General features: G+C 53.9%; 328 protein-coding genes across 328 annotated transcripts in view; 158 read left to right on the plus strand and 170 right to left on the minus strand.

The window, feature by feature from the left end:
* Positions 1 to 7057: 7057 nt before the first annotated feature.
* J7T55_006382 (nitrilase and fragile histidine triad fusion protein hit) lies at positions 7058 to 8528 on the minus strand (the record flags this gene model as incomplete). Its single annotated transcript, XM_053143688.1, has 4 exons — positions 7058 to 7079; positions 7275 to 8110; positions 8362 to 8454; positions 8517 to 8528. The coding sequence occupies 4 exons, from the start codon at positions 8526 to 8528 to the stop codon at positions 7058 to 7060; spliced, it is 963 nt and encodes a 320-aa protein (XP_053001147.1).
* A 1174-nt stretch (positions 8529 to 9702) lies between these two features.
* On the minus strand, positions 9703 to 11729 carry J7T55_006383 (tpa inducible protein; the record flags this gene model as incomplete). Its single annotated transcript, XM_053143699.1, has 2 exons — positions 9703 to 10331; positions 10391 to 11729. 2 exons carry the CDS (start codon positions 11727 to 11729, stop codon positions 9703 to 9705), a joined length of 1968 nt encoding a protein of 655 aa, XP_053001148.1.
* An 816-nt stretch (positions 11730 to 12545) lies between these two features.
* Positions 12546 to 15499, plus strand: J7T55_006384 (endoribonuclease ysh1; the record flags this gene model as incomplete). Its single annotated transcript, XM_053143710.1, has 4 exons — positions 12546 to 12698; positions 12762 to 12859; positions 13189 to 14317; positions 14372 to 15499. The coding sequence occupies 4 exons, from the start codon at positions 12546 to 12548 to the stop codon at positions 15497 to 15499; spliced, it is 2508 nt and encodes an 835-aa protein (XP_053001149.1).
* A 491-nt stretch (positions 15500 to 15990) lies between these two features.
* Positions 15991 to 16875, minus strand: J7T55_006385 (signal recognition particle sec65 subunit; the record flags this gene model as incomplete). Its single annotated transcript, XM_053143721.1, has 1 exon — positions 15991 to 16875. The coding sequence occupies one exon, from the start codon at positions 16873 to 16875 to the stop codon at positions 15991 to 15993; it is 885 nt and encodes a 294-aa protein (XP_053001150.1).
* A 709-nt stretch (positions 16876 to 17584) lies between these two features.
* Positions 17585 to 19597, minus strand: J7T55_006386 (uncharacterized protein; the record flags this gene model as incomplete). Its single annotated transcript, XM_053143732.1, has 5 exons — positions 17585 to 17698; positions 17788 to 18565; positions 18664 to 18851; positions 19005 to 19193; positions 19499 to 19597. The coding sequence occupies 5 exons, from the start codon at positions 19595 to 19597 to the stop codon at positions 17585 to 17587; spliced, it is 1368 nt and encodes a 455-aa protein (XP_053001151.1).
* Positions 19598 to 21094: 1497 nt separating this feature from the next.
* On the minus strand, positions 21095 to 23740 carry J7T55_006387 (fungal specific transcription factor domain-containing protein; the record flags this gene model as incomplete). Its single annotated transcript, XM_053143743.1, has 6 exons — positions 21095 to 21839; positions 21914 to 22027; positions 22118 to 22594; positions 22767 to 22830; positions 22921 to 23122; positions 23174 to 23740. 6 exons carry the CDS (start codon positions 23738 to 23740, stop codon positions 21095 to 21097), a joined length of 2169 nt encoding a protein of 722 aa, XP_053001152.1.
* Positions 23741 to 24076: 336 nt separating this feature from the next.
* On the minus strand, positions 24077 to 26791 carry J7T55_006388 (vacuolar atp synthase 98 kda subunit; the record flags this gene model as incomplete). Its single annotated transcript, XM_053143754.1, has 3 exons — positions 24077 to 24429; positions 24486 to 26583; positions 26663 to 26791. The coding sequence occupies 3 exons, from the start codon at positions 26789 to 26791 to the stop codon at positions 24077 to 24079; spliced, it is 2580 nt and encodes an 859-aa protein (XP_053001153.1).
* A 2385-nt stretch (positions 26792 to 29176) lies between these two features.
* Positions 29177 to 30265, plus strand: J7T55_006389 (uncharacterized protein; the record flags this gene model as incomplete). The annotated part of the gene is made up of 1 exon (XM_053143765.1): positions 29177 to 30265. The coding sequence occupies one exon, from the start codon at positions 29177 to 29179 to the stop codon at positions 30263 to 30265; it is 1089 nt and encodes a 362-aa protein (XP_053001154.1).
* A 465-nt stretch (positions 30266 to 30730) lies between these two features.
* On the plus strand, positions 30731 to 32319 carry J7T55_006390 (tbp-interacting protein; the record flags this gene model as incomplete). The annotated part of the gene is made up of 4 exons (XM_053143776.1): positions 30731 to 30874; positions 30947 to 31714; positions 31792 to 32123; positions 32187 to 32319. 4 exons carry the CDS (start codon positions 30731 to 30733, stop codon positions 32317 to 32319), a joined length of 1377 nt encoding a protein of 458 aa, XP_053001155.1.
* A 1120-nt stretch (positions 32320 to 33439) lies between these two features.
* On the plus strand, positions 33440 to 35954 carry J7T55_006391 (HMG box protein; the record flags this gene model as incomplete). Its single annotated transcript, XM_053143787.1, has 2 exons — positions 33440 to 33743; positions 33961 to 35954. The coding sequence occupies 2 exons, from the start codon at positions 33440 to 33442 to the stop codon at positions 35952 to 35954; spliced, it is 2298 nt and encodes a 765-aa protein (XP_053001156.1).
* Positions 35955 to 36569: 615 nt separating this feature from the next.
* On the plus strand, positions 36570 to 40623 carry J7T55_006392 (dynactin; the record flags this gene model as incomplete). Its single annotated transcript, XM_053143799.1, has 2 exons — positions 36570 to 36989; positions 37057 to 40623. The coding sequence occupies 2 exons, from the start codon at positions 36570 to 36572 to the stop codon at positions 40621 to 40623; spliced, it is 3987 nt and encodes a 1328-aa protein (XP_053001157.1).
* Positions 40624 to 41537: 914 nt separating this feature from the next.
* On the minus strand, positions 41538 to 42958 carry J7T55_006393 (iron permease FTR1 family protein; the record flags this gene model as incomplete). Its single annotated transcript, XM_053143810.1, has 5 exons — positions 41538 to 41831; positions 41892 to 41976; positions 42120 to 42233; positions 42290 to 42735; positions 42803 to 42958. 5 exons carry the CDS (start codon positions 42956 to 42958, stop codon positions 41538 to 41540), a joined length of 1095 nt encoding a protein of 364 aa, XP_053001158.1.
* Positions 42959 to 45056: 2098 nt separating this feature from the next.
* On the plus strand, positions 45057 to 47129 carry J7T55_006394 (multicopper like protein; the record flags this gene model as incomplete). Its single annotated transcript, XM_053143821.1, has 4 exons — positions 45057 to 45322; positions 45396 to 45975; positions 46036 to 46256; positions 46307 to 47129. 4 exons carry the CDS (start codon positions 45057 to 45059, stop codon positions 47127 to 47129), a joined length of 1890 nt encoding a protein of 629 aa, XP_053001159.1.
* Positions 47130 to 47618: 489 nt separating this feature from the next.
* On the minus strand, positions 47619 to 48286 carry J7T55_006395 (uncharacterized protein; the record flags this gene model as incomplete). The annotated part of the gene is made up of 2 exons (XM_053143832.1): positions 47619 to 47906; positions 48005 to 48286. The coding sequence occupies 2 exons, from the start codon at positions 48284 to 48286 to the stop codon at positions 47619 to 47621; spliced, it is 570 nt and encodes a 189-aa protein (XP_053001160.1).
* Positions 48287 to 49711: 1425 nt separating this feature from the next.
* J7T55_006396 (cdp-diacylglycerol-inositol 3-phosphatidyltransferase pis) lies at positions 49712 to 50840 on the minus strand (the record flags this gene model as incomplete). The annotated part of the gene is made up of 3 exons (XM_053143843.1): positions 49712 to 50095; positions 50152 to 50585; positions 50642 to 50840. The coding sequence occupies 3 exons, from the start codon at positions 50838 to 50840 to the stop codon at positions 49712 to 49714; spliced, it is 1017 nt and encodes a 338-aa protein (XP_053001161.1).
* Positions 50841 to 51922: 1082 nt separating this feature from the next.
* Positions 51923 to 52380, plus strand: J7T55_006397 (uncharacterized protein; the record flags this gene model as incomplete). Its single annotated transcript, XM_053143854.1, has 2 exons — positions 51923 to 51925; positions 52012 to 52380. 2 exons carry the CDS (start codon positions 51923 to 51925, stop codon positions 52378 to 52380), a joined length of 372 nt encoding a protein of 123 aa, XP_053001162.1.
* A 2864-nt stretch (positions 52381 to 55244) lies between these two features.
* Positions 55245 to 56429, plus strand: J7T55_006398 (orotidine 5phosphate decarboxylase; the record flags this gene model as incomplete). Its single annotated transcript, XM_053143865.1, has 1 exon — positions 55245 to 56429. One exon carries the CDS (start codon positions 55245 to 55247, stop codon positions 56427 to 56429), a length of 1185 nt encoding a protein of 394 aa, XP_053001163.1.
* A 683-nt stretch (positions 56430 to 57112) lies between these two features.
* Positions 57113 to 58792, minus strand: J7T55_006399 (hydroxyproline-rich glycoprotein; the record flags this gene model as incomplete). The annotated part of the gene is made up of 2 exons (XM_053143876.1): positions 57113 to 57798; positions 57913 to 58792. 2 exons carry the CDS (start codon positions 58790 to 58792, stop codon positions 57113 to 57115), a joined length of 1566 nt encoding a protein of 521 aa, XP_053001164.1.
* Positions 58793 to 59643: 851 nt separating this feature from the next.
* On the plus strand, positions 59644 to 61626 carry J7T55_006400 (protein phosphatase 2c; the record flags this gene model as incomplete). Its single annotated transcript, XM_053143886.1, has 1 exon — positions 59644 to 61626. The coding sequence occupies one exon, from the start codon at positions 59644 to 59646 to the stop codon at positions 61624 to 61626; it is 1983 nt and encodes a 660-aa protein (XP_053001165.1).
* Positions 61627 to 62431: 805 nt separating this feature from the next.
* Positions 62432 to 65591, minus strand: J7T55_006401 (uncharacterized protein; the record flags this gene model as incomplete). Its single annotated transcript, XM_053143897.1, has 4 exons — positions 62432 to 63278; positions 63336 to 64508; positions 64563 to 64833; positions 65540 to 65591. 4 exons carry the CDS (start codon positions 65589 to 65591, stop codon positions 62432 to 62434), a joined length of 2343 nt encoding a protein of 780 aa, XP_053001166.1.
* A 1182-nt stretch (positions 65592 to 66773) lies between these two features.
* Positions 66774 to 67993, plus strand: J7T55_006402 (inositolphosphorylceramide-b c-26 hydroxylase; the record flags this gene model as incomplete). The annotated part of the gene is made up of 2 exons (XM_053143909.1): positions 66774 to 67534; positions 67597 to 67993. The coding sequence occupies 2 exons, from the start codon at positions 66774 to 66776 to the stop codon at positions 67991 to 67993; spliced, it is 1158 nt and encodes a 385-aa protein (XP_053001167.1).
* A 537-nt stretch (positions 67994 to 68530) lies between these two features.
* On the plus strand, positions 68531 to 70468 carry J7T55_006403 (rna splicing factor pad-1; the record flags this gene model as incomplete). The annotated part of the gene is made up of 4 exons (XM_053143920.1): positions 68531 to 69246; positions 69322 to 69630; positions 69684 to 70148; positions 70207 to 70468. 4 exons carry the CDS (start codon positions 68531 to 68533, stop codon positions 70466 to 70468), a joined length of 1752 nt encoding a protein of 583 aa, XP_053001168.1.
* Positions 70469 to 73983: 3515 nt separating this feature from the next.
* J7T55_006404 (uncharacterized protein) lies at positions 73984 to 74479 on the plus strand (the record flags this gene model as incomplete). The annotated part of the gene is made up of 2 exons (XM_053143931.1): positions 73984 to 74102; positions 74167 to 74479. The coding sequence occupies 2 exons, from the start codon at positions 73984 to 73986 to the stop codon at positions 74477 to 74479; spliced, it is 432 nt and encodes a 143-aa protein (XP_053001169.1).
* Positions 74480 to 75243: 764 nt separating this feature from the next.
* On the plus strand, positions 75244 to 77416 carry J7T55_006405 (uncharacterized protein; the record flags this gene model as incomplete). The annotated part of the gene is made up of 3 exons (XM_053143942.1): positions 75244 to 75435; positions 75504 to 75944; positions 76007 to 77416. The coding sequence occupies 3 exons, from the start codon at positions 75244 to 75246 to the stop codon at positions 77414 to 77416; spliced, it is 2043 nt and encodes a 680-aa protein (XP_053001170.1).
* Positions 77417 to 78741: 1325 nt separating this feature from the next.
* On the minus strand, positions 78742 to 80329 carry J7T55_006406 (von willebrand factor; the record flags this gene model as incomplete). Its single annotated transcript, XM_053143953.1, has 3 exons — positions 78742 to 79119; positions 79198 to 80033; positions 80101 to 80329. 3 exons carry the CDS (start codon positions 80327 to 80329, stop codon positions 78742 to 78744), a joined length of 1443 nt encoding a protein of 480 aa, XP_053001171.1.
* A 1175-nt stretch (positions 80330 to 81504) lies between these two features.
* Positions 81505 to 81957, plus strand: J7T55_006407 (uncharacterized protein; the record flags this gene model as incomplete). Its single annotated transcript, XM_053143964.1, has 1 exon — positions 81505 to 81957. The coding sequence occupies one exon, from the start codon at positions 81505 to 81507 to the stop codon at positions 81955 to 81957; it is 453 nt and encodes a 150-aa protein (XP_053001172.1).
* Positions 81958 to 83183: 1226 nt separating this feature from the next.
* J7T55_006408 (minotransferase class i and ii) lies at positions 83184 to 85100 on the plus strand (the record flags this gene model as incomplete). Its single annotated transcript, XM_053143975.1, has 6 exons — positions 83184 to 83301; positions 83462 to 83504; positions 83586 to 83760; positions 83807 to 84103; positions 84179 to 84641; positions 84748 to 85100. 6 exons carry the CDS (start codon positions 83184 to 83186, stop codon positions 85098 to 85100), a joined length of 1449 nt encoding a protein of 482 aa, XP_053001173.1.
* A 1353-nt stretch (positions 85101 to 86453) lies between these two features.
* J7T55_006409 (uncharacterized protein) lies at positions 86454 to 87254 on the plus strand (the record flags this gene model as incomplete). Its single annotated transcript, XM_053143986.1, has 1 exon — positions 86454 to 87254. The coding sequence occupies one exon, from the start codon at positions 86454 to 86456 to the stop codon at positions 87252 to 87254; it is 801 nt and encodes a 266-aa protein (XP_053001174.1).
* Positions 87255 to 87561: 307 nt separating this feature from the next.
* Positions 87562 to 89226, minus strand: J7T55_006410 (basic region leucine zipper; the record flags this gene model as incomplete). The annotated part of the gene is made up of 2 exons (XM_053143997.1): positions 87562 to 88124; positions 88959 to 89226. 2 exons carry the CDS (start codon positions 89224 to 89226, stop codon positions 87562 to 87564), a joined length of 831 nt encoding a protein of 276 aa, XP_053001175.1.
* Positions 89227 to 91657: 2431 nt separating this feature from the next.
* J7T55_006411 (trfa protein) lies at positions 91658 to 93208 on the plus strand (the record flags this gene model as incomplete). Its single annotated transcript, XM_053144008.1, has 1 exon — positions 91658 to 93208. The coding sequence occupies one exon, from the start codon at positions 91658 to 91660 to the stop codon at positions 93206 to 93208; it is 1551 nt and encodes a 516-aa protein (XP_053001176.1).
* A 149-nt stretch (positions 93209 to 93357) lies between these two features.
* J7T55_006412 (family hydrolase) lies at positions 93358 to 94740 on the minus strand (the record flags this gene model as incomplete). Its single annotated transcript, XM_053144020.1, has 1 exon — positions 93358 to 94740. One exon carries the CDS (start codon positions 94738 to 94740, stop codon positions 93358 to 93360), a length of 1383 nt encoding a protein of 460 aa, XP_053001177.1.
* Positions 94741 to 95635: 895 nt separating this feature from the next.
* J7T55_006413 (ribonucleoside-diphosphate reductase large chain) lies at positions 95636 to 98563 on the plus strand (the record flags this gene model as incomplete). The annotated part of the gene is made up of 4 exons (XM_053144030.1): positions 95636 to 95654; positions 95711 to 95868; positions 95939 to 98465; positions 98520 to 98563. 4 exons carry the CDS (start codon positions 95636 to 95638, stop codon positions 98561 to 98563), a joined length of 2748 nt encoding a protein of 915 aa, XP_053001178.1.
* Positions 98564 to 103790: 5227 nt separating this feature from the next.
* J7T55_006414 (cfem domain-containing protein) lies at positions 103791 to 104861 on the plus strand (the record flags this gene model as incomplete). Its single annotated transcript, XM_053144041.1, has 5 exons — positions 103791 to 103871; positions 103933 to 104122; positions 104211 to 104242; positions 104297 to 104674; positions 104790 to 104861. The coding sequence occupies 5 exons, from the start codon at positions 103791 to 103793 to the stop codon at positions 104859 to 104861; spliced, it is 753 nt and encodes a 250-aa protein (XP_053001179.1).
* Positions 104862 to 105678: 817 nt separating this feature from the next.
* J7T55_006415 (glycosyltransferase family 4 protein) lies at positions 105679 to 107303 on the plus strand (the record flags this gene model as incomplete). The annotated part of the gene is made up of 3 exons (XM_053144051.1): positions 105679 to 105862; positions 105969 to 106577; positions 106684 to 107303. 3 exons carry the CDS (start codon positions 105679 to 105681, stop codon positions 107301 to 107303), a joined length of 1413 nt encoding a protein of 470 aa, XP_053001180.1.
* Positions 107304 to 109129: 1826 nt separating this feature from the next.
* J7T55_006416 (uncharacterized protein) lies at positions 109130 to 113064 on the minus strand (the record flags this gene model as incomplete). The annotated part of the gene is made up of 2 exons (XM_053144061.1): positions 109130 to 112607; positions 112823 to 113064. The coding sequence occupies 2 exons, from the start codon at positions 113062 to 113064 to the stop codon at positions 109130 to 109132; spliced, it is 3720 nt and encodes a 1239-aa protein (XP_053001181.1).
* A 5698-nt stretch (positions 113065 to 118762) lies between these two features.
* J7T55_006417 (uncharacterized protein) lies at positions 118763 to 119206 on the plus strand (the record flags this gene model as incomplete). The annotated part of the gene is made up of 1 exon (XM_053144072.1): positions 118763 to 119206. The coding sequence occupies one exon, from the start codon at positions 118763 to 118765 to the stop codon at positions 119204 to 119206; it is 444 nt and encodes a 147-aa protein (XP_053001182.1).
* A 2409-nt stretch (positions 119207 to 121615) lies between these two features.
* Positions 121616 to 127108, minus strand: J7T55_006418 (uncharacterized protein; the record flags this gene model as incomplete). The annotated part of the gene is made up of 1 exon (XM_053144083.1): positions 121616 to 127108. The coding sequence occupies one exon, from the start codon at positions 127106 to 127108 to the stop codon at positions 121616 to 121618; it is 5493 nt and encodes a 1830-aa protein (XP_053001183.1).
* Positions 127109 to 128251: 1143 nt separating this feature from the next.
* J7T55_006419 (protamine P1) lies at positions 128252 to 132097 on the plus strand (the record flags this gene model as incomplete). The annotated part of the gene is made up of 1 exon (XM_053144093.1): positions 128252 to 132097. The coding sequence occupies one exon, from the start codon at positions 128252 to 128254 to the stop codon at positions 132095 to 132097; it is 3846 nt and encodes a 1281-aa protein (XP_053001184.1).
* A 4990-nt stretch (positions 132098 to 137087) lies between these two features.
* Positions 137088 to 140581, plus strand: J7T55_006420 (inositol polyphosphate kinase; the record flags this gene model as incomplete). Its single annotated transcript, XM_053144104.1, has 2 exons — positions 137088 to 138595; positions 138652 to 140581. 2 exons carry the CDS (start codon positions 137088 to 137090, stop codon positions 140579 to 140581), a joined length of 3438 nt encoding a protein of 1145 aa, XP_053001185.1.
* Positions 140582 to 141323: 742 nt separating this feature from the next.
* On the minus strand, positions 141324 to 142166 carry J7T55_006421 (enoylhydratase isomerase family protein; the record flags this gene model as incomplete). Its single annotated transcript, XM_053144115.1, has 1 exon — positions 141324 to 142166. One exon carries the CDS (start codon positions 142164 to 142166, stop codon positions 141324 to 141326), a length of 843 nt encoding a protein of 280 aa, XP_053001186.1.
* A 693-nt stretch (positions 142167 to 142859) lies between these two features.
* On the minus strand, positions 142860 to 144077 carry J7T55_006422 (uncharacterized protein; the record flags this gene model as incomplete). Its single annotated transcript, XM_053144127.1, has 3 exons — positions 142860 to 143055; positions 143136 to 143703; positions 143789 to 144077. 3 exons carry the CDS (start codon positions 144075 to 144077, stop codon positions 142860 to 142862), a joined length of 1053 nt encoding a protein of 350 aa, XP_053001187.1.
* Positions 144078 to 145156: 1079 nt separating this feature from the next.
* On the minus strand, positions 145157 to 148207 carry J7T55_006423 (uncharacterized protein; the record flags this gene model as incomplete). Its single annotated transcript, XM_053144138.1, has 1 exon — positions 145157 to 148207. One exon carries the CDS (start codon positions 148205 to 148207, stop codon positions 145157 to 145159), a length of 3051 nt encoding a protein of 1016 aa, XP_053001188.1.
* A 942-nt stretch (positions 148208 to 149149) lies between these two features.
* Positions 149150 to 150519, minus strand: J7T55_006424 (uncharacterized protein; the record flags this gene model as incomplete). The annotated part of the gene is made up of 3 exons (XM_053144149.1): positions 149150 to 149558; positions 149624 to 149817; positions 149878 to 150519. 3 exons carry the CDS (start codon positions 150517 to 150519, stop codon positions 149150 to 149152), a joined length of 1245 nt encoding a protein of 414 aa, XP_053001189.1.
* A 552-nt stretch (positions 150520 to 151071) lies between these two features.
* Positions 151072 to 152774, plus strand: J7T55_006425 (uncharacterized protein; the record flags this gene model as incomplete). The annotated part of the gene is made up of 2 exons (XM_053144160.1): positions 151072 to 151252; positions 151306 to 152774. 2 exons carry the CDS (start codon positions 151072 to 151074, stop codon positions 152772 to 152774), a joined length of 1650 nt encoding a protein of 549 aa, XP_053001190.1.
* Positions 152775 to 158276: 5502 nt separating this feature from the next.
* On the plus strand, positions 158277 to 160900 carry J7T55_006426 (uncharacterized protein; the record flags this gene model as incomplete). Its single annotated transcript, XM_053144171.1, has 5 exons — positions 158277 to 158315; positions 158575 to 158679; positions 159025 to 159122; positions 159706 to 160542; positions 160603 to 160900. The coding sequence occupies 5 exons, from the start codon at positions 158277 to 158279 to the stop codon at positions 160898 to 160900; spliced, it is 1377 nt and encodes a 458-aa protein (XP_053001191.1).
* A 3617-nt stretch (positions 160901 to 164517) lies between these two features.
* J7T55_006427 (hormone-sensitive lipase) lies at positions 164518 to 166779 on the minus strand (the record flags this gene model as incomplete). The annotated part of the gene is made up of 2 exons (XM_053144182.1): positions 164518 to 166633; positions 166688 to 166779. 2 exons carry the CDS (start codon positions 166777 to 166779, stop codon positions 164518 to 164520), a joined length of 2208 nt encoding a protein of 735 aa, XP_053001192.1.
* A 1648-nt stretch (positions 166780 to 168427) lies between these two features.
* On the plus strand, positions 168428 to 169928 carry J7T55_006428 (acetylornithine aminotransferase; the record flags this gene model as incomplete). Its single annotated transcript, XM_053144193.1, has 2 exons — positions 168428 to 168595; positions 168660 to 169928. The coding sequence occupies 2 exons, from the start codon at positions 168428 to 168430 to the stop codon at positions 169926 to 169928; spliced, it is 1437 nt and encodes a 478-aa protein (XP_053001193.1).
* A 968-nt stretch (positions 169929 to 170896) lies between these two features.
* J7T55_006429 (uncharacterized protein) lies at positions 170897 to 173409 on the plus strand (the record flags this gene model as incomplete). Its single annotated transcript, XM_053144204.1, has 2 exons — positions 170897 to 171089; positions 171164 to 173409. 2 exons carry the CDS (start codon positions 170897 to 170899, stop codon positions 173407 to 173409), a joined length of 2439 nt encoding a protein of 812 aa, XP_053001194.1.
* A 1487-nt stretch (positions 173410 to 174896) lies between these two features.
* Positions 174897 to 176123, minus strand: J7T55_006430 (uncharacterized protein; the record flags this gene model as incomplete). The annotated part of the gene is made up of 1 exon (XM_053144215.1): positions 174897 to 176123. The coding sequence occupies one exon, from the start codon at positions 176121 to 176123 to the stop codon at positions 174897 to 174899; it is 1227 nt and encodes a 408-aa protein (XP_053001195.1).
* A 4635-nt stretch (positions 176124 to 180758) lies between these two features.
* J7T55_006431 (c6 transcription factor) lies at positions 180759 to 182761 on the plus strand (the record flags this gene model as incomplete). The annotated part of the gene is made up of 6 exons (XM_053144226.1): positions 180759 to 181031; positions 181254 to 181412; positions 181489 to 181711; positions 181915 to 182205; positions 182271 to 182381; positions 182487 to 182761. 6 exons carry the CDS (start codon positions 180759 to 180761, stop codon positions 182759 to 182761), a joined length of 1332 nt encoding a protein of 443 aa, XP_053001196.1.
* Positions 182762 to 184581: 1820 nt separating this feature from the next.
* On the minus strand, positions 184582 to 186983 carry J7T55_006432 (6-phosphofructo-2-kinase; the record flags this gene model as incomplete). The annotated part of the gene is made up of 4 exons (XM_053144238.1): positions 184582 to 185601; positions 185656 to 186379; positions 186483 to 186813; positions 186932 to 186983. 4 exons carry the CDS (start codon positions 186981 to 186983, stop codon positions 184582 to 184584), a joined length of 2127 nt encoding a protein of 708 aa, XP_053001197.1.
* A 3711-nt stretch (positions 186984 to 190694) lies between these two features.
* Positions 190695 to 192002, plus strand: J7T55_006433 (uncharacterized protein; the record flags this gene model as incomplete). The annotated part of the gene is made up of 2 exons (XM_053144249.1): positions 190695 to 190867; positions 190937 to 192002. The coding sequence occupies 2 exons, from the start codon at positions 190695 to 190697 to the stop codon at positions 192000 to 192002; spliced, it is 1239 nt and encodes a 412-aa protein (XP_053001198.1).
* Positions 192003 to 193518: 1516 nt separating this feature from the next.
* J7T55_006434 (ribonuclease h) lies at positions 193519 to 194746 on the plus strand (the record flags this gene model as incomplete). Its single annotated transcript, XM_053144260.1, has 3 exons — positions 193519 to 193726; positions 193835 to 194306; positions 194371 to 194746. 3 exons carry the CDS (start codon positions 193519 to 193521, stop codon positions 194744 to 194746), a joined length of 1056 nt encoding a protein of 351 aa, XP_053001199.1.
* Positions 194747 to 195883: 1137 nt separating this feature from the next.
* Positions 195884 to 198198, plus strand: J7T55_006435 (na(+) h(+) antiporter; the record flags this gene model as incomplete). Its single annotated transcript, XM_053144271.1, has 6 exons — positions 195884 to 196001; positions 196112 to 196181; positions 196237 to 196775; positions 196830 to 196932; positions 196994 to 197388; positions 197924 to 198198. 6 exons carry the CDS (start codon positions 195884 to 195886, stop codon positions 198196 to 198198), a joined length of 1500 nt encoding a protein of 499 aa, XP_053001200.1.
* A 3274-nt stretch (positions 198199 to 201472) lies between these two features.
* J7T55_006436 (uncharacterized protein) lies at positions 201473 to 205720 on the plus strand (the record flags this gene model as incomplete). Its single annotated transcript, XM_053144282.1, has 2 exons — positions 201473 to 202132; positions 202190 to 205720. The coding sequence occupies 2 exons, from the start codon at positions 201473 to 201475 to the stop codon at positions 205718 to 205720; spliced, it is 4191 nt and encodes a 1396-aa protein (XP_053001201.1).
* Positions 205721 to 206966: 1246 nt separating this feature from the next.
* On the minus strand, positions 206967 to 209234 carry J7T55_006437 (uncharacterized protein; the record flags this gene model as incomplete). The annotated part of the gene is made up of 1 exon (XM_053144293.1): positions 206967 to 209234. One exon carries the CDS (start codon positions 209232 to 209234, stop codon positions 206967 to 206969), a length of 2268 nt encoding a protein of 755 aa, XP_053001202.1.
* A 1031-nt stretch (positions 209235 to 210265) lies between these two features.
* J7T55_006438 (uncharacterized protein) lies at positions 210266 to 212010 on the minus strand (the record flags this gene model as incomplete). The annotated part of the gene is made up of 2 exons (XM_053144304.1): positions 210266 to 211788; positions 211857 to 212010. 2 exons carry the CDS (start codon positions 212008 to 212010, stop codon positions 210266 to 210268), a joined length of 1677 nt encoding a protein of 558 aa, XP_053001203.1.
* Positions 212011 to 218329: 6319 nt separating this feature from the next.
* J7T55_006439 (mfs peptide transporter) lies at positions 218330 to 220291 on the minus strand (the record flags this gene model as incomplete). The annotated part of the gene is made up of 3 exons (XM_053144315.1): positions 218330 to 218738; positions 218810 to 220205; positions 220288 to 220291. 3 exons carry the CDS (start codon positions 220289 to 220291, stop codon positions 218330 to 218332), a joined length of 1809 nt encoding a protein of 602 aa, XP_053001204.1.
* A 2500-nt stretch (positions 220292 to 222791) lies between these two features.
* Positions 222792 to 224029, minus strand: J7T55_006440 (uncharacterized protein; the record flags this gene model as incomplete). The annotated part of the gene is made up of 4 exons (XM_053144326.1): positions 222792 to 223066; positions 223222 to 223461; positions 223605 to 223854; positions 223913 to 224029. The coding sequence occupies 4 exons, from the start codon at positions 224027 to 224029 to the stop codon at positions 222792 to 222794; spliced, it is 882 nt and encodes a 293-aa protein (XP_053001205.1).
* A 2406-nt stretch (positions 224030 to 226435) lies between these two features.
* Positions 226436 to 229642, minus strand: J7T55_006441 (armadillo repeat protein; the record flags this gene model as incomplete). The annotated part of the gene is made up of 3 exons (XM_053144336.1): positions 226436 to 227443; positions 227498 to 229284; positions 229360 to 229642. The coding sequence occupies 3 exons, from the start codon at positions 229640 to 229642 to the stop codon at positions 226436 to 226438; spliced, it is 3078 nt and encodes a 1025-aa protein (XP_053001206.1).
* A 2733-nt stretch (positions 229643 to 232375) lies between these two features.
* On the plus strand, positions 232376 to 233570 carry J7T55_006442 (nuc-1 negative regulatory protein preg; the record flags this gene model as incomplete). Its single annotated transcript, XM_053144348.1, has 2 exons — positions 232376 to 232989; positions 233057 to 233570. 2 exons carry the CDS (start codon positions 232376 to 232378, stop codon positions 233568 to 233570), a joined length of 1128 nt encoding a protein of 375 aa, XP_053001207.1.
* Positions 233571 to 234081: 511 nt separating this feature from the next.
* Positions 234082 to 234763, plus strand: J7T55_006443 (uncharacterized protein; the record flags this gene model as incomplete). The annotated part of the gene is made up of 2 exons (XM_053144359.1): positions 234082 to 234608; positions 234697 to 234763. 2 exons carry the CDS (start codon positions 234082 to 234084, stop codon positions 234761 to 234763), a joined length of 594 nt encoding a protein of 197 aa, XP_053001208.1.
* Positions 234764 to 235364: 601 nt separating this feature from the next.
* Positions 235365 to 235880, plus strand: J7T55_006444 (uncharacterized protein; the record flags this gene model as incomplete). Its single annotated transcript, XM_053144369.1, has 3 exons — positions 235365 to 235541; positions 235613 to 235625; positions 235693 to 235880. 3 exons carry the CDS (start codon positions 235365 to 235367, stop codon positions 235878 to 235880), a joined length of 378 nt encoding a protein of 125 aa, XP_053001209.1.
* An 864-nt stretch (positions 235881 to 236744) lies between these two features.
* Positions 236745 to 237730, plus strand: J7T55_006445 (er-golgi snare complex subunit; the record flags this gene model as incomplete). Its single annotated transcript, XM_053144380.1, has 3 exons — positions 236745 to 236755; positions 237044 to 237356; positions 237524 to 237730. The coding sequence occupies 3 exons, from the start codon at positions 236745 to 236747 to the stop codon at positions 237728 to 237730; spliced, it is 531 nt and encodes a 176-aa protein (XP_053001210.1).
* A 489-nt stretch (positions 237731 to 238219) lies between these two features.
* J7T55_006446 (uncharacterized protein) lies at positions 238220 to 239419 on the minus strand (the record flags this gene model as incomplete). Its single annotated transcript, XM_053144391.1, has 2 exons — positions 238220 to 239317; positions 239378 to 239419. The coding sequence occupies 2 exons, from the start codon at positions 239417 to 239419 to the stop codon at positions 238220 to 238222; spliced, it is 1140 nt and encodes a 379-aa protein (XP_053001211.1).
* Positions 239420 to 244505: 5086 nt separating this feature from the next.
* Positions 244506 to 251221, plus strand: J7T55_006447 (enhancer-2 of am; the record flags this gene model as incomplete). The annotated part of the gene is made up of 7 exons (XM_053144402.1): positions 244506 to 244630; positions 244685 to 244738; positions 244787 to 244827; positions 244887 to 245558; positions 245609 to 248305; positions 248399 to 251012; positions 251074 to 251221. 7 exons carry the CDS (start codon positions 244506 to 244508, stop codon positions 251219 to 251221), a joined length of 6351 nt encoding a protein of 2116 aa, XP_053001212.1.
* Positions 251222 to 252228: 1007 nt separating this feature from the next.
* J7T55_006448 (vtc domain-containing protein) lies at positions 252229 to 254729 on the plus strand (the record flags this gene model as incomplete). The annotated part of the gene is made up of 3 exons (XM_053144413.1): positions 252229 to 252868; positions 252934 to 254528; positions 254631 to 254729. 3 exons carry the CDS (start codon positions 252229 to 252231, stop codon positions 254727 to 254729), a joined length of 2334 nt encoding a protein of 777 aa, XP_053001213.1.
* A 1580-nt stretch (positions 254730 to 256309) lies between these two features.
* J7T55_006449 (NUDIX domain-containing protein) lies at positions 256310 to 256780 on the minus strand (the record flags this gene model as incomplete). Its single annotated transcript, XM_053144424.1, has 1 exon — positions 256310 to 256780. One exon carries the CDS (start codon positions 256778 to 256780, stop codon positions 256310 to 256312), a length of 471 nt encoding a protein of 156 aa, XP_053001214.1.
* Positions 256781 to 261706: 4926 nt separating this feature from the next.
* Positions 261707 to 262852, plus strand: J7T55_006450 (arginine-tRNA-protein transferase 1; the record flags this gene model as incomplete). Its single annotated transcript, XM_053144435.1, has 1 exon — positions 261707 to 262852. The coding sequence occupies one exon, from the start codon at positions 261707 to 261709 to the stop codon at positions 262850 to 262852; it is 1146 nt and encodes a 381-aa protein (XP_053001215.1).
* A 1259-nt stretch (positions 262853 to 264111) lies between these two features.
* Positions 264112 to 265552, minus strand: J7T55_006451 (short-chain dehydrogenase reductase family protein; the record flags this gene model as incomplete). Its single annotated transcript, XM_053144446.1, has 4 exons — positions 264112 to 264270; positions 264372 to 264555; positions 264630 to 264941; positions 264999 to 265552. 4 exons carry the CDS (start codon positions 265550 to 265552, stop codon positions 264112 to 264114), a joined length of 1209 nt encoding a protein of 402 aa, XP_053001216.1.
* Positions 265553 to 266278: 726 nt separating this feature from the next.
* J7T55_006452 (rrna processing protein) lies at positions 266279 to 267475 on the plus strand (the record flags this gene model as incomplete). The annotated part of the gene is made up of 2 exons (XM_053144458.1): positions 266279 to 266779; positions 266849 to 267475. The coding sequence occupies 2 exons, from the start codon at positions 266279 to 266281 to the stop codon at positions 267473 to 267475; spliced, it is 1128 nt and encodes a 375-aa protein (XP_053001217.1).
* A 227-nt stretch (positions 267476 to 267702) lies between these two features.
* On the minus strand, positions 267703 to 268484 carry J7T55_006453 (uncharacterized protein; the record flags this gene model as incomplete). The annotated part of the gene is made up of 2 exons (XM_053144469.1): positions 267703 to 268041; positions 268110 to 268484. The coding sequence occupies 2 exons, from the start codon at positions 268482 to 268484 to the stop codon at positions 267703 to 267705; spliced, it is 714 nt and encodes a 237-aa protein (XP_053001218.1).
* A 771-nt stretch (positions 268485 to 269255) lies between these two features.
* On the plus strand, positions 269256 to 270163 carry J7T55_006454 (cytochrome c; the record flags this gene model as incomplete). Its single annotated transcript, XM_053144480.1, has 4 exons — positions 269256 to 269271; positions 269694 to 269884; positions 269964 to 270058; positions 270139 to 270163. 4 exons carry the CDS (start codon positions 269256 to 269258, stop codon positions 270161 to 270163), a joined length of 327 nt encoding a protein of 108 aa, XP_053001219.1.
* A 400-nt stretch (positions 270164 to 270563) lies between these two features.
* J7T55_006455 (nuclear vcp-like protein) lies at positions 270564 to 272882 on the minus strand (the record flags this gene model as incomplete). The annotated part of the gene is made up of 1 exon (XM_053144491.1): positions 270564 to 272882. One exon carries the CDS (start codon positions 272880 to 272882, stop codon positions 270564 to 270566), a length of 2319 nt encoding a protein of 772 aa, XP_053001220.1.
* Positions 272883 to 273450: 568 nt separating this feature from the next.
* J7T55_006456 (uncharacterized protein) lies at positions 273451 to 275806 on the minus strand (the record flags this gene model as incomplete). Its single annotated transcript, XM_053144502.1, has 2 exons — positions 273451 to 275696; positions 275794 to 275806. 2 exons carry the CDS (start codon positions 275804 to 275806, stop codon positions 273451 to 273453), a joined length of 2259 nt encoding a protein of 752 aa, XP_053001221.1.
* A 1197-nt stretch (positions 275807 to 277003) lies between these two features.
* J7T55_006457 (uncharacterized protein) lies at positions 277004 to 277804 on the plus strand (the record flags this gene model as incomplete). The annotated part of the gene is made up of 1 exon (XM_053144513.1): positions 277004 to 277804. One exon carries the CDS (start codon positions 277004 to 277006, stop codon positions 277802 to 277804), a length of 801 nt encoding a protein of 266 aa, XP_053001222.1.
* A 488-nt stretch (positions 277805 to 278292) lies between these two features.
* On the minus strand, positions 278293 to 280784 carry J7T55_006458 (dolichyl-phosphate-mannose-protein mannosyltransferase 2; the record flags this gene model as incomplete). The annotated part of the gene is made up of 5 exons (XM_053144524.1): positions 278293 to 278784; positions 278867 to 280276; positions 280331 to 280385; positions 280447 to 280577; positions 280641 to 280784. 5 exons carry the CDS (start codon positions 280782 to 280784, stop codon positions 278293 to 278295), a joined length of 2232 nt encoding a protein of 743 aa, XP_053001223.1.
* Positions 280785 to 282732: 1948 nt separating this feature from the next.
* J7T55_006459 (uncharacterized protein) lies at positions 282733 to 284761 on the plus strand (the record flags this gene model as incomplete). Its single annotated transcript, XM_053144535.1, has 2 exons — positions 282733 to 283890; positions 283946 to 284761. 2 exons carry the CDS (start codon positions 282733 to 282735, stop codon positions 284759 to 284761), a joined length of 1974 nt encoding a protein of 657 aa, XP_053001224.1.
* A 429-nt stretch (positions 284762 to 285190) lies between these two features.
* Positions 285191 to 286901, minus strand: J7T55_006460 (kinetochore protein spc25; the record flags this gene model as incomplete). The annotated part of the gene is made up of 5 exons (XM_053144546.1): positions 285191 to 285274; positions 285351 to 285428; positions 285512 to 285603; positions 286196 to 286621; positions 286685 to 286901. 5 exons carry the CDS (start codon positions 286899 to 286901, stop codon positions 285191 to 285193), a joined length of 897 nt encoding a protein of 298 aa, XP_053001225.1.
* Positions 286902 to 287362: 461 nt separating this feature from the next.
* J7T55_006461 (uncharacterized protein) lies at positions 287363 to 290618 on the plus strand (the record flags this gene model as incomplete). Its single annotated transcript, XM_053144557.1, has 2 exons — positions 287363 to 287555; positions 287614 to 290618. The coding sequence occupies 2 exons, from the start codon at positions 287363 to 287365 to the stop codon at positions 290616 to 290618; spliced, it is 3198 nt and encodes a 1065-aa protein (XP_053001226.1).
* A 394-nt stretch (positions 290619 to 291012) lies between these two features.
* On the plus strand, positions 291013 to 291960 carry J7T55_006462 (uncharacterized protein; the record flags this gene model as incomplete). Its single annotated transcript, XM_053144570.1, has 3 exons — positions 291013 to 291260; positions 291346 to 291673; positions 291865 to 291960. 3 exons carry the CDS (start codon positions 291013 to 291015, stop codon positions 291958 to 291960), a joined length of 672 nt encoding a protein of 223 aa, XP_053001227.1.
* Positions 291961 to 292115: 155 nt separating this feature from the next.
* J7T55_006463 (coiled-coil domain-containing protein 25) lies at positions 292116 to 293141 on the minus strand (the record flags this gene model as incomplete). The annotated part of the gene is made up of 6 exons (XM_053144581.1): positions 292116 to 292262; positions 292323 to 292472; positions 292531 to 292634; positions 292696 to 292799; positions 292956 to 292995; positions 293069 to 293141. 6 exons carry the CDS (start codon positions 293139 to 293141, stop codon positions 292116 to 292118), a joined length of 618 nt encoding a protein of 205 aa, XP_053001228.1.
* Positions 293142 to 293457: 316 nt separating this feature from the next.
* J7T55_006464 (mitochondrial 54s ribosomal protein 9) lies at positions 293458 to 294582 on the plus strand (the record flags this gene model as incomplete). The annotated part of the gene is made up of 1 exon (XM_053144592.1): positions 293458 to 294582. One exon carries the CDS (start codon positions 293458 to 293460, stop codon positions 294580 to 294582), a length of 1125 nt encoding a protein of 374 aa, XP_053001229.1.
* Positions 294583 to 295309: 727 nt separating this feature from the next.
* On the minus strand, positions 295310 to 295996 carry J7T55_006465 (uncharacterized protein; the record flags this gene model as incomplete). Its single annotated transcript, XM_053144603.1, has 2 exons — positions 295310 to 295770; positions 295843 to 295996. The coding sequence occupies 2 exons, from the start codon at positions 295994 to 295996 to the stop codon at positions 295310 to 295312; spliced, it is 615 nt and encodes a 204-aa protein (XP_053001230.1).
* Positions 295997 to 296353: 357 nt separating this feature from the next.
* Positions 296354 to 297195, plus strand: J7T55_006466 (uncharacterized protein; the record flags this gene model as incomplete). Its single annotated transcript, XM_053144614.1, has 2 exons — positions 296354 to 296453; positions 296546 to 297195. 2 exons carry the CDS (start codon positions 296354 to 296356, stop codon positions 297193 to 297195), a joined length of 750 nt encoding a protein of 249 aa, XP_053001231.1.
* Positions 297196 to 297829: 634 nt separating this feature from the next.
* J7T55_006467 (ankyrin repeat protein nuc-2) lies at positions 297830 to 302244 on the minus strand (the record flags this gene model as incomplete). Its single annotated transcript, XM_053144625.1, has 9 exons — positions 297830 to 298006; positions 298077 to 299923; positions 300017 to 300782; positions 300843 to 300902; positions 300957 to 301079; positions 301295 to 301379; positions 301490 to 301530; positions 301802 to 301887; positions 302235 to 302244. The coding sequence occupies 9 exons, from the start codon at positions 302242 to 302244 to the stop codon at positions 297830 to 297832; spliced, it is 3195 nt and encodes a 1064-aa protein (XP_053001232.1).
* A 2572-nt stretch (positions 302245 to 304816) lies between these two features.
* On the minus strand, positions 304817 to 306322 carry J7T55_006468 (CUE domain-containing protein; the record flags this gene model as incomplete). The annotated part of the gene is made up of 3 exons (XM_053144636.1): positions 304817 to 305238; positions 305296 to 306184; positions 306317 to 306322. 3 exons carry the CDS (start codon positions 306320 to 306322, stop codon positions 304817 to 304819), a joined length of 1317 nt encoding a protein of 438 aa, XP_053001233.1.
* A 1544-nt stretch (positions 306323 to 307866) lies between these two features.
* On the minus strand, positions 307867 to 308266 carry J7T55_006469 (uncharacterized protein; the record flags this gene model as incomplete). The annotated part of the gene is made up of 2 exons (XM_053144647.1): positions 307867 to 307956; positions 308048 to 308266. 2 exons carry the CDS (start codon positions 308264 to 308266, stop codon positions 307867 to 307869), a joined length of 309 nt encoding a protein of 102 aa, XP_053001234.1.
* Positions 308267 to 311207: 2941 nt separating this feature from the next.
* Positions 311208 to 312046, plus strand: J7T55_006470 (charged multivesicular body protein 6; the record flags this gene model as incomplete). Its single annotated transcript, XM_053144658.1, has 3 exons — positions 311208 to 311245; positions 311372 to 311735; positions 311834 to 312046. The coding sequence occupies 3 exons, from the start codon at positions 311208 to 311210 to the stop codon at positions 312044 to 312046; spliced, it is 615 nt and encodes a 204-aa protein (XP_053001235.1).
* A 681-nt stretch (positions 312047 to 312727) lies between these two features.
* J7T55_006471 (uncharacterized protein) lies at positions 312728 to 315390 on the minus strand (the record flags this gene model as incomplete). The annotated part of the gene is made up of 6 exons (XM_053144669.1): positions 312728 to 312781; positions 312939 to 313468; positions 313565 to 314492; positions 314668 to 314928; positions 315000 to 315119; positions 315175 to 315390. The coding sequence occupies 6 exons, from the start codon at positions 315388 to 315390 to the stop codon at positions 312728 to 312730; spliced, it is 2109 nt and encodes a 702-aa protein (XP_053001236.1).
* Positions 315391 to 316305: 915 nt separating this feature from the next.
* On the plus strand, positions 316306 to 319033 carry J7T55_006472 (uncharacterized protein; the record flags this gene model as incomplete). Its single annotated transcript, XM_053144681.1, has 3 exons — positions 316306 to 316527; positions 316581 to 318306; positions 318678 to 319033. 3 exons carry the CDS (start codon positions 316306 to 316308, stop codon positions 319031 to 319033), a joined length of 2304 nt encoding a protein of 767 aa, XP_053001237.1.
* A 1178-nt stretch (positions 319034 to 320211) lies between these two features.
* Positions 320212 to 322542, plus strand: J7T55_006473 (uncharacterized protein; the record flags this gene model as incomplete). The annotated part of the gene is made up of 3 exons (XM_053144692.1): positions 320212 to 320429; positions 320487 to 322220; positions 322278 to 322542. 3 exons carry the CDS (start codon positions 320212 to 320214, stop codon positions 322540 to 322542), a joined length of 2217 nt encoding a protein of 738 aa, XP_053001238.1.
* Positions 322543 to 327058: 4516 nt separating this feature from the next.
* J7T55_006474 (transmembrane alpha-helix domain-containing protein) lies at positions 327059 to 328393 on the plus strand (the record flags this gene model as incomplete). Its single annotated transcript, XM_053144703.1, has 1 exon — positions 327059 to 328393. One exon carries the CDS (start codon positions 327059 to 327061, stop codon positions 328391 to 328393), a length of 1335 nt encoding a protein of 444 aa, XP_053001239.1.
* A 1147-nt stretch (positions 328394 to 329540) lies between these two features.
* Positions 329541 to 332150, minus strand: J7T55_006475 (carboxylesterase 3; the record flags this gene model as incomplete). Its single annotated transcript, XM_053144714.1, has 3 exons — positions 329541 to 330077; positions 330240 to 330944; positions 331095 to 332150. The coding sequence occupies 3 exons, from the start codon at positions 332148 to 332150 to the stop codon at positions 329541 to 329543; spliced, it is 2298 nt and encodes a 765-aa protein (XP_053001240.1).
* A 757-nt stretch (positions 332151 to 332907) lies between these two features.
* J7T55_006476 (uncharacterized protein) lies at positions 332908 to 335296 on the minus strand (the record flags this gene model as incomplete). The annotated part of the gene is made up of 2 exons (XM_053144725.1): positions 332908 to 334814; positions 334876 to 335296. 2 exons carry the CDS (start codon positions 335294 to 335296, stop codon positions 332908 to 332910), a joined length of 2328 nt encoding a protein of 775 aa, XP_053001241.1.
* Positions 335297 to 336500: 1204 nt separating this feature from the next.
* On the minus strand, positions 336501 to 337057 carry J7T55_006477 (uncharacterized protein; the record flags this gene model as incomplete). Its single annotated transcript, XM_053144736.1, has 3 exons — positions 336501 to 336631; positions 336709 to 336768; positions 336838 to 337057. The coding sequence occupies 3 exons, from the start codon at positions 337055 to 337057 to the stop codon at positions 336501 to 336503; spliced, it is 411 nt and encodes a 136-aa protein (XP_053001242.1).
* Positions 337058 to 337523: 466 nt separating this feature from the next.
* J7T55_006478 (uncharacterized protein) lies at positions 337524 to 339737 on the plus strand (the record flags this gene model as incomplete). Its single annotated transcript, XM_053144747.1, has 3 exons — positions 337524 to 337548; positions 337616 to 338072; positions 338132 to 339737. 3 exons carry the CDS (start codon positions 337524 to 337526, stop codon positions 339735 to 339737), a joined length of 2088 nt encoding a protein of 695 aa, XP_053001243.1.
* Positions 339738 to 340110: 373 nt separating this feature from the next.
* J7T55_006479 (vacuolar protein sorting-associated protein 29) lies at positions 340111 to 340941 on the minus strand (the record flags this gene model as incomplete). Its single annotated transcript, XM_053144758.1, has 3 exons — positions 340111 to 340233; positions 340351 to 340770; positions 340873 to 340941. The coding sequence occupies 3 exons, from the start codon at positions 340939 to 340941 to the stop codon at positions 340111 to 340113; spliced, it is 612 nt and encodes a 203-aa protein (XP_053001244.1).
* A 1078-nt stretch (positions 340942 to 342019) lies between these two features.
* J7T55_006480 (lanine-glyoxylate aminotransferase) lies at positions 342020 to 343494 on the plus strand (the record flags this gene model as incomplete). The annotated part of the gene is made up of 3 exons (XM_053144769.1): positions 342020 to 342108; positions 342364 to 342989; positions 343049 to 343494. The coding sequence occupies 3 exons, from the start codon at positions 342020 to 342022 to the stop codon at positions 343492 to 343494; spliced, it is 1161 nt and encodes a 386-aa protein (XP_053001245.1).
* Positions 343495 to 344307: 813 nt separating this feature from the next.
* J7T55_006481 (uncharacterized protein) lies at positions 344308 to 347886 on the plus strand (the record flags this gene model as incomplete). Its single annotated transcript, XM_053144779.1, has 7 exons — positions 344308 to 344340; positions 344442 to 344471; positions 344533 to 344605; positions 344662 to 344733; positions 344796 to 346274; positions 346324 to 347593; positions 347643 to 347886. 7 exons carry the CDS (start codon positions 344308 to 344310, stop codon positions 347884 to 347886), a joined length of 3201 nt encoding a protein of 1066 aa, XP_053001246.1.
* A 1477-nt stretch (positions 347887 to 349363) lies between these two features.
* J7T55_006482 (uncharacterized protein) lies at positions 349364 to 351970 on the plus strand (the record flags this gene model as incomplete). Its single annotated transcript, XM_053144791.1, has 7 exons — positions 349364 to 349592; positions 349709 to 349793; positions 350210 to 350229; positions 350370 to 350849; positions 350929 to 351005; positions 351156 to 351614; positions 351770 to 351970. 7 exons carry the CDS (start codon positions 349364 to 349366, stop codon positions 351968 to 351970), a joined length of 1551 nt encoding a protein of 516 aa, XP_053001247.1.
* Positions 351971 to 362486: 10516 nt separating this feature from the next.
* J7T55_006483 (uncharacterized protein) lies at positions 362487 to 362930 on the plus strand (the record flags this gene model as incomplete). Its single annotated transcript, XM_053144802.1, has 1 exon — positions 362487 to 362930. One exon carries the CDS (start codon positions 362487 to 362489, stop codon positions 362928 to 362930), a length of 444 nt encoding a protein of 147 aa, XP_053001248.1.
* Positions 362931 to 369577: 6647 nt separating this feature from the next.
* Positions 369578 to 370595, minus strand: J7T55_006484 (L-fuculose-phosphate aldolase; the record flags this gene model as incomplete). The annotated part of the gene is made up of 2 exons (XM_053144813.1): positions 369578 to 370401; positions 370466 to 370595. The coding sequence occupies 2 exons, from the start codon at positions 370593 to 370595 to the stop codon at positions 369578 to 369580; spliced, it is 954 nt and encodes a 317-aa protein (XP_053001249.1).
* Positions 370596 to 372010: 1415 nt separating this feature from the next.
* J7T55_006485 (T-complex protein 1 subunit gamma) lies at positions 372011 to 374008 on the plus strand (the record flags this gene model as incomplete). Its single annotated transcript, XM_053144824.1, has 6 exons — positions 372011 to 372035; positions 372119 to 372185; positions 372260 to 372468; positions 372531 to 373121; positions 373184 to 373821; positions 373922 to 374008. 6 exons carry the CDS (start codon positions 372011 to 372013, stop codon positions 374006 to 374008), a joined length of 1617 nt encoding a protein of 538 aa, XP_053001250.1.
* A 244-nt stretch (positions 374009 to 374252) lies between these two features.
* J7T55_006486 (uncharacterized protein) lies at positions 374253 to 374921 on the minus strand (the record flags this gene model as incomplete). The annotated part of the gene is made up of 1 exon (XM_053144835.1): positions 374253 to 374921. The coding sequence occupies one exon, from the start codon at positions 374919 to 374921 to the stop codon at positions 374253 to 374255; it is 669 nt and encodes a 222-aa protein (XP_053001251.1).
* A 2484-nt stretch (positions 374922 to 377405) lies between these two features.
* On the plus strand, positions 377406 to 379266 carry J7T55_006487 (phosphoglycerate mutase family domain-containing protein; the record flags this gene model as incomplete). The annotated part of the gene is made up of 3 exons (XM_053144846.1): positions 377406 to 377460; positions 377555 to 378010; positions 378086 to 379266. 3 exons carry the CDS (start codon positions 377406 to 377408, stop codon positions 379264 to 379266), a joined length of 1692 nt encoding a protein of 563 aa, XP_053001252.1.
* A 1469-nt stretch (positions 379267 to 380735) lies between these two features.
* On the minus strand, positions 380736 to 386867 carry J7T55_006488 (uncharacterized protein; the record flags this gene model as incomplete). Its single annotated transcript, XM_053144857.1, has 2 exons — positions 380736 to 380954; positions 381006 to 386867. 2 exons carry the CDS (start codon positions 386865 to 386867, stop codon positions 380736 to 380738), a joined length of 6081 nt encoding a protein of 2026 aa, XP_053001253.1.
* Positions 386868 to 392788: 5921 nt separating this feature from the next.
* Positions 392789 to 393786, minus strand: J7T55_006489 (cytochrome b561; the record flags this gene model as incomplete). Its single annotated transcript, XM_053144868.1, has 3 exons — positions 392789 to 393141; positions 393302 to 393571; positions 393651 to 393786. 3 exons carry the CDS (start codon positions 393784 to 393786, stop codon positions 392789 to 392791), a joined length of 759 nt encoding a protein of 252 aa, XP_053001254.1.
* A 1113-nt stretch (positions 393787 to 394899) lies between these two features.
* Positions 394900 to 396061, plus strand: J7T55_006490 (llantoicase; the record flags this gene model as incomplete). The annotated part of the gene is made up of 2 exons (XM_053144879.1): positions 394900 to 394993; positions 395088 to 396061. 2 exons carry the CDS (start codon positions 394900 to 394902, stop codon positions 396059 to 396061), a joined length of 1068 nt encoding a protein of 355 aa, XP_053001255.1.
* Positions 396062 to 399994: 3933 nt separating this feature from the next.
* Positions 399995 to 402002, minus strand: J7T55_006491 (uncharacterized protein; the record flags this gene model as incomplete). The annotated part of the gene is made up of 6 exons (XM_053144890.1): positions 399995 to 400054; positions 400385 to 400682; positions 400920 to 401162; positions 401571 to 401606; positions 401729 to 401801; positions 401894 to 402002. 6 exons carry the CDS (start codon positions 402000 to 402002, stop codon positions 399995 to 399997), a joined length of 819 nt encoding a protein of 272 aa, XP_053001256.1.
* A 2597-nt stretch (positions 402003 to 404599) lies between these two features.
* Positions 404600 to 406100, plus strand: J7T55_006492 (uncharacterized protein; the record flags this gene model as incomplete). The annotated part of the gene is made up of 3 exons (XM_053144902.1): positions 404600 to 405659; positions 405737 to 405751; positions 405895 to 406100. The coding sequence occupies 3 exons, from the start codon at positions 404600 to 404602 to the stop codon at positions 406098 to 406100; spliced, it is 1281 nt and encodes a 426-aa protein (XP_053001257.1).
* Positions 406101 to 410038: 3938 nt separating this feature from the next.
* On the minus strand, positions 410039 to 413381 carry J7T55_006493 (GTPase activating protein; the record flags this gene model as incomplete). Its single annotated transcript, XM_053144913.1, has 3 exons — positions 410039 to 410404; positions 410461 to 411673; positions 411748 to 413381. 3 exons carry the CDS (start codon positions 413379 to 413381, stop codon positions 410039 to 410041), a joined length of 3213 nt encoding a protein of 1070 aa, XP_053001258.1.
* Positions 413382 to 416255: 2874 nt separating this feature from the next.
* On the minus strand, positions 416256 to 419941 carry J7T55_006494 (dil and ankyrin domain-containing protein; the record flags this gene model as incomplete). The annotated part of the gene is made up of 5 exons (XM_053144924.1): positions 416256 to 417794; positions 417850 to 418254; positions 418311 to 418687; positions 418758 to 419007; positions 419813 to 419941. 5 exons carry the CDS (start codon positions 419939 to 419941, stop codon positions 416256 to 416258), a joined length of 2700 nt encoding a protein of 899 aa, XP_053001259.1.
* An 889-nt stretch (positions 419942 to 420830) lies between these two features.
* Positions 420831 to 428848, plus strand: J7T55_006495 (uncharacterized protein; the record flags this gene model as incomplete). Its single annotated transcript, XM_053144934.1, has 9 exons — positions 420831 to 420970; positions 421049 to 423000; positions 423070 to 423541; positions 423764 to 423855; positions 424009 to 424266; positions 424332 to 424417; positions 424601 to 425084; positions 425364 to 428380; positions 428441 to 428848. 9 exons carry the CDS (start codon positions 420831 to 420833, stop codon positions 428846 to 428848), a joined length of 6909 nt encoding a protein of 2302 aa, XP_053001260.1.
* A 1281-nt stretch (positions 428849 to 430129) lies between these two features.
* J7T55_006496 (UDP-galactopyranose mutase) lies at positions 430130 to 431985 on the minus strand (the record flags this gene model as incomplete). Its single annotated transcript, XM_053144945.1, has 6 exons — positions 430130 to 430711; positions 430765 to 431190; positions 431256 to 431606; positions 431667 to 431747; positions 431817 to 431886; positions 431975 to 431985. 6 exons carry the CDS (start codon positions 431983 to 431985, stop codon positions 430130 to 430132), a joined length of 1521 nt encoding a protein of 506 aa, XP_053001261.1.
* A 3932-nt stretch (positions 431986 to 435917) lies between these two features.
* J7T55_006497 (uncharacterized protein) lies at positions 435918 to 437335 on the plus strand (the record flags this gene model as incomplete). Its single annotated transcript, XM_053144956.1, has 4 exons — positions 435918 to 436054; positions 436119 to 436186; positions 436256 to 436887; positions 436946 to 437335. 4 exons carry the CDS (start codon positions 435918 to 435920, stop codon positions 437333 to 437335), a joined length of 1227 nt encoding a protein of 408 aa, XP_053001262.1.
* A 1147-nt stretch (positions 437336 to 438482) lies between these two features.
* Positions 438483 to 441074, minus strand: J7T55_006498 (uncharacterized protein; the record flags this gene model as incomplete). Its single annotated transcript, XM_053144967.1, has 6 exons — positions 438483 to 438490; positions 438627 to 439053; positions 439165 to 439312; positions 439692 to 439871; positions 440238 to 440969; positions 441034 to 441074. 6 exons carry the CDS (start codon positions 441072 to 441074, stop codon positions 438483 to 438485), a joined length of 1536 nt encoding a protein of 511 aa, XP_053001263.1.
* A 953-nt stretch (positions 441075 to 442027) lies between these two features.
* Positions 442028 to 443302, plus strand: J7T55_006499 (4-hydroxyphenylpyruvate dioxygenase; the record flags this gene model as incomplete). Its single annotated transcript, XM_053144978.1, has 1 exon — positions 442028 to 443302. The coding sequence occupies one exon, from the start codon at positions 442028 to 442030 to the stop codon at positions 443300 to 443302; it is 1275 nt and encodes a 424-aa protein (XP_053001264.1).
* A 343-nt stretch (positions 443303 to 443645) lies between these two features.
* J7T55_006500 (transcription initiation factor TFIIH subunit 2) lies at positions 443646 to 445263 on the minus strand (the record flags this gene model as incomplete). The annotated part of the gene is made up of 2 exons (XM_053144989.1): positions 443646 to 444576; positions 444641 to 445263. The coding sequence occupies 2 exons, from the start codon at positions 445261 to 445263 to the stop codon at positions 443646 to 443648; spliced, it is 1554 nt and encodes a 517-aa protein (XP_053001265.1).
* Positions 445264 to 446327: 1064 nt separating this feature from the next.
* J7T55_006501 (chitin synthase export chaperone) lies at positions 446328 to 447384 on the minus strand (the record flags this gene model as incomplete). The annotated part of the gene is made up of 2 exons (XM_053145000.1): positions 446328 to 446967; positions 447137 to 447384. The coding sequence occupies 2 exons, from the start codon at positions 447382 to 447384 to the stop codon at positions 446328 to 446330; spliced, it is 888 nt and encodes a 295-aa protein (XP_053001266.1).
* Positions 447385 to 451961: 4577 nt separating this feature from the next.
* Positions 451962 to 454423, plus strand: J7T55_006502 (hexose transporter; the record flags this gene model as incomplete). Its single annotated transcript, XM_053145012.1, has 5 exons — positions 451962 to 452494; positions 452574 to 452651; positions 452718 to 453071; positions 453251 to 453963; positions 454026 to 454423. The coding sequence occupies 5 exons, from the start codon at positions 451962 to 451964 to the stop codon at positions 454421 to 454423; spliced, it is 2076 nt and encodes a 691-aa protein (XP_053001267.1).
* A 1047-nt stretch (positions 454424 to 455470) lies between these two features.
* Positions 455471 to 456343, minus strand: J7T55_006503 (uncharacterized protein; the record flags this gene model as incomplete). The annotated part of the gene is made up of 1 exon (XM_053145023.1): positions 455471 to 456343. One exon carries the CDS (start codon positions 456341 to 456343, stop codon positions 455471 to 455473), a length of 873 nt encoding a protein of 290 aa, XP_053001268.1.
* Positions 456344 to 457583: 1240 nt separating this feature from the next.
* J7T55_006504 (uncharacterized protein) lies at positions 457584 to 458054 on the plus strand (the record flags this gene model as incomplete). The annotated part of the gene is made up of 3 exons (XM_053145034.1): positions 457584 to 457598; positions 457659 to 457888; positions 457964 to 458054. 3 exons carry the CDS (start codon positions 457584 to 457586, stop codon positions 458052 to 458054), a joined length of 336 nt encoding a protein of 111 aa, XP_053001269.1.
* A 1420-nt stretch (positions 458055 to 459474) lies between these two features.
* J7T55_006505 (integral membrane ornithine transporter of mitochondria) lies at positions 459475 to 460862 on the plus strand (the record flags this gene model as incomplete). The annotated part of the gene is made up of 5 exons (XM_053145045.1): positions 459475 to 459829; positions 459910 to 460128; positions 460193 to 460381; positions 460435 to 460587; positions 460648 to 460862. 5 exons carry the CDS (start codon positions 459475 to 459477, stop codon positions 460860 to 460862), a joined length of 1131 nt encoding a protein of 376 aa, XP_053001270.1.
* Positions 460863 to 461796: 934 nt separating this feature from the next.
* Positions 461797 to 463056, minus strand: J7T55_006506 (uncharacterized protein; the record flags this gene model as incomplete). The annotated part of the gene is made up of 1 exon (XM_053145056.1): positions 461797 to 463056. One exon carries the CDS (start codon positions 463054 to 463056, stop codon positions 461797 to 461799), a length of 1260 nt encoding a protein of 419 aa, XP_053001271.1.
* A 348-nt stretch (positions 463057 to 463404) lies between these two features.
* On the plus strand, positions 463405 to 463749 carry J7T55_006507 (dash complex subunit dad3; the record flags this gene model as incomplete). Its single annotated transcript, XM_053145067.1, has 2 exons — positions 463405 to 463512; positions 463582 to 463749. The coding sequence occupies 2 exons, from the start codon at positions 463405 to 463407 to the stop codon at positions 463747 to 463749; spliced, it is 276 nt and encodes a 91-aa protein (XP_053001272.1).
* A 237-nt stretch (positions 463750 to 463986) lies between these two features.
* J7T55_006508 (37s ribosomal protein s5) lies at positions 463987 to 465526 on the minus strand (the record flags this gene model as incomplete). Its single annotated transcript, XM_053145078.1, has 2 exons — positions 463987 to 464207; positions 464281 to 465526. The coding sequence occupies 2 exons, from the start codon at positions 465524 to 465526 to the stop codon at positions 463987 to 463989; spliced, it is 1467 nt and encodes a 488-aa protein (XP_053001273.1).
* Positions 465527 to 466387: 861 nt separating this feature from the next.
* On the plus strand, positions 466388 to 466600 carry J7T55_006509 (uncharacterized protein; the record flags this gene model as incomplete). The annotated part of the gene is made up of 1 exon (XM_053145089.1): positions 466388 to 466600. The coding sequence occupies one exon, from the start codon at positions 466388 to 466390 to the stop codon at positions 466598 to 466600; it is 213 nt and encodes a 70-aa protein (XP_053001274.1).
* Positions 466601 to 467415: 815 nt separating this feature from the next.
* J7T55_006510 (uncharacterized protein) lies at positions 467416 to 469117 on the minus strand (the record flags this gene model as incomplete). Its single annotated transcript, XM_053145100.1, has 7 exons — positions 467416 to 467689; positions 467749 to 467881; positions 467955 to 468256; positions 468323 to 468472; positions 468524 to 468531; positions 468591 to 468760; positions 468829 to 469117. 7 exons carry the CDS (start codon positions 469115 to 469117, stop codon positions 467416 to 467418), a joined length of 1326 nt encoding a protein of 441 aa, XP_053001275.1.
* Positions 469118 to 470492: 1375 nt separating this feature from the next.
* On the plus strand, positions 470493 to 472632 carry J7T55_006511 (uncharacterized protein; the record flags this gene model as incomplete). The annotated part of the gene is made up of 3 exons (XM_053145111.1): positions 470493 to 470786; positions 470948 to 471325; positions 471376 to 472632. The coding sequence occupies 3 exons, from the start codon at positions 470493 to 470495 to the stop codon at positions 472630 to 472632; spliced, it is 1929 nt and encodes a 642-aa protein (XP_053001276.1).
* A 1943-nt stretch (positions 472633 to 474575) lies between these two features.
* On the plus strand, positions 474576 to 477270 carry J7T55_006512 (RasGEF domain-containing protein; the record flags this gene model as incomplete). The annotated part of the gene is made up of 4 exons (XM_053145123.1): positions 474576 to 474885; positions 474951 to 475154; positions 475307 to 477090; positions 477166 to 477270. 4 exons carry the CDS (start codon positions 474576 to 474578, stop codon positions 477268 to 477270), a joined length of 2403 nt encoding a protein of 800 aa, XP_053001277.1.
* Positions 477271 to 477858: 588 nt separating this feature from the next.
* On the minus strand, positions 477859 to 479260 carry J7T55_006513 (uncharacterized protein; the record flags this gene model as incomplete). The annotated part of the gene is made up of 2 exons (XM_053145134.1): positions 477859 to 478785; positions 478964 to 479260. The coding sequence occupies 2 exons, from the start codon at positions 479258 to 479260 to the stop codon at positions 477859 to 477861; spliced, it is 1224 nt and encodes a 407-aa protein (XP_053001278.1).
* A 1692-nt stretch (positions 479261 to 480952) lies between these two features.
* Positions 480953 to 483628, plus strand: J7T55_006514 (uncharacterized protein; the record flags this gene model as incomplete). The annotated part of the gene is made up of 4 exons (XM_053145145.1): positions 480953 to 481325; positions 481388 to 481408; positions 481562 to 482415; positions 483392 to 483628. The coding sequence occupies 4 exons, from the start codon at positions 480953 to 480955 to the stop codon at positions 483626 to 483628; spliced, it is 1485 nt and encodes a 494-aa protein (XP_053001279.1).
* A 1643-nt stretch (positions 483629 to 485271) lies between these two features.
* J7T55_006515 (uncharacterized protein) lies at positions 485272 to 486048 on the plus strand (the record flags this gene model as incomplete). The annotated part of the gene is made up of 1 exon (XM_053145156.1): positions 485272 to 486048. The coding sequence occupies one exon, from the start codon at positions 485272 to 485274 to the stop codon at positions 486046 to 486048; it is 777 nt and encodes a 258-aa protein (XP_053001280.1).
* Positions 486049 to 487554: 1506 nt separating this feature from the next.
* On the plus strand, positions 487555 to 488583 carry J7T55_006517 (HIRA-interacting protein 5; the record flags this gene model as incomplete). Its single annotated transcript, XM_053145176.1, has 2 exons — positions 487555 to 488358; positions 488431 to 488583. 2 exons carry the CDS (start codon positions 487555 to 487557, stop codon positions 488581 to 488583), a joined length of 957 nt encoding a protein of 318 aa, XP_053001281.1.
* A 5602-nt stretch (positions 488584 to 494185) lies between these two features.
* J7T55_006518 (PSP1 domain-containing protein) lies at positions 494186 to 496927 on the plus strand (the record flags this gene model as incomplete). The annotated part of the gene is made up of 3 exons (XM_053145187.1): positions 494186 to 495563; positions 495620 to 496295; positions 496348 to 496927. 3 exons carry the CDS (start codon positions 494186 to 494188, stop codon positions 496925 to 496927), a joined length of 2634 nt encoding a protein of 877 aa, XP_053001282.1.
* A 1207-nt stretch (positions 496928 to 498134) lies between these two features.
* J7T55_006519 (3 exoribonuclease family protein) lies at positions 498135 to 499149 on the plus strand (the record flags this gene model as incomplete). Its single annotated transcript, XM_053145198.1, has 4 exons — positions 498135 to 498168; positions 498238 to 498358; positions 498429 to 498575; positions 498636 to 499149. The coding sequence occupies 4 exons, from the start codon at positions 498135 to 498137 to the stop codon at positions 499147 to 499149; spliced, it is 816 nt and encodes a 271-aa protein (XP_053001283.1).
* Positions 499150 to 499891: 742 nt separating this feature from the next.
* On the plus strand, positions 499892 to 500831 carry J7T55_006520 (60S ribosomal protein L15; the record flags this gene model as incomplete). The annotated part of the gene is made up of 4 exons (XM_053145209.1): positions 499892 to 499907; positions 499988 to 500058; positions 500227 to 500383; positions 500464 to 500831. The coding sequence occupies 4 exons, from the start codon at positions 499892 to 499894 to the stop codon at positions 500829 to 500831; spliced, it is 612 nt and encodes a 203-aa protein (XP_053001284.1).
* A 2526-nt stretch (positions 500832 to 503357) lies between these two features.
* J7T55_006521 (pumilio domain-containing protein) lies at positions 503358 to 508458 on the minus strand (the record flags this gene model as incomplete). The annotated part of the gene is made up of 7 exons (XM_053145220.1): positions 503358 to 504715; positions 504766 to 505690; positions 506141 to 506321; positions 507168 to 507595; positions 507730 to 507750; positions 507930 to 508176; positions 508241 to 508458. 7 exons carry the CDS (start codon positions 508456 to 508458, stop codon positions 503358 to 503360), a joined length of 3378 nt encoding a protein of 1125 aa, XP_053001285.1.
* Positions 508459 to 511677: 3219 nt separating this feature from the next.
* Positions 511678 to 515213, plus strand: J7T55_006522 (dna-directed rna polymerase iii; the record flags this gene model as incomplete). Its single annotated transcript, XM_053145231.1, has 2 exons — positions 511678 to 511807; positions 511870 to 515213. 2 exons carry the CDS (start codon positions 511678 to 511680, stop codon positions 515211 to 515213), a joined length of 3474 nt encoding a protein of 1157 aa, XP_053001286.1.
* A 719-nt stretch (positions 515214 to 515932) lies between these two features.
* On the plus strand, positions 515933 to 517447 carry J7T55_006523 (DNA repair protein RAD57; the record flags this gene model as incomplete). Its single annotated transcript, XM_053145242.1, has 1 exon — positions 515933 to 517447. One exon carries the CDS (start codon positions 515933 to 515935, stop codon positions 517445 to 517447), a length of 1515 nt encoding a protein of 504 aa, XP_053001287.1.
* A 2502-nt stretch (positions 517448 to 519949) lies between these two features.
* Positions 519950 to 522009, plus strand: J7T55_006524 (hsp70-like protein; the record flags this gene model as incomplete). Its single annotated transcript, XM_053145253.1, has 2 exons — positions 519950 to 520026; positions 520140 to 522009. The coding sequence occupies 2 exons, from the start codon at positions 519950 to 519952 to the stop codon at positions 522007 to 522009; spliced, it is 1947 nt and encodes a 648-aa protein (XP_053001288.1).
* Positions 522010 to 522360: 351 nt separating this feature from the next.
* On the minus strand, positions 522361 to 523188 carry J7T55_006525 (uncharacterized protein; the record flags this gene model as incomplete). The annotated part of the gene is made up of 1 exon (XM_053145263.1): positions 522361 to 523188. The coding sequence occupies one exon, from the start codon at positions 523186 to 523188 to the stop codon at positions 522361 to 522363; it is 828 nt and encodes a 275-aa protein (XP_053001289.1).
* Positions 523189 to 523759: 571 nt separating this feature from the next.
* On the plus strand, positions 523760 to 526831 carry J7T55_006526 (uncharacterized protein; the record flags this gene model as incomplete). Its single annotated transcript, XM_053145274.1, has 4 exons — positions 523760 to 524221; positions 524307 to 524378; positions 524608 to 526554; positions 526667 to 526831. The coding sequence occupies 4 exons, from the start codon at positions 523760 to 523762 to the stop codon at positions 526829 to 526831; spliced, it is 2646 nt and encodes an 881-aa protein (XP_053001290.1).
* A 458-nt stretch (positions 526832 to 527289) lies between these two features.
* J7T55_006527 (cupin domain-containing protein) lies at positions 527290 to 529415 on the minus strand (the record flags this gene model as incomplete). Its single annotated transcript, XM_053145285.1, has 4 exons — positions 527290 to 527399; positions 527456 to 529027; positions 529112 to 529275; positions 529339 to 529415. The coding sequence occupies 4 exons, from the start codon at positions 529413 to 529415 to the stop codon at positions 527290 to 527292; spliced, it is 1923 nt and encodes a 640-aa protein (XP_053001291.1).
* A 512-nt stretch (positions 529416 to 529927) lies between these two features.
* J7T55_006528 (ribonuclease h2 subunit a) lies at positions 529928 to 530983 on the plus strand (the record flags this gene model as incomplete). Its single annotated transcript, XM_053145296.1, has 1 exon — positions 529928 to 530983. The coding sequence occupies one exon, from the start codon at positions 529928 to 529930 to the stop codon at positions 530981 to 530983; it is 1056 nt and encodes a 351-aa protein (XP_053001292.1).
* Positions 530984 to 531147: 164 nt separating this feature from the next.
* On the minus strand, positions 531148 to 533835 carry J7T55_006529 (guanylate-binding protein; the record flags this gene model as incomplete). The annotated part of the gene is made up of 3 exons (XM_053145306.1): positions 531148 to 531434; positions 531493 to 533675; positions 533744 to 533835. 3 exons carry the CDS (start codon positions 533833 to 533835, stop codon positions 531148 to 531150), a joined length of 2562 nt encoding a protein of 853 aa, XP_053001293.1.
* Positions 533836 to 535338: 1503 nt separating this feature from the next.
* J7T55_006530 (phosphotransferase enzyme family protein) lies at positions 535339 to 536364 on the minus strand (the record flags this gene model as incomplete). The annotated part of the gene is made up of 2 exons (XM_053145317.1): positions 535339 to 535432; positions 535493 to 536364. The coding sequence occupies 2 exons, from the start codon at positions 536362 to 536364 to the stop codon at positions 535339 to 535341; spliced, it is 966 nt and encodes a 321-aa protein (XP_053001294.1).
* Positions 536365 to 537177: 813 nt separating this feature from the next.
* On the minus strand, positions 537178 to 537534 carry J7T55_006531 (uncharacterized protein; the record flags this gene model as incomplete). The annotated part of the gene is made up of 1 exon (XM_053145328.1): positions 537178 to 537534. One exon carries the CDS (start codon positions 537532 to 537534, stop codon positions 537178 to 537180), a length of 357 nt encoding a protein of 118 aa, XP_053001295.1.
* A 512-nt stretch (positions 537535 to 538046) lies between these two features.
* Positions 538047 to 539054, minus strand: J7T55_006532 (ldehyde reductase 1; the record flags this gene model as incomplete). The annotated part of the gene is made up of 2 exons (XM_053145340.1): positions 538047 to 538889; positions 538947 to 539054. The coding sequence occupies 2 exons, from the start codon at positions 539052 to 539054 to the stop codon at positions 538047 to 538049; spliced, it is 951 nt and encodes a 316-aa protein (XP_053001296.1).
* A 1010-nt stretch (positions 539055 to 540064) lies between these two features.
* On the plus strand, positions 540065 to 542943 carry J7T55_006533 (uncharacterized protein; the record flags this gene model as incomplete). Its single annotated transcript, XM_053145351.1, has 2 exons — positions 540065 to 541647; positions 541773 to 542943. 2 exons carry the CDS (start codon positions 540065 to 540067, stop codon positions 542941 to 542943), a joined length of 2754 nt encoding a protein of 917 aa, XP_053001297.1.
* A 694-nt stretch (positions 542944 to 543637) lies between these two features.
* Positions 543638 to 545809, plus strand: J7T55_006534 (uncharacterized protein; the record flags this gene model as incomplete). Its single annotated transcript, XM_053145362.1, has 1 exon — positions 543638 to 545809. The coding sequence occupies one exon, from the start codon at positions 543638 to 543640 to the stop codon at positions 545807 to 545809; it is 2172 nt and encodes a 723-aa protein (XP_053001298.1).
* Positions 545810 to 546092: 283 nt separating this feature from the next.
* On the minus strand, positions 546093 to 549692 carry J7T55_006535 (glycoside hydrolase family 63; the record flags this gene model as incomplete). Its single annotated transcript, XM_053145372.1, has 7 exons — positions 546093 to 546465; positions 546523 to 548227; positions 548278 to 548905; positions 549029 to 549125; positions 549182 to 549299; positions 549431 to 549469; positions 549569 to 549692. 7 exons carry the CDS (start codon positions 549690 to 549692, stop codon positions 546093 to 546095), a joined length of 3084 nt encoding a protein of 1027 aa, XP_053001299.1.
* A 1649-nt stretch (positions 549693 to 551341) lies between these two features.
* Positions 551342 to 553296, minus strand: J7T55_006536 (phosphatase; the record flags this gene model as incomplete). The annotated part of the gene is made up of 3 exons (XM_053145383.1): positions 551342 to 551465; positions 551528 to 552535; positions 552593 to 553296. The coding sequence occupies 3 exons, from the start codon at positions 553294 to 553296 to the stop codon at positions 551342 to 551344; spliced, it is 1836 nt and encodes a 611-aa protein (XP_053001300.1).
* Positions 553297 to 554174: 878 nt separating this feature from the next.
* Positions 554175 to 555178, plus strand: J7T55_006537 (uncharacterized protein; the record flags this gene model as incomplete). The annotated part of the gene is made up of 3 exons (XM_053145394.1): positions 554175 to 554285; positions 554355 to 554945; positions 555014 to 555178. The coding sequence occupies 3 exons, from the start codon at positions 554175 to 554177 to the stop codon at positions 555176 to 555178; spliced, it is 867 nt and encodes a 288-aa protein (XP_053001301.1).
* A 376-nt stretch (positions 555179 to 555554) lies between these two features.
* On the minus strand, positions 555555 to 558088 carry J7T55_006538 (NADH dehydrogenase; the record flags this gene model as incomplete). The annotated part of the gene is made up of 7 exons (XM_053145405.1): positions 555555 to 555672; positions 555729 to 557547; positions 557608 to 557633; positions 557711 to 557725; positions 557784 to 557835; positions 557889 to 557912; positions 557971 to 558088. The coding sequence occupies 7 exons, from the start codon at positions 558086 to 558088 to the stop codon at positions 555555 to 555557; spliced, it is 2172 nt and encodes a 723-aa protein (XP_053001302.1).
* Positions 558089 to 558945: 857 nt separating this feature from the next.
* J7T55_006539 (uncharacterized protein) lies at positions 558946 to 559590 on the minus strand (the record flags this gene model as incomplete). The annotated part of the gene is made up of 1 exon (XM_053145416.1): positions 558946 to 559590. The coding sequence occupies one exon, from the start codon at positions 559588 to 559590 to the stop codon at positions 558946 to 558948; it is 645 nt and encodes a 214-aa protein (XP_053001303.1).
* A 1012-nt stretch (positions 559591 to 560602) lies between these two features.
* J7T55_006540 (uncharacterized protein) lies at positions 560603 to 561616 on the minus strand (the record flags this gene model as incomplete). Its single annotated transcript, XM_053145427.1, has 3 exons — positions 560603 to 561164; positions 561236 to 561533; positions 561601 to 561616. 3 exons carry the CDS (start codon positions 561614 to 561616, stop codon positions 560603 to 560605), a joined length of 876 nt encoding a protein of 291 aa, XP_053001304.1.
* A 759-nt stretch (positions 561617 to 562375) lies between these two features.
* J7T55_006541 (ribonuclease 3) lies at positions 562376 to 563596 on the minus strand (the record flags this gene model as incomplete). The annotated part of the gene is made up of 1 exon (XM_053145438.1): positions 562376 to 563596. One exon carries the CDS (start codon positions 563594 to 563596, stop codon positions 562376 to 562378), a length of 1221 nt encoding a protein of 406 aa, XP_053001305.1.
* Positions 563597 to 564037: 441 nt separating this feature from the next.
* Positions 564038 to 564517, plus strand: J7T55_006542 (uncharacterized protein; the record flags this gene model as incomplete). Its single annotated transcript, XM_053145450.1, has 4 exons — positions 564038 to 564076; positions 564132 to 564337; positions 564388 to 564437; positions 564495 to 564517. The coding sequence occupies 4 exons, from the start codon at positions 564038 to 564040 to the stop codon at positions 564515 to 564517; spliced, it is 318 nt and encodes a 105-aa protein (XP_053001306.1).
* Positions 564518 to 565823: 1306 nt separating this feature from the next.
* Positions 565824 to 568279, plus strand: J7T55_006543 (pumilio-family rna binding repeat protein; the record flags this gene model as incomplete). Its single annotated transcript, XM_053145461.1, has 4 exons — positions 565824 to 565937; positions 565994 to 566986; positions 567066 to 567692; positions 567752 to 568279. The coding sequence occupies 4 exons, from the start codon at positions 565824 to 565826 to the stop codon at positions 568277 to 568279; spliced, it is 2262 nt and encodes a 753-aa protein (XP_053001307.1).
* A 1395-nt stretch (positions 568280 to 569674) lies between these two features.
* On the plus strand, positions 569675 to 571414 carry J7T55_006544 (uncharacterized protein; the record flags this gene model as incomplete). The annotated part of the gene is made up of 2 exons (XM_053145472.1): positions 569675 to 570836; positions 570912 to 571414. 2 exons carry the CDS (start codon positions 569675 to 569677, stop codon positions 571412 to 571414), a joined length of 1665 nt encoding a protein of 554 aa, XP_053001308.1.
* Positions 571415 to 572040: 626 nt separating this feature from the next.
* On the minus strand, positions 572041 to 573665 carry J7T55_006545 (S-adenosyl-L-methionine-dependent methyltransferase; the record flags this gene model as incomplete). The annotated part of the gene is made up of 5 exons (XM_053145483.1): positions 572041 to 572504; positions 572573 to 572672; positions 572739 to 573254; positions 573321 to 573498; positions 573604 to 573665. 5 exons carry the CDS (start codon positions 573663 to 573665, stop codon positions 572041 to 572043), a joined length of 1320 nt encoding a protein of 439 aa, XP_053001309.1.
* Positions 573666 to 574740: 1075 nt separating this feature from the next.
* On the plus strand, positions 574741 to 575467 carry J7T55_006546 (uncharacterized protein; the record flags this gene model as incomplete). The annotated part of the gene is made up of 4 exons (XM_053145494.1): positions 574741 to 574819; positions 574915 to 574964; positions 575068 to 575193; positions 575267 to 575467. The coding sequence occupies 4 exons, from the start codon at positions 574741 to 574743 to the stop codon at positions 575465 to 575467; spliced, it is 456 nt and encodes a 151-aa protein (XP_053001310.1).
* Positions 575468 to 578959: 3492 nt separating this feature from the next.
* J7T55_006547 (metal tolerance protein 3) lies at positions 578960 to 579454 on the plus strand (the record flags this gene model as incomplete). The annotated part of the gene is made up of 1 exon (XM_053145505.1): positions 578960 to 579454. The coding sequence occupies one exon, from the start codon at positions 578960 to 578962 to the stop codon at positions 579452 to 579454; it is 495 nt and encodes a 164-aa protein (XP_053001311.1).
* Positions 579455 to 580781: 1327 nt separating this feature from the next.
* On the minus strand, positions 580782 to 583490 carry J7T55_006548 (cell surface spherulin 4-like protein; the record flags this gene model as incomplete). Its single annotated transcript, XM_053145516.1, has 3 exons — positions 580782 to 580947; positions 581800 to 582800; positions 583452 to 583490. The coding sequence occupies 3 exons, from the start codon at positions 583488 to 583490 to the stop codon at positions 580782 to 580784; spliced, it is 1206 nt and encodes a 401-aa protein (XP_053001312.1).
* Positions 583491 to 584014: 524 nt separating this feature from the next.
* J7T55_006549 (Spherulin-4) lies at positions 584015 to 584485 on the minus strand (the record flags this gene model as incomplete). Its single annotated transcript, XM_053145526.1, has 1 exon — positions 584015 to 584485. One exon carries the CDS (start codon positions 584483 to 584485, stop codon positions 584015 to 584017), a length of 471 nt encoding a protein of 156 aa, XP_053001313.1.
* A 1817-nt stretch (positions 584486 to 586302) lies between these two features.
* J7T55_006550 (cid phosphatase) lies at positions 586303 to 587627 on the minus strand (the record flags this gene model as incomplete). Its single annotated transcript, XM_053145537.1, has 3 exons — positions 586303 to 586797; positions 586874 to 587388; positions 587459 to 587627. The coding sequence occupies 3 exons, from the start codon at positions 587625 to 587627 to the stop codon at positions 586303 to 586305; spliced, it is 1179 nt and encodes a 392-aa protein (XP_053001314.1).
* Positions 587628 to 589379: 1752 nt separating this feature from the next.
* Positions 589380 to 591237, minus strand: J7T55_006551 (lternative sulfate transporter; the record flags this gene model as incomplete). Its single annotated transcript, XM_053145548.1, has 5 exons — positions 589380 to 589710; positions 589784 to 589999; positions 590072 to 590268; positions 590335 to 591049; positions 591113 to 591237. 5 exons carry the CDS (start codon positions 591235 to 591237, stop codon positions 589380 to 589382), a joined length of 1584 nt encoding a protein of 527 aa, XP_053001315.1.
* Positions 591238 to 593584: 2347 nt separating this feature from the next.
* On the minus strand, positions 593585 to 595324 carry J7T55_006552 (thymus-specific serine protease; the record flags this gene model as incomplete). Its single annotated transcript, XM_053145560.1, has 1 exon — positions 593585 to 595324. One exon carries the CDS (start codon positions 595322 to 595324, stop codon positions 593585 to 593587), a length of 1740 nt encoding a protein of 579 aa, XP_053001316.1.
* A 787-nt stretch (positions 595325 to 596111) lies between these two features.
* On the plus strand, positions 596112 to 597415 carry J7T55_006553 (replication factor C; the record flags this gene model as incomplete). Its single annotated transcript, XM_053145570.1, has 3 exons — positions 596112 to 596248; positions 596321 to 596906; positions 596981 to 597415. The coding sequence occupies 3 exons, from the start codon at positions 596112 to 596114 to the stop codon at positions 597413 to 597415; spliced, it is 1158 nt and encodes a 385-aa protein (XP_053001317.1).
* A 189-nt stretch (positions 597416 to 597604) lies between these two features.
* J7T55_006554 (uncharacterized protein) lies at positions 597605 to 598285 on the minus strand (the record flags this gene model as incomplete). Its single annotated transcript, XM_053145581.1, has 1 exon — positions 597605 to 598285. One exon carries the CDS (start codon positions 598283 to 598285, stop codon positions 597605 to 597607), a length of 681 nt encoding a protein of 226 aa, XP_053001318.1.
* A 737-nt stretch (positions 598286 to 599022) lies between these two features.
* Positions 599023 to 600073, minus strand: J7T55_006555 (uncharacterized protein; the record flags this gene model as incomplete). The annotated part of the gene is made up of 3 exons (XM_053145592.1): positions 599023 to 599492; positions 599547 to 599613; positions 599675 to 600073. 3 exons carry the CDS (start codon positions 600071 to 600073, stop codon positions 599023 to 599025), a joined length of 936 nt encoding a protein of 311 aa, XP_053001319.1.
* A 693-nt stretch (positions 600074 to 600766) lies between these two features.
* Positions 600767 to 602791, minus strand: J7T55_006556 (uncharacterized protein; the record flags this gene model as incomplete). Its single annotated transcript, XM_053145603.1, has 1 exon — positions 600767 to 602791. One exon carries the CDS (start codon positions 602789 to 602791, stop codon positions 600767 to 600769), a length of 2025 nt encoding a protein of 674 aa, XP_053001320.1.
* Positions 602792 to 603280: 489 nt separating this feature from the next.
* On the minus strand, positions 603281 to 604429 carry J7T55_006557 (uncharacterized protein; the record flags this gene model as incomplete). Its single annotated transcript, XM_053145614.1, has 1 exon — positions 603281 to 604429. The coding sequence occupies one exon, from the start codon at positions 604427 to 604429 to the stop codon at positions 603281 to 603283; it is 1149 nt and encodes a 382-aa protein (XP_053001321.1).
* Positions 604430 to 605827: 1398 nt separating this feature from the next.
* On the plus strand, positions 605828 to 607492 carry J7T55_006558 (uncharacterized protein; the record flags this gene model as incomplete). The annotated part of the gene is made up of 1 exon (XM_053145625.1): positions 605828 to 607492. One exon carries the CDS (start codon positions 605828 to 605830, stop codon positions 607490 to 607492), a length of 1665 nt encoding a protein of 554 aa, XP_053001322.1.
* A 345-nt stretch (positions 607493 to 607837) lies between these two features.
* Positions 607838 to 608759, minus strand: J7T55_006559 (uncharacterized protein; the record flags this gene model as incomplete). Its single annotated transcript, XM_053145636.1, has 2 exons — positions 607838 to 608451; positions 608660 to 608759. 2 exons carry the CDS (start codon positions 608757 to 608759, stop codon positions 607838 to 607840), a joined length of 714 nt encoding a protein of 237 aa, XP_053001323.1.
* Positions 608760 to 611284: 2525 nt separating this feature from the next.
* J7T55_006560 (Galactose/lactose metabolism regulatory protein GAL80) lies at positions 611285 to 612512 on the minus strand (the record flags this gene model as incomplete). The annotated part of the gene is made up of 2 exons (XM_053145647.1): positions 611285 to 611853; positions 611915 to 612512. 2 exons carry the CDS (start codon positions 612510 to 612512, stop codon positions 611285 to 611287), a joined length of 1167 nt encoding a protein of 388 aa, XP_053001324.1.
* A 4183-nt stretch (positions 612513 to 616695) lies between these two features.
* On the plus strand, positions 616696 to 618297 carry J7T55_006561 (uncharacterized protein; the record flags this gene model as incomplete). The annotated part of the gene is made up of 6 exons (XM_053145658.1): positions 616696 to 616915; positions 616987 to 617043; positions 617111 to 617373; positions 617582 to 617736; positions 617791 to 617858; positions 617936 to 618297. The coding sequence occupies 6 exons, from the start codon at positions 616696 to 616698 to the stop codon at positions 618295 to 618297; spliced, it is 1125 nt and encodes a 374-aa protein (XP_053001325.1).
* Positions 618298 to 619244: 947 nt separating this feature from the next.
* On the plus strand, positions 619245 to 619939 carry J7T55_006562 (uncharacterized protein; the record flags this gene model as incomplete). Its single annotated transcript, XM_053130037.1, has 3 exons — positions 619245 to 619519; positions 619598 to 619740; positions 619797 to 619939. 3 exons carry the CDS (start codon positions 619245 to 619247, stop codon positions 619937 to 619939), a joined length of 561 nt encoding a protein of 186 aa, XP_053001326.1.
* Positions 619940 to 620107: 168 nt separating this feature from the next.
* J7T55_006563 (glycoside hydrolase family 5 protein) lies at positions 620108 to 621553 on the minus strand (the record flags this gene model as incomplete). The annotated part of the gene is made up of 5 exons (XM_053130047.1): positions 620108 to 620662; positions 620758 to 621059; positions 621110 to 621164; positions 621227 to 621307; positions 621362 to 621553. The coding sequence occupies 5 exons, from the start codon at positions 621551 to 621553 to the stop codon at positions 620108 to 620110; spliced, it is 1185 nt and encodes a 394-aa protein (XP_053001327.1).
* An 886-nt stretch (positions 621554 to 622439) lies between these two features.
* Positions 622440 to 623450, minus strand: J7T55_006564 (rnase z; the record flags this gene model as incomplete). The annotated part of the gene is made up of 1 exon (XM_053130058.1): positions 622440 to 623450. The coding sequence occupies one exon, from the start codon at positions 623448 to 623450 to the stop codon at positions 622440 to 622442; it is 1011 nt and encodes a 336-aa protein (XP_053001328.1).
* A 706-nt stretch (positions 623451 to 624156) lies between these two features.
* J7T55_006565 (uncharacterized protein) lies at positions 624157 to 628718 on the plus strand (the record flags this gene model as incomplete). Its single annotated transcript, XM_053130069.1, has 8 exons — positions 624157 to 625189; positions 625242 to 625811; positions 625883 to 626570; positions 626718 to 627030; positions 627143 to 627619; positions 627915 to 628030; positions 628126 to 628259; positions 628417 to 628718. 8 exons carry the CDS (start codon positions 624157 to 624159, stop codon positions 628716 to 628718), a joined length of 3633 nt encoding a protein of 1210 aa, XP_053001329.1.
* A 412-nt stretch (positions 628719 to 629130) lies between these two features.
* On the minus strand, positions 629131 to 630258 carry J7T55_006566 (uncharacterized protein; the record flags this gene model as incomplete). The annotated part of the gene is made up of 1 exon (XM_053130080.1): positions 629131 to 630258. The coding sequence occupies one exon, from the start codon at positions 630256 to 630258 to the stop codon at positions 629131 to 629133; it is 1128 nt and encodes a 375-aa protein (XP_053001330.1).
* A 530-nt stretch (positions 630259 to 630788) lies between these two features.
* Positions 630789 to 631594, plus strand: J7T55_006567 (guanylate kinase; the record flags this gene model as incomplete). The annotated part of the gene is made up of 3 exons (XM_053130091.1): positions 630789 to 631261; positions 631342 to 631387; positions 631523 to 631594. The coding sequence occupies 3 exons, from the start codon at positions 630789 to 630791 to the stop codon at positions 631592 to 631594; spliced, it is 591 nt and encodes a 196-aa protein (XP_053001331.1).
* A 486-nt stretch (positions 631595 to 632080) lies between these two features.
* Positions 632081 to 633240, minus strand: J7T55_006568 (cell division control protein 10; the record flags this gene model as incomplete). Its single annotated transcript, XM_053130102.1, has 3 exons — positions 632081 to 632413; positions 632472 to 633034; positions 633120 to 633240. 3 exons carry the CDS (start codon positions 633238 to 633240, stop codon positions 632081 to 632083), a joined length of 1017 nt encoding a protein of 338 aa, XP_053001332.1.
* Positions 633241 to 635068: 1828 nt separating this feature from the next.
* Positions 635069 to 636245, plus strand: J7T55_006569 (uncharacterized protein; the record flags this gene model as incomplete). Its single annotated transcript, XM_053130113.1, has 4 exons — positions 635069 to 635071; positions 635134 to 635170; positions 635245 to 635805; positions 635860 to 636245. 4 exons carry the CDS (start codon positions 635069 to 635071, stop codon positions 636243 to 636245), a joined length of 987 nt encoding a protein of 328 aa, XP_053001333.1.
* Positions 636246 to 637056: 811 nt separating this feature from the next.
* J7T55_006570 (dna polymerase delta) lies at positions 637057 to 637656 on the plus strand (the record flags this gene model as incomplete). Its single annotated transcript, XM_053130124.1, has 1 exon — positions 637057 to 637656. The coding sequence occupies one exon, from the start codon at positions 637057 to 637059 to the stop codon at positions 637654 to 637656; it is 600 nt and encodes a 199-aa protein (XP_053001334.1).
* A 318-nt stretch (positions 637657 to 637974) lies between these two features.
* On the minus strand, positions 637975 to 639441 carry J7T55_006571 (uncharacterized protein; the record flags this gene model as incomplete). Its single annotated transcript, XM_053130135.1, has 4 exons — positions 637975 to 638090; positions 638205 to 638565; positions 638810 to 638964; positions 639030 to 639441. The coding sequence occupies 4 exons, from the start codon at positions 639439 to 639441 to the stop codon at positions 637975 to 637977; spliced, it is 1044 nt and encodes a 347-aa protein (XP_053001335.1).
* Positions 639442 to 640351: 910 nt separating this feature from the next.
* Positions 640352 to 642833, plus strand: J7T55_006572 (uncharacterized protein; the record flags this gene model as incomplete). Its single annotated transcript, XM_053130147.1, has 5 exons — positions 640352 to 640615; positions 640846 to 642021; positions 642078 to 642348; positions 642402 to 642486; positions 642542 to 642833. 5 exons carry the CDS (start codon positions 640352 to 640354, stop codon positions 642831 to 642833), a joined length of 2088 nt encoding a protein of 695 aa, XP_053001336.1.
* A 40-nt stretch (positions 642834 to 642873) lies between these two features.
* Positions 642874 to 644041, minus strand: J7T55_006573 (3-oxoacyl-acyl carrier protein reductase; the record flags this gene model as incomplete). The annotated part of the gene is made up of 3 exons (XM_053130158.1): positions 642874 to 643052; positions 643304 to 643396; positions 643528 to 644041. The coding sequence occupies 3 exons, from the start codon at positions 644039 to 644041 to the stop codon at positions 642874 to 642876; spliced, it is 786 nt and encodes a 261-aa protein (XP_053001337.1).
* Positions 644042 to 644863: 822 nt separating this feature from the next.
* Positions 644864 to 646919, plus strand: J7T55_006574 (sphingosine-1-phosphate phosphohydrolase; the record flags this gene model as incomplete). Its single annotated transcript, XM_053130169.1, has 3 exons — positions 644864 to 645014; positions 645230 to 646759; positions 646837 to 646919. The coding sequence occupies 3 exons, from the start codon at positions 644864 to 644866 to the stop codon at positions 646917 to 646919; spliced, it is 1764 nt and encodes a 587-aa protein (XP_053001338.1).
* A 912-nt stretch (positions 646920 to 647831) lies between these two features.
* On the minus strand, positions 647832 to 648923 carry J7T55_006575 (uncharacterized protein; the record flags this gene model as incomplete). The annotated part of the gene is made up of 1 exon (XM_053130180.1): positions 647832 to 648923. The coding sequence occupies one exon, from the start codon at positions 648921 to 648923 to the stop codon at positions 647832 to 647834; it is 1092 nt and encodes a 363-aa protein (XP_053001339.1).
* Positions 648924 to 649965: 1042 nt separating this feature from the next.
* On the minus strand, positions 649966 to 650778 carry J7T55_006576 (integral membrane; the record flags this gene model as incomplete). Its single annotated transcript, XM_053130191.1, has 1 exon — positions 649966 to 650778. The coding sequence occupies one exon, from the start codon at positions 650776 to 650778 to the stop codon at positions 649966 to 649968; it is 813 nt and encodes a 270-aa protein (XP_053001340.1).
* A 5753-nt stretch (positions 650779 to 656531) lies between these two features.
* Positions 656532 to 658288, plus strand: J7T55_006577 (mfs monosaccharide; the record flags this gene model as incomplete). Its single annotated transcript, XM_053130202.1, has 2 exons — positions 656532 to 657800; positions 657866 to 658288. The coding sequence occupies 2 exons, from the start codon at positions 656532 to 656534 to the stop codon at positions 658286 to 658288; spliced, it is 1692 nt and encodes a 563-aa protein (XP_053001341.1).
* Positions 658289 to 660943: 2655 nt separating this feature from the next.
* On the plus strand, positions 660944 to 662225 carry J7T55_006578 (NAD(P)-binding protein-8; the record flags this gene model as incomplete). Its single annotated transcript, XM_053130213.1, has 3 exons — positions 660944 to 661151; positions 661329 to 662034; positions 662102 to 662225. The coding sequence occupies 3 exons, from the start codon at positions 660944 to 660946 to the stop codon at positions 662223 to 662225; spliced, it is 1038 nt and encodes a 345-aa protein (XP_053001342.1).
* Positions 662226 to 662510: 285 nt separating this feature from the next.
* On the minus strand, positions 662511 to 663155 carry J7T55_006579 (guanylate kinase; the record flags this gene model as incomplete). Its single annotated transcript, XM_053130224.1, has 1 exon — positions 662511 to 663155. The coding sequence occupies one exon, from the start codon at positions 663153 to 663155 to the stop codon at positions 662511 to 662513; it is 645 nt and encodes a 214-aa protein (XP_053001343.1).
* Positions 663156 to 665743: 2588 nt separating this feature from the next.
* J7T55_006580 (thioester reductase domain-containing protein) lies at positions 665744 to 669004 on the plus strand (the record flags this gene model as incomplete). The annotated part of the gene is made up of 2 exons (XM_053130235.1): positions 665744 to 667729; positions 667784 to 669004. The coding sequence occupies 2 exons, from the start codon at positions 665744 to 665746 to the stop codon at positions 669002 to 669004; spliced, it is 3207 nt and encodes a 1068-aa protein (XP_053001344.1).
* Positions 669005 to 669519: 515 nt separating this feature from the next.
* J7T55_006581 (uncharacterized protein) lies at positions 669520 to 672590 on the minus strand (the record flags this gene model as incomplete). Its single annotated transcript, XM_053130246.1, has 3 exons — positions 669520 to 670895; positions 671062 to 671778; positions 671879 to 672590. The coding sequence occupies 3 exons, from the start codon at positions 672588 to 672590 to the stop codon at positions 669520 to 669522; spliced, it is 2805 nt and encodes a 934-aa protein (XP_053001345.1).
* A 675-nt stretch (positions 672591 to 673265) lies between these two features.
* Positions 673266 to 673861, minus strand: J7T55_006582 (uncharacterized protein; the record flags this gene model as incomplete). The annotated part of the gene is made up of 2 exons (XM_053130257.1): positions 673266 to 673422; positions 673485 to 673861. The coding sequence occupies 2 exons, from the start codon at positions 673859 to 673861 to the stop codon at positions 673266 to 673268; spliced, it is 534 nt and encodes a 177-aa protein (XP_053001346.1).
* Positions 673862 to 674778: 917 nt separating this feature from the next.
* Positions 674779 to 677618, minus strand: J7T55_006583 (Sexual differentiation process protein isp4; the record flags this gene model as incomplete). Its single annotated transcript, XM_053130268.1, has 6 exons — positions 674779 to 674847; positions 674909 to 674968; positions 675121 to 675535; positions 675606 to 676597; positions 676668 to 676807; positions 676901 to 677618. The coding sequence occupies 6 exons, from the start codon at positions 677616 to 677618 to the stop codon at positions 674779 to 674781; spliced, it is 2394 nt and encodes a 797-aa protein (XP_053001347.1).
* Positions 677619 to 679949: 2331 nt separating this feature from the next.
* Positions 679950 to 682861, minus strand: J7T55_006584 (uncharacterized protein; the record flags this gene model as incomplete). The annotated part of the gene is made up of 6 exons (XM_053130279.1): positions 679950 to 679985; positions 680053 to 680799; positions 680897 to 681043; positions 681097 to 681934; positions 682384 to 682496; positions 682763 to 682861. 6 exons carry the CDS (start codon positions 682859 to 682861, stop codon positions 679950 to 679952), a joined length of 1980 nt encoding a protein of 659 aa, XP_053001348.1.
* A 2032-nt stretch (positions 682862 to 684893) lies between these two features.
* J7T55_006585 (uncharacterized protein) lies at positions 684894 to 686717 on the plus strand (the record flags this gene model as incomplete). The annotated part of the gene is made up of 2 exons (XM_053130290.1): positions 684894 to 685672; positions 685736 to 686717. The coding sequence occupies 2 exons, from the start codon at positions 684894 to 684896 to the stop codon at positions 686715 to 686717; spliced, it is 1761 nt and encodes a 586-aa protein (XP_053001349.1).
* Positions 686718 to 688200: 1483 nt separating this feature from the next.
* Positions 688201 to 689341, minus strand: J7T55_006586 (aldehyde reductase 1; the record flags this gene model as incomplete). Its single annotated transcript, XM_053130301.1, has 2 exons — positions 688201 to 688941; positions 689165 to 689341. 2 exons carry the CDS (start codon positions 689339 to 689341, stop codon positions 688201 to 688203), a joined length of 918 nt encoding a protein of 305 aa, XP_053001350.1.
* Positions 689342 to 690035: 694 nt separating this feature from the next.
* On the minus strand, positions 690036 to 691652 carry J7T55_006587 (glycosyltransferase family 31 protein; the record flags this gene model as incomplete). Its single annotated transcript, XM_053130312.1, has 2 exons — positions 690036 to 690611; positions 690705 to 691652. The coding sequence occupies 2 exons, from the start codon at positions 691650 to 691652 to the stop codon at positions 690036 to 690038; spliced, it is 1524 nt and encodes a 507-aa protein (XP_053001351.1).
* A 1505-nt stretch (positions 691653 to 693157) lies between these two features.
* On the minus strand, positions 693158 to 694039 carry J7T55_006588 (toxa protein; the record flags this gene model as incomplete). Its single annotated transcript, XM_053130323.1, has 2 exons — positions 693158 to 693873; positions 693991 to 694039. The coding sequence occupies 2 exons, from the start codon at positions 694037 to 694039 to the stop codon at positions 693158 to 693160; spliced, it is 765 nt and encodes a 254-aa protein (XP_053001352.1).
* A 1484-nt stretch (positions 694040 to 695523) lies between these two features.
* J7T55_006589 (uncharacterized protein) lies at positions 695524 to 697638 on the minus strand (the record flags this gene model as incomplete). Its single annotated transcript, XM_053130334.1, has 1 exon — positions 695524 to 697638. The coding sequence occupies one exon, from the start codon at positions 697636 to 697638 to the stop codon at positions 695524 to 695526; it is 2115 nt and encodes a 704-aa protein (XP_053001353.1).
* Positions 697639 to 698499: 861 nt separating this feature from the next.
* Positions 698500 to 699458, minus strand: J7T55_006590 (uncharacterized protein; the record flags this gene model as incomplete). The annotated part of the gene is made up of 2 exons (XM_053130345.1): positions 698500 to 699111; positions 699171 to 699458. 2 exons carry the CDS (start codon positions 699456 to 699458, stop codon positions 698500 to 698502), a joined length of 900 nt encoding a protein of 299 aa, XP_053001354.1.
* Positions 699459 to 700903: 1445 nt separating this feature from the next.
* On the plus strand, positions 700904 to 701986 carry J7T55_006591 (uncharacterized protein; the record flags this gene model as incomplete). The annotated part of the gene is made up of 1 exon (XM_053130356.1): positions 700904 to 701986. The coding sequence occupies one exon, from the start codon at positions 700904 to 700906 to the stop codon at positions 701984 to 701986; it is 1083 nt and encodes a 360-aa protein (XP_053001355.1).
* A 1079-nt stretch (positions 701987 to 703065) lies between these two features.
* J7T55_006592 (glycosyl hydrolase family 61) lies at positions 703066 to 704055 on the minus strand (the record flags this gene model as incomplete). The annotated part of the gene is made up of 1 exon (XM_053130368.1): positions 703066 to 704055. The coding sequence occupies one exon, from the start codon at positions 704053 to 704055 to the stop codon at positions 703066 to 703068; it is 990 nt and encodes a 329-aa protein (XP_053001356.1).
* A 1885-nt stretch (positions 704056 to 705940) lies between these two features.
* Positions 705941 to 707344, minus strand: J7T55_006593 (uncharacterized protein; the record flags this gene model as incomplete). Its single annotated transcript, XM_053130379.1, has 2 exons — positions 705941 to 706442; positions 706509 to 707344. 2 exons carry the CDS (start codon positions 707342 to 707344, stop codon positions 705941 to 705943), a joined length of 1338 nt encoding a protein of 445 aa, XP_053001357.1.
* A 1859-nt stretch (positions 707345 to 709203) lies between these two features.
* J7T55_006594 (uncharacterized protein) lies at positions 709204 to 711460 on the plus strand (the record flags this gene model as incomplete). The annotated part of the gene is made up of 5 exons (XM_053130389.1): positions 709204 to 709316; positions 709537 to 709675; positions 709740 to 710054; positions 710110 to 710458; positions 710523 to 711460. 5 exons carry the CDS (start codon positions 709204 to 709206, stop codon positions 711458 to 711460), a joined length of 1854 nt encoding a protein of 617 aa, XP_053001358.1.
* Positions 711461 to 714014: 2554 nt separating this feature from the next.
* Positions 714015 to 714668, plus strand: J7T55_006595 (uncharacterized protein; the record flags this gene model as incomplete). Its single annotated transcript, XM_053130400.1, has 1 exon — positions 714015 to 714668. One exon carries the CDS (start codon positions 714015 to 714017, stop codon positions 714666 to 714668), a length of 654 nt encoding a protein of 217 aa, XP_053001359.1.
* A 627-nt stretch (positions 714669 to 715295) lies between these two features.
* Positions 715296 to 717912, minus strand: J7T55_006596 (potassium transporter 1; the record flags this gene model as incomplete). Its single annotated transcript, XM_053130411.1, has 3 exons — positions 715296 to 716087; positions 716273 to 716397; positions 716484 to 717912. The coding sequence occupies 3 exons, from the start codon at positions 717910 to 717912 to the stop codon at positions 715296 to 715298; spliced, it is 2346 nt and encodes a 781-aa protein (XP_053001360.1).
* A 2562-nt stretch (positions 717913 to 720474) lies between these two features.
* On the plus strand, positions 720475 to 722773 carry J7T55_006597 (aa family; the record flags this gene model as incomplete). The annotated part of the gene is made up of 4 exons (XM_053130422.1): positions 720475 to 721145; positions 721197 to 721514; positions 721580 to 722648; positions 722738 to 722773. 4 exons carry the CDS (start codon positions 720475 to 720477, stop codon positions 722771 to 722773), a joined length of 2094 nt encoding a protein of 697 aa, XP_053001361.1.
* A 537-nt stretch (positions 722774 to 723310) lies between these two features.
* On the minus strand, positions 723311 to 724456 carry J7T55_006598 (uncharacterized protein; the record flags this gene model as incomplete). The annotated part of the gene is made up of 4 exons (XM_053130433.1): positions 723311 to 723451; positions 723545 to 723691; positions 723788 to 724146; positions 724210 to 724456. The coding sequence occupies 4 exons, from the start codon at positions 724454 to 724456 to the stop codon at positions 723311 to 723313; spliced, it is 894 nt and encodes a 297-aa protein (XP_053001362.1).
* Positions 724457 to 726275: 1819 nt separating this feature from the next.
* J7T55_006599 (secretory aspartyl proteinase sap2p) lies at positions 726276 to 727535 on the plus strand (the record flags this gene model as incomplete). The annotated part of the gene is made up of 1 exon (XM_053130444.1): positions 726276 to 727535. One exon carries the CDS (start codon positions 726276 to 726278, stop codon positions 727533 to 727535), a length of 1260 nt encoding a protein of 419 aa, XP_053001363.1.
* A 294-nt stretch (positions 727536 to 727829) lies between these two features.
* Positions 727830 to 731660, plus strand: J7T55_006600 (uncharacterized protein; the record flags this gene model as incomplete). Its single annotated transcript, XM_053130455.1, has 5 exons — positions 727830 to 727870; positions 728194 to 729092; positions 730401 to 730956; positions 731040 to 731322; positions 731412 to 731660. 5 exons carry the CDS (start codon positions 727830 to 727832, stop codon positions 731658 to 731660), a joined length of 2028 nt encoding a protein of 675 aa, XP_053001364.1.
* Positions 731661 to 732077: 417 nt separating this feature from the next.
* On the minus strand, positions 732078 to 733102 carry J7T55_006601 (5 3nucleotidase; the record flags this gene model as incomplete). Its single annotated transcript, XM_053130466.1, has 2 exons — positions 732078 to 732832; positions 732916 to 733102. 2 exons carry the CDS (start codon positions 733100 to 733102, stop codon positions 732078 to 732080), a joined length of 942 nt encoding a protein of 313 aa, XP_053001365.1.
* Positions 733103 to 734232: 1130 nt separating this feature from the next.
* Positions 734233 to 739070, minus strand: J7T55_006602 (uncharacterized protein; the record flags this gene model as incomplete). The annotated part of the gene is made up of 4 exons (XM_053130478.1): positions 734233 to 735247; positions 735302 to 736333; positions 736388 to 738534; positions 738621 to 739070. 4 exons carry the CDS (start codon positions 739068 to 739070, stop codon positions 734233 to 734235), a joined length of 4644 nt encoding a protein of 1547 aa, XP_053001366.1.
* Positions 739071 to 741422: 2352 nt separating this feature from the next.
* On the minus strand, positions 741423 to 744496 carry J7T55_006603 (multicopper like protein; the record flags this gene model as incomplete). The annotated part of the gene is made up of 8 exons (XM_053130489.1): positions 741423 to 741571; positions 741656 to 741877; positions 741951 to 742040; positions 742108 to 742972; positions 743033 to 743394; positions 743447 to 743795; positions 744064 to 744175; positions 744384 to 744496. 8 exons carry the CDS (start codon positions 744494 to 744496, stop codon positions 741423 to 741425), a joined length of 2262 nt encoding a protein of 753 aa, XP_053001367.1.
* A 1391-nt stretch (positions 744497 to 745887) lies between these two features.
* On the minus strand, positions 745888 to 749390 carry J7T55_006604 (uncharacterized protein; the record flags this gene model as incomplete). The annotated part of the gene is made up of 5 exons (XM_053130499.1): positions 745888 to 747542; positions 747767 to 747825; positions 748284 to 748308; positions 748397 to 748582; positions 748778 to 749390. The coding sequence occupies 5 exons, from the start codon at positions 749388 to 749390 to the stop codon at positions 745888 to 745890; spliced, it is 2538 nt and encodes an 845-aa protein (XP_053001368.1).
* A 1817-nt stretch (positions 749391 to 751207) lies between these two features.
* J7T55_006605 (uncharacterized protein) lies at positions 751208 to 753793 on the plus strand (the record flags this gene model as incomplete). Its single annotated transcript, XM_053130510.1, has 1 exon — positions 751208 to 753793. One exon carries the CDS (start codon positions 751208 to 751210, stop codon positions 753791 to 753793), a length of 2586 nt encoding a protein of 861 aa, XP_053001369.1.
* A 793-nt stretch (positions 753794 to 754586) lies between these two features.
* Positions 754587 to 755923, plus strand: J7T55_006606 (acid phosphatase PHOa; the record flags this gene model as incomplete). The annotated part of the gene is made up of 3 exons (XM_053130521.1): positions 754587 to 754724; positions 754800 to 755113; positions 755185 to 755923. 3 exons carry the CDS (start codon positions 754587 to 754589, stop codon positions 755921 to 755923), a joined length of 1191 nt encoding a protein of 396 aa, XP_053001370.1.
* A 1176-nt stretch (positions 755924 to 757099) lies between these two features.
* J7T55_006607 (uncharacterized protein) lies at positions 757100 to 758832 on the plus strand (the record flags this gene model as incomplete). Its single annotated transcript, XM_053130532.1, has 4 exons — positions 757100 to 757210; positions 757277 to 757412; positions 757486 to 757769; positions 757837 to 758832. The coding sequence occupies 4 exons, from the start codon at positions 757100 to 757102 to the stop codon at positions 758830 to 758832; spliced, it is 1527 nt and encodes a 508-aa protein (XP_053001371.1).
* A 278-nt stretch (positions 758833 to 759110) lies between these two features.
* On the minus strand, positions 759111 to 760143 carry J7T55_006608 (uncharacterized protein; the record flags this gene model as incomplete). Its single annotated transcript, XM_053130543.1, has 3 exons — positions 759111 to 759540; positions 759607 to 760049; positions 760102 to 760143. 3 exons carry the CDS (start codon positions 760141 to 760143, stop codon positions 759111 to 759113), a joined length of 915 nt encoding a protein of 304 aa, XP_053001372.1.
* Positions 760144 to 761901: 1758 nt separating this feature from the next.
* On the minus strand, positions 761902 to 762484 carry J7T55_006609 (uncharacterized protein; the record flags this gene model as incomplete). The annotated part of the gene is made up of 3 exons (XM_053130554.1): positions 761902 to 762044; positions 762108 to 762238; positions 762297 to 762484. 3 exons carry the CDS (start codon positions 762482 to 762484, stop codon positions 761902 to 761904), a joined length of 462 nt encoding a protein of 153 aa, XP_053001373.1.
* A 3193-nt stretch (positions 762485 to 765677) lies between these two features.
* On the minus strand, positions 765678 to 766967 carry J7T55_006610 (uncharacterized protein; the record flags this gene model as incomplete). The annotated part of the gene is made up of 4 exons (XM_053130565.1): positions 765678 to 766095; positions 766164 to 766236; positions 766454 to 766568; positions 766626 to 766967. 4 exons carry the CDS (start codon positions 766965 to 766967, stop codon positions 765678 to 765680), a joined length of 948 nt encoding a protein of 315 aa, XP_053001374.1.
* An 858-nt stretch (positions 766968 to 767825) lies between these two features.
* On the plus strand, positions 767826 to 768508 carry J7T55_006611 (uncharacterized protein; the record flags this gene model as incomplete). The annotated part of the gene is made up of 3 exons (XM_053130576.1): positions 767826 to 767858; positions 767941 to 768055; positions 768357 to 768508. 3 exons carry the CDS (start codon positions 767826 to 767828, stop codon positions 768506 to 768508), a joined length of 300 nt encoding a protein of 99 aa, XP_053001375.1.
* A 147-nt stretch (positions 768509 to 768655) lies between these two features.
* J7T55_006612 (uncharacterized protein) lies at positions 768656 to 769736 on the minus strand (the record flags this gene model as incomplete). The annotated part of the gene is made up of 6 exons (XM_053130588.1): positions 768656 to 768711; positions 768784 to 768808; positions 768867 to 768961; positions 769024 to 769289; positions 769393 to 769511; positions 769686 to 769736. 6 exons carry the CDS (start codon positions 769734 to 769736, stop codon positions 768656 to 768658), a joined length of 612 nt encoding a protein of 203 aa, XP_053001376.1.
* Positions 769737 to 770729: 993 nt separating this feature from the next.
* On the minus strand, positions 770730 to 772203 carry J7T55_006613 (serine protease; the record flags this gene model as incomplete). Its single annotated transcript, XM_053130599.1, has 6 exons — positions 770730 to 770918; positions 771002 to 771237; positions 771331 to 771441; positions 771514 to 771604; positions 771664 to 771861; positions 771934 to 772203. The coding sequence occupies 6 exons, from the start codon at positions 772201 to 772203 to the stop codon at positions 770730 to 770732; spliced, it is 1095 nt and encodes a 364-aa protein (XP_053001377.1).
* Positions 772204 to 772940: 737 nt separating this feature from the next.
* Positions 772941 to 773594, minus strand: J7T55_006614 (uncharacterized protein; the record flags this gene model as incomplete). The annotated part of the gene is made up of 2 exons (XM_053130610.1): positions 772941 to 773106; positions 773170 to 773594. 2 exons carry the CDS (start codon positions 773592 to 773594, stop codon positions 772941 to 772943), a joined length of 591 nt encoding a protein of 196 aa, XP_053001378.1.
* A 1172-nt stretch (positions 773595 to 774766) lies between these two features.
* On the minus strand, positions 774767 to 775838 carry J7T55_006615 (uncharacterized protein; the record flags this gene model as incomplete). The annotated part of the gene is made up of 2 exons (XM_053130621.1): positions 774767 to 775234; positions 775284 to 775838. 2 exons carry the CDS (start codon positions 775836 to 775838, stop codon positions 774767 to 774769), a joined length of 1023 nt encoding a protein of 340 aa, XP_053001379.1.
* Positions 775839 to 778134: 2296 nt separating this feature from the next.
* Positions 778135 to 780513, plus strand: J7T55_006616 (uncharacterized protein; the record flags this gene model as incomplete). Its single annotated transcript, XM_053130632.1, has 4 exons — positions 778135 to 778237; positions 778330 to 778901; positions 778982 to 779618; positions 779672 to 780513. The coding sequence occupies 4 exons, from the start codon at positions 778135 to 778137 to the stop codon at positions 780511 to 780513; spliced, it is 2154 nt and encodes a 717-aa protein (XP_053001380.1).
* An 876-nt stretch (positions 780514 to 781389) lies between these two features.
* J7T55_006617 (sterol esterase precursor) lies at positions 781390 to 783175 on the minus strand (the record flags this gene model as incomplete). The annotated part of the gene is made up of 2 exons (XM_053130643.1): positions 781390 to 782637; positions 782693 to 783175. 2 exons carry the CDS (start codon positions 783173 to 783175, stop codon positions 781390 to 781392), a joined length of 1731 nt encoding a protein of 576 aa, XP_053001381.1.
* A 2933-nt stretch (positions 783176 to 786108) lies between these two features.
* On the minus strand, positions 786109 to 786481 carry J7T55_006618 (uncharacterized protein; the record flags this gene model as incomplete). Its single annotated transcript, XM_053130654.1, has 2 exons — positions 786109 to 786187; positions 786249 to 786481. 2 exons carry the CDS (start codon positions 786479 to 786481, stop codon positions 786109 to 786111), a joined length of 312 nt encoding a protein of 103 aa, XP_053001382.1.
* Positions 786482 to 788705: 2224 nt separating this feature from the next.
* On the minus strand, positions 788706 to 789591 carry J7T55_006619 (uncharacterized protein; the record flags this gene model as incomplete). Its single annotated transcript, XM_053130665.1, has 3 exons — positions 788706 to 788720; positions 789065 to 789259; positions 789340 to 789591. 3 exons carry the CDS (start codon positions 789589 to 789591, stop codon positions 788706 to 788708), a joined length of 462 nt encoding a protein of 153 aa, XP_053001383.1.
* A 1144-nt stretch (positions 789592 to 790735) lies between these two features.
* Positions 790736 to 791897, plus strand: J7T55_006620 (mino acid transporter; the record flags this gene model as incomplete). Its single annotated transcript, XM_053130676.1, has 3 exons — positions 790736 to 790860; positions 790916 to 791492; positions 791577 to 791897. The coding sequence occupies 3 exons, from the start codon at positions 790736 to 790738 to the stop codon at positions 791895 to 791897; spliced, it is 1023 nt and encodes a 340-aa protein (XP_053001384.1).
* A 2713-nt stretch (positions 791898 to 794610) lies between these two features.
* J7T55_006621 (fad binding domain protein) lies at positions 794611 to 795252 on the plus strand (the record flags this gene model as incomplete). The annotated part of the gene is made up of 1 exon (XM_053130687.1): positions 794611 to 795252. The coding sequence occupies one exon, from the start codon at positions 794611 to 794613 to the stop codon at positions 795250 to 795252; it is 642 nt and encodes a 213-aa protein (XP_053001385.1).
* Positions 795253 to 797604: 2352 nt separating this feature from the next.
* On the minus strand, positions 797605 to 799101 carry J7T55_006622 (peroxysomal citrate synthase; the record flags this gene model as incomplete). Its single annotated transcript, XM_053130699.1, has 1 exon — positions 797605 to 799101. The coding sequence occupies one exon, from the start codon at positions 799099 to 799101 to the stop codon at positions 797605 to 797607; it is 1497 nt and encodes a 498-aa protein (XP_053001386.1).
* A 547-nt stretch (positions 799102 to 799648) lies between these two features.
* On the minus strand, positions 799649 to 800489 carry J7T55_006623 (oxidoreductase; the record flags this gene model as incomplete). Its single annotated transcript, XM_053130710.1, has 2 exons — positions 799649 to 800222; positions 800281 to 800489. 2 exons carry the CDS (start codon positions 800487 to 800489, stop codon positions 799649 to 799651), a joined length of 783 nt encoding a protein of 260 aa, XP_053001387.1.
* A 442-nt stretch (positions 800490 to 800931) lies between these two features.
* On the plus strand, positions 800932 to 802294 carry J7T55_006624 (protein disulfide-isomerase; the record flags this gene model as incomplete). The annotated part of the gene is made up of 5 exons (XM_053130721.1): positions 800932 to 801058; positions 801121 to 801128; positions 801192 to 801199; positions 801254 to 801866; positions 801944 to 802294. The coding sequence occupies 5 exons, from the start codon at positions 800932 to 800934 to the stop codon at positions 802292 to 802294; spliced, it is 1107 nt and encodes a 368-aa protein (XP_053001388.1).
* A 1719-nt stretch (positions 802295 to 804013) lies between these two features.
* On the minus strand, positions 804014 to 804730 carry J7T55_006625 (uncharacterized protein; the record flags this gene model as incomplete). Its single annotated transcript, XM_053130732.1, has 1 exon — positions 804014 to 804730. The coding sequence occupies one exon, from the start codon at positions 804728 to 804730 to the stop codon at positions 804014 to 804016; it is 717 nt and encodes a 238-aa protein (XP_053001389.1).
* A 6246-nt stretch (positions 804731 to 810976) lies between these two features.
* J7T55_006626 (peroxiredoxin tsa1) lies at positions 810977 to 813238 on the minus strand (the record flags this gene model as incomplete). Its single annotated transcript, XM_053130742.1, has 5 exons — positions 810977 to 811343; positions 811593 to 811822; positions 811876 to 811925; positions 812497 to 812984; positions 813132 to 813238. The coding sequence occupies 5 exons, from the start codon at positions 813236 to 813238 to the stop codon at positions 810977 to 810979; spliced, it is 1242 nt and encodes a 413-aa protein (XP_053001390.1).
* Positions 813239 to 814820: 1582 nt separating this feature from the next.
* On the minus strand, positions 814821 to 817406 carry J7T55_006627 (Phomopsene synthase; the record flags this gene model as incomplete). Its single annotated transcript, XM_053130752.1, has 7 exons — positions 814821 to 815141; positions 815197 to 815342; positions 815402 to 815503; positions 815577 to 815895; positions 815959 to 816685; positions 816773 to 817023; positions 817095 to 817406. 7 exons carry the CDS (start codon positions 817404 to 817406, stop codon positions 814821 to 814823), a joined length of 2178 nt encoding a protein of 725 aa, XP_053001391.1.
* A 1836-nt stretch (positions 817407 to 819242) lies between these two features.
* On the plus strand, positions 819243 to 821162 carry J7T55_006628 (uncharacterized protein; the record flags this gene model as incomplete). The annotated part of the gene is made up of 9 exons (XM_053130763.1): positions 819243 to 819336; positions 819399 to 819524; positions 819768 to 819883; positions 819966 to 819983; positions 820051 to 820116; positions 820177 to 820532; positions 820602 to 820683; positions 820749 to 820909; positions 820997 to 821162. 9 exons carry the CDS (start codon positions 819243 to 819245, stop codon positions 821160 to 821162), a joined length of 1185 nt encoding a protein of 394 aa, XP_053001392.1.
* Positions 821163 to 822303: 1141 nt separating this feature from the next.
* J7T55_006629 (uncharacterized protein) lies at positions 822304 to 823146 on the plus strand (the record flags this gene model as incomplete). The annotated part of the gene is made up of 1 exon (XM_053130774.1): positions 822304 to 823146. The coding sequence occupies one exon, from the start codon at positions 822304 to 822306 to the stop codon at positions 823144 to 823146; it is 843 nt and encodes a 280-aa protein (XP_053001393.1).
* A 154-nt stretch (positions 823147 to 823300) lies between these two features.
* J7T55_006630 (uncharacterized protein) lies at positions 823301 to 825741 on the minus strand (the record flags this gene model as incomplete). Its single annotated transcript, XM_053130785.1, has 9 exons — positions 823301 to 823466; positions 823549 to 823803; positions 823890 to 824248; positions 824319 to 824394; positions 824459 to 824524; positions 824590 to 824889; positions 824949 to 825088; positions 825157 to 825468; positions 825682 to 825741. The coding sequence occupies 9 exons, from the start codon at positions 825739 to 825741 to the stop codon at positions 823301 to 823303; spliced, it is 1734 nt and encodes a 577-aa protein (XP_053001394.1).
* Positions 825742 to 826236: 495 nt separating this feature from the next.
* J7T55_006631 (Tetracenomycin polyketide synthesis O-methyltransferase TcmP) lies at positions 826237 to 827515 on the plus strand (the record flags this gene model as incomplete). The annotated part of the gene is made up of 4 exons (XM_053130796.1): positions 826237 to 826530; positions 826680 to 826839; positions 826903 to 827166; positions 827496 to 827515. 4 exons carry the CDS (start codon positions 826237 to 826239, stop codon positions 827513 to 827515), a joined length of 738 nt encoding a protein of 245 aa, XP_053001395.1.
* A 584-nt stretch (positions 827516 to 828099) lies between these two features.
* J7T55_006632 (uncharacterized protein) lies at positions 828100 to 828759 on the minus strand (the record flags this gene model as incomplete). Its single annotated transcript, XM_053130808.1, has 1 exon — positions 828100 to 828759. One exon carries the CDS (start codon positions 828757 to 828759, stop codon positions 828100 to 828102), a length of 660 nt encoding a protein of 219 aa, XP_053001396.1.
* A 2025-nt stretch (positions 828760 to 830784) lies between these two features.
* Positions 830785 to 832674, plus strand: J7T55_006633 (mino acid permease family; the record flags this gene model as incomplete). The annotated part of the gene is made up of 3 exons (XM_053130819.1): positions 830785 to 830979; positions 831100 to 831663; positions 831757 to 832674. 3 exons carry the CDS (start codon positions 830785 to 830787, stop codon positions 832672 to 832674), a joined length of 1677 nt encoding a protein of 558 aa, XP_053001397.1.
* Positions 832675 to 833264: 590 nt separating this feature from the next.
* On the plus strand, positions 833265 to 834196 carry J7T55_006634 (methyltransferase domain-containing protein; the record flags this gene model as incomplete). The annotated part of the gene is made up of 2 exons (XM_053130830.1): positions 833265 to 833429; positions 833513 to 834196. The coding sequence occupies 2 exons, from the start codon at positions 833265 to 833267 to the stop codon at positions 834194 to 834196; spliced, it is 849 nt and encodes a 282-aa protein (XP_053001398.1).
* A 721-nt stretch (positions 834197 to 834917) lies between these two features.
* Positions 834918 to 836447, minus strand: J7T55_006635 (uncharacterized protein; the record flags this gene model as incomplete). The annotated part of the gene is made up of 1 exon (XM_053130841.1): positions 834918 to 836447. The coding sequence occupies one exon, from the start codon at positions 836445 to 836447 to the stop codon at positions 834918 to 834920; it is 1530 nt and encodes a 509-aa protein (XP_053001399.1).
* Positions 836448 to 836532: 85 nt separating this feature from the next.
* On the plus strand, positions 836533 to 838803 carry J7T55_006636 (ARP2/3 complex ARPC3 subunit; the record flags this gene model as incomplete). Its single annotated transcript, XM_053130852.1, has 8 exons — positions 836533 to 836631; positions 836742 to 836818; positions 837372 to 837409; positions 837511 to 837571; positions 837687 to 837758; positions 837861 to 837954; positions 838116 to 838511; positions 838627 to 838803. 8 exons carry the CDS (start codon positions 836533 to 836535, stop codon positions 838801 to 838803), a joined length of 1014 nt encoding a protein of 337 aa, XP_053001400.1.
* Positions 838804 to 839198: 395 nt separating this feature from the next.
* J7T55_006637 (trna (adenine-n)-methyltransferase non-catalytic subunit trm6) lies at positions 839199 to 841242 on the minus strand (the record flags this gene model as incomplete). The annotated part of the gene is made up of 2 exons (XM_053130863.1): positions 839199 to 841065; positions 841151 to 841242. The coding sequence occupies 2 exons, from the start codon at positions 841240 to 841242 to the stop codon at positions 839199 to 839201; spliced, it is 1959 nt and encodes a 652-aa protein (XP_053001401.1).
* A 309-nt stretch (positions 841243 to 841551) lies between these two features.
* On the plus strand, positions 841552 to 842019 carry J7T55_006638 (uncharacterized protein; the record flags this gene model as incomplete). The annotated part of the gene is made up of 1 exon (XM_053130874.1): positions 841552 to 842019. One exon carries the CDS (start codon positions 841552 to 841554, stop codon positions 842017 to 842019), a length of 468 nt encoding a protein of 155 aa, XP_053001402.1.
* A 263-nt stretch (positions 842020 to 842282) lies between these two features.
* On the minus strand, positions 842283 to 842622 carry J7T55_006639 (uncharacterized protein; the record flags this gene model as incomplete). The annotated part of the gene is made up of 3 exons (XM_053130885.1): positions 842283 to 842403; positions 842453 to 842465; positions 842520 to 842622. 3 exons carry the CDS (start codon positions 842620 to 842622, stop codon positions 842283 to 842285), a joined length of 237 nt encoding a protein of 78 aa, XP_053001403.1.
* A 1105-nt stretch (positions 842623 to 843727) lies between these two features.
* Positions 843728 to 844651, minus strand: J7T55_006640 (uncharacterized protein; the record flags this gene model as incomplete). The annotated part of the gene is made up of 2 exons (XM_053130896.1): positions 843728 to 843901; positions 843965 to 844651. The coding sequence occupies 2 exons, from the start codon at positions 844649 to 844651 to the stop codon at positions 843728 to 843730; spliced, it is 861 nt and encodes a 286-aa protein (XP_053001404.1).
* A 1929-nt stretch (positions 844652 to 846580) lies between these two features.
* Positions 846581 to 847280, plus strand: J7T55_006641 (uncharacterized protein; the record flags this gene model as incomplete). Its single annotated transcript, XM_053130907.1, has 2 exons — positions 846581 to 846865; positions 846924 to 847280. The coding sequence occupies 2 exons, from the start codon at positions 846581 to 846583 to the stop codon at positions 847278 to 847280; spliced, it is 642 nt and encodes a 213-aa protein (XP_053001405.1).
* Positions 847281 to 847658: 378 nt separating this feature from the next.
* Positions 847659 to 848861, minus strand: J7T55_006642 (small nucleolar ribonucleoprotein complex component; the record flags this gene model as incomplete). Its single annotated transcript, XM_053130919.1, has 1 exon — positions 847659 to 848861. One exon carries the CDS (start codon positions 848859 to 848861, stop codon positions 847659 to 847661), a length of 1203 nt encoding a protein of 400 aa, XP_053001406.1.
* A 2386-nt stretch (positions 848862 to 851247) lies between these two features.
* Positions 851248 to 854467, plus strand: J7T55_006643 (transcription regulator; the record flags this gene model as incomplete). The annotated part of the gene is made up of 3 exons (XM_053130930.1): positions 851248 to 851360; positions 851577 to 854037; positions 854105 to 854467. 3 exons carry the CDS (start codon positions 851248 to 851250, stop codon positions 854465 to 854467), a joined length of 2937 nt encoding a protein of 978 aa, XP_053001407.1.
* Positions 854468 to 857306: 2839 nt separating this feature from the next.
* Positions 857307 to 857802, plus strand: J7T55_006644 (uncharacterized protein; the record flags this gene model as incomplete). The annotated part of the gene is made up of 2 exons (XM_053130941.1): positions 857307 to 857419; positions 857514 to 857802. The coding sequence occupies 2 exons, from the start codon at positions 857307 to 857309 to the stop codon at positions 857800 to 857802; spliced, it is 402 nt and encodes a 133-aa protein (XP_053001408.1).
* A 1921-nt stretch (positions 857803 to 859723) lies between these two features.
* Positions 859724 to 861703, plus strand: J7T55_006645 (uncharacterized protein; the record flags this gene model as incomplete). Its single annotated transcript, XM_053130951.1, has 3 exons — positions 859724 to 860089; positions 860163 to 861620; positions 861689 to 861703. 3 exons carry the CDS (start codon positions 859724 to 859726, stop codon positions 861701 to 861703), a joined length of 1839 nt encoding a protein of 612 aa, XP_053001409.1.
* A 711-nt stretch (positions 861704 to 862414) lies between these two features.
* On the plus strand, positions 862415 to 863859 carry J7T55_006646 (protein btn-1; the record flags this gene model as incomplete). The annotated part of the gene is made up of 2 exons (XM_053130962.1): positions 862415 to 862538; positions 862631 to 863859. The coding sequence occupies 2 exons, from the start codon at positions 862415 to 862417 to the stop codon at positions 863857 to 863859; spliced, it is 1353 nt and encodes a 450-aa protein (XP_053001410.1).
* Positions 863860 to 864123: 264 nt separating this feature from the next.
* On the minus strand, positions 864124 to 865028 carry J7T55_006647 (uncharacterized protein; the record flags this gene model as incomplete). The annotated part of the gene is made up of 2 exons (XM_053130973.1): positions 864124 to 864476; positions 864536 to 865028. 2 exons carry the CDS (start codon positions 865026 to 865028, stop codon positions 864124 to 864126), a joined length of 846 nt encoding a protein of 281 aa, XP_053001411.1.
* Positions 865029 to 866714: 1686 nt separating this feature from the next.
* On the plus strand, positions 866715 to 867263 carry J7T55_006648 (DUF1674 domain-containing protein; the record flags this gene model as incomplete). The annotated part of the gene is made up of 1 exon (XM_053130984.1): positions 866715 to 867263. The coding sequence occupies one exon, from the start codon at positions 866715 to 866717 to the stop codon at positions 867261 to 867263; it is 549 nt and encodes a 182-aa protein (XP_053001412.1).
* A 694-nt stretch (positions 867264 to 867957) lies between these two features.
* Positions 867958 to 871608, minus strand: J7T55_006649 (uncharacterized protein; the record flags this gene model as incomplete). The annotated part of the gene is made up of 6 exons (XM_053130995.1): positions 867958 to 869203; positions 869414 to 869872; positions 869923 to 870251; positions 870512 to 870636; positions 870713 to 870841; positions 871209 to 871608. The coding sequence occupies 6 exons, from the start codon at positions 871606 to 871608 to the stop codon at positions 867958 to 867960; spliced, it is 2688 nt and encodes an 895-aa protein (XP_053001413.1).
* Positions 871609 to 876909: 5301 nt separating this feature from the next.
* J7T55_006650 (glycoside hydrolase family 61 protein) lies at positions 876910 to 878125 on the minus strand (the record flags this gene model as incomplete). Its single annotated transcript, XM_053131006.1, has 3 exons — positions 876910 to 877502; positions 877589 to 877958; positions 878042 to 878125. The coding sequence occupies 3 exons, from the start codon at positions 878123 to 878125 to the stop codon at positions 876910 to 876912; spliced, it is 1047 nt and encodes a 348-aa protein (XP_053001414.1).
* A 3520-nt stretch (positions 878126 to 881645) lies between these two features.
* On the plus strand, positions 881646 to 883374 carry J7T55_006651 (glycosyl hydrolase family 10; the record flags this gene model as incomplete). Its single annotated transcript, XM_053131017.1, has 4 exons — positions 881646 to 882209; positions 882306 to 882662; positions 882858 to 882947; positions 883015 to 883374. 4 exons carry the CDS (start codon positions 881646 to 881648, stop codon positions 883372 to 883374), a joined length of 1371 nt encoding a protein of 456 aa, XP_053001415.1.
* A 1774-nt stretch (positions 883375 to 885148) lies between these two features.
* On the plus strand, positions 885149 to 886972 carry J7T55_006652 (mitochondrial chaperone bcs1; the record flags this gene model as incomplete). The annotated part of the gene is made up of 1 exon (XM_053131029.1): positions 885149 to 886972. One exon carries the CDS (start codon positions 885149 to 885151, stop codon positions 886970 to 886972), a length of 1824 nt encoding a protein of 607 aa, XP_053001416.1.
* A 537-nt stretch (positions 886973 to 887509) lies between these two features.
* Positions 887510 to 889242, minus strand: J7T55_006653 (tartrate transporter; the record flags this gene model as incomplete). The annotated part of the gene is made up of 4 exons (XM_053131040.1): positions 887510 to 887873; positions 887939 to 888183; positions 888242 to 888484; positions 888541 to 889242. The coding sequence occupies 4 exons, from the start codon at positions 889240 to 889242 to the stop codon at positions 887510 to 887512; spliced, it is 1554 nt and encodes a 517-aa protein (XP_053001417.1).
* A 2366-nt stretch (positions 889243 to 891608) lies between these two features.
* Positions 891609 to 892727, minus strand: J7T55_006654 (uncharacterized protein; the record flags this gene model as incomplete). Its single annotated transcript, XM_053131051.1, has 1 exon — positions 891609 to 892727. One exon carries the CDS (start codon positions 892725 to 892727, stop codon positions 891609 to 891611), a length of 1119 nt encoding a protein of 372 aa, XP_053001418.1.
* Positions 892728 to 896145: 3418 nt separating this feature from the next.
* On the plus strand, positions 896146 to 898161 carry J7T55_006655 (uncharacterized protein; the record flags this gene model as incomplete). The annotated part of the gene is made up of 4 exons (XM_053131062.1): positions 896146 to 896159; positions 896569 to 896736; positions 896861 to 897080; positions 897142 to 898161. The coding sequence occupies 4 exons, from the start codon at positions 896146 to 896148 to the stop codon at positions 898159 to 898161; spliced, it is 1422 nt and encodes a 473-aa protein (XP_053001419.1).
* Positions 898162 to 899209: 1048 nt separating this feature from the next.
* Positions 899210 to 903896, minus strand: J7T55_006656 (uncharacterized protein; the record flags this gene model as incomplete). Its single annotated transcript, XM_053131073.1, has 10 exons — positions 899210 to 899278; positions 899336 to 899479; positions 899661 to 900057; positions 900126 to 900949; positions 901005 to 901089; positions 901159 to 901195; positions 901332 to 901553; positions 902127 to 902194; positions 902388 to 902981; positions 903043 to 903896. The coding sequence occupies 10 exons, from the start codon at positions 903894 to 903896 to the stop codon at positions 899210 to 899212; spliced, it is 3294 nt and encodes a 1097-aa protein (XP_053001420.1).
* A 1380-nt stretch (positions 903897 to 905276) lies between these two features.
* J7T55_006657 (c2 domain-containing protein) lies at positions 905277 to 906902 on the plus strand (the record flags this gene model as incomplete). The annotated part of the gene is made up of 4 exons (XM_053131084.1): positions 905277 to 905328; positions 905399 to 905673; positions 905741 to 905812; positions 905868 to 906902. The coding sequence occupies 4 exons, from the start codon at positions 905277 to 905279 to the stop codon at positions 906900 to 906902; spliced, it is 1434 nt and encodes a 477-aa protein (XP_053001421.1).
* A 1015-nt stretch (positions 906903 to 907917) lies between these two features.
* Positions 907918 to 910262, plus strand: J7T55_006658 (uncharacterized protein; the record flags this gene model as incomplete). Its single annotated transcript, XM_053131095.1, has 3 exons — positions 907918 to 907971; positions 908355 to 909902; positions 909963 to 910262. The coding sequence occupies 3 exons, from the start codon at positions 907918 to 907920 to the stop codon at positions 910260 to 910262; spliced, it is 1902 nt and encodes a 633-aa protein (XP_053001422.1).
* Positions 910263 to 911130: 868 nt separating this feature from the next.
* On the plus strand, positions 911131 to 912051 carry J7T55_006659 (uncharacterized protein; the record flags this gene model as incomplete). The annotated part of the gene is made up of 2 exons (XM_053131106.1): positions 911131 to 911849; positions 911916 to 912051. The coding sequence occupies 2 exons, from the start codon at positions 911131 to 911133 to the stop codon at positions 912049 to 912051; spliced, it is 855 nt and encodes a 284-aa protein (XP_053001423.1).
* Positions 912052 to 912444: 393 nt separating this feature from the next.
* J7T55_006660 (uncharacterized protein) lies at positions 912445 to 912939 on the minus strand (the record flags this gene model as incomplete). The annotated part of the gene is made up of 1 exon (XM_053131117.1): positions 912445 to 912939. The coding sequence occupies one exon, from the start codon at positions 912937 to 912939 to the stop codon at positions 912445 to 912447; it is 495 nt and encodes a 164-aa protein (XP_053001424.1).
* Positions 912940 to 916020: 3081 nt separating this feature from the next.
* J7T55_006662 (minopeptidase 2) lies at positions 916021 to 918829 on the minus strand (the record flags this gene model as incomplete). Its single annotated transcript, XM_053131140.1, has 3 exons — positions 916021 to 916645; positions 916707 to 918644; positions 918726 to 918829. 3 exons carry the CDS (start codon positions 918827 to 918829, stop codon positions 916021 to 916023), a joined length of 2667 nt encoding a protein of 888 aa, XP_053001425.1.
* A 1261-nt stretch (positions 918830 to 920090) lies between these two features.
* J7T55_006663 (uncharacterized protein) lies at positions 920091 to 921190 on the minus strand (the record flags this gene model as incomplete). The annotated part of the gene is made up of 3 exons (XM_053131150.1): positions 920091 to 920298; positions 920731 to 920882; positions 921038 to 921190. 3 exons carry the CDS (start codon positions 921188 to 921190, stop codon positions 920091 to 920093), a joined length of 513 nt encoding a protein of 170 aa, XP_053001426.1.
* A 1098-nt stretch (positions 921191 to 922288) lies between these two features.
* Positions 922289 to 925453, plus strand: J7T55_006664 (iq calmodulin-binding motif domain-containing protein; the record flags this gene model as incomplete). Its single annotated transcript, XM_053131161.1, has 1 exon — positions 922289 to 925453. One exon carries the CDS (start codon positions 922289 to 922291, stop codon positions 925451 to 925453), a length of 3165 nt encoding a protein of 1054 aa, XP_053001427.1.
* Positions 925454 to 926955: 1502 nt separating this feature from the next.
* J7T55_006665 (uncharacterized protein) lies at positions 926956 to 928223 on the plus strand (the record flags this gene model as incomplete). The annotated part of the gene is made up of 3 exons (XM_053131172.1): positions 926956 to 927871; positions 927930 to 928120; positions 928182 to 928223. The coding sequence occupies 3 exons, from the start codon at positions 926956 to 926958 to the stop codon at positions 928221 to 928223; spliced, it is 1149 nt and encodes a 382-aa protein (XP_053001428.1).
* A 618-nt stretch (positions 928224 to 928841) lies between these two features.
* On the minus strand, positions 928842 to 930150 carry J7T55_006666 (uncharacterized protein; the record flags this gene model as incomplete). Its single annotated transcript, XM_053131183.1, has 2 exons — positions 928842 to 929900; positions 929989 to 930150. 2 exons carry the CDS (start codon positions 930148 to 930150, stop codon positions 928842 to 928844), a joined length of 1221 nt encoding a protein of 406 aa, XP_053001429.1.
* Positions 930151 to 931672: 1522 nt separating this feature from the next.
* J7T55_006667 (d-xylose-proton symporter) lies at positions 931673 to 933552 on the plus strand (the record flags this gene model as incomplete). The annotated part of the gene is made up of 4 exons (XM_053131193.1): positions 931673 to 931771; positions 931833 to 932118; positions 932175 to 932285; positions 932336 to 933552. 4 exons carry the CDS (start codon positions 931673 to 931675, stop codon positions 933550 to 933552), a joined length of 1713 nt encoding a protein of 570 aa, XP_053001430.1.
* Positions 933553 to 935962: 2410 nt separating this feature from the next.
* J7T55_006668 (swi snf complex protein) lies at positions 935963 to 937877 on the minus strand (the record flags this gene model as incomplete). Its single annotated transcript, XM_053131204.1, has 3 exons — positions 935963 to 936469; positions 936531 to 937456; positions 937796 to 937877. 3 exons carry the CDS (start codon positions 937875 to 937877, stop codon positions 935963 to 935965), a joined length of 1515 nt encoding a protein of 504 aa, XP_053001431.1.
* Positions 937878 to 939391: 1514 nt separating this feature from the next.
* Positions 939392 to 942038, minus strand: J7T55_006669 (serine/threonine-protein kinase ksg1; the record flags this gene model as incomplete). Its single annotated transcript, XM_053131214.1, has 2 exons — positions 939392 to 939742; positions 939810 to 942038. 2 exons carry the CDS (start codon positions 942036 to 942038, stop codon positions 939392 to 939394), a joined length of 2580 nt encoding a protein of 859 aa, XP_053001432.1.
* Positions 942039 to 943861: 1823 nt separating this feature from the next.
* On the plus strand, positions 943862 to 945339 carry J7T55_006670 (uncharacterized protein; the record flags this gene model as incomplete). The annotated part of the gene is made up of 3 exons (XM_053131224.1): positions 943862 to 944578; positions 944646 to 944786; positions 944851 to 945339. 3 exons carry the CDS (start codon positions 943862 to 943864, stop codon positions 945337 to 945339), a joined length of 1347 nt encoding a protein of 448 aa, XP_053001433.1.
* A 2276-nt stretch (positions 945340 to 947615) lies between these two features.
* On the plus strand, positions 947616 to 948569 carry J7T55_006671 (uncharacterized protein; the record flags this gene model as incomplete). Its single annotated transcript, XM_053131235.1, has 1 exon — positions 947616 to 948569. One exon carries the CDS (start codon positions 947616 to 947618, stop codon positions 948567 to 948569), a length of 954 nt encoding a protein of 317 aa, XP_053001434.1.
* Positions 948570 to 950878: 2309 nt separating this feature from the next.
* On the plus strand, positions 950879 to 952654 carry J7T55_006672 (uncharacterized protein; the record flags this gene model as incomplete). The annotated part of the gene is made up of 1 exon (XM_053131247.1): positions 950879 to 952654. One exon carries the CDS (start codon positions 950879 to 950881, stop codon positions 952652 to 952654), a length of 1776 nt encoding a protein of 591 aa, XP_053001435.1.
* A 665-nt stretch (positions 952655 to 953319) lies between these two features.
* On the minus strand, positions 953320 to 956084 carry J7T55_006673 (flap structure-specific endonuclease; the record flags this gene model as incomplete). Its single annotated transcript, XM_053131258.1, has 2 exons — positions 953320 to 955993; positions 956071 to 956084. 2 exons carry the CDS (start codon positions 956082 to 956084, stop codon positions 953320 to 953322), a joined length of 2688 nt encoding a protein of 895 aa, XP_053001436.1.
* A 367-nt stretch (positions 956085 to 956451) lies between these two features.
* J7T55_006674 (uncharacterized protein) lies at positions 956452 to 958269 on the plus strand (the record flags this gene model as incomplete). The annotated part of the gene is made up of 2 exons (XM_053131269.1): positions 956452 to 956914; positions 957029 to 958269. 2 exons carry the CDS (start codon positions 956452 to 956454, stop codon positions 958267 to 958269), a joined length of 1704 nt encoding a protein of 567 aa, XP_053001437.1.
* A 1068-nt stretch (positions 958270 to 959337) lies between these two features.
* On the plus strand, positions 959338 to 962770 carry J7T55_006675 (uncharacterized protein; the record flags this gene model as incomplete). The annotated part of the gene is made up of 3 exons (XM_053131280.1): positions 959338 to 959887; positions 959953 to 962392; positions 962446 to 962770. The coding sequence occupies 3 exons, from the start codon at positions 959338 to 959340 to the stop codon at positions 962768 to 962770; spliced, it is 3315 nt and encodes a 1104-aa protein (XP_053001438.1).
* A 1940-nt stretch (positions 962771 to 964710) lies between these two features.
* J7T55_006676 (60S ribosomal protein L26) lies at positions 964711 to 965265 on the minus strand (the record flags this gene model as incomplete). The annotated part of the gene is made up of 3 exons (XM_053131291.1): positions 964711 to 964992; positions 965061 to 965173; positions 965247 to 965265. The coding sequence occupies 3 exons, from the start codon at positions 965263 to 965265 to the stop codon at positions 964711 to 964713; spliced, it is 414 nt and encodes a 137-aa protein (XP_053001439.1).
* A 4198-nt stretch (positions 965266 to 969463) lies between these two features.
* On the minus strand, positions 969464 to 969832 carry J7T55_006677 (uncharacterized protein; the record flags this gene model as incomplete). The annotated part of the gene is made up of 1 exon (XM_053131302.1): positions 969464 to 969832. The coding sequence occupies one exon, from the start codon at positions 969830 to 969832 to the stop codon at positions 969464 to 969466; it is 369 nt and encodes a 122-aa protein (XP_053001440.1).
* A 1569-nt stretch (positions 969833 to 971401) lies between these two features.
* On the minus strand, positions 971402 to 971782 carry J7T55_006678 (uncharacterized protein; the record flags this gene model as incomplete). Its single annotated transcript, XM_053131313.1, has 1 exon — positions 971402 to 971782. One exon carries the CDS (start codon positions 971780 to 971782, stop codon positions 971402 to 971404), a length of 381 nt encoding a protein of 126 aa, XP_053001441.1.
* Positions 971783 to 973719: 1937 nt separating this feature from the next.
* J7T55_006679 (major facilitator superfamily transporter) lies at positions 973720 to 975676 on the minus strand (the record flags this gene model as incomplete). The annotated part of the gene is made up of 5 exons (XM_053131324.1): positions 973720 to 974233; positions 974318 to 974826; positions 974888 to 975010; positions 975073 to 975288; positions 975347 to 975676. The coding sequence occupies 5 exons, from the start codon at positions 975674 to 975676 to the stop codon at positions 973720 to 973722; spliced, it is 1692 nt and encodes a 563-aa protein (XP_053001442.1).
* A 2647-nt stretch (positions 975677 to 978323) lies between these two features.
* J7T55_006680 (uncharacterized protein) lies at positions 978324 to 978822 on the minus strand (the record flags this gene model as incomplete). The annotated part of the gene is made up of 2 exons (XM_053131335.1): positions 978324 to 978758; positions 978817 to 978822. The coding sequence occupies 2 exons, from the start codon at positions 978820 to 978822 to the stop codon at positions 978324 to 978326; spliced, it is 441 nt and encodes a 146-aa protein (XP_053001443.1).
* Positions 978823 to 982753: 3931 nt separating this feature from the next.
* Positions 982754 to 984691, plus strand: J7T55_006681 (leucine rich repeat domain-containing protein; the record flags this gene model as incomplete). Its single annotated transcript, XM_053131346.1, has 1 exon — positions 982754 to 984691. One exon carries the CDS (start codon positions 982754 to 982756, stop codon positions 984689 to 984691), a length of 1938 nt encoding a protein of 645 aa, XP_053001444.1.
* A 1365-nt stretch (positions 984692 to 986056) lies between these two features.
* J7T55_006682 (uncharacterized protein) lies at positions 986057 to 988357 on the minus strand (the record flags this gene model as incomplete). The annotated part of the gene is made up of 3 exons (XM_053131358.1): positions 986057 to 986124; positions 986210 to 987069; positions 987129 to 988357. 3 exons carry the CDS (start codon positions 988355 to 988357, stop codon positions 986057 to 986059), a joined length of 2157 nt encoding a protein of 718 aa, XP_053001445.1.
* Positions 988358 to 989057: 700 nt separating this feature from the next.
* Positions 989058 to 990241, minus strand: J7T55_006683 (dehydrodolichyl diphosphate synthase; the record flags this gene model as incomplete). The annotated part of the gene is made up of 3 exons (XM_053131369.1): positions 989058 to 989649; positions 989707 to 989966; positions 990020 to 990241. The coding sequence occupies 3 exons, from the start codon at positions 990239 to 990241 to the stop codon at positions 989058 to 989060; spliced, it is 1074 nt and encodes a 357-aa protein (XP_053001446.1).
* Positions 990242 to 990852: 611 nt separating this feature from the next.
* Positions 990853 to 991762, plus strand: J7T55_006684 (uba domain-containing protein ucp14; the record flags this gene model as incomplete). The annotated part of the gene is made up of 2 exons (XM_053131380.1): positions 990853 to 991107; positions 991190 to 991762. The coding sequence occupies 2 exons, from the start codon at positions 990853 to 990855 to the stop codon at positions 991760 to 991762; spliced, it is 828 nt and encodes a 275-aa protein (XP_053001447.1).
* Positions 991763 to 992030: 268 nt separating this feature from the next.
* J7T55_006685 (uncharacterized protein) lies at positions 992031 to 992915 on the minus strand (the record flags this gene model as incomplete). The annotated part of the gene is made up of 1 exon (XM_053131391.1): positions 992031 to 992915. The coding sequence occupies one exon, from the start codon at positions 992913 to 992915 to the stop codon at positions 992031 to 992033; it is 885 nt and encodes a 294-aa protein (XP_053001448.1).
* Positions 992916 to 993436: 521 nt separating this feature from the next.
* On the plus strand, positions 993437 to 995472 carry J7T55_006686 (kh domain-containing protein; the record flags this gene model as incomplete). The annotated part of the gene is made up of 7 exons (XM_053131402.1): positions 993437 to 993644; positions 993718 to 993950; positions 994119 to 994140; positions 994219 to 994271; positions 994329 to 994493; positions 994546 to 995391; positions 995449 to 995472. 7 exons carry the CDS (start codon positions 993437 to 993439, stop codon positions 995470 to 995472), a joined length of 1551 nt encoding a protein of 516 aa, XP_053001449.1.
* Positions 995473 to 996134: 662 nt separating this feature from the next.
* J7T55_006687 (glucan 4-alpha-glucosidase) lies at positions 996135 to 997700 on the minus strand (the record flags this gene model as incomplete). Its single annotated transcript, XM_053131413.1, has 1 exon — positions 996135 to 997700. The coding sequence occupies one exon, from the start codon at positions 997698 to 997700 to the stop codon at positions 996135 to 996137; it is 1566 nt and encodes a 521-aa protein (XP_053001450.1).
* Positions 997701 to 1000288: 2588 nt separating this feature from the next.
* Positions 1000289 to 1001312, plus strand: J7T55_006688 (uncharacterized protein; the record flags this gene model as incomplete). Its single annotated transcript, XM_053131424.1, has 3 exons — positions 1000289 to 1000498; positions 1000575 to 1001121; positions 1001200 to 1001312. 3 exons carry the CDS (start codon positions 1000289 to 1000291, stop codon positions 1001310 to 1001312), a joined length of 870 nt encoding a protein of 289 aa, XP_053001451.1.
* Positions 1001313 to 1002297: 985 nt separating this feature from the next.
* On the plus strand, positions 1002298 to 1004136 carry J7T55_006689 (impB/mucB/samB family protein; the record flags this gene model as incomplete). The annotated part of the gene is made up of 2 exons (XM_053131435.1): positions 1002298 to 1002360; positions 1002418 to 1004136. 2 exons carry the CDS (start codon positions 1002298 to 1002300, stop codon positions 1004134 to 1004136), a joined length of 1782 nt encoding a protein of 593 aa, XP_053001452.1.
* Positions 1004137 to 1004634: 498 nt separating this feature from the next.
* J7T55_006690 (phosphatidylserine decarboxylase) lies at positions 1004635 to 1005330 on the minus strand (the record flags this gene model as incomplete). The annotated part of the gene is made up of 2 exons (XM_053131446.1): positions 1004635 to 1005118; positions 1005185 to 1005330. 2 exons carry the CDS (start codon positions 1005328 to 1005330, stop codon positions 1004635 to 1004637), a joined length of 630 nt encoding a protein of 209 aa, XP_053001453.1.
* Positions 1005331 to 1007553: 2223 nt separating this feature from the next.
* J7T55_006691 (uncharacterized protein) lies at positions 1007554 to 1012682 on the plus strand (the record flags this gene model as incomplete). Its single annotated transcript, XM_053131457.1, has 8 exons — positions 1007554 to 1007709; positions 1007794 to 1007819; positions 1008036 to 1009034; positions 1009329 to 1009643; positions 1009707 to 1009894; positions 1010060 to 1010467; positions 1011071 to 1012471; positions 1012570 to 1012682. 8 exons carry the CDS (start codon positions 1007554 to 1007556, stop codon positions 1012680 to 1012682), a joined length of 3606 nt encoding a protein of 1201 aa, XP_053001454.1.
* A 1267-nt stretch (positions 1012683 to 1013949) lies between these two features.
* J7T55_006692 (uncharacterized protein) lies at positions 1013950 to 1014832 on the minus strand (the record flags this gene model as incomplete). Its single annotated transcript, XM_053131469.1, has 3 exons — positions 1013950 to 1014019; positions 1014107 to 1014657; positions 1014728 to 1014832. 3 exons carry the CDS (start codon positions 1014830 to 1014832, stop codon positions 1013950 to 1013952), a joined length of 726 nt encoding a protein of 241 aa, XP_053001455.1.
* A 67-nt stretch (positions 1014833 to 1014899) lies between these two features.
* Positions 1014900 to 1020792, minus strand: J7T55_006693 (uncharacterized protein; the record flags this gene model as incomplete). The annotated part of the gene is made up of 14 exons (XM_053131480.1): positions 1014900 to 1015003; positions 1015141 to 1015299; positions 1015360 to 1015708; positions 1015784 to 1015824; positions 1015881 to 1016056; positions 1016116 to 1016456; positions 1016520 to 1017077; positions 1017778 to 1017957; positions 1018751 to 1018897; positions 1018952 to 1019167; positions 1019229 to 1020124; positions 1020206 to 1020318; positions 1020444 to 1020540; positions 1020597 to 1020792. The coding sequence occupies 14 exons, from the start codon at positions 1020790 to 1020792 to the stop codon at positions 1014900 to 1014902; spliced, it is 3573 nt and encodes a 1190-aa protein (XP_053001456.1).
* Positions 1020793 to 1021631: 839 nt separating this feature from the next.
* J7T55_006694 (uncharacterized protein) lies at positions 1021632 to 1022275 on the plus strand (the record flags this gene model as incomplete). The annotated part of the gene is made up of 2 exons (XM_053131491.1): positions 1021632 to 1021684; positions 1021933 to 1022275. 2 exons carry the CDS (start codon positions 1021632 to 1021634, stop codon positions 1022273 to 1022275), a joined length of 396 nt encoding a protein of 131 aa, XP_053001457.1.
* Positions 1022276 to 1022783: 508 nt separating this feature from the next.
* J7T55_006695 (uncharacterized protein) lies at positions 1022784 to 1024014 on the plus strand (the record flags this gene model as incomplete). The annotated part of the gene is made up of 2 exons (XM_053131502.1): positions 1022784 to 1022854; positions 1022916 to 1024014. The coding sequence occupies 2 exons, from the start codon at positions 1022784 to 1022786 to the stop codon at positions 1024012 to 1024014; spliced, it is 1170 nt and encodes a 389-aa protein (XP_053001458.1).
* Positions 1024015 to 1024596: 582 nt separating this feature from the next.
* J7T55_006696 (uncharacterized protein) lies at positions 1024597 to 1028159 on the minus strand (the record flags this gene model as incomplete). The annotated part of the gene is made up of 3 exons (XM_053131513.1): positions 1024597 to 1025015; positions 1025077 to 1027377; positions 1027445 to 1028159. 3 exons carry the CDS (start codon positions 1028157 to 1028159, stop codon positions 1024597 to 1024599), a joined length of 3435 nt encoding a protein of 1144 aa, XP_053001459.1.
* A 5494-nt stretch (positions 1028160 to 1033653) lies between these two features.
* On the minus strand, positions 1033654 to 1034244 carry J7T55_006697 (phosphatase inhibitor; the record flags this gene model as incomplete). Its single annotated transcript, XM_053131524.1, has 2 exons — positions 1033654 to 1033949; positions 1034010 to 1034244. The coding sequence occupies 2 exons, from the start codon at positions 1034242 to 1034244 to the stop codon at positions 1033654 to 1033656; spliced, it is 531 nt and encodes a 176-aa protein (XP_053001460.1).
* A 687-nt stretch (positions 1034245 to 1034931) lies between these two features.
* J7T55_006698 (uncharacterized protein) lies at positions 1034932 to 1036871 on the minus strand (the record flags this gene model as incomplete). The annotated part of the gene is made up of 2 exons (XM_053131535.1): positions 1034932 to 1036773; positions 1036863 to 1036871. The coding sequence occupies 2 exons, from the start codon at positions 1036869 to 1036871 to the stop codon at positions 1034932 to 1034934; spliced, it is 1851 nt and encodes a 616-aa protein (XP_053001461.1).
* Positions 1036872 to 1037448: 577 nt separating this feature from the next.
* Positions 1037449 to 1038258, plus strand: J7T55_006699 (50s ribosomal protein mrp49; the record flags this gene model as incomplete). The annotated part of the gene is made up of 2 exons (XM_053131546.1): positions 1037449 to 1037487; positions 1037635 to 1038258. The coding sequence occupies 2 exons, from the start codon at positions 1037449 to 1037451 to the stop codon at positions 1038256 to 1038258; spliced, it is 663 nt and encodes a 220-aa protein (XP_053001462.1).
* An 809-nt stretch (positions 1038259 to 1039067) lies between these two features.
* On the minus strand, positions 1039068 to 1042791 carry J7T55_006700 (HECT-domain-containing protein; the record flags this gene model as incomplete). Its single annotated transcript, XM_053131557.1, has 3 exons — positions 1039068 to 1039996; positions 1040053 to 1042089; positions 1042146 to 1042791. 3 exons carry the CDS (start codon positions 1042789 to 1042791, stop codon positions 1039068 to 1039070), a joined length of 3612 nt encoding a protein of 1203 aa, XP_053001463.1.
* Positions 1042792 to 1044536: 1745 nt separating this feature from the next.
* On the plus strand, positions 1044537 to 1045604 carry J7T55_006701 (uncharacterized protein; the record flags this gene model as incomplete). Its single annotated transcript, XM_053131568.1, has 3 exons — positions 1044537 to 1044556; positions 1044636 to 1044917; positions 1045286 to 1045604. The coding sequence occupies 3 exons, from the start codon at positions 1044537 to 1044539 to the stop codon at positions 1045602 to 1045604; spliced, it is 621 nt and encodes a 206-aa protein (XP_053001464.1).
* Positions 1045605 to 1045910: 306 nt separating this feature from the next.
* Positions 1045911 to 1046778, minus strand: J7T55_006702 (uncharacterized protein; the record flags this gene model as incomplete). Its single annotated transcript, XM_053131580.1, has 2 exons — positions 1045911 to 1046598; positions 1046699 to 1046778. 2 exons carry the CDS (start codon positions 1046776 to 1046778, stop codon positions 1045911 to 1045913), a joined length of 768 nt encoding a protein of 255 aa, XP_053001465.1.
* A 1007-nt stretch (positions 1046779 to 1047785) lies between these two features.
* Positions 1047786 to 1049209, minus strand: J7T55_006703 (l-threonine 3-dehydrogenase; the record flags this gene model as incomplete). The annotated part of the gene is made up of 5 exons (XM_053131591.1): positions 1047786 to 1048496; positions 1048557 to 1048661; positions 1048724 to 1048807; positions 1048919 to 1049027; positions 1049175 to 1049209. The coding sequence occupies 5 exons, from the start codon at positions 1049207 to 1049209 to the stop codon at positions 1047786 to 1047788; spliced, it is 1044 nt and encodes a 347-aa protein (XP_053001466.1).
* A 1756-nt stretch (positions 1049210 to 1050965) lies between these two features.
* On the minus strand, positions 1050966 to 1051829 carry J7T55_006704 (40s ribosomal protein s10-a; the record flags this gene model as incomplete). The annotated part of the gene is made up of 4 exons (XM_053131601.1): positions 1050966 to 1051011; positions 1051077 to 1051338; positions 1051433 to 1051583; positions 1051791 to 1051829. The coding sequence occupies 4 exons, from the start codon at positions 1051827 to 1051829 to the stop codon at positions 1050966 to 1050968; spliced, it is 498 nt and encodes a 165-aa protein (XP_053001467.1).
* A 790-nt stretch (positions 1051830 to 1052619) lies between these two features.
* On the plus strand, positions 1052620 to 1053519 carry J7T55_006705 (uncharacterized protein; the record flags this gene model as incomplete). The annotated part of the gene is made up of 1 exon (XM_053131612.1): positions 1052620 to 1053519. One exon carries the CDS (start codon positions 1052620 to 1052622, stop codon positions 1053517 to 1053519), a length of 900 nt encoding a protein of 299 aa, XP_053001468.1.
* Positions 1053520 to 1054505: 986 nt separating this feature from the next.
* Positions 1054506 to 1054996, minus strand: J7T55_006706 (cytochrome c oxidase subunit VIb; the record flags this gene model as incomplete). Its single annotated transcript, XM_053131623.1, has 3 exons — positions 1054506 to 1054537; positions 1054593 to 1054769; positions 1054951 to 1054996. The coding sequence occupies 3 exons, from the start codon at positions 1054994 to 1054996 to the stop codon at positions 1054506 to 1054508; spliced, it is 255 nt and encodes an 84-aa protein (XP_053001469.1).
* Positions 1054997 to 1055378: 382 nt separating this feature from the next.
* J7T55_006707 (uncharacterized protein) lies at positions 1055379 to 1055886 on the plus strand (the record flags this gene model as incomplete). Its single annotated transcript, XM_053131634.1, has 4 exons — positions 1055379 to 1055444; positions 1055514 to 1055529; positions 1055635 to 1055697; positions 1055753 to 1055886. 4 exons carry the CDS (start codon positions 1055379 to 1055381, stop codon positions 1055884 to 1055886), a joined length of 279 nt encoding a protein of 92 aa, XP_053001470.1.
* A 235-nt stretch (positions 1055887 to 1056121) lies between these two features.
* J7T55_006708 (peptidyl-prolyl cis-trans isomerase e) lies at positions 1056122 to 1056654 on the minus strand (the record flags this gene model as incomplete). Its single annotated transcript, XM_053131645.1, has 2 exons — positions 1056122 to 1056262; positions 1056328 to 1056654. The coding sequence occupies 2 exons, from the start codon at positions 1056652 to 1056654 to the stop codon at positions 1056122 to 1056124; spliced, it is 468 nt and encodes a 155-aa protein (XP_053001471.1).
* A 687-nt stretch (positions 1056655 to 1057341) lies between these two features.
* Positions 1057342 to 1061244, plus strand: J7T55_006709 (uncharacterized protein; the record flags this gene model as incomplete). Its single annotated transcript, XM_053131656.1, has 3 exons — positions 1057342 to 1057550; positions 1057605 to 1061142; positions 1061200 to 1061244. 3 exons carry the CDS (start codon positions 1057342 to 1057344, stop codon positions 1061242 to 1061244), a joined length of 3792 nt encoding a protein of 1263 aa, XP_053001472.1.
* Positions 1061245 to 1061702: 458 nt separating this feature from the next.
* J7T55_006710 (uncharacterized protein) lies at positions 1061703 to 1062805 on the plus strand (the record flags this gene model as incomplete). The annotated part of the gene is made up of 2 exons (XM_053131667.1): positions 1061703 to 1061862; positions 1061952 to 1062805. 2 exons carry the CDS (start codon positions 1061703 to 1061705, stop codon positions 1062803 to 1062805), a joined length of 1014 nt encoding a protein of 337 aa, XP_053001473.1.
* A 2569-nt stretch (positions 1062806 to 1065374) lies between these two features.
* J7T55_006711 (uncharacterized protein) overlaps positions 1065375 to 1066993 on the minus strand; it is a gene marked incomplete at both ends in the record, with an annotated part of 1710 nt that continues 91 nt past the window's right edge. The window contains one exon of the mRNA XM_053131678.1: positions 1065375 to 1066993. This exon is cut by the window's right edge and continues 91 nt beyond it. Within this exon, the coding sequence (XP_053001474.1) occupies positions 1065375 to 1066993 (1619 nt within the window).

Consider the following 1066993-nt stretch of genomic DNA (forward strand, 5'->3'; position numbering starts at 1 on the left):
AAATCTGACGAGGACCACCACAGCAGGCCCTCTGAACCGACACCACCCTCCCACCCAAAGTGGTAATGAAAGTCGCGTGCGAGCAGGAAGTTATCTAGTCCACTTCTGGGGTTGGCCGCTGGTTCGTTTGAAGCAGATAGGGTGTCCCCTGGCACCCCGGCTGGCGCCCAAGCCCCTGCGAAGTGCAAGTACCAGTCTCCACCCCTGGGAAAAATTCTGGAAGATTACCCAAAGCTCGTATGTAAGCGAGAGCATTACGAAATGAACAAGACAATCATTCTCATCATACCCGACAACTGGACAGGACCAGGCCAGACAGAACAGACAGACAGACAATGACGGCGAGCTCACATCCACCCGTTCCTCATGCTGCCTGTGCCTGACGGGTGCGAGGTTCCACGGGCTAGGAAAAACGGGACGGGAACTGAAGTTGCCATCAGCGATGGTGCATTCTTGTACACGGGCACAGGCACCATCAACCACACCTAGCCTGTCTAGGTACAGACCTTTCACAGCACGTTGTAGTGATTGTCCCGGTGAGGTGCCACTCCTAGGTACACCGGTATTTGTGTGAGCGTGTGTGTGCGTGTACAATGCAGTAGCAGTAGCTCGATCAGCCTGACGTTTCACGGGGGGCACGTACCGAGTTGCGAATGATGTGCACGCCTGCAACGCAAAACGGCGCCCGGACTGAGCGGATCCCCACCGTGTTCAGGCCAGGACAGGAGTGCAGTGCAGTGCAGTGCAGCGCAGCGCAGTACTATAGTACGGTGTTGTAGAGGGACTGGGGGGGGGGTAGTGCGTACTGCCATGTACGCGGTACGGCAGCATGTACACTGTCAGACCCACGCGGTACCTCAGTGACGTTGCGGGACCCATGCAGGTACATGGGCATGGTGCATGGGGACCTGACTCTGATACATGACGACTGTTGCTTTCTCGCCTAAGGTGTGCTTTGTCTTCGGGTACCTGGAACATGGCTCCGAAATTATCTCTCGACGCCAACCCAACCCAATACTTGCCAGAATTCCCCGTTGCACCCTCCCTTGCTAGCCTAATCGGGCCCTGTCCCTCCTGTCCCGGCTGGGCCTTGAGTGGCCTGCTGGCCCTGCTGGCCCTGCTGGCCCTGCTCTGGTGAGAGCGAGAGCGGGTGTGTGTGTGAGTGTGTGTGCTGTTTGGTGTGTGAGAGTGCGAGTGTGAGGTGAGAGACACGCGTAGTAAAGTTCCTACACACCTTAATTGAGCCCACTCTTTTCCATGTCAATCGCATCCATTCCATCCCATCCATCCATCCCTTCCCCTGGCTCCCCGTCCGCCGCTCCCCTGTATTGGGCTGGGCCCCTGGCGTTGCCTTGCCTTGCCTCGCCTTGCCCTCTCACCTGTGTTCCCAGCACTGACAGGCACAGCACAGCACGGCACAGCTCAGCACAGCACTGCACAGCTCCAGCCAGCCAGCCAGGAAGGAAAAGGAAGGGGGGAGACAGGGACTGGGAGGCAAGGGCCGAAAAGGAAGGGGACAAAAAAAAAAGTGATGTACCTCCTGTCCGGAGTATCAGTCACTCTCACCTTCGCACAGGGCTTGCACTCTGGGCTTTGCTTTGGCACAGCGCGCTCAGCTTGAAAGTCTATTATAAGACGCGGACGGCCCCCTTCCCACACTCGAAACGCCCTCCCTTCTTAACTTCCCCCCGACCCAAGTTATTAATCGTCTCTCTTGTCCTGTACAATAACAGAGCGCTTCTTCCCTCTTGTCCATTTTCTATTTCTTAAGCTGCAGCGTTCCCATCTTGAAACGCATACCATCTGCCTGCCTATCCACCTGTCTGCCCATCTACCAGTCCTTGTCGCCGACTGCTGCAACCTGACCTGTGCCTGCACACATCTGCACCTTACCTGCACCTGCACCTGCACCTGCAACCAGCTCCAACTCGCTTCTCCAAAGTCCACACGTTTCCGAAACAGAGAGCGCCACTACCGCTGCTGCTGCTCTAGCGATCCACTGAGCCTGCGACTGGACCATCCTTGGACAGAATCCTGCCCTACGATCTGCAGCGTACCTGACATCAAGGTGGTCAAACCTGACAAAGGCCGTCGACAACATTCTCGCGGTCCCCAACAGATCCAGAAACGCCCTGATCCGTCCGGCTGCATACCGACGACAACAGAAAGAAGAAAAAAAGAACAACGCATCCCTTGCGCATTCTAGAACCACAGGACCCATACTTCCCGGGCTTAATACACTGTGGCTGCTGTCTCACCACACCATCACCACCACCACCAACATCAGCGTGCATAAGTCTGGCCCATAAATAACCAAGCGTCATCATCACGCTTTCGGTGCCGTCTCCAGCCCTCTCAGGTCCCACGCTTTGCACCCGCATTCCATACGAGACTTGACCACTGGCGACACCTCTGCTGGGCTCTCCTACGATTCGGCAGAACACCCGGCGCCCCTGCAACCTCGACCTCGCCCCGTCACCCTTCACCAATCCCGCGCCGCGCCGCACCTCCTGCGACAGCTCCAGAGCTTCTGAAAACCACCAGAAGCCTTACTCTTCGCAGCCCGGAATTCCGCTACACAATGTGAGTCACCATCTTTTTGCTCCTACTGGCTTCATCTCGGCGCTTTTTGCGCTTCGTCTTGAAGTTGCTGCCTTGCATGCAACCCAACCCGTCTCCCGTCCTTGCCCCTTACTTTAAACCCCTGCAACAATTTCATTTCATGATGCACCAGCAAAATACAACATGACATTCCTTCCCGGACTTTTGGCTAATAATGGATTCTTCACAGCACTGTCAACCTCGTTGCATCTTTCCCAAAAGTCAAAATGGTTGCCAGAGAGACTCCAGTGTTCGCCAACCAAGGCCGTGGAGCCTATGATACAACTGGTGTTCCCAAGCCACCACCGCAGCCCAAGCCTCGATAAATTTTGTCGTTGTGCTATCCCTTGGTTCAGCGCCATCCCTCGAAACAATGGCCGCCATCGCACGCTAGCCTCCCTCCCGCGAGAAGAGCAACCCACGGCAGACCAAAATCGTGGCGCTGGACTATTCGCTCGGTCGGCTTCCTGGTCGCGACTCGGAGCACAGCCCTTCTCGAGGGGCACGGCCAGACCTCCTGCCTCTCGGACCCCCCTGCACGCTTTCGCAAATACGGCGAATCTAATCACTGCGCCGCCACCGCGCGCATCTATCGTGTAACAACAGTCTTCTTTTTCAATTCTCGACTACAGCGACCGGATGGATCTCCATCCCCCCACCAGTGTATTGGGATCGATCGATTGCATTCCGACACCGTACATCGTTTAATAATACGCATTCCTCCGAAAGAGACGACACAATGTTTTCCTGGCTCGCTGCCACTTGGTTTCCCAGTACGAAAAAGGTCACGGGCGAATCGTTTTATTTTTCACAAAAGGAAGAGGGTTTCACACAGGGCGAGAATCTCGTCCTGGGGCTGCACACGGCGTTCAACTAGATCGGATCGGGTTTTAGATTTGGGGCAAGTCAGCTTGCTTCTGTCTGTCAGACGTCAACATTTTGACTTCTTTTTCTTATGCACCGCACATCACGAGCGCGCAAGCCTCCGGCGAAGACGGCGTGAAGAAACAGTCTAGCGATTCCTACGTCTCTTCTCGACCATACGACATCAGCATTCATGTGTGGACGAAAAAGCCGTCTCGCCTCGGCCGCATTGTTTGATTTTTTTTTCTTATTCTATCTTAGTTCTGGGCATGATTGGGGTTGGGTTACAGAAAAAAGGATATGACTAGTGGGCTGCAGTTTGTGTCTACTTCTTTTTTTTGGTTTATTTGCAGGTGCTATGGAAAGAGATGGGACGGATCACAAAAAAAAGGGTTGAGAGGAATGGGAAAAAGAAAACTGGCCGGGATGCATATAGACCTGTTTTTTTTTTGGCTTCACTGCCGTTTCTATCCTCCTCCCTTTCCACTTTCGTTATTTTTTCCCCTTCACTTCAGAGCTATGTTTTTTCCACACCACCAAAACATCTTTGTTGTGTTTCATATCTGTACACATACTGTCGAAGGGTCTGGACGAACTTCGATAATGGAAGGAGAGATTGTGTCTGGCCAGCTGGGCCCCCGGGCTGGCACCAGGAGAAGAAAGATACCCCCCCGGATTTAGAAGTTGTTTGTACAGAATAGTAAGAAGCACCAGCTAGCTACACAGCGTTTTTGCTTTTAACAACGATATTTCTCGAACCAATTGTCCACAAGAGTAAGATTGACGTTGTTCATGTCGGTGTGATAACAGCTGCAAGACATGAAGATCGAGGCAAAAGAAACTACGAGGCCAATCAACTGGCGCAGCATGCAGGTCTCAGCGGGCAGAGATAGGCGAGGTGATCCCGCGGGGCGATGGCGGATGGCGCCGTATGTAAGGGCAATCATCAAAAAGCAGAGGTGCATCGTACGTCTCTCGGCAGCATGCAAGGCGAATCATACCTGATGGCTCAAATAATGGGCGATCAGTAACGAGGTAGGCCCGATGAACGGCGCATCTGATACGATCATCACATCGCGTTGGCGATGAGAGATACACAGCATGAGTGTAAAACATGACAGCCTTTTTTTCCGAGGTTGAGCTTCATTTTTTTCTTCTCCCCGACTCCTTGCTGCCTCCACTGTAATCTCTTTCTTTGACCGGCGAAACCAGAGTCCAGATAGAGACTGTCGATTTTGCTTGGGGAAAGAAAAAAAAAAAAGAAAAAACCACAATCCCCAATCTCAATGGTACATCCAGGAAGCCCCCTTCCTCCTTCTCAGCCTCGTCCGCGAGGCGACACGCAACACCACAGACAGCACCATAGATTTGGAGAAGTGTCACTCAAAAGAAATGGATACCGTTCCCGTTGCTGCGGGCAAGGGTCCCGCCACTAGACACTTACTGTTCACTGACAAAGAGTGTTCCTGAACATGGTACCCTCAACCCGGCCGGGCTGCCGGGCTAATGCGAGCGAAAGAGGGATCCGCCGTCCTGGGTCGGCGAATGGGAGGGTGGGGAATTGGAAGAGTTGGACGGGTGTGGCTCTCTGTCGCGCCTCTGCAGCAGTGTCGGCCTGAGCCGTCGTGACGAGTGGGTTTTTCTCTCATCTCTCGCGCTCTCTTTCTCTGTTCCCTGTCCCTCGCTTGACCGGTGAGGTGTTGCCCGGCTCCCCTTCTCGCTGTCTGGACTAATGCCTACCTACCTAGTCAGGGGCCCAGTTCCGGGACGATGCATGGTGCATATGTACTACTGCAGCGTCAGGCAAGGTACATCTGTCAGGTCCCGTCCCCCGGCCCTGCGTTTATGTACGGGGAACGCTTGGCTTTCTGCTAGCAGTTGGGGGCCCACCTGCTCCACTGCTTCTGGAAGAACAAAGCCGGGCCCCGTTTGTCGCTGGCGCTGGCGTTGGGTCTGGCGCCGGTGATCTACCCGCTTGTTGGTTTAGCAAGCAGCAGCCAACAAACATCGCCGAGAGCGAGGGAATGCGGCACCTTGACTTTTTTTTTTTGTTGTGCAGAGAGATCCATCCAATCAATCTACCAACGCCGCATACCCGACAGATTCCCCCGTGTTTCAAGGCTGCAAAACAGTGCTACTGTGTTGGGCATTGGATGAGGGCGCCAGTGACGGGCCTCCAACGCACCCACGCAGGCTCGCAGGCTGACCTGGCGCCGAGTGTTTTGTTTCCTCCCTTGAATGTGACCCATATCTGGCCTTGTTGGGCAGGAATTGGATGCACAGGATCCCCGGAGCTGGTAACATTTAGGCTGTTCAGCATCTCACCCATGGAAAAACTACTATGGAATAACTGATCAGCAACCAAGAACCAACCCCCCCCCCCCCCCAATTCTCTCTCACTCGGGGCTGATCTCGTCGGCCCTTCTCAAGCCCCCCCCCCTTCCCCGATCCTCCTTCCGCGGTGAGCCTCCCCCAAATCTTCCACCTCCAGACCGGTACATCCTCCAAATCTCCGTGGGGGTCCCCTTCTTGGGGATGGGCCCGCCAATCCTTCCGCCGCCTTCCAGAAGGGGCAAGGTCAAGCCAGAGATCGGAGCCACATCGTCCAGAACATTTCCCCTTTGGACGGACGTTGGCACCGAAACTCAAACCGTCCTCCCAATCCTTCAGCGTCGTCCCGCGTCGTCCCCTGACCGGTCACCCAAGCAGCAGAAACAGGGAAAAGAGGGAAAGAGACACAGACGGAGATAGAGTGGGAGTGCAACTCTCGGCCAGCCCAGCGGTTGGCGTCAAAATTTCCTGAGCCACTCACTCTACTTGGGATCCCAGGTCCTCCGGCCCTCTCTGTGGTCATCTTTCTGAGACGTGCGGTACTTTCGGGGATATGTACCAAAATAGAAGAAACCGACGAGCCCGATAACATTACGACGCACGTATTTTGTTACATACAACAAGCACACAGCCCAAAAAGCCGGAACGACCTCCCGTCCACCCTGCCCCGACGGCGACTCGGTCAGTAAAGTAATTGGCCTCGGTTTTTGTTTGACCGGTGGCCGGGTGGTGCCCGCCACTTGGGAGAAGGGGAGGCCCCAGCAGGATGGCCGACGGGGGGCAGTGATGCGCGCGCCATTGGGCTGAAGAACTTTTCTTCCATTTGCACATATAGTAGCCGTAATAATTTTAACTCTCCTGGGAGCGTCTTGTATAGGGCAGGATACTTGGTCGAGCAAGACTGGGTCAACCGCAATCCCTGCAACAACGTGCATGGCCAACAACGTGAGAGCATCTGACATGCAGCGCGTATCTGCCAGACCAAAATACCCTGCAGCACACATGTCTGCGCCTCTTTTGCCCTTTCGAATCCTACCATTCTTGACAGGCGAAAAGAATGGCCCCCTTTTCGCATAAGAGCACGTTTCATGAACATGCCCAACTGGCTGCCAGAAGTGCTCATTGCCGGGTTACGTCACTGCACATACGCACATCACAATCAAATCCTCCCAGTGAGTGTGCGAGTTGTGTTGGTCAACAAGGCCATACCACCGCTTGCCTCGCATGATAGGCGAGTCATCTTGCCTATTCTGTAGCAAAGTCATATCTCGGGATAGACGTCCCTGGCACGTGTCAGCAGCACTCCTCTGACAGCGCAAATAACAGCCAAGCAAAACATGCTGGCCATTATGTTTGGAACCGGCCTCTGGATGTCGTAAATGGACATGTGGAGGTCGGCTTATATCCCGAGGACAGGAGAGCATCCACCCGAGAGGCACAGAGGAGAAGGGGATGGGAGAGGGGCTTGACAAACTCACGTTCTCCTCACCAGTGGCATCCTCTCCCGAACGCTCTCCCACTGCGTCAGATCAATATCTACCAGACCCAACGCCCCCACCGCGCCGTCCGGCACAGACATTTCCCCATCCCGGTCCTCCACCGCGGGCAGGGCACACCTCACCCGCCCCCAGGGGTCCACCACCATGCTCCCGCCGTAGCTGACCCTGCCCGCGCCGGCCGTGCCCGAGTGCCACCCGACCTGCGCGGCGGCGACGACCCAGCACTGGGCCTCGATGGCCCGGGCCCTGAGGAGCGGCTCCCAGTGCGCGCCGCCCGTCGGCACCGTGAACGCCGACGGGTACGTCAGCACCTGCGCCGGCCGCCAGCCGCTCGACGCCCGCGGGTGCGCGAGCGCCGCCGCCGCCTCGGGGAAGCGCAGGTCGAAGCAGATCAGGCTGCCGACGCGGCCCACGGGGGTCTCGAAGGGCGCCGCGAGCGCGGCCCCGGCCTGCGTGTGCGCCGACTCGCGCAGGCTGCCGTAGTCGAAGAGGTGCAGCTTGTCGTAGCTCCTCGAGGCGTCGACCTGCCCCGTCGGGAGGACCCAGATGGTGCGGTTGAGGAGCTTGGTGGTGGCGGTCGCCGCGCCCTGGGCCCCCGGTGCTGGCTCCGTGGCTGTGGTGGCGCCTGAAGGCGAAGAGGCCGACGGCTTGACGGGGACGGGGACGTGGATTCCTGCGTTGATGTGGATGTTGTGCTCCTTTGCTGCTGCTTGGAGGCCCAGCACGAAGGGTGACTCCGTCTCTGGCCTGGCCAGGGACAACGACTCCTGAGGTGAGGAGGCTATATAGTCTGACGCTTCGGGAAAGAAGATCGCCTAGAGACGGGTTCTTGTGAGCCTTTGTCCGGACAGAGCATTGGCCCAATATTCCCTCGACATTCTTTTCCGACAGGGAGCTATCGAAGCTGTGGGCACAAGTAGTGCCCGTCCTCTTCGACTTTGAAGTATCCTCATGTTCACATCCATGAGTTGAGGTGCCATGCATATAGACTTGCCAACTCTCACTTGAAAGCTGGTAAATCTTTCGCAGTCACCCAAGATCGACATGAATGGAGAGCGTAGCCCACCTTTGCTCCAGCTTGGGCAGCCTCCTTCACCAATTTGAGGCACTGCTCCAGGTTGTCTGCTATGTTCGACGTCGAGCAGATCTGCCCAACCGCCTGTTCACGTCATCAGCACACTACTGACCCGCAAGTACAGGACAGGAAGGACACCGTCTCACAGCGATCGCCATTTTTGAAGAAGCGGCTGAGAATGGCTGTCCCTTCGGCAAGAAGCGAGGCGGCCCGACGGCGGCAGAGTATGCTGTGCGGCAAGTTGCCCGAGTGGAGCTCGACAGATATGGCTGTACAAGCCTGCGTAACATTGGGAGTAAATCGCAAAACGGGCTTATGACATGCTCTTTGACTGTGTGCATGCATGTACTTTTAGAGGCAGAGAGCTATTTGTGCTGGGGTTGCATTGCTCCGGGGGAGAAACCAGTCTTCTCGGATCTGGAGCAATGCCGTCATTTGTCAACATGCCCATTTCTGGCCTTATCTCCGAAGAGCTCTCTAGCCCTGCTCATCCTGCCTGTGCAGGACGGTATTACCGACTGGGCGCAGCCAAGACATATTCAACGCGTTATCAATGGGTATTTTCTGTCCGTATGAGTGCAGCTGCAGCACTAATAATCTGACATTCCTAGGAATTCCAGCCTGCCTCGTTGATCATTCTGGACCCGCCCGTCCGGGCGCAGTTGGGGCGCCCATCAGATAGATCAGCCTTGCTCTTCTACTTGATATCGCTGGAAGGCCAAGAGTGTAGAATATAAATGAACCCCCTACCCTTTTTTTGTGTGATCACCAAGCGTATCAATGCGTGCCTTCCCTCCATACCGATGCCCTCTCGTAGAACGCCAGGCTGAAGTCATAAATCAATACAATGCGAGGTATTAAACTCATAGACGAGATCCTTCTGATCTGCTGCTACCGCGCACTTTCAACCCCTCCTCATTCATTATTTGCCTTTTTTTTTCTTCTTCTGGCGCACGATCAGCACTCTCTTGGCTGCTTCTTGCTATCCAGAACAGAGGACGAGTCGTAAAGTCCCGACACTGAGATCGTGTTACGCAGCCATGGTGCCTTGCTTCTCAATGGAGCCGGCAGGTCGGCAGGAGCCGTCCGCTGCTCTGCTTTTCTTGTTGCGAAGATTGCCGTACCCCCGGAGATCTACCACGTGGTTCTGTAGTTCCAGATCTGACGTGCACTCTTTTGGGCAACTCGTACAAGTTGTCTGACGGTCGTAAGCGTTTCTGTATCTGAAGCAGTCTTGTCACCTTCATGTAAGTGGCGATCCCAGCACTCTTCCTGCATGTCGCATGAGACGTTTTGAGATGGAATTATGTCCCATTTGACGGCCGTAATGCTCTACCGTGGCTCAGACCCGTCAAGCTTCACATATGCAAGCTGCAAGGCCAGCTTCTCTCGGCCATCACGCTCCAGGACAGTGATCCAGTCCCTCAGCTGGATATCTTTACCCTTCTCGCTGTACTCCCGCCAACTGCCAAGCTTGTACCGCCCCTCTTGGGTGAGAGACTTGCTCTCGGGCGCCTTTGACGCCGAGGCTGAAGCAGAAGCCGACGCAGGCGTACCTGCAGCGCTAGCCGTTGGCTTGTTAGGCGTGCTCGGGGTGTTTGCTCCCATCGACATCCACGAATACTTCTTCTTGCCACCGCCCAAAAATTTCATCGTTGTCTTGTTGACATTGTCAGCTGAGGCATCGTGCTTTTGCGCGGCGATCTTCTTCTGCTCTTTCTTGGTTGGTGCCTTCTCGGGCTCGGGGGCTGTAGAGCCTGGGGTCCCTGGCGCTACTGAGCCTGAACGGGACACATTCGCTGCACTATCTCCAAGCAGCCTCTTCTGCCGCTTCTTGAGACGTAGCTCTTCTGCTTCTCGCTCAGCCCTGCCCATCTCTCGCAGAGCCTGCGCCAAATGATTCGTCGCCGGAATGCTCGGCCTTCCGCCCAGACCTCCGACATTGCTCGCATCAAGGGAGCCTGTATAAGAGCGTTAACAGATTGCCAAGTCGGCCTCTTCAAGAGGTCTGTCAACTTACGCTTGCGTGGATTGCTGCCGTTTGCACCGTTCTCAATAGCTTTCGACGCCGCCTCGCCGTCATTGACAGGAAGACCGGTGCTATCCAAAGGCACGGCAGAGTCAATCCAATCTGATGGTATCACACCATGGGACGTCTGCTGTCGTGTGGTCGCTATCTGGTCCGCATCTTCAAGTAGATCTCGGACCCGATGCTTGGTGGCAATGGACAGAAGGGCAAGCTGGTCAATCAAGTAGCTATCTTGTGGCAGCACTGAACCATAAACAGAGACCATCGCACCATCAGGACCTTCTCTGGTTGTGACGTTGACCTTCGGTGCGACGGGATAATCGGCTGGATTCCTGGATTTCTGAACAGGCTGCGTCTTGGTGTCAAGATTCAAGTCCAAGTTGTATTGCCGAGCGATTTTCTCCGCGCGCGCGTGCAGATTTGCCAGTTGTAAGAACGGGTTATTATGCTCTACAGCTCGGGTAGATGATAGACGAGCTGCCGATTCATTCCACCTCTGCTCTGCCAGTGCCGTCTCGAACTCCTTCTGACCAGTCGTCGCGGGCGTACCCGGTTGGTTGGCTGGGCCCGCGCCATAGAATGACCCTCGATTGCCAGGCGCATTAGCGGGGAAGCCTGTCCTGGAGTCCTGACCGAAAGACCCAGCGTAGTACTCAGCGAGCGCGTTTTCCTCTTCACGAATGTCAACTCCTGTGCCTAAAAGACTGTCTGTAACTTCGTATTCGTAAGTTCGTTGCGGTCGATCTTTCGCTGGAGGAGGCCCCATCGCGCCGGTGGCAGGCTGCTGGTTCCCAGTCGGTGCGAAGCCCGCGTTGACGTACGGTGAAGCCCCAGGAGTGCCAGGAGTGCCCGGGACTGGTGTCGGAGGGCCACTCATGGTTGGAGTAGGCGGGTGGTTCAGGTGAGAATGTGCGAAAGGAGGGAGTGAAGGCGTATTTCCATTCGTGTAAGCTGCTCGACTGTACTGTGGTGCTTGTTGAACTGGCGCGGGCGCGGGCGACGGCGCTGTCGCAGGGGTGGTGGGAGGAGCGGGGGAAGCAGACGGTGCGGGTTGTATGGGAGGATAGGAAGGCGAGGTCGCTGATGTAGGTGTGCTGACGTTCGGACTTGCGGGATACGACTGTTGTTGGCCATACGGGGAAGGCGGGTTGGACTGTGGACCTGGTGAAAAGGGCATTTGCGGTCTCTTGTTCATGTTTTGGCTCGAAGATGGGAGGGCAAAACCAGGCTGCTGCGGCGCAGGCGACGGTGGGTGTTGGCCAGGAGAGTAGTTCCTATTGGGCACCTGCTGAGACATTTGCTGAGGCATCTGCTGAGTTGGTTGAGCCATGGCCACCGTCCTGGATCGGGTATCGTCCGACTGCAAACGAGAGACCAAGACTTGGGATGGAAACAGCGACTGAGGTCTTGCGGAAGCTGCCTTCGGAACGCGTCAAGGGGTCGCGCGCCCTCGGTGATATGATCGCGGTGGTGCAGACTGAGGCAGATAGCCTGCCTAGCCTGTCAAAGTTTCGTGACCGCCGCCCATCCGAAGTGTTTGACCGCCTCGAATAAATCTATATGATGCTTTCCGGTCCCGTGGATGGATCGATGGAGTGCGCGATGGACGCGATGGACGGTATGGCGGTGCTAAGGCGATGAGTTGGATCACTCCATCAGGATGGTGATGGGTTGAAGTTGCGCGCCTCCGCTTTGGATAGCTCCTCGACATCGGCAGATGTGATCACGTGGCGCGCGGCGCGTGTATGTACCTACGTACCGGCCCAGTCTCCAATGGATTGCAGCCTGTACTGTCCTGGTCCGTGCATCACCTTGCATTGTTGCTACTACTTGCTGACTGCCACTACAAACAGACAACCATCACTTCCACATCTCTACATTGACCTGTTGCCTTTACATACTGCCGTGCTCTCCCCCCCCTTTTCCCGTCGCAAAATTACCAGTAGAGCTTGCCAGAGCCTTGTGGGTCAAAGTCACAGGCCATCAGAACAAAGTGGCACAGGAAAGAAACGAGGAAGATATGATCCCAGATTCAATCGTCCAAACATCTTGATCGGCCAACATCGATGCCAGCCAAGAGTGGATTGCTGCTGGCCCGTTGCCCACTCCTCTGAAATCCGGGCCCTTTTAGACAAGACTAATCATTATGGCGTCCAAACGCAAGGCCTCGGCAATGGCCAATGCAGTCAGCGAGGAGCCTGTCGACCCAGCCGATGAGCTGAAGTTTCTCTGCCTTGGCGGCGGTAATGAAGTTGGTCGGTCCTGCCATATCATACAATACAAGGGCAAGACTGTCATGGTGAGCACCTTCATCGCGTCGCTTCTCAAGGCCACGGCCCGCAAATACTAAATCACGCCCCAGCTTGACGCAGGTCAGCACCCCGCGTATGATGGGCTGTCAGCGCTCCCATTCTTTGATATTTTCGATCTCAGCACTATCGATGTACTACTCATCAGCCAGTAAGTTCTCTTGACCCTCCTGGAAGCGGGCGGACTCGCGTTTCGGGGGATTCCCTTGGGTGTGGGCTGGATTCATCGCGCGCTGTTTCGTGAGCTTGTCACTTGCAAACCCAGTTTTTCATGGCTATCATGGTATCGCCACTTTCTTCATCCGCCTTCATCAGTGTATCCAGAGATCAATACAATCTACAACAATTTGCCAACCCTTGCCACCTTTGTATTGAGCTCTCAGCGTCGTGATCCACGCCCGTCCCTCCCCCTGGTGGCAGTTAGACGGCACACCGTGCCAGCTTGCCCGATAGGTCAGACAATGTACTGACTACGTCTAGTTTTCACATAGACCATGCCGCCTCATTGCCATATGTCCTGGCCAAGACCAACTTCAAGGGACGGGTTTTTATGACACATCCCACCAAAGCCATTTACAGATGGCTTATCCAGGACAGCGTGCGCGTCGGTAACACCTCCAACGAATCATCGCAGCCTGTGTATACAGAGCAGGACCATGCCAGCACCTTTCCGATGATCGAGGCCATCGACTATTACACTACACACACTATCTCTTCTATCCGAATCACACCTTACCCGGCAGGCCACGTTCTAGGCGCTGCCATGTTCCTTATTGAAATCGCAGGGCTCAACATCTTTTTCACTGGCGACTATTCCCGAGAGCATGACCGTCATCTTGTCTCGGCAGAAGTTCCGCGGGGCGTTAAGATTGATGTCTTAATTACCGAGTCCACATACGGGGTGGCCTCACATGTGCCGCGCATCGAGAGGGAGCAAGCCTTGATGAAGTCGATCACCGGCATTCTGAACCGCGGTGGGCGCGCCTTGCTGCCCGTGTTCGCACTTGGTCGGGCCCAAGAACTGCTCTTGATCCTTGACGAGTACTGGGCCAAACACCCCGAGTATCAGAAGATACCGATTTACTACGCAAGCAACCTGGCCCGGAAGTGCATGGTGGTGTATCAAACATATATAGGAGCTATGAATGATAACATCAAGCGCCTCTTCCGGGAACGCATGGCCGAGGCTGAGGTTACTGGGGACGGTGCGGGTAAAGGTGGTCCATGGGATTTCAAGTACATCCGGTCTCTGAAGAGCCTTGACAGGTTCGAGGACGTTGGAAGCTGTATCATGCTCGCCAGCCCTGGTATGCTTCAAAGCGGCGTGAGCAGAGAGCTCCTTGAGAGATGGGCACCCAGCGACAAGAATGGTGTCATTATTACCGGTTATAGTGTTGAGGGCACCATGGCCAGACAAATAATGCAGGAGCCCGAGCAGATTCAGGCTGTCATGACTAGGAATGCGGCCAGTGCTCGCAGGGCCCCTGGCGGTGACGCAGAGAAGGTGATGATTCCTCGGAGATGCAGTGTCCAGGAATACTCCTTCGCGGCTCACGTCGACGGAAACGAGAACAGAGAGTTCATCGAGGAGGTTGCCGCACCAGTGGTGGTAGGTTGAATCATGCCCTGTTCGTCTTTATCTGTTTCATCTAACAGGCTCCAGATTCTTGTGCATGGAGAACAGCACAACATGATGCGGTTGAAATCCAAGCTTCTCTCTCTCAACAGCAACAAATCCGTCAAGGTCAAGGTCTACAGCCCAAAGAATATGGATGTACTTCGTATCCCGTTCAAGCAGGACAAGATTGCAAAGGTTGTTGGCAAGCTCGCGTCAATTCCTCCACCCACTCATCTCCCAACCCCAGAGGATGACACCCAGTTGGTCACTGGTGTCCTGGTCCAGAATGACTTCAAGCTATCATTGATGGCCCCAGAGGATCTACGGGAGTATGCAGGTCTCACCACAACGACCATGACTTGCAAGGAGCGCATCCGGCTCAGTGCCGCGGGCATCGACCTCATCAAGTGGGGCCTCGAGGGCACCTTTGGCAAGATTGAGGAGCTACCAGAGATGAAAAACGACCTGGAGAGCAGCAACGGCGTTTCTGCCAACGGCGAGATCGAGCCCGCTGACGGGGAGACCAAGAAACTCGTCGCCGCCTACCGTGTGATGGGTTGCGTGGTTGTTCGATACCACAACAACGGCGAAGTTGAGCTTGAGTGGGAAGGCAACCTGCTAAACGATGGCATCGCCGACTCCGTCCTCAGCGTGCTGCTCTCAGTCGAGAGCAGCCCGGCAGCCGTCAAGCGGTCCGCTCAGAAGCACTCCCACTCGCACGACCACAGCCACACCGACCTCCCGCCGCGCAACCCACACGCGAGCCTCACGCCAGAGGAGCGCCTCGAGAGGCTATTCATGTTCCTGGAGGCCCAGTTCGGCGCAGACAATGTCGCGCCCATCGCGGAGCCAAAGCTCCCTCCCGTGCCCAAGGACATTCCCAAGAAGAAGGAAATCACCGACGGCGAGGGCGGAGACGCCTCCATGGAGGACGCCCCAGAGGACGAGGGGCAGGAGGAGGAGAAGGAGCTCGAGGCGCGCAAGAGGGCGGAGCTGGAGCGGCTACACCGACTTGGCATTCCCGTCCCCGGCGTGGCGATCAAGGTCGACAAGATGGCGGCCAAGGTCTGGCTGGAGGACTTGGAAGTCGAGTGTGGTCACAAAGCCTTCGCGGACCGCGTGCGCAGTGTGGTGGATCGGGCTGTTGAGGTCACCGCGCCGCTGTGGGCCTAGCGAGAGATGATTGGAACCAAGTCACAGCCGTCGCAAGGCTGGCATCGCCCGGAATTTCAGGTACTAACACGGGGCAGATGGCTCAAGAAGCCGTCCAAAAGAAGATGGATTCGGGACTGTTCTGGCCGGAGTTAGAGTAGGCATCAGATTACTATTTTGCAGGTAGAGTGCAGCACAGTCGAATTGACTCTATTAGATTTCACATAAGATCTACCTCCCAGGAAGCAACATTGGATCAGCAATAATTCTTTTTGGCAAATATCTTGCCTGCCCAAGTACCCCAGCTGGTACACTTCGCACCGCCGCATTTTCGCAGCCGCGACATAGATTGCCCGCGATGAATGCTGCCCCTGTCTGCGGAGAGCATGAGCCTTAGCATGTTCCTGGTCGAAACCAAGGCGCACACGCTCATCGACTCAAGTCCCTAAGAGGTATAACGGCCTCCTTAAGCTCGAGGCACCAAGACGAGATCAGACGTGCCTGGGCAGACCTCACGCCTTGCCCTTGCCCTTCTTGTCCTTCTTCTTCTTGCCGCCGCCGTCCTCGCTCGCGTTCCCGCTCCCGCCGCCGCCCGCACCAGCCCCGGCCAGCAGGCTCGCCATGTCGCCGCCGCCCTGCATCTCCTTCATCATGTCCTTGAACAGGTTCTCGCTGACGCCGCCGCCGGTCATGGCGGGGCTGTAGTAGGGCAGGAACTCGCCCATCTTCCAGCCGCGCGGCACGGCGGGCCGCGGGTAGGGCTTGCCCCTGTCCGGGGCTGGGGCGCCGGGGACGCGCTCCCACAGGGCCTGGCTCTTGTCCGAGGTCGGGTTGTTGCGCAGGTGCTGGGCGATGAGGATGTACAGCTGGTGCTTGTTGCGCACGCCCGAGCTGGGCGGCTGCACCGTCCGGCCGTCGCGCACCACCGGCTTCAGCTGCACCTTGATGCGGCCCGGGTTCGCCCAGTCCTTGGGGTGCATCTTCTCGGGCTCGAACAGCGTCTGCAGCCGCAGGTCCCGGCAGGCGTTGATGATCTCGCGCGCGAGCGGGTTGGGCACCGCCAGGTCCTTGGATATGCGGCGGCCCTCGGCGCGCGTGCGGTTCGCGTCGAAGTAGAGGGGGTAGAGGCACTGGAAGCCGGCGTAGGCTTTGGGGTTGGCGGTGGTCTGGATGTCGTCGCCTTGGCCGGGCCCGCTTGAGAGCGACGGTATTTGCGACGGGTTGATGAGGTGGGATGTGGCCGCCGCCGCGGGTTGTTGCTGCTGCGTGGGCGTTTGCTTCTTATCGGTGCGCGAACGAATGATGTCGGACTCGACAAAGTCATCGATGTCGTCTTCTGAGGGGTCGGACATGTCGACGTCGCTGTCCTCAACCTCCTCTATTCTCGGGTGCGACATGCTGGGCTGGGCGACTGGTGAAATGAGTGTACAGATCGCGGGTGGTCGGTGTTGGAGGCTCGAGGGTGTTGGAATTCAGCTTGTAGGTCGAACAAACCGAACCGATGGTCAACGTGGAGGATCTATGGTGGGGCTTCGTCTTCCCGACAATTCGTTTTACAGCACAGCACTTAGACTTCGACTGGTTGGGCGGAGGTGGTGTGCCCACCTGGGCAGAACCTAGCTACCCCTGTCACCCCAACTGTACCAAAGTGGGCAAGCAACCCACAGTCGAAGGCCTAGTCCCGGATGTGGGGTGTCTGGGTTGGGGGCCAGGGCACCCATGAATCGACATTTCATGACCATAGATAGTATAGCATTGATACAATGTCACAGGCGATATTTTGCGACTATAGCTCGTACTCGCTTCTCTTTCTAGAACACGCTGTCTGCAGAAATCCCGTCTTATTAACATGGGTATCAATAATCTCACATGATCGATAGGCTGAGCGTCACCAATCTCGTCCAAACTCGTCATGCATAAATCACTGCACCGAGGTGTCGGGACGGCAGCCATTCGAAGAAGACTGCTCAACTGATGGTATGCATTGACAGAAGAGCAGATGCCCAAATTAAATAGCCCATAGAAGTGGGCGATAGCGAATACTAATGTTGCAGCTGATACTATGTTAAGAAACCCGTCAAGTGTCTTCAAACCCTTGCGTGGGCTCTACTCATCATCGAGCCATTGATATGTCTGCCTGAACTTTGTCCCGGGTGGATGCTCGAACACCTTGAACTTGCAGTACGGATGCGTGCACATTCCGTCGCGGGTGCTAGGGCACTGCAAAGACTGTCAGTTTAAATCGCAGCAAGACTTGGACAAACCATCTGGACCCAAGCACCATGCATGTAGAAAGAGATGGGGCTTACATGGTGGCCATAAATACAATCATCGACTTCGCAGTCCTGCCCGTTAGTACAAGGATTCAGGCGAGCCAGAAAGGCTATGGCGGTCTTCTCTGCTTCATTTGGTCGATATTTATGTTCAAAACAACACGAGTCGCCCTTGGCGCAAGGGCCCCTCAAGTAATGGTTATTGCAAAGTTTGTTGTTGTCCTTTCGTTTCTTGATGTTGTCCAAAGCTGCCTGGTTAACCTCCAACGGCGGATCCAAGCCCCTGACTCCCGGGTTCCAAACAGGAAGCTTCTCGCGCCGCACCACTGGTGTTTTGACCAGTTTTGGTTGAAACGGGAGAGTCACTTGCGGGGGCGGACTGGCGCTCTTGATGGCGGTAGCATAAGAGGACGCCGCGGCGGCCGCCGCCGCACTCACTGGAGTAACTGAAGGAGGTGGTAAAGGCGACATACCCGCCACGACAGCGACAGGAGAGGACATGGCTGATGGGGGTGTCGGGTTGCGGAGCGTCTTGTCGACAAGTTTTCCAGCGCGCAACAATTCGTTATTGAGGTTCAGCGTGTTCAGGTTCGCAGAAGCCAGGTCCCTGGTCGAGGGGGTACCCTCAAGAATTGTGATGCGCCGTCGGCTTGCCTCGTCGCGAAGAATTTCGTCCAAAAATGGGGCATAACCAGCGTCATGAGAGACACCAAGCACAAGTTGTTTGCAATTATGATTGCGAAGGTTCCACCTTATCGCCTCTGCGCGGCTGTCAGCATCTCGCCCGGTGCCGGTCCTTTTTCGCTTGACTTGCCTTTTATTTTGGTATCGGTTCTCTCTTTTCCGTAGCCAACATCAATAAAATCAAATGATGCCATTCCCTGGCTGAATCCTAGTGTAAAGTCCTTCAACCTGGACTCGTGATCTAAAGAGCCGTCATTTCTCATCGCCTTTGCAAGACCCGAGAGGTTGGCAACAACTCTAGCTATAACTTCGACCTCGCCGGCAAGGCTGTGGCATTCCTTCAAAATGGCAGTGCGAAGAGCATATGCGGCCTGTTTTCCGCCGTCAATGCCCTTGTTGACAAATTCTGGTTTGAACTGGCCGGGAAAGTCAGTCAAGCGTACCGCGGCTGGCCGAGACATGAAGGATAACTTGCATGGCAGCCGTCGCCATCGATGAGGATGACAACGTAAGGGTTGTAATTCTGGACGTCTTCAGCCTACGTCCACCAATCCGACGCGGGCATCTACCTTTAAATGATCAACGTCCATGGTCATGAAACCTATTTGATGCTCCAGCTCTTTTACACGTTGCTGTAACTCGCGCCTAGACTTAGTCGCATCTGCAAGATCGAGGTTTGCATCGCTAATCTGTGAGTGGAGAATCTGGTTCTCCTGCCGCAAACCGGACTCGACACGTTCGCAATAGATCAGAAGGTCCTGGGCGGTAGAAGAGAATTAGCAGAACACGACACATAATTGGAAGCCCGGGCGGCATGAACCACAGAAGACTCTTCAGTTGGTTTGGGAAGTTGGTTTCGAGTTGTTCTGTCTATCGAGCGGTCCTACGAGCAGTCGAGCAGGAGGCGGGCCCACGTGCGAGTACGCTCAGTGCAGAACATCCAGGAGGAGTTTGCGCCGAAAGAACATACACGGGGGCGAGGTCAACTCGGCGACGGGGAGGGAGCTCGTAGAGGACCAGATGAGACCATCCCAAGAGGATGGGCGCTGGAAAAGCAGCTTACCTTAATCAATTCGTCGCTTGTGTCGCGCTGGAGCTGAAGCTGCTGGAACCTCTGGACAAAGTCCAGCAGGTTGCCGCCGTCCATGGTCTTGCGGTTCATGAGATGACCGGGCAATAAAGAGTCGAATTATTATTGTGTTAGGGGAGGGACGACAGGCCCGGGTCGAAAGACCAAAAAATAGAATGAAAGCCAGACAGTGGGTGAATCCCACAGGCGGAGTGCGACGGTCGGTCGATCGGTCGGTCGGTCAGAGGCAGGTTGGGTAGGTATGGGTGTGATAATGTGCCGTTCCCGAAGTCCTTCTTCCCCAGTGTAGGACGGCGTCTCGCGGCGGTCCAAGTAGAAAAACTCCACGGTTGTACTCTCCCGGGGTGAGGAGGAAGACCAAGACTTTTTGTGTCTCTCAAGGCTGGGAGAGAAATTGAGGGCTGGCTGCAACGCGACAGCTGCACATGCAATGCAGATGGGCGCGAGTACAGTACTTATGAAAACCTGACCTTGTAGGTATGTATGTACGTATGGAGGTGCGCTGCGCAGTGCGCATGGAGAGAAGATTACATAGTAGATGGGAACCGAAGCGACGCCTCCACGGTTCATAAATTTTGTGGGGAGCTTCAGGGAACCGGGGTCCAAATGCGACGGTGATGGGCAGGATGGGGGACCTCCAGCTGGAAGCTGTCCAGCATGCTGAGGTCGATCACTGTGGGTCGCCCGGCCAGGCGCAAGCCACCCAACGGCCCAGACCGGGGGGCGGAGGGCATGCAAGTGAAGTGGAAGTGAGCAGAGTGTGTGCTGGCCCGTCTTGCACTGCAGGCTGACTACATGCATAAGTACGGAATTGATAGATTACCTACCGTATCCTTCACCACAGCGTTCGTCGATTTTTCTGGGAAGCTGAGCACACGCACAACGCTGAAGATCAATTCTTAGCTGTCTCAAGAGAGTAGCTCTATTTGTTCTGTTCTGCTCTAGTACCTATCAAGGCCACTCTCTGATAGCCCGCCCCACAGCTCATCAAGCCACATGCTATCACTCATATCCATGCACCAATGTCAATACCAATGTCGTGCCATGTCTATGCCATATTGGGCGAGAAAAAAGTCCGTCATCATTGCTCACTCAAAGAGTCCTCAGTCCTCAGTCCACCGTGCTCTCCCATCCACCCTCCGCCCTCTGCGCCACAACTCCCACACATACATGAAGGCATTTCCCTAGTGGAAGGTCGTGCGACCCAAGATGTGCTCCTATGGCTTGAGGGCCAGCCAATAGGACGCATCTCGCTCCCTCAATCGTGAGGGGTTCAAGCTTTGACGGCTGAGTCCTTCGCGGGCGGCTAATAAGTATCGACAACTCCTGCTAGGTACCCATGCATGGCAGTCTGACATTGACTTGGCAGCCATGCTTTTTCCAATTACGCTCTTCACTGCCGAGAGTGTGTACGATTTCTGACGGTACAGGCAGAACATACTGTATGTATTGCACAAAGCGAAGCGGTTCGTGCTAGTTGACCTTCGGCTGCAAATGCCTTTCTCCTCTTCCCTCTTCCTGCTACCTTCCCACACCCTTTTTCAGATTCCCCCCACGCAGTGCTCAACCTTAGAAAGGAGATGGGTATTGGTTCAATAGACTCCAAACGCTGTCATTCCCAAAGTCACCTCCGAAAAGCCAAGGCTGAGACTCCCCTCCACCGCTACCACCACCACCAGGAACATCATTCAGCAGCGGTGTCCCCCCGGCCCAATTCGGCAACGAAGACGTCGATTCCCCAGAATTGCTGCTGCTAATCCCCATGAGGTCATTGTAAGCGACATCGGCCATCGCATACACGGGCTGGATTGAGCTCCAGTGGAATCCTTCAGGCAATGTCCAGTCGCTGGCCGCCATTCCTGACAGTCCAGGATCGATGGGCGGAGCACCTGACGGGCCTGATACTGAGCCTGGCCCGAATGGGTCGCCCGAGCTGGCAGAAGTCGTAGAACCAGCCGGCGTGAGGAGACTGGTCCCGTTGTTGTCGCCGCCTGCTGCCATCGTAGAGAACGGCGTTAGAGCTTCACCGTTCGCGGCCGAGTGTGCCGACTCTTGAGTGGCTTGGTCGAGGCTGTCCGCTCCCGGCTTCTGTGTTCCCTTGAGAGCGCTCTTGAGCCGCATGTATACAGCTTTGAGCACATTTCGCGCCGCAGCGGCCAGCTTGTTCCTCTCAGACATGGTTTCAAATCGCTCCATGGCCCATTGGAAATGCTGTAGCGCCGTGGACACATACTCGACGTTCTCCTTGGGGAAAAGTATGAATATACTCGCCATGAGCACAATGGCATCGAATGTGCCGAAGAATAATGTGAATCTGTTGTGAGGAGACGGTGAGACGAGAGTGACAATAGTATGCACTAACGTGACCTGATTTGGGCAATCACTTACGCTTTGTACTGCTTCGGCCCTATGGTCGCAAAATGATCCCTCTGAGCCTCCAGCATCTTGATACTCGCCTTGAGTGCTTCTTTCCGGCTGTACGGCCTCGTAAACACGTACGGTCTATGGAGAGCCATTTTGTTGAACGATAAAAGGAGGGGCACAGTACCCCGAACCAAGGGCACCCAGAAGCAATCTGGCAGGTCGTCATACCTCGTATCCGGGTTCTCGACTCGGAAGAAAGCCGGCGTTTGACCTTCGAGCTCTTCGAGACTCTGGTGGACTTTGTCCACTTTGCTGAAGTCCTTTGGACAAGGTCCGTCTTTCTCCAGCTCGATGATGTCTCTGAGCGCCATCGTGGTTCGGTACACCCACAATGTTCGTGTCAAGGGTGATGGAGGGTCATTTTCTGACCGCAAAGTCACGGGCACTTTACTTGGGTCGCTCGGCAGAGGCGCGTCGAGTGGCAGTGGGTACGTGAAACTCGTGTCAATACTTGTCGGGCGGCCTAGGACGATAGCTGTATGCACATCCCAGCTCATGAGGATGATCCAGGTCTTACGCCGCCGTTGTATCTCCCATTGGTTTTCAAGAACGTCTTCCAGCTTGTCGCTCTTCGGCTTAGGGTCAAGGCTGGTACGATGCAATCCACATTCTTGTCCATCTCTTATCGCGGCCCCTATCGCATGCCTATTGAGTTGTCAGTAAATTGTAAAGAGATAGACCTGTCATCACAAATTCCAACCGCTGGTAAAGGCCATGGGCATAAGATGCTCAATAATACAAGTATTAAGAGCGTCCTGTGGTCTGAGCACTCATCGTACAAGCAGGGAGGGTGATGAGGGCCTGAAAAGCTACTGACCATGCCTCGGTGACGAGTCCGGAATACTTTAAAAAGGCAGCCCTGACAAAACTAGCAACGACTGCTGTATGGGAAACCTGTCTTTTGCCCAACACTGATATGATTGCCACACCCGATTCAGAGTAGTCAAGAGCTAGATCCTCGAAAGTCATACTTCCAGCATATTTCAGTGAATCAAAGGTCGGATCTGGGCCCGGAGGAAGATTGAGCAGGGCCGTGGCGATCATCTGAAAGACAAGAGCTGGGAAGGCCCTGAGATCAGGCGGGAGCGCTTGCGGGCCTTCTGTGTTCAGCACGCTGAAGGGTAGGCTGAACCACTCAGCCATCTGCTTGTTAAAGACCCACTGGTCAACTGCCTACTTTGGCTCAGCATGCCGCATATGTCAGATTGGACTCGAATAACTCACATTGTACTGCCAATTAAAGTCCTTGAAGTAAATATCCACCAGCTTCTCAGTGTATGACCTTGCTGGTAACTGGCGGATAAGGCTTTTGTACCTCTCCCTCATTCCAAATTGCTCGCCACTACTCTCGCGACCCATTGCCATTCTTGAAAGTGAGGACTCCTCGGCATTTGTGCCGTCGATCTTGCTCAAGAATCCCAGAGTCGACGAGGCTCCCGTGGACGAATACCCAAAGTTGGTCAGCTTGGCTGAGATGCCCGCCCCCGTCCCGCTGTCGTGGTTGCCACTGCTAGCAAGGCCCTCGCCATGCTGTGCGCTCTGCACGGCCTTTGCAGAAGGTGGCCCAGATTCATAGCGGCACGAGTCTTGCTTATTTCGTGACACACAATTGGCACATGGCAAGCTCCTGTCGCACTTCTGCTTCCTGCGGTGGCATTCCGTGCAGGAAATTATAAGACGCCTTCTCTTCCTGGGAGGAGGTCTCGCGGTGGCGCCAGTGTCAACCTCATGCTGCTCAGGACCCCCGGACGAGGGAGTCGATGCTGGAGATGCTTCATCCTCCACTGCCATCCTATCACGATCAAATCACTGAAGAATAATACAATTCGAACACGAACTGAGTTGAAGGGCCGAGTCCAAAAGAGGATGGAGGGTGAGAGATAGGAAGGAGGCCAGTGTGAGAGGTTGTGAGTTTAGTCAGCCTAGCTTCGGGGCTTAACTCCAGTAACTCCGGCGCGGAGGAATGGAGACTCGGACTCGACTGGCATCTGATTCGACTCCACTGCTCCCTATCCGACCAGTAGCGCTTTGGGAGTTTTACACAAGACCTTTCTGGTTCTTGAGATTGTTAGATGCTACGCTAAAGGGTACAATCTATGATACATTGAGACATATACGATCAATCACTCAACCCAGATATTCCTTCAGCTCCTCCGATTCTTCCAGCATGTTCTTGAAGGAGAAGGGCACGAACGCCCATCCGTTGAATTCCGCAAACTTAGAGAAAGACTCAACCCAGGCCAACCTGAGCGAGTGAAGCATGGCGGACACACCCTCCATGATGATCAGAATGATGACGCTGAGAAGAAGGAACGCAGCAAAGAAGATGACGATGGCAATCACGCCTACAACACCAGACATGCCCAGAGCTGGCCCGAGGGTCATCGACCAGAGCACGGCACTGAGCTGCTGATGAGCCAGCGACAAGGCCCAAAGACGAAGGTACGAGGCTGTGTGAGAAACGCAGTTCAGGCAAAATTCTGCGTTGTGTTAGCAATTACTCAGTATATATTGCGAGTGTGAAAGATTGTCTTACCAATCGTGTGAATGACCTGGTGGATCATGACTTCACTGAACTCAAACTCTTCGTGCTCTTCCTCGTCAATATTCTGTGTGATCATGGCGACGCCTTCGTCATCACTGTTGATGCTCGGCCTTCCGTTGATCGCATGGCCGTTGTCGTCCTCGTCATCGCCGTCCAAAGCACTGACTCGTTGAGTCTCTCCAAGACCGCGGTAGCCGTGCGCTCGAGCCTTGTTGTGCTCCCAGCGGAGGTAGAATGGCTTGAAGAAGAGAAGGATAGGAACCTGTACGAGCGCAATAAGTAGCAGTAAGACCTGCACCGTGCTCTGTCCAGGATACAGTTGCTCGTCGAGTGTACCAGGCTGCAAAAACATGTAGATCAACATGTTCAGCAGACCCGGAGGCTGCTGTCCAATGGCGAACCAATCTACGGTCCACTTGTAGATGATGCAGATAACCAGGTAGCCAAAAATGGACTGGAAGAAAATCATCCCGGGGATGAAGTTTCCTAAGATGTCAACGGGCTTCTTGAAATGCTTCGCGTTGATATACGAGAAGCAAAGCGAGTATGTCATGTGAGCCCAACCAAGGATGATACTCATCTTCATCTTGTAACTGTTCGAGAAGAGAAGATCGTTGTCGGTTCCGTGCCACATCCAATCCAAACCGAAAGGATAGCGGTAGTCGCCCTTGAGCTTGGCACTGATCTGCTGGCCTTCAACGTAGTTGTCGGGAGCGTCCCACTCCCACTGGCTGGGGAAGAGGGTCATTGACTTCGAGAAGACGTCGTTGTAGATCAAACCCGTGAACACAGAGAAGACAGCCATGACAAGGGCAATATATCGGCCATAATAGACCATGGCGAACAGTTCAAACGTGACCTTTTTGAGTGGCTTCTCCCAGTAAATCATAGCCAGAGCAGCGGACAGCATGATGCAGGCGTGGCCGAAATCACCAAACATGACGGCAAAGAGGAAGGGGAACGTGACGATGACAGGAATGGCCGGGTTGACCTCCTGGTAAGTTGCCGTACCGTAGGCGTTCACGATGGTCTGGAATGCCTCGGTGAACTTGTTTGTCTTCAAGTAGGTCGGCGGGGTCTTGTTGGTGTGGATGACGTTGATGATGGATGGGACGGACAAACCCGCTCGGTTGTTCACATCCTGAAGTGTAGACCTGATGAGCGGCAGATCATGTGTAGGAGACCAGCCCTCCGCAATGAGGGTGCGCCGTGCTCTGTCATACGAGAACAGATTGAGTGTGTTGTAGACGGATTTCTCCTTGTTGACCAACACCATCCAAGCAGACAAAGACCGCGAGATCTGGGTGAGCTCGGCGTTGAGAGTCTGCTGGGTGTTCTGCAGGACGTTCTGCACGTCGTTGAGCCGAGCGTTGACCTCATGGATCTGATCCCTCCGGAGGTCGCTGTTTTCATCAACGTTGTAAACCTCGGCACCCATGGACTCGGAGATCTTCCTGATCTTGGCCAGGATCTCCTTTCCGTGCGCGAATATGACGAAGACGTTCTTGTTGACCGGCTCATTGTTGCTGGGGTCGATCAGAGGCTCAGGAATCTCGGACTGATTCATGTACAAGTTGCCACGCAGAGTACGCCACAGGATACGCTCAAAAGCCGCAACCCGATCCCTGGAGATCACACCGGCAACAAAGCCGATGTTCAATCCAGAAAAGGAGCGTTCGACGTCAAGACCGGAGTTGTTCTGCTCGACGTCTTGTAGTAGAGGGGCATCGTCCTCATCGGTTGAGGCTCGTATCTCTTCGACATTGCCATGGGCCCGATCGAAGAAGCCACCGGCCTCACGTAGGACCCATCGCCATTCAGTCAGCTCGACCTCCCGTTTCTTGAGAGTCTCATAACTGTCGTTGAGCTGGAAGATGCGGTTCTCCAGGCCCTGGCTTCGCTCAGCAAGCTCGTCGATCTCGGTCGTGGTAGGGGCGGCAAGGGTTTCCAAGTCAAGGTCCAGCTTTCTCAAGGGGATTCCAGTCTTCTCCATCTGGGCATAGAAGTATCGGAGTTGACGTTCAACGTTATCGAGTCGCCGAATCTCTTGGGTGAATGCTCGTTGGAAGGCACTCAGCTCGCCATTCAACTGCATACCAAGCCAGGTTAGTTGCGGGTGCCACCGATGGATTGCGGTGGCCAAGTTGCAGAGGCAGGACTGGACTCACGTCTCGGAACTGGACCAGGCCAAGCTCGCCCAGGGCGTTGACGACCTCTCTTCCGATTTCATTCGAAATGTACAGCTGCACCATGCTCATTTCCGCAGAGCGGAACGGAGTATCGCGCGTCGGAGCCATGGTGATGGTGTTGGTGTAGCTCACGACGAGCTCTCTCTTGGTTGTCGTCAGCGATTTAGGTGTACGGATGGAGCTTCCAACATCGTCAGCCACTTGCTAAAATTGGCTCTGCCGGGGAGCAGAAATGGCGCTAAAATCATGACTAAGCAACACAACCCATCCTCTGCGTCACTTCGATGGACTGCTTTGAGTATACAATTCCCATTTCAACATTCCAAGGCCGAAACATTGTGGTTCTTTCTCTCTTTTTCCTTTCTCCAGTTGTGAACTGGGCTTACTAACGGTTTGAATGCGGACCCCCAGGACAGCCAACCTTGGGGAGCAACTCATGCCCACGCTACAATGTCGATATCCAGACACTCCATTCTTTTTGGGACATCCCGCCGGCTGAAATATAAGATACTAGACTGGAATACACTACAGCTCCACGGCATCATACTCGTGCCGATTTAGACTGGTTCAAGTGCTCCAAGACAGCCGGCTACACCGGTCATACAAATGTTGCCCGCGTCGTCCCCAGCGCATTCCTGCAGATGCTCCGCACACTGGATGTTGAAACCCCTATAAAATAGCACTGCAAGCCATTTATACAGTATACTTCTTACGATGTATCCCAAAAATCATAAAGCCTTTCACCTCGGACGTCTATCCTTAGTAAAAGAGTTCTTCCAGTACACTTAGATATCCTGCGACTGAGCTGAATTCGGCAGATATCGAACGCCATTCATTCGTGGTTGTCGTCGACGCCGACAACGCAATTTTAGAAGGCCACCCAACAACGAAGAAGTACATGAAAAGCCGTGAGATCGCATAGGTGGCAGTCATATCTCAAATGTTGTCACAACGTCTCTTATTGTCCACTAACCATAGGTATGAAGTAAGAGGATTTGTAGACCTGTGGTACTATGGTCCCTGATGCATATCCTGAACTGGGGGCCAAAATATGAGGCGTCCACCGTTGCATCAACTCTGATCTCTCGGCAAAATCGATACTTAAACAAATTCTTAGACCCGGATATGGACAGTAGCCAGGCCCGTTCTTGCCGCTGTAAGGACCATCCTGCCATATGCTATTCGACCAAACATCGCCGTCGCGAGCGGGTCTCAGAACATCCAGCAGCTGAGGCCTGGTCATGCCAACGTCTCCTTTGTAGCCATTCTAACGTAAATGTCTAGTACCCTGCAGCCCATATTGATTCATTAACCTGCCATCTTCACGAGCAATTCGTTTAGATTCGGCAGCGGCTACATTCAGTGCCGATCGGCCGGGAGCCTCCCGATTTCGGTCTGCTAAGGCGGCTCGGCCACACCAACCGGCAAGGCATTCCTTGAAGGGCGCACGGAGCCGGGAACCGTACCGCCAACCTGCCGTGCTCAAGTCAGTCCTGCCCTTGGCCTGCAGTAGTTCGTCAATTCAGAACTGCCGACTGGCTCGACGCCTCGGGTTGGTGCAGGTTGGTGCAGGCCAGCGCACTTGTGGGAGTTCCGGTTGAGGAATGTAATCTACGGCTCATCATGTGATTGCTCAAGACAGGCTGGGAGGAGTTGGTGAGTACCCACATATCTACGAGGATAGAATCGATCGAAGTCGGATGAGAGGCATATGCCTGTCTCTGTGGGTGTGATGACATGAATTATTGGAAATATGAGTGCTCAACTACGCTGAAGCGGTCCTATAGTCTCTCACTCGGCCCTTGGGATTAGCGTCGATTCCGGCACACAGTCAACCGCGGGGCCATTGGTCATGTCATCCACTCTGTTATGGTATAAGTCGGCATAAGCCACCCTCATCTATGACTCTGGTCGGGCTCCGTGATCTTTTACGATGTTGATGTCTCTTACTCCAACTTCGAAGCCCTTCTCTAAAATGATAACGACTTACTTAGACTAGCAGAAGCTGCCCAAACCCTCCTTGAATCACTTCGTCGGTTTTCAAAGCATCACTTTGCTTTCTTCGCCTGAATCTAACAAACTTATCTGATGATGGGTTCCTTTGCCGAGAATGCTGAACCCAGCTGTAGCCTTCTCACCCAAGAAGGCACGGAAGGCTCTTCATCCCGGGACCTATTCGTACGGGAGCAACGTCAACAGGAAAACACGCCTCTCGGTCCCAATGGCTTTCACCAATCTCCCAAAGTTGTAGGAGCACTCGCTCCCCAAATAGCCGACCTAGATAAACGAATCGAAATAAGAAGTCAAGACTCGCCTCAGCTCTTCAAGCCCACCAATCCGTGGCAAAACTCAATTCCACCTCATCTGGGGGACGCACATCCGGCTCCATATCTTGGAGCAACGATTAAAACTGCATGCTCGAGAATAAGACGATTTTGGGAGACGAACCGCAGTTGTATGCTAGTGGTGACATCGTCCTTGTTTAGCTCGGCCATGGCTCTCTTTACCAAGCTTCTGGAGCTCGGTGACGATGGCATGGATGCATTCCAAATTCTTTTCATACGAATGGCGGTAACGACTGTCTGGTGTACAGCAATATTGTGCTGGGAAGGGAAACCCAACTCTCTGTTGGGGCCTAAGGAAGTGAGAGGGCTGTTGCTGTTGAGGGGAATCTCAGGTTTCTTTGGCATCGTCGGCATATGGTCCGCCATCAAGTTCCTCAGCCTCGCAGACGCATCTGTGGTTACTTTCCTCACACCCTCGATTGTGGGTTTCTATTCCGCCATCTTTCTCCGCCAGCCTTACACTCGCAAGGAACAACTGGCATCCCTAATAGCTTTGGCGGGTGTCGTTTTCATTGCTCGGCCTTCCTTCTTGTTCGGCAATTTATCGCACAACGATCCTTCAACGCCGCCCACGGTCATCATATCGCCAGTTTCAGACGTAGTAGGTGGCGAGCACACGACTGCACCACAATCTGCAGAGGAAAATGCAAACGCAGCTAATCGTTTGACGGGGATATTGCTTGCACTTTTGAGCGCTTTTGGCGGTGCTGGCGCATTTATAGCCATCAGAGCCATTGGTGACAGATGCCAGGTGCTTACGACGACGAACTTCTTTGCTGCCTGCTGTACTTTTATCAGCGCAACAGCTCTTGCCGTCGCTCCTGTGATCGGATACGACCAGCCTCATATACGCTTCGGACTTCCGCATGACGCGAGGCAGTGGATTCTGGTGTCGATGATCACAGTGTGCGGCTTCCTGGCCCAGTGGTTCCTTACAGCAGGCCTGGGCAGCGAGCAAAGGTCAAACAAAGCGCCGGCCATGGTGTACACAGGAATGCTATGGACTACGGGTTTCGACCGCTTCATTCTTGGACAAAATATGCACCTGTCAAGTCTTCTTGGATGTGCTCTGATAGTGGGAAGTGCTGTATGGGTTGTCGCGATGCCCAAGCCTGAGACCAAGCAGAGGGAAGTTAGTGATGTAGAGAGCTATGCAGGCACAAGGCCGCGCGTGGCCGAGGAGATAGAGGAAGAACAGGTGCAGGACGAGTCAGTCCAGATGCGAATTCTTCGGTAACTACTGGGGAGCAAGGAGATAGAGTACTAAATGAAGTAGACATAGAATGGCAGGTGAGTATGTATGGTAGAACAGCTGTGAGCATCCAATGTAGTCTCCACCGCAGTCCATCATGAGTTGGAGTGAGTGAGCCAGGATACACAATGATGTGGGTAGGAGCTCGTGTCTCTGAGTGGTCCGTGCTCACGCGCGAAGATCCGCCCAAAATTTGGGTAGGCTGAAGTTGTCTGCAAGCTCCCAGCTCTTACTGCCCCGATGCGCAACAGACATCCACCCCCAGATTCCCACCTTGCCAGCCTCGCGAGCCTTCCGCAATTCCGACGCAACAAACGAGTTCCTCCCGCTTCTAATCTCTTCCTCTGTCTTTCCCTCTACTGGATCCTGGGTGTCTCTGCATCTTCCCCCTTCTTCACCTTTTTATCCGCCACCCCTACCATAATCTATTCCTAAGATCTCGCAAGCAAGATGGTTCAAATAAGCGAAGTCAAAAACCAAGGTCGCGACAATCGCACCTCAGCGCACACCCATATCAAAGGCCTGGGTCTGACGCTTTCGGGCACTGCCGACAAACAGGCTGCAGGATTCGTTGGTCAACAGACTGCTCGCGAGGTAAGACGTGCGAAAATGCGACACGCCGTGCCATCTGGACCAGATCAACTGACCTTGCAACGCGACTTCTAGGCATGCGGTGTCGTAGTCGATCTCATCAAAGCTCACAAGATGGCCGGTCGAGGTGTGTTGCTTGCTGGTGGCCCTGGTACAGGCAAGACTGCGCTTGCGCTCGCAATTAGCCAAGAGCTAGGAACCAAGATACCGTTTTGTCCCATTGTTGGAAGCGAAATCTACTCGTCGGAAGTCAAGAAGACAGAGGTGCTCATGGAGAACTTCCGGAGAGCCATTGGTCTCAAGGTTCGGGAAACAAAGGAGGTTTACGAGGGCGAGGTCACAGAGCTCACACCAGAAGAGGCCGAGAACCCATTGGGCGGCTACGGCAAGACCATCAGTACGCTTCTGATCGGCCTCAAGAGCGCGAAGGGTCAAAAGAAACTGCGATTGGACCCAAGCATCTACGAGGCGATACAGAAGGAGCGTGTCACGGTTGGCGATGTCGTCTACATTGAGGCCAACACTGGAGCCTGCAAACGCGTCGGTCGATCTGATGCCTACGCGACCGAATTTGACTTGGAGGCTGAGGAGTACGTCCCAATCCCCAAGGGCGAGGTGCATAAGAAGAAAGAAATCGTACAAGACGTGACGCTGCATGATCTCGACGTGGCCAATGCGAGGCCACAGGGTGGCCAGGACATCATGTCAATGATGGGCCAGCTGATGAAGCCGAAAATGACTGAGATTACCGACAAGCTGAGAGGGGAGATCAACAAGGTCGTCAGCAAATATATTGACCAGGGTGTTGCGGAATTGGTTTCCGGCGTCTTGTTCATTGATGAGGTGAGTGTCGACTTGATCTGGCCCCGTTTGACCGCGTGACTACAATACGAGCGGGCACTGATCCTAATCAAAATTAGGCGCACATGCTCGATGTCGAGTGTTTCACATACCTCAACAAGGCTCTGGAGTCGCCAATCTCACCAATCGTTGTGCTCGCGTCAAATCGGGGCATGGCTACGATTCGTGGTACCGACGATATTGTCGCGGCTCACGGGATCCCTCCCGACTTTTTGGCCCGTCTCCTCATCATCCCCACCACACCCTACGACGCAGAAGAGATAAAACGGATTGTACGGATCCGAAGCTCCACTGAGGGCGTGTCAATTACCGATGCAGCCATTGACAAAATTGCGGAACACGGGGTGCGGATCAGCTTGCGGTACTGCCTGCAGCTTCTGACGCCCGCAAGGTGAGCGGCCAATGCCAGACCCCAGACCTGCAGGGGACACTTCTTCAGCTAACAACAACAAAGCATCCTCGCACGAGTGAACGGTCGCAGTCAAATTGACGTCCAGGATGTTGCCGAATGCGAGGACCTGTTCCTCGACGCTCGGCGCAGCGCAGCCCTGCTCAGCAGTGAGACAGGCAAGGGATTTCTGCCTTGAGAGCATTGATGTATCCGGTCCACGGACCTTGCTGTACTCCTTGTGCGCAGACTCGTCATATTTCTAATTTCTCCAAGAACCGGTGTTCAGCGATGATACAAATGGGATGGTCATGAGGGAAAAGGCTGGTTGGGAGTCTGAGTGTGTGTTGATTTGGTTCAGACAAGGTGTCTGGTTGGTCGCTCGTTTGCCGTCTAAGACAGCGAACCCTCTCACTCGGATCCACATTGCTCGTCGAGATAAACTAAATGTAAGATCACGTGGATAGAGAATGGAAAAGCGTGCGGATTGCCGTATTTCGGCTGACATAGTCTTTATTACCAGCTTCACATTCCAGAGGCGGCCCATAACTGCCGTACTGACTGCTGCGCATTCCGGTGGCCGTTGTCGTGGTTGCAAAGCATATAATCTGATTTCTTGTCCTGGGTAATCTGTCACTTCGGCCTGAAGGCCTGGGAGGGTCACTGCGAACGGAAATCGCAAACGCTGAACAAAGAACTCGCAGTTGGCGCGGTTTCGCTCTCAGTAGTCTCCCGCTCCTCTCCCGAGACAAAGACTTCCCCATTGCGCCCAGCCGATTGCCCCATCATCACCACCACCCTGATAATGGCAGCCAGCAAGCTCAGCCATAAGGCTATTGAGAGGAAAGAGAGCTAGCCTGCTCATTGTCAGGTCGCCAGTAAATTGGTGAGGGGGGGAGTATCTCACAAAGCGGACAATCCAACAAGACCTTGGTCGCCATTTGCCCCTAACATGAAGTTGTGGAAGTCCACTTTCTTCTTGGACCCCAGGTTTCTTCCATTCGCTTCACTCATTGCTGAAATTCGACCGGCGGGAATCGCGCACCTCATGGGCAGCAACCACTGACCGACTCTGGACCTTGACCGACAGGACTCACCGAACAATCCCATTTCCCCCTGAACCTGGGACTTGTCCAGTCGGTCTGACTTGTCTCCTGCTTCCTTCCAGCTGTTCGAATTTCCAGCCCGTTTGCCCCAGCCGACATTTTCTTTCCAAAATGACAGACGTAGCCACCAATCCTGCCTCTTCCTCTGCCCCTTCACCTTCTCACCCACTCACTCCTCCTCATGCTCTCACGTCACCGACCAGCACTCATGCCATGTCTACAAGATCCAACGGCAGTCTTGCGAGACAGCAGCCATCCTCTCAACAGCAGCAACTGCAGCAACAGTTCATTCAGCCCAACTCACCCCCAGGGGAAGCCCACGGGCTCCCTTCAGTTCCCGGCCGTCTCACCAGGAAGCGAGCCCAGTCCATCAACGTTGAGGAGGCAAACCACCCCAGGGTCGAAGGGCTGACCATCCACTCCCCAGCGTTGGTGAGCACACCCCCGCCTTCAGCTACCACGACGGATCTTATATGCATCTGTCCAGCGCCACCAAAAGTTCCGAGACCTCGCAACGGTATGTTCTATCATTAGTCTATAATTCTGTGCCCAGTCTTGCACGGTGAAGTCTGTTGTTGTTTTCCTGACATTGCTGATATCCCTTCCCCTCTCGTCTGTCCCTGAGACGCAACTCGGACCTCAACTTCTTTGTTCTTCTGAGTCACAAGCTGTTGTGACAACCCAAGAATCATCGTTGGCTGATGTGTAGCAATTTCTGGTTTTCTTGTGAGCAGCCTTCATCCTTTACCGCCAACATCACCAAGCCGGTGTGGTTCTCAAGTATCCCGGCCTGGCAAATCCGGAGATTTCCAAAATCATTGGTGAGCTGTGGCGTGAAGAGACTGAGGAGGTCAAGAACTATTGGAAGCGTCTTGCAGAGGAAGAAAAGGCCCGGCACCAGCGTCAGTATCCGCAGTACAAATACCAGCCTCGCCGCGGCGGAAAAGGTGGTCCATCTGCTAGACCTGCTTCTGCCTTGGGAGAGGATCCGGGACGGTGTCCAAAGTGCCAGGGACGGTATATCGCGACGCCTAGGACGCCTTCCACGCCCTTCATGCCGGGTGGCCACCATGGGCACCCGTTGGGGTCGTCTGCAATGCAGCCATTCCTTGCCAACAACCCGAGGGTGGTTGAGCAAGTACAGCAGCACCATAGGCCCTTGATGGATATGGGACCTCCACAACTGGGAGGAGACCCTCGCCGCGTGCAGTACTACCCACAACATCAAGAGCAGCTTCGGACAATTGAGGAAAACTATGATGGAATGCCTCCTCACATGTCAAAGAGACGGGCCGCACATGACGACTATGATATGATGTCGCCAGCGGACGCAAAGCGACGGCGCGTTGCCGACCGTGGTCGCTCACCTGATCCCTCAGTGCCTCCTTCGCAGCATCCGCAGCACCACCAACAATCTATCTCGTCCCCTGTAAACTACGCTGCGCACAACTCGGGAGTCCGGCGAACCTCCTCTATGAGCAGCAGTGTCTACGCTGGAACGCCTGGAAGCGGCACATTTGGTCCGGGCCCTATGGCTCCTCTTCCGCGTCCACGCATGCCCACAGGCCCAAGTGGCTTGCAGCAGGACAATACAATGATGGCTCCGCCTCCTCGCCCGCCTCGACAATTCAGCACCGGTGCACCACCGCCGTCATCAAGCCATACATCGCGCTCCAACTCGGCGTACGACGAGTCTTTAACACTGGCGCCCTTGCAAATCCCCACATCGCCCACGCAAACCTCTGATACTAGTGGCGCCCGAACACTCTCGGGCGGCGGGGTTACCGGACTGGGAATCATGAACCAGCAACAGGGGCAGTCGAGGGACAGCCAAGCGAGAGGAATCGAGGCCATGGTCATGAGCATTCCATACATGAACAAGCTGGATGTCCTGCGCAAAATTAGCCCTCCCTTAGGGCCACCTGCACCAGGCAGCCCCTTTGTCGAGACGAGGGGGCCGGTAATAGCCATCGAGGGTGCAAACATGGCATTGATGCGGGAGGTGATGCCTGTTATCGAGAGGGCGTTGAGGCAGTCTGGGGAGTGTGAGACCAAGATCTGGACGGACTCGTCCCCAGCGAAACAGGTTGGCGTATCCGATGCCCATAGCCCTGGAAGAAAGGGCGATGGGGAGGATGCGGCAATGAGCGGTACACAGGACAAGGATAGCGCCAGCACGGAAAGCCGAAGCGGCAGCCTGGGAAGTGGTATCACCAACCCAGATGCCAGTGGCACTGGTAATTCGAGCTCACACGCGATGGGGACATTCAACTACCTGCAAACCATCATGGAGTGGCACTCCAAATCCGCAGAGATTATCAAGCACATCACGACTCAGCAACCCGCCCCTGCTCCGTCATCCAAGCCGCTCCTTCCCGTTGCCCTGATACCTGATGGGTTCAGTCTTACACTCTCTGACAAGTTCGCATCCACGGTGGCTATCACGGACCCGTACTCGCCCGTGGATCATTGGCAGTGGATGGCAACACTGTGGCGGGGCATCGTGGGCCCGGACCTGGTGGTATACGTTCGAGCATCGACATCAGAAGAATTAGCGAGGAGCGGCTCCAGCGCGGTCGAATACCGGTCTCCGGGTATAATGATCGTGAGGGTCGATGCTGAGAAGGGGGCTGTGGACGAGAAGACGGAGAGGAGGCTGGCTTTTGAGGTGATGGAATGGGTTAGGGCGGGCAGTTTCAGGGACGGATATGCATTTGGAAACGACTGAGTGAAATCAGACATAAGCAGCATGAACAGTAACACAACATGACAAGAGACAGAGAGGAGGGCGGCGGTGGTGGTTAGGTGAGGGAGCACGCAGGACTGGTAGTGACGATGAACGATGATGGTGGTGATGACAGGCGGTTTTCTGTCATCCCACTCACGTGAACAAGCTATGAATGTACTTAGCCTCGCTTTCCTTTCTGTAGCTATTGCAACCTCAGAAATAATATTGTTCAATATCTGGAGCATTACGATTCAGGTTGCCGATTTCTCGAATGAGTGGCCGTGGAATGTTGCTAGGTCGCGAGTTGGGTAGCTTGTGTTAGTGCGGCTGGGGATTTCACCCCATACATAACCGCCACCAACGGCAAGGCACTAACAGAGTAGCTCCCGGAGCTAGGATGCTGTCCCTGCATTGTTCTGGCGCTTCTAAGTGAGCAGCCATAAGCCAAGATCCGCGTCGGTTCTGTCAGGGGACGCGACACAAGTAAACAGCCCTATGTCAGCGCCACGACGACAGCATCAACGACGGAATCGACAACTACAGCGACAACACCCAATCCGCGAAATGCTCATCCGACCATAAACACCGCACGACGAGCATCGCCCTCCTGTCAAAATGACAGCAGATCTGGCAGCAGGGCAGGTTATCCGCCTCGCCGACGGCCGCAATGCCATCATTCGCTTCGTCGGCGAGACGGCCTTCGCGCCCGGCGTCTGGGTCGGCGTCGAGCTGGACGATGGCACAGGCAAGAACGATGGCAGCGTCCAGGGCGAGCGATACTTTGACTGTGACATGGGCAATGGCATGTTCGTACGGCCCGCCGCAGTAGCTGTTATTGCGCAGCCTCCGCCAAAACCAAAGCCTGCCCCAATAGCCACAAGGAAGACAAGCACCTCGAGACCAAATAGCATGTTCACCACGGGGTCAAGGACTGCGAGCACATCACTTGATACCGGCGTGGGGAGGAGGAAGAGCTTGAACGCCCCCAGCCCTAGCCCGGGCCCGAGGACGTCACGTCCTTCCAGCATCGCAAGAGTAAGGACCCAGTGTTCAGCCTCGTGTACTCCATTGCCCGCCTATCTAACATGGAACTCAATTCTAGTCTCCTACGAAGTCTCCTACGAAACAGCTCGGAACTGCCTCGTCAAGCGCGGCCACCTCCCGAACCGGCACCCCGGCGAATGCTCGAGGGACTTCGACCACCAAAGCCCGAGCCGCTTCAGCTACGACAAGGTCATCTATGGGCCCTCCTGCTGTTCCCGCTTCCCGAACAGGCCGTCAAGCGTCAGTCTCATCTACAGGGCCTTCCCGGCCTACCACAACACGGGCTGCAGGCGGTCGACTATCTATGACCGGAGGCAAAGCACGGCCCGAGGCCTCCAAACGCGGCTCTCCAGGATCACAATCCGGCGCGGAAAAGAGGGCGTCGATCGACAAAGGTGCCACGTCACAGAGGGCAAGTAGCGACGAAGAATCCCCAGTGCAGCCTAGGAACACTGTGCTGGAGAATCTCAGTGGGACGGCTGAATCCGATCCTGCGAGGAAAGTGTCGAGGCCCACGACACAGGCTCTCCAGGCCTCAAACCGGGAGATCGAAGATCTGAAGGCGAAGTTGAGGGTCATGGAGAGGAAACGCATGGAGGATCGAGACAAAATCAAGCTTTTGGACAAGGTCCAGGGCGAGCGAGACAAGTTTGAAGGCATCATACAGAAGCTTCAGGCCAAGTATGCGCCGCAACAGCAAGAGAATACGGAGTTGCGCAAGATGCTCAAAGAAGCAGAAGAAAGGCTGAATTCTGTCGAGGCGATGCAGGCAGAGCATGAAACGACGCTAGAGCTGGCGACTTTGGATCGTGAGATGGCCGAGGAGACCGCCGAGGTGTTGAAGGTCGAAGTTGAGGCATTGAAAGAGAAGACTGAGGAGCTCGAGCTTGAACTTGAGATCCTGAGAGAGGAAAATTCCGAGTACACCAAAGGCATGTCTCCGGAAGAGAAGGCTAGCACGAACTGGATACAGATGGAAAGGAACAATGAGCGATTACGCGATGCTCTCATTCGTCTGCGGGACATCACGCAGCAGCAGGAAGAGGAATTCCGGGATCAAATAAAGAGCCTGGAAGAGGACGTGACAGAACTCGCGGCCGTCAAGGAGCAGCACGAGGCCGCCAAGGGCAAGCTCGCCCAGGCAGAGGCGATGGTCGAGGATCTCAGACAACAACTTGACACAGCCCTAGGCGCTGAAGATATGATTGAGGATCTTACAGAACGAAACATGAGTCAGGCCGAGCAGCTCGAAGAACTCAAGGCCATCATCGATGACCTCGAAAACCTAAAGGAAGTTAACGACGAACTTGAGATCAACCACGTCCAAAATGAAAAGGAACTACAAGAGGAGATCGACTTTAAAGATAGCGTCATCGCAGAGCAGGCAAGACGGGCCGCGGAACAGGAAACCATGATGGAGGACATGGAATACACCCTGTCTAGGTTCCGTGAGCTCGTGACCAATCTGCAAAGCGATCTGCAGGACATGAAGGCATCGCAAGCTGTATCAGAAACGGAGTCGGAGAAGCTAAACAGCCGGTCGAGAGCTATGGAGGACCTGACAATGAGGCTGCAAATCTCTGCGGAGAAGGCACAAGCCAAGACAATTGACCTCGAGCTGCGTCGCCTGGAAGCCCAAGAAGCAGAGCAGCATCTGGAAATCGTCAAGATGTTCCTGCCGGACAGCTATCAGAGCGATCGAGACTCTGTCCTGGCTCTCTTGCGGTTCAGGAGGCTGGCCTTCAAGGCGAATCTGCTGCACCAATTCATTCAAGAGAGAGTCAAGGGCCATGCGCACCCTGGTCACGAGGACGATGTCCTTTCCGGCTGCGATGCGATGGACAAACTCACGTGGGTGTCTTCAATGTGCGAGAGATTCGTCAACTCTATCAGCCACTGCTCGCTTGATCAGTTCTCCAAGTATGAGGGTGCGCTGTACGAGCTCGAGCCCGTGGAGCGAGCCTTGAATCAGTGGATTGAGGGCTTGAAGAAGGATGAGCTGAAGGAAAAGCAATGTGCAAGCGAGCTACAGCGTACCATTGCCCTCATGACGCATCTTGGCGAAGTTCACATTTCGAGTGACCTCGAGAGCTTCGCAGATGATGTCTACATGAAGACAGTGATGATGCAGAGCCACCTCGAATCCGCTGCTACTACATTTACTACGCTGCAAACCATGGTGCAGCGTATCATCCCTCCAGCGAGTGAGGAAGATGAGCTTGCACAGTACTTCATAAGGAAGGCAGATGCTGTCATTACGCAGACGCGCAGCTCCAAGGTCATCTCAGGTAGGACTGTCAAGGCGCTTGAAGACTTGCGACTGCGCTCTCTAGCGCTGCCGCAAGAGACCCAGGAGGTCTTCCAGCGATGCGAAGAGCTGTCACAACAACTCGCAGAACTTGCTCGCAGCATTGGATTAGATCTTCACCAACTGCTACACGAGGAGGGCCGAACGGAGCCATATACATACCTCGAGGTGCAGGACCGCGTGCGAAAGACCGTCTTCGCGGTGGCAAGCTCGGACGAGTCTGACCTCTTCGCGACATACCTTAATAAGCTTCGCGCTCTTACCAGCGAGATCAGCGACCTCTCTCAGCTAGCATCCGACTTCACGCAGACCCAGGAATTCGAGCGCAGCCCGGCACCCTGGATCCTACGCTCTCAGGAACTCAGAGCCGTCAAGACCGTCCCTGTTGACGCCGAGGAGGAGCTTCGTCACCTCAAAGAGGAATACAGTGAGGCCCGCCGCGCTATCGCACAGCGCGAGGAGAATCTCAGCACGGCGATGCTCAAGATCGAGACACTGGAATCGCGCATGCGTGACGCGACTGCCAAGGCAAACAGAATCACGGACTTGGAGCTGCAGATCGAGAAGTCAGGTGGCAACGTCGCATCTCTCAAGGAGGATATTGAGAAGCAGGACCGCGAGCTGAAGACGCTCGAGGCGGACAGGGATAAGTGGAAGAAGATCGCGGGCGACTCGCGGGCCTTCAGCGAGGCGGCCGCGGGCACCAAGGCGGGCAAGGAGATGGCGGTCGCGACGGCGCGCGAGATGGACACGCTCAAGGAGGAAATCACCAGCCTGCAGTCGGCGGTGAGGTACCTCAGGGAGGACAACAGGCGGGCGAGGCTTACCGAGCAGAGCGGGCACGATTGGCTGTCCGAGCCGGTGAAGAAGCCGGTACCGGTGCAGGAACAGCGCAGGAAGCTGGTGGTCGCCGAGGGCAGGGACGTGCTGGGCGAGCTGGTCCGCATGGCCACCGAGGCGAAGATGTACGACCTGAGCTCGCTGCCGGAGGACAAGCTGGCGTGGAAGAGCGCCAAGAGCACGCCGCAGTACCACGCCGCCAGGCAGATGGAAGACCTCGCCGCCTGGCAGGGCTGGCATGATAGCGTGGCTCGCAAGGGCCAGATCCTGTCGGGGCAGCAGCAGCACTCGCAGCAGCGTCGGGACAAGGACGGTTTATCTGTGAGGAAGGCGAGGAATGCTGCCGCGGCGAGGTTGCACATCCGGTTGCCGGATGGGCAGGGGAAGATGATGCCCGGGAATGGTAGGGTCCATGACGTACACATCGTGGGCTCGAGGGAGTGGGATGGCCTGCAGGGTCGGTTGGCTGCGATCTAGAGTGATTGATCTATCTGCGGCACTAGCAGAGTAGATGATATAGAGAGATACCACTGTCACATGTATTTGTTTTCTCTTCTCACCTTCCGGCTAGGCCTTGCCTTCGTGATGCGATATGGACCGGTGAGATCAAATTTAGCCATTTCATGCTGCCGGTGGAATGAAGAAAATGGGAGGAGATAGGGGTACGACGCAAGCTGTGACTTAGGCCAACAAGTATGGATCTGTCCGGTGCTTGGAAATTCCCGTATGTTTTAAGAGGATACAAGTGTCGAGTCCTGTGGCTCATCGACTACATTTGGGAAATCCCTATCACCAGTGCGATATCTATGTTCAGTTGACCTCGAATCAATTATCATCTCAGCTGAAGAAAATTCTCCATAATCTGTTGTCAATCAGCGACAGCGCAACAGATACCCTCAGGTCGCCTGTTCCAGATAATTAAGAAAAGTAATAGGTTCATGAATCAAGGGAAATGAGTACAATTAACGATGTCATACACACGAAAGGCAAGCTTTCCCATGATAGATTCGAGTTGTGCTCTTGATTAGGACATGCACTCTGCTCCGCTACGTTTACTATTTTCGCCGGGACATACACATTAGGCCTCACTATATCCAAGAAGCCGGAGTCATTTGCGCTTTGCGGCCCGTTCCCAGCGCTTCAATTTACCTAAGCGTGAATATAGGCTAGCTTTTTATACGGTCAAAGACGCAAGATTTCCAAACTTCATCTATGCCCTTTGCGTTAGTTGAACCTAGTATAGGTAGTCGAGCCCTGTTGACATGTGCATTTGTAATATTATCGCCCAATTGATGTCTCAAGGCATTCAAAGTCGAATCAACTGCCCAAGCCATCCCCATCGGTCACCTATCCTACATTGTAGAACCATCTCACTTAGCCTATTGACAAGTCTATGACGCTGCCACAGACTTCTCCTCAGCCTCGGCTCTCTTCTGTCCCTGACCGTTGGTCGCTCCTGCGTTCACGCCCGACTCACTGCTCGTCTCAGAAGACACCTTCTTTGCCTTCATGAAGGGCCAGTGACCCTTGGTTTCCTTGTACCTCATCACAACGAAGCTGGTAATTACGAAGATCCAGTAAACATTGTATGCGATGATCGAGCCATATGTACCAGTGTTGTTCCAACCTAGGATGGCGTTGAAAATACCCCAGCCGCCGCCGCCGTTGAATTCAGGGCTGCAACACTGCAATTTTGGTCAGAGGACAGAACAATCGAGATGATACGAATGGTAATGGGGACGTACGTTAACATGCCACACGGCCGCGTCGACGTCGTAAGAACCAGGGCCGACTCCTAGTTCAGCCGCATCGCCTCCAACGATATTATTCCTGCGATATTATCAGTAAAGAGACTCCAATTGTAAGAACATCATGCAGGCCTGAACAGGAAGCCGGATAACTATGACTCCTTGCCACGCCAACCAATAGCCCTCGGTACTACTTGAACCAAAGTGTGTATGTGAAGCACTTACCACTTCTGCTGCTCGAAGTAACCGACAGCTCGGGAGAACAGCCCAGCTGCAACAAGATAGAGAAGGCATGTGGAGACAACGAGGAATAGTTGCATTTTAGCCGACGATCCGGACCTGTGAAGAGACTGTCAGTTGAAGCGGGTCTCAGGAGGAGACGGACTCCTACGTACTTGTACAGAATGTACCCAACAATGATGCCTACTAGCAATCCCACGACGGCAGGCAACGGGAAGGCGGAAGCTGGTGCTGAGAACGACACACCGGCCACGAAGATGATGGCCTCGATGCCCTCACGCAGGACCGTGACGAACGGGAGGATGAACAGGGCGTATTTCTCAGAGAAGTTCTTCAGCCAGCCAAAGCGGGTGCCCGTCTTGATCACGGGCCCCTCGAGGGCGGCGGCCAGCTTGACGCGCCACTTCTCCTGCATCTTGGAGATGCGCAGGAGGGCAGCACCGACGACGGTGATGATGATGGCGGCGAACAGGGCAAAGGCACCCTCGTAGTAAAGCTCGCTGGTCTCCCAGTTGTTGACGCCCACAGTGTAGAACGTCCCAATGACGGCGGCTGCTACTACCAGGCAGATGAAGAAGCCGAGGCCGGTGCCTGCCCAGACCTGTTGAGAGAGAGGAGTTAGAGCCGTTTGGCTGAGGAGGGTGCTGTGTTGTCAAGATAGGACTCACCTGGCGCCGGAGCTTCTTGTAAACCTTGACATCTCGCTCAGGGCCATCGAGGGTCTGCTTGAGCCATGCGAGAAGCACAGAGACGATGATGACTGTCTCGAGAGTCTCACGGAAGACGACGAGGAAGACAGGGACGGCGAAGACTTGAGGCGCCATCGTGGCTATTGCTGCACAGATGTTGGAGGTGAGATGGGAGGACGCGAGGAAGCATCAGTAGGAAACAGGATGCCGGGCGAGATACAATTAGACGGACACAGTCGGATTGAGACGGGACACTAGGACGGGTCCAGCTTGGGCAGCAGAGGAACTTGATGAGCCAGTGTGACACCCCTGGTCCATGGCTGACAAGATCTGATAAATCTTATCAGATAATCGTTATGTGAGACAGACGGGTTGGTGGGGGGAGGGTGGTAGGCATGCTTTTCCACACTAGATGCAGACGGTCCAGGAAATCAAATTCGAAGAAGCGAGCAGATGCATGCTTGCTTGACCAGGCAGCCCGGTCGGCGACTCGCTGGCGATCTGTGCCCTGCATGTTTGTGACAATGGGCGAATCAGGGTGTGCACACCAACTACCGACTCACGCTGTGGGCTGACAAGCTCGCTTTCGCTGAGATCGTCGACCGAATTGGGAACTGCGTTCCGTGTGAGTGGGAATGGCCGACAAAGAGAAGGCAGGAAGTGGCAGGACTACCACCTCAGATGATTGAGCAAGCCCCTGATGCCCTGCAGCTTTGAATACGCGGGTGCTGTTCACATTGCACATCCAGTACTACATCCAGTACTAAATGTGTGGCTCTGGCCCGGCTTCGACGTTTGACCAATGGCGTGTAAGAGGAGCTCCAAGGCGGGCCCACATAGACCCCTGTTCCCCACCACCTGAGGACATTAGTCGGTAAGTTAAGCCGTCAAAAGCTTAATTCTCGGGTCGACATGCATTAAACTCAGAAAGGGTGGAACTCAAGGGTATGTGTCTATATACTCTATGCTCTCTGTGTATGTCTAAGACCTGAGCAATGTGGGAATAATGTCCGCAACAGAATAACAAAGAGTCATTGACAGTAGCATCCAAATCTACCTCCTTCCGAAATGAAACAGTCGTACGATGCGAACCAGAGCTTCTCTCACCATGATCGTCCCTCGCCTAAAACATCTCTAGTGGCTACTGTTACACCTGTTTTTAGTCCCTTGCACGTACACGCACACACACACACATGCGCAGGGACCTCCATCATTCTTATCTGATCAGATTGAAAATTCCTCCCTGCCCAATCTTATCTGATCCGCACCCCTCCCAGCCGCCCACTGCATCGTCCCATTTCCATTCGTCCTGCACCCAGCTAGCCGGCATTCCTCAAGCCACCGTTGCGATTAGTTTCACGCCTCATTTGGATCCAGCTGATTCCCCAGCACCAATCCAGGTGTGCGTGCCGACTTCCGCATCAAATCCAGAGGCTTGTGGCGACACCAGACCAGACCAGACCGAGCCGGCAGCCTGGGCAAGCAGCCACTTTGTCTCCAGAAAACAGAGCTGAGGCCACAGAAGTATCCACACAGCAGAGTTGGCTAAATCGAACAAGCTCATGACATGGGCAACAAGCTTCACTCCCATGTAACAATTTCTGCAAACTCAAGCCTGTTCTGGCAGGCCCCAAAGCCCCCACCCGGTGGATCACCGTCGCATCGGGGCCCCCATGCGCTTAAACCTTCCCTCGCTGCCCGGGACAAGGTCCAAACATGCCCGCTAGTATCACCACCCTCAGGCATCTTGTCTGTTCGTTCGCTCGTTTTCCTGGTCCGCCCTTCGGACCCTCTGCGTGAGCTTCATCTGGCTGAGCGGCCATCGGCTGGTGGCATCCTGGCATCCTGGCAACCTTGAGACTTAGGTCCTGCTGTGTTCTTCATCACAACACCACATCGCTCCACACCATCACTACTCCATGGCCTGTCCATGACTGTTTCTGATTTTGATTGATAAGATAATCTCAGCTCATTGAGTCCAACTGCAGGGTCCCCTGTTCCATCTGTCTCCCGCCTCCTCCCGTCCTCGTACCCGATCCCCCTCGGGCTTCTGCGAACTGACTTTCGCTCCTTTGCCCTCGTCTATTCTCTTGGGCCGCGGCTGGGCGCGCTTTTGTACAATACCAGTAATCTCAAAGCTGCCTCATTCCGATCTCAGCTTCTCCCCTTCCTGATATGCTCCGCGCTCTACAGATCCTGACCTAGGGCTTTCACTTCTGTATATGCCAGCAACATGGCTTTCTCGAGCCCTTCGCGCGTGCTTCTACTGGCAGTCTTCTCCCTCTTCGCGGTAGTACAGACAGCCACTGTTACATATGACTTCGAAATCGGATGGGTCACTGCGAATCCAGATGGTGCATTCGCCCGTCCCACGATTGGCATCAATGGACAATGGCCAATTCCCCAGATCACGGCAAACGTTGGTGATCAGGTCGTTGTTAATGTCTTGAACTCGCTGGGAAACCAGTCAACCTCGCTGCATTTCCATGGACTTTACATGTAAGACAATTCCACGACCTAGAGGAATCTAGACATCGCCCGAGTTCCGTACTGACCACGGTTCCTCGCACAGGAATGGCACAACGCACATGGATGGTCCTGCAGGTGTGACACAATGCGCAATCCAACCAGGCTCCCGGTTCACCTACAACTTCACAATCAACCAGCCGGGAACATACTGGTACCACTCTCATATAAGAGGCCAGTATCCTGACGGTCTTCGTGGGCCGTTGATCATCCATGACCCAGACTCTCCATTCAATGGGCAGTATGACGAGGAACTCGTCTTGACCGTTTCCGACTGGTATCACGATGAGATGCCCGGGCTGATCAAGGGCTTCATCAGCAAGGACAACCCCACTGGTGCGGAGCCAGTCCCGAAGAATGCTCTCTTCAACGAGACACAAAACCTCACTGTTTCTGTTGAGCCCGGGAAGACGTACCTGTTCCGCATGATCAACATCGGGGCCTTCGCGGGGCAATATGTCTGGTTCGAAGGCCACAACATATCGATCGTGGAAGTCGACGGGATCTACACGCAGCCTGCGGTAGCAGACAGGATCTATCTCTCTGCTGCTCAGAGATGCAGCTTCCTGCTCACGACGAGGAATGACACTTCCGCGAACTTCCCCTTCGTGGCAAGCATGGATACTGTGAGTCGATCAGTCCTCTGCCTGCATGCATAATACACATGTAACTGATACTTATCCCAGGACCTCTTCGACACTCTTCCTGATGACTTGAATTGGAACGTCACCGGCTGGTTGTCGTACGATAGTTCGAAACCACTGCCCGACCCAGCATTGGTGGATGAGTTCAACGAGTTTGACGACTTCACTCTGGTTCCCTACGATAACCAGACAATCCTCGGCGCGCCAGACCATCAGATCGAGCTGGAAGTCATCATGGACAATCTCGGAGACGGAGCCAACTAGTAAGTCTACGTGAAGGAGCTGTGAATCATCAGGACTAACGAGATCACAGCGCCTTCTTCAACAACATAACATACAAGGCCCCGAAAGTCCCAACACTGTACACGGCGCTCTCGGCCGGCGAGACCGCGAACAACGCCCTAGTCTACGGGAGCCACACCCACAGCTTCGTGCTGCAAAAGGGCGAGATCGTCCAGATAGTGGTGGACAACGACGACACCGGCAAGCACCCCTTCCACCTGCACGGGCACAACTTCCAGGCCGTGTACCGGTCCGAGGAGAACGCGGGCTTCTTCGCGGACTCGAACGTCACCGAGGCGGACTTCTCGCAGGTCCCGATGCGCCGGGACACGTTCGTGCTGAAGCCGCAGGGCAACATCGTGCTGCGGTTCCGCGCCGACAACCCGGGCGTGTGGCTGTTCCACTGCCACATCGAGTGGCACGTCGAGTCGGGCCTCATCGCGACCATGGTCGAGGCCCCGCTCGACCTCCAGCAGACCCTCACCATCCCGCAGAACCACTACGACGCCTGCGCCGCCGCGTCGCCCGCCATGCCTACCGTCGGCAACGCGGCCGGCAACACGGTCGACCTCTTGGACCTCAGCGGCGAGCCGTCGCCGCCCGCGAGGCTCCCGGATGGGTTCACCGCGAGGGGCATCGTGGCCCTGGTTTTCAGCTGCATCAGTGGCATCCTCGGTGTCGCTGTCGTGGCGTGGTATGGTCTCTCTGACGACCCTGCTGCGGCGAAGACTGCGGGTACCTCTGGCGTTTTGCAGCAAGGTACCCAGCATGACACTGTTGCAAACGGAAACGGGACTCGCGTTGAGGAGGTCACTACTGTATCTGGTGGCGGTGCAGGGGCAGGGAAGAGCTGATGAGACGTTGTTGATTGTGTCTGAGCTTGCAACCCTTGACGAATAAGAGCGTGCTGCTTGCAGTTCAATACTTTCTTTGTAGTGAGAGCGTCCAATAATCTCTTTGAATTGGGGCCATGGCGACACTCTTTAGGATGTAGAGCAAGTTATACATCAAATAATACCCGGCTACTATCACTCCCTTTTCCCAGTACCACTATCGAATGATTGAAAACCACACAAAACGAGCTACCCCCTGTATATAGAGTTGTACATGATGACTACCGGCCGCAATACAACAGCAACGCTCGTGCATACTGGCGATTTCAACAATAACCACACAGCCACCAACCGGAGAGTAGGCCAGACATTAGTAGATTCGTTGGCTAGAATTGCATGTACTAAGTGAAGAAACTCAAACCCACTTCCCAACATATACTGCCGACCAGAGGAAAGGCTCACACAAAACAACAACAGAAAACAAGAAGCCCAGAGGGAGACAGAGGCCCTTCACAGCACGTCGCAGCCGTCGTACTCCGGGCTGAGGACGCCACCATCGCACACCCCGTTGACGCCCCAGCCCAGCTCGTCGGCGGGCCGGACGTTGGCATCGTGGCCGCAGTTGCCGTACGCGACCACGATGTTGAAGCTGGCGCCCGCGCCGCGGTAGAATTTCTGCCCAGACTGGCCCTTGGAGAAGTTGTTATTGACGGTGCTGACCGTGCAGCAGTTGTCCGTGATGCACTTGACGCCCTTGGCCACCATGTGGCCCGCGACCCTCATCTCCTTCGAGTTGTCCTGCGCCGGTGCACATGTGTTAGCGGTCTCCGGAACTCCTTTTTCGGTCACGATTGTTTTCAGGGGGGAGGGAGGAGGGGGGATGTTGTTATGCATACATTGCAGACGTAGATGCCACTCGTGTCGTAGCAGTGCACCCTGTGGCACGAATTGGGGCCTATAGTCCACACCTTGTCGGCGATCTTGCCGCCTGGAAGCAGGTCGTTCAAGAGGTTTGGTACGGTCTGCTTGGACGCTGAGCCGAAGGTACCACAAGTCAGGGTCCCGTCTTTGGAAACTTGTGGGTTGCGAGATACCAATCTGGTGTCGCTGGTACCAGCGAGGCCAGCCGCAGCGTGGCCAAGGAGGCAGACGAGGAGGAGGGATGTGTATAGAACCATGCTGATGATTATGGTGGTTATATTGTGGAACGGAGATTTTTGAAATGAATTGACTAGGTTCGTGTGTGATTGATTTTGAAATCACGGAAGATCGTTGTTGTGATCTCTTGCACAGTATTGCTGTGCAGGGCAGGCCATCAGGAGCCATGTCGGGCGAGGGGTGCCGCCCACTCCCATATATACGCCCTTAGCAACTGCGGCAGCATCATTCAAAGAACCCTCATGGCAGTGGAAAGACTTAAAGCCAGCGTCTTGCCAACCTGGTCCATTTTCCGCCCATGTGATCCCTCCAAGCGGCTGTTTGTACGCTTCTAAACTGTGACGAAGACCTCAGCGTTCCGACCCTTTCGGCAGACACTCAATGAGACGAGTCGGTATTCGGCGTCATTAATGTTTTGTTGCGTTGGAGCGGAGCCGCGGGAGGTTGACGAGACTGCGTTGTTGCGGGACGCACAATATCAAGAGCAAGGCTGACAATAGCAAGACAGCCGAAGGCATGTCTTGTGTACCTCCTGGTGATGCTGGTATAACACGGCCACAAGAACCCTCCAACACAAAGGTGCGGTTCGGTCGAGGCTGGAGGTATACTAGACCTGCGGCGAAATCGAGTCGAAAGGTTCCCCTTTTCTTTTTCAACGCGAGCAACTTGGATATGAGTAATAGCGCGAACCGACTTGCACGAATAGGTGTCACCGAGAACAGTATACCAACTATGCCAGAAGCGCGCTTTGATTATCTTGATGCCCTCCTCTTCTCGAAAATCCCTTTCCAGCGCAGACACTGGCTCAGACCCAAGAATCCCTAGCGAGGAGCCGAATCACCTGTGAGGCCCAACAACGTGTAATGCAGAGCAACGTCCGAGAGACTGCCAAGATGTAGATATCACAGCTGGTCCGACTGCTGTTGGAACGTCACTTGATCCGGTTCACGATCGCTCGTCGAAAATGAACCCCGTATGACCAGCTTCAGTCTTCTAAAATAGCCATTGCCCCTGCCCAAACTCCTTTGCTGTGCTGCGAACCTCCTTGCGGCACAGTTCAAGATGACCGTCGCCTGAATAGTCTTGAACGTTTTGTACAAAGCAAAATACAGCTCTGCGAAGCATACTTAACCAGACCTGGTACTTCGGATCTTTCTGATCGCCCAGCCCTCGCCCAAATTCTCCATTTAATGATTTTCGTGCCCTACACTCCCTGCCTCGACTTCAATCGCACGAGGCCATGAAATGCAGCACTGTCTCCCATCCTCGCAGGCACACAGCCTGCCGGTGTTCCTGTGCCCGTGGAACGTGACCCGGCCAGCCACCGTATGCATTACACTGGCCTCCGTCTCTCAGGACAACTATTGCCTGAGCCTGCCCCGCCTGGCACAATCCAAATGGCATCGCTTTCTGCGAGACCGATTTGCAATCAGCAAGTAAATGGTTCAAGCAGTCTTGCCCTTCTTCCTGGGCAGGCCCTGCTCTTGCCTCATGGCAACGTCCCCTTCGGCCAGCCACTTGCTGGCCTTGACCAGCTGGATCACATTCATGAACTGCTTGTATGCCATGACGGGGAAGCTGATACCGGCGAGGATCCAGGGCACCGTACTGTCCATCTTGTTGGCGCGGGCAAGCTCGAGGGCTGCCGCGCTGTAGGGGCTGGTGAAGACCTTCTCCAGCACGGAGCTGTTCACCTGGGCTCCCGCCTGGAGGTTATCCGCAACCGGGGTCGACAGGAGCGCGGGCGAGAGGATGGGGGAGGAGAAGGACAGCAGGTACAAGGCGATGAAGAACAGCTCGTTCAAGGCGCATGCAACGAACAAAACCACCTAGAGCTCCTTGTCAGTTTTGAAGAAGTTGTGAGTGCCACACGGTGGGCGCGCACCTTGTTGGTGTAGTAGAGGTTCAGAAGCCAGCTCCTGCTCTTGTCCACTGACTTGTGGCTCTGGTTCGAGCCACCCATCACAAGAGTCGTGTACATGTGCATGTAGTGGCTAGCGAAGTCGAGCGAGATCAAGCTCTGGAAGATGATAGCCCATCGAGGGAACGCGGACGAGAGGAACACCAGTAGGCAGGAGGTCGTGCACCGATCCGTCACCATGTCGAGGACGGCGCCGAAGCGCGTGCTCTGCTCGTAGTACCGGGCGGCATATCCGTCGAGGGCGTCGAGGAGGCAGGAGATGCTGTAGAGGAGTGAACAGGTTCGGGGGTGGAGTGGCATATAGTACAGGGACGAGATGGCGAGGACGATGCGGACGTAGCCTTCGGGATGAGCTGTCAGCTTGCTGCGCGGGTCGATGAGAGCCTTGAGACCTCCGGCTGGGGTTCACCGTGGGGGCCGCAGCGTGGCCCTCGAGACCGGGGACTCTGCGTACCAATTAGGTTGGGTATGAAGAAGAAGATATTCTCCTTGGACTGGGCGACTTTGGCGACACTCTCGCCGGCTACATGGGCTGAGCCATTGCCATTAACGACAACGTGCTGTTCTTGTGGAGGCTCAGGCTTTGTCTTGATGGGAGTCTCGTCGGCCGCGGCGGCCAAAGCTGCCTGTCTTCGGGTTCTAGCTCCAGACATGACAATTGCTGCTCAATGAATCGCAGATGGGGTGTTCGACAGGGCGAAACACAAGGGGGTACGGCGTCTTGGTGTCGATCGTGGCTTGCCGAGGTTTGATGTCCTTGAATAAGTCTGTCTCTATGTTTCCGGGCAGGCCGGCGTAAAAGACTGGATATCAAGACCGGGTGGGAGACGGGTGGAGCTGGTTATACGTGGCGTGGGCGTGGCGTGGCGTGAGAAGCCGGTGGGGAGTTTTACTTCATGTAAAGTGAGATTTTGTTTGCTGCACAGATGCAAACTCGATGGTCACAGCTGTGCCAGAGGTGAAAAGGGACAAGAAGGCAAGTTCACAAGCGAGATGGGCAGAGAGAATCCAAATGTAAGCGTCGCGAGACCGAAGTGACTTATTAGGAAACTTGTCTGTCCGGGCGACACAGCTTCCAAGATTGATAAGCCCGTCGATAAGACTTCCCACGCACCTGGCAGCCTGAGCCTGGGCAGGGGTCGTCTTCCGGCCGTTCCTAGCGCCGTCGCCTCATCTGCCAGCCTGCCAGCCTGCCAGCCTGCCATCCCGCCTTGGAGAACAGCAATTTGCCAGTGTCGACAGTAGAGAGCAAGCAAGACCAGAGGATGTTCGAAAATTCTGGCAAAGGAGAAGAGCAATCAGATGCATAGCTCAATAACTAGTGGCCGCGCTGAACGTGGTTCTCAGACCTAAAACGGTACAAAAGACTCGTCCGAATAGGCTTCAACAGCTTGTGAGTCTGACATGGTCGCCTGCTTTTTCTCTTCTTTTTGGCGAGGCGCAAAGCAATATGAAGCTCACGGCATACGCAGACGCTAGCGGGTCGCATTCCGGCCGCATGAACCGGGCCTGCGTACAGCAGGGAGACTACTGGTCAGTGAACGCACTCCGATGCATCCGTCGCTTTCTGCAAAGGACACCATGATGACATCTGGGTGTTGCCCACGGGTCCCTTGACTTTTGAATTATGTCCTGTTGCTCACATTGCGTGCGGTGGATGCCTGCCTTCTGTGACAGTCGAATACAGGAGAATTATATTCGGTCCCTCTTGCTGAGATGAGGCCAATTGAGAGCCATGGTTCGTGCCTCCAAGTCTTTTGAGCGTTGCACATCTAGGTGAAATCCATGGTGCAATAATGGGCTGTGCTGTGCTGGGCTGATCAGGGGTTCTTGAACTCTGGATATCGTATGTGGACGGACGGCACGACGGCAGATATTCATGATACCGGCAGCGCCGGTCAGGTGGATGGGATCACCAGCGATAAACTCTCGGTAAACCCTAGGGATCCCCATGAGGCCGGGAGTACCGAGCTCAGGGAGTGGGCAGCGTCAGACCCCGTCAGCCCCGTCAGCCCCGTTCAACGTCCCGCAAATCTCCAAATCCCCATGACAGACGCAGGCTGTCGGACGAGAACGGTCGTTTTCTTATGCAAAAGCCAGCCCTCGCCCTACCACAGTATTGGCACTGGCGGAGTTGCATTCGAGCCCTTGACTCGCCGCCTGTTGCAGCTTGCAAGCAAGGACCACTCGTGACCGTGTACAGCCTGTGTAGTGCAGTCTAGATATGTGTTTGTCTGTGTTCCTGAGAACTGGCACGTCTCGTCCTTTGCTCTCTACCCGCGTGTTTGTTGGAGCCCTTCGTTGCATGTCCCTATGTGAGTATAGACATTGAAAAAGAAAATCGATATGACATGACATGACATGACAGCTGTCTCCTGTACACGCCTACGTCATCTGACAGTCGCAGGTATAGGCGGCGGCGGCGGGGTCTCAGATGGGGGCGGTTTTACTATGGCACCAGCAACGCCGGTTGGTGGCTGGGAAGCAGAAGGGAGAGGGATCATCACCATGGCACTGCATGGGTTGGAGCTCATCTCGGATATACATAGCACACCGTAGACACAACTGCTTCTTCTATCCTGGGGGAAGCCCCCAGGGGGAGCTGTGCTGGTGCTGCCAGCTTGCCAAGCCATCTTGACACAGAGTGGTTTCCGTGGCTCTGGGATAGTCAATCACGACTCACGACCTAGGATCGGCGACGGCAGACAGCATCTGGTCCAACAGCCCACCGGCCAGACAATCACCTGCCCGAATGGTCCCATCCAAACCCCTCTGTCCGGCTCGTAGGGCCATTGACTAAGAAGATGGGAATGACCAGTGTTATCAGAGCCGAGTGCTACGTCCGCTGAGAGACTAGGTCGAGGACGAGTCTGTCATTTGTGTGGTACGACCTGAACATAAAAATGATGCATCCCAGGTGATGAGGGAAGGGATGGGTGATAGACAGACAGCTAGCCGGCCTGGGTTCTGAGGTCCGTTTCCTCCCCTTGCTCGCGCCACACGTCACAGCTAACAGAGTTGCCAGGGGCGTCTATGTGCAATCCCACAGTAGCATTGGGGCATGTACTGTGCTCGTGCGTTGTGTGGGTGGTGCTGTGAGGTATGCTGTGCAGTTGCTGTGCGTGGTAGATCAGGGCGATGGCCTGCACACAAGGGTCCCAGGGCTCCAGGGTCAGTCGACTGGCAGCAGGCCCAGCATGGGCAACATGAGCATGGGGCAAGTCTGGACAACCCACCTGGGGGCGCATGGGGCCCTCACGGCCCTCAGGGCTTGAGAGAGAGAGAGAGAGAAGCTGGAGTCTGGGCCCTGGAGCTGGCAACCCTGCACGCCCGGCCCTGACTGGCCTGGGCGGCCTGGCAGCCCTTGGAGCTCGACACCGCCCACCCCGCCCTCATCTGCCCGCAGACAGGCCTTTGCTTGCCCTTCTCGCCCTGCCCTGCCTGCTTGCACATACTGTACATAGGCCGTACCTGGAACTACCTGGACTATATCGTAGACGAGACGGAGCTGCGGGTCAACAAAAAGGAAGAAAAAATAATACCCAAAAAAACACAGACTCGATAGGCACGCCGCAAGAAGCAGGGCAGCGATCGATAAATTCTTTCCTCCTGCCTCTCCCTCTCCCTCTATCTCTGTGCCTCTCTACCTCTATCTCTGTCTCTGTCTCTGCTCATCCTTCGTCTCCCGACTTGTCTCGATAGAACGATCCTTTCGGCGGAGTCAATTGTCACCCTCCTGCTTCCTTCCACTGACACCATCCCAATCTTATCCCTCTTACTTCTCGGCTTGGCTTGCGACCCGTGACCGTGACACAACAGCCACCTCCAGACGTCGACGTCACTCGGGACCACCTGCATATCTATCTCCCCCCCGAACCACCAACTACCAGCTGTCTACCCCCTACACTCGGCACGGGGCTCTCGCTCACCAGCAAACAATCCCTCTCCCACGGCCGCCTGGAGGCTCGCGACGTTACATCGATCGTCGTGTTTGCGTCTACTCCACTGCCTACTCTGCTCTGCATCATACCCCAAGCGGTAAACACATCCTGCCCTGCACCACCTGGGTATCGCCGCATTACGCCGTGCCGCACCGCACCGCACCACTCGGCAGCGCACTACACCACTAAGACGAGCCATCGTCCTGTCCTTCCCGCTCACCAGACCAACTTCCCCCAAACGAACGGGCAGAGTAGTGCTTTTACTTGGCAAGATACAATTCCGGAACCCAATCCCCGGTCCTGATCAAGCTACCAAGTCCCAGACCCTGTCACATCACACCGTCTCCTTCGTCGCAGCGGTGCGTGCTTCAGGTTTGGAACTTTGTGTCGTCGGAAAAGGCCTGCCAGATCTTCTGTGCGACTTGTCTGCAATTGGATTCGGACGCCTCATTTACAACCCTGGGACCCCCGGACTGCCTTTGGTTGTCGTCCCGGCTTTTCTGTCCCGATACACGACTGACCGATCATCGCCAGCTGGCCCCACTCCTCACTGTTGGTGTCTCTGCCGCACAACAACTTCTCAACGAACGTCAGCGGTACCACCCACCGCTTGCCTGCTTCAAGGAGCCTAGCCCTTGAAAGCTGAAGCCGGACCCGTCTCCAACGGTGTCCTCCTGACCTCACGCTTTCCACCCCCTTTTTCAACATCAATCAGCCTTGGCGAGCTCTATTGCGCGACTGAAGTCAACATCAGCCTAGGCTGCCTTAGGCCCAACCAGCGAAACGGGCCGTCTAGGAACAAGACTTTGCTCGCAGTCCCACCAGTCTGTGCGGCGAGACTTGAGCGGAACTGTTCAATCTCAGACACTCTACTCTAGTCAATTCCGCCAACTAATTTTCACCCCTGCTTCTGTGCCGGTTGCTCGTCTTGCGGCGTCGTTTGCCCCACAGAAGAAACAGGACCGTCACAGTTGCAGTGATCCTGCATCTGACTGCGCTGGTGAGGAACCACCATTCTGTCCCCTGTTGTTGGACTGTCTCTTCTAAGACCTGCCGTCGAACAGCCTTGAACCAGACGCAATCCATCCAGACTTCAAAATCCTTCCAGTACTCAAGATGGCAGCACCAAGGCATCCCAGTCTGACGAGTAGCTATGGCGACCGGGCAGCGAGCGCGACACACCCGCTGACGACCTATCTCCTCCGTTTAATGGAACTCAAGCAGTCGAACTTGTGCGTGTCCGCCGATGTACACAGCGCGCGAGAACTTCTATCTTTGGCCGACAAGGTTGGTCCCTCCATTGTCGTCCTGAAAACGCACTACGACCTTGTCTTGGGGTGGGACTTTAACCCACAAACGGGCACTGGTGCGTACCTCGCGGCTCTCGCTAGGAAACACGGCTTCCTCATCTTTGAGGATCGCAAATACTGCGACATTGGCAGCACGGTGCAGCAGCAGTATGTCGGTGGTACTGCGCGGGTCATAGACTGGGCACACATCGTCAATGCGAACATCTCGGCGGGCAAGCCAATGGTTGGAGCAATGGCCGAAGCAGCGGCCAAATGGCGGGAGAGGATCAACTACGAGGTGCGGACGAGCGTCACAGTTGGTACGCCTATAAGCGATGGATTCGAGAGTGACATCGAGGAGATGGACGAGGAAGAAGACGAGACTGCTACGGCGCGCGCCGGGAACGGTCAGAGGAAGGCCTCTGCACTAGAGACGAGGGACATCAACATGATGGCACCACCGCCACCGCCCCGAGACGCCGATGGACGTAAGGGCAGTATCGTGAGCATCACGACAGTAACACAGTCTTACGAACCCGCCGATTCCCCCCGCTTGTCCAAAAGCCTATCCGACGTCGATGACATCGTCTTTGCTGGCATTGAGGAAGCACCACTCGAAAGGGGTCTGCTGCTGCTGGCACAAATGTCCAGCAGCGGTAACCTCATGGACGCCCGCTACACAAACGCATGCATCGAGGCAGCAAGGGAGAACAAGGACTTTGTGATGGGATACGTCGCGCAGGAGAGCCTGAACTCGAAGCCCGATGACAACTTCATCCACATGACTCCAGGCTGCAAGCTGCCGCCCGAGGGCGAGGAGGAGAATGGCGAAGATATCGAGGGCGATGGAATGGGTCAACAGTACAACACACCGTCGAAGCTGATCGGCATAAAGGGCACGGACATTGTCATCGTGGGAAGGGGTATCATCAAGGCGGGAGACCCGCAGGGTGAGGCAGAGAGATACCGAGTGAGGGCGTGGAAGGCTTACACGGCAAGGCTGAGGAATTAAGGCCAGAGTATGACAAAATGCCCCATGGTGGAGAGAAAATGAGAGGTTTGGATTTGGATACCCAGTCGGATGTTTCGAGAAGAATCGCGGCCCACCATTGCTTGCGTCGGAAATTCATTGAACTTTCGGCGTCACTGGAAAGCGAAAATGGGGGGGGGGGGGACTGAGTCAGCCCGGCCACGATGGTCTAGACGGCAGGTGCCTCTTTTTGAGGTTGTTATGTACATACGGAGCCCCCTGTGCGGGTCATGGAAGAAACACAGGCCTAGTAGCACAGACGACACACACTTTCTCCATCCCGTGCCTTGTCTGAAACATAGTGTGCTGTCATCCACATTCCTGGTCCACGTTGTGCCCGTTCCTGCGTGGGTTACCGGTGCCACGCAAGGGTCCACTCAGGCTAGGGAGAGCTTCGTAAGCCGGGCGTTCGACACTGTTGGAGCTAGTGGTCTTCCTGTTCGACTTTTCGATGTTATCGTGTATTTGTGCTATAGATGCCATCTGTTGTTGCCAAGCCTGGTTGTGAGGAATGACCCCCCAACACGTGAACGGGCCCAAGTCTATCTACCATGGTGAGAAAGAGACAAAAGCAAAAATGCAAGGGGAAAGAAAAAGCCCCTCGAGCGGCATCTACGCTCCCTGGTCTATCTTAACGCCCCTTCAAACGGCACGCTCGCTTAAAATCACTTTAGCCACTTCGTCGTCGCGAACTCCCTGCCCCCGGAGCCAAGGTCATCCTCTGGCGTCCAGTCCCAGTCCTCGGCCATGAAAAGTTCCAGGGCCATCCTGTCGGCCGCCATGGCGCCATCGTACTTGAGCCGCTGGTCCTGGGCGAGGGACCTCGTGAAGCGGAAGACCTTGCTCCTCCCCTCGCCGCTGGGCCCCACGACAAAGTCCTTCTTCCGGACAGGCTTGCCCTTGTCGCTGTCACTGCCCGACGCCGCGATCCAGGTCGCGGCCTTGGGCTCCTTCTTCCACGCCTGCAGGTTCACGCCGACGACGTTGGAGCTCAGCATCACCTGGACGTACTCGAGGATCGGGGTGATCTTGGACCTGAGCCCGCAGTTGGTGTGGTTCTTGTCTATCTGGTAGTGAGGGCTCTGCCGCAGCGCCGCCAGGATGGAGCTCACGTCCACGGCGGCGAAGTCCTTGATGTTGTCCAGCGAGGAAGGGGAGAAATTTACGAGGAAGAGGAGGTTCTTGGCCGCGAAGAACTTGACCATCTCGCCCAGCTGGAACGAGTCGCAGGCCGCGCTCGAGTCGTACCCGAGCTTGCACTGCCGTACGCGGGAGGAGTAGAGGCGCAGAAAGTGCCCTACGATAGAGGCCAGGGTTCTGAGGATAAGTGTCCGGCGGTAGTGGAGCTCCTCTTGACGAATTTCAGCATGACGGACTTCACGGAAAGGTGCTCAGATCAATTCAGGGGAGGCGATGGGCGGGTAGAGTGTGAAAGAGTGCATGCAAATAGGTGGAGGGCACTTACCCTCCAATTCACTTGGTAGAAACCACCATAGGGCGTCTCGACGAGATGACTCAGCTTGCTTGAGAGGGTCGGAAGCCGCGCCCTCGTCTTCCTCATCGTGAATCGCAGACCAGCCGTGGGAGCCGTAGATGACCAGCTCCCTCGTGGCCGCCTGGAACTTGAGAGGGTGGTCAAGCAACCACGATACCAGTACCTTCTGGCGCAGCACCTCCTCCCCTGCGAGGCTGAGACTCGTCATGCCGTCCACCTCCGCACTCGGCTTGGGCTGGGGCGTCGCAGGCCACTTGAACTTGAGCCCCGTGGCTAGGTAGCGCGAGACGGTGGGTGTGCAGGCGAAACGATCCGCCATGACGGCCATGGTCGCCACATAAAGCATGGTCACAGGCCTGGTGGTGATGCCGCCGCCGTGCAGAATCCGGAGCAGGTCCCGGAAGACGTCCTCACGCCCTGCAGAGCGTGTGGCCTCGTCATCGTCGATGATGACGACGCGGGGCAGCTGGTCGGACTCGGCGTCTGCCGGCTTCTCATTGCGCAGGGAGAGGTCACGAAACCTGGACTCGATGGCGCGGGCTTCTTGGAAGCGCGTGTCGGTCAGCAGGTTGGTGAAGTACCTGGAGTGCTTCTTGAGCGTGGAGAGATCCACACGGTAGGCGAGGTGAACCCGGGGCTTCAACAGCGGCTGAGGGGCGGGTGGGTCGCGCTGTCCTGGGCGAGGCTTGGGCAGGGCGGCGCGGGCTGCCTTGAGAGTCGATTTTGACGTTTCAAATGTCACATCTAGGAGGATGTCGCCCTTCGGCGCAACGGTGATGACCTTGGGCAGGTCAGTGGGTGATGCCGGGACTCCATCTTCTTGGGCAGTCTCGGATGCTGCTTCGTCCATGGGATAACTTGGGAAGCCCAGTTGTCGGCGCAGATCATAATAGGTGGAACAATGTCTGCGGAATGAACTAAGTATGTACGTGGGGTTTAATGTGAAGGTAACGGTGAATGGGATCAGATTCAACAGCCTCGCCTGATCAGTGACGTCGTGGTGCACGTTTGGAGATGGCGACCCCTGACAGGCGAGCCGGCGACCCCTCGGCGCCCGTGGGGATCCCGGATTGCTAATAATACTGCCTAGACTACCACCAGTGCCACCTATAGGCACGGTCCTGTCCACTGCCTGTGCCTGCCGGGGGATGCCCAGGCATGGGGAGGAATGGTGGGACCTCAACAACGGCTCCTCAATGGTTGCCGAAAGGGAAATAACCTACGATGATGGCATCTGGACTCCGGAGTATCCTGTTTACAATACCTTGGTACGGAGCTTGCCAGGGACGGCAACTCTTCTACTTCCAAGGCTCCCATTGTCCGACTTCTTGGTCAATGACCTACCTCTGTCTCTTCTTCCTTATCCTATCCTCTTGTCAGCATTGAGTTTGACGATCCACCCCTGTTCACCCAACAACGTCAACAACCACAGCTCTTCCTCCACAGATCGAATTGCCCAGGTATGCCTACGGCATTCGACGAGCGGGCCCCACGATACGTCAGCTTGCGCCTTGGCAATTCCGATCCTGCATGGTGCATGGTGCATGGTACACTGATGGACCTTCGATTCCCCGTTTTGTGCCACTCAACCAGCTCCTCCGCCTCTCTCCTCTCCAATTGCTCCTCTCGTGGCGGTGGCGTCTTCTGCGTTCTTGGGAGGAGCATAATTCCAAGCATCGCCCTTGAGGAACTGCCATAATCATGGCTCGTCCAGTATCCTCGCTCGTGCCTCGGGCGCGGCCCTCAGCAGGCAAGCCCGAGGACACAGCCGTGCTTCTCGAAGAGTTCATGGGTTTCGTGGCAACCTTCTTTCATGATGCGAGCCCAGCAGCGTCGCAAAGAGCACATGCTTCTACGCGAGGCCGCACTCCAAGCAGACGATGGTTCCATGCTCAGCGTCATCTTGCCATGGAGCGGGCCACACCTGTCTCGTCGCCATCTCACAGCAATCAGCCACAGCAGACGCCCCAAGCCCATTCCAATCGGGCTCGTGGATTTCACAACTACTTCGTCACACACCTCCCTTCGTCCTCGCTACATCCCGACTCGAGAGTCGTGAGCGGTCCGCACCACAAGCTTCCTCGCGCCGCCTCGACCCCGCATACCCCCGGCCCCGGGTCCTCGACTCCAGCCTCGCCTCCCAACATGCTATCCCGCGACCTGACTGTAGTGCGTATACCACTGCGCAGTGCAAAGCACCACTTTGGTGCCTTCAGCGGTCGGGGCAGCCGCCCCTACAACGAGGACACAGACCAAGCTGGCACAATCGACATACCAGCTTTCGCCAAGCGGGCGCCCATGAGTCTGGTCAGGAGTGAGAGGAGGAACAATGCTGGCGAGGCCACGACCGCCGACAGCTCGTTCGGGGACCCTCAGATATTCTATTTTGGCGTTTTCGACGGTCACGGCGGCTCTCAGTGCGCTGAGTTCCTCAGGGACGAGTTGCACGGCTACGTTGAGGAGGCTGCCAACGCGTTCGAGCTGAAGAGTAGTCTGAGAAAGAGGAACAAAGGGCCAAAGGGGCCATCAGATCAGGCCAGCAGCACGGAACCGCTGACATCCGTGGATGAGTCAAAAGAAGAGGCTTTGGAGGGCATAGACATGAAAAGTGCGGACGAGGTCAAGGCTCAGGTGCAGGGCACGCCTGCAGAAAATGGCAAATTGCCAACCGCCGCAGGCCAGAAACCTCTCCCGGTCAAAGCGGATATTCCCAAGGCCATCAAATTAGAGCAGGAGCTTCTCGATGAGTACAAAAGGACTATAGGTGGCTATTTTAGGCGATTCAGACCAGCACTCTTCGATCCGGGAAACTCTTCAGCCATCACCAACACCGGGGACAGAGCAAAATCAGCCACCCCGAAGGTTTCGATAGAGTCGGTATTGACCTACGCCTTCCTCCGCGCTGACCTTGACTTCGTCACCGCCCAAGCCCGCAAGCCCGACCCAGACGATCCCTACGTCAGCGACAACCAACCACTCAACCAAGACGAGGTGCTGGGATCTTCGCCGCACGCCGCTCCGTCGGGCCACATGATCGGCGGCCCCACGCGCTTCAAGGGTGGCAGCACCGCATCCATCGCCCTGATCTCGACACCCACGCCGGCACCCTACTGGCACCCCGCGACGCACAGCACTGTCGTAGTCGCACACGTCGGTGACACGCGCATCCTACTGTGCGAGACGGCCACGGGTCTGGCGGTGCCGTTGACTAGCGATCACCACCCGTCCAGCCCGACAGAGAGCCGTAGGCTAGCGCGGTTCGCCGAGTCTGTTACGGACAGCTTCGGCGAGGAGCGCATCGGGGGGCTGGCCAACAGCAGGTCGTTCGGCGACATGCAGTCCAAGCGGATCGGGGTCAGCGCCGAGCCGGAGCTGACGCGCCTCGACCTGGGCCCCGCGCAGTACTCGTTCCTGGTGCTGATGAGCGACGGCGTCAGCGGCACGCTGAGCGACCAGGAGATCGTGGACGTGATCAAGGAGGCCAAGACGCCCGAGCAGGGGGCCAAGAGCGTCGTGGAGTACGCTAACGAAGTGAGCCACAACGGTGACAACGCCACCTGCCTCGTGGTGCGGCTCGGGGGCTGGGAGAGGAGGAGCGAGGGCGGACTAGGCAGTCTGGGCACGAAAGAGATGCGCGATGCGAGGAGGGCGGAGGCGCTTGATCCCAGGAGGGGGAGGAGGTGAGGAAGCATGCTGGCTCGCGCGAGGTTTTGGCATCATGAGACAGACGTGATAGACGCTGCGTGACTGATTAAATCATGAGATACCCAACAGCGAGGGAAGGGCAGTACAACTGGCTGAGCACATGTCGTTCATAAAAGCATACATACACAGGCGTTGGAATACAGCTCGCTTAGATATTACACATGCATGGATAGCTGTGCCTGACCAGCATACTCCCTCTGGAAATATCACAATGTGTAATAGCTTCTATACTGCAAAATGATATGGTAAGTCTTGTGACCGAGATAAGTCTTTTTCGAATATTCTCTAGAACTCTTGCGTAATGAGGCCGCCTTGTCCCAGACGGCGATGATTGATGCTTGTTCTCGTAGTTTCAAGTTGTGTGTGCCCCAAACTTGTCAAGACAACCTGACGCAACCGAGGGCGCCACCGTCAACCTCACAGTCCTGCGAGCGACACTTTCGGGAAGGTTATTCATCTGAATATATACTCAAACAACACATACAGAGTAGCGTAAACCATTAGCCTTGCCAAAAGGCACAGATCCACCATCTCAGTCTTCTGTCAGCGATGCAACAAGACGAGCCACAGGGGATAACAACAAGGGGAATAACATTGATATGACACTAGGCGTCTTTCAAGGCATCATCATCGCACGTTTCATTTTATCTTCCCGCCTAGCGTGTCCTGAACCGCCAGAAACGCCTAGCCTTTGCGGCCTTTCCCGAATCCTCTCTAGTTCATGGCTTTCATTTGCACCGATACACTGGCCAGCCACAATTCATCTCAACGGACGCAGTGTAATTCAGTACCGTGGCGGATAGCCACCCCATCCGCCCTGGCCAGGTGGGGGCTGTCCGTAGGGCCCTGGCGGGTATTGTTGTCCACCAGGGCCGTGTCCAGCACCAGGATATCCGCCCTGTTGCGGCGGTGGCGCACCGCCGCCCCAGTACCCTCCCGGCGGTCCAGGCGGTGGAGGGCCTTGACCGTACTGCGATTGCGCAGGATATCCGTATGGGCCAGGAGGTCCCGGCGGCTGCTGTCCATATGGCCCAGGACCGGGGGGTCCTCCGCTATAATACTGGCTTGGAGGTGGAGGCGTGTGTCCGTAGTATTGTCCCTGGTTCTGCGGAGGCTGAGATGGGCGCAGGTACTCGTCGGCAGCTCCTCCAGTAGGAGGCTGGTCGGATTGGCCATACCCATAAGATCCATACGGCCGGCTTGACTGTTGCGGCGCGGGGCTCTGGCTCATGTACTGATCCTGTGGTCGGCCGTCGCGGCCTTCCATGGCGTCAAGGTCTCGCGTCTGGACTTGGGACCACAGAGAACCGGCGACTTTTCCGTGGCCGACTTCGCCGAAGGCATTAGTCCAAGCGGACCAGTCGTTCGCGCCATGGCTATGTCCCCCGCCGGACTTCTGATCCGGGCGGATGATATGGTTCTTTCCATTCTTGACGGACTCGGAGCCTAACGTGCTGTTGAGGTTGTGATTTCGAGAGTACTCGTTGGCCCATTGCCTCACTGTCTCAAACATGTCCTTTTGGATCTGGATGTGCTCGTCACGGATAGCTGGGTGATGGAATGCTCGGAGGACGTCGTTGACGACCTCATCGACAGGCACACCAGTGTTCTCCCAGGCATACAGTACGCGGCTGCCCAGAGCCCGTCAGCACAATGACATCTAAAGCTGCGATATGGGTGATACTTACGGCACTGTGTACTGCAAGATAGTGGATGCAACTCTGCCTGCGCAGGGGTTCAAGATATTGGTGAAATGGTCCTTGGACAGCATCGAGTGTGTGGGATCAGTGCAGGAGGGATTCTTCCAAGGTTCCAACTGATTGTTGGCGCTCGCACTGATAACCCCTGAGCTCCCGTCCTTGAGCGCCTTCGACACCTGGTTGATGATGGGTCGCACAAACGGAGCGAGCAGGCCAAGCACGAACGCCGTGAGTGTCTCACTGATGTGCTCCAGCAACTTCTCCAAGCCAGGAACCTTGCTGATGAGGTTCGACAGCGACTTGACGATCTTGTCTCGGAACTCCAGAATTGGGTAGATACGCTTTGCTGTTTGCACGGGGTCGAAGTCCGGCGACATGCCTGGAACCTGATTCACATTCGCTCGGGTGCTCTGGTTCTGCCGTTCCTGGTCGGCGGAGGCCTGTTGGAGCTTGCGAGCCTCGGCAGCGAAGCCGAACCCTACGCCGGGCAGCTCCGAGATACTCGAAATGAAATCCTTTCCAACGTTGCTGCTACCGCCGCCAAAGCTGAGGCCGAACAAACTACGGTCACCGGTCGGACCATCACGGCTGATACCGCCTCCAGATGCACCCTTCTCGGCATTTTTCAGCGCAATGTCAACCTCGTCGACCTCGGACTGAGTGAAGTGATCAGTAGCCTCTCCAAGAACCGAATGAAGGAAATCCACGCCTCCAAAGGTGCCCGTCACGATAGGATAGACACGCTTCCCGCGCAAATTGATCTCAGAGGAAGTTCCACAGTGTGGGAAAACGCTGTGGTACCCCAGTTCTCGCAAAGCCAACTCGCAGTAGTTGCTGTGCGCACTGAAGTCTTCCATGCAGTGTAGGGCCTGACCAAGGCACCTCAGAGCCTCGCAGAGGTCGGCCTCCTTGCCACTTCGGCCGCTCCCTCCGCTGGTGTAGAGCCTGCCAAAGTGAATGCTCCTCGCGAAGGAGAAGCGTAAGTACCCAGCGCTGGTAGCCCAGCTACCAGACTCATTGGCAATGTAGTTCTTCATGCCGGTTCGCATGTCGATTTCCGTCTCTATCGGGTCGACGGGGCCCCTGAGCCTCTGGTCAAATTTGCGAGCATCCATGCCGTCTGCATAGCCAAGCGGGTTGTCTATGTGCTCTTCAGGCCGACTTCTGCGTGTCAGCTCCAATTCACAGGGCCTCAATTGACGGTCTCGTACGTACTACACACCAAGGCGTTCTTCGGTTACCTCGAACTCTTCAGTGGCGTAACCAAAGCTCATGAACGACAGTACCCAGACCAGAATGCGGATTGTCGGCGCGTTAACGCCCTTCAGTGAGCCAACGTCTACCGCTTGGGAGTAGTCACGCAGCCAGTTGCCAAAGTACGTCCGCTTTACCAGCATGCTGGTCCATTTCTTGCCGTGCAAGAAGGCAACGGTCTTGAGCATGTCCTCGATGTCGCCATGACGCCAGTTTGTGCCTTCAACTTGGGCTGTGGTACCAAATGATTAGAATTCGGACCAGTGATATGCAAAATCAATGCGCTAGAACAACTTGCCAATGGATGGGATGTTTCCTGCTCCGAAGGCGTGTGCTTTGCCGGGCATGAAAACCAGGATGACGCAGAAGACGAGGAGTATCGAGGTAGCGGGGCCCCACCTCATGCTGGAAGAAGCCATGATGAGGTTGGCTTGGCGCAAAGAGGGAAGTACAAGAGGGCGGGCACTGCCAGATGAGAAGAATTGAAAGACAGGATGGAGCTGTTCGGAGGTTGATGGCAGAGGTGTGTTGTGCTAAAGTAAGGGAAGGTAAGAATTAAAAGGTCTACCAGAGGTCAGAGTGTTTGTGAGGAAAGCAGAGGCTGACATTCCAAGTTCCAAGGTTTTGCTTGGTTCCGTTTGCTAAGTATGAGTTCACCATGAAGGCGGGGCAATATTACTACTGTCAGAAGGACTACCTACAGTCCAGCTAGCTACCCTGGGTATCCTTCCATGCGCTCTGGCTCTTGGGAAACCGACGTTGACTGTTTCTGTTCGTCTCTGCCCTCGCCCTCCCGTGGCTGCGCCACTCGTCCTGCTGGAATGTCACTTGTGATAGGCTGCTTCGGACGTTCTCCAGCTTCAGTGCGTCAACAAAGCCACACAACTATGCCGCTATGCCGACTTTACCTGCAGTGTGCGGTAGTTGCATCAACTAACCGTTGGTCCCACGGCTTGGCTCCTCTCTAGGAGGAGGTCGTTGGGAGCGCATTATGGACAAACAACACGGGCCAAATTGCGACCGATGCTCCCAAGTCACGTTGGCCCCGCCCTGGGAGAACGAGGGGAGGGAGACAGTCAATAGACTCTACAGCAGTGACGAACTCCCATGCTGCCATGACAAGCTGCTTTTTGAGATGGGCTTCCTGAGCTGGGCTTGGCTGGGCTGGGCTGAGCTGAGCTGAGCTGAGCTGGGCTGGTATGGCTGGGCTGGTTGGTGGATGGTCACTGATCTGCCAGACACTGACTCCTCCTCCTCTTGCTTACATGTGACGGGGAACTCATAGGCAAGGGTTCCGTGTCAAATTTCAAGTTAGATCCGTTGGTTCCGGACCCTGAAGTCTTGGGGGAGACGAGCCGACTTGACTGATGGTTTCGATAAGCCAGGCCACTGTCATGCCTGACAGGCACCCACGATAATGTAGGCACAGTAGGTTGTAAGCCGTTGAATAAAACCAGCTTCCCAGCTGCCTCCTATTGATGACAGATGGGATCGGAGGATCCGCCCAGCGCCAGCGCACCGCAAGATTGGGAATGCCGCTTCTCTGGGGGACCACAATCATGCCATTGTTCGGCCACGTCGAGTTCCCGGTAGCGCCACTCAGTGGGGTGATCATCTATGGCGGCCACCCGTACTGCCCATCGAACCTCACAAAAAGTCTTCCCCAAGGATCCCGCAGGCGCTGCAAGGGACGGCACCTTGGGGGGGAGTTAACCATCCTAGCCGGTCAGGCCACCCCAGCTGATTGACACGGTAATACATGAACTCGAGCCCAGATTTGGTCTTGGGAAGACACGAAACCCATCTTACTCGCCCCTGGTCCCTGGTCCCTGAGCCAGTCGAGGTATAATTCATTTCCTGCCCTATCCTTCCAACTTCATTTCATCTCCTACGTCCTCGATTCTCGCGATTTAGGTGATTGTGCTGGCGATTGCACCCTCTGCTTCTCTTCTGTTCTCTGTCCGTCCATTCCGCCTCGACGAGCTGCGACCGGACCAATTGACCCGTGCACCCGTCACCTCGCCTTTTTTCCGCACCGGACCGCGACTCGGCGACGTCTGTCCAGCACTTGTGGTCCATCACTCCACTCCTCTCCCTTTCTGGCCTTTGCCACTTCAAAAGAACTCCTAGGTTCACCGCACCATCTGACCGGTCGCTGATCTGCACGACACAATGCCGTCGCGTACGCTCCCAACCTTCACGCGCGCCGACGTCGAGACGCACAGCTCGGCCAAGTCCTGCTATGTCACTGTTGGCGACAACGTCTACGATGTGACAGATTTCCTCGATGCTCACCCGGGCGGCTCTGATCTCGTCCTCGACTGGGCCGGCAAGGACATCACACAAATCCTCAAGGACCCAGACTCCCACGATCACTCAGAGGCTGCCTATGAGGTCCTCGAAGACTCCATTGTTGGCTTCGTAGTTGGAGAAAAATCAGGGTCGGACGCGAACTTTACAAATGGCGTCAACGGTGATGCTCACTTGAATGGCAACGGCAACGGCAACGGCACTACAAATGGCGAATGGGTCCACCCGAGGACGGGCATGTCAAACGAGGAAGACTTGAGTAAGGAGACGGACTTCACGGAAGACTACAAGAAGCACAAATTCCTCGATCTCAGCAAACCGCTCTTCCCTCAGGTATGGTTTGGAGGCTTCAGCAAGGAGTTCTATCTCGACCAGGTCCACCGCCCTCGGCACTACAAGGGCGGCCAGTCCGCGCCTTTCTTTGGTAACTTTCTGGAGCCCCTCAGCAAGACGCCCTGGTGGGTTGTTCCGGTGGCTTGGTGGCCTTGCGTGTCCTTCGGCGTCTATTCGGCCGCCCAGGGTTTCGAGCATATCTACAACTTGCCCATCTTCTTCGTCTTGGGTTTCTTCATCTGGTCGCTCATTGAATACCTGCTTCATCGTTTCTTGTTCCACCTCGACTAGTAAGTTTATGCCTTGTCATGCCAGCTTTTGATCATTGCGTGGCTTACCTTTGATGTGTTAGCTACCTCCCGGACAACCGAGTCGGTATTACCCTGCACTTCACCCTGCACGGTGTCCACCACTATTTGCCGATGGACAAGTATCGGCTCGTCATGCCACCCGCGCTCTTCTTGGTGCTGGTGGCGCCATTCTGGAAACTCGCACACGCCATCTTCTTCTGGAACTGGTATGTTGCCGTGGCTGTATTCTCGGGCGGCATGTTCGGTTACACGTGTTACGACATGACACACTACTTCCTGCATCACCAGAATCTGCCGCTCTGGTACAAGCAGCTCAAGAAATACCACCTCGAGCATCACTTCCTCGACTACGAGAACGGCTTTGGAGTCACCAGCAAATTCTGGGACACCGTCTTCGGCACAGAGATCAGGCAGGCACCGGTCATGAAGACCAAATAGGGACACAGAGTGCTTGGATTCGTCGTCACTACATTTCAGTGTACATGTATATCTTAAGACATATTGAACGGCATTTCGCAGCAAGGACCGAGATGGTGAAATGGGTTTGGATCGGCAACGGTCTACATACATATATGCCCACCCGCGCAAGAAGGCCGTAACCTGGTATTGGAGACATCTATCGGATCGGGGCAAAGGGAATTGTTTGCCCACCAGTCGCTCCAGCGTAGAAGCGCTCGATAATAAGTAATAATGAAACAAGCCGCTCCCAATGAAACTTGATAGACCTAGGCACTTGTTTGCGTCCATGTCCTCGACCGCCGATCCCTGTGCAGTAAGCAGGCCATGGGCACGGGCCACATGACTAGAAATTTGCGCAATCAAAATGCCGGCCCCCACCCTTTCCTGTCTCCTGATAAAACACTACTTCACACTGCCTGCACGCCGCCGAACCCTTGCTAACAGCAGTCCCTGAGGCTTCAACACTTTCGACTCTCTGTTGCTGCTAGGTACACAAACTCATCCACACACTTCAAGATGGCCTCATACGATGTGGAGGCACTCCTCGAGGAGACTGCGAAGCAAGATGTGAATATGGAGGATGCGCCATCCGTTCAGGCAGCAGCCGACGGCACAAGTGACGACAAGCCAAACGGCGAATCAGGCCACCGAAGCCGCGACAAGAGCCGCGACCGCGAGCGTGAGAGGGATAGAGATCGTGACCGGGATCGTAGCCGCGACAGAAAGCGACGTGATCGCGATCGCAGCCGCGATCGTTATAGCAGCCGCCGTGGCACTCCAGATGCCGAGAGGACACCACGTAGCGATGCTGGCAGCCATAGGAGCAGCAGGCGCCGGAGCAAGAGCAGGGACCGTGACGATCGATCTTCACGCCGCCATAGAGACGGAGACTATTACCGCGGCGGCCGCCATGGACGGTCGCGCTCTCGATCCCCGGGCGGCCGTTTCTACCGTCCTCGCGAGCGCGATGATCGACGAGATTATAGGGAACGTCGAGAGAGGCGAGAAGACGATCGCGACCGCCGTGGCGGCCGGACTCCTCGCCCGGACAAGGACACCAGCGACCCTACTCCGCCGCAGCTCACCGAGGACGAGAGGGACCGCAGAACCGTATTCGTCCAGCAGCTTGCCGCAAGGTTGAGGACAAAAGAGCTCAAGGAGTTCTTTGAAAAGGTTGGCCCCGTATCTGAAGCTCAAATTGTGAAGGACCGCGTGAGCAACCGATCCAAGGGGTATGTATCAGAGAATCACCCATCACAAATCCATCTCAGAGTGCGGTGCATCAGATGCTAATTCCTCTTTACCAGTGTCGGCTATGTTGAATTCAAGAACGAGGAATCCGTGCAGGCTGCCTTACAGCTCACTGGACAAAAGCTCCTAGGTATTCCAGTTATAGTCCAGCTTACCGAAGCTGAGAAGAATCGACAAGTCCGCGAGACTGGCGGCTCCGGCGGCCACCCCAACTCGATCCCTTTCCACCGTCTGTACGTTGGCAATATTCACTTCAGCATCACTGAGCAGGATCTTCAGAATGTCTTCGAGCCATTCGGCGAACTCGAGTTCGTCCAGCTTCAGAAAGACGACACAGGACGCAGCCGTGGCTATGGATTTGTGCAGTAAGTAAATCTATCAAAGTCTATGACCAAGACCCATATTGACTCCATCGTAGATTCCGAGACGCCGGCCAAGCACGTGAGGCCTTGGAGAAGATGAACGGATTCGATCTTGCCGGTCGACCGATCCGCGTCGGACTTGGAAACGATAAGTTCACCCCTGAATCCACTGCCAATCTCCTGCAGAGATTCCAGGGCCAAAACCAACAGTATCAAGGGTCTGCTTTCTCAGGTGCTGGTGGCCGTGGTGCACCGACATCCAACTTCGATCGTGCCGGTGCCCGCGATAACGACAAGGGGACTGGCGCGAGCGCTTTGGACGACACTGACGTCGCTGGCGTCAATTTTAACAACTACAGCCGGGATGCTCTAATGAGGAAACTTGCGAGAACTGATGAGCCCCCGAGCGCAAACACTGAGCGACAGATTCTCAAACCGAAGACGGAGCCAAAGCCGCTGCCTGTCAGCGTGAGCCAGGCCAGCCGCTGCGTTGTTCTTCACAACATGTTCGACCCCGATGAGTAAGTCCCAAGTCCGTTTGCTCGACATCAAGGTCATCGTTTGCTAACCCGATTACAGGGAAGAGGGTGAGAGCTGGGTCAAGGAACTGGAGGAGGATGTTCGTGAGGAGGCAGAGAACAAATACGGCCATGTCGTCCACATCTCCGTCGAGCCCAACTCTAAGGGAGACATTTATCTGAAGTTTGACAAGGTGCAGGGAGGCGAGAACGCAATCAAGGGCCTTAACGGTCGCTACTTCGGCGGCAGGATGATCACTGCTGCGCCAGTGGTAGATGCCGTCTACGCCAGTCTCTTCCGAGCAAACTCCAAGGCTTTTTAAGTCGCTAATTCGGATCCACAAATGCTTTGCTCTAGGCTTTCTCCCGATCGGTAAGAGAAAGCACGGACGACATGCAAATTTCAGTGGTACTGATGACTGCAAGATTACTCTCCGACTGCATTCCCTCGTGGAAATTATCAAATACGCCGTCAAGCGCGATCGACCTTTTGTTAACCACAATTCCTGCAACCGCCGCCAATTAGTCGTCCCCTTTGGAAGTCCTCGGCACGCGCGATTTCATCTACGAACAACAGGCTGGTTTGATCCCGCACCTGGAACGCGACCACTGACGGGTTACGAGTTACAGGTTCCCACTGGACTGGTAACACAGTGCACAACAACTCGGCCTATCTTTTCACTGATTCTCATAGTACCCGGCGTTTGAGTCTCCGGTTCTATCATTCGTACAGGCATACGTTTTGAAGAACATTTCGTCTAGGAGTCAGGGTTAATTAACAAGATACTGATGATTGTACATAGGAGGATCAACAACTTGACGTTATCTTCCCGCCGTCCTTAGCAGGCGGCCTGCCATCGCTCGTTACCGAGCGATTAATGGACTAAGTTAGATTGCTTACAATAGAATTCTCTTCCTGAGGGGTGATGTCTTTGAAACCATGCTTTTTACCCAAGTACCACCGGAAGTGCTCACGGTTTCGGATCGGTGGGATACAGTGGAATCTCACGGCGATAGTTCGTCGGAGAAAACTCGGTCTAATTTTCGTTATTCAATCTCCTGTCCGGTCCTTTGTGTTCTTCGTCTCTGACTCGCCCTGTTAAGTGTCTGTTCTTTGGACAAGAGGCTGTGACTGATCACTCTTGGTCTGGTCTCTTCTTATGGTCTGCCGCCATTAAGATCTGGCACGTTTTGTAAGCCTGCGCGCTGACTTTCATAAGGCATGAGTTGAAGCCCTCATCTCCCTGATTTTGTTGCTGTTGCTCCGCTGTCATTCCTCTCGTCCACTCTCAGCACGAATACCATTTATTTAACTCACACTTCTGAAATTGTCACCGTCCAGTTGTTCAGCAGCTGAGGGCTTCGACGGTTATCTGAGTGTTGGAGGAGCAAATATGCATCTAGACGTTGACTTGACCACCTTATTCTGGAGCCCAGACCGAATCGCATGTATCATGAATAACCGGGATGGATATGGGTTGATGTTTATTATTCTATCTTGCCACCTTGGGCGACTCCGTCGTAAGCGTCGGGTTCATTCAGCAGTGACTCGCAGGCTTGACTCCTCCATATTGGTATAGTGCTCTCTCTTCTCTTCTCAGTCACCTCTTTTCTCCCTTCGTGTCAGCGGCAACTCTTTCTCGTCTTATAGCATCCCGTTGCCTGCCAAAGCAGGAAATGGCCCCCTGCTCCCAGAGGGAAGGAAGGTATGGGCCCAGAAAAGCCCTCTCACGGGTGTTGCAATTTTTAAGCCAAGTCATCCTTTCCCAACCAGCCAACTCATCGTACGTGCCCATTTCCGTCCCCTACCGCAGCTTTCGGGAACATGAAGGCATCTCTTGCTTCCACTGCGGTATATGGAGCTGATTCGTTCACTTTCGAAGATTACAACTCCCCGGTCTTGCTCTGTCGGGTGTGCCCTAAGTGCGTTACTGCTCTCGGAGTTGTGAGTTTACGGCCCTTGTCCTAATTCCGCGTCTAAGGCAGAGCTCGTCCACCGTATACCAAGTACTGTTCTTTCCTCCTATGGCTTTCCACCGTACCTGGTTTCATCACTTATTCCCTGGCAACACTCGACCACATTACACCTGCTCCCTTCCTTCGTCTCGAACCGAGTCTTTCAATCGCACGATCTAGATGACCACCACCCTGAATCACGAGATCGGGGTAAAATGGGCCGAAGCATAATGGCCTCCGAGCTGGAATAGGACCATGCCCCTTACTTTCTGGCCCTTTGTATACATCGTCATGCCCATTGCGAATGTCGAGGAAGTCCTGACCAAGTGGCACTCAGCCGAACAAGTGTTGTACGTTCGTACTTCCCTATCTGAAGCTACTTTGGGCTTCTGTGCGGCGATCCGAGCTGCCTTATGGGAGATGTTGCGAGGTCTCTCTCTGGAGAGTGCTGGTTTTCATGCGAGCCACATATTGACCGTCAAAGGTACAGACCATTGAAATGCTCAGTGTGGATCTCAACCTGATAGGCAGTCATGGTCAGAAATCCGTCAGGAAGAGGAAACTTTCGGTCTGGGTACCAGAACCTGGAGGGAAGCCGTCCATGTCAGCTACTCACAAATTCGGGGTCGAACTCAATATTGCGGATGTCGAATTTGGCACCAAAGCCCTAAGGTTTCATGGGGGTTTCAATGTTCATGGCTTTGCTCCAGCAACTTCTTTGCTGTTCCTTTCTGTCAACTCGCTTCACCGGACCTTAGGGACGCTCCTTTGGTCTCAGGGGCTTCAGTGTCATTGTTGGGTCTTCCGAATGGGGACAATGGCCCAGGAGTGGTATCAGGGCGAGGGTTGTGTGGCTTGGTGGGCAACACGACCTTGGGTCCATCTGGCACAGACAACAGACAGCTTGGTCTTGCTACAGGTCTGCGTCGGATATGGCCCCGAGTGATAACCGGGACGTCGGGTCTGCTGGGAGATTTTATGATTTCCTGCGGGAGATCCCCTTGCATTTTCTCTGTCGGGCACGGTCGAGGACATTCTCCCCTTCTTGCTTCCGGAAGACAGTCTTGGAAGGTCCCCATGGACTGTATCACACCGCTGTCCAGCCTTATTTCCTCCTGCAGAAAGACGCAAGGAGCCTTGAATCAGGTGGGTAGCTCGGCATCTGTCACGATACCTTGTTTGCTTCTGGCCAGAAAATTCCGCCGGTCCCCCCAGACCCTTTTGAGCAGCAGACTACCCTTCTTTCCTGGTAGCACCGCTGCCTGCTGGGCCTGTTAAGTTGTTGCACCATCTGCCACGCCTTGGTTTCTTTCTGATCATCTTTCCCCAACAACTTTTCCCCTCCTGATCCGCCACACATCAGCAACCTCAACTGCAGCAGCATCAACACTCCTCGGAGGAGGAACCCGGGCTGCTGCAGCATCAATACTCCTCAGAGGAGGAGCTCCAGCTGCATCAGCATCAACATTCCTCGGAGGAGGAAACCTAGCTGCTGCTTCATCAACACTCCTCAAAGGAGGAGCCCCAGTTGCTGCGGCATCACCACTCCTCAGAGAAGGAGCAGAGAACGACAGCAACAAGCTTCTTCTTGTCCGGTATCAGTCGATCAAGCCTGCCTTGACATCAACTCACGTAAGTTCACCACTGAAGCCAAACCATCCTGTGGAAGACACGTCCCAAACAAAGAAAGCATCCACACAACACCACATCTCGGCATCTCAGCAGCACAAGGTTTGACCCTCCCAACAGCTCCCCTCGGCAACAATCATCCAGTCCAGCTCGAACTTGGGGCTTTCGGAGTTCACAGTCTGTCTCATCATTTGAATGGGACATCAATGTGCGTGTTGACGTACACATCGATTCACTGCCTCCTCCCGACACCATGAGTTCCTCCAAACCCGGCAGCAACCTGCCTCAGCAGGGACCTGGGTCCGGCTCGGGTAATGGCGGCAAAGACTTACTCTCAGGACATGAGAGCTCCAAGGTGTCATCTACCATGCTGTGCGTTGTCTCCTGCCTCCATACTACCAAATGTATTGATCCGTTGCTGACGTTCTTTTTGCAGGTCGCCTGGCTCGCGGAACACCACGGATGTGGACGCTCAGTCCGCGAAGCTGATCCAGATACTGACAGATATGACAAAGGATGTGGTATGTGACAGCGTGTCTTGCATGTTTCTGCACATACGAGGCGAAGAAGCCCCTGATTTTACCGCGGTTTTCTGTTTTGCCTCAACCACCATGGTCTTGTCCCTAGCGACACTCATCATGAAGGGACTCTGTCTTCTCAAGCATGGGCCCAGTGGCTGCAGTCTCATGGACTTCGGCATGGCTCTTAATGAACCATGGTTGGCTGGGCACCTCCAGCCCTGGGGTTGAAGATGGAAGGGCTGAGGCTACCAGAGCTTCAGGTCATGATGATCTCCTCCTGGCTGTCCATGAAGTCAGCATTGGCTGGCATATTACCTTGGAGGAGAACGCATACCTTCTGTCAATGTGGTCCTGGTGTTGCTGCTGCCATCAGGGACATCAGGCATGCAGCCACAGAGTGAGCTGCACCCACCTGTCTGCACTAGCATTGTGCTGCACAGCCTGGAGAGGCTGGCTGCCTTTGCGCTATTCAACTTCACCCTCGTCTGAAGTGGCCACGCTGTCAGTCGTCCTATCTTCGTTTGCCTTCGAAGCGGTCTTACCTTCAGGCATGCGTTTCTGCAGCGGCAGACTGCCTACCTTTTCTACACAGCAAGCCATCCACCTCCCAACCACACCACTTGCAAATTCTCTGGACACCCTCCACACCCCACAGCAACCTTGACGATTCAACGCGCATCGCACATTGTCAAAGAAGCTCCCTTCCTTTCCTCTTGGTCTTCGCTGCTGCCATTCATTCTTCACAGCGTTGCCTCACTTCACATCACTTGACCCCTACGTGTTTGCCTTTGACCCAGAGGGCACCCTGTTCTGCAATCGCGTGCTGGCTGTCCTCAAACACAGCCGTTCGTCATAGCTCAACAAGCTGCGCTCGTCGCCATCGCCTTGATCTGGAGAAGCCTGGGAAAGCCTGGGAATCAATCTGGTCATTACGTCTCTTGCATCTTGCGTCTTTGTTTTTCCCCATTTCGCGCTAGCACTCAGCACCCACAATGAGCTCTAAGGCCTCTGGATTCGATGGAGCTTCGCTCTACTCGCCAAATCAGTCAACGGTGATAACCACAGATCCAGCTAACACCACCCGTCAGACTCCTTCAACGGACAACTCGTACCGTCCAGGCGGACCTTCGGGACTCGCAATCACTGCCAATCGACAGGAGCCCCTTCCCTTGAGCGTCGTTAATGTGAGTAAATCAATGACTCCGGTAAATTACATCACTACGCAATTGGTGGTCTAACCTTGAAAACGCAGGATATGCGCACTGGGCTCAATGGCGCGCAGTCTCGATTGCAGAGCTTGAGCCAGGCCGTTGGCCGCCAGCCTGGCATGCCGCCAGGTATCCCAGCTCTGGTGAACAATGACCTACGAGGCATTGGACATCAACTGATCACCATCAGTCACCTGTGCAACACGTTGCAGAACAAACTCGAGGAACAAGACCAGGCACACTTCAACGACCAACTTGCGCAGCGAGCCGCGTATGAGTCTTCTCTGAATGCAATTCATGGTCAACTAATCAAGGCCAATGGCACAATTGATGATCTCACTGAGCAGCTTCAACAGTCGAAGAAGCTCCTCGCTAAGCACGAGAAGAACCCCAAGGGTGGTGACCTGGAGATCAAGGCACAGAAGTTGACAGAGAAGGTCACCAATCAGAAGCGTCGTATCAATGAGCAGCAGGCGCAGATTGAGGTATGCTTTCCAATCGATGTCTAGAGAATTAGTTGTATGTACACAGCTAATTATTCACTCAGACCCTAAAGAGGAAGTTGAGCAACGGCAGCAAGCTCAGCAAGCTGGCCATTACTGACAAGAGGGACGACAAAACGTCTCCCAAGTTGGCACTCCCTCACTCCGCTACTTCTGAGCTCAAATACCCGCGCCGTAGGAGTCCTCCCGTCCCGCAGCCGAACATGTCCTCATCCATCAGCCATGAGGACCAGGAGTTTCTCGTCAGTCACCTCAAGAACATGAACATGGATAGTGGTCACGGATTCCCTCCGCATCATGGACCCACACGAATGCAGAGGGATAACCACTTCGGATACCGACCTGCTCCTGTTGCTCCCTCGTTCGGCCACTTTGGCCATCAGATGACGGCTGCTGTCGGTCCCACCAACCCCATGAGTGGTGCTATGGGCTCCCACGGTGCCTACCCCCCTCCTGCGACGTACGGTCATTATGCTGGCAATCCAATTCACGGACCACCCGTGTCACACCACACCTACGGCATGCCTAGCTTACAGCCTTCTGCTTCTCTCCCTGAGGCCCGAGGTGGCCCGTCTGGTTACAACAACTACTATAATCATAGCAATGCTCTTGTCCTCCGACGAAATGACGACCGTGAGTCCGACCCCCAGGTGGCACAGTGGAAAGTGTTATTCAAGAGACTATTCGACACCGTGACGGGCTGGCCAGTGGAAAATGGCAGAGTATTCCTACCCGGCGTTGTTGAGGAGGCTACCAGGAACAATCCCGATCTATGGGAGTACATCCTAAGTGCCGCCAGGTGCCACAAGGACCGGCAGGGCGCCGCCAACCACGCGCTCTTCATGTTGAGATCGCCCGTCTTCCGTGCGCCATTCATCACCCGCTTGTTCCTCCAGTACATCCAACAGGAGATCCTGCGTCCTAGGTCCTGGCTGGGTTTTGACGAGGAGTCGGACTCACTCTTGAAGAACTCAATTCTTCCTGTCCTGGAGAGTTCTGACGGCCCGTTTGACCAGCGCCGCACCGCACACCAGCAACTGCGGGGCGTGGTCGACGGAATTGTCAACCACGACAAGTACGAGGAATTCCGCGGCTTCCGGATGGCCGAGCACGCCCGGGCCTTGACGAGCATTGCGGGTCCTTTCTTGCGGGATGAGGCTGAGTCCCGAGACGCCATCTTGGGCCTACACTCCATCGCCAAGCTCGCAATGGAGTGCAGCGCCAAGATGATGTCGAGCTGCAAGTCATTCACATTCATCTGGGACCTGTGCGGCGTCAAGTTCTCCCACGACTCCCACGTCGCGCTCAACGAGAACCTCCACGGCATCGCTATACAGCAGAAGCACATGCGCGTCGCGCTCGTCGTCACGCCCAACGTCAGCTTCCGCAACGACAACGGCACCAGCATCGTGGCCCGCAGCATCTGCAAGGCCAATGTCTTCACCATGCATTGAACGAGGCACGCATTGTCTCCTCTTCGGTGTTCCTTGTCAACTGGACGGCTATTTCGACCATTTGGCTCTTTTCGTGCTGCTCGCGTCTTGAATTGACGGAGTTGAGCAACACACAGTGACGATTTCTGCTTTTCGACTTTGATCCTCAGCTTTGGCCCTTCCCAGCGCCGCCCAAAGATGGCTTGGCACCCGCCAAAATATGCTGAAGGCTCTCATGTCTTCATGGAAAGTCCGTCGCCAAGTGTCACAGGCGACCTGATATTCGGATAGGCTTGAGCAGTCTGTCTGTGGTTCCTCAAACAGCCTTCACCTGGTTTACGACTCTTTTCTCTCAGGACATTGAAGTCCTTGTACAAATTCACTTTTGGTTTTTCTTTTCTTTTCTCGGCATCTCGGCCTCGTCTACGGCTGATACGCATCATAATTTGGCGGTCCTCGGACTTGGAGGCTGGCCCGGATGGACCAGTGGACAGACTTCGCTGTCGGTAACCCTCCTATCAATCGGGTCACGTGCCGCGGATGCTTTTCTTTTCAGTAATGAGGAATGAGTGAGATGACGATCTTTGGTCTTCGCGGGACAGAGGTTTTACGACATGCAGTAGCCAGGAGTTTCTGGCATTTCTCTCTACGGACGACGATGGACTTGGGTACTTTCGCGACTCGGACGCATCCCACTGGGGGATGTGACATCGGCACCATGGTGGAAGCCTTGGAGACTGCTAGGATTCGGAAAGTCTCTTACTCCTGCAATTCATGAAATTCGACAAATTCAACGTATTCTTAGGTAGAAAAAAATGGTGGACCCCAAACTGATGGTCTCGTGCTTCGTGTGATGCTACAACGTGAAATGCAGTAGACACAGCGCTGCCAGCGCTGGTAGGACCGACCGGCTTAATTTTTCTGTGCTTTTCTCCTAGTCGACGTCTGCAGTCTTGTTGACTGGCAAAGTCTGCCCCCAGATTTGAATTTCTTAGAAAATGTTGCCCAGAAATTCATCTCGAAATTCATGTCACCTTGTGGCAACTGGCCTTCTGTGGGCAGGTTTTTGTTGGATGTCATCGTTACTACCGTGGCCATAGCCAAATACGTCACGTTGTCAAAACGAGCGACTTCAAAGCTATGAAACTTGAATTATAATTCTTTGAGAGGAGGTGTCTGCCCCCATGGGGTATCAAACTAACCAAATGGTTCCTAGGTAAGACGAGGTTTCACAACAGGAACTACGCACCAACGCCACGAGACCCGACTTGACCATCAAATGGGATCGTCTGCCGCCCCGCCCTTTTGTCTAACAGAACTCCAGAGTCGAATGAGAATGCAGAAATCTATGGGCTCCAGTGTAGACCACTCCCAGACGGAGGACCAAAGCCTTGCGCCCGCTGCTGTTCCTCTTGATCATACAGATTTTGGTGGAGGGCTTGCTCTTGCTGCTGTTGCCACACCTGCGAGGGGCCTGTGCTCGGACGGGTATGAGGAGGAGGAAGAGCTGGTGAGACACTACCGTATGAGGGCTGCCCCCACAGCTGTGAGGATTGCTCGTTGTAAGTCTGGCCATAGGAAGGCTGCTGCTGCCCCTGGCCATATTCTTGGACTGTACCGTAAGCGTAATGCTGCTGGTACTGCTGCTCTTGACCACCTTGTGACCCTCTGTGGTCCCCGAACTGCTGCTGTTGAGGCTGCAGGAACTGTTCGTGTCCGGCTTCCTAGGGACGCAGCATGCCGCTTCTCTGACTCCTCCGCTCAGCGTCCATGATCCTAGCACGATCGAGTCTCTTGACTACAGCGCCAAGCACCACCTTCAGGATACCGTCTCCGCTCAGGGTCGGCGTGTTGCCAGAGCCCCCGCCGCCGCGGGAATTAAAGGTCACGGTATCGACCATGTCCCGCACACCACCACCCAGCTCGGCCAGATCGTCGTCCAAGGTCCGAAGGGCCTCGGCGGCACCGGGCTCGTTGCCAACCTGGAAGAACTGCACGCCAACCTGGTGTGGCGGGGCCTCAAGTCGGTCGAGCTTCTGAGCGACGGACAGCAGGACGGATTCAGGGTCATCGGAGGGCACACCGTCAGTGATCATGATGACGTTGATGGGCTTGACGTCTGTAGCATCCGGGTCGCCGCCGGCTCGCTCAACGGCCGCCTCGTAGTGTCGCAGGTAGGCCTTCAGGATGTGATTGAGTCGCGTGCCCGTGGGCGTCATGCCTCCAGGACGGACAGAGGTGAAAATGCGCTCCACAGCGGATGCGTCTGTCACGTTGGAGTATCCGCCTGAAGCCTTGCCTTGAGACTGGCTAGCGGGGTAGGGCGAGCGGTGGTTCAGGAAATAGATGTCGACGCCGTCGGCATCGTGGGCAGTGCAGATGGGCGTGATGGACGAGAGAGCTGACTGGACTTCCCGCCAGGACCGGCCCACCATGCTGCCGCTGTCATCAATCAGGAAGATGGTGTCGAAGGAGGTCAGGAAGGCGTAGGGATCCTCTGGAGTGGTGGCTGTGATGGCAGAGAGTCTAGAGGGCGTAGGGCTTGGATCCCGCACGGCGTAGGCCGGGGACGGTGCCGATGGGTAGGCGCTGGCTCCACCGGTGGGCACACTACTATATGCCGGAGGAGGCTCATTGCCTGCAGGACGGCTGTCAGCACTCACTTTTCATGATGGGTTTGTTACACCGGCAGAGATGGGACTTACTTGGTACATGTGTGGAAGTAGAGGCGGTAGAGAAGGGGTTGGAGAAAGGATTGGCACTGATGCCCTGGCCTGAGGTAGCACCTGCTGAGAGCCTCACGGGCTGTGCCTGAGGCTGAGGCTGATGGCGAGGCTGTCTGGTAGGGCCCTGAGATGCGTTGCTGGGGGATCTGGAGAGCTTGTCCTTAATGGAGCCCTTGATAGAGCCGAAGAAGCTGCTCCTGCTGTCCATGTCGAATTGGACAGGTTTAACTAGGCGACGAGATGCTGATGAGTGACGACTTGAGCGACTGCGTCGAGAACTGCTTGTAGACGGGTGGATAAGTAGGTCGGACATTTGTGAAGACGGAGGTCTGGAAATTGTTTCCAGGCGAGTTTGCTGTCTTGCTGGAAGGAAGGGATGCAGACGGGAGGAGCTCTTAATTTAGAAAAGAAGTGATGAAGGGACACAAGCAATCAGTGGTTGGCCCTGCTTCTGTGACTCGCACTTGCTCTTGCTTGCTCTGACACTTGCACTTGCACTTGGCCGGTCAGTTGGTAGGCCTAAGACGATGTTTTATGGTTGATGAGACGGTGGAGTTGACTGTTCATAGCAGCTATCCGAGCACATCTCAACGACGAAGACGACTTCTTATCACATCCTCACAAGTCATGACAGGAGGGCAGACTGTGTGCCTTGCGTTTGCCTGCCATGGGCGCAGCATCGATGGCTCACATTGAGGGCCACCTATTTGGGATGCTAAAACGCTTTGTTGATTAAGTACGGGAGCCGGCCCAGGCAGAGAGCGGACAGACAGACTTGAGGGACGCAGAACCAACATACCAGTCGTTTTACTACACAAAGGACTTGAATGATGAAGCAGAGGAAGGCCGCGACCGCATCCAGAAGGATGGGTGAGACCCGCCAGCATCAGGTGGGCATTGTGCTAGTCGTCTGTCGGCTGACACAGCCTCTCGCGCCGCTTCGAGAGGAGGCACAGCACTGCCACTGCGCTCGTTCAGTGGTCAGAGGTTGCACAACATGCATATGCATACATGTGTACTTGGCGGGCATGCAGTGCAGCTTACACGTCTGCCGGCCGGTCAGCCTAACTAACAATCTGATGACTGTACTGCAGTCGCCCAGTGGCTGCGCCTATGCACATGCTTTACAGATCCTGAGCCTGATTGTCGGTGATGGGTGGTGGTGGTGGTGGTGGTGTTGGGTGTTGGTACCAATACTGAACCGCATAGCACCGTGTTGGCGGGGCTGAGGCTGAGGCTGAGGCTGTGGCCTTTCTCGCCCCTCGCCCATCCACATCCCACATGGCTCAAGATATGAGATGGGCCACTGAGAAACATGCACAAAGGTACCTGCATAAGCGAGGCCTTTTTGCAAGGGGTCCTCAACTACACGGACTGTTTAGAATGCTTAGTAGCAATCGCCTTGTTGCCTTCTCGGGATGCAGACTTCAGACCTCGGGCGCACCACGGGCTTCTGCATCTGCTGTCTGCCATCAGAGTCACAAGTCGAAGTCATTTTACTGCCCGCTGTATGGTGAAGCAGACAGACGTGAGGCCTTCAACGGCGCTGCCGAAGGCGGCAGGGTGTCCAACGCCACCTCGCTGCCCACCATCACGAGGGTGCCGGTGCGGACATCAGGCACGATATGGGCGGAGGAGACGAGTGCTAGTCGGCCAAAGACCTCCAGGCTCCCTTCGGCCCGGGGTCAGGGGGTCTTCCGGCTCCATCATCTCGGCTTCGCAGCATCGCCAAGACTGTCGGCTCCGGTCTCTGGGGTCCCGGCCAAGGACATCCTGAATCTGAATCCTACCTGCAGGTCCGCACGAGCGGCCTTAGCCCAGGCACTCGGGATTTAGCTCTGTGGGATAAACGGGATCATGTCTGTGGTGGCCTGGAGTCTGTCTGTCACATCTCTCTTCTTTCCCTTCACCTCTCCCGGTCTATCATGACCCACTTGTAGATCAGCGCTGCACATGAGGGACCAGTGGCCGGAACGGGCTGAATAGGCAAGGCCATGATCACGAAGACATCTTGATGTGGAATAAGCTTATGGTATGTTTAGCTCGCGCGAGACTCACACGACAAGCTCTCGTATATGTGCCCATTCACGCACCTGTACGAGCTTGTCAGAGGGAGCCACATGATGGGCTCGATCGGACCGGCCGTCGGAAGAGCTCGCCTCTACGAAACAGATGTTTGGCCTGTCGTGCTTTTACCTACATCTGGGCTTGCTATCTCTTTGACCTGATGCGAATATTTGGCGACTGGTCTTGTTCGACAAATATGAAGTGGACAGCATAGAATCGTCACCGCCTTCTCGCCTCTCGATGCTGCATACATATTACCCCGCTGTTACATTCTCGTCTGGTGGGGTTGATTCACGATCCAGGAGATTCAAGTGGGGAGCATCGGCACTGGACCGCCCTAGATACTGTGTCTCTACAATGCACTGAATCAGTCCTCCCCCGGGGCAGCTCTGGGGTACAAGACCGGTCTCCATCAAGCTGAATCCCCAGATGCTGCACTGGATCGTGGACGGGCCTAGTGCCTTGCATTCTCGTGTCGCTATTCAAGACGTGTGTGTGCACCGTTCTGTGTCAGGTAGGCAACAGGAGCGTATTGCAAAGTGTGCAACATGTAGGAAATAGGGATGGTGGTCCAGCATAAACCAGCGTGGGCAGCCCCGTTCACCTGGGTCGACCTGAAGAAAACCAATCAGCCGCTCCATGTGGGAATGCCTCGTGTCTCTCAGCCCAACGGGCAACCTATTAGAAGCCCCGGGTGTCTGAGCAAGCATGGCGACGGTGAGCTGCCCGGCGGCCCATTTGTTGGCACATGGTCTAGTGAATACCACGCACAGTATTTAGCTGTTCGTCTCAGCTATCCTTTCCAGGGCGGGGTCAGCAGCAGTGGCTTTTCTGTTTGCCTCTTTGTCTCAAGCAAACAGAGTCGTCGACAAATCGCTCCCCTTAGCCTATCTCGTTGGGCGGGCGACGTCTATATTTTCTTACTTGACGACGACCTGAATCGCCAAAATCTTTGCCAAACACATACCCGCGTAACACAACACTAACCGCCCAGCATGTCTAACGCAATGGCTTCGGTGGTCGGGGCTTTTGCCAACCGCAAATTCTCAATCAACCGCAACACTGGTGTACCCCGGGAGCGTCGATTCTCTATCGGTGAACCTAGTGCCACTGGTGAGTTCGGACGTCTGCTGGATGTCTTGTCTTGGCTGTCTTGGCCATCTCGATGTGCAGTAGATGCAACCCCCCTGCAACCCAAAACATTCCAGCTTCGAGTTGGGCCCTCTCAGAGCGTAGATTGTCTTGCTAACGGTATTCTATTTGTGACATCCAGAGCACAGCTCCAAGATCCACCGGCAGTTTCGAGCTGCTCACGAGTAAGCCCGTCGACGAGACGAGACCTACAACGATCGACCCAGTCCGCGAGAGCACACGCTTACATATATCTATGTCTATAGGGGTCACTTGCCCCACGCTGGTCTAGATCCCTCGAGGTCCTCTACCGGTGTCGTCTGGTGCACAGAACGAGCAAGTGAATTCGGCTACCTCGAAGAGCCAGAGAGATGGGCAAACTTGGGCCAGGGTGCCCCCGAGGTGGGTTTCCGCAGCAGCAATATCGGCGAGGCCAACAAGGTGCAGGGTGGCAGGACAAAATACTAAGCGCTCTCGGTGTGCATAGGTCGAGGATGACATCGAAGGTTGCTTCCAGCGACCTACCCATATCGACGTCACCGTCGCCAGCAGAGAATATGCCCCGACCGCTGGCATCAAGCCGCTTCGCGAGGCCGTTGCCAAGATGTACAACGAGCATCATCGCCAGGGCAAGGCCAGCCAGTACACCTGGGAGAACGTTGCCATTGTTCCTGGAGGCCGTGCTGGTCTGATTAGAATCGCTGCGGTTCTTAACCAGGCCTACCTGGGTTTCTTCATCCCAGATTATACTGCTTACAATGAGATGTTGTCGTTGTTCAGGAATGTGAGTCCGACTGGTCCAGCTTTGCTGCGCTTTAAGCGATAGGCAAGGGATCTCACACTAAACTCATCTTTCTAGTTTGCTGCTATCCCTGTGCCTTTGGACGAGGAGGATGGATACCACATCCACCCGGACAAGATCGCCGAGGAAATCAGGCGAGGAACAGGTGTGATCCTGACCTCCAACCCTCGCAACCCGACCGGCCGTGTCGTCCAGAACCCGGAGCTTGCCGAGATCCAGGACATCTGCCGTGGCCGAGCCACCTTTATCAGCGACGAGTTCTACTCGGGCTACAACTACACCTCCAACTGCGACGGTTCGACCATCTCCGCCGCCGAGAATGTTATCGACGTCGACGAGGACGACGTCCTCATCATTGACGGCCTGACCAAGCGCTTCCGCCTGCCCGGCTGGCGTGTCGCCTGGATTCTCGGGCCCAAGGAGTTCATCAAGGCCATCGGCTCCTGCGGCTCCTACCTCGACGGCGGCACCAACGCGCCCTTCCAGGAGGCCGCCGTGCCCATGCTCGAGCCCACGCTCGGTATGTTCAAGCTCTTGTTTTGCCATCACGACCTCCAAATTCCCTCACCTTCAGAATGTCCCAGAAACAAGCAAGGGTCCAGTAACAGGTAACTGACGTCTAATAGTGAGGACCGAGATGCAAGCGCTGCAGACCCACTTCCGGGAGAAGCGTGACTACGTCGTCAAGAGGCTGCGCACCATGGGCTTCGTCATCAAGTACGTGCCCGACTCGACCTTCTACCTGTGGCTCAACCTGGAGGGCCTCCCCGGCCCGATCAGCGACGGCCTGAACTTCTTCCAGGCCTGCCTGGAGGAGAAGGTCATTGTCGTCCCGGGCATCTTCTTCGATTTGAACCCGGCGAGGCGTCGTGACCTCTTCGACTCGCCCTGCCACCACTTCGTGCGTTTCTCGTACGGGCCCAAGATGGAGACGCTCCAGCTGGGATGTGACGGCATCGAGAGGGTTGTCAACAAGTAAGTGATTACCTAGACGCTCCTGAGTACGCAGGTTACTAATTTCTTGTGTAGATTCAAGAAATTTTCCGACAATTAAGTTGGCTCACCAAGAATGGGCGATAGAGTATAAATATATATGTTTTAGGCCCTGATTACGGAAAAAGAGGCCCAAATTATACAAGCGTCATTCCCATGGCATTATATTTACATCTGTCCGATTTCAATTGCAGTGCCGTATTTGCGTGATGAAATGTAGTGTATTGTAGGATAACCTCCTGTGTTCCTGTGGGATAACCTGCAGGGAAACCCCCTTAAATGAACATATGGGAACACAATGCCAGCCCAAACTCTGGTTGGCAGAGTGACAACCAACCGTCCGAATCGGGCAGGAGCTTGGTAAGAGTCGTCTTGCTCTCGATTTGGGACACTGTCCACACGAAAGTATTTCGTGGATGAACTTTCTGTCATCCATTTTCTATTCTGGGTTGTTAGATGACCCATACTACGTACATGAGTTAATCATGAAAGCCACACCAACATTCGACATCACCTGGAAGCTACATAATCATTGCCGCCCGAAATTCAACCTATCTCAATACGAGTCCGAGTTTGCATATTCGACCGAGTGTAACAAGCAATGGACTGGTGATCAGAAGTCTTGTTAGCAGGGCAGGGCAGGGCTTCGGCCAGGATACTCCCGTTTAATCCTTCCCAGGTGGATCAATCGTAGCCCACAGCATATTTCTACTAGATCAGGGAGGTAGTATCAGGTTGAGCTGACCTGACTTAGGCTTGACTGACATGTCAGAGTGGCGGCTTACGGCACGAGGGTGACAAGTCTACGCTCCAGTCATACCTCACCTTGGTCAACTGAGATCTTGTCATGACCCGTCACCTTGGGGCTCCTCTTTCCTCGGAATCGTCATCGACCACATGTCACACAAGGCTCCCTCGCATGTAGTCCCTCGGTTGTGTGTCGCATGCCTCCGCGGATATGCTTCTCTCCTTGATGTGATAGCGAAGTAATAAAGATTCTGCTTCGGAATAATTCCGTAACGGGCTATGGACACCCAAGAAAATACGAACCCCGAATTCTGACCAATATTTTCTGTGTAGCTCGAAATAGTGACCCATGAAGGAAATAGCATGGAGAAAGCCGCGCTGAACGGCGAGGGATATTTGGCCGAGCTTGGGCCAGCCGGGCAAAGCACCCCAATTATGGACTCCCAGGGAAGGTCTGTTCTAGAACCCACCCGAAAGTCATGGTCCAGCAATCGCCGATGAGCCTCAAAAACAGGAACAAGCCTCGGTCACGCGCTACAAATACCGGTCTTTCTCGACAACACGTCCTGTACAGGCCTGACTCGAGCCGGCAATGAGGAGCTGGGCAAAGCACACGAGACTCGTGGGACCTCACCGCAGCTCACCGACGCACACCACCACCATTACCTCAACGGGGCGCCACCTGCAACAGCACCCAGCACCAGGAGGAGTCCACGCCCGCGCCCAGCCTCGACGGCGGCCTTCCCTCCCCATCGTCAGCCGCGTCTACCCACAGCTGCTACCACACCATTACTACCACCACAACCGCCAGCAGCGAGCCCCCACGCCCGCGGTGGTAGGGAGCACCCCGGCCGCAGCCCGCGGCATAATGACAGTGACAGGAAGCCCCGCAGGAGGCGCGAGCACGTCAGCCGCGCCCGGGAGCACACAAGATGGGCCCTCGCCCGCGGCGGCCAATCACGCCGCGCGCCCGGCCCCAGGCGCGCCAGATCCGTCTGGGGCCGCAGCAGGGCACGCCGCAGATCACGGCGAGAATGCAGGCGAGCGTGAGGCGGCAGGGGGAGGAGCAGGAGAAGCAGCAGCAGCAGCAGCAGCAGCAGGGGTTGTGGATGGAGAAGGAGGTGGGAGTGGCGGCGGCGACGTGAAGACCCTCCCGGCGCCAACAGAGGGCGGGAACGTGCAGACCCTCGAGGTCGACGGGAAACCTATCAGCTTGGACCACATGGGCCCTATGGTTGTTCACAAGGACGGCACGCTGTCAAGGATCAACAACTGGGGGGAGATGACTGAAATTGAGCGTCAGAACACGCTGCGGATACTGGTGAAGAGGAACCAGGTCAGATTGGGTGCCTTGAGGCAAGGTTTGCAGACAGAGGATAATGAGACCAAGTAGTGAATCAGTACTGTTACTGAGCATTCATTGTGCTGAGGTTCATCCGAGACAGAACGAGAACCAGAATTACATTTCCCACGTAAACATAAACATGAAGTCAATGAAGTCCCCCACCGTCCCCCATGTTCCAGGGGAACTATGCTCCTTGACCAATTTCCCTGCCCGTGCCGCAAGGAGGAGAACCATAGTGTTGGCCGAGCCCAACCCGAAAACGCCTGCCAATGTGTGTGCATCTAGGAAACGGCTTTGGTGAACCTAGTTGGTAGCGGGTATATACTCGAGATCAAACCACCCGGTTACTCAGGCGTTATGAGGATGCTTCGGTCTTGGCCCTTTTCGAGACCGGAGCCTCGTCCGTCTTGGCAATGATTTCAGCCTCAGCTTTGTCCTCATCCTTCGACTCAGCGGCTTTTGAAGCTGCCGCCTTGCTAGGGGCGCTGCCTTCGTTCTTCTCGATGACCAGCTTCTTCAACCATTGGTTTTCCGTCTCGAGCTGTGTGATCTTCTGCTCGAGCGCAGCGACCTTCTCAGACATTTCCTTGGCGCTCTTCTCGAGAGCCTGCTCCCTCTGCTTCTTCTTGACGCGGAATCGAGCGCTGGCAGCAGTGTTTCTCCGGCGCTTGTCCTCCTCGGCCGCCACTCTCGAGACCTCCTCCATGTTCATGGCGCGGCTGGGAATCTGGGGTTCGGTGCCCCGGCGCTTTTCACCCGTCTTGGGCTGAGCGCCGGCATGGTTTGCGTAGGCGTGCTGGGCAGGATAAACAGCCTGTGGATTTGGCTGAATAGGCTGCAGGCTTCCGAGGCTCTCGGGAAAGTTGTTTAATGTGGGAGACGCGTATGTGTTGTTGAAATCGCCGAAATTGAACTCCCCTGTACGAGGCATAGTGCCATGATCAGCAAGTGTGCTTCACGAGAATTTGATTCATCCAGGTCGTGTGGACGGTAGTGAAACACGCAGCAAAGAGAAGCACGGATTGAGGAGGAAAGTCTGATGAACAAGCTTCACAGCCCCCGGGATGTTGACCATGTCAGACATATCAAGAAATGGACACCGCGGAACCATGGGGGGGTATAGTCTGGGGATGGGTGCAGGTGAGGCATGGGTTCTGTCGGTTCTGGGTGATGGAGAGTGACACTGTGAAGTCACGGGAAATGGCGCCATCGATGGCCATTATGGCGGATGCATATCTGGCGCTACCCCAGAGGCTACCCTCGCAGAAAGCAGCCGGGATTGACATGTCCTCGCATCTGAAGGCACCCAGGGCCAATCAGATGGGCAGCTGATGGCGCAAGCTTGGTGCAGGTCGCAGATGCAGGGTGGGGAAGGCAAGGCTGTTTCTCTCCGTGCGCGATAGCAGAGTGCCATTGGCTTCGTGTGCAGTCTCGGACGGAAGATCTGAGCTTTTCGGAACCGGTCAGAGGCTCAGAAGGCACTTGCCTCATCGCCAGGTCTCTCGGCATTCACCGTCCCCTGCCGAGAACCCGGCCCCTCTCAGCCGGAAGACCGCTTTGCTCTCCAAGAGACTCAACCTCTGGTGATGACGATGATGGCCCGTGGTGCCCCATGGCCTGGACCCAGGAAGGATTGCCAGTCGCACAGACGGAGCAGGGCAGGGCCAGCAGAGGATACCAAGCAAAGCATGGCTGCATTGCACGCTTTGAAGAGCAAGCATCAGACGCAAATAGAAACCCAAAAAGACCTACCACTATTCATATTGAACTCCATGCTCCCAAATTCGCCTGGAATCGTCGACGTAGCTGATGACGGTTCGGGTTTCGACGCCGGGCTCTCGGCAGTAGGCTTAAAGTCGGTCTGTGTCTGGGTATCAAAGTCGAAGAATTGCGTGTTCGCAAACAAATCCAAACTGTCGATGTTGCTGAAATCCTCCTCGGGTTCGGTGGTTGGCACCGTGTTCAGTTGTTCCCTCATGAACTGGGCCAAGTTGGACCCTTGCCGCCTGAAGTTGGCCATGTCGTCGTCTTGTGTTGTTGCTCGAACCACGTAGTCGGTCTCGCAAGCTCGGAGTAGTGACTTCGAAAACGGGAGTCGACAATCACAACCGTAGTCGTCGTAAACGCGATCTCGTCGCCGGCGGTGGTGTCGGATACGTGTGCGTAAGTTGCCCGATAAAATTGATCCGTGAGTGATGATCGGTGCTCTTAATTGCAGCAGGTGCCGATGAGGATGATTTGTGGCCTTGGTTGGGCGGAGTGTCACGAGTCGAGGTTTTTGTGTGGTTGAGTCAGTTCGCTGGCGCGGGTGGTCCAGGAGGTAAAGTATGAGAGTGGTGCCAGTCGAATTCGCCGGTGATCGGGGGGTCGGTTTATTAAGGGCGATCCAGGTCACGGCCAAACGGTGGTAATCAGAATGCAGCAAGGCCGAGCGTCATCCGGACCCTGCACGCAGCGACGACGAAAGCGACCCGGGAGAGTCGATGATGGGTTATTTACCTGTTTGACAGGTTGGGGAGGAGCCAAGATATGAATGAGTCTTGAACCACACACAGGTCAGACGAGATGTTGAGAAGGGGATTGGACTGAGCGGAGTGTGTTGCGAAGCACTCTTTGATCTGGGGGAGAGGGGGCAGGTGAAAGAAAAAATATGGACAACGTAAGAGACTGGGGTCGGAACAAGGGCGCTGCGGGGCTTTCACGAGAGTTGGATGTGAATGAGCGAGCAAGCGACCTGACGGCTTGAGGTCAGGCAGTCAGTCAGGTTCAAGAGACCCAGTCCAGCCAGTCCAGCCAGTCAGCCCAGTCCAGTCCAGGGCAAGCGGGTCGGCGCTAACTGCGTGCTGCACAGGAACTGGTAACAGCTTGCGGTCGGAAGGGCGCCTGGCCGCGTGCGGAAACCCTGTGTAGGGACCTTTCCCGCTGTTAGAGGAAAATCTCTGATCCCGCCCTAAACCACACCATCCTTCATCATTTCATCAAGAGTACATGCGTCCCATCATCCCACGCGGGGACAGTTCCCAAGATCGGAAATGTGGTGCCCCACCCTCTGAGGCGAGGCCACGCCGCCTCTCCTGGTCAGAGCCTGGTCAGGCCGCCCGGCTCTCCCCTTTCATCCCCTACAATCCCCTACGACCCCCATTGTCACCCAGTCCGCCGGTTAAATTAAGAGTGGGTGAAGAGCCGACAGCGTCACCACCCACGGCAGGCCATCCCACATGGCGAGGGATTGAATTATCTAATGAGTGGTGGGGACCCTGGCCAGCTACCTCCGGCGCAGTGTGCCCATCCCGCACAGCAAGCCACAGGATGCGACCAAAACCTATCCCGGATTCCAGAACGACGGCCTCGACTCGTCGCTCGTCTGCGCAGTATCCACGCACACGGGACACTCAATAGCTGGATACCACAGTAGGCAGCTGCACGCGAGCTGCACTACGTTGCCTCATCCGTCCTGCACGACACAAGCCACCAGTGACGCGGAGGCATTCATTCATATTGCTGCCCTTCAATACAACATCGACTGAACTGACAGGCCATGGGCCACAACCCACAGGCCACGGCACACAGCACACAACAACAAGCCTCGGAGAATAGGCCTTTGCTGTCGAAGACATCGATCTTCAAGAGGGCCCACGGGCCCCCAGCCGACGACGAGGCAGATGGTTTCAACTAGCGAAAATGGGCCCGATCGTTGCCGAATCGCCGGAGATGCACCGCCAGCCAAGCTCCCCTGCGCCGCACCAACCACTCACCACGAGCTGACGACTCGACGATGGACGCAGCAGGTGGACCCTAGATTTTCTCGTCTCCAAAATACTAATCAAGATTAATCAGCCTGACGACCCGACGCCCTTCACTATGCGCTCAGTTACCGCTATTCTATTAGCATACAGCCCGACGTAGCACATGGCAGTCCCAGCTTGCCATCCCTTTGCTTCGACGGTGCTCCAATCCGGATGCAGTGTAATATTGCGTTGGTTATTTGACAGTATATAAGTAACCTGGATGCGCAATTGTGTTCTATCTATGTAGTACCCTGATAGCTTTGCGGACAAGTCGGGAAACGTACAGCCTGCCCCGCTGCTGCTGATAAATCAAGACTGCTGCTCCCTATCTCTTGTGTCTGATGACAGGTAACAAATGCAAATGCCAAGCCTACCTTCTTATCAAGGTTTAGGTCCTACGGTCGCTTAGATAAGCCCTGCAAGCTTCTGCTTGACCCAGAGTAGTAAGCGATGGGACCTGCAGACTTGCAGACTGCCAGTGCCGGATAGAACCGTGGGCTTGGCACCCAGGGTTCGCGTCACCCAGAGGCCCCGACGCGTCTCTTCTGCAGAGCGTCCATCAGCAATCGCATCACCGTATGACGTGGGTCGGTCGCATCAGCTATCCTCACCAGCAGCAGCCTCTGCGATGATGCTCCCTGTGGGCTTTGTTGACGACGAGACATGGCGCGTATTTCTGTCCCCACCACTGCCCGCCTCCCTTCGACCCTGCGCATCGACTCCTCCAGCTCTACTGTCCTCAAGCATCTCAACCGTCTGACCCGCCCGTCCCTTCTTGCACTCGTGCTCGACTGGCTCGACGACAACAATGCCTCCATCTGTGCGCCCTATCTCCGCGACCCCGAGGCCGACAATGACGATGATGACCCTGCCGACCTCTATCCGCCGCTGTCCACCGTCGAGGAGCTCCGCGAGCTTTACTCAGACATGCAGGCCCGCAAAGGTTCTAAGCGCGAAGTCGTCGATCGCATAGTAGAAGGGGACTGGCGCCACGGCCTGACTCTCTATCAAATCTCAATGGCGGACTTGCAACATCTTTACCAAAATCCAACCTCCCAGAAATGGAGCGCATACCACATCATGCCCCTCAAGATACCCACGCCGCAACAGGCTGCAGAGGACGACGAGCCCCTCAAGATCGACTCCTCGTCCTTGGAAGTACCGCGCTTCCACCCTTCTACGTTCCTGCAGAACCTCCAGGCCCAGGTTCTACCCGACGTAAAGGCGCATTACAGTTTTGACCGCCCTAAGGACATGGCCTTGCTGCTGTTGCGCATTCTCATCCTCGACTCCCCATACAACACCAAGCTCGCAACATCAGCAGCCGATGGTGACGCCAGCCGCACTATCTACGTGGCCTTCCCCGACGGGAGCCCATACGTTTACATCAGCAAACCACAGACTATCGGTCCGGCTGCTAGTGGTGATACAAAGAGTCTATACGCCCTCGTCATCGAGGGCGTACCCAAGGCCTTGTCACGACCAAGGCAGAGATATACACTGAAGCCCACTGCATTGAACACGAGACACATCCAAGAGCTGTTGCACAGACGGGGAGCAGGCAGGACGAACTCAACTGGTGGTGGTTGGAGTATCTATGCGGATGAAAAGAAGAAAGAGTCGCCCTTGGGAACAGTGCTCCCCTCGCCACCGCTCAGTGAGGCGGACGACAGTCGCTCCACGAATAACTCTGGCCAGGAGAAACCGTCCAGAAAACGAGCGGTCTCGCCCGATACGGCACGGGATGAGCGCAGGTTGAAACGCGCGAGGCTGGTTGCTCAAGCCAGGTTTGGTGATTCGGCAAGAATCGACGACGGCAAAGGCGTAGAAAGGGTCGACATTGTGATCGACGATCCGTTCCATACGAGAATGGACCCTATGCACGATGATGGGGAGGCCCCTGAAAGAGCGCCGGATTCTCCACAAAACCGGCCTGTCCGCAGGAGTATCATGGACACGGCGTTTGATCGGGCTCGTGAGCCGGACGATGAAGGCGGAGGCGGAGGCGACCATGTAGATGATGACGAAGCGTGGCGTCCAAGTGTCAAGCTGACTTTTCACGGACCACACGTGTTCGCTGGTATACGACAGCTGGTCGAGGCTGGCATCATCGACGGGGAAAGGATGCCGGGCTGGCTGACGGGAGAAGAGGGCGTGACCATTGGTGCCGTACGGCATGGCAGGATCAGAGGCTACAAAGGCTCTGGGATTTGATGGTTATGATAATACAATATGTCGATATGACCGCAGCCCATTATAACGAGGCTTATCCATGATTCTAGTCTAGTGACTCCTGACGCTGGAAAATCATTCGTGTCTGCATCCTTCAGCCATCCTCAAGACTCGCTCGTGTATCTTCTTGTCTATGTTTCGTCTATTCCGAATACCTTGGCTGTATTTTGCCATGCAGCCTCGCATACCTCCTCGATCGAGACACCCTTGATACCTGCCACGATCTTGGCCACCCTTTCTATCATGCAGGGCTCGTTGCGGCCCTTAATCATCGCGCCCTCTACCCATTTTTCCTTTTTGACCGTCTTAAACCTCTCAATGACCTCTGACTCCTTTTTCTGTGGCTTCTTGATTGATTGCTGCTTCTTGGGCGGCTGCTTTGCTGCTGGGGGCGAAACCGTGTCTCCATTAACTTGGTTCGCCTGGTCGCGAAGGGCAGCCTCTGACGCCTCAGCCGCGGCCTTCTCCTTCTTGTCTATCTCGACGAGGTACTTCCACCCCTCGTGGGTCGGGCGCACCTCACACCACGGCCCGTCCGTCTCGATCATCAGCCTGTCCAGCCGGACGGCCCGGACGACCTCGCAGTTCTCCGCGGTCTTGAAGCTGCACCCGTTCAGGCCGATGTAGAGGCCCAGGTCCATGAGCTCCCTCATCTCCTCTATCGTGCCCGTGAAGCTGTGCACCACGCCCCCCTTCTCCAGCCCCTCGAGCCGCTCGCCGAAGGCGGCCTTCAGGCACGCGACGAAGTCGCCGTGCGCCGCGCGGCTGTGCAGGAACAGGGGCAGCTGCGGGCTCAGCGAGGCCGCGAGCGAGAGCTGGGCCCGGAACGAGTGCAGCTGCAGCGACCGGGGGCAGTAGTGCAGCCGGTCGTAGTCCAGGCCGAACTCGCCGAAGGCGACGAGCTGCCGCTGTTGCTGCTGCTGCTGCTGCGGCCCCGGGCCCCGGGCGTCCTCGACCAGGCGGCGGAGGTCCGAGATGATCGTCTCGGTCTTCTCCGGGTCGATGGCCTTGGCATCGTCCGGGATGGGCTTGTCCGGGTCCGGCCCGCAGGCCGGCGTGTGCTCGCCGTCGCCGTCCTCCTCGTGGGAGTGGGGGTGGGCCGGGTCGAATATTGAGGAGGAGCATGGGTGGATGCCTGCGGTGGTGAAGACGGTGCCTGGGTACTCCTTGGCGATTGCGAGGGCTTCCCTCGAGGTCTTGAAGCTGGACCCCGTGACGATGAGTTTGGTGCAGCCGACCTGCCTGGCGCGGTCTACCAGACCGCTGAGGTCATCATCGTGTCTTTGCTTGCCGTGGTAGACGCCCCGGAATATGGGATCTGCGAGGTTGATTCCGATCTGGGGCCGGTCAGGATCTTCCACGCGCATGCAGTGCAGAAATGCAGTAGAGAGGGTCAAGGGGAAACGTACATCTATGTATCTTGGCCTGTATGCTGGGGCTGAGGTGACGTCTGCAGCTCCGTTCTCGGGGGCTATTGACGGAGCTGGAGGCGGAGATTGCGAATGGGACGCCATCCTGGAGGATGCACACACGGAGAAGTGTGCTGCAGCAGTTCTGTTTGTGATTGTGATCTTGGTGAGAGTGCTAGTTCGTACTGAGAAAAGCCTGGCTCGTGTAGGCAAGGACGAGAGTATATTCACGGTCATTCCTCAGCATTCGCAGTCCGTCCGTGATCAACTTCAAATAAATACTGTAGCTACAGGCAACAGGCAGCAAACCCAGAATTGACTCACACTCGTCCAAGCCACGTCCGTGCCGCTGGGTTGCTGGGCTGCTGGGTTGCTGGATGGATGGGTCGTGATGTGTGAGTGATCTACTGCTTATGTGGGCACTACCATTAAAACACGTTACGACCGCGGGTGAGCTGCTAAGCGCGTAAAGTGGCCCCCAGCCTGTCAGACTGGCTGGCCCCTGCACTTATCAGATCTTGCTGCATACACAGTACAGCGGACTGATCCTGGAGCACTGCTCATATGCAGGCCATGTCTGCTGTGATGCACAGTACCCCAGGCACTTGGGAAGTGGTGCATGGGGTGACAGGGGCAGCACGAGCCTCTGCGCGTCCTCTTCCTGCCCGCCCACAACAAGACGCGTTTTTGCTGGGCTTGCTAGTAACACGCGCTCTCCAGAGCACGACTACTTAAAACTTTCCCGTAACCGTGGTGCATTATTCCCCTCTTCCATCTTCACTTCACAACATCCACTTACTGTCCCTTTACTTGTTCCCTCTCTAAGACTTCTCCGGGGCAAGAACCATACGCAATTGCCTTTGCTTCACAAGCAAACTAACTTTCCCGGTGCCCTCCGTATCTTGTCCCGCATCGCCGGACCTGTAGGTCGCCACCGCGGAAAACCTGCCCCTCCTTCTTGTCGTACCCTCTCAAACGCCCTCACAACACTTTCGACGCGATGTTTGTACGAAAGCGAGGTAAGACTTCCCAAGCCCCTCACTTTGACTTACATCGGAAACTAATACGCGGCCAGATGGGCGCCAGGAGCGCGTCCAGTTCGACAAGATCACGGCGCGTGTCTCGCGATTGTGCTATGGTCTGGACATGAACCACGTCGACCCCGTCCAGATCACGCAGAAGGTCATCAGCGGTGTCTACGGAGGTGTCACAACCATCCAGCTGGATGATCTCGTCAGTAACCTTGCTACCTCTCTGCTTGCCCCCCTTCGACGTCTAGGTGCTGATTGCTCTTCGTGTCCAGGCTGCTGAGACTGCCGCGTACATGACCGTCACCCACCCCGACTATGCCATCCTCGCTGCGCGTATCGCAGTCTCCAACCTGCACAAGCAGACCAAGAAGCAATGGTCTTCTGTGGTCAGCGACCTCTACCACTATGTCAACCCCAAGAACCGCAAACCGTCGCCCATGATCTCTCAAGAGACATACGACTGTGTCATGCGCCACAAGGAGGAGTTTGACTCTGCCATTGTCTATGACCGCGACTTTGGCTACCAATACTTCGGCTTCAAGACTCTCGAGCGCTCGTACCTCCTCAAGCTCGATGGTAAAGTTGTCGAGCGGCCACAGCACATGATCATGCGTGTCGCCGTTGGCATCTGGGGAGACGATGTCGAGAGAGTCATCGAGACCTACAACCTGATGTCCAACAAGTTCTTCACGCACGCCTCGCCCACGCTGTTCAATGCTGGCACTCCCCAGCCCCAGCTGTCATCATGCTTCCTCGTCGACATGAAGGAGGATAGCATTGAGGGCATCTACGATACTCTCAAGACTTGTGCTATGATCTCTAAGATGGCGGGAGGAATCGGTCTGAACGTCCACCGTATCCGTGCCACCGGCTCCTATATCGCTGGCACTAACGGTACCTCTAATGGCATCACCCCCATGCTGCGGGTCTTCAACAACACTGCCCGCTACGTCGACCAGGGTGGCAACAAGCGTCCCGGCGCCTTCGCTATTTACCTTGAGCCATGGCACGCTGATGTCTTCGAGTTCCTCGATCTGCGGAAGAACCATGGCAAGGAGGAGATCCGAGCCCGTGATCTCTTCCTTGCTCTTTGGATCCCCGATCTTTTCATGAAGCGTGTCGAGAAGAACGGTGACTGGACCCTCATGTGCCCCAACGAGTGCCCCGGCCTCGCCGACTGCTACGGTGAGGAGTTTGAAGCCCTCTACGAGCAGTACGAGAAGGAAGGCCGCGGTCGCAAGACCATGAAGGCCCAGAAGCTTTGGTACGCCATCCTCGAGGCTCAAACCGAGACTGGCAACCCCTTCATGCTGTACAAAGATCACTGCAACCGAAAGAGCAACCAAAAGAATCTGGGTACCATCCGCAGCTCCAACCTCTGCACTGAGATCATCGAGTACTCTGCTCCGGATGAGGTCGCCGTTTGCAACCTGGCCTCTATTGCTCTGCCAGCATACGTTGACTACGACAACAACTGCTACAACTTCCAGCAGTTGCATGAGGTTACGCAAGTTGTCGTTCGCAACCTGAACAAGATCATCGATGTCAACCACTACCCGGTCAAGGAAGCGTACAACAGCAACATGCGACACCGACCTATTGGCGTCGGTGTCCAAGGTCTTGCTGATGCGTTCTTGGCCCTTCGTATGCCTTTCGACTCCCCTGAGGCTCGTGAGTTGAACAAGCAGATCTTCGAGACCATCTACCACGCTGCTCTCACAGCATCAAGCGATATTGCCAAGGTGGAAGGCCCGTACAAGACATACGAGGGCAGCCCGGTCTCCCAGGGTATCCTCCAATTCGACATGTGGAATGTCAAGCCTTCCGACCTTTGGGACTGGGAGGCCCTGAAGGACAAGATCAAGGAGACTGGTGTCCGCAACAGCTTGTTGCTGGCGCCAATGCCCACTGCATCCACCTCCCAGATTCTGGGCAACAACGAGTGTTTCGAGCCATACACGTCCAACATCTACCAGCGACGTGTGCTTGCTGGCGAGTTCCAGGTCGTCAACCCTTGGCTTCTCAGGGACCTGACAGAGCTTGGCTTGTGGTCTGAGGCCATGAAGAACCGCATCATCGCCGAGGATGGTTCCATTCAGAACATCCCCAGCATTCCTGCTGATATCAAGGCCCTGTACAAGACCGTATGGGAGATTTCACAGAGGACCATTGTGCAGATGGCCGCTGACCGTGGTGCCTTTATCGACCAGTCTCAGTCACTCAACATCCACATGCGAGAGCCGTCTATGGGCAAGATCACCAGCATGCACTTCGCCGGCTGGAAGCTCGGTCTCAAGACTGGCATGTACTACCTTCGCACTCAGGCAGCTGCGGCACCCATCCAGTTCACTGTCGACCAGGAGGCACTCAAGATCCAGGAGCAGACCGGTGCTAAGCACAGTGGGCTGGGCAAGCGTGCTCCTCCAGCCGGCATGTGGCAGCCCTCAGCTAGCAGCTTTGTGCGCCCCATGTATGCGAAGAAGGAGTCTGTGAGCGGCCCTAACACTGTGAGGTCTAACGGAATCCCCACACCAAGTATCACGCCGCCTCCTTCGACTCCATCTGTCGACCAAGAGGCTGCGGCACGTATCTTGTCATCTCCCTCCAAGCCCAGGACCGTCCCGTTCAAGGCCGACCAAGAGGAAGGCGAGAGCCCCAAGGCCCTGCCCATCGAGCCGGCCGAGAAGCCGGTGGAGGAGGAGCTCCTCGATGGAAAGAAGCCTGACGGTCAGTCTGAGGATAAGGATGGTGACAGCGCTGACCGGGAGATGGACATCTACTCACAAGCTGTCCTGCAATGTAAGCCATCATGTACTCTTTTGCTTTGAATTTACGTTACTAACAACTTAACAGGTAGCATTGACAACCCCGAGTCCTGTGTGATGTGCAGTGGTTAGAGCACTCCATCGGCATCGGGTGTAAGAAATGAGTACGAGTTGATGTTGACGACAGCAAGTCATGAGAATGGGCGTCGTTTTTTTCTGTTTTCTTTTGGGCAGGGGTTCTCTCATTCAACGGTGCAAGGGGCGGTGTCATACATAAATCGCTTGCAAGACATTGGGTAATACTACGAGGCTGCGTCTCATTGCACAGCAGCAGCGACGACATACATGGTACGAGGCGAGGACGGAGGGATGCAGTCATGGTGAGGCGTGTGAGAGCCCATCTCTTCACGGAGGTGCTACACGCCTCCTTTTCTTTTACTTGTCTTGTTATACCACTCTCTATTTGGAAGTTGGGTTAAGGATGGTCATAGTCTTCTGTTATCTGTGAATATAGTTCTGATCACGCCTTCGTTGTCATGCTTGGCCGATTGAAACCGCTTGACATGTCCATACTGCCGCAGGTCAAAAGCTTGCTTCACTGCTGATTAGGGTTATCTTTCACCCCTTTCATTGTAAGTTATTCTGCTCATTCCACTGTGAGTGTCCACGATGTTCCCGCGGAGATCAGCAACTCATTAGAACAGCGTAGCGCAGAGAACTTCATCGGGAAGACACCGTTTCGTGGTTAGACCCGAGGGGATACAGTATGAGTTCGGGTTTCAGCGTGACTCAAGACATGACCTCGTCCGAGGCTCTTCGGGATCATTTTCTATCTGCACAAGGCTTAATTAACCCCCATGGCGGCGTTGTTGACCGAAAGTCGTCGCTGATACTACGGTAGAAGGCGAATCCACCTCGCGCCGGAGCAGGATGCCTGTCTGCCATAGAGAGCCCCGCGTGAAATGTGCAAGAAAAACGTGCTCGGGGTTCCGAGTGGTTGGAACGCCCAATTTTGCCATCCGAACATATTCCTCGTGGGAGATCGCATGGGGTGGATTGGACGTGACCTACCGTAGGGACCCCCCAGGCCACACATCCTAGGCCGAGGACTGCTGTGGTGAGCGCGATTGATAGGCCCGCCTCTACGCCTGAGCAGGCCAGCCCACGTCTCGACTGCGCCGGGGAGGCCAGCAATTCCCTACAGTATGGTCATGGTTGGCCCACGACACTCATCGTTTCTTAGCTCATCACTCGCATGGTAGATCTAGAACATCGCTGGGTCGAAGACCGAAGTTCTAATCCGGCTTTCTTTGTCCAAGGTTCAATCAGAGGCAAGTCAAATCATCGGTCTTGCCGGCCGATCTGGACTTTGGTGCGCTGGCTTGTAAATTGATGATGACCCTACTATGCGCTTGATGCCGCAGACGAACTCGGGCTGGCGCACATCGATTCGCGGGACGTGGCGCGAACGCTAATTCGACATGCCCCTTTCTCGCTGTACTAGGCGCATGACAATGACCGAGTAGAGATACACTGGTAACGTGCTCTAGCCCATCGGAGGGAGCACAATGCTTTGCAGGTTCTCGAGGGCTTTGAGGACGCCGCAACCATACGTTATTCTCGATGAGCTACTCAGCCAACTCTTGCAAAAGCAAAATCCGCCAGCGCGTCTCCCGGCCGAGCTCTGTCTCATGACAATCACTTACAAAGGTATTTGATATAATGGTTTGATGAGCGTAACTGCACCAACGGTCCTGGCCCGGCTGAAATGAAGGCGGTTGAACTAGTTTGACCTTCCGGAAATGACTGCCGACAGTGGACAATGCAAGCAGCTGCAAGCGCTCAAGAGCTCAGCTTGCCTTGTCCGCCGCGTTTGAGGCCTCATTTGGACAATGGCCCAATGGGAGAAGTGGCTGACCATTCTGGCGCCACAACACGGCCAAGTCTGTAGGCTCGTAGATCCAGGTGTGGTTACACTCAATGCTGATAAGCTACTAAAGGCCAGGGGCAGCAGTACAGGAGGCCTTTCAAGGACGTTGGCGGGCCGCCAGCCAGGAAGTTCCAGACCTCGGTGCCGACTGTGGATGGCTATCGGCGGCATGCTGTATTGGGCTAGTGGCCTGCAAGTGATGGACTACCAGGGCTATAGAGTTCTGACTACGATCTGTGCTCAGCATGTTTTCCTCTCGCGCTGATAATGCGACAGGCCGTGGACGGTGGCCAAACAAGAGGCCAGAGAGCTGGTGGCTGGGGACTGGGGACTGAGCGCATCCCACTGTTGCTTCCTCCTCATCATAGAAAGCCTAAAATATTGCCTGGCCGACACCGGCTCACCCCTCAGTCGCTTTGATATGTGGGTGATTGAGGAAGTGGTGAAAGGCGGAATGACTGTCAAGATAAAGGGCAATGAAGGAGACGAACTCGTCTCGTGGCCTGGCACAGTCGAAAGTGTACATCTTAAATTGGTCGAGCTAATCCACACTCGGCATACGCACGGTGGTCACGCCGACAAGATGAAAGAGTTGGGCAGGTAGCTGATAATTATAATGTCGCCGAGACACAGCACAGACGAAACATTGTCTTCTGTGCGTGCTGAGTGGTCCGTTGGACTCTTAGGTGGTAGTGATGAGATGACACCTGCACGACGGAAAAGGCAAGGTCGTGAGATGGGTTGGAGGCGACAGGTGCCCGCAAATTAAGGACGTTACACAAGTATCAAGGCCGCGGCCGGGTGTTTCTGGTGGTGGGAAGTTGGGGAAGAAAACGCCCCCAGATGTTCAGAGCCCCAATCGAGCAAAGTGGAGCCGCCGGTGGGTGGCTTCTCGCACGGATTCGCGTGCGTGCGTGCGTACATTACAGTACGGAATAATCTGCATCTCTGTGCCTGGGTACTGTCATGTTAGTGTTGCTGGGTTTCTCGATCCTATGACATCATCTGGGACACCGCTTTGAGTTCGTGGGTCCCGACGAAGAGGCCATCCATCAGTGCTTCGCAAGACCCAAGTGTCCTCATTTCCAAGTCGAAATGTAGAAGGAGTCGGTTCTCTGCCCACATCATGCCCAAAATACGTCAGTCAGGCTCGGGCTTTCTCCAGATGTGGCGCGTGTTCTTTCTCCGGGTGGCCTCCCCTCAATGATGCTGGCGCACTGATGCGTGTCTTTGCCCCTGCCGGTGCAATGCAACGTCAAGACCGGGTAGTCCTTGCTCCCCAAAGGCCCGGCCCAGGTCTGCCATTGTCCAATGGGTGGCAGCCAACGCCCGGGACCAGCCACCCAGGCCCGCCAACAAACACTCAAAATTGACCTCATCTGGTCTTGGAGAGCTTGTTTTCCCTGCTTTCAGCACACGCTAGAGCTGCCGGGTCGCCGTATGCTCTGATTCTTCGCGATGGCCAGCACCTTGGCTACCAAGCGCCGGGGGCCTCCAGACACAAAAAGAATACCAGATTTTGCGCGACCTAAAAGTTGCTGGAGGAGCGGGCCCTTTGGTCGATTCGGCCAGTGCATCTATACTGTACCGATCAATCGGTGAGGGCCCTGTCGGAGTCAGGCCAGTCCACAGCGCATCCACGTAGGACCACGGCTGTTAAGCGGACGGGCCAGTAGCAGGCGAGGGACGGACGGACTGACGGGGTAGAATTGGCGGTAATGGCACACCTCCTTGGTTGCCCACACCGAAAAGCCTGGTTGAGGGCACGCGTGCTGGAGCCCAGCATGCCTCGCGGCTGGGCCCTGAGTCCTTGGGTCCTGACCGCTCCCGTGTTGCGTACATGTAGCCTTCCAGGTTTCAAGGTCGCCGCCGTGTGTGCTTGTACCCGGGCCTGTGAGACGGATCGCGGTCCCGCCATGCGAGTGACACCGTCATTGCAAACACCGCTCCTGATTTGCTTCCGACCCCATTCTTTGGTCGACCCGCCAGGGATGGCATTGTGCATTGTACGGTATCGCCTCCAGGGCATCACACCGAGAATGGGGAGCTCCAGGCCCACACCTGACAGATCCGATGACAGCAGCAGTCCGCCAAGGGGACAGTGTAATGCGTGCGTCCAAAGAGGCTGACTGAAATACGGTAGTGCGAGCACCAAGGCACGGCAGATTGGGAGAGTTTAAGACCTGCGCGTAGCCGTGGCCCGTCACGGTGCTGCCAGATACATCCATACAGGTATATGCAAGTTTGCGTAGGGAGCTGCAGCAACGGAAAAAACGGAGCAACGGCATAGTCCACAACGTCGATCGTCGGAGGCTTCCAGGCAGGGCAGGGCAGGGCAGGTCAGCTCGAAAAATTCTGGAAAACACAGCTGGAATGAATGGGCATGTCCCAGTGTGCCATATGGACGTGGCCCACCTGGGTGGTGTGGATGGACGGAGATGCATCATAAGCGGGGATCGACAAGATCAGGGCCAGAGCTGCAGCTCCTGCAGCTTCCCAGCAAGAACAATGGCACCTAGCGACCAAGGCAGGGATGTCCAGGTCGGCTGGGGGAGGCCAAGATTGACCAGGGCAGGTACCGCACCAGCCAAGCTACGCGACGCCAATTTGGCGGCTATGTCCTTTCATCACCAGGTACCCGGACGTGTACCTGGGGGGCCCTTGCCCAGGTTGCAGGTGCAGCTGGGGCGGAAACTGGGCTGCTGTAGCGTGGTATGGGAAAAGCAGTGACTGTGGTGGCATAGTGACGACCGACCATCAGCCAAACAAGGAGGAGAGGCCCATTGCCCTGCCTCATTTCACCTCACCTCCCGCATACAGTAGTAGCACCAAGCTACCTAGACCAAGGTACCACAGTAGAACAACCGCCCACCGGTACCTGCGCGCACCTTCAGTCAGGTCAACATGTACGTGCCTTGCCTGCCTTCCTTCAGTCCTTGTCCATCATCCCCATCTCATCTCGACCTTACACCCTGGCAAGCCTCGTCCGTCGATCCAGTAAGTGCAGGCCCCTCTCCAAGATTGCATACTGTCGTACCTTGCCTACCTTGCCCACCTTGTCTATCCATCTGCCCATCTGCTGCCCATCTGCCCCCAGTCCTGACCTTGGCCTCTTTGTGAACCGCTGCACCGACAAATCGCACCTTCCCCCAGCCAGCCACCTCACTTCGTCCGCATCTGTGACCCCGTCCGTCTTTTAAGTTCGACCGCGCCCGCTTCTTCACTTCCCCCAAACGTTCATCGCCTTCCTCCCTCTTGTTTACCTTCACCACTTACCCAACCGCGCATCTTCCCACGTGTTGACCCAAGTTTTCATCCCAAACAGCCTTTCACCACTTTGAGTATTACTGCCACACATCGACAGTCGTCAATCTTCTCTCGCAGCCACTATCAACACACCAACAACCAAACCCAAACCCAACAATCAAGATGAAGACCGCCGCCATTCTCATCAGCGCCCTCCTTGGTGCCGTGTCCGCCCAGGACATCAACTCCGTCCCTGAGTGTGGCGTAAGTCTCTCTGTTTGTCTTCTCTGCTTGTCGCTCATCATGTGCTGACAATCTCCTCAAGCGAACCTGCATCACGAACATGCTGCAGGAGCAGGCCAACCTGGGCTGCCCTCCCGTCAATGGCCAGCCCGACCCCTCATGTCTTTGCAAGAACGCCGACTTCAGCTACGGTCTGCGCGATTGCGCCAACCAGGCTTGCGGCGCTGATGTCGAGGCCGCTGTCGTTTCGTACGGTGTGAGCTACTGCTCTTGTAAGTGACGTGCTGCCCTGGCCCATCCAGGCACACCCGTTCTCCATGCTGGGCTGAAAACTGACGTTTGTGTCTTCGCGACAAACAGCCGCTGGTGTATCCGTCCCCACCACTGTCGTCGTAAGTTCCCCTCCTTCGGTCAACCCACCGCACTTGAAGCTGACATATGCACAGACTGGCTCTCCTTCTGCCACCGGCTCTGCCACCGAGAGCGGTTCTGCGAGCGGTTCTTCTACCGAGAGCGGCTCTGCCACTGAGTCCTCGAGCGCCATTACCACGTCGTCTTTCGCCACCACCATCACCAGCGGTGACTCGACCATCACCACCTCCGCTGCCACCACCATCTTCGGAGTCGGTGGTGCAGGCTCGTCCGCCTCCAGCGTCGCTTCAGAGGCTTCCTCGTCTGCGTCCAGCGTTGCCGAGTCTGCTTCCAGCGCCGCCTCGGGCGCCGCCAGCTCTGCCTCCGGTGCTGCCAGCTCCGCCTCCGGTGCCGCTGGCTCTGCCGCTTCCAGCGCTGCGGGCGAGGCAACCAGCTCTACCGCTGGTGGCTTTGTAAGCTAACCCCCCCCCCCCTTTTTTTTCCTTCCAAAAAAACTCCCAAATGGGTGACTGGATTACTTGTTTGCCCGTGCTTGCGCCTTCTCGTGCTAACTTTATCGACTCGTAGGCGCCTAAGATGACAGCTGCCCCAGCTGCCGGCTTCTTGGCTGCCGCCGGTGTCGCCGCCATGTTCCTCTAAGTCACTGGAGAGGAAAGCTATCGACACTCAACCTTTGTTTTCGGTTTTTTCTTCGCATTTCTGACGTCGACCCGTCACGAATTAATTCTCAACTTTCTCGACACTCGCTCTCTTCACATTTCACCCCACAGTCCATCCGGTCATCGGCTTCAGCGTCCACAAAGGGTTTGGTAGATGGCGTACAAAGGCAACGGAATTAGAGCAGTGGATGGGGGGATTCGATTGAAATGACATGAAGGACATATTGGAGTTTGCTGGCGGGAAAAAAGAACATGATGACGAAATATGCTGATTTCCTCTGCCAGACGGCATGACGGATGTACGATTGGAATGGTCTGGTGGCAATTTGCCGGGACGTAATGCGGAGGGCAACAAGACCTGCGGACTCGCGCGGGCGGTAATGAGGCCTCACGATGAGGCTTCCACGAATGGTACTTGAGATACCCCTCCCTGAGAGCTTTGGACCAGGGTGGTTTTTGAAGCTTTAGGTTCTTCTCGCTCTCTTTAATTGAAAATATTCATAGAAAAAGGGTCCCATGGTCACTGCTGCTGCTGCTGCTGCCACCGCCGTGGTGTTTCGTTAACTTTGGATTCGGGAGTGAGATTACTACGTGGTCAAACATGCGTCGCCCAAAGTGAAGTTGAGGTGCGAATCAGTGGCTTAGTCATCTCGGGGCTACCATGACATATGTCCTAGCTGGGGACTGTCGCAAGCCCACGTCTGCACCGTACTCAGAGTAATGCACTTACATGTCCTCTCCACAACGTGTGGCTCAGAATACACAGGAATGCAAGACTGAACCAGCTCCTCGGCAGGATGGCAGAGACGACAGCGACGGGAAAGAAGAAGACAATTGTCTTCTTCCATCCAGATCTTGGCATTGGTGGTGCTGAGAGATTGGTGGTCGATGCCGCTGTGGGACTGCAGAACAGGGGCCACAAGGTTATCGTCTTCACAAGCCATTGTGATCCTAAACACTGCTTTGACGAGGCCAGAGACGGTACATAGGTCCCTCCCGCCTTCCCGCACGCCGCACTACCCCCATCCCAGCCCGTTACGGCACACCTCTTCTCTTCATGATCATCTGTTGACTTCATCTTTAAAAGGGACCCTCGAGGTTCGCGTGCGCGGGAACACCATCTTCCCACCCTCGATCTTCTCCAAGCTCAGCATCTTGTGCGCCATCGCGCGGCAACTCCACCTCCTCGTCCAGATCCGCCTCAACGGCGAGCTCGCCTCCCTGCGGCCGGATGCCTTCTTCGTCGACCAGCTCAGCGCCGGGCTGCCACTCCTGCAGTTCCTGCAGCCAAAGGCGCCCATCCTGTTCTACTGCCACTTTCCCGACCTCCACCTCGTCCAGGGGCGGGACAGATGGCTGAAGAAGCTGTACCGCCTGCCGTTTGACACGCTAGAGAGGTGCAGCATGGGCTTTGCGGACGCGATCGCTGTCAATAGCAAGTTCACAAGGGGGGTGGTCTCGCGCACTTGGCCGAGCCTGGCGAGGAGTAGGGACCTGAAGGTCGTCTACCCTTGCATAGACATACGACCCCCGGGCAAAGGGGGCGAGGGCAAAGATGGAGGGCTGATATGGGAGCACGGCGACATCATCCTAAGTATCAATCGCTATGAGCGAAAGAAGGACATCGCCCTGGCTATAAAGGCGTACGCTGGGCTGCCCAAGCACAAGAGGAATGGCGTCAAGCTCGTTATTGCCGGTATGAGGCCCAACCCTATTTATCTGCCCGCTCTATCCCCACCCTTCGTCAAAATGACCTGTATATTATACGTCACATTTGTGAGACTAACAGACGTACGTTCTAGGTGGATACGACTCTCGCGTGTCCGAAAATGTGTCCTACCATAAGGAGCTCGTCGAGCTTGCCCAGTCCCTCAAACTTACCGAGGCGACCGTACATTCAGCACAGACTGCCCTGGCCGTGCCGGCCGAGATCGACGTCATATTCCTGCTGTCGGTCACGAACGCGCTCAAGCAGCAGCTCCTCAGGTCGGCGAGGCTGCTCGTCTACACCCCCTCGAACGAGCACTTCGGCATCGTGCCCCTCGAGGCCATGCTAGCCCGCGCCCCCGTGCTGGCAGCCAACACCGGCGGGCCCACGGAGACGGTCGTCGAGGGCGAGACGGGCTGGCTGAGGGACCCTGAGGACGTCGCGGCCTGGACCAAGGTGATGGGCAAGGTCCTGGGCGAGATGAGCCAGCAGCAGCTGGAGGAGATGGGTCGCAAGGGCGACGAGAGGGTCCGCACCCAGTTCGCTGACACCCAAATGGCCGAGAGACTCGACAAGATCCTGAGGAGTATCGAGAACCCCCAGCGTGAAGGCAGCCTGGTTGCGCTGCTGGGCTTTTTGGGCTCGGGTGCTCTTGTGTTCTTCGTTTTGGCTGCCCTGGGCGTGCTAGCAGCCATGGCACTGACCCAAAAATGAACATACACCGATGAAATTGCTAGACACCTTGTCTATGACCTTGTTCAGCCTGAAGATGGGACAGGGTTCCAAACCGGGTCATGAGACGAACCTGCAGCTAAAGACAGGCCAGTCTCAAGAACGAGCGTCGGGTCCAAGGCGAGGACGCCTTGGTAGAAGGTGAGACGCCGAAGAGCTTTTGAAATCTGGCTGCATTCGCTTCAAGGGTTCAGTGATGAAGTCGGGCTTCGACCGAGCCCTTGGAGAAAGTAAAGGTATGGGAGGTGGCGGATGAACACGCAAGTCGAGCAAGGCTGGATGTGCTCTCAATGCCAGAGATCACGGCCACAGAAAGGCGTCGCTTGACAGGAATGGTACCGTTAGGAGATAGATACCCCCTGAAATACCACGATGTACAACACTGCGACCTTCTCTCTCCTCTCCTCCCCTCAGCGTCCCTCTTGCGCTATTGCCTCACGAGCACAAGGAACTCTGCATGCATTTTTTCTCTTTCCTATCCTTGCAAGAAAGGAAAAGTTTGGACAACATGTGCTCACAGAGTAGCTTTGTAGGAACCTACGATTTCGGGTGGACATCAATCACATGAAGAAACCTATCAAGCGTTTACTTCACTAGGGAAGGAGGGTGCGAGTCTACAAGGCATGTGCTTATGCGTATCACGTCAAACGCGAGAGTTAGGAAGGTTTTTGTCCCGTCTTGCTTTCATTTAGACTTCTATGACCTAGGCCAAATTGATTAGATTCTTATCATACTCTCCCATCCCATGCGGTCTTATTGCCCGCTCGTCTGCTGCACAATTTATGATGATATGATCCTTGTGCCAGTTTCGGCGTTGTTGACTCCGTCCAGATCTCGCCTCTCGCCCAAGGCCCACTCGCCAGCCCTTCATCGATCATGGTCATGAATGAATACCACGTATATATACTGAGCCCATCCGTCCTGACACTCCGGCGGGCGCCGAATTGTGTAGGAGGACAGGACTGAGGGGATGGGAAATCTTTGGGTGTTTCGTAAAGACGATAACCGACCTCCCTCCCGCGCCTTGCTATTGACCGTCAAGCGAGCCTTCCTAACTCTCCCAATGCAGAATCCCTCAAACCACTGGAACACCGGGTGCCTGGTCTCGCGTCTTCCGCTCCTTATGCATGCCTGTTGAGGTCTTGCCCACTTGAACCCATTCCAAAAGACGACAAAAATTATACATATGTGAAACACTACTCATCAGAGTCCGCCAACGGCCGTAGTGAACGGTGCGATGAGGAATGCTGCATGAAGTGCCATGTCTGCATGCTGAGCTCCGCTCTACCCGTCAATTCTCGCATTGGCTAGCCCAGGCATCTGTCAAACAAAAGCTGGGTGGCCAGCGCGTTTGAATGCGGCATGAAAACGGCTCAGACTATGCTTCAGATAAAAAAAATAATAAAAAAATAAACAGTGACCCAACCGGAAAGGTATTGAGAACGCCACAAACCAGGCCGCCCGTTCCCGGAATATCGGGCTGAGGTGGCGCTATGCAAGTAATAAGAGATGCGATCTTGAAGCCGCCGGTGTAAACGGGAAAGTGTGTATGTGCTGGTGGTAACAATAATAAGCAGATGGCCGGCCGATGCAGTTTTTTGTGACGTATCGTAATCTTTGGTACTCGACATCCGGGCGTGATTCTTGAGATGGAAGGTTTTGTCAATTATAAAGTTCATGTACGGAGTGATTTGGGTCGTTGCCGCGGATCAAGACTGTTGTAAGCCGTTTCCGAATGCCTTAGAGGGTCTCGTTGAGTGGTGTGATTGCATATCGAGCTTCTTGTGTAGTCGTACAAGGGGTAGTTCTCACTCCCCTGGGGTAAAAACCTTCTTGGCTGTGTCAGTGCTGCCCACGGACGCATTGGTGTTGCGCCTCTTGGACCCGAAGACAAGTTTGCCCATGGAGTTGGGAGAGCCTTTGGTTGCAGTGGACTTCTTAGATCGGTGACCCATCATGAGGATCCCGTCATCACTGTCGCTGTCGTCATCTTCAAGGTGGCGTGCGGGCGGGGTAGGCGTTGAATTTCCGAGAGATTCAGGTTCGTGATCATCAACAAGGACAGCGCCGCTGGGCTCATCGAGCTCCGCTGCCTCTAGAGGAAATCCAGTGACGGGCTCCTTTGCTAATGCTGGCGGTGTGACCGAGTCGGTTGTTTCGAGGACAGCACGCCGGCTCACAACACTGACACTGCCTGGGTTGCCCAGAAAGTCTCCTTCCGGGTCTGCTGACACAGATGATGCCCCACTGAGAAGGGCAGGTAAGGATGGATCGGACTGGAAGGCCAGAATTTGATCCGCATCTGATTCCCTTAGGTCCTTCTGCGACGTCGACGTGGTGTAGCTCACTGGACTTGTTACCACGCTAGGGCTAGTCCACGGTGTAGCGATGGCCTCGCGTGAATTGGACTTGGTCGAAAACGTCGTACTAAACGTCTCCCCGCGGGAAGGTGCTCCGTTGCTAGCAGAGTCGTCGTCGTCCGGAGAAGGGGGACAAGGGACATGGACTGCGTCAAGCTCAGCAGCTGGTTGCAGTGCCTCTTGTCGCCGTACATCGTCCTCGTGCGCGATCCTTTCACGCCGACGCAAAGTCTCCTGAGCTCGAGCAAACGACTCGGGGGTCGATGAGTTATACTGCCTCGGAGGTGGAGTCTTGCCCTCGGGTATGTCCTGGACGCGGTGGGCCGTCATCGGCCGGTCTTCAATCTTGACCACAGTTCGAAACTTGTCGAGCATTGGATCCGACTTGTGTTGGCCATGCTGATACGAAGAAATAGTATGAGGGGAGAAGAACTGAGGAGATGGCAGTGGGCTTTCTCCAAAAGCCCAACCAAGATCCAAAGACCGCATCTGCGAAAGCTTCTTGGGCTGCTCAAGGCTTCCGGGTGCAACGAAAGAGCTGACACCGACTCGTGCCTCAGCTCGCTTATCGGGGTTGGAAAATACCAGAGCCCTGTCGACCGATTGAGATCTGGTCGAATCTTCGGATGATTTCGTGTCTCTACCCTTCCTGCGCAGACCGCTCAAGGGATCTGAATGGATATCAATCGCAGGAGTGGTTGGTGCAGTGCGAGCCTCTGCAAGATCATTGTGCAGACTAATCACCGCATTCGAGATGGATCTCGAATGCCTGTGGCGCGGGAACTCCATCTGAGCTGATGTCGGTGTCTGGTGGTCTGCGATGTCTTGTCTGCCATTAAAATTCGTGGCGATCTCAGGAAGTTGATGTGATGGGTGGCCGCCTACCGCTCCCGGTTGTTGCGAGGATGCTTCCGTCTCCGACGGTGACTCTTCTGGACTGGCCGTTACGCTGTAGGTCAAAGGATGCTCGCTGTGTGTATGCGAATGTTCTCTCACAGTCGCAAAGTAGTCGCCGTCTCCACGTATGCTCTTTCTGCGTGCGTCGCGAATATGATTTGTGATCGGCGTGTGCGCTGGGCTGTCGCCGGCCGAGCTGGCAGCACTGCTGGTGGCTCTCCGCCGAGAAATACCCTCGGTGCGTTCCACTGACCGGCTCGTCAACTTGGTAAGCGTCTTCTTCAGAGTAGATCTCGCCCGCTCCAGAAGTGTCAGGGGCACAACGGCGTCGTCCACCTCTTTCTCGTTGACTTTGATCCTTGTGCCTTGAGTCTGCCTCTGAGGGTCCGTGTCGTCGATCCAGCCCATAATGTTGGTCAGGTTGGAGAGTACCCATGGGTGATACTTCACTCCTCTTAGTGTGATCCGCTGCCTTGGGTCCTTCACGAGCATCTGTCCCAGGAGATGTTGAAGGCTTTCGTCAACATCTTCGTAAAGAAGCTGGTGGTCGTCACGATATGGAGCACTGTTGACTCGCTTGTAAAGCGAAGACGTGTCCGGGGATGTGGATGGATCCACCGGTCTCAGCCGCCTCGTAGGAATGTAGACCTTTTCTGTTGCGATTTTGCGGAACATCTGGAACTCATCCTCCGCCAGGAACGGAATTCGAGCAAATATCATACAGTAAAGCGTTACTCCAAGGGACCAGACGTCGATTTGTTCGGTGACCTTGGGCGGGGGGATGTTGTCGATATCGGTGTAGCACAACTCGGGAGCGAAGAAAGCAGGCGTACCGACGGTCTTGGATAATTCGTACTCGTCATCAAAGTCTTGTGCTTCTGATTCGGAGACGGTGTCATCAGGTTCGCCGTCTCGCATCGGCCTGCCAAAATAAGACACACCGAAATCCGAAATCTTGACACGATGATCCCGAGTCCATAGCAAATTCGCCGGTTTAATGTCACGGTGGACAATCCCTTGGTAGTGCAAGTATTCAAGACCAAGGACGACATCCCGGAAGGCATTCCGTGCCTCTTCGATGGTGAAGCAGGGCACATATGAAAAGTCGTCGGCGAACGGATCATGGGGTTGCGGGTTGAAATCGATCGAAGACATGTGTGATATGATGGAGTCGGCCATGCTGGGAGATCGTTCTCTAAATCCCAAATCGTCATAAGCCCCATACATCGTTCCGGCAAGCGCACTAGACGAGCCCGGGTTCGAGTGTAGGGGTCCTGGAGTCTCCATATCATCTTCGTTCGAAGTGGGTGGGCCTTCGGACGCGACAGCGGACATTGATCGTACAGACTGCGTTCTCGACGGAGCCTGTGAGGATGGTGCGGACCCTCGAGAAGCTGGCGAGTGCGATCGTATCGAACCAACACCGTGCTGGGTGAGATCTGCCTCGGAAGGCCCCGATGTGAGTTCGGAATCGTCTTGACCGAGTTCCAAGCTCCAAGGGTCGGCGTGGGTACCGGTCTTCTCTGCGAGATGAGCGCGTTTCATCTCCTTGACGTTGAACCTGCGTTCCAAATCGAGAAGGTGCTGCTCTTCCTCATCGGTCAGCGTCTCGCCCCTCATCTCTCTTTCGATCCGCCGGCGCTCGAAAGCACAGATGTTCGGAAGGCCCTTCTTCCTCCAGATGACCTCGCCACACTCGACATGCTCGAGACAAAGGTAGATTTTCCTGTAGTCTGGATCGTCGATGACTTCCAGTAATGCTACCACGTTCGGATGTCTAATTTTCTTGAGAATGGCGATCTCCCTCTTGGACTTCTCGAAAGGGGATACGTTCTGGGTAATCCTGCCGAGCCGACGTTTCCTGGAGAAGCGGGGGACGATTTTGATGGCGACATTCTGGCCGTTGTCGAGGTCGCGGGCCAATTTCACCTTGCCATGAACACCGCGGCCAATCTCCTCGATGACCTCGTAATGATTGATGATCTTGCGGCCGGTGGTGAAGTCTCTGTCAATATTGGCGACGTGTGTCCTACAGTATTTCTGGTCAGCAAATCGTTCCTCATTCGATTACTCGTGCCGGAACCCTCAACGCTGGCATGGTTGGCGCCGTCAGGACAGCCCTTAGCGCGGTCACCAAGGCCGCGCCGGCCAGGATGGTTTCGGGTCGCTCGACGTTGGCCGCCGCGTGTAGCAAGGAGAGAAGATGTTGCAGGGGTTGTCTGGCTTGGTAGGCAGAAGACATACTCTCTAACTCTGTGGTTTTGAAGGGGATGTAGAAAGGGACTGTTGAGTGCAGCAGGCGTTGTACCCTCGGAGACCGACTGCGAGGGCGGCAGAGACATGGTGGTGCGGGGATTCGACGGACTGAAGAGCCCCGGGGACGAGACGGGAGTGCTGCTGGCAGTGAGCGAGGGGTTTTGAGGAAGTGCAGGCGTGTGAGTTGTGAGTTGAGGTTGAGCAGGCGGGTTAGGCGCCTGGTGCTCCATTTTGCGGACGTGGTCGAACACGGAGTCGGAGTCGAAGTCGTCGTGGGCTCGAATGCTGGTCAAGAGTGAGGGCACGGCAACTCGACATAGTGAGCTGGGGGTGTTGGCTCTGGAGCCGGCCAAGCCTCAGTCGGAGCGAAGCAGTCGAATGAAAGAAGAATTGTCGTCTAAGCAGCCATGGCGATTGAGCAGCTCAAAAGGGTGTAAGAGGTGGGTTGTGGAAAGGAGAGGATCGTGGTCGGTGGTCGGTGGCAGTCTCGGTGCAGAGGAGGAAAAGGCCGGCCGGTTTCGAATGAAGGTGAGCGTGTGTGTGCAGTTGTACTCTGGCTTTGGGCTTTTGGGGGAGAGAGGGAGGGGGGGCTGCAGGACAGGGCAGGAGTGGACTGGACAGACCAGGACAGGACAGGGTGGGTGTGTGAGTGGATTGGGGTGGGTGGGAAAGGTCGTCAGTTTTTGGGACGCTGGGCTGCGGACCGGGTGGGCTGCAAGGGGGATACGGAGGTACAAGAGGGGCCAAGCCGGGCATCCATTGACGAAGTGAGCAGAAAGGAAAAAAAAAAAGGTGCAGAGCTAATAATGGCCGCAGCTGCGCTGCATGTGCGCGGACCCGGGCTAAGGCATGAGTTTTCCAATTCCCTCTATCTTTGTACTGTACCTGGTACAGTCGTTGACGAGCGAAGAGAAAAAAAGAAATAAATTAATAAACAATAAGAATGTGAAAGAGCGAGAGAGCGCGAGCTGCATCAATGTGCCATGATTCCAGGCTGCCCATGCCCTCACCTTCGTTCACTTCAGTCGATGGTGGGCGGATGGTGCGGTGATTGTGTGCACACCCAGCCAACTACGTAGTCTACCAGATAAAACCATCCAGCCCTAGATAGACTGGAATCCGCCTCTTACCACCACACATTGCTTTCTCAGCTGGCTTTCAACTGCACCCTGCCCTTGCCTGGATTGAAGGCTGGCGAGCTGAACCTCAACCTGAACCCGAACCGGGCGGAACGATGCGGTGCCGCCAACGGACGAGAGTGAACCTCGACCACGCCCGTTGAAGACGACTTAGACACGATTAGCTCTACAATAGCGCCCCTCGCTCCTCCGACTCCCGTTTCTCCACTGCCTAACAGGCCGCCACATAGAAGCGTGAGGGATCGAGTTAGTGCGTGGCTGCCGTCGGGGACACTGACGGCTACTGCTGGCAGAGAATCGGCCGGGCGCAAATGCCAACAATGAGATGGTCAGTCCATGAGTTGGGCAAGTCATGGAGCAGTCCGTCCACGTACAGGAGGTAGACCGGTATCATGTTTCCCATCACTTTGTTAGATCCCCTGCGCGCATCAGCGCCAGTGGCCAATTCCTCAACCGTCACGTCGTCGGCCCGCCGAGCCATTTCCAAGCAAGGCTCGTGAGCCTGACGAGGTACCTCACCGTAACGGTACAGGACTTATAGGACTCGTCCTCACAACAAGAACCTCAAGCGGCTGGGCCGAGCTCGGTCTGTGTTCGGATTGGGCTGCAGAAAAAGCGTGCGTCAAATAAACCCAAACCCAAACCCGCGTCGGCGAGGGCTTGATAGGACGGAAGCCTCATCAGATACTGCACTGATTGAGTTTGCCCAACAATTGAGGTCGAGCCTCCCCTGCTCCTTGCTGCTGGCTGCTGGCTGCTGGCTGCTGGCTCCTTGCTGCTTGCTGCTTGCTGCTTTGCTCCCACACAGACACAGGCTTTCCCAGAGGGCAAGGGCAACGGGAGTTAAATTGCCCTCCCAGATGCAGCAGGGTCCAGGATCCAGGGCCCAGTAGGCTTGGCGTGCGATAAGGGTGGTCCCATCCTGGCCACGCTGATTGGCCGACAATAGGAACATGGGTTGACCGTAACTCTTCGTCGACGCATGTGAAGTGGGCTTAAGCTGAGCGATCACTCCAGTCACCACCTGGGTACGTACATACATAGTCTACGTACATACTTACATTGTCCAGTGCAGCTAGCTAGCGACAGGTACGTACCTGGAGGTGCTCATCACTGCCCGATTGCCACTCCCACTAAGTTTCCGCCATCGTTTGGCCCAGATGCAGGTGAACAGAACGAGACATTTCTCTCGGCTCTCTGCTCGCCAACAGGAAAAATCTACGAGACAGCAAGGGTTCGTACTCGTTCACCCAGGCTCGGCTGCTGACTGATCCCAAACGTATTGATCGAAATCATTCCACGCGACCAACGGATGCGAGCCTGGCACGACCACTGCAGGACCGGGCGCTTCAAAAGGCCTGATGGTTTGAATGGTCCGTCTGTCTGTCGGCGAGTTTCTACCCCAGTGGTACTATGTAATGTACTTCACATGCAGGCCATGATGTGACAGCGAGTCAGGCCCGTCTCCACGCTGATGGTGAGGCCGCGATCCCGCCCCGATCTTCATAACCGTGTCGGCTGGGAACGTCTCCCTCCGAGACCTGTTTTTACCTCAGCCTTCAGGCGGCAACAGCATCGACCCTGCGGTCGAGTACCAGGGGAATTGCCCGACTGGTGGTGGTGGATATCTTTGGGTTTCGCTGTGCATACTCATCAGGCCAGAAACCACCGATCTTTACTGCGTTTGTTGACACTGATCAAGATCTAATCAGAGGCAGAATGAGCCGGAAAGCTTGGGGGCCACTTGGGAGGTGTGGTTGTCCAAGCGCCTGTTCCGGGGTTTCAAGACGACAACGGGAGACGGGATGATCTGGGAGCGATCACTACGGCCAAAACACGATCTAATCTTTGTTGCCCCCGGTGGCTAACTGCAGTTAGTCCCTGGTACTGCCCGTGAATGGTTACCGCGTATGTCGGCGCCCCATATTTGCCCGAACATACTCGAGATTGACATGTTGCACCCAGAAATCGTTACATGATGACGGAGGGCGTGAGACCACCAGGTGGCCCTTGTGCCCTTCATTTCACCAACTTCGTTCTGGATGGACGGATGGAACAGAATGGAGCCGCTCTTGAGGGTCCATTGAATGTGGACCCCCGGTGGGAATGTCCAACGTTGTCCCAGAACGGGCATGAGACGCTTGTGAAGGTGGGGCGCAACTTGTTCCCTGAACTTCTTGTCTGGTCTTGCCTTGTCTTAAGTTGTCTTTGTCGACGTCCACGATTCACGACCCCCCAAATCCCTCCGTTGCCCAGCTGCTGCAAAACGTGAGTTGTGCTCACGCTGACAGGTCCGTGCTTTTCTCGATGCAAGGCAGGCCATGCTGTCATACATCGTCGTCCAGAGAAGAAACAGAGGGCTTCTCGGCACCCTAATTGACTTTGGCGACAAATGAAGAAACCGACTCCAGACTGCTGGGGGGCACGTTATTAGGCGGACGCTAGTGACGTTACCATCTCCTGGTCCCGTTCGGGGGGGTGCGCAGCCCTCCTCGAGTATGCTTGAGCATTAGCAGAGGTGATATCCATCGGCAGCAGGCTAGCCGTGCTTGGGCCCTCCTGGCCCCTCGTTTTGAGGGTTTGAGGAAGAGATGCTCCGCTCTCTGGCTACGAACAACACTATGCTATGTGCTACGACATATGCTCATTGTGCTGTGCACAATTCACTAAGCCTCCATTGGCTTTTTCCTCCACGACTATGGATGGGCGACCGTGGGTCTGCCATCCCGAATCTCAGCCTCATGTCAAGACGCCCGAGCGCCATGGCCGTTCGCATCGTGGCCCTTCATTCGGAGGATTGAGCCATCATCGTTCGGGATCCCGTCCCGAACCCAAAGCGCCTGCAACGCATAGCGCACAGGTATCGGGGTCGGCCTGGCCAGTGGCCAGGGCCTGAGTGCTGGTCCACACAAGACCAGGCATCCGTGCGGACCTCAGGCCGCCAGAAAGGGCTGGCGCGACGAGCTAGCGGATTGCCAGACGGCGGCGCATCGTGGCAAGACGAGAGGGCATCGTGAGGTTCGCCCCCAAGCCTGGGGTGAAATGCATGGGGCGTGCGGCATAAGGGGAGGGGCCGGGCGGTGACTGACACCTTGGCGAGCTGGCCAGGCCGGCCTTTTTCCTTTTCTGGTTCCACAAAGACTCACGATGCATGCTTCTGGCTTCACTTGCATCATGCCCTGACCAGCACGACCGGGTCGGCAGCGCCGTGAAGTTCTTTGTGACCTCTGCTTGCACCGCTCCAGCGCACCGCCCCGCCCTTGTCACGCCCCTGCTCTGCTGCTTCTGGACGTGCTCCGAGTTACCTATGGTCGTCCACGTGATGCGAGCATGCCTTTGGGTCCAATCGGCTGCCATGCAGGCAAATAAAGGTGCGCGCATGAGCCACGACGGCCCAGCGCATTGGTGGTCCTACCCGAGGAGACACCGTCTTGCCCATCCCCAAAAGGTTGCACCAAAAGGTGTTCGCGCTTGTTATCCCATGTTTGCCTGTAGGTGAAGCTATCGTGACTGCTATTGTGCGACCCTCCCTCTTTGCCAGGCCGGGCCGAGTCCCTTTATATTCAAAGTACGTGTACGGACATACACAGCCTGTCACTCCCGTCCAGTCCCAGTGGATCACCACCCCGGATTATGTCTCCAATACTCTCTACGCATCAAGCCCAGATCGACTCATCACTTGCATGTCGTTCCGACTCGGGCTGTTGTAATTTTATTTGCCAAAGGACCGACCTCCCGTTCCTATGCACGCAAGAAACTGGCTCCTTCATCCTGCTGCTTCTGCTGCAATACGGGGCTGTCCCAACTTCCCTCACTCGGTAGCTCTTGAGCTTGCCACACTCACAGTGACTGACTCTGTACGCCGCCTCGCGTTTAGTTGCCCCCCAAAACAACATTATCTTGTTATGATTCGCCTGTGGCACTTTTAGCATTGGACGGGCCTTGCCAGCAGCCGAATGATCAGACTTTGTGCTGGTTGGAAGACTAGCAACTCGACAGCTCACTTTTCCTCCCCAGGTCGTCAGCTCCGCCGGCGCTGGCGCAGGATTATCTGGCTGTTGAGATGGCATACCCAATACCCAACATAGCAATCCGCGTCGATGATAGGCTTGCAGCACACTTGAGCACTCACCCGTGTGTGTCTTGCTACTCGTCACAAAGTGAGATACGCCAAGATAATGCAGCCACCCACCCAACTATTCCCTGCCATCTTGGATCCGGGCCTCAGCCTGGCATGTGCTACGGGCTGTCTCAGAGGCCATAGAGAGAGGCCCAGGGAGGTCTGAGGCGGGTCTGACAAGTCACATATCATACGGAAGCGCGAAAGCTCTCCCGTAATAGCTTCGGCATGTACCAGCTGTGAGAGTGTGGAGGGGCCGCCTGTAGCTTGGTGGTCGTGGTGTCCCGATATCAGAGGTCGGTCTCTTGTAGCCCTGTGTCACCACCACCATAATTTCCATCCACATTCGCTTGGGCCGCCACAAACCGTCAAAACACGAATGAGTGCCGTTGGTGATAGCATAGATCCAGGCTGACGCATGGCATGTCGTTGGAATATGGCGGAGATCGCGATGGGGATCTACAAGCACTTGGATTCTGACTAGGAGGTTTGGAGTGAGACTGAGTACCTCGGTACCCCATTTGCTGTATAAACTAGATACTTTGTAACATTACATGCTTAGTGTACGTGGAGTCTGGGGCCCCGGAATTTGTTGAACCCACAGCATTACGGCGAAGGACTAGACTAGCAGAGCTGCGACGGGAATATCACCGATTTGACGCTGGCAACTTGCTTCTTTCCCAAGGGCCCAGGCACCTGGGCGCTGATGACTGCGACTGCAACCACATCCAAACCCCGACTCTCATCAGGAGGCAGGTTTACCCATCCCCAACTCTCGTCAAGAAAGAGGCCGGCCGGCCCATTCCCGAAGCAGAACAACCTGCATACGACCCACTAGGGGACCCGATGCGGGCGTCAAATCAGTCCCTCCGCCCTCCCTCCATCACGAGCCCTGGACCCATCTCCACATGCATGCACGACCGTGATGGCAAGGCCGGCCATGATGAGATGAACAAGGTGGCCGGCGGGCTCAAGGGCTCGCATGGCTCTGGTCGAGGAGGCAATCGAGATTGGTCATGGAGGTCCAACAGTGGCCTCCCGGGGTGGGCCAATCATCATGATGATGAGAAAGCATTGTCATTTGCGAGTGACGGCGGCAGGCTGAAGTGCTGAGAAGTACACGGGTGAGATGCGGACTCAAGACGCACTTCGTCGGCGCCTGGTCAATGCGAGAAAATCGAGGAGTTGCTGCGCATCATCCCTGAGCGCCGACATACAGCAACGGCACACATGTCTGTTTCTGAAACGTATGCCAGCTCTTCAGCATTTGCCCGTGTGTCACCGACATCCCCAGAAGTGACTGCCGTGGATATCTCCGTGTTACTTGGTCTACCTGGGCGATAGGAGCTCACGTCTGCATCTCCGTGCTAAAGGCAGCATCAACGCCATAGCAGACGGTTCGTATTTAGTGTCTTCCTTCACAGTCGCAGTGTACTTATCGACTGTGGGCCGCGACAGCCGCCCAGCTCTGTATACTACGCAAGTCGGGATGTAATGTGGTAGTCTATGTCTTATGTTCCCAAGGGGAGCATCCAACGTGCGAAATGACGCCGGGAATGCGAGCGAGACCGACCAGAGTTAAATCAGTCTGGGCCACCAGGATCTCCCTCGTAGCTCTTACTTGCAGCGGACGACAACCCCGGTGTTCCGACCTATCCTTCACTACACGTATGATCGGGAGGCACATATTGCTTGCATTCAGGGTAGAGTTTGGCCCGATCTTCGTTGGGGCTTATTGAGCCTCCCAAGGGCTTACAAAGGCGCAAAGTGGCAACCGGCGAGGAAAACTAAATCCCTCCTTCGCGTCGACCATCGACCACATGCCTGGTCACGCCTGGCCCTGCTTAGTATCCGGTTAAGTGTCGTAAAATTTACGAAAGCGATGCTTCATCAGACGCACATGTGCCCTCCGCACTGCCTGTTACTCCACACACAAGATCCCCGGCCACCACACTCGAGCTCTACTTTACGACCAACGACTCCGTAATGGCCCGGGGGGCGCATGGAGGGAGGGAGGCAATGACCAGCCACACCCTCTCCTGCCTCTGGATCTCAATTTCCTGTCCTCTGCTTCGACCACAGTCCACTCCCTGATCTATGGTCATGCAGGGTCCGAGATCAACAAGTAGGCCCGACATGCATATGCAAGAAAGGTGTTCGCAGGCCGACCACCCTGTCGTGACTTGAACCTACCCATCTATCTCTCTCGCCTCTGCAACCCACCCCCTCTCTATCTGCCTCTCGCTTCGACCGGAGCAAAACAAGACATCTAGCCCACCATCACATCACCTCAGCAAGGAGCTGCGCCTGACGCGGCCTGCTCGTGATTGTGGCCCCAGGCTCCCCCAGCTAGCACGCCCCCCGTATACGCGGGGCTTGGGACCATCGCCTGCCTGGGTTCCCGCACTGCTGCTGGGCGGCTCGTCGCGTCCCTACACCATCACTGCCCTTGTCGAACCTGGGGAAGGGGGAAAGTCAAGTGCAGCAGTAGCAGCAGTTTACTCCACCCAAAGTGTGGCTTGGACCGGCGAGCAAGGCTCAACTCTAGACTCTACATGGCCGCCATCGTGACGTTGCGCGACCCCTATCGCAACCCTCCCCCAGCTGCTGCACATCGTAATGGTGCAGCAAAGTCTCCAAGATCTTGCCTTCGCCCATACCCCCTCCTTTCCCTATTTCTAAGACACGCTGCCTCCTGCCCCCTCCTTTCCTCCAATCTCGCCTCCCGGGGTCTAGCAATCGGCCGAGTCCACGGGTTTTGATTGTTGATCAGTCGCCTCCTGGGGGCGCTTTAATGACGACAGAATGCTTCCCACGTTTTTAACCAAAGGGGAAAGGTGCGGGTTTGTCGTAGTTGCTGTGATGTGATGTCTTCGAGGTGACGCGGTGACTGGTCTCGAGATCGTAGACTGCCGAACGGGCCGAAGGGGGACGTCGTAACTGGACACTGTGAGAATTTGATTTGCCTTGCCTGTGTTTGAGGCCTGGCGTGTTGCTCTATCTGGGCACTCTGATGGTTCCCCTATGCACTCGACAGAAAACAACCCCAGACTGGACGTCGGGTATATGCACTACTCGAGCATATCAGCTGTCTAGGTCTGGCAGAGAAACGAGGGTCTCTGTAGGTTGTCCGGTAGTATCTCTTGGACGGTGCGATCCATAAGCCTGTGAACGTAATGCAGTAGTGACAAGCATAATGTACCTATTATGCCCAAAGAGATGGGCGGCTTCAAGCATGCATGAACAGAAAATCGGGTCTGGAGCCCATTATACTCATTATCATCATGATGACTTCCCGTCGCGGTTACCCAAGCACCGACGCCCGTGGAATTACCCGTAAATATACATGTCCTTATGCTTGCAAACCTGAGGGGCGTCCTATCGCCCAACAAACACACAGAGTAGCCTGCTGCCTCCACCAAAAATCGAAATGACATGCTCTCTTGCAATACCAAACGCCCGTTCTCCGTGATATGAAGCCGCCCGCGGTGATGAGAGGTAGTAGCACTCATGCTAGGCGCGTCAACCCGCAAAGCTATCCTCGATGCCCCAGCGCGCACTCTCATCGACGCTCTTGCTCTTTCTCTTCTCCTCATCCCCATCTTCATCACTGACATATGAAGTAGGATCCTCTTCCTTCTCCAGTTCGTACTGAGACAAGTCGAACGGCATCCCGTCCGGCCTGAGCAGCATGCCTCGCAGGACCATGTTCTTCCATACCACATCTCTTATATGCCGTACCTTCCTATTCGCTGGCAGGCCGTCCAGCTTCTGCAATTGCTTACAGTATCGCACACATTTGCGCTCGTATATCCGCCGTTGTATTCGGGTGTCCATGTCTAGGCGGCCACAGTACCTGGCGTCACGTTCAAGGTCCGCGTCGGGGAGCTTGAAAATGTCGGTAGTTTGTAGTTCGCCATCTCGAAGGACCATGTGTATGGGAGGGTAAAAGCCTTGTGTGATAGCATTGTCACGCAGGTCGACCTCGGTCAGCCATGGGAATTCGCTTAGGACACTGAGCAGCGATTTCGTGTCGGCCAACCGATTGCCTGCAAGCAACAGGCGTTTGAGTCGCGGAATACTCGTGAGGCCGCTGACGTCTGACAGACCGTTGAAGCTGAGGTTGGCCACACGCAAGTTGGGCATCAATTGTCCCAGGTTGTCAGGCAGACGCTGCAGGCCGCAGTTCGCTAGGTCCAAGAGCTGCAGGTTCAGAAAGTCGCGTGGTGGATCGAAAAACCCAAGATGATTTCCCGAAAGGAACAATTTCCGAACCTCATATGCGGTCTTCAAAAAGGACAAGTCGAAAGGCTTTGATCCGCCCTGCTCCCTAAGCGATAGACTGTCCAGATGAGGAACTCGAGGCAGACCATCGACTGTCGTGAGCTTGTTGCGATCGGCATACAACAGGTGAAGTCGAGCCATCGAAGTCACATCGAGTTTCCTCAGTTTGTTGTCGCTGATGATCAGGTGCTTCAGCGCGAGTGGCTCAACAGAGCTGAACTTGACCAGCTCATTCCCTTTCAGATTGAGATACGTCAAGGAAGAAAGTTCATGTAGACTCTCAATTTCCCGTATCTTGTTGCCCTCCAGATCAAGACTGGTCATCCTCTGCAGATTAGTACCCTCAAAGCTGAGTTTCTCAATGCAGTTGTCCCTGGCCCTCAAGGTCAAGAGCGAGTCGTGGAACTTGATGCCGTCCAAGTTGGCTAGTCCACAATTGTCTGCAACTAAGCCGCGCAGATGAACCAGACCATTGAAAGCTGAGAGACTCTTGATGTCGTTGTTCGAGACATTCACGTACTGCAAGTTTCCCAAGCGATCCCAAGCAGTTAGCTCACTAAGCATGTTGTGGGTTATGGTCAACTCGCGAATAGACGACGGGATGCCGTCCAGGGCCCTTATCGTGTTGCGCGAGACATCGATTTTGACAAGGCTTCCGCAAAACCGGTCCAGCATATGCAGACTGTCCAGTTGTTTTTCACGGAGTGCCATTTCCTTCAAATCCTCCCAATATGGCTCGAACGGTTCTACTTCCGCAAGCTTGCTGACTAGGTGGCGAACCGTCTGCGACATACGCTGTCGTGAACCGTCGCCCGTCACAAGATTCTGATCGTCGAGTAGGTAGCTTACTTCGAAGGCTAATGAGCGATCCTGGTGTGCAGTGAAGTCAGATATAGGACTCAGCGACAAATTGCCGATGTGGCGGCTGAGCGTTTCTGCATTGTCTGGTCGGAGACTTGATTTGGGGCGACCAGGTGTTTTAAACATGATGCTCAGACTTGCTTGGCGACGCTGAGATGGTTTCTCTTCCGTGAGACTCTGGTCGCCGGCCTTGGTAACTTCTGTCCTATCCACAAAGCTCTTCTCGTCACTCTCCTCCTCAATCACTGATACTGGACGAGGTACAAATGATGCGCCTTTGACCGACATATGGCGTGATGGCGCACTGGAGGAGCTTCGTGGTCGCGGCCCGCTGTGGCCATTCAATGACTGAATGGAGACTGTGCGGCGACCGTGCCTCCCGGATGACTGGAGCATGTCCGTGACAGACTGCTCGAACATACTGGTGTTGCTTTCTTCTTGGCCGCTCCCGCCAACCACATCTTGTATAATAGAAGCTATGGGAGACGAGAAGCTGATGGTCATTCGTCGGCGAGGCGACGAGTCTTCCAGGCGATCTTCGTGTATTGTGATCTCGTGCTCGACATCCTCGTTGTCAGCTTCGGCAAACTTCCTCATCAGTTTACTCGTAGATCTCATCGACCCATTCTTGCTTGTTTTGGCGGCAAAATCCTTTACGAGAATGGATTTGAGGGACTGTCCACGGACTGACTGGGGTGGACTTCCCATGAACTTATCAGGACCGAAGAAATGCATGCCTGATTGATTCTGCCGACTCTGCTTATCTCTCAGATTTTGCAGCTCCCTTGTCGCGTCCACGGTCAAGTCAGGGATATCAGCAAACGGATCATCCTCGCTGTTCTCGGAGACGAGAGTATTGCTTCTCTTCGTGCGTGTTGCATGCACCTGGTTGCTCTTGACCCAAACATTGCGCTGTCTGTCCAGAACCATGTTGCCGACCTGATCAGGGATGAGATGGGATACACTCTGGGGTGCGATCGTTCTCCTGGTATCTGACCCTCTGGAGGATCCCGTTCGTATGGATTGTCCTGTGGAAGCACCAGATTCGGAGCCGGAGCTGTGAGAGGGAAACCGATCTCGAAACTGCTGAGCCTGTTCTGCTGAAGTAGTGTTCTCATAACGGTGAGGGTTCTCAGAGATCCGAATGTTGGGTGGGTCGCTAACTATTTCATCATGTCGCAAGACACTATTCTCAGAAGCCTCCGACATCGAGCTGTGGGAATGGTACTCCAGGGCTTGCACCGCCTGAATGTCTTCTTTAGATACACCGAGCGAGCGCAGAGAGGAGGCGATGATATCACCCATATCACTGTGCTCCTCGTACTTTTTCAAATGGTCTACCAGCTCGGGGTTTTCTTGCCTGTTGATGGCCCTCGGAATAGGCTTCCCGTCACGGCTTGGCGGTCTTGAAAATGGTTCTCGAGTCGACTCCTGAAATGATGAGTCTGGCAAAGCAGGCTCCCGGGTGGGTTGCTTAATGTTTTCCGATTCCGATTCTTCAACGCTTGCAAGACCGCTCCGTGTGCCATTCTTGCCTCTGATAGCTGCCATAATGCGGTGTGCTTCATTGATGAAGTCTTCTGTTCTGATCGAAGGCTTCCTGCCACCACCGACCGGAAAGCTGGGTTGGTGCTGAGCTTTGTGAGGGGCCTTTCGTGCGCGCTTCGCGCCTTCATGCCCAGATCCCTGAGACTGGTCGTACGGGTGTTGTTCCTTTTGAACTGACGACCTCTGACTTGGAGTGGGACTTCGAAGGCGGTGGACCTTTCGAGAAGCTAAAACTTCGGCATTAGCTGTTTGTTGCATTTCGCCAGCGCGAGCGTCCTTACGCTTCCTCCCAATGACCACTTGCATGTGCTGGTGGGACGTTTGAGTTGATTCTAGCATACCGTCATCCCCAGAAGCGCCGAATGAGATGTCAGACTCGTGTAAAGTTCTCCTGCGCTTCGGTGTCGGGTCTTTGGTTGGTGATGTTCGAGGCCTCTTGTACTCATGATCTTGGATCTGGTGTTTCGGGGTGGCTGCGAGCACAGCTGCCGACGCAGCTCGTGAAGCAGCTCCCGAGAGAGTCCTGAAGTGTAGCGCAGAGATGTTGTCTGGTTTTTGACGCCGTTTTGAAATGGAAATGTTACCACCTCCCGAAGGCGAAGAGTTCGCTGTAGCATTGAACGCGACCGACCGATGCAGAACAGACTCGTCGTCAGACTCCATGGAAAGACGTGAAAAATCCTCGTCAAATTCGAATCCATCGAGCTCTCCTGCCCCGAATTGGCTGACCGACCTAGATTGCCTTTGTTGAGGGCCCGAATTCTGCTCTGGACTATCCAAATTCGAGTGTGCTCTGAAATCCGCATCTGTAGCGTCTATTGACGGATTTCCCGACGAATTTCGCTTGCCCAAGTTTGGGGGTCTTTCTGATGTAGGTGAAGTATTCGGATCTTCAAACTGACTGATTCTTCTCAGCAGAGTTTGGTTCGTGAAAGTATCATACGGTCCAAAGAGCTTCAGCGGGCTGCCACCACCGCCCTGGGCACGAAGTTGCTTCTTGTCCGGGCTCGGATATGGCGCAGCAGGCACGGGCGGGGTCCCAGACAACGTGCCTCGAGAGTCTGATTTCTGACCGCGCAGGCTCGGAAACTGTTTCGGGGTGCTTGCTTGGAGAGACTCTTCCGGAAGCATGTCTGAAGTGTTCCCCAGCGCTGGTGTCAACACACGATGCTGAAAGGAGTCGTCAACCGACTGACCTCCCCTACGAAGGTTGACAAAGCTGCCGAGCCGTTGCACGCCCCCCGTGGCTACTGTTCCTTGGGATCTGCCTTCCGAGAGGTCATGTTCGGAGCCATTTGCACGCATGCGATCCTTTTGTACCCTCTCAAGACGCTCGTACAGAACGGAGGGTGACAGATCCAGAGCAGAAAAATCATTCTTGCCATCTTCACCGCCACGCCTAGCGATAAAGATGGGGCTGAAGTCCTCATGGCGAGCCGCACTTTGACTGCTGGTCTTTCGCGACCCGCCACCGGCAGTGGCTGGAGCTAGGAATTGTGCTGCGGACCGGCTACTGTCTGCTTGTGCTCCTTCCAGTGGCACCTTTCGTCGAACAGACATGTCGCTGAATTCACTCGTGTCGGACCCTCCCTCATCGGCCAACTTGTACCGGACCGAGCGGCCATTGGATTGGGTCGCCCCAACGTGCTCTGGCAGTTCCTGTTCTGTGTACCGATCGGAAAAGACGTCGTAGTTGGAGTAGTTCCCCGCGATTTCTGGTGGACTGGAAGGGAATGTTGTGTTATTCCTCTGTAGATCACTGCGGTCCTCGTCCAGATGTTCGAGAGGGGCCTTTGCCTGGACCGGTGGCTTGAACATGCCCTCGAGACCGGTGCCAGCGGAAGTGAACAAGTCGCGTTGCTCCCCATAAGCCAGTTGGCCGTAGATCAGTCTTCGTTTCCATTCTGGGGTATCAAACTTTTTCTTCTCGGGCGATGAGCTGAGCGACTGGCGGTGCACGGTATTATGAACGACTGATCCTGCTGGAGAGCCTGAAATAGATCGGCTTGCGGTGCGGCCGCGATGAAGATGAGACCTGACCTCCTGGGAGAGCTTTGAGGGAGTTCGCTTGGAAAGCTGTGCGGGAATGTTAATGTCGCTAGGGCTTCGCTCGTTGAGAGCGATGCTACCGTTCCCGTTGGGCGTCCCCGACAACCTTCTGTTGGCGCTGGGGCTGCTGGTAGGCCGCGGAATCTTAGTCCCGCTGGCCCTGATGCTGGATCGTGTTGTGCCGTTTCTTGTCGGGGGTTTGGAGTCAGTCGGCGAATTCGGCTCTGAAGGCCAGTCCTCCGACAAGGAGTCAAGCCAGGCATGCGACGACATGATGTCGGCCGGATACCGCAGATGGACTGGTTGTCGCGTCGAGACTAGCTTGCATCCATGAAGGTCGTATGGCTGTCGCGATCAGAAGCAAGGCCGGCTGGCGGCGGAGGGACGAGGCCAATGTGTTGGTTTATGTGTTGCTGTTTGCGCAATTGAAGAGGTGCGCAGCGCAGTGACGCGATGATCCAGCCTCGGGCTGCGGATGGATACCCTGCTGAGGATCCAGTCTGCAATCGAGCGGGTCATGCAATTGCCTGCAGGTGGATTGGCACAGCACCGGTGGAGTCGCGACGCTTGACAGGGTAAACCGGCGATGCGCCTCTGGCAATTGATACAGTACTGTAATGGAAGCTGTCCTCTCGAATAAATACAGTGTTGGTGCGTCTGCTTTTTGAATTAGCAGGCGATTCTAAAATTCTGTCAGATGGACAACGCGTTGTCGGCCAAAAGTGGGGAGAGTGGTGGTCCAGCTCTGTCTCTCTCTCTCTCTCTTCCCGTCATGAGCACTTTGGGTTGCAACCTGCTGTTGCTGGTGCAAAACATAACCATTGGAGACGTGATTGGGCTGCTGGACGGCTGTTGTCACGGCAACCAGCTCCTCGGGATCTCCTTGTGAGTGAGAAGCTTGGTCTCGAACGAATCTTGCCATCACCAGACGTGCTTCCAGCTGAGGATCCTACGAGAGAGGCCATGTCCAGGTTTTCTGGGTCTCATGCCCAAGGGCAACTTGAAGAGTGATGGCGGGGCGTTGTATCTCTTTGACAAAGAACGCCTCCCTGGAAAGGTACCTCCAGCAGGTGTTCTATGGGGACGACAGGGGTCTACAGTACTTGCATGACCAGAGCGTGGTCCGTGCGCCAGAGCGTGTACTTTTCGCGTAAAGTGGACTAAGAAAGGCGCGTGTTGCTCTCTGCAACCGCGCCTGTCTCCATTTGACCCTCATGGGGCCTAAGCTTTCCGCCTCTGCCTGCTCGGTGCCGTGACAGAAGTGGCCCGGCCCCCTCTTGTCTGCCAAACTCAACATCACCTCAACATCGCAGCGCCTCTCACTCTTCTCTCCGCCATCCACGCACGAGACCGCACAGATGCTATCGTGGATTGATCCTCGCCGCAGCCGGACAACTGGGGTCTTCCTTCGCCACCATGCCACCAATACCCTTCCAACAGCTCAGCGATGAGCCCCTTTATTGTGAGGCGGTGCACAACCATGACGACACCGACTTTTACTCGGGCTCGGAGGACGACCACTACGAGGGCCCTCTGCATCGACGGCTGCATATCGAGAAGAAGGCTATTGACTTCCTGTCTGGCAATGTGCCCATCTTGCTGTCCGCAACGCTCCGCGGACCTTTCGACAGGAAGCTATGGAATAACCCATGGCGGTCAACCCGAGCCGAATCACATGCTGAGCCGCCCAAGGCTCAGCCTACCCGATCGAGACAGACTGTTTGCCCCGATGACAACCTTCCGGACACTCAGGGGACAAGTTTATATCCCCTCCCCAGCCCCGAGATCACAAATCCACCATCGGCAAGGAAGAACCCGTACATGGGCGAACAAGACTACAGTCGTGTCAAGGCTTGGAGAGAAGCGGTAAAGAGTACATCTGTATCGAAAGACCCGTTCTGGCAGTCACAACAGAGTGACAATCACGATAAACCTCGCACGAGAAAGAGATCTGCAGATTCAGCTTGGCTTCATAAGCGTGACGGGAAGAAGCGAAGGTCTGTCAACCCCAGGAATTCCACTCCGGATGACTCGCCGAGTCGCAGTGCAGCCCGAACCAAAGGCAACCAGGCGCGACAAATTTCTGCTTCTCAAGTGGTCACACAACCTTCGAGAGTTCCCTCTCTGCGTGAAGATGAGCTTGCAACGAACGGTTGTACTGGGCTTTCCGGTCTCAATGCATCCCAGATGGCGAATAGGAGCATGGGGTCGTTCGGCTTGCTGCGGCCAGGACAGACTTCGCCTCGCAAGACACGACGATATCAATGCGGCGATACCTCTGAAGATGAATTGTCTATGCCGGCCACTACGCCTACTTCCAATGTTAAGCGCTATTCTACCATGATTTCAACGTCTCCGACAGGGAGCCGGTCGCCCAGCCGACGAGGAAAAGCCACCAAGAGCAATTCCCGATCAGTTCGTGACCGCGAGAATTTGTCCCTGGGGCGAGGCAAAGTTGAAAAGCCACAACTCTCCCGATCACCGGCGAGCCAACACTTGGGTCCTGGTGGGTCCATCGCAGATGCTCAAAGGGCAGCACAGATGGCGGAAGCTGCACTTAAGTGCATGGATGAAAGCCCTCAAGAATCATTCACGATGCAGTCCGAGCCACTCGGGAACGGACTTGATCCAAACGGTGCTATTGTGGCAAAACCACTGGCCTTCCCCCAAGTCGTGGGTGCACTACCTTCAACTCAACAAGACAACAGCTTCTGCTTCCACAAGAGAGCCAGAAGTCCTGCAGAGAAGGCAGAGTTCGTATCTACAGAAGCCGATCTCATGGACGGGGCGATTCCGAGTCCGTCATCGCTACAGCTCCCTGTAGCTACGACAGAAGAGCAAGGACGCCATTCTGCCGTCGATGACGGCCTGGCTGCTGCCTCCGTTAGATCTGATCCAGCGGCTTTGGTGAGGAATAGCTCTCAAAACGTTGAAGGTCCCCCAAATGAAACCGAAAAAGAGTCCGGAGATCCAGTCTCCGCCCTCGCTGCTGTTGGAGTATGTCCATCCGGTAACGATCCAGCAGATCATCAGGCCCACAGCACGGACTGGACAAAGACAAATGGTGGAACGAAGAATGCAAATGAATTGCCAACCAAGGTTGAGCCTGTTGCTGCGGATGAGTCCGCAGATTCTGTTCAGCTTCGGAGTACGGACAAGCATGACGCGCTTGAAGACCCTCGAGCTATTTTGCAGATGGACGGCTGTGCTCAGTCGGACTCAGAGTGGTCGACTTACCTTGACTCGCAGGACCCGACACCTACTTCTGCCTGGGAAAAGGAGAACACCGAAAATGCAAACGACATTCCAGTCGTGGAATATGGCGTCGACGGCTTGTCCGATCCGGATTGGTCAACTTTCGTTGACACACAAGACATCATGCCTGTCATTTCCAGCCCGAAAGCATCCGTCAAACGGGAAGAAGTCATCGCAAATGTCGTCCACCAAGGCTCAGATATCCACGTCAACTCCGACGAGATAATACCTGTCAACGTGCAAAATCTGCCAAGCTCCCCTCCCAAAGAATCAACAGCGACTCACGACTTTGCCGGTGCCGCATACGACGCGTCATCGCCAGTTCATGCTGGTTCAGCAGGCAATAATTGTCAACTGCCCACACCAGCGAAAGTCTCTCACGACGCCGACCACTCCCAAGCTAGTGTGGGATCCATCATTGATGCATACGCCGAGATCAGCGTTATGTCAACGAATCTCCATCTTGACACCGAGATCACTACGACTGAGACAAGCACGACAGAGATTCTCGAAGCTGAGCGTAGGGAAGTAGGAGCAGATGCGCCCTCCTTGTCAAAGCAGATTGCGACGGTCTCGGTGGATGAGTCTGACGTGCCCAACGAGAGTACTGCTAGTGTGAAGCTACAGCAGCTTCAAGCAACTCTGCAGATGCCGACCGCCCCAGAATCTCAGTTGAGTCCGACTTGCGATCCAGGCAGGCCCGATGAAATTATGGTCGATGTTGAGATACGAGACATCGAAGACGTATCCGGTAACGACTCGCAAATTCCAAGAGCACCTGGAAACGCCGCAGATTATAGTGTTGGTGCTAGCTTCTTTGACGAGACGACTATCAGTACCGAATTACCACAGTTCCAAAGCCCATGGGCCAAAGAAGAAGGCACCCTTTTGCAGACGCCACCCCAGGCTCCAAACAATGACATAATATTTAGCATAGATTCTAATGTCCCCGAAGAGGCAGCAATGCAAGTTCAAAGCCCATGGAATAAAAAAGCTGCCATTGCCACGCACTTGTTTGTTCCGCAGGCAATCTGTGCCAGCCCGACCGGAAGCACACCTAACCTGAGCCTCCTTGCTGGCAAAGCAGTGGCGGTGTCTCAACCAGCACAGAGCCCTTGGGGGGAGCGGACTCCGTCAGTCTCAAATCTTCCGACACCGAACTTCGAGATGTCTATCAGAGCATTCTCGGACTTTATGACACCGTCGCCAATAAAGAAGCGAGTGTCCTCGAACGGAAGCATCCTCAAATGCTCAAGCACAAGATCTGGCATCCTCTTCAAGACGTCTGAGCCCCAGAAGCCAGCTCGTCGAGTGCACTTTGCGCCTCTTCCCGGCAAGGAAGAGGCATTCATCACTGAACCTGAAACGGATGACACGGACGGTATCTATGATGAAGAGGACATCTCCTACTTCGATCCATCAGGCCAGAAGACTGGCACCGTACGTTTGCCTAAGCCAACCACGAGGGTGGCTTCTCCGCCCCCTACAGAGATGAGCTCTGTGGAGGCTGGCGTGCTCCCCGATCACGACCAGAAATTTGCCAAGCACTTTGAGGCGATGTCGAAACGCAAGAAGCCGACGCGGAAGTCTCTGAGACTGTTGCCATCGGAGTCTCAGCAAGGGACCTCTCCAAGACAGGAAGTCGGCGCTATGGCAGAGGCTTTCATCCAAGCCTCACAGACCAGGCGGAAAGGATTGGAGCTCGCAGTGGAGAAGAAGGCAGAGGCAGAACGCGAATACGGCCACGTTGAGAAGGCATTCACCCCTGTAGCGATGGAGGTTTTCGAGGATCAGGAGAATGTGGAGCCGGTAGACGATGTCAGCGCAGTCCTCGATAATCTGGACGATTTCCTCGACAACACTTGGGGTATTGACATGGGTGTCAACGACCGCCCCGCAGACGAGGCGCACAGTAATCAGGAGAAGAAACCTGCTTCCATCCAGAGTGCGCAACAAGAGGTTGGAGACCCAATGCTTTCTTTGGAGGCCAACGTCTGGGCCGACTGAAGAGTCACTCACTCTTCAGATTAGGTCGTCTTGGAAGGAATTGTCACAGGATCAATGGGTCGACAGACTGGCGTAGAGGATCTCAAAAGGAGCGAGCTTCGTGGTGTGCGTGCATATTCATCACTGTACACTCTTGTTTGCTATTGACTGGAACGGATGGGCCGATGCTCGGAGAGCATCGTGAGGTTATTGGAGTTTTTTTGAAGGTTCAATTGCATTGGTAGGCGCGCTGAGTTGCTTTTTCAGAGATATCCTATTGTGCTCTGAGCACATCGTCGTCGCTTGTCCCACGGCAGAAATTCAGAAAAGAAAGGAACTTCTTGTCAGTCGAAGGGGTGCCTCAGCCTGGTTGGAACTGATACTCAATCACACGTCCAAACACACAAGACTAAGGCTAGAAATTAAGAAGCTAAATCCCCTTGACCAGGCCCCTTTCCATCAAGCCCATACCAAGTGAAAGGTAATCCCCTCGAAACATTTGACAGACGTAGGAAGCCCGCATTTTCATGATGTATCCTACAACAATATTCTCGCCGCCCGTCTTACAGCGCGTAGCAACCGTGTCTTGTGTGGAATACATCGGTTGGCTCGCACAGAATCTGGTCCTGGCGACTTCGCTTTGCTGCCAATTCTCAGCCTCGACCATTCTGATGCTAGGCATGCAAAGGACAATGGACGCGGAGTGGCACTTGTGTGCTTCTGCAGTGGTTTTCTCAACGGCTGACTGTGAACAGAGAAACGGGACTTCCCAACACAACAGATGTCATGGTTTTGGTATTTTGAGTTACTGATCCCATCAGAGACACGCATACGCAAGATAGGTCACAAGGAGCTTCATGGCGGTGTGTGAGAGAGAGGACGCATGAGAGAATGGACAGAGGGATCAACGATTTGCTCTCTACATGAAGACATCAAGCTAGTGAGCTCTAGATTTTACACGCATGCAACCCAAATCAGGGGATTGATGGTGTAGCATTGTATGCAGGAGGCGGCAAAGCAGCTAGCCAACTACGTCCCCGTGCTGTGTCACTACTTGAAGTGAGGTGGCAGCTTCACATGCTCGGCCACGGCGGCCGTTTTCCCTCACAGCTGCTGATACGATATGTGATATCGATGACAGGCTCTTATGTCAACGAGCTCGCGTTAGTCGGGAGACCTGCCTTGCTCTGAGACAGTGCAGTGTAAGCGCTTCTGAGTCTGAGACTTTGTCCTATTCTGTTGCGGAGCGACAGCCGCATCATCAGCTGACGTGGTCAGAACAGTTTGTTGGCACCTTGAGCTCAAGTTCAGCATGTAGAGTATAGATAACGAGGACTTTGGGAGATGTGACTAACGAGTGATGACGCTCGAGTCTGGCCGAGGAAGGGCATGCGAGCCACGCAAATCAACAGACCCGAGACACGGGAGCAAGCCTGGAAAAGCTGTTCTTTCTCATCATTACACAGTGTCTCGACTCCACGTGGCGATGCTTTGCTTTTTCCAACCTATCCTACTCTCAACATCACAACTGTCCTCGCAAAGTGAATTGTGATGTGTAATGATTGCGGGATGTCGTTCCAGGCGGCGACGAGAAGGACAGGGCAGCCAATTGGGTTGTCAAGAGAAATGAACATGCACATGTGAAGTGTGCAATCCAAGCTCACGGTCCATCAGAAGCAGGTACCTTTAAAACAGAGCTGCAGGAAACAACGGGCCAATATCAAACTCTCTCCGTGACAGAAAGGTGACGCGAACGGCACGGATGCTGAAAGATCACGGGGAGGATCCACGCTGTGAAGCAGCAGGGCTTCCTGTTCCCATTATCATAACCCTAAGGAAAGGCAATATGGAACTCGGGGCGCGTCCCGCGATGGCCCTACCCTTGAAGAGACTGATACACCTTTCCACCGTTCGCTTGGACTACTGTAGACCTGACAGCGACTCGACCGCCGGCAAGAGGGAACACAGCCCCGGAAAGGATACGCCCTTGCCTGGGCGTGCTTCTCGTAATCGGAGTGAGAAGAAAAGGGGCGGTGACCGCGGACAGACGCAGAGGCCACACCTCGACCGTTCACCGAAAAGAAAGATGTGCCTGATAGGCTGAAACAGACAGGAATACCTGGGCGGGAGTATTGACCAGCTTGATCAGAATCCGGGTGTTGGAGGTGAAACTAAAGGGAGGAAGCTTCGGAAAGTGGCATTGACTCGAGTTGCTAATGACACTATCTGGGGGAATAGGAGGCGTTTTCGAGAGCACGTTGTCGGATGATTGGTGAGAGTGCTGTCTCGGGCTCTTCAGAGCATGGACTCTCTTCATTGGGCCAACCACACTTGGCAAAAAGTCAACATCAGCCTCTCAGCTCAGCATATCACAGTCTGTATAACTGTAAATGAATTCACCATTGGAGTTGCAGGGAAAACAGCAAACAGACGAACGCAAGCGACAAAGCACAAGTGACAGATCAAAAAGACTAAGTGTGTCTATGATGTGCGCGATATTTTCTGACTCGGCCGGCTGTGGGTGTACATGATAAGAAACCGCGCCGACCCGTTGGAATGGAACGGTCGAAGGAGTTGCTGACGGCAAGGGGAAAGTGACAGATGGATGGACGAATAGATGGGTAAGGTGGGCTAGTCCCCCTCCATACCGCAGACAAGGTACCTGGTAAAGTCTGGGGATCAAGGGCCGACTCGTCCTCACCGGTCGGGCCAGGGTGCCAGCCCGAACGGGCATGAACGCAAGGCATGCGCCGAGGAGGGGGAAGAAGGATATTGAACTGACAAAGCCAAGTTGCAACCCGGTGCCATTCGAAGCATCAGGGAGGGCAGTGAGTAGTCCGAGTCCTTGCTCGCGTTATGCGAAACCCAACCAACGCTGTGCGACTCCAGCCTGTCAAAGGCAGAGGTCGCGCAACGTGATTTATGGCCAAGCGGGATGAGGACGAGCATGATGATGACGGGGCTGCCGTCTGTGGTGGTTTTGCGTAACCAGGCGGGAGCCAATGCTGCAGAACCTTACGAAACCCACGGTCGGCAATACAGGCGATTGTACGACGTAATGACATAGACTGTGGCCCACGAGCAAGCGATACGGTCCTGGGGTGGAGTGTTGAGTTTCCTCGGCTCGGTTCCCCGTGGGCACTGCGATTACCCACACATAGTAGTCTATACGTGCCCAGATGGATGGGGCAGAGAGGAGGGAGTTCCAATTCCCAAGCTCACCCCCGTCCCGGGATTATTGAGAATAAGGCTGACGAGTTTCCCATGGAACCCACCAGTGATGCCCACGTGGTACGTAGTTTTGGATGATTAGCGGGCATTGAGCCGTGCGCTCCAAGGTTGTTCTACTTGACACCTTGGTGGCCCGTACCAGGACAAAAGGGGGCTGGAGAACAATGCAGGTACTTGGCCCCGTCGTTGCTGCCCAGGACGAGCCTCTGGCTGGAGCAGGTGAGCAGATGCGTTGGTCTGACTGGGCGGCGAGAGCACAGACTGGTTGGGAGTTTGATTGACGATCCGATTGACCGAGCTGGCTTACTTTTTACAATGGCAGACTGCAGAGTACATGTCGCTCGAGATGGGGGATTGAAGATGTCATCTCCACAGCCTGCCCGCAAGGTACGTGGACGAACTGCGCGGTTGACATGCACATGACAAGGGAAGTACCCTACCCAGCAGTGGTCGACGCATATAGTCTGTACACTACGTAGGTTATATTCTGTGCTGTGTGTGGGAGAGGGGGAAAGGTGGTGCAGTGCGCCTGTCATCGGGGGGCTAGCGCCAGGTACTTGGTTGTCGGTGCCCGATCGTCGGCCAGGCAAGTACATGTACCTAGGTACCCATGTTTGGCCCGCCAGGGCCAGGGGGGTGGCTTTCTTGCGTGAACGTGTGCTCCACTCTGGGAAGGCGGCCAGGCCTTATCTCGTGGACTGCTTAGCGAAACACCACCTTCGCCCCCCTCCATTTCTTTCCCACACACCGACTCTCTCAAGACGACAATTCTGCCACAAATCACGCCTCCCATCCAATTGCTTGCCCGCCACGGCACACAGGCCGAAGCCAGCGAAGCAGAGCATATGGTTTGTTCCGCCGCGCAGCGCCAGGACAGTAGCACCAGGGACGGGCAGCGCAGGGTTTGCCGTCCTTCTCATTCCTCCTCCTCCCTCTCCCTGACCCTGACCGGCTGGGGCTCGCGCCGTCTTGCTTCTTCCACCACCACCCGCGCAACGGCCACCTATCAACCCTCCCACACACACACCTCTCCCCGTCTACAGCCAATGTTTACCACATGTCGCCGTCTACTTCGTCTGGAGCTGTACCGGTGAGCCCCCACAGTGGTGAACCCGCACCTGCACCTGCACCCGTACCCGTACCCGTACATGTACCTCTGCCCGTGCCTGTGCCCGTGCCCGTGCCTGAGTCCGTACCGGTACAGCCACTCCTCCTCTCCCAGAAACAACAAGAACAAGAACAAGAACAAGAAGATCAAGGGCAGGGACAGGACCTCCTGCGCGGCGATCGGCCTGCCAGCGCCCCTTCCATACCCGCCCCTTTCCAAGCCCCTGGCACTTCGAGCGCTCCGGCAGCTGGGGGGAATGGCCAAGCAGGAACGGCGACATCCCAGAATACCCGTGTACCTAGTTTCGAGAACAAAGCTGTTGCACCAGATCTGATAGATAAAAGGCCTAGGGGACCTACATCTGCCTCTGCCTCTGACTCTGCCACTGTTGTTCCCAAACGGCCTCACGGGCCTTCCCTGCTGACACAGCAACTCGCAGAAGCTCGTGGTATTTCTCTTGCTGTCGGTAGCCAGTCCCTCGATGCACCTTGTCCCAGCCCTCGTTTGCAAGACCATCCGTACGACCCTGCCACCGGTAGTCACCCGAAACCAAACCTCACCTCGGACAGCCAACATCCTGCTGCACAATCCCATCACGACAGCCCGGAAACATGCTATGACAGCGATGGAGGTTCCCTGACGCCCAGAGCCTCACCAAGGGCACTCGCCGCAATGGCTCCTACTGCAGCTGTCGAAACACTTACTCTGCCTCCCCGGGCCAACGAATCTTTCCTACCTCGCACCTTCGATTCCTCGGAAGCCAGGAGTGTGGACTCAAGGCCCCGGAGCCACAGGGACCTTCTTAGACCCAGCGGCAGGGGCACTTCGTTAGAGAGGACAGAAAGGGAGAAGAGATTGAAGGACGTCGCGTTCTCTAGTCGCACGTACTCTGATACATCAGCGTCACCATCTTTCGCTGCAACCCCGAGCCGGGAACTCGAGCTCTCTAACGGGAGACTGGACCCGAGTGCCGCACCAAGCCAGCGGTCCCCGACGAGACCTCGCAAACCCGATCATCGGCTATCAATGGGACCTGAGAAGGCGTGGTCGATTGGTTCGGACGATCTGAACAATGGTCAAGATGGCCAGGTCGAAAAGTCCATCGCGGAGGTACTTGCAGGGGTAGAACCGAACGCTCGAAGTCGCAAAGCAAGCCACAGCCTGCGTTTCTTCAAGGAGGGGTTGCCAGAGGAGACTATCAAAAGGAGAGATTCGCGACTGGGTCCAAGCCCAAGAGAGAAGTTGACGCCGTCGGCAAATGATGCCGAGTTTGAAAGGCATCGAGGGGTTGCACGTGGTGAAGATCATTTCAAGAGCCTGCAATCTTCCCCTGGCCCATCAGAGGAGGTTCCAGGCCGTCTGGCGCGCACCAAAACATTTCCGCTCTCAATAACTACACAGAAGTATAGCGAAGAGCCTCAGGATTACTTTCGCGTGCGTCGCGAGCAAAAAGGCCATGCTGATCCGCAGAACCCTCTGGATGGGGAGGATTTGCACGAGGAACAGGAATTACCCAAAGTCTCTGGAGGTCTTCCGGTGGATCGAGAAGTGCAAGCAGGCTCAGGTGATACAGCTGACGCTGTAGAGGACGGTGAAATCTCGGGAGAGGAGAAAATATCGTCAGCCGTTTTCCTGCCGCACAAGGGCCCCCATGCTGCCCCCGATAGTCCATGTGATGTTGAGGAAGATCTCGATGCGACAAGTGATCCTGGCATAACACATCAGCGGAACGCCGATGGTTCAGCTTGGCTGGTAAAGGCTGACGAACCTGAGGTTGACGAGCCGAAGTCGCCTGAAGGTCCAACTGAAGAAATCACGCGGGATGCCGCTCCCAATCGACTCCTTGATTCCGGACCACTCTCCCCTGGCATCCAGCCGCCCGTGCAAGCAGTAACTGCGGCATCACCTTTCGCAGAGCATGAACGTACGCAACAAGACCTGTCTTTGCCTCCTCAACAGGGCTCGCAGGACTACGAAGATCATGTCCATGACCATCAACTAGGCACCCATCAACCACTTGATGCTATAGAGCTCGTTCCTTATTCCCATCAGGTTGGTGGGCATACAACTCTCTGGAAATTTTCGAAGCGGGCGGTCTGCAAGCAGCTCAATAATCGAGAAAATGAGTTCTACGAAGATATCGAAAGGTACCACAGAGACCTTTTGCCTTTCCTACCGAGGTATGTATCAGCCCGCAGCGGATTTCGATGCTTGGACAGGGCTAACGTCAGTGCAGGTATATCGGTGTGCTCAATGTGACATACTCAAAGCAGCCTCGGCGGAAGTCTACTGTGAAAAGAGAAGAAATTGCTGTTCCCGAACGCAAGAAAATTGAGCAGAGGGAACAGAGCACGGATGTGCAGGCTAATGGCCTTTCGACTCACGATGCTGAAGAAAAGCCAACTCAAGCCGGTCAACAGGCGAGCACGCATACTAGAGTGATCAGCCAATCTTTGCAATCAAGCTCGATCCCAATCCCAACGGTTACTTTTATGGACAACCAGCATATCCTACCTCGGAGCCTCCTCCATCCAGCGGCTAATGCGGCCCTTTATTCAGACCGTGCCCGTAGCTCGTCAATTTCTGTTCCAGCATCACACTACACCTCCAATGAATCTACGCCTGGCGGGCTGTTGCAAAGACCCTCCTTGGAAGACCGTCATGCTAATAGCTGGGGAACCACTGTGGTCAACAAGAAGCTTCGCCACGAGGTCTTCAACGACGCCTTCCGGAACCAGCCCATCAACATTCAAAGGCACAAGAAAGCTCATCAGCGAGTACTTCCGAAGAAGACCCTGGACCGTTTGCTTCGGCCGCAAAGTTCAGACTCAAGTCTCATAAGATCCAATGGCGTGGATATGCATCTACATGCTGTGACCGACCAGGAATCTAATCAACCTGTATCATCACGCATACACCAGAAATCTCAGAGTGATTGCGGTCCTTCCAGCGAGCCTTGCTCAGAAACCAATGGAGATTCAAAAGATGTCACTGGGACTAGTGCTCCCGAGCTAGACATTCTGAACGAAAACATGACACCTCAACGCAAGAAACGCCGGCATTCTGGCAGTGCTCTGCGGAGGAGGCCCAAAGATGTTTCGGACTCACGAGGCGATTTGCACTACTGGGAGGAGCCTGATGAGGCAGGCTACAAGGGCGACAACGAAGGCCTTGGAGGCGCAGGTCCCAAGTCAGACGCGCACACAGTAACGCCCACTCAGGGTCTTAATGGTGCAGCTGAGACACAAGGCAAGGCATCGTCTACGACGTCGTCGGCTTGTGAGTCCGCAGAGGTCTCAGGAGCGACGAGCCCCACAAGCGAGTTCAAGAGGATGCCGAGGCCAATGAATCCTAAAGAGGCCCAAACCCAGCGTGGATCTCGAGTCTCTTATTTTCTTCTCTTAGAGGATCTGACTGCCAGCATGAAGCGACCTTGCATTATGGATCTGAAGATGGGCACACGCCAGTATGGCGTTGACGCCAACCCTAAAAAGCAGAAGTCTCAACAGCGCAAATGTGCCGAGACAACTTCACGAGAACTGGGTGTGCGAGTCTGTGGTCTTCAAGTGTGGGATGCACAGATCGAAAAGTACGTGTTTCAAGACAAATATTATGGCCGCAACCTCAAAGCCGGTGACGAATTTCAGGAAGCGCTCACACGCTTCCTGTACGATGGGAAGGATCTTCAGAGCATTCTCAGGCATATCCCCAACATCCTGCACAAATTAAGCCAGTTGGAGGTCATCGTGCGTCGGCTGCGAGGCTACCGATTTTATGCTGCCAGTCTGCTCATGACATATGACGGCGACCAATCCGGTAGAGATAATTACGACACCGCGATCGACGACTCGACAACAGACTTCGCGACCGATACGGAGGATGCGAGTCGCGTTCGCAAGCGGAAGAACAAGGGCGAGATCGATTTCAAAATCGCTGATTTTGCCAACAGCCTCACTGCTGGGGACATGATCAAAGACAAGCCATGCCCACCACGTCATCCTCAAGATCCAGACCGTGGCTTTCTCAAAGGTCTGCGGAGTCTGCGCAGGTATTTCCTCAAAATCCAACACGACACTCGTACCGAACTGGGGTTGCCCGCAGCGCAGCGCAACCTGGTCTATGATCCTCAAATGGACGTCTCGGAGGACGAGTCAGTGAGCGAGTAACAAATGCTGCCGCAACCCTTTGTCAAACACTCGCTCTATTTAATGCCACCTCTTAGCTACACCCTCTATCGTCCTCTCCCAGACAGTGCATGACAGCGACTTCGTCTCGCGATTGTGTACTAATGGAAAGCTTTTTATCTTTATTTCCCCCATTTTTTTGCACTGGGGCGAGGTCACTAGTGCGTTCGGCGTCTTTAAAGAGTGTTTGGAATTTCCTTTTATTTCTTTTGCGGAGGGGGTTTGTGCTACCGTTTCGTCCGAGTACATTGAGACTCGGCTTTATGTGGAGTTGAATGGGCCCAAAAATACATCAAAAATGATACCAATGATACCAAAAAGTCAACCACAACATCAACTAAGCCACAAGGAAACAATACCGGAATTCTCGGGGACAAGGAGGGGCACCAAGGAAGCCAAGCCGGGTTTCGGCTCTGGATGTACTATTGTATGAGACTTGGCGGGGCAAAGCTTCACTGCGGATTGATGGATCACTGAAAGGGAGGCTGGGCCAAGGCCAAGGGCCACCGTACATAGAATGGACGGAAAGGGGGAGTTGGTGGGTCTGAACGGTCAAGGCGTACTGTATCGGTAGGGCATTTTAGAGGCTGTAGATGGATGGCATACAAAAAATTCTCACGACCCATAGCATTGAATCGACTGCCTTGACTGTGATCAAATCTTTTGACTGTGAATTCGCCGTCAAGACTTCTTTAATATCTTCCGCTAAGTATGTGCGTTTGTGTCACAACTTCGCCTTCTGATATGCCTTGACCAAGTCCGCCACCTGCTTCTCTCCCTTCTGCTTCCTCTCGTCCTCCGCCTTGAACCAAGCATCATCTTTGGCCTCCTCACGCTCGTGATTCTCCAGCAGGTCCAGGCACTCGCGGTACATTTCCATCTTCAACAGCCCATACACCCCTGACTTGCCCTTGTCGGTCAGCTTCCTCTCCCCGACCAGCGCCAGCACCTCGTCCCACCCGCCCGCGGCGTCCACGATGCCCCTGGCGGCGGCCTCCCTGCCGCCGAAGCGCCGCGCCTCGAGGACCATCTCGCGGTAGGTCCGGGGGTCCGGGACCTTGACGCGGAAGATGGCGGACATGGGCGGCTTGAGCGGGGCGCCGAACTCGAGCTCGTTGAGGCAGCAGAAGCCGCGCTCGGCGTTCATGACGCGGTAGTCGTGGTGCATGGCCAGCATCAGCCCGCCCGCGAACGCGTGCCCGTTGAGCAGCGCCACCGTCGGCATCGGGTACGTCAGGAGCCGCCGGTACAGCGCCCACAGGCTGCCGACCCAGAAGGGCGCGCCCACCGCCACGGCGTGGGTGAGGTCCAGCCCGTTGGAGAAGAACTTGGGCAGCGCCGACGTCGTCACCACGCAGCCCCGCGGCAGCGAGAACTCGACGATGTCGAGGGCCTGCAGCAGGGCCTGGCATAGCGCTGTGGTGAGCCGGTTGTCTGGCGGGGAGGATATTGTCAGGAGGTAGACGCGGGATGCTGGCTCGGTGATGGTGATCGACCCGCCAGGGTGCTGATCACATGCTGGGACAGGCACGCTGAAGAGCGGTTTGGACGAGTCGGGAGAGGCCATGATGGGTCTTATTCACGGGCCGTCCTCGAATGTGACGAGGTCCAGCAAATATGTGAGAAAGAAGAACCTATTGAAATGATATGCTCGAACTGACGGGTTTATTATCCTCTAGTGGAATATCTTTAGGGGGGGAGTGTTGACGTTGGACCCTTCATAAGCAAGCCCCGAGTTTACCTCGGCTCCTGCTCAGCCCCCTGGTCGTGAGCAGGGCACGGCCATTAATTGACAACCGACTCCGACGCGCAGAAGTCTCAGCTCCGGTAGCTGGGTAGGCACAGCCTATCTATACTTGGTATTTGCTATGATATCAGTAGCTCCTGCGTTGACCCCAACGTTGAGCGGATCTGTTGTCTGCTTAAATGCAGCCAGTCTCTTGACCAGGAGGCGAGAGATGGTCTGCCAGCAGTGCAGAGAGACCCAAGTTGTGTCAACCGGTCCCGTGATCGAGTGTCTGATTTCCACCCGCAAAAGTGATTTAGGTCGGTCTTTGGAGCCGAACAATCTCATACTTTACGCCCTATGTCGCCAGGCCAAACGCCGGTCTTTCCTGCTACTGCTGTCTGTCTTGGTGCGCAAATGAGTCCAACGCCACGAAGACAACTCCCTCGCCTGGCCATGCCGAATCTTTGAACCAGCAAAAATAGAAAGAACAAAGAGCTAACCCTATCTCTGTATAGTGATCTTCGTAGGCCTTCAGACTGCCGAGTAGCCCCCTCTGGAACCGGTGCCCTGTACGGTGTTGAGGACCCTCCTGGTCCAGTCTTTCAGAAGGTATGGGATATCTCGGATGGTGTCACCGTGCGGTAACAGATCCCACCCCCGGGCGCCGTAGCGGTTGTAGTTCAACCAGGAGCCAAAGATCAGGTAAGATGCAGTAGCAAGGAATACACTGCAATATATGTGTCAGTAATGGAACAAGACCCATGGCTGGGAAAGGGGCTGGGAGTGTGTAAGTAGATGATGGCTTACAGGATGACAAGCCATGTGAAGAAGCCCCAGTGCTCGTTGCTCGGATACTCGTCGGCCGGCAGGCCCTCGCATGCATATTTCGTGTGCCAAGTCAACCTCAGCACATCGACTTTCGCATCCTCACTCCGGGGCCCGTAGCTGTCAAAGATCAGGGCCGAGTCCGGCTTGCGCAGCTGATGCTCCGACTTCTCATTCTGCCCTTCGTCGCCATCCGCTCTCTTCCGCTCCCGAGCAGATGAGCTTCCTTCCTCCTCGGTCTCCTCCTGGCCCGGCTCATATTTGTCGTCTTTCGGGTCCCACTCGCCCTCCTTGCCGGTTTTGTCCTTGTCGCACACCATTTCGATGATGGCTTGCTGTGTCCGATCCTGTCCGCTAATGGACGATTTTCCGCCGTTGAGCACGATCCGAACCCCCTCCTTCTTTGCATCATCACCCGATTCGGACGTCTTGAGTCGTGTTGTCTTGGGCTCTAAGCTGCCCATGCCGTGGTTGGCCAGCTCGCCTGCGATCGGAATGACTGCCTGCACTTGGTCTTGATCGTCTTTGATGCCGCGCACGATGCCGCAAACTGGATACATCCTAATTTAGCACGACAAATTCGCTCACGAGGTGGGAGTTGGGAGAAGCGCTCGCTGGCGTTGGGAGTCACTCACCCCTTGCGCCGTTCGGACAGCTCTCGCTGGCCGGGCCGTCCTTCTTCAGCGGTGCACAGAGGTCCACTGTGTACGTTGTGTTGCGGTACTGGAATGGTTCCCATTCCTCCAGCTGCTGTGTCGTGACCACCGAGTGGGGGCCCTTGAGGTCTTTGAAGTTGAACTTTTGGCCTTGTGCCACGATTGCATCGCAGTGGAGCATCGCAGTGGCCGGTGTCGCTAGGAGGAGGAGGGACAGCATGCCAGCGGCCGACGATGCGGCTGGCGATGTTGTGGATGGCCAACGCATGGTGATAGTAGGCTCGTGGCCAGTGTGGTGGATGGATGGAGGGTTCGCGGAGGTAGGTGAACTGGACGCGACGTGATGGAAGTGGATTTGGAGTTGGAGATAGATATGATGGCCGATCTTACGGACTAATCAATTTTGGGCAAAGGAGCACTTGCGAAGAGGTCTTTGAGGATGGTCTATCAGATGGACGGAACTAGAGTCGGATTTGTCATGGAAAGATGTTCTACGGAGCAGAGGGATCCTCGGAAGAGAGGTTGCAGCTTGAAGTATTGCACGTATCATGCTGGCTGGTTATGTCATGGGAAGCAATGCAACCTCTCCCGGCGTCACGTGCTAGCCAGTGGGCAATGGGAGACGACGTTTGGATACATGCTGCTAGAGTCCCAAACCTCTGTGCATCTACACACAATAGTCACCAGAACCACAAGACCCATTTTGATGTAAGAATTCATTTACGATGTGCTTTGCAGGTTATCCTTCGGGATTCAGGATGTTATCCGAGGGGAAGGGTGTACTAATAGTCACTTGAAGTGGCCGCAGCTCAATCGTGCGATGCTCTCCACAGGGCTTCAAAGGTGCCATCTTCACGAGTGGCAGAGCATAAGTGTTCAGCGAATTTCAATGATTTGAAGAATTCATATATTTCAACTGTGCAAGCGCCTTAAACCCCCACCCCCTGGCTATGCCGTCAGATATCATACCAGGCTCGAGACCATGTACGCCAATTAAACTGAATCTCGGCTCCTACGAACGTCATGAGGTTCAGTCTGATCTCAGTTGCATAAAAGGCTAGCATCAATCACTATTGCGTAGCAGGAGCAGCGAATATTAAAAATCGATGAATCGCTCAGGGCCGCCCGGGGTATAAAAGACTTTGCTCAGAGCCGAAATGAGTAGCCTGGCTTCGATGATATCGTGTATCATTTCCCTGTCCCTTTTCCTTCCAACGCCGAGGTTCGCTCTTGCTGCCGTGGACCTAAAACGAGTAAATATAATTATAGTCATTGGGAATTTTGAAGGCCGGCCATCTCGAGGTCAAGCCGCAGAATCGCATCCAGTCTTGCCCTCGCTAGTACGCCCTACATGCCCTGGGGCATCATCCCCTGTTGCTGCATAGCCTGTTGCTGCTGCATAGCCAACGCCTGTTGCTGTTGTTGCTGCTGCTGGTGCTGCCTCAATTGCATGACCTTCTGCCTTGCCGAGTTTAAGCATTGCACCTTAAACTTCTGCAGTACCTCGGGTGGGCATGTTTCTTGCGTAAGCCCTTGCTGCTGTAACCACGCGGGCAGGTTCTCTTGAAACAGCTTCGTGCTCAACATCGAGACCTGCTGTTGCGTTTGCATAGCTATCCGCTGCTGCAGTTGAGCCTGTTGTCCTGCTGCCCCCATCATGTGGTTCTGCTGCATCTGCTGGGGGTGGCCCTGCTGTTGCTGTTGCATCTGTTGCATCTGCTGTTGGAGTTGCAGTTGTTGCATCTGCTGCATTGACTGTGGGAACATTTGGCCTCCCATGTTGACCATGTTCTGGCCTGGACGCATCTGCGCTCCGCCCGGCATTCCCATGTTATTGGCCTGCATCATCCTCTGCTGGTTCATTTGCATGCCGGGCTGCTGGCCATTCTGCATCTTTTGCCTCATCATGTTTTGCTGCTGTTGGATAAACCTCGCCTGCATTAGTTGTTGCGCATTCTGTGGGCCACCACCGTTCATCATGCTGTTCTGCATCATTGCTGCGTTCATATTTTGTGCTTGCTGGAACTGGCGTTGCTGTTGAGCCAACAATTGAGCCTGTGCCATTGGGTTCGCATTCTGCTGCATGTTGCCCATTCCAGGGCTGTTCATCATCATCGACTGGTTGAGGTGAGGCGCCATCATGCCAGGAGGCGGGCTGGACTGGGACATGCGCGGAGTTTGGGCCATCTGTTGAGCCCGGCTGATCGGGGTTGCGTGAGCCATGTTAGGGGTCGCGGTGTGCATACGCGGTGTACCAGAAGGATGACTTTGCTGGCTTCCGCGAGCAGACATGCTGACTGCCATGGGTGTGGACATCGGAGGCTGATTCTGAACCACGGATGACGGCCTTGCGGGGCTGCCTCCCATGTTAGATCCAGATGTCTGCATGGCAACGCCACCAACCATGGGTGACGACATGTTTTGAGGCGTATTTTGCTGGACGACTGGGGAGGACACCTGGGGCTGTGAGACTTGGCCATGGAAGCGTGCCTGCGCCATTGGCATGCCGTTCGGCGCTGACACCGAGACTCCATTGGACATCTGACCGTTTTGAACAGGATGTCCATGTGAATTCTGGTGCATCGCTCCTCCGCCTTGACTTTGCTGCGCCTGAGCCTGGGCCTGGGCCTGGACCTGAGCTTGTGCTTGTGCCCGAGCCTGTGCTTGTGCCTGGGCCTGAGCCTGAGCTTGCGCCTGCGCCTGGGCCTGGGCCTGGGCCCTCTCCCGCGCTTGTTGCGCTTGCTGCATTTTCCTTCGCATCTCCTCTTGTTGAGCCCTTTGAGCGGCGGCAGCCTGCTCCTGACGGAGTCTTTCCTGTTCTGCTGCTTGCTGCTGCTGCTGCTGTGCCTGCGCCTGCACCTTCTGCTCCTGAAGCCGGCGCTCATTCTCTTCCCGTTTGAGTTTCTCTTGCTTGGCCCTTTCGGCGTGTTCCTTCTTAATGTCTTCGATCTTCTTAAAGCGGTCAAAAGTAGAGTTGAAGGGCGCGACCTGTTGCTGCCCATCACCGCCTGGGACAGAGCTGCTGCCTTGCGTGATCTTCTCATCCAATGCCAAAAGGAACCTCTCATTCTCGGCAGCTTGAGCCTCATCTGCGGCCATTTCGGCGACGGTCCGTTTCCGTGTCTTCGGCTTCGGAGGTGATTGAAAGCGGTGCGCGTGAAGCCTCGACTGATTCTCTAGTTTGAGAATGGTGCTCTCCACATCTTTGGTCGGCTCTAGATCTAGCGGTGGCATGGTGGCAAGTAGCATTGCGCCTTCGGCTGCGTAAATGTTGCTGCTGTCAAGCTCCATCCGCTCGCGCTTGCTCTTCTTGGCTGGTGGTGGCATATTTGATCCTGTTGGTGTGGGCGGAACGAGTGCTGAAGGGGTCGGAGGGGCCATTCCATTGCCTGCTATGTCTTGCCGACCATCGATGGAGCCACGAGGATTACACGCTTTAATCGCAAGGTCTGCTTGCCGGCTCTGTTGCGTCGGGAAAAGGACGAGAGTGTTTACTTTTCGTTTCGGAGGAACCTTGCTCTTTTGGCTCTGCGGCGAACTGGACGGCTGTCGCGTTCCTTGATCCGCAGACCCTGCTGGTTTCCCTTTCGAATCGACCTCTGGACTTTTCGCTTGGCCGTTGATGGCAGTCAAAGGATCCCTCTGATATGGCTTATTCGGCGACGGCGTGATGTAAGGATTGTACTTGTGTACTGAGGTAGGAACGTCAGGTTTCTTTGCAGATTCATTCTTTGCGGCATCTTCCTTCTCAGCTGCGATGGTCCTATGATCATGGATCTCCACGATTAGACAACCCTCGTAGAAAGGAACTCCCGCTTCGGTCAAGTCAGCGACCATATCATGTGGAATAGTTCGGGTTTTGACGTGATCGAGGAAGGCTTTCATTGGTGACGAGTAGAGGAAATAGTCATCCTGGGCATCGAATTTGAAATGATTCGGGTGGAGATGGACAATGAGCGACGGAGGATTGCCGTAGTACTTCTTCAGTATATATTGGCGCGATGGAGCTGAGGTTATGTCAGTCTGGGGCACGATATATGCGCGACAGTGGGACTCACGCTGCTGCACGGCGACCGGTATCATGACTGGATCCGCCGCACCGGCCGAGGCTGGCTGAGCGGCGCCATTTGTGCTTGACCGGACGGCGCCATTCGGTTGAGCAGTGATCTCTTGCCGTATGCGATTTGGTGGCCGCGCGACAGTGACGGTGCCGCCATTTGTCGAGGCAGAGTTTGGGGCTTGTTTGGCGCTGTTGGGCGGCTTCTTTGCCGACATGGAAGGTGAAGGAGAGGAGGAAGACAGGGCGCCATTTGTCTGTATGCCGGCAGGAATCGGGCGCTTCGTCTTTGGATGGGGAGGAATTACGGGGGGAGGTATAGGAGTCGTGCTGGGAGCCATGGCGACCGGTGCGCTACTTCAACAGACTGCGCAGCGCGCTGCCGGTGAGGCCCCGCGGCCAGGTGCTGGTGCTGGAGCTGGTACTCGTGCTCGTGCTCGTGCGCTAGGCTTGGCTTGGCCCGTCTCCGAGGTTATTGCAACACGGTGTGAGGGGCGTGGTTCGATCGCATTTGGCCAGATGGAATTGCGCTCTGCTGGGCTCGTGTGGACGTGTAAGCAGGCGCCGGAGATGGGGGGTTGCCGGGGTGAGATGGAGTCGCTGACGATTGGGCTGTGGGCTGCTGGACTGACGCGCACTCAAAGGATCTCGTGGGTCTCCTTGTCCCGTGCAGCGATCGGAGACAATGAGGCCGGCAAGTCGCCTGCCAGTGATTAAATACGACGCCGAGATGGCGACAGCAATGACGACGTGATTGATGTTAGTGGGCTCGGATGGATTCGAGATGGTAGTGATGCTGTTGGCGGAAGTCGACCGTGATGTGATGCAGTGTAATGCAATGATGTGCGCGTGGGGAGGAGAGAGGTCGGTGGTCGGAGCCTGGGTAGTCGGTCGGGTGGATCGAATTGGCGCTTGTCGCTGGGCTGCGACCCAGGGTGGCCCCACTCGTCGTCTCTCCCCAGGTCAGGCAGGTCTGCCGTCCCACCGCATCCCCTGGTCGATCGACTTGAGCCTCATAATCGCGTGGTCTGGTCAAAGAGGGCATATTTATTTAATTATTCGCGTATTTCCGATGCTTATTTCCATCCGATCACTAGCCTAACAACGGCCGTATCTACTGTGCGTGTTCAATATGGTTGCATATCGGCAACATCATACTACTAATCATCGTGCTCCCGTTATCGAGCCAGATTGTATACCTGGCTCGGCCCTTTGGACTGGAGCTGGGCCTGGGGCGTTATCTCGTATAGCTCATCATCTCCCTTTCTGCCATGTCGTCAAATTCATTGCTCGTTCCCCTGGACGCGACGCGCCCAGTCATCATTAACTCTCATCCCATCCACCACGATCACTCCCCGGCCACGTCCTACGCGATCCTCCTTCTGCCACCACTTCTGTGCCTCCCCGGGCCTCTCGGCCTCAGATTCGCTGTCTGCTAGACCTCCATGGCCACTCTCAGCACCGACGACCAGAATAATGTCGTATCTGAGCCAGGACTGGAGCTTCTGCACGTGAAGCCCGTTTTCTCCCGCAAGTGATTCCTGCAGGTAGACAACTTCCGGTTTGAGGTGGTGGAGAATGTGCGTATAGCCAGCCGGCGTCGTGAATGGAAGAACACTGGTTTCTTTCTCAACTAAGCCGATAGCCTGAGAGTAGACCGCATTGAAGCTCGGGTTGCTAGACGAGGCCAGCCTGACGGTCAAGGTTAGCTTCATTGAACGAAAAGCAATTAGCCACGTTAAGAACACAGCACTCACAGTGGGCTCTTCATTTCGTCCCCGGGTGTTAAGGCCTGCTCAGGGCCAACCACAGAGAATGATGAACTGAGTGAGGCCGGGGCCCGGGTACTAGCTGTTTCCGTAACCGTGTCCTTCAGCCCTGGCGCATATATCAAGATGAACAGCTTGACCTTTGAAAAGTCGGTGTGCTTTGGGATATGCGACAGTATTGACTGCAGTCCTATATCAGCATTTCAATGCGAAATTGAAGGGGCATTATCAGGGGACCATACGGCGTGTTCATGATACCCATCCCCGTCGAAGTCCAGTTGCGTATCAGCAGAAACGACAATAGCTACTGTCTTTCTTCTCTTGCTGCCGTACTCGCGTGCTTGTGCAGCCGGACTCTTCTCGTTCTTTGCATCTGCTTCCTCGGACCACGTCTCGTGGTCGGCGAACGCAGCCTTGTCTTCCTCCCGGATAGCAGCCAGGGCGCTCCCCACAGCCGTTCCCGCCGCCGCAACACCTGCGGCGACTGTCTTGCCAGCGCGATCAAGGATGTTTTGCGGGCTGGGCGTGCGGCGCAACGCGCCAGACATGCGCGCTCCCCAGCCTGGTCCGGTAGCATCGGCGTGTGTGACCCCATAACCGACCTCCTCGGGCCTCAAGTCGCTCCTGAAAGATGGCGGAGCTCTGACGCTGACATTGTCGCCAGTAGCACCGTAAGGTGGGTTGTCCCCGTAATCAGCATGCTCGTAGTCAAGATGCTGTGTAATGGCGTCCTCTTCCTCTTCCTCGTCATTGCTGCGCTGGCTCCATATCCAGGCCGCAACACCAACAGTGGCAACAGTCACAGTCACTGCCAGTGGGACCCAGTGGCTCCAAACACCATGTCGGCGGCGCGACGAGCCGCGATTATCATAGGGTGAAGACATCACAGAGAGGCGATCATCGCATTAGAATGTCGGATGAGCACATGTGCTGCGCGGCGTAGAGTTGATGTCTTCACAGTAATTTGAACTGTGGAGTTGCAAGAAGATCGGAACGTATGGCATGTGCAAGTGAGTCGCATATACCATAAACACGGAAAAGATGTGGCGGGATTGTCACCTGGATCCTGGGATGTGCGCACCTCACTTGGCGTTGGAGGTGGCTGGCGACTAACCCGGAGTTTTGGGCGCTGCAGTCTTGTTATTGTCGCGGCTGCTTACTTAAGCAAACAGGGGTCCCTTGGCCAGCGGGGCCAAACATTCAATGTGGAAGCTGCTGCCACTAAAGATTGAGCTTCATGAGTGTGAGTCAGCCAAGCCAGCGTTTGTGAGAGTGAAAGCAGTCACCTTTTTCTGCTCACTACACAATCTCCCTCGGTATCAAATTGGGGCAAGTAGACCTACCAATCAGTCTCTCAGACACGCACATACAAACATTCATACCCTTCTTATCTCTCAAACGGTGCTCGAACACGACGCAGCTCAGTGATTCTCATAATGCCCCACGCCGTTTCCTCGGCCTCGCCTGGCCTTCAGGCCCTCATTCTCTGCGGGCCGGGGTCGTCGTTGCCCACGTTTACGGCGAACCCTGATGACCATCCCAAGGCTCTTCTTCCCATCGCCAATAGGCCCATGGTCTGGTATCCCCTCGAGTTCTGCTACAGGGCAGGAATTACAGGTAAGCACCTGTGACGACCAAGACGGGCCAGCATGGACTGACGGCTTTCCAAGACATCACACTCATTTGCCCTCCCTCGGCCGAGAAGGCGATAGCTTCGACTCTGAGCCTGAATCCAGCCTTGACCAGCCTTCCATTACCACGGCCTGATTTGCTGGCACCAAAGGACCTGGATCACAACACTGGCACAGCAGAGATCCTACGACTTCCTGAAGTCAGATCAGCCGTCACTGGAGACTTTGTGGTCCTTCCGTGTGACCTAGTTTGCGAACTTGGTGGCGACCAACTTCTCCAGGCATGGATGGTGAACTGCGAGACTTTGAGGGATCTGGTGGGGAACAGATCCGGTCTGATTTCCGAAGACCAGGGCCCGCATAGTGGCGGCATGGGAGTCTGGTACCAGACCAAAACAGAGACACCCGTCAAAGGAGAAGAAACTGATTTCATCGCCACCACCCCCTTGGCAGCAGCTCCAGCTGCATCCTCCAAAGATACTCTGACCTCGCATATGTCGAATTTGGTCTACTCAATGCCTACAGACTCGCTGAACGACTTGATGGAGGAGAGAAAGGGCTATCCGCTGCGGCATGGACTCATTCGAAGACATCCTCGGATACAAATGCGGACCACGTTCCGAGACGCGCACATTTACATCTTCCCTCAGTGGGTTTTAGACTTCATTCGCGAGAACGATCGCCTCGACAGCATTGGAGAAGATGTGATTGGCTGGTGGGCCAAGGCAGGTTGGCAAACGGGACTCGCCCAGAAACTTGGATTCGACAAATTATTCGCCCAAGACACGAAAAAGGCAGACACGGACTCATTGCACGATGACAGTATGTCTTCCGAGCACGCAGATTCTGATGGGATCTCTGGTGATATGGTAGACGGAGCTACAAAGCCCCATAAATCATCTGCTGCACAGGATTCCTCCAGTTCTACCGACGATGTCGTACCTCCTATTCTTGCCTACATACACCCTTCTAAATCGACGGCATCTATCGTCCGGAGGGTGGATACTGCTCAGCTGCTGCTAAACGTTTCGCTTCAACTCGCAAAACTTCCTTCCGTTGAAGAGGCCGAAGCTCGCGGCGAGACGCCATCACCTTTCGCACACCCCAAGAAAGTCATGTATCCTGAGGGTGTCAAGGGCCGAACCACGATCACGCGCCCAGACAGCCTTGTTGGTGAGAACGTGATGGTCGACGAGAAAGTGGCCATCAAGGAGTCAGTTGTCGGCGCCAATTGTCAGATCAAGGAGGGAGCCAAGCTGTCCCAGTGCTTGCTCATGGACGGCGTCGTGATCGGCAAGGGATGTAAGCTGACTCGATGCATCTTGGGCAAGCGGAGCGAAATTGGAGATAACTGTACCCTGACGGACTGTGAGGTGCAAGAGAACCTGCTCATTGAGCCCAGGACGGAGGATAAGAACGCCAAGCTGATGAGCAGTTCCGGCTTGGAGGCTACGGAGGAAGAGATACAAGAGGTGTATCAAGAGTTTGAGGCCGGCGATGCCGCTTGAGGGGGTAACACAGCAGTGACTTGAAGAGACAACGCCAGTCTCTGAAAAGGACGGTGAAGATGCCCGGTCACGTTGGCGACGACTCAAGACCCAGGGTATAGTTGCCCTATGTCGGTCATCCCGAGCCGATCGTCTACCGCAATGCGCCAACCGGGAGCTTCGTCTCGGTTCTCAGGCCGTTGTACTGGATGTGACACTCACTATCGCATGCATGCAATGTAAAGCTCCATTGGACTTGGCCGGAGGCTCCGAATATCCACAAAGGCTTTTCATCCCTGTCCTAGAAGGCTGCTGTCAGATACGACAGCTGAAGAAAGCCAGAGCCAGGCGTTGAAAGAGATCTGATAGACCACATCCCAGGTAGCTCGAGGCAGAACTCACGAGAAATGGACGTTGCTCAACTGCAAGTTTCAGGTTCCCATGAGATGCAACCAATATATGCGTGGCACGTCGGACAACTGTCGGGCAACATCATCCGACAGAAGGGTCCAGACCAACAGCCTGCCCAGAACCAACCCGGCGCGGCCTCGTCGCCTGTTCAGCTGCTGAGGAGGTACAGCATATGTTGCTGTTCTGCAATGGGCATCCACCGCAACAAAGCAATGAATTCTCATCGGGCGGCGGAGATTCCCGAATCTGTCCCCGGGTAATGCACCTCATGCAGCCTCCCGAAAGAAACCCTGTTCATCCATTCTGCCACCTCGTTCGGTGGCAAAACCTCCCAGCCGGGCAGCCGGGTAGCTGTCAGACTTTGTGTTCACCAATGCGTGTGTGAGACCTCCTGCGTGTGGCTAGGCGTGGATGCGGCGGGGGAGGGTGGCTTGAACCACCTCGCATCGAGGCTGGCCTCTGGCTTCCCGTCTCGCGGCCTGTTCTGCCTGCTGTCTGTGCACGTGTCAAAATGCTCTCATTTATCATGCGAGATTGCTTACTCGGGATGTCGATCCGGAAGAATGGTCCGAGGTGGGTTGGTGTCCCATCAGGCCGTTCACCTAGGTAAGCTGCGTGCGCAGGTTGAAGACCTATGAGTGGTCGGAGGCAGCCTGTTGCCACTAAAGCGGGTACTGCTTGTGTACTACAGTACGTAGCCTGAGGTTCGACAGGAGGTCTCTTGGCATCTCGACGCATTGTGTTGGTTTTTCGATTGATGAAGAACTTCATGTATGCACCACATCTGTCTATGCCTTTCGAATCATGCCACTCAGCACCATGCCGCCTGTGATAAGTCTGCCTCCATATTGTTATTGACGTCGGTATGAAGGGTTTATGAGGATTTTATGAGATTTTTATGAGGATTTTATGAAGATGCTGTCCCTCCACACACAACTATGCTGGCGAATATGGATTGCGCTATCCTCTTGGCCTGTGACTGCAGCTCCAGTAGAGGCTTTTGATCATCGTTATCCATGCCATTGAACCAGTGATTTCTCCACCTTGCCCTCGAGTGTCGATTCAAAGTGGGCTCGCCATTTTGGCCCAAGGTCTAGGACTGGAAAGTGCTGCCGAGCCTCCTAGAAAATCGTCAGTGATTTCTTTCCAGCATAGTGAGTCGACATTGGCATATGCCCTTACACTGATCGTGGGGATTGTCAATCCCATGTTTAGGACATGGGGAATGGTGTAATATCTCTTGAAGGAGCATACCTCCCGCCTCGCCTGCTCGGGCTATATCGGATTGGCCGCATTCGCGCCCGGCGAGGTGAGCCTGACAAGGCACTACGACCTGCTCCACACAACCTCCTCTGCATGTATAGCAGTATCTTTTCAGGGTACACATGACGGATGATGATGCGGGCTGTTTTCCAAGGTGTGGTGTTGTTGAGACGACTGTGTCTGTCTGACGATATCGAGCTGATCTGACAACAAAGCCAACGTACAAACAGGCAAAACCCAGGGGGGCATACTCGACAGCTTATATTGACAACTCGATTCTATAGAAGTCATATTCCCACGGAAAATACCGTCCTAGCGTACTCAGGAAAATAATTTCGCAGTAACCTCGGCGGAAGGGCAGCCATAGAAGCACGGAGTCACCGCTAGGCGCTTTTCCTCCTCGTAACTGATGAAAGGCAGCATCCACATCCTGCAGAGTAACTCTTACGGCCATGAATTCTCCCAGTGGAGACATACCAGCGTCGGCCTGCTTCGATCTAGCTGGTCTGGGCCCCTCGTACCGATGCAGCTGGTAACTATACGGGAGCGAACATTGCCGCTCTCGCAACGGAGAGCTCAAAATGGATATACCCCAGCCGGTGGTGGCAGGCACAGGATGCAAAGGCTCCTTTGTTGCCCGGGATAAGCTTCAGCTCCAGGGTGTTAGATAGCCAGTCTGCCGGTTGGGGGAGGGGGTGATGCTCTCTGCCACTCACTATTTTGCGAAGCATAAATATTGGTAATTGGTGTGATAGGTACTTACAGCCCCACAGGGCTGGCCGGTTGCACATTGATGAGTTGTATGGACTACTGGTCGAAACGCTATTAACCGAAGCGAGAGGAGCGATGTACCATCGACTATGCAACTCGTCAGCCACCCATGATCAAACGTTTGTGGCAGTGGCCGTTGGGTGCGTCTGGCCGGATCCGAGGCGCAGATGTTGCATAAAGGGTCCAAAATAAGGTGTGGTGACGGTGTATAAGCAACGCGCAGAGATGTTCGTTGCCGCACACAATATTCTTTCGCGAGTCTTTGGTGAGTGGACCGCTTCAAACGATTATCTACCGTCAGTTGGAGTACTCGTTAACAACAAAATCGTACATGTTAAATGGGGTGTGGGCCTCGTGGTAGTATTGGTAACGTCCTGGATGGACTCAAACAACATGCCTCACGATTTGGACACCAACACCCGCGGTTGGCTTCCAAAAGGTTTGCCCTGGCAGCATCGGGCAGCAATGCAATACGGGAAAATCGGTGGTCACTAATATCCGAGTTTGCGTATCCGCGGATACCATACACCTCGAGCGAGAGCCTCACTAGAACGCCCTGCCTGCTGCCAAACGGGGGAACCGGTCTGGAGCTTCATCGAGACGCCGTGGGATCATAGCCGGTTAAGGTGACATTGGCAACAAGAGCGGAAAGTACCGTCTGACGAAAACTTGTGAGAGGCCGACGTGGCTCGTCCCCTCACCACGGCGCGGAGCAGAGCCGGACCAGATCCCTGGACCACGATATCAAGTGCTATATCGCTTTCGATACCTGAAAGTGGACTATCGTCGATCATGGAGGATGGAGTCGGCTTGTGGCTAGGCCATTTTGGTCAAACCCTGCATTCGACTCTTGATCCGGAAACGCAAGGCGCGATGGCTTGGTGCTCTTGAGAGCTTGTGATATGAACACAACTGCTTGAGGTGGAAGAAACCGGTTTGCCCTCGGCCCCCAAGGGCAGATGGAGTACAGGGGAAACTCATGGAAAGCACAGAGCAACCAGAGTGGTGGTTGAGGACTAAAGGCTGAAGACTCAGTGAGCCGAAGTAAAGTGTCTGTGCCCTGGAGACTGGGAATCTTGTGCGGATTACTAAACAAGAAAAGACAGTGGCATATTTTTCAATTGTCATCCGGATTTAAATTCCGAAAACGATGCTAAGGAAGTGTAAAGATAGGAGACTTTTGGTACCGGGAAGCGGCAGGAAGACCGGGAAACCGTTTACTATGCGGTTGAATGTGCGCACTTCAACACGCGGGCGGAAAACAGCCCGACGCATGATTGCAAAAGGCAGAAAAGGCTAAATCGTGGCGTGAAGATCACCTGCAACATGCAACAAAAAGAGAAAAGGGCCCCAGTGAGCGCTGGACTGAGCCAGGGTCAAATGGAGGCGTGCTGCCGCAGGTCTTGGTTGGTCCCACGAAAGGCCTCAGGTACTCGGTTTCCGCTGCCTCTGAGACAAAATTTGGATGCCTCGGATTAATGCTCCGGCGGTCGAATGGCATGCTGAGGGGGGGTTTGCTTGAAGGGAAGCAAACCACGTTCAAGGAGCTGGGACATCGTGGCTTCTTGATCGTGACGGCGGAAAAGCCGAGGTACCTCAGGGGTACCCAAGACTGACGAAGACCGCAACCCGGGGTCGTGAGAGGTTTGATGTTGGTGGGTCGTGACGAACAATGACGAATTGTACAGGCGACAAGACATGCTGTACGGAGTGCACTCCGTACACATGCGGAGCCTTCAACTCGCTACAGCGCCGTAGGCCACGGGAAGACAAGCCTCACCCCCGGAACCGCACCAGGGGGAATAGCTGCCAGCTGCAACAGGAACTTGATGGGAGAGATACGGCAAACCAACGCAACAGCGTTGCCGAGTGCTGAAAGGCAGCACAGGTGGGCCATGGGCAAAGAGCGCCGCTTTCAAATGGTTTTGTCTGCATGACTTGGAGGCAGTAATTACAGTCGCAAGGAACCGAGCTTTGTGCAGACACTCGAGAGTATATAGAAAGGGATCCAGCAAGACCTACTCTTGAGCCCGAGTCTGCCCTCGCATGTCTCACAGATCACCCTACAAGTGACCCCGTGGGAGATTATCCTACTGAAGGGATATATTAATCATGCATGTTGTGTGCTGGCTTTTCAAATCAAAGCCCTGCAAGTTGAAGTGTATGGCAAAGTCGGGGTAGAGTCGTGTTCGTATTTGTAGGGTTGTAAAAGTACACGAGGGCCATCGATCCAAGGCCGAGAAGCCGAAAAAGGAAAGAGACGAGGTTGTGACGGATGACGGATGGCAGGATGACGGGATCGCGGTTGGTGGTTGACAGGTGACAAGTTTTGGGGCTGTCACAAAAGTGACAGATGACAGACAGGGGTGAGCGAGTGTTGGATCCAACGTTGGAAGATCGGGTTGCCGTCTTGAGCTTGGGGGGTTCTCCTCGCCTGCTCACTCGGCACGGAGATTTGTGATCTTCACAAGGGCCTCGAACGGGTGTCTGTGCTCGCTCGATCCCACACAACCCAATTTCAACTTCTCCGGACCATCTAGTCTACACAGTATCTATCTATCCGTCTGATATTTCGACTAGATGGAGTTGTCTCCTGGCCCAAGAGACAAGACAAGACACTCCTGGGCAGGCAGGCAGGCAGGCAGGCCACCATCATCCAGGGTCATGAGAGTGTCTGCCATGTACTGCCAGTCGAGACGACAATGCTTCCATGGCTTTGATCCTACTCGTGGCCTCGTCATGCCCATGTATGTTCCGGAGCCTGACATCCCAAAAGGCAGTCTGACGGCCCACACCGATAGCCATTCTGGCAGGTGTGCAAGCAGTTTCCGTCAAGGTGGACGCCACAAACTGACTGCATCCGTCCTACTGTTCAACAGGCCTGGACAATGCGGAAACGAGGATCAATAGGGTTTCTCAGGTCCACTTGGCAGAGGAGCTTGTTTGAATAGGTGATTGCGTGGGTGCGACAATCGACATGACCTGTCACCCGCCTGCAAGAGGAGCGCCTCTTTTCACTAAGGCAGGCCGGAACAGAGTCAAGCAGCAGTCCAGGAAGATCATTCTGCAAGGTCCCAGATGCAGGGAGACAAGGTTCCCCAGGAACGGCAGACTCAAGTGAGTCTGACCTCCGGCCCTCACAGCGTGTCTGTCGAGCGCATAACGGCGACTAGCACACACACCATTACCACCACCATTGTTCAAACGCCTCAAACGGTTCATGGTCCATGGTCGAGCTCAGGTCTTTGTCCCTTGTTACGGATTTGATCCGTTCAGAGGTCGGCATGAGGCTCTGCCAACAAAGACTCACCCACGGCACAGTCACGGCGTCGCAAACAGGAGAGATTGAGACTCGACTGACTGCACATCTCGCCAGGCCTCGGGGGCCAGCATCGGGATCGAGCACGACAAGCTGATCATCCGAGCCTCAACCAGTTCATCCAAGTGCGGCTTGCGGCACAGTAGCTCCAATTACGTCGGAGTATGTTTGCTTTTCCACGGTGGCCCCCCAGTTCAACTTCTTTCGACCTGCATGGTACTTCGCGCGGCCTCGCTGGCGTCATGGGCGGCCTGGAGGCTTCACCAATCTTCCAATGGCGAGCTGCCTGCTCTCGCACTGTCTGCCTGCCACAACCGTGGCCAGATGCCGAGATTGTCCCTGAAGACCGCGGAAGGCACTTGATGATAGGATCCAGCCCGTCACGCTTGGCTGTCTACTGCAGTGTCTCAAATCCGATGGCCGCCAGGCCTGCTCTGGAAGGCGCCATTACCGTATAGGCGAATTTCATTCCAGTTTCCCACCATCACGATACTCACTGTGGGGCAGATCTACCAGTTCATGCACCTTGTTTCTTCTCCAGGCGCGACTCTACTTCTCCGTGTCGGCTGGGGTATCTCTGTCTCTGGCTACCAGCCCGTACTTTGGTTAGAAGGCAGGGTACTGTGAAGTGGCTAGGTCGCCCAGAGGTACTGATCTTGCTGCAAAGATCCACCGATCTATCGATAGCTTTTGCCCACGGCCTGCCCATCTGCTCGCCAGGGGCACTACAAGTCCCGACTAAAACAGATGCTTCATGCAAGCAATAGGCTGGTGTAGGGATGTTTCGCTCCAACGTCTTGACAGCCCAACCTCGATTCTGTACTGGGCTGGCCAGGTCTGCCGCGTCTTTTCTGGGTGTGCCACCCCTACGTATTGAGCAACCACCAAGTGGCTCAGGGTCTCCATTCCAATGAGCCGCTCACCTCTCTGCGCGTTCTTATATTGAACCGACGACCTCCCTGTCCAACAAGCCGACGCCTCAGTGAAGCTCGACAATCCCTTCAGTCTTGTGTGGCCTCGACATATCTAGAGTATATCACTGTGGTTCTCCTTCACCACATCCCTTCTCGACACCATCGGGCCGTGATTCAGTGTACTCGCCTCCATCCTTCCGATACTTGGAATGACAATCAGGGGACAGTCCAATAAGGAAGTTCTCGGTTCAGGCAGTTATTCTTCCAGTAACAGCCAGAACATTCAACTGCTCAGTCTGAACATGGACGCAGGCGACAGCTTCGATTTCGGCTTCAACGGTCAATCTCTACCATACTCTTCTTCCTGCCCGTCCTCGTCTGGCAGTTTCTCGTCAGCCTCTTCGCTCTACGATGCCCTGACACCACCCCCAAGAAACTCGACTCCGCAGCACTCCATGGACTTCGATATCTCCTTCGGCAATGACACCATGATGTTCGACGAGTTCACACCCTCCCCAACATCGACATCTGGCTGCTTCCCTTTAGACATGAAATCAACCGTGGCTCCCAACATGCTGTGCCATGGTATGCCGATGACACCGTCCCGGAGTGGCAGCTCGGCGGCGGCATTCCAGAACAACGTGGACTTCACTCCAACACAGAGCATGGATGCCTACAATTTCATGGATTCTCTCATGATGCCAACTCCCTCCCCGCTTTTCAGTAACCATATACAAAACTGCGACATGACAGCAATCTGGCAGCACCATGCGGATGGGAGTCCCATCACTTTTGAGCGGACATCGTCACCGGCCATGGCCATGACAACCCCAACTCCCGGTCCCCTGGGCAGTTCCCACGGCAACATCAGGCGGAGGATCGTCATGGACGGGCCTCAGCAAAAGTCGGCATTGTTGCAGCAGAGTCTTCCGAAGACAAACTCCAGCAAGAGCCGCGCATCCAAGGCGAAGTCAGCGGTGGGGAAGCTTCCTCCACTTCAAGAAGGCTTCAAGGTCTCCAAGGCCCCTGCGAACAGACACAGATGCGAATACCCCGAGTGTAACGGGAAAAGCTACTCAAGGCAGGAGCACTTGAAGAGGCACTACAATGAGTAAGTGATATTCACCATTAACGACAGAGTCTACACCCAATCACTGACACACAACTACAGAGCACACTCAGACAATCCGGAGACATGGCGCTGTGAATTTTGCGAGACTCCCAAAACATTCGGCAGGTGCGACAATTTCCGTGATCACCTCAAACGGCACATCGAAAAGTCTGCTGGCAGCAGGACACGGCACGAGATCGGCGCTGCTATCCTGCTTGCCGAGATGCAAAGCAAGATGAAGAACAAGAAGAAATCCACCACGAGATCAACGTCGCCAAGCACAGATGATGGTATCAAGCCAGACAGCAGCCCTTTATCAAAGTCTGCGCGAAGTCTGGTCAAAGCCGAACCCTCTTAGCGAGAGGCTGACAGGCTGATTCTACAAGGAAGCAGCATTGGCTTGGATCCACAACCACAGAGCTGGAGGACAGGCTCTCGTGCGAACTATGTTAAACTCATACGTTGGGAATAATCGCATCAGATTCTTATCCCCCTCCCTCCTGTTGGGACACACACTTATAACCCTTTACGATGTTTTTGAATCACGCGAAATATGTCACTGTTCCGAGAAACGCACCATTCGCGGCATGGGCATCTATCCGGCGCATATCTTATCCAGGTGTTACGGGGCTGGTACTCAATATGTTCACAGTAATTCTGTATCAAGTATATTCTACCACTTTAGGACTATGCTGTCTGCCACTATTTCTAAAAAAGGGAAAGATGATTCCGGAGCCGGAAAACGGTGGGACGGAAAGGAGCTCAAACAGAAACGAGCAAATCATGTTGGCAGGCGTTGAAAAGATCCATGTGCAAAAAAAACCCTTGGGAGGGTCGGAAAGGAGTCCGAGGTTGTACATGTCCTGGTTTTGTCAGATACCACTTTTCCTTCCACAGCTTTCGCTACAGATCAAATTAGATGAACACTTTCTGCTGCTTGCGCCGTATCTTCTCTGCCCCAACATTCACGCATAACCCGGATCTATCTTCTTGATGACAGCTCTCATTCTCAGCATTCAAGCCATGCCGCGGATTGCGTCTCAGTCCTTTGTTCAGTCAGCCAGCCCTCCTCCCCGTTCAGCATTCCTCAGCTCACCTGGGCCGCGGACGAGCAAGAGACCACTTCGACTCATGAAAAATCTGGCCTGCTGGGAAGCCCGGTCTCCTGCTGCTCGCTGCCGTTTCCCCTCTCCGAAACAGTGCGTCCAGCCACACTCTTCGCCTTCCTTTTCACACTGGGTTGACACCTCTTCGGATCGGTCCCGGGTGAGACATGGTGGGCACTGTGCGACTGGTGTGTTGCACGGGTATGCACCGGAGATCTGAACTGACAAGAGGCTACCCGAGACTGGCAGCTGGCAGGGGAAGAGCGAAGAGATCAGGTGTCTGGGAATGTCCGCCACACTGTTCACACTGGCGAGGCACATCGATGCCTCTTTTCCCACGCCTTTATCAAACCACCTCATCGCCCGATGCGCTGAACTATGTCGCAGGTGCTCTCCCCTCTCACTACTAGCCCGAGACAACTTAGCTCCCGTCACAAGATTTCGCAAACGCGTGCTCTCGCCATGAACGCGAACTGAGACTTGGAGGACGCGTCCAGGAAGCTAGACAGACTGAGACCCCTCAACCTTGTGCGACCGCTCCATTCCACTTAAGCCTCTTAGCCCGCCTCAGGAGAGCACAAGAGTCTTGTCGAGCCAGCCCTGCCGGCATTAAGTCATATCTAATGGAGGCGTGAGCGGCACTGCCCCCCCTCTTCCCCCCTTCCCCCCACACCCGGTTGAAATTTCCCATCTTCCGCACTGACTGGCGATAGTTCCAAAACCCACGCGTCTGGATGGCTCCCGTCGGCACGCGTTGCGCGTCCTCTCGCTGGAATGAATGTCTTTGCCGCTTCGATTGCCGCCGATCGCACGGAATATGGGCTGTTGCCGGCTGGGTGGGATATCATACGGCAGTGTGAGCCGGACGGTATCTCAACGAGATAGATGTCGTTAAGGACGCAGCAAGAGCTGCCGAGCCCTAGGCGCCCAGATGTTGGGGGCTGCAGTCTGCAGCCTGCAAATGCCGGTGGGCGCAAGAGACTGGCTGGTGCCTTGCAGGAGCGTCGTTGACGTGCAGCTATGCCGGCCTTCTCCTGGAGGCCACCCAGCCCAACCCTCTTCCCTCCACCACCACTTCCCGACAACGCCGTCGGCAAGAAGCCCCCGTCGGGAATTTCAAATTTCCACTAAATCTTACGGGTCCATGGCGGTTTTCCTTAGCTGCAGTGCCGACGAGGGCCGGGGCCGCCGATGGACAAAAACACCTGGGTAAGGTCAATTTCGGTCGACATGACGCTTCTGCAGGCACTTGTACGATTCTGCAACCACCTGCAGCAGTTGGTGCGAGCCGGTGCGCATCTATGGGCCCACGCCTGCATATGATCAGAGCAAATGTCTCATTACTTGCAGGAGGCTACCCTCAGACATCGCCTTGGCCTGCTTGGCCGATCGGTGGGTTCGAGGCCACCGGAGAGAAAAAGAAAAAAGCAATCATCGGATGTGAGGTATTCAGCGCGAAATTCTCCTGGCCTACTCCTCAGACCTATGCTGATGACATAGAGCTGGACCATCTAGACCATTTCATCCCTGGTTCTAAAGTGGTGATGTTGGCATTAACGTCGAAAGGGGCCGAGATTGGGGAGGTCGGGTCTGGGTCTGATTTGCGTGCGCTCGTCATTTCCGCAGTCTTGCCAGCCCTTTCCATCCCCATCCGAGACATTATATGATTACGACATCACTCTTTGGTCAGCCGCCGCTCCTAACCCGGTGTTTTGATCACGGCCCACCTCTGCAGAGGGCCATTTCCATTGCGGCCCGAGGCAGACTGCCGACGGCGTCCCATGTAAGCAATCACGAGGCGCGAACAAGTCCGCCTTGTTCGTGCGAAGAAGGCCACAAGGCACAGTACGAGAATCGAGTTGCAGCACATGTGTACCGTGTTTGGCCGACGGATCCGGATACATGACATTGTGAAGAAGCGGGTAGATAACAATGAGTATGATGGACAGGGTCTGTTGTTTGTGGCGCCAGATTCCTACGCACAGAAGCACAGCTGAAGCCAAAAGCCTCTCCTGAGCAGACGCGGACAATAACAAAGGGGCAGCTGGCTGAGGTGGCTGATGCAAAATAGGAGCACTTGCCCAAGCAACGTCATTCTGTGGGCAAGAGGCGCGCATGCATGTACACAGCCGCTTAGCATGCTTTTCTCGTTGCACCGAAATAGCCTCTGTGAAGCCTTTGTGTCGACTCGTGCCAACGCACAAAAGACAGCGCGCCTGCTCGGCGACAGCCGTCGCAGCTGGCCGCACCCTCTCAATTTGCCACTCCTCGCTGAACCCGGCGGTCGAGGCGCCTGTGCTAATCAAGGACATGGTTGTTCCCATGGAAGAAGACTCATCCGGGCTCGACGCAAAGCATGATGGCAAGGGAAAGGGCGTCGGGACGACAAGTTGAAGGGCGATGGCTCCGCGTCTTGTCCTGCGTCTTGTTCAGCAAAGGGGCTTTTCGGTGTTGAGATTCCGGTTGGATCTCGCCAGACGACAGGACCGGAATTGTGTATGATCTCTCGAAACAGCCTTCCCTATTCGTCGAGGCTCTTTTGCAGCGTCTTTATACTATAGGCCAGAATTTGACGAGGAGAACGCCAGATCCTGAAGAAAGGTCATGCTCCTAGCTTCCCGCCGAGAGAATGAAGGCCTTAGATGAATTTTCCACTGCTTTATGATTTCTGTCAACGTGTCAATATGTTTTTTGTAGATTCTACTAGTCAACTCAAGCTTGATTGAACGAGTGGCTCAAAGATATACGGGTCATGTGCTGGTTCGGAGGATCGTTTGGCGCAGTTCAAGCGCGATATTCTGGTATTCGCCTTGCGGCGAGCTTTGATGATGTATCCTTCATTCAATATCTGTACCGGAGGTCATCTTACTCAATCCTCCTCCGCCAGACCCGTCAAGCCACCAGCGAGGCCGTGCATTCTCCGGCCCAGGAGGTCGTCCGAGCTCGCCAGCCTATTTAGCGCCTCTCTCTTTGTGCGGCCATTCGTCCTCCTCTTCGTCTTCCTGTCCTGGTTCTCGCCGTCTGCATCGCCGTTGTTCGCGTTCTGGGTCTCGATGGCCGCAGCGTCCTTGCCGTTGGCGTTGACCCCGTTGGACGTCGACTTGCCCCTCGCCCTGGTCATCCCGATCTCCAGCAGCCCCTCGTCGCCGCTCGACTCCGTCCGCGTGTGGTGTCTTCCAGACCTCTCGGTCGCCTTCTTCACGAGGCGCCGTCGGTTCTCGCGCTCGCGCTTCTCGCTCGACGCGAAGGCCTCCTCGATCCATCCAGCGGAGCGGTCGATGAGTTTCCACGCCGGCGGATAGATTGTCGGAAATTGTAGGAATCCGTGTGATGTACCCGGTATGAGGTTCACTTCCGCAACATCTTTGTCGTTGAAGCCCTCAGCCAAGGCGTCCGACTCCATGTAATCGGTCCTTTGCCCTCCTGAGGCATACATCGCGGCCTTGACCCGGCGGAGGCGGCCGGCGAAGATGACGGTATCATCTACCAAGGGGTCGCGCTCACCGGTCAGGAAGTATGTCTTCGGAAAACGAGCAAGAAGCATATCAGGGGCAAGTATAGGTGATAATAAATAATCTTGGCTGAAGTCAGGCCGGTTGTGTGGGCCTATATATAATATGATCATGGCGCGCATCATTTCGGGGGCGAGGACCCGATCGTTGAAGTAGGATAGCATGGATGACATTGCGAGTCTCGTCTGAAGCGGCTCGGAGTGATATGAAGTGCTGCCGGCTCGCTTACTGACGGCAGACGAATCTGGTTGCGATGACCGACGTGTTTTACTCCATTTAGTTGGAGTCGCGTGGGCGTATTCGGGCTGGGGCGTGCGAGTGCCTTCCGAATTTGCCAGCTGCTTGTTGTCATTTCCCTCATCCTCTGGCGGGTGGACCAGATACTTCGGTGCTTCATCTTCGTCGTCAGAGTGATGTGGTGTTCCGACAAGGTTATTGTATTGCATGCTCTTGCGGCGCGCAATTGCCTTGTTGGTTGATCGCATTCTTCGGTCTTGGATCAAGGCCATCTGCTCGTCAGACATCCAATTTCCAATGTTCATATCGAGCCCCGGATAAAAGAGAACCAAGCCGTCCGGTAGTGGTAGACCAGCCTGTCCCTGGAAATGGCTCGAGGGGAAGAGCCCACCCTCAATGATCATCAAAGTCATGGCGGTGGCCAGATTACCCCCAGCACTGTCGCCGGTGACGACGACCTTGGGCGTCTCCTGGCCAGACATGCCGATACAGCGCCCACGAGTCTTCATCAGAGTGGCATAGACGTCATAGCATTCGTTCAAGGCGTAGGGAAACGGATACTCGGGCGCTTTCCTGTAATCTATGCTGAGAACAGGGAGCCCCGTCTTGGACGACCATGAGAGTAACTTGTCGTCATTACAGCGTGGATCCATGGCGACAAAACCACCTCCTGGTAAGTCCAGCACAACCCTGTTCTGGTGCTCAAGCTCTGAAAGTGGCCCGTCGAAATATAGCCAGGCCGAAACAGGTTCCTTGTAGTCGCTCGTGGACGGCCGCGGGATGCGAATAGCCCGCGGAGGCCAACGAGAATATCGAGGCCGCATCAGTCTCTGGAAGAAATCGATATATGGGCTGATGCCTTTATTCCAGCTAATCCTTAGGTGTTCGACAGTCAGATTTGATCGGACCTTGCGGACCTTCTCATCGGCCTTTTCCGCGGCAAATAAATAGAAGATTGAGAAAACAACGCTTGACAAGTCCCTCAGCCATTTGGACTTGATCTTCATGGCGGTCCAAAACCCTGCGTCAAGTGCGGTCAAGATCCATGTGGCTCGGAAGTAGTGCGCATCGTACATGTTGGATAGCGGCTCCGGGCTGGCCAGGCCGACCAAAGTACTGAAATTGCGGCCGGCATAGAGGAATGTCATGGTGACGACGACGATTTGCCATGCTGTCAACTTCTTGGAGCAAAGCTTGGAGTAGAGACGAACAAGTGGAGGACCGTGTTTGTGGCCTCTGCCTTATGTTAGATGGGGACTAGCCAAATCAACTGGAGACATGAGAACATACTTGAAGAGGTAGGCGGACCAAAATGCAAGCACAGCTAGGACCTGTAGTCGTCGCGACTTGGCAGACGGCCGCCCCAACACATGGTCTATCATGATGCGTGAAGATTATATGCTGAATCTAAATCCATGCGACTGTGAACACTTATTAGAAAGTGTGAGCCTAGATCCCTCCCCCCGGCTCTTCGGGAGTTGCAAGGATTATATCGTCGCAATGAACACAAGTTCGGTTACGTCGAGCCAATAGCCAAACGAGAGGTGTCGAGAGGGATTCAGTCACGGCGTAAGCCAGCACGCACAGCCATGCCTGACCAGATGAGAGTTCTAGGTGCGAATGCGCTGGTGAGTGTTGTCGATGACGGAGACAAAGTGGACGGGTCAAGAGACGGCACGCGGTGTAGCTGGTTGGTGTATTGGTGAGCACAGGTAGTCTATAGGGACAAAGAAGAGACGATTTCCAAGGAAAGAAACAAATGAAATAACAATAATAAAGATGTCGAGGTGGTCAGGTGAGGTGAGGAAACCGATGGCTTCGGCCCAAGGGACTTGGACGTCAGACGGACACCGAAGCTGGGCTGGACTGGGGACTGGGATGGGGGACTGGAGTTTTGCATGTGACTGTCGCAGGAAGGGAGCGAGTCCCATTTTGGGCTGATTGGATCTACCCTAGGTAGACGTAGACCACACCGCACCTACACAGGGTTTGTTATAACGCCCCGATCGGGATTCGGGTTCGTGTTTCCGCCCTCTGTGTTCCCACGGCCCACTGTGGGAAACGTGGTTGCTGAGCTTGGTCACGATTCTCAATCAGCCACGTATGAGTGGTGAGAAGTGACAGACCAGAGCGGATCATCAGTTGTTGGCACCTAGGCTATCAGGCTACCTAGGCACCCCACGTTTTACCTCTCTTCTAGAAATGGTAACGATCAATGTTGATTGGTCTGGGCCCCGCGGCCTGCCACGAGGAAGGGCGAGCATAGGCTGGTAGGGTGGATATGACATGGTGTTTTGGGATCGTCGGATTCTCCTGGCCTCTCTGGGCGTTGGCATGTGAAGATGACAACCTTGAAAGCTCCCAAGCTTCAGCGTGTCAGGTACAGACCCACCGAGTCAGGTGCACGTTGTCGCCGTTGCGGGGATAGTTGACCAAGTCAACGGTCTGGTCTCAGCCGAAGCTGCCGAGTCTGGGGAACACATTCCCATCTGGACTGTCTAGTCTATATAGACTAGATTATTTAGCCTCTGATGGGTGGGTGTTGCCGCACCCGCGATGGAACTGATCGCAACACGACAAGTTACCCAAGGCGGCGGGACTCATCATGCAGGAAGGTTGTGCAGGCCTGTCTCCACCCCCACCGACCTCGGGAGCGTCATCTGGGCCTGCTCAATCGCGCAGGTGGTGGATCCTGGGGTTCTGAGCCTTGGACACTGGGTCTTGGACAGAGAGCGCCCCAGCCTGGGGGGACCCTGACTCCTCGAAAATTTCACCAGGGACCGCTATCGGGGGGCTCAATTGCAGATAACCACTCGCCCGCTCAACCGTCTACGAGTGATGCGCCGACAACCTTCAAATCGCATCGCCTGCGACATTTCCTCTGAGTCAATTTGAGTCAATTCGGTATTGACTCATTCTTCTTTCCAGTAACCAGCTTCGAAGCCATTGGACATCACAAAAGCCACCTTCCCTCCTCATCCTCGTCCTCCTCCTGGCCCTCACCTTTCACCCATCGCGGAGGATTCGACAATGGCTTTCCGAGCTCGAATTCACAGGGCTGCGGCCGGGCTGGCTGCTCGCCCTTGCCGCCCTGCCTCTTCCTCCAGCTGCTCAATCCCAGCCAGGCTGCGCTCCTACTCCCAAGCCACGTCTGTTCCAACTAGCAACCTGAACTCGCATGTCCAGCAGAACATAGCCGTGAGCCTATGCCACGTTCCGGGGTCTCGACTGGAACAACGCTGACATTAAATCAACCCCACAGAGAGATGCCAGCCTCCCGAACCCAGATCCCGCCGCCGATTCTCCCAGTGCCGCCATGGTGGACAGTCATGCCCCCTTCATGGTCGCTACCTACGCCCGCCCCCCGCCAGTATTCGTCCAGGGCGAAGGCTCCTACCTGTGGGACGTTGAGAACAGGCGCTACCTCGACTTCACATCCGGCATTGCTGTCAATGCCCTGGGACACTGCGATCCGGAGTTCTCCAGGATAATAGCAGATCAGGCCAAGACCCTTGTCCACGCCTCCAACCTCTATTACAACCCCTGGACCGGTGCTCTCTCAAAGCTTCTGGTTGAGAAGACGCTCGAGTCTGGCTCCATGCATAACGCTGCCTCCGTCTTCATCTGCAACTCCGGCTCCGAGGCGAATGAGGCCGGCATCAAATTCGCCCGGAAGGTTGGCAAGGTTCTCGACCCTTCCGGCGCCAAGCACGAGTTTGTTTCCTTCAACAACTCCTTCCACGGGCGGACCATGGGCAGTCTCTCAGCGACACCCAACCCCAAGTATCAGCAGCCTTTCTCTCCGATGGTGCCGGGCTTCAAGTACGGGAACTACAATGACATCTCTGCCATCAACGATCTCGTTACGGAGAAGACGTGCGGTGTCATAATCGAGCCCATTCAGGGCGAAGGTGGTGTTCAGGTGGCGAGTGATGATTTCCTGGTTGCCCTGGCCAGGCGGTGTAAGGCCGTTGGCGCTGTCTTGCATTACGACGAGATCCAGTGTGGTCTGTCGCGGACTGGCACATTCTGGGCCCATACCAGGCTGCCCAAGGAGGCCCACCCGGACATCTTGACCACGGCCAAAGCCCTTGGAAACGGATTTCCCATTGGCGCTGTCCTCGTGAGCAAGGACGTGGGTGAGAAGATCAAGGTGGGCGATCACGGTACCACCTTCGGTGGCAATCCCCTCGCTTGTCGCCTGGCACATTACATTGTCAACAGACTCGCAGATCCTTCTCTGCAACAAGACGTAGTGGCCAAGGGCGCCGTCTTTGCCAGTGGTTTCAAGCAGTTGCAGGCCAAGTTCCCCGACTTGATCACTGAAATACGGGGCCGTGGCCTGATCCTTGGTCTCCAGCTCACCCAGGACCCAACGCCCATTGTAAAGGCTGCCCGCGAAAGGGGACTCCTCGTGATCACGGCGGGAACCAACACACTTCGGTTTGTGCCTCCATTGACTATCTCGGAGGCGGAGATTCAGGAGGGTCTGAGCATCCTCGAGCAAGCAATTGCTGCTACCCGGTCTTGAACAGCTTTGGACGATTAACGAGATACCTTACGTATATCTCAACCCGGCAAACTGACCTATGCCGTTAAATCTGTATATATTTGCTTCTGGGAAGCGGAGTCAGGGCTCTAAAAATGGCCGGTGTTATGGCACCCCTTATTGCATTTGTTTTGCTACAATGCCCCCTTTGTCCCCTACTTACCGCAAGTACTTGATACCCAGTCGCCACCTCTCACCGGCAAGACAACATGCATGACAAAATTTACTTCCGCTTGGTGGAATCAGGAGCAGATGCTCATGAATACGCAAGAGGATGGCACCATTTTCTCATACTCTCACTCCTCGTCCTCTCTTTTGGTTGCCCCTTGTTCTGGCTGTGGATGTGGCTCGGTCAAAGAAGCACTCTAGCGGCTGCAGCCAATCAGTGCGATTCGGCCTTGCCAGTATCAAGTGATCACTAAGCCCCAATGGTCAAGAGAGAGAGATGACGACCAAGCTGGCTACACTTCCTTGAGCCGCATACCAATTATTACCGGCTGTCTTCACAGCAATCATCGCCGAGCAGATTCTGACTTGTCTGCTGCTGAGATAGATAATCAAAAAAGAACACTGCATTCATTCAAATGTGGAATCTCCCACTAAAGGCCTCGCGCAAGTGCACATCTCCCATCCGGCCAAGGCCCCCCACCGCATCAACCATCTCATCCAGCCTCCGATCTCTCCTTCATGTTCACCTGCGTGTTCAAAAACATATCCCATTACCAATTCTTTCGAGGCACACGGGGTGATGTTGACCTCGGCACTTGGACGTGGTATTCCATGAACAGTCTGCTTTCTTGATTCCTCTATGCGGACCATCTCGACAGCTTGTCTTGGGTTTGAACCGGCCAAGTTTTCTTCATTCCGATGACTGCAGGCCACCACTTTGCAACCAACTCTCGGGACGGCTGTATCTCCTCGAGCTGGACCCAACCTCGACATTCTTCATGATGGAGCAACTACCTTCCTATCAGGACGCTGCTGGCAAGAAGCAGTGGCTGGAGCTTGTGGCGCCCTACGTCGATCCCTCAGACTACAACAGCCTATGCTGCGTGTCCCGGCATTTTCGCCGTCATTTCGCCCCACGAGTTTGGAAGGATCCTCTCGCGGTTGTGCGCACATCGAATCGTGACACCGCTTATGGTGAGTGCCCTGCCTAGTTGTTGCTTCTGGCGGGCTGTATCCCAGTGGCAGAGCGGCTGACACATTCTATCAAGACTATCAGTGGTACTCAAAATTCCTCGCCCACATCAGAGAGATGGACGCGTCCACCGCATCAATGGTGGCTGTCATGGATTTTCGTGGCTTCGCTCCCGCATCTGGACTGGACGAGCACCAGGAGGCTTACAACAACAGCTTCCGCGAATTGGCAACTCGCCTCCCCAATCTGCGCTGCTTATTGCTTGATGAACACCCCCAACTGAATCTCTCTATGCTGTCCAGACATGCATTTCGATCGAGTACAGCCGTCTCTTTGGAAAACATCCACCTCATCAGCATTGCCAATTGTGGAATATCGCTCCCGGCAAGGTTCTTTGGTGGCCAATGGCTCAAAGGCTTAGTCTATCTTGACATGTCCAACACCCCTGGGACTCTTGGAAACCAGGGAGCGCTCATCCCCGAGGATCTGCCATTCCTCCGCATATTAAAGCTCAGAAGAAAGAATTTGATTGACCTCACGGCTGGTGCAATCGTGCGCGAATTCCGTACGCAACTATTCAGTCTTGACGTATCCAAGAATGGTCTGACCGACGACTTTCTCCGAACGCTATTAGAATACGGCCTCCCTGTTTACTCGAACACTAAGTTACGGACGAATGATCATTTCAGAGTTGAAGGACAGGTCAGACCCATCTCTAATGATGACCATCCTCGTCCTAACAGTCGGCTCTTTTTCGTGGACGAGTCTGAGTGGAGTGCAACGTTTTCCTCTCCTGACCGATATCTTGCCGATCCCCCTATCTACAATACCATTAATGACGACTTCATCAGTGAGGAAGGTCAAACGGTGCGTGGTCGATCTAAGGGACGAGAACGCATCCGAGGCGACTCGGCACATGACGCCGTCAAGGTGCTGGCCGGTGGTCCAGGGGAAGAGATACCAGATGCTTTACACCCACAGCACCAACGATTTCACTGGCCCCATCTTCATGCAGGTACTACGCATTTGCATCTCAATGAGCTTATGCTAAGTGCCTCTGCCGTGAAGAGTTTTATTCGCGAGTCTCCTGGTTACATAGAACACTTCGAATGCGATAGAACATATCTGCCGCCTCATCACGCCTCAGCCTGGCAGAGCAAAGCATCGTACCTCTCCAAAGCCGCCACCTTGTATGCCCTCCCAGGAGCCGCGTATCTCTTTCGTCCCGTCATATCGTCGAACCTGCGCGTACTCAAGGCTCATCACTCCTTGGTCACTAACACACCAACGCTCGAGTCTCGCAGTACTGGCGAGTTGACCAATTTGTGGCTGGCAGAGACGCATATGCGCGAGAGACTTGACCTCGCATACCCGCAGACATTCGTACCGGACATGAATCCGCGCCTTGATTCACTCACCATCTCCATGATCCCGCGGTACTCGACCGGAATGGTTACTAAGCGACTACTCAGCTTCTTGCGTCTTGCCGCTCATCAGGAGCAAGCAATTGAGAGTACAAGAGCGTTGCTGCCCTTCCGAGGTCCGCCCATGTTAAAGGGCCTGCGCCATATCCGACTAGAGTTTGAACCAGACGCCAAGGACGAGCTCGGTTCCCTCGACAACGAGACCGATGAGTTGGACTCAGGAGCACTGGTGGAACAGGGCACAGAGGCGTTCTCGTTCTTCAGCGAGAGTGCGTGGGGACCATCATCTTCACCAGTTAAGTCCAAGGTGAAGCAGCAGGTGGTCGTGGAGACGACCTCAGCGGCGGAGGCAGAAGACGCAGTCCTCAAAGGCAAGGGACCGTCCATGATGGAAGAGAAAATCGATGACTACCCCTTCAACAGGGCCAAGGGCGAGCACGTCAGCTTCACCATCAGCCCGGGTGGTGACAGTAGCCAGCCACTCAAGCTCGTCGTCTCAGTCTGGATCGGATCGGGCCTCATCAGCCCAGACAACCCGCCCGCCATCAACGAGTACATGAGGAACGTCTGCGACCCAGCCAATCGCGAGGGCGCCAGCCCGGCGACGCCCTGCCACGTAGCCGCCGGCGTACCGGCGGGCTCCTTCATCTTCGAGCGCGCGTGGGACTCGATCATGCTGCCGGCCGCCGCCGCGGAGGTCAAGCTGCCCACCAAGGCAGAGCTGCGGGCCATGGAGGACGTGGTGGCGCGCATCAAGGCCTTCCGGCTGGAGTCGCGGCGAGAGTACGCCGCGCTCGACGCGGAGCGCCGGAACCTCGGCGGCCACGAGTACTGGCGGGGCAGGCTCGAGATTGTGCTGCCCCAGGGAAGGGCACATTCGTCAGACTACTGGAGATAGAAAGAATAAAGATTGTTGGCTCTGAGAGTCAAGAAATTCACGAGTGTTTTTGTGCCCGTTGTGTGATGTATCAGCTTGAATTGATTCTTTTCTCTGATTGTTCACTAGCCTTCGACAACCACCACAATCAACAGATACATTGTGAGAGTAATCACAATTGACAACTGACTTCGCGTCTCTCAAATTGTCTGAAGTAGGGAAATTCGCGACTCGGTCCCTCACCTACAGTCATGCTGCGCCAGATCGAAGTGTGGTGAATTTCACCCTGTTTCCATTCAATAGTGAAGAAGTCTTCTCAAGTTCACAGTCAAGTCTTGAGGGCCACCAGGCAAACACGCGATTCTGAAAGGAGAAATGTTCAAGCTTGGACGGACGCGTAATCGGCTTACGCCTCCGGAACCCGCCCAGCGGGAACTTCCACATAGGCGAGATTCCTTTCGCGCCACCAAGTCGTCCGGTGAAGCTATCCAAAAAGTTGCCAAGGCCAAAGTGTGTGTTTACAAAACAATTGCCATTGTTTTCTGCACCGCCCAACTTACAAGTCCGATCAAGTGAGTCAATCACTCGAAGGGAAATTTCCCTTTCAACCCCGCCTTGAATCCCTAATTCCCCCTTTTAGAAAGCGGCCACCGCAGCACCCTCGCAGCGCGGTCCCCACACACCGCTGGCCGCGGCGAAGCCGGGTGTTGTCGACTCATTGAGCTCACACCCTTGCCTTGCACCATACGTGCTTCCTTCGCAAGTGTCCTTCGCGGGTGGATTGGTGGGCGGTGCCGCTGCGCCCTGCTTGCCTGGCTCGAGCGCGGAGGGTGTGGATATCACCAGTGCGCGCAGTGGTTTGCTGGCCCGCTTGATGACTCCATGTGCGACATGTTATTGTCAGTAGTAGCAGTAAGGGAAGATGGCGGGCATGATACATTGCTAAGGGAGGTGATGCTGTGTGCCGTCGTTGCCGTCGCTCCCTGGATGCGGGAAAGGGCCATGCCAGACCAGAAGGAGCTACAGAAGTGGCATGTGATCGCTGCCGTACGTCGATTCTCGACATGATGAAGTCACGCAGATATTTCTCAGATCAAGTTCATGTGTGTGTAACACTGTGTGATTTTTCATTGCTGGCATGAATTCATCGTGGATCTAACCTCGGGCTAGATCAATCGACTTCGTTTTCCGGGTGCCCGGTATCTTATTCTGATGTACAGGCTTGGCCACCCAGCTTTGATTTTCGTGAGAGCCTCGTGCTCACTTTGTTTAAGTATCCTTCCTCGGTCCGTGACGAACCCAAGTTGAATCGAAGATAAAAAGTTTTTGGTTATGTACAAGAAATGAAGTAGCCTTTTTAAACCCCTGACTTCCGGGTCTAGGTATCTCCAGATATCCCACCATGATCACCGCAAAACAACCCTGAGTCTAGGAGCTCATAGAACGCCAATGGACCCTTTCCAAAACAACAAAATTCAAGAGACGCTGATAAGACAACGATTGGTTGATCAGGAGCCGTAGGCAAAGGTGTTGCCGTAGGTGCTGGCCGAGGTGCCAGTGATCAATGAACCATCAGCGACGTAGAAGTAAGAGTACCTCTCGACGAAGCTGTAGGTCGAGTTGTTGTCGAGGGCGTCCTGGACCTCCTCGAGGAACGAGGAGATGGTGGCGTCATCAGCTCCGGTGGGTGCGAACTCAGTGATCCAGACGGTCTTGTCGGTGCCGCAGGCCTCGTGGACCTGGGTGACGAAGCTGAGGAAGTCGGAGCTGCTGGCAGGGGAGTACCAGTGGGCGGCGCAGAAGCTGAACTTGCACTGTCCGTTGCAGGCGCTGACCCACTCACTCAGCCAGCTCACGCCCTCTCCGTCGCTTCCGCTGTTGGTGATGGCGGGCGAGCCAAGACGGACAGAGTCGGCGTAAGGGGTCAGGTACTCAATGTAGGCGGATGCAGCAGTGGCAGCATCCATGTTGGCCTGGCCCGCGTTGTCGGGCTCGTTGAAGCCGAGGAAGTTCTTGGCGCCATTGCTGATGGCGGACTTGGCGTTGGAGTCCCAGGTAGAGATGAAGTCCGCTCTGTTGCTCCACAGCATGGGAACGTACTCCAGGGAACTGTCAACATCAGACAGTCCATCGCTGACCTGGCCCCAGTTGTACGCCCAGCTGATCTTGCTGCCGGTGCCGGTGAGGGCGGAAACCAGGCTGGCGAGGTTGTAAGCGGCGCCTCGCTTGTTGCCGGAGGTCGTGGCCACAGAGGCTGTCGTAGCCGCGGCCGCAGACGAAGACGTCGAAGGTGTCGTGGCAACAGCGGCAACCTCGGGAGCCTCAAAGACCTGAGAGGTGGTAGAGGTGGTGGAAGGCGATGGCGACGCAACACTAGTGGCGAAAGTAGTAGGGGCGGCACTTGGTGTAGGAGTGGGAGTCGCAACAACGATCGACGACGACGACGACGAAGAAGCAGGAGCCACGGGCTGGGCGACGCTGGGCACAACCGAGGGGGTGGCCTCTACAGTAGTCGAGCTGGTGGAGGGGGTGGCCTCAACAGCAGGAGCTGAGGTGGCAGGCTCGTTGGGATCGACGGTGACAGTGACCCAGTCAATATCAGTGACGGTCTCGGTGGTCTCGTAGATGAGAGCACGCTTCTGCTCATGGCCATGGCGGTGGCGGTGACCCAGGGCAAGGGCACCATTGCTGGCGAGCGCAGCCGAGGCGAGCGCGAAGCAAGTCTTGGTGAGCATTTTGACGGTTGATATTGGGGATATCGATGTGGTTATGGTTGGGCAGTGAGTTGCCTATTCGGGCTAAAGAAGGAAGCCACGAAAGTTCCTGGGATCGAGAATGAAAGACAAGAGATTGCTTTGTCCAGTGTCGAACTTGGAATGACCGAATTGGGACAGAGAAAGGATTGCCTCGTGCCGATAGATGGTCAAAGGAAGGCGAGTGAATGCTTAAGAGCAGTCGAGAGGTGAGGCTGATGATCCGCGCGAGGCAAGTGCAAATGAGTGCTGTCTGTCAAAGACGCAAAAAGGAATGCTTGCGCGTTCTCGGGACGTCGTGGACGGAGGCGGAGAAAGGTGAGCTTCAAGGGGACGCACGCGTCAGGGTCGAGGCTGGCGACCGTTTTGTTGAAGTATTTTGCAGTGTGGGCCCTCGGGGCGGATAGACAGATGGGGGAGAAAGAACGTGGGAGAGACGGTAGTATCTCGGGGACAGGGCACAAGCAAGGCAAGGCACAGGCTGGGCAAACGAACGACCGACCAGGTTGCGGGCGTGGAACCGGAAGTGAAGGACAGTGAGTGGTGAGGAAGAAAGTGGGCTCTTGTGGGAGGAGAGAAGGAGAAACGACGACAGATACGGGCTTGTATGGCGCGGGTTACGTGGGTGGGAGGGGCAGGCGTGGAAAAGAAATACTGGGGCCGCCCTGGGAAGTGGATCTGTTTTGTCGGCGATGCGCCCTGTCTGGCAGGCCTGGGCCAGCCGGGCTGCTGGATGTGATCACCCAGGTGGGTTCTTTGCGCCCGGCACCTACATGATGTGCATGTTGGCGCCAGGGGCAAGACGGCGACGAGGGCGACGACGACTTGGACGGACCCGAGAGACAGGGACAGGGGAAGCTTAGCCTGAACTAGGACCAGGGGGCTAGGGTGGACCCGTTGGCGCTACTACTTCACAGCACCACCTCCCTCCTAGGTACCTAGGTAGATTATCTCTGCGTGTACTGTAATCAGGTATGTACCCAGAAACACTGCATTTAGCAGACACGGCAGAGTCAGTATGAGGCCAGCTGTCAGACGTTAGGTTCATTCTACATGTGTGGACCATCTCAAACACCCCGTCTGCTGTGCACGGAACTGTGGTAAACGAACTGTAAACACATCAAGCTGTTTGGGCCCGAGATAGACTACTCAGCGCACAGATAAATGAGAAACAAATGTGGTGACCCACGTTTCGGCACTTGGAGCAACTCGCTGCTGCTGCTGCTTCTCTGCTCCCGCTCTTGGCAATCATCCCATCAATCAGTGCTGAATTAACGATAATTAAAACCTCAAGTTGGTGTGTCTTCCCGCGTGTGGGATCCCGGGCTGGCTATGCATCAGCCGATTGTTATTGGTGGCGAGGTATGCTTTTCCGACCCCTTGATACAGTACGATTATTACAGTACAGGGTGGTAAATGGCGCTACTCTGCACAGCACACACATGTTATCGCTGGCCTGCAGGGGACATACCAGGTGCTGGGTCGTCGTGGTGGGCCCGAAATGCAGGAACCAGGCACAGGTTTGCCCCCCGCGGCCAATCGACGCTGTCCTGGGCATGTCAAGCTCCAGGACTGCCCTGCCAAGCCGCGGGAATCCTGTCGGGTGCATTTGCGAGCCGGCCAGTCAGTCAACCTGGAAGCTTCGATTGACTTTTTCTTCCCATCAGGCTCACGCCTCGGCTGGTGAGCCTAACTGGCCTAAGCGACGGAGACGAGCAACTCTGGAATAGAAACATCCACCCGCCAAGGCCATCTTGCTGACGACAGCTGCCACCGTCAACAGGCCACCGCCATACCTGTGCTCAGTGGCTGCGTACTGGGGACTGCGTATTTTCAGCTGCCCTTCGGCTGGCCCACCGCCTGCGCCGTCCCACCGTCGACGGTGACGAGGCCGGCTACTGACAGCAGACAACCCCGAATCAGGTTCAGGCTTATTTGCCCCTTGCTACACCCCCTGCCCGCCTCAGCCAGTCCTCACCTTTCGACGCCGTCGTTGGACATTCAGACATTCACCCCTGGTTGGGACCACGAGACGCAGACACAGATGAACACCGCACTGGCCACCGCACCCGCCCATCATCCGAGGGCAGCTTTCCATCAGCGGGCCTGGATCTACGATTGGACGGGTGCACCCAGGCGTCTCCCAGCGTGTGCCCGGATCTCCGCAGGGGGAGTGCGTGCACGCGAAACCTAACCGAGATTGCGCACCACCCTCCCTCCCTCTGGCCCGTTAGTCTGTCAGTCCACGCAAGTCGTCTCTCTCCATACTGAGCCTCCCTGGCGCCACCCGCCCGTGTTGCCATGTTACTGCCCGCCGCCCGCAGACAGGACACTCGTTGCTGGCTGTTTCACCATGTTTTGGTCTCTTGTCGCGTGCTGCTCTGCCGTGTGCTGGCGGCCGCCTCCTGGCAGACACTTGGCGCCCAATGTTCGGATGCAGGTGAGACGCACACCCAGAACGTTATTTGGAGGGACCGGGACCCGGGTCAGAGCAAATCGCTGATGGGACGAACTGTTCCCCAGAAGCTAATCTGAGTGCCAAGCTTTACCTCCCAAAATCCTCCGCGCATTCAATTAGGGATCTGCAACGGAGAGGTAAAAAAAGAGCTTTGGGCAGGTCGGCAGTCATTCTCGCCAACTCCATCAAGGTCTGACATAATCTTGGGATACTCTATCTCCTTCCACTCCCTCCCCCTTCATCTTATCCTTTTTAAATGTAATATGTTATTCTCTTTTATTCTCAGCCGGACTGCAGACTCATTAAAATAGATTCTAGCAGAGTGAGACTCTTGGCAGCAGGTCATTCGCACTGCAGCTCGTGACCGCCTGAGTGAAGAACAATTGTGGTGCAAAGCATCCTCGGAACACTCAAGCCACGGCGTTCATCTACCGCATCCTGTGACATTGCCTTCGGGTAGCCACTGTCCGGCCCGCCGGGTCTGCTGAACTTCCACCTGTCATTCACGATGAACCGGTTGTACGTGGTCGCACATGCACGTCGGTGGCCTCGATCTGCCCCTTCTGTCTCGCGCAGTAACAAATAGCCCTCCCAAAGCTTCTCTGCCGATCCTGATATACAGTACTCTATTGACCTCGCTGCATCTTGTGCTTCACTGCATCTCAATGTCTGGGCTCTCACGGCCTTCGGTGGCCTCTCGTGCAGTGTCGGGATTGACAGATCGGTGATCGACGTCGGCACTACGCGAGTGACCGCTTGCCTCGACGACACGATTCGTCTCGATCGCGGAGCAGATTATTTGCATTCGGCCGGCTTAATGATGAGAATATGTGCTGTCTTTCGTGTCCAGATGATGCAAGCCGTGAGACATGCATTCTTGAGATACGGAGAAATCCCCTATCAGCACTTGACACTGGCACACTGGATCTAAGAGGAAGACTGGAAAACATGAGCGATCCCAACGTGCAACGTCGCACAACGTCGATACGACTCCACAGCTTGTCTGATGAAATAAATATGATGCATTACTGAAGTCAATGATTTGCCCATATTTTCTACTTTCTAAGGTTGGGCGGTGCAGTGCATCATTAACGAATTCATTGTCATTCTCGCCTCCAATGTCAAGATACATTGGGGAGCCACGAGGAGTTCGTTCGTGGAGACGAGCTGCTCTTTAGCGTATTTCTTGAATGGATCGACTCTGTGCTCGAAATCCGAAGCCTGCGAGAGAGAGAGTCCTCCTCAGGAAGTTGAGCATTCATTTTTCTTGGCCTCGACCGGGCATGACCAAGGCGGTGCTGCGACACTTCTTATAAGGCAATGTGTAAGTGGGCAACAGCTCAATGCATTTGGCTGCCTCTTCGAGTGCGCAGTGAAGTCATGTGAGCAAGCATTCGATGAACCTCAAAGCCTTCGTCGAACCTTATGGGACAGCTGTGTTGCACTGGGGAGAGCCTCGTCACACACCTGCCGGGCAATCGCCGGTGTTTGAGGTTGAATCGGCCGGCCCGGCCCACGCAGAACCCGGCCGAGTCGCCGTAAGCGGGGCCGGACTTCGACTCGTGCCATCCTCTGCTCCCTCAAGGGAAATTCACGACAGCTTCGTCTTCCTGAAACATGCGGTCAATAATCAAGTTCATGGCTGGAGCTCTCTCAGATTCTCACACACTGTCTGCAACCGATGGTGTTCAACATCATCGAGTTTCCATCGAGCGGTACCGCCCAACCGCCGCTTTCACCACCAGAACTTCCTTTCCATGTAGTGACCGAGGGCTTTCGAAGTCTCTGCGTTATCATTAGATGCCATCTCTTCACCACATAAAACCTGAATGAATTGATGGTCGAATTCAAAGGCCGGCAGAACGGAGAACAGCCTGACAGGATGCCTTGCCCTTGCCCCCATGTCCGGAGGATGCACTTGCGACCCGCCGGCTTAGCTTGGCATCTCAGCCTCACGGATCGGAGCTGACATCACCACGCGGTTTCATACGGCTAATCACGCCTTTTTGTCTTTGCGACGAACCTGACCTCGATTTATTAACACAAGATACTTCAACCGCTGCAGCACAGATCCGCTGCGGCGCAAGGAGACTCCCCCAAGCTCGAGCCATCTCAGCCAAGGGGAGACGACTACCATGAGCCTCGGCCCTCAAGAAGAAATGGACTTCACTGCCCTCTCAAGAGGCGGTCAGTCCAGCGAGTCCTCCTCAGATCTCTATCCCCAGTACCTCAGCGCCGACAACTCGGGCGGGGAGTCTTCGTCGTCAGCGACGAAGTCAAATTCTCCGCTGCAGGCCATCGTTCCGCGCGGGCCCTTGCCAATAGCCCGGTTGGATGCGCTCACCCGGGCTCCTGCGAAGAAGAAGGCCGAGAGGAGAGGGCACTTCAAGTCACGCAATGGTTGTTTTAATTGCAAGAAGAGACGCATCAAGGTGATCAGGGGGCCTTCTTTCCCATTTGGTTCTGAGCTTGCGTGAACTGATCAAACCCCCAAGTGTCAAGAGACTCGGCCTGCCTGTGAGCACTGCGTGAAGGGGCAGTTGAAGTGCGAATATCCAGCTACACCACAGATTGTGCACCAGGTCAGCGCATCTCACTTTAACACGGTGCCAAAAAGTGTAATAGTCAAAGCTGACTGACTAGTTGCTACTCAGCCGACACACCAGATACCCCTTTTCAGCATGCAGGACATGCGCTTCTTCCAGCACTTCCTCATCCACTCGTTCCCGCACCATCCACTCGGGAACGACAAGATCTGGACCCACGAGGTCCCATGCTTATCCTATAACGTGCGAATCCCTCCCTGCCTGCGCGTCATGTCATGCAAATGGGAACAGTCGGAAGTCCAACACGTATGTCGCTGCCCTTGCGCTGACCTTGCTCGCTTAGTACGAGTTCCTGATGCACAGTATCCTGGGCCTCGCGGCCTCCGAGCTCATCGCAAGCGACGCCTCGCTTGCTGAGGCAGCCATGGCCCACCGCCTCAAGTCCATACAGGCCATCAAGCGGAAGCTGGCCTCCAGTGACCAGGGGATCACGTACGCCGAGGGAAACGCGTTGATCGCAACCTGCTTTGCTCTTACCTTCCAGAGCGTCATTTTGGAGGACGGAAGTAAGCAGTTCCCCGAGACTATTTAATATCCAATTACTATCGAAATCATGTCCCTACTGTTTATTGCGATCGCGCCAGTCTCTTGGTGCTCGTGGGGTATTCATTTCCCTGGTCAGGCCGTGCTTGGACCTGGATTTGGCTCACCCTCGGCTTGGGAAGACGCATTCAATATTACTAGCTAATCACCGGGTTACGTGCTGTAGTGGCCGAGTACATGGCGTTCATCAGAGGCGTTATCCTCATAGTAATACAGATGTGGAAGGCCGGCGTGGACTTCATGTTCCAGCATCTGATCAAGGGAGAGCAGGGCGATCTCCTGAAGCCTCACATAGATAAGGTGATCCTGCCAGACGGCATGTGGGAGTGGAAGTCTGGAGCCTTGGCGTCATTGGAGGGGATAAAGCACTTCTGCCTTGGAGACGAGCTGAAGATGAAATACCACCAGATGACGGAGGACATGGCCAATGGGCTCGATGAGGAATCGCCTTACAAGGGTTCGTAGCCATGGCAACCTCCAACCTCTCTTCTCTACGTGCTAACTTTCTTTTCACGTGCGAAGCGTACAAAGCTATGAGCGATCACTACGGCTGGTGGATATTACTCCCGCACGAGCAGTTCTCCAGGATCGTCGACCCCAGCGATCAGGTCTTCATCCTGCTGGCCGCGAACTGTACGTCTACACTCAGCTTTGACCTTTTTCAACCTCGAGCTATGATTTTCTCCATCCATTCCGTGATTCGCATTCAAGGCAGGGCCACTAACATTCCCTTCGCAGGGATTTCCATTAAACAGATCATGGCCGTGATCACAGAGGTCGAAAAGGCCTGGTCGCCCCAGAAGCAGAACGCGAAGGACAACATCGATGAGGGTTTGGGCCGGTGGCTGAGGTGGCTGAACAGGCAGGTCGAGCCGGGCCTCGTCAGATATAATCAGTGGCCCATGTGGGTGCAGGAGCAGCTGGAGAGGGACCCGGGCTTCTTCGGCAAGGCGGTTAGGGGCGGGAAGCCGATAGAGCGCTCGTGCGTGGGGTATGCTAAGCTGATAACGTGAGACCTTTCAAGTCGGGTCGCCGTCGTTCGGTTTTCGTCCTCAAAATGTTACCTGGAATCTTCTCAGGCGATGTTGAGCTGGCTGATCACTGTGTGTATAGTGGTCTGAGGCAGGGCGGATGCTTACATGATCCAGTGGTAACAAGTAGACTTCATCTGATAGCTTAATCCGTCCACTCAATTTCTGAGATAACGACTATGGGTTTTCAAAGGTCGACGTGCCACAAGATCAGGCTCCAATGCGAGAAATCTTGAGCACAAATAACACATGAATGGGAGCCTTCCTAAGTAGGATTCGTTCCTTAGTCGAAGTTGATTCCAGGGTGCTTCAAGAGGAAAAACACACCCTACCGACGTGAACTCGAGAGTTCTGCAAGACTATGGCAAATAGTGTAGATCAGACTGAGTAACAGAGCTTGGACGGTGAGCGTAATGATGCCAAAGTCAACACAAGTCAAATCCATTATAATTGATGAAATAAGGCACCTTGAAAGGGTCAGGGCTTTCAGTGTGGATTTTTCGGTACTCATCAATTTACCTTGACTATGTCTTATCGGCGGTTTCAGCACATGTGAGTATAGGGCCTTTCAAGACCTATAGCGAAGGAGGAAACCTCCATTAGCTTCCGACAATCTTGTCAGCTGTACTGAGCGACGAGCAGTCAGCCCTTCATTTCCGCAGTAAAATAATAGAGTCTTTGCCGAACCATAGACAACTCATTAACTGGTGCCAGCTAGTTGTCTATCTAAGGCACAGAACATGGCTTATTCCCTTGATAATAGTGGGTGGTTTTGGCGTGTACAGCCTGACCGTGAAGACACAGGCCGCCCCTCCCCTCCCAACAGAGTGGCGAGAACAATCTAAAGTGAGCTCCTGATAATCACCCATAATAGCAACTATACACAGGATCCTCAAGTCTAGTAATGCTTGAAGCTCTGCACCGGCAATAGCACCCCACATACAGGAAAACCCAGGGCGCATTTAGAATCATTTGTGGCTCAAAATGTCCAACACACCCACCCCCATTGGTTTCCGGGGTTGCATAGATCGCGAAGCCCATAAATGATCGGCGCAGGGTCCTTCCTGAAAAAGTTAAGCTTACAGTAGCAGGCCCGCAGCGGCGGTGCGGTAGGGCTGAGGAAGCGAATGCAACCCCCGAATCGGGGTCCGGCTGACCGCAGGCGAGTGCGGGCCTCCCAGTTTGGACGAAAAAGATGTGATGGTTTGCTGCCAGGCACACTGCGCGTGTCACGTCGCCGGTTGTGCACGTCCGCAGAGTATATTCCGTGCTTCAAAATTTCTCCTGCCTCAAAGCCGGCTGTCGCCACTTCGCTTTCCATTTCTCCCGCTCGTCGCCACTGGTTTACCGATTTTTCAAAGGCGCTCTGTTCGCCCGTCTCCGTTTTGTCGGTGCGCGAGAGGTGTCCGGCCAGTTTTGTCCGTGGCATGGAGTTGTTGAACAACGTTGCTCATCTCTAGACCTTTTGAAAACCAAGGTAACATAATGGAAATCCATGCGAGATGCCATATGCCAAGAATCTGCTCTGGTCAGAGTAGAATCCACGAAATCCCCAATTGCGCAGCCGATGGTTGTGATCATTCCGCACCATGAAGGTGGTCGGTGAATTAATTCTAGAAGACCTGTAGCATTGAGCACTTGAGGTGTCGTCTATGGTCTATCTATCAACCATTGCCAGTTGTAAAGCCCCGTGACGTAAGGCCGACCTGTCCCCGCCGTCCTGAAAACGCCTGACCATCATCACCCCTTTTTAAAAGTACATGCTAGTGTATCAAAAAGTCATCGCGAACCATCATAACGTCTCAGTTGTTTCTATCAGTCGCCTTTTGTGGTTTGTAATCCGGTAGCTCATCGAACCACCCTGCTGGCTCGTTGTACTTGTACGCATGGAATTCGTACCCGTACGGTTTCGGTTCAATGCAGAAAAGCATTCCTAGTGGCACGTCGAGGTTGGCGATGCCATCCCGTGATAGATCCATGAAGTACGCCATCAGCACACGGCACACCGACCGGTGGCTGATGACCAGAACGTGGTCCGTAACCCGCTCCATCTCCCGTACCATGTCGCGCAGTCGGGAGATGACCGCGAGGTATCCCTCCCCGCCGACGCCGGGGTAAATGTAGTTGAGCTTGTCCGCAGTGCGTTTCTGGTATTCGTTTGGATACTTGACGGCAATCTCATCGTAGGTCATGCCTTCAAATGTCCCTGCGTTGAGTTCATTCAGCATCTCCCAGTTCTTGACGTCGTAATCATCATCGTTGTCAAAGTATTGAGCCGTCTCAATGGTCCGATGAAGCATCGATGTCCATACGCAAAAGTTCTTCTGCTGAAGCTCGTGGTACATCTCGGGGTACGGAGGGGTGTCGTCCCCGGCTTTGGGAGGGAATGATGACTGAGCAAGTCTGTCTTGCTGATCGACGAGCCACTCCTGGCGTTTCTTGGTGATGAAGTTGTAAAGTGCTGCTCCATAACACTGGCCTCGGTCTGTGAGGTGAGAGTTGCCGCCTATCTTTTGGAGTTTGTTGTCCTCGCTTTGACCATGTCGGGTGATCCAAATCTGTCTTGGTGCTAGATTGAATGTCGTCAAGTACGAGGCAATGCTCCCACTCAGGAATCCCTTGAGCCTGTGATGTATCACCTTCCGGCCCACATCTATCATCTGGATGTACTGTAGATCTCGCTCCTCTTCGTATTGGCCAAGCGGCACGTATGCGCTCTCGTATGCTTGTACCCTAGCCTTGAAATCCTCCAATGACTTGGTTGGATCCTTGTCTTTGTAGTCAGGACCGGAGAGCTTGAGGCGCATGTTTGCTTCCAGAAGCTATCAACGATGTCAGTCTTGAATCGGCCCTGAACCAAAACCTGAAGGACTTACATTTCTGTCTTGGCAGATACTCTCGATGAAGAGGATGCCTAGTTTCGGTTCCCGCTCCCGTATCTTCTTGACGAGAACCTCCCTCCTAGCTATCGTGCTGTTTGTCGCATCAAGAATTCCGACGGCACCGGAGCTGTTGATGAGGTAATCGAGGAGTTCATCCAGAGTATCCATGGCCACTTTCTCGCGGAGCTGGGCAGCTGTTGCATTTGTGGGATCAAAGAACTTCGCAGACTGGTCGAAATTGTTAACATCTTGGCCTTCGCTGAGATTCCCGGTGGTGGGTTCATTTTGCAAGTGTACCGTTTTCTCGTCATTTGTGTCGTTCAAGTCCAAGGCGGTCGGCTCGTCCACGTCTGGTTGTGTGACGCCGTTCAGCAAGACAGTGGCCGCCTGGAGCCGGCCATCCACGCTCTTGGTGTCATCAGAGGCGGTGGGGGCCTTTGGGGGCTTCTGACCCGCAGCAATTCGTCTCCTATTGCCAACGTTGAAAATCCTCGTATCGTGCTGCTGCCATGACAAGTACCGCTGGATCTTCTTTGTAATGTAAGATTTTCCACGTGCGGGCAATCCGACCATGATTATCACAAGTTTGGCAGCAACATCCCTCTCTGCAATCTTGCCATCGGGTGAAACTCTCGACCTTGTCATGCCCGGGATGCTCAGGGTGGTGGCGTGGGGCCGCACCCGAGGTGTCTGGCTTCCGGAGTTCTGGCGCACAGGACTAGAGAGACACCAGTCATTACGATGTTCAAAGGCAGTGGGATCCAAAGCGGCATAAAATACTATTGGCTCCCGAGTAATAAATTGGAGGAATGGATACTCACATTCGTGGCGAGCCCGGCGCGGTCGAGTTGGCTGAGCGCGCATAAGGTGAGTCAAAGGAATGTTCGCGGGGCTTCTCACGCAGAGTCACAAGAGGGTCCGGTGCACCGCTCATGCTCTTGAGTGCGCTCACCAGCGATGGTGGAGCTGATGGAGGCGGCAGAAGCCCTGGATCGAGGCTGACGTGCCCATTGGGGGCAGGCTGTTGCCGTGCATCTTCTTTGGGCTGGTGTGGTGAGTTTTGCGACGCGGAAGTATGGTGGGCTGCGGCGGCTTGGGAGCGCATGACCTGTTTGAAGAGGGAAGATGACGGATGTTCCCAGTAGGCGTTGTCTGATTGCGGAGATGGTCAGCAGGGCGGGTTTTGGGTGGTTTGTGGGCGAAGAATACGGCAAAGGTTGTAGGGAAGAAATTGGAAGGGGAGGATATCTGATGCAGGAGGGAGACGAACCTCTGGTATGGGTATTTGGATGGGATACTCCGAAGATCGCAGCGGAAGCCATGATTTTTCTGGGGTGGGCGTCGCGGCTGCCAGGATTTGGAGGCACAGACGACCGGGTGACGGTGCGGCTGCGGGTAGCCTGCTGCTAGGTGCTGTGAGATCGAGTTTACGTATGCGCTAGCCAATCAGTGGCTTGCTTGGCGCTCGCTGGCAGCACCTGGGCAGGGGCGCGCTGCAGCAGGTGGTGCAGGCGCAGGTGCAGGCGCAGGTGAGCAGTGGGGAACAGGGCCCACGGCACCTGGGGGCGAGGCAAAACAGGCAGGTCAGTGGGGAGATGAGGCGAGCCGAGGCGTGATTGGGGGTGCGAGGATCAGGACCAGAATTTGTCAGGGTCCAACACAGCCAGTCAAGTCCACTGCCTACTAAGCGGGCAGGATTGCAGGCTTGCAGGCCAGCAGGACTTTGGGGTGTATTTGGTCCAGATAGGATATGTCGAGGTCGGACTGTAAGCAACTGGACGGTCCGGACGGTCCTGACGGCTCAGCTCCTAAGTAGACTTTTCCGGTGGTTTTGTTTTTTGACAAGCAGCCAGTCACAGCACGGTACTGCTGGCTAAGAAGGCTTGGTTGGAACTCGAGGAATCTCTCAACAAACTCTATGAATGGGGGCTAGGCTGGTCGCATACAGTTGGCCTGGTGAAGCTCCAGGCTTAATATTGCAAAGCGCAAAGATCTGCCAAGCCGGATCAGAGCGTTCGGGAGCGGCAAGCATTGACTTCGACAAGATTGGACGGCTTCTAAATTGGACGTGGGGTGACTGCCTCCTCGTCTGAGGCCTGGATGTTTGGAGTTTGGCAGAGGGCCGTTACGGATATGATGGACGTCTAAATCGGGAGGCAGCGGCAGGCCTGGAACTGTTTTGGGGAACGAGGTGGGCTGGGCCTCGCTCCCAAGGTGTTCCAAGAGATCTATTGTATCTAAGCCCTGGGTGAAGGTGCACTGGATCAAGTCCGACTGGGCTTCCAAGCCCGCCCAGCCGGCTCAGACGCACCTGCTGCAAATACCGATTGGACCCCCCCAGGTCCGGGAAACAGAACATGACGGCCAGCCACAGGACGTGTCTCCGAAATCCGTCTCACCTTGTCGCCGGCATGTGCTTGCCTCTGACATGCCCAACGTACACGTAGTACAGACACATGTGTGCCCATAATAAGTGATTGGCTAGGGATCGCCAGGGAGGAGGGTTCCAGGAATGGAGGCACGTTCGCAGTAGATGATGACTTGGGGTTGATCATGACTCTGATCTTCTTGGCACTCTGTCCATCTTAGACTCGGACTGTCAGAGTATGCTTGGAGTATCTGGAGTACGTGGAGTACGTCCGCCATGGAACTGTACATGCGCCATGGTCCGCCCCTCTGTCTGTACTCCCCGAAGACTTTGCTGATCTATGATCCCTCGGTCCCCCACGCGATAAGGCCCTTTGGCTTGCCTAAGTCTTGTTTCTCGGAGGGAAACGCATTTCCCGAGGTCCAGCCCTACAGGCAGACAGGCCAGACAGCTGTGATTGCTACTATTTTTCTTACATCACGCCAGGGTCCACTCTCTAGTCTAAGCAGTCCCCAATTTTTGGCTCCGCTGTCGTCAGAGCGCGTCTGACGACCCAGACTTCGGCTGAATCTCTGCTGACCTACATCCGATCTGCTCTCAACTGACGCAAACCTTCGTGCTAAACATGTCTGGACCGCCCAAGCTGTTGCGGTCACCGCAGAAATGACCGGATGGCCCGCCCCTGTTGTGGCTTGCCAACCTGAGCAGGCTCAGAGGTTATTCCATTCGGGGCATATCCGCGCAGCGCCGAGCTGGGCTGATAAGTCTGAAGTTGACGGGTTGTTGTGGGCCTCTTCCCCTACCAAACCTACCGTATTCATGAGTCCTTTCATGAAACCCTCCGCAATAGGCAGTGGGAACCATGAGTCTTGAAACGGACTGCTTCTCAAGACGCGAGGTTATGAGACACTCACCTCGCTACCCTCTTCTTTATTCGGTGAACGGTGATACACCGACAGAGTCTGTGAGCCAAGCCGTTGGCAGTTTGGGATCTACATCCGTGCCTGTCGGTGTCGCATACCCGACACCCGCCTCAAGGGAAGACCTTGGGCTCTCAACCTCAACGGCTTGCTTCCCAGCCATGCCCCCCACTGTTTCATTACGCGGGAAGATATAGCGAACGCCTAGTTCTCGCGGTTAGGCCCCCGGTAGCAGCTTACGACTCCCCGCGAAGAGAACCAACCATACGTACACGGTGGCCGAGCAAGAAACCCGAGTGGAGGACTCTGGCGTTGGGAATTGTGTGTGTCTGTGTGTGTGTGTGTGCGTGCGCACGCATCACACGGAAGACGCCGAGCTGTCATGGCAAAGCCTTGGAGCCGAGTCTGATGCGATGTCAAGCAGCGAAACGATCCCCGAGCAGTATCGAAACGAATGCCTCGTGGGGCCGGCCAGGGGCGTCAACACAGCAATTCCCTGCAGCCTCTACCCCCACGCCACGACGCTTTGCGAGATTTGAATCTCTTGGGAGCTGTGTGCTATGGTAGATGGCTGAGGGTTGCCTCACATGTGATATCGTCCTTGCCTGTAACTCTATGATACTGAGCCTGCCACAAGGGTAACTTCCGGTTGCCGCAAATGCAACACATGGAAAACGCAGGCAATTTGCCAGCTCCAATTGCTTGCTAATATGACCTAGGGATTGTTTGTCTTCGAATCCGAATTATCTGTAAGCTCAACCAGCTACCAATCCAGGACAGACAGCTTCCTAAAGTGTGAGACTGTTGGTTAGTAGTAGAGTGGGCTTTCTATGACTAAGCTTGACTGCTAGGAGGGGTACTTTTGGGGGGGGGGGCAGGACTCACCCATTATTGTCCTCGTCGACAAGGCCACCGAGTCGTCCATCAGATATGTTTCGAGGCTTTTCAATGGTCCAGAATTTGCATCTTCTAAGGCGGAATACACATGGTCGCCAACTTGAGATCCCAAGATGTCTCAGGGTTGATGCTGTTCCCCAAGGTCAGCTAGCCGTTCGGTAGCTCTCCCGCGCGGGCCATCAAGGTGCCTGTCAATTGGAGGACCCCTGAACCCGCAGCATTAGGGTCACTGCAATTGGGTCGCTAAGGGGTACCTGGGTACTCAGGGAGCTGTCTACCCCACGTAATGCAACCTGCTGATAAGATCTGCCGCATTTTCGTGATTGCCCTCAAAGATTCACGTCGCCCATCGCGTCTGCAACTACGACTGCAACTGCCTTCGAATTTGCGAGACCATACAGTTCGATCTTTCCCGTCCTTCACGAGTTACTACCAATAAAGTGTACTACTACTCAACACTTCTCCTCCCTCCTGGCCGTAGCCCACACATATCACGACGGTTTTCGCATTGGACGCCCTTACAAATGCTCTTTCCCTCCTCCAAATCTTCTCAGGCCGCCACCAACTCGAATCCAAGCAAACTACATCGCGAAGCACCATGCGCACCTGCCAAGATTAGGAGATCTCGACAAAAGCATTCTTCGACGAGCTGGTCCTGAGCTCGATCCAACTTCCTCTGATCGCTCGCTTACGACCACCGTGAGATTACCGACCGTGTGTGGTTCTCGGCCAATTTTGGAGCTTTAAGCATCACCAGATCTTCAGCGACGACCATCAACACGATACCATAAACAAGGTGTGCATCAGCTAGAACAATGGCCGCCGTGGCGACCCGTGCTGCCGAAAACATGGACGAGATCATAGCGGCCCAGCAGCAGGTGGTTAAAGACATCTTGCCAGTCGGTGTCACGCAAGGTGTCTTGATCCCTTTAAAGACCACGCTGGAGCTTCGTGACGATCACCGCTGTGTCAATGTGGTCATCACTCGAGTTCCTGTCAAGAGCGCCAATGCCGTCATTACGTGAGCTTCCTTGTGACCCTTTGTCTTCCCAAGCCCAAGATCGTGTGGACTGATTTTCTTTTTCCGCAGTCTACTTCGCAACCTCCTGCCTGAGGCTATTGCTAAAGGCATGCCTCATTTGCGTCGATGTGCGAAGCCCGTAGATCTACCTGCCCACCTGAAGTTGCAGTTCATGCATGACGACGCTAGCAGCCGACAAATACATACCGGAAAATCACAGTGGATCTACATTATTGTCGGGCCTGCAGCTAACTTGTCCAAACAAGAACTGCTCAATGGCCTGTGTTCGGTCGAAGGCCTTGTTGATGCCAACGGGTCGGCCCGTGGTCCATGGCTTTCAACTATCCCAGTTCCCTCGCTGGCCCCAATCTCCCAGATCCAGGCTGCGATGTGGTCTGAACAATACTGGCCTTGTGTCTACCGCAAGAACAACCCACTTGGTCCCCACCCTAGCATGGTGACCCGGTATACAGATGAGATCAAACCAGACGCGTCCATCTGGGTGAGCCTTGCACACCAAATCGCCGAGAAGGGCAAGGAGGCCGGTTATGGCGAGCCCATGGGCGCTTGCATCGTCCACCGTGGTCCAGATGGCTGCCGTATCGTGGCGTTGGCAGCTGACGCTCGGTGGCACAACCAAGCTAAGACATGCAGTACCGGCAACCCAATGGCTCATTGCGTTATGCGGGCTATCAGCATGGTTGCTCAGAAGCTGGTGCGGGCAGAGCAAAGGGAAGGAGGACTCCCGGAAACGGTTCTGGAATTTGAGGCATTCCAGGACAAACCTCTCCTGGACGAGGAGCAAAAGGTCTTTGAGGAGGATCACCCCACCCCTGACGGATACCTCTGCCACGACCTCGAGCTCTACGTGACTCACGAGCCATGCGTGATGTGCTCCATGGCAATTCTGCACTCGCGCATGGGCAAAGTTGTGTTCAGCGAGCGAATGACTCTGACTGGCGGCATGACGGCAGAGGTCCGCGGACACAATCAGCCACACTTGGCAGACTTTGGTGGAGGTCATGGTCTCGGACTCTTTTGGCGCAGAGAGTTGAACTGGAGCTTGGTCGCATGGGAGTGGGAGGGCAACAAGTGCGTCCAACATCATGATGTTGACCCCATGGTCCATGCTTGATCTGCACTCAGTTACAAGAAGAGCTCCAGCATCCAGAACAAGTCGTGGTTGAAGAGAAACACATGCATAATGCTCGCCATCGCTCTCACTCGGCTTGAAATTCGTCGAGGCAAGAACCTACGGCTATGAGCATAGCTTGCGAGTGTTGTTGAACTTTGGTGAAAGTAACCCAACCAGAGGGTTCAGTCGTATTTTACGCAGAACTTCTCTTGAATTGGTACTACAGGAAGCTGCAAATCCCACGACCGGGAAGGGAAACAAGTCCTGCAATTGTTGCTCCACCAAGGCGAAATCGTTTGTATGAGAGCCACTCCAAAATTAATCATCTCCAGGAAGAAGTCATGGCTGGAGGTTGACGGCATTACAAACAACTCGACCCGTGGGCTAGGCGACTGGCCACCTTATTGTCCGGGCACTTTACAAACGTTAGACGTGCCTCGTCAGGAGTCTGGCAGGGAATTAGGATCATCCTTTTTACAGCTGAGGTGCACATAGTGATAATTAGGTAGTTGGTCATGGTTGGTGAGTCAATGAATGGAGACCAAAAGCAGCATCAAATGCGTGCCAGTCTTGCAGTTTGGTAATGGTTTCCAAGAGGTTCCAAGTGAAATGCCTCAAGATCTGTACTCGTAGTCTAGTGTGTTCAGAATTAACCCCCAACAAAATTTTGTTATTTTCAGTCAGGTCCCGGGGAAGTGAATGAGTATATTCTTTTTCCACACTCGCTGGAGTGGAAAGCAGATAGGTGCGTCAGTAGGCAGGGTGAGCGATACTCAGGTGGGAAAACATCAGAAAGGTGGAGGATTTATATCACCGAATCTATGCGATTTTTTTTTAAAGAGATGTCTGATAGGAATTGAAAAGATCCCTAAACATACAGATGCTCTGTCTGTCCCGCAGTTCTGTTCTGTTTTCTACTACTAACATTCATTTGCTTGCCCCTAGCACTACCTAAACTCGTTGATCAGCCGTCTTGTTAGGCTATTTCTCTAGTCCCCTAGCTTGTCCTCTCTCTGTATATAACAATTATTCAAGCTGCTTGAAACCACCAACACATTTTTGTCGAAGGCATTCGGTGGTCGATCTCTGCAATAGGTAGCCAGCATCTCAGCAGGAGCTGGGCGCTTCCTGTTTGGTCGGGACGACAAATTCCTGTGTACATATTTTGCGGGGGCCCCTCCCCCCCTCCAAACTGTTTGGACGTCGACCCAACACAGCACAGACACCTATGCTGAGGAGGCAACAACTTGTCTGGAGCATTTGTGAACACTGCTCGCGACAGACGCGACCCGCCACGCGTGTATCTGCGGGCTTTCCCACCAGTTTCAACAAAGGCCCAGCTCAGATATTCCGACTTCATTCTCCCCCGCCCGGCCCTCCGCCCCGGAGTACCCTCCCCAGCATTCGTTCGCCAACGACCACTTTCTGGATCGAGACATACGAGACGGCCGAACTGACCCAAACGCAACTACATTCACTTCGCCGAGCAAACCGTCTTGCGACCCACGCGACCGTCATGCCCGCAGCAAGAACCAAGAAGGGCGACGCGCCTAGCACCTCGGCGATAGCGAACGATGCCAGCAAGATGAACCCTGCTTCCGTCAAGCGCAAGCGCAGACCAGGCGAGCAGAGATACTACGCAGTGCGCGCGGGCAAGATTCCTGGTGTTTACTTGTCCTGGGCCGAGTGCCAGGCCATGACCAATGGTTTTGCTGGTGCCAACTGTGAGCTACTCACCGACCCTCCGACCTCCGACCCCTCTCAAGCCCACATCTTCTATGCAGCCCCTTAAACTGTCACTGTCTCGCCACTGACATGGCGGGTTTGAACAGACAAGTCCTTCAGTACGCGTGAGGAGGCCCAGCTCTACGCGGCCGGCAAGAACCCCAACCCCGGCATCGCACCCACTCGATTCTATGCAGTCGCAATCGGCAACAAGCCAGGTGTATATACGGAATGGAGTGACGCGCAGGCAGCATATGTGGGCGTCAAGGCGCCTAAGTACAAGAAGTTCGAGACGCGGGAGGCCGCTGAAGAGTGGATCCAGAGCATCCAGCTGAGTGTTGGCCCGGCGCCCGAAGAGAGGTTCGACTTTGATGACGAGGATGAGGACGAAGAAGACGAGGCAGGAGTGGCCCCTGCGGCAAAGAGGACCAAGATGTCGAGTGATGAGATCGCAGTGGCTATCTCAGGCGAGACCGTCGAGGATCTGCTCGAAATCTACACGGACGGCAGTACCCTTTCGAACGGGCAGACTGGGGCTGTGGCAGGTGTTGGTGTATTTTTCGGCGATGGCGACCCAAGGTACGTAACAGCATCTAGAACCAAGTGCTTATTCCTTACGTGAAACATCTCTGACCCTGCGCAGGAACATCTCAGAGCGTCTATCAGGAACGCCCCAGACCAACCAGCGCGCGGAGCTGACCGCGATCCTGCGGGCACTCGAGACGGTTCCCGTGGACCAAGGCGTTATGATCTGGTCCGACTCAATGTATGCAATCAACTGCGTGACGGAATGGTTCGTGAAGTGGGAGAAGAATGGTTGGAAGACGCACAAGGGACAGGTCCAGAATCGCGACCTCGTCGAGGCGGTCCTTGTCAAGATACGGGAGCGCGAGAGACACGGTACGACGACACTGATCAAGTGGATCAAGGGCCACGAGTCGAGCGCAGGAAACATCTCGGCGGACAAGCTCGCCGTCGGTGGCGCCAATTTGGCCAAGTCGAGCAGGGGACGCCGCTGAGGGAGGGCTGCTTCTCTGGCGATATTTCCGACACTTCCGCTCGAACCTGGAACGGAAAACAAGGACAGCATCTTCTACGATACACGGAGCCGCATTTTGTTCGGTCTGGACACTCCCATGCTATGGGGCTTGGAGCTTCGCAGTGCCATAACGATGGAGGTGCCTAGTATGATATCGTAGAACTGGTGGGGATGAATTCTTGGAAGCACGGCACGGCCTGCACTTGCTCATGGGCTTGCAGAGAAACTAATCTCTTCGTGGCTGAACAACTCCGGCGATCTGGAAGGGCCAGGTCTTCACACCAATTTTTAAGGCGCGGCGTTGTAGGTTGCGTTTCCCGATATTATGGCCTCAAGCCACGTATTAGACACGGGTTAACTGTACACAATTACTATTGCTCAGGCACATAAGAATGAGCTTTTCAACGGGGAGCCTTCTTTAAGAAAATTGTCTCTGGATCACCTATATGGTCTGCTGTGCGATGTGATGTGTTTTGTCCAATCTGTGCAATTTGGCTGGCCCGAGGATAACGACAATATATTTGGGAGATAATAGCTAACCCCATTGACTGTAGACGGCCATCCAAATCGGTCTAAGTGTCGGCCATATCGGCGCCATTTCTGGCGGTCCGGGCGGTGTGGGAGCCGTCCGGCCGATTCATGCTGAGCGGGATGCTGGGCCGAGAAATGATTCATTTGTTGATGAACTATATCTCTGGCTCCCCAGATCTACACTTTCAGGTAACTTCATGATCTGATCTCTGTTATCAGTCTGCAACACCAAGGCATTCTTTCTTTTTCCGCTCGTCGTACAACAAGCAAGAAGGCCTGGGGTAACAGCAACTGCTATCGGGTAGCCACTGCATTCGAATCAGGTTTAACTGAACGGGTGGAGGAAAGGCAAAGTTGACGACGCACAACATTTCTCTACTAACAGCCCGCTTCTTAGAACCAACTGATAGGTCAACTCTACGATCCAATGATTCGCTATTCTGTCTCATACACCCAGGTATACCTATACCTACCATTTCTGCGAGACGGCAAGGGAAGTTCCGGTGCGACGCAGACGAGCTCAACTTCAAACCGCTCAAAACCTGCTTCGTGACAGGTCGCCGACTAGGCGAGTGCAGAGCTCAAGATGCCGACCCTGGCGGTGAACAACTTCAACATCGGCCTATCTGTCCTAGGGGGATGGGTCTCGTTGTTTGGACTGGTCTCGTTCCTGTGCAAGGAGCATTTCTACCTGTCCGAAGCATGTGAGTGTATCTTGGAGCGACACAGCAGCTGCAAGGCCCTGCGTTTCGCTTTCGTTACTGCGTCTCGGAGAATTGAGAGAAACCTCGGGCTGACGCAACTGCATATCCAGTAATATCGCTTTTGGCCGGCGCGGCTTTCTCCCCCCATGCCTCCAACCTCATCAGACCTCTGGAATACACGTGAGTGGCCCCGAGTTTGTATGTCGAGGATGGAGCTGATTGGTTGGCCTCCCAGCGGATCTCAGGAGGCTTTAGACTCGGCTACCCTCTATTTTTCTCGCCTTGTGCTCGGCATCCAGCTAGTCATTGCTGGAATACAGCTCCCGGGCCGGTATCTCAGAAAGGAATGGAGGCCACTGGCTCTCCTGCTCGGTCCGATCATGACGGCCATGTGGCTCACCACGAGCCTCCTTATTTGGGCCTTGGTCCCTAACCTGCCCTTCCTGCACGCGCTGGTCATAGGGTCATGTGTAACTCCCACCGACCCAGTCTTATCCAATGTCATCGTCAAGGGAAAGTTCGCCGACCGGAACGTGCCGAAGGAACTCCAGGATATCATCACTGCCGAGTCCGGTGCGAACGATGGTTTGGGGTACCCCTTCCTGTTCCTGGCCCTATACATCATCAAGTACACGGGCAACGGAGCAGGATCAGCGCCAGGAGGAGCGGGTATGGCGATGGGCATGTGGTTCGGTGAGAACCTGGGCTATACGATCATCTTATCGGCAATCTATGGCGCTGTTGTGGGATGGGGGGCGAAGGAGCTCCTGCACTGTGAGCGATGGATCACCCACATGCCTTGAGCGCGCATCACTGACCGAGATCCAGGGGCTGAGAAGCGCAAGTTTGTTGACCGCGAGAGCTTCCTCGTCTTCGCCTTCTCGCTTGCCCTTTTTATCGTCGGCACATGTGGTATGATCGGAAGCGATGAGTATGTATCCTGCATGTCCTGCTCCCCGCCTCTGAATACGAACGCTCACCGCGGCCGACAGCGTCCTCGCATGCTTCATTGCAGGGAACACCTTCACTTGGGACGACTGGTTCCGCCTGGAGACCTTGGACGACTCCCTCCAGCCCGCCATTGATATGCTTCTGAATATCGGTATCTTTATATGGTACGGTGCGGTCGCCCCTTGGCATCAATTCCTCGCCAACGACGTGATACCGCTCTACCGACTCGTGCCACTGGGCATCCTCATCTTGCTCTTCCGGAGATTGCCTTGGGTGTACGCCATCCACAAGAAGATCCCCCAGATCGAACACGCCCGCCAAGCCATATTCGTCGGATTCTTTGGTCCGGTCGGAGTGTCTGCTATCTTCTACCTGTACATCACCCTGGAGTTTTTGGAGACACTGAGAGGTGACAATGGGGAGCTAAGGCCAGATGGTAAGTCATACCCACGGTCAATGTTTTTACCTCTTCAAAGCACTACTACCTCTTTTGTGATGTACCACGCGATGTCGTGCTTCGTTACAAAAGTCCTTGGAGGGCACAGAGCCCAGAGACTGTGCTACAATGCTCTCAATCTATGCTTCCTTCTAAGAACGGAAAGAATTAATTTGAGATCTTGCAGTAAAACAATTGCCGGAGGCCGTGCTAGTTGTTGTCTGGTTCATATGCATATGCAGTGTGGTAAGTCTAGGCCATCCCTATACTGTTGGTACACAGCCTGGTCCTAATAGCGAGCACAAACAGGTCGTCCATGGCCTTAGTATACCTCTAGGCAAACTTGGATATCATTTGCCAAGGACTATTTCTCGAAGCCTTAGTGAGGACAACGACAACGCCGCCTTGAACTTCAGGAGCCGAATTAGTCTTCGCTTGCCGACTTTCTCCACCTCGCGACGCACTTCTTTGAGTCGCGACCGAACGAGCTCATCCAGACCGGTCAGCCCGGGCCCCTCTCGTGTCAATCCCTTAGGAGGCGTTTGGGCCGCCGTTGGGACAGCTCCTTCAGCGGAACCCCTTCCGGCACAGGAAGATCAGCAGATACAATCTCCTCCAGAACGCCCTGGGCCACCGGTCTCCTCGTGTGACCGCCCGAGGGGCGAAATAGGGACGAGCAGGTCGCATGTGCTTGGGCAAGAGGTCGACAGTGCTCCTTCGCCTCCGCAGCTCGCTTCTCGGGCCGCCTCAGGCCTGGCAAGCCGTACCATCCGGTTTCCTGATGAGGCGCGTGGTGGTGGTGATTCTTGAAGGGTGGGGAATGGCGTGTCGCTTTGCCGAACTGTATGGATACTCTTTATACAGTACATATTATCGAACCGTCAAGTCAGGGCAGGGGAGATGGCACTTGTGGGTCGCGTTTACCGCTGGCTGGCTTCTGACAGCCGACGGTCGAAATGACGTTGGAAGACAAGGAGTCATCTTGGCCTGCAACGAACACAGCATGAAGATGCTTTGCAGCCTCGGTCCCGTGCCAAAGTGAGAAGGCGCCGGCGGACCTTTGACGCAATGGAGATCAGTACATAGGACAGTGAAAGCTCGCTGCAACATCGATCAGCTACAGGGCGGCAAGGGTTGCCCGTACGGTAGTATCATGTACAACCAGGAGCCACGATGATTCCCAAGCTGCAGATCCGATCATGGTCGATTATGCACGCGCGAGCTCCACAACCAAAGCTCCTATTATCAAGCTCCTAATACTTTTCGTCGTCGTCAAAGTAGTGGGAAGCAGCCCCATGGGGCCTGGACCCGAATTAGGCCGGCTAGCAGCATGCCCCAGAGCTAATATTGTGCCATTCGCGTCAACGCCCATGCAGGTCATAACACCTGCCAGTTCTCTCTGCTGGGATGCCCCTGGATGGGGAACACACTGCATGTGTCCTCAACACCTCACTGCGAAGTGGCGACCACTCCGCTGTGGTGGGTATGGTACTGTGTAAGAGAATTAGTCACCGGACACGCCGTCGTCGTCATGGGCTGGGCAGCACACACGCACTGCTAGGCAGCCTCTGGGTCGAATGGGGGCTAGGGCACAACCATTTTGGGACGTGCTGTCATGGCCGTTGACTGTTCGCAAAACAATGCCCAGTTCCATCGACTGACCGCGATCAGGGTTGGTGAGGGCGGGAGTTTGGTCGTAGAATTAAAGCCCCGGATGCTTTGTTAGTGCCAGACCGGAATGCACGGCCGCCCTGCAAGGTCACCACTCCTGCAGGGCCTGCATGGCAGGCGGGGAGCATCACGTCTGAACACAGCAGAGGCTTTGTGCGAGAGTTGGACCGGCGAATGGATGGGCGGGCACTGGGTGGGAGGAGCAGGATGCATAGGGGGGCCGATGACAAGGAAAATAGCTGCAGCGGGCGAGTGAGGGGGATACGAGCCTCCTCCTCTTCCTGCTCGTCCTGCCTTGAACTGCTTGGGCGAGAGAGAGAGAGAGAGAGAGAGAGAGAGCCCACAGCCACAGCCACAGCTGCAGCTACTGCAGGAGCAGCAGCAGCGATGTCGGTCTGTCTGATAATGCACACAAGGCTGCTGTGTGACAGGCTACGAGTATCTATTACCATGTCCGGAAGCAACGGTGACATCAAATCTCCTCGGCCTGCAATATGTAGGCCCAGCCTATGTGGCCGCACAAGTTGACCAGCCCCAACGGCCCGGGCAGGCAGAGGATGGACTGACTACACTGGCAGACCGTTTGGCAAGGGACTGTGAATAGTTGCACTGCATATGTGGGCTGCACTTGCTTTTTGCCTCTGGCTTTCTGGCGTGATGGGACGACAGCGAGGACGAGGCCAAGGGAAGCCCCCCGGGCGAAATACCAGGATACACAAATATATACTGTATGAGCAGGCAGGGGGCTTACACACATGATGGGCAGGCAATGTACCTACGCAGGCAGGAAGGTTTGTTGGCGTGCGTTGCAATATATCACAGTACCTGCATGTAGATATGTAATCACTGATAATGGAACGCGAGGGCGACAATGTGTCCAACAAGTAGACCCTGGGGCTGAGAAAGAAAATGGAAGAGAGGAAAGGAAAAAAGGTTGAAGCAAAAGGCAGCCCTACAGACGACGATAGTGAGAAGGGAGACACGACGGGCACGGAAGATGCCATTTTGGCCGTCCCCATGGGGAATGTAGATATAAGAATCAAAGATATCCATCGACAAAAGGGTCTCAGAGCACGGCGTCGAGGCCTGGCCAGGGGTCCAGGCTTCAATCTGTCGGGTATCTCAATGACTGTGTGGACTACGCAATAGACCAGCAGGACCAGACGGCTCAGACGGCCAACCTGAGTGTTGGGAGTTGCTGCGAGGGTGGGGGCGCTGTCCAGTCATCGCGGAGACGGGGATCGCAGTAGCCTTTTCCCTGGCGACGCTAACAGTTTGCCAACTCCACTTTTGACTTGTCCATCCTGACATCCAAGACCTGTGTGTCTCTCGTCTTGCCTGTCTCCTCTCTATCTGGCCCTGGCCGTGCCATCCCATCCCATCCTATCCCATCTCATCATTTCTCATCTTCGCGGGCACTCTCGCTAACTCACCCTCGGTAGCCAAAGCCAGATAGAATAGTTGGACAGGCTGCACACTCCCTTATCCCCCTCCCCCTTCTTGTTACTATTCCGAGGAGTTATTTGGAACACTCGACTTGCTTGTTCTGGCCTGCTATCGAATTGAGCACAAAACCCACCCGCAACTCAGACAAGAGCCATTGTCAATCCCCCACCTCTAGACACGCATACTAGGACATTCAACGAAGAAGTGATAGGTTACAATTTGTGTGCTCTCTGCTCGAGACCGCCAGAGTGAGTAACTGCCCGTCCAGTATCTCCATACAGGACAGTACACTCGATCAGGTATTCCCTCCATACCTGGCGGCGCTGCCTGCATATCACTGCATAGTACCGCAAAGTACCTCCTCGCGACCCGCGCTAAACGAAACCTGGATTGGTAGCATTACAGCCACGCTCCTGCTGCGTACGACACCTGCCTGCCAGGCGGGCTGCCAGGCTCGCAAGGGTCCACGGCCCAGAGCCCACCTGAGCCAGATCCAAGGTCCCTCTGTCCCCAGTTATTTACCGCCTCCCGAGCATTCCCAACCTGCCAACCCTCCATCCAGCGCTGCGTGCCCCGAGTCTCCACTAGCTTGCGTGCTGTTCGTGCTGTTTGGTGCTGGCGCTCGCCGTGTGGCCCTCCAACACAGGAAATCTCCTCCGCTTCACCCTGCCCTGTCGTCCATTCTTATTCCCAAAAACGCCACTTGACTCTCTCCCACATCACTACACACACCCACACCCCATCATTCTGCCCACGGCTGCTTCCTACCCACGACACCGATGACAAAAGCAGCGACGGCAGCGACGGCACCCAACTTGATGTCCAATTGATACATCCAAAAGTCGCGCCACCGCCTATCCGCCAAACCCTGTCTCCGAATCTCATCTCACATCTCGCAAGGCGCTGTCGGGAACAAAGTCGGACACCGTCCGACTGACGACGCCCTGCACCGCACTCCTCGCTGGTCATGCCGCCCACCAGTCCCAACGACGGTGTCTCCATGTCCGAGCTAAGCTTCATCAACTACGACGCCTACTCCGAACTCGATCCCGACCTCAGCCTCGACGGGTCGGCTGGATTCCTCGACCTGATCCAATCCAACCCCGATCTCTCCCAGTCCAAGGCCCAAGGCGTCCTCCAGTCCGCACCCGGCCACATCCCCTCCGCCCCCTCACCCACCGCCTCCGACCAAGATTCTGCCTCCGATTCATCCACAACACACAGGACCGATAGCTCCACACTGTCAGCGGCAGCCATGAACGGCGGCGATGTGGACATGGCCGGCATGTGGGACCAACTCGATTCGCAACCTAGGTTGGACTGGGAGGAGCAGGGCGACTTTGTAGACATCGACCATATGCCTTCTATATTCGACAACGGCAACGGCACCATCAATCCTGCAGCTCTGGATCAGTCTCCATATGGCGAGCATATCGATCTTGGCGACACACAGTTCGCTCCTAGGCACGATTCCTCCAGTCCGTCAGATAGCAGTCAGAGCCCCATGGCTGCCAACGCCTCTGACGAGTCTCCCCCAGAAGACAGCGAGAACCACAACGTCTTCTCCTTCAAGGGGTCTCCGCCAACTGCTCAGTCTCCTTACTCTTACCGCAACAAACGTCACTCCGTAAGTTCAGCAGCCTTGCCCTTTTCTTTCGGCTCACATTCTCAACGTTTGAAGCAGAACTACTCTCTGAGCAAGTCCATGAACGGTCTGCGCACCGGTGGCTCCCGTGAGGTCTCGCCAACCTCACACATGGTATTCAGCCAAGGCTCATCACCGTCTGCGATACCCAACTTCGCTTCCGTCGAAAGTGAAATGACCGACCTCAATGGTATGCCGTCGGGCAGCACGTGGTTCAGTGCCAACTCACTATCACCAAACAATGCCGCCACCGGTCCGATGGATTTCACCACGCCCACCCAAACCACCGGTAACGTGGGCTTTCCAATTCTGCAGCAGCCTTCTTTTGCACCGCAGAGGCCCCAGTTGACCATTCACTCGATCCCTCCTAAATCTCGCGTGGAGACACAGATACCAATCAAGATGACTCTGTACCCGGTGCCAGCAGGCGTGAAGAAGATACATCTGCCGCCGCATACCATATCGAAGCCCAAACTACTTGCGAAACCCAGGCCAGCTCCTGCACCAGACACGCTGGAGCTATTCACTCAGCTCGTTTGTACCAGCGCCATGGCCAAACCTGGGCTGAAGGAGAAGGCATTGGCCCGTGCTGCGGTTTCCGGACATCCTGTAGAGCTGAGGTCAGAGCCAGAGGGTGATGACAAGCCCGAAAATGGCGGTGAGGTCCACATCTGCCCAGGTTGTGTCACGCGAGAGCACAAGCGTGCCAACCGCAAGAAGGTCAAGAAGCCAGAGGAGGAGGAGAATTGGAAGAAGGACGAGACGAAGAGGGTAATTGTCTTCAACACCCAAGAGGTCAAGGAATGGCAACAGCCTCCGCCGGAAGAGATAAGGCCCTCCGGGACCCTGCAGATCGAGGCGCCGATGCGAATTGCTTGCTACTGTCGCCATCACCACGAGAAACTCGGATTCCAGGTCATTTTCACCCTCAAGGATCACCTCGGTCAGGTTGTCACGCAGGGCCTGTCTCCATCAATCATGATCACAGACGATCACAAGACACAGCCGCCCCCGAACCCGATCAGCTCGACCGTCGCTAGTGATGCCACGGATCCGTCGGTCGCCGCAGGAGCTCCCATTGCATCAAACGGCATTAATGACATGAACGCTATTCAGCCCGGACACCCATTCCGGCAATCGCAGTCAACGTCCGACATACAGGCTTTAAAACGCAGTGCTAATGCTCTGCAACCCCCGCCGATCCATTCTGGCTCCTCGTCTCAACGCACTTCTGCTGTGCCGACCCCTCGAGTTCTTTCAAGGCCGCCTTCACCTAGTACAGCAGGCCCGTCCGCGAAGAAGAGAAAATCAAGCGCCTCCAAGCTGCCTACGACGTTGCACATGACCCGTCTCGAAACGGCTGGTTTTGCTCCGCAGCCGTCAAACGGCCTGCCAAACGGCCAGCCAGGACCCTCGTCCTCGACGTCTCCTTTCACGCCGCCAAGCACAATCTCGTTCCCGGATGGTGATGGTAGCTTCATTCCGAGCGGTTCAGCTCCGAATCCGCCTTTCTCTGTGGGGCCGCCCACGCCGAATAGCAGCGAGCAGGTCATCTTCTCAGATGCCAATGGCTCCGCTACTGACAGCATGTCGGCCACGCCAATGTTCTCCGCTCCTCCTTCGGCACATACCAGCAGACCACCGAGTCCAAATGGGTTGAGGAATGGTGCGCTGCAGCAGCCGCAACTCAGTCAAGTTGGTCAAATGCTGGCTCACGGCATTCCTGTTCCTGCTCCATTCCCGAACACCAATCAGCTTCGGCAGCCGATGCCCATGTCCGTCATCCACAAGGTGATCCCCAACGAAGGTCCGACAACTGGTGGAATCGAGGTTACCATCTTAGGCTCTGGTTTCTACCAAGGGCTGGACGTCATTTTTGGAGACACGAAGGCCACCACCACTACGTTCTGGGGCGAGCAGGCCCTCCATTGTCTCTTGCCTCCCTACCACGTGGCCGGAACAGTCCCTGTTACTCTCAGGGGCCCCAACGGGCAGCCCCAGCTCCTACCATCCTTGCAGAACAGGCCACAGGCCACCTTCACCTACAAGGACGACAGTGAAAACCATTTGCTTCGCCTTGCGTTGAATGTGCTTTCAAACAAATTGACAGGGAACACCAACGAACTGCGGGGCTTCGTCAACCGGATCATCGACACCTCAAACTCGTCTTCTTTGAACGGCAACAGCAACAACTTCAATGGTGGTCCTTCGGGTTACAACATGAACCTGGAAACAAAACTGCTCCAGGTGCTCGATCTCTTGGACATGGATGACAGCACTAACAAGGCTCGTCTCAATCTCCGTCGGAAGACTGGGCACACGATGCTACACCTGTCATGTGTCCTTGGTCTCCATCGATTCACCGCAGGTTTACTGGTGAGAGGCGCGAACCCCAACATCCAGGATGCTGGAGGTTATACCCCATTACACTACGCCGCGATGCACAACCATCCCGAGCTAGTCAGGCGGCTCATTCAACACAAGGCGGACCCTGCTCTGAAGACACGCCAGAATCTGCTTGCCTCGGATGTTGCAACGACACGGGACGTTATCCGCGCCATCAAGCGTGCAGGGAGAAGAGGCAGCACGCTCCACAGCCGTGCCAACAGCGCCACATCCTTGCGCTCATTCTGGGAGCCACCTCGGGCATACCCTCCATCTGACGAGTTCTCGAGCAGCGAGTTATCTGAATCAGAGGACGCTGCGGAATTCAGCTCGGATGAAGACTACGAGGACACATGGTTGCAAATGAAGCGGAGATCCTCGCGGGGCAATTTGGGCCTGAGTACCAGGCCGCCAATTATCGATATTCCGAATGCTCCAGAGCAAGGTGGCTTGGCATCGCCGGCGGTTGCCATGGCGGCTTTCAGGGACCAACTGCAACAGCTCCAACAGTCCATGACGACGCACTTCCACAACCTCCCACATCTACCACAGATGCCTAACATGATGGCAATGCCGGACTATCAAGCGTACAGGCAGCGAATGTCGGCACTACTGCCGAATATTGTAGGCCCACGTGTCGTTGCTCCAGGCGAGGAAAACCGGTGGTGGGACTTGTCTTCTCTAATGCCGTCATCGGTACTTCCACCTGCGTATGACGAAATCTTCCCCGGTGGACAGCAAGACAGGAAAGTCTCTCAAGACGAGCTGGACAGCAAACAAGAGTCTGCTGCGCGAGCCGCGGCCGACTATGATGCGGATAGGAAGTGTGCAGCGCTGTACGATCAGTCAGGAGCAACGAAAACGCAGCAACAGGTGGACGAGCATCACGTGGAAGAGATGCAGGTGGCAAGACAGCTACCGAAACTGTTACAGATCGGCCGCAAGAACAACATTACTAAGGAACAACAAGACAATCTTCGTCAGGCACATGCGCAAAACATGAAGAAGCTGAGCAGAGATCGGAACCTGTTCTTTGTTTGGATCCCACTGCTGGTGGTGATATCCTGTGCGATGCTGTACAGTCACTTCCCCGGCCTCTTCACGGCCGCGTGGAGCTTTGTGTCCTCAGCTCCGAAGCCACAATCCGTACCAAGGGTTCCTGGTGCCATTCTAGGGGAGGTGTAACGAAAGTTCCAGACGGAGGAGAGCGGGTGTGCGAGCTGAGCTGAGCAGTGCCTGGCGAGAGGGGCTTCGAGGTCCATTCTTTTTCACGACATCGAGCGGATTGGTGCGTTCCATATGGTCGGATAATTGGGATTGACATACGGGTTTGGAATTGGGAACGTGGATTCGGGCAACTTTGGTTCGGGCTGGGTCGGTTCTGGTTTTTTGAAATATGGGTTGCAGTCTCCGGAGCATTGCACACATCTTGGACTGCCTACCAAGTCTCTGCCTGCCTTCCTTTTTATTTTGGAGCCCACAAGCGTGTGCGTGGTTTATAGATGATCTAATGGATCGAAGTACCTTGTTGCGACCGTTTCGCACGAGATCTAATCGCATCGCTGCGTTGGATGTATATTAGTCTGTTCCGAGATAGCCTGTAGATAATCAACCGTATCAACTTACAGGCCAAATAGCAGTGCATACCAGCCTATATCGCCATTGCATTGTCTCGGTCTTTTGGGCCCGGCAAGCTCCATCACCTCATCCTGAATCACCCATAGCATAGTATTTGCGACCCGAGACCATTTAGAGCGGGTGTATATACATCATATTTAGTCTTACCACCGAATAACCCAATCCAACCTCTATGCTCACCATTGCTTCACTCGATGACTTGTCTTGTAGTGGAGTATCAAGGCCAAGCAGGGACCGACGAAGACTCTCAGCCTCCCCCGTCTTTGTTCTTCGCCGCTGCCTGCCAGCCAGCCACAGTGGATCGCAATCACAGTTAATCATCACAGCTCATAGCACCGGGGAGACTTTTATGGGGGCTTTGATGTGATTTATTCGCACAAGTCATATCTCTACATCATCATAATCATCGATATCGTCATGAGAAAAAACAAAAGACAAGAAAAGAAGCTCGGAACCCGCGCACCAGACCAATCCTCCGGTGACGACCCGAACGACCCTCTCTAAAGAAGTTTCGGTCTGCAGCCCCCGTTCTTGATTATCCCACATCTAACTCAACACCTGTACCCAGACTGAATAAGACAAGGGTCAGGTGGGGAATCTTTTCTTCTCCTCGAGTCGGAAAGAGACGTTATATCCTCTTCGCCGCCGGGATCCCCGAAAAACACGTTGCAGAGGCATAACGCCGAGCCAGCAGGTCTATCCAAGCGCACAAAACTCCAGCCTCAGTTCGCCAGGATGCACGCAACCGTACCGTGAGCGGATCATTCCTTCCTAGAGCACTGCCAGACCTCTCTCAGAACACGGCCTGCGCGCTGGGCCACGCACTGCCACCCGCCTGGGCCGCACCATCACCGCCGTTGTCGTCGTCGTTGTCGCCCTCGTTCTCGCACCTCTCCCTCGCGACGATCTTAACGTCCCTGAACTCGCCCGGGATGTTGGGCACGCTGGGGATGCCCCGGTTCGCGTCGGGGATCACGGTCAGCGGGTTGCCGCCCGGGCGGACGCGGTTGGGGAAGTGGAACGACGGGACGACGAACTCGACGGGCTCGACGCCGCCCATGACACTGTCGTCTGCTGACGGTGCCGCCGTCACCACCTCCGCGCTGCGCCGCGGCTCGAGGTACGACGCCGCCGTGCTCGTGGCGAAGCTGTACGAGCTGTCCGTGCTGTGCGCGGTGCCCGGCCGCGACTGCGACTGCGACTGAGAGGTGGGCTGGGACTGCATCATCATCGACAGCTCCGACCGCCTCGGCCGGCTCCGGCTGCGGCTCTTGGTCCGGTCCGAGCCCCGCGTGCTCTGCCAGTCCGTCATCACTGAATCACCGTCGCTTGGTGGGGAGAGGAAGGGGAATTGGCTATGGTGGAGGGCAGGAGAGGAAGTTGGCTTGTTGTTAGCTTCCTGCCGTCTTAGGCGGCGGCCGCGGATGTCCCTCTTCTTGAGCTTGTTCCGCTCTGGGCTCTCGGGGGCATCCATGATCACAGACAAGGATGGCGGTATGAAACGCTCGCTCTTAAAAGAGGGCACGGCTGTTTCTTCGGCAGCGTTGTCGGTCCTGTCATCGTTGCTGGAAATATCTCTGCGCTTGTTGTCATCCTTGGTCTCCTGGGCTGACCGTCCCAGGCGCCAGCTGAAAGACCGCCGGATGGAGGATGACATGGAGTGCCGAGGAGCTGAGGGTGGGTCGGCGATGTGGACATCACCGTTGTCGGCTTCAAAATTCGAAGAGGCTGGCCGTGAGATGGACTTCCCCAGGTCCATTGAAATCCGACTGGCAGACTTGCGCAGCTTCTTAACCAGTTTCCGCGCGCCGCTCTCGTGGCCACCATCCTCTAGGGCGGTCACCATCGAACCACTGCCATCGCCGTTGATCATGTCGTACGACGGCCTATCAAGAGACATTTCGGAGTCATTCGTCGATACGAAAGGACGCTTGATGCCTCTATTCGAGTCATTGCCCAGCTTGAAATCAAAACTCCTCCGTCCAGAATCTAACGAGAACCTAGCAAGTGACACTGGCGGAGGTCGAAACGGGCGAGAGACAGAAGGCTCATTGGCGGGACGCGTTGAGGTGTACGGGACCGAAGAAAAAGACAGAGATGGCTTGTGGCCTGGTTTTCTCTGCTTCGGCGGTGAAGGAGGTGGCGGCATGTCCCTTGATGCTTGTTGCTGCTCCAAGGAGCCCGGCTGTAACATGAAGGCCGGGCTAAATGGTGAACCAGCAGACGAGGATGACGATGTTGTGTCTATCGACTCGACAGGAGGCGGAGGTGGTGGCGGTGCTGTCCGACTGGGTGGTGGTGGTGGAGGTTGCCGTTCCGGAGGAGGGACCATGGGCGCGTCTTGATGCTGCTCTTGTTGCTCATTCTCCGCCATGCGCTGTGCAAAGGAGTCTCCAGAGGGCATGCTCGATCGGTTCTGCATACCGCCGGGCGCTGAGAACCTCGTGGACTGGATGGCACGGTTTCCAAAGAAGCCACTAGCTAACAAGCTTTGGTAGTTTGCTGCAATTTCGTCGCGGGTTGGCCGGTTGGTGGGATCGAAAGCGGCGGACCCGGGCATACCGGCGTTGGGAATGGCGGCAGCGCTCGGGAACTTCTTCAGCTTGGCACCGTCGCCGCTGGAAGCGAACGAGTCTGGGTCGGCAGTGCGTGAGTGCCTGGTGACATTGATGCTCTCGGACCTCTGGTGCTTGAAGGTGGGTGATATGATGTGGCCGTGGCAGCTGCTGTCGTCGTCGCGGTCGTGTACATTGTTGGAAGACTTGGAGCGGTTCAGGCTGAGCCTCTCCTTGACACCGCCCCACAGCGGTTTGAGAAAGGAGGAGCCGTTTTGTTTGTGGGATGTCGTGGCCGAGGACACGGCCGAGCTGATGCTCATGAGGCTGGTACGAGTGCCGTGGTGGTTGAGGCCGAGGTCAGGCGGCTTCCAGTCCAGCGCAAACTGCCGCTCATACTCGGCCGTGTTGTCGGCGTCGAAGCCGAGGAAATCGGGTGGCGGGGCATTGCTGGCACGATCGTTCATGGAGCCCTCGAGGAAGCGGCTCTGCGGTGTGGGAGCCATGTTGATGGCCGCGTTGGAATTGAGGCGTCCGGGACTGGCGTCGTGAGTGGCATGGACGAAGACCTGGGAAGAAGAAGGCGGTGGCTAGGCGGTGGCTGGGCCGTGGTCGTGTTTGTTTACTTGGGGCTTGTTGACGATGAAATGAGCCTCCAATGTGCTTTGATGCCGCGCCGGTGGCCAGCGCGATAGGGGAGCGCTAGCAAGAGCACCTGCAGACTCGGGAGACTATCTTGCCAGGCGTCTGAACACAGGTCCAGGCTATAAGAGAGAGTCGACCTCGACTGCCGGCTGACATCTGGGAGCAGAAAGTCACAGAGGTCTTGGGGGTGCAATGGAGCTCCCAGAGACCAATCAATACAGTATCTCCAGGCTGCAGTCCAGACCTAGGTACAGAAGCGGCAAGCTGTGGGGACTTGTTGACTGGGCAGCAGCGCGTCCAGCCAATCACATGGCGACCCCTGCGCCTGGGCCAGGGTCCCATAAAACACGTACAGTACAGAGTACAGCCAGGTGGAACAAAACACTGGGCAAGAAGAATACATAGATAGGCGATAGACCGTCACCTGGTGATACATGTAGATGACATATGACCATACCAAACAAATTGATCTGGATGCTGTTATTCTGAATTTCATACTTTTGCCTGTCTATATAGGAATCTAGACTTGGACCAGCCTTGATCCACTAAGATTCCCATACTAGTAGAATGTCTCGTAGAAGCAATACAAAAAGCCCCGTCCAAGGGAGTTACGCCGCTGCCGTGCGCGAGTATACCATGTCCCAAAATGAAGAAAAGGATCAAGGCACAGAGAAGAACGCCCAGTCCCAGCATGATTCGGATATCATCCCCAGATTCCGAGACGCCTAGAGTCAAGCACAGCCCATCTGACAAAAGAAATACGCAGGGACCACCTGCCTGATAGGTCATTGTCTCCAAAAGCACACACCATACAAAGAATACATTAAGGGCTCCATGCCATCATGAGCAACTTCGCAGCTATTAGACTGCCACGTTCGGAACAGCCACGAGATCAGTTCTTCACTGGATCGAAAGCGACCGGGATGCGCGATCCTGATGCCCGGTGATATTCGGGCTCACTGAAGTTATACTCGCGTACTCCGTTCTCCCATCGGCCGTGCTGGACCCGCCCGTAGTCTGCGTTCGAGAAAGCCTCCTCATGCCGTCGCTTGTTACGCGGCATCGAGGGCTCCAAGACCGGCGGTCCGCTGTATGGGCCTGAAGGCGCTGGGGGCGGTGACACGTAATCCAGCTTGTGGTATGAGGGCCGGCGTTGCTCCATCTTGTATGGGGCGGCCATGTGGTGTTCCATCCTCGAAGGCGAGGCCAAGTCCTTGTGGGGTTGGTACTGCTGAGCGCGAGGCGGCATCGGGGCGATGGGAAGTGGGGTGTACGACGACTTGCGCTGTGGCGCCACTCCGTTGGCAAACTCCGATATGGGCGGGAGAACCATGCTCTGTGTTCTTTGTGGCTCCACATCCGGCTCTAGTCTCGGGGCGAGTGCAGGTGGCGCTGTAGGTGCGACCGGGTGTGGTCGCTGGTACATGTCTCGAGGAGACGGTCCAGCCTGAGGAGTATAGACCTGAGTCGGTGATGGCTCCGGCTTGTAAGGGTACGAAGGCCTGTGGGTGTAGTGCGCTCCTGGTGGTGGGTACGATGGCGAGGTGGGCACTGAGTTCGGGTGAGGGTACGCCATAGGTTGTCCACCAAAGGTCAGATGCCTGTTTGCCGATGGCTCAGATGCAGCAAAGGACGGCCTTGGAGGAGCGAATTCCATCCCCGATGGACGTCGGTGCAGTTCCGGAGGGTATGGGGCGCGCTCAAGGCTGGTGTTGCTGGACGACCGACCGCGGATAGTCGGGGTCCTCTCTGGAGGTGGCGGGGCGGCAGCGGCAGCGGCAGCGGCAGCAGCGGCGCGGGTGTACTCGTCGTCCCGAGCGCTGGCGTCCTTGTTTCCCTTGCCCTTTTCACGGCGTCTCATCCTGACATCACGACGGATCCGCACACGACACCCTTGCTCGGCGACAGTACGGCTGAGTTGGGTGCTCTCCTGCAGGCCTGGAAACTTCTTGGCACTGTACACGTCGAAGTCGTCTGTCTGGACGGTCGTCCGGAAGTTCCAGCAGCGAATCTCCTGGCCTGGACCCATGTCGGGACCGACAATCTCATCGGTGCCAGACATTGGCTCGTCGACGTCCTTGTCCCTGTCCTCCTTGACTTCCTCCATCAGGGAGAAGGTGAGGAAGTACTTGCCCTCGTGGCGCACAGACAGATCAGAAAAGATGAAATAGCCGGCCTCAGTCGGGCGGTCAAGCAGGATCATGCTCGACACGGGCATACCAGTGAGCACAGGAGGCGTGCTGGGTGGAGCGACGCGGCCGCTGCCCAGGTCGTGGGCGTGGTGCAGGTTGGCGTAGAGGAAGAAATCGGCGTTGTAGGCGAAGGTGATGTCCTTGGCGTTCTCCCTGGTGGGGCCCTCGAATATCTTCATTTGCACGACGGGTGGTGGATCAACCGGTCGGCGATCGGCAGAAGCTGTGATTTCCAGTCAGTCGGGGTTGCACGCGCGCTGCGACGCGGATAGAGATATTGCTTTGTCTCACACTTTGGGCCAGAACCGCAGGCACGGGCCCGCTCCGGCTGCTGCAGAACCTGAAGGTCATAGTGAAGGCGCCTGCCGTCGCGGGTGACTCTCGAGATGGTCATGACCTCGCCCTCTCTAGTCGGCGGTGCCGGAGGACCGAGAACAGACACCATGTTTGCTGTGGTGGTGCGTGCAGTGCACGCGAGTAAAAGTAATGGTGATACAGAAGAGAGCAGTACAATACAATTGAGTACAGTTTGAGACCCTGCACTCGAAGAATAAGTTGCACAGCGAGTTGGGGCTGGGACACGCGGTGGTCAATAGCCCGGCTGGCAGTAAGACTGTTAGCAAGCTGTTGGGTGTGTGGTTGATTGATTGATTACAAGATGGATAGGGCTATCATCCGCAGTGGGAGTGACAATGGGCGTGCGATCGGGCTTGTGTGGGTTGGGGGATTTGTGGGAACAGAGAGAAAGGAGACGACAATGAAAGTTGGGAGGCCGGGGACGGCCGGCGGGAGCAATAAGCTTACCCTGGCTGTGTTCTGGCGTTCCTGGACCGGTCTGGTGGTTGACCTGGCGGGCAAAGCAAAGCAAAATGAAGCAGAGCAAATGCCAGGCGAAAGATTAATCAGGATAGAAAGAAAAGATGCCAGGATTGTGGCGAGTGGAATTGAGTTCGGTTCGGTCAAAGCGATGAAAATGAAGGCCGACAGCTGGCTGCGCACAGGGCCAGTCGAGCGTTTCAAAGCCGAAGCGACCACTCTCTGGTCGCAATACTGTAGTGGATCGATCCTCGCTGGACAATCGGGGCGTCGGCAGGGTCGAGGGCGAAGGAGAGGAAGATCGTGAGGAGGGAGGAGAGGGTGGAGGAAGATGAGAGTGTCAGAGAGAGAGAAAGAGAAGGTGAGAGTGAGGGTGACGGTGAGGTCGAGTAGCAGGAGTGGCAGAAGGACGCAAGATTGGCGGAGGACGAGGGTGGTAGTGGGTTCAAGAGCGGCGGCGGCAGGAAATCTGGCTGGGATCAGCCCAGGTGCGCCCAGGTGGAAGGTGGGTGGGTACCTAGCTAAACTAGGATGGCGACTGGCAGGTTGGGCAGGGGACCAGTAGGGATCAAGAGGGGACCAGTGGGGCCCAGCCCAAGGAGCAAGACGGGAGGAAACACAGGCCTGGGACGGCGGGCCTCTGAAGCACCGACTGGCACCGACTGACTGTGCGTGCTGTGGTAATGAGCCTATCGGCTGAGGGCTTGTGAGCGTGGGCATGGGCATGGGCTGGGGCTGGGCTGTGTGTGGGCTGCCAGCTGCGTGGGTAGGCAGGTGGGCATGGCATGGTGGACAGGGTGGGCAGGCCCTGTCTGGGACACTGGGCACATTGGGGAATTGGGACATTGGGACATTGGGGACCTCTCAGCTGGGCCAGTCCCAAGGTTGCGGAACCAATGGAGATCTCGACGGGCCAGCACCAAGAACCCTGGAAGCGTGCTTCCATTCCCCGGTAGCATGTGGTCATAGCGCGGCTGGGTTTGGGTGTGGGCACGCCTGCCTTGATGCCTGCCTTGGCGGTGGGAGGTATCTCGTGCCCGAGGCACTGGTGCTGAGGTACACGTCGGGGAACATGGGGCTGGGCAGGGGGGGTGGCCTGCAGCAGCCTGCCCGACTTGGGTAAGCTTCTGCAGGCTGAACGGGATTTGAACCTTCCAAACCTTGGATCTGGGCCCCACACCGCATACCGTACCGTCTGTCTCGTCTGTCTCGTCTGTCTGTCTGTCTGTCTACGGTACTGTGTGTACCAAGAGCACTGTACGTACTCAAGTACCTGACCATCTCGGATCGTCCTGTCTGTGTGGCGCCCTTTTCTCTGCCTGACAGCGAGCCAGCACTCGACCGGTCGACCGGTCCAGCCCGCGCTATGAAGTCTAATCAACCACCAGGACATGATAATGGCCACCGGAATAACAACCTAAATCACAGCGACAACAACCAGAGAGGTGGCATCCAAGCTTTGCCGGGTCGCCTTTGATTTGGCCGAAAGTTAAACTGCCATCTTCCAAAAGCCGGACTGCTGGCAACGATTGGATGACCCCTTGTGCTGCAGGTCAGAACGGCAATAGACCGTGCCATGCAATGCGTCGCACGGCCACGGTTCACCTCTGCCACAAGCAATGCCCGTCACCAGTTTCAGGCGAGCCACCACATCCCCCGACCCGCGCCGCTCACTTGCCTGCTTACCTGCTTGCTGGCCTGCTTTGCCCACCGCATTTGGGACGGCACACGGGCATGAATGGGGTCCTAAAACCAGCGCTTCGGTAACCAACACAAACACCAGCACCGCCCTTCCTCGTCCCTGGAACAAACCTTGAATCCTTGGGGACCACCCAAGGCATCGAATCAAAGCTTCCTTCCCCTCGGTTCAGCTGTCAGATGCAGGCCATGTCCGCGTGTCGTCACCGACTGCTGACACACGCACCGTGGCCATGCGTCTCCCAGTTGTGTAGCCACCCGGACGAAAAGACACCAAAAGCGACTGTGTTCAGTGGCCCTTGGCCTAGCAACCCCAGGTACCGTGCCTGCGTGCCTGCACATGCTGGGGGGTGGCTGCTGGCCTAGCCCAGCCGAGAGAACGAGAACGGAGCAGGACTTTACGAAGCCTCGAGCCGCCGAAGTTTATTTGTGACTGGGCAACCTTGGAGGGCTTGCCAAGGCGCTGGGAGGCTGGGCGCTTCGCTTCGCTCCCCATCGCATCGCATAGCATCGCATCGCGCATCTCGTCACAGTGCGGGCGTGGTGGGAGGCTAGGCGGTGCTATGGGCACGTGTACTGTACAAGTACGTAGATACATACATGAGACCGATTCCCGACATGATGGGCGACGCAGCCTGACGTGCTGAGCACGGCACCGTCGATCACAGCACGTCCAGCCTGCCCTATCAGCAAGCCTTGATCCAGCCCGCAAGCCAGCCCGCGAGCACAGCACAGCATGCACATATCCACGAGCGACACAGATCGCCATTTGTTCGTCTTGTCGGACGGTCTCAGCGCGCTGGCAGGTGAGACGAGAGTATGTGGAGATGCTTTGCGGGAGGATGGGGCCTCTGGGATCTGTAGACACCGGCCCAGCCCGCCTTAGGTTGTTGATCGCCGTCATTCCCACATCCCTGGATCGCCCATGGCGAGTCGCTCTACCTTTACAGCAGTGCTGCGTACTGTGTGGTGGGCACACTGTAGCACTGAGGCTTGGTCATTTCGGGGAATCATGGAATCACTCTTGTTAGCAGTCCCGGGCCCAGCTGCTGCGCACACATGCTAACAGTAAGTGGCACACACCACCGTCTCAAGGCTGGTTGGAATGTAGGCCGCAGGTGCAGGTGCAGGGGCAGGGGCAGGCCGCCAATAATTTGCGAAGAGTCTTAACGGACTGAACTGACTGACTGACAGCTGATCCATGCAGCACTATGACTATTAGTGGCTTGTGGCCCCCAGTCAGCCAGTGCGGTCCCGCGGTCCCGTGTGATGGGTCAGGGTGGTGAGTGGAGCAGCCAACTGGGCGCTCATCACATTAACACTCATTCACTCACTGACCAAGCACAGATTACACAGTGATTGACTTGATACTGTATCCTGGTACTCTCCTCTCCTCTTCACCTGTTCGAGTGCTGACTGCATATGCCCAGCACAGCCAGGCTGCTGTCTCATCAGCCACTTCAAAGAAGAGAAGAAGAAGGAAGAAAACTTCGCAACGTCTGGAACGTCATGGCAAATTCGTGTCAATGTTTCGTGGCGATCCGGCATGGTGGGATTGGGTGCCGCTGGCCCTCCCAAATCAGGACACCATCTCCGCCCGCGGAAGATATCCATGCTTGACCCCCCTAATAGCACTTATTGGCATCTATATCCCATTTCACTCCGCTCACCATTCTGTCGGCCGAACGCGTTGCCCAAACCGGCTCCAGTCTGATTCATGGAACCTCATTCCAAGCCATCTGCTGACTTGCCGCGCTGTCTCGAGCCGGACGGAAACACCCACAGCAGTAGCCCACGTCTGTCACGATGCCGAACGTCTGAGCACCACCCATAACTTGCCGAAATCCCGGCCTGTATTGTGTGAGACAAGCCCTCAGCCAAGCCCAAGCCCAAAATCTGCCTACTGCCATCGGCAAGGTGCTCGGACTGGCCACCTCTTCGCGGTCCGTCCGCGCATCGGTCCGTACTGCACAGGCATCGTCAAAGCTCGGGCGTCAACCAACACGTCTCGAAAGCACCCTCTCACCAATCGTGCCCCGCCCCGAGACACTTAACCAGCTGTCCGGTAATTTCCAATGCCACGGCTCCGGATGCAAGACGGTGCTGGTGACTCTTGGATCTGCAACGGCAACGAGCCGTCCTCAAGCTGAGCGATAGCTAAATCAAGACGCGAGGGGGGGAACAAGGACAAAGACCTCTTCGTGTTCATGCCCTTTGGCTCACAATCATGAGGATTGTGACACCCCTCTCTGCGGATCCGGATTCGCTAGCCTGCAGTCCGTCAAGGAGAAAGGTTGCCTCGCACTGTCCAAGCTTCAGCGATGTGCGACATGTGTCTCATTCTGGCATCATCCACCCGTGCCACCAAAGTTTTTTTGAGGACAGGAGGGTAGAATGGTGTGTCTGGGCCGGACAAATTCCACGGCCTGCAAGCCCTCATCCCCCCGCCGAGGCCGCAGGGCCGTTGGCCGGTAGGGTCGCACTGCATCATGTGTGATATCAAATTACAACGTCGGGGTCACGCCGGCTACCTGGCTCTGGGACACCCTTTCTCACCCGAATCGGATGATCGGACCATTACAGACCCCTCACAGCACACCAGTTCAGCCAGTGGCTGCTAACTTGTGCCTCAGTCAGACTCGTCCGATCGGCAGCCCATTGGCCACCACGGGGCCCCCAAGTACCGTGCCGATGGCTCGGAATCTTCGCGTAGCAACCAGGCGACTAATAGAGCAGCCCGGGGCCCGGCTGACCTGCATGAACACAGTCAGCCATCTGCGCGGGAGCTGCGAGCTGACAGGTCGGTTGGCCAGTAATGAGAGCTGGCTGAAGAAGCAAGCAGGGTGGGAAGATGGCCCTCCTCTTTCTCGTCTCCCCAGTCTGCCAGTCTCCCCAACACTTCGCGTCGTCATACCTCATTTTGCCGTCTAGTTACGATCGACGGCTACTTTGGCGCTGCTGTGCGACTCATCCGATGAGGGCGAGCAAGCGCCCGACGTAGCAAAATCGGCCGGGCGACGATCTCGAGACCGTTGAGCCCTCCACTATGGGACGGTCGTTGAATGATCTCACGTCCCAATCATTCCGCTGCCCTGGACGTTCGTCCGGCCGGTAAGCGGTTCATGTTCACATTGCTCGGCGTCAGCAACTAGGCGCACCGTGACGAAACCGTGACATTTAAGGTCTTCCCCCTCGATCCAGGACAGGAAGAGCGAGTCAGGGAGGCTTACACAAGCTGTAGTTCTCCCACACACCACTTTCTCCCGTCCGTCAGATGTGGTGCTGACGAGTTTTGGTTCGCTCGGCTCCCACCAGCTTGTGAGCCCCTCGCTGCCACCCAGACGGCACCGGCCGGCAGGTGGCGTCTCGTACTTCCAGCCGAAGCAGGAGGGCGCCAGGCTGTCCTGATCAAGAAGCGGTAGGCGAGACAGGCGCCCTCTCAGGCCCACTGGTAGCCACGAAGCCCCTGACAAGGTCAATGCCGGTGCGAGTTCGGTCTCTTTTGGATGAACGACGACACAGGTCACGGATTACCTTCTTTACCAGTGGTCATTTCGAGGTATGGACTCCCTGTCGGTGCATACTTGCGTCGTTGATGGCTGCTTGCTGGCGTAATATGCGTCGGTGGCCGGTGGGTAATGTCGAACGTTCCACTGCGTATGTGCTCCGCCCGAGCACGACGTCCGGCTCTCTCCCACTATCAAATGTGCTTCTCTGGGGCTTTAGGCAACACCTCTCGCCGCATTCTTTTGGCGCGCGGAGTTGCAGGCAACCACATGTTCTCTTTGTGATGCAACATCGATACGCACCCATACAATGAAACAAGACCAGTCAAATTCTTCTCTCGGATGCAGCGAAGTCGAAAGTTGGGACTGGCTGTGCTGCTCATGATATCCAATCGGTGCAATCCTGTGTCCCCCCATCAATGCGGGAAGCCGCTCGAGCAACCTGCAAACCACACCCATGGATGATCGGTCCGAGACACAAACGTTGAGGCATACTGTAGAAAGATGGAGGCATTCCGTGGCAGCTATCAAGTAACGTTTAACGTGTGAGATCCTCACAGGTTTCAACAATACCGCTCTCGTCGGTTCTCGAAGCCACTTAGGCTCTTCATCCGCTGTGCGAAAGGCTACGAGCGGCTGGATACATGTTGGGAACGTGGGCCTTTTCCACCACAACAAGAGTGCCACATGCGAGACCTGGCCATCCCGTCATCTGCTCCAAACTAAGACTTCCCCTCAAGACACTCACACCTTGATCTCCTTCTCACCTTCCACAGCCTGCTTGTTCTCAGGGGTCTTGGGCTGGTAGTCTTCCTCATAGGTCATGAAGACATCATCGTTGACCTTACGGTGCCTCCACCAGAAAATGACAGTCTGCACCGCAAGCGCGATCGCAGGCGCGGCCCAGGCCCATATCAGTGTGGGGTCCGCGATGGCCGGGACCAGAATCTGGCCCAGGGCGCTGCTCAGGGACGTCATGAAGAGGAAGAGCGCCACGACCGTGGCCCGCATGTGCTCCGGGGCGCGGGCGTAGGCCAGCTCGTACGCCGTGACGTTGATGAAGACCTCGGACATGGCGCCGAGGGCGACGTTGGGGATCTGCAGCCAGATGGACAGGGGGGCCACCTCATCACAGCTGCTGGCGTAGTAGCCGCTGTTTCAGGGGCAGTCACGTCAGTGGACGGTCCAAGAAGCAAGTTTTGTTCAATCGGTCAGATCACTTACCATGGGCTAGTCGCGTATACGCGGTACTGCACAATAGCTCCGATGACGCCCGAGATAGTGGCCAGGACAAACCCAAATGTCATCCGGCTGATGCGCCCAAACTTGATCTTCTTGCGCTCCAGAAGGGGGTACACGAAGTGGGCCATGAAAGGGGAGAAGACAATGATCACCAGGGGGTTAAAGTGACCCAACAAATCATTCGGCGCGCCGTCAGAAATCATACTCGCGCCCTGGTTGCTCTGCACAGCACCGACACCACCATCGTTCAGGTTCCAGATAGGTATGTACAGGAAGATCTGGACTGCCTGCCAGGTGCGGGCGGTGTCGTCGACGTCCTTCTCTGAGTAGCCGACGTGTATGTTTCTCTCAGCCAGCGTCGAGGGCTTCACGTTGTACCAGAGATCCTTGGAGAAGATGTTCCCCTTGCTTGCCTTCAACGCCGAGGTCGTGATCTTGATAAAGCGGGTGAGGTCGGAGCCCTGCGGTGCCTTCCTAACCGTACGCTTGTACATAGCTGCCAACAGCACTGGTAGGAGGAAGTATACTACTCCCGGCACCAGGTAGGCGAGCCAGAAGCTGTGGTACTTCTCGATGTACACCACAGCAATAGAGAAGAAGGCGCCTACGTTAATGAAGGCGTAGAAAACCAGCATGATGTGGCTTATAGTCGTCTCCGGGTCGACGAGGACCTTCTCCCCAGACTTGAGCACCTTGGTGTACTCCCGTTGATGCTGATACTGATCGATAATCAAAGGGGCGACGTTTGGCTTGAAGATGCCGGCCCCGATAGCGAGGAGGATGAAGCTGACGAGGAAGGGCGCGACGCCCTTCCCGGCCTGCAGGAGGGCCGGTGCAGCTCCTCCGATCATGATCACGTGTGCGACTCCGCCAATTATCACACCCCATACAATCGCTTGGTAACGACCGATCTTGGTGTCGGCGATCCAAGCGCCAAAGATAGGGAGGACATAGGCCAGAAAGGTAAACAGGAGACCCAAGGCCGAGGCGGCCTGGATGCCGAGGTTGAGCGCGCCGGCGTGGGAGTTGGGCTTGCTGGGGTCGATGGCGCCGGTGCCGGGCCCGCCCTCCGGGAGGGGGAACTGCATGTAGTTGTTGAAGGCGGCCTTGACGCCGTAGTAGGAGGCGCGCTCGGCCATCTCCACCATGCAGAGGGACCAGGAGGCGATGGGGATGGTGTCGTAGACCTTGCGCAGCGTCCGGCGCTCCTCCTCGGACGGCGGCGGGTACGCCTCGTCGTCGAGGAGAGCATGGCCGTGCCCTTCCGTCGACGCCCGCGAGTCTGACGTCTGGACCTCGTGCGTCTTTTCGGGGTGGACGCCCTGGTCCGCGTCCGGCTCGACGACCTTCTGGACGTTTAGACCGACGACGTTCTCAGCTGCGGTAATACTGGTCAGTTCATGGACAACTACCAGCCAATACGAAGGGCAGAAATGTGTACTGCACATCAGAACACTTACCCATGTTGATAACCTTATCTTTCCCGTGGATGGGTGATAAAGATAGGTCTCCTGGACTGTCGGCAGATTTGCAGGTCTTCGATTGTTCTCTCAGACACAACGCACGTAGAGGGGCGTCCTCGCTCTTTATCGGGCAATGCGCATATCCATTTCGTTTACATAGATTACCTACACTACACCGCGTGGGCACGTTACAGTGCTCCGTCCATCAAACGCCACTTGATTCCTGACAGCCGTTGCCCAGAAGGGAAGCTTGACCCGTGCTAAGCCGGTAACGAGCTTGGCCATGCTTGTTGCGCCATTGCGACGCTGGGAAAAAAGGGTATCTATCTGCATGCAGGGAAGGGTGGGAGAAGCGTCGTAAGTGGTTGCGGTCGAGTTGATTGCGTGATTGGGAGGAGATATGGCACCCATGATAACCACTGAGTCGAAGTCTATATGCCAAGAGTTCTAGGTAGAGGGAAAGCTTTCTAGCAAGGCTAAAAAGGGAGATTATAACAGCGATGTGGGGTTAGTTCGCTCCGGGACCCATCTTGGCGACTTGATATGCCTAGGTCAGGTATTTTAAAAAGACAGACTTTCGGCATGTTCCTCAGATGTCGATATGCTTTGGAACCAGCTGTCGCCAGCTGCCGTCAACGTCGCCTTCATCGGTCACCGTTAATTCATGAGATGTAGAGAGTCTGCACGAGAGCGATCGCCTCTCTTAGATAGATATTCATCAGAGACACTGCCTCGATTTCCTCCTGGCTTGGAAGATTCCGATACTCTCGACCACGTCTGGGAAGAAAGTAAGGGGCAGATCGACGGCCGGAGTGATCACTTTTCGAACTGCATTACTCGTCCGAAAGGTTGTCGGGCTACCCGCTGGAGAATAAATCGCTCTTGGCCCATTGTTACTTAGTATAGATCTTGGCTGCAGTCCTCAGAACTGGATATCCAGAATTCAATATACTGGCATTGGGCTGAGAGGGGCGTATGCATGTAAAATAAGTAGCCTTCGCTGAGCACACGACAATCCAATATCCAGACGGCTGGTCGACTTGGGTACCTTCTATACTAATGGTTGAGCTCCAAGTCCAACGTCAGGTTGCGAAGTCTCGTGGTCGACTTTGCCTACGCCGCAATACTCACTGCATATCTAGCGTCCAATCCTACTCTGCTTGTCATCTCAATTGTTCCAATCGCAGTGTTGAATTCCAAATAGGTGCGAGATTTGGGTTACAATAGCAGTAGGCGATGGCGTAGATCACTTCCTGGCCAAGAATTCAATACTTCTGAGTCGCCGCTGACCACACTTCTTTCACCTATGTAGAGTCTTGCAGCTTGGAACTGTATCTAAAATTAGATCTCCAGGTGGCTTTTTGAGGGAATATTGAGCGAAAATCCTGAGGGCTTGTCATTGACGTCTAGGCAATCCACCGTAGACACCCACTCTCGCGAATACTCCGGCCTGGCCTTCCGCAGAACGCCTTATTTCTCTTGTAGCAGACATTAAAAACTTCGACCGGTCTGTCCCATGAGTTTTTGGTACGTGTTCGACTTCCAGCATGGCACTCTCAACTTGAATTTGCAAATTGATCTATTTATACGAAGAATGTTCACTGCTCGGGGCTAATGTAGAAGATTTGTCACTTCGGCGCCTATTTGTCAAAAATGAGTCTCTTTTTAAATGGGATCGTCTGATGCCCATGGCTTTGCAAATGTGATCACTTGAACTGACTTATGCAGACAAAGGTCCTGCGATATATTGTGCGGCGGCGTGTTCCAAAGTCTTAGCCACTTCTTGCTCGAGCCAAGGGCTGGAAATTGAGAAAGAGAAAGTCTTACCGGGCTAGGGCACAACGAGATGGACGTGTGATCCGGCAGCGTGAGGTCTCGCGGATCACAACTTCATTATAGAGGAATACCTGCCTCAAACTCAGGACGTCTTCGTTTCAATTGGCAAACTGTGCAGGTATAGCGACTAGCTACGGATAGGAAGAGACATTTGGAATCTCAAATTCTCACGAGACTCGCGACGAGTCTTTTGTCAGCGACTGTCTTGAGTGAATAGTATGATGAATTACAATCTCATACACTTCCGCCAATTTATTATTTTTGAGTATCAGATATCGATCACCCCTCCTATTTCTTGTTGATTCAAACATAATCCGACACTAAACAAAATCCACAATGCCAAGGATCCCTTGATATCTGTGACATGGAGAGAACGAGAGACTATAGGGTGACTTCAGGGTGCAATACAAATTAAAATTATTGGAAGAATGGTATCATGGTATCCAAGCAAATGACAGTTTCCTTTTCAAAACTCAACTTTCCCCCAATGGCAGTCAGCCGGTCACTTCCATATTGTAAAGATCTTGCGCACTCTTAGGACAAGTCCTCATTGGACAAACCTTCATAGAATATCCAATATATCAACCACGTTGTGAGCAACGGGCGCGAAGCAAGCGTTGCATATAATTGTCAATCTTTTCACGTGGTTGACATTTTTTATCCCTCTACACGGCAGCGGGCGCTGGCTCACTGGCCACAGGGCCACCGGCAGGGCCAGTGGCAGTGGTGCTCTTCTCAGGGTAAGTCCCCTCGGAGGCTCTCACTCGACCGTACTGTGTGAAAGCGATGTTCATGCTGCCGTAGTCCCATTTACGGGCCAGGAACAAGAATGCGACGGCCAGAACTGGCACCATGAGCAAGTCGAGGATGCCAAAGTAGATAAAACTAGGTGTGACACCGATCTTGTTACCTCCATCCGAGATACCAAAGGCAATTGGGTCTAGAGAGATATGGAAGTTAGCAAACACCAGTTGTGAGGGCTCAAGGAGTCACCCGAACGAATTGAGTTTAAAGAGTATGCTTGTTGCTGGTTTGTAGGTCACATCCCTGAACCGTGAGAGGGGGCGTGGTAGATTATTATCAAGCTTCACTTACAATTTAACCAGAGAAGATTAGTCCAGGCGGCAAGGATTGTGTGATGATTGCGAGCTGGACCGAAGTCGCGCGTAATCAGAGACCGCCGGCCCTCGAACAATGTGCTGTAGGCCAGCAGAAGATATGCCGCAGTCCCGAAAGCATAGAAGCCCCATTTATACGTCGAGGCTGTGTAGGCCGTGAATAAGTAGGACAGTACCCAGGTCCAGGAGAGGGTAACGTTATAGAGTATGCTTGCCCCTGGATGTTGTCAGAAATTTAGTCTCACAATTTCTCAACACAAGCAGTGGGACTTCAGAATACAGTCTCTGTTGTTATTGCACACAAGCATCGCTGTCACGATAGTCCACAAGACAGAAAAGGTTACGCATTAATGCACTTACAGGAGACACCGCTGACGAGACCAAGAGCGACGGTCACAACAGGGAAGGACACGACCCAGTAGACATACTTGGCAAAGAAGATCTGACGGCTGCCGTTCTGGGTCTGATTTACTTGGTTGATTACATCCCAAGCTAGGTCTGAAGCCATGGTGTAGTATGCGATGGAGCCGACAAGGAGAGTAATGGTAAATAGGTAGTGGAAGATCCTCTCCCTCGAGCGGGCCACAAAGGTCAGGCCGAAGAAGGCGAGCTGCGATGCCTGTTAGCCTCAAGCTTCCTTCATAGCTGCCCAAACAAAATAGACCCACGAATTCTAAGACAAAGACGGCCGTTACAGCCCATAGCCAGTCGGAACCACCGACACTGAGAGCCTGGTTACCCGCAGGCGGGTTAATATTCAACGTATCTGATCTCGGTAGGATCATTGTGTTGACGTTGTACTGGGCTGGTCCTGGATGAGGCTCAAGAGACTTGTTCGGTACAGATATGAAGACACCGAGAGTATCTTTGAGGTGAGGCTGTGTAAAACCTTCTCAGATATATCCTTGAAGACAATATGAAGAGAACATGTGGGATCGAGACGGGAGGCGCCCGTGCTCACTTATACCGCTGCGTGCATACACGTGAAGCCCACCACCATCCATGACAAGATCGCACTGCATCTCAGACTTGCTTATTGGCGAATGCCGAGCAGCCCGGAGCCAAACTAGCAGACCGAGTGGTGAGATACATGGGGCAAGCCGAAGTTTCCAGACGACTTCGCCTTGGGGCCGACCAACGGAAGCTCGCGGTTTTGACGCAGCTCAACTATGTCGCCCACCACAAGACATGGCCGAGCGTCGAGCCCGCCCGCTCCCTACCACAATTTACGCTTGCGTTCCGTCTAGGCTGACGATCATGCATGCGGATCACCTTTGCCTGAGTGCGCACACCAGTCCGAGAGGACTGACAGGACACTGGCAGCCCATCCACCTGCCCATCTCATCGCCGATGCAGATCTGAAGATGCAGGCGGCACGCAAGTATGGTGTGGAAAACCAAGCCAGGAAATTATTTGAAATCTGACAGCTCAGCTGCTCGATGGCAAAAAGCTGGCCCCCGCTGATCTCGAGGGTCGCTGGCGAGGCTGGCGCCGGAGGCCGAGCGGACACCGGAGCGGAAGAGCCGGGATCCAGGACCGCATCGAAACCTGGAAAACAGGAACTCGGTCGAAGCAAACCACCACTAGGGGTTGGACGGATTGTTCGTTAGGTGCAGGTGACTCGAATGATTGTCTCCAGGCGTCACGTTGTGATGACTTCATCCGCGCGAGCCGTGGAAGTTCGAAGGGCAAGCTCTGCTGCAGACGCTCCGGTTGCTCCGGAGCATCCCTGCCGGACCCGAGAACAAGAAGCCCGGGGGAGGCACGTTCGACTTCCCATTCGACCAACACGTCCCAGCCCATGGGACATCGAGATCCCCAGCTCGAATGGGTAGCAACGAGATGTGATTGCTTGCAACTAGAGGACGGGACAAGACGCAAGAGGAAATTATAATGTGTCCTCCGCGACCCCCTCAGTGGCCGACCCTGTGCGCTCCTCGCTCTCGCGCTGATGCTGTGAGACGTCGAAGTTACGTCGTCGGGTGCGTGCATTCGTGCATATGAATGCCGTGCCCAGGTGGCGAGATGCCCGCTGCCCGCAGCTTGAGATGATTGATCACCTGCAGCTTGACTGCAGACCAGCTCATTCGTTGGCCCGCCTCAACGCACACACGGGTGGAGGAGCTCAACATTTCCCATCACATTGGTCCATGCCATTCTTCGCCAACCTTGAATACAGTCCTGTGTCTGGACTCTGGCTTTACCCCATTACCTGCCAAAATTGTTCAAAGATCTACTTCTTGCTTGCCCCTAGACATTTGAGATCATACATATCATTCACACCAGCTCTGGGATCATCTCCTGAGGGGGGGGTAACGCTTGTACACTCCAGCTTGCTAATGCAGCCTCTCCTAACCTCCAGACCCAAGTATCAAGTAACGATATGTCAAACTTCTAGATCCTTGAATCTGATAGCAAGTTCTCTACGAAGTCCCGTGGAGGACAAAAAAGCACGCTGTCCTGGCATGAACGAGGAAACTTGGATTTCCGTGCCGCTCATGTCAGCATCAAAAGAAAGCGTTTGAACAAGCCACAGTTGGGGGACGATGCTCCGGGTCTGTAGCAGAATGTACCTTGATTCCTCCTCTTTCTGAAAACACTCGCTGCTGCATCAGAGGGAAGGAACCTAAGTTCAAGAAGTCGAGAAAATCGTGGCTATGTGAATCGAGATCGTCCTGGACGGGGAAATGAGCGGAGGTGATCTGCCCATGTGTGACTCTGTAGAATGCCTGTGATGCCTGTGTAGACCAACGCCAAGGGATTTTGTAGAAAGGACTTTCAGGGCAGCCGGTCGCCATATATGTACGTATGTATCCATAGACCGGTGTCGTACGGGCCCCTGAGACCTTGACTGTGTGGATATCCATCTACATGACGTCTATAGCGACTTGGGAGCGGAGACCAGGCAAGTAAAAAGCCAAGAGTAAAAAGAATAAATCCCGGGTATATTCACTCTCCTTGTCGCTGTAGTATCTTACAGCCGACCGCTGTTCTAGTCACAAGTGTACAAGTACCCACGCCCTACTACACTACCTCTCATTACTAGTTCGCAACCTTGCGTTCCCGGGGTCGAATAACCAGAATCGAGGTTCACCTGCATTGTAATCCTAATCCCCCAAGTCAATGCTTCATAAAGGGTGTTCCTAGCGCCACTTAAATGCCTTTAATAACAGAAACAACAAGGGACCAGGCTAGAATCCTCTTGGCTGGCTGATTTGCCAGATCGCCGCCTTCGCCCTCTCTCTCACGTCCAGCTCTCCGTCATCGCTCTCGAGGGTCTCCAGCTTGGTAAGCAGGCCAAGCTTCTTCAACTCCCCTGCTCGTTGACGGCTGCTATCCTCGTCATCAGGGTCGTCGCGCCACGTCAGGTTGGTCATGAGGTGGCAGAGCGCCACGCGAACATCTTTGTCCTTGCTGTGAAACTGCTTGCCCAGGTCCGTGAGTAGCTTGGTCTGCGAAATAAGCACCTGTCGATGTCGGGGCACGCTGGCTGCCATGTGCACGAGGATGTACACAACGGCCGAGACGATACGGGCCTGGGGATAGAGGACGCGGGATTCACGGCTAGTGGAGTACCGCCGGTCGAAGGGGTGCAGGACTTTAAGCTGTAGCTTCGAGTGTAAGAGCTCGAAGAAGCGGTCCTGGCCGAGAATGTTGAAGAGATAGTCGATCATGTCTGCATGGTCTCGAGCTGAGTCGGTTGCTGACGTCGCAGGCCCAATGAGGTTCCGTACGAAGTTGAGTCCCTGCTCTTGCACTGCAAGATCATCGTCGCGGACTTTACGCATTAGGCTCAACTCTGATTCGCGGAGGGCGGCAATCTTCCGCTCTGTTTGCCGCAACCTTGGCGTGCGACCTTGTTCATCGCCCACCGGTGATGTGGATGTGTTGAGCATGGCTGAGCTGGACGTTCCGCTTTCTTCTCCAGCTTGGGCCATTTCGACATCATCATCCATATCGTTTGCCGCCTGCTTTTTAGACTTTGTTGTCCGCTCGTATAGAGCGTCGTCCTCAGTATCATCGCAGATCAAGCGAACCAGCCAGCCTGCAGAAAGCTCTTCGACACATTCTTTCTTCGCCTCCATGCTTACGCCGTTGATCCAATTCTTGAGAGCCCACAGCGCGTTGAGACGCAACGCTGGATTTTGAGATCGCGTCTGCTCGCAGAGGATCCTCATCACGCCGACATCGTTGAGATGCTTCGCTGCATTAGTTGACTTGCTCCAGCTGCGGGTGATACATGTATTACTTACTTCTCTCATTGGTGCGACGTCAGTGACAAGATTGCACATCAGGGCTGACGCCGCGATTTGGATATCGACATCCGGGTGACGTAGAAGGCGGAATGCCGGAGTAGCGACCGCGTTATCTTCCAGGGTCGTCCGAAGTATACTCACACTCCTTGCAAGCATGCGCAAGGCGTGACATGCTGCGACGATGACGGTGATAGGATTGACCCCGTATGCTGCATCAAACCCACCATCATCCAGCGGAGCTCGCTTGGGTGACTTGGGACGCTCCTTGTTCTTGGGGTTGGACGGGTTCGGCGAGAGCGACTCCACGATGAAGGGTACCAAGTCTTGTTCCACGAGGGCCTTCCGGTAGTCGTCCTTGCTCGCTGCCAGCCCAGCCACTGCTTTCAGAGCGCTCTCTCTCACACGTGCGCGATGAACTTGAAGAGGCAGCTGGCCGCCAGTCCCTAGGCGACTCGTTGGTAGCCCGATTTCGCGCTCGCCTGTATTCTCACGCCTGTTGTTTGGGCTCCATGCTTTTGACGACTTGCTGGCAAGGGGTTCATATGCGCTCTTTAAGTATACGCTGACGATTTTGACACCATCGCAGTCGAATGCACATTTCTGAAGAAACTCGCTGTCAACAATCAACCTCGCCAGGATCGCCAGAGTACGTTCGACTATGGACCAGTTGGTAACAGTCTTGGTATCAACGAAGGTTGCTTCAGCAGCAGCACCGCATGTGATACCAATGTCCTCGAGGGTCTGAAGAAGTATTGGAACGATTAAATGGCCCATATAGGCCTCCCTGGACTTGTTGGCGAGGCCGGTCCTGTGAAGTGATGTGAGCACGGATGCAGCCATGATCCTCTCCATGCCCTGCGCCGACCGTACTGTGTGAATTAACCATGGTATTAACGGGCTCTCCGTCTCTTCAACGATCGCTTCTGTGTTTGGGCCAGCCGTATCGGCCTGGGCTGTGTCCCAGTTCAAAGATGAGGCAATCCATTTGATAGATGGTGCTTTTGACGAAGCAAGGTAGTCTCTCGGTGGAGGAGAGCCTAGTGGTGGGAACGACGATATTGCTGTGCCCTTTACTTGATACTCCGGAACCACAGGAAGGAAGCAGTCTAGGGCTCCTAGGTCTTTCGACGCTATATTGCTCAACCCGGCCAGCTCGAATGAGTTGACGCATGCTTTCATGCCCTTCGACCGCCGCGGTGAACCAGGATGCGGGAAGACAGCTACCAGCGATGGGGCATAGACGAGCACAGAGGCCCTCCAGCGCGAGTCCCCTATTATGGCAGATGATGCCTCCAGTATGGCTGTGACGTCCGTACATGAAGCAGCGGGCTCAGGAATCAAGTCCAATACCCCCTCGCTCTGGGCGACATTCTCGGCGCCAGGAACCACATATCCTCGGGCTACGACGACGGCTGCCAAGTTTGTCGCTAATGCTTCCAGAATCCCCTGGTTCGTAAGATCAACTCGTGTGCGCTCTTCCCTGCATAGTAGACTGATGAGCCTCGCCACCAGGTTTATTTGGGTCTGCCCAGTGTGGTTTGTTGCGGAGTTCGTTAAAATGTCGCGGAAGGCATCGAGAAGCGCGGGCACAAAGACAACGTCAGCCAGGTTAGCGATGTCTGGAACGGACGTGGGAGGAGCCAGAGTCGAGGCTTCAGCGATATTTACAGCAGCCCTCAAGGCTGCAACGACGACCTGAGGAGGATTGTCGGCTGGGGGTATGTTCGATAATATGGCGGACAAGGCGCCAGCAGCGAGTATGGGAGCCAGAAAAGCGAAGCCACCTGCAAGTCAAGGTCAGCCGCAGGAAGAGAGAGAGAGAGAGAGGGTCCTTGGTGTAAAGTCAGATCGTGTCATACCATTTGCAAGGCTGGCCAGAATCTGGAGTGCTTGTAATCGCACTGATTCCTCGCCTGTCAGGGATCTCGACGGTGGTATGCGACTTCGACTGTCCTTGCCGTTTGTGCTTGGCGAAGACCTGCTGGAGTCCAAGACCTTGACAACAGGCTCGATGACCCCATTCTCAATCCACTTCTCTTTCTTCTGGTCATGACCAACGATTTCGTTCTTGAGTGTTCGTAGAGCGGACAGTTGTTCATCCTGGTCGTGTGATAGCAGAGCTGTGATGGGAACGCGCGCCATGGCGTGCGATGTCGCGCAGGATAGCCAGGAGAGCAGGCCTTGTAGTTGTCAATGACTTATAATAGTGTACAGTGAAGTCGACGCGAAAATAGACTGGTGGTGGTTGGAAAGGAGCTTCGCTTGTGCTCGGCTCGGGCGAGAGGTGGGATAAGCTAGAGCAGACTACTTGTCAACCCCCAGCAGAATGGTGGATTTGCCGGGCCGGCGCGGCGCGCAGACAGAGTCAGACGAAGGTTTGCCAGTCTTCCATCGACGGGTCGTGATGGTCGGCGAGGTTGTGAGAACCAAGGAGTTCGTCCAGCTGTAAGTCTCGTGGGAGGTTTGGGGCGATGGCGGAAGCGAAAGATTATCGGAGTGAACACATTCAGATCAACCGTACAGGGCCGGGTTCTGGGGCTGGGCCATGGCGCATGGCGTCATGAAATGGGGATGAGAGATGGAGACAGACAGCGTGCTCTCCGGGTACAAGGGCCCCTGTCGCTGTCAGTATTCCCGTCGCAGCTAAGGCTAATGCGGCGGCCCTCTGCCCGTTGCCTCCTGCTTTGCGTGGAGAAGGGTTGGGGTGTTCTTGCACGGGCCAAAACCGAGACCATCGGCCTGTGATCATCAGTCCGTCTGCTAGAGAAGATCTGCTGTGTCAGCCAGGGCTCACTACTTGTTGCCGTGTATCCTGGCACGCCTGGTCACTGAAGACCAAGGATACGTAGGTGCTATAGTCGACTGTACTGCTATTTGATCTGGTGATGAATGGTGGAATAGTTGGGAAGGCTTGCTTCCAGCTCCCCGTCGAAAAGAAAGTAGATTAATTCCTACCATTGTATCCTTGGCGCTGCTCACATCGTATCTCTCCAGAACTCATTGATACAGTCCACAAGCAATGACAGTACTATGTATAGTTGACTACTGTTGTTTCTGCAGTCTACCTCCGTGCCGTCCGCAAGTCTGCCTGGGCATCCAGGTCGAAATCTAGATCCCAATCTACTACATCGCAGTCTATTAGCATCCACGAGGATGTATCTATTTGGCGTAGATGATGCAGGTAATCGATTAATGTGAAGCGTGAGGTGTGAAACGTGCTTGGATCTGCTGTACCCGGCCTTTGTGCGTCTGACTTTTCTGACATTGATGGGCAATATTAGAATATGCTTATCGTGACCCCCGTAGTGTATGTTGTGGTCATCTCTGCTTTGCCCCATTTGGAACCTCCTGAGAGTCCCCCTTCCCTGTAGGCCGTCAGTGTGGATGAGGTTGATTGAGACTTGTGCTGGGCTTGCAGGCAGCCAAGCTATTTGGCCAAGATCCGCAGAACACCCACTTTTTACTGCGTGGTGCATTGTTCGAGACTTCCCAGCACGAGTAACGAAATTTTTACATGGCTCGCTGGGAAAGACCTTGCGCCGTGAGCGACTGGGTGACTGAATCAGTGCCCCCTCGCTCGTCTGTCGGGCACACCCACACCAAGCGATGGGTTCGTCCTGCGATGCCGGAACCACCTCGCTGGGACGATATGCCACTGCCAGTGCCACTGCCAGTCCGGATCCAGCCAGCCAGCAGCACCGAGCACGGGTACAGGCAGAGGCAGCTACCCGCCTGGGCGGTCCGTTGTGCGTCGCCAGCCAGTGTCGGCGCTGACCGTCGACAAGGCTTCCCAGAGCCTCGGTGTGCAACTCAGTTTAGCCCAAGCTCCCAAACTGCCACTTTCTCGTCATCGCCGTATCACCGGTTCCTGTCTGCCCGCTGCCCGCCCACCCCTCCGCGCTGCTAGTCCGACAAAAGAGAGAACCGGCGCAAACTACCCTCCTTGGCCTGCTTGCTCGCTCAGGCGCGCTAGACTCAGGACGGGGGGCATCTTTCAGCCTTTGGACACACGAGCCCATCGGTCCATCCAGCTCTCTGGGCTGAGCTCTGGTCGATTCCAATAGCCTGGGCAGTGTATCCTCCCTGGCCCATGATCAGCCGCCCAGGGTGCAACAAAATCTGCGATCAAGAGTCGGGACTGGTCCGACTTCCCCTCCTTGACGACGACACACGGCTGTCTCTTTGTATGATATCTAGGTAATGACAGAAATCCATAGCCCACCCGAGGGCCTGCTGTCTCAGGTTCGGCTCTGGCATTGCGCAAAAGTGGGGCTGCCATATCTTGGGTTTTCCAAGCTTGACGAGATCTCCAGTCCGGCAGCCTGAGCCTCAACACGTGGGCTGTTCTGGCCATTCAACTCGGGTGACAATCTCTACCTACCTACCTCCACATACCACTCCTTCGACACGGCCCTTGACTAAAGGCCCCAGAACGTCCGACGCCTTATCACATACGACATCTATCTACCTATCTACCTACCTACCTGGTTAGCCACCTGCAAGCTGCCTGCTTGGGCCGGATCTCGAAGCCCCAGATCTGCTCCTACTAGCGGCGCTTAATCGTTTGTCCAGCCCTCGATTCTCCGTTCTTGGACCTCGATCGCGGCTCCGCAACTCTCGACGGCTCTCCCCACGCTCGTGGGACTCGGGTAGCATACCCATCCCGACGCTTTCGCATCTCGAGCACGAGTCCCAGACGATGCTGCGGAGACCATGTTGACTCGTTCCCCCGTGCCTGCAAGGTCTCCCAGTGCCTCACCTAGCTCCTTCCACACCAGTTTCCACTATGCGCCCGCCTCCCCGCAATCTCGCTCGCCAAAGGTGCCGACCGCTGTTTCGCGGCGGCCGTCGACAACATCGCCATTGGGCGCCAACATGACGTCGCCGTCACAGTCTTCAAAACCACAGTCGAAGCCTCCGCCGAAGTCGCAAGCGCAACCCGAGCGCACAGCCAAGTACGTCGGCGTCGATGCCGCCACACAGTACTCTCCCATGGAGCCACACAACTACTTTGCGCCGCGCAAACCCCCCGCACAACAATCGCCATTGAGGAACACTCCGTCGGTGCCTGGCGCCTACCCGTCACAAGCCCAGTCCGAGCAGGCCTCTCAGGGCGATTCGGCCTCTACGGTGCCTACCGAACAGTCGACAACTGTGGTCGACTCCCAGTCTGTGGCTACTACCGAGACTCTTCTGGATGAGGAGCCGCCGATGCTGAAGGCGCCGCACCCTCTGTCGCCCGTGAAGCGACGCAACTCCCAAGGGCCCGGCGCATCAACCGGGGAATCATCGGCAGGTGGGCAGCACTCGGGGGCGTTGCCGAAGCGCGTTAAGCCCGACACGGCACCCCCGAAAGTACTACCCGTGCGGTACGAATTGTGTGCGATTGAGGATATCGTGGTCCTCATAGCGAACATGCTGGCTGAACTAATAGAGACCAACGACGCCCTGGCCATGAGGTCAGGGCACCTCACAAGATTCCACAGCCGGTATGTGCCGAGCCTGAACGAGCCCACCAGATAAATACGCATCAACCTTGCTAACATGTCGAAACAGGACAGCGCCGGGAATATCTGTGTTGGATTATTTGCATCGTCTTGCTAAGCACGCGACGCTGCCTCCGCCACTACTCCTCTCCATGGTTTACTACATTGACCGATTGTGTGCATTATACCCGGACTTTACGATCAACACTTTAACAGTTCACCGATTCCTTATCACGGCGGCCACAGTCGCCGCGAAGGGACTGTCGGATTCATTTTGGAACAACTCCACGTACGCGAGAGTGGGTGGCGTAAGGGTAGCCGAGCTGAAACTGCTAGAGCTAGAGTTCTTACACAGGGTGGACTGGAAAATCGTTCCAGATCCGGAGGTCCTTGTGGCCTATTACAGGGGGCTGGTGCAGAGGTCGCCTGCTTATGTGCTTGAAGACGAGGTGGACCAGGACGATGAGGACGAGTCGACCGAGATATCTGATGAGGCGGACGAAGATGTCGAAGAGGTAGAGAACGCTAGCGAGAGCGAGATCCCCCCTCAAACTGAACCACCAGACACCTCATCTCAAGCGTAGCCTTGAAATTGGCTTGTAAAATTGACCGGAGAGAAATCAGTCGCTAGCAAATGTTGAGAGGTGTGGCATACATTGATGGTGGAAACAATGGTGAAGGTTACAAGGGAGTTCTTATGATATCCTGCATTGATGCATTTCTGGAGAAAGGTTAGGAGCCCGGTTAGAAGCATGAGATGAATTAATGCGTCACGAGACAACATTGTCTGTATTTTCTGGTAACCCACCATTTGACACCCGTGGAAGTCAAGAAGTCCCTGGAAGGATGGTATGAATTGCTGCGAGTATTAGAAACGAGCTGCTATATCGAGTTCCCATGTTAATTTGACTTGGCCGCCATTTAAGTTGTGGCCCGTGCGCACGTCTCGTCCAAAGCCGCTCTCAGGCTCGAGCTGTCCGCCCGCCTGGATTATCTAGCTGTATCCCTCCAGCGTGCAGCACCACACACCCGTCTACCCTCGCACGACTGCGCTGCTGCCCAACACCAAAGCTTCGGAACAAGTCTACAGGAAGGATGCGTGTCATTGCTCTCGCATCCGCATTGCTGGGCGCGGCGTCTGTCGTCCGCGCCAAGGCAAGAACAGCAAATATCTACATCCAGCCCTTCGGCTCGAGTTCGTCCCCGGTCCTGCTCGCCGGGCTCACCTACGACAGCAGCGCGCCAGACACCGCCAGCGGCGCGTCAGTGACATCCTACGAAGCCCCTGAGCTGCCAGAATCCACCGACCTTGTCCGGATCGGCATCTACGACGCAAATCAGAAGAAATGGGCGGGCTCGACCAGCGTGGCAAGCGCGGAGAACTTCGGGAAGGGGTACTCGCCGCACTTTGTGCTGTCGGTTGACGGCACGTCGGGCGAGGAGGTTGTCCTGGGGGCGAGTGTGAGGGGCGTGAGGATAGATGCCGGGCAGACGCGGGACTTTGGACCTCAGGCCAGCTTGCTTTTGACGAGCAGGGGCAAGCAGCCGGACCTGAACAAGCCCATCGTGTTGAGTCCGGAGGGGAAGAAGGTCGAGAAGGAGGAAAAGACTTTCCTGCAGAAGTTCGTACCAGCTCCCAACCCCTTTTTGAAAGCCACACGTCTGGTGTCGGTGTTGCACTGGAGTAGTCAAGCTAACTATACGGTCAAGATACTGGTGGATGATTGCCATCGCGTTGCTAATAGCTATGGGCGGTGGTGGCGGCGAGGGCAAATAGACATGCAAATGGCTCAACACGATTCCGACGATACATTTCTCAGCTGCTCCTTGGCCATGGCGGACTTCGTGCAATGGGCGCCGTGATGAATTGCGACTGACCACCAGAGAGCCAGCCTTGTCGACATCAGTTTGGGGCACAGGCGTGCGGAAGAAAGCGCGTGGAGGAGTCTCGATTCTACCCAGGCATTCGCAGCAAGTTGCTGCAATCCTTTGTGTCTTCACTTTTCTTCTTTCAAGGCTTCAAAACGTCCTGTGTGGCCCTGTTTCTCTTCCTGTCGCCGTGCTCCTTGGCGATACCTGTTTTGCTTTACGTGCAGGTCGAAAGGGAGGAGATCTAAGCGCATCCCTGCTCCCCTGGAGCTGAAGCTTCCTCCCCGCCAACCAGTGTTGATTGGACCCACAAAATTTCCAAGGGCACATTGAAACCGTCCGCAGGCAGTCTAGCAGCTTTCGCCTTCTCTCTTCTCCCTCCTCCACCATCTTTCCTTTCCCTGCTCTCGCGATCGCAAACAGTAAAGACCGCTCCCACCCCTACGCTTTGTTAATTGTCAATCGACCTCGCCTTTCCCTCTTCACTACAACTGCAAGCAACAGTCACAATGGCCACCGAGAACGATCACGTCACCGAGAACACCGCGGGCGCGACCACCGCTGCCCAGGAGACGCCCACCACCGATGCGAAGGGCAAAGGAAAGGCTGTCGCGACTGCTGAGGATGTTCCCGCCGACGTCGCCATGGACGATGATGACGACGATGAGGACGATGACGAGGATGAGGTCAGTTCGCAATTCCCACTATGCGTCCCCGCCCAGCTGCGATGAAGTCCCACTAACTGATTGCCTTCCAGGCCGCTGAGGATGGTTTGTTTACCCGCGCATTGCGACCCCTCCGTCCGAGTGCCCCGCATTACTAACTGACATGACACAGCCGAGGAGGATGACGAGACTGGCAACCCTGAGGAGGCCATCTCCCTAGACAACGTCGTGGGCCGTCGCACGCGCGGAAAGGTCATCGATTTCGCCAAGGCCGCCGAGGAGAACCCTGCCGATGAGGATGAGGATGAGGACGACGATGATGACTTCGAGGAGGAGGACGACAAGATGGACGAGGACTAGATGCTGTCCGCTGCTGCCTGGTCTCGATGGTCTTGCGCTCAATGTCAACGAGCAACGTCGACCGAATCGATGACTGACGACGATGGGATTACGAAGATTACGAAAATAATAAATACCACGGTAGCTTGTCCGTGGACCATGTGAAAACTGGATTGAACCAGAAGGCTTCAAGATGGATGGCCAGAGGCACAAGCATCTAGTGTGGATGTGGCAGCCACCTAAATCGTCATTTGGCAGTGCTGTTTTGCATGCCAAGATCTGAGAGGTCAAATGGAAACAGAGATACCAGCCCAACAATCATCAGATTATGTGCTACGCACAAAGGAATGGTGTGCATTGTAATGCAAAGTGATGCATCCATCCCTCGTGACCTCTTGCATCATACAGTAAGAAATACCGTACGTGGCTTAATCGGGATGCCACGTATTATACGTGCACTTCTACCCCATGGCTCACTTTGCTGTACAAGAGCGAGGCAGCATCGCAGTACACGTAGGTTGAAGTCAACAATTATCACAGGTGGTGGGGAATACGACGGCTCATTGTAGGTACGTACCCCGCCAGTGATAGATGGTACCTCACAGGCAAGACAGGGGCCCTAATGAATGGACAAATCGATTGAATAGAAAAAGCTCCGGCTCTTCCTGAAAGCGAACCAGACAAAGTACGCTTCGATACGGCCTGGCCACTCGCATCTAGACGAATGTGAAGAACTTGGGCGTCTCCATTTCCTAATCTTCCAGATCCCTGGCTCTGCAGGAGCACCCCTATTTTGTTACCTAACAATCCCGATTCCTCCTGCATCCACTTCCTTTCCTCTCAACAACGCACACGCCTCGCATGTGAAAGAGGGCGCCGTCCACGATGGCATCTAGGTGAGTTTCAACGCCCGACGCCTTTGATCCGTTGGCTCTCTGCGGCACCCGCGATGGCCAAGATAGTTGCAGCCTCACTATTTTGAGTTTCACTTGTGCCGGCCGCGGAAGAAAGAAGCCACGATTTTCTTCTGCAAACGCTCTTCTTCTGCGACGCTCGCACGAGAGACAACGGATAGAAGAGTGCACCCAGCACCATCCCCGACGCCTCCGCTGGCCCGCACGTGCCGCATGGCACACTGAAAGCCCATCCTCTCTGCTGACACGCCCGGCGCTGCGCCGCTCCAGGTTCAACTCGTCCCTCCACCAGCGCGACTCGCGCTCCGCGCTGTTCGAGGGCTACACGGGCTCCGGCGCCGACAACAGGAGGGGCATCACGCCGAGCCCGAGCCGGGGCTATGGCTACGGCTACCCAGGCGGGGCCTCGCCGAACGGGAACGGGACGCACCTGGGCGTCGACAGCGGCAGCAGGCCCGGCGGCTTCCGGCCCGCGACGCCCAACAGGAGGGGCCAGTACAGCGACGCGGTGCTCAACGAGCTCGAGAGCCAGAACGACGCGCAGATCGACGGCATCATGGGCAAGGTGCGGGTTCTGAAAGATGTACGTTCATTCCCCAGCCAGTTTCCATGGGCCGCCGAGCTCTCATTTGGGAGCTGGCGGGAGGCGCAGGGCAGTGGGAAATGCTGCTCTTTCCACCACGGACACCTTGCAAGAGGTTGTATTCACAGACCAGGCAAGCTGACATGATCCTTTTCCCGGGCATTTAGATGACAGTAGCGATCGGCGACGAGATCCGCGACTCCTCCGCCCTCGCGGAGAAAATGAACGATCAATTCGACAACATGCGACTGCGAGTGCGCGGCACCATGAACAGGATGCTGGTGATGGCCGAGCGGACGGGCGTCGGCTGGAGGGTCTGGCTGGGCTTCTTCGCCGCGGTGATCCTCCTCTTCATGTACGTGTGGCTGTTCTGATGTATATACGCCTCACACAAGCGAGAGAGAGAGAGCCTCAACACAGACTTGGAAGCGGTATGCACGCCCCGAGCGAGCCGGCCCTCCGACTACGTGCCACGCTGTGCCCGGAGGCCGGAGGGGCGGTTCTTCGGGACTGAGTGTGGCGCAACTGAAATGGCTGGCCATGACGGGGCGAGTGATGCGGATCAGTCAACGACCCGGCGTTGCGGCACGCTTTTGACGAGGCATGGAATGGGTACACGAATGTTTAAGAGAGACTGGGTCATACATATACCGTTTGGGCTGTGGCACAATCATGGGCGAAAACCAAGTCCATCCATAATGCATGTTGTAATGCGTGTTCTGCACAAATATTTACTTCGGTCTATAACCATGAGAAAGAATCGCGCCGAAGTGATTCAGCCGACTCGCGCCGGCTCACGATGCGTGCTATATTACTACTGCTCGTGTTGGGTATCATTGTGTTGTCGCCCCTTTGACTTCGGCCTAGCCCCTCCGCCTCATCTGCGGACTGCTCGCCAAATAGCTGCTCTCGTTCGTCGACAGGAGGCCGCTGAAGTCGATCTCGCTCTGCGCCAGGCTGCCCCTCTGGCTGCCCCGGACGCTGCTCCTAGGCAGGCTCCTCCTGAACCGCGAGGCCTGCGGCGCGCGGCCGCCGCTAACAAAGGATATCTCCCGCGTCTCGTCGTCGCTGATCTCTGCCTCGGAGTCCGTGTGCTCATAGCGCCCGTCGGCCTCGGGGATGTCATCGTCCAGGTCGGCGTCCATGTCCATGTCCATGCTAAGGTCTCCCGGACGCGCGTCCTCGCCGCCGTCGCCGTGTTGGTGGTAGTCGTGTATCAGATCGTCCTCCTCGAGCATTTGCGCCCGGTCCTCATCGTCGACGGCGTCGTCGTCGATCGTGAGGCTGCCGCCCTCTTGACCCTGGGCCATCACCTCGCGCACCCGGTCTTCCGTGGCCTGCATGTCCCGCCGCTCGGCCGGGCTGACCAGCACCGGCCCCGCGTTGTTTGTCGTCTCGTTCCCGTCCCCGTCCGTCTCGTCGTCGTCATCCTCTTCCTCCGGCTCGCTCTCTTCCTCGTCGCTATCGCCACCGTCGAATCCGAACCCTTCAGCCTCGGGGATTTCGTCATCCAGGTCCGGCTCCTCGCCCCCACCTTCCTCCATGTGTTCGTCGTCGAGATCGTCGGCGCCCTCCGCCTCGGCCTCTGCCTCGGCCAGCTGCGCGGCGAGCTCCTGTTCGCGCCGCATGGCCTCGGCGTGCTCCTCGGCCTCGCGCCGCTCCTCGCGCATCTGGAAGAGCGTCTTGGGCACGCCCGGCGGCTTCAGCCACGCACTGCCGAAGTTGGTAACGTTCTGCCGGCGCCGCTCCATGATCTGCTCGTCCAGGCGGAGGCGCGCGAGCGGGGTGCGCTCCACCAACGCGCGCCGGTGGTCGCGCCCATGGCCGGAAGGGTGCTGGCCGTGGCGGCCCGCGTGGTTGTTGTTATTGTTGTGGTCTTCGGAAGGTGATGCATCGTGGCCGTTGAGCTGGTGCAGTAGGGAGGAGTGCGTGTGGCGAGAGGTGTACCAGAGACTGTGGGACTGCAGGACCTTGTCAGCATATACAGCATTGGGTGCGTGGTCATTTGCTGAGAGACTCACATCGCGAGGCGTCAGATCCGGTAGCATTGGCGCGTAATCCATGGTTCCCAGGTGTGCCCGCCTAGCAAGGCGCGCTGGAGAGAGGCAGCACCTCGGTCATGCGATGCCTGCGAGACTTTGACAGCGAGAGCAGGCGGTGAAGAGTATATGAGTTGGGAAGGAGGCTGAGAGGCTGGCTTTCGGCGTTGTGTCGCGCGTGTTCGCTTGGTGACGTGCTGCTGCTGATCGTGGTTGCCGAGCTTCGTCTCCAGACGTACCCCAGCGCATTGAAATCCGACCCCACCTGCATGAGCACCTAGGAGGGTACAATTCCCCAAGTACCTGCGGCTAAGTATGCCTGGCATGAGAGCCGCGCGGTTGGGTGGCCCCCTACCCGTGCGCCAGATCTGGTGATGTGGAGCTGATCCTTGTCCAGATCTGGCGTTGACGTTTCACCAGCAAAACGACATGGAAAAACCCGGGTAAAAGACCCTGGCCGTGAAATTCTTTCATCAGGCTGCGTGAAGGCTCATTGCACACGGCAAAGCCGCCGCCGTGGTGGTGGCCAGCTGTTTGTTTGCTCACACCGCTTGGGATGAACAAAAGAGTTGGTCACATGGTCTTCAATTTGCCAGTCAGCCCCAGTCAGACAGCCAGGCAAACAGCCGCATTCCCTGCTCTTACGCGAATTTACTCGCTACAGAGGTGGGCTGTTTCTAGCGGAAGACGGTCTTCGGTCCGGATCAACAGGAACAGGGAGGAAACGGCCAAGGGCCTGAGTTTTGATCAGGTAACTGCAATTGCTTTGAATGGTGGCTATTTGGACACAGGGCAGATTGTGGGGCTGGCCCTCGCTTACGACAGTCTGCAGTCGACAGGCCATCCCCAAGAGAGACCGGAAGCTTGTTTCGCAAACCGCGGAAAATAATATTGAAGTAAGTGGCCAGATGGCTCGGCGACTCGTCAGTCCCTGGACTTGGTTTGTGACTGTGTGCTGCAGAGAGATGACCCGCGGAAATTACTAGCAGCCAACTCGATGGATCATGCTCGGGAAAACCCGGAACAGGCCTCAAATGATGCCTCGCCGATGGTGCGGCGTCCTCGGGAACAGGCCAGGGCTGCGTGGGCATGCGGTGCTTCAGGACATCTTCAGAGCACATTAACAGCCGACTTCGGCCTCTCGGAGATCGCAACGTTGGAACCGAACACACTGCCTGATACTGGCTTGTGTAAGCAGGATGGGACCCCGCAGACAGAAGGATATTTACGCAGTATAGCCTGGGGATTTGCGCCGTCGCTCAGAGGATGCGTGGTGGACAGCCGGACAGCGCAGCCAACTCTCTGTGACTGGACGACAAGGCGCTGATCACGATGGGAAAAAGACTACTTGAATCATCAATGGGACTTGAGGGTCGTGGTACTGGGTGTCCAGACAATCCCAGCCCCGTTGATCTGATGGGCAGATGGGCAGCGCGGGGTAAGGCGATCTGTTCGTCCTCTCCCATTGCCCATGTGGTAGTAGAGACGAGGCTAGAGCCTCGGATGCCTGTTGTTGGCCCAAGATAAGAGCTCTTCCGACATGATCGGCTTTGATTGGCTGTGTGCTGTGTGAGGCAAATGTTGATGACGATTCTTTGACAGCAAGCTATCAGAAAGCTGGTTGGGGTCGACCATGAGAACACCAAGTTTCGCCCGAGACGCCTACCGTGCCCTGGCATGTCCCTTTTTGCGCTATGGCGTGCCATGGTGCGTCGACTCAATTGATGCCACCCATTGGTGCGCAAGGCTAAGTAAGAGTGCCGCTTTGGTAAAAGTCAGGGAAACACACAGGAAAAAAAAATGAGGCGGGCGAGGCCAGACCATGCCTATCCGTCAAGCTCTGCTTCTCTAGGAGCTACTCCCGAGACATTTCCCACTCTACTCTTTACTTTTACACCTACGGAAATGTTTTCAGCCATCTCCAATTTGCGTCGGTCTGGCGTGATGCGAGCCTTTGCACGTCCATGCAGCGTGGCAGGCGGCGGATATGGGGCTTATGGCTCCGCGGGTTGGTCAGGCTCGGCAGAATATATTTGAATTTGTGATGAGCAATACAATTGCAAATGCATAAGTACCCAGGTAGCTCCGAGCTGTGGGCCTGCTGCGAGATCGGCCGACACCTGGTGTTGCTAAAGGCGATGCGCTGATAGGTGACGAGTGGCTGCCTTTTTTTTTCTTGCAGGGGTCACCTGAGCTTGCATGCGGGACCCTGAGCTAGCTGGGCCCCCCCTGGCTAGCGCCGTTGGTCTGTGTGGGGGAGCTTGGGGTGAACAAAGGAATTCTCAACCGCCTTGTTATTGCTGGGTTGTACAAGGCTTGGGGAGTGCCGGGCAACTCACCTTGCTTCGCTTCACATGCCACGCTGGCAGATTGGCTGCGAGTTTGCGACATGCTGTTGTCAATAGTTTACACATATATAACTGACCAGGCAACATGACAATTTGCTCTGCGAAAGACTGAATCAACAATCGACACCAGCAAAAGGACGAGGACGAGGACGAGGACATGTCCCGTTCCTCTACCCTCATTTGCCCAGGACGGCTGGGCACTAATTGTGTTGCACGGGGAAAAGTCAATGAATGTCCAAGAACCTTGTCCCCGTCGTCACCACCACACAACCCCAGACGCAATGCATGAAACGTGCAGCTCTCATGTGGAATGCGCCAGCCATGATTGGTCTCCTTGGATGGACAAGACCCAGGAGGCTACATCACTTACCACAGCTCTGGTTCTGGCCGGAAACGACAAAATCTTCTGCCCATCTGCCTCATCACAGGTCGGTGGGGCAATGCGCGAGAGGACCAGCTGGCACGCCCAATGTGCTACGTAGGCAGTGCGCATCCAAGCAGAATGCGGCCAAACCAAGGCAATTGCAACCGCAACCGCACCGCCGATCCTCCTGCTGTACTAACAGCGCTGCACGTGGAGTCTTGCTTGCTGCCCTCCCAACCTCTCCCTATTCCCCCCCCCCCCCTTCCAAAAAAACACACTGCTCTAGGAAGGTCGCCTAGGGTCATTGCAGCTTTCACATACGCAACGCAACGCAAGGCGCATCGCATCGCATCGCAACAGCATGGTTGCTCCTCTGCGAATGGAAGGTACATTACAGTAACACAGACAGCGATGGAGATGGGGGCTCGGGGGTTTGGCATGATCGAGAAGGCCAGACCCTTGATGGCCACATCGGGGGCAGAATAAGGATGGGGTGTCACGCAGCAGACTACCTGAACTACCCAGGGACCCCAAGGGTCATATACCCAAGCGAGGTCGGCCTGTGACAATAGTGTAAATAATCCGGGCTGGTGGGCTCTGGTGTTTGCCTCTGACGCCTCCCACGGTCCCACCTCCGTCACTTACCTGCACAGCCCACGTTTCTGTTCTGCGGGCCCCACCTGTTTATTATAAACCCTTGCAATCTCTATGGCTAGTACAGATAGTACATAGTACAGTACTACTGCCATCATAGCAGAGAACTCCTTGCCCCTCTATTTTCCAGCACATTAGACGCACTGGGGAGACACGGCACTGCTTGCCTGAGATTGTCCTAGAACGGAGTCTTGGCGACCCCCAGCCTGCCAGTCCATACTAGGTCTCCCACGCCTCCCCATCCATAAAGTCTAGTCCCCCATCTTTGCCCAAACTTTTTCCTGCCTCTCCCCCTTCTCTTCACCACCACAAACATAGTGCCTACGCTCTCTCATACAGACTTTGGCGCTACCTCAGAGACACAATCCCGCTGCACGCGTCCACGTCCTTGCTGAAAAGCATAGAACTCCTCCAAGTAAGTAGTTGAGATTCAGTCACATGCTAGCCTGCGCCGTGAAGAGATGGGGAGCCAGCCCAGATAGATGCCCACTGCCAGCCCCGCCCCGCCCTGCCTATCTGTCAAGGGTACGATATCTCGTGCCGCGCAAGATACGGCAACACAAAGCCGCCTTTGCCAGCCCCTCTGGTCGGATCGACACTACTCGGCAGCAATTCGGGCCCCGAAGGTCTACCTGCCAGAGACTGTCAGCAGGACACCAGTTGTCTCGCGCGGGCAGACGCCCCGATCGCCCGTTGGCCTCGATTCTGGCGAATTCTCATAGACGGCCTATCCGCGACCATTCGCTCATTGCGTCTACGCGACTATCGCTGTGCGGAGAAGTTGGGCGAGAGAACAAAATATGCCACCCTTCTTATCAAAGGCCGTGGTATAGTCGCACGAGAAGCTCTGCGCCGCGGCAACCTTATTGGCCGGTGTCACACCTCGCATTGCACGCGCCAAACTTCTCGACTCGGTTCGAGGGGACGAATTGGATGAGTTCTCCGCATGCTACGACCACCAGAAAAATTGCGGTCCATGAAGACTTGCCACTCTTCAGAAATTGTATCGCCAACAGCAAACAAATCATTCCTCCAGTTACAAGGCCATCCAGGCGTAGGACTGCGCCAAGTTGCCTTTGTTGCCAACCTAAAAAGAACATCGTCACCGAGGCAGGCGATCCTCAATCTATATCGGCACAGCTTTGTCACACGATTCAGCAAGAGCCCGATTTGCAGGATGTGGTCACACGAGACGATACACCACACAGAGAGTCAGCCGCTTGGGATCTATGTCATGGGATCACGTACTACAAGCCAGTCCAGCTCTAGCAGCGGGGTGTCCTGTGAGGGTCTTGGAGCTGTGTATGGCTGACCCCGCCGAGAGCTCGGGCCTGCTCTCGAGTATACATGTATCTGCGTCATTGCTCCGCAGGGTCAGCCAGAGCCAATTTGCACCTGTCGCTCGTCTGATTAGCATTGCGACTTTTTGTGTTGCAGCATGCGATGCTCCTCAAGAAAACCAGTGGCCTGGGGTCCATCCGAACTTCCATTACCGCCGTGGGCTGCCGCTGGATGGCTGATCTTAATCTGGCGAACATCTCTTCCGGCTCTGCATCGCTTTTGATTTGCACTGGGTCAGATCAAAGGATTTGCTAACAGTTCGCTTCTGCAGAATCACCCACAAGAGCAGCGCTGCTGCTCTCAAAACTAAACAGCAGGCTCCTCTCGCCTATCGCCAGAGACGAGTCTCCAGTCCTCCAGTGACTTTTTGACCCACCCAGAAATTTAGGAGTGGTGGCCTAGCATGGGCGTGGTTACTGAGTTCGACGACAGAGACCAACATTTACTGGCTGAAAAAGAGGCGTACCATCCCTATGAATATCAGGAAGAGGGCAACGGCTCGTGGGCCGGAGCCCTGCCCGTGAAGCAGTAAGCGCCCTTGGCTATCATGACATTCGCAAATTGCTAATCGGTAACAATTAGGGGACTGTACGACCCTGATCTCGAGAAAGATGCGTGCGGTGTCGGTTTTGCCTGGTATATAGGTCTATCTATCTGGTTGATGCTCTAGCTAACGGCGTGTAGCCACATCAAGGGCAAGGCAAGCCACAAGATCGTCAGCGATGGTGAGTAGAAGCAACAGCCCAAATCCGAGCTGTGATCACCTCGAACTAATCTTGTACAGCTCGCAACCTTCTTTGCAACATGACCCATCGAGGTGCGGTGGGATCTGATGCTCGAGACGGTGACGGAGCCGGTGTCATGACTTCGATTCCCTACAAGTTCTTCATCAAGAACTTTGAGCGCGATGTCGGCATCAAGCTTCCGCCTGCCGGACAGTATGCCGTTGGCAACCTGTTTTTCAACCCTGAACCTGAGAAGCTGCAGGAGCAGCAACGGCAATTGGAAGACATTGCCGAGTCCTTGGGCTTGCGTATCTTGGGATGGCGAGAGCCTCCTACTGATTCCACTCTGCTCGGGCCTGCTGCTCTCAGTCGCCAGCCTGTGATTCTGCAGCCTTTCGTAGTCCTTGCATCTCACTACGGCTCCGGGAACGCGCCAGAAATGACCGACCCCGAGAAGTTTGACTTCAGACACTTTGAAATCCAGCTATTCGTGCTGCGAAAGCGTGCCACGCACACCATCGGCCTCCACAACTGGTTTTACATTTGCTCGCTTTCCAACAGGAACATCGTCTACAAGGGCCAGCTTGCTCCTGTTCAGGTCTACCAGTACTACCATGATCTGGTGAACGCCGACTACGAGGCACACTTCGCCCTGGTACACTCTCGGTTCTCCACCAACACATTCCCTTCATGGGACCGTGCACAGCCTCTGCGGTGGGCTGCCCACAACGGTAGGCCACACTCCTCAGCCGGCTGTTCTAAGGTGCTAACTAGATTATAGGTGAAATCAACACCTTGCGTGGCAACAAGAACTGGATGAGGGCTCGCGAGGGTGTAATGCAGTCGGACGTGTTTGCGGAAGAGTTGGAGATGCTGTATCCTATTGTCGAAGATGGTGGCTCGGATTCTGCTGCTTTTGACAATGTCCTCGAGTTGCTCACCATCAACGGTGTGCTTTCATTGCCGGAGGCTGTTATGCTGATGGTTCCTGAAGCGTGGCAGGATAATGCCCACATGGATCCCAAGAAGGCCGCTTTCTACGAGTGGGCCGCGTGCCAAATGGAGCCATGGGATGGTCCTGCTCTTTTCACCTTTGCCGATGGTCGCTTCTGCGGTGCTAACCTCGACCGAAATGGTCTGCGACCTTGCCGATTCTATGTCATGGACGACGACCGCATCATCTGCGCTTCTGAGGTTGGTACCATCAGCGTAGAGCCCGAGCGCGTCGTGCAAAAGGGTCGTCTACAGCCTGGACGTATGCTGCTGGTTGACACCCAGGAAGGGCGCATCATCGATGACCGCGAGCTGAAGGAGAGGGTTTCCCAGCGACAAGACTTTCGCTCTTGGCTCGACAGTGAGCTCCTAAAGCTGGACAATGTCCTCAAACAGTCTGAGGCTGACAAGTCCCTGGAATTGGCTGCGAAACCTGATTCCCATGCTGTTCAGGAAGATCCTCTCCTGCAAGCCTTTGGATATACCTTCGAGCAGGTTACCTTGATCCTTGCTCCCATGGCGGCCGACGAGAAGGAGGCTCTGGGCTCTATGGGTAACGATGCTCCTCTTGCTTGTCTGTCCAAAGAGCCGCAGCTGCTTGCGAATTACTTCAGACAGCTGTTTGCCCAAGTGACCAATCCTCCTATTGACCCTATCAGGGAGTCGATTGTCATGTCTTTGGAGTGCTATGTCGGCCCCCAAGGAAATCTCCTGGAAATTGCTCCCGAGCAATGCGGTCGGCTGCTCCTCAAGAGCCCTATCCTCTCAATCCCGGAACTCAACACACTCAAGACTATGTCCAAGCTGTACCCTGACTGGACCGTCAAGGTCATCGACATCACGTTCCCCAAGAAGGACGGGATTCAAGGCTATATTAAGCACTTGGACTACATCCGCGACCAGGCCACTGATGCCATCGAGAAACGCAACCGTATCATCATCCTGTCTGACCGCAAGACATCGGCCGACCGCATTTCGGTCTCAACTCTCCTGGCCTCCGGTATGATTCACCACCACTTGGTCAACAACAAATGGCGATCAATGGCTGCCATCGTTGTCGAGACAGCGGAAGCTCGTGAGGTTCAACACATGTGTGTCCTGCTTGCCTACGGCGCCGATGGCATCAACCCGTACCTGGCCATGGAGTGCATCTTGAAGCTGAACCGGGAGAAACTCATTCGCAAGAACATGACGGACGAGGACCTCATCAAGAACTACAAGCACTCTTGCGATGGCGGAATTCTCAAGGTGATGAGCAAGATGGGTATTTCAACACTGGCTAGTTACAAGGGCGCCCAGATTTTCGAGGCACTCGGAGTTCACAATTCCGTTGTGGAATTGAGCTTCAGAGGAACTGCCTCCCGAATTGGAGGTGTCACTCTCGAACACATCGCGGAAGATGCCTTCAGATTCCATGAGCGAGGTTTCCCTTCACGATACACGGTCGGTGTGCCCGGTCTCACAGAGTCGGGTGAGTACCACTGGCGAGATGGTGGCGAGCCTCACATCAACGACCCTGTGTCCATCGCCAACATCCAAGACGCGGTTCGCAACAAGAACGACAAGTCCTACGAGGCATACTCAAAGTCCGAGTATGAGCAGATCAAGGCCTGTACTCTGCGAGGCATGCTGGACTTCGAGTTCGACGAGTCCAAATCCATCCCTATTGACCAAGTTGAGCCCTGGACCGAGATCGTCCGCCGCTTCTGCACCGGCGCCATGTCCTACGGTTCCATCTCTATGGAGTCGCATGCCACGCTCGCTGTCGCCATGAACCGCCTGGGTGGCAAGTCCAACACTGGTGAGGGTGGTGAGGATCCTGAGCGGTCCCATATCGACGAAAATGGTGACACTCGGCGGTCGGCTATCAAGCAGGTTGCCAGCGGCCGCTTCGGTGTCACGTCTGCATACCTTGCCGACTCGGACGAGCTTCAGATCAAGATGGCCCAGGGCGCGAAGCCGGGAGAGGGCGGAGAATTGCCAGGACACAAGGTCAGCAAGAGCATTGCAAGGACTCGTCACTCGACCCCGGGTGTCGGTCTGATCTCGCCACCGCCCCACCACGATATCTACTCTATCGAGGATCTGAAGCAGCTCATCTACGATCTCAAGTGCTCCAGCCCCCGCTCGCGAGTTTCCGTCAAGCTTGTCTCGGAGACTGGTGTTGGTATCGTGGCGGCTGGTGTTGCCAAGGCCAAGGCTGACCACATCCTGATCTCTGGCCACGACGGTGGCACAGGCGCTTCCCGATGGACTGGTATCAAGCATGCCGGTCTTCCCTGGGAGCTCGGTCTGGCTGAGACCCACCAGACCCTTGTCCTGAACGACCTTCGTGGTCGTGTTGTTGTCCAAACCGATGGCCAGCTTCGAACGGGGCGAGATGTCGCCATGGCCTGCTTGCTCGGTGCCGAAGAGTGGGGCTTCGCTACCACTCCTCTCATCGCAATGGGTTGCATAATGATGAGGAAGTGCCATTTGAACACCTGTAAGTGCTGAGATTCTTTAGAATTCTCTAGTTCTCCTAGTTCTCTAGCTAGTCAGGCAGATCGTGGAACATCTAACGTCTAATGATAAACAGGTCCCGTCGGAATCGCTACGCAAGACCCGAAGCTTCGCGAGAAGTTCAAGGGAACCCCCGAGCACGTCATCAACTTCTTCTACTACGTGGCCAACGAGCTGCGAGCCATCATGGCCCAGCTTGGTTTCAGGACCATCAATGAGATGGTTGGCCATGTCGAGTGCTTGAAGGTTCGGGATGACCTACGGACCAGGAAGACCGAGAATCTTGACCTCGATCTGTTGCTCACCCCAGCGCACTCCCTGCGCAGCGGTGTCGCCACATTTAATGTCAGGAAGCAGGACCACCGTCTCTACGTCCGTTTGGACAACAAGCTCATCTCCGAGGCTGAGCTTACACTGGACAAGGGTCTTCCAAGTCGTATCGAGTGTGATATTGTCAACACAGATCGTGCCATGGGTACTTCGCTCTCTTACCAAATCTCCAAGCGTTATGGAGAAGCTGGTCTGCCAGTCGACACGGTCCATGTTTCCATCAAGGGATCCGCTGGACAGTCATTTGGTGCTTTCTTGGCCCCTGGTGTGACTCTCGAGCTGGAGGGTGATTCCAACGACTACGTTGGTAAGGGTCTCTCAGGTGGCCGTCTTGTTATTTACCCACCTCGTTCCGCCGTATTCAAAGCTGAAGAGAACGTTTTGGTTGGCAACGTCTGTTTGTACGGTGCCACTGCCGGTCACTGTTACTTCCGTGGTGTTGCTGCGGAGCGTTTCGCCGTGCGTAACTCTGGCGCCCACGCCGTTGTTGAGGGTGTCGGTGATCACGGTTGCGAGTACATGACCGGAGGCCGCATTGTTGTTCTGGGCAGCACTGGCCGAAACTTCGCAGCTGGTATGTCAGGTGGTATTGCGTACGTCCTGGATAAGGGCCACGACTTCCTGTCGAAGCTCAACACAGAGATGGTGGAAGCTTCTGGCGTCGATGACCCCACTGAGATCGCCTTCCTACGGGGTATGATCGAGGACCACCATCACTACACGGGTTCCGAGCTCGCCGCTCGTATCCTGGTTGACTTCAACCGAGTCCTTCCCAGGTTCATCAAGGTTCTTCCAGTTGACTACAAGCGAGTTCTCTTGGAAGAGGCCGCGAAAGCTGCTGAGGCTAAGAAGGCTGAGCACAACCTTCCCGTCATCCCTGGTAAAAAGGAAGAGAAGCACAAGTCTGCCCCTCTCCAGGATATGGAGGAAGCCATGGGAGACAAAAAGGCCGAGTCCAGGCGCGCACTTGTCCTCGACAAGACTAAGGGATTCATGAAGTACCATCGTCGGGCGGAGAAGTACCGTGATGTCAAGACCCGCACTAAGGACTGGGCTGAGCTTTCTTCTCGACTCGACGAGGACGAGCTCAAGTATCAGTCCGCGCGCTGCATGGACTGTGGTGTTCCTTTCTGCCAGTCAGACACCGGTTGCCCTATCTCGAACATCATCCCTAAGTGGAACGAGCTCGTGTTCCAGAACCAGTGGCAAGACGCTCTTAACCGCCTTCTCATGACCAACAACTTCCCCGAGTTCACCGGCCGTGTCTGTCCTGCGCCCTGCGAAGGTGCTTGTGTCCTCGGCATCAACGAAGACCCAGTCGGCATCAAGTCAATTGAATGTGCCATCATTGACCGCGGTTTCGAGATGGGCTGGATGGTGCCTCGCCCGCCTCAGGTCCGCACTGGCAAGAAGATCGCCGTCATTGGCTCTGGCCCAGCCGGTCTTGCCGCTGCCGATCAGCTCAACAGGGCCGGTCACTTGGTCACCGTTTACGAACGTGCTGACAGGCTTGGTGGTCTGCTGATGTACGGCATTCCCAACATGAAGCTTGACAAGCGCATTGTCAAGCGAAGGACCGACTTCATGGCTGCTGAAGGTGTCCAATTCAAGACCGGCGTCAGCATTGGTGATGATATCACGCTGAAGGACCTCCGGGCCCAGAACAACGCCGTCGTCATCGCCACCGGCGCGACTGTCGGTCGTGATCTGCCAATTGAAGGACGTAACGTCAACGGCGTTCACTTTGCCATGGAGTTCTTGCACAAGAACACCAAGTCCCTGCTCGACTCTGAGCTCGCGGATGGCGGCTACATCTCGGCCAAGGACAAACATGTTGTCGTCATCGGCGGTGGTGATACGGGCAATGACTGTATCGGCACTTCGGTCCGTCACGGCGCCAAGTCCGTCGTCAACTTTGAGCTCCTGCCCCAGCCACCTGAGACTCGTGCGCGGGACAACCCTTGGCCGCAGTGGCCTCGCATCTACCGCGTCGACTATGGTCACAGCGAGGTGCGACAGCACACTGGCAAGGACCCGCGTGAGTATTGTATCAAGTCGTCCAAGTTTGTCAGCGATGGCAACGGAAACGTCAAGGGCATCGAGACGGTGCGCGTTGAGTGGACCAAGGACGACGCCGGAAAGTGGGTCTTGAAGGATGTGGAAGGCAGCGAGCAGTTCTTCCCTGCCGACCTTGTGCTCCTGGCCATGGGCTTCCTGGGCCCTGAGCAGCGTGCCATTGGAGATGAGATCGAGAAGGATCCTCGGACCAACGTCAAGACGCCGGCGGGCAAGTACTCGACAAATATCGAAGGCGTGTTCGCGGCTGGTGATTGCCGACGTGGACAATCGCTCATTGTCTGGTAAGTTATCCGCACACATTGAAACATTTTGACTATGTCTCGACGCTAACATTTCTCCCAGGGGTATCAACGAGGGCCGCCAGGCAGCTCGCGAGGTCGACTTGTATTTGGAGCACTCCACCAACCTCCCTGTCACTGGTGGTATCGTAAAGCGCTCAGCAAACGAGGTGCTCGACATGGTCAAGATCACCCCTCCCGTTGCCGCCTAGACACTTCTGCTCACCACCACGCTCTCTCACGATTGTACGAAAGACCTCTTATGTATCAGTATTCACGACATCTACATACGCACACGAATGAGGTTACGGTTGGGCAGGGGAAAAAAGCAAGCAGCAGTCAAAGCGGGGAAAAAAGTGTACCGGACAGGACAGGAGCAAGCATTCATTACATGAAGGGACATGAGCGAATGTTTTCCCACCCTTCGTCTTGCTATTTGATACCACCTGGTGCGACATGAAATTATCATTTTGGATGTAATTGAAATTCGGACATTTCATCATTCGCTTTCACTGTTGATATCTGTTTCTTCGTATCTGTTTGTACGTAACTTTGCTTCCAGCTATCTTTTCAATAAAAATGAGTACATCCAGTACGATACTTGTCTGGAGATAGGGTGAGGCAGGTCTCCCTCTGCTTCTATGTGTCAAGACTCAATGTGTAGACTCACTTGGAAGAAAAAACCTACACGGTCCGTCCTCCTCACCAGACGGCAGCAACGGCAATAGTACGGGAATGAGGGCACGCGACGTGAAAACGGGCTGCATTGCTATCCTGGTAATAGCAGCAACATGTGGGAGCGTTTGGGCTCTTGATAGGTCAATTGCACGCCGGCTAGCGCTGTAGAAGTACAGCCAAAAGCCCGGCCTCTTGCGTTGCCGCGACGTGGGGGCCCTCGGTACGGTGGCGCAGAGGAGCTTCTTAGCTAATGTCCTCCAGCGCAATGCGACCTCATCAAGCTGACTCTGCACCACTTATGCTTCGATTCCTCCTCGTAGTTGCCCCGAGTCCTGATATACATATTGTGGAATCCCGACCAAGGCATACTCGATTTGAGCAGCGGCGATCAGGATCCATCTAGTGTGCCTGGGCGGCTTCAACCACATTCGTTATCAGCTGCCTCCCCCTCCCGGAAACCTCTCTCTTTAGGCGCTGGATCACGAACCCAGATCTACATCCTTTCACAATAACTGCAAGGCCGAAATAACCATACGTTAAAATGCGCTTCGGCAAGACACTCCAGTCGTCCTTCCACCAGCCATGGCAGGACAAATACCTCGACTACCCCAAACTGAAGAGCATGCTTCGTGAGGACGAATACGAGGAGGACGAGTCTTGGACCGAAAACGATGAGACCAGGTTCAGCGACGAGATCTTCAACGTACAGCTTGAGAAGGTCACCAGCTTTCACGAGGAGAAGTTCAAGGAACTCAAGGACCGCGTCGACTCCGCCTTCGAGAAGCTCAAGGAGCTGCCCACCCCCGAGAATGACCAGCCCCGGAGCGACATCGCCACCCAGCGGCTCAAGGAGCTCGAGGCCGAGCTGGACGCCATCACAAACGAGGTCAACGAGCTCAAGAGGTACAGCAACATAAACTACACCGGCTTCTTGAAGATAGTCAAGAAGCACGACCGCAAGAGGGGGCTGCGCTACAAGATCCGGCCGATGATGATGCAGCAGCTGTCGGACCGGCCCTTCAACTCGGAGCAGGCATACTCCCCCTTGATCCACAGGCTGTCGCTGGCATACTTCACGGTTAAGCAGCAGCTGGAGGAGGGCGTCAGCGATGGGGTCATGGCAGAGCTGCAGGATGGTGTGCAGGAGACGCGTAACGGCGAGACATATTCAGCGCACAAGTGTAAGTGAACCCGTGCCACCAAGATACATCATAGCTCTCTGATAGCTGACCGGCCGTTCGAATAGTCTGGGTTCATGCCGATAACTTGCTCGAGGTCAAGACCTTCATCATGCGACGCTTGCCAAACTTGGTGTACAGCGAGGTCTCAGCAAAGGAGGTAGACGGAAACGAGGACCCCAGCTTGACTTCTCTGTACTTCGACAACTCCAAGTTCGACCTTTACAAGCGAAAGGTTGAGCGCGAGACCGAGGCGTCGTCTTTGCGGTTACGCTGGTATGGGCAGTTGAGTGCCTCACCCGAGATTTTCTTGGAGCAGAAGATTGTCCGTGAGGGCGGCAGCAGCGAAGAACGCAAGTTCACCATCAAGGGCAAGTACGTCAAGCCTTTCATCGATGGCGAATACAAGATGGAAAAGACCATTGCCAAGATGGAGCGGCAGGGCCAGAGCGAAGACGAGATCGCCAAATTCAAATCGACAGTAAACGGCATTCAGGAGTTCATCAAGGAGCGCAAGCTACAGCCCGTGGTGCGGGCAAATTACAAGCGCACGGCATTCCAGAAGCCAACCGATGACCGCATCCGCATCTCCATCGACACTGATCTGGCATTTGTCCGTGAGGATACCTTGGACTCCAGGCGGCCCTGTCGCGACCCTAACGAGTGGCATCGACTTGATATCGACAATAGGAATATTGGATATCCTTTCAAGGATATCAACCAGAGCGAGGTCTCAAGGTTCCCCCACGCATTACTGGAAATCAAGCTGAAGGAGGATGGCAAACGCAAGCGACCGGAGTGGATCGAGGACCTGATCTCATCCCACATGGTCTACCCTGCAGCTCGCTTCTCCAAATTTGCGCACGGTGTTGCCGTTCTTTTCGACGACTATGTCAACACCCTGCCCTTCTGGCTGAGTGACCTGGACAAGGACATCCGCAAGGACCCTCAGGCGGCGTTTGAGGAGGAGGAGCAGAAGAAGGCCCGGCGCGCCGCTGATGAGCAGGTCGTAGGCAGCTTGCTCGGCAACAAGATGGGCTCATTCCAGCCTTCCAAGAGCTCGCCTGTCAGTAAGTCGTACTTGGCGGAGCGAATCGCCAGCGAAAGCGGTGCTGGGCCTGCTGGTTCGCCCGCGTCGACGGCAGTGGCTGGCCGAGGACCCCGGGAGAATGGCGAGTCCGCTGGACAACAGAACGAGCAGGGACAGCAGCAACAGCAGCGGGGCTACGGCACCATCATGCCCTCCTTCTCGATAATCACGCGCTACGCCAAGTCGCGGCAGCGCAAGCGCGACAAGGTGCAGCTGCCCGAGGGCGTCACCGAGCCCGAGACGTGGATCAAGAACGAGGGCCCGCTCAAGGTCGAGCCCAAGGTGTGGCTGGCCAACGAGCGGACCTTCATGAAGTGGCAGCACATCTGCGTCCTGCTGGGCGGCCTGGCCGTCGCGCTGTACACGGCCGCGGGCCGGGACATGCTGGCCCTGGCCTTCGGGATCGTCTATCTCGCCATCGCCGCCTTCGCTGGCGGCTGGGGCTGGCTCATGCACCGCACGCGCAGGCAGATGATCGTCGACCGCAGCGGGAGGGACTTTGACAACCTGGTCGGCCCCATGGTGGTCAGCTTCGCGCTAGTGGTTGCCCTGGTGTTGAACTTTGTGTTCCAGGTAACAAACCTCCCCCCCCCCCTTTCCTTCCCAATACGGGCCTATCCGAGCCTGCCTCTCTTGCGCGGTGTCGATCTTGCTAACACATGGTCTCCACTTTAGTATCGCGCCGCTGTTCACCGGATGGATGCGGCTGCATCACTTGAGGGTCTAAACTCGACCGTGGCACAGTTACCGGTCGTCGATGAGCTCCTACGATGAGCAGCGTCCTGGGCCTGAGGGCGGGGCTTTACGGGCGCAATTATAGGACAGGGGGCGATAATACGACGCGGTCGCTTGTCGTTGCCGCGACCAGGCGAATGTGGGCACGGTAACGGAGTCTAAAATGTATTGGGGCCAATGGCGCATCGATAGGGCGGCAGATATATTTCAACTTGTAGCGGATAATTCATTGCATAACCAGACACTGCTATGTTCCGTGTGGTGTCGCTTCCAATCGAACCCGGCCCATCAAGTTGCGGACGATGGTGATCAACAGAGGGGACCGCCGGGCCTGCAAAAGTTCTCATGGCTACACAGTTGGGCACTGGCTGCCCCGGCCGGGGTGTCGCTTGAGGGTCGCTCGACCAAGACGCCTTCTTCTCTTTGATGCTCGACCTGCGATCTGTACCACTCAACCCCTCTCAGAGATGCTCATTGCTGATCTGCACCGTGTGAGGTACTGCACCTTTATGAGGTACTTGGCCACGTTTCAGAGCGCTCGTGTTCTACTCGTTAATTTCTCGAGTGTGACTGCGGAACAGCACACTCGAGTGTTGCATTGGCTCGCCTTCACCCTGTGATCCGCGGCCCCATTTTGCACCCTCTACCTAGTCAGGACGAATTGCCGTCGACGTCCTATATTAGACGTCGGCCAATGACTGGTCTTGATGTAGCTGATTGGGCGAGGCGTCCCAAACAGGGAACTTCACTCAGAAACCTTGGGGGAGGGAAATAGGCGCGAGGACCAGATAGTCTGATATAATTAGGCAGTCCATCGCAACAGTTGGAAACATAGTGTTCTCAGTAAGGACTTTTTATTCATCTCTATATCGTCTTCGGACTACGTGCTTCCTTAAGTTAGTATTCTATGCCGCTCTGTGGTCTGCTTCTCAAAACACATCATCTGCGGTTTCCACTCATGCTTGCGGACTCGTAGTGTCATGGTGACATCCAACGCGCTCCCAGAAGTAGGCGTCGGATAAGACGCAGGTGCGCCTAGGAAGCAGTTCCTGCTCCCGAATATGTCTCAGCTCCGGGCTTTTGATTTTTTTTTTGTGTCGCGCAAACTTCCTTTTTGGTCTTTTGCGTCCCCTCTACACGCCCAGCCCTGAACTCCGATTCGCGTTGACCGCATGCAAAAACAACGTTGTTCCCGTGGGTGGACCCAGATGTCAAAATTAGGTGTGGCAACCTTGAGCCTCCAGATGCTCTGCTTTTTTAAAGGGACAGCTCTGAATCATCCAACTGTGGAGGTATAGCAGCCCGAGGTGGATGGACAAATGACAAAACAGCGACCATGAACGATCTAGTGAAACTGTGAAAGAGAATTAGAAGAGCTGAGAATGACCATAGCGCGGCCAGTGCTGTGACGATATAGGACGAAATGGAGGCGAGGCGAGCCAAGCGCGTAGCTCTCCTTCAGAGACCATCAACATCGTAGGGATTGTTGTGGAATGCAAAAGCTTCTTTTGCAGGCGGTACAGCGGTGGTAGGTGAAGTGTCAAAACCAAATGGTCGGGTACGGAGTGGCAGGATCCGGGATCCTGCTGGCGAGCCTCATGAGTCCAGAGTCGGCGTGGCTACCGCTTCATTGTCGACCGGTCTAGAGCCTCCCGTAGCTCGGGTCGATCCTTGAGGGCCTCCTTCGCCTCAAGGTATGTCATCCACTTGCGCTCGCGCTTCTCCACCTCGGGCCAGTCCCGCTCCTCCTTGACGACTGTAACCTCGTAGAAGCGGTAGAGGGACTTGTGCTTGGTGCTCTTGAGGGATCTCGTCTCAACAATGTCGCCCAAATCATAGTCGATGCGAACCAGGATTCCAGCCTCCTCCCAAGCTTCGCGCTCCGCCGCTTGTGTGCACTCCTCGTCTGTCTCCCAGCCGCCTTTTGGTAGGACCCATCCCTTCCGCTTGGTCGACTGTATCATCATGACATATCTCTTGTCCGCGGTCAGTGGGACGACGCCAGCAACCAGACGTTCGCCCTTGGAGTTGTATCCTGGAGCAGATGAGTTGGTCAGTCCGCCTGGAGGGAAGCGGAGAGGCTTCGGCATGTCATGGGCAGTTCAGAATAAAAACTTACGTTGCTTGGCCCGCCCAGTCCGGGACTCCATAGACCGACTACTTGAGCTGCCCCCTGACATGTTGGCTTGATCCGGAGCCGTGTGTGGGTGTGTGAGTTTGTGATTGTATGTGTTATGGGATGGGGCGATCCAGGCGCGAATCAGAACTTTTGGTTGTTTGGGGATGGTGAGAGAGAACGGAACAGCCCACAGAGAGAAGCCGGAAGCGATTCCAGCACTCGAAGAACCCGGGCTTGTACGGGGTCGCGATTCGAGTTGAATCTGGGAAGACCTGGCGTCTTTCAATTGTTTTTAAGCAGCATGGTGGAAGTTGTTACAGTGAGAGGCTGGTTTATCAGACAGTTCTAAGGTCGCCTCAACGGCTCGCGCCGAATGTGAATCTGATTCCTGGAGAGGAGCAGGACCTTCCGGCAGGTTCCTTGTTGAATCCTCAGGCGCGCTCAGGTGGCGTGATGGAGTGACAGCAAGCGACAGACAACACGGGCAAATTGAGAGGGGGTCGCCTGGGGATGCTGTCAGTTGGCGCACTGAGCCCAAGTGCTGGCGATCGTCTCCTCGGTGGAGCGCAAGGGGCGATGATGTGCTGTGAGATGCAGAGTGAATGCAGCGGTCGTGCTACATTGGCCCCTTGGGGGAGGGGGGGTAAAACGCCTCAAGCGCACAGGTTGCGCGCCGACCTTGGGATCGATTAGGCTCGTGACTGGCTCGAGGCTGTCAAGGTGCACAGAGGACCTTTTGAGCCTGTAAAGCAGGCAGCAGCGGCAGCGACAGTGACAGATTGAGGCGGACCTGGAAATTGGACCAGCGCCGGGGCGGCGTGGTTTGGTAAGGGTGAGGTAGCTTAGCCGTGAAGGTGGGCGGAGGGCGAGGGTCAGGGAGGCAGTGGTGGGCAAGGTTTGGTGAGGTGCTGGGAGAAAATGTGACGAGGCAGGATCATGAGAGAGTGCGTCGGGGAGTCTGACAGATAATCGGACAAGGAGCAGAGCTCTACTGGCGTGGGCCGCCGAGAGAGCACCAACTTGTCGTGTGCCATAGCAGGAGGGATGGAGGGGCGGACGAGAAAAAAAATAAGTCTGCTTCGCTTTATATACGGAGTAGTCCATCTAGTCTGCGCGCAAACGTGAGGTACCGGGACCCCTGGCGTGTCACTCATGTCCACTCATGTCACTTGCGCAGATCGGACCACCTTTCCTGACATTTCAGTCCATTAGACCAGGAGACTCTATGCGACTGGCGACCGGGGAATGGGGACTCGCGAACGGAGACTGGGGAGCTCAGTCAGAGCTCAGAGCTGGGCCCCATCCGAGAGAGGACCAACACGACAGCACAGGACAGCAACAGGACAGGATGGCAAGGGGCAAGGGGCATGGAAATGGAAATGGATAATGAATGAATGGAGCGGGAATCAATCAGCTAACAAGTCGAGCCGTCCAGGGCGAAGAAGGGGGCGGCCAAGGTTGCGTTAGCCCTCCCCCAAGGCCCGAGATTGAGGTTTGACATGATGCTGCACCAAGGAACGAAGGCACAAAGCTACGACAGCTAGGATGAAGCCGTCGAAGGGGTACCTGCGCGGTACATGGCCTGTCCCCTTTGTCCATGTACCGTCTGTTACTGTGACGCGAGGCAGGCCCAGCCAGGCCGGCAGGGTCGGTCATTGCACCTTTTCCTAGTGCCTGGCTCTGTCTGGCTTGAGTCCTGGACAAGTCGGGAAGGGGGCCAGTCGCCAGTCGGTCTTTTTTCGTCACCTCAGCACGGAGACGGGGAGGAAGAGATTTGCTGGCTGGTCTGGCCCGGCAGAGGAGCAAGGTGGCAGGTGGCAGGTGCAGGCGCAACTGACTGTCTGACTGAACTGTCTGAGCGTGGAGCCGCCTCAAGTCGCAATGCAATAATGCAAGGAGCCCTGGGATTGGAATGGTGCACCTCGAAAACGAACCTTCTTGTACCCGCTACTTTCCAAGGCTGCAGACGATCTGCTGACTCGTTGTACCTTCACCCCGCGCCCCTAACAGCTAGTTGGCGCCGTCCACTGAACAGGAACCGAACTGGAACTGGAATTGGTGCTGCCCGTTTGGGCATCTGGTCGGTGGACTTCCGTATCAGTCCTTTCTCCTTTTTTGCTCGTAGGTCTTATCGACTCCGTTTTGTTCTTATCGACCGCCCGTTCCCACATGGACGTTGAATGAGGATGGCTCCATGGCTCCATGCCTCACACGGTTTGGTTGCCCGATCCAGCGCAGATGGCAGCGGCACAATGCCTGGTACCGATCCTGCTATATCTATGGAGCTCTGACGGAAGGATGGCCCGCTGGCTGGGCACAGCATGGCATCGCATGGGCCGGAAGCCACGCAGTTTCCGCGACCCCTTCTGCGGCAGGTTTTGTAACTCGATCCTGCACCAACTGGCCGTCCCGACTCGTGCCCACGCGAGATGCTGCCGTTAGACGTGTCCTCCTCGGTGGTCAGGGCTGTGACATGTCGTCTGGACCCTGGACCTTGCTGTCCGTCGAGCTCTGTTGTTGTACTGTTGTGGGAGCGCATCGTGACGCGGCGTGCACTTCGTAGACCCTGGACTGCCCTCGGCACGGGCATAACGTAGACTGCAGGCCCAGGGGAGCTGGGATCAAGCAGTACAAGCTGGAGCTGGAACTGGAACTGGAACGGTGTGCTCGTGGGGGAGCGGCGTGCGTGAACAGGGAAAGGCGAACCGCCCAAAGGCCCGCCTTCCACCGTCTTCGTCTATGCCATATGCCAAAACCAGAGCCAGTTTGTGAAACCATCCCAAGCTTCCTCCTATGGTCTGGTAACGAATGGGCGAAACCCATCAACATCAAGGCTGCCTGCTGGGTTCGTGACACCCTCTATACAAACCAGATCTACAACCCGTCCGATAGAGCCTCCAGCCCTCGAACCCCAGCCGCCACGCAGCCTATCAGAGCCTGTCCCGAACCATCCCTGGGCACTCTCAGCTTGACCTCAGCACTCGAGGCCAACCCGCCTAGGCATTGGCGGCAGAGGGCCAGCATTGGCCGCCAGTCACGATCACTGCATGTCGGGCGGTTGACACTGCATCGACTTTGTCCCGATCCAACTCTCTTCAGGCGAGCGTCTATCGCCCACACTTGCCGTCAACACACCCATCGCACCCGGCTTGTTGCAACGCTTGTCTTCCCTCCGCCCTCGCACAAGCTTCAAGTTACAGTACAGTCCATTGTTCCATCGACCTCTTCTGGACGACCCTGTCGCCTAGGGACACACTCGCAACGGACCGACAATCCAGTCTGGTCTCGCCTCGGCCAGGTAGACCCATCGTCGCCCCAACCTCGAGGTTCAGGTCACCCGAGTCCGCCGAGTCCCGCTCAGCGCACGATTCCGAAGTTCCAAGTTCGAGTATTATCTCCGATCCAACGGGCGAGGCATCTAGGGCCCCTCTGTCGTCTCGTCGCGTGCCTCCAGGCTTAGAATCACCCGGAAGAAAGCCCAAGGTTCCCCAGACCAGGCAGAAAGCAGCAGTCTCCCTTCCCCTCTCCCCTCCCAGTCCCAAAACCCCCCTCCCCACGCGGAAAAACGCTGGCTGCAAGCGACGGAGGGTTGGCTCCACCCCCCTTTTCATCCTATACCGCACCGTACCGTACCGTACCGTTGGAGTCGCCGAGACAAGGTCGCTTGTTGCAGGCGTCCCGTTAGGGCGGCCATGGAAAGCACAAACCTGCAGACCCCTGACGATGCATTGTCCTACATTGCCCCAATAGGTGAGTTCGTACCCTATACGTGCAATGTCACCGCATCTCACCCAACCATTCGGACCCGTGTCAGATCTTTGCAACGTCGTTGGCTGTTGTTTTGCTTGTCAGAAATAGGGCAAACCTTACTACTGTTTTCGTGTTGCCTCGCGTGTCGTCTCACTTCACCTCACCTCTCACCACCCCAATACCGTATGCCAAATACCAAAGCTGGTACAGAGTACGGCCAGCCCGCTCATCGGATTTGACTCTGGGTCATGGGTTGAAACGTCCTCGTCGACCCTGCCGTCGAGTCACACCGCCGGCTTGCTGCCTGAATCCTGCACAGACTTTTGCCTGTTCTCTTGGCTTCCTGTGCGGCGGCATCCTTGGGGGCCATCGAAGTTGATGTTTGCTTTCAAGCGAGAGTTTTCTACACCCTGTTAGGTTGTCGGGTTAGATTCACGTCCTTACTCCCACAAGGAATGCCAGCCTCAGCAGTTCACTGGTGTAACACATCCCAAGATGATCTGCTCTGGGGTAGACTCCTAGGAAATAACCTCCTTCCATAGCACCCAGCTGCCCTCTCATAGGATGTGTGGTTACATCCGTCCATGATAGGAGCAGTGGTAGCGGTTCTCTTTGGCGACGTACTATGCAAACACTTCGATCATCCATCAGCATGTCAACTCACGATAGAGTTGCTAAGACACGCCTCATTGGCGGCTGCTTGTGCTCATATCCACTAACATAATCTTGTAAAACAGGGTACAGTAACTCTTCAGACTGCGGATACTGCCGAAAGTCTCGCAGCGGTCAGTCAGACGTCAAACGTGAATCTCTCCTTGACCCCCATCCACACGAGTAAACGCGCCTTGCAAGCCTTTGGTGATTCACATGTTGCTGTGAAGCGTTACACGTCGGCTACTACTCTGGTCACACCCTTGCTGCTGGTTGGCCTCAGGATTCCGATACATTTTCAGACTACATCCTCGTGTCAAATGCGCATTATGTTCTAACGTTGGTCTCACGAGCAGGATATTCCTACTATGCATCAGGATACTCTCTGACACCTGAATTTTACGAAGCACTCATAAATCGATGCTGGAGACGCTCAGGAACCCTGTTGTATCGGCCAAACCAGAAGAGTGCATGCTGTCCGCACTATACCCTCCGCTTGGACTCGACTCAGTTCAAACCATCGCGTGACCAGCGTCAAGCAGTGAACCGGTTCAATCGCTTCGTCATTGGAGAAGACTATGCAAAGGAGGCGGCCCGGCGATTTCCTCTCACGCGAGAACAAGCACGCAAGCGTGACACCCATTTTGACCTCGTTGAGAGGATCCATGAAGCTGAGACGGAGCACTTGAAAGCTCCGCCCCAGCCGGCGCATGAGCTCAAGGTGACACTGGAGCCAGACACCTTTACTGATGAGAAGTTCGCCGTCTTTGATAACTACCAGAGAGTCGTACATGGGGAGTCCCCTTCAAGCATCAGCCAGAAAGGATTCAAGAAGTTCCTTTGCAACTCACCCGTCAGAAGAGGCATACACACTGACTCTAACGGGAAGAGTCGGCAAGTCGGCTCATTTCACCAGTGCTATCGCCTCGACGGCAAGCTGGTGGCGGTTGGGGTTCTAGACTTACTTCCCGAGGCAGTCAGTGCTGTCTACTTCATGTACCATGAGTCCATACACAAGCACCAGCCGGGTAAGCTTGGTGCGTTGAGAGAGATCGCCTTGGCAATGGAGGGCGGCTATCGGTATTGGTGGGCTGGCTATTACATTCACAGCTGTCCCAAGATGCGCTACAAAATCGACTATCATCCACAGTACGTGCTAGATCCCGAGACATTGACTTGGGATCTCTTAGACCAAGACGCCTTGGCAATATTCGACAAGAAGCACTATGTCAGCCTATCCAAAGACAGGCGAGCTGGTACAGAGGGCAAAGACGACGTCGTCAGCAGCAGCGCCGGCGAGGACCGTGTTGAAAGCACTCTCTCTGAAGGCGACGATGAGATGGACTACAGTGACGAGGACAACGGTGACGAGGACAACGGTGACGATATCTCGCTCTTCCACAGCGATATGCCCGGGATTATTGCCGTGTCGGACCTCGAGAATACGGTTGACCTGGATCACATCCGCGTCATGTCTGACAACACGGACGGCTTCTTCTTCACTGGTGAAGCCAACATCTGGGACCGCAGTAGCGTACGCGAAGTTGGGTCTCTCAAGTCCCGAATCGCGGAACTGGCGGCCGCCATAGGACCGGATCTTCTCCCACAGATCTGTCTCGATTTCCGACGGAAACGACAATAAGATGGAGATGGGGTGTGCTTTAGTTAGTGTGTGTTTCCCTGGAATGAGGTGAAATGCCGCCGCACTGGAAACCGCCAAATACGAACTAGGAGTTGTTCATATGAAGGCACTGTATTCAAAGGAAGTGCGAAGAAGGTGTTCACAGAGCAAAGAAAAGGATACAAAAAAGGTAGTCCAAAGAGTATGATACCGCTTAGAATAGCTTGAGCCGTCTGGTGTGTAGGCGACTTGGGGGTCGGTCTTGGAGGGCGCTGACCAGTAGATCCATACAAGAGGGCCATGGTGAAGCTGTACGTCAAAAAGGCCAGCAAGGCTTGCCACAAGCCACTTCCAGCATGCTTTGTGATGATTGATGCTCGGAGGCCAATGTCAATATAGCATGCCACAAATGGAAGACCTTTCATGACTGTGGAATCAGAGCGTGAGACGCACCGTCTGTGAATGTCGGAAGAACACCAACACGTCCAATGCCGCTGCACCCTGCGCGCCCCCTCGAAAACAGTTCGTGGAGAGCACGTGCTACTGACTCGACCGGCCGCCATGAGAAAGGTGACGCCAGTGGCGAGCTCGCTTCGGGCCGGTTGATCGATCGCCGGGTGATCGGCACAGGAGGAGGTATCACGCGAGCAGTTGCGGTTTTGAGGTTAGGTTGTTGGGCCCGTCGGGTTCTTGGAAGCCGTGGATACATATGGCGGTGTTCGTTTTTGCTCTGCTCGGTTCCCGTGTAGACTTTGATACGATCAGCCTTCCATGGCAACGGAAATTGGGTTCTGGTAAGTTCGTGGCGTTGAAAACATGCCCCCACAAGAGGTTATCCCAACAGTCTATCCCACTGGAGGTTATCCCGGGGGAAGTTATCCCACCGAAGGTCCTCCCATGGAAGTTTATCCCATAGGAGATTGTCCCATAAGACATTCTGCCACGGGATATTCTACTACAGAGAAGTGTATAGTCTCTTATCTAGTTGTTACCGATTGGCTGGGGTCCAAGCGAGCTGGAGCTGGACAGTGAATACTTTCTACCCCTGGCCGAGAGATATCGGAAGAGTTTGGGCGGCAGAGGCACTTGAGAGTGGGCTAACATGATGGTCATGGCTTAATTATGTATCATTCATTACTCCACGGCTTGCATGGAAGACATTACATTACGGATTGAGCCGGCCTCGAGGCCGTCATGGGGAATATAGTACCAGTCTTTTGAGCCCCGGCCTCGTCTGCATACACACAAAGTTCCTCTTTTCCATCTTCTCAGCAGGAACGTCAGACAGTCTCTTGTACGGCAGGAACCTTTGCTGATAGTGCCTCACGTATCTCCTTCCAGACCTGGGCCTGCATCAGCCTGGCCTCCTTGCTCGTCAGCACAGGGGCAGACCGGCTAGCATATTGCGCGTCCGTGATATAATCACGTAGGAATTTGCCCTACATAGGGAATCGTCAGCTCGCAGCTCGCAGCATCCGCGTTGCGTGAAACATCAGGAAGATTTTATAGCAGCACCCACTTGGGCCGTTCATTGACTTACATGCTCTGCTGGCCCGGCGAGCGCACCAGCGAGGTAGATGCGGGCGCCGTAGTCGGGTGATTTCGCAATCATTGCCATGTAAAGCGGCGCCACTATCCTCGCGAGGACCGAGTTCTCCTGCATCGACCGCGACAGCTCGGTCTTGACGGCGCCGGGGCAGACGCTCGTCACTATGACCTGAGGCCTGAGGGCATCAGTTTGTTAGCAACGACGAAGTTTATGCGCGCTTGTGGGAGGCAAGGGGTCAATCACACATACTCGCCATTCTTGTCCGAGGCCATCTTGGTGACCTCCTCGAGCGCATACATCAGCATCAGCTTGGAGTAGTTGTACATCGGGCTTGTTAGCCCGGCCTCGAAGTTCTCCTCCTTGGAGTAGTGTGCCAATACGCCGCCCTCTTCCTTGGTGTACTTGGCCCAGGTTTTGATGTCGACGGACATGTGCAGGCCTGAGCTGACGAAGACCGCGTGTGCGGGCGCGCTCCTCTGGCCTCGTTGCTGCTTCATCCACGGGATGAGCAGGAGGGCGAGGAGAGTCGTGCTCAACGTGTTCACCTGGATGATCTCCTCCCTGTACTGCAATCAGCCACCAGAAACGTGCAGATATGGGTTGCCCGGCACAACTCACATGCCCTCCGGGCTCCTCCTAAACTGCGAGTTAGTCACGCCGGCGTTGAAGACAACCACGTCCGGACCACCCGTGGGCCCGAACCTGCCCTTGACTGCGTCGACAAAGGCGACGCATGAGCCGTAGCTGTTCATGTCCAGCTCCATGACGCTGACCTTGCCTGCTGTGCCCTTGCCCGCGCCGTGCCCGGCGATGATCTTCTTCTTCGCGTCCTCGGCGCGAGAGGACGACGCACTCCTGGCTGTGATGATGACCTCCTCGGCGCCGAGACTGTGGAAGTGGATCGCGGCCGCGAGGCCTAAACCTGCTGTTCCGCCTGTGACGAGGACCTTCTGCCCGGCAAAGGCATTGGCTGGCGGTAAGGAGGAGGGGAAGAACTTCCCAGTGAAATTCTTGAGGGACATTGTTTTTGTGAAGAGGAGTAAGGCAATGACTTCGGACTTCAAGGTGCTTTTCTTGTTCTTGTTCTTATTCTTGTTGTCACGCTTGTCTGAACTGGCCGAGTATTGAGACTGAATGTGAGACAAAGGCATGTGTTCACCTGATGGAGGCATGATGAGAGTTTATATAGAAAGGATGATTCGATTTGACTGGGCGCATATACAAATATGAGCCATAGTGAGAACAGGACTAGAATATGTGGTGGGCATTGAAACCAAACACCTTGAAATCCGAAACGCGAGAACTACCCTCCGATCATTCCATGTCAGCGCGTCTGGTGCCCTGCAAGCTTCACAGCTGGCACAAGGCTCCAATAGCATTGGTCTCGGGAACTTTTGGCTTTTCAAATGACAAAATAGGCTCGGGCACAAAAAGCGTCACCGTTGGGGCGAACATTGCTCAATCCCGATGGACAGTCGGAATAGGTTGCTTGGGGATGCATCCTCCGGACACTTTCGAGGTGGAGAAAAGGTGTGGTTATTCATCCGGCTTTTGTCAGCACATTGTGCATCAACGGCCGCTAAGCTTTGCTGCGTACCACCTAATTGGTGCTGTAGATAGCAAGCGGACTTTAAGGTTTTGGGGAGCTGCCCGAGGGCTTGGGTCCTCTTGGATTGCTTGCATACAGGTACGTAGTACTCGCCATGCCGATCTGGCAGGCGAGCCGACCTTCAGTAAGGTACCCAGCTTTGCCTGCCGCCAAAATTTCAATCGGGGAGCTCAACTACCAACTTCTTGGCTTGTGAAGCGCCCTGCACGACCCCACGCTCTGCCTCAACTGTCTTTCTCCGCGTGACAGTCCCAACAGCTCACTGCCTGCTCTGCCATATATCCTCACAATGGCCTCGACGCAGCACGTCAACCTGTCGCCCGCTGAGCTGGCCTACCTCCACGCCTCTCTCTCCTTGACCCCGCCCCTGCGACCAGACGGACGCTCAGCAACACAGTTCCGCCCCCTCAGCGCCGAGACAGGCATTCTCCCCGGCACAAACGGCAGCGCGCGCATATGCTTCGCAGATGGAACTGAGGCCATCGTAGGTGTGAAAGCAGAGATTGGGAAAACCCAGGCGCGGTACGGCGCCGGCAACGCGCTACTGGAGACCGACCTCATCCACGCCGGTGGTGATGACGACGAAGAAACCGACGGCGATGACAGGGGTTCCAACATCGAGGGCCAGAGCAGCTGGATCGAGATCGCGGTCGAAATACCAGGTGCCAGGGACGACGACGCGAGCACAATTTACTTGGCTGAGATGTTGAGCGAGGCACTACTGGCCGACGGCCAGTTCGCCAGGAGGCTGTATCTCAACAGGCGCTTTCATTGGAAGCTATACCTGGACGTCAGTCGCTGGAATACTTGTGATCCGCTGCGACAGGAAGAAGCTTGCTAACAACAGGACGCGCCGCAGATCCTCCTGATATCACCACCACTATCCTACCCCTTGCCCCTCCTCTCCCTCACGACCCACCTCGCGCTGCTGGCAACACGACTACCGCGCCTGATATCCGAGGGCGACGAAGACCCCCTCTTCGACGATGACTGGGACTCGTCCAACTACCTGTACCCCCACGACACAGGCGCGTCTGGCGCACGGCCACCAGTGACACTGCTCGTCATGGCCGTCGGCGACAATATCATTTTCGACCCTGCAAAGGAAGAGCTCGCCGTCGCCGACAGCGCACTGGCGATCTCGGTAGCGGAAGCAGCCACGCCAAAAGGCGCGGAAGAGATGGACGTCGACGATTCCGAGAAGCGCAGTCTACGGTTGTTGTCGATACGCACAATAGACCCCCCATCACGATTGACACCGCCTGGTGTTCCCAGGGCGAACGACGTGGCTACAGAAGGCACCAACGGCGCGGCGAAGCAGCCTGAGCAGCAGATTCAGGAGACAGAGCCCGTGGGCGGAGTTTGGAAGGCGCCCAGGGGAGGGGCGAAAATGGGGGTCCTCAGTGCCATGATTGCGAAATCATTAGAACAGGGAGGCGTTGCGGCGGAGGTTCTCGACGGGCTGAAGGCTGTGGAGCTGGGATGAGGTGCCCGATTGAAGGGCAGAGACCTAGTCTGATCTACGGGATATGTGTTGGTTCATTGGCCATCGGAGAGGATACCAGGGGCTCCAGTCCCGCCCTTTGGTTAGGACCCTGAGCGCTTGCGAGAGGCAAGCCGAGCCTTGTTCCTACCGCATCGGCCGGGGACCATGTAACGCTCATAGACGGTTCTACAAGCCGGCCATGGCTGCAAACCTGACCATAGATATCCTCAAAATACCCCAAGCCACTTTTCCCTCTTTCCCGGCTCGGCCTGCGGTGACTGTGGGTCCTCCTTTGCCGTCCAGTTCCCGAAGCCGCCCTCCTTCTCCAGACCGTGGGCCTTGCGGTACTCGGAGCGCTTGACGACATCGTCGACGTTCTTCTTCCGCTTCTCGGCGACGATGGCCGAGTTGTGGAGCTGGGTCAGCCGCCAGACCTCGTACAGCGTGCGAAATGATACGACGGGGTGCTCCCAGTAGTCGGATCGCGCGGGGAGCATGTCGGCGAAGGGCGTGTTGCTCTTAAAGTTCTCGGTAGCTACAAAGATGGCCAGGCCAGCCAAGGTTCCCTGCGATTGGTGTGTGAGTGACATGTGATCCTCCTCCTCCTCCTGATACCCGAACCGGAGAGACTCACCAGAGTGATGGTCGTATGCAGGCCCTGGCTATTCCAGAACCAATGCGCCCAGGTGCCTTTGGGGGCCATCAGGCCGGGGTATTCCTTTCTCCTCTGGGAAGAGATCTCCTCGCTGGACAAAGACCCGCCATAGTGTTGTTGCTGGGGACGGTCCTTCCGTGGTAGACGGGCGCCGTGGGAGGGCGGGTTGAACCTCTGTGGCTGTTCTAGGACGATAGGCTTGCCCTCTGCTTTTGAGCCTTTGCTGGAAGACGACGCATATCGCACTATGCGCAGGTCGGATTGGTGGTTGTGGATGCCGAGGTTTGCCCGTCGCCAGATCCGCCCGGACTGGGGCAGCAGGAACCTGGGTATGGCAGAGTATGAGGACGCCATTTGGTAAGCCGTGCGTTGCAGGTGGTGTGTGGTCAGTGGTCGGAGGGAAAGGGGCGAGGGGTTGACAGGGCAAAGGCTGTGACGAAACGAAAAATGCGACTGAGGCCGAGGCGTGAAGAGAAGCTTGCCGGGCTGGCTGGCTGGTTGGCTGGCTGACTGACGTAGCTATGTCCCAAGGGTTGCGTGTCTAGTCTCTACCTCCCAGATTGCAATGCAACTAGGCCACAGTCAGGCGAGTGAATCATGGACTGCAGTCAGCTGGGCGGTATGAATCGCAGCGAGTGCTTGAGCCGCGGCGCGCATCAAACAATCAATGAACTGACTGAGCCTTTGCTCCGGATTCTCCCTTCCGCCAAATTCTCGCAGGCTCGAAAACTCGGCTTGGACCATGACCATCGGTTGGCGGGTGATTGGCTGCCTCAGCCCCTAAGTGGCCCACACGGTCCACCTACCGCACCGAGCAGTCCTGGAGGCGTGGCTCTCGCTAGCCCTCCCGGGCTTAGCTCGCAGTGACCGACCTTCCAAGGTTCTCCGGGGGAACGCTGAGCTCATCGACATTTTTAGGACCAAGAAGTTGGGCCAGCAACTTGTTTCGCGCTCCCTGCTAAATTTTCCTCCTTCTTCTTTGTCCTTCACAACCTAGAACCACCTCTTCCTCGATCTACATTGCAGAACCACTCAAGAGTCTTTCATTAGATCTCTCTCACCACACACCCTACCAATCCCACCACTACTCGTCTCCAGTCTTCCAGACTTCACACACTAGACAAGATGCCTTTCAAGGACGGTACGTTTACCTTGCTGACCGCACACACCCTGCCCTTCGCCATTGCGCCTCGAGACGACGGTCCTGTCCGCTGCGTTTGAATCTCGGGGACGAGAACAATCGAGAACAGCCCGAGCAACGTCTTTCCAAGCCTTTGATCACGCCACCCGTCGTGTCCCAAGCGCTGTCACGCCTGAGGCATTTTCCCGAGTCGCATTCCCTGCGCAACTGCAACCAGGCCTCACACAAGGTCGCGGGACGCCCACGGGAGTTGCTCTGGGTCTAATGCAGAGATCCAGAGCTCGCAAGGCTCTTTGGCGGGAAATGACGTGGTTTCGGAAGGTGTCGGCATCGGAGTATCGCAGCGCTCGAGGTCCAATGGCTCCCCCAACACCAGGAAACACCTTCAGCTGTTCCCAGATTCCATACTGACAGCAGCACAGGTGATGCTAAGAAGGGTGCTGGTCTGTTCAAGACCCGTTGTGCTCAGTGCCACACCGTCGAGGCTGGCGGCGGCAACAAGATCGGACCTGCTCTGCACGGTCTGTTCGGTCGCCACACTGGTTCCGTCGAGGGTTACTCCTACACGGACGCCAACAAGCAGAAGGGTATTGAGTGGAAGGAGGACACTCTGGTATGTCGAGACGCTCGTGGGCCAATTCGGGCCTTCGTTTCGGAACGGGCATGGCTAATCTGGTTCCCACCCCCGGCAGTTCGAGTACCTTGAGAACCCCAAGAAGTACATCCCCGGCACCAAGATGGCCTTCGGTGGCCTGAAGAAGGAGAAGGACAGGAACGACCTGATCACGTACGTTTTGACAAGCACCAACAGCCTATTGTCTCCCCCCCCCCCTCTCGTGAACGAATATGCTAACAAACCCTGGGCAGCTACCTGAAGTCAGCTACGAAATAGATGGCGAAAGCCCGGGCGGTGTTATGATATGGCGACTTGTTTTGCATTACGGCATTAGACAGAAGAAAGACAGACGGGAGACACCTGTACTATTATAGACCTAGAGGCCTCCACCCTGTTTGCGTGGCGTCTGTGTGTCTTTCGACTTTCTATAATGACTCTCCTCTTCAAATTTAGATGATGATTTTCAAAGAGAACAAAATCTTAGCCCTCCACTCGACACATCGTGACTGTTGTGACTACCTAGTGTAGTTCTCGAATATCCTGAGATAACTTTTACCGAAGATGTGAATTGTGTCTGCCGTAGCGCGACAATATTGGAGGCATGTGATGGGGAATTGAGTGCCAGTTAAGCCCAGTCATGCAGCGTAGGCGGTGTCTATCGTCTGTTCGACCTTGTCTACAACATCTTGTCGAACTGCCTAGGGTCATACCTCCCATCGTTCTTGACACTAGGCTTGACCTCGTTCAGCGCCTTCTCCCAGTCACCCGGCGTGATCTCGGCGTCCGCGCCAGAGTCCTCGCTGATGTCGCCCCCGCCATGGTAGTACGTCCTCTCGAGACTGGCCTGGGCGGCCGCCTGCATCAGGTTGCCCAGGTCGGCGCCGGAGAAGCCCTTGCAGCGCTCGTCCAGTGCGATGGCACCCAGGCGCTCGTCAGCCGCCCGCCTGTCCTCCTTTGTCGTGACGATGGTGTTCCAGTAGATGGTGCGCAGGATGTCGACGCGCTCCTCGGCCGTGGGCAGGCCGACGAAGACGCTGGTGCCGAGCCGCCCGGGGCGCCGGATGGCCGGGTCGATGCAGTCGGGGCGGTTGGTGGCGCCGACGACGTAGATGCCGCTGCGGTCGCCGACGCCGTCCAGCTCCGTCAGCAGCGCGTTGACGACGCGCGAGCTCGCGTCCGAGAGCGAGTCGTCGCGCTTGGGCACCAGGGCGTCCATCTCGTCGAAGAAGAGGATGCACGGCGCGCTGCTCTTGGCCCGCGCGAACAGCTGCCGCACCGCCCGCTCCGACTCGCCCACGTACTTGTTCAGCAGCTCCGGGCCCTTGATCGAAATGAAGTTGGCCTTGGACTCGTTCGCCACCGCCTTGGCTACCAGCGTCTTGCCGCACCCTGGCGGGCCCCAAAGCAGGATCCCCGCCCCCGACTTGATGCCCACGCGCGCGAAGCGCTCTGGGTACTTGATGGGCCCGATGATGGTCATCTCGAGCCTCTTGCGCACCTCGGCCAGCGCTCCCACGTGCTGCCACGTCGTGTCGGGTATGGCGCTGAAGCCCTCGCGCTTGGCGGCTGGTTGCACGGCCGACACAGCGGTCTTGAAGTCCGCCTGCGTGATCCCTAGTGGCCCGCTGTACATCACGTTGGAGGCTTTCATGATACGAATCTCCGACTTGGCCGACCGGCTCCCTGCTTCAGCCTCTTTCCAGGACTTCGTAAGCTCTATTAATTCGGTGTCAGTTGTGGGGATTTGTTCGATGAATATTTCTGACTGCAGGTCCGTTCGCGCCTGGATGCTCTTGAATACCGCGGCAGATACGACGTGCTTCAGGTCGGCACCGACGTAACCGGGCGTCAGCCTCGCCAGCGCCAAGAAGTCCACATCGCTGCCCAGCGCCAGGTCTCGCGTCATGGTCCGGAGGATCTTCTCCCTTGCCGGCTCGTTGGGCATCCCGATGTCGACCTCGACGCCAAACCGCCTCCGCACCACGGGGTCGATGCTCTCGGGGCGGTTGGTGGCGGCCAGGACGACCACATTCCCGGGCGCCTTGTCCCCGTCGTCTGCCCTGCCGGAGCGGCCGATCTTGTCCATGCCGTTGCAGATCTCGGCCACGATCCTGCCCTCCATCGCCTTCTGCGCATTGTCCCTCTTGCCCGCGATCGAGTCGAGCTCGTCGAAGAACACGAGGCACGGCGCGAGCCGCATCGCCTCGTCGAAGATGTCACGGATGTTCTTCTCGCTCTCGCCGCTCGTCCCGCCGACTAAGCTCGGCGCAGACACCGGAATAAAGGCGACCTCGAGGTCGGCGGCCAGGGCGTGCGCGAGCGTCGTCTTGCCGCACCCAGACGGGCCGTGGAGCAGCACGCCGTCGCTGGGCCGGTACCCCAGCTCGGCGAGGTCGTCCCCTCGCAGGAGCGGGATCCACACGGGTCCCTTGAGCCTCTCAATCACGCTGTCGACGCCCGCCAGGTCGTCGAGGCTGATGTCCTGCGGCGGCGAGCGGTCGACCTCCTTAGGGTCCTTGCGCCTCCGCTTCGGCTTGGACTCGCCGTTTGGCTGGCGGTCGACGGTCGGCGTGTCCACGTCCATGGCGTCCGCCGCCGCCGCCGGCGTCTGCCTCCCCGTAGACGAGGCGGCCGAGCCAGTCGCCTTGGCCTCTGAGCCCTTGAAGTTCCAGTGCTTCGTGAGCTGCCTGTTCAGCAGGCCCGCATCTCGCTCCTCCCTCGAGCGTTTGGCGCGGTTCTCCTGGGCCTGGATCTCGCGCTCCAGCTCCTCGTCCGAGTCCTTCTCGGCCTTGGATTCCTCCCGCCGCACATCCAAGACCCTCTCAATCGAGTCCTCTAGGATGCGTTTCTTTTGCCTCTTCAGGCTTGAGTTGGACCGCTGGATAAACTCGTACACACCGCTGATAGTTACTTTGGAGCCGTTGGAATCGTCCTCGTACTTTCGTACGATTTGGTAGACATCACGGTCTAGGCCTTGCCGTAAGCTTATCGGCATGTTGTGGGTGGGGGTTGTCACCGGCGCATACTTTGATGATTGATGTTGAGAAAAGCGAGTGTGAGTTGAAAGTCAATAGTGGGGCCTGAAAATTTTAGGGCGACCATGGCAAGTGCCAGTGCTTGTAAGCCAGTCAGGACGTCCTAACATGGCGAACACCAAATTTGCTCATCGTGATTCACTCTTGGTCTACGAGGACTTTCATATATTCAAAATAAATTTAATGGCATACTCAAATCTGGAATTGTTCCAGAGCTGGGTTGTTGGAAGCTCTTGTCCTAGTGAGACGGCCCTTCCATGAGCCCTTAGAGTCCCGTATGTACCATTGCAACCCTTCTATGTCAGTCTAGGCATCTATCCTGAAATCATTCCAGGCCGGGGTATGCGCCATGAACGATATCGACCACTGAAAGAATCAGAGAGCCATGGCCCAAATAAAGAGACAAAACGCCGCGCTTCCTGCCGTCAAAAACATATTCCACGTCCATAGCACTCTGCTATGAACCCTCTCACACATGCCCCCTCATTTGACTGCTGCCGTCGTTGCACCCGTGACTATTCTGTTTCGTCAATACTCTGAAGCCTCATCCCAATCCTGTCTTCTCCCTCTTCCGCCAAACAGCTGCGCGGCCTCCATGCAATACCCGCCCCCTCCACTGACCATTTTCGTCTCACTGCCGTAGCAGATTACCACCGCGTCCACGATGGAGCTGAGTATCCCCTCCATAGCGCCAAGCACTCCCCAGCCAATAAAGCTCGCCACAAGACCAACCACGTAGGCATATGCGCTGCCCTTGAAGCCGGTGCTGCCATCCGGCACAGAGATCGACAACTGCCTTGCAGTCATCACCCACCCCGCAAAGCCCAAGGCCGTGGCCATGATGAACTTGGTAGCCTGAAGGAGCAGCTTCGCCAGGCGGTAAGGAAGCAGAGGGGCGCTGCCTCGTTGCCTGAACACGCGCGGGGTGAGGGTTGTCGTTGGCGCTTGCGGGCCGAGGAAGTCCATCTGGCTCAGGCCGCGTGCAGAGTCCACGAGAGGCTGGGAGTGGATGGCAGCGTAGGTAAGAGTAAGAGGGTTTGTCATAGCGACGATGGATGTAGGGATGAAGGTATAGAAAAAGGCGGCAATGATGCTGGCAATGCGCCGATGAAGGACAAGCAGGGGCATCCGAACCACCAATGCCAATAGTGTGGACAGCGAAATGGTCCCGAAGATGGTGGTCACGGAGTGGTTCAGGGCAGCCGCCACGATCTCGCGAGACGCCACGGCTGGTACTGCATTGCGATGGAAGTACCACTGTGAAACTGTGGCCGCAGTTGTCCCTCGCTGGACACCCGAGATCATGGAGAGCGTCCACAGGTACATCATGAGGAAGTACACGCCTAGCCACCAGCTTGATGCTTGGAGGACGAACCTGGATACGCCCGAGAAGGACCCGCCGAGGAACACCCTGGTGAACATGGCCAGCCAAACCCATGTCCAGCTCACGATCAGGGCGAGAGTGCCCATTCCAACTAGCATTAGAGCACTGTTTGCCGCCAGAATCCGGCTGGAGAATTCGAGAATCGCAATGGCTGAGCCCAGTGCGTGACGTCCCTTCCAAACCATGTAGACCCACACACCCGCAAAGAAGCCGGGGACAGTTGAGGCCCATCGCATGACAACATCCTGGAAGGTCGAACCGTGCTTTTCGCCCTGGAAGCTCGAGACGAATGGGTATATCGAGAAAGAGAGCATAACAATCGGAACGGCTACCAGAATCAAGCCAACCAGGGGCCTGACAAAGTATCGCAAGGCGGCAATCCAAACGAACGAGACAATCATTGCCACTAAGGTGTCCACGGCCAGGAGGTGGAAAGACGATCTTAGAACAGTATATATCGTATCACCCAGGGGCTTCTTCCCGCTAGGGGCGGAAGTGTGCAGCCATACCAGGATGAAGGTGGCCAGCATCGAGGCGAGGGCGATGAGATATACCCAGGCAAAGAATGCGTCATGCTTAAAGAGCTCGCCCTCTGGGGCTGCTGGTGCAGCGTCTGGTCGGTCATCGTAAGGAGAGCTACCTGCCTCAGATTCCATCGTAGAGTCTCGCCGTAATGGCATACGAGCCGTCGTATTGAAGCCCTTCAGCCTCTGAAAGGCAGGGGCGTCGTCGGCGGACTGCTCCATGGTGAGCTCAGCGGGTGGTTCGCTGTCTGCTATCGTCGACTCCAGACCGACGTCTTCCATCCTTGCCTTCGTGGACGAGTCGCTACTGTTGGAGACTACCCTCTCAAGATTGCCCTCGTGACCACCGCCTCGCCCTGGACCAGTGCGGGCGAAGCTGTTCCTGGGCCCACTCCAACTGCTCTTTATGCCCCTGGTTTGTCCGCGCTCAAAGAAAGCCCTGCTATCTTGCTGTTCCTGGCTATGCTCGAGTGATGCTGGGTCCCCTTCATCTTCGGGCTCGGTGCTTTCTTCCAGCCGGCTCGCCTGGAAGACGCGACGAGACCTCTGCAGAGCATAGAGATCTGCAGCCTCTCTATCCCTCTCATCCTCGTCTTCCTCTTCCCGCAGTTCGTCCCTAGTGCTGTGGAAGAGGGGTGCATCTTGAGGGGTCGCGAGCCTGGACGCAAAGCTGAGGTGACCAAAGCGAGAGGCGGAGGGCTGATAAGGGTTTGTTCCACGACCAAGGAAAGATCTGTTCCCGTTCCCATTCCTGGATGTTCTATTTGTCCATTCACCTGGCTGGCTTCGCGGTGGTGTGTCGACGTCGGGCTGGCCTTGGAAGTTGGAAAGGCGGGACTGCGACTGAGCCAGGAACCTCGAGGCGTCTGGGCCGAGTTAGCTTGAACAGACGGGGACAAACACAAAATACAGAAACACAGGGCGTGCGCTTGAAGCACATTTGAGAACAAGGAGGAGCCTCACACTCTGAGAACATGGCTGAGGTTCCTCAGCTTCTGGGCTGCTGGGCGAGCCTCGAATCAACAGGGGTGGCGGTCAGTCAAGGCGGGCGAGTGAGTTAGCGAGACCGGTGTCTGGCAGGCGCACTGGACGGGATGACGTGTGAGGGTGCAGCTGGAATGAATAGGAACGGCCGGATCGCCTTTGGAAAGAGTATAGGACGGGGGCGCGTAAATGAGATGCAGAATAGGAGATGCGGTCTGACTTGTCCGGGCAGAGGGTAAAAAGAGGCAGAGGTAAAGGCCAAAGGCATTGTAGTACCTGACCAGATGGGAGAAGGCCCCAGGGCCGAAGCGGGATGGATGACTAGGCGGGAGTGAGCACGCACTGCTTGAGGGTCTAATGCCTAATGCAGGGATTCGTCGACACCGGCTCCTCCTCTGCTTTGACCTGCACTGGACGGGCAGACGGGCAGACGGGCAGGCAGGCAGTCACAGGCGTGCAGTCACAGGCAGTCAGTCCGTTCCGTCATTGCACAGTCTCCCCATGCCTCCCGCATCCAGCCTGCCAGCCCAAGCCCAGCCTGCCTCTCCATGTGCTGCATGGAAGCAGTCACTTCCCCGACCGCAGTTGTTCTTGGTGGCGTCCACCCTTTCCGTCTTCCCTCCCCCATGCTGCAGATAAGCGGTAGATTGATGGCGATAGCGCCCGCCCCTGTCTCCTAGGCTCCCGGGGGCCTTCAAACACATGCTTTGTACCTAGTCAGCCTATCCAGACTAGCTAGGTACCTAGGCAACTATGTAGCCATCAGGTGGCTGCTCCACCCGAGCGTGACATTGATCCCGAAGGCCCAGACTAGGTGGATCAGCGGTCCAACGTCACTCGTGATGCTCAGACTCCCGCCCATATGTTCCTTTCTCACTCTTCACTACTCACCCTACGCCATCCCTCCTCCCCAACCTGCTAAACTCGTGATACACCACTTCGTCCCACGCTGTGCTCTCGTGCGATCTGAATCTACTTGCTGTCTCGTCGAACCTTGCCCAACAAAACCACATATCTATACGTCTTCAACCCCCAAAAGAGAACGCCACTTTACCCTATCAGATCGAACGGTCCACTCGTTCGGAACCCTGGGCGACTCCGGTCTCGAGACAGCCAAACCTCTCAAACCCGCCCTCTTGACCGTCGTCCCGTGCAAACACCCACACATCTCATACGCGACACCGCCCACATGTCCTCACCACCCTGGGACTACATCGCCAAGCTGGTCTGCATAGGAGACAGCGGCTGCGGCAAGTCGTCCCTGACCATCCGGCTCTGCGAGGGCCGCTTCGTGCAACACCACGATGTCACGATCGGAGTAGAGTTCGGCTCCAGGATAGTACCTGTCGGCGCCCCCGCCAACAAGGCGATAGCATCCTCCCAGACAGACGCCTCTTCGTCACCCTCCAGCGCCGACCCCTCGTCAAAACCAGACCAGCCGCCACCAAACGGCCTGCCCGACCCGCCCCGCGCCGCCCCCAAGGACTCGCAACAGCCGCAGAAGCACATGAAGCTGTCGCTCTGGGACACGGCGGGCCAGGAGACGTACAAGTCGGTGACGCGCTCCTACTTCCGCGGCGCGAGCGGCGCGCTCCTCGTCTTCGACATCTCGCGCAAGTCGACCTTCTCGCACGTCACCGACTGGCTCAACGACCTGCGCCAGATCGCCGAGCCCGACATCGTCGTCATCCTCGTCGGGAACAAGGCCGACCTCGCCAACGAGAAGCGCGAGGTCAGCGCCGAGGAGGCCGCCACCTGGGCCCGCCAGAACGGCGTGCTGCGCTACGTCGAGACGAGCGCCAAGACGGGCGAGTACGTTGAGGAGGCCTTCCTTGGCGTCGCAGAGAGGATATACCAGAACATCCAGGCCGGCAAGTACGATCTGAACGACAGGCGCTCCGGCGTCAAGGGCCAGGGCGCTGGGTGGGGTGGCGGGTCGAACGTCAAGGTAGATGCGAGGAAGAGTTCAAATGGTGGTGTGTGTTGTTGATACATAGCGCAAGGTGGTCGGAGCAACGGAAAAGCAGGCGCAATGGAGGTCGTCCCCGAGTGTCTCCCACGAAAACGAACAGTCATGAGGCCTTGTCAGGTTGATAAACCCCCGGCCGGATCAAATCTTATGGAAGTACTAAAACTTCAATGTACAGCACGTAATGCATAATCAGCAAGGTGCGCTGACACACATCATCAGGCATAGATAAATTGAGCATCGCATATAGCAAGCACAAACAAGATGTGGTATTACTTCTGGGAGGGGTGGTCCCTTCTCTTCCATATTTCCTGTTTTATCTCGCCAAAATTGACCAAACATCGAAAACTCCAGCCCCGAAACTAGGCCATTACAGCAACATGAACTAGCTGCCATATTCCGGCAAATTCGAGATGATCCCAAGTGACTCCTTACTCGAGCTGTAGTGTCTCCTACCATAGGGAGATCTAGATGGTCATCCAACGAAACTCTGACCTACGATGGTCTGTCTAGTCCGTCACTCTCCAGGCATCGAACCACTTCATGTAGTTGTAGTCCTTGTTTGGGCCAGTCATGCCCCAGCAGATTGGCATGAAGTAGACGTAGAGACCGATGGTGACAGCGTAGAGCCCACCATACAAGACAGCCTGGAGGACCTGGTTGCGATTCCGCAGGCACCAGTCCGCCAAAAAGCCCGTCGTCAAAATCGCGAAGTATAGGGCAGGGTAGTAATGGTGGACATAGGTGACACGAGCCATGATGACGAACGGCAGGTAATGCAGGAACCAACCCGCGAGTGGATAGAGGCCGGCGTAATGTATCTGATCGATGTCGGATTGGGACAGCTCCTTGAAGCCCCGCTGCCACCGGACGAGATACCATAGAACAATGGTGCCGATGAGGCCCATGGACAGCGTCGAGCCCCAATAGACGAAGGGGTTACCCAAAAGGAAGTACTTGACAATGTGGTCGTCCCAACCGCACATGCGCAATCCAACATTCTAAATCTCACATCAGCATATTGGACTCTCCAAGGAAAAAGGAAAAAATTGGAACTCCCGCAACGAGACAGATTGAACTTACCAGAATGGGCCACTGCCACCACTGAGAAGCCAGGTCATCCTGCTTGTCTGGATCAGGAACCAGGGCATTGTTGGATGTCATCATTGCGACGTTGAGGTGGATGAAATCGTGGATGAATGGCGACTTGTACTGGCCAGGTTCTGCAGGAGGCAGCTTCTCGTTCCAATGAGCCTCCACGTTCCAATGTGTGTATGTGTCCCTGGGATTGTTCTCCTTGGTGCAAGTAACTTCAATTTGTCTGAAACCCCACTGTGGCAGGTTGACGTTACCAGCTCGCAGATAGCAGCCCAGAACTTCGTGTTTCAGTCGGAACGCAGTTGTCAAGGTTCGGATTCTGCTGCGGTCTCTGGATGCAACGTCTCGCACAACCTCTACCTTCCAGTGGTCCTTGTCGTCGCCAATTGTCAAGTTGCCGTAACAAGATACCTCCTTATCAGCCTTGGTAACAGGGGCAGAAAGGTCGTGTGAGTGCAAATTGCGGCCAGTCTGAGCGTGGATGAAACGGATGACTTCGCCGTCTCCAATAAAGCGAGGCTCCTCGTTCTCGTCGTAATCCTTGTCACGGCGGTTCGGGTAGAAAAACCAATCGTTGTTGGCATCCTTGTGGTGGTAGCAGGTAATCTGTTGTTGACCAGAACCATCTGGGTATGTTTGTACGTGGGAGTGCAAGAGTCCGCCTCCATAACCCATATTCTTGATTGTAGCCCGAGAACCATACGCCACCTCGAGCGGGCTGTTCTGGCCTACCTCGGTGCCGCGCAGGTTAGCCTGGAAGAGCGAGCTCATCTGGGCATCACCTGGCCCACTGTCGGTGAGAACGGCAAAGTGGATTGCAAAGCTGAGCATGTAGATCAGGAACGGGAGAACGATCAAACCCACGACTCTTGCAGCAAGATGGGCTCCGAGTTCCGCGTAAGGCATCCGGATGTTGCCAAATTTGTTCCACAGGTCCTCAGCTGTGTACAGTCCAACCAGCGCAGTGACGAAGAGCCCGACCAGTTTAACACTAGTAACACAGCCGATACTGAATCCCGTCATGAACAGCCAGAAGAACCATTCGGGCTCGAAACTCTTGTCCTGGAGCCGGTGAAATTTCGCCCAGCAGAGGGTCGTGGCAACGGTGCCGCAGAGGAGCATCGAATCAAGCAGAATGAATCTGCTGATGGTGGTGTACGAGTTCTCGCAAAGAACCATAAGTGTGACGAGCCACACTGCTGGTCGCTTGAAATTCAATTCCTTGGCGGTCCAGTAGGCCATCGGAACGCAAATGGCACCGAAGAAGGCATTAAACTGGCGCATAAAGGTGTAGTTGACATCTTCGGGGTACGTCTCCCCGGACTTGAACTCGAACGATCCGTTGTATCCGGCAAGATAACCTGACAGGCCGACAAGAAGCTTTCCCAAAGGTGGCTACCTGAGTGTTAGAATATTCTTTGTACAAGTTTCTTGCGTGGAATATCGTACATGGACATCGAAGTAGTATTCGTGCTTCAGATAGTGGGATCCGAACTTTCCAAAGCTGTTACAATCTCCAAGTCAGCGAATCTTGCCATGTAATGCCAGATCGAGGCTAGACGCACTGTGCTTCGTCCCAGGTCACAATATTGGACAGTCCGATTTTATAGAGGCGGGTGAAGAAGGCGAGGGCGGTAAAGAGGATGGGAGCGATGAGGAACTCCCACTCGTCGAGTACTTGGAGAATCGATGGCTGCTATAGCCTCCCGTGTCAGCGCGTACTCTTTGCAGCACATGGTTCATGACCGTCTTAACTGACCTTCTTGACCTTCTTTACCTTCTCCTTGTCGTCGGCCTGAGGCTGGCCTTGCACGGCACCGGGCTGGGTAGAAGGGACATCGCGTCTTCGCAGGGTGTCGCCGACGTCCGCGCCAGAGGCAACGGCCCGTTCGGTAGCGGCCATGGTGGCAGCAGTGCGAGGTGAGTTTGATCAAAAGTCAAGCCTGGAGAAAGCTGAGTCCAAGAGGGTTTTCAGAACGGGAAGTGGAGATAATAAATGTGGTGAAAGACAGTGTCGAAAGGGGGGGAGGGGGCCGCAAAGGAGGTGCAGTGATGGTGAGCCCAAAGTAGGATCCCAAGGTCCGGGGGTCCTGCAATGAGAATCCAAAGGCTATGGTGCAAACATCAACTGCCCAGTGGAAAGGACAACCGGCGAAAGAGGATTGCACAACCTCTTGTGGGAATGAAGAGATTGTGGCCGAAGACAGAGCTTGGCTGAAGGGAAAGGGATAGAGGGGAGGATTGCTGAAAATAATCGTGGCCTCTACGCAGCTCGGGTGCGACAAGGAGAAGCCGTCAGCCAGCTCCAATTCAGGGACAAATTTGTGTACCCAGGTAGCGCGGGAACAGACGTACGTGGAGCGTGCTAACAAGGTAAGGCAGGCCGCTAGGTGCTGAGAAGATCCCTGCCCGAGCAAACCGCGCCCGTGGTACCATGCAGTACCGCAGCACTCTGAGAGCTCCAACCTGATCGCCAAGGCGAGTGGATCAGCACATCCTCTCCCTCCCTCCCTTGCCGTTTCTGAGTGACAGCCAAGGATGAGTGGTCCAGGCCTGACTGACCCACAGTTTCGTGGTAAGCCGTGGGCTAACACAACTACGTGTACACATTTCTGTTTAATTTATATTAGGTACCTGCACGTTTCACCGTTCTACGTCCTCCGTGCTTTGGGGTTGGCTCGGGCAATTATTTGATTCCATGCTGCATTCATTACCCTGAAGTCCTGCCGCCTATAGACGCGGGCCGGCAGATCCCTGGGCTTCGTTCAAACCAAAAATCATGTGGGTAGACGCTGACGCAGGGGAGGAGTACCGGCACACGTTCAAGGTTGCACAAATCTCTTTGTCATGGACCCTGCATCGCACAGGGAACTGTGGTGTCCGATGTCTAATGAAGCGGGCTTGTTCTTGTCTCATAAAGTATCACTCTTTGCAGAACTTTATAGCTAGGCGAAAGGTACTGTGGAAGAGGGTCGGCGATATAGTGGAGATATGGTGTTGGTGTTGCTGATGTGTGCAGGCCAAGAGAGACTGCCAAATGAAGCGGATGAGATCCGAAGGGAGAGAGAAGAGTGTGAGCTCGTCTTCGTATATAGGAGGAGAATAATCTACCGAAGGGAGTAGTCTGACCGATTAGTTACTAGATCTGTCCACTGTACAGCTCGAAGCTCAAATATCGGACGATCATTGACTGAAAAGAGCCCACGGCTGTCCGTTCACGATCGCATGCCCCTTGAAAGAAGGACACGGTACTGGCAAAGTTTAGGTGCCCCACAAGCTCCTATGTACCCGGGTACCTCACCTCGTCCCCAAGCGTTCGCGCAGAGAACGAGCTGAGGAACCCAGGCACATTGCAGTACATGCGAAGGTCGTACTGCAAGTTGCCTTCCCAAAGGCCGACCGATAGAAAGGGTCGAATCAAGTCGTGGCAGCCAACGTGATGACAACTTAGAAAGAGCATGCTACGTTCAGTAGACTTAGTACTAGGCTGTCATCTAAGCAGCATGTGATGGACCGAGCCCCACCTTCCAAAGTTCCCAGGTACCCCAGCACTACCACTACGGCGGTGCTGGGCCGAGACCACCTGGCTGTCCCCCGGTGTTGGGTGCCAGGATGGCCTGCGACATTAAAGATCTGAACCTACCCTGCCTTGCCTACACACCTATCCAAGTACATACCATCATTTCCCAGATAGCAGATCGACTTTTGGGTGCCATTTATCACACCCCCGTCCGAACTGCCGAACCTTTCCTATTGTTGCGACCCCTCTGCATATTCTCCTAGGGTTTCTGTGAGGCACCTCACATGGGCCGCCGCTCAAGTCCGCATCGCCCTGCCCGACCAGGTTCCAAATGTCATCCCTAGTATCCGACTTCATCATCAACAACCCCGTTACTCGGACTGTTGTCCGTCGCTTCTCGAGCCCTTTTGCTGCGGGACCTTCGCCCGAGTCCCGCCGCCCGTTCTCACGCGACGACTATCCAGAAGAAAATGGCGACGCCATTGCCGAATGTGACGGACCTTCATCCCCTTTCCCCAGCCTCGGAAGGTTCACAAGAACCCCCGACATAGCCCTTGGTGCCAGGTCCCCACCTCTCCTCATTCCCCAGCGCAGGGTTGCGACCGCTCCCGTTCCCGAGGGATTGTCACGCCCCTTGACTGTCCCGTCAATCGCTCCTCTACGACTCGAGATGGAGCTCCACGGCCTGTCCGACACGGAGAGCACTGCTGAGCCACAGGCTGCTCTCGACGGCGGCGCACAGGCCGCCGAGAGGGAATCCCGTAGACTGCCTGCAGATGATGGGATGGGGGCGATGCGGCTGCGGATTCTCAGTATACAGTCTAGCAACATCACCTTCGACCAGAAGAGATATCTCACACAGCAGCTCCTTACCGAAAACTACACCAGCAGAAGACTCGCCAAAGCAGCCGCTGAGGGGAAATCCGCAGCGCCTGTCCCGTCCACAGAGGGTGCCTCGGCTTCGACTTCTCGAGATTTCGGCTTTGGCGTTTCAGCATTGGAGACGATCAAAGCCTGGACCGGGCTCGACGAAAGGGCCAGACTCCACGTATCGGAGGGAGACCGCCGACCTACATATGTGCCCGCCACGGCCATCCTCAATGACGAGGAAGACTTGGAAGATGACGGTGGCAGGGCGGAGGATGCCGACGGAGCCGAGACCCAAGTCTTGGGCTGCGTGCACTACAGGCGGAACGTCAAGCTCCAGTGTGCGGCTTGCGAGAAATGGTACACTTGCAGGCTGTGCCATGACGAGGCAGAGGAGCACATCTTGCCCCGGAAGATGACGAAACACATGCTCTGCATGCTGTGCGGTCATGCGCAAAAGGCATCCGATACATGCGTGAACTGTGGCGAGTGTGCGGCTCAGTACTACTGTAACATTTGCAAGTTGTGGAGTGACGATGTGAACAAGCCAATCTACCACTGTGATGATTGTGGCATCTGCCGAGTTGGACATGGGCTGGACAAGGACTTCTTCCACTGCAAAGTGAGTATACTGCAGCTGTACCTTCACCTCATGTGCGGTGCTAACTCTCGTACAGACCTGCCGAGCTTGCATCTCTATCACACAAACCAACAATCATAAATGCATAGAACGAGCGACAGACGCCGACTGCCCTATCTGCGGGGAAAATATGTTCGCCTCGCACAAAACCGTCATCTTTATGGATTGTGGTCATTCAATCCACCGGACCTGCTTCAATGAGTATATGGCCTCCTCTTATAAATGCCCAATCTGCAGCAAGAGTATCGTGAACATGGAAGCATTGTTCACAAATCTGGCGAACATCATCCGCGAACAACCAATGCCGGAAGAGTTCGAGAACGTCACATCAATCATCCTCTGTAACGATTGTTCAGCAAAGTGCACCACGCAATACCATTTCCTGGGCTTGCGTTGTCAGATTTGCCGCTCTTATAACACGGTGGAACTGGAGCGGTCTGAGATGCCAGGGGACAGGACTGAGAATGACTCGACACCTGCGCATGGGCATGGGCATCCAGCCCCAGAAACCCGGGCAATATCAGCGCACCCCCATAGCCCGTCGCAGAACCGTGCCTTTGGATCAAATCCTGGTTCGATACTTCACCCAAGTGGTTCACATGCGCCGTATAGCTCGAGCCAAGATGCCGCAAGTCCGGCTGGCCATCATGCGCATGCAGTACCACAAATAGATTCCGCGATGGATGATGACGACGTGGAGGAGCTCAACTTCTGGGGAGGCGAGACTCGCAGCGGACCTGAGAGCGAAGAAGAAGACGACGACTATGAAGACGACACAGACGCCGAGGACTCGGAAAACGACGAGGATGATGACAATGAGGACGATGATATCATGTTGTTCGGCCACCGGTGAGGAGCCGTGGAAATCTTCTACGAGAAACTTCGAGAAATTGCATTGCCGTTGGTGATTTGAAAGGCGACGGCGTTCTGGCATACTTGGTATCGGAGGCAAACGCTGGATTCGACGGAGGGCGACTAGTTTGTTTAGCATACATGCATTCGACGGGGTTGGAAAACTTGGACTCGGGCACATGGCGTCTCTGGCGGACAGGCGGCTTTTCAATCAATGGTCGGTAACTACTTGGGGGGCATATTGAGTTAACTGCACAAGCCGTACAGAGGTATTCACATAGCAAGTAATCGATTCGCAAACCTGTCGTGCTTCCATAAACCCCAGTGACCGCCCGCACATTCTCAGATGTGACGACCAAAAGCAATAAGTATCCTTAATCTCGTGAGACTGGCGCCGTAACTCCATGAACCAGATCAACCAAAAATCTCATCATTGCTGCTGCTGCTGCTGCTTGCGCGACTCGAGCTCAATCTTGGTCTCCTGGGCGCCCTTGCGCAGCTCTTTGATGGTGGTCTGCGCCGGGTCAGTTAGCGATGAGAAAGCCAACCACGAAACGTTGCAGAGAGGAAGCACACGCGCGAAAACTTACAGCAAGTGCCTCCGGATTGACGCCCCGCTCGATCAGGGAGGTGCATATCGATATCTCGCGCCGGTCGAGGTGGCAGTTCTGCGTTGGGCACGCGGTCAGGCGCAGTCCTCAAAGGACGGACGGTCTGTCACCCGCGACGTGAAACCGGGTGGCTTGCTCACGAGGATTTGAGAGATCTCCCAGAGGAGGTCTACGGCGACTTGCGCCGAGGCTTGTTTGTTTTCTTCTGGAGGAGGGGGCATATCAATGCTGTCTTTTGGTTGATGGTTGGTTGGTAAGGGCGAGGTTCTGAATGAGCGTGAGCGCGGATAAGGAACTTGAAAGTCAGATTGGCCCGCGGGTCTCCTGGCGGGGCCTTGGTTTATGCGCCTTGTAGTGCTATGCGAAAACAACGAGTGCCAACTTCAACTTGACAATCATGACGGTAAATGATTGGATTTTTTAGATACACTTTCAATAATATGGATGAAGTGGTTCACATCACGTTTCATTTCTTTCATTACTTGTTTAATAAGTTACCGCAGTCCTGAGGCTACCACCGTCTTCCTACTGCGCGCCCAGGCACTCCTGAGTTCAACGGCGTAGCGGCACCCACGCGGGCAACAACACGGTCAAAATCAATACAGTTGCCCTTCAAAATGGCAACACTGCTTATCATCTGCCCTCGCCACGTAGTTGAGTTTCTTGATCTTGAATTACCCTGCGCTTTTCACGTGCGCGAGCTCAACTCTTGAAGGCCTCGACGAAGAGCTCCCTCATCCCTTTTAGTAACACCGCCAGCTCTCTCGTTTCGTTCGTCTTCTCCAACACTCGCTCAATACTTTCTCTATCCAACCTGGGCCTACAGTGCTTTACTTCGTAGTCCCTGGAGGTAGTGCTGAGCTCGAACCACGCCTCGCGCTCCCAGTCCTTCTCATCAATATGCGAGAACACAAACTTCAGCCTGTCCTCTTGCCCTGCTCCCTCAATCTTGAGGCACAGGTTCGTGATCCAGAAGTCCAGCTCCGGCACGTTGAAGCGCGCCTGCGCCTCCTGCTGGGCTTGATGCGCGCGCTGCGCCGCCAGCCGCGTGTCGATCTCCTTCTGCGTCTCCTCTATCTGTTTCTGGAGTGTGTCCCGCAGGGCGAGCTGCTTGTCGCGCTCGGCGCTGAGCGAGGCAATGGCGGCTTGCATCTCGCGGCTCTCGGCTGCTTCCTTGGCGATGCTGTTCTGGTGTGTGTTTGTCTTCATTTGGAGTATGTCGATGTCTTTTCTCTTCATCCTTTGGTCCTCTACATGTGTTCAAGTCAGTCACGGCTTTGCGATGCCTCGGGCAGGACAAGATAGGCGCGCACCTTGTAGCTCTGTGACCTGCATAACGAATTGATTCTTCTCCTCCAACACCCTCTTTCGCCCTTGTTCAATAAATGCATCGAATTTGGCTGTAAAACGGGCCATGCGATCGCGCAGCTCGTCGAATCCAAAGTTGATGCTGGGGAGGCTGTCTGCCACGGATGGCGCGGCCATTGTTTGTCGGCTCTGCGAGCTCCTGGGCTCAAATACGGTAGACATCTTGTCGGGGTATATTTGATTGGTGGTTCGTATGGAATTTGTAGGCGTCGTTTTGAGATGTTGCGACTGCTTTGGGCGGAAAGGTGGAACGTGTTGCAATGCCAGACGAAGCCCGAATTGAAGACCAGGTCGAATGCGAAAGTCGCTTCCTGAATCTATAGATCGCGGTTGCCGGAGCAATAATCGTACACGCTAGTGCTTGAGTACGTACCGCGGCTGGGCGGCTGACAGGGGAGCCTGCTATTGGCAGTTTACCTTGACTCGCTTGTGGATCTGGTCGGCCTTCAACTCTACTTTTCTGCGGTTTGAAGAGGTTTGCTTGCTTTTCAAGGCCAGCTGGGACATATTTTGGCCACAATTTTGCTTAAAACACTGCCTCTAATTACTCCATGCTGGCTCGGCCATCACTATGCATACTTCAACCTCAGATTTAATAAACGCTGTTGGGACCGACAAAGCATATGGCTGAGAGCAGCCTTAGGTCGGATGGCGATGGCCATCGCTACGATGCTCAAAACAGAAAATCCAACACAATTGAGATACATCGCGTGAATGACTTCTTACTTGGCCATGTGGGTCAAGTCTCATACCACTCCGTGCGTGATGAAGATGCAGATGTTGGGGACCTAGGCTTCAGTCGAGTGACTGAGAAGCGTAAGTGGCCAGTTTGCGCCCCTTTGTTAGATGGGAACGATACTGACCAAGCTCATAGCGCCTTCATTTCAACAAATCTTACCTTCTGAGGATTGGTTCCCGCCAACGCGGTCAAGGTCTGATGCGGCCCATGCAGGTACTTTCAAGGACATCAAGTCTTCCAAGTACTGGCTGCTCAAGACTCATCCCGAGGCATTCCTTGGAAACGTCGACCTGCAAGGTGCCATCGCGGAGCAGCTTCGCGCATCTCGATACAATGATGGTGGTATGGAAAGCCAGATGGGGTCGGTCCTTGCAGTTGGGGAGATCTCGGACCTGAGGAATCCCTCTCGCGCCACATCACGGCCAGCAGTGGCGGTGGCGGCTGGTGAGACTGGTCACGTTCTTCGCGTGTCTATGATCGGCTTGGAAAAATGTATGTGGGCCAACTCGTCGTTCCCAATAGGAGCAGTGCAGACGCAATTCTACGGAACATGGAACAGCGATGGAGCCCCCATATCAAAGATCTTGTTTGCTACCAAGCCGAGGCAACAAGACCCGATTCGATGGCTTATTGCTCAAAGATCAACTTCAACAACCGTCTTCCGACCAGAGATTCGGGCGAAACCTTCAGCGAAGAGGACGCAGACGGCAACACTAGACAACGCAGCTTTGCAGCACATTGCATTGAATCCTGTTGTCACACTGAATGCGGATGCCACAGGAGGAGATGCTCATTCTGACTTCTCGATCAATATCGGCTCAGAAGCAGAGGCTCCACAAATTGCGATTGTAGACAGGTCGGGAAACTGGTCCGTCTGGTTTATCGAAAGCCAGCATGATCACCATGGGAGATCATTAATTCACAAGGCAGTCCTAAAGAACAGGGGAACTTGTGGGTTCTCACCAACGACTTGGCCTTCAAACCGACCGCTTCCGTTCGAGAACCATCATCGCATTTCATGGGTCTGCAAAACCAGGAGGTCCCATGACTGGGAGCGTGACAGCAGCCCATCGGAGACCTCTGACCCAGCATCCCGTTCGCTCCAGGCTGACTACCTCACTGGGCGTATGGACTACGACCCCAAGTGCGATGGATTGCTCATTTCCAATAACACGTGCGCCTCGGTCTTGGATATTGATGGTGTCAAAGTTTATTCTTATCTCGACTTTTCGAAACGCAAAGGTGCAGACGCGCTGCTTGACGCTCAGTCTATCAAAGGGTGTCCAACCCATGTCTTGGCTCTGACTACCGAGAAGCTTTACGTGCTAGACATAAGCAGTGTCGGAGACTCAGAAGCAAGCAAATCGAACATATTGGTGTCATGCCCACACTTCAGAGGTCAGACCAACGAAACTCTGAAAATGTCGGTGGCAAGGTTGCAGTCCTCTGACGACTGGCTTGTGCTGCTTCACTCTGGTCAGAATCACCGTGTGCAATTTTTCTACATGACCATATCCCCTCAGGATGGAAGTGCAAGCTTTTATCATCAGGTGGTGCAGTACCCAGGCTTGAACACTAGTCTTGATGGGCTTGCGGGAATTGCATCCCTGCACGCAGTACCTCTCCGTTTTGCTGCATCAAAGAGTCGTTACCGTTCAGAAGGCGATGCTGGCGATGCGTACATGGACGGCCAAAAGCCTCAACTCTTCCAGCTCTTTGAATTGGCCGGTGATCTGAGCTTGACTTCATCAGTTGTTGCCATAGCACCCGAGACTGCTCAGTCGCTGAGATGGCTCAGAAAGTCGAACCAAGCTGCGTGGAATGACGCCCAAAGGAGGACTTCGTTGCGGAAGAAGGTACTGCGGGACGTCGAAGATGCTTTTGTTGTTCCTGACGCGGTTGAAGATGACAGGCGACTCAGGCGCCAACTTCCAACAAAAGGTTTTCCAAGCCGCAACACAGTTCAACTGAGATCCTATCTAATTAAACTTATGAAAGAGATCAACGATGGCTTCTTTGGAGAATGCAGCCTTGGATCGGCTGGGAATAACAGTGATGGGCCTTTTGATCTCATTCAAGATGTGTGGAGGAAACGAGAAGCCAATGAGCACATCGCGTTGAAGCCATTGCTAGGGTTTAAAGATTCATGGCATTCTCTAGATCTCGCAAGAGTGGGGGCTGTGTGGAATACCAACCTTGAGCGACTGCAAAAATGGAGCGACGTACAGCTTTTTCAACGCGGTACATTTGGGCCAAAATTCGACGTGACCGACTTCTTCGAAAGATTTGCCATCAACTGGTCGAGCCATCTTGCAGCTGAATCCCTCACAGCAACCCAGTGGAGATATATGCAACTTGCGCTGGAGAGAATGGCTGCCGAGGTGTATCTGTCAGAGAAAAGTCTGTCCATGATACCTCAATCGACCCTGGACCTCGTCTCAAAGGCTATACCGAGGAGAGAGAACAGTCAGTCCACAACCGATGACTTATATGAAGAGTTGCGCTTTTCTCGGTCCGGCTCGGCCATCACCATGCCCACACCTTCAGCGACACCGGCATCCTCTCGAACAACCTCTCGAGCAACCTCACAAGCTCCCGAATCGCTCGAGACGGAGGACGAGGATAATACAGGGCAGGAAGACCCAGCAGTAACCCGTTTGCGCATGTACCTTCCATCGATCAGGTTTACTCCCCCGCCGAAACAAGGCCAAAGCCGTGTCTTGTCACTATGGCCTGAGCAGAGAGGCAGCAACCCCCAGCAGTACAGATACTCGCCCACCGGCAAGGGCTCAGATGAAGTTTCACAAAGGGCGCAGCGCAGGCGGGAGAAAGAAGAAGACCGCCGGCGCCGAAGAGCCGAGAAGAGAGCAAATTTGGGGATTAAGCTGGAGGGCTTTGGCGACTCGTTCAGCCAGCCATATGTGCCGGACGAAATTCGGTCCAGTCCGCCGCCTCAGCTATTTGCGAAGAGCCAAGGGCAGCATCAGAGCTTCGGGTTCGGAAGCCAGAGTCAGGCCCCGAGCCAGAGCCAAGGCTTCGGTCCTTCCCAGACAATGTCCCAGCCGCTCCGTGGTGAGTTCGGGACTAGGCCCTCTATGCTCAAGAAGAAGATCAAAGGGAAGAAGAAGGGCTTTAAGTGAAATCCTTGATAGTGCTTGGAGATGTTTTCGACATCATTGGATACGTTGATGGAGGACTTGTCTGGGGGCATAACAAAGCTAGTTTCAACCGTAGATTTTGAATCCATTAAAGAACGAATAAGGGACACAAAATTAATTCTTCCAATTCAGTGTACTGCCAATTTGAGCGAGTGAGAAAAAGAATCAAGCAGGAGAGCTTCTCCCAATTTTGAAAAATTTACATTTATGTGTAATTGGGTCGTTGTCTGGCAACGTCAAAAGGCGCGCTGTCGAGCTCAGCCGATCTGCATGCAGCCCGAGACTTACACAAGACATCATCCAAACCTCGCTCACCCACTGTCCCATACTCGCCTGCCAACTTTTCAAGCTTCTATTTCAACAACCAATACTGAAGATGTCTCATTGCCACGATGAGCATGATCATCATCACCACCACGGCGATGAGCACGATCATTCTGATGACATAACCCCTGCGCTACAGTTCTCGCTGTACCAACACATCGATTTCGACAACATCACAACCCTCAACGAGAGCGTGCATGGCTCTGGCAAAGCCATAACCAAGAAGGAATGGACCGACAGACTAAGCGACCAGCCCGAGGTGGCCAGCGATGCCGATGAGCAATTGATCATCAATGTCCCGTGAGCCTCATCACCAATCACACACACAAACAGCCAAAGCCTTTTCACACCTGCAAACGGGGCGGTTAACACGGCGGCCATCTAGCTTCGCCGGGCAGGTAAAGCTGCACTCCATCCTCATCCGCACGTCGCAGTCGGCCAGCGCGCCCAAGACGCTCAAGGTCTTCCAGAACAAGGAGGACGTCGACTTCGAGGCCGCCGAGGACACGCCCGCCGAGCAAGAGTTCGAGCTCTCGCAGACCTCGGAGGTGCAGGACCTCCCCGTCAAGCGCGCCAAGTTCGGCAAGGTCCAGCGTCTGACACTCTTCTTCCCGGACAACTTTGGCGACGGCGATGAGGACGTCACGAGGATCTCGTACCTCGGCTTCAAGGGCGAGTGGATGCAGCTCGGGCGGGCGCCGGCTAATATCATTGTAAGCGTGCACAATCCACCCCCCCCCTGGGGCATGGCCTACTTTTTTCTGCTGTACGAAGTGTACTATGCCCTCATGGAACTCTCTAGCGAGCCGCCGGTGTCTAGTGCTATGGATGCAGGACTGTATAAATGGCTTCCCTTCACCATATGTCTTCTGAAAAGGATGTGACTAATTTTGAGGCATTGCAGTACGAGGCTGCTGCGAACCCAAATGACCACAAGCTGAAGGGTACGAATATCAACCAGATGGGTAGTGGGATCGGTGGTCGTGGTCCGGGTCAGTAGGCGGCATTATGGATTCTACGTGGGAATGACCTCGGGGGCTTGAAATCACACGCTACAGCTTTGAACGGATTCGCTGTGCCTCAATGCTTGAAACAATGCCACCTATTTTCGTGGATGGGCCTCTACACGGCTCATCATTACCACCCCATTGGTATCTACATGAAGTCATCCTCCCAGTTCTCGTCTCGATCTTGGTTGCTCGATGCCGCCATATTCTCCTCGCTGAAGATGTCATCGTACGCGTGGTCTTTCTGGTACTTGAGCTGTTCTCTCTCCTTCTTCACTCGGGCGTCTTCCTTCTTCTAGAGAGGGACGTGAGTGTCAGTTGACGGTCGCTGGTGTGGGTAGCACATGATACATACTCTTGCCAATTGGGCTGCCTGATCTTTCTTCCGCAACTCCCGCAGCCGGTCGTCCTTCTCTTGCTTCAGATCGGGGTGTTTCTCAACCTTGGTCTTGTTGAGCCTGTTGATAATTGCGTTTTCCCTTTCACGCACTAGGATTCTCTTGACCTAGTGGAAAATTCAGCAAAGCCGTCACGATGCCTGCGGGTCTGTAAAAATGGCTGACCTTTTTGTCGTTGTGGAAGGAGACCTGGCCGACTGCCATACTGCCGTCCTTCTTCAGATTCGACCATGGTGTGTAGATAATGGTGATGTTGTCCTTCTTGTTACCTGAACATATTCCTCTGAGTTCCAGGTCTCAATTCGAGTGACGGACAGCAGCGCGGCATACCTTCGATGGAGTTGGCCTTGGTAAGCTGTGCCAAATCTGTGACGAGAGGCTCAGGTATGTTCTCCCAGGTCTCGCCCTCTCTCAGCCGCAGGTAAATGTGTGCACTAGAGAGCTTGTCCACGTGGAACTAGAGACATCACACAAACAAGTCAGGCTGTGATTAACATCTCCCAAAAGTACGGTTCTCGTCTCATACCCTAGAAGCTTGTGAGCACGTCGGTTGAATGAGCGAGTGAGCGCTTAAGCCTGAATCCGCTTACCAAACATCCTCTTCCCAACCATGTTTGATGAGGTCCTCATCTATCAGGACAGTATGAGCTATCAATCGCCTATTGACCATGGCTGTGGGCTTCTGGGCTTGAACTTCACGCACTCTCAAACTTGTCCTTGCCTACGTAGACATAGGCTGGTGGATCAACAACTGTTGAAGTAAAATAGTAGACCATTGTGACATGCGATTCAAGAGAATGGGATCAAACAAAACAGACAAAGGGAATCCAGAGGTAAGTATCTGTTGTGCAAGTTCTCAGGGTCGTCACACCAGCCGTCCAGGTGGTGTTGGAGGTGCTGTAAGCCCGTAAATTACGGCTGTATTTTATCTCCACAACTTTTCCTCGACGACCGGGGCAGGCAAACCTTAATAGCTGCAGCAGTGCTAGGTATAGCGATTAGCGACCAAGACGTCAAATTTCGGGCGGACTGGACCTCACGCCTACCACGACCTCACATCGCCGTTTGTTCGCTTCACACAGCGTAGCGACAATGGCACCGAAAATACCCGTGAGGTGCTGGGCATCAATACCCCGACCTTCAAGAGCACCCTCAGCGCTCATCGCCGGCATACAACACCCCCAACCGACATCGCTAGCCTTCCGACCAGCCCTCTCCGTCGTCGCGCAAACCACCCAGACGCGCGGCGTCAAGTATGGCTGGAGCACGCTCCCGAAACGGTCGAGCTTCCAGATAAAGTACAATTCGGGCAACGGCCTGCCAGAGCCAACGACATCCCCGGCGGCGGCACAGAAGCGCAAGGAGCGTAACACGCCCCTCCGGACGGGCATCCTGGCCACCAAGAAGGGCATGACGGCCTATTACACGCGCAACGGCAAACGCATGGCCTGCACGGTTCTGCAGGTCGAAGAGTGCCAGGTCGTGTCGCACAAGACGCGCGAGAAGCACGGCTACTGCGCCGTGCAGCTGGGCTGCGGGTCAAAACGGCCGGCCAACGTCACGGCGCCGGAGCTGGGGTACTATGAGGCCAAGGGGATCCCGCCGAAGGCGCACCTCGTCGAGTTCCAGGTGCTGGACGAGAAGGGGCTGGCGCCGCCTGTCGGCGTGCAGCTGCTGCCGGACTGGTTCCACAAAGGACAGTGGGTGGACGTCAGGGCGAACTCGAGGGGCTTCGGTTTCGCGGGTGGTATGAAGAGGCATGGGTTCAGTGGGCAGGAAGCCAGTCACGGTAACTCGAAAAATCACAGGACGATGGGTAGCGTTGGCCCGTCACAGGGAAGCGGTTCGAGGATCCTGCCCGGCAAAAAGATGCCCGGGCGGATGGGCAATGAGAGGGTGACGATGCAAAACCTGGCGGTCCTGCGGGTGGATAACGATTTGGGTATCATCGTGGTCAAGGGGTGTGTGCCAGGACCAAAGGGTGCGTTGGTCAGGGTCTCGGACGCCGTCAAGCAGGACCCACCGCCGCAGGAGTTCATCGACAGGATGAACCAGGCGCTGAACGAGCGATTCCCCAACGCCGAAGAAGACCTTACTGAGGCGCGGAAGATGCACATGGAGCTCAAGCAGATGAGGAGAGAGGGCAGGATAGCCGAGGCTGTTCAGATGGGTCTACATGAGACCGCTGAGGAGGCCGAGACACCAATCGTAGTGTAGGATAGGCATCTTGTTCAACGAAACAAATGTACATTTGACAATTTGAAGCACAAATACCCCATCATTTGCAGTAAGAAATTCCCGGAGCCTACAGGCAAAATCTATACCCCAGACACGACGAACAAGGAAGTTCGCAGAGATCTTAGGATTCTATGCGGGACTTGCTCAATCTCATGATTTCTGACAGGTTATTCTGCAAGTGGGCGGCTTATCCCAGAGAATGAGCTATGTAGGACAAAGTTGAGTAGTCATATTATTAACACATTGGCAGGAACCCATTGATTTGAAGTGTCTATGCTATTATACAGCGTATCTACCGAATCATACGCAAATTGCCGTTATCACCAACAACCACTTCCCACAGAAGATTGTCCCAAAGGAGATTATTTCATAGGAATTTATCCCATAGAAGGTTGCCCCACAGGCGGTTATCCCAGAGGAGGTTGTCCCCTGGTTTCTGACCTGACTGTAGTGTATGAACCACCCTACAAGCCTCACAGTCAGATTATCCCAGTAAGATGCGACTGAAGCGCCACGTGCACTGCTGCTCAAACGCGCGCCCCTGATGCTGCAAATTCACACGACGCGTCTGTGCGTCGTGAGAAAATCAATGGTTTCTAGGGATTGTCGACCGCAGATGTTATCTTGTCCCCCCCCTCCCCTTCGCCTCTCTTTCTGCAGGCTTCTGTCGATAGGAGAGAGGACAGTCTTCCTCCATTGCCCTCACCTAGTGCCTGAACCCTCTTGTGGCATCGTCGTCGTCATCGTCCAGCCCACCCGGCATCCTCATCGCGCGGAACGGGTCCCCGTCGTCCAAGAGGTCGATCCTCTTCCCATCGCTCGTCTCAAGGCTCCACTCTGTGGTCTCAAAGACGCCCTTGGGCGTGGGCCTGAAGCTCGCGAAGTGCATGACGCCCGTGTTCTTGGTGCCCTTGACCTTGAAGTTGATGTCGATGCGGCCGTGCAGCTGGTTCATCTCGCCGCTGATCCAGGGGATCTGCTGCTCGAAGTAGATCTCGTCGCCGAGGTACTCGCGGGCGCGGGCGTTGTGGCGCAGGGCGTACAGCGTGGACGACACGACGGGCGAGGAGCTCTTCTGGTAGTTAAAGATGGCGACGCTGGCGGCGGCGACAATAGCGAAGAAGATGGGCAGCGTGCGCGACCAGCGGAAGCGGTTTGATTCGACGTCTGCGGGCCACAGTGTCAGTCATACGCGCACGAGGCTTAAGCCATGTCGTGAGACGGGTTCGTTGAGCTCACCTGGCAGCTCCCTGTCGGACCGCCTTTCCATCAGAGGTCCGTCTCCCGGCTTCGGTGCAGCGATGAGCGTTCGTCTCTGTAGGAGGGCTCTCCTGGAGACGGGCAACCTCAGTGCCCGAAGGACTGACGTCCTACATATCGGCCTTGGCAACATGTCTGCAACCGTGTCTGTGAAGGTTGGTCGTCGGAGAAAAGACGTTCGAATAATTCAATGCTGCGGTCGATCATCCCACCTTGAGGTGGGCCCCGGACCCCTGTTTCTCGCGCGGCCGGCAGCGGCTCTTTGGGGGATCGACGTCACCCAGGGTGCTCGGTAGGCGAGTGTTACGCAGCTCGGCAGAAGCTCAGCTCCCAAACCTTATTTACGATCTGCCTGCTGCTTTCACTTCATCTCATGTAACCTCGCCAACGCACAGCTGCCGCCTCACTCTCTGGCCGCCTGCACTTAAGAGCCCGTCGTCAGCACAGCAGCGAGCTGCTTCAATACGGCCTCCTGCAGAAGTGAAGAAACATGGATATAAACAACGCGAGGACGCGGCTCCGTCGCACATTCCACTACCCCACCGATGAGAGTTCCACAGGGACCACTCCCGAGGTCCTCGACGAAGAGGGTACGCTGCCTGGTCCTGATCTCCCTTTCGTAGAATACACGGGCACACATCTTCCTCACGAGCTTACGGCCTGCTGACCTGCCCCTGAACAGAACAGGAGAAGCTCATCCAGGACCTCGCCGAACAGAACGCAACCCACAACCAGCAATACCAGATCATCCTCCTCGCCCTGCCCATCCTGTCGTGCATACCTTACCTCCTCGCACTCTTCCGGCCCTCGACGACCCTCATCGCTGTGCTGGGCCTGACGTCCCTAGCAAGCACGGCCTTCCTCCTCTTCAGCCTCCCGCCGACCGAGACGGGCATCCACGCGCTGGACAGCCGGGCAAGGTCAGGGTCCGCCCGCGGCCAGCAGGGAGACGACGCAGCAGCCGGGGTCGCGTCCGGGTCGGACGACGGCCCCAGCGGGCTGAGCACCCTGAACCAGCGGCGCCAGCGGCGGCGGCGCGCGAGCAGCTTCAGCCTGGCGCCGCAGAGGAGCCCGCTGGAGAGGCACCTGCCGCTGCTGAACGTGGGGCTCTGCGCGGTGCTGGTGCTGTACGGGCTGCTGGTGCAGCGGCGCGGCGGCAGCAGCGAGCACTACGACCGCGACGAGGACCACCGCCAGCACTTTGGCTGGCTCGGCCTCGGCAACCTGCCCGCCATCGTGTACGCCGTCGTGATCGTGGCGAAGCTGCTGATGGCCAACGTGGACCCGGAGAGGGAGCTGACGGCGCTCAAGTACGACTACAAGGGGGCGTGAGCCAGCTGACCATGTGTCGCCGTCGAGGAGAGGCTGCCAAGTCTTTAGGCATTTTTGTAGTTTCGCACTTGTCGTATGGCTATTTTACTAGAATGAGGCACGCGAAAGCATGAGTCGTGTGATATCAGATACCCCTATTCAGAATATCATTTGAAGTTTTGACCAAAACACGTTGGCGTGACCTCGGATGAGATGCCATTACTATATTGTCTTACTATCCAGTAACCTAGGTGAACACGACCTTAAGATCCGTTTTCATCATAGAATTACGAGTTGGACGAAGGCCGCTACGAGAACCATCCAGATGCGAGACTCTGTGGATAAAATAATGGGTCTCTCGAAAGTTGGGGTTCTTTTTGCATCTATCTGGCTGCAAAGCCTGTGTCTGCCTGTGGGCTTGCCTATGGCAAATCGACTGTCTTCAGCTCAAATGTCGCATACCGATGCGTTACTGTTCCCGCTGCTGGGGCATGCCCGCCTTGTTCATTTCCGATTTGGCTTTGATCCCCACAAATTCCAACATTGTTGTAGTTTGGGCTCTTGTAAGCTCCAGACCCCACTGCATGATACTTTTCCTGTCATGATCTAGGACTTTTCCTGTTCCCTCGGAAGTACAAAAAGTCGTCACCAGCTATTACATGTCTATCGAATCGGTGAATCTCAGGACGCCAGTGTACTTGAAAACGCCATCAACGCCCGGGGGCTGCTTTTCAGGGGGTGGGTTAGAGAGCGGTCCGGCCTCCGAGGATTTGTCGACTACGAGGGCGAGCCCTTGAGCCTTGATAGCGTCCACCAGCGCCGGTACCATTTTCTATTCATTTATGATTAGCACAACAATACTTCTCAAGATGTATACGCGAGAGGGGTGGATAAAAACACACCAGGAGCCTTGAAGCAACCACCAACCCCATGAAGTTGTTGCCTTGCGCAGTTCGGACTACCTCCTTGATCGAACTGGACCGACGGCCATGATTCACTGCCGCGGCGATCATCTGCGGGGGCGCCATCGAGACCTCCTCGCGGCCGAGGTCATTGCACATGAACACGGGGAAGTTCGGCTGCTTCCAATTGAGCGCGGTGCAAACGCTAGGGCTGTACGAGCTGAACACGACGGACCGGACGGCCGCGCTGCCGCCACTCTGCTGGGACTGTGCACGCTGCACACGCGCGTGGTCAAACACGATCCCCAGGACCGAGTCAACAAAGCTGTTTAAGCCACGGCTGTTAGACTCTTGGGGCTGTGGGTGGGCGTGGTCTTCGGCTATCTGGTAGATGAAGTGCAAGTTGACATTCACGCTTGGCGGCAGCATGTCCAGTGCCTCGGCGAGAGTGAGCCCCGCTGATGCGAATAGGCGGTGAATTTCGTGGAGCTCAGTCTGTTGGCTGAGATTGCCCGCTGCGAGTGCCTTTCTGGAAGGTGAAATGCGAGCCATCTGCTCGAATTGCGAATGCGTCACCCATGATAGGGGAACGGCCATCCCTTCTGTACCCATGTCCACTGTCCTTGTAGGCCATAGAATCGCAACGCCGTCCTTTGTCTGCTGCACGTAGAGTCTCACAAAGTCACCAACAAGGCTCGACCCAGTAACAAAGCTGCTGATATGGCGGTCAAATTGCCTGGTCGCCTTCCAGTATGTCTCGAAATCGGTGATTTCGAGGGGCTTGCCCTGGAAAGGTTTGATGACCTGCGTATTGAAACTGATTTGACCGATCGCGCGAAGTCGAGGATCGAACAGGGGGAGACAGCAGCTACCGGAACTGCTCAATGAGGCACGGAAGGTATTTGGCAAAGCCACCGTCTTAGCGATGACCTTGGCTCCGTATGTCGGAAACACGTCGAAGTCCAATGTGAAAGCATCAAGATTGTCGACCTGGAAAGAAACAAGACGGGTATCTTCTGTGAATGGAAGGATGATATTTTTGGGGATGAAGTCTGAAGCCTTGGACGAAATGGTCAACCGAGCGGCGGGATATTTGCCGTCGTGGAAGAAAACGAGTGGTTGTTCAGCATCCGCACCGAAGTTAATCTGTACGACGGTCTTGGTGTCCAGGAAGTTGTGTCCGTATCTGCGCAGTGGGATGATGGGTGGCGGTAGTTCGAGGTCTGGAATTCCATCTGGATCGAGTGACATGATTTCAGAGTCATGACTCTGAGCCATCGGGCCCAATGACGGCGGCAATACTTGGGTCGTCCTGGGGCTCGATTCTTTTTTAGAAATACTTTGCAGAGAAATTAGTAGATTCATGCACTCCAGATGACCCTCCCATGCTGCGTAGTACAATGCTGAAAGGTCTTTCTCGTCAAGAATATTCGCGTCGACGCCTTCGTCCAACAGCGCTCGTAAGCAGGGAACATTTCCCTCACTGGCAGCATGTACGAGTGGTGTCCATCCATACAGCTTGTCAATCTGATCTAAGTCGGCTCCAAAATGCTTCAGGAGGCTCAGCAGATCGGCGTTCCTGGCAGACCTGGCTACGAGATGCTGAGGATAGAGACCCTCGGCATCAGGCAGGATCTGGGCGCCTTTGGTCAGAAGCAGCTCGACGATGGCGTATGAACCATGTTTGCACGCCAGATTGAGAGGAGCATGGTCAGTCTCTGAGATCGAATTCAACCGTGCCCCTTTCTCCACAAGCATCTGGACACAGTCCAAATTATTGTGTATGATCGCATGTACCAACGGCCGGAAATTGTCGTGATCGATGAGATTGATGGTGTCGGCATCAACTATTTCTAGGTTAGCGAAGTGTAACAGGACGAGAGTTGGGGTCTTCTAACCAGCCAGCAGTGCACTGATCATGTCCAGCCGCCCATGCATACTGGCATAGTGCAACGGCACCCGACCATATACGTCCGTTCGATTGACGGCAACTCCTTTTTCCAACGCTAGGTTCAACACAAAGGAGTTGCCGTATATAGTTGCTTGGTGCAAACAATTCCGCTCATTTATGTCATCTTCTGACTGGATATCCACCAAGCCTGTGTCGAGCAGAAGCTGAAGGGATTCCTGTGGAGCTTCGTTGATGGACGCCAGGAAGGTTCTGGTGATCCTCTCCATCAAAGACAGGTCCATTGTTGAGTTCGGCTCCACTGCTGCTCTCATACGCCCTAGGAGGTCTCTCAAAGAGTCCAGATTCCCCGAAATGACCGTCTCGAGGAGAACAGTGTCCGCATCTCCCTCTTCGGTGCCCAGGAGGTGATGGCTGCTCACAATATGGTCTGGGCGCCCTTGTCCCTCAAAGCTGATGTGGTCCCCATCTGCCCATGCTCCAAGCTCCTGCAGGCTCGTTGTGACCTGATCAGAGAGTTCACTGATGACTGTTGGGTTGAAGAAAGGCTGAACCTCCACAGCCCTGGAGAGGTAAAGCTCCTTGGTCTTTGACTTGGAAGTCTTGTCCCATTTCTTCAATATTTTCGAGAATGCCGTCCCATTTATGTCGACAAACTGTTGCAGCTTATTGAGATCATTCGCAAATTGTTGGAAGCCCTCTTGGAGGGTCGTAAACTTGGCCGACCGCCTTGATATGCCATGGCGGGACTGAAGTACCTTCTTCTTGTCCAGGAGCGTCTTAAGCCGAATTTTGAGCTACAAGTCGGAGGTCAGATACCTTGTCAATGTTACAAGGGCGACCGTTCGTGAATTTACCTCTGCCTCTTTTTGAAGATAGAATGCGTTGACTTTCTCGAGCTCTCGTTCCTGGTCTACCTTTAGCATTGGTGCGGTCAGACTCGCTTTTACGGGTCCGAGAGGCCGTCATACCAGCTGGAAGAAAAACGTGGCCTTGTTCGCCTGCAAGGCAGCCTGAGAATCTATTGTAGGGGCGGGATGAAGGTGGTCATTCTGGGCCTGGAGCGTCGGAGTTGCGGAGAGCTTTTTTATGAGCTATACGGAAATGCAGTTAGCGACCAAGTCTCTCTCCCATCTTTCCTATCTGTGCGACGGCGATGTCCGTGAGAAACATGGCTTGTCTAAATACCACTGTACTCCTCGATTGTTGTTTTAGAGAATTCTTGTGGTACCCTTTCTATTTCAGAGTGGACGGGGCTGCGGAGCGGAAAGGGGGCGGTCGAAGGGGAGGCCCTGGAGGCAAGACACACCTTTTTTAGTGCTTTGTAGTTGACAAAATTGGCAGCGTACTCAGGAACTTCAAGCTGGCGCTTCTGAATCTGCTTGCCAAACTTCCTACTGGAGGATCAGCAAAAGCTGGCATGGACGCACAGCAGCAGCACGAGCCACAAGCCAAGTAGGGCGCAAAGACTTCAGTCACAGCCATGGAGTCAGGGGTGACTTACATAGTGCGAGGTTGTAGCCGCCGACCTGGAGAGGCCACAGGCTGTGACGCAAGGGTTCAATTGAAGATGAAAACTGCCCGCTCTTTATCGACTTGGGCAGTCTCAGATACTGCCAGGTCAGAAAAGATCGAGGGCGTATCAGCCAACGAAAGCTCTTAAACTGCCCATGCAGGTGTGACGTCGGATTTTAGCAGTAGCTCTCTTTGGAGTATGGACAAGTTGGTCCTGACTGTGCGACTTGTTTGGGCCTGCTTCCGCGGCGATGGAGACCCGAGACCCCCCGACAACAAGGTGGAGTTCTTTCGTCCAGACCTGGGCTTCCTCCTTGCCAATCGGGATTGCAGTACCAATAGTCTCCAATACGAAATATGTCTTGAACTGCTGCGCGGATTCTCCCTCTAGTGGAGAGAGGTAACGTAGTTTCTGTGGAACCTGGGCAAGGAGGATATCAGACACGAGTTCCCGGATTGCAAGTCAGACCAGACCTGCGGGCTTTTTCTCTTCTATTGCCTGACAAAGCGGGAGCACCCGCTGCTCGAAGATCTTGAAAATTGAAAGACAGTGGAGCGGCTGTCAAGGCTAAGTGAGGGTCCGCAACGGGAGCAGGCCTGCAAGGAGGGCAACGCCATGTGTGACCACCGTACCACTTTGAGGATCGTAAATTATCTCCGATGGGCAGATACAATGAGACTGTACATAGAAAGCAGCCCATAGCACGATACATATAAATAGACAGAATGGCAACGTTGACTCATGCTCAAAGCGAGGGGGATGGTGTTTAAGTGATTGAGGGAGCGGAGTGCCGACAGGCACTGGCCCGCAGATGATCGACGAGACTGCCAAACACCCACGCAAAAGGAAAGATAGCAGAAACATGTTTGGACTTACCCGATTAGACAGTGAGTAAGCGAGCGAGTGAGTGATGCAACAACCTAGTCGAATGTAACTGGGTAGGCGATTGTAGGAAAGACCCCTGTATGAGAAGCTCCTTCCTGCAGGAGACGAAAGAAGCGACGACTGAACCCTCCACGCGACTGCCCCGGACTTGACCGACTGCTGAGATGGTGGTGGTGACTAGCCAGGTGAAGAGCCAGGTGACTGAAGGTGAGTAACTGTAGGGTGGCAGGTAAGCTATGAGTCCCCAGAAGGTAGGGTAGGCTTTAGACGAACCGCCCTGCAGACGTTTTGTGTAAAGGGGGGGAGGGCTTTCTGCGCAGGCCGTGCAGCAGGTTCGATAGCCTTTTTTGGTTTCAGATAACTATTTGATAGCAAGAAGCCAGAATTTATCAGTCTTGGTCGAGCTGATGCCCCAGCTAAAACGGGCTATACTCAAATATCAAAACTCGAAGATGACAGTGGGCTAGTGATGTACCTCGCAAGAGTCCGACTGCTTGATCACGTTGCTGAATGTGGTCGAAGTACTTCCAGCGGGTTTGTTCGCCCTTCAGAAGTGTAGAACCAAGTGCAAGTGGTCGTCGCAATGGCTTGGTTTTCCTTGGGATGTGGTGGTCGAGGTCTTCAACGTCGGCAGTGTACTACTACTAGGAACGACAAGCCCCGAGTCAGAGTTGAAGGGAGCACGGGACCCAACCCGGTACGGTATACCTCAATGTGTGTGCGCCTTCCGAGATCCACGAGGCACGTTGGCAGGTGCAAGGGGCCCAATGCGAAGCAGCGACAACTCCTTGTTACGCGATTCTTTCCCGCCGAGGACATCCGTCCCCGGTATCATGCCTTTCTTGAGGCTCTTTCGTCCGTTGCTGGGTATCATCATGTCTACGTTGGGACGAACCAATCACACCCGGCCTTCAAAGAACGTGCGTTTTTTGAGCCCAAGCTTGTTCCGGTCTACCCTGGACGGCAAAGTGGAGAGTCCAGCCGCCAGCCTGCACTGCTTCATTCGAGATCTAGTCTGTGCTGTAACCACGTTCCCAGACGACCACCTCGAGCCACTCACTGTTCCCAATCGTGATGCGCTTGACGCGCTCGTCAAACCGGGTATTGAATGGTTAAATGAGGCTTGATATGTCATCATGATGACCTTGGAAACAACGGTCTTCGGCACGTCTCACAAACATCACCCGACCGCCCCTTACCAGGAACTGCAAAGATCTATGGATGGAGGGGAAACACATGGAAGGAGGCAGGATGTAATCGTGCTACGTAACCCATACTGGTGGAGAACCTCTCTTTCCCTCAACTCAGCACATTCCGGAAATTTTATCCAGCAATGATCCGACTCCCACGATAACAATTGTCCCGGCATTGCACGCCAGCTATATGTGCAACCCAGCAGCCCAGTCAGATGTTTGTGCTCCCACTGGTGCAATATCCTGTCCCGCTTTTTACGCAATTCCAGGTGAACAATCTTCAGTGAGAGTCTGCCCTGAGCCGCCCTGCCAGTCGATCACCTCCTAGAGCACAATCTGCTTTGGGATAAACTGCCATGGGATAACCCTCCACGAGAACACCGGATAATCTGCCACGGGATAACGGACCATGGGATAATTTACCATGGAATATAGGATGACCCTCCACAAGAACACCTTCCCTCGGATAACCTCCTGCAGCAGCTTATGCTATAGAATAATCCGCCATAGGATAATCTGCTATAGGATAACGGGATAATCAAACGTGAGATGATCAACTGTAGGATAATCGATCGTGGGACAACTACTATGGGATAACCTACCATGGGATAATCTGCCATGGCTAACCTTCTATGGTACAAATTCCTATGGGATAATCGACCGTGGGATAACCTTTTATGGTATAAGCTCTTATGGGATAATCTGTTACGGTATAACCTTCCGTAGGGTGACCTTCCACAGGATAATCTCCTGTGAGATAACTTCCTATGAGACAACTTGCTCTAGAATAATGGGAGATAAGCCCCCTCGCCTTACCTCCCAGTGGGCTGACCTTGTATCGGCAGTAACACGGAGAAATTGTTGACGCCGTTGTTGATGAAGAATATTTTCTCTCCTGTCTCCATGGTTGAAGCGGTCTTCTTCCGAATAATGGGACACCGTGGAGCAGAGTTTCGTCCCGGGCCGTTGACAAACATCAACTAGATGGCTTCTTGGCTCAAGCTGAGGGGGAATCAAGGCTTATGTTTCTAGGGATATTCAGGTAAGAAGACACACGAAGAGACATGACATCTTGGAGCTTCATCTCCGCACAGTACCCTCAATCGGTGCTCTCAACTAATGGAATCAAGGGTGAGGCTCTTCGGTGGGTCACAAGTCTTATTCTGACCATACCTCAGAACCATGGTTCATTGCCAGCGACGAGCCGCTCAACAAAGGGGATGGCCCATGGGCTGAATTACTTCTTTGCATCTTCCTTTTTGGCCTTGTCATCAACCAAACTGTCCGCCATTGCCTCCGCCGCTGCTTTCCTCAGTCTTTCCTCCGAGTCCTCTGAGTCCTCCATCTTGATGCCGGCCTTGTCTGGCTTGTCTTTGGCGTCTTTATCATCATCACTGTCACCAAGGCTAAAAGGGTCGTTCTCCGCGATGGGGCTCGGCTCAACCGAAGACAGCGGCTGCCACTTGCTGGGTTTGCCGCCAGTAGCCGCAGCAGAAGACGAGTCTCTGGCTGCGTTCTTGGGTGAGGTGCTATAGAGGTCGATGTCCTCGACGCCGTCCTTGAAGGACACCTTGCGACCATCGTGTGGCTTTGGGGACACGGAGGGTGGTGGCGGCTTGAACAGGTTGGGGTTCTGTGTCTGCTGACGACCGGCAGGTGCTAAGTTAAGTGTCAGCATCTGGCTTAGAGCGCGTTGGTGTTGTATCCGATACTTACTGCCGTCGCTGCGGAACTTCATCCCGGCAAAGTCGTCGCTGAGCAGCTCCGGATCAGCATCATACCGCTCGTAGTCCCTGCTCCTCCTCGATGACTCCCCGCTGCCTCGCCCCATGAAGGGACCACGACCACCCTGCTGGTGGGACGATGAGCCTTCGTTCTCATCAAATTGCTCGTCGAACTTCTTCTTGATGTCCTTGAACCACGAGTTCACTTTAGTCTGCGTCTCCTGGAAGCCCTTCTTCAGCTGCTCCTGTATGACGGGAAGATCATCGTCTATGAAGCTGTGCTCTCTGTCATCGTACAGCTCGTTGGGTTTCAGGCCTGTCTGCTGGCGTTGGCGGGGCTGGTTTGCTGGGCCTCTGTTGGCAGTCCGGGCTTCGTATGCCGCACTTTGGTTCTCGTAGTGTTGCGCCAACTGGCGAGCATAGGCCTCATCTGCCTCGAGCTGGGACTGGGCATTCTGAGGTCGCGGGGGTTGTGGGGGAGGTTGCTCCTCTGTGTCCTGCTGAATGGCGTCGGGGTCGCTCATACCCAGCAGCGCATTAAACGCTGGGTCGACTTGTCCCCGGCTCGCGATCAGCACAGCCTTGATGACAGAAGCATCGATGGTAGGAAATGCCTCCTTCAGAATGGCCTCATTCTTCTGTTGCTCGGTCGCTGGACGAGGGGGCTTCGGCGGAGGCGCCTCCTGGGAAGCGGTCGTTGATGGGTTGGGGGCAGCCGAAGTGCCAGTTGAGGCCTCCGTAGAGGCGCCTGTCGCAGCCCCTGACGTAGGGTTCGGTTTGGTGGTGCCGTCGTCCATGTTGATGATGCCTGATTCTTGAACGTCTTCGTCGTCTGAGTAGTCCAGTGGCTTGACTGTAGTCGGTGACTCTGGCACCTTGTCCTGAAAATGGAAAAGTCGTCAGTCAGGATGCCTTTGATTGGGAGTGGGTAGTCGCATGAACCGAGCTTCGTCTGATGTTTGAGTCCAGGCTTCTGCTAATGCTTCGGAGATGAGCTAGGGGATGCTGCTTACCGACATGGTGAACCGAGATGGGCGCAATGTAATGAAAATGGATGTTATGGCGACAACTTTTTTCAGTCAGTTGCTAGGTAAAGGTGATCTCGAGAGATAGTTGAGACGTGTTGCGAATGCGATGGATGGGCCGAGGGTGCGTAGCTTTGGGAGAAGCTGCCTGGCTGCGTCAGATCTCCAATCGCTTGGGCAGTGACGGACTAGTCCAGGCGGTACCTAGGTACCTAGGCACATGATGGGCGACTGTGTCGTAGTGGGGCATACCTAGGTACTCCCGCGGGCACCTAGGTTCCAGGACGTCTTCAATGACTGCTTAGAGGTACAATTACATGCACTGATATTATGTAATACTGACAGCTGTGTACAACTTACACCAAAGGATTCGCTCTTCCTCCTTGACTCCAGTGCGCTGCTGCTGGCGAAAACGGCAGTTGGCTTTGCCGCTGGGTTAGGTACGTTATTGTCCTCTTGAACGAGGCCTTGTCAGTTGAGCAAGCCCCACCCATCTTTATCCGAGGAACCCGACATGGTTCATTTGCTCCCTCTCAATGACTAGGAGCTGCTCGAAAACATTTTGGGGCAGACGGCTGGCACACGGTTACACTGCATGGTAGTATAAACGCCCAACCCAGGGTGAAAGTGCAATTCTACTTGTATACAGGGTTGCATCAACAGGTGTCACATGCACTATTGGAGCAATACCGTCATGCTTTAGAAAATGCGAAAACATCATCACGAAGTCCTGTATAGCTTATTTACTTCCCCATATAAGATCATTCTAGAGGAGATTATCCCACAAGAGGTAGTTCTATAAGAGATTACCCCATAGGGCAGTATCCTAAGGGAGGTTATTCTAGAAGAGGTCATTCTAAAACAGATTATTTTCAGAAGAGGTTATTCCCTCAAAGGAAGTTATCATAAAAAGAATTCTCCTGCAACTGATTATCTGATAACTGTTTATTTTATAAGGAACTGTTTTATTCCTTCTCTAATTGCATCTTTTTATGACACTTATTACTCATATAGACACTGTGGCCGTGAAGCGGACACCCGAGCTTACGCTCGTAAGTTGTGTAAGCTCAGAGGAAGCTGCGAACAGCCTCGTGCAATTCAGTCCAATGTGAGCATCAAGCTAAATCTACTTGCAAAGCATGGTAGGGCTAAGCCGCTGTGGCACGCAAATAATTATATTCGCAGGTGTGTTGAACGGCTTTATCTTGGGGCCGAGTGCCATAGTATACTACGTATTTTTCTTGTAGCAACCAAATCACTATATAATCAATTACACTATAAGGTCAAAAAATTATCAACACATATCACAAAATATAAGATGGCTATAGTCGCGAACTTTTCGTATATGACAATGATTGGTTCTAAATAAGAATGATACACGAATTGTTTCCCACCGGTATAATACAAATACTGTTGCCAAACACCTGAGAGGCTCCATCTTTGATAGCACAAAAAAGTGCTGCATGTTAGAAGTCAAAGTATACGCCCAAGTCTGCCCGTCTGCCCCACACAACTAGTGACCAAGTTGTCCCTTTCATTCAAAAAGGCTCAGATCCGCTTTGAGAATGGTGATATTGCTGAAGGATGGGGAAGAACGAGACATCCCGCCGGAGCCCAGATGTCCATTCCTGGCGAGATTGGATGCTTAGTTGCACTTTTTGAGAGCGATGCTGTTAGTATCTGTCTCACACAACCAGGACAGAGGATCATTCTACTCACAGACCAAAAAGGAGGAGACTCCTTCCAGTAGTAGCTGGTGCAGTCGCCCCAGGTGGTGCTTCCAGCACAGCCCCAGCCACCAGTAGAGCCGTCAGAGCCGTCGTTGTAGTAGGCGTTGGCGCAGCCCGGAGGAGTGGAGGCACGCTTGTTGACCTCAGGAACCGTGGCGGCGGAGGCGAGGCCGGCAAGGGCCAGGGAGACGATGGCGAGGAACTGCATCTTGAAAGAGAGTGTTGGTTGTTGGTGTTTGTTTGGAATGATTGTGTGAAGTCTTGAAGTTTTTGGAGTGTGATGATGAGCAGGAAACCAAACTTGAACAGCAACTCTTGACCTGCTTATATACTTTTTGGCTTTCATCGCTCATGGCGGTTGGTCGTGGTGATGGCCTTGCATGTCAGCGATCTTTCGGGAGACACGGTGGTGCCGATACTGACTGCGGATGCTGGGGATAGCTGGGCAGAATCCGCTTGACTCGAAGACTCCAGTATGGTGTTTTGGTGTTTTCGATGTGAGAGTTTCATAATCGGCGTCTAGAAATCGAGTCAAGTTCAATTGCGATCGTCGCCCTGCACGCCATCTCTATGTACCAAGCAAAACTATAATTCAGAACATAAACCTTAAACAAGCCCTATGAGATTCAAATGACTACAACACAATCGGGATTCTACAATCAGAACACAGGCCGACATCCGAGTTGCGCGCAATTATTTACCATTCAAGAAAGGTCGACATGCACTGCACTGTTTCGTAGGAACTTCGTTGATAATGTACTACTACATTGAGCTATTCACCAATTCTCAATTATTGCTAGATAGAGCGAAACTGCGAGTCTGAGCATTTTGGCCGTATGCATCGTCAACAGTCTGGCTATAGGCCGGTATACACGTCGCCGCCGCGTACTTCTTGCGGCACCACCGGGTCCCAATAATAGAAGTCTCCATCGACATCTGGAGTCCGCCCACATCACGGTACTGCCCAGCGGCGGAGCAGTAGATGACCCAACTTTTGGACACCGCCATTCAGACGCCGGAAAGCTCGGCAAGTACATGCTCGCATCACATGAGAAGAGCTGCTTCCTCCCCTTCAAATCTGGGGAATTTCTAGGCGTCATCTGTATGTGTCAGGTGGTGGATCTCTTCTTGATTTTTGTTGCTGAAGTACAACCTTCGACAAATTGAGAGATGCCAGAGGTCGTGCATCGCCACCGCTTCCAAAGCTAAATCCTGAACAGTTCCACATCCTCACTGGGGGACCGCCCTCACAGTCGCGCAAGATGGCTTCATGTATGACTCAAAATGTCCGCAATTGCTAGATTACACCGTGAGTGTCGGGAGCTGAGAGAACGCGCGTCCATGGGACTTAGTCTTACGTGCCTGTTTGCTAGAGAGACGCATCCTACAATTGTGCTCCATTTACCTGACGAGGCGGTACCATTGGTCCCCCTTTTCGATGGAAGGTAGAAAGCCCTGGGAGAACTTTTTATTAAATGACGGCGGTTCTGCTTCTCTGTTTCGACCAGGTAAATGTATGTATCCAATTCTCAATCTGCTTGTTTTCTGTCGTCTTACTTCCCCCCGGCCTTTGCTTGCAGGGAACTCCTCGGACGCTAAGTTGCAATTTGACACCATAGGTAAACGCTCGGGAAAATACTTGGTCCTCAGTTGGGGGAGGAAAAAGGACGTGGCATTAGCGGTTGCTTGGAAAGCGCTCCTCAAGCATAAGATGTGAAAACTACAGAGAGGAGGCGAATGATGTGAAGGTACACCAAGAACGCCTTGCCGTTGACGACCTGAACTAGACAAGTAGGAAACCGGCCTAATTCAAACAGCTTCGATGACCATGCACGCAGAAGCTGTATTTTTCGCAAGTCAAGTATTCTAATGCTGCATCCAGATGGTGGCGCGCCGTACCTTCCATTTGGAACTTGTTCGCAACAATAGCCTGATCGAGGCCAGTCTCTTCAGATGGGGCACCGCAGCACACGTCTCTTGTGTCTGGAGCGTTTCAGCCGGCTCGGACAAGGGCCCAAGTGGCAAGCACCGAGGAGTATGGGAGACAGCGTACCGGACCAAGTCATTGCGAAGCCTGACGAGGATCAATCATAATCTGTCAAAGTGCACTCTGAGAGGGCGACTGCGAGTAGGTTAATGATGTGGGATGAAGTGCTTCCGAGGAAGAACTCATCTGCCAGGAATCTGTGCCAAATAAAGCATAAAGCTGCCCGTCGAAATGGAACGTTCCCTGCAGATTCGATCCAGGAGATTGGTCTGGCCTGGTCATAGGGCATGCTTGTTTCTTGCACTTCTGATATCGACCGTTCTAAGTCCGCCCGGGAAGTCGTATCCATAAGGAGGATGCTCTTAGTGTATATAACTATACGAAGGGTGTGCACTTTTCACCGAGTCTTTGCATATCCGTGAGGTCTCGTAAGGGCTTTGTTATGCCAATGTCACCATGAATTCCAGTCTAGGCGTCGGTGTTAGTGAGGCAATGAAACACTGTGTTAGAAGCGAGATGGACATGCGAGTCATAAGTACAAGTGATTGAAGCCTAGCGAAGCGTGCTGGATCGCTTCGTGTCGGTGTGGCAGACAGCGACGAATATTCGATATCTGGGGCCTGGACGAAATGGAGATGAAGCACTCGGCTGCACTTCGGGACCAAAGACGAAAGCAGTAACAGTCACTAATAGGCGGTGTTAGCGTTAGATTCCCAAGTACTCGAGGCTCTTGATAGTGAGAGAAGTATCTAGGTATCCCTGACGCAAAAGAATTTGACTTGTGCGCCTGAAAAAGCCCTCGCATGTTCAACTCTTCTATCTATAGAAGAAAACAGAATTTTAGTTCCTGTTGTACTGTGTGCTAGGGTGAAGTGGTCGTGTGGTTATGTCTTGCATGTGACGTTTTAAGACAGGTACCTGTTCCGGGTTGTCTTAAGCGAGAGGTCGATCGCTTGGCTGCAACCCTGGGCACGCCTGTGACCTGCCTTATGATATCAGCCAGCCTGGGAACCGTCTGGAACGTTATCGGCGTTGAAACTCCACGACCTTCTGGGTCCGTCCTAAGCACTCTTCACCATGACTTGACACGACAGGGTCGACGAGAATAAATAGGCAACCATCAATACTGCTGGTTCGGAATCTGCATGTTGCAAGCAAGACCATGGGCAACAATCCCAGCCGGGTTACGGCCCAGGACAAGTGAGACACAGCATGAGCACCCCACGCATCAATCATCCATAGAGCCCGCACAAGACTCCCTCTTTAGATGGCCACACTCCAGTCGCGCAAGTACATAGCTAATCAACATGCATTTCTCTGCCAAAGGGCCATCCTTGACCTCAAGACCCAGCGCGACAAGCTGCACCAGTACCAGCGGCGCATAACCGTCCTCACCGACCGCGAGACCGAGATCGCCAAGCAGATGCTAGCCAAAGGCGACAAGAAGCGCGCGCTGCTGGCCCTGCGCCGGAAGAAATACCAAGAATCCCTCCTCGCACAGACCGATGGCCAGCTGGAACAGTTGGAGAAGTTGACGGCGAATGTCGAGTTCGCGCAGATACAGAAGGACGTCGTGTTCGGCCTGCAGCAGGGCACCAAGGTGCTGAAGGAGATACACGCGGAGATGGGCGGCATAGAGCACGTCGAGAAGCTGATGGGAGAGACGGCCGACGCCATCGCGTATCAGAATGTAAGTGGCCACGGGGGACAGACTTCCTTCCCTTCGGCCCCCTTCCTCCCCCCTCCAGCTTGACCAATCGGATGCTGATCAGTGGTTCTGTATCATAGGAGGTCAGCGAGATGTTGGGGGGCAAGATATCGAACCAGGATGAAGATGAGGTCGAGGAGGAGCTTGCGGCTATGGAAGCCGAGCTGGGAGAAAGGGCAACGCTGCCCAACGTGCCAGATACCGCACTTCCCGCCCACGAGATTGTGCCAGAACCACAGCCTGCAAGGGTGCAACAGAAACAGCCGGAGCAGCAAGCCATGCTCGCATCATGAGACTTACGAGCGATGCGCGGTGTGCGGCGCAAGCCGTTGCAGCGTCATCTGAGGGGCAATTGTGAGGGAGGAAGCACGTAGCCCTTGCGCAACGTCGAGATCCGGCCTCGAGGGACGTGCCGTTGAAATTGAGAAGCAGTTTATGTGACAAGGCTGGTGTATTTGTTGCTCGTGGCAAGTGTGGGATCTACACTGAGCCTCCTGATTGCATTCGGCATAGTACACATAAAAAACTGACAAACTCGCGCGCATTTGACGCCGTCCTATGCAAGCCCTGGCCAAGTCGCCTCTTCAGACCACCTCTAATTTCGCATTCCATTCCTGTTGATAGATGCATTGCAACTGGGCCAAACCCTTCCCAGTACATGTATACCTCCCTGATGAGCGATGCCGATGTTGAACAGAACGCCCGTGCTATGCGTAGAAAACAAATTGCCCGCTCCTCGGACTCAATTCACGGTCTCACCGTTGACACTTCACTCCAGTAGGCCGCTCCTTCAGATACAGTCGACACCTACATTCGCAGGAAACTCCGCACGAAACCCGCCCAGGTGCTGTCATGTCGCAATTATTGACGCGCGTATACACAGACACGTCTCGAAATTGTTGTAAAGCCCAAATCATTGACGAATAATAACAGCATCTCGGTTCGGGACTGGTTGCTCATATAAGTACTTAACATCAGAGGAACCCGCCCGAGCATGATGAGGTTGTGGTCTCTCGCGATAAGCATGGCTGCAAAGTTTTGTTAGTGGGGTTGGTACCATTCATACGAGATATTGACTCGCCCTCTATGTTGATACTCCGCAACGTCTTGATGAACAGGGCTCGTCCCGCGGTAGGACGGACGAGGCGGAGGACCTTGATTTACCGCTGTCCCGGCTGGACGAACGGGAATGAATGAATCTGGTCGGGTAAATGTGCTGCCTTGCGGGAAGCCTATGGATGGTGCCCGATGGGCCTCGCGTTGATAATGCTGCACCGAGCTTGAGGCGGGATCTTGGTCGTATCCCTTGAACCTGGAAGCGCTGGCTTCTCTGTACACGACGCGACGAGGCCCGGTGTTCTCGAACGCTCCCGAGGGTAATGTACGCCCAGCATACTGGTCCAGTCTGGTTGGGCTGAAGTCACGCACCCGAGGTGGCTCTGAATCCCAGGATACTGCAGACTGAGCCCCTCTCTCCACCCGAATGACTCGTTTGGAGGTGATTACAGGAGCCTCGCGCGAGCGACGACTGTCCTCGAGAGGCTCTCGTACTCTGTAGACCCTTCTCACGTGTTCAGGTGCTTGGCTAGCCAGATTTGGCTGTGATTCGTAGTAATAGTCTCGTGGTGTGACGATCTGCTCACCAACTCGAGAATTCATTGCTGGTCTCTGTCGATTATCGCTGCCAGAATCAAGTTGGTCATACTGGAAGTTTCCTGCGTGGCTTTGCAAAGGTGCCACATGTTGAAAAGGAGCCGTCCGTCCAGTAGGCACTTGCTCTGGACCTCTAGGTTCTCCACGAATTACCTGACGCACGAATTGCGGCACATCTGGTCCTGAGTGCGGGGATGCAGGCTCGATAGAAGGGACTAGATAGTCCTTCAGCTCTTCGTGATAAGGCCTCTGTGGAGCTGGGCCAGATTGCAAATGGATATCTACCGGGACACGGGTGATACGTCTGCCGACGATCATGGCTTCCGGAGGAACAGACTGAGAAATGGAATGGGATGCAGACTGGGGAGCAAACTGAGGACCAGCATAGCTGGCCAAAGGCATGTGCTGCCGAGGGTCAAGGTTAGCAACCGGAAGGCGGTCATTTGGGCGGGGTGGTGGGCCTTGGTTTTGTCCACCATGATAGAAATGCAACGGGTTCAGAGCCAAATGTGAGTTCCGAGGGGAATCAGCTCTGTGTACGGGCGACACAATCTCAACCGAGGGAGGCCGCCGGGAACCCTGGCTGGGTATCCTGTCCATAGGTGCAACATGCCCAGGTGTTCCAGCATGTTGCGCATACCGGTTTCGATTTACGGCTTCCTCCCAACGCTTGGCCACAGCCTCATAACGCTTGAAGCCACGGTTAGTTTTCTTAGATCTCTGCGGCTTTGTTCGCTGGACTGAGCCTCCCTCAGCAGATGGCACCGGATGCTTATGTGAGAGCGCCCTGCTCGACCGCGATACCGTGGCATATCTGTGCTTGTGTAGAGCATTGCTGACTCTCGAAGAATCTGCGGGAACGTGGTTCAAGTCCGGGGCCTTGCTGATGCGCACAAAGTCCTCGTCGCTGCTCTCGTCGTCTTCTGAGTCTTCGTCTGAATCGTCTGACAGGACAACAACCTCGCGTAATATCTCGTCAAACTGGTCTCGCCCGGTCTCTTCATCCCCTCGCCACTTGACGAGAAAGTCTAAACAATGCTGCTCGACGACTTTCCTGGCGGTTGGGTAGCCAGCCTCTCTCAGAAGCTGGTCATACCGAGTATGATTGTGCCGAATATGAGCGAGGACGGCGAGTTGCACACGTCGAGAAAGAGGCAATGTGGCTACCATGCCCACGACTGGCTGTCCCTGAAAGGTTCCGCCCTATATGGAATGGCTTGTTTATAATAGACTCTAACTGATCAGAGCGTCACGTACTGACCTTCTTGAAGGCATGCTCGATGATCATCTGCCTATCGGTATTTGGTATGCGTGGGAAAAGGTCCCTGAGCGCAGCGTCGGCTTGCGCATTGTATTCCTCTTGGGTCTCAGGAATCGGTTCTGGTTCCCCCGAGTTCGAGGCAGTCGAGGCATCTTCCTCGCCGAGTTGAGCACGCGCCTCTTCGACAATAGTACGTCTGATATGGTGACCAGTTCGGCTCATCTGGAGTGCGAGTTTATTCGCGTTGGCATCCTTTGCCGTCTGGTAAAGCGTTCGGTCGTTAAAAGACGGGTTCCTGCAAGTGGTAAGTAACAGTGCTGGGCTTGACGTACACAAACGATGAAGATCATTGCGTCACGCTCCCGTGAAAGCTCCTTGCATGCTTGAGTAAGCTCGGGGTTCCCAATAGGCACGAATTCGAATCCGGGAGGAGGCGTTTTGTCAGTTGTAATCTGCGTCAAATGAGCTGCTTGTCCAAGGCAGGGGGATGGCGATCATGCCGTGTACCTGTAGCTCGAGCTTTTTCTCCTTTTTGTCATGGTTCTCAAAAACCTGAAAGTAAGACTTGTGCTTGGACGTGATGTTCTTTTCCGGGAGGGCTACCAGGTCTGTTCGGACGGGTGCCGTCCATGCGTTGTTGTCCCTCCCTGTTCTTTGATGCCTATCTTTGGCGGTCTTGCTGGCGGTTGCGGCCGCCAGCGTTGTTTTCTTTTCCCTCCCCATGGCGAACGAATTCTCATGAGCTTACCATAATGGTGTATAGTGTAGAAACAGGCTGTGAACAGCGGAAACAGAAGCAGGGAAATCGACTCGGAGCGACCGAGGATACAGTGTGACGACAAGTGTGCGACGACGAGTGTTCGACGAGTGCTCTAGACGAAACTCGAATCGTCAACCTGTCACTTCGTCGCTCTCCTCACGCGCGGAGGTTCAGCAAGCTGTGCTTGCTGAACAAGAGAAGCCCAGGAGCAGGACTGAAGTTAGAGAAAGGAGAGCCAAGGCGCGGCCCAGTCTGCGGGCGGGAAAGCCTCGTCGACCACAGCCCCAAGGAAGTGCGAGAAGTGGAAGACGCGGCAAGCAGAGAGGCGCGCGCGGAAACACAGGAGTGCAAGGGTCACTGACGCCAGCAACAATCACAACGGTCGTGGGCGGAGCCTGGTGGAGTGTAGGAAGAGATAGTTTTGTTCCGAGGTTGGAGAAAGGAGCCTTGGGAGACAGTGACGAGAGGTGCCGTTCTTGGTGGGCGGGTTGGGCCTCCACGCTATCTCTGCCAGGGACCGGGCTTAGTAAGCGATTTCCATCCCACCAGGTAACAGTAGAATCGCAGACATGTCCAAAAGCAAGACACTCCAAAGCTCCTAAGCTTCTGTGCAACTAGGGACAAGTCTCGATTGATATACCTACTTCAGGGACTCACAGACACACCGATTACCCGTCCGAACACATGATCTTGTCAGCAGGGAGGTGAGAAAGCTCGCTTGTGGTAGCCACCTCATTCTCCCAGTGTTTAGACTTCAAGAGTCTGTGCGTCTGAAGTACATCAGTCTCAGATGCTCTCATCGCCTACCTGCACTTCAAACGGATGGGTTTCTCGATGACGGTGACCACAGAAATACGCAGCGCGCGGCCGAATCCAACATGGCAGAGTCCGAATTCGGCTCTTCCTTCATCCCAGCACTTTATAAGCCGCCTGCTTTGCTGCCTATAGCGAAGCATAGACAGAGTCTGCTCTACCTGGTCGAAACTCGCCAAGTCACTATCGTTGTTGGACAGACCGGCAGTGGAAAGACAACGCAAATACCTCAATTCCTCGAGAAGGCTGGCTGGTGCGCTGATGGAAAGGTAGTCGCTGTCACACAAGTGCGTCCATCCTCCTCACTATGCAGATAGCCCTTGCTGATCAGACTCTCTAGCCGCGTCGCGTCGCTGCGACAACTGTCGCCGTCAGGGTAGCCGAGGAGACGGCCACTGAGCTGGGTAAAGAGGTGGGATACTCCATCCGCTTCGATGATGTTTCATCGGCTGCGACACGCATAAAATTTCTGACAGATGGAATTCTCATTCGGGAGGCCCTCGTTGACCCCCTGTTGTCTCGTTACTCAGTCATAATGGTCGATGAGGCCCACGAACGGTCCGTTAGCACCGATTTTCTTCTAGGGTTGCTCAACAAGATTCTCAAGCGACGCCCAGGGTTGAGGATCATAATAAGCAGTGCCACTCTTCAAGCTGAAGAGTTCCTAGATTTCTTCACCAGGCGTGGTGAGACGAACACACAGGATCAATCCCAGGTCACAGGTGCGATCATCAGCATTGAGGGGCGGACGTATCCCATCGATATACTCTACCTGGAATCACCTGCTGAAGATTACGTTGAAAAGGCCATTGGGACAGTGCTCGAAATCCATGCCAAGGAACCAAAAGGTGACATTCTTGTCTTTCTCACAGGAAGAGACGAGATCGAATTTGCAATCAACGCAGTCGCAGAGCGCTCCGCACAGTCTGACCCAGCCTTGCAAGTCTTGCTGCCACTCCCACTATACGCCGGGCTCTCAACGGACCAGCAAATGTATGTTTTTGAGCAGGCACCAGAAAATACGAGAAAGGTCATATTCTCGACCAATATCGCTGAAGCCTCGGTCACGATCGACAGCGTCACTTACGTTGTGGATTGTGGCTTTGTCAAGCAGCGTGCTTACAACCCCCAGTCCGGCATTGAAACCCTGACTGCAGTTCCAACCTCCAAAGCAGCAGCAGCGCAGAGAGCAGGGCGAGCAGGCCGAACAAGACCTGGGAAGTGCTACCGACTGTACAAGGAAGAATCGTACAAAAACATGCCCGATGCCAACATACCAGAAATTCAGAGATCAAACCTCGCGCCTTTCATACTGCAGCTGGGGGCTCTAGGAATTGCCAATTTTCTACGATTCGACTTTTTGACACCACCTCCAGCTGAGCTGATGTCCAGGGCCCTCGAGTTACTCTATTCGCTTGGTGCCTTGGACGACTATTGCAAGTTAACGAAACCGCTAGGGATGCGAATGGCAGAACTGGCAGTGGAGCCAATGATGGCCAAAACCTTGCTCTCTGCCGCTAGTTTCGGATGTGTCAGCGAGATTTTGACAATAGCAGCCATGATGAGTGTTGGAGGCAGTGTATGGGTTCAAAATGATGGCCAGCTGAAGGAGCTAGAAAGCTCAAGGCGGAAGTTTGCAGCAGATGAGGGTGATCACCTCACTCTATTAAATGCATACCAAGCTTTTGTGAGCACAGGACGAAAGGAGGGTCGTTTCTGCCATGACCACAATCTCAACTTCAAGGCTATGACGCGTGCAGTCAGTATAAGAGCCCAGTTGAAACGATATCTTGAGCGATTCGGCATCAATATCGAAGAGTCGCTCGCCGTCAATCAAAACCCGGGCAACGATCCAGTGAAAAAGGCCGAGCAAATAAGACGCTGCCTGACCACAGGGTACTTTTCCCAGGCGGCGAGAATGCTTCCGGATGGTACTTTCAGCACCATCGATGGTGGAATAGTCCTTCATGCCCATCCCAGCAGCGTGATGTTCAACCGCAAAGCTGATTGGGTCATTTTCACCGAGGTCATGGAAACGGCGAACAAAACTTTCATCCGAGATGTTTGTAAGATAGAGAAGGGTTGGCTGCTTGAGTACGCACCGAACTTCTACCAGCTTAAAGCGTGATTTTGCAAATCACCGATAAATGAATTGTTCGCTCTGCGACCATGGTCAAGTCCATATGCTTCTAGACCGCGAAAAGTCGACGACCAGATGAGCTCAACGGACTCCTAATCTAGCGAGGTGACAAGCGGGTCACGTCCTTGCATAACGAAAGCACACCCACATTGCTCAGCACGCTCTGGTCCTCTACCAATGCAGGTTGCGTTGCAGCTAGGAAAAACATATCTATATGGAGGGAGGTCAGCTATAATGCCGAGGACCCAATAACAAGCAAGCTTCGATAAGGCGCAAATGTGAGGCTAATTTGTGTAGCCGGGAAGGTACCTGGCAGCCTGGATCTTCCCTTCACCACGTTACACGAGCCACCTGCGAATACGGTTCTCACTCCGTCACTCTTTTGGTTCGACTTGCCCCACAGGCTCCCTATTGTGCAGAAATCACCGCAAGCTTGGATCTCGAACGCTGCCCCTGACGATGGCCCTGTTTACACTGCCGGTGGGCAGTTGCACTGGGCCTGGACCCAGGTTGTGTTCCATGGGTTCTTCACCAGCCCGCTGCCGCAAGCAGGCGTGCGCCGAAGAGTTACCACCCGCGGTGCTGGGCAAACCAGGCTGCCAGGAGCTTCTGACTCGGCCGAAAAAAGCTTTGCGGTCGAGAGATCGGCGTGATTGGCCCCTTAATTGAAAAGAAGCAATTGCCTTGCCCTGGCTACACCACTCACATGCATGGCCAAGCAGCAGGCCTCATAGTCTCCCAATGGTCGGGTTCGACAGAGACAACAGGCGATAAAGGCTTCTCTGGCGTTCTGGCTCCAACGGCTCAACTGCTGGGATGGACGGACTGTAAGCCTCCTGCAGGGACAGCTGCTGCTTCTCCAGCTGATGTGATAAAGAGCGTCAGCCCTTCTCCCAGGTACAACCCCTGAGAGATGCCGATCCACTAATTTCGGGAGCCCACTTGGGATTTTATTGGAAGTGGATGGGTTCGGTGATGTCCCCTGCGGCAAGGACAGCACCGACGCTAATCTACAGGCGAGATTAAACGCTCGCAATTGTGCGTTTCATTGACTTGTGCAGCACTTGTGCAGATGTTTGGCTCAGCTCCGCACGCCCCTGTCCCTGGGATGCAAGGCACAAGAGCTCTCTGATTTGCCCGTCCCGCAAACACTCAGGGGGCCCTGGTACAGATTGGATGAACATTTGACGATTCCTCAGAGCCCCCGTCCCCCGGTCTCCTTCTCATTTCCCCGACCCGCTCTATCTTGGGTGCTGCCGGTGGATGTTGGTATTGGTGCTGGGCCTGGGCCGCTCTTCTTTGAGCCGCTTCCTCTTCTGCCGCCGGGTCGATCACTGTTTTGTCTCTCTTTCATGTTCCTCATCAGGATCCCACTCCTCTTCTCACCACCTACCTGCCTTGGCGTGAAGCTTCACCGAGAGGACTTCGATGCTTGCAACAATCTGATAGTCGTTGTCCTCGCCTCCGCAAGCCTGCCAGCAGGTGATACATTCGTTACAACCGGACCTCATCCTTAAGTCACTCATTTTACATAGTCGTTCTATCTTTTTGGAACAGCCGCTCATTCTCGAAGCTAAAGCATTTGGAGTTTGTCAATTGCCTCATTCCTTATCCTGCAAGCCAAATTATCCTCTCCTTCCAGGTCAAAACTCCCTCGCCGCTATACCGGATTCACGATCTCGACGACAAAGCCTTGATATTTTCTATAGGACCGATCGAGTTCTGTTAGAATTGTGAATCTTCTTTTGTGTGTGAACTCGGCATTCAACCAGGCAATCCGGCCAATCGATACTGCTTAATCTTCAGACCTGGTTGCGTCTAAAGCGGAAACATGGATGGAATGAACATCGCCCATCATATGGGGCCTAGGGTCCCTCTGCGAAGGAGGCTCGATGAACAGGAGACCGTGGAAAGAGCTTGGAATGTCGTCCCCAGCCGCGTAGTCGGCCGATCGTCAGGCTCCTCGGACTGCAGCTCCAGCACATCATCTAATACTTGCGAGAAGCCCACCAACATGACTGTGCCGACGCAGATCACTGTCGGTGTCTTGTGAGTGCATTCGAACCACGGTGGCTTGGCAGGTATGGCATGCTGATAGTGATATAGGGTTCCAGTGGTGGTAGCGTTTGCGTGCGTTCTCTTCTACTTCCACCGCAGAAATGTAAGGCGCCAAGCATTGGAGGATGCCAACGAGGCTCACAAATCATTGGACTTCGGTGTGGGAGATGCGGGAAGTTCCAAGTCGAAGCGCAAGAGTGCTCTGGGTCTTGGTGGTGAGAAGTCGAAGAAGACCCGTGGTCTGTCTCTGGACATGAACCTGTCGAGCCCGTACCTGCTGCCGGAGCATGTCCAAGGCTCTCGAGAGTCGATGAGCTCTCTCGCCAAGACGCTCCACCAACCGGATGACCCATACCGACCGATCGCTACCTACATGAGCGAGACAGGCTCTATCCGCTCCTTCGAAAAGTCTGGCAGGTACACGCCTTCGATGACCACAACCTCAACAAAGCGCGTATCTCGTCAGTCCTACGCGTACCCGAAGTCGCCTGGCTACCCACAGCCTACTCCTCTGCGACAGAACTCATACCCCAAGTCCCCGTCTCCCTTGACCCCCAGTGCTTCATCTTCAGTGACCGCTGTTGAGTCTCCGGCCTCCGAATTTGTGCCATCGGTCCCTGGGAAGGAACCAACCGTCCCAGAACATGAGCCTATGCCGCATCATGATGCTTCCACCCTGCCTCCTGTCATTCCTGAAATCCAGCAACCTGCTCCAGTGGCACAGAGGGGTGCGCCTGAGCCTGTGAAGGAACTGAACATGCCCGACTTCTCCTTCTCCAACCACACAAGCAAGGAATCAGTTGATGAGCTGGCGATACGGTCTACCACCAACAGCAGCATCGGTCTCGGTGTGTTGGACGGTCCACAAGCCCCCAAGCAAAGCTCTCCATTCGCCGAAGTTGCTGTCAATGCTGGTCCTGGTCACCAAAGTGTCTCTGCCGCAATCGAGTACACCGAGGATTACGCAGACTACAGCTTCCCCCCGGCGATCGAGGAGCCACAGGAAGATGACCAACGCGGACGTTCTCGTGTCCGTGAAAGTGCTCTTGCAGTTCCGGTGCAGAACAGCAACCGCCTGTCCATTGGATTCCGGCCTCTGCCGCCAGATGAGGTGATAGAGTCTGAGGATCCGGAGACCAGGGCTAATCGTATCCGATCCTTCTACAAGGAATACTTTGAGGAAAAGGACCCCAACAGGCAAACACAGTACGCCCCAGCTGGTGGAAATCAACTGGGTGATGGCGCCTATTTCGACCCTGATTCCAACCAATTCATCATGCCCTACGCCCAGCCTGTTGGCCGTCGTGCGATGACGCCTCCTCCATCTGGATCCCGCTTCCCCGGCCCGCGTGGGCCAGGTCCTCGCGGCCCTGCGTCAAGGGGCCCGCCCGGACCCGGAGGACCATTCCGTGGCCGGGGCCACGCGGGCTCCATCAGCGGCATGAGCATGCCACGTGCGGGTTCGGCCATGTCTTTTGGGCCACGACCTGACTCGTCCGCATCTGCCCGCGCTCCTCGCTCTGGGTCTGCCATGTCCGGAAGGCCCCGCAAGCCCATGCCACCGCCGGCTGCCCTGAACACCTTGCCTACCCCGTCCAAGCTCACAGATGACCACTTCTCCCTCATCAATGCTGCCGACTTCGCTCCTCCAGAGAGCTTCAGCGACCGCGCCGCCGGGCGGTCCCAAAGCCCTCTCGGCGAGCGTCGCCAATACGCGCCCAAGGTTCCCATTGCCTCTCCACTAGTAACCACTTTTGACGAGATGGCCGCTCTCCCCAGCCCGTGAGTATCGAACTCCCCTGAATGAAGCACACAAGACACTAACAGACCCCGAAATAGTCACGTCCTGCGGAAGTCCAGCACCTTCACTGGCCTTGACTTCGCTCCCCCACGCAAGTTCAAGGATCCCGACTCGATGAGTGACGCAGGCTCCATCCGATCCAACCGCAGCGGTGTGTCGCAAGCAGCCAGCTATGCCATGCGCAGTGGTGCCGGCCGTGTCAGCCGTCTGCCCGGAGACGTCATCTTCACCTCAGACGCAGCGTTGGACTCGCTGAAGCCGACGTGGAACATAGGTGGCGTGGACACGAAGAAGCAGTCTTAAAGAGGCTATTCCTCCCCCTACGGACGGTTGATTGTACATATTGCACAACCTAGAATCTGAGGGAGACATATAAAGTATTTGACAACAGAACTAGGTGTTTCAGGCGTGGCGAACTGGCAGCAATGGCGAATCAAAGCATGGGGCCAGACCATATAAACTGGCCCAGGTTCAGCGGAGTTGATGATTTGGATTGAAATTTTCTTCGATATCTTCTTGCGAGGGCTTTCCCAACGACGCGACAAATACCCTACCAACATCATAGTGGTTAATGTCTGCTGCTGCCTTTCGCGGTAGAGGTGGTCGGATCCCCGTCATGGCCTAGCTGGCCTTACCTGGCACGAATTGCATCTATAGAGGAGTGTATCTAGGAAATTCCTGTGTTTTATATAATTCTTAACAATGGTAGAAAAGACATCTAAAGAGACCCAAGGTGTCTTATCCCTCGATCCACTCGTACCCTCTGAAGATCTACAGGCTGGCCACGGTCGGTTGGTCAACAACATGTCAATTGTCAGAAGCCCTCGGCTCTTTCGAGCCCACTGATTGCAGCCACCCAGCGTGCAACACACCCTGACTGGGCGGCGACAAGCCACTTCGAATCTGTGCGCTCCCCTCTTCAACACCGAATGACACGTTACCACAAGCTTACTAGACCAGCCATCAAAACTCTGTTTCACTTAGTGAGGCAACCAGCCGAATGCCAACGCCCCATCCGATGGCTTTCCCCCCTTTGGACCTAGCACTCTAGCCCTATGTATGTGTGGGCGAGCGAGCCTTGGGATCGCCGTCGAGTCGCTCCCTCTTGATAACTATTTGTTGTCCTAGAACCCGTCTACTGTCGCAATATGATGTCGGATGAGAAATTGGAAACAATATGCCTATGTAGGCAGGTCTCCTTCTGGACCTTGACCGGCCCACAGGGTGCCCCCCTGGCCCAGCCATCGGCGATCAATCCCGGCCCTGAACCTGGGGATTATGACGTGAACGGGGCTATATAGGCCGGGTGTTAATGGTGGTGAATTACTTGGAAGACCGACCCAGATTTCTGGCCTTAGATGAGATAATGCGAAACGTCATTTTGACTTGTTGATTCCTCACCTTCGGCGCTTCTACGTATGTCACCGTGTTGGGCTAGTCGATGACAGAAAGGAGCCGGCTGAGGGGCTGAAAGCTCGGTGTGAAGCTTGTGAGGTGGCATATGTCTCGAGAGGCTGACTATTCATGGTAGTACGGTCTGCAGTAAGCAGCGAACAGCACATGGTTTTCTGCGCGATGGAGTAGCTTTTCATCCCACCTTCGCCCCCAGGAATGCGTGCTTGCCGTGGTGGTGTCCCACGTTGCCATTTCAGAGGCTGAACCATCGTATGTGAGGCCAGGGGCGGTCTGCACGTGCAGGCAGGTTTGCAGCTTCTTGTGGGCTGAGACTGGCATGGAGTATGCTCATCGCTTACAGATGCCATGCCATGATGAATAACCTCGTCCTCCAATGAACATCCATATGCGATGATGGTCGGTGTATTGGAGGGGCCGGAACACCATGTAGCCACAAAGTGGGATCGTTCATGCCTGTGAGGGCGGGGTGCCCTATTGTCTCTAGACTGTGCATCGAGCCTGCCTTGCTGGTAGCAGTGCATGATGTTTCTCATGCGTATGAAGCGTCTCGGCCGAAGCTTAGGCGTCGTCACTATATAGGCAGACATGGGCTTGACATGCATACAAGACCCCCTCGATGGGTCTTCATAATTAATTCTTGACGGTCTCGACAACGTCTGTATCAGGACCACACGTGTCCGTCGAGCCCCGCCGACGTGGATTAATACAAGCAAAAGCGAAGCATCCGACCACAGACAGCATCGAGAATCCACCAGTGATTGCCCAGCCGCCCACGGGCCGAATCGACAGATCGAACAGGGCAGTCGCAATCCGGCAGTCTGGAAGTGCACCGTTCTCATTGCACGGTAGATGAACACATCCGCTCATCTGACGTCCTCCAAGAGGTGGAGACCAGCAAACAAAAAGAGGGCCTCTGGCTGATCGACGAAAGGGCTACCGACTGGCCTGCCAACCATGAGATTGCTCCCAGGACGCAAATAGAAACAGGAAACTCAATTGGCGAGCCTAGCAGGAAAAGCTCTTGAGCTTCGCCTCACACTTCGTTTCTGCAGCCGGCGAACCTTGGTGTCAGCTAGTCAACGGAGCCGACGGCCTTACCGTGTTCAGGACATCAGTGCGGTCGATCAAGTGGGCACACCAGGACCAAAACAACGAGACACAACAACAACGACGCCAAAAGCCGTGGCTTCGGGAGGGGTAGTGCCGACCAAAGTTGTTATCGAGCAGAAGGCAGACCGGAAGCAGTAGGATCGTCACTTTACAAGCCAGGCCCAGAGACTTGCAAATGTGAGAGCTCCACCTGCGAGATTGAGGAACAAGGCATCCATCAGCACATGAATCAGCCAGTCGACCCTCAGCAATCTGGTGCCTCTTCTGTTCCTACCGTTCCTGGCTCGAAAACGCAGAGCTAAAGATTTTTCTTACTAGCTCAGCCCTGGCCATCATTGCGAGCAGGAAGAGCAAGAGCATCGTCGTCGACAACAGCGGCAACAACGCAAAGATCGGCGGTGCAGACACGAGGAGGTGGAGAAGGCCCCGTCCGTGGGTTTGGCGCCGTCATTGCCGATCCGACAAGAAAGACGGAGCAAAGGGCCGACCGACACAGACAGCCGCGGGCCAGCTCTGCCAGCTCTGCCTGCTTTGCTGCTCTGCTCCTCTCCTCTGGCTCTGTGCCTTCACAGTGAGACGGAGCTACGGCAAGTACTGTAAGAAAAAGCGAGAAAAGAAGGGAAACGAGGACCGGGGGCTTGAGGGATTCCGCCACTCAGAGCCGCTCGCTAGCAGTCCCGATACGACGCACGCTAGAGCACTCATCCTCTCCTGGCCTGCTAGGCCTACCGGGCCTGCCCGGCTCTGTCTGTCTCCCTGACTACCTCCCCAATCCTGGCCCTCCTCCCCTTCCTAGACTACCAGGTCCCGTCTCGTCTCGAGTCCCAAGACGTCGAAAAGGGACTGACGCCGCGCCCACCAGCTCCCAGCTAGCTGCACTGCCTTCCCTGCCCTACCCTGCCCTTCTGGACCTGACCTCATCTTGGCTCCGCTGGTCCAACTTCCCAGACGCTCCCAGACGTTCCAGAGGTTGCCAAAAAGAGTGCCCAAGCCACTTTCACTCTCGCCAAACAGTCTTGACTGACCGTCAAACTTCACCCGTCAATCACTTCGGACATTTTGGGAAATTTGACATCTGGCAATTGGCATCTGGCAGTGGGCAGTCGACTGCTGGGCCAGAAAAGAAGAGAAAAGCGACTCCGGGGGCAAACAAGCAACATCCTTCTCCGACCCCCAACAAATCAATCAGGATCCTGCCCTGCAGTCGAGACCAGCATCCTCGCTCGCAATTGGAGAGTTGCGCTGCTGATTGATTGCCACTGCAGAAGGAGGAGGAGCAATAATCCCGAGGACTCCAACTGCCACACCACACCCACATTGGCAGACTGGTTGACTGGCTCACTGGTTGACTGGCTCACTGGCTCACTGGCTCACTGGTACACCACACCACACGCATCGGCACCAAGCCACCAAGCACCCAAGCAGCCCAAGCCAGGCAAGCCCGCCGTCTGCTTAGCCGGCCACCAGACGGTCTCTGTCTCGTCTACCCGGCACTACTGCCACGCCCTCTAATAAGCCCATCAAATTCCTCGTGTTCCCCTGGTCCTTGGAGCTTTCTTCCATTCCTCTCCCCCGTCTCGTCTCAACTTCGACTGCATATACTGCTTCGACAGAGAGTCGCGTCAACTTTGGGCCTTTCGATCAAAGCATTCCAGTCCCGAGACCCGCGTCCCGCGACCCCCGAGTCAACAGGACAGGAACAAGCTCTGGACCATCATCTCCGCCCCTGCAGGCTTTCTCCTCGGGGCACTGGGGTTGGGGCGTCTATCTCGTCTCTTCAGCCGCCCAGCTCAGATTGACTGGCTCTCCGACCATCTTGCGTGGCCGGCCATTGTTTGACGCCCAACTCTCTCGTCCCGCCACAACCAGCAGTTTTCTTTTTGCGGCGTCCAACCGCCCCCTTTCTGCTGCACATCCACCACGGCGAGACGCACTGCAAACCATCGCACGTCCACAACGAGTCCCCAGTTTCCTCCGGCTCCACGTCTCACCTGGGACCTGCATCAATCGTGTCGACTCGCTGCAGTGAACTCTTGACAAACCCATTCATTCAGGTACGCTCACTGATCTACCCCGGCAATGCGCTGTCACTCGCGCTTCTCTGCTTCACATGTGTACCCTTCGCGTCACCCAAACAATCTGTATCATCGCGCACGCCCATTGACTGTTTTGTGTCGATCTGCAACGTCTTGTTGCCTTATTTGCTTCCTTCACCTTGTTTTCTTTCCATTTGCCTTCGAGCGCTGAATCTCAAGATGTCTCGTGCAATCTTTGTTGTTGCAGCACCGCTAACATGGCTCCCACCGTTAGGCCTACGTCCACCCAGTGGACATTCAAGCCTCTAATCATGTCGGCGAGCAACACCAATGCCACCTCCCTAAGTACGGGTGATACTGCTGCGACAGTTTCGTCGGCTGCTGCGTCGGCGTCCACAGCGCCGACTAGCACCGCAGCCGATACACTGACAAGTACTTCTGCTGACACTACCTCCACGTCAATAGCCCCGGAGACCACCACAACCTCCAGCACTCCAGAGACGACAACTGCAACAACAGCGTCTAACCCACCTACTACTCTTACTACTTCAGAAACAACTACCTCGGCTCCTGCAACAACAGCGACAACAGCAACAGAGCCGACGACCACTGCAACAACTGCAGAGACCACATCAGCCACTTCGGTCTCGTCTGAAACTACTTCTCCGACAACATCTACAACGGCAACTCCAACCCCGACCACACAAACTTCGGTCTCTTCCTCCGTGATAGTTTCTGATGGAACAACGAGTACTCAGATTATTACGAAGACCATTGTCAACACTCCAAGCGCTACAGCGGACTCTGCGTCTACGACCAGTGCTGGATCGATACAGACCAGTGATTCTAACTCCAGTAGTGGCATAGGCACCGGTGGGACCATCGCCGTTGCGGTAGTTGTTCCTATCGCTGCTGTGGCAATTCTGGTTGCTCTGGGCATTTGGTTGTGGAGGAAGCGCAAGGCACGCAAGGAGGCGGCGGAAGAGCGACGCAAGGAAGTTGAGGACTACACCTACAACCCGAACGCAGACCCTACGATTCCTGGCTCTGGTGGTGGCGGTGGATACGAAATGAAAGAGGACTCCTCGTCCGGATACCGCGGATGGGGATCAACAACTCTGGGCGGCGGTTCGACAGGCCGTAAGGCCTCGACGACTATGTCTGGGGGCATGGTCTCGGACACCCCATATTCGGACCATCATTACTCTGACGGTGCTTCGCCCACGCGCGCCACTCACCCTGGCGAGCCTCTGATGCAGGATGGGGCTCACTCCCCCGAAGGCGAGATACTCGGTGCTATGGGCCCGTCCACGGCTAACAATCGGGGAGGCAACGTCCGCCGTGGCCCATCCAATGCGTCCTCGTCTTACAGTGCTGGTGCACCCTCGGACGGATCAGGAGAGATCGGTCAGGCCTATGGCGGAGACCAGTACTACGCACAATACGATCCTTACACCGAAAATGGCGCATACAACAGCCCACCTGGTGGCCAGCCTGTTATTAGGGATAACCCGGCACGACGGAATACGCGCATCGAGAACCCCTCGCATTTCCCACAGAACCAGAGCGCCGGCATCTCACAAAACTTCTAAGATGACATGCGGCGCCACTTTCTGGATCGGTTATGTTGCGCATTGAGCCGTGCACAGGAGACGGTTGCACAGCTACCAGGCATGAGCTCTTACGATAGAGATACCCTTCTACCAAAACTTCCGGACGTGTCTATCCAATACTGGCTTTAATTCCATCCTTTGGCGTTCGGACAAAATATCATCACCATCACTACCGGCGGCGTTTGTTGGTGTTCTACGGCAAAATTTCTCTTTTGTTGTTACAAATTACTTCTCTGATTGCATGCAATCATAATGATCGAGCTCGAAACCATCTTGCAAAGCACAATACACGCATCCGAATCTGACAACCTACGCACACATGTACCACCCCATGTTTGGAGACGGTATCCCCGACGAACGAGCTTTCGAAAACAAAAGCGGAGTAGTTCGGAAGAAAGGGTCACTGGACTTGAGGAAGAAAATCATCAACAGGCGGTTGATGTGGCGGGTTGAGATTTGGTGATTTCGGAAACATCTAGAGGATTCGCTCGCATAATGTGGCTGGAAGTCTCGAAGGGGGGAACAACCACGATGTTGTACAATATGGAGGCCATGAGACGTGCTTTGAGGGAAATGGTTGTACATACCTATGTTTCTAGCTGTTGATGCTCTAGTAGAACACATGACGGGCGGGGACATCGCTTGACTGCTTTGGAACTCCGATACGGAGTGTGGTCGGAGCTTAGCTAGCCATGAGGTTAGTACCATATATATTGGTTTTACCGACTTGCATCTGGGTCAATATGTGGCGGCCATCGTATGTTGAGGGCCAACGGAAGACCGATCTAGCCTCAGCCCGGGCGAGCAATGCACATCCTGATTTGAAGTGATGCTGAATCATTGGCAATCGTGTTGAATCTTCCAGAGCACTGGCATCTCCTCAAGGACCACATGGAGACGCGTTACTGCTGCTCGTCTGATGACTGGCGACAAAGATGTTACCTTCCGGGACATTGTCAAAGCTATTGTCAATGGTGGTTTAAATATTTGTGATACAACGATGCACACTTGCCCTTGTACACAAGATCCTCGACCCAAACCTGGAGGGGTCTGCACTCTAATATCCTCTATCTATCAGCCGAACATGTGAAAGGCCAGGCAGCACATGGACCGGCAACACACGCGATCACAGCCTCGACCTCGCGGCGCCTCTTGCCAGCCTGCCGCCCATGCCCTCGCTCAGCTCGACCCGCTCCCACCAGAACCTACACTTCTCGACCTCGGCCTCGGTCATCCGGACGACCGTCGCCGGCACGCCGGGCGTTCCCCTCCCAGCGCCGCCCATGCGCTCGTCGTTGCCCAGCCCGAACATCATCACGCGCCCGCACTCCTCGCCGCCCGCCCGGCCCTTGCGCCGCAGCCGGCCGGGCGCCCGGGCCGTGTCGCCCACGAAGGGGCTGCTGAAGCGCGGCCAGAAGGGCGTCGAGGAGGTAGAGGAGGGAGAATAAGAGTTGTCCTTCTGGCCTGCCTCGTCGTCGATGTGCGCGGGGTTCGGGTCCCCCGTGGCGATGAAGCGCGTCCACGCCCCGTGCATGGCGTCTGCCGTCCTCACCAGGCCCGGGAAGTTGCCGATGGCGCCCATGTCGTGCGCGACCAGGGCGGCCTCATCCACGTGGTTGGCCTTGCCTCCGAAGTCGGGGCGTGACAGGGCGGCGAAATGGTACTGAGGTATCTCAAGTTAGTTTTATCTCTGTTACAGAGGGGATGATCAAAGGGGAGAGAGTGCTGTCTGGTTTGTGCGTGGGGCCTGGCCGCTCCGAACAAGAACTGAAAACAGCACTAAGGCTACACAGAACCGGCAAGGGTATATCTGGATGCTACTTACGATCCACACAGGGTAGTCGTCTCCACCGCCGTCACTCTCCTCGTGATCACTGTGGAAATGTCCAGTCTGGAGCACAGGGCAGACGTAAGCATAATGCGAGTAGGCGGCCTCGTAGCGCGCCCACTGGCGGCCGAAGCCGGGTGGCACATTCGCGTACGGGCTCGTGGGGTTGGTGACGGGGTCCGGGTACAGCTTGGCCAGCGCGGAGAGGTCGGCGCCGCTGAGGCCGGGGATCATGGTGGCGAACTTGCCGAGGAACTCGTCGCCCGTATCGACTCGCGGCGAGGCGAACACGGTTCCCTCGTTGGTGTTGAAGCCCGCCAGCACGGGGATCTTGAGGTGGCTCCCGCGGCGGAAGTGATTGATGGGGAGGTCGGTGACCGCGCCGTCCTGGGCGCCGGGGGACTCAATGACGGGCTGGAAGGGCCACCGGATCGGGTCCTGGTACCGCGAAAAGACGGTGCTGGATGCGTAGAGGATTGTTTCCAGTGGCAGGGACCGCAGCAAGGGGAAGATTTGATCCGCGCGAGTTTGGGTTGGTTCGATTCCTGCCGCACGAAGGAACTCGGCGAACTGTTCTTCTGTCCGCGGATGAGATGGAGATAGGGTCGCACGTGCGGTTGCACCTCCGGATTCCATTATTGCGCCGTGGAAGGGGGCGGCATCCTGGGATGTATATGATTGTAGGTGGTAGCCGATCTGGACCTGTGTCAATATATGTGGCTGAAGCCCTGGCAAGCAAAGGAGAATAGAAATGCTATCCACCGGCCCAGCTTTAATAGACGATGGTAATATGAAGGAAAATCACGACGACTGTTTTTGAACCTGACAGAAGCCCACGACAGGAAGACTCACCGAATGCGCCCCAGCACTCATTCCCATGAGCGTGACGCGAGACGCATCACCCCCAAAGTGGCCAATATTCTGCCTCACCCACTCAAACAACAGCCTCTGATCCCTTAGCCCCAGGTTCAGCGCCCCTTCCTGCTCCGCGACACTCGAGCTGGGGAACCCCAGCGCCCCGACGCGGTAGTTGAAGTTGACGCCGACGATGGGCGTCTCAGACCAGCCCACGAAACTGCTCATGTCGCGCTCCGTGCCCAGGCCGCCGTTGAAGGCGCCGCCGTGGACGTAGACCACGACGGGCATGGCGGCGTGGCCCCGGCCCGGGTCGTACGACGCCGGGCGGTACACATTTAGGTTGAGGCAGTTCTCACCGTCAAGCATGCCCGGGATGCGGGACGCGGTGCCGGGGCACACGGGCCCGAAGACGCTGGCGTCGTGGGCGTCGGCCGCTGACGAGGCGGACAGGTCCAGCGGCACAGGTGGCCGGAAGCGGTTCTGGCCGCCTGTCGTCTGGGCGAAGGGGATGCCGCGCCATGCCTCCACGGCGCGCGGCACGGTGCTGCTCGCCGGCAGGAGCACGCCCGTGTAGCGGCCCTGGGCGAGGTACGCGGTGGCGGATGGCCCCTCGTGCGGCGTTGGCCTGCGAGCCTGCGGCCGGAGTGGGTTCCGGTTCTCCGAGCCGGGCTTCTTTTTCTTCTCCTCTCTGGCCATGTCTACTGCCAGGTCACCCGAGGTGTCACGGACTGAGGTGGTAGGGAGGCAGTCCGGGCCAGCCGCGCCTTTGCTGCTTCGAGACAGATCCCAGGAGGACCAGTGGCGCCGACGTCGACGCCGTAGGATCCAGGTCGAAGAGAGCGAGATGCGTTGCTGCCGTGTGGATGCGATGAGGCAGAGCACGCATACGCCGATGATGAGGATGAGGGTTGGGATATGGACACGGCGCATTGCTAGAAGTAGCTGCCGAACCTCGGCGCGGATTATTGTCTCCCAAGGGTCGCCTTGGTACATCTCCCCAAACCCAATTCGCCCACGGAGCGAGGCCTCGACGACCGAGCTAGGCGCCATGGCGGTTCAGGTAATGCTATTATCTACTGCTGCTGAAGTATTAGGTGACAGAGGAGACAAGGAAGATACACATCTCGGCCCTTTAATGTCTCCATCCTCGGTAATTTGTTAGCCAGACCCTGGTCAGCGAGCAAGTAATACGGGCACATAGTTCTTCCTTTCTTACCGCATGTATCACCACGTCTCATGCAGGCAAGAGATGCAGGTAATTTGGTGTCTTGATACCTCTATTGACAGCCTCGAAGCCGTCTCTAGTGCTGATCGTAATCAACTATCCTACAGCACGCCATCATTTGCGTCTATACACGACCATGCTCGCCGTTGTTCTCATGCCAGCGTAGCCTTGCCCATCGGCCCCGGATTTGCCAAACCGTCCACATAACTATACTATACACATTGCTCAAGCTCCACATAGCAGCCCATCCACCGCGCCCAAGCAAATGGACTAGCCCAAGTCTCGCAACATCGGAAAGGTGGTGCTAAGCATACATTTGCTCCATCCCGCCAGAGCGTAGCTCAACACCCAGTAAACGCCGGGCACAAAATGTGCAAAACAACCCATAAGCCGCATAGCAGGTGTTTCAACACCTACAAAGGCAGTACAAATGACAAAACGCCAACTCGTCAAATCATCAACTCATCAATCAATCAACTACCCAACACAGTTCTCCATCGTCATGCCATACAGCTCCCTGTGCACTGGCACCCGAGGGGGCACACCAACCCCGGCTGTCACAGGCGTCGCAGGCTCGCCCTCCTAGTCACCGCCCGCCTTGGAAACAGTCGACGACTGCTGCTTCATGCGCTTGCTCGCGGCCAGCATGCGGCTCTGCTCGGCGTACTTCTGTCGCGCCAGCTGCACCGCCTGCTGGCGCTCACGTTTCTCCCGCTCCTTGTCCTGGCCAAACGAGTTGTCCCGCGTGTAGATCTCCCTGCCGCGGGCCTTCTGCTCCTCGATCTCCTCTGTGGATACCTGGCTACGCTTGCTTGCTGACACGATACTAGCGTTGGAGGAGGAAGTCGCGCGCGCGCTAAAGTGGGATGATCCGACGCTGGAGGTGCGGCCGCGGTTTGTCTGTGCAGTGGTGGCGGACGCGTTGCTAACTGTCCGGGCCACCGACGGTGACATCGTGACTGACTGTCGTTTGGCTGCCCCAGACCTCGGTGACGAGCCCAATGGGGAGAATGTGCTCTGTTGGTCCGGCGGACCACCCTGGGACTCACGCTGACGGCTAGTAAAGGTCGAGCGCACATTTGCGGGAGCGCCCACACTGCTAGGTGGTGGCCGAGCCTTGAACTGGCGTCGCTGACGGACCTCTTCCTCTTCGGCCTTGAGCTTCGCTGCGAGCCGCTCCTTCTTCATGCGCGAGTACGACTCACCCGGCAGCTCAAAATTAGGCACCGTTGGTGGCTTGCTGGACCTCACGGAACGGATCCGTTGAGGCGGGGGGCTCGATTCGGTAAGCTTTTGAGGGTCGAGCTGCATGGACAAGCGGGCTGCCTTCTTCTCTTTCAGCTCTCTGGCGACCCTTTCACCAGGGAGTTCAAAGTCAGGAACCGTGGGTGGCTTGCTAGACCGAAAAGAAGCTGGCCGCTGGGATGAAGCCTTGACATCCGTAAGCTTCTGAGGGTCGACCTGCATGGACAAGCGGGCTGCCTTCTTCTCTTTCAGCTCTCGGGCGACCCTTTCGCCAGGTAGCTCAAAGGTAGGAAGAGTCGGGGTCTTGGTGGCCCGCTGCAAGGGCTTTGGTGGGGCCAGACTGGCTGGTCGAGCCACTTTCCTGGTGGTAGTCGCAAGGTTCGGCTTCTTCTCGGCCTCTGGCTCAGCCTTGAGAGACGAGTTTCTGGGCGTTGAGCTACGGGGCGATGACTCGCTTAGCTTGCCTCGCACAGAGCTGGCTGCCTTGGAAGTAGCCTTGCTGGCGGTGGTAGTTGGCTTCGATGCGGACTTCGGGGAAGGTGAGTAGTTCGCAACGTGACTGCTAGATTTCTTGCCTCCGGTGTTTGAGATCTGGGCCACACGCGTGGCTGCCGCCAGAGCCTCGAATTCGTCCTCGAGCTGGTCAATTTCTTCCAAAGAATCTTCAATCGTGCTCATGGGTGAAGTCATAACGCGCCGGGGTGGTTCGATCGTGAGGGTGTTGTCGCTGTCCTCTGACATGTCGGCAGCAGTGGACCAAGTCGCGCTCTTAGGTGTGGTATTAACGCGGCCGAGCACGTTGTTTGCAGTGCGGGCAGGGCTGCTCATCACTTGGGAGGCTGCCATTTCAAGCTCGCTGATATCCTGTCCCAGGACACGAAATTGGTGCGAACTGATCTCTAGGTTGGTAGTATTGCTGCGGTCCGGTGTCAGATCAATGGGCGTTGCCAGAAGTAAGTACCTGTCGTCTGGGTCGCCAGGCAGCTGCTCCTCTCTTCCAATTGCTTTGGTCCAAGTGAGAAGGTTACAGCCAAAGTACCGCCTGTCACTTTTGCCAGGGGTACAAGAGATAGCAATGTCCAGTTGACTATCCAAAGACTGGCTGGACTGGTCAAGAGCTGAGCAGACTGATGCAGGCAGGGACAGAACCCATTGAAATTCCTTCTTCCTGTGCTTTTCAAAGGTGTTCTCCTGGGGATCCAGAGCTCTGGCAGCTTTTACCAGGTCGTGATCACCAAAGGAGTCTGAGGCAAAGTATGAGTTAGCCAGCCATGTAGAACGAAACAAGACACTTGCGTAACTAACCGTTATGAGCCGTGAGGCTATCAATTGACTCGGCTAGTATCTCCGGAGCAGTGAACGTCTCTGCCACCAGTTGAGGACGCTGTTGATGGCCGCGAAACTTTCTGTCACTGAGGTCAAAAAGAGTATCTTGGGACTGGTGGGTCCACTGGAAGCCCTTGTTGAAGGTGTTGGTCAATGGTTTGCCTTGGGATACTTCGGGATCAGCGTTTTCCTTGACGGATGAATCGAGTACGTCTTGATTCCAATGAACTGTGTTTCGCGCTGTTTTGCTTGATTTGCTTGGTTTGTTTGATTTGCTCGACTTGCTTGCGCTGAGGGCACCATGAGCGGGGCTGGAGTCGCAGTTGCAGTTGGTGGTTATTGAAGATGGAGAGAGATTGAGGTCTGTGCCACCAGCGGGCGAGACAGCCATGAGGGCCATCTAATAAATCCCCGTCTGGGGAGGGTCGGCTGGATCCTTCGGCGAGACAGGCGAGACAGGGGGTGACCTTTTTTGGGGAGCCCCAGAAACGAGACAGAGTCGTGCCGCAAGCACAGACAAGGGCCGAAGCTAATGCAGCGCAATCTCTGTGCATGAACAAAACACGGACGGGCGGGCAGTAGATGGGATGGAAACGTGGCCGCGCCGGTGATGAGGGCAGTTTGAGGGTTATGATTGGGCTAACAAAGGCAGTACAAGCTGGTTCAGAATTGTGTTCTTGTTGATGGATGCTGTTCCCAAGAAAGCTGACATGCAAGTGTAACTGTGGATGAGTTGAAGCTTCATCTAGATACGAAAAGGCTTGGCACAAAGTGTCTTACTGAAGAGCGGTTGACAACGCGTAGCAAAGTAAACAACGCTACCTATGGTAGCGCAGGAACGATGCTGACGCGTGGGTTCGCCCGTTCTTGCATGTGCAATTGGTCCAACCTTCCATCCTTGGAGATGGCACCGTCGCACCGTGTCTGCATGTATTATAAACCCTTGGAATGACAGGAGCATGTTGGTGGGTCCTTTAATGGCAGGATCGGCTGGTTGGTATGGTATATCTATGGACCGGGTTCACGTGCGGGTGTGTTTGGATAAATACATTGTCATACAACTGCCGGTCGAGTCCAAGAGACTGAACCTTCTCTAGTCGAGTCTCAGTCGAGTTGGTCGTCTGGTGGTCCATACCACGACTGGCCTTTCAGAGTCCAGATGCTAACTGCCTGTTGTCAGGACAATCTACCGATCCATGCATGGAATGCGCATCCGAGGGCAGGGGAGGCCCATCGACATTGGCGTGTCGGCCCCCGCAGCTGCATCGTTGAAGTGCTCTCACCATCCGTGAATGGGGACGCATCTACTGTGGTGGCAGCCAGAGCCAAATTTGGCTTGAATGGCATCGTCCATCACCACCAAGAAAAGGTCTCGTAGAGCGGGTTTCATGGCGGCCCGAGATCCAAAACTACCTAGACAGGCACTCAAGTATCAACCTGACTTGCCGTGCAGTGTGGCCGCAAGGGCTGAAACGGGTCAAGTTTGGGCGCCCCAAAAGCTCCCGTCCAGCTCTGTGAGCTGAGCAATGAAGCCAACTCTGCTCGGGGAGGTTGAAGGTAAGACTGAGGCCGATGTTCCACTAAGGCGCAGCGAAGGATTGACTTCACTCGTTTGCTTCCTCGGCGGCCTCGGCCTGAGCCTGCAATGTGGGTGCATGCTCTGTTGGAATGCGAACCAAAGTCTGGGGCAAAGCTGCAGCCGCCTCAGTATCATTCTGCGGCTTCGGCAATTTGGCTGTGGATGGATAAGGATTAGTTGGCGTTCTCAGGCATTCTGGCTGCTGTTGCAAGTCAAGGAGGGAGAGAACTAACAGGAAGCCATGTTGATCGCGCGGAGAACGTTGTGCCAATTGCCCATGACAAGAGCAATCGCTGCGGATTTCAGTCAGACTTAGATCTTTTTTCCCCCATCGCAGACGGGCTGCAGGCTGCAGACTATACCTTCGGTTCCGTCAGATAGCGTGGCCAGCTTTTGCTCCAATGCCTCCATCTGCGACGCGACTGCAGCACTCAGGTCGCGTAACTCGCGGAGATTCTCAAGTTCGGCCTTCTTCTCGTTGACCCGTGCCACCAACGCAGGAGACTGCCCTGCAGACGACGCCGAGCCCGCCGTCGAGGCTTGCCGGATGTGCGGTTGAAGGGACCTTGCCGGGAAAGACATGACTATTGATGATATTCCTCGTGGTGAACACTTTGGTACGGTATTCGGTAGGTGATGGACGGGCTCCAGATGTCAACAGATCCAATTATCCCAGGGAGACGCATACAACGCTGACCCTGACCCTGGTTTGCGACGCGATGATGGCACAGGCCGCTCGCCAGTCTAGACGCTAATCAGATGGTGGTGGGGTGGGAAAAGGTCCCTTGACTCCTGTTGCTCGGCCAACGCAGAGGTGCCATTTTGGTGCAGAAAAGCCAGCCCCCCAATAGTACCGAAGGAACAAGCACTTTACGTCCTGGACCCAGTCCAACCACCTTCTTACCAAAGTACAACATCTCGACAGCAGAACATTCCTATCCACTCGCCTCTAGCCTCCCAGTTGCTCTCTTTCACCACATTTATCACCTTTTCCAACAGCTCGCCCTATGTGCAACTATGAAAGATGGCAAGACTGAACGAGTTACCAATGTCAACAGATAGCATAGAAACGCGTAAATACCCATTAGCATCCATGCTTATGCGCGCAAACCGACACACTGACCCTTGGTTTTTAAACAGTGCGGAAGAAATTCCTGCGGCAAAATCGAGACATCGCGAGAGTCAATTCGGCGCAATCATTACGCATTCGGTCACTCGAGAGCGAATGCGGCCGACTTCTCTCCGACAACCTTACCCTCAATGGACGCATACTGGAGCTCGAACGAGAACTCGAGGAGTGCCGAGGAGCACAGAAAATAGCCGACCATGCCCTTGAAATCAAGACTAAGATGGAGGCTCAGCTCTTGGAGTGGGGCGCCATGCTTGGAGGGCTGGGTGTAGAGCGCGCTGCGAAGAGACACGCCCCTTCTTCTCCGGAAGGGCCAACGGTCGCAAGACGGCGCATAAGCATGAGCCGGAGCCCAGCTGCGAGGCAAAGGCCACGAGATTCGAGAAGCAGCGCCGATATGGCTGCTCTGCAGGAGGGAAAGCTACCTATCATCCAAGAAAACACAACGTATCCCCGACGGACAATGAAGTACGTCATGCCAGCAATAGACATTGTTGCCCGCAACTAGTATGCTAACATTCTTTCAGCCACAATGAAATTCTGGCGATTTGCTCCGAGGCAGAGGATTCAAACGAGTCGCCAGACCTAGGGCCACCTCCTACTTCGCGCTTCGTGGAGGAGCCGGTCAAGATCGACAGTCCCAGTAGATCAACTGGCCACTCCCAACCCAGCCCCAAACTCAAAATCGAAGCACTCCTACCGTCCAGCTCTCCCCCCAGGCCAAACATAGAGCCGACGAAGCAGACCAGCGCGGCATTGGACGCCAACACTCTGGAGGATCCGAAACCAACCAAGGAATCACGCCCACAAATTCATCCCGCCGTCAAAGCAGGCTCTAAGAGAAAATTCGGTGACGAGAACGACGAATTCCAAGTGTCTAGGGCATTTTCGGCCACGGACAAGGCCGGCAGCAAGACTGCGCCCGATAAGCCACTCATTGTGAGGGACTTGAAGGACCGCCGCAGTATGAAAGACTTGTCGGCCAAGTCTGACGAGAAGAGGGCCCAAAACACAGATCCTACAAAGCCACGACCCAGACAACCTCTAGCAGACAAGAGCAGGAACGACGGCGTGGCTTCACCAAAGAAGCTACCTAAATCAGCGACAACAGGAGATCTTCTGAAGCTCATGTCGGACCCACCAAAGGAGATCTCGCTAAAGGCCGCGCCATTGAAGAAGAAGAGAGTTGTTCCGATCAAGGTTCCCCCACTGCCGCCAGCAGAGCCTTTGGCGTCGAAGCCATCGCTAGAACCAGAGACACCATCAACGGACATCAGAGTTGTCTTCCCTGATACTCCAGAGACCAAATCCACAAGCGAGAAACCAAAGGATACGCCCCCGCCAGCCGATATTACCTCTCATGGGGAAACTTCCCGGCCCAGTAGGAGGGTGAGGGCATCTGTCAGCTATGCTGAGCCGAACCTCAGGGATAAGATGAGGCGACCAACGAAAGAAATGTTGGATGCAGTCTCTGGAGAGGGGAAATACAGACGCACCAGCTTAGCCCATCACGTACCATCGGCATCCGCATCAAAGAACATGGCTGAAGGCGAGCTCACTAAATCAGCGTCATTGAGCCAACTCCCGGCAGCCGAAGCCGCCATGGAGAACGAGGCAGCCCGCCGGCCTCCCGTCACGAGCCCATTATTACAGAGAGATTCGGCGAAAGAAGTGCCGCCAGCTGATTTGGCAGGTAATGCTGTGACGGAAAAGCGAAGGCGGCCATCATCGAGGCAAAGCCAGATGTTCGAACAGCTGGAGAAGGCAGAAGACGACCAGTCCGAAGAAGCTAGCGTCGAGCAGGTACAGGGAATCGATCCCTACGAATTCCGGGACGAGTCCACCGTTATCGAGCAGCCCAAAGAGATTCCTCCAAAAGGCAAAGTCAGCAAGGGAATGAGGCGGTCGACGGCGGCCAAAACCACAGGTACCGATGACCAATCTGCATCAGCGGTGGATGCAAGGAAGCCCTCCCGGAAACGGGCATCAATGGCTGCGCCTAAAAAGTCATCCATGCTTGATGAGGCACAGGACGAGGACTCTTCGTTCGAGGCTAGCCTTGAGACAATGAGGGACAGTTCATCATCGCTACTCCAAGATAAGGCCTCGAGACGTCGAAGCATGATGTTGTAATATGACGAATTGTAAAGAAATCTTTTTGGGGAAAATGCAAGCACGGCGTACCTGGATGTTCCGAGCGGCGTTGAGCGGTTTGATGAGATAGACGTATGGGGCCAGGATACAAGCGTGGATTCTTTTACATCGAAAGGAAGCACATGTCAAGCCATGGTTTAGAACGAGGCATTATGAGTATCTAATGTGAACTTGAAGAAACAAGACTCTCGCTTGTCGATCTGCTGCTCCCCCTTCCTCCATGCAGGTTCATCAAGCCTACACAGCCCTTGACCCCTGTCGTCATGATTCTCAATGGTGTGTCTCCGTTGCAATGACCGCATCCTGTCCGTCACTACAGCTTGATACTTTCCCGTAGAAACCCTTGATCGACCTATGATGCTCCTGTCGGTTCTACCGGCTTTGTATACGTGACCTTCTCCACCGCAACGTTCTCAACGTCATTCTCGTCCTTCCTCAGTTGGTACACATAAAGTGTCAGTGATATGCCTTGAACCTGGATCGTATCCTGTCAGCTCAATTCCAACGTGAACCTGGGCTTGCCGCACACCACAGCATTACCTGTAGCCTGCGGCCAGCAGCACCGAGAAAGGGGCAGCGGAGTGCAACCTACATCCATCAAACAAAAGCTCGGCACGACCTCCTCCTCCTCGCCCTCGCCGGTGCCCCAGCCCGTGGAGAAGGCGCCGGTGGCAGAGCCGGGGTTGACGAAGAACTTGTCCATGTACTCGAAGCACTCGAACTTGTGGGTGCCGCCCCAGCAGAGCACGTCGACGTCGAGTTTGTTGGCCTCGGCCAGCAGCAGGTCGGGCTCGCTGGATACGAGGGTGAAGCCCTCGAGGAAGCCGATGCGCAGGCCTCCGTGGGCGACGACCTGCGTCAGGGGCAGCGACGTGGCCTCGACGTCGAAGCGGCCCTTGACGATCTTGAGGTCCGGCGAGATGGAGCGCAGGTACTCGTACGTCGGCTTGTCGGTCAGGTTGCCGAGGCAGAGGGACTGGGAGATCTTGCCCGGGGCGAGGAGCTTTTTGAACTGCGGCGAAATGTGTCAGCATCCTGTGTTGTTTGCTTCGCAGAGAGGAGCACATAGGCTGTGTCGTGCGAGGAGGACGTCTGCGGTTGGCGAGGGAGGTACCTTTGGAGGGATGTCGAGAGCTCGGTCAGGGATGTGAAGGTCCCCTATCACTAGAATGAGGAAGGCCATTGTGTTGCTTGATACGGGTATAAGCCTTGCGAGATATGGGAACGAGGAGTCGTGCCTCAATGGCTTGTATCGCGTCCAGAGCGACTCAGCCAAGAGGGTCAAGCTTCAGCGAGAGGTCGACCAAGGCGCCGCTGCGCCGGGGATGTCGTACCGTAGAAAGGCGGGCCTCCAAGGTTAGTTGCAGTGGGCCACTCGCATGCTTGATCGTCGTCTTAGGTTCTCAAATTGGTGACGTGTAGAGAGCGCGGGTCGTTATGCCGGCTGTGGGAGTTGGGTCTTTGGGGCGCGTGGGTTTGGAGCTTGAATTGTTGTAGACCTCATCTCATGGCTGACGACCGTACATCATCAACGGTGCCTAGGTAAGGTAGCCTGTCTGCCCAGGCGCGGTGGTCCCCTGTCTGTCCCGCTCCGCTGCTGGGTGCTGGGGTAGCTCCGACCGGGACTGCCTGCCGCAGGAGATGCGCAAGTACTGTGCACTACGTAGGTCGCTCGCAGGCGGCACGATGGCCCAGCCTCCAGCGTCCCGAGATCCGGAGCAAACCCGGACTTGGAAGCCGAAGCGTTTAAAGTAAGGCCATTTGTCGGTGTTTGTTGCTGTTCGAGCAGGGAGTGCTGCTCCGTAAACAATCCAAGTGCCAAACTTATTAGTCAAGTGCTATTGAAATCGCTTCTTGACCCCGCCTGCCAGCACGCTTCTCCTGCTCGCCATAGATATAGATAGTGGAGGGCTGGACTGAACAGAGCAGGACGAAGCTGGAGCTCCACCACTTCCATCCGTGGTCTATTGTCAATTACTTGCACTTGCTGTTCCGTTGCGGCACCGATTGGGGTATTCGGCAACAGAGTCCCTCCAAACCTTCCAATGTACCGGTCTCGGCCCTCATTGCTTAAGGCCATGATACCCCGCGGCAGCTCCGCAAGCCGACGTCTCTCCCTCACGGCGAATCACCTGCTTTCAACAGCTTCGTCTTCATCTCCTTCAACGTCTTCTCCATTGGCTGGTCAAGGACAAGCACAAGCACTACGCCGCCTTTCAACTACAACATCATCATCGTCGTCGTCACAGGATTCCGCCACCATGTCTTCGCAGCCAGAACACTCTACCCTGCTCATCCCGGGCCCCATTGAGTTTGACGATGCCGTGCTGCAGTCTATGAGTCACTTCAGGTGAGACAAGATACCCTACTTTGTCACGGCGCGGTAGCAAAAGATGCCACCCAAATGCCCTGCAGCGGCACCCAGTCTCTGGGCAGCAGGAACTTCTGAAGTCTAATGTGGCAGCGTGGCCTTCTGGCCCGGCCTATCGGCTTGTGTGCCATCCTCGCCGTTCGGAGCTTTGGTGTGCCCGTCTTCTGTTACTTGCAACTAGGCCTGGCAAGTCTCCATTCGAGGGGCAAAGCGTTGACCACTTTCACCTTGTAGCGAGAGCCACGTCGGCCCTGGCTTTGTCTCTACATTTGGTGACACCTTGTCCATGTTGCGCAAGCTCTTCCAGACAACGGACCCTTCGTCACAGCCTTTTGTCATCTCGGGCTCTGGGACATTGGGCTGGGACCTGGTCGCTGCCAACCTAGTTGAGCCCGGCGAGAATGTGCTGGTCCTGACCACCGGCTACTTTGGCGACAGCTTCGCCGACTGCTTCAAGGTCTATGGCGCGAACGTCGACCAGTTGAAGCCCACGGTCGGCTCAAGGCCGCAATTGCCTGAGATAGAGGAAGCGCTGAAGGCCAAGAAGTACAAGGTCATCTCTGTCACCCATGTTGACACCTCGACCGGAGTTCTGAGCACGCTGCCGGAGCTTTCGGAGCTTGTCCAGAGAGTATCCCCCGAGACCTTGTTGATTGTCGACGGTGTCTGCTCTGTCGCCGGCGAGGAGATCGACTTTGACAAGTGGAAGCTCGACGGAGTGATTACCGCCAGCCAAAAGGCCATTGGCTGCCCGGCCGGGCTGTCCATTTCCATGTTCAGTGGGCGGGCTATTAAGGTGTTTGAGGAGCGCAAGGCGCCAATTGGTGCCTATTTTGCGTCTATGAAGAACTGGACCCCTAGTACGTCTGCTCTGGTTTCGGAGTCGCGAGATGGTGGAGCAGGAGCTGACTCTCTGCAGTTATGAGGAATTATGAGGCTAAGAAGCCCTCTTATTTCGCCACACCCTCCCCACAGTTGATCCACGCCCTTAACACGGCACTCAACCAGATCCTGTCTGCCGGACCTCTGTCAGCGCGCTTTGCAAAGCACGCCGAGGTTTCCGACAAGATCAAGAAGGCCGTCGAGGCCCTGGGTCTGAAGCAGGTTGCGTCCAAGCCTGAGGATCGATCTCACTGCATGACCGCCATTTACTTGCCAGACAACGTCAAGGCTGCAGAAATCCTGCCTGCGCTGGCCAAGCGAAATGTTGTGTTTGCCGGAGGCATTCACAAGGAGATCGCGCCCAAGTACATCCGTTTCGGGCACATGGGCGTCTCCGTAACTGATGAAAAGCGAGGCGATATCGACCGTGCTATCAAGGCGTTGGAAGATGGCCTGACCGAGTGTGGATATCAGAAGGCATGAGACCCGGCTCAGTATGATAGCTCAGTCGCGAGGGAGGCAGGATTCTAGCAACTGGTAGACAAAAGTAGAAGGCTCCCGAAACAACACAAACAAAGTGGTTTGTGTAAATAGAGACAGCGAGAATGTCAAAGCTTGGTTATGGAACTGTTGACGCTTCTGGGTGAGCCCTGGGAGGATCTTCTATGTTCCTCCGATAATTAGTAAACACCTCCTGATGGGGATACACACTGAGCATCAACCCCCCCCCCCCCCCGTCTCTTTACAAATGTGAAAAAAAGGCTCTGTTCGATGTGAGAGAGCACAGTCTTCCCACCACCAGGCAGTCTCCGAAACCAGACCATGCTCAGTCAATGGGACCAGCCCCACAGTTACTTATCTACGAATTGTATCTGTTGAAGTTGAGGTCTTGAAACGACGCGCTTTTTTTAGGGTGCTGATGCGCAGAGAGACGCGAGCTGTCAGGCTGTCAGTGACGTGTGGTGCTGTACCTGACCCCCCTGCAAAATTCCGGGCGGGGTAGCGCGAGCGAGCGCAAGTGGGTTGGCCTGGCCGCAGCCTCTTGTCTGCCGTCCAAAAGCTCAAGGCTTACCCACCACCTACCTCTCTTGACTTGACTTGCCTCTCCTCAGCCGACATTCTTTTGCGGTCTCGCAACGTCCCTCCCACCACACCAGTGAACAGCCATACCCAAGGGCAAAGACCTCGTTTTCCTTTTTTGCGAGCATCTTTTGTGCCTGTTGTCCTCTTGTCCCACCCTTCGACAAATACCGCCGCCTCTGCTAGACTGCACACAACCCAACCTTGCTGCCTGCCATGGCGATATCTATCGAAGAGCTCGACGCTCTCGTCCGTAGTTTTTACGAGGGGCGAGGCGAACAGGTAGCGCCCTCTTCACCCTTTGCCCAGCTTCTGCAGTTGAACCCTACTGACCATACCCTCCTCCACAGCAAAAAGCCGCCCAGGCCGCTCTGAACCAGGTAAGCCACACCGACGCGCCGCATCTCGAAATCGACATTCACTGACTGGCTATGGCTACAGTTCAAGGAGGATCCTGACGCATGGCTTATGGTGGACGACATCCTGTCCAAGGCGAACTATCCACAAACAAAGTGTGCGTATATGGAAGCAAAAGCAAACATGCCGAGCTGGGGCTAACAAGTCGCAAAGACCTGGCGTTGCAGGTTCTTGACAACGTTATCTCAACGAGATGGAGGGTTCTTCCGAGGGAGCAATGCCAAGGTACGCAACGCTGAGCACATAAACCTTGTGCTGTGCTGTCCGGCCTGCTGACTATGGTGCAGGCATCCGTAACTTCATCGTCTCCTTCATCCTGCAATGCTCTAGCACCGAGGAGTCCTTGCGATCCCAACGAACCCTGCTCAATAAGCTCAACCTCGTCCTCATCTCTGTCCTGAAGCAGGAGTGGCCTCACAATTGGCCGACCTTCATCAACGAGATCATACAAGCCTGTCATTCGAGCCTGTCAGTCTGCGAGAACAATATGATCATCCTTCGACTTTTGTCCGAAGAGGTCTTCGACTACTCCGCCGAGCAAATGACCTCCACCAAGACCCGGAGTCTGAAGACGACCATGTGCAACGAGTTCTCACAGATCTTCCAGCTTTGCCAGGAAATCCTTAACACGGCAACCCAACCGAGCTTGGTACTGGCGACGCTCGAGACGCTGCTTCGATTCTGCAACTGGATCCCCCTCGGGTATATCTTTGAAACGCCGTTGATCTCGCTGTTGCGGACTCGTTTCTTGGAGGTGCCTGAGTTCCGCAATGTCACGCTTCAATGCTTGACAGAGATCGGTGGCCTCCAGACAGCGGGGCCGGCGGGCAACAACTATGACGAGCAGCTCGTGAAGATGTTTACTGAGGTGCTTACCACGATATCGACCATTATACCTATCCAGATGGACCTCAAGACGACATATCCACAGAGCAACTCCAGAGACCAGCAATTCGTACAGAATCTGGCTCTGTTCTTGACCAACTTCTTCTCCATGCACCTGAATTTGATTGAGAATCTGCCGAACCGCGACTACCTCTCTCACGCACACTACTACCTGATTCGCATTTCTCAGATTGACGACCGAGAGATCTTCAAGATTTGCCTGGACTACTGGCTCAAGTTGGTCCAAGAGCTCTACGAAGAAATGCAGTCCCTTCCCATAGGCGACAACCCCCTCATGGCTATGGGAGCCATGTCAGGTGGCGCACCGAATCCCGCGCTTCTGAACAACTACCCCTTGCGGAAGCACAAATACCAAGAGGTCTTGTCCAACCTTCGAGTCGTCATGATCGAGAAGATGGTTCGCCCCGAGGAGGTTTTGATTGTCGAGAACGACGAAGGCGAGATCGTTCGAGAATTTGTGAAGGAAAGTGACACCGTGCAGCTATACAAGACCATTCGCGAGTGTCTCGTCTACCTCACCCACCTGGACGTCGTCGACACAGAGCAAATCATGACAGATAAGCTCGCCAAGCAGGTCGACGGCTCTGAATGGTCCTGGCACAACTGCAACGTTCTGTGCTGGGCCATCGGATCAATCTCGTTGGCCATGAACGAAGAAACGGAGAAGCGCTTCCTGGTCACCGTGATCAAAGACCTGCTTGGGCTCACGGAAATGAAGCGCGGTAAAGACAACAAGGCCGTGGTTGCATCCAATATTATGTATATTGTCGGCCAATACCCTCGCTTCTTGAAGGCTCACTGGAAATTCCTGAAGACGGTCGTGAACAAATTGTTCGAGTTCATGCATGAGTCTCATGAAGGTAAGTTATTCCCTATCGCTATTGCAAGTCGCTGCTGACATTCTTTCAGGTGTTCAGGATATGGCGTGTGATACGTTCATCAAGATAGCCAAGTCTTGCAAGCGTCATTTCGTTGCCCTCCAGCCTAGTGAACACGAGCCCTTCATTGAGGAGATTGTGAGGAACCTACCTAAGATTACGGCCGATCTCACGCCCCAGCAAGTGCATACTTTCTACGAGGCATGCGGCTATATGGTGGCCGCCCAGGGCAACCGCAACCAGCAGGAGCGACTATTGGCGGAGCTCATGCAACACCCCAATGCTGCTTGGGACGAGATCATCAAGCAGGCGACCGTCAACCCAGCAATTCTGCAAGACGCCGATACTATCAAGATCATCGGAAACATCATGAAGACCAACGTGTCGGCTTGCTCATCTGTCGGGTCGTACTTCTACCCGCAAATTGGCCGCATTTACCACGACATGCTGCAGATGTACAGGGCTACAAGCCAGCTGATCTCTGAATCCGTCGCAAAGGAAGGTGAAATTGCCACCAAGATGCCGAAGGTCCGGGGGTTGCGCACAATCAAGAAGGAGATTCTGAAGTTGATCGAGACGTACGTGGATAAGGCCGAAGACCACGCAGCCGTGCGAACCCAGATGGTCCCACCTCTGCTCGACTGTGTCCTTGTCGACTACAACCGTAATGTGCCTGGCGCTCGCGATGCGGAGGTTTTGAGGGCCATGACGGCTGTCATTTCGAAATTGTCCGCTCTCATGGAGGATCAAGTACCGATCATTATGGAGAACGTGTTCGAATGCACGCTGGAGATGATCAACAAGGATTTCTCCGAGTTCCCAGAGCACAGGGTCGAATTCTTCAACCTGCTGAGGGCCATCAACCTGAACTGTTTCCCTGCTCTGCTGAAGTTGGACAACCGACAATTCAAGTTTGTGATCGACTCTTGCATGTGGGCTAGCAAGCACGACAACCGCGACGTTGAAGCTGCAGGCCTTAACATGTGCCTCGAGCTGATCAACAATATTGCTGAGAAGACTGATGTTCAGACGTCGAACGCTTTTTTCAACCAGTTCTTCACACCGATCCTGCAGGATGTCTTTTTTGTAGTCACGGATCAGGATCACAAGGCCGGGTTCAAGACGCAGTCGATGCTGCTTATGCGCATGTTCTACTTCGTACAGCCAGCTGATGGAACTGCTTCGAAGATCCAAGGTCCTATCTATCAGCCGGAGATGGCCCAGGCAGGTACCACGAACCGCGAGTTCCTGGGCAATTTTGTGGCGACCTTGTTGGCAAATGCCTTCAACAACCTCCAAGCGTAAGTGCCATCATGTCTCTGTCAATAGCATCCACTAACATAGTAGCAGACCACAAATTACAGCCTTTGTTGAGGGGCTGTTCACACTCAACACGCAGTATGACAAGTTCCGACTTCACCTACGTGATTTCCTCATTTCTATGAAGGAGTATGCTGGTGACAATGCCGAGCTGTATCAAGTGGAGAAGGAGAAAGAAGATGCTGCCAAGCAACAAGCAGACCTGGACCGCAGGTCGAAGGTCGGCGGTCTCATGAAGCCGTCGGAACTGGAGAACGATGATGACGAGCTGTGACTTCGCGAAGAATTCCGCAATGAGTTTGCACCGCCAAACGTCGCGGGCACCGAAGAGTCGAATCGGCAAGGTGATCCATCAGACGGTCTTGACGGCTGGGATTTGTACGGTCTCTGAACAAAAAAATAGGACGTTGAGAAGGGACAGGATGGGCGGGAAAAGGGGGCAGGGGGTGATCTACAGCCGCGGATGCACCCGAGAACACACATTCCCTATTCCATTTTGTATGATACCACATAGAGGAAGAACCAGCGCGAAGCTGGTTGGGGCCAGAGCAGACACACGAGAGATCATGGGAGGAGAAGACACAGCCTTCTCGCTGACTCGTCTAGAAGCAACAGGTGAAATTCGCGGGAAGAAAGCGGCAACCTCGAGGGTCAGAAGGAATGAGAGGGGCTCTGGTCGGCCGGGAGGAATGGGTTCAGCTAGTCGGTCGACGACAGCCATGGCAGACCTGACGGGCACACATGTCGATGAATCATGGGTTTTGCTCGACTTAGCTAACTAATCCAGAGTAGACAGACACCAAAGGTCCTCAAGAAGTGCTCGTCGCTGAAGGTGATCTCCCATGCTCCTAACCTGTAAAGCTGCCTTTGTAGAGCAGGTCGTTAGCCTGCGTGTGCAGGGAGGTTCATGCACACGGCCAAAACAGCAAAACAGTAACTGCCCACGTGCTCACCACGGCCGTTGGTCGGCGCTGTTGATATTTGGCCATGCAACAATTAGCGAATGGGACGTCTTAAACGTTCAACGTGCCAGCGTTGCAACGAAGATCTGCAGATGCAGAACCCTCCTCGCTCTGCAAACGCCTGCAACGCTCCTCAAGCATGGGTTGGACTAACCGACTAACGCAGGTGGTTTGACCGAGCAGAGCATGTTCGACGTTGGGGTCATCTCGAGCACTCGCAGCCTTGGTCCAATGGCGACCCCCAGCGTGCGTGTGCCGAGTCTGCCGGGCTGCCGCCCGTCAGGGGTACGATGTCCTGCGTCCGCGGGCTGCTGCCCTCCCCAGCGAGCTCATCCCATCTCGTGGTGTGCGACATCGCCACTGGGCGTCAATGTTCTTGTTCCCCTGCCAGGTGCTAACTGCACTTGGGCACCTAGGCTTGTTGCTGCGTTTCTCCTTTCGGCAGACCGATGTCTGCCCGGACCCGTCCTGCCGCGTGTAGATGGTTGATCCTTCGAGAGCGCCGACCGGGGAAGGGTGGCAACGAAGCGATGAACAGGCTTTATTGGACATGCGCAAGGTAGCAACATCATGTCGGCTGCTCCCGAGGTCGTGTCCGGGTATTAAACTGTGAACTCCACCTCCTCATTTGCTCGCCATCGTGAGAGAACCCTGGCGAGCGAGATGGGCTGTCCCATTGAGACAGATATCCAAGGCCGTCTAATTCCGCCTCTACAATAAATACTACCGTACCGCTTTTTGCACTACTATGGTCTAACCAGGCCAGTATCTTCCTCGTCATCACCAGCCATGATATCCCCAGCCCAGCTCACCCTGTTGGCCGTTGCTGCCGCGGCAGTCTACCCCGTCGTGGGCCACGCCGCCGGTCTGAGGCGCAGAAGCTCCAGCGGGACGGCCGTGAACAGCACGACGTGCAACGGGAAGCAGTACTCTTACAACGAGCTCGCGGGCTACGGTCTCATCCCCGGTAATGCGAGGGACAAATTTGGTGACACTATCGGAGGCATCGGCAGCGCGAGTAAGTTGGTTCTCATGCGGCGCAGCGGGTCAGAGAGATCAGGGCTCCTCGTTCTGTATTGGAAAGAGGAAAGGGAAAGGGAAAGGGAGCGGAACAAATATACTGACTTGACGCAGTCGCCTTGGATCAAAGCTCTTGGAAGAAGAGCGAGGATGGTCTGAGTTATGAGGGATTGTTGTGGGCTTTGCCCGATAGGGGTTGGTGAGTGAATCTCTTGTTGTGATGGTCTCTTTCAGGGGTGAAGACTCGATATCTGAGCTCAAGGGATAGCAAGTGCTAGCCCCGAATTCCAGATCCAGATATCAGAGATCCTTGAGTGTGTGTCTTGCACTTGACACTATGGGTAGCCCTCATTTGGACTGCAATGTGGTAGCCAGCAAGATGCTATCAACGAGGGCTTGCCTATTCATTTCTCATCGTGCATAGAGCTATGATATTTGGGTGTGAAGGAAGGATCGTTGGCTGAAATTCGTCTCGATATGCTACGATCACTACCATGAGATCAGAAATGACATGCCCGACCATGGCTCAAAGGCGCTCATATTCGGTGTATTCGCTCGCGTCGTTCCAAAACACTAGTATATATAGTAAGAATGAGATGCTGACTTCATTGGTAGGAACACGCAGGGCACACTCAGTATGTTGACCTATTGCCGTATCTCCGCATGAATAGATTCATCATCACAGCGGTGAAATGCTCTATCATGGCTACAAAATACTGATCAGTTCGTGGCAAAGACTTCATCAATCGAGTTCACAAATTCCACCTTACTCTAGTCCCACAACCCAATGCCACCGCCGACAGCCCAGCATCGCCCAACCTCGAGTTTGAGTACGTCGACACGATACTCTTCAGCGGGCCCGACGGGCAGCCAACAACCGGCCTAGATGCAGACGGATCAGGCGGCCTAGAATACGAAGGATTTCAACTGCTACCCGCCGCAACATATACCGGCGACGGCTTCGGGGCTGATACCACCAACGGCAGCACCTCCAAGCACATCGCTGTGGACAGCGAGGGCTTGGTGATCAACGATGACGGGAGCTTTTGGGTCGGCGACGAGTATGGTCCATACGTCTGGCTTTTTGACTCCAACGGGACGATCATCTCGGCCATCCGGCCTCCAGAGGCCATCATACCGAAGAGGAACGGCTCTGACTCCTTCTCGGCCGACTCGCCGCGTGCGTATGTGGACGATGGCTCTGGAGACGACGTGTCACCCGCAGACAATCCCACCGGGAGGAACAACAATCATGGTCAGTGTTATCTAGCCCTGGCAAGTCCGAAGGTAGAGAGTCAAGGATATCACAGTGCTCATGCTCACATGGCATACAGGCTTTGAAGGGCTGTCCGCATCTGCTGACGGCAAGACGCTCTACCTCCTATTGCAGGCCGCGACCAACCAGGAAGGTGTAAGTTTATTGCCTGAGGGAAATCCACTAGTAGGACTCAGGACTCGCGAGAGAGGGAAGGGGTTTTGCACTCGCGGAAACTCGAAGCCTACATAGACTGGCAAGGGTACAGGCCGAAATATCAATCCGGGAGCTAACCATTGCTGATAGGGACTAACCTCCCAAACCGAGCGATACACTCGCTTCCTCACCTACGACGTCTCGGATAGATTGGCTCCAGTCTACCTCTCTGAGCACGTTGTGCCTCTCCCTCTATACAACGACTACACTGCAAAAGCCTCGAAGAACCCCAAGGTTGCTGCGCAGTCCGAGCTGCACGCGCTTCCCAACGGCCAGTTTCTGGTCCTGGCGAGAGACAGCGGCTTCGGCCACGGCCAAGACGAGTCGCTGTCCGTGTATCGACACATCGACGTATTCGACGTTGCGAACGCCACGGATATCAGGGGCAGTGAGTACGACTGCGAAACCTGTGCGGTCGCAAGCGCCAAGGGTGTCCTGGACAAGGCGATCAGCCCGGCCACGTATTGCTCCTTCCTGGACTTCAACGTGAACAGCGAGCTGGGCAAATTCGGCGCCCACAACGGTGGCGATCAGGATAGTGGGCTGCTTGTAAGTGGAAAATCCCTCAAGCGTATGTGCCACGAAGGCAGTTATGCGTACCACGCTCCTAGACGTTGTTGTCTCGCCACCGGCGATCCCCCGTTTGGTGCAACAAATTCTACAACGGCAAGACCCAGAGATGGCTGACTTCATGGCCGCCGTAGAATGAGAAGTGGGAGTCTATAGCACTGGCACCGGTTGACCCTGAGAATCCCGGGGAGGACTACTTCGTGATCAGCCTCAGCGACAACGATTTCATCACCCAGGATGGCTACCTGAACTTTGGGCAGTATCAATACGCTGACAATAGCGGCTTCAACCTGGACAACCAGGCACTGGTCTTCAGGGTGTCTTTACCGTCCTAGAACGACCATCGGGGCACCTCCTACGCGCACAGGGAGGCGTGCGCGGCGGGCGACGATCCTGTCCGCATGGGAGTGAGTCGATAATGTGGTGGTGGCGTGACTGAAGCCGGGCGTGCGGCTTTCCCTTGCGGGCTTTCTCGTTGCCCCGGAGGCTCCCGAGTGGCCTAGACTCACTCTCTTTGTTGCTGTGGGAGGGCAACTCTCGTGCAAGGAGGAGAGAGAGAGGGGGGAACGGGCCTAATGCTGTGGAACATGACAAAAGCCCTGTGCGAGTTCTGTGCTTCGTCCGGGGAATCGCGCACCTCGGTTTCGCAGGCCGCTGCCGGGGGCATCGAGCATATTGCGCGGCCACATGACCGACGCCGCTATAGTAAAGAAACCAATTGTTCAATGAGAAATTGATGCTCCCGAGACTCCCCTGAGAAACGAGTGAATGGTGAGCGGTCATCTGACCGGAGAGCGGCTGCGTGCACCCTCGAGCACGCTGTGCGCAGGCGCAGGGCCCGCCCCAGCCAGCTTTTGTGACAGTTGAGCTGTCACCTCCTGAGGATTGCACATTCACCGAGCGATGTTACACGGATAGTGTACCCAGTGACTCGAAAATGCAGGTCTTGCTGGAAAGGGAAAGCCGGCACTATGCTCACCAGTTGTCCCGGGCGAGGCAGCAGATTGCAGGCGGACGAGCAGCGTTTCTTCTCCCATTTCGCCTAACATCATCTTCATTGCACAATTCAGGGAGAGCCCTCCAGGTGGCTAGCCTGTCGGCATATAGGATTATCAATATGCCCTCCGACTAGAAGAGCCGCTCCAGTGGGCGTTTCGCATTCCAGCCACCTTTACCGAGATGTGTTGCACAGCATGATGTTTGAAGATGCTGCCGTCAGACGGCAGCAGCTGTCAACATCTTAATGTCTCTCGTTGGCCTCTCCCGCTTTCCATGGGCGAACCAGCTTGGATGGAACCTGACTTAGCTGACCATGCATAAACCTTAGAGTAACCACCTAGACATGTCAACTAGTAAACGTCAGGGTAAAACGTCAGGAGGCACTCAGGCACCACGTATGAATAGTAAGAGCCACATCATCGTGCAGTCAGTTGGAACCGAAGCGCAGCAAGTTGACAACGGCTTGTGCGTAAGGTCGGGGTTGATCGGCCGACGGGTTAAAGCGCTCATGTACAGGTTGATGCATTAGCTGCTGTGCCGCTAGTCCAACAGGGCGCATTCGCCCTCCGTCCCTGGCCTCAGCAGGCCGGGAACGAACTCGAGTGCGTCCGATGGCAGCCGAGGGAGCAGACACAGAAAGAATAGCCGAAGCGGCAGCTCATCGGAGGGGCCTCAGATTCGAAGAAGTAAGGCCTAGATTCAGGCTGAGAACCAAGTCTGACGAGGTGTATTCTTCTTCACATCCCCAAGGGGGCCAGAGACTTCACCTGGCTGGCTGGCTGGCTGGCTGGCTACTAATGCGGGTCGACTGGGGGCAGGCAGAGCTCGTGGCAAACCACGGGTGCATCATGAGAACACCCAATGGCGCTCATTGCCAAAAGCTAGCCCCCACTGGAATAAAGCAGCTTCACTTGTGGCGGCGGCGCCCCATGGAGGAGGCCCCGATATCATATATCAGACACCACTAGCCCACGGTTCTAGGCAGGCAAGGCGATGCATGGCGTCGGTGGTTGCGGACAGCTCCAGACTCTTGGGACAAACACCAAGCCAACGTGGCGTGCACAGATTAAGGGCTGTGACGAGAGCGCCGTAGCCCGCATGAAGGTTGCTACACTTGTAAGCTGAAGGTAGCTTGGAGGTGGCCGTAATGATGTGCCAATGGGTGGACGGCCTCAATGCCAGGGCCCTGTAATGGGTGGAGGTTGCCGGCATAGCTTATTAGCGGCGGCTTGACACTCCTCTTCATTGAAGGATCCAGCTGGAGAATGCTACTATGTGATTCTGGCCGCTGATGTCGACTCGGATTCGCATAGGTGCCCCTCTCGATGCATCAGACCCGATTGAGACGATCTGAAAGTGGATAATCTTTAGGTCGCCACGCAGCCTGTTGGTTCTGACAGCGGTAATGTCATGTAGGCGAAGGATACGGCCAAGCCCAGCTCCAACGATGGTTGGCGACGGAAGGGGGCAGGGACTGGTTCGCCAGATGGCAGGCGACCAGCCAGGCAAGCGACCAAGCGACATGTTTTGACCTGAAAAGGAATGTGGTACACCTTTTACTGTCTCCCGGGAAAGTTTGGCTATCCCACCTCCCAGGCAGGCCGGCACAGGTAGAATTGGAAACCAGTTGAAAAGATGACACTGTCTCTGTACAAAGTAGGGCGTCTGCTTCCCGTGCCGTCTGGCGAGTGGAGCATCAGCCTTGTGTCATTTAGAATATGCCTGTGGTACTCGCCGGCTGAACGCTGCAGCCACGACATGTCAGATAATATGGCCCCACAAGACTGAGCCGCGTCCTAGCATCATTAGGCTCTTTTTGGTGCCTTGTCGTTGCTATTTCGACGTGCTCGACCTATTCGTGTATGTAGTGGCCCTTCGATGGTGGAGACCAGGTGGGGTCTACGGCTGGAACATATGCAGTCGTTGGTCCCGCAACACGAATCCTAAGTGCTGTTTAGTCGCCAGAGACTTTTCAGTGACGGGATGCCTGGAGCTCAGCCCATATTGGCGTAGATGGTGTCCTTTTACCCATGCCGATGGTCCCAAGAGCGTGGTACTGGGAATGTTGTCTCGTAACGAGGGCCGCTCCATTGCTGGGCAGGCACTATTAGAAACCCTGCTGTGGGCGACTATTTAGTTGGTTGCTGGCAGCGAATGAGGCGATTCCAACATTCCAAAAGCTTGCTGGCGAATGTATGTGATGTGATGTGGTTCAACCAGAGAGGGTGTTGCTGCACCTCACACCCCATCAGTGAACCGTGAGTGCGCCGCTTTCCTTTCATTGCTTCTTCCCCCTGGCGGAAATGCGGGGGGAAAACGACATGTCGACATCGGTAGCTGCGAAGGCCAGTGATGTTGTTCATGGCGGTTGCACTTGCAGCGCCTCTGGAATTGAAGGGACAAGGGGTCTCATCCTCCTGCCGTAGCCAACAAAACAACGAGGCCTCTGTGCCATCGACACCGGGGGCGTGTGTGTTTTGCATTGGTGTTGTTGCCCGATCTCAGGTCCGACTGCAGGAATTGAAGAGTTTTCTCGCACTGGCATGTTCAGCCTCAATCGCTGACTCCTTCAGCCATTTCAATCCTCCGAGCCCTGAAACCAATCCCTCGAGGGCCGAAGGTACCCAGCCTACCAGCCTTGTGGCCCTGTAAGTAAGGGAGCATGGTCGCGCCCCGGCCACCGGTACTCGAAGAGTATCTTCGGGCCCAATGCTGAGGCTGTGGCACGGCATCAGAATTTTTCATAGTGCCCGAAGCTCGACACACTCAACGGTCAGCACTAGCATAACCATACTTTTCAAGCATCTTCCGCGAAGAGGCCTCATCTTGTGCCTCTTCGCGGATGAAGACGATCCGCGTGGGGGTTGCACGAAGAAGGCTGGGGTATTTTTGAGCATACACGGCGTTGGACAAACCCCAGAGCGAACACTCCGGAGCCCGTCGTCGGCGATGAATGAGAAGGGTACACCCGTGCCGCTTTCACCTTGAATGCCACGATGATGAGTCAGTTTGTGCTGCTCAAGCTGCGCAGGATTCGCGAGGCAAGTATGTCGCCCCGGCGCCGTCGAGCTCGGAAAGGAACTCATATCCGTCCTCTGGAGCAGTGGGCGATCAATAATATGTCCGATATGGCGTTGATCATCCGCCCGCGCTTAGTAGTCTTGACAGGACGGAATCTAGCGCAAGAACCAATCAGTCCTTCTGACACCCCGGCTGCATCCCTGTCCGGCGGATGGCTTCTGGTCTTCTATTCAAGGACTCCCCAGTGCTGAATAGTTCGTTTCCTTTCAAAGGCCGCACAAAAAGAGACCCAACCTGGAGCAATGCCTTTGCGAGCTTCTTGTTGTTGCTAAGCCGAGGACGCTCGTCATCCCACAGAGAGCCCAACAGCGTTAGCTGTTCCGGATTTTTTCGCCCTTGATAAGGCGTAGTGCGTCAGCAAGCGACTGTGGAGCTGAAAATCAGTGCTGCTAGTAGGCCGCCATTGTGGCTGCTTTCGCTGTTGACAGCTACACGTGGAGAATGCAGCTCTGCAAGCACGCGCAGGAAAAACGAAGCGATCGAAATCCATCCATCTGATCACTGCCTGTTCTCTCCTAGCCCATCTCCCCACCAAATCTCGGTTGACAGGGCCTTGCCGAGATGGATCGCCTGGATCAACGCCTCTAGCCCTGCCAAAAATAAAGCTGATTTACACTGTGGAAGCCGCTCCCTTTGCCCTTGTTCGCTGACTCACGTCCCACCACGGAACGCCAAAGAAAGGTCCGTAAAAAATCTTCGACTTGGCTTCGTCGATATAGGGCCGGGAATCAAATATCTTATCATCAGGATTGGCAGGCGGCCGACGAGCAGCTAAGGCGACGCTGAGCTCCAGAATGCAGAGCCAGTCGAGCCCTGCAAACGAGTCACCTTAGAAACACACCGAGCTGTTTGTGCGAGGCGGGCCTTTCCGTGTTTTGTGACACTACATGACAGTAGAATTCCCCGGTCGGCGTACTCAAATGGAAACAACATGCCCCCATCAGAACCGGGCAGCTGGTGAAATTGGTTCGGGGAATAGGCATGCTTGCAGGCGACTGCAAGGGGCAGGAGGGGGGCCCAGCGTCCATTATCACCTCAGGCGTGCCATTCAAAGGTGGCAAATTGAATCTTTCGGTGTTCCGCCGTGGAGATTTCAATCGACTCTCCCTGGGCAGCCTGACAGATGACTCTCATTATCCGTGAGTGGGACTCACAGGCCGGCTGGCTGGGCAATAGGGGCATGCACAAGGACACCTTGAGTCTTCCGTGTCCGGATGTGCGAGACCATTTCCTGCTGCGTGACTGGCGTGAAAAACAGGCTGAGTCGTTGTGAGTCGACACTGCCGCGTGTGTCAACCCATTTCACACACTCATGAGATGTGACAAGTAGGTTGACAGGCGGGATCAATAAGAGCAATCTTGAGTCCGGTGCGCGCCCCGTTCTTTACTTTGAATCTCGGGTCGCCTGTCGGCCAGCCGGATGCAGTGTCGAAATTCTCCGAGTCGAATGGTCCACCTGGGCCATTGATTCATCGCTGATCGAACCCAGATTCAGTGAGAGGAACCAGAGATACTTCTCAAGTGTTGCTGCGGCAGTTGTGGTCAACTCTGCCCGGACACCCAGCTTGCCGCCTTCTGGCGCTGAGCACTAGTTCGTACGTAGCATACTTCTGAAAGGCCAATCACGATCACGTTGTACTCGCAACCTCGTTCAATGCTAGGGGCAGCGAATGCCTATTCAGACAAGGTATATAGGCAATCTTGCACCAGCTTAGTTGTCTGTCCGGTGTGGATGTCCGGTAGTAAAGCAAAGTGCCGCATTGTGTTCTGCATTGCATCCTTCCCCGCAAGGCTGCCGAGTGACACTGTGCTGAAAGCATGTCACGATGCTAGAAAGTGACCGTGACGATCTAACACACGCTCACGGCGCCTTCCATGGCGGGGTTGAAACGGGGGCTTGGCCAGATGATGCCATGAAGCAATCGAGTGACCTGTATATTGTGTACGAAACAACCGACCCACCAGGTCCCGTGGGGGTTGAGACCAAGCATGCATTCCTCGGTACCTAAAGGTGGATTTGGGTGCACGCAGCCGTGGAGGTCCGGAGCACTCGTGTAGTTATGCTTGACGTCTTAGTGCTATGCATGCTATGACGCAGTAATGGTGCTCTCGTCGTCAGTGTAGTACGTGTATAGGCATTCCAGCTTACCCCCTCCTAGCCACGCCTATGCGTAGGCGGCTGCATGTCCCCATACACACGGCTACCGTTAGAACGCTGCAGTACGGACCGTGACGGCAGAGGTGCGATAGAGCATAGATTGTGACAGTAAAGCCATCCTTGGCGACTCATCGGGCTGCCAATCGTGGGACACGGGTACACACCATCAACTCGTCATGTGCCGGAATCGAAATCACGATGTGGTATGGCAGAAAGAGAGGAATGGCAATGAAAAGACGATGGGCCCAAAGCGACGCGAGTTCCAGCTTGAAACCTGAAGTCGGCAGCATATTGTGAACCCTGGTTCCTGGAGCCGAGATAGCCAACCCGAGCTGCGAGGAGGCAGACCAACCAATTAAAGATGCTCAAGGCCGCACCCCACTGTCGTGCACGAATCGCTTGGCTAGTCCGGTGATTGATGTCGTCGTTCATAGGCCCACTCTGGTACTTTCGTGACGGAGTACTCGGCGGGAGATCCACTAATCTCCGCACCTCATCCCGAGAAAAGTGTGGAGGTGGAACTTGACGTCTTTGTGTGTGTGGATGGTGTGCAATCCACACCCTTACTGACCAAGTCGTTCTCGCAGTGCATCATGCGTGCGAGCGTCGTAAAGGTATTAGGGACGAACGATTGGCCACGTCTAGCGCGGCTCTCGATTCAGTCAGTCACTGCTTTACTTGACCTTGAACTGTGTAGCGGGCTACTGTGCTCTATGTGGTGATGGGTGGGCGATACTGGCAGCCTCGTGGCGACGATCTCGTCATTCTGGTAATGATAGTCGTGAGAGGACCGAACGTCAATCAGCCTTGCCGCGCCATTGGCCGTGATTACACAATAGTACCCGCTCACAGTCTTACGACTGTTTCTGTTCATAAATTCGGCCAATATGCCAAGTGCAGGTCTGGCTGAGCCAAAACCAAGCTGAGTCCGATGGAGATCGTGCGCCCAACGTCCCAAAGACAATGGCCCTGTCCACGACGGTGGAAGGGCTCGAAATCAAGCATTTAGAAAGTCGGCGGCTCAGTGAGGGCGTCAGACCAATCACCATTCACGTACAAATGGAAATGAATTCTCTACTGTAGGAGAACACAGGAGAACCTCGGAGGCCAACGTCAGGCCACAGGCAGCCGATAGTGGCCCCAGGAGCTGGTCTGTCGCTGGACGAAACGGGTCGATGGAGCTCAAAGATGATTAGTTGGGCAGGCTGGTTTGATAACCAAGGTTGTTGGAAAGACAGACTCTGGAGCAGTAGTTGCCGTCATGCAGGATCCCAAACCCCAAGCCAGTTTGTAACAAGCCCGCTGCAGGCTCCGCAAGAGCTCATGCATATGTGACCAGTCAAGGCATAGCGCCCAGGGAATTGCCCACGTTGATAGCGATGGTTTCCTCTGCTTGGCTGCGAAAAGAGGGGACGAGGTGGGCGGCAGGCAGTCCAAGGGCTCGCCTCCGGGCTGGTCATCGGCCATTGGGTCACCTGCGCAAGATCTCCACGATCCATGCCGCTTGCAGCGTCGTGGCTTGTCCTGCATGTGCCTTGATGGAGGGTGTGAGGGGATGGGGGGAAGGGGGAAAAGGTGGCAGCCATCACGGGCTCTGCAGAGCTATGCAGGACAGTAGCGCCGCTCTTAGATGCACCAGGTTGCACTGGGTGCTGGGGAGAGGTGGGAGAGATATGGGCACGCCGCCGATCCCAGAGCGTGAACGACCAGGCCGGACGGAAATGGACGCCAGGTTGCACTGCTCTGAGACGACGGCCATCATGGAGGCGAAATCCAAAACGATTAAGTTTGATAGCCCACGGCCGTGATGTGTCAACATGGCCGCTGTGCAACGTGGCTGCCGCCGACGGCGCCCAGATATATGTGGTGGTTATGGCGATGATGAAAGAGGGCATGCAGCCAAGAGGGGAGAGTCGCGTCACTGGAATGCTGCATGGGCAGCATGGCAAGCTGCGCAAAATCGCATGATGGACTGACTGAATGTACGGGCATTTCCAGTGCCGTGTTTACAGCACCGTGCGACCCCCAGGCCATCCATCAATTTTCTGGTGAGGGCGCAGGTGCGACGAGCGCCTACGGCCCTCAGATGGTCCAGGTCCAACCGTCCAGGTCCAATCCAATCCAACCGTCCGTCCAGGTCCAAGTCCAGGTCCAGGCTCATTTCTCCTCGCGCTTGACCTCTGAGCTTGGTTGATCTGGGCCTGGCGCCCTCGACGGCGCTTACAGCTTGGCCTCGCCGTGCCCTCCTTTGTACTGAGCAATTTCTCTATCTCAATCCGGGCGACGGATTGCACGAGCGCTATTACCGAAACCGCGGGTCGAGCTCGTGCTTTGAAGCTTCTCGAGATCATCTCAACCTTGCAAAGATAGGGGGAAACGGGAGACGGGATTTGCCTTGAGGGCGACCGAGCCCACTCCCAGAGTAACGCTGGCCCGGGGGCTGGCTACTGAAGATGGAAATGCATCGCGACCCCCACGCCCAAGTTCGGTGCCGTCAAGATTAGCCATTGCCCATCAGTCTCAACCTTCAACAGCCAGCCTTTGGGGGTTGCAGATCGCAACATCTTATCTCTGAGCGAGAGCCCTGGCAAGATAACTACACGTACGACGACTGCGTGGTCGCCCAGATACTGTACAGTACAGTACAAGTCCCAGATGGGCGAGGCATTATCTTGCTTGTTTGCTCGTAACTCATACTGTATTGTAGGAGACGGGATGGTCTGCTGAAACTGGTCGCAATGGAGCCGTCCATCCACCCATTCACCCACCTATTCATCCATCCGCAATCCAGGTTTCTCTTTGTTGTTGCAGATACCATGGCCAGGATATACAGGGCAGAGACTGCTGGATTGCTTGGACTGCCCAGAAGCACCGAGGCTGGTGAGTCGAGAGGGAGAGCGAGAACCGGCAGACAATTGGCGAGAGCTTATTCCCCACCATTTACTATCTTTTACTTTTGCATCGAAAACTCAACGCCCAGGTCGCAGCATGCTGCTGCAGGCCAGAGTGCCTAATTCCGTCCTACTGTGCAACCAGATTTGAAAAGCCAAAAAGGGCCAGGCCAGACCCCCAACCGGAGCTGCTCAATGAGAGAGAGTTACTCCCTCACACGTCGGTTGCGTGAGCGGCAAAGTTAATCAAACCAGCCAGCAATCGACCACCATCCAGCGCTGGACGTGGACGGTGCGGCCAAGCACACAACTTGCACGGAACCGTTCGGTTGGTCTGTCTGTCTGCCGGCCTGTCAGTCGACCTTCATCTTCACAGTGAGGTCCACAGGATGTTAGTGATCTAATGTTAATGCCCAGTTGCGTGCGGATGGCTCCACCTCCCGCAATGCAGCAGGACAAGGGCAAGGGCAAGGGCCAGGGCCAGGGCCAGCATCGTCGACGGCAACATCAACAGTAACAGCACAGCACAGAACAGAAACAGCAAAGCACGCAAAGGGCAAAGGACAAGGAGCAGAGAGCAAAAGAGCTAAGAGCTTCACTCGCGGCCGACTCCACTTTGTTGTGGCCACGCCCCCCATATCCACTGCCTCGTTCTCGTTGCACAGCACCCTGATGATGAGCAGGTTATAATGTGCAGGGTAAGGTATGCCTGCTGCACTTTTGCTGCACTTTGCTGCACCAGGGGGCTGTGGGCTTGGGTGGGTGCGAGCGTTGTTGGAGACAAAAGAGTCCACCTGGGCATGGTCAGTGGGCTCCTCAGCTCTAGGCCCACCCCTATAATGCAGCTGGCCAAGTCAGTCAGGCAGGCAGGCAGGCTCAGCTGGCGGGTGGCAAGGAATGTGCAGCCCACCTGTCCTCTGCACCTCCTCCCCCGTGCTGCCCGTGGGTGGTGTCAGTGGGTGTCTAGGCTGCCTTGAAAATTTTTCAGAGACACCCGGGCACCCTGTCTGTTTTGGTCTCTGCTCTACACATCACACGCCCTCTGCCCACCCACACCACACCACACCACACACCACACCACCCACACCCACCACAGTGCAGCAGGCCTGCATGTACACACGTACCCTTCCACCCCTGCACCCTGGCCAGGATCCCAGATGCGCTAGCGCTAGGTCTAATGTGGGATGGTCGCTTTTGCAGAACAAGGCCTCCCCGGCCATGAGGCCTTGGGGAAGTCCCAAGACCGGGCAGGGCACTCGTCGTTTTGGCTGTGTCTGGGTCAAGAGTAGAAAAGCTGCTCCTCCCCTCCCAAGCTTCACCCGTCAAGAGGATTGCTCACACCACAACTTCACTTCAATTCGATCTTCGCCTTTCTATTGACATTTCCAACTCTGTCCCTGTCTCCCTGTACACACCGTGGCTTCTACTAGACCGACCAACCAACAACAATCCCAGGCATTCCATCTCGCACTCTCGCTCGCCGGACTCGTCACTGTCACCCAGCTATACCATCATTCGAAGCCATCGCCGTGAGAACTTGTAAAGAGACACAGGTCGACTTGGAAGGAAATACCAAGTTTTGAACAAGCTCCAGCAGCCTCAACAACCACACGAATCCCAGCTACTCGAGATCCTGTAGCATCGCCAACAGCCAGATCGTCATCAACCGGCGAGCCCACTTCAACCGTCATCAACGACCACCAACCTTCCAAATACTCCACTATGTCTTCCGACTGGACACACTCTTACTGCCTCACCTGCGACAAGCAGACAGACAGCACAACGTACTGCTCTGAGTCTTGCAGGTTGGCAGAATACGAGCAGTCATCGAACCCCAGCACCGGGCCAAGTTCCCCTGCCTTCAGCGGTCCCAGCTACCCGTGGGCATACTCAAAACCAGCGACGGCTGTGAACAAGCTCTATCTGACACCAGCTTGTGACTTCAGTCACCAAGCGGCCCAGTCCTCACAGCGTCGTGGCTCACTAGCCTTACCGCAGCGGGTCCTGTCACCGTCGAGCTCACACGCCAGCCTGTGTTCGATGAAGAGCAACTCCTCTGCCAGCACCGAAGCCGCCATGCAACTATCAGACGCGGCCAGGAAAGAGCTGCTCGCCTACGCGAGCTCTTTCGAGAATGCACGATCATCACGGAGGCAGTCGCACTAAACATTGATGAGTCTTCGGTGGAATCCACTGTGGATGATGCCATCCCTTGGCACCACTTCGTTTCCTAGATACCCCCACTTAAACATTTTCGGACCTTGGAATTTCTCGGGAATACGCATCACCTCTTCAACGATGACTTCGGGCGGTCGAGCGTGGTCTCATCTTTTTTGTCGCCCTCCGATCATCGGCGGGCTTCTGGCCTTTCTGTCATTTATGTACCACAAAAAGCATCAACCGGAGCACAGCATTACTACAAAAGTTATGGGTTTACACAGGGGTTGGGACAGGTTATTTACTACTTTTATTTGTCTGGTCCAGCAGGATATCGGGCGTCTTCTCTTGGAGTTCCAGCAATGACACTGTTGTTGTACCAAGGCACAAGCTGGGATTTCTTTGAGCAACTGGAGGGAGACAAATACCGTGGAGGTTGTCGCAATGGATCATTCGGGCCGGCGCTAAGGGACTTGCGCTGGGTCATGGAAGGGGTTCTCCTCAATGTCTACACTGGGTAGAGAGAAACTTGAGAGGTGTCGGGGACACCAGTTGTTGGTCCACAGGGCTGACGGGAATGGTTTGACTGAACACTCGAGAGTGATTAGCAGTCACCAACAACATGGCTTACTGTCTTACAATAAGATCAGTTTCAGCTTCCCACAGCTTAGTCCACGTCGACGCATTCCAACTGTGACTCTAGTGCCGTTTCCGTGTCCATATCCTTACCCACAGCTTTATCATTCCTCCCACCGTCTTTACTTCACAACGTGTACAGCCTATAGTACGGAAAAGATGACTGCTGGGTGTCTTGTCCTGTCCGTCCCCACGTGCGATGAAGTGATTCATCGACCCACGATTTTTCCTTTTTCTACCTCTGCTTTTTGCCCGGGTACGAATCCCGTTTGGACAAGCTTACTACACATCATTTTTTCACTCGGTAAACTAGCTCGAGTTCACTTTCTTTTTCCTGCCCTTGCATTCTCGCAGCCTCGTCACACGTACAGGCTACTAGCTCTGTCTAAGTGGAACCAGACAAAACTTTGGGATTTGACTTCGTCTTGGTTCAACTGCTCGCACAAAGACTCGCTCGCCTACTAGTTAAGGGACATGTAAACCAGCGGCCTATTGTTTCAGTGCAAATGCTGAGCTAGTATGGCTAGCGAGTACAGTCAACCAGCGGCCTAAGGTTCTGGGCAGCTCTATCGTTTACTGTGCCTGCAGCATATGCAAACCTTGGCGGCCTTTTGGAGGGAGTACACCACGACGGCAACGCGGGCGTGAGGTGCTCCAGAAGTACATCCTTGCAGCGAGAGAAGCCGTAGAGGTACTTGTTACGTGAGCGCATGGATGCTCAGCCACCGAGCTCAACCTTTTGGAACACTCAGCATAGCACAGTACAACACCTGCGCCGTGGACGGGCATCATCCTCTGTGATGGAAGCCAAGTCTCGAGAGGACTTTTCTTCAGAAATCCTGGGCTGACAGAGCTTCCCCTCCGCCGTCCAGCTTTTCCCGTGCATCATTACGTACAGGCTGCGCGCCTCACTGGCCCGGTGATGCATTGCGCCATTTGGGGTCTGAGACACAGGCTGACCAGGAACAGCACTCTACTGTGTGCGCTGGCCCAGCTCAAGCAAGGTTTGGTTCCATCGCATGGCCCTCCGACAACTCTGGAAGTTGGAAGAAGACAAAGACCCAATCAACGACCAAACACGCCGTCATCTACTATGTGTTCCTATAGGCAATCACATGGGTGCCCGCCGGCCGTGCCTCGTCCAAGGAGGGGGATCGCGAGATTGACTACTCTGCTTCTGGCTGTTCCTGGCGTCTGTTTCTGTGCCGGGCTGTTCCTCTCAGCCCTTCTGGGCGTCACACAGAGTGAGCAAAGAAGCGAAAATACTGGAACCATCCCTCCAAATGGCCAAGCTCCCAGCTCTGCCGAGAGCTTATTACCGGACAGGCAGCCTAGACTGTCGAGCTTCTTTCAACAGACTCACTCCCGTTTCACACCTGCAAGCTACGCAGTGGTGCCCACTCCCGTCAACATGGTCGATCCCGTCCCCATAAATCCGTCACTTGGGTCAGGTCGGGACGGCCTACAAGGCTCACCCCCCAACCGGTCCCTGCAGGCGCTCTGGACGGGCCCTGCGTAGCTTCAGGGCGAGTCACTCCCTAGCGGAAACAATGACGCCGTTCTGGCACGTTGTGTTAGTCACAGACCTCGAGTCCGAGAGCGAGGGGTTCTGCCGCCTTTGGTAACGACGGGGTGGGATCGGCCCCTCGACACCATCTCTCACTGGCGCTGGGTCCAGATCTCGGCCTTTCGGCTGGCCGGTCGCCGTCTGCAGGGCCAGCCAGTCGTGACGGACACCTACCTAACAATAGTACCGTGTTAGACCGGACGACGACCAGGGGAGACAGCTCCAGGGCCCATGCAAGAGAGAGGCAAAGCTAGCTAAGCTCTCACACACCATGGTGACTGTCGCCAAGCTCCGTCGACGGTTGAGATGGGGGAAAGGGTGAGCGACAGCCCGTCAGCCCGACAGCCCGAGCATCGTTCTCGCACCTGCAGACCATGTGTCTGTCGAACCCACACGAGCTCCGGGAGTAGATTAGTACCCACAGGCCCTGGAGTATGGTCTGGACGCTGGTGGATGAGTTCTTCAACGAAACACAAAGTCTGACAGGGCTGGGATTGCATCGCTCATCAGGGTTCGCGGCACTTGAGCAGTCTCCATCAGCATTGTCGGTGTATTAGAGCTCATTCTGTCCGGTACGGTACGTACCGCCCGTACCTGTAGGGGCGTCTCTTGCAGTCGGTAAGAATCCTTTCAAGATATTAATATCTGCTATGTGCAAGGAAGGCGGGCGTGCCTGCAACCAAAAATCCAATTACATAATATGGAATGCTCTTTGACGTTCTGATGACACGATGCCTCGCTTGTCTGGCCTTTGAGCCTGACACTTCACAGTTTTCCTCCAAATAGGATCCATGTCCCTGATCTGTATACTAAAGACAAGGTCTGCAACATCGAGATCGGGGCTGGACCACGGCTGCTAAGGCGACACCCGCTGTTGTAAACAACTCCCAGCAATAAAACGTGTTTCAACATGGTATTTTTTTTTTCCCACTTCCCACTGTGGGCGAATATACCTGCCGTACAGTATAGTGCCCATAGTTGACAAAACAAGACGACCCACAGTGAAGCTTTGACAGGCACGATTCAACAGGCCCCGGCCCCGTTTCCGGTTTGTACGAATGCGCAGGAACCGGATCCACCACGGGCTGAAAACTTTCTTCCCACATCCCTTGGAGGGAAAAAAAAGTCTCGCTTGATGACTCTCGTCTTCAGTCTTCCTGCGACGAGGTGGGTCAGCGCCGTCTCGCACCTACCCACGCCTCCCTAGGCAATCCGGGGGGACGTCGCCGGACTCCAGCGTCGCCCCGTACCGTGGGGACCGCTCCCGGATTGTCAGCCCAGTTTCCCACTCTTTTGTTTTTCTCCCCGACCGGGAGGTCCTTGGAGCCTGTTGCTGCTCGAGTGGGCATGGGCCCATCTTCGCTCCACCGCGGGTGTACGCGCCGAAAGCCACCTTCCCCATGTTTCCCCCCTGGGCGTGTGGGTACCTGTCAAGTCGGCAGATTTTTTGCCAGTTGACGTGGCTGGGTCTCATACTCCCAGGAGAGCAGAGACAAAAGACGCAAGGCCCATGTGTCTCGCTGAGGGGGGACGAGCCCAAGACCGGGGGCTTGATGTTGAGTGAGGTCAGCGCCACGGTCGCTCCTGGGAAAGCCACTTGTCATCCCCGGCCTGCGGAAACGTGCGGTCAGCCACCATGTGTTCAGACGCGGTCCATTGCGCGACAGGGCAAGGCAAATGCGGTGTAGTCGCTCGCGGGAAGAGGCGAGCGCTCGCCTATTCTCCTCGATGGGGCGGTTGATGAACGCCTCTTCGGTGCTCCCGGTGGCCCCCCCTTGCAGCTTTCAAACCTCTCCTTTCCATTTACCGAACTTTGACTTCTCACGGGTGCCATGGGTACCCTTCTCCACCAAAGCATCAAGTCTTTGCCTCTGTGTTGTTTGTGCATCGCTGGCGCCGGGGTGAAGTCTCGATTGCCTACTCCTCATAGACACACGCCGTTGCGCTCGCAAGCACCTCTCTCCCCTGCTCTCGTTACTGCACCCTGGAAAGAAGTCTCACGCCAGCCTCGCACGGCAGACAAGACAATGATCGGGCCTAGCAGATTTTGGGGGCCGGCGTCAGCGAGCCAGACAGCTTTCGTTGGATGTCGGCCGTCGTTGCGCGGGTGCGACGCGATCTAGAACCTCTTGCAATCAAGGCGCAACCCTATCTCGATCTGTGCGACGGTGCACAGTGTCTAATACCAATAAAAGGCGACGCCAGGGGTCGGGGGAGGGGGTGTGGCGCCCAGCGAACGCCAGGTCAGGCACAACAACAAGCCTGTCTGGCCTCAGACAGCGAGCAGGATGCAATTCCCCTTTCCCGTCCACCTTTGGGCAGTGGTCTCGGGAAGCCGTCGAGATTGGCGAGCCTCGCGAAAAGGGCTGCACAGGAGTGGATACCGGCTGGGCACGGCTGCAGCGACCGACACGCCCATCTCTTTGCTGGCGGCTTCCGTTTGGCTGGTGCTAGGGAGCCGCTCGAGGGCCCCCCAATTTGGGCATGACCGCGGATCAGTGCGTGGGACATGGAAGCGGGTCAAGTCGTGAAAATGGATGGACTGGTCAGGCGCAACTCGTCGTTTACCAGTGGCCATTCCTTGAGCAGGCCTTGGACGTCGTACATGGCGACGTGTTGTAGGCATGGACTTGTTGGGTGCGGCGGTCCCATTTGTGGACAGTTTCCACGTGGGCGTCTCCAGTTGACGGGGCTTGTTGGGCAATATCAGCTCTTCCATAAGTCGTGAGGCGTCGACGAGTGTTGACCAGCAAGAGGCCAGTCGTGGTGCTTGACAAGCTTCAAGGCTCGGCCATTTGACGCCGTTGTGTCTTGCCAGCTGGGCTGACTTCTGAGACTGTCTGATGTTGAGAGAGAGGCCCTTGCAACCGGTGGTTGGTCACTTCACAACGTACATCATGCACGACTGTCGGACGACGTTAATAGTCTCAACACTTGCATGGCCAGTTTTGCCTCCATTTGATGGACACTAAACGGGGTCATAGGCATGTGCCGATAAACCAGTGTACTCGTCATACCGCCATATGCAAACTGCAGGCTCTGGTGGACTGCAGTTGTTCGTAAACGGCCTCCTGGGCATTAGACTCGGCCCAAGATATGATACTAACTTGGCTTCGCTGCTCGACCTCCTTATGAGATATTTTGAATGCTACAAGCAAATGTTGTAATTTTGACTGAGACCCATCCACAAGATGCAATCGATATTGGATCTAGACAGCTCTTCTGCTGTTCTTTTACCTACCTGATGCCTGCCGACCGAGGTGTTGCGATGAGAATTGTAGCGGTACTGAAAGCCGCCCGAGAACGTGGCTTATTGGGTCCGGTACATATGGACCTGAACAGCAAGTTGAGTTGCACGTGTTCCAAGACAGCATGATCACATATCAAGCGTCAAGAAGCAGCAACTTCGGGAAACAGTCGTTGAGTCGCAGTATAGAAAGACGAGCAAGAGACCGTCAAGTTGCTAACGATCATGCCAGGAGGTCGTGACGAGGATTTCTGAACTATTCAATATCTCGGGCATCGTCGGAGAGAGAGAGCTTTGCACAGCTTGCCAACTAGACTGCTCGGATATTGCTACTGTATTATCCCACCCTGGCACACACAGAAGTACTTTAGCGAGCCATCAGCTCCTCGCTGGTTCTTGACCACGCATACTATGTTTTCGCCCGACTGGGGCTTGGTATTAAATTATGGTCTTGACACTGCGAAGTCTCCACCCGATCGACCGAGGATACGAGTGAGTGGGCTTTTTGCTAATATTGGTGTTGGGGAGGTGCGCACAAGACGGCTGTTCATCAGCTGGACTTGCCCAATCCAAGCCTTATTCAAGCATATGTTGGCAGAGATCAAGAAGGAAGTCACTGTTCCAGCGTAATTTCCTGCAAAAGCTCACACAGAGGATGGAAAGTGTCGCCGTCGAGTATTCTTGTTTTATTAACACTGGTTTTCAAAGACAGAACATGGTTCTGTAAGTTGATCGGTTATCCTGCTGCTAGTATGTAGCGCTCAGAGCTCTCAATAGACAGTTAGTGGTCGGCCCAAGAAAAGATTCCCATCTGTGCGAGGAATTCAGTAGGGAAATGCAGCAGTCCTGCAGTCTTTTGACATCGGGAAGGGGCTCAAGAAAATCCACAGATTTGAGCCAAACAAAAGGCAAGCCAACGCACCGAGCAAGACGGGCAGGCGCAGGCGTGGAAATTGAAGTGAACATCGATGAAAACTAGTCGGCCATGGCAAGTCACGGAGAATGAGGCTTCAGGTCGGGCGCTTGACAATCACGAATCACACAGATGAGGCTCTCTGAAATATCTTGCAGCGCAAATGCATCTAATTTGGCGTCCAAAAGCTCCGGGTGGCAAGGCCCACCCCCAATCAAATGTATCAAGGGGCGTATGAATGTATTCTGTTCGCTTTGAAGTGAAGGGTATAGTGTGACACCGCGGAATCATGACTACGGCAACGAAATGCTCGCGTTCAAGCTGTCAAACCCCTTCGCTAGCACCTCCTCTCCACCGGCGGCCTCGAGCTCCAGCTCTATGTCTGGCTGCATCTCGCGGTACATTGCGTGCTTCTCGCTCGCCATCTTGCAGTTGTAAGCCGCCTCCTCGTCGCTAATGTATTTCTTTTTCAGTCCGTTCGCGCAGGCAGCCTCGACCTGCAGCTGTATGGCACAGCTGCGCTCCATCAGGCCGAAGATGAAGCCGGCCTCGTCCACGGTATATCCCACACTCAGCAGGCCGTGATTCATGAGAATGGCGCCCTTGTTGTGCTGCCCGAGCGCATCTGCGATTCGCTCGCCCTCGTCGGAGGCGAACACGATTCCACCGTAGTCTGCGTAGACGGCGTGGCAGTTGTAAAGACTGCAAACGTCCTGTGTGATCATCTCAAGGGGCTTGGCAAAGACGGACCACGCCCGCCCAGCGTGTGTGTGAGCATGACATATGGCGTGGATATCTGGACGTCGCTTGTGCACGGCGCTGTGGATGTAGTAACCGGCTTTGTTGCAAGTGATTTTGCCGGTTGCGGGGTTTGGGTTTCCTCCAACGACGCGTCCTGTGGCGATCTCGAGCGGGATCATGTCGCCGGCCGTCAGGGTGCCGTAGTGGCGGGAGAGAGGGTTCATCCACATTATCTGGGGGAACTCAGGGTCGCGGACGGAGATGTGCCCCGACTGCCCCTCAGCATAGCCCATCCGAGACCAGTTTCTGAAGACGGCTGCCATGTGAATGAGGATGTGCCTTCGCTCTGCTGTGTAGCTTGGGAAGGTAGGAATGTCTAATGGATGTTAACCACTTTCAAGAACCATGCCGTTGCTGAGAGCCCCAAGATTATCACCCACCAGGCAAGACATCTCCGTGCGAGATGGCCTCAAGAGGAGTCACTTCTTTCTCATTTTTCTCGACCGGCTGTGATTTGGTGACGGCAAGGGGTGACGATGGAGCGGTTTCCGATACTGCTGATGGTGCCATTTTGTCTTGTGGTTGATTTGACACGTGCGCTTGGTTAGAGGATTCTGGAAGCAAAAGAAGCCAAGTTAAGTTGAGCTGATTGTTCTTCTGCGCTGGTTGTTTTTGATGTGAAGAGGGCACATATGCCGTGAGAGAGACGCTACCCGGTATAAGAGGGCGATTCAACGGCGGTCCCGCTATCAGTGAAGACCTTTGCCCGACTTGGACCCGCGCCAAGAACGCACCATTCGCCGGTCCGGTCCTAGATTCCGGGCCGGCGACCGAGAACAGCCGGTTGGCTTGCTGAGAACGGCTTGACAACAGGATTTTTGCCTTGGTATGACGACGAGTGCAAGGTGCTGGATGTCATCCATATGTTTGACAGGAGGAAATGGAGCTGAAATTCGTGCTCTGATTTTCCGGAACGAGGGGAAGGGGAGGCGGGGAGGGACGAGGTCGAGGATATGATAACCTATACTACCCAGTCCATGCTATCTTCGCAAGGCTCCTTCCCAAGATGATCCATAAGGAGATAAGAGAGCTGCCCCTTGGAGGCTCCAACTTTATGTCCCTGGGCAAAACCTTACAAGTGTTGCACTCCTCGAGGACCTTGATGGACCAACTCCCACCAGGATGTACAAGCATGGTCAGTTAGTTGCGGTGTAGGCAGACTTGATCTGTGGCAAATTGTCTGGTGCCTAGGTCTCCCAGCAGAAGACAAAGAAACGATTGTTATCTACGAAGCCAAATTTCGAACGCGGCTACCTTGCGAACGTAGACGAGACTTCTCGTGCCCCGTCAAGTGAAGCCAGCGCTGTGAGACCGGCCTTACTCATAATATCGCTGACACAGACACAGACTTCTATGTAGACATGTTAGTCGGATGCTTTGTAAGAATCAAGACACCGTTGCAGCCGCCGGAAATGAAGTGCGATTGCCAGAAATCGACATCATTCGATGCTGGACTTTGGGGCATTCCCCCTGGGCTGGTGATGCTTTCGCCGAGCATGCCAGAGGCGATGGTCAAGAAAATAGGACTAAGCATCGGCCTTGATCCAGTAGACGGATATCTGATATGCGATAAAATAGACATTGAAGTCGTAGCGATCACAGTCACGGTACTGCATTAATACACAGCTATTAAAAGTGACACGACACTGACGAGGACTAGAAATGAACGCGCAGCTGCCGCGTCTGACTCTAGCTCATCTACAGGCCCGCACCCCCTGCTTACCTAACCCAGTGCCAGCTATCGCCTATCGGTTAGCTGCTCAAAGGAGCTTTTTTCGAGGGGTCCAACGCCTTAGAAGTAAACAGCAGTGCCAAAGTCGGTCTTTACTTTGGATTCGGCATCTCGAACTCCTACGACATCCGACTACCCTGGCCTTGTGTCGCATACTTGAATCCCGACCAATAACCCCCAGAAAAGAGTCAAGATGCAGGCTCCAGTAGTGGTTATGAGTACGTCGGCCCCGCCACGAAGCTCAATAGGAGCTTGACAGATCAACGAATCGAACAGAGACTGATACCGTGGCGCTTTGCAGACACCGCCGCCGGCGAGAGGCAGACCGGAAGGAAAGCCCAGCTGTCCAACATCCATGCCGCTAAGACGTGAGTATCCCGCCTCACACGATCATACACATATTCGCATCAGAGACGCAGTTGTTAACCGCTTCGCCTTGCAGTGTCGCCGATATTATTCGATCATGTCTTGGTCCCAAGGCCATGCTGAAGATGCTTCTGGACCCTATGGGAGGTATCGTGCTCACCAACGACGGCCATGCCATCCTACGAGAGATCGAGGTGTCCCACCCCGCCGCCAAGAGCATGATCGAGCTCAGCAGGACCCAAGACGAGGAGGTCGGGGATGGAACTACGACGGTCATCATTCTAGGTGAGGTTGAAGCGCTTCAATTCACGCCATCAAATATGGAGCATCGCTGACCCCATGCAAAGCTGGTGAGATACTGGCACAGGCAATGCCACAACTCGAGCGAAACATCCACCCCGTCGTCATCATCTCCGCCTTCAAGCGCGCCCTGTCCGACGCCCTCCAGATCATCGAAGAGATCTCCCTACCGATTGACATTAATGATGACAAGGCCATGTACGGCCTCATCTCCTCATCCATTGGCACCAAGTTCGTTTCGAGGTGGTCAGAGCTCATGTGCGGTCTTGCTCTGAAGGCCGTGCGGACGGTGTCGTGGGAGGTTGGCACCGGCAAGACCGAGGTTGACATCAAGAGATATGCTCGTGTGGAAAAGGTGCCCGGCGGAGAGATCGAGGACAGCAGGGTTCTGGACGGTGTCATGCTTAACAAGGACATCACACACCCAAAAATGCGGAGGAAGATTGAGAACCCAAGAATCGTCCTACTCGACTGCCCCCTGGAGTACAAGAAGGGCGAGTCGCAGACACAGATCGAGATTTCAAAGGAGGAGGACTGGCAACAAGTACTGCAGATCGAAGAGGAGCAGGTCAAGGCCATGTGCGACGCGATCTTGGCAGTCAAGCCCGATCTCGTTATCACCGAGAAGGGTGTGTCTGGTAAGTGCTGACATTCCGAAATGATTCCGAGTCACGAGCTACTAATGACAATCTGCCGCCAGATCTGGCACAGCACTACTTCATGAAGGCAAACATAACCGCCCTGCGTCGTGTGCGAAAGACAGACAACAACAGAATCGCGCGTGCCACGGGCGCCACCATCGTCAACCGGGTAGAAGACCTCCAAGAGTCTGATGTCGGCACCAAGTGTGGCCTCTTCGAGATCGAGAAGATCGGTGACGAGTACTTCTCCTTCCTCACCAAGTGCCAGGACCCCAAAGCCTGCACCGTCCTCCTCCGAGGACCGTCTAAGGACGTCCTCAACGAGATTGAGCGGAACCTGCAGGATGCCATGGGCGTGGCACGCAACGTCATGTTCCACCCTCGCCTGTCACCGGGCGGTGGTGCGACCGAGATGGCTGTTTCGGTCAGGCTGAGCCAGAAGGCGAAGAGCATTGAGGGTGTGCAACAGTGGCCGTACAAGGCTGTGGCTGATGCGCTGGAGGTGATCCCCCGGACGCTGATCCAGAACGCGGGCGCAAGCCCCGTGCGCGTGCTGACGGACCTCCGGGCCAAGCACGCCGAGGGCAAGAGCTCTTGGGGCATCAACGGCGACACGGGCTCGCTGGCTGACATGAAGGAGTACGGTGTGTGGGAGCCGCAGGCTATCAAGCTGCAGAGTTTGAAGACAGCTATCGAGGTATGTACTGCTAGGCGACCTGAGAAGAGCTACCTACATTACCCCCCCCCCCCCAACACCAACCCTTCCGATCCCTGGCCAAGCTGACAATCTTTGATAGGCCGCCTGTCTCCTGCTGCGTGTCGACGACATCTGCTCTGCCAAGAAGGCGCCACAAGGTGTCGGTACCGGCGGAGGCGATGACTGAGCTTGCTGAGGAAGAATTGTGAGATTAGACCTGGCGCCTTTCATAATGAGGTGGAGATGGTGTATCTGCAAAATCATACCCTGTGTATTAAACCCCCCATAGACGTCGGTCCAGGTAGAGGAAAAGACATAATCGCAAGCACTCTGAGCTGAGATGCCTCTTCCCTATATATAAATATCGACCTGTGATGTTGGTGCTGCCTGTGTGGCTCGTGATTGTTAACGGCATGCGTGCGCGCTGTCGCTCATTCATCATCGTGTATTACCAGACCCGGAGCGCTGGTGGCGGTAACCCCGTTGGCTTCGCCGGCCCCGGAACCCGCGTTGGTGCTGTCGTGCTCTGCCGCCTTGCCGTCCTGGCCCTCCTCGCCCTGCTTGCTTGCACCATCCACCCTGGGCTTGAGACCACCACCTCCACCGCCGCCACCAGTAGCAGCAGCAGCAGCGTCGGCGCCGGGGCCTTTCTTCTGGGCGGCCGTCTTGGCCTTCTCCTTGCGGGCCTTCATCTTCTCCCTCTTCTCGCGGTTCCGGCGCGTCTTGTCGTCGTCCTTGCGCTCGGCGTCGGCCTTCTTGGCGGCGAAGTCGCGGGCGTCGGCCTCGCGGCGGACCTCGTCGTCCATGACGCGCAGGCGCTCGTACTCGCGGCGGCGGGCGGCCTTGTAGACGTGGAACTCGCCGGACCCGGCGCCGGCGGATGAGCCCTGGACGTTGGTGACGATCTCGGGCGGCAGCGGCAGGCGGCGGGCCGGGTCGGCGCCCCCCGTGGGCACGCGGATCTCCTGGTCGGGCCGGGCGAACAGCGCGTCCAGCTGGCTGGCCTGGGCCGAGGCCGGGCTGAGGGCGCGCTTCTTGACGGGACGCTTGGAGCGGGGGTCCGCGGAGGTGGGCATCGAGTCCGGGCCTGTGCCTGACATGGTTGGGGCGGGTGGTTGTGGTTGTGGTTGTGGTTGTGGTCAGGAGGGCTGGGCTCTGTCGTGTTGGGCCATAGATGTAAGGTCAGTTGACTTGCGTTGCAATGCAATGCGATGCGATGCGATGCGATGCGCTGCGATGTGGTGATGTGTTGTGGTGGGCTTTTTGTACGACAGGTAGTGAAGGTAGGTAACACCGACGTTGGATTGCTGGCTGGGTGCGGTAAGAATATTGCGCGCCTCGGCCCGCGCCTGGTGGAAAGCTAAGTGACCAACAGCCCGTTGACTTGACATGGGGCTGACGGAGCAAGTACCATTGTACCTACCTACGCAGCTACCTAGGCCTAAGCACCTGCAGCCCCTCGGGACGCACAAACACAACGCACAGTCTAGGCTTGGACCTTTGAAATATCATGTCTCCAAGATAACAACAGCCTTGGAAGGTATATATTCTGGAGATAACTGGATCATCGAGGTGAACTTCAGCACGGCAGGTCGTCCCAAGCCAAGCAAGTAGACTACTTAGACTAGGTAGACTTGGGTAGATTATCCAGATTATGTTATGTGCTCAGATTACCATCTTATCTGTCACATTCTGCCGGCCCAACGGCGGACGAACCAGCTGTATCCTGCAAGTTCAGTTGTCTGCCCACAAAACTGCCACATCGGTCTAGATCTGCATGTGGCATCTGCCTGTGCCTGTGCCCTATGCCTGTGCGTGCATACACGGTGACACGGTAGGTAACATGCGGGTGTTGGCGCTTATTGCGGTCGAGGGCGACAGATAGCCGCGCACCACCCCCGCATCTACGATACCACCTTGTAACTCTCTCTCTCTATCTTGTGTTACTCTGACTCCTCTTCCATGTGCCAGCAGCGGGCCCCCACTCGAGTGGCAGGGCGAAGCGCAAACAGACTGACATTGATGTCTCGAGTCTGGCGACTGACCTGATCATAGTACCCCGATGACGGCTGAGATGGACATGGGCATGGACATGGACGTGGACATGGGGCCAGCACAGCATGACAAAACGAAACAGAGATTGAAACAAACCAAGCAAGCGGGTTGAGGGTGTGAGGGTCTGTGGAGCGATAGCCTACCCGATTTGCCGGCTCCTTTCAGCCTTCAGCCTTATATTAGCGAGGTTATTATTGCTGCCGAAAAATGATGCGATCCGCTCCTCCGGACTTCGGCGATCATAGCAAGATGCACCTGGGGCCATGGCACCATACCCATCATCAGAGAACGGTCGGGGGCGGCTGGCCATCGTGCCATTGGGCCGGCAGAGAGGGACATAGTTTTGATGGTTCGTGGGTCAACAGGTCAACAGGTTAACACCAACAGGTCGGTGCCCAGGCCATGTGTTGTGCTTGGCCCTGCTGGCCTCTGTCACTGCGCGCAGCAGACACAAGATGCCCAGGTGTGCTGGGTTGCGACTAGCCCAACGACGCCAACAATAAAGTTGGAAATCGAAACCTGGCCAGGGGCAACTCCGGACGGCGGCAAACTGGCAAGGCCCAAGGACAAGGGCCCGCTACCCCTAGTTTACGCTACCCACTCCCACTCCCGCATGACAAGAAGCCCAGAGTCGCACCAAGGGCCCCAGTATGCCCCCCCCCCCGTGTGCCCCTCGTGTGCCCCCGTACTATGTATGCCCAGTACCGTATAGACTACCTGGGCACGCTGGGTACTCCGTACTCCACTACTGCTTGCTAATGCCGTGCTGCCCTGTCGCAAATCATTTGCCTCTCCTCGTCCTCACCACCAACTGCACTCTGCACTCTGTCTGCATTCTGCTAGCACTCCTGTCTCTGCTTCTGAACTTCCTGTCTCGCTCCCTCAGCCCATTGCTTCTGCTAGCAGCACGACGATCCCCCGTCTCAGACCACGCCATCCGTCCAACCGGCCCAGATCTGTCGTTCTCTGTCATCCCATCAATAGACTTCGTCCACCCATAGACAGGACTGCCACCATCACGTCTCATCCGCCCCAACACTTTTTCTTTCGCCCAAACAGAACCATCCTTGGGCTCATATAGACTCGGTCGGATGTCTTCTGTCCGTCCGCAGCGCAAAGGGGTACACACATTCCATGCAAATCAACCGTTGAACCTACCACTCCTCTAACCTACTAGCCCAACCATCTCGTCCCTCCTCTCTCTCTGCCCCGGACACACGTCCCTCCTACCCTTTGTTCAACAACGACCCTTCCCTCCCCCCACACTACACTACCTCGACCTTGCCCTACCTTGCCACGGCACTGCCTTTGTGTCATATTGTTCACTGCACTACACCTCACCCAGCCTCGACTTTTGCCGCTGAACAGTATATACCATATCATATACCTCTCTTCCTCGCTCCGCCAGATATCCACCTACATCTGCTGCCTGTCTGCTTTCTGCCTTAAAAAAAACCCCGCCTTGTATTGCCTCGCCTTACCTTGCCCACTACTTGGCCAAACTTCCAGGCTAGGGAAGCAAGCTGACCATGGCGAAGCCTCGGCTCATCATCCTGATCAGGCATGCCCAGTCCGAAGGGAATAGTAAGTCCGAGACCCAGACACCTTATTCCACCCGGCCCCTACTTGTTCTTGCCTATAAGTACAGGCCGCTGACCCGGCCACCTGCACTCCTCAGAGAACCGCGAGATCCACCAGACCATACCTGACCACCGCGTCAAGTTGACCCAAGATGGCTGGCAACAAGCCTACGATGCCGGCAGACGCCTGCGCAAGATGCTTCGCGCCGATGACACACTGCACTTCTTTACATCTCCTTACCGCCGAACAAGAGAGACCACCGAGGGAATCCTGGCCACGCTGACCTCGGACGAGGTCGAGCCCTCGCCCTTCAAGCGAAACAACATCAAGGTCTACGAAGAGCCCCGGCTCCGCGAGCAAGACTTTGGCAACTTCCAGCCATGTTCCGCCGAGATGGAGCGGATGTGGCAGGAGCGTGCCGACTATGGTCACTTCTTCTACAGGATACCCAACGGCGAGAGCGCCGCGGATGCCTACGACCGCATCAGCGGCTTCAACGAAAGTCTCTGGAGGCAGTTTGGCGAGGACGACTTCGCCAGCGTGTGTGTTCTAGGTATGCCCACCTGTCACAAGTCACACTTACACCCGCCTACTATATAAAGTGAGGTACTGACCACAACTCAAACAGTCACTCACGGTCTGATGTCGCGGGTCTTCCTCATGAAGTGGTACCACTTCAGCGTTGAGTACTTCGAAGATTTGCGAAACATCAACCACTGCGAGCTCCTCATCATGAACAAACAAGACAGTGGCAAATACGTGCTAGAGAACAACCTGCGGACATGGTCGGAGCTGCGCAAGGAACGGGCGCTGAAGAAAGGAAAAGAGAAGGAGAAGGAGAAATCTGACACTGGTACTCCAGGCGCCAAGGACACGTCCAAGCTCGACAAGGCCTTATCCGCAGACTCACCTGTAAAGGCGCCGCGAAGATGGGGTGGCTGTCCTAACGGCTGTTCCCACGACAAGTCATTCAGACTCCGCTCCGCCCTCGCCGAGCTGGTGCACCGTGACGGCACCTCTGTCCATCCCAACCTCTCCGCCGCAGCCTCGCCAGTCACGACAACTGCTAGCAACAGTTCGTCCCTCAATGCCCTCGGCTTCGCCACGCCTCCGACAACAAACGGCACATCCACACCATCTTCTAATCTCGGCAACCGACGCCCGGCAGCAAGGCGCTTCCAGTCAGAAGATGATTTCTCTTCCGACGGAGAGCGTAATCGCACACCGCAGATAGACGTGGTTAAAGCCCGTGAGGAGACGGTCTCCAGCCCAGACGGGACACCCAGCTTCATCTCCGTGGATGACCGCCTTCGCGCACAGGACATGAAGAGCCCGCCGGCCAACGGCAAGACCCCGCTAGCCATATTACCGCTCCTGTCGGCGAGAGGGCGGGATTTTGGCGGCACACACAGCGGGCAGACGTCCCGCGCAGGCAGCGACGTCGACTCGTCCGAGGATGACCGGGCCAGGCAGCGAAAATCGAGCAGTCTGGGGCTGAAGGTTGTCACGTCACGTGTCGCCGAGGTGAGCCTCAGCGGCGATGGAGATGGCGCTCCCGGCAGTGGTAAGCGGGACCAGTCAGGCATGGGACGGGGAACCATGGCAAACCGGCTGGGCGACTCGCCTGTGAGCAGTAGCTCGGGCTGCTGCGAGGAGCATCATCATCAGCATGATGAGCAAAACAATGAGAACGAGCACGCGGACGACGAGCGGGAGAAAGGAAACGCCGATGACGAGGATGACATGTCTGATGCCGACATCGACAGAGCGGAGAGGGAGGACCGTAGCATCAAGGGAAGCGTTTATTAGGCTCTTGTTGTCTATATCATCTCCCGTTGCCTGTACATTTCTCAGCTGATTACTCGTCGAGCAACGAACGGTACGTCTACACAATGGGATCAAAGGATTGGATATGCGGCGTTTCGGGATGGGATGGATGTCTGCATGTTCGTGGAGGAGATACCATCAGATTGATCATTACCCGTTGGCGCGAATATCCATGGACCACGGGGCATCTTGTCTATACATTCAAACGCACACGGGACAGGATGAGCAGAACGAGTCACAAATACAATGAGATCATGAATACTGGAACCGAGTTTGTTCTTTGAGCCATGCTACGTACTATTTACGATTCGACGAGATGAGAACCAGTATTAACGGGCGTTAGCCGCATATGCGACTCTGCTGAGGCCCTTCCGTGCATATTCACAAGTAATGACTTCCTAACTGACCGGTCAAGGTTGCACATATGTTTGGCTGGACTCTTGTCCCACAACCCAACCCAACGGACGGACCCGCCCCGGAGCTTTCGCGTTCATGTCGCCATTCATCTAAAATGGAACAACAACATCGGATGACCCTTTCGATGCACGGCGACAATACATGCTACGATTCTGATCCTGAACGTGGAAAGTTGCCAATCAGGTACAGAAGAACAAGGTCGGCACAGAGGGAAATTAGACGGAACCGAATCATTATTTTTTTGTCCCTATCGCTGTACATCCACCCGCGACCCCTTCTTTCTTTCCCTTTCCTTCAGGCGCCGGCCCCCTCCTTTCTCCCGGAACTCCGATATCCCCTCCCATCGAGAATCCTATAATGTACCGATAAAAAAAATACCGTGGGAATGGAATGCCCAGCCGCGTCAGCTGATCCAAACTCAGACGAGATCATCAATTATGCTTGCATAGGAGCGTGCTGATATGACAAGCGCCCCTGTATCCTAGCAGTAGTAGCACCGGTAAGCAGGATGATGATCGACCTTGGACCCTGAACGTTGACAGCGGGAGAAGAAATGAGGCATCATGATGGTAGGCGGTCCCCAACTTCGTAACATGACTTCATAAACCCCACGGATGTACATCGAAATGCCTGAAAGCAGAATTGACTTGGATGCCGATATGTGTTCTGCCTCCTCTCCTTTATGCTGGCCGTCCCTCCACCCCGCCCCCAAAACCCAAAAGCAAAACAATGTGCTCCCATCTTTAGCAAAGTCTGTTCGCTTGGTATCTGACTTCGTAAATAGGGGAAAAGAGAATGGTATTTTTCGTGAATTGGTATCAGGGGAGTTTATACAAAAGAATTATGGAAAGAAAAATGCTGCCTCGCTGCGTAAACTCCTTGGCCACAAGCGTATGATGCTGTCTGGTAGATAGAACTACCGCAATGGTAACGCCAATAGTATGCAAGCGACATCTATTCGTTTACTGTGTCTCCCTTATCGTTGCTTCTGTCTCAGGTTTGGTGGTGACTGTCGTGCCGACGCAGCTTCAGACTCAAAAGAACTTGGACAAGGCCGTCGACAAGTCGATGAAGTCCACTGGTTTCGTAACGTAGTCACTGAATCCCGCCTCTACGCACTTCTCCTGCACGTCAGACATGACATTCGCAGAAAGCGCGATAATTGGCAATTGGGGGTGCTTGTTCTTGGCTTCCCAGAGCCTGATTTCGCGACAGGCCTGGTAGCCGTCCTTCCGAGGCATATGAAGATCGCACTAATATGCTGTTAGTTTTTCGTGAAGCCGATAGTGGGGTTTGCGACCTACCAGTATCAAGGAGTAGAAGCCATGATCATGGCCGAAGACCTTTGTTGTGCACTCCTCACCGTCTGCGGCTAATTCGACCTCCAACCCAACCTTGATCAGGTACTTCTTCAGAACCTTCTGGTTCACGGGGTTGTCCTCCACAAGGAGCACCTTGTAGCCCTTGTTGCCCATTCGCTTCTCGACCTCTTGATAGCTCTTCTTCTGAGTCTCGACTATCTGTTGAGCAGTAGACCGATTGCGGTCGACACTAAGATCGCCTTCATTGGCTGGATCAAAGACAACAGCCAGGCGTGATGGCTTCACCGGCTTATATACATACGTGACCCTGCTATCAGAGATCACATTCGAAAGGCTGCTGCCCTCGACGAGCTTGGTCAAGGCTTGTCGCTGGATGGAGTCAGACAACAAGACAACCTTCGTCTTACTTAGCAGAGTCGAGCTGCTGATCTCACTCATCAACGCCAAAACCTCCTCGGAAGACGCAAGGTTGATAAGAATGTGCGTGAAGATGACCGGATCATCGCGGCTGATGAGCTGCTTGGCTTCTTGGGCACTCGCAAGTGCTGTGATCTGATGAGGGACGTCTTTCGGCAAAGTCATCTCGATGTGTTGTGTGGTGGCCTCTCGACTATACTTTTGAGGGCAGATCACCAGAATAGAAAACATCGGCGGGCGGAACTCGTTGGCAGGCACAGCCTTATCCGGGTGCTCAGGAGTCGGCGTCTGTCCAGGTGAAGATCGGCCTGATGGCATTTCCAATTTCATCTGTGTCAAATCCTGGCCACTGGCCCTAGCAGCTTCACTGAACCGAGCTAGGCCGACGTTCACGGACGAGATTGACGATCTGCCTGTGACACGCGTTCCGGTCGATGTCACAGACGGGTTCGAGCTGCCGCTTGAAACGACCGCTGGTGAAGATTCCTGCTCAGTGTGACTGGGGCTAGCAGCGGCGGAGGAGCGGTGCTTTGTGATGGTGAACTGCCTGAAAGGTTGGGTGGGAATATCCTCGAGAACGGCAGGTGTGTTTGGCAACTGTGGGCTGGCGGGCACGTCCGGGTGGTCCTCTGCAGTTGGCAAGCCAAATTTGGCCGTAAAAGTGAAGGTCGCTCCTCGTCCCGGCACGGCCGTGCCGTCCATCTTTCCGCCGTGCAGTTCCACAAGCTGTCGTGAAATGACGAGGCCGAGGCCGCTGCCACCATGAGCTCTTGTACTGCTGCCATCAATCTGACTGAACGGTTTGAATATGAGCTTCGACTCTTCCTCTGTGAAGCCTCTTCCGGTGTCGATCACAGCGAACTCGAGCATGACCTGTTGTTCACCTAGTCCTGATGCGCCAGCCCTGACTCTGCACCGGCTGAAAACTTCGCCGGCCTCGGTGAACTTGATCGCGTTGCCGATCACATTCAGAAGAACTTGTCGAATTCTCACCCTATCGCCCTTGACCCACGTGGGCACATCCTCCTCAACAATGTAATTCAGTTCGAGTCTCCTGGCAATAGCCATAGCTGAGACCAGCTCATTCACGTCTTCTATCAAAGCACGTGTATGGAACCACTCATGATTCAGCTTCATCATGCCGGCGTCAACCTTCGAAAGATCAAGGATATCGTTGATGATCATGAGCAGGCTGTTAGCGCTGGTTTGAATAGTGTTGGTGTAATCTCGCTGCTCTTCGTTCAGGGTAGTGTCCTGAAGGAAGCTGACCATGCCCGAGATACCAATGAGTGGGGTTCGGATCTCATGCGACATGTTGCTCAAGAAGCGGCTCTTTGATTCCATGGCCTCCTTCAACTTCGCCTCGAGTAACTTGTGGTCATTGATGTCGGTTGCCGACCCAAAGTAGGAGCTGTTGTCGTTGCCAATGTTGTCAATCTCGACGCAACGTACCAAGTGCCATCGATATTCACCTGTCTTTGTACGAAGCCGGATTTCTGTAGAGTATGACAACCTGCCGTTGCTGTCCGTTCCAACCTTGACGACGCCGTCCTTGGCCAACTCAGTCAGATTCGCAGAAGGAAGTTCGTAGACGGAGTCGCTACTGGAGCTGTTCTGTCGAGAAAGTGGATGGTGCACGCCTCGTATGTTACTCTCGACATGGGTTGTGCTCTTGTGGGTTGAGTGGTCGGACGATTTGTTGCCCTTTGAAGGTTCTGCATGGCTTTTCTTTCCCATCCTGACTCGACTGAGGGGTGGCGTTGCAGATTGCTGACCTGAGGGTATCCGACATTTGGCTAAATCGTCAGGGTGTACGTAGTCCATGAATCCTAAGCCCAGAGCATCGCCTTCGCTCTGCCCAGTGTAAGCAAGCCACTGCTCATTGGCGAAGGTTATTCCCTCGTCCTCAGTGGCCGTAAAGATGATTTGTGGGATCAGGTTGGCGAGGAATCTGTACTTTGCTTCAGAAGCCTCGATCTCCTGCTGCCGGACGACCTTGAGCTCTGCCATGGTCTGTTCATGGATGTCCGTGTACGAGCCCAGGTGATACACGATTTCGTTGCGCTTATTTTTGCACGCAACAACCCTTGCCGAGAAACAGCGAAAAGCACCATCGAAGCGGCGAATCCGCACATTCATCTGGAAATCTGTGCTTGTTTTGACTGCACGTCCCCACGCTTTGAGATAGGTCTCACGGTCATCGGGATGAAAGCTTGCGTGAGGATCTGCATGAAGTTCTGCCAGAGACTGACCACGGTAGGCAAGATAACGACTATTCACCCACACGATCTCACCAGTCCTGGGCAGAGTCACAAAGAGCTGCGCTGGGATCGAGTCGAGTATGAGATCTTTGAGTTTGTCTGTTGGTAGAGCCATTTCAGATGTGTTGGTGGGCATGGTGTCGGCTCGAGACGGAGCACCCCTTGTGGGAATAGTCGAGCCTGGAGGTAACGATTGGAACGTCGTTGCAAAATCTCCCCCATAGGAATGGAGCTTGACGTGGCGGTGGGGTGTCTGAGCTGCCGCTCTGCCGCCCTTGGACTCGAAAGGTTTGTCTTCTTTCCCTTCTGCTGATAGCTCCTTGGTCGTCACTCGCTTTGTGGTTGCCAGTGGGGCAGAATCTTCTGCTACCTTTCCTGCAGTCTCTGCAGGCAGGTCTTCTTCATTGACGTCGGGGCTCAAGCGACCAGACTCCAGTGACATTCCGCCAGACAGTCGTAGGGAGGAGCGCTTCTCCGACGTGGTGCTGCTTCTGGAATTACGTCTGACCCGCTGCTGCATAGTAGAAGGGAACTCGGGCTTGCTGGTCGTTTTGGACTTCGTTGTGAAGTAACTGTCACCGCCCGCAGGAGCGGGACTTGAGACCGGAGGTCGTTTGTCCATCATGGTTCCGAAGCCTGTAGATTCCCAGCCTGGTGTGCCTCCGGGAGTGCCCGTCACGCTTCGTGACTGTGTAGAGTACTCACTCGGACTTGTCATGCTTCCTGCCAGCGAATTGTCTGCAGCCTCTTCAGGGGCTGCGTAATTAATGATTGCTGGATCTGTGATGGGCCGGCCTTCGGGGTCCACAGCGCCGAATCCTGCAACTCGTGGTCTCCGATGATGCATTCTGCTGACCTCGGCTTCCAGATTGCTATAATGGCGGCACAGGGCGAATGATGTCGCGAGGTGAGGTGACAAATGCTCAAGTGAGTAGCGAAGATTGGACGGATAAGGGATAGTAGGACTGAGAATAGACAGAATGGCCACGGGGGTCTGTTTTTCTCTCCTAAACGCGTCCGAATCAAGATGTTTCTCGGACTCTGGGGCGTTCTCTTTCCCACGACGCGACGACTTCTGCTCCATGAGGGTAGTATCCAGTTTGAACCCATTGGACGGCTTCGAGAAGAGTGGGTGCCTCAGGGGAATATGCAGGACAGTCCAAGCATTGTCTACCCCGATGGCTTCTTGTGGTCCTATTGCTGCGTAGTCCGGAGTCGTCAGCGTAGGATCGAATGATGATTCGTCCACAACGGCATCGGTAAAAAAAGGATTGTCTTTCGGATCGGCTCGAATTGCAGGCGAGGGCGCTGGCGACTGTGACCAAGGAGAGGGTGGTGTCTGCTCGTACTCCTCATATTTTGGAGTCGGTGGTCGTCGGGGCTCTCCTTCAGAGATCATCTTGTCAATATTTTGCGCAGCCCTCCGTTCATGGGGGTGAGTCCTAATCGGATGAGCCGAGTTTAGGATGTTGGACAGTTTTGTGGAAGAGTCGTGCCGCATCCACCTGCCCTTCTTCTTGAGACCTTCCGGCGAGTGGGCACGGGCAGGTGCTTTACTATCCACAGGTTTGACCTGGGTAGTGTCCTCGAGGTATGGATAGCTTCGTGTCAATGCAATCACGCGCCCGCGTTCTAGTACCTTTGCCACGCCATGGTGATCGATCAGCGGATCAGCCTCGTAATCCAGAGCTTGCAGCAGTTCAAAGACTCTCCCCTGGTTCTCCTTCTCCGGCGCCGGCGCATCCCACCCACCAGTCAGTCCTGGCGCCTCGGCATCGTGTTCCTCCAGTGCTTGTTGATTCAGTCCCACGTGTGGTGTTGGCGTCTCAGGATAAGTGCTCCTGCTTCGGGCCAACACGCCTGGTCTCTTGAAGAAGGGCCGCGGCTTCGCTGATGATTCGTCTTTTTGTTTCTCTTCTTCAAACGCCGTGAAAGAGTGGCGAGTATATATGTGAGGACGTGAAAAACCTTGCAGACGAATAGTATCATCGCCGCCTGGGGAAAGTACTTCGGAGACGTCACCCAGGCTGCTTGCCACGAGACTACTACCCCTGGCCATGTACTCCATGCTTAAGCTATCTTCTGGCCGTGCATTGTAGGTTGCTTTCTGACCCCATGGAACGTTTTCCAGGTCAGTCGAGTCAGCGGGTACAGACAGTGTCAGCCTTTCAGCTTTGAAGCAAACGGTCATAATATAGACAACCGTCTTCCACCAGGCTTCCATTCCGGGCTCGGCCGACAGCATCAAGGACAGGTCGTAAAGATTCGGCGTGGGAAAGTCCGGATCATCCCCTGGCTGGGCTGCACCAGGGGGCTGGAAGGTCACGGTGGATGCAGGCGTTGAAGGGTTGGACAAAATCCTATCATGCGGTCGAGAGGTGCCCTGATTGGGCGTCCCCGCGGCGGACATGGAGGACATATCATATCCTGTTCCCGTTGGTGATAGAGTCGTGAAAGGCCTATGCAGAGAAGAAGGAATATATCCAGGGTTGCTAGCCATACGGGGAAATGGGTAGGATGGTGTCTTGGCGACGAAGCCGGGAGTGACGCCACCCTTAATCGTTTGGTTAGATTCTGTCGAGGCATTAGTTGATCCAGTAGACGGCCCGGACGACACCACCGGGCTGGGCGTGTTTGTCACAGCGGCAGCGGCGTCTTCGAGAATAGGCGAGACTCTGTTTGGCTGTTGGGCCGGAGCTTGGCCGGGTCTTGCGCCGAGCCCTTGCCGTGCAATTTCTCTAGTCAGCTTCTCGCGATACTGGCTGAGCTGACTGGCGGAGTCCTTGGGAGACCTGGGGGAGTTGGGCCCCGGCGGGCTCGCTTCATCATCACCACTGCTGCGCGCAGTCTCGGACGCGCTGCTCGACTGGTCCCGGGCATGGGATGCAAGGCCTCCCGCTGGTTTCCCACTGCCAACAGCAGAGCTTGGAATGCTCCTGCTGACGGCCAGAATTCTCGGGTCCTGCAGGGGCTGCTTGCCCTCTCCTGCGGCTTTGGAGCGATCTGACATCACTGCTCGCTCATTTCCTTGCGACGTCGGCGACGCATCTGAGTGTCCAGGCTGGATCCCCTGAGGCTCGGGTGAAGGTGCCGGCGGAGGTTTGGATGAGCGGCGCGTATCGAACAGGTCGTCCTGGTCCTCAGCGCTTTGAATCGACCTTGGCATGCCTCATAGGTGCTGTTCCATGGAGAGGGCGTCGAGGACAGTCTGGAGTGACGGGCGTGGCCGCGTGATCGTGGCAATTGGATGGTCGTGGTCGCTTTACAGCATGTATGTAGAGCTCGTTGGAACAAGGCCGAGGAAGGTTCACACAGCGGAATTGCGCCTGGCAAAACTGGGCGACACGGGGTCGCGAGAATGAGCAGGAGGGAGTAGAAGTCAAAGACGGGTTTAGAGGCAAGTCAGAGCAGGGCGAGACGAGGCAAGGCGAGGGCACCCAGGGCGGGGCGGGGCGAGGCGAGGCGAGGACAACCTTGAAAGACAAGGACAGAGGCAGAGGCAAGGGCAGCTGACGAAGGCCGCAAAAGTGGAATTTGAGGTCTGGCTTTGTCGGATTTTCTGAGAGGCAGGCGAGGTACGAACGAACGGAAACTGGACGAGTTAGGTGGGCAGGTAGGCCAGGCCTTGCAATACTGCAATTGCAGCTGGGAGGCGGAAAACAGGTGCAGGGTCGACCTGTCTGGACGGGCAGCAGCCAGCGCAGGTGGTTTTGGGTGTGGTCGGTATGACGTAGGTGTGCGGCTGCTCTGTTAAAAATAAGAAGGAAAGCGCAGCACAGGGCAAGGCCGGGGCAGCACGGGCGGCTGGAGGAGGCAACCGCCACCAGAACCGAGACCACCAGGGCAGGTGCTCTCGCTTGAGAGAGAGGCGACTGGAGTACAGTACAGTACTGGTCTGGCCGTCTGGCCGTCTGGCTGGTTGGTTTACTGTTACTGGTTGGAGGGGGGTTTTGGTGGCTGGCTGGACGTCTCTGTGATCCGGGCTGTCGAGGAACTCACCGCGCCGCCTGTTGTTCTTGGTGGCCTGGTGCGGGCGGCATGTTCTTCGAAAATTGGAACAACAAGTCCCAAACCAACCACCGTACCAGTGTCGGCAGACTAGTCTACAGTAGGTCGCCAAGGGCTGGTGGTGCTGGTGCCGGTGTTGGTGCTGGTGCTGGAGGTTTTCGCGGCTGTGGGTCTCTGCCGTCCCATCCAGGTTTCTGACGCTTCCTTTCCCTGCTTTACCTACTAGGCACAGTAGCGACATTTCCTAGGGTGCTTACAGCACCAAACAGGGAGGGTGCTGGTGTCCGCCCCAAGTCGATACAGATGTCCCTTCCTTCGCCTAGGCCGTCGAACTTTATCACAGGAGAGCCATGCCTCCATTGTGGACTCCCGTCGTCTCGACTGAGCTTTCGTCCCCGAGCTTGCAGACAGCTTCTGGACGGGTGTGGGTGCCGGCACTCGTGCCAGCGCGCAGGATGATCGTCGAGGACGGACCCAAGAACCACAGGGAACCTAACTACACTACATTGTGGTATCCCGTCTCCCACTGATGCCGTGGTGTCACTATTAACAATCATTCTCGTCACGGTCAAACCCTATCTGCTCATGACCTGAGAGGACCTCGACGAGACTCTTTCTTTATTGGCCGAGTGGCTCTAAATCATCGTCCAAGCCGAGATCAAGAGCACCGGCCATGCGAACCCTTTATACGATGGCAGGACCATGCTGTAGTCCAGGTCACGGGAAGCACACGTGGGAACAATAAGATTGGCTCTGTCCATGGCTCTCCAGACTTGATGTAAACTAGTACTATAGGACCACCTCGCACCAACGGACAGTCTTTACGTGCGGCATCCGAAAAGGTGCCGTGCAGGCATTCCCTCAAGCGCATTGAGCATCGGGACGAGCCTGACTCGCCGTTCCATCGAGATCAAGCTGGGGGATGGACAAACAACCAACAACACATCGAGCACGACTTGACGATGACTATGCCACACAAGAAGATGGGCAGTGTAGGCTTTCGGACTTTTCGTTGAACGTTTCGCCGGCAAACCATGTTGCTGTCGATCCCAGGTCAAGTCGCGAGGTGGTGGGTACGCTGGGGAAGGACAGGAGGCAAGCAAGCAGGCAATCAGGCAAGCAGCGATGTTAGAAAGAAAGAGAAAAAAAAAGGCCAACCAGGGGGTGGGTTGTTGTCGCCGATGCTGTGGGACCGAAGCCGTGGTTGCACAACGGTCGTCGACGCGAAGTACATTCTCTGTGTACTGAACCGAACCATGTAAAAAAGGGGTCCCTGGCGGCAGTCCCTGCCGAATATGGAGAAACTTCAGGGATGACGTAGGGTCAACGTCACTGGGATACACCCGGCCACAGTATTGGTCGGAGCATCTGTACGTACTGGAGGGAGCTAGATGACATGGAGCCCACCCGCGGAAATGGGTACGCCTCACTGTGTCTGCGCACCTGCGCCGTCGACATGGACGATGTACCCTGGTGGGAATGTACCTCCTCCATACCTGCCGGGTGAGAAATCCCAGGTGGATCCGAGTCAGCTCAGCTGCTGGACAGATATCGGGGGGAAGAGCCGCTCGATCAACACAATCCAATACCTCGTCACTCAATCACTTCTGCTGCTGCTGCTACTGCTGCTGCCACTGTGCGCTGCGGTGCGGTGCTGCAGACGCGACAGAGAGGCGATGATGGTATGGTGCATGAAACACCCCTACCCTGTCCAATGTCCCTTCACTGGCCCAGGGCTCACCAATCCAAGGTTGGCCGGGAATCCTCTGCTCTCGGCGGGGAGCCATGTTCTGTGACAGCCTCGTTTCCCCAAGGCCGTCTGCGAAAAGCTCGAGCAGCCTTCCCGACAGACCGATCCTCCCGGGCCCCACTACGACACAGTTTCCTGTTTGCGCAAATGAACGTGGTCTGACGTCTCGGCCTCTGCAACCCTTTGCCGCAACGCACTGCATCTTCCATTCGGCCAACTTCTGGCCCCATCAGGGGTCTTCAGACAAAGACGTCCTTCTCACGGAACCGCACGCGGCTCCGTATATTCCCTGCCCATAGCCCTTGGCTGGCTGTTGTTTTCTCGTCTGACGGAGCTGGAGGGATGCGAGTGCAATCCTACGCAGCGTCGCAGGAGGTAAACAGGAGGTAAGCAGGCTGCCCAGTGTGGGGACACGAGGTTGCTCAGGGTCACCTTCTGCGGTACGTCGTCGTGGTCCCAATGCGATCTGGAGGGGCACATGTCCGATATCCAAAGATCATATCGGAGATGAACCCCTAAAATTACCCCCACCTACCGCGACCTGTGTCGATTTCTGTTCGAGAGCCCCGGTCACACAAATCGGAGACGGGCCTCTCTTTCTACTGCTATGGCCGGGATGCGGCAGAATCAGGTACAAGCAGGCCTTTCGCCAGGGCAGGGAGCTTCAACGTGGGTCGCAAACCCCACGATTTTTCTGGATGGGGCAGGCGCTTTGTCTCCTGTGTTTTGCATATGTCGAATTTAATACGACAACGTCAACGATTGCATTCGTGGGGCAGGGGCACACATCTACATAGTCACTCGTCCTCACCTCTGGCCCCACTATCGACGAAGGACGATTCGCGAACATTCGAGCAATCGGTCGTCTTTACATTGCCTCCCATGCGGCCTGAAAGTTCAGTGTATTTTGGGAACTCAGTTGTGTCTTCAAGTGCCGGGGTTTCTCCTTCGCATGCAAGTGTGTGTGGTTAGAGACAGCTTGACCGATGGCCTTTCAGGTAATCGGTACCCTGGGAAGCTTGCTCGAGTATAACTGCGTTGAGTCTACGACCCGCCCTTGCGGTGTGGTTGCATTTGCATAAAACGTCTAATGAGTCTTGCATGTACCTCTAAAGACTCGAGTCCTTGCAACCATCACGTCGTCTAGCGCATCTTTATTCAGCCCTCGTCGACGTCCCCAACAGACAGTCACTCGCCTAGCGAACATCGAAGGTTTCATATCTGAGGTTGCGTGCCTGACTATCGCCTCCATGCTGTGACCCAATATTGTACCAAGATATACATGTCCAACAATAACTGGGAAGACACCCTGGTCAATGCCAACAAGTCTCAGCGAACTTTCCCCGGGTGATCCGTCGGAAGTTCAGCGGACAGACCCTCGACAGATGACCAAGAAACTCGGGGGCTCAAGTGGTAGGTGTGGCCAAAACCTGGCAGGAGGGCGAGCGCCTACGTGCAACATTGTCGAAAAGCTCCCAGGATGACGAGATCAGGCATCGTCTGAACAAGGTTCCCGCTGCCTGGCATGCTAATGTAGGTACTGACCAGGACACAACAATGTGCGGCGCTCGGACGGCTGGTAAGGTTGGTGAGAGGTGAATGGCATGTGCTGACGATGGTGGTCGGAAATATTCAAACCGGTGTCAAATCAACATGTTGAGCCATGTGTCCGCTGAGGTACCTTAGAGACGACGACGACTTAGTGTCGATCTCTCTCTCTGTCAAGGCTCACGTCTTCAGCATCGGCCTTCCCACCAGTCTCTGGAGTCTGCTCGTCCTCTTTATGCCCATATGATGGACAACCCAATCCTAAAATCGGTCTTCTCGAAAATGATTCACAGACTACACATGAGTCACCTTTGTGAGAGCGTCCGTCTCAACAGGTCATGGAAGCATCAATAGATGAACGCAACACAAGATGTTTTTCGTTCCGTACTCACATGAGAGGTGAGAGCAGCTCTGCTCCCAGGCCCGCATCCAACATAGCCGTAGTCAAAACGCGCTGTCTCGTTTCATGCACTATGTGAATGTTGACGGGTCGCACTTCGATTCAGCGGCCCGTCTTTCATAGGAACGACTTGGCAGCCGACGTACGAAGGATATTGATTTGGGTTTGGGCCCAAGACGCATATATCTCGAGTCAAAATCGGAGAGTGTGTGTCTGAGAAACGAGAGATACTGGGTAGAGTGCAGCTTTTCTCCCCGAAGAACTTCCGCATCTGAGTAGCCAGTATGCAAGCGTGAGCGCCGTGCACCTCAATACTGAAGATGTGTCTACATTCAAAAGGGATATATGCACACTCGTCGATCTTCGGATCGATCTAGCATCAGATAGATGGCAACCTTGCTCGCATGGACGGACAGTCCGGCTTCAAGGTAGCTCGCACACATACCGACGTGTCCCCGTCTATATCATACGGGATCTGTGCTAAGGCGGCCGCTATGTAGAGAATCGTGCTCTGCGTGCGTTCCCGCCGGGGTGTCTGCTCAAGTTTAGGGGTCCAGTCTGTCGCACCCTTCATCTTCCCCTTCCCAGGTACCCGGCCATATACACGCAGCTGCAAACAGACAACAGCACACGGCCAGGAATCAAAGAGCAATCGATGGCAGTGAGGCCGAGACAACCCACGTCATAATACAGAATGGGAATTCGCATGGCAAGAAGTGCTTGCCGTAAGATGTTCGCTATCCTCCCACCAGAGCACTGCTTTGACATGCAATGCCGCTTCGCCTTTCTCCCGAGGAACACATCGTTTTGAGCGTCGGGTCATAAATTTCCATAAGCGAAGTTACTGTTCACCTTCACCAAGAATACATCACAGTACATGAGCTACTCCCTATCTGTTTAAACTTACCATCTGATTCACATGTAGATCGCTGCCAAAAGCGTCTTTACTCGAGCTGGCGGGGAGCAATACGAAATGATAGCTGGGTACTTCTTCCCATCTGCCAAAGCACTGCTCAAGGCACTCAGTTCTCCCCTTCATGGCATGGAACAAGCAACGAAAAGTTCGAAACTATTTTAGCACTCAAGCGTTGCTGATCAATAGTTTTAAAATGTACCTGTGTCGCTATCGAATCCAAAGCAAAGAGCTTGCCCAATATACCCTCTATCAGCCTTCCACCGGAAGCGTAATGCCAGCATGGGAAAGCTTGTGAGCCGTTCAAATCTCGCAGCGCACGCCCAGAACCGTGTTTGAAGTAAAGATTCGCAATGCACAGAACCCGTCAAATACCAAGTGCCAGGTGGCTTTACACAAACGACCCGCGTCCTGATCCCCAACAAAACAGCACCGAGGCTCCTGAATTCACGGTCCCATTCGCACACATCAGTGGTGGCGACCAATGTTGAACCCGAGCTTCCTCGGGTGGAGCCTAGGGTACACCCCGAGGACGATGAGCGCAACGGCGACCACGACAGTCCACGCCCGGATGTTGAGCACGTTGACGTTGAAGTCTGTCCACACGGCGCTGATGACGGTGGCCAGTATCAGCAGGAACAGGAGGTACCCGCTGATGCGGTGGTACTTCCACAGCGCCTTCGCGTTGTCGACGCCGCCGAACACGCCCGGAACTCCCCACATCAGGAACCCGAACACGTATTGAACCAGCAGCACCACGCTGGTGAGGACGCCCAGGTAGCCGTGCACGGAGTGGAAGTGGCTGTCGGGACCTTGCTTGACTGCGGATTTGTCAGTAATTGGAATTACAAACGGCTTTGAAGAACAAGGTATTGGAAGTTATTGTGGCTTGGTGATGGTCTTTAGAGCCTGTTTCCTGGATAACCACCGCCCCCAAAACTATCCATGTAGGAAACGAACGCCCCTGCTGACAGTGCTTACTTTTGTTCGCCTCGATAATCAGCACACCGGCCGCGAAAATGATAAAGGATAGAAGGTTGAGCGAAGCGTGGGCGCGGGCGCCAATGATCTTCTCGCCAGCGGTCCACGTCGGTTGGAGGATGAGGATGGCCTCTGCCAGGACGAGCACGCCGACGCTCTGGAGGAGCGGGTGCGGGCTGAAGAGCGGAATGAAGGGCGGGTGCTCAAAGACGGAGGACCAGACGAGGGCGACGAGCAGGACGGCGCCGCCTTGAGCCAGCCAGCCGGTGCCTAGTGATTGGGGGATTCGTCAGTCAGAAAGTGTCAATTACGGGTCGTGGGGCGAGCGAGTCTTCCGGGGAGTGCGCACCTCTGTAGAGATTGTGGAATATTGATTCTTCTGGTTTCTGCAGGACATCTCCGGGCTGGCCGAGAAGAGGTTCGGACTCTCTCGCTTCATGGTTGTTCTCCGGAGGGTGCTCCGGAATGCCTGTTGCTGAAGCCATCCTGGAAGGAAGCGTGCGTCTGTGGGAGCGGAATCTGTTTCTACGGCCGTTTCTTGAAAGGAATTTGATGTTGTTACATAGATGCAGAGACAAAAGGTCGTCAAGACAACTCGGCGATGGATATGCCGGCTGGGGCTGACGTTGACACTGACGTTGGAGGCTGGTTACCTAGGAAAGGTAGTACGGGCGAAGCTTGAGGGGTTGATCCCAGACGAGCTTGCGGCTTAAGTACCTCGAAAGAATTAAGAGTTCGGACATGCACACCTACCTTGCACCAGAAGCGGGCACCTGATGAAGTTTAGGAGCACCCAGCTAACCTAGCCTTGCAATCCAGTGCAATCCAGTGCGATCCATGGCGCGTGGGCTCGTTGCCTTTGCCCCAAGTAGGCAAGAGAGTGACAGCAATGCGTTGCGAGCAGGGCAACGGTTGTGACAATTGTGTTGATGCCATACAAGTCGATGATGAGAGCACTCTATGGGATGGGCCCATTGGCCTATGAGAGCTGCCGCATTACTGTCCCCCACCCTCCACCCAGCCTGGACGCATTGCATGGGACCACTGGGGCGCGGGGCAGACCCAGGCAGACCCAGGTAGCGGCTAGCACCAAGCTTGGGGAGAGGTCGGATTATCGAGATAATCGTAGCCAACCCGCTAAACGCGGGCAAATCAACATTAACGTGCCACATGAACTCGGCTCCGGATTCAGACCACAGTGTGCTGGCGTGTGTTCTATGGTGCTTCGGGCGTACGGCGCTGCTTGCGACGGCACTTTGGATCCGGGGATGCACGAGAAGTGGCTGGTACATTTCAAGCAAACAAAGCATTGAGCACAGAACAAACACTGTCTGCATGTCCGACCGAGGCTGACGAGACAGGAGACCGGGGCTCCACACAAGCGGTGTCGGCCGCTGCCGAATCAATCCGGGCCGGGGCCGGAGCCCATTACTCGATAGCCTATTGTCATTAGACCTCGTCGCCTATCGCATAATGTCCTCGGCTCCGATATACAGCACATCTCAAGCCCACATTCACTTCTGTGGATGACCACACTTCCTCTACGACCTAACCCTCCCCCTTCACAAAATAGTCGACCCAGATCTCCCAAGGCAACAATGGCGGATGAGATCGAGTACAAGCTCGACAATGTCGAGGCTACGTCTGTAGCCTCGGGCGACATCGATCAGACGTTCCGCTCATCCAGCATAGGTATGAAAGACCGGCCAATAGAGCACATGTCGAGGCTGTAAATCTGCGTTGACGACCTCAAACCAAATGGAATAAGAGGCTAACCACGATGCAGACCTCATCTCCGCCGCCCTGGGCGGGAAGGTCCTCGGCTTCTCTGACGAGTGGTTCGCCGAGGCTGCGAACCTCCTCACGCCCACGCCACCCATCAGTCAGCCGGGCAAGATGGTGTTCACAGGCGCCTGGTACGACGGCTGGGAGACACGCCGGCACAACACGGAGGCCTTCGACTGGGTCGTGATCCGGCTGGGCGTCGCCTCGGGCACCGTCGACGGCATCGAGGTCGACACCGCCTTCTTCTCCGGCAACCACGCGCCCTTCATCTCGGTCGAGGGCTGCTTCAGCCTCGACGACGCCGAGGTCCTCTCGTGGAAGGGCTCGCGCGGCGGCTGGGAGCCCATCCTCGGCATCCGCGAGTGCGGTCCCTCGCAGCGCTTCGCCTGGAAGCTGAGCAAGCCCACCGCGAAGCGCTACACGCACGTCCGCCTCAACATGTACCCGGACGGCGGCATCGCCCGCTTCCGCCTCTTCGGCCACGCCGTGCCCGTCTTCCCCGACGACAGGGACGCCATCCTCGACCTCGCCGCCGCCCAGAACGGCGGCGTCGCCGTGTCCTGCAGCGACCAGCACTTTGGCACCAAGGACAACCTCATCCTGCCGGGCCGGGGCAAGGACATGGGCGACGGCTGGGAGACGAAGCGCTCCCGTGGGAAGGCCCATGTCGACTGGGCAGTCATCCGCCTCGGCGCGCCGGCACTTATCCAGCGTCTTGTCGTGGACACGGCTTTCTTCAGGGGCAACTTCCCGCAAAAGGTGAAGGTGGACGCCATTGAGTGGAAAGACGCCGGAGAGCCCCCGGCGGCGGCCGAGGCATGGCAGGAGGTTGTGGAAGCTAGCAAGACCGGGCCGGATCAGGAGCACGAGTATGCCTCCAAGATTCAGGACCAGCCTTTTACACATGTCAAGTTGACCATGATACCCGACGGAGGAGTGAAGAGGATCCGAGTGTTTGCTAAGCGTTCAGTCTAGTGGTATGAAAGGGCCCTATGTAGCTTAAATCCGCAAAAACCCATGAAAACCAACCATCAAGGCTCACATTTCACATGTAGACAAGTCACGATTCGCGCGTGGACATGCAAATAGCAACCTTTCATTGGCCATGTCGCTGGACTCGAGGCTATTGGGCTATGTTGCAGGAACACACCGCCGCGGCGAAATTGTAATCGCTTGATCGGACGAACGGTCTGGCCAGAACCTGGGAACCTAAGTCTGATGGCATTTTATCTCAGCCTCATCTTTTCCGCTCAGCATCCTGGATCCCGAAAGCCAGCGGTGAGTCTACCTGACGGACCAGGACAAATTGCACCGCCAATTGTGATGATCTGCGCGTGCGTTTCAACTATCAAATATGCCGTTGAGGGCAGCAAAGACCCTGCGCGTTCTCTTAAACACTCTAGGTGAGTTTGAATGCGCGCCTGGAGCTGCATCACGAGCCACTTGACGAGAATGGACCAGGACATGCTCAAGGTCACAAGAATTTCTCCGAGTCTAGACCTGTGGCAGGAAGAACCGAGGTACGAGACCTCGTGATGAGGACCGGCAAGCCAAGGTTCCTCAACGTCGAATGTCACGGAACGGAGGTAGTTGAGTACCCGAACATGGTCCTTTTTGGTAAGTCAAACAGGCATAGCACCATGGCTAGTCTATGCAAACCCCATGGAGGCGCTTTCTGGAACGATTGGAAGCAAAGTCACTTCTTGGCTGGAGGTCTTCGACGCGGGCCTCGTTTCAAGTTCAGTCCGCCGTGCAAAATGGGGATATCGTCATCCACCAACACGCAGCAAAAAAAGCAAAAGAGCTGGAAATAGTGGCACTAATGCCATTGCTAACTATGGGGTGGGCTTTGGTTCCAAAATAAAAAAGGGCCCAAAAAAGGAATTCCGAGTGAGAAATTTTGAGACATGACTATACCTGCAGGCAGTCCACAAGCTGCTTTTGGGCCACGCGGGCCACGAGGCAAAAGACCATACAGGGAGGGAGGGTCGACAGAGAACCCCGATGCGTCAAGACGGACGGCCGAGAACCACCCATTTGCTCGGCGAGATGATCCAATGAGTCTCGTCTGCGTTGGTGATCAGGACGACGTGGCTGGGGACAAGCAAAGAGCCTCTACCGTCTTGTTGGGGCCAAAGAATATCCCGGGCTGAAATTCCGTGTCTGTGTGACCTCTGCTTTACGAAGGTTCGAATTTCTGAAATAGGGGCGATCTTGATGGCAAGCAGGAATCTTACGCAGATTGCGCTCACTATGTTCAAGGGTGAGGCCATGAAGAAGGGCTCGATAAATGCTGCTTATTTCGGCTGTCAGTCTCTGACAGCAATTTAGAGAGGCAATACGAATGGCTTGACACTATCTGGCCCAACAACAATGATTGTAGAAGCCCCAATCAGTGAGGATGTCTTTCAAGGGGAAGCAGCCAAAAGTCCGACCCAAGACCCAGACTGTTGTGACACCCAAAGCAGCTCGATTTGGCTTCCCCAGCGGATTCACCCCCGAGAATGACTGCAGAACCATGCACTTAGCACCTGTGTGGTGTTGACCCATAGGGCTCGCTTCTCGTCGCTGTGTAACAGTGGCACAGGCTTAGCAGATGAAACCGGGGTCAACGAGGTTGCTAGTGCTGCCTGCAGAGTCTCAACCTACGTGCAAAGTGCGGTCACACTCCAGCCACTGGACCGACATGAGCCAACATTTTCACTCAGCCACTGAGAAGTGCAGGTCCTGCAGGCTCAACTGCAGGACTTCTGCACGTAAGCCGGAACTTTGGTATACTTACAGGACGTCCGGCCGAGCTACGCACAAGCGTCATCCACGACATGCATGTCCGTCAATGGAGCGCCGAGCCTATAAACAAACAAAACTAATTCACGGTTGAAGCCGCTTCCTCGTGTGCCCGTCCATCGGGCCTTGGGCAACTTGATTCACGACAAATGGGTCCGTATCTTGAACACGGTGCCGTCTGACCGCGGTGCCGTCTGACCAGGTCATATTCATGGACCTCTTTGCGGGCGATTTTATTGTGGCTTGCAAGCCAAGTTCCACATCTGCTTGTTCTTGCTCTTGCACAGCATACGTCTACGCCCGCAATGCTGGCGCGACCCAGGCAAGGCGAGGGCAGTGATTTTGATGCCCGGAGCTCCGACCAATTTGCCCCACGAAGTAGAAGGCTGTCGATGAGATTTGAAGCGCATACTGTGCCTTTACTCATCACCGTGATGCCAGGGGAGGGTCATCGGTGATGAGCGCCAAAGCCATGTCCATCCGCATGCCATCAAGTCATACTCGACAGATCCGCCAAGTCGCTTGCGGCAGGATGAGGCGCGTTGATCAACGGTTCGGGGCGCTTAGCCTGAAAGAAAGATTGTCTGACAAGTGACATCCAGGGCCGACTAGTCTGAGAGACGAACTGGGGCGACCATGAAATGCGGCGCGTGGATACACTAACCAGCTGTATTAGTCGGGGATCCATCCTTGGTTACTTTTCTCAACGAGTCCCTTGCTACTCCCGGGCTGACCGGCTCCGGTGGGTTTGATGAGTGACGACGTCTGAAATTGGAAGCGCCGCCTAAATTAGCGCACCTGTGGCAGCTGCTGACATCTTGGATTGGGTATGCCCAGGTACTCTGGTGCGTTTCAACGGAAATTGAACCACTCCAACGACGAGTCCGAGGACTGGATGCGTGAGTGGTCGCCGGCTCATCTTGAAGCCTGCAACAACACGGCGAGAGCCGCGAGCTTTGATGAGAGGGTCATGACTACTGTACTTGACAGCCGCAAGCTTAGTCATCCTGAAAAACCGACACGTTTACAAGCCAGCTCCTTTGTCCCTGAACCTGGGGTACAAGCTTTGGTCATGCGCAATACCTCCAGCGTAAAAGCCCTGGCCCAAGGGCGTCCACGCGTCCACGCAATGATGAAATATAGCTGTTGCCAGGTTGATGGGTCGCTCAGCCTCGGAAATAAAAGTCAGCAGCGGGGAGATGGGTCGGCCTGCGGGTGACCGTGGTGTGTTGCCCGGGGAAAAGGCAGGTTTGCCTGCCCTGCCATTCTCCCAGTGAAGCCGACACCTCGGTTGGCTGTAGGTTCCGGGAGGAGTCAGTATTGGGGATATGTCCCCCGGTCAGCTGAGAAGGGGCCGGCTCATTTTGCTTGTTATTAGCTGTGGGATTGGATGCTCGACTTCGAAATAAGGGACGGATGCGTGCGTGCCCTGCAGGGTAGCATCGCGAGAAATGGGATCTTGTTTCAAATATAGTCCAGGGAGGGTTAGTCAGCCGGGAACAGGGGTCGCTCAGCTTGTGGTTCGATCCAGCTCCCAGAGTGCAACGAAGCCACAGCCAAGGCCAAGGCCGTCCCTGGGAGAATGCGGGAGGGCGGCCGCGAGCAAGCCACATCTCGAGGGACACAGACTCGCGGACTCGACGCTGGGTCGATTCGGTCGCAAAGCGCCAAAGCGAGCCAACACTCTGGAGCCACATGCGGGCAGACAGCCAAAGCAGTCGACGGCGCCACGCGGCGCCAGGGACGACCCGCACCCATGCTGGACTGATGATTGGCTGGCGTCTAGTGTCTCTGGCGTGCCTGGTATCTGGCGTCTGGCCTGGCAAGCTGCAACGGGCGACCTAGCCCATGAGTGCGTCGTCGCAGTACGATGTCTCACCGCGTAAGGAGCCCTCGGACGGCCTCATCATCATCGTGGGCGCAGCAAGAGCGGTTCATTCTGGACAGGCTGACCAGGCAAAAGTGGAAGCGTGACGTCCTTGTGCTGTGGATCATGATCGGATCTCAGCGGACCTGTCAAAAGCCAAGCAAGCAACGTCCGATGCGCGTGTACGCACATTAGATTATGTGGTATGTATGCGCCTGTGGGGTCGTGACTTGCAGAAGCGCGGCACGGCAGACTCAGGCCTGGCCACCGCCCTCGTCGCCCTCGGCCTCGCCCCTCGCAGTCGCGGCCGCAGGCTGCAGTCACAGTCGCAGTCACAGTCACAGATGCGGTAGCAGTGGTCCTTCCCCAGCCCCAGCAAGAGCCATGCGGTAAGAAAATTGGTCGTGAAGACTGATGAGGCGCAGAGGCTGGTGGCGGCAGGGAGCTGGTGTGATTGGCAAGGTTGGTCGTCGGCTGTCTGTTGTCTGATACAGTCATGGGCGGCGGTCCACGGTAGCGAGGCTGGAATACTCCGCACACGCACACGGTCCGTCCGTACTTGGGGCGTGTACAGTCAAGAAGCCGTACAAGGTTTCAGTCGTCAGCCTGGATCATCAGCGAGCGGACCCACCCGAGTTACCCACGCTGCGGTTCTGCTGGACCGTGCGGTGCGAGGTGTCCTCAGCCCTAGGCGGTTCCATAGTACACAATAGTGTAGTGAACATTGACGCTGGGCCAGTAAGGGCAGTGGTACTGGTACTGGCGCTGGCACTTGCACTGGCAAGCTGCAGTGCGGTGTACCAGCTGTTGTTCTGGACGGGACGCGGCATGGCATGGCGTGGCGTGGGCATGGCATGGCATAGCATAGCATAGGCATGGGAGAGAATCGGAGATGGCCTTATCTCGTCGAGACTCATGCCCGTGGGGTTCGGCCTCAATGGGCTGTGTAAGTTTAGTGAACAGCGGGCCTGGCTGGGGACTCTGGTGAGCCTGTGCCCACCTGCAGGAGCAGAGGTACAGTACCGCAATACCGCAATACCACAGTACCACAGTACCGTACCAGCGTATCTAAGCAGATACCAGTACGTACCATGATACCCATGTGATGTGGGGCCAAAAATGGCAGGAGCTGCTGGAAGGGGCCCCCTTGTTTGTGCTTCACTGTGCTGCACTCTGCACCTTCCATGCTCCCAAGTCCACCCCGACCGCTCCTTCTCGATTAGTCCACCACCATGGTTACCTGTGCACAGCAGGAGCGTGCCACTGCGTGCCTGGGCAAGGTGGGCAAGGTGGGCAAGGGCAAGCCTGCGTCGGTGCCGAATACCCTGCTGGGCTACGCGACGTGAGCTGACAGTGGACACTTCCTGCCCTGGCTGACCTTCCTGCCCCGAGCAGCCCAGCCCAGCTTCGTTCCGTGGATATCTATCAATCCCATCAATCAGCACAGTCACTGACTTCCCTGGCCTGCTACTTTGGCGCGGTGTGGGCTGTTGAGGTTTGGCGGTTCCTCGCAGTGTCCTGCCATCGTGGAAGCGTCCTGCTGTGCTCTGACGGCCAGCCTGCCAGCCTGCCCTGCCTACTTTGCCTGCCAGCCCGCTTGCATGGCACGCAGCAGAGGCAATTAATAACTGCGCCATATGCAATCTCGCCTGCATCGGCACTCTGTCATCCACCTTGCCTGCCAGCTGCCAGCTCCCAGCTGCCACCGACACCGACCGCATCCGACCACCATCACACAGGACTGCTTCGTCAGAGTGATGGCAAAAAGCCCCCGGGGTCATGGTACAGCATGGCAGGGCATGGCACCGCATTTCATGTCATGTCACGTACTGTAATGTCGCGTTGACGGCCCTCATCTCCTTGTGGCTGTCGCATGCTGTTACAGCGACCCTGATTTCATCACTTCTTCGACCTGGGCACAGCTGCCAGTGGGCTCGCAGTGCTATACTGCATCTGGGAGATGTCGCGGGTTCCTCAGCCACACCCACCTCCACAGAGCTGCACTTTTGATGACGCCTGACCCTGAGCCCCCAGTACAGACGGCATCAGCTCTGGTTGGGTCTGCCACCGCGATCCGTTGTTTCAGAATCAGCCCCTTCCTGGCCTAGCCGCACTGCTACGCTCCTCCTCCCGCACGCGAGCACAACACACACCTCCCTGGCACCTGGCTAGCCGGCCCAGGTTGGATAGCGCCTGCGGCCAGATCCAGACCTGGACCCAGACCTGGACCTCACCTTGTCGGGGCGCGGAGCAAACATTCATCTCGACTTCGGACTGATCTCGAGATCGTGCTTGGCCAATGGCCCCACCACGCGCCGTGGTCTATAGTCCTCTGCCGACGATGAAGGCTTCGGGAAAGGCCACACACACCACATATCGCTCTATCGGTGGAAATAGTACCAAGTCAGCCAGCCAGCGAGCCAGCCAGCGAGCCAGCCCGCCAGCCCGCCAGCCGCTTCAGCGATGCAGCCAGCCAGTCTGGGCTGTCTTCTTCCCTGATAGTCGCGTACCATGTACACCCTGACTGGTCGTCTTCATCACATGCAGGAATAAACGTACTGCCACCGACCTAGGCCCACTTCTCATTACCGCGTTACGTACTGCGCCGCACCAAATTCTGCCGGGAAGGTATTCCGTACATGTGTACACAACAGCTTGTCGGCCATGCGCCAACTACCCACAACCACTCCTTCCCCTCCCTCTCAGCTCATAATAAGACTGACGCGCCAGATCAAGCACAATCTAGAGCTGTGCCCTTCACCCACTCCACCCTGGCGGATGTGACGCCACGGAGCTCACTGCGCTTGGCGGAAAGTCTAACTCAGGACCCCGCCCACTGGCAAAGCATGCAAAGCAACAGCAGCACTGGCTCTCTTCGAGGCTGCCAGGATGACATTGGTCTGGGCCAGCCATTCTTGATCCGAGCTTCTCGCAGGCGATCGACATCTTTTGAGATGATGCCGTCTGGCCCTTGCTTGTTTCCGATTCGAGAATGTACCTCCAGAGTCACATCCTCCTGGCAGGATATCGACCTAGCATCATCGACTGCCAGCTAAGCTTTGGCTCTCGGGTACGAAGCTGATGTCAGGCCGGCCCCGCTTCGCAAATAGCACGCTGATGCGTACCGCGCAGTACCGTGCAGTGCTGTACCGTACTGTACACGTGGTACACACCAGAGGGGTTTGATCTGGCCGCGACCAGAAGACAGCACGAATGCACATATGGATACTGTCCAGACGCCCTCACGCTGGTTCATTCACCGACATTGGTCCATTTCGCCGTTCGCTTGTCTAGGGATCTACCCTGCGTCTAGGGAACCCACTCCAGCGTGTGGCCCCGCCCTCCCTCATCTCCCTGCCGGGAATTGGACGAAGGGGGAAGCGATAATGGAAACAGCACCAGAATCAGGAAATGTCTCGCAGGGGACCCCAAGAACCGCCCAGGGATTCTGGACAATTTCGGGTTGCCAAAGCACTGCTTTAAGTCCGTCTCGACAGCTAGCACAACGCGCAGGCGTTCTGGGCCAGGGAGAACCTATCTCGCACAGATTGATGTTTCTCTGCGAGCTGTCGGAAGGGAAACCTTAACTCTTTTAGGCAACTCACGCGCCACAGCTGTGACCCTGCTCCTTCTCCTGCTCTACTCGGCTCCCGCAGCTCGCACTAAGTCCCCTCCCCTATCCATTGCCCGTCGGTCGTCGTCTCATGCAAACTGCTTGTTGTCTTCGTGCTGGGTGTCAGCACGCGTCTGCTCACATTCCCCCGTTGCCCCCCCCTCCCCTCCAGCATGGCTAGGAATATTTTTGTACTCCACATTGGCGTGGCTGTCAGGGTCTGGCAGCGCATACCGCCACTCTAGGCAATACTCGCACGCAAGCCGCATTCACTTTTACACTTACTCTGCCGTGGCATCGACCCTGTCACTTGTCGTCTAAAGGCCCGTTCATCACTACATGTACTAGACCATCCAATGTCGCGTGGTCCAGTGCTTTGCTGCCCTGCACCTGCGGGTCAAGGCTAAATTCGTCTCATTCGCAAGAACCCTGATACTTCCCAGGTTGATATCGCCTTCCAAGGCTTGATCTTCACCCAACCCTGGCGTCAATCTCTTCTGATACAGACTGTTTCCACAAGAAATAACAAAAGGTCCCGTCTGCTCCACCGGCTGTGCTCTTCCCCTCCGTTACTTGCCTAAACTGGCCAGGAACGAATCTAAGCCGTCCTTCGTTCATCGGATCCACGTCTAATTTCCTCACCTTACCCTTGGCTAATAGTATCCGCTGCCATTACCTCCCGTAGCCTACCCTGTCAGCCCAGTCACTTCGAGACTCATCAAATCTCCTCTTCTGGAGCGAGCAAGGCAGCAGATCTCGACAAGGGTCGGCCCCCCTCCCCCGTCCTCCACACGCGGCTTCACTCCACCTTGCACGGGTCTGGGCCCGTTGGGCTTCTGGGAAAAAAATAACAGGCGACTGGGTCGACCATTTCCCTTCCGTAAACAGTACTTACTACGCAGTATATCTCACCCGGTTGCAATGTCCAAATGAGGCTGGGCTGGCTCATTTCGACGTTTCATCACCACACGCCCCGCCTGCGTCCTTACCATTCTTTACCAGGCTGGCCGCCACTCCCAGCTTCCTTGCAAAAAGGTTAATTCTACTTCCTTCTTCTCCTTCTACCCATCCACACATCCTCACCTCGCCATTGGCTTTGGGTGTCCCATTTCTTTTTTGTTTTCCTTCTCGGCCCTCTTACCTCCTCTTGAGGTTTTCCGTTCCATCGTTTTCTTCTCGTACTCGGGCATAGTCCCTGTCTTGCGTCCACACTGTAACTAGCTCGGTCGCTCGCATGTAGACGACGATGCTCACCATCAAGCAGCCAGTTCACTACGGCTACAGGTCGATCCATGATTTACCGACGCCGCCCAGCACATCCCGACCCTCACCTCCGTTGACACACCAGGATTCTTCATACAGAGCCATACCCGCTGTTCCTCGAAGCCATAGCCCGCCGGATCGACTCATGTCTGGCTCTCATCGTGGCTTGCCCCCTCCATCGGCGATGGGACTCGGCCAGCCGTTGCCTTCCGGAGTTGCATCTCATCCTCCTCCAACCCATGGGTCTTCACTCGGGCAGGGTCCACCTCCACCTCCGCCACCGCCATCTCAAAGTCAGCAGCAAGGTCTGGGGCAGCCACTGGGCCAACTACCCCCGCCGCCACCAGGGTGGCAGGGCTCGGAAGACTCCATGCGAGCATGGCTGCATGCGAAAGCGGAGGAGGACAAGAGGAAGCAAGAAGAGGAGAGGACCAGCCAGGAACGGCTGCGCCTCGAGCAACGACGAACTGAGTACGACATTCTGCGAGCGTCGTTACAGGGTGGGGTCCCACCGCCTCTGGTGCCTGTGGTTTTTGCGGGTATGGGAGGTGGTAACCTGCCGCCAGCAGCGCTGGAATGGGCCCAGCAGTTCATGTACTCACAGTCGCAAGGCGGGCCCCCGCAACACCTTCTGCCCGGCCCAGCTTCGCCAGAGTACCGTCGTGACTCTCAAGCACAAGTCTATGGGCACTACTCGGGCTCTGGTGGCGTACCGTCCACTCCTGGATCTGCCCAGGGTGCTCACGGCAGCTTCGTTGGGACGCACCCAAACTCTTCACCGCGAGCTCGAGGCTATAGCATGCCAAGCTCTGGCAGCCGTCCTCTTGGAGGGGGACCCGGTCTCTCTAGCCTGAACACGAGCGTGCTCCCAAGCACAGGTGGCGCATCTGCAGCGCAGACACACCCAGGCGTCGCCTCAGCGCAGCAGCAGCAGCAGCAGCAGCAGGAACCGCAGCAATCCCCGTCAATCTACTTTCATATGTGGCAACCCCCGACGAGCCAGGGCGGCCAGTCCGGCTCCAATCAGCCGGCAACACCTTCCGGTGCGTCCAAATCCAAACATCGGTCTTAACAAGGGGAAAGAGAAAGTCGGGGGACTAACGTGGCTTGCAACAAGCAGTAGGGGAATCGCCACGTAAGCGGAAAGCGACAGGGCCACAGCCAGCTGCACCACCACCGAATACGCAACAGAGATTCAGATCTCCTCCGTTTTCCCACAGCACTGGCTCGACACTCTCAAACCCTCCGCCAGGACGTAGAAGGGGCCACTCGCGCCAGAGGAGCGACGCATCGACATACAGAGCACGCGGCCGCGCCGAGACCATTGGATCGACACGTGGGATGTCGCCGATGGCCGTCTCGGGCCCTGGTACAGCAAGAGACAGAGGTGCTGGATCGGCAGAGCCATCTTCACATTCGCAGCCGCAAGCGACGCAGACGCGTATCGCAACGCATTCAGTTTCGTCCCTACTTTCTTCAGATGACCATCTGCCGCAAGCGGCCCATTATCCAACTGCCCAAGTGGCAGAAACGAGAGGTCAGCCACGCAAAGAGGGCTCACGACAGAACTCCCCGCACTCGTCAGAGGGACGCTCAAAGTCGGAGGCGCAGGATCCACGGCTCCGCGGGAACGAGACAATGAACGAAATTTGATTTTCTTTAGGGGGTTGACCAGAGGTTTGCGCCCTGGATTTCGATGGGTGACTCGAGTAATGCAGCGATGCTGCTACTCGGAACAGATCCAGTCGATGGCATATTCCGCGCGAATTTTGAAAAGGCAAAGGTGGATGTGTCCTGCGAAGCCTTTCTCAGCTAGAAGGACTGGGGCTTCATTTCTCCAGGACTATTTGAGAATGCGCTACCGACGATCTTCATCGAACCCCTGCCCGCCAGCTGAGCGACACTTTTTGCGGAGAAGCCAACATTACCGCTAGCTTGTTATGCGGAATCTTCCTTCGGCCACTCCGGCTTTCTTCATATTCGAATTCTTCTGCGCGCCATGTGAGCGTCGCATCCCTAGGGACAAGAGCAGCTTTATCTTCTTCTTCGACATCATCCTTCGTCTTCATTCTTCATTCTTCGCCCTTCTTCTTCACTCTTCACTCTTCATTCTTCATTCTTCATTCTTCATTCTTCATTCTTCATTTTTAGGGAACTTCACTTCGGGCCATGAATGGCGAGGCATAGGGACGGTAAACTTTGGTTCAATTCCCCGCTTTCTTCTCACTCAGCGACACTTGGTTACCGCGCTGGGGACCGAGCAAGTTTGTTTTGTACCAACTTCTCTTCTACTTGTACATACAGAAAGCGGAGGCATACATGGGAAAAGCAAGGATGCTACGAAAGAATTGCACACGGAGGCAAAATGAAAACGAAAAGGACGAAAACAACGGGGAACAGAGAGTCGAGCCAGACTGTCTTGGCGCGGACGAGCAAGAGGCCGGGCAGATGTCCACTCGAAGCTCCGGGCATTCGGTGGTCATGGACTGAAACATGGAGCAAGCTCCCTCTTGATGCAGAGAAGCTCTTCTTGTGTACTTATGTACCTAAGATACCCCACAGGCGTGGAGTGAATTGTGTATCACAAACCAGCGGCTACGCCTACCACAAAGCTCAAGCTTTTTTTTGCACAATATACCGTCAAGACGTCGGCAATTGCTGTCGTGACATTCCTCCCGAGACATGGATAGACCAGCGGAAATAATGTGACACGGCCACGGCGTCGCCTTTCTGTTGTGATCCTTGAAAACTATGACACTGTGGAGATATTTGTGTGAGCTGCTCTTTTTTGCTGATGTAAGCTTTCTATGGCGGCCATGTGCGCAGGCCAACAATAAGCATCGGTTCAATTAGCTGATGGGTGACAACAATATGCATCTCTGCTCTGGTTGAGTTCCGGATCTGGCAAGCAGCTCATTACCGTTGCTGGGCACGACGAAGCTTTGTTTCGACCAGAGCCAATCACGCCCCGGTGCCTAGGATGCACTGGCCTCGTGGGTTCCTCGCTTTCTTTTTCGGCATCGTCGGCCCTCTTGCTTGTTCCTCGTCGCGTCCAGTTCCGTGCGCCGAAAGCTTGACAAGCTCCCACCCATGCACTGCGACCCTTGAAAAAGTTCGCGCGCCCTGGGAGAATTACGTACATGAACAATGATCGCACGGCGCCCCCCCTCCCTCCCTCCAGGAAAAAACTTAAACGTGCAGAGATCTTCGGCCCCCAAAAAACCTTCTCGTCCAATGTGGTCTTTTTTTGAATTACAAGTCAGCCATCAGTCATGTCATTCGGGCGAGCCCCGTCAGTGCCCAAAGCAGAAGCACGCCTTGTACCGGCGCAAAAATAAGGCGGAGAGGGACACATCCGTGCGGCCCAATGCCCCCCCGGGGGACGCGCCGCCCCCCCGGACGGGATTGTTTTCGATTGATGATGGGTGGATAATTAACACATTGTTCGGCGACTTTGCAGCCCGGGCTCCTCATGTGACGATAATATCCCGAGAGGGGAGGAGGAAAAAAAAAAGACTTGCATGAAAATCAACCCGTTGCCCCGTGCGGCAATGTCTGTGCCCGTTTCAACGCCCGGCAGGTACTTTTTTAATTTCTTGTCCCTCCCACTGTGCATGGGCTAGAACAGGAATGCCCACAACGTGCCCGCCCCGGACCATCGTGCGCTGCCCTCCCGGCCGGGCAGGGACCGTGGGCAGCCTGCCGCGACGTGAATAGATGGATGGATGGATGGAGGCAACATGGAGCCCGCCCGGCGTGTATATGCTTTCTCAGTGACATATCACAGACGAAACTTTTTTTTAAAAAAACTTTCTTTCCTCTTTTTCGCGATACCGAAAACCTAGAGAGAGCTACAATTCTGATCTTGTGCGGCTCCGCATACAGGCGCTGCCGAATAACGAGGGCCGAGGTGACGTGGAAAGACGGTTTGTGGGTGAAGACCTTGGAGGGCGGCCCGCTCACCGTCGCGGTGCGGCTCGGCCATGTGTTGCCCCTTTTGGTCCTCATCGCCGGGGATCAGCGCGAACACGTCGTCCGAGCGTGATAGGCAGTGGGAAACAGAGAGAGACAGAGCCAGAGAGAGAGAGATAACCGCACGGGTGCGACCATCCCTAGATCTGGAACCACCCCCCCTCCCTTCCCCCTTCTCAATCTTGCATGGCCTTGCTATTGACTCACTTGGGCACAGGCCGTGCGCTGGACTTCTCTCGATGGTCATAGCATAATCATCCCATGCGCGCCTCTCTTGGGGTGCCACGGCGCTCTCAGATGACACGAGCTAGCATGCAAGAACACTGAGCCTCCCCCCCGGAAGGAAAGAAAAACCTTGTCGGCCCAATGTGCCAAGAGTGACCGAGTCCACCAAGCCAAATGGATCAAAGACGGGAACGGCCCCAGACTCATGACACGAGCCCGGCCTCGGTCGAGCTCGAGCCGGTAAACGAGAACGGGCACCGAGACAGGGGAGCGGGCCGGTCCGCAACGCGCCGAGCCGGGGAGGCCGGTGCCCCTTTTCGTTCCCTGATTGGCCTGACGCCTCCAGATCAGGCAGGGCCAGATCAGGCAGGATCAGGGCGCAGGCGCCATCCCGTGGGGAGGGCAAGGCAGCATGACCACCACCACCACACCACACACACAGCCTGAAAGGAGCCTAGCACCGACCAGAGAAAAAAAAAAAAAACAGTCTTAGTCCGCCATGTGGTTCTTCTCCTCAGCCACAGTTTGTGGTCTTGTCTCGGGGCGCATGGACCCCACTGGGTACCGTCGCAAGACTTCGGACGGCCCGACCTGCGAGCGTCAGCCCGGCGAGTGGCGTCTTTTCGTCCGACCATTTCCTGCCATCCCGTCTTTAGCATCTGCCTCAGACTGACATTGGGCATGGACACACACACACACAGACACACACACACATCATGCACACAGTGAAACCAGAGAGACAGAGCACAAAATAAGCATGCGTGTGTTTTTGATGAGGGGGAGTCTCTCTTGTCATTAGGATTTGTATTACTTTTGTGTGTACTTGACACTGCGTATCGTGCCCTGCTGAATATGGAAAACGAGAATAGAGAAACCAATGTCCGTCCACCGCCGAATACAGGTCGGTCGCGTAGGTTCGCCAAAGCGGGTATATAACGAATAGTCTTGCTCAAATGCACCCCAAGTAGCCAACGCTCTCCCTGCTGTCGCGCCTCAATCGAGGCAACGATTGCTCATGACAAAAGAAAGCTGACGGCGTCACACCTAGTTGGCAGGGCAGCGACAGGCAGCGGTTGTTAGGCCCGTTGCCGCCTCGCTGTCTCTAACGCTGCCCGGTCCAGCTCCGTGACGCACCACTTCCCATAGCTGTAGAGCCAGTTTCAACCGACAACAGAGTGTCATCCTCTCCCTCCCACAGGCCGTCGAGAGCCAAGGATGATGGCCCCTAGCCTCTCCTTTTTTTCCGGTGTGTGTTCCACTCAGCCCGCACCACGTTCATAAACTTGTCTTCATCCTTGACCGGCTGGGCTGATGTCAAGGCCTTCATCACGTTCTCGAAGTCTGCATCAATGATGAGCTCCTTTTGCCCATCAATCAGTGCAGCGCTGGTCGCGTGAAGTATTTCCAGCCCGTTAAATGTCGCTTCGGCCTCCTTCTCCTTCGCCGAGCTTGGGTCTGGGGATGGCGATGAGCCACCGAGCAGCATAAAGACGTCCCACACCCGCAGCTGTGCTGCGAAAGGGATTGATAAGTTGAACAGCGTCAGATACCACCGCGTTCCATATGCCGTGGCATCAATACCCATCTCATTCTGGTGAGTTGTGTTAGCTGCGACTCGGCGTCTGACGCGGGCTGCCGTTGACTTACCAGCTTTTCTGCAGCCGCCTTGCCATGGAGCCAGTGCTTCTCGAGGTCCTGCAATGCCAACATGAGGCCAGCGAAGCCGGGTTGGTATAGTCTCTCCAAGCCTCGGTATTGCCATAGCCGGACCAACATCACAAAACATCTCTCCTCGTCGTAATAGCATAGCATTGTGGCTGCAAGACCGGCCATGCCTTGGACGTAGCCTGTTTCAGGGAAGTAAAGGGACATTGCGTGCAGCACGCGGAAAAGCAGCCGCTGCCCACCTCGATATCGCTTGCGAAACATTATGTGCTTGTTGATGGTCCTAGGCACATCCAGGTCGATCTGTGTGTCGTCCGGGGAGCTTGTGTCTTGGAGGCGGTGGAATTCGGCGAAGAGTTGCTGTTCTGTCGTTTCTGATTTCGAGTTATGGGCGCTTGTAGAGAGGAAAGAGTACCAAGCCGCTCCGCGCCAGCAGTCCGGTATACCTTTCCATGTCCTTTCAATCAGTTTTGGGCTTTTGACATCAAACTCGATCACCGTGCCTTGAATTTCGAAATGTTGTTCGCTGTCCTTGCTCCTCTTGATCTTAGCTATGTCCTCCACGGCGAACATCACACCCTTGCCATCTCTGCCCTTGGTGACGGTCTTGGCCATCCTCCTCCACTTTTCGGTTCTTTTGACCTCTCTTTCGTGGGCGTCTTTGATGGCCTGCTCGCTCTTCTGTTCCTCTTCGATGTCCACCAAGCCAAGCGGGAGCCCAAGCATCCCACCCGCCTCATCAATGACCTTTCTGTCTCGGTTGTGCGGAAGCAGATTCGCCGCAGTCCGAATTCCCGATCTGACAGTAAACCTCGACGATGTCGAGACCCCTGAGGTTTGTGTGTTCAGCGACCGGGCCGACACCTTCCTGCTAGGTATCCGGCTCAGCCCGAGGGGCGAGGACGGCCCGTCATGCCTCTTAGTCAAGACGTTTCGGCCGTTGCGCCTCCCAACTGTTGAATGTAACGAGTGTGTCTCTGCCGGAATGCTCCGTCGCGAGATTGGTCTTTGGACTTGTATGAACCCATAGCGATCGACGTCGTCCACCTGGACGTTTTCCCAGTCCTCAATGCCGCCAGCAAGCTCGTATTCGCTCCGGCGTGAGTTATCTTGTTGCGATGGCAGCGAAGTGGCCGACAGCGGAGTAGTGGGACAGAGGTACAAAGCTCGGACGCTTTGCCGTCTTTTTCTTTCTCTGCGAGGATTGGCATTGAGCGTTAGCGGACACATTGGACATGTATAGAACGGAGTACCGAAGGAAAACCATACGCGACAATATCTTCTCCATCGGCTGGAAGCTGGTCCCCAGATTCGGTGGGCTCACCAGAAGGTGACCCTGGAGCCCCATCTTGCCAAGTGACGAAGTCGCCAGATTCATAGAGCGATCTCACCTTTTGTGACTCCCTCTCTGTATCTACCGACATGACTCGTATGTTGGGCAACGACAGCTTCCTCGCAGAGTCCCTCGGTGTTGGTTGTTGGTTGACCGCGGCGGGCTTGGACTCTGTCGCGCCGTCGGCGGTGGAGGCCGCTGGCGCGGGTGGCGCCGGGCGCGTCGCAGTCATCGTCGCAGTCATCTGCATTGGGGAGGGGCCAAGTGCAGGGCTCGGGGAGCTTACGGCGCGCTTGCCTCCGAATAAGATGCTTCCCCTCTTGGAGAAGTTGAGGCTGTCGATGTCATCGAGGAAGCGACCCTCGGGGATGCTTGTGTTGATGGGGTGGAAATCATTTTGCGGCGCCTGGGAGTACTCAGATAGGGGTCTGGGGCCGCTCGGATTTGGAGATTGCATGTGGCTGTCAAATTGATGGATCTCTTGGCGGCTGTCACCAATCGAATCGGGGCCTTTAGGCGAGGGGGATAAATGGGGCGCTGGAGATGGCTGGGACAGGCCTGAGTGGTGAGACTGGGGGGAGTGCGGAGGAGTGGATGCGACGGCACCGTCGTTCAAGCTCTTCTTCCTCAGTCGCTTCATGGGGGGTGGGGGCAGCTTGAGGCTGAGACCCTTGACGAGTCTCTTTGTTGCTGTGTCCTTGTTATTGTTGCAATTGTCGTTGTCAATGGATGCGATTTCCGATACGTCGGAATCGGTGACAGACCAGCGGCTTTGGAACGAGGGGCGAGGGTTGTGATGGGCGGTGCAGGGCCCATCAGACGACAGGGCCGGGGTGGGCTCGTCGGTGGAGTAAATGGAGGGAGTGTCTTCTACATCAAGCTTGCCGTGGTTGTAGTCGTAGCGAAAAGCGTCAGCGTCGTCCTCGTCATCGTCTTCCTCATCCTCTTCGTGTAGAGTGGCCGAGGCAGAGGACAAGGTGCCCAAGGCCGAGTCCCGTCTCCAGTCAGCACAGGTTGATGATGCTGGTGTTGAGGCTGCGGTTGAGGTTGAGGATGCAGGTGAGTGATTGCTCTGGTATTGGCGGCGAACAGCAGGGTGCACAGGCAAATGGAGATGCAAGCGTAGGCGCGGGTGCTGTGTCTGATCCTGATCCTGATCCTGATTGTGATAATAATCCCGAGGAGGGACAGGCGGGGGCACAACGACGGCCTCTGCGGTGTTTGTGGTGGTGGCGGCGGTGGTGGTGACCTCTGCTGGCGAGGAAGGGAGCTGGGCAGAGGTGGCAGGGCGGCGGCGGCTGGTTCGAAGGGGGTTGCGAGGCGGAGGAAGGATGATCGGGGGCTGGGCCTGGGCCGTCTGCTCGTAGGGCAGGGCAATCAGGGCAGGTAGTGCAGGCGCAGCTGGAGGTGCAGCCGGAGGTGCAGTTGCAGTCGCAATCGCAATTGCATTTGCATTTGCAGGCTCAAGGTCAGAGAGTGAGTGTGGAATGTGCTGCGGCCCGATCATAGTCTCGCTCCTTGGCTTCCTACTATTACCAGACCGCAGGCTGGCAAATCTCTGTGGTGCCATTCTCGCCCTGTCCTACCTCGTTCTATCTGCCCAGTAATAATTGGACCACCAGTCAGACACCTCAATCTAGTGCGCGGCCCTGGCTGTGCGACATCCAGGTGCTGGCTGAGTGCTTGGCACCTTTGCTTGTTTCCGACCAGCAGCGAGTCTTTCGAAGCAGAGCTGTTGTGTGCTGCAAGGGAGAATCAGGAGGCAGGCAGAATTTAGGAGCGACAGGTGGACGGGTTTTCCGCTGTGTTTTTGAGTGTGTGTGGTGTGCATGTGTTGTGTGTACTGTATGACCCCCTTCTTGCTCTGGTGAAGAGAGGGAGGACTGAGACACGGCAGCAATGTGTATAAGTGAGTATGCGTGAGGTTATGAAGTGGTGACGAGATGATATGAGTTCACCTCAGCTCACTTCGCCCGAGTTCGACGAGGGTGGTACAGGCTCAACGACAAGCCTAATCTGTTCGAGACCCGTTCAGAAAAGGGAAACCAAGAAACCGGGGGAAGAGAAAATGGAAGCACGGAAATGGCCTTCATTACATATCCCGAGCACTTGTCCCGTCCTGCCAGAGATACTAAACACACTTTTTTCCCTGGCGCGGGGCGGGGGCTGCCCCGAGGCGAGAGAGAGAGAGAGTCGGTGCTACGCAATACAAATGACACAAAAAGGTTGGCTACGATTCAGCGTGCCGGTACTTGGCAAGCTTGAGTTCTGCTTTTGACATGACCGTCTTGCTAGGTACAATCGAACCTTCTGCACACCTCCCTCCTCCTCCTCCTCCTTCTTTCGTCCCGGGCCTAGGGCCCAGAGCCCCGCCACACACAACCCTCTCCCTCTTAGGCCCTTGATCTTTGCCGTTCGAGACAGGTGGAAAACGGCTGATCTGTCCTCAGCCTCACATTCGAGGGCGCAGAGACACGGTCTCAACCTTTGGTGGCAGACATGCCGTTGTGACTGGCCCGACCTTGGAACGTCATCTGTGCTCCGAGACACACCACTCGACAAAAAGCACTGGCCCAAAGAAGCAACGCAACACAGCTCGAGATAGATGGAATCAGATATTGGCTGAACCCATAATGGGAAAACTGCCACAGGCACTGACGTGGCCTCCTGCTGCCAGCCTTACCGGCCAGCATCTCCTGCAGACGCTCGCCTCTTGACTCTGGTCACATCGAGGGCTGCCAACAGCCGGCCGTCTTTCCATGGTGCATGACACCTTCACCTCGCCCACAGGCCCAGCGTGACTCGAGAGCCCGGTCCGTTCTCCCACCTGGCACGTCAAACGCCACTCTGCACGTTCTGCATGGCAGCAACTGCATGGCAGCAACCTGCAGTTCACCTCTCATGCTATGCTCCTGGCGGAAAGGAAGAGATGCGCCGCGCCGCGATCAGCGCTGTCGCTGTCGCTCGTGGGTGCGTGACCTTGGGGCGACGGAGGATGGATTCCCGAGCAGCAACTTTGTCGGAGCGTCCCGATTGGAGGGGTCTCGTCGGTGGCAGTTGTGGCCGTCAAGATCTCTTGGCTTGCCATTCCGCTCTCGCCTGTTTGATCCGAGGGACCGGGGCCTGGTCGAGCTGGATGCGACATCCTCCGCCTCCCGCTTCGGGCAAGGGCCAAGGAAACATCCTCAAAGGGTCTTCCCTGGTCGACACCCACCACCCCCACCTACCCTTCGTGCCCTGTGAGCAAGGATGCGTATTATTCGTCGCCAAATCTGTCTGGCTGTGCGTTTTCGTTTCCAGACTTTCTTCCATTGTGGAACATGCTTGCTTCTCTTGTTCCATTTTGGGGACTGCCGAACACCATCGCATGTCCCCGGGGTGGTGAAGTTTTTGTGACTAGCTTTCTGTCTGACTTTACCCGATCCTCTGAGAACCTATCAATTATGTGTCACAGGACGCGTCTGCTGTGCCAGAGTAGTCTGAGGTTCCTCATAGACAAGCTTCTAGAACAACTGCGGCGTCTCTCCCCTCCCTTGCGTCGGTGCGCAGCAGCTTAGTCGCTCGAAACTGCACAAAGTCGAATACACAGCATGTCCCGAGAACGGCAGATTCGAAACCAGAAATATCATTGTGCCAAAGGCCGGTAATTGGACCGCACGACGAAAACGCAAGGCGTTGTTGTCATGTTAGTCAACGAAAACAGGCAAAGCAATCCCGAGCCATTGACATCCTGTACTGGAAGAGCCAAGAGTAGTTTGCGGTGTCCATCCGACGACCTCCAAAAAGTTCGTCGATTCTCAGGCAGTCGAAGTTGAAGTGAGCCCCACCCCACAAACCTCCGGAAACAAAATTCCCAGCATGGTGCCCGGCTGGCCCTATCACCAGCCGATGCGCGTCACCCCACCACGGAAGTCCTCCTCCGCTAGCGTCCGGAGGTCGGCCGGTCTGAGTTAGACAGGCCGGGCACGCAAGAAGAGAGCCCCTTGGGTTCCTCAAGTACCGAGGACCACACCTGCCGGACACGGGTTGTGCGCCCGCGCCGGGATAGGGCCAGAGGGAGGACGAGGACAAGAGGAGGATGTCTACGTGCTTCAAAGGAGTCCTGGTCTCACCGCATCGCCCAGTCACCCAGTGACGCAGATATACGATCGGGTGCCACCCGTAGCTGCGGCCACCTTGATGCTTACAGGTCTGTCGGTTATAGACGACGGGGACCTCTGCCCGTCGAATGCTAATACATGCCGGCAGCTGCACAGTGACCGACCCAAGGCATTGAAGACGATATTAAATGTGGTACAACGCTCACCAATGAAAAGTGATGCTAATGCCCCTGTCAAAATGTACATACCAAATCTCCAAAAGTGGCAGTCACAGACGGCCCCACGAGTCTCGCTCGTCTCCTTGTTGCTCACCATCAGCACAATTTACGGTGAACGAGTGTCCCCTATTCGTCCTCGTTCTCCCAGTCTTGCTCGCCGTACATCGGTCGCCTGGCGTTGCTACTCCCGCCCCCGAGGACCTCAAGCTTTGCCAAAAACTCAGGAGGCACCGTGGGTATGTACTTCCTCTCCCGCTCGCGGTTGACGCCGCCGAAGCCCGCCCCGAAGCATACCAGCATGTCCGTGACCGAAGGCAGGGTGAACGGCAGCATGTAAGCCGGGTCCAACAACAGGTTCTCAGGCGCGTCCTCCTCCTCGTCGTCGTCCCCGGGCGTGGTCGGCTCTGCTCCGCCGTTGGCCGGTTTCTTGGCGTTCCGCTGGGGCGTCGCCGGCGCGCTACTCGGGGCTGAGCTGCGTGTCGGGGACGAGAGCGACGCGGCCACACTGCGGCGATTGCTCTTTTCCTTCTCCCTCCGTACCTCGGTCTCCTTTTGTATCGCCGCGAGGTACTTCATTGCGCTCTTGGGGAGGCCCTTTTCGCCGACCTCGGCGCGGTAGTGGTTTGCAGCATGGATGAGCTGCTGCGGGGTGAGAGACTTGAGTTGCTGTAAAGTGTCAATCAGCGCCTCCAGATCGTCCGCCCCCAGCGATGAGAAGCATTGCAGCCACTGAAGAAGTTGAATGACGGGGCCCAAGTGTCTCCTGGCTGACTCTATGGTGTTGTCGCCATGAGCCTGCATGTCGCCGTGCTCGTAGTGCTCAGGCTGCCTGTTGTTGGTGCGTGCCCAGTCCTCTAGCACCGAAACGTTCATACGTATTTGCATTGCTTTTGTACGAGCTAGGTATTTCCTGTTGGACATTATCCGATTAAAGAGTTCGGCACCCAGCCAATATAGAAGTTGTGCGATGATCTGTGCGGTTATGACGGAGTGCACATCGTATAGGTCGAGTACGAAAAGTGTCGAGGAGAGGAGAGAGGTGACGTTTCTGGGTGCCGGCTTGGCCCTCTGCTTGGGAGATGGTGGTCGATATTTCCGCTCTGGTGGTTCTTCCTTGACCTTCTTTTTGGTCTTGAAAATCTTCCATTCATTCTGGAAAGTGATGCCCTCAAAACCCGGTATCGTCTCATGGTCTAGCATTGCTGCATCGAGGACCTTGTCCAGCCGCCTCTCTGCGTCACGGACGATGAGGATGAAGATCTCGTTGACGAGTTCAGCAAGCTGAGCCTGAAAGTTAACAGTGGCCTCCACCAGCCCGGCGTCTTTCTTCAAATAATGGAGCAGCAAAGTGGCGTTCGAGGCCCAGAATGCCAGAATGGTCATGTCCCACTGGTGTTCCTCGACGACCTCATTTATCCTATCCATGGCCTTAATGAGTAACTTTGCCAAGAGATCGGAGCTTGCATGATAGTGGGCATATCTCGCGCTCAAGAAAATCATGTTGGCCGGGACAGGCTTTTGGGCCGCTGATCTCTGCGGCGTCATGTTGGTGACGATAATATCCAGAATGCGGTCCAGATCGCCCTCTTGGAAAACAAACATTTGGTCGTGGAGGCATCTTGCCCAGTCAAACTCCTGCTGCTCTTCGTCGAATTCATCGTCGGCCTAGACAAGTTAGCATGTTGCAATGGAAGCATAACAAGATGATCAAGGGTCACACCTCTGGTTGATCGTCCATTCCCACATTACCCAGGTCTACCTCCAAATCTCGTGCACTTTCCATCATCATGCGCCTGCGCAGTTCGCTTTCCATCAATTCCTCCTCGAATTTGTCCTGCGAAAAGCCGGGCTTGTAGAAGTCGTCGTCGCCTATGCCAGCACTGCCGATATTGTACCCATTACTGTGCAGATAGAAGGACATATCACTATCAGGTGCAACGAAGTCGGCAGCGGTCCGGCCAGACGTAGTCTTCGCGTCCGAGGACGCTCCATTGTCCAGGAGGATCTTTGCGATCTGCTTGTGGCGATTTGTCATGGCCCACATAAGAGCGCTCCATCGGTTGCGGTCTTGCTTGTCAATGTCGACTCCAGCCGCGATCAGAGCCTCTACTACAGCTTCATGACCCTGAAATCGCATCAGCCCCATGATAATAATAACAAAGTTGCAGTGAGTAGACGTACAAAACAGCTGGCGTATATCAGCGGGGGTGTGCCGTCCTCGTCTGGAGCGTTGATGTCCACGTAGTCCTTGGCTTTCCCTGCCAATATCCGGTTGACCTGATTAACATTGCCATTACTTGCTGCCATGTGCAAGGCCTTCTGCAGCATCTTCTTCTTCTCGTCTTCAGAGAGCTTCTCGTTTGTCGCAATGGCGGTCTCGTCTTCGAAGCCGGGGCCGGATGAGTGCGCCGCTTGAGCTGCCAGCATCTCCATCAGCCGCGTGTCACTGTCAGCCATGCCCCTCGTGAGGTCTTCGTCGTAGTTCTTGTCGTCTAGGGAGAGGTCGCTGAATTTGAGAGGTTTCGCAACGACCGGGGATGTCAGGAATTGGGATTGTCCTTCAAAGTGCTAATTGTCAGCGATCAAAGCCCCCAGGACAGCCGAGCGAAGGAGGGAGGTGCCGCCAACCTTGCCAACCATCGTACATCTCTGTCTCGGTGACGGGCTCCCTGGGCATGCGTCTATCATCGAGGGATGTGGGCAGATCGGCGGGCAGGACCTTTGGCCGCTCGTTGCCGCCGCCGGAGCCATCGTCTTCAAAAGGACTGCGAGGCCCGCCAGTCGAAGGCTCGAAGTCCATCTCGGATCGGGTGTCTCGTTGCCCACGGGTGGTGGCGGGGTCGTCCGGGATGTCCGATGACGAATTTGAGAGTGCCTCCTATCTCTTGCTTGGTTGGAGCATCAGGTCATTGCTTTAGAGGATGTTGGAGAGCCTTGTTGGTGTTCCCAGTGCAGCTGTAGGAGCAGGTTGTCGGGGGGTATCGTGGTGGGTTAAGGAGCGCTGTCACGGCGTTGGAATATCTAGCCTTCGGTACCTCCTATAGTAGGTGGTCTCTACTCCCCTGTCCACCTCGACCGCCCCCCTGTCGCACTGCACTGCCCAGGAGCACTTTGACGGCGGGGCTGCACGGACCACACGGGCAGCCTGTCAGCAGGGTGACGTACGGCCAACATTTAGGCCAGGTAGGCTAGCAGGCTAGGTAGGTAATAGTCCATGTATATAACGCCCAGAGCTCCGGTCATATTTCCAGGTCCAGGGAGACCAAGATCACTATTTACTGCGGCGCTCTACCTAGGTGCTATGTGACAAAATATATCTCTGAGACTCAGCTAAGGCTTGCAGAGTATCTAGCCTCGAGATGCGGTAGGCTATGCCACAGAGCGGGACAACCATTGTCATTGCCAACAGACTCCCCAGCTGCCCCTTGGGACCCCTAGGTAGTTTATCTGTTGCGCTCCACCAGTGTTGGACTGGCGGCCGGCTGGACTGTCCCATGCAGGCTGTATTGTTGTGGGCTGATATCCATCCTGGTCGATGTGGGCGTGTGTCATCAAGCTCCTTGTTGCCAATGCCGCAGGGATGCGCTGCAGTCTTTTTGCACGTCCAGAACACTGAAGACTCCGTTTTGGCCCGCTTGCCCACCTGCCTGTGTCTAAGTCTGCTGTATGTCTACGTAGTCTACTGTGGTACCTCTGGGGACCTCTGGGCGAGCACCCAGAAGGCGCCAGAGAAGAAGCTCTTGCTCCTGCTCCTGGTCCTGCTCCTGCTCGGCCGATTCAGAAACCCCTCGCGCCTTGCGGTCGACTCTCATGACGACAAATTATGGAGTCGCGCCCCCTTGCACACGACTGTACTGTAACAAAACGGCTTCCACGGATGTCCATGAAAAATAAAACCCGCCCTGCAGAGCGAAAAAGATGCCAGGATTCCACGGGTGTGCACCTGGTTGCACTAGGCCCAACAAGGGTTGCTTCAACAACCTTGGAATCGTCAAAAGCCAGCCATTCGAGATCCTGGCCCAGGCAGTTCCAAGGCCGTCTCTGTCCTGTTTTTACCATACAGTATGCATCTAGTCTACCGGATCTTCCAGTGACAAATCTCTCTCCACTCCTCTCCCGTCTGTAGTCCGCGTGTGCATCTAATCTAGCTGCTTCTTTTTGCCTGGGAGCCGCAAGGCGCATCTGAGCAGGCCGACAAACAACTTACTGCACCGTACTGTACTACTGGAAGACTGATAACAGCAGTGACCAGAGAAACTGTCACGGCGCAAAGCAAGACACGGCCTAGCGCCCTAAATATTTATCTCCCGTCGGTAACACACACACACCCACACATACACACACAGCTACATCCCACGCCAGGTTGTGGCAGCACCCACGCTCTTTACCCGCGCCGCTCGTTTGCAAGGGAGCTAGCCAGGCGCCCAAGGAGCAAGCGTTCTCGGCGGTGACAGCATCATCCCTACCACATACGTCGTCTATCACCAAATACACGCGTGCGCTGCCGCCGCCAACCACCACCACCAAGAGTGCAGCGGACAAAACGAGCCACCGATCGACCGGCCAACCAATATTCTGATAACTTCACCACTCGGTACCACCACCAAGCCATGTGTCCAAGTAGGCTGAGACCGAGATCAAAAACCTGAGACCTGTGTCTCTCGACCCACTCAAGCTTCGCCGGCTCCGCCCTCCACCATCATGGAGGGGTCGGCAATCCAAGATGAGCAGCTCGACTCGACTCTCGATCCTCCGGTCCGCATCTTCGAGCGCCTCTCCCACATCGCCGGGTATACCTGGGACGAGTCTGCCGCACTCACACATTCGAGCTATGACAACTGGTAGGTGAAACTTTGTCGCATTGGATTGGAAGCCGTCGTGCCCGCTGCTGGAAGGCTAACTCGTGCTACAATTACCAGGCACGTATTCGGTGTTCGTTTCGCCCCAAAGTATTCCAGTCATCACGCTACGAGCCCGACATCCTTTGCCAGGAGCCCTCCTTCGACTTCGAGCCGCGTATCCCCGGGCGAGCCGCCCTCATCGGCCTCCAATGGGCCACTTAGCGAAGCCAGCGTCACCGATGAATCTGCGGCGGGGGCAGTGGTCGAGGAGGCCGTTGTTGCCAGGGTCTCTTATCATGTTCTCCGGGAGGAGCGCGCGTTCCACATGATGAAGAACTTGATCCAGACCGCAGATCCGAATCAGGACCACACTATCATGCCCCTCGATTTGATCAGGCTTGCGCCCCAGCCTGGAGACCGGGGCCAGATTATAGTCTCGATATACCAGTCACCAGGACCGAGTCTGTTGCCCAGGATAATGGACCTGGGTCCTGCATTCTATACGTGTCGGAAGGTCGAGGACCGGTGGGTGGCAAGCACACAGGACAATCACCAATTGGGCCCGCCAATCAGTCTGAACCTGTTCCTCGATTTTGCAATTGGCGCTACACAGTGCCTAGAGATGATTCATCACGGTCTTGGGATCATACACGGCGAACTTCGGGGCGACTCTTTCCATTACAATGAAGAAACGAACAAAGTAAAGCTCATCACCTTCGGCTCGGGACTGCGGTCGTTCGAGCATGGTCTGACAAGCACGGGATGGTCGAGCCTTTCGAAGGAACTCGGAGCCAAACACAAGCTCCTTCATATCAGCCCCGAGCAGACGGGTCGCATGCCCGCGGAGCCAGACACGCGAACTGATATCTACTCCCTGGGCGTCCTTTTCTGGATGTTACTGACCCAGAGCCCTGTTTTTGATGGTGACAGCCCCCTGGACATCGTACAAGGCGTGCTCGGCAAGAGAGTTCCCAACGTTTCCACCATTCGACTTGACGTGCCTGATGTACTGGGGCGAATCATCCAGAAGTGCACGGCCAAGAATGTGGGAGACCGGTATCACTCGGCGAGCGGCCTCCGTCACGATCTGGTCAAGGTGCAGGGGTTCTTGTACGACAATGACTGGTTGTCGCTCAAAGAGTGGCGTATAGCGTCCCGAGATGTCAGCTCATTTTTCATGCTGCCATCCATGATGATCGGGCGGCAAAAGGAACGGGCGGAGCTCTTGAAGGTCATAGATCGCGTGGCGAAATCGCATGCAATGAGCCAGAAGGGAACAAGCCGATTCTCAGACGGATCAAGCTGGTCAAACGACATTCTTGATGGAGGGGATCTATCCAGCGAGGGTGCCAGCTCAGAAGGTGGAAACAGGCAGAGCGGATCTTATACTACGATGACAGATCCCAAGTCTCGGAGCAGTGTGATTCCTTCGTTCTATTCGACTGAATCTCAACCCCTGCCTGGCGGGGACGCCTTGTCTTTAGGGAACTCTACCCCCCAGAATCGCACAGCGTCAAGAGCTTGGGAAAGGCACCAGTCTATTCCCTTCGAAACGAGGAGTCTGGTGAACAGTTTAGAAGAGCGACCAACTCCCGAATCTTCCTCGAGTCTCTCCAAACAACTGGGTTCGGCCAAGTTTCGAAGGCGAGGGCAATGTGAAATTGTCACCATTGAGGGGGCCGGTGGGCTTGGGAAAAGTTGTCTCGTGCACTCCGTTCTTGCGGATGTCAGGCGGAGCGGGTATTGTGCAACGGCCAAATTTGACACGGCTAGGAGGACTGCATTCGGGCCTTTGCTCAAGCTGCTATCCTCGCTCTTCCGCCAGGTCTGGGGCGAGCGGAATACTGAAACCCAGTTCCATCAGGCTCTGAAGACGTACATACGCCCAGTTTGGCCCATGCTGCACAAGTTGCTTAGTCTACCCGAATTTCTGATCGGGCCTGTCGATGCGACAGTTTCTAGGTCGATGTCGAATTCTTCTGGCGCGACGATGCAGAGGAATCGGGCCCCCGGTGCTCTCAGGCGACGAGGTTCGTCCCCGGGAGGTACTTCAACTCCTCCGAGATCTTCTTACCGAGGGTCGATTATGTCCACGTCAGGCTCTCAGGACTTCCTGCGAACTGGGGCTTCGACGAAAAGCCTTCGGCTTATGAACACCTTCCTTGACGTCCTACGGATGTTTGCCCAACACAAGTTCATCTGCTTTGTGCTGGAGGACCTACATTTCGCCGACGATGAGTCGATAGAGCTCATCACACAGATCATCAGCGCGAGGCTCAGACTCGTCATTGTCATAACCTACCGTTCCGACGAGTTGACCCCAGACAAGGTCAACAACATTATATCGCCACCTGATTTTGAGGACTTACCGAAATTCGGATTACCAATCATCACACGAATACCTTTGTCACCTTTGGGAGAAGAAGAAATTGTCCAATATGTTTCTACCACACTATGCAAACCCAAGGAAGAGATACTGCCCCTCGCCCTTGTGATCCAGTCTAAATCTGGCGGAAATCCGTTCTACATGCGGGAAATGCTATCTGAATGCCACAGGAAACGATGCATCTGGTATGTTGAATATTTGTGTAATCCGCGGTCCCTTTCTCTTCCAAATTGAGTATTGGGGCGTGGTTGCTCTGAGGATAGCAGCTTCCTTTGCGCCACGGGGCAGCCTGAAAAGCGGATTTGAGGTCAATCGTTGAACCGACTACGGGAAATGCGATTCCGCCTCGTTGTTCACTTCAAGACTCCGGTGACATCTTGAAAGGGTTGACTGACTCGATTGCGCAGGTACGACTACAAGATAAATCAGTGGGAATTTTCTCTAGACCAGCTCTTTGAGGAATTTCAGGGCAAACAGAATTACGATGTTCTGGACACCAGTAAGTAGCTCATCATTGCATTTTTTGTTTCATGAACTTGTCCGCATGGTTGTCCGATAGTTGGAAACGGAGCCTCAAGGCTCATGTGTTATTCGAATGAGATGCAAAACCCAAACATACCTGGTATGGATTCGCTGACTCGAAGCATCAAAGACTTTATCACGCGACGGCTTAACGAGATGCCCGAGGCTTCGAAGTGTCTTCTGGCTTGGGCGGCCTTGCTAGGTCACTCCTTCTCGTTCGAGCTCATCTGTCATCTACTCAGCGGCGAATGCCAAGATGCCTGCGGGCAGTCACCTGCAGAGCACATTCACAAGACATATACGCAGGAGGAGGCCGTGGCGGGATTGCAGGCTGCTATACAAGCATACATCATCGTTCCGGGCGAGGAAGATGATCGATTCCGATTTGGTATTATACTCCCCTCCACAGCCTGGAAATGTGTATCCATGACTATATACTGACAGACGGGACAGCTCATGATCATCTAGCCCAGGCCTCCAGGCAGTTGAAAATATGTGAGGCTCGTGCGATGCACTTCACAGTTGCTCAAGTCCTGATGGTATGTGACCAAGAATCCGTGCAGCGTAGACGAATGCTTACTTGTGAGCGTTAGAAATACTATGCGGAAGACGGAAAGTCAAAAGATAACATAGCCTCCCATATCTGCGAGTCTGTGGACATCATCAGACAACGGGTTCAAATAAGGCGACCGTATCGCCAGCTACTGTTCGATTGTGCAAAGCTAAGCACAGAACGGGGTGCTCGACCGACTGCTGCAAAGTTCTACACCAATGCTGTTGCTCTACTGCAACCCGACCCGTGGAATGACGATGCCGACGATGTGTCGTACGAAGAGACCAATCAGCTATACCTCCGGGCAGCAGAATGCTACCTCTACATGGGAAATCATGGTGCTGCTAACGCACTTCTTGGAACAATCTTCCTATCAGCTCGGTCAGCATTTGACAAAGCACCTGCCTCTGTGCTGCGATCAAGGATATTCGCGCAGGCGGGTGACGCGGAGGAGGCACTTGCGTGTCTGATACAATCTCTCAGGGAACTCGAGGTGCCCTTTGACGACAACCCAACATATGAGAAGTGCGACGAGGATTTCCGGAAATTGGCAGAGAAGATCCGTTCAATGGACCGCAGTGAGATCATCAATCCGCACCACCCAGTCGACCCAAACTTGGCTTCCATAGGCGCCGTGCTTGCCGATGCCATCAGTTCAGCCTGGTGGAGCAACTGTCTTATGTTTTACCATCTCTCACTAGTGATGGCAAATATCCATTTGACTCGTGGGGCATTCCCGAGTTCCGGGATGGCATTCCTCCACATCTCTATGGTCGCTCTCAGCAGACACAGTTTGACAGAGTTGTCACTCGACCTTGGCTCAATCTGTCTGGACTTATTAGACAAGTATCGTGATGCCTTTTCCATGGCTCGTGGATATATGCTTTATGCCAATTTCGTTGGACATATTCATTATCCCCTAAGCGTTGCAGTCAATCAAGTCGAAGGTGCTGTTGAATACGCAACTGTGGCTGGTGACCGGACGTCGACAATCATGAGCTTTGGACTTTTGGCCCAACTTAAGTTCTTCGCCAGTGAAAACTGTGCCGACCTCGAAGCCTTCTGTCAATACGGCTGCGAAGACGTCCCAAATTGGCATCAGGATACAAGAGGTGGGACTTTGCTCATTGCAGTTCGACAAGTAGCTCGAGCTTTGCAAGGCAAGACGCGCAATACGATTGCTGATGAGGTTATGAATGATACCCAAACCAGTCACAATTCTGCATCATACAAGGCATGGCTAGACGCGAACGCGAGAAACGGCGGCCGATCATTAATATGGTACGAGACCATGGAAATAATACCCCTTTTTCTGTTCTCCCACTACGAGAGAGCGGCGCAATTAGGCAAGCACTGCGTTGCCAACGAACACATCATTTGGTCTGCCCGGAACACCAGGTCTGCCATGCTATTCTATGGCTTGTCACTCGCGGGCCTTCTTTTCCGCAAGATCGAGGACCCACGCACCCAGGACACCGATATCGATGAGCAAATCGAGGCGACCGTTGAGACGCTGGAAATGTTGCGGAGGAAAATCACTGACTGGGAGGTCGTGTCCGATGTCAATTATCTGCCCTGGTCCACTTTCCTCCAGGCGCAGATACACGAGCTCAGAGCCGAACACGGCTCAGCTATTCGCGCATATGAGGTTGCCTTAGATCATGCATCTGAACAGAACTTGGTCTTTGAGGAGGCTCTCGGGAATTATCTGATGGCGGGCGTTTTTATCAGAAGAGGCGCGCGGAGATCAGCCAGATCCGCGCTCAGGGACGCTGTAGGCCTCTTCCGATTGATGGGAGCCACGGGTCTAGCCGATCGGATTGAAGAGGAACACAGTCTCCTGCTTCACGGCCCTACCCGCAATCCTCGGACGGCCGAAGCCTCTGCCCAGACTGACTTCGCGGGTGATGCAGCACCAGTGCAATTCCACGCTGTCGACGTGGAGGCGGAGGAACCCGGCCAACCAACCCAAGTCGGCATGGGCGAGCTGAAAGAGAACAGGATAGGGGCCTGGCGAGGCTCCATGCACCAGCCTGAGGACGGTGCTGGCCTTCCCGCCTTGGACATGATCGATCTGCATGCCATCCTGGTGTCATCGCAGGTAATCTCATCAATCCTGGACGTCCAAGAGCTTCTAAAGGTCATGGCCGATGTGGTCCTACAGACCTGTGGGGGTACTGCCACTTTAGCTGCCATCATCGTGGATGAGAAGGATCAGTGGTGCGTTGCCGCCAGTGGGGACCCAGAAAGGGGCGCGCAGGCTCACAAGCCCGGGATACCCTTAAGCGCTTCCCAGCATCTGGTTGCTGAGAATGTGGTACTATACTGTACTCGATTCAGGGAGGCGGTATTCAGTGCTGATATCATCAGTGATGAAAGATTCGGCGTCAGTGAGCAGTGGCTTCAGAAGAACCCCCAAGGCAGAGCCATCATGGCCTATCCCATATCCCATGGATCGAATCCTCTCCTAGGCGTCCTCTACCTCGAGGGCAATCCAAACGCATTCACAGATCGGAATGTTACCGTCCTGCAACTCCTCGTTAACCAAATCGGCATCAGCTTTTCGAATGCCTTGTCACTGAAGGCTATCGAGAAAGTCTCGAGCGAGAATGCTAGCATGATCGAGTCGCAGAAGCGTGCCTTGTTGAAGGCCCAGGAGGCCGAGACGAAGGCCAAGGCCGCCGAAGCAGAGGCCAGACGCAACGAGAAGCGAGCGGAGGAGGCAGCGAAGGCGAAGTCGATTTTCCTTGCCAACGTCTCTCACGAGCTTCGAACACCACTCAATGGTGTCATCGGCAACTCAGAGCTCTTGAAAGACTCGAATCTGTCCAAGGAACAGCTCGAGATGGCCGATTCGATCAGGGTATCTGCGGATCTGCTTCTTACCGTCATCAATGACATCCTGGATTTTTCAAAGATGGAGGCCGACAAGATGAAGCTTTATATTACAGCCTTCAACCCGGAGGAGATGGTGCGCGAAGTCGTACGTGCCCAGTCCTACAGCAACCGAGAGAAGACAACGCGACAGAACGTCAGGATAATCAAGGACATTAACCTGCCGCCCATGCTCATCTACGGCGATCCGATCCGTCTCCACCAGGTGCTCGGTAACTTGATCTCGAACAGCTTGAAGTTTACGGAGGACGGGTCTGTGACCATTGGGGCCCGTCTGGATTCCGAGACCAAGGAGAGGGCAACGTTGACATTCTGGGTCAAAGACACCGGCATCGGGATCTCGGCAGAGCAAAAAGCCAAGCTCTTTCAGCCCTTCAGCCAGGCCGACACGAGTACGGCTCGAAAATATGGCGGCAGTGGTTTGGGTTTGTCCATCTGTAGAAGCCTGATCGAAACAATGATGAAAGGCAAGATCGAGCTGGAAAGCCAGCAGAATGTCGGGACCACCGCGTGGTTCACGGTCACATTTGACAAAGCCAATCCCGATGTCACTGCAGGCGACCCTCGCGCCCTGCCCGAAACATTCTCGCGAAGATCCTCGGATAACGTCAATCGGGAGCCATCGCCCAATCCTTACCTCGATCTCACACAGGTACCGAAGGACTCACTTCGCGTCTGTATAGCCGAAGACAACGCCATCAACCAGAAAATTGCCATCCAGTACATCCAAAGGCTAGGGTACAAGCATGTGGATGCTTACGACAACGGACTGAAAGCAGTCGAAGGCCTGCGACAGAAGGCGCTAGAAGGGCAACCTTACCATGTGATCCTCATGGACGTGCAAATGCCGGTCATGGATGGCTACGATGCGACTAGGCTACTCCGGAAGGACTCCCTTGAGGCGGTCCGCAAGATCCTTGTGATTGCAATGACGGCAAGTGCAATACAGGGCGACAGGGAAAAGTGCCTGGCTGCTGGCATGAATGACTACTTGGCGAAGCCTGTTAGATCCGATGTGCTCAAAAAGAAACTGGACACTTATATCGGTGGTCAGGTATGTATTGGCTACCTTGGCACGTTTACTTCATGATGTTGGACTAATACAAGTTCATAGCAGGCACCTCCCGACCGCAAGGTTAGCGATGTATCCGTGGCTAGTGTTCAGTCAGCTACCGCGACAAGCCCGCCTCCATCTTTGCTCGAACACAACGGCTCTTTGGTTTCTGTGAAAGAGAATAGACAGCTTTTATCCAGCGCTGGCAGTCACCACCAGAGCACTCAAGACCCACCCGGTCCTCCTAGTAGAACCTCGAGCGACAACCGACTGTCTGACGCTGGCTCAATAGAAAGTGCCGCAGGGAAGGTTCGGAACAAGTTGACGAAGAATCGACTGAGCCAAGACTCAATTGGGGCGGCTGATGGCAAGGGGAAAGAGAAAGAGAAACCCAAGGCGGTGCTGAAGAAGAAGAACCCGCAAGACAGGAAGGACAGTATAGGCGTTGACCCGAAGGAGCAGCAATGAAGCAGCAGAGCGACATGATTTCAACGATCCAGGGAAAGGAGGTAGAAGGTCTACAGGCAAGGGGGATTCCTTATTTACGTGAAAAGCGAAAAGGGTGCAGTCCGGTGGGGGAGGGGGATGGGTTTCAAGGCACGTATTACTGTCAACATCTTCTTTCTCATTATTACCCACGACAAGCGTTTGAAGGTGTTTTCTACACAGAAAGAGCAGGGGTGGGGGGCGGGGATTGAGACTTTGAGCGGACAGCTCTTGCATTGATTGCTACGTATGTGCGGTATGCATCGCTCCATCTTTGTTGGGCCTCGCAGCGTGTTGGGGCGGCAGGGTCCTATTTGTTTCCTGAGTGGAGGATCAGGCAGGAGAGAGAGCGACGGACGGACAGATCATGTTTATCAACAGATGAACTAGAACCACGGCCTTTCTTCGCGCTGCTTGACATGACATGATATACAATCCAGGTGGACGTGAGAGCTGTAGCAGAGCCGTGGTCGGGACCGGGACCTAGATCTAGGAACGAACATGTCAACAGGCTCGACGTCGATATAGGCTGACAAGACTGCGATAATCAGTCTGCCTGACTCGACGACATCTGCTTTCCCATGGCCGTGCGACACAGCAGCTTGGGCCTGCGTGCGGTCACCGCCCCCCTAAGCTCACCGGGGAGGGCCGACGACTGTGGGCCCACTGGAGTTCTCGACTCAGAAGACTGAAGATCTAAAAGCTATCGCATGTGCCAGCTCTTGATCGCGATGACGTCACGCGCTAGTAGTCTGCGGCATTTTGAAAAGTGAAGAACCGATTAAGATGACTTGTGGAGTAGTCGCACGGAATCAGGAAATAGCTTTGTGAGCCCTCATTAAACGTGCTGGTGGGCTGCGGGGTTTCTTGTCAGAATATGTCAAGATAGAGGGGAGGCTTTAGAAGGCAAATGCCACTAGGGCAAAGTGGTTTGGATGGTGTAGAATCTCTATGTCTATCGAATCATAGGAGCCCCATGTACCAAAGGCAGGGTCAGGTTCCCTGCGTGTCTTCTATCCGGCCCTTGCTCCTCTCACCGCCTCGCATTTCGAGGGTGACGAGGACGCATGCCGCGGAGTAGTCTTTTCCACACCGTCTACCCGGAATCACATCTTACTAGAAATCCCATCGCAATGTCAACCAAGTATCCGTCTTGTAATTTCCATGCAACTCCTAGCCTGAATCTAGCAAAAACCGCCCATATGTTTCGTAATACATGCGCGCGCACTCACGCCCTTCCTCTTACTTGGGGGGGACGCAGGCTCAGTTGGGGGGCTGGAAGAAGGCGTATGACTGCTCCAGGCGGCGCTCAGTGTTGGCACGGCTGTTGACGAAGTCAGGGTAGTTGAGCGTCAGCTCAACGGCGCCGTTGACGATGTGGTCAGCGGCCTCGACACCCAACATGAACGAGTGGTCCTGGTTGCCGACCTCGTACTTCCAGCTGCCGAATCGGCCACGGGAGTAGATGTCCTTGGCCTGCAGCTTGGGCAGAAGCTCCTTCAGGACACCGTCACGCTCCAGGGCGGGTGTGGGGTATCCGTGGTTGAACTTGCGGTGGTAGGTGGACACGATCTCGTCCTCAGGCAGGATCATCTCAGTGTTGATCAAGCCCTGGATGCAGTCCTTCAGAATGTTTGCCTCGTCAACAGGCTTCTTGGTGGACTGGGACACCTCGAGCATGATGGACCAGTAAGGACCCTCCTTGGCCTCGCTAGAGTCCGCCTTGCTGCCATCGGCCTTGTACAGGGTCGGCAGCTTGACATCCTTCTGAGGTTGGTTGTAAGGGGAGTAGTTGGAGAAGATGGTGGCCCGGTAGAAGGGGCAGTTGTCCTCGGGGAAGTACAACTAGGAACGAATATTAGCAGAGCTCTGTTGGGGGTGTATACGATTTAGCTTACCCAGCACTTGTCGCCAATGCGGTCGGGGCGACCTCCTCGGAGACCAACACCGATGACATGTGTCGAGGAGTAGTAGAGACCCTTGGAGATGCTAACAAGCTCCTGGTTGCCCATCTTCTCGACGAGTTGGTCAACGTTCATGGTGGTGATGAGCTTCTTGTAGCCGATCTTGGAGCCATCGCCCATGTGGACGACCTTGCTGTCAGCGTCGACCTTGGTGACCTCACCCTTCTTTCCGAAGCGCTTCTTCTCATCGGGCAGTGTGTTGGCGACGGCGATCCAGATACCACCAGTGCCATCACGGGCTGGGAAACGGAAAGTGGCGTTGGGGCCCCAGTTACCAGCAGTCTTGTTCAGGATGACGTTCTTGGCAACGAGCTTGACGTTGGGGGCGGCCACACGCTCACCGAGCCACTCGCTTCCCATCTGATCATGCAATTAGCCTTTATTCTTGACCTGGGGAAGATGCACGAGGCAGAATTGTGACTTACATCCTTGGTGGGGACGGCCCAGACCTTGTAGTTGTAGGGGCGCATGAAGATGTTGGCAATGTGGTCACCCATCTGTCGCACAATCCACTCGTCAAAGTTCTTGGGCTTCGACTTTGTGACAGCGCCCTCCATGGCAGCATCGATGAGACCATCGAGGGCAGCGACTTGGTCCTCCTTGGGTAGCATGGAGATGTTGTTCTGGAAGGGGTATGGGACCCAAAGGCCCTTGTAGCGGACGTAGGAGATACGCTGGTGGTCGAACCAGTCGTCCTCCTTGGGAAGGGCCTCCTCGATGCAGTCATCGAAGTACTTGTAGTGGGAGAAAATGACGTGGCCGCCCACATCGTACAGCTGGTGTATTGCCGTTAGCCCAAGCGTCTTGTTGCGGGATAAGGTTCACGGAGCACTTACGAAGCCTTCAGGAGTGACGTCTGTAGCAGCGAGACCACCTGCCTTCTCACCAGAGTCGACAATCAACCAAGAGGGGCCGTTCTATTCATCGCTGGTCAGTTGACGGTCACTCGAGCTTGGGGAAGCAGGGCAAGGAGAGAGGGAGCGTACGATGTGGTTGAGACGCTTGGCAGCACCCAGACCCGTTGGGCCCATGCCAATGACGAGAACATCAACGTTGCTGCAGGCGTGCTGTCAGTATGTAGCCGTCTCCGGGTCATTGAGACCTGCCAGGAAGCTGGGAGGAGGGGTCAGGTAGGAAAACATACACGTCAGCCATTGTGAAAGCTGGATAGAGGCTCTGAGTATTAGTTGGAGAGGAGGATGGCTCGTTGATTCTGCTCGCAGCTGAAAGTGCAATGCGAAGCAGGCGTGGAAGTCAATGGCGTTGTAGACGGAGACAGCGAAAGGCAGTGAAGGTCAAGGTCGGAGTCTAGTAGCTGGCGACGCGCAAGAAATCTTTCTTGGGAACTGGACAGTTTTCTTCTGGTAAATGACGGCTACCCCCCTTTCCAGACCACCAAGAACAGGTCCCCTTTTTTTTTTTGTCTCTAGCTGGGTACCCAGGTACCTGTGGTGCTATGGCGGGCTGGAGGGGTGAAGGCGAGCTACCTGGCAGGCCTGGCTACGTGCTGCACGTCGGTAAAATGAATGGGGCAGGGATTGGGGTCCCCACCATCTTTTGACGACGCTAATTTGTGCCTGGGCCCCCCTCCCCGAGCAGCTGCAGAGACCGGGGGCCATGGGCCTGCAACTTGGCATTGCTGTCGGGATGGGGGGCTCTCCCCCTTGGCCCCAGTCCCTGGAGACGGCCGCGGAAGGCCAATTGCTGCAGAGAGCTTGCCGGGCTCGAGGCCCACGGCGGCTCCATCCATCTGGCTCGGCAGCGATGATCTTGAACTTTGCATTTGATGCGTCCTCGACACCGCCTCCGTGGTCCGCTACTGTGTTATCCTGGATTGGCTGCCGTAGCACGCTTGTGATACTCTGTCTGCAGTGCCGTGCATGCCATCTGTTCATGGTCCCTCCACAGGGGCCCCGGATAGCCGACACTGGCGAGAAGGAGGTTCAGAGGCTGAGAGGCTCAGAGACTCAAGGCCGCACCCCTCCTGCAGGCATCGCAGCTGGGGCCAAGTATTCCGACACAAGACATGTTTGGATGCGAGTCGTCGCAAACAAACACTGCTCAAGTCTCTCGCGGGTGATAAGAACGCCACCACTAACGACGACGACGACAACAACAATAATGCTAATAATAATAGTCAAGCACGCACGTCGAGTAGGATCGATGGCGATAGTCAACGTGGCTACGGGACCCAATTTTTAATTTCCTCAATCAAGCCAGCTAGCACGCAGCGATTGGGTTCGTCCACCCGCAAATCTACTAAGTGTAACCTATGGTGATATCTCCCGCCTGTCCAATTTCCTCGACGAAATGAGCCCTGCAGACTTGGAAGGTCGAGCACAATTTGACCGGGAAGATCAGATGGGATGAACGTGTCACAAGCAACTCAAAGTCAGACACACGGCAGCGCCGGCCGGCCTGGCTTTCGGTTGTGTCGCCGGACGGCATGGCCCACAGCAGACATACACGCATCGAGCACAGTTCGATTTGTGGCGCTGGAAACAACGATCCCCATGAAGTGCAACGTGTTCTTGGCAAGCTTGTCGCAGGGCGGCAGGGCGGCTGCCGGTTGATGGGATTTCTCGACAGGTACATCGTCTACATGCTGTGCTGTCTGTATCACACAAAGTACATGGCCCAGCATGCACCACATGGTAGGACGGCAGGAAGGGAAGCTGTGGGTTGCAATGAAGCGCTCATTAATTTTTCCCTTACCAATTGCAAATGGGGATCCCTGGAGCCGGGGCGAGTCACTTTGCTGATCTCGTTTCACCATCGACGATCAGCGAGCTCGTGGGCAATGCGGAATTCCATATTGGAACAGCATTGCGCGGGACGGGCAGGGCCAGCAGGGCTCGCTATAATAGTAGTGCCGGGTCCAGATAAGAGTAAATGAGCGTAGGCCGTTCATGGTAATCACCCGCCTTGGCCTGACAGGCGGGCAGGAGATGAAAGATGGAAAAGGCAAAGACAGCCTCATCTACCTCGCACAGCTCCGGGATCCGGTGGCGAAGAAGCATGCTTCCTCACCTGGGCTCACACGGTCGCTCAGTCACGGACTGCCTCTTTTTGTTCATCGCAGTGGCAATGGCAGTGGCGATGGCTCTCGTATCCAGTCTGTCCTCAAGATGGCAATACGGACGTGATGAATACTTATCCTGGTCATGGCACTGCACCTAATGACGGCGGCAACAAAGCTGCTTGCCACACCCGAAGTAATGATTCGTGGTGAAGTTGGAACTTGGCCATCTCGGTCCATGACTCGGACAATTAAGGCCAGGTACGACTCAGCCGGTATTGGTTCGAGAGTGCTAATTATATGCTGCAACACACCCAGGCGATGGCACCCTTTTGCTTCCGAATTGTGTGTGTTTGTGTGTGCCATACTGCCTGACTGCATAGTCTGACAGCCATGCTGGTGTCGAGTATAGGAAATTCCTAATTTACCGTGGAACATCTAAATCCGGACAAAACGTGGGCGGATCATGCGTCTTGCATGCAGGGCGGCCTGTCACGGTCGACCTATTTGATGTCTGGGAACAGAAACAGTCTGTGCTTCGCCGAGGCGCTGCGCTACAGAGTGCTGACGTAGAGTACTATCTCGTTGGGTCCGGCCGAGAAGGCCTGGAAGGCTGGGAGTGGCAGCCACCAGGAAAACAAGAATATAATACGAGGCGCAAGACTTGTCGCGAGGCCGGCCTAGTGGCCAGACACGGGTGTGGGCAGGAATCCAGCTTGCTGTTTGCGGCGGTAACACATCACGGCCCGGCGCCGAGGTCAGGGTCTTCCCGAACCTTGGCGTCTCCCGTTCAGGCGCCCGCCGCCATCGTGAGCAGGCTGGTCATCACGAAGCAGAGAAGCTTCGGCTGCGGTTCCCAAGGCGCCCTCCGTGCACGCAGCCGTCGGAGCCGATGGGTGGTCACTGCCCATGCTCACAGAGCTTAGACACAGGCTCAGCACAGATCGCTACACGGTCAGCAGGTGTCAGTCTACCCACATCATCATGATGATGCCCTTGGCAACGGGAATCCGAGCTTTTGATCGGGACGTCGTCGCCTCAACCTTGGAATGCTGTAGTATAATGTGGGCTGGCCTGGCTGGACAGTCCGGATCTGGGCACATGCCGGTAATGGTACAGCATCACGATACGAGGGCAGGCAGGTCGGTGCTCCCTCCAGGTCTCCTGGGTAGCTATTTCTGGTCTTCCTAGATACTGTCAGCATGGCCACGCAGTACATTTCCGTCGTTGGCGGGGGGCTGGTTGTAGAGCAGAGGAAAGGCCCTTGTGCCCCGGCTCGTGTCCCCCTGAGGCCCCAACAAGCCGCATATGGCAAGCAATTTGCTCGTTTGCTCGTTTGCTAGTGTGTACGTGTGCATGTGTGTGAGGGTGAGTGGACGTGCGCCTGTAATAGAGAGCAGAGTGGGAATATGCAGACCGCTGCATCGCATTGGCTGCCATCTCCGGGGCCAGTCAAGTTTACCACGGGGCACCGTGGTGCGAAGCGGAGCCATCCCTGTTGCGGCCAGCCCCTTTTTCCCACCCTTTTTTTTTTTGCCTTTTGCCTTTCCCAGGTTGGCCGCGTTGCCAGATCGCCGCAAGATTCAATCCTCTTGGCAGCTTATTATGGTGCTGCAACCCTCCGCGTCCGCCAACTAGATTGGAGAGGCCCTAGGCTAAAGTGGACGAGCCTTATCGGTATCATCCTTCGCCCTCACCCTGCACCTACGGCCAGCGAACTTGTTCTTCTTACGCCCACTTCCACGTCCACATCCACATCCACATCCCCGTCCTCCTATTTCGAGGTCTTCATTTCAGCAGCCTGACCCAGTGGAAGTCGCGAGCGCATTGACCTTGCACGGCTCCGTACCCGGCTGGTGAAGTTTATCTTCCGTCCACTTTGTCTCTTAGCTCGACTGTTTCCATTCCCGGTCTCACATTTGAGCAACCAGTCCCCTCGTTACACAACTTCTTTTCTTCCTGTCTCGGGCTTGCACTGTGACGCCGTTTCTTTACAGCAGCGACAGCGCACATACTCCAGACATCTCTTTCTGTACAGTCCTGGTCCCAAGGTCGATACAACACCAAGATGGGTGCCGACGAGAAGACGCGCGTCTCTGGCGAGGTGACGCGAGAGCAAGACTCTCCCGTCCTGCCGACCGTCAACCCCGATGCGCAAAAGTCGGAGCCGGCCAAGGCCGCTGTTCATCCAGCGCTCTACGTTATGTAGGTTGAACCATTGCTACAGTCGCCTGCTCGATTGGCATCGCTGACGGACAAATACATGCAGTGTCTGGATCAGCTTGAGCTCCTCGGTCATCCTCTTCAACAAATGGATTCTGGATACTTTGCAGTTCCGTAGGTCACGCCTTGACATCAACCTAGGTGTCCGCTTCGAGCCGCATGGCTGACTCCGCGATCGTTTAGACTATCCCGTGATCCTCACGACCTACCACTTGACCTTCGCGACGTTGATGACGCAGATCCTGGCTAGGTACACCTCGCTTCTCGATGGCCGCAAGACTGTCAAGATGACGGGCCGGGTTTACCTGAGGGCAATCGTGCCGATCGGGTTGATGTTCAGTTTGAGCTTGATCTGCGGCAACTTGGCCTACCTCTACTTGTCAGTCGCCTTCATTCAGATGCTCAAGGCGACCACCCCCGTCGCGGTCCTGCTCAGCAGTTGGTCCATGGGTATCAGCCAGCCCAGCTTGAAGGTCTTCCTGAACGTGTCCGCCATCGTCGTTGGTGTCATCATTGCCTCAATCGGCGAGATCAAGTTCGTCATGTTTGGCTTCTTGATCCAGATTGCAGGAATTGCCTTCGAGGCCATCCGTCTCACCATGGTCCAGCGGCTCCTGAGCTCTGCTGAGTACAAGATGGACCCCCTCGTCTCGCTGTACTACTTTGCTCCTGTCTGCGCTACCATGAACTTCCTGGTCGCCATTTTCTGGGAGGTTCCCAAGGTGTCGATGGAGGAGGTCTACCACGTCGGTCTCTTCACGTTCTTCCTGAACGGACTTGTTGCATTCCTCCTCAACGTTTCCGTTGTGTTCTTGGTAAGCTCTTTGCACTACGCACTTTACTCTCCCCGCGGCTCGCTGACATTTGGTCTAGATTGGCAAGACTTCCTCCTTGGTCCTTACCCTTTGCGGTGTCCTCAAGGATATTCTGCTCGTGGCCGCTTCCATCTTGATCTGGGGTACCCAAGTTACTGGCCTCCAGTTCTTCGGCTACAGCATTGCTCTTGCCGGCATGGTTTACTACAAGCTTGGATTCGAGCAGCTCAAGGGATATGCCGATGAGGCTGGCCGCCAGTGGGCCGAGTTCGGAAACAGCCGACCGGTGCTTCGCAAGCTTATTGTCATTGGCTCTGCTGTGTCTTTGATCTTCGTGCTGTTTGGTGGCCTGGCCCCAACGTACGCCCCTGGCTACATCCCAGATGTCCCCAGCGCGAACGAGCTCTGGAGTGCGGCTGCCAACAAGGTGAGCTCGCTGGGTTCTTAAATGCACCCCACGCAGCGCCTTCAATGGTATCCTTTGCGAGTACAACCCTACAAGTTTTAATCCTCGCTTCAACAACTCGCGCCTCAGGTGTCTACCTGCGGGCCTTTCGACGGAAGCCAAGCTTCGCACGTACATATTTGCCATTCATTCCTTATGTCATCATCTCCGGGGCAATGCACGGATGGGGGAGTCCAAAGGAGGGTCGGATATGTCACACGCCTCGGCGGATTTGGTGGACTTGATTGAAGGAATGGGGCAGTCGTAGACTATCTATCGCATACAAAGAAGTTTGATTCATGTGATGCATCAGACACGGTCTTTTTCTGGACGCCGGCGTAGCACATGAATTCCATAGAAGCTATGAATAGCATAGCAATATGACCTAATGGAAAAGATAATACTCAAATCAGAACTCAGCCGTTGGAAAGAGCGGACGTGCAAGTTAAATCGAAGATCATGGATACAGTCCAGGAAGATTGACATGCTCAGATAACCTGGGCATACATTCCAAGAGAGCAGATCATTCTGGTGTATCTGACAGTCTCGAGAGCCTGACACATCCACTGCAGGGAAGCACTCTTCCGCTAATGGGCTGACAGGTGGACTTTGGCGAGAGTCTCAAGATCACTCCTCGGGCCCAAAATGCTCAATCACGGTCGATATTCGCGGTCGATATTCACGCTCGGGGTTCAGTGTTTGGGAGATCTGCGGTCTCAAGGAGGGCTTAGATTCGTATTTTCACATGATCTCTTCGTAGGTTTGGTGGCCGTCACCAGGGCCAGACGTAGCCCAGACCGGACTCCCGCTCTCGTGGCTGCCTTCACTTGTGTGCGTCCTTGCTTGCAACGGGTCAATGCATGTCATGAGCCAGGACGCCGTAGTATTATTCTCGACTACGACTTGTGGCTAGCCACGGCAACCTTTCCATCAACACACTCCTTTGTGATATGACGGGCCGTCACACTTGTCTGTGCCCCCGACAAGAAGAACGCCAAAAAGGGATGAAGTCGACCTTGCTTTCCGTGTGGTCATGAGATTCGGGTCGTAAGCGCAGTGCAGTTTTTCAAATGCCGTCGAATTTTGATTTGATGCTGTTTACATCCATACCATTTCGCCCCCGCCCAGCCGAAATCAAGGAAGAAATAATCTAGAATCCTGTTGAGAAAGTTCGCATTAGCATCATGGTTCCCGTTGCCTTCGTGTGCCTTATCATAACGCGGTATCCTCGCTCCCACCCTGGTGTTCAAGGGATGTTGCGCAGGTGTATGGCCTCGGTGTGGGTTTGACATACTCAGAGGGGTGAAGAACCACCTGTTCTTTCCGCTCGTGTACCGCTCCTCCAGAGTCTTCTTGACCGTCTTCTTGGCGTCCTCACGCTGGCTGACCTCCTTGAAGGTGTCGGAGGTGATGGCGCCCTTGAGGCCCTCGAGCTCCAGGGTGTAACGGGTGGGCATCAGGTGGTTGTAGTTGACGACCTTGACGAAGGGCTTGATCTTGGATCGCTTCTCCTGTCGTGTCTTGGACATGCGGCGGGTGATCTTGCTGGGGTAGCGCTCGATGCCGGCGACCAGAGCGTGGCCGTAGGGGTGCGCCTTGTTACCGGTGTCGACGGGCTGGATGATCACGACCTGAATTGCGGTAAAGAAAAGAACCCAGTCAGCCTTCTGCAATCCAAGGCTGCACATGTCTGGCATCCCAATTGCATCGGTCCCAAGCTCCTGAGGTCATCGCAGCTCCCACGTCCTCGAATCCCCACCAGACCTTCCAAATCTCGTCGCTCCGCATCGTTTGTTTTCGCGCCAAACAAATCGGGGGGTCGAATTTCTCACCTTCTTTCCGGCGTAGCGGCCACGGGTGATGATGGCAACACGGCCAACCTTGAGGAACTTCATTTTGGCGTCGGTCGGGTCGTCAACGGGTATGAAGGGTGGTTGGTTGCTGGTCGTCGATAAGGGGATCTTGAAGCCGCTTCTCGATCTAGGCAAGAAAATTCAGCGGTTGTGGGCTGGAAGGTGCGCCAAGACCCTCCAGGTCCCGTGATATCTTAGTCAGGAAAAGTGGGCACTCGGTGACAGTGGCCGACTGCTGCCAAGCTGCTGGGCCTGGAGCTGGGCACTGGGAAGCTAGCTCTCTGAGGCTCTTTCTAAACCGAAGGGTTCTCTCACCCAGTTATGCCTGCTTGCAAAGCTGTCTGCAAGATCTCATTATTCTACTAGTGCAGTCACTCAGTGTCCCAAGTACAAGCAAAGTCAACCAGTATTCTCTCGAGGGCATTTGCCAGGGACGTCAATCATCACAACAACACTCATTTATTACTCTCAAGACTGCATCTCTCACAATGCCCGCGCCGACCTACATCATCAGCAAGGTCGCTGACCCGGTCTTTGCCCTCTTCATTGGGCTGTCCGCAGCAGCAATGAGGATCAACCGCGAGGAGAAGGAGAAGGGCAGATCAACGTCCGAGACAATCAATGCTGGTTTGAGGTATGCATGCTCCTGTTTCATGAGCGGGCTGCTGGGCTGGCTCATCGAGATACTGGAAGATTCTACATGTTCTGTCATATTCTAACTCTATGTAGGAGGACTGGTCTATCCAAGCGAGCTTCCTAGGCCTCTCCAAAGCTGATATCGACTCATCTCGATTCCTTTCATGAGTCAGGAGTGATAATCTCGCATGATTGATGTGAACTTGAACATCCTAGATGAGATGGCCAAAATAAGCCGCCCAATTATCGAGGCGGAATCGTCACGTTTCTCGCCAACACACCGCAAAGCAATCTCGATTCATTGCACTTGAGTCTCCGGAGCAGCCTCTACGAGACAGGCTTGCGAAGCTAGTACGGATTGTGCACATGGAAGCCCACGATGCTGTGTGCTTCACCCACTGAAGGCCGGACCATACTCTTTCTTCATCGCCTCCCGCACCATCTGCCCGCAAAGCTTCGCCGTTGGGTTTGTGCTGACCGCGAGACCCTTGGCCACTTCATTGCCATACCTTCCGCCCAAGGCGAAGTCTCGCGAAGCGGCCTCTTCAAAATCTATTCTCTGCCAACCAGTCTCGGTCCTTTCCGGGTCGACATCCAGGACACCACCTTTGGCCAGCATCTTTGAGGTCTGATGGTAAATTGCCGCCCTTTGCGTGTGTGCCGATGATAGGGTTTTGGCGGCTTGTCGAGAGAAGCGTGGATAAGAACCTGTCGGGGTGAGAAGCGAAATGCAGGCATCGAGGTCCGAAAGCGTTCGTCTAGCTGCTGATCGCCTCTCCTCTGAATCGCCCACAGCAATGAGCGGACTGTCGGATGGTTCCAGACCCGATACAAGCATGCCATCACCATATAGGCGCCGAGTCGCCTGAGCTCGGTTGTTTCTGGCGCTGGCATACGAGGGATTCGTGGAGACAAGCTCGCTCAACCCTGCAACGCATTCTTCATATGTCTTCCGAGGATCGAGACCGGTCTTTGGTCCCGGCCCAGCAAGCTGGATCTCTGCTTGCTGCACTGTCAATACCAACCGCCGTTCTTCCCCCGCAATGCGGTCGTACTCGGTGACATCTGTGACATTGGGATCTTTCGGCAACGACTCGTCCACCTGGACCGCTTGCGAAGGGTCAAACTCGGGATCCTGGATCTTCTCCCTGGCAGTTTAATCTGGTCAGTCACCAATATGACTTGAACAGTGGCAGGGCCCACGCAGCTTACAGGATGTTGAGGTCTCGAGTGCTCAGGGATACAGAAGCCATTGTGGTATGCGGAATCCAACAGATGCTAGTTCGAGGCTCTACTCCTGGGCTTTTTGCAAAACAGGCTGCTGCCGAATCGAGCACAGATACTCAACACCTCGAACGATAGCCCAAACTATGCAGCACGCGTTGAATGGGGCGATCTCTGAAGCTCGACTCAGTACCGAAGGCCTGGTAAGGTCAAGATCGTGGCGGCGATGCGATAATGGCTGTGATCAATGACTGGAAGCATCGAATGAGTGGAATCTCTGGCTTCCTTACTGTCGAATAATTGCAGATATGTTAATCTGGACAACACACTTTCTCCACTTCTTCTTGTTCCAGGACTTATTCAAGACGGGCTAACTACTCGTTAAAGTTCCGGCACGTCCTGGAGGCGCGCGTTGCTCTCACCGCAGTAGTCGGACAAACTAGTCGTTGGAGTTGGAGGGGGCGATTGACATTCCGGGCGCGGCAACCGTCGGATAGCTCGCTTTGCGACGGCTGGTGCAGGGCACCCTCGCTTATCGGACCAGTTCCGCGCTCCGTATCAGCAACGGAACGGCGTCAAGTCAAGCAACTCGATAGAGTTTGTTTGAATGCAAGCCGTTGAGTCGTCATTGTTACAGGGCTGTAGTCGTTGGACTATGCCACTCGCGGGCATACCGAGATAGACGGACTCGAAACGTCGGCTTATGATGTCCAGCGCGGAGGAGGAGCGCTCACGGCTGCCGCCAACTCCCTTTGCTTATGCCTCCTCAGGAATATATACGTGCTCCTCGTCAGCCGTTGTCTGGCCTCGGATATCTGGGGTCTTTGTTCTATACCAACAAGTCTCTTCTTTTTCCAGTGTTCATCTTAGCAGCTAAGACTTCGCTTAGCTCCTCTTTCGTCAATCTTCCCAATACTTTGGAACTATCAACATCAATCTTGGTAGATATCCGGAACATTTCAGAGAACCACTCTGAGTGATAATGAGCCCGTCTGCCATCAATGACAGCCCACGAAATTCGGTAGCCTACCATACCAATGGTAGCGCTACGTCAACACACACAGATGCGGACTTTGCAGTTCGCCATCCCCTTCCCAGCTTCAATGGCTACGACCATGTGACCTGGTGGGTAGGCAACGCCAAACAGGCTGCCGCATACTACTCATCCCTTTTCGGCATGAAGCCGCTGGCCTACCGAGGCCTCGAGACAGGCAGTCGGTATTTCACCTCCCACGTCGTGGGCAACGGTGACGTGCGCTTTGTGTTCACGTCCCCGATCCGCTCGGCCGCCCACCTCCCCGAGGATGAGCCTATCTCTAAGGCTGAGAAGGCCCTCCTTGTCGAAATGCACGCCCATCTCGAGCGGCATGGCGATGCCGTCAAGGATGTTGCCTTCGAAGTCGACTCCGTGGAGGGCGTATACAACCGCGCCGTGGCGCAAGGTGCTGTTTCCGTCCAGGCCCCCACTGTCCTGAGCGACAAGGGCGACGCCGGCTCCGTGACCACCGCCATGATCCGCACGTATGGCGACACGACGCACACGCTCCTCAGCCGGAACAACTACATGGGCCCCTTCCTCCCGGGCTTCCGCGAGGCTAAGCTGCCAACCGCGACGGTCGCCCTTCCGGACGTGCAGATGGCACGCATCGACCACTGCGTTGGCAACCAGGACTGGGATGCCATGGTGGAGGCGTGCGAGTTCTACGAGCGCTGCTTGAGCTTCCACCGGTTCTGGTCCGTCGACGACAGCCAGATCTGCACCGAGTTCTCGGCGCTCAAGAGCATCGTCATGTCGAGCCCCAACGAGGTGGTCAAGATGCCGATCAACGAGCCCGCCTTCGGCAAGAAGCGGTCGCAGATCGAGGAGTACGTCATCTTCAACTCGGGCGCTGGCGTGCAGCACATCGCCATCCAGACGCCCGACATCCTGTCCACCGTCTCCGCCCTGAGGGCGCGCGGCGTGCAGTTCATCGACGTGCCCGCGACGTACTACGAGACGGTCCGCATGAGACTCAAGACAGAGAAGAGGAACTGGCAGCTGCAGGAGGACTTCGACGCCATCCAGAAGCTGAACATCCTGATCGACTACGACGAGGGCGGGTACCTGCTGCAGTTGTTCACAAAGCCGCTGATGGACCGCCCTACCGTGTTCATCGAGATCATCCAGCGCAACTCTTTTGATGGCTTTGGAGCAGGCAACTTCAAGAGCCTGTTCGAGGCGATCGAGCGCGAGCAGGCCGAGAGGGGAAATTTGTAATTGACGTGTAGGGTTAGCCCCAACATAGCAGTGAGACTGAAGCACACATCAGCGTTTTAATAGTTCATTCGATTCAACTCGGACCAAGTCCAGTTTTCTCTCCTATCAAGCTTGCCATTTGTCTATCCATTAGGCCTGCCCTCTTTGTGTTTGATTACATCGCGACCCGGAGCCTAAAATGTAGCTCTATCCTGTGTCTCGTGAAGCTGTCAAGTTTTGCTTCGCCTAGAACGCCAAGAGATGTAAACCAGACTCCTATACCTGTATCATACAAAATTGGTATCAAATATTCTCTTTCTTGAGAAGCCTTTTCGGAGCCCTTATTTTTTTTCCCCCTCGAATTCTAATCCACGATCATGTTTCCGTTGGCATGCGTGACGCCATTCTCGGCCGCATCCATCTCTGCCTCCAGCTGAGCCGCTGCTCGGGTGTCACTCTGGCACCCAGGGCAATTGTGGACAATCTCGTGCGCAAAGACGTCGCAATCAATGCAGAAGTGGTTGCCGCACACCTCACAAGCGTATCGGCCGCTCTCGCTGATACCCTTTACTTTGTCACCAGCTGTCTTCTCTGCAAGCTCCCTGCCCTTGCCTTTCGATTTCGGTGCTTCGGGGAAATGCGTCAGGCAGGCATAGCACGCGGTGGACTTATCGGCTTCGCTCCACGGGACTTCGACCCAATTCCGAAGGGGGAAGAGATGGTGGTAGGATCGTGCCAGATGGGTCGAGAGAATCAGCGTCAGGCCGCACGCGGGACACTCAGCCGGTAGACGGCACACCTTTGTGGAACACCGCGTGCAGAGGTATCCGTCTCGGCAGGGCTTGTTATGGCAGGCACACAGACTGATCGCATCCTTTTTCTCGCTGGAGGTTCGGCCAGCGGCGTCCACCTTGTCTTTCAAGCCTCCACTGGCCTTTGTAGCGTCGGCAGAGCTGGCAGCGTATTCGGCTTTCGTCCGCGAGGGGAATCCCATCATCAACAAGCTGGCGTTGTTCCGCTCGGTCTGTCGGGTTACTGGAGGCGTGGTACTGGCAAGGAATAATTCGCGAAAGTGCTGCTCGTGCAGCGCGACTGAATAGCAACTAGCATCTCCTCCATTGGTCTTCGAGGACAGATCGGCGCAGACGGCCACCTGCGCGGCAAGGCCAACAATAGAAACTCGTATTTGGTCTGCTATAAGGTTTTCGATAGTGTCGTGTATATCACCAGGGTCGCTAGAGAGAAGAGCGCCGTAGACAATGAGGACTTCGCGAGTACCATGGGAGGGCGCGTGACTGGAAAGAGACAACATGTCAGTTGGGAACTTCAGGATCAAGGCATGACGAAAGTGGGACGTACAAGAGATCACCACGACACATCTCCAGAGCATTCTGCAAGCTAGGATTCCCTCTAGGCTCGAACTTTTTCTCCCAATGCCTCAGCCAGTCGATGTGGTCCGCCGGATTGCCGCTCATCTCACTGATATGCACCGCGACACCATCGCGCATAGCAATGATACCCAGCTGCGAGATGGGGTTCTGCTCAAAGTACTCCCTGACAAAGTCCACCGCATAGTGCATCATGAGTAGGTACCGGTTGGGCAGCAGGTCCTTCTCGAGCATGGCGAAAGACATGTCCAACACCAAGACCATATGCCGGATGATTCCACGCTGGAAGGGTGTCGTGTCGCGGAGCAGGCGGCGTCGCTTCTCAGCCTCGAGGAGAGCCGTGAGAGAAACGTTGCCCTCGGCATCCTCTGGAACATCCCAGGTGAACTTCCCTTCCTCCCAAGCTGCGCGCTTGCTGTGCTTGCTCTTATTTCCACGCGATCGTTGACCGCGGCCGCTGCTGGCGGTCGCGGCGTTCTTGGCGTCGCTGCGACCAGCGGCGTGGGCATGGCCTTGGCCGCTCGTCACTTGATGGTCGGCAAAGTCATCATCGGAAATGCCTTCGATGTACTCGCCGTCACTATCGTCGGCCATGTCGCCACTGGGTATGGGGGTTCGGCGCCGAGGAGGCCTGTGTCGGGCATGTGGTAGAGGAGGAGGCGGTTTCCGCTAAAGGTCTGAGGCGGTTTTCTAGACCGTCTCTGAATCTTCCATGACCGACTACAGAACACTCCGGCCTTACTAATCAAAAGCAGAAAATCAAGGAGAGTGCTAAAAAGAACGACGCCGACGATGTGGAAGGATGTAAGGGCGCGCACATGAACAGGCACAAGAAGATCGATTCCCCAGCTCAGGGCTGCTGCTGCAGTGGGGCGGGATGTACCCAGTACTGCACGGTAGCTGACGGCGGCCAATGACGTCTCACCGAAAGCACGGCCCCCAACCTTTTGTCTTCTAGTTCGCTCCAGGGAGAATATAACCTCGCTTGTGAAGATGTGCAAGCAGTGTGAGCTTTGCTACAATATAAAAAAAGCTGACTCCCTGGGTTAGACGGGCGAAATCTTTGCAGCCATCTGGTGCGTCAATCCCGCGCCTGTCCAGTTGACCCAGGCATTGCTTCTGCTCAAGAACTCGCTCGATCTCATACCAAGCTCGATTCGTCTGCAATTTTCGACAATTCGAACGCATTTGCTTGGACACCTTCCTCTCCGTGGACCTCACTATTAGACAGCACAACGACATTACAGCCTCCTGTGCGGCATGAGGCTAAACAACCATAATTTCGGCGTTGAGGGCCTTTAGCCGCTATGGGGTGGGTGGTGATACTAGAGTTCAGGGTGGGATACGGTTAAAATGGGCAAGGTGAAGATCCTAGGTCTCAATCCAGCAACTGTGTCGTTTAGAAGGTTGGTCCAGAGACGAATTCCTAGTAGATACTCTAGTAGCGGGTTGCTCCGGGGTAAGTTATTCCAAGTATATAATGTTATCTCACAGGGAGGTCATCATGGAGAAGCTGAGGTATCCCAAGCGCTGTTACCAAATTTCATTATGGGTATGTTGCTGTCATGTGCTATCTAAAGGAACTCATTTCGACATTAGTTTATTACGTGACCGATTCCGCTGAACGTGTCCAGGTCGGCCGCATTACGACACTTCGTTTATGGATAGTTCCCAACAGGCATGGGCCAATCGTCTTCCGTGATAGAGGACCAGAAAACCCAGACCATGACAACCGAGAGCAGGGTAAAGAGCGTCTCGAACAATGCGCCGTCAATCTTGCCGCTCGTGCCGTTGCAAATATGCGGGCTGATCGCGTAGTTGAAGATTTGGCCCAGTGCAAAAAGGATGGCGGCCAGAGTGAGATAGACCATGGGCCTTGTCTCGCCCAGCACTCGCAAGACTAGAACGGTCTCGAGGACGTAGAATGCAACGAGGAAGATCAGCGGCGCCAGCTGGTACAGCACATACAGCGCGATGTTTCGGTAATTAGGGCCGTCGTAGCTCGATTCGAACGTGCCTGTCCAGTTGAACCCGGTGTCAAGAGCGATGTAGCCCGTCCCGACCAGTAGCACGATGGCAGATGCCAGAATTAGGCCGAGCGACATTGGTGTGCCGTCGTCAATGAATTGGTACCCGACGACGGCATTCAGCATCAGCATCCAGGTGGTCGCAATGATGAAGCCGATGTGGATGCCAGTGAACGCTATGCGAACTGTGGAGCTTAGGGGAAACTCCCCGACTGTGAAAATCTCGCAAATCGAAATGACGATATAACCGACGAGGAACAACTGCATTTCCCTAGAATGGATGTTAGAGAATCGAGTCTGCAGGGAGGACACCTGGGAGGAATAGGAGAGAAGCCAGAATGCCAGTATGGGTGCAGAAAGACGGCAGGTAGGAGGGTGTCTCCTGTTTCCACCCATCACTTCTACCACCAACCTCCGGGCTTCTGTCCTAACAAACGTACCTCCTTCCGACAGCCGCTTTTTTGCGCTCGGAGCGCAGAATCAGATAGATGGCCGTAGCGATCGCGACACCGCATAGTAATATCGAGCCCAGGTTGCCCAGCCTCCTCCCACCGCTCAGCGCGATGCCCGTGAGTGCGCAGCCGCCCCATCCTCCATTCTGGTCGTGGCTGTTGGTGAGCAAGTTGCACACTGGGAGCGTGGAATCACGACAAAAATTGCCGAAATTCCCAAATTGTGTTGAGCCCATGGCGTCGGTTCTCGAGGATGATCAGCCGAGAGGGCGGTTGGCGTTGGGATGGGATGTTGTCTCGACCGCGGGAATATATCGCGGTCGTCGGTTGGCCGATGGCGAAGGATGAACAGGTGACCTCGTAATCCAATGTGGATAGATAGTGGGACAACCAGTCGCGTCCTGACCAGTTGTCGACAATGGGATAATCGGTTACCTCCTAACCGATTGTCGCCACTGGAATAACGGCAGACCTCCTAGTTGATGTTTAACTTGACTGCAGGACAACCGGGTGGAATAATGGTGGTTTTGGCCCGAGCAAGGCGGTGGGAGAATGTCCTTGCCCGACAATGGGGGGTGGGTCGCGGGAAGGCTGGAAGGAACCTAGGAACCTGGGAGCCTGCGGCAGGAGGCGCCGTCCTTCTTTTTACTGGGCAGGTTGTTGTTTTTAGTGGCAGGAGCTTGGAGTGGCCCACTTCCAAGGTTACCTGGGCGCTTTTTGGGTGGCGTGATTGGATCGCTCGAGGGCCGACGGGGGCGGACAGTTGCACGCAGTCAAGCGTCGTCGGGGGATTTACCTTGGTTGTGGAAATAAGAATTTAAGATTATGCTGGGCCTAGGAAGTCTCTGAACAATCTGTGGCGCCCAGCAATGGCAATGGTGTGGGTGATGGGTGACGATCTGTGTCGCAAGTGACACTGACATCAGTGCGCACCGGCGGGAGGACGGGCGTTTTGTTTTTGACGGCTGCCAGCCAGGCTTGGAATGCAGACGACGATGGCTGGAGAGGGCGTGGTGGGTGGTGAGGGAGCGGGTGGCCGGGCGGGTGGGTACCTCATCAGATATAAGCAAGTTTGAAACACCAAGAGCCCAGCAGAACGAGGCGTGCTGTGCTGTGCTGCGCTGTGCTGTGCTATGTGCTGTGTGCTGCCGGCGCTAATATGAACAACCATGCGATGGGGATCGGAGGGCACACTTTGCAGGTGGGCGCCCGTCCATCCTGAATCAGGGTGGGCGATCTAACTATAACTATAATAATGCCCAGCGAGCAGCATAATTCACCCGTCCCAGGCGTCCCGCGGCCGACAGCAGCTTTGGCCTCTGATTTGATTTGATCTTCATGCATGATGAGCTGGTGAACGGCCTCGAGGCTGGACGACGCCTGCGCTCCCGCGACACCATCCCTGGGCACATCTTTGACTGCGTCGAGTCTCGACGACTATCCTTCCCCGCCTGCCAGCCTGCCGGCCTGCCATCCCCCGGACTCAATGGCCCCTGCCTGTCGGTACTCACCTGCACTCGCCGATGTTACCATATTCGGAGGCAGCAAGGGAAGGCAGGTAACAGCATTCAATGCCTCACCATGCTCACATTCGACCTCCGCCATGGCCCAATCTCAGCTAAGGGAGCTGGGTGGGGGGCTGCTTACCCCCGATCAAGAGTCGATCACGGCATTCCCAGCTCGGCCTCACCTTGTCTCGGAAGCACCCTCTCTTCTCCTTCATTTCAATTACCAGAGGCAAGGGACGACAACGCCAAGCTCTCGTCGAGGCCCACCTCCTTGGAATCACTGTCGCACACCAAGCACTCGCAAAGAATAGCAAGACGCTGTGTCCCACGTCGGACATTTATCCCAAGGCTATTGCCTAGCCTTTCCGTCACACCTCGCTGCCCATTATAGCATCTCCCTTCACGTCACCAACCGTCGCCCCGGGAGGCACAAGTCAGGCCAGTTCGTGGGCCAAATCCTTCCTCCAAGCTTCTTCTGCATCTCATCCTCCCGCTAGTCACGCAGGCAAATATAGCAAGGCATGCAGCTAACCTGCCAACCTGCAGCCCGAAGTTGGGGCCGCTGGGCCGCCGTGTCGTTTCAGCCACAGCCACACGCATCCACGCCTGCCACGACGGCGCGCACCTCTCTCTGGGACTGGACGCTGAATCCTGTTTTGGCTCAATGGCCCCCGTGCCTTCGCAACCACTCGTTGCCTTTTGTCGGCTTGCTGGCTGCTGATCACTGCACGGGTGTAGGTAGTAGAGTCCGTCCAAGCTGAAGACAACGCTGGCTCGCCAGCTTGCTTGCTCACACTGTTATTACACGCGGCGGGTCTAGCCGTTTGCCCACATGCTATTCTGCTTTCAATGTAACGGCCGAGATAAGGCTCGCCGTATTGGTCGAACCCTGGCGGTGTGAGTCCCTAGCGGCAGCCGTCGGAGGACTCCCATCCCGCCCTGGCAATCTCGAGGCTTGACGTCCAACGCGAGGCAACTCTGCTTTGAACAGAGCACATATTTGAGGCCCAACGGCGGCACTTTGTCAGGTGACCTTTACCAAGATGCTGTAGTATACAACGGGCTTCGATCTCGTGGCTGGTTTGTCTGTCCATCATTGTATGTACGCAAGAAAGGACTGCGGACTGCCTTCCTGCTGGTGACAAGCCAGAACAGACATTTAGCACGGCAGTCTTTGCGCGCGCAGTCTTGCGTGCTGACGACAAAAATGTGGCTGAGATGGCGTGCAGGTGTTGAAATACTACCGTCCCAACCACAGCGCATGACCGAAGGCTCGCACAAGAAAACTCGGGGAGTTCAGCAAGCGGTCTTTCATGAGGCAGTGGCCATACACGTTCGCGCCCGCCCATCGGATTTCCCGAGCCGGGCCGGGACGTCCAGCTCGTTTATCCTCGGGCAAGCACGCGTCGCTTTGGTGCTGTGCGTGCCTTGAACATACGTAGAGTATCAAGGCCACATTCCAATTTGTGAGCTTTTCAGGTGCAACGATGTTGGCATCCGCCAACGGTCAATGTGTCGACAATAATAGCAAATCCCCGGCACCATCGTTTTCAGCGCAGTACAGCTTGTCAGCACCAGTTGTTGAGGTTGACACATTCGAGTAGCAGGAGGTGCAACTGGGTCAAAAGGAACAGCTGAGCGAGAGTGAAACTTGAGGGAGTCCACTGTCTTAGTAATAAGATCGGAGTTCTGGTAGATATAGATGGTCCGTCCCATTGGATCTCACACGACAGTTCATCTCATCGCCAGGTGTGGTATGTGCACACAAGCTGCGGGGCGCAAGGCTCCATGGTCAGCTGCGGCAAGATTTGCCCTGTCCTACTAGACTATGTCGGTCCTCAGCTGAGCAACGGAGCCCCGTATCACCACTGCAGTGTGGCAGATATTACACGAGCCCGAGCTCTGTTCCGTGAGCCTATGGACGGGGTTTTTCCGCTTCAGCGCCGTAGCCGCGGAAGGCGGAAGGATTGTTCTGGTTCCTTCGATGCCTCTGGCGAGACGATACGATGCGTGATGCGTGATGTCCCAGCAAGGCGGCAAGATGGGTGGGTAGATGGGGGTGGCATATTTTTTTTTTAAGAGAATTGAGCCTGAAGCAGCCAGGGACCCTGAGGACTTGAATGCGGGGTGGCGTCATTGGGTCTGGGGTTAACGGTGCTGCCAACTTGTGATCTCGAACGCAACAGGCCCATTGCCGGCAAGAAAGAGGGGAGATGGAGTAAAAAAAGGGTCTCGTGGGCAGCCGCTCTTACACACTTCCCCGGACTCGAGGTCATCTGCCTGACTCTTGGGACTGCAAGACTCCACATGCAGCACACAGTGAGCGAACCCGATGAGCAGTCAGTCAGTTGTACGTCTGCAGCGCCGCAAGGAACCGACGAGGTACCGCACAAACAGGAACGATGGTGCAAACTTTGTTCTCAGTCGGGACTGGGGCTCAGTGCCTCTGTAGACTGCCTATGGCACGATCCCCTGTGCTGGCAGGACGCCACGATGGTGGATTCTTCCCCCAATCCTCGGCCCAAAAGATAAGATGGGAGAGGGCTGTGGAGCAATGACAGCACCGCACAGCTCTAGGACACGGCGCGACAGCTGGACAAGTGGGCCAAGTTTGGATGGATGCGCCGTAGAAGAAGGATCAATTCCAAGGACCAACGCCTACTGCGAAATACAGTAAACACCAGGCCATCCAGGCCCAGGCCAGGTCTCGTCTCTTTTTATAAACAGCTGTAAACTTCCATGGCCGTCTCGGTCCCTCGAGGAAAAGGGGGGCGAGCGAAATGCGTCTCGTCTCAATTACTGCAAATAGAGTGTGCGAAGTGGAAATGATCAAAGATACTTGGCCATGCACCAAGCTTAGGCGGTGGACAAGTGTACCTCTTTATCGCAATGGCTGTGAGATCGGCGAGGCCATGCACTATTATGGGCCCGTTAGGCAAGCATCCTTGACCTCAATGGCCGTGGTCAAGGCAATCGGGGGGATCTTGGAGAGCTGAGAAGAAGCTACGTACGATTGATTGTTCACCGCAACCGCAACTGCGCTTCCCGCTGCAACGATAGCATTGTACTTTGCCCATGCACACCCGCCCCCCGTCTTTCAGGATTCCGTACTGTGATTGCAAGTTTTCCTGATCCTGACCCGATCTGTTCTGATAGCATAGTACATACGACTACTGTCGGTCCAGTCCAGAGTCAGACACGCCGAGCTAGCCTCTCCTCCCACGTCGTGTCATTCGTTCGCTCGTCTCTCGCCCAACCCCCCCTTCTGCCGGTTTTTATTTTGTTGACAAAAAAGGTCATGCCGTATGCCTTTCTCAACCTCCAGGCCAAACACCCGACCGTCGTCTAACATCCCCCTCCGCAACCTCGCCGAGTCCTCGGGCTCTTCTTCGCGACACCACCAAGACGAATCGACGTCATTCCTGGGAGCCCACCATTCCGGCCACAGCGTTGACAAGCCCGGCTCCGACTCGGACGACGACACCGAGAGCTGGGTCTCGACCGGCGATATTGGTGAGCAGATCGACGCCGAGGACCCTCTGCGCGCCAGGCTCAACGATACCCTCGATGAATCGGCTCTCGCCGGCCTGAAGCATCTACCCCGGAACCACGACCACTCCAACAGCGGCGGCAGCAGGAGAGAGAAGAAGCACGTCCGCATCCACGAGGACCCCGATCACCAACGCCGCTCCCACCGCCACTCCTCGGGGCAGCCTGGCGTCGTTAATAAGGAGGCAATTGAGATCCCCGAGCTGATCTCTCGCAACCCATCCAGGGCGGAACGCCTTATCGCTACCATCATGCCTAGCTCAAAGGGCTTCACGGGGAAGCCCCTGATGTAGGTCCACGCCTTGCCGCGTGTGTGTGTGTGCCGTGACGTGCTATGACCCAGATGCTGATGAGACAACCCTTCCCAGTTACTTCACGAGTATATTCGTGTCATTAGGCGTGTTCCTTTTCGGCTATGACCAAGGTGTGATGTCGGGCATTATCACGTAGGACTTAATCCCCCGTCCCTGTTCCGGCCAAAGCTTCGTAGCTGACTGGTGTCTTCCACCCAGGGGCCCGTACTTCCGTGATTACTTCCACCAGCCCTCGAGAGGCGAGATAGGGACCATGGTTGCCATTCTCGAGATTGGTGCGCTGATATCGTCCCTGCTCGTGGGCAAGATCGGAGATATCATCGGCCGTCGACGGACGATCCTCTACGGTTCGATAGTATTCTTCATAGGCGGAGCTCTCCAGACGTTCGCGACAGGCATGCCGATGATGATGCTAGGCAGAATCATTGCTGGTCTGGGCGTTGGTTCGCTGTCGACCATCGTCCCCGTCTACCAATCCGAGATCTCACCGCCGCACAACCGTGGAAAGCTGGCCTGCATTGAGTTCTCGGGAAATATTATTGGGTACACAACGTCCGTGTGGGTAGATTACTTCTGTGGCTTCATAGAGAGTGACGCCTCCTGGCGGGTGCCTCTGTTCATGCAGTGCATTATGGGTGGTCTACTCGGCATTGGTAGTCTCGTCATTGTCGAATCCCCCAGGTATAGTAAACACCGCCAGCCACGCCCTGCGTCGTGCTAACGTAATCCAGATGGCTTCTCGATAACGACCATGACGAGGAGGGCATTGTCGTCATCGCCAACCTCTACGGGGGCGGTGACATTCACAATCCCAAGGCCCGTGACGAATTCCGCGAGATCAAGATGAACGTCCTACTCCAGCGTCAGGAGGGCGAGAGGACGTATAGTGACATGTTCCGCCGATACAAGACCCGTGTCTTCATCGCCATGTCTGCGCAGGGTCTTGCCCAGCTCAACGGCATCAACGTCATCTCGTACTACGCCCCCTATGTGTTTGAATCTGCCGGGTGGATTGGTCACGATGCGGTGCTGATGACTGGTATCAACGGAATCACCTACTTTTTGTCCACGATCCCACCGTGGTACATTGTCGACACGTGGGGTCGTCGGGTCATCTTGCTCTCAGGCGCGGTTGCTATGACGATATCTTTGTCATTGATCTCGTATTTCATCTTCCTTGACATTAGAGCAACGCCCACCCTGGTCGTGATCTTTGTCATGATCTACAATGCTGCGTTTGGCTATTCGTGGGGCCCAATACCCTGGCTCTACCCGCCTGAGATTCTACCGCTGAGCATCCGTTCCAAGGGCGCATCGCTCTCGACTGCGACCAACTGGGCGTTCAACTGGCTCGTAGGAGAGATGACTCCCGTTTTGCAGGAGTGGATCCAATGGCGTCTCTACCTCGTGCACGCGTTCTTCTGTGCCGCCAGTTTTGTCATTGGTAAGGGACCCTGCTACATATCCCGTGGCTCGCCAAAATTTAATGCTGACTTAACAATACAGTATACTTCATCTACCCCGAGACCAGCGGTGTCCGCCTCGAGGACATGAACTCCATCTTCGGCGACGCGACGACCACGATCGGCACGCCTGCCTCGGCGGGCACACCGGCATTCGGGCCGGTCGACGGCTCCCATGTGCGCGCCGGCTCTCCCGTGCCATCCCTCGACATGCGCGGCCGGCCCCTCCTGGCCGAGGCGCCGACGTTCCCTGGGCTGGATGTCGACCCACCGGCAGTCAACTTTGTCAACGGACGGCCTCAGTACGAATCCGGACAGGCGGAGGGCGGGGTCGCTGGCTGGCTGTCCAGGGTTGTTGGCCGGTCACAGTCCCGCGCGCGGTCGGGTAGCGTGTCGAACAGAAGTGGAAGGTATCAGCCACTGGGTAATCAGGATGACTAGGGCGTTGGGGAAGGATATCATTTTGATGAAGAAGGCGAGAAGATACCTAGGCAACATATCATCAATGTATACTGGGGAACCGGTGGATAAATCTTGCAGAATACGGGCAGAAAGACGACGAGTCGTGGGCATAGACATCTTGCATATTAGAAGGGAACAGAGACAGGCTTGCGACGAACGTTTTGCTATTTTTTTCCTTTTCTGGGATTTCCATCGGGAGATCGCAGCGCACAAAGACGGCACACGCGTGCTGTGCAGAGCGTTGTACGCAGTGTCAATATTCAGAATTTTTTTTCCTACGTCCAGAGAAGGGCTCTTGGTGATATATAAGAATGGCGCTGTCAGGAATTTGGGCAGTATGTGTATCAGTAGTTCGCTTTATCGGTTCTCGGGGCGTGGCAATATATGTGGATGTGATACACTTGCTCATGCACAGCACTACGGGAAGCATCGGCCGTCGACAGCATTGGAATCTGGTGTTCTTGAGTAAAGCTGGCCTTCAGGTACTTCTGTTCTGAGGATAGTCTTGTGCGAGATAAACGTTCACGACGATTCACATCGCATGCTTTTCTCCAGCGAAGCGTTTGCCTAGCTTCCTCTCCATCTCACGCGGGTCATATTTCTTGACGCCTGCTGCTTGACGGCATCCTTTGCAGGCGTTGCTTTTGAATTTCTAAAGCCGGGTAGTTGCTGGCATGAAAGGCATAGTGTAGATACAAAGGCACCGAGGTCAGAAATTCGTTCTAATTCTAGTAGATATGAAGGTGGTCATCTGGCAGAGTGAGATGAGTCCCTTGTCAGAGAAATAATTCTTACAGCTCAGCCAGTCGTAGATGGGCAACGACACCTGGATTAGCATGGCATGGCATTAGGTGTGCAGTGATATATACCTGTAACAATTCAAGTCGACACATGGCTGACTATTACAACCGATTCATCCTTGCTTATGTCTCTGCCCTTCATTCCTTCAACGCCCCCAGCATCCAGAACGTGTGCAGATTACCATAATGTTTTTCGGGCCGCACTAGGCTGCCAGTATCTCACCGGTCATTTCTCCTCAACCTTGACTTCAGGCTCGTCGTCATTCGCTTCTACTCCATCCCTGAAGCTGGCAGATGTCTCGGAGGACGACCCATCGCTTTCCGAATCGTCCATGTCCACGTCGACTTTGGGCTCGATTGAGATCCTGAACGGGAGATCCTCATCGTCACTGGTATCATGGCTGCTGCTGTGCTGTGCCATTTCGCTTCCGCTGCTGTTGTAACCGCTGCGCTCGAGCTCCTGGCTCAGTGGCTGGAAGACGTTCGCAGCCATCCCTGCTGCGGCTGCGGCATATGCCACTCCTGCTCCCGGGCCTACTTGGTGCTGCTCTGATCCCGCCGGTGGTGATCTGGTCGCCGCCGGCACCTGCTGTGCCTTTCTGAAATCCAAGAACTCTGCCAGGAAGAGCGCTGCTGTGTGGGCCAGAGACTCGAGCGCCTCGACTTTTCGCCTCCGAAGAGCTTGCCTTTCCATCCTTTCAAAGGCATCGGAATTTTGTATAGGAGAATTACGTCTCTGTTCAGGTTGGAAAGGCGTAGAAAGCACTGCTGGGTCCGAGTTCTGGCCTTGGAAGTCGTTCCTATTCTCCGATGTGGACTGCGCAAACGAGTCTCTTGATCGACGTCTATGGCTAGACACTTGAGGCAATGTCCTAGTCGCTGCCACCTTCCCTTTGCTAGGATCTCTATTATCCTTGGAATTCTTTTTCTTCTTCGGCAGCCCGCCCCTCGTTTTCGGCTCATTAGCCCTTACAGAGGTTTGCAGACCAATATTAAGCAAGGCCCGAAGCGCTGGGCCAATGGCCGCTTCGTATGCAGCCAGTACGGCCAGGTTTTGACTCTGAACAATGCAATATTGTAAGCTGATATCGACGTGCATGTATTCCATGGGGGGGAGGGGGGTAACGGCCCAGCTCGGCCGGCCTCCTTAAGGTGACTCACGCCATTGTGTTGGTTCACCTCCTCAGCAGCTTTCACGAGAGCCTTGACCGGCTACACGGCCTTAGGTGGTATCTACATCATGCGAATAAGTGATATGTCCCGGCAGAATATATATGGTGTGAATTCCTTAATGTGAATACTTACGAGGTTGCAGGATACGTGTGATCCGATACATTCACTACATCTAAAACCATTATTATCAATGTCAGTATGTCCTCAGCCGTTACAGGTGATAATTGGAGTGATTTACCTCTTACCGTTATACCCAGGATTTCCGTCTTGAGAAGCTGAAATATTGAAGACTTAATTAGCCGCGAGTTTCCATAACAAACAGGCTTCAGAGTCGGCTTCCGTTCGTATTGCTCAAGAGAAAGGAAAACACAACTTAAAAACTACGCTTCCATACCAACTGCATCATGACATGCCCATTTGGGGTCATTTGCTAGGCGACGGACGCAAAGAACGCAGGGCACAGATCGTGGGTTGCCCCTCCTCCGTTTCGCCTCCGTCTACATCCAGGTCAGTACAGTCCTTGCCTGTCATGCATATATATCTTACGCCATAATTGGACCTCTTATCTGGTGATTTGCGTTTCACACTGGTTTCTCGCTTTCCAAACTCCTGAGATACGGGTTTAGGGGCAGCTGGTTCGTTGGGTGGTTGAATATCGCTGGTGACAAAAGGGATATCGCTGACGACAGGTTCAGGAGAAGTCCTGCTCTGAACATCATGTGATAATGAGATGGTATTATCTGCGTCTGCGTTGTTGTGAACAGTATCATCACTGGCTGACTGCTCAGAAGGAGCTCCTCCATCTAAATCCTGCTGCGATAGTCAGCCAAGAAATTGCTCTACGGAGGTCGAAGATACATGGATAAGAGCATGGACAACCTCTTCATCCTCCTCAATTGGCGGGGGCATCGCTGGTACCCTTACGGACTGATTGGGACAGTGCTTCGATGAGCGTCACGCATGATCAATTTACAAATCACTGTCGCTGCTGAAGAACCTCGCCACGAGTTGAGCGACCTTCTGTGCCACAGGGAGCTGGAAGGGGCAGGTGGCCTGTGCACCAAGGTCAATCTCAGCTTTACACGGCAGGCGGCATCTCAATTGAGTTCGAGGCCGAACAACCAGGAATCATCACAACCCATTTCACAACCAGCTCTCTGGCCAAGATGGCTGCAGAAGAGGTAATTCATGCCTATCGGCACTTGTACCAAGCTGCCCTGAGAGCAGTATGCTTTTCTCAGCCGGCAAGCACCGTGGCGCGAGATCAGCTACGCCGAGCTTTTCGTGACAAAACCAGAACCTTCAACAAAAGCACCATTCGTCGCACCGTATGGTTCCTCAACAACGCGGCCAGGGAGACAGGCACGGAGCATAAGATCGTCAAGAGCCTTCTCTTCACTCAGTGGTGCAGGGAAAAGAACCGTCGCCTCCCCTGGAAGCACATCACGGATCCCAGCTACAAGAAGAAAGAGTGCGTTGCGTGTCCCTTCTGAGCTTTTTCAGGTTTCATACGAAGAAGGCCTGCGGAGCTAACGGGAAAGCGCAGGGACTTGATCAAAGATACAGCATATGTCCACTATGAGCACACCATTGCCATGCTTAACAAGACGATGGGCTTGTGTCTGCCTCTCCGCTGAGGTGCCGGATCGTGTTGCCCCCCGTGCTGGGCGGTGAGACGCCGGCCAAGTCGGCAGAGACCCGGGCGGACCTCCTTCCCCGCCACTCCCCGCCCCCGAATTAGATGGTCCTGAGACGCCGTCTAGAGGAGGAAACGGCCCGCTTTGCTTGGCTGCAGTAACTCGACTCAAAGCAAGTCTCCTGAGTCCAGAGCGAAAGATTCAGCGGCTGCTTCACGACCCAGGGGGCTGCCTCGGTGTACTTGCGCAAGCATCTGATGATTCTGCCCTCGGCCACCGGTCCAGGCGTGGGCCAAGCTGTGCAGGAGTCTCTATTGGCTACTGCTTGGAGCGCTGCAAGGGCCAGGAACATGAGAGCCGTGCAGCACTGTAGGAGCCGCATTGGACGATATCCCAGGCCTTGCCTGCATGCTGGAGCTGACCGGAACTGGTCTACAGCAAGGTGTAGAGCTTCGCTTTGTCAAAACCATGACGAGCCAGCCATGACAAGCCTCGAGCTTTGCCCGCCCGATGACAGCTGTACAGCACATAAATCTGACAGGCCCGACGCCCGATGCCCAGGCGGGCATATATTCGGTTTCAACCGCCGTGCACACCATCGAAACACAACTTCCGCTTCCAAATCTGGCCTGCTGCATTGTGCGACGCGGCCTGACTCGGTGAGAGGCAGATCCCTGTGTCGCCGTGACGTCTGGAGGCTCGCACACACATGTCTCTGCTGAGTCGTATAGCACGGTCGGAAATACTGTCAGTCTGTACGAGCACACTGTCCAAGACATGTATTTAGTGAGTCCTGCAACAGGGCCCAACCTGGACGGAGGGAGAGGAACAAAAGCGAGTGGTGTGGGTTCATAGCTTGTGATACAAATCGATGTCCATGGGTGGGGTCTCTTGCTTCGACCCCCCGGGAGCGTCCAGGTGCTCCATACTTAGCCTTCAGATCAATGATCTACCGTCACTGTGGAGAAAGATGTGACCGCTCTGGCGAACCAGCTCCCGGAGCTGAGCTAGCTTTGGGTGGGTATTGGACAGGACCCCGCAATTCTCTACAGGTCCCCAATACACTTCACACCATCACTACTCTAATGCTCCCGCAGATGAGTTTCTGTTGCACGACGATAAGAGTCGTTAGCACATCAATTCGGTGGTTACTTCTCTAGCTTCTCGTGCTCGAGCCCGTCCAGGAACCTTCTCTCCCTTACAACCTCATTCCACCCCATCAATACCCCCCCACCACCCATCCAAGCCGACCATTGAGGCCGTCGACAACGACTGATCACAACCCACGCATCGCGGGGTTCTTCATGGACCTCGTTTTCTGGCACTTGCCCACAACGCGCCCGCTTTGAAGGCTCTGGTCTCGACTTATCGAGGTCATTGTCCAAAGGCGGCTGCTCAGGGCCTGTATTTGCCAGGAAGCATGCCAGCTGAGCTCATATCCCTCAACCAAAATGGTCCTCAGCTCAAGCCTCCGACCACGCCTACGAAAGGCAGCAGCGGCAGTCACATCACGACGACGGGCGGCGACAAGCGAGCAGCAGACATGGCCGCCGGCAAGGGAGACAGCAAGCACAAGGCTCAGCAAGAGCAGACGCCGCCGTTCATCAAGCGGTACAGGACCGAGGTGAGCGCGTCTGCGTCCAGTGTCTTGTCCACCTTGACGGCTTTCCCGCTCGACAGCGTCAAGACACGCATGCAGACATACAACTACTCCGGCTTCCTGGACTGTGTGAAGCATACGTACCAGACCGAGCAATTGAGGGGATTTTTTCGGGGTGAGCACTCCCTTCGTAACGCACCATCTGGACTTCTCCACGATGGATTTGCCATTGCTAATATATGTCTATATCTCCAGGCGTGACTGCCCCTATGGCTAGTATCACTCTCGTGCGAACGGTCTCGTTTTCGATATACCAACGATCAAAATACGTCTACTCGGACTGGCTCAAGAAGAACTTTGGCATCGATGTACTGGCCCATGTGAACAAACAGGGTACATATCCAAACCTACCTTCTATCGCCTGTTTTGGGGCCGCCGGTGCAACGGCTGGCTCATGTATCACACTTATTGCCTGTGAGTGCTTCTGCTCCTCCGGAAGTGTACAACGGCAATGTTCCATGCATCTGACGCCCCGCAGGCCCTTTCGAACTCACGAAGCTGAGTGCCCAGGTATCGGTGCTTCTAGCCGACAAGAAGAACTGCACCCATCCCGAAAGTCATAAAATCGCTGCCAGTTATCAGAACAAGGGTACTTTGAAGACGATGGCAAATATCATCCGGCACCGTGGCCCTTTTGGACTCTACACCGGGTTCAATCTGCATTTACGTACGTATTCAGTGGCCCAATGTCCGACATATTTGATCTAATTGGTAATATAGTGAGAGACACACTGGGCACTGGCATTTACTTCATGACGTATGAGAGCAGCAAGCAGCTCTTGACGACTTTTGGTGGTGATGGTACCCACTCGAACCCTTTGGCGGTCCTAGTCGCGGGTGGGCTATGCGGGATAGTATCCTGGGCTATGATCTGTGAGTATCTATAGAACAACGTCACGCATCTTCGAACGGCCATCTGACAAATCGTCACAGACCCAATCGATTCCGCGAAGAGCATATATCAGCGTAATTGTCTGATGTACTCCAGGGGTCAGACGGTGCCCCCGGTGAAGATTGAGTTCTTCCGAAGGCATATGTACAGGGGTCTTGGTGTTTCCATGGGCAGATCCTGCGCCGTGAATGCGGTTTTCTTCTCTTCCTTTGAGTTTCTGAAGAAACGAATTAACGCCATCAAAGAGCAAGATTGAGGTTGGGGGCTGCATGCCGGTGTGAATTGGTCTGTTTAAGACCCGCAGTTGATGCATTTGCAGGACGATACGGAACGGACGGAGTTGTCAAGGTTAGGTTTGGCTGGCTGGGACAGAACTGGAAACGCCGGGTTAAGATTTTATGAATTGTACTTCAAGGGCCAAGGGAGGCCTTGACTGTTCTGGCAGTGACCTTGGTATCAGGGCACAAAGTGGTGAGGCAATCCCAGTATCTGCGAGGAATCAGGATCAGAAACAGAAACAGAACAAAATCAAACGAAACATTATGCCCTCGCTTTATGCGCAAACCGGGGTTAAGGATGTGTTGCTCAAGTACGATGCGTATGCGAACTCAAAAGTGTCTGTACCAACTCAGCAAGATGTACCTCTTTTCCGGTTGACCAGGAGTACAATGACCAATGTGATTTGTAATAGGAGACTTTTTCTTCTATCAAAGAGTCAGTATTGCCTTTACGATAGCCCGAAACGGCTTACTCCCCAGCCGAGCAGGGGCCAACAGGTGGCATTGTGCCAAAACCAAACTATGTCATATGTAGCATGCATGTTATAAACTGAGAATCTCGCCTGCTTTGGAACATGACGATGACGAAGGGCAACCTTCTTTGTGCCCGTGTGGAAGTTCTTCGACACATTGGCAAAGGCAGTCCAGGACAGCCAGTTTATGCTGGGCTTGGGAAAGATCATCAGCATCATATGAATCTAATGTGTATACACAACGGCTTCAAAGGTCAATGGCCGCATAACATGAGTTCAATGGGTTGAGCACATCCGAATTGGACATCGGGAGGGCAATTGTGCTATGAAGCGACCAGTTCTTTATTCTGTCCCATCAAATTGAGCAGCTCGGGTATAATGGCATAGATAGACCCTTAGCGAAGTCTTAAACCGTGATGTCTGGCGCGCCATCTCCTTCTCAAAGCCCACTCCTCAGCTTCTGCCACTGAGTCATAAACCCGTAACCGCCCATCGACCCTCTAGCCTCCGAAGAGGCGGAATCTGAGGTATTCGCCTGCTCTCGCTTCAAGGCGTCCTCATCTTGCCTACTTCGACTCTCCCTCAAGCCCTGGTCCCTCTGCATCTCCGCCTCCTTCACCAACTCCCTATGCCGATCCTCGACCATCCGCGCCAGGTTCTCCACGAACCTCTGCCTGCCCTTCTCCTCCGCCGTGCCTTTCCATACCGTGGTGAGCTCCTTGAGCTCCTCCACCCTCTTGGTAGCGTCCTCAACGCCCTTCACCGGGTCCGGGTTGTTCTTCGCCAGCAGGCCCGAGATCTCGTCGCGCAGTTTCCTGAGGGTCTTTTGGCCCTTCTCCTCAGTGCTGATCTGCTCCTTGGACGCGGTGTGCATGTCCGGGAAGTCCGGCGCCGACACGGAGAGGAAGCCCGAGCTGACGGAGACCTCGGACGGCGGGAAGACAAAGTCCATCGCATCTCCGAACGTCTTGATCACGGAGTCGAGACGTGACCGAACTAGCGTCAGCGTCCTCAGGTGTGATATGTACGCCGGCTCGTCCTCGCCGGCCTCGGCAGCCTTCTTCTCCACCACCGCGGCGGGCGTCGCGGGCGGAGGCGAGTCCTTGTCCTTCTCGGGGAAGGGCGTGGGGGGTGCTAAGCTCCCGAACGACGCCCGCCTGGTGGAGGCAACCGTGTTCTCGATGCCGGCCGGGACGAACCTTTCAAGATCCTCCCGCAATGGGCCCTCTGTGAGCGTCTCGGCCAGGCCCAGCGTCTCGCCCCGGAGCAGCTCAACCTCGTACGCCAGCCTGCTGCCGCTGCGGATTATGTCGTCCGTCAGCTGCGTGAGCGTGGTCGCGAGCCGTGTCGTGTGGGCGTTGAGCTGCGTCAGGAGCTCCTGGGCCTCGCTCGAGAGCTGGGCCAGGGGCACGGCGCCCTTGCCCGCCGTCGACGAGGACCTTAGTGATGACGATGAGCCCTGAAGGGGTGGCAGGGTCAGGTTGAGGTAGTCTGCCGGGTCGAATGCCGGGTTCAGGAATCCTTGCAGGAAAGGGTCTGAAGTGTGCGCAGACTTGGGGTCAACCTTGACCGGTGTTGAACTCGCTGCCGCCGCCTTGCTTGCATTTCGCATGTGTATCGAGAGCCCTCTTGAGCGCCCGGATGCCGCGCTACTATTTTGTCTCCGGCGAGTCGCCGTGGATTTGGAGTCCCATGACATTTTTTCTGCTTCCTGGAGTGAGGAAACTACTGGTTCGTCGAGATTGGTCCTTGAAATGATTCGATCAAGGCAGGAGAGTCGGCCTGTGATGAGTGAGGTTGAGTTGAGTGAGCTGTCTCGATGTAGTATTGGTTACCTGGCACACAGCACTGCTTGGGTGGTAACAGGAGTACCTCTACCACCGCCCAGCAGCGTTGAGCCGCAGGCACAAGTGGGGCCGAATCTGGGGTCCGACAACAACCCCACGTCGAGATCTCCACGACCGTTGACGCGTTTCTTACTTCCACCACTCGACGCCTGGACAGCCCTCAACCAACTATTGTCTGCGCCCCGACCTTAGCCAGAAGGATGGACGACCGACCAGCATCGAGCGCGCTGCTCTCCCCTCCAGAGCTCTCGCCGCTGGAGCAAGAGGTTCTGGACGAGTATGAGAGATTGGCAGACAACATGAAGAATGTACGCCGTGCGATACCACCCCCGCGATTCTGAACGCCTAGTTCTGACCACGTCTTTTCTGCCGCGTAGCTTGCCGCTATCCTCGACAATATGGCCGCCCAGCCAACAACAGAAATACTCGACGGCCTCCGTGAGCTCGAGCGAAAGACGAGTCTGGTGTTCACGCTCCTCAAGGCAAGCGTTTACAGCATCGTCTTGCAGCAGGAAATCGACTGGGGCGACCAGGCGCAGCAGTGAAGCGGGATGAGATTGGAAGACTCGCAAAGTTATACTTGAGGCCGAGCGTGCTTCTCACCTACAATTGTTATCTCGTTATACGACTGGCGCGACACTACGTTCGGATGGACGACACAAATCGATGTGCTTCGGTTTTGCGCTTTTGCAGATCAGCCCGAAGAGTTGGCACCGAGTCCAAATATTGGTATGGGGACTTCAAGGTGCTTCATTATACAAATATATTCACAGAAGCGCGGTCTAATGTACAGCACCACCATAGTACACCTTCCGCGCATCGACCAGCTTCTTGCCTCTGCCAAGCGCAATAAGTTCTGGGTCGGGCTGGTTCGTCAGAGCCTGGAAGCAGGCCTTGACAGAATTCATGGGGTTGCGGGAGCGAGGCATCCTCACGGAAAGGTCCGAGATACCCGCAAGACGGGCAATCTCGAACATGCGGTGGGAGACACGGAGACCAAACCCTGTTTGAGTTGTTAGCACTAGACTCCCGGTGGGCGTGAGGGTGCGAAAACTCGGTAGGATAATCAAACATACCAGGTGGCCGCGTGTACATCTGAACAATTGTGCCTCCAACCTTAGCCTCTACGTTGCCGTAAATTGTCCTGTTCTCGTATCTCCGGATGGGCACCATGTTTTGAATAGCCAATAGCTTCGCCTTCATGGTAGAAATTTCTGGGTCCACAGACTTCGCCTCGCCAATGCCCAGACGCCCGTTTCCGTTGCCCGCCATCGCGAGGATGTAGGTGCTGCGGATCTTCCCCAGACGCGTCTGATTGGAAACGAACCTGCGTACTAGGATCTTTGTCTGTTTGCTGAAGATGTCGAGGATCTCGCGGATGCTCATGCCCGTCTTCTTCTTCAGCTCCTGGTATCTGCCTTCGGGATCCAAACTCTCGTCAGACTCGTCCATCTGCTGCTTGTAGTTACCCGCCACACCAGGGACCTTGGATGGCAGGTCGGGGGCCAGGGAGGTGTCGCCGCCGTCGAACCCGGTCATCGAGTTGTGCTCCATAAGATATTTGTATGCCTCCAAATCCGAAATCTCCTCTGGGTCGTTGCTGTCTCTGCCTGCTGCCAGATCTTTCAGGGCACCGTCCCGTGCTGTCTCTGTCTCCCCAACTACTCTGTCCAAGGCTTGGGCAAGATCGACCGTCGACAGGGCGTCCTCGGGATTGCTGTTCAGCATCTTGGATCGCATGTCCTCGTACATGTGGAGCGCCTGCTCGTAGGTTATGTCGTGCGAAACACCACGCTTTTCGTTCAACTGGCGCACAAACTCGACAAAGTCGTCGCCGAACTCGTCCGGTGTCATGAACTTTGCGGTAGTATCGACTGGTCGGTAGGTCTTAACGCGCTTGTCGACAACTTGGCGCACTTTCGAGAAGTCTTCGAGGTATTCGAATTTGTACGGGTCGTTCCGTATCCTACCCTGCGCCGCCAAATCATCCGTATCGATGATCTCTTCGCCCAGCTGCACTGCGCTGAGCTGCTCCGGGGTATATTTCTTCTTGAGTGACTTGAGATCGGTTTCATCGTAATCGGGAAACTGCTCGTCTCTGAATTTCCTCATTTCCTCAGGGGTAGTGGGCCCCATGTTCTCAGCCTTGACGCTCTTGAACTGCGACCTCTTCCTCGCTGCCACGGGCGTCGAGGCGCTGAAGCCGCGTTGTTGGCATAGCGATCCCGGAGCGGCGGCGGTGGCGCGTGCGGATGTTTTGGCGGAGTTGGCTGCCAGAGACCTGCAGAGCAGGCGCCTGGCAGCAGGTGTAGCCACACTCATGGCTTTCGAAGAGGCGAGATGCGACGCAGCTCGGAACGGCGCATTGATCGTTGAGATCCGTGGAGGCGTGGAGGCGTCAAGGCGTGGAGAGGAGCTCTTTTGCTCGGCCGTAGCTCACGAACCCGTCACCAAATTTTTGACAGGGGTGGCTTCGTCTTGATGACTAAGGACGCCGTGGTACCATGGTACCTGAGTATGCAGCACTCTCCAAGCTCTTACGTGCGGGTGTGCTTAGCACCCCAAACGCCCCCAGGCCAGGGGGCAGGCAGCCCCTATCGACCCACTACCAAACCACCAAAGCGGCTGGACGGCAACGTCCACTACATCAGTCGTCAAGCTCTACCTACCTGGGTGTCAATATCGGTCGTCATTCAATATCTGACTGGCCGACGACGAGATCAACCGTTCAAAGCCTACCCAGAGATCATGTTCCGGGTCTTGGCGCCCTCCGTGGATGGATGGGACGATGATGTGGCCGGCCAATTGGGCCGCGCTTAGTTCACTCGCCATGAGTTCAGTCTGCCGCAATCCTGAAACCGTCGAGTTTCGATCTCCTCGTCGGCTCCCCTAATTCGGCCTCTAGCCCTCCCCGGGTGAGACGATTTGGACCGGGCCCTCTCTCTGGCTCAGCCCGATGGTTTGTATCATGTGCAGAGGATCTCCTTTCTGTTTGCACCTCCGACTTTTCCTTCCTCTATTCAATTCTGCGAATAGCCTCTTTCGTCATCTGCTGGTCCAGTTGTGTGTATTCCTTTCTATTCTCATCAAGGCCAACAATTCGTCGCCGTCTTGCAGAGCAAGCGAAGCAGGCACAGTCGTTTCTGTCACATCTCTCCATAATCAAACAACAATCAACCGACCATGGGTCAATTCGACTGGTTCAGCAAAATCGGCGCTACGCCCCAAGCCGTCGCCGTCCTCAACGACCAACCGTACCTGTTCACAATCCTCATCGTCGTGCTCCTCATTCTCATCCTTCAAGGTGTCTTCATCTGGTACATTCACTTCGCCACACTGAAGCCCGAGCAGAAGAAGAAGAAGGAACCAAAGGGTGGCAAGGGTGGAAAGAAGTAGTCACAGCTCCATTCCGACATCAACGGCTGGATCGACACACGGACAGTACTGGAGCCTCGACTGGAAACGATAATGTCCTTGCCTCCGTGAAACTCGAGCAGGTGGAACTGGTCTCCACGGCAATCGACCTCAGGAACGTGGATCAACAGGCGTTGTACCAAGACTACGTTTTGCTTGAAGCAGGCGGTGCAATATGGAAGGCACAGGGAGATTGTGTATTACTGGTCTCTTGTGGACTAGCAACGGACGATAAATCGGCATTAATAGAAGCGCAAACACCGTTATGAATATAATGACTCGGCCTGCAACAGGTCCCTATAGACTATGTTGTCTCTCGGCCCTTCGCACTTGCAGCGAGTGAATGTGTGAACGGAGAAGTGGGAAAGTCTTGCACTGCATCAAGCTTCTCGTGAATATATGGTCGAAAGTGTGCTATCACATATCATCACCCAAGGTCTAATGCGTGGGTGCACTTGCGGTGCGCTCCTTCAAACTGGTCTATCATGTTTTTATGCAGTTAAAATTTCATGGGTATCATCACTCGCTACCATGTGTCAGAAATTGCTCTGCTCTATGCCAAGTTGCAACCGCCGCTCGTCCCTTCACAAATCAGTTCCTGCCTCCGGCGTCTGGAGATTGATCAGACAAAATGCCCCGAGGCGCATTTTGGGTTCGCATGAACGATTCGTTGGAATCGTACGAGGCACTGGGACAGTCATCTGCAAGGTCGTACGTTTGACGCCCTGGGCTGTTCCCAGGCCGCATTGTGTCTGTCATCCGGACATCGGTTTCCACGTTCGTGATGTTCGACACTATTATTCATCCTTAGGCCATAAGAGCTCGCGTTTCCAGATGCAACGAATCATCGTGATGAAAATTATAGCCCAGACAAGAAGCAGCAGTCCAGTCATGACGCATCCAACGATCTGGAGGGGTCTGCAACTGAAAGCATTTGCTATTTGGTACGTTGCGGTTACCAGTGCTGTGTTTGGGAACACAAAGGAGAAGAAAGTCATCTGGAAGCCAATCTTGGCCTCGTGTTCTGGCCGGGCGTATTTCCAGAAGCTACCGACGGATACCAGGAAGAACCTAAATCAAGTCCATCAGCACTGGGATCGAATAGTCAACGTGAACCAGGCAGCACTGACCACATAGCGAGGCCCCATAACCACAGTCCGATCATAGCAGATAATAGTTTTAGAATAAAGACAGCATGGCCTGTCATACCGGGCATCATGAAGTCCTCTGGGAGGATCTCGCCCGCCAAACCACCAAGTTGGACTGCCAAGAAGGCCAGTCAGCTTCAACATGCACATTCGTAGGGGAGGAGATTCGTGGTATTATCAAGGCTTACCAAGACCCGCCGTGGTGAAGCCACTAGGTCCGATCGATATGAATACACCCGGCCGCTGCATATCCCGCGGCAGCTTTTGGGTCATAAGCCTGTAAACGAAGGCGGCAAGGATCATAAACGATAAGCAAAATCCCATTCCCTGCACAGCAACGGCGGCCATGGCTATCGGTAAGGCGTTAAGAGTGCTTGTGTGCCCAACCTTGACAGACGAGTTGATGAGGTTGCCCGCAAAAGGGGCTGTCAGCAGGAGAGGGTATGCAGGGAACACCCAAACTGGGGTCATAGTGTGTATAGGAAAGATACTGCATATTGATGTCAAATTCGGACAGGACTAAAAAGGGGATCTGTTGTATTGAGGATATACTTACAGTGTCGACCAAAGGATCAGGTACATCCCGGCACTGAGAAGAATAGCTGCGACTGTCCATACCCAAAACAAGGCCTCCATAGTGGCAAGGAGCCAGGGGCCGGTCTTTGGGACACCATACTGGCAGATATTGATAAGTATGGTGCCGATACTTCGCTGAAGTCAGTGACTGTGATTTCCTCGTTGTGGACTGTCAACTCACGAGACAAGCTCGATGTGTGTCAGCGATTCCATGTTTAGTCCTCTTGCATTGGATCTCATCAACTTACAGAGGCTGGGATAAAGAGGGACTCAAACTTGTCAGTAAATGAGTGCCTGAAACTCCCTGGCCGTAGACGGAACCTCGCAAGAAGAAGAGCAGTGTTCGTAAAGAACAGGCAGATATTGAAGATGAAGAAAATGACTCCAATGATTTGAAGCCATTGAGACCGAAAAGGAACTAGACCAGTCAATAATTCAGCATCGTCTAGAATCTCTAAAGAAGTGCCTGTTGCTGTGAATGTTTACCGGATGCGAGGACATTTGCGACACCTCCCGTTGCCATGGTAGACGTGAACCACGTCCACTGGAAGCAAGCAATTCTGTCTTTGATTCCAACGACCTTCGGTGTTCTGGTTTTCTCGACTTTGGAAACCAAGTCGTCCAAGGCAATATTCTGTCCCCGCTGGGTCTGCTGCAGCTCACTCAACCGGTGGAACAGATGGTTCGTGGCTAGGGCAGACGTCACGGTGCGGTCGACCGTATGCTCGGTCGGAGACTCATAACCAAGCCCGGTAGAGTACGGTCGAGGCGTCATATTCCAGGGTCCGATAGTTCCTGAAAACGCGGCAAAAGTTTAGAGATGATGTACAAAACGATGGCGACTTCCGGGTCCGCGTAGCCCAAGGCACCGTGGAAATTGATCAAGCTGGTCAAGAAAACAACCAAATCCAAGCCCGCTGTGGATAGATCGGCCAGGGTCATGATCATCGGGCTACGCCTTTGCTCTTCTTCCGTGTGCCTTTGCGCGAGCGCCCCAGAGGGCTAATATCGAAACGGGCAGCGAGTCTACTCGCAGGATATGGCGTAGTTTCCTATAGACTGTGGCACTGGGTGTCTCAATGAGAGGCCGGGTCTGCAAAGTAGAGAGGGAAGCAGCACAGTCTTTATGTGTATGGGCGGTGAATTGCTGGGGTTTGGATTGACGCGGATCTCGGGAACGGCGGGGTGCAGCCCCAGTTTGCGGGAGAAGACGACTAAGGACTACGAATGTGTTTGTGTAGTTCAGAGGTCCAGGTGGATCCCGGTCAGTGTGCAATTAATGGTCTATTGTGGTTGAGGTCTTTGTGTGTATTGGGACCATATCTCGAGACCAAGGAGTTTTCCGTACTCAACAGCACTGCTTACCATTGTATTCTCCCTCGCTTAGCAACAACCACGCAGTGCGTCATGCCCTTTAACAACTCCTGACTTGTTGCTGGCGGTCTCGGAACCACACCAAGGTCGACCAACATAGACGAGTTGCGTCTATCTGGAGCAAAAGCGCCAATAAAGGACAGTGGGTTTTGGTTTGCCTCACTTGGAAGCTCCTCGATGTGACGACTTGCAATTGCATCATCACTCACCATCTGCTATGCTCCGACATCGCCACAATAGCTGCGGCGCACCGAAATCTCAAGTCGGGCCACCCACGAGTCTGCACAGCAGTTGGTCGGCACCTAGTGGGCATGAGACGCTCCTTCCCCGACAAAAAAAAACCCTTTTCGTATGGCATGCATGTGTCTTTGTGGCAGGAAAGAGCTCTTGAAGTCTTGTTCCCGAGTTGGGTGCTTCTGAACCCTCCAACCGACTTGGAAGCCATGCGCAGGTGGCCTTTCCTTACTTGGGCTGCTAGCCTCTTCATAGGCACCATGAGAGACTCCACCCCAACTGCCCTTCTCTTGATGGAAGGGGCTTTCTGGCTCCCTGGGCAGCCGCGAGGCGGCCGGTTGTCATCATCTAAGGTATCCGTTTGGCAGAGATGCTCCTTGGTCGTCTGCCATTCCATCTTTCAAGACATCGAGGCTCCATTCGCTCTACCAGGACTCTGAAGCATGAGTTTCTCTCGTTTGAAATATATTCAACTGTGACCTTGCAGCATATGCCAGCAATTTCATTGCCTTTTCAATTTGGTTCAAACTTACACTCTCAATATGGCTTCAGATAAAATTGTCGACGTAGGCAGTTTCAGCATTGCGAGCAACATCGACATGAATTTCGCCCTCACGGTGTCCACTTCGATGTCTTTAGCGCTTCCAGAACATTTCCCAGAGAATCTAACCGCAACAGATTTGCGAGACAAAGTGCAAGCAGGAGCTCTGTGGATCACACGAGCAGGCTCCTGCCGACTCACTTTGGCAGTCCACTTCGAGGATCCGGCCGACATGTTTGTTCACGGGCACGCACAAAGGAAGCAGATTGCCATCGAAGCATTTCAATCATTCCAGGTGTGTTGAACTTTACTCGCTGGCTCTGCCCTGTGTGTATTGCTAACCAGGGCAAGGTTTGGTGCGATTTGGGTCTTGAGCTTCGCTTGGAACTCAGCGTACTTCAAGGGGACTCGGCTTCTTCCACGACCTTGGTATACTCTATACAACATTCTCAACAGCAGTCGGGCCTCTTCGTTCCGCGAGACGTTCCCTGTGGCTACCTTTCCGAGTTTTCGTGCAGCTTTAGATTCGCGGCCAGGACGTCCACGGCGCCTGGGAATGTCGAGGAGTCGTTGCCTCGATCCAGAAGCCATGCGCATTACGGTCTTCGAAAACTCGCCGAAACACCTAGCAAGCCACGCTCAGAGACCACCGCAGCCTTTTGGAGCCTTGCCCCTAACGTGCAGGCGGAGAGGGTAACGCACCTCACCCATCACGCGTTGAACTTGGTGCTGGGTATGAAGAAGAGGTCTCCGGGAATTCGGTACCTGAAAAGAACCAAGCCACCGGCGCTTCTTGAACTTGCACCAGGCGTTTGGAATGCCCAATATTTTCAGGTTAGCCAGTGTGACAAATCCCATAACCACGGCCTAACGAGGGAGTTTAGAATGTCGTTACTCGGGCGCAGTTGGTGCCAGCTATCTCCTCCGCGTTAGCCAACTTGACGAGTACTCAGTCGCCAGTTCTTCGGCGGAAGATTGTGTCACTTCTTCCAGAATCGGCCGCAGAAACAGAGCCCGTGTCAGACGAGCTCCACAGAAGGACTCTGGTCTTGCTCTTGCAGGCGACACGGGATCAGAAGACCAAAATTCGCATACCGAGGGTTGAAAATCGGAGTGCCCACGGTCTTGGTCTTCTCTTGTCTGAAGAGGACCATCCAGGACCAAACGAATCCACGTGTAACGAACTCAGCGAAGACGCCAGCCTAGATCCTGTGAGAGGGGCCTCGCAATCGCTTGTGCGTGGGCATTCACATGAGTGTATGACAGACCTGTCTGATTATGAACCAAAGTACTTGGAGTCCGAGAGCAGATATTGCTTTTTGCCGTATGTGACAAGCAACGGCCAAAGCGGCGGAATTATAACCGCACCGGAAGGAGATGACATCGAAAACGACACGAACAGTGTGGGGTCGATGCATGATGATGCGGTAGCTTGCACAGCAGAATGGCACTCTCATGACCCTGCTCTTGAGCATAATGGACCTTACGCGGAGGACGAGGATCTCAGCCTGCCATACAATGAGGAAGAATACCACGACCTATACGTCGCTCCTGTCGACGTCCAGAGCGAATACTTCATGAACCAGGCCGACTTCTACCATGAAAGTGGCAGTTACAGCCATTACTACGAGATGCCAACCGTCGAAGGAGAAGTGCAGACCACGGCACGGGTTTTTGAGTATTACTCTGCCGGGCCAGATGAGGCCATCGGGACCTTCGACGGCGCGGTTCGAGGAGACCCTGGCAACGACTATTCGGAACCCGAAGGAGAAGACCTCATCATCGGTGATAACATTTACCAACATCACGACGATGATGGCATGAACTTTCTCGAGGACGACATCGATGTGTGGCAAACCGACAATGACCGCGGCCGGGGAGGCCTGTTGATCGCGAATGATGGCCACATTGATCTGATCAATGGGGATGATATCGACAGTGAGGATGGTGCCAACTACGTGGCAGGACGGCATGTCTTTCACAATGGCCCGGTGGAAGAAGCTGAAGGCGATGTGGGTCTGGGCTCTTGCGAACACTTGCTCGAGGACTGGAGACAGGTGCCCAGACACTACACGTACAATGACACTGAGAACCATTGGATGGGTCTTGAGCAGCATCCGATCAGATATCGCCTCCAGTAGACCAGCAGATCACCAAGGGCTGAGCCTCGACGCTTGCCAACAATGGACCAGGTGGCGCAGACGACACGGGAAATAATTTTCTAGGCCGGTGAATGGGGACGGCCCGTGGCGTAGCGCGGTGCGTGAAGAAATGCAGTAAGACAGAAATGGGTGGTTGAATGCGAATCGGCGACCAAGTCAGCCGCCCAAATTGTTGGCAGGGGTGTGTTTACGTGGAATGTCTCGACATGAAGCTCAGATTTCAGCTCGTCGGCTTTTGCGTGGACTCAGTTGCCCCTGAGCATGCAGAGAAGGAAGAGAGTGGGGTTGACTGGCGCAAGAAGTAACATTTGTAGTGCGAAGCCGAACCACCTAGAGTCTCACTTTGGCCCCTCCATTGGATCAGTTGAACGCTGAGTGCAAGACAGCGTGCGCGTGTCCACGGCGCCAGAAGCCGAAAAGGTTCATGAGCAGACACGGACTGACGTTGAGGCTTCTCGGTTTCCTTCCTCGACGTGTTGGATAGTGCCGTACTGTGGTACAGGTGCTTGCCTCTCTTGGGCCTGCACATGCTGGGATCCCTCACCCGCCCTTGGCAGCATTGGCAGCATGAGCTTCAAATTGCCCCGGTCTCCAGACACCAATCGAGGGCAGGGCCCCAGGCTGTGGCTGCAGCCGACCATTGCCAGCTGTGACGGCCTCAACACCTCGTACAGCTAGCTACTAGCAATCTTGGGAGAAGTACTGTACTACGGTACGACCTTATCTACCAGTCCACACATGCACATACCATCTATATATATATCACATATACGTTGACCTGACAAGGCAGGGTCCCAGGGTCCCTCCTCTACCTAGACTGTGGGTAGGCTGGGCAGCAAAGTGCGAAGTTGGAACGAAGTCTGCCAGAGGCACCGCTGCTCTTCCTGCATGTGCTGTGAGTCTGTTTGTGTTTGTGTGTGCGTGTGTGTGTACATCACACAGCCGACCCTGGAACCCACCGACCACACTTTCTCGTACTGCAGCGCAAGCAAGCACGGATCACACCTCTCTCTACACTTCTCGCCCGCCTAACGCCCCAGACTGACCAGCTCGTCCCTACCCAACTGCCCAGTGCCCAGTGCCCATTGCCCAGTGTGCGGTGTGCAGGTGCGCTCGATTGCACGTCCTCTTTTGCTGCCAGCGGCTCTGATCTGCCAGTGAGTTCCATTCCCCGTCCCTCTTCCGTCCCTTGTCCCTCGTCTGAGAGTCATGCCGTGGTTTTTGTACGAGGTGGCATGATCCCTCCCAGCGCGTGCGTGATCTTGTTCGCATGTGAAGGCTTTCTGCGAGCCCGCCCCTCGCCATCGCCATCGCCTCTCGCCCCTCGCTCTCAAGGACCAGCAAGCTTACGGTAGCATCTCACCCATCAACAGGCCTTCTCGCCCGACCTCCACTGGCTGCCCTAGCCCTACAGTAGCTCTGCGGCCTCCCGCCCACCCCCCACGCCCCGGACAGCCCCCGAATCCGCTCCTTCGTCGGTCGCCAGCCCCGAAGACCCACAGGCGACGACTTCCGCCCTACTCCCGCCCGTCGTCAACACCAACACGCCCTCGCGCTTACCTCTCCCTCCACCGACCGCCATCTCCCGCCGACACTCCGGTGCGTGCGCCGAATCAACGGGCATATTTCAATCGGGCCGGGCGCCCCAACAATGTGCCTGTGCCTGCGCCGCAGCCCTGGTCGCACCCTCGCAGAATCTCGCTGAAGGGGCCAACAACATCAGGGGTATCCGGTACCCATACGCCAGCCTTTCGCAATTACACAGTTACACCCAGTCCCCGGTCCTCACAAGATCCCCTGTGGACACTTTCCGGTATACATGGCACAGCAGGCTAGGTCATAGCTAACAGAGACGTGCCGTCCGGTTTAAAGGGGACAGCTCGCTCAGGCCAAGATTATCTTGTCCTCCTCCCCCCTCCATCATGGACACAATAAATATCGCCATCATTGGAGCCAATGGCGTCGGCAAGAGTGCCTTCCTGCAGCAGGCTCTGAAGTTGTCCAGGCCCGCCAATCAGGGCATCGTCACCTTCAACTGGACCGAGCCCGATGGCTCCCAGCACACAGTCAACATGTTCGAGGTTGATTTGGAGGCCTTTGACCTGGGTATGAATGAGCCCATTCGCTGGCCCAAACAGGCAAACGGGATGCTGGCCCCTCGCATCGACGGCACCTTGGTCCTTTACGACGTTATGAACAAGGACAGCATTGTTTCACTGCCCCAGACCATATGTGAGCCGTCCCTCGCCCCTCGCTCGCTCTTTACCGCTCCCGTGATTTACTAAGCCACCGGACAGCCTCCCTCTCCGTGTCCAATTATCCCGTGGTCCTCGTCGCAACAAAATGCGACAACCCCGAGGAGCTGAGGGAGCTCGACACGGCAAGCATCGCTGCGGCGTATCCCTCCGTGGTAGCCAACTTCAACACCTCCCCAGCAGCTCCGAACACCACTAGAGACTGCCTGCAGGTCATATTGAGGGCAGTTGTGACCGGCCGGAAAGGTACTAAACCCCATCCCATCCTTGTGTCCGCGACCCCGAGCTGCTTCTATTCATGGACCTCCCAAGCCCAAGTGCTCAAGGATCATGACTCATGCTTCACTGCCCCAACGCTGAGCTCAATCACTTCTGAACTGACGCCCATGTTATGCTAGGAGGTGATAAGTCGGACGCGGCCAGCCAACGACGGCGTGCCGCCTCGGCCGCAAACTTGGAACCCACGATGGATTCACTCAACAACGGCCGACCCGATTCGGTACATAGCAAACACAGCAGGGCCAGCTCCGACCTGTCACTTCTGAGAGGCTTCTCGCAGTCAGGCGAGAGGGACAGTTATTACCGAGGGTCGGCAGCACGCTCGCCCCGAGCATATCCAGGCCAGGGGCTGGGGCCGGACGAGGTGATGAATCCGACGGTTTCAAGCCAGCTGCGGCAGACGGGCGTACGATTAGACCTTGGGCCGGAACCTTTCTACGAAGTCGATGAATCGGACGTCGAGTCCTTCCGCACCTCGATGACAGACGACATGCCGATACTGCAGCGAAGTGATGAGAGTTTCATGGACCGTCAACCCAAAGTGACTGGCGTGGCATTCGATGAGCTTGTGGATAGGCTTCTGGCGCCGAGGATGACGAGGGCGGACAACAACTTTGCGGACATCTTCCTGTGCCTGTACCGGAAGTTTGCGGCCCCAGGGCAGCTCTTTGCCGCGATTCTCACCAGGCTGGAACGGGGGAAGGAGGACAAGTCGGCACACTACCTAAACAAGAAAGCCACGCAGATGCGCATAATCGAGGTAGTGGCCAGGTGGGTATCTCTTTATCCTGGCGATTTTGCCAGGCCGACAACTAAGAAGGTTCTTGAGCGCTTCATCAACCACCTGGCGAGCGAGCCGGCCTTCAGTGCTGCCGCCGGTCAGATGAGGGCTCAGTTCGATACTCATGTGGTAGAAGATGATGATACGGCATGGGCGCAAGCGGATGACCCGCCAGAGGATTCCAGTACGACCAGCTCGCACAAATCCCAGGATCTCGAATTGCCAATGGCCTCCTTAAGCGTAGATGATCAGCTGTCGGCTGATCAACGGCGACCCTCACAAGGCTCCGAACTATCACACGTTGAGCGAGACTACGGGACAGGAGAGACGAACTACCAGTATCACACATATGTGGACTACGAGCGCGAGGCGGCAAGAATGGTTCCTCAGGCTACACTGCCTCTGAACAAATTCCGTTATCACATCTTCATGGACACAAATCCCGAAGACATCGCCGAAGAGATCACCCGCATCGACTGGATCATGTTCAGCAGCGTGCGTATCCGCGACTGGGTGCGGCACGTCAGCCTGTCGGCCGCAGAGAAGGAGCGTTGCCGGTCGCTGAGAAACGCGAACCGCCTGATCGCACACTTTAATCACGTGGCTAAGTGGGTGCAGAACATGGTGCTGATCCGCGACAAGGCAAAGCACCGCGCCCCATGCCTTGAGAGGTTCATGATCATCGCACACAAGCTGCGAAAGCTCAACAACTACAACGGCCTAGGCGCCGTCGTCGCCGGCCTGCAGAACGCTAACATAGCGCGCCTTCACGCGACGCAGGCCCTCGTCAGCAAAGAGGTCTGGAAGCAGTACCAGAGCGCGGAGAAACTAATGCTGAACACGAAATCGTCATTCGCATACCGTCTTGCGTGGGAGAATAGCCCGCTCCCTCGAATACCGTACATGGCGCTCCACCGTAAGGATTTGACATTTGCCGAAGAGGGCAACAAGACACTCGTGGGTCCCAATGGGGACCGAATCAATTGGAAGAAGTTTGAGATCCTTGGAGAAATATTGTTACCAATCATGAAGAGCCAAGGGGCGCCGTACCCGAACCTCCTCAAGAAGCACGAGGTCAGCCGGGACTTAATCCTCGACTGTCGGATGGAGTTGGATGAGGATGTGAGTCTGCTCATCCCCACTTAGAATCCTTTGCAAGCCCATGTGCGCGCAACCACTGACAAACATCCGCCATAGGCCCTCTACCAGCGCAGCAAGCAAGTCGAACCCGGCATTGGGGGTGCGGGTGGTGCAGCCGACCTAAAGAAGAAGACGATGGGTTTTTTAAGGGGAGGGGTCTGAGGCCTAGGGGACGGACGGCCGATGGATTGAATTACGCCGAAATATATCTTTCACTCATGGAAGCTGGAGACTTCCACTAACTAAACATAGCTTGTTCCGAATTGCACATAGAGGAAATCATGGGGTAGCGGAATGTCACGGGTTTTCTTTTCCTGGTTTTTGTCAAAGGCGTCTGTCTGAGGGCGCTCAGAATTCCCCACCCTGGTCTTTGCTAATACATTCTTGTCGCCTCATCGTGCATCATTTTTGGTTTTTGATACCGCTGGATACCTAGAGTCATCGCCTGTTGCAATGCTGAGCTATTTCAATCTATGGATTTGCTTTGATCTGAAGCGGTTCTCAAGTCGCGCACGCGAGACTTGCCCAAAGACATTGTTCACTTGCGAGCGCTGTGTGCTCCTTCTATACATCTACGTCACCTTGAAACACGTCAAGGGATTAAGTTCGAGGTCACTATGGAGAACGAAAGCACGGAAGGTGTCGTACATCATATATCGTGTGCTGTATATCTATTCCATTTTATGTACATTGATGACCCACAGCATAAGGCGGAAGAGGAAGAGTGAGGACTCTAGCCGATGCCCTGCACTAGCTGCGGGCAGGAGGTGCGTTCTGACGATCCCACGCCTCCGTGTCCGCGTTGGGACCGGCATGCTTCGAGAACGCCGCGTCGCTGTCGAAGGGGTTGCTGACCTTGGTCGGCGTGTACGTCAGCTCTACTTCATGGTCCACACGGATGAAGCCCTCCTCCGAGCCCGTCCTGGACACGGCGGCCCTCCTGAAGGCGCTGCTCGCCGCGGTGCCGCCGCTCGCCTGGGCGGCCGCGGTGCTGCTGTCGGCGACGGTGCCGCCCCAGGAGCCGAACAGCCACCCGTCCATGACGGGCAGCGAGGCGGTGATGGTGCCCATGCAGAGGTCCATGCAGGTCCAGACCAGGATGTCCGTGTAGCTCCACGTCGAGTCCTTGGAGATGGACTGCAGCTGCTGCAGCAGGCCGCCGATGACGCTCAGGGCGCCGGCCGCCCAGATCAGGAACAGGCGCGCCTTCTTCTGCCAGCGCATCCGCACGTTCCACAGGATGACGACGGGCGTCAGCAGGAGCAGCACCCCGAGGGCGAGGTGCGTGACGCGCAGCGTCCGCACCGACAGCGTGTTGTCGAGGCACGAGGCCGGCTGCGCCAGGCTGCCGCTGTACCACCTGTCCCAGCTGGCACGCGGGGGCCGGCAGAGGAGGACCTGCCAGAAGACGGCCAGCAGCACGTAGGCGACCTCGACGGCGAGGAAGACGTCGGTCACTATCGTCCAGAAGCGCGAGATGCAGTCGACGATGCGCCGGATGAAGAGCGTGATGGAGATCTTGATCAAGCCGACGGCGATGTAGAAAAGGATCTGGCAGATCCGCCCGTAGTATGCGTAGACGTTGTATTCTGCATAGGTCACCTCCCACACGTGATGCCCTGCTCCGCCTTGAACGACCATGAGTATCTGCAGTATCGGGTACGTGACAGCGATGGACTGCGAGCCAGGGGAGGTCAGCCTTATTCCCTATCATCATCCTAGCCAGACGTGACATTGTGTTCCTATTCCTGGCATTCCATGGACGATAGCATAGGCAGGATAATATATTTATGCACATATAGTCCTCGGCCCACAGCCAGGTAACACAATGGGTAGCACTCTGGGCATGACTTACAGCGGCAACTAAAATAACCCAGTCATCCGAGCCAAATACCATTTTTGTACTGTAATATCGTAATGCGAGTCTTGTGGCCGTCACAACGGATATGAGCAGTATAACGATGACCATGCCCGCGATGATTCCCGGCTGCTTCGTCTCGTACTGGTAGCCCGCGGGCTCGCTCGGTACCGTTATCCATCCCCTGCTAGCATTTGCACTGAAGAGCCCGACAGACCGGAAAATACCACGAACGATAAAGAAGTCATCCTCATTGTTCGGTGGTTTGCCCAGTATGGCGGAGCTGTTGCTCATGGCGAAATCTGAGCAGTCGACTTTTTGGAGGGTGGGTGCCAAGGTGGGAACAATGCGGGAAAGATGGATCTCTCGGGAGCCCACGATTTTAAGTATTTCTATTGTCGGAGGAGCGCCCAACGTCTATTATTATGATCAGAGCCCGATGGCTTGGGTAGCAGGGTCGTTTGCGGCAGGTAGTCAGCCTCGGGTTCGTTCTCGTGTGAGAGGACACCTTGGACACATATGGGACATGTCCCGACGGGAAGGAAACTCAAACATTTTGCCTCTCTAGCTTGCAGTAGATGAACCCGTTTCAAGATCCGCCTGGGTGGCTCGATGGGCGCATAAAGAACGGTATGTCGCCTTGCTAACTCAATATCCGGAAAGTATCATAGTTGGACCAGGACTGGAGACTGTCGAGGATTGCGCCTCCAGCTTCCGAGCCTTGGGGCTCCACAATGCCAGGTTTCTGGTTCATCGTAGGGCGGCCAGACGGTGGCAGACCTTGCAATCTTGCGATACAGCTCGCAGGGGTGGTCAAACTTTACGTAGGAAGATCAAGAGACCTTGCGTGGATACAAGACGATCGAGGACGATCGATCCACCCGCGCACACGGAGTAGTTGTCGTGACAACAAGACAACTCTCCGACGAACATTAAGCCAGATCATCCCACGGGACACAGGATGATATCCTGCAGGAGGTCACCCCACGAGACTGCATCCCAAGGCCACGGGGACGGGTGTGGCGTAGTGCGGTAGTGCAGTAGTGCGCTGGGCAGAGTTCCACGCCCGGACGTTTGGAAAATCCCTGCGGAAGCGTATGTGTTTTGCCGTCGACTCATTTAGAGTGACCGGGAAGTGGCCGGCAGTGGAGATTGCAATTTTAACCGTGCTTGACAGCGGCGAGCTCGGCTGCCAGCCAGCTGGGTAGAGGCTGGAACAAGCCGCATGGCGACCGCGAGGGTCGAGTCCAGGCTGAGGTCGATCCCGGACCTTTTCGACCCGCTGACGCCAGAACCGCCGGCTTCTGCTACTTCTTTTGCCCATACGTACTTTTAAATAAGGAGCATGATTCCCACGTCGCCGACCGTCGAGGAGAGAGTGTTGAATCTCCCCCATCAGCGTGGTCCAGCCGCGGGTAAAAGTGGGTGACTCGTGGTCTTTGAGGAAAGCAAGCCGAGGCGAGTGTGGATACTCCCCGCGGACAGCATCTCCGAGTGTCGGTAGCTGCTTTTCCTGATCTTTTGTCTCTGGCAGACTCGCGATGATCTCAAGGGCCAGCAACACACCGGTGCCTCGTTCTTGGGGGATGGGCTAATCTTTTCACCAAGGGATCGGGCCACCCAGAAGACTGTGCCTGCGAGCCGTGTCCGGCTGCCTGCTCCGAGCCGGATCCGATGGACCCCCACTTCAAGGCTTTGCCCGGGGGGCGCCTAGCACGGCTCATCTCCGAAAATATCGAAGGGGGGCGGACCGCTATAGGGGCAAAACCGGCGGCGGATGGGGACGATGGGTTCGCCAACAGGATCGCCACACCTAGACTTATCAGCGACTGGGTCCTCCCAAATATGAGGACGTCGTCAGATCCCAGGGATCCAACTGCCAAAACTCGCTGCATCAGCCGCTAATCCCAGCCGCCCAGGTTCTCGCACGCTCAACATCCTGAGACCTGCGGCTTGGGGGCATCAACCTCTCCAGAGTCGATCGCCATGGCTCACCACTCTCTCGTTTCTCTCCTCAGCTCGGCCCTGGTCTTGCTCCTGGGAAGCTCGCTCGCAGCCGCCGCGGGGCAGCAGCACTCTCGCCTCACTTTTCGCTCGCAAAACTCCACAGTCGACTGCACGGGCGTCTTGGCCCTCAGCCCCAGGTGCAGCTCGAACCAGGTTGCCTACGCGAGGGATATTTTCTATGTCGGCGGCCGATATATTCAGGATGCCAGTGGAAACCGCACCACAGGTCAGCTGTATGTCGAAAAGCTGACGCCGAATGCTGTCACTCAGCCGAAGCCGGTGGTCTTTTTCCACGGCGGTGGGACGAGCGGAGTTTCCTGGCTGAATACGCCGGACAACAGGAAGGGTCTTGGTTCGTCTATCTCATAACTTTCCTGATTTTTCCGGATCGACACGATCTGGCGCGCTCCTTAGGGGAGTCGAGTGGGTCGCCCTGTGAGTCTATTGCTCACAAGATACCGTCTTTGTGAGCATCGTGCAGGGCTCAAAGGCTGAGATTTTGGGGTGCAGACTTGCAGGCCGGCTTGAACGACTTCTGGCGACTGCCATACGACAGGGGATGGACTTGTATGCTGACAGGATGATTAGCCTCGTACTTCGTTGAGCAGGGCTATCAGGTCTATATCGTCGACCAGGCCTCAGTCGGGCGCAGCACCCAGACAGACCTGGACAGCTTCCCCATGTCAGCCGGCACGACGGCCGAAAACACAGAGAAATCCTTTTCTGGCCCCCAGCACTTCCCGGACCTCTACCCACAGGCCGTGCTGCACACTCAGTTCCCCGGTACCGGCCTGCGAGGCGACCCCTACTTTGAGCAATTCCAGAGGGCCGTGCTCCCTTATTCCACGAACTCCACTTCGGTGGAAAACGTCATGAGAGAGTCGGGCTGCGAGCTCCTGTCTATCATCGGGCCGTCCTACCTCATCTCCCACTCCGCCGGGGCCATATACCCGATTCTCATGTCCAACGACTGTGGGGACTACGTGGCGGGCAACATCAACTTCGAGTCATCCACCACCCCATTCTTCTTCCCCAGCACCGGGTCCCTGTCCGGCACCGTCACGCGCGCCTGGGGCCTCACCGACGTGCCCATCGACTACGAGCCGGCCGTTTCGGACCCGTCGGAGCTGGTCCAGGTCGAGGTTGGGAACGACACGCTGGCCCACCGCTCGTGCCACCTCCAGGCCGAGCCCGCGCGCCAGCTGCCCAAGATCAGCGCCGTCAAGTACCTGCTCATCACCAGCGAGGCGTCGGTGCACATCACCTACGATCACTGCACCATCCAGTACCTAAAGCAGACCGGCGGCAACCCGGAGTGGATCCGGCTGGCTGATCGGGGCATCCATGGGAACGGCCACTTCATGCACTTGGAGCTCAACAACCTGGAGATTGCGGTTGTCGTGGACGACTGGATCCAGGGCAACGAGAAGAATGCGACCTTAGTACGCAGGTGGGCAAATTGATAGGTAGACGGAGCACGAGGGAATGGATGTATATATTAGTAATGTCTCGATATGTAATACCATATTGAAACCAGATACCAGTGCCATGTCTCAGCTGTTCGCAATTTAAGTAGCACGTGGACGGCAAGGCACAAGATCACTAGAATTGAGGACTTCATATCATGGAGACTTGAAAAAGAAAAATTTGCATGAATATCAATTGCAAATACAGCTGGAATATTATTTTTCTCTAGAGCGTATGGACACGTAGGATCAAGCCGATTACGTACAAGTGACTGGGATTTTACTTATTAATATGCAAGACATGTTCAAGTCCAAAATAATTAGTATCAAAAGTTTCCGTCTACTCATACCCAGCCGTTCACGCGCGTCCAATTCATCCTTGTGCCCGTCCGTCTCTCAGCCCCCGTCCTAACCAAGTCAGACAGTCCTATGGCTCTGCTGGCACGCAGACCCCGAGTACCTCCAGCTAGACTGCGGTATGAGAGCAAAGTGAAACTGTCCGCTATGGGCTTGCCTGGCTTCAATACGAGCACAACACGTCCAAGTGCCGCAGATCAGCGGAGCTCAACTTTGGGGGCCCTGTCTAGCTCATCACCGTGCTAACCACTGACGTCCGGTTCCCTTCTCTTGATCTAATCATTTTCTGTGGGCGCAACGACAGAGCTAAGAAGGAGGCTGATACCGCGGCGTCAACTTGCAAACTGGCGTGGAGGTGTGTCCTTCACGCCCTGCTGCTGAAAACAATGAATGGCTCGGAGGCCCTTGCCTCGCACCGCGGTCACGGCAAGTGATGGCTGTCAGGGGAGGCGATAGATCCGGCATGTCCAAGAGACCTGTCCGAAGATCTCTGCGCCAAGTCACACGTGGTGGTGGGTGGTCCCAGGAACGGGAAGACCAGCACCACGATGCACAATAGTCAAGATTCCAGTCCTGCTCTCGGCAAGGTTGACAGGTGTCGCCCGGCTCTCCATCCGGCGATGCCCTCGTGCTGTCCAGGGTACCTCTGCAGGTCCTGCCGCGTGTCCACCTTGCCCTCCACGACACTACCACTGGATGGTTTGAGGCTCAGGGCGGTTTCGGAAGGCATCGAGACACTTTGATGCCCGGGGTCGTCGAGCTCCCAGACACTACCGGGGAGTCACATATCGGACGGCAGGAGGTGAAGACGGAGAAGCTCACCAAGAATTGAGCTGGTCTGACAGTGCACAGGCAGGACTCAGTTGAGAAAGCTGGGTCCGGGTCCGGGGCAAGACACTCGAGGTCGAGGCCCGAACGGACTGGTCACTTTACCACTAGCCTTGCCCGGAGAGATTTCCTAGGGGCCAACGGGGGCTCGAGGGTTCTCGTAAACGAGGGAAACGCCAAGACGCGCCCAATAGGTGGACAAAGGATGGCGTGAAAAGGCCGTTCCGCGTGTTTTTCCCCCCCTTCTCTCTTTCCGGCGTGGGCAGCACATCACCCTCTGAGACAGCAATATCGGACTGCGGGTTGTCGTGCGTGCCACACCCCATGGTGAAGCAGGGCTGGAGTGCCGGCTCGGCTGGGCTTGGCTACACAAAAGACGGGCGGCTCCTCCCCTCGTCCAGAAAAGAAAAAAGCAAGCGCCGTCACGCGGGGCACGAGGGAAATCAGACCAGATGGGGTGGGTGAGGTGCATGTCAGCGGCCATTGCCAGGCCAGTGGCCAGTCAGCCAGGTGGGCAAATTAGGCTAGCCGTTTGACAGGTGTTGGCGGCGATCCTATCCAGGATTTGGATCGGGTTGGGGAGGGAGGAGGGCCACCCCCCAGACAACCAGACAACCTGACAACCAAAGAGCAGAGCGAGTGTGTGAGTGGCATGCCCCATTACGCCACTCTGCTTGCAACCCTGCAACCTGCAGGCGCCCCATGCCCCAGCCGTTGTCGATCAGAGCCTCTCACGGATGGGGGTTATGGGGTTCTGGTCCTGGGGATGCAGGAGGGCCCGCCCCAAAGCACCCATTCCCACCCCGTCTTTTACCCCGTACTTGTGCCCCATTGAGCCTTTTCGCCAAAGCAGCGCGACATCACCGCGCATCCAGCCGAACTAGACAATGCCGAAACAGTGCAGAAGCAGGGCCAGCAGCAGAAGATTGGAAGGGAGGAGAGGGTTTCTCATGCAACAACGAACCGAAGCGGTCAGGAAAACAAGAGCAATTGCTGCCCATGATGTTGATGGCACCCTCTGGGCCTGACGCCTCCCGCATGCCATGACCATACCATTAGCATACCATACCGTGGTACGGGTAACGCACACAAAGGCTGCATTCGGCCGGTTTGTTTTGCGATTCGTGAGCCTACCTGCCAAACTATGGGGTAGGTAGCATATTCCCACACCAGGCCATACTGCATTCTGGCAAGTCCCGTAGTGTTGACCCCCCCTCCCCCTCCCCCCCTACCCCCCAGTCCCCCCAGATGCCCAAGTCCGAGGTCCCCCTTCTTTTCAAAACTCGACGAGGTCACCGGACCCGCGCCTTTTGCATGCGCGGGCATCTGATCGCATTTAGCCGCATCCCTTGCTTCGATCCTGTTTTCCTTTGAATAGCTAGTAGTCCCCCGCCCGTGGCATTTCTGCATTGGCTTGTTTGTTTCCTTGCTTTCCCGCCCACACAGTAGTCATTAGCTGTTGTTGCATGTGAACGCTCTGCCCATTTCTTTGTGCTGCCCACCTGCCGTCTGTCAACGACGCCGTCCAACCCAGCACAGCATTGACGGGCACAGATATCCTCTCCCTCTCTCTCTCTCTCTTGCACGCACGCACGCATAACCAGACCCACTCTCACACTCTCATACTCGCACACAACCACACGCGACATGTTACATACGCAAATTAGACCAACAGGCATGAGAGCCTCCAGGTTGAAGGGCCAGAGAGCCCCAAACAAGAAATCCCAACCCCTCGACCCAATCGATCTGAGCAGGCGCCTCAACATCGTCATAGCAGAGCGGCAACTCGAAGACTTGCAGCTGGGAAAGAGGCCACAAGACTCGGATTCCGACTTGTCCAAGGCTCGGCGCACACATGACGTGCGCAGCCAAAATACCGCGCTACCTCAGGGCGGCAAGAGATCCTCTCAGCTCGCAGGCCCAAAGACATCAACAAGATGGGTCTTCCGGACGAAGCCGGCTGCTGATTCCTCGCCCCACGACTCGACGGACTCCAGCGGCACGTATATCCACGTCCCCAGGCAACCCAATGCGCCATCCCAGCGCACTGCAACCATTCGAGCGACGCGGAGCCAGCAATGCGTCAGGCAGAATCATGGCAGGCCGGAGCAAGCTGGTAAATACACCATGGTGTTGGAGGAATGTATCAGCGAGCCCGAGAGGGTGCGATCGGGTGACGCTAAGGAGCGTTGTCCTCCAGACTGGACGCAGGTAGATTCGACGGAGCCAAAACCACGGAGGCTGCAGTTGTTGAAACGGATGAGCCCGCTTTCTGTGCTCAGACTGAGACTCGGTGGCGATTCTCCTCCCGAGGCTGACGAGGTGACGAAGAATGGCCGAGCTCGCTGCGACGTCGCGCTGAACGGGAGCTCAGTAGGGTTGAATCATCGGAAATCCGGCGTCTTCTCGAAACTACTGCATTAGTTGGCGGATGTAATAGAAGGGGTGTATGCGGGTGGCGAGATGCATAATACACATACAATAATGAACCCCCACGCCTGTAGTCAACTTCTTGATATCCATTGAGCGCGTGACGGTCTCCGCCAAACCTTCACCAATGTTGATCAAGCATGGAACTGGGCGGTCGAAGCACGAGGTCTTGCACTTTGCGAATCAAGTCCATTTAGACTCCGCCTCGATCAGTTTCTCAATGAGCTGGACATCTTGCTTCATGACCTGCTCCCTCACCAGGTCCGTGACGCCGCCCACAGCCTCCTGCTTGGACAGCAGGTGCAGGACCAGCTCGCAATATTCCCTCACAGCATCGCCGTCCTCGCCGGGGTCGGTCCTCGCCTTGCGCAGAGCCTCCTTGCCACGGCGCAGACCTAGGTCATGCGTCCACTTCGGTTTCTTAGACTGGTAGCCAGGGGCCTGCTGCAGGTTCCAGGGAAGCCCGCCGCGGCCTGGCTGCTCCTCCTGGGGCGGCAGCGTCGCGACGTGGATGTTGGTCAGCTTCGCTGGGAGGCTTGGGTATCTCTTGAAGAGCTGCGCCAGCTCGGGCGAATCGTCCAGAATGTTGAAGGGGTGGGTCTTGCGTTTATTGGGTCTGCTGTCTTCGTTGGTGTCCTGTTGGGCCGGCTTGGAGGGTGCTTGTGCAGGTTGAGGCTCGACCGGTGGGTGGTTCTCTTTGTGGGGGCGGAAGCAGGCGACCGAGCAGCTTGAGGCTGGTTAGCAGCAAGGACTGGGCAGGTCGGGTTGATCGTTCATGGGCTGGCCTTACTAAGGAATGGAACAGCGAGGGCACTTGTATTTCGCTTCTTGTTTCTCACAAATCCCACAGATCTTGGGCTGAGGCTTGGGCGGTGGTGATTCCTCTGTTATTTCTGTTGTTTCTGTTTTTTCTGTTGTCTCTGTTGTCGCGTCGGGCTGAGCTTCCGCGTGTTCTACCGTAGTCTGCTCCGCGCTCTTGTCGTTCGGAGGCGCGTCGCCATCTGGGTCGCTCGGGGGTCCCTGGACGTCTACTGACATGGCTGCGACTGCAACTGAAAAGCAGGATCGGCAACACAGACGGTAGTTTGCAGGTGGCAGTGTGCAGGTGAAGAGCAGGTTGGTCGAGTGGGAGTCTTTCGATGGCGTTTGTTCTCAATGAGGACGGAGGGGCGCAGCTGCTCTTGAAATTTGACTTGCAGGACCGCCATTTTTAGCAGGGATCCCCTCCCCCCCACAAGTACCTGCACACTGCCCACGCACCTGGGCACTCAGAAATCTGGGGAAACTCGGAAAATCGCAGCGCCCAGATTTGCTACCAATGCTGTAGGCCCCACCAAAACGCGGGCAGCCCGGGCCAAGCAATGACGCAGGGTCTTCGGGGCAAATAATTCTCGCGCATTTTGTCAGCACGGTGACGCTTTTAAACATCACTCTCGCAGCCGCTGCTGCTCCCACTCTCCTACATTTTTCAACCCACCTACGAACCAGAGTTTTTTCAAGATGATTCTCAGGAGGATAAGCAGGCCGTCAGGCCGTCTATTATCAGCGGCACGGCCGTCACAGACTCGCTCTGGCCCGAGCATTGGCCGGCTCTCCCAGATGCGATTCCACAGCATCGGCTCGACACATCCACCCTTCGCCGCCGGACAACGCCCACAGCTCCCAACGGCGAGGTCCTCACTGCCCGGCGTGCGGACCACCATCGGCCGGCGGACCATTTTCATCCAGGTCGAGCCCACGCCGAACCCGGACGCCCTCAAGTTCCTCCCAAACCAACGCATCCTCCCCGAAAACATCAACACCCCCTTCATCGAGTACCTGAACCCGCGCAGCACCATCGCGCCGCCCTACTCCTCCCCGCTGGCCGCCCAGCTCATGAACGTCGACGGCGTGAAGGCCGTGTTCTACGGCGCCGACTTCATCACCGTCACCAAAGAGGAGGACGCGAACTGGGCGCACATCAAGCCGGAGATCTTCGCGCTGACAACTGAGGCCATCACGGGCGGCCAGAGCATCGTCAACATCGTCGAGAAGAAGGAATCGGCGCAGGACGGCCAGGAGGCCGCGGGCGAGGGCGAGGTCGACAGCCTCGCATACGACGAGAATGACGACGAGGTCGTTGGCATGATCAAGGAGCTCCTGGAGACGCGGATCCGCCCGGCCATCCAGGAGGACGGCGGCGACATCGAGTTCCGGGGCTTCGAGGATGGCCACGTCCTGCTGAAGCTGCGGGGCGCGTGCCGGACGTGCGATTCGAGCACGGTCACGCTCAAGAACGGCATCGAGGGCATGTTGATGCACTATGTCAGTAGTACCCCGGGGGCTGTCCCCTCCCCCATTTTTACGCACAGGCAACCATGCTAACTGCCCTTCTAGATTGAGGAGGTCAAGGGCGTCACCCAGGTCATGGACGAGGAGGAGGAGATAGCCGCGAAGGAGTTCGCAAAGTTCGAGGAGAAGCTCCGGCAGCAGAAGGGCGCCGTGCCTCCCACGTCACCCGGCGCGGGGTCCATCGACCATGCTCCTTGAGACCGCCAAAGGCTGGAACCCTTGCCTGCACGCTCGCCCATCTCTCTTGCTTTCTACCTGTGCCTCTCCTATATGTGTACCCTTGTAAAATTAAGGTAGGGCTGTTGGGATGGGCCCTGAAACACGAGATGACACCAAGATATAATACTGGCGACTGTAATAGACGAGACTGGGCAGTCTTTCCGAGCCTTAAAATGTTTTCTGGCTGCCGCATCAGGCGCTGGCTTGCGGGTTTTCCCGCGTGACCAAATACGTGTTCTGGATGGCAGTATCGCACACAGAACGACTGCTAACCTTCCATCCAAGACAGCTGGTCTAGATTTTGTGAAGGATACTGTACCGATGCGACCCCCAAAGCACGTAGCAGTCATCCGTCTCGCAGCAAACTTGTTCAGATTGCTCTGCCGGGCCTGTATGATAGACTGCTTTGTGTGCGACTGGCTGGTCTGGGCTACGATCCGGTGCCCGATGGAAACAATTGTGTGAAGGGGTTTTGGCGTTTCATAATGTAGGCCAGAAACAAGGAGTCTGCCATCGCATTGAAACTTAAACTCGACAATTGAGGTTCCCCCATCGTGAAAGATGCGAATGGGCGTGGTCCTCTCGTGATCTTTTCCAGGATGGACTCTTGGTCTCAAACCCCCTGTCTCATGATCTCCTGCTCGTAAGGCTCCAATTGCTCTGTCCGTCTCCTACGGGACACGTCGTGAAAGCGTCGTAGTTTGATCTACTGTCTACTCCGGCGCGCAGGATAGGGTGACACGGCTTGTATCACCACCACTTGCGATTGGCCTGGTGGCGCCGCCCAGCAGACGAGAGCAAAGGCCCTGTCTTGTGATACACTCTCAGGGCGCGCAACAGCGCCAGTGCTAAACTCCGACCGTTGTCGTCCTACGCAGGGTGATTTAGACCGGCATCAAAGACCTACATACAGCGATGCCGCCGCCGTACATGTATGTGTGTTTCATAGCATAGTACGTGATCGACAGCCACATCGGCCCTGCGAGAGCCGCGATGCTATGCTCCCAGTATCGGAGCCAGTCAAAAGCGCACAGGAGATGTCATGGTTGGGGAGTTTGCTTTGCAGCTGATCACGCCAAGCCCTCTCCGGTCGAGCCTAGGGCGTCAACCCCCAGGACCGGGGACAGGAGAGCGAAGGCCTCATTGCAGGCCCGACCCCAGCATGTCTGTGCGACGAATCCGGGGTTTGAACGGATCGTGGGACTTGGATCCCAGCTGGAACGGTAGTTCGATGCCTGTGCCAGATTCCTACAGTCTGGTAACGTCGTCGGCGGGCGCCTCTGCAGTCCTTGTTTCGGGCCACAGCTAGGCACAGTCCATAGGGCTCAAGCTTATGCATGAAAGGCAACCGGCTCGTCAGCAGCCGTCTCTCAGCTCGGGTCGCAGTGGCCGGCCCGTGCTGCGTTTTGGAAACGCGTGTTGAGAGATCTGGCGTTCGCCTCTGGAGCAGGTTCGGTGAGCTAAAACGTTGCCATAAGTGCCAAAGAGCTGGAGCTGAGTGAGTCCGTCGAGAAGTGGCTCCGCTTCGCTTAGCTGGCTGGCGTCGGCTCTTTGAGGGAGAGGTACCATGTCACGGCATGCCTAGGACAAAAGACCAAGGTCAAGGGCAACAGTGGCATCCGCGGGAAACCAGCTGATGGCATCGTGGATTGATTGACTTTCCGCCAGGGTCCCTACCCCGCTTCGAGGCCCGTCAAGCATGCTTGCGATTGAGTTGGAGCTTCCGGACCCATCCTGGACCTCTGCTGCATCGGGCCCCGATGTAATATGCTGCGCTGATCATCACTTGTGCGTCAATCATAGCACCTCTCAGCTGACAATGCCACTTGCCAAAACAAGAGTTTTCAAGAACGACCCAGACCCCTTGGGCTGGATGTGCGCTTCCAGTGCCTCATGTGTCTAGCGCAGAGACTAGGGCGAGGTCCAGAGCGGCTCCTATCGATGCGCAACGCTCAACGGTGCCCTGGCACGCCTGGCTCCCGAGCTCAGACGAGCCTGGAGGTGGCACGCGAGCGAGCGAGCGAGTGAGAGAGGACCGACCGACTGGCGACCTAGAAAAGCGGCTCGCACATACCTAGGTACCTGGTCGTCTGATGCTGCAGGAGGTCAAGGTGAGGAGGAGGAGGAGGGGGCAAAGCAGGCAAGGCGGGAAGGCAGTCGGTCGGTGGACTAGGCCTGTCTACTCGCAACCCATCGTCAGAATGAACTGGAGATCGTCGCCACGCGTCTACCAAGCGTCAGTGGACCGGTGGGTGCTTGTCTCCTGTCGTTTTCATTATGCATAGGCCGCATGTGGTACCCCGGCCTTCTCGGGTCCGACTGCTGCTGATGCGGCGAACGGAAGAAAAGGAGGTGGTGGTGAGTGGTGAGTGGTGAGAGCTGTGATAGAGCAGCGTAGCAGGAGGCGATTCGACTGTACCGTCTGCCACGGGCCATTGGCATGCAGCGGTTGGGATTTTGGTGGCTGCCCTTGCTGCTGGCTGGGGACTGGCAGTGGCAGGCTGGATCGACGATCGCCGCTAGACGGGATCATGCTAAGTAAATTGCGGGGAAGCCGCGCGTGATTGGGCGCATGCAAGGCCCCTGGTCACAATTCCGAGTCTCTCAGCTTGGTCCCAGGGGGGCCCTGGAAGCTTGGCCTCCTTTGCTTTGCTTTGTGCGGTGCTGCGCTGTGTAGTATTGTATTGTATTGCAATGTATTGTATCGTATCGTATTGGATCGTACCGTGCCGTACTCTCGCCCACTGTGCTGCGCTGTGCTCCGCTCCGAAGGGCGACCAGAGCCCCGGCTGCTGCTTGGGGGCCTGCATCTATGCTGGTCTTGCACGCAACGAGTTCATGCCAGGAAGACACGAGATGCGAGCTGCGAGGGCTGACGCAGCGGAGATTTGGTCGCGGGCCCGGGGGTTTGTTGAATAATAAATGGGCTGACTGGTGAGGGACCGCAGGGGCAGGACCTTGAGCAGAAGCACGAGCACCTGCAGCTCCAGACCAGCCACTACTGCAATGGACCGCAGGAAGAACAGACCGAGTGGAGGAACGGGGTAGCAGAGGCGGAGGAAGGCGACGATGCGATGCAATGCAATGCATAATGGAGCATCTGGACTGGCCCGCGACACCCTGGGAGAGTCCTACATGGTACAGTAGTGCCGGCCAGTGCCAGTGCCAGTGCCAGTGCCAGTGCCATTTGATACATAGACATAGTCTACCTTACTGTCTTCCCACTGTCGATTGTGGTCAGATGCCGTCAGATGCCACGGTACTCCGTAGATACCAGACGACCGGCCAACGGCCCAAAGTCGGCGGCGACAATATCCAAGACAATTTTTTTCCCTTCGCTGGATGGAAGGATGAACGCTGTCGTAGGAGCGGCTGGTCTAGGGAGTAGGGAGTAAGCATGCTACGACATAGCCATAGCACCCCCGACACAGCATCGACTGCCGCCCGTTGCGGCAGAAGAGAGGCAGACACCCATGCGATGAGCTCCTCTTTCTTTTTACCAATTTCAGCCTCAACCGAAAGGTAGCCCGTCTCATGCTCCGTCAATTTTGGCGCAGATGGCATGGGCATGGGCATGGCATGATATGATGTGTGTGTGTGTGTGTGTGTGTGTGTGTATGTATGTATGCATGTATGTATATATGTATGTATGTACAATAATATACTGTGTAGCACGTACCACGACATGGCTCTCACCAAATAAATGCACCAGGTACGTATAGACATATGTACAGTCAGTCTCCTTATGTCTTGTGCCTCGTGTGTGCAAGAAGCAAAAGTGTGCAAGATGCAGGATGCTTCCTCCAACAAGTACCGAGTCTCGCGTCTCCTTGCCGTCCATGAATTAGATGGAATAGGAGTACAGTAGAGGAGACTAGACTATTAGAGTGAGCTGCGCTTCGTGCCTGGCAAAAAATGGCTAGTTTTGGATCTCCCAACCAGCTTTGCGACCCTTGCAGGGGAGCATTGACACCCATCCATTGAGAGGGGGGGCTCCGGGGCTCCTGGGCGGGCTGGCTGGGCGGGCTGGCGGGCTCTCAAGTCCAGACGAGGGCACGCGCCAGTTCTCCACAAGTCCCCTGCCGGCCACCAGCCCAGCCTGACCAGTCACCTCGCGGCCTGCAACGGCTAGGCTAGTAGGGGGCCCCTCACTCACACGAAGCGAAAGCCCCGCCCAATTCTGCACTTGTGCGCCGCTGCAGACGGGCAGACGGGCAGGCGGGGGGAAGGCGGGCAAGGCACTTGGGGGGTACTGGAGCACACTCTAGCGGGCGGGCGAACCAGCGAGCAAGCACCTGGGCCTCAGGTTCACCTGGGCACGTTCAGGTTCAGGTTGGTTCAGGTCCGGGTTGGGTTGGGTTGGAGGTGGTGCCTTTTTAACCTTTCCCAAGGTTGCCTTCCGAATGCCTTGCTCTCCTCCGCAGGTCCCTCCGCAGTTGCAGGTGCAGGCCAAGCAGCTCGACTGGACTGGACTGGACTTGACTTCCACACACACACGCGCACACACACACTCACTCACACATCTTTCATCCTCGTCCTGTCCGTCCTCGATCCACACCCCATCCACGTCTTCCCTCCTTCAACTCCCAACTCGCAATCTGAAGCTCCCAGCTCCCAACTTCCTCCTCCCTTCCACCTGACAACCTGATCGCCAGCCCTGCAGTAAAAGACATACGCAGTGAGCTTGGGCATCACCCAGTTGAACCACCCTTTGGGCGCGCCAAGGCAAAGACACAAAGGAAGGAAGACCTCAAAGATGGGCGCATAGATCATCGTCGCAAATCGGCCCCTGGGAAAAAGACACACCCGCGCGAGGATCGTCATTCGAGATGCGAACGCCCTCCACTCACTTTCGATGAGCATCTTCTGAAGAAACAACCCACCCTGATAGAGCTGCAGCCCTGCCCCATCCCCTCCCCCCATAACGGCACTTTGCACCTACACCTAGACACCTCGACACGACGATCGCTTCCTGTCTTTCTCACTACATACCTGTCGCCATCGCCCGTCGCATTTCACCCTCTGGTTGGCATTGTGGGCCGACTCCGGCGGGTTCCTATTGTCTGGCCTCGAGTCAACACCTGTCACAACAATTCTATGAGCCTAATCATTGATTCTTCCACTTCTCATTCGGGGCATTAGACCAGAGATCCAGAATTTGTCGCCCTCGCCGTAGCTCTTATCCTGCCGCAGACAGTACGTGTGTCCTCGTTGCCTCTGCACCCATCACCCCAACCCCCCCGCTCCTGACTGCAGAGCTATGCGACAACCCGTTCAAATACCACGTACCTTGTTCTCGAATAATTTGCTAACGAAACAACTCCAGTTCTGCCATCTGCTGCCGCCGGCCTGGTCATCTTCATCTTCACCGTTCTCAGGCCCTTGGGTTTTCAGTCGGCCCCTGGGTGTATCTGAGCTTCCTGGTCCCATCTCGCTCATCGTGAGCTTCGCCGGACCCCTCAATTGGCTGTCGCCATACTAGAGCGGTCCAACTATTTGGCGTGCACCATCCGCCTCCACGCTGTTCAATGTTCGGTTCTTGCCGCTTTTACTTCATTTTTAATATTTTGAACCATAGACGATGAGCTCAAGCATCACCAAGTCTGGCCAGCAGAACAAGCCTGGTCAAGGTAGTCTGCCACCAGGCGTCGCTCCAAGCAGTCAAGCCATCTTGTTGGACAAGCTCAACGTCCGCCGAGCAACGCCTGACTCAATCTCTGAAGCGGTTGCCAGTTCAGACGACGAAGCCGATGCACATCGTCAAGATCACCTATCATCTTTCCAGCAACAGAAACCAGTCCGCCGAACTTCTTGGTTGACCGAAGCGTCGCAGGCAGGAATTCGCCCGAGGAAGGGGTCATTTGCGAGCAGCTCCATGTCGCCCACAGCTTCGCATCCGAGCACCCCCTCTGCCGAGTCTGGTGCCGCGGCCTGGGGCCCCCACCCAACCTCAGCTACAGGCATAGGACGGCCCCAAATCGGTTCCAACACATTCACCTGGGGAACAGGCATTTGGAACAGCGACAGGAAGGAACCGCCGGCTCGCCTTGCTGAGGTGTTGCCATCACCCAACTCTCTTCCGACTAGTACTTCATTACTTGGCCCTGACGGCGGGCCGCACCAGACATCTCCCGCGCCGAGGGAATCTGGACCAAATTCTCAGATACCATTCGCGATTCCCATCCACCCGACCCCGAAAAACTACCGCTCGCAGTCATATTCTGTCGGCCAGCTTGACCCGGAAACACCAAACGCCATGATGGGATCTTCCGCTATCTTGGGTTCTCGCAACCGGGGAATCCCTCATTCCGGCCTTCAGCACCGACCATCGAGGCCTAGCATGCTCAGTGAGATGTCGAATGAGGGTGGAATGCTTGGGAAGGTAAAAGAGGTTGAGGATGACGAAACTGGGAGTGTAGAAGCAGCGCAAGGGCAAGCCCAATCGGCAGAGGCCAAAACGATTGAGATGCTCACGCGGGAGAACGCAATGTTGCGTCAACAACAATACCATGCCGCTGCCAACCGCATGAGACCCAGAGCATCGACTGGGTTTGGTGGTATTGGGAATGGCTATGGTCTGCACGACCCAGTACCGGAGGAGAACTCTGACTATGCTGTGGACCTCGACGAGTCGGGAGAACTTTCCGACCTGGCAGGCAAGAGGGCTTTCGGTCGGAGAATGAGCGAGTTTGGCTCTGGTCCTTTCCGGTCTTCATTCTCTCTAGAGAACCGCCCGTTGGAGAACGTAAAGAAGGCTCTGTGGTCGAGTTCTCTTGGGTTCGGTGGCTTGGCAGACATTCCACAGAGCAGACGCCATTCTTTTGCTGAAATCCCAACCCGGCAGCCATCCATTGGTTCCATTGGCGATCACGTTCATGCGCAGGATCCAGGTTCTCAGGAAGGTCAGGACTTTGCTGTCGGACAATACGAGAACTCTCTGTTGAATGCGGGCAATGCCGGTAAGCTGCAACGCACATGTCAAGATCAAGCACGATATGCTAACACATTGTACCAGGTGCTTACTTTACTGGTCCATCCGGAATCAACAGTAGCCAGCAGGCGCTTATGCAGTCGGCCTATTCAAACATGTACCCGTCGCCTTATGGATTACAGGCTCCGTTTTCGAATAGGCCCCCTTCTCCACACCGAGCGTTATACGGCATGCCTCAGCCACGACACGCTCAAAAGCTTCACATTGTTCTCTTCAAATGTAATCGAGCGGATGTCTTCTACATACAGGAGGGCACTGGTCTCACAGTGAAACCGGGCGACCTGGTCATAGTTGAGGCTGACCGAGGGACTGACCTGGGCACCGTTGCGAGAGACAATGTCGATTGGGGCTCAGCCAAGGAGCTCAAGGAGCTCTACGCCGAGGAGCATTACAAGTGGCTTATGATGTTCTCCCAGAACGCTGCAGTGGCTCAAGACGGAGCGGGCGCCGGCTTGATGGCAGCTTCTAACGGCATGCATGGGGGCGCTGTAGGAGGGATGGGTCCACCGAGTCAGCATCACATGCAAGAACCGAACGCCGGTGAACTCAAGCCCAAGCTCATTAAGCGCCACGCTCAGCCCCACGAGATCCAGGCTCTGCGAGATAAGGAGGGTAGCGAGGCGAAGGCGAAGCGTGTTTGCCAGTCGAAGGTTAAGGACCACGGCCTGAACATGGAGATTCTCGATGCCGAGTTTCAAATGTGAGTATCTCTCAAGTCTTTTCAACAAGGCCGCCTACTGACATGTATGCAGGGACTGGAAGAAATTGACCTTCTACTACTTCGCCGACTCTTACATCAATTTCAACTCTCTTGTGACCGACCTCTTCAAGATCTACAAGACTAGAATTTGGATGTCCGCCATCAACCCAGCTTCTTTCGCCAGCCCTTCCCTGGGTCTGCAAACCCCAAGCGGCATTGGCCCCGGGGCCGTTGGTGTTGGCAGAGGTGGCTCCTCTGATCGTCGCCAGAACCAGCAGCAGGATCAGTCCACTTTCCCCAGCTCCTCGTCCTCGGGCCGACCTTTTCAACCAGCTCTAACTTCACCGTTTGGGAACGAACGGGCCGCCGCTCCTTTCACTCAACCAAGCTACCCGTACAACTACAACAGCTCCTTCGCAAATGTGCCTCGACCGACCTCCTATACCCCCACAGCTACATCCTCAATGGATTCATACCCCACGACCTTTCCCGGCGGTGACTATCAGCTGCGCTCTCGGGCATTCCCGCCACCCCAGAGCGGGGCGCAGCAGCATGACCAGCCGGTTTCTCCTTTGACCACCCAAAACGACTGGGCCGGATCATTCCAGAGCCTCTCTCTCAACAGCCGTTAGGAAACAGCCGCTGAGAGACAAGCCCCAGCGGAAAGACGAGAACCCCCACCCCCTGCCTCTGACCCATCACAACTGCCAGAGGCGGACCAATCTCAGACTTGATTGCAAACAACGGATTTTGAGTTTCAGACAAACACAATAGGGCAAGTAAAGGCGATGCTGCTCTTCTTTTGACGAGAAAATGACATGCCAGACTGTCTAGAGAGGGTTGTCATTCACGTTAGGCGTTGGCGGGCCATCTGCTTTTCATGAAGAGGAAAGATGTTGTTTCTTTTTCTTCCTTTCATTTTACAGACCGGGAGGGGATTGACATTTAATCTCTCGCAAGCTCTTCATTCACGGATATTCTCGGCATGGCTGGAAAGACAAATGTGTTAAAAAAGGGCGATGGTTGATAGACAGAGGGGTAGGAGCTGTCATGAGCACCGTAGTTTTTAATCCGGCGACTCCCAAAAGGATATCTGGTTTTGTTTTCTTCGTTTCTGATTATTTTCGGTTTGACTCGGACAGGACGCACGTATTCGGCTCTGGGAAGAAGCATCTTGTACACTCGCTCTATTGTTCGAGCACCCACCCTCCCATCTCTCACCCGGCCGGTGGCGTTGGTTTTGTCCATTGTTGGAAGAATAAATATGATTTGGCTAGTCGTGGATTATTTGCAATAAATTGGAACCATAGGTGTTCGATACCCCAGAGAACATGCGCTATCTACATGAAGTTGCCACCGGTACTCAACCACGCGACGAGGATGTGATGCCAGACTCTGAGGCAGTCCACCGTCAGCGAGTCCTCCCTGTGGGCAGGGTGCGTCTTGCGGACTGTTGACTTTGTGACCATAAATGCATTCAATATGAACCTCATTGGTGATCAAATTGCGATTGTGACACAATATGGGTGGTTCATACCCACCAAAGCAGCAATGTCTTGGTGGTTCTCCGCGCCTGCCTCTTGTGGCCATTACTCTCTGGAGGATGTTACTTCTTAAACCGGGGAAGAACGGCAACTGGCAGGTGACTGACGAGCCAGGCAACCCGTAGGCATCTGCCCACCTCGGTACTGGAGCAAAGTTCAAGCAAACTTTTGGCAATCCCATTGATGATTTTGGTCTCTGTTTTCAAACTGTCCAAGACTCAAGTCTGCACTGCGAACGTCAGCCGCTTGACTTCGTTCACAGAGCTGAGCCCTTTTCAGTAGCCGTTCGCCAAAGATGCCACCCAAAGCAACAAAGAGGAAGGCCAATGGTATGTTCAACAGTTTTCTCATCACCAAATTGCGAATCCTGAGTCCAATTCAAACTAAATTGGCCACAGCTGTAGGTTTGCTCGACAATGATCCTTGGGGATCTCCCGAGGACCGACCGAGAAAGAAGACACGAGTGTCAACCACCCATGTCGATAACCTCGGCGACAGACATTCCTCTCAGACAACGGAGTGAGTACTCCATCACTGCGATCCCTTTTCTGAGATCATCAGGGGCTGACCCTCATGCGTGCGCGAGAAGGCAGCTCTCGGGCTGGGTTGCTTGGCAGAACAGGTTCAACGAGAAGGAGAGGACTGAAAAGCGCCAATTTGCGGACGAGTTCACGAAGAAGCTCCAATCGAAGCAGGCTGAGATCCAAAATCTAATCACTTCATGCAACAACGAATTGTGAGCTGGGTATAATCCACGGTATGTATCGCTGAGACAAATGCTGACCATGATTTCCAGGGCCGCAGCGGGAGAGAAATACAGCAAGCTGGTCAAGGAAGCCTACGGCGACAACAGACCCAATTCCAAAACCAAACCCCAGCCACAGACATTCGCTTCCCGTGAAGGAAATCCCCTGTTCAAGGCTGGTCAGGAAATTTTCCAAAGCTGCCACGAGCTCATCACCGTCCATAATCGGGCCAACTCCAAGGCCTCGCAAGACAACACCGAGCTTGGCCTGCCACGCGAGCTGTGGAAGAAGGACATTGCCAGCGTGCAGCAACTCTTGCTTTATGGCCGGCAGCATGGGGAGAACATTATGGACTGTATCATTGTCTCGTCCAGCAGCAACGACGAGAAGAGTCGCCTGTTGACGCCGGACAAGCAGGGATTGAGCGAGACGGGCAAGATGGCGGTCGACATGTACCGCAAGAGCACCGAGGCCATTAATGAGAGCGGATCGACATGGGGCGAGTTGGCCAAGAGCCAGGCCGGCGCCTTTGGAAAGATTGTGGACGATCTGGCTGATGTTTGAAAGCGGGAAGTGAGAGAATGGGAGGTCCTGGATGTGCAAGATGCGACGAGGATTTGCTGATCACGTACAAGCTGCAACCAGCATGGCTTTGAAGACCTCCTTTGATCAAGTAGAGGATTATTTGAAACAGTAGCAGATTTCTGAGATCAATAAAAGATCATTGCAATATTCATCAATGCATCAACGTGAAGCAGTCACTACAAATGTATTTCGGCCAATCGAGAGCGCCACTGAGTGTCGAGCAACCATGTCCAGTATGCCAGCCTGGATATCCGATTGAATCTCACCGTGCCGGAATATTATATGAGACCCTATTCATTCCACGTAGGGACTCACATGGTTCTTGTTGTATAGGTCAGACTATTTTGCTGCGGTCGAGGAGGCTCGCGCATCAATACCCTGGGCAAGGCCAAGCCGTCTCCCGGAGAGGTCCAGGGGTACCAGGGGTACGTACCCAGTTCGCACGGCTCAGGTCCACGTGATCTTGCAAGTGGGGCATCCGCTCAATTTGGACCAACCAGAGCTCGGCGGCTCAACCCACACGAAATTCAGGAGTGTGCATCTGGGAAAATCTTCTTTTCAACCTCTCCGACCACCCGACTGCAACTAACCCCCCCCAACCAACGCCCAGGTCAACGTCAACTTCCAAGTCTGGTACGCCGCCCTCCGAAAATATTTCCACATCTCAATTACTGTCGAGGAGAGTTTGCTGACAGGATTTTCTTGTGACTTTACAGCAACCATGGGTGCCCTTAAGTGTACGTCTCACGATTCCAGTTTTCCGCCAAATCACCCGACCGACTCCTTCGAGCAAACCACTGACGAGAAAGCCTTACAGACGTTGAGGAGCTTCAGAAGAAGAAGCAGAGCGATGTTCTGCAGTTCCTCCTGCGAGTCCGCTGCTGGGAAGTACGTTGAAACCGAACCATTCGATCGAAAAAATAAATACATGTGGGCGGAGCCGCTGTTCTCAGCTTTTCGAGGGCCCGACCCATCATGGGTGGCCCTGACCAGCAGAGACGCCCTCCGCCTGTGCTATACACTCGTTGAACGTTTGCTGAGAGTGCATCAATATAGCTCCGTCAATTGAACGTCATCCACCGTGCCTCGCGCCCCTCGCGCCCCGACAAGGCTCGCCGTCTCGGATACAAGGCCAAGCAGGGTTATGTCATCTACCGTGTCCGTGTCCGCCGCGGTGGCCGCAAGCGACCCGTCCCCAAGGGTGCCACTTACGGTGCGTCTTTCCCGCTGGATCAAACAGATCTCTTGAGTCGAAGAGATCGTCCATGGCTGACAGAATTTCTCTACGAACAGGCAAGCCCACCAACCAGGGTGTGAACCAGCTCAAGTACCAGCGCTCCCTCAAGGCCACCGCCGAGGAGCGTGTCGGCCGTCGCTGCGCCAACTTGCGCGTCCTGAACTCCTACTGGATCAACCAGGACTCCACCTACAAGTACTACGAGGTCATCCTCGTTGACCCCCAGCACAAGGCCATCCGCATCGACCCCCGCATCAACTGGATCGTCAACCCCGTCCACAAGCACCGCGAGGCTCGTGGCCTTACTGCTACTGGCAAGAAGTCCCGTGGTCTCAACAAGGGCCACCGCTACACCAAGACCAAGGCCGGCCGCAGAAAGACCTGGAAGAAGAACAACACCCTGTCCCTGTGGCGCTACCGATAAGCGGCTCGCCCCTGCGGAGGGTGACCGCGTGGATATGGGAATCGGGTTGTGGTTGTGGCTTCACGATGTTTTCGTGTTTCATGGTCATGGCAAGGGTAATGGTCATTGCCAAATGGGTCACGGTTTCTTAAGGGCACTGCATATGTGCAGATTTTGGGCGTTCATGATAGCAAAAGCAAATCAAAATACGACGAATTATGGCATTTTGCTGCCCGACCCGAATGCGTTTCCTTCGAATATCTGATTTAATCCTGAGATCTTGGTTGATCGCGGAAACTTGTGCCCGGTCCTTTGGTATGCTCTGCGAATTTGACAGCCTCCCAGTCCTACGCGGGCTGTCAGCTCGAAAATGTTCTCAAGTCCACAGCAACGTGAAATCAAAGACAGATTATTGTCCCGTGGAAACTTTTCAGGGCCCTGATCCATATCCTGTCCATTCTCCAGGCTGGCCTCTATTGCGGCTTTCAGTCTTCCCCCTTTCTCCCTCCCAAAACCGTCACTACTCTTATGCTCCACCATTCTACAACGGTCTTTTGTAACCTTGCTGTTCGTGGATGAATCAGCTTGAGACGACCCTACCTGCGCCCTCTCTGGCTGCTTGTCTGTCATCCATTCACGGGTACAGGAGTGGCTGGCTATGTCAGATTCAAACCAAAGACGTCCGGAATCGTATGGTTTGCCGCAGGTCTATCGTCGCCACGGCCGAGCTGGACACAGGGCATGGCGCACTCCGCCTGCCTCTGAGCCAGGTCAGGGAATGTCTTGAGTCACAGCCGCCCTGGTGGTCCTCTCGTGGGCTGGGCAGGGCTATCGCTTTGGCTGTACGTGATGACGATTGGAGAGGTATTGGCCGATATCTCGGGCGCGGCTTACGGGCCAGGACGCAGTCCTCCTTGGGGTTGCAGTTCGTACGGGCGCTGCGTACCATACAACAGGGATTCTCGTCATGACGCCTTTCCGCATCTTGACTCTGAAGGTCGAAAGGGCCGGGAAGATGTCAGTTCCCTGCTCAGAGTCGACACCATAATATTTGTGCTTCGCTTACCCTGGACTTGATTAATGTCGATGTGATGATTTCTCTTGGAGGACAGGGACTTCATTGGATGAATGACGGCTCTCAAAGCTGGCAAATCCTGGTGACGGGGCCAATGAGTTTCGTGATTGAATAAATCACAGGTCGTGTCTGCCGGTAGCACTTTGGGAAGACGGATGACGATGTAAGATGGGCTCTTTTGTTGAGATTGCTAACCATTGTAAACACCGAGTCAAGGAAGGCAAACATCACGAGATCGAGAATCAAAAAGAATTGTCAAAGCCTTCTATCGTATTAACATTTCATTGGGGACCCCTATCCTGACGTTGTTCTGCGCGAAAGCTATCTATTCCTCAAAACAGACCACGAAGCTCCCTCCAAAGGAGTCGTCCGTGTGAAGCCGTCGGCAAATGATGCGTAGAAAGGAAAAAGAAGAGGTGCCCTACATACAGGTCATAACTAATAAATGCTGTAAGAATGGAGTATGACCCGCCCGAAATTTTGCCATGGAGTAGAACTCTCAATTTGGTGGATGAGCTGAAGAAAGCCCGAGAGACGTCCAGAGGAAAGAAATATTGGTAGATGAGACCAAAGTGTCAAATCCAAGCCAGTTCATTTCCAGATTCCGTGACGCGACTGCCCAAGCACAGAGTAATGTACGAGCACCGGTGTTGTATGAACGGGTGCATTACCAGAGAGGCCTCGGGAGTCTTCCACCATTGAAAGCAAAGAAAGAAAATTTTCACCCGCATGCCATGAGCACAAGTGCAAGAGGCTCCCACATTGACACCCAAGGCCCTCGCGAAGAAAAGACCACGAGAGCTCGAGAGGCTGCCAGGCAGTTGATCGCTCTGTATCCTTGAGACGTACGCAAAGGGTGAGATCTCAATTGAGCCCTCAGGTAACTGTAGCAAGACGAGAAAGTTATGTCTGAGATCCTTCTCAGATGGACTGCTTCGAAAGAGAGAAAACTCGATGCTCATGTCGTTGACGTCGTTTGTGATCATAGTCTCCGGTCTGCTGGTGAGACGATGAGGACTATGAAGACTTTGCGTCATTGTGATCCGATCAAACCCAAAGAATCCAACGCCGTTCGTAATTTCAAGGAGAAAGAAACGCGTTTTTTGGTTTTGGTGACCAAGGAAAGATCTATGCTGCCCATGTCCGCGCGATGCAGTCGATGTTACAGGCGAAAGAGCCATGCCTCTTAGTCATAGCTGGTCCTCCTACAGGGAGGGCCGTCCAAGATGCAAGCCTTTCTTGAGAAGATCTTCTGGTTCACCATCGAGCCTCTATTGTACAACAAAGCGCTCAAGAGAGTGCTTTTGCTCGAATGGCGATGAAGACGAGGTGGGTCGTGATGTCGTTGATGTGACAGTCAGAAAAGGAAAAGTCGTCAGGTTTCGTGTCCAGAACGTGAAATCCGTAAAATGACAGAGCGTGAAGATAAAGAACAGCCCGAAAGCCACAAGGACATCAGCTCAAATCGCAGTCTAGAAAAAGTTCTGCTCGCCGTTGTCAGAAGCCATAGGCGGGTTGAGAGCCCCATTGTAGACCGGGCCACCATGGACGGGGCCAGAAGCTCCCTGTCCCTGGGCAAAAGCAGTGCCGGCAATGTGGTTGCCGAACTGAGGAGGCGCATATTGTTGAGGGTGCTGAGACTGAGGAGGGGGCACAGTCAGACTCGCGCTGGTGGGAAAGACCTGCGCGCCTCGGTTGTTCAAGCCGTTGGCACCGTTCTGGAAAGCGCCTGGAGTCAAAATGGAGGTAGTGTTGGACATGCCGCGGGTCTGAGCTGGGCGATTCGGGATCTGGCCCTGGGTAGAGTCCGCAGGAGTCACCTGGCCGCTGGAGCGGCCATTGGTCGAATCGTACGCTGAGACCTTGGCTTGGATCTTGCGTCCGTAAGGAGTCTGGCGAACAGTTGGGAGAATTGGACGAATGATATCGACCAGGCGCTGCTTCATGTAATGAGTAGCGTGCTCCAAGGCCGTCTGGACCACATAATTGGCATAAGAGTCTCGAATGAGGCGGTCCATCTCGCTGGGTGCCAATAGCTCGTCCACGATCATATCCTTGGACTCATCAGAGGCGCAGCGAAGACACTTCTCAATCACATTGGAGCTGAACTTGTGGCGAGACAGCTGACAGATTCTGCCGTGGAACTTCTGCACAACAGGCTCTGTGAAGATTGGCTCGTTCAGGTCAATGATGTACTGGACAACATAGTTGCCGAAAGGATCTTGAACCAGAGTGACGGCGTGCTCAGTGATGCGCTGAATGAGCAGAAGCTTTTGGTCGCCCGACGCATGATCAATGCAGCGCTGCAAAACACAGCAGCCATGGCGATGGGTTCCTACCTCGACACAGCTTGTGCCGACGGCCTCAAAGATGAAGTGGGCATCCAGAGCGCTGAGTTTCGTCAGGCACTTCTGAATGACATGATTGCCATTGAGGTCCTGGATGAGCTCGACAACACGGTCGCGCAAGGCGGCAGTGATGAGTGAGACCTGCTCGTTGTTGGACAGGTGCTCGATCATCTTCTGCAGAGCTCGTGTGCCGTGCTGGTTGAGAGCGATGCGAACCATGTCCTTGGAAGCATTTTGAACCAAGACGGTGCGCTCATCATCATTACAGAACTCGAATAGCTTCTGGCACAGGTAGTTGCCAAACGGGTCTGTCATCAGCTCAATAACGTGAGAGCATGTCTCGAGCCAGATCATGTGGACGTGGTCAGGGTTCCGGCTTTCGAGCTGCTTCTGCAGGAAACGGCATCCGTGCTGGTCCTTACAGAGCTCATAGATAGAACCACCGTAGGACTCAAGCGTAGTGCCATTGAAGCGACTCATGGCTATGTGCGAATTAGCGAGGTGAACTTGCTTCTGGGTTGAGCTAACTTACCCTCGTTGTCTTGCTGGCGACGACTGGCCATAATGCGCTGCTGGCTATCGCGCGGCTGGTGAGGGGCGTAGACAGGAGCATAGCCAGTGTAGTTCTGTGCAGAGTAGGTATTTCCACCACCGTTCAGGGACATGCCCTGCATCTGCGCAAGCAGAGGGACTCCGTGGTAGTTGGCACCACCATTGGCAGGACCCACGTTGCCATAGCCATTGGGCGCGTAATATCCACCATTGTTGTTGTTATAGGGTGTCATGGCTTGACTCGGGGCCATGATAGGAGGCACAGGAGTCTGAGAGGGCTGGGAGAGGACGGGACCCTGGAGAACGGCCGAGGACTGTCCCAGAGCTGGACCGAACGAGGGCGCGTTGGCGTGCAGAGACGAGCCAATGGATTGGTAGTTAGCGGCTGCGATGTTGTCACGAGTATCACCAGAGAGCTCGCGGCTGTGACGGCTTGGCAAGGCACCAGCTGGGATACGGCCCATGCTGGCGTTGTGGTTGTGCAGGTGCTGCTGAGCAGCCTGGTTGGGGGTGCTGCCCACGGTGGATCCTGACACACTCTTAAGGGTAGGAATGTCGTTGGCAGAGAAAGAAGGCTGCAACTTGGGAGGAGTGGCGAGCACGCTGCCGTTGTTGGTAGGAGTAGGCGCGTCAGACGCGGGGTCAGTGTACTTCTGATCCATCGACTTCATCTCAAGGGAGTGACGGAAGGCCGCGGGGCGAGCAGCAATGATGGTGGCCTCACTAGAAGGGTTCGACTGTGACGCGTCAGTCATGTTGGCCGCGTTGTTGGGCTGCGAAGCACCGATCGCAGACGTGCTTCTAATAGCTCGGTGCTGTTGGGACCAGCCGTCGGGTGCGGTGCCAACGTTCTGATCGTAGGACGGCGCACGCGCGTGATTCATGCCAGCAGACGAAGGGGGCGACTTAGAACAAGAAATACAGTCAACAAACGAAAAACAGGTACAACAACCGCTGAGCCACCCAGGTCGAACTATGAACGTCTTGGATGTGGCTGCAACAGCAATACAGGAAATGTACTGTACAGAACAAAATGCAATGTTTGTGAGGGTTTGCGAATTTTAGGCTTCTGGTGTGTTGTAGATAAATGTCAAGGGCAGAAAGAGGGTAATTCGAGGTGCGGTCAAGGTAAGCCAAATAGTGAGAAAACGCTGCGTTTCCAATGGAACAGGTGTAGGTACAAAAATCGAGGGGAGTGCAAGCAGGAGACAAGACTCCGCCAGCCAAAACGGCAGCAACGGCTTTCAAGCAACTTTCCGATAGCTGAAACAACCCTTGCCAGCGTCGAGATGCCGCAGGCAAAAAGCAGGTGAGGATGTAGCAAAGGGTGTGCTGAAGGCTAGATCTTGACTCACCATATTGGGTTCACGTCGAAGGACAGGGAAGTTGTCTTCGTTGCTCGCCTGGGTGTAGAGTTTTCCCTCGATCACGTTATCGTCGTCTCCAAAAAGGAAACCGGTGGTGTTAGCCTGGTCCAAGTTGATATCGTAGAAAGCGGTACGAGACTTGGTGACGGGCATCGAGTATCTGTTTACGCTGTTCTCGGTTTCCCTGTCAGCAGCTAGGAATGGCAGAAAGAGAAAGGTATCGGGCATGTAAGACGATGTTACGGAATAAGAAGATAGTTCAGAAGTGATGCTGGAAGTTGACTTGACGAATCCAAGGGAAGACCGCAGCAAGAGGATCAGGTTTGGAGGTGTAAGTGTAGTGACAGGCGGAAGATAGATGGCTTCAGGTAATAACCACAAGATGCTTGTATTCCTGTCTCCTTTCTGTCTTGTAGGTCCGAGGAGGGGAACAGAAGGAAGTAGCGAGAGGACTCAAGAAATTTGGGCTTTAAATATCTGGGGCAAAGAGAGTGCAAGCGGTCGACCACTTATATGGGACGACAATAAGACGAAAAGTTCGTAGACCAAGAATCTCGAGTCCAAGGGAGACAGAGGGATTCAAGTTAACGATTCGTTGTGATGTTGGAAGTTCGAGAAGAATGCAGGCGGTCAAATGAGAGACAGTAGATCGCAGCACCTTTTCTATTGTGATGTTGAAGAATTCAAGAACTTTTCGAGACGGAAGGGTAAGTGTAACCCAGTGAGAACACGCTGACTTGGATATCAAGGTGCTCAATAGAAGCGCAATGAGAGAATGGGAATCATTGAGACGGCCAGCTTGTGGGGATTTCCACCCCCTCGAGTCCGGACGATACCAGCAATACACCAGCTTGAGGCGTAGTCCCTAACGGCGACAATCCCATACCAATCACTGTATTGGCCTGAGTCTCCCGTTGAGCAGCCCAACAGAATGGAAAGGGGCAACACACAAACACGACACGGCAAACATAATCTTAAATCAAGTGCAGGAGCTAAAGAAAATGGTTCAACATACGCATTGGTCGAACGATGGGACGTAGGGTCCTGGCGGACAGCCTCCTCCTTCTCGTCTTCATCGCTGTTCCTTCGCGAGCCCGGGACGGACCAGGACGGCAGCTGGTCGTCGAAGGCGAACCGGGACAGCGGGATGCCCGACTGAGGCGACGCGAGAACGGATCCGGACCGCGCTGAGCGGTTGGCCAAGCCCGGGGGAGATGTCAGGCTGGACAGGGAGTACCGATTCGGCCGGGAGAAGACCGAAGGAAATCCAGAGGGGTTCTCGCGATACTCGGGAGGAGTCGTCGGCTCGGACTGGTGGCCGGAGAGCCTGCCGTGCTCCTCAAGCATGGCGCCGAGCTCCACTTCGTGCTTGGCCAGTTCGGCGTCGAAGAGGCGCTTCTGCTCCCGGATCTTCTCATACTCCATACGCTTCTTTTCTATCTGCTGCGGCGTCAACACTTCTTGTTCAGGTGAGGGTGGCACCGGCCGGTCGAGCGCTCTGGCTCGAGCAGGGCTCCGTCGCGGGAGGCTTTCCTGCCCGATTCGAACGTCGGGTCGGATCCGAGGGCAAGACGCACCAGCTGAAGATGTTGCATAGTCTGCGTCGAGAGCAAGGTCAGCATATGGCTCGCAGGACAGGAATGGCACTTGGGATAATGCGGGCGACGGCCAAGCTCCCGGCGCGCATTGAGTTTTGGAGAAGCGCAGACAAGCGCGCAACCACACAGACACCACCACCACAACCACAACCACAGAGGTGGCGGCCACAACAACTCACCTGGTATTCTGAGGGATCTTGGCCACGTGGGGCTGCAGATGAAGACAATGTTGGTACACGGCCCGAGTCAGTGGTGAAACGGCGAGAGAGGGTTGATCGGGGGTCTTGGGAGGACATGGTCTGCGAGAGGCGGTTCCGTGGCGGCGAGACGAGGGAGTTCATGGTGGTGGCATCGCTTCGGGGAGACTGCTGAGTTCGGAATCGCATCTCGTTCGGATCCATGTTCGACAATATCGCTTCCTCTTTCCTACACAACTACAACAACGTCTGACGGCGCCTAGGACCCGACCTGCTTATCGACGGGCACGCACATTAGCAAAGCAAATCCTCGACCGGGCCGATTCATGCCTGTCTGGTAGCGAACTCTTGCTGATCTCTCATCGAAGAAGGCGGGGGAAATGCCTGGGCTGGCGCCCATGGTCGACAAGGGCTGGCTCAGATTGGAGACTGTGCCTCCTCGCCGTGGCCTGGGGGCGGCACTTGCGCTGTACTCGCTCATCTGCTCGCTCTGCTTGCCATGGACCGTCATCTAGCCTGACTGACTGAATACCTGCGTCGGATCGCCAACTTATGCCCAGCCTCAGGCCAAGATTGGGTGAGATGGCACATATGGCGGCGGCTGGCAAGACAAGAGTGTGTGCAGGTGGGTGGCATGGCGTAGGCATGGCGTGGCAGACAGAGAGCTTTGAGGCCTGCCCCGTCCGAGGCTTTTGGCTTTGGCTTTGGGAGCTTGGAGGTGCGAAAAGCATGCGACTCACCTGGATTGATACTGTACTAGACACAACAATATGGCACACCTTGCGCCCTGGAGAGCCAGGAGCAGCAAGAAATAGGAAACACGGGGTACGTGGGCAAATGTCAAGCAATATTCCTGAAAATGAGCGTGTGTTGGAGGGACAGGATGCGGTTCTGCGCCCGAGGGAGGGGGACAGAGTGCTACTTGAAGCAGGCCTGCGTCGGCTCGACGAGGCACCCAGCCGCCGCTGCGCTGCTCGATGGGTCAGGGTCAGGTTCAGGGGCCCTGTCTGGCTGGGCTGGAGTGGGAGTCTGGCTGGCCGGCTGCCCGCCTGGCCTGTCTTGGTCTGCAGTGGTCTGGTCTGCTTGTGCGGGTGTGCGTGTGCGTGCAAGTGGGTGGACGGCAAAACGATGGCGTTCGCCCCTGAACCTGGACCCTGCACACCAATAATCCAGACACACTCCAAACCCAGCCAACACTAACATTTACGCATTTCCCATAGCAACCACTCTATTAACACGATATCTATCCATCCTACCAGGAAATCTGCCCTGCCCACACGGAGGTCGGCAGCTGGTATAATCCTGGCTGCGACATCTGCTTGTCCCCTTTGTCAGCAGCGACTTCGAGGCGTCGTGTCGGTGGAATTGACGCCGGGCAGCGGCGAACCTCCCCCCGATGTTCCTCATCCACCAACCCACCAGCCTCACCATCGACGCTCGGCTCAACCTTTTTTTTTCTCTCTTTCGAATCATTTTCGCCCCGATGCCCTAGCGGCTCGCTGTGCAGGCAGTCGGACGGCCCTCGTCATGCTAGCACCAAGATCGGCTGCTCAACCGTCAACGGCGGTGTAGACAGGCATGGACGGGAGCACAGTAGTGTGGTCTCCTGCACGCAATCCCTTTGCTTCTGGCGTCCCGAGCGGCCACGCGAGCACGCGCCTGCCGCCTGCAACAGTTCACGGTGAGCTGGTGGATGCGTTCCGGCAGACGAGGCTTGCGATTGAAATAATGTCGCTGCCGACTCATGGCCTGCACAAACTCGTTGTCATCTGGACGGCTTTGCCACCGCGCACTGCGCATGGCGGACGGTACAGACCAGACGAAGCAGCCTTCGCTCGAGGCTCCGGCCGGACGCCAGTGACTGCGTGGGCGCACGCAGGCGCAGGGCGGGGTGGGGTTGAGCTGCATTGGATGGGCCTCTTGTGAGCGATCCTTCCCCAGTTCCCGTCTCCTGCAGCAGCGCTTGTCACCCTCCACGATGCGCCTGCCCTGCAGCATGTGGGCTTTTGGGTTCCTGAAAGCCCGAGTGCCCCTGTGTAACATCATCTATGTATGTATCGAAGTAGCTGCCCACCTGCATTAGAGGCGGTGACTTGAACCGGCCGAGGACTCACTGGTGTGGGTGCTCTCCTATGGCCAAAAGAAACTAGCCGTGGAAACCCCACGAAACTTTTATATCCGGTCGTGTGCTATCGCGGAAGGGAATAACAAGTGCTGATGGGGGATTATTTGCGGCGCGAGGTTGCAATTCTGGTCGGACACAGATTGTCTTCCGATCGTCGCACGGCCTTCTACTGGGCATTAGGCCTTTTCGATGCTACCTAGGACTTTTAAGTACTTCTGGCCTGCCCGGTCGATATCGCTCTGCAACGAGGTACAGACATATGGAGTCTTCGATTTGTAAACATCGTGAGCCAGGTCAAGGGCCATCGCCCGGACAGCCAGAGTCAACTATGTTGGCGAAGTACATTGTGCTGCACACCATCGGCCAAGGCTGATCGAGGCTACGGCCGGACCTGCAGTCAAGCCCTCAAGAGACTCTTGGGGGTCACAACAGAAATTCGGGCCGGCCAAAGATGCCCACGGGTCTGTTTTTTGGGTGTTGACCCGATCGCAAGATTCTCCACAGGCAGGCCTGAAAACCTCCCCTCTTCGGGATGTCATCATCCTGGTCTGAACACGCAGTAGCTTTGACGGTACTTGGCCGCGCATACTGGGGCATAGCGCGGCTATCAACAATTTCTGCCCAAGAGAACCTGTGCCTTGATCACGCTATCGTGAGAAGATTCATACCGCTTCTGGCCTGATGAACGATTGAATTTGCTTGAAAATTCCTCACGGTCTGACACTTAATGCGCGCTGGAAGCGAGCCTCGACGACACAGGAACTAACACGCTGAGCCTGCTGCCCCTCTCTTCCAGGGCTGAACCAGGGGGAGCGAGCGCATTGTGGGACCTTTGCAGCCAAGGGATCTGCAGATTTCCCATTCTTGCCGCGGGTCAACATCAAATCATGGACGAGGTCGGGACTTAGCAAATGGCATCACTGCCTCATCTGCGATAGTGGACTCCTTGCGGAAGTGCTTGCAGGATGTCTGGCGACCAGGGATCCGGGCGCCAGCCATTTCACCGACTATTGCGGTACATAAAAGCTGTCTGAGGTCTTGTGAGCGGGGGGAGGGGTTTTAGAGAGAGACCTGCGGCTTGACGATCCGTCACTTTGGCAGCCTAGGCCACACGTCTCGTTGCTTTTTCCCACATCATCGCACTTAGTGGGACGGACAAGGGCCGTGTTGATCCACGTTTTTGACTAATTGGATTTGTCCCAAGGGTCATTAAGTGTTTGATCTTTGTGGACTACGTAGATACGTAGCTACTTGAGGTACAATGTAGAACCCTAAAGCCCTCTGAACATATTGATTGGAATTGAAGTTGAGGATTGGGATGTTGGAGGACCAATGATCGAAATACTTAATTGATTGTTTTCAATTGCATTTCGACCAGCGTACCTAGGTATAGAGAGGAACGTCAGTCGAGGTCCATGCGCCACTGGGGCTCTATTTCTTTTATGAGAGGAACCTCGTCCCCGACCCAACTTAGCTCTTATCTTATCGGCGTGACTCTTTAGCGATTTTGCCCCGCGGAAGTCAAAAAAGATCCCAGATCTAATCGTACACATTCGTCGCAAGCCCAACACAGCCTTCCCAGCAGAACATGACGGTGTCGCGAAAATGCCAATGACCGACGACGATGGGTTTGAGGCCCTTTTAGAGCCATTCTACAATGGCAAGAAGCTCACAGACCCGATTTCCACCAAGGAGGACAAGTACCAACTGCTGCCCGCCTTCTTGAAGGTCAAAGGTACGTCGTCTGGCTCGCGCCAGCTTCCGCAACCCGCTCAACATGCTCATGCCCACCTCCAGGCCTTGTCAAACAGCACATCGACTCGTACAACTACTTCATCGACCATGATATCAAAGAGATTGTCAAGGCGAATCGCATCATTCGCAGCGAGGTCGACAGCGGTTTCTACCTCGAGTTCCTCGACATCCGAGTAGGCATGCCCACCCGAGGAGACGCCGGGCAATCCTTCAAAGCCAAGAACCATGTCACCCCCATGGAATGTCGACTGAGGGACATGACATACGCTGCCCCTATCATCATCGATATTGCCTACATTCGAGACCGTAAGAAGATCATCCGAAGGAATGTCCCCCTTGCCCGCATGCCAATCATGCTCAAGAGCTCGAAATGTGTCTTGGCCGGGGCAACGAACCACAAGATGGAGCTCATGAACGAGTGCCCCTTGGATCCGGGCGGATATTTCATCATCGGCGGGACGGAGAAGGTCATTCTGATCCAAGAACAGCTCAGCAAGAATCGAGTGATTGTCGAGGCGGACGAGAAGAAGGAGCTTATCCAGGCATCAGTTACGAGTTCGACCCACGAGAGGAAGTCCAAGACGTATGTCATATTGAAAAAAGATAGGATCATTCTAAGGCACAATGTGCTTGTCGAGGACATTCCAATCGCCATCATCCTAAAAGCACTGGGCGGTCTCTCGGACTACGAGGTTATGCAGCTTGTGGCCGGATCCGATGGTCGCTACCAGGATGATTTTGCCCTCAACTTCGATGAGGCGACCCGCGTTGGTGTTTTCACACAGCAGCAAGCACTCGAGTATATCGGCGCTCGCGTTAGGATGGGATCAAAAGGCAAGCCACAGTTCGGCCCTGCGCCTCGGCGCAACAACGTCGAAGAGGGTCTCGACGCACTAGCCAACATCATCCTTGCGCATGTCTCTATCGAGGGTCTTGATTTCTACCCTAAGGCTATCTACATTGCGATGATGACACGACGAGTGCTGATGGCTTCTCATGACCCGAAGTTGGTAGACGACCGTGACTTTGTGGGTAACAAGCGGCTAGAGCTGGCTGGACAAATGCTTTCACTCCTCTTTGAAGATCTCTTCAAGAGCTTCCTCACGAATCTTAGGATGAACATCGATAAGGTGCTTAAGAAGCCTAACAAGGCTATCCCATTTGACCCCTTGACATCGATCAGCGGCACGGGTGGTCACATCACTCAGGGCATGAACCGGGCAATTCAGTCTGGCAATTGGAGTGTTAAACGTTTCAACATGAACCGAGCGGGAGTCACTCACGTTCTGAGTCGATTGAGTTACATTGCTGCGCTGGGAATGATGACTCGAATCACAAGTCAGTTTGAGAAGACGCGCAAGGTGTCTGGTCCCAGAGCGCTCCAGCCCTCGCAATGGGGAATGTTGTGTACGTCAGACACTCCCGAAGGCGAGGCTTGCGGTTTGGTCAAGAATTTGGCATTGATGACGCACATCACAACTGAGGTGGACGAGAAGCCCGTCAAGAAATTTATCCTCACCGTCGATTCGAATGTGGAACCTATCCGGAACTTCTCTGGCTCAGAGATGCACCAGGCTGGCGCGTACATCATATCAATCAACGGAACACCCTTCGCCCTGACACACTATCCCAAGCGATTTGCCTCCAAGTTCAGGACAATGCGCCGTCGGGGATGGATAAACCCCTTTGTGAGCATCAACACCAACTCTCACTTCAACACAATTTTCATTGCGACAGACGAGGGACGTGTTTGCCGCCCATACATCATCGTGAAGAACGGTGTGTCAAAGCTGCAGCCGGAACATCTCAGGTTGTTGCAGCAGGGCAAAGTAGGCTTCGACGATTTTCTACGGAAAGGTGTTGTCGAGTACCTAGACGTGAACGAGGAGAACGACGCTCTCATTGCCCTATATGAATCGGACATCACGCGTATCACAACTCATGTCGAAATTGAGCCTTTTACCATCCTCGGCGCTGTGGCCGGACTCATTCCATTCCCCCACCACAACCAGTCACCCCGAAATACGTATCAATGTGCTATGGGTAAACAAGCTATTGGAGCTATTGCCTACAATCAATTCAACCGGATCGACACCCTACTTTACACTTTAGTCTATCCCCAGCGGCCCATGGTCATCTCGAAGACAATCGAGCTTACCAGTTATGACAAGCTGCCGGCTGGCCATAATGCAACGGTGGTCGTCATGTCCTATTCCGGCTATGATATTGAAGATGCGTTGGTCCTCAACAAGGCATCGTGCGACAGAGGTTTCGGACGGTGTCAGGTCTTCCGCAAATATGCTGCGGAGCTGCAAAGATACCCTAATGGGGCGTCTGAAAGGATAGGCCAGCCCGAAACGGATCCCATTACCAAGCAGAAGATTGCCAAACACGAGGTTCTTGACAACGATGGCCTTGCCAGAGTCGGCTGGCAAATCCATAACGGCGAGACTATGGTCAAGAAGGAGACTCCTCTGGACACTGGATCAAGTATAGGCGGGGACAAGAGTTCCAACGATTACCGAGACACCTCCATGGCCTACCGGATTCCAGACCCAGCTTATATCGACAAAGTTATGGTTACACAGACGGAGAGGGAGACTGTGTTGGTAAAAGTTCAGACAAGACAAACCCGTCGCCCTGAACTTGGTGACAAGTTCTCGTCGCGTCACGGACAAAAAGGTGTCGTTGGCATCATCGTTGACCAGGAGGACCTACCCTTCAGCGACAAAGGTCTAGTCCCAGACATTATCATGAATCCCCACGGTTTCCCGTCCCGTATGACTGTCGGCAAGCTCCTCGAATGCCTTACTGGCAAGGCTTCCATTGTGCACGGACGAAAGAAGTACGGCTACGGCGACGCTTTCCGATCCCACCCTGTTGAGGAGGTCAGCAAGGTCCTTGTTGACCATGGTTTCTCCTGGGAAGGCAAGGACTACTTCACGTCTGGAATCACGGGTGAGCCTCTTGAGGCGTACATCTTCAACGGTCCCATCTACTATCAGCGTCTGAAGCACATGGTGCAAGACAAGATGCACTCCCGAGCGAGGGGGCCCCGTGCGATTTTGACGAGGCAGCCTACCGAGGGTCGTTCGCGTGATGGTGGTCTGCGTCTCGGAGAAATGGAGCGCGACTGTCTGATCGCATATGGCGCATCGCAGCTTCTGTTGGAGAGACTGATGCACAGCTCCGATGGCACGAGTGTGGACATCTGCCAGAGGTGCGGACTCTTCGGGTACAAGGGCTACTGCCAGACCTGCAAGAGCACGAGGGAAGTGACGGCAATGACGATGCCGTACGCGGCGAAGCTGCTTGTGCAGGAGCTTATATCAATGAACGTGGGCGTGAGGCTGCAAATGGAGGATGAATTCCCTCACCCGAGATGAAGTCGTGGCTCACAGGAGAAGTTGGGGCAACGTAGCCCAAGGTTCGTGTGTAGTATGGACGAGTTCTGCTATGGTGGTAATGACGAACCAAGACCTTACAATTTGCATAGCATTCTGGCGTAGGGGAGTATCGATACATTTGTAGCAAGTTAGAGGATTACCCGAAGGAATTGACCACCGCTTTGAGATGAATTTGTAGGAGGCCAGTGGCTGCATCAACACATCTGTATGGCATTTCTACGAGAGCTCGTACTTGAGGACACAACTTGCCACTATCTTGTATATCCCTCTAGGCAGTATTTTACGAGCTGCTTGCGTACTTACTATCTATGTACCTTCGCAGTAGGGTCTGCACGTTGGAAGCACAAGGCTGCAGTATATTTGGGTTGAAAGTGCCCATGGACTTAGGTATAGATCTTCGATGTTCTGTAACAAATACATCATCTGCACGCACCACGAGAAGTCAATATTAGCATTTTCACTTCATAAATTGTGTGTTGCATTGAAGTGAAGTGACAATAAATTCGAGTCCTCATGGTGCAGCTGTTGCTGGGGTCCATGATTTTCTTCCGGCGACACTAACTGAGCTGCTAAGCCAAGCAGCCATTTCAGGAACCGCGTCAACCTAACATCGTGACGCGTTGAAGGACCAGAGCCCGAAACAGCCAGCCGAGGCAAAAAGCCCTTCTGATGCTACATGATCCTCCCAATCCTCACCCATGACGGATCTTGCACGCATTCTGCCGCATTTCCCAGCCAGTCAATATGCGAATCTCATACCGAGCCTGGAGAAGCACCAGGTCACGACGAGTGAGCTACTGACGCTCGAGGCAGCCGACATTGGCAAGCGAACGCAGCTGCCTCTATTAGACGTGAAGAGGCTATGTAGTGCCGTTTTGGCCGCGCTGCATGCAGATCTGGGCGTGGAAAATGGGCAGCCCGACGCGGCATCACGGGCAGGCAATGACGAGGACCTTGGGGCCCTGGACGAGACACCACAACAACCCCGGTGGCCTAAAATCAGCACACTCGACCCTGTCATCGATGAAATACTCGGTGGCGGCATACAGACAGGTCACATCACGGAGCTGACCGGTGAGGCTGGAGCTGGCAAGACGCAGTTCCTTCTCACCTTGCTTCTCGCCGTGCAGCTCCCGCCGCCCCATGGAATCGGGCGTAATGCGCTCTACATCTCGACCGAGGCATCACTGTCAACACGGCGTCTTACACAGATGCTGAGAAACAATCCTGTCTTTACGTCTCATTCCATTCCTTTTAGTGAGAGACCTTCGCTCGACAACATCATCAGCACCACCACGCCAGACCTCGAATCCCAGGAGCACATCCTCACCTATCAAGTGCCAGTGGAGGTGGAGCGCCGCAACATTGGCCTCATAGTGCTCGACAGCGTGGCGGCCAACTACCGGGCCGAATTCGACCGCTCAGTCAGGCACGACTCGGGAGCGCTCGGCACGGCGGGCGAGGGCGGCAAGAGCGTCGGCCAGAACATGGGCGCCCGAAGTGCGGAGCTCGTCCGGCTGGGAACTCTCCTGCGGGACCTGGCGAGGAAGCACAACATTGCCGTGGTAGTGTCGAACCAGGTTGCGGATCGGTTCGATCGAGCTGGAAGCCCGGCGTTGCCTAGGAACCCACCATCGGGCTACGGTAAGACCGCCGCTGCGGGTGGCTTAAGGAGACATCAGGAGAGCTCGCCCTTGGCGGCACGGAGTAAGAATCCGGATCAGCCGCCTCTGCCACACGTCGAGCCTACGTCCTCGATGGCTGACGCGCTGCCGGCGTCGAGTATCCCGTACGGTGACAACGGGGAGGAGGAGCCTCCTGCCCAGGCACGGCCGCCACCACCGCCCATGGACGAGATTGTTCAGATGCCCGCGCCGCCCGCGCTCAACTTCGACCATCAGCAGAGATGGTTTACTGGGTGGGGGGATGAGCCGTGGCCCTCATCGACACAGTCACTAAAGACGCCAAGTCTGGGACTGGTCTGGGCAACTCAGATAGCTTGTCGAATTGCCTTGATCAAGGCGCCGCGATACGGCAAGTCAAGATATTCCATAGATGACGACGCCGGTGGGTCCGTGATGCCCACGGTGAAGACGTGGAGGAGGTGGATGAAGATCGTCTTCGCACCTCATGTCGCTGCCACGGGACCAGGGCTGGAGGGAGCGGCTGAGTTTGAAATAACCATGGGTGGACTGAAAGGTGTAGTCAGATGAAGATCTGTACATGGTGTACTTGTGACTGCCCACTTGGAAGGACGGATTGTTCATGCAAGGAACCTGAGCGAGCCGTTGGGGGCATTGGCCAGAAGTGTTTAGACAGACTCACGAATCACGATTAATGCCGAGAATCAAATACGCCAAGCAACAACATCTCTAGAGATAGAGGCAGGTAGGCTACGAGATCAAGTCCTTATTCCTGAGACCGTGAACACAACACCCATGTACTGTTTTACAAAGGAAAGAACGACAAATGGGTGGTGTTTCAAGCTGCGTAAGAATTCGAAGATTTACGATATGCGTATTGACTTGCCGAACGATGTGCGGCGCCACCATCCCGAGTTTACGCGGCTCCTTTCATTGTCAATGATATGTTTGAGATGGATTTGAATGTTCGAGCTGGCAGCGCTGACCACTAGCACATTGAGCTCAAGAATCGTATGCTTTGTGATGCCACAAGCATACTATAGTAGCATTCTGTCCTTCTGTCTTGAAATGAGTGAGGCCGAGGCAAATGATACCGTCCGGGGGGGGGGGGGATGGGGGCGGCACTACGAAGGATGGGATGGATTATCACGGTTGAGAATGCGAAAGAAGAATGCCCGGCAGATGGTGACTGCATGCGCTGGATTCTCCTGTGCCTTTATTGTGTATCAAGGCTTCCATTCTGAGAGCGACTATTCGCTTTTGAGCACAACTGGGAGGCTATTTTCACAGCCTCGCGGGTCACACCATTGCTTTGGCATCACCAGACTTCCCCTGTGTACGTGATAATGTCCCCTGGGCAAGCACAAATATCATCTGGCCACATCTGCATTCCTACCTATGCCTCCTCATAAATTTTATGAGTTTGCGATCTACCTTCTAATGTCATGCTACTGGCTTTGAAGGTTCATTCATGGCTAATGCTCGACACCGGCCCGAGGGCAGGACAAACGGGGGGTGGCGGTATAAGCAACAGCCTCACCTCTTTCATACTATGTGACCAGCAAGGTGAGTATATTTGAAGCCTTCTCTTCAGATGGGACCATAGATGCCAGATTAAATGAGTCGAAGCATCGGAGCCTCGAGGGCAGGAAGTCGCTCTTGGGAGTCCCGATGTGCTGGGCTCTTGGTGCATATGCTGTATTACATGAGTGCTCGTGGGCTGAGTACTGCAGCACATCTCCCACGGACCATCTTGTCTACACTTCCCGTGGGATAATCTGTTACCGAATCATCTTCTGTAGGATAACCTCTACATGATCATCTCTTTGTAGAATAACCTCCCGTGGGACAATCTTCCATAGGATAACCTCCCGTGGGGTAATCTTCCATAGGATAACCGCCAGTAGGATAACCTTCTCTTGGATAACCTCCCGTGGGATAGCTTCTCATGGGAAAACCTGTTGTGACTTCAGCTGCTATAGAATAGCCATCCATGGTGCAATCTTCACAGAACAATCCCAACGGGATAACCTCTTGTATCTTGTAGAAATTGTAGGATAACCCGTCAGACGCTATCTAGACAACTGTCTCTTGAATCCTCTCATATGCCTGGCGACTTTGGTAATTGCAGTGAGATGATTGAGGCAGTCTCTGACACATGCTGGTGCTGCTGTTGGACGTTGATCATCATCGGGCTGCAGTGCAGGTTGAAAGGCGTTGGCTGGGTGGTTGCATGTGCATGCAGGGGTTCAAAATTTGCAGACTTAGTAAGCGTTGCGGCTCTAGGGGCGTCCACGGATTACATCACTGGTACCCCGCGATCGCAACTGATCGAATTTGAGGGTCGACGGCCGGGCTGCCAGGCTGCCAAAGCGCTGTGGGGTGGGCGCTGTGATATTTCCCTCAAGTGAGGTCATGGCCAACGAGGCCCACATTAGTATTTTGCAAACGGCTACGGTACGGCAAGGCACAATACAGGGCTGCGGAATTGGGAAGGGTGCTCTGGAAACAACCATCTTGTGCACGAAGGTTCTGTTGTGGGCCGGATGGCGACAAGGCAGGTTTGGGCGTAGGGGTGACGGGGGCGCAATCTTGCTGTCTTGGGAGGTTGGTGCTTGCGGAAAGAAAAGTGTAATGGAGCTATGGAATGCAGTAGCGGTACCTTGCCGCCCCCCTGTCGCTACCTGGACGACAGGGGGCGATGCCAGCAGATTCTGGCGGTTTCGGCGGGGGGGCTGGAAGTCACTAGAAAGGTCCAGCAGGAACTTCTATCTAGAACATTCTTCGACTGCACGCCCCACCAGGCAGCTCAGCAACCACTTGATAAAATCCAGCTACTTCGTCTCCCTCGAGCAGGCTTGCAACTTCATTCTATCAACATCAACCCTTTCAATCACGCATCAAGTGAGATCAATACATCTCCTCCTCTATTTCCTTTCTCCATCGAGGTTTTGCAACTGTTGACTTGCACTCGAAACTACGATTCTGTGATACCCCACATCCGCAACTTTTCATCTTCACCCGTCATCCACACTCCTACACCACACCCTACCTACACAACAAACAATCACCATGGCTCCCGCTGTTGGTATTGATTTGGGCACGACCTACTCTTGCGTGGGCGTGTTCCGTGATGACCGCATTGAGATGTGAGTATTATCTCTTTCCCCAAACCTCCCAGCCTCGCCTCTGCGATTTGGCTCGGTTCTACCAACACCAACCACCTGTTCCCCACAAACAATTGTACTGACCACGCTTGCAGTATTGCCAATGACCAAGGAAACCGGACCACACCTTCCTTCGTCGCATTCACCGACACTGAGCGTCTGATTGGAGATGCCGCCAAGAACCAGGTCGCCATGAACCCCCACAACACCGTCTTCGACGCAAAGCGGTTGATTGGCCGCAAGTTCCAGGACTCTGAGGTTCAGGCCGACATGAAGCACTTCCCCTTCAAGATCATCGAGAAGGGTGGCAAGCCCAATATCGAGGTTGAGTTCAAGGGAGAGACCAAGACCTTCACCCCTGAGGAGATTTCCTCCATGGTCCTGACCAAGATGCGCGAGACTGCTGAGGCCTACCTTGGCGGCACCGTCAACAACGCTGTCATCACTGTTCCCGCCTACTTCAACGACTCTCAGCGTCAAGCCACCAAGGACGCCGGTCTCATTGCTGGCCTGAACGTTCTGCGTATCATCAACGAGCCCACGGCTGCTGCCATTGCCTACGGTCTTGACAAGAAGGTTGAGGGCGAGCGCAACGTCCTGATCTTCGATCTGGGTGGTGGTACCTTCGATGTTTCTCTCCTTACCATCGAGGAGGGTATCTTCGAGGTCAAGTCTACAGCCGGTGACACTCACTTGGGTGGCGAGGACTTTGACAACCGTCTTGTCAACCACTTCGTTAACGAGTTCAAACGCAAGCATAAAAAGGACTTGAGCACGAACGCTCGTGCTCTGCGTCGTCTCCGCACTGCTTGCGAGCGAGCCAAGCGCACTCTGTCGTCTTCCGCTCAGACCTCCATCGAGATCGACTCCCTGTTCGAGGGTATCGACTTCTACACCTCCATCACTCGTGCTCGTTTCGAGGAGCTCTGCCAGGACCTGTTCCGATCTACTCTGCAGCCCGTTGACCGTGTCCTGACCGACGCCAAGATCGACAAGTCTCAGGTCCACGAGATTGTCCTGGTCGGAGGTTCCACCCGTATCCCCCGTATCCAGAAGCTGATCACCGACTACTTCAACGGCAAGGAGCCCAACAAGTCCATCAACCCCGATGAGGCTGTTGCCTACGGTGCCGCTGTCCAGGCCGCCATTCTGTCCGGTGACACCAGCTCCAAGTCCACCAACGAGATTCTGCTGCTCGATGTCGCGCCGCTCTCCATTGGTATCGAGACCGCTGGTGGCATGATGACCAAGCTCATCCCCCGCAACACCACCATTCCTACCAAGAAGTCCGAGGTCTTCTCAACCTTCTCCGACAACCAGCCCGGTGTGCTCATTCAGGTCTACGAGGGTGAGCGTCAACGCACCAAGGACAACAACCTGCTCGGCAAGTTCGAGCTGACCGGCATTCCTCCTGCGCCTCGTGGTGTTCCTCAAATCGAGGTCACCTTCGATGTTGACGCCAACGGTATCATCAACGTTTCTGCGCTCGAGAAGGGTACTGGAAAGACCAACAAGATCGTCATTACGAATGACAAGGGTCGTCTCTCCAAGGAGGATATTGAGCGTATGCTTGCTGAGGCCGAGAAGTTCAAGGATGAGGACGAGGCTGAGGCTCGCCGTGTCTCCGCCAAGAACGGCCTCGAGTCATACGCCTACTCTCTGCGCAACACCCTGAACGACTCCAAGGTCGACGAGAAGCTCGATGCCGCTGACAAGGAGAAGCTCAAGACCGAGATCGACAAGGTCGTCAACTGGCTCGACGAGAACCAGCAGGCTGCTCGCGAGGAGTACGAGGACCAACAGAAGGAGCTCGAGGGCGTTGCCAACCCCATCATGATGAAGTTCTACGGTGCTGGCGGTGCTCCTGGCGGCCCTGGTGGCGCTCCCGGCGGTTTCCCCGGTGCTCCCGGCGGAGCCCCCGGCGCCGGTGGCGATGACGGCCCTACTGTCGAGGAGGTCGACTAAATGGTTCATGAGTAATTGGGTCGCAGCGAGACTTTTGAATTTGCAGTGCGCGGTCAATCTGTCTTGTTTGGCGATGGATTTGCTCGGGGTGGTTTAGACGTTTTCCTTTTTGTTCATGATGACTTAATGATACAGGGCAAAAGTTTTCGGGTGGGCATACAAGTGCATGGGCGTACTTAATGGATTCCCAGTATCGAATTAAAATCAAAAAGAAATTTCTAATAATTCTGCTGCGCTCTTTCGCGTCGTGATATGACATTGTGAAACGGTACTATTACAACCTGCCTATGAGCTAATATTGGCATGCTTGGGGGGTATATGTGACATTGTAGAAGAGGTCCCGATACTATTTCATGAGGTTGTGCCAGCCCTGATCTTCTCCATCCGTTCCATCTCCCACTTCTGATACTCAGCATCGCTCACGGTAGGCGCCTCGACCTGCTCGCTGAAGGCGGACCCAGGCGGCACCCTCTCGTGCCTCTCGCGCCAGACGTCCTCACTGTTCGGCTTCCCATCACCGTACTTGGCGAGGTGTTTCTTCCTATAGTGTTCGCGGATCATGTTGTCCTTGACGGGGCCGGCCTGGTAGCCCTTGACGCGCATGCAGAACCAGAAGTCGTCCCAGTTCTCGCTGCAGGAGCGCACGCTGCCGTACCGGTAGATGTTGTTCCACTGCCCGCCCAGCGACTGGCAGTAGAAGGCCTGGTTGAAGGCCTGCTCGCAGTCCATCGTCGTCGGGAGGATGGACTCGGCAAGCGGGGAGAGGCGCGGCTCGGCGGGAGCGGAGGGTTCGGTGGTGGTTGCTATTGGCTCTTGGGTCCCTGGTGGTGTTGATTGGGCTGTGCTTGATGAGTCTGCTTCTGAGGGCGGGGGCGAGCTCGCAGAACCAGACCACCACGAGGACCAGGACGATGAGGCCTTGGGTGCGGTTGGTGGGGTTCTTGATGCTTCCGCTGAAGGCTGCGGTGTATGTGGCTGCTGCGAGGAAGCAGTCTGGTTTGTTGCATTCCGTGCGTTCCTCAGTTCTCCCGCCAGCTCCTCGAGGAACTTTGTGATCTCGGGGTCTGTCTCTGGAGAGGACGTTGAGGTTGGTGATGGTTGCGCTGCCGTGGGAGCTTGCTCTGAGCTCTGCGATGTTGCAGGCTTCTCGGGAGCCGAACTCCCCCAAAGCCAACCCATTGTGTGGCGCGTCGTTTCGGTTCAATAGACAGCTGATCGAAGAGTTAATGCAGCTTTGGAAGATGGGACAAAAGCAAGACAGACTGATCTCAGGTGCTGTTGTAGAATGTGTAGCACGGCATACTCTCGTGCATCAAAGTCGCATCTTGGATGCGGGCGAAAATGGAATTTCTGTACCCGAACCCTCAGAAGCCCTGGGGATGCAGGGGGTCCCCGCGATGGCAAGACCGTTCCTCGGATCCAGTGTAGCGCGTCGAGGGATGACCTCATTGGCGTCGGGCGAGGTTCACGCTGCACATGTGTGGCCCCCGGTGCCCACCTGGGTATGCTCAGAAGCTGCCTGAGGCTGTCTTTAGAAGGCCTTGACTGGGCGAGGACGGCTGGCTGGGAGCAATCGACAACGCAGAGTTTACAATTACAACCAAAAAGACAGTACAAGGGATACCACAGTCCTCACGTCAGACATCTCTGCGCCGGACAACGGGACGGCACGAATAGTTGACCACTCCTACCAGCAGGTGGCTAGGAAGACACTCAAATCACAGTTATCCTCTGGTCCGACGATGAAGCTATGATACCGCGACGGCTCTTTCTTGGCCCTGCCAGGGCGCAAGCCTTGGCCAGTCGACCGCTCACCAACTCGTGTCTTACTCGTCTCTCCAATGCGCCTGCTTTTGGAGTGACCACTCGTACAATAACTACTCGTGGGCATGCCCCGTCTGGGATCTCTGACCGTGGACGACCTACCCTCCAGCCATCCAATCTCGGCAGACACCTCAAGAGATGGGAGACGACGGTCACAGGCGACGAGAAATCCGGCCATATTTACGCCGGACCTAATGAGGCCATCGTCTTCTACGACAACCTCTTTCCCTTGAAGCTGAGCTATGGGTGGATGAGCTACCTCGTGGGGCGGCCTTGGGGAGCAGACCAAGATCTGTCGAATCTTCTCCAGAGGTTCAACAAGTCCTCACTAGGCATCGCCGATCCGATCAACTTAGTCAAACGTGGCATCCCAAAGGATGATTCACTGGTAAGAGCTTCCTCTTTTTCCCTCTTCCCATGAGCGTACTGTTCGAGGATGGTCTTCTAGGAAATTGCTGACAGCAAAATTATAGAAAGTGACCGAAATCATCCCTCGACTCAAGGATGGCGGAGCTTTCGTCAAATTCAGCTACCCACCAGAAATGGTAATATTTTCGTGATTCCTTCCTGAACCCCTTCAATATGTTTCAAGAACTCCCAGCGGTATCGTACCACCAACGCTCACTTGCCTGACTTTCATGCATGGAGTCACAACCAGCAGGAAGGCCATATGTCACAGGAGCTAGTGCGAATCCCAAAAGAAATGATCCCCTCGTAGCCATTATTCTCGATCAAGTATTCTCAAGTCACTTTGGACACTAACATAGTATCTAGACTCCAGAGCAGGTCGAAGAGAAGCTGTCAAAGTTTTTGCAAGAGAAGAATATCAAGCCGTGGTTCAACCCCTTCCGCGGCATTCAAGTCGGCCTCGTCAGAGGCGTGCCCTGGCTCGAAGACCTCGCTGCCAACCTTCCGAGAGGCAGGGTCAGGATCGAGTTCATAGCAAAAGAACCAGGTGCCGAGGCCGTGGAGCTGTCTCAGGAGACCGTATTCAGCCAGTTCCGCAAGTTTGGCAAGATTGCGGACATCCAGACACAGCCATCAGACTCCAAGGTGGTCCCCAGGTATGCGTATGTTGATTACAGTTTTGTGAGAGACGCTATCATGGCGAAGAACTGCCTTCATGGAATTGTGGTTCCAGAAGAGCTCGGCGGCGGCAAAGCTGGCACGAAACTCCGGCTCTCGTATGAGCGCTTCGCAAAAAGTCATCGTTTCTGGGACTGGATAAGCAACCACCCTCGAATTGTGATCCCAGTCGTTGCGGCACTGCTTGCAGCAATCACCGTCGTCATCTTCGACCCGATACGGGAGTTCTTTATCAAGGCTCATATCCAAAAGTCTTTTAGTCTGTCGGACAACACGATCTTCCAATGGTTCAAGCGCCAGACCAACGACATTCTAGCCTTCAGGAAAAATAAGGCGGAAGACGCTGGTCTGACTGCTCTCTTCACTCATCGACGAGACGCCATTGAGCAAATTCAGAAATGGTTGATGGAGTCTGCAGACACCTTCATTGTTGTCCAAGGCCCACGGGGCTCAGGCAAGGAAGAGCTGGTTCTGGACCAGGCGCTAGGTGGTCGGAAGGACGTCTTGGTGATCGATTGCAAGCCGATTGTCGAGGCCAGAGGCGAGAGTGGTACAATCAAGAAGCTCGCCAGCGCCGTTGGTTACCGCCCAATCTTTTCCTGGGCGAACCAACTGAGCAGTCTCATTGATCTCGCTATTCAGAGTACTACTGGCGTCAAGTCTGGCTTCTCAGAAACACTTGACTCGCAGCTCAACAAGATCCTTCAAATTACGGCAGCTTCCCTGAAGGAGGTCTCTTTGTCGGGTCGTGACAAGGACTCTGGCGATGCGAACTTGAGCGATGATGCTTTCCTCGATGCACACCCGGAGAGGAGAGCAGTGGTGGTCATTGACAACTTTCTCCTCAAGAACGAAGAGACCAGTCTCATATATGACAAGCTCTCGGAGTGGTCAGCAGCGCTCGTGCAGGCAAATATCGCCCACGTGGTCTTCATGACCAGCGACACGTCGTACTCGAAACCTCTATCCAAATCACTGCCGGACAGAGTCTTCCGTACCATCGCGCTTGGTGATCTCTCGCCCGACGTTGCAAAGAAGTTCGTCATGAGCCACTTCCCCCAATCCAAGCCAAGAGACCATGGCAAAAATGGAGACCCGAAGGCGGAGACCTCGCAGCCGGAGCACAAACAGGACCTGAGGGAATTGGATGAGGTAATCGAGGTTCTCGGTGGCCGCCTCACCGACTTGGAATTCCTTGCCAGGCGTATGAAGACAGGACAGAGCCCAAGACAGGCCGTGCAGGAGATCATCGAGCAGAGCGCATCAGAGATCATCAAGCTCTACCTGCTACCCAACAAGGGCGACAGGAAGTACTCCACGGAGCAGGCGTGGTTCCTGATCAAGGAGATCGCCAAGAAGGAGTCGCTTCGCTATAACGAGGTCCTGCTGTCCAACACGTTTGCCTCGTCGACAACCTCGGGCGTCGAGAACGGCGAGCTGGCCCTCGAGACCCTTGCTAATGCGGAGCTGATCACCGTCAAGTCCCACCGCGGCCGCCCGCAGACCATCCAGGCCGGCAAGCCGGTGTATCAAGCGGCCTTCTCTGCGTTGCTTCATGACCCGGTGCTGAAGGCGAGGTTGGACTTGGCTGTCTTGACTGAGTTAGCCAAGGTCGAAACAAAGACTATCGACAAGGTAAGTTGTGTTCTTTGTCTGCGACCGCCGCCGTTCAGTGATAGTGCATGCCCATGCCTCGCGAAAACCCTCCTGCAGACTCACGAGACTAACTCTGCTTACGTATCAACAGGTCGAAACAGAACTCAGCCTGCTGGGTTCTCTTCCTCGACAGCCTCGGGAGACTACCGAGCGAATCAACTACCTGCTTAACAAATTGCAGACTTCACACAGTAAGATTGCTGGTTTCGAGAAGGACATGGCAGCTCTGAAGAAGGTACTGGCTCAGGAGGCCTAAGGCAAAAGTGTTCTGTCAAAGGGGCACCAATTGTTGAGAGGGAAGGCGAGGGGGTAACTGGAACAAGATGCTTGAATGGTAGACATACGAATGAGCAAGCGTGCGGAAAAGAGAGCGGAGGCCATAAAAAGATCGGGACGGCATTGTACTCACACCCTTCTCAGCCACATTCAAAGTTGGCATCATGCGTATATATCTATAACCGTGCTCCTTGAGACTAGGTAGCAGGGCTTTTGTACTGTAGTAAGGTCATTTCGAACACTAGGTCGACAGCACATTCAAATCGCATTGTCACTCTTCTCCCTTCAGTGGATATCTTTGAATTTGACATTCTCCGCTCGCAACGTGGTATAGAACAGTCCCAACAAGCTGCCTCCTGGAGCGGTATCTTCGCACCAAAATAACGATAACCCTCGCAGTCTCTCGGTACAGAAGCGTATTCCCACCCATGTTGACCATTATGCAACCATGCTGGCCTCGCCTGCAGCACCGCTAAGCACCTCACAGCCCTGAGAAAACATAATCCTCGCCGGCTGATCGTGGCCGTTCTCGATACTGTAATAGTTGCCTGCGCCCATGTTAGTCATTGCTCCATTTCAAAATCCGGGACGCGGTGTGTCCTACCTCTTGGCACAAACCACATGCCCCCCTTCCCAATGCTAAACGTCGTGTCTGCCACTGTGACCTGAACCCGCCCCGAGAACACGAAAAAGGCCATGTGCATTTTCCTGGAGTTTTTGGGCTTCTTTTCCGAGTGTGGCGGAAGGTCGACCACGCCGGCCCCGAAGAATGGCGTGCTCAGCGTCTTTGCGAACTTGAAGGTCGCGTTGCGGATCTCCTTGGTGATGATCGCACCCGCGGAAACGGCCAGCTGCTCCTCGGCCACTTCGATCTGCTCGTCTGGGCCGGGCGGGTTCAGCTCGTGTTCAGGCTGCCAGACGACCACTTCGCCCATGATGGAGTCGGCGTTTTCCTCCCAAGGCTCAAGCTCGTCCTCTTCCGAGTCGTAGTCTCGCCGCTTGGCCTTCCTCCCCGCTGCGGACTTGCCGCCCTTGCGACGAGACCCTGTCTTGTGCTCAGGTTCAGGGTCGTCGTAGCGGACGATCTCCTTGATGCGCGAGAGCTTGAAATGTTGCTTGCCGTCGTCAAATATTTCATCGTCATCCAATTCTACGTGCTCGTTCTTCCAGTACTGAAGCGGTTGGTAAGAAGTGCGCCCGGATCGCGTCGTCAGGCCGCCGGGGGCCTCGCGTCGCGAGATTATTAAGCCTCTTGATTTCGGTAGTGGTGGGCCGCGCGGCACCTCTGCGACAGACGTATCGCCAATACCGGTAGATATCCTCTGCTTCTGAGCTCGCTTTTGCTTTGGTATGGCTGGCTTCTTTGAGTTCGAAGTGTCGTCGTTCCCCGTAGGCTTAACAGCCTTAGGCCGACCGCGTTTCCGTCCATTAGCCTGCTGGGATGATTCCCCGGTCTCGTTTTCAGCAACGTCGGATACCCGTTTTGCCTTTTTCTTTGATGGCTGCCCAGTAGTCTCCTCTTCGGCGTCCTTGTTCTTTGGGGGCCTTCCTCTCTTCTTGCCACTGTGTGGCGGCTCTGTGTCAGCCTCGATGGATTGCACGATTGGTTCCTCCTCGAGTTGCTCTTCGACTGCCTCTTCGGACGCCTCTTCTGGTTCTTGTACGGGGGCCGCTTTCTTTGGTCGACCCTTGCGCTTGGCCGCAGGAGGCGTCGGGGGCGCCTCTTCTTCCTCCTCTTCCTCCTCGGCATCTGCAGGCTCCGTAGCATCATCATCATCCTCAGGTCCCTCTCCGTCAACCCCGGCGTCGTCGTCACCTCCGTCTAGAATCGCCATTGATTCTTCGTCAAGCTGGGGTTCTTCCTCTGATTCATCCTCAGCAGGCGAGACGTGCCCATTCGTAGTTGCAACCGCCTTACTCTTCCCATTGATACCATTGGTTTTCGCGAGGCTTGGCTTGTTCTTGAAATCGAGTTTCCTTTGAGGAGGCTTTGCTGGTCTGGGAGAAGACGATACATCGCTGGGCCGTACGACGGACCCACGGATGGGTGACGATGAGTGGCCAAGGTGGGGATTCCGCCTCGCTGGGGACTGCATGTTGGTTTTGGGCGGTGACCTTGCGCGCGCTGGAGGGAAGCGACTGCCGTTCATGAATGCTGAAGGCGCTGGGCCGGTGGCTAAGGCGAAGGCATCGCGTTAGTCTGTCTCTCTGGAAAAGCTGTACGACTCAGAGGCCCGGTCCCAGGGAGGCTCAGGCTCACTCTCGTCAATATCCATGGGCTCTTCGTCGCTCTCTTCCGCCTCTTCCTCGTCTTCTTCAACACCGTTCTGGCTGTCTTTCTCAGGAGAGGAAAAGATGTCGTCCAGTGGCTGCATGCCATGCTCGTCGCGTGCACCGGTATCCTTGAGGAAGACGCCTGTTTTCCTACAGAGCAGAAGCCGAGTCAGCACTGCGCGACCACATCGGGGTGGCTTTGTATCGTCTTACCGGCCCCTGACACCCAGGTCGTGGAAAGCCTCGCTTTGCGCAATGGAGCGCCGTTGCGCCGACGGACGCGGCGCCATGTCGCGCGATGGTGGACGTTAGGACAGCTAGAGAAATAGAAACAGCGGGCCCGCAGCTCACGCGACAGATTATTTATGACAATAAAAATAGTAGGCAGCCAGGGTGAAAGACAGGCGACAATGGGATGCAAATCAATGCGATGTGTGTCTCTGAGACAATCTGGCGGCAATTTTTGGTGTTTGTTGTCGAGCGCAAAGGGGTGGGGGGTGGTCCTGGGGTTCTATCCTGGAAGCACTGGCTGGAGGGGAGCTGGGGCCACCACCACTAAAGGTACTGTACATGTACCTGATAGCACCTGTGAATTTTGGGTAGGACGCGACCCTGACGCGCATGAGACGCGCATGAACAGCTATTGATTGCGCCCGCGCTTTACCCTTCAGGGATCCAAAGTCAACAAAACAACCGCCTCAGGGCCGTCGTCTAACATCGCCTCGGTTCATACTCAGCCCTCGAACAAAGCAGGACCTCGCCCTGCCCGCCCTCCGCTAAAAAAAAGGAAAAAAAGGGAAGAATGGAAGACACGCAGATGACCGAGGCCGACACGGCCCTCGAGACCCCGGCCTCAGACGTCTTCATCCCGCCCTCGATTCACGACGGCCCGCTCCTCGCCGGCGACAGCTACTCGCACTTCTCGCCCGTGCCGCCCGCCCTCGCGTCCCCGTCCACGGAGCCGGGCGACGGCGTCCCCTGCTGCCTGGGCGTCGACGAGGCCGGCCGCGGGCCCGTCCTGGGCCCCATGGTCTACGGCGTCTTCTACCTGCCGCTCGAGCTGTCCGACCCGCTGCTGCGCGAGGAGCACCACTTCGACGACTCCAAGGTGCTGACGCCGGCCGTGCGCTCCGCCCTGATGGAGGCGCTGTGCACGCCGACGGGCAAGGGCGCCGCCGACGATGACGGCGAAAACAAGCTGTACTCCCGCTGCGGCTGGGCGACGACCGCCCTGTCGGCCCGCGACATCTCCGCCAACATGCTCCGGCCGGCCGCGTACAACCTCAACGCCCAGGCCATGGACGCCACCGTGGCGCTGATCCAGGGCGTCTTCTCGCGCGGCGTCAACGTCAAGGAGATCTACGTCGACACCATCGGCCAGCCCGCCGCATACCAGAAGAAGCTCGAGCGCATCTTCCCGGCCGTCAAGATTACCGTCGCCAAGAAGGCCGACTCTCTCTATCCGTGCGTGTCCGCCGCGAGTGTGTGCGCCAAGGTGACGAGGGACGCCGCCCTGGAGGTCCTGTATAGACGCCATGCTGTCCGTGACGGGAGGCAGGGTGAGGACGCCGGGATGGCGTGGGGCTCGGGCTACCCATCCGACGGCAGGTGTGTCGGCTGGATGAAGTCCAACATGCACCCCTTGTTCGGGTGGGGCCCTGAGTGCAGGTTCAGCTGGGGCACAGCAAAAGACATGATCGAGGCCAAGGGGGCCGGTGTCAAGGTCGAGTGGCCTGTCGAGGACGACGGCGAGACGGCCAGGTTGACCGACTTTTTCATGGCGGGCGAGGGCCGGGATAAGGACGCCGACGAGTTGGGCACATGGTTTGGAACACCTGTTGGGCTGGAAGCATTTTAAATCTATTGACAAGAAATGGAGTAAGGGGCTTTGATTCTGTTAGGCATTAGGAGTTCAGGTGCTCGAGGCTTCTAAGGGGTTATGGAACTACAGGATATCTGGCGCCGGCTTGGGTAGTGATGGGTATAAACCCAAAAGTACATATATAAACAGTCCCGTTATGATCAAATGTCATCTTCGTCCTCATCCTTGTCCCGCCGCTTGCCCTTGGAGTCGAGTGTTTCCAAGCTGATCGAGTCAGTGTCCCTCCGGGCTGGCATGGCCAGTGCCGACCTTGCCGTCTCATTATTTTCCAGAAAATCCCGAAGCTTCTGCTTTCCAATTTCGACGGCCTGGTTGGTAGCAGCATTGCTCATCTGCATCATGGGCCCCAGAAGGTTGAGGTTGTATGCAATATACGTGCCACCCGCGGAGAGGAGCAGCAGTATGAACAAGACTGGGTTGCGCAGCACTGGATAGAGTCAGCAAAACCCCGAAAGTAAAAGGCGACGTAGTACAGCAAGACTTACCCATCCATATCTCGTTCCACCCAAGCACCAGAAGGACGACGTAGAAATACAGAGGTATCTGCGTCATGCCACCGAGAGCACTGCGCTTCGCCTCAACGTAGACACCATCTGCCGTCTTCTTGAAGCGGATTACAAGATCCTGCCTCTTGCTCTCGCTGAGCACCGTCATTTCCTCTTCGAGGCTCTTGCCCTCTTCCTCGTCGACGCCACCGATGGGGGTGAGGTCTTCTTCATCTCCAGGTTCGACCCCGGCAGGCTGGTTGCCGATGAACGCAGGCAGATCGGGTGGTCCATAGGTCGCCGATAATCTGAACCTCGACAATAGCGGGATAAGGACCAGGGTCGACTCGCGTGCACGAGTGTAAATACCCTCGATATCGTCGCTGGGGCGCCAGATCCTTGGGACCCCTGACTCATCATAACGGAATTTGTCCTCAAAGTTCTCACGGAGCTTGAGAAGAATATTGCCTTCCATCACCTCCTCCTCGACCTTTACGCGCAGTGCGACCCAGCTCTTGCGTCGCAGCCTCCAGACCCCAATCTCGACCTCTTCGTCCGTGGCCTCCAAGTTCTTGGCTCGATCCCTGAAACGATCTTGTGCTTCATTAACAATGGAGACGAAGACACTCCAGATGCGGTCCCAAAGATCCTTCTCAGAGGCTGGTTTCTCCCCATCCTCTGGAGCGCCCGAGCCGCCACGTCCAGAACCGATCTTGTTGAACTCCAGCCCCACAGCGTCTCCAAGACGGGATTTGACCCATCGTTCGACACGAGTAGCCAGACGACGCATCTCCTCTTTTCGTAGCCTTGCGCCAACCTCGTCCAGCTCCTTCCCAAACATCAAGTATTGAGGCTTGAAGTTGGTCCATGGAACGCCCTCGATGGCCAGGCTCTGCGCCTCTTTCTTGTAGATGTCCAGGGTCTTCTTTTTTTGCTTTTCGACGATCTCAGCAAATTCATATTGGCCACCAGCCTTCTGGCCGGCCTTGACAGCGTTCGTTACGGCCTCGGTGAAAGCAGCCACGCCGGCCTTGTGTGCCGCCGTGAGCTGGCCATGAAAGAGAGCCTTCAGGCGCGAATCAATCTTCTCCTCGAGCTCAATGTGCTTTCTCTTGTAGACCCCTTTATGGTACCGGCTCGCTTGTATCTCGAACGCCTTGGTAGTCTTCTCACGAGAAGACTTACCGGTGGCTCCCAGGTCTGGCAGTACTGTCGGCTTGCCTGCACGGACTGCCTCTGCCTGCTTCTCTTCGAGAGGCGTGACTGCGGCATCAAAAGAAATCAAAACCTCCCGAGCAATTTCGTCGCAACGGAACTGCGCGAGAAGCTCCTGCTGGGTCGGCAGATCGAGGTCCTTGTTGTTGACGATCTGGTCCCAGATGCCCTCTGCATACACAGGGAAACCGTCGGCAGGAATCCTACGGTGGTATTCGGCTAGGAACACACCGCCCTCGAACTCTTGATCCTTGGTTGAGCGATGTCCTGCCACGAACCTCTTCCCCAGATTATCAACCTCGGCCACGAACTTGTCGGGCTGAAGAATCTTGTGCGGTAGAGCCGCGAATGCGAAGTCGAAGTAATCCTCGATCTTGGATGCCTCGAGCCCCTGGGGCTTGGATAGGGAGGTCCAGATCTTGGTCAGATCCTGAATCAGCGTGTTGCGCAAGTTCGCGAGGGGCGTGGTTCCCAGGTGATCTCGGATGACGAAGAAGAGCAAAGATCTGGGTGTTGACTGCTTGTCTTTCAGGAAAAGCTGCAGGTTGACCTCGAAAACGGTCTTCAGCAGGCCCATATTTGCGCCCTGGTACAGACCGACCTGATGCTCCCAGATGTTGACAATCAGGACCTCACTTGTTGCCAGGGCGAACAGGGCACTCTTTCTCTCGAAATCCTGGTCCTCGCCTCGCTCACGGCCGTCGGTACCCTCGACGTCCATGACCAGGATGTTGTCCGCTAGCTTGACGGAGCCATCGGCCGTGCTTTCTTTCTTGTTCTTAGACATCCATATTCCTTTTGTGGTTTGACGGCGTTCCGTCTCGGACATGACACTGAAGTCGGTGCCAAATAAGTTGTTCAACAAGGTCGACTTTCCGGTGGACTGGGAGCCAAAGACGGAGATAAGGTGATAGTTGAAGCCAGCTTGGGCTACCTGGGTACCGGCGAGGTATTGGTTCAGGTTGGTGCTGCAGCAGAGTCAGATATGCCAGCGGCGAGAGGGATCGATGCTGCAGAGAACAATGGAGGCACGTACTTGTACTGCTTGTCCTCGTCGATGACTTGGACGCCATGGTTGTATTGTTCAGCAGCCGGCGCATCGCCGACAGCGGCGAAGTGGCCGTTCATGATGGGGTTGGTAGCTGGAGGAGGGCGAGGGTTTGAAGCAAGACAGGTTTAGAGACAGGTTCTGGCCATGCTTGTTGGCGGCAGTGGGTGGGAGAAGAGGGTGCCACCGAGGTTGAACAACGAGGCCAGACTCTGAAATTGGACGAGGTGGTTCGCGTATGCAGTGAATGGCATGCTTTCCCCAGCAGCTCGAGTGTCAAGCTGGCCTGTCCTGGGCCGCTACCTAGACTACAAGGGTGGCAGGGGCGGTTCCCCTATCGGATGGCAGCTTGATCCCCGTCGAGTCGCCTGACTCCCTGCACCAGTACGGTTTGTTCACCTGGACACACTGGACTTTGCCACCTGACAGCCGCTGTCAGGAGGACATGATTGAGTATATGACTGGGCTGTAGACTCATCACTGCTTCTTTCTTAGGGGAGTTCTGTTTGGCATGTGCTTATTTCCGTTTGCACGTTTTGCTGCTTGATGCACACGGCATTGAATATTTTGAGTCTAGCTACTGAGGTACACAGTAGCGATCCTGGTTCCAACAAGCCCAGTTCCACTTGCCAACACCCGCAGGCAGCCCCCGTCTGATGATGCTGCAAATGGCATATGTAGCTTTCCTCGCTGTGTTGGCCCGAACTCCGTGTTCTCCAGCAGATGAGCAAACAATCCAACATTCCCACCGAGGCTCCCGAACCTGTCTCCTCTTGCCGGCAAGCCACGGCCCGTCATTCTCTCATGCACTCTGGTCCCTCAGCGTTCCCAGAGCTGCAACCCTGGCGGCCGCCCAGACCCCTGACTTCTCACCGCCTGTACCCACCACCACCATCGAGCACTTTTTCCCACGCCAAACACTGCAACATGATCGTCAATTCTGCCCCGACTTCCACAACACGATTCAATCATCACAGCGCCAGTGGTTTAGCGGTAAAATCCATCGTTGCCATCGATGGGCCCCCGGTTCGACTCCGGGCTGGCGCATAGCTTTTGCACTTTGCACATACAACCCAAGCACATTCGTTTTTTGTCCACAGGCCTCTGAGCACATGGGAATGTGCTGTCCGTTGTCAGCACTCGGCGACTGGGATGGTGTCTTGTGCAGTGGCGAAGACTGAGGGCAGGATAAATTCTTTGAGAAAAGATCAGTGGATATGTTTGTGGTGCACTGTTTCGTAAAGTAGATGCGATGCCGTCTGCCGAAGGAGACAATGCTACTCGTAGCCGTAAAGTTGAGCCCTCCGCCATTTGAGGTTCATCCAGAGTAGGTCGACTCAATGGCATCTCTGCTGGCGTAGTAGCCCGGTCCAGGCATTCCCGGATATGATAATTGTAAAGCCAAACATCGGCTCAGTCTGGGTTGAATTCCTCCGAGGGCGCTGGGTTTTAAGTGTGTAATGAGCATGAGGACCGGTCGAAGCACAACCAAGCTCGGTACTTGCACCCGAGGGCACTTCCTTGAGAACATGATCTCAATTGTAAAGTGTACAAATCAACCACTGTGTTGTGAGTAAAGTCACCTAGCCATACTTCGAGATGAGCTTCTTCATGATTGACATGGCTCCGCCTCTGTACCCGCCACCAAAAATGGCAAAGTGGTTGAGGTGGTGGTATCTGCATCAGCAGTGTTGTCAGCCACAAGCAGAAAGCATATCAGGGAGAAGCGTCACTCACAACTCGTAGAGCGCAACCCGATCTTCCCACTCCTCTTTAGGCTCTGCCTTGGGAACCAACTTCTCGTACTCCTTCCAGAAGCCGCTGAACCCTCCAAACATGCGCATGACCCCGAGCTCGTATTCTGAGTGCCCGTAGACAGATGAAGGATCATAGACAACCTCCTCAGTCCCTCCCTGACCCGCGATGACACCCCGGCTATGGTTTCCACTCCATAGATCGCCGTGGATCACCACTGGCTTGATTTCCTTCACCCTATCGTCCCCAATCAGTCTTGGGACAACCTTTGCAGCGACAGTTTCCACGGCCTTCTCGAATTCACCGTCCTTCCCGTTGGACTTGACGCACTGGCTCCCGATGGTCCGCAGGCGGTTGTCCGCGTAGAACTCTGCCCATGACTCCTTCCATGAGTTGTCCTGCTCTGTGGAACCGCAGCAGGTCGGAACCGGGAACCCGAACATAGGCTTGTCATAGCCCTCCGGTATGGGCGCCTCTGTGGTGTGCAGCTTGGCCAGCTTCTCCGCCAGGGACAGGCCAGAACCCTGGGGGCCAGACCCTCGAAGGTCTAGGAAGTCAGTCGCGAGGAAGAACTTCCCGGGCGAGTCTTGCAGCTCGCCGTTGGCATGGGACTTGGGGCAGAAGTTCGGGACGGCATTGTGAATCGCGTTCAGGGACTCGTGTTCTCCTGCGAACATGACCTTAGCGTCCTTGCCTGTCCCTGTCTTGACGAAGTAGTTCACATCCTTCCCGTCCTTGGTGCCCGAGAGTTTGAATGTTGATGAGAAGCCGGAACCGCCGTGCGATGCTTGCTTTGTGTTGTCGGGGTCGAGGCCGAGGGCGGCGAGGATGGCGGAATCCACGGTTGGCGCCATGCTTCACAGATAAGATGTGGACTTTCTCGGGTGTAATGTATGAAAGGAATTCAGCGATTCGATTATTCTAGGTTTGGCCGCGGAAGGCGTGAGCGCTTTGTAAGATGACAGTGCGATGATCGAACGTGGTCGTTGAGCCAGAGGTCTCAGGTGGTAGAGTAATTGGGTGAGTCGGCGGTGACGTCACCCACCTATGACGATTTCTCGTGGCCCCTTTAAGTAAACAAATGGTCAAAAGAATAGTCCCAAGCAAGATAGAGTCTGCGAATAATTCGAAGTTTGAAGTGGTACTATTGTCCTTAAAGTAGCTGGCATTGCTGGACGAGCGCGGGTAGTGCAACTAGACGTGTAAGTCACCCCTGAGCGGGTTTTGTAGCACGAGGGTCCCCTCCCATACCAAGCTCGGGTGCCTCGACCTGGAAATTGATTTACAAAACACAAGCGTGCAGCGCATGCGTCCTTGACATCAGTTCCAAATATTAGTGCTTCACTGTGTCGACTGAGAGAATTTGCTGAAGCCCAACTGGCTGTGGTACGCCTGTTGGATACCTTATTACCAAGCCTAGCATCTGCCCAAAAGCGGATGACTATCATGCCATCGGTCTGATCATGTCCAAAGCCACACTTGTACGAATATTCAAGTAAATCTTTGAGATAGTGCAATTCCAGATACGTTTTCGCATCGTTTCAGACCTGAGCGTATCGTATCTTCAGAATGCCCTTCCAGTCCCACTCCCAGCATCAGGCAGCCCTCGCTGCGTCCCAATCTCACTCCCAAGGAATTTTTATCCGTGCTTGTTGCATCCGTAGTGTCTATGCAGAGGGGTCCACCGCGCCTTCCGCGACATTGCTGACCTGAGGGGCATCCTGCGCTGCCGTCCGCAGCGGCCGTGCCGAGGCCGTCGACTCGGCGCTCCGCCTCCGGCCCAACGGAAACCCAAATTTCTGCCGCACAGCGCTCTCCGTCCGTTTCCAGACAGGAGACGGGTTGGACGTAGGGCGACCGCAAGTTATCTTCATCTCTGCCGCGGGAGAATCACAAGCCTCCCTTATCTGACTGTGCTCCTCCTTGTCGAAGCATGCTGCACAGGGGCAGACGAGTGGGCTCTGGTAGGAGCTATGGCTCGCGCTTTGCGCAGGGTGGTACGAAGCGCGAATCCCGAGCACCATGGCCAAGGAATCGGTACGTATATATATGCGTGCTGCTGGGGGCGAGAGGTCGCTCTCGGAAAGGACCGGATGAATGTCGGTATTGAGCCGCAGCTCTCAAGAGGTAAGGCGCACGCGAGTGAGTGGGGACTATCACACCAAGATTTCGAGCCTGGAGGCCACAAGTTAAAGGAGTGACAGTATTTGCTTGAGTCAATTCTAGACAATTCTTCTGGTGGAAGTGCCAGTGCTTATATACTTGGGCTCGTAGTTGCCGCCGCGACCTCAGGGGTAGGCTGCTTGGATGCCGAGAAGTCGCGACGCGAGAATACTTGTCGCGCGGTCGTACGAGCTTGTTGATTACCTCGACACTCCCGGCTACGATTCTCCCTGTGTTCTGAATTATGACACAGATGCAGTAGCCCGAGTCGATCACTCCTTGCCTGGATCTTGACGTGACACCACTTGATATTACTCTAGCTGCTGTACTCTAGCCCTCACCCATGCTCTGAGGCAAACGGCGCTGCTATATTCTATGAGCGATCATCAGCAGCGATCTTGTGGTTCCAAAAGCCTCTGAAGTGCTTCTCGTCGCCCTTGTCCGCAATCAGTTTGACTTCAGCAGGAGTCAACTTGAAGCTAGGTAGCTTCGTCAAGAAGCTCTTCAGTCTCTCTTCCTTGGAACTGGTTGTGATGGCCACTACACCTAGGTCCAGGATCCATCTCAGCGCAATGTCTCCTTCCGAAACACCGTACTTCTTTGCTAGCTGTGGGTAGACATCGTCCAAGGGGCCGGGTTTTGCCTTTGTAACGGCCGTTAGCCCAGCATATGCCGAAACAGCTATGGAATTCTTCTGGTGAAAGTCGAGTAAGCTGCCGTGCTGCAGGTAAGGGTGGAATTCGATCTGGTTGATAGCAGGCGGCACTTTGGCGGTTTCGAGCACGATCTCGAGGTGCTTCTGCAAGAAGTTGGAGACTCCAATCGATTTGGCCCGGCCCGAGGCCTTGATAGCCTCCATCTCTGCCCACTTCTCTTGAAGCAGCTTCGGGTTCCCGTCTGCAAAGAAAGGCGAGTGGATCAGGTAGAGATCTACATAATCCAGACCGAGTTTCTGCAAGGAGGTCGTGAAGTCCTGCTCAATGGTCTTGTCGGCGCTGGGCTTGCTGAGCTTAGTGACCACATAGAGCTTTTCTCGGGGCACCCCGGCTTCTTTGATGGCGAGGCCGAGCTCGGCCTCATTGCCGTAGCCGTCTGCACCATCAAGGTGGAAGTAGCCTGACTTGATGGCCGTCACTGTGTCCTGGATAATTTTCTTATCGATGGACTTAAGAGCTTCGCCCGTCTTGAAGTTGGCCGTGCCGAGCCCGTAGGCAATCTATCATATTCGTTTGTCACCACCAAGTCCGAGACAAGGAACCTGGATGGGGCTCACCATCGGAATCTCCTCGCCATCGTTGAGCTTGAGGTGCGGGATATACTCCAGCTGCTTCGGGTCTGCGCCCGTGGCATCTGGCTTAAATGAGGCTCCAGCTGAGTTCATCCTGGAGTACTGGTGAGCTGGCAAGGTCGATCTGGGGCTTAGCGACAAGCACGTGGGACGGAATGCACAAGATGAGGATGTTAGGAGCTGCCGAGAGATGATAGATTTGGATAGTCGACACATGTAGGGATGAAACGGATTTGTATTCGGATCTAGGGATCTGCCGCCAATGACTTGTTCTTATCCTGCGATCGGCACAAGGAGCAGGTTTAAGCTCACATAGCAACCAGGGAGGGCAGCTTAAGCTTCCGTCGGGTTCGATTTACGGTATTAGAGCTACGTACGATTGAACCGCAGCTGAGCAGCCATGATGTCTAACTCAACTGAATTCCCAATGCCGCTCTGCGTTCTCTGCCCCCAAGATCTTGTGCTGATGGCAGTATCGAAATCGCCCATTGACAGAAAGCACTGTTATGCCCTGGAGATGTGCTCCTGCGGGGCAAATGGTGACGCCATCAAAGCTGTACGGCTCGTCAACATTCGGCTCGGAGCTTCCATCCAAGCTCGATTCCTGGTCAACGATAGACTCTGGACGGGGCAGGGGTGGCAGGCACACAAGCTCGGGGTTAGGGCAGTTTCCTTCTTTGACCCTCTCTTACAATGTTACTCATAAAGTCCGTCTCTCATCAACCTTGGGAAACTAAACAGCAGGCCACGAAGATGGCGGCCAGCTAAGTATTTAGTTGATGCGCAGTATGAGCATGAACATGGGGATTGCATAATGGCAGCTGCGTTGTACCTGACACCTCACAATTTCTGGCCTCGCCGCCTCAGGCCCAACCACCCTGCTGCGCCATGGCCTGGGCAAGCAAGCGAGCACTCATCACTCAGGCAGCATTCTCATCGCTTCCTGCAAGAAAACACCAAGTCTCAGCTGGGTCATCTTTATTCCAAGTAAATCGGCAGCATTCGTCACTGTGAATCCTCCTAAAGCCAAGAACTAAAGGATGCCCTGATCGGCGCCCATCTTGCCTCCCGCAAACGAACACACGAGCGAAGCGGAAGCCACGATGGCTTCTCCATGGTCTGGTGGCACCCGCCAGGCCGACAGAACGATCCAAGTTACTGCAAACGCTGCATTGAATGATAGAAAGACCATGTTCAAGTCCGCAGAGGCAGTCAAGGCTCAGGCGAAGCATTCGATAGGATCCAGCAGTGGGAGAGACTATGGAGAAGTAGGGCTCAGCATATATGCCCGCCCATTCGTCCCAGAGATTCTCACGGTCATCAACACTCTTCCTGCCCGCGGGTCAAAGTTCACAGTCCCAAAGAAAGCGATCAATTTCGCAGACTACGTTAGCAGATCCTACGGATCGGTTGCAAGTTTCCTACCCGTCGTACCTCCACCCACCCCAGTTTTCCTCACGGAGGCCAACAGCAGCAGCAGTATTAGCAACGCGAAGGACTACGAGGAGTTCTTCCAATTTCACCTCCATGAGGAAATTCAAGCTCAGCAGACACAAAACGAGGCGTACTCTCTGTACGGCCAGGAAGTGACGATCATGCCCTACTCACCAAATTTCCAGTCTTTTCAAAACCAAGGAGAGACTATCTGCTCGTTACGGGTTGCTGGAATAAGAGAGAATAGCCCCTTGGTTGAAGAAGATGATATTGTGTACCTTCGACAGCTCGTATACGGCCAGGACGGCAACCCACTGCGCATGCGGGAATGGCTAGAGTGGAGGAAGGCGATTGCAGATCAGAGACTTGTGCCAGGTCAGAGCCAAATGTTCAACAAGGACGGCCATGCTCCCGGATGGACAAACATTCTCTTCGCAGCGCGTGTGCTCAGTGTCTCGCGCTCGAATGAGTTGCTCATTCTTCGAGTAAGCGGCCTGCCTGGATTCAACACAGTGCACACAGAGAGGTTCAACGTGCAATTCCCATATCCTGTCGAGAGATATCTTCCGATGCAGTACGCGCTCCCCAATGTACGGCAAGGGCTTTCACGGCTCCAAGAATATCTCCAACACTCGGGCGCGCAAGAGCACGGTAACACAAGCAGGCTCTTCGACCCGCAAACCGAACAATCGGTGCCCTGGATACAGTCAATGCTTTTCCCAACTCTGCGAGACTGTAAGATGCAGGAAAGGCTCCACGCAGGCCAGTTCCGCCCGAAGTTCTTCGATAAAGTGCTCAACTGGGAGCAAAAGAAGGCAGTGGAGGCAGCTTGCGAAGGAAAGTACGGCAAGCTGCCGTATCTGATCTCTGGGCCACCGGGAACGGGAAAGACGAAAACCATCATCGAGATTGCATTGCAGTTGCTAAAGAATACGAGTGAACATGGCCACATCCTCCTGTGTGCACCTTCAGATCCCGCGGCGGATACGCTCGCTCATCGCCTACAGCAGCACCTGAATACCAGCGAGATGTTGCGGCTGAACAGACCTGGTCGCACATTCGCTGAGGTGCATGGAGCCGTGTTGCCATACTTCAATATTGTGAACGACACATTCACACTTCCAGCTCTCCAAGAACTCATGAAGTATCGTGTGATTGTCACGACCTGCCGCGACTCTTCTCTGCTTGCTCGAGCAAGGACAACTAATGCAGACCTTTACACGGTCGAGAATGCCCTACAACGCCTAACTAGGTACGACACCCTCTGGTTTCTTCTTCCCGTGTTACCTAACCACCTTCCTCGTCTTAACAGCGAATTTCGCTTCTGGGATGCAGCTTCACGCGACTTATGATACTAATATTTGTCTTATGTTTTAGCTCTTTCCACCCGCTCGAATCTGCCCCCGAGAACACCAAACTCCATTGGTCTGCTCTCCTCCTTGACGAGGCCGCGCAAGCCACCGAGCCTGAGGCTTTGATACCTTTGACCGTCGTCGCGCCGTCTCTGAATTCTCCCGAGACCCTATCACCGCTTTTTGTCATGGCTGGTGATGAGCATCAACTAGGCCCACGAACGTCACTCCCTTCGTCGCCTCTCAAGACATCTCTTTTCGCCCGGCTTTTCAGGCGTCCGGTTTATGCAGAGCATCCCCTTGCAAGAGGAAAGACATTGACGCAGTCTTTGCTACCAATCCCCTGCCCTGCTTTTGCCAACCTGAAGCGGAATTATCGCTCTCATCCAGCCATTCTCGCAATTCCATCCAGTCTTTTCTATGCTGACGACCTGGAACCAGAAGCTAGCGATATCAACAGACTGGCAGACTGGGATGGGTGGCGTGGCCGGGGTTGGCCGGTGCTATTTCACAACAATGCCTCTCAAGACGAAATCGAGCTTCCAGGGTTGATGGAGGGCACGGGTGGCTGGTTCAATGCCGGAGAGACTGAGCTTGCCTGTCAATACGCCGCGTCACTCGTGGCATCGGGCCTGGTTGAGCAGAGGGAGGTCTGCATCATGTCACCGTTCAAAGCACAAGTTCAACGATTGCGAAAGCGCATGCGGGACCGCCGGCTGTGGGATGTGAACATTGGCCCACTGGAAGCATTCCAAGGGCTGGAACGAGGAGTGGTGATCCTCTGCGTGACAAGGTCGAGAGCAAATTTCCTGGAGCAAGACCAACGCATGGGATTGGGCGTTATTGATGAAGCAAACAAGATGAACGTAGCCCTGACGAGAGCCAAGTTCGGGCTGATTGTCATTGGTGGACGGGAGCTTCTAATTGAAGATCCTAACTGGAAAGCATTTATGCAGTTCTGCGAGCGAAATGGCCTGACTGCCGGAGAGGCAGAGGTCAACGGCCATAACGCCCATGACGACAGCCCACAGCATTTGAGTCGACTGGAGAGAAGGCTTCTTGATAAGGAGAGGAACTCGAATTTGCAGCCTGTGAACGAGGGATGGGGAAAGCAATACGCCTTGGGACCGGATCAGGAGATGTGGACGGAAGGCATGGTTGAGGCACCACCGGAAATTTCTGAGGACGGATATTGAGGCCAATCGCAAAGGCTGCTAGAAGAGAGCTCTCCTTCCAGGACAGCTGTGAGGGAATTGAGCGCACATCTTTAGGATACTGTCTTGATAGTCTTGGGCCAGGTTACAGGAGAGACGGTCTCCCATCGAGAGGTGCTCATCGGTATCGCATGTGTTGGCAACTTGGCACCAAATATTTAATATACTTGTAATAATATAATAATATTCACAAAATGGAGCATGGACTGCAATAGAAAATTGCATATGTACCTCACTGAATACTGTTCGAGGGCCACCAGCCAACTTTGAGACTTATCCTCTTTTGAAGTATTCTTTTTTTTTTTGGTTGTTGTTTTGGGGAGGAGCGAGGGGGGCTTTGTCTGAAGGCGAGAGGGGTGACGAAATGTTGCCGCAACTCCAAATGATTAGCGGATCTGACATCACCATGAACTTGCCCCTTCGCGGAAACTAATGCGCCCCGAGGGTCTCGACACGCTGTGGCGCTGTGGCCACTGCAGAATGACATCTTCCACCTTTGCCAGGCAGAGGAAAAGGCGTTGAGTTGAGATACTTGAATCGCCGGTGCTATTTGTGGTTTTGAAATACACACATACAACAACACCTCGGTACCACCGGAACTATACTCCATTTCGCAGCAGACATTGCGGAACTGCGACATGCGACAAGCGTGACGACTCCGGTTCAGATCTTGTAAATGCCGTTGCGCACGATTCTCCCGATCCAGCTCCGGCGCATCCCTCCCACGGCCCCAGCAACCATCACCAGGCGCCTATCCTCGATGTCCGAACAACTCATCTACAGCGGCAATGGCACCGCCCCGATCCAGTCGCCTTCGGCGTCAACGGCGTCAACGAAGGAAACCCTCGACGCAGAGCGCCGCGAGAGCCTGAACAAGCAAGCCTCCCAGCAGCAACCTGGCAGCAACGGCGAGGGCGCCCACACCCTCGCGAGCCTCCCCAAGTCATGGCGCTTCACCTCGCAGCTCCCGCCCGACCCCCTCTTCCCCACGCCCGCCGACTCCCACAAGACACCCCGCGATAGCATCACCCCAAGACAGGTCCGCGGCGGGCTCTTCACATGGGTCCGGCCCGAGACCCAGACCGATCCGGAGCTCCTCGCCGTCTCCCCGGCCGCCCTGCGCGACCTGAACATCAAGCCCCGCGAGGCCACCACCGAGGGGTTCCGCCAGTGGGCGGCCGGCAACGTCCTCCTGGGCTGGGACGAGGAGCGACTTACCGGCGGCTACCCCTGGGCACAGCTATACGGCGGGTTCCAGTTCGGCCAGTGGGCGGGGCAGCTAGGGGACGGGCGCGCCATCAGCCTGTTCGAGACGACGTCGCCGACGGCCAGGGACCCGTGGGCGGGCGGCGCGCACGAGACCAAGTACGAGGTGCAGCTCAAGGGCGCGGGCATGACGCCGTACAGCCGCTTCGCGGACGGCAAGGCGGTGCTGCGGAGCAGCATCCGCGAGTTCGTGGTGAGCGAGGCGCTGCACGCGCTGGGGATCCCGACGACGCGCGCCCTGGCGCTGTCCCTGCTCCCGCACAGCAGGGTGCGGCGCGAGACGGTCGAGCCGGGCGCCATCGTCGTGCGCTTCGCCCAGAGCTGGGTCCGCCTCGGCAACTTCGACATCCTCCGCGCCAGGGGCGACCGGGACTCGATCCGCAAGCTGGCCACCTACGTCGCCGAGGAGGTCCTCGGCGGCTGGGACCGGCTGCCCTCCAGGCTCAGCAGCCCGGACAAGCCGGCCGACGCGCCGGAACTGGAGCGCCCGCCCCGGGGCGTCGTCGGAAAAGACGAGGTGCAGGGCCCCGCGGACGCGGCTGAGAATCGCTTCGCTAGGATGTACCGCGAGGTCGTCCGCCGCAACGCGCTCACTGTCGCCAAGTGGCAGGCCTACGGCTTCATGAACGGCGTGCTGAACACGGACAACACCTCCATCTACGGGCTTTCTATCGACTTTGGGCCATTCGCCTTCATGGACAACTTCGACCCGGCCTACACGCCCAACCACGACGACCACATGCTCCGGTACAGCTACCGCAACCAGCCGACCATCATCTGGTGGAACCTCGTGCGCTTCGGCGAGGCGGTCGGCGAGCTGCTCGGCGCTGGCGACACCGTCGACTCGGACAAATTCGTCGTGGACGGCGTGTCCGAGGGCGCGGAGGCGGACGAACTGGTCGCGCGCGCCGAGAAGCTCATCGAGCAGGCCGGCGAGGAGTACAAGGCGGTGTTCCTGGCCGAGTACAAGCGGCTCATGACGACGAGGCTGGGGCTGCGGCGGTTCCAAGAGTCCGACTTCCAGGAGCTGTTCAGCGGCCTTCTCGACGCCATGGAGGCCCTGGAGCTGGACTTCCACCACACCTTCCGCCGGCTCAGCTACGTCAGGGTCGCGGACCTGGACACGGAGGACCTGAGGCGGGAGACGGCGGGCGTGTTCTTCCACAAGGAGGGCATCAGCGCCACCGGCGTCACGGAGGCTGAGGCCCGGCAGCGCGTGGCTGCGTGGCTGGAGAAGTGGCGGGCACGAGTTGTTGAGGACTGGGGCGTCGAGGGCGAGGACGGGAAGCGCGTGGTCGACTCGGCCAAGGAGGAGGAGAGGATGGGCGCGATGAAGAAGGTCAACCCGAGCTTCATCCCGCGGAGTTTTATACTAGACGAAATTATCCAGAGGGCGGAGAAGGGCGGCGAGCGAGATGTTCTGCGCCGGGTTATGCAGATGGCTCTGCATCCATTTGAAGAACAGTGGGACGGTAACGATTTTGAGGGGACGGTATACAAGGGGGAAAGAGAAGAGGAAGTCCGATGGACGGGTGACGTGCCCAGGTTCCAGAGAGCAATGCAGTGTAGCTGCAGCTCATAGAGCAGTTGGTTTGGAATCAGCAGCGTTCTTTGCACGTAGCTAGCTAGTCTGTCTATAGATACCAGGCACGTTCTGCCAGTTTCACAGTTCAAATCGAACATCGATCCAATTCTTTCTAGCAATACCCTCAAGTTCTATTGTCCTATATCCCAAGGCGTGAATGCTCGTGTTTATGCAATCTCCCGCTTATGCTCGACCGTCTATTTAGATGTCTATCTACCATTGTACATGTCAGAAGACTCTGTCGATTGGCCTGATCGACCAGACATTGGTGACACATCTCTTAGGCTCGAGCCTCAAATTCGTCGCCCTTGTCATATCCGTTACTTGTTTGCTCACTCTTGACCCTCTCGAGCTGCTCAGCGATGTAGTTGTGCATGTGCTCATCCGCCTCTTTCTTTTCCCGGAGTTGCTGCGGATCATCACTCAGGATAACACTACCACTAGTACTGTGACCATCGTGCTCATCATCGTAACCGTTAGCCTCGCTGGCATCGAAATCACTCCGGGCACCTATTGACCGGGCTGTTGAAGACCGCCTGATCCGAGGCATCGATGGCGACCGCGGCATGACTTGTCGGCTAAACACGTCATCAAAGTAGTGGGCCATGCCGACCGAGGGTGTGCGTGGCGTTTGTGGAAGGCGGCAAGTGACACTGTGCAAAGTTAGTCAGGATATCTGATGGGACATAACGGGCAGGACCAGTTCTTACCCTGTGTCGTGGATCAGTCTAGCAATCAAACCCGTCCAGCCGCACTGGTGCGTGGCTCCTAGACCACGGCCCGTGTCTCCATCGAAAAATTCGTGGAACCACATGTTATCTTTCCACAGAGGATCGAAATCGAGGGTGTCGTCGCCGCCATTGATAGCTCGGCGGCCGTCGTTGTCCCTCGTGAAGAGATGCTGCAACCGATGCTGAAGCTCTTCCGATACATGGCCTAGATGCATATAGTCTCCAGATCCAACAGGACACTCGACTTGCAGACTCTGCCCAAAGAACAGGTAGTATCGCTGAAGTGACTCAATGAGAAGGAAGTTGACGCAGAGCCAGACTGGGCCCCGCCAGTTACTGTTTCCTCCAAACAGACCACTGTCAGAATCTCCCGGGACATAGCCAACCCGGAATTGCTGCCCATTGACATCCATGGAGTAAGGGTGCTTCTCGTGATATTTGGACAGGGATCGGATGCCATGGGGACTCAAAAATTCGTCCTCATCCAGCATACGCTTCAAGAGCTTTTCTAGGCGGTCCTTGCTCACGATGGACAAGAGAATACGGTTTCCTTTTCCGCGCTTGCGAATACTGTGCATGTTTCGCTCCGCGACATCGCACTTGTTGGCCATGAACCATTCCAGCCTCCTCTTGAAAGAAGGAAGCTTGTTGATCAGCTCTGGCTCGAGAGTCAGAGTGGCGTACATCGGGATCAAACCGACCAGAGAACGGACTGGCAACTGTTGAATCCAAGGCCCACCCCATGAGATTGCATCGTAGTAGAAGCCGTCGTCGTCGTTCCACAGCGATTTCTCATCTTTCTGTCCGGTTCTAAATGTCATGGCGTCGCTGATGAGGATAAAGTGCTCAAAGAACTTTGAGGCAATGTCTTCATAGGTGCGCCGATGTTTAGCAAGCTCAAGACTGATGTTAAGCATGCAGAGGCAGTAGAACGCCATCCAACCCGTGCTGTCCGCTTGCTCTAGAGTACCACCTGTTGGCAGCGGGTCTGACCGGTTGAACAGACCGATGTTGTCCAGGCCGAGGAACCCGCCTTCAAACACATTCTTGCCATCCACATCCTTGCGGTTCACCCACCAAGTGAAGTTGAGGAGTAGCTTCTGGAACACACGCTCCAGGAAATCCAGATCCTGCCGGCCGTACAGTTTTCGCTCAATCTTGAATGTGCGGAACGTCGCCCAGGCGTGGACTGGCGGATTGACGTCTCCAAAATTCCATTCATAGGCAGGAAGCTGCCCATTTGGATGACAATACCACTCTCGAGTGAACAAGTCGAGCTGTTTCTTGGCGAAATCTGGGTCGATCATGGCCAGGGGGATGCAGTGAAAAGCGCTGTCCCAAGCTGCGAAGAAAGGGTATTCCCACGAGTCTGGCATTGAGAGGATGTCATCGCAATGCATGTGCCTCCATTGCGAATTTCTGATGGCTTTCCTATTTGGCGGAGGTGGTGGCTGGGTTGGGTCGCCATTAGCCCAATGATCCCAGATGAACAGATAATGTTGCTTGCACCACATCATGCCCGAGAAGGCTTGTCTTTGGATGTTGCGCAGATCATCTGACATGGGCAAGGGGCTGATTTTGTAGTAGAAGTCGTCGGCTTCGTCCTTGCGGCGCTCGATAATGTCATCAAAGTCCTCTTCGTCGAGGTAGGTGTTCTCCTTCTTGCTAAATCGGAAACGGACGACTGCTGCCATCAGTAGAAGCTCTTGCTTCTCGGGGAGGATTGCGACATACCAGCACACTCTCCGGGCGGGACGCCACCGGCCTCGTTGAATGGAAACCAAGCCGCGCATTTCGTTCCCTGCTGGGCGGGATTCACTGCGTCCTTCTCACCATCCACAATGAACCTATGGAAAGCGTCCTTTACATAGGGTTGCGGGTTCTCTCCGTCATAGAGAAGTTCGAAGTTGGTGTCATTTTCGGTGAAGAGCATCTGAGGGTCCACGTCATCCCCACTTGGGCCAACGCCTGGGGAAGGAGACAGCAAGAAGTACCTATCCCCCAGGGAGTGGTGTTGCGACTTGGCCATGTTCTCAGAGTGCATTTTGATCGAGGGTTTATTCTCCTCGGGCTCGCGACCCCAAGCCCAAGTGTTTCTGAACCACACATGAGGCACGATGTGGATTGGCTTGGGCTCATTGCCACGGTTCCAAGCAGTCACTCGAAAGAGCAGCTCGTCAGGGTCATCGTCCTCTTTGGCTGTCTCGATGATGATATCCCAGTACTTGTCGTCCTTAAAACAGCCAGTGTCGAGAATCTGGTACTCCTTGTCCTCTTTGCCCCGCCTTGCATTTTCTTCTCGTAGGTCATCGTAGGGAAACTCGGATTGGGGATACTTGTAAAGAAACTTCATGTAGGAGTGCTGGGATCGTGTAAGCTCTAGTCAGACGGAACAAGCTGGGTCAGTATGGTTAAACCCACAGTCTGCATCAATTCACATGGTCAGCAAGCAATCTCCAAATCTAAGGCACATAGTGATACTGACAGGAGTGTTATCCAAGTGAAAATGGGCCTCTTTGACACTCTCGCCATGGTTTCCTTGTGGGTTGGACAGGCCGAAGAGTCTCTCCTTGAGGAAGGGACTATGTCACGTCAGCAGTTGGACCTGACAGAGCACATTGGCAGGGTGCAGACGCACTCCTTCTCGTTCCAAAAGGCAAAAGCAATATTCTGGAGGCCGTGTGTGTCGCAGACTCCGGCGATGCCATCTTCGCCCCATCTGTAGGCCCGGGAACGTGCGTGATCGTGGGGGAAATCTTGTGGAGAGGGTTCTTGTCAGTATCGATGTGAACCCCAGATTATGAATCGTGCCTCCAGGATCCCCGGATTTCGAAGATGTGGAGGTGGAGTTTGGAGTTTTGGGTACGCGGAAAGGGGTCCAACTCACGACTCCAGGCGTCACCGTCGGCGCTGTAATCCTCTCGGACTACGATTGAGCACTCTTGTCAGCTACAGCTTCCCCGAAAGCCCCACGTGCTGGAGCAGCACCAGGCACAGAGCACAACGGCACCCGAGTACCACGAACCTGTAGCCCATTGCCTCTCGGGCAGATAAGAGCCCCACTTCTTCCAGTACTTGGTGCGGTGGCGGTCTTCCTTCAACCGCCTCTCCTCGGCAGCCAAAATCTCATGGTTGTCGTAGACGACCATTGTTGTCAGCGAGGCTCACCGAGGTGAGCTGCAGCGAGAAGGAGATCGTGATGCGCGGGACACGAGAATAAACTCAATTGCGTTGGTTCGGCAATGGGAGCAGGCAAAACAGCTTAGCAATGCCAATGGGCTCAAAGATGTAGCGGCTATATCTGCTATCCAATGCTAGGCGAGAGATTTGAGGTATGAAGACAAAGCAAGGTTGAAGGGAAAAGGTTGAGCTGGGGAGCTCTGGGTGGTAGACGACGATAAGCTTTGGTGGGGTGCACAACGGTCCGCTCTCAGCCAGGCCAGGCTAGAGAAAAGGCGAGAGAAAATTCAATCGCCACAGAGGTGCATAGAAAAAACACGCCAAGGGTTTAGGATGGTACAAGCAAAGGAGCTACTGCTCCTGCTTAGCCTTGCGATGGAACTGTTTGCTGACCTGTCCAGGAGCGGTCAGGTAATGTGCAGCGCAGGCAGGTTGGTTAGGAGGTTTGATGACCAGCGCAGGGTAGCAGTAGCCGCAACCGTAATCCACCCTGGTGCACCCTGGGTGCTGTGAGCCACTGCAGTTCTTGGAGCTGAGCTGGCCAGAGTGAGTTGGAGCCGCAGAACCCCTCCAGGAACTGGGGTATGGAGATGGGGCTCGGCCCTGCAGGATGCAATTCTGTGGCAGGTTGAGATAAATTCGGAAACACAGCTGGGATGGCCCTGAGGCCCTGCTCCTGTTCCTGTACCTGGCCTTGGCCGCGGCTTGTGCCTGGCCAACCAACCAGCAATTAATTCACCAAGCTATTTGCGCGGGAAGGATGCAACGTCGGCAGCCAGCTGCTTGCCTGCTTGAAGGCTGCACCGGCATCTCTGCTAGTACCAACGTCGGCTCTTTAGCTGGTTCAGTTCAGTTCAGTTCAGTGGAATGAGCCTGGGAGCTCTCAAGCTTCAAATGTCGCATGGGAGCCACCGAGCTTCTGCCACAACAGCCGCGATAAGAGACAAGAACTCCACTCATGCTTGGGTGACGTCATCAGCCATGGAGGGGAGCTAACTAAAGACGCAGGCCTTTGTTTCGAGTTTCACTCGACAGCCGTTAGTCCATCGACGTTATTGAATGGATCGAGTTGGTGCCAAATAGGTACAACGTCAGCTGCATTTGATATACACCGCAACATCCAGCATCTCAACCTCAGTCGAATTGAGAAGCCAACCCACAGAGTCCATTCATACGCTATCATAAAATATGAACCCAAGCTCATGCAAAACCACGACAATGCCACACCTTTTCTGACTCGCTCATCATTGTGAAATTGGTATTGGTCTACATCTTGAAGCCTAGTGCTGTGTTTATCCATCGTTCATTCCTCGACTCATTCAAGGGCCTTGTCACTCGTCACTCAAGCTTTAAATCGGTGCCCGTTGCAACCTCGAAATGTAGCATGCAGATCTTGCTCTGCAGTTCCTTCCAAGACTGACACTCCAGCTCTGAAGGGCAGCTTGTCATTCGCGCCCAACTCTTGTTCTACTGCGTGACTCCGTAGCGTCGTTTATCCTGGTCCTGACAACTTCCACTGCGCAGCCTGCCCGCCCATGCAACGCCTCGCTCGCCAAAACAGTACTTGTACACTTAGCTGAATCGTTGTGCCGCCTCTGTATGTCATCACCTTATGTGATCACAACTTCGCCTTGAGAGGCTTGGGCGGTGCTGTGGCATCTTTGTTGATGACGACCTCCTCGCTCTGGTTCTGAGCCTTCTCGCCATTGCCAAAGAAGATGACTTGGACCGTGAGATCATCTCTGCGTGTGTGATGTCAGCAAATATAGAGTAGCTAAACGGGTAAATGCTGATGTGAACTCACCTGTATCGTCGCGAATAAGGGGAGGGAAGCGTCAGCAGTGCCGAGACCATCTCCTCATTCTTTCCGCCCAGAGCGTTGCGAATGAGATGGGTTGCAACGTTGCTGTCTTTGACGACAAACCTGTCGTCGTCGTTTGAGATGCCCCACTGTCGCACACGAATCGGTGTCTTCTGACCGTCGCCTCCAGTTGCAGCTGTGCCTTGCTCAACTGGGAGGCCATTCTTCTGTGATGCACCGAAGATCTTGGTCCACACCGAGTCAAATTGTGATTTTGGGGCCGCGTTGCTCTGAGTTTCGAGCCACTTGCCCACGAGTCCGACGACCTCCTCATTGGTGAGCATCTCCCACAGTCCGTCAGTAGCCAGCACCAGGAAATCGCCCTTCTCAGGCTGGACCTTGGTAGTCGTGACGATGGGCTCCGCCGTCACATAAGGGGGCGTCTTGAGGAGGGGAGACTGGGAGCGGCCAAAGAATGATTGCCGCAACTTTTCCGCGATGTCCTTGCTCCACTTGTAGCTAGCGTCACCAAACGCACGCGATGGCTCCAGCCCCCCTAGAATCCTGCCGTTGCGAACGACATGTTCCTCGCCAGGGTGCTGCTTTCGCAACCGGTTGGCCTCATCTGGGTTTCCGCCGGTCTGATCGACAGAGAGCGGAGTTGCAGTCCATTTTCCATTCTCGGAGCGACGCCCCAGAACGGCCCGGGAATCCCCAGTACAAGCGACACGAAGGAGGTTCGACTGGCTGTCGTAGAACGACAGCAGTGCACAAGACCCGGAAAGCGCTGGCGCGAGCAGCTCTGCGGCGACAGAGCGGGAGTTTGACTTCAAGACTTCCTGCACACTATGGTGAACAATCTCGTCATCCAGACGTGTGAAACCCTTCTTCATTGCCGTGTCGACAGCCTCCGATGTAGGGGAGTTTCCGCCGGCCTTGTAGGTCTCGTTGAGCTCACGCGCGACGTAGCGGATGAGGTCCTGTCGCAGCTTCGCCGAGGTTGTCCAGCCGCTATGTGTCCTTGATTAGAGCCGGTGACTTGAAGGGGAATCCGTGTGATGAACTTACGAGTGGCCGTCGAAGACTCCCCAAAACATCCAGTCGCTGCCAGACTCGGAGGCGCCCCTGACGGGGACCTCGACGATTTTCTCGGCATGGTCGTCCTCGATCGGATTATTGCTTGGCAATTGTACCTGGTCGTACCTGACAACACCCCTCCCCCTGTTGACCAGGAAGGACTCCTCCATCTTCCTCAGCTTCTGCGACGACTGGTCAGCCGTCAGCATCTCGACAATGGCCCGACCCTCGTCATCCGTCGTCTTGCTTATCGGACCCTCCCCAACAAATGTGCCAGTGGATAGTTCCTCAGCTCCTATGACGAGGACGGAACGGGTGGGAATGGCATCGCCAGGGTTGGTTGGCGACGACGAGGAAGACGAGAAGCCGCGGGTGAGGGCGGCAGCGGTGTCGGTCGAATTGCCGTTGTAGGAGTAGTAGGCACCGTAGCCGACAATACCGGACAGCAGGGCGACCGTGGCCCTGCGTGCATTCATCGAGGATTGGAGAGGCTCTCTTACGGGGTGGGCATGCTTGATGGGCGCTCGCGAGGTGAAGGAGAAGCGGAGGGACTGTTGGTTGTGGGCAGGGATCTGACTCTGCAGCAGAGAGCTGTGGACGTAGGAGCCCCGTCGATTAGCTCGGTACGAGAGACTGCGGTGGCCTCGAACAGTGCATTGACATGTCCGAAACGCCCTCGTAGCGGCACGACGCATGGCGGCTGCTTTGTTGTCTGAAAAGGCTCCCAGGGCGTCGCAGAGTGGTTGTCAGCTGTCCTGGTGAAGCTATGTAGCCTGGTGACCAAACGACCGAAGACCCAGGCAGTCGGCGTCGTTCAGACAGGGACACAACACATGCCTTGGCAGCTCGGGCGTCCGAGATAGGAACATGTGGTCCGAGCTTCTGAGATGCCAACTATCGTCTAAACCAAGGATGATGGCAGCCACCGTCTGTTGCGTATGCTAGCAACTGTTTCCTAAGGGGACTGTTTTTTACGAGAAGGAAACGATTCTCTTTAAGGACGCAAATACTGTAGACGCTGTAAATGAAATTGAAAGTGACGATGCGCCTCGTATGGGTCACTATCAAAGCCCTGGAGAACTACGATAGGTTGCGACATGTGAAATGGCTCAGATGGCAATATGGGCAATACTCTAGACTCTCACACTCACTTCTCTGCGACACTGTACGCAACTAGTATCAGTCGGAGCTTGAAAGTGTTCCTCATCGACCCCGGAAACCCGCCGGGCTGCCCTTGACTCCACATCTCCGTGCCGACCCGGGGCGTCCAGTGGAGCTCACTCGGCATCGGCCCGGCCTTCACCTCGTCAAATACTTGTTCAATAAGTGTCTCTCCAGAGTCATAAAGCATACAACCAATGAGGCATAAAGCGTGACCGCCAATTTGGCCATCGTAGACTTCACGCATTCTCCATCAGACCCCTTAACAGCACGCAAGTCGCCGAGGCTAAGCGAGTGCTCTCGACCAGCATATCCCAGTCGAGCTCATCACCTCGGATCGCCATCTCACGAACGCGTTCGCTGCTGCGCCTAACACGCGAAAAAAGAAGTTAAATTGCTATCAGCGAGAGTCATGACCGACTACACTGGTGCAGAGGCTCCAGCTCCAGCTCCAGCAGCACCAGACGACTCTGCCTACCGGTCTTTTCACGAGTACAGATGGGACCTAGACAAGGACTTCCTCGTAAGCCAGCGCGCACACCTCCCACCCCCTTTTTGGATAGAAAGCAGCACCCGTCTGATGTGATACTAGGGAGGCCTCGTGCTCGCCCTGGGTGGCTATCACGCCCTGGCACAGACCGCCTCGCAGGCAGACATCGTCATGCACTCGCGGATATTCTACTACGGCCGCATCAGCGGTATCACGATCCCGTACGCAGGCTACAGGGACTGGCTACGCGCGAGCTACCAGGCCGGCCAGCACGCGCGCCTCTGGGAGTGGGACCTGCTGGAGGCGCTGTGCAACCACCGCGACAAGCTCATGTCCGTCGACGCCGCGTCGCTGGCGGCGAGGCGGGAGGAGGCTGCCGCCGAGAAGGCGCGGTGGTCCCGCGGCCTGCTCGCTGCCGACCTGCCACCCCAGTCTCGGTCCGCAACCGCCTCTGGAAGTGATCGAGAAGCTGTTGTTGGCGGCGCTGATGAGTCCACGCCGTCGTGGATGGCCGCTGCGCCGAAGAGCGAGCTGTACGTCGACCGCACACTGGCCGCTAACAAGGACGATGACGACGACGACGAGTCCTCTCCAGCATACCCGGAGCGGTTCGCCGCGATCATCAAGGCTGTGCAGACGGGCGAGCCGGTCGAGGGCATTGTGGAGATCCCCGACATCGTGGCAAGGAATCCGGTCAGTCATCCTTCCCAGATCCCATGGCGCACTGTGACGAAAATGTACGGCGATTCTGACATGTACAGACCACTACTCCATTTGGATCCATGGCCAGACCACTGAAGCCCTGGGAGAAGGCCCGGCCGGCTGCGGGCAGTGAGCCTCACGGTGAAGGAGAGCTCGGTCTCGTAACCCAGGTTGATGAGAAATTTCCCGACAATGACGTCGAGACACCTGGAGGTCAGGCCTGACGAATAATGTCTGTTTCTTAATACTACCGAGAATTCAATATCAGTATCAGCGAAAATGACCATTTTCATGAGCTGCTACCCAATGACGCAAACACCCAGAGCGTGTCAGACCAGCAGACCGATTACAGAGGTACGTCAGACGATCGTGACCGCTGCAGCGACAGGGGAAGTCCAATAAAGGCGTTCAAAAGGTGCCAGCTTTTGACATTCACAACGAGCACACATACTAAGACTCGATGCACAATGGGGATTTATGTGGTCACAGTGGCCGATTACTCCTGTATATGTACAACGACAAACGTGAAAGCAAGGCCATAAAGTGGAAAGGACGCCTCCAGAAGTCACGAATATTTTTCTATTCACGAACACCCACATCTCATGCACCATAAGCAACCTGTCCCATTGGCTTATCCTCCTCCATTCCCGGTGCCATAAAGTTCGTGCGTGGGTCTCCAGTCGCCTTGGCCGCGGAGCAACGGGCCATTGTTGGTGAACTGCAATAAATCTGTTAGTAATTGTGTAGAACAAAGTCATCTGGAACTCATCATACCTTCGAGAAATCACATCTGTGAAGTAGAAGTTCTCAATAGGAAGCTTAAGGGGTGTTCCAGAGGCCTTTGCGCCCTTGTTCTGGTCCACCAGTTGCACTTTGCTCAGCTGTTGCAATGCTACGGGCTCAACGATATCATATGCTGCCAGAGCAGGGCTGATCTCAACCATTCTGTCCCGCAGGGCAGCAACGTCATCGTATGGTAGAGGAGCTCCGAGGAACTCGCTGACTGCCCGAATGATCTTCCAGTCAGTACGGGCAGCGCCAGGTAGTGATGTTGCGGCTCTGGTGAGCTGTACACGACCCTCCGTGTTGACGTAGGTAGCGTTCTTCTCTGTGTATGCAGCACCGGGGAGAACGACGTCCGCAATTTGTGCGCCCTTATCACCGTGGTGACCCTGGTACACTACAAAGGCGTCCTTGGGGATGTCGGCTTCGTTGAACTCGTCGGCTCCAAGCAGCCAGATGAATTTGGGTGCCGTCTCGGCGACCTCAGCAGAGGGTGTGACAAATCCGACCTCGAAGGCACCTGCACGAGAAGCAGCCCTCTGGAGAACATTGTAACCATTCCATTCCTCCGTCAAGAAGCTGGCAGCGTTCTTGTCGACAAATGCTCCGATGGTCTCGTAGAACGCCTTGGCGTCAGCGTGATCCGTGACTCCAGAGCCCACGACGATCATAGGTCGCTTGGCAGCTGAAAGCTTCTTGCCAAAAGGTCCCGCGAGTGCCTTTTTGAGAGCGTCCAGGTCTGTTCCAAGGTGCTCAAACTCGAATGTAGAGTCCCAAGTCTCGCCGACCACGCCGATCTCAAGGTCTGACCGCATCCACTGCTTCCTGATTCGGGCGTTGAGAACAGCGGCCTCATGCCTTGGGTTGCTACCAACAATAAGGATGGAGTCGGCCTCCTCAATGCCCCAGATCTTTGAGTTGAAGAGGTAGTTGGATCGCACATCGACACCATGAGCAACAGGCTGGCTGCCCGTAGGTGTGTCGAGGGCCAAATTCTCAGAGCCCAACTTGTTTGCGAGCTCCTTCATGGCAACCAGAGACTCTACGTCGGTCAGCTCACCAGCAACGACCTTGAACTCGTTGCCCTTGGGAGCCTTCTGCTGCCATGCCTGAGCAATCTCGGTCAGTGCTTGCTCCCAGTCTGCAGGCTCAAACTTGCCCTCCCGGCGCACGAGAGGAAGGGTAAGCCGTTGCGTCTTCAGACCATCGCAGGCGAATCGTGACTTGTCGTTAATCCACTCTTCGTTGATGTCGTCGTTCAGCCGAGGAACGACACGCATGACCTCGAGACCTCGGGAATCAACCCGAACGTTCGATCCAAGACCGTCCAACACGTCGATAGTCTCTGTCTTCTTGAGTTCCCATGGACGAGCGCGGAAGGCGTAGGGTTTTGATGTCAAAGCACCGACGGGGCAAAGGTCTATAACGTTTCCGGACATCTCCGAATCGAGGTTCTGCTCCAGGTAGGTTCCGATTTGGATGTCGTTGCCACGGCCCGCTGATCCGAGTTCAGGGGCACCGGCTATATCGTTCGCGAATCGAATACAACGCGTGCAGTGGATGCAACGGTTCATGGATGTCTTGATCAGTGGCCCGATGTTCTTGTCTTCGACAGCTCGCTTGCCCCCAACCTCATGGAATCGGCCGCGGTCTCCGCCGTATCTCATGGATTGGTCCTGGAGGTCACACTCGCCACCCTGGTCGCAAATGGGACAGTCCAAGGGATGGTTGGCCAGCAAGAATTCCATCACACCCTCTCGTGCCTTGTGTGCCAGCGGTGAGTTGGTCTTGACGACCATGCCTGGTGCGACTGGCCATGCGCATGACGCGACGGGTTTTGGTGCTCTCTCAACCTCTACCAGGCACATACGACAGTTTCCTGCAATCATCAACTTCCTGTGTGTAATCGATCAGCCGCGGCTCGGAGGGTACAGTATCGGCGGAAAGGGGGAAGGGGTGTAGCTTCGTCGTACTCATGGTAGCAATATCTAAGACATGATGTTAGCTTAGGAGTCCCAAGAGAAACCCAGATTGTGAAATCCATACCTTGGAACTGTTGATCCGGCCTTCTCGCATGCTTGGATCAAAGCCGAGCCAGCTGTGAGAGTGTCAGAGAAACCCAAGCCAATTGAGACCATTGGACCATCTCACCTTCTATAGACACCTTCTTGCCATCTTCAGAACTGTTAGCATGGCCGTAGGCATGGGCTGTCTCGTGGCGTCATCGACGTACCAATTGTGAGCTCAACCTCGGCGGGCCGTTGAGCTGTCACGGAAAAGGCTCTGGCGGCGTTGGAGGCGGTCCGCCTGCCACTCCGCCAAGCCGAACGTGCCAGAGTCTGTCGCAGCATCGTATCGTCTCGACGGCACAAAAGGAGAGGAGAAAATGGCGGGCAGGAGGGAGGGTGGCGCGGATTGAGTGGAAGTCGTCGAAGTGTTGACGTCGAAGATGCTACTGCTATGCTCCTCTGGATCTTTGGCCACTGGCAGAATATCCGACGCATTAGAAAGGCTAAAAGGCGATTGGTTCATGGCTCCAAGGTAGTGGGGCCACGCTGTGTGGCCCGTGCACGGCTTGGAGCTCGCACCCTAAAAACGCAAATTGTTCTGCGCCGCAATCAACTAGGATTCTCTTTTCTTCTTCACTCATTCACGGGCACATTTTATTGTAGGTGAGCTTGAGCACTGTCTTGCGCAAGCAGGACGGTTGCTTCAGTCGAGTTCTCCTCTATCTTGTGTTCCAGATCAATATTCAACGCCGATTTGGAAGTATGTGAGAGCCAATTTTGGCTCAATGTGCAATGCCTCTTACCGCCGGTCGTTACATCCCAATCACGCTCGTGAGCTTGATCAGTACAAACCTCTCAGTTTCCACAGTATGATGAATACATCTAGTCATTGTAGGGAAGGTCGGGCAATGGGCTCTTAATTTTTGGGTCTCAAGTCCGTCAAGATAGCTGTGGACGCTCCCATTCACAAACCCACCGAGGCAGCTTCGTAGCTTCGTAGCTTCGTTTGGGGTGATAACATAGGCAGCTTAACCAGCAGCCGTGAATTCGATTCGCGACAGCAACAGAATCTGGAGCCTAGTGTACCCGTCTGACGTCCAGTTCAGCACGTACGCCATGTAGATACCCTCCTGAGCGCACCAAGACCTTGGATACAACATAGTGTCATGACTGACCTTCCTCCAAAATAGCCATGTAAATCAAGCATGCGCCCGCTTCTCCTTCTCGATACTCTTGTTGAGTTGATCGCGGATACCTTTGATGTGGTTCGTGCTGTAGGATTCCATATCTCGAACTCCACGTTGGGCTATGGCGAGCACCTCCCGAGCCGTTCTCTCATGAGGACACATGCTGTCTGGGGGCGGCTGACCGGCATTTGCTCGGTCGTAATTCTGAAACTCAGCGAGCTTCTCGGGTGGTAAATGATAAGACGCTGTAGGGTTGGCCTGAACTGCCATGTTCGCGAGGTGTCGATCAGCCTCCTCCCAGGTCAAAGGAGTCGTTTGACGTGGTTGGGAGAACGCTCCGGTCTTCTGAGCCTCCATGATGTGTCGCCGTGCCTCGCGCTCGTAGATCCAGTTGATGTTGTCCCGGACTTTCAGCTCGTTGGCGTCGAGGCTTGCCTTCATGCGCTCCATGCGCTCAACTCTGTCTTTGGCCGGTTCTATTGGCTCCAAGAGATCATCCTTGAGAGGAACGAAGATGGTGGGGATAACATGAGTGAGAGCAGGCACTTCGTCCTCAGCCAGATGCTGCGACTCTCCCCCGGTTTGGTCCACCATCATGAGCGCATCGCTTTGAGCAGGTGGTGGAGGGCTTGGTTGGCCTTTGCGTGACGAGGCCATATCTCCAGTAGGAGATTAGGCATGCGATGGTTCTGCTTGTGTTTGTAGGAATTCCCTTGTAACCTTTGAGCTGCTCTAGCGGAGGCCTCTTGTCTCCAGGCTTGACTTTTGAGTTGTCACCCAAAGCCGCCTTCACGAGTGACACCTTGAAACCGTACTCAAAGCTTAGCTAGGTGGCGGCACAAATTTCTGAGAGCTGTCAGATCGTATTCAAGAATTGGGGGAACCAATGCAAGTTACGTGAGGTTGGCTCAACAAGGAATTTACATGAGATGGAAGAACAATGGCAACGTTTGCGTCGCGCTGTAAAAACAGGCTGGGGTTGCGGGTTTGGATGAGGTGAGGGGCTCGATTCGTAAAGCTGGACACTGAAAGCACAGAGCAGCCAGCAGAATTAACTCAAGCCAGGCCAAGACTTAAGGGTGTTGCAATAACTTACAGCTCCCTCATAATCAGCCATAGACTTTGATCTCACTATTTCCATAAGTTATTTTACTGTCACATTCAAGACCAGTGGACTAGTGCGTTGAGCATACGGGTCCCGATGGGAAAAGTGGCTCCTCATTTGAAATGCCATAGGTAGGATACCTAGATACTCCTGTATCCCCTATGCTACAGGGAATGAGTTCGGGGCTATGGTATATCGACATAATATCTGCTACCTTTTCATGGCGGGACGTGTTGTGTGCCGTATAGGAGGACCGTCGGACAGGACTCCTCGAACTCTGGCCGTGGACGGCTGGCTCACTCATCAGGCGATACGCCATGAACCGAGAAAGCACCTGCAGCTGAGCATATCTGCGGCTTCTTCACCCAGGGCCGTGCGTGTCTGAGGCAAAGCATGAAGCCTTGCGGCTGATGGTCTGGACGCAATCGGCTTGGTGGTGATGCGCGACTAAACAGCCCCAGCGATCCTTCTGTCGCTTTCTTTCCTGCAGTCCATGCCAGCCAGGCAGCCTTTGCTCCATGTGACCATCTTTATGAAGTAATCTTGCTCGCATCGCTCTTCTCGTCATCTCGACGGTAGCACCTTCCGCACGTACTCTCTCCCGATTTTCACGGCAGCCCGGAAGTGGTCCTCGAGTCGTCTGTCTTTCCTCCTTCGCATCCATATTAGGACAAGGAATATGAGCAAAGTGTCGGCAATAGCATGTTTCATAACCGCCCACAGGAGCCATCTTATCCAGGCGCCAAAGCTCCTCTCTTTTCTGGACCTCCATTCTCGGCCAGACGTGATTTGTTCCCTGAGAGCCGCTATTTCCGCGGACAGCCGCACGATCGCTCTCTCCATCTTCTTCGACCACCTGTCCCCTCTCTTGACGTACTCGCCGTCGTCATCCGGATCACCAGCTGCCATACGTCTCTGGTAGTCGAGTTCCGCCTCGTCCTCCTCGCTCATGGGGCTCAATATCTTCATAGGCCCGTCAGTTCCTGCCATGGGCTGGGCAAATCGTTTCGGGCTTGTGTCCATGCTCATGCCAAGCTGCTTTGCAGACTCATTCGATGAGCTCGGGCTGTTGTTCTTGATCTGATTCCATACGAATTCCAGTTCGGACACCAACTCTGCTGCGTCACTGTTCGTCGCATTAGCGAGACGGCACATCCACACCGCAATGCTGTCCAAGGTCTGCGCGTCGCTACTCACGGTGTTGTAGCATATTTGTGCATTGTCTCGATCAAGGCCTCGATATACCGCCTCTTTGCCTCCGTACGGCTGATACCCCTCTGCGAGTCCCACGCGTCCCACTTATCTTGCTCCCGCTGCAGTTCGTCTCCTGATATGCCTGATTTGGTAGTCGGCCTATCCATGACTCCATCGACGTCACCCTCCATTGCCTGCTTGTAGAGGCCGTAGAGTCGCATTCGATCGGACGGCGGGGGCCGCAGTGCCCCGGTTTTGGGGACTTTCTTGACCGTGTTGAGGGCATGGACGAACACCCGATCTAGACGAGGATGTGAGGGTCAGATCAAGCCTCTTGCGGCGAGCTGGAAAAGGGGCTGGTTCCCTACCGACTGAGTCCGCCATTTCTGCGAATGTTTTCTGCCGCCCGCGACGGCACCAGGGTAGTTGACTGCTATTCCGGGAATGGAGCGCTTTGTGGTGACTCGAGTCTTGTCACCAGTCAGGTCAGTCAACAACCGTTATCGGAGCAGATGAAAGTGAGCTCGCAACTGGAGTCTATGGTTCGGACGCGAGATGGGAGGTAACAGCAGTTGTAGGCGCGTGGAGAGTTCAAAGTTCCAATTGTTCTATAGTCAATATCTTCATCATTAATGGCGGGGAAAGGTTTGGTTGCCAATGAGTAAACGCATCATCTCTCCATGACCCGACGTGTTGGCTAGGCGCGTGTAATCAGCGGGCCCGCCATTCTGGACCTCGGCCGAGGTAACTGGCGGCAGCTTTCGGGACATGGGGGGCCTGTGGACCGCTAAACCTTAAAACCCCAGCGCGACAGCCGGATCGCAAATCCAGCGAAAACATGTCCCCTGTGGACATTATTTGACCGAAAAAAGATATTGCTACCCCATCCGCCATTTCTCGTTTCTCAGGGACATTGTGATTAAATTAGAATGTATCGGGTAACAGTGCTATTCAAGAAACAACGCTCCGCATTGATGCACGGTAGTTGGATGAAGAACTGGCGCGGCGAGTACGACGACAGGCCGGAACGGAATCAAAATTGACAGAGAGCTCAGAAGGAAGCGGGTTGTAGGGTGAATATTTTCAGAATCCCATCTGCCGAGATTACGCTCTAGGGGCACACTGGTAGCAGCTATCCCGCAGCTAGAAGCCTAGGCTCTTGGATGCCTTCTCTTGAGCCTCCTTGCTCTCCAGAGCCAACCGCTTCTTTTCCCTGTACGTATTCATCAGCTTCTTGTTTTCCAGCGCATTCAGCGCAGCCATATTGTTCGCCTCCGACTTCTTCTTAGCCGTTCCAGTCCCCAGTTGCTTTGTCTCGCCATAGCCCTCCAGAATAGCCGCCTGCACAAACAAAACCTGTTTGGTCAACGGGTCTCGGATGGTCTTGCCTTCATCGATACTTCGGTACACGATAGTCACCCGAGGGTTGGCCAGAGCCAGCTCTGCTGACAGCTGGTCTTTAGCTGATTTGACTGGTTGTCTAGGACCAGCCACAGACGCGGATCCCATCATAGGAGCAACAAGGGAGGGCTGAGGTTGAGCATGCTTCTTGATCTCCTTGGCAATCGTAGTACTCCAAAGTTCCTTGAGCCAGGCTGCCGTTCTTGATACACCTCTTATTGGGTCCGACAGAATAATAGCAGCGACGTGAGCCTCGAATATGTCGCCCAAGACCTTTGCGCGCTCCTTCGCCGTGGCCTTCGAACCACCTTGCCGACCAGAAAGGTCATACTCCGGAGGGAAGACAGCTCGCTTTTCAAAGCCATAGTGGATTGAATATTCTTTCAGCGTGGCGTTCCGAACCAGGACCTCCCGAATGTGGCACATATCGCCATGCGGAAGATGCGGGAATGTCATGTAAATGTATGCGGTTGATATCAGGTACAGATATGCGTCTCCAAGCCATTCCAACTGCTCATAGCTACGCTCGCCATGCGTCTTGATGGTCCCTGCGTGGGTGAATGATGCCTTCTCCAAAGCTGGATCCAAGACAGCTGGGAGAGGTGGGATGTCCTCCGCGACTTCTGATGGCCCCCACGGGGTGAGTATGGGCACTTCTGGCTGTTGTTCTCCAACAGGTTCTATTCTGGGCTGTTCTGGGGTCTTGGTCTCCTCCTCGGCCGCATTCTCGTCGTGTCCTTTTGCCAGGGCCTTGAAGCTCGGCATGAGGTCGTTGCTCAATGTGGCCAGCCGCCGAATCAAATTTGGGTCATCCCTCTGAGTTTTGAGCGCTTGCAGGCACTCGATCAGGTCGTCGGCGTTCTCTGAAAGATTTGACAGCGCATCCGGGACCCTCATCTTTTTATGGGCTGGCTGATGACGAACATCGCCACCAGCGAGATCTGAACGTGAGCGTTTGCCCATACTGAAATAAGGATCAGTAGGCCGTTGGGTTGGTCGATTATCCGACAAATCTTGCGGGAGCCAAAGCGTGCAAATGGGATTGTGCAGCCGCCTCTGGGGTTTTGTGGAAGTGTGACACTGTATAAGAGCTGGGGTAAGTGCCACCTTCATTCAAAGCAGATGGACTGCCCACCTGTGAATGATTTGGCGGATGCAGTCACAACTGGTAAATTAGGTAGCAACTCTGAGGATGAGAATGTTGTAGATGGGACTGAGAGTTCTGCAGGTACCGCGGTACAAGATGCCTGGAGGTACAGGCCCACTAGCCCGCAGGGCTGGCAGCCCCACCTGGACTCGCGTAATCGTCCAATCAGAGGGTTCGCGCCTGGATAGCTTTTGACTTCATGCGTTACCCGTCCACGACATTCTGAACGTTCAATCTTGACACCAAGCCATGCCATAATGTCGGTCCCTCGTGAGCGGCTCCTGCAGCTCCTGCAGGTAATTTTTGATACTCGGAAATGCGCCCCTATGTCTCATTGCTGACACCTCATAGACGCGATGTCGAATCTTCGCCACGACCTACAATCCAGACGGCGTTCGCATGGGCAATAAGATCTTGCGACAGAGGCTACGGGGCCCGGCGCTGGCGGCCTACTATCCGCGCAAGATGGTCGACCTTAAGGACCTCACGAAGGAGTTTGGACCGGCACTGGAGTTTGTCGATGAGGAGGAAGACGACCGACAAGAATCACTTGCTTTGTAAGTCTGGGTTCTAGGCGGAGTGTTCGACTGTTACTGACAGACTGTAGCTTGAAAGCTCGTGGGAAAGGCGCCCCGAAGAAGAAGAAGGGCCCTCCAGGTCAGTCGTTCCGAGGCCTGAATAAGCGATATATTAGGCTAACATCGTTCTGCACAGATACCAAAACCAAGAAGAGATAGAGCGGGAAGTTGGCGACCCATTGACACATGTACAATACTTCCTCGGCGAAACACTATACGAATATACCCGCAGCATATCAAGGAGACACGTTGAAATTGAAACGATGCTGTGACTTGATTGTGACATGCTGTTTGCCACACAATCCGCGCCTCGTTATTCCAGCCGAGACAAGACGACGGGCTACTATCACGCGGATATCTTTGCGGTATATGCGAATGTATATGCGAATGCCTTTGAACTTGGCCTTGCTCCCGACGTCTCGAGACTGCTTTAGGCAAGGTCTTGCTATGTGGATCCAACCAGGAGATGCTCGATCGTTCTTGATCCAGGCTTGGGGGTCCTCAGGCAGGAGTGAATTCGAGGAGCTTGTGTCCTCGACTCCCATCCTACAAGAGTATGAAAGGCTCTGCTGTTACCCTGGGGACTGATAATACGAGCTGTATGAAGGTGAGTTCACCCAATTTATTACTCACTGGGCAAAGCCGAGCGAAAGTGCTCTGGTTTTGAATAACATGCGACATATTCGTAACACACTGCCAAGAGATGCTGTTCTACTCATAGTCCACTCGTGCATACATACATACGTGCCTGGGGACGTTTCCAGCCTGACTGCCATCTGGGCTAAGTAACAGCTTGTGGACCCATAGCTCAATGTGGTATGACGATGAGGCAAGTGCCCGAGGCCTTGTGGATATCGAGCAAGTAAACATACCTAGGTGTGCGCCTCGGCCTTCGAGCCTTCTGGACCGGAGCAGTACTTTGTCTCCAGTCCTCGAGTCTTGGCTCTATCTGGTTCTCCGTGGCCGAAGAAAGAGAGCTCATCGCTAGGGAAAGCGCAGCACGTCTAGCACTTGCTTGCAGGCTGTGAAGCAAGCTGTCGTCCTTTGAAACGGGGCAAGAACTCCTTGGTCTCGGACGTGTTGCCAGCTCAACTGCAGCCTGCGTAAAAACTGGGAGGTGGTGGCAGCTTCCAGAGTGTCCCTGTCCCGCGTTCCCTCCCACTTGCAGTGTTCAAACAAAGTGCCCGCCCATCCTAGTCCAGAATACTTTGACCTCGAAAACATTTCCAAACCCCAACACCCCTCACCCACTTCACCTACACTTCCCACTTCATCCACCTTGCCCTCCACCTTTCCGCCCCTCTACCACACACAAACGTGGTCGAAAGGATCTACCCGATCTCAGCTATTTTTCATCCATCTCTGCCCCCAGCTACGTAGCCTGCTCATCAGGAAACAACCACCTTTGGATTAGCATCTTCGCTGCCTCTTGAGCAATTTTCCTTGGCAATCGTCTCTCCCCACGATGGCCCATGACGAGAACGCGCCGTATGAGGACAGCTCGGGTGCCCCTCTGGCCCTTAGAAAGTCGGCCACACCATTGACAACCTCCAAGCTCCTCAACCAAGGCTCTGCCAAGGTAAGGCTCAACATGCTCAAATCAATTACACAGAAGTTTCTGACGAGAGTTTTCAGGCTAACTACGACGAGTCCAATCCAATGGACAAACTGCTTGCGAAGCTGTGCGAGAGCCATGATCAGCCTCGCCAGAACGAGAGCGCCGAAGCGGACCATCCTTCCTCTTGCAGTTCTCTGCCAATCACGCCTGCTACCGACGCTTTTGGAGGCACCGCTCCGACAACTCGACCTGCCAGTGCAGCCCCAAACGACAGCACCACCGCTACGGAGGAGGTTCTCCGCCTGAAGCTGGAGCTGGCCAAGGCCCAGAATCACATCAGCAACCTCAACAATGAGCTGGCACAGTCACGTCGTGACCAGAGCAGTGGCCGTGCAACGCCCATACTGTCGTCTGACTCTGACTACGCGGGGGGTGCCCCTCTCGTTGAGCCTATTGGGACGAAGCCCTCGGCTTACCCAGCCCTGTCAGGCCTCCCCAAGGCCCAGCTCCCTCGAGACAACGCTTGGCAGGGACCTGTCTCTGACGACTGCCGCTCTGAAATTAGTGACGCCATATCGGCCACTGGCTACAATCGGTCTCGAGGAATCTGGAACAATGGCAACAAGCCAGGCTATCAACCCTCCTTCATGCCGCCCCCCATGCCCGTGCAGGAGGGTCCCCACTCGACGGGCTGGTCCAACCCTCGTGATCAAGGTTTCATTGACCAGTCTGTCCCAGCGTACAGTGAGCATACCATGGATGGCTTCCGAGGAGATCGCTTTGGTCAACAGCCTGACTTGATGCGTTCCGGTAGCGGTCGTCGCAGCAACCGTTATGATAACCGATTCGGAACCCCCAGCTCTTATGGCAGCAACTACGGTGGCTATGGCATGGGAAACATGGGCCCTTCCCAATACGATGGTGGTTCTGGCTATCCTGGAGGCCCTGGAAACATGGCTGGGAATGGCATGGGAATGTTCCCTCAGTATGGACCGTCGCCTATCGGAACACCCCTGTCTCCACATGCGACCGAGTTCACATCCACCACAGGCTCTTCCTGGAAGCCTGATGTACGTCTACGACCTCTTGCACAATTTCTTGCCTAGTAATAATCTTGTTTCATTCCCTCACTAACCTACATTGTCTTAGGCAATTGCGACTGAGGGACAGACGTATCTGCCCACCACTGAGCCCCTTAACTACCGTCGTCTCCTGGATCGCAACGTCAACTGCAACTGGAAGTACATTGTCGACAAGATCGTCTGCAACAATGACCAACAAGCTTCTATTTTCCTCCAACAGAAGCTCAAGGTCGGAACTCCAGAGCAGAAGTATGAGATTGTCGAAGCCATTGTTGCTCAGGCATACCCTCTCATGGTCAATCGCTTTGGAAACTTCCTGGTCCAACGCTGCTTTGAACACGGCACTCCCGAGCAGGTCATCAAGATCGCCGAAGCTATTCGTGGCAACACACTCAACCTCTCGATGGACCCATTCGGATGCCACGTCGTGCAAAAGGCATTTGATTCTGTCCCGGAGGATTACAAGGCCATTATGGTTCATGAGCTGCTTCGTCGCATTCCCGAGACAGTCATTCATCGCTATGCCTGTCACGTCTGGCAGAAGCTGTTTGAATTGAGATGGACTGAGAGCCCTCCTCAAATCATGAAGTTCGTCAATGAGTCACTGCGCGGTATGTGGCACGAAGTCGCGCTGGGAGAGACGGGTAGTCTGGTTGTTCAAAACATCTTTGAGAACTGCCTGGAGGATGACAAGGTGAGTGATGCCATCCGGTATTTAAGTTTTCAATATTGAATATTGACATTGTGGTCCAGCGCCCATGCATTGAGGAAGTCCTTGCCAACATCGACATTGTGGCACATGGCCAGTTCGGTAACTGGTGCATCCAGCATATTTGCGAGCATGGTGCCCCTGCAGACCGCAGTCGTGCCATTGATCATGTCATTCGGTACGCTGCGGAGTATTCCATGGATCAATTCGCTTCCAAGGTCGTTGAGAAGTGCCTCAAGATTGGAGGTCCCGAGTTCCTCAGCCGCTACCTTGATCGAGTCTCTGAGGGTCGTCTCGACCGCCCACGCATCCCTTTGATCGACATTGCCAGCGATCAGTATGGCAATTATCTCATCCAATACATTCTGACTCATGCCAATTCCCAGCACCGCGACATTGTCGCTGCTCATATCCGCAAGCACATGGTTTCACTCCGTGGATCCAAGTTTGGATCGCGCGTCGGCATGCTTTGTACTAATCCAGCGGTCGCGACGCGCCCCGGCCCCGGCGTTGGGCCTGTGGTGGGTAGTCGCATGGCTCCAGGACCTCGTTACGGTGGTGCCTACCGCTGAAAGGCTCTGACAACCCAAGACCTGCTGCAGCAGTAATTCTGAACTGAATTACTTTATTCATTCCGAAACGGCGGCAAGAGGAAACTGTCGCGCTGTTTCTACAGTACTTTCCTTTGTCTCAAAACAGTCAATTTCTTCGATCGGTTCCTACGAGAAGGCGGCCCGCGTCATTTGACGATTCTTTTACGAACATCATCTTCAGCAGCTACTTTACAAATCACTCGACATCCTACTCTCGGGAGGCTACTGCCCACTCGAGTGCTTTGGACAACTCATCATTATTTTCAGTCGGCAATGTCGAATGGCATCGGATTTATTGTCGAACGTGGACAGAGACGCGTTGTTGGAGGATAGGAACGGTACTGTGAACGACGTCTTTTGAAAAACTCACGTGGCCTAATTTGATCATTGACGCTCCATCAAAATGTCTTTTGGAGGATTGCGAATTACGTGCCATTGGACGATCAGAGAAGTGAGAGAACTGGTAGAGTGTACACCTGGTTTGTGCTATGCAGAAGGATGAGACAGCTTTATTGCGGCCTTGTACCAGTAAGGCATCTATTCGTTACACTGGCATTTACCTTCATTCTTCAATACAAGATCGCTGATTCCTATGCGAATTTATTCTATTACGATATGGCCAGCGTTTGAATGGTCTCCTCCCTCGACCTTGCCACCCTCACGTACTAGGTCTTTAAACCTCGCTCAGAGATATGCCCAATCGACGAATCCACTTTGCCGCAGATGCGGTGCACTCGATCATTTTCTTGTGTCACGAAGCTTTCATAATCTATATTGCTACACTTTCGAAGAACAAAACGGGGGTATATGTTTGGGGCAGAGGGTCTAGCGTAGGGTTTAGCATCAGAGGCAGTTTCTTTGAAGGCAAGTTGTGAGGCTATATTTTCTCTCCTCCGTGACATTTAACAAGCCCAGAGCAATCTTCCTGTGGGGTGCTATTCACGAGCTCATTCTCCAGGAACCTCAAGAGACTGATGCATTTTCTCTCTGGAGAATTCGCTCTTTGGGACTCTGTAGGACACAGTGACTTATGAGCGGCTTTTCCAATTTTCATCCGATCTGGGCTTCTTCGGGACAAGCATTTCTTTCGTTTGCTTTACAGCCCCACTTTGCATACATTCAACTCTGATCTTGCTTGGCTAGCCATCGCCAGCGGCCTATTAAACCCAAAATACACCTGCTCTTCGAGCCTCCAGCTGTTTCGACTTCGCACAACAGTCGAAAAGATTCATAATCTCCGCTGCTCGTCTTTCAACACATGAGGAACCACGACGGTCAAGGTTCTACCCTAGATTTACGAAAGGGAAGCTACTGCAAGCTTCTCGGGCATCAGGTCAACACAAGGGGAATTTGAGCTAGGCGCCACGAAAAGCCATGGAACCCCACGATCCAGATACGCACCCTCGTCCAGAGCATTTCCTTGCAATGCTTGACCGCCAATTTGGAAATTTGAAGACACCGGGCCTGGCTAATAAAGTTCTCAGCTACGTCGGGAAGGCATTCGAATTGCACCTTCAAAAAGGCACAGGGGCTTTCCTGAACGCCACTCGTTGCTTGTCAGCTGTTCAAGAGCTGGATGAGATGGCCATAGCAGATGAACTCAAAGACAAGATCGCCGCTTTCATGGTATATGGCTTGGACCCAATCGAGGTTTTCTTTGGCATGCTCCCTGCTCCCAAACTACACGATGAATGCAAGAACTACTCTGAGCTGGCTGGATGGTATCGCCTACCTGCTGAGATTCTGGCAGCGAGGTCCCGTCTGGATCGCGACCCATTCAGATCTTCCGATGCCGATGCTCCCATAATGGTGGACATAGTCGTCAAGTCGGCGGAGAAGATGGGAACTCGGGGTACGCCTGTGGAAGAACAAATGGAACTGGAGGGAGTTGCAGACTTGGAGGCCGGTCTCGCTCGTTTGGCCTTGAGCCACCCGCAAGAAGAAGTGGGAGACACGCAGAAGCACAAGTTTCTCTCGTACCTACGCTGGGTTGTTCAGGGTCGGAAGACTGTGGGTTCTCCTTTCGCATCACAGAGTCCCAGCAAAGACACGATCTTGTGTTCAGGTGGTTATGAAAACCTCAGCACACTCTCCAACGGCCAGGTATCCGGACCTTGCACCAACTGTGGCTCCCAAGATGCCGCCCACCAATGCAAGCTTTGCTTGATTACCTTGGACGGTTATGTTTCTGAGCAAACCGTGTCAGCTACTACCTACTGTAACGAGAGCTGTCGAAACGCCCACTTCGAGGCAAACAAGGGTGCTTGCAGAGAGATACGCAAACTGGCCCGCAGTGCAGTTCTGTTCAAGGAAGCATTCTATCGGTACATTCAGATTGCTGGTGGTATAATGCCTTTCTCTGCCATCAAACAAGAGCAAGGCATCATCTTCAAGCAGTGTACCGGAACTTCGAATACCGTACCCTCCCTTCGGCACCTAGCAGACTCTCAGTCGCAAGCAGATGCTGCCATGACCAGTTTCACGTGTGGCGATATAATCGCCTGGGCGAGACCGATTCTCGAATTCCTGATTCAACGTAAGTTCTTCCAAGTTAAAAGTTATAGTACCAATCTCCTCAGAGGCCGAAAATTAATTTTCCTGATTTGACTAGCTTGCTGCACTTCTGTCGAGTTCGTCAATTTCAGCGTCAAGAATGCAGATATCGCTGTGGCAAATGAATTCCAGATAGGGTCCTCACACCATCTCCGGTACAACACCCTCCGTCTTCATCTTGCAGCTCGCTTGACATTGCCTTCGGGAGCGCAGTACGCCTTCGACCCGAGCGCCGCCCAATTCGGCTGGAAAGATTGCCTCGCGCCGTGGGCTGAGTACGCCCGCTGCCGCATTCACCACATAGAGAATGTCACTGTGCTCGATCCTCTGGACGGCACCCGAGTGCCCGCCAAGGACCGCGTAAAACCTTCAGACATTATCCGAAGATTTGACTGGGCAAAGGAATACGTGGCAGAGGAGCTCGTCAGCATCCTGCGCGCACGAAAGGGTGGCCTCCGAGCCCTCCTCAAACTCTCTGATGGTCAATTCGAGACGGGAAGAAAGGACTTGGCGGATGCCATGGAGGACTTCGTCCGGGACTTTGCAAAGTCATTGAAGTAAGTCTCAAGCTATGCACGAGAGGATCTGTGTCGTGATTTCTAAGACGGAAGATTCCACATGGGGCTCTCTCAGGCGAGGCTTTCACACAACAGATTACGCAGGTTACGGGCATGGTATGGTTCATGAAGGAGACGGGCTACGTGAGATTCACGCATTTCATGTTCGGATTTGAGCTACTTCTCAAAAAAATACTTTTACGAGGCTCATCGATTACCAGCTCTAATTCAGCTAGGTAATCAATCTCAACTCAGGCTAGGAAGGTCAATGATGAGCAGCTCTCCAACGTTACCTCTTAAGTTGGAAGCACGATTTTCCATGACCAAGGGCCGGTATACCAAGGGAAGAGATTATTAAAATTCAAAAAATCAATTTTCTAATCGTTAACGCCCGAAGATGCACACACACACACACGCACACTAATAATGGCAATCATATCCAGCCGTCGAATGCATTGACTTTAGCAAACCATAAGGAGAGTTGAGTAAGTAGAGCAAAGGAGATTACACCCTGCATTTGTACTCTTTGACGAAGTTGGAGATGGCATAGACTACACGCCCATGATTATTCCGAAAGAGAGAGATTCTGAATTATTCGTCATAATAAATTTGGTTCAAGCCACGGAAGGATCATTTCGCTCGATTGACGAACAAGATAGCAGTCCCCATACCCATTCTCAATATTGTCTCTGCTTCCTTCCCATCTTCCACTGCCAAGGCTGCCTTGAGCTTCTCTACCAGAACATTTACGCAGTCTTGGTCTGTTCCTACCAGTTCAGGATGGGCATCACGCCATCGCGTTACCATGCTAGCCGTACTCATGCCGTCCCTTATTTCAGCCAGGGTTGTCTCCTCACTACCACCAAAGAAATCCGCGCCATCAGTCAGATGGCCGCCAACATCCCACTCCAATCGCTTAAATGACTTTTCATCGAACAAAGATGCTGTGTACTCCCTTTCCCAGGGAAGAACAAGGTCTCTATAATTGTGTTGCGACAATTTATTCGGTGGCAAAGCGTAAGGACCCAGAATCAAATCTTCAAATTCTGAGAGTATAGCTTGAACTTTGACGGCATTTGGAGTCACCATAGGATCTGACGGGCGTGGGATCAGTATCTTGATGCCAGACTCAAGCGATGATGTTCCGTCTCTAAAGACTCACTACAATAATAAGACGACTTTGTCCAAAGAGCTACAGACCCTCCTGGACTGAGAACCTTAGCCGCTGCTGTCCAGAATTTTGGCATCTCGAACCAGTGTGCCTTGGAGCTTTTAGTAGATTTCTTCCGCCATTCAGAAGAACTTTTCTATACAAGCAGACTACTTACGGCCATCCCTGCGGTAATCAGATTTACGGATCCATGCTCAACTTGGCTCAACTTATCGAGATCCTCTGCTGCACAGGTTAAGAACTCGATGCCCTTCCCAATTTTCGTCGTACCTCCTATCTCCCTGGCTTTAGCAACCATCTCGGCGCCGGGATCGACTCCAAACGCCGTCGTGAAAAAGGGTGCCACATCGCGGATGGCCTGTCCGGTGCCCGTGCCAACGTCAAGGACAATATCAAGATCACCCCCTGCTGCTTGATGTAGACAGAGCACTTGGTCGATCAATTTGTTTTTGTAGCCACCCCTCTGTGCAGCGTAAGTGGCAGCTTGTGCAGCGCTGTAGGATCGGAAAGTTGGGTCGGACGAGGCTGGACCCTGGTCCTGACCGGGTCCGTATGCTGAGGTGCGAGAAGACATGATCAATTTTCTTGGCTTTGGAGGCTCGCCCCGGTTGTCATAGTGGACTTCGAGGGGACGGCCTTTTATGACGATCGCATGGCGGCTGGTATTGTTGGTCTAGACCCTCGAATGGTGCCGCATGTCAGCGCTGCCGGAGATAGTCTCCGCTATACAATGAGTCACTCCTGATACAACCTTGCCGGGAATACGCAACGACAGAGATTGCTTCTCGATGTCAAAAGCCTGAGCGAATCCTTCGATGGTGTCCTTCGCATCCGCACTGCCGATGTTCAAGACACACGGATAGGTCTCCTCAGAGTCGAAGGTAGTGAGTTCACACCTCACAATCACGTCCTCGAGTCTGAACTGTGGTCTACTCGACTGATCATGATTCTTTGCAACACACTCGTGACCACTCAAGCATGGTATATAGTCTGTAGACCTCAGCATAAGCCTAAATCCTCACGTTGTCCGTGGAGGCTTTTGGTAAATATTCTTAGGGCTTTGGGCACGTAGGACAGACGGCATGCGAAATCACAAATATTGAGCTCAACAAGTAGCCGAGCAACATTTCAAATGACAACGTAGGTCCGGACTTGACCGTACGGGGAAGATTTTCGCTCTATCCGGGCGTCCCTTAACTTTGGGGTTAAATCTGAAATTCACGCCAAATTAAACTTCACATCATACCAAACTCTTTCGCGATGGCTGGGATTAATTTTGCTTAATAATATAATGAAACTTCATCAACATAATCTGATTTACCCGAAGATTGTACTTATTAGCCAGCGGCTGCTGTAGAGCAGAAATCAAGGATAAACGGGCTCATCTAAGGCGTATGAGGGCTTTGATGGCATTCGTAGGTTTATATTTGCTAAGATATCCCAACTCAGTCTGTAGCCAGTTTCTCAAAGAGGAGGCAGACACTCGACGCATCGCTGATCTCCATTTTTTTGAGTTTTTAGTCTGTAATTCTCTGTTGGCATCAACAAGCAGGAAGTGATACTTGAGATTTCAGAGTTGGTAGGAGTTATGGGTTTGCTTCGAATATGAATGGCGACCCGTAGATACAAGACGTTCACAAAGCTCAGCATTGACCTTTACGTTCAATGGCAAGCTAGAGCTTAATTGCTGGCACATAATCATGAATTGCTTGTTTCATACTTGGCTAGATAGCTAATGATAATCGCACATTGATCAGCGCCTTTGTTTTCGCCAGCCCGCCTGAATGGATCGGTCCACTAGACTGGACGGAATACCAAGTGTGGCTTTGGCAGTAGCGCGATACGAAATACGACAGCCTATCAGAAACCACCTGCCGCGGCCTAATTCAGCCGACATGCAGCGAAGCTGTCTCGAGATTGGCGTCTTTTGGGAACCGATCATAATAGTCTCGCGACTCCCCCGGATTTCGCCTATTGACGGGCGTCGTCACATGGAGCTCGGTTGACTATAAAAGACGGCGTGCATGCAGGCGTTTGGCCACCGCCAGCTTAGAACCTTCACGTATCTACTTGTACCCTTACACTCATCAATCTTGGACTTCATTCATGTGCCGTGACTGCTATTGAAGTCCTTCAAAGAACTATAATCCTCGTCAACAATGGCCTATGCCTCGAGCTCCAACCAGCAATCAGTGTCTGCCAAAAAGCCCAAATATGATTCGGCAGATCTAGAATGTTGTATGTATAGGTGTTCCGTATTAGATACTAGCCTTAACGTGCTATCGGAACCCTTCTAGGCCAATTCGGGTTCCAGGAAAGTTAACATGTCGTAGATACGGAGACCAATGGGGTCATCACAACTACCATGTTTGACGTTCCCGGTGTAAGCAACCTTCCATAGCTATTACATCCTCTCCTGGGATGCTTCTGCGTCAGCCATGCCTCCTTTTAACAAAAACATAGAAAATTAATATGAGCTATCACAGTACCGCGTTGTGAGAGTCCTAGGAACTGTTTACGGGATGACAGTGCGGACCAGGAACTGGGCAGCGAGCATCGGCATGGGACTGAAAAGCGCGGTGGGTGGCGAGCTGAAGTGGTTCACGAACATGGTGTGTGCCTTCTCAGCCCAGAACTTGCGTGGTCAACATTCATAACAGATCGAACTGACACTTACGTGCTCAGATGTATTCTGCTCGTAATGAAGCGGTCTCTCGCCTCGTCGACGAGTGCCAGAAGCGGCAGGGCAATGCTATCATCGCTATGCGTTTTGATGCTGCTGATCTTGCTGGATTCGCTCAAGTCTGCGCGTACGGAACCGCTGCATTGGTGGAAAAGGTTGATGAAAACGCTGCTGATGCCCCTCAGCTACTGACGAGGTCCTAGTCGAGAATTAAACCTGAAAGTCGAAAGCTGGGGAAGCGCTATCGGTGTATCATTTCTGTGTTAGTTTCCGCAATCGGCCACAAAAGATCAGGCAGGCTTTTTACGTCGCCTTCGTATGTTACGTAGGTATACCCTCAATTTTACTAGCAAATCTTCAACACTAAAATTTAACCTTGTACGAAATTACACACTAGTCGGTCAATCATTGAACTAGTATACATTCCCCGAGCAAAAACAGTGCGTCCCAAGTATAGGTGGAATCAGTTCTCCTGTCCACATCCAGTAAACTGCCAATGCAATTCATTCGACCCTTGTATCCATCGCTCGAATTAAAAAAAAAAAAAAAAAGTTGTCGTGTCATAATGATCACCACGGAAGAGTCTGAGTGGATGATTCTCTTTCCTGGCTCCTAGATCCATCTATGGCGGACTCGACGTTCCATTGAGTCATAACCAGCTGCGTTATTTCTGTGGAGCTGTTTTTGACACTAATCGTTTGAAAAGACTTGATTGCCGTGGCTTTTGATTTGTTGTAACGAGTTCTAGATTTTAAAACCTTTGTCAGTTCTTAAACGTGTTGATTATCTTAATATGAACCGTCCTGCCCACCGCCAGCAACGAGCCGAACGCGGACATGAAGATGGGAAGAGGACACACATACCTTTCAAGCAAGACTCGGAGTCTGTGCTATATCTGTGTTCTTCTTCTATGTCGAGAGGCGTTTCCTTCGCTGGCGCAGCCTTCTTTTTGTTTGAAGCCGAGACTGGAAAGAGGAATGCGGTCGTTGGTTTGTCATCCTTCATGGCAGCCATGATGAAGCCAATTTCCATGCTAGCATTGACCATTTTGAGAGAGCTACGTCGTGATTGAGTCGGAAAATAAATTCAATAATTTTTACTGAGGACTAGGCCCTGTGTTCTGCAGAGTAACGGGACATCTTGGGATCTTGAATGGGAACCGGAGAATATATACCTACGCAGATGTGAAAAGTTTCGGTCTTTCAACCATGCTCGTGGACCTAATCGAGTCATCGAACGCCGTTCTACAAGTCCGAGATAGTTACCCACGGCACTACAGGTGAGTAGTACGCTTGGCATATACCTCTTCGTCAGCTCTGCTCTAGCCCTTTGCACGCCGATGATGGAAAAGGCTGGGCGCGCCCATCCTATGGATAGCAGGCAGCTGAGGGCCGAGCACCGAGCACCGTGGGCGCTTGGCTCCGATTAAGCGAGTAGACTACTAGCCTCGGAGCCCCGCTTGGCGCAGGCATCAACTGTCAGCCCAAGGGCGCGACTTGCCGTATGACACATACAGCTGAAAGTGAAAATTTTCGAAGACTTGTAGACAACAATTTTGTTTTACCAATCGGTGTAAAGATTTGACTTGATTTGAGCCGAGTAGGGAGGGAGGAGAGCAGGTTTGAGTCTCAGGGTCTTTTAGAAACAAGCTTTCACCCGGCATTGTCAATAGTAGGATTATTCTACTTTATATGAAAAGTATGCTTGCAATGATGGGATCTTCCCGAAGATGACTGTAGGTGATGTGGCTGTGGCGAGGATATTGAGTGTGTGCTTAAGACAGTGGAGTGGGTCCCAAATATTTGGGATTGTTTACTTCATCGGGTGCGCTCCACAAATCTCCGTTCCAGCGACTGTGGTATTCCTACATCTTTAAAATCTGTCAGTACCACAGTGAGCTTCGTAGTCCTCGAAGCCAGGTTATTCTCTACTGTATGCATGTAAAGGCAAATTTGCGCCGACTTCATGGCTTGAATGCTATTGCAGAATGTAATTCGACCAAGGTCAAATATTCAGCCAAGTACCAGAATGAGCACGGCCCATCGTTCTTACACATGGGAAGTGATATTAGCTGCTGTTTGAATAACAAAAATAAGTAAAACACTTTTGCTCACCAAAAGTTCCATACTCAACCACTAAGATTTGCTTCGAAGAATAGTAGAGATACTCGGCGAGTTGTATCGTAGACGCTTAGCAGTCCTAGGCCTGTGCTCTGGGTTACCAAGCGGGTGGAGGCGGGGCAGGACATCACTTGAAATAATTGATATTCAAGGGCCAACAGGTGGTCTGATTCTGCATAATTGAAGTGCTTACAATGCTTGGATTGTCTGCTCAATCGTCAGATTTTCTGACATGTACATCGAGATCTACAAAGACAAGTTTACATAGATACCTGGTTTCAACGTCATGACCATATGACACTGACCCTTTAGTCTATGTGGTCGTTAGGATATAGCTTCAAGACACTTGACCATACTGTTGAGGAAGACTGGATGCACACTCCACTGGAAGGCAAAGTGTATAGCATTAGTTATACTTGTTAAGAAGTCAAATACGAGAGACGTCGTTGGCCGGCTGGACGGTCTGAGACGGTAGCCAATAAGCTCGCCCAGGGCTGATCTGACAGACGATGCCCAGGGATGCAGGCGGGGGTAAACTCTATCGATGCGTATGACGGTGGCACGTTTCTCGGGGCAAAACAGCCCACGAAAGACAATCATGGACCCATGGATGAAGATTTGTACGGTTGATCAAGGTAAAGTGGGATCGAGGGCAAGGGTCGAGATGACTTGGCATGCACCGTTAGCCGCCTTTCTCAAACGCTTAAAAGCTTGTCTTTACCATGGGCGTGATTGACTTTTGAGATCGAAGCTTAACCGGGCCGGCAAGATCTAATGAGGAGTGAAACCACACCTCTGCCCAGGTGCTCTGCATTACCTGTCAGTGTAGCAGGTAGACCAGACGGTAGCATGCAAGGATTCTGGATTTTGAGAGATGAAGGGATTTGAGAGTGAGAGTGAGGGTTGAAAAAGGCGGCCAGATGGGGCGTACCGCACCACAGAAAACGTCAGAGGTGAGACGTGGTGCACGGGCCAGCGGGCTGGGCAGGGAAACCATGGCGGTTTCGTCTCGAGCATCAGGGGCTCCTCTATTTGTGCTCTTGGTACCGCCTCGTCCCTTCGGCGCCGTCTCATGTCGACCCGATTCGTCTCGTCTCAACCCCGGCTCCAGGCTGCGGTCCCAGCTGCGACATGTTCGTGCAACACGTTCATGCATCACCTCGAGCAGTCCCGCCGTTACAGCTCCACGGCTGGCTAACGTGCGGATGATGGCGGATGGCGGCGCCAATGTCTCGTTCGTCTCGTCCGTATTCCGTCCAACTTTGACTTTTGCACACCCACTTCTATCCTAATCTACCCTCCTTCTTTCCCGTTTCTTCTCTTCGATTCGATTTTGACTTTCACCCGGAAACCTGCCAATCTCTTGAGCTTGTGACCGAGCTCGATAAGTTTCAATTCGCGCGAAGGCTGTGCCTCTCTTTATTCTTTGTAATACGGTCTTTTCTGTCGGTCATTCTTGGTCCAAGCTTGCGATATCGTGACGGTTGAGCCGCACCTCGGGTTCGTTGGAAATTTTGGTAGAACGAAAAAAGAAGAGCAAAGGAAGCAAAACCAAAAGCAAAAATAATCGGCAAGATGCAAAGTCCACTCACCACCGCCATCCTCCTTCTGGCCACACTGTCGGCTGCAGTGTTCGCCTCGCCCGCGTCCGGCATCACCGACGCCGAGGGAAGCGTCAAGGTCGTCCGCCAGTTTACCGGCACAATCCTCTCGACACAGGCAGCATGCCTCCAGTACAGCCAGATAGCCAACATGTCCGTCATCGGGGGCAACAGCAGCTACCGCACCACCTTCCTCGAGCAGAGCCCCGTCGGCACCCTCGCTAACTCGGCCATGCTCAACAAGGCCATCCTCGTCGCCCCGAACCTGACCGCCGACGCCGAGCTCAACCAGGCCTGCGGCAACCTGACGGCTATCGCGATCCAGGAGGCGGCGACCAACTTCACGAAGGGTATCGTGGCCCAGTTCACCTTCACAGGAAACCCAGCCTCGGTGGTTAACGGGCCGATCATTGCCGTCGTGGTCATCCTGTGCTTGCTCATCCAAGTGGGTCCTCTGACCGCATTGTGAGCACAGAGGGCAGTCGGAAGGAATGAGGAAGAGGTCGAGAGAGGAGGACTTGCTGGCCGTCAAGAACCCGGGAGTTCCGTTGGAGGGCATGGGTGCGAGGGACGGTCTCCCGAAGCCAGTCTGTGGCGTAGTCGGCCATTACCAGATGGAAGCATCTCGTGGGGTAGCATTTGCACTGTCTTTATTTCCAGGGTAGCCGAGACGAAGGTTACCTGTGTAATGGACCTGAAGTCCAATTTTTCAATGCCAATTTGGTATCTACCACTATTGATGTCAGATTTCCGACGGTACCACCACCTCTTACTGAAAGCATCACCGATTTGTATGTGGAATGGTTTAGAAATACGCCCTCAGTCTTCCGATTTACGTGGGCGAGTCCTCCATGACGGCACGATTACTTCGGAACCTGATGTCTTCTGCATCTTGGAGTACATCTGTGTCTGGTGCCCTTTTTCGTCCTGAAAAATTCATGACTATATGCCAACGACAAAGTCGGCACAGCTACCACTGCGCCTGTGTATTTTGCGGCCAAAAGAATTACCTTCACTTCACTCTCCCGATGCGACAACAGCTGATGACTTTTGTTTTTGTCAACCTCGCTATTGAGGTTAAGGATCAGCTGAGCGATGCAGGTGGCCATAGTACGGAGAGCCTGTTTCACTTGCTCGTGCACAATAAATATTCAAGTCGTGGGTCTAAGCTGCTCGCGACCCTTTTGGAATTTGGACTTTCAAGCAAAACAAGACTCGGTCTCGGTGCCAGTCATGATGACAACCGCTTTCCTCGTGCTCTTCACCTTACTTGTGACTCTGTCCGCGCTTCTGTGTGCTCGGACTGTCGATGAGTGCCTTGTGAGGCTGCTCTCCTCCACAATTACATCCCGGCATCATCGAGCTCTCCCAAAGCTCACCGGCCCAAGGAAAAGCGTGCACCGCCGATGGTGAGAGGGAAGGTAGAAAATTGGTAAAACATTTGTATCAAGTCTGCCACTCCGGACTAGACTGGAATCTCGTTTCCATACCTGTTCCCGAAAGATCGGCACATAATTTCTATTTCTCTGGTCGACCGCGGTGCTTGCGAATTGGTCAACCCTTGATTGTGAAATTCTGGATAAAGACTTTTATGCCCCAGGTATCTTTGATTTTGGCACCCGCGGAGTTTACTACCATGACCCGCCGCGCCTCCTGATTCCAACGGAGATCAGCTTCTACCAGGGGCTCTCGGAACGTTACGCCGCAAACTCGAAGGACCTCAATGGTACGCTTGGTCTCTTCCTGATTATTTGCGGAGGAAGACCGGCCTTTGAAAGAGCCACTCAGGCCCGAGACTAGAGCAGGACATGCTTGATCTGTTCGGATGTGGTAAGAATCTCGCAGCTCCCTTCTGAAGCTGATGAAACCGAGGCGTAAGCGAGGTAGTGGCCGAGAAGCACGACGATGTTCTCTCGAGGATCCCAAGTCATGCGCCACTTCTCTGCGAGCTCGTCGTCCGCTCTGTCGATGTCTCAGATAATGAAGACTTCAAAATACTGAGGGGTGATGATGTGGGAGATTGTGAGCCCAGGGGACCAAGAGAGTGTTGAATTATCAGGTGTGTAGTGAACAAGACCAGAGTAAGCGCAGCATCGGCCTGGTTTTGCGCAAAGCTTGTCGCACTCTGGCGCAGCAGTCATCTGAGCAGTGGACTTGTCAGGTAGTGGGGCTTTACAGGTCACAAGGCGGTCGAGCCAGCAGAGCAGTGGCTTGGGGCGGAATAGCAGACGATTCATGCTTTCTTGCGATCAAAGTTCTCGGTGTCGAGATGGTTGAGTGAGGTGTGCAGTTGAGACAGCAACGGAGCGGAGCGTTGAGGTTGTGGGGGCCAGCGACATGTCGAAGGGTAGAGCTTGTTCAGGAGAGAAGAAAACATGAGAAATAATAAGATAAAAAATCTAGTATGTGAACGTGATTGAACCTGGCGCCTTTGTTGATCGAAAAGGTTTGAGCGTTTCCCTGTATCGTGCTAATCTGACCATATGGTCCTAGGATGCCCAGAGGCAATCTAGTGTGAGGCCTGAAAATTATCCAGACAACATTAATTGTGTCAGCACATTCCCACCCCCTCGTTGCTCTGCTTCAAGGCACCTTGTTTGTAACATCCTATCCAGCTTTTGCGTCTGAATTAGTCGAACTCTAGCCACCACATGGGCACGCCAACTATGCAGTAAATGGCAGTTTCAAGCGGGATCACCTAGTCTGGGAAGAACAAATGACGATTTCAACTGAAATTATATATTAAAAAGGCTATATACCAAGAAGGCACACATGCACGACGCCCACAATCCCCAAATGGACCCGCCAGCTGACCTCGCCGCATCATTAGCCGTGCTCATTATCTTGGCTACATTTTCAATCGTCGCAGGCATCTCGGTAGTGTTGTGCCAGCTACCACTCGTGAAGTAAGTGCTGTGGATGCCTAGGTCCACCAAGCCCTCAATCTGCTCCGTCAGCATCTGCATCGAAGCGTTGGTTGGTCCGCGGAACTGGTGCACGATGACGACCGTCTGCGGCAGGAAGGCGCTGTTGTGCGGCAGGCCGTTGCCCGAGGTGAGGTTGGACACCTCGAAGGGGGCGTAGGGCATGGGGCAGTCCCAGGACACGCCGTCGGCGTCCGGGTCGGTCGTGTAGCACGTCTCCTTGGTGACGACGGCCGAGGCCATGTTGAACAGCTGGGCCTCGTAGTCCGGGTCGTCCGGGACGTCACCCGCGTTCAGGATGACGGTGTATTTGCCCTTGCTTTTGCCCTTGGCCTCGAAGGTCTCGTTGGCGTACGTGACCAGATCCTGGTACAGCGAGGCGTTCACGGAGGACGCGCCGATCTCGTCGAACCAGAGCCCGTGGATGGAGATGTCGGCCTCCTTGTTGGCGTCCCAGGTCCCCTCCTTGTCCCATTTGGACCACTCTAATATGTCGGCCTTCACCTCGTCGGCCGGCCGTTGCCCATATCTCGTGTACACATACCCAACAGTTTGGGCATTTGAGAGTTTGCTAATAGCGGCTAGGTGCGTAGTCCAGTCGCGGTTGCACCCATGAGGGATGTAGTCCTCATTGTCGACATTGCAGTAACCACCGTTGTATCCGGAGGGATCACTCGTGTTAAGAGGCCCGCTGTTTGGATTTATGACAACGTAAAAGTGCAAGTGTGGGTTCCCCTTTATTGCGTCCACCGCAGCCTCCCAGTTTGGGTTTGTCCAGGTCGTGTTTCCAGGATAGACATACAGAGGCACCATGACATCGGTCCTGGCCAATGCTATCGCAGCGAGTGCTGCGAGGCCGAGAAGGGACCTCATGCCGCGGAAGACAGCCCCCTGGAGGGCTCGTGGCGATGTGGGTTAAGATGATAGACGACCAGCACGCATATTTCTGAGCAACTTGACGGTGTTGGCTCTCGTGATCTGATTGATGACCGGGTCTGCAGTCGGGCCGGGTTGGCTGTTCGGGCCCGGGCGCGATGAACCAAGAACAAAACTCCGACGCCCGTCTCGGAATGGCCAAGCCGAAACGAAACACCACGGGCCGTCTGCCTGGCGAAGATGCGCAGTGCAGCGTTGAAGTAGAGTCGACTTTGGGTGAAAAAGGAAGTGGAATCCGACAGACAAGGAATAGATGGATGGGCAGAGGTTGAAGCCGACCTCACCTAGATGGAGGGAAAGTTAATTGATCCACTGAGAAATCAGCATGGGAAACTTGGGCACGAGACTCATAAAGGGGTAAGAGAGGGCCCGGAGCAGGGGGAGCTAGATGCTAGCTAGATGCCAAATGCTAGCTGCATGTTGCATGGTTTGACCTAGAGCGGCTGAACGAGACAGGCAGACTGCCAGATTGGAGAATCTGCTTGTCCCAAATGGTTGGGAGGCGCTCGTATCTGTGCGTTCTTGGCCTGCAGCTGACGGAAAAAGCATGCAGGAAAAGGGTGAGCGAGACACACAGACATGGCCACGCCAGTTCTCTCTACTCACCATTGGATATGTTGTGCCTAGAAACAATAGCATCAGCATCGAGCCGATGAACCAAACAGTCCAACGGCCCCCAGACGTTTCCAACAACGGTAAGGGAACCGTTGGAGTGGCTTGAAACAGGCAGACCGGGACAAGACGTTGGTGACATAGTGATTCTTGGCCCGCGTGTGCTCATCCAGGCAGCATTCCCCACAAAGAAGACACGGCCCTCGTATTCATTTCTTTTCATTTCATTTCAATTCATTTGCGTTATCAGCATTGGGGTTGTTGTATCGTCATCCAGTCATTGCTCGTTCCATAATCGTGAAATCCCACGCATCGGGCCGCTGTCCCACACACCTATCCCTTGAGCGACTCCATGCATGCGCCCTTCTGTACATACAGTATTGTGTATGCGTGTGTGTGTGTGTGTGGTGACGGGCAGCCAAACCCCTGCATGTGCCGTGGCACTCCGCGTCCCACCGGTTCCCGAAAGCTAACCCCATCAGATCGAAGATTTACCGCCTCAATGGAACCTCTGGCCCACGGGCCGCCTCTTATTTTCACTTTAGAGTCGGGGGCCATTACACGTAGTAGCCCCTCCCCTCGCTCCTGGACCGCCTCCTGTGCTTCTCGTGCGCCCGGCTCGGCCGCCTCGGCTCGCTGGTGTACACGACCGGCTGGACCGTCCGGACCTCCCTGCTGCGCGACCGGCGCGGCGCGTGCGCCTCCTGCACGTAGTACGACCCGCGCCGGCTGCTGTGCCTCGAGCGGCCCCTCCGCCTGCTCCTGCCGGCGCCGACGTCGTCGTACCAGGCCGGCTCCCGCTTCTCCTGCGGCGGCGCCCCCATGTTCGAGCACGACTTGAAGATCCACAGCAGCAGCAGGAACCCCGCGATGGACCCAATCACGATCCCCGCGATCGCCCCGCCGCTGAGGTTCGTGCCCGACGACGAGTTGTCCGAGCTGTCGGCCGGGGTGACTGTGACGGTGGACTGGCGCGCGTGCAGCACCCGCGTGGCTGCGTCCACCCAGGTTGAGGTTGGTGGTGGCATTTTCAAAATTGCGATGCTCTTGTTCCTAGGGTTGTTGAGCCTTGGGGTGAGAATCGCTCTGTCAAAGTTTCTGGGTGTATCGACTCGAGAGGGTAGTTGTTGCAGTTGTTGCAGTTGTTGCTGGTGCCTTTTTGCTGCCCTGCGGCAATGGGTTGAGTTGAGATGATGCGCAATGGTCAGGCCTGGACACGCCCAAGACCGGAAACAATTAGAGTTAGCGAAACAGGCTATTAACCAGCAACCAGGTGAATCTTCCTATTCCTCCATCTCTGGAGAGCCCCCTCGAAGCGATGCATCCGTCTTATACAATATCGCGGCTGCACTCGACGGGAAACACCGCGACGTCACTCTCCCATCAACAGCTTGTAATCCAGCCCCCGCCCCACACCACCACCATTACCACCACCGGCACGCCTTCATGCACGGCGACCAGAATTCTGGTCAAGATGCAACCTCTCAGTTGTTAGTGACGTCTCATGCACGAGAAAAACTTCGGGGACGGGGTAATTGCATGGGTGGGCTGCCCGTTTCGACGCCTCCCACCCATGGATCATCGCGGAAGAGGGGGCTGGCAGCCGAGCCGTCGACGTGTTGGACAAGCACTTCTCAATGTTCCCTACCAGGCTAGGCAGGGAGTTCGCCTCCGGTTCGTGCTAGACTATGTGACATGCAGCGAGTACTGCGGCAATGAATTGAACGCATGTTGATCTCGTGACTATCCTCCTTAGCCCTCCTACCAATTGGTCAATGGGTATGATCTTCTCTCAGTTCTGCAAGGGTCAAGGTCCCGGGAAGAATTCTCAGTGTCGGCATCTCACTTGACTCCCTGACAGCCCGACATCGGTGCGGCTTAATGGCGAGACAGAATAGAAAGCGAGAATAGAAGAACTGGACCATTAGGTCAAGAAGTTGTCCAGAATCCAGGGCCTGCCGCCCGTCAAGTCGCTGTCTCTGGCCCTCTCTCTGTCCGGCATTCGATCAGGTCGCTTGGAACCATTGTCCTTCAACACTGGGTTCCAGACTGATATTGAAAATTCCAGCATTTCCAACCTCTACTTATCCTAGACGGTGGTGAGCAACCCAGCCGAAGTCATGATGTGCCATGGCTACACAAGCCAATAACACCGGAGGGATCACGAACAAAGCTCGAGTCGATCACAACGGAAACAAATCTTTCAAAAAGGAATTAGAATCGATGACTCCATGGCCAGGCCGGTCTAGATCGCCGTGACATGCCCCGGCCAAGCTGCCGCTCTGTCCCGTTGTACAACACCACGCTAATTTTTAGACAAGCCAGTGACAGCACACTACCGTTGCCACTCTCTTGGTCGACTCCAGCGTGGCTGGGCCGCAGGCTTTTGAGTCGAGAGTCTCTGAAAGGCATGCGTTGTGCTTCTCATCGTGGAGACCCAGCTTGATAGAAGAAAGCATGCGCCGCGGCGGCGCCTCGCTCGGAGCGATGGAGGATATCGTCGCGGTATCCATTGGGATCAAGCAGCCTGTACTGCCGAGGCCATGTCCATATTTCCGCGGTCGTAGCCTAGTCGGGGGCCTCTGGCAAGTCAGCGTAGGGCACAAAAACACGGCAAACTGCTCTTGGGTCTTCTTGGCCCACAGGAAAGTGACAAGCCCGTCCCAGCCATAGGTACCAGTGCCTTCCCTTTCCTTCTCGTAACATAAAACTTGTGGAACAAAAGCTGGCACTACTGGTGTACTTGGAGGGTTCTGTACCTCAGAAAGTCGATGATTATATAGTGGAAATTCATCTACATTGCTGTTCTATATGGACCCCGCCATAATTGGCCTCAGCCGCCTTTTCAAGCAGCGAAGCCGTATCCGGCAGGAGGGTGCAGCCCGTCTGGCACCTCGATGACGCTCGAGTAATAATCAGGGTTGGAGCTGCCCGTCCACTTCTCTTCGATAGTTGGTAAAACCGTCCTGCCGCTGGGGCTCTCAATCTCCACGTTTGGCGAGGGGTAGACGGGGAACGAGGCCTTGTCGTTGAAGACCCCGTCGTAGCTCTGGTTGAAGAACATGGAGCTGAGGGCCGGCGCGGACGCCTCGCTCCACTCCCTCACGACGTCGCCGGTCTTGTCGGCGACCCAGGAGAATACGTTGGCGCCGACATCCCACCGCCCGAGGGTGTGCAGGTCCCAGTTAGCCGAGACGGTGGCGATTTCCGAGTAGTGGTTGTAGAAGCTGCTGTCGGTGGAGCCGACCAGGTCGGACGGTATGGCATCGCCCAGTAAGATAGCTAGAACGCGGTTTGTGAGCGCATATGATGAGTTCTCATCAAAGGTAATAAGAACCAGCTATTGACATAGCTATCAGCAAAGCTCCTCCGAGCAAGCATGGGCATCTAGGTACGCGGCGACCGCAAAAACTCACCGTGTTGTTCATAAAACGTGAGTCAGTGAGGAGAGGCTCGAGAAAACTGCGAGTCCACTTGCCAGCGACGGTGACTGACGAGTCGTGCCCATCAGAGGTCATATTGGGCGTGATGAACATCCACTGTGGCAGCGTTTCGTTTTCCAGATCATCGTAGAACAGTGTCAGGTTCTTCATGACGGCCAGCCGGTCGGCACGTTCCGAGTTGGCCCCGTAGATGACGGCGGGATTGTGCTTGCGCACGTAGTCGTTTGCCCCAGTGACCTGGTTGACCCAGGCCTTCCCCTCAAATCCGGTATACGGCATATCCTCCTGGTATTCACCCCAGGCGATGCCCTTGTCCTCCAACAAGTCGACAATTGTGGAGACGTTGGAATCGACGGTAGTGAGATCATCGTTGTTCATGCCGAAGTAGTCACCTCCATGAGAAGCGATATAGTTGGGCTCGGATGGATGGGTCACGCCGAAGTAGTTGCTCAGCGTAATACCCTTGCTGGCTAGCCAAGCCAGGTTGGCTGTGAAGATGTCAGCATTTACTTGATGGACAAAGGGAAAACGTCTGCAGAAAAGAGAGGAGGCTCTCACGGTCGCCAACGGCCAGGTCGTAGTCAGTGTTCTCAAGCCAGATAATAGCAAGACGGTCAAAAGCCTTGCCCTTGACATAGCTGACAGGGCTGAGTGTGTCGCTGGCAGACTGCTGCGCAACGACACACCCAACGGCGACAGCCAAAACGTGGGCGATCTGAGATCTCATGCTGGCTCCTTAAGAGAAGAGAGGCTCTCGACCGACACCACAGAGCAAAGACGCCGGGAGCCGAGCCAAAGGTCGGCGTGGGAGGACGGCGCGAGCCATTTGTAGGTCGCAGTGGCGGCCGAGCAGGGTGTGATTGCGCTTGACCGAGCTGCATTGGGGCCATCTGAACTTCCGTACCATCACCGACCGGCGTGGGGTTCATGTGAGTGACTTAGATGAGGGCCACGAGGCCATCTGATTCGCCCAAGGGGCACGGATTACGACCCTGGCAGCATGTTCTGCAATGTCCTGCATGTCAAGCAGTCCGTCCGGCCAATACAAGCTTCACGGAAGACACCAACTCATCGGCCTGCTGGTGGGAACACGGCCTGGGAATGCAACACTGACAGGTCAGTGGACGCCAATACGGCAGTGCAAACGATGGTGGGCTTCCACAGTGCTGCCTGTCGAGATTTGTTCGCAAATAGCCTTTCCATGATTGGAAGGTGGCCGACGGAGTTGAAGGCTTGAATAGCCTAACACACGTGTGGCCTTGGCGTCTGGGGATTGGCCCTACAGAGGCTTCGGTGGATGGACCTGGAAATTTTAGCCCCAGGGGATGCTGACCCACCTATATCCCGAGTCGCCCCCCCCCCCCCACAACTCATCAACAGCACTGCGAGTGGCACCACACAGTCGGAGCGAGTGTATATCGACTGTTTTAGGACTCGCAACAAAACAGTGACCAAATACAACACGATTGTTAGACTGTCGTCATCTGGAAAGTGAAGAGAAAGCTTTTGTCCGAGTTCTATGTGCACGCACACCTCTGGAATTCAGACAGGCTCGGCTCAGCGGATGTCCGCCCGGCAGCGACATACTCAAGGACATGAATCCTTCCTAGTCCGCGGAAAACAAGATGAGGATTGCAGGGACAGTATTCGAGTCTACATCCACGCTATCAGCTTACACATTGCGGCCCTCGGTCATGCCTCGATGTGACCTTGGGCTTTTGTGCAATGGGGTTACGCCTGAGTTATGTCTTCAACACCACAATCATTAATATCAGGGCGCCTATACATTTCTGCGAATGACATTTGGCATTCAGCTGTCAGAATGGAAAGTGACACATAAAAGAAGTAGAAAGAAATGCTCGCTAACTTGATTGCTCCTTGGAGCAAGGCTGTGTTGTGCTCGCTATGAGATGGGTCCGTGTGGCGCGCAACGGCTTCTGGCACGTGGAGCAGGCTGGTAAATCTAGCATCATTGGCTTCCCAGAGTCTCGGAATTCGAACCCCGAGAGCATGGTATAGGACGATGCGTCCCTGATCTGCCGTTACAGCCGCTCCTAGTATGTAGCTCTTGGGTCCACATTGGCTCACACCTTCACTCTTCAACTCCCGTTGCTGCACAAACGGACCAAGGTCTCAATAAATTCTGTGAAGCGTGAGAGCGCAGGTGAACTTAATCTTAACTGAGCTCTGACTTAAGGAAGTCCAGAGCGCACACTATGCGCGGCTGCCAAGAGGCAACATGTATATGGCGAACAGGAATGTCAGTCCCTTGATTTGACCACCTACGCAAATCACACTCAGAATCACCCATCGTGGAGGTTCATGTGATCGAGAAATTCATTCGCTTTTAACATCAATTTCAATCTCAACGCTATCTCGACTCAATGGCTAACGCTCTGGTATCAATAGTAGGCGCAACGCTTCAGCACAGAAATTGGAAGAGACAGGTGTCCCCAACCCAGGTGGTCAGCCTGGTAGATTAGTATGTCGTGGCATTCGGGGCAGCCTTGGTGTCATAGCCAGCCGGCGTGAGCTGCGCATGCCCATGGCCTGGCTGTACGCCCGGGATCCCACTCTTCTCGTCTTCCTGTGAGTTGTGCTCGCTTCCTGAGTCTACGGCCGCGAGTGCCCCTTGCCTTTGCCCTCGGCGCTTTTGGATCCAGCCGTCCGAGTATCGAACCACCGCAAGAGTCACGCCAACGGTCAGAACAGCGATGTCGATGCCGAATCCGCGACGGTATAGCGGCTTGTCGTCCGCGCGGAATATCTGGGCACCGTAGATACCCGCGATATTGGCGCCCATGATAACCCTGATTGAAGCATCGACGTCAGCCCTGGGGTGCTCAAGATATGTATGCCACAATCTGTGGTGGGTGAGCTTACATTGCCATCGCCAGAGCTCGCTCCTCCGAGTCCGTGCAGGTCAGAGACATCCAGGCAATGTTCAGTGGATGCGGGAATGTGCCGAACGTCTGCGTCCACACGACACCAAAATAGCGAACGCCTCGAAGACCACGCAACTCTGTGAAGATGCGGTTGAAGACGTATCCAAGAAGGTGCAGGCTCAAGCCTGCCATTACAGTTTCACCACGCTTGTTGCTGTTCACGTTCACATTTACCGTCAGTTTTGTGTCCGTACATCCGGCTCGCGGGACTGGTAATTTGACTTACAAACGATCTGATATAACGCTGAAGCTGAAGGACACTGGGATCTGCAGGAAGAGACCGACTGATGCCAGGGCATTGCTGGTGAGAGCAGGAAAGCCAAAGCTGCTGACAATGGATGGCGAGTAGGTGTCGAAGGCACGCTGCGGTCCGTTATTACAAAGCGTGATGAGGAAGTGAACCCAGAGACGCCAGTTGGAGAACTAAGGAGCCAGGCAGTTAGTCGGGGCAGGTTCAAAGACAGGTCAGGTTGTGGTCCTGTAGCTTACAGCCTTCTTGAACGCAGGCAATCCGATGCGCTTCTTCTTCCTGCCCTTCGCCGGGTCATCAAGCAGGACACGTGTGCGCAAGATGTGAACCTCCCGCTCACTGAAGATCGGAACGAAAGGGAGGAAAGTACTATGGGGATTCCTGAACGAGTCCGGGAGGAAGAAGCCGTAGATGAAACCGCAGAACACGGTGAAGGCCCCCATGATAGCGAAGAGCCAGAACCAGCCGGGCTTGCCGCCCACGCCGCGCATGTGCAGGATGCCGTACGCGAGGAGCTTCGAGGAGGCCTGGCCGAACTGGTTGCCGAAGTAGAAGAACATGACTCTCTTTGCGGTCTCTTTTCTGGTGTACCACGTCGACAGTGTCCAGAGACCGCCTGGGATGAACCCGGACTCCGTCACGCCCAGGAGGAAGCGGGTGGCGATGAAGGCGCCGTAGCCGTGCTGAAAGGCCTGAAAGAGGCTCACAAAGCCGAAGAGGAACAATTGAAGGGTCAGCCACTTGCCTGGCCCAACCCGGTACAAGATCATGTTTGATGGAATCTCGAAGAGCACGATTCCCAGGGAAAGCATCTGTTGGCCGACATTGAACTGGTCCTGGTTGATTCCGATATTCTCCATGAATTTGTCCGTAATGGCGTTGGCGATATTGCCTCTATCGAGTTGCAAGCAGAAGAACCCGAGGGTGAGTATTGGCATTATAATTAGATCCAGCCTGAGGTCAATGATATCAGCATGTGCTCAAGTAATATTTAGCTAATTTGTGCTGAATTCTTACTTCCGCTTGGCTTTGCTTTCTTCCTCCTTCGTCCAGTTCACCTCGTAGTGGAGGGATTGCTCATCGTCGGCCGGGTGAATAGGATCCTGCCCTGGCAGGACTTCTTTCCTGTCAGGTAGCGACATGGTTGCTTTCAGAGTAACACAATTTGCGATGGCTGTGTAGTATGCAGCTCAATTCGACAAATACACAGAGCTCACCGGTGTGTGGCCTGTTCTGTAAGCCAGGATTCTTTCACGAGTCATCGCTGTCATTGTCTCCATACATGTACACTCTTCCATATATATGAAAACCGTCGGCAAACACCCGTCTGCTACATTACAATTTGTTCATGATGGTGAAATGCCCAAGGCTGAGCACGCAATGAGCAGCTACCCTCAATTGATTCTATGATCTCTGCGATAGGGATCTTGGAAAGTCTTGGAACCGAACGAGTTCAGACTTGGTGTCTTGGTAGAGCTTGATCTGACCCATAGCCAAGAGGCCATGCCGCGGCGCCAATACTGCTAAAGCCACGCGAGAACCTTAGCTGCGGAGCAGTGTGACACATTACTTTTCTTCAGCTTGTGAAACTATTTTCTCGCCCTGTCGCCCCCTGCACCGGAGAAACAGAAACGTTAAATCATTAACAAAGTCAAATTGGAGCTGCCGACCACGGCGCACCGCATGGGGGTTTGAGCTATTGTTATTACGCCACTGCCCATCCGGCTGTTACCACTAGTCAGTTTGCCAAGTGGTGGGCTCAACCTTGTGAACCCAGAGATTCGGTATCTCCGCTGTCAGACATCTGGACTGAGCGATTCGCTTAGTACGGTAGCTTCGTTCAAGCCTGATCAAGCTTGATCAAGCCTCCTTCAGCTTCATCTTCGGAAGCTTCATATAGTAGCCAATGCCGATAGAGTCCGCGGTCAGCAATCCAAAGAGAACATGATACGCCTCAGTGTGATGAGGGGCAACGTCGTCAAATCAAAGGGCGGGTAATTATTAGCAACAGAATACAGTCGAAGTCGCATTCGCAGACTTTGTAAATTTTGAGTTCATTGAGCGCAGTGTAAACGACACGCAGAACAATAGCCTTCAGATATCAAGCTTTGCGGTAACAGAAAGGTCGACTCTTCTTGCTTCGAAGGATTGATTTTCTGCATCCCCTAACCTTCATAATCTACGGCCATTTCATGCATCAGGCAAAAGTGATGCTGGCTTTGCCGGTCCTGGAGCTTTTGCCAGGAGTGTAAAACAACCAATAATGCCAATGCTGTACAGTACAGCCACTAGGAGAGTGCGATTGGCATGTGATCACAATGCGGCTGAAGTACTAGGCTTGCGCGTAAAAGAAGACAGCGATTCAGCTTGGCGCCATCACTGGCGTGCTATTATTCGCATCTCGTGTGCTACGCACTTTCGACGTAAAGAATATTCTTCGGAGTGGCAGACCCCCACTGGCAGGATGGTTGGCTGTCCCTGTCAAGGCTGGAATACCTGGTTAGCTCACTCACCGGTATCATTCAGCTCGGCTTACCGCCCTCCTGGGACACCAGACTTGGGGCTGTCCTGCATTGTTGAGGACTACAGGGCTGATGAAACACGTGAGATCGACAATTGACAGCATATATACTACGGCGTCCTTAGCTCGAAACATTGGCCAGATGTCTCACCGGACAAAGAACGACGAGGGCTACATGCACTCACGGCTGATTGGTCTAGAAAACATGCTCCTCATCATTTCAATTCCCACCGACCAAGCCTGTCGACCCATCAAGCATCAATATTTGTATTGTTAGCTCCATTCTTTCTTCATTTTTGGTGGCGCGCCTAGTTGAGCGAAGCTGAACATATGCAAGTAGACCATCACCACCACGTGGCTTTTTTTCGCCCCTCGGTCGCATCGTAGCCGAAGTAGCCTCATGAGTTCTGCCTCACTGCCTCACCATTCGGTAGCATCCGATGTGTGGACTGCACCCGAGAGTCTAGAACGCCTACGCGGACGATGCTGCTACCGCTAGCCAAGGCCGCGGCGGCTATGGCGCGATTGTATCAAAAGCGGCTTGATGGCATCATATCTTAGGTCTTTGAATTGCCGCTCCGATGAAAAGCCTCAGTGTTCTCAGACAGGGGCTTCAACCAGTCAATGGCGGACAACTTCATAAAAGCCGCGGCCGGCTGCAGGTTGTGAGGTATTTTTTTTTCCAGAAAAAAGCCAGAAAAAGGAGAATCAAACTCCCTCCACCTTATTCCACGAGGCTGGTCATCTGTACCTAGAGAGGCATCTAATGCTTATCAATACCTGGATATGTAGTTTTTGAATGTGTCCTGCCTTGACACTGGCTAAATCGCTTACGCAAGGCTATTCGACATAACTTCTGGCGCTCCAGCCGCCTCTGCCGTCAGATTATGCAACATCTACCTTCTGGATCCAAAATTGGATGGCCACGTTAATCGAGATGAATATGGTAATTACGATTGATTCTATAATCACATGTTGATCACGCTGGATACATTACTTCCGAAGCAAGGCAACCACGTCTCCAATGCCCTCTCGAATAAGGCTGTCCCTGCAAAGAAAGGCTCCGTACTAATGAAACTGCTGAAGCCGATCGTGGAGAAGTTTTGGTGGTAGGGATCACTTAAGTTCAGCAACGCCCTCATGTCACTGACATGCACCATGCCATCGTATATCAAACCAAAGATGTCATTGTCCTCAGGCGGTTGATTACAACCCGGAATGATTTGTGTTGTCTTCCTCCCTGGGGATCCCATCTCTGTCGAGGCAGGCGACAGAGCCCGCCAGGGATCGTATTGACCCCCTGTCATCATCGTGTTAGACGGCTGCATGAGCCAACCGCCATATTTATTGGACGCCTCGACATTCGGACTAGGTGGTAGCAGACCGGGGAAGACAGAGTTGCAGTTGTCCTGGAAGTAATCGAGGCTGATGAACTGCGACTCAATGGTATGTTCATTGTCCGGATTTCCACGCTGATAGTACCCATACTCAGAACAGTACTGATACGCCCAACTGTATCCCTGTACAGGGTCTTGAGGGCTCACTGAATCAATATTGTCATAGTTGAGCTCCACGAGAGCGACGAGAAAGGCATTCCATGCTGTGCTGATGTTGTATTCTAGGGCAAGGCCTGATGCGGGAGCAATAGATCTGGCCGTGCCGCCGTTGTCCGTGGTAGAAACATTGGTCCGGTTTTGTGTCTCCAATACATCGCAGAATGGTAGCACCGATCGCTGAAATCCGAAGTACTGATAGAAATTTAGTGGCGTCAATAATAGTGAGCCGACGCTTGCGTTGTCAAGTCCCTCCACATCTCCAGCGCTCACAGCTGGATTCAGATTCGAGGGGGACGCCTGGACAGCTGTCAACAGCTGTCGTTTCAAAGAAGTTACCTCAGACTGGGTGCCATTAGCGAGGACGTTGTCGACGTATCGCGTGACTGCAGTGAAGTCTGCGGAGCAATTTCTTGTCATGCTTCTCTCAGCTTGTGCGTAATATGTCCACATATCCACAGCTGCCTCGGTGGGCGGACTGGACGCCCAGGTCGCGTAGAAAGTCTCGGGGTTTCGAACTCTCAGCTGAGCACCGCGAATCCCGGGATAGCTGCCACCGAGCCAGACCCATGGCGTTTTGTCTGGGGAGAAGGTTCCATTCACGCCTGAGGAGGCCTCAAAGTGGTTCGCGAAGTAGACCGTATCCTCAAGAGCTTGCTCAGTGCTCAGGTATCTATACCCACTGGGATCAAGAAGCTCCCCTGTCGTGCTATTGATTGGGTGTGGATAGCTGCCTTCTTCCACACCGCCGTAGTACCTGTGCTCGACAAGCAACGCAAGGCCATTGAATCGTCGAGCAAGTGACATAACTGCGGAGGGCCCCGCCACCTCATTCAGGAAATAAGGAACCAATGGCTGAGCATTCTGCTCTCCAGAGTCGAACCAAAAAACTGGCCCGCCCTGTTGATAGAAGGTCGCGTTGAACCAGTAGCGATTCTGGAACGTGCGAGAGTCAGACTGGTTGAAATGGTCGACTGGTATTGTCATCCATGATGGCGGATAGTCAGAGCCGTTGATGCTGGCGGCTTGCCGTGCGGTCAACCCTCCTGAATGGGGTAGCTGAGCACGTTGGCGAAAGAGATCCTCGACTACTGACGCAGCGGCGCCAGTAGACGAAGTCACTTGCAACAATGTGAATATTGTGCTCACACGCATTGTTGCAACAAGGGGGAAATGGCAAGAGAGACAGGTTGCACCGTCAAACATCAAATTAGAAGAGCATGCTCGGCTTAAAAAAGCAAGGAATGCTGCTGTAGGCCGCATCTTGAACCTCGATTAGATCCAGGCAATATCATATCTTGCCAAGCAGCATCTGCCTCCATTTCCACTTACATCACCATCGCTGATAAGAATCACTTAGTGCTCCTTTTCAGCAGGGTCTGGTTGGGAGTTCGCTGCTGGATAAGATTCCATCCTTGCGCCGCGATGTTGCACCTGGGCGGGGTGCATCGCGCTAAAGAGCTGAGGATGCATTGAGTAACCATTCGCCCTATCGCCCTGGCTTTCAGGAAGTACAAAATGGGCAAGGGGAAGTCCATGACGAGTATCAAGGAAGAGAGAGTGCATGACATCCCAGTAGCAGAGGAGACCAGCAGTGGGGGCCAGTGACGGACTTACAGCTCGAGTTGACTGATGTAGCTGATGTAAGCATATTCTAGATAGTAGCGGGCGGTTCAATTAACAAGTGGCCAGTGCTCACGCGCTCTACCGTGGAAGGGTTGGCCTTGCTTAAGCTACCTTAGGTGCTTTACAGACGTGACGCGACGCGTTGAGCCTGGAAGCCCCCACCAACCTTTCCTTGAAGCTGCAAACAACCACCATCAAGCAAACTGAAGAACCAATTCCGCCGCCAGCACAATAACTCGATCCGAATATCAACCTAAGTACCCAGTCGTAGTACTCTGTTGGTGAGATTCGCAGAAGAAACCACTAGACCAACAACATGTCGGACTTTGAGGACGAGATGGACATTGATGTCCCTGCGCCATCTAAGGACATCACCTTCTCGTCTGACAACACCGCAAAGGGCAAAAGAAGCGCCGCCAACCTGCCCGTCGAGGCTGAAGACAGCTTGCCATGGTGAGTGTCCCTACCGAAATACTCGAAGCTGCGTGCAGTTTCTTGCGCTGACATCCACGCCCACCTTATCAGGGTCGAGAAATATCGTCCAGCAACGCTTGCCGACGTGTCTGGCCACCAAGACATCCTTGCTACAATCAACAAGTTCGTCGACTCGAATCGTCTTCCTCACCTCCTCCTCTACGGTCCTCCGGGTACAGGAAAGACCTCAACGATTCTCGCCCTGGCCCGCCGCATTTACGGCGTCGAAAACATGCGCCAGATGGTTCTCGAGCTGAACGCGTCAGACGATCGCGGCATTGATGTCGTGCGCGAGCAAATCAAGACATTCGCATCAACCAAGCAAATATTTACCATGGGAGGGTCAGGACGGAGCGGCGGAAACAGCTTGGCTGCCTACAAGCTGATCATCTTGGATGAAGCCGACGCCATGACCAATACAGCACAGATGGCGCTGCGTCGTATTATGGAAAAGTACACCGCCAACACTAGATTCTGTATCATCGCCAACTACTCGCACAAGCTTTCGCCTGCGTTGCTATCGCGATGCACGAGATTCAGGTTCAGCCCGCTGAAAGAGGCGGACATCCGGGTGCTTGTTGACAAGGTCATCGAGGAGGAACACGTCAATATCGACTCTGACGCGACGGATTCTCTGGTGAGGCTCAGCAGAGGTGATATGCGAAGAGCACTTAATGTGCTGCAAGCATGCCACGCATCCAGTAAGACCAGCCGTTCCTCTACAACTTGTACGGAGAGACTAATGAGGCCAAAGGCACCCCGTTGCAACCACGCGACGGCCCGAAGATAGCGGAGGCGGATATTGTCAGGGAGACCATCACTCTCGAGACCATTTACAACTGTATCGCAGCGCCACCTCCAGACGCCATTCAGGACATATTGCAGACCTTGCTGAGCACTAGCGACGTGACTTCTTGCCTGACAACGGTCAACACTCTGAAAGCCGCAAGGGGTCTCGCGCTCGCTGACATCATTACTGCGCTGGCAGAAGAGGTCACTAAACTACAGGTCAAACCGGAGGTCATGATTACTTGGTTAGATGCTCTCTCCCAGATCGAGCACCGGATGGCTGGAGGCGGCTCAGAGGCTGTCCAAACTGGCGCGGTCGTCGGCGCCATACGGAACGGTGTGGAGCTCATGGGCTAAGCGGGCAGGGGATAGAAGGGGATCACAAGTCAGATGTATTATTTGGGGCACAAAAGGATTGCATGCTAAGGAGTTGGGGATATGGAAACTTCAATGACTACCCGAGATAATTGATTGCTGACTTGGTCTAGATACTTGCTCAGCTTCATCAGGCAAACACCAGAGCCTGCATCCTTTTCGCTCGTCCAGCTAAGACCCTTCACTGTGTGCCATGTCTACATCTTCTGCGGCCTGGATTTGATCCCCGTTGCTCTTGAGCTTGTCTTCCACAAGCGGCCACAACCGCCTCACGCACCACAGAACCTGTTTATCGGACGTCTCGTGGTACCATGAGTGCGTAGGGCTTCTCAGTTCCACTTCCTCATATCGCCGACATCGACTATCCTCAACGTCGAGCCTGTACAAGTAGTGCAGAGCATGAAAGTCTGATATCTCCTCCCGCGCAGACCCGTCGGTCTTATGGCCCACGCAGCCTGCCTTGAACAGCTCCAAGACAATAAGCCAGAAGCACTCGCGCTCGCAGCTGTGGAAGTACGGCTTGCTCTCCAGCTCAGGCCTCTGCGGCTTCTCTCCCTTGTTTGACCCCTCACTTGATTCCGAATCTGTGGGCTCTGGCCCGCGGATGTCCAAAGCGTCCAGAGCCGCAATCATTTCATTCGCTGTGGTGTCTGGGAGGCTTGCGAGCCTCGCGGTGAGGTACGACGCCGGCTTTGCCCTGGCATTTTGCAGAATACTGTAAAGATAGTGGAGGAAGTCGTTGTGGATGTGATCCGTGTTCTCCAGAGTCTTGCAGATGTCGGCTGGGTAGTTCCAACAGAGAAGATTCCAGAGTGCCCGCTGGTGGCGCCCGAGTTCTGCTTGATCAGACATTTTGTTCAAGTTGGTAGTACCTACCTCAAGCTTTTCGTCTGTTGAGCTTGTCTTCTTCTTCCTGTCTTGTGCTCTCGTCTTTTGTGGCTCAGGTGTTAATGGTCTGATTTCTCAATGGTTTCTCTTGTTCCGAGTCTAGTTCTCTAATGGGGCAAGATTGAACAGGACAGATGCCAGAGCCTTGTATTTATTTGCTTTTAACACCACAGGGCGCGGAAACCAGTGATTCAGTCGTCAATTTTTGTCACGCCAAATGAACGAATTTTCGAGCTGGTTCGTGTTGGTCGACTATGACTCCAGGGCTCAAATTTCACAGCTCTTCCGAGAAGCAGTCGTCGTTTACACCAATTACTCACTTGATTTCTCTCTTTTACATATTTAGCAGTCCCTGTCATGTCTGCTCCTCCACTTGTGCAAGTAGCTGAAACTATTCCTCTCACATAGGCTTGTCCTTGCGTAAATGATATGTGAAGACCAGGTCACACATAGGGCCTTGAGTACGGTCAGTCAGAAAAGAAACAAAAATACTGGGGCTTGTTCTTGTATTTACTATGTGATCATCTAAAAACATTCCAAGTTGAACCGCCCAGATAGTCGAAATCCTGGTGCACACACCAACAGCTCACAGTTGTGCCCAGTCCCCAGATATCCTATAACGGTCAGACCTTCACTCTGAGCTTATTACCTTTCTCGTTTAGCAATCACTCCATCGATCGCAGTTTATTGAAGATAACAGCTCAAGTCCTTGCTGGAATTCTGAGCAATCGGGCTTTTGGCACGTACGCTGCGCGGGTATGCCGGTCCTTCTTATGCCCTCGTGCCTCATCCAATGCCATCTGAATCTCTCTTAAAGGTTTCGAAAACGACTGCCTAGACGGGTCCCCATCGGTGGTTATGCTGTCGGCTTCCATGAATAAACGTTGCCACCGCTGCCATTCTACGCGTGAACTACTCCCATCTCGCAAACTTTTGCGTAAAATGTCGCAATTGGCCCAGGCTTGAGCTCCGCTCAGGTATGCCTTCCAAGTCTCTAGCGACGTTCCACCTCCGTTCTGTGTGGATGCTTCTGAGGGCTCATTTTGCTGGGCGCGGCGAAAAGCAGTTCTCATGATGTCTTCCCATGCAAATATATGCACGTCTTCGCGAACCAGGGCGCTAGCGAAAGCACAAAGATTTGCGTAGCGAGACTTAGATTCTGAGAGCCCATCTGAAGAACAATCGTTAGATATGTGCGGTTGCAAAGTGTTAACGCGGCACTTACCAGTGCTTCTGCCTCGCATTTCTGAGTCAAATTGATCCAGGAGGCAGACGAGTCTTCGGCGAAGGAACTATGAAGTGACCAGGTCAATGTCTGTCCCTACACTCACATGGACGAATCTTTCCGCTTACCCTCAGATTCAGTGGTGTAGGTTCGTCCTGGGTAAAAGCCAAATTCAGGTTGAAAACCAACTCCTGCAGCGCCAGGGCTTGATGTTGTTGTCTCGGACCGTAAATGGATGCATCATGCAAAATGCGGTCGACGAGCTGCATATAGAACCCGGTCCGTGTGAGCTCGTCAGTGTTCTTTTGCATGAACCTCCATGTACTTCTCACTTCATGCAACGCCTTCAGGCCGGCTTGTAAGACAAGACCGCTTGATGCAGTCTTATAGAGTTCGGAGAGGAGGAGGTCGATGTTCGATTTGATGTCTTCAGCACTGACATCGCATGTTGACATGATGACCGCTTGTGATAGGTCGCCGAAATCAGTGACCCCCTGGGTAATAAGTGTAGCGGTAGCATCTGCCATGTTTTGCTAATTTAGACCAGGTTTTCGGGAGTATCAGGGGTTTGAGACGATATTGTTGTTGCTCGATCCTCACAACAGAGCTCATCAAGTTGTGTGACTTCTGTAGATAAATTGTTCAGAAGACGAGAAACGTGGAAGTGACCACAAATGGTTCCCTTTGTCCGTAAATAAAAGGGGGCCAGTTTCCCCAAGTCCTAGATTTCGGTCAATATTTGAATATTCGTCAATAGCTTTGCACACTTATTGCACACAATACTAACGCTATGCGGACCTGGATGGTTCTATGCTTGAACCCTAAGATGATATCATTCAAAAATCCATCCCCTTCGTTTCGATGCCCTCAACTGAAATTTTCCCCAGGCATATCATCCTGTCATCTGAGAAGAGTCCTATCTTCGAGTCTTGGGAGACTAATTCTGCATACAGTCAAGTGGCTGAAATTCCAGGATGCAAATACTGAACACAAGAATTATGTCTTCTGAGGTGAAAGGCAACACGTGTTGATATTTCCGAATAATATGCCACCAGTTAAGCAAAAAAGAAAAGCCAGTACCATAAATTAGAATTTCTGAAGCCATTGTGAGGCCTAATATAGTCACCCCACAGGCCATATTGGTAGATAGTCTCAAATCACTTCATACCCAACTCAACCCCGCAAGACATTTCAAGTTATTTCTACATCCGCAACGCTCCTCAAACTATGTCAAAGCTCGAAAGGCCCGCCTGGCTATTCATTGCCTTATCAAGAGCCTCTCCATTCATAAGTCCCAATACCCAGCATGGCCCAATGTGGATGTGGTGATCCCCAACACGTCTAAGCACCACTGGTACGTCGCAACCAACCATGACACAGACATCATCTCCTGCCACCATCCCTGGTGGGCCCCAGCCTAGATAACCATCAGATGTCCAGAATGCTACGTAATTCAGCACTAATGAGAGTCTATCCGATGTGAGCTTGGGAAGGTGGATGCGCAAGGCCGAGATGTCCACGAGATCTTTCGCAAGTTCTCCGGACTCGAGGAAATTACTTGCTAGTTCTCCAGACCCCAGGAATTTCTTGACTAGGCTTGGCTGAGATGTCAGGCCGAATTTCTCGACCATACTTTGAGCCGGAGATCCCATGAGGATTATTCCAAGGATACAAATTCTGAGCATGTCTTTGGCCAGTGTCGAATCATCAACGTCGTTTCTGGAAATTGGATCTTGGTCAAGAAAGATCAATCTTGCGAGCGCCTGTAGTGCTGGGATGCCCGTCACATATTGACTATGCTCTCCACAGTTTGAGACGTAGCTTTCGCAGAATGAACCCCAGGACTCATGATCGACTCCCAGACGATGGACAGCGACAGTGCTGTCACATACCAAGCCAAGAGCCGTCAAGGTTCTTCCAACAATCTTCCAGTAACCTCTACCTTCGTGCTCCAACAACTCACTGAACTGTGGACCAATGGCTTGTTGGAGATTCAAATCCGCAGAAAGCCGATAACTACCATGATAGAACTGGCCCCAGGTAAGCTCTTTGGATAGCGCATCCCAATTTGGAACCCAAGATGGAACAAACAGTCTGTGTCGAGGGTGCTCTGGCGTACCGAAAAATGTACCATGCCCAGCCTCGCGCAGGACCGATAACCGTTTCTCAGCGTAGATATACTCTTTGGCAAAGTCGTAGAAGACATCCTCAATGGAAGCAGAGTAGTCTGGCTTGAATTTCCGATCGACCATACCCAGCACGCTGTAAAGCTTATCCCGAGGGTCCGTGGCCTGGAGGATACGCGTATGGAGCACAAGTTCATGCCAAATGAGAAGAAGGTGTTCCTCTCTCGCATCCTTCGATCTGGTCATGAGCTCCCTTAAGTTCGGCCATTTATTCATCGCTCCCCATCCTAGCAGCCTGCGCCCCTCTCTGGACGACAGAAATGACCAGATATTAGAATCCACCTGTTCTGGACAAGACGTGCCTTCGATGCGAAGGAGCCATTCCCAGATGACCAGGAAAGCGGCAAGGGGAAGAGTCTGTTGGCCACAGAGCACCACGACGTTCCTTGATAGCACAAGCTCTTGTGTGATCCACGAACGACTGAAATAAGCTCTGGAAAATATGTCTTTCCAGCTGTCCCAAAATTCGTTACCAGTACTGAATCCCGTTCTATTAGCGCTTTGTGTATCTTTCTGCCAGAGACTCATATCCTCAGAACTCAGCCATGCGAGCAAATCTTGTTTGCGCATGGAGTCGTTGACCTTGGGCCAGATACGCCTCATGACTTTCATGGCGGATTCACTGCCGACACTGTCAGGGCCTAACCAGGAGATGGTTCGTGTCGCGGATCGGTATATGGACCCCATCATCTGGACCTGGCTATTCCTCTCAGGAATGTCCTCTTGATTTATGCACACTGCGTCAATCCACACAGGAAAATTTGCGAGCTCCCACTGTGGCACGACGTAGCTGATTTTCCGATATCGAACCAAGAATTCGAACAAATTTGCAGTGATGTTGCATTCCTTGCCATCGACAACGAGTGGAGTCTGGCTTGTTTCGAATCCCCAGACGTAAGACAGTGCTATATATCTGATTGAAGGATCGTCCAGGGAGGCGGTCACCAGCCTGCAAATGACGGGCGCGAAGTCTTCATCAACCTCGGTACATGATACTTGCAGCAGTCTGATCTGACGGGTCGATGGGTCCAGTGGACTATACAGAGGCTGATGGTCCATCTTGGCCGAGGAACTGTAGCTACAATCGAACTTTTGTTTGCCCGGGCGTATGAATAAATGGATGCTGGCGCTAGTATGAATCAAATTGAAAGTGTGAATAAGATGTTGGAACACGAGAGACGTGTTCTATGACAGCTGCTTCGCGTGGAGAGCTGAAGTGGAGTTTGGGAGCTGCATGTGGCTTCTGAGCCGACATCTGCGCTAGAGTGCAAGAAGTTATTTCAGCTCCTCTTGGCGGGCTTCATCGGTAGACTAGACACCCTGGCCGTCAGCCGCAAGCTGTCGACAATTGCTCGGTTGCGCTCTGGATGGTATCCTCTACCAGCCAATCTTAGGATAAAACTTGCCGCAAGATGGGTGTTTTCACGATTGATTGTGTCGGGAGAGGTCGTGACTTAAGACGTCAAATTGTTTTGCAATTGCCAAATTAGCAATTATTGATGGGTATGTGTTGTGCATGATTCTAATGGATTATATATATTAAACGATTCAATCCATTATGGGAGTGGCTGAAATTTCGGCCATAGTCGCGGCGCATTCTTTTGCGATCACGGTAACCTCATGGTTATATTGCACCTTTTGTGCCTCCTCCTCGAACCTTCTCCGCCATCTGTCCCACTGTGAATGAGTCCAAAACTCCGGATTTGACTCCTTATCACCTTCGGAATCCGGTTGAAGGTGATCAAACATGTACCGCCCTGCCACACGTATCCAGACGGCCGCCACCTTGAAGAGGACTTCAGCTTTGTAGGCCTTTGAAGGAGCAGAAAAGTGACTGTCAGGATAAATCTCAATCTTCTCGTCCAGTGCCTCTCGAAGCGCCCAGCTGCCATAGAGGGCAAAATTCCGGACTTTCTGTATAGTCAAGCGCGCTACAAACGCGTTTACGTTCACCCACGCGCTGACTTCAGGTCTTTCCCACCCGGCACCACATCCAGGAAGATCGTTCCACGTCTCCCGGGCCGAGGGACCTAGAAGGACCAAATCGCTCCAAAGCTCCCCATAAAAGTAAATCCAGTGGTGTTTCAAAGCTGTGGTCATGTTCGCCGGCCTCGGTGGGTTTGGCCGTGCCTTCAGCGCGGCTATTAGATCGACAAGTTCCTGCTGAGCGTCGTTGTCGCTCCATGGGATCTTCTTCGAGGCATGTAGAATAGTGTAATAGAGGTCCCAAAGTTGACCCTCTACGGACGGCGCATCGATCGGATCGGTCACACGAGCCTGAAGCTCCTCAATATTCTCTTCAGGACCCCACATCTCGAGCGCCTTGTCCGACCTCCAAAATTTGCGTTGATGGCGAGCCGTTGCCTCTTCAGATACGAACAAGCGGCCACCGTCGGCGGTGGTGTATGCATGCTCTATGGGCTCAGCTATTTGACGGACCGTTTCCGTTACGTCAATCTTGCCGTCAATGTATGTATTGACGATTTCCACCACTGGGCCGTAGCCCCTGAAATATCGACGAATTTCGGCTATCGCGTCTATTTGTGCCGGCTCATTGTCGGGGTTGTCTGTCATGGCTTTTTCAATTGCAAGCCGTGCTCTTGTCTTGATGTAGTGCTCTGTGCCAGGCAGACTTGCATGCCCTGGCATCTCAGACAGCTTGTCACCAAGTGCCGAGAGTGAGAGGAACGAGTCCATGTTCGTATATGCAAGACAGTCGACTTCTGGGCAATGCAACTAACTGGTGCTGGACGGTGATTCGCGCCGGAGCCGCGGGTGGATCGAACTCGAGCTTGGTATCGGCAATTGATGTAAACTTTGAATGGTGTCTACCGAGCTCACAGGTCTCATGTATCTGTTGAAGAATAACATATTTATGCTTGTTTGCAATCATCCCCCGTGAGGCCAAATGGAGGCTGTGTGGAAGGAGTAGCCTGCGGCGTGATCAAAATAGTTAGTTTGAGGCCAAGGCGCCCCAATCCTTCAGTTGCTCTCCAGTGCTTTGACCAATCACCTGTACTTACCACTGGAGAACGTGGGATTGAAGCCCATCAGCTTTCACGGGGTGCCTGAACGTTGTGCACGTTGGAAGGGGAGCCATTCAAAGCAAAATGCGGGAGCGCCCTCCCGAATTGTTTGTATTGTGAAAGTGTTGATGCAATACATACATGACTTCCCAAGCATTCAGCCACTTCCTAGATTCCGACCGCCTGCAGTAAAGGCGCCTGTGGCACCGTTGGCTTTATGTGGGTCCAGGCACACCAGTTTCCAGACAGCCAGCCCTCTTGAAGAGGCCGCTACGGAAGTTGTGCGGACTTTGGAAATATAAGTACCATGAGCCGGCAAATCGCCGGACTCCGGATTTCCGATGAACGTCAATTTGAGCAAAGTGGCAATGGACAATATCATCCGCAGGGGTCAGTGCCCATCATCGATATATCTCAAGTCTTTTATATCAGGTGGTCTGCAGGGTTACCGCATGCACAGGGAGGCCGCAGTTAAGTGGCCAGCAAAGCGTCTGCTCCTGCTGCAAGGAGCAGTCATTCAACCCACCAAGACCAGGGTCTGAACGATGATAAGCTTTCTCGTGGCGGAGCGAGGTTTCCGTGCATAGTAGAAAGCCAAGAGGTCAAGTCTAGAACGCATTGTCATGAACAGAGGCTTGGTCTCACTTCGCGGTATTCGGCAATGCTGAGTTCGGATGGAGCCAATTGCAGGAAGCTGAGGATACCAAACAAGTTTGCACGATCCGAAATGCTGATTGGAATCGACGATCCAGAGGCTGGTTGGACAGCTAATGATGAAACTCATTCTGCTGAATTGTTGTGCTCCCACGGAGGTAGCCTACGAATCAAATTGCGTACATGGTTCTTCACCGCCAGTGTGACACGAAAACGTAGAAAAGAAAATGCATGGCACTATTGAGGCTTGCATGGTACCACCCCAATACACTTCCCATGGCCTTTCGCTGTTCAGCTGTCTGGCTAATGCATAAGAATGACAAGACCTCTGTCGTGTTGTAGGGCCACCAATGTTCCTGAGAGTAGCAATAATTATTTTCCTCAATTGCAGTCCCCTAAAAGCCACTTGAGCATAATGGGGAACAGTGTTTCAATTTGCTTCGGTGCCAAGTTGCGCCGCGTCCTCAAAAGACAAAGCATTAAACCAGCCGCTGATGTCTCTGATGCCATGGCCGACTTTATGCCAGACAGCAGGCAGACACCACCATATTTCTGGGGCGAGGAGTGGAATCAAGATCGAAGATTCAAGCAGCATGTGAAACACAGTGGGTATGAAGAAGCACGCATACTCATCGATCGCGGTTCTCAAAGGGATATCGAACGGAATATTAGGAAAGGCCTAAAGGCGGTCACTGTGACATTTGCCCTATTGGAAGCCGGCCATTTTGAGGCAGAGTCCAAATCAAATTGGTCCGAATCCGACGATTCCAAACACCAGCACCTCGAGAGTCTCAACATCGTTGACGTGTGCCTTTCTGATGATCTTCTCGCTTGGACAAGGGAACACCATGGCCTAGGACGAATAACCTCAGCTAATCGTCGCGGGCTGCGTCGCGCTTCAGACGAGGTCATCCAGCTTCTTGGTGCGGAGGACTGGCCTGCACCTCTTCTGACCACGGATGTGCTGTTCGGCACAGGCCTCATGAATATGCTCATGGGCGCCTACGATGCCCGTGTTCTATATAGCAATTACTGCGTTGACACAGATTCCTTCTACGAGCCTAGCTCCGAGAGATCATCCTCTGTGCTTGACAGACCAAGTTCAATATTCGCCGCGTACCCCAGGTCTCGAAAGGTGCCCCTCGGTGCCGAGCGTCGCAAAGCTGTCGAGTCGGGACTTTCATACATCCACGGCAAGGCGGAATTGGAGGCTCGATATGCTTCACGGTTGGGAGACAAAACGGCAAAGATGAACCGTGAAGTAGCTCATACGATCTACTTCTGTGAGGCTAACAGAGCAGGGATGGCGAGCGAGGCCATGGGGAGATGCTTCGATGCAGCTGCGATATACGACGACATGGTGTTCAGTAGTGCGGCGACTGACATCATAAGCATTCGGTCGGACATGGGCAGCAATGAAATTATCAATTCGTGTCTGAACTCAGCTGACATTACAAATGCTGGGGTCGTAACCGAAGACGCCTTACACAAAGTGTATGATGCCTTCGCCGCTATTGGCGCGCGGTGTTTGACCGAGCGGTGGGCTGAGCCGGGCGGTGGAATGAATGGTATGATATATGTGTGGTGTATCTTGAATGACCGGAGTTGTTTCCTGCGAAAGGCGGTCTTAGGCTGGAGCAAAATCCGCAGGGGCGATATCAAACGCGAACAGTGGGAGACAGACTTCGATGAGGCATTCGATGTGGACTATCATACAACAGGATATAGCCGGCGTTTGAAATTTGCTTGTAATGGCGCTGATGTGTGTGATGGTGTTGAGAAACTGCTGGAAACAGCGGGAACAAGAAACAGGGAACTACTTCGCAAGCTGTGGATGTGCCTTGCTGGTTGGCCCTTGAGCTACGCAAAAGGCGGTGTCGTGGATGCGACTCGAGAGGAGGCCATTATACAGTCCCTGGCAACAACATTAGCTCAGGTATACCATGATGGCCTGGTCCTCGAGGAGCAGTGGTTAGTTGCACATGCACATCATCACGCATGGCAAGTCAACTATTTGATGGAGGCAGCTATGTTTGGGGGCTTAGTGGATGACGATTCTCTGATGGGAAAGATTGAGTAGCTAGGTTCAAGTGTATTAGCCAGAGGCTAACCAATGGCTTTTATGCTTGCACAGAGACAAATTACCATTCATTGATACTTTGCCGTGATCAAATATTTCACATGTATTTGAATTGTCTGATTCAAGTCATTTAAAGAAGAGAGGCTTCCCGAACACCATCTCATTTAGAATACATGATATGACATTTGGGAGGATTCCGTTGCTGACACCCTTGTTTCCTAGTCATCTAAAACTTAAAATACTCAACTAGTCTTTCGACATCGTTGGCATGCATTGCAGAATCCGACTGTACAATATTATATACGCGAAAGAAGACAAAGAAATGCCATGATACAGAGTGGACCATTAAACAGTGTTTCTGTAAACCGTGATGACGCCGTTTCCGCCGCAGATCTGCTTGTCATTGCCACCACATGGGATATCACATGTCATTGGGCAATCCAGATCATATGCGTTTTTAGCACCTGGGGTCATGTTGTTGCCGCAGAAGCACTCATTGCCGTTTTCTACACCACCGTACTTGTACTTGCCGTTGGTGGCGCAATAGCTTGTACACATATCCAGAGTCATGCCGTTCTTCACCCAGAGAACATCCGGAAGCACTCGAGCGCCCTGTAATTCCATATAACAGCTCTCGAAGGCCCATGTACCGACCTTGGATGGTGGTTTTGGAGCAAGAAGTTTTGTATTGTTGAAAATTGAAAGAGAAAGGCTCCCCCCACAGTTCTGCAGAGAGTTTCCCGGGCAGTTCATGTCGCATTTTGCCTGGTTTGGATAGAGTGTCGAGCTCTCAAGAAGAATTTTTCCGCAGTAGCAATCTTTCCCAAATTCCAAACCGGAAAGAGGCATATTCTTTGTGCCACAATATTGAAGGCATTTCTCGATAGTCATTCCTTGATCATCACCAAGCCATCCGCTTTGAAGTGCATGTCCGGTTTTGCCTTCCGCAGCGCAGCCAACTATGCTTTTGTCAACAAAACCTTTTCCCATGGATTTCCTCCGTGATTTCAGAAGAAAGGATGAAGGAATATTAATAACATGGTGTTAGAAGTGGTTGAATAGACAGCCCTTCTCCAAAATTTCCCGCAGATATTATAGAAGTCGCCGGTGTCTGAGATCATTCTCGTGCAAAGTGGACGTGGCGAGACTGATAGAAGATTTGCTTACTGTATTCGTAGCCACGGAAAGTATAGCCTGGTTGCATGGTGCCATTGAAAGCGGCAACAGCTGCCGTGGTTGCGCGCGCAATCGCAGCTAAGGTTGGCATCTTCAAGAATGGATGAAGTAATATTTCAAAGAAGATGGTAATGGGAATCTTCAGGAAATCTGAACAAGTAGTATTTCTGAAGTTTGTGCAGAACACCAAGGAGACTAAGTCTTAGGAGTACAAGTGCTAGTCAAATGAATGAATAACTCTGATTTTCTTTTGGATTGGCTACTTTCGAAGATTCTGAGTTTGCTCAAGAAATGCTCATACGATCAAGTCTGGGTCTCAGTGAGCAGGTTTAAGGAATTTGTAGGTTCACGATGTGATGGAACAAAGACCTGAGACGGGAAAATGCCAATGCCGCGGAGGTTGTCGATCTGTCCAAGGGGTAAAGGAAATCCCCGTCTGAGCTGCGGGCGAGAGGCTCGGCGCGATGAAGAAGGCGGGCTGGTTCTGCGAATCTTGCAGTTTTGTCGATGCCGAGTTCCGACTCAAACTCAATTGTGCCCTCAACATGGTCACTCAAAATATTCGGAAGCCGCGCGTGAAAGTAAGTCCTTTGATGGCTCTCGTCACACAGACAAAGATGGGGCGGGGAGCCAAGACCGTTCAAGATGAGCACAAAAGAAAGTTCGGATGTGAGATTAAAGGTGCTCCGAGCCGTGAACATAGCCTCGCTGTTCAAGCCTCACCTTTGGGGGTCACTTCGAAGGATGGCTTTGCCTTGGTGGAGAGACGGGACGCTGGATCACTTGTGCGAGACACATGTTGGGAGCGGTGAAAGCCCTGATTCCAAGCACAAGACCTCCATTTCTTCATGTGGCCACCTGCGGATGGAGCATAGCCAAGTAAATCGTTGAGCAACGACGTCAAAGTTATTCCAGGCCTAGTCTGCCGGCCAAGTCGTGTTGCTCTCTGCTATTGAAACTATTTTAGATGGCTGCTGTAGTATGGTTCATTGGTATCTCAATTTGAAAGCTCCGGCTCGATCGATCGAATCAAGGCTTATAAAAGACAAAATCTGTATGAGTATGATATGGCAATAGCTTTAGTTCAACAATGACCGCGATGCGTCTAGCATTCAGGAGAACCCCAAAACCCTTCTATATTGAGCCTCAGTTCCATTCGAGCGGACGCAAGCTAGTGCTCAAAGTTCTGAAACTGTCGGGAATTTTTGTTTAGTACGTCTGCCTTCATGCCCCTGATTTGTTGGTGCCACCGGAGACGATAGTTGATGTTTTTGGTGTTCTTGGTCTTGGTGTCATGGGCCGTGAGAAATTGCTCATGGCTGGACTCTGAGGAGTCTGATGGTAGAGGGCAGAGATAGGGCTCTGTAGTGGCGAATTAAGTTCTTGCAATCTATCAGCCTTGTTTGGTGTATGTCTTTGAGGTTGAGACTGCTTCTGCTTTTGGAGCAGCATTTGCTTTTGCATGACCATCCGCCTGTCGATTCTTCTCTTCCTACGACCCCTGTTTCTGAACATTATGATGCTGTAAATCAAGAGCATGAGTAGAGATATTGTAAGAAATGCCGCAAGAGCCCCCGAGGGATGCGGACTGTACTTGTTCGCCAGCTGCAAGCCAATGCCTCCTTGTATAATAGCAACGGCCATCAAGCACCGACCGTACCACGCGTGAATATTCCACATGAGCAAGTACTCTTTATGGCTAATAGCGAAGCGCTGGTGAATAAATCCAATGAAAGGCTGAAAAATTGTGAGGGCAATCAACGCTGTACCTAGCTGAGGGTGCGCAGCGTTCCAATCCTGTGATCCTAAGTTAGCTTGATCGGAGTTCAGGCGCCCTTGAGACTGTGGCTTTACAATTCCAGTTTGGACTGCCATCCAGCAACCAATCCCAAACCCTATTATAATCATAAGAATCCCTGTAAGCTGGCAGTACATATGAATGTTTGTCCGTCCACGTCCAGATGGTCCAATATGTGTCGCGATAGCGCCGAGCGGGAATACTATTGTGTATGCACCGGCCATCAAGCAAGCATGGGCTGTTTGAATGGCCCCGCTCCGAATTGAATCTGGTAGACTTGGAATACCTTCTATTGAATTATTTGATTCTTGGAGTTCTTTTGTTGCTTCTTCGCTATCTACCGCGTGTGCATGTTGTTGTGGTACCGTGACGGCTGTCGACAGAGGCTCGATTTCGACACTAACAACTTCATTCCAATTCTCGCTGGCGAGTACTATAGGGTTCGGTGAGCTACTTACACCATTTATGACATTAGTTATGCTAGTATTTTTCTTACCAAGATGCAGCGCCAGTGCGACTACAGCAGCTGATGATACTCGCATTTTCAAGCGTGACGTCTACAGTGTTCAGACACTCTCCCATCTCTTTCCAACCACGAGTATGTAGAGGATCCGGACAAAGACCTTCATTAATTGAAAAGGTTTTGAATGATAGCTGCAATAGACGTGAAAGAAAAAGAAATATAGGTGAAATCGACCCGACTGCCCAATACTACCAACAAAGACTTCTTGGCAGATCATGGGACCAATGAATCCGGCATCTTGAGAGTGTCTGGAATGAGAACCAATCAAAACAAATAGCCGTTTCCGCTATTCGTTTCAGGCGGGTTTCCAGCTTGCCAAAAGCGTGTCCAACTGTTCATGACGCTTGAATGCATCTGAGAAATTCGGATATGTCCGTGGAAATCCTTCGACTGCCTCTGCGTGAAACAAATCATATAGTTTAGCAACGCTGCGACCTACAATCGGCAGGTCTAATTCTTCCTCCCACTCAGGCCATTCCCATTGCACATTGCGGATCTCTTCCGTCTGAAAATCGTGCACCTCGATTGTCACTGGTTCAGAATACGAGTTTGCGTGCAAAGAAGTTCCGCTGGGCGCTGTAAGCCGGATCTCGCCCTTCTCGCAGTTGATGTGCCATGTCAGGGCCGGCTCCCCCTTGAATTGCTGTCCACGGCGAAAGCGGACTAGCAAACTCGCACCCTTTTGCGCAACTGCGGAGCCACTCATGGACGCGGTGACTGTGATAAGATCCGGGACGTCAGAGGTGACTGTTTTAACAATAGTGTTTGTAGCTGGATCACGGAGTTTCATTTCTGGTCGTTGGAGCTGGAGGTGAGAATGAACATCGGCCGCTTCTCCTATGACAGATTGGACGTAATCGAACACTTTGATCACGGTGAGCCTCCCTTCTCAATAGCATAGTTTCGTGCGAGGCGGATAACTCACTGTGTGCGAAGCCTATCATGAAGATGTTGCCGCCTATCTTCTTCTCGGCGAAATATCCCAGCCCCTCGGCGACCATCTCGCGATCATTGGTGCCTCCATGAGCCCTTACTTCACTACTCAGCATCTTGCCCAAGCTTGCGTCGTGCAGTAGTTCCTTCAACTTCAACACAACAGGCGCCAGCCGCCCCTGCAGCCCTACCATTGTGCGGGTGCCTCTCTCGGCTGCCAAGTTGGCCAGCTCCCGTGAACGCTCTACATCATGTGTCAATGGCCATTCCACAAAGACTGCCTTGCCAGCCTCGACGCTTGGCTTGATGAGACTGTAATGCGTGTCAACTCGTGTGCAGCAAAGCACAAGATCGACCTCGGGATCAGCTGCGAGCGCTGTCGGGTTGCCATATGCTCGAGTCTTTTCGGGATCGAGGCCGTAGGTCTTGATAGCCCTTCTGGCTGCGTCAGTGCTAGAGTTACACAAAGCAACGATGTTGTACTTGGCGCGGCCGCGTGCTGAGAGGAGATAAGGCAAATGAGCACTGCTGGCCCAAGAGGTCACTGCTGAAGAGGATAGGCCGATGATGGCCAGACGGATGGGCGCCATTGTATGCAAGAATTATCTAGGTATGATGTATCACCGGAAGAGTGAACAGGTGACTCAGTCCAGATGACATAGAAATATCCCCGAATTATTGTCCATCAGGGATGTTTATATGGATGCCAATGATCCTTCCTTGATGGCTTGGTAATGCGGTGGATTTATAAGCACACAGCTCGCACCCGATAGCGTCATTTTCCCTGCCTAGATGGCACACAGCAGCTCGACCTTATTTAGGCATGTCTTGAGAAGGAAAACAAATCAATCCATTATCGCAGTATTCTCAGTAGCAGAAATGCAGATACTGAAGCACGTCGTTGGAATTCTTCCTGAAGTGCATTGTCCAGGGACGAGGACGTGCGGGGCGTCACAGGCAACTCCTGACAGACCCCCTACACCAACACCCCAAAAGTGTATGTCAGCAAGAAATCTAAAGAAAGAAGGGCTCGGAGTGATATCGGTTCTTTTCGCATTTCATGGCTGAAATATTACACCCGAATATGTAGTTACTAAGATTTGCTCCGGATTGTATGTGTCTTGCCTGGCATAATTATGTGTTCTGGGTAACCACATTACCTAGTCCTTCCACCACCGTACTCTCACGAAATCACATAATTCGACAGGGTCAAAATCATCACATAATTTGCACATGAATAGTGGGACGGTCCTATAGGTAGGCAAACTTACGATTGGGTTCGATTCATTTCGTCGTTGAGCAGTTAGGCCGCCGATAGGGACAACTAGGCACACTAGCGAGCTACAAAATGATACAAGCGCACAAAAGATTGTATTCGTTTTGGCCCTGGTCGGAAAGGTTCTCAACTAAAATGCAAGTAAGAAGTTAGACGTTCAATTAGAAGTTGACGGATTTCGAGGCGCACATGTATCTCCCCAGTACTTATCCCCCTACAGTCGCCGGCTTTCTGTATCGTCTCATAGTCTTCCTCGTAAACCTGCAACCTCCTCACAAAGATTGTCGAGTCCAAATTAATACCACCCCTATTATATCAGAATTTGAAGACATAAGTCTAATTAATCTGGCTTATCGATCCATCTCAAGATGCGCTTCTTCCTGTCATTTGCATTCTTTGTGGGCTTCGCTACCGCGGCGCCGACGTTGGGCCGATTCTACCAAACCCAGACGCAAGACCGCACAGTGACAGTACACGCCGAGACGCCGGTCCCACCACCTTCTACGATACCCCCTTTCTGCGACAACGGGTTGCTGTCAGATGAGGTCTATATAATCAGCAATCCTTCAGGCAGGTGCGGCAAACACACCCTCGAACCATGCACGGAATGCGCAGATAAGGTAGAAGGTCTCTGTGGTGATACCTGCGTCCATGCAATGAACTCAACAACCGGTGATCCCGCGAGGATGTACGGTCTGTCACATCCACACAAAAAGGGAGGGTTCTTTACTCTCTACAACGGAACAAGCTGCCAGTCGGACACGATGTACCTAAGATATCCTGCGCAGAGGGTGGGCACCGGCCCGGTGCGCTATGTGCAAACAACGCATGTGAAACCCATGGAGGTCTCCCCATTTATGAGTTTCCTTTATCTCCACACTAGAAAATAAGAAGAGGTAGATTCGACATATGGCGGCCTCTCTGGTGTATGAATCTTGAGCATTGGATATAGACGTTGAAGGTCAACAGAGGGCGGCCTAAAAGGGGTTAGAGGTTGGCTTGCTTGTGATGCGAAATCAACAGTCTTAGGAATCTGAATAGAATGCACCTCGAAAGGAATTCTGGAAAAACTTGAACTTTCAAATTCGCCAAATGACTTTTCAAACACAATTTGGAAGCTTCAACTGCTGACTCAAGGCTCATAGAAACCACTGGCTGAAGATGGGGGGTGATGGCTCGGGAGAGCGCTGCTTCGACCAATTCCATCGATATCGACTAAACTAATAACTGATTATTTATGTGATCTCCATGCAGTACTTGAATTCTGACCGAGGGAGCATCTACAATTTTAGAAACGAGGATTCGGAGCAAGCCATTGCTTAAGAAATCTTTGAATGGCTCTAGGATCGATAGTACAGGGTAGGAAATCCCGATTTTGATGATGTATATTACACTACTTTCGTAAACAGGGCATGTTAGACATTTTGAGCGCCGTAAGAAAGTCTGGATCCGAACCTTGTGTCTCCTCCCCGGTTCCCGTCCTAGCCTCCCGTACTTACTAGCAGATGGCGTGCCGAACATGTACACGCGGTCGTCTGCGGTGGGTCAAACTGAACATTCCAAATAGCATTGCCCATGCACAAGCAAACGGACTGTAGTTAAAAGTCCGAGGCGCAAGACTCGAGCGGTCCCAACTCGGCCTTTCTTTACTCGTTTCGCACCAAGGACTGGCATCGGGCACAACTGGTCGGAGCCAACAACAGTTCAATGGTCAGAATTCGTGGCGATCTTTTCTACTTACTTAGTGATATTGAAATTTGTGTACTCTTCCAAGATGGTTGGGACGCAGGCGGCATAAATAACCAAGCTCCATGGTCACGAGCAAGCCAGGGGAAATCAGCTCTTCACGAGAGAACCGGTATCCAACAACCAGATCTCATCCGCACATTTGGTGGCGAACCCCATAAAATCGACCTGATCAGCCTCAGATCTCGCTCGCCTCCTGGTTCCTGGGTTTTCTTTTGGTTCTGCGCGCCTGTTATGTAGCGGGTCGGTTTAGTGCGCCTCAGGCTGTTACCCGGCCGCACCACTTGCGAGCGCTATTATCAATCTAGCTTTGTCTATGCACTGCTCAAATCGGTGAGTTGATCTAGGGTGGTGCGCTAGGCAAGGCCCCCATTAGCGTTCCGGACCGCGCATCGTTGGGCGATCACGGGTCTCGGATGTCCATAGTCAGCTCTTCCCAGGAACGGACGACGCCAGGACAGGGCATCCCATAATTGTGAGTTCAAGAGAGAACCCTGTGTGTTCGAATTGAATTGAAGTGAACATCCAAAAATTGTAAGCTTCCAGCAACATTACTATGCCGATTTTGATCGTCCACAAGTGAGCATGGCCTCGTTGTAATGCATCATACCAATGGCATAGAGCCAGGTTTTTCGGTATCAATTTTTCCCTCCTCAAAATTTGCTTGCATCCTTCCTGAATCTTCCTGGATTCGAGGTTTGGTCTGCATGAGACGGTCTCGTCAGGCAGCATCAGGCGTGGTCAGTCCCCGTTACAGGCTCCGGAAACTCACAGTCTCCCCACAGAGATTAATCATATCTCATTTGCTTGGCCCTTTCGCTTTGTTACTGCCGATTAGACATTTCGATATTGCAGGCAGTGGCCCACGTACCTTACCTATACACGCTACAGCGAGACAGTTGAGTCCCCCCCTCACAGAGCTGACATCACAATCATTTGAGACCCGGCTACCAAAAGTTGTGCCGAACTGTTGAATTGTCGAGCGCTCTTAGCGTACCGAGGTATTGGGCCATCCCTTATCAAGCTGAGCGTGTTGTGCATTTCTGCGGCGCAAGTCTGGTTCACGGCCACAGTCACAGCACCTGCATAGAGCACATGCACAGAGCACACCAAAGGATCAGATTTCAGCTCGGGCGATGATCCGAACCGCATATACTGAACATTCTAGGAAGGGCATTCCCTGAATGACGGAGTGACCAGGTCAAGGGGGTTGTCTTTGGCAAGCTCCAAATACGGGAGACATAGATTGGGAGGCGTCGTTCCTAGCCGGACCATCTGTCTGTGCGGAAGTCTTTAGGCTCACATTCATCGCTTTGACAAGACCCCATCCTGGTAAACTCTTCACCAGACGGTTCTAACTACTGCATCTAATGCAAGGCCTGATCTTGGGATCTGACGTGCCACCATCACCCCTGCCCTTGCAGTTCTCGTCCCGTCCTACCGGGACAGTGATCCATGGCTCCCGTGGAGCCTTTTGCATCCTCTCATTTGTATTCCGCGGTAGAATACTCGGGCGGCGTCTTGAAGTTGAGACATCGGACAGATATTAGCGTGGTGAGCCGACCGAGCCGATGAGATCGATCTGCGATGTCGAGCAGCAGCACTACTGTCTATTTGCCGATAAAGCGTATGCACCCCCTTCAGCGTCGCACTGGGCTCCGCCATGTGTCTCTATTGACGTTTTCTTCCTTGTAATATTCTCTGATGTCTGTTTCTCTTCGTGTGGCTCTATTTGGTTTTTCAAAACCAAGATGAAGCTCAGCCCCTGGTCGACTCATCAACGGCTTCCCCGACAGCTTCCTGGCAACGTCTCTCCCGATGTGATAGCTCAATTGGATTTCACTGATAAAACGACACTTGTTCCTGTGATATGGGCTATCGTGTTGCTTGAGGCGGTAGTAATTACCGTTGTGGTTGTAGCACGCCTCATAGTTCGTCGTGTTGTCATAGGCCGGCTTTTCATGGACGATGGTATGGCACCATTAAACCCTCCCCAGCATGATCTTCTTGTTGAAGACTGACTCCGTCGCACCGAAACACAGCTCTGATAGTCACCGCCAGCTTATTTACATTGGTATTTGGCGGAATAATTCTTGCTGGTATGATGTTTCCCTCCGCCATCTCCGTCCCGATGACTCTCGATCTGGCCTTGACATTGGGCAATAGCGACGCAATTTGGTCTCGGACAACACGTTTGGAATCTCAACTTCGCAACAATACTTCCTACAGTCAAACACTGTATCCTCTTCATGTTCATCGGAAACTCTCTTTCGGCCTGCGCTGTCGCCTTCACGAAATTATCAATCATCAGTTCATACTTGCGCGTATTCCCACACCAGAGTTTGCGCATCACGATGTATTTCACAATGGCCATTACGATCGGGTTGATGCTAGCCTCAATACCGGTTACCGTCTTTCAATGTGACCCAGTACGAGCAGCATGGGATTTTACTATTACTGATGGACGGGTAAGTAGGACTCATATCGTGGATTACTTCCTCTCCCTGCCTCAAGAGCTTTTATGCTTGCCAAGGAAGCATCTTGTGAACCTCGTATTCTTCATCTCCCATAAACGTTATCCAAGGCATTGAGATTGTTCTTTACGTCGAGAGCTCTTATTAATAACAAGTGCTACAGTGCTACGACTTCGTCGATTTCCTCTATGCGAGCACCGCTATTAGCACGGCGACAGATCTCATATTATGCACTGTCCCTATCCGATACCTCTGGTCTCTCAAAATACCCAAAAAGCAGAAGATAATTGTGTCCTTTTTGTTCTTCATAGGTGGAATGTACGTATCACCTGAGATCAGCGGGAAAAGGAAAGCTGGATTGACTTTTCTCAGGGCATGCGTCGCGAGCATTGTCAGGCTGGCCTTCTTGTCTCAATTGCGCAAACCAGTGGATGTACTGTGTGAGTTCTTCCTGCGTTCTATTTCCATCTCCTTGAAATTCACACAGTTCAATTATGATGCTAATGTTCATATACAGACAATCTAGTCACCTCTGTCTTGCTGACCATAACAGAGTGTACAATCGGTGTCGTCTGCGTGTCCTTACCTTCGCTCCGACCAATCTTCGCGAAGTGCCTTCCAGGCCTCTTCAACTCAAGCGGTCATACTACCGTCAAGTCTTCCGTCGCGAGGAGGGAAGCATACGCTATGGGCGTCTTACCTTCTAAGTCGACAGCAGAACGAGTTGGCGTCAATGAAATGGACGAAACGAACAGTCACTCGGGATTCGAGTCGAGCCCTCCTTTCGAAATGCCATGGACAGATACATATTTCCTACACGCGAGCCACAAGCGTGCGTCCCTGTCATCCTCGGATTATGGAACTGGGATAGCGATGTGAATTGGATGGGAAGGACTATGGCTGGGCCTGGCTTTTACTTTCATGTCGACAGTGTTGGAGCACAGGCGTTTCGGTACTGGCGCTGGAGTATAGGCAATAGGGTCTTTTCAACCCGGGGTATGTCTTATCCATGGCGTTACAATAGAACGATTGAGATGGGATTTGAATCTTGCCGCAAGTTCCAGTGATGTACAGTCCAATGTGATAAGGTTTATAGAACGCAATATCTAGAAGGCAGTCCTGGTTCCCAAGCTCACTTTCTAAGCGGAAGAGCATAAAGACCTTCAGAGTCAGTTGAATATCAATACAGAAATATACTGTATCTAACCTCTTGATGAAAGCGTTACCCATAGGGTCTACTCGGACTACCGAAGCAGGTGTGCAAGAGAAAGTTGACGGCAGCCAATATATACTTATACAAACATCCCACATATTCAGACTGGGAGGGAAAAGAAAACAACAAGAACACATGATAATGAATGGTGCTATTGATTGATTTTCAGGCATCGTTGGTTTTGTGGTAGAGTTTGTTGTCTGAACTATGCTTGCTTTAGTGACTCAGCTTGGACTTTGAATATTATGTTTGCAAAAGATATCCGGCCGCAAGAGATCCGGTAGTTAATGACTGACAAAGCTGAACATTTCATCCAAGGGCTTGCTACGTCTTTGCTTATGATTGAATGTGAGAAAAGGGGGAGGAGGTGGGCGTCGATTCACTGGTTGAGACCGATGAGTGACGATAACTGGACTCAATTCAGTTCATCCTCTGCCACTACAAAATCTCACGGCAGCTCTGTATTCTTGCTCTTCGAAACTCTTCTGCTCTACTCTTCACCCCGGGCTAAGCTATATCTTGCGCAACAACGTACGATGATCTACATGTTGCCTCTGTGCAAACCAAGAACATATCTGCTCTCAACCACCATCACCAGACCTGACTAAACAAGATGGCATCTTTTATCAACCTCCTCATTCTTTCCTATTTTGCCCTTACCGTTGGCGCCGCACCGACTACCCGTGATATCGGCAACTACGGCAAGTTCTCTGACTACTGCATGTGGCCGATGTACATCGATAACCCTAGCAATCCTACGGTGACCTTCGATGCCGACTGTTCTTCCACAAAGGGCGGAGCTGGCTTCAGTGCCCAACTGGCAAACTCCCAGCTCGACTTCAACGAGTGTTTCGTCAACAAGGGTGGAATTATGATGCCCTGGAAGGGGTAAGTATCCGCCAATTTACTGAGGAACATCCATAAAATAATTAAGGCCATACTAATGAGGGGATGTTCTTGTTCTAGTGGTGATGCCATGAAGACCTGCACCTGCAAAATTGACCTTTCAGCCTGCCCCGATCTACCTGGCGGCTGTCCAAACACATGGATGCGGTGCGAATGCCACAACGGAACCCCGGATACGATCACTGTCAGCATATTTGACCTTGGTCGGTTCTGTCCACATGGTAGTGAGGTCTGAGTTTCCGAGGCTGACTTATTACAGGAGACTACATTGGCGTTACTTGGTCCCCGGAGCACCAGAACAACCTGTTGGTCTGCCCCGCGCCCAACGGAGACACCATTGCGAAGTATCAGGGATGCACTAAGGACGGCGTAACGAGTCCGATCGACAAGTGCCCTTCTTAGAGGTCAATCTCCAAACCCAGGGCCATGGCAGGACTACTTTTGGACGGGACCACAAGGCTGGGTTTTGACAGCGAAAGTCGTTGAGAGAAATGATACATTAGAGCCAAGACTCAGAGATACGCTGATGCAAAAGTCCTTCTCATTGGGGATTTCTCTCTATGATGATCTTTAGTTGACCTTCCTGAACCACCTGTTCGATCTCTTCACACTGCCCGCCGTGCCATTGATATTTGCCGCACCGGCGGTTTGCAGAGTCGTTGGCAGCAGAGGCTCAATGACAGCCTTCCAAACAGTCTCATACAAGCCCGGTGAGCCATCCGCAGCCAAGCTGCCAGGCTCCAGACTACCGATCTGCGTGGAGTTTGCGCAGCATGGTGCGTAGGTGCCCCAGAATGGTCCCGCAGCCCATGCCGTCCATCCGATGTACTCCTCGTTGTCTTGCATGTACGCCAGAGCATCCTGAAGCATGTCCGCGCAACCTGTGGTGTTTGAGCCTCCAAACTCCGTAATCATGGCCTTGAGACTATGTTCCTTCAGCCACGCTGTTAGTGGGGCGAGGTTAGTGTCGAAGGGTTGCGTGCACTCGATATGGCTCCCGCTGAAGTCGACATCAAGGTATTCGTGGATATCCACGGCCCAGTTGTTTGCAGTGTCATTGATCTGGTAGATGTAGTCGGAGCTGGGCAAGTTGTCGCCGCCGTAGTTCTGCGTCCATGAGTGGCCCTGCTATACATTAGTCACCTGCTACGTAGCCCGAAACGATACGTTTTGGATGGATCTCGGAAAGTCAACCGTAGCAAGAAAAGGATTATACTAACTCCGGTCCAGGCGTTGCCTGGTACAAGGATGAGATTCGTCGCCCCGGCTTTGCGGATGGCATCCACAGCAGCTTGGTCATTCTGCAGAACCAGGGTCGTCGGCATGTCATGGGGCTCGTTCATCAGACCGAAGATGACACGAGAGTTGTTGGCAAATCGTGAGGCCAATTCACCCCAGAAGGCCGCGAAGTCCTCGGTCGTAGAGGCATTGGGGTCGGTCGTGTTTCCAATAACGCTGCCAGAATAGGGCTGGGCACTAGGATCGTTATATCTCATGTAGTTGTGCGGGTCAAGGATGGCGTCTGGTTGATTGTGAGCTACTGATTTAGAGGGGCTCTTGGTATTCACTTACAGGCATTCTTGGTTAGAGTGATATAATCAATAGCTTGCTTGTAGTAACCGAAGTGCTGCACATCATCCATGAGTGACTGTCAAAGAGACAAGTGAAATGCTCAAGAGTTCGTCTTACCGTTTCATTAAACTTGGAGCCCAGGCCATACTCCACTGGAGCCATCCGTTCTAGCAGAAACGCAACACGGAACAAGTTGACCTACAAAATCATCAGCTTGGCCGTCCTATCAAATCTCGGTATGTGGGCACGAACCTTGTTCTCGTCCACGTATGTGTCGATAGCCGCCTCATTGATAAAGGCATAATCCACGCCGAACGTGCCTGGAAGACCCTGACCCTTCGTCCCATAGACTCCAAATTCACCACCGGACTCAGCTACACCGGCATAATAAATAGTGGCTTGTGCCCCTACGAGGGACGACGCGAGGGTAAGGAACGACTTCATTATGCTCAATCAAAATAACGATCGGTGTGGGTATGGAACACAATGGGCACCACGTCGTCACAGCACGCGGAGGGCATCCGTGAGATATACATTATATACGCACCACGCAATCACAAGTAGGCGGGGAATACGGGCGGAGGTGCAATCTCCTTCACGGATCTAGAATGCGATGCGCCCGGGGAGGTGGTCAACAGGGCACCCGTTCAGCCGGGGAGTCCATTACTGCAGTGACGGCACTTGTCATGGGTGGGAGAGCGTAACCGTGGCCGATCCGCCGTATTGTGGGCAGACATGGGACGGGGCGATGGACGTATTGAGGACGGCCATAGCACCGGGAGGCTCAAATTGGGTAACATGGAGCAGTTGCCTCCGGGTTAGTGCAGGGACTGGCGAGCATAAAGAATCTGCAGACGAGGGCCGATGGACAGCGAGAAAGGAGCTAAATTTCCGCCATCCCGGCGGAGCAGCTGCAGGTACAGAGCTGCATCGAGGAGGGCATTTGAGAAGGGTACTTTACCTGTGGCAAGCCAAGAATTCTGTCTCCTGACGAAGCTGTCCATCCCTGACTTGGCCCGGGGGGGGGGGGGAGGTGGCAGTTGTGAATAAGCCTTCGAGCCCCGACGGCACGTCTCCGTAGCGCGAGCTTGGGGAAAGACTCTCCGTGAACGTGCTTAGCTTACGTCATGCAAACTTATCACTCACTTCCATTGCAACAGTAAACGCGCAGGGCCGACGATCCCTGGTTAAAAGATCTCGGAGGCTTTGTCGCCTAGCGGAACTCTATGACAGTTGGATGTGCTTCCTTCGAGCCTCTATCAACGGCGAAGGGAGCTTGATGGTGTTTCTATGGAGGGAAAACAACTTGAGAGACGAAAGCACATGGCATTCAGCCTTTTGCCTCAGGATATCCATCAACCCATACGACGATATTAGGAGGCGGGCTGGGCATCTCGGCGAAGAACTGTCGAATATCCTTGTCACTGTAACGCAGACTGAAGTGCGTTAGCACAAAGGTGGTTTTCGGCCACTTGCGTATGATCTTCTCGAGATCTTGCCAAATGGTGTGCTTTGTCTTGATGGACTGCTGCCTGTGTTCCTCATACAGGAAACTGCATTCGGTGATGACGACAGGGATGCCGTCTTTAAGCCATTGAGGCTCCGAGGCAAGCGTGGCTGCTGTTGTGTCACCGAGGAAAGCAAAGACAGGTGCAGAGTGTGGCGCGGTGATCTCAACACCTGACTCCCGGAGCTGCTTGAGCTCGACACCCTTTCTGCCCACGTATTCTTGCTTCAGCTTCTTGGAGTGGACCTTGAAGACATAGCCGAGACAAGGAACTTGATGGTCGCAGTGGAAGGCTTCGGCTGTAAAATCGACTGTTCGCCTCAGCGGGACTGTGTCGCCGGCTCGAATGCCGTGTGTTTCGTGCGTCTGTAGCCAGTGCCGCTTCTGGGTGGTCGCGTGCAAAGACCCCTCCTCGGGAGCATCTTCATCTTCATCTTCATCGGCCGCGCTGGAGCCGGCTTGCTCGGTATCGTCTGCCGTCACGAGGCCGCCTTTGTTGAGTATTGTCTTTGATCTAAGGAAATCGTCGAGGGCGTTCTTCATCTCGACGGGGCAAAATATGTCGGGCGGATCATCGCGCTTGATGAAGGCTGGCGTTAGGAGGGTGTGGTCGCTGTGGCCATGCGTCAAGAAAATATGCTTGGGCCGCAGTCTGTTGATGATTATGCCTGCATCAAGGAGCAGATTGAGCTGCGGGATGACAAAGGAGGTATGCCATGCCGCTCGAGATTTGCCCGTGAGAACATATTGCTTGTATTTACCAGGAAATCGCCATTCGAGGATTTCCGAATGCGTGGATTGGGAGAGGGGGGTTGCAAAGCTCGCGTTTGTCATGTTGGAGACGAGCAGGTTGACAGCAGCTGGACTTGAATCAACTTTCGAAAGATGCGGCCGGGCGTGCAGCGATTGGCTCCTCCAAACTATAACTACCGCACTTGGGGACCTCGGGGGCTACAACCTAAGAGTCATACCGGCCTCTTGGTCATACCGACCTCTGGATCATGCCGGTCCCTAGTTGATCAAGGCATTGGTGATCAAGGCTCAAATGACCTCCTTCTCATGCTTCGAAGGAGCAAGAGTCGGCTCCATCGAGACACTTTCGGCACCAGGTGTACTTTTATAAGCTGCAGGAAATAGGATTTAACTCGATTCTCATAGACAGGCTTGTAAAGCTTTTATTCCCCCTTAAAAAAATACTATATTTACTTATTCTTTAAGATATTTATTACTTTAATTATATTTTAAAAATAACTATAAGCTTTTTAATTAAGTATTATTTTCTAATTTTTATATTTTTTTTAAATTTAAAATGTATTAGTTATAACGGTTTTAGCGTTTTTAAAGTCCCACTAGCATGGATCCATCTTTAAGAAGCGCTAAAGACAGTTTTCTTCTGTATTAACCCCTTTCGATAGCATTCTTAGGCGACAAAACCACTCCTATGAAACTTGATACATCCCAGAGCAACAAACTATTATGAGGAAATCCAGAGCATTTAACATTTTCGTCGCTGTTTGAGGTGCTCCGGAGGCGGCAGCAGATGGAGCAACCACGAGAAGGAGCGCCTGGAGCTCCTCAATGGCCTCGGGGCCCTCAAGGGCCGTTATTTGTCTCGAAACCGCACTCGACCGCGAGGCGTGAGGAGGACAGACATCAATCAGACCTTCAAGAGCTTCGAAAGCCGGGCCACGACGATTCCAGTCGCCTTAATGCTGCATCCCTCGGTGCGCAATCGACATGGCAGACTCCCTCGAGCTTCGATTCGGCTGGCGGCGCGATTCCCGTTTCGGCCGCGTCGCACGCGTTGCACGCGTCTGGCGACACCTATGGCGCTCAACCCCACCCCTTCAAATTCGTTCCACAGGTGATAAAGAGTGCCCAGCCACTCAAAGGCGTTCCGACCACTCCCAATCATGGAAAGCAGCTTGCTCCCGCGCCGCCAAAGCAGCAGAAGCCCTCTATTGCCGGTCTTTCTCATACCCAGACGGGCGTGGCGCCTGTAAGCGCTGCCCAGCCACAGTCCGTCATTTCATATGAGGCTTCTGAGCCTCAGATTCCCGCCGCGAACACGCATAATAGCACATCTGCACCCCAGGCTTTGCAGCATGTTGCAAAAGCCTTGTCACAAAATGCTTCATCTGCGGAGGCTTTTAAATCTCTGCCTAGTCTCACAACGTCTGTTTCAGCTCTCAATGGCAGGGTGAGCAGCGACACTAGCCGCCAGCACGGCTCATCAGGCGATGATCGTGGCTCAACACCCGGCCAGTCACCCGCGGATAATGGACATCCTCCCGTCATCAAGCCCATCTTGAAGATGAAGAGGACCGGCCAGAACTTTCCAATATCGTCCACCAGATCCGCTTCTCCTTTACGAACGCCTACATCGTTGCATCAGAAGAATGCCTCCTCACCAAATAGGAAGACGGGTTCTATACCCCAGAGCAGCAGCAGCTCGTGGAAGGCACCTGAAAGTCCTCCTAAGAGCCGTGGGCCTGTCTTTCCGGCGACATCAAACGGGCCGACCACTGGGCAGAAAATAGGGTCAAACCCCTCCGTCCAATTTTCGACCGATTGTATGGCATACTCCTTGCATCGCCTGTACAAAAATGCTGACACGCGATGTAGCAAGTAGAGATTCGATGTATGGGAGCTCCACGAATGGTAACATTGCAAAATCTCATAGTCCTATCGGTGGACCGCCCAAACCAGCACCAACCCCGATCCATGGCAAAACTGGGGTCATGCACGTGGAAAGTCTGCCCAACGGGCAGCCTGTTGAAGTTGTGGCTCATTCAACTCATGATGCCGAAGTAGCCTCGGACGATGAGATCAAATACGAGACCGCTACCAAGTCAGCAATTCCAGACGATGTACTCGAGGGTGACGTGGAGGACGACTCTTCTGACGATGACACTGGGTCTGGCGTTGACGACGACGAGGCAATGGGGTCAACTTCTTCTCGTGGTGCAGATGAATCGGCTCGGCAACTATTCCACCCACCCGAAGAGTCCGACTATGGGGATGAGACCGATGACGACGGTACGGTATCTTCGTCATCGTCATCAGAGTCCTCACCGGCTGCAGATGCAGAGCCGATGGTCGCGCTGCCATCTGCCAACATTCAACACGAACAAGATTACCCTAAGCAAATCTTGGAGATGGCCAACTCTGGCCGTCCCTACCTCGCTTGGTTTGGTACGCATCATCCGGCCGCTATGATTGAAATGTTCTACATTGCAACAGTTCTGACTGATTTGCTTGCACAGATGAGAGTATTTCGTTCGAAAAATGCGGTGGCGCACTCTTTCCGGATGGGTACACGAGATGCACCGAGATCGAGGGCTACCCTTGGATCTGTGCAGTGCGCTCCTGTAGACAAGTATACAAAACCCATTTCGGTCTTGGTAACCATTTCAAGTTCACACACAAGAGATCTATGTTCAACGACAATATGGACGGCACTCTGTCAGTAGTTGGCTCGTACAGCAAGAGGAGCCAACCTGGAAATTGCACCCCTATCGTCGTCAGTCGACGACCTCTGGACCCGAACGAGCCGCCGATGGTGGAGCCTACCGAGCCGACACGGAAAGGGAAATTCATCCCAAGAATATCACAGACCAAGGCAGAATCTGAGACTAAGGATTCCGAAAGTTACGACCTTGTGAAGGGGGATGTCAACGCTCCAATTTTACCTTCAGTGCCCTCAGAAGTCACACAAGCAGGTAATGCTGATGAAATGTGGCAATACATCCGCCCCTTCCTCAGAAAGCATGAGTCGATTCCGGTCACGAATTGGGTCGGACATGTCATCCATCTCCCACGTGTACGTGATATCAAATGGAATGAACCCAGGACGAGGGACCGACCCTACCGGGATTCTCACCCACGAGATGTAACGGCACTCATCGTTCAGCTCACGGGCGTGGAGGCCTCCATGCCATGTACATCTTGTGCGTAAGGCAAGGGGCCGTTCGACGGATGCGTGATGATCTCGGCGCAGGCAAGCCAAGAATCACGAGACCACGTTTTGGCTTGTGCGAATTGCTACTATCACTCTGGGCAATCTTTCTGTAGTCACTGCACTGATGTTGTGTCTCGCAGAGACAAACGAGATCGGCTTACAAAGCGCAAGACTTACAATGTCAAAGCCCTGTCAGACAGGGCGCGTGGTAAAGCGCCTAAGACACTTGAGCAGCAACAGGCCTCTCGGATGACGGCGGCAAATCAGTGGGAAGAAGCTCTTCAACTAAACATGAGGATCTTTCAGGCGTCTGAAATCCACCCTCTTGAGATGGCGAGTAAGGATCGCGCATACAAGGTGATCAAGGGTAAGGACCGTGAGCTTATATCTATGTGTGGAGCCCTGATTCCAGAGGGCTATGATCTGGATCGATCCGTTGCCGGCCGTCCTTGGGTATGTCCCATCCGTTCCTGCCGAAACGTATTTAAGAAGATTGCGGGCTTGGGATCTCATTTCTGTGTAAGTCTTTCCCAATGAAGCATGCGCTACGCCACTTCGCTCACAGCCCATCTCACAGACTAAGCATCGGGGAGCCTTGTTGAATGACAACCAGAATGGTACGCTGTCAATCGTTGGAATTTACAACCAGCTACCGCCGGGGTATAACTACTTTGCGCCTCTGATCATATCGAAAAACCCTCTGGACCAAAACGAACCTCCCATGCCAGCAGCAAGAGTTCCCGGCTATGTACGAGTAGACAACACGAGTGTGAAGCCCCAGTCTCAATCGCTGAAGCACACGGCTCTGGATCATCCAGAACCAGCAAAAGTCCGACAGCTTGCTGCAGTGAAGACTCCAGATGTCGGCACTCACAGCCAGGCAAAACGAATTTGGAATTACATACTGCCCTTCCTGCCTCCGTCTATGGATCCCAATATTTTTGATGCAGAGCTTGTCAGGCTTTTCGCTCTACCACTGCTTCAAAGTGTTCAGTGGAGGAGGACATGGATGAGGCGCAGGCTGGACAATGACTATTCCCAGGTATTCGGAATGCTTGTGCATGTTCTCGGTGTTGGTCGAAATGGTGGGAGCGGCAAAAAGCCATGCTCTCTCTGCGCAAGAGGCGAGGGCCCCTTCGAAGGCTGTTGGATCCTGCCGAGAAATGCTGCATGGGAATCTCACAAGTATGCGATGTGCTGTGCTAATTGCCTATTCAACCACAAGAGGCACGAGTGCAGTGTGAAATCTGCTTGGGAAGGAAGGTGTGATTCCAAACCCGGCGAAAAAGTATTCCTTGGGGCCCCTCCACCTGTGTTTGAATGGGCTGTATCTGCAGCGAAAGCCGGCGCTGGTTCTCAAAACAAGAAACGCCGATTGTCTTCATCCGATGATCAAGAAGAATCTCTGGCGCATCGTCAACGAACTGGGCGAAATCAAGGCGTGGAAGACGAGGTCGATTTGCCTCCGCTCTTATCGAAGAAACCCCCTCCTGCCACCGACCGCTCAACAAGAAGAAATCCGTCGCCTGCACAGCTAATTCAGCACAGTACGTCGTTTTCCTCGATGCCTTCATCGGCGGTAGTCATGGCTGGCCAGCCAACTTCAGATGAGCTGCTTGAGATGGAGGATTGGGAGATTGCACCCGGTCGCATTCGCGAAGATGGCATGGACCAGCTCAATAGTAAGTCAAAACTCTCATCGATATGTCTCGTTCGACCCTGCAAACACCACTCGACCAAATGCACTCAACTCGCACCGTGCATGAGCCTGTCTCGTTTGACTGCTGTTTCTTCCCAGCCTTTCTAGCCATCACAAATTCACTGACCATGTGGGGTTAGATATCGCATTTTCGAAGTCATACCTGGAAAACAATCAGATGGTCCCGGTGTCTGCCGACGTCTCATTTCGTGTAGACACCATCAAGTCGGGCCACAAACTCGAATTTGAGGCTACGTCATCCAAAGCCCGCTACTGCTCTGTCGCCAGTGGCAAGCTACATGTCTCGATCGCAGGCCAGCCAAAATTCGTCATTGGGCCTCATGGAGTCTTCAAGATCAAGCCTGGCGTGAAGGCGTGGGCGCAAAATCGGCTCTACATCGATTCCGTTCTGCACGTAATTTCGGTCGACGATGGTGCGTAGACTATACGAATATATGTCCATTGCACGGACTCTACATGAGTGATGCCAATACTGGGTCGAAGAGGGTCTCGCGTGCTGGAAAACCTAGAGAAGAGAGATGTCTGGGGGCCGGTGCTGGCTGTAGGATATTTGTACAGATGATTGTATCTGAACCGGTATTACAGGTGTTGGAGCGTGTTACAGGCGTTGCGGGCGACAAGACATGCTGTCTAATGTACAAAAGTCACATAACGAACGGGGTCTCGCGGGGCTTTGCCTTGGATGTGAATAGGGGCCCAGCTTTGGAGGAAAAGTACTGGAGCTCAATGAACCCACAGAATATACGCGGACAATGCCAGAAACATCGCCAACAGCCGTCTGCCACAGAGATGGCGCGGTGAACAAAAGATGCAGAAGCGTTGTCATATATCTGTCAGGAGGCATTTACCTGTTTCCCACTCCACCAATTCTTCAAGCCCTCCACATCACACCAATCGATATCGGCCGGGTCCTCAAACCACCAGCTCATCCCCGCCCTCAGCCTCTCGTTTCCGTACTTCTTTAGGCTGCCGCCATCAAATCTATGGTTCTTGACACCGAGCAGCAGCACCACACCGCCGACGGCTGGAGCGAACTCGTCCGGGTCCAGGAACACGGTTAGCAGTACCTGCTTGTCTGTCGACGGATCGGCTAGCCTCGCCGTCCGCTGTTTACCCACGTAGCCCGGCAGGAGTGCCGGTTCCACGTCCGACAGCCACGTGACCACGGCCAGAATGTTGACGGCCCAGTTCTGCTTGTAGGGCAGATGAGGGATGGACTTTAGTGGTGTGAGTTTCAAGGGCTTGCTGAGGTTGCCAGAAGCCCAGGGGAGCGCGCTGCTATAGCTGGGCTGCTGGCGGAGGAGCTCTGCTTCCTGGCGGCGCTCTTTGACTGTTTGCTCAGATACCTGACGGCTCTCAAAGGCGTCTTCCTCGTCGGAGCCGGGGTCCTCGGTCTGCTTTGCAATTGATGGCTTCGGTGCATCGACGCGTGGATAAGTGGCTGGCACACCGTGATTTGGTCGACCAATTCCCAAGCTGGTTTTGTCGCCTGTCGATGCGGCTTCAGAGGCATGCGATCGCTCTTGTCCTGTCGTACCAGCCATCTGCATATATGCTGTGTTCCATCCTACAGTAACCATGTCCTTCACGACTAGATAAACCATTTCCCCCGGGCCATTCGTGCCATCACCATCATCTGGTTTCAACTCGACGGACTGTACATCAAATCTGCTCAGTCGTACGTAGCATCCCACAAATATCCGACCAGTGTCTACAAATCGGTGCATTTCTGTCCGGAGCAGTGTCTGGATACATAGGTCCCCGTCGCCTAGAAGCAGGCGGACTGTGCGATAGCGCTTTGAAACAGGAACATGCGCTTCAATGCCCTCCACGAGCAATATGGAGCCTGGGATGCAGTGGCGAGTGCGGAGAATCTCAGATATCAAGGAACGAGGTTCGAATGGCTTCGTGGGATCGGCCGCCACCACCGCGGTCTCAGGAGGCGGGTTGGAGACTGACATAGTCAAGACGGCCCATTGATCGAGGAAACATGACTGCAAACTCAGGCTTTACTGAGGTCGGTCAAACTTGAGGAGAAATAAAACAACTATTTAAGTTGAGAGGAGACGTAGCAAAGCTATATAGCCGCCACGACAGCTTCCAGGAACCGTTCACTCGGAGCCGAGCGCGTCTCTCTTAGCTTTGGGAGGCAGAAGACGCGTCGTGCCTCTGACCCGGACCCTGAGAGCGAAGTGCACACCTGTCTTGACCGCCTACCATGTTCAGAATTTCGCAGTACTGCCCAGTGTCCCACTCCATCAGGGTCCCCCCGAAACAGTCACAGTCTCCTGGGCCTCATGCGTGCATTGAGAGGCGAGTACTGCATAAGTCAGCCAGCTAACACCCTGACCCAGCTCTGTTCATGTTTCCCCGTGTTGTGCGTACAATTGCCAGCTCAACTCAACATCCTTTGTTTCCTCGAAGCTGCCTGAGCGCAACCAAAACATTCTTCCCATCTCTCATCTGCCCCCACAACACAAAAGCTCACACCATGGCCCCCGACCTCCCACCCGACCGCCGCCCGATCGTCATCTCCGGCCCCTCAGGCGTCGGCAAGGGCACGCTGTTCAAGATGCTCTTCGCGCAGCACCCGGACACCTTCACGCTCTCCGTCAGCCACACGACGCGGTCCCCGCGCGAGGGGGAGCAGCACGCCGTCGACTACCACTTCGTCAGCCACCCGGAGTTCGAGGAGCTGATCGCCGCGGACGGCTTCGTCGAGCACGCCAAGTTCGGCGGCAACCGCTACGGCACCTCCAAGTCGACCATCCGCGAGCAGGGCGAGAAGGGCAAGGTCGTGGTGCTGGACATCGAGATGGAGGGCGTCAAGCAGATCAAGAAGAGCGACATCCCCGCGCGGTTCGTCTTCGTCGCCCCGCCCAGCGAGGAGGAGCTGGAGAAGCGCCTCAGGGGCAGGGGCACCGAGAAGGAGGAGAGCATACAGAAGAGGCTTACACAGGCCAAGTACGTCATCCTTAGGGCCAGGAGCCCTTTCGTGCCTGCTTTCTCGCTCGCTAGGTAACTGTACTGACACTGGCACACAGGCTGGAGCTCGAGTACTCCAAGACTCCCGGAGTCCACGACATAATTGTAAGTCCTTCGCGTCCAATATTTCCTGGTGCTGCCAAAGAAACCCGTGGTGTAGCGGGCCGACCTGCGCCGCCTCAGTTCAATGCTCCGTCTATCAATGTAGAAGATCTAAATACTTATGCCTGGGCCTCATAGATTGTCAATGATGACCTCGACAAAGCATACAAAGAGCTGGAAGACTTTGTCTACAAGCCTCTAGACGCGTAAATGGGCCTGCCCGGGACTTCTGAACCACAAAGATACCCTACAGCATCGCAGTCACTCGATGATACCTCACATAGAATCTTGCAAAGAACAGTCACCAATAAAAAAATAGCAGTGTCTGTTCAACATCTCAATATGTATTTCCATCAGGTATCAAGACTAGACTCTAATTAGAGTACAAAATGGGGGCTGGATTAAGAAATAGAAAAAAAGAGAGAAAAAAAGTTCTGGATGGAAGTTCTGGAGTACTAAAAGGAAATAAAGCGTAATAGTCCAGTCCGGTGGGAAATAGGTTCGTCCCTCATGCGCCCAACAACCGCTCGCAGCAAACACAAAAGCATCGGGTCGAGGGGCAGATGACCAGCAATATTGCGGTTGCGCCATCAACAGCCGTGATCCTGGCAGCCAAACGCGCCGCTTGCTCCTTCATACGCCGACATAGCCGGACTTGACGCTCTCATCGATCGTTCGCTTCCGGAGCGGCTCCTCCTAGTAGCCGTTCATGGTCATGCGTTGAGAGCTGCGGCTAAGCTCCCGGTCCGCGGCCGGGCTGATTGGTCTGCTGCTGCTGTGACCTTGTGCGCTTCCCTCCTTCAGTGCCAGCAGCTGCTTAGCACGGAAAGTCTCGTAGTGGATCTGGGACGTCGTTTCGATAAGGTCCTGGAGGTGTGTTCGCAGGAGGAAGTTTCGCAGGTAGATGAATTCGCAGTGGTTCTCATCCTCAACGTTGATGACACCCCAACGGTTCTGACGACCTCGAACCTGGTTACCGTTGACAATAATGGACTTCTCGGAACCAACGACGGCGAAGGGGATCAAATTCTGTAACTGGATGTTAGCACCTGCAAATTATCTGTTCCGTTGCCACGCAGCTTCGTACCTTGATCTGAGTGTTGACAGCACGCTCCTCGTCGTCAAACTCGTCGTTGTCGTAGGGGTACATCTTCAGGTTGTGGAAAGCAAATTCCTCCTTGATGCGCTCCTTGAACGCCTGGCGCTCCTCCAAAGTCATGGTGTCGGCCTTGGCAATGACGGGAACGACGTTGACAACATCGGACAGCTTCTTCAGCACGACGATATCGATAGGCTTGAGGGAGTGGCCAGTTGGCTGGATGAAGAACAGGCAGCAGTGAATGCGGGTGTCCTGGATGTAGCGCTCACGCTGGGCGGTAAGCTCCTTTCGCAGGTAGGCAGAGTGCTGGTCCTTGATGTACTTGACGATGGGGTCCCAGCAGCGGTCGTTGTTGATCAAATCACCGTAGCCAGGGGTGTCGACAATGTTGAGCCTAAGACGGACGCCATTCTCCTCGATGATGTGTGACACAGGGTGAATCTCGGTGGTGGATCGAATGACTTCGTCGGGGACAAGACGACCCTTAGACTCGATAAGATGGGAAGCGAAGATGGTGTTGATGAGGGTGGACTTTCCGAGACCAGTTTGGCCTGCGACCAAGGAACACGAGACACGTTAGCCACACTGTTTGCTCATTATCGAGGGCGTCAATTGATGGAAATAGCGCGAGCTTACCGACGCAGATGACGTTGAACTGGAAACCACGCTTCAAGAGCTTGCGCTCAATCTGGCTGGTGATGCTGTCGAAACCGACGTGGCTCTGGGGGAAGATGGAAGCCGCAGGCATGGACGCCATTTTCGCAAAAGGGATGGGGTTTAGATTAGATGGACGAGGCCGAGTCAAAGGGAGACGTTGTAGTTAAGTCGGGTAAGAAGAAGAATTGAGACGGTGTAACCGAATGTAGAGGGTATCGTGGGATGGTTCGTCAAGCCACAAGAGAAAGGTAAGAAAAAGTTAAGGAACGAGTGAAGGTGGATTGGTCGATTGATGATGGTTGATGGTGATGGTGATCCCTCCCGACTGTGTGCAATCCGTGGAGATGAGATTCAGCCAGTCAAGTCGGGTTGGGAGGAATTGCTGCCAAACAATAATTTCCGCCTCTGCCCAGTCGAGCCAGAAAGGGGTCGCATCTCACAGGAAAGGGGCTAAGAACCGACCCTGCCTTCAATTGGCTCGAAAACGTCCAAGCGCCATAACTGGAGCTTTGCGGGTGACCTGAGCTTCCACAGCACCTCACCCCCTGTCAGTTTTCGGCTGGGGAAGCAGCTCTCTGACTGACTGTCGCGCTAGCAATTTTTCTGGACGATGGCCTAACGAGACATCGCGACAGTACCACATCTTGCGCTCCATCTCGCGGCCCAGTGACGACTCTTTTCTACCTTGCGCCAGACGCATTGAAGTCGATCTACCCAGTATTGCCTGGGGGGCATATCAAATCCACAAATCCTCAGACGTGGCGTCGAAGACTTCCCTTCCTGCAGACACCGAGCGTCTCGATCTCGAACTGGCAGCATGGCTGGCGCAATGTTGCCCACGAGGGCGGCTTCCTCCTTCCTCCCTCGACTGTCATCTCCAACATTATTTTCGCCATACAGATTCACATCGCTTTACATGAGACAAATATCGCTGCCTTTTCTGCCGAGATACTCGCTCGCCATACCTGCCATCTCTCTGAATCTCCCATCCATCCCAGACATACTGGAAGGAATTTGGGAAGGCATCTTGAAGGCTGTGCCCAAGAAGAAGACATCACATTCCAAAAAGAGGCATAGGCAAATGGCAGGGAAAGCGCTCAAGGACGTCAACAACTTGTGCAAATGCCCCGTCTGCGGAGGAACGAAGAGAATGCACCATCTGTGCGAGACGTGTATGAACAGTAAGATCAACCTACTTCGTGGATCAGAGCACAGAGTCACAACTAACGGACATGTGTAGAAATGAAGAACATGATGGACAAGAAAAGCCAGGAGAAGAAAGCAGAGACGACTATAGAAAAGACGATCGATGTGGAATGAACAACAAAGCACTCAATATGGTATTGGAGTCACGGGTATTTGATTGAAGCCCATGTGTATAAATGGATCATGCTTAGCCAGATTTTGAGGGGTCAATACCGGCTGTCGCGAAGGCTGAAGCTGAGTCCGGCCTGAAGTGGACCATAGGAGGCTATGTCGTATATGAGTCTCGGCCCGGGCTAGGAGGAGATGATGGTGTTCTGATACCAGCAGCGTAATCACGTCCAGCGCGATATAGAACATGACCTCGAGGTCTAAGCATTGTGCTTGTGGCTGGCAGGCCGCAGTGGATAGTCGGCTCGCCCATCATCGGACGTTGGGAAGGCCGCGGGGCAGTCCTGCTGAGGCATAGGACTGCTTTCGAAGGTTATGTCGAAGACAAACCTCGATGTAAAATGAAAAATGAAAAATCAAAATTTGAAAGATATTACCATGCAAAACTTCAAAATCAGGTCTTTCGGCAATAATTAATTCGATCGCTTTGTACCGCCCACTGTTGTGCATTCGCTTGGGAGCTTCCTTGGTGACATCACCTGGACCCTACCAAAACTTCCCGCTTCTCCAAGCTTCACACTTCGCGACAACGACGCGCACATGGAACGGTAGCGATGGTGAGGCTCTCGATCTCTAGCAAATTCCTTCACCGCTACATATAGACTGACATTGTTTCCAGTCGAAGCAGTACCTCACCACCCATACGGTGGACAATGGTGCGTCCCAGGCCCTGAGAATCCACCAACTGTCCCCTCCGAGCTGCACTTCGATGCTGACACCACCCTTGCAGCCCACACCACCGACATCTTCTCCCTAGCGGCAACTCCAAACGTGCTCTTCTCTGCCAGCGGTTCCTCTACGATCAATGTTCATCGAATCAATGACGCCTCAGGAACCTTCTCCATCTCCCAATCTCTATCGGCACACAAGCTCGGCTGCCACCATGTCGCAACTGCTCCCCGCGGCTCAAACGGCACCGTAGCCGCGTCTGTCGGCTTCGGTGGTGACATAAAAGTATGGCGGTCGAACCCGGACAGCGGCGACTTCTCGCTCGACTATGATATTACTCCATCCGAGGCCAAGACCAAAGGTGTGGCCGACACCTGGGCAGTGGCACTCAGCTGTGACGAGAATTACTTGGCCTGCACAACCCATGATGGAAGAATACACGTGTGGGACCTGCAGTCAAAGAGCGTCGTGCAGACTTACGAGACGGGAGGCAGTGGGAACGGTAGTTTTGGCCTGTCCGTGGCGTTGAGCTCCGACGGGCGCTTGACAGCGAGTGGGCACCAGAACGGGTCGGTCTACGTGTTCAACAACGACGCAGGACATCTCAAGTACTCGCTGTCTGGTAAGTCCCCTCTTTGTGTCAAGGAAATGAGTTCCAAACTAAACGTTCACGCAGGTCTTGCAAAACCTGTGAGAGCAGTCGCATTCTCACCAGGAAATACTCGCCTCGCGGCGGCTGGCGACGCAGGCATTATCGCCATCTACGATGTCACGACCGGAGAGCATGTGGGCATCTTGAACAGCGGCGGCACATCCTCGGCATGGATTACCTCCCTGGACTGGTCGGATACGGGTGAGTATCTGCTCTCTGGATCCACAGATGGCAAGGTCAAGGTGTGGTCGATAGATCGGGGTGCCTGTGTCGCGACACACAGCGAGACGGATAAGATTCTTTGGAGCGTGCGATGGTTGCCAAAGGCGGCGGCGCATCGTGGGGAGATGTTCTGCACGGCTGGTGCGAACCGGAGCCTGACGTTCTACCGCGAGGGTGGAAAAGTTTGAGTGTATAGCTGGCTGACCGTGACTTGGTCACGCATCCATCATCTGGAAGGCAGCTTTCTTGTGAATGAAAGCCGTAACTCTGAGACCTTGAGGTCTGGGAGGAAGCAACGATTAGACGATGTTGCAGGACGCGGACCATAGACAAATTAAGGGCCAAAAGCCCGGAAGACATGGCATATGCTACTTGGTGTTGCTGAGTCTTGATCACTGATAGCAGGATTCAACGGTAGCTCACATACCAATATGATGGGCGCATCTGCTCCTCTCTCCTGCTGACCAAGTTGATCAACTCGTGACTACCTTGTGTCAGGCAAGATGCATTAGAAATGCCAACTTGTTCTCAATCACGGCGATGTGCAAGATTCAGAAGTCAGCAATAAATCCCACGCATTGGCTGGAGAACGGAATAGTGTAGACTATGAATGCCATGGAATGGATACTAGGTCCCTGCCCCCCCCCCCCTTCCTCCCCGCGAGCTCGGGGTGGGGGGCTCCCTCCGGCGGGCTAACAAGGGTCCAGGTTTCGAGGTCAGATGCTTTCGCGACAGGTTCGAGTTGCCCTGCCAGCAGTAGGCGGAGGGCGTAAAGTGCCTGCATCATTTACCCCGGATTTCCCTACACCAGCATCAGCGCCAACCTCTCAATTTCCAGTCATTTCCAACCATCATACAATCGAACAAAGACCTGAAATTGTCTTTACGGCTCTTGACCCAAACACAACCCCATCACCTTTTACATACCGCTCTTTCTCAGATACGAACTTACTTCGACCTTTCAAACCCCACGTCGACGTCATCGCAGCTCATTTCACGATGCCAGCAACCCGCAAGTCGTCCACCCGCGGCGCCGCCGCCCGAGCTGCGGCAAGCAAGCAGCAATCCACTCTCAGCTTCAACCACAAAGTCACCAAGACTGGCACCGCCAAATCAGGCAAGAAGGATAAGCTCTCTACTCCCACGCCCGCAAAAGTCGAGCAGCAACCCCAAGCCCAATCCCCTACGCAGGAGGATGTGGAGGACTTTCAGGTCGAGAAGCTAGAGGAAGTGCTGCCAACACAGCCGGTGCCCGAGCTCGAGAAGAGCGAGGCGGAGCTGAGCGCAGAGAAGGTCACCGATGCACAAATCAAGCGCTACTGGAAGGGGGTCGAGGCCACGCGCATTGCGAAGCGAGTGCACCAGGATGATCTGAGCCAGGCGGAGAAGGTGCTGCGATACTTCGACGTCAGCTCACAGTACGGACCGTGCATCGGTATCCCCCGCGCAAAGCGGTGGCACCGCGCTGAGAAGCTGGGTCTGAACCCCCCGATAGAGGTCCTGGCCGTGCTGTTGAGGGAGGAGGAGCGGGGGAACAAGGAGATTGAGAGGGCCGCCATGGACCGGCTCATGGAGTCAACGGCTATAGGTAGTCTCTAGGAGGCCCTGGGAGAAGGTTCGCCACTGTGTTTTGGGTTTTGGAGTTATAAGGCACGACGGAAATGTGAGCTCTAGGCGGCGACGAGTCATGGTCTGGGTCTGGGCCAAAGGGATCACAGATGGGCGAAATAGTTGGAGCGAAGGGCGTTTACTGTCAGGTAATGAGTCTATGGCCTGGCTAGGGTTTTTTTTTGCAAAAACAAACGGAGCCAATCTGGCTGGGTATCCCAAAAACTTGAAGTTCTGCAGCAAGTTCACCACGACATGCGCACAATACGAGCGCATCATGCTATTAAATCGAAGACATTTCTCCCTCGCTTAGTACCAGATACTCCTTGTTCGGTGGTGCGGGATCGATTCTTGGCCCCTAGCCTCGAGGTCCTTCATGAGGTCGTACAAGAAGAAGTCTATCAAGATGGCGTTGATCTCGACTTCTGGATGGGTCCGTTTAATATCCCTTCGAATGAGCTCCACACACCAAATGCTGCAAGCTTCACCGTCTGTCAGCCCTAGAATGCCCGGTGAAAGGTTGAAGAGGGCTATCTTACCTCTCAGCTGAACCTCCCAGCTGCTCCCGCTTTCGATGAGCTTCTTCTCCTTCACAACCTCATTGAGGGTGGGGCTGTAAAAGATACACCCCATGGTGTTCAAGATCTGTGGGACTCGGTAGTCCGCAAACATTGTTATCTTGTCAATATCTCTGAATGCACCGTAGCCTTCCCCTTGGAAACAAGCCCAGATGTCAGCGACCAATATCTGCGGCCGCTTGAGGAAGCGGACGGGTTTCCGCCGCCCTTCAAATTTGGTCTCATCTCGGAAGCAGGCGAAGTCATCGGCCAGTAGGTTCACGAGGCCAGCCGCAGAGCCGTTCGCGGCTTTAATGCAGTTGGTGAAGCTGCATGAATATTTCTGTAGGCCGCCGTCAGTATCGTGTCAGGCCTGCATTTTCCGAAACAGCTTGGGTACAGCTTTGATGGGTATCAAAAAGCAATATCACCCCCACTGTGGCCACTCTGGCCTGGGCCTTTACCATATTGGTGGGCTCAAGAAGGAGGCTTCCAGAAACTGGATCAAGACATGCAGCCCAATTACCACAGGCCAACATCCTTTTAGGCTGAATACCGTGCATACATAGGAGATGGGTGAGAATTACCTCGTAAAGGACCTGCCCAGCCTCACGCAGACAGGCGAGGCGCTCTTCAAGCAGGGGTATCTCCTCGTCTGTCGTGGACCGAAAGACATGTCTCAGGAGGTCCAACGTGCATTCGTCCTCGCTCTGCCAGAAGTCGGAACTGGTTATGGGAATGTCTGGAAGAATCTTAGTGTCAACCGCCAGGTCCAGAAAAGAGCGGTCACGAAGCCGCCAAACCAACCTTCGTCGAGAGCCCGCTGCAGGGCCGCTACCAAGCTCCAGTACCCGGTCCAGGTCCTGTCCTTGTAGGATACAGCGAACCGCTTGTCATCGGAAAGTTCCGACCAGAATGAGAAGTTCAGCAGGTCCATTGTGAAGATGAAGTCAACGGTGGCCTCGTCCTTGGCCTTGGGGTGAAGCTCATGCTCGGACCATGTGGCCGTGGAGTAGCTCTTCTCCTGCATCTGCTTGTAGATTGCATTGGCGGCCGTCTTGCATGACCACATGTCCAGCGCCACGTCGATGGAATTGTCGTAGACATACTCGGCGCCTTCGAGCACGCCTGTCTCAGGGTCAGCGTCTGCGCTGGGCTTCCCTAGGATATGGGCACGAAGCAGCTCCAAGAGCTCGGGATCAGCTTCGTCGTCAGACATGGCTCTGCTGGCTGCGCAGGGTACAAGTTGAGGCTTTGTGGTGTTCAGAAAGTGCGTTAAACAAGACGGAGGTCTGAGATGGGGTGATTGGAAGTGGGAGGGACGTTGAAAGCCCTTTGATGAAGATAAGTTTGTTCGCTTGAGAGATTTGTTAAGGAGAAACCGGGAATGGTGATAATGAGCCTTTGGTCGCATTGGCCATCTGAGTTGGTATTGATAGGCTTCATAGTTTTTTGAGTGTAGTGATGGACTTTGTCATTTCCTCTTTCGATCCTGTTCTATGCTCGCTACAAGACAAAATTCAGACCAATTCAAGTGCCCCTCAGTCTCAAGAACCAGAAAAACATTTGCAGAAACGAAACTGTCGCCTCAGCCCTACCGAAGCGTTCATCAGCTGCCGCTTTTTGACCGCACCCTAGAAGAAGCGCTGGGTGAACGGCAGGGGCTCTCGGGGCGCTTTTACGAACTGCGGTGCAGGGTACTGTACACCTGCTGTGGGTGGGCACATACGTCAGGCCCCCAGCGTGTCAGACCCCTGTCGGGTAAGAGGGCTAGCTAGCTCCTGCCTGAGAGCTCCAGACCAACGACCAACCTTGGTTGGAATCTGCAGACGTCGGGCTTTGGCCTCTCGAGGTTGGGGCAGAGGGATCAACAGTACAAAGCGTGATGCGAATCAACACACTGCATAGACGACCTCTGCTGACAGCTTTTCTTCCGATTGACTTTATCTGAGACCCCCGACTTGCGACGAATCGACTCGATCCTTGTCTCGTTACCCGGCACACGACATCGTTTCCGTCTAGCGCAGTGCCAGTTGCAAGACCTACATCTATCCATCTTCCTTCGACTCCCTCCACTGAACCGTACCACCATCGACTGCATGCGCGTTTGAGGCGCCCTTTGCGACACAATGAGCGCTCCTACGGGTGAAGCTCCTCCAGCTTCGGCTGCTTCTACAGAACAACAACCAGCACCTCCTTCTGGTGCTCAACCCGCTGCCCAGCCTCCAGCAGCTGCTCCGAATGTCCCTCGCCCTGCCACGACTCACACCGTCCCGGTAACCCAAGGCCAACAACCCCCTCAGGCCGGCGTGGCACGGCAGCCTGCAGTAATGACCCGCGACGTCTTCAACCAACGATCGCTTGGGAAAGCGCTAAATTCTCAGGTCAAAGCCGTGCGTGGACCCCTCTGCAATTGCCTCCCTCTCGCACATGACTTTCACTGCCCTTCCTCCCGTACTCCCGTACATTGAGCGCTACCTTGCGCATGCAACATAGCGAAGCCTGGACCAGGACTGACTCTTCCTCGCCTTCGCTTTCTTCAACACCCTTTCATGCGCTTCCCATCACAATGGTTCAAGTCGATGCGCAGTCCCCGAATGTCATCAAACTAACTTGCTTGCAGTCTCGAGCCCTCTTGGTTGGTGCTGGTGGCATCGGCTGCGAACTCCTCAAGAACCTAGTCCTCCAAGGCTTTGGCGAAATACATGTTGTTGACCTTGACACAATCGATCTAAGCAATCTCAACCGACAGTTCCTCTTCCGCACCGACCATATCGGAAAGCCCAAGGCTCTAGTTGCAAAAGATGTCGCGCAGGCTTTCAACCCCCAGGTCAAGATCGAGGCACATCATGCAAACATCAAGGAGTCACAATTCAACGTCGAGTGGTTTCGAGGCTTCAACATCATTTTCAATGCGCTTGACAATATGGAAGCGAGACGGCATGTGAACAAGATGTGCTTGGCGGCGGACGTACCCTTGATCGAGAGCGGAACCACGGGATTCAATGGCCAGGTCCAGGTCATCAAGAAGGGCGTTACCGCTTGCTACGATTGCACTCCCAAAGATGCGCCAAAGTCTTTCCCTGTTTGTACGATACGAAGCACGCCAAGTCAGCCGATCCATTGCATAGTCTGGGCCAAAAGCTACTTGCTGAACGAGATGTTCGGTGCTAGCGAGGATGAGTCTGCCTTCGATCATACAGACGACCAAGACAACGCGAAGGAGATCGAGGAGCTCAAGAAGGAATCTGAGGCTCTGAAGTCGATTCGCGAGTCTGTTGGCTCGAGTCAGTTCCCTCAGTTGCTGTTCGACAAGGTGTTCAAGACAGACATAGAGCGGTTATGCTCAATGGAAGACATGTGGAAATCGAGGCAAGCACCTCAGCCATTGGACTACAAAACGTTGCTTGAACAGGCAGGCGAGGCCATAGCGGCCAAGGACACAATTCTGCAGGATGGTCAAAAGGTTTGGAGTCTCGAAGAGAGCCTTGTCGTCTTCAACGACAGCTTGGACCGTCTGAGCAAGCGCATGGCCGACCTGAAGAAATCACATGACGGCTCGGGACCTACACCTATGATCGAGTTCGACAAGGATGACGAGGACACGCTCGATTTCGTTGCAGCCAGCGCGAACATCCGATCCACCATTTTCAGCATCGAGCGGAAGTCTCGCTTCGATATCAAACAGATGGCTGGAAATATCATACCGGCCATTGCGACCACTAATGCTATCGTTGCCGGTCTCTGTGTGCTACAGGCCTACAAGGTCCTGAAGGGAGAGTACAACAAAGCCAAAGAGGTAAGTCACCGCCGCCACCTTGCTTGTACTGATCATCAATTGCTGACCGCGTCCAGGCCTTCCTCTCACCATTCTCGTCGGGCTTACCAGCCCGGCTCATCTCGGCTGACCGACCACAGGCGCCAAATCCAAATTGTCCTGTCTGCAGTGTCTTCCAGACCAGCGCATACGTCGACCTCGCTCAAGCGACCCTGAAGGATCTGGTTGAGGATTTTTTGAGACTCCAACTGGGCTATGGCGAGAAGGAGATAGCTGTAAGCACGGACGCGGGCATCTTGTATGACCCTGACGAGACCGAGCACCTCTCCAAGAAGTTGACCGACCTGGGTACGCACCTCTTCTGATCTCTTTTCTCTCAACTGCTCACTAACCCATCCTAGGTATCAAGCCTGACACCTTCTTGACTGTCACCGATGAAGATGACGCCGAGCCATTCGTCAACCTTGTCCTTCACATTCAGGAAGCGTAAGTTCCTCGTCTCTCTACATGCTCTATAGCTAGCTGACTGACAGCTTCGTAGGAAGGAAAAGCAACCTGAAAAGCCGGTTAAGGCTCTCTCAGACGACAAGCCCGACATACCCAAAAAGCCCAAGCAGGAGGCCGCAGAAACCTCGACAGCTGTGCCCTCATCTAATGGAAAGCATGAGCCTGATGAGAGTAGCCGGAAGAACAAGAGGGAACACGAGGACGATCTTGAAGAGCCAGGTCCCAAGAAAGTCAGGAAAACTGGGGACTCGACTGCCAAGGGCGAGGACGCGGTCCTCGTGGATGACGACGGCGGCAGTGGCGCCATCATGATCGACGACGATTGAACTCCGCATCTCGCAACGTGCCACTGGAGACTGGCATCGCTCACGAACTCCCACGGCTTACGAAACCTTGATTGGCCGCGCTCAACCCACCGTCAATGTTGAGGATGCAATTGTTGGCATACGAGTTTGTGGCCAAGAAAAAGGCGGCGTCTGCGACCTCTTCGGCTCTGCCTACCCTTCCGAGTGGAATCTGGCTGCTGAGCTTCTCTTCATTGAGGTCTGACAGGACATGTACATTAGCTCTTGATAACTTGTAATGATATGGTGAGGCTAGGGGGCCCTCGACACGGAGGATGGGGCTATGGGACACTTGGGTTGTCCTAGAGGGGGCTGTCCATTGCTACTTTGAGTACAGATTTGGCCGGCGGCCAAGGATGGACACAGGCAGAGCATTGGAAACAAAAGAACAGAGATCAAACAAAAGGAACACGAAAAAGCCCTCCCTCGAAAGGTTGAGGTCAATCACTTACTCTCGATCATCTGGGTCTGGATGTAGCCTGGGACTAGGGCATTGACCCGGATTTGGAACTGGCCTAGCTCTTGAGAGAGGGCAGACGTGAGGCCTGGGAGGGTGTTTGATTTCCGTTTAGCAATAGACCACAGACAGGTAGAAGAAGGTCCAATTGTGTTGTTCAACCTCCCCAGGAGGTCATTCAATAATGATGGCAAGATGGGGAAAAAGAGCATCTCTCACCGAGAAGGCCCGCCTTGCTCGCCGCGTAGACAGACGCGCCTGTGCCGCCCCTGGAAGCCATGACACTTGAGACGTTGATGATGCTGCAGCCCCGGCGGGCGGCGGCGTCCCTGCGCATCATCTGCTTGCCGACGACCTTGGACGCCAGCACGGCGGCGCGCAGGTTGGTATCCAGGATGGTGGAGATGTCAGACGCGGTGGTGCGCGCGAGCAGCGAGTTCTGCGAGACGCCGGCTGCGTTGACGAGGATGTCGACCTCGTTCTTGTCGGCTGCCAGCTGTCGCCCGATGGAGTCCCAAATGGCCGTGTCGCCAGCCTCGCCCGCAAAAAAGCCGTGTGGCCGTGTTCCTGTTGTCTTCTGGGGCAGCTGAGAGCATGCTGCCTTGAGGGTGTCGGCGTTGCGGGCGACCAGGAGGCATGAGACGCCCTCGTTGGCCAGGCGGGTGGCTATTGCCAGGCCGATGCCGCGGCTCCCACCGGTGATGAGGGCGGCTTTCCCTGCGAGGGATATCATGGCTTATGTAGGCCTGAAGCTGTGTAGTTTTTCGTGAGCTTTCGGGTATTAATTGGCATCATGTATGAGACGTTGAAGACGCCATGATGTAGTGGATATGTCTACGGTGTGTGAAGCCAGTGTCTGTATTAAATGCACTACCCAGAGCTCTCTGTACCTGCAGCGCATTGTACTGTATCTCAGGTACGCTTGTGTCTCGGCCCCGCGGACTGGCGGGCAGGTCGCGGAGGCCCCACCAGGATAGGCAAACCCGCGGGGAGCGCATCAACCTCAGGAACAATGGCTTGCTTGCTTGCTTGCTCTTTTCAGGGGTCCTGCCCCCAAAAACCCGAAATGCCAACGGGGCCCTGCCTGACGTGACAGACAAAGGATCTGGGAAGATTGCTGTTCCTCATCCTTGCCCACCACGCTGTTCTCACACGTCACGAGCACTGGAGTTATGGACTGGGGTCGTGGACTTGGACAACAGCTGTTTTCCCTCCTCATTTGACGTCCCCATCGTTCGTTTCCACCGTGGGGATCGCACCGCCCGGCGCTGCATAGCATAGGCATAGCATTGCATTGCATTGCACCGCACGGTTCGACTCGAATCGACTCCATCCCACTTGACTCGACTCGATTCTGACCTCGCGATCTTATCGATACCCGTATCAACCCTCACTATCTTTCCTGGTCCGCACGCCTAGCCTTCGCGCCCGACCGAGTTCACGTCATCCCTCTCGACCCGGTCAATGCCTCTTTCGCTTGTGTGTCTAAAGCGCAGCATCACGGACAGAGGCACACTGAACACATGAGGAGGAAGGTGGAACTTATCCGTGGTCCATGAATCGAACACATCGTGGCTCCGGCTCAGGCTCAGAGCTCCACGATGCCCCGCCCAACTCTAATCTGCACAGCGCAGACTCGGGTCTGCCCAATGGTCACGACGACAAGAAGGAAGTCATCGATGCTGGCCTGAGGAGCCTGGACCACTGTATGTCGCCAATCATCCGTCCGTTCGTCCGTCTGGGAGCGGCTTTCGCGCCTGTCTGCTGCCGACATGCTTGCCTGCAAGCTCCTCCTCGCCAGGCGCATCGTGCGCCTCCCGTGCTATCGCATGCTCCCGCGCACTTCGCCTTGGCTTGGGAAATAGCCCAGCAGCCCAGCAGTCTGGTCTGGAGTTATTTCGCTAACTATCATGCCAAACAGACAGACAAACACTGCCATCATGGCGTTACGACCTCCGGCAAGCGATGCTCCCTCTAATCCGCTGGGAAACGCCCTACCTCGCATACTTCCAGGACGCCGTGCGCACGCCCGCCCTCGATAGCTATTTCGCAATCACGGCCAACCTCGGCACCCATACTTTCTTCATGATCGGCCTGCCTATCTTGTTCTGGTGTGGGTTTCCAGCGTTCGGCAAGGGCCTCGTACATATCCTGGCCGAAGGGGTGTTCTTTACGGGGTTTATTAAGGACATGTTCTCGCTGCCCCGGCCTCTGTCTCCTCCGCTGAACCGCATTACCATGTCAGGCTCAGCAGCCCTTGAGTACGGCTTTCCTTCCACACATTCTGCAAACGCCGTCTCCGTTGCTGTGTATGCTGTGCTGTGCCTGCGGTCTGGCGAGAGTACTCTCTCTCCCACGACGGCATTACTGCTTGAACTATTAGGTTACTTCTATGCCGCGTCTATCATTATCGGTCGTCTCTACTGCGGCATGCATGGATTCCTCGATGTCATTATTGGCTCTGCTATGGGGGCTGTCATATCGTTCATCGAGTTCTACTACGGCCCGCCGTTCGACGCATACCTCCAAGCTAGTGGCTGGACCGCGCCGTTGCTTGTCGCCCTGGCTATCATCATCCTCGTGCGCGTTCACCCTGAGCCCGCGGATGACTGTCCGTGTTTCGATGACTCGGTCGCGTTCGCTGGTGTCATGATAGGATTGGAGGCCGGCCTGTGGCACCTGGGGGCCGGGAACCTGGACGGCCCCTTCCCGGGCCTCAGCTGGCCCATGACGATCGGGCGCATTGTCTTCGGCGTACTGACGATCATAGCATGGCGCGAGACCACGAAGCCCTTCCTGCTCAAGTCTCTGCCCTATGTGTTCCGATTCGTTGAGCGGCTAGGCGTATCGCTTCCGCGACGCTTCTTTGTACCCGCTTCCGAATACAAGAATATCCCCAACCTCCTCAGGCTACGCACAGACAACGTCTTGCCCACCATGAGAGATTTCCCGGGATTCGTTAAGACGCTGAGGGCGCCGATCAGGGGCCGGAGCGTGTCAATCGGACCGCAAAGCGCGGCCGACGCGTATGAGGCTCTGGCGTACAGGGAGCGCAGGCGGCGTGAGAGCATCGGGTCCAACGGGAGCATGAAGAGCCACGGCGACCTGCGCGAGAGGTTCCAGGCGGACGGGGCCGCGCTCTCCGCCGTGGGCAGTGAGGACAAGGACCATCACCCCACGGGGAGGTCGACCGCCCTGGCAGATTATGAGCACCAGATGGGCCACGGTGCCGCGCGCGTCGTAATCACACGCCCGAGCACGGACCTGCGGAGGTCGCCTAGCCCCAGCACGCCTATGGTGAGGGAGGAGCCGGAGGAGGTGCAGGGGGACACTATCTTTCTGCAGCAGAACGAGGAGGATGAGCTAGGTGAGAAGGAGATGTTCTCGCGGCTGGTCAAGCCGAGAGTCAAGTATGACGTCGAGGTTGTTACCAAGCTGGTGGTTTATACAGGTAAGTTTTCACATGACTGTGCACTTCCCAGGCTCTTTTACGTTCAGGCACGAAGACTGACCGATCGTGATCTGCAGGCATCGCATGGCTCGCTGTGGAGGGCATACCTTCCCTGCATGAGCTCTTGGGGCTTGGGATTAGGCATCTGCAGGTGAAATAGACGTCTGTCATGCACCAGTGGCGGGGCTCCTCCGTCTGCGCCAGCTTGGGGGGTGCTGGACCAGTTGTGACCAGGACACGCGGTGTCCGCCTGGTCGCGGTGACGTGTAATCATTAATGTACGCTGCATGAAGATACGCTTGTCTATACTATACCAATTCTTTCAAGGACAACTGTCTGGACCAAGTTCGTCCACTCAGTACATTGCACATTAGGAAACTGCAAAGGTTTCACCTTCTTGCCTCTGGATTTTTGTTTATGAGTTCGTAGGTTGCTTGTCCTTAGATGACCTCAGGTAGACACACAATCAGTACATATTGCGACCTATATTAAGTGCTGGTGGTTGGACAGGATTTTCAGTGCTCGTGGTGAGGAATGATACTTAAGCTTCTAGCCCGACAACATGTCGAAGCTATTCATAAGGTTCTTTCGATGCCCTTTACATCTCTTGCTTCCGCTTGTTTTGCTGCTTACGCTCTTGGACGCTCGGTATTTTACTAGACTCTACGAATACTGATGTAATAGAGCGTATAAGTCCGGACTTCAAGGACACAGGGATTCATAAGCCAGTCTGCTGCTGCGGCAATCCGCCCAAAGTATCAGTTGTGTTTCCCTAACTGCACAGCTTATCGCATTTGCATCAATGGCAGAAACGTGATGTCCAGCCGCAGTCATCGCTCATTTCAATGCGCCCTTGCCAGTTTCGTTGTCTGGCCTGTGGGTGCTAAGTCCTGCTCATGTTAGGCCACAGCTTAGCTGAATAGCCGGAGGTGTCATACTAGTGGAAGTCTTGTGATTGTGGAATTCGAATCGGACATGTTGGTGGGTTGGCTCTTTTCCCTGAAAAGTAGATATAATATTGAATACCAGACCTTTGGCTACAATGGCGACCCTTGTGTTTCACAACGGGCTTCTAAGCATCTGCCCATCTTATCAAGTCCCCTCGTTCTATGCTGTCGACCCATCTATCCGCCTGCTTCACAAAAACTCCAGCACTGCATTGCAAGACCGCATCGAAAAAGTCAACCTTTATCTGGCTTTCCTGTAGAGGCCAAGCCGGCCAGAGCTGTCTCAATCTCGCTTCGTACACTGCTCGCAGTTGCGTCGTTTCGTACTCCATCAGATGAATCCAGTAGAGCTGGTTCTTGCCCTCATTATCCAGATCGTCTGGGCCGCCGTCATTTGGTGGGCCTACAGACTCTGCAGGTATCTCATCGGCATAAATCTCCCGAATTGGCTCCTCTTCCCGGTTCTCCCCAATAAGAAACTTGGGCATCTTGGTAGTCAACCAAATCGGCATTGCCGAGACGCATTCCCAGTCCACGATAGCCGTAATTTCGCCGTCATCGTTGACAAGGATATTGTGGAGGCTTAGATCGTCGTGGTAGAGCGCGGTCGCAATTTCGTCTTGCTGGTCATCAGGAAACACCTTGGGAAGTAGGGAAAGAAGCCTTCGAGCTGAGCCCAGTATTTCCTCGGCATCTTCCCTGTCATCGTAATCTTCTGCCTTCTCGAGAGCTTCTGTCTGCTCGAGTATGATCAAGCGTATTTCCGAGCTTAACCAGTCGAAGCTGGAGCGGAAAGGCCCTCGTGGAACATCGTAGTTCTGGCGATTCCCCATGAAAAATTCATGGGATATAAGCTTCCCAGGGGTGACTCCTGTTGGTGCCTCAATCCCTCTTGACCCATTTTCCAGGTCAAGCGTCCCTATATTCTTGAAGGGAGAACCGGGTACGCCGTAGCAAGATAGTTGTACTTGAAATTCTGCCACACGCTTCGTAATTGCTGACTTCTGCTGTAAAGACATCGTTCGCCATCGTCGGTACGCCGTAGCTCCCGGCATAAGTTCCATCAAAATCCACTCGAACCCAATGCTATTGTCGTTGCTGGCCTCAAACGCGATGACTCTGGGAACTGGAATGTCGGTATGCTCGCGGACCCAACGCAGGGTGGCTACCTCGCCACGTGTCTTGTAGTGAGGGCTTACTGGCAGCGTTACCCTCATCAGCAAAGACTGATCGGCGCAGACGATTGAATAGAGCTTATTGAATGCACCGGCTGCGTAGAAGGAGGCGGTGCAGGGACATCCGGCAGGGAGCTCTAGCTGCTGGCGACAAACGCTTTCAATCGCCTCCACCGAAGGGTCTCGTGTCCAACGCGGTATGAGATTGAACAAAGTCTCTTCCCACTCTAGTCCATCTTGGCTTTCTCGTGGCATCCTTGTTGTTTCCAGGGAAGGTTGCGCGACTTGAGGCAAACATAGGCGATAGAACTGACAGTCGATTCTGAAGTTGATAACGTGTGTCGGATCAATCAATCAACTCAGAAAGACGTGAGCTTTTTGCAATTTGGCGCGAGAACGCGATTGAAAGCGCTAGGATATCATTTCCGGCTGTCAGTGGCGTACATAGCCTTGACAATTACGAAAGGAGACTTTTACGAGCTCAAAACTGGAAGATAGAGACAATAGTTTCCGAGGCATGTATCAACCAACAAAGTGTAACGGCCTTACATAAGCAGATTTGTTGTTAATAAATTTTGATTTTAGATATGTTGACATTCTTTTCAGTTGAAAATTTATATCATAGTCAATATAATCAATATTTATATTCACATATAACAGCTATGCGTGTAAGTTTACTTCCTTCTTCTGAACTAACATCGATGTCATGCCAGCCTTAACGGTCGATGCTTTGTGGTGTATCGCCTGCTATTTTACGCAAGTCGAAGCCCGGCGCAATTTGAAGCCCCCATTTTACTTTTACTTGGTTCATATCTTTGCCCTACCCAGCTCGACGTCACGAGATCGCTGCTTACTGGAATTGTGGACTTGAGAGCGTTGTCACTCTCACCTACAGCATTTGTGCTACGAACTGCGAAATTAGGCACTAAAATGAGCGGCACATGATATATCAGTAGGAACAAAGCATGCATTGTGTTGCAGAGACCAACAGGTTCTGGCACCGACGAAACCAGGGAAAATTCCATTCTAAACACGCAAGAGCGCAAGGCCTTGCAGCGTTCTGAATCAACGCCACAAGAGCCGCCTAGTTAGTCTTAGCCTTGACAACCCGATCCCACCGCCGGTACGCAGGCACGCCCTCCAGGAACGTGTTTCCCACCCACAGGCACCACACCTTGGAGCCGCGGGGCACACCGGCCGGGGCAAGACGCGAGCGATCCATCCACCAAGCCTCGGCAACGTGGATGCCCAGCACGAGGAGGAAGATCGACTCGACGATCCAGATAAAGCCCACGGGGCCCTGGGGGAAGCGGACGGCCTCCAGGGCGCGCCAGGGCGGCGACCCGGGGGTCACGAGCCCGCCGTAGACCAGGCCGGCGCACAGGAAGTAGAAAGACACGCCCGCGAAGCTGATCCAGTCCGTGCCTTGCGGCGGCACGTAGCGCGGGGCCGCGGGCAGTGCGCCGGAGCCGGAGCTGGAGCCCGGGGCTGGAGCGGGGGCGTGGCTCGCCTCCTCGGCGACGTCGAGCCCCAGGGCCGTCCTCGCGTCTGCGGTCATGGCCACCAGCCTCGCCCTGCGGTCGTCCCAGCTGTCCATGGGAGGGGCGAAGGGGACGGTGTGCACGCCCGAGGCGGAGCGGATGGTCATGGCCTTGAGGTCGAGGTCGAGCAACTCTGCGTCGGCGGCCTGGGAGGCTGATAGGTGGGAGAAGTGCCGCAGGATGGCGGACATGTCGTCGGTGTGGTCCTTGTTCATGTGGGTTATTGTGCGAGTTTTTGAGACGGGGTCGATGCTGGGGGCTGTTGCGGTGACGGGTGCAGGTGGCGTGGGCTGGGTGACTGGTGTGCCTGATCGTGAGCGCGCCTGAGCTGCGGCTGCGGAGCGGGTGGTGACCATTTTGGTGGTTTAGATGAGGGCTGTGGGAGGATGGATGAGGCTGATTACGACTTGCAATGGAATGGAAATGTCAATAGATGATCTCATGGATTGTATACGAGGTCAATGCGAGATGCAGCGGGATCAGTAGGACCGTGTAGGTGGTGGTGGTGGTGGTGGTGGTGGTGTTGGAGCATGGATGGCCTGCTGTGGGATGGGTGGTGCTCGCGGGAGTAGTCGGGTGCTGTAAAATCTGTGAGGACCCCTGTCGTGTGCCCTGCTGCTCCATGTGGGGATGCAGCTGAGCAACCTTTGGGAGTGTGGGGGTTGGGGGGTTGCCTGGGGATGTCCGCCCACCAGTTCGTTCGACATTCATCAGCGACACTTGCCGCATTTTTGAGATACGCCTTGATGCAACCCACAACAGCCTGCTGTCACGATCAGAGCAGCTACATTCCGAGGAATTGAATAATGGCTGCAGCGCACGGGTACTTTGTGTGTCCCAATTGACCTCCCTAGAATTGATTTTGGTGCTGTGGACAACGCACAAACAAGCGAATGGGCGGGAAAATTACTGCCAGTAATTCTTGTGCTCAAGGCCCAGGCCCAGACCATGTCGACATCACCTCGAGCGCTGGTAGGAACCAGGAGAATCTCTCAGGTTGGTTAGTCCCACGGCAGCATCGACGGACGGCCGACCTCCCTACCTGGTCGGTCGGCCCGTCCGCCTGCATTCTGCAGACGACCTCGGGACAACTAGGTAGAAGTGTCCTGGTCCAGGAAAAGGGCGTTCCCTAATGTAATATAGAAAGGGGCCGCCCCCACGCTCAAGAGCCCAGCACCCCGGCTGGGGTTTGCTCTCGGTTCACTCTCGACCTGGGGGCGCCGCCGACTTCCCCAGAATTCCAAGCACGACGACTGGTTCCCGAGGTTGTGCCCCAGACACGACTAGACTCTGATTTCTTCAAGCCCACGAGACCGTCCAGGTACCCACCTCTGCTCTTCTCTGTTGTGCTCTGCTCTGCCTGGCCGGTTGTGCCGTAGTCTTCTCTTCCTCTCTCCTCCATCCTCTCACTATCTTTCTTCCTTCCTCCTTCTTTTCAGCCTGACACCCGTCTTCTCCCTCCAATGCGTACCATGATGGTCTGTCTCCCGTCGGCATCATCATCGTCTCGCGGACAATCTTGAGAGGACATTTCGTCCATTCCAAGTCACCTTTCCACCCTCCAGCCACAAATCAGGCATCTGCAGGCCAGCAACCCGAGGCGTAAGCTGTGCCTCTTTCCCAAGTACTCAACATCTTCGTCTCTGGCAGTGTGTCACCACTGTGATACCATATCATGGCGTCCGGTACCAAAAATGCGCCTTCTGTCCACCAGATCAGCCGCTCACTTGAGTAGCCATGTTGATGCGGCAATCGCCGAGGACCACCACCCTTTTCAAACCCAATCGCTCCAAGGGATGTCGTATGCAGCACACTCGACACCTGGTCATGTCCTCAAAGACGACCAACGTGATATGAGCAGTTTTGGTCCCGTCTGTTGCAGTTGAAAGGGGAAAGACGCGTTGTGGCCTCGAATACCTTAGCAGGAACCGTTGACCATGATGCTGTTGAGAAATTCATGCCAAAAGAAGGCCTCAACTGTGAGGCTGTTCAAGTATCGTCATGCTGAAGCACTGGAACCCAGCGCGGTGGCAAGCTACAGCTCTGCGTAGCATGGACGGATCTGGGAAACGTTTCGCACGTTTTACCTACCTCACGCGACATAAGCCCGGAATAGCTTTGGCCGATCTCGTTCAGGGCAATATCAACTGTGCGAAGAGCTTGTACTGCCGCCATACTCACATCAAAAAGAGTGGAACTGGGCTTTGGGACGGATGAGTCCTCTCAAGCTGAACCTCCGAGGGTAAGTTTTCGTCCTTCTGGTAGCCTCCCTTATCCTCAAGAGAATAGTTAGCTGACTGAGCCCAGACGTTGCGCTCTTCAACTCATGTGTTGTTGATAGGTGGATAGTCCGAATCTATAGCGAGGTTGATACAGGGAAATGTTTTCTCCGCTAATGGAAACATGCAGTGATGCACTGAACCAGATCCCCGGAAGACCGATCGGCGAGTGTGCTCCACCTCAGCTGCGAGATAAATCATCGAGACGGATGTGAGAGTCGATCGTCCACGGCGGTATGATGCGAAACAGTGGAATTCACGCCAATATCGATATCTTCACCTTCGAGCCCAGCCCTCCATCTCATTTCATTCGAGATGAGAGGCGACTGAAGGCATGTCCACCAAGTGTCCAGCTTTACAAATCACGCGACCATACCATTTGACTACGCCTGGCCCGATCACCGACGACACGTGGCCCGAGTGTTAGGAGGCCGGAATCACGCAGACATGCCACAGTTACTGCCACAACAGTCTACCTAGAGCATAGTCTCCAATGGTGGACGTATTATGTCAACTAATGCAGTTGCTGCTTGGGACGACACCGTGCGATGAAAAGGACACAGTCGATCACAACATCTCATCAGCAAACTTGGCCGATCTGCAGGCAGGCCATGTTGTCCACTGTGGCCAACTTGTCCCGGCAAGGTCACATCTGTGCCCTGGTCAAAATTGGGGCGAAGACAATGGTGGAGCTGCCTGTGCAATGCGGCCATCTTCCGCTGACTTTGGCAGCATGCGTCGCAGCGACGGATCGAGGCGAGATCCTTGCGACCTCAGGATCACCAACACTATAGATCTTATGGCCACGGTGGACAAGCAGTACTTGCCATGTTGTCCTGCTGTGCTGTCCCAATGTCCGAAAATATGGCTGTTTCTGGGAATCAAGCAGTTTCCGACAAGGAAGGGGCTGCTCAGCTGACATGGCATGCAGGATGGGCATGGCTTCACCGCGCTGGGGCTGAGTTGTTCGAAATCTGGGAATCGAGGACGACAAGGTCACAACCAAGACCCGCATAAACCGAGCAATGCAACGAGAACCTTCGTCAACGGCAGAGAAAACTCAGAGATAAGCTTCAGCATCCAACTATGGTGTCAGATGGCGTTCCACTATGTGTGATGTGCAGACTCTGCCCACCACAACACTGCATCAAGTCTCCACGTCTGTTCTCACGCTGTCGACTTCACCAATTTGACTCATTCGAAAAGCCTATAAAGAGGGTGCCAGCCCACGCGTTGCTCGAAGGGTTGCGATGGCTACGTGCGACTCACCCTTCACGTAGCGGCACGGACACTGCTGGTAGCACTAGCACTGAATCGAATTCCAATTACGACACGGCCAATACTGGATCGACCATTCCCAGCATCGTTCGAGGACAAAATCCATGGAGTCCTGACGAAGAAAATCCGGCATTTCACGGTCACTTCGAATCGAACGACCGAGGCAGAATAGGTAATGGCAGGTGTTATTACATGGTGGCATCTGGCTGGCGATAGTGTGTGATGGGATCAGGCGAGCCACACGATCGAACCTCGGGCGCAAAATGGGAACCGCTAGCTTAGGGAATTGGATGCTAGCCAGCTGTCCAGTTCCTGTTACCGTCACGACTGGGTCAGTCATCCCGCGGCCTCGCCGTCAGTCTTCCGGGTCTCCTCGTCCGGCCCAACCCACCGACGTGTAGTCGCTGTCGCTCCCTGCAAGTACAGGTACTTCCAGACAATGTCGGGCAATCTCCGCCAAAAGCGTGCAGACTGTGCAGGACGCGCCTCAGGACCAACGCCGCTGCTTTGCGGTCGCTGTTCAGTTGAGGAAGCAACACCAGCAAAGAGACAGAAACCGCGACAGCTTACTTGCTGCTTCGTCGAGCCTCTCAATCGTGACGGTTGACGATGATTCTGATGAGATAGGATACACTGCAAGTGCAGCCAAACGCTGTCATGCCGTTGTCGGCCATACAGGCAGTCCACTGTGGAAAGGGGTTAGGGGTCCGGCGATTTTCTCGCGGCGACACTCGGCGGGATACGACGTCGGCGGAATATGCACTGTCTCCCAACAGTTTTCTCTGTAATCCACGCGGTGACCCTCGCTGCATCAGAATTGCGGGATTTCAGAATAAATGCTTATTTGAAATGCCTAGAGTTGCATTCATGTGGGAAAGAAGCGGCCAAGGAATATCAATATCCTACGTCAGTCAGGCTTGGGCTGTTTCTTGGAAACAGGCGGCATTTTTGGTCTTTATCCCTGGTGACGATGCAAACATCCAGCCCGCCGTGTTTCCCGGCACGGGGCCACAATCGTATTGACAGGCCCAGCCAGGGAGGTGCCTGCTGGCGTGGCGCTGCCATCGCCCTCGCTCTTCCGAGTCTCAGGCGAAGGACGTACCATCTCGGAGGCTCTGCGGCTCAAAATTTGATCCTCATGGGTCCCTAGCGAGATCCGACTCTCCCGACCAAACGGGCCGTTTGACGGGTCTCAAAGTGGGTACTACCACACGGCATCTGGTCGTCTCTGATGTAATCTTCAGGACGCTGGCGGGAGCCGCCTCGGCATTCGTGACTTGGCAGCTTGGCCCCACGCAACGACATCTCTCTGAGCCCCAGTTTAATCAGCCGGTCTCGTTGACTCTTGCAGGGACGGCGATCGTCCGAGTTCCAGATCGGACGACTCGTAGTAGCCACTCCTGTCTCTCGTTCCATGCCGCGCAAATTCGTGAAGCAACCTGATCAAGCTCTTCGAACTGCCTCGAGTCAGTCGGTGGCGTGCACAAGTTGGACAGCACACAAACTTCACCAGACTCCTGAGCTGCACACTCTGCTGGTTACGTCACAGCTCTCTTCTACTATGTACACGGTACGATCCTGCAATAAGCGGTTCGTGCTTGCGCTGGTAATTTTTCGGTCGTTCCTCGTAGTATCAAACCCCGGACCCTGGCAATGGAACCGTGGGGGTGTCGTCGAGATGAGGCTGATCTAATCAAGCCACCATCTGGAGAACCACGCCTCTGCACGATGCCGGCTCGGCTCAGCCTCCGAGCTACTTGTGACTAGACACGACCGCGCCCGCGCCCGTCTGGCCTCAACAACAAACTGATGTTCCCGTGATGGCACGTCGTGTTGCATTCCTGTGCAGCTTGTGCAGGATGCTATCCTCTCCGGGGAGGCTGGCGGGCAATCATGCGACCCTCGCCGGCCCATCGCCAGAGGTAGCGGTTTATTTTCTTTCTTTCGGGCGTACTCTCGGCGCGGACATTCTGCGGATGATGAGAGATCTCCAGGTCGAGATCCGCAAAAAGTTTTGTGCATCTCCACAAGGTTCATCGCCCAGACCGTGACGATCATTCCAGGCCTTTGGCTCTCGACCATGGCACCCGGGCCGCCTGGTCGCACGCCAAACCATCATGGCGGCCAGGAGGGTTCCGCTGGACCCGCCCGATTTATCTGTGGTGACAATGCAATGTTTTGTCACCCCACGGCACCGACAACCTGGTCGGTCACGCTCCCCAAACTGGGTGCCCCGGTGGTACTTCTCCAGTGTCTCCATGATACTAGCCCATGGAGAAGACTACGGAGGTCTGGAGTCACCCTCGTGATGTGCCCACAGAAGCCACCATGGAATTAATCCCCAGCCCATAAAAGCTCTTGATCCCGCTATAGTGTTGGTGCTTGGACATCATCACGATCAGGCTCATACCTCACATATCTAAACACCTTCATCCCCCAGATCTAAATCTACATCTTTCCCCTCGAGTTCTACTCGACATCCCGCTGCTTTGCGACACCAACAACACCAACAACGCGTGTATCGCACGGACAATACAATATCACCCACAGCCATGTCTGCGGCAGAAACACCGGCCAGCGGTGCCTCAACACCACCAAATGGCCACAATGAGAAGGAGACCGGCGTCAACGACTATGCCGGCAACTACCCCCCAGTCAAGGTTCTCAACCTCAGGGTCACCGTCATGGGCCTACTTGTCTCTCTTGGTGGTTTCATCTTCGGATGGGAAGGTGGTTCCATCTCTGGATACACACAAATGGCCAACTTCAGGGAACACTTCGGTGACACCCAGAAGAACGGCGTTCTGAGTCTCGGTAACGTTCGGCAAGGTCTGATGGTCGCTATGCTCTGCGCTGGCTGCCTGGTTGGCGCTCTGGTCTCTGCCCCCATCGCCGATCAGTTCGGCCGCAAGTTCTCCATCACCTTCTGGTGCATCATCTACATCGTCGGCAACATCGTGTGCATTACTACTCAGGACAAATGGTACCAGATCGTCCTGGGCCGTCTCATTGACGGCTTCGGCATCGGCGCTCTCTCCGTCCTGACGCCAATGTACCAGTCCGAGACCGCGCCCCGCCAAGCCCGTGGTGCTCTCGTCTCCGCCTACCAGCTGTTCATCACCCTCGGTATCTTCGTCGCTTACTGTGTCAACTACGGCACCGAGGCCATCTCATCTGAGGCCTCATGGCGCATTACCATGGGTGTCGGTTTCATCGCCCCGGCCATCATGGGTGCCGGTATGTTGACCATGCGCGAGTCCCCCCGATGGCAGTACCGCCGTGGTGGAGAGGCCGAGGCCGCCCAGACCCTGGCTCTTATCTCCAACGTCTCCCCTGACCACCCCGAGGTCCAGCGTGAGCTTGGTGAGATCCGCGAGAAGTTCGAGGCTGAGGTCGCCGGTGGTGAGCCCAAGTGGTTTGAGATCTTCACGGCTCCAGCTATGCTCCGTCGTGTCCTCGTCGGTATGGCCCTGCAGGCTCTTCAGCAGCTCACTGGCGCCAACTTCTTCTTCTACTACGGTACCCAGATCTTCTCCTCCGTCGGTATCTCGAACTCTTACATCACCTCTATGATCCTCGGTGCCGTCAACGTCTTCTCCACTTTCGGTGGTCTGTATGTCGGTCAGAAGTTCGGTCGCCGTATCTCCATGATCATCGGCGGTGTCTGGATGTTCCTGTGGCTCATCATCTTCGCCTCCTTGGGCTCGTTCGCCTTGTACCCTGACAACAACCCCAACGATGCCAACGCCCGCACCAACTCCTCCGTTGGTTCCGCCATGATTGCCTCCGCCTGTTTCTTCATCGTCGGCTTCGCTGTTACTGTAAGTTTCTACATACCCCAAAAATGCCTTCCTGAGATCGTATCCGCTAACTGGTGCAAAAATAGTGGGGACCTCTTGTCTGGGCTATCGTCGGTGAAATGTTCCCATCCCGCTACCGTGCCGTCGCCATGGCTCTCTGCACCGCCGCCAACTGGCTGTGGAACTTCCTCATCTCCTTCTTCACCCCCTGGATCACCGCCGCCATTGGCTACCGCTACGGATACGTCTTCGCCGGCTGCTGCTTCCTCGGTGTCTTGATCACCTTCTTCTTCGTCAACGAGTCTCAAGGCCGCTCCCTCGAGGAGGTCGACTCCATGTACGTCCTTGGAGTCATCCCCTGGAAGTCCAAGTCCTGGAAGCCCCTCGACGAGCCCGTCAACACCGACAGCATGCACTTCAAGCCTGGCGCGCGCGACTTCCACAAGGGCGAGACCCCCAACGCCGGACACCACGACGGAGAGGACTCCGGCCCCAGCAATGCTGTCTAAAGAGAGACGAGAAGAATTAAACCCCCCTCCCAAATGAGAATGTGTGTGTGGATTAATGAACGACGCGACCACAAATGGTCCTCAGGTGTACGAGGACGACATCATGAATCAACGAGTGGAAGAGAATCCTCAACGGAACGAGGATTGTGAAGTCCAGAAGAAGGGACTTATATGTATATATGTATTTTTTGGGAGACGTGCTACTACTGTTTTATAATGGTCCTGTACCACCACACACTGCCTTCTAGGCAAAAACGAGTTATCAGATACCCCTTTGGAGAAAAATGATATCTGGCTTTGAGTCACTGCTGAAGAGAAGAAATTCTCGCTGTTTTTGTCTGTTCCTCTTTTTTTGTGATCCACGTCTTTTCTCGCATGCTTTTGCAAGGCCACGTCAAGAATGTGACGTGGGGCAGATAGGCAGACCGGTCAGAGGCCCGCTGCCCTCAAGCGTGATGATAAGAGCTTCTGATAGAACTCGCTGTCATGTTTGGTCAAGTACGCGGTGGCTGTCTCTTTCCGACGTGCTCGGGTGCCTCGCGTTTGCTTCGCGCGAGCGCAAGGGTGATGAGATTAATTGATCGCCATGTGCTTTGCAGCACGGAGGGGGGCAATTTCGGCGAAATCTTTGGTTTCGAAACAGCCTGGAAAACAAGCAAGAAGCTAGGAATTCGGGGCCTGTGTCGCTGAGATACGAGTGCGTGCCAAGGTGTGCCTGGTTCGCATCGTACCGTGCGTTTCCTGTTCTTGGTCACGGAAATAATCCGAGCGTCTCCACCTCAGCCCTACGCTAGAAGCGCCGAGACAGTTTGACAGCTTGCGTGGCTGGACTCTGTTGGACTGTGTGGGGGCCGTCTGTCTCCTTTTGGACGGCGAAGTGCGCCGTCGCAAGCCTAGTTTAGCACTTGTTGCTGCTTCACAGCTCGTGGGCAGTTCTTCACTAGGAACTGCGACGGATGTACGCAAGTATTTGCGCTTGAACTTAGCGTATTTTGTTGAACTGTGTAATGCTCGCTCCGAGTGACTAGGTGTGGAGAGAGCACAGGATGTCGTGCAGTGTAAAGGTAGTGACTCGATTTTGAGCTTGAGGACGTGTTTGCAGCAGTAGGGAGCGGCGGGTCGGGTATCGAAACTGTGTGGCCTACATAGAGAACGGGCGATTTGATCCCTACCATCACGCAGTCATCAAGAGGTAAGTCACCTCAGGGTTGAACGAGCAAACATGCCCTATTGTTCTTATAGTGAACTTAAAGTCAAGTGGCCATTTAGTTGGTCATTAATGACATCCTATTAGTGGCACCCGGCTTGTGTTCGTGTCACATCATGTTTGCGAGCACGAGGCGGAACGCAAGAGAATGCCGCACTGGTGCCACTTGTTACGCCATCGCCAAATTCCTCAGCCAAGTCCTCCGTCAATACGCTGCCTGCATCAAGACTTCCACAAGCGCCCAGGGATTCACGTCCAGCTTGAAGGTGGGGGGTAGGGGTTGAAGATAATCAGACGCTCCGAATCTGCTCAGCCCACAATTCACATGAAATCCATTGTCGGTGTTTGGACGATTAACTCATAGAGAAAGCCACTTAACTCATAGAGAAAGCCACTTAACTCATAGAGAAAGCCACTTAACTCATAGAGAAAGCCACCTGGGTTACCAGATTGAGACACGTTGATCACACAGCCATGCTCACTTGGATAGACATTTGCAGACAACCATTCCAGTGTCGAATCTATATATATTATTAATAGATATATCGTCATTTTTTATAGTGAATGTCTCGAATGCGCTTGATGAGTAATCCATGAATACTCTGTGTGCGAGTCTCATGAATATAGGAGTAAGATATTCAACGTCGACAGCTGTGTTCAATGCCATGATGAGCCCGGCGAAATATCTTCACCCCAGTAATTGTCTGTCCTGCTTAGCGACGCTAATCAGATGAAATATGGTCTCCTGTATGGTAAAAGGTAGCTTGGGCTTAACAATCCCAGAGGAAAACTATTTCGCAAACAAAAATGCAGAAGGGTAGTACCTAGAGCACCTGATTACAAGGCTATTTTACTCCTGAACGCGCCAAAAGGTTCGATAACGACGCTCATCATTATCCAAATATCGGCCTATCGGTCCGTCAATTTACATCTAGCCTGAAATTGAAGTGAAGCGCAAAAGGTCCCAAGGAAGTTATCCAGGAGTTGACAGCAGCCGGGCAGTACCTTCGCGTTTCGAAGGCGGTTGTCCAAGCGCCGTAAATTTGGCAGATTTACCCATGCCGCTCACGACCAAAATCCCCTGGTCCTAGAATTTTCCTCGATCCTGCGCTTGTCAAATATGCAGTTGGTCTTTCTCTATCTTGCCATTGGGCGAATAACGGTAGCGCGGATGTAGGACTAATGAAGAGCCCCGCAATCCTGAATCCTGAAGGCTTGGGATGCACCAGTACCCTTCAAGCACTGGATGGCATCTATCTGCTAACCGGATGATATGTCTCTGGCCCGTCAATCCACGGTCGAAACTTTTTCCAAACCTACTCCGCTGATCCCTTTATGATCTTCTGTACAGAATTGGTAAAGTAAATATCGCCGATCTTGAGAGTGCTACGAGCCACTACGTTTATAAGAGCTCTCGCCTCGTGTTACAATCTTCGCGTTTTGACGTGATGGCCCAGCCTCCCAAATTTGACTTAACTCCAGAACAGCAAGCAAGCAACCTGGAGTATTTTCGCCACCAGCTCTTCGAAACTTGCCCAGCAACCACTCAGAAAGACGTCGATCTCAATGGCAAGACAGCAATACTGACTGGTGCCAATGGCGGTATCGGAGTGGAGTGCGCCCGTCAGCTTCTTGACCTGGGCTTAAACAAGCTCAGTAAGTGAATAATCTTGTTTCGGCTTGATCGTCTTGTGCATCTTCCGGTGATTTAAAAGTGCAGAATTGCTCTCAGGAAGTGTATAGCGGTAGAGAATGCAGGTTGAAGGAGCGCACTATCCAAGCTTCTGCTTACAAATGGGTTTCAAGTACTTGCTGTACGAGAAGAATCGAAAGGCGAGGCTGCTCTCGAGAAGATATCCACTGGCACCGGACGAAAGCTCTCACACGGGCAGGTAGAAATATGGAAGCTCGACATGTCGTCTTACGGAGCAATCATGAACTTTGCTGAGCGCGCAAGTGCCCTTGATCGACTCAACATCGTGATCCTTAACGCTGGTGTGTATAGAATCAATATGGAGCTCAACCCTTCGACGGGCCACGAAGAAGACGTTCAGATCAATTACCTGTCCACCACCCTCCTCGTCCTGCTGTTCATCAGGCTGTTCAAGTCCATGAGAGAGTCCGGTTCAATATCCACAGCCGGGCGCATTGTTATTGTGACCTCGGACCTGGCTGCTTGGGCGAAGTTTCCCGAAAGACACGCAGATCCTTTGCTCCCTGCGCTAGACAAGAAACCAGCAAAGTGGGACATGGCTGAGCGTTATAGCACCTCAAAACTCTTGTTCCAGCTCTTTCTCTCCGAGTTGATCAAGGTGGTGCCCTCTTCCACAGTTGTCATCAACGCGGCCAACCCTGGGTTCTGCTATGGAACAAGCTTGGCCCGTGACGCAAACGGCACGATACTCGGCCTCGTCGTCTTCATCATGTCTCGCATCATCGGCCACTCCTCTGCCATTGGTGCTCGAGCGGTGATTGACGCCGCTGTGAACAAGGGACAGGAGTCTCACGGCGAGTATGTGGAAGGTGGCAAGCTGAGACCGTGAGTAATACCCTGCCACATCGGTTGGAATATATTCTATCAGTACTAATCTAGTTTGAATCCTTAGTTCGGCTCCAATCATATACACTGCTGAGGGTGAGCAAATTGCGAAACGACTTTGGAGAGAGACAATGGAGGAGCTTTCATTTGCTGGCATTGAGGATATTGTGAAAGCTTCTAAGACCACATGATGCAGGTAGTACAAAGTCAAGACTTGTCAATTGCCTCGCAATGTTCGAAAAAACACCACAATTAATTAGTATCGACGGCTTGTAGATTATTAATGCAATCATGACCTTAATTTTCAAGTCATCACTGCGCCAATGTTTTCTAAGCAGCCCACCAGTGTGAACTGTCTATTACTTGGGGTTAAGTATTTGTGAGCAACTAGGCTTATTCTAGAGAAATGCACAGAAAGATATTTTAAGCTTTCATGACCCTTGAAATTCTCAAATGTCTGTCTTTGCAACCTTCAATCATGTCCTCGGTCGACAAACAAACTCATCAAGCTCCTGAAACGCCCTCTCGAGATCATCGTTAGTAATGATTATATCATGAATGCCTGGTGTGACGGCAAACTCAATCTCCGCTCTGGCTTGGGCCAGTCTCTTCTGGACGTCTTCCTCGTTCTCCGTGCCGCGGTGCCTGAGTCGTGCCTCAAGCTCCTCAATGCTGGGCGGTTTGATGAAGACATAACGCGCGTCAACGCCTGCATCCGCCTTCATCTGCTTTATCCCTTCCATTTCGATATCTAACAGGACCACCAATCCTTTGGCTGTCTGGTCTGCAATGGTTTGCTTGCTAGTTCCATAAGAGGACCCACTAAAGAACGCATGTTCTGCGAAGGCGTTTTGAGAGACGAGAGTCGAGAATTCGTGAGCGGATACAAAGTAGTAATTTACGCCTCCGACTTCGCCGGCCCGCGGCTGACGCGTCGTATGCGAGACAGTTGTACCAAACGTGCCCGGGTGTGCGTCCGAAAGCTTTTCAATAAGTGTACCTTTGCCAACACCCGAAGGCCCCGAGATGACAATGGGTCGGAGATTTTGAAGCGGGGCTGCAGAGCGGGATTTTGGCCGAGGTGTGGTCCCGCCCAGGTGGTTCTGAGGAAGCTGGGGCATACTGGCGGCAAATCGGGGCAGTATGTGTAGAATAAGATTCAGGACCTAGAAGCCGTCTTCTCGTGTGGTGAAAACAACCTAGACAGGTGTAGAGCCACTAATCCAAGCTGCCCTCTAGTCTTCAAAGGCCATATGCCTCCCCCAACCCCTCATTTTCCACTCCCGCTCGTATTCTCTCCTCGACTCCTGTTTCCTATCATCGCTATAGAACAATGAGGAGCAATTACAGCTAAAGAGGCAAGAATAGTTGTTCAGGACGCCCTCAGCTACTAATACGGCTTTTGCAAACCACTATAATTCAAGTGATGTAGTTGATATGCGAAACATAGGCATTAGTGGTGGGTAGTGCCCATAAATCTGCTCACCTAGTCCCGATCCACATAGGTATAGGCCACCGGCCATTCCATTCACAAGGGAAATATCCATTCAGATATGGAAGAGTACGATTTCTAACTTGATTGCCTACCTAACTCTCATCGAGACAAAAGAGAGAGCAAAACAAATCGACGCCGGCATGATTCGAACATGCGCCTCCGAGGAGAATAGATAACCAGAATCACTGATGCAGTGATTTCTAGTCTATCGCATTAGACCACTCTGCCACGGCGCCCAGAAGTGAAATTCCTGCGTTTGTGTGGACTCAAGATTCTGTCTAGGATCAGGCGGTGAACAATTGCTTGAGCATCGGTGGAAATCGATCAACACACACACCATGCGTGGGGCGGCAAAATGCCGCTATGGAGATGGCTCCACGGCTCGGTGGTGCATCAGATGGGGTCACGGGGAGCTGGGGTTGGTCCCCGGGAGGTTGGGGTTGGATGATCACTAACATCCATGATCTAAAAAAGAGCACATGAACGCAGCTGTAAATTACTTCGAAGTGGCTCTCGAGGCCGTGGTTGGCCGCAGTGACATGCAGCAGCGCTTCTGCTTGGAGTGAAAGGTGTAGATGCTCTTTTGGGCTTGGACAAAATGTTATAGCCTGGCGGGCTCGAAACCGCAGAAGACCGTCGGCTGAGTAATGAAGGGCCCGAAGATGACTTGTATTGCCCCTGTCACTGTACTAACGGTTTCCATACCAGCTTCTGTCTCTCTCGCCTGAGCCTCAGCGCAAAAGGGAGGAGTTGATGACTCTCAGGTGACGCGCAATAATTGACGCATACTGCGGCGATGCTTTCCTCTTGCATGCTATGGTTTCTGGTTAACGCCAACCTTCTTGAAGTGATAGAACCGAGACTTCCGATCATTTCGGGAGTGGCCAGTACCATGACCGTGGACCTGGCTATCTACGTACGTACGGATTTATCGGCACCACTTCGGGATGGCTACCGAATGGCACTGGATTGTACCTGTGAAAAAAGGTTCTCGGCTTGATCATCAGCGGCGCTTTGTAATCTTGTACCAGAGGGACAGATCCAAGTTTGAAAGACAATGGAACCACATGCAGCCAACGACCAACGGGAGTCTGCTCAGTCAGCACGTGCCGGTCATTTGAAAACGCCGTTGCGTTAGGTTATTAATGGACAGAAGCATTTGAAATAGCGGGAATTGTCCCGCCTGACTGGTGGCACACCAAAAGATCCGGTTTGTCTTGGTCTCAGTCCAAAAGAAATCAGAGTTCTCGCAAGTCTGAAGAAGTTGGGGTCGCTCTCATTGACGGCAATAGCTGAGGGCGGCGTACGGCGAATTGGTATCTTCTAACAGTGTAAACTGTCTTCATTGGGTGACTTCTCGGAAAAGAACATAATGATCCCACACTACCGTCCTTGAGACGCACCCACCTTGCAAAGCCTAGACATGGTGAAGATAGAATTGATCAAATCTGAGCCGTCCGGGAATGGGAAGTACCTCGTTTAGACTGCTGGTCCAAATTCTGGAAGAACTTGCCCGATCGTGCTATTCGCGCTGTACAATTCTGAGTCTAGTGCACGCAAGACTGATGCCGACTGCACATCTGCGAATTCACTAGTACAATACCGGGGATGAGATGGCCATTGATCCACACAGCCCCAGACTCACGGGTTCAAGCCTGCTGAATCTGAAATTGTGTTGCATTGGCTACAACTCCACTTCAAAACCGTCGAGTCACACAAATCACACAGATATGTAAACACACAACCAATAGAACTTCATGTTGAAAGCTCATCCTCGGGCTTCAGATCCGAGGTACGTGTTCTTAAGGCGCGTCGGTTAATCAGGATCGCCCACATTGAATGTATTCGATGTTCAGCGGGCTCAAAGCCGAAATCCGAAAGCGAAACTTTGTGCGAAACCATCTACTTTTCATGCATAATTGAAGACAATTCTATTAAGCGGGATTGGTTTCTCCCCCACATATGTCAGGATAAACCTTGAGAGCGGCCGCCGGGGCCGAGGATTCGGGTCAGCAGCATCCTACGCACATAGTTCGCGATAAAGCATATTAGTCCCGAATCCGGGAAATACAAGCACCGGTAGTCCGGTGAGGGGGATAGGGACATCTCCAGACGCGAATTGGATATATATCAGAAGCTGTTCGCCTTGCTGATAGAGCAGAAACCAACTCTGCCTTGCAAAGCAAATAATTAGTGTTATATTCATTAGTCACTATGGAGCCCCAGCCGCCCACAGAGGTGGTTTCCGTCGACATCCTCATTCGCCGACTGGTAAAGACTGCACCCGATAAGGTGATGATATCCTATCCAGACCATGAACTGGACTTCAAGGACTACACGGCCGCAGACTTAGACCGCCTGACGAAAAGTGCAATAAGCACGTACCCAAAGTCTCTCAGAGAATCTGCACAGAATGCAAAGCCCGGGGAGGCGCCCGCAGTCGCCATTGTAGGGGCTTCCAGCCTCGAATATTACGTCCATCTCTTCGCCCTTAGTCGGATGGGTCTGACAACTGTGGTAATGTCACCACGGCTGCCTGACCAGGGATTGGCGCACCTGATACGGCATCAACACTGTGTGGCCGTCTTTGCATCTGGCCTCTCCATACCAGCCCTGGAGAGAGTAAAGACTATCCAGGAAAACTTGCCAGAATTTGATATCATTTCCATGGCACAGATGGCAGAACTCGACGCAATCTCTCGACATGGAGCTCTTATCGATCTCCCTGTCGTTGAATACAAAGACGATCTCGAGACGCCTTTCTTCGTCATCCACAGTGGAGGGACCACGGGCCTACCAAAACCTGTTCCCCGTCACATGGGTCGTGATCTCATGCATCTAGCAAAGCTTATTTCCGAGTCTGTTCCAGACATACTGGCGACGCTCCCTGTCTATCATGCTTTTGGCTTTGGCCATTTCATAGCCACACTGTGGGGCACTTTCACATTGAGCCTGCTGAACGCCTCCCGACCAGTCACTGCCTCAGTCATATTGAAAGCACTAGACATCACACGGTGCAAGGCTCTTGCGACGGTACCACACTTACTCAAATTCATCGTCGAGGCTCCAGGTGGTGCAGAGAGGCTCGCACGACTACAACGTGTCGCGGCAGCCGGCTCAGCGACCCCGGAGGTGCTAGGAAATCAGCTGGCCGAGAAGGGTGTGAACATTGTCTCTCCATATGGACAATCAGAAAGTGGTGCCCTGATGCGTAATGTCCCCGGACCAGACTGGGTTTGGCACATGCCTATGCCAGCTGCTGAGCCGTATTTGAAGTTTGAGCCTTACGGAGACGAAGATCAGGGGCTTTCCCACCTGGTCGTACTTCCTGGCCTGCCAACCTTGGTAATGTCCAACAGACCTGATGGCTCGTACGCGACCCAGGATCTCTTCGTGCGCCATCCGACAGATCCCAGGAAGTGGAAATTTGCCAGCAGGGCAGACGACATAATCGTGCTGGTGAATGGCCTGAAGGCGGATCCGCACTTGCTAGAGGAGGCTGTCGCGAAGAACCGCAACGTGGATACCACGATGGCCTTTGGCGCAGGACGGGACTCCCTCGGTCTGGTTGTGGTTCCGTCGGCCCATGCATCAGGGCTGTCAAAGGAGGAGCTGGCAGCTAGCATTGCCCCTGACCTGAAGCTGGGCAATTCCCTAGTATCAGCTTACACGCGGGTCCCACTTGATGCCGTCATTTTCAGAGAAGCAGGGAGCGAAGTGCCGAGAACGGCGAAGGACACGTTGATACGCTCAAAGTTCCTCGAAATGTGCAAAGAGGACATCGATGCGCATTACGCCGCAAGAGAAGCGCAAAGCAGCACACAGGTCTCCATCGCGGACGACGAGGTCGAAGACGTTGTGCGCGAAGTCGTGAGCTCAGTAGTGTCAGCCGAAGATGCGGACTTAGGTATCGACACCGACTTTTTCGGTCTCGGCATGGACTCCTTGCAGGCCTCATATGTGCGTTCGCGGCTGCTCAGGCGCGTGAACCTTGGCGGACGTCTCCTGCCGACCAATGTCGTTTTCGAGAGTCCCACCGTGGGCCAGCTTACCAACTATATACTGGCGGTGAGAAACGGACGAGATCCCAAAGATGCGACTCATTCTGAAAGAGAAATCGCGCAAGGCCTTCTAAAGAAGTACACTCAGTTTGCTCAGTGCGAACCACAGACCCTACAAGCTGGTCCTGGGCGTGTTGTTGTAAGTGGCTATGAACATCACTTCACCCCAAAGCAATGATGCTGACTTTCCTAGCTAATTACGGGAGCGACCGGTTTTATTGGCAGCCATGTGATTCATCGTCTGGCCTCGTCGTCAGATGTGGACCAGGTCTACTGCCTCGTTCGAGCAGATTCAGATGAGGCGGCAGACTTGCGCATCACCAAGTCCCTCCATGAAGCTCACCTAGAAGTGACAGATAGCCACCAGAGATCGAAGATTGTCGCCCTTGCCTCCGACCTTGGACAGACCAGCCTAGGTCTGAACAATAGCCATTATGAGATATTGCGTACTTCGGTCACGGATATTATTCATGGTGCCTGGGCAGTGAACTTCAACCTATCCTTGTCATCATTCGAAAACCCTTCCATCGCCTCGATCTCGCACTTGCTGAACTTGGCAATACGTTCTCCTCTAAATCCTAGGCCTAAATTCTCATTCATTTCCAGCATCGCTGCTATCGCTCTTGCAAAAGCCCAAGAAGGAGTGAAGGAGACTAGGTATGGATGGGAAGCCGCAAGTCAAATAGGCTACGGGCAATCGAAGTGGGTTGGGGAGGAGATTTGTTCTGCGGCTGTCAAGTATGCTGCGCAAAATGGCGTCGATCTCCCCGTCCAGATTCTCCGGGTGGGCCAGATTGTTGGTGATAACAAGCGTGGCATGTGGAACCCAAAGGAGGCGATCCCGTTGACTGTACAGAGCGCCTTGACCACCGGCGCGCTTCCTGTCGTGGAGGGAGCCGACATGCAATACTGGCTGCCAGTTGACATAGCTGCGGCTGCCATCATCGAACTTGCATTCCGCAGTCGATCCAATGAAGACACAGAGGGAGCACGAGTGTTTCATGTGTCCAACACAACTCCACTGCACTGGAATACAGAGTTCTTGCCTGCTCTCGCCAGGCACAATCTCGCTTTCGAGGCAATCCCACAACAAGAATGGCTGCGCCGGCTAGAAAGCGCAGTACCTAATCATAGACTACTTCAGCACTTCAAGAGAAGATACGGAGTCGTTCATGACAACCAGGCTTCTACACGTGCCGAAGACGCCTTGGATCTGTTTGAAGCGCGGAAGTATTCCAACGCACTGAGAGACGGCACAAAAATTGACGAGCATATGATCGGCAGGTTCTTGACATACTGGCTGGGGCTGGAAGAATGGAAATCTCTTGAGCAATCAACAAATACCAACGGCCTAGCTGTGGGCCAGCAGAGCGGCCGGAGAGACAGTGGAGTGGGGATATGTCAGGTCAAGTAACCGATTACACTGGTATTCGGAAGCTAGAACATAGTTTCTTGAAAGTTCTAAGAGACTCTAGAAGAGTTCTTTTAGAGGCATAATGCTAGGCCTAGATTGCCTTACTGTAGCACTGTTCGCACTTGGTTCTGCCCGAAAATTGATCGGTTCTACGCCCTGAACAAATAGGCACAGACAGTGGTAGTATGACACAAAGCTTGTGACAAGGGAACACATTGATTGAGACAAACGGTTCAAAAGGCCAAACGCCCATTCAAGTGACAGACATCAATCCTCAAGCAGCAAGCCAGCAGCTAACCCAATACGTTTCTTCCAGTCAGACGAGTCCGGTAATGTCAGACAGCCTCGAAGGTTGATAGCCATCACGCGGCAGGCCAACACCCAATCACTTCTCGACATCCGACTCGGGATCAAGAAGGCGCTGGGACAGGAATCCACTGTCCCTATTCGTCACTTGCTGCAGTGCTTTTCTTCTTTGATGCCTCGGCGTTGTTTATGCCAACGTGAGCTGGCTTTTAACAATCATTCTGCGGCTTCTCGGGAATAGTATAGTTCATCACAGGACCAAACCCGATGGTGGTGTGCTTCGAGCTTCCAGCAGCCTCCTGCATACGCTCACATATCTTCTTCTCAAGGCTGGACCTCAGAGGCTCCCGGATATTGCCCACTACCCATTTGACTGCTGTACAGCCATTGGTGCTCCCCGGCGTCTTGTCTCTGACGTAGTTGTGGATCTCATCGGCTGCGATCCAAAGCTTGTCAGAGTGTCCGGCGAGGAGATGAAGGGCTATAGTTCCGAAGCCGGGAGGCATGTGCTCGCCGTGAAGTATCTTGTAATGTGTGGATCGCAGGTTTATTTCTAGCTTCCAGATGACTTTTGTGCATTCGATATTGAGGCAAATGTATGGAAAAGAAATTGGAAGCACTTCTTGGTCAAGCCCCAAGCTGAGGTCAGAAAGGAGCTGGGCGACTGACTTGGGCTTCTCAACAATGGAACGAGATGTTTTCGATATTGCTCGCATGCGGTACTTCTCATCCTCACTGCCCTTGTAGGCTGCTGCACGCTCGGTAATGGCTTGCAAGTCCTCCTCGTTGAGCTCGTACCTGTCGCCAGCTCTGCATAACCTGTCCTCAAACATCAAAGAGACCGGGCCAAGCTTCTGCAAGGTTTTTCCTTGACTGTTCTTGCGCGACTTGAACTGGTCGTCAGTGAAGTTTCGACCCCGTCTCCCCATCTTGTCGCGACAATCTGGCGCAGCGTAAGTCAGGGACATTGCTCCAACGGCGAATAAAAAAGCCTTGCCAAAGTCATTCCTCGTGTCTTTCTTAGGTGGCTTTCCTGACATGAAGATGTTGGGGCCCTGCAACGCAGTCATGCAGTGGTCGAGGTCAAACCAGCTAGTCTTGATGGGGTCAAAGGTTGAGCAGGCATTGTAGAAGTGAGCCATCTTCATGATAGATCTGGTACAAGTCTCGACAGTGATACCATATTTTTGCACCATCAACCGCGCGGTATGCAATAGGATGCCACACAGGACGGGATGCTGGCTCATCAGGTAAGATTTGTTGAGATTCGGGTAGCTCTTGTGGCCCATCCGCTCGATCTCCTCGTCAAGTCGCTCAGGAAGCAAGCAACTGATTACGGTGTGTCCCCGTTGAGCCTCTTTAACAGGCTCGTCGCTCTTGCCACCAACCTCTTCTCCCGAGTTGACAACAAGAACGGAAGTGTAAAGGTCTTGGGCCTTCTGAAAGAAGTCTAGGCTGCCATGGACAAAGTTGTTCAGATACTGAAGTGGCTGGGGCTGGGCGGCTTGCCCAAGAACTTCATTGATTTCGCAGAATACCTGGACACCGAACACGGCCCACAGCTTGAGGTCGACATCCTCGTGCACTTAAGAGCCTGGAGTCAGCTATCAAAACACCAAAGAGGGCATCTCGTGCAAAAAGAAGAGGGAGAGGGAAAGGAGGAACAGCCTCTAGATGCATAAGGTGCACCCCAGCATATTGTTGAGGTATGGTAAGTGGCACGACAATCCTGGTCAACGGAAAATGCTTACTGATGCGAAAGCCGCGAGATACTTCGTCGAGACATGGGAAGACGGGACCGAACCCGTAGTTAGCCAAGAACGAGAGCTCATATAGCCATTGAATGTCCTGTCCGTGGCAAGTACGGATCTGCTCGAACAACTTGGCGTCATCTGGGCGACCACCGCTACCTGAACGGATTGGCTCATGACCAGGAGGTACTTTGAACGTTGCGTTTGTCTTGGAAAAGAACTCCATACAGTACAGCTGTATCAACATGTACGCCCAACGGAAACTACGGGACTCGAGAATCCAATCTCCCATGTATTCGCCTTCCACACATGTGTTGTCACGGGAATTGAAGTCGGCCGATTGGTTAGCTTGGCAGTCGATGTCTGCTCCTAGGAGTGGTGCATAGATGTTCGTTCCACAAGTCTTGTCGTCGATATCCTTGATCCAGCTGCCCAAGGAGTACCAGTAGACAGGCAGTTGAGTATCCTTGGAGTTAAGGCTCTTTGTGTACGATTCGATGACGGGTCGAGCCTGCTTCTCAAGGGACCGAACGAGGTCGATCGCCGTATTCGTAGTGATCGCGGCGGCTGCCGGGTCGACAGCTCCATCTTTAAATTTGACCCACTGTTCCAGAACCGCCTGTCTTATTAACATCATGTCACCTCGCAAGGATCCCAGCGCGAGCAAGGCTTCCTCACGGGAGGCTTCTGGATAGGCTGCAAAAACCTGAGAAGGAGCTACAGCCGACAGTCAGTCATTGAGTTGAGACAGATGCTTGCATAAAAACAAGAACTAAAACGGCTGATGCAGGATGCATCTGAGTGTCATGATACTGACCAAGTGAAGTTCTCCAGGCATCGGCCTTCTCTATATCCTCAGCTTCGATCGCCCTAATTTGGTCATGATCATCACTACCTGAAGAAGGCGAGCTCTCAGGAGACTTGATCCCCAGACTAGCAAACATATTTGCTGTATGCCTCGTGTTGGCATTGCCGGAGGTTTCACCAAGGACCTTCTTGCTCAGAGTTTTGGGATGGTCATTGTTTTGGCTTGATGCCACTTGATATTGGTACTTTGGGAGGAGGATTGACCGAACACACTGCAATACATTGATCGGATGGACGTGGCCGTCTTGCTGGCCCTTTGCAAGGAAAGCTGCCACGTCTTCGCCGTTTATGTGTCGAAAACACTCCTCGCGGTCGCGTATGATCTTGTCAATGACCGTGATTATCCACTTTGGGATCCTCCCGTGCACACTGGTTGACTTGGCAATGATTTTTGCTAGGGGAACGTAGCTGTTAAGTGCGAGCTTGGGAGCCTTCTGACGCGTCGATTCATCGATTATGCTGCCAGCGGCACGCTGCTTGGCCAGCTTGCGGTCTTTACCCTTGGGTCGATTCGACTTGGCATCGTCCGAGGACGCGTCGTCCGGCTTGATGAGCGTGTTTGGCGCACCGCAAAGAGCACCAGTGACGGCAAGGAAGGTTGCAAGGTCATCTTGATTGGTCTTGTATCGGCCGTATTTGGTTGAGATGATGGTCGGCAGCATGTTTGACGAAGTGGCGGACAAGACACGTCAACGCGTGACCAGTGTTATTGGGAAACTGAATCTGCAAATGTGAGCCCCGGAGTTGAAGAGGTATGAGGGAAATGTGAATGAGATGGGATGGGAATGTGTAGACAATGCAGTGACAAGGGCAAGCCTGATGAGTGATTGGGCTGCAAACAGGATTCAAGTTTTACTCGGTCCACGGCTTGTGTTGCAAGTAAGACGGAGTGGGATCACCAAGGCCAACTCAGGACCAGACAAAATTTCGCACATACTTTAATAATTGGCACTGCATTGTTTCGGCGTAACTTGGCGTCTCTAGCTGCAACAAAAGCTCGTCCATAGAAATACAGTTCTCGTTTGTGGCAAATAAGCAAAAGCAGGTAAGCCAGCCCATAAGTCCAGACGAGGTACCATTGCAATGCCCTAGCTATGACGTTCCTTGAACCCTTTCCTATACAGGATTTTGCTTTCAAGCACCCAAGAGAAAGGGTAGAAATATCATCGTCAAGCAGTCAAGTATGGCCTCTCCAATTTGATTTATCCAAAGCTACAACCTAATAATTCCTGAGATCCGAAAGCTTCCAAGAGATCCCAACATGTAACCGGAACTCCGTTGGCCGAAAAAAAAAAGTGTAGAAAGAATCGCGAATAACCAGGCATGAGATCATCAGCCTAAGAAAGCCTTGCGTTCCCTTCCTCGACTTCCTCAAGATCATCCCTGTACTCCTCTTGGAGTGGAGTATATTCTGCAGCGAGGGACTGGAATGGACTCCGTTGTGTGGTGATGATGTGCAAAGCTTCAGCGGCAGCGAAGTAAAAGTGAATACCGCTAGGTGTATCCAACGTTAGCAGAAGCACTGGGGCTGATGGGAGATGAAGAGGGAGACAAACAAATTCACCATGAGGAACACAGAGCCGTACGTGCCCAGAATGATCATCTCTTCTTCTGAGGGCTTACCCAGGAGCGCCCATGTCGCAATGAGGAAAGCGAAATACCAGACGGCAAGGGCCGAATCGGCATAAAATATGTTTTCTGCTGATAATGCCTGGATGGGTGAGCCGAGCGCTGCCACACGGTCGCGATGGAGTAACAAGGCGCCCAGTACGGCTGAGACGGCGAGCGGCAAGATCCCTAGGGCTGGGAAAGCCCAACGGCAGCTAACACCGTGAATTAGGAGCATGAAAAAGGCCGGTGGAAATGAAAGAATCGTGATGCGGCGCAACATCACTGTCGAGCTCACGCTGTGGTCGTTGGAGTATGGAGGCATGTCTGCTAGGTGCTAGATTGTAACTCGAGATTGTGACTGTGTAATGATAGAAAGCAATTTAAGTAATTATCGTGTCACAACGGATGTGAGAAAGAGCAGGATATTTTAAAAAAGAATGGATTTTAACTGAAAGTGTCGATTGTTAATTGTGCTTGTGGACTTAAGTCTAAGCGTTGTCTGGATCGGCAGTTGCCTTGTCTAAGTCTGCCTGAAGGATTCGTGACGCAGGCTACAGCCACACCGGGATCAGCGAATCTAACCCGGCGCACGAGGAGCGGGCGCATCCTTCGGGGCATAGCGGTCGGGTAAGGAGGCTTGGCATCAGCATTCAGCCTGCCATACCCGCATGGACACGCATACCCTTTTATAAATTTACATATGGAGTGAGTGTACTTGGTCTTACGAATGTAAAACAACACCTTTCCTGAAGTGAATCGCAAGACCGAGCCAAAATCAGAGACAACTATAGGCTCTGAAGATGCGAATAGTCAGCTCTCTGCCCACGACTGATCTGCGAAGGATGTTAGGCGAACGTCGCCGCCACGAACATGACTCTGCCGTAAGCAAACCCACAATGCCCATTTCCATCATGACTGCGGACAGGAGCGATCACCAGTTGACAGAGATGATGATATAGCAACCGAAAATGAGCAAGCATGGCCTATTCATAGCACGGGATAGTAAGCTACTGTCCATTAATCGGTCATCCTTCACAACTGGCCTGAACTAGGATAATGCCATATATTACTTCGATTCTGGATATTTGGTCCCACGACAGGCAGGGCAATCGTCTGTCAGGACACATTAAAGCTGGGCAAAAGCTGAGTATCCTATTCCTTATGGACATGAATAAATATTGATGTTTCATCGCATTCTAACAACTCACCAGCACTTTTGCTTAATTTTGTACTGACCATTCACCAAGTAGCTGGTCCGAACGTCTGCCCATCATCAACTGTCTTTAAAATGGCGGTGTACTCCGAGTCCTATAATAATTCACATCAGAACAAGATCTTGATGACAACGTAAATTACAATCGTGACGTACCATGTTGTTGTAAACACCAACATTTCCCCACCACTGGGGGATTGTTGCTCCCGGAAAAGTCTGAAGCAGGTCATGTTAGTTGTCAACGTCATGAGGATGCAAGCTGAGGCGTCTCAAGATACAAGAATTTAAGTTCCGATACTCCAAATGATCATGATAAATGGTCATAGGACCGCGTAGTAAAAAGAAATGACGCTTGGAGTAGTGCTTACAATGCCAAAGAAGATGACGATGGTCGAGATGATCAACCCTGCATCAAGAGCAGCAGCGGTCACATAATTATACTGGCGCCACCACCCATGGAACCGCTTTCTGATCACGTGGTTGAATAGCAATGCGACAATTCCCCAGGTCGAGAAAGACAGTGGCGTTGCTGGTGGCAACCATCCCATTGCACCAAGCATCACCGGTGCGTGAAGGGTGCGACCGATCCAGCTCAGACGTCCGCCATATTTGACAAGAGCGTAAAGGACGCAAGGAAGCACCGCTCCAATCACCCAGAATACGTTGAAGTACTGGTATATGGATCCAGTGCCGAACATCCTATAGGGGCCGATCACTCCCCAAACGATCGATGATGAGAAAAATGCTCGACCGTTGGGGCAGGAGAACTTGGCGGGTTGATCGCTGGCGAGACCAGTTAGTAAAGGAACTTTCGTATCGTCGAGAAGAAGAATCCGTTTCGGAGTGAACTTACATCTCGCAGACACCCTCGATATTTCCGAGTGTCCAGTTCATGACTGCAATCTGCACAAACGTAGCCCATATAGTCGCCACCACTTGACACCAGAAGGTAATTCTGGGTGGAATCTTCATGTAGTGACCCAGCTTCAAATCACCAGCATACGTCTGAGCCTGGCCAAGCACGATTACACTATAAACTTTGAAGATCATCACCCCAATCGGCTGTCCCGGTATCATAAAGCCGGCCAAGAATGGAGACAGAACATTCAGTGCCAACGCGAGGTTCGATATGGCCAAGATTGTTGTGGACGGGATCATGAAGACGACGGCAAGAATGATGGCCACAAAGAACGCCCACCAAGGCAACTGAGAGTCGTATCCTTCGGCGGTGGCGAGACCGAGTCCCATCGAGATCACGAAGAGTACGATGTACCACCAGTCAGGGGCATCCACATACTTTTTCATCAGTTTCATGTGAATATCTGGCTCTTGATTCCTCGCGGCCTTGAGCCGATAAAAGATCTCCTTTCCGTGGAACAGGCCGCAGTGTACTAATGCTGCGGTCAATGCGGCGAAGGATAACCCGTAATTCAGGGCGAACGTGGGAGGGAGGAAAAGTGGCGAGTATTCCTTATACTTTTGCAGATCAAAAGTGAAGTTGTCTCCCAATATTCTGCTCACGTTGTACTTGCTCTGTGTGTTGTCGTAAGTTTGAGATGTATTGATTGGTAGGTATTGGCTGTAGATAGCGCCGGAGTATGTGATGCCGATTGTTGCGAGGATGACAAATACGAAGAGCCCTGTGAGTTCAGAAATGGCAGTATGTACGGGAGCAAGCAGGGGATCGCCCAAATAAGCAGTGACATATGTCCAGTCGAATGTGATTGGGATCAAAGACAGACCAGTATAGCCACCGAACAGCTGATTAAGGACAACGTTGTTGGGTTTAATCCAGGTAATGAAGGCGAATACTGAGAGTCCCTGCCATAGGACAGCTGGTATCCACTTGAAGGTCTCCCATTAGCAAGTTTTACAACTCTTGATACCTCCCGAGAACAGGTATTCAGTTGCTTACATAGTAGCAGAACATGGCGATCAGGACGTAGAAGAAATATCTATATCTGCTGATGGTCCAACCGTTGGCTTCGGATCCATCACTCTTGCTTTTGTCGTGCAAGGCAAAGAAGAGAGACGTGCTACTAAATTGGTTGGGCCCTGCTTCGAGGTCAGAATGCAATGGCGACAGCGTGCCAATTGGTTTGATCACGGCACAGGTGTGAATCTTAGGGGGAAAGCTGCACTTCTTACATATCATTGCAGCCGGCCAAACGAGAAATCTCCTGGAAATACCTGCCAGGCCAATGCCAATGAGCTGGGAACTCAGCGTAAAAAGGAGTTGGAAACCCCATCCAAGGTTGATATCATAGAATGGCTTTCCTTGAAGCGCAAGCAAGGCATCGGTACTGTAAGCGTAGCCAATGGAAACGTTCGACATCAGGGTAATAACAACGTGTTCCTTGATTGTAAAGGGCCCAGTGTTAAAAGTCCATTTTACACCGAAAGTGTTGAAGACTCTGGTGGGAACAACTTTTGCCCAGAAGCAGCCGATGGGGAACACGAGAAGTTGGACTACCAAGGATGGAAAATTTATGGCTGGACTCCTCATAGACAGGAACATGTTGAGGCCGCTCCCCACGGTGACGAACAAAATCCCCAACACCCAGGCACGAAGAGTATTAGCAACTCCTCCGGAATCTGTTGCTCGCACTGCTGCTCGAACCTGATCGTATGGGGAGTCTTCGGTAAAAAGGGCGTCAGCCTCAATGATTTCGCCAGCGTCGCCATCATGCAATGCCTTGTTGATGAAGTCAAGTTTCTCCTGAGGCAGATTTGGGTCGAATTGATGAGCGTGCTTGATCTTCTCCAGATCGGAGGTTGCTTGGCCCACGTCGACGGCAGTGGTGAGAGCGCCCTTCTTTTCTGGAACAGGGGAGCCAGATGCTTTTGTCGATTCAATCTCGGACATGGTTGCGACTGCGAGTCATCACTGGTCTTGAAACAATTGCAATCGAGTCCACAATCAAACGACGTCTAGAAACGTTTACAATGTAACTTAACGAGGCGGGCATGTCTATGTACAGGGCCGGTGGGTGCAATTGGTTTATACTAGAACTCAGGCACGCGTGACAGAGGGGGTGGGAGACCCGACCGTTCGTTTGCTTCGGTGCGACGTGACATTGAACCCCGACAGAGATACCTCCTCGTCTTGTGACTCGGTCTAGACGTGTCGGAGCTGCTAACCGGCGACTTATCTGGTCTATACCTCCCGTATCTGGCCATGCCACCCATGGCAAGATAAGGCCGTACGATGTGACTCCACTCTGAGATCGGCAACAGGTTCCCAGAAGCCTGCATGAGGCCAATGAACTCCGGCGGGAGACTGTGCTGGAAGGATGCAGGTAGAGTTCCTACAAGCTGTCAAGAATTGCAAAATTGAGACAATGCTAAGCATGCTAACCCTAGAGCTTGACAATTGCGTTCAACGCCAATGGTGCTGGCTGGGCGGTGGTGGATCAAATCCGACGGCACGGATAAAGAGCCCTTAACGCCCACATCTTGGCGAATCCGGGGTAAGGGACCCTCTTTCACCTAGGCGAGATTGTCGGCAACCATGAATTGGTTGCTGGATAAGAACACATGGCATCGAGTCAGTTGTTCCGGTCGCCACATCCAGTGACAAATTCTACTCGCACGTCTAGCATTCTGAACGTCTCGTGCGATGGTCTTGGTCTGGCAGGACGGCTAATAAATTCCGCGTCACATTCCGGGCGCCGGGACAATCGGAGCCGAAGGCTGGCAGAAAGAGACCTTAGCTTCGGCGAGCCATCATCTTGACAGCGCATCTTCGTTTGCTTGTTACAAAATAGTCTGAATATTCGGTGCTGACAATTTAGCCGGTGCCTCTGCTTAATAAGCTAAGGCTATGACCCCAAGAAGGCTGCAGACACGACCGATTATGTCCCAGTCAGCTTATACTATTAGCACAATTAAGTTGCCATAGTATTTGGTAACTTTGGTGCATGTGGAAAAACTCGCTTTCGAGAGCCTGAAGTTTTGTATGTCTAGAGATGAGCAGTCAGCCCCAGCCATTAGAGTCGTCCGTCGGCCCCGATCTGCGCTCGAATTTGGTGCCCATGAATATCCTCAGGAGCAAGGCTATGCATACTGTTTGCCTACTTTTCCACTCACACTTGATGCATGTCTCTTCCGCTTGCATTTTGTTAAGGAGACTAAGCCGCGTCATACAAATTGATATACAGCAGAAGAATTGATTGAATAGCGTGGCTTGTATTGGGTCCTCCTCGGCACTCTTTTTCTTTCTGCTTCACCAGCCCCGAAAATCCTGTGGTACTAAATATTGATCAATTGAAAAGAGAACTCTGGTCAACTTGGACATATGAACAGAGCGACCGAGAACCGGTCTATTTCGAAGAGTTACATCATGGAACCATCACCCCTTGACGCTGCTCTGAAGCCTGATTCATATGCATTCGTTGGATAGATCTCCTCAGAAGTTGGACAGGCATCCGTGAAGCATCCTTACCCAAGGCGGGACTGGAATGGTGGCTCCGAGCTCAAACTGCAGAGGCCCATGTAACAGGGCATCATCGTAGCGCCTGATCTGTTAACAACTAGATAAAGTTCTGGGCCCCAAAATAATGTGGCGTACTTTTCACAGGGGCAACACTTCCAATTTCAACGGACTGGACTGCGCCTCTGTGTTATACTGGTGCTGGCCATGTAGATGCATCACCAGCATTATGGAGTACCCTGGTCTTCCTATAGGATTACTGATTGCTTATAGAAAAGCAAAGGCAAGCCTTTTCATCCTTAGTGGTGCCGTTTAGACCCATAAAGCCATCAATACATCTGCATACCCGTTGAGCAGACTCAAAAGCTGTGCAATCAATTCAATCCAGATGTGGCTGAAGATGTGGCTGTACGCTATTGGACAGAGTGAAGTTGGCGAAGAGTTCAGAAGGAGTCGGTTGAGTTCGTAGCAGTATCATGTACCTGACAAAGAGTCTATCGACGAAGAGCAAGACTTTCTGAAAAATCGTATTGAGCTTAGTTAAATCGAAATGAGCTTTCTTGAGAGTCAACCCACTAGGGTGGTCTAGTCTGTGTGAACGGAAACCGAATTGTAGTCGTGCCCTGGTTGGGCTTGTGTGATAATCTCATAACGCCCTACGCATGTCATGATAATCTGAATCGAGTGCACCCTGACCTGGCTGATCCTAAACACCCTACTTCTAAGAATGAATCCAATCTTGGATAGCGCTGGCAACAATCGTGTTCAAGCAACCACTATGGGCGCCTGATTGGAAATGAACTGCATCAAATGGTCAGTGTGCTGAGCTTCTCGAACTGTCGCAAAAAGACTTTAGGAATGTTGGTACCTTCGAGAAGACCTCGGCCTGTTTGATCCCCATAGCTTCTGACATTCCCACCAAGCGACCGCAAAGCCACTTCTTTTGCCTCGGCGTCACGAACTCGCTCAGCCCAGTACAGAGCAGCGGGTACAAGGCCGTCACGCCGCTGTATGCTTTAGGGCTTGTCGGCGCGCCACATGGAAAGTATGGAGTGGTCGTACGATCGCCCTGCCAGGTAACAAAGTACGGTACACTGGCAATCACGTTGGTGACCTCCTCGCAGCCGATGCGCATGGCTTCGGCATAGTCATCAGTCTTGGTGTGATCGGACGGGGCGCATATCCACCGCACACAGCGGACAATAATCCCTGCGAGCAGGATCCGTGATGCGTTGGTATTGAGATGCTTCCCCGCAACCCAAACATTAGGGAAGGTATACAAGGGTCCAGGATAGCTGGTGGCCTTGTCAAGCCTGTCGTCGGGGATTTCCTTGGCCCAGCCAGAGACAAACTTTGGCCAGGTCGGATGGCAGTTCTCAAGCCACCGGCCAAGCTCAGTCACTATCTCCCGGGCTCGGCGGAGGAGGTCTAGGGCCTTGTCAATCTTCCCTGCTGTCTTGGGGCCGGACGTGAGAAGCGCGTCGGCTTCTGCCCGGATGAGCGTTGTCTTCATATTGAGCACCAGGGCGATGTGACCGGACTTGTCAGAGACGACGTGTTGGCCCCACCATTCTACGTCGCTAACTGATGGATTTGCGACAAAGCCAAACATGTTCTGTCGAATCTGATGTTGATGTTAGTTTTTCAAAGGCACAATTAATCGCGAAAAGTTTTGGTTCACACAACCCGCCAAAAGTGATGCTACTACATACCGACATTGATCTCACTAGTTGAAACATTTCGAGTCCCTCGGGGGTCGACTCTGTAATCACGTTTTTCCCCCGAAGGCGAATGAGCGCTTTTGCGCCGTCTAGATGATTTGACCATCCAGCCATACTCTCATTGTCACTGGCCAGCCCCTAATTGCAGTTAGGACATGGTGTGCTTTTGTAGATGTTAAAAGCAATCATACCTCGTAAAACGACAACAGTATTGTTGTGGCGAGCGTCGTATCAGCTGTGGCGCGTTTCTTGTCTTGCAGAGCCTCCTTTAATTGTACAAGGGCTGTGCTATAGTAGATTTGAGACTTGGGAAGCAGATGCCTTGAATTGGGCCTCCCGGCCAAAGCTGCTAGAGAGACGGCGGTGAATGCCATGGGAAAAGGAGTGTCCTTGATCCCAGGTGCCTGCAGGATTTTTAGAACGAAGCTGAATAGGCCAGGGTTCTGACCGGTTGAGAGTGTCAGAACAAAATTTGATAGAAAGAAGCACGTGGCCTGCTCGTCCAGTGGCGTTTGAAGGCCCGGAAGGACTGGGGCAACAGTAGAACCCCCGGCGTTGAAGCTGTCACTGCATCCCCAAGTCGTGCCATCGAAAGAGCGGCTAAAGTCCCAAGACCCAAGAGCCTCAGCGACTCTTTTGATCGGGATCGAGTAGCCTGCTGCCGGCAACGACCATGCCGAGTTGAAGTCGAATGAATTGTCATGGGTCGGTGACGAGTAAGTGAAGTCGAATACACCAAAGCCATTACTGAAGGTCGGAGACCTGGAGGATCTGTTGATACTGGCCACCTGTGAGGATGGCGATGACCAGGCGGACTGGGTCACAGTTTCCCACGAGCCATCGGAGGCGTGCGGCGATCCTCTGCTCCGGGAGAAGCTGCCGCTCGGAGAATGGGTCGGCTTGGTCGGAGACTCATCTGAGGACGTCTCTCTGTCGTCCTGTCGACTTGTCCTCCTCTGAGCTGCTGCTGCCTTCGCCTTCCTGATGGTCGACTGGGTTTCGTCGCGCAAATTGATCTCAAAGGGATCTCTGTATCCAGGACATTGCCGTTTAGATTTCCTGCACTTGATACAGTGCGGCTTCGTCTCGTCACACTTAATTCTGCGAGCCCGACAAAGCTTGCAGGCCCTGCTCGGATGTCCGGTGTTCACCATGGTTGCCAATTAGAAGGAAAGAGGGTCGGTCTCATTCAGCGGTTGAACGACAGGTGTCGCAACGCTGTAGATCAGGTAGGATATATCGGGCAGACCTGCAATCACGAGTCGAATGAAACTAAACCCTCGCAACTTAGTCCGCAGGCTCGGTCTCTACCTCTTTGGATATCCTCGGCACACAGCTGTCTATCGCAAAGCCAATCGGCGCTGCGCGGTGCTGCCAACGTGTCAGACTAAATTTAGGCGCTGGGCTAGAACGCATGAAACTTCCACGAAGCTTGCACCGGGCTGAAGATTTTGGGACGTTGTGGCATAGGCACGTACGTACAAGGACGGAAGAAGAAGAATGAGTGCAAGCAGGTGATCGTGATGTTCGCAACATACTCGCCAAGGCATTTGCTTCCTAGTTCCGCCCTGCTTTCGCTCTGACCGATGCGCTTCGGGTTCCAGGATGTTAGTGGTTCGGGTGGTGGGAAAGTTGTAACCCCAACATCGGTTGAAACAGTCTCAGAGATCCCTCCGCCGCATGTACACTCTTGTGCGCGCACCCTTTCACTTGTGATTCGTCCTGTGTCGTTTCTAGCCGTTGGAAACCCACCCTAGAAACACGACAGGACCTGTAAGATGCGACTAAGACTCAGCATTGTGTTGGAGACCTGTCAGTCAGTCAGTTGGCATGTCTAAGCGGCAGTCCAACACGGACGGGGCCTTGAGCCCTGAACGACATGTTCCGCCGGTAGCGTCCACTACCCGCGCCTGGTGCATTATGCTCAATGGTGGCCGTTGCAGATTTAGGTTGCATTTAAGGAGGCTGCAAGATAGGTCTTCTAGTCAACAACAAAAGTCGCAACACGTTGCAACACGTTGAATCGTCGAGTATAAGGCGCACTGCAGCCTCTCTTGAGCCTCTTTCGAGCACTTTACGGTCTTCCGAGGCATCCCGTGCCAATGACTGCAGCTCTGACGACAATAATGACTATCTAGCTTTCTGCGTCCGCAAGGTCGGGCTTCAACAAGTTAGCCATCGTCTGTTCTCAGTGGGCTTCCACAGGGCGAGGCGCAGAATCGGACTGATCTTGACATCGGCCGATCCCGCGCGCCTCTGCCGTGACGAAAGCCGCCTTGCGAGCTTCTGAGGGCAAGAAAGGATGACGTTGAGGGGAATTGCAGGCATTGCATTGGCAAGACTAAAGATCGCATTTTGACAGCCTGTCGTCATGTCCTGACGTGCTGCCAGATGTGAGCCGATTCCGCCCAGCGTCAAAGCAATGGCAGCCTGCATGGAAGAGTCGGGAAAAAGGTGGGGGGTTATTGGGAGCGTCATCACCATTCAGCCATAGAAATATGCTCATGTACGGCCAAAGTCTTGTGTAGAGGTGCTGTGGTCCTCGCACGAGATAACCGGAAAGGGGAAATGTCTTGCGAGAATGCGCCCACTCAAGGCCGGGGACGTTTGGAGTAAGAGTCGGGCGTCGGCCGGGCGGGCGGAAAACAACCTTGCGCTAACCGTTGCCTCCGGGCCTGTGGTATTCGCCGGGGCTATGCTGTTTCGCGCACATTTCATGCGACTCTTCTGGTTTTACACGGGGAGAGCCCCGGGTGGGTTAGGGAACCAGCGAAACATTTTTCTCTGAAGCTTGCCAGCCGACGAAGAGAAGCGCAGGCACTCGCAGACTATATTTTAGCCCGATAACATAGAGTTGACCGGATAAACAAGGTTTGCACTACGTTCTTTGGCAACGTATTACTTTGATCTTGATACACACGGGCTACGGCGTAGGAGCTCTCTAATGATGCTGATGACATGATCGACCTAGAGGCCATTCCGAGTTTGTACACGCTCTCCATTTGGTATCGTACTTCACCTAACATCAGTGAGGTTCTTCTCCCGGGTCCATTAAGTGCACCCGCGGACACGTAAGGGTAAATGTCATGCGAACTTCATGAGAATAGTCATATGTGCTGCGGTATAACAAACATGGCCGAGGAATACAGGCGGTCGCTGTGTAGACCGGTGTGCTGTGTCTAAGCTCGGTCTGCAGGCTTGGACGGACTTGCGGATTTCTTTGCAATCCCGTAGCCTTGTTGCGAAGATAACGTCACATACTCGATCAGTATAAATAGTTGTCAGCCAAATGGATCAGATTGGTGGTGGCTGGAAGAGCCCCTCTTTAATAGCGCAAGGCGCCCACCAGCCTCTACGTAAGGCTCGCCGTGACAACACTGAGTTACTGCGTTGTCACATCGGACTCCTCCACCGTCCTACCCGTAAATTGAAACAAGACTGCATTTGCTTCATGTTCCGTCTGATCTTCACAGCCCATAGTAACTGGTGAATGCAGGAGAATTCCTTGTCTTGTCCATGTGTGTTCCCTGATCAGGTGTAGACCCATCTAATCTCTGATTTTGCTGGACCAGTTGACAGCCGTCGAGAATTTGGATGGTAGGAGTGAGTCAAAAGACTTCCCTTCTTGGCAACTGGTCGCCGGGACTGTCTCAGCCTCCCCAATGTTGCTTCTGTTGTAGGCAAATATGTGTGTCTGTCTGTCGTGTGCGTGTTCTATCATGCCATATGCAGAAAAGCATGCGCAAAACACGAACATACTTGTCCCGAGAGGACTTGGGACGACCTCAGGACTCCAGAAGATCCGAGAATATGGAGATATAGCCCTCTGGTCTTGATTAATTTAATACTATAACCTGTGCCGAGTGCTGCTGCTGCTGCTGAACTCTATCAAAGGAGTTTGCTATTTACCGTCGCCCGGTTCGGACTATCCATCAAAAATCGACCGACATATGGCAGGTTGATCGACGTTTAAAGGTGGCTCTTTGCAATGAGGCTGGTAAATCTCTACCGTGTCTTGGCCACCGCGTGCGTCCTGGTGGCGGACAGCGGTGTCCAAGGCCATAAAGACGATGACGACGACAAGACGGTCACAGTTACGAAGACAACACCACAGACTGTTACTCCCACAGCAGTTCCGATCCAAGCGACACCAGCTGCGATTTCAAATGCCTCGCCGTCTGCGTCGCCTCCACCGACACCAACACCAGCATCCACGACCCCGAGCCAGCAAAACACACCCGGGTCCAATGATGGGAATTCAACGGCACAGGCGGCTGGTCCGCCCCCAGCGGCGGAGAATCCAGCATCTGGGGCAAAGATGACCCCGGCAATGAACCAAGGTGTGGCAGCTGCTGAGCCGGGTGAGACTCCGGCCCAGGCCGGCTCATCATCCGCAGCCCAGATGGAAGGGCCCAGTGTCGATCAAGCCTCGAACGGCGGCCCGGCTGTCGCAGCCATTCAGGCAGAGGGAATGGGAATGGAAATGAAGAAGGATCCGGCGACTGGTGACTTGCTCGGTAGCAACCCGCCAAGCAAGAACGTCGACCTGCCAGTTACCATTGTCTACTTACTCCTCTTCATCACAGGGGCATTCACACACATCTCCATTTACAGGGCGAATGCGAAGCGAGGTCACAAGTTCTTGCTTTCTGATCTCATGTTCGACTTTTGCATGATTCGAACGGTCACATGCATATTTCGAATTATATTTATTTTCAGTCAACTTCGAGGCATAATTCTGGCGGCTCAGATATTTTTTAATGGAGGGTGAGTGCACTTCATTACTACTGAACATCCTTGAATCAGATTGCTAACTGCCAAATGAATCAGAGCCTCTGTCATCTTTGCGGTGAACATCCTTCTCGCTCAGCGTATTGTTCGCTCAATGCACCCCAACTTTGGCTGGTCCGTCCCTTTCGGCCTGGGCACAACGGTCCTCGTAATTTCCGTGCCACCAATCATCATCCTTCAGATCACATCAATCAGTCTGCTCTTCCTCTCTACGGACAACCAAGATCGTTCCGACGTTGCCGAAGCCCTATTGAAGTTCGGCTCATCATGGAACCTCTGGCTCGTTGTCTTCCCCTTCGTCGTCATCTTTCTATCCTGCTCCATCCCAGGTCCTAGACCAGAGAAGTTTGGATCTGGGAGTTTGAGAATCAAGACATCGCTGGTCATGTTTGCTGCCGCGTTGCTAGCCACGGGTGCTACCGTACGAACATATAGCGCTTTCAACCCCCGTCCTAATAACAGCGGCGATGTGTTGTACGGGAGGCCAGTGTTCTACGTAACACAGTTCACGTTTGAGCTTATTGTTGTCGCGCTGTATGCAGCCCTCCGATTCGACTTGCTCTTCCACATCCCCAACGGATCATCGAAGCCGGGTGACTACTCGATCAACAAGGCTGGGGACGCGGAGAAGGCCATGGTGCTATCCCGTGGGGAAATCCGGGACAGGTTGGAGCAAATTGGCATCCACCACCAGATCCTTAAGCCTTCGTACACCTCATCCTTCATGCAGAATGGTGCGGAACCAGTCTTTGCCGTGTTTTACCCGTCAGCCCCTGATGCTGCATCACTAGTGGGGCTGGCCGAAGACATGGCGATGGAGGGGAAGCTTCCCCCGCGGCCAGCGGACAGAGTCAGCCGGCGGCAGTCTCTCATGGAAGCGTTCAGGTCGACGCCGAGCTATTGGAAACCACCTCCACCAGCGGGTAGCTTTGGGCTACCGGCTCAGCCTCGACCGCCACGACCGCCCAGGACGACGCAGTCGATGTATCGCACCTCAGCTGAGGATCAGAGCGATCGTTGAGCGACCATGTAACAACATTGGAACGTCGGGACTCGGATGTGAAAGAGCTGGGAACTTTTTCTTGTCTGTACTTCAAAACATTGAAGCTGGGATGGCCCGCTTCTCGTGCGTTATAGCTGGTATCTATTGGGTTTGGCGCTTGTAAGAATATCGATGTGGCATAAGCCGAGCTCCATGGGAGTTAACTGCACTTCAAGTGTCCAGTTCTTAGAATGTACTATCTAGGTCGACATGTATATCTTCAATCCACCTGTTGATATTCACTCATGAGTCTCTCTTCTGAATACAGTCTACATCCCATTGCTTGTCTGATATCCAATGGCCTATCTTATACAATCAAGTAGGTGTAAAATACTATGCCAGGTATCTGGTCCCGGGCGTAAAGAGTGGTTAGAGATTATATTCCAGCAATTTTCCAGTTTCTCACAACCACAAAACAGTGAAAATCAGTCTTCGTGGCTCAGTTGGTTAGAGCGTTGGTCTCATACTTCCTTGTATGACCTTCTAGACTACTAGGAGGATGCCCAATCCAAAGGTCGTGAGTTCGAGTCTCACCGAGGACAATATCTTTTGTTTTGTTGGTGTGGGAGGCCGGCACTCGGCTGGTGCGGCAGAGCCGAGCGCACGGACCACCCGTGCGGCACTACCGAACCACTAAATCTGCCTCTTCTCTTATTTTGCCCTGCAACATGATAAAAAGAGATTCCAAGATTACCAAGTTGCTTACTGAATGTGCTGTTTCCAAACTATAGGTTCCAGGAAGAGTGATGGTGCTTTGTGGCTGATGTTTGCTACCGACCGCTCATTGGCCGCCGGACATCTAAGTGAGCACAGACCACAATGAGGCACGCCCTGCCAAATTCATTCAGGGCAAACTCACTGTGAGCAGCGTCTCGTCGATATTACTCCTCCAATACCGACGGTAGGACACTGTCTTTGTGTGGAAAGTAGCGTTAGCGTTTGTAGTGGGCTGATTGGTCCGAGCGGCCTAAGTCTATGAGTAGGTCACAGAGGGATGCAGCCTTCGGCTGCTTCCTGTAACCAACTAAACGAAACACACCCAAATCAACAGCAGCTAGAGAATCTCCAACTGCACACATGTGCATCGTATTCGAATACGTGACCCAGCCAACACTTTGTGTTCAATCTAGTATCAATATGCAGTAAATGATACTTGTCGGCATCGCTTTCCAGGGCCTTACTGTACTGGCATGTAAGTTGAGTCGTATGAATGGTGCACCTTTTTGATCAATAGACATGACCGGGTACCTCATCGGCATATACGTCCAAAGCTTCAGTTTTGCTGATATAGAGTCCTCATCAGCACTTGTCAATCCTCCATCACTCGAATGCTGCCAAGTATCATCATTATCCTCGCACAATAATCAGAAGCTCATAGGGAAGAGTCAAGTCCAAGACGCCCTCAACCAGGTCAAATTCGGACAGTACCTCTTGCTCAAAATGACCGCATCACCCACCCAATTCACCTCCAATCATCATCGTCATACTGGTTCTTCCAGAAGCCCCGGAAGTGCTTCTTGAGTCCCAGGTCGGAGATTTCCTTGACCTCCTCAGACGTGAGCTTGAAACTGGGCAGCTTGTCTACATACTCCCTCAGCCTCTCCTCCCTGGAACTCGTCGTGATAGCTACCACACCCTGGTCGAGCGTCCATCGGAGGGCCACATCCCCCTCGGTCACATTATACTTCTTCGCAAGCCTGGCATAAGCACCATCGACGGGCCCGGGCGCCGCCTTGGTGATGGCAGTGAGGCCTGCATAGCCACTCACAGCGATGCCCTTCTCGCGGTGGTAGTCGAGGAGCTTCTCCTTGCCGTCGTCGGTGATGTGCTGCAGGTACGGGTGGAACTCGATCTGGTTGATCGCGGGCTTGACCTTGGCCGTCTCCAGCACCGCGTCGAGGTCCTCTTGGATGTAGTTGGACACGCCGACGGACTTTGCGCGGCCCGAGGCTTGGATGGCCTCCACCTCGGCCCACTTGGCCTGGTGGACCTTGGGGTCTCCCTCCGCGAAGAAGGGCGAGTGGATCAGGTACAGGTCGACGTAGTCCAGGCCCAGCTTCTTGAGCGACGCCGAGAAGTTCTCCTCGATGGGCTTGTCGGCCTTGACGGTGGCCTTGGTGGTGATGAAGAGCTTCTCGCGGGCGATCCCGGATGACTTGATCGCGGCGCCGAGCTCCTCTTCGTTGTTATAGGCTGAAAAGTTCTGTTAGCTTTCCCGTGTCAAGTGAGAGCGGTGTGGGTGCAGCTTGCCTTCGGCTCCGTCCAGGTGCGTGAACCCAGCTGACAGTGCCTTTAAGGTCACGTCGACAATGCTCTGGTCGAAGTCGTCGCCATTTTTATAATTTTTAGTTCCTAGGCCATAAGCGACCTATTGTTGATTGCATTAGTACTTGATTGATCTTGGAGTGCGGACTGAAAGAACTCACCGTGGGAATCTCATGCCCGTCGTTCAGTTTCAAGTTGGGGAACTTGTCGACCGAGACGGCTTCGTCTCCATGCAGAGGCCGTTGCGGGCTGTCCAAATCTTGGCTGGCTTGTTCCCATGTCGATGCGGCAGCAGTAGCACAGAGTGCTTGCAGTGCCAACAGGGACAGACGAGACATTTTAGAGAGTTTGAGAGAGGTAGGCGTGACACCCCTTTGCTGCTGGTGCGCCAATTTTGAGGGTTCAAGACTGCGAGAACGGTTTGTACTGTTGATGAATTGAAGACCTGCCTCTGAGGTTGTCCGCCTGAACAAACAATATCTACAAGGGATAGCCTCCAAGGAACGCAATTGATATTCATAATCAGTTTCGTCGCCTGCGGGGCTGGTGACGTGATCGACCTTCCTGGCTGCCCGGCATGGTTCAGCGCCCGGGGTTTGCGACTTTCCGTGCTCCACGGAGAGGATGGCACAACAAACCTTAAAGGCCAGCCATTATTACCATGCCTCTCACAGGAAATAGCTGGCGTATCAGAAGGCATTGGTGAATAAGATGTCAAAAGCCTAAATTTATCAGCTCTACACATATTGCGGTCGTCTGGTCTATTTGACTTCGCAGTTATCGCGAAGAAAGTCTATGATCTATTTTTACAAAAGGGAATCACCGCCGGAATCGGTGAAGGGCCTGGGAGCTAACGGAATGCCGCCAAGGCCGCTGTGCGACGGAGCCCACCTGCAATGTTTGGGCCCTGCACAAGCTTTGCCCAGCGGAGGATGCAGGGTCTCGGTCAGAACGCGGCCCCCAAAACCAGTCACCAATGTTATTTCGACGTCGCTCGTGCGACCATAAGCGTGGTGTCCTCCACGCTAGTCTTCACGGCTTGACCTCAGGCCAGGACACGTCCTCGCAATCTCCTTGCTGTTCAATCCATCGCTCAATCTTCGCGACGGCCCAGCCACTTGTCATCCGCTCCTTCTCCTCCTGTGGCCTCTTCACAGGCTTGCCGAGCTGGAACGAGCCCTTCATGCCGCAGCAATCATTCTTGTAGCTGTATTGCATGCAATCGTTGTGTTCGTCGCATGCCCTGGCGCAGTCGTCAGCACTCAGATGGGCCAGCTTCTCTAACTCGGACTTGTCCTCCTCTCTGGGTGCTCTGGTGATCCGCCAGTCTTCCCACGTGTGGTCTGGTGAGTCCAAGTCGATGTAATACAAGTTGTCAGATTGATTATCCCAGTCTTCGCGCACTGGTACGAGCTTTGGTTCAAAGTACTCATAGTAGACTTCCTTGAGTAATAGAGGCTCTTGGGTCCTGGTATATCGTTGGCGCTCGAACTCCCAGAATGCCGAGACCTCCTCGCTACTCATGTGATGCATTGTTGCGATGGGGTTGCACCAATGTCTACTTCCAAAGGGGAACGTGGACGGTTTCTCGCCATTGATGAGGGGCCACTGATCGGAAGACGTCAGTCAGAATCAGCCTGGCATACTGCACCTCATAACAGCTGATTGAGCTGTGGTGGTGACCAAGCTTTCGTCACTTACGAGGCTCTCCACCATGAGACCAACGGTATCATTGAGGGAAATCGCGAACATGTAATCCCCGCAGCACACGTCCTTGATCTGTGCGTCGTATTTGTTCGCGATGCCTGGATTCTGCCCTGCAAATTCCTTCATCGCTGCACCAGAGAGGACGTACCCGCTGCCACCGTGGGCGAAGGGATAACCTCGGATCAGAGTTGGGCTTCCCAGATACCGCGGCTTTGTTGGATCGAGTTTGCGAAGCATCTGGACAAGGTTGGGCCAGGAGACATATGTATCGGCATCGACAAAGAAGTACCAATCGTATCCAGGTCGTAGCCTGTGGGCTTTCTCGGCCATGTGGATGTTTTTGTACTTGTCTAGGTTCCACCCTGCGCCTTGGGCCCCTTCGAGGTTCTTGGCGCACATTTCCTGATCAATAACACAGTCTTTCTGTTGGCGGTAGAGGTCGAAGTCGGCGTTGCCATCCTTGGCGGTGCTTAGAACTGTTTCGAGGCTGTCACGAACGTGGTATCCGGCAATGTGCTGGTCTAGGTCGGAGAAGAGGAGGAAGTCAGGGAGACACCTGAGAATGGTGATCAATTGGGTAGGAAGCTTGTCGAAAGACTCGGTGGCGCCAGTTTTCATGATCAGGAGGATGCCAGAGGTGTCTGGAAAGCCATCGCAGATGGGATCACGATCAGGGCGGAGGGACTGCAGCCCATGGTTCGCAGCAAATGCCTGGTTTTGGCCTTGGTTCGACGCTGGAGCTGACATGGGGATGGCGTCGGTGCTCTCGAGCGGTGCTGTGGCTGTAACATTCGTGCCGACAGCAACATGTGGGCTGAGCTCCCCCGTGTGGTAGTGGCCGCCGTTGCTATCCCACTGATCGAGGCGTCTAGCTGTGATGAGGAGGACAACTGCGGAAATGAACGCAAAGAGAATGACGCTGAAGGACCTGTTTGATATCATGATGAATGGTGTGAAAGAATGTGAGTTGAGGCGCGCGGTGCGAAGTGATCTGAACTGATCAGGCAGAGGAGGGTGAGGACGATGGGTTCTGAGATCGCATTTCAGCGATCACCACCTGCGTGTGAGGGGGGCTATGACGAACGATGGTAGTGACTGACTGCCCAGGCAGGAGGTTGAAGGGCAGCAACGCGTTGAGGTCGATGAAATCGACGAGAGCCGCGCTATGACAGACGTCTTAAGGGCCACATCGGACCTGTCTGGCAGATCTGGCAGGCGCCGATGAGAAAAGCATGCTACTGACTTGGCCTGCCCTTCTTGTCGGATATACGGCGTGGCTTAGTAGGACAAGAGGCAAGACAATCAAATAAGCCGATTTCCGCGGTGCATCAACATGGCTGAGACCTTGAAGAGATGTCTGGTACCATCTCAACGACCAGCAGGCTTGTGACGCTTGTGACGCTTGGGCTGGGGGCAATTGAGTGGACCCTGGTGCCTGGATAATTGGCCACCCAACGTTTGGGGGTGATTGATGGCAGGTTCATGTGCACCGAGGCTGCAGCTTCCCGAAGCTACGGTTCGTGCGTCAATTTTCTTTTTCTCACGCCCTGTGCTTCGCAGTTTTGATTGGGCTATCGAGCGCCTCCCTTCATTGACGGTGATCGTCGACCAGGAATGCAAGGGTGAGACATGCTCACAGGAGATTCCCAGGCGGGCGTATGCTGTGACGTGCTGTGCGAGCTGTGTAAGCCTCTTCTCTCCTGCGACCTCTCACCACGTTTCAATGCTGTCTTTGCCTGTCGTTCCAAGGTAGTTGAGGCATCCGATTTTCCTATGACATTCCCTGACATGGGAACTGGCTCTCTGAACGCATGCTCTCAGTCGCGTCGGCACCCTCTTTTATCTCATCTTCGACAGGTCGTGGATATGGATTTTCCTTGGGGATACTTATTCGACAGAGCCTGAGATCAAGGTCTGGATACTCGAGCACCTGTCAGCTTGACGAGGAGTTTGTGGCCTTCCCAGCTTTACGTCTGCTCACACATGAGGCATTGGGAGAAAACCCCACAAGTAAACGTGGACCAAATTAAGGCTCTGATAGTGGAGCAGAGGCACGTGGACGCAGACCTAGAAAGTCCGAGTCCTTTCTAATAGCATTGTATTCGAGGAAATAACCTGATTGTGTCCCAAACTAAACTTGTGGAATGTCTCTCGCTGTTCATGAACACTTGAGACGGCATTCATTCCTTAAGTGGACTGAAAACACCAAGTGACGACTCTAGCATTTCGCTATTCTCATATTTGAAGCTAGCTGCGAGAAATTGAGGTTCAAGAAGGCGTTGTTTCATTCTCAGCACTCACACATCTCCCCAAAACACTTCAGTTGCTCTCGGCTCGAACCTATTGCGTTGCACAGTCTCCAAACAATATTTCTCATGTCTTTGTCGAGTCTCCTTGTTTTCCCTTAGATTTAGCGAGAGGACCATGTACTATAACTTTGCTCTCCACTATGCCTTCGAAGCCGTGACGAATTGTATCATGGGCTCTTTCACGCAATCCTGCCAAAAGTCTGGGTCTTCTCTAGCGACTTTCGTATTCTCGATTGGAACGACTTTGGCATTAACAAGCCCGAATTTCTCATGCATCTTTAAAGACCCAGAATAAAGCACCTCGAGCGAAGCTGAGCCGAATTTGACGGGTGGGTCGGTATACAGCGTCACCCAGTACTTGAGGCCTCCAGGGGTTTCCTCGATCTCAGAATGTGATGCGCCGTACTTCTTCCCCTTCAGATTGGCGCCCTTGGGATTAACAACATGGACGCAAATAAACCGGCCTCCAGGCTTCAGATAAGCCACGACATTCGTGTACATTCTCTCCAGGGATTCAATACTCTCGGCATGGTCAAAGACCCAATTGGCTTGAACGAGGTCATAAGACTCTCGCAAGTCCAGATGGCTCAAGCTCTGCGATACATCGGCCTCGATAAACCGGATGCGGTCCGCAAACCCATTCTTTGCGGCCTCGTGTTGCCCGACGCGAAGCATCTCGGGGGAGATATCTACCACATCCACTGCAGCTGCTCCGCGCTCGACTGCCTGACGAGCTCGCAAGCCGGTCCCACCGCCGAGGTCGAGGATGTTGAGACCAGTAGGGTCGCCGAGCGCGGTTAGGTAGAGCTCAGTCTCGAGGCGTCCGATGGGCGTGGTGACTGTGAAAGTCTCATCTATGTTGTGTTAACTATCCAGGTACATCATATGAATACCACTACTACAGCCTACAATATGCTCTTAGAGGAGCTGCTGGAGGGTATGTATGGTGAAAGAGTTAAAATGGTACTTACAGTTCGAAGCTGATGCATTGTACTCCTCTACAACCTTTTCTCTAGCCATCTTCACTGTTTGAATGGGGAAGTACAATACTTGGGTATGTCTTATCAAGTTAAGGAGGAAATTGACGAGTTCACGACATGAGCCTCCCATCTCAGTGGTGGTGCGGGGTTACCTCAACTTCAAGTATGTGAGTCCAAAGACGCTGACTGCATACCTAACACCGGTGACTGGGACGGTGATCTCGGCATGTGCATGCTGTGTTACTTTACCGACAGATGTCCAGTTCGGGTATCTCATTGTGCCGCCGACCGAGGAGGGAGAGCGAAGCTTTTGCTTTATAACGCTTACGCTTCTACCTATTGAGGAGACCGTTGATGACCTCACACCAGATACCACTACTTGTCTTGTCAGTTGGAACATAGTCGGCTTCGGCGAAGTGGTTATCACTGCCACAGAGCTGTTGTTTATGACCCGGTCCATGGACCTGGTAAGAATTCCTTTTAGCCGAGTTTTCAGTGTCATAGAATACTGTACAGTGAATTGTTGCCACTGCTTTCTGCTCGACTCCTCTCTTTGGTAACTTGGCAACCGATATGATGGTGAAAAGAGTTTAAGAATCAGCCGAGTATGTCGCCAAGACGACGCAATCCTCACCACACCTTTGTGAGAAGCAGGCAAAATTGACCGAAACTTGTCCAATCGGATCGTTTGGCAGCCCCTCTCGTTCTACAGCAAGTATACATACAATGGTTTGCCTATCGAGATCAAAATGGTGCTCACATGCAGCTTATTGCATATCGGTCCCGAAATGGCCGCGCGTGTGAGCCGGTTGAGTCCAGAACACCGTGGACCTTTCCAATGCGACCCCCCGGGCAAAACATGTAAGCAATGAGAAACCTTAATGCTGTTTCCCAAGCACCAATCAGTTGACGATCTTGCTGGCAACACAGAACGATCCGGACACAATGTGCATAGATCGACCGAGAGACAGTCATGCCCCATACTTGCAGCATACACTGTACTTACTTAAGTAATTTAATTGCTTCGAAGGTCATGTTATTAATTATCTCTAACGCAAGATTATTCCAGCGTGCCACCGTAACATAACATCTGGCGTGGCTTCATAAATCACCAAATTGCAAGAACAGCCATAATTATCCTATAAATGGCACTGTTATTCTGCGTCATCGCCTTTGAACCTGATGTAGAATGAACTCCATATTTGTTTGGGTCACTTTGTAAAAGCCGATCTATTCTCTGTCTCTGCAGATGCTCTGGCGGTTATACATTGCGCTCGTCTGGCACAGTACGTGTGAACACGCCAAAGATCAAGTCTTCAGGCTCCTATTTGACTCTGCTATTGAATAAAACGTTTATTACAGCTCTCTTTGTAAGACGTTTTGAAAGTATTCGTACCAGTTCCACATTTCTGACATTGCTGTTCAATCAATCGACGTAGCTCGGATTACTGTGCAATGGAAATGCTTTCAATTATTATGGATAGATCATCTGACATCGCCAGCTGAGTCACAGCAGAACGGCAGCTAGTCCTCACGAAATGATGCTCGAGCGGATTTCAACTTCGCCTCGAGCCAATTGGCCTCGGAGGCGTCAGGGATATCCTGCGGTGCTTGCAGTGCCCCACGACATGCTTTCTGGAATGACACATTTACAAAGAAAACACCGTGTCCTTGTCTAAGTCTGACAGCAACCGAGTGGCCTTGATAGCCTGAGGCAACCTCAATCCCTCTTTTCTGCAGAAGATTCGTGCTATAAATACGGAAGTCTTCATTCATTGACGCGGTTGACCCTGCAGTGGTGGGATTGTAGATTCCCAGGACACAGGTCACAAGGGACTCTTTTCGTCGCGTGGCGGTCAAATCTCGGTTGGTGACTGTGAGTCTGAAGAACAACGTCGGGTAAGTTGAGTCCTTCCCAGACTGGTGATGAAATAGTACGATTGGCTCATGCCCGTAATCTGTCGTTCCAGGCTCGCCGACAACCTCTGAGTGTAATGATTTAAATAGACTCTTTTCAGAGTCCAGGGTCCAAGCCGCACCTGACTCGCTCACAGGACGGTATCCCGCGGCTTTCAAGGAGTGAAAACGTATCTCAGGCCAACATAGGCGAACGAACGATTGCTCCTGGATTGGCGTTCTGAATGGTGTTCTAGTCATGGACACGGCGACGTACATTGTCTGAACTTTTGCAGCTGCCATATTTGCTGTCATACTGTTTATCATGACGAGAGATGGGTAATGCAGTCGCAAATTCATCTTGCCACCAAGGCTGTATGCCCGTCCTTTGGACAGCAAAATCCCGAGCTGATTTTGACCGATGCGACATCTGAGAGGCGCAATGACGACTTTTTCATATATGTACCACCGCCACATTGGTTTGTTGATTGGAATTAACGTCTCGAATTCTCCGGTGTTCTCGTGCTCATTTCCATCTGATGAATCTTTCTGAAGGTCACGGTCCATGGAGCCAGAAGAACTGATACCGTCGACATTGATCTCAGTAAGCTCGTCTTCCAGGGCTACTCCACCAAGGCGTGGGATTCCACCTGCGCTGTCTATGACTGGTAGAGCATCTGGAATCGTAGCAATGCCTGTATCCTGAGCTAGAACTTGAGGCCCTCCGTTGATTTGTTGAACCTCGATCACGTCGTGGAGAAGTGGTTTTGACGCGTATGTCTGTAGCTTTATCCCCTCGACTTCATCTAGCAACCGCAGCCTTAATCTCACGAGCTGATTAACAACCTCGAAGGGGCTTTCGTAGTCATCGCTTCGATTCAAAGTCTCAATCTGAGACGCATCCTTGAAATACTCCGGTGACGGTGCCATTATGCCAGACATCAGGATGTGAGAGTGCTTGTCATCAGGGTACGACCATGCAAAGATGGACTGGTCTTCGGACCTCTGCATTATCGCTTGCTGAAGACGCGAGAAGGCTTTGCGGCCCTCGCCGTACAGCAGAGGCATATTGACATCGAACAGCCCCATAAGGCAGTAGGCCGCATCCTCCAATCGCGTGGTCTGGCGCCCAGCGGCCCAAGACATCTTCTGCGCAACACTGTATTCATCCCAACGGCATTCCAGCAACACCTTCTCGCTGATACGGGTGATTCGAGACACCTCAGCTCCTAGCGACCTCTTCGTACCGATTTCCGACCAGTCCGCGGCCAGGAAAACAACTTCTGCCGGCGCCAGAAGCTCTTGCAACGTCCAACCGCGGGTAAACCAGCGACTACGTGCGAAGACTGAACTGCTTTCCGACTTTTCATCGCCATCAGAAAGTACAGTCAGGTCGTCTAAGCTGTCGACATCACTCAGGTAGGCATAGCAGATAGCGGCGTCGCGGTACCACTGAAACATAGAGTTGATGGCCTCAGAGAGCTCTGCGCTAGAAGACTTATCAATGCAGCATGTGTCGATCCAGACGTACTGGAAGCCCTCGGACTCTGCTAACCGGCAGCATCCACGGATCTTGTCGTAGCCCTTCTTCTCGCAGCTTTCATCCTGCTGCTCTGTGTGGTCCTTGAACGTTACTTCCTCGGGGCCCCAAGTGTGTGAAAGGATCGCATACGGCGGTATGCCGTTGCCTACCTCTCCAATGAACTCCTCAAAGGCAAGCGTTTGAACGTTCAGAAGCCTCATGATAGGTCTGTCGGGATTTGATTCATCATAGCGGAAGTGAATATCGGGGCGAGTTGTGGAACTAAAATTATGGCTCTGCTGAAGTAAGCGCTAGTTGCGGGCGGAGTGGAGTCTTCAGCCGCTTATGCAGCTACTTGCACGCTGGTCTGACCAAACAATCCCTGAGATTCAATACATACTCAACTTCATAAGAGAGAAACTAACATGGACATTCTGTGCACATGCCAGGATGGCGCACGTTTGAACAGGTCAGACCGTAAGATTCAAAAATTTGCTAATACAAAGGACAGGACTCCAAGATACTGTGTGATTCTCATGGGAGAGAGAAAGGGGGCACAGGGTTGGCAACAGCTTCTTTCGATTGCTTTGTTTTACATATATCACTAGATCCAAAAGAGACAGCATCTTGTCTGATGTTGGACCGTTAGATTCTTTCTGGCCTGAATCTTGATTGGAATACGTCTGGTCATCCCGTCTTGAAAGTACAAGATTTGATGTACGTCCCTTAGTATTTGAAGTTGCTTTCAACACAAATACTTGGTTGCTAGCCCTTCAAAGAGCATATCAGAGCAGATATCGATTGCATATGAATAAGAGATGGGAAAATCCAGATATCAGTCAAGTGGTGTATATAGTCCACGTTCCATGTTACCATTTCGAGATCCTTGAAGCGTTTGAAGTCACCTACAAACTTGGAATACCATGGCTGGCATCGCAGAAGCAGCCTATCTAGCTACAACCTCAGATATTGTTTCACAGACAAGGAAAGTACAATAAGCGTGGCGAATTTTATTTCATTCTGAGATAGTAGTCAATTCTGTCTGATCTACCTCTGAACCATTTGTGTTGTGATCACTTTCGCTAGAGCTCGGGGTGAGCCTCGAAGAACTGCCGTAGGGAGGTAGGCTTTACAGTCGGAAAGCGCTTGTTGTCCACTGGTTCATAGTTCCAGGTACCCTTGAGCGTATGCTCAACATATGCAAGCCCAATATAGTTCTCATGGTCGATTGGATCTGTCGCTGCCCTAGCCTTGGCAAGCATGGACACAACGTCGTCCAAAGACCCATGGCACTTCAGATGCCCCTTAACTTTACCGCCGCGTGCCTCCTCGTACGCCGCGACAAGCTGAGCTGGTGTAAATCGGAAGCTTTCGACGCGCAGAAAGCCTCCCTGCTCAGCCGATGGTGCCGAGACAGCCTCGACAGTGTAAGCAGCGAGGTCCCCGGCCGTAGTGCCAATCCATTCCTCAGTGCCATCTCCGAAATACGACATTGTCTTTGTATCGCGGTCCCAAATGTTATCGCGGCGGTTCGAGAAAAGCCACTCGGCGATGACTCCCGTGAACATATAGAGCGGCTTGATTCGCGAGCTGATGCGCGCTTGAGCAGCAAAAGCGATATATGAGTCGTACGTTTCATGTTGGCCTAGATGTCCCAAAGTCCAATCGTAATTCCACGACGCGGCGTGAAAGATCTGTATTCGTTAGAAACCCTGCCATTTGAAGCTTTTTGTTTGCTTGCACTTGCCTTGACACCGGCGCGCTCTGCGGCCCTCAATAGGAACAGCTGACCCTCAACCACGATCTCAGGATCGAAATTGTAGGCACAGATAACAGCATCCACACCCGAAACGGCCCGGTCGAGGGCGGGGATATCGTAGATGCCCGTGGAAGTCACGAACCCCTCCAGATTGTCGCGAATCGTAGCAGGCAACTTGGCTGGATTACGCCCAAGTCCCCTGACGCGGTGGCCCTTGGAAATTGCGTACTCAGCCAAAGGCTGGCCCACCATCCCGGTTATTCCAGCGATCAAGATCAACATAGTGATGGAATCAGATAAACATTCAGGGTGTAGAAGATAATTGAGAATGGCGCGATCAATGGTTGCATTGCATGGCGACCAGCATGCCTTCTTTTTAAGTCGTGTGCCGCGTATGAAAACCCATGAGATGACCTGACCTGGGCCACTATAGCTTATCAATTTCTAATGAGTGACGCGGTAAGCGGGAGGTGGTGATTGATAATCCATCTGCCGTGTCGGTCTCGCGGAGACATGAGACTCCGTGCAGACATCTGACCCATCTTAACAGACCAATATTTCAATAGTGACGGTGGGGTCTTGAGGGGAAACAACCTAGTGCTCACCAAGAATCTCTGAAGTCTAGTTCGTTGGGACCCTATAGAACTTGGAGTCTTTCGGATATATTCGGATATCTGCATGTTCCTCCAAAGGCCGGCTTTCGCGTTCGCGCGCGGAGATAATTATTTTCAACTAGCTGTAGCTTCTTAGAAATTTGAGAAATTGCATTCACATACTAACAATTTGACGCAGACACAGGCCTTTGTTTCTCGAGTAGAGTAGATTTGACGGTGAATTATGATCAATCTCACCTCTGTACTTGTGTGGAAGCTCATACGAAAGGCAAGGATTACAACAGCAGATGAGTCGGCTTGATTGTAGTAGCCAATTGATGGAATTAATGATTCAATTCGACTAGTATACGAATCTGAAGACAAAACAAGTGCATACTGGTTGGGACCGTATGTGGTCAAGAAGAGCTGAGTGCGTGCCGGCGTAGCACAAGCGTCGTGCGAAGACCCGGAATTGGCCTCAGAATTGGGAGACTTGTCGTAACCCGCCTTCTACAAAATTGATTGCGAAGATATTCAAACACCTGAGGGATGGCAGCCATATGCCCGGGGGTTCCGTATGAGCGGCATGGTGCATCAGGCTTCTTCATGGATCACAATGTCAAAAGTGTTTATATGTATCTAGGAATGTTTGAAATGACGACTACGTTGATAAGCGGCTAAGTCTTTATGTCAAGGACTGTCAAGGACTGCAATAAAAGGCATGTTCCATTTCATGGCAAAATGTAGTTGCGTGTTTGACCTCTTTTTACGCTGCACTATGCCTCGATACCTATATAGTCTGGTTCTAATGTTTTTTTTTTTGTTTTTGCGGGCGTGTTCCGCGCTGATGATGACTTCTACACATAATTGTCTTTGTCACTTATAGATAATCTGCTGATATGAATGAGATGTATCTCCGAAACGATAAGTCCAGACATTCCACATTATGGGGCAAAGAACGAGCTGGTCAAGTCTCGTCAACGTTCCAAATCCCTGCGAACAGTAGTTTGATTGACGAAAAGGCGCTACACCTATCTGGGAAGGTCAATCGACACTTCACGAAATCACCTACGTCTTTCATTTCATCTATTATCTTCAGGCACACAATTGCAGCCCAGTCATTGAAGCGAGAAAATGGCGGAGGGCTTATCGATCCAGCAGTCTGGGACGTCGGTCAGCAGTAAGCAGTGGCCGACCCCAACACATGGAGACTATATACTCCAAGACTTCACTTTCAGCTCCGGCGCAACGATTCCGCAGTTGCGATTGCACTACCAAACCCTGGGCACCCTGAAGACCTCAGACAATGGCAGGAAGACAAACGTGGTCCTCATAATGCACGGGACAGGTGGCTCAGGCGAGCAGTTTCTCAACACGCAGTTCGCAGGGGGGCTCTTCAACCCGGGGCAGCTGCTCGACGCGCAAAAGTACTTCATCATCCTGCGCGATGGCATCGGCCACGGCCAGTCCAGCAAGCCCAGCAACAGCGGCCTGCGGGCCCGGTTCCCGCAGTACCGCTATCAGGACATGGTCCATGCCGACTACCGCCTGCTGACGGAGCACCTGGGCGTCAACCATCTGCGCCTGGTGATGGGCACATCCATGGGCGGCATGCAGAGCTGGCTGTGGGGCGAGGCGCACCCAGGCTTCATGGACGCGCTGATGCCTCTCGCGTCGCTGCCCGTGCAGATCTCGGGCCGCAACCGCATGTGGCGGAAGATGGCGATGGACGCGATCCGGGCGGACCCGGCGTGGCAGGGCGGGGACTACGCGCCGGGCGAGCAGCCTCGGGCCGGATTGAACACGGCGCTGGACATCCTGACGCTCATGTCGTCAAGTCCGCTGCAGTACCAGGCGCAGGCGCCTACTAGGGACGCGGCGGACTCGTTCCTCGAGGAGAAGATACGGTCTGGCCTCGCGACGACGGACGCAAATGATCTGCTGTTCGCGCTGGACGCGTCATTTGATTACGACCCTCGGCCTGACCTGCACAAGATCACGGCGCCGCTGATTGCTGTCAACACGGCGGATGACCAGATCAATCCACCTGAGCTGCAGATTCTGGAGAAGGAGGCAAAGGCTGGGCTGAGGGAGGGCCTGGGCAAGGTTGTTGTGTTGCCCATCGCTGAAGAGACGCGAGGTCATGGCTCGCATACTGTGGCTAAACTGTGGAAACATCTTCTCGAAGAATTGCTGCTCAAGACTGAGGAAACCTGACATCGAAGCCAAGACATGTGTCACATTGTGACTGATATTCACACACCTACTACATACATTGCAGACAACTTGACCTAGAATGCTTGACCTGGCGAAGAAGCATTTTTGTATTGTGCTTACGTGTATCGGTAAATCTCTGAGGACTCACCTACCGAGGTTTCCCCGGCTGCCAAGAAAGCAAATCGATGCCGTAAATATCCCTGAGAAAATCGTGCCTGTTTCAAAACCCTAAAGGGGGCATCTTGGCCCAATATATCGGTCGGATACTAAGCTTTATTCAGACAAGAACGACAAAAACCACATGTTTGCACGCATGAAAGAGGCCCACCTTGGGGGCCAAGAAACAAGATTCACGGCCCTGAGTCCCGAGTAGGTTTTCGGGGCCATCCTACCATGACTGCCAAAATGGAGGCTGATTTTTCCGGCGTTGCTTTTTGTGATAAGGCAAGCGCCAAAACGGTGAGCGAAGAGCGATCGCAAGTCCGTGCTTGGGAAGGACCGATTTATTGGTCAAGCAACGCCTCAAAATAATCTACTCTCGACACTTCCCCCAGCGGAATTCAATGCCATGACCCTGCAGACGCGTAGGTTGCTTGTTATCACGACATTCCTACCTAGATATCACCGCATAATTACTGATTCAGTGAGAGACGTTGGAAAGTTGATTTACTTAATTTATTGGTGACAAGCGGTACCAAAGCCACGTGTGATTGTCAAGGCGCGATCAGACATTCACAGAGCACACACAGCAGAGAGAAAGACGGTCTTGTTCGTTTTTGAGACGTACTCATTGTATTGACTCTCCATCACACTATGAATACAAGGCGCTTATTGCTCCAAAACAGGGAAGGCCCAATAATTCAACGCTATCTCGAGTCCAAGCCCGAGGATATCGCGAAGTGTCCAGCCCTCTCCGCTGCGGAGCAACGCCCGAGAAATATTATACAAGAAATGTAATAGGTCCAATCAGAAAGACGATGGGAACCATAGTCTAGAAATCCTTGGTATCAATCCGTCACTCCTCTATAGCAAAAAACCACTACTTCCCATGGGGAAGAAATAGACAATGTGAGAGAAGCTTAGGCCTTGACGTCACGGGCGTGGCGGCGCTTCTTGCAAGCAGCCTTGGTGGCAACGGGGGCGGAGCTGCTGCTGACGGTGCTGCTGGTAGGGGCAGCGGCGACGGCAGAGGCGGTCGTCTCAGCGGCAACCGGGGCGGCAGAGGAGGAAGCAGCCGCGGAGGGGGTGGCGGCGGCAGCGGAAGAGGCAACAGCCGAAGAGGCAGAGCCGGAGGAGGAGCCGCTGTTGGAGGCGCCGGAGGAGCTGAAGCCCAGTGCGGGACCGGGGATGGGGTAGGAGGAGAAGTCCTGGTAGATGTTGAAGAGGATACCATCCTCATCAGCCGTGTACAGGGCCTCACCCTTGGTTCCCTCAGGGAAGGAGCCGCTGCCGCCAGTGACCTGGATGTTGACACACTGGGGGTAGTTCTGAGCACCGTTGGCCTGGTTGGCGGAGTGCAGGGCAATGATCTCGTGACGGAGAACGTAGTTGCCCGCGGGGGTTCCCTCAGGGATGGTGATCTCCCAGGCAAGGTTGTTGCTCAGGATCTCGTCGGACGCCCAAGTGCCGGGGTTGGAGCCAGAGATGAGACCAGCCTCAGCGATCTTGACGAAAGACAGAGTGGTCTTGTCGACGGTGGTGGGGTCGTCGGCGGGGGCGAGGTAGTCAATGACGGGGCCGTGGTGAGAGTCGGGCCAGGTGTTCCAGATGGCCTTGATGGTGCCACCAGCGGCAACGGTGGCGTTGTTCAGGGCAGCGTTGGTGGCATCACGGTGGCAGATGATGTCGGCGGAAGCGTAGGCATCGGGGGCGACGAAGCCGTTGTCAGAGGCGGAGTCGCTCCAGGCAATGAACTCGTTTCCGGTCTTGGTGCCCTGGCTGACAGCCCACTGCTCGTCGAAACCCTTGTAGGTGACACCACCGATCTCCCAGGAGGAGACGTATCCGTGGGCAGAGACAAGGCTGGCACCGGCGGCCAGAGCCAGAGCGATGGGGGACTTGGCAGGCATTTTGATAATTGGGTTGATTGATAGGACTGATTGAAGGGACCTGAACAAATCGATGTACAGAGTGGTGCGATGTGATAGAATACCCGGCTGGCGGAATGAACGAATCTACTGCAGTCAATACAGCAACGAGCGAAAGAATGAAGCCCGAAGGAGTGTCTTCGAAAGAATGAATGTGGTGAGTTGATGACGAGAGAGTCTGGAGAGAACACAAAAAGATCAGCCCTCTCTCGGCCGACGGTGTGCCCTTCTTATGATTATCGCAGACGACGCCCCCATCTCCCCATGTGCACCCTGGGGTTGGTCCATGGGCCTTGACTGCCTCGCTGCTTTCGGAGGCTTGCCCAGTTGTAAAGGGGGGGCTGCTATCGTGGGTCTAGGCAGGGCCCCAGAAAATTACCGATATGGTGTAAACAAGATGAACAGGACCAGGCTCGGCCGTCTTGGCAACAAGGTTACGGACAAGGTTGAGGCTCTTGACGGAGTGGCACGCGCTGACAGGGCTGTTTTCACCTATCGCTTATTCGTTTGACGGCAAGGCGGGCCCTATCCTCCCTGCCTCCCAAGCTTGCAGCACATCAGCACAGGGGCGGCTCCAGCCAGACGCCCGTCGACCTCGGGCGTTGTTTCATTTTCAGGAGACTCGTGGTTGGCCGGCCCAGGCTGGCTGCTTGCGATGTCACCTTGAGGCTGCAGTCTTGTCGCGCCGCACTTACCGCTCAGGGGCTAGGCGGGGATCGTGGCAGACGACCACGACAACGACGGTGCCCCCCCTGAATCCTGGCCGGAAAAATCCTCAAATGAGGGATTGCAGCTGTTGGGTCTGCTGAAGGGATTTCTGTGAAATTTCCGTGATCCCCTCCTCGTGTTTCAAGCAGAAAGCCTTGGCACTTCGGTAGGTCGTTTGCAGGAACTTGTGCCCGTTGGCTAGCAGACCTACTATGCAGTAGGCGGTATCGCGTGCTGGAGGCATGGATCTGATGCGAGCTAGCCAGTCATTAGCATAAGATGTGAATAGTGATTAATGCTGCAGCTGGTGGTGATGCACAAAACGATCTACCCTACCCGTGTGGTCGGGATTCCATCATCGTGCCAAGTCCACAAGATCGACAGGATCTACCAGAGCTTGGCGCCTTCCTGGGCCTTAGAGTTCAGAGGCTCAGCACTGACCAAACTGTTTTTATGCTTTGTGTTTGTTCCTTGACAGGCTTGGCTCACCGTAACGGTGCAACCATAAACAGTGAGCGATGGCGGCCCAGGCGATGCAATATTCCTTCGCAGTTTTCGCTCCTGCTCACCTGCATCAATCGGGTTTCATCAATCTGCACCGATCCCAAAGGAAAGCTGGGCCAGGCGCAATATCGACAACCGAGATGAGAATGTCGAGTAGCCGCTCAGAGAAGTCTTGGCGTTGACACCAACACCCGCCCCCTTTAACGCCACTGCACCAAGCCTCCTGCCGGTACCGAAGCTGTGTAATAACGGCCACAGGCCCGACGGTGAACCGACCTCTCGCCCAATGGGTTTCCTACAAAAGCTGGGTCTGAGATGAAAGATCTAGACTGCGGGCTGTATGGCCGATCAATTGACGGCCAGCCCGAGAAAGTCCCCAGCTGGTTATCACGACTGGTTGGGAGACCGCTGTCATCATCAACAACAAGTGGCCGGCCAGGCTCTCTCACACACAACAAACTTGTTTCTCAAACGTCAAGAAGGCTGGTGTAGCCTCACAGCAGAAAATCGTCGAATATCACGCGGTGATGACGAACTCGAGTTTGATCTCGGTTGCTTGCTTCGCCGGTAAATTGCTGTATCTGAAATTTTCTATGTCTGTTTGTCTTGTTATGTATTGCATCCCTGGGTATTTCTGGATCCGAATCCTTGCGCTTTAGGCCGTGCTCTTCGATGCTTCCGCAATCCAATGAGCCTTCTCCCTCTTCAACTCCTTTTTCACATACCAGATGGTAGCCACCGCCCAGACCCCGGCCCATCCGAAGGGTACTGACCAGCCGATGGCGTAGGCTGCATCCTCGCTGACCGTAAAGATGAGGATAGTGCAGACAACTGCCATTGCTTGAGCTCCAACGGCCCAGAATACTCCCAGCCGCCGCAGCATGGTGCGGAAGATGTGGCTGGCCTCGTATCTCCTGTTGAGAGCCTCCCGAAAGTCTGTTCCCCCGGACCCATCCACAGCACAGATATCCTCGATCAGGGTGTATACACACGGTCGCAGCTGGGCGCCTTTGGGAATGGATGACAGGCGAAAGGGGGCCGGGACTCGGAACACCCGAAGAATGTCGACGATGAGCATCTCGGTGCCGAAGGTGTAGAGCATGGTAGTCAAGGGCATGGCGACAAGCCGAATTGGTGGCCAATCCTGGACAGTGCCTCTGTCGAAGAACTTGGGTCAGCAAAGACTTTGTTTTTTTTGCAAGAAATGAGACAGGAGTACTTACACTATCAACTCGACCATGATGATCAGCCAGGCCAGGGTATAGTTCCAGTGAAAGGCATCGAGGTACCATCTATGGGCTCCTATGACTCGGCAAACACTGTCCTTCTTCCACAACCTCCAGAACCGCACAAAATACTCAAGAATACTGGCACCACCTATGGCAGCGGTGACAACGGTGTAGACGGTGTTGGCGGACATGGTCGACTTTTTGCCTGGTTCTACGCTCCCGGGTCCGACGCCGTACCACAGACCATAGTACAAAGCGATGGGCATGACGACGGAGTCGAAGATGATGAAGAACCAGAAAATGAAGATGGCCCAATATCGCGTGTGCAGGGTGTAGTTTAGTGGTGGTGGCCTTGGCTCGAGGAGTTGCGGCGCTGGGCCCGACGTGGCCGAGGCATCCGAAGCTGGCTCCCTGCCCTCAACGGCTTCGACGACGTGCTCGGCGTCCAAACGGGCCTGCTGGGATGACTTTCGCCGGGCGATGGATATACTAGGTCTCGCGTAAGGTCCATCAAAGCGCCTGTCGAATTCGGCACTGGCCCGTACTGCCCGCTGGCGTGATGAGTTGGCGTTGGTAGGGGCGTGGGTTGGGGGCGGCGATTGGGGTTGCCGGGTGTCGTCGTTGAGAGCTGGTAGACTATGTGATCTCTCGTCTTTGGTTTTGCTGGGCAGGTCAGGTTTCCTGCCGACATCGAGCGAGTGGCGCCCGAGCCTGCTGGGCTTCTCATCCGAGTGCAGGCTGGCCCTCGCCTTCTCATCAACAACATCGTCGCCTACGGGTGGAATGCCCTCTCCCTTCTCCCTTTGTGTCTGATCATGTTCGTCGTCCATGGTGTCGCATTGGCAGATAACGACAGACAATGGAGAACGAAATCAGTGTGCAGATAAGAAGTAGGTATATCACCTTAGAAACATAATTAGATGGGGCAAATGGTGTTTATTTTTGGGCAGAAGTCCAATACGTAGGAGAGTGAGTGCTTGCGTGGATGAGCTAGTGTGCCAAAGTATGGGTCGGAGGTAACACGCGCACAGGGATTGTAGGTAAAGTGACGTGTGTATGGGAGAAGCCAAGAGCTAGATCATCATCGCAAGGACCATCACCAACGTTTGAAGGGCAGAGGGACAGAGGGTTAGTGGTGGGAAACGGGGAGAGGAGTCGATGCTCCGGCCGTTCCTGGTGCTCTGGGCAGTCTGGCTGGTCTGGCCGGGCTCCCGGGGTGTTGATCTGGTTTGGTGTTTGGCTGGGGTTGGTTTAAGGTTGTGATATCATACCGTAGGGGCCGTGAGAGAGTGATGTCATAACGCTGCCGTGGACCCACTCTCCCGTTCCCGCAAACGACAACCTCAGACCCAGACTGATCTGCAGCCGCACCTCTTGAGACGACACGAAACGTGGACATCGGGTTAAGAAAGAGTGTGAACTGAATTGCAATGGATTAGGATGGGGTTGTGTCGAAGACCAGCCGCGTGAAGAAATGGAAATGATAACAAGAGCGGGCAACCCGCCCACTGCTAAGCTGCCAATGTTGCTGCCAATCCCAAGTCGCAGTCAGGCTAGCTGCCAGGCCATGCAGCTGCAAAGTCAAACGGGAGCTATGCTCGCTGGCTGGCTGGCTGGCGTCGCTGTGCAGCAAACAAGAGCAAACGAGAACCGCTCCCATGCACGCACGGCCTGGGCTTCCTGGGGCTGGGAGCTTGTCGTGCTTGTGTACCGTGCCTCAGGGGCACTAAGGCTTCCAAGCAGCAAGGACTAGTACTAGTCTCAGGCCCTTAGGTCCTTAGGCCCTCGAGGAGTCAGGGAGGGTGAGGGTGCCATCGGGAACCGAAGCTGGGGCGCCCTCGGCGGCTGCCGCTTCTGCCGCTCTACTATACATAGTACCTTGACCACCTGGGTTACACGACGTGCGGGAGTACCTGGGCAACATACCGCAGTAGAGCCTGCTGGAAGAGTTTGGCCTGGGCTAGACCTTGGTTACGGACGTGCATCTCGAACATGTCCCCTGGATTAAGTCGATCGCTATCTGTCTCAATTGGAACCCTATGTTCCAAATCCACCAGCCCCACACATATATAAACTTTCCATCTTGATCGCAGTGCTTACCAGTTGCCGCTTCACTTCCAGTGGCTTGAGTCAATGGACTCGAGTGGCTCACTCGTAGGATGAACTTGTCCAGTCCTCCGCCAATTTTCAGAATCACAAGATCCAGCCAAGGTCGTACTGGCGATCCTCAGCTTGCGCCAACGGCTGAGTACAGTCTCGCCGCCCTGCGCCGCCGCCCAGCTAGCGATCTTGGTGACTTATCCACCAGCCTTCAGAGCCACCGCCCGATGCTGTGTGTCGGCAATGTCAATCCTCCAGCCTGACTATCCATTGGCACTACTGCCATCGCCCAATGTGGTCTCTCTGCAGGTCTATCTTGTCTCACGCACCATGAACTGCGCAGCCCGGCTGGGCGACCCCAATGCAACCCTCCTATACCTGTACGGCTAATTGTCGCCACTAAACAGGCAAGTCCAATAATTGAGGGTGTGGCATTTCTGTGCCGACATATAGTCCAAGCCCCAACGTGTTGTTCTCGCTGGAATTGCCGTGCAGAGCATCTATCGCTGCTCGGTCAATTTCACATCATCATATATCTATCAACCTAAAGTGGCTGGAACATTTAGGTCTGTCGAGAAAATCACTCAAAATGGAACCGAGACGAGTTCGGAGTTCTCAACACAAGCCAAAGCGGATCTTCATTTGCTGCGATGGGACATGGGTGAACTCTCTAGGCCCAAAGGACGAGCCTCCATCTAATGTGTAAGTCGGTTTGTCGTTCTTTGCCTGTCACCATCAAATGTAATTCCCGTAGAACTCCTCGAGACTTATCCACGGAATCGCGGCATCTGTTCGTGGCATGCCCGACGATACTGTGGAAGCAACGAGCAGCTTTAACAAGAAGCTTCACGGAAGAGCGTCGAGCCCAGGTGTCAATTAATGTAAAAAGTCGAGCGGAGTCGCTAATATGGTTGTCAAACAGAACAAAGCTGTCCCGAAGCCTTAAGCGAGTCTGTGAAGATGGGACTAGTCAGATTATTATGTACTCTCCAGGTGTGGGAACCGGCCCTTCCAAGCTGGACATGCTTACGGGTGGTGCTTTTGGAGAAGGACTAGACCAAGTGAGCCTTGTCCTCCAGTAACAGCTTCTGCATACTCAGACGGATCGGGTCTGACGAGGGACAGGACATCCGTGAATGTTATAATTTCGCCTGTGCCAACTACGTCGACGGAGACTCAATCATCCTAGTCGGTTTCTCGAGAGGGGCTTTCACGGCCCGCTCAGTAGCGGACTTGATCGCGTCGGTCGGGTTGCTGACTACAGAAGGCATGGACAATTTCTATCCCATCTTCGAGGATTACGAGCACATAGGCGATGAGAAACGATCTGCGAGCGAGTTTCTGTTTCACGACCTGGTCCCATACCATGGCGAGAAAGGCAAGGCCAAGATCCTCTGGGAGAATGAACGCAAGGAGCAGTACAAGAAGTGGTTGAAAACAGTGAGCTGTGATTATACAATGCTTCGCTACCCATCTACGTGCTAATCCTACACAGAAATCGTGGACCCGTGACACTTACCAGAACAATTCGACCGAGATCAGAATCAAAGCCATTGCAGTTTGGGACACAGTCGGCTCACTAGGAATCCCACCTGCTCCCGTATTCGGCATCCGAGGTTCGGCTAAGCAGTGGAAGTTCACGAGCACCCACGTCTCCAGGAAGGTAGAGAACGCCTTCCAGGCTCTCTCGCTGGATGAGCCCAGAGCTGCCTTTCGCCCTGCACTCTGGGAACGTCTTGAGTGCAACAATGTGACAAACCTGAAGCAGGTATGGTTTCCAGGGAACCACGGTGACGTTGGAGGTGGCTGGTACGACCAGCAAATAGCAAATATTTCCCTCGCGTGTAGGTCCCCTCAGATTCCGCGAGCGTAGGTACTCGTGCGGTACAGGCTGACATTTGGGCACAGGGATTTGCGATCAACTAAGCACTCTCGGCATCGAATTCAACCCTCGCCGCCTCACACGCACCTTCATCGACGGCCTGCGCTACAACGCGGCCCATCCTTACCCATACGTACCTCCGCCAACAGTCTTGATGCCCGATTTCATCTGGAAGTCACTCCTGCACCACAGACACCCGCCTCCTAAGCCATGGGCCTCGTCACCAGCCGTCTGCCCTCCCCCCGCCAAGAACGAAACGAGAGACACAGCCAATTGCACAGGCAAGGACCATCACCAAGACGGAAGCCCGCAAGCCTTATGGGCCATCGGGCCCCCTCGACCCTGGGGCCTGGGGCAGACCCGCTACCCGGACAGCTGGCTGCAGCTCGCGACGGGGACGATCGTCCGCCACCCAGGCTGCTTCATGCGTGCCGACCCAGAAACCAACCTTGACACGGACGAGCCCCTTGTGAACACCGAAGAGCGGATTCACAGCTGCGTGCGCGTACGGCTCGTATGCGAGGGTCTGGGGATGGACGACCGTAGCGTGTGGTCGTGCCCTTCGCTGCTGCAAGATGATAGCGGCCACGGCAGGCCGGTCTGGAGGCCCGAGAAGGCAAGTGCTGCCGCCGTCGAGCGGGCGACTGGGCCGCAAGGGGTATGGTGGGAGGAGGAGCTTGAGAGGACGGGGATGGGTTATGATGAGAACTGGCTGTACAGGTTTCAGAGGGGAGACGGACAGTGGCAGTGGGTGTTTCAACAAGACGCTGAGGTGAAGACTGGGACTGGGACCAAGGTCAGACCTCCTGTGAGGGTGCTTCCTGAGGAGCCCATGACGGGCTACTGGGAGAGGCATCTGCTGGCTTTGACGAGGGGCCAGATGGATATCTGGAGGTGGGCAGAGGTGAACTCTACGGAGTGGGCGGAGGTGAAGGAGAGCGCCAAGTCTGTTCAACAGGAGTAGTTCGATTTTCCTGGTGCTTGCTATCCACTTGGACCAAGTAGATTTGCCTAGGGTCTAAGACAGTCATGTTTTAGGAAATGACGGAAGAGATCAAAGGGGTTCAAGTGCCTGGACGGAGACCCGGCCGCGTGACGAGACTCAGCTTACATTGCCGTATGCGATACAGAATATTTTAGTCGATCCATTGCTTTTATGGAATTAAAACACAGAATCTCAGGGTTACGGCGATGTTAGGTATCTGAGAGGGCCTGCTCCCCTGCTGTGCTTGAAGACCAAGAGGGGGCCGGTTGGTCATGGCCCAGCCGGCCGCCAGCTGGGATAAAAGAATATCAGCTGTGGCCGACGTCTGTCAATTTGCTTCAGTCAACATCACTCTCAAGTTATTTCCTTCCAGCTGTTTTGCATATTTTTGATGCATTTCAGTTTCAATATGTCGAATTGAGTGAGGATCAATGAAAATTTTAGGGATACGTCGAGAAAGTACATTTACCACCGCCCAAAAAAGCCCCAAGCAAGGCGTTTTGACACGCTCCATGCCTTGCTATGTTTACGCCCACCGACACGCCCGTGTACACAGGCAGGAAACATTGTTTCTTCAGTGATTTGGTGTTCTTGTAATTTATGAATTTGACGAAAGTTTCCAAAGCGCAATATGAGGTAATTTCACACCTTTTCGGGGTGTCTGCACAAACCACCAATGTGTTAAAATGGGAGAGATGAGTTCTGCGTAGACAAGCCAATACCAGCGCGAAGGCCACATTTGCGATTTCGATCGGCCAGGTTCTGAAGAGCGTAATGTGTTCAGTCACAGGGGTTGTTCCATTGGATTGCCTTGACGGTGCTCTCTCCTCGCGACTGGTGAGGGATCCGATGTTTACCAAGTAGAACACCGCTGCGATGCGCGACCACAATGGTTTTCAGTGCTTTGTTTACTATCTCGTCAACCGACATTTGTAGAGAAACTGATGCGCAGTCTTCAACTGTGTGTGACTTTGACCTCGAACGAACTCAAGACCGCAGGCAGCTTGTTGTGTGTCTTCGAAGTGGGATACTCATTACACAATCGACATTGCAGTCTTCAACAGTGGTGATCTCGAAGGCCCCAAGACACCAAACAGGCCTTGATCTGGATCCTTGGCTGTGTAATTCAAGCAAGATGAGCGACTTTTTTTTTTGAAGTACTGTCAGCGTTTCATCAAGGTGTAGAGTGGGAGTTGCTTCTTCTTCACATCACCAGCAAGCTAGCGACTGTGATGAAAAAGTAGGATCGCCACAAAGACGAATGGTTTCAAAAAATTAAGAAAATGACCGCCACGAGTATCTTGGTCGCCATGATCCAGAAGGAACAGCTGTTTCTTGCCAGCAACCCAGTGTCTTCCCCCACGAACCCTTGAAAACGGGGAGAAACCCAACATCGCACGGCTTTGCGAGGCTCAGGACAGGTACGCAGGCTGTGAGGAATCACCCTCTGGCCAGTGTAAGTGCGTAGCAAGTCCAGGGAGCTGTGATCGATCGCGAGTTCCATGATCAACAAGCTCCGAGCCAAGCGCCAGGCCCCAGCTACCGACCCGATGGGCACCGCGTGCTGCTGTGTTGAACAGCAGTCGCTGCTGTGACGTGTGGGAATTGGACCCTCCGCCCCGGATGCCCCGCAAATGGCCGCAGAGGTAAGATGGCTTTGGTAAAAGAAAGGCCACTCGCATGCGTCGCCAAATCGGCGTGTCACACCAAGGCTCCCCAGCAGCCTTGTGAATGGTGCGACAGTGTTCTGATGGTCCCAATCAAACGCGCCCCATCGGGCACGCTCGACTCAAGGCGTATGGTGTTAAGAAGTGATGAGATCGTCTTTGCAAGCAGTGAGCCTCAAACAGAGCACTTCAAAGGGGTGGTCGGTCGTGACCAGATCCTCCACGAAAGCGGTGGTTCTGGTCGTGCCCTCGATGATGAAGGGAAAGGAAGAAAGACGCAAGCTGCCACGCCAGCTACGAGGGTTTAAATATTGCAGGGCCCCATTGGGAGCTCCCCCAGATCAGCCAGCTAGCTTTCAGCCAATCAAATCAGCTCCCTTCCAAGTGGTCAAGAAAAGGGTGCGTGAGCTGGGTAGCGCTCAGACCAGGGCCCCCCTCCTGCCCGTCCTCCTCCCCCGGCCTTCTCCCCTGATGGCTCACCTGCCGAAGCTCTATGTGAATTTTTTGGATAGATCTCACATGCCAATAAATTACTAGAAATTGTGGGGCACAGTCGTTTGTCCTTGAGGCCAAACGAGAAGCCCATCTCAGTGAATTGATCCCCTCGTAGGAGCGTTAACTAATCGCAAGAATAGTGAATCACCCGAGGCGTCTGGAAAGTGAATTGCTTCAAGTCTTTGAGAACCATTATTTTAAAGTCGTCGACCGATCTGTCTTTGAATTTTGATTCCGTCCCACAACCTAACAACCTCTCAACTCCTCTCTACGGACTGAAGAACACTCAGTTTTGTACTCTCCGTACCTCGATATCTCCCTATTCGTCATCTACTATACCAAAACACTTTCCACACTCGCAATTAATCACAATGCCTTCCCCCTGTGATATTTCTTCCTCTGTCAAGAACACCTGGTTCTTCGCGGGCCTGGCTGCTTCTCGCTGGGCTCCCGGTGGCATCGAGGAGCAGAAGATGGCCCATCAGGTGGTCGACCAGCAGACCACAAACCAGAAGGTAAATGGCCAGAAGACAAATGAACGGAAGCTAAACAATCAGAAGACTAACAACCAGAAGAAGAGCATTCAGAAGACTGCCAGCGACCAGGCATCCGCCTCGACTGCCAACGGCCTTGCCAGTTCACGATGGGCTGCAAACCCCACCGAAACCGCCACCAAGAACGTGAACACTCTGAAGAAGGGCAACCAGCAGGTCGTCAAGGACGAGGCGCACGTCCCATCAGTCAATGGCCTTACCAAGTCCCTATGGGCGGCCAGCCCCGCCGAAGCGACCAACCAGACTGTCAACAAGAAGAAGAACAAGGTCGATGAGGCGAAACACAAGACAAATCAGAAGAAGAATCCACACGGAACTCCTACCAACCTCCCAGCGCCCGTCGCCAAGACCAAGGCGACACCCCGCCGCATCATCGGGGAACTCTCAGAGGAGAAGGCAGTCAAGATGGAGAACCCCTTCTTCGACCCGGAGAAGCACAAGGGCCTTGCGAGTTCCCGCTGGGCTAACTAGTAAGAAGGCTGAGAAGTCATGCTGATGGAGGGAGGGGAACATACTCTGGGCTGGACTGCGGGATGACTGACGGATAGTCGACGAGCACAACGAGCTACTAATGAGAATACACTGGCGACCAACTATGGGCTGTCTCAGTCGTGAATGTCTAGAATGTGAGACGAGTGGCCCTGGCAGGCAGGCATTTTCCACAGAACTCTATAATTTTCCTGTCAAGAAAGCTATGAGTGACTAAATATGCTTATCCCACAAGAGTCTTGCCCCAATGTATTTCTATGTGTCACTGTTTGAAAGGGGAAGATACTGGCCAGCCTAATAGACAGTTAGCTAGAAACCTAGTCCCGAACGTTCCTCGCGTCTTGAATTGTCTGAAAATGTGGGGGAAGTAATCGTCGTAAGTTTAGTCGGTGTGCCTAGGTGGCAGGGTCAATCCTGAAGTTGAGTCCGTTGCCAGGTGGGATCGCCTTCCGGCTGAGGATGTCCCTGCTTGTCCGCAACAGAGATCTGCAGTTACCGTCTGACCTGGAGACGTTGTGGAACAGGAAAAGCTGCAATCAATAGTCTAATGATTGGAATCGAATCTGTTCTATTCTTCCATCTGCCGACGGGAAACTCTATTTCTAAAATCTATATCTCCAAGCTCGCCCGACTCCTCCCTATGCTCCGCCTAATCTCAGCATCCTCGTTCTGCTTCTTCACGTTGTCCCAGCCAGGCAGCTTGACAGCGTGATCCAGGGCAACCGGCAGACCCCTGTGCCTGCCACGTATCATCATAAGAATCATTACGAGCTTTGACCCTGTGTACCAGCCACCGCAGAAGCTAAACGATTGATCGGGGAGGCCGACGGAAAGGCCAATGTTGGTATATCCCGAAACGATCTCGAATAGGAAGTTGAAAACGCTGTAGGTGCGCGGATCCTCGATCGAGTGGGACGTCTCGATCAGTGTGATTAAAAACAGCGAGAAGGCAATGGCCCAGATGTCGTGAGAAAGTTGGCCCCGCAGGTGCTGCGACACTAGGCTCACGTGGCCCTCGGGAGTTGAAGAGTTCGCCACGGGGTTGCCAACGTCAAAGTTCATCTCGGCGGAGCGCTTGAGGGGAGGTTTGGTCGTCACGCCCACGCCCTGGAAGTTGTTCATCCTGTTCTGGATCTGCTTGCCCACAAAGGAGGTCCCCTTCCTTCCAACAGCGGCTAGCTTCTTGACGGACCTGGCGGATACGCGAGATTGTGCTTGTGACACGCCTGACACGGAGACCGCCGTCTGCGGTGGGCCGTGTGATGGGCCAAACGGCGGCGGCGATAGGAGGGGTCCCTCGAGCGTCGGAAGCTCATCTGTCGAGCCATTCACAGTCGAGTCCGAGTCCTCGGTTTTGTTCTCTTCGGTGGTATAAATACCCAGGGAGCGTTCTTCGTACACCTTGAATGATGTCAGTGAGAAGTCTTGATGGTTTAAAGTCAATGCGTGGCCAAGGTTGGAGAGAGTCCGTGGCAGTAAGCCCCTCAGTCGAAGCCACCTCCATACTCCAGTGGTATACGCAGAGGGGTGATCAGGCGCGAGAGAGGACTTCACATCAAGAGAGAGCATAGAACATGTCTACGTACATTTGAGTTTCGCATGACGATGATCTCTGGGTATGCAGAAATGTACATCACAATCACCCACAAGACGAGCACGTCAAAGTAAAGGCTTGATACTGGAACCACAGCGAAGCCTCCTGATGGGATTGCTAAGGGTGAGAAAGTTAGCAAAAGTCGCTTTACAAGACATACTTGTCCCACGCAGGGCCGATGCAAGTGGCGGGTGGTGACTTACTCAACGCCTGAAAGACTGCCAGCCCGACCCGCTTCGCGACCGGGTATGCCTCGATGGCGGCGTTGCCGATACTGAGAACAAGGAGTAGAACCCAGTCCATGACCGCGATGGTAGAAAACATGGTGACAAAGACGAAATTGGCCTTGGCAGGGAACATCATCATGTACAGACGACGTGGATACTTGAGAATGAAGTCGAATGCTTCCTTCCAGACAGTGTAATCATCCTCATCGACCGCCATCTTCAGCACGAAGCTGCAGAAGTAGACGGTGGCCCTGAGGAACGCCGGGAATGCGGCATTTCCAGCGAGTGAGAGAATCGTGACGATGGTCAAGACGAAAGCATCGTTGTCGAAGGCTGCCACGCCTGCGTCGAGCAGTGTCATTCCAGCATTGTTGAACGACGAGATACATAGGAAGATACCAGACCACCACGCGTTCTGGGAGTTGACGGCAGTGATGCTCTGGCTGTGCACGTAGAGCCACGCGCCGAGCGTGATCGCCCCGAGCAGCTGCCAGAGGACGAAGTAGACGCAGACGATGGTGAAGAGGACCTTCAAGGCTCGATACTCGACGCCGCCCAAGTACTCGCGCTGTTCCTCCGTGAGGTCGAAAAACTGGCCGTTCCTACCGACAGACTTCTTGTTCTCGTGGATGAAGGTCCTGAAATCGAACCCCTCTGACATGGACAGGCGGGCGTCGTCTCGACTGAAAGGCCTTCGCCTGGTGGTGGTTGTGTTGGACTTGGGCGAGAGAGGCTCGGCGGAGCTGCTCCCGACGTCAAGCTTGTGGCCCTCCTGGATGGGATCCAACATGCCTGATCCTAGTGCAGCCTCCTGATCCTGGTCCTTGTCGCGAGATTGCCGTTTGAAGCCAGACAGCTGAAAGGCGTCTGCCTCGGCGCGTTGAGCATGTCTACCCTTTTTGGCCTTCTTTTTGGAGGCTTTGAAGGATGACATGACGGGTAGACCGATCATTGCGCCAGCCATGCCAACTATTGTACCCGTCTTTTTCATTCTCCTGCTCCGTTCGGCCTCCACGATGTCCTCAAACCGCTCCTCAAAGACACGGGCGCGGAGCCAAATTGTGAATATGGAGACGAAAACAGGGCTGCCCAACATCATCATCAAGGCGATCAGGGCCTGCTGGGCTGAGGTGAGCTGGCTGATGTCGACCGTGTTCAGGCCAGACGTGGTGAAGGAGGACATGACGAGGAAGAGGCTGTCGACGAAGCTGACGCTATGGTTCGGGCGTGACAGCCCATAGAAGATGCCGGAAAAGACGAGCCCGACCAAGATGAAGTAGGCATAGTGCATGGTGATGAAGTTCACCGGTGGTAGATATGGCCGGGTAGCAGTCCATTTCTCAGCCATGCGATCCGCCGTGGCGGGGTGGCTGGCTTTGAACCTCTCCCATGGTTGCCATGTCATCGCTGCCAATGCTCTCCGACGAGGTGGTGAGAGCGAGCAAGCAGGCACAGGCACAGGACGATTCTTGCTCAAGGTCAGTCAATTGATCTGTCTGTCTGTCTGTCTGTCTTTAGGTCTGCCCGTGGGGATGAGAGGGAATAACAGGTGATCGGAGGAAAGAAGCTTGGACGGGAGCTCAGTTCATCATATTGCCATTGCCCAGAGGCAACCGACGCCCTGAGGTGAGTCGTGCAATCACCATCTGAGGTAGCAATGCGCCCGCCCCTGATCGACTCGTTTCGGCACCTGGAGGGCCAGCATTCAACGCAGGGCGCTGCGAGGGTGTGATTGGGATCGTATCCGGTTGGTAATCTGCAGGGACGGCCTGTCCCGGGCCCACTTGTTCTAATGACAGCTCATTACCCGCGCACAGGGGCCAGGGCCCTACTGGACCAAATGTATCTCGCCGTTTCAGACCCCAATGTCCTCCCGTCGGACTCAGGGCCTTCCCGAGCCAACCGCGCCGAAGCCAAAGTTATGGGCCGCTCCAATCAACCTCAAATAACATTGCATTCCTCGCTCGCGTTGTCGTCGACGTGGCCGGCCCCACGATGCCCTCATCAACGCCAAGGCCACACCAATCTCTGCTATCTTCCAAAAACAATATTAAGTCTTTTCGAACTCGTCATGTGATTACTGCTGGATGAAACTTCTGCTCGTCAGCCTCTTCTTTTGATGCCTGTGTAAAGCACTCACCAAGCTCTAGTTGGCTTCAAAAGTTCCACCCAAGGTGCCATCTCACATCGTGATACACCAAGAGGAATAAAGTGATCTGATGACTTAGGAGGACAATATGTCTATCTAATTCAAGCAGGCTTCGGTATCTTAGCTTGCCTACCTTGGGTCGCCGTATGAACAGCACGGTATATCCCTCGATTGAGTCGAGTCGAATGAAGTCACCACACAACAGCGTCGACTTCTGGTGCAAAGCCCCGGCTATTGCCTCGGAATTAATCAAGCACACAAGTCTGATTGTAACTAACAAGCCCACATATTCTGGCGTCGTACCCACTGCTCTCCGTTCGCACGGCGTGTGTTGAGCCTGTGTTCAGTTGCAGATATTTGTGGCCTTACGGTCCTCGATCTACTCATGAACTTGACATTATCTAGACAAGCCAAGTGCTGGCGGTTGCAAAAGTCTCGCTTCCTTCGGAATGCAGAATACCCTTCCGCTTCCTTACTTGATCCACTGCGGGCGTCATGTCCGTCTGTCACGTCAATAGGTCTATGGCACCGGTTGCCTAGATATTTGTTCTTTTCATGCTATGCAGGATTGAATGATCTTTTCCGACGAGCTAAAAAGATCAGTAACTCCACTGGCGAGCATGACCCTGTCTGCCACGTGCAACTACAGGAATTGAGGGCCATTTTGAGGATCGATGAGATCGTGTTGGCCCACAGAACAGCATCATTATACCCAAGAGCCTTTGCTAACAAGGCACTGCACTATGTAGGAGGGTGCGTGGCCAGTAATGAGCCCCGCAAATGGGTTGCAGAGTCTGTAGGCATCTCCGCGATAAGCTGTCCACTTCTGCTCTATTCCAAGGAATGTGTGTGGTTTTTTCGACTGCACCTCGTAATGGTGTTTCGTGACAAAAGGAAGGATATCTCGGTGCCTCTACATGGTGCGACGAAGGGGATCTATATGTGTTCTGTCATCTCTAATGAGGCCAAGCCAAGGCTTAGATGCTGCAGCTTGGAGCTACTTGCGCGCGGTGGTGCTTTTCATCCTGCTTTGCACAATCCTCCTCATCGAGATCTTTGGGATCTTGTTTTATATTGTGTGCGGATCAGCAGGCCATTTGCTCTCTCATTTTCACAAGCACAAAACTGGAAGCCCGGGGTAGAACGGGTGCTAGGCAGCCAGGCATATTTCATGCTCTGGTACAGTGGCAATTTGTGGCTATCATTGCCCATGCTTCGTCATACGCTTGGCCACTGCAAACAAACAAAGTATTGCAATACTGCCTTGCTATTGAAGTTGTGATACCTTGACCAAAAACGTTTCAAGCATATGGGGTTGTGTTACTACACTTCGAATTGAGCCAATCCTGAGCTCTTTGGCTTGGGCTTACGCCGTTGAGCTGTGGGGCAGATCCGCCTTCGTAGGCAGCAGCCTGCAGAGAGCCGCCACGTTTCGCGAGGACCCAACCTTATTGAAGCTAGTGCTGATGCTGCATCAGTGTCTTAGTTCTCCTTGATGTAAATACCGGAGACCTATCGATGCGAAGCTGTTGCCTTGTGTGCCTGCTTTAAATGTTGCCAGCTGGAGTCAAAGGATCACTGAGGCCAACCAAGAAACGCGGCAAGTGCGCAGAGGCATCCCTCACACCAAAGAACCACATTCAAACATAAATACCAGGCTTTGGGAGCAAGCATTTCAAACATTTTCCTCTGAAGAAACTGGAACAGCGCCTGTGGCTCCTTGTTTCACTTTCACTACGACTCGAGCTTGACAAGAGCGCACCTCGACTTCGCGACGCAAAACTCATCTCCCTGTCATCCAGCCTTGTTTTCGCAGCCATGACGGAAACCAAGCCGAAAGTCGCTGTCTATGACAGAGAAGACTCGTCGCCAAGGATGCTCAGCATTGAAGAGTTCTCCGCGTTGATGAAGACAACCAGCGTCAACGACGAGGCCGAGGAGAGCTCAGAAGACGAGGAAAGCACAGAGGAAAGTGCGACCGACACCCCCGAGGAGGAGACCACAAATGCCCCGGTCGGGTCAGTCAGCGAGGTCAAGAACATCTACAAGTCGTCCAAAGACAAGGATGGTGTCTGGACCTGGGTGAACAAATACCCCGAAGACGTCGAGGAGCCGGCTGAGAATGCTGTGACGGACACTTATGCGGTGCTCGTGCGCAATGTCAAGAGCCAGGATGGCCGCAAGAAGCTCGAGGCCCACTCCATCGTCGTGCAGAGCCCCTGGCTGCAGAAAGCCCTGGGCGATGTCATATTGAAGGACTACCCTGGTGTGGCGTGCGAACTGAAGCGCCTCACTTTCGAGGCTCCCTTCAAGCCATTCATTCACCGCTGGTTCGAACTTCTCGAGTACATGAAGCGACCCGACCTTGAAGTGACCACCAAGGAGCACCTTACGGTGCTCCACGATATCCTCCAGTACGAAATCGGTGACAGCATCAAGGCTTATGAAGATTACGTTCTCAACGGTGTAATAACCTTCGAGCACCTTTGGTAAGTGGTCTCGTTAATGGACTGCAAACACTTTACTGACTAGTGACACAGGATGATATTCCAGCCCGGCTCTGTCATTCTCGCTGCCCACAAAGGGCCCTTCTCTGCTTTCGAGCTGGGCGAAGCGGAGTACATGGAGAACCAGTGCGGCAAATTCCTCGGCCTCTTTGCCGACTGCGTGGATTATAGTGGCAAGGAGTTCGGTCGTGTCACAGAGCGGATAGATGTCCCTGAGTTTATCGGCGCCAAGAAGATCACTGGGCTGAATGCATTCCCTCTGACTTTCCACGAGGACGAGAAAGCAGTCGCATCGAGTCTGGTGGAGAGGGGTAGGATCTTCGAAAAGCTGGCTGGCCACCATTACAAAGGGTAGGTGACTGCACATTTTGGAAGGCAGCCATAAAAGCTCTTGCTGACGTGTTGCTACTTGACAGATACGACGGGACTGCAATATCCTGGGACCAGCAAGGAAACGAAGTTCCTATCCAGATTAGCGGCCGTATAGTTGTCGACATTCATTCTTTCAACCGAAGCAATATGTGGCGTCGCCGCCGGCTGATGGACTGGAAGCCCAAGGATCTCGAACGTTTGCACGAACATCGACGAAAGCACGGCCTGTCTGAGCAGGGTCAACTCAGACTGACTCCATACTACCAGATGCTGGCACGGTCCAGGACCCGAGGATATTCTCTCAAGCGCAAAGAGTGGCTAGAATTCTATGTCGAGCAGGTCGAGGAGATCAAGTGGAACAGAGATGCATTCGACAAGCTCGTGTTGCCAGATGATCAAAAGGAGCTGATCATGGCGTTCTCTGAGTCGCAGCTGGAGGGGGGAGACACATTTGACGACGTCATCTCCGGCAAGGGCCGAGGTATAATTTGCCTGCTGTCCGGCCCGCCAGGTGTGGGCAAGACCCTGACCGCCGAGGCGGTCGCGGAGAACCTCCGCGTGCCGCTACACACGCTCAGCTCGGGCGACCTGGGCTCTAGTCCGTGGGAGGTCGAGCAGGGTTTGTCGCAGATCCTCGAGCTGGTCGCTAGATGGAACGCGATCCTACTGCTGGACGAGTGCGACGTGTTCCTCGAGGCTCGATCGACGCACGACCTCGAACGCAACAAGGTCGTCTCCATCTTCCTGCGGACGCTCGAGTACTACGAGGGCATCCTGTTCATGACGACCAACCGGGTCGACAACATTGACCTGGCATTCCAGTCCCGCATCCACGTCTCGCTCGAGTACCCTGACCTCACGGCTGAGTCACGGGCGCACATCTGGCGCAACTTTATCTCCGCGGCCAAGCAGAGGCCCGAGATTACGGAACAGGACATCAAGGATCTGGCGAGGCTGGAGCTCAACGGGCGACAGATCAAGAACATTCTCAAGACGGCTCAGCTGTTGGCAAGGCGGAAGAAGAGTGTGCTCAAGCGCAGCTTCATCGAGACCGTCTTGGCGATCGAGAAACGTCGCCCCGCGCCCAGTGGAACTGCTGACTGGGTTGAAAAGGTAGGTTTCAATACTTTGACAGCCTAGAAAATGTGACCAAGAATTGGTCAACTTTGAAGTTCAAAGATACGCGCAGACCGAACACGCAGTTCCAGAATTTTCATCAAGCAGAAGACACAGTCTAATCACACCTTTTTGGCATGATTTCGCTTCATACACCTTAGTGTTTGGAAAAGCTTCGAGAATTGGGAGCAATGGTGCCCCTGCTCAAGAAGGAATTTCGGTAGACGAGAGTCGACAAGTTTGAGATGTCCAGGATTAACCTTTGACTTTATTCGTCCAGTACATAGGACTGTCAACCACGGCGCAGGAAAAATAGCAACGCTTAAATTCATCCTCTCAGTCCCACTACCACAGGTGATTACATGCAATTTGAGGTTGAGTATAAAACCAACTTAGTGATCATGCAGCCGTTTACTATGATCCCAATTGTTCGTCATCGGACAAAGACACTTCGTGAACAATAGGGTCGAAATCAAGTCACAGGTATGGAATCTCGCATCTGCAGCGATCATATCTTGGCTCTGTAAAAATAATCTCAGGTGCCGAACGTCTCATGATTTAACGTCGTGGATACTCAAAGCCTCGAGTCTCCGGTCTATGGGTGGTGACCAGAATAAGAGACTCTTTGTCCGTCGACGATGTAAGATACCATAGACCTTCTAGGATCCACTGCCCTTGTGACAGACAAAAGTATCTCCCGGTGGCTCGCCAAACAAAGCCTCATCGTCAAAGTAGGCATCGTTGTAAGCGATGTTTACACACTTGCCTCCTCCATTGGGGCCGACGTGAGCGCAGTGAACCTAGAAAATTAGTCAGTATCAAGCTCGGATCAAAGTATGTTGTGATCCTTTCCCTTTCTTCCTGGATCTTGACAGTATACAGGGTTGGCTTACATCAGGTCGGATCGGGGTCAGTCGGACGTGCAAAGCCCTGCACCAAATATTATCGCCCCACAGATTGTCAAAGTTACCCATGGGCTTCTGGCTCAGTGTGGCGACACACTGGTCGACAGAGTCCCATTGCTTGTCAGCTCCGGTGCACTGTGATAAAGGTCCACGTCAGCTTTGCGTTGCTTTTCGATGAGAGTTTTCCATGTCACTCTGCTGGACGAAAGTTTCAAGTAAAAAGCTGCTCACCTGGACCTGGGTGGTTTGACAAAGCTGCTGGCGGACCAGCACCTCGTCAATCGGGTAGTGCGCGACGTCGTGGGTCGTGTTCCACCACTGCTGCAGTGTCGGCAGCCAAGCGTCGTACTTCAGCACGGCACCGGTGTCGTCGAAGCGCCAGAAAGCAATCTGCTTGATCGTCGAAACCTGCTTCTGGTAGGTAGAGGGAACCGAGGCGTTCACACCCATCGTCCTGCCGTAGACCACGGTCGCCGCGACCTCCGGACACTCGGACACGAAGTGAGTGATGGTGTCATTTGTCCATGTGGCGTAACTTGGTGGAGATGGGTCGGGGGTCAGGGCGAAGAAGTATTCGACAGTGTCATCGACTGAGATTTGTTAGACCCCCAGTCAGTGTAAACGGAGGAAGCAGGCGTTTGAGGTGGTCTTACTACCACTGAAGTTACCCAGCGGGGTGACTCTGCCGATAACGTCCTTTGAGAAGAGGCCACTAGGTACAGCTGCTGCACCGTCCTTTAGAAAAGCCTGGTTATTGGGATAGGTGCTCAGGTTGTATATCTTGCTGATAGTGTCGAAGTTGCGCTGGTGAAAGTCAGCGGCGTCTCGTGGCAACTGATAGGGGGTTAAGCCCATCGCTGCTGGAAGCAGCCAGAGGAGAGAAATGAGCAAAGCAATCATTTTGATTCTCAGTTGTCCTCAGTGATGGTGTAGGCACTGAAAACGGTAATGAAGGGATTCTGAGTTGTGATGTGGAAGTAAAGAGAGGTTGGGAATTGGTATTCCAGGTTTTCGTTTGCATCAGAGGAAGAGGAGGGGCACGCAAATATCTGCAGAGTGAGAGATTTCAGGTATTCGACGTCAACTTTTGGATGATGATGCTAATACATTCATGGCCAGATTCATTGGTAAAGATTCACGCGGAAAAGCAAACAGCTTGAAAAAGTAAGGTTGGGTGGCTTTTTGCCCTCAGGATCGATACACACCATCAACAAAAGTATTTTTCAACGTCAACAGGCTGAAGATCAAATACGCTCCTCTTCTTGTCTAGATAATAGACACCGCGGATAATGATTTACTGGATATGTGAGCTTCCTCATACAACGCTTGCTCTCTTCTGATATTCATGGGCCGTTTTCATGCCCCGCGCCGGTTCAAATTGGCCCTGCAAGTAATGCTACGGCACAGACAGAAAACTACTTAGGCAGCTGTCTCGAGTGTGATCACTGTCCCTATTCACTTCATCGTGACCGTTCATTTAGAAATGCTCATTAACTCACAGGCGCCCTAAGCAGATGTGCCTAGGTCATCCGTCTAGCGCAGGACCATCGATCATTTGTTTGTTATCTCGTTGAATTCGCATAATCGGTAATTGAACTCCTACAACAGCACTCGAAAATTAAGTCAGTGGAATCAAGATCTGCACTGGTGCTTATCTACTGCCGAGCCAGCACGTATGCAAGTGTGACCCACATCTGCAGTAAATTCTCGTGAGTACGCCGAGTATCCGAGGTCTAGGTGGGCGGGTGCATTCCATTGCTGATACATTGAAGACCGAACTGTGCTTGTAGAACCAGTAGACACTCGTGGCACGCGATTGATCAACATACGTCGATTGAAAGTGTATCCAATAGCCTGACTTGGACGTGTTCGCATAAATACAGTTGAACCAGAGCTCTATGAACACCACGCAACATGACACCTGATTTTTGACACCAGATTACCCATGCGATGTGGCGAGTAGATTTCTGAATCTGTCACCCAATGACACTAGACTGAGTTTTTAAGCATCCGTATTCCGTATCAGTGGAGGTTCTATTTTGGACAGCCGACGGCTATTCTTGGCTCTCCCTGTCCCTGGCCCAACTGGCGTGGCACGACACGATGCAGCCCGCTTTTAAGGCCTCCTCCCTCACGGCTCAAATGCCAGACTAGCAGGGATCAGGAAAGGGGTTCACGCAACGGTCTATGGGTGTCTTGGCAACTCAATTGAACAGTACATGGGACGATGGCCATCGGCCGGACGGTTCTCTTGGAATTGGCGACGCGACGCTGCCGTCAATCTATGGTAGTATAGAAATATCTAAAAGCCCTGGCTGGTCTTCGCTCTGTTCTCACTTCACACGCGAGGAAGCGACAATTCATGGGTAATTTGCAGGGCCCGCTGTAGGGCATGACTGTCAGAAGAAGCTTTTGATTAAGGTTACTAATAAAGAATAGAAGATCGTCCTCGGCCCGGCATAACCGACAAATGTGGTAAGTCTTTTCTCAAGCGAGAAGGTGAACAGGCCCACTGCTTGACACTCACCTCGTATTCCAAACCGAATGTTACCTACCGCTATCTGTTGATGTCAGTGTGGGAATACCAGACATTCAACAAGACTCGGGTATTCACTACATAAGTGGGATGGCTCCTGTCAGTCTAAATGCCCAGTTGTGCAGCCATCCACACACTCGCTCATTGCCTTAGTCGTCACTCGTTTCAATCGACTCCCCCAAGATGAAGACCGGAATGATGATAATGTCGGTTGGCACAGTGGTCGCCCAGACCGTGCCAACCGTACACATTCCCCTGAATCTCCGCAACGGACCCAACCACAAGACTTCGACAGACGTGTTCATTCCTTCACTCAACACGACACTCGAGGTAGTCTATGACCAGGGCAGCGAAAACTTCTTCGTTTTTGGTCCTGACTCGATTGCGAACTGGGGACGCACCTGCTTGGGCTGCCAGGGGCCGTGCAATGCCTCGGTCCCTGCAGGAGACTACTTGAACTACCCTAGTTCCTCTACAGCATCAAAACCAGTGCCTTTCAGCTCCTTTTACGCATATGGAGGCTTAGATAAGATATATCTTGGGGAGGTCGCCATCAATGAGACTTTCAACTTCATCAACAACGCGGGCCAGTCCACCACGAGTCCCGACACAACAGTCGCCATCGTAGACTACTTGCAACAGCGCCTCGGCGACGATGGAGATTGCAGCCCTACCCCTATCTATGATCTTGGCATTCTAGGAGTCTCGCCTTATTATCACAGCAATAATGAGACCGGCCGCAACACGACTGGCCCGTCTTTCCGCCAGGACCTGCTCGAGCGCGGACTCATCTCTGCCCCCGTCCAGTCGCTGTGGTTCGACGAGGCCCCATCCGATGTGCTCGGAACCTACACTGGAGGCGGTCTGCAGGGTGGCATTGACACTTCCAAATATGACGGCCCGCTTGTGAAGGTTCCCAACACCTGGACACAAGGCCGCGTCGGCTACTATGTGCCTGGACCCAAGCTGTCCTCCAACGGCATCCCGATCGCCACAGGCAGCGCGAGTGGTGACGTGCCAGACTGCCTCGTCGACTCCGGCACACACAACGACGACATTCCCGTCGCTGACGAGGCGGCGTTCTTCAACGCGACCGGCATCCGCCGAAGCCCCGCGGGACACGTCTCATGGCCAGGCACCTGTGACTCTATTCCCGCTGACAAGACTGTTGACTACACCTTCGACGGAGTCAACGAGGGCGAGTCCATTACGATCAAGGTGCCGATCCGCTCGTACGTGAGGTTCACCATTGACAGTGATACTGAGGCTGGATACTGCTTTCTCAGCCTGGAGCCCAGTGGTTGTATCCTTGGTTCGCCTTTCGCTACTGCTGCATTCTTTGCGGCTGATGATGAGCGCGGCGAGATTGCCTTCGCCAAGGGCGCAGTGTCCAAGGCCGGCACCGCTGTCGATGAGGCGAGTGTCATTGCTAGGATCCCGTAAATAGCTTCAGCTTCAATATGTATATATATGAATCAAAATTGAAGATTCTTTCACGGCTCCTTGGGGTTCACATCATGCTACACGGCTTTTGTGGATCAAATCTTTAACTACATTGTCGCAATTTTCTCGTACGTAGGAGTTGTGACTATATGTGATTTACGACATGACAGCCAAATTGTTATACGGCTCTTCCATAGCCCTGATAGTCTGTGTGCCTTCGAAGGATCCGGATTCCCCCGTGGCATTGTCTTTGTGTAATTGTTGAATGTTCCCATCACTCATCACTTTGATTCAATGCCATTCCCTTCAGCCGTGCCGCACTATCCTATACCGCGGTCAGTGAAGGTATAGGGTTTGTGATTGACAATAACGAAAATTTACAATGGTTCTTTGTTTTCAGCCGGACCGATAAAATTCGTCCTGTACAAGAGCAGTATTTAATCCAGTAGAGATCGCCACTTCACATCAGGATCTCGTGGACATCCTCAAATCAACTAAAAGTTAACTTACACATCGATCGAACCCGCTCCCAACACATCACCTAAACCTTGTTCTGAGACAAAGTACTGCCAATCACTCTCGATAACCATTCAATTTGTGAACAGGAAGTCCTGAAGGCAATGTATCATCCAATTCCACTAACCACAGCTCTGTTAAGCATCGCCACTCTGGCCAATGGCCACGGAATAATGATCGAGCCTCGCCCATACAACCTTGAAACTGAGCCTTTGCAGCAAGTAGCACCACTCAGTGAAAAGCTCCCCTTTCCTTGTCAAGGACGCACAGAGCATGCTGAAAACAGGAGTGTTCTTACCGCAGGCTCAAACCAGACTGTAAAATTCTGGATATCCGCGGTCCATGGGGGTGGAAGCTGCCAGTTCAGCATAACGTACGATTACCCGCCCCCTGCTGACATTTCTAAATGGAAGACACTATACACAATCATCGGAGGCTGTCCCGCAGAGGCCGCAGGAAATCTGGAAACAGTTGAAAAAGACAAGTCAGGCAGAGAAAACGGACGACAATGCGGCAATTCCAGCGGCAGTGAGTGTGTCCGCCAATTTGATGTCCCGATTCCAAGTGGACTCGCAAATTCTGAACAAGCTACATTCGCGTTCACCTGGTTTAACAAGATCGGCAACAGAGAGATGTATATGACATGTTCTCCTGTGAAAATTGTTGGGGGTACAAATGACAAGGCGTTCATGGACTCGCTGCCCCCAGTCTTTCAGGCCAATATCCCAGGCACATGCGAAACTGGCGAAAGTGGCCAGCTGCTGAATATTCCAAACCCTGGAAAATTTGGCAAAGTCTACGCTGAGCCTAGCCCAAAAGGAAATGGGCAATGTCCTGCGGCGGACCCTCCATCCTTTGTTGATGGAGGATCGCAGAACAATGCCAGCACGGCTGGCTCAACTGTTACTCCGACCAGCCTTCCGACGTCCCAGAGTTCATTCAAAACCGTTACGACGTCAGCAAGTGCCAGCCAAAAGTCAAACTATTCTAACAGCATCAAGCCTTCAGCAAGGACTACCGCATCCGAGATCGCCCCCACCAGTACGATCCAGCCCTCATGGGCCTACGGCCAGGTTGCTTGCCCAGAGGCTGATGGAAGAATACACTGCTATGATGAAAAAACATTCGGATTGTGTAATCAGGGTTGGTCGCTCCCAATGCCCTTGACTGGCAATCAGATTTGCTCGAAAGGCGAAATTCTCTATAAGTCTGGCACCCGAGAATAGCCTTGAGTTATGAAGTGAATAAGGTAAGTCAGCCAGCAACTAGGTAAGAGCTCTATGGTACTTCTAAAGGCCGCAGAAAGCCCAGGCGGCCATTAGCGTAGCTTGGAAAGCATATTCAAGGAGTCAGGAAAGCTCCTGGGGGACAGCAGAGTAATTATCGAATCATGATTAATCCGGTTCTAACAGACTTTTGTTTCAAATATGTGATGCTTCCTTTTTTATTTGGCCTGGTTGGAAATGTCTGGGTCAGGTAGTCATTAGAACATCTCCAAAGCCCCCATCTCTCTCTTGACTCTCTGCCGCTCATTTCTCGGAACCGGCCGCAATGTCTTGGTGGCGCCCGGACACTTCCACGTTCTAGCATTGAGCTAAAAGGCAAAATTTTGTGACAATGGTCATCGCTGGATTGTGATCTCTTTATTCTTTCCCCGAAAGAACGGGAGGCGCAATCGCAGTGCGCTTACACCGATCGAGGCCCCTTTGGACCGCCTGAGCACGGTTCAAACACTCATGATCTAGAATCCGTACGCTGTCTCGGCGTGTGGTGCTGACATGGGTGTATGAACGAGCTGATTCGACAAATCTCAATGGACTGAACGTCATGCTCCGATTATGCGTCCTCCTGCCAAGCACCCGAGGAATTGGGCATCTTCGAGGCTGTGAATGTCTCATTCAAACACACAATGCTGCTCACGAGGGAATCATGTCCTCCAATTAGAGTAGTTTCGTTGCGCCGGATTCTTGGCGTTAGCTGTGTCAGGATTCATTCGTTGCGAAGCTTGTGTTCTGGGTCAGAAGTTCAGCCTCACTGGCGGCGCCCTTGCTTCCACCATGCTGCAGAGTCTTATCTCGACTGGGACACCAGGTTTTTGGAGTCCAAAGTAGCTGAGCATGAAAACAATTTAGAAGTTTATATCAGAATATAAATATAAGAACAAAACTAATTTCAAAGCCCAGCGAGACCTTGGAACACAGTGAGACACATCGCAACCCGACCGCTGTCATCTACCGTTTTCATCGCTTGTGAAATATTTCTGCGAAATGTACTGGACAACAAATGTACTAGCCACTTTACTTTATACGGCTGTAACAGTGATAGCTCATGGTCATGTCACTAACATAGTTGTCAACGGCATATACTACCGCAACTTCCTCCCAGACAATGATCCTTACAACCCAAACCCACCAAAAGTCATGGGATGGACAGCTGGTAATACCGATAATGGTTATGTGGCACCCGATGCTTTCCAGTCCCCTGACATTATCTGTCACAAGTCAGCTACCCCAGGCAAGGCCCACGTTGCTGTCCAAGCAGGTGATTCCATATCAATTCAGTGGAATACGTGGCCTGACTCCCATCATGGCCCTGTTGTCGATTACTTGGCTAAGTGCAACGGACCTTGCGAAACGGTGGACAAGAACTCACTCAAGTTCTTCAAGATCGATGGTGCTGGGCTCGTGTCGGGCTCTAATCCTGGCTACTGGGCTGATGATGCACTGATCGCCAACGGTCTCTCCTGGCTGATCAATATCCGAGAAGATATTGCTCCGGGAAGTTATGTTCTTCGTCACGAGATCATCGCCTTACACGGAGCAAACCAGGCCAACGGAGCCCAGGCCTATCCACAGTGCTTTAACCTCGAAATCTCTGGGACTGGCACCTCCCAGCCCTCAGGTGTGTATGGCACTGACCTATACAGAGCCACTGATCCAGGGATATTCTTCAACCTTTATACCAGTTTCACGACCTATCCTGTCCCAGGACCAACTTTGATCCCTGGTGCGGTGAGCTCGGGGCCACAGAGCAAGTCGATCGCGACGGTCACGTCCAGTGCCACGACACCAGGCCAGACAACGCTGGCGACTACAGTTTCCAAGACTTCAACTACGCGCCCGACTACGGTAACACCCACTACATCGGCTGGAAATACCCTGACAACCTCGACGGCTCAATTGAGCCCCATGTCCACATCGAGGACGACTACGGCACCGGTGACAATGCCGGCCACGACACAGCCTCCTGCGGCGGTGGGCCAAACACAGTGGTCAGCTTTCTATTATTATCTCATAATCTGGGCCAGCCGTCCTTTCAATTACCGTGCAGAGAACCTTTGCTGACTTGGTACCAATGCAGGGGTCAATGCGGTGGATCCAACTATCCTGGCCCAACCTCGTGCTACGGGTCCAACTACTGCTCGACAGTCAACCCTTACTACGCTCAGTGCGTGCCGGGCCCGGTCGGAGATGGCGACGGGCAGACCCTCTATGGCCAATGTGGGGGCCAAGGTTGGAGCGGCAAGACTTCCTGTCAGGCACCCGCTACCTGCTCTGTCTTCCATTCGTATTATGCTCAGTGTTTGTACTGAGCTCCCAAAGCGTTTGAGCTCGAGAGGCTTGGATATGTTTCATTTCACTGGTATGTTCAAGCTTATGTACCTATTGCAATGCTGCTTGATATTCCTCGTTCTGTTCGCACCATTTTCTATTTGACTTGAATCTGGTGGCACTCAGATAATTGAAATTCACAATTACCTAGGTAGTGAGTGTCTTCTGCCTACCAAATAGCCAAGCAAATGTCAACAGAGGCGATGTCTACCGCAGCCTGGAGTCTGTGCCTGCATACGAATCATACTTGTATCTAGACAGAATTCTGGGTGCCCCAAGGGGATTGAATTATAAAGCGAGTATCCACGCCACCTTGACGTGCAAGTCGAGAGCAATGTGAATAAATACAACAGAAAAGAACCACACGGCCAGGCGTGTCTCAAACACCGCTACATGCTCACAAGCCTACTCGCTTCTACGAAGAGAAGCAGGTCAACATGTCTCCGATCTTGTCAACAACAGCCTGCTGCACATCCGCCGTCGCAGTCGTCTTGTCGCTGCAGTCACCAACACTAACACTGACATAGCACCCGTCCGTATGCACGACCTTGGTCTCCTGTGGCAGCGTGTCCTGCCCACACCGCTGCACGTCCGCAGACGACAGCAGCGGCACGCTAGGGTCGATGCGCGTCAGCACCCACTTGTACGCGCTGGCATCGGCGCAGGCTCCCAGCGGCGCCGCCATGTTGACGTTGAGGTACGTGTCGTTGGGCAGGTAGGGCGCGCCGGAGTCAATAATCCGCGAGGTGAGGTTGAGGGCCAACTCCGCGAAGACGCCGGCGCTGGCTGGCGGCTCGGTCGTGTTCCACGCGGCGTTGCCGCCCAGCAGACCAAGGTTCGAGTCGCTGAGGCCGCTGAAGGCGATGGCGGGGACGCCGGCCTCGTGTGCCGCGTAGCAGGCGGAGCCGATGGTCCCCGAGAAGGGCACCTGCGCGAACAGGTTCGAGCCCACGTTGGGCCCCGTGATGGCCAGCTGGGCCTCCTGGCCCTCGCCCCACACGCCCGGGCCGATCGTGCTCAGCCCGAGCCGCATCGACGTCGCGGGGAACGAGTTGACCCAGTTGAGCGTCGGGTCCGTCGCGTTGCTGCCGAACGTCTCGTTGGTGCCGGCTGGGCAGCTGTTGTACTCGCAGGCCTCGGTGCGAGGCTTTGGGTCCTCGTCGCTGGAGCCTATGATGTGGCGGGTCAGCATGGATTTTGATGGCAGCCAGGTGGACTATTCGAATATGAGAAGAACCATATTGTACCTTTACCGGACATGTTCTCAGCCGGAGCCGAGACAACGGCATCATGACCCGCTTCAATGAGCCTGCTGTGGAACTCGCGAATGTTCAGCTCGGCCCAGCCGTCGTCATTAGACTGAATAATGCGAATGCCGTGGCTGCCACCTGCCGCGAGTGCGAGCAGGGCAGAACGCTTGACAAAGGATCGGACACCCATCTTGGGCAAGAAAAATTGTACCGTGTAGAATAGGATACACAGAAACGAAAACCTAAGGAGAGGAAGTTCGGTCTCAACGAGCTGAACGAGGGTAGATGAGGTCGCTGACTCTCACGACCGGACGATGGCCTAAGTATAAAGAAAAGACCGCGATATTCATTTCACGCGGGCTCAGGTGCTGCCATCGTATCCGAGGGCTCCCACGATCTTCTACGGTACCGGGGCACAGCCATGCTGCAACCCCTGACCATGAAGCACGCGGAGGCCCACTGGCTCGTTTCGAGCATCCAAAACAGGTCCTCAGCCAATGGAACGCTCATGCGCGTGTCAGTATCGCTGTTTAGTGTCCACATTGGGGTGGGTTGACGGCCAATGTTTAATGGTAGAGACGTAAATCTCCGCCGGCCTGATCCTTGGATAATCTGGACTCACGGTCCAATGACAAGTCGGTGAGGCTCAAGTCTGTCTGCTCGCCAAGTCGGATCCTGCCGTGAATGCTATGCACTTACCACCCGAGCACACATGTCAGCTGTGTACCGTTGCTCGGCAGTCATCTATTCGAGGAGAGGCGAATGAGACCCCCTGCCTGGCCAGTAACTTATTCATAGGCATATTGCAAGCAGTAGACAAGCTGCATAATGCGAGGCTAAAGTATTGCATTTGTGTGTATCTCTATACTCTTGCACCCGTGCCACTTCTCCCGCAGTTCAAATCAAACATCGAGTCCAAGTTTCGTGAGTAGTCGTCCCTTTTCGCATCGCACGCGCGAATGTACAGAAGTTGTCCTACATATAGGAGCAAGCTAAGCCATGCGCCCTCGGGCGCCATGAATGACCTCGTTGATTCGTCCTTGATCTCTTCCGTTACGCCTGGCCGATTCCTTTATCACCGGCGCCACCCAGGCTGCTCTTAGAAGCAGCCGCCACAAACTCCAAACCAGCAAATCGTCCATCAAAACTCCGTATATGCCCGAACCAGTGCAGCTTTTGTTCCAGTCCTTGCCAGAACCCTTGGAGACCACGTGCCCACAGCCAAAAAGCTATGCGGCCGGGTTTATTTGCAACCACTATCATGTCCTTCGATGCAGCCCTCGATGAAATAGCTCGTCTTTGACTCAAACCTCACAATCACTAAGGATTCGTTGCTGGTGTAGATTCTCCAAGCCCGTTCAGCGTACCGTCAACCGCGCTTTGACTCGCCCTCCTAAGGTCCAGCATCATTTTCTCGACAAACGCCTTGTTATCCGCCGCCATCTCGGGAAACTCGCGCACCGCTACGCCGTTGGCAGCAAGTTCCGAAGGTGTGGTCGCCTGCGTCGATCCAGAGGAGGCCCTTCGTTCCTCCTGCCGGCTCACGTCCGGGGTCTCAGTGGGAGACTGCAGTCTCGGCAGCTGATTCAGACTAGAACGTGGAGTATGGCCTCGACTGCGAGGTATGCGAAATGGTGACTCCTTGGGATCGGAAATGCGTCGCAATTGCTGCTTCAACTGTTGAGCAGGCGACTCATTGGTTTCGGGATCCACATCCATTGGAAGTGTTGGACTTGCCGCGGAGGCACCCTGCGCAACTGGTTGTGGTGACGTGTTGAGGAAAGTTGGTTGCTGCGAGGGGATTCCAGCTGGTGATATGGGAGGCATCGACGCCCTGGAGGACTGCGCTTCCATCGAGCTGGACCCTCCCTGTAGGCCCATGCCATTGGAAAGGCTATTGGGCGAGCCTGCTAAATTGCCTTGGCTGGTCTGACCCGCATTAGAATTCATCTGCGATGACGAGGCGTATTGTGGTCTCATTGCAGGATGGGACGGAGTGGAGGGAACGGACGGTGTGCGTTGGTGACCCCGAGAGGGGACTGGTGGCGGCGACATGGCCGACGCAAATGACGAGGTAGGAGAGGCCGCTCCAGACTGTGACCTAGCGCGGGGCGCGCTGAAAGGTGATGACCTGGACGAACCGGCTGAGTTAGAATAGCGATGGGATGGTGGCCGGGTGAGACCCTGAAGACCTCCGCCAAGGTTGAAGCTCAATCGACGGTTGCTGAATGGCGCTGACTCCGGCTTCTTCATCAAGTGTTTCCGTAGGTCGCCCTCGTACCCGTTGGTGAAGCCACCCCAAAGCGCATACGGTGTCCTGTACCTGGAAGGCTCCCTAATACCTTTGTGTCAGTGACTCATCTGGCGCTGGCGATAGAAGTCCGCTTACCTGTTATGGTAGGCCTGGAAGAAGGAAAACTTCTGCCAGGCATGCTGTGGAACAGAGGGCGTGGCAGGCTGTGGGAAAGCTTGTGGTACATGGGCCTGCGCTTGAGATGGTTGTTGCATCGGTGCTGCGTGCTGCTGCATTGGGAAGTTCGATGATTGACCCATAGCAGCGGGAACATTCGGGACACTCTGTTGCCTCGATAGTGGTGCCTGGAAAGGTATAGCCTGTGGCTGAGGGCTGTTGACTTGGGTGTGGGATAGCCAAGCCGGGTTGATGGATTGAGGCTGTTGATGCTGCTGAGATTGGCGAGGAGGTGGTACGGGCGTGAATTGGGCGCTGCCATGACGCTGATTTTGAGGCGGACTGTTCGCTGTAACCGGCGCGAATTTGTTGGTAGAGTACAGTCCGGCAGAGAATCGAGGATCCGTGCCAAACGATAGCGGTGGGACCCCGGCTGCCCCCGTGTTACTGGGGGCGAATTTTTGTGTGGTGAAAGGAGGACCGAATGAAGTATCCACCGGCTTCCTCGGCTTGTAGACATATGGCTTCTCGGGCTTCGTTGATATCGGGGCTCTCGCTTGTGCTGGGTGAGTAGCACCATACGACGCTTGATGCTGGGGCCGGGGCGGCGGCGGCGGTTTCGGGACGCTGTCAAGGAAGCTGCACTTCGGATTGTGTTGAGGTTTCCGTGGATCTTCTGTGTATTGCGCCTTCGCCTCGGTCGACGTCTTGCCCAAGTAGTGCCATACTTGATTTTCCTTGGAGAAGTCGATCTTGGTCTGGGCTTTATTCTTACACTCAGATGCTTCGCATGTATGAAACTCTGACCAGACAAAGTCTTTGCCCGGTGCAGGACCTTCAACGAAAATATCGCCGGCCCTTGGGGGCTCATCCGCAGATCGCTTCGCATTGATCTCTTCCTTGGCTTTTCTAGATGTTGGCATTGGCAAAGCATTGGCTGACGCTTTAGGGAGCTTGAAGTCTTCTGGATCGGGGAGAAGCAGCCACTTCCACTCGACTTCGATCCGGGCACTATTTACCGTTAGTATGCATTTCGTATTCTTAGGATGTCAGTAGGTCTCATACCCATTCGGAATGACGTCCAAAAGCAAGGTCTGCTCGCCTGCGCGGTTCTCGACGACGACACCCGCAAATATCTCCTTCTTGTAGTATTGCATCTGAACGATTTCGTTCTTCTTGAGAGCCCTAGCGGCTTCCTTAATGCGGGTGCTTTCCTCCAGGGCATCGCCATCCAGACGTCTGTCTCGCTTTGTCCTGTGGAACCGGCAGCTGAATTCGAACGCTTCCTCCTTGTACTCGATGCCGTCTTTATCAAACACTGGGACGTCGCCCTGCTCAACAAACAGACCGGCAGCCGCAGCGCAGGTGGCATGATAAGAGCGTGGACACTTCTTCTGCGAGCATTGGAAGCAAGCGCCGCGCTTCGACCGGCAGTAGAGACATTTGAGTTCAAGGCGGGCTTTCTCAATGTTTTCCACATTGAAGACAGTTTCGTTCCCGTCGACTGTCTCGATATAAGTCTCTGGAAGGTACAACGCACAGAGGCGATGTGCCTTGCGGCCGTCGTCGGTTGCCAGTATCTCGGCACCAGGTATGTCGTTCGGACATAGACAACAGGGTGGCTCGACATGGGCCTTGACCCGCAGACGTAGCTTCTTGGCTTTCTCCTTCTTGTCCTTGCTGATTTTTGCTTGCTTTCTCTTGCGACTCGGGGCCTTGATGCGGACGGTGTGGCTTCCAGGCGGCGAAGGCAGGCCTCCCATTTCTTCGTCCTCGTCCTCGTCCTCATCTGAATCGTCTTCATCTTCCTCTTCGGTCCAGTATTCTGGTGTGGGTTCCCCGCGGAGCTTTCTCTCGATCTCGTACACGTCGACCCACACGCTATCCTGGGCTTGAGCACATTCGCACTTCTTGGCGATCTTGCCCATTGGTAACCATGAATCCAAAGCAAAATTGACGGCCTCGGCACAGTTGTAGCCCAAATTATAGCCGGAATGGTAGCCGTATGGATAGGTAACAACAAACTCCCCGGGGTATGAGAGACATTTGTTCACTTTGATGTTGTAGTGCTGCAGGAGATGTGAAGGTGATATCAGGAAGGCTTTGTGACGCAGGAATTGGTCACAGGCCTTAGCATCAGTAGGCCAAATGCTCTTCATGGCTGCCTCGAATCGTCGAGCGTCGGCCTGCGAAATGCTATACCACTGTTTTGGTGCACCGAAATGGAGATAGTTGATGCTGTACAGGTCCACATCTTCCAAGTGCCAGGCAAATGTTGCCTTCCACATTCCCAGGTAAAGGTAGGCGGTGTTGACACCGGGAACCTTCGTACCCAGTACATCCAGGAGGTTGGGCAACTTGTTCAAGTTCCACATCTCAGTATCTTCATGGAACAACGTGCCCATGAGATCGGCTCCGTATAGTGGCGTTGCATAGGTCAAAGTTTTCCAGTAGGTCCGTTCTAGCTCTTCGCATCGCTCGGGGGTATAGTCGGAAATGTCCATGTTATAATCCCAGTCCTTGAAGGCCTCCTCATCAATCATAGCGGAGCCCTCCCGTTTGCTGTATTTTCGACGAGCTGATGTCGACTGGACTTTGGGCTTTGCCTGCCGGCTGAATCCCATCCGTCGGGGCGCTTCATCTTCGCAGTCCTCCTCCTCGACCTTGACGCCAGGGTCTTGCTCGATGGACTCTACGACAGCATCACCCTTCTTCTCGTCGTCTGCAGGCCTGGGGGATTCTGGTGTCATTGGCCGGTCTTCGATATCGGTATCTTCCTGTGCGGTGGATTTCTTGCCCTTGCCTCGTGCGCCGCCTCGGCCTCGACCTCGTCGGCCTCGACCACCGCCGGTACGTCGCGCGGGGCTAGAAGCGGCAGGTGTACTCGACTTGTTTGTCGTAGCTGCAGCCCGAGATCGAGTTGCGGGTTTTGGTTTGTCGGCATTTGCGCGGCGCTCGCCCCGTCGTGCAGGAGGCTGATGCTCACTCTGGTCGCACAGTTGTCTCCACTGAGGCAGGTTGTAGGAACGCTGGTGGAGGATGTTGACTTGACGATAGGTACCGTTGGAGCCCATGATATCCTGCTTGATCGGTTCTCTAACTCGGACCGTCTTCACAAGCTCGCTGATATCTGGGAGGGAGTCTTTCCACTCCTCTGGGGGAATGATCTTGATAATGCCTGACTTCATACCGTAGGAATCGACAGCTCTCATCTGTAGCGGGTTGGTATTAGTATGCGCCATTGTCTCCAGAGTAAGTGGCTGTTCGGGCCCGGGGGAGGGGGGGAGGCTCAACGCACGAATTTCTTGAAGTCCTTGAATTGGTCCATGGTCGGCCTAAATACAGGGACGGTTCCAGACCAATGGTCGGGTAGGACCTCGCCAATGTCTTCATCCTCTTCAGGAGTTGGGGCTTGCTCAGGCTGGGCGGGCTCCGAACCATCACCGGAGGCTGGTGCATCGTCGGAGGCGGGCCTTGGTGTGGTCTGTCGTGGTATTGCAGTGATTGCTGGGGGCGAGTCGGCGTCGGCAATTGCCTCGTCGAAGTCGCTCAATTCGGAGTCGGTGGCGTCGACATTGTTCGAGTCTGGTGGCGAGTGCAGGCCGGTGGGCTTGGGGGACTTTGTGTCGGCTGAGGGATTGACGACAGCGATGGTGGACTCGTCGCAGTCATGGCCATGGGTGCCGTTGCCGTTGAGGTTCAGATTGTGGGTGCCAGGCGCCGCAGCGCCGGTCGCTTCGGTCGACATGGTGGATTTGTGACCTACATGCGATCGGCCCCGGCCAAGGGCGGGAGCGTCGACTCGTAATGTCGTCGATCAGACGTGCTCACTTAATCGCAGTGACTGAAGGGTTGAGGGTCGAAGGTCCGAGGGGCAGGAAATGTCGTGGCTGCAAGTCAAGTTTGACGGATCGACGTCGAGATTGACTTGCGATTTGGTAGGGAGAAGGCTGTGAATGCGAGAGGTGAGGTTTGCGGTGCGACGGCAGCTCAAGTGCGCCCAAGTGCAAGTGGTGCAAGTGCAAGTGCAAGCAGGTTAGGTATGCAGGGTGTGTGCAGGTGCGAGCGCCAACGTCCAGGGTAGACTGGTAGGCTGGCACGATTGGTAGTCTGGTAGTCTGGCAATCTACTGTAGTAGTCTACTTCTCCGACAAGCCAGCACACATCACCGCACTGCAGAACACAGGCAGAGAGAGGCAAAGCAGGACAAGCGCAGGGCAGGCAGGGTGATCATCCGTCGTCGGCCCTGGGCTGGGCTGGGGTGAGATCAAAATCGATTAGATAAAAGTGGAGGGTGACTCTGGGGCTGCAGATGTCCTCACTAACAAAAGCCGGGCAAGAGTCTGCGAGTCGGTTGCTAGCAGTGGACTGCTTCCGATATGGAGAAATGCGGTTTTTGATGGGATGCCCAGGCACGCTGGGCAGGTACTGGGTACTGTGTGTCCCTGGCACAACCTGGCCCGCCTGGGTACTCGGGGTGCTGCAGAATTATGGGTCGATATCGATTGATTCCGCCTGAATCTGGGCTGATAGTGCAGTGTTAGCGCCCTCCTAGCTTGATAGTGCTTGGAGGCTTTTGGGAAAGGCTCGAGGCCACTTTGGGCCAGGATCTCTCTCTCCGTTTCGTATGCACCGTCTGACCCTGCCCTCTTCCCCTCATCGCTCACAGTGTGCCGTTCATCGCCCTGCAACAGTCTCTACCGCTCACCATTCCACAAGCACTCGCTGCCATCACAGTCCACGGCTGTTTGATGGCAGACTACCGGCTAACAACCCAACGACCATGGCTCGTTTTTCTACAGAGTCATGTGATCATAGCCTCTGATAGCACCTTCTGCAATTGTACTCGCCCAGGCTCAGAGGTTGGATAGGGCCACTCACTATCACTCGCTGCTGAAGGGGAAGAGGGGAGGGAGAGGAAGGGAGACGGAGAGAGGAGACGGTTGTGTCCCAAGATCCGCTAGTCCTGATATGGTATCACTACGTCACAGAATTCCAAACCTATGCGACCCCCTCCCCAAGCTCAATTCCCTTCTGCAGAGAGCCTCCGTCAATGTTGCATTGCAAGATACCCTCCCGAAGTATAAGATCATCTAGAAGACGATTGGTATCAATTGTTGTCTGTCATCTGAATCTACTTTCAGCCTTGTGCGTTTCGAAGTATCTATCTGCCTTTGGTCTAGATAAGATAGCATACTGATCTGGGGACATGCACCTCAGGACTTTCGCTTGCCAGGAAGACATTTCTCCTACATTTGCTCTTCCTCTAGATTGTCTCCCATATAAATGTTCTGCTTCATGTGGTCTCCACTTTGAGAAAGTCTCTCGCTGAAGCGGTGTTGTTACGTTTGCGCCCCATTTGACCCATGATGCCTGTGCATGCTTTGTAAACATGACCAGTTTGTGAGAGCGCGGACTTATCACAAGCAGCTTCACGTGTCTTCGGCTAATGGACTGAGACCGTTCCCGCCGGCACTGTAAGTGGTCAACATAGCAGGAGAGAGCACATTCTACATATTTTCAACAGCAGGACCTCTCCTACTTAGAGATCGCTACACAGCAATTATCACTGGGCACACCATTCTGTCGTGACCTAGTTTTTCCTGCCTTTTCATTTTATTCAATGTTAGGTCGATCTGAACGTCGACTTCGCGTGCAGGGCCTGAAAAGCACCGCTATTTGAGCCCCATGATCGAAGTCACCATACACGAAGCTCTTGTTCGGCACCAGCATTACTTCACGCGTGCTACTGGCATAACTGAGGCCATTTGCGGGTTGCTCAAAGCGGAAATGGGGTGGTAGAGCATGCCGATCAAGATGGAAATCGAGCTTACAAAGAAGCAAAGCTTCTGCATGTTTACGCGCTTGGTTGTGCATCAATGTCTACATCTCGCAAGAAAGAAGAAGACGGTAGAGGAAATAACAGAGGTCGATAAAAGACAGTGTGTGTTCAATCAACTATTGAGTATCAAGAATATTCAGAAGCCCAGAGAATCACCGACTCCCGCAGCACCCTCATTTGCTTGGTTGTGCGTGTACTGCCAAATCTCACGCAGAGAAACTATTAAAATCATAACACACAGCGATTAATTTGCCCTCATCAAATCCCCGAATCCTCCTGATCGACCGGGTGCTGCGCATTATACTGGATCCAGTTCTGGCACACCCTCTCGGTGTCCGTAAGGGCAGACGGTCCACCCAGAGCTCCAACAATATCGTCCTGGCGCTCCAAGATCTGGAGGCCGAGCCCTGTGTTCACACGATCATCAGTACATTCCTAAATCACCCATGCGAATGGCGGTCGTCATAATCTTAAGAGAGACATGAACTTACCAGCACTGGCGTGCCAGGCGATATGGCAGTGCACCAGCCATGCGCCGGGGTTGTCCGGCTTGAATGCGATCGCGATGTATCCCCCTGCCGGCAGGAGCACGACGTCTCGGCGCGGCGGGTTGAGGAAGTTGAATGTGGAGAAGCTGGCGGCCGGGTCAAAGGTGGTGTTGCTCTGGGCCAGCAGGACGATATCCATGCCGTGCCAGTGGAGAGGATGCGATACTTGGGGACGTACAAATCAGCACTGTGGGACTGGTTGAAGACATTAGTTTCTCTAAGAATAGGGTCTACTTACTTGGGATGATGCTGGTATTAGCTGGCAATGGAATGGTAGTGTTGACCGAGGCTTCGATGACCATGAAGACATATCCGGACTCGAAATCGTCTGAGTGCAAGTGTTGTTAGTCTGAAACTTCTCAAAAATTGTCTTGAGTAGGGACATCTGCGCTGACCTTTGACAATGTGGAAGTTGGGATTTGCATCATATGTGTCATTGTCCAGGTTCAGGATGGTCGGGTTGCCAAAGTCAAGCCACAAGAAATCAGGCGTCAGCATCCAATGGTTGTAACCACCGGTCTCTTTTGAGCTGGGAACGTTCTGGTGTGCCGCCGCGAATCTGTTCTCGCTAATCTCATTTGCCGGGTGGTGGTCGATGGCCCAAGGCACAATGGGCTGCAGCTTTTCGTAAGGCTCATCGACACAGTCGTGATGGTAGTCCCAGGGCTCGCTGGTGGGAAGCTTGTTGTCGGGCCCGGAAGATGTGTTGTAGCGGATGATACCTGTCCTCACATCGAAAGGTGAGCACGTCTGGTTGAAGATGCCGCCACAGGGGAGAGATTGGTTGAAGCCGTTGCATCCCGTGGCAGGGTGTGTTCTAATCCAGTAGTCGCCAGGCTGCTGGTCGGCTTCAACGACAACCATGTATCGTTGGCCAATGCCGATGCTAAGGGCGGTTGTCTGGTACGGCGTGATTGGCACTAGATCATTTTCGATGACGGTCATGGTGTGGTTATCAATCGAGACAACGTAATGCGTGCCAGCCGAGCCGTTGATTAATCTTAGGACGTGCTTCTTCTTGGGCGCGAATGTTGTCTCGAAATATGTCCCATTGCCAGTTGAGGGATCATGACCGTGGCCGTTGACGACAACACTATCAGCTCGGGCAAAACTGCCCGGGATGGGAGCGATCTCCTCTTGGTAGCGGACAAAAGCTGAGTCGTGGACATAGTCTTGTACGAGCACTGGGCCGAGGTCTATGTCCCAATTGCTACTTGAAGGGCCATGAATAACCAGTGGTCCTGCAAGACCGTCCGGGTACTGTACCGAGTCAGTAATGAATGAATATCGATGGTCATTTGGCGTTGTGGGAGAAATTACCTGAAGTGAGTAGTGAGAATGATACCAAGTATGGCCGTATTGAAGCGCCCGGAACTTGTAAGTAAAGGTGTCTCCCTTAGCAATAGGGCATTGTGTGACACCATTGACACCATCCATCTGGTTTGTGTTCAGCTGACGGATTCCATGCCAGTGAACAGTGGTCCCGTTTTTATCATAATTGTTCGTGACATGAATGACGAGCTCGTCCCCCCAGCATGCCTCAATCAGCGGGCCGGGATATTGTTTGTTGAAGACCTTCCCGCTGGTCTTCTCGAATCCATCCGCGAATAGGGTCACGTCTCCATCAACCTCAAGGAAGTACTCTCGGGTGATGCCTGGCGGTGTGGCATCCACACTCTCGTCTAAGGTGATGATGAGAAAGAGAAATCAAATGCGCGACATGTGTTCACTCACAATTAGTGTGGATATCAATCTGTGAATAGCCTCCGAATCCATGGCCTGAACTTGTATCTTGAAGCCAACAGTCGCGCGATTCAGGAGTATTACAGCCCTTCCATCTGCTGGGATACACACACTGAAACCCAGGAGACGCGAGTTCGGGGTGGATAATAGTGTTCTCAGCCCCGGCCGGAACAATGGGATGTTGAGAGGTGTCGCCGGATCCGAAGAAAGGCTGTTGGACAAGGTCCTCAAAGGGGTTAAACGGTGCCAGTGCAGCAAGCCTGACGAGCTGCTCCAGGCAAGATTGAAGGAAGCCCATCATGAAATACAGCAGATTTACGATCTTGGCACTTTGCACAAGCTTTTGCCCAGGCGGGTGAGATGCCAAGTTGAAAGACAGCGAGGTTTCCCGTCTCAGTGGCGCATCTTATACCTCCCCGGGCCTCCTTCACTGCCTTGCCACCCTCATTAGCAAATGTGCAATCCGCATGGCTTGTCAGGATTTCACGTGGGCTTCCAGACCATTACATAAACGGAAGCAACTATCTTGACCGGGTCCAGGTCATCTCACCTCAGACCATGTGGCTGAGTATCAGAAGATGGATCCTCTGTGCTGTGACTTATCATACCGGACCGGGCGGTTCGGATTGTGGATGGAAGCGGCGCTCAGGTGTGTGAGACCACGCAGGGATATACTGCGGTCCGGTGAAATCCATTGGCACTACGATACGAGGCATGTGCCTGAGAAGCTGATCACAGTCAGGCAAGAGGTGGAGGTTGATGCAGCCCTACCCGCATTCCCAGGAAGCCGGGAACATTTGACAGCCCGGGCGTGCCGGGAACAGTGGAATCGTCTGAGACACCCCGGACTGGACCGCTCTATGAGACTCTATCCAGTCCAGGAAGGCTACGCTAGCTATGAAATTGCTATTCGCGATCTCCAACTGACATTCCAGCTGAGGGGGTGTAAAACACCTGGAGAGGATAATGGATGACACTTGAGTGAAGGTGAAGTAGGACATATTTGCACCTGATCGTAAAGTGGCGCTCATGGTCCGACATTACGATTTTCTAGACCGGTGTGCAGTCTAACATGGGATCCATATACTGTTGGACAGTGAATGAAGACTAATGTCCCTCCTTGGGGCTGAATCTCGCCGGCGTGGACCAGGACCCGAGAAGCTTGTGCGAAGCGTCATCACGGGGTGGTGATGGAGGGTGGGCAGCGCACCAATGAATCTCTCGAGCTTGTAGAACACCGACAGCGTCTTTGAGCTATTATCGGGACATTACACAACAAATAAGCGCTGCGGCTGAGAGCTTGGATGAACCGGGCAGGCTAGAATGGCGGTCTCGCTTACTGTCGTACATGTCCCTGGCCCCCATGTGAATTGATCCGACGCGTCGATTGCAGCTCGGCCGAGGCTCCGGTGACGTGCCATGATGGGTGCGAGGAGGTGTGTTGCGAAGTATTTGGTCAATGTATAACTGCCCTCCCAAAATAGGGCTGCGAGTGGTCACGGACAAAGACAGTGGCGAGCAGCTTGCACGCCAGAGGCAGGAGATTTCCGGAGGTGGCGGCAGGAAGCAAGAAGAGAAGCAGTTTGCGACAGGGAATGCGAACATCGAGCCTACACATCACACTAGAATCCTTGAATCCAATGCTCTTAGACTTATTTATTATCTGGAGACGAAAGGATCAGATGGCCAAGTTAGGGCGGATTACAAGCTCAGCTATTGTAAGACGGCGAGAAAGCGCCGGAGAATCAGCCTTAGACGTTCAGCTAGGTGGCTAACGAAGTTGTGAAACGAGGACTACCCTGAACTGTTAGCTTGCTCTAGGACCAGACAAATCCAAATCACGGGCAGTGTGAGCAAGTCGATTCCTTGTAAGCTGACTCTGTTATGATCATCATTGCCTAATTCTCTAGCGGAAAACGAAGTGCTGAGTCTCGTCGCATGCGCGTGGACATAGTCTTTGATTGATTCAGTATTTAGCAGTCCCATTGGGGTCATTAATCAGGGATCAGATGCGTCTGCACCGTATGTAATATGCCATATCACCTTAATCCCGCCCCATTCTTACTCACAGGCTCCAAAAATCGTGCTCCTCGCCAATAATATACCGACTCTGTAACAGGGATATGCCACAATCAATCATCCAGAGGTATTCATTCAATATCCCCGGTCTCAGGGAGACAAATTACTTGCACACAATGATGCGAATGACTAACAGTCAATGCTGCCCCAAGTAGCGAACACTAGCGACTTTCGATAGTTGATACAGAACATTTTGCATTGTCACAAATTCTGCTCGAATCCCATAACGACTCAGTGAATCACATACCACCAAGTCGCTAGGTACCACTCGATGCGGATTATTGTAGAGAACAAAGATGATGACTCAGCTTGAACCACGTCCAGGAAGCATTAAAACTGATCTCCTCCTGGGATCATCTCGGTTTCTGCCAAATATGAGGACCAAGAATGGATGCCTCGACATTTGGGACCGCGCGTACACTTGCACGTCTCGTGAGCGACTTAGCGCTGTTCACTGAGTTGGGAGAGTCGGCAGAAGGCAGCATCTTGTTGATAATGTCAGGGGACCCCGAACGAGATGTTTCGTTTCCAGCCAAAGACAGATGACTGAGTGGTGTGGCATATCTTTCTACTGTAGAGCCGGTTGATTCCTTCGCACGTGTCGCTTCTGGGTATCGAACTTGTAGAGTGGGGGTCTCGGGGGAGCGGATTTGTACGATGCTGGCCTTTTCCGCAACACAACTGGCCGCATCGCTCGCTTGGGACAGGTCGGGGTCCGAGCAGCCATGATGCTGCTGCATCGCAGTGGCCATTTTCTCAGCCAAGCTCGGCCTGAGTGGAGGGGCGGCGAAGTCATTTTGAGTTGACTGTGTCTTTGTATCCACGATCCCCTTCATCTCATGGATCTCTGCTTCCAGAGCACGAAGCTCTCGGTATCCACCTGCTGTTGACAGAATCTCCAGCTCCGGATACTCCAAGTCACCAGCCATCTGTATGCTGCTTCTGCGCTCCCCTCGTATCGACCTGTCTCTGGATGGTGTGCGGGAGCGACCAGGGATGAGCTTGCTCAAACGTGACTTGAACGTCTGCGAGAACTTGTCTGAAAAAGTCCGCGCGATACCCTTCTGGGATGATGGATGATTACCCATCTTATCTGTGGCCCAAATTATGTTTCCCGATGCTGAAATGTTCCTCACTGCGAAGTCCTTTGATTTGATGTTGTCGTCTCCCCCAGCAGATGCATTTCGCTCCTCGCGGTTGTATGAGGGGAACTTTGCCCAGGACGCAGGAGGCATTTTCATCTCCTTGTAATGGGAAAAGGGTACCGAAGCACAGTTTTTGCCCTGTTCTTGGGCTTCACGCTCCTGGCTTTCGATCCGGTGAACCCAATGCTCGAGAATTGTCGTGGACCTCCGAAGTGCCTCCCGAACAGCTGCTTCGCCACTCAAATCTGGATGCACCTTGCAGAGCGGAGAATGCACATCAGACCTAGATGAACTAAGGCTTCCGGCCCCTGAAGGTTGAGGTGCTTTAGGCACTTTGCCGTGGTCACTGATTGCTGGGGACAAGCAAATGGCGGGTACGTTGGATGATGTACTGCCTCTCGGTGATCTCGATTCAGATTCTGCCCTCACCGCGCGCTTCCATAGCTCAGCTGCGTCGTCGCCATCCTTTGAAGACGAGAATCCACGGAGCCGCCGGGATCTACCATGGATGATTACAGGCGTCTGACCTATGCCGGTGGCTTTTGCGGTGCTCTTTCTATGCACAATTACCGGGACTTGGAGGTGTTCGTTGTCCAAACTTGCCTGCATAGAGGTCTTGTTATGCAACTCAGACGGAGGCGATGCATGCATTCCGGCAAGAGCATGTCCGGAGATACTTCCGTCCAAAGTCTCGATTATTGCTACTTTCGCTCGTTTCGGTACATTGAAATGTAGCTTGGATAGAAGAGATATCCTGTTGTTTGGACCTGGATCACCATCGTGATCGAAGATCTCCCGGAACTTGCTCTCTACGGGATTTAGGGACCCTTTTCTGAGGTGAGAGTTGCGGAATCGTTCTTCCACTGTTTGAAGCTCAGCCTCTCTTCGCAGGAAGCTCGAAGTTTCAGAACCAGCCTCAATGGTCGCTCGACAGGAATCAACAGTTCCAAAATGTGTCGTTGAACCTTCTGAGCAGGGTTTCATTGACATATCTTGCCCGCAAGCATCTTGACTTCTGCTCGCCAGACCAGCCCCTGTTGATAAATATTAGTGAATACTTGACTCCTGACGGAGGGAAGGCACACACATTTGAAAGACGGCAGCTTTAGCCCACTGATGCCCTTGCGATAAGGTGGCGATGGTGAGCTGCCATGCGAAAACCTGTGAGTCTCGTTGGCCGCCGGCAATACTAGTGAGGAACGATTGAATTCTGGCCCCGGGATGGCCCAGCTAGCTCCCGTGGACATCGCGCAATAAATCGCCCGTTCGGGCTGAGACTGGCCGTTTTCTTGCGCTGACTTCGAGTCTCTGTGTATAACAGGCACTGAAGTTATCAATGGCCGTCTTGTAGTGTCGGTGCTGCTACGGTAGTCCGATGGCGAGCCTGGGATGATCACATGTTGATGTGTGTCAGCTTGAGGAAGCAAGCTTGGTTTTGTTGGCGTTCCAGCGAGACTATCCTCAGTCTTGATTCGACGATTCGCTGTGTGAAGACTGTTGTGCTCCTCGGTCCCGATCTCACTTTGTGGTCGAGATGCCGTGGAGGAGCGAAACTGCATTGCCTGAGTGCGAAGCCACAGCCCTACCGGCGACTCCTCTCGTACCAAAGACTTCGAAGCAGGAAGCCGACTGCAAAGAGTAGAGTCAAGAGAGACCTGACGCGAATGGAGCCTGACTTTGGTGTTTGAGTCTCGAACGCCCAAAGGTGAGGACTTACTCCTTGGACGCACGAGGGAAGCACCTTCCCTGAGATCTGCCGTGGAGCAAGTAGCAGGAGTGTTGGCAAGAGGTCGAAACAGCGTAAGACTCTTGTCAGGCGTGAATAGGTCGGCCAGTTTATCTGCACTCAGTGACAGGCGCCAAGATGCGAGAGACGATGCGTCATGGAAGGTAGAGCCGTGAACTGGAAAAAGAACTGGGGAATTGGGAATATCAGGCAGGGAACTGCGCTCTCGAAGGCCATGATGGCATTCAATGTGAGAAGCCCGGGAATCGGCATCCATCCACTCGGGCTCACTGGCTGCAAGGCTTGTAGGACGGCGATTCTCATTTTCGAATGACCTTGTTGAAGACACTCTGTACAGTGATTTTGACTCACGGTGTCCTTCCTCCTCATCTGTTTCCATCACATGGTCCGCTGTGATTGGGGCCAGCTCCCTGGATTTGTGATTCTCGTCCACAGTGAACTCGATCGTATCTCGGGGGCCATTTCCTGGGAGAGTGGCAGGGCCAGGCACATGTCGCTGAGGCGTAGAGGACCGGCTAGGGATATTATCGGCTTCACTCTGGAGCTCCTCTTGGATCCTCTTTCTCATGAGTCTCTTCACCTCTGCTCTGTGGGCGATCTGCTCCTCTGTCTCGCTTTGCCGCTGGAGGGAGTCTTGTGATAGATGGCGACGGATACGTGACTTGACGGCTAGCAAGGTGCTGGTACTTCTGTTCCTGCTGTCTTGAACAGGATCCTCGTCATCATCGTCGTCAGATTCCTCGACAACAAGTTCGCCCAGATGTACTGAAGCGTCTGTGGCGGCTCCAGGAAGCGGATTGGTCAAAGACGATCTCGCGAGCGTGGAGCCCGGAGAAGTAGCAGAGGGATGCAAGACAGGAGGAGGTAGCTTTGCAGGCGGAGGGGGAACCGGTAGGTCTGCGTAGCCTTCATTCTGAATCCGCTTCCGGGAGCGAAACTGGCTACAGCAGCAGAGAATGGCCATTGCTGACCATCCAGTAGGCTGGTCGAACAGCGACACTTCTGCAGTGGGTCGTGATCTAGAGACAATCACAAGGTAGAGGAGAGAGCAGAAGCACAATGTGGTGGTTTTGACTCAACCAAAAGGCAAGAAAGTGACGACACTGAGACGAGACCGAAGGACCTGTGGGCTTGGTACTATTGCTGTTGATGCCAAAAAAGCAAAACGTGAAGCTCTCTCAGAAGATCACAGTGGAACGTGAGCCTGCCACCAGCCAGAGAGGAAGAACATAACATGGTCCTGGCTCTGCCCTGAGACGAGGCAGGCACAAACAGACGGAGGCTCTCCATCACCTCCAAGTTTGTGGAAGGCACCATCACAACACAGGCATCTCAGCACCTTCCAGAAAGCTTTGAATACCGCCTCAAAGTACCGAAGTATTTCGAAAGATTCCCGTTGTCGCTCAAGGCGGTTGACCCATATGTCTGAAGCCTTCGTCAGTACGATGGCTCTGCACCGATGAAGGACAGAGAGAAGAGGCACAATTGCCCAGATCGTATGGGACTCTCGCCAGCAAGAGATTCTGAGGCCAGTGAAGACCCTGGTGTCAACGCATTGAAGAATGAACCAACCACTGGTAGCCAGGAAGCGCAGAGGCTCTGGATCGAGAGTTCCCTGCATTCAACATGGTCGCTGCCTGGTCATCTCGTAAATGCACTCAATTTTGCAAGGTTCGGAATTGCAGTTGAGGTTCGCCTGCCTGGCTGCCCAGGATCCAGCTCTACGCAATCGAGAACTGGGTAGCTGACCGTCGAGCTAATGCTGAAAGCTAGAGTTAGCTAACACCAGCGCGAAATGTGTCCGTCACCGAATTTCAATTTTCGAGTTCAGTAAATGACTCTTGTTCGTCTTGGCTGTGGCCAGTCAACTCATCAGGGGAGCAGACTCCATGACTTGCGAACACGAATTTCTTCAGACCTACATCTCAGCCAAACACGCTTGCACAGACGTACTGTACATGAGCGATATTCTTGGAAAATCCAGTTTGCACGGCCAGATCTGTTGTTGTCGCAGCTGTCGAATGTGTGAGCCTCGGAGACCGACCCAATCGCCGAGCCTTGGCGGTCTGGCGACGCTACTTGGTCCTGGGATCGCTGACGGTGCTCGGCTTGACAGCATTACCTACCCCATGCCTAACAGTGGCATTGCGGTCACGGTCTTGAGCGACGTAAGACTCGGACGAATTCTGAAGCATTGTCGAGTGTGCGAGTAATCCTGACCAAGGTGATCGTCAATGCTATCATGGCATCAACACGTCAGCTGAAGGGCGTGGACTGTCGACGAGCACAGCAGGGCACGGTTAAGGCCTTGGTAGAGCAGTCCCGCCACTTGGCCTGCACTACTTATTAACGAGCTCGCAGCTCCGAGTGGTCGGAGCAGAGCGTGGGCTCCGCTCCAAGTGCTCGCACCGATGGCCACAGCCTCTTCCAGCAATGGTGTGGTCCATCCTGACTTTTCTTCCAAATCTCAGTCGATGCCAGAGGCTAGACGGTAACAACTTGCCTGATGGTGGCCAGATTTGCAAGCCCCAGCTTGAGACAAGCCTATCATATCATACCGCATCAACCTCAGCGCACTCTTCCAGGCCAGGCCCGCTCTCTCAGTGGATGAGGCCCGCTCGCCTGGCTCCAGGCACTGTCCCAACACACCGATGGGTGCCCAGAGCCACCGTGCGAGCACTAGGCCTTTGACTGCGTTGTACGCCTGAACCTTGGGCTATCTCGGTTTCCGCGCAATCACCTCTCGGCTCCCCGACACGCCCGACCAGCCCACAGCCAACAATGTCCGAGTCTGCGAGAGCAGAGTCCGAGGCTGCTCATGCAGATGAGCATTCATCGCCCAGCTCTATCGGCGGCGATGAGGATCGCTCCGTGGATAAGAACGGCGACCAGCCGCCCCGCAAGAGACAGCGAGTCCGCCTGTCCTGCCTAGAATGCCGCCGGAGAAAGCTGTCGTGTGACCGAGGCTATCCATGCGAGAGATGTCTTAAATCAGGCACACCGGATCGCTGCACATACGAGACCAGGCCTGGGGTCGCGCCGCCACCAAAGCCTGCCGGCCTTCAACTCTCTCAGTATGATGGCCGGCTGTCTTTGTCCAATGACAACCTCGTCCGCAAGGATAGCGCCAGAGACTTTGACCGCATACGAAGACTGGAGATCGAGGTCTCCCAGCTGAAGAACCTGCTGTCGAAGCAGCTCGGCAGTGATGGTGGCCTCGCCGTCGACGCCGCCTCTCAGGCCACCGTGAGGCCCGATCCGGACCTGGTACCCGAGCACAAACTGCCCGAATTCATGCAGTACGGTCATGACGCCGGCGACGAGATGCGCTTCTTCCGAGGCAAGGAGTTCCGGACCCGGTACTTCGGCCCCCACAACGCCTCCATGGCGTTCAGCCAGTTGACGGGGCTGTCGCCATTCATGAAGGAGACGGCCGAAGAATGGCTCAAGCCACTGCACGTGGCTGCGCGGACCAAGAACCGCGACCAGAGGAAGGCGGAACGGGAGGCCAAGTTCAAGGCTGCCGACCTCGAGCTCGAACAGCTCCTGCCCTCCAAGATGGAGACGGACATGCTCACCTCCCTATACCTAGATCAGTTTGAGCAGCTCCACCGCATCGTCCACATCCCCAGCTTCAGGCGCAAATACGAACGGTTCTGGATACCGACCGAGGTTCGACCAGCGGCGTACACTGCTCTGGTCCTCGCGATGATGGCAGTCTCGGCTTGTATGAACAGCAACTCCTCTTCGCCGCCCAAGTTCACAGGAATGGTGTCGTGCGCTCACCAGACAGCCGAAAAGTGGATATGGGCATGTGAGGAATGGCACAGGAAGCAAAGCCATAAGCATCGCCGACTCATACACTACCAGATAGCATTACTATTATACCTGGCGAAGAGGGTCAACAACGTGAAGAAGAAGCGATTCTGGACGAATTCTGGCATATTGACCCGTGAGGGCATTTCCCTGGGCTTGCACCGCGATCCCGACGCGATGATTGGTGCCAGCCGCAACATCTCCGTCTTCAACCAAGAGATGCGAAGGAGGCTTTGGGCAACAATACAGGAATTTGACTTCCAGGCGTCGTTCGATCATGGCTTACCCACCATCGTCAGTTCGCTTCATCTGGATGTGAAACCCCCGAGGAACATCGACGACGACGAGTTTGACGAGACTGTGACCGAATTGCCGCCGTCTAGGCCGGTTTCCGAATATACCGGCGCTTCCTTTCAGCATCTGTGCCGGCAAAGCCTACCCCTTCGGCTGGAGCTCAGCAAGCTGCTATCAGGCCCACCCGAAGATCTCGACTACGAGCAAGTGATCCGCTATACGAACGAGATCACACAAGAGATAGATGCGCTTCCTTCGTGGGATACCTCGGCCAGCATGGAAGAACAGGAGTCACCGAAACCATTACTTGCATATACTCTCCTCCATGTGCAGCTGCGGCAGTATATCATGCCGCTGCATCAGCCATTCTTACGGATGCGCAAGGTCAATTCCAAGTACCAGTTCTCAGAGGTCATGTTCTACAACGCGGCGCGCGACATGGTGCTCCTGCACGATAAGCTCACAGAGTTTGGCGTCCGCACGTTGAATTTCCTTCGGGAAGATGCCCTCACACTTGCCCTAAACCTGACGAGCGTCACGATGCTTCAGTCTCGTGGGAGTACGAACATGATCATGGTCAATAGCCCGCACACTCTCAAGCTGCTAGACCAGTGCCTACAGATGAAAGAGGACCGGATCCTACGTTGCGGGAACAACGAGCCGTGGGGTTACAGCATCATGTGCGCTGCCTACGGCCTGCTCGAGACGCACCTGGGGATCAAGGACAGCCAGACAGCTAAGAGCTCGAGCGCGGAGAGGTTCATCAACCTGCACTACCGCCTGCTTGCTGGCCAGGAACCGCCAGTGCTGGGGCCGCAGCAGCAGCAGCAGATCGCTGCCGCCCAGGCGCAACATTCCCAGCAGCAGAGTGGAGGGACGAACCTACCCCCGCGTGCAGAAGGACCGAGCCTGCTCGAGAGGGCCAAGACCATCACGCCCTTCCTGCACCCGGGGATGCCTGTCACTGCTGCTACCGCTGCTGGGGGAGTTGGAGGACCGCCGGTTAGTGGAGGGGGGGACGTGGCCGGGCTGCCGAGCACACCTTGGTGGCTGGCCGCGGCGGATCCCACCGTAAGTCTACCTCCCGATGGGGCCGGGCCTGTGCATGGGCCTGCTCCGGAACGCAGTAGTAACCGCGATTCGTCACAAATGCAGATGCAGCAGCCCCAAGGGACGCTCAACCCCGAGTTCAACATGGAGATGCTTGGGTTTAACTTGGGTGAGCTGTGGGCAGTGGACACTTGGGACGCATATTAGATGGGGCAGATATTTCGTCAAACAAGGACGCACGTTGCTGACGAGAAATGAATGTATCGGGGAAATGGAAGATAAAAGTGGCATTGAGTATATGAAGAATGAGCCCACTGCTCTGATACCCTCCTCCCTACAGAGTTTGATTTCGGCCAACGCGTGTCGAAGAATGTTCTGTAATTTTAGTATGGTGTTCTCTCTTGTGTTGGTGTATACAATCAGGAACAGAACAAACAAATAGGAGAGAGGAAAACTGAAAAGGAAATATCATTGAAGAAGACAACCTGAAAGAGCCCACTGTGAGCCGTCCAGAGAATTGATGGTCGTGCTAGACCGCTGCAGCGGATTGGATCCGAGGGGCTCGAAGGCGTGGGGTGGCTTGGTTTGGCTCCCGCCTTGGGAATCCGGGGTACTGCCATGCACTGCAGTGGGTCGACCCACCGTGGGATCTTCCGCAGCGGCAGAATAAGCCACAAGGAAACCACTTGCGGCGCGACTTGGAAGGCCAATTGGCTTTTGCAGCCAAGGGGCATATGTTCAGTTGAAAGTTCTTCCGTCTCTACGTCCCGACTGTAACCAAGTCGACACCCCCTTGGGACTTGCAATGCGACAGTCTCGGAGCTCTCGACGCCGGGCCCTGCAGGCGGGGCACGGATGAAACGCGAAACATACTTAGCTATGTAGCAGCGCACGCTGCTGCTGGCATCTCGAACCGCCACCTTGGCACTTTGCATCTTCACCAGAGCTGGCAGCTGGCACTCTCACAACGGCACCAAAGATGCCATAGCACGACGCGACTATGCCATCCTTATACAACTTACTCGTCGGCCTCGCAGGCCTGACACCAGCATTGGCTCTGGGCACGGGCCAGAAGTTCAAGATCGTCGACAGCGGACGGTCCTTCGACCGCTTCATCACAATATGGCTGGAAAACCAGGTCTGTCTGCCTCGCGTAATCTTTCCTCAAACCACGTAAAGCCGGGTGGGTTGCTGACAGCTCGGGAAACAACAGGACTTTGACAAGGTCGTCAAGGACGCCCACTTCGCCGACCTGAAAAGGGAGGGCATCTCGCTCACCAAATTCTACGCCCAGACGCACCCATCGCAACCAAACTATATTGCAGCTATCGGGGGCGATTACTTCGGCCTGAACCACGATGACCACCTTCGTATACCGGAGAATGTCTCGACGGTGGTAGATCTCTTGGACACGAAAGAGATCTCGTGGGGAGGCTACTTTGAAGACCAGCCCGGGCCTGGGTTCATGGGGCTTGCGAGCGAGGGAAGCACGGGAAACGGGACATGGGATTATGTCAGGAAGCACAAGTGCGTTGGCAAATGCGGACTGACGGTCTTTGTTGCAATCAGTAAAGCTAACAACATGGCCTATTGTGTAGCCCCTTCGTATCCTACGACAACATCGCCAACAACGGGAGCCGTCTCTGGTCCCTCGGCTCCTTTGACGACTTTAAGAAAGACCTCGCAGCGAACCAGGTGCCACAATTCGTCTTCATGTCGCCCAACATGATGAACGACGGTCACAATACCACCCTCGAGTACGCGACCTCATGGGCACACCACTTTATCGAGCCCCTCCTCGCCGACGGCGTGTTCAAGGAGCGGACCCTCATCATGCTCACGTACGACGAAAGCGAGTCCTACGATATCCCCAACAAGATCAGCACCCTGCTCCTTGGCAATGCGGTCCCAAGCGAGCTGAAAGGCACCGAGGACGACACATACTATACACACTATTCTATACTAGCAACGTTGCAGAACAATTGGGAACTACCATGTCTAGGGCGGTACGATGTTGGGGCCAACATATTCCAACACGTTGCTGCCGCCACGGGATACGAAAATATCGGCGACCCGGATAACTTCGCGGGTATCAACAACAGCCTGTCATACCCGGGCGCTTTCCACTCAGACCCCACGATGTATATGCCCGTTCCGGTTCCAAACATGAAGCTCGTCGGCGCGGGGGGCTTGCCAGTGCTTCAGCAGGTGTATAACAAGTGGCGGTCCCAGGAGGGCGAGCCGAGCCCTTATGATGGGTCTGGTGAGGCCTTTGACGGGTCAGCGTATTTGCCAGAGTATTTCGCGCAGGAGCCGAATATGGTCTTGCCAACCTGAGGTATATCAAGACAAAAAAATTAAAAATAGAGTTGTCATTCCGTTCCACTCTTACATCTTGCCGAATCTGCCCTCGTTGATTCTGATCTACAGCGCACGGATTCAACGAGATGTCCTGCTCTGTCTTTTCATTGGATACCAATGTGATGAGCACATCATGAGGCACGGTGATTCTACCCATCGACCACTCAAGTACTAATAAGCTCAACTTGCCGGAAACCTTGGATATCTTGGCTGATGTTTCGTTCACATTGCAACGGGAAACAAATCTTGTATCGTACTGATTTTGCAAACACTCTGTGTCATTATGAAGACCTCAATGGCATCGCATCGCTATGTTCCATGGCGAGCACGCCGTGTCGGACACCGAGAAGCGTTGGACTGTTTTGCTATCTATGACCCGCCTTCTTTGTCAAAGTAGTCTGCGCTTCTTTGGCGCGCCAGTCGAACCAGGAAGTGCACCGACGCGCCAAATCGGAGCTGCAAAAGGTCGATCGCGCGGGTCGAGACAGAGATTGGCGACCATCACCCTCCCGCATTCCAACGTCGTCACCCTTACGAGAACACAGGCCCGTGCCATCTGTGGCACTTCGCACCCATGGGACTGCTACTTCTATTTCCTAGCGCGATGTCACCCCGCTTGTACACTGCGACATTTCGCGCGAATTCTGGGCTCTTTGTTGGTTTGTGCTGTGGAAGAGTTCACTTGGAAGGCTTGGAAGGTCAATCTCTTCAGATTTAGGACTGGGCACCATGGAGCAAAATCATCCCGAAGAATACTTCTCGTCGCGAAGATCTTCTTCTTGAGCTAGGAGACATGACAGTCCGAAGTCGCATCAAGATTCAGTAACTGTAATTCAATTTGACACCCAGACATGCGCTATCCGTACCGCCGAAAATCGACGACCCAGATCTTCAACCACAAGCCATCCTTTTGAGTCGAAGGCTCAGATATCTTGTACAAAGACTTTGGCCCCCAGAGAATCATACCCAGCCTCAAGGGGAAAATATTGAGCATCCACTGGTGACTTATCGTGTTTGGATCTCAATTTATGCCCCAGCCTCGTCATCTCTGAGGTCTCAGCTATCTGCATTCTGTCCGCCATCCGGTACTCCCGCCGTCACTAGTGATCGCCGTGCTTGGTCTGTTAGAACAGATGGAAGCAAGTTGTCAAGATGGATTTGAAGATCACTATCGTGATCTTTGCACTATCATTGCTCACCTACTGCCAACCAGATAATGCAACGGGCGCCCTGCAATTATTGCAGAGCATGCCGCAATGTGGTGTAAGCTTTTGTCGTATCGCCCCTGTTCCCTGTGGCGAGTTCTAACAAGTACATATCTTTCTGTAGACTACTTGCGTGCTGAACACCATACCTCGATCAAACTGCTCAATGACCAACATCACATGCACCTGCACTGATAAATGGTTCATGTACACAGTTGAGTCCTGCGTCACTTCATCCTGCAACATCACAGATGCACTAGGTACGTCCCGGAAGAGATACTACACCTCCAGAAGCATGAGCACCTCGACTGACGAACGATTTACCTATTTCAGCTGTCGCACGGACAAATGCAGAAATCTGTAATGTGCCCAAGCGGTCGAGGAAGGGAGATTTGATCGGGGCCATTCCACTCTGCGCGTTGGCGTTCTTCGCCAACATCTTTCGTCTCTACTCGCGCTGGTATCTGGATACCAAGTTCGACACGGATGACTGGGTCATGCTTGCGGTCGCCGTCCTGTTTGTTCCTTTTCAAGTCGTCGCGCAATACGGTGTCTTCCTCGGGTTTGGCGTCGACGCATGGTATGTCAAACCTGACGACTTGACTCTAGCGCTCCAGGTGAGAAATCCCGTTGCCCATATACTAAGACCTTGTGGTCAGTCTGAAATGCTGAGTGGTAGCCTAGTTTTTCTACATGGCCGAGACGTTCTACCTGACCACACTGGGCTTAACCAAAATATCCATCCTGTTCTTTTTCCTTCGGGTCTTTCCCAACGCGCGATTCCGCGTCTGTTGCTGGACAGTGATGACTTGGGTTGCTCTTTCGTCGTTTATCATCATCACATTGCAGATATTCCAGTGCACGCCCATCGACGCTATCTGGCGGTCCTGGGACGGCAACTACCCCGGCTCCTACCATTGCTTCAATATAAACGCACTGACATACGCCGCCGCGGGGTTGAGCATCGCACAGGATATCGCCATCCTCGTGCTGCCGCTCCCGCTCATCCTCCGTCTCAACACCAACTGGCGCCGCAAGATCGGCATCGTGATAATGTTCAGCCTCGGCATCTTCGTGCTGATCACCAGCTGCGTCCGCCTACGGTTCATAGTCCTGTTTGCGAGGAGCAGAAACCCCACGTGGGACTACGTGGACACACACATCTGGTCCGATTTCGAGGTATCCGTCAGCGTCATCGCCGCCAGTCTGCCCGCCATCAGGCTGTACCTGGCTAGGGTGTGGCCCAGGGCATTCCCGTCGGTGGGGAGGAAGGCCAGCACGCAGTCATCGGGGGCACAGTTGCACGAGTTGAAGAGGTGGAAGCCACTGCGGATGTCGAAAAACAGTGGTGAGACGGGCAACACTGCAGGGCAGCCAGGGCAGCCCGGCTATTATTCTAGGCTGCTGGAGGATACGAGGCTCGGAGGTAAGCGCAGCGTGGACGTGAGTGAAGTGGAGCTGAGAGACACGGTCAGAGGCAGCGTGCACAACGAGATTAGTGTTGGGAATAGTCAAGATCCCGGCGTTGAGGGCTCTGCGCAGTGTATCGGCTGCACGGGACAGATAAGCCCTCTAGATTTTGAGGATAAAGGCTCTTCACATGACAGTACGGCTTCAACAACGGCGGCCATTCGGGTGCAAACTACGACAATTCGGACCTTGCAGGATGATCGAACCTGACTGGTCAGGCTAGGTGAGTGCAACCTCTGCCTCGATATTGGGTACAGTGGGCTGATTTAACATCCAATCTGGAGCTTTTCTAATGTACAAGGGGGTTTCATTCGTATCTTAGAAAAATTGCCTCGGGCGCGCTTCGCATTGCTGTAGGCAGCTGATGGGCATTTGCAGTATTTGCAATATCGACACATAACATTACTGTACTATGTGGCAGCACTAGAACCTCGTGCTTTTATGCGTATAAACATCATATATATCTACGCGGCATTCGGATGAAATAATCAAGCCATCAGCAACATGAAGCCCGACGTGAAAGCAGCAAACAGCGTCGAAACAATAAGTGCAGCGGACGCCAACCTCGGGACCCTGGCGTTCGCCGAAGCAGCCGAAGACGAAGATGAAGACGGAGACGGAGACGATGTCGGCGATGAGGAGCCCGTGGCGGTCTCTGTAGCATCATGGACCAAATACAACATCGCCACGTAGGAGACGCCAACGTAGCTCTCCGTCGGGGTCTCGAGGGTCATGGTCTCAGTCGTAATAGTGCCTGTCCCGAATGCTGTGCCGGTCACAGTGGTTCCAAAGATGCTCAGAGTAGTGTTTGCCCTGTCACTACTATCATCGTCTATAACCCTTATACAATACTCGTTGGGGACGCTGTAGGATGACACAATAGAGGAGCAAGCTCCCTGGGCATCGGCAGTGTATGAGCTGATTTCGGGCTGGGTTAGCTCGAGAGAAACTGGAGATTCATACCGCGTAAAGATCGGGACATACCTTGGACAGCACAGAACGGCCGCGTCGCCCTCATCCATACCCGCTAGAAGGACGTTTGGGCCCACATTGTTGACGTACGTGAAGTCAGGTTCCGGGGAAGGATTGACGAAGCCTGGGCCGGAACTGGTAATTGACCCTCCTTCTGTCTTGGTCGCAACGCCGACAGTGCTCCAGCCAGATGGACAGACCAGGCCGGGAGAGTAATATGCAACCGTATATCCCGCCGACACTTGGTCAGTGTCTACCGAGCTGTAGGCTTCGTCAAGCTTCGCGCCTGAGGGCAGACAGCTTCCAAACGACGGAACGGGCTCATTGCATGCCATGCCCACGGGAAAAATTCGAGTGTCATTGGTACCCGAGTCAACGAATGTCTCTCCGATTTGGATATATACATTATCTGTCGAACACGACGGAGGCGCCGTGTAGGTTGTGGTCAATGGACCCTGCCTAATGTTAGAGTGCAAAATTTCAAAGCATTATCCAATTTCAGCTTACAAGATTCGTCACAGTCCATCCGGAGACCAAGGTTGAATGCATCTTTTCAGTGAGTGGTACGTATGAACCTTCAGTCTCGTGTGCATCAACAAAGGAAAGGGAAAAGAATCGTGCCGCGTTTCCTGCGGTAAAACTGAGAGACAGTCATCAGATGGGTTTTTGAAGGAAGAATGCATAATTATTGCGGACCAATAAGCACTTAATTGCTCCTGCAGGGAAAATTGAGGTTGAAAGCGGCCTAGCACATGCAGTCAGCCATCAATCCGCCAGGGCAGTTCAAGTGTGCTTCCAGGCAGACGCGCCTTGATTTGGTTAGCCCAAGGTGTTCCTTTTCAAAAGTGATCCATTTGGTTTTCCTAGGCCCCTGCATTCTGAGCCTCTTTCATTGATAATACCGGTCTTAAGCCAACCAGACGGAGGGAATGTTGCCCAGCCTCTAGGCTCAGCATAGGCGCTTCAGCTGCCCGCGCTGCAAGGGAAGCGTAGCGCGCCACCAACGTCACTTCAACCAACAGAGAGCTGAGATAATATTCTTTATAAACTGAATTCAACCGTCGAAGTCTTGGTGGACTTATCATATGACTCTGATCTCAACAATGACAAATTGACATATTCGCAGTAGAAGCGAGCGCTACTGGCGACTAGGAAGGGGCATCAACCACCTGTCTGCCCGACTGTTGATGCTTTCTCATACCCACCCTCAAGTATCAAAACTTTGATAGGTAGGCGGTCTGGCGGCTCTCGCTTGGTAGTTTTTGAGGAAATGACAGTCTAGAAGGGGGATCTTCTCTATATGATCGTGATTGTTTTGCATCCATGGATGAGGCGACCGGTTTCGGCGAGCTCCTGTCTTCTACCAATGTAAACAAGTCTATGCACTGAGATAGTTGGACTAAGCTCTGATGGAAAATCGTGCTTTGAGGATTTATTGTATTGTTTCTTTCCGGGCTTCTTTGATGGAGTAACAAAAGGCCATTACATGGCAAGGAGAATGAGAAACAGAATCCCATCGGTTAATCTTCCAACGTGCATGTACATTCGCCCATAGCTTCAAAGACTTTAGACTTTCGTAGATATTCCTTATTTGCATTGCTATGTTACAAAAGAAAAAGACAAAAGAAGCGACACGAACACAGGCAATACAGTCTGCAATATCTTACTAGTTTTGTAAACCTCCTGCTAACTCCACTTCGGTGGTAAACCCACTTAAAAATCGTTCCCCTGAGTGGAAGGGTATCCTCTATCTTGAGACAGTTTGAGAAGGACAGGGGTTTCGCCGAAATCATATCATCTGAATCTGTCCCCACCATATTTCAACATTTCCACCCTGTTTGCATTGAACATTTGGAACCCAAGCGGCGCTTGAGTGTTTCTTGATCGCTTTTGAGCTTCATATGAAAATCGCTGAATGACAATTCGAAGTTCCGGACTTGGTCACCAAAGGAGCACAGAACTATGATTACTACTCGATTGTCAAATGGTGATATATTGCATCAGAGCGTACCCACCATCTGGTACAGCTAGTGCCATAGCTTAAATTTATGTTTTATTCACGTAGCTGTACTTTCTTATGAAAAATGGCTCTACACTGTGAAAGCTCTGCTCCTTTGGTTACTTTTCATTGTGCTAGGGGTTTCAAATGGGCTCGAGCCGCAGCTCTACCCACCTGCACGCATCACACATCGATCTAGTAGTGATTTTATACCTGCACATTGATTATAGCTTGAGACAACACTCACCGGAAAATATTTGACACATTGCGATTTCGAACGAAGATTCCATGGCGCATCACAGCAAGTCTCACGTCAGGTTCTCCAGTGCATATGGGACAAGTGATGCTCTATATGTCCGGAACGGACTGATGAGCTCCACGTAATCAAGTTCAATTCGCGGCTCGGGATTTTGCGCAAAGTTGTTCCTGACCTTCTGCAGCCTCTCCTGGACTTGGCTGATGATTAACTTGTCAAGACTAATCGTATATCATATGGAGGACTGTAGGCTCGTACCACTATGCAATAAGTTGCTGGGGCTCATCCGGGCAGTTCGGCGTCCGACGAACTGGAAGAGGGCGAGCTCCGAACTCTCAACGGGCGATAAGCTTGCCGTGTGCACAAGCACGGCGTGCGTGTATTCCGCTCTGGTAGAGAGCACTGAGCCAGCCAGCGTACGACCCAGTCACTGAGCTAGGAAGTGACGCGGCGTTGCCGTCGCGTAGTGCAAGCCCCGGGGAGATGGAGGTGATGTGGCAAGACAACGTGCTCGGAAGATCAACGGATGCACGAGTTGTGGAGTGCACAAGCAAGCATAGGTCGACTTTGATGCACGCATATAGACTTGCACACCGATCCGGCCGCCCTTGGGCAATACTGAGACAGTGCACCATTACGCTATAATGAATGTGGGATCATGAATCTCCGGAATCGACGCATACATTCCGGTGCACTCTTATCTACGTTTTTAAAGATCCAGATCCCTTTAGAACAGTCTGGGCCATCGGAACGGATGTTGTCCTGCAGTAATGCTCGGCAATACTGACTTGCCGTCTTAAGGTTACGGGAATGAGGTCATGGTAGGCCCACAGGTGTGTGTCTCAACGGTCTGTGCTACATACGCGCTGTGCTGCACGAAACAGGTGGATCTTATCGTATGACTATCACAGCATAATCATAGTCTTTCCGAATATGGTCATACAAGCTTCCAGCCCGGTCGACTGATGGTCTAATAGAACACCGGGTCGAACGGTTTCGTTCTCGAAAGGACCTCCGCGATGGTTTCAACGACATCCCCTCCGGCTTGCAGAAGCCACTCCACAGCTGCATCGATATCAAGTACATATATACCGTTGTTTCCGACCAGTAAAGTATTGCCTTTTCCATTAGAGACAACACTGATCAATCATAATCCATACGCCTCAAGCTAACACACCAATTCACCTCATTGACTCTCACAAAGCTATTTGAATCACACAGATATCGCAAATATGAATTCCCAAGTCTGGCAGCCAACTCGTCGCGTTGTGGTTCAGACCGCTCGCTCTGCCCCTTCAATCTCCAGAGGCGCATCATCCGCCACATCAACACAATCTTTCTACCAGTACGCATCACAAGGACTGCGCAAACTATCCAAGCAACGGCAAGAAGTAAGAGCCCCTGCGGATTGGATGAGCCTGATTCGAAAGGCTGGAATGGGCCTCCCAATGTGAGTTCATTACCTCTACTCCGAATCAGTAGTGTCACACATGTGCCGGTGAGACGTACTAACAATAACAAAGATATATCCCGGCGACAGCAGCCGCAATATTCTGGCCGGTTCCCATCATGAAATACGCAGAGTCAAAAAACAGATGAGGAATTGAATTTCAACAGTTATTTGTTATTTATGGCCGAGAACAGGGGCCGCGGATACGCTACCGGAGTCATGGGCAAGTCAAAGACCGAAGTGGTAAACCTCTGGAGGGGGGAATCTGAGCTTCGAACACGACATCTGATTGCAATTATATGCGCACTCAAGGGGCCAAAGTTGAAGGATATTAACAGGCCTTTTCTTTTGCAAGTTTCTGTATACGTCGTTGGAGTTGGCCACATGTTCCTCTTCCTGGATAACACACCTGAGGCTGGAACTCCATAGTATACAAAAAAAGAATTGAGAAACTTCCAAAATTTTCCAGGCCAGCACAGACAAAAATTGACGTGATTCAACGTTGGTGAGACTGACACGGCACCGACAGCTGAAACCACCATAATGGTGTGTTATCGGGCAGAAACAAGCGACTCAGACGACAACATAGATACCTGCATAGGTCGATGGTGGATGACTCGGAAGAGACCCTCTTATGACACAATAACCACAGCAATACTTTTGCACGGTCATTGCATAACTTGCTTTTCCGTGACCTGTCGGGACTGCACATTCTGCCGAACAGACGCAGAGGGGTTTCCTGTAAGGGCGTTCGAGGCCGGCAAGCCAGTTGTGTCTCGTAAAAGGTGCCCATCGCAGATTAAAGAATGAAGCCAGATGAGCAGTCCATGTTGAAACGAGGGATGTGTGATAATTATTACTCCTTTCGTATATACACAATATGAAAAGACCTGCAAGATCCGATTAATCCTCGGCTGGAACGCAGGTATTCGACGACAATTCGTCCTTGTCTCTTCCAGTCACCAGAATCCTGCCTTGAGTCCTTCACATGGGCCACCAATGTATGATCACTACCAGGCTGCTCAGTTCCCGTACATACATACCCAATTATTGAGACGGTGTAGCGATGCAAACGGTCACTCACGCGGTGCCCAATTTCCGAAGCTTTGTTTGCGCGGGCTGGCCATCGACAGTTGGCATAAGCTAAGCGTCCTCTATGGCAGGCCCATGAGGGCCACCTCTCTGGGAAATTCCACGAGTGCTCTCTTGTCCATCATTGATACTGACAAAGCCCCGGGCGAGGTGGGCCCGGATGTCAACATCGGAGCGTAGTGGACCCGCAAGAGCCGTGCCAGCGAGAGTGGCCAAGAAAAGGAGAGTAACTCTCATTATGCGGTAGAATAGGGGGGATAGTAACGATCGTACGAGGGCAAATTTCGTTTGCGGTATGGAGAGATAATCGGTAGGCCACAGAGGCTGCGAGACAACATGCACGAGCCAGATATATATTTTCTGGACGGTGTAGGAATGGTCCACAATCTAGAAAGTCATCTCCAACAATACCAGCAGCACATCAATAGGTGTGTGGCACGAGGCTTCTTCGAATCCAGTGGCCAGTTGACAGTCCTAATAGAGCGAGTAGGGGGCACGATGCATCCACTACTGGCGTATTCAGGCTGGAATTACGGTCACTTGTGCCCATGATAGATTTTACGAAGGTAAATCAAGGATATTTTCTTGGTGTTGTACCTCGACCATGTATCAAATTGGATGGCCGGTGGCTGGTGCTTTTTCCATCAATGGACATCTAAAGTGAGGTGGCAGGGTTGCAGGCCTAGTATGATGCACTGGCACATGGGGCTATTGACCGAGTAAAATTCACTAATTCTGCCCGGTTGTTGTTCAAAAGACCTCTGAGGTGATGCTGGAATCTTGGTTACCACCAATTTAGCGCGGATTTGATACTTGCCCGTGACACTCCTCAGGGTCACACGGGACGGGTCAGACGAGTTGCAGCACCCGCCCCTCCATCTCGTATGGCGAACACGTTGCCAATCTTGCAGAGTGAAATGATGCAACTTCTTCATTATTATATTTCCCAGCATGAAGTCCCTTTCTATTGCGGCGGCGAGAGGGGCAAAAAATAAAAGCAACGATGGAACAATGTCCCTACTATTGCTGACCCTGACTGTCTTTGCCTGCCTCCCTTGCATTCCGAGAGGGCATCTGTCGAGCTACACTTGAGTCAAAATCGGGTGCTCAACTGCTGAACTTAGAGAGGACCGCAGCGAAGACCGAAAGTCGTGCTTTTAGACATTGAAAAGGGTTGATGTATCGAGGAATAGCATTCAACGGATTGGCGAGGCCACACAACCAGACTAGGCACACACACATATTTTCCTGTCTTCTATTTGGCTACATTAGTATATAGCACACACCTAAGTACCAGAAATCTTCCTCTTCCTAATCAAAAGTCTTGCACTAGGGTCCAAAAACACATTCTCACCCGCACTCAAAGTCTTCGGCATCGACTTGCCCCCAGGATACTTGAAATCAATTTCCGCAAGAAAACGTGCCACCGGCATCTTAAACTCAGCAACTCCGAGAAACTTTCCCGGGCAAGTGTGGTTCCCATAGCCAACCATGAAATTGTTGTCCATGTCGGTGAGAACAGCCTGGTGCCTATCCTGTTGATCCGGCAACGAGTACCGCTTACGATAGCTACGCATAGGATCGAACGTGAACGGGTCCGGTGTAATTGCGGGGTCCGTCTGATGCTTAGCGTTGGTAAAAGCAATTCTGCACCCCTTCGGTATGTGTGTACCGTCTTTTAGCGTGGACGCTGAAAGGGCCACTCTTTGCGCACTCACTGTTACTGTCAGTCGACAAATTCCGTGCTTGGTAACACATCAGGTTGGACTCACAGAGGATGGGCGGGTGAGCTCAGAAGCATTCCAGCAAGAACGAATCCATCTTCTCTATTCTGTGTGCCACCGCCTGTAATCAAGGGAATCAGACAACGCCCACGACGGCACAGTTGCCTTAGCCAGTTTGATGCCTCACAGACCTCACTCTGTCAAGAGTGTAAATATTAGGGATGTGAATAATATTCAAGACTAGCAGGCTTCTTGATGAGTACCAAGAACAGAAGCTCAGCGCCTCAAGGGCCGGCCCGATACACATCCCACGATGATGAACCTTCATCAATTCCCACTACCAAGCTTGCTCAGCATTTGCTCCAACACCTTGGCACTCTCATAGGTGTCCACAAACTCAATGTACTGAGAGATCTGCTTCCCATCCTGGGTGAACTCCAGGTCATAGATGACCTTGTAAAGACAATTAGCTTCAGGGGACTCTAACATTGAATCAAGTCAGAACATTACCTCGACAAAGCTCTTGAGCCCATCGACTGTGTGCACAATCATCTCGATCCACACGTTAGCCACGCGCTGATGCGCATCGATCACGGTCCGGGTGACGTTCTGCACTACATCGGAAATAGTTTGCAACTCCATCTTCACCTGCGCCTCGTATTCCGCATTCGTGATCTGGGCTTTAAAGAACTGCGGGTATTTGTTGACGAACGAGTGCGGCCGGTACATCTTCACGCAGTCATCGGAGAGGACGGACGAAAGTAGAGAGACATCCTTTGTCTTGACGACAGCTGTATTGTTCTGCACGAAGGTTGTGATTGTCTCTTGCATAATTGCTCGGAGTTCATCCATCTTTGCTGTGTGTGAGTCCACTGAGTCGATTTCGGTGCGTATCGTATTGTTCGAGACGTAGTATCCGATTTACAGAGTGATCTATAGCATATATAGGTGAGAGGGCGAGGACAAGTCAAGGACACTTGGTCCGTCTCTGGATCCTGGGTCGGCGGCCGACGGCTGTTGCTTGGTCTTCCACAGCGTCGCAGAAGGTGTCGCATCATATGACGGACCGCATTTAGCAGGCAATCGCTCAAATGATAAAGCCGAGTTGAGAACAAAGTCGCATTTGGGGGCTACACAGTATGCTGACCTGCAGCTGCAAGGTGATCCTTCCACAAGGATGTTTTCGGGCCATCGGTTAGCGAGTGTGCTGATTGCGAAATTCCGGTTCGCTCAATGCGAGCCTGGCCGAGAGTTCATGTTACAGCAAGAACCAACCCTTGTCCTGCATCACCTCTCTCGTGCAGCGTCTATCTGGAGCCGTTGTAGTGAGATGATCTGCTTCAAACATGGTGTTCACCACTAGCAGTCACCCCACGCCATAAAATTCCTCGTCAGCTGCCTAGTCTCGCATTATGCTTTGGATGGAGGACAGATTTTTTCAAGACCCCAAAGACCCAGCTCAGCAAAATTCCCATCTACATGCACCTGAATCATTCATACTTTTTTTCAGTCAGTTGTTCGCGCGATTCACGATCTGGTGCCACCCGTAGATCTGGTCAGAAGTTATTCCATATCTCAACCACAGGACGATTGTCAATCTACTTTTCTTCACTTCGATATATCCGGGCAGTACGCAAAGCAAAGATGGCATGCGCCTCCCCTTAGATGGATACGTCGTTTCCCGAGTGGTTTGCAAGTGACGAGAAGGACATGATAGGATCAAAGGCCAGAAAGCTGCCGAATGTGAGTGCAGACGATTCTTGCCATAAAAAATGCTCGAGCCGTCTGACGATAAACTGCATACAGGCCAGTCCCCTTCTGCCAGTCCATGGACCAATCTCAGGAGATGCAAAGCTTCGGTCAGACAGCAATCCCAGCAGCAAAGTACAGAGAATTACATGACGACCAGTCGCGAGGAATGAACCAAAACGACAGCAAAGGTTTGTCACAGCAGAGACGCCGCGCCTCAGACTCTCTCCCCTAGATGGCTCGTGCGGCGGGTTGGGCAGGTAGATGGTCAGTCTTCACACAAAGTAGACTCCCAAGGCAACACTAGTTCTGTCGGGGCATGATAATTGCACAGGCGAGGACTTGACAGCGGATTTTGTATTGATTTCCGCAGAGTAGCTGTGACTCTTGATAGTGTTGGAATCAGGAAGCCACTATATGAGGGCCACAACCACGCTTGGGGGTGTGGGTGCATCCATTTTCCCTGTAGCTTCAGATAGCGCCAAAATCCAGTGGGCCAGGAGCTGGCGCTGTCCGATGCGCTCGGTGAAAATCTCAGCAACAAGTTCACTGCGCACAAGAGCCCCAGAGCAGTGGCTACGGAAAAGAAGTCGCATGTGCATGCAGAGTTCATCTTTCACAAGCACGTGAACACATCTTTTTAGAGTGAAAAACTCTCACATTTCGGCCAGAGCCGTTTCCACTAGAGCTGTGTATCGTCCTCCATCACTATCGTCGCCCTTCCTCGATGCCAAACTTCATTCTTTCCAGAAAATGGGAAGAAACCTGATCTGAATTTGAAGTATCGTCACTTAGCAGGTATCCCCCCGAACGATAACGTTCCAGCCCTCATCGTAGTAGAAGTTCTCTGTGCATACCTATGTCAGCAATGAATCTCGAATGAAAACGTTGTATGGCGATGAAAAGGTGTAAAACTTACGACCAGAAGTCAAACCCTCGTACGTCTACAGAAATTGTTAGTCATTTTTTTTTCACAGCTCAGTAGTGCGTCCAAAAACTTACGAGGTTCGTGTTGCACTTCTCATAGATGTCAGTCGCAGCCCATGCGAGTCGATCGTAGTTTTCGAGTGTGATGTTGTGGTTGTTGTCGTTGCACCCTTGGTTAAGAAGTCAGAAGAGCCATGGAAGAGCCAGGGGAGAACCAGCCAAGAGTACATACAGTATATGGCCCCGCTGTAATTGCAGGCCACCCTGGCACACTTGCTTGGGCCAGCATCGATCGTGGGTTTGCCGTCCTGCTGCAATAGTTTTCCCACACCGAGCTCAGTGTAGAAAATGTTTGTGTCTGGGAACCGCCAGCAAATAACAGTGCCAGAAGGAGTTGGAACACCGGGGGGGTTGTCAGCAGTTGGGGTGGCGGGAGGCTGGCCGGAGCTGCTGGCATGAGGCACAGGGTTGTTCAGGAGGGTGTGGTTTGGGGGGTTCCTAGGCGCAGAATTCGATTAGTTGTGCGGGTTACACTCCGAGGTGTGCAAGCCTTGTGTTGGGAAAAAGGGCGGGTGTATGCTCTTGAGCGGATCCAACTTACCACACATCCTGGTTTCTTCCAGCAATGTTGACAGGGCTAGCGTCCGCGGCATCATGCTGAACAGTACAAGTGGTGCTCATGAGATCGTTGCCAGCCATGGGTACCTTGAGGCCACCAATCTGTGAGTGTGGTCAGAACCTGGATGGCATCAGGCAAGATCAAAGGTTTAATGCAGACGACAAAGTCCAGCGCACTTGATCAGAAGTAGGTTATGAGTGTTTGGGGCTGGTGTGAGTAACGTGATGTTTCTGGGTATATTTGGATCAGGTACGGGCAGGAGACAGGAAACAAACATTGGTGATGAGGTAGCCGAGAACGGCGAGGATGAAAACCAGGTTGGCCATGGTGTGATTGTGGAGAAGCGATGTCTCAAGTATTGATTGTCTGGTAAAAGATTGAGAACAGAAGGTCTTGTCGTTGACGGTCGATGTGCGAAGTATTGGGAAGAGAGTTGAGAGTTGGTTGCTGAAGGCAGCTTCCTTTTGTTTTGCGAAGATGTTGGGCGGTCTCCACAATTATGTGGTGAATGGAACAGCTCCGTTGAACGTGTCGATTGGAACTCAGGCGTTTGTGTTTTCCTCCCGTTTGAGTTTTCCTACTTCGATGCACTAGCTCCTTATGCAGTCTACAAACGCCTGGAGGGAAAGACTCGCAAGTTGCTCAGTGTGATCGCCACGCTTGATACTTGGTTACTAAATTCTAAGAATGAATACTGACACCTGAAGCCCCTTGTATCCATCGAAAAGATATTGGGAAATGGTGCATAATTGCTCTTCATTCTTTGATTTCATGGGAAGCGATTCGTTCTGTCTATACTACACTCCTTCACTTCTCAGAATAGACCTCGCCATGTGCCTAGACCATGGTCAAGCGCATCACTACAACTTTGGGAATATGGGTTGAGTACGATCCAATAGCCCCCCCCCCGGACTGTCAATAAGTAAACATCAAAGACCCGTTGAATCTAGATAGCTCCCACGAAGGCAATACAGGCATAGCAGAGACCGTGGAACGCAGATCATTCTTGACATGGCTGGAAAGATCAGTCATGGTAATAGCACATCTGAAGTGTGTGAAGATTGATTGACATGCAGTTACAATTTTGTGATGCGTGCTATTCGTAGGTTGTATCATCACATAGGTATATAGGTACATAGGTCTGGTTTTCGATACACGCTCCATTTGCGCAACCCAGTTCAGGGACCGTAAATCTGTGTCCCATAGAAGGATGATCCTTCCAGGCTCCAAACTTATCAGCTTGTTGTCTTTCTGTCGGCAGAAAGCCTCCACGACCGCTCGACGTCGCTCCAAACTGCATATCAATTTGCGTGGACCTCTTATCCCTCTGGGTTGCCGTTGAAAGCCACGAGATTGACGGTGTTGTTCTGAAGAACGGTGATCAATGGATTTGCTGTCTTCGCCATGTATTCGCACAGGGTCTTCGGGTCCAGGTGCTGAGAGGCAAGCAGGCATGCGGCAAGACCAGCAACATGAGGTGCAGACATAGAAGTGCCGTTAAAGGAAATCTGGAAGTCACTTATCAGAATTGAAACTGACACATGCATGATGTCGAATAATAGCATCTTGCTGCTCTGAATGAACCACTTACCGAAGCAGTTGTGTTGGCAATCGAAGCAGAAAGAATATCGACGCCGGGTGCCAAGATATCTACGATAGGGCCGTGGTTGGAAAACTTTGCCAGGAGATTGTTCTTGTCTGTAGCTCCCACCGTGCACAGGGCCGGCTCATTCGCAGGAGACCAGAAGCTCGCGTCTTGGCCTTCATTGCCAGTAGCAACAGCGATAAAGACTCCCATGTTGAGGAGAGACTTGGCCACATCGTTGACTGCGCGGGAATGTGTAATGCCAAAGGACAAGTTTGCAACAGTGCCATTTGGACAGTGCCGAGTTCGTGTGTCATTGGCAACAAATTGCATACCCGCAACGGCGCTGGAAGTCATGATGTCGTTTTCCAGTGTAGTCGCGTCTCCGAGGACCTTGACAGAGTATAAATTGACTTTCTTGGCCACACCATAGGTTGCTCCGCCGACTGATCATAGATTAGCCTACTTTGAGCGTGACCATGCACTGAAAGGCGCCCTTCTCAGATGCGATAACTTACTTGTACCAGCAACGTGAGTCCCGTGTCCAGTAGTGTCCTCGTCGTCGCCACCTGCAAAATTCACTAGAGATTCGGCTCGGCCTTCGAATTCCTAAGAATTGAAACTCAGATTCGACTCGTCATGTCTTGAGCAGTGTGACACGCGCTCACCTCGTGGTCGACACGAATGCCCGAATCGATCACATATGCACAAACACCTTCGCCGGCAGAATCGTCATAGACGTACGTAGTACCATCCGTGAAGTTCTCAGGACCCTTATGCGAGATTCGCCCGAGGCCCCATGGGGCTCCGTGTTGTGTTACGTAGCTGCTGGCACGGACTGCCACCTCCCTCTCAATGTAGTCCACCTGTGCTGTGCTGTCAGCAACATTCAAGGCTTGAGACTAGGATGACTCCGGAGATATCGAGAGTGGGCTCACACTTGGGTGGGCCTGTACAGCGGCGAGGGCAGCATTGTCGAGACTTCCGGCGAAGCCCTTAAACGAGCCAACGTTGTAGACGTAGTCGATAGTGTCCATCAGGTTCTCGACCTCGTTTGCTGCGACAGTGCTCATAGCATCTTTCATCTTCACGATGAACTTGCCTTGAACGACCGCGTCACTGGTGTGGTGGTCCTCGTAGAGGGTTGCAAGCGCTGAGGAGGGGACTGCAAATGCCGTAGCAAGTGCGAGATTTCTGTTGAAGTGCATGATGGAGGTGACGTGCGATGATTGGGCAAGCGCAGTACTTCTCAGATCGTCAGGCCGTGGTAGAAAGACCCGCAAATATTGATGTTCGATATCGTTGTTATGTGTGTGGTTGTATTTGTGTTTCTGATTATTTGTCTGCTGTTGTTTCCAAGGACGTCAACCTTCTTCGAGGATCAACATCAGATTACAAAGGACGAGAGTCTGTTGAGTACCTTCCTACTCCACCTGCTGTGTGTCGGACAACCGCCTGTTCCCCTGGGAAAGAGCGTAGTTGACGGAACGACAGCTGCACTATCCATCCTATGTGGCTACCTATGCTCATTGACCAGCGGTGCGAGGTAAAGACGCAAGCATCCATGAACTGGGCTGCTACTCATCATTGACTGCTCTTTAGACACGGAAGTGGCGATTGCCTTCGAAATACTTCCTTCCTGCGGAAATAGTGGCCGAATCTACCGCATTTAGGTTCTACTCCAGTAAGTCAGGAAAGCTGCGAGTCGACTGTCAATCACGTCCGAGGGATATGGTGTATTCCGTGTCATTCCCGAGAAGCAGAGAAACGAATCAAAGTTTTCAACAGGAATTAATTATCGTGTGACTAATTCTTAGGTTCTTACGGAATTATTTGTAAACACGAATGGGTCCCCTCAGCTCCCAACCATCTATACGCCAAAGCAGCCCGTAAAACAGATCTTCTGAGACATCCTCTATCAATATTTGCTTTCAGAGTGATCATTCTATGCCACTGCCGAGATCTGAGACGGTTTGAGATCAACCGTCACCGGTGCGCAATCAACATTTCTGGTTGAGTAAAATTGGCCCATAGTCCAATTCGTGTTCTGCCAGGTAGTGTCGGTGCAGTCCAGCGTCAAATTGACCTGTCCAGTGGCAAAGAACGTGATACTGTATCGGTTGTATGTAAGCTAGGGAATATAGGCTAATGAGCAGGGCATCGGTGGCACTCACGGGTATTGAGGATCTTGGTCGTTGCAAACCCACGACTGGTCAATGACCAGTTCACCTGAGGGCCGGCTAAACGTGAACTTGGCCGGTGCTGGTCCTGGCTGGCCTACTTCCCCGTTGAATGTGCAATTGTATTGAAAGTTTCCGTAGAAGAAGTCCGAGAGCTGGCTGCTTGCTGCGTTACACGAAGCCAGAAGATCCGGAACTGCAGGGTTCGACAGGTTGAAGTTGACATATCCCCACGAATTCTGGTGGGCAGGCGTAGTGAAAATGTATGAAGCGTGATAGTCGAAGTCTTCTACTGTCCAATGGAAGTCACCGAACGATGTGTCTGAGCAGCCGGCCGAGTCCCGAGGCGCCTTTTCGAGGGGCGTGCAAGAGCAGCACGCGGCGGCGGCCACGATCAATGAGATAACTCGATGCATCATGTTGAGGCGTGATATGGGAGAAAAGAGCAGTTGTGTACGATAGGATCAGAGAGTATTGTAGATTTTCTTTAGGCTTAATGTGATTTAAGGACTAGAGTCGATGGTGAACATGTACGAGTATCAACAGCATGTTTGTGCGGCAATATGGCTTGCTTTTAAATATCTTGGTGTCCTTCTGCGCAGCCATCGTGACTACTTCACAAAGGAAGAATGAGCTGTTGCATCTCTCGTAATGGGCACCTGGAGATGCGTGCATACGGAAGAAGCCTAGAAGTTGATCCTCTTCAACTGTGAGTGGCTGGCAGGGTGACGTCGGCGGTGATCGCTGATGCCAAGGCCTCGTATTCCCTGCCCATTCCCAAATATCCAACGTCACTTGCGGGCTCCCGCTCCCTCCTTTCGGGCTCGTAGCTGCCGACAACGCTTATAGGTATGTCTTAGATTTTGACTCGTGTCGAATCGCACCTGGTAGTCTTCCACCACTTTACGGCCTTGGACCGCACTTGCAGGAGTTGCACCACTAACCTGACAGTGCAGTGAAGAATCGGTCGAGTCGCACTCGACCAATGATTCCTGACCGCTAATCTAGCGTACCACTATTCGCCGCCTTTTTCTATTTTGGCTATACACTCGGGTACTATGGCGCTGCTGTGTACAGGAGAACCAAGGCGTGGGTCACACCGATTGATTCTCGTAACGGTGATCCCGATGATTCCGCTGTCCGGGTGTCACACAATGGAGCTGTGGCGAGGTTCTTGCAGTGCCTCTAGCTGCCTCCGGCTGGAGTATTGACAATGTTTTCCATATATGTTTCGGTATGTGATGGAACGTTGTACCCATCTGTCTCGACTCTTACCATTGCCCTTTCCTCTTGCACGTGGTATTTGCATATGCGAGTGGTTCATGAGAAATCCCTAGATGATGATCGATGACAAGCATGGAATGATGTCCCCGGCTTATAGATTTGACCATACGTGCATAGGATAGACTGATATGTTCTCTTGTCTTCTTATATTTTTGAGCCCCGTTGGACAACGTGAGCTAACAAGCTTCAGATCAATCCATACCACCATAGGAGCCCGTGACACTTCAAACCTAGGGAATGTGATATCAAAATCGGGGACCATGAAGACTCATGGACAACTGCATCAACATGAAAGGAACTACCCAGCTCACTGTCTCTGTCCCTGAAGAATTTGCTGCCAGTCGAAAGACCTGAGGCAGTCCTCCACCGTTGCCAGTTCGGCATGAGTGACCCCGAGTTCGTGTGGGTATAATGTCTTCCCATCCTGCCCAAAGTCAACGAATGCATCATCTTGCAATTCATAGTACTGAAACATGGGGCCCTTTTCCGTGACCAAAATACCCGAGTCAACCTCATAGTCTTTAAGTGATGTTTCCACAAATATCACTCGCTTGTCGATTCCGAGCTGCTCCTGAACGACCTTGTCCAGTGCATCCACGTCCTTGTTCATTGTCGTCTTGTGCGCTTCTCCGACGACCCATTTGTCGTAACTCTTCTCTCCGCTACGAAGGATGGCACATACGATCACACCAATGTTCTTGCGCTCATCTCCGATGCTGGAAAATGAGACATCAGCGCGAAGAGGGAGCTTTACTACATATCTTTTGATAGATGCCTTGCGTAAAAGTTAGCGAGTGCCAATAGGATATGGGGCCAGAACTCACATCATAGACTGGTACATATCCAGGATTCTTCAGATTAGATCCATACATGCCGACAGATAGCATCGTAGTCTTCTTGACCAACTCTGGCTGGCTGCGAATGAATTCTACCGCAGCAACCTTGGACTGAAAATGAGGAATATGTAATTTCCCAGCGGTCTTCTTCTTGGCATCGGGAAGGGTAGACCACACCAAGTGCTTCAGAGTTTTGATCTGTGCGACTGCGCGGGCAATCCTCAAGGCAGTCTTGGACTCGGCCTCCTCCGCGGCAGCAGCTCCATGGGAAGCAAATATATCTGGAGGAAAGACTGTATTTGCAAACACCACCTCTGCCCCTTCCACTGCTCTGTGAATACTGGCCTCTGACCCTATGTCGACTTCGACCACTTCAACGCCGCTCTTCGAAAGCTCTTTTGCTGCATCACTAGACTGGTTAGAGGTGAGCCCTCGCAGACGATACGCCGCATTGTTGGAGGTCTGCAGGGCTGTGATCACACTGCGACCCTGCGAGCCGGTTGCTCCGAAGACAACTAGTAAAGGCAATTCTGTTGGAGCCATTTTCCCATACACTGAAGTTCGGGCCTGTGAGCTTTTCGAAGTAGGACTCGTGAACATGGTGCTCACTCCTAAACAACTGTTTACATTCAACAATCGTGCCGTATATAAATCTCCTCGTCTGGCTGACAAATGCTGTCATTGGTTGATCCAGTTATTAGCTGTGTGGTTGGCGCTTATGTGTGCAAGACAAGAATTAGTCATAGCTTGAGGTTGGTATTTTTCCCGAGTCCAATGTGTACTTGATTACTTCCAGATCAATGTATGAACTTTTCCCCTCACTATCTCCGATATCAGTCTTCTTCTTCGTTACATTTGCGTTGGCATGACGCTGTGCTCATCAGCTTTGCTGGTCTGGCTCAAGTGCTGGGGAATCTGACAAATACCACTGCTGATGAATTAACAGCCCCTCGACCCAGCCAGCTCAGATACACCTTGACCAACCATCAGCGCAGGGATTTCAATTTCCCGTTCATAGCATCTCATGTCATCAAAATTTTGGACTCTGACGTGCGAGCACAGCCCGAGATCTACTAGTATACAGCAAATCACAATTCTCATGCCTGGATCGCACTCAACAAACCGCCCACTGTAAGTGAGAGTTAAATATGTGACCAAGCGTTTGCAAATGTCCGGGTATAACCCTCGAAAGACCTCGAAACACAGAGCAACTGCAAGAGCCAGGGGTAACCCCCACAAACCCATGTCTGCTGGATTTAGGTGAGGAGCATGATCCTTTCCCTGCTTCAGCACAGACACAAAAACTATGAGGCTGTGCTTAATGCTCTAGAAACTTTGCAACACACGTATCTGAATTCAATACTTTGCATGTTGCTGCTTTATACCTCACACGCATCACCTTCATGCTTTTTCTCGCGGGTCCAATGCGCCTGTGTATGTGCATGTGCATGTGCCAGCGTAGGAAGCGAGCACATGACATTTCCAGCCTGCACATTAGATCGCCGTGTTTCCCAACCGAGTTATCGCTACGGTGGTACCGAATGCACGAAACGGTAGAGGTAAATCCCCGAACAGGGGCCATTTGAGCTTAAAAACCCTGGTGTTTTGAGCCGAATTTGTGACACAATCCTCCCTCGGCAGCCGGAGCCGCAGATGGCCAAGGATGTGGAAGCCACTTTTTACCCTCATTTGTCGGCAATTGGTTCAGCAGGTTGATGAAGTCGCTGTTTCTCCCATGCCGCTGCTACTTGGCCGAGGACTCCAAGCAGGGGGAATTCGCTCAGGAGGTGGCTTTTTGTGGCTTTTTGCTCCGGCATATACTTCTAGGTTAGGTTAGTCGTGTTTGGCTATATGGTCCTCGGAGTATGAAAGGAAGAGCAATAGGACGCTTTCCAACCCCATTTATTTGAGCGGGATCAATTCTGGTTCTTTCGTAACTTGACCCGTTGACAAAATTGTCGCAGTCCTTCCTGAACTCGAGCACGATCTACTGTAGCTCCCGTTGGGTGGGCACCTTACTTCTTCGAGAATAAGCATAGAAGATCTCCCGATGTCGAACACCAGCAGAATTAGACAGAGTCGCGAAGATCAAATGATTAATGCTCAAGCCTAGGAAGTAAATCCAAACCTTGGCCCGTTTAGGCCACCAGTTCGAAATCAGCTGAGCTGAAGGCGTCGCCGTTAAATCAGCACGGCTCTTGTCGTCTGAAATCATCTGAAGTCGTCCCCAATCACGTTGGGCGCCCCGGCGGCAAAAAATGCCCCAGAGTCAACTCAACTGTGGAGGTGTGTGTGACCCACCCCCGGCTGTGCACACCTGCTCGGACGCTACACATCCGTGCCTGTGGCTAGTGCTTGGTTTCGTTTGGACTGAAAATTCCACGTTTGGCCCGATGCTCTAGGCCAAAGCTTACCCCATACAAAGCCAGCGTGCCTAGCAGACCTATGCCTGCATCCAATGCCTGGCGTTTGAGAGTCGAAACGCCACTGTGCCAGCTGCTGCCAACATTCAACAGCCCCCAATCAAGGCCTTGCCCCCCTGAGTCGGCTTTGCGAACAATCCCAACACGGCAGATCTCCCGTGAATAGATTGGGTTCCAAAGAGGCCGAACACATGTCAGTTGACGGGAGTTTAATGGTTGCATGGCAATGCTGGCAAGGTGGGCACAGACGGGGGGTCCAGGAGAAGCGAGCACATCAGCCCAAGTGTGCCAGTGCGGCCCCCCGCCCGCTGAGGATGTTTCACCACCATAGTCGCCAACAAGAAGCACAGATGCTTTCTGAAATCCGGGCCGGCCTGGCTTTTCATATGTTTCTTCTGCCGCAGAACTAGTCCTTAATGTACCCCGTCCCCAGCAAGGCCCGTTACTCCGGGGCCCGCTTCTCCTTCAAGCTTCCGAGCGCACGCATCACCGGACACGATGCTTCGATTGTGGTGACAGGTTGAATTTCGGTATCGAGGTTCGATCAGCATCTGCCGTTGTTTAATTCTCCGGATCTCGTCATAGCGGTTGCGATCCATGTCTACTTGGAGTATGGGAGTCCTCCGACGGCCCCAGGGCAGTGCCTGGCCCGCACAACGCCGGCAAGAAGGAAAGGGCAAAGAAGAAGGCGGCGGAGGTGGTGGTGGAGGCGGCGGTAATGGAGGTGGAGGAGAAAAGCAAGGAGGAGGCAACGGAGGAGGTGGGCAGCGTGGCGGAGGTCAGCCCGAAGGCCCTGACCGACCAAACTCTCCACAGGGCGGTGGCTCAGGTCGACCTCCTCCCAATGATGGTGGACGAGGAGGACCCGATCCAAACAACGATGGCCGCGGGGGGCAGGGTCCCAACGGAGGCAACGGACAAGGACGAGGCCAAGGACGACCACCATCGCCGCAAGGCGGCCCAAATCCCGATGATTTTCAAAGAGAGGCCAATGGACCCCCGAATGGAGGGCCACCGGGAGGTTCACAAAACCAAAACCAGAACCAAGGGGGCAATAGAAATCAAGGGCAAGGCCAAGGGCAGAGTAATCAGAACGGAAACCAGAACCCAGGCAACCGAGGACAAGGCCAACAGAACCAAGGCCAGAACCAAAACCAAAACCAAAATCAAGGGCAGAACCAAGGTCAGAACAAAGACGGTAATCGAGGGCAGGGCCAGCAGAACCAGGGGGGCAACAGAGGACAAGGACAAACCCAAAATCAGGGACAGAATCCCAACGAGAACAACAACAACAACAACAACAATAACAACAACAACAATAACAACAACAATAATAATAACAACAATAATAATAATGGGAACAACAACCAGTCCAAGTCAGAGGAATCTAAGTCGACGACGCAAGAGCAAACCTCGACAGCTGAGCAGACGACAACCTCCACCCCCCAAGCTGAGCCTACAGAACAGCCTCCTCCTCCTCCCCCTCCTGCTGCTGCTGCTCCCTCACAAGAAGTACCGCCTCTCGCAGCCCAACCACCGCCGCCACCACCACCTCCAGAACAAACCTCGACATCTTCATCTTTGACCTCGACTTCTTCGACCTCAAGTACACCCATATCAACTAGCACGACGCAGCAGCAAATACCCGCCTCTTCTTCACTCAGCGTCTCAACACCGCCTCTCGCTGCCCAGACCCAAGTCTCACTCTCACCACAGACAACTCCTCCACCTGTACCACTGCCCGTTGTCGTACCACCCTCCGCCTCGGGCTCCTTGGTTGCCGAGCTCGCTCCGACTCCGTCTCTGGCATCAGCTCCTCTTCCATCCGCACTCGCCAACAGCAACGATGCTACTTCACCCGGGCCTGTCATGTCCTCTGGAAAGATGGCAGGAATCGCTGGTAAGTGGTTGTAATGAACATAGAGATATAACAATTGACTGACAATTTATTAGTCGGCAGTGTTTCTGCTGTGGCAATGATCGGCACTTTGATCCTGATCCTTTTCCGACTCAGGAGGAAGGGTTACCTGCGATCATTCAAACAGCCGTTTAAGAGTGTCCGGGGTGGATTCATGGGGCGCGGGAAGAGACTCCCAAGCCGAACATCTACTCCTGAGCCAGAAATGACCGAGTCCCGCATGGCCCCAGCAGGAAGACTGAGCAGGGTTCGATCACCATCCGCATGGGATCACGACGATGATGACTTGGCTTCCCCTTCGATCCTCGAGAGGCCACTGCCCATCATCCAAAAGTCTTTGAAGGGCTTGGTTAGCCGTGGTGGATCGAAGACAAAGACTTCTGACCAGGACTTGGACGGCTTCTTCGTCGGAAGCACGCTGTCGCCAGTACCTGAAGTTCGATCGGTAATATCGCGGACCGACGAACCCATCGTACCGCCGTCACCTACTGCACAGGTGACGGAGTCGCGCGAGCCATTGGCACAACAGCTCGAGCCTGCAGCTTCCGTGAACTGCCCGGTGCAAAAACTACAGAACAAACTTCGCTTGCACAATTCAACCGATCCGCGTCCGTGTACGAAACACCCACACCTCGGCCGTCCCGCGGATCGAGGCAGCGTTTCATCTGTGTCGTCGTGTACGACGTGCGGCGGCTCCTCACCCAGGGAAAGCCGGTTCTCCTTTGCCTTCCTCCTGCAGCCACCCCTGGACTTGTTCAAATCCAAGAGAGGCTCTTCGGATGATGAAAGCAGGAAGTCAGGCTGGTCGTTGTGGTTCAGGGCGGATGATGGCAAGAAGGATAAGCCGGAACAGAGTACTATGCAAGAGAAAAGATGAGAGGCCCGCTGGCGTGTCCGTCGAAGGAGTGGCTGCTTGTACATTTTCAACGATATATAGTTGTGGAGCCAGGATAATCAAACAACTGAAGTCGTTGAAAGACGACTTCGATTTGATGAATCAAACTTCACGGGCCCCAAGTGTGAACAGACTGTCCGCAATTGTCCGCGCATGCATACTAAATAAGTCGCTTATGTTATGCCAGTCCCTAACCATATACATCAATATTTTCTTGGCACCTTCCTGCCACCAATCATCCCACTAGAGACTTTTTGTAAGACTTTATCCCACTGAAGATTATCCAACAGGTAATAATCTTATAGATGACCAAATCTTAGGCGATTACTCCATCCATCATCTGGGTCATTCCAAGCCTCGGGCCATTTATATAGACCCTTATCTAAATCTTAATTGATCTTCAACAGTACTTTCTGCATGCGAGTAAGGAGTAACATCATCACGGATGGAACCTTTACTTGATGTTCCTGAACAGCCAGGCTCTGCGCGCTGGGTCTTGATGAGTATCGTGACGGAGTTCTGATCTCAAGGCTGACCTCTCGGCAAATATCACTCCGTTATCATCCATTTAGAAAACTTCCGTCTCATTCCGAAGTGAGGTGATCGAGATTACACAAGGATCACTTTATATAGGCCTGAGAAAACGGAAGAGCCAGCAGTGATATCGCCAACTTCTAAAGCCGCGGTTCGTTAGCCGAGGAAGCGAAATCGCGCGCATTGTAAGGAATCAATCATTAATTGCTTGACTTTTGCTTAATTTTAGCGTTATCATAGCTTGGACATTAAATGGCATTCAGCATTCAGTCCGGCCCTCATTACTCGTAACTTCATTCATAACATGCTACCCACAAGACATGACTAGATGTGAAGCGAATTAATGTTCTCCCTGATAAAGGTATAAGAATCGTTCCGGAAATCATCAGCCAGGTAGTTCTGTGACAGGGCATAAAATTGGACCAGCTGATTCCCGCTGCCCGTGTCTTTCCACTGCGGCCAGTTTGGATAACTTCCGTAGCCGACATTAGGGTCGAGGCTGTACAAGAAGTTGTAGTAGTACGTCCGTATACTCTTCGCGGCGTAGTTGTCATAGATTCCGAAGAACACTTGCAGCAGGTCACTCCCGTGGAACGTTCCCAGGAAGGGAGTTCCGTAGTTGTAGCTTGCCAGGTAGCTCCATGACGGAACGCTTGGGTTGACAGCATTGGTGACATCAAGGAAACCGCGACGAGAGAGGGTGAAGACCAGATCTCCAAGCAATGCGGAGATTCGCTTGAACTGGGGGTACAACTCATTGAGGAGGGAGGTCCTGAACGGTGAGCCCTGTGTGATGTCCTGGGGGTAGGTCTCGAGCAGGGCTTCCAATTGCTCAGTCGTGGCACCGGTAAAGTAATAAGTCGCCAAGTACTCCAGAAGCTCCTGAGTGGTGGTCAGATTAGAGGTGAAGAGTGTGAATATGGTTCCCTCGTCCTCTTGGTCACCGTTGATCATGGGTACTGCGGCGTATCGGCCCTGAGTAGCCAGCACGTCGGGGCTGTCGGGAAGCACTGTGCCGTCTGGCCTTGGGAGGTATGAGAGAGCCACGGATTGATATCCAAGGAAACTTGGGACTGAATTGGCTGCGTTCAGAAATTTGTCATACGGGAGAGCGCGGAGACACTCCAAGGTGTCACTCGCTCCGGAGCAGCCTCCTGTTTGTACAACAGTGTCGTAGACGAGCTGTCCCTTGGGGCAGTCCACCGGGTCCGCAGGGACAATGCTACCAGAGTCCATGATAGCTCCTCGGAATAGTGGTTTGCCGTTGTAAGTATTATCGCCCCCATACAGAGCCATCTGGTCAAAGACACTGATAGCACCCGCGGACTCGCCCCACAACGTCACCTTCGTAGGATCGCCTCCGAAAGCCTCGATATTGTCAGCTACCCACTCCAGAGCCAACCTCTGGTCAAGGAGACCCAGGTTGGAAGATCCATCGGCTAGGATCTCCTTGCCGGGCATGAAGCCGAATCCAGCGACACGATAGTTGACCGCAACGAAGATGAAAGGCTGGTCTTGGCTGATAGCTTGGTCTAGCAGGTCTGTTCCATCGTACATGGCAGCCCATCCAAGCTGTGTCTTGATTAGCATCTTCATGTGGGACTTCTCGTGTGCCCGGCTGTCTTACCTCGAACGCGCCCCCGAAGATCCAATATAGAACTGGCAGATTCGCGCCAGCTGTCACGCCCGCTGGGCGGATCACGCTGACTGTCAGGCAGTCCTCGCTCTGGTTTGTTGCTGCCTGGATGATCGGCAGGCTGACAAGATCACCAAGAACCTGAAGGAACAGGCTCTGGTTCTCGCCTGACGAGACAAGCATCTGTGGACAGGCTGCCGCTGGGTTGATGGCATCATAGGCATCGCCAAGATTCGTCGATAACTTCTTGGGCGGCTTGAGTCGTAGAGACCCAGTGGGTGGGTCTGCAAACGGGATGCCTGCAAATTTTTCAACATCACCGCTCGCCAGCCCAACGAGGGTGTTGGACGGGGAGAGGACGACAGTTGGTGAGGCTGCTCGACCGTTTATCACGGGAGAAGACCCCTGGCGAGCTGGCAGAGCCAGCACGCAGGCCAAAAGAGAGGCCCAAACCGACACGGAAAAAACCTTCATTGTTGCTGTCGCTTGACTGATTGAAGGAGTTGCAAAAAGCCACCAGTCGAGGATTCTGCAGTCAGGCCGGCGCGGGAGACAAGTTCACCAAGACGAGACTGGCAGTGCTTCAGTCGAGGGCCATCACGAACAGGAGAGAGGATCTTGCTGATCATTTATCTACGAAGTCGGTCGTCGGACTGGTATCTTCCCGACGCCCAATTGTCTCTCCACATATACAAATGGCGATCATAGGTGTGTGAAGACTACACCGTCTCTGCATGCAGTTCCAAATATTCCCGATTCGTACTGCCCAGAAAAAAGGCCAGCTGACTGCCAGAGTGAAAGGATGTATTGACGATATGGGAGTAGTCTCCGGGTGCCACGCCGGGCCGTTGCCTTTTTTGGGCATACTACCTGGCACCGAGCTTAGATCTGTACGACGCTGCGCTGCACATTGCGGGGATCCCAATCCATTACCCCGTGGGGTAGAAACTATTCTGGAAGACTGGAGGGTCGGCACAAGCTTTTACTCCGGCACGCCGGCAAGATGTTGGTATCTCATTTCCCCCAATGCACATGCAGCAGGGGCTTGACGGCAGTCGATTTATCGATGACCTCATCAGAATCATTGTTCAAGAGACATGATAATCGGTAATTTACAATTATAGGGGGAAAAAATTCTCGGACAAGCTGGACTTGAGCGCCCAAAAATTTGATGAGATTTGGAACTGCAACGACTTTTCCCCTAGCTCCGGCCACTCCAGACGGCTCTTCCCACGTCCCAGATGCAACGGTCGATCAAGTGCATGTGCCTGGAGCGGTCAAGGAGGCGCGCACATGTGAAGATCTTTCATCCAATGCCTCGTAAAGCCACGACCAGACCTCGGCATCGGAGAGGTTCATCCAAGCTAACGCACCACACTCTTGGGCCGCTTGGGCGGGCGGGCAGATCATTGCAGATGCCAGCCCCTCATACGTTGGAGTTCTGGCGCGTAGCAGAGAAGGTGGAGGGTAAGCAGCTCCCAAGGTTCCTGAACTGGCAAATGGGGGCTGGAGGAGCTCGCCGACAGGAACAGCTAAGCGAGACGGGCGGCTTTGTCGAATCATAACCGACGCCTCAAATCAAGATGGTTGCAGGTCAGTTCCTCAGCGGCTGGGTTGATCCTGACAGGCCCGGTGAACGTGAGGAGACGAGTTTTTGACAACAAGCGGGGGCGGTCGCGTCTGGCCAGACTTTGTTCAGTGTTATCTTCAGATTGGGCTCTGAGCTAGTTTATTAGACTTTAGTGACATTTGACAATTCTGCGCGAACGCTTGTTAGTGCTGCTCAAGGAGGCTTAGCAGCCAGGTCTGGTTCTAGTCAAATATTCCCCGGGTTCCTGCGCAGCAGTGCAAGGGTGCATCTGGGAGCGCACAACATAAAAAAACAATCGAGCAACATGCGGGGAAGCGGCTTAAATGTCACGGTCAATACTTCCTGTTCAAGCCTCGACACGTCAGCTGACTGGTTACCGTTCCCGAGCGCGTCCGTGAAGAGGCATATTTGAATCATTCACAAGACAAGTTTGCAGATCATTTGAGTAGTGAATCAACCTCAGCACAACCCTACGTTTCGTATTCGTATGTTCCAAGCAGCTTCAACATGCGCCTGGGTGCCGAGCTGATGGCGGAGACTAGTTGATCCTGCACGACACTCTTTACAGGCGAGGAGTCACTCGCTGCGACTGGGACAGAAATTACCATGTGACAGTGAACAATCAAATATCCATGTCCAGAGAGGCAGGAAGAGCCACGGCTTCAAAAGAGTGCCACCTCACGCGTTGAGTGAGTTGCCTAAAATTAAACTTATTCAAAGGGGATCGATATAATTGTCATGAACGCTACACTTTGAACACACAGAAGAGTAACAAGTGGCTAGGCGGTTACGGGTTAGTGAAGCAATATTCGTATTCTAAACGAGGGCGTCCTCTAAAGGAGTACGGCTTACCTAGAGTTGATCCGTTTGTCGCACATGAGAGCACATGGCCCGAAGGAAGCACTTAACGTCTCACCCGAATACGGCCATCACATTCCCCGGCCAAGGTGTGTGACTATGTTGCTCCGTTACCTCCACGCAGTCCAAAGGTGAATTGGTCCAAATTGTCAGATTTCGGGGAAAGCACCGAACAGGGGACCGTACCCGAACGGTAAACATTTTCTGTTTCTTCAATGTTGTGCCTCTGTTACTCCCATTTGTCGGACCCCCTGAAAATTGAACTGTAATGGATGAATGAACCATTCGAGCATCATCACTATAAAAATACACTCTCAAAAATCGCAACGCATCATTGCAGAGCCCCCTGTAGCTTATTTGCTTTCCCATGTAGAAAGTTACCCATCAGAAACTATTCCCACAGGAAGTCATCCCACAAGGTTATCCCAAAGGAAGTTATTCCACAAAAAGCTATCCCACTGAAGGTTGCTCTATAGGGGAATTTCTTAGAACAGGTTTTTTTAAGAGATTACTTCCTTTTTATGGACCGCCCCCCTCCTTTATTACTCTATCTATTCGAAATAAATAGCATGGCCGCAAAGCGGACACCCGAGCTTAAGCTCATAAATAACTAAAGCACTATCATCTTTAACATCATGGATTTTGTATGATATTGATCTGCACATCACATATCCCCTGTAAGCTGGGTATTCGCATGCCCTTTGTCTATTATAGTAAAATATATAGTCTGTATGTATCCCATGTAATTCTGCCAGACCTGCTTTTGCACTGGGTATCGAGCTGGTAAAGCCTCCATGCCTTGAGGCATGTGAAACCGAAGTACTCCTCAAGTACGACTGATACTAGATGACATGTGCCTGCGGACGGTCACATGTCGGAGTAGCCATGTCAGAAACCCCCCTCTTACTGTTGTGTGTGTGTGTGTCTGTCTTTGCCGCGGCTTTGGTCGCTTCATTCATCAAAGCCTGTCGAAACCGTGCTTATGATCGAGACTTGGGGAGTCTCTGCTTGCCCATGCCTTGCAAAGCCGAGAAATCCTGTCATGTATGCCATCAGTCTGAAGCTCTTCGGGGAGTACTTTTTAGATGTCGTTCTTACCTGAGCAGAGGCAGTGGTGGCTTCTCCTCCGGCGGCAGCACCTCCTTCTCCTCCTGCTGTGCCAGCACCGCCCTCGCCAGCTCCAGCTCCTCCCTCGCCAGCTCCTGCACCACCCGCTCCAGCTCCAGCGCCTCCTTCGCCAGCGCCTGCACCACCCTCTGCACCTGCTGCACCACCTTCGCCGCCGGCGGCGGCTCCTCCCTCGGCCTCGCCACCGAAAGAAATTTCTCCATCACCGACCACCAAGGCAGGAGAATAAGCGCCCAGGTTAATATTAAGAGGTGCACCTTGGGTCAGCCACGCAAGTGCGCCCAGGTAGAGAAGGATGCTTCGAGTATACATCTTGTGGGATTGTGAATGGTGATTGTGGATAAATGTGAAGTTATTATAAAGTAGGAAGACGCGGTAATGAGCGGTTCCAGACCAGCTTGACTTGGAGAGAAGAGAATGACAGAATAGAGATGGTTGCTGATTGAAGTTGGGACGAGGGAACACTGGGGATCTTATCAAGGACCCATCCGTTGAAACATCGCGTGCCGTTTCAAGGATGTGCTACCTCAAGCTGCCTGGTTCGTCGTTCATCAGGACTCCAGGCAAGGGTGTCTGCCTATGTGCGCTGCCAACGGTATCCAAATTGAGGGCCGTGAAGACGGTCCGGTGAATCAGTCAGTGTTTGACACCCTTACGAAAAAAAGTCTTGGACAGAGGCAAGAAACAGGAACGCCTGGACTCCGAGACCAGATGGTGCCGAAAAGTTCTGGGGAAGGACTCTGCTCAGACAGCTTGGCGGACCTTGGCTGCAGTAATTGGCGATCCAGCGCCCCGGGTGTCTGACCGACCTCCGCAGTCTTGGGCCATATCAAGCATTGCTATATGGCTTTGTCACCTCCCTAGCCGAGTCATATCATGGAATTATGGTAGCGATGATGCCAAGCACAGGTTTGCAAGCCTTTATGCTGACTCAAGCCCCGACGCACGATCTGCCTCCCAATCAAGGTCAAAGCAACGCTCTACCTTGAATGCCGTAAAGCGCCCACTTCGTCCATCCATCAAAACATTCGCTGCCAGTACTGAAGCGTGCCTAGATATCTGCAAAACAAGCTAAATATAAATTAGTGTCTATTGTTATTTCTACCCGTCACCTAGGCCAAACTATGTTCATCACCCGAAAGTCTGGATCTCGAAAGATCAGCTTCGTCTGAACTACAGGGACCAAAAATATCTTAGAGCAAGCCAAGAGGGCTCATGTTTGGGCTAGTGGGCAGGGATCAGCAAACCTGGCACTGTCTGAGACACGACTCTTGGACGTCGAGCCTCACAGAGCCCGACGCCCACAATTTTTTGCTTAATCGTGGCCAAGCTTTCGCATAAAGCTAGGCTGCACCTCTGCGGGATGACCAAGAGTTTCGCCTATGATCTTGTCACCTCTAGAGTTGTACGCAAGATCTCGCCAAGTCATGACAGTCGCTTCTGGGCCCGCGGAGGCATTAAACGGCCTTGGTCTCTTTTGTCCCACGGACCGTGGCGAATCAGGCCGACTCAGCTGTAACCCGAGCCCAGGCTGTTGTTAGTCCATACCTTCTCCACGCCTAAAAAGTTTGCTGCGTTCAAGAACACTTCTTTTCATGCGTCGAGGTGAACTAGCATGTTAGCTGTCTTTTATCTTAAATGTTGGCTTGATGTAAAGCCTATATTTAGAGACCTAAGCCCACGCTGCAATTGAGTACGGGACTTAAATCTGGTGATATGGCCTAAAGACTTGGTCAAATCGATTCTGTTTACTCGTCTCAGACGTTCGATGGGCTCGCTGTTGCAAGTAAGAGCGTACCTTTTCTAAGCACTCTGGGAAGGGTCATGGGTTTGATCCGCAACGCTTTCCTGGTGTCCTTCACACCAGGAGATCCTCCTCATGTCTGTGAACTGTCTGCAGTGGAAATTTTCCTAGCTTCGTGCGCGGAACTGCCACCCATCTTAGTTTTCAGGATAGCTAGTCGCCCTTTCGCACTTTTGCATGTATAGAGCGGTTTGCAGCCAAACCTCAAAAACTGTCTGTGGGCTACTCATGTGGCAGCTGTCGGACAATCCTCAATCAACTCGCAAGGATCCCAAAAGTCCGGGAAATAGACAGGAATCCCGATGGATGAACTCATTCTAGATGTCCTGTTGGAATAGCCAGGTGAAGTAAATCCAGCTACGTCGTGTCATTTTGCCTCAGTGCTCATTCTATTGTGGTCTCATTTCCAGCCTTATCTTCAGGGCTCTATCCTGGACCTACCTTTTCTCTGTGACTAGACTTGTTACCCCTGATGAGTTGAGTACTCCTATTCGAACAAGCAGAGCAGACAGGGTCTGGCGTCGTCATTCTGAAGTCGTGCATCGTAAACGTCTCTTCGTACTCTGCACAGAAGCTGAAGGTCTGAAATGAGTTGCAACAATTACGAGCCTTTTAAATGGGGATCAGTTCCCCTGGGACTGTGTTTTTTGTGCAATTCTGAGAGCACGGTTTGGAATAGGCCGAGTCTGCACAATGATATCTGCTCATTTACATGCGTAAGGGTGCAGAAACTATGTCCTTTGTTGTAATAGTGATCGAAATACCAGGATAAAGCACTGATAGCCTAATACTCAAGCAGCCAAGTTTGAAGCCGTAGATTTTGAAAACAACGTGCTCGTTCTCAGAGCTATAGCTGCTGTCGTCGTTTTCATAATACCATTCTCGAAAAAGTATGAAGACAATAGTTCAACCTGTCTCGACCCTGACCCTTTGCACACAACGCGGCTTAGAACTGCGAGAAGTAATACCCTTACTTACTTACAATAGCCCATACCTCGCACTCATATAGTATATCGCTTTTCGCCAAACTGGCCACTCCCACAACGGTATCCGGAGGGCGATGACCATCGGCGGTCCTGTCCATGAACTCTATCCATAAGTCACCCCAGCCACGGTCTACCACATCTAGGCGGTCGATTTCTGCATTACCCGTCTCCTTTACGATGTAATGCCTGACCTTGTTGAGCATCATCAGTCAGATGTTTGCCCCTCGAGTGAATACGAATACGCGGAGAATTAATGGTATGAGAAATATACTTGAACAATATCGCGCGGGGTGGCACCAGCAGCGGCAAGTGCCTTATGAATTTTCTCGTACGCAATAGGGGCTTGCTCATGGACTGTGTGGGGGTTTTCAGAGCTGGCGGGGTCGCACCCGGTCATCCCGGCAAGCGTGACGAGTCGGGAGGATGAGAGCAGAGGAGTGACTGCAACGTGGTTGTAGGTCGGCGGTGGTGCCGGTACCCCTTCCGGACTGAACGTGCGTGGCTGAGTCGAGTTGCTTGCCATATCGATAATATTCGGATTGTCTTGTGTTGCTGATCGAGTCGTCATGAAGCCCTCTGTTTGTGGGCCGAATCTTAGCTGCGTCACATTTTTGATCGACGGCTTGCGCCAAGCCAATGAATCGATATGGATTACGCAATCACTACGGGGAACAACTGTCTGAAGTGAGCAACGAGGCGACCAGTGCAGAGAGGCCCGTATCGTCAATGCCTGCATCCAGATGCTGACGCGGTTTGTCCATCCTCACGATGAATTCACGAGATCAGCGTCAAACTGTTTTCCCTGCCCCTCAACAGGAAAAGGAGCAAATCAACACGTAAAGTTCATCCGACTTTCGCTTTCGGTCGGGAAATTTTTGGTCTTCCCGTCGTGGGAAAGGCCGCGTGGTCAGCCGGCCAAAGCATGAAATTGCCGGGATCCTGCCGGGGTGTATAAACACAGACAACGTTGTATTGCTAAGGAGATCGCCGTTACCCCTGACCTCTCTGCAGGTTGATCAACTTGTAGTATATCGCTTGGTTCCTCCCATGGAGCAGTTGTGAATTCGAAGTGTCGCGTCCTGTGGAGTCAAACGCGTTCAGTCCCTCGTGAATATTAATGATGATCTCCCGCATGGATCACTATAAACCCACCTAGTAGGCGAGCCCATTGAATTCTCTTTCTGCTAGAGCTACCGGAAACAATACATATGGGTCACTTCAGGCCGAGCAATGAATAGTCGGTGGTGCATGCGTAGTCTCTCGATACCTAGGTAGTACGTCGCGCTCGAGGTCACTTCCTGGCCTAGAGCGTTGGGTTGATCATTTGGATACGCGTGTTACATTCAGGGGAGCTCTTCGTAAGCTTCCGTATGGCAATATAACAAAGAGTTGAGTTGCATACGGGGTTTAGTGATGACGAATTCGGTGCCGGTTTGTGGGCGGCCCAGAGACCCTCGCGAGTAATAGCAACAAATTGCACAGCAGCCTTTGGGTTCTTCATCCACAAGATATCTCTCACTATCAATGTTCGGCATATAAGGAGGACTCTACAAGTGTGATCTGTATTGAATCCTTTGGTAGATTCTCAAGCGCCTCCACTCTCGTTGCCCTCATCGGCGCACACACTCTTTCTCAGTCATTCGTTTGCTTAGCTGCATTCCTTCGCTATGTCTCACTCGATTGCTCGCGTTCTCCTTTCTGGTCTTCTTGCAGTCTCTTCGTGTTCTCATGCGTATCTATTACCTCGACAAGACACCGAGGCGTGCACCTCGCTGAACCAGAGAAAATCATGGTAGGTGTTGCTCCTCACTTCTCCGTGGAGTCTCCCTACTGACTTCAGGTGGCAGGACTGCCCTGACTACCGAAGAGAAGCAGGCTTACATCGAGGCTGAGCTCTGCCTCATCAACTCGCCTCCAAAGACCGGCACAATTGAAGGTGCCATAACGCGGTGGGATGAGCTTCACTACTCGCATATAGTACAGACAAATGTGGTCCACGACACTGGTTCTTTCCTGCCTTGGCACCGGCTTTACATGCGGGCACACGAAATTCTCTTGCAAACCGAGTGTAACTATACAGGGGCTCAGCCGTACTGGGATGAGCTGTCAACTACTGAGGACATAGCCGCTGGTATTGCATTCAACGAGTCTGCGTTGTTTGATCCTGACTCTGGATTTGGCGGCACTGGGACCGGCGATGATCTTTGTGTGACAGACGGCCCATTTGCCAATCTGACCCTGCACATGAATCGGACAAGTAACTACGCCGATTACTGTCTTAGCCGAGACTTTAGTCCGACGTCCATTCAGAATGGCAACAGCACTTATGTGGACGCATGTTTCGCGTCTTCCAACTACTCCGAAGCCTGGCAATGCTACAAGTCCAAGCCGCACACCGCTGGCCACGCAGCCATAGGCGGAACGGTAAGTGACACCCTCAATCAATTTCTTAGTCATGAAATATATCTTATTGAGTGAGGATGTGGAGGTTCTGACGATTGTATCCAGATGCTCGACGGTTCGGGAAGCCCTGGAGATCCACTGTTCTTCCTACACCACACCAATCTCGATCGGCTCTGGTGGGAATGGCAGCAGGTCAACTTGACGGCTCGGCTGACAGATATGACTGGCCGCAATGTGCCTCTCGCAAACTTTCTTATCACAAACGAGGTTCCATACCCTAGTGCTGCGGTACTGGACTACGATGGAGATCCGGGCAACACGACGACTCTCAACCATACGCTTTGGATGGTTGGAATCATCCCAAATGCTACCATTGCGGAGGTGATGGACCTTGGTGGTGATCTTATTTGCGCTGAGTATATTTGACGATGTGGGGAGAGGCGATGTCAATATGGAAGCGTATGTGGAATCTTGGAATATTCTGAAAGGGATGTCTTATGAAACTTTATCGAGTAGAAACATCCAACCAATTCCACCAGATAATTTCTACACAGCTTATTCCATATATGCTAGCTCATAGAGATTACTCGCCAGGTCTTCTTGCCGGAGTCCACGTTGCGAGAGGTGTATGAATACCTCAGAATCTTATCGTAGGTCTTGAAATAAAAAATGAACTTTAAAAGGTTACTCTAGCATTGTTCGGTCTACACGTGAAATTGTCTATCTATTTCTGTATATATACAGCTATCATCTCACAGCTGGCTATCCCACAGCTGGCTATCCCACAGCTGGCTATCCCACAGCTGGTTATGTTGGAGTTGGTGATACTATGACTGGTTATCCTACGGTCATTTATCCGATAGAAAATGATTATGTAATTGAATAAGTTATCGGAAAGGATACCTGGGTGCTATTATATCGCATTATTTCGAAAGGCGATACACCTGGAAAGAATGAAACTTAACCTTTACACACGATGTCTGAGATCATGACTGCCTACTTTAAAAACTAATGTCGATCTCACAAGTGGTAATCACGTTTTCTTAAAGCAATACAGCTGGTATAGCACATTCAAGACTTTCACAGACTTTAAATGGCAAGCCAGTCTAATGACCTCTCAGTAGCCTGCTTTTGCTAAAGCAAGCCGACGATCAGGCCGTGCACATTAGGAGTGGCGAGTAGAGGAAGACATTCTGCGAGGCTGAGCACGAAGTAATTTCTGAAGAAACGTAGGCACGCAGCAACAAGTCAAGCCGTACAGAACTGGAAAATCTGCTTATTTAGACGCACAGCCATATCCTATACTCTACGATCATCGTTGCCTAACTAATCATTCCAATATCAGCTGCGAAGGCAGTGCGGTTTCCATGACCCTGCTTCTGAGTACCTTATAAATGAGCACAGGTACATTATTTGTTCCAAGTAGAAAGAATTGATAAACACCTTGTCAACGTTAACTGAACACCTGACTAAACTTATTCATTTACTTGCTGTGGTTCTCATTGCCAGTGTGGTGGCCTGGCGGCCTCGGAGCGCGGGTGCTCCTTGATGCCTATTATGTTCGACTCCAGCCTACCTTGGTGTTTCTATTATTGTACCTGCCAATAAATGGTCTCAAACGCTTCGTTACATCTCAAAATAATCGTGAAGGTGTTCTCAAATGACGTACAAGGGAGCAGATCTGGAGAAATGTCCAAACTCGCCCTGGACATTGATGCTATATAAAACATATGTTTTTCTAATTTTAACAACAAAAGCCCGGCTAGCTCAATGGCTAGAGCGTGGGACTTTTACGTAATCAACGTTCAAGAGTAATCCCAAGGCTGTGGGTTCGGTTAGTGGAATCCTAAAAAAAGTTCTCATCCAATTTGTACTAACAGTGTTTCAGAGTCCCACGTCGGGCGGCCAACACTTTTTGAACTTTTTAAGCTGTAGATCTTGAGTTCGAACCCTTCTCAAGACGAGCAGTAACTTGGGCTGGGAAGAGGTAATGTTCATAAAAATAAGTAGACAAATGAATTTGAAAGTTTTCATTAATCTTCGGATTTTGTCCTTCTCTAGCACCTTTCGGGCTTTTCACCTGAGCTTGGACATGCTGACGTCTGTGACAGTAGTCGAAGTCTACGAGTTTTGGGTAATCTGATGTCGCAGGATGCTTGGCAAAATATGATGTGCCTTATTAGGGCTGGACATGATAGAACCGGGTCTTGGAAATGTTGATATTCTCGCGCTACGCATACCACATCTCAGATCATCTTTTTCAAGAATTCGCCACGGTTCCGCCAGGTACGCTTCAAATTTCTTCCTCCCCAGACCTACTCTTCCGGGCCTCAGAACCGATGTATATTGGGACCATAATGCCTTGATATATATAACCACCAGTATTTGATGCTTTGGAACTTACAACACAACCGGTATTTGACATAAGTCCACATGATCATACACTGATATCCATTCGACAGACTCGAACCGGCTTACTCAACGCTGCTTTTAAGCAGAGTGGAGTACTAGCAAAGATATAGGCATCTCCTCCACACGGCTACAGTCTATTGCGAGACTGTTCAGCACCGGCAGAGTCAGATTCGTTATATCTGTGTTTGCAGTCATGCAACCTCAGCCAATTCATTTCTCAAGCATTTGCATCCGGTATTATATGAGTGCTTTGTTGGCTGTCATGCCCCGTAGCTATAAGAAAAGGCGGCGAGCCGGAGCTTGTTGCATTAGTGTCGCGACCCCGCTGTTGCATGGGGCACACCCGAACACATTCATCTCATAGCACTGTAGGACGAATTTGTAGTTAAGGAAAATACTCTGAGATCTGACATATGTGAGAAGGGAAAGGAATGCCTAGGTATGAGGGAGACAATCTTCGTTGGCTGACTGATCACTCGCACTTGAAATCTATGTTCTGAATGTGCAAAAAATTGAAGGCCAGTCTCGATCTAATCAACCCTGGCCGTAACTAAACTCACGCCAAGGCGCTCCGATGTGACCGGGCGGCTTCCAGCATTCGTGGCGCGTCTGACCACACGCAAGACTACAATCGCCGTGACTGCTTCCTGCACTCTTCCAGCAGTACATCATTTCACCTAGTGCCGAAGCAAGTAATTATCAAGGCGACCACGTGCGCCTGATCACAATGCAAATAGATGGACCCCACACGGAGGAGGAAGCAGCCCGCTTCTGTGCCGCTTTGGAGCGCAACACCACCCTGATGGAAGTCCTGCGCCGCGCAGCCACCCTGAACCTTCCGGGCTGGTACCTCGCGGCCGGCGCTTTAACCCAATCAGTCTGGAATTATATCACCCACCAAGATCCCGAGAAAGGCATCGACGATTACGACCTCATCTACTGCGATGACTCAGACCTATCCTGGGAAGCGGAGGACTTCGTCATTCAAGAGGGCATGAGAATTTTTGCAGACCTGCCCACAAGAGTAGAGATCAGAAACCAGGCTCGAGTACATCTTTGGTATCCGCAGAAGTTCGGCATCCCGTGTCCACGACACACTTCGACCGAGGGAGCGATAACATCATGGTTGTCGGGGACGGCGTTATTCGGTGTTCGGTTATTGGCTGATGGTGACTGGAAAGTGTTCGCTCCCTGGGGCTTTGCGGACATTCTCAACCTGACCGTGCGACCGAATCCCGCAAGTGGAAATCGTACAGTATATGAGAAGAAAGCCGCGAGGTGGCAGGCTATCTGGCCAGATTTGAAAATCATTCCGTGGCCAGCGACTCCCTCATTGGATGCACAAGAAGAGGAGGAGGAGATTTGTTAGAGGGACGCAAATCGCTGCGGGCATACATGAAGTAGATAAAATCCCTGAACTTGAGTTTTAGACCTGCAAATACTGGGTGTCGTGCTCACCTGTGTAGCTGGTGGACACAGACCCCGAAATCCAATACGTTTAATTAATTGAGTGTTCAAACCTCTCCGGCTCGAGTCTGAATCAATTGCATAATCAATGATCTTTGACCCTGCGTATTATCAAACTTGGGTACATGCATTGGCATTTGAGATGCGCTTGGTATCAAGTCTGTGTGCTGTCCTTACAATCCCATGGCTCATGATTTCTCATGTATTTTCCACCCTCAGCTTATCATGTGTCGGCATTATATAGAGTGGGAAGGAAGGCCATCGAGGTGCAAACTCATAATGAGAGACTACGATCACCGAAACTTTCAGTCTGTCACAGAACTATAGTCTTACTCAGTTTAATAGCTGAGATTGTGTATTATCAAGATGTGTGATTCTCCGCTCGTGATACACTGGCATGTATCGCGCTCTTGATAACAACCGATATCATAGTCTAGACGGTTGGTAGGATAACCAACCATGGGATAACCAGCCAGTGGAAACACCATCAGTGGTCGGTTCCACTGAAATTGATATCGTGGTTCCGAAGTATTGCTACGTCTCAAATATTGTGTCTCGTGCGATGTCGTGTTACAGCTGCCCGTATTCGTCGCACATCAGCTGACTCAACATCCTCAAAGGCGTCCGGTATCTTATGAAATGATATCTAGGGAGAATTTAGCGGCGAGAAACTCAAAGTAATTGTTGTATGGTGCAGTCCACCTCCACGGTGCTGATCGTACCTATAAGTAGATGCCGCGAAAGCGTGAAAATCTCTCTCAGCGTGACTACTGACGCAGAACCTCAGCACCAGGCTGATCAGCAATACTTCATATCCGGCGTCCTCGTTGCTATAGCAGCTGGCGCTGTCGAGCAGGTGGTGCTCTCGTCCTGCTCTCAAAATGGGCTCGAGTTGTCCGCCTTGGACATGCCCAGGCCTACGCCGACGCCTACGGCGACCCCGACTCCGATGAGAAAAAGTAGAAGCACCAGTATAATAAAGAAATTAGACCGCTTTATTCCGCAAAGAATAACTCTTGATTTTGGCTTTTCAGGCACGTCCTCATCGAAGGCCGACTTTAGGTTTCCAGGCAACATTGGCGCCCCAGGATCCGAACCTATCGTCCTTCCAGAGTGATCCGTGAAGCCTGACAGGCCTGAGATGTCAGAGAATACGGTATCTCTTGCTAACGGTGGCCTTGGTGCATCTTGATAGCGCTGAGATGGATGCGTGATGACCGGGGGTTGTGATGTGCTGTCCTCGGACATCGGCAAAAGCGGGACCGTCCCGAAGTACCCGTCTTCGTTGTTTTGACTCGAGCTATCGATGTGCTTTCTTGAATTATCGCCGTCATGATAGCCTGGGCTCAACTTGCTGGAAGGACTAAGTTCTCCGGCGGCAGGGACTGCATCGTATCTGGAGATCGAAATGGATCCTGGCGATTGTCTGGCAGTCATGCTCATTTTCTTCGCTCGCTCACGCAAAACACAAAAGAACGAGTTGGAAATACAGCGTCAAATATTCGAAAAATTTGCGAGAAGGAGACGTGTTGAAACTCAAAAAGGAGTGGAAAGATGATGTTTCAAGATCTCTGACTGTAAAAGAAAAACGTTGTGGAGCCGCTGACGCTCGCTGAACCAATTTCATACACGTCAACGTCCACGGCCCTCGACCCACTTGCCCCTTTCGACACATTCCCCGTGGACCGTTGTCCAAGGGCTCTTGATTCGGCGATTTAACGCCGTCATAGTCGATCCACACCCGTGTCCGCGAAGCCAGGCCAACGATAGCCTGAGCATTCGATGCCCGCGTCTTCAACTAATAATGAGGAGCTGCTCACCGCTTTTACAATCACGAAGACGCGGATCGTGACTTTGCAGCACGTTCTGCGAATCGCCGCTATCTCATCAGACTCATGGATTAATTCGATGTGCAATGAGAAACATGAGGAAGAACTTCTTTGGCCAATTTGGTTGAGTCATTCTTGAGTAGATATCGCCGAGAACGACGAACTATATCATTCCCTGGTCCCCTTCTATTCTCTTGGTACTACTACCAAGCGGAAATCATGTCTCACAAGGCCTAGTCCACAGAGCAGCCTATCTGAGAGTGATAGCCGTTCCGGCCTGGCGACAGCGAACACCACTAAGCTTAATCAAACAGGCGTATCAGGTTGATTCTAGTTTTCAATAATTGAATTCCGCCCTGTTACAATACACACAATGCTGCAGTACATCAATCTTATAGATGGTTCATGGGCGCCCCTAAGCCCCATTACAACTTGCTCTTCGTCCGTGACTGGCCCCGCTCATCCTTGTATGTAGCTAGTTGGTTTCTCTTGCTGTCACCACCGTGCTCAACCGCAACAGGGGCATCGAAAATGCTGGCCCCAGGCTTTTCCTTCCTCTTGTCAGCCTCGACGTAGTTCCTCTCTCCCTCGCCAAGATAAATCTGTCGCGGCCTCCAAATCTTTACGCCGGAAGGATTGAGCATTTGCTGTCTCCAGTGAGCGAGCCACCCGACGCATCGGGGCACGGCAAACAGCACCGGGTAGAAATCGAGGGGAAAGCCCATTGCTTGGTAGATGAGGCCAGAGTAGAAGTCGACGTTAGGGTAGAGATTTCGCTTCCTCATGAATTCGCTCTTCCTCGCATAGTCTGCGAGTGTCAGGGCCGTGTCGAGGAGCTTGTTCCGACCTGTAACCTTGAAGACCTGCTCTGCAAGTTGGCGGATCGCTGTTGACCGCGGGTCGACGTTCTTGTAGACTCTGTGGCCAAACCCAACCAAGACACGTTCCCGCTTTTCCACCTTCTCCATGAATGCCGGTACATTCTCTGGAGAACCGATCTCAATTAGCATGCGGATAGCGCTCTCCGAAGCGCCCCCATGAGACGGTCCATATAGCGCAGCACACCCAGCTGCGACCACAGAGTACGGGTCGACCAAGGAGCTTCCAACTTGCAGAACAGTCGCAGTGGAGCAGTTCACTTCGTGGTCGGCGTGGATGATGAATAGTGCATCTAAGGCCTTTTCCAAGACAGGATGAGGCTGGTATTCACTGCCCGAAAGATTGTCGAGCATGTAAAGGAAGTTGCCGGCGTAGGACAGGCCATGAGCAGGTCGGTTGAACGGCCGGCCTTGGCGCATCCTATACGAAGCAGCTGCCAAGGTTGGTGCCTTGCCGATAATCCTGAGGATTTGCTTGTCGAGCAATTTTAGGGACTCTATATCCCCAGACGCAGCGTTTGTGTACAGCTTCTGGCCTGCCAACGACGGGTTTGACTCGGGGGCGAACGCACCAAGGGTTGCGAACGCGGATGTCATCATGGCCATTGGGTGTGAATCGTACCGGAACGACTTGAACATATCCTCGATGTCCGTGTGGACGTAGGTATGGTGCATGACTTCATTTTGCCAGCTCTGGGCCTGGGCAGTTGTCGGAAGCTCTCCGTACAGTAGCAGAAAGGCACTCTCCAAAAAGTTGCTCTTGTCGACAAGCTGCTGGATGGGGTACCCCCGATATCTCAAAATGCCGTCCAAGCCATTGATGTAGGTGATCTTGCTCTGGACGACAGCTGTGTTCATGTACGCCGGGTCATAAACACGGAGCCCTTGCTCCGTCTCATCCTCCGCTCTGTCGCCATTTGCCTGGGCTTTGATATTTTTGAAATCGGTGGCGAGGATGGAGTTGTTCTTGATGGGGACTTCGTATGTCTTTCCTGTGCGGTTGTCGACAACTGTCAGGGAGGGCCGTTTGCTGATGGCGACCATGTTGCTCAGGGTTGTTGGATGACGTGTGCGCGGGAATCCCTGGGCCTTTCGTCTTTGTCTTTCTTTGCCTTTTCGAACAGAGGCAGACGATGAGATTTGCGAGAACAAATGATATAGCAATGAGCAGGATGTAGAGCAAAATAAGAACCAGCTGGCATGTGAAGACGAGATGAGACGCCACGAGGATGTTGGGAGAATCCGGAGACCTGTCAGCGTCGCCGAGCGTAGCCGCTTTTCCCGGACCTCGGCAGAAACTCGATTCGGTTAGACTGCAACCTTGACCTGGGCTCCATCATAACTAGCGACCCCTTTCCTCTACCCACGATTGACATAAATCCATTCCTGTTACCATGACATTGGTTGACCGTCTTCTTGAGGCCCGCCATTCTTACTGGTGACGTCTTTCGAGGTCACAGGCCAGCAACGAAGTCGGAAAAGTCAGGGTGGATACGCCTCATGTCATAGGGTCAAACCCGAAGCACACGCGCCGACACCCTCCCCCTGTGTTGGCATCAAGAGAGCTGAATGATCTGTTGACATGATTGCCTCATCTGTCTCCCCGGATCTCATCACTCAGTGGTCCCTGTCTTGTCCAGATATTCATGCCTATCTTCTGTCCCGTCGTCACCGGTAATCCAGCGTGCAGTGTCCTCTCATCACCCATGCCGTTTGGGAATAGATTCTCCCAGTACACCGCGTTGCCCTCGATAGGCCTAAAAGTCGCCCCATTCTCATACGGTTCGTCGCAATCCACTATGGAGCACCAGCGAGAATCTCTCGGCGCCTCGAGAATGGGGAAGTTCGTCCCTCCCCCGGTCGTGTCGTTCGACACGTGCACGTACGCGAAGAAGGACGACACCCGATTCCCACCTAGGTCTGCTGTGGCGTGGGAAAGATCGGTGAACCAGTCGGTATGGAAGTGATATCGCTGTCCTATGCCGTACTTGACCAGCTGTAAGGGTTCAACGTGGCTTCGCTGGACATCATAGCCTTGGAAAGCAAGTGCGCGGTCCTCGATGCACCTGACAACATCATCCGGTGCCACGGAGGTGGATTGTGATGTTCGCACGGAGTGTTCGCCATCGGCCCCTGTGACCCCGGAACGGGAGAAGCTATCTTTGCTACAGAGTAATGGATCAGAAATGAGCTCAAGAGCCCTGAAAGGCTGGTCGCACTCACGTCACTTCCTGCAGGTGAGCCCTCTCTTTTGGGGTGATGAAATTGTGAAGGTATGCAACCAGCGGTGACTTGGATACCAGCGAAACGGTGTACGGAGGGTGTTCGCAGATGAAGTCGCCTTTTATCGGTTTCTGAGTTGCACTTGCTCCGCTGACAAGAGCAGCTGCCAGGATGACCCACTCCAAAATATTCATACTCGTGGCTTTCATTGTAAACAATCGAACTTGGACAAGAAGTTGAGTGACGATGTGGAAAGCTTGCTTCCTTGGGCCGGCTGCCAAATACGTTTTGAGCACTTGAGACCAGCCTGAGTGCGGCGAGGAACCTCAAATGTGCAAATGTAGATCTCAAGTGAGTCTGTAAGGATTCATGAGTGAAACAATACTGGGCCGCCTCCGAGTTGCGGCTGAAGTCTCATCGCCGCTCCCAAGTCAGCACATCAGGGGTCGGATCCGTCTGATCATCAACTGGCGCGACCCCTGGTGCTGCAACCTCGTCCGATCTTGGCCTGAGCTCCTTCAGCCCCAATCCTTGCAACCCCAATATTCGCACCTTAGAAAAGAAGCTTTTTTCCAACGTAGTCTTATTTTCTAAGACATCCAGAATCCGGCGATGAGAATTTTACTAGGACGGTGCATGTAGTTCAACATAATGAGAATCACCTCCACGTGTTCACTGATCAGTCTCCTGGGTCATACGGCCTTGGCGAAATGGCCGACAGTCGATGAGGCTGGGGTTCGGGAGGCCATCAACACCAATGAACATACTTTGGTAGCATGTAAGTCGAGCAACTACATCAGACCGTCTTCGGGGCTGGGTCTAACTTGCTGTCCTTTATAGATGTCCTGGTACAGTTTCTCCATCCAAATTTGTCTAAATTCTCCGCTGACTGACCCGGGATTCGCGCACAGGCAAATGAGTAAGAAATATATTCCCAAGTCTCCCCAGCGATAGGAAAGCTCATTTTTAGCAGTGAACCACACACAAACCTTGAGAAGGAATGGTCGTCGGTGCAGAAATCAGCAGAAAAGGACACGGTGCTTACAGTGGACTGCTCAACCCGTGCAAAGCTTTGCGGCGAGTTTAACATCGTCTCCTTCCCGACCATTAGACTTCACCAAAAGGATGGCACATTCGAACGCTATCGTGGACCACGAAAAGCTAAAGAGTATGTCGTGGCGCATCTTCCACCGTTCCAACTTGACGTTCTGCTGACACAGGTTGTCAGAATAAAAGCGTATCTTCAGCGCATGAAGAGATCACCAATATCTGTGGTCAATGAAAACAACATAACCTCGTTTGCGACCACAGACGACGTGATATTTATCGCTCAGTTCTCTGAGAAAGATCAGTACCTTGAAGACCGTTACACTGATATGGTCCATCAATATCGTGACCGATACTCTTTTGCCGTCGGACCAGTGGCAGCCGATAGCTCGTCGCTTCAATGCATCAATAACGGAAATCAGGAACAGTTCTCCACAACACAGCTTTCCAACCCAGCATCGATTGAAAATTTTATCAAGCAATGCACACTTCCCTTGGTGCCAGAGTTAACTCGGCGTAACGAAGCCGAGTACATGCGGGTGAGTTCCTTGATCTACGACCTAGATGCGCCCGGACCACAGGCAGGAGGCTCTGACCATGATTCTATTATTTTTAGCTTGGGAAAAGTATCGTACACTACTTCGTGTCCGCCGACGAGGATCGCGACGCATACGTTGCCGATATCAAACCTCTCGCCAAGAAATTCAAGGAATATCTCATATTTGCCACCACGGATGTCAACCAATATCTTGAGATGCCGGCTGTCATGGGCCATAAGGCTGCGTCTGCAAAGGTGCTTGCAGTGTCAAGCCCCAGCAACGGTGGTGTCTATCCATATAGAGGCGGTAAGGACCTGACCTCCGAGGTGGTGGAGGCGTTCTTGAATGATATCAGTGAGGGCAAGGTCAAGCCCTGGGACGGTATGAACGCGCATGATGACGGGCAGATAAAGCATGAGGAGCTGTAAATTCAGAAACCCAGATCGTACCGCGAGCCACAATGTCGAAAGCAATACCACACCAGCAAAACCAGGAGGCGAAAAAGGAGAAGCCTTCCCAAGCGCAGGAATCGAAACATAGTTATGAATGGGTTCTTCCATTTTGATGGAATCTATCATTTAGAATTAGTAGCGAAATGCCTATGGCTGCCAATTCGCCTGAGGGCCGTCAATTTCTCTCGCCTGAGTGACAAAGGCCTATTGTTCTCACGCTCTCTTTTTATTCAGCTGCTAAGCCCTTTCGACTGTTTCAGAATGGTGTGCAGGTGGGAATCATTGGTCGAAGTACTAATCACAAGATATTCCATTCCAAAGGAATATCATTGCCCTCTAAGCAGCTCCTGCTGCGATATCTGGATCGCACGTCCGGAATTCCGTCTCAACGAAGATTTCAATACCGCTCTCGTCAACCGGCCCGGATACAAAAGTACCATTTGGAATCGCCAGTTAGACGTGACCCAATCCACTTTGCAATCCCCAATTGAGATGATCGCTCCTGAGTTTGCGTGTCTTCGGCAGCGCTGGGGACTGTACGCATCAGAAACTATGCCCAGAGCTTTGAATTCTTTCTAATCCCAGATTATCCAGCCAAAATTGGAGTTATCAGAAGCAGCATTCTCGTCGGCATCATGTTTGGTGTCATCGTGAGTCTTGTAGCCTTTCTAGCTAGCCTTGCCAAGGTCTAAGCAATCTGAGAAGATCGCGCGCCTGGAGAATTTGTTAGACCATTCCTGCTGTTCCTCGAATCCGTTTTGTTGGCTTCGATGATCATTCTCATGGTCTTTGACGACTCCCCTTCAAAGAGCACTGGTTACAAACTGCCGAGGCATTATGAGCAGCCAAGCCTGTGAGTGTGCAAGAGCTCGAGAGAGGCACTGCATCAGCGCTCTGGTAGAAGACAAAGATGACCAAGAACTGACCATATATCGCACCATATATCACAGGAAGCTTCATCGCGATGTCTCTGCAGAAACTCCACGCGCAACGCCAAGAACGTGTGTTTTCATTGGTAATGATCCGTGACCGTGGAGTATGAGAAGTGTTAGGAGCACAATTGAGTTGAGGGAATTCGCCGATAGCTAAGCCGCCCTGACCGTACCTGAGCAGTCCGATATTTACTATATAGAGCAGATGGGTTTGAAATTTGCGCATGAGGACCAACATGGGGCCGCCGTCAGCTAGTGGGTAAGTCGAGATCCGACACCTCGGAGCATCAAATCGTATCCCCTCAGCATGCGATCTCCGGCACTTCGCTGTGACAGAAGCCTGGCTCCCAGAGAAGCCATCACCGATATCCACGAGAGAAACATGCGGCTCGCCTGATTTCATACAATGCGGGAGGTTTTCGACCCGTTATTACTGCGTTCGTATTTCCTCGGAGACAGCAGTTGGAACTTCATGTGCATGTTTGGAAGTTAACGTGTTGCTTCGCGCTATTCAGCTGAAGACCAATCATCCGTGGATGCGTTCTCTTCATAAGACACGGCAAGACTTATCCTTCCAATGCACGTGCTAGATTTCGACCGTAGATTAAGGAAGATATTAATTGAAATTATATAGACGCTGGATCCTAGAATTTTGGGGAGGGACATCAAAATATCCCTTCTACAAGACAACTCATACACACCAATGGAGTGTGACATCAAGGATAATAAAAACATCTGAACGGTGCCAACGACTTCGAAAACATCACCGGACTTTGTTGACAAGACTGTCCAAGACCAAGCCTCCGATAGATGCTCCGATCAGAGAGCCCTTGCCTCTATCCCTGGGGTCCTTGCCTCTGGCCTTGCTGGCAGCGGCATCAATAGCAGCGGCCCCTAGAGCAGCGGTAGCGACCCTCTTCCAAGCGTCGGTGTCTCTGCTATCTCTGTTGCCGCGCCCCTTTTGTTTGACAGCTTCCATCGCACCAGCTGTTAGGGCTGCTTTGCCAAAGTTGGCCGCGGCTGACCGTTTCTTCCCCTGACCATCGTCGCTGGGCCGTCGGCTGTTGCGACGGTCCTCACGCCGGTCTTCACTTCGGCTGCGTGTCTCGCTTGACCTTTCGGATGTTTGCCTTCTCCTGCCCCTGGACTCTTTTGGAGCAGACCGGTCGCTGTCTCCGTATTTGTCCGGACTCTTTGTTTTTGCTGCCGTTGCCAAGCTGCCCGGGCTTCGGCGCTCTTCGCTTCGGACACGGTGACGACCCGATGGGGGCTCGTAGTACCGATACTCATGGTGACGTCTGCCTTCGCGGCTTGACTCCCGGTGCTTCAGCGAAGGGCGAGGAATCTTGTCTCTGTCATGGACATAGTCAACAAGGCCAGGTTCACGGCCACGACCGCTGGATCTCTCCTTGTCATGGCGACGGGATGAGGAACTGGAGCCTGAGCCCACAGTTGCTGCAGTAGAGTCCGTCCTCTTCATGATGGGGTAGAGACCAGGGATAGGAGGAAGGTCGCTGGACATAGAAAGTAATTTGTGATAACGAAGTGAAGCAATGCACTCAGGGACGTGAGACAGGCCAGGGGCCTCGCGGGCTATATGATATAGTCGCCGGTTGTGCCAGCGAACCGCAGGCTGGCACAACCATTCTGCTCACCAGTAAGCCACCGTGCATATGCCGTGCTCGTGTCTCAATTCTTGCGTCTCTCTTCACGGCCTTTGGGCACAAATTGGGTTGGAAGGGTCTCCTCGGGATGCACCTTGGACGCACCAGCCGGCCCAGTTTCAGAGCTCAACTCCAACTTTTCGACTGTGGGTGGGCGACTGCGGCCCAGGAAATCAACGGCACTAACGACCTGTCAACCAGGATACCTTGCCAACTCCACCTACCCGTAGTCGAACACAGACGTTCACGGCAAAACAGCCGATGTTGGATTCGCTACGCAGTGAAAACTCAGTTCTCATAATCTTCCATTAATGGTTCCATCATATCGCCCCTGCACCGAGCACTGGACCCCGAACAACCACAACAAGCCTAGTTCGACAAGATTGAGTTTCCCTTGTCCAAGGCCATCTGCACATATGACCCCACCACCACAGCCGCAATCCAACGACATCTCGTGTTCGGTGACGTAGGTGGTACCGAGACTCGAGGTTATTATCAGAGCCAATATTGTCGTTATCTGTGTAAGCCGGAATCGAGCGAGCCGGAGTCTGAACCTGTATCATTACATATTCATATCAAAACTTTGACAGTAACTCCCAAAGCCACCTTCTGCAGCCAGAAACAGTCATGATGCAGCACAACGGAAGTCTCAACGGCAGACCGAATGCAGTTAAATTAGTCGGATGTTTCTCATGATTCGGACGAGTATAGCTAGTCGTGCTGACAATGCCCATGCTGATCCTGCTTCCTGGGATGGACGCGGCCAAACAGCAGCTATCTCGGATTGGAAACGTCCGTGCTATTGCCCGAGCATCCGCGACGTGAGAAACAAACACGATCCCAGGACCGTTAGGTCTGATTGCTCAATCTTGGACGAATCATACCCGCATGCTCCGTCACAATCGACGTCTCAGGCGCGACACTCTCACGCGTGGAGGGGGCAAAGAAATGTATCCTGCATTTAAGTCAGAGGCGCATCGATACTCAATCTGCATACATATCAGAGTTTTCATTTGGTTGTGTCATTTTTTACAACGCATGACAGGTCCGAGGACGAGTGTCTTCGTTCCACTGCATTCCCGAAACCACCAACCTTGAAGGTTCAAGATCACTCACTCATGCGCGATACAGAAAGGCGAGAGCCGGTTCCAACGGAATCCAACCACTGGCGATTCTGGGACTAAGGATCCGAATGCAACATTTGGCGTTGTAAGATTCCTAAAAATGGAACGGCAAGGTTATGACCTGCGGCTTTGAGTACCCGTTCAGATCGCACAAGCACAAAATCCATGCGCCTAGCACACCTCGAGCGACGACTCGAAATATAGTACCGGTTGAAAATGGATTTAAATCGGTGAAGATATTGATGGATGTCTTGGAGTCCTCTGTAATGCGTATAACCTGGCAATAATTATGGAGAGGCGGAAACAGAAACCACCTAATTAAGCGCTTGTGCCTTACACATGCTTTGGTATATACCACCCTGCGCAATCAGTTCAGCATGAGTATCAACCTCCGCGGTCTTTTTATAGTTGAAAACGCAAATAAAACTGGCGTTTTTTATGGTACTGAGACGGTGAGCAATAACAAGTGTGATTCTGTCGCCGACTTTGGCCGTTTCTGCAAGGAATTTGGGTCAAGGTCAGGCAGCATTGACCCCACCACCTGTATTGAGCCCAGTAGAAGCGTCATAGAAGCGTTCGAGAATGCCGATTACAGTTGATTTTGCACAGCCAGACGCACCTACAAGGGCGACGAATTGACCTTTATTAGCTTGCAAGGGAGTGTCCCGTCCGGCTAAGGTTTCTGGTCAAGCGGCGATGGGCAGAGTGTCAACTAACTAAATTACATCCACTGAACCTTATAGTGTAATGGAATGGAAAATCTTCAGCCATCAGTGGAATTGAATTGATTTAAAAAGGCTTCCAGTGTAATTTAGTTGAATGGAATGGGTTCAAATGGATTTTCTCCCTCTCGGGTCCGGGGCGAAGCCCCGGCGAGAAAAATCCTTATCTAATCATTTATCTAATCTAATCTGATAGCGATAAGATAAGGTGATTAGATAAGAAGGGGAAAGACGAGGGAAGGAGAGGAAGGGAAGGGGAAGGGAGGAAAGGGGAGGAAATTCCCTCTTAATCCATTTAAACCCATTCAATTACATCAACTGAATAGCTTAATGGAATGGAATTGATTAGTTTTTTAGCTTAGTGGAATGGATGTAATTGATAATAAATATTGTTTAGTGGAATTGAATTGATTTCAGTGGAGTGAGTTGACACTCTGGCGATGGGTTTGGTAGTCACAGGGTGGCGTATCTTCAGGTTCACGCCTCTTAGAATAGGCACCTCAGGCTTCAACGTATAAGAAAAGCGGAGATCGTGGAGCTCTACGCAATCCGGGGGCACGATCATGATTGTCGGGTGTAGCGCGAAAGGTTGGCTGGAGACTATGGAGTCAGGATACGTAGTTGGCAGCGCTCAAGCCCTTGTTGATGCCTAACAGAGACGACGAATCACATACCAGCAGAGAGAATGAGAAATTTCATATCTACTGGCTGAGAAGTGAAACATGGTCGAAGATGCTTGGCCGGCGAAGAACAATCCGAGGAAGGTGACGAGGATTGCGCTCAATTCGACCTCGTTGAACGAGAGAAGTTGGCAACTGTACCTAACATGTAGGGTGTCAAAGTGGCACCACGCCTAAAACATAGACTTGCCGGGAGCCCAGACCCATGAACCAATACTTAATAGCCTGCATCAGAGTGAATCATATCATAGCTGGCAAGGTGGGGACCTTGATTTTGAGCCCCGCAGGATATTGTGTCAGGATCGAATTTTAATAGCCCCAAAGGGATCGGTTCGGATTGCAGCAACAGCCTCAGAGGCGATGACCGTGCTGGTAGAATAGCGCTTGGAATCTCGCGATTCAACTTCGCGAACGGATTTTAAGAAGGCCGACCAAGGCCATGGGTGGAAGACCAGCTAATACGACGACTAATTCGGGTTTGCAGCCGTCAGGCAAAGAGAGAACGTTGCATGCTGCAAGATGGAGCACCAATATGCTTATCAGGGCTATTGTTGAATCCCATCAGCTCGAGGAATGATTGAGAAGATTACGCTCAGCTGGCTAAGGAATCTGTGCTGTTCTCTGGTCTATTGAGAAGTTGTATGTCCTGATGAGTTAAATCTTGAAAAATTGGTTTTCCGTACTCATAGTTGAGTTGTTGCGTGATGCTATTTGTTGAGTATCCCAGCGGAAAGTACGACAGGAGGTAGCCCGCGTCCAAAGTAACAAAGAGAAGTAAAAGTGCCATATCCGCTAGTACGGATCCGGGCTCATTCAGTACTAGAACAAACTTGAATATCAGAATTGCCTGGCGGGAAAGGCAGTCGCTGCTCAAACGTAACTACATTAGAAAACGGACACTGACACCTGGGCCACAAGATACTAGGTTAGGTGACCTCCTCCTTAAACCCAGTCTGGAGGAACGTTACGACCAAGTGTCCCATGGAGCTTCTTTTGACAAGTCCCCAGATTATCCCAATGATCCCCGATTGTTCGCGGGCCCGCAGCTGTCTTGATCCCTTTTCTCTACCACGAACACTTTAACAGATGAAAGATAACGAGCGAATAAGCTGCATTCATGTTTGTCTCGACCTCGATGGCGCTATCACTGTCAGTGTGAGCGGTAGACTCTTGATGTGCGGCTGCTCTGAAAGCAAGGGTCTGAAATTTGGAATCCGGACAAACTTAGCTTAGACATCGTGGGTGACGATCAAGGATTCGTGGTTCCCGTGTTCCACCATCCAGTCCTTACTCATAGCAATGCTGTTACCCGCATCGCGCATGGTAGAAAGCTTGTTGACTATCACGAAATGCGACCTTTGAATGCTCTGTCTAGAGCTTGTTGAACGACAGTCCCGGCCTGAGTCTCAAGCACACTGGTGGCTTCGTCAAGTAAGACGATTTTGGGTCCAGAGACGACGCTGCGAGCAATGGCAATGCGTTGGCGCTGTCCTCCAAGGAGGAGCTAGCCATGCTGTCCAATCTCAGTTTTGTAGCCATAGAGGGGCTCTGTATTGAAGCTGTGTGCAGATGCGATCCTGGCAGCCTCTTGGACTATCTCTAGTTGTTGCTCCCTGGAAGTGGCAACTAAAGCTTACCTGATATTATTAAATACGGTTTCACGAAAGAGCGCCGTTTCCTAGACTAGACTTTGGAGAATGCTCACTTCCATGATGACATTCATGGACTATCTCTTGAACGAGGCACGTGGACACACGAAGCCAGTTCGGGCTGTACTAGTCAATTGGGCCGTCGTCGAGTTTGGTGGAGCCTGAAAGTGGATCATACCATCGCTCAAGCAGTCCAATACTGCTACTCTATCCTGGGCCAGATGGGCCCTGCTTAAACTTTCGTAAAAGACGAGGCTGAAAGCTGGCGCTTGGGGGGGCTGGGGACTGGGGCTGGGGGGCTGGCTGTCTAGGATTTTTATCGCTGTCTGTCTGTCTGTCTGTCTGTCTTGTCTGTCTGTCTGATACAGCACATATGGTTCTCGCAGTGGAGGAGAGACATATCTGTCTTAGCGAATCTAGCTGAGGTAATCCCAATAGGAGCTCCATGCAGTTGGGTGACCGAGGTTGTGAGAATAAATGCTTTGTGTTACAGTGTGGACGGACTCTCGAGACGGGGTGTCTCTATTGTAAAAATTAGCCATGGCCCCGGACTAAAAGAATTGCCTATTTAGGCCTGATCTGGCCCCATCGCCAGTGCCAACCACCACATATCCTACCAATCTGTCAGGAGGTTATCCCACAACAGACTCTCCCATAGGAAGATATCTAGTATCCAACATGAAATTCTCCCGGTGGTAAGGAGGAAAGTCTCCGTTAGCGGTACTAGGAGAACCTGGTGAAGAGTTAAAGACCTTGAATACCGCCACGTAGACGCTGATTTCCAGTCACACAGAAGGAATCGGTTGAAGCCAACACAGAAGCTGCAACCAGAGATTCGGTGGAATTATTTCTTTCACAAGAATTACTTACGTTAGTTGACAGGACTGCCCCACACGCAGCAACGTCCTCCGTCTTTAATGAGCAGTGTATGACAAAGGCTCGAGCTACTCTCGAGCGACGTCAATACTACTTATCGGTAAATTAGCCTAGTGCAACGCAATACTACTTATGACTGCTGCAGAATAAGGTCAGATCTCTTCCAGCAACCCTATGCAGGTGAGTCATACCTCACAATTAGTGGTCTTAATGTAGTAGTGCTATTCCATGAGTTCTTGTCTTCTTGACCCACATAGCCCATTTCCTTATGCTGCAATACCGTTCAACATCATATTCTGTCACGCCATTGAGACTCTCCATATCTCGACTTGGCTCGTATCCGTGACTTTAGTACTTCACTGCTGCTGCTGCTGCCTCTGAGCTCTAATCTCGTATCTAAGATGCAATGCTTTTTCAGATGCTTTACAGTAGCACTGCGATACGTCAAGTTGCACACACCTCCTGATGCTGTAAGCAGACGCATGCCAACATGGAAATTGATCCCTATTTATCATTGATTGCAATACCTTAGCACGACCTGGGGGGATCAGGAGTAGCAAATTGTTGATCTCGTTCACACATTCGATCATTACCCTTTAGACATCCTGGACGGCAGTAGGAACAGAGCTGACAACATGCACCCCTTACTTTGGATGAACAATATATTTGACGCTCCCGATTTTTTGTTTCGGTAATACCTGGCTCATCGCACATGATGCATACAAGCATTTACCTTTCGAAATTGATGTTGTATTTTGGGTCTAAATGACTAGAATAAAAGGCAAAGTGACAGATATTACAAGGTCATCAAGGTAAGGCAACGCAGGATTGATAAAGCTCAAGTGCAGATCAGTCGCTAATCAATAACCATTGCGGGATCAGCGCAGTGTGACATTGTTCATTTTAACAGCGTTGCATGCACTGCCTTCCAAAGCCACACATCACAACGGCCAAGCTTGAGCATCTCTACTCGACCTTGTTCGCTTGCCCAAAAACTATGGCCTTCGCTCGTTACGCAGCCTCCATGAGATCGACCAGCGAAACAGGTCGGAAACGGATCCGGTCGAATTCTCCGCTTCTCTGGAGCCCTCCCCTGAATCGGATGCGCATCCAGATTCCCCTGGCCGAGCCACATGTTGTATCAATGCACGCGATTTGCGATTCGCGGCTGTCAAGCATTTCAAGGGAGCCATTGAAGCTTAGAACTTCCATAAGATCCGGGTTTGTCCCTCCAGCTCCCACACAGACTAGATTCTGGAACCTGCGCGGCGAGAGGGGCGCAATGTAAGGCGAGGCTCTAGCAACGAAACCCTCCCTCGGCTCCCAAGGGAAGACCCCGGCAAGCGGGACAACGCATTCATGCGTGGCTGTGTAAACACTATAACGAGACTGTGACCAGAACCGCGCTGTTCATTCGGATCGCTGCGGAGTATTTTCTTTATCCTTTAACATTTCAATTCGTTCTTCAGATTCCTTCAGCCGAAAGCCGGCCTGCTATTAGACAAAGCCGTCATCGGATTCCATCGCAAAGAAAGCAGCGCACGCGCGCCCCCTTCCCTCCAACCCGGAACGAGAGGCCCAGCCAATGATTTGAGCCAAGATGGGCTGGTGGCGGAGAATGAGGAACAAGTTCAGAAACAGGAGCTCCAAGAAGAGTGCGCGGCCGATGAGGTTCGCAGGCACCGGGAGCCCCTTCGACGACGTCCCGCGGGTGTCGACCGCGTCATCGCCGCCGAGGACGCCGCCGAAGCAGGCGCTGTTCGAGGAAGACACCATCTCGCTGTTCCGCCCCTCCATGATGTCCGATCGCTCGGGCCCGAACCCGCACCTGATCTTCGACAGGACACGCGGCGGGTACTAGTCGACGAGGCCGGTCCGAGTCTGGCGCGCCAAGCATTTCCGCACTATACCTCGGGGAGATGCCCTCGAGGTTCCTGGGTCGCCTTGATCGGACCTGGTGCTGCGAGGCGCAAAAAGAATGAACCGGAGACTTCACGAGGCGAGGTGAGGGCGATACCGGCTCGGTAGCTGTTGCTGCAGCCTCACGATTACCTTACAATGGCAACGGTGTTTCAAGCTTTGGATGAGCATCAGAGACTGGAGTTATTGGTCAATTTCGGCGTCAACATTTGGATAGTTTGGGGGGAATTGGCGGGTAGTGATTTCAGGTTATCATCTCACCGCCTTTGAGAGACGGTTCGGGTCAGAGTAAACACTCAACTGGGTTGGGTAGCAGATATGCAAATTCAACAGGCCCAGATCCGAGGATCCAGGGATATATTGAGCTCTAGCTTCTATGGTCTATGTCGGTCCGTCCATCTGCTTAACGCCGGCCCAAACACGCTGTCCAACAAGTGCCACCGGTGTTGACCCGTGGTGGGATCATTCGGGGCTGCTCCTCGGTAATGCTTCATGAAGTCCATCTCTCTCATATCACTGTTTATTGACCTGTCGTGGGAAAACCCTCTACTCAATACGTGGACGCTTCGCAATGGGGGACGCGTCTCCGCTGCTGAGGGGCCGAGACTTACCACCCTGCTTTCCGAAGTACTCGAGGCTGCCCTTGGGGTCAGCCTTCATGGTCTCGCCACCAGACTGCCAGTCTGCGGGGCAGACCTCGCCGTGCTCGTCGGTGAACTGGAAGGCCTCGACGAGACGGAGGGTCTCGGTGACGTTGCGGCCGACGGGCAGGTCGTTGACGGTGATCTGGCGCAGGGTTCCCTTGGGGTCGATGATGAAGAGACCGCGCAGGGCGATACCCTCCTCCTCGATCAGGACGCCGTAGTCACGGGCAATCTTGAAGTTCTTGTCGGCGACCAGGGGCAGCTTCAGGTCCTCACCAAGACCACCCTGCTTGCGGGGGCGCTCGCGCCACGCCAAGTGGGTGAAGTGGCTGTCTGTGGAAACACCCAGGACGGTGGTGTTGAGCTTCTCGAACTTGGGGAGGGCGTCGTTGAAGGCCAGGATCTCAGTGGGGCAGACAAAGGTGAAGTCCATGGGGTAGAACAGGAGAACGACCCTAAGAGTGAGGTGAGCGAGCGTCCGTCTAAAAGGCTGGCCGGCGGTGGCAGCTGTGATTCATCTCTCTGGCTCAAGCTTGAGGCCGCAGTAAGACGGCAGGAGGGATAGCAGCAGGAGACTGAGCCATCTTGGGTGCTGGACTCACCATTGTCCCTTGAAGTCGGACAGGGAGACCTCCTTGAACTCACCGTGCTCAAGGACGGTGGTTGCCGTGAAGGCAGGGGCGGGCTTCTGAACAAATGCCTTGGACATGGTGACTGAGGTTGACGGAGTGGTGAAGAAGCAGGCGGTAAGGTGTAAGGTGTGATAGGTGAGCAAGAAGTTGGACCGAGGAGGATCGTGAAGTGTTTGCAGTCGCGAGATAAGGCCAAGCTGGACCCTTTTGAGAGAGGAGGGGTGAAAAACGTTGAGATACGATTAGATAACGCGTCAGTGACAGAATCGCAGAGAATCGAGCCCACTTTTGCCAGCGTCAAGGTCCGTAATTCCGATCTCGCAAGGCCAATGTTTGCACTCTGGCTCAGACAAGACTGAGTTGAGCTTGATCAAGGTGAAGGGAGGGTGTCCACACACGGGATGAGGGCGGTGGGTACAGGCAGCGGAAAATTCTGGGGCTCTGACAGAACAGGAGACAAAGAGCGAAAAAAGAGCAGGGCCGATTTTTGGCGATAAGTGACGATAACGCCATCAGTCGCGCCTTAGTGGGTCGCGTCTTTTGACTCCTTTGCTGCGGAAATGTGGGCCCTGTCTCGTTTGACCGCGGCGCGTTGGGCAAACCTTGATAGTCTGGTCTAACACTTCGTGCGTCGGAGTCATTGCTGCCACGTTAACCACCTAACATGCTCCATTCTGATATCGCAAGTGGTCCCGTCCCGGTGGTGTCCCGGGGTTCGAGATCTGAAAGGTCTCCTCCACATTCTATGAATATCATCGATCCGGACGACATCTGGATCCACAGTCTGACAAATACGCCTTCAGTGACACATTTACTCATTCAATCTCTCGGCAACGGTAGTAAATCTTGGAAAAGAGGCCTTACAGTGGGCGTCAGATAGCAAATATAGATGCCAATTCGCCAACACGATTCCAAATCACGACCTCTCGACGGCGGATGACGCCGGAGTGGAACCCGCGTTCTCAAGATCCGGGTGGCGTGATATGGGGCCAGACCTCCTATACTCTCTTTCCGTGCCTGCGCGCCAGATATGCTGAGCAGACTGCAGCCCTTCTCGACAATCATCGCGCCGGGAAACGGAGCACATGTGCAATGATCCAGGCTGGCCAAGCCGCGGCTGACAACCTGCATCGTCGGCCATCAAGGTTCCCGCTTATGTATGCCAATGTGATCTTATTGGTACATTTCTAAAACACGTGCAAGTATGCGATATCGGCGTGATTTCAAGATTAGCTACAACACATGTGAGAATACGGCAGGGCATTAAACAGGTAATGTCGACACAATTCACGGTCCAGCTAGGTAACTGTTAGGGGCATGTGTTGTCCCCGCGACTTTCTCGCTTTTATGTCTGCATTTGGTTCATTCCCTAGCTCTGTCGTTCTTTTTGCTATCTTTTCGGCTGGCACTATCGGTATTCATGCTCACCACCAACAAACGTACTCATGACATTTTATCCACAATTACTATTGGGCTAGACATTGCAAAACAGAGTCAGTTCTCACGCGAAAAGCTAGATGTCTACCAATTGAAGCTATCTCTGCTTCATCCCCGTCCCAACAATATTCAAACGCAATCATAACCAACATTGAAGTAATTGAAGGAAACATGCTTGAAACACAATAAACTATATATTTACACGACCCGACAGATCAGGATCTAAACTTTGAGTAAGCTGAGTAAGAAACGGAAAGGTTTGTTTTCGCCGAACTGCCGTTCAGTGCTCTCCAGCTCTCTGACAATTGCCTTGTAGAGCTTCTGCAATACTGCCGCAGTGTATTCCAGACTACGCGCTCCCTCAATTATGCTAAGGGCAAGGTTTTTCTGCACGACTGATAGCTTGCCATCATTGCGGCGCCCAGACATGAGGTTCCGAAGCAGCAGGGCTTCGGGTTCTGGGGCGGCACTCAAAGCGTGTAGAAGGGTGATGCTGAATTTGCCTTCGTCCAGATCTTCGCAGAACCCTTTCTCCACAGTATACTGGCTAAGGTTCAGCTTCATGTATCGATATCTTTGAAATCGGAATTTAACTTACGTCCGCAGAAGTAAGATTCATGTAGTCATCGCGTATTTGAAAGTATCTTCCGAGTAGTCCAACCAGAGCTGTCAAATCTGGGCTTGAGGACGAGCTGGATTTGGCTGTCATGAGCCTAGCCAGCATATTAAAAAGTCCGCCTGTTTCTAGATGTGATTTTCGGTAAGCGCATTGCTGACTTGGCATGGAAACATTGATCACATACTGTAGTCTACCATCTTGAAGTAGTCTTCGATAGTGGGACAGCTGTCATTGTACACCCAGTACAGATCATGGCTCTGTCCAACGTACAACTTCTCCAACTCCTCTGCGCCCAGAGAGTCAGTGGAAAGACAACTACGGAGGCAAGAAGAGCCCAATATGGTGTCCAAAATACGTACCGCTAAATATGTCGAGACAATCATCACTGCCTAGCTTCCTGATTTCATTCATTGCCTGGATGATTTGATGTCCAGCGGAGTTGATGGTTTGAGCAGGGCCGAAGACTGTGTGCGTTGTGGGTTGTGCTCTTCGCAGAACCGAGCCGTCCTGCACGTCATCTAGCATCAGAGAAGCATTATGCAGCAAGTTTATGGCGCGCTTGATCTGGTTGAGCTCTTTAGCTGGGACATCCAACCAGATGGACAAAGCGTCGGCGACATTGTCGCGAATGCCTTTCGACGGCAAGGAGCCGATATAATCAGCTGGGGCGCAGATTATCTATATAGGCTGTCAGTTCACTTTGTAGGCTTCCGAGATTTCGGGAAGTGGAAGGTCCCGTACCGCGCTTGAAAGTCCATTCAAGTCCATGTTAAGTACAAGGTCACTATCTTTAGTTAGAGCCCCCGAACATTCCTTGGTCTTATGACGTTTGATCTTGACACCGTTGCTGCCATTGATGCCATTAAGTCCGTTGATGCCGTTTGTGCCGTTGATACCGTTTTTGGTGCTTGCGCCGTTGAATCTTTTGACACTTTGAACGCCCTCTGTATCCTGGTGAGTTCGCTTCGTGCCTCTATTCTCGAGGTCGCTGGTAGGCTTGGTCACTTCGCGATGGTTCGGCCACCCATATTTCATGCGAGCAACCATCATTTCATCAAGACTTTGGTCTGAATGGTATCGTGGAGTTGAAATCCCCCACATGAGGTTCCCGCTGATCATATACTGCATCGCTTCGACGAACAAGCGGGAGTCAAGAGACAAGTCGAGTCTGTTGTGAATTTGGGACAATGTCCTAACAAATTCGGCAACGTGCTCTCTGGCCTTTTCCAGGATGCGGCGCTTTGCTTCTTCTACTCCGATTGAATACTGCTTCATCAACATCCAGACACCGTTGGTCATGTCTGTGGCATTGTCTTTCTGGAAAAGCTTGTCCTCCTTCTCCCAAGATTGGACATCATTCGTGAGTGCCGCCGCCGCCCAAACAGGCCGGGTTAGAGTAAACACTTCATCTTTGTCCTCAGCGGGAATAGTCAATGCCATAGCGAATGTGGACAGTGCTATCAAGAAGCTAAGATGTGTGTCAGAAACAGAGACGTGAACTCTTCAAACGGGTTTTCTTTCTTCTTCTTCCCAAGTTAGGCAGTGAACAACTTACTAGGACGCGCAATCCACGATTCTGTATTCCATATAATCATCAAAATCTCTGAAATGCTTTCGATCTCGACTGACGTCTAAATCCCGTTTCCAGAATTTCATTAATTCGGCCGCTCGTACAGGATCTATGGCAGTGACTTCTTTAAGGATGTTGCGTAGAATGAGGCCCTCGCCAGATTTCTTGCCCTTGGCTGATGTCGTGTCGAGACCTTCTGTGATACCGTCTCTCCACGTATCATTGAGAGCCAGTGCCTGCAACAGATGATGAGCGAGCAAGATCAGTCAGAGTCAGCTTGGGATTCAGCAATGAATAAATACTGTACCTCATCGACCTGCGCTGTGTCTACCAAGTCGTCATGGAGGAAAGCGAACTCCATGATGTATGAAACAATCTCGAGCCGATCTGGACGACACTCAGGAAGAGTCACTGCAGTGAAATTATATTTTGGGCCCAGATTGCCTCCGTACGACGTCAATGGCAATGGCCCGACATGCTTCCTCCAGTCATTACGTAGACTGATCGTTGCATATTCTTCAATGTCAGCGTTGCGATGTACGCGCAAGGGAATACCATTGCAGAGCCCTTGATTGTCATAGGAAGACGGGTCAATGACGTAGGAGTACCGGTATTCCATGATGAATGAATGTTGATGGACCGATGGTAATTGAGATAGGTCAAGCAATCAAACTCAGTAGTCCTGCATATAAGTATTCAAAATCAGCCCAGTTCTAAAAAATGTTGAACCAGTGAGCCGAAGCATAAGTATCAGCCTAATAATCTCATGGAATCAGGACACGGGTGTCAAAGACAGCCTCACATAGCATGCTCAACTAATATACCACGGCTCACTATCTGCCAACATCTCCTAATTAGAAGTCACCGAGTAAGCTTCCCCGATGCTCTCGGGGCTCCGATGGTCAGGGTGCTGCCTCAATCGCTTGGCTTGTTTTGCTCTTCTGCTCGCGGCCCGCATTTCGTCAAAACCTCTGCCCGAGGCTGATTGATAATCGATTCAGCATGTTTGGGAGTGAAAGTGCGTCCTGGTATAGCTCGCACTGGCTACTTGTTTGTGAACCAGACAACCAGTACGGCATTCATCGTAACAAATAATATTTTCTGCATTTCAGTAGATAATTGGGACTGAAGTCATCCCTGTATTTCCTCTTTTGGTCTAAGTCAATATTCCGCCATACTTACTGATATGTTATTCTCAAGTCGCTTATGGCCCTTGCTCTGCAATTGCCCTGCTACCCACATGGAGGACTTATAGCGCTTGTTCTTCATGCGGGGGGCGCGGAGCGTAACAGGGGTAATGGCGCTGCTCTGCATATAGGACGTTGTCTCCGGCGGTGTGGTCTGGACCACCCTGTCTGCCCTTGGCGATACCGTCGGACAGTTAGATGCGGCCCTGAGTCAGATCAATGGTAGCCTTCCGGTCGGGCCGCAGCTCAAATCCGGCCATGTTCAATACGCGTATGGTCGCCTTCATTCTACCAGTCGTAATGTCATCTCTCTAGTTTACTTGCCCAACATACTATTGATCAGTGCTGGTGATTCCGCGGTGTTCTCTAGATTTGCTTTCACTGTATTGCACTCGCAAATATGGCGTTCACATCGAGTTTACTCGAGGTAGCCTAGGTCCCACTGTAAGTGGGGACAAAGTACCAGACACATATGTGGGTAGCTGTTGAAGTGCTTTGACTGAACATGCCTAGTTGTATGGCCTGATGTCGTCCATTATGGAGCTATACCGTTTCAGCTGTGCTGAATTCGCTAAAGAAAGTTTATTTCGACGTGGAGACCAAGTATGTGCCCATGAGAATACTCGTTTGTCTGAGAAGAGGTCCACACATTTCGTATACATGGGTACTTAGACAATGACTAGCTGTAGCGGTCGAGCTCTCCCGACGGGAATGATCACTAATTTGTTGGTATTGGCATCTATGACAAGAAAATGAATGCTACTTGGTACCCAGTGCGGTTGGTTTGATTTCATTTAAAAGTCATTCTAATTCTCCTGGGACCCGGAATCACCGCAGGAAGTGTACACGATGTATAGCACGCCGTGTGAGTGGATTGTTTCGAGCCTGTCAGCCTGATCTGATTCTGATCACTGTAACGTCCAAGAAAGCTATGGAGGTACCTGTAGACCTATTTAATGAGCAAGTGATTTGATGGCCTTCGGTGAGCAGAAAAGACGGCCCTGTTTTCTCAACCTTGCGCGAGTGTCTGCTCTTTGATTGTTTAGTGCTGTCTGCTTGTATTTCACCGTTTTGGGCAGTCAAACTCTGGGATTGGAGTCAACACGATGGCTTCTCCTAGTGCTTGGATGAGTGCTGTAGATCGCACTTTGCAGACTACAAGCCTTTGGGATATTATTCAATGTTTCTTAGTAGTCCTCGTCATCTACAACATCACAGTGATCATTTATCGTCTTCACTTCTCACCCCTGGCCCGCTTTCCTGGCCCTATGATTACGGCAGCAACCCCATGGTACGAAACCGCTATCGACCTATGGAATCACAACTTTCCTCGAGTGCTGAAAAAGATGCACGAAAAGCATGGTAATAGCCAGATCAGATCTCCCCTGAGAGGGGTCACTCACGGATTTCTGACGTTGGTGAAGGTCCCATTGTGCGAGTATCTCCCTGGGAGCTCCATATTTACGACCCCGACTATTTCAACAATGTGTTTGTGACATCTGCAAAGAGAAGAACTACTATTGAGCCTCGAGAAGGTCTCTTGATGGACTGTAAGTACATGAGTTCTTCCTATAGAGAAGGGATCATTTTTGACGCTATATTAGTGGCTTTCCCATTGACTCCCGGTCATGAGCTACACCATCAGAGGAGGAGGCCCATTGAGAAAGTATTTTCCCGGCAGAGCATTATCTCCTACGAATGGGTGATCCAAAAAGAAATTAGGTTGCTAGAAGAAAAGCTGCTGGCTGCGGGTAATACGACCACGCCTCTTCGTCTCGATCATGCCTTTGCAGCTTTCGCCGGTGATATCATCGGCGAGCTGGCTTGTGGCAAGAATCCCCAGCTCATGAATGGGCAAGATTTTACGCCTGAATGGCAAGTACCGGATAAACTACTACGAATTGACCTTGTAGGCAAACATTATGGGCTAATATATGTACTAGGTATAATACTATGCGCGGCTTCTTGACAGTAATGCCAGTCTTCCGTAGTTTCCCGGGGTTGACGAGGTAAGTCAATTCGCACCTCGTGTCCAACTGAGTACACAAGACTAAAAGACCGAAAAGTCTGCTTCAGTTGATTCCAATCAAGTTGCTGAAAGCTTTGAGCCCCAAGACTGCGAGTTTCTCGATCATGGCAGTGGTAAGTCACGACCCGTTACACCATTGCTCTAATTATGAGTTGCTGACTCCAATTTGCAAGCTTGGCGTGACACAAATCGAAAAGATCAAAAAAGAGGTAGCACTCCAAGCCAAAGACCAAGCAGAGGAAAGCCAATCTGTGTTCCACTCTCTGCTGAGGAGTGATATGCCCCCGGCCGAGCTTAGTGACATGCGTCTGTCCGCCGACGCAATGGCATTACTCGCTGCGGGAACCGCAACCACATCTTCTGTTCTCACACTCATCTCGTTCTACATCATCTCCGAACCGCGCATTAGGAACCGTCTCCGTGATGAGCTTGGAGTAGCGATGGCGGGTGTCCCACCCGGAAAATTGCTTCAATGGACACAGTTGGAAAAAATTCCATATCTGAACGCGTGCATTAAGGAAGGAGTTCGGTGGGTACCCCTCTTTCCGACGGACATTCAGCGGAGGGGCAAAATGTGTACTGATCCACAAGCGAACAGAATTGGGCGCACTTTCAGACGCAATGGACGAATTTCGCCCGACCAGGAACTACAGTACAAGGGTTATACGATCCCGAAGAATGTAAGACCTATAAAACCTTATAAAATGGGGTATTCACCGCACTGGCTGACCAAAGTCATTATCAGACACTGGTATCCATGTCATTGTCTTTGCAGCATGTGGACCCGGCTGTATTCCCCGAGCCGAACAGATTCAGACCCGAGCGATGGCTTGGCGAGTACGACCCACGTATGGATGATTACATGCAGCCATTCAGCAAAGGGTCGCGTGACTGCTTGGGAAAGAAGTATGAAGCCTCCATATCCGCTCTGTCATCACTCTCTGTATCTTGTTGAGATTACGTGTGTGCTAATAAGGATATCTTCTCGCGCAGTCTTGCACGCGCGGAGCTTTACATCGCCATTGGCACCTTGTTCCGCCCTGGCGGTCCTCGCCTAACTATCAGCGGCTGTGATGAGTCGGACATCTTCCCGGTCAACGACAAGGAGTGGGGTGTTCCCAAAACTGACAGCAGAGGCCTCAGTGTCTGTGTGGGCTGAGATCACTAAGCCAGGCAATTCGTATACCCCTGAAAGCGGCAAGGATTAGGTGGGTGCTGCAATAGTGCCAAGCTTTCGGCACTATTCTTATATTACTTGGGACCATGGACCCTGTGTACGACACAGACAGGCAAATAGTACATGTACACAAAGATGACAAAGCCTACTCCGGTCTTTATCTACACAAATGCGAATGTCCGCCCGGAAGTATTGAAAACTCCGAAGCTCTATGGGTATCTTCAGGGGTAAACAATGTTCGGTCTCATATGCGAGACACAGTGTGGTTGCATAAGCCAGTGGACATCCGCCATATAGAATTTTCGGCTAGCCACAACTTCTACCCTGACTGGAAAATGCTAAGCTTTGGCCGCATTGAAGAAACAACAATTCAGGGGCTCTTGTATTGACTCGTGCTGACCCTTGAGAGAAAGAAAACTGATAGAGAAACGCCAAAGGTGAGGCCACCCGCCGCTGAGACGTCATCTCGGCGTGGTCATGTGCGTCCAAGACCGTACAGGCCCACCACCGAGTAAAATGTGGTGCCACAGATCGCTGACCCCTAAGTCTGGACATTTCGGCATTTTTTGTTTCCCGGTAGAGGGTCGTCGCCAGATGAGTGCAAGCGGCAAAGACTAAAATGTGGAAAGATGCGAGATAACACGAAAAGCCGCGCGGCACACTATGTTCATAAGACCGTGACTGTTGTCATGAGGCAAATCCACAGGACGTAACACCCCGGCCTCTCATACAGACTTATCTCCTTGAAACAAAGTGTTATACGCGCGCAATACACCGCCGGTCCCCAGACTAAGAAACATGTCACTCGAACTTGGAGCACAGGAGATCCCGGACCACCCACGAGACTGGGTGGTCGCCCTTGAAGGATACCTAAGTCAGAACGATGTTGTATGTGACAAGGCAACACCAATTAATGGCGGTATATCGTGCTTCCTCTGGCGACTCGACGGCTTGAAGGATGCGGAGGCTTCTAGCAATGGGCACCAAGAGGGGGAAGCCGTTGTAATGAAATGTGCCGACAGCATGGCGAAGATGGCTCCGGTAAAACTCAATATGTCCTGGTCCCTCTCAGAATGTATAACTGATTCAGGGCCGTTCTTAGGTCCCAGTTGCCGCGGACCGAATGCAAGTTGAGATCAAAGCCCTGGGATCAAAGGCAGTAGCCGAGGCATGCCGTCAAGAGCCGGCAGTGCAAGTTCCTCGAGTACTGCGCAAGACTAAACACGGCTTCATCATGAGCTGGGCTGGCGAGGTAGACCTATTGAGTGCCTACAAGGATAAGACAAGGTACTCGTCCTCGTTGGACGTAGGAGCCATCGGCACGCATCTGGGGAATTGGCTGGCGTGTCTACATCTTGCTGGGATAGACGACCAAGATGGTTGGGATTCTCTACACAACGAAGACGTAGCCAAGTATGGAGACAGAGAGGAATACGTGATCCGCACCGCCATGGGTAAGACCGATTATAGCTCAGAGCAGGTCGAAGGCGTGTTAAGGACCTTGCGAAAGCCCGGCCGTGTGCAGACACTGACACCTTGGGACTTTCGGCCGATGAACACACTACTGCGGGTGAAAGAAGGTGAGGGAGACGCAGCGGTGCACGATCTCACAATTGTGGACTGGGAGTTCTGCCACTATGGTGAGCCTTCCAATGACCTTCGGTTGTGGGTGGCTGAGGCGATGGTCCTAGAGGTCAAGCATGGCGAGCGAGGGCTTCTTTCGTCCTTTTTGAAGGCGTACAAGGACAAGGCGGGTGCTGTTATTATTGATGAGGATTTTGTGTGCAAAGTGGCTGTTGCTGTTGGGACATTTCTGCTGCTCTTCATGCCTGCGAAGATATGGGACTGCACAGAGGAGGACAGGGAGCCATGGACGGAAACAGCTATTCAATATGTTAAAGCTGGGGCGGAGCGTAATATGGCTTGGTTGAGCCAGAGTGTTCTAAAACCCTTGCTAGATAGGTGAAGTTACAGATAGTTGTGACAGTATCATCAGTAGGGTTGAAGCGCTGGACATAATTTTCTATTCGGGTTTTCGGGACGCCTTCCCTCCAAAAACTATTTCGCTTATTGCAAAACCTGTACGTCGTGCAAATTTAAATACAGCGGTCTTTCAAAGCTCATTTGATCAATACTCGGACTCCCTTAGAGTTGAGGTCAGGCTGATCAGCCATGAAATCATGCTTTCTCCTCACGTCCTTCTCCGTGGTTTCGAAAAGCTCCATCTCAAGCCAGCCAGGTCGGAAGATCGCCGCGATAACATTGAAGAGTTCGGCATGTGCAAGACTTTGTTGGTGCAACAGCATGTCAGCAATCCATCTCGGTCAAAATACCGATGAAATCAAGTCAGTACAAAAGAAATACTCACTTGATGCCCATGCAACCTCTCGAACCTTTTCCGAACGGAACATTGCACCTGTTCATCTCTACGAGCTCCTCTGGGGAGGCTCGCAGCCAGCGCTCGGGGTCGAAGTCTGTCGGATTCTCAAAAATCACCGGGTGCTCTTGCATGAATGCGCCTGACATGCCGATGGGCGTATTCCTGGGGATAATCAAGTCGCCATATGGGAGGTCGTAGTCAGGAAAGACTCGAGCCAGTCTGTGCGAAGACCCATGGCCGAGTCTATAAAGGTGCAGTTTTGTGCATTAGCGCGTTGTCCAATTGAAATCATAATAACTCAATCGGGTGAAAGCAGGAGTCGAGCTAACCTTAAGCCTTCTTTAATGACAGCTGAGAGGTAGGGTAGCTGTTCAAGCTCGGTCCACTTTGGCCTAACCACTGGGTAGTCCTTCATCGGTTCCCTGAGCTCGTCGCGGAGTTTCCGGAGCACACCGGGCTTGGCGAGAATGAAATAGGCCATCATGTAGAGCGACCTCGAAGTGGTTATGGTACCGGCCATAACAAGGCCCTGGCCCTCGTCTCGTAGTCGCTCTAGTTCGAGGTCCCGTGGCGGTAAATTCGAATTGAAGATAATGTCGTGGAAAATAGTTCCGTGGCCATTCACATAATTTTTCATGTAATCCTTGTTGTTGCCATCCAGGATCTCTTTTATTTGCCCCTCCAGCATCTGGGAACGTAAGGCATTGAAATTAGCTACTTTAGTCGTTCGACATGTTCGCGCTCTGAAGACTACTCACTTTCTCTCGTTCGAAGATTCTCAACATCCTAGGATCGATCAAGGCGAGTACGGATCTTGGAAGCAGCTTGGCGATCCTGATGGTTTGTGTCAACTTATGTAGTCGCAAATAACTTGCAAATTACAACACTGATGACTTACGGTTGTATGAAGCTGAAGTGGTTCATTAAATGGGCCGTAGCAGCAAATTTCAAGACGACGTCTTCCCTAAAGCCAAATTAGTGCTGTGTCCTGACTGACACAAGGAGATGGGTGGCTCTTAATGGACGAACCAGTTTGGATCGAAGTCAGGGACATCAAGGGTACCGTATGGGCGGGCAAATAAATAAGTAGAAACAATGTCATTTGCCACGGCCGAGAACGCATAGTTGAGGTTGACCGGCGCTGACTTCCCTTTCCACTCCTCTAGTCGCTTGCATAAACGTTCAACTTTGTCTTGAATGATGTATTCGACCTTTAGTACTGTTGACTTTCCGAAGAAGGGGTTGAGTGATGCTCGCCATCGACTATGTATGTCATGATCCGGAGTAACGAGCACTGAACCGTAAAGATCAAATCCAGCAGAGGTGAATCTGGCACATTAATGTCAATATGGGCTGAAGTAAGATGGCATAGAAGGGGTGTTACTCACGTCCACTTGTGACTGCGTCTCTTGGCGCGCTCGACGTAAAGACTCGTGTAGAATGTGTGGTCTTTGATATGTACTTCATGCGGGTTGATGCGAATGATTGGACCATACTTGTTGTGTAACTCGCCAATCTTTTCCGTGTACTATGCAGAAAACGGCTTCATCAGCGTCTGCCTTTTTTTTGTCAAGTACGTTTGCGTTCAGGACCTACTTGTCCGATGCCTGGCCAGACATCATAAAACAGTTCGTACCAGTAAGTGATGATACCTAGAGGTGGGCCTGGAATCTTTCGCAGAGGTGACAAATACAGCCGATAAAAGGAGACAGCACCCATGTAAGCAAGACTTGCCAAAATCAAACACAGCAGCCATTTTTGATCAAGAAAGAACCAGCTCAGGACCTGATAGCCGGCAAACACCCATATAGCGAAATCCAGCAGGGACAAAGGATGAGGTCCTGTCTTTGGATGTTTCCGGTCTGCGAAGATGGACGCCATGATACCAAAGATCAATAGTATGGAGAGCTATGTTTTCCAATCAGAAGGGAAAATGCATCTCCACGAGGCCGAAGAGGTACTGCTCGACGAAGAAATATACAGAGCCAAACTTGTACAATCTTATCTGCTAAGGCCGTGACACCAATAGTACCTAGGTAATGATCAGATGTCACGCCACCGACTCCGTGTTAAGGACATGGGATCCCCTATACCGTCGGGATCATTTTAGAACCCGCAGACCCTGAGACGAGAGCTGAGAAGCGGCTTGACCGTTCGTGTGTGTCCACTTTCGGTATCCATCATGAGTACTGAGTCGATTCGTGGCTTGGCACCCGGGAGGACCTGGACCTAATCCACTTCTGAACTCTATCCAGAGTAAGGTTTACACCTTTCTAACCAGGGCCGACGCTCCACACAGTAGTTGCAGAATCACATTTGAAAGTACGATTCCTATTATCCAAGTACAATATCACTCCTTCCCCATAATGGTAATATTGACACATTTTATTGACCTAATCAATTATGTTTATATAAATAGTGTATTTCTCCATAAATGATTTATATCATACGCATCGCTCTTTGCTAGATAGGTCAAGCTGAATTGCACATCGCATTTTCTTTTCTTTTTCAACATAATCTAATCTAGCCCATGATTAAGTTGTGCCCTCTCGTACTTAAATAAGTATTACGTCGGCTGTAGGATTGTGGGATCTATAAGCTTACCTATTGATCCTTTCCAAAAGATTCTTCCAAGCGAATCCTCAGCAACGAGTTTCTAGATTTTGAAGCAGTGAAATGGCTTCATCAGACGTCAACTCGTCACGCCCCAATGGTGCTGCCACTTCCAGCTACTCAACGGCCAATGGAACTGTCATCAACCTCATCGGCGGGTTTGAGACCCTGCTGTGGACATTGCTGGCACGTGCGACAGATGCCGTGTCCTTGAATCCCATTCTAGATGATCACCATGCCTTGAAGACTATTTCCCGGGTCAAGGACACTGGCTTCAAGTTTCGGAGTAGTGCACTCGGATCGATCTGGGCATTCCTGACCCGAGTGGTGTCCGTCAGGTCAAGATCTATTGACATGGTAAGCTCGTGCCACAACCCCCAGAGTTGGGTTTTGAGCCGCTGACTTTGATGGAGCGGCTTTTCCCATCCCTCTTCCCTCCCCGCGGTCGTCCTTTGATGTTGTCTTGTTTTTCACAAAAGCCAAAAACTGACATTTGGTTGCTCTAGATCACAGAAGATTTCCTCAAGGCGCACCCGAAGAATGCGATCATATTGCATCTAGCCTCTGCGTTGGACTCGAGGAGCATGCGCGTAAAGTGGCAGGGTGAGGGAAAGCTGTGGGTTGATGTAGACCAAGAAGATGTTGTAGAATTGCGGAAACAACTGAGTGAGTAGCCATCTGTCTTGACATTTCAGAAGAAAGTCTATTACTAATACAGACCACGAACAGTTGATCCGGTCAATCCTGGAGAAGGCGAATACCGTCTGACAGGCCCAAATGAGTACAGTGAAGGCTGGCTTACTGACCTGAAGATACCTGGCGACCGCCCCGTACTCATTATCATGGAGGGCTTGTCCATGTACCTGTCCGAAGCCGAGAATATCGCCAACTTCAAGCAGCTCACCCAGCACTTCCAATACGGCGGCGAGATCGTTTTTGATGTGTTAGGATCATTTCCAGTATGGGCGGTGAATAGTGTCCTTCCTCTGTTTGGTAAGATGACTTATAATCACGGCTGGCATCTAAATGAGCCCAAAGCCTTGGAGGAGAAGATGCAGGGCGCACTCCAAGTTCAAGAGTACATTCCCTGGGCCGAGTATCCGGCCACAAATAGATTGCCGCCTTTAACGCGGTTGTGGTTCAGAGTTTTGGCATTTACTCGTATTTCTGGGTATGTAACTGCTATAATACGGTGTAGATTTTGATATAATCGAGAAGCTGTCCTAAATACAGGCTTATTAGCTTGCATAAGATACATCACGCTTAGATGCAATCTGCACAATAATCTATCACAAGTTTGAGCTCGGGTGTCCGCATCGCAGCCATAGCATCTCTGGAATGAATGTTGTCTTTTTTCTTAAAAAAAAAAGATTTAGGGACCTATTCGACAACCAGCTATCGAACAATTTTTTATATACTGACGTCTCGTGGGACAACCTCTCTTGGAATAACCTTCCTTGGGATAGCCTCTTTGTATATCACTCTTCTGTTGGATAACCTTCTATGCAGGGAAGCCACAGTGGTCTTCGCAATGACATGTTGCAAATTCCGAGAATGTGGCGGTGTTGTTGCAATAGTGTATGTGAAGAAGTCCTTGGCTTGTGGATCTACAAAAGGCTCTCGACCTTGGTTGTGTTGTACGCATAAGGACGCGTCTGCCAAATCTATCACGATTGGTATGCACAACGAATATGAGGTATAGGTATATCTTGTTGCCCGTCTTGTGACACAACATCGCGATGGTTCTGATCCCTTCCAAATGCTGTAAATCGCTCCCATCTAGGCTCTTGAAATGCTTTCGCTCCAAAAAAAAAGGCATGCATTGTCCTGGGTATTAATTACGCCGCCTTATGCACAGCTGGTCTGTCCTTGCTCAAATTGTGCGACCAATACACTGACCTCAGTGATGAGCTCTGAGCCAACTACTCAATCCTCCGTTACCTTCTTCGCCACGATATCAATTCCCTCAGGAATATCAACGAGTCCGTCCTTTCCCGAGAAATTCCAAATTTCCAAATCCATCCCCATAGACAAAATCACAAGAAACCCATCGCTCATCCCATCTTTGTGCCATTCCCTCAACATTTTCAGCAGCCCTTCCTCCGCAGCCTTCATTTCCGACGTCTCCAGAGCGTCTCCGCTCCCCGGCATCATGAATGCCGAGTTGAACACCACCAAATTCACAGCAATGAATTTCCTCGGATTGCCAGGATCTATCGCGACGAAGAACTGCGTGTCCTCGGGCCGTACATTCTCGCCCAGCGTGCTGATATCACCAGGGAAACATCCCGAGTTTACGACCTGTGCATCTGAGAAGTTCTGCATCATCCAGAATTCCGCGGTCCTGAAGCTTGCTGCACGAGAGATCATGGCGAAATGCTCCGGGTTCGTTGCTGCTAGGCTCTGAACGTGGTCCTTGACTGCTTGGAACTGCGCTTCCGACTCGAATGGATCCGGGGCAACAAATTGTCGGGGTCCGGACTCAGGTTTTGTAACAACGGCTGGTGTTTGGTTGGATTCCAGATTTTTGTTCGTTGCCTGGTTCTTGGGCTTACGCCCGAAGAGGCTGCGCAGAGTGTTCTTCATGGCGAGAGAGATGTGCGGATCAAAGATGAGGTGGATCGTGGGCGCATCCGCTCTTCTTGTCGGTCGCTAATTAAGTAGGCTTTATAGTGCGCCAGATCATACTTAATCGACGTCGAACCACTTCACCACGCTGAGTCACACGGCGATGGATATGTAGGATACGATGTTGCAGTTAGAATACGGCGCGAAGGAGCGTAGGCCCCCGAGTTACTGCTCGTACTAGCCGCTTACAGATGTGACTAGGTTTTCAGACGGCCCTCCATTGCACCTCAAGAGTCAAATCTTGAATGCAGCAGATACGCCAGCTACCGTTCATGTGATATCAATATGAAGCTATTCGGGCCTTAGTAAAATTGCAGTTAGTTTCAAAAGATTTGAGGTGTGTCAGCAACTAATTTTGATTGTGCATCGTGTTTACTCACCACTGCATTGGTTTACCGCTCTCGCAGTAGGCAGTCAGGCATGTAAGCAGCAAGTTTTTCTTTGGGGCGGAGGGCTCGTGATGATGCTAATACGAAGCAATCTATAATTCAGCTCCTCGAAATAAACAACACTATTTCAACATGCGCTAGGAGCAGCCGATGAAAAAAAGCACAGCAGTTTCCAAGGTTCCCAGTACTCTGAACACAGAAATTCAAGAGTCTTCGGATGCTCAATCTGTCTAAGGCGATCGGTGAAATCTACATGTAAAGGAGTGGCAACGTCTCAGAACCAAACTATGTCGAAATACACCTGAATACGCTCTGCTAGCACACCAGAGATCTGCATATGCTTCTGGGCTTTCTCCTTCTGATCAATCGCGTCTAAATAGGTGAATACTTTTGATCCGGAGAAGGTCACCAATATTACTACTGTGTTCTCGCATGCATCAGTGCTAAGAGGACGACTCGCAAGTCGATTTCGCAGCTTTTTGCAGCTCACGCCAATCTAAGCCTCACGTGAAAAGCTATCCTGCCGACTGCAGTTCTATGTCTCTTCCGCTGCCTCAGAAAATCCTCGCAACGTAACAAGGCTCAAGAATAGGTGAGGAGGTAACTAGTAGTCGTCCACACCTCTGTCTTCCATTATCAAATGCCTTCCGGAGACTTGCCATTTGCGTGCACCAGATCTGCCCAGAACCAAAAGCCTCAGCCTGATTGAGATAGAGTACATCGCGCAAGGATGCCAAACATTGAGGCATGCCTTGAGCAGCGAAGTGCACGCTTTATTGAGATTTTCTCCCATAATAAAATGGCTCCTTTGTGCGTACCTTCTGTGGTACAATCATCTGTATTGTGTAAGATGACCAGTATGATTCCGTCTAGATAAGCTTTTTTTTGTCAGTCCTTTTCCACGTCTTGGGTGCCTGGCAATCCTTTGGGATCCCTGCAAGCTCAAGATCATGGCCTGGGGTGTCAGGGTGTCAGGGTGTCAGGGTGTCAGGGTGTCAGGGTGTCAGGGTGTCTAAACTTGAAGGCTGTGGGGCGTCTAGACACTCCCTTTCTCCGACTCCGCAAGTCCAGATTGGAGCCGAGCCAGACGGCTTATCGACATGCTGGTGGCACCGCCGGCGAACCTGAGACTACAGCACTGGAGACTCGCTATTCAAACAAAAAGTATCGCTTTACTGCAAGACTTGACGTAAACATCTTATCTGTCTAGACTTGATAAGGTGAAGCAAGCTCGGCGCTAGCCTTCGCTTGTACTTGTCGTAGACGGTTTGGATTGATGCTAGGCGAGCAAGGATATGGTCCGCGTGCTCCTCCCCTCTCAGGATCTGGATGCAACACTACAGTAACTTCCCGGCAAAGCGAACGGATAGGTTCCTGAAATGCCGCAGCCGTTATCAGGGCCCTCGCAATGAAGAGCTTAATGACGTTGGTCTTGGATCGAATAATATGTAGTTGCGGCTAAATGCTCTATCATCTTGGTGAAACACGGTTTGTGGATCTGTTGTTACTACAACATCAAGTACCGGTATCCAGATGGTGAGAGACATAATGTTGTAGTGGCCCTGTATTTTCAGCCCTTCATTGCGACCCCATCATGGATTCGAGCAAGCATCAACCGCTGGAGGAGACCGCGGTGCAGGCGCCCGCCGAGGCCGTCGACCAGGACGTAGTCGATGCTTGCGATCTAGCAGCTCTGGGCCATGACCAAAGCCTCACTCGGAAGTTTGATATCTGGAGTATCTTGGCACTAGCATTCTGCGTGTTGGGAACATGGTCGACATTTGCGCAGGTGAGCGCACGCTCCCTTCTATGAGTGTCCCCAAAAAATGGCAAAGAATTGTTTATACAACTATGGAGACATGCCGAAATCACCAAAAAGGCAGTGCTAATTCGAGCTGTCCCTGTGCAGGATCTCGCCAGCGGCCTGACCAACGGAGGCCCCATCAGCATCCTCTGGGGTCTCTGCCTCGTGACCATCTGCAACGTATGCGTCGTCGTCTCCCTGGGAGAGCTCTGCAGCAGCATGCCCACGGCGCTGGGACAGGCCTACTGGGTTCTTCGGCTCTGGGATACGCCAGCAGGGAGGTTCACCTCGTACCTCTGCGCCTGGATTAACACGTTCGGGTGGTGGACGCTCACAGCGTCGCAGACTGCGTTCATGACCAGCTTCCTGCTCGGTATGAAGACCATGTTTGACCCGGAGTGGACGGGCGCCAGCAGCGGATGGGTGCAGTTCCTGGTGTATCTCGGCGTGAACGCCCTCTTCACTGTGTTCAATTTGATTGCGTGTAGAAAGGACAAGGTTCTGCCGCTGTTCAACGATTTTGTGGGCATCGGCTTTGTGGGCCTCTTTGTGGTGCTCAGCCTGGCTCTCCTGATTTCCGTGGGCACCAGGCCAGGTCTCGATTTCCAGCCTGGGCGATTCGTGTTTGCGACTTGGATCAACCAGACGGGTTGGAGTGATGGGGTCACGGTGAGCAAATCTCGATAGCTGTTCATTCTGTCCTTCTCGGGCAGGACGCCCCTCTGCGATGTCTTAGAAACCCTGCTGACATTAATTCCGTAGTGGTTCACGGGCTTGCTCCAGGCTGCGTACGGCCTCACAGCCTTCGATTCAGTCATCCACATGGTCGAGGAGATCCCAGCACCACGACACAACGCGCCAAAAGCCATGTGGCTCGCCGTCGTCACCGGCGCCATCAGCGGATTCATCTTTATGCTTGTCTGTCTGTTTTGCATCCAGGACTTGGACGCAGTCCTCAATTCCGACGTGCCCTTCATGCAACTGGTCCAAGATGCGATTGGTCTGCAGGGGGGCGCTGTGTTGTTGGCTCTCTTCATCTTCAACGGCCTTGGCCAAGGAATCAGTGTCTTCACCACCGGGTCGCGCCTGACCTGGGGTTTCGCCAGAGATGGCGGGATACCATTCAGCATGTACTTCGCAAAGGTCGACCCCGTTTGGAAAGTTCCAGCGAGAGCTATCGTGCTGCAAGGGGTCATTGTTGCCCTTGTTGGTGTCTTATATCTATTCGCAAATACTGTGCTGGAAGCCATCATTAGCACGGCGACCATCGCCCTCACGGTCTCATACGCCCTGCCGATCTTGACCCTCATGATTGCCGGGCGCGAGAGGCTCCCGCCTGGTGGCTTCCGCCTGGGATCTCTTGGTCCCCTGATAAACTGGACCTCAGTCATATACTGTGCCATTACGACTGTGTTTTTCTTCTTCCCCGGTGAGCCGGATCCGGCCCCCGCTGATATGAATTATGCAATCGCGGTGTTCGCGGTTATGCTGGTCGTCTCCATCGGTTTCTGGTTCACCAAAGGTCGTGTTGCATACATGAGGACTACGGAGTCCGCCAAAGCTGTGTACGAGGCTCAAAAGCGCGAGATGATAGTCCATGAGGGCGTACCGGAGGGGCACTCCAATGGAGTTGAACCACCAACAAGTTTTGTTCAGAAAGGCAATCGGAACGAGGGATAATGAGGAGCTTGGAGTCATGTTGTATTGATCATTTGGTAGCAACGTGGACGGTCCACTACTTTCATCTCCTGTGAAACTTATTTCTTCCAGGTAAAGTTTATGCAGTAGCATTCACGATTGTACACACATTGTCTGTCAATGGCATGTTGGATAGCTGGTGCGTGACGGTATCGCTAATTGAAATCTGAACTTATTTAAGTGGGATAAGGTCTGCAACGAGCCTCTTCTCCCGGAATCCATGGTTACATTCAATTCGAAGTGAACAAACTGTACAAGCCGACTAGATGTGCGTAAGATTCCCTTCCCCCTGTTGCTATCCAGTCACGTATATGCAAGGTAGGCTAATGATCAGATGAACGTTGCCGAAGGGCGTGTTTGAAACCACTAAACGAACTCCGATGCGTCATCGCAGGGCGTCCGCAGCCGTCTTACCCGTTTTCCATCAATGACAGGCGAGTAAAGGATAATAGTTCAAGGCTTATTCGGCAGTTGTAGAAGTCTATATTGAGCATAGCAGAGAGCCCCGTTCTTGGCTTTCTTATTTCACGTTCTACAGAAAGTAGATACCAAAAAGTAGAAGTAACAAGACAATGGACGAGTCGAACCCAGTTGTCTACCGCACGGTCGGCACACGGGACAAGACCGTAGGCTGGTACGACAAAGACTTCCCCGGTATCGAGCCCGAGGCCCGCGAGCTGCTCGAGAAGTATTCTCATGTTCCGCCCGACGAGGTCGACAAATATGTTGTCGGCATGGTACGATACTCTCAACCCCGCCCCGACCTCACCGCCGGGGCTTGTGCCCGTGCGGCCAACAACTGACTGACCCGCAAACACAGCGCGATAAAGCCTGGGAGGTGCACCCCTACCCATGCATAGGGCAGTACCGCTTCCTCAGCCTGAGCCTGCGCAAGAAGCCCTCGTACCCGCGGGTGCTGGACGGCCTCAAGGCCGGGGCGCGGTACCTGGACATCGGGTGCTGCGTGGGCCAGGACATCCGCAAGCTGGTGCACGACGGCGCGCCGAGCGGGAACCTGTACGGCGCGGAACTGGAGGAGGGCTTTGTGGAGCTCGGCTACGACCTCTTCCGGGATAAGGACACCCTCCAGGCGACGCTGATGCGGGCGGATGTTTTCAACCTGGGCGGGGACAGCCCCCTGGGGAAGCTGGTGGGCACGGTGGATTTCATCCACATCGGCATGGTGCTGCACCTCTTCAACTGGGAGAAGCAGCGGGAGCTGCTGGAGAACTTGGTCAAGCTGCTCAAGGCTGAGCCGCCCGGGTCGATGATCCTGGGGCAGACCTTGGGAGACCTGAAAGGGCAGTTGAGGCCCGGGGGCAAGATGTTCGTTCATGACGAGGACACTTTCAAGAAGATGTGGACCGAGATATCTGAGCGGACGGGGTTGAAATTCGAGTGCAGGCCATTTCTGGATGCGGGCCTGGGGATCTCGGAGGCGAGGCGGAAATGGGATTGTTCGACCACAAGGCGGCTTGCATTTGAAGTTGAGAGAGTTGGTTAATGTTTGAGATTGAACATGGGCAGACTTTTGATCTCTATTATCGTCCGGGCAAAATGGCCTAGAACGAACACCTCATTTGTTTTGAATGAGCGGCTTGCTCTAGTCAACCCACGTCTCTCAAAAACTACATCTTAAAGTTTTCTTGCACAAGCCGACCTCAGGATTTGTTTGCACGCAGTGTCGAGATGCAGGCAGCTGTTAGCTTGAGAGAATATCAAAGTATGTTTCACTCAGAATGGTATAATGTTGTATTGAATGTGCCTATCTTGTCTTCATGTCACCTAACGCCAGCCAGACAGTTAATGTCTAATGCGAATTTACCGTTCTCCTGTGCGCCAGAGGAGGCTCAAGCGAGCCAGGTATCCTTGAGCCCATGACCTTTCTTGACCAAGGTGCAGCCAAAAGAGTTGCTGCATGAAATATCAAAGTTCCGCTCCATCTTGGTCCAATTCCTCGCAATCCGAACACAAGGACAGGCCCGCCCTTGTGTTATATTTCAAATCTGGACGATCCAACATGAAAATTATTGGTGCATGAATAGAACCAGCATAATTCCGCAAGGAGTAAAAAAGAGACAGGTCCCCTACGGTGGCCTTGCATAGGCCTGACCCTAATTGTCCTGCTCATCCTTGATCCCCGGACTACACGCCGGTGAGGACTGGCACCTGCAGCCTTCGCGAAAGCATCGCGGAGGTGTCGTTGAGCAAGATGATGCTTGAGACTAGCAGACCTCCAGTTGCGTATTTGACTGCGTACGTCTCCGCTTGGGCGTTCTCGGCGAAACTGGGGGTGAGGCGACCGTAATACCCAGCCCTGTCTCCAGGCCGACGGGAAGAGGCGAGCCTCCCTCGGTAGATTCGAAGCTTTTGTTGAATACTTCGGAAAGTGCCTCCCTCTTCCTCTTGAGGTTGCCGAGGCGGAAGGCACGCTCCTGCTCCGTCTCCCATGTCTCGATGTCGGTGCCCGACGTTTCGTGAGAGGCCAAGTCACCGGCAATTTGAGGGCCGAGGGCCTTGGCGAGTCGCTCCTTCAGACCGAGAACGGGCCAAATCTGTACCCTGGTGACCTCGATCTTCAAGCCACCATCTTGCGTGTCCGTGACATGGGGAGCTTTTGAGGGGAAGGCAAAACGTTGTAGAAACGCTGCGGTGACGACTGCGCTGTAGATGACAAACTCGGCCGCGTCGTGGTCTTGTGTGATGATCTTGACCGGGATGTCCCGAAATTCGGGCTGAGGTAAGGATGTCTCATGGCCAGCCCGAGATGCCTGGGATGAGTTTTGTGACGACCATCTGGAAGAGTACCTGCGCTGGGGATAGCACTGCCACTGCGCAATAGCCAGCATGATAGCGACGAGATAGGAATCTTGGTCGGCATTTTGTGGGACGAGCCGCTTGCATCGTAGCTTCTGAAGGTTGTCGACCGGGACGTTGGCGCTGTTATTTGGGCCGGGCGCAACACGGTACAGATTGCTGCGCACTTGGTGCAGATGAGTCCTGTTGATGAAGGCTAGCACCGGCTGGTCTGACCACGACTGAGAACCACTGCTCCTCCAGTCGGTGTCTTGGCTTGCAAAGGACTGCCGGCTGCTGCTAGGTATGCGGCCGTAGGATTCTGCAAGCTTGGTAGAAGCGCTGTCGAATGAGCGGCTATTCTGCTCGTACTGCTTCCACATGAGAGGGACTCGCACACCGCGTTTCAAAACTTGGTCCCCGAAGCGGATCTCGAGATTCATTTCCGACCTTGCCCTCGACAGCGTGGCGGGAAACATCGTTGACATGACGCTCTTGAGTGCGGCCAGCTGGAGCGGGCTGGGATCTGCAGTCAGGATGGTGGTGAGGTCTCTGCTCAGGTCGGTAGCGACCTGTGTCGGACGTGGGGGGTACTTGAAAGACATGGAGTTGAAATCAGGGACTGGTCTGCGGACGGTGGCGCGGTGGCTCCATTGGACGCCGAGGAGGCGGGCGTGCTGGTCTTGCCAGCATATTGGGATGATGAAGAGAGACTCTCCCTGGTTCTCGTGAAGGATGTCGTACAGGGAACCCGGCTCGGGCCGGGTGATGCGATTTACGCGTCTTCGCTTCCTGGGTCTTGTGTTTTCAGGAGGCGAGATGGGAGCTGCTGGTAATTTGTGGCCAGCGACGGCGGAGCAGTGGTCATCTGGGGGCACTGAGTCGTAGTCGCCGCCGCCGCCGCCCTGGGACGGGGGTGGTGTCCTGGGCGCAATCTTGAGTTTGGTGAAGCCAGCCATATCAACAAAGCTGAGCAGCTGGCCAAGAAGAGGACTGCGATTGAGTAAGGACCTAGGCGCGTCGCGTTAGCAAGAGGGACAAGTCATGGTGGGAAAGCTGCGCGCAATGTGGGGCGACCTGGGGTTTGTTTTGGCATGCCGAGATCTTTGTGACCAGCCAGAGTGGGCCGCGACAAAGACGACGGTAGGGTCATATTGAACGGGCGCAAGGGATCTTTGACTTACTCTAATAATTGCTGCATCGAGGTGAGTCTCCCGACAACAGATCAGGCCGGTTCGGGATCAATTTGGCAGGGTCTGGCACCGCCGATTGAGGAGGAGGAGGAGGAGCCCCAGGATGGCAACAGTGGTCCCTTGCAGGGCGTGTGCAGGTGCAGGGTGAAGGGGTGAATAATTGCTTTTGGGCAAGGCGATCAAGTTGTCAAAGCTGCACCCAAAAGTGGGGCCCCCTGCACATTGCAGGTATGCAGGTGCAGCTCTCTGGCTCTTTGTAAAAGATGCAGGAAATTGCGACGCGTCGGTGATGAAAAGGAGGCAGTAAAGATGCAGGCAGTCAAGAGTGCCCAGATGTGTGAGAGTAGAATGGTGGTGCGTTGATGGTCGCGGATGGGGCTTGAGACGGGTCGCGTAAAGAAAACCAGGCGACAGAGTGGTGGCCAGGGGGTCGCGCTGCCCTTTATTTCAGCAACGGGAAGTCTGGTCTAGGCCAGGTCAGCCCAGGTAGGCAATTATAATAATAAGCAGAACCTGCTTTCTTGCCCTTGCTTGCTTTGAGGAGGACGCCGATGCCAGAGCCGTGCCGTCCATTCAAAAAGGATGAGGAGGGGACGGACAGGATGGGCCAGGATGGATCATGGCAGGGAGGACAACAACCTTGGAACCTTGGACGGAAACGGGAGTGACGCGCTGACAGCACACAACCAGCCCTGCAGCCAATGGACACGCGGCCAACGCCTCTGGAGGTGCGACTTGCCACCCCACTTTTGCATGTCGCCCCCTGGTCCTACACGGCCTGCCTGACTCCGCCCATTCACGACCTTGACGCTAACTCACATGACCACAGGCACCAGCCTCCTGCATTATCCCCTACTGTCCTCAGAGCGCGACCCGGCAGTTAGCAGAGCGTGTGTTGTGGTGTCACAGCCACCAAGCAGCTCCAGCAGATAACCTCCGACTCAGTGTGGCTCATCCAGCTCCGAGCCTAACCGTCGCCCGCTGACTCAGATCGGTTCACCACAGTACTCCCTCTGGCCCCCACCACGGGCTCAAAACGGCTAGCGTATTCTCCGGCCTGGCTTGCCCAGGAGAGACGTCAGTCGTTCAGTCGTCAGTCAACTGCTTGGTGTGTCAGGGGCACAGCAGATACGCAGGAGCATCCAGCATCCAGCATCAAGGCATCCAACCCCTCCACAGCTTCACACGCTCGCCCACCAGACCATACTATCCCAACGCCAACCTCATCCACACCACCAACATCCTGCCTGGCGGTGCATCAGTCACAATGCCTGTAAGCATCCGCCTATAGCTCCCCAATTCGTACACACACCTGCTCATGTCCTGTCCTGCCCTCCCCTGTCCAATGCCTGCACATGGGACAGCTCCTGATATGTCCTCCCCTTGTCCACTTCTCAGCCAGACACCAAGCTAACCTCCCTCGCCCCATCTCAGGCCTACAACTCCATCTTCAACGCCGACCCCAACGAGCCGCGGCTGATCGGGAACTTCCCGCTGCTGCCCCTGCGCACAAAGACCCGCGGGCCAGCCTACACGTTGCCCTTCCCCAACCCGCCCCTGCCCGCCCACGAGTCGCCCGACGCCGAGTCCGAGAGTTACGACATCCTCGACGAGGTCCTCGCCCTCTTCCGCGCAAACACCTTCTTTCGCAACTTCGAGCTGCAGGGCTACGCCGATCGCCTGCTCGTCTACGGCATCTGGTTCGTCAGCGACTGCCTCACCAAGATCAAGCCCACCGCCGACGTCAGGACCGCCACCAAGGATGTCATGAACCTGGCCCTCGACCTGCAGTTCGCCATCCCCGGCGACCCGGGCTGGCCATTGAACCAGGTGCGTTGCGACCCCTCACGTCAATCGATCCCTACCTTGGCCCTGAGACGGCGAGTCAAGGGGAGAGGAGGGCAAAGTAAGGTGAGGGAGACTGAAGCTGACATGACTCCTGTAGATGTACGAGCCCCCACGAGACAGGCAAGACGCCGAGCAGCTCAAGCAGTATATGTCCCAGGTGCGCCAGGAGCTGGCCACGAGGTTACTGGCGCGCGTCTACGCCGATCAGGACGACAAGCCCAGCAAGTGGTGGTTGAGCTTCAACAAGAGGAAGTTCATGGGCAAGTCGCTGTGAGGTGGATCAACGTTGGGGAATATTGAGCGGGAGCGAGGTTTTGAGAGGAGCACTTTGAAACTACACCGCGTGCTTGCCTTGCGGTGAAACGAGCAACCAAATTCAATCAGGTCTCGCGGTTGAGAGAGGCCATCGCAGCCAAAGCAACTGTCTAGAAGACATCGGGGAGAAAATTAGCTACCGGCCAATGATACGGGAGAGGCCGATCTGAATTATATCGCATTGTCTAGACTACTTGCCAGGGCAGGAGTCCCGCCGACTCGGTGTCCAAACAAAACAACCCGGGGGTATCATTCATTCCATGAAATATGTACCTATCTCGTCGTCGGATCCCGACAGCACTAGCACCAAGCAAGCTACTTCTTAAGAATACATCCCAGGGCCATCTCGGCTGCCTAGGCATCCGCACTCGCAGGCGTCGCCGCCGCCGTCTCAGCAGCAGGCGTGCCCTCGGCCGTGCCGATGCCCGCGGACCTCCCCTTCTTCTGGAACTTGCCCCGTGCCGCGATCTTGCCCTCTGCGGGCTTGGCCTTCCAGGCCGTGAGCACGTAGCCCTCGGCGCCGCCCTTGGCCGTCATGACGGGGTGCGTCCGCCCGGGCAGGACCTGCCACCTCCTGCCGCGGCTCGTGTGCACCTGCACGCCAAGCAGCAGCGCCGGATTGAGCGGGAAATCGTCCGTGCCCGCCCACCGCTCCAGCTCGTCGGCCGTCCTATTCCCCGCGACGTCCTGCGCCATGAAGGCCGCCCGCCGCGCCACGCTGAAGCAGTCGGCCAGCTGCGCCAGCGGCTCCACGTGCGGGCTGTAGATGGCGACCGGCGCCCCGCTGGCCACGAGCGGCAGCAGTGGCCGGAGCACCGAGATCGGGTCCATGACGCTGGCCACCACGAGTCCGCTGAAGCCGCCTGCACGCGCCGAGTCGGCGATGTACCGCGTGCGCGCCCATCTTCTTCGCTTGCGGTGGTAGTTCCCTCGCCGGTTGGGTTTCCACGACGCTACCTCCTCGGCAGTCTTGATGCCAGGCTCGGTTGCGTAGACGCTGTCGGCCTCGGGCTCGATGAGTTGGAGCCAGCTGAGTGACAGTAGGTGGTTAAGGAGAGGATGGGGAGGGTGACTTGGGTTTGTGCTATCGTAGCCCCAGTAATTGAGGGCTGTAAGATTTGGCTGCCCATTGGTGTGAACCAGGGTCATGGTGTTTGTGGTGGCGAAGGGGATATGAAAGTCGGGTTTTCGCTGTATTGGGCGCTTCTTGGGCTTCTCTGCGCCATCGGAAGATTTGGGTCGATCGTCCTTTGGGTTCCCATCATGGTCTCGTTTGACAGAGGGTGCCATCTCCGGTGGAGGTGCCTCCTGTGTGTTCGACATCGCACTGTCTTCAATTTCGGACTTCACGGGTGCGGCAGCGGGGGTCGGAGCACCGTCGCTCGTCTGTAGTAATCCGTTCGCCTCCTTCTCTTCGGTCGTTTTTGGGTACAGGACCCCCATCCTCTCGGCCAGCGCAGCGACCAGGAAGCCACCCGTGTCATCCACTACGAGGTATCTTGTTCCCTCTGGTTGTTTCGGCTTCTTGATCTCCTCCATCTCTTCCTGCTCCGTCTTCGCTGGCGTCTGTGGCGCATCACCAAGCTCAACCTGGTCCACTCCACTAAAGTGGACATTGGCCCAGCAGCCCAAGAGGCCGACCATCTCCTCCCTCATCTCCATAATCTTATTTGAGTCCCTTTCATGCAGAGCATAGCTCCCAAAATTGCTCACATCCAGCGGCAGTACCGTGAATCTGCGCAAGAACTTCTTCTCCTTCAGCAGCTTGTACTTGGCCATACTGAATGTTGTCTTCTGGTCCATGCCCGTATGCGACAGCATGAGCTTCGCAATCAATTCCTTGCCGGAATCGGTACCATCGCGTTTCAGGGCCTCAATCTCCTGCCACGTCAAAGTCTGCCGCGCGTTGTCGTCGATGATCTCACGGTTGGACCGCACCACCACGGCGCCAGTCTCGTTGTCAACCAGGCTGTACTCGATGCCATCGACGGCAGATATTATGGCCTCCTCTGGGACAGCGCTGTCCTGGCGAGACGGCGATGAACCTGCTGCCTCTTCTTCTGCAAGGACATCGGCGTGAAGCTCGGAGGCGGGAACGACGCGCAGCCGTGTGAAGGTGTCGCTTGTGGCATTCTTATCGTTGAGCTCATATGTGAGGTGGTAAGGACGGTGTATGAGTAGATTGCTGTGGAAAGAGCCATATCTGCCAAGCGAGATCATCCTGTACCCGTCGAGGCAGACTGTCAGCATTTATGAAAAGGTCTGAGACTGAGAATGGAGTAGCTCCGTGAAGAACAAGACCGTACATATTGGGAGTGATCTGCAGCAGACGGTTGGTTCCATTGGGCAACCGCAATGTGACCCATGAATTGGGCTCGATTAAGGAGTGTGTCGCCATGATTCACGCCGTCGATGTTGGTGGACAGTGGCGTCGTGAACAGTCGACCATCCGCAAACACAGCAAAAAAAAGTTTTGGAGCTGAAAGTTGAGCTCGGTTGCTTCCGAACTCCCCTGCACAGGAGCCCCACCTTCACGGACAATATGTCCAGGGTGAATTGCGGGGGAGCTTCACAGTCCCACAGCGGACGTCATTCCCTGTTGAAGAGTGGTGCTTCAGATCTCCAACTGTTTCCAGCCTGGCGACACCAATTTGTCTATTAATTCTAAGTGTGCTCCTTTCAACTTTGGGTCTCAGGTTATCTGGCCATGCCTGAGCACCACACACTAGAGGGCGGCTGCCTCTGCGGCAAGATCCGGTACAGACTTGCCGCCAATGAGTCCATATACAACGTAATGTGTCACTGCTTCAACTGCAAGAAATCAAGCGGCACGCACATGGTCAACTCGAGCATCTTCCCAAAACATCTCTTCACCCTGATCTCAGGTACACCAAAGACCTTCCAGGACACACATACCGACTCCGGCCAGCCTCTGTACCGAAACTTTTGCGGCGATTGCGGCAGTCCGACGCACATCACCACACCTGCTGTAGACGAGATCGTTGCTGTCCTGAGTGGCACTCTGGACAACGGGACTGAGTGGTGGAAGCCCAACAAGGAGCAGTATATTGAAACTAAGTCACACTGGCTTCCTGACTTGTCTGTGTCCAAGAAGGACGGCGTCATCGAGAGGCACGACAGAGGACCCTTGAACGAGCAGAGTTATGGAACTTGAATTGAAAATGCATAAGAATGAACCCTGGCCCCTTGGCCGCTTCGACTGCTCCTCGCCCGGATTACCTGTCTGGTGCCCTCCCAACGACCTTGCGGTCTGTCTGTGTCTTTTCTATTCACTCTTGATCTAATGCCAAAATATCAGGACGCGAGCCGCGACCAAAATGCACCCAATGAAAAGCCACGTGAAACTATGACAACTCCCTCATGCATACCGCAGTCACTCGGCCACGATCTCTTGGCCCTACCATCTCGTGTCTCTCGTCACACCGGGATTTTGAAATTTTTTGCGCCGTCGGAGCCCGTGGAGTTGAGTACCGTGCTGACGACCTCGAGTGTCTCCTCAAACCGGCCATCCTCTGCCATAATTTGGCCGGCGCCTCCGCTGGATTATCTCGTAGCCGTGTATCAGTTCAAACTCGTCATGTTCACACCTTGTGCGGTTGCCTTAAAGCGCGGAATTAGGATCCGGCACCAATAGGCATGAAGGGCTCGACTCACTTTTGGTGTTCCAATATCGCTGTATCACCCAGCCTAGTGGCGCGATTACGGCTGTGAGGATGACGCTGACGAGCGGTATGATAGTCGTGACGGTCCATTGCATATTCACACAACTCGCTTCGGGAGGGGCACTGGGTTGTGTTTGTGTCAACTTGATGAAGATGAAGGGGACTCGCTTGATCAGTGATTTCTGAAGATTCAGGCGGCGCTCTCTACCCTCTATAAGACCCCGCAACAGCTTCATACTCGGCCATCTTCATCGATTCTCTCTTTCACACGTCAACACCAAGTCTCACATCGGGGAGGGATGGGCAAGGATGGTGGCAGCTGTCCATCCGTCACCATTGGCGACACCCAAATTATTTTACAGCAAATCACATCCATTATTTGACGGCCCCGGATCACAGATGCAGGTCCCCAACGACTTGCATCCGTGTGAAAGGGCACAGTACTCAGATCTAGTCGGATCGGGCCACCCATCTCGCGACTAAGTACCGATACTAAGGAAAAGCCAACCGGTCCAATCACAGCCCCAGACCGGGAGACAACGACGCATTACAGCTGGATCCGGCAACATATGAGACATAGCACATGCTAATGACCTGATGCCAAAAATTCTAAGCGCCAACATCGCCTCGTCACCTTCCGCTGGTACCCTCTGTGGGTAGCATCCCACCATCTCAAACGCTGCCATCACGACCGAGTCATCGTCACGGTGGTCGTGATGCACCGGAGGGTGTTGTGGCGATTCAAGCGACGTTGGAGCACACAAATGACAATTGCCGGGGCAACCGCACTCGAGCTTAGGGGCCCGTCGCCCATGGTTCGCATATGATCTACGGTGCATACCCTTCCAGCGGCCAAATAGACTTGCGAGATCTTGTGCCAAGGTGCACTCCACATTTGTTTCCAATGTCTGCGTGCCATCTTCGGCAGGATTTTTCGTGGTTTTTCTTCTTCTCGAAGGAAGAGGGGGGGAGGTCATTGGCGTGGAGCGAATTCGACGCAACCATCCCAAACGAGCACCTGTCAAGGCCGCCTGCGCACAATCCGATTTCGCTCCCAAGGTCTAAGCCGCTTGCCGACATTGCCCTTTTTCCTGCGACCGTACACTCGCCTCTCTGCAATGAATATTAACCATCTTCGAAGAGGAGCGGCTACCCTCGCCTCTGGAAATCTTGCCCCAGACAACGGTTCCAAATACGAGGTCAGATATTTTCGGGTCTGACCTCCTTCAGTCTGACACGCGAGTATTCCGAGCCGGGCGAGTGGATTTCTTCTCTGGAGCGTTTGATTTCAAGGCCGATGGGCCGTCTACTCTCGGCTTCTTGATCGGCGGCGTCGAGGAGCATCGATCGGCCGTTTCGGTCCGTGTTGGTGATCTGATCTTGCATGAGTATGTTAGCTGGATACATCTTTCGCAGTAGTAGCGGTTGACGACTCACTTTGCCTGGTGCTTTTGGCCTCAGACCTTGTTGGTAAGCTGTGTAGTCGTCACGGCTTCCTGCCTGGCTGTCTGTCCTTGACAGCAGGCCCGGCGTGCGAGGTGCGCTCTCCAGCGTTCTGGACTCCGACTCCCGGACATGGGTGTCAAGATGAGGTGATCCCGCATTTCGAGGTGATACAGGACTACGCTGATCAGCCGGTGGAGTCGGAGGCGTGGACTTGAGAGATTTTGCGACTGAACCTGTCACCGCAGTTGTCTTTGAAAGCATCTTTCCCACTTCTTCACTTGACACCTCAATATTCAACACCGAGGCGACAGCATGCACAAGTCGCGTCTGCTTCTCGGGGGAAAGGGCAGACGCGGCGGCACGCCCCTCAAGCTCCTGACGCGCCTTCTCTGTCTTGATCTCGGCGATGAGAGCTTGGTCCCAAAGCTCTGCTCGCTCTTTGCGCTCCTCAAACTCCTCGTGGAGCGTTCGTAGGATCTTCTCCAGTATTGCGGTTCCATTGCTCAGCTCGTCGTCGCGCTTCCTCTTGCGCCATCTGAGCAACACTCGGTGGACCCTTTCCGCCTCTAGGCTCTCGTGGAAATCTTCAATATCCTTGAAAATCTGACTGCGTGATTTGGCTGGGTCCGAAACTTGATTGCTGACACCGAGCTCCTCCTGCTGGTTTGTAGGTACCATGATCTAGATGGCAGAATGGTCTCAGCTCAGGCTGGGAAAACTTCTAGGTATTCGAGCTGTAGTTTGATTGGGTACAATTTTGATAGAACTGTAGAGATACAAACGACTGTCGAGCTTTGAGTGATAGAAAGCTTGAAAGGTTTGAGAAGACTGAAGCCAAGGAAACACAACACATCATCTGTGAGTGAGGGCGTCTTTTTGTATGATTCCATGATAAATAGAGAGCCGAAAGGCAAGCAATCGGACAAAGGTGATTTTCACGTAAGGATAGCAAACGGCCAGAGACAATTTGCATATCTTCAGACTGGGATTTCTCTTCATGCTGCATCTTCCCGTTGTGTCTCTTTGAACCTACCCCTGTCTACACTCACCAACGTGCATGACCGGCAACCTGCATGAGAAGTCAAAAATGCTGATGACTCCACCGAGGTACGCACTGAGGCTTGGAACGGATGGCCAACGGCTCATTTCTACCCGAGGATACTGAGGTTCTAAACTCATTACATCTTGATACCGACTCTGCTGGCTCCACAGTCCGTCTCTAATCATGTCCAGTAGCAAGTAAACCTGTCATTTCCAACACTGCTGCAAACAGACAGCCCATTTGTCAGGTATCGACAGCAGATAGAGCAAATTGCTGTAATTCAAAATTAGCAGTACTTACTTTGATTCACGCTTGATGTAAAAATGGATTAAGTAACGACATGAAACCTCTTTGAGGGATTTCCAGCATTTGGGTGGCCGAGATTTCTATATAGGGAAGTCCAAATCCATATAAGGCATGTACTTCGATCCTTCTACTCTTGATCTTAATTTCAGAACAGGAGGAAAAAGGGCCTTCAGTCTGAGTTTGAAGTGAGCGGATTAGAGAGCCAAGCTCCACTCCCAATATCTAACAAAACTCTACCCAAAAGAGAGAGGCTGAAGGTCAGATGAAATATGTAATTCGCATGACCATGTCACAAACCTTCGCATAGGTTCAGGAGGGATTCCAATGGTCAAAGTTAACATTGATGCTCAAGAATGTATCGGTCTCCTCATCACCAGAGATTGGACCAGGCGAATGCAAAAAGCATGAGATGCTACATATCAACTGCGCTGCTTGGAACTTCCAGTTATTTCTCATTCTTTGAAGAGAGGTTTGCAAGGTTCAAATGCATTTTCCCATCTTTGAAGCTTGCCAACGAGGATTCGGGCCATTGTAACCAATGAGCATCGCTAATCAGGACAAATCTGATCTACATTTTTTTGTGTTTTGCTCAGAGGCCCTTATTGCACTGGATTACGGCAACCATGACATTGCCAGCATTGCTATCAACAATGCTGGGTTTTCCGTGGTTTCTGAAGTTGACATGCCGTGATAGAATTCTCGGGTCTGTATATGAATTGGTAGAAAGACGAGCTTACCTTATTTTCATCAGTCTCTCATGCCAATGATAGGAAAAATTGAAAGATCTGCAGACTTCACTTTTCTACCGGATGCTCAAAGCCGCAGACCTAAGCTTACTGGCCATACTGAAGAATACATGCTTTCGTCTGAGTTCCGCACTTGCCCTATGGCCACCTGTGTGATGCCCATTATGAGTCCCCAAGTCTAGAAAAGCACCACCCAGCCGGGTAGGGGACTAGGTGACTGCTGAAAGCTTGCTCATCACTCGTTTGCATCCCTTCTGGTTTCCACCATGAAAAGCTGACCAGTGGTATTGTTTTCCAGCTTTTCAGACGAAAGGTGACTGCGTCCTGTACGGTGATTCACTGGAGTGCCCAAGTCACTTGTCACTTTTAAAACTCCAGTGACTGGATTAAAAACCTTCCACGTCACCAACAACAGATGTCCCAAAACTTCTTCCGCAAACCACGCTTCTCTTTCAACAGACGTCCTCCTTCCACCGTACCTAGGTAAATCAATACGTGACCATCGCCAACATCATGCTCCCTAAACAGAGCCTGCTGGCCCTCGTTGCCGCCCTCTTCGTCATCATCGCGGCGTCCATGGACACTTTCAGCAACGCGATTTCCCCTACCACCATGTCCACATCGGCCAGCGCAACTCCTTCAACCTTGTCGGACAAGGCCATGCTCACTTTCACCACCTCGACTCTTTCTACTGCCATTGCCACTTCAGCCAACGGGACTTCAGCCAACGGGACTTCAGCCAACGGGACTTCAGCCAACGCGACTACTCCTCCAGCCTTGTCGGAAAACGAAGATTCTGTAGGTAGCACTCAGTACACAGCTTGACACTACCCAGATCATGCTGACCCCTTAGCAGCCTTACATCCTTTGCAAGATAAACCTCTACAATGGCGTTGATCCACAGTATTTCGACAGCGTTGCCAACCACCTCAAAGGCCTCACCGGCAATGCCACCCTCGGCCACAAGGATGGTGAAGCTTGGTGCTGGCGCTACAGCTGCCAACACGACTGTGCCATCTATGCCTGCAATGACAAGCAGGAAGACCAGCAGGTCCCTTGGTCTACCATGGCTGCGTACGCAGAGCAGATCAAGAAGAAGTGCACTTATATATGGTCCGACAAGGGAAAGGAGGAAAAGAGGGTTCAGGGGCAAGCTTTCAATGCGGATGGCTGGAACGTGGTCGTGGGCATGAGACGCGGTAACAATTGTTGATGGGTCACAATTGGCTACTGAGGACTCTTTGGGATGATATGAAGTGCTGGGCAAGCATCGCAGGAACTGCCGCCTGGGCAGGGTGTTGCTCCAAAGAACAATCTGCGGAGATGGTCTCGTCAACAAGATGATTCGGGGCGAGCAACCCTACACAAGGTTAATGAGAACTACTGGTTGAGGAGTCTTGCGAGATGTTTTGATGTGATGGTGTTGGTTTGCAATTCCCAGTGCGGTACTGCGCTACTCGTAGATGTACAGCCGCCAAGTACTGCTAGACGCCCGTTGTCTGGACGTGATATCATCCTGATGATACGGATGATAATGGTATCATCATGTACAAGTCTATTACTCCCTTCAACTCCGTACCGATCGCTCTGTTCACCTCTTTTTCGAAAAGGATGATTTGCTTTTCTTCTGCACCTTCGCAGGTGGTGCAACCTCAGCCTCGCTCTCGTCTTCCTCAGCTGAGTCCTCCTCGATATCGTCATGATCCACCTCGTCCTCGTCTACTGACTCCTCGGCGAACTCGTCAACGTCCATGTCATCCTCGTCTTCATCGCCTGACTCTTCCTCGGAATCAGAGGCAACCCCGTTGACTGCAGGGAAGTCGTCCTCGTCATCATCTCTCCGCCGTGATACCCCATTCGACGTAATATCGTCCTCCTGTCCTTCCACGTAAACAATACCCTCCTCGGCGTTGTCCTCGTCCTCATCGCTGTCGCTGTCGTCATGGCCCTTGCCTGATGCTCGGCGAGACTTGTTCCCACGGCGCAGGGTCATCTGTGCCTCCAGCATGTCCAGTTTGCCCTTCAGCGCAAGCAGGCTGTTCAAGCCTCTTGTTCTCTCCTCCAATACCCTGTTCAGCTCGGCAAGCCGTCTCTGGATGTCTGGCTGGGTTGCCAAGGCGCCACCATGGCCGATCAGTGTCCACTGAACAAAGGTCATGAGGTTGTGTGCACGTCCCGGGCGCCTGTGAAGACGTGAGGTGAGTTGTGTGAGCAGGGCTCCTGCGAGGCTGGAGTCTAGTCTCTGGATAGTGTTGCGGATGATAGTTGCATCTGAGGTTTGGAGGCAAGACTCGAGAAGGTCTGCGTCGTCAGTCCGGAGAGCCTGTGCAAGGACTATGCCGATGGAGGAGGTGGAGGGAGGTGCTATTTGTCGTTGGGGGGCGGCTGTCAAGGCTGTGCTTGCACCAGTCAATTGCTGGCCGCCGAGTGCAGCGGCGACGTCGACTGTGTCGTGGTTGCGGATCAGGTCACCGAATGTGGGCTCAGCATCGGATTCCCCGCCCTCCTCTTTCATTTCGGTATCTTCATCCCCGTCCACTTCGTCTTGCGACCGTGCTGGATCTGCAGTCTGCTTTTCGGCCTCCTCGTCATCATCGACGTCAGAGATGTCGTCGTAATTGCTCTCAGAGTCACTTGAAATTTCAATTGTCTCGACTTGTTTTGATGACTTGGATTTCGCAGGTATGGGCACTGTGACTGATGTTCTGGTCTCGTCTATCCTGGTGGAGTTGGGCAGTTTGGCGCTCTGGCTGACGGGTGCAGCGACCTTGGCGAGCTTCCTCTTTGTCGCCATAATTGCTTCTTGGCGAGAGCCCCGAGGATTGTGAAAGGTATCCTCTGTTAATGATTTCCGAGCGCTCCGGACAATAGGGGCTCCAAAAAAAGGAGAGGATGGAGGAAGTCAGTCAATGATCGCCGGACAGTTGATGCTGTGAACTGCGAGGTGATCAGAATTTGGGGGAGGTCAAGGCGGGAACTTTTTTGCAGAGGAACTTTTCTGCCTACTTTAGGCCTTACCGACTTCCCTTCCCAGTGCAGGGCCCAGATGAATGGTCCGAGCGCCTCGGGATCCCTGCCTCGATGGTGACATTTGCAGCACTGCATTTGCACACATGGACATGGATACAACTGTGCCATGTTCTGCAGTCACTTAATGGCAAGCACATATGCATCGAAACAATCATGAGTGAACTTTCTGGCCTGGCTTATCAAGGCATTTGAAAGCTCTCTGAAGTGCAGTGCTCCAGCGCCAGACACTGCTCCAGAGGCTTAGCTTGAAAGGACTTGCTTCTAAGTCCACCGTAGCGATCCTTCACTTGGATGAAAAGGATGCTTGAGTGAGCAACCAAGCGACTAAACAAGCAATCAGGAACGCCTACACCGGAGGATCTCTGAAATTGCAGGGTCCTGTGAATGCTTGTAAAAAGACCCTGGCTTTCTGGATATTCTATCAATATGTAGATTGGGATGTATGTAGAGGTGTTTCTGGACGGTGTCCATGGCAGGGATTCGACTTAGTCAGCATTTGAGGACTGTTGATAAGATAGACGAGGCACCTTGCTTTCACCGCACGCACGCACGCGTCGTCGCGGTGGGAGTGTGACAGAAGTGAGCGACGCGGTAGGAGAGGCCGTTCGCCTAGTTCCTCTCGATCCCCCGCCCGCCGCTGTTTTCAGTCACCTAGCAATCAACTCTTGGTCTATCATGGCCACCGGTGCGGATCTAAGGGTCATCCACCCAAGACTAACAAGAAAATGAACGCATCCTTAGTAGCAGCAGTGCTGTCAAAGCGTTCGGACAAACAGTGGCGGGTGGCCAGCGCGGGTGCCAGTTTGTCTCTTAAGACTTGTCGCCGCCTCACGGGACGTCTGCCTGCATTGCTTGCCATGCAAGCTTTCCGGATGTGCCTAAACCTTAGAGCTCTGTTGTAGTCTTGCAAAGGTCCGCTCACTCCATCTCGTCGTCTGCTGTGGTATGTATACCTTACCGTTGTCCCATGCCTCGAATCAGCGCTCCGTGCGCCCAGCTGCAACTTCGAGTCATTCGGGCAGAAAGAGGGCAGATGGGACAATTTTGCACAGAGCATTTGGATTTTCAGAGACTCGCAGAGTCCAAGAGGTTGTATCTCAGAGAATAGACAGGTAGAAAGTAGCGTAAAGAACAGAGTGTAGAGAGGAGGAACTAAAGGCTGACACCCCGGCAGCCTGGTGAGAGAAATGAGTTGCTGGTTGAAATGAGAGTTGCACGTCGAGAGACGGTCTGCAGGGACTACCCTTTCCAAGCTCTGTCAATGAGCCCAGTCACTAGTCGGCCTGGTGGCACCCGTCTCAAAGAGCAGTCCAATCACAAGCAGCGTTGAGAAAAGGCAGAGAGCACTGGGAGCTGGGAGCTGGTCCCCCTCCCCCTCATCGCCCCCCCCCCTTTGGAGCTGATTGCGCGCTTGATAAATAGGGTACCTCCCCCGCCCTCCTTGGGCATGGGCATGTGCTTGCTGCTACCGTTCTCGAGCTCTGAGCCTAGAAGACAAACCACCGGAAGCCACCATCGACAAGCGGTACGTCTCCTGATCCCTGCTCTAGCCCCGCAAAACACACTGCCCCGGCCAATCGCAGCGCCAGGACGGCTGGGAAAAACCAACCACCGAGTTCCCGCTGCTGCCGCTAGCCTCCACTTGGCGCGTCATTTCAAGGCTAGCCCAAGCTAAAATTGATTCACCTTTTGGCTCTTTGCCTTTTGCAATTTTGATTTTCAGCCTTCCTCTCTTCCTTTGCTCCCCCGTCGCATCTCGCATCCCCAATCCCGCGCCGCGCCAAGCTATCACGAGCCTCACGCAAAAAAACACCGGCGCAACCACTTTTTGCCATCCACCACCTTAAGACTGCATTCTCCACTTGATCTGGACTGCTTGAGTTTTCAACGTTCACATCATTGCGCATTCCTCCTCGGCCGTTTGAGCCCACTTTTAGCAGCTTACATACACCCCTCACCCGCACCCCCAAAACGACGCCGTTGGCTGCACCCGTTGTCGCAACGCGCCTGCCCCACAATTCCCGTCGCGCGCATCTCAGTCACTCCGTCGCTTTGCAGAAGCTTGGGCCCAGTCAATCGCCTCTTCCCTTTCATGTTGCGACGCGCCCGCTGAACCGATCGCAACCTGCAGAGCCCGCCCGATGGCAGTAATGACGTCGCAAGCTGAACCCATCGCTCTCGATCAAAAGTCGCTTTCACTGGACATGGCGACCTCGACGGCGACTGCGCTCCCCGACGAGCGCAACAGCTTGGAGGTCAATGGGTGAGTCGCATTTATCTCCCGACCCCCTCGTATGCCTGGCTTCTAGCGTTCTGCACTCCCACTGTCTGCTGCTGAACGGTTGCATCCTTCCCCTTCTGTCCCTATCGCGCACCTTGTAAACGGAGTCGTGGCTGCCCACCACAGCCTCGCCTAGTCCTGCATACCTCGCAAACACTCTGTGCGCTGTTCATCCGACTAACGCGTCAATGCGCGCAGCCATGTTACACCCGCCGACGGTCCCGACGCGACTGACAGCGCCACACCAAACCACAAAGTCGACGCATCATCATCCAAAGACGACCTGAAGAGTGCCGAGTCTCCCGAGCCAAACCAGCACCAGAATAAGGACGCGTTTGCGACAAACCAACACATAACTGCCATGACGCCGCCCGCAGTCGACGCAGCTGATGCAGTCGAGTCAACAAAGCCAAACAAAGATGCCGAGGAGAGTGAGGCGAAGGACACGGAGATGGTCGATGCACCAGCTGAATCTGCCCAGGCGCCCTCGCCGCCAGCTGAACCCGCCGCAAAGTCATCTCCCAAGGCCGAGCAACCTGCGGAGCCGGTGGCGGAACAGCCCGAAGAGTCTGACGCGCCCGTTGAAGCCTCATCGACGACTGTGCAATCTCAAACGGCCGCTGAATCCGCGAAGGAACCTGTAAAGACAGAATCGAGCAATGAGAATGACAAGGAGATGTCTGAAGCTCCAGTAAAAGAGGCAGAAGCTGGTGCAGAGCAAGGAGGGGACACCCAAGCGACGGCAACAAGTGAGGCACCAGCTAGTGACGCCGTCTCGCCCTCTGCCAACGCACCGAAATCCCCAAACGACGAGTCTCAGGAAGCTGCTTCCGTGCCTGTGACAGTCGACACTAGTATGACCGATGCGCCATCGCAGAGTTCGTCAAAAATCGCCCGGGAACGTGAGGAAGATGTCGATGATGAGCCCCTTGCAAAGCGCGTCAGGACCTCAGGAGAAGATGGCCAGCAACAAAAGGCGGCGCAAGCGCAGTCTGCCCCGTCCGGCGGACAAGACGCAATGGCCATAGACCCACCTTCTAAAGCTACCACTCCCTCTTCCACACCCGCGGCAACCGCAAAACCGGCGCAGGCTGGGGCGTCTGTGCCCCTGACTGTGAACGGGAAATCTCGCAAGTTGAATGACCCGGCGCTCGCCAACAATGCCATTACGGCCTACCAGAACAGGGAGATCAAGAAAGTATTGGCCCTTGTCAAGAAGACCAAGAGTGGACAAATGTTCAGATCGTCTGTGCAGACACTGTGGCCAGGTGTCTGGGAGCAGTACCGTTCATTGATCAAGCGGCCTGTGGACATCAGCTTCATCGAGCAGAACCTACGTGACAACAAGTACCCAGTCATGGCTGACTTCAGGACTGACGTTGAGCTCATAATTGAAAATGCCACCAAGTTCAACGGCTCTGATCACGATGTGACCAGGGCCGCAAAGGCAACGGTGGACGGAATTTACATTAGGCTGGCAGAGGTACCCGCAGAAGAGCCCGTGAAGCCCGTGAAGCAGGACATCAAGCAGATGCCCACACGGCACGCTGAACCGCGGCATCACCAACCTCCTCCCCCAAAGAAGGAGTCACGTCCTGTGGCAAGCTCACCGGCGGAGAAGGTTTCTGACTCACCTGTCTTTGCTGTGCCTGCTTCCGGGGTGCCCACCATTCGGCGAGACAGCACCAAGAACGCCGGCGATCGGCCCAAGAGACCTATCCACCCGCCCAAGAACAAGGATCTAGGCTTTCAGCCCAAGAACACGAAGAACAAGCGCAAGCCAGAAATGAAATTTTGTGAAGAGGTTCTGAAGGATCTGAAGCACCAGAAAAACTGGACCATGAACCAGTTCTTCCTGGAGCCAGTGGATCCCGTGGCTCTGAACATTCCCACTTACCACAGCGTCATTAAGCAGCCCATGGACTTGGGTACTATGACCGCAAAGCTGGATAGTGGAGAGTACGAGTCGGCCAACGCGTTCAAGGCGGATTTCCAGCTCATGATTAAGAACTGCACCAAGTTCAACCCCGAGGGCCATCTTGTCCACTCGGCGGGCAAAGAGCTGGAGAAGCTATTCGACAAGAAATGGTCTGAGAAGGCGGCTTGGATGAGCAAACACGCCCAAGCAACAGCACCAGCTGCGGCGGCGACTAGTCCACGTGGCGCTGCTAAAGATGACGAGGAGGAGGAGGATGAGAGTGAGCCGGAGCAGGAGAGCTCCGTTGATATCCAGGAGGCACAACGGAAGCTGGACCATGCCATGGCGCGGTTGAAGAAGGAGAACGATGACCTCAACAAGCAACTCTTCTCTGACAACCCGGACTCGGCCTCTATTGACCTCAGTAGGACAGTTATCCAGACTCTTCAGGATGAAATCATCAAGAGGAGGGCTGAAGTCAACTCGGCGCGAGAGAAGAAGCCCTCACAGGCCTCCAAGCCGTCCAAGAAGAAGGCGACTGCAGGCACCAGTAGCGGCTCGAAGAAGGCCGCGAATAATGCAGGCCCACCTAAGAAGGCCAGTGGCGGCTCGGCGAAGAAGCCTGTGAAGAAGAGGCTCACCGACGAGGAGAAGGAGATCGTCTCAGACGCGATCGGTAGATTGGACGGCAACAGCTTGACGAAGGCCATTGACATCATTAAGAAGGATACCAATTTGACGGTAAGCACCCCACTTTATCCCCAAGGAGCGAGTCGCATGGGAAATGGCTAACCATTGATGTTCCAAGGAGACCGATGATGACGAGCTCGAATTGGACATGGAGCAGCTGAGTGACGAGGCGCTCGTTAAGCTGTTTGATCTGGTTCTCAAGGCGTTCCCGACCTACAAGGATCAGCTCAAGAAGCAGGAGCCCGCGCCCACGGCTGCTCAGACCTCCGCCGCGAAGTCGGCGGCAAAGAAGAAGAACAAGCCCATGGGCAAGGCCGAACAAGAGCGCAAGCTTGAGCAGCTGAAGGCACTCAAGGACTCGTACAAGCGTCCCGGAAGCGGTAGCCAGGAACCCGTGCCCTCGATTGAGCCCAACGAGACCGCACACGCTGGCCACCGTCACGATGACAGCGACGATGCAAGCTCTTCGGAAGAGGAGTAGTTCCCATCCAGTAGCTGGCCCCGTTGTCTGCGGTGCACATCTGATGATGATTGTGCTGCTTTCCGCCTTGATCAAGCTCAAGCGACCATGATTGCGGTGCAATGAGCCCTTCCGAGGTCACACCAAACGCCGCAGCTGATCCGCAGATGATGGATACTCGTGCTTGCCGGCATTGACCCCCTCAGTTGTTTAGAGCTCGTCGTGAGCCCTTGAAGTGGACTCAGACTGCCGGCATCTCGCCCATCGAGGACACCTTCGACATGATAGCCTCCTTGGCTTGGGCCTGTCCAACCTCTTGTTGTGTAAAAACACTGTCCATATCATGTATAATATTCTCGTCGGCCGGCGCACCGCGGCAAGGCTCAGAGAGCGTGACGATAACGTTCGGGGGGCTATCGCTGAGCTTTTATTTTCTCTGCCCTGTTGGGGATCCGGAGAAAGGGGATGCGGAACGCTGATGAATGACGAACAAAAGGGATCGACGGGCGAGGCTCTTGTCGTGTGCGCAGCATTGTAGGCGCATCGATCGGCTTATACCCTCATGGGGCGTTTTCTGTGGGAGACGGGCGACATTCGAAATAGGCGGTGCTGCTCGCAGAGGAATTGAAAAAAAAATCCTTTGATCATGACGATAGTCCCTTGTGCATGTGCTCTGCCGTGTAGTGAGATGTATCTGGTCGGTACTCGTGAATATGTCGCTGTGCTCTTGAGAGTGTGACTTGCTTGTAGAGAGAAGCCATCCCGTCGTCCATGATCGGGCGAGCTGAGCGTGCTCTGTTCAGCCGGTTGGGCAAGTCACCGAGGCAAGCCTCGACGAGGCTTCTGTGTGTAGAATATCTTGGTTCGGTCGACCGTAAGAGGGTCATGGGTAGATCGAGGCCATCTCGACGGTAGTACTTAAACGGCCGACGAAAAAGGGGATCGGTTCTGAGGATGGGATGAACGGATGGACGGAGGGATGGATGTGTGTCTCGTCAGGCGTGCATGCGTCAGTATGCAGCATCCCGTCTCCCGCCCGGCCATGACGATTTTGCCGGTCTCCCCTCTCTCGCTTCCTGTACGGGTGATGGAGACTTTGAGACCTTGGGAGGCTTGTTGTGCGTAGGGGCATCATCTTTACGATGCTGTTTTTGACGGGATGGGATGTGAGGGCAAGTGTTAATGTGCTGACAATTTCCTAGCCCCCCAGCTTGGCGGCTAGGGGTGTGGGAGATTTGCGTCATGCCCCAGCGGAGGAGGAAAGGAGATTGTTTCGGCTGGCCCTGGCCTCGAGCCGGCAGGTGCTGGATATTAGGGGCTTGCCCATTGTGGATGAATGGATGGATTTGATGAGGATGGGGTTAATCGTTGGAAGGGAATCGAAGATAATGCCGGTCTTGTCTTTTTTCTGTCTTGTGGGATTGATTGCAATAGGGATAGGTAGGTTAGGTAGGAAGAAAGGGACGGGAGTGGGGATCAGAGGGCTGGCTCCCGCTGCTGACTGCTCTGGCGAAGGAAGGCAGACAGACAGACAGACCCTAACAGGGCTGTAAAAGCTGATGAAGGGGATGAATAGTGTGATGAGAAAGACCTGATCCAGAGTCTGGTTCAAAAGAAGGGGGGGGGTCGAACGTGGTTGTGGTGCACAGTTCAGGTCGCCTCTCAGACTGTCAGTTCAGTTCAGTTCAGCTCAGCTCACTTGATTTCTTCAATATGGGCTTTGTGAAAAGTGATGGATTGTGATGCTTGGTCGAGAGAGAAAGCGGGGCTGGGCTTGGAAACGGGTTTGGCCCCCATCGACTGTCAGGGCCGGGCTTATTCCAGGTGGACCAGCACCCACCCCCAGGTGTTTCCCCAACATCTGCTGTACAGTACTGTAGCAGTGCGCAGGCCAGTGTTGGCGCCCTGGTACGGAGAAATCTACACGGTGGAGCGAACCTTGTAGTCCACCATTTGTGAGGCTTAATTAACAGTGACAATGGCGATCATCGTCTATAGACTGGGAAGGCTATATAATGGATGCATGTGTCGGAAGACATGATGTGATGGACTACTGCCTTTCCGGCTGCTACACCACAGGACTTCAATGACAAGGTCTCAATGGAATGTCAGCATGGACTGGTCACAGGTGGGCAGGAAAGGGAAACATAGAGTTTGATATCAGGAAACAGTGAGCTGAGAACAACCTCTCAGTCTGTTCATGCAAGCCGCCATTGATCCGATTACAAACAGTCAAACCTTAATTTCTGAAATAAGGGATTCTTGGCCCCCAGCAGCTCGCTCACTTTTGCTCCTACGGAAGTCCGAAGCTGGTGGGAATGGGACGACCGGAGCTCGACGTGTGGTGGAGATACGGCCATTTCGGACAACATTTCGGATAAATATGTTTGACCGCTTCCACCACCATCGGCCTGACCTCACCATGCTCTTCACTTCTCCTTGTTTGGCAGTCGCATATCTCGAGCAAAAGAAATTGGTGCAGAGGGAGTCATATTCATCAGTTCAGGCCAGTTCATGAAGGCTGGCCGATTTGGTGATGGGGTCTGCTCGCTGATATTGAACCTATGTCTCAACCATCTCCCCACACAAGTCAAGGAGGCTAAGCTCCAAGACCAGACGGAATAGTTGTACGGACTGAGAGTCGGGCTGGTTTGATCCGATCTCCAACTAAAGATTAGGTCATCAGTCTCGCGTCTCGCGTCTCAAGTCGCACGGCGTTCTGCCTCACTCGCCGATATATAAGCAGTAGACTAGTAGACCAGTGGGTGCGGCTGTTGTCCCACGAAGCAGCATCAACGGCCAACTCCTCCGTCACACACACACAGACCGTCCAAGTTAGGAACAACGCCGTATAATCACCATGTTGGGCCGCGCTCTCCTCACCTTCGACAGCCTCGGGCTCCTCTTCGGGGCTTGGGTCGCGGACATGAACCACACGCACCAGCGGAACCCACGATGGCCACCACATGCAAAGTGAGTATCACGTAGCCCAAAGCATACCGTACCGTACCTATCTGTTCAGCCCCCGGGGGGCTGGCGGGGCTGACGCGGTCAACACTTGATGCAGATTCCACAACGCGCAGACCATCGGGCTCAGCACGGTACTAGGCATGGCTACCATGTTCCTGACCTGGAGGCCGTTGCTGATGGGCCCATCGGCTGCTATCGACCGCTACTCGCTGCAGCTGGCTGCCTTCACCGGCAGCGCCTACTGGCTCACCGGCCTGACGGCCATTTACTTCCCCGAGGCCGACGGGCTCGATCCCGAGTTCGGTGGGCCTGGCTTCCCCCAGAGGCCCATCTTCCTGCTGTTCATGGCCGCGGGGTTGGCGGGGTCGTATCTGGAGCTCCGTTGAGGGTCATTCGGGGGGGGGGGGGTGTCACGGTTCGTAATGAAGGAACCGACAGGGTTGTTTTGTGTGAAAATGTGTGTCCATATATGCATAATATATATGTATATCATCTGGGTACCGGCTGGTGGAGGCTTTTTTTTTAGCACTGAAGTATGTATGTAGATTGATAAATAACGGTTGATCATGCTGTCTCTGCTATTGTATTGTGTCCGCCTGCCCAACCGCCTTATATGAAATGTATTTGGAAGCGCATTGGACAATCAATTCCTTACCCAGTTTGTTTCAACACGCGGATATAACCAACATTACCGAAAAAGATGGCCTACAGCCGACATCCAACAGTCTTCAGCATGTACAATAGACTCCCCCACCCCAATCAGGACGCATCTCTGCCCACCCTCAACACCACCCACCCTTGTAACTGTGGCGCTGCCACGACCCCACGGCAATGAACAAGACACTCCACAGCCGCGCAACTGCAGCCGCGTCCTTCTCTCCCTCCCCCACCAGTCAGCAACAGCCGAGTACGATGCACATCACTTCTGGTTTATGGTGAGATGATGACGGCGACCGGCAATAAATCTCCTTGGGGCGTGAGCACGCCGAGACGCTGCCAATGAGGACCAAAGACGACGATGATGATTCATCGGCATTTCGCAATGTGACCTCGAAGCACAATTGGGTGCAGTGCTGTTCTTGTACGCACATCGTTCTCAAGAGCCAGGACAGGCCTCCCGATTCAGGGACGACCCGACAGCCTCGGTGTGGAATTCGTCAGCCGGGAGCGTCGAAGCACACAACGTCGCCCATTGAGGCGCCTCCCGGACGAGTCGCACGTGCCCGCCTTCCCGAAATAAAAAAAAGGCTCGATGGCAATTGCTATTCTTAAGCCATCCTCGCTTGCTTAACACGCTACAGCGTCCAGGATGTTGGGCTTCGGCTTGTGGGGATGCATGGCCAAGCACTCAGCATCGTCCTCTGGCAATCTGGCAGGACGGGATGCCTGGGGTTTCCGGCTCAGGGGTTGGGCGGTCCACAGAGAGGCTTGTTCAGTGAAAGGTTTGAGGACGGATCCACCGGTGACGACGCTCCCCTTGCGGTGTTACCGCCCACCACCAGGACCAGAACCCATCCCCATGGCTCAATATGGATTGCGCGGGCCCATCCCCGGCTCATCACACATTCACTGCCTGACTGACTGACTGATGAGCCCTGGAGTCGCGTCCATCTACCCGCCCTCCCAAAACCCACTCTGTATCGCGCAGGGCTGCGTGCGAGTTGGATGCTGGATGCTGGATGCTGACTGCTTGGGCCAAGGAATCCATGTGGGTTCTCAGCTTGCTGATCTCTTCTCCTGTTGTACATACAATCATGTGGTTCCCAACTTCTTGAACACAATTCCATTGTGCTCCTCTTGGCTTTTTTCTCGCTTCCCTACTACACTCCGCCTTTCCTCCGGCAACACCACCACTGCCTCCGTGCTTCCTGGGCCCCATCTTCTTGTTTCTGGTCTGCTTCCAGCGCCGATCCTTCCAGCACGCGACACATTGCCCTTTGCTGTGCGACCCCCCACTACACCACACCTCGCCTGGCCTCGTACCTTATACCCCGGGCATCCGGCAGTCGCACCAGTTCTCCAAGCCTCGGCGACCGAGCCAACATCACCGAGTGGCGCCCTCTTGGCAGCCGATGCCATACAGCGTCCACCGGCTCCCTGCTCGCGGCGCACCCCGTCCGTTCCTGAAATAGGGCCTCTCACAACGAGCTGCGGTACGACGACACGAAGCAAACGGCGATAAGGGTTTGTCAGCCTCTCATTAGGTCAACAAACAGGAGCTCTCTCTACTGGGCCGCCTTATTTTTCTTTTGTTACACCTTGCAAAGAAACTAGGACTAGATGCTGAAGTCGTCAAAAGAGGCCAACATGGCCCAGCAGGACAGCTCCGGGCAGCGCCTGAGAGATACACCATGCATCCAATCCCTTCTCGGCTTTTTCTTTAACAAGGGCGTCAGGGGTGGTCCCAAAATATTCCTCAATCTGGCCGCCACGCTTTTTGCCTTACTCCTCGTTATAAAACTCATGCCACAGCGGATGAGCGACAGCGCGTTGAACTCAATACCACACGATCTCTGGACCGGCGTGGCTGAAGAGGTCCCATTGGAAGATGATGACAGCACGCCTGGCGGACTGAGGATAGTCGTGTTCGGCGAGAACGACATTGGCACGCCGATCGGGGAGGACGAAGAGTTCGAGGGAGCCAAGTCGTGGACCGAAGCACTCTGTGCTCAGGTAAGTGGCACAATCTTCTGCGAGTTATGGCGGTCCAGAGACACACTCTAAGGCGTGATTTCCTCCCTTCTAGCTGCAATGCTCCAAGCATGTCTCCATGACTCCATCGCCCGACGCTCCTGCATGGTCCGTCAGCTCCAAGGCTCTGTATGCTCACGGCGTGGAGAGGGTGCTCAACGAGACGTCTGAGACGTCCAGCCCTGGCATGGATTACTCGTACTTGTCGACGTATTATGCCCCCAAATGGCAAACACTCGACCTCAAGGACCAGGTCGACCGTTTCCTCGCCATGCCCAAGCCGCGCCATGCCCCGAAAGAGACTCTGTGGGTGTTCAACTTTGGCTTCTGGGACGTCTGGTCGCTATCAGCTATGCCGATCCCCGCCGGAAAGGAGGCGGTAGATGCTATGACGAAAGACATCTTCGAGCAGATCGAGCGCCTGTACGAGGCGTCAACGGACGTCCGATCGGCCGCCTGGTCTGACGCCAGCTACGTCTCAGCCCCGCTCGAGTCGGGATCCAGCCCCGAAGCAGAGAGCGAGGAGCCATCTGCCGGGGGGCCGACCGAAAAAAGGGAGGAGAGCGCCGAGAATGGGTCACAAGTGGAAAACAACGCTATGGACACGGCTGAGTACTTTCGGCTCCTGATCCCTCGAGTGACGGACCCGTCCCTCCTCCCCGGCTGGCGCGACCTCAGGGCCCAGCTCCCCAAGGTGCACTCAAAGGCCGAGCAGATGCGCAACTCGGCCGCGCTGACCGAGCACTGGAACGACCGCATCGTCGACGGCCTGGTGGAGTGGGTCCGGAAGGAGAACAAGAAGCCGGGTGAGGGCGAGGAGAACAAGGAGACCAAGAGGTCCGACCCAGAGACCGCACCCTCCTCCTCACCCCTGGCGGAGAACGCAGACGTCCAGACCACAACCCAAGGCAAGAAAGTCGGAGGCGCCCCGACGCAGCAGGAAAGGCCCAGGCCGAGCCCGATCCGCGACGGCTTCGCGTACAACCTGGCCAACTACGTGCTGGACGCCATGGTCGAGCGGCAGCTGCGCAACGCGAAGCAGCACGACGGGTCCGGGCGCGGCGACGGCGCCGTCGAGGACGGCTTCCGCGACGTGACCAACTCGTGCGTGGAGCGCGTAGACACGGCGATGGTGGCCGTTTCGGTGCAGAGCGGCGTGCGGCTGGAGATCCCCAACAAGGACATCGGCGGCGACATCCAGGTGCCCAGCGCCACAACGCCGGAGAAGCAGCAGCAGCAGCATCAGGCCGGCGATAGGAGGAGCAGCAGCAAGCGCAACGAGGAGGAGAAAACGAAAAAGTCACAAGCAGATGCAGCCGAGGGCAACAGCAGCGACCTGAGCCCCAACAAGGTGGCCGACACGGTCAAGGTGTGCCAGATCCCCAGCGACTACCTTTTCTACACGCCGTTCGCGCTGTCGCAGAAGGCCATTGCCGACATTGCCGCCCAGACGGCGGATATGATTCGCAACAACGAGACGATCAGGGGGAAGCTGCAGGCGCAGATGGAACAGGTAAGCTAGACTTCTCTCAAAAATGCTCCTACGGGGCATCTAGAGCAACTTGCTGACCAGAAGAACAGAACAAGGGCCCATGATCCTGAGTCTCTTCCTGCAAAAGTGTACTTCTGATGTCCACTGGGCGTGTTGTCTGGTATTGTTTTGGGTCTGATTGACGGACGTGGACATTGCATGACTATGTATTGCATTGGGTGGTGTTCGGGGCTTTTGACCTGATGGGGTCTTCCATTTTGTTTTACCATTTTCTTTGGGCGTTAAGGTCGACATATACGTATGTCGTGGTTGTATTTGACCAAGGGCTGAAACCCAGGCTATATAAGTATACAGAAATATACATATGTACCTAGGTATACTATCTAAGAGTGCCCTCGATGGTCCTTGTGAGACTCTCTGTCCAGTTCCATGGCTATATACGTATACGACGTGACTACTGAACCTTTTCCCGCGAGACTCACTACCGTCAAGCATGGAGAAGACAAATAGGCTTGAAATACCCATCTGGTTATTCGTCACTTGACTGAGCAGGAGTTGGCACAAGGGTGCGGAATTTCCTTTCATCCATCGACTTTCTCAAAATAAGGGTTAAACCCTGATCCATTCCTCAGGGACCCCCCTCCCCCGGGCGGCAATCGGCAGCTACCTCACATGTAGGCCGTCCACGGGTCCGGCTTATCTTGGGATGATCGTCACACGAGCAAGCCACGAGCACCCTTCCAGCAACTCTCCGTATCTCGCCAAATATGCATTTATTCCCACAACATAGACCGTAGGAAAGAGGGCAGACAAGTATGAGCCCGTCGCCGTCCTCATCCGGACTCTTACCCATGCCTGGAACCCCAGCCTGGCGCGCGAGGATCGCCTCCGTCTTCCGCAATGCCGACGCCCACGTCCTGGTGGCCTTCTGGCTGTTTGGTACGCCCACGCCAACTATCCCCTGGCACAGATTGTCTAGACACGCAGGTGTGAGCTTGAGCGGGAGCTGATGATAGTCTTATCTTTTACAGGCCTCATCAACAATGTCCTCTACGTGATTATCCTGTCCGCCGCGCAGGACCTCATCGGCAACCTGCCCAAGGGCATCGTCCTCCTGGCCGACGTGATGCCCTCCTTCGTAACCAAGCTCGTCGCCCCCTACTTCATCCACCGAGTCCCCTACGCCGTGCGTATCCCTGTCTTCGCCGGCCTCTCCGCCACCGGCATGCTTCTCATCGCGCTCACGCCCCCCACGGGCTCCGTCCCCGTCAAGATGCTGGGCGTCGTGCTCGCCAGCCTGAGCAGCGGCGGCGGCGAGCTGAGCTTCCTCGGCCTGACGCATTACTACGGCCACATGAGCCTCGCCGCGTGGGGGAGCGGCACCGGCGGCGCGGGGCTGGCCGGCGCGGGCCTATATGTACTGCTCACAACCTGGTTCGGGTTCAGCGTGAGGGACAGCTTGCTGGCGTCCGCCTTCCTGCCCGCCATCATGCTGCTCAGCTTCTTTGTGATTCTTCCGCAGGGGCCCCTGCGCCAGAGTGCCGCCTTCAAGAGCTATGAGGCCCTGCCCGAGCGGGACCTGACCGAGGACGACGTGGAAGACATCCCGGCGGGGAACGCCTCGTCCAGCCTCCTGGCCCCGGGGCCGGCCGTCGCCACGACGGCGTACTCTGCGCATCCGGAAGGGCACAGCGGGTCGTTCGTGGCGCACCTGAGACGCGCGAGGGCGCTGGTGATCCCCTACATGCTGCCGCTGTTCATGGTCTACGTCGCTGAGTACACCATCAACCAGGGCGTCGCGCCGACGCTGCTGTTCCCGCTCGAGTCCTCCCCGTTCTCGGAGCACCGCGACTTCTACCCCTTCTACAACTTCCTCTACCAGTTCGGTGTCTTCATCTCGCGGTCCTCGACGCCGTTCGTGCGCATCCATCATGTGTACATTCCGTCTTTCCTGCAGGTCGGCAACCTGGTCCTGCTGACCCTGCACGCCTTGCTCAACTTCATCCCGACTGTCTACATCGTATTCCTCATCGTCTTCTGGGAGGGCCTCCTCGGTGGCGCAGTGTACGTGAATACCTTTGCCGAGATCATAGAGAATGTGCCGGTGGCGGAGCGCGAGTTCAGCCTCGGCGCTACTTCCGTGGCTGACAGTGCCGGCATCTGCCTTGCTGGCTTTATTGGCATGGCTGTTGAGGTGTGGCTGTGTGACTGGCAGGTTCAACATGGGAAAGATTGGTGCAGGAATATCAAGGTGGGCTGAACGCGGCCACGATCTGAACTCTGGACATCAAAGTCGCCTTCCGGTCTCATGGTTCACCAGCATTCAACGAGAGAAGTATAGCAACTCAAGAGAGCACAACCCACAGGCACTTTGAGCAAGAGAAACAACCGGGTAAACTGCGATGGTTTCAACCAGCCTGCTTCAGAAAGATGGGTATAATACCAATAGAGTGGTGAAATCACAACCTCAACGCCTGCTTCAGTTCCAAATCATACCCGCCTAGCCCAACCCTTACCGAATATCTCATCTAGCCTCCTGACGACACCAATTCTCCGTCCGATGGACAATATGCAAAGACGGCGCCGTCCAGCTCGGGTCGTCCAGCTCGGCCCTCCGGAACGCCGCCCGCACCAGGGCCCATATGCGCTTGAACTCGGTGCGCTTCAGCCTCCTGAGCCCCTTGAGCGTCGACGGGTCCGGCCAGCCGTGCTCCTTAAAATCAACCAGCAGCGTCAGCAGCCTGAGCTTGGGGAACTTGCGGATGAACCTGACGCCGTCGTCCACCGCCGAGTCGACCCAGCACGGCCGCAGGCCCCAGTTCATGACGAGGCTGCGCAGGTTGGCATACGATGCGACCTCGGCCTCGTTGATGTCGTCTGTCATGAAATCAGCCAAGACGATCTTGAGAAGGGCTTGTGCGAAAGAAAACACTCACAGCCTCGGTAAATCCATATCGAGTCTTTCTCAAAGTCCATGTACACACCCTCATCCTCGCGCCCGCGCGTCTGGACGAGCTCATACTTCGGAGCGGCAGTCACTGTCTCCGCGGTCCCTGGCTGCGCGACCAGGAGGCCCCTTGACTCAGTGCAGGCCTGCAGTACCGCTGGCACGTTCCTCTGCAGATTGTACCTGAACTTGCTGTTGTTCCACGTCCTGGGCACAACAGTCGGCTCCGGGACGGCCGCCTCCCAGATGAGATAACGGAGTTCCACGGGCAGGCGCTGGAACTGCGGGAACGAGAGCAGTGATCCCGATGCGACAGAGTCGCTGCTGGTCTTTCCTGTGAGAGGGGTGGCTGGCGTCTCGGCTCTATCCTCGCGGAAGACATGCAGGATGTCCGGGCTCATATATTCGTCCACACTCTCCTTGACCTCGGGCTCCGTGAGACTACTGCCTCTGCGGCACCGAAAGCCTCGTGGATTGTCCATTTCAATTTTCTGAGAACACTTCTCTGGGTTGAGTGGAATGATGGACTGTTGAGGTTAGCCATCGGAATGTGCCCCAAGTGTTTTTGGTGATGTTGAGTTGACGAGCGGGAGTCTCGGGGCCGATATGGACTTGATCGACACGGGATCCCCAGTTGTTGGTGGATGGTCCACAAATAGTTGCTGCTCAGTGTAAGGAGGGAGGGTATACGGACTGTCAGAATAGATGTTTTGTAGTGAGCTCATAAGAGGATAGACGGAACAATAAACTCGGGCTCTGCCTTATTAAATGTGACAAAAAAAAGTCAAAGTCGTGCACTTTGACTGTAACCTTTATGGCTTATGAATAATGCCACTGACTGATGCAAGTCAATTTTCCGAGAATTCAATTCTGAAGGAATCACGAATACTCAGGACACACATCATAGCAGAACAGTCATACTAGGGGGGGATGGGCTTTTTCCAGAAAAACAAATTCACTTAATCATCCACCATCAAAGCGTCCCGGTTCTTCCCGGGCGGATGGAATATGCCCTGTTCAGAGCGTTATTGACCCCCTGATTGCAGTCTGCAATTTGCATCAGCCAGTTGATTGATGACAAGGCGAATTGGGCTTCTGATCTGGGCTCAGAAATGGTGCCACCTGGACCAAGGAGTGCGGTGGGTTATCAGGCCAGACAGCCTGAGCACACTCAGCAAGGAGGCCCGGGAGGGAGCGAGCCGCAGGGCTGACTCCTGTCTTGCTGCACCCCCTTTGCTGCTGTAGCACCTTTGTCCTGTGAGTCTGATACGCCAGGCGCGGGCTTCCCGAGTCATAGTGTACGTTATGAGCATGGCCCTGGAAATTTTTCGATCTGTGAAATCTCGTTCCAAACTCGCCTGTTGGACGGCTTTCGGCCCGTCTTGCTGGCTTGTGGAAACGTGAAGCTTGGCGGGTTTGGGCCTGTTCTGGTCTGGCCTGGCGCTATTCATTTTTTTTCTTCCTTTTTTTTCTTCTTCTTCTCTTCTCTTCCTCCTTTCTTTTTCTTCTTGGTCCTGCGCTGACGTAGCCAAAGAAAAATGCACGGAAATAACACGCGAGTAGGTCAGCCACTTGTCAGTTGCGGCTCCGCCGAGCAGCCTGACGCCACTAGGAGCTGGGAGCAGGGAGCATGTCTAAACTAAGGCAGCTGGGCCTGGAAGTGCATGATATTGGCTAGTCTGCCACGACATCCAGCTTTAGGCCATGAGGACTTGAGAGACAGCGTCATATGCTGCAAAGGCAAACCGCGCCTTGTCATGCACGCACTAATAAGCCATCTATGATACTTGTTCCTTGCCTGTTTACCAACGGCCAGACGTGGTCTCAACTGCAAATATAGCTCTTCACGGGATTGAAACATCATTGCTGACAGGATGTTGTCATTGTCGCGGAGGAGATCGTAGAGATTGACCGGCGGCAAGACCCGACTCTTCGGGTCCGGCGAGCCAGGGCAGGGCTACTGTAGAACCCGGCAGGTCGGATGGCCCGCGCCCCGAGTCCATGTCGTCAACGGAACCTCGGCCACAACTAAACAAGGCCTCGACTACTTTTCGCCCCCGTCACCACCACTTACACACCTCCATCCCACCAAACACGACGACACACTGGCAACACCACCAACGGTCTCTATACCACAAACCGTTTTAATACAAAGAATAGTAACAAAAATGCCTTCAATCCGCCTCTTCCCCCGGTCCTCAAGCCTCCGCGCAATCCGCACAGCAGCCCTCACAAAACCAGCAGCAGCAGCACCGCGACCATCAACGCGACCGTCACAATCACCCCTCGCCGCCGCCGCCGCCGCGGCGCGCCCCTACTCCTCAGCTTTCCAGCAGGGCCCCTCGCCACCACGCCTGCCGGCAGAGCAGCAGGCCGAGTTCGAGCGGCTGCAGCGCGCCGTGGCGGACCGGCTCGCGGACCCGACGCCGCTGCCGCACGAGCTGCCGCAGACGTCGCCCGCCTCGACGCCCGGCGGGGGCGGGGCCGAAGCAGCAGCAGCTACAGCAACATCAACAACAACATCATCATCATCATCAACACCACCGCCTCCGCGCGCCGAGGAGCCCACCACCGGCGGCGTGTGGCGCGGCGCGCCCCCCGAGTTCGACGGCGACAGGAACCCAAAGACTGGCGAGGTCGGCGGGCCCAAGACGGAGCCGCTGCGGTGGGGCAGCGCCGGCGACTGGAGCTACAACGGACGCGTGACGGACTTCTGAGTTTTGGCCTGCTGGGACCATGGGGAGAGGGACACATGGCTTGAACGAATAAATCACCCAAGGGGTTCTTAGCTTGGCGGAGACGTATGCCTGACAGCGGATATACACCCGCCCAGGAAGATGGGTAAATGGCCTGGCAAGGCTGTGAGGCGTTCAGGTCCGAGCTTTATGGTCACGCAAAAAAGCCTATAGTAGTTGAAAATAGGAAGGCACTTGGTGTTGGTACGAATACCTTGGGGCAGCATGGGCTCAACATCCCTGTGCTCGACCATACTTAGGAAGCATTAGAGCTACTTACCTTCAGCACATGCTCTTACAAAATAAAAACCATTGCAGATCACCAGGTTATTCGGAATGATTGCGACATCCGCGATTAAATATTTCATGTCGTGATATTCGTAGCTCGTGTACAAAAGTACATGATTTTGTCTTACAAATGCCCAGTTGAGAGCAGAATTGAGAGTGGCTACATGTAGAGCCTCAGCTGCCGTCCGAGTGAACACCTCATAGCATCCCGAATGGATTGCAGCCGAGCGAGCAGCTTCTTGTGCTGCAGGTATCTTAAACCCCAAAAGTGACCCAAAACGCCACATGCTGTCCTGACTTTTGGAAGACAAACCACGATACTTCTAATTTCGACGACCCAAACCCTCCAACAAACAAGACTTCGAGGCAAACCATCCATCATGCCTGGTCATGCTTCCGCCGGTGGTGTCAGCCTGCTGGCAACAGTTGCCACCGCCGCTAATGTAGCAGCAGCACTCAGAGCCGTCGGTACATTGGGGTCATCGCCTGTCCCACTGACATCTCCGACGCCACTGTCGTCGTCCCGGTTGTGCTGTTCGTTTCGATCTGCCTCGCCGCCATTGGCCGTTTGACCCTCTGTAAGGCCGCCCCTCGATCTGCTTCCTCCAGGGCTGCCAGTGTGCGCACCCTTGTCGTGTCCACCACCGTGTCCAGCGTCATTGAGTGCCCGATTCTCCTTGTCACCTCCCACACTGTCGACTGCCTTTTTCTTTGGCGCCAACGATACGATGCCGCTGCCAGTGTTGGGAACAACCCTGACCTCGAAAGCCCTGCTCATTTCGACCTCCTGCATCGCCTTCCGCATCCTGTCCCGTCTAGCCTGGCCACGCAGCCTGCTCTGCGGGGCAGCGCCATTCGTGACGAATCGTACCGACTTGATCATAAAGCTGAGCCCATCGTGGCTGGACCGCTGTCCATCTCGACCTAGCTTGCCGCCCCATTCCCGGCTTTTGATCCCAAAACGAACCGTAGACGCATACTTTTCCAACTTGGGTAGGACTTGAACCATGACGTGCATGTCTCGGCCTTCGGGTGCCTGCACGGGCCCTGTCGTCAATGGAGCTTCCAAGAAATCCGGATTGATCTTTTGCAGCGGGTCCGTCGTTTCCTTGCTTCGACCTTTCTTGCCGCCCTTGGTCTCCTTGCCCTCCGCACCGATGCCCTCCTCAAGGCCTAGCAGGTTGACATCAACGTCATCCGGCCACTCGCCTCGGATCCAACCAGCATGGATGCAAGCTGCCACAACGTCTGAGTCGTCTGTGTAAACATCTGTGCCCCAGACCGCCCGGCGCGAGGTGATCTCCGCTCTCGCAGAGGGTTTGAGGTGTTGCTTCCCAACCTTGACCATCAAGGTGCTTCCTTCCTTGCCTCGGATCGTTGACATCGGTAGGGGTTTAGGTGTTGATTGGTATGCATGCCGCGGCTGTCGGCCACTGCGAGCATCCTGTATCCTAGCTGGTTTTAGATCAACTTCATAGATCCAGTCTCCTAGGTGTTCGAATGGCTTCTGGGCCACGCTGTCGAGAATCGCCTTATTGGAGATGATGCGCTTCGGTTTGGGTGGGATGATAACTGCAGAACTTTGAGGATTCGCGACTGGCTTGACAATTGGTTCCCTGGCTTGACCGTGAGCGCTGGATCTTGGAGGAGCATGGTGGTGAGTCATGAGTAGGTCTTTCGCGCCGCCTGTAGGAGAGGGAATTGGAGTGGATCCCTTGACGTTTTTAAACGGGGTGACCACTGCCTGTTGGGGCGACACTTGGTCGGGAATGTGATGATGATGATGGTGATGGCTAGCAATGTGAGCTTTATGGGGTAACGCAGTCAAACAGGGTGATACATACTGGTGATGGTGATGATGCGAGTGAGTCTTTTGCCGCTTGACTCTGCCCAGCGGCGTACTTCTACCAGTGCTGTCTTCATCGTTCTTGGCATCATCATCCTTCTGCTTCCTGCGCTTGTTGCGAGAGGCATTATCGCGGCTACTCTTGGGGTCAGATGTTATGTCTTGGGGCGCATGGTCCGGATCGTCACGTCTTGCTAGACCGCTACTCGTGAAGGGCAACTGAGCACCAGACGCGACGGGGCTTGAGACTCCCAGGCCACTGACTCCGCTCCCTATGCCGGAAAACATGCGGCCGAACTCGCTCTTGATGCCGGCCTCTCCCGGTGGGCCTTGTATCTGCGGCTGAGCGCCTTGGACAGCCTGGGGAAGCGGGGATATACGGCCTTTCCTGTTCATTTCCTGGACCCTCAAGAAATTCTGTTGATGGACCATGGGATGTCCGGGTTCCTCTACAGGCCTGTGTCGCGGTGAGTCGTAGAGTGCAGGGTGCCCATTGTTGTATGCAACAGAAGGTGGGGGCGGACCATCGTCGCCAGGTCGCCGGTGAGCAGGTTGCTGCTGTTGATGAGGTGGAAGTGCCGCCGCACGATGGCGACTCGGCGACTCGTAAGGCGGCACTTGATGCCCTGCCGGAGGCATCGGCTGTGGGTGTCCAGGATGAGACGTTGGGGGGTAGCGGTCTGGCGGAGGTTGTGACAGAGCTCCCTGGGTGTTGCTGTACGGAGGTGCGGTTCCATGAGGGTATTCGTGTTGTCGAGGTTGAGGTCTCGGTTCTTCGTAAACATGCCGAGGTTGGTCATACGCAGGCCTTTGCCAGTGTGCCTGTTCCCGAGCATCTACAGGGCGTGAATACTGCGGCGGGAGCGGTTCCCTTCGCTGCATGCCTGGCGGCCCATATTCGGGCTGGTGCATGGCATGTTGCCTTCCAGGATCGCCGCCCGATGTGGTCCTCTCCCTCCTTTCTCTGTCCCGTAGTTCCATTTCCCTCTCTTGCCTCTCTCGCTCGAACATCAGCCTGTCCTCTTCGTGCTTGACAATAATGAGCCTTTCTGGGTTGTACTCTCCTCCATGCCTAGGCTCCTCGCGTCTTGCGTACATTTCGGAGTGCGTAGGTCTTCCCATCTCCATTTGACGAGGAGGTTGTGCGATATTTGGGAATGACTTGGGCTGGCTGCTTGGCCGGGGAGGCGGCCCTGGTGGCCCTGGTGGCCCTGGCATTCTCTGGAAGTCTCTGGTATGCTCCGCAGGGGCCATTGGTGGCGGAGGGTGTCGATATGCGTCCCGTGGCGTCCCATACCTTTGCATCTCTGGCGTGAGATGCGCACCATGCGGCGAGCCAGCGGCGGCACGTGGGTCCCGTGGGTCGCGCGGGTCTCCTCGCGGGTCTGCGCGCGGATCTGCTCGCGGGTCTCGAGCTTCATACATTCTTTGGTGTTGTTCGGGGGTGTGGGGCCGTCGGTAAGGAGCGTAATCAGCGGGAATCGAGCTCATTCTCGGAGACGCATGCACGCCAGGCGTGTAAGAGGGTGCCGACACAGAGGCTGACGTTGCGGGGGGAGGGTAGGAAGGCGCAGCGGGATCTCGAGCTCGAGGACCAAGCATGTACGTTAGCGACATTGAGCTTCCTGAGTTTGCCCCTCGCTGTATGGAGTCCAGAGCTGGAAGCTCGCGCCCTCCCGGGGGGAATGCTGTAGGGGGGCCGCCAGATATAGGCGATGGTCTAGGAGCAGGCAAGCTATATGGCCCTCCTTGCCCCATTTGTAGGCCGGGCCCCGGGCCTCCAGGGCCCTGACCAGGCTGGGGAGGCGAGCCCGGAGGCGGCATGGCGCGGTTCATGGGCGGCGCAGGGGTGACAGAGGAAGAGCTTTGATGTCGCGAGTGGTTCGACGGGGTGAGAGAAGCGCCATGGTCGTATGGACGGGAGGAGGGAAAGTAATGAGGGTCGGAGGGTCGTCGTGGGAGGTTCTCGGGAGGATACGCAGAGCCGGCCGAGGAAGGCTGTTGTGCATGTTGCTGTCCTGGCTGTTGCTGCTGCTGCTGTCTCTCTATCGCATATGAGCTCTGAGCGGGAGTCGCAGAAGCTGAGGAAGGCGTTGGGGGAGGTAAGGTTTGTCGAGTATAGAGAGGAGACTGTGCGTTGCGCGAGAATGGTAGGTTGGGCGGTTGCGCCTGTCTTTGTTCTCGAGGATCCATCTTCGAGGTTGTTGGAGATCGGTGACGACGAGACACCCACCGGGAGGCCAAGCTTTGTCTTGCCTTTGAGGTTAAGTCAGGGTCGAGAATAGAGACTGTGCCCAGGCAAGGTCAACAATAAGGTGCGCCTTTTTGGGGCTCGGTCGATCGGTGCCAGTCAGCAACAAACAAACGCTGCGGCAGGCCGAGTTCAGGTCCCACGAAGAGGCTGCTGGTGTGAGAGGTTGGATCGCATGGGCGGTAAGTAGTCGGAGGGCGTGTGTGATCGCAACGGCGTGTCGCGAAGCATCAGAGGGATGCTTGAGATGGGCGAAAGGATCAGACTAGGACAGGAGCCGGGCGATGGTAGACGCTGACACTGACGCTGACACCGTGAGTGGGTGCAGGTGTGGGTGCAGGTGCTGGTGCTGGTGCTGGTGCTGGTGCGGGAGCGGGTGTGGTGTCGAAGATTGCAAGATGCAGATTGATGCAGATTGTGTGTGTGCGTGTGTGTTTGTCGCGGAGAGAACCTGGAGTGGAGCGGAGTGGAGCGAGCCTTGGTAAGTCTGAGGTGGACTGCATAGGTGTGGGTCATGGGTCATGCTCTGTGATGCATGCTCTCTGGGCTATGTGGTCGGCCAGTGTCTGTCTGTGTTCTGTGTCTGTGTCTGCGTCTGTGTGCGTCTGTCTGGCGTTGCGACAAACCTTGGAAGGGGAAAATATGGGGAAAGCGGCACTGGGGCTTGCCTTGGTGCCAGGGAAAGAGCAAGGGGCAAGTGCAAGGGCAGGGAAGAGCAGGGAAGAGCAGGCGAGCGAGAGGGAAGGGACGTTGCAGGGGGTCCAGGGTGGGCAGGGTGGGCAGGGGGGGGCAAGGGCCGGGAAGGAAGGAGTGGTTACTTTGGATGTCACTTGTCACGCTGAGGTCAGTCAGCATGCACGTATCCCGTACATGCCATGTAGTGATACCGCACCAGGCAGCTGGTTGTGCAACGGTGCGAGAACTGGAACGGTACCTATCAGAGACTCTTTATCCAGGCACATCGTATACCGGAGCATGGATAGGAAAATCATACACACACGCGCTCTCTCTCATTCTTTCTCTCTCTCTCTCTCTGTCTTCTTCTGTCTCTCTCTCACACAGACTTGCTTGTGCTGCCATATCCAACCAGACAGTGCCAAGTTTTCCTCACTCAGCTCCTCCCACCGATATGCTCTATCAACAGACCATACAGTAGTGTCGAGGCAAGTTAGGTTGCTGTTACTGCATGGCGCAACTGCAAAACCTGAAAACATGCACGCACAGAGGTGCAAGCTGCGAGCAAGCTGCGACAGGGGCCTTCGATCAGTGAGGGCAAGGACGGCGCTAGTCAGGTCAGATGTGGAGCCTTCGGGACAGGGATATGCCTGCAATGGGGCGGGAGAGCAGAATCTCATCATTCCAGGTTCTTGACGTTGGTCCTCGACGTGTTTGTTTGTGTGTGTGTGGGTGGGTGTGTAGGTGTGGTGATGTGCTTCTACTACCTTGTGATCAGGACCTTTTTTCCTCATCTCCAAGTCGACCATCATGAAACAAGTCGCTACAGTGAAATAAGAAGCAGACTCACGATACGTACTCCTGAGATAGAAGGCCAGAAAGCGCTGGCCCCTCTACCCCCTTCTCAACAGACCAGCCGCCCAGTTTCAGCAGACCGCCATTCACAAGCTACGCTGCATCAACCGTCATATGCAAGCAGGCAAGCTGAGATACCCAGAAAGAGTGGGGGGGATAATGAAATGGATGGATGGATGAACGGATGGATTGGCGGAAGGCGGACGGTTGGTCTCGGGTCGGGTCTGACTGATTGATTTTGCCAGGGGCCTGGGCCTGGGCCCGGACCGGAGCTGACCTGGAGCTGGACGGTTGGGGATGGAGCTACCCAAGTCTCCATCCATAGCTAGGCTGGAGCTGATGATCGACCTCAAATTTCATTGAACCGCCAGCTTGGACCTTTTGGGCCCGTCCCATTCTTGGGAGGCAGGACCAGAACAGCCGTGGTCTGAATCCCCCTTCAGCGCACTCGAGCACATATGTAACGGTCATCATCGTGATGAGACCGACTCATGAGCGTGGCGACCACGGTGCTAGCGCAGCTCTGCATCTGCATCTGCATCTGCATCTGCATCTATCTAGGCACTGTTACTGTACTGTAGGGACGGTTTTAGATGTCTGTGTTAGCGGCATATCTCGTATCGGACAAGCCTTCGAGAACTCAGGCACGCCCGTCACATGTGTGCATAATGATGCTTACTATCGGCCTGTTCATATGGCCTGTCCGTATTACCCTGCTTATACCAGACTATTAGGAGGATACAGTACCCATCTTCTGCCCCCAACGGATTCTCGATCGGCAGTCCTGACAGAACAGTGACAGCTTGCGCGCTTCTGCATTTAATCTACAAGCTGCCAGCACGCTTCATACAGTCGCATCGCTCTTATGTCAGGACTTTGTCTTAGCGCAAGAGCTTGAACCTTAGGATGGAATGATTGCACCCTCAACAGCCCGCCCGTCGTCCAAACCCCCTGTCCAGGCCGAGGAGCGTTGCGTCTTTGGCGCCCTCTGGAAACTCTCTTGTCAACCCCCCCCCCCCCATGAGTCTAATGCTCCCAGATCTTCACCCCCTCTTCGCCATGCACGTTTCATGCTGTCAACTAAGGTTCATCCCGCCATTCTCTGTCCCGGGACAAACCATCGAGCTTGCAAAGGTCCCACACACCTTCGCATCCCAGTCTCGGGGTCCACACCGAAGCGGCGACTCGAGCCTCACGTCAAGGGCAACCCGGCCCTGGCTTGGCCTGCTCTGTGTTCAGTGTTTGATCAGATCAATGCTGTTCATTCCACGTCATGGACAAAACTTATCTCGTCTATGTGATCGTTCACCCGTGCGCTGCCGCCAGAACTTGCCATGGGAAATCTGTAATACTGTGTGCCACGGCTGGCTCCCGGGTCTACGGAAGCCCGTCGCGTCCCTGCCCACCCCCCACGCTGACGCTCACGCCGAGCAACATCTCACCCATTGTCAAAAGACCCCAGCCCTCCCTCTTCCTGCAGAGAAAATCTGGGCTGTTTCACTTGTGACAGTCTTTTCTGGCCAGTCGGGTTGCCACCTTTTCATGATTTAAAAAAAATCCCTCCGACGTGCTTGCCTATTATATACTGCTGACCGCTTTGCGCGTTGCTCCAATGGTAGCTTCGGCAAGACTTCGCGACCCGACAGATAACAAATCTCAAGCAGTAATGTCAGCACTTTGCATGCAGTTCGTGAAATCTAGCCATCTTTCTTTGTAGCCACTTGCATCCTCAGATCTTATGGCGCATCGCCGGTCTCCGTCACCTAGCATGGGGGGCTTCCCAGTCTACCGGATGCCCATGCACTTTAGTCCAGGCAATCTGCTTACTTCACATGGCTGCGCTGATCGCTACGCACAATAGAAAATGCGGCAACATGATTGCAACCTGTCCCGTCTATCGCTCTCGAAACAAACATTCAAGTATATAGGTGACGTACATAGAAGACATCAAGTCAATACATCTCTAGACTCCCGGCTCTGGACCTGAAGTTGAGCTTCCGTTGGCTCATTTGGGAGTCTCTCAGATTTACGGCCGATTCCTAGTTCCCACTCAAGGAGGTGAGCGCTCTTCCGTAGGGTGAGCAACTTCCAGGGCCGCGGATGGCCGGTCGCCCATTGGTCCCAGTCCAGAACTCGATAAGCTTTTGTCTTCAGGTCATCTTTTCTTTCGCTCCCACCCTACCTCGGCGAGGGGGGGATTCCAGAGCACCTAGGTATTCAACCTCGAACCACCCAGTCAGGTTCTATCCAGGTACGTTAAATGAGAAAATGGAGGATTCTGCTGGAAGCTGGGAATGATTTAGTCCTGGATTTGGGTGAAAGGACTATTGTCATTGGCCCGTCCATCGAATCAATCCTCTGTTCCAGCCATGTGTTCTCTATATCAAGGACTTTGTTGGTGCACTTTTGATACAGCCTGGTCATACTTGCGTCACACACATTGGTAGCCGATTGACATTTGCTCTGCATTTTTTTTTTTTTATCGCTGATCGCGAAGAGAGATTTTTGTGGAGGTTTTCGATAATCAATGTATTCTTTGTTGGAAGTTTCAGTCATGGGCGCTCGAGAGACGTAGGCGACGTCAAGACTTGACTGAAGGTAGGCAGGGCATCTTATTCGATACTCCTATGGGACCGAACAGCGAGCCTTGTTCCTGCGTATGTTCAATATATGGATGTGTTGGCATTGAAGAAATGCATATCATTACAATCGTCTTGAAGAAATCGATTGCAGCAACACCTGTGGAAGCTTGGCGTTGAAGCTCCATGTCCAACCCATTCTTGTTTGACCTATACAAAGCCTGATTCATTATTCTGCATTTCCCGCCTTTCATCGCTTGGAAAAGAAATACAAGCGTTTCTTTAAACAATAAGAAAAGTCGTGCACAAAGGGGTGGACCGCCTCGACTTGACAATGCCGGGTCTTTTCCCGCTTCTCCGAGGGATATATCAATACCAGTATATAATGAGCCAAAACTCATCACTATTTTCAGGTGTCGAATCATTCTATAGTATTCTCAGCTCGAGAACTACACAGCTACGCTAAACAACAACCTTCTTATCTCAAAATCACACTACTTCAAAACTATCAATATGTGTAGCTCGTTTGAAGAGTTCACTCGATGCATTCGATGCAGCAAACGGTACGACTTCAGTATTCACACAATCCGCTGCCTCAACAAGCGTTGCGGTCTACCCAAGCCACAGCGTATTCCTGCCTTGGTGAACAATGACCCGGCTTGTCTTCAATGCAAGATAGACTCACGTGTGCGAACCGATGAGTGGCTCGCGCGCCACACATTGCGACCGCTCTCTTGGAGTGTGGTAAGCAACAGCTGGGATTCCGTTTGGGAGAGACCTAACTAGGGCACTGCAAGAACAGGCCTGGCGGACGAGGTTTTCGCCTGTTACAGGTAAGTATTTAGGTAAGTATATTTAAGATAGTACCTCAACAATCATTAAGCGAAACTCCAATTCTCCTACCATACATACTCTGCTTTCTGATCACATTTCCCGCGACGTAGTTCATTGTGAGCTTGAGGCACCCATATGCAGTGAGGTCCTGAGACCTTAGTTGTATATTCAGCAATATAATTTATTTACAGAAGAATGAATCAACTGGAGAATATCTCCCTCCCATGCATCGTCCGTGAATCATGTACAACGAACTCTATCCATCTATCCCAACAGTAAGTCATCTTTACAACTCGCAGCTTACAGCTTGCGAGCCAAGCGGCTTCGGCGTCTCTTGCACTCGGCGGCCTGGGATGTCGTAGCAGCGGGGGCAGACGCGCTGGTGGGGGTCGCCACGACAGCGGCCTGGGAAGTGACGGAGGTGGCCAAGGTGGTGCTGGCAGCAGAGGAAGTTGTAGGAGCAGCAGACGACACGGCAGCAGCAGCCTGGGAGGAAGAGGCGGCGGCAGATGCAGGCGCGGAGCTGGCGGCAGCACCTGAGCCGGCGGTGGCGGTGGCGTCTCCGGGGGCGCAGGTCGACTCGCAGTTGGTGCAGGCGGCACCGGCGGTCTTGTTGCTGCCACCGGCGTAGACGGCAGGACCGGGGGCGACGTACTCGGTCATCTGCTGGTAGATGTTGATCATGATACCGGGGTCAGCGGCGGCGTACGCGCCGGGCAGGGAGACGGTCTCGGCCTTGGCTGTGCCGTCGCCAGAGACGGTGACCTGGTAGCAGGTCATGTAGAACTGGGCGCCACCCGAGGATCCGGCAGCGTGCAGGGCGATGGCCTCGGCTCTCAGGAGGTAGTCACCTGGGGCGAGGTCCTTGGGCACAACGACGTCCATCTTGCCGCCTGTAACATTCATGATTAGTTACTGAAGTACTTCGAAGGATGTAACACCCTTGTGAAGGTTGGAATGATCTCTGGTTGTTACTCACAGCAAGTGTTAAGGTCCTTAGTACCCCAGTTGTCATCACTGCCCGAAGCACCTGCAGAAGACCAGGTGTCTTCGAAGACCTTGAACCAGGCGGCGTCGGCACCAACAGCGGAGGCGGCGTCGTCAACAGCGGCCATGTAGACAAGGACGGGTCCGTAGTGGGCGCCTCCAATAGCCTCGTTCGAGCAGCTGCGGTCGTTCGGCTGCTGGTGCATCTCGACGGTCACAGTGCTACCTGCTGGCACATCACACTTGGGCGTGACGGGGGAGGTTCCAGCGTTGCAAGCAAGGTCATTGGAGGTGACATCTTGGACCGGCGAGTTGCTCAGAGGAATACGGGCACATGAGGTACCGTAGTCCGTTCCATCAACCTATTTATCCTCTATTAGTGAAAGTCCCACATATACGAGTATGAAAAAGTCATGACAAGGAGGCTGAGGGTGGGAAGTCGTACCCAAAGTTGTTGGAAGGTTGCGTGTGCAGCAACATTCTTTGCGGCCAGAGCAGTCGCGAGCGCAGCGGAGATGGTGTACTTCATCTTGACGGTAAACGTTGAATTTTTGAGGAGTAGAGTAGTCAACCAGAGACTTCAAATATAGTCTGTAAGAAAGAATGAAGAGCAAAGAATGTGATATCGCACTGCGATCAAGGTGGACTCAGCCAAAAGAATGAATATCGAAAACCGAACGAGCTTGAAGAGTTGTCGACAGAATAGCGTGACCTTTCCGGGCAGCCATGGCTATATATCTATGCTTTGCATTTCTTCTCGCCTCTTATCTGGCGCTCCTGAATCCCCTCGGTCGTCCCGCCGAGACTGCCCCTGAAGCGATATTGCAAGTGTCAAGCAGACAGCTCAGACCTGCATCACCCTGCTAGGAACTCGGCCTTGGTTCCGAATTAGCGTCTTTCTCACAAGAAACATCGTGTTTGAATGTTTACCCCCGGATCATCTAATATGTTTCCAGGCGGCTGGCCTGAGGTCCACCGCGGGACGTCGTTTCATGAGGCTCACCTTGGGATAAGCGACTCTTGGCATTAGATTTGAGAGGCGGCGATTGGTGGACTTGGGAGGTGGGCCCCATGAAGTATCCCTAATTTTCCATCTCGCACGAGATTCCTGGCATGACACCGCCGTTCCTCCTTTTGGACGATCGTCCCCTTCTCGTCTGGGCTCTGACAGGTCTGCGATACTAAAGCTGGTTCGGCTGATCACCGATCTTTGTGGATCTGGAGAAACACCTTGCCCGACCTCGGCGCCAGCCGCAACGAAGAATGAAATGGTCTTTGTGAGATTCGATTGTGCTGTGCAAGAGAACTGCAAAGTGTCGATTCGGGGCCGATTCCACACACAGGTAATCACCAGTCATCCTATTTGATGGATCTCGGCGGTTACGAAGCCTCTGCAGCATAGCCGTCACACAGGAGCTCCCACGCGTGCTGACGTATTATCTCCGGTGGGTGATACAAGCGCCAAATTCTAGCAACACTCCGACTACCGATGTCGAACTTAAATCGTGTCCTGCTCATGCTCCAAAGTTGACTGCTGTGCGCAATCATTGCCACCGCAACATGGTCACTGGGTGTTGATCCGTGGGGCCGATGATATTCTAGTAGTGCCTGGGCGTCAACTGAATAGCTAATTTCGACGGCTGCATCTTTTTTTGGATTGCTGCACACCAGTTCCAAACCTTGCTGTGCTCCCAGTCATGCATGTCTACGGGGCTCATAAACTCAAAAACTAGTCAGTTCTGGGCTTGTCAGGATTCATCGTGGGTTACAAGACCTAGCAGTTCACTGCAGCTCCACCACAACCCCTGTGGCTGACCCGGGAGGCACTTATGATTTAAGGCACACAGGTATGATGTGAACAGGTCGAGAAGACCGATCAGTGGCAAGCTCTTGCTATTGTGGTCATGATAAAGGCAATAGCAAGAACGAGGTCAATGGTAGCAGTCTTGGATGATGCAAACGAAGTTCAGGCAGAGTCACAAATCAGGCGTGCAGTTGGGTTTTATCGTTGGCAACGAAGCGCCATACTCAAGTGCTGCCTTCCAGAGCTCACGGTTGATAGTTAGCGCAACCTTATCTAGGTGCCTAGGTAATTCGCCATCGACCAGGACTGACATGTCACTTCAACATCAATGCTATCATGAGCGCACGGCTTCATGGCGAATGAATCCAAAGGAAACGAAAAAGCATCTTAAATACTGCTTGTTTGAAGTATCTAAGCAAAGGCGATTGTCTCGGACATGGTAAGCGGGCCTGATTCACTTCTGATGAAGCTGTGTTTTTCCAATACCATGATCTAGAACAGGTGGCCTGATCGGGAGCCTCAGAGTCGTGAAAATGGAACCTTAACACCTTTGAAGATTGCTGGGTTATCTTTGTCATAACAATAAGTAGTACTACGTGGCGAACATGTATCCCTATGGCGCAAGCCGATGTTTGTAACCTGTGCCTCGAGCTCAAGACTGAAGGATGTATCAGAGAATCATTGGCGTCATTATTTGGCGCAGAAGCTAGCTGTGCAATACGACTAAACTGGTGGTTATTGCCAGCTGGCGTGTATGTCTAAATGACTTTAAGACTGCAAAGTCAGGGCAATGGTAGGAACGTAAGCACGAAGAGGTCAAGTGCTCGAGCGGAAGAGGAGTCTGACGACCATTCGAATGATAGATCAAATACATGTTATCATTTTGATTCCAATATTGCGCCTTTGAGGCATGTGATAACGCCCAAGCGTATGACCTGCAATGGAACAAGTACAAGCCAGTGCCGAACAAGAGGAGAGCCGATTGCTAGCCGCGATGTTGGGAGCACTTTGACATGCGAGTAATTACGGTGACGCAGTCCTTACACATCTATGTGGACGTAAGGGTCAACCGATCAAATTAGACACTTAGAGCTCATAGTCGAGGAAGACAGTCTCATAGTTGACTAAAGAAGGGCCCCCGATAGCCCCCCCCTTAGGAAAAGCCAATGGGCATAATTGACTCATTGTTTGTTTTGCAGTCCTCGTGTCATCCTGATATGTGGAAATGAGACAATACAGGCAGTTTTTCCCTGTCCCTACTGGTCGTTACCACCTTTCCCTCAAAGTATTCTTTTAAGCCAGCAATCTTGGAATATTTTCCCTGTCTACTCGCACTGGCACGAGAAAGGGTTATGCTCTCCCCCAGCTCTGCAGGTTTGGGCTCACTAGGAGAAGCCGCCATCGCAGCAACGAGTCGTGCATGGCCCTATGGACCCCTTTCCAGCACAATTCTTGGCAATTAGAATCTATAGGCTCGCTTCTAGTTTGCAAAAATTGAAATTGAAGTCAGCACTCAGGTGTTATAATACCAATGAATGGCCATTACTAGCAACAGAGTCTGTTTAGACTCAAAAACTTCTATAGCCAAGTGTGAATTATGTATTGGAATAGAAATATCTTGCAGTGAATGGAGTGATTTCTTCTCTATGACTCGATCCTCAGTTTCTGGTTTCTGGGCTCAATTATATGCCCTGGTTCCTGCAGCCCCAGTTCTGGTAGCGAGACCCACCGTGAGGGCGAGCTATCCCGCATGAGATGTAACTTCGTATGATTTATGGAGCGCGAAAGTCTGGACGCGGGCGTTCACAGAATAAGTATTGGACTCAAGAAGGCAACTGTCGCTGCATCTGGCAAGGCATGCACAGCGGTTGAATACGGTAGGCTGTATCGCCGAATACGACCCGCCCTTGATCCCACATGAACCGTACATACAACGCTTTCCAGTCGATATGCCCCCCAATCCCTTGGTACAAATGGAGAAGGCGAAACATATGACGAGTCTGAAGATTTCAAAAGGGGGGACGAGACATCTCTGCATGTGCTGGTTGGGCATTATATATACCAGCTGATGTTTCCTTAGTATCACCATCGCTTCGTTCCGCAGCTTTCAGCTCCTAATTGTTCTGGACGTGTTACATCGACTCGAACCGACACTCGTTTTGACCCTATCACATTCTTTTAGATCCATTAGCTCGCCTGTAGCCCTTCATTTAAGACTGAAGTACATCTGATTTCTCGACCGAATATGCGTATCTCCTCCATCACGGGTCTGGCCCTCTCGGCCACCATCCCAGCCACGGTCTCGGCGCAGCTGAACCAGCTCGCAAAGGCTGCTGGAAAATCATACTTTGGCACCGGTACTGATAACGGGGAGCTGTACGATTCAGCCTACGTCAAGATCACATCGTCGACCGAGAACTTTGGCCAGCTAACTCCAGCCAACGGACAGAAGTGGGATGCCACAGAGTCGACTCAAGGGTCATTCTCATTCACGAATGGGGACGTCGTTCCCAATTTTGCCAAGAAGAATGGCCAGATCGTGAGATGTCACACGCTTTTGTACCGTTCTCAACTGCCGTCTTGGGTGACGTCGGGGACATGGACCGCCGAGACTTTGACTTCGATGCTGGAGACTCACATCTCCAATGTCGCTGGCCACTACAAGGGTCAATGCTACTCCTGGGACGTTGTTAACGAGGCCATCGATGATGACGGAAACTATCGAGACACCGTGTTCTTCAAGGCGCTCGGTACTGACTACGTCCCTCTTGCATTCAAAGCGGCAGCTGCTGCTGATCCAGACGCTAAGGTATGTTGTAAAAGTCAACTGAGATATTGAATTGAGCATTCTTGCAGAAGATATCACCAAGAGAATAGTCATCGCTAATCTCCTACTCTTATGTAGCTCTACTACAATGATTACAACATCGAGGCCACCAATGCGAAGCAGCAGAAGGCTGTGGAGCTCGTCAAGCTGGTGAAAGACGCCGGAGAACGAATTGACGGTATCGGTTTGCAAGGACACTTTATCGTCGGTAGCATGACCTCCCAGGAGGATCTTGAGTCCGTTATGAATGAGTTCGTCGCGGCGGGCGTGTCTGAAGTGGCCTACACTGAGTTTGACGTCAAATTCGAAAGTCTCCCTTACGACGATGAGGGCCTCGAGCAGCAGGCACAAGACTATACAACTGTCATCAAAGCCTGCCTCAACGTCGAGGCTTGCGTCGGCTGGACCATCTGGGACTGGACTGACAAATACAGCGTGAGTAGCTTCCGAGTGTTGGCTTCGCCTTCTATATCCCCCTCTCATAGCCATAAGCTGTATCGCTGCCTGCTTCATAGTCCTTTACGGGGCTGCAGATTCTGAGACATGCTATTAGGATCTGGTGTCATATGTCCTTTACCGGATTGATTAATTATTCCTCTGTGCTTCAGTAACTAACTGTCGATGCTACAGTGGGTACCCAACACTTTCCCTGGCCAGGGCGGAGCTTGTCTATATGACGAGAGCCTTGAACCAAAGCCAGCATATTTCTCCGTCTCATCGGTAAGTTTCTCGTTTCTCAAGGCATACTGAAATCCATGCGCATACTAATCGATATCATTACTGGCAGGTTCTGGCTGCAGCTCCCTCATCTTCTGCTTCTGTCTCTTCTTCAGGTTCCAGCACCAGCGTTGAAGCCTCAGCAACTGAAGTCATTAGCGCAGCGGCCAGCTCGGCCACCTTGACTGCTGCGAACCAGACACAGTCGACTGCTCTTTCAAGTGTGCCCACAACATTGGTCACACTGTCATTGAACGGCTCAGAAACAAGCTCTGTGGTACCAGCAAACCCAGCGACGCCCACTGTTGGCCAAGGTTCGGCAGCCACCATACCATTCGTGCTCTCCACTGTCACTGGAGGAGCTTCAACTGGGCGCCCCTCGCGCGTTCCGTGTGCAAAGAAACGCCGATCTCTTGCTCAGAGGGGCTAAAAATTGTGGGCAAATCTCATTCAACAGGATTACACGAAACTTAGTACTAACGGGAAAGCCTCGTCTGCGTCAGTGCAAAACATACTTCAAGACAATTTTAATAGGTTGATTGGAAAGGCATTAGACAATGTGTAATCGTCTAATATCAACTTAATGCAAGTCTCCACATAATTGTATGGCCAGATAATTCAGAAACCTAGTGGTTCAAGGTATAAAGTCGCAGCCTGGAAAATTGTGGGCCACATGTGCAGTTCAACATCTTTCGCCAAGGCTGGACACCAAGTGATGTGGAAGAATGCTGCCTAGTTCCCTAACGCGCAATCCAATAAGACAACCACTCTCATTGCCAGAGTGGATGCTCATCGCCAGATCTCCAGAGCCTCATGGAGTATTTCCACATGTTCTTTGTGTGGGCAAAATCCCCCTCGCACCGGCGGTGAACAGATTACCACAACACGGCGCAAACACATTGCTGTGCCACAATATCTGTGCAGTAATAGCCTGCTGAGGGCGGACAACCCGATGGTGTTGATAGGACACAGTATCAGAAAATAAGCTGTGTTGGTTGAATCCTTTCTTGATGGCGCAGCCTCCGGGATTTGACCTCATCGCCCCATTGGGTCGACCCCAGCTTCCTCGAGCGGTCTAGGCACGGAAATATACAAGGAGTTCCATGAAAACTCCGATTCAAATTCATATTTCGTCAGCCATTGAAGGAGAATGACGGCATTCGGTTTGAGGCCCTGAGGCCAAGGGTCAAGGCTCGCATTACAGGTCATGCAGGTACATCCGGCTGCCTCATCACACCTTGGCCGGATGCTTGAAGGATTGGTGTCATCCCCGGCGTGACACAGGAAATTGCTTCGCATCGTAGTCGGGCCCAGTTGATTCAAAATTGTCCGGGCCGACCGAGGGCTGAGGGCACCGACAGTCTGGTAGATTGGGTGGCTGATGCCCAGATCGATGCTACTCTAGGTGACGCACATAAACCTTCCTCTGCAACCTGCGGGCCCCGGCCAAATCAGAGGCCATCTTGAAGATTGGTTGGGGTGTGGCGCAGGTGACTGTGCCTGGCAACCATATCCGCTTCGGTCTGTGATTGCATGAAAGCTCTGCAGCTTGCATGTGCCTGCAGGCTACAGAAAGTGCATGCTCACGGTAGAAGCAAAATGGCATTGTGTGTGGGGGGACAACCGGACTAGATCTACATGCTACGCCGCGTCGGTGCATGCCATAGTCTCACCGTGTTACACGAACCCCGGGTTTCTTTGGCCCACTCCCGGTCACCCACCTCAAGGCCTCCAGATGTCCCTCTTCAGTCACATGCAGGCCCAAACCCAACTTTCTTAGCTTCGCTGCTGGATCGAATCACAGGGCAGGTTTGACGAGGTGTCTCCAGCGCGTGACAGGCACGCATACATAGGCAAAAATCACCAACACGCACTTGGGCAAGTCAGGATAAAAGACTCGAGTTCCCGTGTCCAGTTCAATCCAAACCCTCGTTGCTCACCGCCAACTCCCACTGCTGGACAGAACAACTCGTGTCCTGCCAGGGACTGGCAAATTGCGCAAGCTTGCCATCATCGCCAACATTCTCTGCTCTTGCCGGCACTTCGATTCTCACCTTTTTGTGAACCCCGCCGTCAGCCGGGAGATAATTCGCTCCCGAGGCAGCGAATTGTCCGAGCCACGAGGAACTCGAAAGCCGGTCAGCAAATTTTGGAACTAAGCATCCCCCAACTTGGACTTCGACAAGTTTGCGGCACACATCAATATGGATGGCTTCAACGACCTCCTTAGGGACGCAAATACTACGGCGCCTTTTCTGCAAGACTTTCTCGGACGAATACCAGGCCTAGCATGGCTTCAGAGTTTTGTCTCTCAATGGTTGAAGCTTGATATTACAACTATTGCGGCTGCACTCACCATCTTGGGGACAATTTCAGGCGTTCTTGGCTTCCTCCAGACGATAGCTGTCAAATTATACTGGTACATCACTCGATTCTTTACAGCATCAGTTTCCATCAATGCCCGAGATAAACTCAACCGGGAGGTTCTCAACTGGCTGGGTGCGCAAGTTCTTGTGCGGCAGGGCACTCGCATCGTTACTGCACGTTCTGAGAAAATCGAAAGTGATGCCTTTTATTACCGCCGTACACCAGAGCCTCGGGATGACTACAGCATGGACAAACGAAAGCCGATTCAGTATCTCCCCACCTTCGGTACTACGTGGTTCACTCACGAGCGGAACGTTTTCATTGTGCGACGAGTCTCCGGCAACTCCTCTGGAATGTCATTTGTGGATCAAGTGCCGGATGAGTTCGCAGCTGCGCCAGAAGGAGATGAGCCACTCATCGTGATGTGCCTCGGCCGTTCTGTTGAGCCGATCAAGCGCTTCCTTGATGCCTGTCGTGATTTCGCGGAGAAGGAGCGCGAATCATATGTGACAGTCAGAGCCTCCAAATCTCAATATGGCGACGAGTCCTGGGAGACGACTATCCTACGCCCGATCCGGCCGCTCGAGACTATTCACTTTGATGAGAAGACCAAGGCAGAGCTAGTAGCTGATATCAGAAACTATCTCGACCCCGCGACTCGGCGCTTTTATACGCAGCGCGGAATTCCATATCGGCGTGGATACCTTCTACACGGGCCTGCAGGCACTGGCAAGACGAGCTTGTCCCTTGGTCTGGCTGGACTCTTTGGTCTTGAGCTCTATCTTCTTCACGTCCCAAGCGTGCGCACAGATACCGACCTAGAACGTCTTTTTACCACACTTCCGCCAAGATGCTTCATCTTGCTCGAAGACATTGACGCAGTCGGGATCAAGAACCGTGGCAACTTCGATCAAGATGAGCGGGAAGAAAACGATGAGGATGATGAAGACGATGATGACCGCTCGCACTTTGGCCCTCGCTGCCACATCTCCCTGTCAGGGCTACTTAACGTTCTGGACGGCGTTGCTTCTCAGGAGGGACGCATCGTATTAATGACTTCCAACTTCGCCGAGAAACTTGATCGAGCCCTTGTCCGACCAGGCCGTATTGACAAGATGATTTTCCTGGGAAACATCTCGCCTCGTAGCGCAGAGCTCATGTTCAAGCGCATGTACGAGTTTGACCCTTCCAACCCATCGGCACAAGCAATCCAAGCCATCGGGGAGGACGAGCTGCAGAAGCTGGCACTCAGCTTCAGCCGCAAGATCGAGGAAAACACATTTACACCAGCCCAAATACAGGGCTACCTTCTCAACTGGCGTAGCGACCCTCAGGGCGCTGTCGACAACCTGATTGAATGGTCGAAAGAGGAAATCGCCCTGATGGAAGAGGCCAAGAGGCGGGCAAAGGAGGCGGCAGTCGCCAGGAAGAAGAGGAAACAGAAGCAGCTCAACCTTGTCCTGGGGCCCAACATGATGGGTGGCGTGCCGAATATGGCATTGAATGGGCTTCAGAGCCAGGTTCATGGTCTGCCCACGCCTCCTCAAAGTGCCATTAGTGCAAAGCCGCAGAGCGGCGAGTCGGTTGGCTCAGTAGATGTCGTCTCGTATGAGGAGACAAAGGAGGCCAAGGAGAAGACGGCCGAGACACAAACAACATAACATTAAGGCATGATGGCGTTATCTGTTTGATAAGAGACTGTCGAATACACGGGCAATCACGGATCCATTTTGTCGGCGTTGACTGGCTATGCAGTATACATGAGAATAGACTTTACGATTACTGTTAGCTTCGCACTGGAGCAATTGAAATTAATACTCTAAGCCTCATATTGACGTCTTTGTAGTATGGGAAGACTTATGCGCGGATTTATTGTTGCAAATCATAGTGTCAAATTGTAGGTGATTAAAGCTATGATCGAGGTTTGACATGGTAGAGTCGTAGTAAAACTAGATACGTTAATAAGAAATTAGAAAAGACTATGGGTCTGAATCGAAGAAAAATTGGTATGCTTGGGCCTACGTGAACACCCGAAGGATCCAGATCTTTTTTTTTCTTATCGTTTAATATGTAGCTTGGATAACCACCCGTGCTCATGTGACGGTGGGTCATCGTTGATGTCGTGTATTGGAAACGATTACGATGCAAGTGTACTTGAATTATTCTATCTTCACACCCCATAATTGGGCTTTGTGTATTTATACGAGGTATCGGAAGCCCTTCCTCATGTTGAGCGCCTCGTTCACAGTGGCGCCCTCGATCTGTGCCGTCTGGTTGGCAACATCTTCTCTCGTGTCCCAGTCGACAAGTTCGCCCTGCTCGAGTTTCTTGTTGAGTCGGGTGAGCGTGAGTCTGAACACCCAGCAGCCGAGAACCGTGACACCGAACATGGCAGTGACGATGCCGTAGGACTTGCGGTACCCATTCTCGGACAAATCCCAGACGTAGGAGCCGGCAATATTGCCCAGCTGGGAAAAGGCGTTGATGGCGGCCAGAGCAACTGCACGCTTGGCGGGAGGTCGAGGGAACGATGACGAGATCCACGAGTAGAAGACGATGAACCTATTGTTTTCAGGTCAGTAACTTTGCGTTCTAGAGGATGAAATGCATCAGAATTGGAAACTTACCCCGCATATGAGCTTGCCTGGAGGAAAAGAGCAACGTAGCGGGCAGCAACGTTGAGAGTGGACATCGAGATGATGAAGCCGACCAGGCCTCCAACAATGGGGCCCACAATATGCCAGAACTTTTCTCCGGTACGATCCGAGTGAAGAGCGTTGATTAAGGAAACGATGCAAGAGAACAACCAAGGAGGGCTGCTCATCAAGAGCGTCGGGACGTAACCGAAGCCAAGGGTACCAGTGAGTGTTGGCTGTAACAAGAGTTAAAAATCAGCCATTCTCAAAATCGGATTTGGTAAGTGCACTTACGAAGAAGGCGTTGAACGACAGTCCGACGACATAAGCACACAATGTGATCATCATCAACCACACCTTGATGTCCTTCATTGCCATGACCAGTCCATCTGTCACGCCTTGGTCCTTTGAGTCGGTGTCGGCCTCGCCCACATCCTCGATCATCCGCAGCTGCGCGACCTGGCGCTCCTCCTCGGTGAAACCACGCGTGTTGTGAGGCAAGTCAGGCAGGACGAATATGGCGGCAATGGCGATACCCTAGGGCCGGGTTAGCTGCTGCCGTAGCTTTGTGGACAAGATTAAGGGCTACTCACCATGGTCACTCCACCCTCGATCCAGAACAGCCACCTCCAGGCAGCGTGGCCTAAGGTGCCCTGCATGTTTGAGAGCACACCCGCTCCGACGAGGGCCGAGAAGGCATTCGAGATGAGGTTTCCGCAGAAGAGGATAGCGTTCCTCAGGGTCAGCTCGCTCCTCGTGTACCACTTGGACAAGATCAGCAGCACACCAGGCAAGAAAGCCGCCTCGACGAAACCCAGGAAGAACCGCGTCACCACCATGCCCTTGAAGTCGTGTACGACTCCACTCAAGGTGGAGATGAGACCCCAAACCAGCATGACGATGCTGAGATACAGGGAAGGTCGCTCGAGGCCGTTGATGAGCATGTTGGAAGGGATCTGCATGAGAATATAGCCGACGTATAGAATACTCAGGCATGTCGAGTACTGGGTATTATCGAGGTGCAGATCATCCTGCAGACCCTTGAGACGCGCCGCGGCAATGTTGTTGCGGTCCAGGTAGTTCATGATGTAGATGGCGACGAAGAGCGAGCACCGAAGGTCGAGCTTCCGCTTGAGGCTCTTCTCGACCCGGGCCCTGTGCTCTGGAGTCATGTGGGCGACGTTCAGGTGGCCTGCGTCGTTGGTGGTCGAGCCAGGGGCATTTTCGAGTTTCTGGACGTCCTGCTTCCCCGACACAGAGCCGTTCGAGACAGCCCTGGAAATTTGGTCCGCCATCCTGTGTGACTTGTCTGAGTCAAGAGTCGCGTGATATCCGGGGAGAGAACCACCAAGCAGGCTTCAAACAAGAGGCTGACCGGGAGAATTGCCGGCGAAGAGAAGGCAGGGCGGATAGCTCGACCTTATATAGTCACCACGGGTCCTCACGCAGTATCGGGTGTGATCGGGCGGGTTGCTGAGAGTTTTTGTCGCCATCTGGGCAGCGAGCTCCACCGCCGTCACCCAGTCCGGCCTGTCCAGTCGAGCCACTTCCCCCCGCACAATTCGCATTTGCAACTCTCAATTCGACCCCCACAATGCTCCACATGGTCTCGAATCCCCATGGAGTACCTAGAGGAGCGTGACCTAATATCTCCATTTTACCGGGCATTTGTGCGGACCCGTGCGCCTAGGAATGCGACGGGCAAAGTTGGACGCCATGGCTCTTCTTCGGCCCTTTGGCGAGGCCACCGGGGAAGCCCTGGGACGTCGTCGAGACCATCTGGTGAAACGGGCCACTAGGAGGGCTGATGTGACGACAGAGCCCCAACATTTTCGAGGTTCCTGGGCCGAGGTTTGGGGGCGCCATCTGGGGAAACGGACTCAGTCAACCTGGGGAACGGAAACAGGCCGAGACGCGCTGACCGACGAGCAGCGTGGGGGTCACATGGGGGTTCATCGTCAGGTCCGTACAGCCAAACTTGCCACGCGATAATATTTTCCCATCCAGATACGCGGGAAACTTTTGCAAGCATACGCGACTGCACGTGGTAGACGTCTCATATCTTGGTTCGACTCTATATCCCGGTCACATCACCGAGTTCTATCACTTGATGGCAGCCTGTGATGCTCTCGTTTTCGCTTGCAAAAAAGCACGGTATGCTCATGGCACCATCCCGTCTTGTCCGTTCGTCTGGGCACTTCAAGCTTCAGTTATTCGTGTAAGCAGCGATCGGCCCCCAGACTAAAATCAGGGGCAAGACTTTTCAACCGTCGGCTCGGCAGTCCAAGTCGGATCGGCTACTTCCAAGGTTCTAGGCCAGGGTTGGCATGCAAGTTTATCCCGACGACATCCTTTCTTCTATCATTCTCCTTTTCTCAAGGCAGCTTCGAATAGATAGGCACACATGCAGACAGAATAATTGATCCAGGGCGTCAAGAAGTCTTTCTTCACGCCAGCCTTTCAGCCCTGTGGCGAGCTGTGGGCACGAAGGTTCCGGCACTTTGGCAGTCGGCCGTGACATCGTCCTAGGCCGCGGCACCTGGACAGGTTACCGGAGTACCCAGCTAGGTAGGCATACCCGCCACCAGTGGGCCTGAAGGCAACCGGATGCGGGCTGCATGCGACTCTCCTCATCGGCGCAGGCGTGGGGGTACATCTGACGATTTGCATGCCAAAACCTGACGCGGTCTGCATCTCCACTTGCTCGAAGCACGAGACCCGTAAACTCCGACTCTCCTTTAGAGCCGCATTGCCCAGACCAGGTATTTACGGCTGGGCATTCCGGTTTGCTATCACGCAGTCCTTTTCACAAATCCACATCAATCCGAGTCATTAACGTCGCGCTTGCGGTAGCAGTGTCGGTATCCCAAGGGATCGCCTGCGACGTTATATAGGACTGAATAATATACGGCTCTCACGGATAAACGTATTGCCTTGTATGTTAGAACCAGCTTGCTTGAATCTTCAGGTAACTGATGCATTCAATGTTTCACTAACAATATTGATGCGCGTTGCCTGCTCGCAAGGAATGCCTGGCCTACTATCTTCCTCGCGTGATGATAGGTCTTAGACTTTCCCGCGCTTGCTCCAATACTTGTCAACTCCAAATAGATTCGCAGACAACACGTACGTGACAGACAAACTAGGCCCTAACATTAGAACTTCGACTGTACCCGTTGCTGTACTTTAGACCGTTGTTTGCACCCACGAATGGCAACATTACTTGGAGGTCCTAAGCTACAGCCTTCGGACTCGGTAACATGCTCCGGGACATAAAAGAAAAACCATTCTGATCCGCCTTATATGGGAACAAATGCGATTTGAATATATCCCTGATAAAGAAACATGACGAGGAAGGAGCCATAATCCCACTAATCCCTCCCCGCTACCTCCACGTCTCGCGCCTCGGTACCACCATGATCCAGTCGGTTAGGGTAGGGATTTGGAGGAGTCCCTGAAGTTATATTGACATGTAACTCGCTCATGTGGAGTGTATATGACTTCTGGTAAACTTAAACATCGAATCAGCCATCTGCGCTCTTTCAACAGAACACAATGCCCCTGGACTGATTCTCTGCCTTGCTGCAGGTGTCTACTTTGGTGAAACTTGGTCTGCCATTGTTAGATGGTGATGTTCCAATTACAGAGGAATGAATATTTACTAACCCATGTTTAGAGAGTCAACCGGATCATCGGCATCTTTGACGACCTCAGCAAGGTCATTTCTCTTTTTAGTGGCGTTCGTCGCAGGAGTGGTTGCACCTTGGGGCAGCCGAGGCATACAAGGTACGACTTGGTGCGGCACGACGGGCATCTTGACAGAAGCATCACTGTCCATCTCCGGAAGGTGCTCCATTGTACCATTGGTACTTTCGGCTTTCTGAGCTTCTTTCGTGGCGAGCTCCTTGAAAAATCCGGTGAATCTGGATTCGGGTCTGGTACTTTTGTCTTGCGCGGACTCAAGGTACTGTTCCAATTCTGTCGAAGCCTCTGTGTATGCCACTTGTGCGTTTGTGTTGGCTCCGGCTGGTGCTGATGTTGTCCATGGGGCAGATGCCTGACGTGGTTGGGAGGGCACGCTGACGGGGAGCTTGCCAGAGCCTTGAGACCCCAGCTGAATATTCTCAGCCTCTTTGAGACGCCTTTCGAGATCACCGAGCTGGAGAATCACATAGTCTGCGGTCCTGCTGGAACGGTCGCGCTCTGCCTCAACGCGTTGTAAAATGCGCTTGGTGCGGTTGAGCTCCTCATCTTTCTCCTGAATGGTTCGCTGGGCCTGCTCCAGTTCTTGCTCTCTCATCTGAAGAACACTTTTGGTTCGTGCAAACACCCGGTCGAGCGCATCATTCAGATTACGTTGTAAAACGAACTGGGCGTCGCATTCCACCAGCCGCGCCTCATAGGCAGCAAGCTGCCTTGTGGCGTCTAATAATCTTTCCTCACTAAAGACAAAACTTTGCAGGGCCGCGCCCGTCATTGGGCCTAATTGTACAAAGGCTGCAAAGAGTTCTCCTGCATGTATGATCAGGTCACTGAGCCGTCTCATACCGTCATTGTTCATTATCTCTATTGACGCGTTCCGCAGAAGGAGGTTGTCGAAGTCTTTATATTGGCCGAGTCTTGCCACCATGTAATTTCTCATAGCCGACCATGTATTCGGCTCGATTCCGGAGGGCAGATATAGCCGCATGTCTTCCAGCACGAAATTCACGGCGTCCAGCCGTTGCTGTTGTTCGTGTGCTTCCGGGCTCGGAAGTGACATTCCTGTCGTTTGTTCCATCTGGTGATCGGGGCTCTGGTTGTAGCTCCTAGGAAGAGGGTAGAAAGATATTAAATGAGGTGTGATGCATGGAAGAGATCATAGAGGCCAAGAACAGTTCGGTCCATTCTTTTTATCCTGCGAGAGCCAAATAATTATTTTGAAAATGATATGGGCCATTATTTATACTAGTGAACTAAGCTTCAAGATAGTGTCACTCTATCTAGAAGTCTAAGGCTGAATTGAAACACTAGAAGGACTCGGGGATGGCCTGCCCACATATTTATCTATGGTATTTTAAAGAACTCATTCATTAATGCTGAATGATTTTGCAAAAAAAAATTATTGCTCAACACTGTGTGGCTGGACATGTGGTCAAGAACCGTGTTGTGTGCGCTAATGCCCCGCTAATTCTTGGGCATTGCAAGTGCGCACAACAACTTGACCTTCACTTCGAATATCTACCTCCAGCAGCCCATAAATTTGGTGCCAACTGCGTGCGGAAACTCATACTACTAGGTAATCTCAATCCTGATCACTTCTGTGTCTTTGTGCTATCGCAATTTGCTCCTTCTACTGCTTGATTCAGCTTAGTAGGCCATCAACATCATGTAAGTCCATTGTGTTCAGCCACATATAGAGTCTAATACAAGTGCTGGATCAGCCGCATGACTTGAGCCTACAATGGTAGGATTCACCGGGAGTAGATGCCACGAGTCTGCTCTTTTGTGTAGGTTGGACCTGGCCTCAAATAGCAAGCTCCCGCCCGTTCGCAGCGTTGTCTACGTAAAGCCTCGATTTATACACACAGGAAGCAGTGGTAGCCAACTGCTGTCCATGTCCACCACATTATGTATGGACCATCAACTTTTGGTTCGGTCGCGATTAGCAATGATGCAACAAATGCCGAATTGCTTTGGTGCGCATATGTTTTCGCACGCACCGATCAATATATCTGCAAGGAATCTCTTCGACGTGAAAAGGATTCATATGTTGATGCTGAAATGTTGAAACACATGCATTATTGCAAATTTGTTTCTTTTGTGTTATTCACGAATTTTGGTATGTTTACAGACGAATTTGAGAATCGGTCCTCAATGAAAATACTTCTTCATGTTCTGAATTACTCTTTTCCCTTTTCGCTCACGTCTGTTATTGGATATGCACAGGCCAATCACTGAATTAGCACCCTGTTATCCTCGGCTATCCTGCCTTTTGTTGCGTGCGTTACATCAAGTGGCTCATTCAACCCTCCCAGCTTATATAGATATATATACTGCAGTGCTCGAATTATCTCCAAGACCCTCAATCAGTATTCAGCCCCGTGAACATGCTGCCATCATCGGTGTTGGTGATGTGCCTTTGCAAGTGGGTCACGATGTAATACGACCGCGGAAAAAACCGTGAGTGGATATTGAGCTGCGAAGATTAGCAAACCTTTCCCATACAAGGCTAGGCAGTATGTAGACTGGGGAAACGACCGTACGCAGTTGGCAACGAATCGAATCTCAAAATGAAATAGCACGAGAGCCCAATGTTGGAACTAAGGAAATATGTGACAAGCCGATGGAGAGCTGCGGCATTATTTTGGGCCATAACGACCAAGAATGGCGACATGTACGTCAGAATGTAGCCCAATGCGCGACTGTTGGGCATCAGATGCACAAACACGCCCCTTCTGCGTGGAGATCTGGTTTTTGGGACGTAAACATTATCTACAGTCATGACGAAGACCTTGAGTTGCCCAGCAGTGGTCTGTTGCCTGCAAATCAGGAAACGATCAACTCATTGGGCAGAACACAAAGCTTATTCCCAACAGCAGGCTTGAAAGAGACCAAAAGGTGGATAAGGATGTAATTGATGGTAAACGTGTCCCCTAACCTGAGAGATAGCGGTGTGACAGCAATGGAGTCTTCTCAAGTCCAGAAATCATCGTCTTGTAAATACTTCGGCCCATACACCCACGGAAGACGACCGTCTGCTGTGCAATTTGGGTCTCAGCTGCCATAATTTCAATTTCGTATCTGAGATGTTTTGTCGCGTGTGATAGATCTCTTCGAACAACAACACTTGATTGTTATCGACTCATCGTTTCTCTGACCTAAGCCTTCTAAGGTTCCTCCGGCGCGGAGAGGATTATCGGCTTACATCGTCGGACTTGAGACTAGAATCAATATCTAAGACAATTCTTTGCTAAGGATTTTCAAGACTGCAAAGTGCGTAATTGTGCGGGTTATTTTTGTATTCTTTGTGTTGCTTTCGCATGCCCAAATCCGACTTGGGATTCACCCGGGGCAAGTTCCCGGCGATCCCGAGCTTGAATCCTGAATCCTGATCCATGGGAGATTGTCAAAATCAGACTGCTCCACAAAAGCCTGACAATCTCTGTGCTACAAGTACACGGCGTGAGGATGAAAACTGCCGTGTTATTTGGCTCAAGGGATGGGCTTGAAGGGGAAGCCGGAATCCCCACACAGGGCTTGAGAATCTCCACCAAGGATGCACATTTGGGCTTGACTCACCCCAGCGTATATGAGCAGGAGTAAGATGGCAGTCTGATCCCACCCGGAACTTGTCTTTTATCGAGCCGGAGCCAATTACGCGGTACGTAAGTAATCGTCACGCAGGCATTGCTGCTGAGAAGGAATTCTCCGGAATGAGCCTCTTGGGAGTTGAGGTAACAAGAAAGTGCTATTAATACTAGCAATGAAGGTTACAAACGCAACTGCGCTATGTGCTAGCAAATCCCAGAACCTTGTCTCGGATGACTCGGTGAGAAACCTAGCTCTTGAGGGTTGTGACAGGCGACTTGCAAGGTGGTACAATGATGGGTGTTCGTGCCTTGCATTCAGTTCGGGTCGGTCTACACTTAAAAGCAAGGGTTGCACGGATTAGAATGCTTCTAGAACGCTTCCACCTGGAGCGTGACGTTCAGGCGTTCTCAATTCGTTGTTTGGATCATTCCCATCTGCTCGGGCCGCGTGGGTCAGTTCGCATTGAAGTGAGGGTCCACAAGCCGAACATTAGGTTTGCTCTGTTCCCTGAAACTTTATTCACCAGCTGTTATGGGTGGGTCAGCAGCGCAAAAGTTCGACAAGACTTCTGGACCATCATCTCGGCCGGGTTCCCCATCGAAGCGTCATCTTGCCTGAGAACTTGTCTAGTAACCTAGGCAGTGCTCCTCATGCAGAAGGTTGTTGGTGCCCATCTTCCTATCACAAAAGGAGACGCGCTTCTTGGAGAAGAAGAGCCCACGTAACTTCTCCACTGCGGAACTCTTAACACCGGGCGTGTCGCACATCACAGGTGATCCCAACCCCAGAACTCGAAAGATAGTCAGCGCTTAAGGACCAGGCAAGGCGAGTGTGGCTAGATCACCGTGGAGACGCCCTCAGAGGATGTGGCAGAGTCCCCGCTGTTTACCGCCCAAAACAAAAACATGGCTGTTCTGCAGTCTGTTCTGCAATTGTCGTCGATAATGCAGCGATGCATCTTTCTTCCCAGGCCCGAATAAATGTTGGCTGCATATATACTACATTTGGATATGAATAGAGCCGATGCGTCCGGCGTGATATCCTCACGTGGGATCGTGTGTAGACCGTAGGGATCTCGATGCTGTGCAAAGTCTGCGACAGCCTTCCTCCTCCTGTGTCCCCATAGACCCATTTAATTCGTGGCCTTCTCCAGAGTTCATGTTGTTTTTTTGCCAGCACCCACCTTTCTGTGCCGGCAACTGAGAAGAGAACCCTAACCCCACCGCGTCGCATTGATGGTTATGCCTACACCCGTTTTCCCATGACTGCAACACAGCCGTTTGTCTCAGCCGAGAAATTATTCGAAATGCTAATCCTCCTTGTTGGAGAGCCCAATACGCCGTTGTCGTGGTAGCAGCAGCTGAGCTCTTGAGGCCCAACTTGGCCAACCCCTTGGCTTTGTCGGTGTCGCATTCCCAGTTGGGCAACACAAGGCCCTCCCGAAATTCCCATCGGGCATTAACGACGGGTGGAGCATCCGAGAAAGGATTGACAGGGTGAGTCCCGGCTCAAACAAAATGAGATATCAAGGAGCCTTCCCACGACAAATGCCAGCCACCGACCGCTTCTTGTTCCAACCTCAACTGCGTTTTCCGGGCGATTCATTCCTTTTCCCCAAAGCTTCAAGGCTGCGCAGGAGGGCAGAGACGGGAATATTGGTCCCTTCGAAACGGCGCGGGACGCAATGGCAGCGGCAATAATGGCAGAGATGGAGAAGGCGGCGTGCTGCATGATCCAGGTCATCAAGGACACACCGGATCTGAGGAACACAAAATTGGCCTTCTCCGGGGACATGGCCATCCGGAAATACCTACCGGAGTACGGGCAGCAACACGCAGGAGTAAGTCACCCCAGAAGTGGCGTGTGTTCATGAAGTGATGCAAGACTAACGCCATCCGCAGCAAAGCATCGATCTCATCGTCAACTCGTCGACCTCGGCCAGCCTGCTCAGGAAGAAGCTCCTGCAACATCCGATGTCTCCGGTCATCGAGTCATCGCAGGTTCTGTACTACCAGACCTCGCCACCAACGACCTCGTCAAAGTCGCGGCCTGCATCGCCGGCATCGGGCTTCGAGGTTCGCATCACGCCTGAGATGCTGTGCCCTTTTCTCCCCAGCGCGGCGAAGCCAGCTAGTGGGATCCAGCCTTCTCCTGACCAGCTGCCCTACATCTCGCTGGTAGACCTGATCGTGTTCAAGATGGATGCGTGCGGCCTTCGCGACTCAACCCAGAGCAAGCAGACCGAAGTGCGACATGCGGCCGCACTGCTCGAGCTGGCAACGGAGCACAGCGCTCTGACGCTGAACGATGACCAGGCACGCGTGGTCGAGGAAAGCTTGGCGGATGTGCTCCGCCACGCTGTGCCCGACAAGCAGTCCAAAGCGTGGTGGCAGTCCCGGCTAAACGGCACGTGTGACCCCGACGCACGCAAGCCAGTCAAGGAGGTTCTCACCGACCTGCTCGAGAACATGAGCCTAGACGAGGCTGCCAAGAAGTCGCCCACCACCGAGGCCGGGCCAAGGGGTGTTCTCGGCCGGACATCCAGCTCCAGCTCGAAGACATCGCTCACCTCTCTGACTTCGGCATCGTCGGCCAGCTCGCCGATGAGCCCAACCACGCCCTCCTTCCCCCCACACTCACGCACGGCCTCGAAAGACCTCAATGCGTCTGGGCCCATGCGGCCGAGGAAGTTCAGCACGTCCCAGAACAGCCCGGTGAAGATGTCCCACTCCCGAAAGAAGAGCGTCGACCAAGGGAAGCCCGCGAGGCACAGCCAGATCTTGGGCAGCCTCCCTGTCGGCAACATTGCACACAATTCACTCCTCGACGATGGCCTCCGTGCTTCTCCGGGGCTGGCCCTGACTGCGAGGTTTGAGTCCACCCCTGAGGATGGCAACCTTGTGACCGGCTCATACTTCTGATGCCTGCAAAGGCCCTTTCTTGCTTGTTTCTACGTCTGGTTTTCTCCGCTCCTCGCTCTACAACTGCATCTGAGCGCAAGCATATTTCCTAGATTTTGTCTTTATCAGCGAGCATGTTTTGTTTCAAGCGTCTTCATGTAATGGTTCAAATGATTTTGGTATGGTTGCATTGGGTTTTAAAAAGTTCTTGGATTTTTTGCGATGTTTCGTGAAGCTGTTTCGTCTTGCTATACCACAAATACCCCGATAGATTGATTGGTTTCTCGGTTTGGACTTGGACAAAAAGCTGCATAGCTGGACGCGAATTTCTTTTGTTTCACGGAACCATACTGTAATGTATCATACTTGTATTATTGTACTGCGCGATAGATAGTGTCGGGAACCCCCCTAAAAATATCTCCTTTGTCTTTTTTAAAACTGTGTCATCGCGTTTAGTTTGTGACAATGTCGTGACAACACTGGTTGATTTCGTCTTCTGGACAAAATTGAGCGGTGTTTTGCAGACCTCTTCCTGGGGATTGTGAATCCGGCTCTTTCGACACGTGCTTTCTCAGGTCCAAGGCGTCATTGACGATTCGGAATATCAGGACTGCGCCCCGGACGATCAATATATCGACATCATCACCTCTAGAGCATCAATACGGGCAAAAATCTGCGGAAGACTCTGAGTCATATTGCGCAACATTTGACTCATACCAGCTTCATAGCCACGGACGCGTAGGTTCCATAAATCACCGAAAAGATTCAGTGTCTAGGGATAATGAGATCACAATCACGAATTTAGGGGCAAATATGTTTGAGACTCAGAGTTTTAACCTTAATTTGAAATGTTGATATGGGCAAAGGAATCGGACCGCTTCGCAACTTACCAAGCATACGTAGCATGCCTCAACGACTTGTTCTGTACCCAAACATATATGTTCTCCGCGTTTCGATGGATATGATTCCACCATCGCATCAGAATCGAACTCCATCGAGAAACAACATTTGAACTTGAACTCGAACTCGTAGCGGTTACAGTTGAAAACTTGGAGGTCTTTACACGCCCTCATCTTCTTGGCAATCCAAGCTCTTGCGCAATAATGTCTGCGGCCTTTTCTCCGATGACAAGAGCCGTCTGCAATGTTTGGTAAGAATTCGCAAACCATGTCCTTGAGAGTTATGAGATACTCACATTGTTGGTATTTGCTCCAACGTTTTCAGGCGGAATGCTCAGATCCGCGAGCTTTAGGTTCTGAACACCATATACACTCAAGTTTCCATCCACAACGCCCATTTCTTCTCTCGGCGCCATCCTACACGACGCAATCGAATGCCACTGCAATATTTTGAATCAATTATCAAAGCACTAGAGAGAATTTTCCGTTCGGAAAAGGGTCAGAGTAGGTAATTATGTGCTGGTTCCAATCAAAGCGCTTCAAGGCAGGTGTTAAGATGAGAACGGATTCAGTGGGTGTTTCGACTTGAGAAAAACAAGTAGCACCCCAGAAATAGCTTACTGTAGTCTGGATATTCTCACGTAGGAATTGCTCGATGGCTTTGTCGTCCTCGGCCGAATACTCCAAATCGTGGACATCGTCCCCTCGCAGGTCGAGGGTCGAGACATCCTCGACTAGTGCAGCCTTTGATGTTGGTGAGAACTTTGGATGGCCCAGAGCGACCTCGCCTCGGAACATCTGCGTACGCCTCATAAACTCGCGTTGTTTCTTATATGCCCACACTTGCTTCTTGAGGTCAATGTCGCCTGGATCGGAGAAAAATCCAACGTCGAAGTCGAGTGCATCATTGATATCGGGACCAGTGATGTGCATTGAGCCCCGAGAGTACGGGTAAGCGGTATAATTGGCCATCAGGACGTACTGTCCTTCCTCCAGAGCTGAATGGTCGCCGACAAAGCTGCATAACCAACAAAAGCGAGTCATCAGTGAACGACCCACAGACAATATTCAGAAGCATTCACTCACCCATTGATGAAGGCAATCAGCATCAAAGGCTTGTTTGGTTTGTCCTTGAAATCCCGCTCCCAGGCCGCCAACAGATCCTTGTCCAACGTCGCGCGATCTGCTTCCGACGGCTGCATCTTCACACCAACATCAACCAAATTCCAACCCAGGATTTTGTCCTTATTTTTGATCAAGTCTTCCTCTTTTACGCGACCACTGATGACAAGATCGCCGGTCTCGCGTGGCTGGAGCGACGTTTTGAAAGGTAGAAGGATCAGATGATGATCTTGCCAATTGCTTCCCACACCAGGCAAGTCGACCACAACTGGTACGCCTGCCTTCTCAAGGATTTCCTTGCCGCCAATGCCGGATCTTTCCAGGACATTAGGCGTTCCGTTCGCCCCACAGGAGACCACCACTAATTTTCGAGCTCTGAAGACCTGCTTAGGGCTCTTGGTGACTCCAATCTGGACCTGGAAGTCAGGGTTGGGAGTGACTTCGACACCGCATGCCTTCTTGTTCTCGTCAAATAGAACGCGTATGACCTTTGCCTCGACAAGAACGTGTAAATTTGGGTGTTTCCCATCTTGTAGTTTCGGGTGAAGAAATGTGTGGGCTGCATCTTGGCGTTTGCCCTCCGGTGAGACGTATTTGAGTGATCGCTCACAGCAGTTATTGGCATCAAGGCTCTGCATATCTTTGCTCTCAGGCAAACCACCATAAGTCTTGAGCACGTTGATATAGTCATCCTTAGGGCTCTCAACGCTGTATCCACCATTGCTGACGTGAATCGGGCCCGAATATCCGTGTCTATCAGCATCCCCGGGGCCGTGGTAGGTCTCGAGCTATGTTAAATCAGTGTGAGTGAGAGTACCTATGCTGATCTCTGGGTCCACGAACCTTTCTCATGAAGGGGAGGATATCATCAGCCGTCCATCCCGGCGTGTTCCACGAGTCAAAGTCCTCACGTTGGGACCTTGTGTACCTGAAGTACTTACGTTAGCAGCTTGAAACTTCCAGCATCGATCTGGCAGATGCCGAAAGGTCAGCATACATCATGAAGTTAATCGAAGAGCCTCCGCCCAAAGTTCCTATCCATAAACCAAGTCAGCATGGCCAATTTTCTTCAATTGTGTCTTCCCTGCCCTAAGTACCATGAAGAGGGAATATGAACGAGCATTGGAAAGGACATTCAGTAATATTTGAGGCCGGAGATGGAAAGCTTACCCCCTGACGGGACTATCGATTCTCGCCCAGCGAGGTGCTCAGAAGCCTTGGCTTTATAGAACAAGGCTGTCTTGCTGGTGGGTAGTAGATGCTGGTAAAAGAGGACAGGATTAACCACACTGGGCACATTGAAATTGTCTTGTCCGCCTTCGATGACGAGAATGGACAGTTCAGGATCCGCTTCTGCTAGCCTTCCAGCAACTACGCACGCGGCAGTGCCCCCTGGAGACAGTCATAATTAGTCATTTGACCTTTATGTACATAGCATGATATGAGACGAGACTTTCCTCCGGCAATAATCACGTCCACCTCTTGAACGCACTCATTGAGCTTGTTGGTTAGTCCCATCTTGTGCCAACTCAAAGTGAGGAGCTTGAGCTTAGTAAGGGTCCTCTGGGGAAATATGAGTGAGTGGTTCTAGATGCGGTACCGGGTGAGGAGAACCTATTCTATTTAATGTTTTACAAAGTTCTATAGCTTCCGGAGAGACACAACTTTGGGGCCTAATGCGGACTCTGGTGGCTGAGCTAAGTGACCGTGCAGTTCCTCGCAGAGGGGATGATCTCGTTGTAACGCCAATACGGTCCTCGCCTCGTTTTAACCACCCCTGCGGGAAGTCTCTTGGAGTCCGCATACGATACATGCATGCAGGGTGATACCAAAAAAAGGTAGCCAAGGACAAACTCAAACCCTGATTCGCATAATGTTCCCATGGCTTGACTTCGCTTCGCTGGCGCACCTGTTATGGGAGCTCTGCATGATCACGCGGGGTTCGATGAAAACAGTGTGACTAACCTCGGCTTATGCCGTAAGACCAATTTTTTGTAATCGGATGTTCCAAATGGAGCAAGAGTTGGGTGATCCTGAGATACGTAGGAAAACAACAGTTGAAGAACAAGGCATGCAAGTCGGCAATCGTGGTCAAGGTGGATCCGTGCCGCCAACTGGTGACGAAATCTTCTTACACAGGTGTATTGCCTTTGTCTAGACGTAAATAAAAGAGGTGACTCGAATCCCCCCGCCTCCCCCTCACAATAAACTTCTGCTGCATCCTACATCAAGAACAGAGTGCTTGCCAAGAAAGCGACCATTGCTAGCCCGACGTTTCTGTGAATAGAAGGAAGCGATGCCGACTCTTTGCAGCCACCGCCAGTGGGGACAGCACCCGTACCGGTACCGATAGCCACGACGTTGCTGCCACAATCAGAGGCCTGAGCAAGATGCACCTGCTGATTGTCCCAGTCAAATACGGCGTACGCGGCTCGCAGAAACGGACTGCCTAGGATATAAGTAGGTGGATCTGTAGCAACTCCTGTGTCACCCACTCCTAGGAAGCAGAAAGTATAGCCGTCCTGCTCGACTTCCGTGAAGAGATTTTCGAAGGTGACACGGATAGTCTTGCCTTGGAATTCCACATCCAGCCCGCCAGGTTGGTTCTTCACATCGCAAGGGACTGTACAAAAGCTGGAGCCGGATTGTGTCATCTCAGTCCCTCCTACATCGTTGCAAATTTGAGACGATATGCCTTCGGGCGTCAGAATCGCGCTCGTCCCACTGTCAAGAACTGCTAAAAAGCTGTCTTGGTCATATTTGCTGGAGGAGGTGTCGTTCGGTTTAGTCATGCTTAGGGACTGGACTGTGACAAAGTAACTGATGTTTTGTGTTAGCCGACTGCAGGGGCTCCTGGATATATGTTTCTGTTGATGCTTACCCGTGGTTTGTGTACTTCTCGTCATCACTACCATCGCCATAGGCGCCAGCCGACATCTGAGGCGATTCCAGGGGTAGTGTTTGTAGGGAACCAAGGAACTTCTTCTTATCCAAACCACCAAAGATGATGGATCCGGTTGCATTATCGTAGTTTTTGAGGTCCAGACTGAAAGCACGGCTTGCTATTAGGCCTTGCGAAGCCATAGAATCCAATATAAGGCTGTATGGCTGGGTGGAGGAGTTATATCCATAAGCAGAGTTAGGCCCCATACCCATTATGCCCAGGGCAGTAGCATTAGTAACATTTGCAACACCAAACTGCTGCTCCTTGATTTCTAAGCCTCCGATATCAATATTGTCGGTGTAGTAGTTAAGCTCGATGGTGGTGAGGTCTGCATAAACGAAGACGTCTCCTTTCTCAAGATCCTTCGAAGTTGAGGACGAGTCTGGATCATAGCGGCCGATCGATTCGCAGTATTGTGGCGAGCCAACATCGAATCCCGAGCCTTCATCGCTGTCTGTGACATTGCCGCGGGCTGCCGTAGAGCAATCCGGGTCAACCCATAGCTCAGAGCTTCCTGTGTCAACGATGACGGTTGTGTCCTGTCCCGCAATCGAGATGTTGATGCTGTACGCGCTTGACAGGTTCTCCAAGTCAACCGTGGAGTACTTGCCGCTTGCCCTCCGCCTTATCATTGGGGCTCCATTAGAATTCTTGACCGTGTGCTGCACCGGAATGTGGACATAGCCAGTTCCGGAGCCAGCACTACGCCTTGTCAGGCTTTGAATGTCGAAAGCAGAGCCGGATTGTGGAAGCAGAAGCACAAGGCTCGCAGCTGTCAAGATGCGGTACATTTTTAAAGCGTTGGATCACCCAGCAACGGATAATTGAAACAAACAACACGTGCTCAAGATGTGATTTGACCTTATGAATCAACGAAGCTGGTTTTTGTCGAACAGAGAAACAACCACTCCGGTGGTTGGTGTGACCTGAGAGCCTATACTGATAAGTTCTTTCCGTCCCAAGCGGGATTCGCAGGAGACAAGTCAGACGGAGGGAAGCAGAAGGCGCTTGCCCAGCCTTTTATTGATTGCAACCCGACTTCCTTGATCTGAGGCTCCTACGCTAATATCAAAACAGTCAAGCATACGATGAAGCTAGGCAAAAAGTCACGGGTTAAAATGGACAATGGGGCTCGATGAGTCCCAATCAGTCCTATTCAGACTGCTGCCTACTCCAGATTATAAGCGACAGGTCGCCATTGGAGCCAAGCTTGATTCCTTCGCCCCTGCTACGCCGCACTGTTGCATCTAGCCCTAGCCCATGGGGCAAAAAGGCTTATCATGGTTCTGACGGGCCGCTTGCCGGATCCGCGGATTTTTGAGAGAGAGAGAGAGAAAAAAAAAATACTTCAGAGCAGAGACACTTCTTCGTTTCACCAGAATAAATTCATTGTCGCCTCGGCATGTTGCGACTCCACTAACAAATTTAGGGTTCAACGGGGCGTTGCCATTTGCAGACATGTCCACCCGGACCACTTGCTGATCTGTGCATTGTTACAACAACACAAGCAAACGCACGTTGTGCCATAATAAGGCGATCGCCAGTGTATTCGCATTGCTCAAACCCTTGATTCTAGCAAAACAAGTGTGACCACTGTACCAACAGTGTAGTGATTCCCAGGCGCCATTCTGGAGATTGGTTTGTTACTCTACGCTTTGCCATTATCTGATCCTTCTCGCCATCATTGTGCAACATGATGCGGGGTCCCGTGTCATTTCGAGTCGTCTCAGATTGACACGAGAGACTCACCGTTTTTTCAAAGGCTTCACTAATATTGGAAGTTGTCAAAAGAAACAAATTTTGGATATCGTTAAATCTTGGCCATACTTATCACATAGATTTCCGGAACTCTTCTTCATTTGTGATCAAGATCCATGGTACATGATGAGTAAGACTGAAGATTCATAGAATTGGAGTATGTTTACCAACGAAGTGACCTTTGCGTATGTGGCTTGAGTGACGTTGAGACCCCACCCAGTTTGATGCCAAGAAAAGAACAACACACCTTCTAGCGGTCAAAAGAGCGCACTCTGTGTGTTAAAAGATCCACCTTTGAGGTCTGTTCGACCACGTGGTAACTTGTATATCATCTTCGTGACTCGAGAGGCGTCCAAATTCTCAAGCTTCTCATCATTCATCGCTATCATCCACCGACAAGAACTTCGTACATCATGGCAGGACTCGTGGAGAAACTGACTGCCTCTGGAGGCACAGAATCCGCAGGTGAGACCGCGCACTCGCTCTGTTACGCCCGATGTCTTTGCAAATTACATATCAGCTGACATATAAGCAGGATTCCTCAACGACATTGTCGCGCAGCTATGGCCCAACATCAATGTTGCTGGCTGCAGGATGGTGAAGGAGATAGTGGAGCCTATTCTTGCCTCCACGCTTCCTGGGCCCCTTTCTTCTCTCCGTTTCACCAAGCTTGACCTTGGTCAAGAGCCCGTGAGGATATCCGAAGTGGACGTTCACAAGACCCAAAATGGCGGCATTAAGCTTGATATGAATATCGTTTGGGATGGAAAGAGTGATATTGATCTCGAAGGAAACTTAATCCCCAAACTGGTAACACTACGCGCTGCATGCAACCTTACTCATTCAGAATTTGCACAATACTAATTGTTTATTATAGGGTATTGGGCACATTCACCTGCAGGGTCGGCTTTCTATTCTGCTCGCCCCCTTGACCAACATCATCCCTCTGGTATGAATCGTTCTCACATGGTCCTAGACACCACGCATATACTCACAGAATCCAGATTGGCGCTGCGCAAGTCGCTTTCATCAACCCGCCGCAGCTGAAGCTTGACTTCACTGATGCAGCCAATATCGCCGACTGCTTCCTGGTTGACAAGGCTATCCGAAAAATCATACTAAACATCATCTCCTCGATGGCCGTTTTGCCCAATCGCTTCCTTGTCAAGCTGGATGCCAACAACGACTACTTCAAGACCTACTTGCCTCATCTTGGAGCCCTCCGTCTGACCATCGAGAAGGCGACTGGGGTCCAGGGCGGGAAGAAGAGTGGTGCCATGAAGTTATTGAACAAGATCATCAAGGACGTACCTGACTGCTACTGCAAGGTCACTGTCGGCGCTGAGGACGAATGGCGCACATCGACCAAGAAGGACGAAATCAATCCGGAATGGAATGAGACACACGACTTCCTTGTGGCCGATAACGACCAAGAAATCGTGATCGACGTGCAGGACGAGGATCTTGGTAGTGATGACGATATTGGCATCGCCACCACCAGCGTCAAGCAAATTCTGCTGGAAGGCGGCTCGCAGGAGTTGCAACTCGTCCATAAGGGCGATCCAACAGACGCCAAGGTTACCGTCAGAGCTGAGTTCTACAACTTTGTCGATGACGCTGGAATCCTGTCTAGCCAGGGGAGCGGGGAGGAGGGCCAAATAGTCGGGCTCGCCACGGTCCTCATCGGCAGCGTGTCTGGACTCCAGGGCCAGCGAGACGAGCTGAACCCCAGCGTGAAGATTTCGTGGGGCGAAAAGGAGTTTCTCACGGCCGCCAAAACTTACACCCCGGGAACGGACATTTTCAACCCATCTTTCGACCAAGCTTTCAGGATCCCGCTGACCTCTGCCTCGCTTGCCAACCCAGAAAGCTTCAAAATTTCCTTGCTGAACAAGAAGGACGAGACAGGCGCCTTCGAGATCCCATTCTCAGACATTCTTCAGGCACCGGGCTTGATCAAGGAGGAGAATTTCGCCGTCGGTCTTGGTGTGACAGTGCGAGCTAGTATCTCGCTCCGGGCCTTGAAGCTGGCTCACTGAGATTGACTCACGCATTTGCCGATATTGCATAGCGCTCAATGGACCTGGGGACCTAACTGGAAACGGGGCATTATCATGGAGTTCAAAAAATCATATGGGAATTTTCAGTCCTTACCTCAAATAAAATTCAAACTATTGCGATGTGTTCGAAATGAGGTGAACCAGCAATGGATATCCTACGATCATTACATATGTACAGACTAGACCTTGAGCTTATCATTTTGAAAGCGTTACATGATTCGCACACCAGGAACAAAGCAGAGACACGTGCAGTCTGTGAAAAATGACGAATTCTGCACATAATATGCCTGGTCTCAGGCTTAAGTCTGTCACGTGGATAAATGGGCTGCATTGCCAAATCAATCCTGAAGAGTTGTTGGGTCAGAAGAATCAGAGTAAAGCCCTTGTTCGTTTACGAAAAGAAATATCTCAGAAAGAATAAGGGCACCAAAAGTAATTAATTATAAGATCAGGCGGATGCGCCATCTGCAATGAAGTCATTCAGAGAAACCAACAGACAACGAATCGAGATGCTTCTATGGTACTCGAAATTGGAATGTTTGAGCAGTTCCAATACAACAACTACCAGCATACCAATCGAAGATAATGGCGTTTTTGGAAATCTGCCATGGGTCATGACAAACCGTTTGCCTTGGTCCTGGAAAGAGTTCTGCGAGTTTTTCTCCTTGACGAAGCGCAAAGTATTGATTTTCAGAACAGTGGAGGAGCTTCAGGTCCAATTCACGAGAAAAAGCAACCTTCTTATCAAGTGTGGGATGCCTCTTTCAAATTAACCTCGATGAACGGGGACATTAGAATTGATGATAAGTAAGCTGGAACGCTCTCATTTGAACGCTGCTTTCTTCACGACTTCAATGTGTAGTGAACCCAGTTGGAAAGTCAAATCCTACACATTGCCCCCATAGACATAATTTGTTAGGCTGCAAGGCCGCAACGGAGATGTACAAGTTGCAACTGGATGATAATCAGGCTTCACTTTTCCTAAATCTGTGAGATGTCCAATTCAACAACCCCTAACCCTACTAAGATCAAGCTTGGAGAGTGCGCAGTGAGTCAACGACAAAATTCTCCCCACCTGAGCAGCCAAGTGAAGATGTGTCGTCATCACAGCACGACAACCACATTTCAGAAGCCTGAGTGCCATAAAGCAGTGGATGCTAGACTGTCTCTTACACTACAATTCCTTACCCAAAGATTTTATCTTCTTCACATTTATTTTGACTCTAGATCGAGGCACTAAAGCTAGCTTGACTTCGGGATGCCCACAAGTCACTAATCTTTCTCGCACAACTCGCAGAAAATAAGCAAACCACCAGCTGCTTGGCAGTGCTCTATTGCGGGAACTCTAAGCGCACAATCATCTTTCAAAGTGCTCCTTTACTCGAAGGCTTCATTGGCTGAGGAGTATGGCACTGACCCACAAGCATTGAGCCCAGGGGCAGGAACATCGAATTTGGCATCATGGGCGACGAAGTGGATCACGTGGCATCCCTTGGTCGATCCACGCTCGAGAGCATTCAAACTCTGATCGAAGAGCTGGACGCATTGAGTGCTGCGTACAAGCGGAAGCTAGCTGCTGCAACAAGACTAGAACGTCGAGAATTGGCGGATCCTCTGCCCGGAATACACGAATTTGTTACGTCGGTCAAGGGCACAAGCAACTCAGTTCAGCGCATCTTGAAGGCCAGGAGCGATGTGCAATCAAGTACTGCCGACGGCCAGTCCCAAGAGGAGCGGGATAAGAAAGATACATCTGTCATCCTAGGGTGCGGCCTGAATTCTCACCAGGAGCAATGGGACGCTATCAAGCGCACTCATGGGCTGATGGCATTTCGGCGAAGGTTCAGCGGCAACTCTGCAAAACTCGGGACAACTGTCGATGCCGTGGTGGAGAACGGTACCGAATGGGTGAAAGTATCGGTGGTAACCGAGAAGAAGCTCATATATCAAATGGCACAAGAAGGCTGGAATCCTGACGACTCGACCGACGAAGACTCTGATGCCAGCGACGGCGAAGACACTGGCATCGGTATTGTGAAGATCACATGTCAACTCGTCAAAGCAGCACGTTCGAACCGTTGCAACACTCGAATTCCACGAGTACGCATGGTCCTGCCAAATATTACGGAAGGACGTGTCGACGCAATCGACAGATTGCTGGGCCGCATTCGCGGTTTGGGTGCCTCAAAGAAGCAGGGGGGGAACGTCGAGGTCCTTGTGGATTGCTCGAACAGTACATTTTTGGGCACTCCCATCCCTCTCCTAGAAACGGCTTTTGCAAACATGTTTCGGGACACCAATCTGGACCGCTTGACTCACACGGTCAACTTGGAGCTGACCATCCTTCTCTCCTTGGCATCAGACATTGCACACGCCGAAATCGAGCCCAAGGAATGGTACTCCATGCAGACACTGTCCCACCTGGAGGATGAAGCACACGCACCCGGCGTGAGATTGCAGATCGTCTATAACGCTTTGAGAGGGAGGCGGCTCGAATGCACTTACGAAGTCGCTAGGGAGTTTTGCAACATAGTAGATGACTTGGGCACAGAAACTACTAAAGCTCGCGCTGCAATTATGTTTGGATGGAACAACATGCAGGAAGGCTTCCAGTTATTACAACGCAGTAAAAAAACGCCGCATTCGAATGGAATCGGCGATGACGCGATCAACAGTTGTGATCAGTCCAATGCTTCAGATCGGAAGAATCCGATAGAGGAATGGCGGAAGCTCTCAATCTTCCCAGTGCCAGATGACCTTAAATTTCCAGTGAGGGTCATTGGCGAGGATGTCTTCGACCATAACGACTATGTGTCACTGATCAAGGCTGGAAAATTGCCTCCTGTAGCAAGCAAGGTGTGGGAGAAGCTGGATCGGCCGTATAATCGTTCCTGTCACCTGTGGGGTTGGATACAAGATATCACTACTATTTCGGCCAACAGCCTCAATACAAGGCTAGTCGATGCTACTGTGGACAAGGTAAGTTCAAGAACCACAGGACTTCAATCGTATGCAATCGTAAACTGACGTGTCGACTAGGAACGAACCAGCGCCTTAGAAGTCGGGCCCAGAATGTATCTGACAGCGCTGGCGATCAGTCTCAATACCGCAAAGCCGTGCCCGACTGACAAGTGGAACGAGATTAAGGATGCAAAACACGAGAGGAAGGAAGCGAGGACTAAGGAAGCGAAGTCGATGAAAGCAGCTGGGACGTGGGGTCCCAGCATGGGAGTACCAGTAAAATGGGACCAGAAGCAACTGAGGAAGCAAAACATCAGGCGGCACAAAGGCGCCGTGGATAGCTCCAACGTCTCACAGCAGTCTTCGTCGTCAGAATGAGGAATCATCGCAGATTCTGGGATTGTTGCGCTGAGTCTATGGCGGCCGCTAATTCCTTGGTTAATTCAACAGCGGATGCTTCGGCCCATGGGCACGCACACCAACTCCCTCGTGGCTTCTACTCCACACCGTCTGATTAGGCAGCTCGAAAGCCGCTTGCTTTTGCATTTCCTGTTGTGCCACAGCGTAATATGGAGCACAGTACCATTGAGACACGACAACTGTCAGGCCGCCGCTAAGCACCAACATGTACTTCAAGTAGACCTGTCCGCAACTAACCTTAATAGCATGAGCTGTAGCGCGCAACGATCAGCCCGGAACCGTGCATTTGCCCTTTTGGGAGCTTGATCCCAGATCGGCCTCCCACCCATGTCTTCGGTACGTCGCTGAGCCGTGACACCACTAGTCCTCCAGTCCTCCTAACCCCGAGCCTGGTTTGATATCTTGGCTGTGGCTTCGTTGATCGTCATCCACGGGACGGGCAACGCAGTGTCACCAACCCCACTCTGCTCGTAAGTCCACATTGGCGCAGTAGTGTTCGGCTAATAAGCAGTCTATTCCCTGAGTAATCCTCCTGAAGCCTGGGATTTGTTGGTTGCCACGATAGCATGGATCGTGCCTCGAGCGGATAAGTAGCGTGGCTCCTCCACTTTAGCTGTCAGCCCTAACTTGCTTTGAAACGGCGAATCCGCGCGGAGACATTGATGAGCCGACTCGTAAGAGCAATACATATTATAAAGGATGTTTCTTAGCTTTATTATTGCGGACACGTTCCCTTCACAAGTCTCAAAGTAACCCTTCCTCGGCTCACCTGGCGTTCTTATGTGAGCTCGAGCAGAAACAACAATCGCGTGTCACTGCCTTCGCCATGAACTCGACCACCATACCACCCAGCGCCATCTCGGGCCCAGTGGGCTTGCAGATGCAGCGGCTGGCGCATACACTCCAGTCCGGTCTCTCACGGTACCGTCCTGAGCTCGAAACGCTCTTTGTCCTCGCCATGTACTCGCCGTTCCTCGTCCAGACCTTCTCCTACTCTTCTCCAAAACTCACCCGCGCAAGGGGGTTTCCTTACCTCCCCATGATTGCCCACATCTTCTCCGGCCCACTCTATGTCCTCCGCTATCACGCCCGATACGCTGCATTGCGCGTGTGGCCCAAGCCCGATCCCACAGATCTCGTGCTTTTCTCGCTCTTCAACCTAAGCTCGTTCCTCCTGGAAGTCCGCCGCTCCAGAAGCTCCTATTCGACAGCAATCATCAGGTCGGGTTTCCAGGCGGCGATCTTAATGCACGCGGTTGTCTTTGCCGCGTCTTGGCTGCGAGGACAGGACCCGGTACTGTTCAGGGCCAGCGTCAAGTTTCTCAACTGGTTCGCCTGGTTCCGGATCACTGAAAGGACGCTGCCCGTGATTGATCCACGACTTCGAAAAATGGCGAATTTCGGTACGAAATTCGAGCTTACCTCGGCCTTGTCTGCGTCTCTGGCCGTGTGGGAGGCCGGAGTCCCTGCTGGCGTTCCAGTCATACTTGGAATGATTGCGACAACCGTGATGTGTGAGCGTGTGCTTGCAAAGATACTGATTCAGTGAGTCCGGCTTCTGATGCCGATCGTACGATACTTGTCCCCGTTAGTTTACTGATGGTGCTACAGCTATTCTGATGACAACCCTCTCAAGAGGCTCGTCTTTGCATCAGGTTACGTTGACTTTAACTATATCAAAGAGCACGAAAGCCAGAGTACCGATCCAGAGGTGGAACAAGGTGATGGAACCAAGGTCGAGTTGTAAGGTGGTGGAGCTTACATGGGATACTATAAGGGAAGAGCCTCGCTCTGTACTCTTACGCGAAACGTCGAGAATTAATTGGCGGACTCAACGCAGAGGCCAGGCTCAACAATGGCTTCGGATACCAAGGGCGGAAGGTCAATAGATGTGCAAAGTGCGTGTCGCAGCACCGCGAAGTACAGTGTCTGGCGATATGAGATGTTCCTTGGTGGCATTATAAACTAGTTTGTGTAACATTGAAGAGTGATTATTCCACTCATTCCCAGTCTACGTACATTTTGACTCAACTCGCTGGGAGAAAAAGACATACCTCCACGGCATTTCTTGCATCATGAATAAATCCACCAAAAAATCACTAATGTGTCAACATCAGACACATGGAACTTCTCCCGCTGCCTACACTGGTATCAGCTGTTGCGAGCAGAGTTTCCATCCTCCGCTTGATCCCTGCCTCCAAGTACTCGTGCAAAATGCATCAACCTTCTGCAACTCGGGTTTAGTATTCTCTTCCTCCGTCTTCCTATGCCGGTGGTGGTGATGGTGGCTCGCCTCCCGAATCAAGGTCATCTTGTACATAATCTGCACTGCGAACATCTCGACATTCGCGGTGGCCGGTGTAGGGTCATGCCTGTGCATCACGTAACTTGTCCATGGATGCTTGGAGCGTGCCAGCTTTTCCAGTGCTTCGGAGAGTGACGGGTCCGACTCTGCCGTGAGCGCCTCGAAGGATTTGTCTGGATGGATAAGGGGGTTCATGACGACACAGTCCTTTTCCATGTACTCCATGACGGTGCCAGGCTCGTCACAGAGGGCGCCCCATAGCAGGGCCTCGCCATCTCTGGCTGCTCTTCGGTTGCTCTCGAAAATAGAGTTAGAATGGCCTGCTGGCATGTCTTTTCAGCGAGGGGGTGTGGTGTTGTGATTGTATTGACCAGTTGATGGTGTGTCGGTAATGTGCCAGGCAGAATCATGCAACTGGTGAGTTTGTTGTAAGTATGGCTATGGAGGGGGAAATGTTCAGCCAATAGTCAATGTGCCAGATGCTCCGGCCAATGTAACTAAATTTGTTGAAATGCGATCAGTGCATTGAAGATAGGTCTTGGCCTGGGTGGATGTTCGTCTGTGGAGGACGACCCTTGACAGATCCACGGGCGAGGTTACTTTGTAGGGAAGGAAAATCGATCTCAGCAGCTGACGTCACAGGCAATCCCTGCAGGATGGCAGCAAGGGTCTAGAGGCTGCACGCTCCATCAGCCCACCGCGGCTTGTGAGGGAGACCTACAAGCACAACCAGATGCCCCAAGGAAGATCATGCTATAAAATGCATTGCATGATTCTGCAGAAAGAGCTTCAGAGCTAACGGTTCTAATCACAAGAATGGACATACAAGTGCACGCAACCTTCGGTGTGACTGTAAATCGATGGGTTGTGCTACAAGAGTCGTCTGTAAATAGCCTACCTGCACATTTAGGTCTGTCTTCGAACAGATACTCTCTGCGAATAATTGTGTCTTCAAGCTCCTAGAGATGAAATAAACCGTATTAGTACAGTATGTTCAAAATTCGCACTAATGATTAGGACCTGGGGTGCATGCCTCCGAGTGAAGACATGCTACCCTCATAGAATGATTGCATCAACCTTGATAGCAAGGAAACTGCAACGTTTGTTCAAATATTCTATGTTGTATACATGTATCTTTCCAGGAGATTGAATGCTCGCCTTGGTCCGCCTTTATCACATCAACGCATGGTTTCAGTGAGGAAATTCAATGTGCCGCCTTAATATACCCGCCTCGGTAGATGGCATAAAATAGGACCGTCGAAAACCGTCGAAGTCGTATCCATGCATTCGATCGTATTCACTTAGAGTTATGCAGTCTCTGTCAGTCTGGCACAGCTGCGCAAATAGTCTACATACCCTCCAGGAGGAGAGAGAATGCATGTTTTCTTCACATGCCGGGCTTTGCTTGGCCGGTTCATCACTGGCCGCAACACGTTAAGCCAGGATATATGAAAAGTCCGAAACATCTTCACGGTAGCTCTTGGAACTCAGAGCTCAGAAATCGAAGGTACGGGGTGGAGATCAAATCCTCCAGATCTGTGCTGACCTATCAATTGACAGAATCAAGATGGCCGACACAGGTGAGGCCGCCTTTCGGCCTCGTTACTTGTTTCGGCCCGAACAACTGGACATGTCCCGTTTTCACGGCCGCTATTGGCAGTGTTCAATTGAACTCTGTAACCCAATAGTTTCCACTTTCTGTTTACTTGATCGTCCATCCGACCCTTTGGCCCGGGATAGTGTCTCTGGTCGCGTCGGAAGTCTGGGTTCTCTGGTATGCTTCAAGCTGTCTTGATTTGAGGGACCACTTGACGGCCTTCTCAACTGAGTACTTATATTGCATCTTGCCTCCTGGGTCTTCAGTCGGATCGTAGCTCTTGCATGCAATGTACATAGGCAACTTTGGTATTGCTCCAGAGTCGTCGCTTTAACTGCCACTCGGGGAAACAATTGAGTATTCGAAGACGTATTTCTCGTTCATCCGAGTTTTTCATAGCCGCGATCAAAACAGGATGACTTCCATCCGAGCCTTTACGAAATTCCCAGAACTGCCGCCGGAGATTCAATTGCAAATATGGGAGTCCACAATAGCCACCCAACCGGCGATGCATCTCTTTGACGTCTGCGTGCCGCCGTCCGAGTCCGAGTCTACGGTGACGATGGTACCATCACCAACATCTGATAGCCACAACCAGAGTAGTGAAGACACAGACCCATCACTCTCCAAGAGAAACGCGATATACCTAGACGAAGCCACCGACACACTCTACCTATCCGCACTCGACACAACCAACACAGACAGCACCTCGCCTACGGCTACCAGGGTCCCCACCCAAGGTGCACGCTTCCGCACCGATCCATCGATGTACAAGTACCGCGCCAGCCTCCGCGCAACATGCATCGACGCAGCAGCGACAATGCAGAGGTCGACGGCCCGCAGCAGCGACACGAACACGATCCGGCTCGGGGGCCCCGGCAGCAGCGGCGGCGGCGGCGGCACTGGCGGCAGCATCATCACGTACGACAACACGCAGGACGTGCTGCACCTGCGCTTCGTGCCGCCGGCGTTCCGCTTCCCGGACGGCGGGCGGCTGACGAGCCCCATCAGCGCCATGTTCGAGAGCATCTGGTCCGAGGAGCTGGCGGGCGCGCTGCACCGCGCCCGGAGGGTCGCCATCGACGTGTCGCAGCTGTGGCCGGACTTGGGGGCGCGCCGCGGGGGCGGCGGCGACGGGCAACAGGTGGAGGGTGAGGAGGGTGAGGGGGAAAGCGAGGAGGAGCTTGGGCCCAACGACGACAGCCTGATCATGCAGGACATTGCGTTCCTGGCCTGCACGATGCAGAGCGACCTCGAGGTGCTGTACCTGGTCGACTACTGCGCGGGGCGCTGCGGGTCTTCCTCCTCCCTTCGGGGGCGGGACCTGATGAGCAGGCGAGACGAGGGGCTGTACAGGGCGCTTCGAAACGGTGAGACATGGCAGAAGGAGAAGAGCAGGCAACCCGATGTGATCCACGGCGTGGGCAAGGTCTGGAGGGAGGTCTTTGACCTGGAAAAGCTGGGCTGGGATGAGAAACATCCGGGGCTTGCATTTGCTGAGATGTTTGGGGAGGTCGTCAGGATGCAGCAGGGAAATTGGATGGGTGAAGATGGCCAGGATGGGGAGGTTGCGAAGGCGAAGATGAAGTTTCAAGGGGTAAGATTCCTGGTTGCTGAGGACGAGGAGGTTAATGGCGAGGATAGCTCTATGCTCCTTTGTTGCAGTGATCATCAGCATGACACCCAAAACGAGAGCCATAGTCAAGAAATATTTTAGATGCCTAGTCGAGTAAATTCAAACGAGGCAATGATCATAATTCCAAGAACTTTTCCCCGCGTCATTCCGACGCCTAGAATATGTAGATCCCGCTTTCTCATGAGGTATACCCGTTGGCAACCAACCACTCCTTCAGTACATTTGCGTCTCTCTCCCTGTAGGCAGCTCGTCCACGGACCTTATCCTTGGCCGTCTCGAGAGTGCGATCGAACGCGGTGCGATCCTTATCCTTGAAGAATGTATCAATGTCCTCCACGTCCTTGAAGGTCGTGAACTTGCTCAGCGTGACGTTCACAAAGCGGTCCAGAATGATAGGGTTGCCACCAAGCTTCTTTTCCACTTGGGCCCAGTTCTCCTTGACGAATTTCCACAAAAGCGGCCGAGCCACACGATTCGCGGCCAGTGTGCTCGCGAGGTAATGCGCGTCTCCAGCAGGCACAGAGTCAGAGGCTGGTGCTGGTGGTGAGAGATTGAACACAAATGGGATGAGGGTTGAAGTGATGATCGCTTCGTCAGTGCAATTGCCGAGCACCGTGAGACACACTTCTTTGCCGTCCACGGCATCCGTGGTGTACCATTGATCCTTCAGGAAGGTCGTAGTACCGGCAGGATCAGACTTCAAGGCGACACGGTAAATAGGACTGCGTAGGTCGGCGTGCAATGGGTTGTCCTTGGGAGAGGCGGAATGCGCTGAGAAACGCTTCAGGGCCTCCTCAGTGACGCTATACATGGTCAGTACCTCGGAAGTCTCTCAACAAATATTCTCGTCTCGAGCACACTTACCCAGGATGTCCATTTGTGCCGGCGGCAAGAAGCAAGCGCTTCCGCAACAGACTAGTGTTGAAGTCTTCGCCAGCCGGAATATCCCAGCCTACCTTTTTCAAGGCATTGTCTATCAGACGGAGCGTGAACTTCTCGAGTCCCTGCTTGATGGTATCATCGTCGCCAAAAACGGACTTGACCACGTTGATTGAGTCCAGAGCCTGGCTCAGAACACGGTAATGAGTCTCGTCCTTGAAGCCCTGGATGAAAGAAAGCAAAGCGGGAGTTGTGCCATAACCGGAGAAGGCGAGGTCAGCGGCCGAGCCAGTGATGAAGATCTTGTCTTCTGTGCTGAGCCGATCCAGCTGCGTCCCGAGCTTCTGCAATCTTTGCGGTGGGTAGTTGACCCTGTAGAAGGCTGGCGCATTCTTGTTGAGAACAAAAAAGTCATCGTCAACATCACGGATGGTGTCCTCCTTGCTGGTCAGGGCCAGAGCCTGGACACCTTCAGCACCAACCTTGCCTTCGAAGGCCAGAGGAGCCCACCAGGTTGTCGAGTCCTCCTCAGGTTTGACGTCACCCGTTGACAGGAAGCGGGACTGCTTGACGGTAATCTGGCCAGGTTCTTCGGCCAATGTTAAGACGGGGAAACCAATCTTCTCAATCCATGGCTTCATGAGGGCCGGAACATCTGTGCCGGAAGCCTCACTCAGAGCCTCCCACAGGGCCACAGTCTTGGCATTGCCGTATGTGTGCTTCTTCAGATAGATGGAGACTCCCTTGAGGAAGGTCTTGACGCCAAGATGATTAGCCAGCATGCGAATAACGGAGCATCCTTTCAGATAGCTAATAGCATCGAAGACCTGGTTGATTTCAAGAGCATCCCGGACAGGAACCTGGATGGGGTGTGAAGAGCGGAGAGCATCGAGTTTCAGTGCAGTCTCAAAGCCCTCGTTGATGAATTGTGGCCAGACCTCCCAATCAGGGTGCAGGTGGTCGGTAGCGAGCCAGCCAGCCCATGTAGCAAATCCCTCGTTGAGCCAAAGCTCGTCCCACCAGTCCATGGTGACAAGATTTCCGAACCACTGGTGGGCAAGCTCATGAGCAACAACGTAGGCGATGCGATTCCGGAAACGGGCCTCAGATTTCTCCTCATCGAACAAGATGGCTGTCATCCTGTAGGTGACCAAGCCCCAGTTCTCCATGGCGCCATGAGTGAACTCATGAACAGCTAGGATGTCGCTCTTTGGTAGAGGGTAGTCAATATCGAACTGCTCGGAGAAGAAGTCGATGATCTTGGGTGCATGTTGCAGCGCCCAGTTGCCCTGTTCCTTCAGACCACGGGTGGTGTAGACGCGCACAGGAAGCTGTTTTCCGTTATAACGGCGCTCTGTGAAGGCCTCTACGTACTCAAAATCACCGACGGCCCAGCAGAGAAGGTATGTGGACATGACTGGCGTTCTCTCGAAGGACACGAGCTGCTTGCCGTCGGAAGTCGGCTGGGAACCCTTCACAGGCATGTTGCTTAGGGCAACCTGGTCAGTGGGGATCTCAATAGCGAAGTCGAAAGTGGCCTTGAGATTCGGCTCGTCGAAGCAGGGAAAGGCGCGCCGGGCATCAGTACTCTCAAACTGAGTGCTCATCATGTAATGGAACTCTTCATCACGGGGAACAGAGTCGGCCGCTGGGACCACAGGCTTGTACTGGGATCGATAAAACCCAGCCATGTCGTGGTTAATTACACCATCAAAGTCAATAGTGAGAGTGGCCTTGGAAACAGGTAGCTCTCCATCGAAAGAGATGGTGGCCCGCTGGGCTCGACCATCGTAAGTGATCTTGGATGAGCTCCATGAGCTGCTGGCCTTGGCGGACTCGGCAGAGACCTTCACATTTCTGAGATTCAGCTCGAGGGCATTGATGACGATCTCCTTGGTGGGCTTGACGATGTTTCCAGCGATGCTGTTGGCAGGAGATTAGCTATGCACAGCTCTCGGACGAGCAGAGAGGCGGGGCCAGGCAATGAGGGGCAGGATGGCGTACGTCACGGAGCCATTGAAGGACCAGTCCTTGAAGTCAAGGTTGGTCAGCTTCAGGTCGTAGTGACCAGGCTTGAAGTTGTCCGGCAAGAGGTCTCTGTCGCCCATTTCGAAGGTGTTGGTGCTGATGTTGGCAGTTGGGAAGCTCCCAAGATGGTCCTCTGCAGCCAGAGCACAGGTTGCGTGACCCCGCGTCGGTGTCGAAGTAAAATGTGGGGCAACGTTCAGAAGGCGAGACCAGGAGGCTGGAGCAAGGGCACGCCCAGGACCAGGAAGCTGTGTTGTTATTCCAGGAAGACCCCAATGGCGCCAAGTCAGTGTCGAAGCAGTGCTGTTGTGATTGTGGAAAAGTCTGATCCCGGCTTGTTGACCTGAGCAGGACGGGCTTCTCAAAGGTGATGATAACGGCAAGGCAACTAGCCAGTTGTTGTTCCTGTTGTTATTCCTGAACCTGCTGACCTTGCTGTTGCTAGCAGTGTGCGAATAGCGATAGTTGGGGATGGAAAGCTCTGGCGATGTCTTGGAAGAAGTAGAAAGGGCACGGAGCGACCTAATAGCTTCGAAGACAGTGCCTGCAGCCGAGAAGGTGCGCGGTGAGGTTGCCGCCGCTAGCAAGCGGAGACCCAAAGATAGAGACGGTGCCTCCATCGTCGTACTGCAGCTGCTCGACGGCACGGCACGTACGAGGTACAGGAGCGTAGAGCAGCAGCAGCAGCAACTGGCCGACACAAGCCGAGTGAGGCAGCGGGCAGTGAGTGGGTGCAGGCCAGTCCACCTGCCTCTTTCAGCAGCGTGAGCTCCAGTCTACTGGTTGCCCATGGCTCCCGTCAATATTAGTCGAGCACGAGATGAAAAACAGCACCTTGCAGACGAACGAAGGTATCATGCAGTAAGTATCGACCTAGGTAGGTAGTATTCGGGAGTGCTTAGGGCGTTGGGCGTGGAATATTGCACGCACACCCCCACCCTACACTCCAGCAAGATGTACGCACAATGGTTTGCGGATGGGGTGGTCATGCGAGCAAATCCAAGGCCGTTGGCCATGAAACGACAACGGCACGAATGAATGCACCACTCGCTGCAGCCCCCACCGAAGGAGCTACGAATGCAGGAACGCTCGGCATATATCCGACAAGCCGACTAGCCGGCCTCGGTGCCGATCAGCAATCTCGCTCACCTACTGTGCGTCAAGCGGCACTGCCGGCATAAACAAGAGAAAATGGACTTGGGCAATGCTTTGTTTTTGTTAGTCCGCCGAGGCTGCATTTTCCCCCTCAGGGCCCTGACTGCCTGGTCAATGACGATGGCAGCAAGCAACCGCCGACATTGAAAGCTGAGGCCCGGAGCCGGGGGCAAGGGGGCGGAGGTCTCAGTTGCTCGGCTTGGCAGCCTTCCAGGCCCCCTGATGAGAGGAGCCTCGTCTGCCGCCGTGCTCGCCATGGCCAGAACTGTCCACGGCATGGCACGCAGATGGGATGGACTTGGCTTTGAGCAGTGGTGACTGGACACCAGTGAGGTTCATCGTTACGACTTGGCGAGTGGGTGTGCTGCACAAGGCTGAGCCCCGGTCCGCCTGGCTGCGGAGGTCAGAGTAAGAACCGGTGATCAAACATCGGCCGATCTTCTGTCTGGGCTGAACAGGACCTGAAGTTTACAGTACTGTGGCAAGTGTTTGCGAGCAGAATTGAGAGCCAGATCGAGTCTCAATGCCCCGAGGCTGTCGATCGGCACTGACTCGATGGGTTCTTGGAGCGGCTCAGCCGGAAGAGGTTGATTCATTTCGTACGTGGTGAGAGTGTACGGATGCATAGCACGCAGACTGCAATACGGGGCTTTGGCGCAAATTAAATCGCCTTGGCTCGCTGCTACTCGTTCGTGCCGACTTTGGCCTCGTCTTGGCCGGGAAACGGCGGCATGGGTGCCAAGGCGATGGTGATGGCATGCTCTTGAGACGACACAGTAGCCTGCCGTGCTCCGACACATTCGTACAGACATGCGTACAGCCGTACATAGCAAAAGGGCCGCACGCTTCGGAACGCTTGCGTCTCCCGAGGATTATGCGGTGATCGGTGATGTCGGCCAAGTCCGGGTCCTTACAGGCAGAGACACAAGAAACCATTAAGCTGAGCAGCAATGTGTTGACCCCGAGCACATGGGTAGTCTGTGAAGGACAAGTACCACCTGCTCAGTAGTCACAGGCGTCAACAGTTATTTACAGATACTGATAGGGCTGGGGATATTGCTATGTGAACTAGGTTTACGAGAGCGAGATCTGCAGGGAATGACTAAGGTGTGAGTAGAGAGAGCGGTACGTACCTTGGTGCCCGCTCTCCGCCCTACCGCTGCCGCACGGAGACAGGACTGTCGAGAGTCGAGAATGAGAGACTGAGAATTGAAATGCACCAGCCAGTGGCGTCGCTTCCCGAGGCTCGCCCCAGATGTTCCCATCCGCTTGGCTGTTTCCGTCATTGCTGTTTGGCGCAATCTGCAGTCTGCAGTCTGCAGTCCGTAGTCTGCAGTCGGGGTGGACAGTAGCGTGAGAAGCACCCAACCTTCCCCAGCCTTCTTTCCCCGTCCATTGTCAATCCATCCCCTCCACCAACATCGGTCAGCAATGAGCGACAGCTCTCATCTCGAGGGCATCCTGGCCACGTTCACTAGACGTGTCTCGCCCAGCACCTCGACATTAATCACCAATCATCAGTCATCACCATCATTCCATTCCTAGAGTCGAGTCTAAGTCCACTAAACAGTAGACATTCTCACCAAGCCAACGCACCGACCTACGTGAACAAACACCTCCATCCGTCCATCCCACCGCATCCCTTCCCGTCCCAACACGTCTGTCCCTACTGTAGACAGGTAGTAGTGCCGGCGGGCCAACTACTCTCCTCCTTTACTCCGACTGCCTGCTTGGTCTCGTCTTCCCAAGGTTTTGTCGTGTCTCCGCCAAGCACGACTGACTTCAGCCGCGGGTTTCATCCTTCGCTTGTTTTGACCTCCCGCGCCACCTGTTTGACGCCAAGCGGCCAAGGCTCAAGGCCACAAGACCACAGAGACCCAGAGCCAACCTTGGACGCCAACCCTCCCTCACCCTGCCCAGCCCAGCCGAGCCTGGGCCCAGCCCGAACCCGCTCTCCACCTCCTCACTCCTACTCTCACCTCGTCCTCAACTCGTCAGCCCGACCACCAATCACCTCGACCAAACTCGGCTAGACTTCTGCCCAGCTGCGCCCAGCTTACAAACGACCACCTACCTCCTCCTCCTCGCCGCCTCCCCCTGCTCTCGGTCGTGACAACAAAGGGACCTCTCCCGCGACCGTACCGTCGTACATCCTCTTTGACGGCTGTACGGGCACTTCACGCGTGTGTAGACAGCACTCCCTAATCGCCTGCAATCTCCCTAAACAACGACGCCCATCGTTCGAGGTACCACCATCTCCGGCCTGCTCGACGCCCATAGCACACCCCTCACGAGGCAATCGAGCCTCTCGACACCGGGTTTCGGATGCGATAGGCGACTGGGTCAGATAAGAGCGCCGTTGTTTATATCCCACCATCCACGCTATGCGGCGACCATCCCTAGACCTCTCTGAGCCCTCGCGCAACCTCGAAGAGTCCATGGGTACTCCAATGTCAGAAACTCCCGACGCTGACGTCGACGTCGACGTCGACGGCGATGTTGATGTCGATGTCGATGTCGACGTCTCGTTGCTGCCTCTCGAAGACGATTACATCTACGCGCTGGACCTCCAAGTAGATGGCGCACGCTCTCGAGTCTACACCCCTCCTCCCCACCTCGCCGCACGGTTCTATCGCCCGTCCCAGTCGCGACGAAAGGACTCCGCCGCCTCCACACGCCGAAACTCATTATCCTCCCTACACTCTCTATCCACCTCACTTGGCGCCACAAACTTGTCTGGCGGCCCGCAAAGCAAACATGTCGCCAACCATCAGCGCAGAGACGCCATTCTCAAGGATCGGCAAAAGCGGCTTGCTGACCGTGCCGCCCATGTTGAGAAAGTGCGTTTACGCGCTGCGAGAGCAAAAGACCGGGTCATAGTCATATCCGAAGAGAGGGCAGAGGCTGCTCGCCTGGCCCGCGAGCGTAACTTGAAAGAGATCGCCGCCACATGCGCCGAGGAAGTCAAGAGGGCCAAAGCTGTTGCCGAGGCCACCAGGGAGAAGCGGGAGCAGGAAACCCTCAAGATGCGCCAACAGATGCAAGAGCGTCAGGCCGAGGCTGAGCGGCGTCGTGAAGAGCTCCGAAGGCAGAATCTCCGGGCCAGGGGTTCCAGCCTCAGCACCAGGAAGTCCGACGAGGGTTTGTCCCCCGTCAAAGAAGTCAAGGAGCTAGAATCGAAGCCCCTGAGCCAAGATGCTGCCGTATGGAGGATACAAAGCTGGTGGCGCGTCATGACCAGGAGGAAGGTGGTTCAAGAATTCACCCGACTCGCCCTGAATGTTGATGGGGTTAAGACGACAGGCTACGATGAGGTTACGGAGAAGCTCGGGCAACTGAGTGTGGTTATGGTCACCGCTCGCGTACTTGCCATGTGTGGGCTACGAAACGGCGGGGTCGATTCAGTTGAGCAAATGAAGGCAGTCCGCTGCTTCCTCAGCGCATATCTCATCTTGGGCCACCCTGCACAGGTTCTTAGTAATACCTACGACATAATGCCACCGGATCAGGGAACACCCGCGCATCCTATTCCTCGAGACAACCTTACGGATCCCCAATGTCAAGAGCTCGTGGCGCGGTCTCGGGATTTGCTCATCACCTTCGAGAACATCATGTCACGGCTGACAAGCTTCAACAACTACACCATCCCGCCGGCTTTGACCCAAGCCCTTCCTCGAGTATATTCCCAGTTCGAAAACGCCTTCTTCACCTGGAAAGCGCGGGACAAGAATGCGCTCGTCGACGGGATGATCGGGCAATTAGTGGAGCTCGACGCTACTCTGGATCATGTCAAGGAAACGAGCGACCTCTCTGTTGTACAGCAATATCAAGAAAGCATGAAACAAAATCAGCTCATGCTCATTTCTCGAATCAGCAAGCTGATCGGCAGGGAACGGGGGCTAGAGATCATCAAAGAGGCCAGATTGAGGGCGAAGAAGGCGCGAGCTGCCAACAAGAAGAGGCAAAAGGCCGACTTGAAGCCGCGAGTTGCTGATCAGACGATCACTACTGAGTCTGCGATGGCTGACCTAGGCACTGCCAAGGGCCATCCTCCCAGCCCAAGGAGCGATGCCTCGAGCGTTTATCCTACCCCGCCATCCACTCCTGCAAGCAGACCGCAGGGCCCGAAACCCATCAAGAAGGGCATGCTTTTGCCAGACAATCGGACCGTCGTCCACGAGCTTGCCATAAACAAGGAGTATCGCGTCGTTGCAGATGATTTCGTGGAGGCTGAAACAAAGGCGCTTCAACCTATTCTTGGACAAATGAGAGCGACGATCCACGCGACAGATGAGCACTCGCGCCATGTGCAGTTCAAACTCCTCCTCAGAATCGCCCAGCACATCCGCGAGAAGCTACAACGCCTCCTCAAACCTGGCAATTCCATGCACAACTTCATCGGCGAGCTGTTGGACATCGACGAATTCAAGGAACGATTTCGAAACGGATCGTTCTCGTACGAGCGCTTCTTCTCGTCCATGGGGTCGTTGATGCCAAAACTATGTGCCCCTGTTCGGGACGACCAAGTGAAAGACCTGGTCGAGAATAAACTTAGCCAAGGCAGCTACGTTGATCGTCTGGAGGCTTTAATCCTCTTCATTGATGTCATGTTGAGTGACTATGCCAATCACCTTTTGCAGTTGGTGGGCCCTCAACTATTGGAGCATGCGCCCGATTACGAGGCCAAGGCATTTTCAAACGCAATCGATCAAGGCGAGCATGGCCTATTCGCCGCCGAAACAGCCTGGAGGGCAGCGAGGAGCAAGGTCATGGCCGAGACAGCCCGACGTGATCCTGAGAATATTAACCACCCAAAGAACCGGCCTACAGCAGAGAAAGTTTACGCTCATATGCTGGTTGACATTTTCACACAGCCCAGTACTATGCGCTACGGCCAAATTCCAGAGATGTTGCAGCTCGACTACAAGCGCATCCGCAAGTATGGCCACCTCACGCGCAAGATGGTGACCACAGGCGGGATTCTCCTGCAGTGCAAAAACCTCCTCAAACGCGACGTCCGCGCGCCGTGGAGGGTGGAGGCAGCTCGCATCATGAACGTCCTCGACCATGCCGATTCTCAAGAGACCGCTGTAGCCGGCATCATGGCAGCTCTCGAGGCCGGACGGTCGATGCCGCCGACGACGAAGAGCCATCTGCGTGGCTTCGTCGACAAGCTTGTGGCTGCCCACAATGAACTTGCGACCACCCAGCAGCCGGACCCCAATGAGACCTGGGATCCGAACGAGCATGACCCCAGCCAGCCGGTTCTGCGACTACTGCTGAAACGGTTGCGCGACCACATCCTAGGGCGCATCTCAGCGGGCAGCACGAGCGAGAAGGCCAAGGCTACGAGCATCGCAGGTGAGAAGCTGGCGAGCTCTGGCATGGTTGAATTCGTGGATCGCGTGAGGGACATGGTCGACGAAATGTCCAAGGTTGGCGCTGTCGACCGAGAATCACACGGCTCATGGTGGGAAATCGTGTCCGAGAGGATCGAGACACAGGCTGCCAATGCTGCTGTTGCGGAGTCCAGGGCTTCTGCCACATAGAGTCAGGATCCAGAAGCGCCCGGGCCCATCATCAGACGCGAAGACCCCGCGTGGTTTACCGAGTTGGTCGAAATTGCTGAGCTTGCCGCACGCGATTAGTGTTGATGATCACTTAGAGCGAGTCCGCTCGCATAGCCAACACCGTATGGCTTTCACGCATCGAGGAAGAGACGACAACAAATAGAAAGATTGTCTGTCCTGTTTTGCGGACGAGAATTATATAATTTTTGGACATTTACGGGTGGCGTTTGCACAGGCATGGTCAGGTTCGGTCAGGCAATGAATGGTTCCGTGGTTGGCTTCCATATCTATTCTGGGGTTCTTAGCGTTTGACTTGTGGTTTTAACGTCTTTGTCTGCATTTCATTTTTTCCCCACATCTTCATATTGGCTGCTCACAGGCAGAGAGCGGTCGGCGGTCATAAGCTACTTCCCTGCTTTATGATACCTAGCACGGTGAAGCGATGAAATACAGAAGGATTTGAACCCTCTGACTCTATCATCCGATCAAAGCAGTATATGACAGCTCTACTGAGCCAGTTTCCCATTGCCATGAGGGTGTGTCCCGTGAGACTCATCCACTAGTACATAATCGAAGCTGCGGGTCTTAGACGTGTCTATCGCACCGTCGTGGTGTTGAGAGCCTTGGCAATTGTGGGTTGGGAGTTGACGTGGTCGGTGGCACAGCACACCGGCACAGCTCACGAGCTTGCTTGTCCAGTCTGCACGTGCATTTCAGCTCCAGCTCACCGGTTCCTTGGATATCTGAGGCACGGCGCTTTACCCAAACACGGGAGGACCTGTTGGTTGGAATCATTTCCATAATTGTCACTAATCCCGCGATGTTGTGGTTCCTCCTCGGGCCGCAGCGGCTCGCTTCCTATCCTCCGGCCTGCAAGCGAAACGCTTAGCGAGTGCACCTGCAGGGCCCGATCTGCAACCCTCCCCGGTGAGGCACAGCAGGCTGCCTCTAATTCCCACCGGGCACTTGACTGGGTAGAGAATCCGATGTTTCCCAAGCCTCCTGAGGCAGATCGCGAGGAATTGGTCGACGGTGCTCTGTTGGGTGGCGCAGCAATTCTGACACGATGCTGGGCCTATGAGAACGTGTCTGCCTCGAGGCTTTCCGCGACCTGGCGCGTATGCATCGAGCGTTCCATGTCGTCGAGTAGCAATGGTGGGGATCGCACCTGATAAGCCCGCCCTCGGATTAATGTTCATTTTTCTACTCAGGCAACATCGACCCGCCGTCGTCGTATATGAGAGGATGTCTCGACCCCGCCTCGGACCAGCAGTGAACATCTTTCGTGTGTTTTCACCTCATCGAAATTATTTCACCCTAGACCAAGAGGCATCCTTTCGTCACTTACATATGTGCAGATATTTTCTATTCATTCATACGTCTATTGCTACAGCGGGACAAGTCGGTGACTGTCGGTTCCCAAAAGGGTCAAATTGACATATTTCTTCCCACAGTAGTCAAACCTCTTGTCAGCAGGAATTATGGCACCCGCGCCCGATTCTATCACTCGGATGCTTCCACATGATTACAAGGAATCCCGGAAAATCGAGAATATCAGGAATGTATGGTATCCGCTTCTTTACCAAGAAATGAGCAGGCACTGGGACTTGATCAAAGAAGGGATTAAAGGCTTCACACGGGCCCGAGACGAAATGCGCAGTGCCTTGGTCAATTACGAGAGAGACGAGACAGCGGACTCGATTGTGCACGATTTCTTGGACAACACGTTCCCGGGGGCACTTGAATTGATCAAACAGATCGATCCATATGTGAACCAGTTCCCTAGCCGCGTCGCGCAGGAGGCAGTTATGATCTGCGATGATGATGATGACATCCGATCGGTCACGATGGACATAGAGCCCGGTCCTTCGAACTACCGCCATGGAGAATCATCGATGGGTCCTCCGCCTCGGCCGGCGGCTCCCCTGACGCCAGTGACTCCAGCTGGGCTCAGGGACACCGGGCACCAGAGTACTAATAGTTCATCAGCTATCTGGAATCATCCAGGTTCCCCGTCTCCTGATCCAGCTCATGGCCACCTGAGCCTTCTGCAGACCGCGAAACGGTCGCTGGATGTTATGGAAGTTGAATCCCCGCAAAGTCCAGGATCGCCTACCAAGAAAGCCAAAAGTGCGGCCGCGCCACAAGCTACTAAAGTGACAAAGGACATAGAGCTCTGGGAGATCGAAGGAAAGCAATATATCTTCAAAGACAAGCGATGCGGCCCCGGCTGGTTTGTGGTACGTTGTGACCCGCTCGACCAGAGAACACAGTTCGAAGAGCATCCTCTGGAGAGCAATATGGCAATGAAGCACTTCAATGAAGTGGCTTGTGATGATCATGACAGAACCAAGAAGTACACTCTGGACGATATCATTCGAGACTTCACATATCGTGGTAAGGACGCATTATGCAACCATTCACTGACGGCCCGAACTGACACTGTAATATGCAGTCAACGACGATGACGAGTTGACCGAGGAAAAAGTCAAAAGTGCCAATGAAAGGCTTCAGCGGGAGAAGAAAGCGCAGCAAGGTTCGGCCAAAAAGCCGCGGAAAGGCAAAGAGCGGGCTGCCCCGGTCCGTTTCGGTGCCGCAAACAGGAGGCAGGGGACCGCAGACACTGATGAGAGTTATCAGAATAAAGTGAGTCCAGCAATATATTTTCATTCAAGTGAAAATCGACGTCTAACACTGGGCAGTGAAGATGATACAAGAGGTCATCACTGAGTTCTTAGCTGAGGCTTAGTGAGTGAAAGATACGATCGCCGTTGTTGTGACGTTGGCTAGTCGGATATATCTAATGGTGCAAGATTTCTGCTTTACCTCGTGAAAAGGGATTCATTTAAGATGAACGCATCCATGACCATGAATATTGAGCTGTATCTTCAGTGGGACTACTGGCAGCCTATCTCATTTCTCCCCTGTGCGAATTCAGATACCAAAAAATAGCCACTCTTGATCTTGCATTCATTCATATTAATTTCTGGGCCCTTTGATGTGCAGAATCTGCGCTAAGCCATCCGTCGTAGAGTATTCCCAGCTCTGCTTTCTGCATGCTTGTTTACCAAATATTCCAAGTGATGCATACGTGTGCAGCCGATTCTCTGGTGACAATGCCTCGATGAGTCCACGAAAGTACAATGGGCGCGGGAGAATTCATGTTTGGTTTGAGTTGTCATGCACCCGCAGGACCGAATTGCGGTTCATCACACCTGTCACACAGACCGCGGTCGTCTCTGTGGAACCTGGATCTCAAGATTCATCCCAGGCCACGGTATCTCTATTTTGAGCTTTTCTCGTACATAGTAGCCACAGATTTTGATAATGGCCAATCTGTTGTGTTTTTTTTTCGCGTTAGAGACGGTCAACTCTCAATATGTTCTTGCTTGAAGCAGGCATTCGACTCACCAAACACGGTTCGATCTCGATTCCTCCGCGTGAGCACAGCCTGATCGCCAACTCGGATATCTCTTCCGATATTGGACGCAGGGCTGTATCCATATCTGCCGAACACGGGCATGAAAGTACAACCTTTGTCCACCCTTCGATCTTTGCTGAGCTTTTTCCAAGCCTGGCCCCTCACATCCGCGGCAGGCTTGCCTGTCTCGTAGTCCACAGTGATGGACTGGCACCTCAAACAGTTTCCGGTCAGCGCCATTTGGGTCTCACCAGGGAAACGCAGCTCCGCCCAGTACTCCTCGTCGAAAGGTGTTGGGCTTCCAGACACGACAATGTTCGGCCGGAACTTGGTTATATCCATTTCCACATCACCTGCCGACGGATCTGTCTCCCGGAGCCGCCTGCCGACTTCAGAGTTGGATTCCTTTGTAACCACCAGGTATTGCCCCATATCCGCAAAACTTATACGCTCGGATTTCGGCCTGAGAACAGCCGGGACAAGAAGGCGTCGGATGCTGTATGCCAGCGGTGATAGTCTCTTCCGGAAGGCCAACTCACTGTTTGGTGCACCTGAGCCGAGAACTGGGCGAGAATTCTGCCCAAGGTACATGAGATGGGTTTCGAAGCCAAGATACGAGCTGAACCATGCTGAGATGCTGTCGCCCATATCAAAAGCATCGGTAGTAGCACCATAGAGATCAAGGTGGACTTTTTTCAGGATCCCTAAATGTGGTCGAAGCGGAAATCGGATCTGTTTGTCATTCTTGGGGTTCTCAGGTCCCGTCCAGGTGACAACAATATCCCGTCCTGAACCATTCGCCGAGTCCTCAAGACGAGTCAAGAACAATGCCATCCGGAGATGGAAGCCGCTAAACATAGGCTCATACCGCTTGATCTCATTGGTCTGAGGATCACGATGAATCTTTTGCAGGCAGAACGTCCGGTCGTGTTCAAAGCCCAGGGGACCGATCTTGCCTTCCTTCAGTTCACAACCCCTCAACCCTTTGACAGGATAAAAGTATAGCTGTGAGACTACGATCAGCGCATAGTCAATCACATCGGCTGGTGCATAATGGCAAAGTTTTGCGGCGGGACGGGACTGCAAGACCTACGGCTTCGACCTTAAGAGGCACGCTCGTCGAAATTGACTGACGTGGTTTGCCTGCGTGTTGTAGCACCGTGAGTATGAGGAGACCGACAGAGAGAGCCACTGCAACAGCGGCCCCTTGAGTTCCTTTCAATGACTGAAGGATGTGCGAAAGCGTTGCTTCCATGGTCGCAGCGTGATGAGCCGACACTCAATACTCGGCTTTCAAGAAGTAAAGAACAGGATGTCAGAGAGCTTAGACAATTACGATAAGCTTCAAGATACATGAGAGGGGTCGCAGTCTCGAGATTTAAGCTTCGAGATATGATATCGCTGACGTGAGTAGCCCGTCTTGGCAGTATGTGCTGCAAAATATACATGTGGAGTAGGTTGTCATACGACCAATTCAACAGGTTCTACAATATATGTGGACAGTGATGTAAGTTCGGATGTCTCGCTACAATGGCTTTTGAGGATATGCTGAGAGCGCTTCAATTTTCGCCCAAAAGGTTTATGAGAATTGAAACACAGCAAACGAATATGATGATTTTGTAGTTCATCGGGTGCTAGTGACGCTTAAAGAGCCAGCTCATGTGGCGTTTCACTTTGCAATAGGGCCACAGACCTCTATGCGCTCATTTCCACCATCACCACTTGAGACATGCTTTTGATGGACCTAACTCGTACTCATATTGTGGGCTTTCTATACGGGCAGGATATAAATAGGTGGTTTCGTGTTTACCCACCAAGCCATGCCCGGCTTCGTCATTGGGGTTGAACCCTCTTTTCCTTCGTTGAGTACTCCAAAACATGCAGTCCATGAAGCTTAAAATCGAATTGCTTTCAGTAATTAGTTGTGGTCCAAAGATAGTAGTACTGTCGAAATGGCAGGACATTGTTTCCCTTACTGAGTAATTCTCAAGAGCTGACATCTGTCAAAATCAAACGGAGTGGGTTGATGGAGGTTCCACTTGGAAGCGTCGTCATGTTGGAACACGCCAGTTCGTCCGCGGGAAGTATCACGCGTGTCTGCTTGCCGCAGCGAAGAAGATGCAACTCGAGGCTGTGAATTTTTCTGGATCCTGCAAGGCACCTCGTCTTGACTGGCTACCCTAAATGTTGCATTTGCATCTTCACCGAGTTCTCGAAAACAAGTCCATGCAAGAACGTGGATGCGGACAACTATCATGATCCATACGGAAAGGCCCAACTTCAGGCTTCCTGGATCCTATCGGCGGTTCTAGACTACCGCGCAGTATCTTCTCCATAGCATGATACCTGCTGGTTTGAGGTTTTCCTACGCAGTGGATACAGCCGACTGGATCATTGTCTCAACACAATGGTGTTTCCTGGCTGTACAGTCTTCTCTGCATGCGTGGCATTACATCGGCCGTGCAGAGACCCATAATTACCGTCCCCGCCCACGAACACCGCTACTTGGAACCGCCCATACTCCCCCCAAGTGAGCCAACCAGCGGTGGTGTCGACGATCATGAGTTTGGGCCGACACGCAGCTGACTGGCCACAGTCCCCAGCGACTTTCTCCGACCTCACCCCGCAGCCCACGAACACGCAGGAGTGTGTGTGGATTTCGCAAGTCGCAGCGGTCAGAACGTGCAGAACATATAACAAACGGAAGAGGGTGCTCACGATCGAGGCCGCCTCTCTTTTGCTATCACATAGTAGTTCGTCACAACTAACGAGGCACAATGGCTCAACCGGGAGCTGGAACGGACCCTTATGCCTCGCCCAACAAGGGCTTGGTGCATCAACTGCGGCAGAATCCTTATGTCCTCGGCCTCGCTTCCGTAAGCTCAACCCGCAACAAAAACATGTATACGCTGACGCCTGCTAACACCTTATGACAAGTTCGCTTCCTTGGGGGGCTTTCTCTTCGGCTATGATCAAGGAGTCGTCTCAGGCGTCCTGACCATGGAGTCATTTGCCGCCAAATTCCCGCGCATTTACCTCGACAGCAGCTTCAAGGGCTGGTTCGTGTCGACGCTGCTGCTGTTCGCCTGGTTTGGATCACTTGTCAACGGGCCTGTCGCGGATCGCGTTGGCCGTAAAGGGTCCATCCTAGTTGCCGTTGTCATCTTCACCCTTGGCTCTGCTCTGCAAGCTGCTGCGGAGTCGATCCCTATGCTCTTTGCCGGTATGTTGGGACACATGATGTCTGCACTGGACCACCAAACTTACTGGTTATTGCAGGACGCGCGATCGCCGGTTTCTCTGTCGGGATGCTTACCATGATTGTTCCGATGTACATGTCTGAAGTCTCCACGCCGGCCATTCGCGGCACTCTAGTTGTGCTGCAGCAATGTGAGTGATGTCTTGTTTGTTCATTGCAATAATTATTCTGACCAAAAAAGTGAGCATCACGTTGGGTATTCTGGTCAGTTACTGGCTCGAGTACGGTACTCAATACATCGGAGGCACACGATGTGCGCCAGACATCCCGTACACTGGGGGCTCAGCATCCGCTCCGGAATTCGATCCCATCACGGACGTTGGATCGGGCAGCTGCACAGGTCAAAGTGAAGCCTCATGGAGGCTACCATTAGCCATGCAGATTTTGCCGGCCGTCATTCTCGGCTTCGGCATGCTTTTCTATCCAGAATCGCCAAGATACTACCTCATGCGGCAGAAGGAAGACAAAGCGCTGGAGGCACTGGCCTGCATTCGACGAGTCGACGTCGAGTCGGAAGCTCTATGCCGCGAGTATCTTGCCATTAAGGCTGAAGTACTTTTCGAAGAGTCCTATGCCCGCGACAGGTACCCCGGCAAGACGGGTGTGTCACTATACCTGGCCCAATACTCGTCCTTGGTTTCAAACAAGGCTTCACTCAAGCGGTTGACCGTCGGCTGCGTGGTGATGTTCTTCCAGCAATTCATGGGCTGTAACGCGATTATTTACTACGCACCAACCATTTTCGGCCAGCTCGGTCTCTCCGGAAAGACATCATCGCTTCTGGCTACCGGCGTCTACGGCATCGTGAACACACTATCCACGCTGCCAGCCCTATTTCTCATCGACAAAGTAGGACGCCGTCCACTCCTCATGTGTGGAGCTCTTGGAACATTCGTCTCACTGGTCATCGTCGGCGGAATCGTTGGCGGATTCGGCTCCACATTGGTCTCTCACAAAGCAGCTGGCTGGATTGGCATTGCGTTCATCTACATTTACGACATCAACTTCTCGTACTCGTTCGCCCCAATCGGATGGGTACTTCCATCTGAGATCTTCAACCTCGGAAATCGGTCCAAGGCAATGTCGATCACTACGAGTGCCACTTGGATGTGCAATTTCATCATTGGCCTCGTAACACCAGACATGCTTGACACGATTGGCTACGGAACATACATATTCTTTGCAGCCTTCTGCTTGCTAGCATTGGGATTCACGTATTTCTTTGTCCCGGAGACGCGAGGCAAGAGTCTAGAGGACATGGATACAGTGTTTGGAGATACTGCCGCGCATGATGAGAAGGCGAGGCTGTTCAACATTGCGGCGGACCTTGGTATCGTTGACCTAGATCGATCTCTATCGAAGGGTGGAGATGAGAAGCCCGTTGTTGAGCAGGTCTGAGCAATGACGAAAGCTTTCGCTTAGGGAGGATATCAATAATTCATGACCACAACGTGAAGACGACTAATGAAGATCTCGTGCGGGAAGAAATGTGAAAAATTGACGAAGAAATGAGTTTAAGTATTTACAATATAGTTCTTTCACTGTTTTGGTGATGCGCACGAGTTTTTCTCATCCGTGGAGCTATTAGTATTGTGCCTCAAGCTTTGCCTCAGACCTAATTTTCAACATTACCGTTTGCGTCTTCTCTTACGAATGAATTTTACGGTGATTAACATTAAAAGTATTGAGTATTGCAAGCACTGGTCTCGGGTCCCTGTCTGTGCTGAACTTACTTGACCAAGCATGCCAGACAAGTGTATAGGACTAAACTCTTACAGATATCGATGCATAAGACTTGAGTCAAGGGACAAGGCCTATCCCACGTGGCTGCTTGTGAGGTGTTCTTCTGTCTTGAAATTCCGGTGTCTCGTTCATGGGAAGTTGAAAATTTCTGACCATAGATTTGATCTTTATGAGAAGCACCTGCTCCCCCACCGAGGCTTGCACAACAGTTGCTCCTGCAAGCTGAACAGTTTTCATAATAAGAGATAAAGAAAATAGTACGAGCAGAAGCCTTATCAAACTTATATAGAAATCGAGAAAGTTGACGAGATCTGATTGTCTGAAGATATATCGTCTTTGTGCCTTGAATAAGAGAATTTTGTGGCAGCAGAAAAAAAGAAGAGAGATCACAATGTAAATCTTCCAACTTGTAATCTTTATAGATGACAGAATGACTCGGGGTGTACGGCGTATTATCTTCAATGAGAATGTATATATACAAACTGGAGATGTAGTGAACGTTGTGAAAGGAAAGCTATCGTCCTGAGCACATTGAAATGGGGCGTGCAAATCACAGAGACAGGACAGACAAAACGGGAAAGAGCACAAGGTGAACGAAGGACACTAGCACTTCTCAAATCTTGTGGAGCAAGAAAGTATTGTTGCTCGAGTTCTTTCACGGGGTTAACTTTCCTCACAGAAATCCTGCATTGCGGAGTCTTTGCAGACTGTGCCGGTGCTACATGCAGGTGACCCCATTGCGACATGCTCAACGTCTATGGTATGCGCCCAATTGCCCACCAATATACACTTGTTATATATTCACCAAAGTCATAAAGTTCTTCCTAAATATGTTTTAGAGGAGTCAGAAATCGCCCTCTTAAACATTACACACATTGCCTACACCTGCTGCTGCTCATATGAAAGACAATGAACATGCACAAAGCGCCCTTGAGACTGCAGACGTTGATCGTGTCAAGGAACTTTACCAAGTACACTTTGACCTTAGGCCGCCTAGAAGGGGTTGTTGAAGTGGCCAGTGTTCGATTTGTTAGCTTCAACACCTCGATCCACAATAACATCAATCACATATTGTGCATCAACAGAGGCCTCAAATGTCATTGGCTAGGCTGAAGGGTTGATGAATACTTCTAAGCTCTAGAGAGAAAATTGAATTCCTCAAGCACGCCAGCTGTTGAAGCCAGAGGTGACTTGCTCAAAACTATTGTCATCGCACTTGACCCTTCCCATGCCTCAGTAACATCAGTAGTAGCGTTTGTGTCAGAGACAGTGGGCTCACACGAATCTCGCCTAGACAATGCACGAGATACGGTAGACATCATGTGCGGAGCATTCGCACACAGCTAGAAAATCTTGGTGGATGATGCCGAAACCACATCTCTCGAAATTGTGAATAATCTATGTCCAAGCTATCGCTGCGCCTCGGCGACTCCAGACTTTCCAGCTCTACTCGTCGCTGCCTCGCCTCCGCGTGCCCACACTGTGGGCATCCCGCCACAAAGGTCATTACCCTCGGCGCTAAGTGAAAGGTTTCTGAGGGCTGTGCTGCTTCCACGTATCCCCCAGACTCTCTTCGGCATGTCCACGGCGCCCCATATCATGTATAGTTATACCGTCAAAAAAACTATAAAGCTGGGGGGAGTTGACCGTGCGTGACCTGTCCAGGCCCTCTGCCGAATGGCGCGATGTCGAACGGAACCCCCCCCGCCCGACAGACGAAAAGCGAGCCCGTTTCAGGTATCCTACATATTATCTTGACGCCCTTATCACTCCTCGTCTCATCTGTAAATATAATATCGGCTGGTGCAAATTCCCGGGCGGACAACTGAGGTGCTTGGGCCATGCCTAATCGTCGACTGACCGCGCGAAAAGAACACACAATAAGTGACTTTCTCACTTGGAGTGCTTTCTACAATTCTTCCGGAAATGTTCGAGGTCGTTTCAACCCCAACCGCCGAGTGACCGCCGCATTCAACATCAAATTCTCCTCGTTCTTCCTTCTCTTCGCGTCCTGATCGGGTTCACTCTTCAGGGACTCCCCGTTAAGGCCAGCATCTCGCTCCTCCTAGCGGCGGGTAAACATGAACTGCACGGACTCCCTGGCGTTCTGTGTTGTCCAGACGCTGTCCTTGCCTCCCTTCCTCCATTCATCACCCGTGGCGTCCTCGCCGCCACCGCGCGTGGCCTCTCCCATAATAACCTCAAGGTCGCGCTTCTGGCTGCTGAGCCAGTCGCGGACAAAGTTGGCGGGGTCCTGGGCCAGACTCTTGAAGAAGCTGTGTTTGGCCTTGGAGTCGGCGATGGCCTGGATGATGATGGCAAGCTGCTCATCAAGAACTTTGACCTGGTTGAGCATGTTTGCGTATTGTGGATCTCGCAAGAACTGCTCCAATCTGGCGTGGTGGGGATCGTCAACGGCGACGCGGACGTCGTAGACTGTGGGCTGGGGGTTCTTATGGAATTCCTCGTCGACACGGACGGTGTAGGCGAGTTTGACTGGTGGGAGAGGCTGGAGGTGAGGAGTGATGTACTCCTGCAAGGCTGGGATGTGGCCTGTGTCCCTTTGGACAACCTAAAGCAGATATGTCAGTGTCCTGAAGATGTAGTCGTGTCAGGAAACGTTTGTCATTTACCTCTCTCAGCAACTCGTCACAACGGAAATTCCTCTTCTCCTCATCCTCTTGTAGACCCATCAGCTTGATGTACTCCCACAAGCCCATGACGACCTCGGAGCGGGTGGCGGCTTCCATGTCAACCACGTCCGACAGGGCAGGGCTGAGCTGGAATCGCTCGGGCTCCTCATGCCTGAATAGGTTGATAGTAATGTTCATGTTCTCGTCGCCATTCTTCTTGAAGGTTAACTCGTCAAAGTCAGCCGCAGGCGGTGGGTTGGCAGAGTTGTTTGGTAACCGGTCGGGCTTGTTCCACTCCACGGTCTGCTCGGCACCATTGCGCATCTTGCTCCGGTCGAAGTCGACCGTCATTTTCTTGAAGAAGTGCGAGAATCGCGGCCGCGGTGGTGCCTTGGCAGTAGGTGTCTTGGCCTTATCGGTGGACGCGTCGGTGTCCATCTTGTCGCCGTCACCGCTCTCCTTGGACTCGCCGTCCTCCTTTTCGTATTCGTCATCATCATCCAGCAATCGCCCCTCGATCTTCACGCGGAAGCTCGAATCTGCACTGGTGGAAAAGTCGAAGCTGTCGGCGTTGATGCCGTTCCCTTGCCAGACCTGGTCCTCGACGGTGTTTGTGACCCATACCCGCACCGTCTTCCACCTCTTGGCGTTCTTGTTGACAGAGTCCACAATGTCCAGCCTCTTGCGCGTGATGGTCGCGTCCAGCCTCCTCTCGAAGTCCCTGAGCTCCTTGTAGCGCTGGACGCCGTCGCTCATGATGCAGTCCTCGACGCCATCGGGCATGGTCTTGTCGGTGGGCTTTTTGGCGCGCAGCTTGGCGCGCTCGACGGCGGCCTGCTGCTGGTGCTGCTTCTCCGCCAGCTGGGCCTGGTTTAGGGGCACGTGGGGAGGGTTGTGCAGGCCCTGGTGGTGCTGCATCATGGGACCTGTTGTGGAAGAAGCGCGACGGTTAGACATGATGCTCGACTTTGCCAAGGCTATGCCAGGGCGGGCTGGTGTGGGCAGTTTGTTGCTGCTAGGCTAGATGCTCTCGGACGACGGCTTGTGGCACGGGTGGGAGGGAGAGGGATTCGGTGTTGTGCGCTGGTTGGACTGCGGTGGTGAACGGGCAGCAGCGACCAGGAGGCACAAGGGAAGCAGTGTATCAATGGAGGGCGGGCAGATCAGATCAATGGGATGAACAGGACAGGACAGGAGCAGGTGCGACGGCGACAGCGGCTGCGACAGCGAAAATGCAAAACTCGGATTAAGATTCACTGACGTACCAATTCCTCCGCGTCGTGGAGCAGGGACATGCGGCGACCTCTGGGGAACATTTTGTGGGAACGGGCGGTATTGCGCCTGCATCTTGGTCGGTTTGCGTTTGCGACGGGGATCGAATCGTGTTGGACCCGCTTCTTGTCGTGGCTTTCCGATTGATTGATTTGATTAAAAGAATTCGCCTCGAAAGGGGGCACCTCGCTCCGTGTTGCCGGGTTCAGTGAATCTGACGCGACTTGGCCTGGATGGACTATCGCATTTGACGTGGCAGAGGATGATCGGGCTTTGCGAGGTCTATGAATTTGTGGAGTGCTACCAGCCAGCCAGCAGTGTCAGCCCAGCCCAGACGGACGACCAGCCAGGCTGCACCAGGCTAGGCTGTAGACACTAGGCTCCGTACGGAGGCACAGCAATACGGTACGGACGGGGCACCCAAGGCAGGAGAGGAGGTACACGCTGCACACCTACCCTGCACCCTCCCACCTCCCACGCCTCCGTCCCATGCCACCGTTAAGTGGTCCGTGCGCACATGCACCACAAGCAAGCCTCTTCTGCCTTCCGCTTTGATAGAGTCTGTCCACTGACTGTGGGTCTTCATCGTGATGAGTCTCGCTCTCATTCCTGTGCCGACCTAGGTGCCGAGGCGTCTCATACCTGAGGAAGAGTACACTGGCCAGACTGGATGCACTTGGCTGCCCCTCTCGTTATATGAAAGATGTAAAGATCAATCTTACGGTCAGAACATGCTGTGACGCTTTGCCCAACCGCCCACCGCCGCCCCGGGAAGGGATTGCGGCAAGCAGCCCTCTATGGCTATCGTAGCGGTGAAACAACCACATTCGTCTTCGCAACTGGCAGTCTGCGATCGTGATCCTGCATATACGGCAGGTTGCAGCACATTGCTAGCAGAGCGCCAGGCTCAGCCTGGAAAGGTCTGCCACCTTCAAGCTGTCACATCTCATCATGGGGCGGCGCGACACACAATTGACAGAATGTCAGACATTCCTCCTGTTTTTTTCAATTCCAGACACTGCCTCTGCCTCCTGTCTACTGCCCTGCCCTCCTCCGCGGCCTGCCTAACCTCTCACGAACCCCCCTCACGGCCATTTCGGCCTGCGCCACGCTCAACAAATGCCGATTAGAAGCTTAGGTGTAATACAAAGGACACCGCCATCCTCTTGCCCGAGAGGCTCCCAACCCTCCGCGTCCCGAACAAAAGGAATTGTATGTGTGGCTTGACGATTTTCAAACTGAATGCAGGTTAAAAAAAAAAAAAAAGAGGTTGGTTGTGTTAGAGGCTGTGATGATAATGATGATGATAATAACGACGACGACGATTGTTCCATGGCCAACGCGGGTTTCGGTTTCTTTTGTGCTCTCTTTAGATACCCCGAAACAAACACGCAACCACGCGACGCCCTCTTGCCCGCTTGCGCCAGAAAATGCCAAATACCGTTTGCCCTGACCGCCCCTCGTGTACGGGAAGTATATGATGAAAGGTGAAAGAAGATCGGTGCATGGTTCATGATGTGCTGTGAAAGGCTGATCAGATGTGAGCCCGCCTATGTGTGGTGTATTAGGGTAATATTGGGTGGTCGTGCTCAGAACGCCGCTGTGCCCAACCCATTCTTTGACTGTCTCTTGCTGAAACGGTTTCTCTTTGCCTGTTGTTCCTCCAGGCTAGCCTGGCTCTTACTCAACTGATTGCGGCCCGATCTATCGGCGATGCTGAACCCTCCTTCAGGGTACGGCACCTGTCGTGACAGTGTGCTTGCTGGGCTGGGAGACATGGACGATGACATTTCTCCAAAGCCATTATCACTGTTGTAGCCAGACAAGTCTTGAGACATTGCAAGGTCTTTCGCCCTTTCGAGAGCCTCTATCCACTCATCTACCGTGCCTGCGTCGAGTTGTGAAGACTTTGGCTGTTCGAACTGGTAATGGGTGCCATTCTGAAAACAAGTCAGCACGGAAAGCCTTATTAAGAGGGATAAAGAACGCATCATGAGCGAGACCTACCGCATCAATGCACCAGACGACCTGCCCCTTCACATCGACCTGAGTCCGCCACGCGCAGTCGGGAGCAAGGAGTGAAATCTCTTGCTTAGCCTTTTTCTCTTCGCCGCCCGCAGGAGCCAGCACAATGCGACCGCTAGATGTGACCATGACCAGTCTTTGCTTTTTCTTCATCGTGCTCCCGCCAAAGAACCGTGAGAATTTGTTGTGTTGGCCGTGTTCTCCTTTGCCGTGTGGGCTGTTGGGAATCGGTGATGATATGACGAGCAGGTCACCCAATTTCAATATTCTCTCGTTGTTCCTCGTCAGGACCGGTGACCATTCGATATCAAGCTGTGTAGGAGGCGGTAACTCAGTAATTATCCTGGCGGGCCTGCTGCCGCTTCCATTCTGGGATTGTAGCCCTCTGCTGGACGGCGGGTTTTGGTTAGAGCCGGAGGATGATCCATTGAGCTGGATAATCTGTGGCTCCTGCGTGGGTGGTATGTGTGGTCGGAGTCGTGGGGCCTTTGTCCTCCACAGGCCCTTTCCAAAGCTGTGCCCGTCGAAAAACTCGTGGTTTTTGATGTGCTCGATGGTCAGACGCCTCCCTGGGTCCAGGACCAAACATCGCTCGACAAGGTCTCGTGCCGCTGGCGGGAAGCCTGGAGGGAAATCGTATTCTAGACCAACAATTTTCTGGAATGTCAAGTACTCTGTACCGCCTTTGAATGGCGGACGTCCGGCAAGTAGCTGGTATATAATGCAACCGTAGGCCCAAACATCACTCGCCTTGCCCGCAGTCTTCTCCGTAAGAAGCTCCGGGCTGACGTATTCGGCGGTCCCGACGAACGAGGCTGCCCGCGAATTCCCTTCGGTCGGAGCCGCGTTCTCAGGCTGTGGCCTTGGGTCTCTGGGGTCTGGCAACAGCTTCGCCGTTCCGAAGTCAGTTATCTTAACATGCATGTTATCGTCCAGTAGCACATTCTCCGGCTTAAGGTCGCGATGTATAACCCCTCTTGAGTGCATGTACTCAATGGCGTCAAGAATTTGGGCTCCATAGAACCGTGTGCACTCCTCATCAAAGGTATGTGTCCGTTTCAGGACCCCTAACAGCTCTCCTCCGTTGCAAAGGTCCAGTACGTAGTAAAGTGAGGTCTCATCTTGGAAGGTATAGTATAGCCGAACGATGCCAGGATGCTCCGTTAACCGATTCAAGGTATTCTTTTCGATGTTCACGTATTTGATCTTCTTCTCTTTGATGATATGCTTCTTCTCGAGTACTTTGATGGCGTATTCCTTCAGTGACTGTCGGTCTGTGGCCAGGTAAACTGTGCTGTATGATCCCTCGCCCAAAACCTTGCCGAACGAGAAGTCACGGACACCTTTCTTGACAGATCGCAGGATTGTCTTCCCTTGCGCATCTACCTCTCTCCTGATGCCGACCGCCGCACCTTTTTCTTGCCACTCTTCACTGTTACCTGGCTGGGGCAACTCTGCTCCGAAGTTGTTACTGCCTGGTTGGGCCATTGGCGCTCCTGCCGCGGAGACGAAGCCGCCCCCTCGCCCTTTGGAACTTTTCCTGGGGGGCAATGCCGCACCGCCCGCACCTGGAGGCAGCGTGCGCCGTACTTCAGGGTTGTACGACCGCTCTCGATAGCTCGGTGATCGTTGAGGGATTTGACCCGCGTAAGGGACTCGCATGGATCTCGAGTTGCTCCGTGTGGGAAGATCGAACATGGACGCTCTGGAACCCTCCGGCCTTAGGGAGTTGTTGTACGAGCTCGGTCCTGCTTCGACGTTGTGCGAGACGGAAAGGGGGTTGGACAAAGGGCCGGAGAGCGGGCGAGAAGAGGTCTGGTATTGTCTTTCAGGGCCGTCCATTGGTGATGGTTGAAGGGCAGGTTGCCAAGGTGGGATTGACTGCCCGATGGGAGGGGTGAAGGGACCGTCTGTAGTCGATTGCGCGAAATCGGGGGTAGCAGCTGGTGGTAAGTTTGATACGGCTTCTGGACTGTATTGAGCTTGGTTGTCGCTGGGTGCGCGGTGCTGGTCTTCTTGGGGGTTACGCGAGAGATGTTTCGAGGTTTGTTGCGGCTCGTCTAGGGGGTTGGAGAGCGAAGGGCTGTCGTGGGAGTCGTCTGCCGCGATGGGTTGGTCGCGAGTAGGACTGGGCTCATTGTCGGAATCATCTGAGAGATTGGCGATTCGTAGACCGCCCAGGGCCCTGGACAGGCTTATGTCGCCATTCATGGTAACTGGCGTGGTCTGGCAGATCGAAAGAGCCGGGCTATGGGATGGTGGCGGGCAACTTGGCCGTGTCGACCGATGGGTCGCGCAGGGAGGAGGCGCTGTCGCTGGTCGCTGGTCCCGGGAACTGGCAGCAAGCAACGCTGCGATTCCTTGGAACTGATGAGACTCTGGCCTGGCCCTGCTTGGGTATTGCCCGTAACCGCAACCGCAATTAGAGCCTCAGATCGAGCCAAAAAGGATGTAGCTGTACCATGAGAGGGCGGGCATCAGGGCGCTGCGCCGTATAGGGAATGGCAGGGTGGGATTGGATCGATGCTCATTCACATTGGAAGCAGGGCAGGGCAGCTGGCGTGGCGTACGGTATTGTCTGCCGTCGGGCAGGTGTCCGTGTCGAAGTCGGCAATGCTGCTTGATTGCTCTAGGTGTCCACCTGTCCCGTCTTGGACAGTCCCCCGTCCATGAGTAATGCGGGTCTGTTGATCACACAGAGAGGCTGAGAGGGCCGGTCAGGACTCAGGATCGAGAGCTGCTGTCGACGGCTTGCTGTCAGGGTAGCCAGGAGATTTGGGTCCAGAGGGAGGACTGTGCTATGCTGTGTTGTGCTGTGCTGTGCTGCGGTGCCGCTGCGCTGTGCTTGTACAGTAGGCCAGCCACTACGGAGCAGGTGGGTGGTGGTAATGTGGTAGGCAGAACGGAGTCGCTCCTTTTGGTGGTCAGGGCACCTAGTAGGTAGATTGAAGGTGAACTGAAGAGGTAAAGATCCATTGTTAGCTGCAAGGGGCAAGCCACTCCCTCTGGTCCCCCTACCGTTTTGGAGTTGGACCTACCTGCCTACCTGCCCGTTCTGCCTGTTAGTGGCCAGGTACGGTGATATTGCACTTGAAGAGCCAGCTCGATTTCAAAACGCACACAACATCCTCTCAATGCTACATACTTGAGCAGGGAGATTCCACGACCGCCCCCGATCTGAGCTTATCACTTATACCTCCCACAGGCATATTGCGGCACCAGGTCGCCCGCTCTCGGCCGCCGCTGCAGCTCCATTTTGGTTTACAGACAGGGTTGGTCACAGCAGCTAACAGCAACCAAAACGTCCAAGCATACCACGGCCAAAACGCCCGCCCCTTATTGCGAGATGCAACCCGCCGGGCTTTGTGCAAATCACCGCCCGCCCACTTGTCCACATCCATAATAAGCAATGCAGACAACAGCGTCTTCTCAGCTCAAGGCAGTGGCCGCGCGCAGGCACAGATCTTTTTGACCAGCATTCAACCCTTCCAGCCCATCATATAGAACACAACATGATGAGATGTAGAAATACCCAAGTGGTCTAGATATTGATCACTTCTGTAGTCCAAGAAAATCAATTGCATCGATGAGCGTTCTATTTCTGATGTTTACCAATTTCAATATCATCTCCGGGTTTGATGATTCGAGCATTGGGCACCTGCCCGGTCAGCCTCTCCTCGTAATTCATCGCACCCGAACCTAAGGCCCTGTCGACCCTCAGCGTGCCTTCTCGTGGTCAATACTCATCCTCGAGGCTCAATCTCTAAGCGCGAGCGTGGACGTTCCTTCCTCACGGCAACGACTGGGAATATGGCAAGCCTTTCAGGTGCACCCAGCACTGCGGAGTGCCTGCTCCGACTCTTTCCACAGAGTTGAGAGTCTCAACCCATCGATTCCTAGACTGACTACCTCTGAAAAACACAAGTGAATATCACTCACTCACTCTGAGTCTTTGACTCTAATGAGCCGGCCTCTGTTGTTCAATGATACTGTCCCGAGTCTGTATAGCCTAGTCTGATTATCTCTGTATCAGGATGATTCGTCTCCAGCCAACATCGATCGTCTTGACCATGTCCGAGGTTCAGGAGCTGGAGAACCGACGACGTTATCGCAGGTATCTTCAGAGGGAGGAAAACCCAGCCTCTGAGGAGACAGTACACCGGAAGGGCAGCTCAAGTTTGGAACATGAAGCACGGCTAGGGACGCTCACTGCTTCCCACAACCGAAGACCTGCCTCCTCGAACTCAAATTACGTTGACCCTTTACCCTCCTCGCCCTTGGAGAGAATCGTCAGCGTGCGAACCGGCGAGGCAAACGATGACGAGGTCATTCCTACGAGCTCACAGCACAGTACAGACCCGATGTTTGTTAGACATCAGCCTCAGGTTCCTCGTGGCTATCTTGACTCACTTGATGTCTTGACTTGGACCTCGTCTCCTGGGGTTTCCTCGCTGCGGCCTTGCAGACCTGGAACAATCCCGAGCTCCTCGGAAAGCGCAAGGCCACAAGCTGGGCCATCACAGAATACCTCCTCGCATCAGGAAACGGAAGTTGTGAATGGAGTTGACGCCATCGGTGCTGACAACCAACGGAAACTGACAAGAATGGCCATGAGCCTGGAGGAGAGGACTGTTATCGACTCAACGAATAACACGGATCGCAACCCGATCGCCCGCCTCCCTGGTATGCTCGCATCTTCCTCGCAAATTCTAAGTAGAGCCCCAACTGAACGGCCGTGGACGCAGACCCTGGTAGGTAGCGTCCAGTCACCCGGGACATGCATCAGCCAGAGTCATCAATGCTCTGACACTGTCCTAGGTTATTCGAACTCGACCGTCTCTTGGTCCTGAACAATCGCCCGCTCCTGGTGCACTGCCTGGAGTACTGGGATGCCAGCGTCGTCGATCGTCTTGTAACGCCCCTGCCGAGCCAAAACATGACGGTGAACCTGGACCTTCGGTAAGAAAGGAATAGGGCACCATGCCACGAGACAGACCAAGGCTAATCCACGCCATGGTTGTAGAACCGCAGCAGTCCGCAGAGAGCCGCCAAACCAGTCACGCGTCTGAAGCAGGCGTGTCCTCAAGCTGGTCACGGACGGACTGCACCTTCTCGCGTGGAGCCTGTTGCGGGAGGGAGTCCTTCGCCCGATCGTCCAGCGCCGCTGTCCACCCCTATCCGCAGGGTCCGGGTGTATGACGACCTGCTCTCACCGACACGTCAACCTCAGACTCCAGAGCAGTTACCAGAGTCCCAGCACCAGAGTAGGCTTTTGGGGTCGTACACAGCTCCGGTGAGGCGGCTGAGATCTTCCCAGACTCTGGGTCGTACTCCAGCGACAGCCCGAAGACTCCGCCACCGCAGAGTCCCGAGTCCCGTGGGTATGAGGACACCAGGGTTCGAGGGTCTTTACGGCGGGCACGAGAATGAGGATGATGCGGCTCTGTTCGAGGAGGCATCGCAGGCAACGGGGCCCGGGTCTTCGACTCACAGTCCCAGTCGCGCAGACTGAGACGGATTCGCCGATGGACCTCAGCTTACGTCATGCGCAAGAGGAACGATGAAAATTGCAGCAAGAAGAAAGATTGGCCCGCGCACAAGAATGAGACAACACCATTATTTTTATGGCGAGACTGATTATTTAAATGACATTAGCCAGAGAGAGAACCCATGGCTGCGCCAGAGTCTGTCTCCCTTTGAGCGTCATTAAGAGATAGGAACATGGAGATTAACCTACCCTCTCTTCTTACCTCAACGATCGAACAGACAATGGCGGAGTTTAGACCACAGATTTAGATTCTCTCAAAGCCCAAAGCAGCAGCTTCTTTCAACCATGATTTGCTTCAGCATGAAAACCCTGCCGTGTTTCAAGACAAGTTATTCCCTATGGTGTTGTCGATCTGCTATCCTGAACAAATAGGTATTCCAAGGATGGGGATTTGACCAGGAGCCCGGGCCATGAGTACAGTATGTGACGATTCGGGCAAGCCTCTCGAGTCATGCTGACAGGGCATGGGAACAACAGTCAGCAGGATGTTGTGGACAAAGGCGGCGGTGTTGGCTGCATATTGCATTGAATCCAAGACTGCCACCCTCCCATTGCTAGACTGCTTTTTGTGCATGCCTTGCACAACTTTTATGCTGCAACCAGTTGCACAAATCAAACCCAAGATAGCGCTGGCTGGCTGGTCAGTCAACAGATGGGTAGGCGGGCTCGAGGGCGGGCTGGCTGGCTGGCTGGGCAGGCAGGCAGTGAGCAGAGGCCACTGAATCAGGTCTAGCTTTTGTGGAGCACACCGCTGCTTGCGTGCCTTGAATCCGAGGTGGACAAGGAGGATAAAGAAATGGCTGGGGTTGATCCAACATCCGACTGGGGGCGGGCTGACTGGATGCTGGGCAATCGGCGGTTGCAACCACGGTTGAGGGTGGCCTTGGTCGTTTGGTGCCTGAGGCGACAATATTCCAAGTCAAGGCGGACCAAAACTGCCGATGAGTGCAGGAGGAAGTCATCAGTCAGTGTCAGTCAGTGCTTGCTTGCGTGGGTGCGTCTTGGCGGAGGCTCAGGATTGGGTCGGAGATGGCCAGCAGCTAGTCCCTTTCCATCAGTAGATCAGCCTCGGGAGAGGTCAACCACGCAATGAGATCAGGGTCTCCTCCGGCTCTGCCTGCATTGGCTGGATTGGCTGGATTGGTTGATGGGCTTGTTGCGCCATCGGCACCGAGCAGTCTGAGACTTGCCAGCTGGGGCTAGCCGGATTGGGAATATGAATGGCAGCAAGGCTTTCGCACCTGAGAAAGTTTTCTGGGGTCTGGACGCTCAGGCCCATGATCCCCGTAGGCCCGTCTCGCGAATCAGAGGCGAGCTCGTCGTCTGACGCCTTCCCTGCATTTTTATGAGGTGCATCCCAAGATTTGGCCATTCCCTTTTGGGACCACGACAGGCAGAGGCAGGGAGTGGACAAGGCAGGTTCCTGGCCCTGGGTCCTAGGCCCCTGCCCTTCCTGACCCGGCAAAGCGCAACCGGGTGAGGAAGGATCGCGCGCCGCAGAGCTGCCGCTGCTGGTGCTGGTTGCTGCTGCCGGCTACTGCTCGCTGCTGTGCGCTACACACCCAGACACTGCGCTGCGCTGTGCGCTGCGCTCCTTGGGAACCTCGCAGCTCTCTACACAGTGCCGTACCCTCAGCTCTCCCATCATCCTCTTCCTTCTCCTCCCCTCCACACTGACAATCGCAGCGCCAACCTTGGACCCCGTGTCTCGTCTCGCCTTCTTTTCTCCCGTTCATTCTTATCTCGTGCCCTTCCCTTTCATCACTTCCCTCCCCTTCCGACTTTCCTTTCCACCTCACCCACACCATCACGTCTTCTCACCTTCTTCCCCCAACACCACCATACATAAATACCTTTGCGCCCACCTTCCCATCTTCGTCCACCCTTCCTACCTCGCGTGCCTTCTCTTCTCTATGCCTTCCCAGTAGTCGTCGTCGACACTCTCGTCAGCCTCATCTCCCTAGGTTGTCGCCCACACCGATCAGCCTGTCCATAAGCTGGTCCTCCTCCTTCACGTCATCGACAGCCTCAACCTCAGCCTCAACCATACCGGCCACCCTTTGCGGCTCTTCACGCCCCGGCCGTCCATCTCGTCGCGCCAACGCTACGCGTCTGGATCCAATTAATTGGCAGCCGACCTCTGACTGTAGTACAGCACAGGTCCTCGGCTTGCGACTGATAACTTTTTCTCTAGAAAACTCTCTGACTTGAGCTGCTCACCTGCGTTCTCGCAGATCACCATGTCGTACTTTGATCGTACTGCCTCCCCAGTCATGGGCCTGCCACCCCAGCCTGCCCATCAGCTCTCCTTTGGCAGGCCTGTCTTCTCGCACCAGTCTCAGTCGCTCGGTCATTCAGTCTCTTGTTCCACTCGTCCGTTCCTTCGATCCAATTCGACATTCGCCGGCCGCAAACGCTCCAGAGATGAGGCAGCAGCCAACCTTGACGATCCAGAGAAGGTGGTCCCAGCTCCCAAAGTCGAAGAACCTGAAGACGAGTGGGAGTATGGCCCCGGCATGATCCTCATCAAGAAGAACAAAGGCTACACTCCCGATGCCGGCAGCCAGTCCGGTACCTGGATTGAAGAAAAGGCCGCTCAAGAACATGCCCGCAAGCTTGAGGAGGCTACCATTGCCCAGAAGAAGCTCTCTCAAGAACGCTCTTCCCTGCGAAGCAACAAGTCGCAACGTCTCGGCCTCTCAAACGACTCTGGTCCGTCGGATCAGATCGCACACAACGGAAACAACTCTGGCCGCGATACCTCGCCCGATGCGCCCACCCAACCAGTCGTTGACGACTTCACCATGCATCTCGGCATCGGTTGGGCCCGCCTCAGCGAAGACGAGCACATTCAAGCAGCTGCTCGTGGCTGGGCTCGCTACATTGACAACCACTTCCCTGTCACTGGCGCCAAGATTCTCCTGCAAAAATCCCAGGAGGCTTACCTAGTTCAAGCTCGCGAGGGCATCTTCCTCTTCGCCGAAAATCTTCGCGAGGGCCGACTTGTCAGTTCGGATCCCGAGCGAGCCTTCCTCAATCTCAAGTCATGCCCTGCCGTCTTCGATGGCCCAATGATGACTGCTGTCGAGTCTCCTCGACCTCAATTCCAAGACGCCAACAACTCGACGTGGAACACATCCTCGACCGCACAACAACTTCCTACCGTTCCCGACATGGACGTGGACATGAACTGAATGACTGCATCACTGGACTGGCGTTGAAATGATTTGCTTTGCTTTAGTCTGCTTTTGGGTGGAGTTGGGGTTGGACTGCGCCGATACTGGTGACGGCTTTGCGCTGCGGTGTTGGTTCTCCAATCCAACAGGTCGTTTCAACCGGGAATAAAAAAGGTAATGGTGATTTACGGACGGCGTTGCCACTGGAAATTTGCTTTCGCACATATCGCGCACATGTACTATTAGTTAAACAATCATCCATGCTGAAATTGAAGAAGAGCATTTGAAGTCAAAAAGTTTTCGTGCAGAGCATGCCCAATGCCTAGTTGGACGTTGCGGTCAATGGAGCCGCATGCTTGTGAGAGTTCTTGACTGGGTGGGACTGAGCGACAGTGGAGAAGAAGATGAAGCTATGGCAGCAAACAGGCCAATCGACACTCGTGGGGTTTGGCTGTCTTCTGTCTGATTTGGCGCATTTCCCCAGTCTGCTGCTGGTCGGTCGTGTCGATCTCGGTGCTCTTCCGGGGTTCATCCTGCGAGCTCTTTGTCTGTTGGTTACAGAATGCCTGTGTCTTGGCTATATGTGAGCTTTTGATCATTTGTTATATAGCTGGCAAATGATACGGCCAACCGGGGGTTGAGAGGGCTGGCTGATGACTCGAGGATGGTGGTAGAGATGGGGGCCAGTCTGGTAGTCAGTGGTGGACTCGACAGCAGCGGCAGCAGCGTTTTTCCGGAGTCAGCGATTGCTCAAGTTTGGGCCGGCCGAGTCTGGGATCGGACGATAGGCTGACAGGCGTCGCGAAGGCAGCGACTGTTAGACTACCACACCCAAGGACGAGGCGAGTGCCCGTAGGCTCGCTCACCTGGCTGCGTGCTATGAGAATTCTCAAACATGGGGTTATCATGGATCCCTCGTGGTGCGGTGTGCATGGGGCCGAGTCGGGTTGGATTGTTTGGAGGGCAATGCACTATGCTGTCCTGCAGGAGAAACAAACTTGGAGGCGTCTGGGGGAATCACTGGCAGACGCGCATGAGAACGCGACGAGACAGAACCGTCCGCTCGTGCCTCCGAAGGAAACAGGAGAGGAGGGGTGGCATGGCATAATGGAGAAGAGAAAAACTTTCAAGTCAAGGCAAGGCTACTTAGGCACCGCTACTTTGCTCAATCTCTCCTGGGCGCTTCGCATGTCGAGTTGCCTTTCTTGCCTTGTAGATCCAAAAACGAGGTTGGATCTTAATACCCGCCTTTCTGCATCGTCTCTCTCTGCATATTCTTTTCTTTTCACTCTCTTGTTCCTGTTCTGCTTCCGCGTTCGCCTTCCCTGCGACTCGAGAGCCTCTTCCGTTGTTATCAGCGCTCTGAGATCGTCTTCAAACTCCATCATCCTAATTCTAATTGAACGAATACTGCCGATCCCCGAGCCCGACGCCCAATTGTACTGGAGCCACCATCCCAGCAGGCCAGGCGATCAGAAGTTGGGGCCCCTGGGACGAAAGTCAAATAAGCCGCCAAAAGCCATCGGCTACCAGCCACCACCAGTACATGTGTCAGGGCGTCCCTGAATGATACCCAGCTGTGGCGACCGACAGGCACAGCCTCACGAGTTTCCCATCCGCCAGTCAGACAGCTCGACAAGTCAGACATTCGGCGACCTCCACCCAGTCAGCTTAAGCTGCACCCGCAGAAGCCAGACCAGGCCGGCTCCTGAGCTGCAAGCGGCTGGCCCGCGACGGGACGACACACAGCACCGGGCGTAGATTAGCCCATAAGCTGTGGAGTGTGGGTGTGTGAGAGAGTGAGTGAGTGTGTGTTGTGCTCCGTAGCCCAATAGGCCGTGCCCAAGGCCGTAGTCTATCTGGGTAGTCTGTATGGTCAGTCGATGCTTTTCCGTTTTCAGGTCCCAGGATGCTGGGATAAGACGTCTCTTTTCCTGTTGTGTTATCCTCTTCCCAACCTCATCGTCTCCAGTGGCAGGCTCTGTTTTTAATGTTGCGCTTCTGTGTAATGTTATGAAACGGAAGATGTTGATGCCATCGCGCTGCTCATCGCATGCCTTGCCTGCTGGTGACCTGACCGACCTGATCGACCCCTCCTTTCTGACAGCCTACCAGCCTACCTACTTTCCTACCTAACTCCTACTGATAATTGTTAGCACACCACATTGCGGGCAGACCACCCCTCAACTCCAGCCACACCGTGACCACCGGCCCCAGACCTCAAAGGCGCCTATCCAGCTGTCTACCGAGGGGCACTGGGCACTGGCACGACCTGACCCATTCCAGAGGCGCATCACCGCCTGCGGCCACTCTCCCCGGGCGCGGCCATGGTCTCGCAGCCCGATCACTCGTCCACGTCCGGCTCTGGGGGCACCATCACCGTCCGCGGCCCCAGCTCTGTCGTCGGCACCAGCTCCACCACCGGCGCGCGACACCGATCTTCTCGACGCCACCACTACAACAGGTCCTATGCCGGCGGCGCCTCCTACGTCCCGCAGAATGAGTTCCCCTGGTTCTCCCACTCCGGCGACGTCGAGATCGTGGTCAAGGTCCCCTCCGGCCACGAGAACAGGTACCTGCTGCACCGACACACCCTGACGCGGTGCAGTGGGTTCTTCGAGGCGAGCACCAGTGAGCCGTGGTCCAAGGCGGTAGATGTCGTTCCGGATTTGCCTGCATTACCTGCGCCGGGGCGAAATGGAGCTCCGGCCGGAGGGGAGCTGGCCAGGATAGGCGAGGACAACGGTACCGCCGAGAGAGGAAGCACTGTGTCGCGGGCAAACATAGGCACGCCGAGAAAGAGGTGGAGATACGAGCTCGACTACGGGAAAGGGGGCGACGATATACCCATGCTGGTGCAGAAGGAGGAGAACAGCAACAACAACACCACCTCTGCCGCAACCGGCCGCCTGATGGGGCCGCCAACCACCTCCATCTTCGGCGGGAGCTCAAGTAGCAGCGCCGTTGGCCGAACAAAACACTCTCACAACCAGTCATCCTCGCGCGACTTCTTCCGATCCGTCGCGAACCTCAGTATGCCCTCACCTACTCACAACCAATATCCACTACCGACGAACACTACCTCGAATCTCCCGCCGCCGTCACCCGAAGACCAAGACACACTTCGCGACTACGACAACCTCTTCCGCATAATGTACAATTTCTCCCCCGTCCTGGATGGAATAAACATTGCCGACGCATACGTACAATGCAAATCGCTGCTCACCATAGCGGATCAGTACGATGCGCTATCCGTCGTTGGGCCAAGGGTAGATCACCACCTGTTGCAATTCCAAAGCCGGCTGTGGAAACAGATTGCGAAGTACCCCATCAGCTATCTTCGGCTGGGTCACCTGGCAAGAAGCAAGATTATTTTCCAGGAGGCCCTCATCCACGTCGTCGGCCAATGGCCTGCCGGGGAGCGCAGCCTGAGGAACACCCTACCCGAGTCCGTCCTGGATATCATCGAGGATAAGGTCGACGAGCTGGAGGAAACTGTCGCAAGGGTCGAGGGCCGCCTTTTCAGGCTCAATCTGACTACAAGATCCGGGGAGCGAGTAACGCCTGCGACTGGCTACCTCGACTGGTTAGCCGTCAGCTTCTTCAGGCAGTGGCTGGCAGACAACACCACGCCCAATCCTGTTCCCGCACCCCCGCCCCAAAGCGAGCGGAGAGCAATAGCACAACCCGGCGGAGGACGGACGCGCAACAATTCAGGCCCTAACAGTAACAATAATACCGCGCTCATTCCTGCGTCAGCCGCACAGCCCGTTATTCCCCTCGTTCCACCATTAGCCTCGCTGGGCCGCACGTACCGCACTCTGGGCGGCATGACAGGGGCCAGCGCGCCGGGGTACCTGACGCACGATGAGTGCAAGCGCTTCCTCAAGCTCACGCCCGAGATGTACAGCCGCGACAACCTGCGGCGGTTCGAGAAGCGCATAGACGAGCTCAAGAGCATGGCGCGCGAGGTCGTCAGGCCGCTGATGGGCAGCGGGCTGGAGCTCGACCTGGGCGGGGGCAGCCGCGCCGCCGAGGGCATCGGGTACCTGACCTGCACGCGGGTCAGCGATCGGGACCTGCCGTGGTCCGTCGATGATTGATTTATGGATAAATAGATGGGTGGGTGGGATACGGCGACATGAGGGGGAAGGAATCTTTTTGAGCGCGCGTGAACGAGCGAGCGAGCGAGCCGGGTGCGCCCGCATGAAACGAGCGACTGAGCGACGTTGATGAAAATGGATTTATGCATACGGCCGAATGGCCAGGAATGACGATGAGGAGGAGACTGTCAATATCTCTGGGTGCATGGAAGAGCTGGTTCAAAGGGCAAAGGTAATCAAATCTCGGGCGTCGTCGGTGTCGGATACTGTCTGTTTTCCCTCATCCGCTGGGCATGTTCGGGGCAGCATTTTTACTTAACCCCCTTCCCCTGGTTTCCTCTTCTCTACAATCATTTGCTTTAGGTCTGGCACTTGTTTGCCTCTTTTTTTTCTCTGTTTTACGATATATCACGGCCATTTATGACCCACACTACTGTAACGAGCTTCTTATCACACGCCACGCACACACACACATAACTTACTTACCCCTTCACGTCATACTATACCTAGGATACCCGTCAATCAGGAATACTCACTCACAAACTTATCTCGTCTGGACTGCAACGTGCATGCGATCAAAGTGAAGAAAAAGTCAGGAACAGCAGCGAAATCATGACTGCTCACTGAGCGCTTGCATTGCCAGAACAATGGCCTATTTCATCTGTCTAGTCCTCTCCTGTGAGATCCAAGATCGAGACCTCGCTCTGCCTCCACACTCGGTAACCACCAGGCCTCTTGGCCCGATTGGAAGAAGCCAGCCTGTCGGCTTCCTCCGGGGTTACCTCCATCTCCGTGAAGTAGCCGAGCCCCGCGTCGCTCGTCCTGGACATGTAGACCCTGGTCATCGCCGGCTTCTCCTTGGGTCGTAGAACCGCTGCAGTATGGGCAGATGAGGGCATTGCTGGTGACGATGACAGTGCTATTGCGGAACCGGCCCCAGGTCCGTTTCTCGATGGTGCTGGTGGATTCCTGTGCTCTTTATTATTAAGCGCGTTAGAACTCGAGCGCTGCGAGCACAGCGCCGGGACGTCCTGAGCTTCTCCCACGAGCCTCCTCTTCGAGCCAAGGGCGCTCAGCTCTTCGAACTCTTCGTCTGAGTCCGAAACAGGCGGCAGCGGCTTCCCCCGCGGCATGATGTTGCCCCTGCCCACCGTCTCGGAGAGCCTGCCGAAGCTCTTGATCGAGGTCTGGCCCCGGTTTGGAGGCGCTCCGCCCGCGCGGGATGCCCGCCTCGGGGGGCTCCCGGACCTGAGCTTGCCTGCACCCGTGTTTCTCTGCGTGCGCTTAGCAGCTGGGTTCCTGGGCGTGTCGTCCGGTGGGCGGTTGTGCTTCCGTGGGCTCGGACTTGCTTCTGCTGCCGTTGCATCTGAAGAGTAGCTGTGCCCGGTGTTGAAGGAATCGTCGTGTAGCTGAATATCTGGGGAGTTGTTGGCGATGGATGAGAATGAGGGCTGTGGGGGGATGGCATCGCGATGTGGCTTGTGAGAGGCTGGAGAGGCGACTATGGGTGAATGTCTCGTTTCCAACGGGCTGGATGAGATAATTATAGCTTCTGATACTGTTGTCCTTGTCCTGGAGATTTTAGGTGTTGCTTGTGAGCTTGCGATGGTCCACGGATTGGTGTCCAATGACGGCTGTAATGTCGTTGCCTTTTCTTGTGATTTATACGTCTTGGAGACTTTAGATGGCTTGTCTCTTAATGCTCGAGATTGCCTAGGCTCTGTCGGTGCCACAGGCGCTGTAGTAGAGCTTGTGGAACGGAGCCGAGGCTGTGCGGATGACGATGGTGGAGACGATGAAAGAAGTAGCGAAGGCAACTCCGGCTGCTTCTGGAGCTGCGAGGTGGGCTTCGTGCTCTTGACGTATTGATCCAGAGCACCCGTTGGCATATTCGTTGTTTTCTTCCGGAGCTTCTTGGCTGGTGCTTTCCTGACCCCCTTTGCCAGCTGTTTCGCCCTTTGCCTCTCCTCCCAGTCTTCCACTGCAAGTGGCACACCTAGCTTAGCCACCGTCTCGGGCACCCAGACGAGGTCTGGCTGGAGTGGATCGAAAACCTTCTTGGGCCCAGCTTCCGCTTCCTCGGCCTGCCCATCAACCTCGTCATCGCTATTGAGTGCCAGCCCTGACCTCCCGTACGTTGATGTGACTTCGTCCTCTTCAGCGTCCAGGTCTACACCGACAACGTCGTTTGGAATGTAAGAGATGCGTAACTCGGGTGTGCCATCCGTGCTGAAATGCGTTCGCCGTATGTTTATCGATTTTACCAGCTTTGCTTCCACTTGCTCGCGGAGATCTGGTTCGTCAGATTCGAGTTGTTGGTTGCTGAGATCCATCAAGGCCTGGTTCAGCAACCCTGGTGCCAGGACTCGAATAAACTTGACTGCCCCGATCTTGCAGACCCAGTCGAAAGTCTCAGCCGTGAAGGCCCGCAGACCAATGACATCAACCTCCTTTTTCGATGGGAGTTCCCTCTTCAATTTCTCGATGGTCGCAGCCTGTGATACCACCGGATGGGTATAATATCTTAACACCTCCATACTCGGAAACTCCTCGGGTATTGTCAAGGCCTTGTGTTTGGTGCGGAAGAACTTGCTCTCATTCGTTCGTAGCTCCCTCAACAAGTCCTCCCTCCACTTCCTCAGAGCTTCTTGGTCAGACCTCTTGATCCGACACAGCCTTTTCCCGAACCCAGCTTTGGCCGCCTCGCATGCGACTTTGACGCCGCAGCCTGGTACTCCCTCCGGGATGTAGTCACCCCCGCTCATCAGAGCGACAAGCACCATCCCCTCCCTGTCGAGACCAGATTCGCCCTGTCCCAACTCATGAACGTCGTAGACAGAGACATGCGTGGGCGTCTTTGCAGCTCTCGTGCCCTCTGAGGACCAATTCCGCAGGGTCAGTGTGCACCCAAACATGATGGTGTCCACGTCCTCCGACAAGACCGCATCCACGACACCTTGCTGCTGTAGGAGAGCACATTCGGCCTCAGCCTCTCCGGGTGCGTCATGGATGTGAAATCCGAATAGCTTCACCAGGCGCTTGGCCATTGCGACGGAGACGCTGTCGCCAGGACCGCGAGAGCGCTTGTTGCGCTTGAAAACGGGCTTATTGGGCCCGTCGAAGACGAGAACGGGCACAATTGACAGAGAGAGCAGTCGGACCAGGCGGTAGAATAGAGTGCGTATGGCAGGATTTGCGCCGCCTCGCGCGGCCTGAGCCTGGAATGACCATATCGCAAAGTCGATAGCAAGGCGAAGTGGTCGGCCGGTCTGCTCGAGATGGTCGATTGCGAGCTTGCACAGCGAGACTCGCTTGCCGGTGCCGATCTCTTTGTAGATGCTGGACTTGGTCAGCCAAAGCGTGCACGATACTTGCCTGCGGGAGCAGGAACAGGGGCTGGAGGAATGTAAACAAACCCTTTGATACCCATATTGAATGCAATGCAGTGATAGCAAAATCGAAGTTGAATCAAGCCATAGCGATCTCGAGCAATTACCGTGAGATTTTCGGACTGTATGAAACGCCAAACCGCACTCCAAGGGCCGTCGTTGTCACTATTCCAAGCCGGCGTAATGCACTAAGGACCAAAGTAGGTGGACTGTTGACATTTTACCCTTTTGGGCTTGCGCGACAGGGGTTGTGCATGTTTCCACAGGGACGGCAAACGACATGCGGCTCCAAGCGCACCCTTGCGCCGCGACCAATTTAGCCCCCAGACGCGACGACCACTATCGCCTCGCAAACTCGCAGACATTGCTCTTCCCAGAGTATTTTGTCGCCGAATACGCCACCCCAGCATGGCCGCCCCGGGAGGAGCAAGCCTCCCGCACCGCGCTGTGTCGAGCATCCGCGGCGGTGCAGCGCCGCCGGGCGACGCATCCTCGTCCGCCAACCCGCGCACGCCCATCCGCTCGATCCCCTCGATCCCGTCCCAGTTCAACTCGCCGTCGTCCCTCCGCGCCGAGGACGAGGTCCTGATCGTCGAGTTCGGCGCCCGCAAGCTGCGCGCCGGCTTCGCGGGCGACGCCGTGCCCAAGGCCCTGGTGTCGTTCAGCCCGACGCAGACGCGGCGCGTCGGCGACCTGCGGGCGTGGGAGATCGGGCACGTGGACGACTGGCGGAGGGACGACAAGTGGGGCGAGGAGTGCGAGCTGTGGAGGAATGATGTGAGGGGCTTGGACCTGGGCCTGGTCGGGGACCGCATGGAGAGGGGGCTCAGGGAGGCGTTCAACAAGTGCGGCGACACGTCCCTATGCCACTGTACTTGGGGAACGCATAGCTAATTGTATGGTCTACGTAGATATCTTCTAATTGACTCTCGCCCGCGAAGGATGGTCGCCGTCTTGCCATCCGGTACTCCCTTGCCACTGCTAGCTACCGCGCTGGATACTCTTTTCAACAGATTCCATGCCCCCGCTGTGTCGCTGTTGTCCTCACCCGTTGCCTGTGCGATTTCCGCCGGTGTTCGATCGGCGCTGATTGTTGATATGGGCTGGTCTGAGACGGTTGTAACAGGCGTCTACGAGTACAGAGAGGTGCAAAGCAGCCGTAGTGTCCGTGCTGGGAAGTTGTTGGTACAGAATACACACAAGCTACTGGCCACCGCCCTCGGAAAGGCACCGCCTCCTGAAGAGGACGCTGGCGAAGACAAAGGCGAGCACGTCGTATCATTTGAGGAGTGCGAGGAGGTCGTCAGCCGGCTTGTGTGGTCCAAGAATCCCCGTGGCCCGGTGCCGCCGAGTCAACCACCGCAAGAAGGCTTGCCTACAGTCACCGAACAAGACGAATCTGAACCAAACAATCCTCCAACTGCCGGTAGCCCGTCGAGTATTACGGTCCCACTGAGATCGACTATCCCACCACAAAGACTCGACATGACCTTTGATCAGCTCGCAACCCCATCCGAGGACACATTCTTTGCCTCCGACCGGCCTCACTGTACTTTCGATGATGACGAGCTACCTATTCCCCTTCTCATTTACCGCAGCCTACTAAAGTTGCCTATGGACGTCCGAGCTCTGTGCATGGCCCGGATCATCTTCACCGGCGGTTGTTCAAGCGTTCTCGGCCTGCGCAAGCGGATCTTTGATGAAGTAAACCTTCTGATTGAGAGTAACGGGTGGGACCCAGTGCGCGGAAAGGGTGTGGAGGCGTACAAAACCAACCCAAAGCTGCGACGTGGGAGCAAACAGGCAGGTGATGGTGGGCCTACGGATGTCGAGGGCACTGGCGACAGCGGAGGGGGCGGAGGTGGAGGAGGGGGTCACGAAGTTGACGGCATGTGGGTCGATGCTCCTAAGCAAGAAAGGGAGCCGGAACTGGACCCCATTGACGATCAGTTGGGGAAAGGAAAGCAGGACAAGCCAAGGCTGCAAGGGCAGTTGCGGGCGATCGAGACCCTGGGGCCATGGAGCGGAGCGAGCCTGCTGAACTTGCTCAAGATACCTGCCCTGGCAACGGTGGAGCGGGAGACCTGGAGAGAGCAAGGGATCACTGGGGCATCGCGACCGAGTGAGGTGGACCACAAGGTTGCGCAGAGACAGAGCATGGGTGCCGGCGGGCTGATGCGCAACGCCAATGCGAACTGGACGCTTGGTGTATGGGGATATCTGTGAGCAGTGGACAAAAGCCCATGATGGGGAAATGTTTGCCGGAGAACCAGCATTCAAATGTCAAACCTGGTGAGTGGTATCAGTGGTCTGCTGAATGCTCGACGGATTTCAAAGCTTTATGAGATTAAAAGACATGGGCCCAGGGTCCAAAGCTCCTGCAGCAACCCAAGAATAGATGAACAAAAAGTCCATCACCGGAAGCAGGTGCAAGCTATGGCGAGGCAGGAGTGTACATATGTTTGTTGTTGGTGATGAGCAGCGACCTCTTGGGAGGTAGAATATGTCGTCCATGGCCAGGTTATGTTGGCCTCTTAGTTGGTGAGTAAAGTGAAGTGAAGTGAAGTGACGAGGAGCCCACCTCCCAGTGACGGCAAGACTTCCTGGTCATCACCACCGGTGCCAGCAGACAAGTACCCGACATTGGAAAGAACCACCATCGCGAACCAAAGACATCTGAACCTTGGCAGTCACTAACTTCCTCCCCAAGGAGGCACTTGTGCAAGGCTCCTTCCTTCACTGGCACAGCGCAGGTGTTAAAGGCCGAAGACAATTCTACGGCCTTCAGTCCCTTGTTGACAGCTTCACTCTTTACCCACCCCTTTCTTCTCCCGGAACCCACGAGAAACCTCACCAACCTTCCACTCGTTTTTTTGATCGTGTCACATCTCGACGACCGCTGTTTATTGATACTGTTCGCTCTTTGCTTCCAGTCAGTCTCCTTGTCCAAGGCGCCATTTCCCCTGATTTCCCCTCTCTCCCTCGACAAACAACACCAACCTTGGAAAACCCGGGACCCAAGGCTGGCAAACACAACACCGCTTGTGGATTTGCAGCTTTGAAAGGAAGCTCATCGCCTGAGCTCACCCCGCCGTCCGATCTTGCGGTCCGACCTTGCAGTCACCAACCTGCCAACATCTTGGGTAAGGCATTGATTTCGTCAACATCACCACATCTTGTTTTCAACCCCCAATTTTCCTTTCATTTACCCTGCCTCAATTTTCGTCTGCTTTGACTGCTTTTCATTGTCGTTCAAGTGTCGCACAATCAGCCCGTGCATTTTCATCTGTGGATATGCCTACTTCAAACACTCGCAAGCGCGTGAGGAAACTCCTCAAAGAGCTCTGGGAGTTGCAGGTGGAGGATGTTCCCATGACCGCTTCCACCCTGCTCAAGATCAAGTATCTGCTAGGAGGCTCCACGCGATGCAATCACATTGAAGTCGTCTCACCGAGGTTCCTTGCCGACCTTCCCGCTTGTCCGCTCGAGATCACAGACAGCAGGCTTCCAAAATTCATCCCAACTTCAAGCTTCGTTCGTTGCCAGCTCGAGGATCAAAAACTAATAGGCTCGCGCAGCCACCACTGTCAGCAGGATCCGATCGCCCTCCCAGCAATTCTCTCTCTTCTCGACCTTGTTGCCTCATCCAAAGCAACTCCCAGAAAGTCTACACATGCCACACAGTTCCGTTGGCATTGCTCTCTGACGCATCGCACCCACGTCATCTTCGCTTTCATCGACTTCAAAATGAAGTCTAGAGTGTACAGCGTTGAGGAGCTGCTCAATCTCAGAGCCTCTGCTTCGTCAGATATCCTTGAGCGTCTTTTTCAAGGTAACCAACTTCGTACGTCCCATTCCACCTTATGGCTTCAGTCCTGCCCCAACCTCAACTGACCTTCTGTCTTGCAGCTGAGATGGTTCGCAACAAGTCTCGCGTCAATTCAGTCAGCTCCCGCAGCTACAATTCGAACTCGCTGAAGCGTGACAGAAAGAAGACCATGGACGACTCCTCTACCGCCTCCGAAGAAGTCGTCTTCAAGGGAAACATGAGCCGCCGTCACATCAAGCAGGATCCTGCTCCCGTCGACAATAACAATAATCCCAAGGCGCCTGCTCCCACTCCTGCCCCTGTACTTCCTGATCAACCTGTCGCTACAGCTGTCGCTTCTGCACCCGACCCCAACCAACTCATGGAGTGGAAGTATCGTGGCCGCAGTGAGTCCGAGGTCATGGTCAACGAGCCTTTACCAGCTCCCACTGGTCTCACTGCCCAGCACAGCGAAGGTTTCCAGCGGTTCTATAAGGCAGTTGTCTCTCCCACTCACGTTCGAGTTACCGCTGGAGGACGAATCGTCCCCAACACTCGCAACCCTGCTTCTCCAACCGCGAAACGTCCCAAGGACACCGAGAGTGCCATCAACGACGAAAAGGCAGAACCTGCTCCAGTGCCTGCGTCAGCCCCGAAGCAGCCCGCGGCAATAATGGGAATGCCTCACCCAATGCCATTCTTCTATCCTGGCTATCCTGGAATGCCACCCGTGCATCCTATGACCGGCATGCCGATGCCTATGATGCCCCCTGGCTTCCCTTTCCCCATGCCGATGCCTGCGGTGCCCACTGCCAGCAGCACTGAAGAGGCTACCCACAAGGAGAACTTAAACAAGAGGGCCGAAGAGTACAAACCTCCATATGAGCCCCAACCGGGCAAGACCGGCGTCAAGCTTTCGCCTCCAGACCAGTTCGACCACACCAAGCCTTTCATGTACAATGGCCAGCAGTGGATGTTCCCAATGTTCCCAGCTCCTTACCCGGGCTTCCTTAGAATGCCGCCTCCGGGATATGCTGGCCATGTGCCTGGACCGCCCATGATGATGCCCCCTCAAATGCCCATGGCACCGATGATGGGACCGATGGGATCGATGGGACCGATGGGACCGATGGGCCCTCCAGGACATCCGCCATCCGCGGGTCCTTCCACCATGACTACTGCTGCGCCATCGTCCTCCCGCCAATCCACTCCCCAGCCTCCTTCTAAGCCGCCGATATCTTCCATCCGTCCGAGCCAGATCACGAGGAAGCAGATTGATGGTCTTCGGGCCAATCTCAAGTACCATGAGGATCAGTTGCAGTACAACAAGCACCAAATCGACGAGAAGGACATGCAGCACAAGATCGAGCTGCTCAATTCCGATATTGAACGCTTTGAGAAAGTCTTCAGAGCTCAAGCAGGGTTTGAGGCAAAGCACTACCCCAAGACTGACAAGGACAAGGACGAGGTAACTTCGTCAAGTGGCCGCAGCTCGGCGCCCTCATCCAAGACTCAGTCTCAGTCAGAGGAAAGCAAGGAGAGCAAGGAGAGCAAGGCGACCACGATGACCAATGCTTCCAATTGTCAGCCTAAGCTCAGAAAGAAGGATCGGTCTCGTGACTCGGTCGGCATCAACTCGAACAAGAGCAGCGCTGCGTCGTACACCATGGAAGACTCTACTCAAGACCGCTCGCTAGGATCCACGCAAGCTGGCATGAAGTCCAGCCTGCCCAGTGGAGCTGCTCGTGCGCCTGTTTTCCAGCCGCGCTCAGTCTCGACCATTTCGTGCCCTGTGCCCAACGGCAAGGTAGAGACTTGGAAGGCAGCCAAGTCCGATCGTGGCATAACTCAAGAGGAGCTTGAGGCGGCCGAGAAGAAGCTGCTTGCTGTAGGTTCTAAGGCTTGGAATTTGCCCCATGAGCCCAATGGTATGTCCAGCCAGCCTTATGATGGCGGATCTCCGCGAGGACACAACGATCTTGGTGTTCCTTACTTGGTTGGCACACTGCCACGAGGCGTTAATCCTTACATCAACCACCGTTTCGAGTACGAGTACAACCGCAGGTTGACTGACGAGGAGGTTCAAGCTCGCCACCTCTATTTTGGCAAGGCACCCCGATCTGTCAGCCAAGGTTTGCCAAAGTACGACGGCAGGAACTTCTATCCACCCTCTCCGGTCAAGCACGCCACTCCAAGTGAATCGCCTAGTGTCCGCCGCAGCCGGATTCCCACTGGCGTACGCGAGGTTGACTATGGCTTCGCTGTGCCCAACGGCAGAGAAGTTGACCCATTCCGTGCTGTGGCTACCAGAGACACCCTTCCGAAGGCCGAAGAGGCCCTTGTCAGTAGCAAGGCTTCCTCTGTCAAGTCTGCTCAGTCATTCAGCACCCAGGCTGATGACCATGCTGAGGAGTTCGAGAAAGCCTTGGCGGAGTCCAAGAACCTGGAAGGTACAGAGGCCTCCCAGGAGTCTTTTTCCGGAGCCAGTGTGAACGAGACAAAGTCTCTCGATTACAATGATGCACGATCCAACGGCACAAGGTACGACCCCTTCCCTTTGTGAACAACTATTTTCTAACAGTGCTCTCATGCAGCTCCAAACTCTGGCAGAGCATGCTGAAGAGGGGCTTCACCGCCAGTGATGTTCTGCCCAGTACTGTCACTTCAACGACGGCTCAGGGCTACCTGCCGCACTTCACTGGCCATGCTACCGCCTCGCTCAGCCCGACGCTCTCCGGCACGATCACTTCTCCCATTCGCGACTCATCTGTCAAGGACGCTGACACCAACCCCAACGGCTCGACATTCATGGCCCCGAAGAGTGGAGAGAATGCCCCTCCTGTTGCTGCCGACCGCGTCTCCATTTCGGACACCCTCCGCAACATGGTCGGCATGAAGTCGCCTGCGTGGGCTCACTGATCTCCTTGGATCACGACTTCCGCCCACCTGGTGATTGACAAATCAACCGTGTCGAGTGCCAGAATCGTTCTTTGACGGCCACAAATGTCTGAATCCGCTGCGAATCAACTCTGCTAATTGTTCGTACGCGTGGCGGCAATTGCCTGTTCGAGGCCTCATCGCCCATTATCGTTATTATGTCTCGCAAGGCTTTACTTTGCTATTGCGCAACAAAGTTGTCAGAAGACCATCATTTGTTACCCAGGAAGTATTTCCTTCACATGATTGTATTTTATTTTGTCCAGGGTATCAGTTCTTTTGCTGTGGTGGAGAGAGAAACACAACATCTCGCTTAGATTTCAAAATCGAGGCTAGTTCTCTCAGGCTGCCGAACGGCATGTAGTTAGGCTGGGCATTGAGGCGACGCAACCGCTAGCCAACATCACTCGGCATCTCATGGAGGATGATCACAAAGCAGGATGCCACTGTTCTATTCACTTGCCCACGACTTTGGAGGCAACATCTCATAGGCAGAACAGAGACACCCTCTGATATTAGACCATAGGGCTGGCTAGTACAGCAAATGTACTGAGACATTCTACCAGTTGGGTCTTTTTAATGGTGACAAACTTCTCAGTGACACATGGCATCTCATTAACCATCATGTCCTTTCTAGATCACACTTCAGGCCGCCTAGCAATTTCGCCCACCCTAACGAAATGAATGCGAGGCAGAGGCTCCTTGTCAAAGTTGATCATGGACAGAGGAAATATCCATGTTTTCTTCGTGTTTTTGAATCGAGACCGTGACTTAACACATGTCTCTGGGCCAAGAAGACGCACCTGTTAAGTGACGGCCTTCTCATCAGAGAAAACAGCATGCCTTCGTCATCTTGGCTCGGCGCAGCAATGTAGGTAAGATGTCCAATCTGAGCTGAGTGGGGCAAGGATCTTTGGCATCTTGAAAAGCAGGCACGACAGGCATAGGATGTTATGGAGTAAACCAAAATTAAAAAAGGTAGTGAACCACCGAGTCGGAGAGACACACCCCGGATGATATGGGGATATCTTTCCAGGGGATGAGAACGAAAGCTGAGCAAGATCATGAAGCAAAGTTGAAACATATGGCCATGTATTCCAGAAAAAGATTGAATTCTATTTACTGGCTTGACTATACTAGAGGCTGTGGCAAGAAATGTGCCTCACCATCAAACCTCCAACACAATTGAAAAGCAAAGTCTTCTGATTGAACGAGGTCTGCAGGCGAGAGCAGGAAGCGGTGATTCAATAGTTGCTCCCGCTGGGTTTGCTCTTCGCCACGCGTATACCACACCTACCATAAGGAGAGGTTGATGTGGAGATTTAAGTGGCGGTCACGTTGCATGAACATGTTGGGCAAACAAGAAGCATCCTGCATCCCGTACCTACTCTGGAACTCACCTGACTTCTACAAAGTGTCTTGATTCCCTTTGAACTGGTTTGCAAAACCAACCTGGGTATTTCAGTCAATCTGCTGGGTTAGCATGGTGCACATCGGTATAGCATTGCATGGGAGAGCAGCGATGTCATGGAACGAGCAGTCCATGGGAGTCTGCTCGTCCATGACAAGGCAAGCTGGGACTTCGGGAGACCTCCCATGGAACATTTCACATCGCAGCACAGAAGAGCTGGAAGTCCGTGAAATGGCCATTGAGCTCAGAGGCTCTGACTTGTGTGTATTGATCTCTGCTACCGATCCATGCCGTTATCCCTCGTAACGTAGAACAGCCGTGTTGACGCCGAAACCGTGCCCGGGTCGAGCATGCGCCGAGGTGGACGATCACAGTCGTCAACCGTCGAGGCATGTCGTGGTATCCATCAAAACGTCGCAGCAGAACTTTTCCGATCCTCCTCCCCACAAGCGGTGAATGGTCGTTTGGGATGGGTTTTTTGAGTTTGTAGAGCCTCGGGCGGTGAAGTCGCTTATTTGGCAGCGGCCTTGCCCTTGGAGCCAGCCTCACGGCCGACCTTGATGCGCTCCAGAATGGCCTCACGGTCCTTGTCGAGCTTCAACTTGGTGATGACGACGTTGGAGGGGTGGATGCCCAGAGGGACGGACTGGCCCGAGACCTTCTCGCGAGTGACACGCTCGACGTGAATCACGTACTTGAGACGGTACACGGAGGTGACCTTGCCCTCCTTGTCCTTGTTGGTGCCGCGGACGATCTGGACCTCGTCATCCTTGCGGATGGGGATGCTGCGGACCTGTTTGACGGGGTACTGTCAGAAAGAGTGGTGGGGGTGAAAGGATTGAAATCGGGCTGCAAACGTACGTTGTACTTCTCACGGAGCTCCTTGCTGAGGGGAGCGCTCATGATGTTGCGACGAACGCTGGAGGGGGCCTCGAAGTGCGCCTTGCGCGACTTGCGGCGGGAGGAGTGGAGGCCTGGGCGAGGAGGACCATTGTTAGTTTTGTCAATTGTCCCAGTGGGAAGTTGTTCGTGCTATTGAAGACATACTGGAGTTGACCTTGACCATTTTGATGGATTTTTGCCGCGAGGATTGGGGTGAATCTGGTTGACTGGTCGCTGCCGAAGAGAGGAATGGAGGGAATAAGACCAAGGCTTGGAAATTTTGAGCTTGGTGGAGCGACGGTACCCAGAACGGGACCAACTGCAGAATGTGGACCGGAGCTTTCGGCGCAGTCTTTCCGTGGAGGAGCTCGGACCACCACCGCCAAAGGCGGTCAGGAGTCGGACGCGCAGGCGGCAGAATTCCGTGGTGCCTCAACTATAAAAACCCTGCCACCCTCCCGCTTTCTTCCTCCTCTTCTCTCTTTTTCCTTTCTTCATACTTACCTTGTCTGAATTACGGTGGATCAAGAATCACTGTAATTAGGTTGGGAAGCCTGCATAGCACATCGTGGCGCTGACCAGTCTGGTTTGTCCTTCGGGGCCGACCTGGGCGGAATTTTTGATATCAAAACAGCTTCAAGCTGACTGCCTTTTCATTGTGATCGGTCGCTTGCGACCGACATGAAGAAGAAGCTTAGTCGTTAGTAGATTTCACGCACATCACTTCACTCGTACGACTTGGTGTGCCATGTTGCTCGGTTGGATTGATCACTCGTGGGCTTTCTCGACCATAGTAAAGACTGATGTGGCCACAAACTGCGAGGGCGGTCGTGAGCGCGTCGGGTTCGATATGGCACTGGTGATGTTCTTGTCTGGGTGGACTGGTCAGTCTCTAACCCTATACCTTATCGCTCTACGCTAGTACAACGATAACAGCACTTCCCTGTCAGCTGCGCCCTTGGATGAAGTCTAGGAAAACATGTGGGATAACCTCCTGTAGGTTGATCTCCTGTGGGATAAGTAATTGTGAGATAACCAGTTGTGGGATAACCACTGTGGGATAACCAGCTGTGGGATAACCAGCTGTGGGATAACCAGCTGTGGGATGACCAGTTGTGGGATAATGTTCTACGGGTTATAGGAAAACCTCCTATAGAGTAACCACTTCTGGCTTCTGTCGTCTTCCAACCTACAGCTCGCAATCACGGCCAATGTACCGTTATCAACTAACCAAAATAAATTTGTTTTCCTGCAACAGCGTCTCCACGATAGCTTCTCCTCTACATTTCCTCTCCACAACGCATTCTCTTCTTCAGCAACTTCTTCCTCACAACAGCTTCTCCTCACGACAGCAGCTCCTTACGACAGCAGCTCCTTACAAAAAACTCTCCACAAGCACACATATTCTTCTCTATAACAGCTTCTTTTTTTTGGAAGTTATTTTCTTCATACATTCTCTCCTTGTGCCTTTTAAAGTTATTCCTTCCTCTTCATAACAGCTTTTTCTAAAATCTGGTTCTCCTGCCTTATCTTTTGAAGCTTGTTTTGATTGGGCCTCCTGGCCTGTCTTCTGAAACGCCTGTTCTCTTCTAAAGGCTGGTTGCCTTAAAGGCCTGTTCTTTTTTTTTAAAAAAAAATGTTAGTTCTCTAAAAATAAAAAAAAAGAATTCATATCTTTACTTTGGTCAACAAGGTCAACAAGGTCGACAAGGGTAGACAAGGTCAACAAGGGTGAACAAGGTCAACAAGGGTGAACAAGGTCAATAAGGGTGAACAAGGTCAACAAGGGTGGACAAGGGTCAACAGGATCAACAAGGCTGACCAAGCTAAGCATCTTTTTTCTCTCAACTTGCATGAACTGCTAGAGTGCTTCTCATGCTGATTTAGCTATTCGTACACACAATAAGCACTTGCGGCAGGATAGACTCAAGCTTACATAGACCGAACAGGCCAGAAGAAACTCACAAATTGCTCTCGTTGTTCACCTTTCGCAGATACAAAGCTGGGCGAAACTGGCTCGGAAATCCCTTACGGTACCCCTTGCAACATCGATGACATTTGAAAGGCTTCTTCAAATATGAGTTGATATTAGCTGCTGGAGTCTGTTCACCGGGATATCTGCTACGAATACGTCTTTCAAGGTGTACTGCCCTGGTTTTCAGGTAAGATTCAGAGCAATAGGGGCAGCGTCTCCCGATGATCTTTTCAAGCTTGTAGAGTTCCTAGGCCCTCAAGGTGAGCTCAGGGATGAGAGAGCATTCGTCAGCAGCGGTTGAGTTTGCCATCATCGCGCCGACCTGGATCTGGACACTGGGGTACTTGATATGTTTACAAGTCCACTCATGGTGGCTAAACATCGCAGACAGAGCCGGAACTTCTGGTCGAGTCGATGTACCAACAAGGACAAAACCACAGACATGTAACAGCCTTGTCGACGGCTGAGGCCCGAAATGATCGTTCAGAACTGTCGACACGGGATATTTGCGGACTAGAACAGCAGTTTTCCGAACGTAGCTTCGTTTTTCTCGTAACGAAGCTAACTGATAGGATCCTCTCGCTAAGCAGCCATGTGAGACTCTTTGCCATAGAGCTGATCTCGTGCGTTCTTCTCCGCAACGGCTTCTGTTCTTCAAAAGTCACTCGTATAACGCAGTCTGACTACGTAGCAGCAGCCTGATTAAGACGAGGCGGGGGGTAAACAACTTTGTGGAGGTTTCGGTAGCGAGAAAACTTGAAAATTGACGACTTCGTAGACTTTGATAGACTTTGATGGCAATTCCAGTCGACACCGATGGACTAAGAGGAATGTCTATTCATAGATTTAAGGCAGTCGTTCAGCTTCATGTACGCAACAGCCAGCCAGCGCAGTAGAATTATTCTATCTCGGATTTAGAGCTTCGCTCAATTCCAAGTACGCACAGTTGACTTGGATGATGTACAATGCCTTGCCCTCCCACCCAGTGCTCGCTGAGAGATGTACCCGCACATCACCAGCTCAACACACCAAAGTTCTGCCGATAATTATCCATCATCACGAACATGGCCATACATTTGAAGCTGAGCTCATGAGCTCGAACTAGATTCCTGAGCCCAAATTTAACAGGATTTTGATTGGATTTAAGACGAACAATATTTGAACAATGCTTCATGTTTGCGGTTAATATCTTGCTATATGTGTTCGAAGGCAACTTTTCATATATACAGTAGTTTCATGAGAGAATTGTCAACAGTTTTTTATGATTGATCTACATTTGCTATTGTGGTTTAATGTTCGACTCAAGCCTCTAATTGAATTGACTTATTTAATTATTCTGTTAAGACTGGTGCGAAATCATCCAGTTACTTGTTTCTCCATCTATTTAATAATTAAATGTTCGAAAGCATTGCTGTCCATGATCAGACACAAAGTTTGACCGACCAAGAACAGAAGTCAGATACTCGGAGTCAAGCCAGACTGGGCAGCTCATTCAGTCGCGCCTCTCATTGCTCTCCCTCCAGTCAGTGGACTTCATTTATTGCAGCAGCTAAAGACTTGAAATGGCAATTTACGCAAGCCAATGTCCCTCGCAATATCTAGATTAATCAACCAAATTCTCCAGAAAGGAAATTGAGCGCACAATCCGCGCATGGTCGCTACACGTCCATAACGCTGTCATTGACACTTTTACTCGCCCTCTAAACCGACCCATAATGCTCCACGAGCATTTGGTACCATACAAAGCAGACCAAAAATCTTCTTGGCCCACTCAGACTGCTGTCATCAGCTATACAAAGACGCCGGCCATCACAGTCATGCTGGCAGCATATAGTCATTGTTTTACCCAACTGGCTGCTCTTTACATCTGATATGTACTACAATATCACGAAAAACTTCAAGTACAAGTGATATTGCCTTTGGGCACTTCTAAAAGGCCTTGAAACCAGTTTGTCTACCTGGACAGACCAAAACTTTTCTGAGAGCATTGTTCGGCAGCCCGTTTAGAAGGGACTCTTCACACCAACGAAGGTGAACTAGACGCACTATTTTTCAGGATAGAAGACCGTAGTCACAGCTGTAATACTGACATTCTATAGAGGATGAATACCAATTCAGTATGTTGATTTTGATGTCTGATCCCCTTACTTTCCACTCAATTTCCACAGAATTTCTCCACGATTCAGCTCAACAGACTCCGTTCACTGCAAATCAATATCAGAAAATCGATTCTGGTCTGTCTGTATTCAAATGCAAGTGCCCTCATCATTAAATAACGACACGGTGTTACTCTTTGTACCGGTAACAGGACCTTGAAGATTCACAGCCAATCATTGATCACTCGATTCTGGCTTCAGACAACTCGTCTCGAAAGGGGAAATGACAGTCCTTGCTGCTTATCTTGACCTTACTCTTCGGTGCCAGAAAGGTCATGTGATGGGATCAAGCCAAGGTAGACTTTTTTATTCCAAGCTTTAGCCCGTCTGTCTAGGTCACGCTTCTTGCAGCCCCGGAACTCCTGTCTTGCTACAGGGAGCAGCTTAGGACAAAGCTTGTCATCGTCGTAGCTGTGGGCGGCATTGTCCCCCAAAGTAGCCTTGTCAGCGACAGAAGGCTGGAAACGGTTCTTGGGCGGATAGGCCGGTCCGCGGTTCTTCGAAGAGGCCTTGATATCAGACCTTTTAGCTTCCGCGCGATCAGATTTGGGATGTTCGGAGTGTGCCCGCTCATATTGTGGGATGGAATTCTGTTCCATGATGTCGTGCTGCGCCGACATACTGTTCAAAGGTGAGTGAATAGGCGAGCTTGTGACTAACCTGGAGATGGTGTACTCAAAGACTTTCTCTATTGAGAGGTTGGCCAGTGCCCAAGAAATATGGATAGAAGAGGGGTTTGGAAGGAGACTTGGGATCGATGGCAAATAATTCTGGACAACAGAGCCGGTCGACTATCAATTTATGCCCAAAGCCGTCCAGTAACCGACAAAGGCTTGAGCCCTCTGTTCAAGGCGACAATGAAAGAGTTCCGAGGTTCAAAGCAAACACTTCAGCTGAAACTTCGAGTACTGAGTAATCTCACAATACCCAACCTGCCTTCCAGGTAAACCTGCTGCCTATCTTTGTTTGCGAACTTGAATGACAGACAAAGGCTTTGTATGAGATCAATATTGTAGGTTTTGTAAAGTTGTTTTTGTGATTTGTGCAGACCAAGTTGCTACCGGTATGCAAATGGGAAGCGGTCAGGAATGCTCGAGACCACGGAGACAGCCTCGCGACTCTTCCGTCTAGGCTGACGGGGAGCCGCCGTCCATCATTCCACATTCAGAGACTACAATTTCGCAAGGTCTTTGGGGGGAAATGATGATTTCAGACGACTGCCAGGTGATGTGACAGGCTTGCTGTTTTGCAAACACATGAGGCTCTGCGTGCGGCTCATCCACAACGATGCGCGACGGGCCGCCCCGTGCCGTCTGCGACATTAGCGGCTTGTTAAACGTCCTGACATGTTTATTTGCTTGCCGGCCTGAAGGAGTGATGAAGCACTTGGCTTGTTGATGGCTTCAAGTGGCGCGCGTAAAAGCACCCGGCCGCGAGTTGGCAGACTAATGCAGAGCGTTCATTAATTGTTCAGTGGTGGAACTTTGCTCAAGGACTGACGAAGTTGTCTTGTGCGGATTACATTTGATGACTACTGTTTATCTGGACTGTCTCAAGGTTGGGAAAGTGGCTCATTTTTGCGGAGGAGTGATGCAAGTGACTAAGATCGAAGGATTGCGCTCACGATCTGCGCGACTGACGGTATACTTCCGCTAAGTATTGATTACGACTGCTTCGGATTGACCAAGATGCAGCAGTCGATCTGGATGGCTAGGTTTTGACGCAAAAGGCCTACCTTGCTCGTCTTTGTCCGCGTCTGCATCAGTCTCAGCACCGTATCTGCCATACGCACGCGTCAAGTCAAGCCTTCACAGACGCTAGAAGTAAAAGTAAAATTCTACCGAGGGAGAGTTCCAGGTTCGGCATTATTACATAGCGAATTTTTGAGCGCTCCGCATGAAAAGTTCAGAGGTCTGGAAGATGATAAATGTAAGTTCAACAATTTAATGTGCCTATCTAATTCTGGTTCCTGATTCCTAGTGAACTTTTGAATTAAGTTCACCTACACCACGCTGGATGCCGAACTTCTTCTTCTACTCACCTGAAAGACCGCCTTGACAACCCGCCTAGCTCAGTCCTGGATGGAGACGCCTACGCGCTTGGCCCCTCTCCAATTCGACTGTAGACAAGACGATCGAGGTCCTGTGAGGTTGGAAACAAGTGTACTCTCAAAAATGGTGATCAGAAATCTACTCAAAGTCCTCGTCCTCACCGTAAGCGTTGGCCTCGCTTTCAAGGGGCTGGCAGACTCCACTGAAGACAGCTTTGTTGTCACGCTTGATGCGAAGGTCTACATCTCTGCTTTTGCAGCCCCGGCGCTCCTGCCCATGCGGCATCAGCTTTTTCAAGAGTCTACTATCGTCAAACTCGTGGGCATAGATGTCTCCAGGGGCTGCCGGGTCCGCCATCTGCGGTCTGTTCCTAGACTTGTGCAAGTGAATGGGTTCTTTAGAGCCTGGGCGAGACTTCTTACCCTTTCTCTCCTGAGTCTTCCGCCTGTGGCGCCGTGTTTCGGCCTTGCTGAAATGACGGGCTCGTCCGTTGCCTAGTGTTGATGTAATACTCGGCATGTTGAAGAGTAAAAAGAGTGGGGTTTGATGAGTTAGCTTGACGTCCTGCTCCTGCTTGAAAATTTCAAAGGTTACTGTGAATTTTTCTGTGTGGGTTGTTTGTTTGTTGTATGTGTGTCTTCGTGTGTGAAGTGGTCTTTGGCGGTTCAAAACAGCATCTGATCAACGAGGGGAAAGGATAGAAGCGTCCCCTTAAATAAGTGAGAAGATGTTGTATGACAGTCTGGCACCGAAGAGTAGGTGATAGGGAAAGGGAAGCATAGTAGCATTGTTCTTGACAAAGAATACTACCACACCAGTTCTATCGAAGGGCCCTTGTTCCACTAAGAACATATCGTGAACTGCTGCGTCACTCGTTCGAGACAATAGAATGGGTTATGATCTGAAACATCCCTTTATTTAATGCTTTCCCCCCCTGAGTTTTCACAATTTCCTTTGTCGTTCTTGTAAGGTCATACAATTGGCTGCAAACTTGGCTGCGTGGTATGGCTTTTCGAACAGGGGGGTCGGTCAACAGAGGTGAACAGGGGACGCCCTTACTAGACAGTCACTGCACTTAGCCAGTTCCCCTAGCCAAAGTATCAGTATCAGAGGGCAAAATAATTTTGGGTTGTGATGCAACGAGTCGATTGGCTATCCAGAGGTGTTGATCGAATATGGTTGAGTTGCGCGTGGGTTGGTGATGTACTTCAAGCGTCAAAAAAATGCTCCTTGATGTGATTCACAAATGAGAAACGAAAGCTCCTGATCAAGTTTTAATATCATAATCGGAGCTCTTGAATGCATTAGTCATGAAACTGAATATCTGGCTCGACTGGCGCAATACACCCTAGTTCCACCTAGAGTGTCAGTGCGATCAGAGTGAGCTTCTATATCCGGGGACAGTTTTCCAATTCTGGTTCTTGGTTAGAGCTGCGCTCATGCCTTCCCAGATGTCTGGAAAGCACTTCCTCTGGGATTAAGCACCAAAGCACCCATTTTTTTGCTACTTTTGCGTAGTTTTCCTGGCTTTCCGACCCCCAATGAAGCGCTCCTTCAACTCCTTCATTCGCTCGAGCGATCGTCAGTCACTTGTTCAACTTCGACATCTCCAGGATTAGCTCTTTTCTCTCACCTAAAACACCGCTAATATTTGTTCGCTGCAACTCACACTCGGCGCACTATGCTTGAGTTGATACTGAGAACAAGCTCAATGAAAGGCACGGGCTGTGTTGGCTTACTTCAATGAAAAGCTGGACTTCAGACTTGTCATTTATGCTCAGACTGACTTGTTGGAAGACTAATAGAATGACCACCTGCTGCGACACGTGTGCCTGCCTCCCGACACGGGCACGAACGTCACATCTGCTGGCTGCTGTGAAAAGTTCACTGTAAATTGAGGCGCCACCCTTTAGACTAGTTATACAACATAGAGTTCGAGTAGAGCCCGCGGGAGTAAAGGTTAACAAGAGAACTGCAGCATTATCTAGATCAAACCCCATCTTCTAAATCATATCCGGCCATCTCCTTCCACTGCGCGCGTCGTAAGAGACGAAATGCTAGACTGTGAGTCGATTATCTAGGTTGCGTAATGGCCCTAACTTCCATATCACATTAAACCCTAACCAGAGAAGTAATTGAGTTGTAAAGTACGCGATGACGATACTTGACAGAGCAGCTATGGTCTTACAAGACATATCACGGAGTGGTGGCTCACCCTGGGCCGGCAGATCTTAACAAAAGAGCTGTAGCTATCTCAAACGAACCAGGACACATCGTCAAACAGCTGGTAAAAAACATATTAATTCTGCGTTGTTCGATGTGAATTGCAGTGGCGGTTTACCAGGAGGCACTGTGAAAATATCCCGTACATGCTAGACAGCTTGGGATCATGTCTTAGCCAGATCAACGTTTAGACCTGGGCAATGCTGCGACGGCGGATTCAGACATTACGCGGCCTATTCACTCAGGCCCTTCTCCCGCGCCCTCTTCACGTCCCTCCAGTACCTTTGCGCTGTAGCCTCCCTCATCCTCCTACCCCACCTGACCATCCCGAACAAGCTCGCATTCCAAACAAACCCGATCACTGCAACGGTCACGTACGTGTTCTGGTATCCCGTAGCCTCCAGCCAAGGCGTAATGGCGTAATTGATGGCAAAGCTGAGTGTGTTGCGGATGAGCACGCATGTGACAACCATGCCGCCTGACAGCTCGTGATATGACGAGATTGCGTAGGTGAGAGCGGCAGAGACGCAGAGGGCATTGCTGTTGGCGAGCAGGAACTGGCTGAACACCAGACCAAACCAGTGGATATGGTGGACGACACCAACTCCGTAGAGGACCAGAGAAAAGGGAACAAGAATCATAGATGCGACGAAGAGGTACAAGATATGCTCTGGCTCAGAGACACCGTTGTTGCGCCGCGCGAGACGCAAGGTCAGCATGCGCCCGACCTTGCCTGAGTAATATCCGCTGCAAGCAGGAGAGCGTGAGTCTTATGTATAGAATGTGAAAGAATAACAGGAGGCTCTCATGATGGGGAAGATAAGGTCTTACCCTGTAATGGTACCAATCACACCTGCAGCGTATGCGCCGGACACATCCGTGGTGGACCATCCATATTTGGTAGTGTATACGGTCCCGGCGGTGGCATTCTGAACGCCGGACCAGACGAGGCTGTTTGCTCCCCACATGAGACCTGCATACACTACAGGAGGATACAAAAATCCTTTGAAAGGCGCAAGAGCAACATCTAGAACGCGGTTCGGGCGACGTTTATCCCTCAGGCTCAGCTTTTGCCAGTAAGTCTTTCGCGGCTTGATAACTTGAGCTTCCTCGATATCACTACTGGGTGATGCTGGCGATATTTCTTTGGAATCAAGGCTCTTGTCGGCTGATGCTGCGTCTGCAGTGCTGGTCATGTTGATGTTTTTGAGAACCGAGTTCGGAGACTTCTCCTCAGCGTCGGGCACGGAGTCGTCCACATGTTTGCGGTCGTAATTCGTCTCCTCCATGAAAAGGAAGCAATATATGAATGCAATGCCATTAAAAATGGCACACCACCACTGTGATGGTTCAAAGTCAATCTTCAACCACTGCACACCGAAAGACAGAGACTGCACCTACCAGAGTCCACTCCCATCCCATGCCGGTATTGATGAACCCAGAGATCATTGGCGCCAGCTTCCCAGTCAAAGCAAGCGACCAACCGTACCATGCCATATATTTTGGTCGTTCATGTGTGAACCACTACGAAATTTATTAGCAGCAATAAATAGGAAATAGAGTCAATACTTTTAGGGCGGAGTTACAATGTCAGTGATGGAGATCTCGCAGAGCGACTCAACTGGAGAGCCAAACAGGCCGAGAAGAACACGGCTGACTTGGTAGGTCCGAGAAGTCGTGCACAAAGGTGCTGTGGCCATAATTATGATATTGGCAACAAGAGATAGCAAGTACGCAGGGCGCTTGCCGTATTGTAGAGCCAGCGGCTGCCAAATGACACAGCCCCATCCGTAGAATAGAAACTGTTACAGTAAGTTGGATGTTGTTGAAATCTTGTTTGTCCGAGTGTATTAAACGTACCATGATACCAGTCCCATTGTTCAGATCCGTAAGCGTCAAGCCTGTGGCCTTTCTAATTGGTGTGACAACGGAATACACTGCGCTGGACGGTATAGCTAGCAGCATGGTGTAAACAACGACGCATGAGGTGGAGAGGAGCTTCCGTCGGAACGACCAATTGAGAGGGTCTTCCGGGTCATCACTTGGCCTTGGAATGAGCACAATGTCCCTCACATCTTTACCATTGGCATGTTTTGTTGCCATTGTCCCATCCAGGTCGACCAAATGTGTTGTACCTGGGGGCAGGGGGCTCGGTGATGCATCCCCGGCTGGGGCGGGGTGCTGCGACATTTCGAATCTTGAAATGGCCTTTTCGACTTGTCGAACTTGAAGGGAAAAAGTGCGCGGAGGGTGACAGAGGCGTATCGTCTTTCTCTTGAATTCTAGGTATTTGCACCCTCAGTTCATGAGAGTGATCAGGAATGGTCGCGCTGCATCGCACTCGTCCCCTGACAATAATATAGGGCGAGCGTTCCTATTAAAGAATCCACCGGGTTGGTGCCTATCTTGATAAGCGGTATGCACGATGGCCCAGGATTATTGAACCCAAGGCTTGGTTTGAACAGCTCGCTGCAGCCGGTCGGCAAGATAAAGGACAACAATTGTATTGCTATCAAACTGTACGAATAATTGTTTCTGAAACGTGGCATATATGAATAAAGATACATTCGCAGACGGTGGTGACAAATGCTACAGGTGTACTCGATGGTGTTCAATTTCACGCACTCAGCTAGCCAGCACACAGTTGCGCTGATCCCAACCGCTCTGGCTCACAAGCATGTTGCATCCGTATATAGGTATCCGATTTTCTCCAAACACCAGTTGGGTGTTATTTCTTTACCATCAAGAGAATGCAACTACTCTGAGTAGATGGGATGAAACAATACAAGCAGGTGTTGTGGATGCAGCGCCGGCAACATTCTCCACCTCTCACGACTTTGCGCCACTCTCCATCCTCCATACCTATAGTTTACTTATGCAGATTGATTGTTGTTTTGATGCTCTAACGTCTAACTCTCCCTCGCTCAGATACTCACCTATATTTATCGTCAGATCATATTTATTCTGTTCACATATATAATATACCCGGCAAAGCTGTGAGACAAGACCTAGAAGAATGGATAATTCATATACGTGGCGGGTGAGCAGCGTTGTAAACACATAGAAGCAGTGTATTGCAACATACAGAACAAATGAACTTGGCCTTTTTATCCCTTTCGTTGCTGCTTTATTCTATCCTCTCCTTTTATAAGCAATGTCACTACCCAACCATGTTGCCTCCGCGCAATTCTTGCACCTGAGCCGCTAGATGGCCCTAATGCCACCGCTTGCTGCATTCTATGAAGGCAAGTTCCTGTGCTCGCGCTGTCGAGAGCGCTCAAGATACTTCCTTGCCGCATTCTATTTCCGCTATTCGTGGCCTGTGCTGCTAGAAACCTCAAATCTATTGCTTGCTTTATTCTGTTTGCGCCAGTCATGTGCCTACTGCTCATAGCCCGTAATGCTGTTTCTTTCAAGCCCCGGTCACAGTAGTAATTGCATATACGCAAAGTGGAAGAGGATGTGGGCTTTCTTTGGAGGCTGTTCTCGGCGCCAATCGGCTCTTCGATGTATCATGACGGTCCGATGCCCCGGGTCCAGGTCATCATAACCCTCAAAATCCAATACAAAATCCTTTACGAAGGCTTTCAGTGACTCCAAATCGTACAATGTGGGGTCTGAGGCGAGCTCTTCGACGTATCTGAATCATCAGAGTATCAGCAAAGCGTGAAGTCTGGGTTGGAAAGAGTGAAGAGGGGGGCATCAGCTCCGGTAGACTACCACGTGTTTACAATCTTTGTGCATGTTTGGGGTGAGCGAATTAGGCACAGAAACTTTCAATAACCCGAGACAAATATATAGAAAAGTCAAGAACCGGACATATCTGGTAGTAGGAAGTTGGGAGGGGACCACTGCGGGCGGCTAGTTGTGACCCCGTAGAATCAGCAGAATAGAGTGGAACGGGGCCGCTTTGCAAATGCCGAAGAATCGGGGAACATATTCTGGTAAAGGCTGCCAGGAACCAGCAAACTGATTCCTGGCGTGGTGGTGACTGAGGATTAGTTCTCCGCGGCGATTCGTATCAAGATTAATTGATTCGAGGTCGGACGAGCCGAGGTGAGGCAAATTTCGAGCTGAGCCGGCGCGGTGGTCCTGGGCATCACGAAGCGTGGATGAGGTGTGCCCTAATAGAAGTAAAACCCCTACTTAAGCGGATCAGGACGCTGTCTTGTGACAGTGGTAGCTACCACCTAGGTAGGCCCTTGTCACGTCACGGCTTGTTTTGTCTCGCTCTCTTTCTGTTCGAAGACGTGGGAGCGCCGCTTGGAATGGCATTATCCGGAATGTGTTCAATATTGTGCCGATGGAGGTCGCTTCTGGAGATTTGGAAGTGAGCGTTTTCTCGTCATGTTGGTACCCGGTCAGTCATTGTGAAGGCTGCTCTAGATCACACACAGTAGAGATAAAAGTCCCTAGACGTAACCCAACAGCACCTGCATGATCTAAATCAAGCACACCCACATTTCAGAATGAAGCACGTCATCCATGCCATGAGGCGCAATGAAAAGAAATCATTGGGGCATTGCTGCTGACTCTAAATGTGCCTACTTCTATCTTCTTCTCGCTAGCACCACTGGCAGCCACCCTGAAATCAAACCTGATCGCTAGTGTTTCTCCGTCCCAACACGGCGTTTAATAGACGCGCAGACCCCGGAAACCATGTGACAGGAAGGACTATGCGAGCCAATGGCATCCATCAACGCACCTCCTCGTCATCACCAACACACAACAAAGGACCAACTTGATGTATATACGACTTCTTCCAGTCGCTAACGACTTCTCCAATCGCTAACGACTTCAGACAATCCCTCAATTAGGCAGTACCCCATTTGCGGCTTTAGTAGTAGCCCGACCGCCCATCTGTCTCCGCGTCGGCCGTGACCTTCTTCTCGACAATTTCCACCGAATTGTAGCCAGAACGCCCATCGGCCACGGCGTTTGTGGCAAGGTCGCGCTCTGCGACCTCAATGGAATTATAGCCAGACCTTCCGTCCGTCTCAGCATTCGTGGTGATGCCACGAGCTGCGACTTCGACGGAATTGTAGCCAGAGCGCCCGTCAGTCTCGGCGGCTGTGGTGGCGTCACGCGCGGTCACCTCCACCGAATTATAGCCAGAGCGGCCAGCGGTGGAGAACTCATCACGAGCCATGGTTTCGGCAAAGCGGTTGTAGTCAGACCGGTCAGATCCTGTGATCTCCACAGAGACCGGGACAGGGGCAGAAAGGACCGCTCGAGGGAGAGCAGTGGCCAGAAAAGCGACGAGGATGTTGCACTGGTGGGCTCGTTAGTAGGAAGAAGATATTCGAGCAGTAGAGGGACATAGAGCCGACCTTCATCTTGAGGATGATGAGATGTTGCGGAGTCAGGCGTGCGATCTCTTTGGGATTCTTCGAAATTTGATGTTTCATGCGATGAGTTGAGCCTCAGGAGACTGCTGGTGAAGCAATAAACCCTTCTCTCGCGCTTGAATTCCATGCCTGAAAATCATGGCATTTTATACCTCGCGATCACTACCTATGCTGCTGCCGTCATGATGGTTACCATGCCGTTTGGACCTATGCTGTTACCTCTTCCATCTGGCCGTCCTGCACGATTCAGTCACTATCACAGACGAAGGAGGACTGAGCCTCCCAACAGCATCGGAAGCCTCCAACAAGAGCGAGGATCGAGGGCGCGCAGTAAGCAGACAGACCATCGTGGATTAGTCCTTCCAGAGCAGGGCATTGCCACGACGGTCACCCCTTTCCGTCGACCTCACCCTCTTATCGCTCCCTTTGCCGACACAGAGAAAGCAAATGAGCTTCGAAAGACGGAGAACATTGCTGACCAACAGCCGGCCTCTTCACGATGGTCGAGATTTGGTTGGCAGCGAGCTCGTGAAATGTGACCCGAGGTGTTGGAAGCGTGTTGGTTGCCTCGATGATGCATGTAAGACGTAGTCTGGCCCTCAAGGCTGACTTTGTCAGCGTTGGCAGTAAGGCTGCTTGCCTTGTGTGTGGTTCAAGATGGAGGGGACCTTTCAGTGCGTACAACACACCGCCGGCGGTTGCCGCCGACGAAGCAATTGCTCCTTATTCTGGCAGTGTGAGCATTGTTCATTCCTGGAAAGGTAAACGGGAAGACGTAAGGAGAGTTGATGCTGAAGGCGCATCGTTCATGTTTCAGACTGAGAGCGAAATGACGGGCGAGCTTTTGGGCATCCCAATCTCAGAGTCATAGATAAGAAAAGGAGAGTGATTATTGCAAAAGTTCAGCTTGATTTTACTGAGCTTCCTGAAGCCAGGGTCCAGTTTCTGCTGTCGGCGACAAACTGCCAGGTCTGAGATGCTGCTGTGTTATTCTCGGTCTTTGATCCAGTGTGAACAAGAGACAACAAGAGCCAGACTTGCATTGGGAAGTAGAAGGTCGAAGAGACAGTAAGAAGCTCCGGAAGCAGTAGGCGAGGGATGGAGAGGTGAGGTTCTGGGAGCGATGCAGCCGCATCGGCCGAACAGTCGGACCGCGTGGTTAACTCGGTAGTGTCTGTAGGGTGCCTGTGTCCGACGGACTGGGTGTCACGAGGCTTCTGCGTCTCGGCCGATACGCAACCCCAAACCCGCAATAACAACGGGGCCATCACGAGACGAAAGGGCCTGGGAAAAGGACCATGGCCTCTCTTCCTCGTCGAACAGAGGACCCTTGCCCGGTTGGAATGCGGGGGACAAGGGTGTCTGAGCGCTAAAACGGTACCCCAGGAACGGAATGCAGGCGGATGGGACCAGGACGGGGGCGGGTGGGACGGCGAGCAGGCCTCCCCTGACGAGCGATGGAGTTGTTGATGCGGCTTGGACATGGCACGTGGACGCTGTGGACGGTTTTGTCGACAAAGCGTTACCTAATGACAGACAAGCCGGGGCGGCTGGCTGCGGCTCTCCCCGGGGAATAGGGACGGGATTGATGGGATCGATTGCCCTTCGTTTTGATGAAACTTTGTCTCGACATTAGGGGCTTCGAGCCTTTCCCTGTGAACCAAGGAAAAGCCTGGAAGAGGCTGGAACAGCTGGGTGTGTGTGCGACATCGCTGGATTGTCGCCCCAGCGGACCTCCTAACATCGGAGTGGCTTGAGTGGCTCCAGGGGAAGAGCCTCGGGAAGATGCGGGTGTCAGGCGGATGGCGGATGGCGGATGTCGCGCGGCCACGCTGACACGCTGACACGCCATGCTAAGCCGCGTCCATACGAGGCTGTGGCCACTGCTGACATTGCCAGCCATGGCAGACACGTCCAAGGAAGATGCGATATCGCAGCTGCTGGAGACCGGAAAAGACTGGAGACCTGAGCGACAGGAAACCTGGAAATCTGTCCTCTTAGCCTGTGAGTCTGGGTGCTGTCGTCTCCCGCGAGCTCCGACTGCTGGGGGCTCGCCAGATTGAACTAGCTAGCATGGCATGCAAAAGAGTCAACGGCCGGTCTGCCTGGGCCACGAGGCTGTCAGGACGAGACCCGCGTGCTGCCAGCCGCTAGTCGACCCATGTTGCAGCTCACCACACACTACTGCGTATAGAGTGGCCTCGGAGATGCTGCAACCTGTGAAACCAACTGGAGGTTGCGCTTTGTCATGAAAACGCCCGGCTGCATTGCAAAGACGTAATGAGATGGTGAGTTACGAGGCCGCAGAGGGAGTGAAGGGAGTGAAGGATCGAGCGACTGGATGGTGTTTGGTGTTTTGTGTTGATATCATTGCTCGTCATTATTGTGGCATCTTGTTGGATGGACAGCAAAGCAGAGCAGATCTCAGCAGGGAAGTCTATGTCAGGGTACATCTCCCTCAACAGGCTGGGCAGGCGGCAGGGAGAGGATGCGCGAGTCCCAGGCCGTTGGAAGCTTTTCGCCAGGTGTGATGTGATGTGGCCATTCACGACTGCTGCCGAGCACCCCGCATAGCAGCAGAGGCCCGTCGACTACATGTACATGCGTAGATGTGCAGTGCAAATGCTGGCATGTTGGACCTCTCTGGGTAATGGTAATGTATGGATGTACCTTGATGTACTTATTCGACGCTAAAGTCAACGGGGCAAAGAAATTTCCTCTTTCGCCGTCGGCCTGTGAGGTGCCACACTCCCTTCCTGTTATCTCTAGCAGCATCTCTATCTCTGTAGTCTATCTAGGTGTGAACGACTACTGTCCTGTCTTGTCTCTTGTCTCAAGCTATTTCTATTTCTCCAACGACCAACTCATCAATTCCTCTTGCCATGACTCTGATCTCCAACTCCAAGTCGCTTGGACGCGACCATCACGGCTCATCCTCCTCCACTCATGCGACAAACACGCACACCTGTCGACCAAGCAGGGACTGTTCATTTTCCATTACTTCACAGAATTGAAATCCCCGGATTGCGTCTGGTCACACGGGCAGGCGAGGATGCGAGACAGGGCCCCTTTGGACGACCCTGGAACAGCTAGGCTCGACTCGGGCGTTCAGGTGACAAAGAAATACTCGCTGCTTGGATCCGCTCTGTTTCCATTACCCAATCCACAGGTAACGCGCCATGGCAATGCCATACTCTAGCGAGCATGGCAGCGCCCTGCTCTGTCTCCCTCTGGGTCCCTCTGGGTCCCTCTGAGTCTCTCTGAGTCCCTCCCGCCGCCATCCGCAATCCTAATTATAATGCAGTCATAGAAATTCCTTTTTTTCTGTCGCCCGTCCCGGTCTCTTGTTAGTAGCCCGCTCCTGTCACGCTACTGGGTAGTACCGGCTCCCTGACTCCCTGATCGCTCTCATAAGTCCTCCTCCTTCTGCTGCCGCTTGCTGCTGCTGCTGCAGTTGTTGTTGTTGTTCAACCGTCTCTGCCCTGTCGCCGTCCAGTCACAATTCATACTAGACTAGCCGGTTGCAACCCTTCACCCATACACCGGTCGCCATTCCCCTGCCTTGTGTCTTGCCTCGTCTCGTCTCGCCTTGCCGTGCCTCGACTTTTAGTGACCCTATTTGCCCTATCAGACAGACCACCACCAGCACGCTCACCTCACCTTGCCCTTCAAACATCATACTACGAGGCCATCACGGACTCCCTTTGTATATGCCATTCCCCGCAACCATCTCGATTTGTTTTACCTAAGATCCTCTCTCCCTTGACTAATAAAATTATTCACTTGGTCATCAACACTCACGTGAAACCATCCACCGACCACCTCTCCTTTTCTGGCCCGGAGACCCAGAAGGGTGGTACCTCCTCTCATCCTAATTGCTCCGTACCACAGAGCAAAGACTTTTGGCCCGAGTTCCACTATGGCCGTCCCAACAGCTGCGAACGCGGCACCAGCCAAGGTGAAAGATCACTCCACCAACTACAAAATCTCCCCCGAGAGCCCCAAGCCACCCTCGCCTAGCCTTCCCAACTCTCGCACGTCTTTCTCATCCATCAGGGAGGACGACACCGACTTGGCCCAAACCTTCACCTCCTCCAAAGTCTCTTGCTATACCCTACAACAGGAGCAAGCAGTAATCGACGACGACTCGCCTGGTACTATGGTTTCACAGGCACAATTCTTCGCACCACTCACTCAGCCAGGCAGCAGACTGCACGGCAACTGGTTTCCTGCCGACGACTTTAAGGGATGGAAGCAGATCAATGTCCGCGGAAGGCTGGCGAGCCGGAGCTTTGGTGACCTCGCATCGCTGGCCCTGGCCTGGGAGCCCAGACCCGCTCCCACGAAGCGCCGGCCATCCAAGGTCACCGGCGAGTCTGCCCTTGAGAGGCTGCCTTTGGAGCTCCTCAGCTCCATCATTAACCTGCTCCTCCTGGATATACCGCCGAATGGCATTACGAAGCGAAACATGGACCTGATGTCCCTGCTGCTCGCGTCCAAGAAGCTCCACGGCGCGACATTGCTCACCCTCTATCGCCAAATTACCATCCCACACTCGAGGATCTTTCAGAAATTCCTCTCCCACGTCGCTTCACACCCGTCCTTGGGTACTTTGGTGCGACGTTTCGACTTCTGCCACTTCAATCCTACTACCTTGTTCATGACCGCCAGTGAGCGGTCTCAGGCCCGCAATCTGACCTCTGACACATTGCTCCAAGCATTGGAGCTCACACCACACCTGCAGGAGTTCCTCGCACAGGAGCATATCGACGACGAGTTGGACGCCAGGGTGCTGGGGAAGCTGTTTTTTAATCTGGAAAGGGTTCAGGCTCTGGACTTCTGTGGTTGCTCGTGCGCGTCTTTCCGCGACGCCTTTACCGCCACCATCTGCTCAGCCGAATGGAAGGAACCTCTCGGACTGAAGAGGCTGTCTCTGCACAAGTGTACGACGCTTCCCGTGGCGGTCTTTGAAGCGCTTCTGCCGAACCTCCCCCATCTCACTCACCTCGACATCGCTGGGACGCAGGTCACGGACGCGGCGCTGGCCTCCCTGCCCAGCTCTGCGCGTATCACCCACCTCAATATCGCCAAGTGTAACAAGCTCTCGGCAGACGCGATCATGGAATTCATTTCCACTCACCCAGCTGTCACCCAATCGCTCGTCTGGCTATCCCTCGGGACAGACGCCCGGGTCCACGAGACCTTCGACGCTGACGCCATCACAAGGCTCTTGCCACTCCTGCCCGCGACGCTGAAGTCGCTCTCCCTCAAGGGCAGCAGCATGAACCAGTCACACATCCCCCTGCTGCGCCCGCTGACCAAGCACCTGGAGGAGCTGGCCCTGGGCCGCGGCCTGGGCGTGAGCGACACAAACGGGCTCTTCGTGCCAGACGTGGACGGCATCGAGGTGGACGCCGACGGCGACCGCGTGATGACGACGCTGGACGCGTGGGAGCCGCACACGCTGCGCTACCTGGACCTCTCGGACATGTGGAGCGGGGACCTGGACCTGCCGACGCTGTACAACACCTCGTCGTGCGCGCTGCTGACGGGCCAGACGGGCCCGCTCGAGGTCATCGAGGTGCCCGAGGACGTCGCGCGCCGGCTGGCCAAGGGCCACGCGCCCCTCACCAGGCTGGGCTGGCGCGTCAGCGAGCTGGGCAGCCGGACGTGGGTCGTGCGCGACCACCACCAGCAGCAGGGCCAGGGCCAGGGCCAGGGCCACGCCCAACACCACGACAACGGCAGCAGGGGCTGGAAGATGGGCGCCGAGAACTGGGGGATGCGCAAGGTGCCCATGGCCAGGGCCGAGGTCGGCGGCATGTACGGCAGCTACATGTTCGCGAGGAAGCTGTAAGATACGAGCGATCATCCCTGGATTTCCCGAGCCGGGGTTCCCAGAAAGAATCCTTTTTTCACACACGGCTTTTGCGGGGTTTTGCGAATATTCACGGTCTTTGTTCTCGTCGGGGGTTCTTCGCTTTCTTGCAAAATGGGGTCACGATCGTCACGACAATTGTCATTCCCAGCGAGCATCAACATTTTTCCTCTTACGTCTTCTGGGGTTTTTTGGAGTTCAGCCGGCGTCGTTGATTTGGGGCAAAAGTTCTTTTTTTTTTTGTTTTGGCATTTATTACGGGGGGACGAAAAGGAAAGGAAAGCATCATGGGATACCCAAGGAACTGCATATGGGGGCGAGCGAGAATCCTGTCTTTGTTGTTTATACCTGGATTGTCATACCCTTCATACCCCTTGAGATACCAAAAACAGCATTCACGTCACTTCCGTAACTCCCACTATCCAACCCCCAGTAAATAGCCCAGCAGTCTGTATTGAAGCACAGCAGTGTATATAGCATTCGTAAATAATTGAACGAAAATCATTTGAATTTAGTGTTGTCCATTTCGTTTCGTCATTGTATCTTGTCACTGCACCGGATATGGTGACATGCGTCAGTACCTCTCGTAAAGCCGTTAAGCCCGACCGGATGCCGACACGTTGATACCACCTCGTGTCTCCGGGATCCGCTTGCTGCGTATATATGTTCCAAATAATACCAATAGGAAGCCGACTAATTCTTGCAAGCGCTGGGCATGCTGAAGGGAGAAGGCGGCGCGTCTTTGCGGTAGGCCACAAGGTCAAAAGTACAAGTCCCGGAAAGAAGCATAGGGCGCAGCTACATTCGCCATAATTAGATTCAGATTCCCATGGCCCAGAACGCATGGAGCTGCAGTGACCTATACAGCAGGTAGTCTACGTATCCATGATGTACCTGTATAAGGAACTGACGAGTAGGCGCACATGGCCTGGTCCCGCCCCGGGAGATCCGTCGCAAGGCTTGGCTTCAGATTCAAAGAACTACCCGAGGTTATACACATATTAAACTCATCTCGGAAGCACGCCGCTCAGTCTCTTTGGGCTTCTCTATTTCTCGGTGGTCCTGTCCTACCGTTATCCCGTACATTCCGTGCTCTTTCACGGGTATCTTTGCGTGGAAATCACCACCGCAGAAACAAGAGCAAACAACTCCCACACTCCAAGCAGAAACAACGATATTGCCATCATCATATCATCCGTCCACGTAGACACCACCCTCTAGGGACAGTTCCGTACTAAGGATATCTCTAGTTGTCTTGATGGTCTCTTCCCGATCCGCATGGTCACCACAGGATTGGGTCGCCCAGCGGCTCCCCTCACAGAGTGCCTCAGCTTCGGCCGCGGGTTATCGCCCGTTGATTTTCTTCCCGGCAGCCGCCACCTGCTTTTTACAGTCGTCACAATACCATTTCACTGTCCTAGTTATCAGCAATCGTGCTCTACTAGACTGATGCCTGTATTTACCAGCACCGAAGAATAAACGAGATGAATGACTTACCGCTCTTCCCGGGCGCTACCTTCAAGCCCACACATCCCAAATGAAACCACTCCCTCTTGCAGTGCTCGCCATCACAACCCACCATCTGACCGAAAGATACTCGCTCGCAGTAACAATACGTCGGCTCGTCAGGGTCGTATACGTCGTTTTCATCCGTTGGTACGGTGTGGTCCTCGTCCGCTGTGGGCTGCACCAGGGCCTTTTGGACCGCAGCCGCGTGAGCCGCAGAAGCACCTTTCTTATGAGATCTCTTGGGAATCGCAGGTGCTTCTGAATTTCTTGAAGGACGGGAGCGGGGATTGTTGTTATTGTTGTTGTTGTTACTATTGGTAGGAGGATTATCCGGGAAGCTGCCGATTGCTGGAGTAGAGGGCTTGCTTGCTCGACCGCTCTTTGTGGTGGTGACCTGCTGCACTGCAGGCGGCGCGGATGCTGGTGTAGGCTCTTTTCGCGCCTCGACTTCCTCGGCGGGTTTCGCAGAGCCCTCTTTTGGACCGCTCGCCGCCACGGCAGATTTCGGCGTCGGCACTCTTTCGCTCTGTTGTCTTACGGGTTCAATCTTGGGACCTGCGCTTGGCGGTTCCATCTGAGTCTTCACATTATCATTGTTGGCGCCACGAGAGCCGTTGCTTGGCGGTGGAATTTCGATGGGCGCGGGCACGTTGCCGTTCGCTTTGTTCGAGGCAACGGATGGCGGCCGCTTGTCCGCAATAGACGCCGTGGAGTTTTGACGGGCTCTTGAGGAAGCTGGACGAGGGTTGGCAGGGGGCACAGGTGAGGCCCGTGGAGGCTTGGAAGCGTCGGGAAAGGTGCCGATGACTGGCGACGAAGTAACAGACGGCGGCTGAGCGGGCCCGGCCCTATAAGGAAGTATGGTTAGCTTTCATCTTCATTGCGGTCCTCATGGGATCTGGTGAACACTTGCCTCTTCTTTGCCTGTCCAGTAGAATTGGGCAAAGCCTTCCGCTGCTTTTTCGGTGCTGGCTGCTCTGGTGCCGGCGTCGCACGAGGGCTTTCCGAGGCCTTGGTTTTGGAGTTCTTGCCATTCTGCAAAACTGCTGCCATTGAACGCTCTGTAGGAGTTCCCCCATTGGGAGGAGGTTTCTCAACCTTGCGCCTCTTTGGAGCGGGTGTGTTGCTTGCTGGTGTCTGACCGGTGATCCCTAGACCAACATTGGCAGGCGACTCGGCATTGGCAGCCCCGGCAGCAGTCTTCCGTTTTGTATTGCTCTGGGCCTTCTTAGTTGTCTCTGGTTTTCCTTTATTGTCATGGTCATCATGTTCAGAGTCGTGCGTGTGGTTTTTCGCACTCTTTTTGGCGGCCACGGCTTGCTTCCGCGACTCACTGCGCGCAGCAGCTTCTTCTGCGACAAACTGAGCAGCGGCAGACAGATGAGCGGCACCCTCTCTGCGCGTGCGCTCTGCCTGACTATTGAGCGCGCGTGCTGCTCTATTCTCTGGGTATGCCCAGTGCGAGTCGCTTCCCCACTTTGCCTCCTCGCTAAACTCGTCCGAGAGGTGAGGCCATATGTCATCAATACGATTGAGCTGTTTCCGGAGCGCATCGTTCGCTGTAGATATGACGTGGTTCTTCTCCTCTAGCGAATTAAGCATTTCTTGGATCTTGACGGCGGTAGACCGAAAGAGGTGGCGGCGCGCCAGATTGCTGTCGTCGAAGACACTTGACGCAGTCGAGCCATTTGCTGAGAATTCCGGCGGAACATTGCCATGAGGCGCTATTCCACTGGAGCTGTTCGCGGCGCTCATAGGCGCCGAGGCAGGGGCGGCAGAGCTCGTGACATCGTTCAGCGATCGTGCGGGTCCAGGTGGTGGACTGTCGAGAGCATCTTGCACGAACTGGAAGAGCTGTTCTTGTGGGGCAAAGACCTTGGCGTCGACTTCTTTGAGGAGAGTAAAATGTCGCACGAGCTCTTTCGGAAGAGCGGTGATAGCATCAGCGAAGTGGGTAACACCCGGAAAGATGTCTATAGGTTGCTCGGTAGTATTGGCGCTGGACAGCGAGTCTCGGGCGGCGAGGCGGTTGAGGCCTGCATTCGATCTCGGAGGATTTGTTCGAGTCTGGCGAACGGGTTGGGATCTCCGATTGGAAGACGACGATTCGCCTGAAACAACCTTCGCAGTCTTCATATTGAACGTCGCTGGCGGAGGTGAGAGAGGGAGGGGACGAGAAAGGTGGGAGAGGTCGGATTGGAATTGTGGTGTGCGGATTTCGAGTCGGGAGGGCAGATCCCACTCTGCGACAGCGCGTGTACGTTTGTCGGTTCCCTAGCAGACTCTTGGGAAAGATAAGAATAGAACGCAAAGATCTAAAGGTTCACACAGCCGGCCATTCTCTCCGAAGAAAAGGAAGCCCGGTAGCTTAAGTGGTTCTGGCTGTATGCAGTCGAGGGGAAGAGAATACAGGCACAGGAGAGGGCAGAGAGGGAACGAGACCGAGAACAGACTGGGCGTGTCGAGCGGCCGGCATTGGGGCGGGTCAGAAGCACCAGAGCTCTCTAGCGCCACAAGGGCCTTTCGATTTGTGCAGTGACGCACCTTCGGCACCGAAGCGGCGACTGATAATCGCAGGAGATAAGCTCAGTTCTTAAGCATGGGATTGCACCGTATAATACACGACCTGGCCCTCCAGCTTTGTGAGACCAAGGACCCCTCCTCCAAGGGTCTCATCGCAAACCACAATGCATTATCTAATTGTACTGATGAGGTGCGCTGACTCGGAGTCTCTCTCTTTGGATATCATTTTCAAAGACCGCAGAAACATGCAGGGGGAAAAAACAGATTTATGCCACACGTCACGAACTCGCCGACCCTCGATACCTGTCTACGGTCAACGGGACTTCAAACCCCGACGAGGCTTCTCGTCCCTTTCCTTTTGCTTCTGTCTCCACTGCCACTCGATCAACACTGGCAGAAAATGCCATAGATCGAAATCTGGCCACATGCACTTGAGGAAGAAGAGCTGCGTGTCCTGATGGCACTGCCATAGCATGAAGTCGCTCAGTCTCTCTACTCCGCTCGTGCGGACGAACATGTCCAGGGGCGGATCCCCAGCCGTATACATGTGGTCTGTCAGGGTTTCGGTGGTGATACTTTCAGGATCTGGGTATCTCGTCATGTGTGACGAGGACGGCCGCGAGGGCGTGTCGGGCAGATGCAACGTTGAAGCTGTGGACGAGACCGAATCATCGCCGCCATCACCATCGTGACCTGGAGTTTCTGTTGCTGAGGGCGTCTCATCGATTGGCGGAAGAGTGTCAGATCTGGCCAGTTTCTTGGACCTGATGCTCTGGGAAATGCGAGTTTGAGAGAACGTTGAGTTCTTAGGCGGCGGGACTGTCAGGTAGTCCTGGACCGTGGTCCGGACCGCATGGGTCATCTCCTCCCTGGAGCCGTATGGAAAGCAAATGTTGAGGACGGCACTGGACTGAAGTTAGCTTGACATCCTCCTGAAGGAAAACCTGACCTGGTAGTATTACCCAGTATTCTTGCTGGTACCCTCCACAGCTCTGTCCACGTATTCCAGGACATCCTTTGGAATCAGGTCTCGCTTTCCACAGATCTTGATCCTGGCCCCATATCTGTCCAGAACCTCTCCATGCTGCATGAGTTGTGAGAGCTTAGTTTTGGCCAGCAACATCAACCCTTCAACCTCACGCTGTGGTCTGTTGAAATTCTCGATTGCGAACGCATAGACAGTGACAACCTTGACACCGGTCTTGTAGCAGACTTCCAAGATCTAAAGACTGGTTAGATAAGATGTCAAATGGTGGACAGAAGGTGACTTCATACCCTAGCCAAAGCCTCGAATCCGAGATGGTGACCCTCTAGGCTCTCAATTTTGTGGTTCTTGGCATACCGTCTGTTCCCGTCCATAACAAAGGCGACGTGCTGAGGCACCGGCCCTTGCTTGAGTGCCCCAATGAGCAGCTCGTGCGTCTGCCTGAGAATCCATTCGGCCGGGGGCGAGCTCAGGAGCCAGCTACGCATATGTGCTAGGTACAGGTCCGACATGGTGAGATGGGAGGTAGGTGTGCGGAAAATGAGGTGAAAGACGGCAGACGGTAGGACCAACTTCCATCAAGCAGGCACTTCTATTATTACAAGGCAGGAATGATCAGGACTTATAAAGTGACAATGAGGCTGTACTCAGAAATTGCCTTCCTGCCAAGAGGATGACGCAGAAGCTTACGAAAGGCCGGGTAAGTGAGATCAGGATGTTGACGTTGGACTGGAGGTTAGGGAAATGCCCAGTATCCTCAGCCACTGTAGCAAATGGATCGGCGGTTGTCCAAGGCCCTGCCCTGATCCCTGCCAGAATTTGCAGCTCGACAGGGATCAGAGGGAGCTGGTGACACGAGCCGCGGGCTGATTGACATCCTGGCCACTTCAATGTTCCCCAGCTCCGTCCGACGGCGTCACCTACACCACTGGAAATCTAGAACCGTTGGTAACCCACAACCAAGTTTAATTGCAGTTGATTCGCAACTGAGCCTTGTCGCAAGATTCCAACGCTTGTAACCAAAGTTTACAGGCAGAGAAGTGCCCGGCCAATCTTGGACTGCCCGCCCTGCCTGCCGTGATGCATCGGTAACATCCGACCTTGGAAGCTCAACCCTCGAAAGATGTCCTTTACAAATGCGCCCGTGACGAGAACGCTCGTTGTTGGGCTCGTTTCCTCCTCCGTCGCGGCAAGTCTTTTCGACTTGAAGCATTATTTCTACATACTAGTCGACACACACATCTGGAAGTACCACCAACCATGGCGGGCCCTCATATTCCAGCTCTGCTACACCAACTCATCCGAGGTGCTCTTCGCCGCCATGACGCTCTACAACATGCGAGTCGTTGAGCGCATGTGGGGATCGAGGAAATACGCTGTATGTTGCCTTCCCATGGAGTTGGCTTCCAAGTCTTTGATCTGAACTACGAACTACTTGCTGACAATGGACAACGCGACAGTCCTTCCTCGTCATCTCCGGCTTCTTGACAAGCGTCCTCACCCCCGCCGCCATCGTGTTCCTCCTCCGACCCCTTACAGGCGGCCTTTTTAACTACCTCCCAGCGGGACCGACTCCAATCATCTTTGCCATCCTAGCGCAGTACCACGCCATGATCCCGCACATATACAAATACCGCATGGCCCTGACGACGTCGTCCCCCAGCACGAGCGACGACGCGGCAGGCCTCACCTTCAGCGACAAGTCCTACAGGTACTTTCTGGCGATGCAACTCGCTCTCTTCCAGTGGCCCGGGTCGATATTGGGCGCCGCGATCGGCTGGGTTGTGGGATACGCGTGGAGAAACGACTTGTTACCCACTAAGGTGACGACTTGGCGGCTGCCCGGCTGGATGGTCGGCATGAGGACGCAGAAGAGGAGCCAGGAGTTCGAAGGTCTGAGGAGACGGCTGGAAGGGGAGAATGCGCCGAGCGCGACTGCGACGGGCGCTCAAGGCCAGGGGGCCGATGGTGATGCTGGCAGGAGGAGAACTCTAGGGCAGCAGGTCCTGGATCAGGTATCCGGCGCAATCTGAGGGCTTGATGTGCCATTTGTGCCCGTCAAGACAGAGGAATTGGAAGGAACCAAATCCAGCAAACAGTATGGGTCTGCGTTCAGGAGCAAACGTATTCAATGAAAACATACGTTCTCTCACAGTAATTTCCCACGAGTAATGTCAAATACAGCTGTTCTTGCATGGCACAACTGACCTCTCTTTTCTGACCTGTCTGACTTGGCTGCTACTGAACAGAATCAGCTGTAGAGCCTGGTTATGCTAAAATACATAATACAACCGGGGACAGCTATGCTCGCAAGCTAGCTCCCGAGAGCATTTTCATGGACCTCTTTTTATCTTCGTCCGAGTAGGTCACCCAATCCTCCACCTTGTGTTTCTTGTAGCCCTTCTCTTCCCACATATCGATCTCCGCGTGGTCAATTTTGTGAAGGGGGGTCCCGAGATCTTTGGAGATACTGTCCTTCACCAGATCCAGAACAAATACATTCTCTTTGGATATCTCCTTGACTGTCACCAGGTCCTCCTCGAAAAAAGCCTGCATCATATGGTCATTCAAGGACTGGCCCCTGGCAACGGCTCTGTCCATGCCATTTATCATCCGGCTCTTGTTGTACCGGACGGGTTTGAACCAGTTCATGACCTTTTCATAATCCAGTCGGAACCCAGCAGAGTCATAGGTCGGGGAGCCATTAGGTCCCTTATCACGACACTTGTAAAGGTCATGGAAGCTCTCGGCCGGATCTCTGCGGGTCTTTTCATCAAATAGTTTGTCTTTCTGTATGGCATTCAAGCGCCCCTTGGGTTTCTCCGGAGATGGCGGGCGACGTGCAGCCAACTCTGCAGGTATGTCATAAGTGTCATACCGTGGACGCCTCTCCCGCCCAGGAGTCTGACGCGGGTCCTTGAGTTTACTCCTGTCCCAGTCAAATTCAAGATCTGGGGTGGTCAGGCGCGGAAGATGCTGCTGATCCTCAGCCTCCCGTGTCTCCGAAGGACCAGAGGCATCTTGTGATGGCCCAGGTGAGCTCTTGCGTTTCTTTGCTCGCCCTTGTTGTTGGGGCTCACGGTCAGACGCGCCTCTCTTCTTCGCCGGCTTGGGCTCCTTGGGCGTGGAATTGTCCGAGACACTGCCTCTGGCGGGAACAGCAGTTCCCTGTCTGGTTCGGACCATAACGAGATGTATTGAAAACAGAAATTTGGTAAGAATTCAGCAGCCTCTTTGTACACAGAGAAGGAAATAGAGACAGGAAAGCTTGAGAACCGTGCGGTATTGTTTACGCGCTGCACCTCTCAGCGTTGACTAACAGTGGGTGAGTACCTAGCAGGGTACATTCCTTGGCCGGGGACATCTGGAAATAGCGGACAGTGCCAGCGCGTTACATACATAATGACGTGCCAGTGCAGAACCTGTAACTAAAACACAGATCACTCACTTCACTTGGCCTGTCACCAAATGGCTCTGGGAAATTATTGAATGAGTGAGACCTGGGTTGCAAGGGGTCTTGACATCCTGCCTCACGGATGGGGTGGATCTAGAATTTGCTAACTGCGTTTTTCTCCACCAAGCCGAGCCTTGCACAAAAAGATCCCAGCCTTCTAAGGTTCTAACCCACGTCCCGACCTTACGACCACTTTTCCTCCAGAACCGCACCGGCTACCCATACATGGTTGCCGCCAATCCAGTCGCCCACCATGGATGACACAGAGCGACGCACCGCCAAGCGATCCCGCTTCGACCAAAAGGAGCCTGAACCTCGAAGAGCCTCCAGATTCGACCGACGTTCTCGGTCTCCCTCGGCTCGCAAGGACGACTCGGCTCGCGACAGAAGCCCATTGTCCAGGGACCCAGACACCGGCGCATCTCCCGTGAAGTCTCCAGTAGACCCAGCAGCTGCCGCAGGTGAGGCTCAGAGCAACAATAGTTCCCGGCCATGTTTTTTTTCTCTCGTTCGACCGTGCTAACACATCAGTAGCTGCCGCCGCGGCCAAGATCAATGCTCAACTTCAGGCGCGCAAAGGCATCCAGCATGTCGACGTACCTCCAATCCGTTCCGAAACCTCCTCGGGTAGCAACTCCGGGCCTGCAGCTACCGCTCACCAGATCAATGGCGACATGTACATCGCGGATGGAGACTACATCAAGGACATCGAAGTCAACGACCTGCGCAACCGATACCTCTTGACCAAAGGGTCCACACAGAAAATGGTAAATACTTGTCTTGGTCACTCCTGCTGATACACAGTCAGACACAGCTGCATCAATCCCTCACCCACTCTGTCACTGTATGCGAGGACAGTCTTGCTCACATGAAGCTCGACAGTTTCCATACAGGCCATCTCTGTGTCCGCTGCTGACCTCCCCTGCTTGATCTAGATTAAAGATGAAACCGGCGCCGGTATGCTACCACCTACCAAATTCTAAACAGTAACTCGTCGTTTGAAGACTGGAAGTTGACGATTTTATTCTCACCAAGATGTCACCACCCGAGGAAACTACTATCCCGACAAGAGCATGGCTACCGCAGCTGTAAGAGACGTACGCCAGAGTGTAGGGTAGAGATGGAGGCTAACGGACGTGTTCTAGAACCCGCCACTTTACCTTCACGTCACCAGCACTTCGAAGGATGGACTCGAGCAGGCCGTCGCTAAGATCGAGGAGATGATGAAGCAAGAACTCCCTCAGCTTGTTGATGAGCGACGTTTCCGCCGCCGAGAGCAGGAGCAGGTTGAGCGGGACGAGTTCGGCAGAGTATGTTGCAAGGTAAACCTGTTGAAATCCGAATCTTGCTGACTTGCTTTAGCGGAAATGGCCCGAGGAGAAGATACCTATCGACCTTGATCCCGTTCCTGGCTTCAACCTCCGTGCACAGGTAGTCGGCCATGGAGGCGCTTACGTTAAGCACATCCAACAAGAAACAGGATGCCGTGTGCAGATCAAGGGACGTGGCTCTGGATACATTGAGAACTCCACTGGGCGTGAGGCCGAGGAAGACATGTACCTCCACGTCGCGGGTCCCGATCCCAAGATGGTTCAGCAAGCGAAAGAGCTCTGCGAGGATTTGCTGAGCAATGTCAAGGAGCAGTATGAGGAATTTAAGAGCCGACCGCCACGCCAAAGCTACGGTGGTGGTGGTGGTCACTACGGTGGCGACCGCTACAATGGCGGCGAAAGGCACGGAGGTGGAGACCGGTACGGCGGCGGCGATCGATATGGCGGTGACAGGCATGGCGACCGGTACGGTGACAGACACGGCAGCAGGGACCACGGATACAACAACAACAACAACTACAACAACTCCCCAAGAGCCGCGGCTTCGTCTGCTTCGCCGGCCCCGGGTGCTAATAGCACACCATCTGCCACCGACTACACGGCGCAGTACGCCCAGTACTACGCCCAGAACCCTGGCGCAGACCCATACGCTGCCTATGGTGGCTACGCTGCATATGTGCAGTACTACCAGCAGTACATGGCCGCGGCGCAAGCCCAACAGCAGCAGGGCCCTGGTGCGCCCGGTGCACCAGGTGCAGCGGCATCCCCACCACCTCCTCCACCCGACAACCAGCCCCCTCCGCCACCTCCACCATCCAATCCCGCACCGCCCCCTCCACCCTCGGGTTCTCCCCCGGGAGCGCCTGGCTACAACGCAGTATGTACCCTTTGCTTTTTCTTGCGTCGATGTGAACAAGACTGACTCATTTCCCAGATGCCCCCTCCACCTGGGCTGTAGGCAGCTGCACAAGATGTGGCGGTTTGCGATTTGAAGCGAGTTACGATTTGAGGCTGGTTGACAGCATTTCAAAATGGTAGAGCCGCGCTGAAGTTTCGAGGAACTAGGGCTTGCGTTAGGATGTCTATTTGGCTATTTGCTACGGCTGTGGTCGACACTGTGGATCTATCAAAACTTGCTCTTTGCAACATGGTGATCAAGATCAGATTGGTCATCTCCCCACTTGATACTCGCCCATTACGGCCCTCCAAAACCTAGCGATTGAAGTAGTCCACAAGATCACAAAAACGAAGATTGAAAGAATAGACTACTGTCATCAACGTGCACTTCATTTCTGTTAGATCGTAGACTCGTCTCGAGAACATGGGAGAATACCGAATACGTTCTCCTGGTGTCATTTGCAGCCTGATATCACACTTGGTTCCCCGGCCCTCGCCATGAACTAACTACAGGATTTCCCGTCCCAACGCAGTGATGCTCGCTTGCTATATGCTGAAAAACAGGAAATGCTAACGGAATAACAACCAGGACATGCTATGGAACAAGACTCAATTTTTCCAATGTACAAAATGTCTGCATATCTTCACACCCTGCCAAATCCAACACGCCTCTGTGACATCAAGTCACCAATGCTCCTGAGACTTCCCTCTACCTCTGTCCGTTTATGAGATAAGGTGCGCGGGTATGGGCGAATCCCTCCTGCTTCCCGTCTCGGAATTAAACAGGCCCTCCGAGTCCTGTCTCACTGAACTCAGGTGGGCGTTAATGTTCTTGCGCGGTACTGTCGGCGTCGCCACATCGACCTCCATTTCAGTGCTCACGGCCAGCGTGTAGGCGTTGGCGTCGTCCCTTTCCTCCCCTTCTGCCTCCGCCTCGGACTCGGACATGACCACGTCCTGCGCCGCCTCGTCTGAAGTCTCAATGCTAGGCGTCGGGATTTCCATTGGCGATTGTGCCATTGGCTCCGGCACGACGGCCGGAGCGTCAGCGGCGGCGGCGGCGGCGCCAGTGGTGGTTTCGGGAGGTGGCTGAGGCTTGGCCTCGGCCTCGGCCTGCGCCCTGGCCGCCGCCCGCATGGCGGCAATGGCCCCGCCGACCTCCCTGTCGTCGGCATCGTCCTCCTGCGTGCCGATCGTCCACACCCATCGCCTTTTTGTCTCTCTCTTCGACCGCCTCTTCCGGATCCCCGCCGGGCTGCTGCACCCGCCCGAGGCCGGCACCGTCGGCGACGTCGGCGTCCTGGTGACCAGCCCCGCCATGCGCCGCCTCATCTCCTCAAACGGCCCGGGCGTCTGGCCGCCGTCGCGGGTCTCGTCGCCCGTGTAGGCCATGGCCATGTCGAGGACCATCTGGTCGTTTGAAGAACCGGCAGCCGCAGCCGCCGCCGCCGCCGCCGCCGTGGACGCTGACGGCGACGTCGCGGACCGCGGCGAGACCTCCTCGGCCAGCAGGTCGATGTGCGACCGCACGTACTCGTTGGTGGTGATCTCCTGCTCGATGGGGCTCCCGTAGCCGACGCGGCGGGCGGCCTTCTCGGCGAGCCGCAGCGACTGGCGGCGGGGCGAGATGGGCGTCTTGGCCGTCGGCGGCGGCAGCGGCGAGTTGCGGAGGATGCTGTGCAGGGAGCGGTTGCGCACGTAGGGCAGCGGCACGCCCGAGGAGCTGGAGACGCTGAGGGGCAGCGTGGCCCGCCGCCGCGCGGCGCCTGTCGGCGTCGAGGCGGAGGATGGCGGGAAGTTCGGTGCCCATGAGGGGCCTTGTGCCCCTGGTGCTTCTGCAGGCGCACCGGCCGTGTCCGCGGCCGAGAAGGAGAATGGCTTGGGGTCGTTGTCGTCGACGGGCCCGGATGACAGGGGTGGCGTGGCTGTCATTGTGCTCGGGAACTGCATCGACGGAGCTGCCGCTCCTGGCGACAGTGGTTGGGCCGTGATGGGCGTGTCCAGGTAAGTCGGTGCGTATGGTGTATGGGAGTCATTGCCATTGTGCTCCTTGGTGAGGTCCTGTGTTTGTATCTTCAGAGGCTGGCTCGAGGTGTTGATGGCAGTGACAGGCGTAGCCCGGTCAATGGCCGTGACATAGACATTGGACAAGGTGTTGAAGGCAGTCGGCGAGGTCGGGTTGACTGCTGCTGCCACGGTCCTGGAGCCGCGGAGGTTTGGACCATTGGCTATTGTCTTGATCTGGAGGGACAGCCTTGGTCTCTTGGGAGGGTTCTGGTGAGCCGACATGCTGGATGCGTGGAGGGAAAGACGAAGCGGACACGAAACACTGCAGCAGCAGCGGCAGCCAGGGATCGGTTGGCTTTTAAGAGGAGTAGAAGTGGCAGTGGCAGTGTGAGTGGAAACGCAGTAACAGGAACCGGTAACAGGGTGTGATTGATTCGAAACTTTGCGTGTGAAACATTAGAGGCCCCGTCCGCCGAGGACGGTCAACATCGCCCTGTAACAGCGCAAGCCACGGCTTCCAGGTCCTGTCCTGTCGCAAGACAAAATTGGACTGCAAGGAACTGAACTGAACTGGACGCAAGAAAGAGTAGCGACAAAGGTTTCTGGGGGGAACTGTTGGGACAAGAGTCGCAGTAGTCTGATATGCAGAAGCGAAGAAGCGGCGGCTATATACAGGCGTAGTACTGGAAACAGCGAGGAAAACAAGCATGGGTGAGTGGGTGAGTGGCTGACTGGCGGCAATCTCGCCCGTGAGGAGACACAAGAAGAAGCATGCAAGCCGTCTTTCAAGGCACTACAAGGATGGAAGCGCCGTCAGGCTAATGCACACACAGACGGAGAAGCACACAATAGACGCGTTAGGAGAGGTCGAGACAGAGGACCAGGCCGACATAAGCAAGAGAGGGTCGACGAGACCAGAGACCAGAGACCAGGGGCCCAAGCCAGCAGCACCAGTCTCGGCCCCGAGAAGCACCTCCACACTGTCGTGTCTGTCGTGTCTGCCGTGGGTGCAGCTCCTTGTTCTCCTCTTTTCCCCTTCCCCGTCCCCGTCTCCATTCCTCCTTCTCCTCCCACCTTCGGCATCGTCGTCGTCGTGACAGCGAGACTATGTGGTTGGCTGTAGGGAGGGTTGGATGCGGTTTAGGCCGATGCAGAGTGCGAGCCGTAAGCGCCGTGCCCCATGCAGAGGCGGGCGGACGACCCTCCAATCACGGCCTCTACATGCATCCTGCTTGCTTCCAGATCACAATGGCGTCTACTAACACGTTGGGTTCTGGTGCCGTAGGCTCCTCTTTTCCTCTTTTCCCGCCTTTTTGCTCCCATCGTGGAGGGGGTTCCATCGTCTCGTCCGAAGCAATGAGTCGACGGCTCGACCCTCCATGTGCCCCGCACGGGTTTAGGCCCTTGTCGGTCCGCTTCCAAGGTTGAGACGAAAGGATCCCAACGTCACGTCGACTCGATTGCGTGCAGCACAGGCATGAAGCGAGCGCCCAGGATCCGCGGCAAAAGGCGGTGATGATGGTGGCTGCGGAGCGATGTCTCCCCTCCTGAAGGATCAAGTGACAGCCCACTTGACCCGGAACACGCAGTCATCTAAAGTCCGTGATGTTGGCGCAACTAAGCGGGCGTCAGACGCTTATCCACCGCGGCTATTTAGTCCAGACCTTGCGTCTAGGTCTTACCACTACTCCGTGCTAGCCCACGACAATCATCAACCAAAGCCTCGGCCGGGAGACGGAGACATCCCCCGTGAAATGTCAGCCACCATCTAGCCACATTCTCCACCACACGCAACGGCCAGTCTCGCACCACACACGCGTCGGAGGCCAGAGGACACAGAACATCAAAATGACAACCCACACTTCTTTCGCCGGCTGTCCCAGTCGCTAGACCATAAAGACATGGTCTATATCAAAAGTTTGTGAGCCCACAGCCATTTTCAGGGCTGTTTGATAGTCCAGGCATGGCTGTGTGGATGAGCGACGATGTGCTACAAACGTGCTTGACGATCACCGATGACTGGACTACCGACCACAACTTGCTTCTCTGATTCTGGTCTAGTACATATGCAACTCTCCTTCTTCTTCTTCATTGGCCTGCGCACAGAAGAGGAAGGGGTGTGGAGAATAACCCGGTAGCCCGGCAGACATCAACCTGCCCAGCTCTTCCACACCAGCTACCAAATTGAAATTTCAGTCGCATGAGTTTATGATTGTAGCCAGTTTACTGCTTGAAGATTTCCTCTATTTTGATCAGTTACTTTGATTTACGCAACTTCCCTGGCTATGCTGGTACAGTGAAAAAGTTGAGCCTTGGACAATTTTACCTAAACGCGACTAAACCCTTAACAGGATGACATTAGGGCGCGCCTGTAAGGCAGGTCTCACACATGTAGACCAACTTGAGACTTCCAACATCAACCCCAGTCTTCCATTGCAATGTGCTTGTGGTTCATCTACACTTCTTACATGCTACACATGACAGCAACCTATGATGGCCGACAATCTACCGGCCACTCGGAAGTGTCTAGGGGCAGACTGCGGAAATGACGCCGGCGGCCTGCAATGCCCAACATGCCTGAAAATGGACGTCAAGGACAGCTACTTCTGCTCCCAAGATTGTTTCAAAAAGAACTGGGTTTGTCCAAATAGCCCCAAACTCATACTAAGGGTCCAGACTGATCGATCGCGCACCTTAGAGCTCTCACAAAGCTCTACACAAGACGCACCAAGGCAAGATACAATATACCATCCGCAACATACCGCCTCTCATGCTCTACTTCTAATCCGACTTCAGTTACCCGACTGCATAATCCATTCCCGGTATTTCCCTTTACTGGTTCCGTGCGACCGGTCTATCCCCTTTCCCCCATGCGCACCCTTCCTAAATCTATAGAACGCCCTGATTGGGCCGAGGCCGGCATACCGGTGCGTGAGAACCGTCTCAATAGGTTGAAGATTGATATCCTGGACACCAAGGGACAGGAAGCGATGAGAAAGGTTTGCAGAATGGCTCGGGAAGTTCTGGATATCACTGCCGCAGAGCTCAAGCCAGGCATCACCACAGATTACCTCGACGAGGTGTGCCATAGAGCCTGCGTAGAGCGAGATGTAAGCGTGACTACATTCTCCCTCTATATGACTCTAACTTTGACAGGCTTATCCGTCACCCTTGAACTACAATCATTTCCCCAAATCATTGTGCACTTCGCCAAACGAAGTCATCTGTCATGGGATACCTGATCAACGAGTCCTTCTCGATGGCGATATCCTCAACCTTGACATCTCTTTGTATCACGGGGGCTACCACGCCGATCTGAACGAGACATACTACATTGGCGACAGAGCAAAAGCCAACCCAGACGCAGTCCGCGTAGTTGAAACAACACGGGAATGCTTAGATAAGGCGATCGAAATCGTGAAGCCTGGTACTCCCATACGGGATTTCGGCAAAGTCATCGAGAAGCATGCCCGGTCCAGGAACTGCAATGTTGTCGCTACTTGGGGAGGCCATGGTATCAATACTGAATTCCACCCACCGCCATGGATACCGCACTATGCCAAGAACAAGGCCGTTGGGATATGCAAACCTGGTATGACTTTCACAATCGAGCCGATACTCACGCTTGGGAAACCTCGTGAGATTTACTGGCCCGATGACTGGACAAATGCCACTGTTGATGGCAAGTGGGCCGCTCAGTTCGGTGCGTACGAGAATTAAATCAATTCGCATGTCGGTCCCATCGCTAAAATATGTACAGAACACACCTTACTTGTCACAGAGACCGGCGTCGAGGTCCTAACTGCGGGCAACGCGAACTCGCCCGGAGGACCTGTCACAGTCCCAGTGGCGTCGAGTGGGACCGCAGAACCCAATGTCGCAACTGCCACATAGCTCAGCTCATCTGGAGGTCATGACTTTATATCAAGTGAGCTAAGTAGCGAAAAATAAAAAGGGGAGGGGCTGCAAAGGATGGCAATGCCTCAATGTATGTGCATCATAGTAACGGGATTGTTTCGGTGTATCAGCCCAAAAATTACTTGAAAGTCTCAGCGAAGGGGTCAATTATAGTCACGTCGCTGCCCGAATAGGTAAATGATACAATGGAAAAAGGGCTGAACGAGGTTCTGGGCCTATTTATCTTGGCTTCGAAAGACGTGATCAGAGAACCAATTTTACAATAAAGCCACCTCACCTAATGATTTATAGGCTAAGCTCCGCAGAAGGACAAAGGCAGGTGGATAGTAGAATTAATTGGACAGATGGTTAATATACTTTCTGGCTGGCATAATGGGGCTTTCGAGGACCAAAGTGCATGAATAGCCAGAAGCCAGGAACTTATTGAATTTCCAGACTGCAGAGCGAAACCTCAAGAATTTTTCTAAAGAAGCGATAATCCATCAACAAAGGCATTGAGTGTGTTTGAATGTCCGCGGTCTCAGTCTATCGGAGCGTCTCATTTCATCTCATCGTATGGGGCGGCCGAGTTTCCAAGAAGCACGATTGTGCCAAATTTTTGAGTGAGCTGTACTTGTGGATATTTGATTTTACAATTTGTTTCTCTCAATTGAGGGAGTTCAACGGGACATCCGCATCTGCGAACCCAGAGATGGAGGATGGGTGTTGAGAGGAGGCCAGACTTTGCCCCCTGAAGCGATCAGTGTATGAGTCAGCAAAGGTGACTCCCAGAGACCCCCACATCTCTTCAACCGCGTCCAGGTCGGCGCGTCTCTGGTTCACCAACAGCTAACAATCCGTGAATTTCTCACGACGATGCTCTCAGATTAGCTCTATTTCAGAATAACTCTGGTGGGATGATACCTGCTGACCATCACAACGTCATGGGGCTCAGAATCAGGCTCGTATACGATAGCACACGATGGAACATGCGGTGAAGAAGAGATCGCCTCGAAGGAAGCAAGACAGGATCATCTTGCATTTCGTGAGGATCCACCCCTCTTAAAATCTCGGCAGAAGCCGTCGGGCTGACATCCCCCAGGATTACGACTGCTTTTACGCTCAAGTCGTCGAGAATGCCCAGCCTGCGCTGAAGTCTCTGCCCCTCGGCATCAAGCAGAAGAGCATCCTAGCGACATGCAACTACGAGGCCCGGAAGCGCGGTGTCAGGAAGTTGCAGCTCATATCTGATGCCAAGAAACTCTGCCCAGACTTGGTCCTTGCCGACGGCGAGGACCTGTCCGCGTTCCGGGATGTTTCCAAGAAGCTTTATGGTCTTTTGAGGTCATATTCGTGGAACAAGAAAGTTGAGCGCCTTGGACTGGATGAGGTCTTCCTGGATGTCACCGACATGGTCGATTTCAACGTCGGTCTTCTGAACCGAAATGCGTTGCCGAACTCATTCTTCTGCCTGTCCCGGGATGACCCAGAAAAGGGCTTCAGCTTTGATGCTACCGCCATCGCCGGCTGTGTTACTGGCAGTGGCCATGGGGAAGATAATCACGAAAATCTTTCGTTCGTTAAACTTGTTCTTGCATCTCACATGGCAAGGTATCTTCGCCTCAAGATAGAAGAAGAGGGCTATACATCCGCTTGTGGCATCTCAACCAACAAGGTCCTGAGCAAGTTGGCAGGTAGCGTGAACAAGCCAAGGAATCAGACGACTCTAATTTCGATTCATGAAGACGAGACTCTCAATTTCATGGACTCGCACGGCCTCCGTCAAGTTCCCGGAATAGGAGGCAGAATCACACATACGCTGGAGAGCTACTTTCTTGGAAGAGACGCAGATACAGATACCTTCGTCAATGGCTCAGCTGTGAAGGTAGGGGCTTTCAGGACTCGAGAAGAGGTCTCGCCTCATATGCTCGAAAAGTTACTGGGAAGTCGTCCTGGATCGGAGAAAGGCATAGGGGAGAAGGTGTGGGGTCTTCTGCACGGAGTTGATGACACAGAGGTGAAAGCTGCGAGCAACATCCCAACACAGATCTCAATCGAGGATACTTACCCTGGCTCTAATGGCGGGCTGAACATACCCACAGAGATCGAACGGGAGCTAGTCAAGCTTGCGGCGTCTCTGCTGCGGCGCATGCACGTTGACCTGACTGAGCCTCACGAACCAGAAACGGTGAAAGACGCCGCGCCGCTGATTGATGGCTCGAGGCGCTGGAAGTGGTTAGCCCATCCCAAGACCCTTCGATTATCAACACGCCCAAAAACATCGCCCAGTGACGGCATACCTTACAACTGGGGTCGAGCTAGCCGGAGTCAACCACTCCCAACCTTCGTCTTCCAAGACGTTGATGACGAGATCATCGTCCAGAGGCTCGTAAAAGAGGCCTTGTTGCCAATGTTCTACCAGCTGAACCCGGACAAGACCGAAGGCTGGAACATCGGCATGATCAATATTTGCGTTGCAAACATGACACTTACAGCAACCGAGGACGCAGCTGGGAGTGGGCGAGACATCTCACAGATGTTCAAGAGGCAGGATGAGGTCCTGCGCGAGTTCAGGGTCTACGAGACGCAGCCGAAGGTATATCAGCCGTCAGACATGGGCGAGGAAAGGAACGGAAGCACAAGCCCGAGTCTCACGGTGGCGGACGATGGCATGGCGTTTGAAGATGACTACGCCTCGGAGTCCGAATCGGAAGCCTGGGGTGACCAAGATGGAAGCCAGGCCTGTCCGAGGTGCGGTCATTACCTGCCCGTATTCGCGATACCTGCGCACCAGCGGTACCACGCCCTCGAGGAACCATAATTATATATTGATTTGGTATTTTGTCTTATTCAGGCATGGCGTAGGCGTTAGGGAAGGTGCGCTGAAAAAGATATTTGGTTCATTGTATGTCAAAGCGTCCGGCTCTTTCTAAGGCTGGCCCACTTATCTAGAAACTTTACATGAGGGTACACCCTCTTTGAGTGCTAATCTTGATCTGTGTTTGTTGATTTATAGACATCTGTATGGTATAAACAATCATTGTGCATGTGAGTTTGGCCATACGTCGTCCTCCCCTAGTAGCCTACATAGAAGCCTCGAGAAGTGGGCGATCTATGAATTGTGGACAACAGTGAGGTGAGAAGACACATCACAATCTTGATCACTCTAACCGTATTCTTAGCGGTGATAATTTACCCTTTGTGTCTGCGCAACTGATGGAAACGAGCTCCCCGCCACCAAGAATTGCTCATTTCTCAATGCTTGCCGTTCATGGTAGACAGGCCCTTCGTAGAGTATCCCAAGAGGCATACCTACCAATTACTTCTGCTTGCTCGTGATTTTGCTAGTGGCATCAATGCTTTGAGCTTCTAGAATCTGGATTTCCGCATCCTCCCGGAAGACCAGCACAATATCAGAGCCGCCGAACTCAAAATTTGAGATCTCACCACCCTTCTCAATCCTCACATTTGGGTGGATGGGGTACTTTCCACCCTGCTTAGGCTCCCAGGCCAGCTTGACAGAGAAGAACTGAACCATTGCGATGGGCAGCACTACGACGTAGCCGAGGAGTTCGTTCCTGATGATGACGCAGTCGCGGCCCGGAAGGAATTGGCACCCGGCCTCATCAGTCATGCCGAGGGTGTCAAAGAGCTCATGTGTATCGCTCGCCTTCGGTTCCTTGAAAACGTAGCTGTGGCGCAGCTTCAACCCACCCGTGTCACTGTCCGCCCCGACCTGCAGGTAGGCAAGTCTCGGGATGACATTGGCCTCGATGACCGTGCTACCCACGTGCTCGTGCTGCCTGTGGTAGTCGTATGTATTGAAAGAAGCGTGCATCTACATCCCACCCTTGAAGTGGCTTACGTACTGGCTCGACTGCAATACGTCGCTGATCTTCCACTCCCGGCCCTTGGTGTTGACGTTCTCCTCTTCGTCGAAGGTGCTGTCGGCAGGGTAGAGGACGACGCAGTCGTAGTTGGCGTTATTTGAGTTGCTCGCGCTGATTGGAGGCATGTCTTACTTGAGATACCGAGCGAAGAGATGGTTGAAGCTCTGCCAGCCATCCGGCGGCACCACGGCCTCGTATAGTTGTATTTGGGTGACATCTGGATGGATTGGCTAGCTTGCTCTGTAATAGATCCACTGGTACTCATCCAATCGCCGACCTTCTACGCGAACTTGACTGTCCAGTCTTCAAGGGAGCAAAGGACTTGTGGGCAGATTCTGGGAGAATCTGAGTCGAGAAAATAGGGTTGTTGGGGGGATCTTGAGTAAGGATAAAGCAGAATAGGTACATTGCGTTGTAGATGAGCTTCCCGTCACAAGTCTTCCTTGGAGCCCACTTCAGCATACCACTCACAAACAACAAGCATTCATTTGCATTGAGCACACCCAAATCGTTAATTTGAGGACTGTTACAGTTCTTTGCGGTCTCGACTGCTTGATTTAGCGGATTCTTGTTGCCTTCGAGAACGCCCTTGACAAGTGAATTCAATCCACGGATCGACAATTTTGAGCAACGGAAAGGGCCGGGGAGTTGTTGGAATTTGAGGCCGCAGAGACGCGGCGCTAATGAGGATCCTTGAGGCTTGAGGTGAGGAAGTGGAAGTGACAGTAGCTAAAGAAGCTGGATGATGGGAGATTTACCGCCACAGAGGTTGCTGTCACCATGTGGGTGGTTCATTCGAAACATTGACGAGCCTGGAAGACTCAATGTGATTATCCATGGATCTCAGGAGTTGTAGACGGTTTCCTACGTATGTACAGCTTCAGATTGTCGAGACATGTCTGAGGGGGGGGAAATGAGTGGAATTAGAATTCGGGGTATCGAGCTTTTTCATTTTCACACACCATCGGCAGCCCTAAAGCCTGAGAGAGAACGCTACCGGTGAAGAATGTGGAGTAATTTTGCTTCAGAGCACTTGGGCAAGACTTCTTGTTTATGTGCCTCCTCTGCAGCTTGCTCAGGACAAGGATGAAAGCTGGAAAAGTAGTGTGGGCCTAGAACAACAACTGAGAACGCAAAAGTTCATCTACATGAATCAGCAGCCCTCCATTTATATAATGACAATAACAGGTGAATTAGGAATTCTTGTTGTCTATGAGCGCTGGGACGGCCCGCCAAGCATTTGCCGGTCTTCTGGCTGAAACACAGAGATGAATATTGACAGGCCAATTATGTCGTTGTCCCAGCTCTAATTGCAGCCTCTAGATCGTTACAAAAATCAATAAGATCATTGATGCAGGCAGAATGAACCAGAGTCTCTATTTGGAAAGTCCCAAGCTTTGCCTATGTTCTAGCATACTCTCGCGGGCCGGCAGCGCTTTTTACAATAAATTGTTTTAATGATCACATGCTCGAGGAAGCCTTCCAGCATGTAAAGCTGGACGCCTATAAAGAATGGCATGGTCTAACAAACTCAGCAAGAACAAGGAAATACAATGTCTTGTTTTTCTCAAAGCATGGTTCTCGCTGTCTACTAAAGGCGCAGGGGGGGCCGGATGGTCGATGCCTCATTCTCCCCCAACACCAAGTTGAGCAAAGCTTCAAGGAAGACTTGAATATCCTCAATAAGGTTACGAATCGGGATCATGTATGAGAAAACAGAACACAGGGAAAATATCAAAGTCGGCTTCCTCACTATTTCTCCATCATGGATAAATAAAGTCTAATATATATCTGTATCAGTAGATACATCCCTCCATGTGTACAGACAAAAAAGGAATGATGGGAGGTTGGTTTTATTGCATAAATAATTCTAGACGCGGCTGGATACAGCACCGTCAAAAGTTTCAATCGGGCTTGAATACGCAGACTTGAGCTGCTAAATTTCTGCGCCTGCAGTTGCCTTAGATTGAAGATTTAGGGTAGACGCTTCTTCTCGGTTCTTGTGTGGCTTTGCTATATACCATCTCTTGGCGCTTCCCCGGTGGGTTCGTGCAGTGATAGGGCATTCTTTGTATCACACTGCGCCTCGCTCATCTGCGAGTGTGCGATCATGCTGCATGGGACTGGGGTCATCTATTGGAAGGACTTCAGAGGCGCAGACATGTAGCCTCTAGTCTGCTTACGCATAGCGCATCCGCAAACAAATTCAGCACAGCAAGAAGGAGTACTTAATATGCTGCCATCCTCTGGTACTCCAAAGCAGCGCCTTCTTTTGAATATTTTCGCCTTGATATGTTCATCGCTGCAGTGGACTTTGTTTCCACAATTCTCGATTCTCTACCAAGACCATGGATCCTCAAGGTTACAATCCTCAAGATCACAGTTCAGAGAAACGTCAATCTGCTGACAACCAATCGGGTTCTTTGGTGGAATCTTTCAACTCGGTACCTATCCGACTTACTCCAATCACTGGGCGTGTGTCTAGGGCCAAGAAGAACGTTCCAGTCCATGTTTGCGATATATGCAACCCTCCCAAGGTGAACACCATATTGCTTCGTAACAATATTCCATGCTAAATCGAAACACAGACTTTCACCAGGTCTGAGCATTTACGGTTTGTCAGACGGTTCCGGGCGACTTACAACCACTTCTAATAATTTTACAGGAGGCACCAATTGAGTCACCAGACTCCCAAATACCCATGTATTTATCCTGGCTGCACCAGAGCTTTTCATAGACCGGACTTACTAGCACGTCACCAACAACGGCAGTACGTATTCAGTAGCCAGGCAAAATTTGTCTTGATTTCAAGTTGACTTTGGCTTTCTAGTGAACAAGAAGAGCATGGTATTGACTGGCCGTCAGAAGGCAACGGTTCATCACTTGACTCAGGGGGCTATTCACACTATTCACTATATTCGAGTGAGGTCGCAGGCTGCGGGAGCCGGCGCGACAGCCTCAGCCCCATTGGCTTCGATGGGGAACCTTCGTCATCCTCGGCTAAGACATTAACATCTCAAAAGCCGCACGTACCGGTTTCAATCGCTACTGAAACTCAGCCGACTATAACAGATTCCGTGGAAACAAAGGATGTTCAACTGCCTGAATTGATACACACGACCGATTCATCACCCTGGACATCTGCTTCAGACAGCAATTATACAACTCAACAACCTGTTGAGATTAACAGATCGCAAACCTATTGGCAACACCACCGCTCGCATAGCTCTCTGGAGCCATCCAATGTTGGATTACCATCGCCTTTTTCTGCACAGCGTGAAATACATGCCGTAGGCAACCTGGACGCAGTAATTGCTTCTGATCACATTACCCCTCCCCTCTCTTACAAACCCCCTCTGCCTTATCTTCTAAATAACCAGCTACTTGACCACTCGTTGACCGGCGGATTTACCTACGACCAGACTCAGACGTTCCAGCCGTCTCTGCCGTCTTTGCTGGATACATCTGCACCGAGCGACTCTGGCTATGGCTCGATCAGCCACCCGAGGCTTGAAAGCTCAATTGTGCAAGCATTGTCGCATACGACTCACGCAGGGAAATCTGCCAGGCCTCGGCTCATTACCTCGGATGGAGCCTCAACAACCTACTCTGGCGCTCAAAGCCTCCAGGATAGTGGTCTTGTTCGCTATGTCGCTGAATTCGCCGAGGAATTGAGTGGGATGTTTCCAACCAGTCTGCCCTCTACGGAGTTGTCACGACTATCTTCGACTCTACCTCCTCTGTTGAAAGCTTTTGCTGTTAAGCTTGGATTCTGCGACACATCCCCAATCGCCCAGAATTTGATGTATCTTGTTCATCGTTATCGGCAGTAAGCAAATCAATTCCTTCCCTGTTAGCGTTCTGGGCGTTCAAACACCATCTTTCAAGCTCATAGGGTATGGCAGAGCCAGTAATGGATCTGAAAAGTATCCCGGCAGCCACTCCAGCCTTGGCCACTCATCTTATCCCTTAGGAAGCATATTTTGTTGCTCTTCATTTCGCTCTAGCTCACCCCTCGAGGAATCGTAATTAAATCATCATTTTTTAGTCAAATCACGGAAGCATTACTTAAGTTCTTCGAATTTGAAGAAAATCTTGAAAACACATTTGTTCCTTCCGCTAGCGACGTCATGCCCCTCGAAGGTCTGATGTCCTTGTGGGAACGAAAGGAACATGAACGGGATACTATACCACAAGTAATGACTCCAGCAGATAGGGATGGAGAAATCATAGATGATTACATCTCGAATGACGAGAATGAATTCCCCGAACTGCGTGAGTATCGAGAGGTGCTCATCAACTCACCAGCATACTCCTGGCTGGCCTCTAGCTTAGCCTCTGAGCTTCAGCATGAAACCATTGGCGAGGATCGTCGCGCCAATATTTCTCAGGCCATCGTCAACATGCTAGATGCTCGAAAATACACCATTAGCCGCAAGTTAGCTCCACCGTCTGTTGAGGTAAGATTTCATACATCATGGACAATGACGAGGTTCTTTAGCTACCAAGATTACGAAATCTGTCCACGGGAGGCTTTCCCGAGAGCTCTCGTCCTCACAGGTCTTGGAAACAATGTTCAAGCCTTGACAGTCGCGGAGTATATATCCCAGGTATGGCCTTATTATGGCCCAGAGATATTGAAACTCTACCAGGACATGGTAACAGAGAGAACTGGTGGCCCGTGTCGCTGTGAGTATCCCATATTATTTGTCCAGGTAATCTAGTCAAGATCAAAACCCTCCTTTCACCTGACTTCTCGAACTTCTGGGTTTTACTGAAAACTGACTCAGTCTGATTGTCTTTTCTTTACCTTTTATGTACTACGAGCTGGATCTAATGCAAGACCTTGAACAGGTGTGATGGCGGACGATACGCGGATAGAGACATTGCCTTCCAAGGGAGGAAACGCCGAAGATGGTGTTTTCGGCAGTGTGATTTTCACGGTCACTGGAACAGTGTACTCTGTTGCCGAGATTGGACAGATTATAGCATGGCTACATGCTGCGCTCAGCTTATCGGACCTCCCAAGCGGCATTCGTGTATCAAGTCCTGTACTTGAGCCAATAACGAACGGCGGCAGACCTATACGGCCCGGCACCGACATTGTTGCAGAATGCGAGATCTATTCAACTCTGGGAACAGAAAGCAGCGATACTGTAGGCCCACGCTCTACCACTTCGGGAAACTGCTGGTCAAACATACTGGGCAACACTGTCTATGTCAGAGGCTATCCCACGGCCCGTAGGGTGGAGCATCATACAGGTATGGAGGTGCCATTAGCCGTTATGATTGCACTCGCAAATTCTCGACGCTTGAGCCGATTCAAAGGACTTTCCTGCATCAAGGGTTTTTGCTCAGTCATATTGCCAACAAGACTGCAGGAAGGTCTTATCCACTGGCACCTCGTCACCAATTTGAATCGCGAGTATATGTCCTACACCGATCATAAGATTCGAAGGCTCTGGGCAAGTTATCCTCCAGGTTTGAGCACCGAAATCCCAGAGACTAGCAGACATATCCTAGGCTGGTGTGACAACATTCAAAATCTCGCTGGTGTGTATGATCCTACTTCATTGTCTTTCCCTATCCAAAAAAATTCCGGCACTTTAGGGCTAGGTGAGGTCACTAGCTTCAGCAAGCCAGTGGTGGCAGCCATACCTGATCAATGTCTTGTTGGTAATGTATGGGTCTTGACCGGCATTTGCTTGAGTGCCTCCAATGGATCTGAATCAGATGTTTTGCGTCTGACCTCGTGGAATACACATGTTTCGCGAATCGTTTGATTCTTCCATTCATGCATCTACGCGATTCCCAAAATCAACCTTCTTATGAATGACCAGTGGAATTTTAGCTGATCTTGAGCAGGCTCTGAAGTTGCCACGTATGATATTGGGTGGTCAGGTCTCGGTCATCCGCGTGCAGGTTGCGCTTTTGATAAAGTCTCTATCACAGGAGGACAGTTCGTTACTGCCGGAGTAACGGCAATCATTGGGAAGAGAGATAAGGCTGTCCATATTCACTCCCGAGATGACTATGTCATGCGTCTTAAATGGATATCCAAGAAGTTCGCAGTCTTGTACGATCTTCGGGACCGAAGAGCATGGCTGCTGAACGGGGCGAGTGCTTTGTTGCACCTTGTACGAGCCTCACTCAGGCACGACAAGAGTGACCCGTTTAAGGACCTCTTCCTGTTTGATGAGAGTTCTGTTGAAGAACCATCTGATCCCTTCGTGGGAAAGTACGCGGCAATTCGATTTTTAACGAACAAAGTCAACACATCGCTCCCTATCTACGCCAAACCAACCGAGTCTAAAGAGGAACAAACAACGACAGACGCTGGGGCACGCACAAAGATCTTCAGCAGTACTAGACGAAACTACTCGCTGAAAGACAGAATTGAGGATATTTACGAGATTTTGGAGCAAATCATGTCACACCAAGCTGACGTTTTCTCCCAAGACGGCGTTGGTTTCCGCATCAAATACACTCTTCGCCGCCAATTAGAAGGCTTCGACTTCATGGATGTAGCAACAGACGAAGATCCGCTTTGGCCGCGTGTGACGACAATCAATGCTCGCGGCCGAGGGTGGATGGACTTCACGAGGGCTCTTCATGCCATTACGTTGTTCGGAACTGGTTTTGGGGAGCTTCTTCGGCCAACCCAAGCATTGGACAGCTGCTTCGGCTGCCTCACTAATATTGGGGTGCCAAAAGGCGAAGAATATCTAGCAGTCTGCACGTCTGACCTACAAGAGATTATTGAGAAACGGGGTAGTAGAAACACCAGCCCGTGGAGACTGATCGACGAGATATACTGGCATACTCCTGACAAGGCTTTTGAGCAATGTCAATGCAAAAAGTCATCGATCAGAAAACATGATCGCATCCAAGTCATACTCCCAGCGTCAATTCCCGGATTTTGGGGTCGAGGTTTCAAAAGCCCAAGAATTCTACCGGCCCAAGGAGCTGTCTTGTTTGGTCATAGCTGGCGTTTCCCCCTGAGATGGAAAGATCATGGGCCGCCCGAACAGGGTGAGCCACAAGAGGACTTGGAGGAAGTTGAGGCTAGCTTCCACGATAGCGGTCTTGGATCGAGTATTGGCTCATCTGGACGCACTGCGGGTGGATCTTCTCAGTCCGTTTCAGACACGGAGCTAGATCGTCAACAAGTCAAGACTCATAGCATCGAGGAACTTCAGCGGCCACTGAAGAGGCCACTCCAACCACAGCCGGATATCACAGATGCTGTCCCTATAGCAGCAGAGAGTATGCCCTGTCGGCCAACGAAAAGGTTTAAGTTGTTAGGTAGGCACGACGAGAGCACCGGCGTGTCACAATCTGAAGGACTTCTTGTTGACCAACAGAGCGATGCAATGTCGGCTTCTTGGCCACAGACAAGGGGCAGTGCCTCTATCATTGGAACCAGGTCTCCTTCAGAAAACCTTGTTCCGGATACGCCACAGGACCAGAGTTCTAGTTCAGCATTAATGGGGCTCTGGAGGAATAATATGAGGCCATGGAAGGGAAAGGGTAGAGAGCAATGATAGAGGGTATATAACTCAATCAAGCTGTCCCAGACTACACATGTATCTATTTATCTATCTATTCGCTGGGACATGTAGTTACTAAAAAAAGGAAAATCAATTCCTTTGCAATTTGTATCGAGACAAAACGAAAAGGCGTGCTTTGAGCGTAAAGTTCTTCTGAAGCGAATTTGTTGCTAAAATCGATTCAAGAAACCTCATTTTTGGTTAGCAGCGTGGCTATTTCGACACAGAAATCATGTCAGATCAAAAGAATGACGACATGCAACGCACGCATCCAGATTGTCTAGATTGTTTCACAGTAGGGTCAAGCCAGCTAGGAAGAATTCGACGGTGGACAAGGGAGGAGGCGACCATATCAAGAACAAAGTCTTGCTGCTGACACGTAGTCTAGGTGCAACGAGAAATAATTCTGGGAACTTGTCTCAGAAAATAACTAGGACACAAAGGCATTGAACAGATTCATCATGACCATGCGCCTTAAAGCGTAGCTTTGGCGATCAGCCAGATGAGATACTAGGGCTCAGTGCAAATGCATATCATCACATCTAAGCCAACAATCAAGCCCGATTTCCGTTCTGGGAGACTTTATCATCAAGTTTTACAAAGCGTATTTGTACTTCAAAAAATTGCACTGCAGTAGTCAATATATTTAGAGCGTAGGTTTCAATCATCAAACCCCAGTTCAGCTTTGATACAGTATTCCAGGCAAAAACCCACCATCAGTGTTACACAGACATCACTGATGTGGCTCAGGCTCATTGAACGAGCATTCCAACGCTTGTTATCTAGTATTTGTTCCATGCTGCTCTGGAACACTGAGTTGCCGCCTAACATCAGACATCCAATCTCTGCATCGTTCCAACAGGATTAGTCAAGGTAATTACTGCTGTTCGATTCCCATTGAGTTCTGCTGCCCCGAGGCTCGCCGCAAAACTCATGGCTGAGGGCCCCATTCTAGTCCCTACCCGTGGTCCGCACATTCTCACAGCCCTTATTGTCCATGCATGCTGCTATCGTCTCATGTCAACCTCTACCCTGAGATCTTTTCTGTGCGTGGAAGATTGTTCAATATATATGTACTCAGCTGTGTGGATGAAAGGAACAGGAAGCTTACTTCTCTTCGAGGTCTTGTTTTCTTTGAGTGGCCAGCTAGATTCCTCAGGTCGGTTCTTGAACGCTGCAAATAACGACACCGGATCAAGTGTCATCCTCCCTGTCGTTTCCTTCGTCAAGGCTTCCGACAAGCATAGGCCATACTCCACCATTACTAGGTTTGTGGTCAATAATATCACTAGATATCATCAGTTTAAATCTCATGGGTCGGGGAATAAGTCTGCATTGGTGAGTTACTCACTGGTCTGGCTTCCCCAGGCTATTATCCAAGAACTTCAGTCGTTCTATGCCTGTCGCATAGTCCCCGAAACGGATGAACTGGAATGCTACTTGGTTCTTATGAAGATTGCGTCTTTTCAGCTCCGTAATGAGCTGGTTTATGGGTCGATCTGCACCACAAGGACCATCTCGGGCTCCTGGAGAGGAGTCCCAAACACCACTGGTCAAGACATAGATGCTGATAGGCCGAGCACTTTCGTTCTTGATCCAAGATCTCAGCCCCTTTTTCTCACCTGGCCCAGACGGTAATTTGCTAATGATTTTGTCGACCAGAATCTTCAGTGCTGGCTCAATGTAGCACGGGGACGATGCACCTTTGTCGTAGTTGTTCTGCACAAATTGAACCAGTCTCTCTGTAGCTCTGTTGTGTTGCATATTCCCAGGATCTGAAGTGCAAATCACATCAAGTCCGTTTGGATCTGCGGCTTCGAGGATGTGGGCTAGATTAGCGAAAACATTCAGAACTTGGACCTTAAACTCTCGCATGTGTTTGGAGTTATCGATCATGAGAATCTTTGCCACCGTTTATTAGTACATATGCTTTTCTCACAAGTCTGCTTTCAATTGTGTTTGGTTGACTCACATGATCTCTTTTCTTCAAGAATTTCATTGCCTCGGATTCGCCTGGTAGCAATCGACGGGACTTTGGAGCGTTACCCTCTGTTCTTCGCGCATCCACGTCTTCCATGGCGAGGTGTGGAAAGGTGGTCCTTTTATGATCGCTGGGTTGCGTAGGAGTGACCGTAGAGTTGGAACTATTTGTCAAAGTCGTCGCTGCTCTCGGAGCTGGCCCCGGTGAACCGGAGGATCGCGCGTGCGCGGTATGATGCTGACTGTGCCCCTGACCGATCGCCCCCATCTGTGCGCGCTCATGGATTTCATAAGCAAAACCATTCACCGAAGTTGCTGCGGAACGTATACTATCCATTGCACTCGATTCTGGCAACGTGGTAGAAGATTCACCCGGGGCCCTGCTGGGTGAGGTTTGAGACACACCGTAATGGTCCCATGGTCCTGCAGGGTTGCTCGGGCTGTGAACGCTGAAATCTCCGCCCGGAATCGTGCTCATAGTTGGGGCTCTTTCCGTAAAAGATCCATGAGTCTGATTCATCAAATTGATCGTTGTGGAGGGTGTTTGAGTACCATATTGGGGACCTGCGAATGTCATTTGTGGATCACCGGGTGGACCGTGTTGCGAATGACGGATGTTTTGACTTCTGTGACTCTGGGAGACTGATGATGCCGCTGAGATACTGCGGAAAAGATGGTCGCCAGGCCTTTCAGTGGTAGTCCTAATCATGTTATCCAATTCACTGGAGAGGACTCTTGCGTCGTATCGGGAGTTCTCATGGACAAGAAGATGCTGTAGGACAAGGCTGACGATTTTCGGGGTGAGTTCATCAGACCTTCGGCCGTGTCTCTGGACGAGATCGAGGACGTCTTCGACTGTCTTGAGCCGTGCGTGGCCGTTATGAAAACTGTCGCTACGACCTAGGCCCTGCTGTGTGGGAGCATTCTCTCCGTTCTCGCTCCGACGTCGTTGCTGGAATTCAATCCGTCCGCGCTGTCCGAAGCAAATCCATACAGCAGCTTCAATAAGAACGCATCCGAGGGACCACATATCCACAAGCGGACCTACGATAAAATCAACTTCATGATTCCAGTGAAGTTCAGGTGGGCCTGGAACGTGTCAGCTACCATCGGAAGACCGGAAGAATGCCGAGAGTGCTACTTACAGTAGGTTCGTGTACTACCATTGTCGTAGCCAAGTCTTCCTGGATCGTCTGGCGCTGATCTTCTCGTATGACTGTTCCCAAAGTCACTGATCTTGAAAGTCAAGTCGTTTTCAGATGAGGAAACATTTTCACGGCCAAAAACGAGTATGTTGGACGGTTTGAGATCTTGATGAACACTGGTGAAGAAAGCTCGTCAGTAAGCCGGACGCAAAGACGATCAAACTCAAGAACATACCAGCTAGCTCCAGTCCTCTTAGGCGGCGTATTTTGAGCGACCATGAGCCCCTTTGCTACTTGAAGGAGATTCGACCAGAAAGCCTTTGTCTCTGCAAATGTGAAGGGCGGGTCGTTTTTCTGGTAAACCTCTAGAAGCGAGCCCCGATTCGCGTACTCAAGTAGAATTGTGAATTTCAATCCACTTCCTGGGGCAAGCGGTTGCACTTGATAACTCCCAAGGCATTTCACTATGTTCTCGCAAGGCGTGGCGTTGTCGAAAGCATTATAGGCCCTGATCTCGTTGTAATAATTGCTCTCGTGCAAGCTGCCATATGATTTGAGTACCAGATTGCAGTCCGTCTGCAAAATTTTGAATGTCAGCTGGATCTCATTGGAATGCTACGGAGAACATGGGAAGGTTACCGGATATGTCCGCGCAAGCATCTCTGATGCATGCGCAAGGTGAATACTAGCTGGTCTGCCGATATTTTGAGCGCCCAGTTCTTCGCCAATGGTGAGTGGCAATATTTGATTCGCGTGCAGATTTCTGTTATTTAAGCGATTGGGTCCAAGCTGGACCGGGCAGAACATCCATTGGTTCTCGAAGAAAGCTGTCCAGAATATTTCGCTGTCATTGGCGTTGGGAAAGAAGTCCGGGCGTCCCGTGAATGGCAAGCTATTGTCGTCTCTACCATTTCGAACGAAGTGTTTGAGGTACCGGACGTATGATCGACCAGTCGTAGATATCCACACAAGAATGGAGGATATGCGCAAATACTGTTCGCGGATCTCAACGATCTGATAGTCGATGTCTTCTGTAGCGAACACGATCTCTTTGACGAGGTCCACAGTCCAGTACTTCATCAGACAGTACTTAGAGGCGAACTTAGCGGGTGACCCTTGAGCCTCGTATCCATTTTCAAGGTGTTCCTTGATGTGGACTCTGAAGCGGTCGTAGCTACTCTCCCCATGATATCCTTGCTGTGGCTCCATGCCGGTTTAGAATTGGGGAACAAGATCGTCCCAGCGCAGTGGTCAAGGTTCGATAGCAGTCTTGTCGAGTAACAGCGCGGGTTGTCGATCTTGCTCGTTTCGATTACTACAAGGGAATATGAGTTGGGCAGAAAATTAAAGGTCCTCGTGTGTTTCAGCGGAGACTTTCCAGTCTCATATCCCAAAATGTGCACAATTCAAGGTTCTCGGGGGGGATGAGGTGCTGACCGACAACTGAAATGGTGGGTCCGGGCCTTATCCCACCATAAGTTGAGTTACACAACATGTGGTGACAGGCAGACATAGCACAATGGGATTCATCGAGTCAGGCGCTCCTGGGGGTGATTGATAAATATTAATGCGAGTACTGCCACAGTCTCCGTGTGGCTGAAGTTATTTTCTGGGGTGCTGCACCATGCGCCCATCAAGCCTAGTATAAAAACACAGGCAACTGGCACCAGTCTGCCTTGCTGAAAAGATGGAAACAGAAGGCGGCCTCCATGAAGGCTGTACCAACAACACTCGGGTCCTTCGTGGAGGGTTGGTATATGCATTCATTGGGTGCAGCACTACATGCGGCCCATGGGCAACCCATGGGCACCCAAAGCTCAGCCCCCAGAAGCAGGCTACCAGTGTTGTCGGCTAAAGGTGGTGTAGTCAACGACAGCATATTTCGTAGGGATCTTACAGCCCAAGCTGGATTTGAATGCAGAGTGAAAACCGGAGACTTGCTGCTAGCTGAATTGCATATTCCCCTGACGGAGGACAGGTAGACGTTCAGTGCATTGTTTTCCTGGTATCTCGGACCCTGTTCTGATGAATACTTACCCGTCGTGACCTCCAAGGAGATTTCGCAATTTTCTGCCTTCTGTTCGTTTCAGGAGAACTTGAATGTATGCTCACCTGCCGGACGAGATGATCCCAAATCCTCTTACGTGCATTTGGTAAGCCCCAAGCCTTGCGATCTTTTACCACCACAAGTTCAAAGTTTGACGAATTCATAGTTATTTGAACAAGGAAGTTCTGAAATGCTTCGTAGAATGGGAAAGGTAGCGAGAACAGAGGCGAGTAGCTCCGAGGGCGTAGTATTATAACACATCATCCCAGAGTTGGAGGCGCCCACAATGAAACGGGCTATACCGCGACTCCCGACGAACATCTTCATAATCCATAATTAAATTGCAGTCTCTTTGTTTACATATAAAATTTTGTGTTTAGAAATAGGGGGACCGACAATCGAAGACATATTTCCAATCACTCTGAACGACCACCTGTTTGATCTGCCATCATTTTCAGGCAGCGATCTCAGGTGCGAGTTAGCTTTTGACCCCTCTTTTTATCATGAAGAATTCAAAAATTGACAGTTGCGAGAATATTCATCTCAAAAGCGATTGGAGATGCAAAATGATCCGTTCTATGCCCCAGATATTTCCAATTGCAGCAGTCCTTAGATGCGGTAAAAGTCCAACGAATACCAACTTCGATAACAAAGTAGAAGTCCACTCCGGAAAAACAGCTAGGAAGAGAAAAAAACACTGAAAAGACAACTGGAAAGAAACTCGGTTACAAGCTGACGGTAGATTCCAACCAAGATTCACGAATCAGCAAATCCCTCCCTCTTGAGGCCCTGTCCATCCAAGCCTCAATCTCCTGCGCCTTACAAATGTCATGTACAGGGCCCATATAAGCATCACAAGAACCGTCATTGGGATACATATCTTTAGAAACAGCATAAAGACACTCCAGTTGATGTTCCATGTTTGAGGGTTGTCCTCGGGTGCATTGACGATTGGGGTACTGAAGAATGTCTGGTCAGATGTCAGAGAATTGGTCGACTTCATTTGTGAAGTCACCAGTCTTACCCCGAGGAAGGTGCCTGGCAGTAGTACTAGAGTCACAAATGTGATTGCGCTCATGGATGCGGAATCTCGTGCTGTCGCGTGTGCGATTTTCAGCATGCTGTCTGTGACTTTCTCCATCCGCATGGCGGAATCCTCCATCCTCTCAGATATTCCGTGGCCACTGAGCGTGAAGAGTCTATTTATCTCCATATTGTACGACTGAAGAATTGAATCGTACTAAGAGCCGGGTTAGCTGATCTTGTTCAAGAGAATGCTACTCATTGACCCAAACACTCACTAAGCGTTTCCCATCCTCAATGGATAGGATGAGGGCCTCAGCCCTCGCAATGTCTGCTTCAAGGTCCTGTTCGAGACTTGTGACTCGTTGAGTGAAATTCTCATACGATCCATTAATCTCGGAAAAGTCCTTGATCGCAGACGGGAATTGAGTTGACTGATATCTTTGCTTATAGTATTCTCGAGTACCTCTCAAAACCCCGAGATTGAGGTGCATTGCTAACTTTGCTTCTTGCAATTTTGTGGTGTAGAAGTTCAATCTTTGGAACTCGGCGAACGAAAAGGTCTTCAACTTTTCCAAATGGTTCGATATTTTCTCCTGTTGGTCGGCTTGAACATCCCTAGGCGGGTTTGTCTCTTGGCTCTTTTCGACTTCGGCTTCTGCTACCATTGCATTCAATGTTCCGCGCACGTTTGTGAGTCCAGCTTTTACTGCATTGAGGGCCTGAATTGGACCATTTACTGACGGCAAAGTGTTCTGTCTCGAGATCATGGAGCCTTCCCTGTCTCTCAGTGACGGCATAGTGGCGGCGCTGATCAGCCGAGGTGTGAAATTGAGTTCATCGCCCAAAGGCTCGATTGGCGTGCCTTTGACTTTTACGAGGATCTCCCTTACATCATTTTCGATGTCGCCCAAGTGCCACCGCCAGCCCTCTGTACACCAATCAAAGGCAATGAGATGAGTGTTGAGGCAGGCAACGAATGACGGACCCAGACCGGAAGAGTTAGAGGCTCGCATGGCTTCAAGAGACTCAGTTCCCTCCATGATCCTGTCCCGGATCTCATTATTAGCCTTAACAGTCAGCCAAAAAGCGCGGCCATTTTCCAGATCGAATGAATGATAGACAGCAGTTTGACGCATGGACCATTTCGCCTTGGTGTTGGGACTCGATGTCTCTAAGCCGTGAAGCTTGTAGCAATGCCTCAGTTCCCAGCCTGATCTGCCAACCTCTGGGATTGCAACGAGAGACGACTGACTTGGTTTTGCCAAATCATCTTGGCAGAACGAGGCAGATTGAAAGCCTAGGGGTGCTCGCTGTTTTCCAAAGGAGGCCAAGACGTCTATGAGGATTGGCGACACCTGCTCATAACTGCAGAGGTAGTGGAGCATTTGTGGTGTACATCTTAGAGCTGCCCATGAATGAGGAGCGGAGATAAATCTAACATCTTGTCAGCTACATTTGCAGCCGAGAATCATGGCTAGGTCTTTCATTACACGTGACGGCTTTTTGGGTCCTTGATACGATTAAGGAGGTATTTATGAAAGTGTTGGATGAGTTCTTCAATGCTTTTGATCGTTGTCTCCTGGAAGTCTGTTCCAGCTCTTAGTAAAGTGTTATCACAACGTTTTTCAGGTCAAATATCTTACTCGCTGAGCCGATCGGGGCTTCCCAGAAGTCCACAGATGCTCGTTTTGTATCCAAGAGCCGACTCTCGTCCGCATGTAGCCTCTGTTGGTAGTTGCAGAGAACTCGATTTAGCTGCTGCTTTCGTAACAGGTTCAAAGGCCAGTTCTCGGCCTCACGGCAGGCTTCGACGAGCTGATCATACATATTGATGGCCATGACGACTTGCGCTGGTGAATTGAATTGGGAACGGCTGTGTCCTGGCTTGCATTTACTCACATAACTGGCGATCTCATCCTACTTATCAATCTTACTCTGAGGCTCATCTATACCTGGAAACTAGAATTTGGGAGGTCGGCGTCAGGGCCTCTAGGGGCGCAAAACAGCATGGCTTAGAACCGGTGAAACCATCCAAGAACAAGGGGTCATCGCGATGTGAATCGAAGGTTGTTGAAACAATAAGAGGTTCTTGAATGAGGCAATGACCCCCATAGGGCTGGGACACGGGATCGTAAATTGCGAAACACCAAATTCGAAGTGGTCAGTAGATGTGTAAAAATAACAGGCTATATCTCAGGCCACGAAGTGGGAGTGCGCGTGTGCCCGCCACCTACCCGCCACCACTCCTCCAGTAAAGCTGACTGCAGGGTTCTTGTGCAGGCCTCTGTAGCGAGACGTGGACTGTGTAACAACCCGTAAGAGGAATGTCTCCAGCTGAAAAAACCCGGCAATGCCCCTAAAGCACAGCCTTGACCGTCACGCAGCCAGTGTCTGATGCTGGCTCAGCTTCAAGTAATCCAAAACAACAGCAGAAAAACATGAATTACAGGGAAAATGGCCATTGGAACGTTCCCCAAAAATCCCAGCTGTCTCCAAACACCGTAAAAACATTTAATGCCCTATGAGCTCCCAGCCACATCGCAACCTCGTGCTGCGTTTTTGGTAAATACCGAGTTCGAACGAGATGGGCCTCTCGTGTCACTTGCGGAGATTCTCGACATCGTCTTCTTGGTCCTTTCAAGGCTTAGCAAGACTTCATGGGCTGTATCTAGCACATAATGTCGGGCAAAGGCAAGCACACCTGTGACAGCTTTTTCGGCAGCTCTACCGCGTATGTGTCGTCATCTCGTTCCTTGATTGGTCTCTGTTGGCACTCTGGGGGCAAGGCATACTGGGGACGCAGCCGTCTCGATTTACCTGAACGTTGATGACAGAGCCTGGGAACTTTTCCTGTAGGTATTTCTTCAAGGCATCTTGGGTAAGCCTGTAGCGGTGAATGATCTGGACAACCATTTTCCCAGCGTGGCCAATGAAAGTTTAAATTTTGAGTTGCCGGAATTCGTACAGTGATCTTCCAAGGAATTTTGGGAATGTCGAGCACAAGCGCGAGGCTCTGGCCGAGTATGCCTTGGCCATGTATTTATTCCTTGCGGCTATACTGCGTTGCGCACCACAAGGCTCCATCGCAGGCGGAAAGAGGGGCTGCTTGAGCCTCACCTTCATCGCCTTCCTGCCGTATTCCGCTGGTGGTTCGCCAGATGACACTCGGCAGCTGCAAGTTCCTGCTGGTAATCTCTTTCAAGGCGGGCGAGCCAGGATGATCGCCCGGATGGAGGAAGACTTCGGAAATCTGCTGCTTATGACCTGCATTGCGGCAGACTGTGGCATTGGCTCACTCCTTGTGCCACACACCATCTCATGAGTTGATCAGGCCTTTTGTTCGAGCGAGGTCGCCCTGGCTTGCTCATGGCCTTGTTGGCCGGGGCGTGTGGCTGCTCAGATGGTTCGCAAATGGTTCGCATGCGCCAACTTCTACAACTCGGTCCCCTCATGCAGATGAATGCCTTGAAAGGTCAGGTAAATGATAGAAAGGCCCTTTGTATTGACAGTGGGACAGGCCTAGACGGCCATGCGCCATGATACTTCCTGCTAATGAACGAAGTGGAAAAGTGATGTGAGTGAGCAGCCCTCCTCCCCCAAATATTGGGTGGGGGTAGCCTCGCGGATCTCTTTTGCGGGGTTAGGACTTGGGATAGGGGTCCAGGGGCACGGAGCTTTTATCGATAAGGAGAGTGGTGATGACCTCAAGGTAGGCCAGACTCATGGGCGGATTTACCATGGCTAGCAACCTCCTCAGACCTACTTCGTGCCGGAAAGAATTTCGACATCACACTCTCTCCAGATGAGCTTCGTTTCATGATCACACAGAAATGAGCCACCAACGCTATGCCTCCCACGATCCTGTAAAGGAACCTCACTCAATCTCCTTGAAGGTCCTACGGTAAGTAAACCACCAATACTCTCCAGCCTCGCGACTCCACAGCCCAACTCACACTCTTCAGGCTCTCCCGACCGTCCCTAGTCGCCCAGCATCCCATAACTCCAAGCGCATCACCATCAGCAATACCTCGTCAGCCTCCAATACCGGCCTCTCTCGCCTACAGCACGACGCACGACACCAACCCCTCGCCCTTCCTCCTCAGCCCCATCCTCAACCTCCCACCAAGCTTCGGGTCCGCCTACGTAGGCGAGACATTCAGCTGCACACTATGCGCCAACCACGAGGCGCCGCCCGCCACTGAGCCAGCGCCCCCACAACTCAGCGAAGATGGCTCAACGCCCGCCCCAGCACCTCCACAACCACAGCGCAAGTACATCCGCGACGTGCGCATAGAAGCAGAGATGAAGACGCCCAACTCGACAGCCGTCACCAAGCTCGACCTCACACCCAAGACCGGCGCCGCGAATGACGACGACGACGGCAAGCCCGCGGGCGTGGACCTGGAGCCGGGCCGGACCCTGCAGCGGATCGTCAACTTCGACCTCAAGGAGGAGGGCAACCACGTGCTGGGCGTGACGGTGTCGTACTACGAGGCGACCGACACGTCCGGCCGCACGCGGACGTTCCGCAAGCTGTACCAATTCATCTGCAAGCCGAGCCTGATCGTGCGGACCAAGGCGTCGCCGCTGGCGCCAGCCCCGGCGGTGCCGGCGCGCAAGGCTGCGGGGCCACCTCCGACGCCGCCGCCGGAGAATGGTGAGGGTGACGGTGCGGCACCAGCCGAGGGAGGCGGCGAGGACAAAGACCCCGCTAGTGAGGAGGGCGGCTCCGGGCGGAGGAGAAGGAGGTGGGTCCTCGAGGCGCAGCTGGAGAACTGCTCCGAGGACACCACCGAGCTGGAGCGCGTGGTCCTCCAGCTGGAACCCGGGCTGTCGTACCGCGACTGCAATTGGGAGGCCGGCGGGTCCCCGCGGCCGGTGCTGCACCCGGGCGAGGTGGAGCAGGTGTGCTTTGTGATCGAGGAGTCGGAGGGCGGGGCGGGCGTCGAGGAGCAGGACGGCAAGATACTGTTTGGGATCCTGGGCATTGGGTGGAGGACTGAGATGGGCCAGAGGGGTTATCTTGCGACGAACAAGTTGGGGACCAGGCATGTCACATGACAGAGTTACGGACGAGAATAAAGGTGAACCCATGGATGAGTGTGATACAGCGTGGTGCTATATCACTTGATTGTTCACTAGGGAACAAATAGACTCATGATGTATGATTGACGCTCATTTGACAAAATGACCGGACTCCTTTGGTTCTGAACACTGCCATACTACCAGGATTCAGCCTGCCTGATTGTGCATTTTATTCAACAGATGGCGGTCCCCGTGCCGGCCTTGCAAAGCCCACCTCCCTCTCTTAAAATAACCACCTAGTTGTACATAGCATTTTGTAAATCACAATGCCGTTTTCTTGATCTGGCTCTGATCCAAACAACCTTCTCATGCAATGCAGATTGACCAACCAGGTTCTTCAAGACCATAACTGTCTAGCCGACGACTCAGAGCGTTCGGTCTCTCCGAACTGGGTGCTGTATCCTCCTGTAGTACCATTGGAAGTAGCTACCTCTCAGAGGGTAGGCGCTGCCTCCCAGAAACCCATTTGTGAGGCCCGCACAAGGATTGTCTTCTCCTTTATGATGATTTACAAGCATTTTTGGTTGGTTGGTGGGTGTCGTGATGGCTTGAGAATACTCAGGCCTTGTTGCTACTCCCGATTGCTTTCCTTAAAAACCCCTTGCCCCGCGGCTCAGGCTTCGGCGCACCAGCGATGGACCGCGGCTCCTTGAGTAGAGCCGGGTCAAGCTTGTCGGGAATCCTCGTGATGATTGACCGATAGTCGCCTTGGAATTTCGAGTTGGGAACAGGGACAGCTGCTGTTCTCCATATGTGGTCTGTTGTGTCGGCCATGAATCCCGTAAGTTTGGGTTGCCTCGAGGGCGCTAAGCCACCAGAGACACCGTGGCTCGCTCTGAGAGTTGACAGTCGCGATATGCCGGCCGAGAGCATCGGTCGACCGCGAGCCTTTTTGGCAACCAGGATCTCATCAAAGAGTCGGTTGTCAGGATGGCTCGCGGGTTGCCGCTCTCGCTCGTGGATGAATTCATTGAAAGCTTTGTTTCATTAGCATGATTCGCTGTGGCTTCTCGGTTGATTTCCCGGATTCTTGCTTACCTTGCGTATCTTTCATCATTGTTGCATACTCCTGTTGGTCATACGGCAAGCTCCTAATGAAACCACTCATATCAAAGGCATATAGCTGGCCAGCTTCCTTTTGCTGCTTGTTCGGCCGACTCATGTACTTCCTATAGGTATACAGCAAGCTAGCAAGGCAGCGAACAAAGGCGGCGCGGACACGGTCGGCATGGAAGGCGACAGGGCAGACAAGACAGACGAAACCCAGACAGCGATTGTGAGAGAGACTGCCACAGCCCTTGCATTTGAACAATCCATCACCTTCGGACCGTTCGTCACAAATGTCGCAGACTGAATCACGCTCTGCAACATTCCATTCCATGCAGTGGCCTTCAACCCATACTGTCGTATCCGTGTTCTCGACAGGTTGAACAAGCATGTTGGGCATGACAGTCGAGGCCGCGATTGTCGATTGTGCGTATGAGGATGGCGCGTAGCCAGTGTGGTATGATGACTGAGAATCCCCAGAGGTGGATGAGACAGAGAGATTTTGAGAGTGACCATTAAGAGCCGGAATGCTGGGTCTGTGGAGTGGAGGGTGCTGTTCCATACCAAAGGACGAACTACGTCGCGATTTGGTGTCAAAATGGCCAGAACGCTTCTCCCTCAGAGTACCGGACGCCGCGAATCCTGAATCAGTCCGTGAGGTTGGCGTGGTCGGCATCGGCGGGAATGTCATCGACACCGGCGAGACCGAAGAGTTGGGACTTGTCTTTCCGGATCGCGCTGTCGTCGGCCTGTCGGATCTTGAAGAACCAGGCTTGGCATGACAGAAAGCATTGAAGATTGGTTTCCGGATGGTGTTCGGCTGATCTGGCTCCCCGAAGGTAGATGAGTTCTGTGACACCCATTTTCCTATTGTTGCAGGGGCAGGACTGGTATTGAAAACGCCGTCATTCTCTGCTGAATAAGCATCATAGGGGAAAGCCTCAATGGCGTAAGGGGGGGCGCCAGTAGTAACTCCAAATCGCAACTTGTGTGGCGCGGCAATTTGCAGCAAGGAGAAGAGCTTTCTGCGATGCTGCCGGGGTAGACGATGGGGCTGCGACGTGGCGTCGATGGTGTCTCTGTCCAAATCCACAAGAACGTAGTCGTCTTCCGGGAGCTCGATGTTATCGTACCGCCTCTCGATGCCAACGATGTATGGACATGGGGCATCGAGCGCGGAGAGAAGTCTTGCAGGTAACACCGGAATGAAAACGCTAGCCCATTTCAGGGGATACAGCAAGTTGACAAGGGCGTGGCATGCGAGGTGCAGCATCGCTGTGTAAGATGAGATAAAAATGATCCGCGACTCGGACATGGCGTACTCGAACAATGCCACAATATTCTCAAGGGACAGGCACCTGAAAAGCGCGTAAATGTCGATGTTTCGCGAGCCCGGTAGCTCGTTGACTGCCTCCTTGCGACAGTAAAGGCGAAGCTCTCTGACACCGAGCTCTACTTGGGTCTTGGAGCTGATGGGGCTGACAGCTTCGATGCAGAGGTTGACGACGTAATGTTCGAGCGGCTGCCAACGCCCAACCTTGGGTGAGCTCGGCGGGACCCTCAATACCGCACCGTCGGTCATGGGCACAATGATAGACCGGAGCCAATCCTTCCAAAATGTTATCTTGGTCACATCCCGGCCCAAAATGCCGTAAGCCCGTGGTGTCCATAGTCCGGTGTCACCTGCCGTGAGACCGTCAATCTTGGAAGCGGCTCCATGCCTGAGTGGTCTTAACATCTCCGTCATGAGACTGATCTTCTCCTCCACGGTGCTGATCTGATCGTCAAGGGCGTCCCTAGCGGGAGAACCAGAGGGGATTGTGGGAAGTTTCGCGAGAAGCTGGGAAAGATGCGCACGCTCGGCGGCAAGGCGGGCTCCCAGGCTAGCGGCGAGTTCTCTCTCCTCATCCGACATATGTTTCTGCCTCCACGATTCGCACTTCTTCTCGACCTGCTCAGCAACGTCGGAGCTCAACGCAGTCCACACTATCACGGTAATTCCGTAGAGCTTGGAGTTGTCGTCCGATGTCATCGTGAAGCCGTGCCACGTGGCTCGCGGGCGCTCGTCGGATGATACGACTTGAATATCGTTAGGGAAGGCGAACATAGGTACATAATCCGGGAATTTGCCTCTCCGAGTCTTCTCGTCCGGTGCGCCCTTGGGATACCTGTCCAATAATTTGGGCTCGAAGCGTCTCTTGAGGGGGTGCATGTCAGGGTCCATATTAAGAGGTTCTGGAGGCGGAATGACTGAATTGTAATTGCTCAACCGTTTCGTGGTCCGAACAGAGGCTGGCAGGATGTTAGCGTACGGCCCTGAACCACAATTCGATCCTGGCGCTTTTGCGAAAGCACTTACCTGGCCGTGCTCGAGGAGGAGCGGTCTGCCTCTTGACGCTGTTCATGTCCCTAAAACTAATTTTGCGTCGTATGCTTCCCTTGATGCTCTTTAAGGGGCTGACTCTCCCACTGAGCTCGCCCTCTTCGGCCTTGATTCTCTCTGCCCGCGGATTGTTCACCATGGGGGGCCGCGCCTGCAGCTTGGCTCCGGCAGTGAAACTTAGGTCGTCCAAAAAGATCTCTCGCTCTGCGGCGAACTTCATAAGGGCCTTGTCAAAGTCGAAATCTGGCAGACCGGTGAAACCCATGCCCTGTCCACCACCATTGGTCGTGGACGACCCCTCGCCAGGGGTCGATTCTATGGGACTAAAAGGGCTTTCATCCGCACCACTGCCGCCATTGATAGGTGGGACTGCCCGTATCGTGGCGCTGCTTCTATTACTCCTGGTGCCCTCATTTTCTTCGCCCAATGTCTGTATGGAAAATCGGTTGTTTTCGTTGGAGGGAATCCTGGAAATTCGGTTTATAGAACTCCGGCGAGAATGGCGGGCAGACTCCTTGGTAGGGGTCTGAGTAGGATTGTCGGGAGTCTCGTGCTCGGCATCCTCCCTGATAGTGTCGTTGAGCTGGAGAGAGCTCAGAGGCCGTGGATCGGGGTCATTGTCATGGTAGGCTATGTCTTCTATGCCGGCAATCCAGAAGTAGTCGGCGAGTGGCGCTGAGGAGGCGTCCATGGCACTTGTCTGCTGCTAGCTTGCACTTCTCTAAACCACAGCGCTCGCTCCTTTCATGGGGTCATTGGTCGGCCAGAGGATGTGTTCTGGTCAGACCCCAGGACTGGGGCGGGACTTGTATGGCGGGACCAAGTCTTGGGTGGTCGAAGGTAGCTATCAGAAGCGGTTGCGACACGCGGCTGCTGGGCGGGTGGGCCTTGTGCCCCCTAAGACGAGGGAAGCCTTTGGCAGGTACTGTGGTGGTAGCCCACCGAGCTGTGGGGGTCTGGGAGACTGTCGTCGCAGGTGTTGTCTCAAGACTGGGAGCTGGGGGAGGCAGCTGGCCGTGAATGCAGCAGTGTGTGAGGTGAGGCGAGGTGGGGGTGGTGTGAGGTTGAGAGCGGGAGGGGAGACAAGAGGAGACGAGCACTGAGGTTTCTTTCTCGCTTTCTCGCAGGTCGGCCGCGGATCAATGACAGACGACGGGAGCTGTCTAAAGTAGGGGGTGCGCAGCAAGCTAGGCGATACTGGGGGTCGAGGGCCAGGAACAGGAGCCGGGAAAAGCTGGGCTGGCACAGGCACGCCGTTCAGGAACAAACAAGTGCTGTCAAATGAAGCGTGGGAAGGGAAAAGCAGCAGAGAGGCGCGCCTGTCTCTGTCGGGAAGAGAGGAAGAAAAATCACGACACGCGGTCCACGTATTCAGCTCTACCTGCGGTACAGGACTGACTGTACAGTACAGCAATCTACTAGCAGGAACAAGAACAAAACAAGAACAGGAGCAGGAGCAGGAGCAGGAGCAGGTATAGGAAGAGTTGGACTCGTCGGTAGCAGTTAGCAAACTGACGGCGCGCACCTTTTTCTCTTAGAAAAGATGCAAGTCAACCGAGGGTGGTAGCCAGTGGTGGCCAGTGGAGGAGGAGGCAGGCCAGTCCCGGGTCCCAGAGCAGTCCACGACTCCAGGGTTCAAAAGAAATCCCTGTGGGTCAGTTCGCTGGGCTTCGGTCCCTTGAACGGTCCCTGAGGGCGGTGGGCAAATCGGAGAGCAAAGGTGGGGTTGCTCGGGGGTAGCTGCTAGCCTCTGTCCCAGTCTAGTACATGTCTGGGTAGTCCCAGGTCTCCTCTACTCCACACCAGTCGTCTCTGTCAGCCCGCACTCCCTGTCGCCTGTATGGCCTGTGCAGTCCAGTCCAATTGAGTCCACCAGTCCAGCAGAACTCTCGAACTGTAGAACAATGCACTGGTGAATCAATTTGTACCTGTAACTTCCAGCCCCACCAAACACCACAGCCCGCCGCAGTTTCCTGATGCTTCTGTCCATGACCAAGGACAGGCAAAAGCACGGTCGAAGGGTTTGTCGCGGGCAAGGTACGTCCTTTGCACGTAACACACCAAGTTCATGCCACTTACTTGCTTTGTTGAGGTGGTTTGCCCGGACGCAGCGTCGAAACCCAATTCGCCTTTTTTTTCCCTCCCCATCCAGGGGGCTCGAGTAGATAACGAGTAGTTGGTACATCGGATCCCACCAGATATCTAGGTATCTACCTAGGCAGGGCTAAGTGGGTGCACACAAGAACACACGATAGCCCATGTGGGCATCTTTGTATGCACATCACCAGCCTAATTACCCGCGCCAACTGGGGAGGTAATTCTACTGTGGTACCGACAGTACTGTGGCTTTTGTGTAGGGCAGGCTCAATTCAGGGGCAGGAGCATACGGTACTCTGTAGCTCCCGCCCAGGTCCTGTGGTACCCTATACACGGCACACCCGCACGTTCCTCCATAGGGCAACAAAGAAGGGCAGGGGCAAGCTTCTTAGGTTCAACCTCTACCAAATCACCCCTGCCTTCCTGTTTTGACGCTTGGTGTTGTTGCCGTTGCCGTTGCCGTTGCCCGTCACTGTTGCTGTTGGCGGCGGTGGTGAAATGCCTTATGTCTCTCAGTCTCATCCCATCTCCCAACTGCTGCTGCCATCAGACTCTCTGCATCTTCGAGCATGTGTTCGTCCCATTCTGCCCCATGCTTCTCTCTTCGGGATTTCCATCTCCTCATTTCTCGCTCATTTGGGCTGTTCCCTTTTTATGCAGAAGCAATAACCCTGCCGCTCGACAATGCTGGTATGAACCTAGATGTGGGTAGACATCTTGTCAATGCCCAATTTTCGTGCCCAAGCGACCAGGACCTGCTTGCTCCCTCCAACCTCCAGCATATCCCCCCGCGCTGGGCTCTGACCGGTCCTATATTCTTTTGCCGATGACTCGAATACACAAGGCCTCCAGTCCTCTGTCCCTGGCGCGTTCTTTCTCTGCATGTTTTGCAGCTCGGCCGTGTTTCGGGTGCCCACAAGCTGGTCAACTTCGACCACCACCCGTATACAAAATATGTCGCTCCTGGATCGTCGATCCATCCCAGCACCACTCCTGCAGGACTCCAGAAATGGCAAGTGAGTGAGTGTGCTGGTGGGTCCAACACGCGCCCCAGGTTGGCAACCACCGCTTCAGAAGAGGAAAAGGAACTGCCGATCACTGGAAGATTTAACTGCACTGCAGCACAAACAAAGAAGGACTCTGCACCTCAACGTCCACGCCCTGTCCAATCATCCAGCTTCCCCGAGCGCAAAGCCGAGCCTCGGGCTTCCTATTGTATTTGGCTGCGATGGGTGACGAGTGATGAGGCGTGGGATGGTCTCACATGCCAGCCCAAGCTCATTAATCGGTGCTGGCAGCTGTGACAGCCGTGGACAGCCTCCGCTACCGTTACATGACAACCATCCGCTCTGCTGCGTTTGCAGCGTAGCGGTAGCCTGTGCAGCGGCACGAGTCGCCTCGTTTCATCTGCACGCAACACGCCTTTCAACCTCCGATGGCACGCTGGGCAGCACATAACCTGTGAGCTTGTCCAGTTCGGATCATCAGATTGCTTCTCTCTCCCCCACTCAACCCCCAGTCTCCTGTCCCCGGAGCCCATCTCCCGACACCGCGTCAACCTTCGCGCTAGCTCAGGGGTAACGAGAAGGGGATAAAGGACGGGCGAGGGCGCAGGCGCAGGTGCCAGACGCTGCTCCAACACCCGTCAACCACACTTCGCGAACCAGACAATCACTCCATCGTGGCCTTCCTTTGCGCTTCTATTTTGGTACCGGTTCCCATCACTTCTCATTTTCTCTTATTACGGGAATACGGGGGCCCTTCTTTCCCACTGGCGATTGTTACTGGGGAACCCTTGAAATTTCAAGATTCCTCTCAATCCCGGTTTGCTCTTTTCGCAAAGGACAACCCCTGCTTAGAGTCACCCAATCTGGGTCGTATTGGTGATATTCTCCGGGTTAGCAAGCCGAGAAAAAGGCACAGACTCTGAGAGAGAAAATGTCTGTGTGCAAGATGCGGCTCTCGTGCCAAGTCGACGGACATGACCTGCAGGCCCAACCCCTCCCTCCTCGCCGTAAGGGATCTCGCATCCGGATATGGACTTACCAGGGGGCTGTGGCGCTGCTCCGTTACATAAGACTATATGTGATATTCGGCCTATATGATTTGAGTTCAGCCTTGTCTCTTGGCAAAGGACGGACACGCTCAAATGCAAACGGACCTAAACACCACAAGCGCGTGTTGTCACTGCAGGCGCCGACGCGTATTTTGGCTAAAGTTCCCCTGGCAGAATCTTTCTATTGTGATAGTAACTATAGAAATCACGTTCCGTCGGACAGCCTCCCGCACGCCGCAGGGCACAAGCTCGCGCCCCAAAGCTTCTCGCGTATATACCCTTGAAGCTTTCAAGACAACGCGGCACACAAATCCGAATTCCGGGACCAGAAAAGGCCCTACTGCAGCACACTTGTTTGACAAGGCGAGCTGCGTGCCGGGCAAGCTCTTCCGGTGCCACAGCCTCTGCCGCCGTTTCCCGCTTTGCGTGCCACAGTTTCAGTTGCCCACAAGATAACAGGTGACGCTCATGTAAGTTGTCGACGCCGTGCCACAACGGCTCTACTTCTGTCCCGTGTCCCGCCAATATATACCGGATGCTATAGGCCGAGAAGAATTTTTCTCACTCTTTAGCCTCTGCGCGAGGCTGAGGCCCGCATCGCACTGCATGAGGCTCATATACGACCTCGCAGGGAACACGGGAAAGTTTAATACTCCCACACAGATGTGACCCCCCCGACCCCCGGACCGCTTCTTATCAGGTAGTCTCCTCCGGATCTCGCTTCCGCCCAGTGGTAGCTTGACAAGTTCACAATGCTCCTGTTTTTGATTAGTGCGAGACCTACGTACCGCACGCATGTTTATCTTGGTAACGCTGGGGAAGCCGATTGCACGCCGACGCCACGACCACTGTTCGCGATGTTTCCCCCAACCCCCTTGTCTACCTTCCACGACGATTCCCTCCATGGGGCCACCAGCTTGCGCAATCGTCGGTACGACCTAACAAAACATCGGGGCTCGGCTGCTCCCGGTCGTGGCAGCCATACAGCAATCTAGCAAATGTCTTGGGAAAGGCCCCCGCGGTGGGGGGCTTTGGAATCATGGGCACTGCAACTCTGGGGCGTGGATGGACTGATCTAGACCTTCTCTGTCACTCACTCACACTGACACACAACATACTCTCTATCCATTTAATTTTCTGTCTCCTGTCCAGGTTCAAGGCACCTGACCAGGCTGTCGGGTCGCCGCAAGCAGTGGGAACGTATTTATATCATCATGGACGGCGCAGGATCAGGGGTTGGGAGAGGCCCGGTCCTGGATTGGGCACTTTAATATAGTACGCTCGGTCCTACCGCTGTTCACCAACGCGACGCGTGACTCGTGTCTGTCCACCACGTGGGAGGAGGCGACTTCTGTCTTTTATGTTTGTCTCGGGTTGCCAAGGAGAAGACAACGTCGTGGTTGAGAGCTGCTGCTACTATTCCTCAGTAGCGGAGATCAAAATCAAAGCTTGTTTCGCTACTGCTTTTTGACTCGCACTAGTGGGGAGCGAGATGTGATGGATAGCTTCGTCGGCCAAATTCCATGGTTGGCAATTGGCGTGGGTGGCGGAAGAAGCCACGGACAGTATTCACGTGCCTGTCGTGGGGCTCGGTAACGAAAGGAAGAGGCGGGACGGTTTGTCCCTGAAGACTTCACTAACATCCCGAGCTGTGAAGCCCGTGCGGGTTCATCCCACTGTTTGTGCCACTGCATGTGCCTACTTGCTCTGGTGTGAAGGCCGGCTGGATACTGCTCACGATCTTTCCGCCCCTGGCACACGCGCTGAAATAAGCCTGAGCGACTTCCTTTTATTTTTAGGAGTCTGTCATCAGACCGCTCGTGACTCGAGAGATCCAGAGGCTCCAGGTCAGCGACCTAGGCGATAGCCATCTCGGCCCTGGCTCGACAACTCCAGATTGCTCGAGTAATGCGTCTAAATCGTGGGTATCATCATCTTCTTCACAGAGGACCCCTTCGTCTCTGTATCCACACCGTGATCCTCGCGCATGACCGCAATGCATCTGGACCCCCCCCCCCTTCTTGTCCCAGGCTCAGCCTGTCCCAACAGGCCCCGAGCCACCAGCCCCATCCCTAGGTTTCGTCTTGGGCACCTTCTCGTACGCATTTGGGCTGGGCTTCCTCTTACCATGCCCGTCGCCGTCTCTCCGCCGGCGGCGCCCGTGGTCGTGCTTGTGCCCGCAGCCCTTGCCCGCCTGATCGCCGTTCGCCCGGCGCGAAGACCCCTCGCCCGAGTCGGAGTCTTCGTCGGACGATGATGAGCTGGAGTCGGAGGACGACTCGTCGCTGGACTCGTCCACCGCCTTGGGTGCGTGGTAAATGCAGCAGACTGTGGCCATCGTCAGCATAGAGAGCCATAGAATCCCCAGAAGAAAGTGTCCCCTCTTACCTTTGGACGACTTCTTGCCCATCCCCTCGTTGTCCACCACGCTCTCCGCCCACTGCACCCGGGGCCCCCTGTTTCTCTGCGCGCCGCGCAGCCGTAGGATAGGTGACTGTGTCTGTGCTTGCGTCTGCGTCTGTGACCTTGTGCCCGGCTCTGTGCCCCTCGTCGCCTGCGATGGTCCTCCGCCGGCGCCGCCGCCATCGCCGGTTGTTTGTTGATCTGATCGACCTTGGGCCATGGTGAACTGTACAAGGGAACGAAGGACGCTCAGAAAGACTGTCACAGACTGCTTTCAAGGCCGACTGACGACTAGGGGAAGAGCTGCAGCCGGGAGCAGGTCCTCCTTAAATGTGCTGGTCCTGCGCCTCGTCTGGAGGGGCTTTGTTGTCCGATGAGGAAATCCTCAAAGGAGTTGTCGAGTGATAGGTGGAGTGTGGCGGTTTCCAAACAAGGTTCTCACGTTGCTTATTCACTAGGTCACAGAGAGTCGGTGTAGGTCGTTCGTAGTAGGGATGATGAAAAATTCCCAAAGAGGCGGCTGCTTGTCGGTGTGGTTCGTGCCTGGCTAAAAGTCGGACTGCGTCGTGTGACCTCTATTTAGGCTTGGGTTATGGTCTGGATCGGTTTGTCAACCGTCAGCGAGGGGGTTGCTAGACCGCTCGGACGTTTTCTGGACACCCCGCGTCATCCCGCCCTCTAGGGCCGGCAGCTACCAGGTCGCTGTTTCGGTGGGGTAGCTCCCGGCTCAAGCCTGAGGCTGACCATGGGTCGGGTCGCATTCCAGCACCACGAACACTCCATTCCATTCTCCACACATGACCCAATTACGTCGCCTGTAGTTCTTCTGATTCTTGATATGATGAGTGGTATATTCTACATGCTAGACTATGTTCTTCCATATGAGATCTCTATTGTTCACCTGAGCCTACCATGCTGCAGCAGAACTGTTTCTTCCCGTGTCCTTTTCCCTTCTCTTCGCCCCCGTCATGCTCTTCCGCGGGCGTTTCTTGCTGGTCTCAGCAGTCTTGCGGACCTTGTTATACAGCCACGCATTTAAGGGTGGTCGGCAGCCTATAAAACGGCCCTCTGGGGAGAAGACGTCCACGACCGGCCAGTTCGGCTCTGGTTCACCGTAGTCAGCATTGCGAGGGTTCTCCTCTTCCAGACATGGCTCAGACAGGTCTAATTCCTGTAAGATTTCCTCTCTGCCCGCCTTGATGTCCTTCTTGGATGATGGTCTTGAGCTTGGAGCAGGCGGGCGTGCCGGCAGAAACAAGTTCTTCGTCCTGACCTGGGCAGTGATCTCCACCCATCCAACACCCTCGATGAGGATATCGAGCGAAAGGACACGGTATGGGAGGCGGTCAACCTTGATGCCCACTGCGTCTTTCCTGGTGATGGGGCCGGCGCGTTTCTTGGTGACGTCCCACTGTAGTTTGAATGACCCGGCATGCTTGATCTTCTTTCCAGTCCCTAGGACAGATATGTTGCCCGCATTGACATCAGATGTCTGTTGCTGTATTTCAATTGCTTTTTCTGTTGCCGTCAGGTGCGGGTCGATTGGCGTAAATGCGTAGGCAAGGAAGATCAGGTCTGACGTCCGTGGTGTTATCCTGATGAAGCCACCAATCAGAAGCGATTGTCCAGGCTTGATGACTTGTTGCTCAGGCGTGGTGCGTGCCTTCATGACAAGAGAGGGTCGATGCTCTTCACGGACCCAAGTCTCCAGTTCGCTGCGCTCGAGTCCGGGCATATCGATGAGCTCACCCTTTCCTCCACCAAAAGGGACCCGAATGGGAGACGCAGTGGTCCCCGGCAGTGCGGAAACGACCGGCATGCGAGGGAAGTTCGTCTCTTCTTGTGGTGGCGGCAACAAAGCATCGTCCTCAAGTTCGTCAATGTCCGGTAGCACAGCATCCATGAGATTCTTCTTCTCATGGAGGACAGTTGGCGAGAGAGCGTGTTCGTTCCGAGGTTGGACAGCCACTGAAATATCGTGCTTCGATTCCTGCCAATCCATCCGACCTTTGGGGAACACTGCGTCGAACAGCTGGCTCTTTCCGACATTAACCTTGCCTACCATCCACCCAGCACCTCCTCGCTTCCATATGTCCTCCTTCACCTCCTGGGTCCACCAGCTCCTCTTGGCGCTCACGCATCTCACATTGCCTAGCCTCACGTGCCTTGACTCACGCGGGAGCGCCTGTCTCAGGATCTCGACCAGAGTGGGCATGAGTCTGTCCACCTGTTCCTTCTTTGGTGCTAGCAGATCTGACCTGGTGATGATGAAGCTCATCTCGGTCTTCTTCCCCTTGAAGAACTTCCCAGCTTGCGAGCGACGATTCTTGGTGCGAAGCGGCATCAGGTCAAGCAGCTGGTGGACCTGAGGTAGGAGCGACATGGGGAAGTCGGCGGCGTCAAGGACGTGGTAGACATGGTTGTACTTATACGGCGACTCTTGGATGGTCTCACGGATCGCGTCTATGGTGGGGTGATAGATAGGAGTCCCGGTGTGGTGGTGAATGAGATTGTGGCATCGGTCACAGAACGGCATGTCTGGTTCCTCGCTGCTCTCTGCATTGGGACGTCGTGGTAGCGCAGCGTCCGAGAGGCCAAGGCGCTCGAGTAGATCACCACGATCCTGCAGGGCGCTCTGAAGAATCTCATCTTCGCTATTATGGCGCTTTTCCTCCTTCAGAAGGCCCAAGTAAGCCTTGACGGCCCTCCTATCTAGGTTGAAATACCCTGGCTCGTCTGGGACGGCCGTCTGCGAAAGAGCACCACAGCCCGCACACTGTACAGGTAGCGCCCGAGCCGGAGTGGATTGAATTAAGTCCCCATCTTGCGTTGCCTGACTTGTTGCATGCAGTCTTCGGGCCTGACGCAGTGGGAGGAGTCGACGCGCTTGCACACCTGTGGCTGTAACTCTGTCCAACCTCTGGAATGTCGGAGGTTTGGCCGCTGCGGGACAAAGGTATAATGGTAAAGTAGAGCTTAGCGAGGTGCCATGATCAATGTTGACAAAACCCCGTAGCAGTCGCGAGCACGATATCTGCTTGGCTCCGGATTTCATTGCGTCAAGGCATAGCAATTTGCAGCGGCGCAAAGAGTTGAAAGATTGAATTCTATCCAGTTCTGGGCAGCAAAGTGAGAGCACTATTGAAATGATGCACGCCCGTCGAGACTTTTTTGAACCCCTGAGCTGCGATAAGACCTGCCAGCCGCGCGATAAGCCTTGAACAGGGGTTCGCTGCCGCCGCGGCAGGACCTCAATTGGCCCTGGTCGCTTTCAACGACATGAAATTTCGGGAGCGACCACCAGGCCAAACCTATTGACATATGACGGCGACGGCGGCGAGAGCAATCACACGGCGTTCGCCCAACCCTTTTCTCTTCCACTGTGACTTTTGAGCCTCAAGAAGGCTCAGTTCCGCCGCCCAAGATGTCGAGAATAGGGATGCGAATGAACAAGCTGAAATCTGTAAGCCCTCCTCCAGTGCCATTCTCATGCGACCGACCATATCAACTAACTCACTTTACAGCAGGTGAATAGCCTTCCTCCTCCGACGACGCAGTGCCCATTACCCAGTCGAATCCCCGATTGTGCTAACTGTCATGCGCATCACAGCTTGTCGGTGTACGAAATGGCCCCGGCGCAGCAAAACTCCCTGCGAACGTGACCAAGATACACATGGAGTTCGGGCACAAGTGGAATGACGGACACCTCGGCCCCCGAAAGTTCTGGAGGGAAAACCTGCCGCGGCTAAAGTACCACAACCCCGAGGTGCCGATGATCGTCAACCGGACGCACGACCAGGCGGGCCCCGCGACGCTGAGCATCTACATGAGCGGCGGCGCGCCGGCGGAGCCACAGGCGGCGCAGATAGAGGGCACCACGGGCGCGGAGCCGAAGCGCGCCGTCGTCGCGACCGACGCCTGGCGCACCATCGCGAGCTCGAGTACGGGCGGCGCGAGGGCGCCGCCGGCCGGCGAGGGGGAGAGGGTGGTCACGATCAACATGAAGAACGTGCGGTCGCACGACATACTGAAGCAGTTCATGGAGAAGACGGGCGCGAGGGAGGTCGAGCCGTCGCCCGAGGACCAGGAGGAGATGGCGAGGCTGGTGGAGCTGCAGGAGCGCGCGGCGTACGACAAGGAGGTGCAGAGGAGGTATCGGGAGAAGATCCAGTCCGAGAAGAGGTTACTGGAGAGGGCGAGGCAGGAGGCGGACGCGATCAAGGCGGACAAGTGAGGGGCCCGCGCTCTTTGGGTTTGATGACGGCGATAGAGACGCGGCTGGTCCATGATACGATAGGTGTCGTGTAGTTGAAGCGCATGCCTACGCGCTGGAAATAAGACAACGGCTCTGTACAATGTGGCGTTCTTTGCTTCTTTTGAATTGGGTATTCTTCTCCAGTGTTGCGATCTATCTCACCTGCAGGATTTCCATTTTGCTTGAGCTGAGCGTGCAAAGATCCCACGCCTCCCCCCTTCGGTGCCTGCTATCACATCACCCCCCCCCCCCCCAAATTCACTCCAACCTTTCATCTCATCTCTCTTTCAACGAACCCAGCTATTTAATACCCAGTGAACCACCACATGCATCGACCCCGTTTCGCTGCCCCGGTGGCGTAGCGGTAATTTCCACTGCTCGAGTTGCCTCTAGTACCTCGGAGTTGTTTGAGCGGAAAGTAGGATGGTGTCTAGAATTCGAATCCCTCCGGGGGTAGATGCCTGGCCAGCCGAAACTGCGGGGCACCCACCAGCTGGTTGATTACTCGAGTGGTCTTTTTTTATGGTGCCCCCATCTGGAGTTGAACCCTGGGCAATGATCACAATAGACAGGCACATGATGAAACGTGGGACTGATTCTAGGCTTGTTGCAGCATGTCTGTCTATCTTGCACTTTGTGTCCTTGAGGGACAGCTTTTTACCCAAGAAACATGCGCCGTGTGATGCATTACAACCCGAGTCCCAGGATATTCTTTGGAGACTACCTCATCTCATGATCCAAGAAGTTAGTTATGAATGATGCCACTTCTACTGCATGCGTGCTGGCCTTTACTTGAGTCCAAAGCCCTCACTCTCATGCACAGAGTCCCACAGCACTTTCTCCAGTCTCTCCTTTGAATTATACCTCCACAGCTGTAGCGCATTGAAACATGTCCTGGCCGTTGGGTATCTTCCACTATCATCACCCAGGCACGAGATTCTAATGGTCAGTGAAGCAGCACCCATGGCGGGGATGCGGTCGCTGCCCGTGATGAATGCCAGCAGCCTTCTCTGGTCTCTTGGGCTCGCACGCTCGAACGACTCCCAGAACCACCTAAGTGTTGGTTCGGTCTGGTCCGGGCTGTTGGCTTTGTTTCCCCAATTCTCGTACTCGGCTGACACGCGCAGCGATGTGATATCCAACGGCTCGTCTGAGCCGCGGACCAGCAATTCAATCTCCTCTGGCCGAAACAGCGAGAGGGCATTCCCGCCGCAGACGGTAAAGAAACCACGCTTGAATGGTTCGAACTGGCGAGTAACGGCAGAATCGAGAAGGTACTTGACATACAAATCGACATACTCGCGGCGGTTGGCATTAGTGACAGGCCGATTCGAGCCACCAGGGCAGAGGGCCACTCGCTCGGTATAACCGTACTTCTCGACATCAATCACGAAGTCGAGACAGAAGGTAGACTCGACGTCACCATCGAAATCGAGGAGTTGGCGCAGCCCTTTGGCGAGGCGCGGGCGAAATTCCGCCAGGTCGTCGAGGGTGTACGCTATAGCTGGCCTGGGCTGGGTGGAGAGACCTTGGGAAGGCGGCGGGGCGGCTGTGAGAAGCTTGCGAAAAGCGAACGGCGGGAATGCGACATCGAGAATGGTGGAGTTGTATATCGCCAGGCCAAAGACCACGCCCACAAGGAAGAACTGGTCCGAAGTCTCGAAAGAGTTGGGGTTAAAGTAGCAATACTGCGAGTCTTCATCATATACGAACATCCCTTGCGCCATTCGTTAGTATTATTGAAATCACAGAATGGGCACGCTTTGAACGTACCATGATCTGGGTTGAAGACCTCCCTGACAAGCAGTAAGAACCACTCTTTCTTCAGGCCGCCGGCATCGACTCCCTCCTCGCCTTGGAACACGATACGCAATCCCTTTTTGATATCTTCGCCCCCGCCGCCAATGACTTCGCTTACTCCAGTCAAACTATCCTCGACAAGACAATCGCGTCGTACATTGAGTGTCAAGTACTGTTCGACATTTCTCCGGCTCATGATGCTATCAAAGAAGGCATCCCTCGCTTTGAGATGCATTTGTCTTTTTGCATCGTGTTCCAATATTTGTATCTTGGCGCCGATGCTGAGAAGGAATGGAAATTGACAGAAAGAGAACTTGCTCCTTTTACGTTCCCAAGCCTCAAAGTCAGCGACGAGGTCTGAGTCGTCGAGTAGGGTGATATAGAAGTCACTCGTAGGTACTATTTGGCCTCTCGCTTGAACCTGATCTCTAACGCTTGTGCTGTTTAACACTTCGTCCTGTGAAGACGGTGTGCCTGCGATGTGTCTTCGATAATGCGCGTTGTTGTTTGCGGCGAAAAGGAGGCCAATAACCCGAGCAGCAGCTTTTGTTTGCCAGTCATCTTGGTACACGATCTTGGGTTGCTCCTTAGGCTTCTTTGATCTGGATGGGCGTGGCTGACCAAGGGCAGCATGGAGGGTGGCTGGAGACCGTCCCGCAGCCATATTCGGAATAAGACCGGCTGTCACATCGACCTTGACCTCGTGCTTCTTTTCATGCTGTCTTATTAGCCTGTAGGCTAGGAAGCCTCCGGCAAAGTCTTTCAACTGGATGAAGCGAGACTCCGGCAGCCTCGCGAACCAGGAGACGAGGTGATTCTGGCAATCAGCCGGTGTGTTAGACAGGAGGCCAAGGATGCGTTTGATGATGGGTGAGTGCTGCCCAGAGACCGGTCCTGAACCGCGCAATGGGCCCGACGCGTACGGGCCACTGATCTGGTTATTTTGAGCATGCGGCAAGCGCCCCGTAAAGTTTTGAAATGAGGCGTGCAGAAGTGGGTTTGCCGATATTATTAGCAAGAAGCGAAGATCTTCAGGGCTGTTGATGGGCTTTCCTGGTCGTTTGAGAATGTTTTCTGTGACCTTAAGAAGCGTCTTTCGCAGATGGTCCTGTGCTTCAAGAATGTGTCCTTCAATCTGTTTGAGTTCCACTTCCGTAGGCTCGTCGAACACAAAATGCTGAGAGAGTCCATCATAAATATCAGTCCAACGCTCCCCGGCGTTGATGACGGTGTGGTACCAATTGTCTACCTCTGCCCAGTCGATATTAGGGCTCCTGCTTGTAACAGTCGAGTCCTCATCGCTGCGATATGAGGGGGTTCGGTTGGGAGCCGCCTTCTCCTTTCGACCAGTCCACCATGAACCATTCTCGGCGAAATCGCCAACCAGCAGCATTTTGGCATCAAGCTCGGTTATAGATTGCTCCTGCGATGGAATCTCCCTGGGTGGAATCTCCCTGGGAGGCCTGGGAGGTTCCGATGGTCGTCGCCTAGACGGCTGAGGAGCTCGGCGGTTGTTGTTGCGTGGATGTCGCAGCATGAAAGACGAGTTGATACAGGTCAGTGGCGGAGAGAAACAGGTGATAAGGTAGTCCTCGAGGGGCCTAAAGAGCCTTTTCCCATCCGGATCGACGCATCTGGCGTTCTGGTCGATCGACAGTCTCCCGAGATTTCCTACTTCCGGTCGTGTTTCCGGATACGACGAGGAATAAGATCTTTGGGGAAACATTCCTGGTCGTGAGAAATTCACAAAGGCACTTCGGTCTTCGGCACTTCCAAAAGTTGTTTCCGAAGGTCCAGAATTCGGCGTCGTGATCTCGTCCCTCTCATACCGCTGTCGCCCAGCGGCTGCCGTATCGATATTATTTGCGCCTCCATGCGGCTTGAATGGCTCCACAGGACGGCCTCCATCCTTCGAGTCTGTTGAAGTGCGCCTAGCTGCCAGGGCTGCGACCAGGTAGTTCCTCAAGCAGTCTCTGACGAGGTGTTTCGTGCCTTCAGGCGATATGGGTGCTAGCATTCATTTTTAGATTCTCTGATACCCTAGAACTTATGACGCAGGAACTCACCCTTCAAACTAGGAGTGGCATCCTCCGACGCTCGTCTGTAACCTACGGCATGGTTGTTCACCTCGGCCGCACTGTTAATGTCGACCAGGTCGTTGATGGTCATGCAAAGAGTGCACTTGAAGACCTTGAGCCCTTTAGGCCATCTCGACATTGCACCACATGTCATGCAGTTACCCGAGGCGAAGTCCTTGTCCCCGGCGGGTTTAACATGGACCTTTGATGGGCCCAGAGGTTGCGCGGGCCTCTTCTGCTTAGACCCAGGGCCCAAACCCAGCATCTCGGCATCCGAGTCCGAGTCCGAATCGAAATCATCGGGCGATGGATTCTTCGGGGCCTGCTTCCTCTTTGCAGAAAACAAGGACGGGAAGGGATGGCTCATCGAGCGGCCGTGGCTCGATGGTCTTTGAGCAGGCGCGGTACGGTTCTCCGTAGGAAGGGTGGGTATCAGATCTGAAGGGACCTGGGAGGCATCCACAAGGTTTGGGTCGTTAGATCGCGAGGAGCTGGCGACCGGCCTGCGCACTGGCGGCCTAGAGAGCTGCTTGCGAACATCCTCAAGCTCCGGCCGCGGCAGAGGCGGCAGAGGAGGCTCTCGCGAAGGCGGAGCCGGTAAAGGGTCGTTGAGCCGAGAGGGCCAGGGCGCCATGGTCTTGTTGCTGTATGCGGAGGGGCGGGCGTGGTGAAAGGGGGTATCTTCTAAGACTTGGCATGGCACTGGCTGCTTTTTGAGAGAGCAAGAGGGTCTCGACGGGCATCTAGACACTCAAGCTGCCGAGATGTGCGACGCCTGCTTTGGTCGCCTTATCAAGTGCAGGTGGGTAGCAGCTTCCAAAGCGTTGACAGCCACACAAAGTCACCACAATGACGTCGCAGATGGATGGGCCTGTCACAAGGACCCGGCGTGGGTGACACGGCACTCGAGTTGAGACGCGAAGGCCAGTACAGCACACAGCACAGTGCAGCACAGCACAGCCTTCGAAGTGGGACGGCCCGGTCGGGAGGAGTGATCAGGAAACAGGGTCGTGCGTGTACGTGTGCGTGTGCATGAGCAAAACAGAGCAAAACGAAACGAAGCAGAGCAGAACAGGGCGTTAACGAGAGGTGTTTCGGTGCAGTGCTGGGCACAGATATATCTCTATGAGTTCAGGGGTGCCGTGCAAATGCACTGCCCATATGAAGGCTTGGAAGCTGAAGCTGCTGGAGACAGGGCGCAGACGCCAGGTCCGAAGCCCTGCATGTGGCCCGCCTCGAAGATGAAGGTTTAGAGGCCTGACGAAGACGTGTGCGAATGCAGAGCGCGTCGCATGCCTGGGGAGGTATGGCCTGGCTTGCTCTGGTCCAAAGACGTGAGCTGTGGTTGTCTCGACGTTTGGATGCAAGAGACAAACGGACAGACTGACAGACGGTCACTTTACCTAACACTGCCTGGCGCGCGGAATGGGTAGTACCTGCCTTGAAACAAAGGGTCTCGTACCGAAATGCCGAGTGGCCTGCAGTGCAATCCCCCCTTGTTCGGCAGGCCTGCAGATCCCCATAGCGCTAGCCCCTTGTGGTGGTGGATCCAGATCGCCGGGTTATAAACATGCCAGGGGCAGGGGACCTTCGCTGCGGTACTACACTCCTTCCACTTGACTTATAATGAGGCGCAAGTGCCTAGATGCAGGAGCCTTGTGCATACATGCTGGCCACAGTTATGTCTTGCATCAAAGCTGCATTGTACGCATCGTGAGCCTTGTTCTGCTCCGTGCCCTGTGGGAGATCGGGAGAGGTTCCCTTCCGTTGCGCCGTCCTTCCCATGAGCGACTTATCACGCAAGCAATCTCGGTTCATTTGGTAAGTCAAGACGATAAAGTCTCTGTAATCAAAGCATGAGATACTAGGGTCATTCATCTCTCGTCGTGTTTATGTCATCATCGTCCTGCTTCGACACCTGTTGGCGACGCTCCCCGCCCGTACATGCCTCCAAAGGGGCGCACTCGAATAAGATTTTAGATTTCAGATGGTCAGATGTAACAGATGAGTAGAGATCACATTTTGACCATCATTCGCTTATGTGCTCAGCAGTCATAGTATTGGATGGTATAGAAAAATATTCAATGGCCTATAGCATGAAGTATCTTCCCCTTCATCCGCCCGCAAACGCTTGGGAATTCACTTTCCAAACTGTGTCACCGATTCACTCTTCACTCACGCCCTGATACCTGTTTAAACCCAAGTTGACCTGGCCTCGAAAAATGTGATTTTGTGTCTCTCGAAACAGCAGCGATCAAGTGTCAGGTTTCCCGCTCGACACTGCTCCATGGTCTTGGACTTCTCCCTGGCCTTCACCAACATTAGCATCCACACCTGGGAACGACTGCAAGTCTCATACTTCATCAACTGACCGTAAACATGGCCACATCCTCTGCAGAGTAAGTTTGACAGTCATTGTCGCTCCCCTCTGTGCTCATAAACTCCTCCTGGCAAGGAAGCGTGCTAATTCTTTGGCAGCCGCAGTAAGCTGCAATCCAGCATGTTCATCTTCGTCATCGGAGAGGGAAAGACCGAGTTTCGCGTCCACGGCAAGAATATTTTAGTGCTGTCCAAGCCTCTTGATGCTTTGCTGGCCAGAGAGATGAAGGAAGCCCAGGACTGTCGAATCGAGTGGCCCGATGTCGATGAGGGCACCTTCGTTCGCTTCAGTCAGTGGATATCCACACAAGATTACGATCCAGCAGAGCCTGTCACCGAGACCGAGGACGTCAATGCCGGTTATCTTTCTGCCTTGCTACCGTCAATGGAGGACGTCAAAACTACGGCACTTGAGAAGCCTTTGGTTGGGCTGTCCCCACCAGCTTGGACTTGTCCGAAGTGCGATCGTTCAGGAATCCGCTTCAACAAAGTCAAAACCTGCGGCCGCCCCTGTTCAAAGTGGTTTGTTCCTTTCTACTGTCAGCCTTGCAACTTGACCTTTCCAAAGACATGTTTTAAGTGCCATCAGTCACCCAAGAGCATTCACACCCCGACCGTGAGCATGCTCGACAAACTCATGAAGGAGGCTGGTGTGGACTACCCTGCGCCAGCGGGACCAATTGTCCTCACCCCTCGGAAGAATACGACAAGTACCGTGAATTGCACTCATGTTTTCTCTGCCATGCCAGATTGTACGTGGTAGGCGACAAGTGGCTCATCCCCAAGCTAAAGCAGCTCACTCTACACCGATTGTACGCTACACTCCGGGACTTCACTCTGTACCCCAACCGTGTTGAAGACCTCTGCGTCCTCGCTACATATGTTTTCGATCATACGGTACCAGGCGACGAGATGAGGGATTTGATCGTCATGTATTTCGCTTGTGTCATCGACCAAGTAATCGAATGTGACGACGTGGCGACAATCGTGGATGGAATCCCCGGTTTCGCTTTCCAGCTGATCAAGAAGATGGCCAGTAAACCTAAGTCACTACTCCGGGGCTCCTGAGTGAACAGGAAAGGCCTCGTCAGGAACACGGCATTCTTTGAGGAAAGACCGAGAAAACTGGACATCTCATAATTTTGGGCCGGTAGCATCGCACAATACCAAATGAAGCGTACGCTCAATGAATTCATCTCTTAAAAAGACAGTGAAGACATGTGAGTAATTCTCGGTGATTTCAACGCAATGTACTCATGGATATTTAGTGAATGCATGTAAAAAGCTCGCTTAACTCAGCGCGTATTGACAGAAGTTGGACTGCACAGCATCGTGTTGTATGCATATAAGCCCCAAGACCGCGTTTGAATCTGGCTAGCCCGTGAGGAACGAGGAAAATTTCTCGTTGGCCTCGAACTCTGAGTTGATGTACTTCAACGTGTCATTCATCCACGAGTCCTTCTCCGTCCCCTTGCCCACAAGCCTCAGCTTTGAGCCCGGTGTGAGCTTCTTCCCAGACTTAAACGTGATGCCCAGGGTGCTGTCGAAATCACCCCTCACGATGGTCAGCTGGCCCTTCTCTTCGGCCACCACCTGCCCATCACCGTCGACGATGTCGAACATGCTCACGCCGTGGTCGATCTCGAGCGGGCTGGGGTTGTGCACCTTCATGACGTTCTGATCGGCCGTGGTGTCGACGAGGTTGAGCCTGGGGCCCTTCATGCCCTTGATGACCAGCCGCTTCTTGTACGTCACGTTGCTCTTGAGCGGCCAGCCCATGACCTTGGCGGTGATGTGGCAGTCGCCGTTATCCAGCACCAGGACGAGCTCGTCGTCCAGCATCAGCGCCTTGACGAACGCGCGGAAGGACTCCTGGTTCGTGATCTTGACCTCCTGCTCCTGCACGACCACGTCCGTGCCGCCCGACTTGGTGTTCACCTCGGGCAGCTGGAGCTTGCCCCACGGCTGGTCGTTGAACACCATGTCGACGCCCATTGGGGACATTGTTGCGCCCATCGGGCCGGTGCCTGTTACACGGTTGACGAGTGACATTGTGAGTGTGCTGTTGGTGACCATGTCAGTAAAATTACAGTGTCTCAGTGTACGCGGCATTTCCCAGTAGTAAGTCTCAAAGGTTGGTGCGCATGAGCAGTGGAACGTACTCTGGTGTTGCCTTAGTGATCTTGATATGCTCAACGGTCACTACGGACCGGTTCAGGATCAAGTTTACTATGGAATCCATTTTGTACGGGGTATCACCGTTCCAGACGAAGAGTTATACGAGAATTAAACAATTGTGGGTGAGCAAGTGGCAGTGATCGTTGTGTGTTCCCGAGCAACTAGTTTAAAAGGTCTCACAAGATTCGAAGGGATAGTTGCATATGATCATCCACATGCCTGGGAGGACATGGGCTTGATCTTATATTTGAGCATTCCCGGCCTGGGCCTGAAGTCCTGACTTGAGACGACAGCTCGCTCGTCATTACCTCATTCATACATATCCTCGAGGCTGCCTGCTTTTTAGGCTGAGGAAGGGGAGATGGAGCATTTCACATGTGGACGTGTGATCAGGGTGCAGGCACGGCTGGACAGCTAGCTTGCCAGAGACATGTGCTCCGTGGGCAGGCCCGCAGCCTCGGTACGGATGAATCGACGTGGTCTTGGCCTGTTGGAGGAAGTGGCCGCCCATGGGGCAAGGAAGGCATTGACGAAGCACTGGACGCCTACAGGGATGTTGGGGCTTTGAGTCGAAGCTACCCCAGTCCCGAAACGAACCTGTTGCTACTTTCCCGATTGGGCAACCGATGCTACGAAGATCTGAACAACCACGGGAAAACCACCAAAGGACATCGGGACGAGTCTCTATTTCCAATTCCGAATTGCGTCTCGGATGAGTCTCATGGTTCTTCTGCTATCGGTAGATACATCTCGTACCCATTCCACAAAATCGACCGTAGCTGAGCACACCTAAGCACACAAGAATTTTCGACGCGATGTAGAACACACATCTTACATGACAAAAGACACAAGACACGAGGCACAAGAGACACCGGACAGAGCAAACTAATCCAAAGAAACAGCCCCTTTTTAATTTTCTGGTATATAGACTTTTCTTACCCAACCCTTTACTTTTCCATTGCCCGTGAACCCAACCTCATCAATCATCGATATACCTCAAGGTCATTTAGCAGCCGCTCAACTCCACAAACAAGGACCCATGGCCCCGATTCATAACCCACGCCATGCCGTTTAGTCAAAGACAATAGCAGCCTTGATCGCGCTCTTATTCTTGATAGAGTCAAGGGCCTCCTGGAACTGCTCAAGCTTGAAGGTCTTGTTGACAATACCCTTGGTCTTGATCTTGCCCGAGTCCAGGTACTCGATGGTAGCGGGGAACATGAATGTCTCGCTGAAAGAACCCAGGATTCGGATCTCGTCACCGAAGATCTTGGCCGGCGGCCAGGACACACGGGCCGCGCTGGCATACACACCATACACGACGAGGGTGCCGCCACGACGGACGTAGTTGATCGCGTCCTCGAGCAACTTGACGGACCCGGTGGCCTCAACGACAACATCGAAACCGTACGGGTTGTCCTTCTTGAGCGCATCGAACTGAGCTGAAGGGTCCGTACGGGAAAGCTCGACGTAGTGGTCGGCGGCGTCGAGGCTCTTGGCAAGGTTCATCTTCAGACCGCCGGGGGCGGCAATGGTGACGGAGCAGCCTCCGTTCTGCCTCAGCAGCTGCGCAAGCATGAGACCTGTGGGGCCGGCGCCGAACATGAGCACGGACGATCCCAAACGGGGTCGGATCTTGTCGAGGCCGTGGCATGCGCATGAAGCAGGCTCGATGAGGGTTGCCTCCACATCGGTCATGTTGTGGAACTTGAAAATTTGGTGTTGAGGGTACGCGCAGTACTCGGCGAAGCCGCCGGGCAGGGTCGTGCCGTGACCAGACCACTGCGAAAACAGATATTAGTGATCAGGACGCAGCATCTTATTCTTGGGGGCCAAGCTTACGTTCTCGCAGAGCAGGGGCTCGCCACGTTGGCAGTAGAAACAGTGGCCGCAGAGCTCGGAGTTGTCTGCCGCTACACGGTCACCGATCTGGAACTTGTTGACATTCTGCACACTTCTCGTCAGTATGTGCTTGGCTCCCTTGTATCCGGTTCTAACCAAGCACTCACCTTGCCCACGGCGGCAACAACGCCGACGGTCTCGTGGCCAGGGATGAGAGGGAACTTGGCAATAAACTCGCCCTCGTGGATATGCTGTGACCCCAGTCAGTCAGTTGAGAAACTTCGAATGGCTTGTTCCGAGTGTCCACTGGTGGGAGATGCCCATTTGAAAAACAAAGAGAAAGCGAGTGAACGGATTCTTACCAAGTCCGTTCCGCACACACCACAAGCCTTCACTTTCACAAGAACATCATTCTCTCGAAGCTCGGGAAGAGGAACCTCCACAATAGAGAAATTCTCGGGCTTTGAGTATCTGCGCAAAGTCTGGTCAGAAACAGAATTGGATTGGTATGCTCGCTACCGGAAATCGGTGATAGCTTGCAAGACCGACCGAGACCCGAGCTCCTATAGACCCCTTTGCCCACCTCCTCAAACGGGACATTGAAGTTGACGGACTTACTGCAAAGCCTTCATGGTCTTCGGAAGGTTCGCCATTCTGACTGCTAGTTGTAGATGAATTGAAATGTTTTGTAAATGTTCTTTGAAAATCTAAAGTAGGAATTGAAGTCTGACAGAGATACTTCTAGGAGCGGTTGAGATAGGAAGGAAGGAAGAAAACCAAAGTCAACAGATCTGACAGCCTCAACACGAGAAAATTATCTACAGTCTCACTCTTGATTCAGCCCCCCAGGTCCTTCCTCCTGATAGCTCCTCACAGCTTCTCGCAGCCGCCCCCAGCTGCGGGATCCCGGCTGACCGCCCATTCCCGAGCATATTGGCTCCTCCGAAGCAAAGAAAGTGTCGATGAGACTCTGCCCAGAGCGATCGCCTCACAAGAAAGGCGGGGGTGAACTTGACAGCTGCCCCTCGCTCGAACTATCAATCGCGGTAATTTGCGGGGCAACAGGGGCCCGGATCGTCGTCACGCTGCAGCATTCCAAGCTCCAAGGTGGACTGTCGCCCCACCCTGGAGGGCTGTAAGCTTGAGCCAGAAGCGAGGAACCCAGGCACGCCGGGGTCAGCCCTGGTCTGGATTGAGTGTGGAAGACAAGACCCCTCATGATGATCAGGTGTCCCTCACCAGATGTTCGGGTGTTGGGTGTTGAGGGTGCATGAAACAGCTGTGGTGTCTTTGCGATACCTGTACACCATCGACCTGGGCCGGTGAGGTTTGTGAGACAAAACGGGAATGCCCGGCGAGAGCCCGCACCGCGATGCCCGTCCGAGGTGTCACAAATCCGGAGACATGGGCCGTGTGCAACATGCCACCAGCTTGCTGGACCAAACACTTCCTCTTAGTTTCTCACAGACGCTCAGCAGTATTCCTGGAGGCTGGTCTCACTGCTACCACATTTGTTCTCCAACTCTAGACGCTGGTTGTGGCTTTGATAACTCTGGCTTACTCTACTAGCCTGCAAAGCTATGTACTGAGGACTGAAGCTGCGAGAATTTGCCCAGAACCCACACCAGGAATGGGACAATCCAGCGCAGATCTTGGCAACCTTGCCAGCTGATCAGCTCATTCTAAATGCTCGCAATATTCCACAGCCATAAATGCCCCAGACTACATGAGCACAGCTTCTTGCCCCATAAGTATTAGCTAGTAAAGGATCCCCACGGGGAACGATTGTGCGGTTGATCCGAAGTGGTCTGATAGACACAGAATACCTTGAGATCTTGATACTGGAACGAGCATCCCGGTGTTGCGATGTCTGATTAGCCTTAGTTCGGCCAGGGATAAGCTCTAGAGAGTGCATATCACTTCCAGAACCCGCAACACAAGTCCTCTCTCTTGGCAGGCTTCTCATATTCAACTAGTGCACAGGCAGCTGGTGAAAATCGGGGTATTAAACTTGGGATAAGACACCTGCATGTCCCCTACCCTTCGTAGTTGGCCGAATCCTGCTGGCTGTTGGCAGCCGCAATGCGGCTCATCGTCGTCCACCCGAGTTGGAATCACGAGAACTTCCCAAAGAAGAGGCAACTGTGTTTTGTTTTGAAGTTCGTGACCTTTTTGATTCGTCCGTCACAGCTATCGCACCCGAAACCCAATCGTGGTAGATGAATCCCTTGATGCTATGTTTTCCGAGGAGATCTAACCTCCTAACTCCAAAAGCAAACACCCTGCACGTCTTCCCATATGTGGGCCGGCGTGGAATTGATTCATTTCTGGCCCTCATGTCCTTGTCATTGGAGAAACACCGGGGGCCAAGCGTCCATGCAAAATCTTTTTCCGGAGAACGGGGTCGATTTAAGATGGGGGAGCGGCACCGCGGCCACGGCCGAAACCACCACGGCTAGAACGTTGTTAGTATCTGGGTCCCTTCATGTCGTTCGTTCGTCAGGCTCGGGTTAATCTCACAATTGAGGGTTGAACTCGCCGGGGGCACCACCCTCCTTGCCCTCACCAGCGTCACGTCGTCGGTATCCACCCTCACGGTCGCCACGGTCGCCACCACGGCCACGGCCACCGAAAGGTCGGCGGCGCTCCTCGTCTCCGAGCATGCCACGGGGAGGGGCGTGCGATCGCTGCTGCTTGATGTGGGTGGCGGGAACGATCTCGGCGGGGAGGTGGAGCCACTCGCGGAGGTAGTCGAGACCCTCGGGGGTGAGGGTGTAGTAGTCTGAAGCAAAGAGAACCACGGTTAGTTCCATGTTCCATTCCGCCCCGTCGTCGTCCGCCATCACCAAACGGCTCGCTCGATTGGGGTCACCCACAGTATTGCCAAGAGAACTGAGTCTTGACCAGGCCACGGCTGTTCAGGGACTGCATGGCCTTGATGACGTAGAGGTTCTTGACGGGGATCTCGGGGTGCTGGGCGAGGTTGTAGTCCTTCGCAGCCACGAGGACTCCCTCACGGAAGAGGGCCTATAATTGCATGAACGTCAGCCACAATTCCTTCCCAGTGCTGTTGAAAATAGCATGATAGCAGCGGTCTCATTTCGCATCGTCGATATCATCGCAAAAGTTTGTGTAGTCGGGCGGAGCAAGTTTTCGATATCGGTTCGTTGGAATTGCGGATCGCGTAATCGGTTTTCGGTGTTGAGGATTGGGGATTGGATGGATGGTTCCTACCTCGTGGATCGCCTTGCGGTCGGCCTTGGGAATAAGCATGATTGCGATTTATCTGCCGACGACGTGGGTGATGTGTTTGAGTCGGAGGATCGAGAGACAAGGCGAGGCGGGCTGTCGTTGTCGCGATGGGCTGGATGGATTTCTCTGGCTCTGCACGGGAATGGGAGGCACCAGGTCCCCAGTTGTGCGGCCCTTTTTCGAAAGAGTCCCCACTTTTCCAGACGGACCGGCGCTACAAAACTCCGTGCAGGCGGCTGGCCGCCTCTTGGTTCTTCTGGTTCAGCGCTGTCTCGATCCCTGTCGCTAGCGCTGCTTAGTCGCTCTATCCGTTAAGTCACAACCTTCACTCGTATGGGGGCGCCTTAACGCCCTTGCAGCTTTTCTTGCATTTTCCATTATTTTGGACTTCTTTTTTATTACAAGCAATGAATCAATACGATAGATCTGGTCACAAGCTGGATTCAATCGTTACAAGAAATATAAAATCATGCTTTGATTTGAATGTAAAAGATGGATAGAAACACCTATCAGGATTCAGTCTTAGTAAGTCACTCGTCACTGAAATTTGGTGGCGAACGACCTGGTGCAATAAAGGCTGGGGGGGGAGGGGGGGAGGCCGCAGCGTAGCGGGTAGGCCCCACTGGTACTGTGGTAGTCTGCCTAGTCGACGTCCTTTGCGCCGTCATGCGACTGGACTGAACATCAACAACATCTCTTCTTCACTCGCTCAACCTTGAACCCCTCCAACGTCAAAGTGTGATCGACACATTTCTCGCACTCAACACTGAGTCAGTGCGCACCCAGAATACCAAAGCTGGCAAAGCACATCATGCCTTCCAGCCATATCAATGTGCTTATCACAGGCTTCGGCGGCCTTGGCCTGCCAAAGACCTTATGCCTGCCTCTGCCACCATCGACATCCACCCAGGACTTGTGGAACGAGTTAGAAGGTCGGATCCCCCGGCATCTGAACGACGAAACCTTTGGCTCCCTGGTGCTCACCACAAACGCGAATGTCGGCATTCCTCAACATGCAGACCTCCCCATCTCCTCTCTCGCCACACCAGAAGATGACCTCCTTCCCCTCCGTCTCTCGCATCCCATCCTCGGCGGCAAGGGCGGCTTTGGCTCGCAACTACGTGCTGCCGGTGGACGTATGTCTTCCAAGCGCAAGAAGAACAGGGGCGACGAGAACGGTTCGAGCAGGAACCTCGACGGCCGGAGGCTGCGCACGGTGACGGAGGCAAAGGCGCTGGCTGAGTTCCTCGCCATCAAGCCTGAGATGGAACAGAAGGAAAAGGACAAGAGGAGAGAGCGGTGGACGGCCATTGTCGAGGCTGCTGAGCGGCGGGAGGAAGAGATCAAGAACGGAAACAAGGGCAGGTTGGACGGCAAGTGGGTGGAGGACAAGGAGGAGGCTGGTGAGCGGACACGAGATGCCGTTCTTGCTGCCATGAAGTCCGGAAGCTACAAAGACAATCTCCTCGGAACGTCAGAAGGATCCTCGTCGGCCTCGGCCGATGCGATGGAGGAAGACTCAGACCCTGAAGAGGCGGAAGCAGGCGAGGGAAGCTCCGGGGCAACGACACCGGTTTCAGAGAAGGGCAAAGGGAAGGAGACTGCGACATCGAAAGGCAACGTCAAGCCCAGATCATTCTTTGGTTTCGAGGAAGACGACGAGTTCATGAGCTCCGATGAGGAGGGCGAGGGCGCAAGTGGAAAGAAATAGCCCCCAGCCTCTGGACAACAGCGTTGAACTGGATTCACACGATCAGGCACTGGACGGGAATATAGCGGGCGTTGGGGCAATATCGCATTATCATTGGCAAAGCGAGGATGAGCGGCGTTATGGAATCACTTCTGTGCAGTATGTCTGTCGCTGCAAGGGAAAAAAAGCTTTCTAAATTCCGTACTTAATCCGTTCACAGAAGTGGACAAGAATGTATGTGACAGCAAAAGCAAATCTGTTCCACCTAAAGATCCTATGAACTGCCTTTGAGGCAACGCCTCGACCCAAGTATGCTGCATCCTCCACAGGAACCATAGCAGCGTAGCAATCTGCCTGAAATTGTGATCATATCGTGTCCAATGCGCTTACTGCGTGTACCGTGATTAGTGCCCGAACATGCCCTCAGTAAGGAAGCTGAGTATGAAATCGAGGGACATATGTACTCCATGTTGGAACTGGCCATTGAGTCATGGAACTAGGAAGATTGGCCAAAGCGAGACACATGAAAGCGAAGTAGCACTCCAATGAGGCCGTCACCACAACATCGGCACGCACTTCTGTTGCAGACATGACATGGATGACGCGAAGAGGAGGAGTTCGAAACAATTTCGACCTGTCAAGAGTGCCACTTTATTGGTCCACCTGACTGCGTTCACGAAAGACACACCAATACGCGACAAAGAGGTTCAGTGCCTAGCGAGGCGGCCCCGATAGCAGGACGATTTGGGACCGCATGGAGTGTTCGCACGGCGGATGCCTAATAAAGTAAGCCGCTGTCGGTCGCGCGGCAGGGCATTAGACACGTTCTCTCATTGCAGGCCGCGAAAGGTGAGTGGACATTCACGTGTGCATGACGGGTATGGTCAGAGTCGGAATGTATGCGATTTCGGCCCTATGAACATCGTCTACTGAAACAGCCGCCGCCGCTATTTCGGGAAGTCCCCCTCGTCTATTGTGTTGTGCAATTCGCCATGTAACCAGTTCCCTTACTCCAAGCGCACAGGGAAGTTTCCAGCCTCTGAGAAAAATGTCAGCATGTGCCAGGGCGATATTCGAGACGAGACCTGTCATACCTCTCTGCTCATCCCATCGCTGGTACCAACCGCTGGGGCACAGGGATCGGTAGGCCAGCCAGAACTGACGGCAGGGAGCGAAGTCCTCACCCTTGGCGAGGATGCACTTGTGGTAGTCGACGTAGTTCTGCCAGCAGTGCTTGGTCTGGTTCATGTTGGGGAAACGGGCGTCGACACCTGTATGAGGGGGTTCGTGTTAGGTCATGTCTATCTAGTCCATGCCGACATGTGACGGTCGCATCGTCGCGGCGTGTATTCGTGGGGTTCGAGGTTATATCATACCGGCTGGTGTCCACTGTTAGCCTTGCGGGAGAAAATCATACGATTGAGGCCGATGGGCGAGGGGGGTTTGACATACCAGTGACGAACTTGAAGGGCTTGGTCTCGCGATCGCTGTCCGACATTTTGGCTTTCGTGTATGCTGCGACTGGGTAGGGAAGGGTTGGGGGGCTCAATGGCTGTCGGAGGATGGATTGGGAGTTCTTCGTGGGCAATTGAGGGAGCTGCACGGTTGACCGGAACTGTGGTCGATGATGATTAGGATGTTGGCCGGCTTGGGTGAGTTACCTAAGCACGGTCAGCCTGCGCAGGCTTTCAAATTGAGTGATTTGACTGGCCCGGGTGGAGCTCCAACCTGGGGAGAGCAACCGGTTACTGCTTCTGACGGGACGGAACCCAACAAGCATCAAAATTGGCCCTTTGACCGAATTGATCCCACGAAGCTCCAGCATCCATTGCGCGAACCCTACCCATCCAGATCAATCTCCACTCAATCCAGCCGACGAAATGTATGCCACACGAGCTATGCGATCCGCCTTCCAGCCCACGCGCCGTCTGATGCGCCCGGTGCCCGTGAGTTACTCCTCTTCAGCCGTACATGTGGCGTGACATCAGAGGTCTAATCAGCTCATGCCATAACAGAATGAGGAACAAGCCGGTACGTGATGACTCGAAGGCCACGAGGCTGTCGTTCTGCGTTGATGATACGCGAATCCACAGGCTCACAGCCGAGGACAAGGCTGACACAAACGATCGTTCACAGCTCATACCGTCTCGCAACGCCTCCGACGACTCCGCAAGATCCCCGCTGAGTTGATCCCTCTCGGTTCGTCATGGATGAAAATGCTGTAGCAGATTTAGAATGGCTTACATATTTCCAGGTGTTGTCGTTGGCTTCGCTGTCATCGCTGCTGGCTACTCTATCACACGTCACTTGTTCGTCGACAAGACCATCCGCCTCAAGCGCCAGAACCGAGCTGCGGATAAGGCTGCCGAGGAGCACGAGCACCACTAGAGCATCTTTGCGAACAGGGGAATTGGCGGAGGCAAATCAAGGGTGGCCGGGCAGACTGTACATTGCGAAATATAGAGGTGATGGATATCACCAAAACGCCCGAGGTCCCCGGCTCTGAAACAGCAATATCATTTTGATGCAAAGTCCCTTTTCAGCCGCGGTCTCCCCATGTTCCGGAACGCCTTCGCAGTGCATTATTGTACATTTGGGTATCTTCAAGCCGTCCGCCATCCAACTAAGCTGGGCGAGGACCAGCGACATCCAGGCCCTCAAGGCCTTGCATCGGGTCCTCCGCCCTCGTATCTCCAGCATCTTGGGCTTGTTCTGCGGCCAGTCTATCTTCCTCACTGACGGCATTTTTTGCCAGCCAGCTCTCCTGTTGAAGTAATGGTAGTCAGCATCATGCCCATTGATTCGAAGGCAGTAGAGGGGTCCACATACCTGCTCCCAGACTGCCTTTTTGCTTCCCAGTCCCTCGTCAGCACTCTTTGGTATTTTGGCTGCCGTGACCTTGATAACCCGCCCAAAGAACTCAGACTGGTCCATGTTGTCTATTGCCTCCTTCGCATCATCTGCATTTTCGAACTCCACGTACGCGAAGCCACGATGTGGTTCTGTCGTGTTCGAATTTGGATTTTCGTTCTTAGGAAGCGAGACGTCTGCGATGTCGCCGAAGGGAAGAAATGCGTCGTGAAGTGTCGCCACGGACGCCATTGTCGCGAGGCCACTGACATGGACTGTGGCCTTCCACCGCGCTGTATCCGTCATGTTGGAGATTTTGATGCTGAGCCTTTTGCGAAGTATGAGATCGTGTCGCAAGACAGATTCAAGTACGAGCTGTCTGATCCCTGTATTCTTCCCTAGGGTTCACACTCCATACGGCAAAACCTCCTCCAGTATAGCAACGAGATTTAGGGGCAGAAGCTGCAAGATGAATGCGCAAGACGGTCACGGGGCCGGCACGAGGCAAGACCGGGGGAGAGCAGACGTTATCGCGAAGATACTGCAGATGTTGTACCTCAGTGCTGCCCTAGGCACCTTGTCTCGACCAAGAACTTGTACCACAGCTACGTAAGACCTTGGAATGTTTAGAGGGGCAGCCGGTTCCGAGTGGGCCAATGAGGTCCCGCTCTGGGGCTGCCAGGCCCCTGTGAAGGTGCCCGCCCAGCGCGATCTGGCCTAACGATTGGCATCAGTGTTAGAGTGGCCTTTATTACACCCGATGCAGCAACTTGTCCCAAGGACACATGCCGATGCTACAGCAATAAATCTCTGGCAGACTCTCTTCTGCACACTCCATTGGCATACCAGCAACTGACTCAATTCATCATCCAATGCCTGTTGAGTAGTCTGGCTGAAAGATCAACAATTACCACCTTGCGCCTCTGTGAAGAGGCCGCAGTCCCTCAATTGTAGCGCCTCCTGCCCTTCTTCTAATTATCCATTCCTGCAAACATGGTACGACTGAGAGAAATCCCTCGCACGGCGGCTTTGGCCTGGTCATCCGGGCCGGCCAAACCGCTCCTTGTCACTGGTACTCGTGCTGGAGCCGTCGACGATAGCTTCTCGGACGAGGTCAAGCTGGAGCTGTGGGACTTGAACCTGGATGATCAAGCGCAGGGACTCGAGCTACAGCCCATTGCTAGCATCGCTGCAGATTCAAAGTTGGTATTATCACAAAGAGCATGTGGCCACAGCAGCTGACTTGGTGGCGCCAGATTCCACGACCTAGCTTGGGGACCACCAGACGACACGCACCCTCGAGGCATCATTGCTGGAGGACTTGAGAATGGGTCATTGCATCTGTGGGATGCCGAGAAGCTGATTTCCGGAGCATCAGATGCCGAAATAGCACATACCTCGAAGCACAGCGGCGCGATCAAGTCCCTCCAATTCAACCCTCTGAAACCTCAAATCATAGCCACCGCGGGCGATAAGGGTGAGCTATGGATTCACGACATCAACGACATAGAAAACCCGCTACGTCTGGGCAATGCTGCGGCTCGGTCGGATGATATCGAATGTGTCGCGTGGAACAGGAAAGTGTCACACATTCTGGCCACTGGAGGTTCTGGAGGCTTCGTCACCGTCTGGGACTTGAAAACCAAGAAGGCTTCTCTGACGCTAAACAACAACCGCAAGCGAGTGAGCGCCATAGCGTGGGATCCGCAGAATTCCACCAAGCTCCTGACGGCGACTCCTGATGACAGTGCGCCTGTCATCCTCCTCTGGGATCTGAGGAACTCCAATGCACCAGAGCGGACGCTGCAAGGACACGAGCAGGGAGTCCTCTCTCTGTCATGGTGTGAGCAAGACAGCGATCTATTGATCTCCTCTGGCAAGGACAACCGGACCGTTGTTTGGAACCCTCAGACTGGTGAACGCTATGGAGAGTTCCCAGAAGTCACGAACTGGACTTTCTTGACTCGATTCAACCCTCATAATCCCTCGCTTTCGGCTACAGCCTCTTTCGACGGCAAAATCGCCATTCAAACACTTCAGAACACCAATGCCTCAAATGCACAGGCTGCTGCGCAAAACAACCTCGACGGCGAAGACTTTTTCACCAGCGCACAAACGCAGCCACAGGAGGCGTCGTTCTCCCTTCCCAAGGCTCCAGTATGGATGCAGAGGCCGATCGGCGCTTCATTTGGCTTTGGCGGCAAAGTCATCGTTTTCAGGAAGAACACCATCGCGAGTGGCCACCCTCGCTCTTCAAAAATCTCGATCTCTCAGTTTTCTGTGGACTCTGAAGTAACCGCTCAGGCCGAGAAGTTTGAAACTGCGGTCGACAGCGGGGATCTCAAGCAAATCTGTCAGTCGCACTTGGAGCAGGCCAAGACTGATGATGAGAAGGCCGACTGGCGTGTCATGGAGACGCTCGTTGCGGAGGATCCGCGCCAGCAAGTCATTGACCACCTCGGCTTTTCGAAGGACGAACAGATAGCCAATGGTGACGAACAGAAGGAGGCCCCAGAGGAGGATGAAACAGAAGCACCGAAGGAGAATGGCATCAAAAAGGCTGCGCACAAAAGGATGACTAGTATCTTTGATGGCACTGATGGTGACGACTTCCTGTCGGGCTTGGCCGCCAACAAGGGCGCCAAGACGGAGGATCCATTCCATCTCCTCAGTGAGGGCAATACCGCCTTGGAGGACCAGATCACCAAGGCTCTCATGCTCGGCAATTTCGCCAAAGCTGCGGACATTTGCGTGAAGGAAGATCGTATGGCAGATGCTTTCATCATCGCTAACTGTGGTGGCAAGGAGCTCGTGGATAAAGTGCAGGCCGCTTACCTTTCCAACAGGAAGGGTAGCCCCAGCTATCTCCGACTCCTGAGCTCGGTCATTGCTGGCAACCTCTGGGATGTTGTCTACAATGCGGATCTGGTTAATTGGAAGGAGACAATGGCTACGCTGTGTACCTTTGCACAGCCAAACGAGTTCCCTGACCTCTGTGAGGCACTCGGTGACCGTATCCTGGAGCAAGGCTCGCGCAAAGACGCCTCATTCTGCTATCTAGTTGGCTCAAAACTAGAGAAGGTCGTCTCCATCTGGATTGAGGAGCTTGGAGAGGCTGAAGAAGCCGAGATGAAGGAGCCTAGTGACGACTCGACATTCTCAGTGCACGCCAGATCTCTGCAGCAATTCATCGAGAAGGTCACAATCTTCCGGCAAGTGACCAAGTTCCAGGACACCGAGACAGCCCTTTCATCGGACTGGAAACTCTCGGCGTTGTACGACAAGTACGTTGAGTATGCAGACATTGTCGCCGCACATGGCCTCTTGTCTGTGGCTCAGAAGTACCTCGATCTTTTGCCATCGAGCTATTCTACCGCAGAGGTCGCCAGAAACCGTGTCAAGCTGGCGACTCAGAAGAGCACTGCCCCCGCCCAGACAACAGCTCGCCAACCCACGGCAGGTTCCCGGACAGTCTCCCGGGCCCAGCCCGCTCGAGCACAGCCTGTAGTTGGCTATCAGCCGCCGCAGTCTGCCGCTCCGGCTGGTACGAACCCTTATGCTCCACCTACACCGGTTCAAGTTCCATCTGCCAACCCGTACGCACCGCCAGCGCCGGTCCAGACGCCATCCGCGAACCCGTACGCTCCGCCTTCGACAATACCTGCTGCAAATCCCTATGCGCCGCCCGGAACCGCACCTGCAGCCAACCCGTATGCCCCGTCTCCCGCTACGACCTTTGGTCAACCTCAACAAGGCTACGGGCAGTTTGGGCAGACACCGATAGCACCACCACCAATGGCTGGCCCACCAAGAGCGGGAACGCCAGGTTCCAACCCGCCCCTGCTTCGCGCGAAGGACGTGGGTGACTGGAATGATGTGCCGATGGTAACAAAGGTGCCACCTCGGAAGTCCACACCGCGAACGGCACCCATCACATCACCTTTCCCTGGCCAGCAGGGCTCTGGAGTGCCACCGCCGCCTCAAAGCCCTTACGGGGCTCCGCCTCGTGCCACGCCTACTCCTCCTCCCCCGCCACCAAAGGCAGGCCAGGCTGGCCCACCCCGCGTCACGTCGCCCTTGACAGGACCCCCTCAGGCGCGACCAATGCCCACAGCCTCGAACGCGTATGCCCCCCCACCAGGCGTAGCCGCGCCCCGGACTGCATCTCCGTACGGCGCGCCACCAGCTGGACCGCCGCAGTCGAGCCGTTATGCTCCGTCCCCGGCTGCTCAGCAGTTCGCTCAGCCGCCAGCTGCTTCAATGCCTCCTCCTGCTGCCAGCCGGCCGCCACCAGCTAACCCCTATGCGTCTCCACCGGCCGGGCCAGGACAGGTCGCGCCGTCCCCATATGCACCGGCTGCCACACCAACAGGTCAGCCGCCTATGGCACCTCCGCCATCCGTTGGTCCTCCGCCAACTGCTCAGTCAACAGCGACTCCCCCGCCGCCAAGGTCCGCGGCTTCACCAGCTGCTGCTCCTCCGAAGGCCAGGCATCCTCCCGGAGACCGGTCGCACATCCCAGCCAGCGCCCAGAACATGGTCGATGTTCTCAGCCGTGACATGCAAAGGGTCGCATCGAAAGCGCCGCAGAACTTCGCCCCTCAAGTAAAGGACACCCAGAAGCGGCTGAACCTTCTGTTCGACCATCTGAACAACGAGGAGCTCGTCAAGCCGGACACAATCGCACAGCTCGCGCAGCTGGCCAACGCACTCGAGTCCAGGAACTATGGCGAAGCTCATCAAATCCAGGTGAACATTCACGAGAACAAAACGGAGGAGTGTGGTAATTGGATGGTAAGTCTTCCACACAAGCCACAGAATGCCAAGAACGGGATGCTAACTACGTTACAGGTTGGAGTCAAGAGGTTGATCAGTATGAGCAAGGCCACTCCATGAAGAAAACGATAATCATGCATGTTATATGAGCATGGCCCGGTTTAGGGGGGGAACGTAGAATAGCCTAGTAGAGAAAAATTGAAGAGATATTGGTATCCAGCCGGTTTACGCTTTGGAGTCACCATCTGGAGACTTCGCCAGAAAGAAGCATGCCGACTGTCAATATCCTTGTGATTTTGGATAAGTCCCAAAATGTCTAAGTTATAAATAAATGCTCACATTCATAATTCACAATTCACAATTCTGAGATCAATGTGACCTGTTTGCAAGGCGTGGATGACTGGGCCGAGGCACGGGCATTGTTGATTAGATAAGGGTCCTAGAGTAAGCTACCGGTACCTCAAAAGCTCCAGCCAACGGTCACGTCAGACAGCCTTTCCTTAGCCAAGACTTGTCCTCGAAGACGCACACATCGACTAGACAACGTGTGGCATGAGCATCGCCCATCTTCTCAAACAATGACTGAGACTGAAGGGCTAAGCCCTGACGAGGCTGCGGCCGCTGCGCGAGCCGCCGAGCAAGCCCGCTTGCGAAAGGAACGCCGCGAAGCAAAGATCAAGGCGGGAGGCAACGCTCGCTTGAACAGGATCACTGGCCTGGGAGGAGGCCTTCAGAGAGGTTTGTCTCTTTGTGGCATCCAACAAGCTCTCGATCCTAGCTGACCTGTATGGCTCTAGACCCAATACCAATCAATCCCCCATCAACAGCATCCTCACCTGGCCCCGCCCCGGCAGCCAAACAAGAGGCTGGCGCCGAGGAGAAGCATGGCGATCCCGACGAGGTCGACATATCTGAGCACTACTACGAGCCGCAGAAGACGAATCGGATCCCTTCGCCATCGCCCGCAGCCAGAGGGAGTGACCCGAGCAATGTTTCCGAGGACCAACTGCGGCAGATGATGCTCGGCTTTGACCGCCCAGCAACTCCCGGCGCCAACGGCACAACGCCTGCCAACCCACTTTTCGACCCATCTATGTTCACTGGTCAAAATGGCGAGGAGGACCCTATGATGAAGATGCTCTCGCAGATGCTCGGGCCCGGCGGGATGCCGCCCAACTTCGGCCAGGGCGGCCCGGGCGGCGCAGGCGGCCCAGCCACCAACCCGTTCGCCGGCGGAAACCCATTCGCAGGAGGCTTGCAACAGCAGCAGCAAGCCGCTGCCTTCGACCCCTACGCCGCGTTCTGGCGCGTGGTGCACTTCCTCCTCGCAGCCGGGCTGGGACTGTACATCGCGCTGCTGGCCGACTTCTCGGGCACCAAGATCGAGAGGGAGCGAGGCGCGTTCGCCGCCAGCACCGGGCAGGCCGATGACGGGCGCAAGTACTTCTTCTGGACCTTCGCCACCGCCGAAACGATCTTGCTCACGAGCAGGCTTCTCCTGGACCAGGGCCGGGCGCCGCCTCCGGGAATCTTGGGGACTATCTTGGGATTCATACCGGATGGGAAATCGAAGAGCTTGGTCACTACGGGGCTGAAGTACTCGCGTATCTTCACCACAGTTCGCTCGGACATATTAGTTTGTGTTTTTGTGCTGGGGGTGACTTCATGGCTGAGGTCTTGAACTGCACGTATCAACCCTACGACTTGGCTAGAGATTGATTAGCCCTTATTATCGATCAGCAACGCTGTGGAGGCAGTTACTTAATACATTTTTAAGCCCCGGGCATGAATAATCTGTCACAACTTGAGTGTCATGTGTGACTGTCACAAGGCTAATACTAGAGGCCCCCGACTCCTAACTCGGAGCACCTCAAATATTGTAAAGCTGGTGGGTTCAACCAAACGCAATCTGCTCGAGACTGCCTCCCCATCTCTCATGGTGTCGGAACAGATTCATATGGATCAATAAATGAAGCATAAATGAAGAGTCGCTTTTACAGGCTTGACGGGAAACCGGTCTGGACTGCAATGCAATATTTATTTTGAGTTGCCTCTGCAACCGGATGGTTGAGGAAGAGTCACTGACTTATCAACTAGATGCCTCTATTTGCCTTTCAGTCTGAGACACAGGGAGAACATTCTGACGATGAAAGTATTTCATAGCGTCTGACAACGCTCTCGACCGAATTTTGATTATGTTTCTACCCAAAAAGAATAGAGATGGCTGTGGAAAGCACATTATCCTTTTTATGAATACCAGGATCATTTCAGGCCCATAGTTTTGAACAATTTCAGGCGATTCAAGCGTGTGCTCATGCGAGATCTTTATTGATTAAACAAAAGAAAGGAAGGGGGGGAAGAGTTTTATGTCGTTCGGAGCTTGCAACTTCTTCGCTGAGACTACGCAATTTGGTCGAACTTGAGTGTTCTGTCTACTCCTCTAACATTCATAAGTCATTGTGTATCTAACAAATTATCCGCTGAAATGGCCCAAGCCGCTCTCCTGAGACAGTGACAACATGGTTTTATTTGGTAAATTCCATCTTATAGTTCCAGCTTTAATGAGAGATATTACTTTATATCTTGGTCAGGACATGCTGTCCGTCATGTTTCAGACATATACTGTGAACTAGAACGGCACGAGTACCTTGACTGAAGAATTCAGCTGCTCCAAGGTGTCTCTCTTCCGTGCGCGCTGAGCATCAGGAAGCCCTCGTTCGACGTCTTCGGGTGTTTGAATTGCACATGGTGGTTGAACAATAACTCAGAGACAGTGAGAATCAGTGTGTGTGCATGTAAACGGGTTTAGTGAGAATTCACTGAGCCAAGAAACAATATTTGGACAAAAACGGTATCGAGGTTCGACGTATAGGGGCAAACCTCAGCAAGGACATATTTTTCGAAGTAGAAGGACTCCAAAGTCCTAAGGAATACATTGTACTACATTTCACGAAAATGCTACGCAATTGAGGCAAAAGTCTCGTGACGTTGAAAGAAGGGCATATTTTGCGATCATGCTGTGTTTGCGATCAAGCCGCTTTCGCATTAGATCTAACGGCGGCCACGTGGGATCGTGACACTTTGAGTCTCAATTAGCTGCTTGGAGGGATTTTCCGGTCTTGCTTCTGATGTTGCACAATTGCACCCGGAAGCCCCTTGCAACTTTGAAGTCCGGTGTCACACACCGCGGGCCATTGGCCTCACGACCGAGTGTGACCGGTGACGCATAGCCGCCATCATACAGCAGACGTTTTATTCCGTCAATTTGGTAAATACCTGCTTGCGTAGATGAGAAGTCTTGTTGGTACGATCGGTCCGGAATATGCAGCCGTGGCATCAGGAATGCATGCCAATATTGATGCATTGCGGACGAGGAGGATCATGGGGCTGTAATTGGCTTGGAAGTTATGCTGTGCTCAGCTTCCAGTCACCTTGCAGTCTGTCAATTATCATCAATGCAACGGCCTTAGAAAGTAAGTTACAATTATGATCTTCCATCCTTTTATGCATGCCATTTTGCCAAGGTGTTTATGGAGTTTCTGCACCCGCTATGCCTTGATCTTCGCAATATTTGTCAGCGTGCCTTCGGAAGAAATCTTGATTTTCCCCCTCAAATGTATGTGGGCTTCATCATTCTCTACACTATCTCCTTTTTGAAAAAGGAGAAGGAAAAAAAGAAGGAAAAAAAGAAGGAGACTAAAAACAAGTAGAGCACGAAAGGAATGGCAAGCTGCACCAGATAACTAGCGATGTGCCAGTTGAACACTATGTGCTTTGTAAATTTCTTGTTGGTCAGCTAGATCGATGAGACTAAACTATTCCAATCGCTACTACTTGAGAGACCTCAACTCTGTGAGTTCCATCTATTCAGACGAATATACGTCAGAGTAAAATGTAGACAGAGCGGATCAATCACTTTGAACAACCACACAGCCGGACTCCTCCATAAATTAGGAATCAAGATCACTAAATTGGGACCCCGACACAGGGTCACATGAACCAAGAACGAACAAAATCCGGGGACCCTTGCGTCATTCAATGCTTAAATATAGTCAAGGCACATCTGGAGCGGTTCTTACTGTATGCCGTTGTGTCTCTCGCTAAATATGCTGTTTTCTGGACACTCAACTAGTCGCCGTGTCTACGCAATGGGGCGAGGTTTGCGATATGCAGTCAGCATTGCAGCCTCCGCCTTACATCTGCAGTCATATGCATCCCCGGCGAAGATCCTCACTCTCATTTGCACTTCATCAGGGGTACTCATGCAAGGTCTGCCGCATTGCCTCCTCGGGGCTGTTCGCGTATACCCGTCCGCCCCTCCCGTTAACAATGTGCGTGATCTCGCTCCCGCTGGTTCCGTTCAACCAGACCGTGGTCATATGATGCACTTTGGCCGTCTCGGGGACCTCAATCGCATTCTCCACCTTGGCCGGCGCGTCACGAAAATACGAGTACACGCCCAGGCCCCAGGCCTCGTGACTCTCCACCGATTCAGCCACCTTGTACGATGCGTACCCGTTGCGGGCGCCGTGCTCCGACCTATACGCCTCCTGGCAAGGGGGATCGTACGGGATCTCGCTCTGGTAGAAGTACACCCGCCCGTGGTTCCCGTTCCACAGAGTCTGGTACTCCTCGTGGTGCTCGTTGAAGAGCCCGTAGGCCGTGACGCGGTCCCCGTTGACGACGATGCCGTTCCGTGTGGGGTTGACGTCCCACCCTGCGCACGTCGCGGGCCCGTGGTCGGCGCGCCATAGCCACAGCTGGTCGCATACGACGTCGTGGCTGTTGATGATTATTCCGGCGTCGTTTCTGCCGGCTTGGACGCCACCGGTGCGGATCGTAAGGTCGTACAGGAATGTCGGGTTGGAGGAGTGCCCGGCAGAGCTGCCCCGGGGACCCACCTCGAGAAGAGAGGGCGAGTTGACGGGTCCGGCGTCGATGATCAAACCTGCTACTGTGACACCGTCGACGTCGTCTACAGAAATAGCAGATTTACCGGTACTTGGTACCAGAGATGGGAATCCTAGGCCCAAGATGATTGTGTCTGGGCGAGTGACTCTCAAAGCATCGTCGAGATTGTAGACACCTGGTGTGAACAAAATGTGCTTGCCCGAGCTGAGTGCCTCATTGATAGATGCAGCACCCACGCCGGCCTGGACCACGTAGAATGCTTCAATGGGAATTGAACCCCCTTGAGTAGCACCATTCATCCATGTCGGCCCTCTGGTATCCCTCTGCAAAGCTGGTTTCAAGACAGCCAACTTGTCTTGCCCATCGACGTAGAGATATGGCTTCTCGCGAATAATGGGTGTTTGATCAATCGTGGTGTATGGTTCCTTAGGCCAATTGGCCTGGCTAGGAGCATTGTCACAGCCGACAAAGACCATATTCCACACGCCATTGGCCCAGCTGCCCCATCTGCTGTTCCTCGAGAGCCACTGCTGCTGGGAGCCAGGGAGGACCTGGCCGTCGACGACCGTGTCCGCCATGTAGCCACCGCTGGCCCAGCCGCCAGCATGCGTGTCAGGGTCGACCTGGAACAGCCAGAGGCCGTTGGGACTCCTGATATGCAACCTCCGGAGCGGTGCAGCCTGCGACACAGCAATGGTAGTCGTCTTGTTAGTCGCATCGGATGCCTCGATGGCTAAGTTCTCAAAAGACCTCCAGAAGTTGCACGTGGCGTTCCGGTTGGGCATCCAGTACGCCGGGACATTGGCGCCGCCCCGGATGAGGACGTCGTCTGGGTTCTGGCCTAGCCCGCACACAGAGGTGTAGAAACTCACGTCGAAGAGAACGTCGTACACGCCGGGTTTGAAGAGAAGGGCGTAGCGCTCGCTGCCGAACTCGTTGGACTCCATGCGCCTGAAAA

The sequence above is a fragment of the Diaporthe amygdali genome (genome assembly GCF_026229845.1).
Source record: "Diaporthe amygdali strain CAA958 chromosome Unknown NODE_1_length_4327563_cov_65_473760, whole genome shotgun sequence".
In the NCBI taxonomy this organism is placed as follows: Eukaryota; Fungi; Ascomycota; class Sordariomycetes; order Diaporthales; family Diaporthaceae; genus Diaporthe; species Diaporthe amygdali.